This window comes from Triturus cristatus, chromosome 8 (assembly GCF_964204655.1).
Source record: "Triturus cristatus chromosome 8, aTriCri1.1, whole genome shotgun sequence".
NCBI lineage: Eukaryota > Metazoa > Chordata > Amphibia > Caudata > Salamandridae > Triturus > Triturus cristatus.
Window position 1 is genome coordinate 1169885489 of NC_140591.1, and position 1153433 is coordinate 1171038921.

Sequence of the window (1153433 nt, forward strand, 5' to 3'; positions counted from 1 at the left end):
AAAAGGGAAGAGACACACACACCGTGGCCTGCCTGGCGTCCTCCTCAAGTTGCTGTGAGGCCTCAGTGCCTGTAAATCAAAACGGATAACTGGCTGTTCTGGCCCCTAATCCAATGTACCAATATATTTGCCTACTGGAGCCTTAGAGAACTAGCATGCTGGCCAACCTTTTTTCCTAGTGCTTAGACTATAAATACCCTGCATTCACTTAAATTGCACTTGAAATAGCTCTGCAGCACCAGTTAAGAGGGGGGCGGCATACCAGAATCAAGACACGTGATATCACAGTCAAGCTTCGTTGAGGAAGACCCCCACTGCCATCCCATGTTTTGCAGAAGGAACCCTGCAGTTCTCAAAAGGGAGTGGAGCGTCCAGTGACCTGTTGAATGGGCATAAAACCCAGCTGACGAAAAGCTGTGTGGAAAATGGCTTGTGCTGAGACCCTACCTAGGAACCTCAAAGATCTGCAGCCCAGATGACGTGGGAGACCTTACACAGCCATCACGACCTGCACCTCGCCTATGTGTCTGACAAGCTCACTGCATTCGGTGGCTCTCGGCACACCCTGAACCAAGACATATTTAGAGAGCGGCGGTGACAAAGCGCAAAAGAAGATTTACAAAAATAATGTAATGGGCTATCTTCATGTATGCACCCATGATCTGGGACAACATCCCTGTATCATCAGGACTGCCCTAACCCTGCTGCAATTTAGGAAAGCGATAAAGATGCACCTACATCACAATTAAATAACAGTCCACCTCCACTCTCAGAACCCAGCGTCCCTTCCGATCACTCCTTGATTGTGTCTCTGGATTTGATCCTGTACAGCCCTCCGCTGCCTCTTTGCTAGGCTCACGCTATATAAATACCACAGCCATGCATACATACATGAGACCAGAAGCATCTCTTCAACATCTGCATCATAATGCGATTCATCACATGCTTGCTTGTGAGCCTGCACATTTCCCCGACTTCCCTACTAGACAGCCTCTTAAAAGGCTGGTAGTAAGAAATTTGGGTTGTGATCTGTTGACTGAAAGATATGCAAAACACACAAGATGATGGACGGAATGTTGCACATTGGCAAAACATTCACTCCCAGTCACAGACCTGGGTTTAATCCATCGTTATTTTTTTTTGAAAATTTTATTGAACAACAAATCAATTACAAGCATGGGCCTACAACCACCAGGGCCGGCCGCTAGATTCAGAAAGGATCATACAGATGTTAAGGCAGTAGTCGACTCCCGGGGTCCAGCCCCGTACATGAATCCGGATAGTCCTAGGGAAGCAGGATACATAAGTTTAACATAAATAACAAATAAAAACAAAAGGCGAGGCGTAAGGGCAAAAAATGTGGGTCAGGCTACATCCGGGGGACTCTACTTCTGACCTTCAAATAGCTATTAAAAGGAAGGAGTAATGATAGGTCGGGGGGGGGGGGTCACGGGAGAGGAACGTCTATATTCGATTCTTCCAAAAGTCGCAAGGAACCATCAAGGGTCAGGGGGACAAGGCAATATCGGTGTCCACTAGGGGGGGGACACAGATGCCCCCACGATACGCGTTCCATTGCCCCCAGATTCTACCCCATGCCCCCGGTTTGCCACGAGCCACATACACAGTCTTCTCCCTGAACATGCACCAGTCCATGTTCTCCTTCCATACGGACACGGTGGGAGGCCGCTGGGAACCCCAAAGCTGCGCTATATCTCTCTTGGCAATCATGTTACCCAGGGCCGCCCACCGAGTCTGAGCCGCGTTATAATCATTGGGCTCCCACACATTCAGGACACAGCGACGCACCTCCGGCAGCAGCACAACCCCGGTGACTTGTCCCATGACCACATGATCCCGGCGCCAGTATTCCGCCACCTCGCGACACTCCCAAAGGATATGGAGAAAGGTGGCACTGAGTCCACATCCCCGCTTACAGAGCCCGTCTTCAGAAAATCCCATCGAGACCAAACGGGGACCCGTCACATACACCCGGTGGAGAATCTTAAGTTGGACCAGGCGGAGACGGGCTGGAATGGCCACTTCCTTGGGGGACGACAGTGCGGACTGCCAGTCCTCGTCGTCCAGTTCCACCCCATCCCCCGTCCACGCCTCCCGGAGGCGCACCAAGAGGTCAGCCCGATTATTGATAAGTTTTTTATAAATTAATGAAATAGTACTGTCGGGGACATGACCATCGAGTATGCGGTCCTCGAGGGGCGAAGAAGCCGGGATATTGGTCCCCTCCCCAAAAACAGAGAGCAGGGCATGCCGGATCTGGGCGTAGCGGAAGAACTCCCTTTCCGTAAGTTCGTATTCGCTCTGGAGCGCCGCGAATGTTTTAACAGCACCCTTAATCCATAAGTCTCCCACTCTACTAATACCAATCGTGTCCCAACGTTCAAACCCCTTCGTTGTCCAGAGGCTTCCCAGGCGGTCGGAGGCAAACAGAGGAGTAGCACATGTTAATCGCTCACTCCAGCCCAAGGCTACATTGGCCGCCTTCCAGATCCGTACCGCAATCTTAGTAGGGCCCGTAAGGGTCCGTCCAGCCGAGCTGGAGTAAAGTGCCCTGTTATAGTTTCCGCCGGGAAGCAGGAATTTATCCATCTCATACGCCGGATTCAAGCCAGGCGCATACGTGGCATGGTTAATGGCCGACAGCTGTGAGGCCCAATAATACCTGCGAATGTCGGGAAGCGCGATGCCCCCGTCGTACCAGGGGAGAGTAAGCTTTGCCAGAGCGATACGCGCCCGTCCGTCCCACACCAGTCTCCTCTGCAGGCTCTCCACCTCCCGAAAGTAGGACACAGGAATAACATCGAAGGAGTTCTGAAGTGCATAGAGAAATCTGGGAAGGGACATCATTTTAAACCGTGCTGCCCGACCCAGCGGGGACAAGGGCAGCTTACACCACCGAGCCGTGTCCTCCCTCAAACGACGAAGTGGAAGCAGGAGATTCTGCTCATAGCGAGCCACCGGGTCCATCGAGACGTATATTCCCAGGTATTTAAAGCCGGACAGAGATAATTGGATCGGAAGCCGAGGCGGCAAGAGAGGAGGGTCACCGGAGATAGGATAGACACAGGATTTAGACCAGTTGATCGTTAGACCCGAATTTCTCCCAAAGGAAGTCAGAACATCAAAGAGAACATTAAGCGACTGCCGCGGCGAGGTGAGATACAGGAGAATATCGTCCGCATACAACGAGACCCGATCCTCGAAGCCCGGGGCCCACCGGATCCCTCTGAGCGAGGGCTCCCAGCGGAGCCAAGCAGCGAGCGGCTCCAAGGCAAGAGCAAAGAGCAGAGGGGACAACGGGCACCCCTGCCTCGTACCTCTACCGAGAGCGAAGGGCCGAGAGACCCGCCCATTAACTACCACCTGAGCCATGGGTCCCGTGTAAAGAAGCTTCACCCAGCCAAGAAATCCCTCCCCAAAGCCGAATTTGGTCAAGACAGCCCAGAGAAATGGCCACTCGATGGTGTCAAAGGCCATCGTGGCGTCTAAAGAAACCAGCACGGCTGGTTCGGAGAGGTACTCCGCCCTGGCGAGGGCGCCGTGAAGACGCCGCAAGTTCAGAGCGGTGTTACGGTGAGGGATGAAGCCGCATTGATCAGGATGAATCAAATCGCAGATGACGCTCAACAAACGATTGGCAAGGACTTTCGCCAGGATTTTAGGCTCTGCATTTAGCAGCGAAATAGGCCTGTAGGAGGCACAGCGATCTCGTGGCTTACCGTCCTTAGGGATCACGACTATCGTTGCCAGACGTTGGTCGTCAGGAAGGGAGCCTGCCTCAAGGGACTCCTGAAACATACGACGGAGGAAGGGCGCGAGTTTATCCGGGCGCAACTTATATAATTCAATAGGCAGCCCGTTGGGACCCATTGCCTTGCCCGAACGAAGGGACCGAATCGCCGTTGCAATTTCATCTACAGACAAGGGGGCGTCCAGCTGCTCACGGTCTTCGACAGACAGGCCGGGCAAAGCAATATCCCTCAGCAGAAGGCAAGAGTCTTCTTCGTCCCTATCAGTCACCGGGGAGTACACGGCCCGGAGGTGGTCAGCGAAACATTCCACAATCTCACCAGGCTCAGTCACACACACTCCATCCGAGACACACAGCTCCGGGACCACACGGTTCACTCTCTCCTTCCTATCCAGCCACGCAATCAACTTTCCCGCCTTGTCCCCGGCATCATACAATCGACCCTGCTGCTCCCTATACAACGTTTTGGCGGCGTCAGTGACAAGAGACCTGTATTCAAACTGTTTCAGGCTGAGGGCATGGAGCCCGTCCGGAGTGACACCCGTCTCCAAGGCCGACTCCAGCCCCGAAATGTCAGTCTCCAGCTTCACCACTGCCTCACTCTTGAGCTTCTTAGCCACCACTATCTGGGAGAGGGCGTGTCCGCGGATTACGGTTTTAAAGGCTTCCCACAGGGACATTGCGGACGACACCGACCCCTCGTTTTCAAGGAAGTATTGGTCCATAGCCTTAACCAGGCTGTCGCGAGTCATAGGATCTCGCAGGTACCACGGGTTGATGGGAGCAATCCGCCCTGCAGACCGCGTCTCGGTGTCAAAGAGCAGCCACAGCGGGGAATGATCGGAAATACCCCGCGCCAGGTGCCTAACCTCCCGAATCCGACCAGTCTGTGCCGCGGGCATAAGGAAATAGTCTAACCTAGAAAGACTCCCATGCGCCCCAGAGTGAAAGGTGTACTGACATTGGGTCGGATGCATTAATCTCCAGCTATCTACCAGGCCGAAGGTCTCCAGCAGGCCACCAAGCCATGCCTGGGCAGCGGGGAGGGCCCTGGGTGGGTGACGATCCAGGTCACCCGAAACCACCGAATTAAAATCCCCGCCCATAAGCAAAAGACCATCCGGAAGTTCAAGCAGCATTCGACCCAAGTCCGCGAAGGTGGAGTTCTGGAGGCCCGGGGGGACATAAACTGAGACCAGGGAAAGGGGCTGCCCCTCCCACCTCCCAGTCAGACACACATAGCGCCCTCTGTCATCCGAGATTACCCTAGTGATATCCAACGGAAGTGAGGATCGCAGGAGAATGCCCGCCCCCCTGGAACCAGTTGTGAAACCAGAATGGGCCACGAGGCGGTATCCCCCCCTGTTCATTGCATGACAGACATTGCCCACCAGATGCGTCTCCTGGATAAACACCACATCAGGAGTAAGACGACGCAAATACTGCAGTACTATACCCCGTTTGATACGATCCCCCAACCCATTGACGTTCCATGACATCAGTCTCAACCCGTCCCCCCCCATCCCCTCCAATAGATCAAAGGCCCCCCAGTCAGTAGCACAGTTCCCGTATCTGGACAATAATCAATACCTCGCCCTGTGAACAAAAAACACACAGCAAAACAACCCCACCCTCCCCCCAACCCCCCCCCAAATCCAACTCCCCCCACCCTGCACCCCTGCGGGCCTGAAAACCCCCCCAACTTGCAGTGTGCCTGTCGCCCTACTAACCCCATTCTACGAAAAGACCCCGGAGGAGGAAAGGGACCCGTCCCCGCCCGCCCCCCACACAGGTCCTAGGGAGACAAAATGAACAAAAGAAGTAAAACCCAGCTGAACAATGCAAAATGGCAAAATCAAGGACCAAAAGTCACTCCAAAGGGGGCCCGTCACCTTCGGCGCCTGCAGAGGGCCCGGGACGGTCACCTCTGTCCGGCAGCGAGTCCAGCCAGTCACTCACGGCCACAGGAGAGTCAAAAAAGGCAGTCCGATCCTCATGTTCCACTCGGAGTTTTGCAGGGTAGAGCATAGAGTACTTTAGGCCCAGTTCACGGAGACGGCGCTTCACCCCCTGGAATCCCATCCGCTGTTTCTGGACAAGTTGGGTAAAGTCCGGATAAAAGTTAATGGATGAGTTCTCATGACGCACCGGGCCGTGGACCCGTGAGGCCTGCAGAATCGCATCTCGGTCTCTGTAGTGGAACAGTTTGGCCACGATAGGCCTCGGGGGGGCCCCCGGCCGCGGCCGACCGCCCGGAACTCGATGGGCCCGCTCCACGGCAAAGAACTTACTTAGGCCTGCAGGGGCCAACTGTTGGAGGATGAGTTCCTCAACCAGGAGGTCAACCGGGCGGCTGTCGGAGGACTCCGGTACGCCTATGACACGGATGTTGTTGCGTCGGGCCCGTCCCTCGAAGTCCTCCAGCCGCCGGGCCATCTGGTCGTTGACCGCCTTAATGTCACCAAGCGCGGCCTGCAGGTCCGACACATCCGTACCAAGGGTGGAGGTCCGCACATCGAGAGCCTGAACCCTCTCATTAGTTTTGGAGAGGTCTGCCCGAATTAAGGTGACATCGATTGCCACCGTGTCGATTTTACGGGCCAGGGCCTCGTATTGCATGGCGATGGTTTCCCTGATGCCATCAATGGCGCCCATGATGTCCTGCAGGGAGAGCTCCGGAGAGACGGTCGTGCCACCACCGACGGCATCCGGGGGGGGGGGCGGTCGCTCCAGGGGACCCTCTGCCCTGAGTGTAGCGGTCCATGTTGTTGGCCTGGACCGGTCCCCCGCGGAGGGAGGCCTTAGTCTTACGCCCCTCGGGGCCCCCCTTGCCCCCCATGTGGTCACAGACACCGAAGGGGACCTCCGATCAATAGTCGTAGGGGCACCGGCACCGCAGACCAGCTCCTCACAGAGACCACAATGTAACGGTGCGGGGGGACCCAAGGCGATGGGCACTCTAGTAGCAGGTGGAGACAAGGCCTCGCGCAGAGGCCAAGGAAACACCCCGCCACATCAATTGCATTCGCAGGCCAGCCCCCTGAAGTCCGAAAGTGAAACCGAAAGTGGTAGAGCGGCCACTGGCACCGCAATGCAGCCGCTGTTGTTCAATTACGACACGGCTCCACGGTTCACCTTCGCCCCGGGCACCTCCGTCGGGTGGGTCCCAAAAGTTCGAACACCGACAACTCAGGATTCCCAGGTCCGATTCGAGTTCTGAAAAGAGATACGTGCTCAGCCGGTCTTCATCTGTCAGATTCTACAAACCACATCAGGATATTCTCAGGATAAATTCCGAGGAGCAGCAAGGGTCCGGGGAGCCCTGTGCTCACGCGACCATCTTGGATGCGCGCTAGGCTCCTCCCCTGCAAATCAGTCTTGACCCTGTGCCTCATGGGAACAGTCCACCCCGAACTGCCAAGCCATGTCTTCCCTGGACCGGAATCAAGCATCCTAGGACCGGTTTCGGGGTTTCACCCCTCTTCAGCCAGGATAGCTTGACTCCAGTGGCGTAGTGAGCACGGCACCCAGCTGACGAAGAGCTGTGTGGAAAATGGCTTGTGCTGAGACCCTCCCTAGGAACCTCGAAGATCTGCAGCCAGATGACGTGGGAGAGCTTACCCAGCCATCACGACCTGCACCTCGCCTCTGTGTCTGACAAGCTCACTGCATTCGGTGGCTCTCGGCACACCCTGAACCAAGACATATTTAGAGAGCGGCGGTGGCAAAGCGCAAAAGAAGATTACAAAAATAATGTAATGGGTTATCTTCATGTATGCACCCATGATCTGGGACAACAGCCCTGTATCATCAGGACTGCCCTAACCCTGCTGCAATTCAGGAAAGCGATAAAGCTGCACCTACATCACAATTAAATAACAGTCCACCTCCACTCTCAGAACCCAGCGTCCCTTCCGATCACTCCTTGATTGTGTCTCTGGATTTGATCCTGTACAGCCCTCCGCTGCCTCTTTGCTAGGCTCACGCTATATAAATACCACAGCCATGCATACATACATGAGACCAGAAGCATCTCTTCAACATCTGCATCATAAGGCGATTCATCACATGCCTGCTTGTGAGCCTGCACATTTCCCCGACTTCCCTACTAGACAGCCTCTTAAAAGGCTGGTAGTAAGAAATTTGGGTTTGATCTAAAGACTGAAAGATATGACCTTTTGACTTTATGGCCTTGGAGTGTGTTCGTTCTGATAGCTGAGGCTCAAACCGTTGGAACCGTGGGCCTACAATATGGATCAGAAAATACGGCAAATTGAAAATTAGCGTGCACTCTGAACCTTTCTTGGCGTTACGCCTAGACAGCCCTGTTGTCAGAAGGCTGACAGAGCTGAGGACTCCGCAGACGCAACTGGACCAAAACTCCCACAACATACGGTCTTAACTTTCCAGAATTCTTGAATGGCGAGAACAGGAGTCTAGCGATGGGGAGAAGGGGACATCTTGGTCATTGGTCAGGTCTTTAGTACAAGAATGATGTTATTAACGTTCTATCTCTTTCTCCCTTACTCACCTTTTTTCGTCCTTTATCTACGGCTCTGTGGTTATGTCTGGACCCGGTTGGAAGTACAACATATGACATACGGGTAAACACCTAGGTATTTCACCAGGCACAAATCCACCGTTAGTATTTGACCTTTCCCTGAATGGCTGGTTTTTAGCACCTTTCTGAGTTTCCCCACTCCGAGGGAGCACACTACTGAAAGAAACAACACCACTTTGTATGCAGCAGGTATCACATGTAAACACTGGATTATAGCATTACACATATATTCTTGAACCTCTTACAGTAGGCTTAAACTACAATTTATTTCACTGCTGTGACTGTCTTGCAAATGTTCTCTTATTGATGTTAAACTTTTTCCAGTGCCCCTGGCACAATTGTTTTTCCCGCTTGGAATGTTTGAACCAAGACCTAAGTTTGCAGCAGTCTGTGTCTCTTGTAGCAAAAAAGATGATTTCAGATTCCTTAATTGAACTCCTTCATTGTGCAGAGCTGGTGACATTTATTTTAGCGGTGCTTGCTAGATATTCCACGTTCCATGTTGTCTGCTGCACAGTTATTACCTGAACTTCTCATCCTCTTCGAAGCGAGTCCAATCCAGCGATTAGTCCATTCTCATCGGAGGGGTTTGGATCAGCTGCTTTAAAGTAGTCCAGTGCAAAGACTGCTCTTTTGAGATGAGGCCATAAATATGGGGGAAGCAGGGCCAGTGCTCTTATACACATGGACATACAGAATTTGGAACTCTTGTGAAAATTTGAAGACATCTCAAGAATCCCTAAGCTTTAGAGTTCGGTCGCCGTAGAATACATAAAGGTCAATATAATCCACTCTGAATTTTATTTTTTTAACAAGTGGAAGACACTTTGACTGGAATTTACATAAACTCCCCCCCTTCCCGATGCAGACAGTGCAACCTTTGACTAGTTGTCCTCTAAAACAATCGCCGGTTCACGAAAACCCCCATAGCATAAGATCCAAATCGCCACCGGCTGGTGCTCTATCAATTCATACCTCAATGCATTTGGTCACACCTATCCATCACAAGTACAAATGCACCCATGATTTTATGATTTAGATAGATTCCTCCTTCTATCTCTTCTTCGTATTGGTTGCGTTTTGGGTAAAGAGGACCTGGATTTCAAATGTTAAGCTGGGTCGGGATATTTTAGGTAACTAATACTATGTGACATTGACTTGATCGACATAAAACTAAGGCATGTTGTGCCGCACCTTGGTGCGCCTGAATGTAGCAACACTAATCATGCTGTATACTGCGTTACTGTTCATGTTACTACAAAACTCCATAAAAAGATTTGACACAAGAATACCTCAAACTCAAACACACACAAAATGATGGGAGAGTGCTTGCAATAAGTCTAACCACTGTCAATTGCTCTGGGTAGTATTGCAACCCATCATTCTTTTGCCCACCATGCCACTTCAGTTTGGATCTAGCCGTATGAAATTCAGTCTCAACCCTGCTCCAATCTGAACAGTCTGCCCGACCTGCCAGGCCAGGTCCTCCCTGAAACAGAAAACAAGCAATCCCAGACTGGTTTTGTTCTGATTGGGGCTCTTGAGTCAGATGTAGCTGGGTTCCAATGGGACAGTGAGCAAGGGACCCCTGTCTGGGCACACCGTTGCCATGTAAGGTGGTACATGAAACACACAAAAGGTGATGGGAGGAATGTTTACCATAGGTCTAACCTCTAGCAATCAGCTGGGGTAGCATTCCAACCCATCATTGTATTGCCCACCATGCCACCTCAGTTTGTACCCAGCCATATGTAAATCAGTCTTGACCCAGCTCCAATAACAGTCCAGCCAAAACCGCCAGGCCAGGTCCTCTCTGAAAGGGAGCACAAGGAACCCAAGACAGGCTTTGCCCTGATTAGGGCTTTTTAATTGGTGTAGCTTGGTTCCCGTGGCACCATGACTGGTAAATTATAGAAGTTGGCTTCTTGAAAAAGAGCATATAGTAAGAATCTTAAGCTTGGCAGGCAGGTCAGGCACCCACAGTGCTGGAGCTAATGCAGGTCCCAACTCTTCCAGTACCGTCTCTCTCTACCCTTCCCTCAGTGTTGGAGATTAAGCCTCTTGAAGAGTAGATGCTTCGAGAGAAGGATAAGTGTAGAGAGTTTGAGCAGTAAAAGCACCCGGTTCAACTTCAGTGGGAGAAGGAACTTGAGGCGAGCAGAGGAGAGAAGGAGATCTGTATGCTTCTAAAGGGAAGAAGTTTGCCTGTGCTTAAAAGCCTAAGTAGCCCACCCTCCAACACTGTCAGCACCCACCCGATGCTACCTACTCTAGAGCTGAGGTCCAGGTGGTCAGGCTCCAAGCTTAGTGCGAGGCTCCATTCCACAACACCCATTCCACATTCCCTTCCTTACTTAGGGGCTGTCCTTTTTTATTTGCAGAGGTTGTCCGACCCGCTCTTCTGCTCATGTCTTCTGTCCCTTCAATCACCACCTTCTCCTCTTTTAGTAGTTGGTGTCAATTCTCCTTATACCACTTACTGGTGTGAATTTGGAGGAAGACTGGATTTCACACCAGCAAGCTACTAACCATGCTGTTCTTTCACCTGTGCTCATTGCCGTGTCATATGCTGCCATGCTTAAATCCTACCACTGCGAGCTATGAGTCCTACTTTTACATAAGGCTTCGAGTTCTACTTTTATGGCTGCTGTACTACCCAGCAACTCTGTGTATTAAATGCTGTGATTCCTCAGTGCGTCCTACCAGCAAGGGGGACAGGAGGGTGCAGGCTTCCTACACCTGGCTTGGAACTGCTCTGCAGTACAGTAGTTTTGGCTGGATGTGGTGCTTCGGCTCCGGGGAGTTACCAAGCTTACCCTGGACCACACTTCGCTGCATTGCCTCTTGGGTATTATTAAAAAACTGAAACAGGGGAAGATGCACTCTAAATTCATGCACTTAGAACTGTTGGTTGGGGACGAAGACCATGGCAATCACACTTTGAATACAGGACATGATGGAATGGGCAGTAGCTGGGGAGATTCACATTAAGACATGCCGCATGGACGACCACCATTACGGGAGGACTTGGAAACATGGGCAGCACTACTCACTGCGTTTACTAAATAGAATGAAGTGGGAGTTAACACATGAACATCTACACAGTAGGGGGCAGTGGGAACCAGAAGTGACAGCACAATACGGAGTTTCAAATAAAGAACACAAATCACCTAGGTGGGCTATTCAATGGGAATTCTACAAATGATACAAGGAATACATTTGGTACTTGCTTTCTATTAACCATCAAATGTAATACACATAATACCCAATGGGGCAAGGAACTCCAATCCTGGGTACATCTACAACAGGAAGGTATTTTATTAGGATGGGAAGGAGCTTGTGAACACAGTCATGTTTGTTGTATGTAATAGTTCTTGCATTCTTGTTGGAGGAATGTATAAAACTCAATAAAGAAATATGTTTAAAAAAATGCTGTAATTCCTTTGTTTCCGAAACCGGCATAGGGTCAAGACTGATATGCATATGGCCGGGTCTAAACTGGGGTGGTATGGTGAGCAAAATAATGAATGATTTAACGTAAATCCCTTGACTGGGGGGGGAATGTTTTGATTTGTTCTGCATTCCGTCCATCAATTGTGTGACTTGTTACTGTCCTTGCTAATGGTTGCTTTTCATTTTTGAATAGGCTTGTTAGTCCCTCCTTGGTACAGCCTTGTCTGCATTTGTTATCTTCCATAACGACTGGACCTTTTAGCTGTCTTGGTACATGGTCTGCTTTATAAGTCAGTGAGCACTATTTTGTTTAATTAATAATGGGGACAATGGCAGCTGCTTATTGTATTTGCAGCGTGCACACAGCACTCGCTGGACAATGGCAGCCGCTTCTCGTATGGAGCTCTATGGCGCTTTAACTTTAAAAGTGGCTGCCCCCTCTGCCCACAGCACTCAAGGGACAATGGCGGCCGCTTCTTGTTTTTAAAACTTTTGAGCTGAGCGCGTCTCCTGCTTCAGGGACATTGCGCTCTTTTTTATATTTTTTTTACTTTAATGGTGAGCGCAGCGCCCTCTTCATTTTTTAAAACTTTAATAGTGAACGCGGCGCCTGCTTCAGGGACACAGCGCTATGTTCTTTTTTTTTTACTTTAATGGTGAGTGTGGCGCCCTCTTCAGGGACACTGTGCTCTGTTTCATGTTTTTATACTTTAATGGTGAGCGCAACTCCCACTTCAGGGGCTCTGTTTCTTTTTTTTTTTTACTTTAATGGTAAGAGCTGCACCCGCTTCAGGGACACTGCCCTCTTTGTAATGCAAGAGGTCTCGCATTTCCCAAGCTTTGACCAATTGGCATTGTAAATGACAATGCCTTTTATTATTGCAGGTTTAACACATAAATAAAAGGCATCGTCATTTACAATGCCAATAGCTCAAAATGTCGTAAATGCGAGACCTATTGCATTGCAAAGGCTTGTTTTGGTTTATGTTCCCGTTCCACTATAGTAGACATTCGCCCCTGTCTGTACTGTATTTTTTCAGAATGTTTTCTCTTGTTTATATGCAAGATATCGTATTTTATTTTTTTATAAAACTGTAAACTGAGCCTAGAAGCTGTGCCCCAGGCATCTGATGTGCTTTAAAATATTAATAAATAAATATGTAAACAATACATTTCAGCCCTTTGCATTCGTGTTGCAACATGCAAGTTTGATAACTTTGCCTACCAACTAATTCATGACCAGCCAGGGGTCATGACAAGAAAGTGGAAGAAACATAATCTGGCTACCAAGAATACCTCACATGGGTGATGCAGTCAACACTGCAAAGTATTGAATCAGCATTAAATTCGGCAAACAGGAAAGGTCTACAAGTGATCCCAACTCTTTTCCCTTTTAGCAATGCAAATTATCAAAGGTCACCAGAATAAGACAACTACTGCTAAAAACACAAAAGAACAAGGAACCTTTGTATAGGTGTATCTGTAGCAAGCATAGAGCTATTTTTGACAAATGTCCAGCTTGAAAAGTGGAATGTCAGTTGTGTGACTGGATTGTTCATCCGCCAGTGCATGTAAAAGCAGCAGAAAGAGTTTAGTTAATGGCGTCAACGATGAAGATATGAGGAAGGGGTTGTAGATATAATAGATTCCTTAGTTCTACATCTTAGATATGAACTCACTGATGAATTTGAAAAAGATAACCTAGAAAATAGTGATCTATATTTTAACCGTATGATTGATGGCATCACTGTGCCTATTGATGTGGTTTTGCTTTCAAGTGCTGCAGACTTGGTGCCAACGGGGCTTGTTGTACTGAAACTCTTGCTTTTCTTTCTGTGATACCATTTCAGCAAGAGAAAATTGTTGACAAGTTTTATGTTGCCAAGAGAAGTATAGACTTTCTAGACTGGGTACTCCAAGGCAAATTCAGTTTATTATTTAGGCGACATGTGTATCAACAAGTAATGGCCAGTGCTTTAAATGTGCCGGAACTCACCGGTACGGAGTACCGGCACTTTTTAATTATCGCATCTTCAGTACCGGAACTTTTCCTAGGACAAGGAGAGTACCGGTACTCATGGGGGGGCCTTGCCTTGACACAGGTGGTGTGCTTCATGGTCTAGTGCCTCGGCAGTACTTTAAACACGACCAGCTCTGATTTTGCAATCTTGAGCTGAGTTCGCACAGGAGCGCCAGAACAGCAGCTCTTCTCACCTTGACACAGCAATCTTGTCCTGCGTCTCTGTAATTCTTCCAGCAGGGGTGAGGCGGCAGGGTGTTTTGCTTTCCCTTTGATCCTGCACAGTAGGAGTTGAGAGTTGACCATAAAACTAACGGAGATGGTGTGAGGCGTATTCTTCAGGGCAGTACAAAGTTTCAGCAAGCCATTGTTTTAAAAGACTGTAAATGTTAGTTCATCAGCAATTTAAATTAAGCATTTTTTACTTGAATGTAAATCCCTGACCTTGCCACCAATTTTACGATTATCCTCAAACAAAAAACACTTTAAAGGCAACCCAATTTTCTTTTTGGTTTGGTGCATTTAAACGCTTGTTTTGTATGGGAAACCACGTTTAATCCAAATGCGACAGACAGCTGCATGGAATGCTTTAGACTTTCAGACAGTTATGGATTTTAGCTGATAATGCTTTTGCATGCTGGAACTTGTAGTTCTCCTTTCTCATTATAAGTAAGGGTTTCTAAAAATTCCAGCATACAAAGCTTTGATGTCAAATTTCAGAGACGGTTTTGAACCTACCCGTATTATTATTATTAGGGCCATAACCATAGGACAGATACTACTGATTTTTTTACTTTGCACTTGGATTTCTTGCATATAAAGTTTGGCAAGGTTGAAAACCTAGCCCCGCCCCTGGCTCCGCCCCTAGTCCCGCCTCACACTCCACCCCCCAGTCCACCGCACCTTTTGGTGAGTACCTGCACTTATTTTTTTCCATTTAAAGCACTGGTAATGGCCATTGCTGAAGCAAAACATTCTAGGAGATCAAGCATGCCAAAGGGAAGTGCAAGTCCCATGAATAAGAGTACCTTCATGTTGAGTATAGATGAGGTGAGCTGCAATCTGCTGAACAAGCACATCAAAGTATTTGCCAAAGCCCTAGGGAAAATCCAAGGGTCTTATTCATGAAGGAGAAAGCTAATGTTATTCTTGTTAAACACCAGTTGTCCAATCTTCTCGGAGCGTGTGCAAAGATCTAAGATGTTACAAGCCCTGTGCTCAAAAGTGGACTATTCATTGACCTTTGGACAATCAATGAGGCTACATGGGTGTATACCAGCTCTTGCCTTGCACATTTTGAAATTGACTGACACGCTGATTTTCCCCATATTTGACATTTGCTTGGCCTACCATCATATCAAACTTGACCCTAACTAGTCATCTTTGTGCATTTATTACCCTGACTTGCTGTTTCAATTTTGTCACATGCCCTTAGGCCTTTGCTCTGCAGCAGCGTCTTGTTTATGGACATCGGAAGTGAAGTCACCATTCAAGAAGTCTTTGCAGTTGAAAAATACAAAATATATGAGCACATGAAGAGTTTTGTGCATAGTAGAAAAGACAAAATAACATTTTGTTGAAGAAGTGTTCAGTACTTTGGGCAGGTGGCATCAGGTCCAGGTATTATGACTCTCCTGAGTTGAGATGAAGCTATCACAAAAACCCTCCAAACCACCTCAAAGCAAGGAAGTCGGAGGCCCTTTATTGGCGGCTACGTGAAATCTATGCGAAATCCATAAAAGGGATAGCTAGCAAATCTGTTTCCCTTACAGGCACTATGAAAAAGGATAAGAAGTACTTTTGGTCGAAAGCACATCAGTAGAGCTTCGATCGGATAACTGCTTCACTTGTTCAAGCCCCTGGCAGGGCAAGTCTTCAGAGAAGAGCTGGGATATTGTTAATGCTCCTGATCATGTTGATGCTAGTGATAAAGAACCGGAGTCATTGGTGTTCCTTATGTTATGTTATGTTAAAAGGATTTGTTGAGTGCTAAATCATCCTTGAGAGAATATCTCAGTGCTAAGTCAACTCTGCCCGAAAGATAAGCAGGAGGAAAGTATAGAACAAACTGGAAAGATAAAACAGAAATTATTTTGGAAAGAGGAAGGTCTTAGGGAGCTTCTGAAAAAGTGGAATGTTAGTCGTAATATGCAATTTCAGAGGGAGAGCATTCCAGTGGATAGCAGCAAGATCGGTGAACAAACGGCCACCCATTCTTATAATTTTAATTCTCTGTGTGGCGACCACATACTGATTGGCAGATCCAAGGCATCTCGTTGGCTTATGAAAGAATGCTCTTTTCTCCAAGTAAAGTGGACATGTTACATGTAGTGCTCGGTGAGTATGGCAAAGCAGCTTAAAAACAGCAAGCTTATGAATTGGTAACCAGATTTTAGAATGAGTGTTCTTGAAGTTCTCCTGGGGGTGTGGCATTCCAGGTGGACAACTAGGTTCTGATTTATTTGGAGGCGGAGGAAAAATATCCCACATATAAGGCATTCCCATAATCCAGGTGGCTGATGACAAGTACCAGGGCAACACTTTGCTGTTGTTGACTAGGGATCCAATAGAAAATTTTACACAAAAGGTGTAAAATCCCATAGCATGAGCTACATACAGAGGCAACCTACTCTTTCATAGTTAACAAATTGCCTATTAAGATCCCTAAGTTCTTCGCAACTTTTTTAGGAGAGGTGGCCGGTCCAAAAGAAGTGGGTCACCAAGACTCCTTCCAGAAAGTATCTGTCTTACCAAACAAAATCACTTTCGTTTTATCTCCATTTAGTTTCAGACACTGGTCCTTCATCCAAGTGGCTACTGAAGTCAGGCAGTCCAGATCTTGAAGATTCGGTGTCTTCTAAAGATATAATCAATTGAGTATCATCGGTTTAAGATATGATGTCAAACCCATGCTCTCACAATGTCCGCTAAAGGGCCAAGTAAATATTAAAGAGCATGGGGCTCAAGGCTGAGGCCTGGGGGACGCCACATGTTCCGGGAGAAGACGTATATCTCTAAGGTGGAATATTGATGGACTGCAATTTGCCTGAACGGAAGGATAAAAAACAGCCATGAGTAGTTTAGCGGAGACCGATCTCATGCAGCTGTTTGATAAGGATGGCATGACATACAGTATTAAAGGCTACGGATAGGTCGAACACGATAAGGACAGCAGATTTACCTCCATCTACAGTTAACTTGGGGCCTCATGTAGGTAAATAAAAATTACCGATTCTTAAATACCGAACCGTACCGAATCGGTATTTAAGAATCGGTAAGTTATATGTAGGTAATAATTCGGTAATATTTACCGAATCGGTAGCATTCGGTAATCAAGAATCGGAATTTACCGAATCGGTAAATACCGAGGTGGTATTTACCGAATCGGTAAATACCGAAGTGTAATTTACCGAATCGGTAAATACTGAATCGGTATTTACCGAATCGGGAAAAAAAATCACATGACTGGATGAAACAGCCAATCCTGTGCAACCACACCCCACCCAACCAGGAAGTGGCCACACCCAGGCAGGTGCACACAATTAACAGACTCTGGAGAGGCTTGGAGTGCAGAGGAGAGGCAGGGAGCCAGTGCCTGTTTGTGCAGCACAAAAACATCATGTCGACGCAGAGGACAGTAAGAGATGGAGGGGAAAGGAGGAGGAAGATGAAATTCAGCCCCAAGGAACTCCAGGTGCTGGTGGAGGAGGTGGTGAAGCAGCACCATAAGCTGTTTGGGAGGCAGTCTCTGCAAGTGCCTGAGGCAGAAAAGTGCAATATTTGGCTGGCCATCCAGGCGCAGGTCAATGCTGTGGGAGTGACCCACAGGGACATAGAGGTCCTCAAAAAGCGCTGGTATGACCTGAGGATTGTAACCAAGAGGAAGATGGGGGAAATCCAGAAGGAGGCCAGCCAGACTGGAGGTGGAACCAACAGGGCACCTGCCCTCACCGAACTGGAAGAGCTGGTGGAGGCCACAATCGAGCAAGAGAGCGTCGTGGGCCTTGGGGATGCCGACAGCTCTGCCAGAGCCGCCACCCAACAAGGTAAGACGAATGCACAGCAATGTAGCCCCCCCTACCCCTATCCCACATCCCCCATTGTGAAATGAGTATCCCACTCCAGTCCATGTGTTAGTGCAGACAGGCAATGCATTTTGGGAGATGTAGTCAGGGAAACCCCAACCATGAAGTAAATAGCACAGGACAACAAGGCATGTTACACACATTAGCCACAAGCAGGCAGAGGACAATGTGAGAGTGTAACATGATTTTATTGTGATGCTTGCAATGCAGCCCTTCAGGTACACTGAGCTGATGTTGCATTTCTGTCCACAGATGTGACATCGCGCAGGACAGGACATGCTGCAGGAGAGAGGGCACACCGGCCACACAGATCAGCTCTGGCCAGCACAAGTTCAGCCCAGGGAGCAGTGCCACAGGCAGCCGCACCACTAACACAGGCAGCCTCGCCTCAACCAGAGCCAGCCTCACCTCAACCAGAGCCAGCCTCACCTCAACCAGAGCCAGCATCACCTCACCCAGAGCCAGCATCGCCACTCATGTTTGAGTCACCGGCCACATCACCGCCTGCATGTGTGAGAATGAGGAGGCGTGCTGCCGCCAGGCTGCGAGCCTTAGACACCTCGTCTGACGACAGCAGGGGCCCTGAGCAAATTACTATGCCCCAGGATGGGAGCCATGCCACTGTGCCCTACACCTCACAGGCAGAACAGACGGGTGCAAGAGGGCGCCGCAGGTCGCGTGTCCAGAGTCCACCAGCAAACATTGACAGCCATGGTGTCTTCTCGGGGCTCGAGGGCAAAATGTTAAAACAACAGCGCCTGCAAACAAAGGCAGTCATGTCAGTCCAGAGGCATATACGGTGCATGAAATCAACATTTGTCAACATGGACAAGAACATCAGCACAATGGCAGTGGGGATGGGTGAAATGGCAGCCGGCATTCGGGACATGTCCCAGTCAATCCAGCAGTTGTGCAGCAAATTAGATGCTGACATAGATGCACGGCGCCGGGAACGGCAGAGGAGGGACACTAACACCAGGGCACTCAACCGTTTGGCAACTGCCACTTCTCTACTCTGCCGGCGCTCTGTGGCGATGCAGGAGGGCCTGACACACTGCTGCAGCGACGTGTCTCGGGGGATGGTGCAGGTCACAAGTGCACTTGAGGTGCTATTAACTAGTCAGGCGGCCACAACTGCTGCAGGGGATGCTGCGGAGAGCATCGACTCCAGCAGCAGGAGCAGCATCACACCCCCCGTCCCAGAAGCACGCAGGAGCAGCAGGCGGCTTGGGGTTGGCAGTAGTGAGGATGCTCAATCCGTGCCATCCCACACTGCAGCGCGTGTGCGCAAACATTGATGCAGCCCTGCGTAGCCAATTCCCAATGGGTGACGTAACCCTGGACTTACCCCTTGTAAATATGCTATGTTGCCAGATTGGCTTGATCTTGTTGTAATGGTGTAGTGCCGCATTAAAACTACGTCATGACATACCACAACTGGCTGTGTCCCCTTACTTACTCAGAAATAGTTGCATGTGATCTCTGCCCGTCTCTCTCTCCCATCTATTGCAGTTGGCACTCCAGCTGCGTTGCCTTCTTGCTGGCCTGACTCATCCTCGTTGTCCTCAAAATCTGTTAGTTCCACCTCTGTACCTCTCTTCGTGGCAAGGTTGTGCAGCATTGCACAAGTGGCAATGATCTTGCAGCAGTTGATCGGTGTGTACTGGCGTGCGCCTCCGCTCTTGTGGAGGCAGCGGAACCTGCTTTTCAGTAGTCCAAACGTGCGCTCCACCACATTGCGTGTAGATTTATGTGCCACGTTATATCGTCTCTCACTCTGGGTTGATGGGTGTAGGTAGGGAGTGAGGATGAATGACCGGCAGGCATATGCACTGTCGCCTAGGTGAGTAAAAGGGAACCATCAGTCACATGCCTCTATACACTATGATTTGCAGGTTTCATGGGACGTCACTGTTACTTACCTAGCAGGTATCCCTCTCCAAATTCTCCGGCAATCAGTCGTGTGTAGATCCCACTGTTCTGGAAGATGTAAGAGTCGTGGGTGCTCCCAGGAAACTTCGCTACAATGTCAGTGATGATGTTCCCTGCATCACAGATTACCTGCACATTGATGGAGTGGGTGGACTTTCTGTTCCTGTAGATGTGCTCAGTGTCAGCTGGTGGGCAGATTGGGATGTGTGTGCCATCAATACAGCCAATGACATGGGGGAACTGTGCCATGTGATAAAAGTCAGTTTTAGTTTTCTGCAGTTCAGCCTGTGTGTTTGGGAAGCTGATGTAGTGGTGCATTCTCTGCATCATGGCATCCAGGAACTTCCTGAAGAAACGGGACAGGCAACTCTGAGATACACCGCCCACCGCAGCTATCACCCCCTGGTAACTGCCAGATGCCAGTAGATGTAGGCTGCAGAGCACCTGCACATGTGGTGGTATGGCATGCGCCCTTCTTGTTGGCTGGTCCAGGAGTGGGTGCAGGTCCCTTATCAGCTCCATGATGGTTTGGGGGTGTAGCCTGTACCTTTCATGTATCTCTGCGTCAGTCAGTTGGAAGAGTGTGATGCGCTGTCTGTAGATGCGTTCCTCCCGTCTCCATATCCTCAGACCTGCTGCCTGTAGACGTAGGCGCCTTGCAATGACATACAGAGCGGCCATGTTGTCCACGCTGTTGCATTTTGGGATTGCTTATATGCTCTGTTGATGGTTACCACCTGCTTTCACTCAGTGTTAATTACCGACTCTCAGTTACCGAATTTCATGGATTTCTTAATTACCGAATTTTCCTACATGTCTTTTTCAGTTTTACCACTTCATATTTACCACTTCATATTTACCGATTCATATTTACCACTTCATATTTACCGATTCGGTAAATATGTATTCGGTAAATATGAATCGGTATTTTAGAATTCGGTAATTATGAATCGGTATTTACCGCTTCATATTTACCGAAAACTGGTTTTTGGCCTCCTACATCTCACTTGTCTAAATACCGGTCGGTAACGGCATATTTACCGAATTTCGGCCGTTACCGACCGGTATTTAGCTACCTACATGAGGCCCTTGATGTTATTAGTCAAGGCAAGCAAGGCAGTCTCTGTGCTATGATTAGCTCTGAAAACTGTCTTGGAAATAATCTGCAGGTTATACTCTTCTAACTAAATGAGTTAAGAATTGATTATCTTCTCTGTAATGTTTACTGGCTATGGCGGAAGAGAAATGTAGCTGTGATTAATTGTATTGAGAGGATGTCCCCGTAGCAGAGGGAGCACCAGAGTGCCTTTCCAAGTGCAGAGGTACTCCCCCACTCAAGGGAGGGACAAAGAAGAAATGCATAGCGTGAGAAAATATGAAGGCATGGGTCGTGTTACCTTGGCCATAGCATCCTTCACACCATCAATTTGGATGGGATCAAAAGTGCCCCAGGTAGCAGATGATGTTGAATGAGGTACAGTCATCTCCAATGGAAGGAAAGCAGGAATCAGCTTGGGGACAAAAAGGGAATAGTGTTCTTGGATTTGACTCAAGGATTTTGAAAGAACTCAAATAAATGTACTGAATCAGCAAAAAAGTTATTCACCTGTGTTTGGACAACTAACACGTTTACTTCCTTTGTACGGGGTAGCCAGTTTTGCCACTGCACAAGCCATTTCCCCATTAGTCATCATGTTGTATGGTACTTTCAGATAATGCAAGAATATGAACTCTGCAATAAACTGTTAGAAGTTCATTTCACAGTAGAATACATTCCAGGCACCAAAATGTGACATGTGATCTTCTATATGCATCACACATTGGTTCTGATGACAACTGAGAAGTGGTAAGAAAACAAGGAACATTTACAAGCTTTTTCCATTGATGTGTTTGAATACAATGCAGGCAGTAACTTTTGTTTGCAACGTGAAGACCGGTTACGAGCCAGGCAACACTATTCTAAAAGTAGTCTTCAAAGCTACTTTTGATGGCTGGCCCTGTCACAAATGTCTATGTGAAAACATTCAACCTTTCTGGCAAGTGTCACAAAAACAGAGAAAGGCATCAACCTTTAGGGCAACACATTTGTGAACCCTCTTCTAACTAGGGAATAAAATCATAAACTCTGACTACATGGTTGTTTGTATGCCACTTATAACCATCACTCACCGAAGATATAGATTCACAGTTAATAAGGTGTGGGTTGCAGTAGCAGCGACAAACGGTACAAATACCGAATTCCCCCTTTGTGACCTGTAGAGTTTCCTGACAAGCCATGAACAAACTAGGCAATTGACTTCCTTAGTTCTTACCATGTTATTGTCTAAACATCTCTCCTTTTAGTTCTTCTAGGTTGTTTCCCAAAATGGGTAGGGGTAAGGTTTGCTGCTGATCCTTACACCAGTATCCTCATCAATTTCCTGACCAATGTTTTTGTAAGAGAATGTTTGCTGTCTGAAATTGGACCAGACAATGGAATCAATCAGGGAAGAGTCAGACATCCAACATAAACACATATGGTGAACCAGTTGGAAAAGCTGGTTTGCCATTTGAGGGTTTTGGATTTGGTAGGCTGAAACCTTTGACCACGATTTACGTCTTTGCTGTGACCTCTCTGTCCCATATCCCATTTGCTGAACTTCCTGCAAGTATAGTTCAAATCTGAGTAAAAATAACAGAAGGTAAATAAATAGTTTACTTCTGAAGTAAGACAGCCAGGGCAGAATGCTCATGATGAATTTCTTACAACTCTTATAAAAAGAGAACCATGAAAAACAGCCATGCACAGGCAATACTCTATTGTGGGCCTGACTCTCAAAGTAATTTTCAACTGTAAACCTAGGTTGACTGCAGAAGGGCAGTTAACTATCCACAAACTGACACTTATCAGGCATAAATGCATTTGCTACTGTGTTATTGCTTGCCATGACTGTACTGTGTACAATGAAGAGTAGGAAACTCCACCCAAGGGGTGGAGTGTGGGAGTATCAGGCTAAGGTTTGGCTTGAGTTTGCAAACTTGTGAGCTTGTGGACATCCGTAAACTACGCTCCAACCCTTCCACCATCCTGGGAATGGTAGAGATTTGCTCCAGGAACATGGCACATAGACATCAGAGATAAAACATGCCGAAAGCAGGACACGCTACCTGACTCCAGATAGAAATAGGAAACCTGGGTCCATCTGCATGTTTGGAAGATTGAACTTTCAGGATACACTAATTGTGAATGGTAGTGGGCCGCTGTCCAGCTCCCAGACATTAGATGCGCAAGCTCAAGTCTCCCCCTAGCTAATTCTTACCCAGACTCGACAAACTACACATGTCCCTTTCATGCTGTAGAATAAAGGGCACTAATTTCCTCTTTGCTGGGACTAGACTCAGTGCTCTGCTGTCCTTCCCTGCATTGAGATTCCAGTCAGCCTGAGGAGCTCAGGAAAACTGTGCCCTAGAATCAGGTTGGCCTCTCCACTCTCATCATAGTTCGAAGGGCTGCCCAATATCAACTCTATAGAGGAAGGTGAGATGATTGGTGGTAATTGTAAGGGCCTTTATGCCTGCCATGCCCCAGAATAGTGCTCTCTGGCCTTACTTGATGGCATCATGGCACTACATGCTGTGCAGCATCTGCAAGTCACCTGGGACTGTTGACACTATGGGTATTTCTAGGTTTGCTGTTGTGCTCCCACAGTATTTCCCATTTTATCTTGAAAGTTTGGAATTCTTGCACATCACTGTGGTTTCCTTAATCGGCTACTTTGTTCCTGGGGCAATTATCACATTTCCACATGTGTACTGGGACAGTCTCATGGGTTTGACTTCTCAATAGGTCTTGGCAGCCAAGTTGGGTGATGACCAGTATATGAATTGCACCCAGTGGCAGGATTCCACTTTACAACCCAAGATGGCGAAATACACATTTATACTGCAGCAGCAAAGACCAGTTGAGCCACTCTTCCAGCACAATTAATGCCCCAGCACAAACTGGGCTCCACCACGCCAGGTAGGAATCCATTTAATAGTACTAAGAGATACTATTGCTACAGCAGCATGCTGGCACTCAAGGGTCTAGAATACTGTTCTGTGACTTTCTTTAATTGGCCCAAGAAAGGGACTAGAGCACTAGCCTTTTTAACCCTAGGGAAAAGCTGCACAGACATGAAGGAGCGTCCTAGAGAAGACTTGAGCAGTGACTCTCACACTCTATGTTTGATTGGCTAATTTCAGGCTTGCACAATAACTTCTTAACATGTGCCCAACGTCTTATCTGATGAAAAAGGAGTTGCTCAACATGACTTTGTGAGCCACCAAGTTTGTACTTAGTAATTGCTAACCATTATCATTGACTAATGCAGTGTTCCTGGGAACACATACCTAGAGCCAGATGAATCCTTGACAGGGGAGTGAGAACCAAACAACCAGTTGAGCAACAAAGAATTCTCTCTGCAGCCACTTCCTAAAATCCACTTCCAGATTCAGATCCTTAAGTAATCTTTAGGTTACTTGGTCCATTATTGGTGAGTAGGATCTCCATCGCTTCCATGATGCACAAGATATCCAAGGAACCTAATCATAAGGACTCTTTCATTAATGGCATTTTGTTTTAATTATTGTGGTCATTCACAATGCAATTTCCTGGTGCCCACTAATCTCTGGCCAGTGTAATGTCGAACAACCACCCTTCAATAGATTGCACTACAGTAAGTCTCAGACACTTGGCAGCACCTGGATGCTTTGCTTTCAAGTCTGATTCAGAGCCTGAGGCAGGACGCGAGTGGTCCTTGAATGCACCCTTTTTCTTTGGGGCTTATGCCACAGTTTCTCCTGAGGGTCACAACCCTGTATGCCCTCTTTCAATGGAAAAATGTGTTCACCCTGAAAGTAGGATTATTGACCTGGTATAAGACATTTGGGTCATAACCCTACTTCAAAGGTACTATGAAACCTTGACCATAAACAGAGAAATAAAAATGATCTTTGGGCAAAACATTTAGATCTTTAATTTGATTTTAAAACACTTCCAAAAACTATACAACCTCTGATTAAATCCAAACATTTCACTTTGTCATAACAAAACTTGATACAATATTCTGATTCTTAGGAAAACCTTGTTCGTTACATGCTAATACCTTGTTCCATGTGTTATTTTATGTTTTTCTTGTAATTTCATTAATGATCGCTGTTAGAGATTTGGTTGTGGGTTGACTGGGGTAGGAGCCCTAGTCAAGCAGCAACCACAATCCTAGTGAGGGTCAGAGGCAAGCAAACCCTAAATTAACCTGTGGTCACCCTTTGGTAGCTTCGCACAGAACAGTCAGGCTTAAGTTTAGAGGAAATGCATAAAGTATTTGTGCAAGACTTCAAACAGTAAAACAGTTAAAACATCACACAAAATGATTCCACACCAGGTTAAAAAACATAGAACTTAATTTATCAAATAAAACAACCAAAACGACAAAAATCTAGTAAGTAGGACTCGAGATATGAATTTTTAAAGAATACACTGCAAAATGGCGCTTAGAAGCAATAAGCGTAACTTGGGATATCTGGTCGCACCAGACTGGGACAAGTCAAAAGTTCAGGCCGACCATGATGGAGCGCGTGCAGGATACAGGGGACCCAGTGAGGCTCGCTGAACAAAGGCACCTTGATCCTGGCGGCGTCAACATCAAAGACGCGGGCCGCAGCCAAAGCAATGCCTTAGTGTTGATCCACTCAGTGGGGGCAATGCGCCTGTCCTGATCCACACAGTAGCAACAATGCAACTGCTCTGGTGAGCTGTGATGCAGATATTTGTAATCATTGAGGATGCCGTTGAAGGAATTGCAGAGACATTGTGCAGTGGTGGATCCGTAGGTGATGAGCCGGTGCCGATTCACGCAGTAGAGGTTCTGCCCATGCAACAGGAGCGATGCACCAGTTCCGATCCACACAACAGGGGTGATACCCCAATTTCTGATACACGCAACGGTGCTGATATGCTGATTCGACAGAGGATGCGTGGGTTTTGCCGAAGCAAGCCCCTTAGGCCCCACTTCAAAAGGTCCAAGACTTATGGCACCACTTGGCAGGGCAGAATAACAGATGGCAGGGTCCAGGTGCAGAAGTAGCTAAGTAGGAAGTGATAGAGCGTGATGGTGCTCTAAATATTGTAGGGGTGCATCATAATCATGGATATTCCGCACCCGCATATATTCTTGTGTTGAATTAACATGTAATCATTAGACTTGTGCTGTAATAATGAAATGTGCATGCGAAGTAATAAGAAACGTATTTCGTGCCATAGAGAAGAGAAATGAAATGGCGTTTATATTTTAGACGGTAACCTTTAATATACTGTAATTGCCTAACAAAAAGCTTATGAGTAATGTAATGTATTTTGATATAAATGTGCACCATGATGAAGACTGCACGAAGAAATAATGAGCTATGCTTAACATGTAATAATTGTAGATGTATGCAAGCAAGACGCTATTAACGTGTGTAATTATATGTAAAGGCCTAAAGAGAAAATGTTCATGTTATGCTGCGAAAGGCCTATCCGTTTATTCTTACGTTGGCCGAATTGTGCAGGCCTTGAAATCTAATTTCCCTGGTAAGCTCTCGCATTTAGATGGTAGTCGGCAAATTTCATATGCATGCAGAAATGTTCTGTTCTCACATTTCAGTTGCAGGTGGAAGAAGCTGCCTTTGTTAGTTAGAACTAACGCCTTTGGTTTTAGGAGTTAGGCATGGAGGAGAAGTGCAACAAGGTAAACAGAGAATCGATAATTGGGAGCCGGTGTTCTTTCTCATTGAGGAGGCCTGGGAACCAAGGTTAACGGAATACACATGGAGAAGACAGTGGAAAATTACCTAGGAGAGGTGTCCGTTAGCATGAGGTGATCTGTGGGCGTGTTTTGTATTTTGCATATTTTTTTTTTAGGGAAAGTGCCCCGAGGGTGGAGAGTCAGAGGAGAAGAGGATGAGAAGGAGACAAGATGAGTTAGGAGAAAGAGTTAGAAGTTGATCTGGGAAGAGTATCTTAAAACGAACTCTTCAGCTTTAGTCATCTGACTTACATTGTGAATGTGCTTCTTAGGAAGTCTTCACAAGCTGACACCTTTTATTGACTTTACCTGGGAAATGCTAAGTAGGGATGTCACCTTAAGGATAGAGTAGGGATAGTCTAATGTTTTTACTTTTCAGTTACAGATGAAGTCTGACTTAAATGTTGGAGCGGTTTTGACTTGTGTTTTATTTCTAGTGTTGTTCATCCTTTTCATGATCCACCGGAGCAGACTAATCCGTAGGTTTGGTTATGTATTAGGTCCCCTGTATTTCTACAACCTCGTCTTGAGGTGCCTGTATATTCAGTTGTTTCTGTCTTTGTAATAAACCCTTTACACTAAAGTTGGAGTCTGTGGTCCTTAAGTTCTGATTAGTTTGGAAGGTTAACTTGGTGATGCGTTGTTTCTCCCCTTTACACTTCTCAGCAGGTAAAAAGAGACTTCGACCTAGGGTTCCTTGTTAAAATTTATGTAGTGGAACCCGGCCTAATCAGAAGTCTTTTATGTCCCAGAGACCTCAGATCACGAGGCCAGCCAGCTAGTCCTTGGAGTCACTCTGGTTTCAAGTGATGCAGGTCCAGTGCTTCTCACCCAGGCAAGGAAACAGCAGGCAGCATGGCAACACAGCAAGGCAGGAGTCCAGCAAAGCGGCAGTCCAGCAGAGTGGCCGTCCTTTAGCAGCTCAGCAGATCTTCTTCCTTGCAGAGTCTTCACAGTTCCAGAAGTGCACTTACAGGAAGTTGTCAGAGGTCCAGTACTTGTACCCAGCTGTGCCTTTGAAGTGCACCCAGGTCATCCCTTTCTGCCCTGGCTCCAGTTGCACTAACAGGGGGTATGCAGCCCTTTGTGTGGGGACAGGACACAGCCTATTCAGGTGTACGTGAGGCTGGGTCAAACTACTCCCTCTCATTCTCCCACAATAGCCCATCAAGTCACTTCTAAGCTCCCTTTGTGTGTGGCTGACTAGGTGGAATACATAAAGTAGAGCTGTCACCCAATTTAGGCTGATCAGAGACAGGCAGCAAGCACCAAATGGCTAAAGTAAGAAAATGCCAACTTTGTAAAAGTGGCATTCCCTGAATTGTAATTTAAAATCTGACTCAACCATAAGTTAGGATTTTAAATTAGGATTCCACAGACACCAGCCTTGTGGGTCTTATTTCTTCCCAGTTGTAAATGACACTTATAAAATGCCATAAGGTAATCCCAATGTTATCCTATGGGATAGATAGGCTTTGCAGTATTGATAAACGACTTTAGGAGTATTTCACCACCAGGACATGTAAAACTTAAAAGTACATGCCATGTCTTTTCATACATTGCACCGTTCCCTCTGTCTTGTCCTGGGCCTACCATAGGGGAGACTTATATGTATAAAAACGGTAAGTTTGGGACTGGAAAAAGGTTTATTTTGCCATGTCAACATGGCAATGTAAAAATGCACACAGGCCCTGCAGTGCAGGCCTGAGACATGGTTAAAGGGCTACTTCAGTGGTGGCACAATCAGTGCTGCAGCCCACTAGTAGCATTTAATTTACAGGCCCTGGGTTTAGGTGGTACCACTTTACTAGGGACTTATAAGTAAATTAAATATTCCAATTTGGGATGAATAAATGTTACAATGTTTAGGGCAGAGAGCACAAACACTTGGTGCACTTTACTACTGCTAACCAGGTCCAACATGTATCCCCACCCCCCAAGCTGAAAGTGGGGAGAGCTACCCAACCCCTTGGGAGTTCTCTCGACTAAGGTGGAAGAACCTGGAAAGACCATCAGCATTGGTGTGGTCTGTTCCCAGGCGGTGCCCCCCGTAAATTCCATTCCCTGTAGGGAGATGGACCACCTCAACAGTTTGAGATTTGCACCCCTCATCTGCATGAGCCATATGAGTGGCCTGTGGTCGGTCTGAACCAGGAAGTGAGTCCCAAACAGGTATGGTCTCAACTACTTCACTGCCCAGGCCACAGAAAATGCTTCCCTTTCAATGGCACTCCACCTCTGTTCCAATGGAAGTAGCCTCCTACTGACGACGGTGACTTGCTGGTCTAGGCCCTCCTCATTCAGCTGAATTGTATTGTATTGTCTTTATTGTATAATTACTTAAAATCATTTACAAAAAAACAGCAGCAATGCAGCATAAATAAAAATCGAGCAGGAAAATTCAAATATTGCAATTCTTTAAAACTGGATGATTGTAAAATCAAATTACGACAGTGTAAAAACCGGGCATTTAAAACCCGAGGGAAGTCAGCCTGACCACATTAGCTGTTAATGTATTGCGAGGACATGCTGTGTATAAGAGTCCGTAGTGCATGAGATGTTGCAGAGCACAGCCAGCAATACAAAACCAGACATTCTAAGGGGCATATGTACAAAGAAGTGCAGCACACATAGAAGTTGCAACTCGTCATTTTAAAATGATTGTTTATGTGCAGGAAGGGACACCTTCCTGCACATAAACAATCATGCATTGGCGTTTTGCTGTTTTTATGTGTGGTGCACAATGCAGCATGCATAAAATTATTATACCCCTAAGTCCGGAGAGGGCCAACCTGACCACATATGGTGTTAATAAGCCTACAGGAACGTGCAGTGTTTGCATAGAGCCATAGTGTGCAAGATTTGGCCATGCTCTATTGTGCCAAGTATCAAGGAGTGAAAGGTGTACTGTATTTTGGTGCATAACTGGCCAAGCATGTGTGAAACCATAAGGTGTAATGTGGTTGCCCAAGAAACCTGCAGTGTTTCCCAAACTAGATGCCATTGAATTTTGTGTTTTTATTTGTCATGTTTTTGGCCCATGCTTCAAAGACAGAGGTCAATTGTCAGACTATGTGTTCTGACACATTGCTGCTTATTCTTTTAACATGAGATTGGTGTTTAGTTTTCTTTCTCTGCCTGGAAAGTGAGAGGAGTTTTAAAGCAAATTATGTAACAATCTTGTGGGGTACAGGGAAAGTGAAAGGAAAGGCTGTCGGTTGTTATTTTTTTGCAGCAAACAACAGCATGCAAATATCTGTAAATGAACTGTGTGCATTATGAACTGTATGCATTCAGCATTGAGGAAAACAAAAATGAAGCACTTTTTGTCATTCAATACAATTCAAGACACTTTACATGGGGATGCACAAATGCAAAATATTCACAGAAAACTGTTTTCTACACCACAATGTCATTTATGTGTTATATAGTTTTAGCAGTAAAACTGTATGTCTGTGCAAAGTTAGTGCCCATTTCAATGGAAAATGTGTTGTCTGTAAATGCCAACGTGCTACCACTCAGTGCTTTAGTTACATTAAAAAACTCGCCCATCGTCATTTCCATTTAAGGTAGGTGGGTCACAAAAGTTTGTTCTAAAACGTGGGTCTTTTTCCTAAAAAGTTTTGTAAACCACTGAGTTTAAGGTATTGTTAAAGTTGAGGGGTGTCAATATTACTTCAACACTAAACCTAAAAAATGTCAAACACAGCAGCCAGACTTGTCCCCAACTTTGCACGCCGGTCTCACATCACATCACATCACACCCAAGAGAACTACACTGGCTCCTAATACATAAGTGTGCACAGTTCAAGCTCCTCACATGCCACAGATATGCAGAAGCAGATCAGGTCGTGCTTTCTCATACATCGCTCCTAAAGCATGGAACGTCCTTTCACACCAAATCAAAGCCTCATCACTGCTTCTTGAATTCTGCAAAAAGCTGAAGACCAGTGGGCATATGTACAAGCCCCTATCGCCTCCACGTCACATATAGTGACGTTGTGGTGGCGATAGGGGCTGCGCCTCTTAACGTGGCTTAACATTGTCTTGTACATAAGGCCCCCTTTCACTCTATGGTTAGCAAGAAAGGGGCGTGCAGAGGGTGTTGTGGTGGGCGTTCTACAGCAACACACATTGTATTTGACGCTGCCCCCTATTTACAAGGGTGGCGTACATAGGGGCAGTGCCAAAATTAAGACCAGGAAAAACCTGGTCTTACGTTGGCGAAACGAGGAGAAATGCACAAGGCAGCACACATGGAAAAAGCAAAATGCCAAGGTTTGTTTATGTGTAGGAAGGTGTCCCTTCCAGTACATAAACTAACCTTTAAAAAATGCAATGATGTCACTTTCATGTGTGCTGCATGAAGCAGCACACATAAAAGTGACAGAATGGCATTTTAGGATTGTTTATGTGCAAGAAGGGACACCTTCCTACACATAAACAATCTCCCCTGCACGCAGACACCCTTGCACTCTGGTGCAAGGGTGCCAGCGTTGGCGCAGAGTTGCTAAACTTAGCGCCATTGCAGGGGGAAACACAAGGCTGCACCATATTCTTGCAAATATGGTCCAGCCATGCGTTTCAGAAGTGGTGGAGCATGTTGTTAAGCCAAGGAGGCTAACAACACGCTCAGCCACTTCCTTGTACATATCCCCCCAGGCTCTTCAAGTAAAGCTCCCAGAGGCTAGCTACACAGACCTGCAAAATGGCAGGATACACTCACAGGTGATAGGGTGCTATAAAATCAAGATGACATAACCTAAGTTGAATATCAAACTATAAGGTACATCTTCCCACCCTGCTATGAATGAATGAAGAAAAGATGACAATGAATGAGTGACTGAGTCAGTATGTTGGGGAGTGTGGGAGAATTTGTATAATTCTCCATGTTGATTGAGTGAGAACTGAATTGTAATTGTAATTGCACTACTGTCAGACATCACAGTTGAAGGTAGGGGCATGTTGAGGGTGGTTATAGTATGAGAGAAGTAATGAGGATGGCGAAGAAAAGAGAAGCCGCACAAGAGAGGTTTATGAGGGAGAACAGAAGGAAAAAAGGGGGCTATACATGTCTGTCCCATAAAAGGCAACAAAGCATATATGCAATAATAACAAAAATGGACTGCAGACAATTTTTGAAATGAAAGACACTCCCTAGGTTGGATAAACAACTTTGGAAATAATTTTTAAAAATGTGAGCAAACAGGTTCCTGGACATAGTTTTACCAGAGCGATGTTTCCCCAGCTCATTTTCACCCAAATAACGCCATACATTCTCTGATAGTAGCTACTCACTGCTTGACCTTTTCTCTCTGTGGCAACAATGGGCAGAGGTTTATCTTCTTCACTCTGACCTTAAATGATGGTCTGGGTGTCAAGAGGCAATGTCAATGTGCAGGAAGGTGACATAAACTACTCACGCAGCCCATGACCTCTCCTATCTGACACTGCAGGCGACTTGAGAGAGGAAAACGCCTTTCAGGATTGGTTTTGTGCAGAAAGGTGCCACTTCCTTCACAAAAACAATCCTGCGTACAACACAGGTATCCTTGCATCATGGTGCAAGGGTGCCTGCGTTGGCGCAAGACTGCCAAAACGGTGCCAGTGCAAGGGAAAAGGTCCGGAATGTGTTGTATTGGATAAATACAGCACATTTCTGCCCTTTCCCTGTGATGCAGGGCAGCGCAGCAAGGTGACTTGCTGCGCTGCCCTTTGCCACTTAACTCATAAATATGGCCTCCAGACTGTAGGATTAAAATGTAGTCCTGTATAGGACTGACCTTGTAGGGCCTTTCTGTGATCCTGTGCATATTACTTCTTTTTGAATGTGTTGTATTGGATAAATACAGCGCATTTCTGCTCTTTCCCTATGATGCAGGGCAGCACAGCAAGGTGACTTGCTGCACTGCCCTTTGCCACTTAACTCATAGATATGGCCTCCAGACTATAGGATTAAAATGTAGTCCTGTATAGGACTGATCTTGTATGGCCTTTCTGTGATCCTGTACATATTACTTCTTTTTCCAATATCTGACGTGTTTCTCCTAATGAAGGACGAAGAAGAGGTTGAGTCCATGCTTGGCTGTGTTTGTAATGGAGGAGGTCGATTTATGGTAATCGACGTTACCGGGGTAGTGCCCATCTCTCTTATTGGGAGTGCTCGCCCAACTGTAGAGAATCCAAGGCTAAATGAACAGCAATAGGGCGTGAAGTGGGACCCTTAAGGACATTTAGGCTTTTGTTAGAACTCTACGCAGCCGTTTATTTATTGAAAAATAAATAACAATTTCCACAAGAATGGCAAGCTGTGTGATTGTCTCAGGCAACAGCGTCGCCGAAAGTGAGGATACCGACTGACAGGAATTCTGCTTCAGGACTTAAAACAATACAGCCAGCAGTCTAGTTTTCTGAATTGTTGATTCGTTAAATCGGGGAAAAGCTTGAAGGACTGGAAGTAGGCACCATAGCATCTGATTTTCGAGATGATCGGACACGGCATTATAATTGTGGGTACAGCGCCATCGTGCGGATATTTATATAAGCACAGCAATGTTTATTACTTTTACGAGTATGAAGGCAAAAGAGAAAGCCGCTACTGGGCAAACACTTCACAGTGTCAACAGGCAGGCCTCAGGCTTTTCTTGCAACTGAAAAATCCACCTCAATGGCTTTTATTCAAGTCAGCTTTGTATTGTAGGCACTTAGGAGGTTATTTACAAGCCCCTTGAGCCGCTGTTCCATCACTTTTGGCTCAGATTCTGAAAGGTGTCACAATATGCAACGAAGAAATCAAAGGAACTGCGCTGCGTTGCGTGACAGGGAGAGAGCGCAAGACAGTGCCATATTCACAGAGATGTGTCTCTTTCCTCACCATTCCCTAGGGCCAGCGCTGATTTCAGTTGTCGTGCACCAGGCACACACCTTAGCGCCACAGTGCTAGCTGGGGTGTGTGCCTGAGTCTACCATCGGTTTTGTACAGGAGGGGTAAATAACATGGCTAGACAACTTTAAATCCTTTTCCTACTTTGTTTGTGTGCTGCACAGTGCAGCACGCATGCAAATTTAGAAAAGAAAGGAGAAATTTAACGCCTGCTTTCCAGTGGCTTTAATGTTTGGCACTAAACCCTGTCTACTAATGTTAGTAGACAGGGTTTAGTGTAAAAAAGCATGGGTGATTGCATGGTAATGCCCATATACCACCCATGTAACGTCCCCTTAATGCAAAGTAAACCAAAGGACCGTTTTGTGCTGCTTTGCATTACTTATCCATACAAACCAACACTAATACTAATTAGCGTTGATTTGTACATCCCCAAATAGGTTTATTGTTGGGTTAGCATTACAAAAGTAACGTTAACCCAGCGCTAAACCTTTGTGAATCTGGGCCTTATGTGATAAAAAGTGATGCACCTGCGGTGCAAGGGGCTTGTAAATAACCCCTTTAGAGCTAGGGTGTAAAAACAGAGGGGCATATTTACCAGCCCCTTGTGCTGCCGAAGCGTAACTTTTTGAGATGCTCCACTGCGCAGATTACAAAATCATATTTATGAGGCCACGCAAAACCCCTTTGCATGGCTTTGGATGGCCTCATAGATATGGGGTAAGGCAAGGCAGCGCAAACCGCTGCTCTGCCTTACACTGCGCTCGGGAGGTGTTCCATGGGCGTGGCAGTAGGTTTTCCCAAGCAACAGCCATGGATTTTGACGCTGCCCTGGATTTACAAGATCATGTAAACCTGGGGAAGAGCCAAATCCTTACGCCTTCTGAGGTGAGGCGTAACGGGGTGAAATAGAAAGAGGGAAATGCCTCTATGGATTGTTTCTTTTACAGAAAGGTGCCCCTTGCTGCACAAAAACAATCCTGCAGACAACACAGGCATCCTTGCACCAGGGTGCCTTCATTGGCCCTAGGCTGCCGAAATGGCGCCAGCGCAGGGGGAAAGGACAGGAATGCACCGTATTGCATACATACTGTGCATTCCTGCCCTTTCACTTTGAGTAGGGCGGTGCAGCAAGATGACTTACTGGCCTTCTCTACCCCAAATTCCCATAAATGAGCACCATAGTTTTCCAAATATCTTTTGCAATAATATGGTTTCTCCAAAAACATCATAGCTGAAATTAACCACTGCATTCTACGACACAAAAATAAAAATGAAAATTTGGGCACACAGTTTCAAATGTAACATTTATTAACTTTCAAAGAAATATATGCATATATATATATATATATATATATATATATATATAAAAAGAAACATCATCCTCCACAATAGAAAGTGAAGGTGAGCAGCCAAAATATCGAAACTAAAATATCTACCTACACAAATATCGAGTTTTAAATATCGAAGGGACAGAATATCGATGTCAATAATATCTATGGACAGAATATCGATCCTAAGGTAAGTATTTTAATATCGATGTTAGTAATATCGAAGTTAGTAATATCGACATCAAATATATCGATTTTACTAATATTGATGTTGCTAATATCGATATTTAGATTATTGTTATGTATTTTATTATGTATTTAATATGTATGTGTTATATGTTTTTAGTTAAGTGTTCTACTGGTTTTAACATATATGTATACAATTTTTATATGTTAACAATGGTTTTTTAAGTCAATTTTGTGTTTTAGTACCGTAGCGGGTTGTGGGTTTATAGGGGAATAGGGTGGGAAGTAATTTAATTACATGGAATTAATTATACATTTTTAGGAATTATAAATTAATTGTAATTATTTTTTGCGTTTAAGTTCTGTAGCGGGTTGTGGGTTTATAGGGGAATAGGGTGGGAAGTAATTTAATTATATGGAATTAATTATACATTTTTAGGAATTATAAATTGATATTAATAAATGTTTGCGTTTAAGTTCTGTAGCGGGTTGTGGGTTTATAGGGGAATAGGGTGGGAAGTAATTTAATTGTAATTAATTAATATTTTATTTTCATTTATTGGTATTGATAATTATATTATTGTTAATTAAGTATTAATTGGTAATTAATTTTTATTAATTGGCAATTAGTTTTAATTAGTTGATTAATTGATAATTATGTTAAGTGTATTATTTTATTAGTGGAGTGTGTCGTGCGTTTATAGGGGAATAGTGTTGGAAGTAATTGAAATCTAATTAAGTAATTATTAAATTAGTTGTTGGGTATTGATAATTAATTAATTGGACAATAATTATTAATTGGTAAATATTTTAAATTATAATATTTTGGTTATGAAAAATAATTAATTGTTGATTAATCATTAATTGTGAATTAAATATAATTAAATATTATGCATTGATATTTCTAATTAATATATTAATAAGTAATTATTAATTGGTAATTAATGTGTAATATTTATTATTTTGGCGTATGAAAAATATTTAATAGTTCAATTTTTTTAAATTGGTAATTAATGTTTCATAATTATTATTTTGCGGTATATATTTTTTTAAATGGTTAAATATATTTTAATTGGTAATTACTTTTTAATAATTCATATGTTTTTGGTTAATGAAAAATATTTTATCGTTTAATATTTATTATTTGGTAATTAATATTGATTAATTATTATTTATTGGTATTTATTATTAATGTATTGTTAATTAATTATTCTTTGGTAGTTATGTTTGTAATAATTATTTATTGGTATTTGTAAATAATTTTGAGTTATTTAATAATTAAATCACTAATTATTTTAAATAATTATTTTATTTATAACTGTTATTTTTAACTTCTACGCTATCCAACACTTTCCCTACTGTTGCACCCTCTGGAGTTGGAATAGTAAATTTTATCCCTACGCTATCCAACACTTTCCGTACTGTTGCATTCTCTGGAGTTGGAATAGTAATTTTTACCCCTACGCTATCCAACACTTTCCCTACTGTTGCACTCTCTGGAGTGGGAATAGTAATTTTTACCCCTACGCCATCCAACACTTTCCCTTCTGTTGCACTCTTTGGAGTTGGAATAGTAATTTTTACCCCGTCGCTATCCAACACTTTCCCTACTGTTGCACTCTGTGGAGTTGGAATAGTAATTTTTACCCCTACACTATCCAGCACTTTCCCTACTGTTGCACTCTCTGGAGTGGGAATAGTAATTTTTACCCCTACGGTATCCAACACTTTCCCTACTGTTGCACTCTCTGGAGTTGGAATAGTAATTTTTACCCTTACGCTGTCCAACACTTTCCCTACTGTTGCACTCTCTGGAGTTGGAATAGTAATTTGTACCCCTACGCTATCCAACACTTTCCCTACTGTTGCACTCTCTGGAGTTGGAATAGTAATTTGTACCCCTACGCTATCCAACACTTTCCCTACTGTTGCACTCTCTGGAGAGGGAATAGTAATTTTTTCCCCTTCGCTATCCAACATTTTCCCTACTGTTGCACTCTCTGGAGTTGGAATAGTAATTTTTACCCCTACACTATCCAACACTTTCCCTACTGTTGCACTCTCTGGAGTGGGAATAGTAATTTTTACCCCTACGCTATCCAACACTTTCCCTACTGTTGCACTCTGTGGAGTTGGAATAGTAATTTTTACCCCTACACTATCCAACACTTTCCCTACTGTTGCACTCTCTGGAGTGGGAATAGTAATTTTTACCCCTACGCTATCCAACACTTTCCCTACTGTTGCACTCTGTGGAGTTGGAATAGTAATTTTTACCCCTACGCTATCCAACACTTTCCCTACTGTTGCACTCTCTGGAGTTGGAATAGTAATTTTTACCCCTACGCTATCCAACACTTTCCCTACTGTTGCACTCTCTGGAGTGGGAATAGTAATTTTTACCCCTACGCTATCCAACACTTTCCCTACTGTTGCACTCTGTGGAGTTGGAATAGTAATTTTTACCCCTACGCTATCCAACACTTTCCCTACTGTTGCACTCTGTGGAGTTGGAATAGTAATTTTTACCCCTACGCTATCCAACACTTTCCCTATTGTTACACTCCCTGGAGTGGAAATAGTAATTTTTACCCCTACGCTATCCAACACTTTCCCTACTGTTGCACTCTGTGGAGTTGGAATAGTAATTTTTACCCCTACGCTATCCAACACTTTCCCTATTGTTACACTCCCTGGAGTGGAAATAGTAATTTTTAGCTCTACGCTATCCAACATTTTCTTTACTGTTTTTTTTTGGAGCTGGAGTAGTAGTTTTATTGTCGGTGCTATTTAATATATTTTGTATTATTTTAGCTAATGTAATATATAATTAATTTTAACAATATTCAAATTAAATGTAATTTTTTAAATGTGTTATATATAATTATTTAATTTTTATTCATGGTATTGTTTTATGTGTATGATGTATTTGTAATTTATAATAATTTTTAACAAGTTATCAGTTATTAAAACAATTATAAAAATGTATTATTAAGTAAGTATATATATATTATATTTATATGTTTAATTAATGTTTTATTACATTATATATATTAATTATTAATTTTAAACATTATAACATATATTTAATTATGTTTATTTTATTTATAAGTATTATTTGGTTTATTTTACATATTTTTTTTAACTAAAAAAAACTTTATATTATTAATAACGATATTTTTGACATTCTATATTTTATTTTCGATATTTTTGTACTTACCATGTTGTAGATAGGATCTCGATATTCTTGTCATCGATATTTTTGTGTCGATATTTTTGTAGGTCGATTTTCTGTCCTTCGATATTCTGTCAGACATTCGAAAGTGAAGAGGTCCTGCAAGTGGTATTGGCACACATAGTGACATAATAGATGTTACGTGTAGGGATCCCTGGACACGCTATATTGGAGGTTTTGTTCTTCCAGTGCACACTTAACCTAGTTCTATTTTGGTCCATTAAAGCCGTCTCAGAAAATTAATTGCACAATTTGTATATATACATATATTTTATAATTTGACTTCTTTGAGTGAAATTAGAGGTTCTGCTTTACCATTAACGTACTAACAACATGTAGAAAGCCATGGCATCAATATGTATTTGTATTTAACTATGCATTTCCAAGATAGCCGACACACAAACACATGTTTTGATACCACTGGCAGGACCTCTTCGCTTTCTATTGTGCACGATGATGTTTCTTTTTCCAGTATGCATAAATACGATTTTGTTTGTTATGGTTGTGAGAAGTTGGCCTGATATATGATGTCACTAATTCTAGTGTACACCTTGTATCAGTCCAAACAACCCTTATGGTGATTGGTTGTAAAGTCAACCTTATAGACCAGCTATCCTAGTGGTAGCATGGACAAGAGCAGTCTTAGGCTAAACTCTGTATGGCATGTGAAGCCATCTGTTATACCATTTGTAACCCTTTGAATACCAAATGAAAGGACACCACAACAGATATATATAAAAATAGAATGTATTTATTCTAGTCAAACCCTCAGCACTCTTTATGAGATTCGAGGTAAGTACAACACAGTCTTATTTAAGCATACATTAAGTCACACAGGTAAGTAATACAGTTAGGCCCTAGGGGCCACGCAAACCATATACTAAATAAGTGGTATAAGACCCACTGTCACGAACACAGGATAGGCCTAGGCCTAGGGAATCGCTGGGGCTACACTATACTACCAAAGGTTAGGAAGTGGGAGGCCCACGGGATTCAGGTGCAGAGTGGAAACACTCACGCGTAATGCGTAAAAGTCGATAGAAATAGAAGTTATTAGAATTTAACAGTTTTAGGACACTTCTGGGATAGCTAGAAAGTCGAGACTTGGAAACTAGACCCTAGGATAGTCAATACCCTTGTGAGCACCGGAGTACTCAAGTTACCTAGCCCACGGGCTGCGGGTGCATAGGTGTGAACTTGCGTCGGGTTTCGTCGTTGACTTTTATGGATGCCTGAAGGAAAGTTGCTGACAGGCAGTCAGTGAAGAGTGTCCGGTGGATCCCAAGGATGGAATCAAGAAGGAAGGATACCTGCAAGCAGAAGGGACAGAGTCTAGGTCACCAGCCAGGAGCCGGGAAGGAACCAGGAAGGAACCAGGCGATGTCGTGCAGATGCAGGTGAAGAGGTGAAGCTTGTCGCAGCAGCCACGGGTACCAGGAGGCGTCGAGGATGACCAGGACCAGGAGGTGAGCTGTCCGACGAAGGCTCTTGCTGTCGGCGGCGTCGAAGTCAAGTTAGGACCCAACAAGCCTTGGCAAGCGGAACCCACGCAGGATGGAAGACTTGCTTCTGGTGCAGACCAGGAAGGTCTGGGGAGCTTCTCTTTCACAGAGGAGCGGGTGCCAGTCTGGAGGAGCCGGACCAGCAAGGTGAAAACAAATGTTCGTCGTCGCAGAGGTCACTAGCCAACGGGCCAGCAACCGGACAACACGTCGAGCAACTCAGGTGCAGAAGGGCCCTACGCAGAACACGTGAAGTGTGGGGAGCTGATCTTCTTTGCAGATGGTGCTCGGGATGGGGGCTTCTCAATTCCCCAAGCACAGCCTCGAGGAAGCCTCAGAAGTCGCGCTAGTCAGTTACTCGCCACTTTTCCCAAGTCGCTGGTCCCACGTCCCTCGTCGCCTCCACGGGTCTCAGCTTCGCTGTAGATGTGGATCTGGTTCAGAGGTGTCTGGAAGTCTCGGCGCTGGTCAGTCTCTGCAGTCGTCCCTCGTAGGATCAGTCGCAAAGCAAGCAGCGGTCGCTGGATGGTGCCTGGTTGCCCAGGGTGGTCACTCCTTGGCCACAAGGGAGATTTCTTCTGTTTTCTTCCTGAGGTCGAATGTCGAAGGTCCAGAGTTTCTGTTCAAGTTGCAGATTTAGGTTCATTTAATCTAGCAGGGCTCAGCTACCTACTGATATACTGGGCTAGTGGGCTGGGCTACCTGCAAGGTCCCTCCTATGGGTGGGACCAGGAAGGGGAGTGGCTACACCCCCTTTCCTTTGTCCAGTTTCGCGCCAGAGCTGGGGCTGGAGTGCCCCAGCACCGGTTTGAACTGGACTATGCATGAAGCACCTTGTGTGCCCCAGGCATGTCTCATTCCTTTCAGCCCTCCCTGCCCCAATACACTAAAGTCTGTCTGGGGAGGTGCTAGCACCTCCCCAAGCAGGAAACCTATTGTCCAGGCCTCCCTGGCTGGGAGGGCTCCCAGCTGCAGGAGGTCAGACTCGTGTCTGTGGCAGCAGCATCCATTTTGTGATGCTGAGGCTTTGGTGAGAGTTAAACAGCAAAGTAGGATTTTAACATGTCTCTCCCTCTAGAAGGGAGGAATAATATCCTCATCACCAGAAATGGTATGGGGGTATTATTCCAAAGTGTTAGACACCTTACACGACATGTTTTGATAAAGCCAAACCATAGTTACCATAACCGTTTAAGATTATAAGGTACTTTAAGAGTATATGGTAGGCTATATCATAGAACAGCTATAAGGACATGGTTCCGAGAGCTGCAGACAGGCTCAGCTCATGCTAGAGCACCATCTCACATGTTACCAAGCACTCTGCCTCCAGGATTGTTAAGGCCTGCCATAGGAGTGGCTGATAGGTACACATCTGTCTATATATAAGGTAGGTATAGGAATACTACACCTAAGCAAGGGGTGATTACACGACCTTGCCCCAGCTGAGTGATCAGCCAGTTGTGTCATAATGGAAGGCCAGGCCAGGGGGTGGCATAATACATGCTGCAGCCCCTGGTAGGCCTAGGGTACACCTATGCCCTGGGTACCTAGGGTAGACTGTACAGGGTCCAATAAGGTGATCCTTACCAATTGGGTATGTACCTAGGGTACATGGAGTCCATTTTAAAGAGAGAGCAGACAGCCTGAGACCCTGAATGGCAGGATCTCAGGCCAACTAAGTCGAAAAACCAGCTAGACTCTAGGCAAAAAGTTGTGGGTAACCATAGTCAGATATTCACCTTCCTACACAACCCCCCCCCCCCCCAAACGAAAGGAGATAAGGCTGTCCTTGACAAGGTAAGCCTATATTGCCTAAGTGGCCATATAAGGAAGAACCAGCACTGGCATGGTTACCCCCTGTCTCATGGTCCACTAAGCAATCCCTCACCCTAAAGGTATCATAAGGTCTCCACCATAGGGAATCTCTACCTTTGGTGTGTCTTTGCAAAGTAAAAGGCTGGTGTTGAGATGGAGTACTGAAGTGAGTGTCCTCAAAGTGAGGCCTCAGCTTCCTCCAATCATCCTCCACCATGGATGCCTTTCTTTCTTTAACTGAGTTGCACTGTGCTCTCAGGGTCAGCCTCTGGCTACCTAAAGCTGGGGGCTGGGTCCCTTTTGTGGGCTTACTGGAGGGACAGGTCAGGTTTGGGGCCCTAATGTCCCATGTTTGCCTGTGCCCAACAGAATCCCTTTGGGGGAGGTCCCTAACTACCTGTAAAGGAGATCCCTCAGGAATGTTTTTAACCATCACCTGGCTAGGGTTACTAGCCAGTCAATCCTCATTCTTTTGATGGGGAGGTTCTTGTGAACAGGGGCCCTCTTGGGGTCCACTGGCCTCCCTGACCTCTGCAGCCCTGGGCTGACTGAGGCAGGATAGAGAGAGGCAGGCTACCTGCACCAGACTGGGTCCCACCTTGGAAGGGTCCACTGACATCAGAGGCTCTGCCAGGCTAGGCCTGGCTACATCTGGGGCAGTTCCTTCACAAGGGGTGAGGTCAGATCCCTGAGGAAGCTGACCTTTTCCTAATGTCTGGGGAGAGGGAGACTTTTCTTCCTCCCCACTACTCTCTGTTTGTGTGGAGTGATCCACAGTTTCAGGCTTCACTACACCTATGTCAGTCTGAGTATGGACTGAGACCATTACAGTCCTGCCAACCTTTTCAGGGAGGCACTCAGTTTGGGTTTGAGCTGTGACTGTCACAGCTCTGCCAATCTCTACAGGGAAGTCTGTCTTTGCCTGGGCTGCGGCTACCACCGCCCTTCCAACCTTTTCAGGGAGGAAATCTACTTGGACAGGGGTTGTGGCTGGCACAACCCCACTACCCTTTTGTGAAAGGCCTACCATTTTGGAATGGGTGTCTTGTTCAACTCCAGCCCAAGCTGAGAGTTCTAAGTCATTCCCCAATAAGCAGTCTACAGGCAAGGTTGGGGACACTGCCACCCTTTTAGTGCCAATGACACCTCCCCAGCTGAGACATACCTCTGCCATGGGATGACTATTCTGTTTGCCATCAATGTTAGTTACCTGGTATGAGAAACCAGGCAAAAGCTGCTCAGAGGGAACTAGCCTATGGGCCACCATAGTGATGCTAGCTCCAGTGTCTCTGTAGGCCTCAGCTTTTCTACCATTGATGTAGGGCTCCTGTCTGTACCTAACCAAAGTGTTGGGACAGGCAGTGAAGTTGGCAAACCCCATGCCACCATCACAGACAAGAGTAGCTGCTGTAGGGGAATTGGCTAAGCCAGGGTCCCCCTGTGTTCCCCAAGAAAACCCAACCAAATTTTTGGGGGCACTCCCACCACCTGGGGGATTACTGCTTACAGTAATAGGTGGTGTGGCAGGAGTAATTGGAGGAACAGTTTTGTTTTTAGCCTTTGGGCAACTGCTGTCAGTTTTCCAATGCCCAGGAATTTTGCATTCATGGCAGTAAGGCTTTTTAACTGTGGTAGAGGAGGGAGCTTGGGACCCATCACCCTGTGTGGAGTTTTGGGGCCCTGAGGAAGATTTCTCTTTAGTTTTATCCCCACCCTTCTCTTGAGGCTTGGTGGTATCTTTCTTTTGGTCACCACCCTGATTTTTAGGCCTAATCCTGGTCCTGACCCATTTATCTGCCCTCTTTCCCAATTCTTGGGGAGAGGTCAAATCTGAGTCTACCAGGTGTTGATGGAGAAGCTGGTTTTGACAATTATTAAGGATCTGCTCCCTTATAATCAAGTTGTACAATCCTGTATAGTCCTGCACCTTGCTGCCAGTTAACCAACCCTCCAAAGCCTTAGTGGCACAATCCACAAAATCCGACCAGTCCTGTGTCTGTGTCTTCTGGGTGTCTCTGAACAACAACCTATATTGCTCAGTGGTTAAGCCAAACCCATCTATCAGAGCACTCTTCAGGACTTTGTAATTGTTAGCATCCTCATCACTAACTGTGAGGAGCTTGTCTCTACCTTTGTCAGAAAAGGAGAGCCACAAGATAGCTGCCCACTGACTCTGGGGTACCTGCTGTACTTTGCAGGCCCTCTCCAAAGCAGTCATCCACTTGTGGATGTCATCCCCATTCTGATATGGGGGGGACTATCTTGCTTAGGTTTCTATGGTCATAAGACCTATCCCTATCTCTAGGAATGTTGCTGCCACCAGTGGGTTCTGACCCACACAATTTATGCTCTCTGGCCAGGGCAAGTTTCTCTTTGGCAAGGGCAATTTCTTCCCTCTCAATCCTAAGATTAGCTTCTGTCATCCTGGCCTTATGCTCTCTCCTCTGGGGGGAAGTCATCCCCCTGTTGGATGGAGCATTGGAGCTTCTTGAGTGATAGGAGTGGAGAGAGTCCCCTGAGGGAGATCTACCCCTTCTATCTCTCTTTCTAAGATTACTTGGGGCCCTGTAAGGGAAGCTCCCATGCAAGCTCCCATGCAAGCTTAAGTTAGCCTGACTAAGTCTTCTGACTGGGGTCTTGCTACCTCCCTCTTCCTCTGAAGTCTCTTCTGACTCATCTGTATCAGTTAAGTCAGGGGTCGCTTCTGTGGAGGGGAGGCCCTTATCTACAGCTATGGCACCATACTTGGCAGCTCTTTCAGCATCATAGGCCTCCAGAAGCTCCACTAGCTGTCTAAGGGTAGGGTTGGAACCCTGATTTAATCTCCTGGAGGTACACAGTTGTCTCATCTCCTGGAAAGTGAATGCATCATATCTAGAGGGAATCTGTCTAGGATTCTCCTCTCCTGAGGGAGTATCAGTGTGATCTCCATTCAGGGACATGATTCTAGTGAGGGTGTGGTGTGTGCACCTACCTACACTAGTTGTATCTACTAAACCTCTCTAGTAGTTGTAGTCAGGGTGTGCTAGGCCCTTCAACCTACAACAACTAAGTCCAGTAGGACTTAAGTATTTATAATCTATGTTATATGTACCTAAACAATATCTGTGTGATCTTTCAATTTAGTATCTCAAGATTACAATGGTATTACAACAGCAAGCTCAGATCCCAACCGCTGATCACCAATGTGAGAAGTTATGATGTCACTAATTCTAGTGTACACCTTGTATCAGTCCAAACAACCCTTATGGTGATTGGTTGTAAAGTCAACCTTATAGACCAGCTATCCTAGTGGTAGCATGGACAAGAGCAGTATTAGGCTAAACTCTGTATGGCATGTGAAGCCAGCTGTTATACCATTTGTAACCCCTTGAATACCAAATGAAAGGACACCACAACAGATATATATAAAAATAGAATGTATTTATTCTAGTCAAACCCTCAGCACTCTTTATGAGATTCGAGGTAAGTACAGCACAGTCTTATTTAAGCATACATTAAGTCACACAGGTAAGTAATACAGTTAGGCCCTAGGGGCCATGCAAAAAATACTAAATAAGTGGTATAAGACCCACTGTCATGAACACAGGATAGGCCTAGGCCTAGGGAATCGCTGGGGCTACACTATACTACCAAAGGTTAGGAAGTGGGAGGCCCACAGGATTCAGGTGTAGAGTGGAAACACTCACGCGTAATGCGTAAAAGTCGATAGAAATAGAAGTTAATAGAATTTAACAGTTTTAGGACACTTCTGGGATAGCTAGAAAGTCGAGACTTGGAAACTAGACCCTAGGATAGTCAATACCCTTGTGAGCACCGGAGTACTCAAGTTACCTAGCCCACGGGCTGCGGGTGCATAGGTGTGAACTTGCGTCGGGTTTCGTCGTTGACTTCTATGGATGCCTGAAGGAATGTTGCTGACAGGCAGTCAGTGAAGAGTGTCCGGTGGATCCCAAGGATGGAATCAAGAAGGAAGGATACCTGCAAGCAGAAGGGACAGAGTCTAGGTCACCAGCCAGGAGCCGGGAAGGAACCAGGAAGGAACCAGGCGATGTCGTGCAGATGCAGGTGAAAAGGTGAAGCTTGTCGCAGCAGCCACAGGTACCAGGAGGCGTCGGGGACGACCAGGACCAGGAGGTGAGCTGTCCCATGAAGGCTCTTGCTGTCGGCGGCGTCGAAGTCGAGTTAGGACCCAACAAGCCTAGGCAAGCGGAACCCACGCAGGATGGAAGACTTGCTTCTGGTGCAGACCAGGAAGGTCTGGGGTGCTTCTCTTTCACAGAGGAGCGGGTGCCAGTCTGGAGGAGCCGGACCAGCAAGGTGAAAACAAAGGTTCGTCGTCGCAGAGGTCACTAGCCAACGGGCCAGCAACCGGACAACACGTCGAGCAACTCAGGTGCAGAAGGGCCCCACGCAGAACACGTGAAGTGTGGGGAGCTGATCTTCTTTGCAGATGGTGCTCGGGATGGGGGCTTCTCAATTCCCCAAGCACAGCCTCGAGGAAGCCTCAGAAGTCGCACTAGTCAGTTACTCGCCACTTTTCCCAAGTCGCCGGTCCCACGTCCCTCGTCGCCTCCACGGGTCTCAGCTTCGCTGTAGATGTGGATCTGGTTCAGAGGTGTCTGGAAGTCTCGACGCTGGTCAGTCTCTGCAGTCGTCCCTCGTAGGATCAGTCGCAAAGCAAGCAGCGGTCGCTGAATGGTGCCTGGTTGCCCAGGGTGGTCACTCCTTGGCCACAAGGGAGATTTCTTCCATCTTCTTCCTGAGGTCGAATGTCGAAGATCCAGAGTTTCTGTTCAAGTTGCAGATTCAGGTTCATCTAATCTAGCAAGGCTCAGCTACCTACTGATATACTGGGCTAGTGGGCTGGGCTACCTGCAAGGTCCCTCCTATGAGTGGGACCAGGAAGGGGAGTGGCTACACCCCCTTTCCTTTGTCCAGTTTTGCGCCAGAGCTGGGGCTGGAGTGCCCCAGCACCGGTTTGAACTGGACTATGCATGGAGCACCTTGTGTGCCCCGGGCATGTCTCATTCCTTTCAGCCCTCCCTGCCCCAATACACTAAAGTCTGTCTGGGAAGGTGCTAGCACCTCCCCAAGCAGGAAACCTATTGTCCAGGCCTCCCTGGCTGGGAGGGCTCCCAGCTGCAGGAGGTCAGACTCGTGTCTGTGGCAGCAGCATCCATTTTGTGATGCTGAGGCTTTAGTGAGAGTTAAACAGCAAAGTAGGATTTTAACATGTCTCTCCCTCTAGAAGGGAGGAATAATATCCTCATCACCAGAAATGGTATGGGGGTATTATTCCAAAGTGTTAGACACCTTACATGACATGTTTTGATAAAGCCAAACCATAGTTACCATAACCGTTTAAGATTATAAGGTACTTTAAGAGTATATGGTAGGCTATATCATAGAACAGCTATATGGACATGGTTCCGAGAGCTGCAGACAGGCTCAGCTCATGCTAGAGCACCATCTCACATGTTACCAAGCACTCTGCCTCCAGGATTGTTAAGGCCTGCCATAGGAGTGGCTGATAGGTACACATGTGTCTATATATAAGGTAGGTATAGGAATACTACACCTAAGCAAGGGGTGATTACACGACCTTGCCCCAGCTGAGTGATCAGCCAGTTGTGTCATAATGGAAGGCCAGCCCAGGGGTGGCATAATACATGCTGCAGCCCCTGGTAGGCCTAGGGTACACCTATGCCCTGGGTACCTAGGTACACTGTACAGGGTCCAATAAGGTGATCCTTACCAATTGGGTATGTACCTAGGGTACATGGAGTCCATTTTAAAGAGAGAGCAGACAGCCTGAGACCCTGAATGGCAGGATCTCAGGCCAACTAAGTCGAAAAACCAGCTAGACACTAGGCAAAAAGTTGGGGGTAACCATAGTCAGATATTCACCTTCCTACAATGGTAACTGACATTGAAGAAGGCTTTGTTTGCCGAAACGTGTCTGTCAGTTTTTTTCGCGCTGTTTGCCGAATAAACTCTCACCCTTAAACTTCCCCGCTGAGTGCCTCCAAGCTTATTCACGGATGAGTGGAGCATTTTTGGCTATGTGACGCGACTCACCACCGCGTAGGAGTGCACCCGGGATGCGGCGTCTGGTGAACTTTTGTTTTATATATATATATATATATATATATATATATATATAGAAAGCAGGTTCCCCTACGATCCAACAGGTATTGGAAACGGGTACAGACCACAGCACGCCGTGAGTATAAAGTGCAAATCAGTTTATTCCATATCGGATGGCATGACGCGTTTCGGCCGCGTTACCACGTCCTTGATCACATGACCACCAATGAACCTATCATATCATATATACTGTGATGTGTTGGACTTCCTCCTTTCTCAACCAATGGACTGATACCAGACAAAACAGCAAACTAACATTATCCACAGGGTAAACATGAAAGAAATACTTTCGTTCAAATAACATGATTACATTCTACACCTTTAAAGCTGATAGTTTCAACATGTGTGAGAATTTTAAGAAAACCCTGTGGAGTACACTGCATATGGTTCCATACATGAATAAACGGGGGATCATTGTTGTTAAATCTACAATTGGCCCCTATTATATGCATAAAAAATACAGAGGGAGGAAGCCCATAAAAACAATTAAATGAAATATAACTCATTTACGAAGCCATAGCTCGGAAAACCCTGAAAATAATAGAGCGTAAAATCCATGTCATGTAGTACAGTACGCTATGCTGTATGAGTCATTGGTTGCAAATAAAGTTTGGCCTAAATAATATCTAATATAATATTTTTGTTGCAGTAAGCAGGGTAGATGTCAACTTAAAATGTAATGTGTGTAATACACTGATGTTGTATGCACTTAAGTAGTGGGTAAATCCCCAATTAATTGAACTATAGTTATAGTACAATAACAAAACTGAGCAATGTATAGCTTTCCAATAAAAGTGCAGGTGCAATAAATATTGGGAGTTTATCAAAAATGGGGGATATTTATAAACTGGGAGAAATTCCAAATATAAATATTAAAACCTACAGTATATTAACAAGATCAAATGTCTCAGAAGTGCTAATGCTTAATACAGTACAAAAACATTGATATATTGTAAAGTGCTAGTGCATCAGTGCTGATAAGGCCAAAAAATGTGCAAAATGGCAACCCTTTAGCAGCGTAGAATAAGAGAAATAGAGGAAACAGGAAATGCAATTCAATGGAAAATGATAGATAAAATCAAGATACAGATATATGGTCTAAAATGTTACAGGGAAGGTGGACTGGCTAGTGATAACAGTGATCCCCTCATATGCTCAGATCATAAAAAGTTGTGCATGTCTTCCCCTGTGTTTAGTCCATTAGGCATCTTAGTGTCTAGTAGCAGTATATATTGGGTTTCTAACTGCCTGAGAAGTTTTTCCCTGTTCCCGCCTCTCGGAAGTTTTGGTACTGTGTCTATTACATAGTATTTAAGATCGTTCAAATTGTTGTGATGGACTAATTTGAAGTGTCGTGCAACAGGGTAACTAGAGTCAGAATTGACTATAGCACGTAAATGTTGTAAGATCCTGGTAAATACCTGTAATTTCGTGCTACCAATATATTTGAGTTTGCAGGAGCACTCAAGTACGTATACTGCATGGTCAGATTTACATGTAAACAGACCTCTTAGGCTAATAGGGGTATGATCAAAAGCACTCACAAATTCAGAGGTGTTGATGCCGAATTTGCAAGCTCGACAAGAGCTGCATTTGAAAAAACCCTTGCGTTTGGATAACCAGGTATTAGTAGTGGTTATCTCCGGACTGGTTTTCACCAGGGCATCCCTCATAGAGGGTGCTCTTTGGAATGTGATTTGGGGTAGGTCTGGTACCATTTGTGACATGGTCAGATCTGTTTTCACTATAGGCCAGTTTTTATATATAAGTTTCCTTATATCTTTATCTTGACTGCTAAATGTAGTAATAAAACGCAACAAATCTTCCTTATTGGGTACAATGCTTGTGTTGTCTGCCTTTGTATGTGTAGTGGTTTTATTAACTGTAGCAAGGTAAGCACTGCGATTCATTGTTCTGGCTTTCTCCAAAGCCCGTTCTAACTCATTTCTTTTGTATCCCCTTGCTAAGAATCTTGAAAAAGACTCAGCTAGACAGATGTTACAGTCAGACTCTAGGCTGCATATGCGTCTGATGCGCAAGAACTCTCCGTAGGGAATACTGTTGAGTAGGTGGTGCGGATGGGAACTCTGAGCATGGAGTATAGAGTTTCCAGCTGTGCTTTTGCGATGTAATTTAGTTTGTATCCTGTTGTCCCTAATATACAATTCTACATCTAGAAATTCCACTCGTTCTGCATTGATCTGGGCAGTAAACTTTAAATTCAACTCATTTACATTAACCATTTTAATGAATTCGTTGGCTGATTCAATTGAGCCATTCCAGATGATACATATATCATCTATGAATCTCCACCAATGTTTAACGTGGGCCCTGTATATTTCACCATATGTGTGATTGAGGACATGCTCCTCCCACCAGCCAACGTGTAAACACGCGTAACTAGGGTAGAAGCATGCCCCCATGGCTAAGCCCTGAAGCTGTTGGAATAGCTCATTGTTAAACATAAAATAGTTGTTATACAGACATAGTTCTATCATATGTAATAGCATGGCATTATGTTGGAGAAAAATTATGTTTCTCTTATCCAGATAGTATTTCACTGCCTGTAGGCCATCAATATGGCGTATGCTTGTATACAACGAACAAATATCCATGACAATGAACAAATATCCCTCTTGCCAGGATATAGTCTGTATGGTGGAGAGAAAGTGTCCCGTATCTTTGATGTAAGATGGCAGTTCTTCTACAAATTCACGTAGAAAAAAATCCACATATTTGGATATGGTTTCACATAAGCTGCGTTGAGCAGAGATGATAGGTCCGCCAGGAATAGGAGTTTGTTGTTTATGTACTTTTGGGACAAAGTATAAGGCCGCAATAGTAGGAAACTCGACCTTCAAATAGTTGTATTCATTTTTGTTGATCAGGCCGACTCTTCTCCATTGTCCAAGTTCACCATGAATTTGATCTTTCAATTTCTTTATGTCGTTAATGTTCGCCTTTCTGTAGCATTGCTCATCATTTAGGTGGCGATATGCTTCAAGTAAATAAAGACTTTTGGCCCACAGAACTATGTTACCTCCCTTGTCAGCTTTGGAAATAACAACGTCAGTCTCATTTTTCAATCTTTTCATTAAGGTGAAATATTGCTGGTTGTGGTAAGATTGATGTTTGTTCCTAGCCAAAATCCTTTTATTGAGTGTTTTGAGGTCTTGAATAACACAGTCACTGAATACATCCAATGCGTCTTTAGGCATGATTGGAATGAATGTGGACTTAGGTCGAAATAGGCTTATGATTGAAGAATTGCCACTGGTGCCTAGGTTGAGTAGTTGTTCCTGAGTTGAACATTCGACCTCATCCACGTTGGTGTCAAGGGCATATAGAGTTTTGAGATTGGTTACATCACTCGCGGCCAATCGAATGGTGGGTGTGTCCAAAGTGGCTATTCTTGCAGCTACATTCGATGCTTTATTTAATTTGAAGTGTTTTAACAATTTTAGTTTCCTAATGAATTTGAAAATGTCTATTCGGGTTTGAACATATTTGAAACGGCTTTTGGGGCAGAATGATAATCCCAAAAATAGTATCTTGGTTTCAGCTTTGGTTAGGTTAATGCGGTCAAATTAATCACAGTGTTATCCATAGTTTTGTCGTTGTCTAGTTTCTCTTTTTCTCCATTTTCCCCTGTTGTTTCCTCCTTTTTGCTTTACGTCTTTGTTTTCTGCATTCGTTCTTTCGTTTTGTATATATATATATTTTCAAAAAAGCCTTTTCGCGGTAAAAAAGCAATCTTGAGCCCAGTTCCATAAGCGTGATTCTTTATTTATGAAATGGCAAACAAACGCCCTGGGGCGTTTGTTTGCCATTTCATAAATAAAGAATCACGCTTATGGAACTGGGCTCAAGATTGCTTTTTTACCGCGAAAAGGCTTTTTTGAAAATTTCAAGGAGGATCGCTACCTAGCTTGAGCCCGCCACCGCAGAAGCGGCAGTGAAATCAGCGAACTGCATAAAGGGATATATATATATATATAATCTACTGGCGGTTTGCATAGGGAAAGCATTTTTTGATTTGCCTATAACTTTGGCGTCGTTTGACGAATCTTTACGAAATTTTCCAAAAAGTTCCTCTTTTTAGGTCAGCTCCTATCCAGTGAGTTTGGGGGTGATTGGTTAAGGGGGGGTGAGAAAAAAGGGGGGGTCCCAAAACATGTTTTCTCCATGTAATTTCCATAGGAAACTTTAGACAAGGCTACAGGTCAAACTGCTGAACGGAATTACGCCAAATTTGGCAGGGAGAAAGGTCTTGGCCGAGAAAGCACGCTTTTGTTTAAATGGGGTAAGTCCGTTCAGTACTTTTAGAGAAATATGAAAATTGACAGATATCGATATTTGAGAATTCTGACATCTGATTGGCTGAGGCGTTACGAGCACGAGCGTGCGGCTCATTGGCTGCGACCTGTTGAAACTAGGAAGTGTTGGCAGCCATTTTGTGACTGAGTTGAAAGGCGTAGGGCGGAAAAAAAGTGAATCATTGTATAAGAGGGTATAGTAGGAACACTGTGGTCTTAGTTTAAGCAGTCTGTACGGTGCAGAGGCAGGGAGTTTGAATGTTGCGTAGGCCGTGCAAATTACGTCCGCAGAACAACGGTGCGTGGTATTGCGGCAAGGTTGCGATGGGTCTGGAAATCCTGTCGGGAAAACAATGCACCGTATTGCAGCAAGCAGTGTGTAGGGTGCACACACAGGTAGTGTGAATGTGCGGTATTGCGGCAATGTTCAGTAGGCTGTGTAACGGTGCACACACAGGTAGTGTGAATGTGCGGTATTGCGGCAATGTTCAGTAGGCTGTGTAAATCATATTGGGAAAATAACAATGCGCCGTATTGCAGCTTTCCTTTAATATAATGCGCAGTAATGTTTAGTTATAATGCGGTGTTCACTTTTATCACAGACAGTGTCACTTTCTTAGACGAAATGTAATATTATGTGGGAGGGCGTGTTCTGTTCCTGTGCCCGGATCAAAATTAACGTTTAATTGGCTGAGGTGTTCCAACAATGAGCTCAATGTTCATTTGCTGCGAACCATTGAAAGAAGAAGTGTTGCCAGCCATTTCCTCCCCGTCCGCGGAGTAGCAGGGACATCTGATTTGCTGACGTGTTCAAAGCAGGACCTTCCCAAGCTTAATGTTCATTGGCTGCGAACCATTGAAAGTAGAAGTGTTGCCAGCCATTTCCTCCCCGTCCGCGGAGTAGCAAGGACATCTGATTGGCTGACGTGTTCCAAGCAGGACCTTCCCAAGCTTAATGTTCATTGGCTGTAAATCATTGAAAGTAGAAGTGTTGCCAGCCATTTCCTCCCCGTCCGCGGAGTAGCAAGGACATCTGATTGGCTGACGTGTTCCAAGCAGGACCTTCCCAAGCTTAATGTTCATTGGCTGTAAATCATTGAAAGTAGAAGTGTTGCCAGCCATTCCCTCCCCCTCCGCAGAGCATCAGGGACATCTGATTGGGTAACGTGTTCCAAGCAGGACCTTCCCAAGCTTAATGTTCATTGGCTGTAAACCATTGAAAGTAGAAGTGTTGGCAGCGATTCCCTCCCCCTCTTTAGAACACCATGGACATTTTATTGGCTACAGTGTTCCGAGTACAAGTTTGCTCATTATTGGCTGGGAACGGTTCACTGTTGTGAACCATTTTGTGATGCACTTCAATGGAGTACGGGAAAACAAAGTAGTAGCGGGGAGGGTAGGAACACTATTAACTCGATATATTTAAAGGGCCATTTATATAATTGGCGTGGGGTGTACAAATCACGGCGGCAAAATAACAGAGTGTGTTTCAGTCTTCTTTTTATTGAGTTTGCAGGTGGGATACTTCCCAGGAGCACTATTTACTTAGAATCTGGTGTTTACTTTTCTGACGGGGACCTGTGGTTGCGCAGCAAAAATTTCAGTCTAGGTTTGAAACAGTTTTTATTAAGCAATTACAAATATACTTTCTTCGGAAACTGAAGCTGTATATATCAAAGGAGTGACAAATAAAAACGCAATTCATAAAATATCCCTTAAGCATGGCCACACCCTCCCTTTTTTTCTGCTATAGTTTGTAAAAGTGTTGACCCATATTCTTGATAATATAAGAGGGCATGAGAAAAGAAGTGCTACAAGAAACACTCCCGCACTACACCTTCTTAGGTCGAACAATAACAAGTAAAAACAGTTAAACACAAATGACTTTATATTACTTACAAATGTACGCTTTATAATTAAAAAAAAATTCTATTCTGTAGAATTCGGGAAAGTTCTGTTGTAGTGCTTAGAGGTCACTCACTGCTCCGCTAACAAATCAAATACTCCTTTAAGAACATATAGGACAGTAGTATAATAATATACACTACTGGTCTTATATATTCGAGAAGGAGAATAGGAAAAGCAACAGAGAAAAATAGAAATACCAAAAAAAATCCAGAAATGTAGGGTTTATGAAGGGTATTCACTATAAAGTATGCAAACTATCTTCTTTTAAAAAGCAATTTCAAAAAATATTCTTACTGTAAAAATATCGGATCAAGTAAATTATAAAGGTCAGTCAGCTGTATTTCAGATGGTTTAATCCTGGCGGCGACAAATCTCCACTTCCTGTTGTGTAGAAATATGAAACTCTATTACAATATACAGAGTGTCACTGTTGGTACACAAAGGAAAAGGAGCATAAACTCATGGATACAAAAGAAGATCAATAACGAAATACTTTTCAGCGATGAATATGTTCAGAGCTTCTTTTCTTCTGGACTTCGAAATCTTTCATCTTTGCACCGACGGGTCATAAACTCCTCTGAGATCCCAATGACTGTTAATATTATAATATACATATTCACAGTATATGATCCCAAGGGGGAAACAGAGTTTGAACCAGAAGGTGCTGACGTTACATATAAATCTTTAGTATTCGCGCCGGCGGGTCATAAACTCCTCTGAGATCATAATGTGTGGTTATTATAATATACATACTCACACTATGTGATCCCAAGGGGTAAACAGACTGAGACCAAAAGGCTGCTGACGTTACATATAAATCTTTATTCTTCGCGTCGACGGGTCATAATCTCCTCTGAGATCATAATGACTGTGAATATTATAATATACATATTCACAGTATATGATCCCAAAGGGGGAAACGGAGGAAGACACAGAAGCTGCTGACGTTACATATAAATCTGTAGTCTTCATGCCGCCGGGTCACCAACACCTCTGACGTCAAGTTCAGTGTCAATATTATTATATACAAAGTCACACTATATGAGCTCAAAGGAGCCAGAAAAGGAACAATGTTTGCTGTATTCTGTCATTTTCTGAAAACAAGCTGCTGACGTTACATATAAATGGCAAAAACAATCAATAACACTATTTTCTAAATACAAGTGTTTAACCCCTTCGCTGCTAGGCCTTTTCCCCTCCTGTGCTAAGCCCTTTTTAGGCTATTTGGGGTAATGCGCGCTTAGGCCCCTGTAACTTTTTGAACACATTAGGTATCCACGCCAAATTTGCGTCCTTTTCTTCCAACATTATGAGGATTCTAAAGGTACCCAGGGTTTGTGGATTATCCTAGAGGGTTCCCAGAAATTAGTCAAAATACAGCAACATTTTGTTTTTTTTGTGGAAAACGGGGAAAAGTGGCTGCAAATGAAAGCGTCTGGGTTTTTCTCTGTAAATGATATCAAAAAGGGTTTGTGGGGCTGAAATCACCATTTCTCCAGCTTTTAGGGAATGACAGATTTTTGTCAGAAATCCAACATTTTTTACACAGTTTTGACATTTTACTGGGACATACCCTATTTTTGCTATTTTTTGTGCTTTCAACCTCCTTCAAGATAATGGTAGAAATGGGTAGAAAAGCAATATTGGATCCTGGAAAGCTATACATTTTTGAAAAGTAGACAAAATTCTGAATTCAGCAAGGGGTCATTTGTGTAGATCCATCAGGTTTTTTCATAGAAACTAACAGTTAAATATAGGAAAAATTAAAAATTTGTTGAAAAAAGCAACCTTTTGTGTCAACGTTTTCACCTGTAACTTCTTCTAATTATGACATCTCTTTGAAAGAAATGTACCGTTACATCCGCTGGCCCTTCCTGGTTGTGGGGATATATGGGACTTGTAGGTTCACCAAGAGCCCAACGAACCCAGAGTAAAAAACTGAGCAGCATTTTGTAATGGTTTTTTTTTTTGTTACGGGTATATAGCAATTATTGTGTGAAAATGTATACATGGAAAAATTGGTATGAAAGACACCTATGTACTTCTGAAATGGGAACAAATTATAGAGTTTAGAAACAGTGCATATTTGTACATTTTCGAAATTGGGAATACTCATACTTGCATGACAATTATTGGTCATTTTTCAAAATGACTTTTTTTTTACACAATGTCTTTCATTTGGAAGGGAGAAATGCATCAAAAATCAATAGGTATTAACAGTTGCTTTACAAATCTGAACTACCCTAAGTCTCCCGATAAAAATGGTACCTCACTTGTGTGGGTAGGCATAGTGCCCACGACAGGAAGTGGCTCAAAACCTAAGGTGAACACACCACATTTTCACACTGAAAGAGTCTAGCTGTAGTTTTTGAACCCTAGCTCTGCCGGCACCTAGGGAAAGCTAGCAAACCTATACATTTTTGAAAACTAGACACCCAGGGGAATCCAGGATGGGGTGACTTGACTGGCTCCCACCATGATCTGTTACCCAGAATCCCTTGCAAACCTAAAAATTGACAAAAAACCCACTTTTTCCCCACATTTCTGTGGTGGAAACTTCTGGAATCTGCGTGGATCCATAAATTTCCACCCACCCCGCGTTCCCCAAAGTCCTACGAGAAAAATGGTACCTCACTTGTGGGGGTCGGCCTAGTGCCTGCAACAGGAAACGGCGCAAAATGCAACGTGGTCGCACCTCAATTTTGCAGTGAAAAATGACCCTTTTTTGGCAAAGTGACTAGCTGTAGTTTTTGAACCCTAGCCCTGCCGGCACCTAGGGAAACCTAGCAAACCTATATATTTTTGAAAACTAGACACCCAGGGGAATGCAGGATGGGGTGACTTGACTGCCTCCCACCATGGTCTGTTACCCAGAATCCCTTGCAAACGTAAAAAATTGACAAAAAAAACACATTTTCCCCACATTTCTGTGATGGAAAGTTCTGGAATCTGCGTGGATCCACAATTTTCCACCCACCCCGCGTTGCCCAAAGTCCTACGAGAAAAATAGTACCTCACTTGTGCGGGTCGGTCTAGTGCCCGCGACAGGAAACGGCGCAAAACGCAACGTGGTCACACCTCAATTTTGCAGTGAAAATTGACCCTTTTTTGGCAGAGTGACTAGCTGTAGTTTTTTAACCCTAGCCCTGCCGGCACCTAGGGAAACCTAGCAAACCTATATATTTTTGAAAACTAGACACCCAGGGGAATCCAGGATGGGGTGACTTGAGTGCCTCCCACCATGGTCTGTTACCCAGAATCCCTTGCAAACGTAAAAAATTGTAGTGATGCGACATTTGGGATAGGCCATTTTGATGGCGCATCACTACGTTTTGGGCCCTTGCCTGCCGCGGGTACTTGGGCCTCCCACACAAGTGAGGCACCATTTTTACCGGGAGACCTGGGGGAATGCTGGGTGGTGGTAAATTTGTGTGAGCCCGGTGATGCCACAACTTTCCCACACCAAAATGTGTGAAAAAAGTGATTTTTTCAGCACAAATTGAGGTTTGCAGGGGATTCTGGGTAAGGAAACGTTGGGGGATCCACGCAAGCCATACCTCCCTGGAAGCCGCCGGGTGTCTAGTTTTCAGAAATGTGTAGGTTTGGTAGGTTTCCCTAGATGGCCGCCGAGCACCGGGCCAAAAACCAAAGTGACCCCCCTTGCAAAACCAGATAGTTTAGACATAATTATTGGTTTGTTTTACAGCGTGAGAATTTTGGAACAATATTGCAATGAAAATGTGGCCGACATTTTGAGGTTTGCAGGACATTGGGGATAAAAAAAAATTTGAATTCACAAGAGAGACATCACCATGAACTCCCAAGGGTTTTCAACAATATCTACAGTTGGTGGGTTAGTCTTACATGGAAAGTACACCTTGGCAGAGAAACTAAAGACAAACATTCCTGCACAACCATCTTTTCCTCAAACACACATATACTGGTTGGATTTGGCACGAGGGCGAGTCATGGTTCAGTGTATTAAATTTTATTAACAAGAGATTTCACAAAAATGAAATGCACTGTCAATAATTAAATTCACAAAAAACCAAACCAATGACTCGCAGCTCGTGAGCTGTAAAGCCACGTCAAGGCACCAACCACTTTACAGGCCATTCACACACCTTTCATACATGATACAAACAAGACCATTCGCACCACCAGGCACAAAAGCAAAACACATTACAAAATTCACAAAAAGGGACAAGGTACACCCTGCTTCAGAAAGACAAATATTACTGCACAGCCATCTAATCCTCAAGCACACACACATACTGGTTGGATTTGGCACGAGGGTGAGTGATGGTTCAGTATATACAATTGTATTAGCAAGTGATTTCACAAAAATGAAAAACACTGTTAATAATTGAAAGGGCGAGAAACTGAACCATTGACTCACAGCTCGTGAGCTGTAAAGCCACGACAAGGCACCAACCTCTTTACAGGCCATTCATACACCTTTCATACGTGTGAGACATACAAAACCATTCACACCGCCAGCCGCGGGCCCATCACATAACAAAACTCACACCAGCACACAGCGCCATTCAAGGGCCCATCACTTTCACACGCCCACAATCCTGACACAGCAACTACACAGGCTGATAGATTGCGTGGAGTGGCACTCAGCTACTAGTGTGTGTAGTGACCAGCAGAAAGTCACTACTCACACACAGCCAGCCGAGCGCCAGTCCACATACACCGCTAGCAGAGCGCCAGTCCACGCACACCGCTAGCCAAACACCAGTCCACGCACACCACTAGCCAAGCACCAGTCCAGGCACACCGCCAGCCAATCGCCAGCCCAGGCACACCGGCAGCCAATCGCCAATCCACGCACACCGCCAGCCAAGCTCCAGTCCACAGACACCACCAGCCAAGCACCAGTCCGCACACACCACCAGTCCACGCACACCGCCAGCCAAGTACCAGTCCACGCACACCGCCAGCCAAGCACCATTCCACGCACACCGCCAGCCAAGCTCCAGTCCACGCACATCACCTGCCAAGCACCAGTCCACGCACACCGCCAGTCCATGCACACCGCCAATCCACGCACACCGCCAGCCAAGCACCATTCCACGCACACCACCAACCAAGTGCCAGTCCACACACACCAACAGCCAAGCGCCAGCCTACACACACCGCCATCACATTTAGGATTTTTTTAGAAAAAAATACAAACACAAACAAATCGCAAATAGATACAAATCTTCAAACACAAAATCAGCAACTAAATACATTGCACTAACACCAACCTTGAAACAGAATCCAGGATGGGGTGACTTGACTGCCTCCCACCATGGTCTGTTACCCAGAATCCCTTGCAAACGTAAAAAATTGACAAAAAAACCACATTTTCCCCACATTTCTGTGATGGAAAGTTCTGGAATCTGCGTGGATCCACAATTTTCCACCCACCCCGCGTTGCCCAAAGTCCTACGAGAAAAATAGTACCTCACTTGTGCGGGTCGGTCTAGTGCCCGCGACAGGAAACGGCGCAAAACGCAATGTGGTCACACCTCAATTTTGCTGTGAAAATTGACCCTTTTTTGGCAGAGTGACTAGCTGTAGTTTTTTAACCCTAGCCCTGCCGGCACCTAGGGAAACCTAGCAAACCTATATATTTTTGAAAACTAGACACCCAGGGGAATCCAGGATGGGGTGACTTGAGTGCCTCCCACCATGGTCTGTTACCCAGAATCCCTTGCAAACGTAAAAAATTGTAGTGATGCGACATTTGGGATAGGCCATTTTGATGGCGCATCACTACGTTTTGGGCCCTTGCCTGCCGCGGGTACTTGGGCCTCCCACACAAGTGAGGCACCATTTTTACCGGGAGACCTGGGGGAATGCTGGGTGGTGGTACATTTGTGTGAGCCCGGTGATGCCACAACTTTCCCACACCAAAATGTGTGAAAAAAGTGATTTTTTCAGCAAAAATTGAGGTTTGCAGGGGATTCTGGGTAAGGAAACGTTGGGGGATCCACGCAAGCCATACCTCCCTGGAAGCCGCCGGGTGTCTAGTTTTCAGAAATTTGTGGGTTTGGTAGGTTTCCCTAGATGGCCGCCGAGCACCGGGCCAAAAACCAAAGTGACCCCTTTGCAAAACCAGGTGGTTTTGCGATAGGACATTTTGATGGCGCCTCACTACATTTTGGGCCCTTTAGCGCCAGCCTACACACACCGCCATCACATTTAGGATTTATTTAGAAAAAAATAAAAACACAAACAAATCGCAAATAGATACAAATCTTCAAACACAAAATCAGCAACTAAATACATTGCACTAACACCAACCTTGAAACAGAATCACATTTTCCAAAGAATACAGACCAGGCAGTTCACTTTACCACTCATAAATGCTCCCAAAAATTATTTTGCGTGTGGTACGCTCTAAAACAAGCGGGGACACACAGTCCAGGTTGAGAAGGACAGTTGGGGCAGTACATATGACTCTCCTTCCGCGTACCTCTTCGCCAACAGACTCTACATCTCCTACTGGGAAAATCTTTTGAGGGTGTGGGAGGAAAGTGGCGATCTTTCAATCTAGCAACATCCTCCACCACTCCAACTCTAGGAACACTTGCCTGTTCCACAACAACAAGGCTGCCTATTACAGACTCCTGAAACTTAGCAAAAGTCATCTTTGACTCAGGGTAAGAATCCTGGAACACAACAAAAGCATTAAACATTGCCAAGTGGAAAAGATAGATAGCCAACTTCTTGTATCAAATGTAAGCCTTACGAAGAGCAGTGTAAGGTTCCAACCTCTGATCTACTCTGCCAACACCACCCATGTGCCTATTATAGTCTAAAATGCACACAGGTTTGTGCGCTTCAGCGACCTGACCCCAAACAGTCACAGGTGCAGTGCTTTCATCATGGATGGTAGTCAGCATGTAGACATCTCTCCTGTCTGAAAACTTTACAGCAAGAAGCTCCTCGCAACGCAACGCACTACACTGTCCCCGCACAAGCTTTTGACAAACAAGTTCTTTTGGGAAACCTTTACGATTAGAGCGGATTGTGCCACAAGCAACAGTGTCCACTTTGGCCAATTCCCTGAACAACCGCACACCAGTGTAGAAGTTATCTACATATAAATGGTGGCCTTTGTTAAAAAATCCTCTACCAAGTTCCCAAACAATTTTCTCAGTCACTCCAAAAGTGGACGGACAACCAGGGGGGGTTAATCCTGGATTCCTTACCGGTGTACACCCTGAAATTAGAGACATATCCAGTCCTACTGTCACACAGCATATACAGCTTTATTCCATAGCATGCCCTCTTACTAGGAATGTATTACCTAAAAACCAAGCGGCCCTTGAACAACACCAAAGACTCATCCACTGCAATTTCTTTCCCAGGAGCATAAATCTCAGAAAATCGATCAAGGACAGGCCTAATCTTAAAAAGACGGTCACACTCAGGGTGATCTCGTGGCAACGCTAAACCATTATCAACAAAATGCATCATCCGAAGCAGAAGCAAATACCTGTTACGACTCATGACTGCCGGAAAAATAGAAGTTGCCATCAAGCGACTAGTAGACCAATATGAAGACATTGATGGCTTCCTTAGTAAGCCCATCAAAAAAGTTAAACCCAAGAACTTCTTCATCTCTTCAAGATTTGTGGGAGTCCACCAGGTAGCTCTAGAGTGTGGCTTAAGACTGGCACTGTTGTCCCTCAAAAACTGTTCGGCATACAAATTAGTCTGCTCAACAATCTCTGCCAAAAACACATCGTCCTTAAACAACTGAAAAAAATGTATCGGCAAAAAGTTTTCAGTATTCACTCTACACCCTGGAACACCAGTAAACTCTGGCAATGCTGGCTGCACCATGCCAGGGGCAACCAAGAGGTCATCACTTTCAAATGGAAGCCTTGCAGCCCCAGCCTGCAGCCCAGATGCCTCTTGCCGCACTACACCAACGGGAAGCCTTGCAGCCGCAGGCTGCAGCCCAGAAGCCTCTTGCCGCACTACACCAACGGGAAGCCTTGCAGCCCCAGGCTGCAGCCCAGATGCCTCTTGCCGCACTATCGGCACATAAGTCTCCTCCTCTAACACAGGCACTTCATCCGCACTAAGAGTATCTTCATCATCCGATGACTCCATATGGAGAGAAAACTCACTGCCAGAATCGTCCCCTGCCTCCTCTCCCTCAGATGCAGAGTCAGTCTCTGAACCATGGTCAGAGGAAGACTCAAACAGCAAACCAACAACCTGCTGAGCAGTAATCCTGCGGCTAGCCATTATACTTACTAAGATAGAAGACTGCACAAACAAGTCAACAACAACCAACAATGTGCAAACCAAGTGAGTAAGATCAATGTACTCAAAAACTATACAATTCAATTACAAGAGACAGCTGCACTCACCAGAACCTACTCTGCAGTGACACAGCAAAAACATACGAAATCCAACTAGAAAGAAGAAAAAAAAAACAAATTATTCACAAGACAACAAAATACACATCGAGCACAAATGCAAACAGTTTTTGACACTCAAAAAACAAATATACTACTATTATTACACCATTTGCAAAAACAATTCATGCAGAGAAATCAAACACATTTACATTGCACAAAAAAAAGTCTCTTACCAAACTACACAAACAGTAACGAAACCGCAAACTGAAAAGAGCAAAAGCTTCACCTAGAACAAAAGAGTAAAAAAAAAAACAATTAGAATTGCAATACACAAAAAATATAACAATAAACATTATAACATGCTATGTTACTACCAAAATGGTAAATCGGGTTGTGTGCCGGGTGGGGCAGAAAACAGCAGGAAAAAAAAACAGGCTAATCTGTCCCGGGGCGGGGGGGGGGGGGGGGGGCAAAATACATATTATAAAAAATTGCCCCCTGGAAGGGACCCTTGCCCAAGGGGTCACTTCCATCTTTATTAAAAATAATTCCCTGGTGTCTAGTGGGCTTTTCTGCCCCCCCTAGGAGCAGAAACGGACAGAAAGACGACCGATCTGCCACCAGGGGAGGCAGAAAAGTCTTAACATTATTTTGGCCCCCAAGGAAGCGACCCTTGCCCAAGGGGTCGCTTCCTAATGCAGAAACAGACATCCCTGGTGTCTAGTGGGCTTTTCTGCCCCCCCCCGGGAGCAGAAACGGATACAAACACGACCGATCTGCCCCCAGGGGGGGCAGAAAAGTCTTAATATCTATTTTGCCCCCAAGGAAGCGACCCTTGCCCAAGGGGTCGCTTCCTAATGACAGAAACAGACATCCCTGGTGTCTAGTGGGCTTTTCTGCCCCCCCTGGGAGCAGAAACGGACAGAAAGACGACCGATCTGCCCCCGGGGGGGGGGGCAGTAAAGTCTTCACATTATTTTGGCCCCCAAGGAAGCGACCCTTGCCCAAGGGGTCGCTTCCTAATAAAGAAACAGACATCCCTGGTGTCTAGTGGGCTTTCCTGCCCCCCCTGGGAGCAGAAACGGACACAAACACGACCGATCTGCACCCAGGGGGGGCAGAAAAGTCTAAATATTTATTTTGCCCCCAAGGAAGCGACCCTTGCCCAAGGGGTCGCTTCCTAATAACAGAAACAGACATCCCTGGTGTCTAGTGGGCTTTTCTGCCCTCCCTGGGGGCAGAAACGGACATAAACACGACCGATCTGCCCCCGGGGGGGCAGAAAAGTCTTACCATTATTTTGGCCCCTAAGGAAGCGACCCTTGCCCAAGGGGTCGCTTCCTAATAAAGAAACAGACATCTCTGGTGTCTAGTGGGCTTTTCTGCCCCCCCTGGGAGCAGAAACGGCTAGAAACACGACCGATCTGCCCCCAGGGGGGCAGAAAAGTCTTGACAGTAAGATTTGGCCCCAGGAAGCGACCCTTGCCCAAGGGGTCGCTTCCTTTCTGCACACAAAGACATCCCTCGTGTCTAGCGGGGCATCCCTGCTCCACGATCGCGACGCTGTGCGCGATCGTGAAGCAGGAATGCCCAGCATTGAGACATCAGGGGAGAGGAAATACTCTTTCCTCTTCCCCGATGCCTCAGGGCATCCCAATTCGCCCCCCCGCCACACCGGAGCGAAACACTCACCTTCTCCATTGGACACGCTTGAAGAAATTAATTCCAGCGCGCCCAACGTTTCCTGATTACGTCGGCGCGTGCTGTGCGCGCTGACGTCATGGGGAAGCGTGGGGGGGCTCGGGGGTGGCAGCGGAAACTCTTCCGCTGCCATCCCCCTCTGTGGGGGCACGATCGATGCCCCAGGGGGGAGCGCCAGCGCTTCCCCCAGGGGCTGTGCTCATGACGGAGCGGTTCCGTCATAAGCACAGCCCAACCGATGCTCATGACGGAACCGCTCCGTCATGAGCATCGAAGGGGTTAAATATTGACAAATAGCCACGTATTATAAAATCTACTATGCCATAATCAAACAACTTCCAACTCTGGATTATGTTTTGTGGCCGCAAAAGAAGAATCCGACTCTAGAAAAGAGCACCTGCATCACTGAATAGACACGTGTAAATAACTCACAAAAACTAAACTAATCAATAAACGGGTGTGGTTTATATACTTTTTGGTTATTGAGTAGTCTATGGAAGGAAGATGCGGCTCTGCCCATTTAGATGTCACGTTTTACAGTTGACACGTGCTCACGTTTTAACTGTTTAACTTGTGCACGTGTTGGGAAAAGTTTAAAAATGTGAAGCGGTAAAGGTTTTGATTTTGATCCTAACAAGTATAAGCGCCTTAATATGTACATACGTTGGAGAGCTTAAAAACTGATACCCCAAACACCGTGTAATTTCCATTCTCATGACTAAATACATCTATTAATTGCCGTAATTCTAAATAGAAGACATAAAAAAAAATATCTTTCAAAATAGAAGAAAAAAAAACTTGCTAATATTTCTCATCACTATGGTTTTAAATTTAAAAAATGCAAGCATTTGTAAAGCGTACAGCTACCCCAGGAAAGGTGTGCCGGTGCTCGGGGGCATCGGAGAGATTAAGCAGGGTATTGCCCACAGTGACATAGTGGTGGGCTAACGTGCCGCTGGAGCTGGGAATGGAACTGTGAACGCTGTTGTTCGAAGCCAGGTATCATAGCTGTTGTGTCACACTTTTTCCACACTTATATGTTAATTACTGCTAATTACGTTTCAAACATTGTTAAATTATAACTTATAACAGACTACTGTTACAGTTAGTTTTTCACTAGAAAAAGTATACACGTCTTTTTAAAATTCACTTAAAAACAATATTTGTTTCAGGAACATTGTAGTTAGAAATTAGTATTTCAAAACCATTGAAATTCACTGAAAAAACCATAGGTTTCAGGTACGTTATAGTTAGAAATTATCATTTAAAAAACCTTTGAAATTCACTGAAAAAACCATAGGTTTAAGGTACGTTATAGTTAGAAATTAGCATTTAATAAAGCCTTTGAAATTCACTGAAAAAACCATAAGTTTCATGGGCGTTATAGTTAGCTGGACATTTCACACGTACAAAACCATAGAAATTCCACCGTTATAATTAGTTCAGCTAACTATAACTCGCGCCCCCGCAATGCACTGCTCATTATGTCACATATTACATCATTCATGGCATGGTCAGTGACATCACTGATGACAGGCGGTTGCCAGTAGGTAGTTGTAGTTAGGACCTAGTTTCCATAGGAAAAGTGTTTCTTCTTTTCCCAATAAGCTTTGGCGGCGGTTGATGAATCTTCGTGAAATTTTCAAAAAAAGTGGCCCGCTCCGGTCAGCTTCTTTCTTGAAAGTTTTCGCGTGATTTGTCAAGCGGGGGCTGAGGAAAAAAGGGGGGGTCCCAAAACGTGTTTTCCCCATGTTAATTTCCATAAGAAACTTTAGACAAAGCTACAGCCCGAACTGCAGAACGGAATTACACCAAATTTGGCAAAAAGGTAGGTCTTGGTTCAGAAAGAGTCCTTTTTTTAAAATGGTGTTAATCTGTTCAGTATTTAAATCGCGTACATCCATTCAGTAGTTCCTGAGAAATTAGAAAAAGAAAAGGTTCTGTATCTGTCCTCCACAGGAAAATTTGGCAAAAAGGTAGATCTTGGTTCAGAAAGAGACCCTTTTTTAAAAATGGTGTAAATCCGTTCAGTAGTTCCTGAGAAATTAGATTTTTTTTGTTTTTCGATATCTGAGCACCGAGGAGGATTCGCGCACCCTCCCGGGCACGAGCTTCACTCTGTTTGGCTGCCAAAACTTCAAACCAGGAAGTGTTGGCAGCCATCTTGTGACTCGGTTACCGAGTCAGAAGATAACTGTGGAAAAAAGGATGAAAAACAAGAATAGGGGGCAGGGTAGGAACACCCTGACCCCTTAAGTCTGCCCAGGGGGTTCCACAAGGACCCTCAAGGCCTCCCTTAATTTCTTATTTTTTTAATAAAAATAATTCGAAGTGGCACTGGGTGCGCGCCTCCTGCGGTAAAAAAAAAAAAAAAAAACAAGCACGGGCTCCTGTGCTCCATTTTTCAAAGCCCCCGAGTGGGCCAGGTCCTTGGGGCACTCAGCAAATAATTTGTGGGGGCCCACGGGGGCTGCCCGTAGACCCCGGGACTGCCACTTCCCTGGGGCTGAAACAAAAAAATGTGTGTGGGGGTCCCAAACTCCACACGCTGACCCGGGGACCACCAGCTCCCCGGGCCTGATAATAAACTGCGGGGGGCATGCAGAACCCCCCACAGCCCCGGGGCCCACTACCTCCTTGATGTTTCTTAATGGTTATTTAAAAATGTTTGAAAGGCACAGTAGAAAGGATAAGGTCATATTTTGAAAAGTCAACCACAGCTTCTGTTTGCATTTGCAACATTGTGTGGTGAACTTGAAAATATGGTGAACTTGTGACCTGTCAGTTCAGTTGAATGTTCCATGAACTGTTACTATCGTAAAGGGTCGATGACTTGTGGTGCACTGAGATAGGGGCACCAGATCGGAAATCCTACACAAAAGATTCTATCATAAAGGGTCCATGACTTGTGGTGCACCGAGGTAGGGGCACCAGAGATGAGCGTGCTCATGTGAAGAAATTGTTAATGTCCCTTTGGGATATTCCTGCTGCCTGAGGTGACATTGTTGCATCCGCTGTCTACAGCACAAAAGTCAATTATAAAGGGTCCATGAGTTGTGATGGTCAGAGTTAGTGGCACCTGGAGAGGTCAGCGTGTGCGCAGCCAGTGATGATGGCGTATCCTTGCAGGTCAGGATTGGATTGGATATGTGTGAGACCTGCTGACCGCACTGTAGACCGGAGGCAGCGGTCAGCAAGGGCCCACAACCACGTGGCGTTGACTTGAGCTGCAGAGTTAGTGGCACCTGAAGCACTCAGCGTGTGCCCAGCCAGCGACTCTGCAATTAATGAATCAAGTCTGAATTTGAATTGTGAGCCCTGCGATCACAGTGTAGGCGTATGGAACAAAAGACGAAATATCTACGGAATACATTGTCGAAATATTGGATCTTCTGAGTACAATCTTGCTGTTAGAAATTAGCATTTAAAAAACCTTACAAATTCAGTGAAAAAAGCACAGGTTTCAGGGACGTTATAGTTAGTTGCCTACTGGACTCTGCATTTAATGAATCAAGACTGAATTTGAATTGTGAGCCCTGCTGACCACAGTGTAGGCGTATGGAACAAAAGATGAAATATGTATGGAATACATTGTTGAAATATTGGATCTTCTGAGTACAATCTTGTTGTTAGAAAATAGCTTTTAAAAAACCTTAGAAATTCACTGAAAAAAGCACAGGTTTCAGGGATGTTATAGTTAGTTGCCTACTGGACTCTGCAATGAATGAATCAATTTTTTTTTAAAAACATGTTTTTATTGCAGAATTAGGAGTGAGGCACCCGTGACGCCAACCTGTACACACCTGGTATCTCAGAGCACACCCATCGTTATAGCAATGCACACAGCCATTCAGCCCACATCCCGGAGGCCGGGTGGCATACCAGTACAGAGACTCTGAGTATCACAGCGATCATTTCACAAAGTGGCAGGTCAACAGCCCAATATAGTATCTGCTTTTATACCCATCCACCTTATTCCCCAACAATCCATCCTAACTGCATTTGTCAGAACACTACTACAACACCCCAGTAACTCCCCACCACCCTACCCACCCCCCAACTGCTGCTGATGTGGGCCCTGATTGTGGGGTCTAACGCAATTGTTTTCCAGTTCTCAGTTGTTGCATGCAGCCTCGCAGGCCTCACGGAACCCCGCCCTCCGGACCATCGTGCTCTGTACCCTCCAGCCGGTAGTCCTTCAGAGCCTGTACTATCATCTCCCATGCCCTCACCCATTCCAAACCCTTCTCGTCCCCTGCCCTGGTTGCCTGTCGCCTTTGAAGCACACTCTCACAGCTAGCCCACTTCAGCAGCTCAGCCATCCATCTCCCAAACGACGGGCCCTCCCGGGATTTCCAGTGCCATGTAATTTCTCTCTGGGCCAACATGAGGCCTAAGTCAATGAATTTGCTCGTCACTTTCGTCTTTGCCGTGTGAGGGAACCAGAGCAGTAAACAGGCCGCCATGTCGAACTCCACCTCCCGGTCGGTGACTGCATTCATGAGCTCCCCCACCTCAGCCCAATACGTCCCTAGTCTCGGGCATTCCCACAAGAGGTGGTCCAGCTCTGCCCCAAGCACTAGACATCTCGGGCACGCCGCATCCTGCACCTTAAAATATCGTTTAATCTCCCCGGGGTCAGATAGGCCCTATGGAGTACGAAGAAGTGTACCTGCTGGAAGCGGGCATTCCTACTTCCCTTCCACGTCCTCCGCAGAATATGACTCCACACAGTGTCCGGGATGGGTTTGCCTATGCTGTCCTCCCATCTCTCCTTCAATGCAGTAAGCGGCTCCAGTCCCTCCCGTAGCAGTCTAGAGTGGAGGCAGGTTACCGCCTTAATCATTCCCGCCGCCATCACCACGTACTGGCAGGTCAGAGTTACGGTAGGTTCCGCCAATCCGTCCCTCCAATGCTTTTGTACCGCCGCGCTCACCGCCGCATGCAGTAGGTAACTCCCATCCGGGTGGCCAAACTGTTCCTGCAGCACCCCGAAGGGGGCAAGCGCCCCGTCAACATAAAGGTCTCCAACCATCTGCAACCCCAGCTCTTCCCACTCCGCCAACGGGGACCAGTCACCTCCATGCGGCAACGCTGTCAGCATCCCCAGCGGGATCTCCGGCGCATACGGACATGCCGCTTTCGCTCTCTTCATACTCCTGTGCCAGCACTGCCGGAGAGTTCTCTCCTCTATTGAGAGGTCTCTCAAGTCTAGTTTCTGGTGCATGACTATGTAAGACAAAATGTGTCTTTGGATGCCGGTCCCCCTCTCGTGTTCCGGGCCTCTAAACACTTTAGCAACGTTTTGCGTTAAAACCTGTAGCTGTGCCGCCAGACAGTACAATTCAAAATCAGGGACCGCCAACCCTCCCTCGATTTTGGGCCGCACCAGAGTAGCCAAGGCCACCCTCCGCCGTCCCGTCCCCCATAGGTAGCCAACAACCAGTGTCCTCAACTCTTTGAAGATCCGCTGTGGGATCCAGACCGGCAGGGTGCGGAAGTAGTAAAGCAGCCGCGGCAGAGCCACCATCTTCAATAGCGCCACCCGGCCCAGCACCGACAACGGTAGAGAGGCCCAAAAGGTCATACATCCCTTCAGGGCCCGTATACTACGCCCTATATTACCTTCTAACAGGTTCATGACGTCGTGGTAAATACGGACCCCCAGATAAGTGAAGCTCGTCGCCTCCCAGACCACCTCCATAGTGAGCGGGGGGTACGGCACATCCGCCCGCAGCGGGAAGACACAAGTTTTAGTCCAGTTTACCTTGAGGCCCGATAGCCCACCAAAGCCCGACAGCATCCCCATAGCCCCCACCAGAGCTTCGTCGGTATTCTCTAGGTACAACAAGAGGTCATCAGCGTACAGGGAAATATAATGCGTCGTCTCTCCACACCGAACCCCACCGTACATCGTCCCGTCCTCGCCCGTGCCGCCAAAGGTTCCATTGCCAAGGCGAACAACAGGGGAGACAGCGAACAGCCTTGTCTCGTACCCCTGCACACCGGGTAATCTGAGGATATAACCGATCCCAGGCGTACCCTGGCAGTAGCAAAAGAGTAAAGGACCCTCGTCCAACGCCCAAACCCATCTCCCAGGCCAAACTTCTCCAGCACCTCATCTAGGTATCCCCATTCTAGACTGTCGAAGGCCTTTTCGATATCCACGGATAAAACTGCTGGCTTCTGGGTAGGGTCCCAAACACTATCTATTATGCGGACCAGGCGCCGAATATTCATGGCTGTGCTCCTAGTGGGAATAAATCCAGCTTGGTCCTCATGAACCAGCCGGGTCATGTGTGGCAGTAACCTAGTGGCCAGGATGCGACTCAGTATTTTATAATCGACCGTCAACATAGATAAAGGTCTATATGACATCACATCAGAAGCTTCCCTGCCGGGCTTCAGCAGCGGCACCACTAATGCTTCTCTCATCGACTGGGGTAGTCGCCCGAGCGTCAAGGCCTCAGCGTAGACCAGCAGGAGCCTGGGTGCCAAAATGTCCACATACTGCGCATAAAATTAAATCGGCAGGCCATCCACCCCTGGCGTTTTGTTCCTAGCCACCCGAATCTCCGATAGCGTGACGGGTCCACCCAGTTCTTTCGCGGTCTCGACCTCCAACCTCGGGAGATGAATAGTCTCCAGGAAGTCGGCTATTGTGCAGCCCTCCGCCCCCAGTTGGCTCTTATAGAGGCCCGTATAATACGACTGGAAGCGCTCCAATACCGCCGCTTGCGTATAAACTACCTCCCCTGTCTCTGTGCTAATACTCATGACCGGACAGCCTCTAGGTTCCGGGTTAGCAAGCCAAGCCAGTAGTGTTCCCACCTTATCCCTCTCCGCATGCACTCTGGTAGCATACAACTTATAATCAAAGCACCGCAGCCTCTCCGTTTCAGTCGCAACCAACTCCTTCGCCTCAAGCAGCCTATCCTGTAAGTCCGGTCGCTCAGGCCTGCGCTGCTCTAAGTCCCGCAGCAGCCCCTCCGCCTTCGCCAGGTCAGCCAGGACTGTCGTCCGTACATTCGAAAACCGGCCCATACAAACGCCTCTAGTCACCACCTTCATTGCATCCCATTCTATCGCTCTCGTGGTAGTTGAGCCCTCATTCTCCCTAAAGTAGTGTTCGATGCCCTGCAGGACCGCATCACTAAACACCGAATCTTCTAATGCATCAGGTCGCAGCCTCCATGTCGGGACTGCCGACCTCGGCTTCTGCCACTGCACCGTCAGCAATAACGGGTTATGGTCTGAAATAGTCCTAGTTAAATACTCCGTGTGCGCCATCTTGGGAGCCAGGGAGCCGCTACACAGAATGGAGTCTATCCTAACATGCAGCGCATGTAAAGCGGAGAAGAAAGAATAGTCCCTAACTCCAGGATGTTGCTCCCGCCACACATCCACCAGGCCCCACCTCTCCTGCCAGTCTGCCCTGTGCGCCGCTAACCGGCGCACCAGGGAATCGGCCAAGGGCGGATGCGACCTATCCAGTGCCACATCAGTGATCGAGTTGAAATCCCCTCCTATCAAAATGGGGCCCGCTAGAAAGTACCCCAGCGATCCTGTCAGGCTAGCAAAGAAGCGTGCCTGGTCCATATTAGGAGCATAGATACTACAAAAAACCACATCTTGGCCATACAACCTCCCCTCCACCACCACAAATCGACCCTCAGGGTCCACCAACTGATTCGTAGCCTGGAATGGAACCCCCGCTCTCACCCACACCAACACCCCCCTGGCAAACGCTGAGTACGTGGTGCCAAACACCTGGCCGTGCCACCTCCTCTGTAGCGCAGTGTATTCCTGCTTGGTTAAGTGGGTCTCCTGTAAGAAAGCGATTTGGATGCCTCGCCTCACTAGCTGGGCGTGTACCTTATATCTCCTCATCATAGTTCGGAGTCCACGGACATTCCATGTGAGGCATTTCAAATTAGGTAACGTCCCCATCGCAGCCAGTACCCAACCATCGAACCAGTGCCCATTGACCGCCCACAGCAGTGCAGTAGAACCCCCTAACCAAAACACCCCAACAAACTCCCCCCACCCCTCTCCCCAGAACAGGACCCAATAGCGCAATATCAGCCCCCATCCAAACCTGTAACCCTCCAAACATTCCCTACTCTCTGGTCGTCACCACAGAAGGCCTTAGGGGCCACGAGAGGGTAAGTCAGAGCCAACCCGGGGCAGGCCCAGCCCCCGCCCCCAGCCCACGATCCCACAAGTCTCTCAACACAGTACCTGCCAATCCGCAGAGCACCAGGGCACCCCGCTGGACTCGGAGTTGCGAGTAAAACCCCACTCCCAGTGTCATTCGTTAAAGAGGCCATCAGCCGTCTGTGGGGTGACCACCGGCCTTCCGGAACTATCAGCCTCCGAGACTTCACCACCGGACCGCCCGCCCTCCTCACCAGAGTCTGAGCCCACCGATGTCCTCCCTTGTGGTGAGCCCGTGATGATCGCCGTCGCAGCCAGCGCTCCCCGCCTGTCATCCGCCATCTGATCGTTCCGCACCTCTCTCCTGAGTTTATCACGTTTGCGGATGCGTTGAGATTTCCGCACCTGAACCGGCTTCCGCCTCTCCTTCTCCCCTTTCCCTGTGCGGTCTGTGCCAGCGCGATACAACTCCAGCCACGACCACACCTCGTCAGGAGTCTGGAAGAAGTGGGTCGTGCCGCCCACAATCACTCGTAGTTTCGCCGGGAACAGCAAGGAGTATTGTAAGCCCTCGGTCCTCAGTTCTTTCTTCACAGCCAGAAAAGACGCCCTGTTTTTCTGGACCTCCTGCGTATAGTCGGGGAAAACCGTGACTGGGCTATTCGCCACCTGGAATGGGCCCTCCGAGCGCGCCCTCTGGATCAACAGATCTCTGTCCCTGTAATGCAAGAGTCTGACCAACATTGGTCTGGGTGGGCGGCCCGGCAGGGGCGGTCGGGCTGGGACCCTATGTGCTCGCTCCAGGGAGAAAAAGGGGGAAAGACCCTCCGGGGCCACCACCGTTTGAAACCAGTTCTCCATATAGGCCACCGCATCATCCCCTTCAATATTTTCCGGCAGGCCCACTACCCTCACGTTGTTCCTTCGATTGCGACCTTCGGCGTCCTCCGCCCGTTTCTCCAGCGTCGCCAGGCGGCCCAGGATATCAGTGAGTTTGTGGTCTGCAGCCACCACCGCTGGCTTGAGCTCCTGTAGCAGCAACTCATTGTCTTTAACTCGGTCCGACAGTTTAGCATGGTCCGCCCTCAAGAGGCCCAGTCCAGTGGCGACCTGCGCTATATCTTGATGCAGAGCCTCCTTGGTCGCCGTGATCGCCTCCAGTATTCCATCCAGCCGTTTGTTCAAGCGCCGTTCTTGCGCTGAGCCCTCTGAATCAGTCTGGGCCCCGCCAACCGCGGCCAGCGCCGACGCCCGGCCGTGCCCAGGAGGCAGCGACGGCGCGGAACCCTTAGTCGCCATCTGCCCGGTGCTAGCGCCCGAGCCGGGTCACCTCTGACGGATGAGGCTGTACCACAATCCCACCACCTCGGGCGAGAGGGACCCCCACTCAACTGTGCCAATGTCCGCTTCAAGGCGCTGCCACCATACATGAAGGCCACCGCAGTCACAGCCTGTAGGCCCTCCTCATTCAACAAGATGGCCGCCCACTGGCCGACGCCTCCCTCTCCAAGCGCTGGCCGCTCTCGCCACCCTCCAGACACCAATGAGTGCCACGTGGGTCAGGGCCTCTCGCCGCTCCACACAGCGTCGCCGACAGCGCAGGTCCACCTCGTTAACAGGCCCTCGCCGAGTCAGTCCCAGCGCGATCCATCCAGAGGGGCCAACACTGTACTCCGGGGGGGCGCCGCTCCACAGCAGTCCGGTGCGCCTGCCCGCAGCGCTCCTCGATCCGAGCACATCCAGCACCCCTCCAGCCAGCCACGTCCCAGTGCAGGGATCCGCGCTACCCCGGAGTCGCTGGCGGAGACAATCAATCCGCCCTGAGGTCGGGCGCGGGGTCCATCACTCTCCCGGCCGCCCCGTCACCGCTATGCTCCTCTGTGCGCGGCTTCCCCTGTTCGATGCCGGCCGTGCCCCGGCAACCCCTGCCGCCCCGGGCCCCAAGCTAGGTGCAGGGCCCAGCCCAGGAGGAAGCCACGCTCAGCGACGGGGGAGGGGCGGCGCAGTCTCTCGCTTCTCACGCGGCGGAAAGCTCCCGACACTGAGACCGTGTCCGTGACAGCAGGAATACCTGAGAACCGTCTCCTCCCAGTGCAGCAGGGGCAAGCCCCCCCTCACTCCGGCCGCGACCCTCCGTCCATCGCCATCCGGGCCTCTGTGGTCGGGGCCGCCGCCATCTTGCCGTCCTGGCGCCGCACTCCGCAGCTCCAATACCGGGCTTCAGCACCACTCCTGGCCCCCTGCGGTCCCGCTGCCTCTGTCCGCTGCAGCCCCGGTGCTCCACACTGCCAGCCCGCACTGCGAGCAGCACCCTGTGGCAGGTAAAACAGGATTAATAACGGGATCTGGCTCGGAGCTGCAGGCTCACGCCGCCATCCCGATCGGCGTCCAAACCACGCCCCCTGCAATGAATGAATCAAGCCTGAATTTGAATTGTGAGCCCTGCTGACTGCAGTGTAGGCCAGAGGCAGTGGTCAGAAAGGGCCCACAGCCACGTGGCGTTGACTTAAGCTGCACAGAGTTAGTGGCACCTGAAGCACTCAGTGTGTGCGCAGCCAGCGAAGATGCATGGTCCGGGCGGGCCGCACAGGGAGCAATGTCTTTTGCCTAATGAATTCTGCCTCAATAAGGCCACGTGGCATTGACTTGTGGTGCATTGAGTTAGTGGCACCTGTGGCGCTCAGCGTGTGCGCAGCGAGCGATGATGCGTGGTCCAGGCGGGCCGCACTGTGAGCAATGTGTTTTGCCTAATGAATTCTGCCTCAATAAGGCCACGTGGCATTGACTTGTGGCGCACTGAGTTAGTGGCACCTGTGGCGCTCAGCGTGTGCGCAGCCAGCAATGATGCGTGGTCTGGGCGGGCCGCACTGGTAGCAATGTCTGTTGCCTACTGGACTGCGTCATCTGCAATCGTGACTCGATCTGAATTGTGAGTCCTGCTGCCCGCAGTGTAGGCCGGAGGCAACGGTCAGCAAGGGCCCACAGCTGCATGGCATTGACTGGAGCTGCACAGAGTTAGTGGCACCTGAAGCACTCAGCATGTGCGCAGCCAGCGATGATGCGTCGTCCGGGCGGGCTGCACTGGATGCAATATCTGTTGCCTACTGGACTCTGCAATTAATGAATCAAGACTGAATTTTAATTGTGAGCCCTGCTGACCACAGTGTAGGCCGGAGGCAGCGGTCAGCAAGGGCCCACAGCCACGTGGCATTGACTTGAGCTGCACAGATTTAGTGGCACCTGAAGCAGTCCGCATGTGCACAGCCAGCGATGATGCGTGGTCCGGGAGGGCAGCACTGGGAGCAATGTCTTTTGCCTAGCGAATTCTGCCTCAATAAGGCCACATGGCATTGACTTGTGGTGCACGGAGTTAGTGGCACTTGAAGCAGTCAGCGTGTGCGCAGCCAGCGATGATGCGTGGTCTGGGAGGGCCGCACTGGGAGCAATGTCATTTGCTAATAAATTCTGCCTCAAAAAGGCCTCGTGGCATTGACTTGTGGTGCACTGAGTTAGTGGCACCTGTGTCGCTCAGCGTGTGCGCAGCCAGCGATGATGTGTGGTCCGGGCGGGCCGCACTGGTAGCAATGTCTGTTTCCTAATGAATTCTGCCTCAATAAGGCCACATGGCGTTGACTTGTGGTGCACTGAGTTAGTGGCACCTGTGGCGTTCAGCGTGTGCACAGCCAGCGATGATGTGTGGTCCGGGCTGGCCGCACTGGTAGCAATGTCTGTTTCCTACTGGACTGTGTCATCTGCAATCGCGACTCGATCTGAATTGTGAGCCCTGCTGTCCGCAGTGTAGGCCAGAGGCAGTGGTTAGCAAGGGCCCACAGCCACGTGGGGTTGACTTGAGCTGCACAGAGATAGTGGCACCTGAAGTAGTCAGCGTGTGCACAGCCAGCGATGATGCATGGTCTGGGAGGGCCACACTGGGAGCAATGTCTTTTGCCTAATGAATTGTGCCTTAGTAAGGCCACGTGGAGGTGACTTGTGGTGCACTGAGTTAGTGGCACCTGTGGTGCTCAGCGGGTGCGCAGCCTGCGATGATGCGTAGTCCGGGCGGGCCGCACTGGTAGCAATGTCTGTTGCCTACTGGAATATGTCATCTGCAATCGCGACTCGATCTGAATTGGAGCCCTGCTCTCCGCAGTGTAGATCGAAGGCAGTAGTCAGCACAGACATAATTCCGTGGTGCTGTGCCGCTGGGTTCGCAGGGGGCCTGTGTCGAGGAGGCTGGTGATCACAGCAGTGGTCTCGTGGCAGGGTGAGGGCTGCTGCCCTGGCAGACGCGTTAGCCTTCCCAGAAGTGAACCACGCCCAGAGCCTCGGCCTATTTATTCACACTCCTACGCTGGGCTGGCGTACATCGGACTAGCCCACTCTGCTTATGCTTACAGGGAGGGATGACACAGATACATGACCAAGATCTTCCCCACTGCCTGAGGAAATATTGTTGCGTCCACTGTCCACAACACTACAAGCACATGCAGTATATGTCCACATGGAGAGGTCTGTGCTCTGCATAGTGAGGTGTGTCCAGCACATGACCGCCACACTTGGCATTGTGTGCTTTCTTATTCATGGGTGACTTGCCTCCTTCACACATACTTGGTTCCCACCTCTCCCAACATTCAGCTATTGTGTGGTTGAGGGGCCATGCCATTTTCGGAACATCTGCTGTCCTGTTCTGCGCTGCCTCAGTGGTAGTCGGGGAGGGTCCTGGGGGTGGGTGTTGTGGCCCTCTTGGGTGTCGGAGCTGCTTGATCAGTAGCTACATGATGTGTTGGTCTTCAGATGTGGCTCTGGGTTGGGCTCCCTTTCATGCTGCAGGTAGTCGTCCTGCTTTACACCAGTAAAAGGCAGGTGTTAAAATCCTACTGCTAACGCACCTTATCGCCTGTTTTTGGATCGCATTGCAGATTTGGCTGGTCGTTGAAAATATGGGGAAGTGGTTTTTTCGTGGTTTTTTGCAAGGGGACCCCTACTCTGCATATCATTAGCATTAGTTGTCGCTCTCATCCATGGCAATGTTTTTTGCGGAAGCTATCGCTGGAAAACTGGCGATATGGGCAGTTTGCACCAGGTTGAGAATGGGACGATAATCTTTTGCCACTTTTGATGCGCTAAAGTGCCGATAACTCGGCGATAAGCCCTTGAGAATACGCCCCATCGTTTATTTTTATTTTTTCGTCCGGATTCGCGCACCCAGCCACTTATTTTTTTTTTAATGCTTTTTTTGACACTGGGGGTCCTTGTGGGATCCCCTGAGCAGGCCTAGGGGGTCAGGGTGTTTGTACCCTGGCCACTTTTCTTGTTTTTTCACCTTTTTTTGAACTCTTTTCTTGTGATTCGCATGTAGCTAAAACAAACTCCTAATAAGCACAAGGGCTTGTTTTAGAGCCACTCTATAACCCAACAGTGGGGACTTATCACTGAGTTATCGGCACTTTAGCGCAGCAAAAGTGGCAAAAGATTTATCGCCCCATTCTCAAGTTGGTGCGCACTGCCACATTGCCCACAGGTTGATGGTACTAACACAGCGGACAACCAACATCCCTCCGCAGACAAAACTGCTGGCTGTGCTGCACCTGTTGGACTCTGGGACCTTCCAACCAACAACTGCCAGAGTCGGAGGAGTCTCTAAGCCAGCCCTATTAAACCTACTCTCACATGTCTAGGATGCATGTCCACAAAAGTAATGGTGGGCCCCTGTATCCGCACCACACACTCATCTCAATTCGTAGTATTCCTGCCCAACCAACCCCAACACCAGCCGTTGCCTTGCACCTCTGTTCTCCAGATCCAAGAATGTGGTTTCTGAAATGGGTGTGCGCCAGGTCATGAAGTCCAGTAGTCAACAGTAGTGGAAAAACATAAATTAACAACAGGAACACATCAAACAACGAGTGCCATTCCCAACGGGGAACATCACCAGGACAACTTGTGGATCCAAATAACTGCAGATCGTCCTGGAAATCCTAATACAATTCCATATTCCGAAAGTCCGTATTCAGACACCTGTTGGATAAATGGTGACAAAGGTCAAGCGTTCGTATGGTCACAAACGTTATCTGGTACAATGTATTGCACTTGGACAAACCGGAATGCTTACAGGTATGATCAATCCTGCACAAAAAGACCGTAACAGAAGTTTGTGTGGTCGTAACCTTCGTAGGAAAGAAAAGGAAGGTTACGGCCACATGAACTTCTGTTACGGTCTCATTATGCAGGATTTATCATACCTGTAAGCATCACGGTTCGTATCAGTTTGATACCCCTGCAGCTTCACTTCACCCACACTACACAGGAACAGCTGGAGACCAAGCAAGGTAACCATGCCATAGCAGGCTTCCTGCATGTGTTGGGGGCAATTGACTACACATATGCACTACTTGTGCCCCCTGCTGACACTGCACACAATCACCGCAACAGAAACCACATGCATTCCAACAATGTGCAGGCAACACTGGACCACCGGGGCCTGTACACTAATGTCGTCACAAACCTCCCAGGCAGGGTGCATGATTCCTACATTTTCTGCAGGCACACCACCCTTGTCCCCAGACCGGTCCGCTGCACAGCGATGACTGCCCGACCCTGCGCACCCAGACCTCAATGCTCACCTGCCGCCACCGGAGTGTCTCCAAGAGGGCCAACCATGTGCCGGAGCAACCTCCTCAGCCGTCGCTGGATTCCGTGGCACAGGCCCTCAGCGCATCCTGCTACACCGCACCGAGTCATGTCTGTACAACCTGCTGCCTTTGGCGTACACGCGGTCCAGCTGAGCTCACAATTCAATCGGGTCTTGATTGCCAGTATGGCATATCAAGGCCTATGCATCATCGCAGGCTGCACTGCTCTGGTTCCACTAACTCAGTGCAACTCAAGTCATTGCCACGTGGCGGGAGGCCTGTGTCAGCCAAAGTGCCTCGGCTGTCACCAACTCTGTGCACTTCAAGTCATCGCCACGTGGTGGGAGGCCAGTGTCGACCAAAGTGCCTTGGCTGCCATCAACTCTGTGCACCTCAAGTCATCGCCACATGGCGGGAGGTCCGTGTCGGCCAAAGTACCTCGGCTGCCACCAACTCTGTTCACCTCAAGTCATGGGCCCTTTATGATTGAATATCGTAGTGCGGACGCCATCATGTCACCTCCGGCAGTGGGGAATGTGATGTGGTAGGTCCCTAGGCCCTCAAGCATAAATAATAACCACACGGACACACCCAGATAGAGAGTGGAAATGGCCTCGAGCACGTGCGCCTGGCCCTTTTTATTTGCAGGGTCACATGTCCTGTGACGCCTGTGCTGGATGGGTGTGGTGTGGGTGTACACCAGCCATGAGGGAGGGGCTGTGGCATGCTGACAACTAGACCTGTGATCAACAGATCACTACAGGGAAGACCTGGGACATGTAGCGTTGTCGTTTCCCCCTGTAAGCATAAGCGGAGTGGGCTGGCCTGGCATATGCCAGTCCAGCATAGGGGTGTGAACAATGACCCCGGGGCTCTAGGCGTGGTTCCATCCTGGGCTGGACCAGGAAGTAACTAATGGGTGTGTCTCTGTTGTAGTGTCGGCGCCACATGGAACGCAAAGTGTAATGTTGCACCCTGTGACTAAAGTCCCACAACATGAGCAATATGGTCGTAAGGGGGAATCACTGACCCTACATTCATCCATACTTCTACACTTGAATAATCATAGACATCTGTGTGAATTTGAATGTCTAATGCACATTCAGTGGAGTGTTGTCTTAAGGGATTTTCTTCTCTTGTTTTTGGTATAGCCAGTACTATGTACTCATCCAATCACTCCGCCAATAACAAAGCAGTTATAAATTCACCATGCACTCTACTTGCAGTGCTCTAATCATCCAGTCAGTACCCATGTACTCATGCAATGACCCAGACAGTAACCATGCACTGAACAGTCCCCTGAGCACTACCCATACAATCTTCTAACCACCAAGAGAGTACTCATTCACACCTCAATGAAAAAAACTATAGGCTTCATGGTCATTAAAGTTCAAAATTAGCATTTTAAGAACCTTTGAAATTCACTGAAAAAAACATAGGTCTCAGGGACGTTATAGTTAGTAATTAACATTTAAAAAACCTTTGAAATTCACTGAAAGAAATCATAGGTTTCAGGGACGTTATAGTTAGAAATTAGCATTTAAAAAACCTTAGAAATTCACTGGAAAAAACATAGGTTTCAGGGACGTTATAGATAGTTGGACATTTCACTCGTACAAAACCAGAGAAATTTGGCCGCTATAGTTAGTTCAGCTAACTATAACTCGTGCCCCCGCAATGCACTGCAGATGACGTCACATATTACATCATTCATGACATGGTCAGTGAGATCACTGATGACATCTCAAATGACATCACTTATGACTGACATCACTGATGACATCATCCACGTGATAATCTGATGCACCTCCTCACACCCTAATATAACCTTTGATACACCTACTCTAAAATACAGACTACCATTATCGAAACCATAGACACACCAATACCAATTACTACATACCCACTCACTGATTCCTAGGTCTACACACACATCTACTCATTCACCCATAGTCGCTCATACATGTGGGCACTCATCAGTACAGCATTATCATATACACTTATACACCTATACAGACACTCACACACCACCACTCATCCATAGCGTTACTCACACACCTAGTCAGTCATGCAAAAAATCAATCACACTTCCATTTACTCACCTATACAGTTATACAAAAACAAGCTCACTTATTTATACAGACACTAACACATACTTACTCTCCTATACAATCATGGATACACCCACACACTCATTCATACAGTCACTCTTAAAATCACTCACTCTCACATATAGTTCATTTGTATACTCCAACACTCACATATAATGCCTTTCACATATGTACTTGCTCACACATGTACCACTGAGACATCTATTCACTCACCAACACACCCATACACATACTCACCCACCCATACAGTCCTTCACATATACACTCTTGAACCCATACACCCAGTGAATCAACTACTCACACAACAATGCACGGAATCACTCACCTCCCACCCACCCACACAGACACTCGGAAACTCATACAGATACTCAGACAACCAATCAATAACCCATACAGACACTTGTTTAGCTACTCACCAACCCATGCAACCACCTACACACCAACTGACAGACTGATACAGACATTTACATAGTTTAGTGATTAACCCATGCATTCACTAAGACACGTTTAATTACTCACTTATACAGACAGTCACACACTTACTAAATCATCCATTCAAACACTTATACACCCACTCATTCTTCAATACACCATGGCGGACGAATTTCTCTGGTTTTGTACGAGTGAACTGTCCAACTAACTAACTATAACGCCCCCGAAAATGTTTTTTTCAGTGAATTTCTAAGGTTTTTTAAATGCTAATTTCTAAATATAACGTCCCTGAAATCTATGTTTTTTTCATTGAATGTATATATATATATATATGTATATTCACTGAAGAAACCATAGGTTTTAGGGAAAGTTATAGTTAGTTGGACATTGCACTCGTACAAAACCTGTGAAATTCCCCCGTTATAGTTAGTTCAGCTAACTATAATTCGCGCCCCCGCAATGCACTGCTGATGAGGTCACATATTACATCACTCATGACATGGTCAGTGACATCACTGATAACATCACTGATGACATCTCAAATGACATCACTGATGACATCATCCAGTGACTGTGTGTTTCTGTAAATTTTAAATATGTTTAATATATACAGGGAAAGGCATATTATAGGGAAAGGCATATTGAAGAATGAGTGGATGTATAAGTGTCTGAATGGATGTTTTACTAGGTGCGTGACTGCCTCTATAAGTGAGTGGTTAAACTTATCTTACTGAATGCATGGGTTAGTGACTAAACTGTGTGAATCTCTGTATCTGTCTGTCTGTTGGTGTGTAAGCAACTGCATGGGTTTATGAATAACAACATAAGTGTCTATATGAGTTATTGATTGGTTGTCTGAGTATCTGTATGGGTGCCTGAGTGTTTGTGTGGGTGGGGTGTGTGTGACTGTGCATAGATGTGTGAGTGGATGATTCACTGGGTGCATAGTTTGAGGTGTGCATCTGTGATAGACTGTATGGGTGGGTGAGTGTGTGTATGGGTGTGTTAGTGAGTGATTATATATGTCATTGGTACATGTGTAAGTAACTACATATATGAAAGGCAGTATATATGTGTGTTAGAGTATATAAATGGCTATAAGTGAGAGTGTGTGATTGTGGGAGTGGCTTCATGGATGAGTGTTTGCTTGTATCAGTGAATGTATAAGAACATAAGAATGTGCTAGTATTTGTATGAGTAAGTAAGCTGGTGTGTGTATAACTGTATAGGTGAGTAAATGGGAGTGTGAATAATTATTTGCATGACTGACTAGGTGTGTGAGTACCTCTATGGATGAGTGGTGGTGTGTGAGTGTCTATATAGGTGTATGAGTGCATATGATAGTTCTATACTGAATGACCGTAAGTATGAGTGACTGTACAGGTAAGTGAGTGGATGGCTGTGTAGACCTAAGAATCAGTGAGTGGGTATGTAGTTATTGGTGTTGGAGTGTCCATGGTATGAGAATGGCAGTCTGTAATTTAGAGTGGGTGTACCTAAAGTTATATTAGGGTGTGAGAAGATACATGAAATTATCACATGGATGATGTCATGAGTGATGTCATCAGTGATGTCACTAACCATGTCATGAGTGATGTAATATGTGACGTCATCAGCAGTGCATTGCGGGGGCGCGAGTTATAGTTAGCTGAACTAACTATAATGGGGGAATTTCACAGATTTTGTACGAGTGCAATGTCCAACTAACTATAACTTTCCCTAAAACCTATGGTTTTTTCAGTGAATTTCTAAGGTTTTTTAAATGCTAATTTCTAACTATAACGTCACTGAAACCTATCGTTTTTTCAGTGAATTTCAAAGGTTTTTTAAATGCTAATTTCTAACTATAACATGCCTGAAACCTATTTTCAGTAAATATATATATTCTTTTAACGGGACGAGAGCCGAGAATATATATTTGGGGTTGATTTTAAAGTGGTATTCCCTTATTTATTGTTGAAACATCTAAGACTCATGTTTAATTAACCGTTTGATATTGGTCTTATACTCTGCCGGTTTCTCCTAGTGAACGCATTGTATTTTAGCACTTGCTAACTATTTGGGGAACCGGAAATCAATGAAATGCTAGAAGAACCTTTTTTTGCTCAAATCCCACAGGGGGATCGAGATAGGAAATGTATTGTATTTATACATAGTATCTGATTATGCTATAACATCATATAGGCTTCTCACATTGAATATTATTATTTTTTAACAGTTATGCCGTTTAAATAACTGGTGAATATTATTATGATTTTCTGCACTTGCACTTTATTTCACATATTTACTTATATTTGCAATTTTGCACATTGTGAAATGTGATTTAAAACATTTTGTATTTATATGAAGAGAAGTAGAAGTGTTTCTTCTATCTCTATAACATAGACTTTGGGCAAGAAGTCTTTTTTCACTGTTTTCACTAGTATATATTGCGGATTGGCCCTAAGCATGTCATGTGATCAAGGCAGTGTTTCGCTGTCGAAACGCGTAATGCTGGAATGCTGGATAATGCTGCTGAATTGGACGCAATAAATCGCACTTAAGGATTTCAAAAACACGCTGTGGTCCATACCTCTTTCTTGGGGGATCCCGGGCAGAACAGGACTGTGAAAATTCATATATATATATATATATATATATATATATATATATATACCAAAGCTGCCGAATTCCAGGATGGGTGCACCTCTCGTGAGGGTGAAACTCATGCAATATTTATTTTACAATTCTGAAAGTAAAGACGGGCACTCACAGGGCAATATTGCACACATTTATCATTGAAGACAGACAGACTCCTTTCGGGAATCTCTTTATCAATGCCTGTTAATTCCAAATGAGCACCATAATGCTTGATTCATTTATACTTTATTACTGCACATTCCCAGTGGCTCATATTTTTTAAATAAACAATGAAGAAGGACTGCCACCATCCCACATAACCTTCATTTTAGCAGCCGCCATCGCTGTGTGGCCGTAGTTGTTAAATACATATAGCAACACCACGTTATCCCCTCTTGATGTTCACAAACCAATGTTCACGATAAGTCATTAGCCTCTCATAGGCATATTGTAATGGACAAAAGGCGGTGATGACAAGATGTTGATGTTAATCCAGGATGGTGATTGCAGTACAGTCGATCTCCAGCATCAAACCCCCGCAGTGTCCTGCACTGGCCTACAAGGGAATTGTAATATTGGCACATTAGATTTCTCTAAATCTTTTTTCTTGATGGGGAGCCAGTGGAGGTCTCATAGGTGTTGGGTGATGTGCTCATGTCGTGGGATGCTGAGGACGAGTCTGGCTGCGGTATTCTGGATGGTCTGGAGTTTGCATAGCAGGGATTTGTTGATTCCAGCTTAGAGGACATTTCCGTAGTCCAGTATGCTTGTTATGAGTGTGTGAGTGACGATCTTTCTAGATTCGGAGGGAATACATTTGAAGGTCTTGCAAAGGATGCAGATGGTGTTGAAGCAGGTGGAGGTGACAGCGTTGATCTGCCGGGTCATGGTGAGGGAGGAGTTGAGTATGATGCCAAGGTTCGAGGCGTGGCCTGTGGGGGTGGGGGGTTGCCAAGGGTTGTGGGCCACCAGGTGATGTCCCAAGCTGAGGGGGTGGGTCTGAGGACGAGGCGCTCTGTCTTCTACGAGTTGAGTTTCAGATAGCTGCTGCTCATCTGGGATGCAACGTCTTTCATTCCTTCCTGGAAGCTGAGTCTGGTGGCTTCGGGGTCCTTCATGAGGGAGAGGATAAGCTGGGTGTCGTCGACGTAGGATACTATGCTGAGTCCATGCTGTCTGACGATGGTGGCCAGGGGAGCCATGTAGATGTTGAAATGCGTGGGACTAAGTGATGATGCTTGGGGTACCTAGAAAACAAATTCCTAAAAAGCAAGGTCTTAAGGGATTTTCAAAAACACAGCTCATTGATTGTGGATCAGATGGCCAAATGAGTTGGTGGATCTAAGAAGCCTTGTGGGGGAGTAGGGGATAACAAGTGGGCAGGAAATAGGGTGGCCAGGTGCATGGAGGGCTCTGTCAACTATGCACAAGGATTTGAATTCAATTCTTTGGGCAACAGGTAGCCAGTGGAGTTCCATCAGGCCCTGCCAGGCTGACTCAATCCTACAGTTCCCTAACAGCGTGCATGCAGAAGCATTTTGCCTGACTTGTCGTTTTTGAGTAACTGCCTTAGGAGCATCCAGGTAGAGCAAGTTTCCATTGTCCAGTCAGGAGAGGATCAAAGCCTGGACTACCAGCAACCACGCGCGCCGAGCAAAGGCAAAATCTTGCACAGCATATGCTGGATTCCAAAGCAAATGGCAGAAAGTTTAGTAGTTTGGGTCTCCATAGACAGAGTGTTTTCCAACCACACTCCCAAACTTTTGATAGCTGGTTTTGGCGTCGGAGGGGGGCCGAGACAAACCAGCCAACCCAGAGCCCTAGATGGAAAGGAATTGTTCCCAAGTATCATGAGCTCAGTTTCAGCTCCGCTCAGCTTAAGCCACAATTTATTCATCCAGCTGGCTACTTGCTCCAGTAGCTGGCTATTTGCTCCAGTAGCAAGTAGCTCTCCCCTTTGGATGCTTTTTGGTTACAATCCTGTATCAAGAAGGGCTTTATTTGTGCAAATGGTTTCAAGTCAGGGGCGCAGGCACTCATTCTTAAGGACCATGACTTATCTTTGATCATCAAACTTTAACAGAGATCAAAAGAGAGAAGGCAAAAAGGAAGAAGTGAAGAAGAAAGAGGAGGAGAGGAAAACAGGGATGAAAAAGAACCTGCAAGAGTGGAGTAAATAGACAATACGTTAAGGGTAGAAATAAGAGGCATGAAGTGGTATGAAGACATCACAACCTTGGCATTCCGTACCACTGGTATTCATGAGGGCTAGTGCAGGCCTCCAAAGTAACACTTTTGCCATTACAGTTATTCTATTATATTCAAAATTTTGTTCTAGGTGTACTATCCATTTAGGTGGTCGCATTCACTCAGAATCGAAGTGTCACAAGCGACCCCTTCACTTTTGCGAATGAGTTGCCACCTCCTTTGAGGTGCTGTTCACAATTCAATTGCACTCACAAACCACATATATATTTTATACTCAGTTGCAATTTGGAAAGGATGCCCTAAGCGCCACCCTTTCAAATTGCGTTTCGTTATCCCTTTCTAATACCCTTTTGCGGTTTACTAAGACTTTACTGAATCTCAAACTGCGTTTAGAGAATACAAGTTAGCCATTTTGAGATCACAAACCATCTAATTTTGTGGTTCACAAGGTCTGCAACCACAAAATGACTCAGCACATTTGGGCCCTTGCACTGGGTTAATGGAGATGGTTGGTCTGAGCCTGTGTGTGTGCACACCCTCCAACACAAATAAGGTAGTTTACAGGTGTTTTCCAGTATTGAAGAGGAATTATTTTCTCGGTATGGGTATTTTTTATATTCGCAACTCTTATGCCTCAATAATTTCCTCTGTTAGGGTGATGCAGCATTTATATAACAACTATACTCCTTTGTTACTCCGACACAGGTACTCTTTCTGAGTGGTCTCTTGTGCCTGATGGGAGAATAAGACAACCCTGGCCATATCCCCCGGCTAACAAGTGCCCCCATTCAGCCATTCATTCATGGTTGTGGCACAGAACTACATGGGAAACAAGAAAATTAATTAGAAGCAACTCAAAACAAACGAGTGGTGCTAATTAGCATACCTAGAGAGGGTAATTATAACATCTGTTATTACCGGGCTCAGGCACTGGAGGGTTTGAGCGAAGTATAGAAAACAAAACTCGTTATTTTCATTTGATGCAAGTACAGCACGAGGCTAAGTGCGTCTCAGCGTGTTCCTGAATGGGAGCACAGCCCAGGTGTCCAACGCACAGGCCCCCAGCTGCCTCTGCAGTATGCACTCTGTACCAATACGGGATCCATACTGCTTATCTACAGGGTCGATGCGGCCCCCAGCAGGGGTCTGCCCACAGGCACTTAATGATCCCGGCGAAGCTGCTGTTTTCGAGTCGCCACGCTGGGGGCTTCCGCTTAATTGTCTTCTCCAGCCCTCGGCGTCTCTTTCGTGCTTCCGCTGAGACAGCCACATAATCACTTGCATTTGCCTCACGTGTGGGTGCTAGGGCACTCACTCACTGGTGCACTTGTTCCAGTTCCATGAATAAGCCACGTGAGTCTGGCCTTGTGCAGCCCTGGATGAGAAAAAAAATCCTTTGATATTGGAATGATAACATGTTTTATTCATCTGTTTCTGTAACCTGTGGTGGCTGGGATTTAGACCTCCTATTTTTCTTGTTTGCCTAATTTCATCATTTCCACTTTTATGATTTTTCATGAAAAATAGAATAAAGTTCTACTTGACTGAAATTATGGAATAAAGTTATTTGGTGGACTTTTTGTCAGCACGCTTTCCTCGTGACTACGTGGGCATCCTCAAGGAAGCCTGGCCACCTGGAGAGTGTGAATTATATGTTTCCTCTGCGCTCCCACCCTGCTTCAATATAGGTTCATTCTAAAGTACTTATGAATTAATTAAAGTTTCCCTGTAGCGCTCGTGAGCGACTACCTTACAAACACGCAAAAAAGGCAAGGACGCAAGGCCACGCACAGTTACACAGAAGTGTACTGGCGCAACCTCCTGAAGGGGGCGCCCCACACCCTGATGGTAATCTTTACTTTCAAACTCTTACTTTTATCTGCACTTTTTAAGTCTAATTTTCTTCTCTTGGGATATGTGCTTTACTTTCAGGACACCACTATGAAACTCTCCGAGGATAGAAAAATGGGAAATCTTGTATTTTGGCATTACGTAATCCCGGGCGGTCCCGGCGCATTCCCTCCAGCATATTTGATTCCCAGAAATGTAGCTCAGTGGGTTCGAGTGCCCTGAAGAAATCAAACAGTAACCTGTCTGGTGCACGTTTGAATTCCAACAGGACGGACCCCGGTTCATTCAAAAGCTCCAAAGCCTGTTATAGTTGTGCGAGGCAAGGGCAGCACCATAAAACATGAGTAATTTTTCTATAGATTATAAATAATGTTTAAATCCATATTTGTAAAGCGCAAACTACTCACCCTTACGGGTCTCAAGGCGCTGGGAGCCCTTGTGGAAATTAAGTGAACTATTGCCCAGAGACATATGTTCGCTGAGCTGAAGCCGGAGCCCAGAATCGAACCGTGAAGCCTGTGCTCCAAAGTCAGCTGCCCTGGCTGCTGCACCACACCTCTCAATCTGCACGGCATCTCTCCTTTATACTATCTGTCTCGGCCATAACTCGCCTCCTTCTACTGCAGAGTCTCTGGCACAGGGAGGTATTCCAGGGTCCTGGAGGGCCACCTTTGGCAGTGACTTTATAACAGGCTATGGGGCCCAACGCCAAGTAAAGTTTGGGGCCCTTCTTCAGAGCCACCATGAATTTCATCATACATTTTGTGCTAAATAAAGTCTGCACAAAGTCCAAAATATTACATTCCGTCTCAAAAACAGTTGATATACGTCTTCATTTTGGGACACCAAGATCCTTAAGATGTAATGGATAGTAGAGAGGTTGAGATAGTGAAACAGACAAAGGTGAGATTATAAATAGATCACTTTGGAAGGGGGGGGCGCTTAAAAGGTGATCTGTGGGAAATTGCTCACTTTGCCTATGCCTTAAAACGTATTGATCTGTGGCTGATCAGAAGATCGCAGTGCGTGCAGGAGTAAGTCTGAATGCAACAGAAAAAGTCTGCCACAGTGAGTGAACGTAGTTTGTGATTGGGAGCTGTGTATAAGAGAGTGCACGTGTGTGTGAGAGCTAGAAAGAGAAGAGGGTAGTGAGAGGAATGAAAAGTGAATGACCGGTCAAGGAGACATAAAGAGAGAAGGTCATAAAAAGAAACCGGAAAAGTGAGAACAGTACAGAAAGGAGAGAGTGCACGAGAAAGAGGAAAGAGAAAGGCGCAGAAGGATAGAGGGAAAAGAGAAGAAAAGAGAAAGGCTCAGAGAGAACTCTACGAGAGCTAGAGGGAAAAGAGAAGACAAGAGAAAGGCTCAGAGAGAACTCTACGAGAGAGAAACGAAAAGAGAAGAGAAGGAAAGAACATGTATGAGCGAGACAAGCAGACAGATAGGGGGAGGGAGAGGTTCCACATTTGCATAATCTATAGTCCTTAGCCATCATCCTTTTAGACCAATAAGACGAAAGAAAAGCGCCAAAATATTTTGTAAAAAAATGGAAGAGAAGAGACATAAGGGGCAGAGAGCAGACAGGATAAAGCCAGTTTTTGACAGGAGAAAAAGGAGCGGGGAGCGAAGAGGAACAGTGTGTGAGTCAGGGTGTGTGTGAGAATGCAGGTGTGCGTGCATGTCTGTATGCAGTCTGTTCAGAGAATGCTAAGAAGGCGGGTGAGCGGTGGCAGGGGGCTTGTATTCAGAAAAGAAAGAAACAGAAATGGGAAGGAGTAAAAAGAGAATGGAAGGGGTTTAAGGAGCAAGGTGGAACACGGACAAAAGAGAACGGAGTGAGCCGGAAGACACAAACCAAGACACAATAGAAAGGGGAGACGACAAGGGGCAAAATGAGAGAAGAGGAGAAATATGGGTGGAGGCAGGAGTTGAGAGAAAAGGGAGAAGAAAGAGTGAGACTTGGGGACAGAGGACAGATCTGTCAGAAGAAATCGAGGAGAGAAGTCACGGAGAAAAATGAACAGGGGCAAAAATTAGCGGGGGGGGGCCAGCACCTCCTCGGTCTGCACTCGGAGCCCTCGGGCGATATGCTAAGCCCTCACCTCCTCACCTGGGCCGGTATCATGAGCCCTCTCGTGAAGCCTCACCTCTGACAGATAGGAGGGTACCGTTGCCCTTGATCTGCACCCGAGCTCTCAAAGGGCAGCCAGAACCCTTACCTACAGTCCCGGCTCTGGTTGAGGGAAGCTGTGCCCTCAACGTGCACTGAGCCCTCTCTTGCAGCCCCAGTTCCGATACACCAAAGGGATTGGGTGCCCTCAGACACACCCCAACACTGTCCTGCAGCTCATCCGGCACTGGCTGGAATGGTGCGCGACCCTCAGGCCACACCTCGAGTCCTCCGCCCGCACCGAGGCCCTTTCCTGTCGCTCCAGATAGAGGGGAGCGGAGTGTCAGCCCGCACCGAGCCCTCCAGCAGCCCCCGCTCTGCCCCCTGCAGCCCTGGCACTGGTTGGAGGAGGGAGCGCTGTTCACAGCCCGCACCGAGCCCCTCCACCTGCAGCCCCGGCTCTAGTTGGAGGGAAGACTGAGGTACCCTTCGTCAGCACTCCGAGCCCTCTCCTGCAGTGCCTGATCACGTTGAAGGGAACCAGCGTCACCAGCCCTGACAGAGCCCTCAGCCGGCACCCCGAGCCCTCTCCTGCACACCCAGCTCTGCTTGGATGGGAGAAGTGTTGTCAGCTAGCACCACCAACACCCTCTCCCACAACCCTGGCACTGGCTGGAGGGGACCTCAGCCGGCACTGAGCCCTCACCCGGCTCCCTGAACCCTCCCTGAAGTCCCAGCTCAGGCTGGAAAGGAGAGGCGCCCTCCGCCACCGCCGAGCCCTCTCGTGCAGCCCAGGCGCCGGAAGATGCTGGGGTCTGTGTGCGGCTCAGCTCCTCGCCACCCGGGCTCCACCGTCTCCCCCACTGCACGCATCTCTCCATCTTCCCCTGCTTCCAGCGGGACTATATTGAGTGGAGAGGCTCTGCAATCACGTGGTCCGGAGGAGCCCCCCCCAAATATTTTTGAAAAGCCCCGGGAACTCCCCCTTTTTTCCTCGGCCCCCGCTTGATGAATCGCCCCCAAACTTTCAGATAGGAGCTGACGGGAATGGGCCATTAGTTTTGAAACTTTCGCGAAGAGTCGTCAACCGGCGCCAAAGTTATTGGGAATAGAATGTTACGATTTTCCTATGGATAATAGGTCCTAACTATAACTACCTAGTGGCAACTGCCAGTAGGTAAAATAAATATATATTAATGGATGTCGATATTTATAAACAGTGAAGAACACAATGGGTTGTCAATGCCATATAAAACATTAATAAAAACATTACCAGCTGTGGTCCAGCGGTTTACCAACAACACATACTCTATTACCGTATACTCACCTGGGCCCATCAAACACACAATTGAGTAAAACCGCTGGGTGTCAAGTTTATATGTTTTCACAAATGTTCAGGATTAGTCTAGAACACCTTCACTAACCCTTCACAGATCAAAATGTTCTTTCCTCTGGTCGATGGACCATTAGTTGAACTAATTGATGGCGATAATGACATAAAGCTAACTTACTTATACTTTAAATTTAAATAACCAGACTCCTTTAGCATTTTAAGTTTTTATCTAATTTTTTAGCATGTGAACCACTTCAAAAATACAATACAGACACCCTCATTCGTTAGGAGAGAAAATTCAATTAATCATCAACACATACTTCGAACACTTGCAATGACTTATGCTCAGAAAGGGAGAGGACAGAGAGAAAAGATCATCTGCAAATATCATGAAAATAAAATTACCAAGAATGGTATTAAGACCAACCCCCTGGCCAAAGGGCTGGTAAGGGTCCCCCGGGATAGTTCAAGCGACAAAGACTTCAGGACAGGTTTCAGGACAGGATAGTTACCTCTCTAACACCGACGATTGCGCCACACCCCTCTCTGACACTCTCTTCCTCCTCGAGATTCTTCCGCAAGTCCTCTTCTAACCCAATTAAATTAGGAAAGTAAGTTCTGCTTCAGATTCTGAATTCGATTCTTCATCAGCATCTCACAGCATCCCTCCCAGCATCAGCATCACCCGCTACACCGACAGCATCTCTCCTCTGCAGCATTCAGCAATTCACGTTACTCCTTCTAACTAAAGCTACCTTAATTATACCTTTCGGTCAGGACTGTTCCACCCATTAATGTTTCAATATCGTAAAAATCTGAATTCTAATTGGTCAGGCAAGGGGAGGATGATCATCACACCATGCTTACATGACATCAATTTCTATTAACTTTTTTTTGAAAACCTATCCCCTTAATGATTTATTCAAACTTTATTTCCCACCCGCATTCACATTATATTTGCAACATTTGTAATAACTCAGACGTGTATATTCAATATGGTGAACTTTTCACCGTGGGGTTCTCAGACCATGACATTCTGCGACCTTGTCCTTCTTCCAACCTTTGCGTTATCCTTCCGGGTCCACTCTCAATAGGCATGCGCAACTCTCACGTGGTTTATCTCATTTCATCTACAACGAGAGGCCCAAATGCGCACTAATGATAAAGTCAAAAGACAAATATTAGTTTAAAAAATAAAGTGGTCACACTGTATACCACCCACCTCTACTATATTCCCTTTGACTTATTATTGCTTTTCCTGCATTAGTGTTAGTATAATAGCTTGTTTTCTTTTGTAGCAAAGCAGATGCCATGCACGCGAGCCTTCAAGCCGCCATATTAATGCCTTCTGCTCATGCACAAGAATTTCCCTCCAAGCATTAGAACGTCATACTACGTAGATGCAGTTGACGCATGCGCAATAAAGATTCCCCGTTTTGAGCATTTTAGTCCTCCGTTCATTCTGTTAACGTTAGTAAACACATAGGCAAGCTTCACTAACCGGCGTGTTTATGTGGTGCGCATTAGTTTTACACAAAATAACTTTAAAAATTGGTTAGTAAGTTAAAGGAGCAGATTGTGTACCAGCAAGTCTCTTTTTTATGAGTCCTTGCTCCATCAATCCCCTCTCTGATGGCATTTTAAAGCCATCACAAAATTACCCATCCAAACCAGATGTCAACTTTTAGCAATTCTCATTCTCCTCCTTTGCTTTCTCGTTTTCATCTTTATTTTCAAAATCTCTTATTTTCTTATAGATTCTCCCTTTCATTTCCTCCATCTGAATTTCATCATATTCCCTCTTCCTTCCTTTTCCATTAATTTCATATTTCCTTCCTCTTCCCTTGTTTCTGCAACATTTACACCAAATCATTATTGTTAAAACTATTATTATTATTCCTACTACTGGAAGAATTATTTGACCTAAAATACCTTTCCCTAAATCAGAAAACAAAGTACTTAACAAAGAAATACTTTTTGTTAGTCTCTCCCATACACTGTCAACCTCCAGTGGTGTTAAATTGTCCTGTAATCTTGTAATATTATTAATATACCCTCTAATTTCCTTACTCTTACCAGGAATGGAAGTACAACAATGTTGCACCTTCAACATTCTACAGACTCCGCCCTCTTTTGCTAATAAAGCGCAAGTCGATTTTGCAAAACCATAGATCTAATCGCAACCATCTCGGTATTATTTCAACAGGAACCCCCCAGCAGTATCCGTCGAAAGACGATCAAATACTGTCGACAATTTACAAATTCTGTGTGAATTCAGGATGACTCCCAATGCACCAAATATATCACCTACTATTTCTGAAAAACTCTCTTTCTTCGTGTTAGTCCATCAGTGTTTTCATTGCTTCCAGTGATTCTTTTTACATGATATATCTTACGAAATACAATTCCGAAATAGCAGCTTCCGTACCACCATGCAGGCAGCTTATAGTAAGCATTATTCCAACACATGTAGTAAACTCCAGGAAATACTGGATCAGTTCTCTCTTTAAGTCCCCAACCTCCCAAAATCAGGAAGTTATGTTCACATTCACTGGAACCAATAAATACGTTATTGTAATCTGTCTTTAATCTATGGAGGCAGGTTTTCCCTTTCTTCACAAAGTCTAGGGACATCGCAGCATGAGCTTTGCCAGCTGTATAAATTCCCTCTTTTTCAGCCCAGGGTGGTACATCAATCTTATGCTTATTAGCTTTCTTTTGGAAATCCTGTTTCCTTTACTCAACTAAATTCAAAAATACTTTCTCTTCTTCATGTACTGTACATGTTAGATTATCTTTGTGTGCTTTTATTATATCTATTGATTTCATTGTCAAGAAAAATTCACCCATAAACTGTGCATCTTTGCCACTAACTACTGGATTCATATTCTTTCGAATAGGAATTTCTGAGAATACTACATCTAAGTTTGAATAATAATACTGAAGTTTCCCTGTTTTATAAAACACTACATGATATATCATATGTTAGAGGTAAATGGTGATATGTGACTCCCTCTGACACTGACGCTGGTAATTTCATACAGGGAAGGCATGGCTTGGCAGTTCGGGCTGGACTGTTCCCATGAGGCACAGGGTCAGACTGATTTGCATATGGCCATGTCTGAACTGGGGTGGCAGAGTGGGCTAAAGAACGGTGATGGATCAAACCCAGATCTGTTGACTGGGTGTGAGTGTTTGATTGGTTCTGATGCTCCGTCCATCACCACCCCCTTTTGTACCGGTAATTTCATACAAACATAATCACTAATCTCCATTGTTTCTACATATTGAAATAACAATTTTGTGAATGCATTTAAAGACGTATCGTTATCTAATACTGTGTGATTAAATTCTGCCTCATCTGATGCTTCTAGTTCTACTCTGTCTCCTTTTACTGTATCTGCTTTTCCATTAGTAATTGTCTCATTCTTCTTGCTGGTTACCATAAAATAAGGCACCGCTACTGTTAGTAATAACCATATTGAAATCACTAATAGCATACTACATATGCAAGCTCTACAGCATTTTTCCTTTAAACTTCGTTTCGGTCGCTCAATGACTTCATTTTTCGCCATTTTGACTTAAGAAGATTTCTCTTCCACTTTCTTTGCTTGAAATTTCAAGCTTTATTTTTCAAGGAGGCCTCACTATTCCACCATCAATCTGTGCAGTATTTTCTTCCTCCGAATCTTCTCTTAATTCCAAATTTTCAAACTCTTCCAAAATCACATAGGTCCACTCAGGACCTTTGTATTTATTGTTCTTATTTCTCAGTCTTGGGCTTTTACGTGTGTTTCTCACGATTGAGTTTTTAGATTGAGTTTGACTCGTAACTTCATTCACTTGCTCTGGTCTTTCTCTTGTTTTCCTCAGATAGTATCTTAATCTTTTCACTCCACCTGGCCAGTTGTCACCTTTCCTGACCCTCTTAATTTGAACTGGTCTTTCACCCTCTTCGTCTTTTTCTAGGGTTCTTTTACTTTATGTATTTTTAGGCACAATCCTTTCTTGTTCAGACTCACTTTCTGACTGTTCCTGTTCAGGTCCTGTAGCTGTTATTTTATCCGCCTGAACCTGTTCTTCTTCCTCTATCTGGTCCTGTTCAGGTCTTATTTCAATTTGATTTTCTTCTTCTGATCAAACGTGTTCTTCTTCTCCTAACTGGTCCTGTCCTGTCCAGGTCCTAATACAATTTGTTCTTCTTCTGCCTGAACGTCCCTCCTCAGGTCTGTGAATGTTTCTGTTCACCTCTGCCTGAGTATGTTCTTCTCACCTTATCTGGTCCTGCTCAAGGTTTACAGTATTTTTATTTTCTTCTTCCTGAGCGTGTTCTTCTACACCTATCTGGTCCTCACTACTTTCCTGTCTCTCTAATCGTGTTCTTCTTGTTTGAATAACAACTTCTGGTGTGCCAATCACTGGTATCCAATCCCCCTGACTTGTGCTCGGTTGTTCTTCATCTATCACTTCAGAATCTATCACTGTAGATTCTACAACTTCACAATCTTCAGCAGTCACAACTGGTTCAATCCGTTGTTGTCCTTTTTCAGTGAGGTCTGGAACTCTTTTGGTATGGCTTGCATGGAGCCAATTGGGTAAACCTGCACACTTCACTGCTGTTGTAGTGACAAGTATGACTTGACGTGGTTCATCCCACCTGGGTGCAAAGCACGACTTTCTGGCGTGTTTCTTCATTACCACCCAGTCTCCAGGATTCAAATCATGCGCCTGCGTTGACTGCCTGTCAAAAACAAAAATAAACCTTGAGGATTTATTCACCTTATATTGATTATTTAAACAGTCACCATAGTGAACATGATTTCTAAGAACTCAAAAAAGAAGAGAAGAAACTTTCAAAATGACCCAAGTTCATTTTTTGAATTATTTTATCGAAATTTAAATCATTTGCTATATTTCAATAATTTCATTCAGTACAGTAATGAAACAATCCACTTATCATTTCATGAATGGCAACATAACACTACTGTCTCACTTTAAATCACATAAGCAGTAGTAAATGACACTTTTTACACATGGATATGAGCCATACACATTTGGCCATATGTTAAATTCAGTTAGTTCAAACAAATATGATTTATAATAGCGTCAAGTGATGATTGTTTTGTATAGAAGAAGCCTGGCAGCTGCGTCTTCTCCAACCTAGTGAGAGACAGGACGCACTAGGTCAGCAAATCCTTTGCAATAGTCCAATTCCAAATCATCAGTTTTATTTATCAACTTGTGTCCAGGTAGGAATGCTTGTCTCATTGCCATTCCCATGAGTATTTCATGAGGACTCAATCCTGTTTTCCTGTCAGGAATACTTCGGAGTCCCATCAACACAAGAGGCAATGCATCTGGCCATTTCAGTGATTTGGATGCACACACCTTTGCCAATCTTGATTTGATTGTGCCATTTAATTGCTCAACCACTCCAGAAGCCTCTGGGCAGTATGCACAGTACAGCTTCTGTTCAATTTTGAATGCTTCACAGATTAATCAGATTATTTCATTATTAAAATGAGGTCCTCTATCTGATTCCAAAGTCACTGGGAAGCTGAAGCGTGGTATCCGTTCCCTCAACTGTGATATAGCAACTGTGAGGCTGTCATTTCTTCTAGTGGGATATGCCTCTACTCATCTCGAGAACAGGCACACGAGGACAAGGACATACTTAATTACGTTACTCGGAGGCAACTCAATAAAGTCCAATTGCAAACCTTGTGAATGGTCCTACTGCCTTTCCAATTTTTCCCCACCTGACCACTGTTTTTCTGCCTGGGTTTAGCTGCTGACAAATTAAGCATCTCTGGCATAAGCTCTCTGCGACTACCCTAAACTTTGGATTGTACCAATTTTGTCTGAATAGTCTATTCATGGCATCCCTACCAACATGTGTGTCTCCATGATACGTTCTTGCCATTTGAGAGAGTAAGCAATCTGACATGACTGTTCGGGCATCAATGTACACCCATACATCATCTGCTGTCCTTCTTTCACAACCTAACTTTATCCAGATTTCCCTTTCCTTTGCCTCAACTTCATCTTGCAACTGTCTAACCTCATCCCATGTCCCTAGAGGTGAGAAAAGCATAAGTTGGCAGCTGATTTCACTTGTTTCAATCTTTCGGTTAAGTGCCACTTTATTCTTTGCACAATACTGAGCAATTTGGTCCGCATATCTGTTACCTGCCACCACATAGTCATTTCCTGACTGGTGAGCAGCGCATTTAACCACTGCAATTTCCTTTGGCAATTGTATTGCTTCCAATAATACTTTTACATTTTTGCCATTACGTATGGGAGGTCCTGAAGAAGTTAGAGATCCCCTCTGCACCCAGAGCTTGACAAAGTCGTGCACAACCCTGAAACCATATTGACTATCCGTAAATATGGTTATTCTCCAATTCTTCCCAATTTTGCATGCCTTTGCTAAGGCCATCAATTCGCTACTTGTGCAGACTTGACTCCCAGTAAACAGGATGCTTCAATGACTCCCGAAATCTTACATACAGCATAGGCTGCACTAAGTCCTCCTTCTTCTGTTCTCATGCAAGAGTCAGCTACAAATAGGTCATGATCTGGCTCTTTCAGGGTCTCTTCCTTTATATCAGGTCGAGCTTGGTACACATTTCAGGCACATCCAGACAATCATGATCCACCTCATCGTTCACTTCTTCACATGGGTCTGGTAAAAGGGTAGCGGGGTTCATTATTGTACATCTGATTACTGTCACATTTTCTGCTCCCAGAATCACTCTTTCATACTTAGTCATACGACTAGGGATAAGGTGCTGTGTTTGAGTTCTTGTTAAAAGAATCTCAACTGAATGTGGAACATAGACTTTAACTGAATGTCCCATCACAAACTACTCACTTTGCTCCAGACTCATGCAAGTAGCAGCAACTGCTTTTAAGCAGCCAGGTAAAGCTGAAGCCACAGGATCCAAAGTAGCAGAAAAATATGCTACTGGACGTCGGCTTAGTCCATGTCTTTGAGTCAAAACTTAAAGTGCACAACTCTCTCTCTTACAACAGAACAGTGCAAATTCTTTCGTATAGTCAGGGATGCCTAAAGCAGGTGCCTCACACAGACTATTTTGCTACTTCACAAATGCTTCCATGCACTCATCATTCCAAACAATTGGATCTTTTGCCTTTTTCAAAGTCAGCTGAATTCATGGTCTTGCCAGCAGGGAAAATCCTAAAATCCACTGCCTACAGTACCCAACTACTCCAAGGACCATTCTCATCTCTTTTTGTGTCTTTGGTATCTGCATTTGCTTTATTATCTTTATTCTTTCTGGGGTAACTTTTCTTACTCCTCTTTCTATTTTGTGGCCCAAATATTTTTCTCCTTGTGGCCCAAATATTTTTCTTCTTGTTGACAAAACTGCAATTTTTTGGAGACACCTTGTGTCCTCCTTCAGCCAAATGGTTCAGTAATGCAATTGTGTCAGTGACACAATCTTCTCGTGATTTTGATGCCACTAGTAGGCCATCAATGTAGTGAACCAGAACCGAATTCTTAGGCATGACCAATGTTTCTAGGCACTTTTTCAAGATTTGACTAAAGATTGAGAGACTTTCTGTATACCCTTGAGGAACTCTGCACCTTGCCAAGACACGGTCTTCGAACTTAAATGCAAACAAATACTGACTGTCTGCGTGTAAAGGAATAGAGAAAAAGGCTTGGCACAAATCAATTACTGTAAACCAGCCTGCATTCCAGGGTATTTGATAAAGGATCACTGCTGGATTTGGTACTACTGGACAAAAAGGCACTACAATTTTATTTATCTTTCGCAGATCCTACAATATTCTGTACTTCCCACTAGGCTTTGTAAGTCCCATGATTGGCGAATTACAAGGACTACTTATTATTTCTTTCAAAATGCCTTGTTTAATCATTTGATCAATTTCTGGAGCAACTCCTGCTTTCACTTCTGGACTCATTTTGTACGGTCATGTGTTTGGATAAACTGCTCCTTCTTTCACTGTTACTTTCACTGGGTCTGTATTGGCCACGAGTCCAATATCTTCCAGGAAAATCCCACACACCGGGATTTGCTGTGTCTCTCAGTTCTTCTGGAAATTCACTTTCAGTCATTAATGAAAACATTCCATCTACTTCTGTACCTTGTTATGCTAATAGCATTTTATATACAATATCCTCATCAGGGGTCTGGAAAGCGACACTGTGAGACTTTGGCCTGGTTTATGCTGTCCACTAGTTATAGTGGGCACCCTGTACCAGTCCAAACAACCCCTTATTGGTTATAGGTTAAAGACAAACTTTATTGAAAGCTATCCTAGTGGTAGCTATGGAGAGCAGCCTTCAGGCTAAGTCTTGAAGGAATGTAAAGCAGCTTGGTTTACACTCTTGAGTGGCTAAATGAAAGACATCCACACCAGGTATATATATAAAATATATGTATTTATTACTAAACACACCCTCCTAGTCTCTTTATGAGACTAGAGGTCAAAACACATAAGTTACACTTCAAATGTTGCAGTGAAATAGCACAAATACACGTCAGGCCCTAGGGGCGAGCCAAACCATATACTAAAATTGTGGTATAAGAACAACGACTTAACTAGACACAAGGCCTAGAGCCTGTAGGATCGCTGGGACCCCAAGGACCCACCCAAGGTAGTGACACAGGGGACCCACGGGGACCGTGTGCAGTGTGTGAACACAGCTGCGAGCTCCCGTTAGCTTCTATGGGGAAAGTCGCGGTTAGATGTTTAAAGATTAGGGACTCTTAGATGTGAGTCAGGACCAAACCCTTTGAGACTTAGCAAGTTCTAGGGCCAACACCCATGGGAGCACCGGAGTACTCGTGTTACCTCACCCAGGGTAGCTGGGTGCATAGGTGTCAAATGGTGTCTGGTCGCGTCGTCGATTTCAATGGGAGCTGGCGAAGAAGTGCTGCTGCCGGGAAGATGCGAAGTGTCTGAAGAGATCCAAGCCTGGATCGAAGATGAGAAGAACCTGAAAGCAGAGGGGACAGAGTCTGGGTCACTAGCCAGTGACCAGGAAGGCGATAGGCAGATGCCCACCGATGTCGGGTGATTTCAGGTGAAGAAGGTGAAGCTTGACTCTTTAGCCACGAGGACCAGGAGGCATCGAGGATGACCAGGAGCTTGATTCGAGCTGTACCACAAAGGATGTCGAGTGCTGCAGTGTCGGTGCCTAGATTGGACACAACAAGCCTTGGCAACAGCAACCCACGCAGAAACAAGAAAGATGCTTCGGTGCAGACCAGCAAGGTCTGTGGGACTCACCACTTGGTATGGAGTTGGGGCATGTCTGGAGCAACCAGGGAAGCCCAAGGAAAAGCAAAGTTACCCCCTCAGGGACCCACCAGTCAATGGACCAGGGATCGCAAAGGGACCTCGAGAGGAAACACAAAATGGTGGCCCACGGGTCACTCGGGGTGACTAGGCTGACAATCTTTAGTGGATCTGCTGCTCGAGGTGGGGGCTACAAGTAACCCCAAGCACGACTTCAAGATACGTCGAGAAGTCAATGCACTTGCAAAAGTGCCCAGTGACCAGGAATTACGGTTCTACGCTACTCACGAGGGCTGCGGTTCTCAGCTTTGCTGGGGACTTGGGTCGGCCTCTGAGATGTTTGGAAATCCTCTTCCTGGGCTGCAAATACTGCGGAGTCCGGCGGGAGCTTCGGAAATGCAGACCGGCAAATTGCTTCGTTGGTGCCTGCCATGCAGGGGAGTCACTCCTTGACCCCAAGGGAGATTTCTTCAGTCCTCTAGTCTTGAGTAGAGCGTCGAGGTTCTAGGATTCAGCTTCAGAGTTTCGTCTAAAGATATCTATAATTCTGGTTACTTATACCTATGGAAGGGGTTGGACTAGCTCTGGGGACCCACCTATGGGAGGGTTTGGAAAGAGGGGTGGCTACACCCATTTCCTTTGTCCAGTTTCGCACCAGAGCAGGGGCTGGAAGCCCCTGAACCGGTTTGAGCTGGACTATGCACAGGGACACCAAATGTGCCCCCAGTGCAGGACTTCAAAGCACTCAAAGAGTGTTCCCACCCAGCCCCAATACACATACGCCTGTCTGGGAGGTGGTTACACCTCCCTGTGACAGGAAACCTATTGTCCAGGCCTCCCTGCCGGAGTGTCGGTCAGCAGCAGGCCAGACCCGTGTCTGTGGCTGCAGCATCCATTTTGTGATGCCAGGGCTCTATTAGATTTCTACCGGGTATACCAGTACTGCCATGTCTCTCCCTCTAGAAGGGTGGGATCATATCCTCACATCAAGAACTGATGCGGAGGTATGATTCCAAGGTATTTGACACCAAACACGACATGTTTCCGTGCAGCCAGTCCAAAGTTAGCATTAACCGTTTAAGTTATAATGCACTTAAGAGTATATGGTCAGGCTGCACAACTGAAAACCCCGGAGAAGAGATGCCGAAGGCTGCAGAGGGAATCAGCTCATGCCTGGGCACCCTCCCACATATAACCAAGCACCCTGCCTTCAGGATTGATAAGGCCTGCCATAGGGGTGACTGATAGGTTAATATGTGCAGTGATAGGTGAGGTATAGTGAACCTATACCTCAGAAAGGGGTGCATGCACCACCTTACCCAGGCTGCAGTAGCAGACCTGTGGTGTCATTTTGGGGGGCTTTCCAGGGTTAACACAATACATGATTCAGCCCCTGGTAGGCCTCGGCGTACCTATGCCCTGGGTACATAGTATACCATATACTAGGGACTCACAAGGGTACCTCAGGATCCAATCTGTGGTGTACCTAAAGTACATGCAATCAATTTATAGAGGAAGCAGCTAGGCTGGGGACCTGAATAGCAGGGTCCCAGCCAGACTAAAGTTGAAAAGCAGTGAAACACCAGCAAAAAGTGGGGGTAAACCTATGAAGCAGATCCTACTCTCCTACAGACACCATCTGGTGTACAATAGATTGTGCAGTTCATCTTGCACAACAGGCCTCGCCCTAGCAAATTTACTGGACTAGAATCACACACTATACATCGATGCATGTCTTTAAAATTTCCAATATGTACCTCCAGTGGCTTTGTGATTGGTGTTCTAATCTGTTGATTTGACACTCTAACTACTTGGATGCTTTCTCCCGAGAGGTGTAGGTTTGGGATGTCTGCTGTTCTCACAGTAGACCAGGTAGCACCAGTATCCAATAGAAAAGGGATATCATTACCTTCCACTTTCCTGTCAATAAATGGACCTGACCGATCTACCGGCAAGGATGCGCCAAGCACGCACTCCTCTTCCTCCCCCCTCAGGCACCGTCATTGCTCATATTCTGATTCATCACTATTATTCTGTAAACGATACTGTGAAACCACAGAATTTTACTTACCACATCCTCCGTGAAATCCGGCATCCGTATTGTACCTTTGAGGGTTCACAAAATTTGGCATAGGAGCTGGTGGCACTTGATACTGTGGAGTAACTACCTGCTGCAGCTGATTTAAAGTCACCTCATTCTGCGTCTGTGGATTTAAATTTTGATTTGGCCCATTATTATTCTGAATACTCTTACACTCGTTCTTCCAATGTCCAATCTTTTTGCACGCATGACAAGGAACTTTCTTCTTCGCATCCTCTCTATTCATTCGTCCTCTTAATTTACCACCATTCGCCACTTGATCATTCTGAATCTGTTCTTTTACCTGACTATCAGTCTGGGTATTCAATTTATTTTCCTGTTGTTCTACCAATTTTACTTGTGCCCACATCATTTTCTCTTATAACTTTCTACACCTAGCCTCAATATCATCTCCGCAATACTTCGCGTACTTCAAAATGTCGTCAATCAACTTGCTCTGCCAGCACAACATGTGCTGTTGAATCATCTTGACTAATCTCCGGTTTCAAACCATACACAAACCGATACACAAAATGTCCCATATCCTTTTCACCAATGTTCTCAAAACCACTATACTGCTTAAACACCTGTAACAACTGCTCATAATATGCATGTATAGACTCATTTAGCTCTTGAGTTTGATCTATCTTCACCCAATCTGTCTCTTTAGGAGTAATTTTCCCTTTCAGGAAAGTAATCTCTTGGTGATATTTCTTCATCACGTCGTCTGAGGGTGCCCCTGTTTTAGAATCTCTGGGGTACTCCGCACTTGGCCAATCAATGGTAATCTTACATTCTGTAAATAAATCAGCAGGTACCAAAATATCAAACAGACCATCTAGCTCCTTCAACAGAACCTTGGAAACTTTCACAAATCTTTCAACCTGTTTATACCATTCAACTGTTTTTTTTCTTAACCTAGGGAAATTGTTAGTAAATTACAAAATATCCTGTCTGCTCCACGGTAGGTGAACATATCCACCTTCTGGAACTTCTCTCATCGGACAAAATCTTTCTGCCTTTCCTGATTCTTTTAGTAAGAACTCAGATGATGTTTCCTTTGCTTGTGCTTCCTCCTTTTTCCTTATGCACCTAGTTTTCCACCTGTCGATGTCTCCCCATTTCTGCAAAATGGTCCTTAACTCTTTTATCTATAGTTTTCCACCAGACACATTCATATTCTCCAAATCCTTATCAGTAAATTCTACTCTGTATGGTTTCTGCAATAATTTTGATCTCCCTATTTCCACTCCAATATCTGAAGCCATCTCTGTCAATCGCTCATGATACAACTTTGCATTTCGGGTTATACTCCTACATATGAACAACAATTCTTCCTCACTGTAATGGTTCAACCTGTCTATTCCCACATTTCCAGCCATCATCTCTTCCAACTCTACTTTCAATTTGTAAATCTCTAAAATCTTTGGTACTGAACTTAGTCTTTCTATTCCCTGTGCCCACCTCTCTAAATCTTCTGGAGTGACCACAGTTGAGCTACTAGTCCTCATAGGTACCATTGACTCCTTTTCTCTCAAAATTTCAGGTGTGACATTTTTGGGAGTTTCAATTATAGACTCCCTTATAGGGAGGTCCATTAATAAAATGAATGAATCACACTCACTCGCTTGGTCTTCAGATATTACTGTCTCTTTTCTAGGATTACTTAAAGGATTAGTTACAGTTTTTGGTTTTGGGCAACTAATTTTATCTCCATATAATGGAATGACCGGGCCTATTGTCACTGGTACTGTCAAAGCTTCAGCACCTAAATCCAACTGATTTATTTTCTGTATTAATTCATTTCTATTTTTATTCAATGCCTCTCTTTCTTTCTCATGAAGTACCCTATTGACTGAGGTATAGTGTAAAATTTGAGGAACTAAGGGTGTTCCTAATACTGGTGCACTTGGGGTGAATCTACTGGGTCCTTCTTGGTAAGGGGGAGGATTTTTAGTTAAAACATATCCTTTATCAATTCATCTTCTGACTCACCATATCCTGTCACATTCATGTGTTTCCTTTTCTCCTTACACTGACTTCCAGACGGTTCCTCAGCCATTAACACTGGATGTAAGCCTTCTGATACCATAGCTTTTCTCCATTGTTTCATATGACCTTCACATGACTCATGCAAATATCTGGGGAAAAACTCTTTATATCTCCCACCTCTGCACTTCTCTCATTCATATGACTCAGTCTCCCATTCTTCTAAAGCCTCATGCTGAGTTAATCTCGGTCTCGGTTCCAAATCATTCATTTTCATTCTCAAATTCTGAAGAATTCTCCCATTAAATGTACCATGTTCAGGAAAAGCTAGCACTCCATCATCTTTCGTATATTCTATTCAATTTTCCAACCGTACACAAGTATGATATCCCCTTTCCATCATCATAAAGGAAGCAGGTGTTTTCGGTGGCGGAATAGGAATTCCCTTTTTAGTCAACATTGGCTTATCTTTCTTAAAGAAATTCTTAATTCTTATTATCAACGAAAGTTTTCTCTTTTCTCCTTACGTTCTGGATGAACGATATATAAAGTTGTATTCTGCAAACCCTGAAAATCTTCTACCTGCGCGTCTCACACCAACAGTCAGATCAGAATCCAACATACAATTTCTCTTTCAACCAATCCTAGCTGGGCTTCTATCTTTCCAACCAATCAGACTCTGACTCACACTGTTCTTTAACCAATACTAGCGCAACCTTTTGTGACGTCAGTATTACTCCTCACTACTGACACCTCCTTTACAATGCTGCTTCTTTCTCATGCCCGCTGTTTCCACCTATCCCAGCACGGCTCTCTGTGACGTCAGTACAACTCCAGCGACTGACCCTCCCTTCACAAGGTAATACGAAAACTTATTTCTTAATACTTTTTCATTAAATTCCTCGTTAATACAATATAAAAACATTCGGTACTCCTGCCTGTCCCACTAAACAAAAGGATAGATTTCAACTTATTCTGGAGTTTCAGAATTACTCCTCTTTTACTGTGAGTAAAAACCTCTGTTTACCCTTCATCCAAGCTCGGAAGAACCAGTTACTCCTTCAGTGTTACCCTCACTAGGAAATAGAAGACCAAAGATTCACCAGCGAACTCTCTGCTTTCACTCACACACTCCTTTTACACAATTAAGGGGCATATCAACAAGCAGGCGATAAAAAATGATCGCCGCTTCTGCGGCCGTTTTCGACCGAAAAGCGGCGATAATTTTATCGCCTAATCAGCAAGGTCACGCTAACGCGTGAAACCTTGCTTTAGCGTCAGGATTCCTAATGCCCAGCTTTGCATCTCTAATGAGATGCAAAGTGGGCGTTCCTGACCTGGCATGACAGGAGAAATGTCGCTAAGCGACATTTCTCCTATCAGCAAGCCTAACGCTATGAAGCATAGCGTCAGGAAAAGTAGCGATAACCCCTTTTATCGCTACTTTCCTTACGCCTGCTTCAGGACTGACTTAGCCATGATATCCTATGGAAGGTGGATATCATGGCTAAGTTTGTGAGTCCCTATCAACTAGCTAACGTGAGATTATCGCTGGGTTTCCAGCGATAATCTCATGTTAGCCAGTTAGCGCTAGGATTTTTATCGCTGATGAGATAAGTGTTGCTAATAGCACGCTATCTCAGCGATAAAAATCGGCGCTAGCCAGCGATAATTATCCGAGCGCTAAGGGCGCTCAGCGATAATTATCGCCGGTTGTTGTTGATATGCCCCACAGTCCCTAGTTTAACACTGCCAGCCCTACTCAGCTTCTCAGTGTTATTCCAACAAACGAGAAACTTCATTCCAGTGTGGTTTCTGTCACCACCCGCTATTCAATTTCCCGGGAATTCTGAACAACAGAAAACAAGTCGCTAACTCTTTTGTTAAACATAAATCATTAATCAATATCACCAAACTAGTCAATCATAACCATAGCTCTGCTACCAGAAAACTGGTCCAGCGGTTTACCAACAACAGATACTCTACTACCATATACTCACCTGGGCCCATCAAACACACAATTGAGTTAAACCGCTAGGTGTCAAGTTTATCTGTTTTCACAAATGTTCAGGATTAGTCTAGAACACCTTTACTAACCCTTCACAGATCAAAAGGTTTTTTCCTTTGGTTGATGGACCATTTGTTGAACTAATTGATGGTGATAATGATATCAAGCTAACTTACTTATACTTTAAATTGAAATAACCACAGACTCCTTTAGCATTTTAAGTTTTTATCTAATCTTTTAGTATGTGAACCACTTCAAAAATACAATAAAGACACCCTCATTCGTTAGGACAGAAAATTTAAATTAATCATCAACACATACTTCAAACAATTGTAATGACTTATGCTCAGAAAGGGAGAGGACAGAGAGAAAAGATCTGCAAATATCATGTAAATAAAATTACCAAGAATGGTATGAAGAGCAACCCCCTGGCCAAAGGGCTGGTAAGGGTCCCCCGGGATAGTTCAGGCGACAAAGACTTCAGGACAGGTTTCAGGACAGGATAGTTACCTCTCTATCACCGACGATTGCGCCGCACCCCTCTCTGACACTCTCTTCCTCGAGATTTTTCCGCAAGTCTTCTTCTAACCCAATTAAATTAGGAAAGTAAGTTCTGCATTAGATTCTGCATTCGATTCTTCATCAACATCTCACTGCATCCCTCCCAGCATCAGCATCACCCGCTACACCGACAGCATCTCTCCTCTGCAGCATTCAGCAATTCACGTTACCCCTTCTATCTAAAGCTACCTTAATTATACCTTCCGTTCAGGATTGGTCCACCCATTAATGTTTGAATATCGTAAAAATTTGAAATCTAATTGGTCAGGCAAGGGGAGGATGATCATCCCACCATGCTTACATGACATCAATTTCTATTAAAGTTTTGCTACCAAACCCATCCCCTTAATTCTTTATTCAAAATTTATTTCCCACCCGCATTCACATTATATTTGCAACATTTGTAATAACTCAGATGTGTATATTCAATATGGTGAACTCTTCACCGCGGAGTTCTCAGACCAGGACATTCTGCGAGCATGTCCTTCTTCCAACCTTTGCGTAATCCTTTCGGGTCCACTCTCAATAGGCATGCGCAACTCTCATATGGTTCATCTCATTTCAGCTACACATGAGAGGCTCAAATGTGCACTAATGATAAAGTCAAAAGACAAATATTAGTTTAAAAAATAAAGTGGTCACACTGTATACCACCCACCTTTACTCTATTCCGTTTTACTTATTATTGCTTTTCCTGCATTAGCTTTAGTATAATAGCTTGTTTTCTTTTCAGCAAAGCAGATGCCATGCACGCGAGCCTTCAAGCCGCCATATTAGTGCCTTCTGCTTATGCGCAAGAATTTCCTTCCAAGCATTAGAACGTCATACAACGTAGATGCAGTTGACGCATGCACAATAAAGATTCGCTGTTTGGAGAATTTCAGTCCTTCGTTCATTCTGTTAACGTTAGTAAACACATAGGCAAGCTTCAGTAACCCGCGTGTTTCATGTGGTGCGCATTAGTTTTACACAAAACAAACTTAATAACTGGTTAGTAAGTTAAAGGAGCAGATTGCGCACGAGCAAGTCTCTTTTCTACGAGTCCTTGCTCCATCACCTGCATGATGCATATTGTCCTGTATTGTTCTAGTTATAGCATTGCTTTAAACCCTTTTTAGTGTTGTGTTTCCTCATATCATTCTCACTGAACAAGTAATAAATCCGCAGGCTCTTATTTCCAATTTATTATATGATATTAGTTTATCTATCTATAAGTTTATTAATGATATGTTATTTGTTTACATTATTTTTTATGGCAGAATCTAAGTCCTTAAGTACAATGTATTGTGCAAATGAATCAAAAAGTGCTAGCGCTACTAAAGTGCTTAGTGCATGGTAAAATATTAGGTGTTTATATAACACTTAAAATGTATTTAATCTACGCGGTCATAGATTAAATACATATATATATATATATATATATATATTCACTGAAAAAACCATGGGTTTCACACACGTTATAGTTAGGAATTAGCATTTAAAAAACCTTAGAAATTCAGTGAAAAAACCATAGGTTTCACACACGTTATAGTTAGGAATTAGCATTTAAAAAACCTTAGAAATTCAGTGAAAAAACCATAGGTTTCACACATGTTATAGTTAGCTGGACATTTTACTTGTAAAAAACCAATGAAATTCCCCCGTTATAGTTAGTTCAGCTAACTATAACTCGCGCGCCCGCAATGCACTGCTGATGACGTCACATATTACATCACTCATGACATGGTCAGTGACATCACTCATGACATCACTGATGACATCTCAAATGACATCACTGATGACATCACTGATGACATCATCCAGTGAATGTGTGTTTTTCTGAAAATTAAATATGTTTTATATATGTATATCTCAAGGTCGATGGAAGAATAAATGGGTATATTACTGTCTAAATGGATGATTTCTTTTTGAAAAATTGATTGTGTAACTGACTGATTAAGTGTATCATAGTGAATACATGGCTTAGTGAGTAATGTTTAAATATATAAATATCTGTATCAGTCTCTCACTTTGTGTATAAGTGGCTGCATGGGTTGGAGAGTAGCTACATGGGTGTCTATATAGGTTATTAGTTGGTTTTTTGAGTATCAGTATGAGTGTCTGCATGTTTCGGTGGGGGGTATGACGTAGTGCATAGGTGCATGAATGAGTGACTCACTGTTTGTATGTGTTGAACAGAGCACGTGTGCAGGACTGTATGGGTGGATGAGTGTGTGTATGGGTGTGTTAGTGAGTGAATGACTGTCTCAATAGTGTCTTTATGAGTAACTACATATGTTTAAAACTAGTATATGTGACTATTGGTTTATATATGTGAGTATATGTGAGAGTGAGAGATTGAAAGAGTTCCTGTATGAATAAGTATGTATTTCTATAAGTAATTGTTTAAAGACTAAGTATGTGTAAGTTTCCGTAGAAGTAAGTGTGGTGGTGTGTGTATAACTGTATATGCAAGTAAATGTATGTTTGATTCTTTATTAGCATGAGTGACTATGTGTGTGAGTAGCTCTATGGATGAGTGGCATTGTGTAACAGGATGTATAGGTGTATGAGTACATATGATAAGTGAGTACATGTATGAGTGACTGTATTGGACTGTTGGTGAATGAGTGGATGTGTATGTGGATCTTAGAATTACTGAAGAGGTTGTTGTAACTGTTATTGGTATGTCCATTGTTTTGTAAATTTTAGTCTCTATTTTTGAATGTGTGTATCAAAGGTTATATTAGGGGAAGAAGAGGTCTGCCACTCTATCACAAGGATGATGTCATCAGTGATGTCATCAGTGATGTCATTTGAGATGTCATCAGTGATGTCATGAGTGATGTCACTGACCATGTCATGAGTGATGTAATATGTGACGTCATCAGCAGTGCATTGCGGGCGCGCGAGTTATAGTTAGCTGAACTAACTATAACGGGGGAATTTCATTGGTTTTTTACGAGTAAAATGTCCAGCTAACTATAACATGTGTGAAACCTATGGTTTTTTCACTGAATTTCTAAGGTTTTTTAAATGCTAATTCCTAACTATAACGTGTGTGAAACCTATGGTTTTTTCACTGAATTTCTAAGGTTTTTTAAATGCTAATTCCTAACTATAACGTGTGTGAAACCCATGGTTTTTTCAGTGAATTTGCAAGGTTTTTTAAATGCTAATTTTTTTTTTTTTCTTCTATTTTTTTAAACATATTTTTATTTTAATTTTCTTACCTTTTATAAAGACTATGGTTAAATTTTTAAAATTCTTTAATATGTTTTTTTTAATATATTTTTTAAAATAAACATGTAAAATTTATTTGCAGTACATTTTTTCTATTTTTTTATTATTTTTTTAGTACGCGTACCGTAAGCTTACGGTAAGCGTACGGTTTACGCAACGTCCGTAATTTATCTACGCTGCTTGCGTATAGTTACGCGATTTGCGTAGCCGCGCGTACTCCGCGTGGGACGCGTGCGCGCGTACGCTACACGCGCACATTACGCGGAAGTGTCGGGTAGTGACTGTTATGCGCATGCGCGCAAGCGCGTGTCTTTTTTACGCGCATGCGCACTTTTTCCGTAAGCGTACCGTAAGCGTACCGTAAGCGTACGGTAGGTCATGTGATCATGAAACACAACTTTTGATTGGTTGAAACTACTTTCTGTTCTAGAACTCTCCTACACCACACCCATTCCTCTCATTTCTGCTTGTGATCCCTTAGGAGAAGGAGCTGGGTTGTCTTTGTGATATGATGGCAGAACAGCAGAGCTCTTCTGAGAGTGAGGCTAGCACTAGCAGCACTGTTTTGAGGCAGAGAGCGAGGAAACAAAAGCCCTCTTATGTATGGGATTATTTTACTTTTCCTGAAGGCCAGCAAAAGGTGAATGCACCCTTAGTAACTTGCAAGCTGTGTCAGCGTGTACTTTCAAGAGGTAATCCTGACAGGAAGTATTCCTTTGGGAATCATACCATGAAGAGACACCTCAAGGATGTACACAGAAGGACACATGGTCATCTTTTTGGAGGTAACTCTTCAGAAAGACAAGCAAGTACATCCACAGCAGCTCAGCCTGCACCATCATCTGCAGAGCTGACTCCTTCTTCTGCAGGTCAGGTGAGCCCTTCATCTGTGGGGGGAGCATCTCCTTTTGCTGGCCCTCTGGAAATGAACCCTCGATTTCGAAGGGTTGATATTCGATGCGCCTTTTGTCAAGATCTAATTTGCCATAGGGAGACCAGTGTTTCCCTAGTGAACAACAAAATAGATCAGCACATTTGTCGCTTTGAATAATTTTCCCATTCTTTCTTTCCTCTGTCCCTGCATGAACACAACGGTTCTTTTAAGAGCCAACCTTATCTTTCATCTTTTTTTTACATATGTTTTTTAAAACTTTTTTTTTTTTTTTTTACCGTACGCGTACGGTGCGCGTACTTTTTTTTTTTTTTTTTTTTAAAAACACTAAAAATCAATTATCACATTACAAGGTCCTTGAGAGACTACAATTATTATTATTGACTTACCATACCCACTCAAAAAAATATTTATTCATTTGTTTTTTAAAAAAATAGCTTTAAAAATGGTTCTAGTTTTCGAAATTTTTCTATATCAATCTGAAAAAAAAGAAAAAAAAAAGTATTAATATTTTTAAAACATTTTATAATACAGTACACATATTTACATATTTTTCAAAAAATATTTTTGCCTTATTTTTGCTGTTTTCAGAATATATTGCCTTAGTGATGCTGAATGTATTTGCATTACAGACTGAAACCTGAAAACCCCACTCGCTTGTAAATACTGTGCATGATTATACATGGCAAGCAGATGGGTGTGTGCTAAGAGTCTGCTTCTTCCCCCAAAAAATCGCTCCCCCTTTTTCCTACTAATGCAACTGTGAAATCACCAGAGCAAAACGCAATAAATCTCTGCCTGTAATTCCTATTTCCACACAGAGTCATGTTTTCACATTAGTCCCAAAACGAAATTTCTTTGCCAATTTGAAAGCACACTTACTGCTCTTTTTTTTTGGCAACTGAAAATCACTTTTACAGACTGACACATTATGAAACCACTTTTTTGATTTTTTTAAATGCACATGTCCAAACTGCTTTTTCAGACCACCACCATGTGTAACCTGGGTGGCTGCCTACATTCCAGCAAGGGCAACCAGCCTTAGTGATGCTGAATGTATTTGCATTACAGACTGAAACCTGAAAACCCCACTCGCTTGTAAATACTGTGCATGATTATACATGGCAAGCAGATGGGTGTGTGCTAAGAGTCTGCTTCTTCCCCCAAAAAATCGCTCCCCCTTTTTCCTACTAATGCAACTGTGAAATCACCAGAAAAAAACGCAATAAATCTCTGCCTGTAATTCCTATTTCCACACAGAGTCATGTTTTCACATTAGTCCCAAAACGAAATTTCTTTGCCAATTTGAATGCACACTTACTGCTCTTTTTTTTTGGCAAGAGAAAATCACTTTTACAGACTGACACATTATGAAACCACTTTTTTGATTTTTTTAAATGCACATGTCCAAACTGCTTTTTCAGACCACCACCATGTGTAACCTGGGTGGCTGCCTACATTCCAGCAAGGGCAACCAGCCTTAGTGATGCTGAATGTATTTGCATTACTGAGTCCAACCTCAAACCCTTAAACTATTCTTTTTTTTTCCAGTACACCTTAATTTACCGTGAAAACATAGTCCATATTATTTTACATGTTCCTCACATTTAAATTTCTCCCAAAACAGAAAATGATAAACGCAACTTCAACAAAAAGAATTTCCATTTCTATTATTCATTTCTTAATTTACCATATACATCTCCTCTCAAACTCTAACCTCACCTTTAAAATTAGTTAGTTGTGAAAGAAATGTGGCACTCAAACAGCAGATTATCAGAGCCAGGATCTCTGTTCTGTTCACCTCTCTCCTCTCAGCAGAACCAGATAATGGCAAACTTTCCCTCTATTTTTCCACACATATACATGTAAGTTTCAAATCTCAGTGCTTCCCCCTTTTTTTCAAATGTAATCACACATTTCTATTGGTTGAAAACCAACCCTTTTCCAAAAGTACCCTGCCCCCAATTTGACTTCTGCCTAGTACCCTTCCCCCAACTTGACTTCTGCCTGCTACCTTAGCAACAGCTCATGGAACACTGCTGTGTGGAGTTAGGTCAGAAGTTCGCCACACAATGTTTCAATTCCACAGAGCAAGAGTGCTTGACTTTTCAAACCTAACAGCAAATCCATAGTACTGTTCTTTGGTAACACATTTTTTTGTACCAATACAAAACATGCTTCTATTAATTTACACATACAGCCTAGTTTTTATTCTAGAATGGTATGAAACAGCCAATCAGTTCTTTTTGTTTTGAAAAAAATATGTATGCCTCCATTTCCAAACTGTCTTTCTTTTCATATTGCCATTCTACTGAAAGACACCTCCTGAGTGCATCCAGTTCTCCTTTGAAGATGTTCACAGTGTGGATTGTAGGGCACAGCTATGTCTTCTGGAGTGAAAAGTTTGCCAAGAAAACAGATATGGTGAGAGACCTTGCTTTGCCAAATGTAGACATTAAATGGATTGGTCAGAGAGGGTTAAAGTGGCACCAATTGATGCCATTGGTGAAATCCTTCATGCAAATCCAACACCCTGACCTCATAATAGTGCACTGTGGTGGCAATGACCTAGGCACTTTGACTGGGGTAGGTCTGGAAATGCTTATGAAGGACACCTTTGCACAACTGTTTTCACTTTTCCCTAAAACTGCCTTTGTGTTTTCCAACATATGCCAAAGGCAAAAATGGAACTGGTCCAATCATTTCTGTCCGCAGATTGACAAAGCAAGAAAGCACGTCAACAAATCTGTTTCTGCTTTCCTCCGTGACTATGGTATGGGTGCCATTTACCACAACAACTTGCGTTATGACATGCAAGACATTTATAGAGGAGATGGTGTGCACTTCAATGATGAAGGGAACAGAGTCTTCCTCTTGAACCTTAGACTCTGCATCGGTACTTACTTGTAGGTACCACTAACAAAATGACTTCATAAACACAACAGCTCTTTTTAGAGCTCCCTAATATCTAAACTCTTAAATCTGCATTTCATTTCTTTTTTAATTTATTTTTTCTTCCGTACGCTTACCGTAAGCTTACCGTACGCGTACCCCGTGATTTTTTTAAAAATCAATAAATGTTTTCTTTGTACTTTACAGTCCTTCTTTGACCCCCTCACAAATGTAAGGGGGTCTGTAACTCTCCTCATTGCCCCCTTTTCTTGTTTTCACTCTTTTTTTTCAGAGTGAAACACACAAAATGGCGGCCGCCGCTTCCTGGTTTCGGCCGATTCGAATGTTTACTAAGATCTAACAGCCAATCAGAATCGCGCTCGCGCACGCCACCGTACGCGTACGGTAAGCGTACGGTAAGCGTACGGTAAGCGGGCTCAGATATATATATTGATTTAAAGGCTATTTTCTCAGAATCTACTGAACAGATTTACACCAAACCTACAAAAGGCACTTCCTTGACATAGGGACTACCTCTCTGCCAAATTTCTAGTAATTCTGTTCAGCCGTTCGGGCTGTAGCTCGTTCTAAAGGTCCTATGGAAAAATGCATGGGAAAAACGCGTTTTGGGACCGCCCTTTTATCTCAGCCCCCGCTTGACGAATCCCCCCGAGACTTTCAGGGTAGGAGCGGAGCGTAGCGCCCCACCTATTTTGAGAAATTCGCGAGGATTCATCGACCGGCGCCAAAGTTATTCAAAATAGAATGTTGCGGATTTCCTATGGAAAAGGGGTCCTAACTATAACTACCTACTGGCGACCGCCAGTAGGTAATATATATATATATATATATATATATATATATATATATATATTCAAGACAATGACCTTTCAGGCTTCCAGTGCCACATAAAGTACACAAAAAAAGGAAGCAGGGAACTCCGGACAGTTTCCAAGATTTAGGTGGAGAGCAGCTCTTTTGTATGGAGCACCCTACAACAGCACCGACACTCTGAATCTGATCACCTAAAATGTCTGTTTTTCTAGCAAAGTTTTTATGCATAAGATTAGCACAGTGGCAAATATACTAAGCTCGAAATTGCCAAAGCCTTTTACCATTTTTACAGGAAAGTCTTTAAGGATAGGATTAGTTAATGCCATCCATGCACAGCTGAATAATGACAAATGCCTTTTAGCACTCTAGGCACAGTACCATTGAAGCCAACCTTGAATTAATAAAAGCAAACCCTGACACATGTTCTACTCTTATTAGAGCTCTTTAGAGAGGTATTGCTTTGTCTAGACACAATGAAGCATAAGTCAAGGCAATACCCTTTAAGGGTTAGAGTGCAGCACAAAGTCTGTAAAAAGAAAGCAGGGAACTCTCGGTAGTTCCTAAGTTTTAGGTGGAGGCAAGGTGTGTGTGTGTGTGTGTGTGTGTGTGTGTGTGTGTGTGTGCATGCGTGCGTGCGTGTGTGTATATATATATATATATATATATATATATATATATATATATATATATATATATATATATATATATATGTATATATATATACCACCAATCCCGCTTTATGGATAAAAACGGGTCTGACACATGCTTGGGTTGCACTCCAGAGATTTAATGCCACCATACAGCACTGTTTTGATATCGCGATGTCCTGTCTCACAGCTCCTGGCAGACGCGTTTCGGCGGATGCCTTTATCAATGCCGGTTGTGTGCTGGAAAGTTAAAAATAAAAGACTTTCGCGGGCAGTTCGTTTAAAAAGCCAGGTGAGTAATCCCATTGGACCATAGATGTAACCACAGAAAGAGGACTAGGAAAGTTGCATAAGCATGTACTTTTCCCCTCTCTGAGTCCAAGGTTCCTCCAGTGCGCCAATCACGCTTAGGGAGCAGTAGACACTAGGATCACGAGCCAGGTATAGTAACCCGCTTGTGCATACATTTGTGCACTGAGTTAGTCAGCCCTCAAGCGCCCTGCTCCTTTTACGTTGCACGATCCATGGCGGGTTTCATCGCCGAAGTGCAACTTATCAACAGTTCATCTGTTGCTCTTTCCCCAGTGCCTACACCAATATCCAGGCTGGGGGGGGCGCCGCATTGTGCAGTCCATGCACAGAGTCCACTGGGTTGCCGGCGATATGCGGAGCTCCAAACCAAGAGGCGTGTCAGTATGCGGAGCCGACCTCCGCCACAGATACACCACCAATCCCGCTTTATGGATAAAACGGGTCTGACACATGCTTGGGTTGCACTCCAGAGATTTAATGCCACCATACAGCACTGTTTTGATATCGCAATGTCCTCTCTCACAGCTCCTGGCAGACGCGTTTCGGCGGATGCCTTTATCAATGTCGGTTGTGTGCTGGAAAGTTATATGGGAAACAGTGGCATATTTTAGGCGCAGAGCGCTAGGGTCTTCACCTTTCACCTCCAGCGTTTTGGTGCAGACCAGCAAATAGCAAAGTGGCAACTTAGCAGCTGGTCAGCCCCCGAGCCTAGCATTGCGATAAGTTGGACGAGGCAGGAGCTGCCAGTCATCGCTGCAAGAGGATTGTACTCGGAGCTTGAGAGATAGGCGCTCTTGAGTGAAGCCTGTCCCAACTTGTTTGAAATCCAAGGATTATGGAGCAGGGTGCTGCCTGAGTATTACGAGGCAGTGGAGAGGAGGGAGAGCTGTAAGTTCCAATGGAGGACAGAACAAAGGTGAACTACGAACATTTCATGCTGCGATTTTAAAAGAACTTTCATCGTGTTGTTTGCTGTGCATGACATTTTAACATTAAAATACTCACCGTGCAGGCAGGGATATTTTTTTTTTTACATTGCGCTTATCATGACGGGCCAGTTTGCAAAAGAAATACGATGAATATTTCCTTCATGTTGATGGAGGATCAATTTGCATTAATTAAACCAACAAGCAGCACATAACTCCAGATTGAAAAAGGCAGTGAGTGCTGAAATGCATTTCTGAGAAAGCAAAGCAGTTTTAAATAAAGGTCAATGGTAGTGCAAGGACTCTTTTGTATTTGAAAGGAGACAGTGGCATATTTCAGGCGCCTTCACCTAACACCACCTGCGTTTTGGTGCAGACTGGCAAACCGCAAATGGTGAAGTGTATATATATATATATATATCCTTTCAAAGTGGCCCACTTTTCGGCTCGTGGGCACTCTGCTGACGGTGCGTCAGGGGTACGGCAGAGCCAAGCCGTTGTCAATCATCCTTTTTACCACACCGGGTTGCCCCTCGCACTCACAAGTCAGGAAGCAGTTATGCAGTGATGCAATTTGATTTTTATTCCGAATAATATTCCGCATGCCAGTTCAGTTAACTCTACGCGTTTCGGTCTCCACTGAGACCTTGTTCACGAGACTGATCGCAGGAACTGCCATTTTTTTCAAATTATAAAGCACACCCAATACTCATTACATCATTTCCTGTAAACGCTGCTAAGCATCATGGTTATGGTAGTCTTTGTGTGTTTTTTTCGTGTTATTCTCATAATGCATCGTACCTATATCTGACCATTTCCATCGTTCATAATGAACGATAAAATTAATCGCCCACCAGAGGGCTTTATGAGGTTGTTTGAAAAATGGGAATTACAGTACAGTGATTTGAATGATAGCAACTAATTGTAAAAATTGGGCAATCAATTGATAGGTTTGAATACCATATATATATACATGATCTTTGTTAAAAACTATGGAAATGGTCAGATATAGGTACAATGCATTATGAGAATAACACGAAAAAACCAATGAAATTCCCCCGTTATAGTTAGTTCAGATAACTATAACTCGTGCGCCCGCAATCCACTGCTCATGACGTCACATATTACATTACTCATGACATGGTCAGTGGCATCACTCATGACATCACTGATGACATCATCCTTGTGATAGAGTGGCGGTCGCGCGAGTTATAGTTATCTGAACTAACTATAACGGGGGAATTTCATTGGTTTTTTACGAGGGAAATGTCCACCTAACTATAACCTGTGTGAAACCTATGGTTTTTTTAAGTGAATTTGCAAGGTTTTTTAAATGCTAATTCCTAACTATAATGTGTGTGAAACCTATGGTTTTTTTAAGTGAATTTGTATGGTTTTTTAAATGCTAAGTTATTCATTTTTTAAGGTTTTTTTCCGTGCGCGCACCGTGCGCGCGCAGTGGGCACGGTGCGCGCACGCGTGCCCCCGCTACGCTGTTCGTGCCGTGCGCGCTCGGTGCGCGCACCCCGTGATTTAAAAAAAAAAATTAAAAACTTTTTGGGGCCCTTCGGGGTCCTACAGTGACCCCCTGACAAAGGCTAGGGGGTCAGGAACTCCCTACCCTGCCCCCGTTCATGTTCTCCACCTTTGTTTTTCACTGCCTCAGACTGCAAGAGACAAAATGGCGGCCGACACTTCCTGATTTCGACCGATTCGAATGTTTACTGACATCTAACAACCAATCAGAATTTGGCTCGCGTCGGTGCGCACGTATAGATATTTATATGGTTTTAAATGCTATTTTCTCAGGAAATATTGAACAGGTTTACACCAGACCTGCAAAAGGCACTTCCCTGACCTGAGGACTACCTCTCTGCCAAATTTCAAGTAATTCTGTTCAGCCGTTCGGGCTGTACCTTCGACTAAAGGTCCTATGGAAAAATGCATTGGAAAACCGCGTTTTGGGACCCCCCTTTTTTCTCGGCCCCCGCTTGACGAATCATCCCGAGACTTTCAGGGTAGGAGCTGAGCGGAGCGCCCCATCTGTTTTGAAAATTTCACGAGGATTCGTCAACCGGCGCCAAAGTTATTCAAAATAGAATGTTGAGGTTTCCTATGGAAAAAAAAATCCTAACTATAACTATCTACTGGCGACCGCCAGTAGATAATATATATATTATACTACATAGATGAACAAGGTTATTGTAAAATGTATTAGGAAAGTTATGTTTACAAAACTTGTTTTGGAAAACAATGTTATCACGTAGAACCCCGTAAAAACTTGACATGTAGCTTATTATGTATATTATATATATATATTATGTATATGTTACAAATTAAATTAACAAAAGTGTGTTATCCCTGTTCCAATGACTATATTTTGTGTGCTCTCTACCCCACAACAGGTAGAAGACAGCCAAAACTCAGGTACGCGTGGACAGGACTGCAACATCTTTATTGAGACTCTAATTTAGTAGTAATAATAACCACAGTATCAATTCATTTGGAGGACAGCCGTTGTTATCACTGATTGGATAAATACCACTGGATAAAGCAGCCGCAAGACAAGTAGATGCCACTGTTCGCCAAAAGGCTACCAGTCCCTGCACACTGCTGTGCCAATGGAAGTCTGACCTGGTGAGGCCTTCTGTCTCCACTATACTCCTGTTGCACCCACAATATTTTAAAGGGAATAACTCATAAGAGACCCACACTCTGGTTCAGGTTTTTTCGAGGGGCCCTCAATCATAACAATGAAATACAGGTTAACATCATTGATAATCATGTTTCCTACACATCGATCATATATCAGGGCTTTGCAACATTACACGTGGATACACAATTTTGAGGAACAGATTAGCCTCCCTATAAGTTACAGAAAGGTTTCCAAAGAACTCCAGCAGAGATTCTTGCACCGTGTTTCACCTTCTAAGTGTAAAACTGTAGCTCCTGCCTAACTTGAATGATATATTGACATTAGGAGTCTCCAGTGTGCTAAAAGACACACTGATCAATGATGTCCACTGCATTGAGTCAGAGTACTGCATATAAAGATGTTCGAGTTCTTGCAATGTTCATGTTGATGATATATCCAACGTATTCCTTACTTTATATTGTTATGCTCCCCCTCCTTCTCCCCCGCTCCTCCAACCCCCACCTTCCCTGAACCTTTCCCCCCTTCCGTCCCCCATTGCAGTATAGATGTATCCATCATGCTAATACCTCCATTTCTGTACTACGTTGTGCACCTGTCGCACTGCTGTGTTTCTTTTTGATCTCCAATAAAAAATTACGACACAAACAAAGTAAAGAAAACAAAAAAAAAGACATACTGAAAACATTTCATAAAAGAAAAGAATTTATTTCAATTCTGGAAAATGTATCTCTTTGTAAAAACACATAATTTGTTACTGTACATTTTCAAATAAAAACACTGCAATACAAAATAAAATCTAATGTAGGTAATGAAATAGAAAATCATATAATACTATTTTTAACATGTAATATATATTGCATTTTTAATGTATGCTTCTTGCACTCACTGATATACATTTTGCACATTAGACAAGGTATGAGTACTTCAACTCTGTTTTTGAATTCGTGCCTCAGTTTGATTCACAGCAAAACTTTAACCCTCATAATACAAAACCCTACCATAACAAAGTGGCATGTATTCACAGCTGATACTGGAGAATTACACATCATTGCTTGGCTATGACTATTTCCACTGCTCTTCCAATGCCTTTACACATGTCAGTTCTTCAGTATTTAAAAAAAGCATATCATTTCTTTGACTCCTGTACCAGTCATATCAAATGGCACAGTGACAATTAAATAACTGAAATGTGGTATTACATTTAAATCACATTAAAAAGTCAAAAACGCAAATTTAAAATAAATAATATGAAATTTCTATTCCCTCTTACAGTCAACCATATGATTTACACAAATCACAATAAAAAAAAACTCAGGTGTGTGTTGAACTTGAAAATCTTCCCAGGGTGAGCAGAATCATTGCAAGTGTCATCTAGGAACGGCTAGTAGTCCCTGTATAGAAAGCTCCTGTAAAGAAAGGCAATGTAGACATTAAGTAGGAACACTTTATGGTTTACAGTCTCAATACCAGTTATTCTTGTAATATACACATAGGATAAAACATGCATCTGTGCTTGGTGGCAGATGGAAGTGCTTTTCATCTAAAAATAATGACTGTGCAAAGAGGTGCATTCTGTGTTGAATTCATCAAGGAAGAAGGATGGTAATAAATGGTCTTGGGACTTGCAGAATGCAACTTTGCTCATAATGTGCAGGAACAGCAACTCTCTGTGCTATTTGACTTTATGGGGCTCATTTATGGGATTTTTGTCGTAGGACAGCGCAGCAGGCCTTGCTGCTGCGCTGCCCTACAGCAAAAGAAATGGGCAGGAATGCGCGGTATCTATTAGATACGGCACATTCCTGTCCTTTCCCCCAGCGCCGGCGCACTATTGGCTGCCGTGCGCCTACGCAGGCACCTGCGGAGAGGATTATTTTTGTGCAGGAAAAAAAATCACAAGAGGCATTTTCCTCTTTCTATAGCATACATAGAAAGAGGAAAAACGAGGAGAAATTAAAAAAATTCTCCTCGTTGTGCCTCCCTTCCACCTGCCCTGGAGAGGCGAAAGTTTTTGGCTCTGCCTCAGACTTACGATTTCTCATAAATCTGGGGCAGTGTCAAAAAGTCAAGGATGTTGCTGGGAACACACCCTGCAACACCCATGGAACGCCCCTTTCACTCAGTTTTGTGCGTGAAAGGGGCACATATTTTTAAGGCCATAAAAAGCAACTTAACATGGCTTTACTTGGCCTTATAAATATGCCGTGGCACATTCACCACCGGAGAGTCAAAAAAGTGGCGCTCCGGCGGCGCAATAGTGCCTTACTGAGCAGCTTTGTTTAGAACATTATTACTCTGCCACAAAGACTTCATACAATTATTTCAATTTTGAAGTGTGAGCTGGTAGCAAATAAATCACACAACACTACGCATATACTTGTACACATACAACAGTAGGTAGAAAAGCAGTAAATGCTAATCTGAATCATTTATCATATTTCTAGTTAAGCAAACTTCAGATTTAAAAGTAACAAGTGTGGTTTTATTTCATAAATTTTCTGGATCTCCAATAACAAATTATTTGAGATTTCACATTCTATGTTTAAAGAAATGCATATGAAAAGGCATAGAACAATGACTCTATCGGATCACCATGTAATCGACAACTGGTCCCATTAATTCAATATTTAAGGCTGTTAAACGTATTTTGGGCATCCAAAGATAGGAGCACTGCTGTTTCCTGTATTCTCCTTTCAGCTGCCAAACACCCAAATAGTAGCCTTAAGTTTGTTATATGGACATATTTTTAACACTGTTACACTGGCATTCTTATGATAGGCGTGGGTTGTATGCCTTTCTCTTAGCTGTTTCTGCCCTTCCATCTTTTTCTGTTGGATTATTGTTTGATGCTTTGTTATTATACATAAAGTGGTTTGATCACCAACTCTGATGATATGGCAGGGCCGACAGTAGACACTGGGAAAAGTGCATGTGGAACGATTTTGTTCATGTTAAAAGACCCGTAACCTCGATAACTTACTGCAATGTTAATAGATATTGATTGATATGTTCTATTCCTGCTGAATCGGATATCCTCCATTGCACTGCATGATAATGGGCAGTTTAGCCATCTCTGTTTACGTGGTGGTAAAACGCTTGACAATGATTTGATCACTGTAAACGTTTACTAGTCCCACACATCTTATTTGTGATTGTTGTATGTATTCTAAAGGTCAAAACTCAATAAAAAGATCAAACAAAAAAATAGTAGCCTTAGGTTGTGCTTGGTGGACCTATAGGGCATGAAGCTCGATTGGTCTGGGCTATAACAGTGTGAATCACTTGCGTCAGGCGATTCGCCAACACCTTGGCAAAGGTATCGGTTGATACCGGTTGATACAATGCAAAAAGGTCAGGATGCTTTTCCTGTTTATGATTGAGGACTTTTGTCGCCTGTCGAAGCACTGGGGCAGCTTGCCTTCCTTCTTGGAATCACAGAGCATTGCTCTGATCGGCTCGCTATCTGGCTAAGAACAAATACAAAAAATCTGGTGGTAGACTATTTAGGCCCGGTGCTTTATTACTCTGCATTAGGGCTTTCACAGTCTCACCCACTTGTATTTAACTATCTGGGAGCTTCTTTGCCTCTGTTCCCCGTTTTAATATTGGAATATCGTTGAGGAATTTCTCATGGGCATGTCCCTGCCTGCCCGCTCCACTGAGAGTATAGAGGTCTCTCAGATAATCTGCGAAAGCCTGTGCAATATTTGTTGCTGTTTCTACTACATGTCCTCCCGCTGCATACACTTTATTCACTCATTGCCGCCCTATGTCTCTGCAGACCATCAGACAAGCAGCTTTCTTGATTTGTTTCCCACTTCACATAATCTGTAGTGTTTAGATTTATAGACTGCCCTGCCATCTTGGTGTACTAACCATCTGTACTCTTCCCGTAAGCTCTTTATCTGCATGGTCAGCGTCTTAGGGTGTATTACATGTTCAGCCTCCCAGGCCAATAATTTCTCCTCTAGCTCCCTGCTGTCCTTTTCTCTCTCCTGACTCGCCATACTACATTAACTATAACTCACGCCTTCTCAATGCACTGGTTATAACCTTGCATATTACATTACTTATACCATCTGAAATCATAGCTTTCATAACAACACTTATGACATCTCAATTGAGATGATTATTCAGAACGCAGTGCATGGTAGAGTCGTGAGTTATAGTTAATGTAGTATGAGTGAGGTGAGAACACTGTGTACGAAGCTACAAGACATAGTAATTCCAAGGTGGTGTGTTAAGTTAAAATATACTTTATGAGTAACACTGTGTATGTATGTGGGTGACTTATAGTAATGTGAAGGTGGTGTGTAAATTGTAAATTAAAGTTATCACTATAACTTTAGAATTTCTAGTGTTTGTGTAGTGTAAGTATGGTATGTATGGAAAGAATAAATAATGTTTTACTCACTTTAAGTATCTGTAACCTTTGTTTTTTTCATGGAATTTCAATACTTTTTATGTTTTAATGAAAGTGTGTTTCAAATTGTAGTATTGAGTGCTATTTATTAAGGTATCGCCCACTGGAGTGTTGTACAGTAACATGAAGGTGAGTGTCGTGTAGTCGAGTGTAATAGAATGGAGCATTGACTAGCGGAATTGAGTGCAGTGTGGTAGAATGTAGTGGGGTAGAGTGTGAAACAGTGTAGTTGAGTGTTGTAGAGTGGAATTGTATAGGGTACACTAGTGTGGGGTACAGTGGAGCAGAGCAGAGAGGGTACAGTGGAGCAGAGCAGAGAGGATGATTGGACCTGTTTTGGATTGGTGTGCCATAGAGTGAGGTAAAATCTCATATAGTGGAGTGGAGTTCAGTGGAGCTACGTAATATAGTATCTAGTAAAGTATAATACAGGTTATTAGCATGTCATAGAGTAGAATGGTGTGGGAATGATTATAGTGAAGTTGTGTGGCGTATAGTTGAGTAAACTCTTAGAAATTGGAGTGGTGTCCCATGTAGTGGAGTGCTGTATCGTACAGTATTGAAAAGAGTTGTTTAGTGGAATAGTGTGTTGTACAACGGAGTGTACAGGCATATATTGGACCATAGAGTTAGACAGTGGAGTGTACATGGATAGAGTGAAGTAGAGTTGTCTACAGTGCCATAAATTGCAATATAGTTTTAAAGAGTGCAGTTCTAGAGAGGGAAGCAGTATCATAGAGTGCAGTGCAATACACTGTACTGGCGTAAAGAGGAGTAGTGTACAGTGGAGTAGCATACAGTAAAATATTGTACAGTGGATTACCGTTCAGTATAATAGTTTACAGTGGAGTGTAGAAGAGTGAATGGCAGAAAGTTGAATAGCGTACACTGGAGTGTTGTTGAGTGGAGTAGCATACAGTGGAGTGGTGTACAGTGCAGTGTGGCAAACTGGAATACCATATAGTGGAGTGTCATACAAAGGAGTGACATCCAATGGAATAGTGTGGAATGGAGTGTCGTAGAGGGGTTTGGCGTACAGTGGAATGCCATACAGTAGAATAGTATAGAGTGCTATGGCGTCCAGTGGAATGGTGTACAGTGTAATAGCATATAGTCGAGTACCATACAGTGGAGCTGGCTACAGTGGATTGCGTCCAGTGTAGTGCAGCCAGTGGCATTACGTACGATGGAAAGCAAATACTGCAGTGGCGTACAGTGGAGTGGGGATGAGTGAAATAGAGTGGAGTGTCGTCCACAGGAATAGCATAGAATGGAATGGAGTAAAAATGGAATGGCGTACAGTGGAGTAGTGTAAACTGGTGTGCTATACAGTGAAATAGCGCAGAGTGGAGTGTCGTAGAGTGGAGTGGCATATACTGGAATAGTGTACACTGGACTAGAGTGGAAAAGCATACATTGGAGTTGCGTGCAGTGGAGTTGCATACTGTGGAGTGGTGTACAATGCAGTGGCATACAGTGGAATGGTGTAAAGTTGAGTGGTGTATAGTGTAGTGCAATACAGTGTAGTGGGGTACACATGTGGTTGACATTTTGGAGGACTGTAGATTATGGTGCGCAGAGAAATGCAAGACAGCGACTTGCGCTGCATTGCATTTCCACACATGTACCAAGCGAAGCAGGACAGTAATGTAAATGTTACATAAGTATTGAGCTGCCCTTGCAACACTGTGTATAACACAAGGGTAACGCAATAAAATCCCAAACTTGTCCCCTAGTGATACAATGTGCATGGTATACCGTGGTAAGTTAGTGGGATACTGTGTCACATAGCGATAACAAGCCAATGTATAATTAGCTAATGTCTGCCTTTACAAATTCAAATGGTAGCCATAATCCTTTTAGTAGACGTTTGAATTTTAAAGGCTTAGGGCCTAAGACCATAGGTAAGTAGTAGATGTTATTGTTGTTCCCAACCTATTACCATTTTCTTGAAGTGAAAATAGATATGGATTTTTTTGTATAATTGTCTATATATCTATTTAACTAGTTTACACAATATCGCAGCAGTACCTAGAACGTATCATGTTTATTACCAAATATAAATTTCTTTTAAGTAATGTGATAAATTTTAGGTAGTACCGCGGTAATGCGTAGACTTTTTTTTACATAATTAAATATGCAAAAAATTGTAAAGACAGTGTAGTACACTATATTGATGCAATATTGTGTATTATGGTGTTTTTTTCTATTTTAATACAGTACCTCGGTACTATGTAATATTGTTTTAAATAAACAGAATTGTATAACTATATTTCTCTATCTATTACCACTTAAATTAAGTGATACTAGGTAGGGAAAAGATATAAAACATAACACTTACCTATAATTAAGGCCGTAAGCTAGAACCCTGGCAAAGTCACCTCACAACAACATAACTGCCGTCAATTTTTGTAAAAACAGTTATTATCCAGTCAGATAATGACTTGTCATCACTATGTACCAGGTAGTACCTCAAAACTACTGTGCTAACAGATATCACTAAATTTAAAATGCTTATAACTCAAAAAATACTTACCCTTTTTTAGAAACAACCTCGGAGAATTCATCTGCACACCAAAATTTTCAGTCCTGCCGAATTTCATCCCAATCTGACTGACCGTATTCACGCAATGTGAAATATACAAGTCTATTAGGCCTAGGTGTGAAACTCCCCATTGCTTGCAGAATTTACAGAGTTTTTTCCATTCTGCGCAGTGTGTGGAGTGTTAAGAAACTTGGTGGATCATAGCAGAGTTTTTTCATTACTCGCAATTGCCACGAGCAAGGAAATCTTACTTCAGACCACCTCCCAGCGAGATTTCTCACCGTGGGTGATCGCGGATGGTCGCTACTGCGTCTGCTGAGAAACATACCATTCGCATTGAGGAAGCGGCCACTTGAGTAGAATATCTACTGGAGCGGCAGAAAGAAGCAGCACCCTTTTGCGCTGCGCGTGGTGCTGTTTGCGTAGATTTACCAGAGCGGGCCAAACACCAGGCACTAAAAATCAGCGGAACGTAACACACTCTGCCGCTTGCGGAACTCCGCACTCCACCCAGGCCAAAAGTCAATGAGAAATGCATTGGAGTTCAAGTGTACTTTTTGAGACTTTTCTTTTTTCTTTGCACATCTTGACCAAACTAAGCCAAACTTTCTATCCTCCACCAATATAACTGGTGCAATAGGTCTGCAAAGTTTTGTGGACATTCGTCAAATGGGCACAAAGTTATTCAGTGACAAATATCTGAGGAATTCCTATCGCTAGGCAACCCTATCTATAACTACAGAGTGGCTACCACCACCCTGTAAAATTATATATATTCACTGAACAAAACAAAGGTTACACGGATGTTATAGTTAGGAAGTAGCATTTAAAAAACCTTAGAAATTCACTTACAGGGATGTTATAGCTAGGTTCACATTTTTTCATGCACAAACCCATTGAAATTCAGCAGTTATAGTTACCTCAGCTAACTATAACTTATGCCACCGCAATGCACTGCTTATGACCTCACATATTACATTACTCATGACGTGGTCAGGGATATCACTGATGGCAACTCAAATGACATCACTGATGACACCATCCAGTGATTGTGAGTATTTTTTAAAGTTTTTGAGTGCTCAACATATATACTAATCTACTACATAAGTTAAACTAGTATAATTTGTGTACTTCTAATCACTGATACTATTTCTAACATATATTATGTGAGTGGCTGTGTGACTGTCTGTATCTGTGTGTGAGTAGGTGTGTGATTGGCTGTATGGGTGATTGAGTAGCTGTGTGATTGGCTGTATGGGTAAGTAGGTGGCTATGTGAATGGCTGTATGGGAAGGTGAGTGGATGTGTGAGTGGCTTTAAAGGTGACTGAGTGGCTGTATGGGTGAGTGGGTGTGTAAGTGGCTGTATGGGTGAGTCAGTGGCTCTTTGAATGGGTGTATGAGTAGCTGTATTGGATAGTGAGTGTCTGTATTGGTGGGTGACTGGGCATGTGAGTGGTTGTATGGGTGAGTGACTGAAAGATGCTTGGTGGGTGAGTGAGTGGGTGTGTGAGTGCCTGTATGGGTGAATAAGTGGGTGTGGGAATAGCTGTGTGGGTGAGTGAGTGGCTGTACTACTGAGTGAGTGGGTGTGTAAGTGACTATGGATGAGTGGGTGGGTATGTGAGTGGTTGTATGGATTGGTGAATGGGTATGTGAGTGGTTCTATGGGTCGGTGAATGGGTGTATAAGAGGTTGTATGGGTGTGTGAGTGGTTGTGTGGATGATGTCATCAATAATGTCATGAGTGATGTCACTGACCATGTCATCAGTGATGTTATATGTTAGGTCATAAGCAGTTCATTGAAAGGGTGTGTTATAGTTAGCTGAAGTAACTAGAACGGCTAAATGTTGTATGGTTTTGTGGGTGTAAAATGTGAACCTAACTATTACGCCCCTGTAAACCTTTAGGTTTTTTGCGTGAATTTCTAAGTTTTTTTTAAATTCTATTTCCTAACTATAAAGTCCCTGTAACCTTTGTTTTTTTTCTAGTGAATTTCTATGTTTTAAAAAAAATTCTATTTCCTAACTATAACGTCCCTGTAACCTTTGGTTTTGTTTAACTGAATTTCTATGTTTTAAAAAAATGAAAAGTTATATTTAGTTACTATACTATACAGTAGTAAGTTGTGTCAATCGATGTTAACATTTTCTAGTTGGCAATGAGGACTGGAATTGTGTATGTTTACTTTCCAATTTTACAATGCATAAATCACACTTGTGAAAAGGGTTTTCTGAATGCTTCTTGCAGTTGAAGCATAAAAAACTTCAATGAAATATAATTGCTAAATTGAATGAATGGAGATTGGATTTTGGTGACATGGGAGAATAAATGAAGGCAATGGTTCACAGAGACACTCACTTAGCAGGTACTTACATTATTAAAGAACATTGTGTGACAGTTTACACTAATGCAGGAATGAGGGAGTAGGAATCTCTATGCATTACTATAACCCATGATGCGTGGCACTTGGCTGGGGGGTTTGCATATATATTTTCCAATATTTTTAGGATTCGCCAATCTGTCGTGGATCGTCCCAATCGGTGTTTCCAGTACCACGGAACATCCGCGGAGTCGGTATGATTTTTAACAACACCCAAAAACATATATGGAGTCTTTAAAAACTATGTTTGAGGTAAGCGATTTAATAAAATGCCATAGAAACTTATATTACAAAAAGTAGCTCTACTTTATAACATTGTTTTATTAAAATGTCCATATTCGCAATGACGCCGCGACGTCACAGCGAATCCCATGTGACACAACAACAAAAGGATTTCATTGGTTATGCCGTTCATGCTTCTGTACAGGATGTCCCTCCTACTTCTTTTCATGCTTAGGGTATGGTGCTAGAAATCACACTTTCACATAGACTAAGTTGAGACTCAAGGTTTGGAATTGTTTTTTCTGCAATTGCAGTGCCGCTTTTTGGAGGGGGGGGGGAATATGGCATCACCAGGAAACACAAAGTAGGAATGCAGAGATGTTTCATCTGAGGAAGAGGAACCACCCAAAAGGAAAGAGTCAGTTCTTCAATATTCCTTCTGGAGAGAAAAAGGTTGTTGCAAAGGTGATATAGTGCATCGTTTGTGACAAAAAACTATAGAGCTCAAACATATATTCATGGCACGAGCAGCATGATGAAACACCTGTGAGTCATTAATCCTCGCCACTTCATGAGAGCGCACCTAGAAAATGAGGAGTTGAAGGTATCAACATCTACGGCAGTGCAGCTAGTGCCTGGTGACCAGCTGCCAACTACATCTGCAGATATGTCTACTACAATCCCTGAATTTAGGGACATTGGTACTTTTTGCACAAAAAGCAAACCTGTTCTCACTGTTGGGGATTAGTCCATTTGGCAGTGATTGAGGCCAAAAGAAGCCATAAACAACTTCATGTTTTTTAGTTTTTGTTAAAAACTCAAAGATAAAAACAACAAAAAATAACTAAATGTTTGAAAAACACAAAAAAATCCCCAAAAAACCCATGTAACAAAAAAAAGCGACAGTTCTTGTTAGAACCACCTTTTCTGGTTTTAGGAAAGAAAATATTTATGTTATTGTTTGTGAATGTGTGAATACTTATGGCTCTATGTCTACATATATGTTAGCTTGAATAGGTGTTTATGTTATGTTATGTTACTGCAATTTATATAGCACAACAGCTGCCCCAGCAAAGGGGCGTCCCGGCGCTGACAGCACAACAACTAACACAGAGGTAGAGGCAGGCTACACGGTGGGAAACAGGAATGTTTTAATGGCCTTCCTGAAAGCCAAGTAGTTAGTGTGGCTCCGAATGTGAATGGGCAGAGAATTCCAGAGGTGAGCTGCCCTGCTGCGGAAGGAACGGCCTCCTACCTGCACTCTCCGAAACCTTGGAACCCTCCCACGGTGCTGGCCTAATCAGCGGAGCTGACGTGTGGGGACGTAGGGGGTAATTAAGTTGGCCAGGATACTGGGGGTGTTGAGTTTTAGGGCTTTAAAAATGATGCAGAGGGCCTTAAATTCAATTCTCCTAGCCACCGGCAACCAGTGTAGCCGTTGAACGGTGGCTGACACTGGGCAGGACCTCTGCAGGCCAATCAGAGATCTGGCTGCTGCATTCTGGGCCTGCTGGAGCCGTGCCATCTCGGCCTTATTTGCCCCTAAATACAGAGAGCAGGCATAATCCAATCTGGACATTATAGATGCCTGAATGATGGTCTGGCGTGTGGGTGGGTCAAAAAATCCCAATAGGGGTCTGAGCCCCCGTAGAAGCCCAAAACAAGTCCCTGCTACCTTTTTGGTTTGGACTTGGTAGCTGAGGGATGAGTCCAACCATACCCCCAAATTTTTGACGGCCTGTTCGGGAGGGGGTGCTACCTAGGCTTTCTGGCCACCAGAATTTGCTCCACAGACCATGGTCCTTCCCCACCTCAGATTTACTGGCATTCAGCTGGAGGCAGTTAGCGGTCATCCACTCTGCGACCACCGCCAGGTCGCCCCGAAATTTCAGGGTGTTCCTTAGGCATCGCTTGAGAGTGCCACCACCAGCTGAGTGACGTCGGCGTAGGAGACCATGGTCAGTCCCCTATTTCTAGCCACCGTGGCCAGTGGTTGGACATAGAGATTGAATAATAGGGGACTGAGGGAGGAACTCTGTGGGACACCTTGTTTAATGGGGTGTGTGCCTGAGGCAAAAGGGGGAACAGTGACCACAAATGACCTTTCGCTGAGAAACGATGTGAGCCACTTCAAGGCCAGGCCGACAATCCCCGCCTCCTCCAGGCATTGTAACAGGATGGCATGGGACACTGTGTCAAACGCAGCACTGTGATCCAGAAGGATCAGTGCTGACGTTTGCCCAGCGTCTAGAGCAGACCAAAGATGTTCTGTCACAGCCAGGAGGGCAGTCTCCGTTTAGTAGGTGTGTGAGTGCTTGTGTGAGTTCCTGTATGGGTGAATGAGTGGCTGTGTTGGTGACTGTATGGATGAGTGACTGGGTATATTAGTTGCAGAATTAGTGAGTCAGTGGGAGTTTGAGTGACTACATGGGTGAGTTAGTGGCTTTGGCAGTATCGGTGAGTGAGCAGCTGTATGAGTGAATGGGAGTTACTGTTGGTCAGTCAGGGGTTGTGTGAGCTTCTGAGTGAGCCCATGAGTGAGTGTATGAATTGGTCTGTTAGTGAGTGTGTTAGTGCCTGAGTGGGTATGTCACTGAGCATATCAATACCTGTCTGAGTGTGTGTATGGGTGTAAAAGTGGGTGTATGTGTCAGTGTGGGTCTGTGAGTGGGTGTGTGAGTGAGTATGAGGGTCCATTAGTGGGTGTGTGAGTAGCACTATGGGTCTGTGAGTGGATGTATGAGTGTCTGTGTGGGTCTGTGAGTGGGTGTGTGAGTGCCTGTTTAGGTCTGTCACTCGAACCAACAAAAAGAACACGTGGGAGGCTTGAACATTACAGCCACATGGAAGTAATAAGTATTCGCATTTAAACGGGAGAGGAGGCTTTGAAATCTAGGTCCCTCAAACAATGCTAGTGGTCTAAATTGGGATTCGAACTGACTACGACCCTAGGAAATTTGAAATAAAGGTCAAGGCTAACACTAAGGGTCCTCAATGTTTCTGAACTTCACAAAATAAAAAGAATACCACGTGAGGCAAGTGTAAGCGCCAATATTGAGATTGATGAGACAGGAAGGAACTTCATAAAATAAAGAAGGGCTAATATACAGTCCCGATCTGTGCTAGATATCAACAGGGGCACAGCAGTCAAAAAGAACAGGATGCTTACAGCGACTGTATTATGAAATACTCAGAGGGACTTAAATCTATTACGGTCTTGAAAAAGATGGACTATCAATAAGGAACCATCGAAACGCGTCGACGCAATCAACAGCATAATCTATGAGAATCTTGGTCTTGTAAATGGTGTAAAGACTAAGTATATCAAGGCCAAGTTGTCCATTTTTGTCTCTATTGATATGCTCTTTCTATGACAAATTGTATTGTCAAATCTTCTCTCTGTTTAACAAATGTTGTTTTTGAGTATATATTGCTTCGTATAATGTTTTAGCTGTACTGTATTTTATGAATTAATTGTGCCTTTTTAAATATATGTGTTTTACACAGTCTATAATAAACCATTTTATGCCATTATAAATGCATAATAATATGTTTTTAACAAGGTAGCCTTTGTGTCAATATTTGGGAGTGAATAATTTTATAAAATTGTTGTGTGATTGAATATGAGGAAGGGATCACTGTAGGTGTCTCAAAGATATTCTAAGGGATAGCTGACTTTCAAACTATTTAACAGTACTCCAATCCCTTAGTGTTATAAGGGGTATCTCTCTATTTCTGATATACTAGGAGTGTGAATGCCTGAGTTGATCTGTTAGTGGGTGTGTAGGTCTGTGAGTGGGTGTGTGCGTGTGTGTGGGTCTGTGAGTTGGTGTGTAAGTTCTTGTGTAGGTTTATGAGTGGGTATGTGAGTACCCGTGTGGATCTGTGACTGGGTGTGTGAATGCCTGTGTGGGTTTGTGAGTAGGCGTGTGAGTGCCCGAGTAGATCTGTGAGTGGGTGTGTGAGTTCCTGTGTGGTTCTGCGAGTGGGTGTGAGAGTGCCTGAGTGGATCTGTGATTGGGTGTATGTGTAGGTCTGTGAGTGGGTGTGTGTGTGTATGAGTAGATGTGAGTGCCTGTGTGGGTGTCTACGTGGGTATGTGAGTGGGTCTGTGTGTGGGTCTGTGAGTGGGTGTGTGACTGCCTGTGAGAGTCTGTAAATGTATGTGAGAGTACCTGTGTGGGTGTCTGAATGTGTTTTTTTATTTTTCAAAGTGCATCAAGATTTGTGGCTCCATCATGGATTTACACAAGGGGCCACGCTGAGCCTCGTAGCAGATCAGTTGACTCCCGAAGTGGAAAACCTATGTAACTAAATTTTTTATCCTACATAGGTCAGCCTGACACTCCTCTAACACACCCCATGGGGTCAGGGTACCTCTAACCTGACCCCTTTAACCTTTTGAAGATACATTTTAAGGCCCAAAACCATTCACTGATACTTAAAGTGGCAGCCACAACCTCCCGGTAAGGTTGTGGTCAGACAATCATGGCATTGCTGGTGATTACGGATCCACCATGGGGAATCACAGAGGGTCCGGGACCCTAGGTATCAATTATGTTTTTCCTTTAATAACTCTGCAACTACTGAACAAATTTAAAACAAATCACAAAAATGGTCTCTTTCTGCACTAAGCGCTACCTCTCTACCAAATTTGGTGTAATTACATCCAGCAGTTCGGGCTGTAGTCATGTTCAAAATCCCTAAGGGAAATTGCATGGGAAACGTAATTTCTTTTACTCCCCCCCCCCCTTTTTCTCAGCCCACACTTGATGGAGCACTCAGAAATCTTCCATGTAGAACTAGACAAACCATGCCACTTTTTGTAAACTATCAGGAAGATTCGTCAAACGGTGGCAAAGTTATGACCAAACCAAAAAATGCTTTCCCTCTGGAAACTAGGTTCTAACTATTAGTTCCCTATTAAAAAATGATATACATTATATGTATAGAAAAAGGAGGGCAGTAGAGGAAAATATATAATATAATAATAAATATATGTATATAAATTTATATATATGGGTTTATAGAGGTTTACTTTCCCATTAAGGGGAAAATATATACATTAATAATATAAAAGTTTATTGAAAAAAAGGGACATTTGTATATGTATATATATATATATTCAGTGAAAAAACCATAGGTTTCACACATGTTATAGTTAGCTGGACATTTTACTCATAAAAAACCAATGAAATTCCCCCGTTATAGTTAGTTCAGCTAACTATAACTCGCGCGCCCGCAATGCACTGCTGATGACGTCACATATTACATCACTCATGACATGGTCAGTGACATCACTCATGACATCACTGATGACATCACAAATGACATCACTGATGACATCATCCAGTGAATGTGTGTTTTTCTGAAAATTAAATATGTTTTATATATGTATATCTCAAGGTCGATGGAAGAATAAATGGGTATATTACTGTCTAAATGGATGATTTCTTTTTGAAAAATTGATTGTGTAACTGACTGATTAAGTGTATCATAGTGAATACATGGCTTAGTGAGTAATGTTTAAATATATAAATATCTGTATCAGTCTCTCACTTTGTGTATAAGTGGCTGCATGGGTTGGAGAGTAGCTACATGGGTGTCTATATAGGTTATTAGTTGGTTTTTTGAGTATCAGTATGAGTGTCTGCATGGTTCGGTGGGGGGTATGACGTAGTGCATAGGTGCATGAATGAGTGACTCACTGTTTGTATGTGTTGAACAGAGCACGTGTGCAGGACTGTGTGGGTGGATGAGTGTGTGTATTGGTGTGTTAGTGAGTGAATGACTGTCTCAATAGTGTCTTTATGAGTAACTACATATGTTTAAAACTAGTATATGTGACTATTGGTTTATATATGTGAGTATATGTGAGAGTGAGAGATTGAAAGAGTTCCTGTATGAATAAGTATGTATTTCTATAAGTAATTGTTTAAAAGACTAAGTATGTGTAAGTTTCCGTAGAAGTAAGTGTGGTGGTGTGTGTATAACTGTATATGCAAGTAAATGTATGTTTGATTCTTTATTAGCATGAGTGACTATGTGTGTGAGTAGCTCTATGGATGAGTGGCATTGTGTAACAGGATGTATAGGTGTATGAGTACATATGATAAGTGAGTACATGTATGAGTGACTGTATTGGACTGTTGGTGAATGAGTGGATGTGTATGTGGATCTTAGAATTACTGAAGAGGTTGTTGTAACTGTTATTGGTATGTCCATTGTTTTGTAAATTTTAGTCTCTATTTTTGAATGTGTGTATCAAAGGTTATATTAGGGGAAGAGGAGGTCTGCCACTCTATCAAAAGGATGATGTCATCAGTGATGTCATCAGTGATGTCATTTGAGATGTCATCAGTGATGTCATGAGTGATGTCACTGACCATGTCATGAGTGATGTAATATGTGACGTCATCAGCAGTGCATTGCGGGCGCGCGAGTTATAGTTAGCTGAACTAACTATAACGGGGGAATTTCATTGTTTTTTTACGAGTAAAATGTCCAGCTAACTATAACATGTGTGAAACCTATGGTTTTTTCACTGAATTTCTAAATGCTAATTCCTAACTATAACGTGTGTGAAACCTATGGTTTTTTCACTGAATTTCTAAGGTTTTTTAAATGCTAATTCCTAACTATAACGTGTGTGAAACCCATGGTTTTTTCAGTGAATTTGCAAGGTTTTTTAAATGCTAATTTTTTTTTTTCTTCTATTTTTTTAAACATATTTTTATTTTAATTTTCTTACCTTTTATAAAGACTATGGTTAAATTTTTAAAATTCTTTAATATGTTTTTTTTAATATATTTTTTAAAATAAACATGTAAAATTTATTTGCAGTACATTTTTTCTATTATTTTTTTAGTACGCGTACCGTAAGCTTACGGTAAGCGTACGGTTTACGCAACATCCGTAATTTATCTACGCTGCTTGCGTATAGTTACGCGATTTGCGTAGCCATGCGTACTCCGCGTGGGACGCGTGCGTGCGTACGCTACACGCGCACGTTACGCGGAAGTGTCAGGTAGTGACTGTTATGCGCATGCGCGCAAGCGCGTGTCTTTTTTACGCGCATGCGCACTTTTTCCGTAAGCGTACCGTAAGCGTACCGTAAGCGTACGGTAGGTCATGTGATCATGAAACACAACTTTTGATTGGTTGAAACTACTTTCAGTTCTAGAACTCTCCTACACCACACCCATTCCTCTCATTTCTGCTTGTGATCCCTTAGGAGAAGGAGCTGGGTTGTCTTTGTGATACGATGGCAGAACAGCAGAGCTCTTCTGAGAGTGAGGCTAGCACTAGCAGCACTGTTTTGAGGCAGAGAGCGAGGAAACAAAAGCCCTCTTATGTATGGGATTATTTTACTTTTCCTGAAGGCCAGCAAAAGGTGAATGCACCCTTAGTAACTTGCAAGCTGTGTCAGCGTGTACTTTCAAGAGGTAATCCTGACAGGAAGTATTCCTTTGGGAATCATACCATGAAGAGACACCTCAAGGATGTACACAGAAGGACACATGGTCATCTTTTTGGAGGTAACTCTTCAGAAAGACAAGCAAGTACATCCACAGCAGCTCAGCCTGCACCATCATCTGCAGAGCTGACTCCTTCTTCTGCAGGTCAGGTGAGCCCTTCATCTGTGGGGGGAGCATCTCCTTTTGCTGGCCCTCTGGAAATGAACCCTCGATTTCGAAGGGTTGATATTCGATGCGCCTTTTGTCAAGATCTAATTTGCCATAGGGAGACCAGTGTTTCCCTAGTGAACAACAAAATAGATCAGCACATTTGTCGCTTTGAATAATTTTCCCATTCTTTCTTTCCTCTGTCCCTGCATGAACACAACGGTTCTTTTAAGAGCCAACCTTATCTTTCATCTTTTTTTTACATATGTTTTTTAAAACTTTTTTTTTTTTTTTTACCGTACGCGTACGGTGCGCGTACTTTTTTTTTTTTTAAAACACTAAAAATCAATTATCACATTACAAGGTCCTTGAGAGACTACAATTATTATTATTGACTTACCATACCCACTCAAAAAAATATTTATTCATTTGTTTTTTAAAAAAATAGCTTTAAAAATGGTTCTAGTTTTCGAAATTTTTCTATATCAATCTGAAAAAAAAGAAAAAAAAAACAGTATTAATATTTTTAAAACATTTTATAATACAGTACACATATTTACATATTTTTCAAAAAATATTTTTGCCTTATTTTTGCTGTTTTCAGAATATATTGCCTTAGTGATGCTGAATGTATTTGCATTACAGACTGAAACCTGAAAACCCCACTCGCTTGTAAATACTGTGCATGATTATACATGGCAAGCAGATGGGTGTGTGCTAAGAGTCTGCTTCTTCCCCCAAAAAATCGCTCCCCCTTTTTCCTACTAATGCAACTGTGAAATCACCAGAAAAAAACGCAATAAATCTCTGCCTCTAATTCCTATTTCCACACAGAGTCATGTTTTCACATTAGTCCCAAAACGAAATTTCTTTGCCAATTCGAAAGCACACTTACTGCTCTTTTTTTTGGGCAACTGAAAATCACTTTTACAGACTGACACATTATGAAACCACTTTTTTGATTTTTTTAAATGCACATGTCCAAACTGCTTTTTCAGACCACCACCATGTGTAACCTGGGTGGCTGCCTACATTCCAGCAAGGGCAACCAGCCTTAGTGATGCTGAATGTATTTGCATTACAGACTGAAACCTGAAAACCCCACTCGCTTGTAAATACTGTGCATGATTATACATGGCAAGCAGATGGGTGTGTGCTAAGAGTCTGCTTCTTCCCCCAAAAAATCGCTCCCCCTTTTTCCTACTAATGCAACTGTGAAATCACCAGAGCAAAACGCAATAAATCTCTGCCTGTAATTCCTATTTCCACACAGAGTCATGTTTTCACATTAGTCCCAAAACGAAATTTCTTTGCCAATTTGAAAGCACACTTACTGCTCTTTTTTTTTGGAAACTGAAAATCACTTTTACAGACTGACACATTATGAAACCACTTTTTTGATTTTTTTAAATGCACATGTCCAAACTGCTTTTTCAGACCACCACCATGTGTAACCTGGGTGGCTGCCTACATTCCAGCAAGGGCAACCAGCCTTAGTGATGCTGAATGTATTTGCATTACAGACTGAAACCTGAAAACCCCACTCGCTTGTAAATACTGTGCATGATTATACATGGCAAGCAGATGGGTGTGTGCTAAGAGTCTGCTTTTTCCCCCAAAAAATCGCTCCCCCTTTTTCCTACTAATGCAACTGTGAAATCACCAGAAAAAAACGCAATAAATCTCTGCCTCTAATTCCTATTTCCACACAGAGTCATGTTTTCACATTAGTCCCAAAACGAAATTTCTTTGCCAATTCGAAAGCACACTTACTGCTCTTTTTTTTGGGCAACTGAAAATCACTTTTACAGACTGACACATTATGAAACCACTTTTTTGATTTTTTTAAATGCACATGTCCAAACTGCTTTTTCAGACCACCACCATGTGTAACCTGGGTGGCTGCCTACATTCCAGCAAGGGCAACCAGCCTTAGTGATGCTGAATGTATTTGCATTACAGACTGAAACCTGAAAACCCCACTCGCTTGTAAATACTGTGCATGATTATACATGGCAAGCAGATGGGTGTGTGCTAAGAGTCTGCTTCTTCCCCCAAAAAATCGCTCCCCCTTTTTCCTACTAATGCAACTGTGAAATCACCAGAAAAAAACGCAATAAATCTCTGCCTGTAATTCCTATTTCCACACAGAGTCATGTTTTCACATTAGTCCCAAAACGAAATTTCTTTGCCAATTTGAATGCACACTTACTGCTCTTTTTTTTTGGCAAGAGAAAATCACTTTTACAGACTGACACATTATGAAACCACTTTTTTGATTTTTTTAAATGCACATGTCCAAACTGCTTTTTCAGACCACCACCATGTGTAACCTGGGTGGCTGCCTACATTCCAGCAAGGGCAACCAGCCTTAGTGATGCTGAATGTATTTGCATTACTGAGTCCAACCTCAAACCCTTAAACTATTCTTTTTTTTTCCAGTACACCTTAATTTATCGTGAAAACATAGTCCATATTATTTTACATGTTCCTCACATTTAAATTTCTCCCAAAACAGAAAATGATAAACGCAACTTCAACAAAAAGAATTTCCATTTCTATTATTCATTTCTTAATTTACCATATACATCTCCTCTCAAACTCTAACCTCACCTTTAAAATTAGTTAGTTGTGAAAGAAATGTGGCACTCAAACAGCAGATTATCAGAGCCAGGATCTCTGTTCTGTTCACCTCTCTCCTCTCAGCAGAACCAGATAATGGCAAACTTTCCCTCTATTTTTCCACACATATACATGTAAATTTCAAATCTCAGTGCTTCCCCCTTTTTTTCAAATGTAATCACACATTTCTATTGGTTGAAAACCAACCCTTTTCCAAAAGTACCCTGCCCCCAACTTGACTTCTGCCTAGTACCCTTCCCCCAACTTGACTTCTGCCTGCTACCATAGCAACAGCTCATGGAACACTGCTGTGTGGAGTTAGGTCAGAAGTTCGCCACACAATGTTTCAATTCCACAGAGCAAGAGTGCTTGACTTTTCAAACCTAACAGCAAATCCATAGTACTGTTCTTTGGTAACACATTTTTTTGTACCAATACAAAACATGCTTCTATTAATTTACACATACAGCCTAGTTTTTATTCTAGAATGGTATGAAACAGCCAATCAGTTCTTTTTGTTTTGAAAAAAATATGTATGCCTCCATTTCCAAACTGTCTTTCTTTTCATATTGCCATTCTACTGAAAGACACCTCCTGAGTGCATCCAGTTCTCCTTTGAAGATGTTCACAGTGTGGATTGTAGGGCACAGCTATGTCTTCTGGAGTGAAAAGTTTGCAGAGAAAACAGATATGGTGAGAGACCTTGCTTTGCCAAATGTAGACATTAAATGGATTGGTCAGAGAGGGTTAAAGTGGCACCAATTGATGCCATTGGTGAAATCCTTCATGCAAATCCAACACCCTGACCTCATAATAGTGCACTGTGGTGGCAATGACCTAGGCACTTTGACTGGGGTAGGTCTGGAAATGCTTATGAAGGACACCTTTGCACAACTGTTTTCACTTTTCCCTAAAACTGCCTTTGTGTTTTCCAACATATGCCAAAGGCAAAAATGGAACTGGTCCAATCATTTCTGTCCGCAGATTGACAAAGCAAGAAAGCACGTCAACAAATCTGTTTCTGCTTTCCTCCGTGACTATGGTATGGGTGCCATTTACCACAACAACTTGCGTTATGACATGCAAGACATTTATAGAGGAGATGGTGTGCACTTCAATGATGAAGGGAACAGAGTCTTCCTCTTGAACCTTAGACTCTGCATCGGTACTTACTTGTAGGTACCACTAACAAAATGACTTCATAAACACAACAGCTCTTTTCGGAGCTCCCTAATATCTAAACTCTTAAATCTGCATTTCATTTCTTTTTTAATTTCTTTTTTCTTCCGTACGCTTACCGTAAGCTTACCGTACGCGTACCCCGTGATTTTTTTAAAAATCAATAAATGTTTTCTTTGTACTTTACAGTCCTTCTTTGACCCCCTCACAAATGTAAGGGGGTCTGTAACTCTCCTCATTGCCCCCTTTTCTTGTTTTCACTCTTTTTTTTCAGAGTGAAACACACAAAATGGCGGCCGCCGCTTCCTGGTTTCGGCCGATTCGAATGTTTACTAAGATCTAACAGCCAATCAGAATCGCGCTCGCGCACGCCACCGTACGCGTACGGTAAGCGTACGGTAAGCGTACCGTAAGCGGGCTCAGATATATATATTGATTTAAAGGCTATTTTCTCAGAATCTACTGAACAGATTTACACCAAACCTACAAAAGGCACTTCCTTGACATAGGGACTACCTCTCTGCCAAATTTCTATTAATTCTGTTCAGCCGTTCGGGCTGTAGCTCGTTCTAAAGGTCCTATGGAAAAATGCATGGGAAAAACGCGTTTTGGGACCCCCCTTTTATCTCAGCCCCCGCTTGACGAATCCCCCCGAGACTTTCAGGGTAGGAGCGGAGCATAGCGCCCCACCTATTTTGAGAAATTCGCGAGGATTCATCGACCGGCGCCAAAGTTATTCAAAATAGAATGTTGCGGATTTCCTATGGAAAAGGGGTCCTAACTATAACTACCTACTGGCGACCGCCAGTAGGTACGGTCGCCAGTAGGTAGTTATAGTTAGGACCCCTTTTCCATAGGAAATCCGCAACATTCTATTTTGAATAACTTTGGCGCCGGTCGATGAATCCTCGCGAATTTCTCAAAATAGGTGGGGCGCTATGCTCCGCTCCTACCCTGAAAGTCTCGGGGGGATTCGTCAAGCGGGGGCTGAGATAAAAGGGGGGTCCCAAAACGCGTTTTTCCCATGCATTTTTCCATAGGACCTTTAGAACGAGCTACAGCCCGAACGGCTGAACAGAATTACTAGAAATTTGGCAGAGAGGTAGTCCCTATGTCAAGGAAGTGCCTTTTGTAGGTTTGGTGTAAATCTGTTCAGTAGATTCTGAGAAAATAGCCTTTAAATCAATATATATATCTGAGCCCGCTTACGGTACGCTTACCGTACGCTTACCGTACGCGTACGGTGGCGTGCGCGAGCGCGATTCTGATTGGCTGTTAGATCTTAGTAAACATTCGAATCGGCCGAAACCAGGAAGCGGCGGCCGCCATTTTGTGTGTTTCACTCTGAAAAAAAAGAGTGAAAACAAGAAAAGGGGGCAATGAGGAGAGTTACAGACCCCCTTACATTTGTGAGGGGGTCAAAGAAGGACTGTAAAGTACAAAGAAAACATTTATTGATTTTTAAAAAAATCACGGGGTACGCGTACGGTAAGCTTACGGTAAGCGTACGGAAGAAAAAATAAATTAAAAAAGAAATGAAATGCAGATTTAAGAGTTTAGATATTAGGGAGCTCTAAAAAGAGCTGTTGTGTTTATGAAGTCATTTTGTTAGTGGTACCTACAAGTAAGTACCGATGCAGAGTCTAAGGTTCAAGAGGAAGACTCTGTTCCCTTCATCATTGAAGTGCACACCATCTCCTCTATAAATGTCTTGCATGTCATAACGCAAGTTGTTGTGGTAAATGGCACCCATACCATAGTCACGGAGGAAAGCAGAAACAGATTTGTTGACGTGCTTTCTTGCTTTGTCAATCTGCGGACAGAAATGATTGGACCAGTTCCATTTTTGCCTTTGGCATATGTTGGAAAACACAAAGGCAGTTTTAGGGAAAAGTGAAAACAGTTGTGCAAAGGTGTCCTTCATAAGCATTTCCAGACCTACCCCAGTCAAAGTGCCTAGGTCATTGCCACCACAGTGCACTATTATGAGGTCAGGGTGTTGGATTTGCATGAAGGATTTCACCAATGGCATCAATTGGTGCCACTTTAACCCTCTCTGACCAATCCATTTAATGTCTACATTTGGCAAAGCAAGGTCTCTCACCATATCTGTTTTCTCTGCAAACTTTTCACTCCAGAAGACATAGCTGTGCCCTACAATCCACACTGTGAACATCTTCAAAGGAGAACTGGATGCACTCAGGAGGTGTCTTTCAGTAGAATGGCAATATGAAAAGAAAGACAGTTTGGAAATGGAGGCATACATATTTTTTTCAAAACAAAAAGAACTGATTGGCTGTTTCATACCATTCTAGAATAAAAACTAGGCTGTATGTGTAAATTAATAGAAGCATGTTTTGTATTGGTACAAAAAAATGTGTTACCAAAGAACAGTACTATGGATTTGCTGTTAGGTTTGAAAAGTCAAGCACTCTTGCTCTGTGGAATTGAAACATTGTGTGGCGAACTTCTGACCTAACTCCACACAGCAGTGTTCCATGAGCTGTTGCTATGGTAGCAGGCAGAAGTCAAGTTGGGGGAAGGGTACTAGGCAGAAGTCAAGTTGGGGGCAGGGTACTTTTGGAAAAGGGTTGGTTTTCAACCAATAGAAATGTGTGATTACATTTGAAAAAAAGGGGGAAGCACTGAGATTTGAAACTTACATGTATATGTGTGGAAAAATAGAGGGAAAGTTTGCCATTATCTGGTTCTGCTGAGAGGAGAGAGGTGAACAGAACAGAGATCCTGGCTCTGATAATCTGCTGTTTGAGTGCCACATTTCTTTCACAACTAACTAATTTTAAAGGTGAGGTTAGAGTTTGAGAGGAGATGTATATGGTAAATTAAGAAATGAATAATAGAAATGGAAATTCTTTTTGTTGAAGTTGCGTTTATCATTTTCTGTTTTGGGAGAAATTTAAATGTGAGGAACATGTAAAATAATATGGACTATGTTTTCACGATAAATTAAGGTGTACTGGAAAAAAAAAGAATAGTTTAAGGGTTTGAGGTTGGACTCAGTAATGCAAATACATTCAGCATCACTAAGGCTGGTTGCCCTTGCTGGAATGTAGGCAGCCACCCAGGTTACACATGGTGGTGGTCTGAAAAAGCAGTTTGGACATGTGCATTTAAAAAAATCAAAAAAGTGGTTTCATAATGTGTCAGTCTGTAAAAGTGATTTTCTCTTGCCAAAAAAAAAAGAGCAGTAAGTGTGCATTCAAATTGGCAAAGAAATTTCGTTTTGGGACTAATGTGAAAACATGACTCTGTGTGGAAATAGGAATTACAGGCAGAGATTTATTGCGTTTTTTTCTGGTGATTTCACAGTTGCATTAGTAGGAAAAAGGGGGAGCGATTTTTTGGGGGAAGAAGCAGACTCTTAGCACACACCCATCTGCTTGCCATGTATAATCATGCACAGTATTTACAAGCGAGTGGGGTTTTCAGGTTTCAGTCTGTAATGCAAATACATTCAGCATCACTAAGGCTGGTTGCCCTTGCTGGAATGTAGGCAGCCACCCAGGTTACACATGGTGGTGGTCTGAAAAAGCAGTTTGGACATGTGCATTTAAAAAAATCAAAAAAGTGGTTTCATAATGTGTCAGTCTGTAAAAGTGATTTTCAGTTACCAAAAAAAAAGAGCAGTAAGTGTGCTTTCAAATTGGCAAAGAAATTTCGTTTTGGGACTAATGTGAAAACATGACTCTGTGGAAATAGGAATTACAGGCAGAGATTTATTGCGTTTTGCTCTGGTGATTTCACAGTTGCATTAGTAGGAAAAAGGGGGAGCGATTTTTTGGGGGAAGAAGCAGACTCTTAGCACACACCCATCTGCTTGCCATGTATAATCATGCACAGTATTTACAAGCGAGTGGGGTTTTCAGGTTTCAGTCTGTAATGCAAATACATTCAGCATCACTAAGGCTGGTTGCCCTTGCTGGAATGTAGGCAGCCACCCAGGTTACACATGGTGGTGGTCTGAAAAAGCAGTTTGGACATGTGCATTTAAAAAAATCAAAAAAGTGGTTTCATAATGTGTCAGTCTGTAAAAGTGATTTTCAGTTGCCAAAAAAAAAGAGCAGTAAGTGTGCTTTCAAATTGGCAAAGAAATTTCGTTTTGGGACTAATGTGAAAACATGACTCTGTGTGGAAATAGGAATTAGAGGCAGAGATTTATTGCGTTTTTTTCTGGTGATTTCACAGTTGCATTAGTAGGAAAAAGGGGGAGCGATTTTTTGGGGGAAGAAGCAGACTCTTAGCACACACCCATCTGCTTGCCATGTATAATCATGCACAGTATTTACAAGCGAGTGGGGTTTTCAGGTTTCAGTCTGTAATGCAAATACATTCAGCATCACTAAGGCAATATATTCTGAAAACAGCAAAAATAAGGCAAAAATATTTTTTGAAAAATATGTAAATATGTGTACTGTATTATAAAATGTTTTAAAAATATTAATACTTTTTTTTCTTCTTTTTTTTCAGATTGATATAGAAAAATTTCGAAAACTAGAACCATTTTTAAAGCTATTTTTTTAAAAAACAAATGAATAAATATTTTTTTGAGTGGGTATGGTAAGTCAATAATAATAATTGTAGTCTCTCAAGGACCTTGTAATGTGATAATTGATTTTTAGTGTTTTAAAAAAAAAAAAAAAAAAAAAGTACGCGCACCGTACGCGTACGGTAAAAAAAAAAAAAAAAAGTTTTAAAAAACATATGTAAAAAAAAGATGAAAGATAAGGTTGGCTCTTAAAAGAACCGTTGTGTTCATGCAGGGACAGAGGAAAGAAAGAATGGGAAAATTATTCAAAGCGACAAATGTGCTGATCTATTTTGTTGTTCACTAGGGAAACACTGGTCTCCCTATGGCAAATTAGATCTTGACAAAAGGCGCATCGAATATCAACCCTTCGAAATCGAGGGTTCATTTCCAGAGGGCCAGCAAAAGGAGATGCTTCCCCCACAGATGAAGGGCTCACCTGACCTGCAGAAGAAGGAGTCAGCTCTGCAGATGATGGTGCAGGCTGAGCTGCTGTGGATGTACTTGCTTGTCTTTCTGAAGAGTTACCTCCAAAAAGATGACCATGTGTCCTTCTGTGTACATCCTTGAGGTGTCTCTTCATGGTATGATTCCCAAAGGAATACTTCCTGTCAGGATTACCTCTTGAAAGTACATGCTGACACAGCTTGCAAGTTACTAAGGGTGCATTCACCTTTTGCTGGCCTTCAGGAAAAGTAAAATAATCCCATACATAAGAGGGCTTTTGTTTCCTCGCTCTCTGCCTCAAAACAGTGCTGCTAGTGCTAGCCTCACTCTCAGAAGAGCTCTGCTGTTCTGCCATCGTATCACAAAGACAACCCAGCTCCTTCTCCTAAGGGATCACAAGCAGAAATGAGAGGAATGGGTGTGGTGTAGGAGAGTTCTAGAACTGAAAGTAGTTTCAACCAATCAAAAGTTGTGTTTCATGATCACATGACCTACCGTACGCTTACGGTACGCTTACGGTACGCTTACGGAAAAAGTGCGCATGCGCGTAAAAAAGACACGCGCTTGCGCGCATGCGCATAACAGTCACTACCCGACACTTCCGCGTAACGTGCGCGTGTAGCGTACGCGCGCACGCGTCCCACGCGGAGTACGCGCGGCTACGCAAATCGCGTAACTATACGCAAGCAGCGTAGATAAATTACGGACGTTGCGTAAACCGTACGCTTACCGTAAGCTTACGGTACGCGTACTAAAAAAATAATAAAAAAAATAGAAAAAATGTACTGCAAATAAATTTTACATGTTTATTTTAAAAAATATATTAAAAAAAACATATTAAAGAATTTTAAAAATTTAACCATAGTCTTTATAAAAGGTAAGAAAATTAAAATAAAAATAAGTTTAAAAAAATAGAAGAAAAAAAAAAAATTAGCATTTAAAAAACCTTGCAAATTCACTGAAAAAACCATGGGTTTCACACACGTTATAGTTAGGAATTAGCATTTAAAAAACCTTAGAAATTCAGTGAAAAAACCATAGGTTTCACACACGTTATAGTTAGGAATTAGCATTTAAAAAACCTTAGAAATTCAGTGAAAAAACCATAGGTTTCACACATGTTATAGTTAGCTGGACATTTTACTCGTAAAAAACCAATGAAATTCCCCCGTTATAGTTAGTTCAGCTAACTATAACTCGCGCGCCCGCAATGCACTGCTGATGACGTCACATATTACATCACTCATGACATGGTCAGTGACATCACTCATGACATCACTGATGACATCTCAAATGACATCACTGATGACATCACTGATGACATCATCCTTGTGATAGAGTGGCAGACCTCCTCTTCCAACACCCTGACCTCATAATAGTGCACTGTGGTGGCAATGACCTAGGCACTTTGACTGGGGTAGGTCTGGAAATGCTTATGAAGGACACCTTTGCACAACTGTTTTCACTTTTCCCTAAAACTGCCTTTGTGTTTTCCAACATATGCCAAAGGCAAAAATGGAACTGGTCCAATCATTTCTGTCCGCAGATTGACAAAGCAAGAAAGCACGTCAACAAATCTGTTTCTGCTTTCCTCTGCGACCGCCAGTAGGTAATATATAGGTAATATATATATATATATATATATATTACCTACTGGCGGTCGCCAGTAGGTAGTTATAGTTAGGACCCCTTTTCCATAGGAAATCCGCAACATTCTATTTTGAATAACTTTGGCGCCGGTCGATGAATCCTCGCGAATTTCTCAAAATAGGTGGGGCGCTATGCTCCGCTCCTACCCTGAAAGTCTCGGGGGGATTCGTCAAGCGGGGGCTGAGATAAAAGGGGGGTCCCAAAACGCGTTTTTCCCATGCATTTTTCCATAGGACCTTTAGAACGAGCTACAGCCCGAACGGCTGAACAGAATTACTAGAAATTTGGCAGAGAGGTAGTCCCTATGTCAAGGAAGTGCCTTTTGTAGGTTTGGTGTAAATCTGTTCAGTAGATTCTGAGAAAATAGCCTTTAAATCAATATATATATCTGAGCCCGCTTACGGTACGCTTACGGTACGCTTACCGTACGCGTACGGTGGCGTGCGCGAGCGCGATTCTGATTGGCTGTTAGATCTTAGTAAACATTCGAATCGGCCGAAACCAGGAAGCGGCGGCCGCCATTTTGTGTGTTTCACTCTGAAAAAAAAGAGTGAAAACAAGAAAAGGGGGCAATGAGGAGAGTTACAGACCCCCTTACATTTGTGAGGGGGTCAAAGAAGGACTGTAAAGTACAAAGAAAACATTTATTGATTTTTAAAAAAATCACGGGGTACGCGTACGGTAAGCTTACGGTAAGCGTACGGAAGAAAAAATAAATTAAAAAAGAAATGAAATGCAGATTTAAGAGTTTAGATATTAGGGAGCTCTAAAAAGAGCTGTTGTGTTTATGAAGTCATTTTGTTAGTGGTACCTACAAGTAAGTACCGATGCAGAGTCTAAGGTTCAAGAGGAAGACTCTGTTCCCTTCATCATTGAAGTGCACACCATCTCCTCTATAAATGTCTTGCATGTCATAACGCAAGTTGTTGTGGTAAATGGCACCCATACCATAGTCACGGAGGAAAGCAGAAACAGATTTGTTGACGTGCTTTCTTGCTTTGTCAATCTGCGGACAGAAATGATTGGACCAGTTCCATTTTTGCCTTTGGCATATGTTGGAAAACACAAAGGCAGTTTTAGGGAAAAGTGAAAACAGTTGTGCAAAGGTGTCCTTCATAAGCATTTCCAGACCTACCCCAGTCAAAGTGCCTAGGTCATTGCCACCACAGTGCACTATTATGAGGTCAGGGTGTTGGATTTGCATGAAGGATTTCACCAATGGCATCAATTGGTGCCACTTTAACCCTCTCTGACCAATCCATTTAATGTCTACATTTGGCAAAGCAAGGTCTCTCACCATATCTGTTTTCTCTGCAAACTTTTCACTCCAGAAGACATAGCTGTGCCCTACAATCCACACTGTGAACATCTTCAAAGGAGAACTGGATGCACTCAGGAGGTGTCTTTCAGTAGAATGGCAATATGAAAAGAAAGACAGTTTGGAAATGGAGGCATACATATTTTTTTCAAAACAAAAAGAACTGATTGGCTGTTTCATACCATTCTAGAATAAAAACTAGGCTGTATGTGTAAATTAATAGAAGCATGTTTTGTATTGGTACAAAAAAATGTGTTACCAAAGAACAGTACTATGGATTTGCTGTTAGGTTTGAAAAGTCAAGCACTCTTGCTCTGTGGAATTGAAACATTGTGTGGCGAACTTCTGACCTAACTCCACACAGCAGTGTTCCATGAGCTGTTGCTATGGTAGCAGGCAGAAGTCAAGTTGGGGGAAGGGTACTAGGCAGAAGTCAAGTTGGGGGCAGGGTACTTTTGGAAAAGGGTTGGTTTTCAACCAATAGAAATGTGTGATTACATTTGAAAAAAAGGGGGAAGCACTGAGATTTGAAACTTACATGTATATGTGTGGAAAAATAGAGGGAAAGTTTGCCATTATCTGGTTCTGCTGAGAGGAGAGAGGTGAACAGAACAGAGATCCTGGCTCTGATAATCTGCTGTTTGAGTGCCACATTTCTTTCACAACTAACTAATTTTAAAGGTGAGGTTAGAGTTTGAGAGGAGATGTATATGGTAAATTAAGAAATGAATAATAGAAATGGAAATTCTTTTTGTTGAAGTTGCGTTTATCATTTTCTGTTTTGGGAGAAATTTAAATGTGAGGAACATGTAAAATAATATGGACTATGTTTTCACGATAAATTAAGGTGTACTGGAAAAAAAAAGAATAGTTTAAGGGTTTGAGGTTGGACTCAGTAATGCAAATACATTCAGCATCACTAAGGCTGGTTGCCCTTGCTGGAATGTAGGCAGCCACCCAGGTTACACATGGTGGTGGTCTGAAAAAGCAGTTTGGACATGTGCATTTAAAAAAATCAAAAAAGTGGTTTCATAATGTGTCAGTCTGTAAAAGTGATTTTCTCTTGCCAAAAAAAAAAGAGCAGTAAGTGTGCATTCAAATTGGCAAAGAAATTTCGTTTTGGGACTAATGTGAAAACATGACTCTGTGTGGAAATAGGAATTACAGGCAGAGATTTATTGCGTTTTTTTCTGGTGATTTCACAGTTGCATTAGTAGGAAAAAGGGGGAGCGATTTTTTGGGGGAAGAAGCAGACTCTTAGCACACACCCATCTGCTTGCCATGTATAATCATGCACAGTATTTACAAGCGAGTGGGGTTTTCAGGTTTCAGTCTGTAATGCAAATACATTCAGCATCACTAAGGCTGGTTGCCCTTGCTGGAATGTAGGCAGCCACCCAGGTTACACATGGTGGTGGTCTGAAAAAGCAGTTTGGACATGTGCATTTAAAAAAATCAAAAAAGTGGTTTCATAATGTGTCAGTCTGTAAAAGTGATTTTCAGTTACCAAAAAAAAAGAGCAGTAAGTGTGCTTTCAAATTGGCAAAGAAATTTCGTTTTGGGACTAATGTGAAAACATGACTCTGTGGAAATAGGAATTACAGGCAGAGATTTATTGCGTTTTGCTCTGGTGATTTCACAGTTGCATTAGTAGGAAAAAGGGGGAGCGATTTTTTGGGGGAAGAAGCAGACTCTTAGCACACACCCATCTGCTTGCCATGTATAATCATGCACAGTATTTACAAGCGAGTGGGGTTTTCAGGTTTCAGTCTGTAATGCAAATACATTCAGCATCACTAAGGCTGGTTGCCCTTGCTGGAATGTAGGCAGCCACCCAGGTTACACATGGTGGTGGTCTGAAAAAGCAGTTTGGACATGTGCATTTAAAAAAATCAAAAAAGTGGTTTCATAATGTGTCAGTCTGTAAAAGTGATTTTCAGTTGCCAAAAAAAAAGAGCAGTAAGTGTGCTTTCAAATTGGCAAAGAAATTTCGTTTTGGGACTAATGTGAAAACATGACTCTGTGTGGAAATAGGAATTAGAGGCAGAGATTTATTGCGTTTTTTTCTGGTGATTTCACAGTTGCATTAGTAGGAAAAAGGGGGAGCGATTTTTTGGGGGAAGAAGCAGACTCTTAGCACACACCCATCTGCTTGCCATGTATAATCATGCACAGTATTTACAAGCGAGTGGGGTTTTCAGGTTTCAGTCTGTAATGCAAATACATTCAGCATCACTAAGGCAATATATTCTGAAAACAGCAAAAATAAGGCAAAAATATTTTTTGAAAAATATGTAAATATGTGTACTGTATTATAAAATGTTTTAAAAATATTAATACTTTTTTTTCTTCTTTTTTTTCAGATTGATATAGAAAAATTTCGAAAACTAGAACCATTTTTAAAGCTATTTTTTTAAAAAACAAATGAATAAATATTTTTTTGAGTGGGTATGGTAAGTCAATAATAATAATTGTAGTCTCTCAAGGACCTTGTAATGTGATAATTGATTTTTAGTGTTTTTAAAAAAAAAAAAAAAAAAAAGTACGCGCACCGTACGCGTACGGTAAAAAAAAAAAAAAAAAAGTTTTAAAAAACATATGTAAAAAAAAGATTAAAGATAAGGTTGGCTCTTAAAAGAACCGTTGTGTTCATGCAGGGACAGAGGAAAGAAAGAATGGGAAAATTATTCAAAGCGACAAATGTGCTGATCTATTTTGTTGTTCACTAGGGAAACACTGGTCTCCCTATGGCAAATTAGATCTTGACAAAAGGCGCATCGAATATCAACCCTTCGGAATCGAGGGTTCATTTCCAGAGGGCCAGCAAAAGGAGATGCTTCCCCCACAGATGAAGGGCTCACCTGACCTGCAGAAGAAGGAGTCAGCTCTGCAGATGATGGTGCAGGCTGAGCTGCTGTGGATGTACTTGCTTGTCTTTCTGAAGAGTTACCTCCAAAAAGATGACCATGTGTCCTTCTGTGTACATCCTTGAGGTGTCTCTTCATGGTATGATTCCCAAAGGAATACTTCCTGTCAGGATTACCTCTTGAAAGTACATGCTGACACAGCTTGCAAGCTACTAAGGGTGCATTCACCTTTTGCTGGCCTTCAGGAAAAGTAAAATAATCCCATACATAAGAGGGCTTTTGTTTCCTCGCTCTCTGCCTCAAAACAGTGCTGCTAGTGCTAGCCTCACTCTCAGAAGAGCTCTGCTGTTCTGCCATCGTATCACAAAGACAACCCAGCTCCTTCTCCTAAGGGATCACAAGCAGAAATGAGAGGAATGGGTGTGGTGTAGGAGAGTTCTAGAACTGAAAGTAGTTTCAACCAATCAAAAGTTGTGTTTCATGATCACATGACCTACCGTACGCTTACGGTACGCTTACGGAAAAAGTGCGCATGCGCGTAAAAAAGACACGCGCTTGCGCGCATGCGCATAACAGTCACTACCCGACACTTCCGCGTAACGTGCGCGTGTAGCGTACGCGCGCACGCGTCCCACGCGGAGTACGCGCGGCTACGCAAATCGCGTAACTATACGCAAGCAGCGTAGATAAATTACGGACGTTGCGTAAACCGTACGCTTACCGTAAGCTTACGGTACGCGTACTAAAAAAATAATAAAAAAAATAGAAAAAATGTACTGCAAATAAATTTTACATGTTTATTTTAAAAAATATATTAAAAAAAACATATTAAAGAATTTTAAAAATTTAACCATAGTCTTTATAAAAGGTAAGAAAATTAAAATAAAAATAAGTTTAAAAAAATAGAAGAAAAAAAAAAAATTAGCATTTAAAAAACCTTGCAAATTCACTGAAAAAACCATGGGTTTCACACACGTTATAGTTAGGAATTAGCATTTAAAAAACCTTAGAAATTCAGTGAAAAAACCATAGGTTTCACACACGTTATAGTTAGGAATTAGCATTTAAAAAACCTTAGAAATTCAGTGAAAAAACCATAGGTTTCACACATGTTATAGTTAGCTGGACATTTTACTCGTAAAAAACCAATGAAATTCCCCCGTTATAGTTAGTTCAGCTAACTATAACTCGCGCGCCCGCAATGCACTGCTGATGACGTCACATATTACATCACTCATGACATGGTCAGTGACATCACTCATGACATCACTGATGACATCTCAAATGACATCACTGATGACATCACTGATGACATCATCCTTGTGATAGAGTGGCAGACCTCCTCTTCCAACACCCTGACCTCATAATAGTGCACTGTGGTGGCAATGACCTAGGCACTTTGACTGGGGTAGGTCTGGAAATGCTTATGAAGGACACCTTTGCACAACTGTTTTCACTTTTCCCTAAAACTGCCTTTGTGTTTTCCAACATATGCCAAAGGCAAAAATGGAACTGGTCCAATCATTTCTGTCCGCAGATTGACAAAGCAAGAAAGCACGTCAACAAATCTGTTTCTGCTTTCCTCTGCGACCGCCAGTAGGTAATATATAGGTAATATATATATATATATATATATATTACCTACTGGCGGTCGCCAGTAGGTAGTTATAGTTAGGACCCCTTTTCCATAGGAAATCCGCAACATTCTATTTTGAATAACTTTGGCGCCGGTCGATGAATCCTCGCGAATTTCTCAAAATAGGTGGGGCGCTATGCTCCGCTCCTACCCTGAAAGTCTCGGGGGGATTCGTCAAGCGGGGGCTGAGATAAAAGGGGGGTCCCAAAACGCGTTTTTCCCATGCATTTTTCCATAGGACCTTTAGAACGAGCTACAGCCCGAACGGCTGAACAGAATTACTAGAAATTTGGCAGAGAGGTAGTCCCTATGTCAAGGAAGTGCCTTTTGTAGGTTTGGTGTAAATCTGTTCAGTAGAGTCTGAGAAAATAGCCTTTAAATCAATATATATATCTGAGCCCGCTTACGGTACGCTTACCGTACGCTTACCGTACGCGTACGGTGGCGTGCGCGAGCGCGATTCTGATTGGCTGTTAGATCTTAGTAAACATTCGAATCGGCCGAAACCAGGAAGCGGCGGCCGCCATTTTGTGTGTTTCACTCTGAAAAAAAAGAGTGAAAACAAGAAAAGGGGGCAATGAGGAGAGTTACAGACCCCCTTACATTTGTGAGGGGGTCAAAGAAGGACTGTAAAGTACAAAGAAAACATTTATTGATTTTTAAAAAAATCACGGGGTACGCGTACGGTAAGCTTACGGTAAGCGTACGGAAGAAAAAATAAATTAAAAAAGAAATGAAATGCAGATTTAAGAGTTTAGATATTAGGGAGCTCTAAAAAGAGCTGTTGTGTTTATGAAGTCATTTTGTTAGTGGTACCTACAAGTAAGTACCGATGCAGAGTCTAAGGTTCAAGAGGAAGACTCTGTTCCCTTCATCATTGAAGTGCACACCATCTCCTCTATAAATGTCTTGCATGTCATAACGCAAGTTGTTGTGGTAAATGGCACCCATACCATAGTCACGGAGGAAAGCAGAAACAGATTTGTTGACGTGCTTTCTTGCTTTGTCAATCTGCGGACAGAAATGATTGGACCAGTTCCATTTTTGCCTTTGGCATATGTTGGAAAACACAAAGGCAGTTTTAGGGAAAAGTGAAAACAGTTGTGCAAAGGTGTCCTTCATAAGCATTTCCAGACCTACCCCAGTCAAAGTGCCTAGGTCATTGCCACCACAGTGCACTATTATGAGGTCAGGGTGTTGGATTTGCATGAAGGATTTCACCAATGGCATCAATTGGTGCCACTTTAACCCTCTCTGACCAATCCATTTAATGTCTACATTTGGCAAAGCAAGGTCTCTCACCATATCTGTTTTCTCTGCAAACTTTTCACTCCAGAAGACATAGCTGTGCCCTACAATCCACACTGTGAACATCTTCAAAGGAGAACTGGATGCACTCAGGAGGTGTCTTTCAGTAGAATGGCAATATGAAAAGAAAGACAGTTTGGAAATGGAGGCATACATATTTTTTTCAAAACAAAAAGAACTGATTGGCTGTTTCATACCATTCTAGAATAAAAACTAGGCTGTATGTGTAAATTAATAGAAGCATGTTTTGTATTGGTACAAAAAAATGTGTTACCAAAGAACAGTACTATGGATTTGCTGTTAGGTTTGAAAAGTCAAGCACTCTTGCTCTGTGGAATTGAAACATTGTGTGGCGAACTTCTGACCTAACTCCACACAGCAGTGTTCCATGAGCTGTTGCTATGGTAGCAGGCAGAAGTCAAGTTGGGGGAAGGGTACTAGGCAGAAGTCAAGTTGGGGGCAGGGTACTTTTGGAAAAGGGTTGGTTTTCAACCAATAGAAATGTGTGATTACATTTGAAAAAAAGGGGGAAGCACTGAGATTTGAAACTTACATGTATATGTGTGGAAAAATAGAGGGAAAGTTTGCCATTATCTGGTTCTGCTGAGAGGAGAGAGGTGAACAGAACAGAGATCCTGGCTCTGATAATCTGCTGTTTGAGTGCCACATTTCTTTCACAACTAACTAATTTTAAAGGTGAGGTTAGAGTTTGAGAGGAGATGTATATGGTAAATTAAGAAATGAATAATAGAAATGGAAATTCTTTTTGTTGAAGTTGCGTTTATCATTTTCTGTTTTGGGAGAAATTTAAATGTGAGGAACATGTAAAATAATATGGACTATGTTTTCACGATAAATTAAGGTGTACTGGAAAAAAAAAGAATAGTTTAAGGGTTTGAGGTTGGACTCAGTAATGCAAATACATTCAGCATCACTAAGGCTGGTTGCCCTTGCTGGAATGTAGGCAGCCACCCAGGTTACACATGGTGGTGGTCTGAAAAAGCAGTTTGGACATGTGCATTTAAAAAAATCAAAAAAGTGGTTTCATAATGTGTCAGTCTGTAAAAGTGATTTTCTCTTGCCAAAAAAAAAAGAGCAGTAAGTGTGCATTCAAATTGGCAAAGAAATTTCGTTTTGGGACTAATGTGAAAACATGACTCTGTGTGGAAATAGGAATTACAGGCAGAGATTTATTGCGTTTTTTTCTGGTGATTTCACAGTTGCATTAGTAGGAAAAAGGGGGAGCGATTTTTTGGGGGAAGAAGCAGACTCTTAGCACACACCCATCTGCTTGCCATGTATAATCATGCACAGTATTTACAAGCGAGTGGGGTTTTCAGGTTTCAGTCTGTAATGCAAATACATTCAGCATCACTAAGGCTGGTTGCCCTTGCTGGAATGTAGGCAGCCACCCAGGTTACACATGGTGGTGGTCTGAAAAAGCAGTTTGGACATGTGCATTTAAAAAAATCAAAAAAGTGGTTTCATAATGTGTCAGTCTGTAAAAGTGATTTTCAGTTACCAAAAAAAAAGAGCAGTAAGTGTGCTTTCAAATTGGCAAAGAAATTTCGTTTTGGGACTAATGTGAAAACATGACTCTGTGGAAATAGGAATTACAGGCAGAGATTTATTGCGTTTTGCTCTGGTGATTTCACAGTTGCATTAGTAGGAAAAAGGGGGAGCGATTTTTTGGGGGAAGAAGCAGACTCTTAGCACACACCCATCTGCTTGCCATGTATAATCATGCACAGTATTTACAAGCGAGTGGGGTTTTCAGGTTTCAGTCTGTAATGCAAATACATTCAGCATCACTAAGGCTGGTTGCCCTTGCTGGAATGTAGGCAGCCACCCAGGTTACACATGGTGGTGGTCTGAAAAAGCAGTTTGGACATGTGCATTTAAAAAAATCAAAAAAGTGGTTTCATAATGTGTCAGTCTGTAAAAGTGATTTTCAGTTGCCAAAAAAAAAGAGCAGTAAGTGTGCTTTCAAATTGGCAAAGAAATTTCGTTTTGGGACTAATGTGAAAACATGACTCTGTGTGGAAATAGGAATTAGAGGCAGAGATTTATTGCGTTTTTTTCTGGTGATTTCACAGTTGCATTAGTAGGAAAAAGGGGGAGCGATTTTTTGGGGGAAGAAGCAGACTCTTAGCACACACCCATCTGCTTGCCATGTATAATCATGCACAGTATTTACAAGCGAGTGGGGTTTTCAGGTTTCAGTCTGTAATGCAAATACATTCAGCATCACTAAGGCAATATATTCTGAAAACAGCAAAAATAAGGCAAAAATATTTTTTGAAAAATATGTAAATATGTGTACTGTATTATAAAATGTTTTAAAAATATTAATACTTTTTTTTCTTCTTTTTTTTCAGATTGATATAGAAAAATTTCGAAAACTAGAACCATTTTTAAAGCTATTTTTTTAAAAAACAAATGAATAAATATTTTTTTGAGTGGGTATGGTAAGTCAATAATAATAATTGTAGTCTCTCAAGGACCTTGTAATGTGATAATTGATTTTTAGTGTTTTTAAAAAAAAAAAAAAAAAAAAGTACGCGCACCGTACGCGTACGGTAAAAAAAAAAAAAAAAAGTTTTAAAAAACATATGTAAAAAAAAGATGAAAGATAAGGTTGGCTCTTAAAAGAACCGTTGTGTTCATGCAGGGACAGAGGAAAGAAAGAATGGGAAAATTATTCAAAGCGACAAATGTGCTGATCTATTTTGTTGTTCACTAGGGAAACACTGGTCTCCCTATGGCAAATTAGATCTTGACAAAAGGCGCATCGAATATCAACCCTTCGAAATCGAGGGTTCATTTCCAGAGGGCCAGCAAAAGGAGATGCTTCCCCCACAGATGAAGGGCTCACCTGACCTGCAGAAGAAGGAGTCAGCTCTGCAGATGATGGTGCAGGCTGAGCTGCTGTGGATGTACTTGCTTGTCTTTCTGAAGAGTTACCTCCAAAAAGATGACCATGTGTCCTTCTGTGTACATCCTTGAGGTGTCTCTTCATGGTATGATTCCCAAAGGAATACTTCCTGTCAGGATTACCTCTTGAAAGTACACGCTGACACAGCTTGCAAGTTACTAAGGGTGCATTCACCTTTTGCTGGCCTTCAGGAAAAGTAAAATAATCCCATACATAAGAGGGCTTTTGTTTCCTCGCTCTCTGCCTCAAAACAGTGCTGCTAGTGCTAGCCTCACTCTCAGAAGAGCTCTGCTGTTCTGCCATCGTATCACAAAGACAACCCAGCTCCTTCTCCTAAGGGATCACAAGCAGAAATGAGAGGAATGGGTGTGGTGTAGGAGAGTTCTAGAACTGAAAGTAGTTTCAACCAATCAAAAGTTGTGTTTCATGATCACATGACCTACCGTACGCTTACGGTACGCTTACGGTACGCTTACGGAAAAAGTGCGCATGCGCGTAAAAAAGACACGCGCTTGCGCGCATGCGCATAACAGTCACTACCTGACACTTCCGCGTAACGTGCGCGTGTAGCGTACGCGCGCACGCGTCCCACGCGGAGTACGCGCGGCTACGCAAATCGCGTAACTATACGCAAGCAGCGTAGATAAATTACGGACGTTGCGTAAACCGTACGCTTACCGTAAGCTTACGGTACGTGTACTAAAAAAATAATAAAAAAAATAGAAAAAATGTACTGCAAATAAATTTTACATGTTTATTTTAAAAAATATATTAAAAAAAACATATTAAAGAATTTTAAAAATTTAACCATAGTCTTTATAAAAGGTAAGAAAATTAAAATAAAAATATGTTTAAAAAAATAGAAGAAAAAAAAAAAAAATTAGCATTTAAAAAACCTTGCAAATTCACTGAAAAAACCATGGGTTTCACACACGTTATAGTTAGGAATTAGCATTTAAAAAACCTTAGAAATTCAGTGATAAAACCATAGGTTTCACACACGTTATAGTTAGGAATTAGCATTTAAAAAACCTTAGAAATTCAGTGAAAAAACCATAGGTTTCACACATGTTATAGTTAGCTGGACATTTTACTCGTAAAAAACCAATGAAATTCCCCCGTTATAGTTAGTTCAGCTAACTATAACTCGCGCGCCCGCAATGCACTGCTGATGACGTCACATATTACATCACTCATGACATGGTCAGTGACATCACTCATGACATCACTGATGACATCTCAAATGACATCACTGATGACATCACTGATGACATCATCCTTGTGATAGAGTGGCAGACCTCCTCTTCCCCTAATATAACCTTTGATACACACATTCAAAAATAGAGACTAAAATTTACAAAACAATGGACATACCAATAACAGTTACAACAACCTCTTCAGTAATTCTAAGATCCACATACACATCCACTCATTCACCAACAGTCCAATACAGTCACTCATACATGTACTCACTTATCATATGTACTCATACACCTATACATCCTGTTACACAATGCCACTCATCCATAGAGCTACTCACACACATAGTCACTCATGCTAATAAAGAATCAAACATACATTTACTTGCATATACAGTTATACACACACCACCACACTTACTTCTACGGAAACTTACACATACTTAGTCTTTTAAACAATTACTTATAGAAATACATACTTATTCATACAGGAACTCTTTCAATCTCTCACTCTCACATATACTCACATATATAAACCAATAGTCACATATACTAGTTTTAAACATATGTAGTTACTCATAAAGACACTATTGAGACAGTCATTCACTCACTAACACACCCATACACACACTCATCCACCCATACAGTCCTGCACACGTGCTCTGTTCAACACATACAAACAGTGAGTCACTCATTCATGCACCTATGCACTACGTCATACCCCCCACCGAACCATGCAGACACTCATACTGATACTCAAAAAACCAACTAATAACCTATATAGACACCCATGTAGCTACTCTCCAACCCATGCAGCCACTTATACACAAAGTGAGAGACTGATACAGATATTTATATATTTAAACATTACTCACTAAGCCATGTATTCACTATGATACACTTAATCAGTCAGTTACACAATCAATTTTTCAAAAAGAAATCATCCATTTAGACAGTAATATACCCATTTATTCTTCCATCGACCTTGAGATATACATATATAAAACATATTTAATTTTCAGAAAAACACACATTCACTGGATGATGTCATCAGTGATGTCATCAGTGATGTCATTTGAGATGTCATCAGTGATGTCATGAGTGATGTCACTGACCATGTCATGAGTGATGTAATATGTGACGTCATCAGCAGTGCATTGCGGGCGCGCGAGTTATAGTTAGCTGAACTAACTATAACGGGGGAATTTCATTGGTTTTTTACGAGTAAAATGTCCAGCTAACTATAACATGTGTGAAACCTATGGTTTTTTCACTGAATTTCTAAGGTTTTTTAAATGCTAATTCCTAACTATAACGTGTGTGAAACCTATGGTTTTTTCACTGAATTTCTAAGGTTTTTTAAATGCTAATTCCTAACTATAACGTGTGTGAAACCCATGGTTTTTTCAGTGAATATATATATGCTCATGAACACACCCATGACAGATGTAATTTCAAATGTCCTAAACAGACTTACGCATGAGATTAAATACCACATTGCCGTTAACACTATGAAAGAGAGGAACTGGACTGTATAATTATTCATTGGTTTGAGTATGTGCTGTTTTTTAATTACATTTGAGTTTTTTTAGTTGGCAGTTTAAATATTTTGAGGTCACAAGCATTGCATATGGTGTGTGTATTATGGATAGCATAGCTGTTATGCAAGGTATGTATCATGGTCCTAACCATAACTTCTGAATTTCAATGTTTCAGTTTCAATTTATACACATAGATGGACATTAAGTGTTTTTTCAGTAAATTTCCGAGGCTTTAAAAAAAATTATGTTTAGGTGCTGCAACCAAGGCTAACTAGAATTTCACTTTAACCTTGTTTTTTTCAGTTACATTTTTATGATAATTTATCTCATCCAACAATTTCCTGTTCCTAATCTGCCACATGAGTTGGCTGTGGAGTCTGCACTGATCCCCCACCCAGGCCTGCCCATGCACCTAACCCCCTGTGGACCACCCACCCCGACTGTGTATGGTGAAGCTTATGCACAGCTTTGATTATTTGCAAGTCATGTCTTAAAAAAACATATATTGAAGTCTGATGCTTGACAAAACACTTATTGAAACCTCCTAGTAAATGCAATAAAGAGCTGAAAGGACATCTCACTTAGAAAACCAAGGAAAGTGTTGGGTACAACTTATCTTGTTCAGTGATAATTACTGTAGAAAATCAAAAGCCATAAGCAATCGGCCATGGTCTTGCTCCATTGGGAATAGTCCAGCCTGAACTGCCAGGCAAGGTCCCCTCCAGACAGGAATACAAGCAAACTCACACCCATTTTGGCATTTTGGACATCATCAGTGATGTGCAGATTAAGGCCAATGTCACAGCAAACATGAGACCAATGTCTTGTCATACCATCTGCACATAAAAAGGGCTCAATTAATGCATGTTGTGCGTTTCTAGATTGAGGAAATAAACTCTTATATTAAGGTTGGAGGAGGAGAACATTTGATATACAGATTTGCATTCAGGCAATAGAGTCTCCTCTATCTATTTGTGTTTGATGGGAAGTTTTGTGAACAATAGTTAGGCCTCCAACAGCCTCCTTGAACAATTTCGTACAATTATTGTTATAACTGTAGGGATGTTTTCATGTGCAAAGATAGTACATAAGCACATAGTAAGTCACACAGTCTTCCTTTGTGAAGAGTAGCTAAGGGCTTGATTCTGATATAAGTTTGTAGATGTTCAGATGTTTGTTTTGCATTAGTCTAGCATGGAGAATTAACAGGAGAGGAATGTATAGATTTTAGGAGTAGATCAGAGTATAGTAGATACAACTGTGGGTTCAGCAATAGGCACAGAAGTTAAGGTCAGGTCAGTGTCTTACTCAAGCATGCTCAATAAAGTTTTAAGAGAGGTTGGTAGAAGTGAGGGCGGTGCTGATAGAGTAGACTCAGAGCAGTTAGTATTAGTTACAGTACATGCAGAATGAAAGAATGAGCTTATAGAGAAAGGTACAGATCCCATTCAGGGGCAATGGGGCAAGCAGGGGCTACTGGGCCTCATCCATGAGGGCTGAAGTTGTTTGCCTTTGAAGTCCTGGTGTCCTTCATACCATGGCTCTGAAAACTGGGCCAAATAGGATCCCTTCAATACTTGGCTCTTGAAGGTAGCAATGGGGACCAGTCACAGGCTTCTCACAGAAGTCATGTGGGAGTGCTTGAGCTCTGCCCTGGTGCCAACATAGGCACCCTTGCACAATAGTTCAAGAGTGCCTCTGTTACATGCAGGATTGTTTTTGTGTAGGAAGGGGCACCTTTGCCAATGTTTTGTGGTGCGCGGTGGGTACACACTACCAGCGCATCTTTTCGGAACTAAAATAGGTAGAATTTGTTATATATAGATTTTGTTTGATGTATGTAGTTTCATAAAAAAACTAAGAAATGTAATATTATTAAAAACGGGTGCACGACTCCGGTGTAACTTTTATAGTACAAAAAAATATACATGCAATTTCATATTATTGATTACAGCAAGACGTTCTCTATTACAGATGTAAAAGTAGCATTTTGTACTTGAAATGCATTTTAAATATTTTTCTTATGTATTTTACGGCGACGCGACCGATGCGCGCTTGGTATGCAAACCCCATGTGACAAATAAAATCAAAGGATCTTATTGGCTGAGTAGCTTTCTATCCTACTAATTGCAACGTCCCACTCCATTTCTTTCTTCTTTCTCTTGCCTGTGTTAGGTGAAGACCTTTTTGTATTTTCCTTAACTATTTTATTGAATTTTTTGGTGTTCGTCCTTTATTTGGTACGTACTAGAAAATGGCATCAGCAACAACACCTAAAGAAGAGGTTGAATATCTTGAAGATGAGAAACCTGTAAAAAAGAGAAAGGTGAGCACTGTCTGGACTTTTTTTTCATCCCAGAAGGTGAAAAGGAAGTCAATGCGAGAAAAGTGACATGCACTTTATGTCACAAGGTGCTGTCTCCCGAATCATAGAAAAAAATACTTGTGTGGTACTTTGTCAATGCTCAAGCATCTCCAAACTATGCACCCCAATTGGCTAGTGAAAGAGCAGAGAAAGCGGGAAACCAGATGGCGAGCAGCGAGGGGAAATACTGCTGAACCAAGAACATCATAGGGTTCAGTAATTTCTGACAGTTCCCAGTTTGGTGGTCTTGTACAGTACTGTTTAAAATGTAAAACTGTTGCATGTGTAGGGGAGCACTCAATACCGGCAACTAATGAATGTGCCAAAACTCACAAATGCTGCTGCAAATTCTTTTTCCTATACCAATGCAGCATGTTTGAATATTTTTCATCATAATTGAGTCAAAAAAAACATAACACCTTCAAAATGTAGAAACCTTAAAAAAATTGTTCTTTTCAGAACCACCTATTCTGGTTAAAGAAAGACAAATTAAGTGTTATATGTATGTTTGTAATTGTCTGTATGACTGCCAATATGTGTGAGTGACGCTGTGCATACGTGGCTGGAAACCTGAGTCTGTTCGTGTTGAGTTGGTCTATCAGTGAGTGAATAGATGGTTGAATAACTGTATAAGTGATTGTGTTGCTGTATACATTGATGTGTGGGTGAGTGAGTGAGTATATTAGAGCTTGTATTGAAGAAGAGCGTGCATGACTGGCTGGCTTTATCTGTGTGTGAGTGGGTCTCACGTGCTGTATGTGAACAGGTGAATGAGTAACACAGTAGATGAGTAGAGTTTGTGTGGCTTAATGTGTGTGTGAGTACCTGTATGGGTGGGTGATTGAGTGTATATGCAGTGTATGAGTGCATAACTACAAGTGTTACTGCCAGTATGGATGAGTGAGTGGGAGGGACAATGGGTATATATATGAATGAGTGGTTGTGTCATAGACTGTATCAGTAACTGAAAGTGTGTGAATAGTCCATAGGTGAGTAAGTGTGTGTGTAAGCAGATATTTGACTAAATAATCCAATCTGTGAATGTATGAGTTACTGTATGCATGACTGACTGTATGTATGTATGTGTGAGTGTATCAATGAGAGAGTATATGTGTGTGTGTGAGCGAGTGTTGGATGAGTAAGTGGGTGTGTGAGTTGGAATTTGAGAATCTGGCAGGGTGTGTGAGTGGAGAACTCATCAGTGACTGTATACCTGAGCACTTTATGTGTGAGTGAATCACTGTCAGTAACTGGATAACTGAGTGGGTGTAAAACCAAGTGCATGGGAGAGTTAGCTAATGTGTGAATTGCTCTATAGGTGGATGTGTGGATGTATCAGTGGCTGTATCTGTGAGTAAATAGTTGTATGAGAATTTCTATGGGTGTGTGAGTGTGTTAGTGTCTCTGAGTGAGTGAAAGTATACGTAAATGGAACACAAGTGAGTAAAGGTTTGGTTTTTCTCTGGATCGTTCACTTGGTAGTGTCAATCCTTTACTAGATGTGTGAATGAGTGTCTGAGTTCATATGTTTGTATATGTAGTAAAAGTTTCTTAGTACATTGCTGGCTCTGTTGGTGACTGTTACGCTCTCTAAATCCATACGTAAAGCGTAGCATGAATTGTCTCTTGGATGGGTCAGTCACACATAGGTTATTTAAGTGAGTGTGTCACTGCCTTCCTTAGTGCTAGATACATAAGAGTTGTGTCTGTGCTTGTGAGTGATGTATTAGTGGCTCTTCCATTTCATATGTGCTTACGTGAGATTGAACTCATGTGTTCGCTTTTATGTTCATAGGAGTTTACCGTATGGCCTAGATACAGGCTACCTCCTGGGGGACCTTTAAGTAGTAGGACAGTAGGTTCAGGCTTGTGAAGCAGTTTTAAATACCAAGTCAGCCTAGCAGTAGAACAGCATACACAGGCTCAGGTGTACCAGGCCTGAGACATGTTTAAAGGGCTACTTCTCTGGATGGTTCACTTGGTAGTGACAGTTCTTTAGTAGATAGCTGGATAAATGTCTCAGTTCCTATGTGAAGATCTCTATATGTAGTTAAGTTTCTTAGTACATCGCTGGTTGTGTTTGTGACTTTTTGGCTCTGTAAATGTATATCTAAGGAGCAGCATGGATTGCCCCTTAGGGGTGTTAGTTACTATGGGGTTAGCTAAGTGAGTGTGTCACTGCTTCCATTAGTGATAGATACATGAGTTGTGTCTGTGCATGTGAGTGAAGGTTTAGATGCGTGTAACACTGTCTGAGAGAATGTATTAGTAGCTCTCACCTTTTAGATGCTCTCACATCAGATTCAACTCACTGTGAAACATGGGATGTATAAGTCTGCATATGCCCCTGAAATATGCATGTAGCTCACTGAAACTTCTAATTACATGTGTTAGCTTTTATACACATATGAGTCTAAACTTTGGTCTAACTAAAGGCTACCTTAGGGGAGACTTTTAAGTAGAAGAACAGCAGATTAAGGCTTGCAAACTGGTTTTATATACCAAGTTGGCCTACCTGTAGAATGCATGCAAAGGCTCAAGTGTACTAGGCCTGACCATGTTTAAAGGGCTGCTTCTCTGGATTGTTCACTTGGTAGAGTCCGTCCTTTACTAGATATCTGAATAAGTGTCTCAGTTCCTATTTGGATGTGACTTTGGATATTTAAGGAACTATGTTGCTATTTGACTACCTATGTTAGTGTCTGTATGGCTGTACATTTGTAAATAAATGGCTGCATAGTTTGCTTACTGGCTTTGCTGGTGAAAATTGGGGTACGCAATTGTGTATGCAGAACTGTCTCCAGTAGGTTATGATACATATGATGTATCTCTATATCTGAGTGAATGATTAAAGGGTATTGTGAGTGTGTGACTGGGTGTAATAGTGGGTCTATTGTTTTGCAGGTGCGTATGTCAGTTGCAATGTGAGTATCAGACTGGATGCATAACTGGGTATAGGGGGTCTCTAACTGCAGTTCGCAGTGACTGAAATGGGAAATTATATGTGCTGCTCTTTTGAGCAGATAGGTCGAATGGCCTACCTATTACCTACCTTGGGGGTGAGTTATATATATTAGAAGATGAGTTTAAGGCTTGGCATCCACTTTTTAAAGTTAATTTGGCATACAATTGAAACTGCACAGCGAGGTTCTGCTGAAGCAGGCCTGAGACATGTTTGAAGGGACAGCTGTCTAAACAGTTGACTTGCTAGGGATTTAGTAGATATTGGAATCAGTATGGTAGCCACCATTTTGCTAAATCACTACCTCTTAGTGTCTCTTTGGCTGTGTAAATGTGTATCTAAGTGACTACATGGATCGCTTACTGACTGTGTTAGTGAATATTGGGCTATGTAACTGTGTGTGCAGAACTGTCTCCAGTAGACCAAGCTACATCTGATGTATCCCTATATCTGAGTGTATGTTAAGGAAGTATAGTGAGTGTGTGACTGGTTGTATTAGTGGCTGAATCCTTTTGGAGATAAGTATATGAGATCCAATATGACTGTGAGAGTAGATCTATAATTGGCCACAGGGGTCTGTTGTGCAGTTGTCAGTAACTCAAATTTTAAATTATATGTGTTCGTTTTTGAGCAGATAGATCACTGCCTATGGCCTAACTACTGCATAACTTGGGGATGAGTTGCATGTAAATGAAGATGAGTATAAGGCTTGGCAACTGCTTTTTAAAGTTAATTTGTCCTACTATTGAAACAGCCCACCTAGGTTCTATAGAAGCAGGCCTGAGACATGTTTAAAGCGACAGTTGTAAGTATGGGTCACTTGTTAGCATTAGTGACTTAGTAGATATCTGAATACCTGTCTCAGTCCCAATTTTGTTGTTTCTTTCCATATTTAAGAAAGTATGTTGCTAAATGACTAGCACTCCTAGTGACTCTATGACTGTCTAAATGTGTATCTAAGCAACATCATTGTTTATTTTCAGACTGTGTTAGTGAGTATTGGGGTACGCCTAGATACATATGATGTATTAGTATGTCTGAGTGGATACTTAGATAATAATATAAGTGAATTGATTAGTCTATTAGTGACTCTCTGTAGATCTACATACATATCATATATCTCTATTTCTCAACACTGAATAAGTAAGTGAAATTGTGTGTGAGTACCTTCTGAGTGAGTACATGGGTGATTTGGTGACCATTTCAGTATAGAAGTGATGATGTGATACACTGTATGAATCAAATGAAGTAGTGGGTATGTGAGTGTTTGGAAGAAGACCTGTTTGAATGAGATGTGTGTGATTGTAATTTTGCAATTTCACACTAAAACGCTTACTTACAAATTACGCAAAAAAAGTAATGAGAAGCTATCAAAAGACCACTTCATGTATAAAAACACTCTCTATCAATACCTCTAACCAATATTTTTATAGCAGAAAACATATTTTGCGACATCTTAGAATGTTGACCTCTAGCCACTATTAAAATGAAAAAGACAGAAAAATATATTAGTATGTGAATTTGAAAAATACAGTATTATAACATTACATATTTCTTACACTAAAGCTCTGTATTACAATGTGATAAACGTGTAAATTGCCTTATTTTACTGTTCTCAGCTTTCATACTACTACACCATACATGGTGGTTTGTATGTAGCATCATCTTCGAACAGGGGGTAAAAAACAATCATGAATTGCACACAAAAAAATCCAGAAGTGCACAGTACATCATTGTAAGTATGTGTTACTATGCTTGCGTTCACTACAATTTGATAATTAGTTGTTTTATCTAGATTTAGTCTAGTATTGAAAACAAATACATCTTAAAATATTTTCTATTATTATTATACCCGATACAGTACTACGAATAAACGTATACCATACTTGAATTTTCAAGATAGTTTTTAAAATATCACCCCAAGTAGGCCGAACAATTTCTAAAACACTGCTCATCCATGCCGATGAAATCCAATACATTTCTTTATTTGAAGAAATAGTACATTGAACTTTCATTGAAGAAAGAAAAGATAATAATTTCGTATTTCCAAAGGCATTTTTGGTTTCAGTTGCTAGAATTCCGTTCTGTTCTTTAAGTTTTTAAGTCTTATTAGACAGTCTTATATCTGCTTCTTATACGATCTCTTGAGCAGAAGATAAAACAACAGTTCTACTGTAGAGTATTTTTTAAGAACATCACCCCCAATAGGCCGAATGATGTTGTTAGAACTTTGATTGGTGAAACAACAGGTATGAATTTTGTAGTTTGAATGGCAGTTTAGCTTTGAATTTGAGGTTGCTATCAATGCAATCCGTCCATCCGCTGGCACTCTTTAAATACACAGAGTAGAGTCCAGATGTTATATAAAGTCCGTCATGAAAGATGATAGCTACTGCTGTATAAGTTCTTCCAGAAATTGATATTTGATCTGCTTTAACGTTTGTAATTTCGGTTTCCAACTTAGATCAATCTGCTGTACATCGTTGCAGCATTAATATGAGGTATTTTCCACTTCTTTGTATTTACAATGTGGACATCGCTTCTGATTTACAAATTGGGCAGGTCATATTTTGATTTGCGGTTTTAATCAATCTGTCGAAAGACACTGTTTTGCAATCTGGTAGTGTTAAGTATTAGAATTGTTCAGCATATTTTTCAGTAGTAGATTTAAATGAGAAATCTTCACACTCATGGTCTCATCTGTAACTCAGTCCAAATAAGTCATCAATATTTACTTCTGCTTCTTCTTCTGAAACTGCCAGCATGACCATTATAAATTCTTGTGTGTCTTGTTGAATTTTGAGACTAAATATTACTGAACCACTACATGTAACCAAAAGATCTCGAACGCCTGAAGCAGAATGTATTAAACTTCTATCACTGATTAAACATTGGAGTAAATTATATAGTGCAGACCAGAAACTTTTTTCAATTTTTTTTTCATGCTTTTGTTCAAGTTGATTAACAAGATGTGGTAAATGAAACACTACATTGAGAACCACATTTGCATAACAGTTGATACCTGAAGTGTTTTCCAACTGGTGTCCTACAATATTTCCCTCACTTTCCACTTTATTCTTCTTAGCACCTTCGACATTGTCCTGGTTTCTTTTCTTTCCTTCAACATAAATTTATTGTTTTCTATGCTTCCGTTTTGGACACCTCATCCGTTTCTCATAAATAGGGTACTGACCTAAAGAAGGAGCATATAGACTTCTTAGTACTCTCTTACACAATTTCCATCTTCACTAACTTTTTTGTCAGCAAATACAAACCAGATAATGTTCTTACTAAAGACAATGCAACATATGCAATCTCTTCTTTAAACACATAATTAACAATGTTCACAAAAGCTGTATCTACACTTAAACCTTGAGATTTGTGGATAGTTACAGCATACACTAGGTATACTGGAAACAAGTCCTTTCCAAGCATAAAACATACAACACATCTCCCAATCTGCTTTATGCTATCAATCTGATCAAACTTCATAGCCAAGACTTATATCTGATTCTTGTTTGGATAATTAATAAAATCAATGAGTTTACCCATAGCACCATTTACTAATCCTTCCTCTACATTCAAATTATGAAGCCAAATTACTCTACAATTTTTACACACATGTAAACACTTTTCTATACCTGCAGTCCTGGTGTTCCATTTTATCTGTAGCTGTAATTTCCAAAACATGCTGTTTTTCCAATTTGAGTAGTTCTTCATTAAAAGTAGGAACACTCTTGTAGTGTAGGCATTAAACAAACTATGGATTTGTCCTCTGCAATGAAATTATACATTACTTGTGCTGGTGTATTTTGAGAGGAAAACAGTTTTTTGATTAGTCGACTTTCCAAAAGCACATTTACTGTCTTTAGTCAAAACTCCTATTTTAATGTACTTTAGAATATCTCCATATTCCACATCAGATGCTTGATGCATATTCTTCAGTAGGTTCCTTGTATTCCGAGTTTACCAAATATTTACATTACCAATGCTTCCCAAAGAATGTCATGTTTTATTATGGAGAATTGTCTTGAAAACAGGTTGCCCTTTCACACGGGTAGGTTGCAGTAGGTCACCAAAGACAATTAAAAGCTTTCCATCCAAACAGCATGTTGTACTCTGTTTTTAAAATCTGTTGCATTCTCAAGTGTACAAAGGCAAGCATTAGGTTTGAGACCATGCTCACCTCATCAATGATTAAACGCCTCATTTTCTTCAGTACTCTTGAGACTTCATGACAAGCTTCACCAGATAACTTCAGGTACTGCAGTTGTTTATCATGTTTGACAAGTAGCATTAGTAGTCAATGTAAAGTAATTCCTTTAATGTTGTGTACTGCAAATTTAGTTGGTGCTCTTACTACACAAGCTAAATTTGATTCTGTAGTGCTGCATGGATAACTGGTGAGAACTTCAATTAAGAAACGTTTTCCTGTTCCAGCTTGATAACTGATGTATAATAGAATAGGTTTAAATGATGAGCATTGACATTATTTCTTCTCGTGGAGGAATCCATGTTGTATTTTTAGTTTTACTTCTATAAAGATTTCTTTCTATTCAGTGTTCAGTTGTCCTTCTAACTGTTCAAAACCAATAGTATCTTGTCTCGCTTGTTGCAGTTTCCACCTCATTCATGACTATTCCTGCTTCATTCTGAATGATTGGTTGTCCAAGAGGATCTTCACTTAATGGTCCTAAGCTTAGGCTACTTTGTGAACTTTCTTTAGCTATTTCAGCTGCAATGGTTTCTTCTTGTTCAATCTCATCATTTAACATTTTCAAAAAGATAGGAAAGACTGAACTTTGAATACGGTCTTTTACAGCGTTGAAAGAATCTTTGTAGCAGTCATAATCTCCAAGTAATTCTGTTTCAGCACGCCGAGGCTTGAAGAGTTGCAGAAGTGCTAAACAGAAAAATTATCTCTTATCTGGAGTTTGGCAACTGAGTTTTCTATGGTAATAAGATTTCCAGGGCGCTGGACAGTAGATCGTACGATTTTTCTAGATAATCAGTATATAGATCTACTTATGACTGAGACAGTAGAATTCTTTAGGATAAATAAAGAAGAGATGCCCTTGCAAATAGTCTGGGACACCTACAAAGCAGTTATGAGAGGTAAAATTCTAAACATAGCAGCTTGGAAAGTAAAAACGAATAAATCTAAGATCAGACTTATGGAGGAAGAACTAAAAACCCTTGATACTAAACTTGAAGGAGAGTCATCAGCTTTAAATAGAGTACAATTGACAGCTGAAAGAACTCAAAAAAAGGAAAATCTAGCTGATCATCTAGAGATGAGATTAAGAGAGAAATGGGAGACGAGTAAACTTTCACACCACGAATATGGAGAAGGCTGTGGGAAGCTATTAGCATGGAAATCAAAAACAGAACAAACTAGGAACAAGATACTTAAGATACGCAAGGGTCACTCGGGAATATTAACATCAGAAGACGCAGAAATCAGAGAAGAATTTCAAAACTTCTTCAATGGTCTATACAAAGAAGACTGTTCTCCGACTGAAGCTCAACTCCAAAACTATCTGGAATCTACAGACCTTCCATCTATTAGCAACGAGGAGAGGATAGGGCTAAACCAGAAAATAGATGAAGAAGAAGTCGAAGAAGCTATCAGAAGTCTTAAGAGAGGAAAAGCACCTGGACCAGATGCTCTACCGAATGAACTGTACCAGTCACTAAGTAAAGTTTTAATCCCACATTTAACAGAATTAATGAACAACATCTTCATTAATAAAAAGGATCTCCCGATTTTATGGACTGAAGCGATTATTAGCATCATATTGAAACCAGGAAAAAATCCTGACCAGTGTGAATCATATAGGCCCATATCCCTTTTAAATTGTGACTACAAGATTTATACACAAATTTTAACAAAAAGACTGACCAAAGTAGTCAGCCTCTTAATCAATAACAACCAGAAAGGTTTTATGAAGGGTAGACAAATTCAAGAACTAACCCAAGAACTTATCACAGCTATAGACATAGCAACTCAGGAAAAACTTCCATTAGCTATCATTACCTTAGACGCAGCTAAAGCGTTCAATAGGGTCAACTGGTTATATTTGAACGCCGCTCTGAGTAGATATGAGTTAGGAGACAATTTTCAAGACTCAATTAAATTAATATATAGAAATCCATCAGCTAGAGTCCTAGTTAATAATAACCTCTCGAATAGGATACAGATTATGAGAGGCACCAGACAGGGATGCCCTCTGTCGCCACTTCTTTTTAATCTGTATATAGAACCTCTAGCAATTAAATTAATGAACAATTCTAAAATATCTCCATTCTCTTATAATGGTTGGACGAAAAAAGTTGCCCTTTTCGCAGATGACCTGATGATTTTTACAGACAATTTTTTAAAATCCCTCCATGAAATTGAGGTTTCTATTAATCAGTTTGGTGCAATCTCCGGATATATGGTTAATCAGGCCAAATCTGAAATTATGGTATGGAACTGTACTAGCAATCACCCCTTGACAAAAACGAAAATAAGATATCTGGGTTTAGACATAATCAAAGATATAAATAAAATCGCGGAAGTAAATTTTAAAAGGTTACTAAGTGAAACTAGAAAATTGTTAAAAACTTGGAGTGGTTTACCTTTAACTTTTATGGGAAGGTCAAATATCATCAAAATGACAATATTACCTAAATTTACCTACATCTTTAGTACGATTCCGTTGGTGTTTGATAGACCATCAATAAAGAAACTACAGGGAGAATTAAATTCCTTAATATGGGCTGGTAAAAGCCCCCGAATTGCTTGGAATAAGCTTAGAAAGAAGAAAGATCGAGGGGGTATAGCGAGCCCGGACCTACTACAGTATTGTAGGGCCTTCCAGTTCAAATACGCTAGAATTTTACTAAATGATTATGAACTCTACCCACCTTACCTGCAAGCTATAGCGAGACCTGTGGGGAATTTTCTATACAAATTCGGTCACCCAAAATTTTACAAGAAAATCAAATTAAAAGGTTCTCTTATCAGCAGCTAAACTGTGGACGCAAATAAGAAAGTCAATCAAAATCCCCTACTACAGCGAATATGCCCCGATTTGGGATTCCCCAGGCACACCGGAATGTCTCCAAGATAGTCTTTCAACTCCCTTATTTCTAGCAGGGATTACTAGATGGGGGCAACTTATAAAGCAGGATCACATTATAAACTGGTCTCTCCTGGATAATATCATGGGAGGCGCCCTATCCAAATTCAAGTTCTATCAATTATCCAGCTGGATTAAGGCATTGACGGAACCATACGAAGGAGACAGAGAACTGGAACTTAAAATGCTCAACATCGGAGCTCAAAAGAAAGAAGTTTCTCTATGGTACTGGGCAGTCATAGAATCAGGAGAGGATAATCTCAAGACACTAGAGAAGATCTGGAGGAACGCACTGACGACGAGTGATATTGAGAACTTATGGCAAGTATCTATGGGTAAATGCTGGGGTGTTATAAAATCTGCTGCCCTAAGGAGAAACCACCTGTTCACTCTTCATAGAGCGTATTGGACACCGAAAAAACTCTCAAAATTTTAAAACTCGGATCGGAAAAAATGCCCAAAATGTGAAGAAGAAGAGGTAGACGACTTGCACATGTTTCGGCAGTGCCCCCAGATCGATGTCTTCTGGAAAGAAGTGACTAAGACCCTGGAGAAGGTATTTAAATATCCAGTTGATGTAAGTACCCATTTGGTTATTTTTGGGGTTAGAGAAGAAGGGGCAAATCTTGTTAAATTAACGAAAGAACAAGAGAACCTGCTTTTTAGCCTAATTTTACTAGCCAGAAGGGAAATATGTGTGAATTGGATAAGAGCCAACCCCCCCTCACATATGGGGTGGATTAACCACATACATAGGATCTCTCGGTTAGACAGAGGTGGGAGGGTTAATAAAAGATTTACATTTTGGGAAATTTGGGAACAACAGGAGGTCTTGGCTAGTTAAACAAAAAGCTGTTTTAAAATGGGTCCAATGATTATGCAATTGCAATACACCAGAAGCTTCGGCGTCTGGAGTAGCCTGAATGGCTAGCTCTTCCCACCTCCCCCAAAAGGGTAAAAGAGATACAGTGACCTTGACAGAACAAGGGAAGCTCCCCTATTCATATTCTGTAATGGGGGTAGCGAAGGAGAGGAATACAAATGTCAAGAGATCCCTGAGAAATCTCAATACCCGGTATTGCAAAATGAGGACAAAAAAAAAAAAAAAAAAGATTTCCTTTGGCATGTTTGATCAAACATCTGTCACATCCAACTACTGCATCCTTTTCTTCTTGTATGTTTTCAGTTATATTCCTTTTATACCTGCAGTGTTAAAGTACTTCATAGGGGCACATATTTTCCTGGAATGGAGCCCTTTTTGGATAGTATGTATCCAACATATTTGTTTTGACAATATCAGTATTTACTGCCTCAAACTCCAAGTAATGGAATTCTGTAAAAGACTTCAACACTCTGTTCTGTGTGCTGGCGAGGCCTAGGCTTATCCTAATGATTCCGCTTGACTTTGAAAACAAACTGGCTGAGCTCAACCGATCCTTTTCCCAGAAATATCCTCCCACATCCCTTTCATCTCTAACTTCTCTAATTTTGTAATGTATGATGTGAGATAACGAGTAACAGCAATTGAATTGTCTGCAACAAACTGAATATCAGTGTTCGCATTCGACATTTTCAAAATGACTGGATTATAGTCATTACTATACTTTAAAGCTTCTGTTCTCCTTAGGCTGTATGTGTTTTTTGGTGATTTCCAAGTTATTGATTGTCTTACTGCTGATGAAAAGATGTTTACTCTTCCTTGTGAAATGACAGGACGTTGGAATCCAAAATAACATCTTATATAAAATGTACCTTTGCATCTGTATTTTTGACTGTAGTATTTTCCACATCTATGACTTTGAAACTGTAAAACTTGTTGTCTAAGGGTGTTTTCACCACCATCTTTTGGGATGCCACATGTGACATACATACTGTTCGCTGAAAGACAAGACAGCACCATCACAATCTGTTCCAAATTTTGGTGCATCCTTTATCCATAATAGCATGTGTATATGTGAAGCACCTCTGGCTTGGTACTCTTTTTGCCAAAAGAAATCACTTACTTCACCAAGAGGAGGATTTCTTTTGTTGCAGATGAAAGACATCATAGCTTCAAATCTGTGGTTAAAATACCTGCATCAAAACATTGGTGGGATTCAAGGAACAAAGTTTGTCAGCTGTCTTCAATTCGATATTCTTTCTATTTGAATTTGTTCCTCGCAAGAATTCAAGCAGGTCATTCAATGCATACTCAGCACAACTGAGTGTTGGAAACCAAGAAGGTGATTCTAGGTTTCTCAACAAGCATTTGAGTTCACCATGATGACTATACCAATACTCGTTGGTGCCACAGTGGCACACCATCAAATTAATTAAATTATATTCCAAATTTTCATCTCTTCCATTAACTTTGTCAATGAATTCCCTTGTGGAGAGATTATGCAGATGAGGTCCTGTCTATAATATATGGTTAACAGCATATGAAAGTCCAGATAAATAACTCTCAAACAGAAGATGAAATATATAGGGAATATACTGTAAAAACATTGGATCTTCTGAGTGTAAGCTTGTTGACTGGTATTCATTTTTTTTTTATTCATACCCAGAGTAAGCAGAAAATCAAAACATAGTTCATATAAACTTGGCCATAATACATATCGTCATATCAGATCAGATTCCATGTACAAATAAATAAAAAAAAAGAACATCAACAAAAGAAAAAAACCTTAAAAATATTCCAAAGACTATACACAAGCAGTATACAGAAAATAAGGAGAAAAGAACAGGTGTTGTTATACATTGTACAAACCAAGGTTATTCCTACTAATTTAGACTTCCTTTTATAGATAAATTTGTCTCACTATCCATGTCCTATTACTCATAAGCTTCCAACTTCTCCACTCCATTTCGCTATATATGCCCAGATTTTTAATCCACGACTCCTGGCTTTCCTCCCTTTGCAAGCATACAGGGCTGCCTCTTGTTTCCATATCCCTAATAATCTCGCTAACCACATCTGATAAGTGGGTGGATCTTTATCCTTCCAGTGAGCTGTTAACATTATTCTAAAAATAGCCATGCCTACAAAAAAGCAATATTCCTGCTCCTTATTACACTCGAGCTTGCTATCATACCCTAAGATTACTAGCGTAGGGGTGAGGTCAAAATTCCTACCTAATAAATGTTTCCAAAAGCCAAGAATCCTAGACTTTAGAAGGGCCAATTTCCCACAATCGTAAAGCATATGTATCAAAGTAGCAGGGCCCACCCCACATCTAGGACACTTATCGTCCAACCTTTTCCCCCATAAAAAAAGCTTTGCCGGCGTAAAATAAAGATTAAATATAGTTTTATATAACTGAGCTTTTAAATTAGAGGATATAAAACTTTCGGCAGAAAGTTCTAAGCTCCTATAGATATATACGTCTGGATTATTCAGTTTCGCAGCCCATAATAACTCATTTTTCTCCAGGTCATCCGGCAATGCTGCTAGTAAGAGACTATATATGCCTCCTCTCAATCGTCACCCTTGGTCTGTAAGCCATAAGTATACTCCTAATCTGAATAAATTTGAAAAACTGTTAAGGGCATACCCCAAAGTGATATTGTAGTTCAGAGAATTGGGGTTGTTGTTTTCCACCATAAAATGCTCCAATAGTAGTAACCCCTTTATTCTCCCATTCCCGCCCAGTAGAATCATAAGCATCTTTTGGTAAAAACGATATATGCCATAAAGGGGTATATTGCGTAACCTTAGGAATTTCCATGAATTTTGATATCTGCTTCCAGATCCTCCATGCACTCTTTATAATTTTAAACCTGACTTTCTTATAATAACTTTGCTCCAATTCTTTTAAAAGAAGCCCAGAAGCCTTATCTCCTACTGCCAACTCAAAAACAGTTGGGATCCTCTCCATTGTATCCTCGTCACTATTTCTATCTATCTTTAATAAGAAAGCTAATTGGTGTAATAGTGCGGCCCAATAATATAATGTAATGTTTGGGGCAGCTAGCCCTCCTCGATCCTGTGTCAATGACAGAAACTTCATAGATCTCCTCACCTTCCCGTATTGCCACATACAATTTGAAAACATACAATTAATGCTTTTAAGTATTTGATCCTCCAAAGCAAGCGGAATTGACCTGAATAGGTATAAAAACTTGGGTAAAACAGTCATTTTCAGAAAATTTCCCCTTCCAATGATTGATAAATGCAATCCATTAACCCTCTTCAATTCTGGAGCTATGGTCTTAATGAGTGGACCATAGTTCAATGTAATTATATTTTCCACTTTTGCCATAATACGCACCCCCAAATAGACTGCCGATTCTGTTCGCCTGGGATCATCGAGCTACACATTCTCCGTACAAACAATAAGGGTTTGCTCTCTATTCAAACGGTATCCAGATAACATACCAAACCTCTCAGTTATACAGTTGATTTCGTCTAAGGCCTCTTTAGGATCTGATGTCAAAATTGCCAGGTCATCGGCATAGGCCAATATTTTAGTCTGATACCCGTCAGAATATATAGGTTTAATTTTGCCTGACCGTAAGAGCTTCTCAACTAATGTATTAATGTATAACGCAAATAAAATAGGTGAGCAGGGACATCCCTGCCGGGTTCCCCTGGAGACAAAGACCTCCCCTGACTCCATTCCCATCACTTGTATCCGAGCTTTCGGATTTTGATACATAGCTTTAATTGTTCTGATAAATCCCTGGCCAAACCCCTTTAACTCCAGGATACCCCACAGGAATTCCCACTTCACGCGATCAAATGCCTTCTCAGCGTCGAAAAGGATCATGGCCATCTGGCCACCCATCTCGGATACAATATCAAATAATGAAATTGCTCTTCGCATATGGTCTGTTGTTTCCCTCCCTGGTATAAAACCATGTTGTCATGGGGAAACCAGACGACCAATGACCCTTCTCAACCGAGTAGCTAAAACCTTAGAGTATATGTCCGTGTCTGTATTAATTAAAGATATTGGTCTATAAGACCCTGGATTATCTGGGGGTTTTCCCTGTTTTTGGGAAGATGACAATACATGTCTCCCTCCATGACTCTGGTGTTTTCCCATCATACTGGATCCCTCTAAAGAGATCCAATAAGAATGGTATAATTGATGTTCCCAATATTTTATATACCTCAACGGGTATAGCATCGGGGCCGGTGGCTTTTCCTGAGGCCAAACTCTGTAGAGCCAATAGAGTCTCTTCCTGTGAGATCTCTGATTCTAGCTCTTGCTCTGTCTCTTCATCCATGATCTCTCCCATATCCCCTGTCATCTGGATAATATCTTCCAGTATTAACCTTTCCTCCCTATCCCCCCCTTCCGAATATAGTATTTGATAATACTGTTGAAAAGTTTGAACTATATCATCGGGGTCCGTGTATACCACCCCCCCAACATTGATAGCTAAGATTTGATTCTGTGCAGACTTTTGTCTAGTACGAAGAGCTAATCTCTTCCCAACGGATTCTCCACTCTCATATAAACCGCCACGCCGGGACTGGAATTCCTCCGCAGATTTTTGCGCTAGCCATCCATTAATTTCTGACTTAAGAACCAATATTTGTTCCTGCTTGTGCGTTGTCTCCTTTCCATGTTTTATAAGTAGAGAGTGCTCCTCTTCTGCCATTCTAAGTCGACTCATTAACTCTTGATTCTCCCCATACGTAATGCTCATACCTTGGCAACATAGCTAATAGTTTCCCCTCTCAAGTCCGCCTTAAACACATCCCAGACAACTATTCTGGAGGTACTATATCTGTTTATATCAAAATAGTCAGTTGTCCATTTTTTAATATGCTCGACATAATCTATATTAACCAGCAGTTTTTTATCAAATGACCATCTCCCCCCTTTTTTTTTGTAAAGCCCGGAATTTCCACCTCCAACATTAATGGGTTATGGTCCGATATGATCTTAGGCATGATCCTAATGCTAGCTTTATTAAGAAGAATTGTTGATCCAAAAAAATAATCGATTCTAACATATTTTTTATGCGGAAATGAATAGTATGTACTTCCTGTATTCTGGGATGTATTTTTGGCCAGCCACATATCCGTTAAGCCGTGGCTCTTATTGAGTGACGTTAGTGCCCTATAAACCCTTGGTTTCCGCCCCTGATACCCCCCCTTGTTTATTATGCCCTGGCTGTAAATCTAAGGCAATGTTAAAATCTCCACAAACAATTAGGGGCATCGGCTACATTGCCAATTCTAATTCAAGATCATCAAAAATCTGGGGGTCATCATAATTTGACCCATAACTTGAACATATAGTAAGTCCCATCCCGAGTTTAACTATCGCCCACCTACCTAATGGATGAGCTAGCTTCCTCTTGGGTTGACCCAAGGATGTTTTAGCAAGAATGGTTACCCCTCGAATGTTTGAAGTTTGGGATGTAGATGTCAATAAATGATAGCCCTGAATTAAGAGCCAATGTCTTTTATCCCAGGGGAGATGGGTCTCTTGTAAGCATACAACATCAAAAGAGTATAATTTTACCGGCTCCCCCAGTTTACCTCTCTTAATCGCATCGTTCAATCCCGCAATATTAATCAAGCAGATGTTTAGTCTTCCCATTTAAATCTGTTTTGAGAGTTCTTTGCATGACAAACAATTCCCTTTTCCCCTTTTTCCCTTCCCATTTCCCCCCCTCTCCATCCCTTTTCTTTACCACTATACAAATCACATAGCACATTTCTCTTGCTTACATATATGTTTTTGAATTTCTACTTATTTCATCTTCTACTCTGGATAAGTTATTTTTACATTTTTCCCCCTCTACCCCCCACCCAGCTCCGAACCCCCCCACCCCAACCCCCATCCGCTCTGAGAGACACTCAGACATAGTCTGTGTGTGATGAATGCCTCGCACATTACACAAAAGCCCAAAAGCAAACCATAATATTAATTAACAGATGCGGTGTAGTTGCTATACCAGCCCTCACTTCAGGTTGCAGGTTTTCGAGTAAATTAGCAATCATGAAAAAAAAAGGGAGCCAAAAAAGAGGAAAAAAAAAGATAATACTAGTGAACAGAAGAAAACAGAAACCCCCACCCCCCCAGAGTGAGAAGGAGAGAAAGAAAGGTTTTCTAATACCTAATGTCTTGTCCTCCTACTCATCCTATCAAACTATCCAGATACTCCGTAGCTTTTATCTCAGACATAGTTTTAGCCCTGTTTAGATACTGCCAGAGTCTAAGGAAGGCGTTCCTGGCGTCCTCACTATCTTTGACCTCAGTGGCTAGGACCCAACCTATGCTGGACGTGGGTGTAGGGGCGGATCGTTGCCTGGTGGACACAGCGCTAGATCGGACGGTGGCGGCATCGGAAGAGGCTGAGGCTGGGGCTGTTGTACGGGTGACTGCACTGGGCGCAGACGAGCTCACGAAGGCTGGTAACGTTGGTAACGCCGATAACGTTGCGGAAATGGCTCCAAAATCGGCAGCACTCGCAAAAGCTAAGGCGAGGCTTGCCTTGAAGAACCCCACAGCGCCCACAGTGTCTACAGATCTGGGTCAAGTTGAGGCACCAGTTACAACGCCCAAGCGTAGGGCAGAAGGAACAGCCTCCGGGAGGAAGAAAACAACTGCAGGAACAATAGCCAAACTAACTTGTCCCACTGTAGTGGAATTGATGAAAGGGGGAGGAAAAACAGTGAAAGAACTCTTACCCATCCAGGATGTAGAAGATCCCCTTGAGACTCACATGAGGGGCCAGAGTGGGTCAGGAGAGGTAGGCCGAGGGGGGGTGAAGGAGGAGTTAGTGGAATAAGACTCCCCCTTGTTGAGAACAATTTCTTTTTTGGTGCTAAAAATGCTTACAAGGGTGATAACAGTGCCGGGGAGGCCCAAACAGCTACCGAAGCAACTACTTTATCACCGCACCCCCCGCTAGTAGAAACAGAGAGCCACGGTGCAGGGGGAGGGAGACCTGAAAAAGATTCAGAAAAGGATCTGGACTTTTTCTCTGTTTCAGATGGGGGCGATTGGTCGGAAGTGGGGACAGATAGTAGTAACCCTGACCTAAGCGATAGCGAAATTGATCTTTCAGACACTGCTAAAGCTGGGACAATCCAGAGGAGAAGGAAAATACGAGAGAGAGATCTCACGTGGGACTATTCTCCGTCAGTACAACTTACAGGCGTTCCGGCGAAGGAGGGGGTAGAGGGAGGAGACCCCAGTCCACCTACACTCGAGACTATCCTCCAAGCAATATCTACCCATCGAGAAGAGACGCGGCAGGATGGGCGCAAGGCTCAAGCTGCATTAAAGAAAGTACAAGGAGTGGTCCGAAAATTGTCAAAAACTTGTAGTACATTTGGGGAGCGGATGACAGACTTGGAGTCAAGAATCTGTACCACAGAGTCAGATTTGGCAGGCACCCAAGAGCAGGCTAAGTCACATGAGGCACAGATAGTAGTTATCCAGTGGAAACTAGAGGAGCAGGAGAACCGCCAACGGCGGAATAATCTCCGCGTTCTAGGAGTGCCAGAGGGACTGGAGGGGGAAGATGTTCGTAGGTATATCATTGATCTGTTTAGGGAGTCGCTCCCTGAGCTTACTGACTGGAATTGGTCACTAGAGGTTCAGCGGGCACACAGGGTCCCCTTCGTGCGAAAACGGCCAGTAAAGGTAGGGTCACTCCCACGTGCTATTTTGGTTTATTTTGGCAGCTTTTTGCTCCATCAAGCTATTTTTGAAAAAGAAAGACCTGAGGCTAGACGTGTTTGGAATGAGGTAACTTATTTTGTTCGTCCAGACTTCTGTCATACTACTGTTGAGAGACGGTGGAGGTTGAGACAACTGATAAGACCTTTTCAGGATAAGAAAGCTCAGGCTTTTCTAAATAATCCTGCTAAGCTAAAAGTCATATGGAATGGACAGACACGTTTTTTTTATGTTGACTGGTATTCAAATGCTGGTATCTGTAGACGGTCATCAAATCGTCCACCTTCTCCAGTGGGGAAGAGTTATGGAAAACAGTGAGCTTCTAAACTTTTCTCTCATATACCTATGGGAGCTCCTTTGGGATGCTTCATTTGAAATAATTCTATAGCATCACCGATTAGTTCTTTTGAATGTAGATGGATGCAATAGTGTTCATAAATCTCTTATGATCGGATCGATCCACTTTTTCAATGTGTCCACTTTATGGTAATACTGTATATCCTGTACATATGTTGCATCTTCAACATCAATATTTCTATAATAAACATTCTTTTGTACCAGGTATAGTGTCACATTTTTACTTTATTAATGTCTACTAACTCTTGGCAGATTTGTTTTATTCTTTGTAGGTACACCATTTACTAGAATGACAAGTGGTTCATCATTGTCTCTGTCTACACCAACAGTTTTAATATTCTGTTTAAAATCTAAAGGTAAGCATACAACTGTTCCTTTAAGACCTTTAAGACCTTTTTGTAGGTCAGTTAGTGACAGCTTCCCTGTCTTAGGCTCCATACGAACTAAGGCCTGGAATGGGTGTACATATTGGATTAGATTAGACTCATAAACATTTAAATGTGCTAGCTCTTGAGGAATAGATAACCTTTCTAAGTTGTTATGTACTGCTCTCGCATTTTGTTTTCTTCTAACTTGTTGTAACAGTACTTACATGTAACTTGATGAGTGGACAAGTCAAACCGCTCCTCTACAAATAAACTGAAACTATTACCACTTATTATTGTTCTGTTTTTCACTTTTTAAATACTAATCAACATTTGTAGTGTGACTTTTGTAGTGAGTGCGTTGACAAAAAATACATAGTTTGGTTTTTCAGATGAAATTGTGTTAAACTTTGTAGTCTATTCTACAAAGTTGTGAATAGTAACCCCTGTCTCATGTTCTGCTACATCGGCAGATGGTAAATTCTCATTTTCCCCACACTCCTCTTCATGAACAAAGAAATGAAATTGAACATAATCACAAACCTTTTCTACTTCTGTGCCATGCAAAAGAGTTCTATTCCTTTCTCCTAAACAAAGAGCAAGAGTTCACATAGTAAAGCCTTCTAACAACATTTCGCAGTATAGAGTGGTAAAAAGCAAACATTCTGAAGTGATGAAAGGTGCTTTTGCACACTTTATTCGATAGGCATACTAGTGAATGTCCCTGCAAATTTGTATTTTTTACTACAGTTCCATTTGTATACAGGAGCCTGTCCACACCTTTCCTGTACCTCTTCAGCTATCACTTCCTCAACATTTCTAGGAACTAACTCCACTTTTGAAATTGGAATACCATCCTTCACCTCAGAACGTAGTCGATCAGTTGTTTCAACTGCATGCACTAATGTGTTCTTTTGGAAGTAGCTTACGTAGTTAAAAAAAGGTATCTTTCCTAGATGTGTGCTTCCATTCTACTCTAAAGATTTCACAAAAGTTAGTTTTAATTGTTTGTTTTTTTTCTGGCTTTTTCTCTTCAGGCTTAACACTGTTTTATCCATTGTTTCCATTCTGTATGATATTAATATGAACAGTTTTTGCTTCAAGGCAAATGCTTTATCTACTACAGTTTCTATTAGTTGTTTTTGCTTATATGCTACTGATATTCTATTATACTGGTTTATATTGCTTACCAAATTATGTATTACTCTACTTCTAAACATTCTTACTCTTATCTCTTTGTACTATTTTTGCCTTGCGGTTAGATCACTTTTTTTTTTAATGGTTTCCACTTTGAACATAACTTATTCCTTTTCATTTCTGAGTTGCTGGCAAAGTTTTCTTTTTGTTACCTTATTTTTCCATTTCCAGTTCTATCAAAATGCTTAATTCTCTTACCATCTGATTTTACTTCCTGGAGTGCAACCTTTCCACCACATACTTTTTAATTCTCATTTCCAAATAGTCTTGTTTCTTTTATGTTCTTCTCCTCTCTCCCTTCCTTTTTTGTCATCTCAAAATCGTCAGTTTGAACCCAAGAAGATTTCGGATAATAAAATAGTATATGAGTACACATTTTAGGCTTGTTACTTTACTTATCTAAATTTGTACATATCTGATTATGTTACTATTTCATACCATTCTAAAGACAACAAACTTAAGAGCTAATCTCACAGTGAAACTATATGTATTACTTCTAAGTACACAGTACCCTCACCAATAGGGTAGCTACAGCCTACATAATTAGTTAGTTATAAATATACTTGATACAAAAACTAAGAGTTAAAACTGTTCTAAATTGCAAATGACTCTACTTCCTAATCTGAACACAGACCTGTACAGTAGCAGTAAGGGAGTATGTTGGTATATCAGTAGGTCTCCTACTGCCTCTATACCTCAGTAAATGTGTATGGAAGGAGATGCATAGATTGGTTATAGGGAGTGTTAAAGAGTATTAGGGTATGCAACTCTGTGTGCAACTACCTCCATTAGACCTACTTACATAACAGCTGTTTGTGTCTTCAAATCAATGTAGAAGTTATTCTGTGCATGTGTGAATGGGTGTGTGAGAGGCTATATCTTTTTGGCATCAGCTATTCGAGTTGCAGTACAAGTTTGAGACTGCATGTATAATTAGACATATTGGTCTGTAAGTGCAGATGTGAGTAACTTAGATGCTTGTAACATCATCTAACACTGTATGAGGGGTGTATTGGTACCTCTCTCCTTTCATATGTGCTTACATAAGATTCAACTCAATATGCAACACTGAAAGTATAAGTATACATATGGGCCTGTAAGTGTGCGTATAAGTCACTGGAACTTCTAAATACATGACTTAGGTTTTAAGCACATAGAAGTGTTCCCTTTGTGCCAGCTACAGCCTATCTTAGGGGTGAGTTATACATCGTAGAAGAGCAGGTTAATGCTTGTGAAGGAATTTTAAATGACAAGTCGACCTTGCAGTAGAATGAACTTGCTCAAGTGTACCAGACCTGAGACATGTTTAAAGGGATACTTGTATGAATGGTTCACTCAGCAGTTACAGTTCTTTACTAGATGTCTGAATGAGTGTTTCAGTCCCTATGTGGGAGTCAGTTTCTCTATGTAAGAAAGTTTCTTAGTACATCGCTGGCAGGATTTGTGATTGCATGGCCCTGTAAATCTATATGTAAGGGTTGGCATAGATTGTCTCTTCAGTGTTTCAGTCACAAATGAGTTATTTAAGCGAGTGTCTCACTGCCTTCACTAGTGTTAGATACATAAGAGTTGTGTCTATGCATTTATGTGCAAGTTTAAATGCTTGTGACACTGTCTGAAGGGGATGTATTAGTAGCTCTCCTCTTTCATATCTGCTTACATGCGATTGAACTCATTGTGGAACACTGAGAGTGTAAGTCTTCATATGGGGCCAGATGTACGACCCATGCAAAAACTAATAGGGCCATGTACAACCCCTATGTACAAACCGCAATTTATTTCTGACCCGCTAAATAGGATTTGCAACTCGCAATTAGGAAGGGGCGTTCCAAGGGCGTCTCTTCCTAATTGCGACTTGCTACCCTATGTAAGAATGTTTTGCAACCGTAATTAAGGTTGCAAAACACTCACAACTTATCGCCCTCTTCAAGAGGGTGGTAATGCACTAAAAAATGGGAAGGGGACCCAGGGGACCCATTCCACTTTGCAAATGCAGGGAAAAATATTTTTTAGGGCCAGGCAAAAAAATGAAATAATGTTTCATTTTTTTTTTAATGGATTCCCGTTTTTCTTTAAGGAAAACGGGCTGCATTTTAAAAAAAAAAACTGCTTTATTGAAAAACAGTCCCAGACATGGAGGTCTGCTGAGCCCAGCAGGCCACCATACCTGGGAGGGTCAGCCATTCCTAATGGGGTCGCAAATTGCGAGTGCCTCATGAATACTGATGAGACATGCAATTTACAACCCCATTGGGAATCGCAAACAGTGTCTTTGACACTATTGTACATAGCATTTAGCGACTCGCTAATTGCGACTCGCAATTGAGCGCAATTTGTGAGTCGCTAAAAGCACGGTCGTACATCTGGCTTATGGGCGAGTAAGTTTGCACATAACTCACTGGACCTTCTATATAGATATGTTAGCTTTTATGCACATAGCATCGTGCCCTATGGCTTAGTTACATCCTACCTTAAGAGTGAGTTATATGAGGTCAGGCCTGAGACATATATATTAGTAGCGTTCCCCTTTTTTATGTGCTTACATAAGATTAAACTCATTCTTGATCCTTGAAAGTATAATTCAAAATATGGTCCTGTAAATAAGCAAATAGCTCACTGAAACATCAAACTACATGTATTACATTTTAACCACATAGGAGCGTGCCCCATGGCCTAGCTACAGCCTACCTTAGGGGTGAGTTTTATGTAAGAGAAGAGTACGTTCCTTTGTGGGTGTGTCTTTCCATATGTAAGTAAGTTTGTTGGTAAGGCCCAGCTACAGCCTACCTTAGGGGTGAGTTCTATGTGAGAGAAGAGTACATCCCTATGTGGGAGTGTCTTTCCATATGTAAGTAAGGTTATTGCTATCTCCTGCTTACTGTTTCATTATCCAAATGTTTATCTATGATAATATATATATATCTATCTATATATATATATATATATATATATTTTGAAACCAAAGCGCCCTGCAGCTTTGGGAGCGCACTCGACCTCGCTCTGCCTCCGGCTTAAAGATGCAGCCTGCCTTTGTGTGCCACTTTATTCTTACTACTGCCAACGCGTTTCAAGGTCTTTCAACCCCTTCTTCCTGGGCAGAAAAACGACATTTGAATTCGCAGCTGTGGAACCGGAATGCAAGCTGCATGTTTAAAGTCAGGATGACAGGAGATGTCGAGTGCGCTCCTAATGCTTTGGGGCATATTGGATTTAATATATATATATATATCTATATATATATATCTATATATATATATATCTATATACATCCCACACTTGCAGTCTCCAAACAATCCGTATCAACGGAAAATAGAAACCACGCAAATCCAAAGTAAGGCACAGTAGTTGTTAATTTATTTTAAAGCCGAGTCTTCACAAAATCTGACGCGTTTCGGGCATCCGCCCTTGCTCACAGATATCTATATATATATATATATATATATTCACTTAAAAAAACCATAGGTTTCACACATGTTATAGTTAGCTGGACATTTCCCTCGTAAAAAACCAATGAAATTCCCCCGTTATAGTTAGTAAAGGGAACTATAACTCACGCGACCGCAATCCACTGCTGATGACGTCAGATATTACATCACTGTATTTATTCACTTATTTACCAATTTTTCTTTCCTTTAACCTTTAGCTATACATATTTAATAAATATTTATTTTACAGAAAGACACATATGTCATCAGTGATGTAATATCTGACGTCATCAGCAGTGGATTGCGGTCGCGTGAGTTATAGTTCCCTTTACTAACTATAACGGGGGAATTTCATTGTTTTTTTACGAGGGAAATGTCCAGCTAACTATAACATGTGTGAAACCTATGGTTTTTTAAGTGAATTTGCAAGGTTTTTTAAATGCTAATTCCTAACTATAACGTGTGTGAAACCTATGTTTTTTTCAGTGAATTTGTACGGTTTTTTAAATGCTAAGTCATGTATTTATTATTTTTTTTTTTAAAGGTTTTTCACCGTGCGCGTACCGTGCGCGCACAGTGCGCTTCACGCACCGTGCGCGTCCACTTTACGCCGTTCGCATAATTTTCACGTTTCTACCGTGCGCGCACGGTAAGCGCACTCAGCGATTTTTCGTAAAAATATTAAAAACATTTATGGCCCTTGGGGGTCCTTTGGGGACCCCCTGACAATGGCTAGGGGGTCAGGAACTGTCCACCCTGCCCCCTTTTCATGTTCTCCACCTTTATTTTTCACCTCCCTCGGACTGTGAGAGACAAAATGGCGGCCGACACTTCCTGGTTTCGACCGATTCGAATGTTTACTATGATCTAACAACCAATCAGAATTGCGCTCATGCATGGCAGGGTGCGCTTACCGTACGCGCACGGTGCGCGCCTATAGATATATATATGCTTTTAAATGCTATTTTCTCAGAAAATACTGAAAAGATTTACACCAGACCTGCAAAAGGCACATCCCTGACCTGAGGACTACCTCTCTGCCAAATTTCAAGGTTTTCTGTTCAGCTGTTCAGGATGTAGCGCGGACTAAAGGTCCTATGGGAAAACGCATGGGGAAAACGCGTTTTGGGACCCCTCCTTTTTCTCAGCCCCCGCTTGACGAATCCTCCCGAGACTTTCAGGGAAGGAGCGGAGCGGAGCGCCCCACCTATTTTGAAAATTTCGCGAGGATTCGTCAATCGACGCAAAAGTTATTCCAAATAGAATGTTGCGGATTTCCTATGGAAACACGGTCCTAACTATAACTATCTACTGGCGACCGCCAGTAGATAATATATATATATATATATATATATATATATATATATATATTACCTACTGGCGGTCGCCAGTAGGTAGTTATAGTTAGGACCCTCTTACCATAGGAAATCCGCAACATTCTATTTTGAATAACTTTGGCGCCGGTCGACGAATCCTCGCGAATTTTTCAAAATAGGTGGGGCTCTACGCTCCGCTCCTACCCTGAAAGTCTCGGGGGGGTTCGTCAAGTGGGGGCTGAGATATATATATATATATTATCTACTGGCGGTCGCCAGTAGATAGTTATAGTTAGGACCGAGTTTCCATAGGAAATCTCAAAATTCTATTTTGAATAACTTTGGCGCCGATTGAGGAATCCTTGCGAAATTTTCAAAACTAATGGGGCACTCCGCTCCGCTCCGACCCTGAAAGTCTCGGGGTGATTCGTCAAGCGGGGGCCGAGAAAAAGGGGGGGTCCCAAAACGGTGCGCGAAGCGCTCCGTGCGCGCACGGCACGAACTGCGTAAAGTGGGCGCGCGGTGCGCGAAGCGCACCGGTTGCCCACCGCGCGCGCACGTTGCGCGAAGCGCACCGTGCGCGCGCCGTGAAAAAGTTTTGTTTAAAAAAATAGATTAATAAGTACATAACTTAGCATTTAAAAAACCTTGCAAATTCACTTAAAAAACCATAGGTTTCACACATGTTATAGTTAGCTGGGCATTTCCCTCGTAAAAAACCAATGAAATTCCCCCGTTATAGTTAGTGCAGGCAACTATAACTCACGCGACCGCAATCCGCTGCTGATGACGTCAGATATTACATCACTGATGACATATGTGTCTTTCTGAAAAAAAAAATGTAATATATGTATAGCTAAAGATGAATGGAAGAAGACATGGGTAAATAAGTGTCTAAATACAGTGATGTAATATCTGACGTCATCAGCAGCGGATTGCGGTCGCGTGAGTTATAGTTGCCTGCACTAACTATAACGGGGGAATTTCATTGTTTTTTTACGAGGGAAATGCCCAGCTAACTATAACATGTGTGAAACCTATGGTTTTTTAAGTGAATATATATATATATATATGAATAAACAAATGCCCAAGCATGTAGGGGCGCACTCACTGCAAGCCGCACCAGCCGGTTCCTCCTGTAACAAGCATCCCCATCGGCGTTAAATTGAAAGGACAGGACCAGGCAGAACTTCTCCAACAAGAAATAACTTTACTGACGACCTGACGCATTTCAAAGCACTAGCTTCTTCCTCAGAGGTCACAGTAATTGTCAACAGTCCACAGGGAACTCCGTAGGTTACGTTTTGTAACCATTGCAAACTCCGCCTTCAGTAGGACACGCATTTGCGCGCTTTGCATTCTGGGATGTGTAGTCCAAACGGGATATCTCTTTTTACCTTAAGCAGGTTCTGTGCGACTGTTACATTACACAATAAAACCCTGAGTGGGCCTTGGAGCAGTTTCCTCGGTCATGATTAGTCCAGGTTTGCAGTACCGCATTCAGACTAGAATAGTTCCAATCCACGGCCTCCTGTGGGTTACACTGGATGTTGCTGCCCCCCACGGCAGGACTACCGTGTAGTAATGTGAATAAACAAATGCCCAAGCATGTAGGGGCGCACTCACTGCAAGCCGCACCAGCCGTTTTCTCCTGTAACAAGCATCCCCATCGGCGTTAAATTGAAAGGACAGGACCAGGCAAAACTTCTCCAACAAGAAATAACTTTACTGATGACCTGACGCGTTTCAAAGCACTAGCTTCTTCCTCAGAGGTCACAGGGAACTCCGTAGGTTACGTTTTGTAACCATTGCAAACTCTGCCTTCAGTAGGACGCGCATTTGGGACGTGTAGTCCAAATGGGAATTTTATATAATTTTAATATAATTCTAAAGCTCTCTAATAATACAGCATGTTAGTGTGTATGGCAATTGCCACTACTAATGCATAATTACCATGTCGATGGCAACCCTCATGTAAACTCACGGGGCCAGTGTTCGTAATTAATGTCAGGTTATGGACTAGATAAATCAAGCGGATATACCAAAAGTGTATTGCTGAGTCTCCGCACGTGAGTACGTGCCCATACTTTCCGGTTATAGTGGAAATAGATAATCGTGAAAGCTGAAAGGAGAGCAGCAGCACTTACTCTATTTTGCAGAAAAAATACATCAAGCAACAGACATGATATGAATAACAAAACTGATCCACCTACCCAAGGTTTGGAAGAAAAAATAAAAAAAATTGGAAAAACTTAAAAGAGCGGAAATATCCAAATGGTGGGAAGCCATATCTCTTCAGAATTATGTAGACCAAAATATGGCACCAAGAGGATTACGGATATTTATTACTCCCACTTATGAAGCCCCGAACCCCAAAATGTTGGAGGAATGGTCACAACATTCAGCGTTAATTTCGAAGGGGATGATGGAAATACTAATCAAATATGTGTGGCAAGATAGAGATGATCTACTTAAACAGATTAAATTACTCATGGCAGAATTACAACAATCAATGGAGAGTAATGCTTTCAATAAAATCCTTGATCCCATGAAAGAACATCTTGTGAGACATGAAGAAAAAATAAAAGCAAGGAAAGCAAGAAAGATGAATCGAGATTATGCCGATTACGAAAGCGGAAGAATCCTAACTAAGAAACTACTATGACATCCATCTCATCTACTACCAACAACCCCACTAATCTAACTAACTATAACATCATGATAAGTGACACTGAATCTGACATTTCTGGAGGAAACACATCGGGAGACGAACGCAATCAGAAACAAGTCAATTTTTTAGACGAATTTCGGGTCCTACAGAAGGATCGGCAAACAACACGAGAGAACCCACCACCAAGAGCACGGGGACGTGGACGAGGAAGAGGCAGGGGAAACGCCGGAATAGAAAAAAGAGACTCGCACAACGCTGGTTCAACAGACAGAGGAAGGGGTACCATGGGAAACCGCAGAACCCGCTCAAACAGGAACTATTAATGGACATGAAAATGGTAAATTTGACAGTAGTTAATCTTTCTAAAAGACCCATGAGTGATACTGAAAAAAGAACTCTCTGCTTGGGTTTGTCCTTTTGCCCCTCCTCTTCTTTTAAGTATACTGAAACCAGGATAAACCTATTTAAATACGTGAGAAAACTGAAACTCAAAAAATGGCACAGATTGAAAAGACAAGGCTTTAATTACAACAACAGAGCGAGTAAAGTTCACAATAATGAAAATTTGGCTATAGGTGATATAGATACTCTTATTACCATGGCTGAATTAGCCCGCAATGATGAAGGTGAGCAAGCAGAGATCAATGTGACACAGGTGCTAGATGATATGGAAATTAATACAGGAGCAGTAGCTAAAACACCTTTCAAAATCAAATCTACTTTTGTACCATCCTTGCCTCATGATAACATAGACACTTTTCAAGATTGCATTATCAAATCACTTACTGAGCTTAGATTCAGAAAAAATAAAAAATATTCAACCAATGCTGGCAGTAATCTGTCCTGGGCGCAGAGACAGGCACTCAAATCTTTATCCTCTGACACTGAAATAATGATACGCCCTGCAGACAAGGGGGGTAATGTAGTCATTCTTGACAGAGAGGATTATATCAATGAGGCTTTACGCCAACTTGAAGACACCAATTTCTATGTACATGTAACTTGGGACATTTACCATCAGAGTATAACTCTAATTTGGGACAAATTGATTACCTGGAAAGACAAGGGCCTTTTAGAGTGGGAGGAGTTTTGCTACTTGAAAAAAGACCATCCTAGGGTACCCATTTTATATCTCTTACCCAAATTGCACAAAAATAACACCAAACCTCCGGGACGCCCCATTGTGTCTTCTATTGGGTGCATAAGTGAAAACATCTCCAAATATGTCGACCATTTTCTGAGAGAGTACGTGGTATTACTGCCAAGTTATCTAAGAGATACCAAGGACTTTCTCGGCAAAATTGATAACCTGACATGGCAACTGAGTTATCTTTTTATTGTTTTAGATGTACAATCACTCTATACGATAATTGACCATGTCCAAGGTTTGAATGCATGTGAATTTTTCCTCAAACAGAGGTCCCTGAAATATCGCGATCACAGTCTCATGATTTTGGAGATGATTAAATATTGTCTACAAAATAACATTTTTTCATTCAATGGCGCCCTCTACAGGCAAGTGAACGGTACTGCAATGGGTTCTTGCTTTGCTCCCAGTTTTGCTAATCTCTTTATGGGATACTGGGAGCAAGAGATCTTGAGCAAGAGCACATTGCAGGTACACCTTCCGAAAGTCATTGTGTGGCTACGCTACATAGATGACTTGTTCATCGTCTGGAATGGCAGCAGAGAAGAAGCAGATACCTTTATTGGCAAACTCAATGCCAACGAATATAACATCGTTCTGTCTGGGAGTATTGATGCAAACAAGGCAGAATTTCTTGATGTAAGTCTGAAAATAGAACATGGTAAGGTGGGAACTACCCTGTTCCGCAAGGCCACTGCTGGTAACAGTGTTTTGCATGCCCTCAGTAGCCACCCAGAGGCACTCAAATGGAGTATACCTTATGGGGAGCTGCTGAGGGCTAAACGAAATTGCAATAGTCCTGAGTCGTATTGGGAGGAGAGAGACAACATCACTGCTAGGTTTCTCAATCGGGGTTACCCACGTTGGGTCCTCAACAAAGCAAGAGACCGGGCAGAAAGAGTAGAACGTGATGAGACTCTAAGGGACAAAATTGAAGGGGATGATGAACAAGGAGAGGCGGGGACTCGTCTCATCCTTACGTTCAACAATGACTCACAGAAAATAAAACGCATAGTGTCGAGACATTGGAACATCTTGAAGGCAGATAACACACTAGGGGATCTCATCACCGATAGGCCTACCATCACTTACAGGAGAGATAAGAACATACAGGACTGGGTTGTGAAAAATGACATTATGAACTATCCCACCTCCACTGACCAGGGCCTCGTAGGATTTTTTCCATGCGGCCATTGCAAAGCATGTAAGCACAGCAAATATAAAGCATCGCTGGATTACAGAGGGGTGCCCAAAAAGATTTATCAATTTCTGACATGCAGCACTAACTTTGTAATCTATGCCATAGAATGCACATGCAAACTCTGGTACATTGGTAGCACTACATGCGCAGCAAAAAAGAGGATATTAGAACATCAGAGAGCGATAACTAACAACGAGCCTAAATATCCAGTTGCTCGTCATTTTTACGACCGACATTACTCCAATGTATCAGAGATGAGCTATCTGATTTTGGAACACATCCCCAAGAATCCGCGAGGAGGGGATAGGGTACTGGCACTAAGACAAAGGGAATCTAGGTATATCATAGATTTCCAAACCAAGACCCCGGGAGGGCTAAATATGGATGAGGAAATGTCAATTCACCTCAAAACAGGATCTTAGTCCAGTACCTAGATTGTCTGTGATGACATGGTTGTAAGAGTGAGGGCATTAGCTGCATGTACAGAATACATTTTGGAATTTAATGAAATTTAGTCCAAGCTGCAGATACGTTTTTACACCTTTCTAGCCTCCAGTTTGTAATGTGAATTGTTGACTTTGTATTTCACGGTTTTAATCTTGGTTTTCATTATTTGTATCTTTTTACAGGAGAGAAGGAAGGGGCCCCACCACATGAAAGCACCTACACGGGCATCCTACCCTTTTTCTCTGATTTATTATGCACTTTTTCATACGTTCCACTGTTTGTATTATCGTTCAGCAGTCCTCAGAAAAGCTTACTTATCATATGTGTGGTATTTTGAATACTAATCTCTTTACAGTGATATGTTTAATTTGATAATATCTCTGGGGTTAATGAAGATATGTACTATTACAGCGGAATAATGGTTGGTCAGGTTTAGCTGAGGATATATCTCTTGTTCAAAGCCCACTGGGGCAGCACGATTATCTATTTCCACTATAACCGGAAAGTATGGGCACGTACTCGCGTGCGGAGACTCAGCAATACACTTTTGGTATATCCGCTTGATTTATCTAGTCCATAACCTGACATTAATTACGAACACTGGCCCCGTGAGTTTACATGAGGGTTGCCATCGACATGGTAATTATGCATTAGTAGTGGCAATTACCATACACTTTAACATGCTGTATTATTAGAGAGCTTTAGAATTATATTAATTTATTTTTACTTTTTACTTTCCACACAGTTGATTTGTATGATGTCGAAATTGGTCATCTCTTTAAAACTTGTATGCACTTTGTCATATATTTGTTACATTGCTGGTTGCTGGGACACCAATCCAAAATGGAGATCACATTAGACGGTGCAACCATACAACCTCGTGTTTTACCTATTTTGGTTAAGGTTACAATGAATTCTTGTTTTTCTTGACAAATAGCACTATTGTATTATGCATGCATGTTTAATTAGGTACGAACATTTCAAGTATATTTAGTCTTACTTATTACAAGATGTAACCCTTTGGTTTTGCACAGTGTAAGATGGCCGCCGATTTTCGGCTGTCTGTTTGCACAACAGAGTAAGTCCTTTGTTGATTTCAATTATGTGAGTGACCGTAAGCATATGTAAGACTGCTGTTCGCGATTCTTTTTTACACGTGAACAAGGCTGCTCGCCGAAACGCGTTGTGTGGAATAAAACACTTGACCATCCACTATTTTGGAATCTGTCTTACTCTACTGAGAGCATACTTCACTTTCGACTGTAATTGGATATTGTTAGCCGGCTGACTCCGCCGGTGTGTATGCCAACTTTCAAGGGTCCCAGTAATCCGGAAGGAGCAACTTCATTGTTTGATATATATATATATATATTACCTACTGGCGGTCGCCAGTAGGTAGTTATAGTTAGGACCCCTTTTCCATAGGAAATCCGCAACATTCTATTTTGAATAACTTTGGCGCCGGTCGATGAATCCTCGCGAATTTCTCAAAATAGGTGGGGCGCTATGCTCCGCTCCTACCCTGAAAGTCTCGGGGGGATTCGTCAAGCGGGGGCTGAGATAAAAGGGGGGTCCCAAAACGCGTTTTTCCCATGCATTTTTCCATAGGACCTTTAGAACGAGCTACAGCCCGAACGGCTGAACAGAATTACTAGAAATTTGGCAGAGAGGTAGTCCCTATGTCAAGGAAGTGCCTTTTGTAGGTTTGGTGTAAATCTGTTCAGTAGATTCTGAGAAAATAGCCTTTAAATCAATATATATATCTGAGCCCGCTTACGGTACGCTTACCGTACGCTTACCGTACGCGTACGGTGGCGTGCGCGAGCGCGATTCTGATTGGCTGTTAGATCTTAGTAAACATTCGAATCGGCCGAAACCAGGAAGCGGCGGCCGCCATTTTGTGGGTTTCACTCTGAAAAAAAAGAGTGAAAACAAGAAAAGGGGGCAATGAGGAGAGTTACAGACCCCCTTACATTTGTGAGGGGGTCAAAGAAGGACTGTAAAGTACAAAGAAAACATTTATTGATTTTTAAAAAAATCACGGGGTACGCGTACGGTAAGCTTACGGTAAGCGTACGGAAGAAAAAATAAATTAAAAAAGAAATGAAATGCAGATTTAAGAGTTTAGATATTAGGGAGCTCTAAAAAGAGCTGTTGTGTTTATGAAGTCATTTTGTTAGTGGTACCTACAAGTAAGTACCGATGCAGAGTCTAAGGTTCAAGAGGAAGACTCTGTTCCCTTCATCATTGAAGTGCACACCATCTCCTCTATAAATGTCTTGCATGTCATAACGCAAGTTGTTGTGGTAAATGGCACCCATACCATAGTCACGGAGGAAAGCAGAAACAGATTTGTTGACGTGCTTTCTTGCTTTGTCAATCTGCGGACAGAAATGATTGGACCAGTTCCATTTTTGCCTTTGGCATATGTTGGAAAACACAAAGGCAGTTTTAGGGAAAAGTGAAAACAGTTGTGCAAAGGTGTCCTTCATAAGCATTTCCAGACCTACCCCAGTCAAAGTGCCTAGGTCATTGCCACCACAGTGCACTATTATGAGGTCAGGGTGTTGGATTTGCATGAAGGATTTCACCAATGGCATCAATTGGTGCCACTTTAACCCTCTCTGACCAATCCATTTAATGTCTACATTTGGCAAAGCAAGGTCTCTCACCATATCTATTTTCTCTGCAAACTTTTCACTCCAGAAGACATAGCTGTGCCCTACAATCCACACTGTGAACATCTTCAAAGGAGAACTGGATGCACTCAGGAGGTGTCTTTCAGTAGAATGGCAATATGAAAAGAAAGACAGTTTGGAAATGGAGGCATACATATTTTTTTCAAAACAAAAAGAACTGATTGGCTGTTTCATACCATTCTAGAATAAAAACTAGGCTGTATGTGTAAATTAATAGAAGCATGTTTTGTATTGGTACAAAAAAATGTGTTACCAAAGAACAGTACTATGGATTTGCTGTTAGGTTTGAAAAGTCAAGCACTCTTGCTCTGTGGAATTGAAACATTGTGTGGCGAACTTCTGACCTAACTCCACACAGCAGTGTTCCATGAGCTGTTGCTATGGTAGCAGGCAGAAGTCAAGTTGGGGGAAGGGTACTAGGCAGAAGTCAAGTTGGGGGCAGGGTACTTTTGGAAAAGGGTTGGTTTTCAACCAATAGAAATGTGTGATTACATTTGAAAAAAAGGGGGAAGCACTGAGATTTGAAACTTACATGTATATGTGTGGAAAAATAGAGGGAAAGTTTGCCATTATCTGGTTCTGCTGAGAGGAGAGAGGTGAACAGAACAGAGATCCTGGCTCTGATAATCTGCTGTTTGAGTGCCACATTTCTTTCACAACTAACTAATTTTAAAGGTGAGGTTAGAGTTTGAGAGGAGATGTATATGGTAAATTAAGAAATGAATAATAGAAATGGAAATTCTTTTTGTTGAAGTTGCGTTTATCATTTTCTGTTTTGGGAGAAATTTAAATGTGAGGAACATGTAAAATAATATGGACTATGTTTTCACGATAAATTAAGGTGTACTGGAAAAAAAAAGAATAGTTTAAGGGTTTGAGGTTGGACTCAGTAATGCAAATACATTCAGCATCACTAAGGCTGGTTGCCCTTGCTGGAATGTAGGCAGCCACCCAGGTTACACATGGTGGTGGTCTGAAAAAGCAGTTTGGACATGTGCATTTAAAAAAATCAAAAAAGTGGTTTCATAATGTGTCAGTCTGTAAAAGTGATTTTCTCTTGCCAAAAAAAAAAGAGCAGTAAGTGTGCATTCAAATTGGCAAAGAAATTTCGTTTTGGGACTAATGTGAAAACATGACTCTGTGTGGAAATAGGAATTACAGGCAGAGATTTATTGCGTTTTTTTCTGGTGATTTCACAGTTGCATTAGTAGGAAAAAGGGGGAGCGATTTTTTGGGGGAAGAAGCAGACTCTTAGCACACACCCATCTGCTTGCCATGTATAATCATGCACAGTATTTACAAGCGAGTGGGGTTTTCAGGTTTCAGTCTGTAATGCAAATACATTCAGCATCACTAAGGCTGGTTGCCCTTGCTGGAATGTAGGCAGCCACCCAGGTTACACATGGTGGTGGTCTGAAAAAGCAGTTTGGACATGTGCATTTAAAAAAATCAAAAAAGTGGTTTCATAATGTGTCAGTCTGTAAAAGTGATTTTCAGTTACCAAAAAAAAAGAGCAGTAAGTGTGCTTTCAAATTGGCAAAGAAATTTCGTTTTGGGACTAATGTGAAAACATGACTCTGTGGAAATAGGAATTACAGGCAGAGATTTATTGCGTTTTGCTCTGGTGATTTCACAGTTGCATTAGTAGGAAAAAGGGGGAGCGATTTTTTGGGGGAAGAAGCAGACTCTTAGCACACACCCATCTGCTTGCCATGTATAATCATGCACAGTATTTACAAGCGAGTGGGGTTTTCAGGTTTCAGTCTGTAATGCAAATACATTCAGCATCACTAAGGCTGGTTGCCCTTGCTGGAATGTAGGCAGCCACCCAGGTTACACATGGTGGTGGTCTGAAAAAGCAGTTTGGACATGTGCATTTAAAAAAATCAAAAAAGTGGTTTCATAATGTGTCAGTCTGTAAAAGTGATTTTCAGTTGCCAAAAAAAAAGAGCAGTAAGTGTGCTTTCAAATTGGCAAAGAAATTTCGTTTTGGGACTAATGTGAAAACATGACTCTGTGTGGAAATAGGAATTAGAGGCAGAGATTTATTGCGTTTTTTTCTGGTGATTTCACAGTTGCATTAGTAGGAAAAAGGGGGAGCGATTTTTTGGGGGAAGAAGCAGACTCTTAGCACACACCCATCTGCTTGCCATGTATAATCATGCACAGTATTTACAAGCGAGTGGGGTTTTCAGGTTTCAGTCTGTAATGCAAATACATTCAGCATCACTAAGGCAATATATTCTGAAAACAGCAAAAATAAGGCAAAAATATTTTTTGAAAAATATGTAAATATGTGTACTGTATTATAAAATGTTTTAAAAATATTAATACTTTTTTTTCTTCTTTTTTTTCAGATTGATATAGAAAAATTTCGAAAACTAGAACCATTTTTAAAGCTATTTTTTTAAAAAACAAATGAATAAATATTTTTTTGAGTGGGTATGGTAAGTCAATAATAATAATTGTAGTCTCTCAAGGACCTTGTAATGTGATAATTGATTTTTAGTGTTTTTAAAAAAAAAAAAAAAAAAAGTACGCGCACCGTACGCGTACGGTAAAAAAAAAAAAAAAAAGTTTTAAAAAACATATGTAAAAAAAAGATGAAAGATAAGGTTGGCTCTTAAAAGAACCGTTGTGTTCATGCAGGGACAGAGGAAAGAAAGAATGGGAAAATTATTCAAAGCGACAAATGTGCTGATCTATTTTGTTGTTCACTAGGGAAACACTGGTCTCCCTATGGCAAATTAGATCTTGACAAAAGGCGCATCGAATATCAACCCTTCGAAATCGAGGGTTCATTTCCAGAGGGCCAGCAAAAGGAGATGCTTCCCCCACAGATGAAGGGCTCACCTGACCTGCAGAAGAAGGAGTCAGCTCTGCAGATGATGGTGCAGGCTGAGCTGCTGTGGATGTACTTGCTTGTCTTTCTGAAGAGTTACCTCCAAAAAGATGACCATGTGTCCTTCTGTGTACATCCTTGAGGTGTCTCTTCATGGTATGATTCCCAAAGGAATACTTCCTGTCAGGATTACCTCTTGAAAGTACACGCTGACACAGCTTGCAAGTTACTAAGGGTGCATTCACCTTTTGCTGGCCTTCAGGAAAAGTAAAATAATCCCATACATAAGAGGGCTTTTGTTTCCTCGCTCTCTGCCTCAAAACAGTGCTGCTAGTGCTAGCCTCACTCTCAGAAGAGCTCTGCTGTTCTGCCATCGTATCACAAAGACAACCCAGCTCCTTCTCCTAAGGGATCACAAGCAGAAATGAGAGGAATGGGTGTGGTGTAGGAGAGTTCTAGAACTGAAAGTAGTTTCAACCAATCAAAAGTTGTGTTTCATGATCACATGACCTACCGTACGCTTACGGTACGCTTACGGTACGCTTACGGAAAAAGTGCGCATGCGCGTAAAAAAGACACGCGCTTGCGCGCATGCGCATAACAGTCACTACCCGACACTTCCGCGTAACGTGCGCGTGTAGCGTACGCGCGCACGCGTCCCACGCGGAGTACGCGCGGCTACGCAAATCGCGTAACTATACGCAAGCAGCGTAGATAAATTACGGACGTTGCGTAAACCGTACGCTTACCGTAAGCTTACGGTACGCGTACTAAAAAAATAATAAAAAAAATAGAAAAAATGTACTGCAAATAAATTTTACATGTTTATTTTAAAAAATATATTAAAAAAAACATATTAAAGAATTTTAAAAATTTAACCATAGTCTTTATAAAAGGTAAGAAAATTAAAATAAAAATATGTTTAAAAAAATAGAAGAAAAAAAAAAAACAATTAGCATTTAAAAAACCTTGCAAATTCACTGAAAAAACCATGGGTTTCACACACGTTATAGTTAGGAATTAGCATTTAAAAAACCTTAGAAATTCAGTGAAAAAACCATAGGTTTCACACACGTTATAGTTAGGAATTAGCATTTAAAAAACCTTAGAAATTCAGTGAAAAAACCATAGGTTTCACACATGTTATAGTTAGCTGGACATTTTACTCGTAAAAAACCAATGAAATTCCCCCGTTATAGTTAGTTCAGCTAACTATAACTCGCGCGCCCGCAATGCACTGCTGATGACGTCACATATTACATCACTCATGACATGGTCAGTGACATCACTCATGACATCACTGATGACATCTCAAATGACATCACTGATGACATCACTGATGACATCATCCTTGTGATAGAGTGGCAGACCTCCTCTTCCCCTAATATAACCTTTGATACACACATTCAAAAATAGAGACTAAAATTTACAAAACAATGGACATACCAATAACAGTTACAACAACCTCTTCAGTAATTCTAAGATCCACATACACATCCACTCATTCACCAACAGTCCAATACAGTCACTCATACATGTACTCACTTATCATATGTACTCATACACCTATACATCCTGTTACACAATGCCACTCATCCATAGAGCTACTCACACACATAGTCACTCATGCTAATAAAGAATCAAACATACATTTACTTGCATATACAGTTATACACACACCACCACACTTACTTCTACGGAAACTTACACATACTTAGTCTTTTAAACAATTACTTATAGAAATACATACTTATTCATACAGGAACTCTTTCAATCTCTCACTCTCACATATACTCACATATATAAACCAATAGTCACATATACTAGTTTTAAACATATGTAGTTACTCATAAAGACACTATTGAGACAGTCATTCACTCACTAACACACCCATACACACACTCATCCACCCATACAGTCCTGCACATGTGCTCTGTTCAACACATACAAACAGTGAGTCACTCATTCATGCACCTATGCACTACGTCATACCCCCACCGAACCATGCAGACACTCATACTGATACTCAAAAAACCAACTAATAACCTATATAGACACCCATGTAGCTACTCTCCAACCCATGCAGCCACTTATACACAAAGTGAGAGACTGATACAGATATTTATATATTTAAACATTACTCACTAAGCCATGTATTCACTATGATACACTTAATCAGTCAGTTACACAATCAATTTTTCAAAAAGAAATCATCCATTTAGACAGTAATATACCCATTTATTCTTCCATCGACCTTGAGATATACATATATAAAACATATTTAATTTTCAGAAAAACACACATTCACTGGATGATGTCATCAGTGATGTCATCAGTGATGTCATTTGAGATGTCATCAGTGATGTCATGAGTGATGTCACTGACCATGTCATGAGTGATGTAATATGTGACGTCATCAGCAGTGCATTGCGGGCGCGCGAGTTATAGTTAGCTGAACTAACTATAACGGGGGAATTTCATTGGTTTTTTACGAGTAAAATGTCCAGCTAACTATAACATGTGTGAAACCTATGGTTTTTTCACTGAATATATATATATATATATATACACACACACACATATATTATCTACTGGCAGTCGCCAGTAGATAGTTATAGTTAAGACCGTGTTTCCATAGGAAATCCGCAACATTCTATTTGGAATAACTTTGGCGCCGATTGACGAATCCTCGCAAATTTTTCAAAAAAGGTGGGGCGCTCCGCTCCGCTCCTACCCTGAAAGTCTCGGGGGGATTCGTCAAGCGGGGGCTGAGAAAAAAGGGGGGTTCCAAAACACGTTTTTCCCATACAATTTTCCATAGGGACCTTTAGTCCAAGGTACAGCCCAAACGGCTGAACAGAATTACTTGAAATTTGGCAGAGAGGTAGTCCTCAGGTCAGGGATGTGCCTTTTGGATATCTGGAGTCAATCTGTTCAGTAGTTCCTGAGAAAATTGCAGTTAAAAGTACATATATATCTATAAGCGCGCACCGTACGCGTACGGTAAGCATACCGTACGCGCACGCTGCCGTGCGCGAGCGCAATTCTGATTGGTTGTTATATGTCAGTAAACATTCGAATCGGTCGAAATCAGGAAGTGTCGGCCGCCATTTTGTCTCACGCAGTCTGAGGCAGTGAAAAACAAAGGTGGAAATCGTGAAAAGGGGCCAGGATGGACAGTTCCTGACCCCTAGCCTTTGTCAGGGGGTCACTGAAGTACCCCCAAGGGTAAAAAAAACAATAATTTTTTTTTGAATATTCGCGGAGTGCGCACTCCGTACGCGCACGGCACGCACAACGCATCGTGGGCGCTTGGTGCGCACCAAGCGCCCACAGTGCGCGCACGGTGAAAAACCTGGAAAAAAAAAATATTAATAAATACATAACTTAGCATTTAAAAAAACGTACAAATTCACTTAAAAAACCATAGGTTTCACACACGTTATAGCTAGGAATTAGCATTTAAAAAACCTTGCAAATTCACTTAAAAAACCATAGGTTTCACACATGTTATAGTTAGCTGGACATTTCCCTCGTAAAAAACCATTGAAATTCTCCCGTTATAGTTAGTGCAGGCAACTATAACTCACGCGACCGTAATCGTCTGCTGATGACGTCAGATATTACATCACTGATTACATATGTGTCTTTCTGAAAAATAAATATTTGTAATATATGTATAGCTAAAGATTAATGGAAGAAGACATGGGTAAATAGGTGTTTAAATACAGTGATGTAATATCTGACGTCATCAGCAGACGATTGCGGTCGCGTGAGTTATAGTTGCCTGCACTAACTATAACGGGGGAATTTCAATGGTTTTTTACAAGGGAAATGTCCAGCTAACTATAACATGTGTGAAACCTATGGTTTTTTAAGTGAATATATATATATGTACACATTAAATCAATGTCCTTATTATTAACATACCTGTGCTAATTTGTTTTGTTGATGCTCAAGTATTACCACTCGTTCTCTTCAAATTTCTTCTCAGAGAAAATAATTAGTACCACTCTCTGTAAGAAAGAACCAGTAACGGCAATTTTTCCCTCTCTTTTTCCACTGATACTGATATAGTTAGCAAATCAGAATGTTCCCTTAATTTTTTCCTCTTCTTATACTAGTTTTCATTGGAGACTTTTTTTTAACCCTTTATATGTGTCCTTATAAGAAGCCCAATCTGGTAGTGCCTGTGGGTGGAGTTGCAACCCCGTCGCTGCACCCATCGCGGTCCCCCATGTAACTCTACGATGGAGTCACAACTCTACACGGGAGTCCATTACAACATTTACAATAATACTGATATGTCTTTTCAATTGCATATGAGATACAATCACAAGACTAATATAGACAGAAACATATATCACACTATATACTAACTATAAACTGGTATACTTTCAAAAATCAAACAACAATCTATTTGCAACCCTTCCCCAATACTGCCATAGAACAGTTGCCATAGCAGCTTCCTTTGAAACACTCTACTGTGCCAGTAGGTCATACGTTCACTGCAGTTTCTGCCAGCAACATACTAGCTTCAAGTTTAACAGTAGCAGGTGTGGTTGAATATTTCAAAATGTCTAGGCATATCCTGTATAGTGTAACTTGTGTAACATTTTTCCACAGCCAATAACAGACCTACTTACTTTAGTAATTAAATCTTTACCTATTTGTAGGTGTTATCATTATGTACAGCAGCCAATCAACTACGACCTTTTTGTAAGCCAGGTCTACTGCTCCATTGCAACTGCCCTTCACTCTACCAACTGCCACATTCAGCTGCAGCCTTCTCCTGTGTGCTACTGCGACTATGAGTGTCTGAATGAGTCTGTGAGTGAGTGCATAAGTGTCTGGCTAGGTCTGTGAGTGGATGCATGAGTGTCCGAGTGGGTCTGAGAGTGGAACCATGAGTCTCTGAGTGGGTCTGAGAGTGAGTGCATAAGTGTCTGGGTGGGTCTATGAGTGGGTGAGTGAGTCTCTGAGTGGGTCTGTGAGTAGGTGCATGACTGTATCAGTGGGTCTGTGAGTAGGTGCATGACTGTATCAGTGGGTCTGTGAGTGAGTGCCTGAGTAGGTCTGTGAATAAGTATGTGAGTCTCTGAGTGCGTCTGTGAATGAATGCATGAGCCTCTGAGTGGGTAAGTGAGTGGGTGAGTTGGTGCATGAGTGTCTGAGTGGGTCTGTGAGTGGGTGCATGAGTGTCTGAATTGATCTGTGAGTGGATGAGTGAGTCTGTGTGGGTGCATGAGTGTCTGAGTGGGTGAGTGAGTCTCTGATTAGGTCTGTGAGTAGGTGTGTGACTGTATCAGTGGGTCTGTGAGTGGGTGCCTGAGTAGGTCTGTGACTGGGTGTGTGAGTCTCTGAGTAGGTATGTGAGTGGGTGCATGGTTGTGTGAGTAGGTCTGTCAGGGGGTGCATGAGTCTCTGAGTAGATCTGTAAGTGGGTGTATGAGTCTCTGAGTGCATCTGTGGATGGGAACATGAGTGTCTGAGTGAGCTTGTGAGTGAGCTGATGAGTGTCTGAGTGGGTCTGTGATTGGGTGTATGAGTGTCTGTGGGGATCTGTGATTGGGTGTGTGAATGCCTGAGTGGATCTGTGACTGGGTGCGTAAGTGCATGAATGTCTGAGTGGGTCTGTGAGTGGCTGCGTGAGCCTCTCAGTGGTTGGATGAGTGGGTGCATGAGTGTCTGAGTAGGTGAGTGAGTCTCTGAGAGGGTCTGTGAGAGGGTGTATGAGTCTCTAAGTAGATTTATGAGTGGGTGCATGGTTGTGTGAGAAGGTCTGTCAGGGGGTGCATGAGTCTCTGAGTAGACCTCTGAGTGGGTGTATGAGTCTCTGAGTGGGTCTGTGGATGGGAACATGAGTGTCTGAGTGAGCTTGTGAGTAGGCTGATGAGTGAGTGAGTCAGTGAGTGGGTGGGTGCATGAGTGTGTGAGAGGGTCTGTGAGTATCTGAGTGGGTTTGTGAGTGTGTGAGTCTCTCAGTGGATCTGTGAGTAGGTGAATGAGTGATTGAATGTATTTTTTAGATTTGCTTTGGTGAGGCTCACAACTCCACTGTGACGTTACATGGGGGGGCCTCGCTGAGTGTTGCGATATCCTCCCATGTCTAAAAAATAAAAACCCTAATTTTGGCATTTTTAAACTCAAAACAGATCACTGACAGATCCCTACATACACCCAAGGGTTTAGGGTCCTCCTTTCCTGACCTCTTCTATTGTTTTTTATGTTTAGGTCGCTACCCCGGGACCGTCTCCTGCTCCATAAAATGGCAGCCGATATATATATTTTTTTTAAAGTTCATGGCTCCAGCGCAACGTTTCACAGGGACCGTACTGAACACCGCGTTGGGGTCGCAACTCCATCCACATGTGAAAAAAAAGATTTCAGCATTCTAAATCTATTAGTGGATCCCTCAGAGACCCATACAATACAACCATGGAGTCAGGGTACTCCTACCCTGACCTCTTCTATTGTTTTACATCTTAAAGTGTAACCCCCCAAGACACAGTCCCTCTTTAGAAAATGGCAGGCCCAGCTCTCTAATTAGGTTGCGACCAGCCAATCATAACACATCTCCTGGACCGTGGGTGCGCGAACGTCCGGGTAGGTGTCGCAGAATATCTGCGTCCCTATATGTACAAATTTGCATATTCTTTAATATCTCCAAAACTACGGCACAGATTTTCACCATTTCACAAAAGGGGACCTTCTGGACCAACACTCACCTTTCTGCCAAATGTGGTGTAATTCCGTTCAGCAGTTCAGGCTGTAGCCATGTCTAAAGTTTTTGGGGAATATTTAGTGAAGATTCGTTCATCGGTGCCGAAGATTTAGAGAAGTCAAATATGTTTTTTCTATGGAAAGTAGGTCATAACCATAAATACCTACTGGCGACTGCCGGTAGGTAATATATATGATGGTGTGTTAAAATAAAAATATAAACAAGAAAAACAACTCCTGGTGTTTTTGCTTTTGAGAATGATTGAAATATGCCTGACAAACAATGTTTTTATGTTCAATCACAAGCTTTTTCACCAAAAATGCGGTACCACGAGGGCATTTCTTTTTTCGCCTAACTATGCCAATATTACGACGGAATGGTGGGAAAAAGCGATAGCATGGGAACCGTAAAATCAGAAGGAACTTGACAATATCATATTATCGATATATCGACGACCTCTTCATAATATGGAACGGGATCGATAAAGACTTCATGGAATATTTTGATAAACTGAATCAGAACAATATCAGATTATCTTTTACATGTACTACTAGCCAATCAAATATAGACTTCTTGGATACACACATCTATATAGAAGAAGGAACAATTCAGTCAACACTCTTCAGGAAAAAGACGACCACTAATAGTATACTACATGGAGAAAGCTTCCAACCAAAGTCCCTATTAAAGAGCATTCCTTATGGGGAGTTAATAAGAATGTGTCAAAACTGTTCCAAAGATGAAGATGCAGAATATCAGTTTGGAGAGACGATATCAAGGATGATAAAGAGAGGATGCAAACAAAAGGAATTGACTACCTGTCTCAAAAAAGTAAGAACAGAAAACTTGTGCACAAACTTTAGCCACCAAAATGAAAATCGATCATACAGAGAAAGAAAATCAAGAAGCACCAAGATTGATTTTAACGTACAGCAAAGAAAGGAAAAAAATAATTAACGCAGTACAGAAACATTGGCATTTGATCAATAAAGATCCAGATATAGGACATCTTCTGGGTACCCGATCATTAGTGACTTATAACAAAACTCACTCTTTGAAAGACAAGTTGGTACGAATTCACTTACAAACAACAACTAAAAACTGGTTGATGAAAGCCAGAAAAGGGTTCACAAAATGCACAATTGGAGAAAATAAAAACATGTAATCGATAAAGATGGAAAGACGATCTTTATTAAACATAGCATTACATGCAAAACAACTTATGCAGTATATGTGATCCAATGTTGTGGCCTGCAATACATCGGAAGCATGGTGTGCATGCTCAAAAATAGGGTACAAGAGCATATACGTGTAGTTAAGAATAAAGATGTCAATTATGCCACAGTGAGACACCTGATTCAATGTCAGAATGCGGATTGGAGATCAATGAGCTATTTTGGTCTAGACACAATCCCACAGGATGAACGTGGGGGAGGCAGAATGAGAACATTGAGGCAAATGGACTCACAATATATAATAAGACTAAGAACGAAGATGCTGACTGACCTTAATGTTGATGAGGAACTTTTTGTGTATTTATAAAGAATAAGTGGACTTATTTGTACAAAAGCTTGCAGACAAGCCATATAAATGAAATTTGTTTTTTGGGGTATTTGGAGCCCTTAGTACTATAATGATAAGCTACTTATAGCTTATGATTTGTACAATACAAAAAGGACAAATGTACAGTTGATTTAACAATTTAACTGAAAATCGCTCCTTGGAATTTTGAATAAGGTACTATTCCATTTAATGTATCAAGCAAGTGTACCCACAGTACTAACTAGTATTGGAATATTTGCAGCTGGTGACATGTTGTCCCCGTCCTTATTTAAGGGCATCAAATGCTACTTTTTGAACAAATATCCCAACTGTAGAAAAAGAAATGTTTGTTTGAAAATGCAATGATTGTCTAAAATGTAACTTTTTTTGTAAACTACAACTCCCATCATGCACAATAATGAGCAGAGGATGGAGAGAGTATAAATAGCATAATAAAAAAAGACCAACCTACCGTATAAAAGACCTTGTAAGGTCGAAACATGTTGGTGGAGTAGTGCAGTTCTAAATTTTTTTACAAATAAGAACGCAGGAATCACTGAGTGCAGCATCATTTGTATGTGGAAAACTGCCTTGGGCTCTAGGGTTCAGCTCCTCGCATATTATGCGGTATTCTGCACTCTACATTTGTCAAAGTCCTGTGAACAAGGGCGCTGTGATGCCCGAAACGCGTAAGGAAATACTTATTGACAAGATGAACTTTGTGCGATTACAGTTGATGTGCAATGCTGCCCTGCAGGAATAAATCATTCAACAAGGTGCGTGGCCTCCCAAGTCTGGTGCTTTTCTTTGTGATATTGATGGCGGCCAACCAGGGTCGCGGAAAGCCCCCCTGCACATAAAGTGGTGTCCAGCACATTACCTAACAGCGCAATATGGAGCCTTGCTGTTTTCTGCTTAAAGGAATTACGACGGTCTTGCCACTACTGCGGAACCCACAAAGACCTATCAAGGTATCTGAACTGTTTTTAATGTGGAACAGCAGCCGGTTGATAAAAGGATTTTCCTGATATTATGAACTCTAATTACCAGAATGCAATGTGCAACCAAGCCCAGTGGGCGAGCCCTAAAAACTGCTATTTAGAGGACCGGTATTCTGCACTCTACATTTGTCAAAGTCCTGTGAACAAGGGCACTGTGACGCCCGAAACGTGTAAGGAAATACTTATTGACAAGATGAACTTTGTGCGTTTAGAGTTGATGTGCAATGCTGCCCTGCAGGAATAAATCATTCAACAAGGTGCGTGGCCTCCCAAGTCTGGTGCTTTTCTTTGTGATATTGATGGCGGCCTACCAGGGTTGCGGGAAGCCCCCCTGCGCATAAAGCAGTGTCCAGCGCGTTACCTAACAGCACAATATAGAGCGTTGCTGTTTTCTGCTTAAAGGGATTACGACGGTCTTGCCACTACTGCGGAACCCACAAAGACCTATCAAGGTATCTGAACTGTTTTTAATGTGGAAAAGCAGCCGGTTGATAAAAGGATTTTCCTGATATTATGAACTCTAATTACCAGAATGCAATGTGCAACCACGCCCAGTGGGCGAGACCTAAAAACTGCTATTTAGAGGACCGGTATTCTGCACTCTACATTTGTCAAAGTCCTGTGAACAAGGGCGCTGTGACGCCCGAAACGCGTAAGGAAATACTTATTGACAAGATGAACTTTGTGCGTTTACAGTTGATGTGCAATGCTGCCCTGCAGGAATAAATCATTCAACAAGGTGCGTGGCCTCCCAAGTCTGGTGCTTTTCTTTGTGATATATATATATCCTACTTCGCCAGGTAGAGTTCTCTGCTGAGAAATGACAAATGAAGACCCGTTACTGGTGCAAATTTTACTTTATTTCGTGGACGCCCTGCACAACCGCCATGACGCGTTTCGGGCAACGCAGTGCCCTTGATCACATGACGCGCATGTGGAGTGCTTTCATATATTTAAAGTGACAGTGCTAGCACGTGATAGTTTCAAAGAATGCCTTAGCATGATAGACATAGAAGAAACTGATGGCTTAAAACAGACATTGCAATGACCCAAATGCATATATATAAAGAGATAAGTGTCATTATCATCATTAATATACATATTAAAAGGCACAAGTTGGTAAACAGTTAATAAATATTGAAACCAAAAAATAGGTAAAAAGCTAAATTCTTAAATTTTTTTTAAAGAAGGATGCTAAAAACGGGCTACACAAGTGTTGCACTGAAAATATATCATGAATAAGAATTAGAACCAAGGTTCAATCCTAAAACCATGAATACATCAGTTACTTAGCCCTATACCTATATGCAGACCATGTATGAATACTAAATCTAGTCTTATAGTGCTGTTGTGCAAAACAAGGGTACAATTGCAGTTGATTAAGCCTGGTCCTGCTATATATATATATCTATGTGTATATATATATATTTATAACCACGGTTCCTTTCAGTTGAAAAACAGGCCACACTAAGGTTGCAAAATGCTGGTGTTGAATTCATTTTCAGGAAATCCATGTTTGGAATCATGACATGTTTCGGCCATTACAGTCTTGATCCAGCATTTTGCCACCTCGGTGTGGCCTGTTTTTCATCAGAAAGGAACCATGGATATGAACGTTTACATTTACAGTTGCAAGCCGGCAATCCTGCTGACGGGCCCTATCCCCACGGTGAGTGTGTATGTGCTAGAGCATCTTCTTTTGTACTTTGATATATATATATATCCAGTCTTCCTCAGCCTCCTCACCGGTCATGTCAGGTTATGCGACTGGTGAACAAATAGGCTTTGTAAAGAAAGCTGGATCTTTTTTATGACTAGTGCAGCAGGTGCTTGTTGCGGCCCCACCTGAGCTTTAGTGCAGCCTAGCAAGTCTGGACTCGAAAAGTTGTGGAGGCCTCACACAGGGCTCTCAGGTCCGGTGTTGTATGACTTCAGTCATGCCGTGGTCGTGGCTGAACAGATGTTCAGGTTAACACTATGATGCAGTGCGTAGGGCTATGTCGTGTACCATGGATTCACATTTTGGGTGCTGTGGCACAGGGCATAACAACACTTCTCAGGTTGGGCGTAGCATCTCAGGCTATGCCACAATCTTCACAATTTCCTCCTGGAATTGCACAGGAAAGTCTGGGGCCCTACGACACCAGGGTACACAGATCGCTCTCCACATTCCTCCTCTTCCATATCATACCATGGTCATGTTGCCTTTGGATCCTCCTGGACAGTCACTTCTCCTACATGGATGGATGGCCTCTTCCTTCCTTCAGCAGGAAGGCTGGCTTACAGGCACTCCAGGACAGGTACTTGACCTGACCTGATCTTCTAGGCAAACCCAGGACGGGCATTTGACTTCACCTGAGTTCACTGCTTGAAGCAAGCGATTGACTCCGGTGATTCCCCTCAGCAGTGCTGTAACATTAGCCCCTGCGTGCCGGGTGGCCAAGCTCCAGGTGGCCCCCTTCGGCACTGTGCAGGGATGACGTGCCGCTGGCCTCAGAGCTCCTGACTGGGTCCAGTGGGGGGAACCATGTACTTTGTAGGGGGTCGCCCTCAAGCTTTGTTACTCCTTTGTCCCTCAGGTGATGTCCTCTTACATTTGGAAGGCTGGTTATCAGGCAGACACAAGATCTGGTTGCACAGCAGCCCTCTGAGTACTCTGTGGAATAATCCCTTCCCTGTTCTTAGACAATTTGGAACTGGAACAACAAGAGGGCCATTAGGTCCCACATTTATACAGTTAAAGGAGAGCGGAGAGTGAATCCACTGTCTTCACTTTCAGAACTGGTTTTGATTGGTTCTCCTTCAAGTGTCCTTTTCAGGCCACTCTTCAAACACAGCCTTTGTGTATAGTGATTCTCTTCACTGCATAGTAGTTTCTACCTCTGGGCATCCACAATACAGTCACACAGAGGTGTGAGCTTTCTGCACCTGGCTGTCATCAGCCACAATGAAGAGTGATGAGGGAAAAGACGAAAGTCTGGTCTCACCTAAAGGGTCATCAGAGACTGTAGTCCCATTCTTCTCTCAAAACATCTATCAAATTGCAGTGCATTAGAAAGAATGATTAGCAGATCCTCTAAACAAAAGGCTTAATAGAATTTTTAAAGAAGCCTTCCTCCTTTTTCCCCAATTCACTGCTTAGGTCTCCTCCCTCCAGCTTCAGTATTGTCAGCAATATACTACCACTGTCTGAGAAAGCAACCTTGCCTCGATCTTTTGTTTAGTGCCAGGCTGGGGGCATCCAAAATGGATTCTGCAGGCCTCCATTACTCGAATAAGTCATACACCCAATGCATGTAGCATGCAGGATACACACACAAACACATACAACATGAACTTTGAATGTAAGTGCTAAGATCTGGGTTAGCACATAAAAGCAGAACTTTACACAAGTTGGCCAGTAGGACTCTACTCCAGTGAAACAGATAACAAGCAAAGCCAATAGGTCTCACCTTTGTGACCCTTTGGCTTAGATGATGTGCAGCATTGTCAAGTTTATGTACAGCACTGATCAAGAGCATTACTTTTCTTTCTTTTACTTGTGCCCATACCTTCCACCCTTCCCCGCATTGTTGCTACCCTGTCCCTCCCACATTGTTGCTTGCCCTGTCGCTCCTGCTCCCTTTCCATGTTGTTGCTTGCCCCCGTCCATTTTATTTCCTTTGATTTTTCAGTCCGTCCGAGATCAGAAAGGTTAATGTCTACAGTCCTTTTTTTCATCCAGGAGACCCTACAACTCCATAAACAAGAACGGTTGGTAAGCCTGGGACCCACACTTAACTAGTGGTTGTTCCGTAAGTCACAAATGAAGTAAAAGATTTGTTTGAGGTTCAGTGAGTTTTATGTGACTCGCTTGTCTTCCACCCCACTGGCTGACCCTGCTCCGGTCCTGCAAACCCGTAAGAAGATGCCTCTGATGTGTGTCTGACTTTGCCACCAGACATACCTCTCTTTAGGCTTGCAAGTCTGGAGTGAGAGACTCTGCCCTAATCTTACAATACAACTTACTTTATCAGTTTCCAAAGGGTTAGGATCCGAACAACCTGGCTCTAGTTGCAGACAAGTTTTTGAAGAAGTTGCATTAACCTGCTGACCTGCACTGACTTACCAGGACAGCAGGTGGCAGTGGTGTCCCTTTAACTCCTATTCTTGAAGCACTAATGATAACATGCCATTCGTGTTTGCACTTTGAGCAAGCCCTGATTATATCTGCATGAGAAAGCGGTTAAAGCAGAGCTATCAAGCAGTGGCAAAACTAATGGGTTTCAACTATGTGAGAGCTATTGGCCTTGCCAATGTCTTTTAGCCATGTTGTACAGTAGTGTGGCTGAAAGTTATATGAAAAACAAGCACTGGCAAAGCCAATAGGCCTCGCCTAAGCCTGGCTTTGTCAATGTTTTTAGCTAGTTTGCACAGCAATGCGACTGCAGTGCAAAATGACTAAAATCATTGACAAATCCAATAGCTTACATAGGCAAGACCTATTGGCTTTATCAATGCTTGCTTTTTATTTTCAGATCAAAAATGCCTCCGTAAATAAAATAAAAAATGAAAGTAGTGCAAAAGCGTTTTTTTCCTTTTTCTTTTTTTTTAGGCAGTGGGACCGACAACAATTTACTGCCTGGCCCTCTCCCCCCAAAAAATAAAAATATTTATATTAAAAAAAAAGACGACGGACATGGGGGACAGGGGAGGAGTGGTCCGTGAGGGGAAACCCGCAGTGCATGAATGAGAGCAACTCGGCCCAGCAAAAAAGTACATAAGTAAGAAAGCCAGACAAAGTGCCTGGGATGGAGGAAGGGAGAGGGAGAAGCACACGAGAGAGACCTAGCAACATGAGGGAGCCAGCAACAAGATGGACGAGCTGGAACAAAGACAGCCATAAAGTAACATATAAGTAAATGGGTTACAATAAAGCAGACCAATGGCAAGCAGTTGGTTGCCTGTAAACCCCTGCAAGTTCTTGGTAAGCTCTAGCACTGTCTGGTAGGCTCAAACTAAAAGATTACGGGTATAACAAACCTGTGTGTGCTGCCACCACCACTCCATGTGCTAAACCCATGACAGGGACAGTAGTCCGCTGCCAGTACAAGGAGGGCACTCTTGGTGTGCCCATCAAGGTCACAGGACATGTCCACAACCTCACTCATGTCAAGGGACACACCTAAGCCTCTGTGCACACACTAGATTAATGTGAGGTAAGGGTTAAATTAAAAAGGAGGATAGCAGATACATGCAGTCAGGCACGCAAGGTGGGGGGGATCATATTCTGCACACCATATAGGAGTTATTCTTTTCCCAGGAGAAGGCTTGAAGGATGGAAGGATCAGGGAAGAACAGGAGAGGATTGAGGGGGATGGCAAATATGGGATTGAGTAGATGATGAGTTGGAGGAAAGTCTTAGAATGTTAGCATTGCTTTTCATAAGAATGTGGCCAGGAGTGGGTATAAGGATATAATGAGAATATGTATTCCAGGACAGAATTAGAGGGTATGGTACGAAAAGAATGCAGAGCTGAAAGGATGGAGGAAACAGATAGCCTCTGTAAGAGATGATTAGAGAAGCCATTAGTGGGAGGATTGGATTTAGGTTTGTGAGAAGTTGGCCTGATATATGATGTCCACTAGTTCGAGTGGGCACCCTGTATCAGTCCAAACAACCCTTATGGTGATTGGTTGTAAAGTCAACCTTATAGACCAGCTATCCTAGTGGTAGCATGAACAAAGCAGTATTAGGCTAAACTTCAGAGGGCATGTGAAGCCAGCTGTTTTACCAGAACAATCCTTTGAACACCAAATGAAAGGACACCACACAAGATATATATCAAATATATATGTATTTATTCTAAACACGATACCTCTGTTCTCTTTATGAGGGCAGAGGTCAAAGCACAATACAGGACGCTGAAATAACACACTTTAAGTTGCACATATACAGTCGCGCCCTAGGGGTGGAGGAAACCATATACTAGAAAAGTGGTATAAGTACCACAACAGAAATGCAGAGTAGGCCTAGGGAATCGCTGGGGCTACACTAAACAACCTATAGTTAGGAAGTGGGTGGCCCACGGGAGGCGTGTGCAGTGTCTAAACTCACACGCGGGTTCTCATAGGAATACAATGGGAACGAAGAAGTCAGATTTAAATAGATTCAGGACACTTGCGGTCAAGCTAGGAAAGAAACCTCTTATACTAGGACACTAGGATAGTCACTACCCACGGGAGCACCGGAGTGCTCGTGTTACCTCACCCAGGGAAGCCGGGTGCATAGGTGCCAAAGCGTGTCGGATTTCGTCGTCGTTTCCTATGGAGAGCTGCAAAGAAGTGCTGCAGGCGACCAGGAGCAAAGTGTCCGGATGGATCCAAGAGTGGATCGGAGTAGTGGAGGACCTGAAAGCAGAGGGGACAGAGTCTGGGTCACTAGCCAGTGACCAGGAATGAACCAGGAAGGAACTTGGCGTCGCCGAGTGCTTCAGGTGAAGAAATGGGAACTTGTCTCCACAGCCACGTGGTCCAGGAGGTGCTGATGAAGATCAGGAGACGGACTCGAGCTGTCCCACGACGGATCTGGAGGACAGCGGTGTCGGTACCTGGATGGGAGCCAACAAGCCTTGGCCTACGCAATCCACGCAGGATGTGAAGATTCGTGTCAGAACAGACCAGCAAGGTCTGTGGGGCTTCTCCTTTGCAGGGAAACAGGAGCAAGTCGAGAGCAACCAGACCAGCAGTAGCAAGAAAAAGGATCGTCTTCAGAGGGCTCACTAGCCAATGGGCTAGCAACCGGGAAGACGCGTCGAGCAGGAAACTGCAGAAGGGCCCCACGCAGTACTCGTGGAGTATGGAGGGCTGGGCTTCGGTGCAGTGGGTGCTCGGGTTAGGGGTATCTCAGTCCCCAATGCACAGCCTCGAGGATACCTCAGGAGCAGCGCAAGTCAGCAGGTCGCAAGATGGCCAGGGCGTCTGGTTCCACGTTTCTCGTGTCCACCACGGGTCTCAGCTTGGCTGTGGATGTGAATAAAGGTCGGAGAAGTCTGGAAGTCCAGTTCCTGTGAAGCAGAGTCGTCGGGATCCTTCAGGAGCGTCGACAAAGCAAACTGGCAGTTAGCTGGTTGGTGCCTGTTTGCAAAGGGTGGTCACTCCTTGACCACAAGGGAGATTCTTCAGTCTTCTGGTTGTAGAATGTCGAAGGTCCAAGTGTTTTGTATCAGAGTGTCGGTCCAGGATAATCTAAAGTCTCTAGACTCAGCTCCTAGCTTTATACTAAACTAAGGGGCTGGATTACCTGCTAGGTCCCTCCTATGGGTGGGACTAGGGAGGAGGGTGGTTACACCCCCTTCCCTTTGTCCAGTTTTGCGCCAGAGCGGGGTTGGAGTGCCCCAGCAACTGGTTTGAACCGGGCTATGCATGGAGCACCTTGTGCGCCCCAGGCAGTGTCTCGTTTCATTCAACCCACCCTGCCCCAATACACTAAAGGATGTCTGGGGAGGTGCTTGCACCTCCCCGGACAGGAAACCTATTGTCCAGGCCTCCCTTGCTGGAAGGGCTCCCAGCTGCAGGATGTCAGACTTGTGTCGGTGGCAGCAGCATCCATTTTGTGATGCTGAGGTTCGAGTTAGCTTTCACTGGGTAAAGTAGCTACTACATGTCTTCTCCATCTAGAAGGGTGGAATGCTACCCCTGTCGCCAGAATTGGTGAGGGGGTAGTATTCCAAAGCGTAGGACACCTTACACGACATGTTATGATAAAGCCAAACCAAAGTTAGCATTTAACCGCGAGGATTATAATGCTCTTAAGAGTATATGGTAGGCAATATCATAGAACAGCTATAAGGACATGGTTCCGAAAGCTGCAGATAGGCTCAGCTCATGCTTGAGCACCATCTCACATAATACCAAGCACTCTGCCTCCAGGATTGTCAAGGCCTGCCATAGGAGTGACTGATAGGTAACTATGTGACTATATATAGGTTTAGATATAGGTATACTATATCTAAGCAAGGGGTGATTACACCATCTTGCCCCAGCTGAGTGATCAGCCAGTGGTGTCAATTTAAGAGGGCCAGCCAGGGGTGGCATAATACATGCTGCAGCCCCTGGTAGGCCTTGGGTGCACCTATGCCCTGGGTACCTATGGTACACTGTACAGGGACTGACAAGGGTGACCCAATATCCAATCTGGCATGTACCTAAAGTACATGGTATCAATTTAGAGAGAGAACAGCTGGGCTGTTGGTCTGATTAGCAGGCCCACAGCCACACTAAAGTCGAAAAACCAGTGGAGCAAAAGCAAAAAATGGGGGTGAACATAGGCAGCAGACCCTACTCTCCTACAAGGTTGTTGATGTGACAGTTGGAAGTAGAGGTTGGTTTGTGGTTAGTGAGGTGGGAGCATATGGGTAAAGATGACTGGGGAGGGTTTATGCATGTGATGGTATGAAGCTGTAAATGGGAAAAACAAGTGGATATTAAAGGCCCGATCATGGTCACACGCTGTGGCATAAATTCAACACATTTGCAATAGCACAAGGGAAATGTAAATTAGTGAGTGCACAACTTTTGCAACATAATACAGGAATGAGGAACGCACAAAGAGAGCATGCCATTACGCATTGTTGCATGTGCAGACAGTGCATGTGTGAAATTTGCACCCATAATTTCCTTCATAACCCGCTGGGCAAAAACAGGATTTTGTGCAAAAACAGGATTTTCAGGTCCATTGTGATCGGGCATAAGTGGAGGAAGCACTTACGGAGATTGTATAACTGGTATAATGTTGATAGCATAGGATTGGGGATGAAGTAGATGGGATTTATTTTCTCATTTGAATGCTCTATAGATGTGATTGCCATTTTTGGGAGATATTTTCAATGATTTGGAGGGACTGGATCCTGCCTCAGGGGTGTGATTGCGATTGTTCACTGAATGGCAGCATTTCCTTAAGAATGTACCACACACGGATCTCCTGCATTAGAAATTGATGGTTGGGGGATTCAGCCTAATAAAAATAAGCACACAGAGCCTGATCACGAGTTAAGATGCTATTTATTGCACCCAGAGCCGGACTGGGAACTAAAACTGGCCCTGGCAAAGTGCTCGGCCCCCCGGGGCTTGGGGGTGCCGCAGAGCTCTTTGCCAGGGCCGGTTTTCGGCCGAATTTGTTACAGGGCCGATTTTGCAGCTATGCTGCAAAAATGGCCCTGTAACAAAATTGGCCCCCAGGGGCCCAAAACCGGCCCCCATGCATGCGGCCCACCGGGGGATTGCCCAGTGCCCGCTACGCCCAGTCTGGCCCTGATCCCACCTCAAAAATAATGACACCCCGGGGTATGTTATTCACCGGGTGCGATAAATGGTGCATACTACAAGTTTCGAAGGAATAACTTGCAGATTTTGGTGTTTAACACACCAAACCCACATTGTATGGTAAATACCATACACCTTTCTCCTGTTAAATTTTGGCAGCTTTAATCTGGCGAAATGTAACGAAGGTTGAGGTATTTAACACATCCGATAATTATCGATTAGAAGCGTTAAAAACCTCCCAGCTCGTTTTTGCAACCTGCGCTCACACAGGGTTTTACACACGTATTGGAATACACGGACCCTTATGTAATCAGGCTCTACGGGTATTTCATGACATAATGGGGCTTATTTCCAAGCCCCTTGCGCCGCAGGTGCGTCACTTTTAAAATGGCAAAAAGTGACGTACCAGCGGCGCAAGCAGCTTGTGAATATGCCCCAGCATCCTTAAAAACAGCTGCCCAACAGGATTGTTGTACTCACTCACCTATCCAGCGATGATCTCTCAGGAGACCTTGTGCGACATTCTTGTAAACGGAGGCTACGATCAGGTGAGCGGCTAGAAGGGCTCAGGGATTTATTCAATGAGCTTGACTGGAATGAAACAGAAAGATTCTGGCGCCGGAGTTCTTTGACTGCACGCTCCCTGAAACAAAACGGATTTTCTTTTAACTAAAAGAAAAACAACTTTACAAAACGAATCAATAACAAAGCTATTTACAGAAACATGGCCCATTGTTTCTACGACACCAATCGTTTTGCATAGCCTTTCGATTGAGAAACTGGTGATGAAGAAAGAATAGCCCCTAGTCACCAATGTCACATGAACTGCAATGAATTCAGAACGCACTCTGTAAATCCTTCAAATATCTGCTCATAAAAATAGCAACAGGCCTTCTGCCTTCAATGATCTGCACTATCAAAAACCATACTCATAAAAATAATGGAATATTTTCCAGCTGATCTCTTGAACATGACACAACGCCGGAAGTTACCGGAGCTTTAAAAAAAAGTGTAACAGGACTCTTGTTGGGCCGGATATCTTGTGTATCATCAAGCAAGGGACAGGCACGTGGAAGGTACCGTGTATAACACCTGACTCCTTTTATTTGACTTTACCTGGATTTGCCCTAAGAACATAGCATATTTTACCGCAATTTGTTTTAGATTGTCCATAGTTAGCTCTGATTTGACCGATTGCGTAACTCATAATGCATCTTTAAGAGATAGAAATGGTTAAACGCAAGATACATGTCCAAAACTCAGTAACTGATATTTCACGCACAACGATTGACACATATTTGGGACAAGCAGTTAGTGCGATTACTGAAAAATAGATAGGACAGAACGTCGACTGTCATTGGGACCAGGTGTGGTGGTTGGAGGGCAAATAGGTAATGGTAGCGGGCTAGTACCAGAAGGGAATGCGCAATTGGAGGAAGTAAATCTTATTGAGATCCATGAGGCTTCTGGGGTCTCCCTAAATGCAACAGAACTAGAGCCCATTACACAAACTGACTCCCTATGCACCCGTACATCTGATGGACCACCGACCCCAAAGAGGAAGAGAGGGTGCAAGAAGAATTAAGTAATGGGGGGAGGCAATAAAGGCAAGAAAGGATCCATTCAGAGGCCCTTAGACCCAGCCAATAAGAGCATGACTGACCCAGATACCTCCTTAGCCGCTTAACGCCGCAGTGCGGCGGTTTGAAAAAGTGGGCAGGCCGCGTCTGCCAACGGACGTGCGCAGCACTAGCCAGGTAGTGCTTGCGACGGCCGTTGCCCGACGGGAGCACGGAAGGGGCTAAATTTGCAAACAGCACAAATAGTAGCCACTATGGTATCTAAAATAGAGGATTTGCTAAATCTGATCCTTGAAAAACTTGATAAATTGTCCTGTGAAATGGCCAAGATTAGAGGCTCACTTAGGAACATCAGTACTAACCTCGAGAAGGAGAAGGATGTAAAAAGGGGGTGGGGGTGCACCTAAGCAGTTGCCACAGGTAACTGTTCCCTCAGACAAGGTAATAAACAAGGTGACAAGTAGAGAACTAGCAGGGGGTACCAATGATCCAATAATTGTAGGGCATAAATACGGGGGAACTGAGTCATCAAATATTACTGTAAGACAGCAGGCCCCGACAAATCAAGACCAGCAAGTTCAAAGGAACAGACCTGATCTAGACCAAACCCCCTGTAAAATATACCCAGATGAGGGATAATGTTGCATACGAGGCAGGAGTTGATGCTTCTATTAATTTGCCACCTGAATGCTGCCCTTATGTGGCAAGAAGTTGACTATCCCCACAGTGCTAAGATCTTTACAGCTAAAGATGGGAAAGCTGACCATGGTGTGGTGTACCTAGACGCCATTGTCTCTCCTGATAAAGATTTGGGAATGACTCCACAAATATCGAGTGCACCCCCACAAATATCGAGAACACCCCCTTAGCTAAAACAAGCTTATCCTTGTTTTTAACCAAAACAAGGATAAGGAAAGCGAGTGTGAGACCTCTACTATTAACTCAGGGATTGAAGTAGAAAATGGATATAAAATTGAAACTTGGAATATTGCTGGTCTAATAAGTAAACAGGAATATTTGGGATGACAAGATTTTATCAATGAACTAGACATGATTTGCTTACAAGAAACCTAGTGCATTGACCCTATCTATATAGAAGGATTCTCCTCACATTGGTTACAGGCAGTACCATCTCCTGCTGGAAGAGCGAAAGGGGGGCTCCTGATCCTTGTCTCAAACAAGTTACCAGTAATTGTAAAGAGGGTTGTTACAATAGGAGCGCACTCTCAAATCATGTGGTTACATTGTAAAGATGGTAGAGATGTGGTTGTGGTTAATTATTATAATAACGTTTTTGACTCAACCCGCAGTAGTATTGTACTAGAGCTAGACAAAGGGATTTATACATTGTTAATTTCTATTAACAACAACATCGTACTTATTTAGGTTGGGGATTTTAATATTCAAATATGCCCTTTGTTAGCTACTCAAGTATGTGGGGTTAAGAACGCAGAGGGTGATGATTATATTCAATTCCCACACAATGAATATGGAGGAGCCTTGAACTCAATGATTACCAAGTATGATTTAGAATTGTTACAGTGTGCTCGTGTTATTAACGGTGCGCTAATACCAACTTTTATAGGTAGGAATGCTGCATCTATCATCGATCATGTGTTAATTTCATCTAGTGCTAGGTATATGTTTTCTTACTCACGGGTTGCCCAGCTAGCAATGAGCGATCACAACTGTATTATAATGACAGTCCCCTTCTGGGGTACCAAAGCTGAAGTCCATCCAAGTACCATAACTAATATTGCCCCATTTAGACCTAACGGCCCGTATTAAATGGGAGGGAGTGGAACCCCATATTTTTTGCATGAAATTGTTCTAAATTGTGGCGTGGAGATTTTTTATTGCCTTAACAATGTTGTTAGCTTCAATAAGTGGATAGCTAATTTTATCAAAATTAATACTGTTATTGATGGAATTTTGACGACTCCTTTTAGGGAAAAAAAATAGGCAATGTAGAGGGTGGTTTGACTAAACCTGCAACTAAGCTCTAAATCAAGTGAAGCAGGCCCTACACCTCAAACCAAGAGACAATGCACAAATTAAAAATCTACGGTTTAGTTATAAATCTGTCCTTGAGGTGAGGAAAAGGAGCTACAGGAGCTAGCTTGGGATAAGCTTTACATGGCAGCAGATACAGCTAATAATACGTTATTTTGGGAAACAGTGAATTCGCCATTTTAAAGTGTGATTCATTCCCTGAATTGCTATCCCATGTTACATGGGAAGCATGGGTGTCGCATTTCTTAAGTATTTTTAATCCATCAGATTATAAAGCATCTAGGGCATTAAGCGTATCACAGAGTAATTGGCCCGCTTTACCACTAAATATCACAACTGAAGAGGTTCAGATGGTATTAAAGGGAAGCAGAGGGGGGAAAGCCCTGGACCCGGATGGGGTCCCAGTAGATGTATATAAAACTGCAACAGATTTATGGGGGCTCATTCTTACTAGGGTTTTTCATACAGCCGCAACAGAGAATATACCTCCCTTGTGGGGTCAATCTGTTATTAGTCCTATTTATAAGAAAGGCAATAAGTCAGAAGCAAAAAATTACTGCCCCATATCTATCCTAGATTCGTCAGTAAAATATTATTAGTGAGATTAGAAGAGTGAGTAAATGAAAATGAGGTACTCTCCCCAGCGCAATATGGTTTTAGGAAAGGGTTAGGGACCATAGAGCAATGCATTAATTTGAAATTACTAATAGGCAAATATACGTGCGCCAAAGATCTTAGCAGCGCTTTTGATCTTGTTGACCACACAATTCTTTGGCCAACTCTGCTTAACCTTGGCGTGCCTAAACCGATCATCTGTTTCCTTGCAAGGCTCTATGAGATGGAGATGCTATCATGCAAGGTGCGATATGGGCAGCGGGGCGAGTGTACACCAAATTTTGATGTAAAACAAGGTATTCGCCAGGGCTGCATCCTCACCCCACTCCTTTTTTGTTATTTATAAATGAGGTCGACAAAGTTTTGCAATTGGTCCAGGCGGACACCCCAAAAATAGCTGGTAGTTATATACCGGTGCCGGTATTTGCAGATGACATTTGGTTGCTTTCTAGGATCCTGGTAGGCCTACAACGATTAATTGATAATTTTTGGAATTTTATTGCCGCAAGGAAACTGCTAATTAACAAAACAAAATCTTTTACTAAGATATAAGAATTGGACACATGAATTAACCAATGTTCAATCTAAGATGATTAAGAGCTCATATGGGAGTTTTAGATTTGCATCAAAATTAGGCAATCACCTGACCAAGGAAATGTTAGCACTATATAAGGCTAAATCTGTTGCTACTGCCCTATATGGTGCAGTGATGTGGGGCCATAAATGTAGCCAGATACTACAGTGAGAAGAAAACTCCATTTTAAAACGTCTCTTAAATTTACCACAGACAGCGTCCACTGAAGTAATACATCAAGAAGTAGGATTAGTATACTTAGCCTATCTGGTTGCCATGCAGCCACTGTTGTTATAGAGATCTACCTGGGCCAAAGATGAAACTAACTTTGTAAAATCAATCATTAAGGACTACCTCCTCCTGGATAAAAAAAATGTGTATTTCTTGGTTAAAATATATTAGTGACACATATAGTAAATTATTTAAGTAAAACATTGAAATGAACCCGGGGCAAGTGATTACCTTAACTAAACAGGAAATTAAGGATTCATTTTTGACTTGTAAAACAGAGGTCCGTGTGAGAGTGGTAGGGAAAGAATCAACTTTTAGATTTGACCAAACAATCGGATCTAAAAAGGGAGTGCAAGATTATCTGATTCAGGTGACTAAGCCTTCACATCGTTTTGTATTGATTAGACTGAGACTAGGAATAGTACACCATTTATTTGATTTTCCGGTGATTAAAATGTGCCCCCTAGATTCTACCCTCTGCCCTAGTGAAGAACAAACTAAGCAAAGCACAATGCACCTTATGCTCTATTGTAATTTTTATCTGTATTTGAGGCATTAATATTTGAAACCACTTTTTAATAAAATACAATGTGGGAATGCATAAAGCTGCTATGAAATTACTCATTGCCCTTAATGATCCCGGGATATGTTTTAATGTTGTGTTATTTATTCTAAAAGCAATTAATATAAGAAAAGGCATTGTCTTCTGATAATTGATCAACATGTATTTGATATGGAGTGTTTTATGCATAACTGCTATATTTTAAATTTGTAATTGCTTTTATGGTTGTTTGAAAATACCGAATAAAGCTTATATTGAATTGAATTGACACAATTTGCGATATTCACTTTGAGCTATTCCTTCACCCTAGGAGACTTTAACATCAGGGCTGATGATTCCCAGAATGCTTTGGCACAAAGAGTTGTGGAACCTTGGACAACCTGAATTCTTTCCAATAAAGCAATACTCCCACATACGATGCAGCCCCCAATATTGACCTGCTGTTTTCACACATAGATGAATTCTCCTTATGCTCCTCTTGTTTGTTGGTTAGCAAACTTTAAAAACATAACTAGCAGGTAAAATATTTTGGGGTTTAAAGGAAGGAAGCCTAACTGACTCAGACGACCCCTCTTGCACACTGGAGCATATGTTAGTAACGACCACTGCTGCTCTTCAGGAGGTATCCTGTGTTCTAAAAATGGGGGCTAACCACCCCAAAGTACAGTGGAATAAATATATTTTGAGAACGCTCAAATTCTTATTTAAAAAAACAAATTAAATACAAATGAAAAGGTAGAGTTCTTGAGAGGTGTTGGGAAGCAAAAATTCTTCATACTGAAAAAGCATCTTGCGGCATGCACAAATACCAGTTGTCAAAGCTGCCATTTTCAAATCAGAAGGACTTATCTCTGAACTGGAGTCACTTAAGCCAGTAATTCATCTAAACAACCCTTTAGGGTCTACGAAAAATAAAATCACAGCTTTTACTAGCATAACACAAGTGCCCCCATCCCAAGACCTTTGCGATAATCTAATGTTCATCTTCAGTGATGAAATATCAACTCTGAGTCACATGCCATTAGACCTCAGCAGACCTGCCAGACATTTTTAATCCTACTCCCAAAGAAACACCAACAAGACCAACAAAAGGAGAGTCAATGCCCAACCATCAGATCCTTGCAACTCAAAAACATTTCTGCAATTAGAACAATCCTCATTAGGTGCCTTAACATCTCTCAAATATATTTTATTGGCACAAAAAATGTCAAACATGCCATCATAACCCATCTTCTTAATAAACAAACCGTTAAGCAACCTTTCCTGTTTAACTACAGGCTGATGTCTGGCCTACTGTTGCCAAAATCCTTGAGGCCATGTTCATTGAGATGTTTTCCTCAGTGTGGACCCACACGTTGAGCCATCCCCCAAAACCCTCATGTATCAGAAATGTTGGGCTCGACTCTGATTTAGATCTATTATTCAATGTGTTCATCCAAATTCTTTTTTTTGTGACACAATTTTATTGAATTTTATACTTATTAACGATACATCCAACCATATCATTTATACACTGGTATAAACGACAGTGGCCATTGGCAAGACACATACAAATAGTTCTGTATTCTGTTAAAGAGTTCTGTTGTGTCTGCATGCCCAATCAGTCTCTGTAAAAAGCAATGGCACACATCCATGCCCCATGATGACCCTCCTATTAGTAATGGGTTAACAAACTTTCCCACGTTTACAGTTCTCGTCACATAGCGTATCCAGTGAATACTCTACACTGTCTGAGAGCTTGCAGGTTCTGTTATGTCTGTAGCCTTTACCGACTCTAGCATTCAGTCCCACTCCATGAATATGGGTATCTTGCGCTGCCCTTTTGTTCCACTCGTCGGAGCGTGGCGCTCTCCGCCACTCTCCACCGGACCATCTCTGCGTGCCATGAGTGTATCTGAGGACGTAAGGCAGATTTCCATCTCATGGTTATGGCCCTCTTTGCTAACAATATGGCCAAGTCCGCAAATCGATATTGCGTTTTCTGGTTCTTCGGGCAAGGGTGTATGCCCAGAAGGCAGCTTTCTTCTGCGTCCCATACCAATGTGTCTGTTGTGTCCCGTAGTATTTCTCATATTTTAGCCCAGAACATCACTAATTTTGGACAGTTCCATAGCATGTGAGGTAAGTCTGCATCTACCGTCCCGCACCTAGGGCAACTAAGCTGGGCGTTTGCATATATGCAGTTCAGGCGGTGCGGTGTGAGATATGCCCTATGTAGAACCATATATTGGATGTATTTGAATCTAACATTTCGGGATATTTTCTTAGGGAATTCTAGGGCAGCCGCCCATTCCTTATCAGTGAGGCTCCGCCCAATGTCCCTTTCACATTTCGCACGCAGAGGGTCCAGTGAAATTCCTGCGTGCGCCCGAGTGCCCCTGTAGAGCCAGCGGATCAAGTGTCTTTCCAAACTCATCAAGTGTACTACATGTACCAGTTCATGTTTCGGGGGTTCTTCCCCATTAGGGGACCAGTGTTTTTTAACATAATGTGTGAATGCAGTGTGGAGTAGGAACAGTGTCTGGGGGACTCCCTGGGTCTGAGCAAAGTTATTGTGATCTGCTAGCACGCCATCTGTGAATAAGCTACCTATTGTTTCCACCCCCTTCTGCGTCCATTGAAGGATGCGACGGTTTGTTATCAGTCCCGTGGTGGTTGGTATGCCTAGTAGTGGGATATTATTAGAGTAGGGGGTAACTTTCTTAGTGTATTGCAGAGACCGTTTCCAGTAGACCAGGGCGACTTTAAGTAAAGGTGGAGCCACAGGAGGCAACCGGGCACCTGGCAAGAGAAGTGTGTGCAGCGATCCCAGGGCTAGTGTCTTTCATGCAGGTTACGCCCAGCCAGCCCGTATGATAACCATTGCAATTGGCTGGCTATGCAGTATGCTCTTAAATCGGGGGCCCAAAGTCCACCCTCCTCGGGCCTCAGCCTGAGTTTCGCTAGGCTGATTCTCCTTCAAACCCTCCCCCGTATGAGGTCCGTGAGTAGGGAGCATAGTGTGTGAAAAATGCTGTAAGGGATTAAGAGTGGCAGGTTAGCATAGTAGAATAGCAACCTGGGGAGTAGGACCATCTTGGATATAGCTACTCTCCCCATCAGCGAGAGGAGAAGTGACGTCTAGAACGCGATCTGAGTTTTTACCGATCTAATAGTTTTCATGAGGTTGCCCTCTAACAAATCCTAAGCTGTCCGATATATTTGGATTCCCAAATATTTAAAGGTGTGTGGCGCAACATTCAGATTTATAGTGCCAAAGGGGATAGGTTCCGGGTTTTCTCTGTGACATGTAAAATGCATGCAATTTCGTAGCATTAATTGCTAACCCAGATATGATTTCGAATTGCTGAAAAATAGAGGGGATGGGCTCAATGTCCCCAGTCAAGTCATGGAGGTACAGTATTAAATCATCCGCATAGGCTGATACCACATGTTGAGTTCCCCCTAAGAGAATCCCCCTGTCCCCTGCCTCCATCCGGAGTCTCAGAAGGAGGGTCTCCAGGGCCAGGATAAACAGGATTGGCGAGAAGGGGCGCCCCTGCCTAGTTCCTCTCGCCACCGTGTACGGGTCAGAAATATGAGATCCCGTACGTACTCGGGCTGTTTGGGCAGTGTACAGGAGTTCGACCCATTGTATATATTTAGACGGTATGCCAAATTTGGTCAGTTTTTGAAACATGTATTCCCAGTGTATTGTGTCAAACGCCTGCTGGAGATCAAGAGAGATGCATCCCGGTACTGGTGCGCTATATAACTTCTCGTAGTAGTCTTTGAATGCTTTGTTTATCGCTGTTTGTGTGTGCACTCTAGAGCCATCCGGCAGTGATACTTCTGATATCGCTACTGGGGGAGGGGGTGGCGTCACGCAGAAGGCGAGCCAGCAATGTGCTTGACTTATCCGCCTCAGCGTGAGAGCGTTGGGTGTAAGCCCTATAATCTATTAAAGGTAGGTCTTCAAGGAGTTCAGCATGTCTGATCCTACCTTCTTGTAGTGGGGTTTGACTGGCACCGGTGGCACTTGCGTCCCGTTCCAGTTCTTGTAGAATGGCTTCTAGTGTTTTGAGTTTCTTGATTATTTCCTGTCTTGCCCCCACCATTACCCATATAGATGTACCTCGTATTACTGTTTTGAATGCATCCCATTCAATGGAGCGGGATGAGGCGGAGTTAGAGTTTTCGCAAATACCTGTACCTAGTCGGTCTCGGAAGACCGCATCCTCCAGCAGTTGCGGCCACAGTCTCCAGGTGGGGACCGGGGTGGGGATCTTCCCTCATTCCAGCGTAATTTCTAATGGGTTGTGTGTCCGATAGGGTCTTCCCTAAGTAAGTGGTGTGGTGGATTTGTGGAGTGATAGCGGCAGAACACAAGATTCTGTCCAGTCTAGTGTGAAATAGATGCAGCGTACTCACGATTAGTAGGGTTACAAAGGAGCCATAGATCCTCCAATAGCCACCCCTTCCGCCCAAGTGTTGAGGAATTCAGTTTGCTTAAGAGATACGGCACTGCGAACAGGGGAATGGTAACGAGCTAGCTGATTATCCAATATTGCATTATAATCACCACCCAGTGCCCACGGGATATCCGCCCAATCTGCTAAGGTGGTATTCAGGCTAGTGCGTAATTTGTCTTGGTCGTAATTTGGAGCATAGATACTACCCAGTATTAAGTGTTCTCTATCAAGTGACCCGTGCACTACTGTGTATCTACCTTGCTGGTTTATACGTTGCTCTATGTGTATAAATGGCACTCCGTGTCTCACCCAAATTAGGGTCCCTCTGGCAAAGGCAGAATAGGACGTGTTATAACGTGTTATGTGTTCATCCAACCTTTAACGCAAATTTAAGAATGAATCACTCTTATCGTTGCTGTGGTTCCTTCATACTGTGATAACGGCAATGAAATGGACACGGGCCTCCGTGTAAAGATGATGAGCGGATTTCAAAGGGTCTTGTTCTTTTTTTGCAGTAGGTTTGCCCACACTATACGAACCCAGACATCCCTACATTGACAGCCACCATCCAACGTGTATCATTAAATACTCTCTTCGACCAGGCACAGATTAACTATTCAAGATATTTACCCAATACCTCCTGACCAGACACCTATGATGGGCTTCCCAACACCTTCTCCCGCTCCTGCCTCTAAAGATAAAAGAGGCTGAGGTAAAGTTTCTTGACTTTTAAGTCTTCTTCCTTTTCCTGATTTTTTTTTTGAGGTGGAGCTCAGAAAATTATGGAATGACCTGTAGACCCTCGCCTGCTAGCACTGGCTAGCTATAGGTGTATCAGGCTATAATGAATTTGCTCAGTGTTTTCAACTTTCTGCTGTTTCCCCCTAATCACTTGCCCCAAAAGCACTGTGCCCAAAAGAGTTAATGCAAATAAAAACAATAAAAATCAATAATTCAAAAGTTGTGTTAAAGGTTATACACTGGTAGTCTGTTAATCAAGTATTAAATAACCATGTTTTGTATCCCAGAAGAGTAATCCAGACTAGGTTAAGTGAAAAAGTAAGTTTTATTTAAGAGATACAACGAGTCAACTAGATGCTGCCACCACTGTCTTATCTTTTGATACTAACCGCCTCATGCTGACATCAATAATCCAAACCCAACGTTCTGTCCACGCGACATCACTTATGTGAGAGCAGAACAGGAATGCATTAAAAAATAACATTACCTCTTTTTCTTCCACACAAACTAGCATTGATACATGTATAAATATGTAGCACAATAAAAATCCAATCATATAACATGTTTAAAACACTAAATTATTAAAGGAATAGAAAAATAACATTAACAAATAAAAGTAAAGCCACCAGAAGAAGGCAAAAAATATCAAATGACAAACTCTTAATCTGACAGAAGGATAACAGATCGTAGTTGTTTTGTTAGCATTCTCCAATAACCCTTATTCCACCAAGTTCTGAAACTTTGCACTGACCCATCCATAACTACTCTCTCTGCGTTCAGATAGAGTTTCAATACACTTTGTAAGTCATAAAAGGATCTCCATATTTACATTCACCTTTCCTGACATGATCCGGCGCCTTCATTTGGATCAGATCCCCAACTTGAAATTAACATCAATAATAGCTGTAGTTCTGTCATGAGAATCATTTACAGTAGCTCCCACAATCTCATCCAACTACCTAACAGGCACTCCACCACTCACCCATTTTAACATCCAAGGCATACCTTTGAGCACAACTATATTCTTCGCAACAACTCAAAAGAGGAACCTTTGGTAAGGAAGAGCGGAGTGGTACAATAAAACCAGAACATTGAGCGTTCAACACACACTATATCCGGTGCTCCTATACCCAGGGGGCTGAGACAGAGGGCGGGGCTAGGGGCTTACTGGTAAACTGATAGTGCGAGCAGTGTTAAAAGGGTACCTGGTGAATTGAGGCCTGAGGGAGGAGAGATATGACGTATCTGCCATTGAAAAGTACTTCACTGCTTTTTTTCATAGGCTGTTTAATACTCTATTTTTTTTTATAGGCAGTCCTTTGGAAACTGCAAACGTTGGGTACAATTGTAAACTACATATACTCACACAAATATATACAGTGTGCATTATTTTCTTTCAGAAATGAAGTACTGGCAAAGCCAATGGCCTTAGCTTTTGTATAGTGCATTCACAGAGACACAGCATAGAGACAGAAATCCACACACAATACACTTTGCACGTTAAACAGTAACTAGGAAAATCAATTGTAAATACACATGGCACAGAATGCCCCATACTTAATAATTAAAAATGATTTTAACCACGTACAACATAGATGTTAGGGATATTTCTATTTTATAAGCAAAAATAATAATTACAAATAAACATACACTTGCCTTTCAAAGCGCTCAGTTCCTAGTTGCCTTTTGACCATGTCTAGCTCAGCCTCTTGTTGAGTAAGTTTGTTTTTCAGCTGCATCGTCTCCCGATTTTGACTTAATCTAGTCAAGATAATAACAACAAAAAAACATTCAAAGGACTTTCTGAAAAGGGTAGACAAAAGATATACGCATCTGCATAAATCCCAAAACGTATTAGGTTGAATTCAAATAAAGGGACTTGTAGGAGTAACTATTTCCACATAGGATATTTCACTCACTCATAATTCATTGTTGAGATTAAATAGTATAAAACCCAAAGAGATGGAAAAAGTGAAGATATGTAAATGAACAATAGATATTGTTATGTTATCAGCATAAGTAAAAACCACATTATGGCCATATATTCTTGTCTACCCAGAAAGAAGGAAAATAATGATCAGCCATTGGTAGACTATTGTTAGCAATTGCGCTATAAACCATACTATCTAGGTGGCATGCTAAATAGACAACAGGAGGTGACATTTTGCAGATCCAAAGCCCCATTAAAATCCTCAATGTATCCTGTGCTATCGGACTCATCCACTGAATATTAACATTCCCCTGTGAAATGCAGCTTATAGTCATCACACCTGTAACTGGCCACTCACTCTGAAGGTGTTACTTTTGCTGAAATTTGCTGAGAAGCCAGGATTTATTTTTTTGCCAAAAACTGACAAGATGCACAAGGAGCACTCTGACCGCAGAGCACCCTACTTGTGGCTGAGACTTTTTTGCGCAGCTCTGTTATAGTAGTGGGGATCCCATGGCACGCCCCATCTGTGTTGGAGGCTGTCCAGATGGTATGGGGTGGAAGATGAGGTCCCAAGAGAGATAAACACAGAGTGGACATGCTGCAAAATTGAGTGCTCCAGATGAGCAGACCAAGTGTCCCCTTTTCATTCCGCTGTAGTTTGTTGCCTTGGGGAACCCTTAAAGAAATGGAAGGAGGGTGCAGGGGGGTCTCAGTGATGAAGATGGGCATACCTCTAATGTCTTGTGGGCCTCAGCTATGCACAATCTGTAGCCCTATGGATGAACCTAGAGGAGGGAAGGGGGCATCACTGTGGTGCATACAGGTAGCAAATTGCTACGCTCAGCAAGCTGAATGATATACCCTCACACTGAAAGGCCACAACTGAGATACTATTCGCCTGCAAACATGATCAAGGACAAAGAGCACAGACAAACGAGATTGTGCAACACATGACTAAGGGAACCCCAGGAATCTGGAGCTGGGGCCCCACCACCTAGTGCTGTAGACACAGAGTTGCCCTCTGACAAATTGTCCTGGAGTCTGTTAAGGCCACCAGGGCCTCTGTAGAAAATAAAAGTTTCAACATAAATGAAAATGTTGGCATGGCTATTGGAAAATGAAATCTGAAAGAAAGATATCCTACATATAACTGGTGAAAGAGGAACCCAGAACATTCAGGATGCTATCATAGACTGTTCTATTGATATCTCAAGGGACTATGTTGACTCATACCCCGATCAGGTAAAGTGGATGTAGGTAGGGGCTGTCTACCAAAGGTACCCAATGACATGGAAGAACAACTGGATGCCACTCTGACTAAGGAGCAGTTGGAAGAAGCTCTTGTGTGTATGCGAGGGATGAAAATCCTTGGTATGGATGGACTCTCGTTTGAGTTTTATAAAATGGCACAAATCCTTCTTTTGGAAAAATTACCTGTTGTACTTTAAGCCATGCAGACCCCTGTGTATGATTGATACAGACGTAAAACTACCCACTAAGACCACAGCTACAAAATTAGCTAACATGGTTCTGGTATTGCGATTTATTTAATATAAGAACATGATTACTACTTTACGCCCATTGGCTTATGCACAAATATTTCTTTGCTAACAATGAGAGGCGCTATGCAGTGATGCCCCTAAATACAGAGAAAGTCTTCAATACACTATGCTGGGACTCTATGTTCCAGGTAGTGGAGGGCTTCAATTGTGGCCCGTATATTCGGAAATGGATTAAGCTCCTATACTCGTACACAACTATAAGAGTTAGAATGGTGGATGTAATTTGTAATATTTGGATTCTGTGTTGTGGGATAAGGCATGGATGCCACCTGTCATTACTTTTATTTGTCCTGGTAGTGAAACCACTTGCATGATCTTGCATGATCTTGAATGATCTCATCGACTGTGCCACCAACAGAGATGACAATAAGCAAGTGGTGTCCTAATCAGCAGACAACATTTTGAGGTTCTTGAGGAATCTAGTCAGAGCTGTTCAGTATATGCTTAAATTGTTCGAGAACTCTGGTGACATATCTGGATTAAGGATGAACTGGGCAAAATCACCTGTGTTCCTGCTTGAAGCACTGGCTCGGCAGGATGAAAGTTAATTGCCAGTGCTGGGACTGCAATGGCAACCCAAGGTACAGAAATATATGGAACTTGGGTTGCCATTAGGTTTAGTCAAGATATCCAACACTGCCATGAATACCAATAGCCAAATGGGCAATATAGAACAGGCATTGAACACCCTTTTGGAAAAACCCTACCTATATCCCTGATGGGCAAAGTCACATTGGTATGTTGCTCCCAAGATGGCTCCATGTTTTTCAGGAGTGAGCCAGGTGCTACCAAATTCAATTTTACAGATACAATGTTGACAGATCTAATACGGCCCAGTGATTTTCCTAGAAATAAATGTCATACTCACAATGAGGGAGGAATTGATCCCCCTAATTTTGAGTGCTACTACCTGGCCTCAAAGCTGCAGGACCTAATTAATTGACTAAAGCAGTCAAATATTGCTGTAAGTTTCCCATGGCGATTCCCCACTTTGTTATGTCTATGAATGAAAAACATAGGGCCAGTGGTCCCACATCTAGTTTCCATGATGTTCGAAATCTGGAATTGGGTGAATCTGAAGGTAATAAAACATTTTCTGTTCTTGACTGAACTAAACATTAGGAGTTTTACAACGGTTTCAAAAATGTGGCGGGAGGCTGCATTGGTGGGTGGATTGAGGTGGGCTGCCGAACACTTGCAGTTTTTCACATTTGATGAGGCCAAAACTTGACTCAGCATTAGGGTAAAGTAATTACTTTTTCATGGCAAGAAGTCAGAGCCTTCAAGAATGAGGAAGAAAGGATTTCCTGTCAGAGTGCCTGATTCACTGTGGCTAATAGCCCTGGTAACACTTAAGATGGAGAGGGGGAGTTTAGGGTGTGTGTTTGTGTGCGCATGAGTATATTATATATACATATATATATATATATATATATTTTTTTTACACACACACACACAATATAGGATATATAGGATTGCTTTTCCATAGACAAGGTTTTTTTGTTTCGCTATAACTTTTGCGTTGTTGGACGAATCTTCACAAAACTTTCCCATAACAAAAATTCACATCAGCTCCTACCTGGAAAGTTTCAGGGTGATCCGTCAAGTACGGGTCGAGAAAAAAAAAAAGGGGGGGGGGGGGTTTAAAAAAAGCTAATTTCCATAGATGTCTTTAAGCAGCGCTTCAGCAAAAACTGCTGACTGGAATTATACCAAATTTGTCAGAAAGCTATATCTTGGGTCATAGATTGTACTTTTTGTGATTTGGTGTAAACCCGTTCAGTAATTTTTGAGGACTTAATGCTCAAAAATATTTGTTTAGCTGGGCAGTTCGTTTGAGAGACTCTTTCTAGAGTCCCTCGAACCCAACAAAAAAAAATAGTGTGTTCGGATTGGCCCAGGGAGCTTTTTTCCTCTTAGGCCACTTCACTCCCATGGGAGAACACCCAGAGGGAGCGAGCTCTCGGATTGGCTGCTAGCAACATAAGAAGAAACACATTGATATTAATACCATTTGGGGGTTAAAAGGTAACCTGAGACAAGAATTTGTACTTATATTCGCTGCATTATTGAAAAATGGTGATAATTATGAACAACAACAAAAAACTGATAAACTAACTGCCCCTTTAAAAACTGGAAGCATTGACGGTTGTCCTTTCTCAATGTCTCATGAGTTACGTTATATTTAAAATCTAACAAACCCACTGAGATCACAGCAAGCGGCATATGATTAAGAGTCGTGGGACTCGAAACGCGTTATGCCTGCTGTTCTTCGAATAAAGAATCTTATCAAGCACTGTTGGTGTGGCCCGTATTGCGTTGCTGAAGAAGCGCGTTTTCTTTGGGATATATATATATAGATCTATATAGATATATATATGGGGTGAATAGGGACCCCCTCCCAGAACCAATTGTGGGGCCCAGGGACCCCATCCCCTAGGCCGGGTATGTTACTGAAGGGGAGGGGGGTGCGAGGCCACCCCCGAGCCATTTTTGGAGACCCCATGGCACAATGTAATAATTATGGGGAGGGGGAGCCATCCATGGGACCATATTAAAAAATAAAGGGGAGTGGCCATGCTGCTCCCCTCTCCGAGCCTTATAAAGGCACTTGGAACCCCATCCCCAAGGGCCGTTACGTTAATAAAAATGGAGGGGGGTTGTGAGGCCTCCCTCCCTGAGCCTTTAATGGCCCCGGGGGCCCCATACCCTAGGACAGATTCACTTACTGTGTCCCAGGGGGTCCACCCCCGGGACACAGTTGTTTACCTTACTGTACTACAGCAGGAAGGGAAACATGTGTTTGCTTCAATCTGGCGGGAGCAGTTTTAAATCTCTCGCCAAATAGGAACAAACATTAAGAGCCTTATTAAGAGTTTGGGGGTCCTCCTTTTGACTTTGCCACAGCCGCACCGACAGGAGGACCGCCAAGCCAGTAAACCTCCGGATTACAACTGTAATCCATGGTGGACGAGCGGTGCTGCAATGGTCTCACGGTAGTGGCTGCCAACTCCACTGTGACAGCGCCTGCAGCACGTTCCTGTTCAGTGTGGCCTGTGGACCACTGTACATGTAATTAGGCCCTTAGTCTGCTCCCAGCCGGCGGGAGATTTAAAAATGCTCCCACAGGCTGGAAGCAGACTTTTGTCCTATTTCCCTGCCTGTACTGATGCTCATTTCAGATGTCATCAGTGATATCATAAATTATGTCATAGAACATTCATGAGTGATGCAATAAGTGAGGTCATAAGCAGTGCATGGCGGAGGCACAAGTTATAGTTAGCTCTTAACTGTAACTGGTGAATTTCTGTGGGTTTTTTTATAGTTCAAAATGTTAATGTTGTCACGAAAATAGTTACCTTAACTTTTAGGTTTTTTTCAGTGAATTTCCAAGGTTTTATTTAAAACAAAAATATCTTTTTTATCAAACCTAACTATAATGTTACTTTAACATTTGTATATTTATATAAATATCGCAGCTCATGGATGGTGAGTGGCTCAAAGTCCTAGGATATACTAAATAACATCAAGTAATGCACAATTTTGATTGACACAATGCAAGATATTGCATAGGGTATACCTTACCCCTTCTCTACTATGCAGAACTTAGCTTGCAAGATCAGGTGACAGCCCAAGATGTTGACAAATTTATGCCAATCTACTACACATTTTGTGGTTGTGCTCAGTGGTTGAACTTTACTGGAAATTTGTTGTGGGGCATTTAGAGACACAATGGTTAGTTACACATACACTGAAACACTGCACGTTAGGCCTACACCCTGTCCTTAGAAAGAAATATTGTATTTAAATGTGTAGGCATTTCCAACTACTAAAAAACATTTAAATATCTGCAGCTGATAAAGCCAGGTAATGTACTCGGATCATGAACAATTATTCTAGCGAGCGGCTGTTAGTGGAATAGCTTCATATGAAACACATGTGTACAAATTTCTAAGTGACTGGCAAGACATGTCTGTATTGCTTGGAGATAGTAATATATCACACCCTATGTCCAGATGGAGGGAGTATTTTATTAGTTTGAATGGTGATGAAAAAGTAAAATTATCTGCTATGAGCCTGCTTTGCTGATCCCTACACTGATATTATGGTAAAGTGACATGTATATAATTTGTTATTTTGTTTCTTTGAAAAATCAATAAATGTTTTAGAAAAACATTATCTTACTGGATCAAAATTAGCAATCTATTGAAACCAGCATAGTCCACAGAGGCAATTTTTCACTCTATGGTTTCCGGTTGTGGTAAATTGATATTACAATTCATGAGTAATTTATGGTGTTAGTTGAAACCCAAAGTGAAATTAATTGCAGATTTAATCTGATGTTACAGTGATTTATTTGTATAGTTGTATAAATCCATGTTGCTTTAGACCATCTAGGTTATACATAGGGCACGAAGTTAATAACAAAATGGCTTAATCTGTGATATGTGGAATATTGTACTATGTAATGCTATAAACCTACAGTGTATGTTATGTTTCCCCTCTCTTAACTCAAAATGTCATTGCAAAGATAGGACTGCCTGACTGTGGTCTCAAAACTGGTTCTTCTTGCCACTGAGTCATACATTGGTGCACATGATGTCTTCACTACATGATTGTTTGCTGCCACCTTGGTGTCCACTGTATCTACGTCATTTCATCATACTGATTTCAGCCTCCTGAAATTAGAAAGAATGCAAAAGAAAGGATGACAGCCATTTTAACCTTAAGTGTGATGGAAACCTTTCACTGACACCTTTCACTTACTGAGTTGTAAACCAGCCGTTGGGCATATTAATTAGTAAATTATTCCCCTTAGATTAAGACAATAACATATTCGGTTCATGTAAACTGTGAAAGATTCATTGCAAACTGAGTGAAGTCACAGTAGCTCAAAACAAAGGAAAAACAGTGCATTTGGCACAAGAACGCATTGTGTTTGATGGTTTTTATTATCGCTGGCATGTGGAAATAGAAAAGATAATAGATACTGAAAACAGATAGAGAAAGAATGAAAAAAATGAATTTAATCGCTACATCAGTTAATTTCCCAATTAAAAAGTTGGGAAAATGTGACCCATAAATGTGAAATACCAATATGGAAACTTAGAATGATGAATAAACAAACTTACAAATGACTACTACAATTGTGTGTCTTTACAAAAAGTAGCTTCCAACACTTTTTGTACAAGTAATATGCTATACATGAAGGCAAATTTACATCTGACAGTGTTAAGGCAGATGCTTTTCAGCCAATGTTTTTTTCTTTTTTGGATCAAACATATAGAAAAGGTGATTTTTTAAAATTTATTTTGATAGTTTTTTATAGTGCAAACAGGACACTTGTGGGTATCAGAGCGCTTTACAAGTATAAAGAGAGCAGAGCAATAATAACAATAATATCATATTCAAGAAAAACACAAGAAGAATACCTGGAAAGGAAGGGTATGCTTTACAATGTTCAGAGAGCACAGGAGAAAAACCAGTAAAAACAAAAATATCATAGTCAAGAAAACTGCAAGATCATGCAGTGTTGAGAAAAGGGAGGGTAGTGTCAGGACCGAGAAGTCGAGAACACAAACTAGTTGGTATGCCGTAGTAATGAGGAAAATGAAGGAATCGAGATGGGTATCTTAGGATCCAGGGAAGACATTTTTTCATAAGGAGTACTTTGACTTCTTTCTAGAAGGATAACATTGAGTAATTAATTCTGCAAATAGCTAAGCAGAGAGCAGCACATTTGGTGCCAATGCAGATAATCCCGATAACTACAGCTTAAGACCAAAAATGTATTCCTTATGGAACCTATGGGAAGAAATCTAATCAGCAATGCAACAAGCTCAAGAAATAAAACATACTAGATTATCTTAAGTCTAGGCTATGTCCAGGCATGGTTACTGAATTAAAAAATCACAAAAAGAGACCAGGGAATGAGCCTTCTCTGACTCCCCTATCAATATCTATAACTCACAAAAAGAGAGAAGGATTAATAAAAACAGGGCCAGAGATATTAACCCGATTTGAATTACAAAGTTCCAGTCCCCTCTACTACAAAGGAATAGTTAATAAGTGAGAACCAGGAGAAGAAGGAAAATCAAAAGATTTCTTAATACTGCCCTCAACCACTATGCAGTGGAATGCTTCATCATAGGGCCACTGCAAACATCCAGGCACAGACCAACGCACTGGACGGAGCGCTGTTTTTTTAGTGGTGAGGGAGAAAAGAAAAGGAAATTAGTGACAGGGAAGAATATTCTCTAGAGGAGGGATCTTTAGTGCAGAAAAGTAATAGAATAAAACTGTCTAAGGAGATACCTTTGTAATGCCTTTATTCTTGGTTCCCCTTGACAGGGTTAAAAATAATGCGATCTTGCAGTGGGGATTTAAGGGTAGTTACCCTTCCTGCATATCCCCAGATCGCATTATTTTTAACCCTGTCAAGGGGTACCAAAAATAAAGGCATTACAAAGGTATCTCCTTAGACAGTTTTATTCTATTACTTTTCTGCACTAAAGATCAAATCTTCCATCCCCTGCTTTCTCAATAGGAGATTTTTAATTGATAAGCTTCCTGAACATTTTCCCCCAAGTTCAAACGGTGAACACTATCTTGTCTTTGATGGCATCTACATATAACCTGGCGCCTGAAGATGCTACCCATATGGATATAGTGGACAGGAATATAGGCGGTTCGCTCAAGAGAGTGTATTCAGCAACTAATTTCTCTATTAGAGCAAATACATATGTGGCTATGCATCACAGATGCTTCTGAAAAAATTTCCAAGCCCTATATGACTGTCTAAATGAGGAAAATTCCATTCAAACAGAAGCTTCCAACTCCGTAGTTCGAAGGTACTGTGTTATCAAGAGATCCAGTAAAGTACACTGCAATGCTTCAGGATGTTCAAAGTCCCTTTCGCAAGGGTGCAGTGTTTCCGGTACTTCAAGATCAGTGTCACCAACAATTCTATTTGATTCTTTTTTTTGGCTCTAAAACAAGACGGAATATTTTGTTCAGTATTGGATCTCAAAGAACTGCGCAAGTTTCTAGTAGTAAAGACTTTCACAATGGTGACTCTTCAGACTATAATTCTTTTACTATCAGAAGGAGATTTCTTCGCAATCCTGGATTTTCATGATGCTTATTTTCATAATCCAAATCAGCAGAACAGCCAAACCTTATTTCAGTTTGCTATTCAGGGCAATTACCAATTTCAAGCACTCCCATTCAGCCTGGCTACCTCACTGAGGGTATTCACAAAGGTATTGTCTCTGGTTGTTGCAGCTCTACATTTGAAAGGGGTATCGATTTACCCTATCTTGATGACTGGCTTTTGTGATCTTCTTCCCCTTCTAAAGCATAACAAGACATCAGCACAGTCTGCTCTACTTTTCAGAACGTGAGTCTGCTGGTGAAACACAAGAAGTCAAATTTAACCCAGACTCAAGAAGTGCATCCATAGGTGCTGTGATCAATACTCAGCCCAAGACAGCAGGGTGTATCTTCCTCAGAAGAGGGTGCCCACTCTCCAAACAAGTTTATCTCAACTGCCTGCATAACAACAAGCCATCACAAGGGCTAGGCTATGAAGTTAGGAGTTTATGGTGGCAACCACTTTGATTGTCTCTTGGGCTCCACGTGTACCTCCCTTAATCCCTACACCCTTGGTGTCTCTCAGACCATATGGAGATCGTATGATTTCACGATTAACGCTGGGGGCCCATCCTTAAGGGCGCAATCATGTTCCAGTCCCAAGTTTGTTGCTGGCTTGATTAACACCCGCTCTCTTCCAAAACATGCTGATAATATTCATGACCTACTGTGTGACGAATACCTTGATGCTCTATTTTCAACAGAAACTTGACTCTCAGATTCCTCTGGCCCAGATATTTGTATAGCTGTCCTTAGAGGCTTTAAAATTATGAGGAAAGACCTCGATATAGTTAGAGGGGGAGGACTTGCAATTATTTACAAGGAGTGTTTCACTCTGACTCATCTACCCCCAATGGATCTAGTTGGTGCAGAGATTTTGGGCTTTACTCTCTCCCTTTCACCCAAACAATTTGTATCTGGGGCACTTATTTATAGGCCTCCGGCTCCCTCTGGAGGGTTTATATCCTCTTTATGCAATGTCCTGACCCCTTTAACTCTTAATTATGTGCATTGTGTTGGGTGACTTTAACCTTCACATAGAATGTGCAGATGCAAGAGAAAGTTCTCTCCTTCTGGATAATCTGGCTGCTATGGGCTTTGCCCATTCGTTTTCTGCCCCCACACATCTGGCTGGTCATACTCTTGACCAAATTTTCACTTCCCGTCCTTTGGAAGTTAAGACCCCTATCCCTCTGGTCTGGTCCGACCACTACTTGCTTAGGTTCAAGTGGCCAAAGGTCGGGACCCTCCGGTTAGGAATGGAAATGTATCCAGTACAGTAAGAGCCTTCCATAAAATTCAACCGGACGACCTATGTTCCACACTTGAAGGGGATAAACCCACCCTTTCCGGCAATATTGATGTAGACATGAACCGGATTGATATCTGAATAGAGACCGCGATTCTAGCTCTTGCTCCAATGAGGAGGACTCAGCAATGCCGCTTTAAATTGTCCAGTCCTTGGTACTCTCAGGCGCTGAAAATGTTAAAGCTTGAGTGCAAACACATAGAGAGGCTATGGAGAGCCTCTTACTGACTAAACGCAAAAACAGACTACAAAGAAGTTCTTAAGAAGTATCATAAAGTGATGAAATTATCAAAAAAATCATATTTTGAGGCTATCCTCTTTACTGCTGGCAACAGCTCCAAGGAAATTTTTAAAATTGTTAAGTCTTTTACCTCGCAGGAGGCGGAGACTCAGTACAAACCCCCTTCCCAAAAATGGTGCGAACAACTTGCCTGTACCTTCCATGACAAATAGCTTCTATTCAAACTAGCCTCCCGCCTCCAAGAGCTAGCAGTTGCTTGGTGGGCGACAGTACGGAGGAATTAATAGGCAAAGAGAGGGGGAAGGTGAGAGATTCGATTCCACCAGTGTCCATCTCCAGAAGCAAAGATAGCTTCTTGCACTCTTTTCCTCCCATTTTGGTGGAGGACTCCCTTCTAGCCCGAAGTCATCTCAAATCAGGCTCTCCCTCTGATCCTGGCCCTTCCTTTATTTTAGCCTGCAGGGCAGGAGTTGTTACCCCGCTAGTGCATCAGTTATTCAATACTTCCCTTTCATCAGCTAAGATGCCCAGGGCTTGGAAACCGGCACAAATTCTACCACTTTAATAAAAATCTTAGGCAGACCATAATGACCCAACCAATTACAGACCTATCTCTCCCCTTCCAGCTCTATCTAAAGTACTTGAGAAACATGTTAACCAACAGATTTCCGCGTACTTAGAATGCAAAAACTTGCTTTATGCTAGCCAATCTGGCTTCCGGCCTAACTATAGTACAGAATCAGCTTTGCTGGAAGTACTTGACTCCATCTGCCTCAGTTTGGACAGGGGTGACAGAGCGCTGCTGGTGTTACTTGACCTATCGTCAGCGTTCAACACCATCTCCTGTAAGCCAAGGGTAGGAGTGCTGCAAGGTTCAGCCCTGAGTCTGACGTTATTCAATGTCTATCTCACTCCATTTGCCTCCTTGGTGGAATCCTTGGGGGCAAAAATGGTGTCATATGCAGATGACACCAAATTCCTCTTTTACTGGGGGAAGGGTGAGGCTTTCCCAGGGGACAATTCATAACTGTCTGAATGCAACGTTCAGTTGGCTATCCAGTAACCAACTATAATGCAATGCCGGAAAGACTGAGCTCCTCTTTTTTGGCTTAGAGGCCGAGACACCATGGGAGACTTTCTAGCCTAAGGATACCACTACCCCCCTTTATTACAAAGTCAGATATAACAGGTATTTCACTCCCAAATCAACTCGGTGGTGGGCACTAGTTTTGCCCTCCTTTGCGTGCTCAGGACATTTTTCTATCTCCTATCCTGTATGGCTAGACAACAAGTGAGGCAAGCCTTGAAAATCTCAAGGCTGGATTACGGGAACAGTCTGTATGTTGGACTGCCCAAATACCTGATCGATAGGATGCAGCTCGTCCAGAATGCAGCAGCATATACCATCTTTGGGCTCCCACTTAATTCCCACGTCACTGGCCTCCTTCAAAGCCTTCATTGGCTCCCGGTCAGGAAGGGGATCGCTTTCAAGATACTGCGTACCCAAAAAGCACTTTACGAAACTGGCCTGGGCTATCAACAAGACAGAATTAAGCTCTACACTCCCCAGAGAAACCTCTGCTCTGAAAATCTTGGTCTAGCTATAGTTCTTTGTATTAGAAAGGCAAGGGCAGGGGGCAGACCTCTCTCCTTCCTGGGCCCTTCTCTTTGGAACAAGCTTCCGCTGGCTCTCAGGTGCATCAAGGCAACACCTGTGTTCCGGAAAAAAACATAAGACCTGGCTTTTCTCCTGCCCCTAGTTCTCTCCTTCTCTTGGCTTGCTGATGGTCCTTCTGCAGTAGTGCCAGGACACTCTTCGGGGTATCAGTCGCGATCTATAAATCTCATACATAGACATAGGCTTGATTCCATTTGAAGCCATTGCTGAACCATCTCTTAGATCATTGGAATCAGACATCCCAGGATTTCTAGTGATTGGTTCCAGTAACCGCTCAGATTTGAGGAACTCCCCAATAGTGGTTGAAAGAGCTCAATTTTGTAAAGTGAGTTTAATTTCATCTTCCTCTTCCCCGTCTCACATCCATTTGAAGCCATTGCTGAACCATCTCTTAGATCATTGGAATCAGACATCCCAGGATTTCTAGTGATTGGTTCCAGTAACCGCTCAAATTTGAGGAACTCCCCAATAGTGGTTAAAAGAGCTCAATTTTGTAAAATGGGTTTCATTTCATATTCCTCGTCTCACAATGGATGTGAGTCTTTAGTGTTGGGGAGCAGTTTTCCTAGAACAGAAAATAAATATACAGTGGTCCATATCAGAGAAACCTCATTCATCCAACTGGAGAGAGCTAGTTGCAGTGTGGGAAGGGATCAAAGGATTGCAATTCCAGCTGGAAGGAGTGAACCTAATTGTACACACAGAAAATCATGTGGTGAGGTACTATTTCAACCGTAGGGGGTGGTACGAAAAGCTGGAGGCTCAACATGTAAGCAGAAAAATATTTTTGCGGGCAGAGCTCCACCTTGTTGCCCTGAAAGCAGTCTATATTCATGATCCCAGAAATTATCATGCAGAATGTCTGAGCCACAATCGCCCCTCAACAGTTTCATTTTACTTGTTGCAACTCCAGTTCAATCAGAGTTCAGACAGTCGATCTCTTTGCTTTGACCCAGAACGCGATCATGTAATAAACACTGGAGGTCTTTCTCAAAGTGGTGCTCAGAAAAAGGTTCTAACCCAAGATCTATTGATCCATTCAAGATTTTAGAATTTTTAAGGCATGGCCTACTGTTGGGTCTGGCCATTATGCTACAATAAAGACTTTCAGGAGTTCAATGACTGATCTAACTACTATAACTCCGTTAGTGGCTCATCTTCTGAAGAGTTTCAGACCGAGGAAACTGTCAGCCCTTAATCCTATTCCTTCTTGGGATCTATTGTCTTGAAAGGGCTAAAACATATTCTTTTCAAACCTTTACAGTCAGCTATGTTACCAAAGTTATCAACTAAGGTGGCTCTCCTTCTTACCATAACATTGACTAGAAGACTGGGTAAACTGGGAGCCTTAGTAATTTCCTATCTAATTTTACCATTCTTTCTGGATTGAGTAGTGTTGAAACCAGACCTTAAGTTTGTTCTGAAGATTTCTTCCAAATCTCACCTTTCTTGGGAGATTGTGCTACAAGTTTTTGATTCTTTCAACAAATCTCCTTCTACTTTAGATGCCCAGATGGCATTATTGACGTGCATTCAGCACACCAAGCCTTTTAGGTTTTCAAATGCTCTTTTTGTTTATTATCGAGCTGCTAATAAAAGTAAGAAAATTGCACCTCCTACTCTTAGCAGATGGGTGAAATATCGCTGATCTGTAACCGTGGTCAATTATCCAAGTTTACAGCTCAGGTGTTGTGATCCGGGAAGGTGTTCAGGGCCGTTCTACCAGAACAATTTCTGCTTCCTGGGCAGAAGTTGGGGGCTTTCCTGCTTGAAATCTGTAGGACAGCAACATGGTCAAAAGCTCAAACTTTTGCTATCCATTATAGGCTTAATTTAGGTCAGGTGTCGGAGACAAATTTTGCTTCTTTAGTCCTTAATACATCAGTGAGTTAATTGTTCCAAGGCTAAATAAATTTACGTTGATTTGTGCATCACTTACTAGTTGGTGCAAATTATTATACTTGTAATATTCTCATTGCGTAATGAGGGGGACGAGGAGGATTGATACTGGGTAATGAATACATTACTTACAGGCGATCTTCATTATCATTGTCCTCCTCGTCCCAGTTCAACTTCCCTCCCTGGATTTGCACCTCCACTATATATATATATATATATATTGCCTGGTAGTAACAGAAGGATGGGAGGGTAGAGGGAGGTTCTTGTAGGATATTAATTGATATAAAAACAGGACTAAGGAAACAGATTCTTTATCCAATTGTACATACTCTGAGTTCTGTGAGGAGGCAGGGATGCCTCATTGCATAATGACTGCAATGAGGAGGACTATGATTCAGGGCAATGAAAATTACCAGTAAGTAATGTATTCATTATTTGCTATAGACTCACATTTGTGTTTATGCTATCTCTTTAACCTCTAGCAAACCTGCATCACTTTCTAAGAGCAAGCCGTAGACCATACATCATTTTATTAAAAGGTAAAGTTTTTGCTTCACCAATATTGAATCGCTTCTCACATGGCTGTTAATGGTGCCTATCTAGCCGTAAAGCATCTTGGCCACACTCGTACCTCAGTCCATCAGGTAGAAGCTTAACATTATGACTCAATGGCTCCATGTTCATTATTGCACCATCTGTAAAAACTCAATTTTCTTGAAGAAAATCAAACTCTCCCAACCTGTACACCTTACCTCAAAAAAATGCATCTCAGGCGGATCTACTACTACCTACAACAAAGATATTCTACTTCTCAATATATTTTTTTTAATAAAAAATCCAATTACAAATCTCAACAAACTCCACCCAATGACCCAGAATCTGGAAGCGTCCCTTCATGACAGTCATCTTATACCTAATGTTTTTTCATTCTGGTCATTACAAAAACATATTTGTTAGCTTCCACCTCACAGGCTGGCTGATTTTCAGTCAAGAACAGTATGCGCATTACGATTTCTACACAGCAGAAATAAGGAGTTTAAATCGCCATAGTAACAAAACAAATACTCATGTTCGCGCTAATGCAATGCTGCCTCTATTACTACTGCTCTCTATTGATAATGTTAGTGCTGGATTAAAAGTGTTATTTAACGGATTTAGGGAATTACTCTTTCATTTGGATTAGACTGGTGTTAATTGTGTAAGGAGGCTACATTTATTAAGATTTAGATGATTTGGGGTAGTTCCTTTTTATTAGAAAAATGAAGTGTTCTCTTTTTAAGATAAAACAGTAGCCAAAGAATAGGGTTTATGTTAACTTATGGTTTTGATAATTAAGTAAGATGTTTGGGAGCCTTTGTTTTCTTTCCTATGCAAATTAACTGTTCTGCATACAGAGTGCCAAGAGGAAAGCAGAACACAATAAACGTGAGGTCCTGTTGGAAACTATGACACAACCAATACAGGAAAAAATAACCTGTATTACAACGTACGTTTCAATATTGAAATATATCAAGACGGTCATCAATAAGAAATTGAATTTATTGAAAACAGGAAAATTAAATTGACCAAAACCACTGTTTGCCTTTAAAAGATCACAGAACCTAAAAGACTGACTTGTTCATATCAGACAAAGACTTAGAAAACATTCCGATTGGGGATTACCACAGATTGATGGTCATTATCCATGCAGAAACTACAATAAATGTAATCTCACAACACATGCAAAGGAATTGGATTTGGGTCTTACAAAACCACGGGAACTACGTGGACATACAAAGTGTATTACACCAAACTGCCTATATCTAATTGCATGCCTGTGTGAGCTTTGTTATGTGGGAATGACACCTAGACCAGTCAAAGTACAGATAAATGAACACAGAATGACCATCCGATGCAAATGCACTACCACATTTTCTAGAGACTCACCACTCACCCAAACATATGATCTGGACATGCTAGAGATGACATCTTGTAGCCAGAATGTTAAACTCAACTTTTTCCAAAACAAACAACATTGGGTCTTGAGGTTACACACCCCGACCATAGGTCTAAATGATGAAATATCATGGTGCCATTTCAAATGACAAGATGCCTTTACACACAGAAAAGAGTTAAGTTATATGTTTACCTAGAGCACAGCATAGGAAACACATAATGGCGCCACTTAAAGCAATAAGAGAACTGTACATACAAAGAAGAAATAACATATCTTCACACATAGATCAGAACATAATAAGGACATACTGGTGTTGCACACCCAGAAACCACAGAGTAAATGCTTGTCCCATCATGTTGGTATAACGTAGGGGAGTCTCAGTACACAATAAATGTAGTTCACACAATGTTTGAAAAGATATGTCTATTTCACCATATCTATGACCATAGTGTAATTAAAACAATATACATAGATGACATTGACTAATGTAGTAGGATCACAGAATATCAAAAGTCAAACAATAAGCTCACGCCTCAATGAATGATATCTGAGTACATAATGACAGGTAAACTATTTACAAAAAGCAAATGGAATCCACAATAGAATGAACATGCAAGAACATATGGAGTAAACGTCCTTCTAGGTTTAATGATTTGTTTGTACAAAAAGTTTGTACCTATTTATTTTTTCATATATACAGCTGCCTCGTGCACCTATGATACACATAAGTCCTGCCATTCAAAGATGGTGCCAACAACATTAGAAAACGCTGAAGAGCTTCTGGTCATGTTACCACTGGGAACACGCACTTACACTTGCCATGTAGATAATGGTCCCATACCTGTTCGGCATTAAACCCTTTCCTGCTCATGACGGAACCACTCCGTCATGAGCCACGGTTGCGCTGTGCTCATGACGGAGTGGTTCCGTCATGCTGCGGCCGTTGGCCGCCGCTCCGCCCACGCGGCGCTAATTCCCCGCCTGTGCGGGCGATTAGCGCAGTGGGCGGAGACGTGACGGAACCACTCCGTCATGAGCACAGCTCAACTGTGGCTCGTGACGGAGCGGTTCCGTCACAAGCACAGCGCCACCGCGCTGCCCCCAAACCCCCCCCAGCGCCGCGGCGGAATTCCTGCCGCGGCGAAGGGGTTAAGTGGACAATATGCCTGTTTGAATAACACCTCACAGGCACCCCCTCTATCTTTTGGGGTTGGCAGACCAACAACACAGAGTATGTATTATGCAATGATGCAAAGATAAGATATGTTGGACTAATTTACCATCCTGCTAACAATCTTTGTTTGTCTTCTATTCCAAGTACTGAGATAGTGCCAAGTCCTCACAACCTATGAGGGTCCTGACACACTACAGTTTGGGTAAGACCCACCACTGAATATGAGATATTGTGAGCTATAACCTACTTATTAGACTGAGATAGTTCATGTTTTGCTGTGCCCACAATTTAGTGCAGGCAAAATATGCAGAGTGCGCTTGTGCCACTTCAGTGTGGTTTCGATGTACTGGATTGAACGAAAGAGTCATATCGCAATGCCAAACCTCTATATATATATATATATATATATATATATATATATATATATATATTTGTCTGTGTACCTATACATGTGCTTTATTTTATTTTTTAGGTCAACTGGAATAGTAGCATGTGAGTTCCGGAATTCTGGGGTAAACTTCCCCCTTTTTAGGTCTTGCCTAGCGACGCAGCGCGAAAGCGCTGTCGCTAGCGAGATCTATTGTTACCGACTTGCTTTGGAAGGGAGACAGGAGATGTGCACGCGCAGGACAGACTGCAAATGTGAACGTGCCCGTAAACATGCACGTACAGACACGCGCGATGTGCACATCTCCTGTCCCCCTTCCGTCCACGCAAGCCAGCTGCATGCAGTAACTGCGGCCAACAAACACACACACGCACCAGCCGCCCCCAGCCAGTGCACGCGTATTTGTCTCTCCCTCAACGCGTGCATGGCGTGCTTTCGCTTTCCCTCCCTCTGACGTTTCAGCCCATGCTCCGCCTTCTCCATGTCTTCTATCCGACCGGCCCTGCAGCGCCGGTCCCAGTAGAATGATGCCCAAGATGCGTGTGCTGTGGCTCCTCTGGGCCGGCATGTGCTCCCTGGAAGACCCGCTGGTCATCTTGGACTCTGACTCGGCCCGCTCTCACCTGCTCAACTCCAGCAGCGCCTGCTTCGCCGAGTTCTATGCGTTCTGGTGCGGACACTGCCAGAAATTTGCCCCCATCTGGAAGAAGCTCGTCTTGGACGTACAGGGTAAGAGACCCCCCTCACCCCCCAAGACAGAACGTGAGACACACGTGAGACTGCCTTTTCTTCCTTCTCTCCCCCTGGGTGCTTTCTATCTGCCTGTTACTTCTGGTGTTATATACTCAGTTGGTGAGTAATTACTGTGCTTCTCTGGGCAATTTTCAGCAATAATCTCGCTGTGCTGATGCGGGTCACTTAATCAAACAGCACCACCTTCCGGAACGTTTCAATTCAACCGGTGGTTTCTTTCATTTTTAGAGAGTTTCAATTCCCCATCCGCGTTGGTATTTCCGTGGGTGTATCATCAGAAGCAAGTGTAGGATAATGTGTTCCAATCTATGTTGTGAGTTGACTTATTGCTGTGATTGTCAAGGTATTAAAGACGAGGGATTCCTGCATGCGCACGACTTAAATATACTTGTTTTCTCACCCACGCAAGTGATGGCTGTGAATGCCTAATTTACGGAGCGGTATTTTTTTTTAAAAAAAATAGTCGTCGTCAATAAACACATAAATTGCAGGCCCCTGAAATCCCAGAGGTACCTGCCGAAGCATTACAACCATGATATCATTGACGTTTTACATTAGTAAAATACTTGAAGATGCACTTCATATAAAGAACAAACCCCGACCCCCCCCCCCACCAACTCCCGGATCCCCCCCGACTGCACCAAACCATGACCAACAAGCAACGTCCTGTATGAGCATAGACTAGACAGTTCCGACCCCGGGCACAGATTAAGCCCTCCCTCCCCAGGGGAACTAAAGGGACCCCTCTTCCCGCTCCTCCGGGACTGGCTCCAGGGGGATACCCCTGTAATCTGCCCAACGCTTCCATATCTTATAATGTTTACGTGGACACCCCCTGGCTGCAAATATGGGGAGCTACTAACCCATGCTAAAGTCCAGACCCCTCTTCCACACGTTCAGAGAGGGAGCCACCGGAGTCTTCCATGCCCGGGCGACATCCCTCTTGGCCAGCGTGAGGCCCAACAGTAGCAGGTGCCTCTTATATATGTTTCCTCCAATATCAGCCATGATGTGCAGGAGTGTCAGCTTAGGGTCTGCGGGAAGATCCCAACACAACACCTCGGATAGGCAGGACAGCACCCCTCTCCAAAAATGGGATAATGAAACACAGAGCCATACCGTGTGATAGAAGGAGCCCTCCTCCCGCCCACATCGGAGACACTGCGGAGATGCGATCAGTCCCGCCCGCCACAGCCTCCTACATGTAAAATAAACCCTGTGCAAGTATTTAAATTGAATGAGGCGTAGTCGAATAGCGATGGCTGCCCCCCGGGGCGAGGCCAGCGCCTCCATCCAGTACGTCTCATCGAGGGGACCAACATCTCCCTCCCATTTCCCCTTTAGATACTGGAGTGAGGAGGAGCTGTGAATGACGAGCGTTCTGTATATCTTGGAAATTTTCGCTCTTGGAGGTCACCCATGAAGAGCTTCGCTTTCACAGGGCTAAACTCAGCTATGGAATCCAAACCCGCTAGGCTGGGAGAGAGTGCATGGCGGAATTGGAGGTATCTATAGAACTGTGTCCGGGGCATGCTGAATTCTTGTTGTAGATCCTGAAAGGACTTCAAGGCGCACCCCCCGTACCACATCACCTATGGTGGAGATGCCTATCCGATCCCACCCCTCAAACCCGGACAGGGCCGCCATCTGTGGTAGTCGCCCATTGTGCCACAGGGGGGTTTCCCACGTGAGCACGTTCCACCACCCAATTCGTGTCAGCGCTTGGCGCCTAATCTGAAAAACTACCTGCGTCGCCGGTGGCAACCGTGCCCGACGCGGGGCGGAGTATAGCAGGGTATGTAATGTGTGTGGGGCCATAAGTCGCCGTTCCACCGCGTAGGCCAGATCCCCCCTATCCCCATACCACCACTCGTTCAGGACCAGCAGGTGGGAGGCCTGGTAGTAGGAAAGCATATCTGATGTGGCCAGCCCCCCCTCGTAGGTTGATAGGAAACACGTCCGCAGGGCCACCCGAACCGCCCCACCCTCCCACAGAAACTGACCCAGGGTCAAGTTCACCCGACGGAACCAGCCTGGTGGAATCATATACGGATGATTCTGTAGCTGGTACAGAAGACGGGGAAGGGCCACCATCTTAAAAATCGCAGACCGACCGAATATGGTGAGCGGCATGTGGGACCACAATTTGATGTCTTGGCAAACACGATCCCACACGGGCACCACATTACGCTCCCAGGAAACCGCCGGGGTAGTTGATAAGAACACCTCTAAATACTTGAGTCCCCCCGCCGCTATCCGCACCGTGGAGGCCCACCCCTGCAACTGAGTCGGACCCCCCAATACCCACAGGGTAGACTTCCGGGGATTCATGAAAAGACCCGAAGTCTCTCCAAAGATCTGCATAATAAGGAGTAGCCGGGGCCCCGTGCGGTCAAGATCTGTTAAAAAAAATAGGACGTCGTCCGCATAGAGAGCTATGCGATCGAATAGTCCATTCTCCCACTCAAAGCCGGAGATTTGCGCGTCTATCCGCACCCAGGCTGCCAAAGGCTCCATGGCCAGGGCAAACAGATAGGGGGACAGGGGGTACCCCTGGCGTGTTCCACGTTGTATGGGGAAAGTCATTGAGGTCACCCCCGCTACCCTTACTGAGGCCGTAAGCTCAGTGTATAGAAGCCGCACGTAGGATATGAACCGCGGACCAAAATTCAAACGTTTCAGCAGCAGGAACAGATATCGCCAGCTAAGGGAGTCAAATGCCCGATCCATATCCGCCAACAACAGGGCTGCTGGAACCCCCAACCGCTGCACCTCGGCGATCGCAACGTGAGCCCGCCGAATGTTATGCCACGTTGCGCGGGATGGCATAAAACCCGCCTGATCCGGGTGAACCAACGAGGTGATGTATGGCAAGAGGCGGTTGGCCAGGGCTTTTTCCAGGATTTTTGCCTCCACGTTAAGTAGGGAAATTGGACGATACGAGGCGTGTTCCTCCGGGGGTCTGCCTGGTTTGTGGAACACCACAATTTCCGCATGCCTCCAGTCCCGAGGTAACAATCCACAGTCCCGAGCCTCCTCCACCACCGCCGTGTAATGTGGACCTAATTGGAGGAAATACTTCTTGAAAAACTCACTAGGGAACCCATTTGGGCCCGGGGCCTTGCCTGGGTTGAGGCCACCCAGCGCCTCCCCGAATTCCTCCACCGTAAACGGGAGATCCAGTTTAGTCCGCGCCGCCTCTGATAGAGCCGTGATAGGGGGATCACGTAAAAACCGCTCTACTTCCGTTTCCGTGAGACATTCACTGGGGCTATATAGGCCAGCATAGTATGTAGCGAAACTATTGGCGAGCGCACCCGGATCCGCAAGAGGTGTGCCCTCCGGGTCTACGATCCCCGGGAGATCCTGGGTATGATATACACCCCGACACAACCTGTGCAGCATCGCACCTGATTTATCCCCCCATTGGTATACTCGGCTCCTGGTGGCTAACCAGGCCTGGCGTGCCTCGTCGAGCAAGAGAGAACCGTACGTCTGCTGCGCGTAGAGTAGCTGCCGGCGAGACACCTCACCCCCATCCTCCCGGCCCTTACGCTCCAATTCCGCGACCTCGGCCTCCGCTTGAACCAGCCCCACTCGGCGCTTGCGACGGGCCGCTGCGCAGTATGAGATATCAGCCCCGCATAATGTCGGCTTCCACGCCTCCCACAACATGTCGGCCCCGGACACGGATCCCACATTCAATGGCAAGTATTGATCTAATGCCGTATTCATATGTACCCTATAGTCATTTTGTTGCAGGTGCCACACCGAGAGCCGCCAACGAAATGGCCGCCTTGCGCCCCCCATCCGTAGGACCGCAGACACCGGGGAATGATCCGAAAGCCCTCGCGGAAGAATCTCCGCTTCCTCCAATCGGGACACCGCGGCCCCAGAGAGGAAAATGTAGTCGAGGCGGGAGAAGGAGCCATGTACCGCCGACAGGTAAGTGTATTCACGGGCAGTGCTGTGGCGGCGCCGCCAGGCATCCACCCATGCTAGGCCACCGACCAGTGCATTGAGTTTCGTAGGCCCACCCTCCCCTCACCCCCGGACTGTCGGTCTCTTGAGAGATCCATCACGTCATTCCAGTCCCCCCCTATAATCCCCAGAACATCTGGGATGTCCGCCAAGAGCGCCATGAGTTGTTCAGCAAATGTCCAGGACAAGGGGGGGGGGGGGCGTACACACTACCAAAAACGACCTGTTCCACCCCTATGCGAAGATATATCTCCCTTGTGTGTCTGCCCAAGTCAGATGATGCGTGAATGGGACCCGTTTGTGTACCAATATGCCTACGCCCCTGGAGCCCTGAACAAACCCCGAGTGAAACACTTGTGTGTAGCCATAGCGCTGGAGGCATAGGACTTTCGTCCCCAACAGGTGCTTCTCCTGTAGGAGCAGTACATCAGCAGCGGCCCTCTACGCATATTGCAGGATAGCCCCCCTCTTGATTTTGTCCAGGGCGCCCCGGACATTCCAGCTCAACACTTTTATTGTGGCTAATCGCCCACTAGCCCCCCGGGAATCTGACGCGATGGAAGGTATGACAATAGTATGGTAGCAACGAAGAGACTCCGAAGTCTGTCTCTGCCCATGCCCAGCTCTGTACAAAAGTGCGGTCAACACCCAACCTAAAACCCCGACTAACCAACACACCCCCAACCCCGCCTCCCCCACCCCATACCTCAAAACACTGAAGTACCTGTTGCGGTGAGAGACATCCCAAGGCCCCAACCGTGGACCTCAGGAGTTCCCAACCAATGGATCCCCAACTTGTCTCCCACAACTAAAACACAGAATCCCCACCCGCAACCTGCTACGGTGGTATCTGCCCTTCATGCCATTCTCCGGGGCCAAGGCAACCCCGCGCCCAAAGGAAGATGAAACGGAGCGGTAGTTTAAGCGTTCCGGTAGCATGATGTGTGTCGCCAGCAAAATATTTCGATCCAATATTTAATCAAAATGTACATAAAATTAACACAGTTTTGTCAGCTCTTCGTGTTAGCGGGAACTTTATGGCGCTGGAAAGTAGCCTAAAAGTTTCATAAAGTAGCACTTTGCGCTAAATTGCTCCTATGGAGCATACATTGGGATGTCTTTGCAACCACACATGGGTTTTGATGCAAGTCCAGGGTCGGAGTGGGATCAAAATTAGGCCCGGGCACCAAACAAAACAAGCATTTGCAATGCAATAGGTCTCGCATTTCTGCGAGTTTGAGCTATTCACATTGCAAATAACAATACCTTTTATTTTTGTTTTCGTTTTTAAAACTTAAATAAAAGGCATTCTCATTTACAATGCCAATAGCTTAAACTCGCGTAAATGCGAGACCTATTGCATTGCAAATGCTTGTTTTTTAAGGTCTCGCACCCATTCGTGTTAGTTGAAGACCTAATCCAACCAGGTTAATCAGTGACAGAGTAACAATTAAAAGTATAGTAGGGTGGCATATGAAGGTCCTGATGAAACTCCATTGACTCATTGGGCAGTGAGGGACAAAAAATGTTGACCCCTAATTGGACCAAAGAATAACTTATGTTCAGTTGGTCCAAACTATATTTTTAACCTTGCCATAGATCGTCCCTTCGAAAATAAAGACGGTGGACGTGGATCAACTGTAGGCAATTTTAATCAATATACCCACTTCTCACAGCTTGTACTCACTCATCATAACTACATTGGGAGTAGGGAAAGTAAAAGATCGCCAACAATGAGACTCCTGGGGAGGTGCCCATTGGGTGTTGCGGCGCCCATCCAACTTGGATCACTGCCTGATAATAAAGCATGCCACTTCTGTGGGTGAGGGTCCATGCATCTTTTAAAGGATACTCTTTATAATATAGGTACAGCAGAGGAAGAACATCCACAGTAAATTGTCTCTCAGTTTTTCTCCCTCAATGTGGGTTGGGATTACCTTATGAAACGTCACATCATTTTGAAAGTACTTTAAGGGAAGATTGTAGGAAAGTAGGATCTGCTTCTTATAGTTACCCCATTTCTTTGCTTCATGTGATACTGTTTTTTACTAGTCTGACAGGGATCCTGCTAATCAGGACCCCAGTCTATCTACTTTCTCGCTAAACTGGTATGACATGTACTTAGGTACACTCCAGATTGGATACTGGGGTACCCTTGTTAGTCCCTATAAATGGTACCCATGTGCCTAGGGCATAGGAACCCCAGTGGCTCCCATGGGCTGAAGCTTGTATTATGCCACCCATGAGAGGTCATGCAAAATGGAACTACATGTCTGCCATTGCAGCCTGTGTAAGATGGTTATGTGGAATCATACGCCCACACTGGTAAACAGTGTGTGAGGTATGATTCCACCCCTCAGAAATGAGCTTTGTGATGTCCCTGGTGTTCCCGGTACCAGCCTCCTAGTCCTGGGCAGCCCAAAAGGGTTGCTACAGACCAGAGACACATTTATGCCCTCCTGCTGCTGAGCCAAGCTCGAGGGGAAGGCAGAACAATAGGCATCCTGTCACAGGGAGGTGTGACCACCTCCCAGACAGGATTTAGTGTATTAGGCCTGGGTGGAGGCGCTTGCCAGTGACCGAAAGTCTGCATGAGGGGTACATTTGGTGTCTCTGTGCATAGTCCAGTTCAAACCAGTCCTGGGAGCCATTGGCTCCTGCTCTGGCACGAAACTGGACAAAGGACATGGGAGTAACCTCCCCACTATTCAGACCCTCCCCTGAATCTGTCCAACCGCGGGTACAAAAGGGCTTACTCGGCTGTAGGACCCCAGATTGGATGTGGACAAGATTCTGAACCAGAAACCCCTGAACTTCGACCTTCTGGACACACTGGACTTAGCTGGACTTCGTTTGGGCCTGACTTCATCTCCCTCTCAGTCTGAAGCATCGTCTGTGACCGTGCACCATACAGGCTCCGTGCAGGACCTGTGGAGCATCAAGGACAACTGGAGATATCTCCCTTGAAGTGAAGGAGTCACTCCCCTACAACCGCAGGCACCACATCACGATTGACCGGTCTGCTGCTCCTGAGCTCCTACGGTTCCGAAGGCTCCAGCAACACACAAAGTGAGTTTCCAAGTCCCTCGAGGTCCAAGCTGCCCTCTTACCAAGTTTGAGGTCAGAATCCCTCGTGGTAGCTGCAATACCCGTACCCCTGTGCACCGTGTATTTTTGCAAGTGCATATGCTTGTTGGAGTTTCCCCAAAAAGTGCACTGGGCTCCTAGTAGCCCCAACCTCTGGCACCATTTACTACAAAGAACTCTGGCCTCCACGCACCGGTTTCTGTGGGCTTCTGCTTTGTGAAACTGCTCGGGGTTCCCTCGCGACTCCTGTGTCTCCAGCCTGTGGGTCCTCTTGAGGGTCAACACAGCCTTTCTTGGGCTCCCCTGATTGCTCCAGGCTTGCCCTGACTCCCCTGTGTTTGGTGAGTCTCCTGGACCTTGCTGGTCTGAACCATAACCTTTCTTGACCTTCTTCGTGGGTTGCCGCTGCCAAGGCTTGTTGGTACTCCAGCTGAACACTGAACCCTCAGCACTCGACATCCTTCATGGGACCGCTCGTATCCGGCTCCTGGTCATCCTCAACGTCTCCTGGTAACTGTGGCTGCAGAGTCAAGAACTCCCTCAACACACTTGAAGCACCCGACATCGGTGGGCTTTTTTCTACGGAGCCCCTGGTCACTCCTGAGTGACTCAGACTCCGTCCCCTCTGCTTTTAGGTACTCTTCACCAAGAATACACCTTTGGATTCCAACGGACACTTTTCTTCTTCCCAGTGTGGCTCTTCTTCGAAGTCCTCCATAGAGATTGATGGTGGTTTCTGACGCCACTTCCTACCTATGCACCCGGCTTCCCTGGGATAGGAAACTCTGGTACTACAGTATACCCGGGTGGGGTGGCTCTCCAACCTCCAACGTTCCACTGGGTTTCTTCGAAGTCCACTTAGAGGGTCCTTAAACTTTAAAACTTCAACCGCGACTCTCCCATAGAATTGTGCGGCGCACGTGGTCGTGTTCCCACACTGCACCCTTCCTCCCTGGGGATCCTACTGACTCACCTTGGGGTCCCAGTGATTCTACATCCTCTAGACACTGTCTTGACTCAAGTCGTGGTTCTTATACCACTATTTTAGTATATGGTTTGGTGTCCCCCTGGATCCCACTGTGTATTTGTGTTATTTACTATTGTTTCTGTACTACAGTATTGTGGTGCTTTGTGAGTATCTTTGTTTAGAAGATACTGTGTTGTAATTAGAGAGTATTATATCAATAAATACATATTTGTATAACTACTGTGTGGTTTTCCTTTCATTTACCAATACTATAAGGTTGCATTCTGGTAAAACAAGCTGCTAAACATTCCTTCACGACTAAGCCTGAAGGCTACTCTCCACAGCTACCACTTGGATAGCTTTCTAAGGTTATTTTTGACCTCTTAAATCACCATAAGGGTTGGTTGGACTGGTACAGTGTGTCCACTTTAATTAGTGGACAGCATAAACCAGGCCAACTTCTCACAAAGATATATGCCAGTTTGGAGTTCTAAGCAGAACAGGAGTTTAGTGAAAGGTTCAAGGTGGTTAGAATCTTTCAACATGGACAGTGGTTGTACAGTATAGTGTATTTATTGGTTAAAAGGGGATAGATCAAAAACAGTGGGAGACCTAGCAAAATAATGTTGGCATTATTGTCTGAATCACCTGCTTGCAGCCAGGGCAGAGTATGTGACAGGTTTAATGACTGCGGAGGTGTTAGACCTGTCAGCCCTTTGGGTGGTCCCTCCTCATCATTATTTATTTTGTCCCACTTTTGCCTCATCCCTGTTATAATTTTTCCTTTTTGGGAACCACCAGACTTTTTAGTGTTGATGCAGGGTCAGGGAGCCATTTTCCCTACCCCTGGAACTTCTGTCTGAGGGCCTGAGCCACAAAATGGTGGCCACCCATTGTCACCTGTGACATCACCAGAACCCACTGGAGGTTTCTAGAACCTTCTGTAACATTCTAGAACCCTGTGACAGTGGGAGGCAGTTTAGAATGTTGGGAGGCCATCTTAGAGTGGCAGTTGGCAACTGACTGGAGAGGAGAGAGGAGTGAGATAGAAGGAGGTCGGAGTAAGGCCGCGGGGGGGGGAAACCAGTGCTTGGAGTGGGGTCCAGAAACCCACCCTTGATGCTAGTCCCTACTGACCAAGCCCAGCCTAAAGCCCTGTGTGGGACCAAGACCAGAAGAACCATCTTAAGGAACTGAACATTTGAAACAGGCCTTAAAGAGGAAGAACTGCAAGTTCCTGACCTGTTCAGTGGTGTCCTCCTGGAGTCCTGACGTCGAGAAGCCTGGAGACCTCGGGCCGGAGGTAAAGAAGTGGCGCTGACAGAAAGCAGACGTCGTACCCGGAGCCGCCAGAGGTCGAGTGAGGGCGCCGACGGTGGTCGTGGAGAGGCACCGTAGGTCGAGTAGGGAGTCACCCGAGGTCGAGGTGAGGGCGCCGACGGAGGTCGTGGAGAGGCGCCGGAGGTCGAGTAAGGAGTTACCTGAGGTCGAGGTGAGGCGTCGACGGGGGAAGTGAAGTCCGCCCACCGGAGACGCCAGAAACTGAGGTGAAGCGCGCCGGAGGTCGGGAGTGGAGATCACACTCCGGAGACACCCGGAAGCGGGGAGACCGTGTCCCTGCGACGCCGGAAGGTGACATCGAGGCCGCCCAGCGACATCGAGTCAAGACCGCCCAGCGACATCGAGTCGAGACCGCCCAGCGACATCGAGTCGAGACCGCCCAGCGACATCGAGTCGAGACCGTCCAGCGACATCGAGTCGAGACCGCCCAGCGACATCGAGTCTAGACCGCCCAGCGACATCGAGTCGAGGCCGCCCAGCGACATCGATCCGGAGCCGCCTCACGGCGTCGACACGGCGCCGAGCGGAGCCGATCATCGTGAAAAGGGCAGTAAGTGGTAGAGGGGGCGTCTGAGGCCCCGTGGAACCCTAAAAGACTATTCTAGGGGCTAGAGGGGTGTTAGAACCAGCCTGGGGTGAACTAAGACTGGTGCAGTGACAACTGTGAGGGGCTATGTAGTTTGGAGGGCCAGACCATTAGGTTATCCTCATTCTGCCTCAGCTTAGGCCCCAGCCTTGACCAATCTAGGTGGGACACCCCCATGCCACCCAAATGACCACAAGCTGTGTATGGGCAAAGTGAGACCAAGTTACCTCATGAAAGTGATCTGATCTGTAACTGTCATTGATTGCTTTTCCTTATTTATTGAGGATGCTTTATTTATTGTCTACCACTAATTTATTCTTGCACTGTATTTATTGTCTGACTGTATTTATTTGCCGTCTGTATTTATTGCACATCTATTTATTCTTTGCTTAATGAGGACCTGAACCTATTTATTGAAATCCCAAAGTAGCATTGTTTATTTGACCTGCTCTTTTAAAGGAAAATCCTATTGTATTGTATTTATGTTATGAAACCTGCAACTAAGAGAAAATAAGATAAAGACATATATATTTTCATCTTGACTTCCATAATTTTTACGGTGTAGTGTCGTTTTTGGAACGGATGAACGCATGGTTATTGTGAGGGTGTGATGTACGCTTAACACGGTGCCTGACCCCCAACCGCTCGAGCCAAGCTACCACTGTGCTGGGAACCTGGTGACTGCTAACCCGGTTGCCCGGTTTCCAACATAAAATTGGTGTTCAGTGGTGGGATAGAGCTGTGCTTGCGTCTACTCGACAATAACTTTGGGTAGTCCATAGGCCTACACCGGGAGTTTTCTCCAATCGGACTTCCTAATTTTGAGTTTTGTTTTTTCCAAATTTACTTCTGGTGGTGGGAGGAGGTATTACAAAAGGTACCCCCCTGCATAGCTTCTGTAAGCAACTGTCTTCTATCCTGAGTGGGCAAAATGGAGTTTGTGTTGGAGGATGTGGAAACTTACACTGTGGCCCAACTCAGAGAGTTTTGTCAGCGAGAGGGGGTGTTTTGTCCCCAAGGTGCAAAGAAGGGTGAGCTCCAGACCAGCTTGAGGGCTTGGTGGGAGGCACGACGAGAAAGTAAGGTTGAGAAGGAGGACAGGGATGGAGAGCCTGACAGCGAGGGGGCTGGTTTGTACCAACCTGAGGTGGGGAACCTATTAGAGGGGCCCAGAACACTTTCAAGGAAGGGCAGCAGTGTCTCTAGTGGCGGCTTATCAGAGGCAGTATTAACTGACCGGAGGGAGAAAAGACAGCTCACATGGGAGTTGGCGAACCTGGAGAAAGAAAAGGAGGAACGGAGGATGGCTCACGAGTTGAGGCTCAGGGAGATAGATCTCCAGATCCTACGGGTCGGGGCACACACTGTTCCTAATGGTGGCAGCGAAGAAAGAGAAATCACCAGGGGACCCAAACCTTATTTGCCAAAAGACATAGTAGCCAGCTATAGTGCGGGAGATGACATCGCCAAGTGGCTAGTGGCCTATGAGGTCTCTTTAAGAGTCTATGGGGTTCCAGAGAAATATTGGGGAGGGGGATTGTACAAATACATGCCTCCAGCTGGCAGGGATACATTATTGGCCCTAGAGCAGGATGAGCAGACCCACTACCCCACCATGAAAGTGGCGCTCGTGAGGAAGTTTGGACTAACACCCGAGAAGTACAGACAGAAGTTCCGGGGTAGCCACAAACTGGGCACACAGAATTGGGTGGATTTCCTGGACTATGCAAAGAAGGCATTAGAGGGTTGGATACAGGGCAGCGAGGTGAGGGACTACGAGGGGTTGTTTGATTTGATGTTGAAGGAACACCTGCTCGAAAAATGTTTCCCCGAACTGCGTCAACACCTGGTGGATAGCAAGCTGACCAAACCCCGGAAGCTTGCTGAGGAGGCGGACATTTGGGCTAGTACCCGGATGTCCACAAGGGGGACTGGAGGGGACTCTCAAAAGACCGGACAGGGCGCCCCCCAGAAGAAAGAGGGAGGAGAAAAGAAAACGGAGTTCTCTAAAGGCCCCCAAAATAGTTTCCAAGGGAAGGGAACGGGATTCACCCCTAGGGCTAACCCACCCAGAAACCCTAATCCTGGCCAGAGTCAGCAGCCAAGGGTTGTCCATTGCTTCGAGTGCGGTGGTGTCGGACACTATAAGGGAGATGTGAAGTGCCTGAAAAGACCACCCCCTCCCATCGGAGGAAATGCCCCCGGAGTAGCTAGTGTAGTGCTCGGGGAGGAGATGCCTTTAGATAAGGGAAGGGAGTGGGCGGGTGTCACGTTAGTGTCCCTGGGAGAACGGGAGATGGTTCCTAAGATCCAGGTGCCCGCAAATACCACAAAGTGAGGGCAGTGGGTCACCATCAACGGCCAAAGAGGGGAGGCTCTGAGAGACACAGGAGCCAGTATGACTATGGTACGTAGCCAACTGGTGTCTCCAGAGCAGGTGATTCCCAATGTACTCCAACCTGCCGCGATGGCTGACGGCAGAATGGGCCACTATCCGGTGGCCGAGGTTCCATTTGAATGGGAAGGGGTTGCAGGGTTGCTTCGAGTTGCCGTAAGCCCTGTCGTGCCAGTCGATTGTCTGCTGGGGAATGACATGGAGCATAATGCTTGGAAGGAGGTGGAATACCGGACTCATGCTGAGATGCTGGGTACACCTGACTGGGCCTGTGTCAGCACAGGGTCTGCGACTACCCGGAGGGGGAGTTCATTTAGGCGGGAGCCTGGAACAAAGGCACCGCCGGCTGCCGACCAAGGGAAGAACCGAGGACAGGAGGAGCCTGCCTCGGCATCCGCGCCCCGTGTGACGGATAGGCCACCGGAGGTGGTGGACCAGGAGTCCGCGGAGGGGGATGTTACCGAACTGGAGAACCTACCCATCCCGGCCGAGTGGCACGTGGAGGGAGGGCCGACCAGGGAGGAATTCTGCAAGGGCCAGAGGGAGTGTCCTACCCTTGAGGGACTGAGGCGACAGGCCGAAGCCCAGGCAGCAGGGAACGTTGAGGGGAACTATAATATTTACTGGGAGGATGGCCTCCTCTACAGTGAACCCGAGGCACCCATGCACGGATCGTCACGGGCCTTGGTTGTCCCTCAACGTTATCGAGCCTTCCTCCTGGAATTGGCTCATGAAATCCCCTTGGCAGGACACCTGGGGCAAGACAAGACCTTTGCCCGGCTTGTCCCGCACTTTTATTGGCCTCAAATGAAAGTGTCGTCCGACACCTACTGCCGGACGTGTGTGTCTTGTCAAGCCAGTGGGAAAACAGGGGTGAAGCTGAAAGCTCCCCTGGAACAACTTCCTGTCGTTAGCACCCCCTTTGAAAGGGTGGGCATCGACATTGTGGGTCCATTGGATCCGCCTACTACAGCTGGTCACAGGTTTATCCTGGTTCTGGTGGATCATGCCACACGGTACCCAGAGGCTATACCTCTGAGGACCATTACGGCACCTGTTGTGGCTAGGGCCCTGATGGGAATCTTTACCCGAGTGGGTTTTCCCAAGGAAGTTGTGTCCGACAGGGGGACCAACTTCATGTCAGCATATATGCGGGCCATGTGGAAGGAGTGTGGAGTGACCTACCGGTTCACCACCCCTTACCATCCCCAGACCAATGGTCTGGTGGAGAGGTTCAACAAAACCTTGAAAGGCATGATCAGAAGTCTGCCTGAAAGCCTGCGGAGGAAATGGGACGTCCTCCTACCCTGTCTTTTGTTTTCTTACAGGGAAGTGCCCCAGAAGGGAGTGGGCTTCAGCCCCTTCGAGCTTTTGTATGGGCACCCTGTGCGTGGACCTCTCAGCCTGGTGAGGGACGGATGGGAAAGAACTCCCAGAAAGCTTCCCCAGGACGTGGTGAGCTACATGCTGGCCTTCCGGAGCCAAATGGCTAAGTTGTGGAAGCAAGCTTCTGACAACTTGGAAGCCAGCCAAGCAGTGATGAAGGCGTGGTATGACCACAATGCTCACCCGATGGAATTGGAGCCTGGCCAGAAGGTGTGGGTGATCGAACCAGGAGAGCTTAGCGCCCTCCAGGATCGCTGGTCAGGACCCTTTGAGGTGTTGGAGAAGAAGGGTAAGGCTACCTACTTGGTGGATCTGAAGACCCCTCGCCACCCGATACGGGTCCTGCATGCCAACCGCCTCAAACCCCACCATGAGAGGCCCGAAGTCATATTGCTGATGGTGACTGACGGAGCAGAGGACGTGGAAAGCGAGCCTCTCCCCGACTTATTTGCGTCTCAAGAGAAGGATGGGTTGGTGGAGGGAATGATTCTCTCTCCGTCCCTAACTCCTGAACAGCAGGAGGACTGCCGCCAGGTCCTGGGGCAGTACTCTTCGTTGTTCTCCCTTGTTCCGGGTAGGACTCACCTGTGCGTCCATGACGTGGACACAGGAGACAGCCCACCTGTGAAGTCGAAGATCTACCGGATGACAGACAAGGTGAAGGCCAGCATTCACAGTGAAGTCACTAAGATGCTGGAGCTAGGAGTGATTGAACCTTCCAGCAGCCCCTGGTCTAGTCCGGTGGTATTAGTACCAAAAGCTGTACCACCGGGTGCCCAACCGGAACTGAGGTTCTGTGTGGACTACCGGGGACTGAACTCAGTAACCAAGACTGATGCTCATCCGATTCCAAGGGCGGATGAACTGATTGACCGGCTGGGAGCTGCCCAATATCTAAGTACCTTTGACCTTACTTCCGGGTACTGGCAGATCTCTCTGACTGATGGAGCTAAGGAAAGGTCAGCCTTCTCCACGCCCAAGGGCCACTACCAGTTCTGCGTGATGCCCTTTGGGCTCAAGAACGCACCTGCCACGTTTCAGCGTCTGGTGAACCAGATCCTCGCCGGAATGGAGAGTTTCTCTGCTGCTTATCTGGACGACATTGCCGTCTTCAGTAACAGCTGGGAGGATCACTTGCGTCACCTGCAAACTGTTCTCCAGGCCCTAACGATTAAGGCCAGTAAATGCCAGATCGGGCAGGGGTCGGTAGTGTACCTTGGACACTTGGTGGGTAGGGGAGCGGTGCAACCCCTCCAGGCGAAAATCGAGGCCATCATGGCATGGGAACCCCCCAAGACTCAGACTGAGGTCCGAGCTTTTCTGGGCCTCACCGGATATTACCGCCGCTTCGTGAAGGGGTATGGTACCATTGTGGCCCCCCCTCACGGAGCTTACGTCCAAGAAGAAACCTCGACGGGTAGTCTGGACGGAGGCTTGTCAGCAGGCCTTTGTGAAACTGAAGCAAGCCATGTGCGAGGCCCCGGTCTTAAGGGCCCCAGACTTTTCCAAGGAGTTCATTGTCCAGACGGATGCATCGGAACATGGCATTGGGGCAGTGTTATCGCAACTCAATGAAGAGGGTCTGGATCAACCCGTGGTCTTCCTATCCGGGAGACTACTTCCCAGGGAACAGAAGTGGAGTGCAATAGAGCGTGAAGCCTTTGCAGTGGTATGGGCTCTGAAGAAGTTGCGGCCATACCTGTTTGGCTCGCACTTCCTAGTTCAGACCGACCACAGACCCCTTCGGTGGCTGATGCAGATGAAGGGGGAGAATCCCATGTTGCTAAGGTGGTCTATTTCCCTACAGGGAATGGACTTTCAGGTGGAACATCGGCCTGGGGTGGACCACGCCAATGCAGACGGTCTCTCAAGGTATTTCCGCCTTAGTGATGAGAACTCCCAAGGGGTTGGGTAGCTCTCCCCACTTTCAGCTGGGGGGGACGCGTGTTAGACCTGTCAGCCCTTTGGGTGGTCCCTCCTCATCATTATTTATTTTGTTCCACTTCTGCCTCAAACCCTGTTATAATTTTTCCTTTTTGGGAACCACCAGACTTTTTAGTGTTGATGCAGGGTCAGGGAGCCATTTTCCCTACCCCTGGAACTTCTGTCTGAGGGCCTGAGCCACAAAATGGTGGCCACCCATTGTCACCTGTGACATCACCAGAACCCACTGGAGGTTTCTAGAACCTTCTGTAACATTCTAGAACCCTGTGACAGTGGGAGGCAGTTTAGAATGTTGGGAGGCCATCTTAGAGTGGCAGTTGGCAACTGACTGGAGAGGAGAGAGGAGTGAGATAGAAGGAGGTCGGAGTAAGGCAGCAGGGGTGGAAACCAGTGCTTGGAGTGGGGTCCAGAAACCCACCCTTGATGCTAGTCCCTACTGACCAAGCCCAGCCTAAAGCCCTGTGTGGGACCAAGACCAGAAGAACCATCTTAAGGAACTGAACATTTGAAACAGGCCTTAAAGAGGAAGAACAGCAAGTTCCTGACCTGTTCAGTGGTGTCCTCCTGGAGTCCTGACGTCGAGAAGCCTGGAGACCTGGGGCCGGAGGTAAAGAAGCGGCGCTGACAGAAAGCAGACGTCGTACCCGGAGCCGCCAGAGGTCGAGTGAGGGCGCCGACGGAGGTCGTGGAGAGGCACCGTAGGTCGAGTAGGGAGTCACCCGAGGTCGAGGTGAGGGCGCCGACGGAGGTCGTGGAGAGGCGCCGGAGGTCGAGTAAGGAGTTACCTGAGGTCGAGGTGAGGCGTCGACGGGGGAAGTGAAGTCCGCCCACCGGAGACGCCAGAAACTGAGGTGAAGCGCGCCGGAGGTCGGGAGTGGAGATCGCACTCCGGAGACACCCGGAAGCGGGGAGACCGTGTCTCTGCGACGCCGGAAGGTGACATCGAGGCCGCCCAGCGACATCGAGTCAAGACCGCCCAGCGACATCGAGTCGAGACCGCCCAGCGACATCGAGTCGAGACCGTCCAGCGACATCGAGTCGAGACCGCCCAGCGACATCGAGTCGAGACCGCCCAGCGACATCGAGTCGAGGCCGCCCAGCGACATCGATCCGGAGCCGCCTCACGAGGTCGACACGGCGCCGAGCGGAGCCGATCATCGTGAAAAGGGCAGTAAGTGGTAGAGGGGGCGTCTGAGGCCCCGTGGAGCCCTAAAAGACCATTCTAGGGGCTAGAGGGGTGTTAGAACCAGCCTGGGAGTGCCAGGGGTGAACTAAGACTGGTGCAGTGACAACTGTGAGGGGCTGTGTAGTTTGGAGGGCCAGACCATTAGGTTATCCTCATTCTGCCTCAGCTTAGGCCCCAGCCTTGACCAATCAAGGTGGGACACCCCCATGCCACCCAAATGACCACAAGCTGTGTATGGGCAAAGTAAGACCAAGTTACCTCATGAAAGTGATCTGATCTGTAACTGTCATTGATTGCTTTTCCTTATTTATTGAGGATGCTTTATTTATTGTCTACCACTAATTTATTCTTGCACTGTATTTATTGTCTGACTGTATTTATTTGCCGTCTGTATTTATTGCACATCTATTTATTCTTTGCTTAATGAGGACCTGAACCTATTTATTGAAATCCCAAAGTAGCATTGTTTATTTGACCTGCTCTTTTAAAGGAAAATCCTATTGTATTGTATTTATGTTATGAAACCTGCAACTAAGAGAAAATAAGATAAAGACATATATATTTTCATCTTGACTTCCATAATTTTTACGGTGTAGTGTCGTTTTTGGAACGGATGAACGCATGGTTATTGTGAGGGTGTGACGTACGCTTAACACGGTGCCTGACCCCCAACCGCTCGAGCCAAGCTACCGTGCTGGGAACCTGGTGACTGCTAACCCGGTTGCCCGGTTTCCAACAGGAGGAAATTAGAGTTATTTGAGGTGTGTCAGTGAGTGGAAGTTAGAAGTAAACATGTTTTTGAAATTGAATTATAGTAGGATCCGTTAACACTGAATCTGTTGGCATTTCTCTTTTCTAGGCTGGTGCGCAAATTGTACAATTGAAGACTGGAGCAGGACGAGAATGTGTGAATGGATTTTGGATCAAGATAAGAAAAGTTTGAGACCTCATGGATGGATCAATTGTTGCTATTATATGTGAAGCCATTTAAGTCAGTGTGGACACCATCTGTTTAAATGTGGGTTTGCTTGGTCAATTGATGAGGGTACTGATGTGCCTGCCTTTAGAGCACATTCTGTTACTGGAACTATTCAGTCGAAAGAAACGTTTGTGATGAAAGGTTGGAGAAAATTCTCAGGTCAGCTGATTAGTCTTCCACCTTTCTATTCTAAACATATTGTACATGTCTCATAGAGGACTATCCTGAGGCTTCAAACCTGCAAATAAAGTGAATATCTGCCCCAAACATAAAAGTGATGAATTTCTCAGCTTATGACATTAAGACTGGGATTTGTTTGAATAAATGGAATCTCAAATTATCCCTCTGAAAGTTGCCCACCCTGATATTTCGATTTGCTTAGACATATCAATAGGATATAGGCTTGTTTTGCTTCTAAGTGCAAGTATTTTCCAGTGTTATTAAAAACATATTGTTGTTGTTTTGTGAGCACGTTTGTGGAGAATGTGATGGAATAAAGATTTAATATTCAATTACTAAGGATCCACAGAAGATCATTCCTGCAGCATGATAACGACAAGGTTTACTTTTTTTATTGTTGGAATATTTGTTTAAAGAGTTCATTCTTAAGAATTATGAGGAGTAATTGTTGATGAATGTTTATATGGAGTTTTAACAGCATAAAAAGTCAGCATTCTAGAAACGTGAGCGTGTTTTCAGGAATTTTTATTCGAATAGTCTTGCCATTTATATTCTATTTTGCTGTTAGGATAGTAGTCATGAAATAGTAATGCACGTAATCTGACCTTATATGTCTTTAATAAAATCCATATCTTTACACTAAGTTTGGAAAATAGCCATTTTAAACAACATTAAACACTCCCTCCTCTGTCCAAGTTATAAATAGATACATTTCTAACACATGTAGTGAAAGTGTCAAAAAGCAATTCTTTTGTTTGATGCTGATGTTTAAGTCAGAACATGATTTATCTGTTTGCTCATTAAAGGATATAATGAGTTTTGCTACAGATCATTGTAGGATGATAGTTGTGGAATTTATCTTAGCAAAATTTGCCTTAGGTGATTTATGCCTTTAACTGTATACTCTAGATTTGAACCTGGGCCTTTGTTGGTTTGTTTACACAACAAGGGAGCCTAGGGGGCTAACAGGGTAGGTGGCCCCCCACTCACAATCCTGAAATACAACAAGACCTACCCTATGAACAAGTTTATAAAAATTTCTTAAGTAGTGAGCAGGTACTCAATCTATGTAGTGCCTGCCTGACTCTACGTCACTGGTGTGCTTACCACATGTATCATAAAAACATTGTGTCAAATGGTGCTATAAAAACCTTACTAGTGATTAGTTCTTGTTCAAGATAAGTAGAGAAAGTAAAAAAGGTGTGATAGGACGACAGCGCCTCACGGAAGCAGCCCCAACGAGGTATGCGTAGACTGGTACTCGCCTACTACCTCCTATTGTCATCATCGGTCGCTGCCGCCCAAACAGAAATAGTAAAGGTGGAACAGAAATGTGTAGTATACTGCACTCAAACTCTACGTGATGGTCCTAATGACTCCTATCTTATCAGGCAACCTATGTGTTGCGGTGGTGTGAGCTAATCTGCAAAAACAGGAAGTGTCGACCCAGATTTGGTGAGTTGAGCCTGATCAGGACTCGAGTCACTCAGAAGTAAAACCGAGCAGCATAACACTAGCTATATGGTGCTTTATTCTCAGCTGTGTCGCTTGCTCATTTAAAAACCAACATGTTTCGTTGCCGTATTACTTTACCGGCAACTTCATCAGGGCTTGGGTCGACTGGTCTCTCTGCGAACGCTAATGTGTACCAGCGATATCTTTAAATCAGCACCCTCGAGGTGCTGTGTAGCGGCATACCTGCACCTCCATCATGTAAGTGTCTTGGGTATTTGTATACCGGCCCTTTTGGCTGTTAAAACCAGAGCTGCGGAACTTTGTTTCTCGTCAGTCTGAGCCTCGGGTCGGATCGAGGGCGAGTTACGACCCGAGGCTCAGACTGACGAGAAACAAAGTTCCGCAGCTCTGGTTTTAACAGCCAAAAGGGCCGGTATACAAATACCCAAGACACTTACATGATGGAGGTGCAGGTATGCCGCTACACAGCACCTCGAGGGTGCTGATTTAAAGATATCGCTGGTACACATTAGCGTTCGCAGAGAGACCAGTCGACCCAAGCCCTGATGAAGTTGCCGGTAAAGTAATACGGCAACGAAACATGTTGGTTTTTAAATGAGCAAGCGACACAGCTGAGAATAAAGCACCATATAGCTAGTGTTATGCTGCTCGGTTTTACTTCTGAGTGACTCGAGTCCTGATCAGGCTCAACTCACCAAATCTGGGTCGACACTTCCTGTTTTTGCAGATTAGCTCACACCACCGCAACACATAGGTTGCCTGATAAGATAGGAGTCATTAGGACCATCACGTAGAGTTTGAGTGCAGTATACTACACATTTCTGTTCCACCTTTACTATTTCTGTTTGGGCGGCAGCGACCGATGATGACAATAGGAGGTAGTAGGCGAGTACCAGTCTACGCATACCTCGTTGGGGCTGCTTCCGTGAGGCGCTGTCGTCCTATCACACCTTTTTTACTTTCTCTACTTATCTTGAACAAGAACTAATCACTAGTAAGGTTTTTATAGCACCATTTGACACAATGTTTTTATGATACATGTGGTAAGCACACCAGTGACGTAGAGTCAGGCAGGCACTACATAGATTGAGTACCTGCTCACTACTTAAGAAATTTTTATAAACTTGTTCATAGGGTAGGTCTTGTTGTATTTCACCTTTGTTGGTTTGTACCTTCACTTACAACCAGGGGCGTTGCCCCACTAACCACATGGCCACGGAGGAAGATTAACTTCACAGCCAGGCACGTTCCGACTCGAAATCCGAGTCAGTCAGGAGGACGCGTCGCTGAAGGGGTTGGGGCAGCACTGGAAGGTTGGGTTTGTCGTTGACTTCATTTCACTGAGTGACAGCAGCAGGGCAGGCCCAGTGCGCATGCTTTGGTTTTGGCTGATAATTTTTCTGACCAGCCCGAACATGCGCAGTAGTATAGCCTGCAGTGCCCTGCATTAGGAGGGAGCGAGGGCGAGGGCTGTCACTGGCCAGTGGCCGCAGCCCCCGGTCTCCTATGGGCAGAGACAGTCCGTGCTCTAGCCAATCCTGGCGCTGCTGGAGCAGCGTCTGGATTGGTTGAGAGGGGTTGCACGGTGCACCAGCCACTCACGAAGGCGCCAACACGGCGGCAGAGCCCGGCACAGGAACACACAGCAGATGCGGCGCGGACCCGGCGGCGGTCAGGTAAGTTTTCACTTTTTAAAAAAAACTTTATTTTTAAACTCCCCCCTGGCCCCCCACCCTCGCATGACCCCCCTGCACAACCCCCCCGCGACCCCTTTCCGCACATATTGCGAGCCGCAACTGTCCTACACGAATACCACTGCACTGGGGCTCGGCTCATTATGTGCATCAAAGACTGAAGAGTGAGACGGGCAGGCTGCCTTTCCTCGTGAGCTGGGGATCGCGAGGGTCAGTGGGATGTGGGACTCTGGGGCCCCGAGGGTTGGGGTCGTGAGGGCAGAAGGGTGCACACTGCCGTGCAGCCCTCCAGATAACGTATGTGCTTGGCTCCTACGTGGAGTTCTCTGAGGGTGGCCACATTAGACCGTCTGCCCAGTAAACCGTTACCATCGCGGTAAAGAAGCGCTAATGTATAAGCTTAAACGGTGATGGATCAAACCCAGATCTGTTGACTGGGTGTGAGTGTTTGATTGGTTCTGATGCTCCGTCCATCACCACCCCCTTTTGTACCGCTTTGTTCGCCATAAATTGGCAGGGTATGCTCAGACGTGAGTCCCTTGCTCACTTTGCCACTGGATTCAAGCAAGCCTGGCTGAAGACGGCTGAAATGCCAGAAACCGGTCCTAGGAAGCTTGTTTCCGGTCCAGGGAAGGCATGGCTTGGCAGTTCGGGCTGGACTGTTCCCATGAGGCACAGGGTCAGACTGATTTGCATATGGCCATGTCTGAACTGGGGTGGCAGAGTGGGCTAAAGAACGGTGATGGATCAAACCCAGATCTGTTGACTGGGTGTGAGTGTTTGATTGGTTCTGATGCTCCGTCCATCACCACCCCCTTTTGTACCGCAATGTATAAGCTTAAATGTCACCCTGCGGTGTCTTGTGTTCTTTTCTTTATTTGAAACTACACAAGTTCAGCTGAAATACCTGTTGACTGTGGTACCTTGGGAGTGGTAATAACACGAGACAATTTACTTTACATCTTTATCCAACTCGCCGCCGTTTTCTGGAATGTGCTTTCATTCTTGCCTGACTGACTGCATATGTTTCTGCACTGTAACACATGTCAAGTGACACAGGACTGTCCCATTGATGCAAATGTCCCGCTTTCAATAAGACGCATGATATGTTATTTTTTACAATTTACAAACACTGACAATGTTGTTGCACAATGGAACTAAGGCAAAGTGGGCTAAAATGATTGCACAGGAGCACACGATGTGGTCTGGATAGTAAAGTAGTAAAATGTGTCATATTTATGTGTGGGCTGGAGTTATCATCAGCCTGGTGCTTCTATTGGTGTGCTGGGGAACAGTCGGCATTTTATTTAGTTATTGAGTTTTATATAGCGCGAACATGACCCTTTTGGGTATCAGTACATTTCAAAATATGTTTATTGTGTGAGACTGTGACCCATAATCTCACGTTTAAATGTATCTTTAATGTAAGGGAATTAGAATTTAGTGGCTCTAATCTCATTGCTCACAATGCACCTTCTGTGCCCAGCCATGGTTGTGAAACTGATTTGTCGTTTAGTCCCATACATTTTCACTCTATTTTATGACACATCACACGAGGGTGTGGTTGCTCATAGTGATTCTCGTTGGTTGCTTCTTCTGGGATTGTGCATGATATCATTTGGAGTGGCTTGAAACACATGTTGCATTTACTGGATTGATGTGTAAAATGAGAAGCATAAGTCTATTTTTACCATCAGAGAGCGATGGACTCATCTACTCACTGCTTTGTAATCTGTGCTGTCCCTGTGCTTTAGTTTGCCCTCTTTTCAATTGCTATATGTTTGTGTAGTGTATTCCATCTCGTGGGGTGTGACAGGGTATGTTTGTGCTGTTTATATTTTAATTCTGGATGTGAGGAAACTAGATTATTGCAATTTCAATGCAATGTATTGTCGTGTTTGTTTTTTAAACCTGTGTTAAGATTGTTGCTGTACACGTGAACGCACTGCTTGATACGAAAGCTCATGCGCACCTCCACAGGGGCCCTACTTTAGTCGTCTGTTCGGTGCTAGGAGTGTTCCCCATAGTAAGGGACTGCGTTGGAAAGAGATAAGAGGTATAATACATACAAAAATCTCGAGTAGAAAAAGTAACTGCAGTTAATTGTTTTTGATCACCCCAGTCCTTTATAATAATACAGTTATCTTTTCTTAAATGTGTATTATGAATTAGACGGTTATGTTGTGTAGCTGTATGACTATGAGTACAACACTGGATGAGCTGTATGCCCTCATGAGTGAGGGTTGAGTTGAGTAGTGTGAATACACTGGATGAGTGGTATGCCCTTCTGAGTGCAGGGTGAGCAGTCTACTTTTGTGAGTGTAGGGAGAGCGAAACAGTGTGCATCTTTGAGTGCAGTGCAGTGAAGGGTGAGTTATGTCTGTGTGAGTGCAGGTTGAGCAGTGTGCCTGTGTGAGTCCAGGGTGAGTTATGTGGATGGGTGAATGCAGGCTTAGTGATGTGTCAGGGAAGGGTGAGTAATGGGTCTATGAGTGCAGGGTGAATAGTGTGCCTATGTGAATGCAGGGAAAGTGATGCATCTGTGCAAGTGCAAAGAGACGTGTCTGGCTACTCCCAGAGATGTGTTCCCCAAGCCACCTCTTTCTCAAATTTGCTTGAAAATGCACCATTTGCCCACTCTTTTTTCAAAAAATTTCCCTGTAGGTGGTTCCGGCTCGCTTGCTACTCTCCCTCGCTACAGTGCAGTATTTACGGCTCACCACTTTCAAATGCCACCAGCCGCCCCTGCTTACAACAAATGTGCCTAAGAAGTATCTATAAAAGGATTTAAGTTTAGGAAGTGGTATGTCACATTAGGTGCCAGTCAAACTGGTGGAAATGATTACAGGGATAAAAGGAAAGATCCGGAGGGACCAATAAGCTTGTAATTGAGGCTGGCCATAGGAGAAAGTAATTTTATATTTTCAATTTTCCTGCCTGATCAAATCTGAGATTAGGAAAATGTGACTACTTTGTTCATTAATCACAATGATCAATATGCTGTTGAATTTATAAAAATATTTCTGTCAAATAAATGAGTATAATTATGTATCAAGTTATACTGCAGCGTTTTCTACATAGCTACGAGCACGGTTTAAGAAATACCAGAGTAGCTACTGAAAAACTGAAGGGAATCTGCGTTTGTTATAAACCAGTGTCTGTGAAAATATAATGCATATACAAACATTACAAGCAAATTTACTATGAAATCTTTTGTTAAGAAGCATAAAAACACCTTCATTGTGAATTGAGATTTTTTGTATTAGTGCATGGTGTTAATAAAAAAAAGCCCATTCATTATTAAAAGCCTGTCAAAAATTGACATCTGTAAGCACAATTGGAGTTTCATACATTCGTTTTTGAAGTAGGGATGCAAAATGTTCTTTAAACAGTAAGCATGTTGTGTTTCAGTCTTAAATATTATGTAATTTATAAAAATTAAGCTATACAGTACTAAAATGCAGTAGTAAGTGCTAACAATGGGCTCGATTCACAAAAGTAATCTGAGACAAAATCCAAACTTTACGACTTTCGGTATTTACAAAAGGCATTTAGAAATAGTAAAGTTAGGATTCCTAACTTTACTACTAATAAACTGAGAAAAATCCTAACTTTACGACTTTCGGTATTCACAAAAGGTATTTAGTAGTAGTAAAGTTAGGAATCCTAACTTTACTACTACTAAATGCCTTTTGTGAATACCGAAAGTTGTAAAGTTAGGATTTTGTCTCAGATTACTTTTGTGAATCGGGCCCATTATGTTCAGTTATAGAACTTGTTACCAAGGGACCTAATACAATAGATATTGAGCACTCTGGTGTACTAGACTATTTCTATTTTCACTGAAATCAGCAATTTCCATACTGTTTCCACAGGGCACTTCAATCAAGTTTACATTTGCAATTGCTGATCCTAACATGGAAAATTACTTAATGACATTCAATGTACGCAGAGTGTGTTAATAACATTCCGTTTTGGCTTTTGCATTACTCACAATTTATTTTCCGATTGGGCCAATTTTCCTTTAAGGTGTTCGATTTCAGAATCCAGTTCCTGGGTAATCACCTGTGCCTGGAATTCCTTCTCCTGGTTTGAAACAAGTAAGGACTCCAGGTTTTTCAAGGAGATTCGTTCACTTCCCAGCTGTTTCCTGATGAGCTCTATTTCAGAATGTGTAGAAGCCAGTTCTTTCTGCAACTGCATGTCGTAAAAGTAGAAACTCTATTTACTTCACCAAAACATCTACCAGAACCAAACAATTGTCTGGTACGTAACACAACACATTATGAATTTTATTTCAAATATATCAATTCATCATAGTAAATATTGTGGTAATTAATCCCTATTTAATCATAATAGATCTGTGGGGAGAGAGATTACATTTGAAAAGATGACAGAGTACATGTGTGGCCCGACCTGAGCTCTGTTTCAGTCAAGCATATGCTCCTGTGGCTGTCCAGGAGTTGCCTTTCTATGGTCGTACATGAGATACAAGATGGATGATGTGGAGCACAGCGGAAAGCAAAGGGCCTTATGAACGAAGAGGACAACCGTAACCTGCACACACTCTTATGTCTCAGTCCCCTTCAATCTAAGATTCCAACTTATACAAATCCTTAGGGGTGAAGGCCAGCTGGAGCACCCATTCGATGTATACTATTTACAGAAAATATGAGGCAAAACATGTAGGTAGAGACATGGCTCTGGAAGGCCACAAACCAGCCTTAGCCCTAACCTAACTGAGGAGCTTGCAGCCCAAAATGGAAGTAATGCTTTGGTGCGAGTAAGCCATGAGGATACATAAGGCATGCTAATACGCTACAGGTGCCTTGGAGGCCAAGCACTGAGTAGGAAGGCTGCATTTGCATCTTTTCGACTGTGTAAAATGTGGTGTGTATCTCTTGTCAAACAAACAATGGAGTTCACTAAATCACTTCAATAATGAAAATAGTTTTACATAAACACCTATTTTGATTTGAAGGTATTTACTTGTTTTGTAATGTGTTTGTAACCACTCAATACTTGTTTTTAGGTAACGTGAATACAGGAGAGAGAGATGGGTTAGAACTACTTACATTGCAAAGACTGGTTGATAGGTAGCTACTCACCCATCTGTTAATGTTAATGTTATGGGGTATTTGTAAAGCGCACGGCTACTCCGAGGAGTGTCCCGGCGCTAAGAGGTCCCCCTTGAAAAGAGAGACAGTATGCACTCAAAATCCTACACGTCCCCATTACTGATGGAACAGCCAGGTCTTAAGTTGGTGCCTGAAACTAAGAAGCTCTCGTTCTTGTCTGAGGGAAAGAGGCAAAGTGTTCCATAGTCTTCCCACTACCACCTGGAAGGAGCGTCCCCCCTTCCTGGTTCGGATGAATTTTGGCACCAATAGCAAATGTTGGGCCGATGATCTCAAAGTCCTGGCTGGGGTATAAGGTAAAATTCTCTTTCTGATGTACTGAGCCCCACTGTTATGGACAGCTTTAAAGGGCAGTACAAGAGACTTAAAATCAATCCTATTTTTCACTGAAAGCCAGTGTAACGTTTTCAAATGAGTCGTCAAGTGAGTCCTAGGCCCTACCAGAGAAATCACTCTGGCTGCCGCATTTTGAACAACCTGTAGGCAGCCCAATAAATAATATGGGATGCCCAGTTATAACACATTTGCATAATCCAGCCTTGACATAATCAAGGCTTGGACCACAGTCTTCCTATGGGACAGTGACAGCAGTGGTAAGAAGTTTCTCATCATTTTTAGGAGTCTGAAACACATGCCAGCCACAGATTGAACCTGCGACTTCATGGAAAGATCTGAGTCAAGCATGACTCCTAGATTTCTAACAGTGGTGACTGGACTAGAGGTTGGAGGCTGATCCTGGGGCCACCAATTCTGCCATTCATCACCAGGGGTATGTCCGAAGAAGATTATTACAGTTTTGGCAGAATTGCATGACAGTTGGTTTTGTCGAAACCAGTCAAACACTTTAGTCAGGCATAGATGTATTGAATTGTCATTAAGCGGCTCGTCCTTCTTGTACGTGAACAACAGTTGGGAATCATTGGCATTAGTTATAACATTTGCCCCGTGTTGTTCCGCTAGGGGTGCCAATGGTGCCATATAAATATTAAATAAAGTTGGACTCAAAACAGCCCTGAGGCACTCCAACATTCAGTGATGGAATATCCACTGAGAAAGGTGGGGACCAGACAGATTGCTGACGGCCTTCCAAGAAAGAAGAAAACCACCTGAGAACCGTGCCCCCAAAGCCACATTCACTGAGTCTCTGTAGGAGTTGTCCATGGGGTACGGTATCAAAAGCCGCCGAAAGGTCCAGCAGTATCAATACTGCCTTACCTCCTCTATCAAGGGTGGATTGGATACTTTGTGACTTCCAGTAAGGCCGTTTCAGTACTATAATTTACTCTGAACCCCAATTGACTAGGATGAAGAGCATTTGTGGCCTCAATGAAGTCAGTGATAACCACATTCACATACTTCTCCAACGCCTTAGCGAAATAAAGGAAACAGTGTAATAGGCCTATAGTTGCTTACCACTGCTGGGTCAGCTGAGGGTTTCTTCAGTAGAGGGAGAATTTTACCCTGTTTCCACCTTGCTGGAACCTTTCCTTTTGACAAGGACAGGTTCAGGACTTGATTCACAGCTGGATTCAGAACCTCAGCGACAGATGCTACTATTTTCGCAGGGCATGGATCTGAAGGCGACCCAGACTTAAGACCCTTCATGATGGTAAGTGAAGTATCCAGAGAGACAGGAGGGAAATCCAGAAGTATTTCCTCTCTAGAGTGTTCTTTAGGGTAGGGTCTGGCACATCGTCCTGACTCAAACAGGTAGGCATATCAAATATGTCTTGAATGGACTTAATTTTATTGTGGAGGAAAGTGTCAGAAGATCTCAGGCAATCCACATGGAGGTCTGTTTTCAGACCTGGCCAAGGAACAGCGACAGTTCTACTGGGATTGTGAGATTGTGCCGCTAGTATTATTAAATAAGGTCAAAGAAAACAGTTAGTCCTCCTTGACCTTAGAGATTATTTCAACATTGTGCACCATTCTTTCACCCGGAAAGTCATTCTTCAACAACCAGTGCCTCTTTTCATCCAAATGCTTGGTTCCAAGCCTTCTTTTCCATTACATTTCACTCAATTTCTTTTCTTCTGGGATAGCTAGCATGCTTGTGGTATCTCCACTTTTCTCACTTCTAAAACTGCTTGGCTTTGGCATACAATTTTATGATGACAATACGTAGATATATGGTAATATCACAGAAATGTCTTGCCTCTATTTAAGAATGGGTCAATGTCAGTACCATTCATCTGAAGGAGAATGAAACTAATAGGCTTGTGTTTGACTAAGAGTTCCGTTACTAGCAGCTGTGCAACTTCCTTACAGCAGACTATGTGCCTGGATTACCACTAAACATTTATTAACAAAAACACCTAACTATAGGTTTTTGTCCATCAGTTAGCTCTTTTATGGCCACAAGTCAATATTGCAAATCAAGGAAAATGGTGTTTAAATACAGTTGGCTTCAGTTGTAGGATAGCATAAGATTATTATTAAAATTGTACCCTCCTGCATGGGCTAAACTCAGCAGTTAGAAAGATGAAGAGGGCCCTTTTACATTTACTTCTCATGTTAAGTGCCATTCTTTGACATACCCTTTCCACATCCTGAGCTTTGGAGGTTAGTTGACGATTTACCACTTCTTTGCTGGAGTCCAGTTTTATGCAGAGCTCCCGCGTTGAATTTAGTTCATTGAGGAGAGAGGCTTTCTCAGACTTTAACTTGTGCAGCTCTTCTTCAACTTTTGAAGTTGACTTGTTTAAGCAGGATACCTGAGCCTTGTAGGAGGTTTCTGTTGAAAGATGCTAAAACAATGAAAACAATTGTGAATACATAAAACTACGACTTGAATGCTGCACACTTGAGTTAAGATATGCATAACTTCAAAAATACCATTTATAAAACCAACATTGTTCAGATAAAATACAAACATTACTTCTATGTAATAGCACTGTGTCTCAGGTAAGCAGAAATACATTCAATTTGACATGGATTATACACAGTCAATCAAGACCATGTGCCAATGCCACCTCACATAGACCCATTTCCCAAAGCACTAACAATTTTTATATGAAGACGCACAAAGAAAAATACAAGAACAATAACCAACATCAATAAAACATATGCTTAAAATGGCCTTTTCCCAACAAAGTCCAGACAAAATTATATGCAAACATACAGATTAAACTGCTGTCATCTAAGTCCGTTGCCCCGTAGCCTCTTGCAGTGAACATTCCACCTTTATATTTAGACAGGAAGACAGGAGAACAACATCTGTTGGATGATCGCTCTACTAATCTGCTGGAATAGAGGAGTGTCTACTTCTTTGTGTTGCCATATATCTCAGCTATCTTGGACAAACCGAACCAGGGTTACTAGTACTATTTGGAAATAATCTGAAAAGTAGTGATACTTACAGACTTGATTCCTACCTTCCGGAAATCCAAATCATGCTGTAAAAAGCCTATACTAATTATGGGCTGGAAACTACAAATAGATTTGGATGAAATGAACTATGTGCTCGACAATAATAACGGCAACCCATGAGCTCTAGAGATATCCCAATTCTCTCACCATAAAGCTGATTACGTTGATCGTCTATATATATATTTTATGATTCAATAAAAATAAAGAGACTTTCAATTTGCCAATTTTAATCCCAACGTCTTTAAACTTTGAGTCTGTGAACAATGCACTTAATTCTCCAGATAAATTTGTGATTCAACAGCAAATACGGTTAGAATGATCCCTAGTAACTCTCCACCAGCTGAAGAGGGTGAAATTAATATAATGCCCTGTTTCAAACTAAATGACGCAATCAAGTGCACTGTTAATGCACAAGTAATATTCCGTAATGAAGCAAGATGCCTCAAAGCACCTACTGGTTAATACTGCCTGAACTGTGGAGCCCAAGGTTTTGCTAACTTTCAATGAAGTAATAGTTGCTACCTTGTCTGAATATGCTGTACCAACAAAGGATGACCAGGTTTATTATGTTATAATAATAATGATCCCTTACACGGCCACCTGAAAATGTTTTGCCCAATTCCATTGGAGGCTTTACCTTTTGTTCTTTCTTTCTTAATAGAAGTTTATGAAAGCCAAAGACCACAGCTACAGAAGTAACAAAACAGTCTTTTGGCAATCAAAAAAGTTACATCAATTTTGCCAATGAACTGGAACAACAAGTGCTGATCAACAGTACTCACAAGTCCATTCTAGGAGGCAAACATTTACAATAGATAAGGAAGACACTGAAGGCCTGATTTAGAGCTGTGAGGATGCGTACGCCATCCTCTCTAAGTAGAGAACATTTACAAAAGATCAGGAAGAGAATAAAGGCCTGATATAGAGTTGCACGGACGGGTACTCACAACATTAAAGATATGCCATACAGTTTATTGCTAGAGCAATTTATATCCTAATGCACTTGTAATAAGGCAGTGTGATATTCATCTCATTTGTGACAGAGTATACATCTGCCAAACACTAAATAAGGCTCTAAATGTACATATTCAAATTTAAATGCCACTCAAAGGCCCACAACTGTGTTTAGTGCTCCAGTTGACCCCACTGTGGACACCAAATTAGCATTAAGCCATCAACTCACTGTACAAAAATGAGGATGAGCATAATTTAGGAAAAACAGGAAGCTTAGATGAAACACCAAAAAGATCATGAGAGCTGATGAAACCTTAAAAGACTAGCAGGTGCCACTGGACTAACAGATAAAGAGATACCTTACCTGACATATAAAAAATAAAGAACCCATGCTTGCAAAATAATGCAATAAATGAATATTTCAAAAAAACAGTTGTTGAACCTCCTGGCCTCTGACCTTAAGTGTCAAATTGTTGATTTATCCGCTAATGCCTGCATGTCTGTTGCTAATGCTGGCAATTATCTGTACTGGAACTACAAGTACGCATCACCTTGAAAGTAATAAGTTCACTCATCATCAAGTTGCCTCAATCAAGAGATGTCGTCACTAAATTATGTTTATACTAATGTTTTCCCTACCTTTTTCACGCTGGACTGAGACCAGTTTAATATTTGTAGTCAGAATCTAAAAATATGCATTCAGTTATACAACTAAGAAAATAAAAATACAGTGACTTGGTTTTGGTTTCGCCAGTTAAGTACCTTCAGTATTTTAGCAGTTCTAAACTTCAATTTTCCTTTCAGTAACTTGTGAATTCACATGGCAATATAGGGAGAAGATCAGAGTTCTGGGACATGACTTTAACATCGGTAAACAATGACTGTCAAAGAAAAGCCCAGTGCTGAGCTACAAAAAGCAAAACGAAGACTCTCAATATCATAACAATTAACTGTGCTAAATATAGCAAGGCAAATGGTCCTTCACTAGGGAGATGTTTTCCCAAAAAGCTTACATTCTCTTGCTTCCTAGTGTTTATTAAGCTAACAGGGGACACCCACTTTAGAGAAGCATGCACCCATCTGCCCATCCTGCTGCATTCTCTATCCACTTCCCACAGAAACAGAAGCCACCTGCCGAGCAGACTGCATTCCATGCATTCTGTCCCTGAGTCCTACACCCATATGATGTACACATGTTGGCCAGCACCTTGGAATCCAAACACACTAGCCCCACCCACATCTGTTCCTCCATCCATCTCGGGACTTAGACATTCTCTTAAGCCCACAAGTAGCAAACCTTTCACCCTCGGGACGGCCATCCTCTCAACATTGTTCCTAATCTTGGCCTCTCTTCTCAATACAACTATCCGGAAAAATAGTCAGGGGAAAAATGAAGAGGCTAGCAGAGACCCAGAGAAAAACAGGCCTGATGGAGCCAATCTCATTAGAAGAAAGAGTCCACCAACCCCTTTGGGGGAAGGGTAGCAAAATTGTTAGCATTCCCACTTTTTAGAGAACACTAATAATGAGTTATGACTGGAAAATGTGAAAGCATCAGTGCCCACGGAGGGGTGTAGGCGGTGAAGGGAACCTACCAATGACAAGGGAGGCAGGCATATAAAAGAAGTACATTAACTAATAACATTTCCTCTGTTGTTTGATTCTTCTTCAGCCTTCTACAAAGAGCTATGGAGACCTATGACAGATGACTGAATGCAAAGCCTGAATGACCTTTGATCTACATGAGTGCTGTAACATTCTAAATAAGGTCTCTGAACCTTTTTTGTGGTTTGTCCCTCTTTCACCTCCCATACCGAAATCTGCACTAGAATATTATATTCCCAATTAATATGGTGATTTCCTTCAAACAGACACCATTGGCTTCCCTAATTGGGCCAAAGTAGGGTAGTGTTTGCACACTACAGCTACAAATCATTCCTTAAGACAAAACTTCATGAGCATGCACAATACCTTCCTGGAACATCACAGGAATAAGTAAGCACCTAAAATGTAATAGGTTTATTGATTTCCCGAGTAGCTATGTTGTTATTCTGTTTCAAGAGACTTTGAGTATTAACTCACCTAATTTAGCTAGCATGCTTGTGTTTTAATTTCCTGCTACCACGAGGCTCTCGTGGTAGACATAATCAAGGTTTAAGAATTTGTTTTAAATGATCTACCTTAAAGTCACTGAGGGCGGTTATTTGTTTACCAAACTATACAACAGCTGCTAGAATTCTCCTCCCTAATGATATTGAGTGTTAGCACCGAACTGTAATTAAAACGCCTATCACTTGGCAAACCTGCATTTATCATATGCAAAACACAACTCATCCAAAATTCTGCCGCAAGGCTTCTTTTTCACCTTCACCCAAGAGAACGCATGACTCCAGTTCTGCAATTGCTCCACTGGCTACCTATAGATAGAAGGGCAATGTTTAAAGCACTCTTTATTTTCCACAGAGACTACCAAGGAAAAGGATCGCTATATCGGAAAGATACATTCAATCAATACAAACAAAACAAAACACTGTGCTCCAGGCTTGCACCACATATCATTATGCCACCTTCCCGAAAGAAATTCATATTAGGCTTTGCTTTCTCTTATGAGCCACCAAGCTCTTGAACTTACTAACAGGCAGCATTAAAAGCATCCAGGAACAAATGGATTTCAGAAGACAGTTTAACACATGGCTATTTCCAAGATAGCAACACGACTCAACATCCCGGCAATAAAGCCCAGAAAAATAGTTACACCCTCAAGCTCATTCTTCAGTTTACGACCCACAGATTGGAAACAACCCAAACAACAAACTGCTTTCAACATGCAGGTAAGCTAAGAAAGGCTGACCTATGGTTCACTGGGGCCTTATATAGTTAAGTAATTTCATATATAACACTGATGGCCCATAATATTACGAAGACCATAATACCTAGTGGCAGTGGCGGCTGGTGACATTTGAAAGTGGTAGGGCGTAACGGTTCAGGATGAGTGCCCTATGGCAAAGGAGCGTAGCGAACGAGTCTGACCGTCTTGAGAGGCACATGGAGCTTCAGCCTCAGGTAGCTCCTGCTCCTTCTCTGCCCTCGAAGCTCCTGGTGATGGAAGACTATTCTAAAGGTAGGCCTAGTTTTAACAAGGGAAGCAAGCAGATTTTTCAAATGGACTCAATACCTTTGTCAAAATGTAAAACCCATCTGACAAAGGCAGGAATGGTGGATGGTTTTATATGCAGGGCCACTGAAATTATACAGCAACGGAGCACCAATTTATAAGATAAATTATGAGGCTAAGCACAACAAATTATGTGTATGATGTAGCAGTCTTTTATTGACATTTCAGCAACTGTTAGAAGTGTCTGGGCAAAGCTGTGCACATTATTACCATCTGAATATAGCAATATCTAATTGAAAGGTGATGGGTTAAACATTACAAAAGAGTTGCCACTGCTAAGATTTACATGTAGCTCGTACATGTAAACTTCTGAAATGAAAAATAAAACTTATGTCCTTGACATTTTGCCTTTTTTCTTGTGGGTAATCAAGGGTTAAACAGGCCAATGGCTGAGAGAGACACAGAGGGCCTTCCAAATGCAGCACAGTGGGGGGGCACAGTGGGGGGGGGGGATAAAAAGATGCTGTCCAGAACGTCATGAGCGTGAAGGTCACCAGGAATTGGGTACATATTTAGCAAGTAGAAGCAGTCTATAGCTTCTCCCCCCCTTTGTAACGTCCACCACCCCCAACTCCCGCCAAACCCCTCGGTGGTGCCAAATAGGAAATACTCGACCTTAAGACTCACGAGATGTAAAACCTCTAAGCCACGTGCTCTACTCACACCGGATGAGTTACATATAATGAAACAGAGCTTGTCCTCGGCAACGTTTCCCGGGTTCAATCCGCTTCTGTAGCATAACCATCACGACCTAGGGCAGTGATAGCAGCATCATGAACTTGGCAATCGAGGGCTTCTCAGTCAAATTTGAAGATGAACTTACTTTCTCTCAACCAGAACCAGGGTACAGGAACTTGCAGCTGCCGTGTTATCTGCACAGTTGTGGATTTGCTGCATTTGCCACTACTCTATAATATTCAGTTTTTAACACAAAAATCATTGCATAACAAAGTTACTAAAACTCTGCCACACATATTGCGGTGCAGTGGCAGGTCCTTTTCTGATCATGACAGGTCACCTTTCTTTTGCCAATTGCCATATTTAGATTTTAAACTGATAATAATGATGTGTAACTCTTCCCCCGCCAATGCTGACAGTATATAAAAGACAAAAACATGAATTAATGTCACAGAATTCCAGTGGAAGGAAGAGGAAACGTCAATAAAGAAGCAGTTTACACCAAAGACGAAAGAGTAAAAGACTAAACAAGATAAACAACAGAAGGGTGGAGAAGGGGGGATAGGGGGAGTCGGGAAGGGATTCATTAAAAACATATATAAAATAAAACTTACCAAAACCGTCCTGCGCCACCTCACTTCTCGATGGGTCTCGAGTCCGACTCCAGCCGTCGTGCATTTTCAAATTCGTCATCAGGAAAGGCAAAGGCAGCCTCTCCCTCCCTCCCCTTCACCAATCACAATGGCAGCATTGTGATTGGTGAGGCGCAGCAGAGTGCGCCCCACCCGTGCCATTTTCTCTATGTAGGCTTCTGCATGCAGCAGCCTACATAGAGAAACAAGCATTGGCATAGCCAATAGGTCTCGCTTTTGGGACCTTATAAGTGTTTAGCCATGCAACAGTTGGTGTTGTTGCACTAAGGATATTGTGCTGCATACCTAAATACCTATAAGGTCCCAAAAGCGAGACCTATTGGCTATGCCAATGCTTGTTTAGGACTTGTGCCCTGGTGGTGATCCATGAGGGAATACAGGCAGGTTTTTAAGTACGAACTAGCAAGTCACGAGTTGATGCAAGTCAAAATAGTAGTAGCAAAATGGAAGGCGGAGTACTTAAGACATGGCTTTCTGGAACCAAAACAGTTACCAAAGTGCTGTGACTAGTAAGATACTGCGTTTAAATAGCATTGTTAACTGAAAAATGAAGACTGACAAGAAATAGATGTTTGTTTCTAGTTCACCGGCGCTTTACTTTTAACATTAAAAGTAAAGCGCGGGTGCTGCGATTATAGCAAAAGTAAAGAAATAGAAACAAACATCTATTTCTTTACTTTTGCTATAATCGCGGCACCGGTGCTTTATTTTTAATGTTACAAGTAAAGCGCTGGTGCCGCGAGTAGCTTTGCGCGAAAGTGAAAGAAAATAAGGGATGCGCGCGCAGCAGAGGCGGAGCGTGGCGCGCGTGTTGTGCGCGTGTCCGCAAGCTGGTGGCCGCTTTGGAAGCACTTCCAAAAGCAGCTTACTAAATGTCTCGCCAGAGCAGCGCATGCGCTGGCTCAGGCGAGACCTAAAAAGGTCGAGTGGGTGGTCCTGCTCGAAGCCACTCCCCCATACCCTCGAGCAGGACCACCCACCCCCAACCAGGCACTTCTGCTGTCTCGCAGTGCGAGAAGCAGAAACATAAAATGGTGGTTAGTACCATTTATGTTTCTGCCTTCTCGCACTGCGAGAAAGCAGTGGGGCGACGTCCCCACGCCCAAATGGGGGAGCCGCCACTGCCTAGTGGTAAGTATCAAATTGTTACTTACACCTCTCACATTCACATAAAACATATCTGCTAAGAGCATTGACATCAACAGAATTGTATAGCCAAAATAAACAGGTATTACCAAATGAATGGACATGGAATGTAAATGTAAATGTAGTGCATTTATATAGCGCTCCGCACACCCCCGAAAGGGTCTCTCAGGCGCTGTGCACATACCGCTGTGGAACCCTTCCTGGCCTTTCCCTGTGAAGTGCCCACTCCAAGGTGAAGCCAGGCATCCTAGCGCTTTTGGGGCCGTTGTGGAGATTAAGCAAGCTATTGCCCAGAATTGCAGAGTGGGACCCATGATTAGAATAGGCACGAGGCGAAAATTATCAGGTCCGGGGAAATTGAGCCCCAAGACCCGCCGAGGCGGGAATTGAACCCTGGTCCGGGCCAGACCTCTGTATTAGGGTCTGCCACTCTAACCATTGAGCCACACTTCTCCACTTCTGGAATGGTTGAAGAGATTTGTCACACACTGCTGAACAATTCAGAGGACTTTGATCTAGTCTACCACTGCAGGTCCCAGATATCTATACACTCTCAACGCTCCATTACATCTCACAATGACATTCCGATATGGGATAATAGTAAAAATGCCCATCCCAGCAGATCTCTCCACTTATCTCTCCCTCCAACCAAACCAACTCAGGACCACCCCAGCAGATCTCTCCACTTATCTCTCCCTCCAACCAAACCAACTCAGGACCACAACAATATACAAAATCTGATTGAGCAACTCATTGCAGTAACCAGCTAAGCAAACTATAATCGTAAGAAATTCAAAACAAGCATTTACAATGCAATGGTCTCGGCATTGTTAAAGTTAGAGCTATTGGCATTGCTCATGACATTTTTGTTTTTAAAACATCTCTCTCTCTCACAAAAATAAGTCTTATTTTTGTGAGAGAGAGAGAGAGATGTTTTAAAAACAAAAACAAAAATAATGTCATGAGCAATGCCAATAGCTCTAACTTTAACAATGCCGAGACCATTGCATTGTAAACGCTTGTTGCTTGGACGACGGGGGGGCACAGCTTAGAAGAAGGGTTGGGGACTGCCGGGTGGATGGGGGTGAGAGTGACACTTGGTCGCGGGCGGGCTCGTGAACTTTTGAAGGGGGCTATGGGTGCGCAGATGGGAGACACCAACTGGTTATGAAGGGGGGGGGAGGGTAGGAAGGGCTCTGATTGTATCTGGAACAGAGCTGAAGTGGTGGGAGGGCACAGAGCGGGTGGGGTGGTCGTGAGGACTTAAGGTCGTGTGTAGTAAAAGGGTGCTCAAGTGGGGGAGAAGGGGCAGCTGTGTCGAATGTACTGGCCTCCAAAGATGCGAGGTGCCAAGGGGGAGCCGTTTTATGATGGTGGACGGGAGGGCATTAGGTGGTCCCACAGCTACTCACAATGTGCTTGGTTTGAACGGGGCGGGAACATATGGTATGGAAAAGGTTTGTTTTTAAGGAATGGTTGATGGTTTATTGGGTGGGGGCAAATTCACCTGCTTGGAAACTGCCTGTGCCCCTGTAGGGGAGCAGGGTAAGCACGGGGCGCTCCGGCAGGTGTGCAGCTCTTCTGGGCGGGGGGCGTCTCTGATATAAGGCAAGCCCTTGGTCCAGCAGGGGTGGGGGCAGCAGCTGGGAGGGGGGCGGGTGATAACCGTGAGGAGGGTTCCTTGGTTCTGCGAGAGGGGATGCGGGGGGGGGGGGGGTCGGTGCTCTTATAAGCGTGGGGGGAAGGGGACACCGGTGCTGTTATACGTGTGTGGGGGGGGGGGGACACCTTGGCTGTTCCTTGGTTCTGCGAGGGGCGGGTTGTTATAGCTGTGGGGGCACCTCGGCTGGTCCTTTCTTGGTTCTGCCCGGGGAGGGGGTGGGGCACCTCGGCTGTTTTTTGGCTCTGCGGGGTGGGAAGCTGCCGACGAGGCGGTGTTGGTGATACGTGTGTGTGTGGGTCCTGCTACGGGTCGTCGGTTCTACGGGGGGGGGGCAGGCTCGAGGCTGGGGTGTGTAATGGACGAAGGAGCCCTTTGGGCGTACAACAGGTGCCCGTTCCTGAGCAGTGGGTGGGGCTGGGTGAGAACGAGGGTGGAGATCAGTGTGGCGGCGCTCTCAGTGCCGAGGGCTGCTGGAAGGGGGCGCTTCCGGTGGGGGTGATCTCTTGAACTGCAACAGGTGTTGTTTCTGTGAGAGATACGATTGTATATAAAGGGGGCTTGAAACCACGGCGGAGGGGCAGCTTAATGCTCGATGCAGAAAATGTGCTTTATGCGGGACTCGCGAAGAGGAGGCGCTCGCGGCCGGGGTGGGTAGGATGGAGGAAATGGCAGCTGCGGCAGAGGCGCCTTCGGGGGAGGCGGGGCTGGAGACTAGCCAAGGGACAGAGGTGGTGTGATTGTGAATGGATGCCACCTGCGGGAGTCGCGTCTCCTGCTGCTCAGGTGCAGTGAGGTAGGGGGTGCACGGGGATGGCTTATAAAGGGCCGCTGCGAGCACGAGTTGCTTTCAGAATAGTGCTGCGTGAGTTTAAAAGTGAAAAGATGCGATGACTACGTGTTGGGGCGGCTATGGGCGGACTTGGGGCGGATGGGTGATTTTTGCGGAGAGGGCTCGAGGCAAGTGCTTCGGGTCAATGCGTCCCTTCCCGTTGCTTGTTATGTGTTTCCAACTCCTTGTGCGGGGGGCAGTCCTTTTACGGCCCGTGTGAATAATCACTCCCCTTTTTACTGATGCCCGTGCAAGGCGTAGTCCCCTCTGCCGGTTGTCATGCACAGCTCAAATACCTTACTTGCACGTTCATCAGCAGTGTAGATCAGATTATGAAAAACAGCGAGATCCTCGTCCATATGGAAGCGGTTCATGGAGTGCTAAGAGGAACACATGGGGAACTTATCGATTTCTGTAACCGGACACTATGGGGCTGCTGCTCTTGGCCGACTCAGCGTTTAATAGGAGCCCGTCCCGCGTGACCTCGCAGCCCCCCTCCCACTCACCGTCCAAACACAGACGGCCCTCGGCAATGTATTACCCACCATGGCGCCGCCACAAGGGTCCGGAAACACCACAGTCCTGCGGGCTGGGACAGCAGCCTCTCTTGCTGGTTGCAGGAGGCCTGTCCCTGGTTCCGCATAAACATGGCAGCTGCTGGCACAAACGCCTGCAGGGTAAGCAAAACACATCACACAACGCGCCAGTAGGCTCTCTGATTGGTTGACAAGGTCCACCAATCACAGTGCTTATTTGGTAGTTGCCAACCAATCAGAGAGCCGACTGGCGCGTGTAGGCAGCGTGAAGACATGCTGTCTTGTGGGCGTGTAAGGGGCGGGCTGCCAAAAATCGAAAAGCAACCAAAAAGCAATTAAAAAAAAACGCCCCCGAATCCGAAAAGGACGGGGCCTGTTCGGAGTGACGGACCTCTTCTCCAATGGCTGGCCAGCATTCAAGAGGCCAGCCAATGGAGAACAGGGGAGAAGAGGGGCGGGTTCAAGCCCCTCTACTCCAAGTCATTATCTCTCGCGAGCGAGACTGCGCAAGCGCAGCCTTCGCTGGCCGAGACCTAAAAAGGACCACCAGAAATGTTTATAGTTGCCAGTACACGAAAACCATAGAACTGCACATCTGTCTCTCACACCTCTTCATCCACCACACGGCTACGTGCTGTGCCCTATAACATGATAACTGTACCTCAGTAGTCCTCACTCACAACACCGAAAATCTTCCTACATAGGATCACAGAACAGAGATCACACTTCCAACCCTACACGGCGCTGCTTGGTACACATGTTGGTAAGCACTTTATTGCCCCACATAGGGGTAGCAAGGACTATATAAATGAGGTGATACAATACACAACTAGTCTCCATTTTTATAAAGAGATCCACCTCGACCTAGTGATGATCGATTTCTAGCAATTATTTGCCCCCTTCAACAAAAAAAATTGAGATACACTCTTGGTGATCTTTTTAACAGGGTCAGTGGTAATGGGACAGTAATTGTGATTCAAACTACATTTTGAAAAGCGATGGCCATGGAGCACAATGTGCTGACGCTCGTCCTCCTTAGTAGCAATGCATCAGAGGAACTGTCCTGCTCCATTTTATCTTTATGGACTTGCGTTAAGGCATTCAGTTCCACCATTCGTCCCCCTACCATGAAAAAAATAGAAATCATGGTTCCCTTCTTACCTGCATATACCCATGTAAGATTGCATTTATGTGGAGACTGTGCTACAAAGGCATTCCCCGAACTGCTGAGAAGGGCAAACACATCCTTTTTTTTAATCAGGCGTATGTTAGTGGTGCAAACTCATCCCCCTGTTTTTGTAAAACATCGACTTATTTTTATTAGGTGCTTATATTTTTCCTCCCAAATTATACACTAGAATAGCAGCCATGATGACCTTGTACTTTAGCCAAGTTCCTTAAGGTCATCCTAAAATGGGTGGATATTCTAAGTAAGAATCAATATTACAATTGCTGAATGAATTACTAAACGTTGATAAGGTTCTAGTCAACCCACAATTACCAGTACAGTTTAGAAATATTATCTAGAATATGTGATCTTAAAATAAATATATTTTAGTATGCAGTGACATAAATAAACTCAAAGAAAGTCATGATATCATGATATGAAGCTATATAATAATTATGATGCCATAGTCAAAGAGAATACCAACATTTAATTGAGTTTTTATATTGGCAGACAGATATTAGACAAACTGTTAATGGTAATGTCCATCACCCAGTACTTTACAAGTCTACAGCAAATAAACCACCCATCACCAACTAAACAGTCACTGAATAACTGAAGAGATCTTCCATGTATTTTATTTTATTTATTTATTTTATTAGAACTTGTAAGGCGCAACAGCTACCCAAAAAGGGTTTCCCGGCGCCGGGATACAGCAAGAAAACCCGAAAACAGGCTGATCGAGTTATTGGTCGAAAAGCCAGGTCTTAACGTGTTTACGGAAACTATCATAGTTTTCCTCCTTTCGGATGAAAAGGGGGAGGGCGTTCCAGTTGGTAGGGCCAAGGAAGGCGAAAGATCTGCCACCCATTTTTGCAAATTTAAATCTAGGGATGCAAAAATGTGAAAGTGATTGAGAGCGAAGACTGCGCTTTGGATAGTAGAGCTGGGCTAAAGATAAAAGATAGTTAGGTGCCGTGCCCGCCTTGATTTTAAACATCAAGGTCAGAGCTTTAAAGCTAATTCTGTTTTCCACCTTAAGCCAATGGAGTTTCCTCCGATGAATTGAGACCCCAGAATTTTTCGGGATTTTACAGAGTAGACGGACTGCAGCGTTCTGAACAAGTTGCAGTCGGTCTACTACCACTTTATTTGAGCCAAGATACAATATATTACCGTAGTCAAGCCGAGAAGTTATTAAAGCATTGACAACGGTCTTCTGAGTAGAAAGGGGCAACATCCATATGATTTTCCGTAACCATTTAATGATGGTTAGGCAAAGACCCACTACTTTGTTGACTTGCTTACTCATAGAAAGAGTACTATGCAGAATAAAGCCCAAGTTACGGAAGGAATAGTGGCCAGCTGGTCCGGCCAGTGGGCGGAATTCCACAGATCATGCTGTTTACCCAGAAGAAGAACCTCCGTCTTGTCTCCATTTAACTTTAGTTGGTTGCTGGTCATCCAATTCAGAATGTTTTGCAGCCCCAACTTAAGGGGAGATGAGGAAGAAGGACAAAGTTCTGAGAGGGAAAAAATAATCTGGGAGTCGTCGGCGTAAGTCATCAGGGCGAGTCCTGATTTTTCAGCAATGTCAGCTAATGGTCTTAAATAGATATTGAAAAACAACGGACTCAAAATGGAGCCCTGAGGTACGCCGTGGGAGATTTCAAAAGAGTCAGAGCAGGCTATGGAGGAATTTATTTGAAAAGTCCTTCCGCTCAAAAAGGACCGGATCCAGTCCAGTGCCTTGCCACAAACTCCATTTCTACACAGAGCCTTGATAAGGATTTCATGTGATATCGTGTCAAAGGCCGCGCTTAAGTCAAGGAGTTCAAGCGCGACCGTCTGATTTTTATCAAGTAGGTTTCTAATGTGTTCTGTGACTCCAAGGAGGGTGGTTTCCGTGGAGAAACCGGCACGAAAACCCGATTGTGAGGGGTGCAAAAGAGAATTTTTTTCCACAAAGGAGGCTAAGGTCGAGTGAACATGTCTCTCCAGGCATTTGGAAAAGGCGGGGAGCAGAGAGATAGGTCTGTAATTTGCCAGACACTCAGGCTCAGCTGTGGGTTTTTTAAGCAAAGGCGTAACCATGGCATGTTTCCAAAGGGTAGGGACACGTGAGCACTCTAATGAGGTATTAAGCGTGTCAACAATGACCTCTAAAGACTGGTCATCCAATAGTTTTAGGATCTTCATCGGGATAGGATCCCTAGGAGATCCGGACTTAATATTTTTAAGTATGGATTTCATTGAATCGACCGTGATAGGGGGCCATACTGTTAAGATGTTCTCACCCGAGGAGACGGACTCGTAGTCGGTGGAGGAGGGTGACACAATGTTGTTGGTGGAAATGTCCCTAAGAATTTTCTCAATTTTTTCCACAAAGAAACAGCCAAGATCTTGACACTGTTTCGCGTCCAATGGGGGAGGTGACGCTGAGGTGTGAGCTCCAGCAAGGTCCTTAACTAGATTAAACAGAGTCTTTGATTTATTTGTACCAGGCCAAAGAAGGATTTTACTTTAGACCACCACCGCATGTCCCAACTAACCACATACTACTAACCCTTTCTTGACATCTCACAATGACAACCAGATATGGATGGTATTAACAAAGTCCATCCCAGCAGATATCTCCACGATTTCTCTCTTTAACATACGCCTGGTCAGGACCATCAACTTTAAACAAAATATCTCAGAACGGACAACTCAGTGCAGTAACCAGCTAAGTGGACTATGAACATAAGAAATATGATAAAGGGGCCTGCAGGGCTGCTCAAAGCTGCCACCTTTCTGAAAACCATCAACTGTGCCTCTATCTCTCACACTTCTTAATCCATCACACTGCTAAGTGATGTGACCCATTACATAATAACTGCACCTTGGTGGCCCTCACGCATGACATGAAAAAACTTCCCAAGCAGGATCAAAACATTTTCCACCACACACCACCCTACATGGTGTAGCATGTTATCCATTTAGGCAAGAAATTAAGCACCCCACACAGAGTTAGTAAGCATGATATAAATATTACAGTACAATACAATATTTAAATAATTGCTAATGAAATCCATTGTATGAAATATTGCCTCATAGGTATACATTTAGGGTCTTCTGAAGCTGGTTACATGTTACAATGTAGTGTGTCGATCCCAGTTGTTGAGCATGATGTCCCGGAGCATAGCAATATCACTGCTGCATATAAAATCACAGTAAAGCACACAAGAATCAAAATCTGGTGAGTGGATGCTCTGTTGTTTTCTGGCTGTCGATACTAGACAATTAAACATGTTCCATTCCATCGCCAGTGCAAATGTATGTGTTTATCTTACTTGTTCGATCTCTAGCTCCAGCGAGTCCATTCGCTCCTTCAACCTGCGACGCTCAGACTCCGAATTGAGAAGCTCTAGTCGCATGGAGCTGCACTCCCCTTCAGCTTGGTGGTATTTGCTTTGCCATGTTTCGACTTCAGAAGAAGCTCTTCGATAGTTCTCCAAGTGTTCTCTGTTCTCCTTTTCCTGAGAACATAAAAACAACTTTCATTGCGACCACACGTCTTCATTATGCAAAAATTAACATCACAAACTTGCATTTGTGGAAAAAGCTTTTCTTAGCATACATCAAAACTGGAACCTGGACGTTACATGACAGAAGAAACTTGCTAATGTACTTTTGCTTCTGTGATCCAAACAGCAAGATGAACTTCCAAGTGGTATGTGGTTGCTTTTAGAAGTCATGTCGTAGGTGGGCTTGTGCAATGACGGTTATAATGATAAAATATTATGCATTTGAAGGTGCTGTTTTTCAACCATCTCCTTTCATACATGTTTGCATGACTATAATGAGTGAGGTGACATTTCTCTTGCCCTGCTGAAGTCCATACAGCCAGAATGGCATTTCTTCTCATTTGTATCAGAATATGCGCTTGTTCACTCCTCCTGTCCTTCTCCTGCCTCACGTAAACAAAGTTATGCCTCCAGAACAAGGTGACTATGCTATGACATCAAACCCTTCTTTTCACTTGGATAGGCAGATGGTTCTTCTAGCTTTGTCCACTTGGCCTCTCTGTCTGACAAATGGGCAGGATATTTTGAGAGGAGATTCAGAATTCAGCCAGATCCTACCTTAGATGCATAGAACGATAAAGACAGGAAGAGACATCTACGATTGACTACAGAGAGCAACACGACCTCAGTACGCTTCCCCTATCCAGAAGTAAAATGTAGGAGAAGGAGATCACAGGCTTTGGTGCTCCATCTGAGGTTATCTTGAGATTTCTGCAATAAAAGTTACGGCCACTCAGAGTAACCAGCTAGCCATTTAAGGGCAGGTAAGAGCTATGACAATTGTAAAAATGCTACAAAAAAATGAAAGATCAGCTTAAACCATCCCCAGAGAGAATCTTTCTCATAAGACAGCTGAGTTCAATTCTCCCACTCCTCAGTTTTAGTGTTTTTACCCCCAAGAGAAGATTAGAAAGGTACCCATTCAAATTCTGACATCTAGTAGGTGTGTCAATACTCGGTTTGATTCACACCAAGGCTGGTAAGACAATAAAAGATAACAGCCTGGGTGGTCTTCTCAGCAAAGATTTAATAAAAAATGCCAGATATCTGCAGCCAAACCACTCTATGTATCTAAAAAAGCAGCACCTTTCTGTAAATGCACTTCATATCTGAGTTAGTAATCCATTAGGGAGAAAATTATGAACAGAGATCAAGGTAATCTCTTAAGCTTTTCAAACCCAATGTCAGGGTTTGCCTTCAAACTCTTTAATCGATTTGCTCTTGGAGTCTGGTTGTTCCCATTTCGCTAATAAGGGTGAAACCCTCTTGTATTGCTTTTGTTACTATTCTGGGAGGACCTGGCCTGGCAGTTCGGGCTGAGCTGTTTCTATTGCAGCAGGGTCAAAACTGATTTATATAAGGCTGTGCAAAAGAATGATGGGCTGGTGTGCTACCCCGAGGGATTGACAGTGGTTAGACGCATTGCAAGCATCCTCCCATCACATTTTGTGTGTTTAATCACAATACACAACAATCACCACTTGAGTGACCACTAACTTTGGGTTCTGGAGTAACGTGCTACTCGCAGCACAGCACTTCAATGCCTCGTCAGGGTAGTAAGCTCTATATAAATGTATAAATTCTATATAATACAATATGTATTTCTTTGTAAAGTGCTCAAATACGGTCTGGTGAAGTAGCACTCTCGAAAAATAATCAAATAAAATAAATATATAAATACAGCACCTTGTGATTGATAGGTTCCTACTGCAATAAAAAATATTCTCAATAAAGTACTACTCTGCTTCTAGGAAACAGGTTCACAAAGAACTATGGTTGGAATGTATAAAGATTTTTTGAGGTTGCAAATGGCCTGATTCACAGAATCAGGCCGTTTGTGACCACAAAAAAGCTTACTTAAATGTACGAAAGGCAAAATGCGATTCAGTAATTTGTTACAGAGTTGCAATTTGCATTAAATATTCAATATTTGGTAAGGGAGTGTTTAGGCCCTGAAACTGACTAACGTAGCGTTCTGCTTTGTTGCACTGTTTTGCTGTTAACCACTGTTTATGCTGAACACTGAGCTGCTTTTTAAACTTTAGAAATCAATTAAAAAAAAATATTTTAGCTATGTAGCACTGTGTCTCTATTTTGAGGGGGAAACTGTGGCTTTTTATGTTAAATATTGGTGGTGCATTTGTGACCGAAGGGGGACTCGAACGTCATTTTGGCTCAGCCTCCGGACCGTCACCGCCTTCCTTTTGACGGCGCGGTCTAGTTGTTTTTCATGCTGGCCATATTTAAACGCGACGCTGTGCGAGCGCGCCGCTGGCGCGCCGAAGGCGCTCCTAAGGCAAGCACGTCTGCGTCCGTCAGCGTGCCGGAGTTGGCCGGTGCAGGACATGCTGCCGGATCACTTCTGAAACAGCGAGCTATGATCAAATACAGCGCACAGTGTCTCCTCGACATCCACAGGTATACATCGTGCTGCCCTCACTACTATGTCCCTGATAGCAGGTTTTCTTTTAGGTGTAGAGACTGCAGCTGGGTGCTCCCATCCGTTTCTGAGTCATCTATTGATATTTCTTCTCTCAACCTGCAAAGGTCTGCGCAGGAATACAGGGATAATTATTTAAAGGTTTTCCTTCTAAATACGCGCTCCATGAGGAAACAGGAGTTCCAACTATATGATGTGCTAGCTGACCTCAATCCAGATGTGATTTTTCTGACTGAAACATGGCTCACTGAAGCCTCAAACCCCACTATTGCCAAAGCTATCCCGCCGGGGTACTTGATTTTGACGAAAGACCGCCCTTTGGGCAGGGGTGGTGGTTTAGCCATAATTTTTAGAAGTTCTTTTAGCTGCACCCCCTTATCACTGCCAGTTTTAGACGGTGCGGAAAGCTTGGGTTTCCTTCTGAATGTTTCGGCCCATCAGACGATCGCTGGGGCTCTGATTTATCGGCCCCCCGGCCCGGCCAGTAAATTTCTTGAGTCTATAGGTCAGGTGTCTGCTTTTATTGTGGCCAATCATAGACAGTGTTTGGTTTTGGGCGATTTTAATATCCATATGGACAAGGCACAGGATCCTGACACCATAAAACTGTATGAATCCCTGGATATTTTTAATCTTATTCCATACCTTAAACAATCTACACATGAAAAAGGGCATACTCTAGATCAAGCTTTCTCCTCTGTGAAGATTGAATTCGAGGCTCCATTTGCCATAACGTGGTCAGACCATTACTTAATAAATTTCAGCATCAGAAAGGAGCCAAATAAAGCAGGGCCTACGGGTAAATCTCTCTCCCGCAGTAGTTTTAGACCTTTTCATTTGATGTTACCGGAGGCAATACAGAGTGCCTTATGCCAATGCCCTAACCTGCTGAGCGGTCAGCCCGAACTGGATGTGTTATCCCTGGAAAACTGGCTAAATCAGCAGGCACAGATTCTGCCCCCCCCCCCCCCAAGATGAAGGCAGAAAAACTCATTAGAGTTTCAGCCCGTGGTTTACAACTGCTTTAAAAACCAGTAAAAGTGCCTGTAAACATTTGGAACGGATATGGCGTAGATATTATAGCCCTTTAGATAAAGCCACTTATAGCCAAGCCTTAAAGGAATACTATAAGAAAGTGCGAGAGGAGAAAAAATCGTTCCTTGTGACTAAAATTGAACAGGCGGCCAACAAGAGTCTGAAACTCTTCACTATTGTTAAAGGTTTTTCTTCCCCTTCTTCTATCAGTTGCCCGTTCACTCCCACCAGTGACTGGACTAAGCGGGTGACTAGTTTCTTCCATGGCAAAATTCTGGGCATTCAGAACTGTTTTACGACTAAACCCTGTGAGGAGGTGGTAGTTGACCACAGTTGGGACGCATGTCTCCTGCAATTCCCTAATATTAGTCTAAGTCATTCTCTCTCCCTCATGAAAAATCTTAAATCCGATTCACCTTCAGATCCCCGTCCGGCGAAAGTTCTATCGTCCATAGTAGAAGTGATTAATCCCACTGTAAACACTATTTTAAACTCTCTTCTGCAGGAGGGCCTTATGCCTCAAGCTTGGAAAAGTGCCAAAATCCTAACTCCCTTAAAAAAAACAATGGCTGATCCTTATGATGTAAGTAATTATAGGCCGCTCTCCCTTCTACCCTTTTTCTCCAAAGTCTTGGAGAAATTTGTGAATGAAGTTATTACAAATTTTGCTGAGGCTAATAACCTTCTTCACCCCAGTCAGTCAGGTTTCAGAGCCAACTTCAGCACAGAAACTGCCCTTCTGGCGATGGCCGAGACGGTCAAAGCCACGCTGGATAGGGGTGGGAGCGCAGTTTTGGTGCTGCTTGATCTCTCCGCGGCCTTCGATACCGTCCCTCACAAGCATCTAGTGCAAAGACTAGACAGGGGCGGGCTTGGAGGCTTGGTACTGAAATGGATGAGATCTTTTCTCAGTAACCGTTCTCAAACAGTTTGGACACCCCCTTTTTCAGCTGAAATCCCCCCCTTGAATGTGGGGGTCCCACAGGGATCTATTCTTAGTCCCACGCTGTTTAATCTGTACATAGCCCCTCTTGCCCTTCTCGCTGAAAAACATGGTGCTAAAATAGTGTCATATGCGGATGACACTCAACTGTTGTTAACTTGTGAGAAGGGCTCGGAGTTTGATGGGGACTGTATAAAAAACTGCCTTGGGGAGATTTTTGCATGGTTTAATGACAACCAATTAAAGTGCAACTCTGATAAATCGGAGATCATCTTTTTTGGTTCCCAAACCCATGAAGCTTGGCTTTCCTGGTGGCCACAGGACATGTCTCCCCCACTCTTGGAAGTCACGACTGTGAAGAATCTGGGGGTTAAATTGGACTCTACTCTCTCGATGAAGACGCAAGTCCAATCTGTGGCAGGCACTTGCTTTGGGATTTTGAAGATGCTGAAAAATGTTCTTCCACTTCTCCCAGTATCACATCGTAAACAGTGGTCCAGGCCTTAGTGTTATCGAGACTGGATTATGTTAATTCGCTGTATCTGGGACTTCCAGAGTATTTACTGAGTCGGCTACAGATCATCCAGAATATGGCTGCCAGGGCTATCTTTCTAACTAAGCCTAGAACACATACCTCATATCTTCTGTCTTCACTCCGCCGGCTTCCAGTGCAAAATAGAATTTATTTTAAAGCCTTAGTCCTTGTCTTTAAGGCTTTCCATGGGATCGGGGCACCGTACTTACGGGAAAGATTTCAGCCCTATTTACCTCAGCGCTCTTTAAGATCCTCCTCCCAGTCCCTGACCTTAATTCCAAGGGTCAGGCTGTCGCGGGTTGGAGGAAGATCATTTCAGGTTATGGCCTCCCGACTTTGGAACGGCCTCCCTCTCTCACTGCGTCAGAGTCCGGACCTTCTGACCTTTAGACGAAACTTGAAAACGTGGCTTTTCCAGCTTTAGGTTTCCTTTTTTTTCTATGACGGTGACTAGGGGCATTTTCGTTTGGTTGGTTGTTGGTGGTTCTCTGTAGCGCCGGGACACTCCTTGGAGTAGCCGCGCGCTGTATAAATCATGAATAACATAACATAACAGGGCGTCCCTTACAAATACCGATTCCCAGTAGTATGCATTAACGTTTTGTGACCGAATTTTGGTTGCAAACCAGTAATACTTTTCCATGAATTCAAAAGTTATGGTAACCCATTCACAAAAGGGAATAGGGTCCCAAGAGGTCCCTTCCCCTATGAAAATGTTTAAAAAAATGAAAGTTATATTTTTCTTTTTTAAACCCATCCCGTTTTCCTTTGTTTCTCTATTGCATTAAAAAAAATATTGCTTTATTTATAAAGTAATCACAGACCTGGTGGTCTGCTGACCTCAGAAGGCCACCATCCCTGTGATGACTGTCATTCCTCATGGGCCACAAACTGCGGCCTACTTCAGGAATATTAATGAGGTCGGTTGATTTGTGACCCACTAGGAATCGCTAAATAAAAAATGAAACTTTCATACATTTAGAATAGCGATTACCAAATAGTGATTCGGAAAAAAAACTTTATTTGGAAATGGCTATCCTAAAGGTATGTACATCTGACCCTTAGTTCCTTAATAAAAATCAAATTATTCTCCCGCCAAATGCATTTAATCTTTTCAATTTTCACGTACCAATCGTATTAACATTAGGAGACCCATTACATCTACTTTTTTTTAAATAAAACAGGAAATACTGTATGACATTTCATTTTTCCATCTTTATGTCCACTAGCCCTAAATCACCTATACCTTCGCAAACAGGCCTTCTTTTAATGCAGTTATTAGCATTAATAACATTATTACTGCCACGCCTAGCGATGACAGCCTTTACCTACTTGTCCTAGGTGCTCAATGGTTTTCCTTGTGATGTGACTGGCACTAGCAATGCTGTTTCATTGGCAGGTATCAATTTATAATCGACGGAGAGTGACACCATTAATGACCAACCCGAAGACACATGTATTGATGACAAAAGCACGCTTCTTGGGGTGAGAGGAATGCTGGGCTTCTCAGACTGTATTAAAATGATGCCATCAACTTTCTGGTATACAAGTAGTGAGATAGAGGCCTGGCACAAATGACACCTAATTACCATTTATATTTAAAAACTCCTATTCTCTTTTAAGGTTCTAGATCTGAGCAAAGAAGAGATAGCTGTACCATTAGGCGGCTATCGAAAGCTCCAGACAGTTGAGGTTACTGCTGGACCTGTAGTTTGTTACTATCTATTTTTCATGTTTTGTGGTTTAGTAGTGTGCTAATAATATTCAAAATGTTGTGGAGAAGGGCATTTGGGATTTCTTTGTTTCTACTGGATAACAAGCCAAACTTATTTGCCATCACACACAACAGCACACAAGACAAGCTGTTTATTCTGGAACACCATAACTATGTTGTGAAATGTAACATAAGAGACAGGTGTATGGAACCTGTGAAGTTAAATTAAATTCCAACCCAATTTCATACAATTACAGGCATGTATTAAAATGCATTTTTTATATCAGCTTTGAATTGATGATGTCAAGTTATGGCCTACAATAAAACAGACAAATTTAAAACAAAATTAAGAAAATTGCAGCAACCTACTTTAGAATGTATTAGACTCTCAAGTCTGGAAACATCTGTGATAGCATCTTGCACCTTGAGCTTAACATCCTCAAGTTCCTTCTGAGAATCTTTCAGTCTGTGGTTCAGTGTCTAAAAAAACATATACCTCTTAAAAGTTACAACAAATACAGTATTCATTAATGTAAAATGCAGAGTGCCACTTTCTCTGTGGGTACAGGCATTCATTGCACAAATAAGTAACAGAAATACACAGATTACAACTTTTTGCTGTATTGGTAACAGGGAAAGCAACACTTACCTGGTTTTCTTGTTTTGTCTTGGAGAGTTGGTCCTGTAATCGGCAATTCTCTTGCGCTGCAGACTCCCTGTCTCTGCCTGTCCGAGAAAGTTCTTCATTGATGTCATCTAGTTGGCGGCACATTCTGCCAAGCTCTTGATCCCTCATATTGACAAGTTCCTTAGCTTTTCTTTTTACAAATGATAAACATGTTTGATTAAAATGCTGTTTTAATAAACAAGCTTGTACAAGTCAAGGTAAAGGCATTGGATTCTACAACAGATTCTATGAATGGATTTCTCCCTTTTATAGATGGGCACTAAAACATTTCCACAGTGTATGCTTCTCAGAAAAGTTGTTTATTTTATTTATTTATTGCTCTTGATATAGTGGCCCACTCACTCCTGAAGGAGTATCTCGGCGCTTGCGTTGCAGGCAAGGGTGAGTGAGTTCAGAACATCCATTTTACTATCTTAAAATTCCAGAAACCAGAGCAGGAATGGCTGTGAAGAGGCGATTTGTTCCAATGATAAAATATGAACAGGACCCGCCACCGAATCTGGCCATGCGGATACAGGGCATCTGTCGAAGAGCTTTACTAGAGGACCTTAACTGTCTAGGAGGCTGGTAATGTCCGAGTCTTGAATAAAGAAGGACAGTTGTGGATTTATAGAATGCCTTGTGCATCAGACAGCCCAGCTTAAAGACTATGCATTTTCCAATAGGCAGCCAATGCAGTTTCTTCAGTATGGGGGCAGAGGGACACCTTGCAGGAAGGTGGCAGATTAGCCATGCGGCTGTGTTCTGCACAACTTGCAGTTTGGCCAGCTAGGTGTCGTTTGCAGAAACCAGTAAGGCATTTCTGTAGTCCAGGCGACTGACTATGTAAGCCTGGGCGAAGGTTCTCCTGGTGGTGGAAGGAAGCGAGGGAAACACTTTTTTAAAGTGCCTCATTGTGGCAAAACACATGCCACATATAGAGCTGAGATGGACTCTCATGGACAATGTGTGAACCATCTTTACTCCCAGATTTTTCTCCACCTGCTTAGGGGAGGAAGCAAGGCCAAGGCCAGGGGGCCACCATTCTGCTGACCATAGCTCTTGGGCTTTGCCAAACAGTAAGATCTTAGATTTTGCACTGTTGAGTTGGAGGCAGTTATTAGCCATCCAGTTGGCAATCTCGGACATGCAATATGCAAATTGGGCATTCACTCTGTCAGGGTGAGGACCAAAGGAAATGAGGGGTCGAGTGTCATCAGCATAGGACATGATCTCCACACAGCAAGCTCCCACAGTCTGAGCCAGAGGTGCTACATAGACATTGAAAAGGGTTGGACTCAGACACAAGCCCTGAGGGACCTCTGTGTTGATGTGCATAATTTTTTATTTAAAAGGGCCAAGACAATCGTTTTGAGTGCGATTGTCAAGAAAGTCTCCAAGCCAGTGTACCACTTTGCTGTGTCTGCATGCTTCATGTAATATGAAGATTAGAATGGAGTTGGAGATCGTGTCAAAAACTGCAGATATGTTTTATAGTACTGGCATGACTGGAGTACTTGCATCTAAAGAGATGCAGATATTGTCTGTGACTGCCAGTAGAGCCGTCTCCGTGCCATGTAACGATTTAAAGCAGAATTGAGAAGAGTCTAAAATCTTGTGGTCTTCTAGAAAGGAAATTAATTGTTTGTTAATGAGGATTTCTAGAGCTTTAGTGAGCATGGGTAGCAAAGAGATTAGTCTAAAGTTTGATAAGACTTCAGCATTTAGAGAGGGCTTTTTAAGGAGCTGAGAAACTTGCGCATATTTCGGCTAGCGCTTTCGCCCAACCTAAGGAAAGGTTAAACAACATCATTATTAAAAGTGACAGATGACAGGCTAAACTAGTCACAATTCTGGGGGGACATGAATCGTGGAGGGAGCCTGTTCTTGCAATGGTTAGCATTTTCACCACCTGTTCTGTAAAGCAGGGATCAAAATCACACAAGCTAACATTGGCACCAGGATGTCAAAAAGAACACTTGCCGCTTTAGTGAGAAGTAGACCTCTGGTACTGTTAAAGATTACAGGGATCTGTTAGCATGAGCTGAAAGCCATTTTGTACTTGGCAGCCATGTTAGTTAGCTATGTGCTAACCATTTGCTGTTTCCCTCTTCCAGAGCCTTGCACATGCTCAGATGGGCCTAGCTAGTAGAATGCACCTGCTCCTAGTATAGAACAGTCAGACTGTTCTAACGGATGTCAGCAACTCATTACTCCTCCTACTAGTTGACTGTGCATTTTCTGTATGACCATCTATGTGAGTAACTCTTCTCATGTGTACTTGTACCGCCTTCTTTTGAGCCCCTGTGTGGGTATATAAGGCCCCTGTTCTCTGTACTCCTTAGAATGCCTCCTACAGTGACTTGAGATTACTGTGTGACGCAATCTCCCTCATCTGAGGTTAATAAAAAAAGATGTCTTTTATATTACAGCTTCTGTGCCAATCTCTTCTTTGTTGGTTTAAAAGGACCAGGTGCATCAGTGAAACCCCTGAGAAGGTTTTGATTTCTTCAGTACAGGGCCTGTAAGTCTGAAGTTGTTATTGGATGTGAGGATGTTGCTGAAGCACAAGTTACTACTTGTGTAACGATATATCTTCAAGAGACATTAGCCAGTGATAGATTCCTTACCTTAGAATAATCCCCAGACGTCAGACTGGATCCGAAAAGTTTTGCTAGCAGTACCCCTGCGCGTCAGTAGGTGGCGTCGTGTGGCTCCACGTCAGTAGGTGGCGTCGTGCGGCTCCACGTCCGTCACTGGCGTTGTATGCGCCGAGATGACGTCACGGAGACTACTTAGGCGCCATCCATGCGCGCTGACGTCAGTTCTGTACACGACTTTCCGCGCCAGGAACGCAGAGCCGTGCAAGAAACTGACCACTGGTGCCAAGAAACTAGGGCCCTGAAAGGGATGACCTTAACCCTAGAAATCAGGTCGCAGAACGGGGAGGATGGGTGGGGCGGTAAGGAATCTATCACTAACTAATGACTCTTACAGATATATAGTTACACAAGTAGTACCTTGTGCATCTGAAAGAGACACGTAAGTGATAGATTCCTTACCTTAGAATAGATACCTCAGCAATACTAGCCCCGGTGGTGGGTCTGCAAACAAGATCACACCAGAAAGTCACGGAAAACAGAACGGCCAAAGAAGCCGCCTCTCCGGACTTGACTGTCAAGGTAGTAATGTTTGGTAAACGTGTGCAGCGAGACCCACGTAGCTGCCTGACATATGTCCTGCAAGGGGATGCCGCGTCCCAAGGCAGCAGTGGCTGCCGTTGCCCTGGTAGAATGGGCACGCGGCCCCACAGGAGGCTCCTTCTTAGCCAACGTGTAACAGGCCTTGATGCAGAGAACAACCCACCGAGAGATGGTCCGTTTGTGCACAGCCCAACCTTTTTTGGCGCCCACATAGCCAACAAAGAGCTGCTCATCCACCCGGAACTGTCGAGTGCGCTGCAGGTCGAACGACAGTGCACGTTTTGGGTCCAGACGGTGGAGCCTCTCTTCCTCTTTTGAAGGATGCGGAGGCGGAAGGAAGGTGGGCAAAGTGATAGTCTGCCTGATGTGAAAGGGCGTGGCAACCTTTGGCAGGAAAGAAGGACGGATCCTTAAAACCACCTTGTCCGGATGAACAGAAAGGAAAGGAGGTTTGGAAGAAAGAGCCTGGAGCTCACTCACTCTTCTGGCAGAGGTGATAGCTACCAGGAAGGCTGTCTTGAGAGTGAGAAGACGCAAAGGACAGGTGTGAAGGGGCTCAAAGGGAGCACACATCAGATATGTCAAGACAAGGTTTAAGTCCCATTGAGGCATTATGAACGGCACGGGAGGAAAAGTGCGCGTAATACCTTTGAGCAAACGGTTAACAACCAGGTACTTAAAAAGAGAAGGCTGATCTGGAAGCTGTAAAAAGGCAGAGATGGCTGAAAGATAACCTTTGATAGTGCCCAGAGCAGAGCCCTGCTGGGCCAAAGAAAGAAGGAACAGAAGGACCTCAGAAAGAGGGGCAGAAAGGAGATACACGGCCTTAGCTGCGCACCGTGCCACAAACTTGTTCCACCTGCAGGCGTATACCGTCTTAGTGGAGGGAGGCCTGGCTGCCAGAATGACATCACAGACTTCGGGAGGAAGGTCGAAAGCTGTCAACTGTTGCCGCTCAATCTCCACGCATGGAGGTGGAAGCTGGACAGGTTCGGGTGGAGGACCATCCCCTGCTGCTGCGACAGAAGATCCTCCCAAAGAGGCAGTCGGATTGGGGGGTCGATCGCCATGCTGAGTAGCTCGGGATACCAGTATCTTCATGCCCAATCCGGAGCCACCAGGATGACTTGGGCCGGTCGCGCCGAATCTTCTTCAACACTCTGGGCAGAAGTGGTATAGGCGGAAAGGCGTACAACAGACCGCAACTCCACTCGCGACGAAAATCCCAATCGCGATTTGTGAGCCACCACTGCAATTGCCGTGCAGTGCCCTCCGAGATCTGGACATGATCGGACAGGTTGCCCTGATGTTGCGCCGACTGGAACTTCAGGTTCCACTGCAGAGCCCGCATATGCCATCTGGCATGTGTCACCATCAGGATGCAGGAGGCCATCAGGCCCAGAAGCCAGAGGGTCATCCTGACTGAAACCCGGGACAGAGGCTGAAAGATCGGAATCATAGCCTGAATATCCCGGACTCGCTGCTCGGGAGGATAAACCCGAAAAAGCGTCAAATCCAGAACCGCTCCGATGAAGGGGAGCTTCTGAGAGAGAATGCAGGAGGTCGGCCGTAGTCTAAAGGTGGTTGACGACTGCCTGGGGTAAGCCCGCCTTCAACAACCAGTCGTCGAGGAAAGGGAAGACTGACACCCCTGACCTGCGCAGATGAGCTGCGACCACCGCCATCACTTTCGTGAACACCCGAGGGGCGCTGGTAAGGCCAAAGGGGAGCACGGCAAACTGAAAATGCTCCTGGCCTACCGTGAACCGCAGGTAACGCCAGTGGTCCTTGCAGGACGGGGATGTGAAAATATGCGTCCTGCAAGTCCAACGCTATCCAGTCTCCAGGGTCGAGGGCAGCCAGGAACAAGAGCCAGAGTCAGCATTTTGAACTTCTCCTTCCGGAGAAAGCAATTGACGTTCCGGAGGTCCAAGATGGGCCGCAGGCCCCCTTTGTCCTTCTTGGGGACCAGAAAGTAGTGGGAATAACAACCACTCCCTACTTCCGGCCCAGGTACTCACTCGATGGCCCCCTCGGCCAAGAGGGCCGTGACTTCCTGCTGGAGAAGTACCAAGTGATCCCCCAACATGCGGTGGCACCGAGGGGGCACTGGCGTGGGGTGCACCACAAAGCTCAGATTAGGAAGGTTTGGAGGCAGAAGCAGCGAGGGCGGCGGGGGACTGGCCCCCACGCTGATTCCCAGACCCGCCCCTGCAGAAGCTGCGGCCACGCTGAGGCTGGTTCTGCACATGCGTGTTGAAGGAACGTGCCTGGGTGCCCCTGCTGTGGCCACGAAAGGAACGAAAACCAGGAGTGGATGGGCTCTTCGCAGAAAGACCCAAGGACTTGGACGTGGCTCGCGAGTCCTTAAAACGCTCCAGTGCACTGTCGGCCTTATCGCCAAACAGGCGAGTGCCATCAAAGGGCATGTCCATGAGCGAGTTCTGAACATCGGACAAGAACCCGGTAGATCGCAACCAGGCGTGGCGACTCAGCGTCACAGTCGTAGAAATCGCCCTACCCAGTGAGTCCGTGGTGTCCAAACCACACCGAATGGCGAACTTAGCCGCATCTTTACCCTCAGCAACAGCTTGGGCAGCACAGCGTGGATCTCCTAAGGACACTGAGGCAACACCTGCGCAACTGTATCCCACACCGCATGGGAATAGCGGCCTAATAAGCAAGCGGTGTTCACTGACCTCAGCCCCAAGCTGGCCGAAGAGAACAACATCTTACTGAACTGCTCCAGCATCTTAGAGTCCTTATCCGGCGGGCCGTAGGAAAAGCACTCTGTGACGTCGAGGCTTGGATGACCAGGCTCAGGCGTAGGATGAGTGGTCAGAAAAGCAGGGTCACCAGGCGCCGGGGGGTGACGCCTGTTGATATTCTTATCCACAGGGGCCCCCGTGGCTGGCCGCGACCAAGTGCCCAACAAGACGCCAGTGAGGGCATCGTTAAAGGGGAGCACGGGCTCCGACGAAGTGGACGCCATCTGGAGCACCTCAGTGAGGAGATTAGTTTTGAGGGCCACCGTAGGAAGATCGAGGTTGAGGACCTCTGCTGCCCGACGGAGCATCATTGTGTAGGAGGCACCCTCCTCCATGGTAGGCGGGGGAGAGGCAAACCCCGAGTCAGGAGAGACGTCGAGGTCGCCGGTGTCCTCCAAGTCGTCCACCCAGTCCTGCTCGGAGTCACACTGACGGGCAAGAGGGTCATCGGACCCCCCCCAGTCGTCCTCCACCTCTGTTGCAAGGGGAACAGACCACGGCGGCAGAGCTGGAGCCGGAGAAGGAACATACGGCGTCGGAAACGGTGCCGGCCGGGGCCGAGCCGGTGCCATGTCCCAATGCAGATCCCAGGTAGGAACCGGGGCAAGGGCGGGACAAACGGCACCCACTGCGGCGCCGGAGGTGGAGCCGAGGGTGGCACCGGAGCCGGCAGCGCTGGACCCTGTGGCGCCGTGGCCGGAGCCAACAGGGCAGGATCCTGTGGCGCCGAAGCTGGATCCGCCTGCGACGTCAGCAGCCCCACAGGACCCGAAGGCGCACCGGCGGGAGCCATAGGCCTAAAAAAGTGGTCCAAGGTAGTAAGAAATTCTTGCACCTGTTCGGGAGCCACCGACGGACCTGGGTAAGGCGGGTAGGCCACGGGACTCCCAGGCTCCAAACCCCTGTCCCCCTTGTCCGCATTCGAGGACCGACGGGGGACGTCGGAGAGCCAACTCGCTTCTTCGACTTCTTTTTATGTCGTCACTTACCCGAATTCAAGGGCGAAGACTTTGAGCCCGAGGAACAACGACTGCGGCCCCGCGAGCTGTTTCGGGAATAGCCCCGGGACCTGGAACGGTGCTGGGACGAGAGCTCGCCTCCAGCAACTTCCGGCGCCGCTCCCTCAAGGCCTTCGGGGCCATGGCCCGACAGTCCCGGCAGGACCGGAAGTCGTGGTCGGTCTCCAGGCAGTAATGGCAAACATCGTGGGGGTCCGCCACCGACATATGTCGATGGCAGGCCCCACGAGACTTACATCCAGGCATCCCTACGTGCACCAAAGAGAAAAAGGAGACAAAAGTCTCAAAAAAGGATAGTCAAAAAGGTACGTGCTCTATCCGGATCTGCGCTTGCTGGCGCGGAAAAAGAAAGAACTGACGTCAGCGTGCATGGGTGGCACCTAAGTAGTCTCCGTGGCGTAATCTCGGTGCTTACGATGCCAGTGACGGACGCGGAGCCGCACAACGCCACCTACTGACGCACAGGGGGTACTGCTAGCAAAACTTTCCGGATCCAGTCTGACGCCTGGGGATTATTCTAAGGTAAGGAATCTATCACTAACGTGTCTCTTTCAGATAGGGCCATTACTAAGCCGCCAAGTGCAAGTGGAGTAAAGATAGACTGTTGATTGTGGAGGGAGGAGGACAAGAATGGTCAAGCCTCATGCATCCATGAACATCCAGTTCTCAAGACATGTGCACAGTGTAATGGCAGCCTCCCATGGGCAATGCCCACCAAATCTACAGATTATTTGTGCACCAGGAGGTGAACCACAGCAGAGGTCATGGTCCCCCTTGCTTACCCATCCCCACTTACAACCTAGCTCCTGGGAACCAGGACAAAGGGTGACTAGAGATATATGATCTAAATGGATAGTTAAAAGCACTGCCATCATAGACCAGAACTCAATCTCCTCATTGTGAAACTCAACTCCATCAATGGGGTACTGGCTATACATTCTGGGAATAACTGTGCCATACTCACGAAGGACCAGACACACAGGCACAACAGAACCTAAAGACCTTAATGAACTGCTGTTTTAACTGTTTTATCTGAACAATGATCTCTGGGAGAGGTTCAAGGGAATACAAACTCTTCTGTTTATGTTTTTCCTGCCTTCCAACATGCCTCTTGGTTATTACCTGAAGTCCCGCAAAAGGTCTCAAAGATACTGTGTGACTGATGGCCTGCCCATGACACAATCCTTGACCCCCAACTGCATGTCGCAAATCCATCTGGAGTTGGGTGCTTTGACATCCACCACTTGCAGCCACTACGCAGATATCCATCTCACATCTTTCTCTCAGCACTGAGCCCATCCCTTCTTGTCTTCAGTGTTTCCAAAAAACTGGAAGGATCTACCAGTCATTATAAGTCAAATCCATATTCCTAGGTTGGTCTTCTTGATGTATTAATGTTTTGAGAGCTACTCGAATTGTATTTGTGAAGCTTTAACTAGAACTACTGTTCTTGCCCTCAAGTTACTTTGTTCCTTTAGATAAGACATAGGATTAATGGGCTACTTTCCTACCTTATTACCCCTGGTAACATTTGAAATTATTTTTTAAATTCAAGTTTAGTTTGCACTACTTACCACGAAAAACTTTCTTTTGTCGAATGCTTCTTTGCAAAAGCTTTCCCTTTCTCTAAAATTTTAACTACTCTTTCACAAAAGCAAAAGGATAGACAAGTACGCCCTACAATTGCATATTTGACTAAATACAAAGTAATTATACCAGCTCTTGAGAAAGCATTCCTCCCTGGTAAAGAATTCTTCTGGGACATAACTTTGTGAAACAATATAAGACCACTGGGCTACTTTTCTTCTCCTGTTTCACATTTCTTTTTACAAATCCTCTCTGATCACAAAGCAAACCCACCACTATTCTGAACGTACAATGTACACAAGGAAGATGGCATTGAAGACACATATTGCCAATGCTAGAGAGTGAAAAGTAGCTAAATACCAACCAATGAGGGCAGGGCCCACCAATGCAGAGGACACATTCACATTAAGCATTCCATACAGGTTCAAACAGAGGCTCGATGGAAGGCTAGCCCCCCTTTGCTGGCTAAAGAGCCCACTCATGACCTGCCTCAGAATGGGGATCAGCTCGCAAGGGGCCATGATCTTATGTCTTGTCACAGAGTTCCCACTATTTCCAATCTTTTAACCAGTCACAGAGTGGAAACTCAGATAAACTTTAACATGATTGGTGATGCTAACACTCAATAAGGAAAACCCTTTATGCTCTTGATGGCCTAGTGGCTATTAATAAGCTTTCATGTAGGTGGGAGACATGGGTTATAGTCCATTTAACTTTCATTTTTAATAGTCGGTCACAACTGTGGCAAGGGTAACTGCAGCAACCAGGAAAGGTAGTAAAGCTGGATTTAACTTTGACTTCACTAAGGGCTAGATGTACGAAGCATTTTTGTGGTCGTAAAAGGCCCAATCGCAGACTCAGGCCGTTTCCAACAGCAAAAATGCTTCTTGGATTATACAGAACCCAAATTGCGATTCGGTGACTTGTTACCGAATCGCAATTTGGGTTTTGCGGTTCGGTATTTGGAAGGAGAGTGTTGGGGGCGTCCCTTCCTAATACTGAATTGAAATGCTATGTATGAATGTTTTACGAGCGAAATGAGGTCGAAAAAAAATCACAATTTACCACCATTTGAAAAATGTGGTAACCCATTTGCAAATGGGAAGGGGTCCACAAGGCACCCCTTCCCCATTGAGAATGATTGGCAAAATATATATATATTTTTTTTAAAACTCTTTTTATTTAAACATAGAAACTTAGGTCATGTTACACAGCATCACATCTCACATAATATAATTGCATCGGTTTACACATGCGTCGGTACTTTCTCTTCCGCGCTGCAAGCAGAGCTACATTAAACATACATTGCGGTTCACAGTGTACAGTGGTCCTCTGGTGACGTGATAGCTGGCGGCTCACATATCCCTCCCCGGTATGAATTCCACTTAGTCCAAATCGCCACCCATTTTTGGGGACAACCCCGTGCTATGTAAATGGTTTTCTCGTGGATCATGCACCAGTCCATATCCTCCTTCCATTTCTTTAACATAGGTGGCGTAGCGGCCCCCCACAGCTGCGCTATGTTTTGCTTTGCCACCGTCTGCCCAAGTGTGGCCCACAACCTCCCGTGCACAGTTAAATCTGTGGGCTCCCATACATTCAGGAGGCATCTCTTGGCCTCCGGCAGCAAGGGCACTCCCCACACCTCACTCACAACTTTCAGTGTGCACCGCCAGAAGCCATGAACTACTGGGCACTCCCAGATTACGTGTAGGAATGTATCCTGCATTCCACATCCCCTCCTACACATCCCGTCCGCCCCACTCCCCATGTGGACTAGTTGGGCCCCTGATATGTAGACTCTATGTAAAATCTTTAGTTGTATTAGTCTTAGCTTCGCCGATATAGCCACCTCCTTTGGTGAGGAGAGTGCTTCCTGCCATTCCTCATCGTCCACCTCCAGGCCATCCCTTACCCATTTCTCCCTGAGTGCCACGAGGGGGTCAGTGGTGTGATGGATGAGCTTTTTGTATGTGAGAGAAATACATTTGTCTGGCAGATGCCCATCAAGCAGTCTATCCTCAAGTGGGGATGCCTCAGGGAGCTCCGAGCCGGGTCGGATGGCGGCTTGCAGGGCATGCCGAATCTGTGTATAACGGAAGTGTTCCGACGTCGCCATTTCGTATGTCTGTTGCAGTGTAGCAAACGTCACCACTCCATCCCGCCCCCATAAGTCCCTAATGTGCGAAATGCCGATGAGGTCCCATTTTGCAAATCCTTTGCTACGCCCCAGAGTACCCAGCTTCTCTGTATCCCAGAGGGGGGTTGCTAACGTAAGTTTATTTGCCCACCCCAGGGTTTTGGTGGCCACATGCCACACCTGGACTGCGTGCTTTGTGGGGCCATTGAGCAGATACCTATTGGGTCTGGAATACAGGGATCTCGTGAAGTCACCCCCCGGCAGCTGCCACCTGTCCATTCCGAACGCTGGGTCGTCGCCACTTCCGTACTAGCATTGGTTTATTGCTGCCAGTTGCGCTGCCCAATAGTATTTCCTGATGTCCGGAAGGGCTATACCTCCATCATACCACCCCAATGTGAGCTTGATAGCGCAATTCGGGGCCTGCCCTCCCACAATAGGTCTCTCTGCAGGGACTCGACCTCCCTAAAGAAGGTTTGCGGTACCGTGTCTGGGTAGTTTTGGAGGGCATAGAGGAATCTAGGCAGGGCCATCATTTTGAATAGGGCCGCTCTCCCTAGTAGGGACAGGGGCAACCTCTTCCAGACCTCTACATCCCTTCGCAGCCTTTGCAAGGGAGGTAGCAGGTTTTTGTCGTACCGATTTTTAATGTCAGTAGTGATGAATATCCCTAGGTAACGGAAGCCATCCTCCGCTATCTGAATTGCGCAGTCTCTCGGGAGGGAGGGGGCTTACCCGTGGAGCATGTAAATCGATGACTTGCTCCAGTTAATACGAAAACCTGAGTTTCTTCCGAAACTGGCGAATATGTCTAACACCACCCTTATGGAACGCGCCGGGGAAGACAGATAAAGCAGTATATCGTCTGCATATAACGAGATCCTGTCCTCCCAGCCCTCAGTCCACCGGAGTCCGCGGATGGCCACGTCTCTGCGTATCCAAGCCGCCAGTGGGTCAAGCGAGAGAGCGAATAGCAACGGCGACAGGGGGCAATCCTGTCTTGTACCTCTATCAAGAGTGAATAGCTCTGACGTCTTGTTGTTGACTGACACTTTCGCGAGCGGTTCGGCATATAGGAGGCGCACCCACCCTATAGGCAAAATATTTTTTAAGAGTAAGCAGTGGTCCATGGGACCACTGATTACTCTTAAAAAAGTTTACTTCAAATTTGAATTAATTTATTTTTAAACATCTCATTTTCCTTTAAGGAAAATGGGCTGCGTTTTAAAAAAAAGTTGCTTTATATAAAAGCAATCACAAACATGGTGGGCTGCTGACCCCAGCAGAACACCCTCTCTGTGATGTAGCAAATGATAGTGGGTCACAAACTGTGACCTACCTCATTAATATTCAGAAGGTAGGCCTATTAGAGACCCACTATGAATTGCTCTCAACTTAAAACAGTTTCATACATTAGGAATAATGATTTACTAATTGCGAGTAGCAAAAAATCGCAATTAGGAAATTGCTATTCTGATCTTTGTAAATCTAGCCCTTAGTGGTTCAAATGCACAGATTAGGGCTTCAGCACACTGCCATATGCCATATGCTGAGCATTATAGATTTCTTCTCACCTGTGGGAACTGTAGAAGGCGTGGGTGACAAGGAAAGTTCCTTTGACTTGGGTGGTAGGTGAGTGAATGAACACCTGGTTGTGTACTAGGTTGTAATCAGCAGGCTGGGTTTGGGTGGTAATTCCCCTCAGAAAGTGTGAGACGGGTCACAGGGTGAAGGAAACAGGTCAGAGTTAGGGTATGAGAAGTGGTTTAGGTCCGCTGGAGTTGGGATGGGTATTAGGTTGAAAAAACAAACCGGTTGCACTTGAGCTACATAGAGATCAGGAGCTTACAGAATGTCTTTTACACTCACTGTAATTGCCCTTAACGTAAAAGGATTGAAATCGCGAGCCAACCAGACACTATTTAAAGCAGTTTTTAAGCATCTTTGGATAGAAACTTTTGGTCTTCAAGATAATGTGGCATAACAAACAAGATATTCACCAGGCTTTGTAGTACAAGCTGCTATGTCACAGGGGCCTTCCATTTAGAGGTGATAGCGGATGTTAAACATTAGTTGTGATTCGCTAACATTCAACATTTTTCCATATTTGGGCCAAAAACTGACCTGTCACAGCATGTGCTGACTCTCAGATTAACTGAGTTTACAGGCCAGCTGTTTTTACATGGATTATAAAATGTATCTTTAACGGTGAAGTTCTCTGTCTCTATGTTATTTAGGTCTGGTAAACATCCACAAACCCAAGCTTAGATGTTGTATGGTGCCTCCCATAAACAATACTCCTGTATATCTTGGTAAGTAAGGTATGAGCTGCTGCCACGGATCTTGTCTTTTATCCGGCACATGTCTTAGTTAATACCCCAGTAACACTGGATCCTAGACTGGTGCAGTTTCCACCCTTCTTTTACAGTGGACTTTCAAGAAATCACTTTTGTTAGATGAGTCTTTGATCCTACTGCCCCTAATGGAAGTCTCTGGGGTCTTTTTATTCAATATAGACACATCATTGGTAGGTATGGTTAGGATGCTTCCACAGCCAGTTCCTGAATAAGGGTCCTAGCAGTCAAACCTACAACTGTGTAGGGAAGAGCTATGGTGGCAGCTGAATTGCAACTTCAGTTTCACTTGTTACTGTGTGAGAAACACCATGCCAGGCTCATTCTAAATAAGGTCCGCCTTAAATAGGGTGGCAAAAGACATGGAATCGATATGGTCCCAAGAAGCATCTTTTAACATCAGGCAAAGTTTTGATAGGTGCAATCTTCATATATCAGGTATTTGGGGGCATAACTAGCAGCTATAGCAAAGAATTGATTGTGTGTACGTTAAAAATCAATATAGCAGATGAATCTGGGACCGTGAAGTAGTATTCATCAATTCTACTACCTGTAATAAATAGCACAGCCTAGTCCACCTGAATCAGAGATGAAGGCCTTTTTATGGCAGGTTTCTATGTGACTGCTCATGGCAGATCAGGCTAAAGATTTAATGGCCGTGACCAAACAGAACTTCAGGAGGAGGAGTGGTTCAAAATGTCCAGGCAAGCTTCAGGACCAGATGCACACTCTAGTAAAAGATATAAACTCTCAGGAGAAGACCTTCTAGCACTTCTATTCCACAGACTGAAAGCTATCAAACAGGAGGCAGCAATACTACATCTTGAGTTATGGTGCCTGCATTTTAGTTTCTTTATGAAGGAGAAACCTCCTCCAAATCATGAGTCTTGTAGGACCATCTCACTATGCACACATACTGGTCAGCTGTCTCCTTGGAGGAATAGCCAATTCGGTCTCCCTTTGGCAGCACGGATTACTTTGCGAGAGAGAAAATGCTGTACAGACCAACTTTGCTGTGGTAGTGATAGATTGGGTGGAGGGAGGCGCAGCAACAGGTTGACATTTCTGTAGCCAGCTTTCACCCGATATTCCCAAGCAATTCAGCTGCTGGGTTCGGACTTTAAGCACCTCTCCAATGTTATTTATCGAAATCCTTTCGTCAACTCTGGGTCATAATGCATTCTTTACTAGGCAAGGATGCTCTCTATAAAAGAATAGATAAACAGCAAAATCCATTTGTTAAAAAAAAAAAAAAAAAAAGGATGCTCTATAATCTCTGCTAAATGCTTTTTACTTGGATCTATTCATTGCAATGCTACTCCATATGGCTCTTATGCCATTGCAGGTCAAAGCAGACATTGAACCCTGAGTCACAGAATTCCTTCATGATGTTTTAATTTATACTTCAGATGTGCTTTCAACTCAATTTAGTTCATATTCAGTGTACAAATTGGACATTGATAACTCTGAAATATTAGGAGAGGGCATGGCTTGGCCAACCACGATGGCGGCAGTGTTTCAGCCCGGCTCTTGCAGGCCCTGTGATTTTATGAACACATCCTTGCCCTACAGCAGGAATTGTTACCTCCCCCACTGCACAGGGCAATGGGGGGGGATACTGGGAGCATTGGATGTGCTTTCCACCCTGAACTGCAGCTCCCCGCAAGCATGATGGCAGCCTCATTTCAGGCAGAGTGGTCCAAGAGGTCAGACAGACCTGCCCATCGAATGCTCTTTCGGGGGGATGACAGGGAGCGGCTTTGGAGATCGGGGTGACTCGCCCTCCACCTTCCTTGAATGCTTGGACATCCTGTCCTGGCAGTTCAACCAACTGAAATGGGGACATCAGCTCCAGGGGGCGGCATATCACGCCAACCCCACGCCTAGATCTATATAATGTAGCCCCCCATCTACTTCACTGTGTCAACCGGATCCTGCTCATTGTGGTGGGGGGAGACTGTGGAATTGCTGAACAGTGCGCCAGAGGTGCACCGAGATTACCTGGACTCTCTCTTAGCATGCCCGGATAGAGCTACAGGTGACTTCCCAACAGGTCACTGGAGGTGCAGTCACTGACCTCTGGCACCGGTATCTGAAACACCCCTGGAGATGGGACGGGACAAGCCCCCCGCAAACGCAATCGAAGATGGATCAGTATATCAGGCCTACCTTTGATGCCTGTGGAACAGCTCAGGCACCCCCTCTCATGGGTGCCCCCTCACTGCAAGCATTCCTCGATATCATGCTCAAAACAATTGAGGACTCTAGAGAAGTGGTGAAAACCAAGGTGGGCAAGGTGCACGTGGACGTGTCCCTACTGTGCCAAGATATCCGCAATGTGGCAGGTCAGGTGACGGAGGCCAAAAACAGGGTCTCCATGGTAGAGGATGAGATAGCGGCCCTGAAACTTCAAGTCTCTAAGCTGCACCTCCATAACGGCGTCCCTGGAGGAGCCAGCTAGACATGCGGAAAACGGACCTGAAGAAATAACTTATGATTCATTGGCCTCCGGGAAGGGACTGAGACGGGCTCTGACCGTCTGCTGAAGGAGTGGCTCTGGTCCTGGATCCCCTTCAATAAACTGTCCCACTGCTTTGTGGTGGAGAGGGTGCACCGGTCCATCATCCCGTCATAGCCGCATCTTTAACCATCAAGACGCCATTCTCTTTGAGGCCAGACAAAAACCAAGACATGCTCTTTCAAAACAACAAGATCATGATCTTCCTGGGTTACACCTGCACAGTCCAGTAGCTCGGACACTCCTTCAAGGAGGTGAAACAGAAACTCCGAGCTCTCAACTTCCAAAACATGCTCTTCTTTCCAGCCAGATTAAAAGTAATATTCAATTCCTCAAACTACTTCTTTGACACTACGGAGCAGGCTTGGGAGTGGGTAACGGAGCAGTGAGACCTCCAGCACCCTTGTGTACTGGAGAGCGCTGGATCACAGGTGGTGGTAGGCCGTCCTGATTCCTCGTCTAAGCCTCCCTGGAGGAAGCACGCCACTCTCAAAGGGTGCGGCCCACCCTGCAGAGGAGGTAGACTTTGCTGAGCCCAAACTGTGATATTGGCGGTACCGGACCCCCTGATCCGGAGGCTCTGCTTTCTGACACCCTGGATCTCTTAAGATACTAAGACGATGACCCCGAGACACTCTCATAACATTTAGATCATCAAGTGAATCATGACCTATTCTGGCGACATACCATGGAACTACCCTGTGGAAACTTTGCTTGCCTGATAAGTCCACCTATTTGGGGCATTATTTGGGATGGTGAAGAGGTTTTTAGGTTTATTGTAGCAAGGTATATTGAGATTGCTGTCGGACACCATGATCCTTCTGTGGGGTCATTCGGAAGCCTTTGGATGATCCCAGGCCCTAGCTGATCACTGTTATGTTTCGGGTTGGGGCAACAGATACCTCAGGGTTAGAAGTGTGGGGTGGGCTGTTGTTGTTTTGTTTGGTTGTTTTGGTTTGATCACACACACAGTTGCTACAATCCTTGCACGCTACACACACAAATGCTAACGCACATCACTTTTCGCTGTCCACTGCAACTGCCCTACACTTAATCTCTTTGCCTCGCTCTCGTTGAAAGGCCACCTCGTTGATTCCCGTCCCAAATAGTTAAGGTTCTATCGTGGAATGTTAAATGCCTCCTAGACCATATTAAAAGATTGGCTGTTTTACGGTTTGTGAAGTGTTTCCAGCCGGAGGTGGTCATGCTCCAGGAGACCCAGCTGCTGGGAATGTAATACTACGTCCTTGGTCACTTCTGCAATGACTGGGAATTCCATGCTGGTTTTTCCTGGAGTTCCCCGGGGTGGCAATTTTGCTACATAGGGGATTTCCCTTGGTGGTTTCTGCCTCTCACGATTACACCCAGGGGCACTATGTGGGGTGGAGGGCTGTCTTGACAATATAAATTTCTCCTGACCTTTGTCCCCCAGCAGCAACTCCAATCAATGCTACAGACACTTTGTGATCTCCTGCTTGCCCTTCCTTTGGGTACTACACTGATAGAGGGTGGCTTTAATGCTGTCCCTGACTCCATGGATACCTCTCAGCCTCCCCGGCCGGGCCGGCACACAGGCTCCTCCCAACCCTCTCTATGGGCTCACTCGATGGGTCTTTGTGACGCGTGGCAAACATGGCACCCCACTGTGAGTGCATATACGCATGCATCCAGAGAACATATAAAACTGTTGCATATTCATCAGACCTGGCTACAAATCAGCCAACTTGCCGATTTTGCTGAGGAGAAGATCAGGGCATTCATTGAACTAAACTGCAACACGATGGCAGCCACTGGGCCCTAAGCGCATTTAGCAAAACCGCTGTTAGAGGTTTGAGCAAGGGATACATCCGGGGCAATGAAACACAGAAACTGGCGCAGGTGACTGACCTGGAGACCCAGATCCTTTCCATGGAGTGGCAGACACGTCATCGGCCCTTGGCTGACCGCAATCTGGTACTGGAAAGGTCTAAGCTGAAGCAGATTTCCTTGGAGGAGGCCAGACAGTGTTCGGGGACGTAGACCCAATTAGTATTCGAGCATGGAGGCAAATCTGACAAGCTCCTTTATTGGTTGGCAACTGGGGATATGATGTCCAGAAACATACCGTCCATCCGTGACGCTGAGGGCTGCCTCCATGAGCATGCCATGGAGGTGGTGCAGGTCGTTGTGGATTATTACTGAACACTATATGCGGCGATGCACATACCCCAGCGAAAATCCAAATCTCTGATACTAGAGGAGACCCACTGCCCTTGATTTCCCCATCTCTGGCCCGCGACCTTGACCAGACAATCACGACTTAGGAGATCAACGAGGCCCTGTCGGAGCTGGCCCTGGTTAAGACACCAGGTCCAGATTGATTCCTGATCAAATTTCTTAAGCGTGTTCAATCTTTTCTGCATCCACATCTCCTGGTGCTATACACAGAAGTGGTAAACCGAGGATTGGACACGGCCACTACTGTCATGATACCCAAGGTGGGTCAGCCCACAGACCGATGCTCCTTATATATGCTTATCTTTCTCATTAACACCGAAGTCAAGGTGTATGCAAAGGTCGTAGCTGCTCAGCAGAGTCAGGCCCTACCCCATCTGGTTCACTAGGATCAATGTGGATTTGTGCCAAATACGAGTACCCGACACTGGATCAGCAGAGTCCAATCGGCCCTATCCCAAGCATATCATATCAGCAACCCTACGGCTCTGCTCCTAATCGACTTTGAAAAGGCCTTTGATACTGGTGATTGGACCTTTTTGGGGGCAGTGCTGAAGAGGGACCTGGACGATGAAGACATGAGTGAGGCCCGTCTGGCCCCTAGAGAATTGGCTATCCCAGCACGCCTCTGCATGATCCAACTTAAACATCTGACCTTTTTGATCCCTCGTGACTACATTAAGCTGGCAGAGCCCCTCAAGCTCGATGTGTGGGATGCTCCCTGATACAGGCTGATTTCTTTCACATTGTCTGGACTTGCCCGATGCTGATCGTCTTATGGGAGGCGATACAAAGGGAGCTTTCTATGGTCCTGGGCTGTCAGATTGACCTTACCACCAGGGTTGCACTGCTGGGCTTACTGGAGGAGACTAGGGGGCAGAGGATGGAATAGACCTTTATTGGGGTGACCACATTGGAGGCAAAGCTAGACATTGTGTGCAAGTGGAAATCTCTGGAGCCCCCCTCTCAGGGGGAGTGGAGGAGGGGTGTGGACTGGTGTGCCTGCCAAGAACGACTGATCTATGAAGCACAGGGATGCCCTCAAAAATACAGCAAGATCTAGGGGAAGTGGTGGGGATATCATGGCCTGGATATGGGATCTTGATGTACGCAAACTGTTTTTTTTCCTACTGCATAAGCACGTGGAACAGGTTAACTTTGTGTTAGTACCTTTTAGAAAAATCAATAAAATGTGGTTATAAACAAAAGATCGAAATATTAGTTGTTGTCCATACCCAATTCCAAGACCCTGCATTGGTAATGGATTGTATTATTTTAGGGTTTTCTGTACAACCACCATTTCAATGTAGATTTTAAGCCTAATAATACAATTCTCAGTTAAACTATATAGTTTATGAAGACATGAGAACATATATTGATTCCTCCCTCTAGAGCCAAAACACTTCAAGTGTAAGCACGGTTTAAAAATGGTTAAGTGAAAAGACGATTCCCTGTTTTTCATTAAGCTGAAGTAAATTTAAAATCGATTGGCCTTTGTTGTTAGTGCTTGACTGAAAGAAGGCTTGCAAACATTAAGCTAATATCACCCTTAGGTGGTTTCCTGGACAAGAGTTTCTACCCAGCTAAGGAGGCACCTCTGATTGACTGCCAACAATTGATGTAAACTGCTGATTGGTTTAAACTTACCTACGGTTATAAACTTCTTCAGGGTGGCCGCCCACAAAAAATAAGAGTGCCAATGGTAATCACCTGGTAGTGGTCATTGAGATGCAGCATGTTTCACAGTTTTAACTTCCTGGTTGAGCCCTGTGTTATATTTTAATTCATTCGAAACAAAAACTGAAGAAACTATGTCATATCATACAGAGGATCCAGTGTACAACAAGGATTTGAAGACCTATTATCGCCCCCTTCCACCAGCAGCATGAAAATACATAACACTACTTTGCTAATCATGCAGAAGCTACACTAATAGTTCTCTCTTGTCCACGTAGCCTATATATTTATCCTCATGCAGGAACTCTAGCAGAGGCAGACATGCACTGGGTCCTGGGGCTCACAAGATCCAGGGAATAAGAAAAGGAGCTGCCACCCTGTGTGGTAGGGTCACACTTGAGGTGGTGTACAGTGAAATACTCCTCATAACTAATGGTGGCAGTAAATAGTTGGTGTACAAGGTTTTCAAATAAAGCTGAAGTTATCTACTGCTGCCCACTTTTCCAATGCAGTATTTGTCTCAAAGTGTGGAGACTGCAACTTCCAATGTAAGCAGCTTCTTACCCTATTTTGTATTACACCGAAAATAATTTAGCAAAAGTGGTAACCAAACAGTCCACATCACTATTGTAGTCCTGAATATCCCACATTAAGGGTCTGATTTAGATACGGCGGACGGGTTACTCTGTCACAACGGCAACAGATATCCCTTTCACCGAAATCTAAATTCCATAATATCCTATGGGATTTCGTTTTCCGATATCTAAATCAGGCCCCAAGTCTCTTGTAGATGTGCGGTGCAATGCTATTGTTCTGTCATCACTTAATGAAACTGAGGTCCTCAAACTTTCTTAAGGCTTAACAAACTCGTGAAACTCTACAAAGTGGCAGAGTCAAGTGTTTGTGGTATGGTTTGTAACTCGATCGGCCAAAACATCATTAAAAAGGTAAAAAGGGGTGCTAAGACCATTTAAGCGGTGCAAGCTACGTGGTTTCTTAACAAGCCCATACAAGTAGCCAATTGTAACTACCCAGATGGAGATAAGCCGCAAATTATATAGAAAATAAAGTACTCTATCACGTCATTGAGTGTCACACGTAACATTGTGTTTTTTTAAAATTTGAGGAAAGTTTGTGCAGTGGAACGAAAAACATGTTGGCTGTCTTGTGGAACAACTCATTGAGTCTTCCCAACTAATAACGAATAAAGAGGCGAAATCATTCAGAATTAGGACCATCTGATCTCTTCTGTGGTGTCAGATACATTTGCCAATCAATCTAAGGAACATATTACGATTACTGTGTGCTGTTCTATTACATTAAATATGGTTCCTATCCCTCTGACTGTAGAACTGTTTGAAACTTCGCTAGAAGTTGAAGTATAATTTCTTTGCATTGAGTCCTCAAGGTTTCCCATTGAACATGCTTTGTTATGATGATCTGGAAACCCTACGCTATGTTTTTTTTCTAATTCTCTTTATTGCTTTTACATATACAATCTAATATAGTCACACAATTGTCAGGCAACATATAGCATTTGGAGCTCTCAGTAGCTCCATAAGTAAGCTGGTTCAAAGTATCATTCACCAAAGCCATATTTAATAAATGAATGCTCATTATATTGTGCAAAAAGAGTCAAATTGTAAACAGTTCCTCCTCAAACAACACAAAGAAGCATATATGTATCCTACGCTAAGATTAATGTTCATGCCAACATCCAGAAGAGGTCCTAGCAAGACATCACATGAGAGATAACAAGCCACAAAACAGAGAGAGGACCAGTAGTAAAAGAAGATCTGTAATGTATTATTTCATACTGACTCAATGTGAAGCTCCCAATGGCCCTGATAGGGAGTCTTCTAGGCTCAGATGTACCAGGAGCCCTTTCGCACAGCAACACTGCACTAGAAATAGTGACTGGTTGTGATCAGCACTGGGAGCACAAACGTACTTCACTACATTGTGCCAGCCAAGCTTTTATCGGCACAACTGTCCCACTTTTCTTTAGATAGTGCTCGCACCTCTCTGTTTGGGGACTGTGGAATGGCATGACAGCGTCTGTGGGGCTGGGTTTGTGAAGTAAAGGATGGCAGGATGATATCTGAGTATTTTAGGTGCAGTATTGCATCTCAATCCTATATTTACATTTATGGCCTCACCACTGCCAACCAAAATACTATAAAAATGCTTTAAAATGCAGTTGTATGCCACAACAGAATTTATAAACATTAAAAAATCTCTGTCCTCCTTAACTTTATTTCCATGTTACTGTGAGCCTACTGAAGAACACTGCATTTTACAAATTGGTAACAGACAGGACACCAGCACTAGATGAAAATAAATTATACAGGATTATACATACAACCCAATTACCCTGGTAAGAGTGTGATTTCTAAAGAAATTAAAGGGCTGATGGCCGCTGTATGGTTGACAGACTGTGGTGGGAAATAGTTTGAAGTCCCCATTAGCCACCAACAGAAGGTGATGGTGAGAGAGATTAAAATGAGGCTCTGTCACTCCTGGAACTGCAAGCTAACATGTTGACATCTGAGTAGTGGCAAACACTAACCACATATTTAAGTTCACAGAATAGAGCTTTTTTTGGCTATTAACTGCTGCACCCAATAGTGTAAGTAAATGTGTTCAGATGGAAAGCTGGCCCGAAGGAATAGATTATTGTTAGTGATGTCCAATCTTCCTTGGTTGTGTTACTTGTGTGTTAGGTTTTGCTAAAAGACAAGTGGTGACCTGCTTCAAATGCACTGGTAGCTTAGTCTAGCTACACCAATTGTTACCCTGGAACCCCCAAGAAGCTTTTAGAAATCAAGTGATTAGAATCCACGTCTTGCTTCCAAGTATCACTTCATTCATTACTTTCGTCTGTCCTAGGACCTAGTGTTATAATCAGGGCAGAGTCCCTCTCTTGGGTATTGGGTGCCCGGTAGGCAGGATCACAGTCTGCTGTTTGTCGTGAGAAGTCATCTGCAACATCTTATGGTAAAGGATTCACTAATGTGTGCCAGTGGTAAACGGTTGGTATAGTTGATCTCAGGTGCACTAGGAGTAACTGTATCAATTAGGGTGAAATCCCGCTGGTTGAGATTTTGTTTGAAGTGAATGATTATAGAACAGTTTATTTACCTTGTGAGAGTAAATTACCTTTAGTGGAGCAGACAGGTTAAATTGTTGCTTGCATTGTATTGTTTATTTGCTTGAAGAAAACGCACCAAAGAAAATTGTGAAGGATGGTGAGCTGCTGCGAGGAGTGAGACTGATGTCACAGTGTGTCACGCTGTAACTGGTTGGTAGCGTCATAGAAGGTCGCACTATCATTAGTTGAGTTTGTCAAACTAGAGGATTGTGGGAGAAATTTATTCCCTGGATTTTACAGAAGTTAATTTGTGAAATACAAAATTGAATACAAATTACATTTTTCAAAGCCTTATGAAAATTAATCAAGGGAGATGAGACAATACCTGCCAGAGTAGGAGTAGAGGCACCACCTGAGGGTACGCCAGGATACATTGTAATTATGGACAAATCATTACATCCATGTCTTTGGCTTGACTATTGGCACAAACTAAAAGGAGAAGATGAGGTACTACAGTTTCCTCATAATGGGACACTTAATTTGAGAATCATTGGGAACTTAAGGAGGATATTATATGAATTGAGACCACCTCCTAGAGCTGCACAATTTGAGTCATTGAATACTTTGGAACACATAGCATATCAGAAAGAGAAAGAAAAATTACAATGGAGATATAGAAGAACACTAGATCATTATGCAGAACCTAGATGGGATGCACAACAGAAAGCATGGAGAGCAGATGTTATACAGGGAACTAGATTGTATCCAATGTTATCAGTTGAAGGGAATGGTATGGGAAAAAGAAAAGAGGAGACAGAAAAGAGTGTTTCTGGAAGGAAAGGAGAAGAGAGTGACAGAAGACGAACTTTTGAATGATTTGTTAATGAATCATCTGCCACCATATAATGAATCCCAGAATGTGGCTGTGTAAAGTAGTACTACAGTTGAAATTCCAAATGCTCCTGTAATGCCTGAAATGCCAAAAGAGCCAGTACTTGTTACTCCTGTAAGAGGGAGAACAGAAATAATGACTCCAGGGAATCTGATTTAATTGATACTCCACATGCGTTGACTGTTCCTGCCACTATTGGACCTCTTGTACCACTTTATAAACCTGGATTACAGGTAATTACTGTGCACAATTTGACTGCACCTGCTGGAATAAATCCTGCACATAGTAATCCACTAGAAATAATACCGAGATCTGTGCTTCATACACCTGTGGTTCTGACTCGAAGTACTACTACATGTACTAAGAGTACAGGTTCTATTTCAAATCAGGCACAATCTGATCCGACAATTGGAATGATTCAGAGTTTTACACCTTTCTATTCTGATGGAATGAGTGGACCTCCTGAGATTAGTTATCTTCCTGAAACGATTGTATCAAGGGGTAGTACAGTTCCTGATACATGTGCAATAAATGTGCAACCTGGAACTATTAGAAATGTGACCAATGGAGATATGGTTTTATATACTATTAGAGAACAATCAGGATTTACTCATGATGAATTTGATGAGCGGCCTAAAGGATATAGTACTCAGTTTCAGCTCCAGTTCCAGTTCCAAATTCGAATCCAGTTCCTGCTTTTTTTCAGTGCCAAGTTCAGCTCCAATTACAATTCCAAGAAAGGAAAATGTATTAGACTTAAGAAGACTAAAGGCAGAATTAGAAGAAATGATCCAGGGAAATCTTAGTCCATCATGATTAGACACCTACAAGGAGGAAGAACTATTGTTTCTCTGCAAAGATATTACTTGACGAGCTAGATTGACACATGAGAGATTGCTTGAATTGGCTCAGAAATATGAAATTGACCTCCACAAATACAAGGTTTCACAAAGAAATTACAGATTGGATTTTAAAGAGCAAGATTTTACAAACATGAGGCCAGCTGGAAAGTAATTGCGGATTAAGGAATTAATGACACTGATTAAGAAATGAAAAGAGAGAGAAATGGGAAGGAAGATATTTGAAAAAGAAGGAAACAAAGAAAGTCAGGGGGCAGACACCTTCAATGGTAATAGATGGAGGGAGTGGAGGAATACAGATGCTTCCTTTGAGAAAAGTACCAGGTGGAGGTTATGTACATGTGCCTTGGACAAGACCTGATATTTTGTTATTTACAAATGAATTTCCGAGACTGAGAGGGAACCAAGTGGAATGTACAGACAGATGGAAACATTTGTGAGAATGTCAAAGGTTTTGTGGATTGACTTAAATACCCTGTTTGACATTGTGGATCCTGGAGATTTATGGGCTGAATGTAAAGCTTTTGTGGATTGGCCCGAAGCAGACGCAGGTTCAGAAAGAGATCGTAGAACAGGCGCACCATCTCCAGTGGTATTAAAGAAATACCAACAGTTGATAAATCACTTGAAAACTAAAGTTTCTCCTAAAGAGATTGATTGGCAGCAAATAGACAGAGCAACCCAAGTGTTTAAAGAATCAGATCATGCCTATTACGAGAGATTAGTACAGGCTTTCAAACAATACAGTGGAAGGGAAAATGTAGTTGACAAAGATATGGGACTTTTTGTTTTTAGGTTCGCGAATGGCTTGAGACATGAAATTACATCTATGATTCACCAACAAATAATCTGTAAACAGAACAAGCTGCTTGATGAGATTTTATGATAAGCCAAATACTGCAGAGATGAGATTGACATGAAACATAAAGAGTTGAAGGAAAAGTTAATGTTTGCTCACATGAGAGCGATGCAGAAAGGCCACAATCAGTCACGTTTTGAAAATGCAGTTCCAGTACAGGAAGTACAGGAAGGACATAATCCATCTCCAATGATACAGGGTGTTAATGGTTTCCAACAGCATCATTCCCAGTTTCAAGGTATTGGGGTAAATCCATGTCATGTGTGCGGAACATTTGGGAATTGGGAATGCAAGTGTAGATTTAATCCTGTAAATCAGATGCAGAGAGGAGGAAATGCACTTTCAGGGAGATAACATGGTTCAAACACAACAGACAGAGAACTCAAAATCCTAATGCTTCCCAGTCAATGCAGATACCACAAGCTCTGATGCCTCAGCAGAAAGTCCAGGTATAAAGATATAATACGAATCAGAATCAGAAAATGAATAGAGATTCTTTCCAAAATCAGAATGCATCACAACAGTACTTAATTCAGACAGATGATTTTGATCCAGACATATTGGCATGATGGTGCCTGAGGGGGCAGGAGGACTGCGTGCTTGGTGCAGCCTTAGAGGTAGAACAGAGAGGCCCCTATACGGATGGAGAAGTGAATGGGAACTATGTCTTGTTCCTTGTTGACACTGGTGCTACCTGCTCTACTTTGAGAACAGCAGAGGTTCCCAACCTACCTCTCTCTGGAGAAAGTATCCAAGTTGCAGGAGTTACAAATTAAAGGCTGCCCACCCCAATTTCTGAAGCTGTTCCTGTTCAAATAGGGTCCTTTGAGGATCAATATTGATTTGTGGTGTGTGATTCAAGTCCAATGAATCTGCTTGGATATGATCTGCTATGTAAACTAAATTGTTCCATCTATTGCACACCAAGAGGAATTGAATTTCATTCAAAAGAAGATGTTATCAAATTGTAACAACAAAAATCTGAAATGGAGTGTTTCCTCTCCTGACTAGATAAGATCTACCAATTGAACTGAGAGACACTGTGTTACCTAACGTCTGGAACTCTACAGGTAAAGATATCAGACTAGTCAAAGGTGTTAAACCAGTCCGAATCACCATAAAGGCAAATGCTGAATATCCGAGAATCCCACAGTACAATTTGACTCCGGATACTATTGGTGGAATAACTCCTGTGACTGATTTAATGATTGAGCAAGGAGATAGTGGGAAGTCCATGTAAATCCCCCATTATGGGCTTGCAGAATTAAAATGGCAAGTACTGTATTATGCTGGATTTGAGGAAAATAAACACCATTGTTGTCACATGTTATCCTGTGGTACCCAATCCAGCTGTGATATTATTTCAAATTCCATGTGTAGCCAAATGGTTTTTAGTCAAGGATCTGTGTCAAGCCATCTTTTCTATTCCTCTTCATGATGATAGTCCATTTCTTTTGGGTTTCTGTTTCTGCAATCGTGTTTTGGCATGGTGCAGAGTCCAACTAGGGTATACGGGAAGCCATTTGATTTTCAATCGGATCCTTAAAAAGAATCTTTGTTAATGCCATATCATTCAGTGTTAGTGCAGTATATTAACGACCTATTGGTGGCGTCAAATACTAAGAAGGTTTGCAGAATTGACACTATTGCCCCTTTTAAACATCTTGCAGAAAACAGACATAAAGTATCCCTGACTAAGATACAGTTTTGCCAAACTGAAGTCCTGTACTTAGGAAAACCACATTGAGAAAAGCGCAAGGAGAGTGCCACAGGAAAGAATTGCAGCGATTCTTACCATGAGCCCATCAACTACCCAAACGGAAGTCCTCATGTTCTTAGGAATGGTGGCCAATGGATGCCGAATTTCTCACTAACAGCGAGAGCTCTTCAGAGGTTGAGACGCGTAGACGTGTCTGATCCGGTACCCTGGGATGACAGTTGTATGATTGCCTTTACTGTACTGCAAGAATGCCTTTGCAGGGTACTAGCTCTAGGAATGCCTGATTACGAGTGTTTTGTGTTTTTTTGCAGTTAAAGAGAAGGGTGTGCTCTTTCAGGGTTGACACAAATACATGGAAGTAGTCGCAGGCCTATAGCCTATTTTTAGGCAACTCTTGCTCCTGTAGTCGCAGCATTACCAGGATATTCGAAATCAGTTGCATCTGCGAGTCTTGAGCAGTGTGAAAGTATAGTAATGGGACATCCATTAACTTTATTTGTACCCCATTCAGTGAAGATACTGTTAACTCGAAATCAAACACAGTATCTGACGAATAGTCGTCTTACAAAATATGAGCGAATTATTTTGGACGCAGAAAATGTAACTCTTAAAAGATGCACGGTTTTGAATCCATCCACTTTGTTGCCATTGTCTGGAAATGAAACTGTGATGATGAAGCTGAAGATGCTGGTTTCTTGGATGTCGGTAAGGACGATCACGCTGGCGTCCACGGTGATGATATACTGGTTACATATGCAGCAGATTGAGACTTTCCTTTTAGTCACATTCCCTGAGAAAGTCGAGGGGTATGCCCCCTCATGATGAAACACATTTTGGTTAAAAGCTAAAAACAAAGAAGTGACCAGTAGGCCGAAAATAAAAAGAACATCAGATTGCTTGGATGTGACTGAATTATATACCAAGCCCCGTCCCGATATCCAGGATGAACCATTGCCTGAATCTGATCATGTGCTGTTTGTTATCAGTTCTTGTTTGAGAGACAGTGAAGGAATTTTGAGAGTTGCTTATGCTGTTTGCACAGTTGCAGCTGTTGTAGAAGCGTCGGAGTTGCAAGGAGTGTATCCTGCACAGGTGGCAGCGCTGATCACATTAATGCGAGCCTTCAGCATTCCTGGACAGCTTAGAGTTACTATATTTACAGATAGTCACAACGGCTTTGGAGTTGAACTGTGGTCACACCTTGGGTTCATATTCCTCTGGATCGCCAATACGAAATGGGGAAAGTGTAAGGGACCTATTGCAGTCCCTACATTTGCCTGCCCAAATTGCAGGAGTGAAGTACGTAGCATGCAGACAGGGCACTGTTTATGTGACCGTTGGAAATAAATATGCTGATAAGATTGTGAAGTATTGTGCATTAAATGCGCATACTTTCATTGAGGATCAATGGAATTAAACATCTGACGTCACACATCATAATACGTTGTTAAGAGCATTAGACACTTGGGAAGATGTCAGGACGTTACAAGAGGAAGTGACAGAAGCAGACCAACAAAGTTGGGTGCGAGTAGTATGTACTAAAAGGGAAGATGACATTTGGGTTTACACTGATGGCAGACCTGTATTACCTGACTGTTTGTTGTCACCTATGGCTAGACATTATCATGGTCCTGCACATGTAGGAAGAGATGCAATGATAAGCCTCTTTCCACAGGTGTGGTTTAATCCAAGATTTAGAGAGACTGTTGAAACATTATGCCACCATTGCGTGGTATGCCAACAACAGAATTCAGGAAGAAAAACCCAAGTTGTTATGAACCATTTAGGAAAATCTGCAGTTCCTTTCAACCAGATACAAATGTATTTCATTGAGATGCCCCTTCGCAATGGTCTGAGTGTGTACTGGTCATTGTATGCATTTTTTAAAAATGGTTTGAAGTTTATTCATCAAGATGAAACGATAGTCTAACTGTGGTAAAATTGTTGTTAAGAGAGTTAATTCTGTGTTTTGGATTCCCAACTTCTCTTGAGTCAGACTGAGGAACTCACTTGAATAATGAGGTCTTGAAATTGTTATGTGCAGCACTACAGGTTGAGCAGAAGCTTCATTGAGTTACCGACCAGAGGCTTCTGTACTTGTTGAACATGTCAATGGTACATTGAAGAACAGATTGGGGAAGGTGTGTGCTTCAACGTCTTTGAAGTGGCCTGATTCACTGCCTCTTGTTTTGATAAGTTTGAGAAGTACACCAGCCAGGAGGACAGGATTGTCGCCCCACAAAGTAATAATAGGACGAGTAATGAGACAGCCAGCTTTTCCTGACAATGCTCCTGTCAATGATGACTTGATCTTGAACTACTGTAAAGGTCTGGCTTATGTGATACGGTCTGTGTCTCACCAATTTGAAGAAACTGCCCCTGCGACACAACCGGAGCAGTGCCATGATCTCAGTCCTGGTGACTGGGTCATGGTGAAGAAGGACATGCAAAAATCGTGCTTGGAACCCCATTGGAGAGGTCCATATCAGGTGATCCTGATTACCAACACCACGATGAAGTGCAGAGGTCTTCCGACTTGAGTACACGCCACCCATGCTTGCAGAATACCATGTCCCCTTGATGATACAACAGCACCTGTTCCCGATGTGCCAGTGGTTTCAGTGAGACAGAGGGATCAGGTTAGTCAAGTTGTTGGGGACCAGCAAGCTGCAGAGACAGCACTTGTTTGGCGTGACGGGGGTCTGAGAGTCAACTGTTGTCAGTACCGAAGGGTCTCAGCAAATAGTTGACTATGAGGGAAACTGATCCTAGCGAAGGGCCGAGTGCATTAAGAAAGCGAGTTGTACCCGGAGACCGTTGACCTCCAAGAGGTGAGATCCCAAGAAGCTGCCTGACAACAGGACAAGAACCACCAACAATTCCTGTAAGCTCAGAGCAGTCCAATCAAAGTGATACTGATGATGATGAGCAAACAGCTGGGAGGTGATCAACAAGAGCAAGAGTACCCAGTCAAAAGTACTCAAATCCTGAATGGACTTATCTGGCTGCAAATGAATGGGAGCAGGAGTTCATCAATTATTGCTTTAACAACACAAATCTGATTGAACCTCCTTGAACAAAACTTTATTGTACATCTGAATTTCAATCTTAGTGTACCTCTTGAAGGACTGAAGCATTTTTTTTTAATATATATTCATCAACAAAGCTGATCTGCATATTTCCAGTATTGAACGGAACAATCAAATTGTGCCTTGATATTTTCTGCATTTGAACATTGCCGAATTGCTCAAACCACCTGCTGATATTTCCTATTTTAGTTATTTATTGGTTAACGGTCTGAAACTTGGGAAGCTATTTGTCCTAACTTTAAAATCTCTTGTAGATGCAAACATCTATATACTGGAATCTTTTCTGTTATTGCTTTTATATTATTTGCATTACTTATTGTTTTGAATTTGCCACATTAGGTACCAAAAAAAGATTTTAAAATTACACTTTTTTCTGAATATGCCAAAATCAACAGCACTGATTTGACTGCCTTGAATGATAAATCTTTAAATCATGACTTTCTTAATACGGATTCCTTGCTGAATGCTTACACTGATCTGTTGTATGAATATGTAAATACAATGGATGTTGGTGATTGCTATGTCTATATGCAAATACCTACATCTGTTGCTGAGGGCATAACCTAGCATAGCTTGCCATTGACATATAGAATTTCTTTCAGTGTGCTAGCTAGTTTGTTTTATGGAACTCATCAATTGCTGTATTCTTATTCCAATCAAGCTCGGATCGTTTCTGAACTTCCGATGCTAAAACACTTAAATCCACATCCTAAAGCTTCACAAGTTGAAACAATAGGCTTTTTTGATTAGACCAACACAATCTTTAGACATGGTTTATGCACACAGAAATAACCTAACATCAAATATGGAGGGCTGAAAAGAATTTCAGAAAGTTAGAAGAGAGTAGATGACCTAATGCTACAATTAATAATAATACAAAATCAAAACTAATTCCTTGGAAATTAACCTCATTAGGTTTAAGGCAAACAAAAGGGGATGATGGACAGAGTGCTGAAACTTTTCAGACACTCACCCCCAGTTACTATTAGACCTGGGTTGAATCTATCATCGTTCAGACCCAGCCATATGAAATGTGTTTGCTTTACATTAGGTTTAGACCGGCAACATAAGGGAAAACTTTGTATATACAGAAAAAGATCAAATACTAACACAAATTTTGTAGGACTTAGACATGTAAACATACTTTTGAAATTTACGGAAACTGGGAAAGATATTCAAGTGGACTAGATCCTATCTTTCCAGGAGTGTATTATATTTGTAGAAAGGATGCTTATTACAAGTTACTGAATGGATGGTATGGAAGCTGTCACCTGGGAATTGTTTCTCCAAAAATGTATCATGTCAAGGATTTTGAAAAAGAATTAAAGGGAGAGAACGGGAAAACGAAGAGAAGTGTGAGTGCAAGTGAAATAGTGGGAGATATTTTTGGAGTTTCAATACCTTCAGTAGAAGTAGTACTAAATTCTCAGAAATTAAGAAAACTGTCTATTATAGTTGATAAAGTAGCTACTTGTACAATTGGAGGATTTTATGATGTAGAAATGATTTAGATAAGATCTATGGTGATTCAAAATGGACTTGCAATTGATATCCTTCTCGCGAAGGAGGGCGGAGTCTGTCATTTGTCAAAGGTCCAACATTGTTGCACCTACATACCAAATAAGAGCAAAGACTTAGAAAGCTACATAAAAAAATTACAGACTTAAAGCCCTGAAAGACTTAAAAGCAGACGGTGCTTGGGACATGATAGGTAAAGGATTTGCAGCAGTTAGTAATCGGTTAGGTAAATTAGATAAGGGATTATGATCTCTATTTTAAGACCATTAGTGGCAATCTCTTTGTGCATAATGCTGATGATATTAGCAATGAAAGTTTGTAGGCTCAAAAAGGATAAATGAAGAGTGAAAAGAACGACAACTGATCATGAACTGGAAGACGAACAAAGTAAATATTATGACGAAATAAAAATATTAGAGGAGTCTAGAAGGAAAAAGACTAAAGACAACAAAAGAATTCTTTGTGACGATTTGATGTGGTAGTTTATGACGGATAAAATCACAATTAGAGGTGGGCCTGTAACAGCGTAGATATTAATTATTCTTTACAAGACATATTAATCCTCCTAGACCTTTCAGCCGCTTTCGAAACCGTCAACCATCAGGTATTGATTCTAAGGCTGAAGGGAATAGGTGTCAGTGAGGTGGCGCTCGGTCTTCTGACCTCTTTCCTTACAGATAGGGAACAAAGGGTTTGTTGGGGCAACCACCAATCAGAAAGGTTCACCCTCCCCTGTGGAGTTCCCCATGGGTCTGCACTCTCCCCAACTCTCTTTAACATTTACGTGACACCTCTGGCTGAGTTAACCAGAGGACACAGCTTTTCATTAGTGTCATATGCCGATGACACCCAACTAGTCATTTCCATCTCGTCCAACGTTGACAACTATCGTGGGAAAATTCCACAGCTGTCTAAAACATATCATGGACTGGATGCACCAGAACTATTTCAAACTTAATACTGGGAAAACTGAAGTGATGGAGTTTGGGTCTGATGCACCACTCTGGAACCAGGGCTGGTGGCTGGCAGAGGCAGGAAATTGCCCTGTAACCGCAGGAAATGTCAGAAACCTGGGAATTTTTATGGATGATCAGCTAAGCTTTCAAGGCCAAATTAACCAGCTTACATCAGCATGTTTCTTCCAGCTGAAAGTCCTCAGTAAAATCTTCCCTTTTATTCCTCCTGAATTGCGGACATCAGTAGTCATTGCCTTGAGCCTTTCTAGGATTGACTATTGTAATGCCCTCTTCATTGGCATTAATAAGCGGCAACTCTCAAAACTGCAGTGTATCCAAAATGCTGCAGCCAGAATGCTGTTGAATATTCCTAAGTTCCACCATATATGTGGTATCATTAAAACCCTCCACTGGTTGCAGGTGCAACAGTGAATTGAGTTTAAAGCTTTGTGCCTGGTACCTAAAACCCAGTTTGAGGGCGGAGCGGTGGATCTACAGAAACTATTTCTACAGTACACTCCTCGGCATAACCTTAGATCGGCCAACAAAGGTCTAGTCCAGATACCCAGGATTCACAGAGCTAGATGTGGGGGCGGGGGGGGGGGGCGGGTAGGAGCATGACATACCGTGCGTCTAAACTATGGAACCAGTTACCTGGTTATCAGACTCCAACCATCCAGACCTCGTTTCAGGAAGTTACTGAAGATGTGGCTTTTTGAGAGGCAGAAGTAATGTCCCTCTCCTGTGCTAAACCTGTGTCCTCCCTCAGCGCCAAGATGCCTCGGCATTCGTGCGCTTTATAAGCATACTACTTACTTACACTAGATTTGACACTGAAATAATAACATGTACCTTAAACGGGTTGACCGAAAACATCACAGAAGCAGAGCAAATGTTGAATCATCAGCACTGTAAAAGCGTGCTTAATTAGCTATAAGCAGTTCAATTAATCAAATAATAATAATAACAAGATGTTTTGAAGACTACTGAGAAGTTTAGCATTTCTGCTGATTTCAATTGCAGAGTGTTTTCACAAACTGGACATTGATGCAAATCAATGTTGATAAGGGTTGCATGCTTGGAACTTTCAGTATAAGTACCTAACATCCTAAAGAACACATAAAAAAACTATTTTGTTTTAATGATTTTTAGAATTAGTTTACATATTGATACTTTTGAAATTCGTATGAATAGGTCATATTTGAGATCATTAATTTCTTTAATATAATAATTACTGACAAACCTATTATTATTTCTTAAGTTGAAACATTTGATTTACTTTCTTATGGTTTGAATAGTTATTAATGATTTGATTCACCAAAGAAAGAGGATTTCAATGCATTGAAATTTACTTGCTAAAGTTGCATTATTTCATGGCCTAGCGAAAAGAACTTTGACGTATTTTTTTCAAATGTTGCTTTAACTGTTCCTGCCTAATGTAACAATTTAACAATGAATTAAGCCGTATTCCTTGTGTGTGTGTGTGAATTGGTGGGAACTGATACTTGGACTGTAACCATGAAGGAGCTACAAATACATTTTTCTTTCTGTAACTAACCTGTGAGGATGGCAAAGACTGTAGTTTCTCATGACTAGCTTGGGAAACAATGCTGGAGTAACAAATGGTACCTAACAAATGGAAGTTAACTGCACAATGGACAGACCACTGTGGTCCAATCGCGGATGTCAAAACTGCATCATCTATTATATAAAGAAGATATTTATAAAGGAGGACTTGTAGAGGATAAGGATTAGATTGGAAATGCAGATCGAAGGGCTCTCTTATTTTTGGCTCTTTTTGATCAATGACTTTAGATGCTATTTCAGCTGCTGCTGAAACTGTAGATCGATTTGGACTCCCTTGTCGACAACCTGAACTCAAAGCTCTGATTTATCTTTTCCAATGAACTTGTTTACTGAACTCTTTTGGATAGATTTAGTGAGATACTAAATCTGAACTTTCCCAATTTTTGTTCTCTCCCCATGTTCATGGACATTTCCCTAGAGGACTTTAACTTGATCCTTTGACCCTTTCCTGAATGAGGTTTTTCATCCTTCCAACCATCCTCCTGCCTTCATTGATAGTGGGAATCTATAATGCTTATTTTCCTCTTTGAAATCCTTTGACTAAATCTGAAGTTTTATACTACATGTGATTGGCATTCTAACTGAACTATTTAAAATGTTGCTTTTATGCATTGATTTTGGATCATTAATACAATAAACAATTTAACTAAATGTGCCTGAGTCTGTTATTGTGTCCTGATGTTCTTTCTGTAAACTGTGCTATTTAGTATTGATTCCAGATGCATAAGAGAGTCAAAGATTATTTTCAGAGCATCAAGTTCTGCGTCTTCGATTCTGTGTTGCCACTGCAGAACTCTTAGTATGTATAATTCTGGTTAACTGAACTTCTTCAGGAGGTTGGGCCTACCTATAGAAATACATTATATTTATAGTATGATTCTGAGAGTAATTTATTTGAGTCTCATTTCAAACTTGTGAGTTACCCACTAATTACTGGTCCTCATTGGGTGGCTAACTATGGTTTGGACATCCTGAAGTCACACCCCCAATACGATTTAAAAGGTTTCATCAGAGGACCAATGCCTTTATGGGTATAGTGTAAATTTGTGTTTAGTAGAAATTCACAAAAAGATAGTTTGGTGAGCCCAGTGCGGAAGTTGAAGTAGAGAAAAGGTTTCCGCTGCATCAATAGCTTCTTGGAGAGAACAGAATTAATCTCAATAACCGCTGGATTACCCACTAATCTGAGTATCGTGAGTAGCATACTACCTGCCATAAAGAGCTTCAATGACTTGTCATGGTTAATAAGCACTATATAAATGCAATTATAATAACTTTACTTACATGCAGGTTGTGGCCGCCTCGCGGCAATTAACATGGAGCATTACTACCTTGCGGTACAACTACAGTGGATAGCCCGATGGTTGGCCTCCTGTCAACTTACTAATACGGCAACATTACACCTGCCCCTATCGCTTGTCTTCCTGTTCCACTTATTCCACCCTTGCTCGAAATCCATTGCAATTGCATCTTTACTACTCAAAGTGGCATATAGGTGCTACCTGAGATGCTTATATATTACCCGCAGCACAACACCATATGCTTCTGCCATACTACTCCAAGAAACACCTAGGTGCCACAGAGTCAATACAGCAGCTGAACTACACAATTGGGGTGAAGCAGGCATCCATGACATAGAAGACCTTTACCGGGACGGGACACTGATACCATATGCCATGCTAGTTGAGGAAGAGGGGCTACACCCTAGCCGCTTCCTACTCCACCACTCACTCCTGGCAGCCCTCACGGTCTGATGGGGAGACTTGACCAATGAACCCACCCATGCACTTAGCAGTTCAATACTTACATGTAATGGGGAGAGGTGGGCACCTAACACAATAGGTTGCTGCCTCTCTTACACATCACGCAGCATTTACATTTACAACCAAAGCTCCATTGGAAGGAGGACCTAGATCTCTCACTCACTGAATCTGAATGGGCGACAGTCCTAGAGAGCCTTACACGTCCCCCGCAACCAGCGCTTCTGTCAGATCCAGTATTATATTATGCACAGAGCATACCTAACCCCAGCTAAAATCAGTAGATACTTCCACCACTCTGATGCGGCCTGCCCTCGCTGTCAACTGGTTGAAGCGGACCTTTTACACATGCTTTGAAAATGCCCTTCCCTCAGTGGGTACTGGAACACCATAGCAGAAGCCCTCTCCCGATGTACAGTGTGCAACATCCCTTCTAAATGGGAGACCTACATCTTACACCTTTATAGCAGGACTAAGAGGCATAAGGTGGCATCCCGCTTTCTAGACCTAGGCCTCCGAGCCCCCCAATGCCCTAGCGTGGTGACGTGCCCTACTGATATAGGCCAAGGCGGAGAACATTGCACTACACCGTGAAGACATGTTGGGACTTCGCAGACTCCCTATGGCCACTAGCTGGGATGCAATACTGGCGGAGTTGCAAAGCCTTCACAATGCTGATGTAGATGGCCTGGTTCTGGGAGATGGGTCAGTCACTGAGCACATATAAATGGACTGACTATGGCTTGGTGGGACTGCGGCACGATGCCACTAACAGTCTTATATACATAATCTGTGACTAGGCATATCCCTGACTAATTGTTGAATTACTAATACCTACAATGCATGCATAAGTAGGAAGGGAGGGCAAGCTGAGTGGACAACAATGGTGCCCCAGTTCTATACGTTAACCCTCTATTATTTTTTACTTTGTCCCTGATTGTTGTACTCCGCCTCCCTTGTTCATACACTACTTCACAGTAGTCGCCTATTGAATTCATTGGCGAGGTGTTTTCAGAGGGTCTGAGACATACTCCTTATTTGTAGCCAACTGCAATATGCTCCTATCTTCTCCACCTCTGTAACTCTCCCACAGTGTCCTATATTTTTGGCTTACCCCCAATACAGGGGATATTCACTGCGTTTTATTGTACATGTCTGTGTTATCAATTGAAAAATCAATAAAAACAGATTTCAAAATAAATAAATAAATGCAATTACAATACAAATACAATCCTCTACTGCTTTTCCATGAACTATCGAGGGAGTGAAAGGTGTAGGCGTAGGGATAGACCACAGCCACCCACTATGGACAATCTCATAGCCACGTCCATTTCTACTAGAAGATCTTTAGGCATACATTTCCTTCTGCATTGACGAAAGACATAAAAGCAGTGCCCGGAATAAAGTAAGTAGTAGTCACCAAAGAAAGCTGTTCAAAGTAGGGCCCATTGGGATCTCATGCGGCCAGGTAGAAAGGAGTCTGCAGGAGAACATTAGTTGTTGCAAAGGAACAAAGCTAGCATTTCATTATTCAGTGTGTCGCCATATTGGAAGGGGGAACATGGTTATGTCTTTCTGAAGGTAGCACAAAAGCTCCAAGGGTACTTTTTAACCCTGATCCAGGGGCTACGACCACCAGGGGAAGGAGGAGTGAAGTCTAGATGACTGTGGGTTTAGCTCGTCCAGATGTCCACTCTATCTTGGTACTGTGCTCTTTGGCATCTAGGCTTTGTTAGAAATGGTGTACAAGTCACATAAACTTGCAGCCTTTTTTAACATCAATTTTGTGTGTGGCTTTAGTTTGGTTTGTTAAGTGTTCATCCTTTTTTTGGCCCCCTGGGAAGGAGCTCATGGTGACCATAGAATAGGGTCTCGTCCATTCTCTTGGTTGTGACGGTCAATTACCTTTTCTCCTTTCTTGGATGCTTTGTGGTGTTGCAACTAAGATCCGATATTCAATGGATTATTCAGAACAAAATAATTTGTTTATTTGGTAAGAACCAATTAAACAAAATCCAAACATATTCAGAAATTACATTTAGAAAATAACCTCGTATATGAATACATTAATTACTGCAGAAAAAGAGAGCGATGGGGAAGAAGTATCTTTAACCCTGAATAAGCAAAACATTAAATTTGACGTCAGATCAAACAAGCAAGGTTCAATTTATCTGCCTACACCAAAAAAGAAGATCAAACAGACACGTCCATATATAGCAACTGGCAGTTTGCAAACTATTTTAATTTGCCAAATGTATATTTATCGTTCAATTTTATCTTCCATTACCACTTTTAGTTAATGTATATCATGTAGGACTTACCTTGAAGCATCTTCCAAATCTGCTATTGTATTCTTTAAATTTGAAACCGTCTTCTCCTTTAAAACAAATTGGAAGACAGACAGTCATTAAAACAGATAATGTAATTGGTTATAAACATTAATGGTAATAACCAGAAGTACATTTTCAGAATTATACAACTATTGTGCTTGTGTGCTAATCAGTTGGTAAATTAACCCTTGTACCATAAATATGGCTTCACACATCTAATTTCTGGTTGTTGTAATATTTGACATCAGAAATGGGCAGCACTCGCTCTTTCTTACAATAGCCTACAAACAGCCTACTTTAGACAAATGCTATGTGAATATCTATCTGTTCCAGTTCTGTGTTGTTGGTATTTGAGCTTTACACAATTCCGTGCTGCTGCTTAGCTTCTGAAGCCAGTGTAAAGAATTTCCATGTACTGTTTTAAGTACTCTTCAGCTATATTTATGTATTGTCTCTGCAAAGTCTAGGAATGTGCATTTGCTTTAATTTGTAGATTAGAGCTTCTACATTCAATGATAGTAATTTTCAGAAACTAATCTTTTGATGGTGCTGCCAGTCTTATATCTAAAAATATCAATTTTCATTACAGTGGTTTACCCCCCATGACTTAAATACATAGCAAACTTCCAATATATCTGAATTTATATTTGTTGAGCCTAGATCTACAATGAAACACTTCGATAGATGATGGAATTGTTAATTTTACAGGGTTTTCCAGATGCAGCTTTCAAGCACTACAAAAAGCTTGGAAAACTTAAAAAGCAACACCCTACTTAATAAACAATTTAACATCTTCAGTTTGCATGATGTTTGCATAGCTTGGAATCCTTTTAACATGATCTTCCATATTAAATGGACACTAGAGAAAATGGACACCACCCACAGACGTGTGGGGTGTGTAACTGTGTATTTGCAACATTAAGGATTCATTAAGAGTGGCCTGTTACAGTGCGATCCATTCAGAAGCACTTGTTTACTCATGGATCTTAATTACAAATTGAACGTTTATTACACCCAGTAGTTACTGGGTATTATAAAGATCGTACCATTTGTTACATTTCAACAGGTAAAACATACTGAAATTTAACAAGGGGAAAAGGTTCGGTTTTCACCAAGACATGCAGATTTTGGTGTCTAATTTTGTCCTTGCGATAATTATTTTATCAAAATAGTGGCCCATTTGAAATGAAGGCATGGGCTAAGGAACATATTTGAAGCGATGTTCATTCATTATTTAGGAGGGCCATTTAAAATCCTGGAGACTTCATTTGGATGACTTCCATCCCACCAGGTTTCATCATGCAATCCAAATCAATTAGAACAAAAGAAGTGCGAGTAGAAAAGGGGCCTGCCTCTGTCTTAATCCCACCACTATAAAATCGTTCTCCCAGACTATCTAGCAATGGATGTCTCAGAGACAGCTAAAAAATAATGGGCTGATACAGTATTCATTATTTTTGGAACCATTGCAATATTTAGCAAAATTGCTCCTTCCTTTTCTCTCGCCATTATGTTTGGTCACATCTGTGTCTCAGTGCCCAAAGTAAAAAAAAAAATATATATATATTAATCTCAGAGCCTATCTTGATGACCTCCTCTATATGGAATTACAAATCTTTGTGTGACCAAGAATTTATTTTCCAGCTTAATCGATTGGAAACTCATAAAGTCTGTCATTCAGCTTAGGTGGTGGCATTCGTCCCGTACCAGGGCACCGTCCACTCTCAGCTGGATCAGTACCTTGTGGCTATCCACCTCTAGAGGTCAGATTGGTGAACTGTAGTCTACCCAAAAAGCAGAAGTTCACCTGATGTGGGTCTTAAGGAAAAAGTATCCCATTACAGTGACCAGCAACAGTGGCTAGCAATGGAGTCCGGAAGTCAGTCGTTGTAGCATACTCAAATGTCCCTGTGGGACTGTTCTGTGTGCAAGAAACTGTCCAAGCATGGGCCGAAAACATAACTTTTCTTCCTCAGGCCTTTCTTCCTCACACCAGAATCTTGAGAAAATCACATATGTATTATGCACCTTTTCCCAATCAATTGCAGTTAAAAATGCTGAAATTCAGGATTTTCTGCCATTGGATTCCTAACCTAATGTCAACTTAAAGGTTAGGGAAAACAAGATCCGTACAAGACCCACTAGACACATGGCCCAGCATGTTAAAATAACAGCAAAATGTGCACACGTTATTGGTTAAAAAAAAACTCCAGGCTAATCCTAGAAGTGTCTCAGTGCCAGTGAAGGTTGGTTTACTGATTTCTGAAACTGTTGACTAGAAGAGAGCTATTAGCATTTGAAACAATATCAACAGAGAGGAGGCCTGAAAAGTAACACTATAAAAGCTTGGGCAATAAATATAAATAGGTATTTTAACACATGTCCACAAGAGGGAACTGGGATGAAATTAGTTATGATGAAAATACTGGAGGTAATTGCTCTAAACCTAATAATTTGAGATGTCGTATCTGTTTTATTGAATTTACTGTGATGCAATATTTTCGAGATGATGTTTTATATTGAAAGATGAAAATCAATAACAATAAATGTCAGCTGATCAGAGTGCATTGTAAGAATGTTATTTTATTTCATTAGTTGTGCTGTCATTTAATGATTTTTTAAGATACGTTGTGATTCTGTTGGTGCTTCAATGTGGGATTTGTCTGTATTAAATGTCTTATATGTGCTTCAAATCATGGATCTTCATAATTTCTTCCCTTACTGATGTGTTTGTGCCTATAAGCTGTCCTCAGTAAACTGCATGCTGTGTGCCCCGCGCTTTGTTGTGGAATATGCGAGGAAACAGCTGCTGGAAAAGACTGAGGAAAGCAGAGCAACACTCCTAATAAGGTTTTTATGTTTCTCAAATACAAGTGTTTGCATGCATACAACAAACAACAGAAAAATACTATCACAAAACATAGGAACAGGAATACTAGCAATGCCTTTCAAAAACAATCCAGTCTGGTACATCTTGTCACAGGTTACATTGTATTAGCACACATAAAAATGTACACGAGTCTTATATGAATTCTGTAGGCCAAAAATGTCAGGCGATTAAGTAGGAATCCACTATTGTAATAGATAAATTGGTGTAAAGTGATCCATCACGTTCAGCGATGTCCACTGTTGGGTATTCCTATCCTCACATAGTGCCGCCATTTCACACTGTAGGGCTACAAGTCCCAAAGATACCACTGTCTTGTAGTTTTATTTTTACATGTCTCAAAAGAGTCTAAACAGAGCCATCTTAGGAAGTACACCATCAGTGCCCATACCACCGCACTTGACAGGACTTCATGTCTCCAATGCCAACATTCAAAATTGCTATTACTCAGGACATGAAGGATAACAGTGTGAGTTTTATATTTCAAGGCACTACAAGGCACTTTAAGCCTCACTGTTGGAAAGGCGTTCGCCGGAGGGGGGTTCGATACACGTCTTGCCCACCCCTTTGACCCACCTCTCCCAAGTAGGCCGAACCAGGCGCGCACACCCTGAGCTTACACTACGAACAGAGTGACACCACACGTATTCTTTGTAGGACGATAGGTTCTTTTATCGATGGTTTCAAGGGATCTTTATGATCCACGGTGCAAGCAGTACAGCAGTGGCACAAGGTACCACAAATCGGTCGTGGGGGAATGGGGGTAGCGGGACAGTCTTTAAAGATAGTGTCTCTGCGAAATACCCTGCGGATAGCTCACAATCCTCGAGCTGGAGGGTGTCGTGTCTCTGGGCGATCTCTTACCGAGTCGTCCTCAAGGGGAGCGCCGCGAGTCTCTCAGCAGGCACAGGCGGTCGGAGTTCGGGAGCCGCGATCCCGTCAGCAAGGCTCAGATGGTTCAATAGCTGGGGGCCGCGAGTCACTCAGCTGGCCCAGGTGGTTCAGTGTTCGGGAGCCGCGACCTCGTCAGCAAGGCTCAGATGGTTCAATAGCTGGGGGCCGCGAGTCACTCAGCAGGCCCAGGTGGTTCAGTGCTCGGGAGCCGCGACCTCGTCAGCAGGGCTCAGATGGTTCAATAGCGAGAGGCCGCGAGTCACTCAGCAGGCCCAGGTGACTTCAGCGTTCGGGAGCCGCGACAGCGTCAGCAGGCTCGGATGGTTTCAGGTCTTCTCTGCATTCGTTCCTCCGGCACCCCTTGTTATACTCCGCTTTCTCTTTGAAGTCCGGAGTCCTCGCAGAGGGGGGACTGGGGTGACGGAGGGGGTTCGGCGGAATTTCCTGCCGCTCACTTCTTTGGTCTTTTCAGGTGGGTCTGGGAGGGACCCCAGACGCTCGGCAGGGGAGGCGCCTGCTCCCCAGGGGCCTGGTGGCCGATCGAGTCTTCCCGGGGAAGGCGACCCGAGGTGTGACTGGGCTGGCGCCTCTGGGTCTGGCTCGAGGGTTCCCGCTCCCTCGGTCGGACATGCGTGGTAGGGTGTCGAGTCTGTCAGGGCTCTGGCCGGCCCTCGGATCTGGGTGGCTGGGGCGGCCGGAGTCGGAGATGTCGTGCCTGGAGGGTGGTTGCAGGGTGGCTGGAGGATTGGGAGGGCAACGCCGTGAGGCCGGTCTCACACGCGTCCCCCCCAGCTGAAAGGCGTGGAGAACTACCCATCCACTGGGGGGTTCTCCTCGCCGAAGCGGAAGAACTGGGACAGGCCGTCGGCGTTGGCATGATCCGTCCCGGGGCGATGTTCGACGGTGAAGTCCATCCCTTGGAGAGAGATGGACCATCGTAGTAGCTTGGGGTTCTCCCCCCTCATCTGCATTAGCCACCGCAAGGGCCGGTGGTCTGTCTGCACTCGGAAATGGGTCCCGAACAAGTAGGGCCATAGTTTCTTGAGGGCCCAGACTACGGCGAAGGTCTCTCGTTCTATAGTACTCCAACGTTGCTCTCGCGGCAGCAGCCTTCGGCTGATGAAGGCTATGGGCTGATCGATGCCCTTGTCGTCGAACTGCGAGAGGACGGCCCCGATGCCGTGTTCGGATGCGTCGGTCTGGACCACAAACTCTTGGGAGTAGTCGGGGGCCTTGAGTACGGGGGCGGTGCACATGGCGGTTTTCAAGGCGTTGAACGCCTGCTGGCACTGGGGGGTCCACTGCACCCTCTTCGGGAGCTTTTTGGAGGTCAACTCCGTGAGAGGCCCTGCTAGGCTACCATAGTTTTTAATGAACCTCCGGTAGTATCCTGTGAGGCCCAGGAAGGCCCGGACTTCTGTCTGAGTGGCGGGGGGCTCCCAGGACTTGATGGCGTCGATCTTTGGTTGGAGAGGGGCGACCTGCCCGCTGCCCACCTGATGCCCCAGATAGACCACGGAGCCTTGCCCGAGCTGACATTTGCTGGCCTTCACTGTCAGGCCGGCTTGGCGCAGGGCCATTAGTACTTGTCGGAGGTGCTGGAGATGTTCGTGCCATTGAGAGCTGAATACAGCGATGTCGTCAAGGTACGCTGCGCTGAACTCCTCGAGTCCGGCCAGGACCTTGTTCACCAACCGTGGCTGGGGCGTTCTTCATCCCGAATGGCATGACCCTGAAGCGGTAGTGTCCATCTGGTGTGGAGAAGGCAGAGCGTTCTTTCGCTCCCTCCGTGAGAGCAATCTGCCAGTATCCGCAGGTCAGGTCGAAAGTGCTGAGGAACCGGGCGGCCCCAAGGCGGTCGATGAGCTCGTCGGCGCGGGGAATAGGGTGAGCGTCGGCTCGTGTGACCGCATTGAGCCCCCGGTAGTCCACACAGAATCTTAGTTCGGGGGCGACCCCAGGGGAAGCCGCCTTCGGGACCAGAACCACCGGGCTGGCCCAGGGGCTGTCGGAGGGCTCGATTACTCCAAGGGTGAGCATCTTCTGTACCTCGGTCTTGATGCAGGTGCGGACCCGGTCAGGCACCCGGTAGGCTCGGTGTCTCACAGGCGGGCTGTCGCCGGTGTCCACGTCGTGGACACACCAGTCGGTGACCCTTGGAATGAGGGAGAAGAGGTCTGCGAATTGTCTGAGCAGCTGGCGGCAGTCGTCGGACTGTTGGGGAGTGAGGGTGGTTGAAAGTCTCACTCCTTCCACGGAACCATCCAGGTCTTTAGTGCACAGGGGGTCGGGCAGGGGTTCGGTGTCTTCTTCCGCCCCATTATCGGTGGCCAGTAGCAAACTTAATTCTGTTATCACAAAGTGGGGCTTGAGACGGTTCACGTGGAGGACCCGGAGGGGGTTCCGTGGGGACTGTACATCGACCAGGTACGTGACCTGACTCTTCCGCTCGATCACCTTGAAGGGACCAGTCCATTTGTCTTGTAGGGCGCAGGGCTTCACCGGGGCCATGACCCAAACCTGCTGGCCCGGCTGGAACTCGACCAGGGTTGCGTTCTGGTCATACCAGCGCTTCATTTCTTCTTGGCTGGCCTCGAGGTTAGCCTTTGCGAGTTCTCTGTACTTCCTCGTCTGGTTGCGGAGCGCCAGGATGTAGCGGAACACATCAGGGGGTGTCCCCCGGGGGCTTGTCTCCCAGCCCTCTTTGACCAGGCTCAGGGGCCCTGGGACGGGGTGCCCATATAGCAGTTCGAAGGGGCTGAACCCCAGAGACTTTTGGGGAACTTCTCGGTACGCGAACAGGAGGCAAGGGAGGAGGACGTCCCATTTCCGGCGCAGGGGCTCTTCGAGGCCCAGGATCATTCCCTTCAGGGTTCGGTTGAAGCGTTCCACTAGGCCGTTGCCCTGGGGGTGGTAGGGGGTCGTGAACTTATATGTGACTCCGCACTGCTGCCACAGGGACTTCATGTAGCGGGATATGAAGTTAGTGCCGCGATCACTCACCACCTCGCGGGGAAATCCGACACGGGAGAAGATCCCCATGAGAGCCCGGCCCACCACGGGAGCCGTCACGGTGCGGAGGGGAATGGCCTCGGGGTAGCGGGTGGCATGGTCCACCAGGACAAGGATGAAGCGGTGGCCCTGGGCGGTCTTTGGATCCAGGGGTCCCACGATGTCGATGCCGACCCGCTCGAACGGGGTACTCACAACGGGGAACGGTTGTAAGGGAGCTTTGCGTTTTCCGCCACTCTTCCCACTGCCTTGGCACGTGAGGCAGGATTTGCAGTGTACTTCTACATTCGCTCGCATCTTGGGCCAATAGAAGTGGGTAACCAGTCGCTGATATGTTTTGTCTTGGCCTAAGTGTCCTGCCAAGGGTACATCGTGGGCCAGGCCCAGGAGGAGGCTTCGGAAACGCAGGGGTACCACCAGTACTCGGGCTGCGCCTAGCTCGGCGGACTTTTGTTCGCTGTATAGGAGGCCATTGTCCCAATAGATCCAATGGGTTCCGGCTCGGTCACCGGCGGCCTGGGCTTCGGCTTGTTGTCTGAGCCCCACGAGGGAGGGGCAGGTAGCCTGTTCCTGGCAGAACTCCTCACGGGAGGGCCCTCCCTCACAGCGCCATTGGGCCATCTCTGGTAGTTCTTCGAGCTCAGTCAGGGCCTCAGGGGCGGAAGGTTCCGGTCCTTCTCCCGGGTTAGTGTCTTCTTCTCCCGCCGAAGGAGGGTTGTCCGCTTCTGGTAGGGTGTCCCGGTTCTCGGGGACAGTGTTCGGTGGGAGGGCCTCACCGCCCTCGGAGAGAGGCAATCGCGCGGTCATGGAGCGCGTGGTGGCGCAGACCCATTCTGGTAGGCCCACACCATCTCGAGATGGGCTCTTCGTTCTACTTGACCCCATGGGGAACTCTCCAGGTCGTTGCCCAGGAGGCAGTCTACGGGCTGTGATGTTCGGACCGCTACCTTCAATTCTCCGGAGACCCCTCCCCACTCGAAAGGCACCAGCGCCATCTGGCAGAGGCTCTCAGAATTGTCGGAGGACACGACCGGACAGAGGGCACCGGTTAGGATCTGGTCTTCTGAAATTAGGCTGCGGTGGACCGCGGTGACACTCGCCCCGGTGTCGCGGAGGCCCTCGACTCGGCGGCCGTTGATGGTCACCTGCTGTCGGTATTTCTCTGTGTTGGCGGGCAAGGGTGTCCCGGGGACCATTTCTCGATCACCAAGGGAGACCAGGGCCATGGCCGCTGGTTCCCATTCTTCGGAGTCCTCCATCTCTTCCCCCAGAGCCACGGAGGCCATCTGCCGGGCCGGGGGTTGGTCGTTGCGGTTCGCTGATACTGGGGACACTGGGGGTCATTGGCGTAGTGTCCGGGCTGTTGGCAGCGGAAGCAGGTGATCCTAGCTCGTGGACCTAGCCGTCCTGGGGCTCCGGTGCTTGCTGTGGACGGGGCTGAACCTGCCGCTGGTGGGCTGCTGGGGGGGCTGTGTGAGGACCCCCCGGGGAAGTCTCTTGGTCGGCCGTGGTTTCCTCCGCCCCTCTGGCGGGGGGGCCTTGACTGTGGCGGCCGTAGTCCCCCACGGGGCCGCGGGTGGCCCGGGTATTCACCCAACGATCAGCCTCAGCGGCCAGCTTCCAAGGGCCGGTGAGTTTACTGTCCAGGAGATGTTGGCGCAGTTCTACAAAGCAATTGGCCGCTAAATGTTCCCAGGCAATCAGATCAAACAATTCTTCGAAGGTGGAGACCTTTCTGCCCTTGATCCACCCGTCCAAGGCTCGGCTGTAAAAGTTCACGTATTCTACCCACGTGGTGCCCGGTATCTTCTTGCAATCTCGGAACCGTTGTCGGTACATTTCGGGGGTGAGTCCATACCGGCCCACGAGGGCTTCCTTCATGTGGCTGTAGGAGTTCATGACCGTGGAGGGCAGATCTAGCAGGGTGTCTCTTCCTTCGCTTAAGAACCGGCCCCATAGGCCAGCCCCCAATCCTTCTGCGGGACTCGGTGAGAGGTCATGGCGACTTCGTAGGCCTTAACCCCTTCCATGCTGCGCAAATTCCGCCGCTGTGCTGACGGAATCTTGCGCGGGCGTGGTCATGACGGAACGGTTCCGTCATGAGCACAGCTCAACCGTGGCTCATGACGGAACCGTTCCGTCATGAGCACCGAAGGGGTTAAACCACTGCTGGATATCGTCATTCTTGTAATACTCTTTTACCACATCCTTGGGGATGTGGACTTTGGTTTCCCCGGTGGGAGCGGACGGTGGATTCCCGGGCGGCTGTGACTTTTCGTTTTTAGCCCGCCACTCGATCTCCTTCAGGCTGCGCTCATGTTCTAGCTGGAGTTTTTTTTCGTCGTGCTCTCTTTGGCGTCTCTTCTCCTCGAGTTCCCCTTGTAGTCGTAACTGCTCGACGGCCAACTTTTTCTCTGCCAGCTTTATTTCTCCCTCGATTTTTAGCTTTGCCAGTTCAAGTTTGTGGTTGCGGCTTCTCTCTCGGTCCGCTAGCTCCTCGGGGGACAGGTTCCCCTCTGGCCCATTGTTTCTCACCGGGATGCTTGGTGGTTCATGGGCAGAGTCTCCTTCCGTTTGGGTCGGGGGCGCCCCCGTCTCGACCCAGGTTTTCAGTACTTTCTGGAAGTCTTCCTTTGTGCTTAATCCGGTGGTAGCGATGCCAAGATCCTTGCAAAACTGTTTTAATTCTCTATGTGTGTAATAGTCCAATTGATCCTCTCGGAACGGTGAGCTTATTTCGGTACCTGCGGCACCCAGGGAGGTTTCTCCTTCCATCTCTGTTTGGTAGTGCGTCAGTCGTTCACTGCACGCTCTCTTTTGGTGTCGGCTCGGATCCTGTCGTCTGCCACCAAATGTTGGAAAGGCGTTCGCCGGAGGGGGGTTCGATACATGTCTTGCCCACCCCTTTGACCCACCTCTCCCAAGTAGGCCGAACCAGGCGCGCACACCCTGAGCTTACACTACGAACAGAGTGACACCACACGTATTCTTTGTAGGACGATAGGTTCTTTTTCGATGGTTTCAAGGGATCTTTATGATCCACGGTGCAAGCAGTACAGCAGTGGCACAAGGTACCACAAATCGGTCGTGGGGGAATGGGGGTAGCGGGACAGTCATTAAAGATAGTGTCTCTGCGAAATACCCTGCGGATAGCTCACAATCCTCGAGCTGGAGGGTGTCGTGTCTCTGGGCGATCTCTTACCGAGTCGTCCTCAAGGGGAGCGCCGCGAGTCTCTCAGCAGGCACAGGCGGTCGGAGTTCGGGAGCCGTGATCCCGTCAGCAAGGCTCAGATGGTTCAATAGCTGGGGGCCGCGAGTCACTCAGCAGGCCCAGGTGGTTCAGTGTTCGGGAGCCGCGACCTCGTCAGCAAGGCTCAGATGGTTCAATAGCTGGGGGCCGCGAGTCACTCAGCAGGCCCAGGTGGTTCAGTGTTCGGGAGCCGCGACCTCGTCAGCAGGGCTCAGATGGTTCAATAGCGAGAGGCCGCGAGTCACTCAGCAGGCCCAGGTGACTTCAGCGTTCGGGAGCCGCGACAGCGTCAGCAGGCTCGGATGGTTTCAGGTCTTCTCTGCATTCGTTCCTCCGGCACCCCTTGTTATACTCCGCTTTCTCTTTGAAGTCCGGAGTCCTCGCAGAGGGGGGACTGGGGTGACGGAGGGGGTTCGGCGGGATTTCCTGCCGCTCACTTCTTTGGTCTTTTTAGGTGGGTCTGGGAGGGACCCCAGACGCTCGGCAGGGGCGGCGCCTGCTCCCCAGGGGCCTGGTGGCCGATCGAGTCTTCCCAGGGAAGGCGACCCGAGGTGTGACTGGGCTGGCGCCTCTGGGTCTGGCTCGAGGGTTCCCGCTCCCTCGGTCGGACATGCGTGGTAGGGTGTCGAGTCTGTCAGGGCTCTGGCCGGCCCTCGGATCTGGGTGGCTGGGGCGGCCGGAGTCGGAGATGTCGTGCCTGGAGGGTGGTTGCAGGGTGGCTGGAGGATTGGGAGGGCAACGCCGTGAGGCCGGTCTCACACTCACAAAAGGAAAGGTTGAGAGAATAATCAATGACTTTCTGCAAGACGTGTTTCTATGTATGAATGCGATACACTGGAAAAAGACATCAGACTATAGAATAATACAATTAGGCGAGTGAGTCGCGATCTGGATATAGAGCAATGTGATTTGGCCACATTTGTCACCATCCTATCTACAGGTAACTGGAAGCGGAAACTGTCTAACAACACACTTGCAGTGACTGTAGTCTACAAGCCGGCAGCATAGAAGACTGCGATGAAAACCAAACTGACATGGGAAACTCCACCATGGCTGGCAGAAGAAAGAAGAAGGTAGCCATATCACAGTGTTGCAGGAAATAGGAGTAATTAATTGCAATCGGTAAACTGGAAGATATTCTCATCCTGAAGTCAGAGAACCATACAAACCCTTGGGAGAGTCGGAGTTCCATAAAAAGTAATTCTTTTCTAACTTTCTCACATCTGTAGCTAGGGTATTTAAGTTTCCGGACAGACAGCATTTCCTGGACATAGTCATTCATGCTTTACTTCAGTTGCATAAAGAGATGAACAGTGAGGTTGTGTATCCCTCCGACTTACACATTTCCCTATACATTTGTTCCACTGCCACATTATGTCTGGCTTCATATTGAAGCTGTTGACAGACCTAATGTGTTCAACAAAAAAGGGCTTTCAGAGCACCAGTGAAAGAGGGGTTTAGGCTCCACAAACATGTTTGATCCCCTGAGTACAGGATTTGATTGGACCAAAGTTGTGTGCTTCCACTGAAACTAGTGTTTATAATGGACGTTTTGGTTTGTAGCCAAACGTATAGTCAGTACAACAGGATTGAGTTGACTATGGTGGCAAGCCAATGAGCATGGCTATAGGCCCGATCTGTTTATTGAGAAATGTTACAATAAGGGCAGTAAGCCTGATTCATTTATTGTGAAAAGCATATGTTATCAATCCATTTAAGGATGGGTTGGTACTATTCTTTATGTAAGCCTGCAGAGAAGGATTTTTTTACATGGAATCTCAAACATCACAGCAGTAAGCAATGTGTTTGGTGTTGGTTATCCCCTGTGACAACATGTGGGTATAGAGATTTGCTCTGTGAGAATTCTTGTTAGGCCCTCTTAGGAGAGACAGCATTTTGCTTAACCAACTTTATTTTTGTATGCATTTGGAATTTTATAACTGTATTTCTGATGGTCGCTTTCAGGTTTAAATCTAATTGATTTTTAGGCCAACGTTAATACAAAATTCTTCCCACCTATCTCCAGAGACCAGTGGGAAACCATAAAAGTCACATTAACTAGAAGGTTGGCAGATGGGGAGGGGATTGGAGGAAAAGAGGGGACATAGAGAGAGAGGACGAAGGGAAAACAAAGGAAGGGGGTGTAAGGATCCCCCGCCGCTGCTGGGGCAAAGTCACCGAAGACCAGCTAACAACCACCCTGGCCCAGAGCCCACCCCCGACCCCACCGACCCTGATGCCGCCGCCAGCAATCTCAGACACTGGATCGACGACTGCGCCATCACCCTCGCCCCGTTCAAGAACCCCTCCAACAGACGCACCAACAGGAACGCCAACTGGTTCACCAAGGACCTCCAGACCTCCAAACAAAACTGCAGAAAATTGGAGGAGAAATGGCACCACAAACAGACACCGGAGAACCTAGTGGCCCAGAAGAACGCCATGCGCCAACATCATCACCTCATCAGAGCCGCCAAAAAAACCAACAGCGACCCCCTGCTCACATGGACTAACATCAACGACGACAACACCATCAAAATCATGAGCACCATCCACTCCTGCTCCCCGTCAGACCCATGCCCTCACCACATCTTCAACAAAGCCAGCGCCACCATCGCACCCCACCTCCGCAAGGCCACCAACATCTCCTTCGAGACCGGGACCTTCCCGGAGAGCTGGAAGCACGCCGAAATCAACGCCTTGCTCAAGAAACCCAAGGCAGACCCGAGGGACCTCAAGAACTTCCGGCCCATCTCCCTGCTCCCGTTCCCAGCGAAGGTCATCGAGAAGACCGTCAACAAACAACTGACCCACTACCTCGAGGAGAACAACATCCTGGACCCGTCCCAGTCTGGGTTCTGCAGCAACTACAGCACCGAAACAGCCCTCATCGCCGCCACCGACGACATCAGGGCCCTCCTGGACCTCTTTCGACATGGTCTGCCACCACACCCTACGCACTCACCTCTACGACGCAGGAATCCGCGAGAAAAGTTCTGGTCTGGACCACCTCCTTCCTCTCCGACAGAACGCAGAGCGTCCGACTCCCCCCTTTCCGATCCGAAGCCTCCAAGATCATCTGCGGCGTACCCCAAGGATCATCCCTCAGCCCGACACTGTTCAATGTCTACATGGCACCGCTCGCCCGCGTCGCTAGACTGTACAACCTCAACATCATCTCCTACGCAGACGACACACAGCTGACACTCTCCCTCACCAAAGACCCTCGCACCACTAAAACCAACCTCCACGAAGGAATGAAAGCCGTTGCCGAGTGGATGAAGAACAGCCGTCAGAAACTGAACTCGAAAAAGACGGAGGTCCTCATCCTCGGCTCCACCCCCACAGCCTGGGACGACTCCTGGTGGCCAACTGCCCTGGGTGCAGCTCCAACACCCACTGACCACGCACGCAACCTGGCATTCATCCTCGACTCAACTCTCTCCATGACCAAGCAAGTCAACGCAATCTCATCCTCCTGCTTCAACACCCTCCGCATGCTCCGAAAGATCTACAGGTGGATCTCCACCGACACAAGAAGAACGGTCACCCAAGTCCTAGTCAGCCGACTACTGGACTATGGAAATGCCCTCTATGCGGGAGCCCTGGCCAAATTGCTGAAACGACTGCAACGCATACAGAACGCCTCCGCCCGCCAGATCCTCGACATCCCTCACCACAGCCACATCACACTCCACCTGAGAGACCTGCACTGGATCACCTTCAAGCTCCTCACCCACGCACACAAGGCACTCCACGACACCGGATCAGCATACCTCAACAGACGACTCACTTTCTACACCCCGAACCGCCAGCTCTGCTCCGCTGACCTTGCCCTCGCCACCGACCCCCGCATCCGGAGAATGACCACTGGCGGCAGATCGTTCTCCTACCTTGCCGCCAAATCCTGGAACACCCTCCCTATCCTTCTACGGCAGACCGAAGACCTCCTGACCTACAGGAGGCTACTCAAGACCTGGCTGTTCGAGCAGTAGCAGCACCCCCACCCCCACAGCGCCTTGAGACCCTTACAGGTGAGTAGTGCGCTCTATAAATGCCGTGATTGATTGATTGATTGATTAAGGATAGGAGGCTAACTTTCTGGACAGCGCAGTGCATATGAAACCATAGAATTACTAGGGCTGAAAAGGGTAAGACAAATGGGAAAGACCATCTCTAGAACCTCAATAAGTACCATGGTCTGGGCGGGTAAGGCCAAGGACTCGTAAATAGGTTGGGCAAGTTAACTCCCTGAACTCATCGGACAAAAAGCTGATGCAAGGCCCCAGGTTCTGTAAAAGAGTGGCAGTGCACTGGATATGGCTGTGATTAATTTCTCCATCCCTAGAAGGTCTTACAGCTAATGGAGCCAGTCTAATCGCGATGGCACGAAGTACGAGTTCCAGTGGACTAAAAGGACCTGCTTGGTTGCCACAAGCACTAACGTGATAGCCCGCCCCTTCAATGACTTTAAGGGGTATATTTGGGGATTTCAAAGTCCTAGAAGGATGTAACTAGGGAATCTGGGGAGGTCTGTGTTGTAGATCTCATTAATGTCCGCTAAAATGATATTTTCTTGGGTCATTTCAAAAGAATTAGTGTAAGTGTGCCAGTTTTCCCACAGTGTCTCCAACAGGGTCCCTCCCCGCCATGTTTCCACTTAGCACACTAACTGGCGCAGAGTACCAATACTGGACAATCTTTAGCATCATTTCCTTACACGATGCAATGCACCAGTTGCGTTACATGAGGACACATTCATTTATTTTAGGCACAGGGAGATTAAGTGATTTGCCCAGAATCACAATATGTTTCCCAGATTCGAGGCTGACCGTCCTAGCCGTTAGGCTAACTCTTCTCTCCAGAATCTTAGGTAGGAAGGTCATTTTGATTGCTGCCAATCTCCCTAGCCAGGATAGGGTGTACTTCTTCTATGAGGAAAGGTCAGATCTGGCAGTGTTCACGAGGTTAGCACAGTTGCTTTCTGCGGTTTGAATTGGCGTCTGGAGTATCTGAAGGTCCAAGTATCCCACTCCGTGAGGTGCCTAGGTGAAAAAGAAGAGGTGTTCTAAGTGAGCTTGGTCGGTCTTGGGAAAAGTGAGGTTAAGGACGTGATTTCGGAAAGATGATTTTGAAACCAGGGGCTCGTCCAAAGTCCTCCATCTCCTGTATCAGAGGAGGCAGGGAAGTAAGGGGCCTCACCACCACTATCATCAGATCTGCGTCAAGTGCTAGCTATGCCCTCTGCCCCCATCTGCAAATCCCCAACATCGGTGTTCCTGCGTATGCATTCGGAAAAGGGCTACATGTAGAGGGCAAAAAGTAGGGGGGACAGCCCTGGCTAGTGCCCCTAGCGACATCAAATCATGGTTGCTTTTTAGGAAAGTGTATGCTCAAAACAGTAGGCCAGAGCTGGTTTCAGGGACAAAATATAGATCGGATTGGTTCACTGGGAAAAATTACGTTTTATACGACGGGTCTAATCTCCTTACTTTGAAAAGTTATGACAAAGGCAGTAGACCTAGCTTACTTATTTTGAAAAACATTTGTTAAAGCCAGCAGGCCTTTAACAGTGAATTGTTTCACAGTGTTTTTCAGGGTCAACAAAGGAATTTTCGTACATGTAATCTATAGATTATAGTAGTAGGCACGGGTTTTGATAATTCATCTGAACAAACCATGGGGATAGAAGATTTGCACTATAGTAATCAATGTTAAGTTCTATAAGGAGTTTTTTTAATTGTTTTGATAAGTGGAATTTGTACATATTTGTAATTTTATTACGGCATACCTGATGGTTACCTTGTGCTTATGCCCAACACAGTAGAACATAGTTTGTTATGGTGACATGGCAATGATAAAGGCTATAAGTCTGATTGTGTATTATGAAATATTATGATGAAGGCAGTAGGCCTGGCTACTGATTATAGAAAGCAAATGTTAAGGTCAATAATCATTTAAGGGTAGATTGTTATTACTCTGATTTAAGGCCTACAGACAGGTATTTCGTTACATGGAATCCCACAGAATACTGTAGTAGATAAGGATTTTGGTCTTAGTTATCCCATCTGACAAGATTTCAACCTGTTCAGTCAGGTGCAGCTTGGTTCCAGTGGCACAGTGAAAACATTTCCTTGGCCAATTATGGTTTACATCAAAAATACAAAAGGCTATTTGAGGAATACTTGCAAACAGTCTGACCACTGGTAATTCACTCAGAGTAGCATGCTGGACCAGTCTTCCAGACCTTCTGAGGGTGAAACACCCATCTAGAGTAGTGACTCGGATATCACGGCTGAAGCTCAGTATCAAGACAGACATCCAGCAGAAGAAAGGAACTCAAGCTGTGGTGTGCTTTCTCTGCTCTTGTTATGCGGAACTGTAGGTCTGAAATATGCACTTCCTATATTACCAGTGACATTTCCACAGTATCAAGAAGACAGAGGGAAGCACTTGTGACTGAATGAAAATACGCTGCCTGCCACATATGGGTGATTGTGAGGGACCGTGTACTGCCTACTTGCGCTGGAGTCCACAGTCCTTTGAGGTTCACGCCTTGATCCCTGCCCTAGTACTTCCTTTCATTGTGGTTTAAGGAGCTCTCTGTAGCTCTTTGCTCTGTGGTTAAGTCATATCTAAAAATAAAACAACAGGGTAGAAGGTTGTTTAATTTCACAACCAGCCATACAACCTTCTAAAGTAACGAACCTTAGAGACACATTGAATAGTGTGCTATAATTGTTTTAAAATATCACAGTCCACCATAAGACTGGTTTCAATTTCGTCCAGTCTCCTACAAGGAGCTCTCACTAGGGATCCCGTCCTGTTTGAAAAAAGTCTTATCGCCAGGTTGAGGAACTGTACCGATGAAGCATGCTACCTTGGTTGGTAACACCATAGTCAATACCACACTTTGTGTACATTTTTATCACTGGTGCAATTACAGCATTGCAGTGCAGGAGCCAGATAAGCACTTCCACTCCCCATATATATTGCTTGTTGGCAAGTCAGAGCCCTACCTGTAACTATGACTAACACCTCCTATCGACCCATAATGAAGCAGCTATATGCTATCAAAGTGTCAGCAATCGGATATTTTATAACATTTAAGTCTGATGCAGGCCTATATGTGCATGTAGAGTGCAACTTGGTTTGTGTGACAAATATGTTATGTGTTGCGATGTGGGAATATTTCCTGATGTGAGTTAGTCTAACTAGTGATCCCTGACACTTGGAACTGGGGCAAAGCAAATGTTTAACTCTGCGCTAGAGTTAGTACATATAGGTCGTCAGTAAATATTCATACGTTTCTGCTATGTCTCACTGTGCCTGTTTGAATTACTCCAACAATGCATTTGAAATGTTATAACACCCTTGAATTTCTGAAGGAAGTTAGTCGAGATTTAAACACTTTGTTCCAGAATAGTGCCATTGTAAAATGAACATCTCTCCCTAGGTACCAACATTTGGCCAAAGTGCCTTGCCTTGTGAATTCATGTAGCAATCATATATGGAACTCCAACTGAAATGTGCCTGTAACTTTTTTGGGAAATCCAGTTGACTATTTATAAACGGTTTCTACTGGAGTTGTGGCAAATTCGTTTTTGCTCACTGATTTATGTATATTAAGCAGAGAAACTGGACTCTGATGGTTAGATACAAATAATTACTTAGCCAACAGGCTCCAAAAGCCATTTCCAAAATATAACTGGAATCCATGACATAGCAGTTTATAATTAGAAAAAATATATGCTAAAAACCTAGATCTGACAGAAGCCATAAATTGATACTCACCGGTCATTTTCACAAGGAATTCTACTTTTAAAATGAGACAATTGTAATTTCTAAAATCCTTACATCTTTAAGAAAAGTAGTAGTTTTACAATTAAATGAGACAATTCAGTTATTTTTGTTCACTAAAGAGAAAAGTGTGTGCACTGTTGGTCATCTGTCTATTCTACATCAATGGAAGGTGTGTGATATGGATTCCAAAATAGGATCATCTCTAATAAACTGTACAATGTGTTCACAATCTGACCTACAAATAGATAATAGATACTCATATCTCATCAGTGCTTCTAGTGAGATGTGTTAAGTGGCAGTGCCTTACAGACCAGGCCATGCTTCCTCTACATAACAAGGTGGAGCAGTTTTACAAACACAAGACTGGTAGTAAGGCAGCAGCAAATATTTATGAAAAACAACATAAATCAGCCAGAAATATTGCATAACTTCATTGACTTTACAGGGCAACACTTACTTTGATCATAAGGCTTTCTTCAAGGGCAGCAATCTTCTCTGTTTTGTCATCCATACTAAAAACTAAAGAGTCCTTTTCTTTGTGCATCTCAGAGATGTTTGTTCTTAGAAGAGCAATATCGTCCAGTTGGGAAATATTCTGGCTTGTAAGTTCACCTGTACACAAAAGGTACAAGAATTTATCATTCTAAACATGCAGGTTTTTCATCACAAAAAGAAAATGTTAAAGGCATGATTTAGAAGACAGGGGGGAAAAGAAATTGGTTAACCAAAGTTGTTTGACAATCTTCGACTCTCAAGGTTTAATCCTCCCAATTCAGAACTCAGTTGATGTGAAAATCTCTCTTAATCTATCATTGGATCCACAGAGTTGCAAAGGTAACTTTGCCAAAAACAGTGAGGAAACAATCGCTAAATCTAGAATCAATCTGCCACCATATCCAACAGAAATTCCTCAGTTGAACGAAAGGTTGGTTGAATTTCCCAAAAAGATGAGCAGTGTCCCTAACATGCTGGAAAACAAAACACTCTCTGCATGTTTAGGAAACTAAATATGTGGGCACCTACAATGTACCCCCATTTTGGGGACATATTTAAAGCACCCACAACTGATGGTTAAACTTCTACCACCTGAGAAAGGCATTGTATTGTAACTGTATTTATATAATACTTACCACCACCTCTGCTGACGAGGTGTTGAAGCACCTTTTTGGTAAAGTAGCATACTACTATGGGAAATCTCAGGGTTTATGGTTAATCTAAATTTGTTCACTGGTATTTTCACACATAGTTGAAGTTCATAGGTTTTTGCTGTGTTCTTAAGATGAGCCATGTCATGAAATAAATCTAGGTTGTGATCCTAGAGATTCATTCTATTTAGATTAGTTAGGCAGAAGATTAAAATATAGGTGCTTCACTGTTTAATTTGAACTGGTGTTTGCTGTTGCGTGGCACTTAATTTTCAACACTGGCTCTTATGACAGTCCATCACCTGGTGGTGCTGTTCACCTTATTTTGAGGTGAGCACAACAACGGAGTGTTTAATAATTTAATATACATTAAAAAGGAATAATACCTGCTGCCCTGACCTTTCCTGTAGCTTTGTTTGGCCTGCAATAGTCCACATTGTCCCACTTGTTGGAGTGTGATGGTTAGTAGTGGTGCTGGTACAGGCTTTGATAGCACTGGCAGGGGCAATGGGTGGTGCTAGCTGCAGTGGCCACCTGAGAAGTGCCTTGGCACTTACATTTTTACAAATTACAAATTAGACACTGACTGGTTCTTAATTAAATTAAAGGTTTACACAATTTAGGTCTATGTGAGTATGTAAATTAGAAGTGAAGCGAGCAGAGGATTAGGATGCAGTTAGAAAATGTTATGTTATGGGAGAATAGGCTTTACAGAACTAGAAAGGCATTCGATTTAACATTGAGTGGTTAATGAGGGGTAGTGCAGGTGGGAAAAGTAGGGGCAGGAGAAGCATTTGATAGACGGATGGCAAGTTAATTTTCATTCTGGGACACAAGAAGGATCAATGGTTGTTACATGCAGGAACGTGCTGTATCTTGTAGCATTTTACGTAGTCCATTTGACTGTCAACGATGTTAATCTCCTTTCTTTGATAGATAATGTAGTAAAGTTAGTCCTATACTTCTTAACTTTGTACTTGGCATTTTTGTGAAGTAAGATACCAAGTTGTGTGGTAGTGTCCGATTGGCTAACCCTTGGATTTTTTAGCCCTTGGATTTTTCACAAGTACAATTTGAGGAGTGGACCTTCCTGTTTAGATCTCTCCATTAAGTTCATGTATGAAACAGAGGTTCAGTGACACGTCTCTCAGGTGATAGGATTGATCTGATTCCCACTTGATCCTAGAAAATAGTGCAGGGACATATGTCAGTAGACAAAGAAGGCAAAATGTGTATTGACACTAGACTTTGTGGACAAAATCATGCAGATATTCTTTGATGGATCACATTGAAATTAACCAAGTCTTAATAATTCTCTTGAAATCCAATTGATTCTCAGTGATTTGATTCTTTGCATCTAGGGATTTCCATAATTTAGCAGCTCAAATGGAGAGTTTCGTGCCACCAATGTTTTTTTTCCTGTGATATGGAATTATCAGATGGGGTACAAGCCTAGGACGCTAGTTCCTTAGTAGGAACTGTTTGGTGGTTTTTGATTGAAGGAATTTAAATGTCTCATTTATTGCTCTGTGAAGATGCATAATAGCTTGTAAAAAGATCTTCTTGCAATTGGGAGCCAGTGGTGAGCCAACGGGACAGGAGAAATGTCAGTTCATATGCGTGCATGTAGAAGTAATGTTGCAACCGAGTTCTGAATTCTTTGCAGCCTTCTCCTTGTTAAACCTGTAATGCTGTGATATTATCTTTTAGCATAATCCAGTTTTGAGAGGATGAATGATGTTTTTGCATTCACTTTTTGAGGAAATCCATAATTTGAAAAAATCTGTTCAAGTGTTTTCTTTGTGTAGAAAGTTGTTTTAGACAGCTTGTCCACTTGAGGGGTCATGGGAAAGGCACAGGTCATAAGAAGTTTAAGATTGCATACCGCTGTAGCTATTTTTGGATCATGACTTTCTACTCACATCAAGTCAATATTTCTGTTTTGAAGCAATTATTTTGAGGTGATTCATGGCATCAATAGATGAAATATCTGACAGGGGTTTGCCTCCAACCCAGTCTCCCTCTAAATGGCTTCTACAATACCTCGCAAAGCTGATTTGGAGGGGAATCTATCAGCCCGGGTGAATACATCCAAATGTGGGGCATTTTCCACCAGTGCACTGATAGAAAATTCCCTACAATGTCAGACAAAATGCATCTGCTCAAAATATTGTCCAGGAGAGGATATGACTGTCTGTTTAGGTCTCGCCTAGGCAGCGCGCATGCGCTGGTCTAGGAGGGCCATAAGCAATCGGTCTGCTCCTTTTCCTTTTTGCTTGTGCTGGCATCCACCTTATGGGAGCGATCAGTGGCGCGCGTTCTAATTGAAAGCATATGGCTTTGGCGCCACCGCGGCTCGCTCCAGCAAGGCGGAGGCCAGCGCAAGCACAAGCACGAGTGTGCTTTAAAAAAGCTGCTGCTGGTTTGCGCTCCAGCATTAGTCATTCATTTCATTTAATCTTTATTTTGGTTAATAAAACCATAAAAGTCTTTCAAAAGAATAAAACAATACAAAGATTCCCACAGTACATCCTTTTGAACACAAAATACAATACTACTTATTCCACTGGATTCTACATGGACTTGACCGACCAGTTATGTGATTTTCTAAAGATATTTTAAATTTGTACAATTTTACATAAATCTATTTTCCCTAATTTTTCCCTTCTAAAAAACAAGTTTGAGGAATACACATATCAGGTCATTTAATAATACAACAATACAATTAAATACCTTTAAAATAGTGTTTAAAAAACTTATTTCAAAAAAGAATTTTACGCATGATATATAAATCAATATATATTTCATATTATAATCATAAAGTGCACGTGCCAGGCTTATTATAATTTTCTATTTACTTTGCAGCCTAAAGTTTCAAACCTTCCCTTTTCCTTATTAAGCTTACGCCAAACAAATACCTGCTAACGCTAAAAACCACTGTTTGTGCGGTGTCAGATCGTAATAGTCTATCTGCTTCAAGGCAGGATCTAGTACCAAGTAAGCGACAAATGGGTTTTATCCATTTCTTCCTGCATCGCACATAGGCTGAACAGAAGAACAGCAGATGTGTTTCATTCTCTATTGCACCTAAATCACATAAAGCACATCTGCCCTCCTCTGCCCCGCCTGATGCCCATTTCACGGTATTTGACTTTATTTGTAAGATACCATAGCGATATTTCAGGTATAAAGATTTAGCTAGCTGCGGCTGTATTTCATGTAAAAAGGGCTCAAAGTTGGGCGTGGCTTGGAGCGTCAAGATGGCGGTCGCACTCTAAGAGTGCTCCTGACCCCTCCGTCATCCGCTCAGCCATCCCTATGCATCGCTGCAATTCAAAGAGGTTTGAAACTTACTGTTACCCTCCTAGACTGGTAGAAGATGTCCTGGTGAGCTGTGGCACCACAGGAGGATCAGAGGGGCTGCCCATCGAGAGTCAGACTTGCGGCCTACTTAAGATGGTGGTGAGGGCTCCAGAGTAAATCCCAGAAATCTGCCCGATTGTGGAGAGTTTGAACGACTGCACAGCTGGGGATGCCACTTGTCCGGGGTGACTCCCTGCGGTGCTATTACTGGCCGGAAAGCCGGGCCTGGAAACTTACTGGAGGCGGGGATAGAGCTGCGACCACTGCCAGGAAGACCTGGGCACATCACGGCCTCCCTGCAACATGACACCGGGAGCTGCTTGGAGCCGAGGAAGGCCCTGACCACACCTGGGCTGCAATGCACCGATTGCCTGTGGCAGCCTTACTCGCGGCCTACCTGTCGGCGCTCCGGGCCCTGAGACGTGGACTGCTGAGAGGGCCTGTGCCGGATCCCCGGGGCTGTGCACACTGTGTCGGCGGCGGAGGGCCGAGCTGTGCTGAACAGTTGGGGTCACCCCTCTGCCTTGGAGACACCCCACGACTGGCTCCATGCCCTGGGTGGTTCTGTCGCCGCTGCGGGCTGGGTGCACCTGGGGGCTGGTGCACGATCCCGCGGCCCGTCGTAGAGTGTCGGCTGAAGATCGCGCCTGGTTTCCCGAAGCATATGCGGTGAGGAAATGTGCAGCGACCAGCTTTGACAGCCCAGTGACTGCGGCGTGCGGCGGGGCTGCCCGGAGCTGATCTGCCTCCCACCTCGAGACCGGGGAAAAGCCCCAAAACAAACCAAGGCCTGCAGCTGTCTCCCCTTGCCCCCAAGTGAGCCGGCGGGCCGGAAGGTTGGACTTGCTTCAAGACTCCGTGACTCCACCATCCCCCGCCCTCCACGGTACCTGCCGGTCTTCCTAACTGCCTGCAATCCCTCCTGGAGGAACACCCCTGGCCTCTCCGGCCCTATGTAGTTGTGGACTCCCTCCTGATTCCTCCTTTGCCTGCTGCATGCCCATTGCTGGGGGATCGGACGCTAGGGGAGAGCGGCAGAGAACTGGCAAAACGTCCTAAGATCATATATAAACCTGTCTCGGCGCAGGTGTAGCCGTGCGCAGGTGCACTCCTGAGCCCGCCCGGTGACTAACTGGACAACTGGGACCGGAGGGTACTCGCACAGAACTGCACCCTGGGCTGACACGAAGCCCGTCACATGGACCAATTCCCAGTATCCTCCATAGTGTGCCTTACGGATCGCCGGGGGAGGGGCCAGAGGCTGCCTGGCGGAGCCTGGACATCGCCATCTCCTACTATCTGTAGGCCCACCCGGTTGAGTGACCCCGCTCGGCGGCAGTGCCCCGAGTCAGCACCTGCCCCCTGAGAATGCGTTGTGGGGGCTCTGTGGTCCTTGTGAGCTGCGAGACCTGCCCTGGGGGCCGCATCAGCTGTCCCTTGTGGTGCTTGTGGACTCCGACCTGTCTCCGCGCTGCCCTCTGACTCGGGCCCCACGAAGGGATGCTGGCAGCGCGGGGGGACCTCGGAATGGCGGCCACCAGGTCGGGTGGCGGTGTCTTGGTTCCCTGAGCCCAGTGCCTTCCTCCTTCAGGCTCTGCTGGGACCTAGCCACTTCCTGTACACCCTGGTAAGAGGGCACTTCGGCTGCACGTGTCGGGCAGCGGGCGCCTCTTCTACAGACTTCTGGAGTCGCCAGCCAGCACCCACCCCAGGCCGGACTATCGCTGACTTCCCGGATGGGCGGACCTCCTGCGGCCTGGTGACTTGTGGCGTCCTTCGCGGCCGACCATCCTCCTGGCTGGTGAGTGGGGCGCGGGTCCGGGGGTTCGGCTGCACCATTGAGCAGCGGGCTGGGGGTTTGGTACCTTCTCCTCTCGCCCTCCCCGGTGCCCCGGGTCCTGCGTGCCCCCCCCCACCTGGGCTCCCTGCGGGGCCCATGGGAAATTTTGTGGGTGCTGCCCCACGGACACGAGAGACCCCATCTCCTCTGGATCAGTACCCGCGGCGCCGTCATCGACGGCCGGACGCAGCCTCTGGGTAGCGCCTGACTGGGACTTCATATCCTGACCGTCGGCGGTGTCTTCCGCCTGTCATAATCGTCTCCACAGCCTTGGTGACAACCGGGGGCGCTACACCTCACGCTTCATTGTCTGGCGTCCTCTAGACAAGGGGTTGGGCTAGCTCTTGCACGGATCCCCATAGGTTGCTGAACGGCTGGACACTTCCCCCTCCATCGGGAGGCCTTGCGCCCCGTTTCCCCAGCGCCCTTCCTGGAGAACACATCACCCTTCTTGGTCCTGCGGCCTAGGCTGCGGGGCGCTTGGCTCGCCGGCGGGTCCTGGTCCCTTCGTGCTGCACGTCCTCTCGGGTTGCCCCCTGGCTCCTCTGGCTGGCCCTTCGGACTGGTGCGGACTACTAGGCCTTGTGCGGGGCGTTTAGGTTTCTGGGTCCACTGGCCTGGTCCCCGGACTCTTGGCTGCGGTAGGAGTGCCTGGTGGCAATGGGGAGGGATAGGGGTCCCAAGCCCACGCCGGCCCCCACCCAGACGAAGATGGACCGGTTCACCACCTCCGACCCAGCGTTCTCGGGGCAGGCGGGCGGGGCTCCCTCCCCTCCCCAGGACAAGGATCTGAACACAATCCTTCAGGCCATTAGTGCCTCACAGGCGTCTGTTGAAGGGAAGATTGGAGAAATCAAGGTGGACATCTCCCTCCTTTGGCAAGATCTCCGCAACGCCACCGGGCACCTCACGGAGGCCGAATCCCGCATATCCACAGTGGAGGACGATATCTTGCAATTAAAGGAACAGGTAGCACGCCTTTGCACCCACACCAAGGAACTCCACCGACGCGCTGAAGACGCGGAAAATTGCACCTGCCGCAATAATCTCCGCCTGGTGGGATTTCCCAAAGGGGTCGAGTCGCACCCGATGGCTGCCTTCGTCGAGGCCTGGTTCACATCATGGATGCCCCGGGACGCTCTCTCTCCCTGGTTTGTGGTTGAGAGGGGCCATCGTTCCCTCGCCCCCAGGTGCTCCCGTTCGCCCTATCATACTGAAAGTCCTCAATTTTAAGGATCGGGACGCCATTCTGCGGGCGTCGCGGGCCCACGGTCCCCTCAGATTCCAGAATCATACCGTTATGTTATTCCCGGATTACACCAGGGAAGTGCAAGATCTTCGTTGTTCTTATATGGACGTTAAAAAGAAACTGCGTGCCCTGGGCCTCCAATACCAGCTTCAGTTCCCTGCGAGCCTCCGAGTCATCTTCCAAAATAAAGCTCAATTCTTTGACACGCCCCAAGCAGCATGGACATGGCTGATGGAGGAGCATCCCCTCCGCCAGGGGCGGGACACTTCTCCGGGTCCCCGGGCACGGCAACCCGTGGTCCCCGCAACTCATCCAGCCGCTCGGGCTCTCCACGCCGCACCAGGCACTGATCTGTCACCGAGCGGCCGGAGATGTCCTCGTTGCCGACTCGGGGGGTTCCCCCGGGATTGGCTCGGACCTCTCCCGCACTCCCACACTCTGAGGTTCTATTGTGCTGGGCCTGCTGCTCTTTGGTCCTCTGGTGGGTCTGTCTCCTGATGAAGGCATTGAAAATTGACAGAGTTTCACGCTCACCTCTTAGATCCACTAGCCGACTCATGGCTCATCCGTCCAAATGGAGGGGTCCTCCACGCAACCAACCCAAGCGTTTTAGTTTGGTACTGTTATAATGGGGGGTCGACAGATACTTCTGTTCCAGAAGTGTAGGGTGGGGGGAGGGGGGATTGTTTGGTATTGGGTTTTCGCTATGCTGTTGTTGTTTGTATTGTTTTCTCATTTCAGCTACCACGGACCACCTCGCGCCGACCCATCAGGGGCCGGGTGCGATCTTCCCGCAGGTGCCCACCCACCCTGAGGCAGGCTCCCATGTGCGCCCTCATGTCTTAGTGAGGGTGCACGACCCAGACCCACGCTCCACCCGCCATGAACGACATAACTATTCCTAGGGCGTCCCTAAACGTTTTGTCATGGAATGTTAATGGCCTGTTGGACCGGGTTAAGCGCACGGCAGTTCTGTGCTTCGCGCAGCGCCTTAACGTGGATGTCCTCTTGCTCCAAGAAACGCACCTGATGGGTAACTGCTGCCCCTTCCTGGCGCGCTACGGGTATGATAGAGTATGGCATTCCGGCTTCTCCAGGGGGTCCCGGCGGGTGGCCATTCTCCTCAAACGCGCTTTGCCTTTCGTACTCACTCAAGTCCTTCACGATTCCCAGGGTACATCGGTGACGCTCTGTGGCTTGTTGGCCGGTTCTCCCCTCAATCTTATGTCCATATACTCTCCCCCCTCACTGCTGGCAGCTACCCTCAAACACACTGCGGCGCTTCTGAATGATTTGCCCCTGGGACCTACCGTCATTGGGGGCGACTTCAACACGGTCTCTTTCCCGGCTATTGATGTGACTGGCCCTCCCTCCACCACTAGACTGGCGCAGGCGAAGCAGCTGCGGAGTTGGTCCGAGTCTCTGGGCCTATGCGACGCGTGGCGCGCCTGGCACCCTCATGCCACCCAGTCCACCCACACCTCGGCAGCGCACCACACACAGGCACGCATAGATGCGATTTTTGTCCCCTCAGTTGACTGCACCAGGATTGTAGATGTCCGGATCCTTCCTAGGGGGATCTCTGATCACTCCCCGGTGCTTCTTAGTACAGGGGCTCACTCCCCCTCTGCCCGCCAGACGTGGCGACTGAACGCTTGGTTCCTCCATGACAGAGAATTTAAAAAGGTGGCGAGGAGGGAACTCCAGCAGTATTTTCTCGCTAACGAGGGCTCGGTGACCTTATGGGAGGCGGGGAAAGCGACCATTCGTGGTGTTGCAAAGGGTCAGCTTAGGAATCAGAGACAGGCGCAGCTACAGGAAATTACCTCGCGGGAAGCGCAGGCCCTCCGCCTAGAGCAATCCCCTTCACTGTCCGATGACGTGGCCCAGGCCCGACGACTCGCCCACCTTAGGGCTGAGATCAGGCAGTTATCCATTGATGCCGCCCGGCTGCTTTGGAGATCGTCCGTGGCACGAGTGTATGGCTGGGGGGGACAAAAACGGCACGATCCTGCACCGCCTGGCAACATATCCCAGAGCCAACCGCATCATCCCAGAGGTGGTGGATGTTGAGGGTGCAGTGCACAGCAATGCGCTGGTGATCGCCCGCATTTTTGCCCGTTATTACCAGCGGCTTTACGCGGCACGGACCCCTGGCTTATCCCTCTCAGCCTTCCTCGAGCAAGGCCATGTGCGACTCCCCCGGCAGAATTCCATCGCTCAGAAAGACCTGGATCGCCCCATTTCTAGGGAGGAGATTGACGCAGCAATCTCTCTTGTTTTGCGGGATAAGACCCCGGACCCCGATGGCCTTCCGCAAGAATATTACGCGCTGTATCGTGAGACCCTCGTACCTCACTTGGCCGACCTATTCAACGAGCCTCTGGAAAAAGGTTCCTTTCCCCTCGAGACGGACATCGCCACCATCGTGGTCCTCCCGAAGTCCCAACCGCCGTCCCGTCACTGTGCGGATTACCGCCCCATCTCCCTTATCAATACAGGGATTAAGTTGTACGCTGCCATACCCTATTTATCCCTGTTGGTGCACCCTGACCAATGTGGCTTCATGCCCTTGCGCGGGACCGGACACTGTCTTCGGAGGCTACAACTGACTCTGGCCCACCGGCACCTTCTTACTCCCTACCTAGCCCTCCTATTTATAGACTTTGAAAAAGCCTTTGAATCGGTGGATTGGGCATACCTAATGGACGTGCTGGTCGAGATGGGGTTTGGGCCCCACTTTAGGGATTTGGTCCGCGTTCTTTACGCCCACCACCGAGCACGCGTGTTGGTTAATGGGGTGCTATCCGAGGCCTTCCCTATTGCCAGGGGGACAAGGCAGGGCTGCCCTCTATCGCCCCTGCTCTTCGCTTTGGCAATGGAGCCTCTGGCCTCTCGGGTGTGGGCGCGGCTGGGAATGGCCCCAAACAGAAGCAGACAAGATAGCCCTGTACGCAGAGGATGTCCTGGTCTTCCTGGCCGAGCCTGCGGTCTCCGGGCCGCAGTGCCTTCGGATCTTGCAGTCCTTCGAGCACACATCTGGTCTCCGGCTGAACTCCGGGAAGTCGGTACTGGTCCCATTACACTTATCCAGTGAATGCTACGATTGGCAATCCACCATTCCGCTTTGGCGCCAATCGGTCAAATACCTGGGGATTTGGGTCACCATCCTTCCCGAGCTAGGTTGGTCTCTCAATGTAGCTCCTTTGGTAAAGAGGGCTAAGGAGGATCTTCAAAAAGTGGAAGACCCTTCCCCTGAATCCCCTGGGGAGGGTCGCTCTGGTCAAGATGATGATCCTCCCCAGATTCCTCTACGTACTTCAAAATACCCCTTTCTGCCTCCCCAGAGCTTGGTTCAGGGAGCTGGATAGCCTCGCTACTAAATTCCTTTGGATTGGGGGGCGAGCGCTTTTGGCCCTGACCACCTTCTTTGATGGGGGTATGGGGATGACACATCTGTATCTCTACTTTTTGGCAGCGCGCCTTCTAGTCATCCATGACTGGTTTAATGGGGGTTGGGCAGACCCAGCATACCGGCTCGAGTTGAGTCAGTTGGGCCTCCCAAAAATTCAATCCATAATGTACGGGGGAACCATTCCGTCTCAGTTGCCCGACGTGACGCGCTCCGTGTTGCTGGCCTGGCGGGCGGCCCTACGCTACACTCGCTGGACACGTAGGCTGACTCAATGCACACCCCTCTGGCAGGGAACCTGACTCCGCGAGGTTAGTGGGTTGCGGGGGTTTAACTCGTGGGACCTCATCGGGGTCTCGCAGCTTGGGGATGTCTGGGCCAACGGCCATCTGCATTCATTTCAGGAACTCCAGACCCGTTATTCCCTTCACCCATCCCAATTTTACAAATATCTGCAGCTGCGGCACGCCCTCCGCTCGCATCTTCCTGACGAGACAAGGCTTCCGGAGTACAGTCCTCCCGAGGCGCAGACCATGTTGGGCGACTTGGGCAGAGGGGGCATTTCCCGCATTTACCGTACTCTCATCAACAATACTCCCACTTCGTTGGACAGGCTGCGGGACCAATGGGTGGAGTGGGTGAGCCCTCTTGACGAAGCTGATTGGCGTGACGACCTTATGGCCCCAAAGACGATCACAGCATCCGCCAAGCTTAGGTTGATCCAGCTCTACTATCTACACGCCGCCTACCTCACGCCCACGCGCCTTCATCACGCGGGCTTGCGCCCAAGTGCGTCCTGTGCTAGGTGTGGCTGTGATCCCGTTGATTTTTTCCACATGGTCTGGTCGTGCCCTCGCCTGGCGCGATTCTGGGGATCCATTGAGGAGGAGCTCACGGAGGTTCTGGGCCCGACGGTTCCCCATGACCCACGTCTTTCCTTACTGGGGATCACGGACGGGCTGGATGGGACCAGGAATGAAAAGATCTTCCTTAACACGGCCATGAATGTGGCCAAGCGCGATATCGCGGCGGCGTGGAAATGCCCCGAACCACCCTACCCGGGGAGATGGCGTGGGGGAGTGGACTGGTGCGCGACCCAAGAAAAAACCCTGTATGTCGCACGAGGATGCTCTAAGAAATACCATAAGGTGTGGGGGAAATGGTTGGGTACTATGGACTGATTGTCACAATTTGTCTAAAGATCTGTGATGGTGTATGCCCGAACGGGCAGGGGACTGTGGGATGTCATGCTGCTGTGAATGTTCCTGACTCACTGTGTTCCGTGCTCTTGCTGATCTTCTGCCTCTTTGTTTTGTATGTAATCTTTTTCAAAACAATACAATTTGTTTTTCAAAAAAAGGGCTCAAAGTTCCAAGCTGTTTTTATTTGGAGGAACCTTGATGTCAAAGATCCCACAGTTGAAGAATGGGACATAGAATCATGTATAAACGACCAATAGGTTTCCTTTAAAAGCTTTTTTGAGGTTGTTGTCAAGCCAGACGGCTCATCCCAAAAATGCCTAAGTCCCAATTTAAAAAAACAATCGTGAATATGCTTTAATCCAATCAAGCCTACACCTTTATTAAATCCTAGGATTTCCTCAAGGCCCTCTCTAAAATGGATAAGCTCATCTGTGCACCACAGGCGAACCCAAAACAACAATGGTCGTAAGTTAGCCTGATCATCCACACGATGAAAATTTAAATCCATCAATACAGGAGTCAGTGGTGTTCGTATAGGGAGTCTTGGTACTTTCCTTAGAAACTTATTTTCACCCACCTTGAACGTATCATACGTCACAGGGCCCTACAGCTCTGCCTCGTACAATGAAGCCGATTGCGCCTTATATTTGTATACTTCAAGAGCCGGTGAAACTACTTTGGATAAACTACTTTCAATTTTCCTTATTAATGGGAAAGTGTTATGGAGTAATATAGTTTTACTTTTTTCTAGCTGAGGTCTCCAAGTCATTTTTGAATCCAAGGTGATACCCAAGTAATTAAAATCATGCACATACTCGATCTTCTGGTTGTTCACAGTTACATTTTTCCTAAAGGTTTTATGTGGGTTAACTACCATATATTTAGTTTTACTGGGGTTTATTTCTAGCCCCTTGTCTTCGCAGTATATCCCAAAAGAATTTATTAAGTTTTGCAAACCTTTCGGTGTTTGGAAAATTAAAATCGTATCTTCAGCAAAGAGGAGTGCCGGTACTGGCACCCCCCCCAGCCTAGGGGAATCATGATCACAACCCAAAAGGTAATCAGGGATGTCATTGACATACAACGAAAATAAATTTGGGGCTAAAACGCACCCCTGTCTTACACCCCTATTAACCCTAATTGGTTCAGTTAATTCACCTTGTGGGCCCCATCTGACCCTTGCCCAGTTATCCTTATGTAATCTTATTATCTGTAGAAGAATTTCCCCCGGGACCCCTTGATTTTTTAGGGACTTCCACCGCAGATTTCTGGGAATAATGTCAAATGCTGCTTTTAAGTCCACAAAGGCGATATACAAGTGACCCTTTCTAAATGTTATATATTTCCAGGCTATACAAAGAAATCTAAAAACCTGGTAAATCGTGCCAGTCTTTTCTCTAAAACCTGCCTGATATTGTGATAAAATGTTATATTCCTCAATCCAATCGATCAGTCTATTTATAATTTGCCTAGCATATATCTTTTGTAGAACATCAATAGGGCTAATTGGTCGATAGTGTGAGGGATTATGGCGATCGCCCTTCTTAAAAATAGTCGTAATCTCTGCCCCTTTCCTCATTTCCGGTAGCAATGCACCTGAGGCAATAGAGTTACACAACAAATTGATATAAGGGCCCCAAACACCTTTGTCGTGCTTCCATAAGTCTCCAGGTATTTTGTCAGGACCGGGAGCCTTTCCTGTTTTTACTGTATCTATGGCTGCCAATGTTTCCTTCAAACTAAATGATAATGGTACTGCATTTAATGTTGTTCCATATTCTAGTGGACAATACTCAACATCATTAGGGGAAGCAGAGTAAAGACTAGAAAAGTGTTTTACCCAGGTATTTGCATCTAAGAAAAGGTCCTTGCTACTTCTTCCTTTTTTATTGCCCTTTGATATCAGCCGCCAGAAACCAATTTGATCTTTTGCCTTTGCTGCTGTAAGTAGTTCTTCCCAAATGTTCTCTTCCCATTCTCTTCTCGTATAGGCTAATAATTGCTTATATTCAGCCCTTTTTTCCCTTAAGGCCGCTATATTTTTGGTTTTTGAGGCAAAAATGAGCTCAATTTTTGCAGTGCGGCATGCTTTATTATACCACGGGCTTTTCAACTCCGCAGCCACTATGATCCCATTACTAGCTTTCTTTGGAATGTTACTCAGTATGGGTAATAAATCTTTGACTAATTTGCAGTGAATATCTATAATCGGAATATCTGAAATAGGTAAATCTATATACGAAGAAACCCCATCTGCAAAAGTTTCATAGATCTGTTTAATTACCGCCGCGTTTCCCCCTATCGAGGGCCATTTTAGTGCTCTCCGATTATTACTTAATAGAGGATCTATATTGTCACTATCTGGTTCTCTTGAGCTTGGAGTAACAAGATGAAAAAGGTGAGCTGCCAATGTCAAGCGTAATTGGTAGTGGTTACTCTCTGTTCTGACGTCAACTACTAAATCAAGAGCCATCGACCAGAGCTCGATCGAAATTAATATGTAATCTATATGGCTCTTTAGAATATTTCTAATAAACGTGGGGGCTTTTGGGCTATCAGAGGGCAAGCGGTCGTTACAGGCTCTTATGCAGTGCTCCAAAACAAATCTTAGTAACTGTGCAACTGCTATTGTGCATGGCACTACTGGATTACTATATAGGAGCGGAATATTATTAGCCAAGTCTTCTTCCTCGAAGATGTTTTCTAGTCCCACCCTTGGTTCGTATTTACGGTTAAAATCGCCTCCCACAATTTTCAGTGCCCTTGATTCAATCAAGCTTAAAAGATTGTCTAAATGCTCAATAACCATCGATTGCCTGCTTGCTGGATATGGTCTGGAGTATATATTTAATATATAAACTTCCTTTTTGTCCGGTGAATAAAATTTTACTCCCAAGATATCCTGCGAGCAAGTTTCTACTAATTTAACATCAATACCTAGAGTCATCTTTACCCAGATACAAAGGCCTCCTGTGGGTCTCCCTCTGACAGAGGGGATAGCATCCTTGCTAAAAGTTTTATAGCCTACTTTATGAAGAGGTTCTACGGCCCAGGTTTCTTGAAGCATAATTATATCCTTCTGCCCGATAAATTCCTGCCATGGGACATCTTCTAAATTCTTTCTAAGACCTGCAACATTCCAAGAGATCAATGTTATCTCTCCTGCACAGCCCACCTCATTTTTTCCATATGCCCATTTTTTGTGCCAGAAATATACTTGGTACAATTCAATCTAGTGTTCCTTCTATTATTATTAGCTGGGTCTACCGGATCAGTATTTGAGTTAGAAACAATAACCATGGCGAGTCCTTCCCCTTGAGGTTCTAGCTCAATTGCCAATAGTCCCAGTGCTTGATGTGTGAATGATTGTCAGTCTTGGGCATCTAAATTTGACAGTGCCTGATATCTATTTGTCAATGGCATAGGGTGCTGTCTAACATTTAGATGCCTTAACTGTGATCTATTAAAAAACCCCAATGGAAGTGTACAAATGTTAGTGTTCGGCAAGTGTGTTATCACAATTTTATTCAGAATGTGACGAACCAACTGAGGCCTACGAAAATTGACCACTATACAATCTCCATCTATATTCTTGGTGGAGTGACCTATCCAACCTACCCTACGAACCATTAATATCTCCTTAGTGTCGGCCAGTTGAAAGCTTTTATGTTTAGCTAGCCAATCTATGGTTTTGTTTCGTAGATCCTCCCAACTTTCTCTCTCAGTCATTCTAAGAGTAGGGACCCCTGCCAGTATTAACGTATATGGGCATGAAGCAGGGGGCAGGTTTAAGATATCCAAGTTCTGCTAGAATTATGAGTTATCATAGGATTCCGTATGTCGGGCCTCCTGTCTGCGTTCGGGCATGCTATAAGATTTCTCTGTGTGTCTACAAATTTGGGACCAATTGGTGCCTCCTGGGGCCTGTCTTCCGTGCTTGTCTGCATAGATTGAATAAAATTACCGCCTTGCACTTCCCTAATCTGATGTATAGTTCTATCCTCCTGCTCATAATTTCCCCTATTTTGCTCTTCAGCCATTCTGCCCTCCTTGTTATTGCCTACATTTTTTATTTTTGTTTCTAAAATATTCAATTTATCCCAAAGCTGAGTGAAACCCTTGTTAAAAAAACCTTGTACATCATTTGCCATTACATCTACAATTCCAATACTGGCAGTGGCATTGATTTCTGACACAACTTCCTTGGTGTTACCCCAAACAGGATCGAGGAGCACATGGGCCATTTCTGTCTGTGTGCCAACAGAAATAGTTTTAGTTTGACGTCTATTTGTGTCATGTTCTATATCTGACCTATCCATATTTTCAGAGGCGATCACAGATTTAAGTTTTCTTGCCGGTGCCCCCCGTTTTCTTTTTGCAGGCAAAACCTCACTTTTTCGTGCTGCCACATTTTTCGATACCTTAGTCCTGGTGGCTCTACCCTCTGCCACTTCTGGCGTGGGTTCTGATCTTGGAACAGTAACAGTAAAAGGAGAACAGGACGGAGATGAAGAATTAATAGGGGATTTAGTGGACAGATCATCATTTACACTTACACCCATGCCCACTACCTGAATGCTTCTTTGCGTTTGTGGGTCCAGGGAGAGTCGTCGCTCCGTTAATTCAATCTCATGGATCAATAATGACTCTGCCCTTACCAAGAAAGCATCCAGTGTCCCCACTGCTCCCTTGCATTTCTCCATTCCCTATTAAGACTCAATTATAAATACATACAGGCAGGAGATGACAGGGAATAAGGCAGCAATATATAGGGGGAACCTCAGTAAACAGTACCTTCCTGTGTCTGTAGATGTCCGATCTGCAGTCCCGGTAGCAGAATGTTAGGGATTTTGCCCAGCTCAGCCATTAGTCATTCACAGTGATTAAACACAGCACAGGCCTCGCTTTTTTTTTTTTCATTCCCCACCTCACTCTCTTTCTCTTTTTGCTCGCACTCTCTCTTTCGCTCTCTCTCTTTATTGTCGCAGGTCGCATGTCGCACAGAGACAGCAATTCGTCTTACAATATTCTTTGTAACGACAATTAACAATAGCCTCAATATAAGGCAGACACTACTGACCCATAAAATATCACATTAGAAGTTTTCCCTCGTGCACGGCTCTCTCTCCAGGGTGTCCCATCACATTCCATTTTACTGCATTGCATTATGTTTGCATGTCACTTTCCTACTACCGGCTGCCGGGCCTAAAATGCTTGAATAACTCAAGTAGTGGCAGTACTTTATCTACTATGATTTCAAAATAACAATCAACAATTGCTTCCATTAAAGGAGGAAAGACACCATAGAGCCAACCACAGAGAAATGTCACTAGAGGGCAGGGGTAATAGGAGTGTCAACCCCGGCTGTACATGGGACATTTAAGGATGCATTGGGTGAGAGAAGACAGGAATAGGGGCTAGAAGTATTACACCAGACCCAAGATACATTTTGAAGAGGCGCAATGTCACAGGGGCTCCTGTAAAAGCACTCGCAGCATCTCTACCTGATAGTAGCATACCTGCACGAGCCACTCACTCAAAACAAGCATTGGCATAGCCAATAGGTCTCGCCTTTGGGACCTTATAAGTGTTTAGCCATGCAACACTTGATGTTGTTGCACCAAGGATATTGTGCTGGATAACCAAACACTTATAATGTTCCAAAGGCGAGACCTATTGGCCATGCCAATGCTTGTTTTTTAAAGCTTTCATTAGTTCCACCATATATATCTAGGGTATCTGATTAGGTTGCAGCAATAAACCACCAACAAAGGTCTGAAGTCTCCTCCATTATGTGTACTCCGCTCTCTACTTAAAGTTGGGGCTTACAAGAAAAACACTTTCCTTTTGCACTGTATAAGGATTCCTGATGAAGTGGGTTTAAGAAGGCTGACATACTACTGTGCATCAAGCTAGAAGGTGCCCCCCTTAGTGACTAAAAATTTCATCAATACTCCACAACCGTTCAATCTCACATCACATACGTGAACACACACTCAAATACATGACAAAATGTAAATACCACAGAAGCTCTGAAAAAATATATATGGTTTTAACCCTGCAATATGATTAAAAATACTTTAAAATCGCATACAAATATATAAAAACATAAATCACCTATCACAAAGACAAGGAAGATTTTTCTAAGACAAAAGTAATCTGTCTTCAAATATGTACACCTTTAATATATGTATCACTGGATGTCCATGATTTTTTAATTAATAACATATAAGTGCATTCAGTGTCTGTAGATTGTGTCTTAATTTTCTGGCGACATGTTGTGGTGGAGTTGACTTAAGGATTCCCCCTTCTTCAGGACAAATACATGAATATAGCTTCCATAAATAAGTTTAAAAAAAGCCCTAAAGGATATATGGATTATGGTTTACTTTTTTATGGAACGTTTTGTGTAGTTTCATTGACTGCACCAAAGTTAAGAAAACAAAAAAATGCCTTTTTAACGGAAACTCTGACCTAACCATAATTACAGAGGTGCTATTGCCGCCTCTGTAATATATATATATATATATATATATATATATATATATTTTTTTTTTTACTGAAAAAACAAAGGTTACAGGAACGTTGTAGTTAGGAAATAGAGTTTAAAAAAAACCTTGGAAATTCACTGAAAAGACCAAGGACTAAAGGGACGTTATAGTTAGGTTCAAGTTTTACACACATCATAGACATTTTGCAGTTACAGTTACCTGGGCTAACTATAACGTACGCCCCCCACAAAGCACTGCTTATGTCTTCACAAATTACATCAGTCATGAAATGGTCAGTGACCTCTCCAATGACATCACTGATGACATCATCCAGTGAGTGTGAGAGTTTCACAAAAGCTTCTGACACTAAAAGATATACTGAGCTACTTCATACATTAAATTACTATTCTTTCTTTACTACTAACGAGTGTTAGTATTTCTAATATATATCATCCGAACTATAATTCTGTTTTTAAAGTGGGTGAACTATTTATGACTTAACTAGCCTTTATGCTGACACGTCTCCTGCTGATGTATGCATATGGTAGTACTTTGTGACAGTCTAAGCTGTTCATTGAGATTTCACTCCACAGTGATGGCTGACTATAGTTATGTTTTACAACATACTGACCCCTTAGCTTAGACCTCTCTTTGGTATAAATGAGTGCAGTAGTAGTTTGCAAAAAGTTAATCTGTTCACTAAGACATCTCTCTAAGGTGATTGCTCAGTGTAGTAGTGGCTTGCAACAGACTGACCTCTCTGCTGACACCTTTCTCAAGGATGAAGAATAATTGTACTAGCATTTTGTGATACTGTGGCCTGTATGCTGAGACCCCTCTACTGGGTGTATGCTGTTGCGGTTTGTGTAAAACTGAAGTCTGCACTAAAACCTCTTTCCAGGTTGACGAATGTTGTTGTGGTTTACGATAGACTAGCCAGTACAGTTAAATGTCTTACTTTGGTCATTAGTGTTTAGAGTAGTGGTTTAAAACACAACAAACGTCTAACCATACGATCAGTTGTTCCGTATCTTACCAACGCTTTTCTTATCCCATGAATGTTTGGATTTCATCGTGAATCATTTGCTGGAGAGAGCATAGAGGTTCTAATTCTATGCTCTTGCAATCTCCCCATACCTAGCATATTTTAGGGAGCCTCTGTGGGCAGCCTTGAGCCTCGTAAACTGTCACCTCTAAGCCCATACAGTGATCCATCCCTCTTTTCCACATTGCCAGGGTTGGAGGGGCTGCGGCCTTCCACACAACTGCAATATCACGTTTTGCCAAGGTCAGAACTAAAAATTACAGTAACAGTTTGTATCTGTTACCGCCAAGTGTATCGATGAGATGTAGAAGAACATATTTCAGGACCATCCATACAGTCGTGGACAGACCTCGCTCAAACAGGCTGTCCCTCCATGCCAGAAATGTACCACAACCCCATACCATATGCAAAAATGTGCCATCGCCAGTGCTACATCTTAAGCAGGTCAGGGAAGTGATTACCCCCATCCACCAGAGGCGATGACATGTAATGTATAAAATATGGAGATATTTGAACTGAATCAATTGAAGTCTGGAGGCAATGGCCACCCCTCGAGGTGCTCCCAATGCCTCAGTTCAATCCTTGTCCTACAAGGCTCTCACAACAGTTTCCCATGCCCCTCAGAGAGTGCCAAAGGCATAAGGATGGCTAGAAATAAGTGTCTGGTAGATCTTTGCAATCCTGCAATCCCCAAGGTCTTCCATAATAGGTTTGCCTTCCAATGGATTAAATTCCCAGAGGTCGGGTAGAACTGCAATATGAGGAGTCAACGCATGTTGGAGCTAGAGTTATCTATGGAACTGGCTGGAATGTAGCTGATAGTCTACTTGTAGGGTATGAAAAGACTTAAGGACTGTGCCATCCATAACATCACACAGTGTAGAGATCCCTATTAAATCCCATTTCTGGTAACCTTCCAGCGCAGCCACCTGCGGAAACAGGCGGCCTTGCCGAAACGGCATCCATTCTGTCAGTCTCCCCACTATCCCACTTGGCAAGAGAAGATCTCCAGTGATTCAGGACCACTCTGGTTGCTGGGAGGAGATCACCAATACTATCGTCACCATATAAATATGAGATGGGCGGGGTGCCACTTCTCAGAGACATAGGTGGGATCACCTTGGAGGTTATGCCACCTGTCATTGATAATCAGCAAATGAGAAGGACAATAATACGATTCGATATCTGCCGTGGCGATGCCTCCTCAATAAGCGGATTGAAGACGCGCTGGCGGCACGAATGGACAGTATCACGTCTCGCATGGACAAACAAGAAGGAAGAGTAGAGTCGCTTGAAACACGAGTGGCCGATACGGAAGAAAGTCAAACCGACCTTGGCAAAAAACTGCGGGGCATGGATAAAGTCCTGGCGCTCATACAACAAAAAAATGAGGACTTGGAAGCGCGCTCGAGGCGCAACAATGTCCGCATCACGGGAGTGGCGGAAACAACGGACATCACTAACATGGAGCAATATGTCGAACAGATGCTGAAAGAACTGTTTGGGTCGGGCTTATCATCGATGTTCCTTGTTGAACGGGCACATAGATCATTGGGGCCCAGGCCTAAACCAGGAGCGCCGCCCCGGCCTATCATTGCACGTGTCTTAAACTATAGGGACTGGGACACGATATTGCGTATGGCAAGAGACATGACCGGCGTGCAATATAAAGGCAATCACATCGCACTATACCCAGATTACACGATGCAGGTACAGGCCGCTCGGAGGGAATTTTTGCCGGCGAAAAAACTTTTCCAGCAGACGGGCACCAAATACTCCCTCATATACCCTGCAAAGCTCCGGGTACAAGGTCCCGGAAAACCATCCTTCTTTTTGGATGCGAAAGCGGCTCTGCAATATGCCAAACAACTGGCGAAGGACCAAAAGACTCAAGTAACTGCAGGCGCACCGGACCAGCGAGACAGGCTAAGTGATGTTGAATGACTGTCACCATTTGATTTTTGATATGCCGCTGGGTATTGCCTGTCCGGGCCGGGTCGGGTCCTGGTGAATGTTTGGTGCTCTGGAGGGTTAATTTCAGATGCTGGAAGGGAAATGTGTAGAATTGCGGGACTGGGGGGGGTGGTCCTTGAGCCGCCACACTGGGTCAGCGCTCGATCACCCTGTCATGAGTACAGGGTTAGTAGGGGGCCAACCTGCGTACCTCAGGGGATGATTCCCACTCATCGGTTACGACCAATGACTGTAGTTTCTATGGTAGGGAGGGGGACCTGGGGGGACATTGCACAACCTAATTGGGGGGTTGGAGCGGGTGGGGATTGGGTTCAATTGAGTTTGGGGGATTCTGTTGGGTTTTGTTTATGTTCTAGAGTTGGGTCAGAGGAAGCGAGATTTGATGCTGCAACGTATATCGTACACTGTTCACCGCTCTGTCGACAGTCACCTAGCATATGGTGCTCTGGCCTCTGCCGGGCATGGTGGCCCGCTGGGCCGTTAGGGTATGTGATGTTTATCAGAGGGGAGTGGCTGGGCGGAGTGCAACATGGGACAGGTCTGTGGCTTGAACGAGTTTTATTCATATGCCTGTCGCCGTGCAGAAAATAAAATGTATTTCTTGGAATGTAAGAGGTATGAATGACAGACGCAAGGCAAGACTGGTGCAGGCCTTCCTACTCAGAAAAGACGTGGACCTCTGCCTCCTGCAGGAGACGCATTTGACAGCCAACGCTGCGCAGCTGCTCAGACATCATAGATGGGGAGAGATAATTCACGCCTCCTATTCTAATTACTCCAGAGGGGTGGCGATATTAATCAGGAAGGGTCTTCACTGGAAGACGCATGAGGAAATCAGGGATACGGGAGGCAGATATATTATACTAGTGGGAACACTGTGCGGTATGAGAGTGACACTGGTGAATGTGTATGGCCCGAATGACGATAACCCAGAGTTTTACGGGGACTTATGGCATAAGGTGCAGGCCCGTGGCCCGGCAGCGATTTTGTGGGGAGGGGACTATAATGTCGTACTATCAGATACCATGGATAGACAGGGCACGACTAGAGAACACCACCCCAGGGCGTCAGAAGAGCTCGGCTACATTATGCAGGATGCAGGGCTGGTGGACTCCTGGAGGACGCTGCACCCCGGGGTACGCGCGGGCACGTGCATAACGGCCCATAGGGCGGCCTGGTCCAGGCTGGATTACTGGCTGCTATCCAGAGATTTGCACTCGACGGTGCTAGAGGTGACACACTTGCCGAGATCTCTGTCCGATCATGCCCCGGTGTCCCTTACAATGTCCACACCGCCCCAATACATTCAGGCGTTCAGCTGGAGGTTTCCCTCCCGGGCATTGCGCGACCAGGTATTTCAGCAGGATCTGCGGGACAAACTGGAGGAGTACTTTGTAATAAACGAAGGCACTGTGGATTCGCCGGGCACGATATGGGAGGCTTGTAAGGTGGTGACAAGAGGGCACTGCATGTCGCTGAAAACGGGTGTGCTGAGATCCATAAGAGAGACATTGAGTAAATTAGAAACTGAACTTGCGCAACTGGAGACCGCGTTGATAGATGCCCCGACGGATAAGTTGCGGGCAGACTTCAGGTCGAAGCTTACCAGGTATCAAGAGGAAGCGGACAGGGAGGTGGCATTTTTGTCTAAAGATCATCAGGCCAGACGGTATGGGGAGGGTGACCGGGCCGGACGTACACTAGCGAACCTGCTGCACGCGCCGCGAGGGTCGGATCATGTCCTGGAACTACAGGGGGTGGGGGGTGGCATGGTACGAGAGCCCCCGGCCATACTGGCAACCATGACAGACTACTACAGGGACTTATACACCTCTAGGGTGACTCCGGAGGACACGGTGCTCAGCGACTATCTGGACACTATTGCCCTAGCATGGTTCAGTGATAGGGCTAGACAATATATGGACTTACCGTTCACGCAAGATGACATACGTTCGGTAATAGCCGCTCTGCCATTTAGTAAGGCATCTGGCCCTGACGGGCTGACAGCGGCCTTCTATAAAGAATATGCTGACATCCTGGTCCCGAGACTGCACGGGGTCTTTGAGGAGGCGGTAGAAAAGGGAATCCTCCCCCAGTCGATGCGCGAGGCTCTAATTATTACGCTGCTTAAACCGGGCAAAGACCCGGTATGTCCAGACTCAAATCGTCCGCTTTCACTAATTAACCTTGATGCAAAAATATACGCGAAGTTGCTTGCCGACCGCTTGAAGTATATGCTGCCACAGATTGCGCTGTCTGATCAGTCGGGCTTTGTGATGGGGAGGTCGACTTCCCATAACTTGAGAGTACTGTTCGGGCTCCTGCATTATCTGGATCCCAAGCTGCAGGCCGCAGCTGCACTGTTGGATGCCACTAAGGCATTCGACTCCCTGGAGTGGAAATTCCTACGAACATTATTTACTCGCATGGGATTCAGCCCATCCTTTTCCAGGCGTATTGGCATACTTTATAACGATCCGACGGCCAGGGTGCGGGTGAATGGGCAGATGTCCGCCCCGATCTCCATAACCAGGGGGACTTGACAGGGTTGCCCGCTGTCGCCGTTGCTGTTTGCTATTGCAACGGAGCCGCTCGCGGCTCGCCTGAGACAACATCATACTCAACGCAGCATCGGATTCACGTCACGTGGTCTACTCGTATCTATGTACGCCGACGACATCTCCATATACATGTTGAACCCGTCGGAGAATTTTGACCCGCTGATGAGAGGTGACACGTTACAGTGGCCTCACAGGCATTGATATTAACTGGTCAAAATCGACAATGTTTCAACTGACCGATGGTACGAACAAATGCCACACAGAATTTCCGATCGACTGGGTGACGGACGAGGTCAAATATTTGGGCATTCAGCTGAGCCGTTCGGTTCAGGATATAGTGCTTGCCAACCTTGGTGTGGCTGTGGAGTGGTTGGAGAGCAAAGTTCAGAGATGGAAGAAGCTGCCGCTGTCTTTGACGGGCCGCATAGCTATTGCGAAAATGGTGGTGGTGCCTAAATTTCTCTATTTGTTCGCGAATATCCCCGTGCCACTAACAAAGGCGTTCTTTCGCCGACTTCGCTCAGCCATGATAGAATTGGTTTGGGCGGGTAAGCAGCCCAGAGTGGCCTGGAACCTTCTCACACTTCCCTTCCGACAGGGCGGCCTTGCGGCCCCGGATTTTGAACTATATGCGTACAGTGCGCAGGCTCAATACTTGCATTACTGGCATCACCCAATCCCTTACCAGCCCCACGTGGCAATAGAGATGGACTTGGCGGCTCCCTGCCCGCTGCGGACAGCGGTGTACCAGAGTTACAAACGCCCCCAGGAAGACGTTGACACCGTTGAAATGGTACGCTGGGCCTGGACGAACATTGCTAAGCGTGCGGGCATAACGGACCTATATGCGCCGAGTATGCCACTTGCGGCTAACCCACTGCTGGGTCCATTGACGGATGCGGCGGTGGCGCGCCGGGCGCAGACCTGTGGCCTGAGGGTGGCGGGAGACTTGTATCCGGACGATACTTTCCTGACAGTGCAGGCTATGGTAGCAGCGCCTGAACCGACGGCATCGGAGCTACTTCTGTATTACCAACTGCGGTCGGCTTGTAAACACAGGTACACTATGTTCCCAAACGCTCCGCCGATGCTGGCGGCTTTGGAGGACATACTTTCGAACTCCTCCTCGCGCAAACTGATTACACGCATCTATAGGACTACTCAAAACGCAACGCCTGTTGCGCACGTGGATTCCAGATCACTGTGGGAGGGCGAAGCGGGCATAAGTATCACAGAGAAACAGTGGGAGTTTTGTTGCACCCAACTCGAAAACTTGTCGCCTAATTATAGACTGCGGCTGATACATTTCGACTACCTGCATAGGATTTACCGTACGCCCATACAGCTGCTTAAGATAGGGCTGCGGGCCGATACGAACTGTTGGAGATGTGGCGAGAGGGAGGCTACGTTCTATCACCTCGTTTGGGTGTGTGTACCAGTGCAGAGGTACTGGGATACGGTCTTCCATACTATTGGTAAGATCGTGGGAACGACTATGGAGCCAGACACGCTCGTGGCCCTCCTGGGGTTTGTGATGAAGGTGCCTAGTGGGTCGCGCAAACTTGTTGCCCTTTTACTGTTACTTGCCAAGCGCCAAATAGCGATACACTGGAAGGAAAAGTCACCGCCAAAGGCATCGGCCTGGGTAGGATCAGCGGTGTACTGTAGGGAGCAACTCACTTCCTACTGGGACCAGATGCCGCAGCGATCAAAGCCTGTAGACATATGGCAACCGTTGGTGGATTGGTTGGCAGGAGCGGAAGTGGTGGAAGATGGCTGAGAGGGTGGATTGTACGTCTGGCGCGTTGGGGCTACTGGGATGGGGCTGTGGCGAGGGGCACGCATGTGGGAAGCCTGGTGTCATCGTTCTTGAGGCTGCAATGCATCTCGCATGGGTGGGTTCTCTAATGTCTGCACAGGCATGGCAACACACGGACCCAGAGTGGTGACAGTTGTGTCCTTTATCATCGACATTGTTCGCTTTCCTATGGATCTCGCTTACTGTTGTTGTTGTTGACTATTGACTAATGTACTATTATTGGTGTGCTGCTTAAATGTACGGCCAGGACTCGCTAAGGCGGTATACCGCTACGTAACCAAGCTGCCTGCCTCCGGGTTGTTGGCTGAATAGCAGTGTACAATCTATTGGAATAATAAAGGTTTTTGGAAAACAAAAAAAAATAATAATAAATAAGCGGATTGAAAATATTTGCTGAGGGCAATGCAGGGGGTCCCGCCCACCCAAAGAAAAGTGGTAAAAATAGAGTTCAATTTGCAGAACCAGTAGAATGGAACATTATATGGAAAATTCGGCAGTTGATAAAGAATCGCTGCAGTGAAACCCTTTTAAAAATGGCAGACCTACCAGTCAGGGAAGGCGGCAAGACAGACCAAACCGATACATCCTCCCTCATATGGGCCAACTTAGGCTCTAGATTATGTGTCCACGCCAAAGTCACATCCAGAGACACAAAAACGCCTAGATATCTGAACCCACCAGCAGCAATTCATAGCTCAAACGCCCAACCAAGGTCATGGGGGGTAGAGCTGGCCGAGAACACTGTGGACTTGGATAAATGAATGTGAAGGCCAGAGGCTTCCCCGAATATACACATGATTTGCAAGTTACGGGGTCCCGAGGTATCTGGGGCAGTAAGGAAAAAGAGAACATCATCATAAGGCTATTCTATCGGAGAGTCCTGACCCCCACTCAAAGCCCCACACCTGAGTGTCCAGCCTCACCCATATGGCCAGAGACTCCATGGCAAGAGTGAACAGCAGGGGAGACAGGGGACAGCCCTGTTGCGTGCCCCGCTGTAATTGAAATATGTCTGACCTGGCACCAGCCACCCACACCACGGCCATCAAATCAGTCTATAACAGTTTAAGATAAGAAAGAAACTGAGGGCCGAAGTTCAGGCACAGGAGGAGGACGAACAAGTATTCCCAGCTCATGCTTTCTTGATATCAACCAACAGAATTGCTGCAGATTCCTCCAGCGGGTTCTATAATTGTTGAATGTTATGCCGAGTAGCATGGCGAGGCATGACGCCCACCTGATCAGGATACACAAGGTCAGGGATCAATTGAATTAGTCTATCCTCCAGTGCCTTTGAAAGAATTTTAACCCCCAGATTTAATAGAGTAATCGGGTGATAGGATGAGTGTTTGTCGACCAGTCAGACGGGCTTAGGAAAGACTACAATCTCCGTGTGTTGCTGATCAGATGATAATGTGGAGTCCCTAGCCGTGGACAGGACCACCCCCAACTTGTGGTCCTCGAGTTTAGGATGTAGGCTGTAAAGAATTCGCAAGGGAACCCATTGGGTCCCAGGCCCTCCCAGGATGGAGTCCTGCTAGAGCTGACAAAAGTTCTTCTCTGGTGCATACACTGTCTAACAACTCACAATCTACAGACAGGAGGATCTTAAGGGGAAGGGCTTGCACAAAGTCCACTATCTGTTGCTGTGACAAAACCTCTTGTCAAGCGTATGCATCTTCAAAATGAGCATGAAAGCTACACGCTATGGCCTTGGGATCAGTGAGCAGACAGCCCGGTGGGTCACGGATGAGAGGAACGGAAGACGCGGTATGGGTACTTTGACATAGGCTATGCAGAATTTTGCTCCATTTGTCTCCTCATTGATAAATGTGACTAAGCCGCCTGCCAGGACTGTTTGGCCTTATCTAGCAGGGTCTGTTGGTATAGTTACTGTGGCAGACCCAATTGTCTATGCAACACCTGCCCCTCATCCGGACGACTCATACGGGACTTGAGAGCAATCAAATCTTGCAGCCGACTTCGCCACTCACATGTAGAGAAACTAATACTAATATCTGTGCCCCGCTGTTTAGGTTTCAAAGCTTTCCAAAGCATCGCTGGGGACACCGCAGAACCAAAATTATGTGAAGTATTCCTCAATGGAGTGCTCCATGTAAATTCTATATTTGGGATGTTGTAAATGTCAGAAAAGCTGGGTGCAACTGGCCTATGCAAATGTAAACAGCTACTGGGGACTGATCAGAGAGGCCCGCACCAGAACAGTAACGTTGGAGAGACTCTATACAAGTAGGGCTGTGGAACAAAAAAGTAATCAAGTCGGGAGACGGAACCATGCACTGTGGAGAAATATGTATATGTATGACCCCTCCTAGATCTCTGGTGTGACGTCCAGACATCGACCAGACAAAAGGCAGATATAAGTGAAGACAAGTGGGATATCCAAGACTCCTGGGGCAAGTTATGTGGACACCACCAGTCCACAGAGTGGTCTAATAGGCTGTTCCAATCTCCTCCCACCATCGTGAGCCCCCCAGGGAGTTCACCCCATAGTCTCATCATCTCATCATTAGATCCAGGAAGGGCTGGCTAAGAGGGGGCAGGGCATAAACACAGAGATATGTGATGAGTTCCCCCACATAGCGCTTCCGTAACAACTCTGTATCTACCTTGCTGATCTACCCAGGTCTCAGTATGTTGAAATGTAACATTATTCTTAATCAGGACCCCTGTACTCTTGGAGCCACTCTTGAACCCAGAATGAAACACATTGGTATATCCAAATCTGGTCAGGCACGGGACCTTTGTGACCAACAAGGTGGGTCTCTACAAGTAGTAGAAAATCTGCCCCCACCCTCTTGGCATGTTTCAAGACCGCCTCCCATTTGATTTTATCAAGTAGGCCATTCACGTTCCAAGACACCACACACAACCGGTAGGCGGAACCATCTACTGACGGCTCACTCATAGGGTAGTGGGGTGGTAATCTTAACAGGTATCAGGCATGAAAAATAAAAATGATAATATATATATAATAAACAACTACAGCAATAACGAGTTCCCAACTCCACCTCATACTTCGAGAACAGGAAATATCTGTCGCGAGGCAGGCCGACACCAGGCCCCACCAGGGGCCACCGCCCGGTCTGCCCCAATGGATCCCCATACCCAACAGGGACAATCAACAGGAGAAGCCGATTATACCACTCTCAATGTCTTGCGGTTACAGGAGGATGGATCACATCAAGGTTTGTGGGGTGCACCATAAAGAACAAGTCACCCCATCATTATCACGTAGGAGGGATATCGGTTGACTTTTGGGATTCCAGGGGTTCACCATCTGCTACCGGGATCCCCTCATCTTGCCGGAAGCTCCTCCAAAAAGAGTGAGACCTGGTATGGCGTTTTCCCAGGGTTGTTAGAGGTTGATTACGTCTGTACCCTTGGGATGAGTCAGAATCCTTGCCCAGGATGTGGGGTTTTAAGTGAACTCTCCCGTCAGTCTAATGAAAAATGTCTTCCGGCATTTCAAGGAAGAGGGTCTGTGACTGGTACATGACATTCAGCTTGGCTGGGTATAGAAGCATGTATTGAATACTGAGGTTGCGGAGATGTTGTTTGGCTGCCAGGAAGGATTGTCATTGCAGCTGTATCATCCTAGTGTAGTCTGGGAAGATCATGATAGTCTGAGACAGTTAAGCTATTTTGTCTTGGAGTCAGGCATGTTTGAGGCTAGTGTCTCTATCCATATAATTTAGGAGCTTTGCAATAACAGGTCTGGGCCGAACAGCAGATAGGGGACACTGCACCAAAGCCCTGTGGTCCTGCTCAATGACGAAGCAAGAGGACAGGGCCATTGGGGACATCAGAAAGTGAAGCCATTGAAGGACTCTCACACCCCTCGGGGAGGCCAACAAATCTCAAGTTGTCATTGCCAGCCTGGTCTTCAGAGTCGACTCTCACTGCCCGCTCTCTAGTCACGGCTGTGAGTTTGGACACCATCTGCTGCAAGGTGTTAACAGAGTCTTCCACACCAGAGACCCTGATCCCCTTCTCTGTAATCTGTTTGATGGCATTCCTCAGATTCTGATGAAGCAATGTGACATTGGTGCCTACCGCACTCATTTTAGCATCGAGCATGTTTCGCAATTGTGAGATAGCTGCCAGGACCACAGCGTTGTCTGGAATCATGTTATCCTGTCAACAGGCCCCAGAGACAGAGGGCGCCACTCCGGGTTCAGTACACTTATCGAGTGTGCCCTGTTTGTTGACGGGGGAACCATGTCTTTAGCCATGATGAGGAAGACAGCAGGGGACTCAGCAGTCACCACTGTAGGGTAAAACACCAAAAGTGACCCGCCTGACCCCCACCGTGGTCTGACACGGGGGCGACATGAGCAGACAGAGTCCAAGGCCCCTAATTTGGGGCCCTCCAAGAGGGCCAGGGAAAGAAGCCATTAAATCCAGGGGCCGAGGTAGGGGGTAAGCCCACCACTGCAAACCTCACCAAGACCTAGCCTGGCTGTTTTTGCAATGGGCGCTATCCTCATTTGTCACGGTCCCACTAACAAGGTCCCACGCCAACACAATAAATGGGCCCAGCCAAAACTCTTGGGATCGAGCGCTGCAAAGAGAAGGAGATGAAAGTAATCTTAATCACAGGCCCCAGTTGTCAGGCCACACAACCAGCAGAGTAGAGCGGGGACAACAGGGCTGCCCTACTTGATTTATCTATGCCTCAATGTGCCAAGTAGCTAACACCCCCTGACCGCTGAGGTCATCTGTACAGTGTATGAGGCAAGAGGCGCGCACAAGCCTGAAACACTCCTCCAGTGGCCTGCATGCCCAATCCGCGAAGTAGGGGTGATGCCCAGGCCCCACCACTACCGAGGAGAGATTTCCACCTGCATCAGTAGGGTTTGCCATATCTGTAGCGCACAGGACGGGGGGAAGGAAGGGGCCGACGCCGGTGGGAAAAGTGTCACACATGTACGTGGTGATCGCAGCACCCAAGATGCTGTCACCCGAGGCTATTTGACTGTGAATCACCCCGGCCCTGCTGCTTCCCTACCATGATCACCGCTCCCACCCGTGGGAAATAATGGAAACAGAGCAGGGCCGTGTTTCACCCTCCCGGGCGTCATTTGTTAGGCCTCGAGGCGCCCACCAGCCATGGGCCGTACCTTGGAATCAGGGAAGGTTGCGTCTCCAGCCAGGGGCAGGATGACATCGGTATTCGGAGGGGGCTTGCCTCTGGAAGGAACGGGGGGCCTCCCGCGGCATGCACTACAACTTCACCTTCCATCACCACTGAGTGCTCCGGCCCGCACTGTGCAGCCATTACATCCAGTTCATGGAGTTCACCTCACACAAATTGACAGTTGGGGAGTGTAGGAGAGTAGGGTCTGCAATCCTATGATCACCCAGATTTTTTGCTTTTGCTTCATTGGTTTACGACTTTCCCTGGCTGTGGGCCTGCCAATCAGACCCACAGCCTAGCTGTTCTCTCTCTAAAATTAACACACATGTACATTAGGTGCATCCACTAATTGGAACTGGGCCGCCCTATCAGTCCCTGTATCAGCATACCACAGGTATCCAGGGCATCGGTGTACCCAGGGCCTACCAGGGGCTGCAGCATGTATTATGCCACCCCTGGATGGCCACTCAAATCTGACACAACTGGCTGCACGACAGCTGGGGCAAGGTGGTGTAATCGCCCGTTGCTGTAGGTGTAGTATTCCGATACCTAACCCTAAAATGGACACATGGATTCCTATCAGTCACTCCTATGGCAGGCCTTATCAATCCTGAAGGCAGAGTGCTGGGAATCATGTGCGATGGTGCTCTGGCGCGAGCTGAGCCCGTCGACGGCTTGCGGAACCAAGTCCTAATAGCTGTTCCATGGTGACGCGTGCCATCTACCTTAAAATGCATTATAATCCTCGCGGTTATTTGCTAACTTTGGCATCGCATCACCCAAACATGTCGAGTAAGGTGTCATACGAATTGGAATACGAACCCCTCGCCAATTCTGGCGACGGGGTTAGCATTCCACCCTTCTAGAGGGACACGACATGGAAGTAACCTTGAACCCCGGTTAAAGTTGACTCAAGCCTCAGCATCACAAAATGGATGCTGCCACCAGACACAAGTCTGACCTCCTGCTGCTGGGAGACCTTCCAGCGAGGGGAGCTTGGACAAAGGGTTTCCTGTCGAGGGCGGTGTTAGCACCATCCCAGAGAGGGTTTGTGTATCCCAGGTAGGCAGGGCTGAAAGGAAGGTGATTGCAAGTGGCACCCTGGTGCTCACTGTGCATAGCCCGGCTCAAACCAGTTTCGGGGGCACCCCAGCCCCTGAGCTGGGGCGAAGCCGGACAAAGGATAGGGGTGTAACCACCCCCCTCCTGGTCCCACCCATAGGTAGGACCTAGTCACGGGCCAGCCCCCTTTTCCTAGAATAAAGGTTGGAGCGGGTCCCCTTCCCAAATTGGATAATTCTGAATCTTGAACTACTTTCCACGAAAGGAACTCTTGACTTTTTCCGAAGACTCTCCCTTGTGGCTAAGGAGTAGCCACCCTGCACCAGCAGGCACCACCTAAGCGCTTGCGGTTTGCTGTACGTCTCTCCTACGGATCAAGACTGCCCAGCTCGACGAGACCCGGATTCCCTGCCATCTCTGACCTCTACCTACATCGTCAGCCCAGCTGAGATTCGTAGGTGTGACGAGACCTGCGGGACCGGCCATCTTCAGAACCTGCACGACGCTTATCTAGCACGACCACCGAGGGACCCTCGAGTGAGTGCACCTAGGGTTTGAGAAGCCCTAACCCTGAGCAGCTCCAGCACCGAAGCCTGCCTCCCCAGCATCCACGAGATCTGCGTGGGGGCCCTTCTGCTCCTTGCTGCTCACCGCGTTGTCCGGCCACTCGCCGTCGGCTTGTGGCCCTCTTCACGACGCACCACGACAGTCTTTCATCACTGGTCTGGTTGCTCCAGACTGGCCCTTGCTCCCCTTCAACAGAGGAGTACCTCGGACCCTCCTGGTCCACTCCAGACGCCATCTTGACTCCACCGCGTGGGCTTGCCACTGCCAAGACCTGCTGCCCCACTCCTGGGCCCAGCATCATCGACAGCAGACACCTTCGTGGGACAGCTCGCCCTCCATCCTGGTCGCCGCCGCGCCTCCTGGTCCGAGGAACAGCCGAGTCCGACGTCACCCACTCACCTGGTCGAGGTGACTTCATCCGGTACCTTCCTGGTGCCCACACGATCGCTGGCTAGCGGTTGAGAACTGAGTCCCCTCTGCTTTCAGGTTTCCTTCATCACCGATCCAGGCTTGGATCTCGCTGAACATCGACACTGGTCGCCTGCCAGCAACTTCTTCTTTCAGGCTCCCGAGACTACAACGAGGACTCCCGACATCTTGCTGAACCCCACGCAGCCGCAGCCTCTGGGCTAGGTAACTCGAGCATCTCGGTGCTCCATCGTAGGTTCACTCTACAAGTGCCCAGCTCCTTTTCCGTTTAGTCCAACTGATCAGGGTTCCTCCGGAATCAGTAACTTTAGACTCTTTAACCTCTCTCATTCCACTTGCAGTGTAAATGGTTTCGTGCCCTTCGGGCATTTGTGTAAATTGTGCGACTAGAAGTATTTTCCCAAGAGTTTTGTATTGTGCTTAGCTCCCTGACTCATAAAGAGCCAGGGTAGTCTTGTTATAAATAAATATCCTTTATTTTCATAACAACTTGTGTGGTGTCCTTTCACTTGGTGTTCAAGGGGTATATGTGATGGTAAACAGCTGGCTTAACACGCCCTCTAGAGTTTAGCCTGAAGACTGCTCTTGTCCACGCTACTAGGATAGCTGGTCTATAAAGTTGACTTACAACCAATCATCAATAAGGGTCGTTTGGAATGATACACAGTGATCACTAGAATAGTGAGCACTACATATCAGGCCAACTTCTCACAGGGAGGCCTCCAGTGCCACAGATTCTCGCCCCCACAGCTTCAGCTAGTATGCAATACCCCGACAGGGAGGTTCGCAGGGTGTTCTACCGATGGGAGCCATGATTACGGTGGATAAAGAGTGACTGAACAGAGCAGTATTAAAACACCCCCACACATTCCTTCTTATTATTTATGTTAAAACTAAAAAAAATTAAATGAAGGTAAGTTAACTTATGTAGTCTTTCTATAAATGCAATGCACCAAGTCTTTCATTTTTTAAAATTAATTTTATGGATCCAAAGATCCGTTCCCAATCAAAAGCACACACTCAATACTAAATCAACAACACATTTAATACAAACATATGATATTGCAATTTCTATAAATGTATCACTTCCTTTTTGTGGGTATGTGAGTGGCTGAGTGAGAGTGGCTATATGGATGTGTGAGTGGTTGTGTGGGTGTGTGGTAGGTGTGCTAGTGGCTGTGTGGATGTTTGAGTGGTTTTATGCATCTGTGAGTTGCTGTGTGAGTTGCTGTATGGGTGTGTGAGTGACTGTGTGGGTGTATGAGTAGCTGTATGGTTGTGTGAGTGGGTATGTGAGTGGCCATGTAGATGTGTAAGTAGGTGTGTGAGTAGGAGTATGCAGGGCTGTGTGAGTGCCTTCATGGGTATGTGAGTGGTTGTGTGGGTCTGTGAGTGGGTATGAGCAGTTGTATGGGTGTGTGTGAGTGGTTGTATGGGTATGCGAGTGGTTGTGTGGGTGTGTGAGTAGATGTGTGGGTCTGTGAGTGGGTTGTGGGTCTGTAAGGGGTGTGTGAGTGACAGTATGGGTGTGTAAATGGTTGTGTAAGTGGATGTGTGAGTCTGAGTGGGTGTAGCAGTGTTTTTGTTGGTCTTTGAGTGGGTATGTGAGTGGCTGCATGGGTATGTCAGTGGGTGTGCGAGTGGCTGTGTAGATGTGCTAGTGGGTGTACAAGTGCGAATGGGGGTATGAGTGGCTGTGTGGGTCTGTGAGTGGGTGTGTGAGTGCATGTTTGGGTTTGTGAGGGGGGTGTCCGATTGGCTGTGTTGGCATGCTAGTGGCTGTGTGACTGGGAGTGGGCGTGAGTGGCTGTGAGTGGATATGTGAGGGGCTGCATGGGTGTGTGAATGCATGTGTGTGTGAGCGAGCGGCTGTTTGAGTGGCTGTGTGGGTCTTTAAGTGGCCGTAGTAGGTGGGTGAATGGATGTGTGAGTGGCTGAAAGGGTATAAGTGGGTGCGTGATTGGCTATGGGGGTGTGCTAGTGGGTGTGTGAAGGAATGTATGAGTGGGTGTGTGAGTGGCTGTGTGGGTCTATGAGTAGGTGTATGTTTTTTAAATTGAGGTCTAAATGAGGGAATCTGCCGCAGACCACACAGGGTCGGCATGTTAGCACCGTGGTGGATCTGCAGATCATCATGCATACAAAAATTATATTTTTACACAATTTCATTCCCATGAAGGGTCCCTCATAGACACCTTCATTAGTTCCATGGGGCCAGGGTACCTCCACCCTGACCCTTCCCATCACTTTTAACTTTAATGTCCTCCTCATGAGAACCAAGTCCTGATGCTCAAAATGGTGGCTGCAGAGTTCCTCTCAGGTTGCTGCCAGCCAATTACAGCATTGCTATTGGCGCGTGGATTCGTCTCAGTGGAACCACATATTTAGATATACATAAATCATTTTCCTTTAATAACTCCAAAACTAATGAACAGATTTACACCAAATTACAAAAAGCACTATTTCTGGACCAAGATCGGGCTTTTGGCTAAATTTGGTGTAATTCCATTCAGTGGTTCCGGCTGTAGTTGTGTCTAGAATCCCTATTGGAAATTGCATTGGGAAAACGCATTTTGGGGCCCTCCTTTTTCTCGGCCCCTGCTTGACGAATCACCACGAAACGTTCCAGACAGCAGCTGAAGTGGCTGGCAAATTAGTTTTGAAAATGTTGTGAAGATTCGTCAAACTGCGCCAAAGTTATTAGCAAAAAAAAAATATAATTCCTATGGAATCTAGGTCCTAACTATAACTACCTACAAGTGACCGACAGTAGGTAATCATTTTATATACACAATATGTTTTATTTATTTGTAAACACAGATATGTTCCAACAATTTAATTCCCTAATGTATAACTAGGCCACCTAGCCACAATAATATATAGTTTAAAAACAATACATAGCTCAACTACAGGAAGACTTAGATATTGATGCCTGTGAATCAGCTGGAATTGTTTTGCCTGTAGAGGGCAAAGGGAGTATAAGGGATCCATAAGCACTAATTACACATTTCTGTCTTGTGATTGTTTGAATGGACATGTTGTTCTGTCATTCACATTTCTCTAGTAATTCGAGTGGCAATTAATAGGACACCACAAAGTGAGAAAACAAGAAAGACACCATGCAGTAAGATGAAACTTAGAAAGGTTTAATAGTGTGCTCCTGGTTAAATGTTAATTACTGAGATGTTTAAATAAAACATGGGGTTTATTTTTGTGAATCATATGCTTAGAACGTGTTACCACTGTGATAGCCACGTCTCAAGCCATAGTACAAGAAGAACTCAATTTTTTGTCTTGTCATACAAAGTCACTCCTCAGAGCATGCACTCCACAACCTGGTGAGACAGATCAGGCCACTTGTGTGGGCTTTACTATGAAAGAGGAAAGCAACAACTAGCTTTGCATGCAACTCATGGCCATATCACTACAGCACAGCATACAGAAAATGCTACTTACAACTGCCAACATATAGGAGTCGGAATTATTGGCCTTACCCTCTCTATTTCAGTATACAGTGTGTTCTAACATGTACAAATCATTATCACTCTAAGACATGTCAAGGGCCCCAGCAGATTAGATTAATAAAATAGGGTTGGATCCGGGGTAATGAAGATGCCGAGATACTTAAAGCCTTGAGATGCCAAAGGTATATCGTAACCTCTAGGGCTCTGGGGCGGCTCCCCCCACAAGACGTACAGCTGGGATTTGGACCAGTTGATCGTATACCCCGAGTGGGTGCCAAATATGTGAAAGATGTGGAGAACCTGACGCAGGTAACCGTGCTGGTGAGGCCAAATAGAGGTGGATGTCATCCGCGTAAAGAGAGATGCGAGCCTCGTGATCCTCTGTACATTTAAGTCCCCTTATCTCCAGGTTGCCCCTGATCCAGGTAGCCAGCGGCTCCAATACTAGGGCGAAAAGTAGAGGCGACAGGGGGCATCCTTGTCTCGTGCCCCTCTGCAATGGGAAGGTCCTAGAGACGTGATTATTGACTGTCACCTGCACGGTCGGATGGGCATAAAGTAGCTGGATCCACTTGATAAAGTTGGGCCCGAATCCCATCCGAGCCAGGAATGCAAAAAGAAATGCCCACTCTATGGTGTCGAACGCCATAGTGACGTCCAAGGAGAGCAGGATCGCATCCTCCTTAATCGTACCCATTCTGCCTAAGGACCCCGTTCAACTGCGGCAAGTTCAGGGCCATGTTCCGTCCTGGCAGGAACCCAGATTGAAGTCTGTTGGCCAATAGTTTTGCTAGTATTTTCGCCTCAATGGAGAGGAGAGAAATAGGGCGACAGGATGTACAATCCTCCGCAGATTTACCTGGCTTCTGTATAACCACAATCAAGGCAATCCTAACATCAGATGGCAAAATGCCTACATCAAAGCTTCAGTATACATATTCAATAAATGGGGGGAGAGCTTGGACGCCATTGGCTTGAAAAGTTCAATTGGGAGTCCATTGGGGCCCATAGCTTTGCCTGAGCGCACGCCCTGAATTGCTTTGTGAATTTCTGTCGTCATGATGGCAGTCACTGTCGGGTTTGGACAAGCGAGCCACCTCTACCGTAGATAAGAGGTCCGCCGCCATAGCAGCCTGGGATGTTGCAGCAGAGGTGTATACCGACAAGAAGTGAGTGGCAAACGTTTCGGCAATCTGTTGGGGGTGAGTGAGGAGTGCACCATCGATGCCAGTTATCGAGTGAACCCACCGGGAAGCCTGCTCCCTCTTTTCTAGTCAGGCCAGGAGTTTACTCGTTCACCATATCGTTAAATCTTGTGACAGGTGGCCGTTTAGCGCGATTGTCCAGGCGCACCACATTTAATGCATGATGTGCATCAGGGTCAGGAGCAGACGCCAGGACTTTTTCCCTAACCAGGATGTCCTCCACCAACTGCACTACACGTTTGGCAAGTTCCCTTCTATGCCCCACCAGTAGTGACATGGCACGGCCCTTAATGACAGCACCAAACGCCCCCCAAAATATACAGGCGGAAGTGACCAACCCCACATTTTCTGTGAAATAATAATCAGTGTCTTTTAGCAGTGCTTCCCTAATGTGTGGTACTTTGAGCGCCCAGGGAGTGATAGAGAGGGTGGTCTGATGCTTCAACTGACCCACGGTTAAAGCCGTGAGGATTGGGGAGTGGTCAGAAATACCCCGCGCAAGGCACTGGGACTCAGAAAAAACATGGACATCTTGGGTGTGTGTAAACATGTGGTTAATGCAGGACTGACTATTGTGGGCCCCAGAATGGAACGTAAATTGTACTGTGTACGGGTTGAGCAATCTCCAAATATCACCAAGCCCATGGCATGTGAGAACTCCATCAACTGGGATCCCCCTTGGGGGTCTCTGCGGGGCGGGAGACGATCCCTAGAGCCATCCAGTGCCAAATTAAAGTCTCCTCCCAGCACCAGTAAGCCCAGCGGCAAGTCAAGTATGAGCGCACCTAGGTCTTTCAACGTGGGACGCTGTAACCCAGGGGGGACGTACATGGATATAATATTGAGAATCTGTCCCTCCCAGGTGCCAGACAGCGCCACATATCTACCCTGGTCATCCGTCCAGGTCCTGTGGAGCATAAATGGGCTGCCCCTGCGAAGAAGGATCCCTGCACGCAGGGACCGTGCTGGTGAGGCCAAATAGAGGTGGATGTCATCCGCGTAAAGAGAGATGCGAGCCTCATGATCCACTGCACATTTAAGTCCCCTTATCTCCAGGTAGCCCCTGATCCAGGTAGCCAGCGGCTCCAATACTAGGGCGAAAAGTAGAGGCGACAGGGGGCATCCTTGTCTCGTGCCCCTCTGCAATGGGAAGGTCCTAGAGACGTGATTATTGACTGTCACCTGCACGGTCCGACGGGCATAAAGTAGCTGGATCCACTTGATAAAGTTGGGCCCGAATCCCATCCGAGCCAGGACTGCAAAAAGAAATGCCCACTCTATGGTGTCAAACGCCATAGTGGCGCCCAAGGAGAGCAGGATCGCATCCTCCTTAATCGTACCCATTCTGCCTAAGGACCCCGTTCAACCGCGGCAAGTTCAGGGCCATGTTCCGTCCTGGCAGGAACCCAGATTGATCCAGGTGCACCAGGTCGGTGAGAAAGGTGAGAAGTCTGTTGGCCAATAGTTTTGCTAGTATTTTCGCCTCAATGGAGAGGAGAGAAATAGGGCGACAGGATGTACAATCCTCCGCAAATTTACCTGGCTTCTGTATAACCACAATCAAGGCAATCCTAACATCAGATGGCAAAATGCCTACATCAAAGCTTCAGTATACATATTCAATAAATGGGGGGAGAGCTTGGACGCCATTGGCTTGAAAAGTTCAATTGGGAGTCCATTGGGGCCCATAGCTTTGCCTGAGCGCACGCCCTGAATTGCTTTGTGAATTTCTGTCTCCATGATGGCAGTCACTGTCGGGTTTGGACAAGCGAGCCACCTCTACCGTAGACAAGAGGTCCGCCGCCATAGCAGCCTGGGATGTTGCAGCAGAGGTGTATACCGACAAGAAGTGAGTGGCAAACGTTTCGGCAATCTGTTGGGGGTGAGTGAGGAGTGCACCATCGATGCCAGTTATCGAGTGAACCCACCGGGAAGCCTGCTCCCTCTTTTCTAGTCAGGGCAGAAGTTTACTCGTTCACCAGATCAGTAAATCTTGTGACAGGTGGCCGTTTAGCACGATTGTCCAAGCGCACCACATTTAATGCATGATGTGCATCAGAGTCAGGAGCAGACGCCAGGACTTTTTCCCTAACCAGGATGTCCTCCACCAACTGCACTACACGTTTGGCAAGTTCCCTTCTATGCCCCACCAGTAGTGACATGGCACTGCCCTTAATGACAGCACCAAACACCCCCCAAAGTATACAGGTGGAAGTGACCGACCCCACATTTTCTGTGAAATAATAATCAGTGTCTTTTAGCAGTGCTTCCCTAATGTGTGGTACTTTGAGCGCCCAGGGAGTGATAGAGAGGGTGGTCTGATGCCTAAACTGACCCACGTTTAAAGCCGTGAGGATTGGGGAGTGGTCAGAAATTCCCCGCGCAAGGCACTGGGACTCAGAAAAAACATGGACATCTTGGGTGTGTGTAAACATGTGGTCAATGCAGGACTGACTATTGTGGGCCCCAGAATGGAACGTAAATTGTACCGTGTACTGGTTGAGCCATCTCCAAATATCCACCAAGCCCATGGCATGTGAGAACTCCATCAACTGGGATCCCCCTTGGGGGTCCCTGCGCGGCGGGAGACGATCCCTAGAGCCGTCCAGTGCCAAATTAAAGTCTCCTCCCAGCACCAGTAAGCCCAGCGGCAAGTCAAGTATGAGCGCACCTAGGTCTCTCAACGCGGGACGCTGTAACCCAGGGGGGACGTACATGTATATGATATTGAGAATCTGTCCCTCCCAGGTGCCAGACAGAGCCACATATCTACCCTGGTCATCCGTCAAGGTCCTGTGGAGCATAAATGGGCTGCCCCTGCGAAGAAGGATCCCTGCACCCCTCGAACCCAAAGTAAATCCAGAATGAGCGGCCAGTCGATATCCCCACCTATTCAGTGCCCCCAAAATATTCCCAACTAAGTGTGTCTCTTGTAGGAAGACAATATCCGGTGCCTGTCGCTTCAGGTACTGCAGCACTATCCCCCACTTTATCCTGTATCCCAGACCATTGACAATCCACGTGAGGAGTTTAATAACTGAACGTGAAGCCATGCGGGTGATATGGGTAGATAACAAATAGATGGTGTACAGAGGATAGGCCCATGGTTATGTCATTGGGGCAGCGGAAGTGGGGGAGCCCCCCACGTGGCAACGGGAACGACAAAGCTCTAGTAGCCCCCACAGCTGGACACATGTGATGAACCCCAGGGGTCCCCAGCGCTCCCCATAGTGAAACCACTGTACTCTGGCGATATGCAAAGAATGTCACTGAAAAAGAGATTAGGTGCCTAGGACAATTGGATCCAATGGTGTAAGGAAAAACAAACAAAAGCATTGCACAAGTACAATAAACAAGACCCCATAAACAACCAACCTGCCCCTCCCCCCAGAACTCAACTCCCGCCCCCCACCCTGCCTCCATGCATAACGGGTACAAAACCACCCGCCACCCCCAACTTGCAGAGTGTCTGTCGCCCTTCCTCAACATCATCAGGAACGTGAACAACCCCACTCCCTGGGGCAACGGTTCATGGAGAAAAGAACTACCCCGGCCTATAATCCCATAACACAGTATATGAGCACAGTAAAGAAGATTGTCGCAGTGAGCAGAAAATAGCAGTGCCGTGCACCCTGTTAACTAGGAACAGAATGGAATCAATTCTGCATAAACCCATACAATTGGGAACCACACAAAAGGGGAGTCATCCTAAAACTGAGGGCCACCACCAAATCCCCGTTTAGAAAGTCACATAACTCAGGAACAATCAATTGTACTTGCGGAACTCCGATTTTCAACCCTTTGGGGTCTGAGCACCCAAATCACCGTCTAACGGGGACCCCTGCCGCTGACATCGGTTGCTAGCATGATCTGCTTCTCCACCAGGTTTTGGGGGACGTTTACCAACATTTCGCCAGCCTTCGAGCCAATCCCAAGCGTCTTCAGGCCTGGTGAAGAACCACAGTTTACCCTCTGACTCGACTTGCAGCTTTGCACAAAACAGCATGGCGTATTTAATTTCTTGGCCCCTTAACGCCCGCTTCACTTCTAGGAAGCTACAAATCTGTTTTTGAACCCTCAAGGTGAAATCCAGGAAAAAAGTGACTTTACTATTATCGATCGTCAATGAGGGGGCTGCCCTCGCCGTCTGGAGAATGACATCTCTGTCACGGAAATTAAAAACTTGTGCGAGGAGAGGTTGGAGAGGCGCCCCAGGTTTTGGTCTGCCCCCAGGGTTACGATGGGAGCACTCAATCGAAAAGCACTTGGAGAGGCCCCTTGGTTGAAGCCACAGGAGGATCAATTCCTCGACAGAGGTCAGCGGCCTGTCCCTCTGTCCGCTCCGGCACACCTAAAATTCTTAGGCTATTGCGTCTCATGCGGCCTTTATAGTCGTCCAACTGTAGTGCGAGAGCCTCCTGAGTAGTTTGAAGGTCGGTGACTTGACGCTTAAGAAGTTCCGAGTCATTACTAAGTTCCTTGGTTGTACTCTCAACGGAGCTAATGCAGTCAGACATCTTCCGCATATCAGCACGGATCAAAGCACCCTCCGTAGCGACTGTGTCAATGGGGGTTTCAAGTGAGGTTCTCAGTTAAAATGTCCTGTAACGTGGGATCTGGTTGCTTCCCTTGCGATTTGGGGTTGGCGTGGTCCCCATCCTAGCCCTTGTCCCATGCAAATTTCTCCAGTTTTGCTTGCACCGCATTGCGACCACTGAGGCTGCTTGCCATGATGTAGCAGGTGGAGTGAAGTGTCAGAACGATGGTCGAGCCCATCCAGTTACTCACCGCCGCCTGCAGTGGGACTTGCCCACACCGGCCTGTCGGCTTTTACCGGAGGCACCCAGACCTCAGTATCACTGGCCATCCTGCAAGCACTTCCAAAATAAGGCGGCGACTTGTGCGCGGCTTTCAGGGGACCGGACGCGTGGAAGGGCCCCAAGGATCAGTCAAAACCCCTGACACCACCACCTGAGCCCGGGAGCAGCACTCCAATAGACAGTCAACACCTGGGTGGTCAATGGAGCAGAAGCTCTGGTCCGGGATCCACCACGCCGTCAGTGGCGCAGCTGCTGGTCATTGTGAGGGCCACACATCACTCACCCAAACTCCTCCAGCCACGAGGCGGCAACTAAACACCAGCACCCAACCCCAGAGGCCACGGGGACGGACAGGTATATACTCAGCCCCCAGGTGGTCCAGCCGGTAGGAAAAAGTCCCTAGTTGGGGGCGGTTAATACACAGCAGACTCAGCCAGCCCAGATCCACCAGCGTGGCCCCCCCACCTCAGGCGGTGTTACCTCCGCAACTAGGCCGCAGACTAGATTAGGTCTTTTCTCCAGGGTGAAGCAGCTTGGCACTCTAGATCCACCGGCGCCACCAATGACGTGGCTGCGCCCCTCCCGAAGCACAAGCAGAAGGCAGAGCTCGGCGCCAACCCTGGTGCAGGCAACTCCGGCCCCCGGTCTGCCCGGGGACCACCAGGTCTAAATGCGCAGGTCACCGATCTCTGGCCGTAAGTTGCAGCGCACACGATCCCTCAGAAAATGCTGCCATACCACAGGAGAACAGTTGTGGGGGGCTGCGCGTTCACAGCCGACCCCATAGATGCATCCCGCACCCCGCAGCTCCCTCCAATCAGATACAGTACTGGTAGCTAGGCTGCAGCCGCGGCGTGAATTTGCGCCCAAGTCCGGAAAAGCTGCAGGGCATACAAAGGCAGCCACGGCCGCCAGCACGCTCGGAGTGTGATTACCCCGCAGAGGCCTCAGCGATCGGGGCCGCTCCTCACACAGCAGCAGGGCACACCTTCATGGACTGGTAGGCTCATCCGCCAGTATATCAGGTCGGGGCACACTGTAGAAATTCGGATTGATCGGAAGTGCTGCAGCGGAGCTCGGCTACCGTGCGGCCATTCCCTTCCGCAGTTGGCCCAGATGGGTTCTTTTAATGACTTTTTAATGTGAAAGTTTGCCAATTACTTATGTGCTTTCCTCTAATGGGAGTTGTCTGCTCTAGACGTCAGGACCTGTGTAGGTATGTACGGAAGAGTTCCAATGAAGACCTTTATTGTGAGAGGTAAGCAGTCTGATGTCACTGTGAAGCCATCTAGGCATGCACGGGATTCTTATATTAGTGCTCAGATTATTCTAATTTTACGCTTAATGACTCAAGATTGTTGTACGAAAGTTTATCAAGGAATTCTATAATTTTTTTGTAATTCATGCAAAATGTGAAATAAAATTGAACTTTATTTTGACTACATTTCTTAGATGCCTAATAGAATTGATGTTATCTAAGAATAGGCAATGACTTCATTCGTAGAGCGATCATACACTAAGATTACTGAGGCTAAGACACTTAGGGCCTGATTACGCGTATGGCGGTGCGGGTGCGGACTGCCACGCTGGTGGTCCGCTCTCGCACCTCCAATTCTCTGTGCCCACTGTCAGCCAGATTACAAGTTTCCTTGTATCTGGTGGGCTTTTTTTGGTGGTCCCACGACGGTGCCTCTGAAAATGGGCACAGCAATTGAAACATCAAAAACAGTTCATGCACGGAATGGAATGTAGAGTCAATGCCGTGCAGGAACTGGGGTGCATGCACACAGGTGGGCACAACATGCATTTCAATGCAAATGGAGAACAGGGGGCCCTTTAGGCCCCCCTTTGTTTCAAGACCGTCATTCTTTTCATAGAGGAAAGACCTCAATGACACCGCTGGAGGTCCTGAAACTCGTAATATTCATGGTGTTGCTGCAGTGGCACCACCAGCATATCACTAAGGTCCTGACCACCATGCCACCGCTAGGGAATGACAGTCTGACTGTACAACTTTTAATGGGGCGGTCGGACTGCCGGTGTGGAGGTGACTGGACCGCCACCGCGGCGCCCCCGCAAGTCTGGCAGTCTTCGGACCGCCAGACTCGTAATGAGGCCCTTATTGTATGGACTAGAAATATGATGGGTGCTGAATCATATACTTTGTTAAGCGGATTTCCACAACTGGTAATTTTGATGCCTATCTCAAACCATTCCTTGGTTGAAAAGGATCCATTGATATTGGTGTAGCATGACAGTTAATGCTTATGAAACTTGCTATGCTAAAAAATTCACAAATGATACTGCCACTGTGGTGGTACACGTGACTACTTGTGTACCTACTCGCTCTACTTTTTTATTTCTCGCTGTAGTATCAGATATTAAAATGACACATTTTTCTTAATTCAGTGTCACATTCAGAATGTTTTGCAAGCAGAAATGGTACTGCTTTCAAACTCATCAACACTGCTATTCTCATCGCTGCATCTGGCCATCTATCTAGTACAGTTGGAGAACGAAAGAGTAGTAGACAAAATACAACTAATGTGGGAAGCACAAATAGTTCCCAATAAATACCAAGATAAACTCAGTGCACCGAGAAACTTGTGGTTAATTATTTAATGGTAAAGCCATATCTTAGAGAATCACAAATAGGTAACGTACATAGTTAATGTAACAAAATAAATAAAGGCAAACTCAATAACATTTGATGTACTGACCGAATGCAATTGGTTTTGAATAATGGTCCCATATGTAGTTTTATACGTAGATATCGATGCCTTTATGTGTACGTATTACACCATTGTACCTCAGAAAGACCATGGCTTGGTGCAGGTGCACATTCACCATCAGCAATACTCTCATAAGAATCAGAAGAGTGATCATTAAAAGGGGGTTGGAACAGCACAGTAACCCAGTTTATTAAGAGACAGAAGCAGTATCCTATGGCTAATCTACAACATTCACAATGTAATGCATTCCTGGCACCAACTAACCATCTCTCCTGTGTGGGCCACATCTACAGAATGAACCACAATTAGCATTAGGTTCATGACTATGTAGTTTAGCCTCCATTTTTTTTGGGGGGGGGGGGGGAGTTTTATATAGCACGGACTTGGCCCGAAGGCATTAGAGCACTTTACATGAGGACCAGTTGCATTACAGACGAACACATTCATTGTTTTAAGGCACAGGGAGATTAAGTGATTTGCCAAGAATCACAGGATGTTGAGAGTCCCTGCTGAGACTCGAATCCGGTTCCCCTGCTTCGAGGCCGACAGCTCTAATTAGAGTATCCAGACTCTTTTGAACATGCTCTTATGCATGTACCCAGTCACTTAGCTATGCTGGTGCAGGTCAAAACCTGAAAACCTTGACACCCTGGAAACTACAATCCATGCTATTTTCACCTGCTGAGAGGTGTGTTATTTTACTCATTTGACTTATTATTCACTACTGCAGTACCTATTAGGGCTTAGTCCTCCTAAAGAATAACTCAAATAATTATAAACAACTGGATTCTGGAGCTCTGTGCATGATCAAGAATGGTATTATCTAATACACAAGAATTTAAATGGTCAGCATTCACGACTTTTAGCTAATATTAAAAACAATCAAAATAACAGATGAGAAATTAATATTGGGAGTGATATAACAAGCTGACTGCAATGTATACAAACTGTTTGGAGTGTGATAATGCTAAATTGTTGGTCCAATCTGGTGCGACAAGCATGGATGTTATCTAGTTCTCGATTTATAAAGAAATGAATATCAAATTGCACACAAATTTAATCACAGCTCACCAGCAAATTCCGATTTTAAACTTGCTGCTTAGCTCATAGTTGTCTGCAGGAGTGTCATTTTAACATGTATATCCTTTTTTTATCATCCTTCTCTCTACATGACTGACCATTAGCTGGTGAACTTTCAGCTTGCAACTATTTAAGAGGTTTGAAAATAATTAAATTCTCCAGTTTTATAGCTAAATTCTTCAGTTTCATATCCATTACTCACCAATGTTTTCTTCCATCCTTCCAATTTTTTCTTGGGCCATTTTCAATTCATTTTGCTTCATTGTGATGCGACACTGAGTATCTTGCAGTGTATGTTCTGTCTCGTCATTCAGTAACCTGCAAAAACATTTAACATTACCCAACTATACCACAGAAAAACAAAGTGTTGCCATGACAATGTTGCAGGGGTTAGTCACTTCCGTACAGGTCTGCCAAGGAGCTCCTTAGTGGTTGAGGATTGCCCTAAGGGAGTTGGAAGTTTGTGGGATTGATGTCGAGGTGCATGCCTTGGGTAGATTCTGAGCAGGGGAAGGGGTCACCTTGGTGTCTTCCAGGCCTTTTTATAGCCAAAAGCTTGCTTCTTGCAGACCAAATGTGCTTGCTTCCAGCCTTTCCTTGTCTTTGCTTAGATGTAGTTCACGTTGGCAATGGTGGCTTGTTGCAAGGGCATGGTTGAGTAATGGTACCCCATCACTTTAAGTCGACTCACATGGGCTTCATTGTGTGCTGCTGTCAACATATGTGAGATGATTACATGTACACATGCAACAGGCTAATAGCTAGCGCAGCTGCTTTTTTCTGAGGACTACTGCAAAGTCCCATCAAAGAGCTGGCAAAAATGCTAATCCTAGGGGATGTGAAGGATAACTGTGATGCCACACCCATTACCGTGTAGGCCTACCTTGGGGCAGATTCAAACCACATGTGCTCCAGAAGAGACCTGAAACGGATGTATGATATTATAACACGGGTTTTTACCACGCGTGCAGTTACATAGCATGCGTTACAACGCATGCGATGTTACAACGCTATGCCATTAGAACGCAAGTCTTTACATCGACTTGCGCTAGATGGCGTGCTGACATTAAAAAAGTGTAATTTACTATTCCAACTCCAGTCCACTTAACAGTAGGGAAGGTGTTGGGATAGTAAACTACACTATTTGTAATGTTAGCACGCCATCTAGCGCAAGTCGATGTACAGACATGCGTTCTAATGGCATAGCGTTGTAACATCGCATGCGTTGTAACGCATGCGATGTAACTGAACAGCGCGGTAATAACCGCGTTGTAAGGGCTGTTCCCCCCTGAATCATGAATGCTTCAGGCTCAATGTCAACTACATTTCACATCTAGGCATTAGCAACTGAAGGATATTAGATTGTGTCCTCCTACAGCAACTCAATTCAAAATTCATAGCTCTGTAAAACACAGAGGCTCGAGCCATAGTGCTTTGAAGTCTGGGGTGGTAAGCGCTATATAAATGCAATTTCATTTCAATTCAATACCTGGGACTCTATACAAACTCCTAATAAATAAAAAGAAAGCATTAATAATGGCCTACCTGAATTAGTAAGTGAGACTCTCACCTTTCCTCAATTCTGTGTTAGTTATACTGGACGGTATCAACACAACTATGCAATCATTAGGGAAGGTTTACACCGCACACTAACTTAAAATTAAATAATGTCCAATAATTGACAAAATAATACTGTGGGTCCCAAGAAAACTTATATTTAATGGGTCTGGCCTAAGAGAGTTTTACCTGTTGCAATCAAGCATAATGCATGGATATTAAAAAGCCCTATGTTACTGGCTGGGAGTGAGTTGTTCTGGGTTTATGACTGTGTCCATGCTTGACTTGCAAACATCATAGCTGACGAAGTGAAATCAAATGTAACACTATTAGAATATGCCTCTTCCGCCTTTCACTGGTGTTGGGACATCTGCTTGACAACCTTTATCACAATTAATTCTGAAATTCTCATTCTCACCCAAAGGCCAATAGCAATTTCTTCATCGTAAGCCATCGAGCATAGCCTTAAGGCCACTAGAGTTAAGCTCAGCTAAAGAAAAACTGCGCGAATACACAGCGCACTTCCAACTTGAAGCCCATCTGTAACATCCTCATTCCACCGATGATCTCAGAACAATTATTTCCTTTTCAATTCCAAAAACATCTGGAAAATCCCTTATACTTGGAGATTGTCAGTCTTGCATAACACTTCACATAAGCATCGACATTTGTGCTAATGAGAACTTGTTAAAAACATAAAACATGGAAGGCACTGTCTTTGTGTACCCGCAGAGTTCTCGAAGGAGCCATTCCTTTTTGATATCTTCAGGAAACAAACACTAATTTTTAAATTGAATTTCAAATGTATGAGAAAGATAAGGAAATAAAATTCTAGGTTCACAACACCAGCATCCACATTGCTCCTCCAACTCCATTAACTCATAAATGTGAAACAATAGGCTCCTCCTCAACAGTCAAGCCTCTTGCCTAATAACTCTGCCTCTTTAATCCCCAGTAGCCAATATTTTAAAAGCTTCTACCCCACATGTAAAGCAGACATGGATGTCACTTTCAACGTCAGCTTCTCCCGTGCTTCACAGGTCACCAAAACCATCTAATCTGCCACTGTAAAACTTAAAACACTGAAAAATATCCACCATAAACTTATATTTCCTCACAAAAGGGACGTTTCTCTGATTCTAAACCTATCATGCTGGGGATTGAAGAGTACAGGAGTAATATTCATAGTATAGAGAAGTGGTGAACTGCCTTGTAGAATCTGTAAGCTGATGAAAAATGGTGAGAAAAGAAAATCCTTGATCAATAGGTTGCAAGCAAGGGCTCGTAAGAGGTGAATGAAAATTGGGATTTGAGCTTATTTGAGGATTGTTAAGGATTCTTGGAGCATTAATTTCGTACCTGACCTATTTCATTTTACTTTATTGAAGACAATGATGTTAGCAGGAGGAGGCGGTGAACGGGGAGTAGAAGGGGAGGAGTAGCGAGCACTGGAAACAAGGGTGTGGCTAGGCGCGAGGGAAAGCCATGGTTCTCTAGTGGAGGTTGGGCACCCATGTCTGATTTATGGCAGGGAGGGGGCACATCAGGAGCGAGGAGAAAGACAGGAGGCACACTGACATGGGGTGGGGAGGGAGGGGGGAGGGCCCGTATGGGCTGGAAGCTTATTCTCCCGGATATTGGCTGGTAACTCTGTATGTGCAATACATTCTTTGACCGGGGAGGAAGCGGGGTTTGTATTGAGTTGTTGCTATGAAAACAATAAAAAACGTTTCAACAAAAAAAATTGAAGAAAATGATGTTAATTTTCACAATACCACTAGCCGCGGTCCGTGAAGGTAACAACAGTGGGACGGGGTGGGGGGGAGGGGGGGGGGGGTCATTTCGAGGGACGGTGCAGAGGTGAAATTAAATAAATAATTAATTTTCCCTCTGCATCGTTCCTCGAAATCCCCTCCAACGCGCCCCACTGCCCCACTGCTGTTACCTGCACGGACCGCAGCTGTTTACAAGGCTAAAATCATACCCAGACATTCGTACAGTTCAACATTACAGATACAGTGGGTTTAAATGTGATGAAGCCAAATTTACCATTATAAATGAACATGAGGTAGGCACCATACCGAACAATTGAATTTTTGATGTGACAGTTCGGAAGGAAGAAAAGTTTTACATTCCCTTGAGAAGATTGTGGCAGATAAAGATTCCTCTGGGCATTGTAGTTTGAACTAACAACAGTGAATGTACCACTCACTGCAAAGACTGGAAGAGGTAACTTATTAAATAACTTTGGGTAACCTACTAACACAATTTTGAATTCTACACAAACACGCCAATGTCACTTTGTGTTGTATGATGAGCCTCATTCCAAGGGTATTTGACCAGATGGTTAAATGTTGAAAGACACTGTTTCTTATTTATGCACATGACTGTATGGGCAGGATGATTGTGCTTTGGATTGGTTTTTTATGCTTTAGTTTGTTTTTGTGTGACTGTATGGCTTGGAAGAAGGGGCCTATGAGTCCCAAAATATACAGAGATATAGATCTAGGTTGCAAATATGAATTTTCCTACACAAGATATTACATAAAGGACCAAATACATTGGATTTAGATACAAAGTGGACTTCTTGCGACAGCTACAGAGCGATATGTTCGCAGACTCCAGCTTAATTTCACTCAATCAATTTAAGGAGTGGGGGAAAGATCTCACCACTCTAGAAAAATTTTCATAGTATAGAATACAACATGCTCTTAAAGACATATCAGGTGACACACTGATGGCGCCTATGAGCTCGGTATGCTTACATATATAATTCAAGCTCCTAATTCCAAAATCATTACTATGCACATGTATGCACTTCCCCGGGGCAACACCTCCCAAGCTTCGAAATGCTTCCTAGACTGCATTACAGGTTTACAATGAAACATAACAGATGACCAATGGTTATATTGCTGCTCGTCAATCAAAAGCATCTCACTCACTAATAGACACAGGTTGATACACTTTAAATATACAAAGACACTATTATACTCCCGCTAGGTTATGCAGATACGGGCTCAAAGATAACTCCGAATGCATGAGATATCATGCAACAGAGCCGAATTTCATACATATTGCATGGGACCGCACGGACTAAAATGGACTACTGAGACAAGATATTTATGGACATAAGCAAGATAATAGACATATGAATGACCCTGCAAACTGCATTGCTAGGATATGTCAAAGACATATCACCTAGAGTAATGAAGCTCACTGCAGTTGCTCTACTATTAGCTAAAATATGTGTAGCTATAAGATTGGCAAGAGGTAGGCCACCTATGACAGATGAGTTGCACAAGGAGTTAGTATTTTGCAATGATGGTACTGAGAATTACAGCTTCCAGATTCCTCTCAAATCCAGGCCCGGAATATCAGCAGACCATATCAGACCTACTTGGCTACATGCCCAACAAAAACGCCTAAATAGTGGTGAAAGATTAGATGACGCATAATGTATAAATCGGAGTGTTCATCCGCAGGAGAAGGCCGGTAATTATGACACTCAGACTCATTGTTAGACTTGGGGGTTTCTGGTTGGCGCAAGGTTGTCCTTGTGTCAAGCAGGAACCCTCTCCTCTATGTCGGGGCGCAGGATAACCCCTCGTGAATGACCCTTGCTCACCCTCTAGGTGCGTGGCGTGAGCAGCCAAGGCGATTCCTCAGGCGTTGTTGGTTAAGCACTTACAATCGCACACACAGTAAATACATCAATCCCCCCAGAAACGGACACCAGACTTGGATATGTAGAAAAATACGCTTCTTTATGTAAAAATAGGTATATATATCTCAGCAGACTTATCACAAGACCAATAACGTTTTCGCTATGCCACCAGGTTGTAAAGCAGGCAAATGTTCTTTGTTCGTAGCTTCAAATGGATACTTTGTAGTCTCTTGCAAATGTTACTTGTGGTTCCAGTACTTAAAGAGATCGGCTCCTGCGAACGGGGAAATAAGGCGTTGCGGGCCCCGAGCCTGATACTGGAACTTCTTTCGTGACGGGGAGAGTCGGCACAGGTCGGTGCGACTCTCATCTTGGGAAGTGTCTTGGGTCCTCGATCAGCGGGTGTGGGCAGGTAGGCAGGCGCGGCCAGCGACCCTCAGCACGGCGGTGCAGGGGGGTCTCCACAGCGGGGGCGGCGCGGCCTGAGATGTCCGGGGATAGCGAAGCGGGGTCACAGGGCACGGTCAGTGCAGCTGGATGACCCGGCGTAGATCACAGTCGTCGGACGGTTTCCGGCCGGAGGGGTGATAGCGCGTTCAGCGCGCTCCAGTGACAGGCGGTGATAGGGGTGCAGGCAACCTAGCCCGGGGACAGAGAGCGGCTCCGGACGGAGCGAGGCTCTCACGGGATTGAGGCAGGCAAGCTCCTGAGTGTCACGGCCCTAGGAGGGGCGATGAGGGGCGCAGTCTCTTTCCAGCAGGATGCACACACGGCTCGAATCGGAGGACGAGCAAAAGCACAGAGAACCCACTGGTCCTGGGGTTCAGTTCAGGGGGCAAGCTCAGATCAAGCCCTTGGAGAATGTTTAAAGCACAAAGTAGCAAAGTCTTTTCAGTAGTCTCTTCCTCTCCTTTCTCAGCAAGGCAAGCAGCAGGCCAGCTCCTCCAGCGTCTTCTTCTCCTTCTAGTCGGGCAGAGGTTCTTTGTGGTAAAACAGGATTCTGATTTCTTAGGAGCCAGGCTCCTACTTTTATACCATGATTCTTTTGTTCTTTAGCGCCAGGGGGCCTGGGCCTGGCTCAGTCCAGTTCTGGAGCACTTTGTTATGGTGACTCTGCTCTTTCCTTTCAGCAGCAGGGCAGAGACATCAGCCGCTCCACAGGGGGCGGCGCCGGCTTTGTGGTGGCAGAGCACAGGTCTATTCAAGAGTCAAGGTGTACTCCTCCCACCCATCCTGGTGTCACCTCTCTACCCACCACCTGGCAGCCAACCTGTCTCTGGGGATTCCCCAACCCTGCTCCTTACTGTTGCTAGGCAGAACACACACACACAGCAGAGGCGGACTGAAATGGCCAGGTCAGTAAATACTAACTTTCTAAAAGTAGTATTTACAAACCCAGGATATTAAAATAAACTTGACTACAAGAAGTATTTTATTATTCTGAGTTCAGGCATACTAAACTTGACATTCTACCATGCTCTCTGAGTCCACTGGGGTCACAGCGTGTAGTGACTCCAGCAGCCCATTCTGGCCTATGGAGAGCAGGTAGCCTTCAGTAGTGAAAAACGAAAATGGCTGTAATTCACTACTAAGACATGCCACACACATCAGGGCATGTCCTACCTTATGCCTACAATGCACCCTGCCCTCGGGCCTACCAGAGGGGTGGCTAATATGTAGGTAAGGGAAGGTTTAGGGACTGGCAAGTGGGGGCACTTGCGTAGTCAGCGCGACGATCCCAGACCGCGCACAGGGTCTGCGGTGGCAGACCCTAGACACATTTTACAAGGCTGCTTTCTGTGGGTGGCGCAACCAGCGCTGCAAGCCCACCAGTAGCATTGGCATTCACAAGCCCTGGCACCCCTGGTGCACTTTACTGGGGACTGACAGTGAATCCAATTAACCAATCATGGACATCAATTACAGGTACACTTTACCTAGGGAGCACTTGCACTGCGGCACGGATTAGCCGTGGCGCAGTGCCCTGAGCGGACAACACCAGTAAAACAATCGAGGCACACCATCAAAAAGTGGAAGGGAAACTCACGCCAAGGTGCCAGGTCTAACACGTGTCCCCTCCAGCTGAAATGTGGGGAGAACTACCCTTGCCCAGGGGGTTCCTCGTCACTAAGGCGGAAATACCTGGACAGACCGTCAGCGTTGGCGTGATCTGTACCAGGACGGTGTTCCACCGTAAAGTCCATACCCTGTAGGGAGATGGACCACCTCAACAGCTTCGGGTTCTCACCCCTCATTTGCATCAACCATCTGAGGGGCCTGTGGTCCGTCTGAACCCGTAAGTGAGACCCAAACAAGTAGGGTCTTAGCTTCTTCAGCGCCCAGACCACAGCAAATGCTTCTCGCTCAATTGCACTCCGCCTACTTTCCCGTGGAAGTAACCTCCTACTGATGAAGGCTACGGGTTGGTCCCAGCCCTCCTCAGTCATCTGTGAGAGAACAGCCCCTACACCATGCTCTGAAGCGTCTGTCTGCACTAGGAATTCCTTGGAGAAGTCAGGGGCCAAGAGCACGGGCGCCGTGCACATGGCAGTCTTCAGGGTGTCGAAAGCTTTCTGACAGGTGTCAGTCCAGATCACGTTCCTGGGCTGCTTCTTGGAAGTCAGCTCTGTCAAGGGGGCAACAATCGTTCCATAGCCCTTGACAAACCTCCTGTAGTACCCAGTGAGCCCCAGGAAGGCCCTCACTGCGGTCTGCGTCTTGGGGGGGTTCCCAAGCCAGGATGGTCTCAATTTTGGGTTGCAAGGGTGCCACCTTGCCACTCCCCACTTGGTGTCCCAAGTACACCACGGAACCCTGCCCGATCTGGCACTTGCTTGCCTTGATCGTGAGGCCTGCTCGGCGCAGAGCCATCAACACTTCCCAGAGGTGGCGCAGGTGTTAGGGCCAGGTGGCACTGAACACTGCGATGTCATCCAGGTAGGCGGCACTGAACGCATCCAGCCCAACCAGTACCTGGTTGACCAACCTCTGAAAGGTGGCAGGGGCATTCTTCATTCCAAATGGCATGACTCGGAACTGGAAGTGCCCATCTGGTGTAGAGAATGCGGACCTCTCTTTGGCCCCATCGGTCAAGGCGATCTGCCAGTACCCAGACGTTAAATCAAACGTGCTGAGGAACCGGGCAGCCCCCAGCCGATCAATGAGCTCATCAGCTCTGGGGATGGGGTGCGCGTCAGTCTTCGTTACTGAATTGAGTCCTCTGTAGTCCACACAGAACCGGAGTTCAGGTGTGGCTCCCGGCGCAGCAGCTTTGGGGACCAAGACCACGGGGCTGGACCAAGGACTGCTGGAGGACTCAACCACCCCTAGCGCAAGCATCTTGGAGACCTCCTTCTTGATGCAAGCTCTGACCCTGTCAGTTACCCTGTAAGCCTTGTGCTTCACAGGTAAGCTGTCTCCTGTGTCCACATCATGGACGCACCAATCTGTGACACCAGGAACCAGGGAGAACCTATCGGGAAACTGCCCCAGCAAGTGACGGCAATCTTCCTGTTGTTCGGGCGTCAGGGTGGGTGAGAGGTTAACTCCATCCACTGACCCATCTTTCTCAGAGGCTACTAAGAGGTCAGGAAGAGGCTCGGTCTCCTCTTCCATTCCATCATCAGTGGCCAGCAGCATGCCCACTTCGGTCCTCTCTAAGTGGGGCTTAAGGCGGTTAACATGTAGGACCCTCAAAGGGTTCCTGGGAGACTGCATGTCCACCAAGTAGGTGATAGGACTTTTGCGCTCCACAACCTCAAATGGACCTGTCCACTTATCCTGAAGTGCACAAGGCTCCACTGGGGCCAAGACCCACACCTTTTGTCCAGGTTGAAGCTCTACCAGAGTGGCATTCCGGTCGTACCACCGCTTCATCTCCTCCTGGCTGGCTTCCAGATTTGCCTCAGCAAGTTGCCTGAAACGCCTAGTCTGGTTTCGGAAGGCCAGCATGTAACTGTATACATTCTGGGGAGGTTTCCTGGGAGATTGCTCCCAGCCTTCCTTTACCAAACTCAGAGGTCCTCTTACCGGGTGACCATACAGAAGCTCAAAGGGGCTGAACCCTAGAGACTTCTGTGGCACCTCTCGGTAAGCGAAGAGCAGGCATGGCAAGAGGACGTCCCACTTACGCCTCATTGGACCGTCCAGGCCCATGATCATGCCTTTGAGGGTTCGGTTGAATCTCTCAACCAACCCATTTCCTTGGGGGTGGTAAGGAGTGGTGAACTTGTAAGTTACCCCACACTCCTTCCACAGGGATTTCATATATGTGGATATGAAATTGGTCCCCCTGTCGCTCACCACCTCTAGAGGGAATCCCACTCGGGAGAAAATTCCCATCAGTGCTGGTCCCACCACGGGGGCCGTCACTGTCCTCAGAGGGATGGCTTCAGGGTACCGGGTGGCATGGTCCACCAAGACCAGGATGAACCTGTTGCCCAGGGCTGTCTTGGGGTCCAGAGGTCCCACAATATCAATACCCACTCGCTGGAATGGCGTACCGACCACGGGGAAGGGCTGCAGAGGAGCCTTGTGCTTCCCTCCGCTCTTACCACTTGCCTGGCAAGTCTGACAGGTTCTGCAGTAGGAATCTGAATTCTTGTGCATTTGGGGCCAGTAAAAGTGGGTGACAAGCCTGTCATAGGTCTTGTCCATCCCCAAATGTCCTGCTAAAGGCACATCATGAGCCAGCCCCAGTAGGAAGGTTCTGAACTTCTGGGGTACCACCAGCACACGGGCTGACCCAGGTTCAGCAGCCTTAGGCTCGGAATACAGGAGGTCACTCTCCCAGTACACGTAGTGTGTTTTGGCCTGAACACCATTGGCCTGGTCTGCAGCCTGTTGCCGCATACCCACGAGAGAAGGGCATTCTTTCTGCTCCCTGCAGAATTCCTCCCTGGAGGGACCTCCTTCTTGCTGCCAATGGGTCAGCTCAGGCAGGTCTCCCAGTTCGGCAATCTGTTCTCCGGTAGGCTCCAGAGCATCCCCCTCAGGGTCTGCTTCCTCCTGGGCCGTGGGAACTTCGGGGGCCGGTTTCCCGCGCCTCCTGCGCCTTCTCCCTAAGGCCGGTTCCTGGACCTCTCCCTCAGGCTCCAGGACCCTCTCAACACCCCTACTGGCTGCCATGGACCGGGTGGTCACGCACGCCCAGTCGGGTAGACCCACCATCCTCAGATGCGTGGTCTTCTCCACCTTTTCCCAAGGGGAGCTCTCCAGGTCGTTCCCTAGCAGACAGTCTACAGGCATGTCAGTTCTCACAGCGACTTGTAGAGTACCAGAGACCTCCCCCCACTCAAAGGGATCTTGAGTCATTGGACAACGACTCTCTATGTTGTCAGCATTGACAACCCTACAGTAGGCATTGGGTACAATCTGCTCTTGAGACACCAGGTGTTGCCTCACCGAGGTCACGCTGGCTCCTGTATCTCTAAGAGCCTCAACCTTCTTTCCATTGATGGTCACTACTTGCCCATATTTCTTAGTGTTAGAGGGTAAGTAGGTTTCAGGGACCATCTCACTGTCTCCTAGCGAGACTAGGGTCATCTGCCCGGGACCCCCACCCTCCTGGACTGCTACCTCCTCCCCAAAGTTAATATTAGCTACTTGCCGGGGTGGAGCACCAGTGGGTGCGGTCTTACCAAACAGGCGACACTTAGGATCAGAGGCAATGTGACCCGGGTCACCACACCTGTAACAATTGAAGGGCCCCTTTGGAACAGGTCTACCTGTCGGGCCCCGTTCTGCTGCGGGGGTGGGGGAGGCTGAGAAACCTTCTGCTGGTTCCCTTGGAGATTACTTTGGGGGCCTTTTTGGAACCCCTTCTGTTTACCCCTGTCCCCCCCACTCTTCTGCTGGGGACCCTGCCCACCTTTGGCGGAGTCTCCCACTTGACCCTTGTGGACCCTGGTGCTGAGCCAGCGGTCCGCCTCCTCAGCAAGCTTCCTCGGGTTGGACAGCTTGCTATCAATCAGGTGCTGGCGTAGCTCAGGAAAACATTGACTGGACAAGTGCTCCCATGCAATTAAATCAAGCAGCCCTTGATAATCATTCACTTTGCTACCCTTCACCCAACCATCCAGTGCTCTGCAGAAAAAAGTGACATACTCCACATACGTACTCTCAGGGATCTTCTTAGTCTCCCTGAACCTCTGTCTATATAGCTCAGGAGTTAACCCATACCTGGTCATTAAAGCTTCCTTCATATGGGGGTATGAGGCTTGGAGATCTAAGGGTAAATCTAACAGTGTGTCACGCCCTTCAGCAAGGAACCTTCCCCACAACCCCGCTCCCCAGTCTTTCTCAGGGACCCGGTGTGAAGACATGGCCACCTCATAGGCTCTAAACCACTGCCCTATGTCATCCTTTCTAAAATACTCCTTTACTACATCTTTGGGGATGTACACCTTGGACTGTACCTGCACCGGTGGAGTGCTGCCACCAGAAGGAGCGGTGTCCAAACTTTTCGCCTTCAGCTCCAACTCCTTCAATCTTATATCATGATCCATTTGGCGTTGTTGTGCCTCCAAGGCCAACTTCTGCTTTTCCATTTCCATTTGTCCTGCCAACTTTGCCATCTCCATTGCATGCGCCCTGTCTGCTGCCCTGTCTGCCAGCTCCTCTGGCGACCGGACTCTGCTGGGCTCCTCAAGGTTGTCGGGTGGAACGATGTCCCCCGCATTCTGTGGATCTCTTGACTCCTTCCAGGCTCTCAACGCCTTGGTGTACTGGACCCTCCTCTTGAATCCAGCATGGGGAACTCTGAATTTTACACTGTAGCCTCTCAATTGCTCTAACGTGTAGCCTTCCAGTCCCTCCCAATCCACCTCATCCATTCCAGAAATCACAGAGTGTGCTCTTCCAGCAGAGAGTGAGCCAGGCATGGTTGCAAAAATGGCAGATGTCTCAACAAAGTTCAAAAATGAAAACCTGTGGCTGCGTTACTTGGTCTGCTCTCTCTATCTGGTGATTAATAATTCACTGTATGGGGGGGCGTGGCTTGGCTGCCGAGCGGAATGGCTGCCTGAAACCGCAGCTCCGCCGATCGAGCACAGAAATCCTTCAATTATTAGCTGAACTGGGGTGCGAGCTCGGTCCTCCCCGCCCGAGACGGTAGTCCTGGGTGTCCGCCCTGTGCTCTGGCTTTTCTGACCCCGTCGGCGGCTTGTGGACGGAGAGCGGCCCGCGGGCGGCGCGGAGTCGTGGCGGCCTACACCATTCGCTAGAGCCGGGGCCTTGCGTGTGGAGTGCCCGAAACCTATCCGAGGGGTGAGGCAGAGGCTGTTCGCTCGCCCAAAGAAAAGCGCACCCCGGCGAAGGTCTCACCCCCTACGGCTGTCGGAGTGAAGCTGAGGAGGCGGCGGCTGGTGTGGAAGACCGCCGAACGTCCGCCCCTGGATTGCACGACGGCGCACGGCGACGGGCCCGGGCGGCTGATCGCAGTGGCGGCCATTTTGCCTGAAGCAGAAGTCCCATGGTCGAAGGTTCCAGGGAGACGATCGGAAGGACGAGGCCGGCTGCCGTACATGCCCCGACAATACTGTGGTGAGGTTGGAGCGTTGACCTGTTATGTGGAAAGTGCACGGCTGTACTAGGGTTGTCCTGCTCCGGCGGCCTGCGCTGTGACTCTCCCCGCCTGCTCTGCTTAGGGTGCGCGCCCCGCTATTGGAGGCCCAGCCATTCAGCCTACCTACTGGGACTAACCGACCTGCTGCCCTCGGTGAGACGCTGAGGGTCGGCGACTGGCGGCGACTGGTCGCGGCCGCCAGGGCATACTCGCGGCGCCGGGTGGCGGCTGGTGAGTGGCCATGGGCAAACCGGACACGCGGCAGCCGAAAATCACTTTCGACAAGTCCAAGCAGAAGCCGCCGGACCCAGACCCAGACCTCCGTGAGGCCGAATCTACTCGAGCGGACCAGAGGGGTGCTCAGGAGGCGGACATTAAGGCCATGTTTCAGGAACTGAAAACAAGCTTACATGGCATCGATGGCAAAATGGATGCGCTGGCTGCCCGCATGGACGGTATCACGTCCCGCATGGACAAACAAGAGGGGAGAGTGGAATCGCTCGAAACACGTGTGGCCGACACGGAGGAAAATCAGACCGGCCTTGCCGGCCAACTTCGGGGCATGGAGAAGATTCTAACACTCATTCAGCAGAAAAATGAGGATTTGGAGGCGCGCTCGCGGCGCAACAACGTCCGCATCACGGGTGTGGCGGAAACGACGGACATAACCAGCATGGAGCTCTTTGTCGAACAAATGTGTAAGGATCTGTTTGGGTCGGGATTGTCTCCGATGTTCCTGGTCGAGAGGGCTCACAGATCACTGGGGCCCAGGCCTAAACCCGGTGCACCGCCCCGGCCTATTATTGCACGAATCTTGAATTATAGGGACCGGGACGTGATCTTACGAATGGCAAGGGACATATCGGACTTGCAATACAGGGGCAACCACATTGCACTATACCCGGACTATACGATGCAGGTTCAAGCCGCTCGAAGGGAATTTTTGCCGGCGAAGAAACTTTTTCAACAGGCGGGCACCAAATACTCCCTCATCTACCCTGCTAAACTCCGGGTCCAAGGTCCCGGTAAGCCATCCTTTTTTGTTGACGCTAAGGCGGCTATGAAATATGCCAAACAACTGTTAAAGGACCAAAAGGCTCAGACACCGGCAGTTGACCCGGACCAGCGGGACAGGCTAAGTGACGTTGAATGACTACTCCTGTTTGCTTCTTGTTAAATCGCTGGGTGTCGCCTGGCTACGCTGTGCTGGGCCATATTGAGAATGTTTAATTCCCTGGAGTTCCAATTTCAGATGCTATGAGGGAGCTGAGCAGGGCTGCGGGATTGGGGGGGGATGGTCCTTGAGCTGGTACACTAGTCTCGCGCTCGATCGCCCTGTCACAAGTACAGGGCCTGTAGGTGGCCAACCTGCGTACCTCAAGGGATGATTCCCATTCACTGTTCACATTTAGAGACTGTAGTTACAGTTGTTGTAGTTGGGAGGGGGTCCAGGGAGTTCATTGCACAACCTGATTGGGGGGTTGGAGCGGGAGGGTTAGGGGTTTGGCTGGGGCTGGGGGTTTTTGTTGTGTTTTATTTAAGTTTCAGAGCCGGGTCGGAGGTGGCGAAAACTGCTATTGAATCACACGTTGTGCGCAGCGCGCTGTCATGTCGACAGTCACCTAGCAAGAGGTGTACTGGTATTTACCGGGCAGGCTGCCCAGCTGGCCGGGTGGGATATGTGTTGTCTGACAGGGACGGGCTGCAGGAATCGATGCAACGAGGAACGGGTCCGTGGCCTGCTCGAGTTCTATTTCCCTGCTTGGTGCCTGGTGGAGGTTCCCTGCCCTGTTGGCGGGCGTGCGGATTGCTGTGGCATTGCCGCCCTCATATATTGGGACCCGCTGGATTGGAAATGCGTGCTTCGAGAGTTGGTGTGACTTGGCCGGGTGACTGGGGGGTAGGTGTATGCTTGAGGCTTGCCCGAACTCTGTTAACACGTATGGTGCGGTGAATAGCATAAAGTGTATTACCTGGAATGTACGGGGCATGAATGATAGGCGGAAAGTGAGACTGATACAGGCCTTTCTGATTAGGAAGGGTGCGGACATTTGCCTTCTGCAGGAGACGCACCTGACGGACAATGCTGCGCAGCTGCTCAGACACAACCGATGGGGTGAGGTAGTTCACGCTCACTACTCTAACTACTCTAGAGGGGTGGCGATACTTATCAGAAAAGGGCTTCACTGGAGGACGCATGAGGAAATCAGGGACGTGGGGGGCAGGTTTGTTCTGTTGGTAGGTTCGCTGTGCGGCGCGAGAGTGATTCTGGTGAATGTTTATGGCCCGAATGACGATAATCCAGATTTCTACGAGGGATTGTGGCATAAGGTGCGGAACTGTGGACCTGCTGCGATACTGTGGGGAGGAGACTATAATGTGGTACTGTCAGATACTGCAGATAGGCAGGGCACCACTCGGGAACATCACCCTAGGGCGTCGGAGGCGCTTGGCCATATTATGCAAGAGGCAGGGCTGGTGGACTCCTGGAGGACACTGCACCCTGAGACCCGCGCCGGTACGTGTATCACAGCTCATCGTGCGGCCTGGTCCAGATTGGATTTCTGGCTGCTGTCCAGAGATCTGCACTCATCGGTGTTAGAGGTGACTCACTGGTCGCGGTCACTTTCTGATCATGCCCCGGTTTGCTTAACGATATCCACCCCGCCGCAGTACATTCAGCCGTTTAGTTGGAGATTCCCGTCCCGGGCTCTGCGCGACCAGGTCTTCCAGCACTCTTTGCGGGAAAAACTGGAGGAATACTTCGCACTAAACGAGGGCTCAGTAGATTCACCTGGCGTGCTCTGGGAGGCCTGTAAAGCTGTGACAAGAGGCCACTGCATGGCGCTAAAAACTGGGGTTTTACGCTCCATTAGAGCTACTCTCGGCAGGTTGGAGTCTGAACTGGCTCGGCTTGAAGCTGCGATGGTGGCAACCCCGTCTGGTGGTGCGAGTGCAGACTTCAGGACGAAACTGACCGAGTATCAAGAGGAGGCTGAGAGGGAGGTCAGGTTCTTGTCCAAAGATTCTCAGGCCAGGCGTTACGGAGAGGGTGATAGAGCTGGCCGAACACTAGCAAATCTGCTGCGCCCGCCACGCGGGTCGGAGCATATTCTTGAGATACAGGAGTCGGGGGGTGCAGTAATTCGAGATCCTCCGGCTATACTGGCGGTGATGACAGACTACTATAAGGACTTGTACACCTCTAAGGTGTCCCCTGACGACACCATTATTAGTGATTACCTGGACACCATAGCTCTTGCGTGGTTCAGTAATAGTGCCCGACAATATATGGACCTCCCCTTCACGCAGGAGGACATTCGAGCGGTTATAGCCGCTATGCCGCTCAGCAAGGCACCAGGCCCAGACGGGCTGACGGCAGCCTTCTACAAGGAATACGCAGACCTACTGGTCCCTCGCTTGCATAATGTTTTTGAGGAAGCGATGGAGGTTGGCATCCTCCCTGCCTCGATGCGAGAGGCCCTCATCATTACGCTGCTTAAACCTGGCAAGAATCCTGTTACCCCGGACTCATATCGCCCACTCTCGCTAATTAATCTTGACGCCAAAATCTACGCGAAACTACTCGCTGACCGCCTGAAACTTATGCTGCCTCAGATAGCGTTGTCCGATCAGTCGGGCTTTGTGATGGGGCGGTCCACTTCCCACAATCTTAGAGTGCTGTTTGGGCTCCTGCATTATTTGGATCCCAAGGTACAAGCCGCGGCCGCATTGCTTGACGCCACTAAGGCGTTCGACTCACTAGAGTGGAAATTCCTACGGGCGTTATTCACTCGCATGGGTTTCAGCCCCTCCTTTGCCAGGCGTATTGGAATAATCTATAATCACCCGACGGCTAGGGTACGGGTTAATGGTCAGACGTCTTCCCCGATCCCCATAACAAGAGGCACTCGGCAGGGCTGCCCCTTGTCGCCACTGCTGTTCGCTATTGCGACGGAGCCGCTGGCGGCTCGTTTGCGCCAACACCACACTCATCGCAGTATCGGCTTCACGTCGCGTGGCCTGCTGGTCTCTATGTACGCCGACGACATAACCATATATTTGATGAATCCATCGGAAAACTTCGACCCACTGATGCGTGAGGTGACGAGGTACAGCGGCCTCACGGGTATCGATATCAACTGGTCAAAGTCGGCGATGTTCCCGCTGACGGACGGTACGAGTCAATGCCACACGGAATTCCCGATCGACTGGGTCACTGATGAGATTAAATACCTGGGCATACGGTTTAGCCGATCGATACAGGACATATGGCTGGCCAATTTTGGGGTGGCCGTGGAATGGCTGGAGTGCAAAGTGAAGCGCTGGAAAGCGCTGCCACTATCTCTGATGGGCCGCATAGCAATTGCTAAAATGGTGGCCGTTCCTAAGTTTCTTTACTTATTCGTAAACATCCCCGTGCCACTCACTAAGTCGTTCTTTCGCCGGCTCCGCTCCGCCTTGATTGAACTGGTCTGGGCGGGTAAGCAGCCCAGAGTGGCCTGGAACCTCCTCACACTTCCCTTCCGTCAGGGGGGACTCGCGGCCCCGGACATGGAGCTATATGCGTACAGTGCTCAGGCCCAATATCTGCACTACTGGCAGCACCCGATCCCTTACCAGCCGCACGTGGCCGTCGAGATGGATGTTGCGGCCCCCTGCCCCCTTCGTGCAGCGGCATATCAGAGATACAGACGCTCCAGGGACGACATTGATACTGTTGAGATGGTACGCTGGGCCTGGTCAAGCATTGCCAAACGTGCAGGCGTAGATGACTTATATGCGCCGAGTATGCCCCTCGCGGATAATCCACTATTGGGGCCATTGACGGACGCGGCAGTGGCGCGGCGGGCGCGGGCCTGCGGACTGAAGGTGGCGGGAGACTTGTACCCGGACGATACCTTCCTCACAGTGCGGGACATGGCGGCAGCGCCGGAACCGACGGCCTCGGAGCTCCTTCTCTACTATCAACTGCGGTCCGCCTGCAAGGGCAGGTACCCTATGTTTCCAGAGGCTCCGCCGACGATTGCGGCCTTGGAGGACGTACTCTCGAACTCCTCCGCGCGCAAACTGATCACACGGATCTATAGAGCTACTCAAAGCACGGCTCCGGTTGCGCACACTGACTCCAGATCCGCGTGGGAACTCGAAGCGGGTATATCTATTACCGAGAAGCAGTGGGAGTACTGTTGCTCCCAACTTGAAAACCTATCCCCTAATTATAGGCTGCGGTTGGTACACTTCAACTATCTGCACCGGACCTACCGGACGCCCATTCAATTGTGTAGGATGGGTCTGCGGTCTGATGCGTGCTGTTGGAGATGCGGTGCGCAGGATGCCGCGTTCTATCACCTTGTCTGGGTGTGTGGCCCCATACGCGACTTCTGGATAGCAGTCTTCAATGCCGTGGGGCAGATCGTGGGGATGGTGCTGGGGCCGGACCCACTTGTGGCCCTATTGGGATTCGTTAGAAATGTGCCCAAGACCTCACGTAGGCTTGTGGCCATTTTATTATTACTTGCTAAGCGTCAGGTAGCGCTACACTGGAAGAAGACAATGCCGCCAAGCGTGAAGGCCTGGATAAGATCGGCGGTGTACTGTAGGGAGCAGCTGACCTCATACTGGGACCAGCTGCCGCAGCGCTCGCGGCCTGTAGATATCTGGCAGCCACTGGTAGACTGGTTGGCTAGTACGACAGCGTTGGAAGATGACCAAGCGGGCTGATCGTGGCTTAAATGACGTGGAGAGGTTGGAGTTCGACTGTGGGGTGCTGTAAGTGGTGATCCGCCTGGCATAAGTGATCTGGGATATGGGGTTCGTTCTCTGAGAGGGGTTGTCTGTCGCTTGCTCTGTCTGGGCGGGCTGTGGGCGCAGCGTGAAGATGATTATGTCATATCGATCATTTACTGTTTGCTTTCCTTCGACTCGGGCTCTTTCTTAGTTCTGTTTTGTTTGTTCCATTGTAAGATGCTGTATTGCCGTTTGAAAGTACGATCTCAAATGCTTGGGCGGAGTTCCGCCTCGTATACTAGCTGCCTGCCTCCGGGTTGTTGGCTGAATAGCGGTGTACTCTTCGATGGAACAATAAAGGTTTTTGAAAAAAAAAAAGAAAAAAAAAAAAGAAAAAAAATAATAATTCACTGTATGCAAATTATAAATGCAAATCCGAAATCCCAGCCGCTGCCAACAATGTTAGACTTGGGGGTTTCTGGTTGGCGCAAGGTTGTCCTTGTGTCAAGCAGGAACCCTCTCCTCTATGTCAGGGTGCAGGATAACCCCTCGTGAATGACCCTTGCTCACCCTCTAGGTGCGTGGCGTGAGCAGCCAAGGCGATTCCTCAGGCGTTGTTGGTTAAGCACTTACAATCGCACACACAGTAAATACATCAATCCCCCCAGAAACGGACACCAGACTTGGATATGTAGAAAAATACGCTTCTTTATGTAAAAATAGGTATATATATCTCAGCAGACTTATCACAAGACCAATAACGTTTTCGCTATACCACCAGGTTGTAAAGCAGGCAAATGTTCTTTGTTCGTAGCTTCAAATGGATACTTTGTAGTCTCTTGCAAATGTTACTTGTGGTTCCAGTACTTACAGAGATCGGCTCCTGCGAATGGGGAAATAAGGCGTTGCGGGCCCCGAGCCTGATACTGGAACTTCTTTCGTGACGGGGAGAGTCGGCACAGGTCGGTGCGACTCTCAGCTTGGGAAGTGTCTTGGGTCCTCGATCAGCGGGTGTGGGCAGGTAGGCAGGCGCGGCCAGCGACCCTCAGCACGGCGGTGCAGGGGGGTCTCCACAGCGGGGGCGGCGCGGCCTGAGATGTCCGGGGATAGCGAAGCGGGGTCACAGGGTACGGTCAGTGCAGCTGGATGACCCGGCGTAGATCACAGTCGTCGGACGGTTTCCGGCCGGAGGGGTGATAGCGCGTTCAGCGCGCTCCAGTGACAGGTGGTGACAGGGGTGCAGGCAACCTAGCCCGGGGACAGAGAGCGGCTCCGGACGGAGCGAGGCTCTCACGGGGTTGAGGCAGGCAAGCTCCTGAGTGTCACGGCCCTAGGAGGGGCGATGAGGGGCGCAGTCTCTTTCCAGCGGGATGCACACACGGCTCGAATCGGAGGACGAGCAAAAGCACAGAGAACCCACTGGTCCTGGGGTTCAGTTCAGGGGGCAAGCTCAGATCAAGCCCTTGGAGAATGTTTAAAGCACAAAGTAGCAAAGTCTTTTCAGTAGTCTCTTCCTCTCCTTTCTCAGCAAGGCAAGCAGCAGGCCAGCTCCTCCAGCGTCTTCTTCTCCTTCTAGTCGGGCAGAGGTTCTTTGTGGTAAAACAGGATTCTGATTTCTTAGGAGCCAGGCCCCTACTTTTATACCATGATTCTTTTGTTCTTTAGCGCCAGGGGGCCTGGGCCTGGCTCAGTCCAGTTCTGGAGCACTTTGTTATGGTGACTCTGCTCTTTCCTTTCAGCAGCAGGGCAGAGACATCCGCCGCTCCACAGGGGGCGGCGCCGGCTTTGTGGTGGCAGAGCACAGGTCTATTCAAGAGTCAAGGTGTACTCCTCCCACCCATCCTGGTGTCACCTCTCTACCCACCACCTGGCAGCCAACCTGTCTCTGGGGATTCCCCAACCCTGCTCCTTACTGTTGCTAGGCAGAACACACACACACAGCAGAGGCGGACTGAAATGACCAGGTCAGTAAATACTAAGGGGCATATGCATCAACATTAGCATTTGCGATTCCTTATTAGCGAAAAATAAGGATTCGCTAATAAGGAATAGCAAAAGGCTATGCATGTAGGAATCGCTATTCAAATAGCGATTCCTTAACTTTCCTTAATTGCTACTAGCAAATAGCGAGTAGCAATTAAGGAATGCCGTCCCAATCATTCCTATGGGCCTCCAGGCCCACAGGAATGAATCGGAGATTGCATGAGCAAATAGCGAGTACCAGTAGGTTCTCGCTAATTGCTCATGCAATTTCAAGGGTGCAAGGGTGTCAAAATGACACCCTATAGCACCCCTGAAAATGATATGTTCACATATGTTGCACACACACATGCTCTAAGGGCATGTGTGTGCGCAACATGAAACTTTGAAAAATGCACAAAAGTGCATTTTTCAAAGTTTTTGCAAATTACCATGCAGTTCATCTTCATGGTAATTTGCTCCCCCTATTAGCGAAATCGCTAATTTTTTAACTTTGATGCATTGCATTTAAGGAATCTCACTTTGGGATTCCTTAAATGCAATCACTATTTAAGGAATCGGTATTTAAGGAATCCCTATTTAAAGAATCGCTATTTAAGGATTCCTTAAATAGCGATTTCTGCTTTTGGGTTGATGCATTGGGATTGGGTATTTTTAACTTAATACCGGGAGCTATTAGCGAATCGGTATTTTACCGACTGGATTTTGGGTTGATGCATGAGGCTGTATGTTTTGTATTTTCAAAATATATACTACCTTTAACTGCCAATAATTTAGCACAATGTATAATGTCAAGTGTATTATATTGCTCTCTCTCACTCATCATATCTATCATTGTAGCTAATATACCAGTAACTCTTAAATGCTGTAAAAGAAGTAACAATTTTGTTGACGTTTTGCTGACTAAAAATAAAAATGTAAAAATGCAAAGTGAACTTTAGTACCTAATTAAATAAGCATTGGCATAGTCAGTATGTTTCTCCTATGCAAGCTCTGTTGATGTTGTCACTGTGTTGTTTACATATTGCACAAAAGCGAGAGCTGCAGTTCAACATTGTTTAAAGTTAAATAAAATTAAAAGCGCTATGACGCGGCCAGTGTTGACTGTGTCATAGCCCTTTTTTTTGTTGTTGAAGTTGCTAAACCACCATCTATTTATAGAGTGAATCGCACACAGTAAAATAAAACTACCTGCGGCAACGTGCGGCCAGTGGAAGGACACAGGCTGTAACAGGAAGCTGTACTAGGTCTATGCTCCACGGCAGGGACTGAAGACCCTGGAAGAATGCAGGAGGAGGTGAGCAGCTGGCAGGAAGCAGGTGACATGACCAGTAAAAAGCAAGGAAGAGAAAGTAATATTGAAGCCAACCAATGGCAAGTATTGGTAAGTAATGGGTGGTGCCCTAAGCCCATTTTAAAGCTTTTTTTGAAAATACAATAGCTGATGCTGACAGCGCATGCGCCAGGGACAGATGGTGGTAATGGGTGTGAGTGGTATGCCCTACCACCTTTAAGGGAGAGGCAGGAAGAGAAAAATTCCAAGAAGATGAAAGAAAATTACCACTTGCTGCCAGGGGCGGCTCCTCCACTAGGTCGGGGGAGCGTCGCCCCACTGCTTTCTCACAGTGCGAGAAGGAGAAACATAAAATGGTAAAACTACCATTTTATGTTTCTGCTTCTTGAAACTGCGAGAAAGAAGAAGTGTTTGGTTGGCAGCGGAGGGGCTGCTCTAGGGCAGGTGAGGAGTGGCTTGCCCACTGATGAGGGCACTGACTGTTTGGCCAACCAAACCAGTCATGCTCACTCTGCCTTTTCTCAATGTTGGCTGCATGCAGGCTACATGGAGAAAATGGCCTCCCTATAGGTGCCTGGCTGGTTGGCGTCCCGACCAATCACAACCTGCCATTGCAGCATTGTGATTGGCTTATGGGAGTGCAGCTGCCTGCTTCCTGTTCCTGCTGGAGACAGGAGAGGAGCAAAGACGGCGCAGGACGGCGACAGTAAGTTAACTGTTTTTATTTTTATTTTAAATTAACCTCTGGTGTGACCCTGTACCCGCGCGACACCCCGTGAGTCATGCCAACCGTGACTGCTTGTTGCTCAGTGATAAAGTGTGCTGAATCAAAATTATTTTTGTTGGACAAACTGTGATGAACTTTGCAGGTGTCCTGCTGGGCGAGATCTTCTTCTGGCTACCTCTTGAACAAACTGCATGTAGTCCAAAACACGGCTGCCAGACTCCTGCTAGGTCTTTCCAGCAGGTGCAGTGTGCGCTCTCATTTGCGCTCTCTGCATTGGCTTCCGGCAGAGGCTCGAATACAATTCAAAATTCTGACAATTGCCCATAGTGCTCTCCATGGCTTGGGACCCATCTACCTTCAGAAGAGGTTTGCCTTTTACGTCCCAGTGAGACAGCTGCGTTCTTCCTCTCAGCTTCTGGCTCAGATCCCTCGGTTCAACCGCCAAAGACTTGGTGGGAGCTCTCTTGCCCGAAAAGCTGTCTGCCATGGAACGCATTGCCGCTGGCTCTGTGCGGTATGCACGATCCTGCCACTTTTAAGAAAAAGTTAAAATCCTTTCTCTTTTAGCTCTGCCTTTTTTGACCTTGGCCCCTTTTCAGGCTTGCGCCGGGATACTCCACTGAGTATCTGTGCGCAGTACAAATTCATATGACATAACATAACCTGCAGGCACAAGCTACAGCAGTGGCCGGAGGTGGGGTAGGCCGAAGAGGACCATGAGGTAATGGGTGGCAACAATTTGTCATCACAAGAGGGGGCGAGCTGTCCAAGGAGCACAGCTGTCTGCTCTCCTTACTTCAGATGTTATGTTATCTGTAGACATGTGTATTTTACTGCATGTGGTTTCACGTTAAAAATGTTCAGAAGCGGTGTCTGAGCCTGAGTCCACCACCTGAGAGGACGCCTCTCTCATTGGTTTGTAGCAGCATCGACCCAAGCCAGCCATGTTCTGTGCTCCTCACTCAGTACCTCCAGGATTCTGTCTCTCTCTAAGTTACTTTCTGTACACAGCCCTTGAAGGTTGCAATTTATGTCTTTGTAAGGGGATCAGTGTTTGGTTTCTGTGACTCTACTTCAATGCTTTTGATAGAACTGCAAAGATCATTTCAGAAACGAGACAAATATAGTTACGCCTTAACAACTTGAGATATTGCCCTCAGAGGGGGATGTAGTTTTTTTTTTGCAGTTATATATAGCACAAACTAGACCCGAAGGTATCAGAGAGCTTTACATGAGCACCACTTGCATTACAGAAGGACCCAGTCATTAGGTTGAGGTATGTGGCAGCGAGCATGCGCTGCTCGCTCTGCGAGGCATACTGTATTAGGGTATGTACTAGCAGCCCCGCCCACTCTCCGCATATATTTGTCTTTGGCTTTGTGTCATTGTTTTTCATAGAGGCTGGCTTCACATTCATTATGAGGCTTGTTAGTCCCTCCTTAGTACCGCCTTGTCTCCATTTGTTACTGCCCATAAGGACTGGAACTTTTACTTGGCTTGTTACAAAGTCAGCTTTATCTAGTGGGTGAGCACTACTTTGATAATGGACACTGATGGGAACAATGGCAGCTGCTTGTTTTTGTATATGCATGCTGAGCGCGGTGCCCACTTTAGGGACGCCGCGCTCAGTTGAAATATGTTTTTTTTTAAGCTTTCATGTTGAGTGCGATGCCACCTTCAGGGACACCGCGCTCTATTTATTTTTAATTTACTAATGACCGTTGCGCCCGCTTCAGGGACACCGTGCTCAGTTTCAAATTTTCTTTTTTTTTACCTTAATACTGAGCGCAGCGACTGCTTCAGGTACACCGCGCTCTGATTAATTTTTTGTTGTTGTAACTTTAGTAATGAGCACGGCACCCGCTTCACGGACACTGCGCTCTGCAATGTGATAGGTGTTGCTTTTGCGAAGGTTTGAGCTGTTGGTATTGTAAATGACAATGCCTTTAAATTTTTTATAAAAGGCATTGCCATTTACAGTGCCAATGGCTCGAAGACTCGTGATTGCGAGGCCTATTGCATTGTAAATGCTTGTTTTTTTATCAGGCACAGGGAGAATAAGTGATTTGCCCAGAATCACAGAATGTTGAGTGTTCCTGCCGAGACTGGAACCCGGTTCCCCAGCTCCGAAGTCGACCGCTCTAGCCCTTCAGCCACATTCTCTCCCCAGTTAGGGAACTACAAACCAACAATGGAGACAGATTTAAGGAGTGCACTTGTGAATGAAGTGAAAGTTTTTTCCCTCCTCATTCTAGCTCTGGTGAAGCAGTTTTGGCACAGGAATTCCAGTTACATCCAGGACCACCAATGTTTGTCGGGAGTATAGTAAAATATGTATTCCCATTTTATGGATTATAGAGCGAACTCCCCTAACATACTTAATTACTTGCAAGCATTTGTAAAGAAGGCAGGTCGTTAATCAAATACTGCTAGGTTGTAGCCTATACGTGCAGGAGGTGGGATTTCCAATCTTGGTTTCTTTGTTTGACCAAATCATATGTGACTCTGAACAACGCGCTTTGATATCCAGAGCATCAATACACTTATTAACAAAAATGCTTGATGACTCCTAGAGTGGTTCAGGTCCCAGAGCGCCTTCAGTGCTGAGTCCTGAAACCCTTCCTTGTCTGATCTTGGGTCTGCAGGGATTGCCTATTTCGATTTCACCTTTGAAACACAAATCGCCTTGCTTTATTACACTGCTTCATATAATCTTTAAATTAGAATGTTGGCTGTCAGTCAATCAAGTTTCTTAACTGGAATGAAGCCCTGCAAACTACTGAGGTGGGTATTTGATGCTCTTCCACTTAAAGGAGAATGGTGTGATTTAAATGCTAGGGCGCTGTGGCCAGTGATGATAAATACATATAGCTCTGTTATCTGACATAAAAAATAATGATGCTTTCCAGGTTTTATAATTCTCCACAATTCATTATTATGTTTATTGCTATAGCACCAATTTATTCAGAGGTGCACGTCCAGAGTGAAAGCTTCCCTGTTTGATTCCAGACTCAGTAAGAACTTGGAGAGGGAGGATAAGGGTTCTGTAAGGAATGGAAATGGAATGGAATGGAATGGAAAGGAGTTTTATAAAGCGCGGACAGTTACCCTGAGGCATCCAGGCGCTGATGGATAGAGGAACTTCTGCTGGGGTGGATCGCTGGTGGATGATTTTATTTAGATATTTTTTTGGTTGAAAAGAAAGATTTTCAGTTGTTTACGAAAGGTGAGCAGGTTCGGGTTAGATCTTAGGTGGTGGGGGAGAGAGTTCCACATCTTGGATGCATTGTAGGAAAAGCTGCGACCACCTGCTCTGGCTCTTCGTATCTGTGGAACGGCAGTTAAAAAGGCTTTCAATGAGCGGAGTTCTTTTTTTGGATGGTGGGGGTGATCAAGGAATGATAGATCAACGGCCCCGATCTCCAGAAGGATTGGTGGGTAATGCACATGGCCTTAAATTTGATCCTCTCTCTGACAGGGAGCCAATGCAGGGATTTCAGGCCAGACCCTATAGAGTTCCTACGCGAAATTCCGAGGAGGGTGCGTGCAGCGCAGTTCTGGACCCGCTGAAGTTTGTTTAAGCAGTATTCTGGGGATTCCAGATATAGAGCGTTGCTGTAGTCTATACGAGACTGAATTAGGCCCTGGATGACTACCTGTTTTGCCTCAAAAGGGAGGAGTGGTAGGATTTTTTTGAGTTGCCTAATTAGGCCGAAGCAGGTTGCTGACACTTTAGTGACTTGTGTGTTAAAAGTCAGAGCTTTGTCTAGCCATACTCCAGGGCTCTTTATGTTGTCTTTGGGTGCGGGGGGATCGCCTAGGCTAGGGGGCCACAGTAGCTCTAGAGTGGAAGGGGACTGAGAGCCGAGGAGCATTAGCTCCGTCTTGTCCCCGTTGAGCTTTAGGCATGAGCTTGGCATTCATCCAGCTCTTTACCTGCTCCAGGCAGGGAATCAGGTTGGTTTGTGATTGCTGGCTATCCTTGTGTGCAAGGGAGACCACTAGCTGAGTGTCGTCCGCATAGGTGACGATGGTAATGCCGTGCGGACAAACAATCTCTGCCAGTGGTCTCATGTATGCATTGAAAAGCGTGGGGCTAAGTGAGGAGCCCTGTGACACCCCACACCCCAGAGGCTTGCTTGCGGAGACTGAGGCTCCTTCAAAGACACTGAAGGTACGGTCTTTTAAAAAGGATTTAAGCCAGGCCAGGGCTTCTCCCGATATTCCCAGACTTAGTAGGCGGTGGGGGAGGATTTGATGGTTCACCGTGTCAAATGCGGCGCTCAGATCAAGGAAGATCACTGCCACTGCTCCTCCCTGATCTAAGATCCGCCTTGCCTCCTCTGTAACTGCTACCAGGGCCGTCTCCGTACCATGCTTGGGTCGGAAGCCAGTCTGTGTAGTGTCCAGCAGTTGGTTACTCTCGAAGAATTTAGTTAGACAGGTGTTAACATGCTTTTCAAGGAGTTTGCTTGTCCAGGGGAGTAGTAAGATAGGCCGATAGTTATTGAGGTTGCAAGGGTCGAGGTTGGGTTTTTTAAAAAGTGCACGTACCCTCGCATGTTTCCATGTTAATGGGACTGTGCTAGTTGTTATCGAGGAGTTCAGCAGTTCCAGTAGTGTGGGGAGAATTGCCTGTCCAACCGAAATCAGTGAGTTTGGTGGGGCAGGATCACATGGCGAGCCAGATTTTATTTGGTGCATTAACGAGTCTAGTGTGACTGAGGCTAGTTGTGGGAGGTGGGTTAAGGTGTTGTGGGGAGATAACTCTGTTTCTGCTACGGAGGAGTAGCTTTTGGAGGAGGGTTCTGCTCCCGTGTTTGGAAAGGATGTGTAGATATTATTTATTTTTGTAAAAAAGAACTCAGCTAGATCGTCACATCGTGGGGGTTCAGTGGGGTTGGTGGTTGAGGGCGGGGGAAGCGTGGTGAGGCTTTTTACCGTTCGGTACATTTCTTTGGGCTTGCACTTGGCTGCCATTATTTTAGCATCATAGTAGGCTGATTGGGTCAGCTTTATTCCTGACTTATAGGCTCTGATGGCATCTCTGTATATAGTTTTATACGTGGCCATGTAGTTTAGACGCCACTTCCTTTCAAGCCTCTTACAGGTACGTTTTTTTTCCCGGAGCTCTTCCGTGTACCAGGGGGCTGTATTATGGTGTCTTTTTGATCTGGTGATGCCAAGGGGTAGTATGGAGTCTAGTGAGCTCGTGATCCAGTTGTACTCGATGTTGCCTTTTGAGGGGTCACTGTTGAGTACTGGTTTAGTTGTAGTGAGGTTGCTAGCCCATTTATCCGGACAGAGTTTGGACCAGTTCCTAGATCTGGAGGGGAGGTGGGGGGATGGGACACACTTGCGTGTGGTCCAGGTGATTGGAATGAGGAAGTGATCAGTCCATGGGAGGCAAGTGGGGGCGCCAACTGTTAGTTGGGGGCAGTTGCTAAAAACGGGATCTAGCAAGTGGCCTAGTATGTGGGTGTGGGAGGGGACGAGCTGTTCTAGTTCGATTGCTGCTAGACTAGCTATGAGTTTGTTGGCGACATTGTCCTGATTGTTGTCGAAATGTATATTAAGGTCGCCTAATATTGTGAAGTTTGCCGATAAGGTGGTTAATTCGGCCACGGTATGAGGAAGTGCAGTGGGGAATTGTTTGGGTGCTCCGGGGGGGCGGTAGATAAGGATGCCCGTGAAACTTTTGTTGGGGGAGAATTTGATGGTGAAGTGCAGGCTTTCACAGTCTGCGATGGGCTCAGGTGTGCATCGGCAGGTATAAGTGTCTTTATAAATGATGGCGAGCCCCCCGCCTTTTCCCTGAGCGCGGTCTAAGCGTGCAATCTGGTAGCCTGGTGTGAGTGCTTGAACCAGGTCAGGTTCAGATGCCTGGGTGAGCCATGTTTCGGTCAAGAAGAGTATATCTGGCATGAGCTCATCCAGCAGCATTGAATTCTCCAGACGGTGTTTTGGGAGAGATCTGCAGTTTAGTAACAGCATTTTGTATTCCCACAGCTCCTCCTTCTGCAGAGGGCTGGAGAGTTGTATTTTGCAGTGAGGGCATTGGTGGGGGATTTCCAAAGGGTGGAAATTTGGCCGCACTTGGCTTTGTTAGTGTGCCGTAGCTGGTAGAGGGTATCCATGCTGTATTGCCTATTTGTTCTCGTACATGAGGGAAATGTTGTTGGGGGGGTGGCCCCTTGCCCCTACCAGCTGCGGATGGGCGCAGACGGGCTCGCCTTTGGCGCGCTGACGGCGCGCCCGCTGCGCTCGTCCGCTGCGCGTCCTGTGAATGCACATCTTTGTAAGTAAGGCGGTCTGAAGCAGGTGTAGAGTATCTACCTTCTTAAAGAATGGCCATTGCTTACACCGATAGACGTCAATGGTGCTAACTAGCACATTGTGGCTGTGATTGTTGAATCTGATTTGAGAGATGCATAATTTGATTGGTAGAGCAGCATTTAATGGGACTAGGCCTGGATTGGCCTTACTGGGCACCAAGCATTTCCCCAGGAGTCTGGAGAGGTTGGAGCTGATTTTGCCACCAGGATGGCCACTGACATGACCACTAGCATGACTGTGTGTGTGTCTGTCTGTCTTTCTCTCTCTCACCCAGGTTCTAGCCAGGAGCTAATCTGATCTGCGCGAGCATCTAGAGCATCTAGAGAGGGGGAAGGGTGCTATTAAGCCCCTGTATGTAGCCTACCTGTGAGTAGGGGAAGGAATGAGAGCATATGTGACCCCTCCCGCCAGTTAGGCCTGCATGCTCGGCTGCACACCACGGAAAGGCCTTCAGGAAACCACATATATAGGGCCTCAACACCTGACCGAAACATATCTTGGTAACATGTGCATTGAGCACCCTCTCTTCCTGGCTCAGGGGGCAAGTGTAGCTACCAGTATCTGGAGCCTAGAGCAGACTGTGTGGTGTCAGGCAATGACCACCGACTGTGCTTGCTGCTGTACTTTCAAAGCAATTTTAAATACAAAGTGTTTTTAAAGTGTGTGTACTCACAGTGCCTTCTCTGAAGCAGCTTTACAGCTCAGAGGCATTTTTTAATCATAGTGTGCGCCGTTGTCAATCAATCAATCAGGGTACTGGTAAAGCGCGCTACCTGCCCGTGAGGGTCTCAAGGTGCTGAGGGGGGGGGGGAGGGTGCCGCTACTGCTCGAAGAGCCAGGTCTTGAGGAGTCTTCAGAAGGCGAGTAGGTCTTGGGTCTGTCGTAGGTGGGTTGGGAGGGTGTTCCAGGTCTTGGCGGCGAGGTAGGAGAAGGATCTGCCGCCGGCGGTCGTATGTTGGATGCGGGGGACAGCTGCGAGGGCGAGGCTGGCGGAGCAGAGCTGGCGGGTGGGGGTGTAGAAGCTGAGTCTGCTGTTCAGGCAGGCTGGTATGGCTTTGTGGAGTGCTTTGTGTGCGTGGGTGAGGAGCTTGAAGGTGATCCTCTTGTCCATGGGGAGCCAGTGCAGGTCTCTCAGGAGGGGGGTGATGTGGCTACGGCGGGGGGCGTTGACGATCAGTCGGGCGGAGGCGTTTTGGATGCGTTGTAGCCGCCGTTGGTGTTTGGCTGGGATTCCTGCATAGAGTGCGTTGCCGTAGTCCAGTCTGCTGCTGACGAGGGCCTGTGTCACTGTTCTTCTTGTTTCGGTCGGGATCCACTTGTAGATCCGGCAGAGCGTGCGTAGGGTGTTGTAGCAGGAGGAGGAGACAGCGTTGACCTGCTTGGACATGGAGAGGGAGGAGTCGAGGATGAATCCTAGGTTGCGTGCGTGGTCGGTGGGTGTCGGTGCTGTCCCCAGAGCGGTCGGCCACCAGGAATCGTCCCAGGCTGAGGGGGTGGGTCCGAGGATTAGGACCTCCGTCTTGTCCGAGTTCAGTTTCAGACAGCTGCTCCTCCTCCAGTCGGCGATGGCCTTCATACCCTCGTGGATGTTGGTTTTGGCGGTGTGAGGGTCCTTGGTGAGAGAGAGGATGAGCTGGGTGTCGTCGGCGTAGGAGATGATGTTGAGGTTGTGGTGGCAGGCCACTTGTGCGAGGGCGGCCATGTAGATGTTGAACAGCGTCGGGCTGAGGGATGAGCCCTGGGGGACGCCGCAGATGATGTCGGTGGCTTCTGACCGGAAAGGTGGGAGGCGGCCGCTCTGGGTTCTGTCGGAGAGGAAGGACGTGGTCCAGTCAAGGGCCTTCTCTTGGATTCCGGCTTCTTGGAGGCGTGTCTTTGAGGTGCGGTGGCAGACCGTGTCGAATGTGGCTGACAGGTCCAGGAGGATGAGGGCTGATGTTTCGCCGTTGTCCAGTTGGCGTCTGATGTCATCTGTGGCGGCGATGAGGGCTGTCTCGGTGCTGTGGTTTCGTCTGAATCGGGATTGGGACAGGTCCAGGATGTTGTTGTCTTCCAGGTGGCGGGCCAGTTGAATGTTGACGATTTTCTCGATGACCTTTGCCGGGAACGGGAGCAGGGAGATGGGTCGGAAGTTCCTGAGGTCCTTGGGGTCCGCCTTGGGCTTTTTGAGGAGGGCGTTGATATCGGCGTGCTTCCAGCTTTCCGGAAATGTCGCTGTTTCGAAGGAGATGTTGATGACCTTCTGTAGTTGGGGTGCGATGACCGCGTCTGCTTTGTTGAATACGTGGTGTGGGCATGGGTCTGACGGAGATCCTGAGTGGATGGAGTTCATGATCTTGCGTGTCTCGTCGTTGTTGGTGTTGGCCCAGGAGGTCAGGCGGTTGGCGCTGTTGGTGTTTGCGGGGGGGGGGGGTGGTGGGGGGTGTAGTCATGCATCGTCGGTGCGGTCGTGGTGTTGAAGCTGTCGTGGATGTCAGCGATCTTGCGGTGGAAGAAGATGGCCCGTGAGTCGCACAGTACTTGTGAGGGCGGGATGTCGTTGGCGTTGGGATTGGAGAGTTCTTTTACGATGCGGAAGAGCTCTTTGCTGTTGTGTGCGTTGTTTTCCAGGCGGTCTTTGAAGGAGGATCTCTTGGCTAGTCTGATGTGGTGGTGATGTCTGCGGGTGGCATCCTTGTGGGCTGCGTGGTTTTCTGGCGTTCGTTTGTGGAGCCATTTCTTCTCCAGCTTACGGCAGGCGCGTTTGGAGGTCAGGAGCTCGTCGGTGAACCAGGTGGCTCTCTTGCTGGCGTGGCTGTTGGAGGGTCTCTTGAGTGGGGCGAGGGTGTTGGTGCAGTCGTCGATCCACTGTCTGAGGTTGCGGGCTGCGACGTCAGGGCAGGTGGGGTTGATAGGTGGGTTCTGGGCGAGGGTGGTGATCAGCTGGTCTTCGGTGACTTTGTTCCAGCAGCGGCGAGGCAGCTGTTGGGTGCGATGGTGCGTGGTTGGTTTTTTGAAGGTGAAGTGGATGCAGCGGTGGTCGGTCCAGTGGGGTTCGGAGGTGTGGTCGAAGGCGACGTGGGTGCTTGTGGAGAAGATGGCATCCAGTGTGTGGACTGCGGCGTGGGTGGGTGCGGTGACGAGTTGTCTGAGGCCGAGGTTGGCGAGGTTTTCGATCAGAGTGGCAAAGTTGGCGTCGTTGTTGTTCTCGAGGTGGAAATTCAGGTCCCCGAGGAGGATGTAGTCCGTGGAGGCGAGTGTGTGGGTGCTGGCGAGGTCGGCGATGGAGTCGCTGAACTGAGCCAGGGGTCCGGGGGGTCTGTAGATGAGTGTTCCTCTGAGGGTGGTGTTGGGGTCGGTGTGGATCCGGAAGTGCAGGTGTTTGGCGGTGTTGAGGGTGTCGTCTGCGTGGGTGGTGACCTTGAGGGTGGACTTGTAGACGATGGCTATTCCTCCTCCGATTCCGTTGGCGCGGTCCCTGCGGGTGATCTTGTAGCCGTCCGGGATGGCTATGGCGATGTCGGGTGCCGAGGAGTCGTTCCACCAGGTCTCGGTGAGGAAGGCCACGTCTGGGGTGGAGGTGTCGAGCAGGTCCCAGAGCTCGACGGCGTGTTTGCGTGCGGAGCGGGTGTTGAGCAGGATGCAGCGGAGGTTGTTGGGTCCAGTCCTTGGGGGTTTGGTGACTCTGTCGCAGGTGAAGCTGCAGGTGCGGCAGGCGAAGGGACCGTGGGTCCGTTTCGAGGCGGCCTGGAAGCAGGTGTTGTTTCGGCTGGTGTCGAGTGCGTGGAGGGAGTCGGCATCATACCCGAGTCTAGCGTCGTGGCGAGCGTGGGGTACAGGGGTTCTGGCGCTGGGCGCGCCCGCTGCGTGCGGCCGCTGTGCGGCCTTCATAAGAGGGGTAGAGGGAGGGAGGAGCAGCTGGGAGGTGGGAGTGGGGTGGCTAATGGGATGTTCGGGGGCGGGGCCGCGGGGGAGCAGCGGCGGGAAACTGAAATGGGAGAGTGGGAGGTGGGCGAGGGGAGCGGGAACCAGGCAACAGGGATAAGGAATCAGGGACAGGGCAGGAAAAACAGGGCAACAGGCAGGAAAACAGAGCAAGATCGAACCTGGCGGCACACAGAGGGGTAGCGCAGTGGCTGGGGAGCGACCTAGCGAGGCAAGGTCCTAAACAACTGTAACACAGAAGCAACACAAGTAGTTTTTGAAAGGCATGTATGTGTGCAAATGTATGGAAATATTGTATTGTGGGAATTGTGTGGCATTAGTAGACCGCAAGGGTCAAGCAGTCACAAAGCAAAAGGTGAATTCAAGGGAAATGGGCAAACAGATTGCAATGTCCAAGTGGCTTTAGCAGACACAGGGAAGCATGCCACTTCTCTATTTCCTGTCTTAGCATGCATTGATGATTGCAGAGAAAACTGGTTATGATGAATAGTATAATACCTCAAGAATACAAGCCTATCATCCGGGGGCTAAAATGGACGGAGGGTTGGGAGGATCGTATCTCATTATATGCTGATGATGCTCTATATGGCAACCCTGAGCGCTCCATCAGTAGACTCCTAGATGTTTGTGCAGCATACGGCAGGTTCTCTGGCTATACCATCAATTGGGATAAATCACTCATGTATGTTCTTTATGGCGGCCCCCTGAGACTGCCATGAGGCTGTGAGACACAGATTGCTGCTGAAGGATTTAAATACCTGGGACTTTTTGTCACAGCCCAGCCCACGCAATTTACTGAGAAAAACCTCTTAGAGCCGCTAAAAAGGTTCCGCCGAGAGGTTAAACATTGGCAGTCCCTTCCACTGACACTACTGGGTAGAGCTGCCCTTTACAAAATGATGGCGCTACCCAGGTTCCTCTATGCCTTACAAAATACTCCGTTCCCAGTACCTCCCACCTATTTTAAGGCGATTGAAGCTGAAGTGAGCAATCTCCTCTGGGATGGAAAGCCAGCGCGTATAGCCATGCAGAATTCAGTGAAGAGCTGGTACGATGGCAGTATTGCCCTGCCAAATATAAGAGCATACTACTGGGCTTCACAACTCATGGTAATAAACCACTGGCTCCACAAGAGGAACCGGCACTTCGCATGGATAGGTATATCCTCGGCGAAGAAGGTGTTATGGGGGCACTTTACAATAAATCCCAAAAACACACGCTCAAGGGGCCTACGGCACACACTGTACACATATGGTTCACTGCGCTTCTTGCACTTGGCTGGGAAAGGGTAATAACACAATCTACACCACTATGGGAAACCCTAAGATTAGGTAGACTACGCAATAACAAAGATTTCAGGCAGTGGGACCTAATAGGTATCTCCAGGGTAGGAGATTTGTGGAAGAAGGGTGGGGTCATCGCATTTTCTCAGATGCAAACGATGTATGGGATGGCGCCAACAGAAACTCTCCGCTACATGCAGATCAAGCATGCACTCACAAAAACGATTCCGCCAGGCACTGAACTTCCAGAGGCCTCACCGTTAGAGGATAGACTATTGACAGACCACATGACTAAAGCTATTTCCCAAACCTATCGTAAAATTATAAACAATCAACCAGAGCCCACAAAAACTCTAAGGGAACGAAGGCAGACGGACACAGGGGACCTGGACGAGACAGACTGGTAGGATGCATTGGCGTCTCCGAGAGAGGTTGCTATACCCTCTAAATTAAAATGAGTGCAACAAAAAATACTGCACTGAATCTATTATACAAGAATAACCATGCACCGGCTGGGTCGCATCAATACACCACTTTGTTTGCGGCAATGTGGGGAAGCGGGTACTTTTTACCACACTGTATGGAAATGCCCGGAAACCAAACCATAGTGGGAAACTATCATGGGCTCAATCTCACGGGTTGGTGGGGCTGACGTAACGCCGGAACCCAGGAGATGTCGCCTTAATATCTGGAAGCCGACAGATCTTAACCAAATGGCCCAAGACTGGGCGACGCTGGGCATGATGATAGTGAAGCGCAACATAGCTCAACACTGGGGAGCGAGGACACTGCCCACCTATCATCTGTGGTGTGGGGTTATGGATAGCGCAATGATAGCGGAGAAAGTGGTCTATGTGCATAGAGGGTGCCCCAAGAAATGTACACGTGTGTGGGGGAAATGGAATACCTTCAGGGGCAACAACAGTGATCCGCCAACATATATATCGATGTCGGATATCAGCGAATAATGGTCATGTACAATAGTTCGAAATGTTTATTGTATAATGTAAAATGACAGTATTATATATGTAGAGAGAAATCGCTGGGAAACTAAAGTTGTAAAACACTCACTATGTAATTACACAATGCAACATATTTATGCCTGCACTCTTATATCTATGTACTGTGTACCAATTATGCATGATATAAACAAAAATAAAAAACAGGTTAAAAAAAAAAAGAATGCAATACATGGGTACTGCCGCCAGTAAGGGGCCTCTATTACTGGGGTATGCGCTGAGTTTGGGGAATCTTGCTTGAGTGCGTCTAGCCTCGGTCCCTTTTGTGTAGCCAAAAATCTGAAACAGCCAATAGAACTATAAAAAGCGACTGTTGGCAGACGGTATAATACACACATACACGTTTTCTACTGAGATTTTATTTGTTCTTAAGGCAGAGCCTACTTATATTTTTGCGCAGTTATATCTACGTGAAAATACTTCGCACTGTGCTGCTGCTCTATGCATTAGGTTGAATCGCAAAGTTTTAACTGACTGACAGTATGCTGTAAAATCCACCATTTGACTTTTTCATTTTCAAAATATTCTTATGGGGGTGAAAACTCCCCCCATACGCTACTTTTTCAGTTCAGTTCACTCACTGCGTTTGCCTGCACATTTTCATTAGGTCTGCAATTTCCTCCTCACCAGTTCTAAAATCCACCTGCGGCCACTGGCATGGGAGCTGTAAGCAAAACCTAGTGAAAGCAGGAGTCTTCTCTATTTCAATGTGAATTACAAATTAACTAATATTTCATGGATGTTGTGTCTACTATTTTAATATTCAACACACACGGTAGTTAAGGGGTACGAGGAAAATGCCCCACCTCAACCTCCTACAATAACCTACACACACACGTAGAAATGGGGCTTCACAAATGAAATCGCTGTGATCTAGAGGTGGAAAAACACAAAAGGGTTTTAATACTGGCCTCACCCACAGAGATCTGTGGCATGCTTCATCGTAGGGCTGCTAACACACCTCCGCGCAGACCAGCGCTGGAGGTGGAGCGATAGGGAGGGGAAGACAAAACAACAAATAATGAAACAGTGCGGGATCAGGTGAAAAAGGTGCAGAGAAGCAATTAAAACTGACCACAGGAACTCCAAATATATACTTTAATGATGGATTCCCTGGTCAGAGTAAAAGGTCATTCAAGGACCAGTGGATAGTGGTATGGTGGGCTGTAATGAACCCCCTACCCCTCCACTCTGCAAACTGCCATTTGACTTTTTCATTTTCAAAATGTTCTTATGGGGGAAACTCCCCCCATACGCAACATTTTCAGTTCAGGTCACTCACTGCGTTTGCCTGTACATTTTCATTAGGTCTGCAATTTCCGCCTCACCACTTCTAAAATCCACCTGCCGCCACAGGCATGGGACCTGTAATCAAAACCGAGTAAAAGCAGGAATCCACCTGCTGTCATTTGCATGGGAGCTGTAAGCAAAACGTAGTAAAAGCAGGAATCTTCCCTATTTCAATATGAATTACAAATGAACTAATATTTCATGGATGTTGTGTCTGCTATTTTAATGTACCTGCATTATATAGTTTTTTTGGGTCAGGTGTTAACTTATTTTGTTTAATGATGACCCCATGGCATGTGTTTCACACATCAGACAGTAACTCTGTTGATAAAAGTATAGTTATTAGAGACTGCTGGACTTACACTTGTCATAGACGTAGCATTAAAGAATACTGAATTACATATTTTCTAGTGGTTTGAATATTCCATTTAAGAAGCTTATAACTCTGTGTGTTGTGTCTAAACAATATTTTTGATAGTCTCAAAAATAGTGCCCTCATCATCTTTGCAGTTTTATTTCAGTTTTGGGGTAACCTACACTATATAAATTCAAATACAGGTTTAGGGGTCCAGACCCGGGATAGGAGCCGCATAATACGTTACCACATATTGCATCTTCCTATATTGCATTAAAATATTAGTATTGAGGTATTTATTAGTTGAATTTTCACAGAAATGTGACGTGAATGTGCTGCCATCTTGGATGGCTAAACTTATCACAGGGATTTAAAAAGAGAATTTAAAGGAAATCTTGAATTACGTATTTTTTTTACCTTGACATAGCATTGTGAGCCTTGATAAAGCAGCATACCTGCAAACCTGTGTCTGTATATCGGGAAAATGAAAAATATTTTTTTTTTATTTTAAGAATGAATTTTTGGGATGACACTGAAGGCTTGAAACATTCATATCTCACTGGATTGATTTAGAAAAATACAACTAAGAAATGCCTCAATACTAATATTTGACTATAGCCTACACTATACATATATGCAGCACAATGAGATAAAAACATGACTGGGGATGCTTGCTATCTTGTGCATGGAGATATGTCCTACCGGTTCAGTTTAGGCTACACATTTTGTGGGAAGGCTGGACTGATTTGTAAAAGGTTGGTCTCTTTCTGTATTTGAGCCTTCAATATAGAAGACTGTGGAAAATTCTGCCCAAGGCATTCACTAAGGTTTAGCAACATTGGTGGAAGCATTTTCATCACATTTTATGCTATCTATTTTATCTTTCTGATTGACAGCAATATGCCCAGAGGTCAATGCCTAATTGCTGAGCATAAAGACTGAAACTATATCTCACTGACGAAACTCTATGTGGATGACAAGCATCTGTATTTACTTATTGAGCCATGCAACAGTTTGGGCCACAGTGGTCGTTCTGGAACGGATTTGGGCTTATTTTCATAAGCTTGGTTCCCCTCCTAAAACTGCGTAAACAAGCTACCAAGCAATATGAAATGTATCTCACTGCTATTTCCAGGAGTATAGTAGTATTACCCAGAGCAATCTCATCACATTTGATGCCCTTTGTTTGTTCTACCTAATGTGAATGTGCATGACCAGACATTGTTTGCTCTGCCTGGAGACTCACCTTACACTTGATAGGGGAGGCTGAAATGTGTCTAGGTCTTCTTGTTATCTACTTAGTGGGCCATGGTGTTTGGATTTTCCAGTATGGTGTTCCTTCCATATTCATTTCTTTGTCTCCATTGTCGTTTTCTTGCTGTAAGGGGTGGCAGGATAGCGGCCTCGCAGTCTTATGTGTGGGTACGCGTGCTTGTGTCAGTTATAATTAGTTGTCTCATGTACAGGTTCCAGTCCCGACATCTGACTTCAATCTATTGTGGTAAGAACTAATATTGTGTTCAGGTTGGTCTATTGTCTAGTGTGATTCTCTGCTTCCAGGTTCACAATGTAGACATTCCAAGGGGTCCACGTCCATCTTCCAGGCTAAGTAGTGTGGATGTATTGACTTTGGCTTTTGCACTCTTCAACAAGTCTCTTGTGCACAGTCCCACTTCCCGGGCTGCACTCGCTTTCCAGGCCATTACAATGCAGCTTTGAAACCGTATAAGCGCCAGAACTGCAAATCTACAAAACAGTCTATGGTTTTGGATCCTGGCATAAGCCCTACAAGGCAGAGCTCAGGTGTACACGGTTTCGGGCGGTCTACTGTCTTTGACATGATTCTCGTTTCTGTTGCCCATGTTTGTTGCAGCACCTGGTATTCTCACATCATATGATGATAAAACCATGCATCTATCTGTTGGCAGTGGAGAAATTCTTTGGGCGTCCCCCCGAACATATGATGAATGTGATATGGGGTGAGGTATGTTTGATGTAAATAGTTAATTGGGTGTATAGCAGAATCTCAAGTTCTAGGAGACCTGTTTAACATGTTCCTTGATCATCCCCCCTTGTTTAGCCATGAACTGTTGTCTCAGATCGGTTTCCCATTTAGCACTATTACTGGGATTTGGGTTGTGTAGATGTGTCAGCAGTAAGGTGTACAATGATTTCACAGCTTTCCCACCCATGCCGTGGGTGAGAAGACCCAGTAGGAGTGGAGAAGTTGTTGGTTCAGGTTGTCCCTCGGGCCATCTTGTGTGTATGAAATGCTTGAGTGCATTATATGTTAGAAATGGGCCCTGCCACATTTCATAAGTGTTAACCATGTCCTCAAATGTATTTAATTTGCCGTCAGTGAACAGGTCTCCCACCAGTACCACACCAGCTTCTTTCCATGCTTGCACCCTATGTCTTCTCAATACTTCCTAGGACTCCAGTAGTGCCCACAGTTCTAATTGAGGGGAGGGGGTGTCATAAGGAGAGGGGCATCTGTTTGTATGAAAGTATTTACGCCTGCATGACTTGGCTGCCATCATCAACTCAGTCCCTGTAGGTATATCTCCGGCAGAATGAAGGAGCCAGTTCAGGGTGGGTGTGTTACCTGATAGTTGCATCACTTCCTGTCTTTCTGCATTTAGGCCTTCTACCAGCCATTTCATTGGCAACTGTAGTTGTGCTGCAGCATAGTACAGCTTATAATTGGGAGCCCCACGGCTGTACTCAGTCATTGGGTGCTGCACTTCATGCAGCACCACTCTTCTTCTTCCACACCCTCATATGAAAGCGTAAAGGAGGCCGTGCAGAGTCTGGAAACAAGACTATGGGAGGATCACCAGTAAGGCAGTGAAGAAATATAATAGTCTCTGTAATATTAGCATTTTTGGTTTTACCACTAAGCCAACTGGCAAGAGGGAGAGCCAGAAAAGCATGGAACTTCAGATCGATCTGAGAGCTTTGCCCAGATTGCCTTTTATTTGGTTCGGAGTTCTATAATATATCTGTATGCCTAGATATTTGGAACTAAAAAATCTCAAGTCAAGTCGGGTAGGGGGATAGCCGGCCTTTGATCTTCCAGTATGAATCCTAGGGGGAAGAGGCTGGACTTGGCCCAATTCATTTTCAGGCCAGAGATCTCCCCAAAGGTTTCCAGCAGTTTCTCAACTTGTGGCACTGACTTATTTATGTGCATTATGTAGATAAACCAGGGCATCATCTGCATATAATGAGATGATACGCAATCAACCGGTCACACGCATTCCTGACTCAGCTGCCTTTGTACAAAGTTAACACGCTAATGGCTCCATGGTTAGTGTGAAAATCAGTGAGAAAAGTGGGTAACCATGACAGGTACCCCTGGCTATTGTGAGGTGATCGGATCTAACCAATCCCATCTTAACTCTGGCCATTGGTTGACTGTATAGAGTACGAATCCACCCCATAAAAGTGGGACCAATGCCCATTCTCTCAAATACGGTTGGGAGATAAGGCCAGTCCTAGGATGCTTGATTCCGGTCCAGGGAAGACATGGCTTGGCAGTTCGGGCTGGACTGTTCCCATGAGGCACAGGGTCAAGACTGATTTGCATATGGCCATGTCTAAACTGGGGTGGTGTAGTAGGCAAAAGAACGATGGATTTAACCCAGATCTCTTGACTGGGGGAGAATGTCTGCATTGTCAGCATTCCGTCCATCATTTGTTTGTTGTAACGCTTTTCGCCCTAAGTGGGATGGGTATTCCCAGACGTGGGACCCGTGCTCACTACGCCACTGGAGTCAAGCTATCCTGGCTGATGACGGCTGATAGCCAGAAACCGGTCCTAGGATGCTTGATTCCGGTCCAGGAAAGACATGGCTTGGCAGTTCGGGCTGGACTGTTCCCATGAGGCACAGGGTCAAGACTGATTTGCATATGGCCATGTCTAAACTGCGGTGGTGCAGTGGGCAAAAGAACGATGGATTTAACCCAGATCTCTTGACTGGGGGAGAATGTCTGCATTGTCAGCATTCCGTCCATCATTTGTCTGTTGTAACGCTTTTCGCCCTAAGTGGGATGGGTATTCCCAGACGTGGGACCCGTGCTCACTACGCCACTGGAGTCAAGCTATCCTGGCTGATGACGGCTGATAGCCAGAAACCGGTCCTAGGATGCTTGATTCCGGTCCAGGGAAGACATGGCTTGGCAGTTCGGGCTGGACTGTTCCCATGAGGCACAGGGTCAAGACTGATTTGCATATGGCCATGGCTAAACTGGGGTGGTGTAGTGGGCAAAAGAACGATGGATTTAACCCAGATCTCTTGACTGGGGGAGATTGTCTGCATTGTCAGCATTCCGTCCATCATTTGTTTGTTGTAACGCTTTTCACCCTAAGTGGGATGGGTATTCCCAGACGTGGGACCCGTGCTCACTACGCCACTGGAGTCAAGCTATCCTGGCTGATGACGGCTGATAGCCAGAAACCGGTCCTAGGATGCTTGATTCCGTTCCAGGGAAGACATGGCTTGGCAGTTCAGGCTGGACTGTTCCCATGAGGCACAGGGTCAAGACTGATTTGCATATGGCCATGTCTGAACTGGGGTGGCGTAGTGGGCAAAAGAACGATGGATTTAACCCAGATCTCTTGACTGGGGGAGAATGTCTGCATTGTCAGCATTCCGTCCATCATTTGTTTGTTGTAACGCTTTTCGCCCTAAGTGGGATGGCTATTCCCAGACGTGGGACCCGTGCTCACTACGCCACTGGAGTCAAGCTATCCTGGCTGATGACGGCTGATAGCCAGAAACCGGTCCTAGGATGCTTGATTCCGGTCCAGGGAAGACATGGCTTGGCAGTTCGGGCTGGACTGTTGCCATGAGGCACAGGGTCAAGACTGATTTGCATATGGCCATGTCTAAACTGGGGTGGTGTAGTGGGCAAAACAACGATGGATTTAACCCAGATCTCTTGACTGGGGGAGAATGTCTGCATTGTCAGCATTCCGTCCATCATTTGTTTGTCGTAACGCTTTTCTCCCTAAGTGGGATGGGTATTCCCAGACGTGGGACCCGTGCTCACTACGCCACTGGAGTCAAGCTATCCTGGCTGATGACGGCTGATAGCCAGAAACCGGTCCTAGGATGCATGATTCCGGTCTAGGGAAGACATGGCTTGGCAGTTCGGGCTGGACAGTTCCCATGAGGCACAGGGTCAAGACTGATTTGCATATGGCCATGTCTAAACTGGGGTGGTGTAGTGGGCAAAAGAACGATGGATTTAACCCAGATCTCTTGACTGGGGGAGAATGTCTGCATTGTCAGCATTCCGTCCATCATTTGTTTGTTGTAACGCTTTTCGCCCTAAGTGGGATGGGTATTCCCAGACGTGGGACCCGTGCTCACTACGCCACTGGAGTCAAGCTATCCTGGCTGATGACGGCTGATAGCCAGAAACCGGTCCTAGGATGCTTGATTCCGGTCCAGGGAAGACATGGCTTGGCAGTTCGGGCTGGACTGTTCCCATGAGGCACAGGGTCAAGACTGATTTGCATATGGCCATGTCTAAACTGGGGTGGTGTAGTGGGCAAAAGAACGATGGATTTAACCCAGATCTCTTGACTGGGGGAGAATGTCTGCATTGTCAGCATTCCGTCCATCATTTGTTTGTTGTAACGCTTTTCGCCCTAAGTGGGATGGGTATTCCCAGACGTGGGACCCGTGCTCACTACGCCACTGGAGTCAAGCTATCCTGGCTGATGACGGCTGATAGCCAGAAACCGGTCCTAGGATGCTTGATTCCGGTCCAGGGAAGACATGGCTTGGCAGTTCGGGCTGGACTGTTCCCATGAGGCACAGGGTCATGACTGATTTGCGTATGGCCATGGCTAAACTGGGGTGGTGTAGTGGGCAAAAGAACGATGGATTTAACCCAGATCTCTTGACTGGGGGAGAATGTCTGCATTGTCAGCATTCCGTCCATCATTTGTTTGTCGTAACGCTTTTCGCCCTAAGTGGGATGGGTATTCCCAGACGTGGGACCCGTGCTCACTACGCCACTGGAGTCAAGCTATCCTGGCTGATGACGGCTGATAGCCAGAAACCGGTCCTAGGATGCTTGATTCCGGTCTAGGGAAGACATGGCTTGGCAGTTCGGGCTGGACTGTTCCCATGAGGCACAGGGTCAAGACTGATTTGCATATGGCCATGTCTAAACTGGGGTGGTGTAGTGGGCAAAAGAACGATGGATTTAACCCAGATCTCTTGACTGGGGGAGAATGTCTGCATTGTCAGCATTCCGTCCATCATTTGTTTGTTGTAACGCTTTTCGCCCTAAGTGGGATGGGTATTCCCAGACGTGGGACCCGTGCTCACTACGCCACTGGAGTCAAGCTATCCTGGCTGATGACGGCTGATAGCCAGAAACCGGTCCTAGGATGCTTGATTCCGGTCCAGGGAAGACATGGCTTGGCAGTTCGGGCTGGACTGTTCCCATGAAGCACAGGGTCAAGACTGATTTGCATATGGCCATGTCTAAACTGTGGTGGTGTAGTGGGCAAAAGAACGATGGATTTAACCCAGATCTCTTGAGTGAGGGAGAATGTCTGCATTGTCAGCATTCTGTCCATCATTTGTTTGTTGTAACGCTTTTCGCCCTAAGTGGGATGGGTATTCCCAGACGTGGGACCCGTGCTCACTACGCCACTGGAGTCAAGCTATCCTGGCTGATGACGGCTGATAGCCAGAAACCGGTCCTAGGATGCTTGATTCCGGTCCAGGGAAGACATGGCTTGGCAGTTCGAGCTGGACTGTTCCCATGAGGCACAGGGTCAAGACTGATTTGCATATGGCCATGTCTAAACTGGGGTGGTGTAGTGGGCAAAAGAACGATGGATTTAACCCAGATCTCTTGACTGGGGGAGAATGTATGCATTGTCAGCATTCCGTCCATCATTTGTTTGTTGTAACGCTTTTCGCCCTAAGTGGGATGGGTATTCCCAGACGTGGGACCCGTGCTCACTACGCCACTGGAGTCAAGCTATCCTGGCTGATGACGGCTGATAGCCAGAAACCGGTCCTAGGATGCTTGATTCCGGTCCAGGGAAGACATGGCTTGGCAGTTCGGGCTGGACTGTTCCCATGAGGCACAGGGTCAAGACTGATTTGCATATGGCCATGTCTAAACTGGGGTGGTGTAGTGGGCAAAAGAACGATGGATTTAACCCAGATCTCTTGGCTGGGGGAGAATGTCTGCATTGTCAGCATTCCGTCCATCATTTGTTTGTTGTAACGCTTTTCGCCCTAAGTGGGATGGGTATTCCCAGACGTGGGACCCGTGCTCACTACGCCACTGGAGTCAAGCTATCCTGGCTGATGACGGCTGATAGCCAGAAACCGGTCCTAGGATGCTTGATTCTGGTCCAGGGAAGACATGGCTTGGCAGTTCGGGCTGGACTGTTCCCATGAGGCACAGGGTCAAGACTGATTTGCATATGGCCATGTCTAAACTGGGGTGGTGTAGTGGGCAAAAGAACGATGGATTTAACCCAGATCTCTTGACTGGGGGAGAATGTCTGCATTGTCAGCATTCCGTTCATCATTTGTTTGTTGTAACGGGTATCAGTATATCAGTACTTCCCGGATGTATTCAAGTAGTTTGGTCGGTAGTCAGTGCTGGGCCCTTTGTGTACAGGGTGGTGTAATAGTCACAAAAGGCAGCATTTATATCTACTTGTAAGGTGATTTCATAATAACGGTGCTATGGGGATGTGTGCCATGTCCTCCCTCAGTAACCATGCTAGTACTTTCACTACTTTGTCCCCTTCCCCTTGTCTGGTTATGTAATTCTTTAAGTCTAGCACTCCCAGTCTGGGTAGTAGCACTCCATATGTTTTTGCCATAGGGCTCTCAGCCTGGTGTCCCTATCCAGGTTCATGGGTATATGTGTTTGCAAGGTGTCGCAGGTTGACTTCAGTTTTTTAGTTGTCTGTAAGTACAGTTTGCCTCACCACCCATGTTCTGGCTATGTAGTGTCCCGTTATAACTATCTTGAAGGCATCCCATTCGTTCGCCCTGGATTGGGTCGAGCCTTTATTTTCTATGAAGCATTTGGAGATGCGAGTGCCTATCATGTACTGGAAGGGCATATCTTATAGTGCCTCAGAGTGAAGCCTCTAGGTTGGGATCTTGGCTCTGCTTTCAACCCACTCTGCCACAATTTTCAGCAGATTGTGGTCCAAGATGATGCGGGCTCGGTATTCCATACCAACTATTGCCTAAAGAATAGGTTAAGCCTAGTGTGTAGTCGTTGCACCAGAGAATAGAAGAAGTACTCACTACAGGTTGTGTTTCTCATCCTCCACATATCCCACATCTGCATCTCCTCTACCCACTGTTGACAGGAACACGCATTTTGGTGCAACTGGCCCCCTGCAAGGGCAGTGTTGATAAGTCCTTACCTGTATCTAGTACACATTGAAAGTCACCATCAACCTTTTAGGTCAGGTGCCTTTATTGCTGTGAGTGATACCCCTCAGGGGAAGAAGGGCGTGGTTCCAGAGATTGTCTCCAGTGTGTACACTCCTATGTTACAGGGTGTCAGCCACCGTGTAGTTCTCTTACACCCAGAGTGGATTTGACATTGAGAGGGGTGCAGACCTAGTTTAAAGCTTTGGTTATGCGACCACGTATCAGAGGCGACCAGGGTGTTTCAGTTAGATTCAATCTCATAAAGCCCCCAGTTGCTGGGGGAATGTGCTGTTGGGCATGTTATTTATTGGAGGTAGTAGGGTTTCTTGTTGCAAGCATTCATTGTTGGCGATTTCACTATGGAGAAGGGTGCAGCTAGTGGGCCGTTCTCTGTTTTTGTCTCTATGTGCAGGGTGCTGTGATTTCACATACCTTTATGTGTATCCAATCTTTATGCACTGTGTATGTGTGGGGAGGGCAAGAGACCCGGGACTGCTGGGGTTCTGCATGTCCTGGGAGCGGGGCACAGGTTACGGTGTTTTACCCCTCACCTCATTCAATACAGTCTGCAGTCTCTGCCCTCCGAGGGCCAGGAACGTGACAGCCGCGCCCACTTTGGCCGCACCATCTATGTGGCTTCCGAGCGCCAGTGGTCGCCTCTTCGTAGGGCCTATGACCCTCTCGGCCCACACCCTTCGTCTCTCGCTCTGCTGTACGCCATGTTGCGGCGGCACTTACGCACTGAACATCAGTCGGTCTCCACCTTGGAGCTACCCTGAACTCCGGGCCCCTCACCACCTGCAGTCGGGCTGCAGCCACTCTTGGGGAGGCGTTGCTTCAAGAGCTCGCCTGAACTGTTGTTCTGTTGCCTTGTGCCGCTCGGGCTCCGTTCTGACTCGGTGTCACAGCTGGTTTCAAGCTCAAGCCTGGGAAGTGGCCAAGATGGCAAGTCTGGTCACCATCTTGGCCACGCCCCTCCAGTAGCATTTAATTGTTTATAGTTTTAATTTTTCTTTTCCTAATAAATTATAATTTTGTTGATCAATTTTATTGTAATGGTGACAAATAGATCACATTTAGATATAGTTCTAGATTATTCGGAACTCCAAATAAAACCAGAGAATACAAAAGAAGAAAGTAGACCACATAATATATATATATATATATATATATATATATATATATATATATATATATATATATATAATAAAATCAATTAAGCTGATAACCCCCTTCAATACATTCAGATCCAAAATCAAAGAACAAAATTTATACTAAAACATTCAATACAAGTTTAAAAAACATTTTAAAGTTATAAAATGAATACAAAACGTTAATTTGGAAGGCTAAACAATAAATGCAAAGCTTCCGCCATCGTTCGAACAATAAATTTCAAGAAGATGGGTCCCGACATCTTGCGACGATATCACAACAAAGCAGGACAGACAAATATTATATGTTTCAGGTCCTGAACTCAATTTTGACAGGGATTGCATGCATTTGGTGAACCATACATTTGGATGTTAATACATTTAAAGGTATGACATTTATTCGTTTTATTGTCGAGAAACATCTGACCCCATGGGCCATGTTCCATGTAAAGTATGGCTGTTTTTTTCTCCAAACAATAGAGTTCATTACTACTTCGGAACTCCCGATCTTACTACTGGAATCAATATCCAGACGAAGGCTTAGTTTGAATGAAGACCGTTTGAGAAGGGCTTTCAGTTGGGATAGCAATAGGGAAGATACCAAACTTTGGTCCAAATCTAGTTGGTCTAGTGCTTAATTGAAATTCCTAAAAACACAGAATTTTCTTTTTTCAATTAAAAAATCTCCTTACCTCTAAAATGCCTTAGGGAGTTACAATCACTTCTCAAAAAAACAATGAGCTCATTGCACCACTCCAAGTCTTGTGCAAATGAGCTTTTAATCCCAAATTTCAGTCTTAAAGCTGCAATAACCGCTAGAGTGTTACATGTTGATAATCTCCCTAATATTTGCCCTTCAGTCTTATCTAAGAAACCCAATTTTGCAACATCAATTAACTCCACCACATATAGTAAGGTGGTGGGATTTTGTCTTGGTACATAGATAAAAGAGGGGGAAAATGTCTCCTACCCACAGCATTATAAAATGCACCCAACCACTTAGCCTGTGATTGTGCCTTACTAACACTATATGAGATGTGTTTGGATTCATTTGAAGTGCTGCACATGATTTTCGCTAAACATTTATTATTTCTCACCGTTTCCATTTTTTACGAACCAAAGTGCTATGAATAGTTAGAATGATTACATGCTGTTGTACCCTGGAAGCTTAAGACTTTACTTTTCGAAGAGTTACTTTTCAAGTAATGCAAACCCACATACAGCTGTAACATCCTTAAATGGATATTTAAACCTTTGGGGGGTTAAATCAAGGATTACAATATCATCTGCTACCGGGTGACCTCCGGTACTTGGAGGGAAGCCCAATCCTTTCTACAGAAAACTAGGCATACCGAATATATACAGAGAGAATAACAACGGCGCAAGTAAACACCCCTGTTTCAAACCATTTTTTGTCGGGAAGCCCACAGATAGTATCCGATTCCCACCGAACAGAACTGGACACATATAGATAATTTGTTTGCATTGTGAATAATGTTTATCTGTTCCTCTGATCCTCTATGGATATTACCAAAACTGTGACCATTGCCGGTAGACATGTATCAGCGAGGGAAAGAAAGAATTCTTTCTGTGGTAACACTGGAAAGCGTTATCTGCAATGCAGATTCTGAGAGTATCAATGTGCTATTTTGAAAAATCAATAAAATATGTTTAACAAAATTTGGGTACTATAGCTCAGTTTTATATGTACATGGATAGGAGTTAAACTGGGCTCTGTAAGCAACATCTCTGAGACTATAAGTGCAAACAGAGTACTGAAAGAGGGGTGCTTCTAATCACCCAGCTATTAGGCCGTTATATAGAAATTCTTACTTCCACTTTGGCCAGGGCAAGATCTTTTTCATCAAAAGTGCTAAGTCAATATATTGGGGTAATCCTATATGCTGATGAGAAAGGGTAATTGGACTGCATGTACCTCGGCCTTCAGTGAAAACTTAATGCCTTAGATCAGTGGTTCCTAACCTGTGGTCCTGAGAACCCCTGAGGATTTGCGACCCCCTACTCAGGGGGTCTACGACTCTTTGGGAAATTAAATACTAATAACGGAATACTAAAGAGTATATAAATAAAGAAGCTAAATATAAAACTGAAAATTTTAAAAACCCTCTGTAAATGTGAAGGGATAGGACACTGAAGGCTAAAAATGTAGTTGGTACCCGCAAATTGATTCGTTGAAGCAGTGCAATTGCATCAAACAGAATATAATATGGACGATATGTAGCCTCAATTGACTTTAGATGTTGATTAGAGCAAAGTTTTTATCTGCAATAATGTATGGGCTGGGAGAATTTGATCTAGACTTAAAGCACCCTGAAGGCACTTCTGTGACACCACTGGTACCCGTAAGCACCCCTTATTCAATCACTCGATCCTACACTTGCTCACACACACACAATCACTCAATGAATGAATCATACATTTGCTCACTCTCTCACACCAGATTTAACCTCTTGGTTACTGAGATAGAATCAAGATTTTTCACCTGGATGGGTTGTGCAGCAACCATCTAACTGTCATTTGTAATAATATTGAAACTAACAATTTGAAACTAGTTATATATCTGCACGGAGACAAATGTGGCTATGTCTGTTAACTATAGTGTAAACAACATGATTGACCCATTTCTTAGTCTTACCATACCTGAGAGCTTCAGAGGCTAACTTCTGCCGTCCAAGTTCATTTTCTGTATCCATAACCTTTCTTGTGAGAAGTTTCATGTCACTGTCTGTCGAAGCTATGGCCTCCCTCATCAGCGTAAGCTTGGATTTGTCTTCACAATGTTCCTTTTCACTCTATAAAAAATAAAACAAATATGTTGCTGAGTAAAAAACCAGTACATTTCAGGGTCATTGACACTTCAACTACAAAAGCGCTCTTTATGAAACCAAGTCAAGCAAAATGTCTGGAAGCCATAACGATTTTAATTGTAGTTTGCAACAGAATTTATGATTTTTTTAACATTAAGTTCAAAAATATAATAAAAGCATAGATTCCATCTTTAAATAACACTCAACTGTGATACCTTCATTCTGTTCTACAATAAATGAATATGATCCATGTTTAAAAAAAATAAAAGAAAATGAAAATTGTTAGAGTGAAACAATATCAGTTCTGCTCTTATTCCCTGTACCCGTCAGTTTCCTTGTTGGTAATCACCCTTAAGTTTACGCATGGCAGGAAAGCTTTGACTATTTTGATGGAAGTGAATGTCAAGTACATGCCTCTTTGTCGTTGGGTGCACACAACCCAGTCCCTGAAGAGGTGTGGGGGAAGGGGACTGAATTGGGGTTCTTCTGCAATAGGTAACATGGACTGAAAAAATCTTCCTTGGATACTACTTTAGGACATTCCAGGGCCATGCTACATCTTTGGAAACATAGCAATATTTAAGGATAATGAGCATCTGCTACCTGTCATGTCAAACACTACTGTGTACCTCGTGTCCTACATCCTCACAAGGGCTGCTCTCCTTGCCAAACAATATTTACAAAAATCAAGAGCGACCCGTATGTCCTTCCGAACTGGGTGTTGCTAATCAGCAAAAAAACAGGTTCACAAGGAACTCATTTATAAAAAATTATACAAACTCTGCAAGACAGTGTAATTTGCTTCAATAAGTCAAAAAAACTAAAATAATTATACGTTAAGACCTTAATTGAATTCAATCAGTCAAATTGTCATAGAAAATGATGTCTCAAAAGCCGTACTCACTTCAGCCGAAATGAATATACTTTATTTTACAGTTATAAGAAGTATACAACTTTCCATAGGAGTATTTTAAATATTTACGCTAGTAATCAGTTTATCCGTGACTTAGTGAACCCCAGTGAATAACAGTGAATAACGACGTTTCGACCCTCTCGCCGTACGGGGTCTCTTCAGGACAGGAATTCTGGAGACAAGACGTAGTACAAGGGTTGTGCAGATTGTGGATATTTTCTGGGGCAAAATCTGGTAATTTCAGGTGGTCCGGAAGGGAGGGTCCAGGAGGTAATGTAAGCGGTCCAATGGTGACAAATGTGCCGGTCTGGGTACTGATTTCAATAGTTTCTTCAAGAATCTCATCTAGTCTCTGTGGTGAGTAATTAATTTCCTGAGTTCTAAACAGCACAGCGCTTTGTGATAATCAGGTAAACAACTCGGCGTCAGTAATTCAATTACTGTGTTCTCACCGTCACAAATGGAGGTCTGGATTCTTGAAGAAACTATTGAAATCTCTACCCAGACCAGCACATTTGTCACCATTGGACCGCTTACATTACCTCCATTACTTGATTTCGCCCCAGAAGATATCCACAATCGGCACAACCCCTGTGCTGATGGAGCAAGGACTCGTATAAAAGAGACGTGCTCGAATGCAATCTTCTCAGATAACTCGTAATACCGTAATAATTGTGTTTGTAAATACTAATAATACGTCAAAAATTCATACATTTAAGCTCAAGTCAAGCTTGCCTATGTGTCGTACTAACAGGTAACCCGAGAGTGACTAAAAATGGCTGCTAACGCTGGAATCTTTACTGCACATGCGTCAACTACATCTACGTAGTTATGACGTACCTATACTTTGGAGAGAAATCTTTGCAGCTGCGCAATCGCTTTCAAAATGGCCGCTGGGAACTCACATGTTAATGCGCATGCTTATGCTGAAACTAAACCCTGCAATTTTAATAAAATGCTAATGCGAAAGATTTATATAAGTAAAGGGGGTTAGAGTAGAGATAGGTGGTATACAGTGAAATCATTCTATTTTGAATTGAATATGTCTCTTTCTGACTTCTTTATTAGTTAGTATTTTGGGCCTCAAAGGATGACAGATGTCCATACCCCATGTGTCCTCTGCACATGCGTACTTGTAACCCGCCAGGGACTATGACAAATGATTTTGAAACCCATCCAAGGCCACAACCTCTATTTGTCCGGGGAACAGAATCATCTTCCAGACTGATGAATGAAGAAGTTATTAAACTGTATAACTTTGATCGATAAAAATGTGAACTCGGGTGGGAAATAAAGCATGGGAAAGTAAATTAAGGGGCGGGAACACAGAACAATGAGCTAAAAGAAAAATGTTAAATTTAGTATGGTGTGATGATCATCTCCCCTTTTCCTGTCCAATCAGAGTTAGAAGTTTCATAAATTTGAAACATTTAGGGGTGGTACATGCCATTAGAAAGGTATAATTGAGGTAGTTTAGTTAGTCAGACTCACACAGCGAGATAGAGAATTCTGAGAGACCGAGATGCTGTCAAAGAATTAAAAAGAATACTGAAGAAGATCCATTTCCAGACTTAGAACTATTGAGCCAATTGATTAGAAGAACATCGCGGAAGAATCGAGGAGGCACATAATAGAAGAACATCACGGAAGAATCGAGGAGGAAGATAGTGTCAGAGAGGGGTGCGACGCAGGCGTCATATCTAGAAGAGGTCATCTATCCTGTCCCTGAATCCTGTCCTGAGCCTTTGTCACCTGATCTGTCCCAGGGGACCCATTCCAATTCCTTGGCCAAGGGGTTAGTTTTCACGTCATTCTAGGTAACTATAACTCTGTGTAGTATGTCATTGTACTGCTCTCTCTGTTTTCTCCCTATTCAGGTTCTGTCATCGTAATAACTTTGATTAACAATAATTCTAATTAAATTGTATTCCCTTCCTCACCTTGGAGAAGATGGTGTTCTAACTGTATTTTGGTTCTTGGCTCACATGAATTTACTAGATAAACATTTAAAACTCTCCTGAGTCTGTGGTTATTTAAAGAAGGTTTATTCTATGTAACATTTTACCTATACAGTTAAATAAAAGGTCCATTGGCCAGAGGAAAGTACATTGGATCAGAAAGGTTTAGTAAAAAATGGTTAGATACATTCATCTTGCAGGTATTAGTACAATAAATTGACCCCAGCGGTATCTACTAGCCTATGTGAATGTGTGTGTGTTTAAGGGCCCAGGTGAGTATATGGTAATTGAGCACCTGAAGTTAGTAACCCGCTGGATCAGTGCTACGTCTTGTCCCCAGAATTCCTGTCCTGAAAAGACCCCGTACCGTGGGAGGGTCGAAACGTCGTCGACTAATAAAAAGGGAGAGCCAAAGAAAAATTACATATACAATTACTATACCATAATTGTGAAGAGCTCCCCTTCTCCTACTACCAATACCCATTACCCCTTCTTTCACGTATTTGTACAGCACTGTTAGGTTATGGTCACTTCACTGGGGTTCACTAAGACACGGATAAACTGCTTACTAGCGTAAATATTCAAAATACTCCTTTGGAAAGTTGTATGCTTCTTATAACTGTAAAATAAAGTATACTCATTTCGGCTGAAATGAGTATGGCTTTTGAGACATTGTCGTGTGGGCTCTCTGAAATCGTTGCCTATGACAATTTGACTGACTGAATTCAATGAAGGTCTTAACGTATAATTATCTTTTGTTTCTGATTAATTCAAGCAAGTTACACTGTCTTGCAGAGTTTGTATCATTCTTTATAAATGAGTTCCTTATGAACACTGTTTTTTGCTCCTTGCCAAACAAAGCCAGTGCTAACATTTCTCCTCAATGCTCGCAAGTAGATCCAGACCCATTTAATTCCTACGGTGATACCACAAGGCTTGCGGCTCTCCAAGTTCTGAATAACATCATCTACAGTATACATACCCAAACATGGACATCAAAAGGATTAAGCCACTTTGGTCCCCTGGCCACTCCTTAGTCTCCAGGATTACTAGCCTGTAAATGACCTCACTGTCAGCGATCCATCCATTGACCATGAGGCATAGTTACTGGACCACATCTTCCTGCTTACCAACCGAAGGAAAGACCTTCAAATCTTCTTCAGCACTTGCCAAAACCTGTGCTCACCTCAGTACCCATTCTTTGTCCATCATCAGAAATGGAAATATATGGAGACTGTACACGACCAACATCTTCCAGAATGCTAAGCAAATTGCACTCCCAATCCATTCATAGTGGACCTATAAGAGCGAAGCTCTTATCTGCCAGTCTTGATTACTTTAATTGTATCTTAATTAATTTATGGTCACCCTGGACCTTGGCTACTGCATCAACCTTACCGTGAAATAGACACCGACAACTCACAAAGGCTCTTGGAAAGATCACACTAGATCTCAGAAGGATTGCCTGGCCCTTTTCATGTTCTGCCTGTAAGCTGTCAGCTCTATAAATGCAGACCGAGGGCCACTGCATTGCCTATTCACCTCTACACTTGTTAGCCCCAATCTTATTAGGGCCCAAGACAGACATAACATTCACATGCTTATAGGCATAAAGCTTTAATGATGCTACTGAACTCTGAGCAAACTTGGTTTTGGTGTTCCAAACATGTTTATACTGATAATCATGTTCTGATGGCACTGCTTTTTCATTTAAAACTGTTATACTTACAGTAAGACATTGGATTATTATTTGAGGTCGCGTCAGGGCGAAGACTCCAAGTCACTAAATTAATCTGAGCTCAACCCCTGACTGCTACGGCACAGAACAGACAGGCTAAACTTCGGGGCGACCACGATGGAGCGTGTGTCGGCTACACCAACCAGATTCGTCGAGGTCAAAGAGCTGACCTTCTGATTTAGGTTCTGATTTAGAGTTTGGGGATGGGTATTAACTCAGTCAGGTGATGTAGTAAAGTACTTGGTCACCTTGAGGAAGTACTTGCCAAAAAAGGGTTCTTTTTACAGGTCGCATCATAGGGTTACACGGCAGCAGTTAGGCTACACAGGGTAGGCCTGAAGCCGTGTTTGCACTGCAGCTTTAGTCGATGGCACAATAGGTGTTGCAGTCCCACAAGGGGAATTTAAACTTCCAGGCCCTGGGTTAATTTCTACACCATTTACTAGGGATTTATAGGCAAGTTAAAAGTTCCAGTTAGTAATAAGGCACTTTAACCAGGTTTAAAGGGGGAGCACAGGAACGTTCCTACTGTTTAGCAGGGGTAAAGTGCACAGGGTTTGTGAAACCAGCAAAAATAGGGTTCAGCAAAAGGTGAAATGTCTGGGGTGATCACGATATTATAGTGGTCAACTAATGAAATGAATAATTGATGGCATTCCAATAACGATTTTTTTGTATTGATGAGTGGCTGTTGAAATATGCATGTACTGAAATATAGCAAATTATTATATTAAGATAATTATGATGCACATTAATTGCACTTACAAATGGCTAATTGTGGAATGCCCTATGCAGAGCTTAAATATTGTGTATTTGTCACAGACAAATAAAAGTCATGAAGCTGAAGCATGGATGTTATGGTGCCTTGCTGTCCCCTTTTCATTCTCCACATGACTACCAGCCAATCTGCACATTAAAGCAGGAGGGAAATTATATCACCTCTCGTTAAGTTAACCTATTTCAAACTTCAATCGACCAGGCTTTCAGAGCAGGTGATCTGTAACCAGCTACCCACCTTAGCCCTTACGCCTAGGCCAGCCACATCCACAACTTAACACCAGGCTCCTAAGAGACAATCCCTTAAAATCTTGTGGTGTGTGACTAGGGAGGGAAAATCAGGGCAAACACAGGAGATTTCTTTGATTGGGAAAAACATGTTGGCTCGGCCGCAGCAGGCACAATGTAAAGAAAAAAAAGAGAAACAGATTAAGCTGCAGATAGCAGCTGACGGCCCCCGCCCCCACAATATGACCTCCTCCTCGGATTCCCTCATTACCATCCGGCAAAAGTGCCCTTCATCTCTCCATAGCCCCTCTCTCAAATATATTTCAATTGTTTTAACGCCTTTCCATAGACCCTCTCTCAAATATATTTCAATTGTTTTTACGCGCTGATAAAGGCAGGCTTTACCAGTCTACTCAGCTATCCACATAAAATACAGATCTGTTCTTTGCGCTACTTCATGACGAGTCAAAACTGCCACTAGACAAAACTCGATCTCTCTCTCTAGCAGGAACAGTAACCACAAGAGTTATCATGACGTTTAAATTGCTGGGAACTCTTCCAGCAGGTGCTTTTAAATCGTACGTTATTACAAAACAGAGCGCCCCACCCCCAGATCAGTGCGCCCCTTCAGGACAGCGCCCCGTGAGGACGCACAGGTCGCACCCCCTAAAGCCGGCCCTGGCTGACGCTGAGTGGGTACTGTAACTGAAGAGGACTGAGGCAGCTGGACAGGAAACAAAAGGATAGCACTATTTCAAATAGGTATTTACAGGCCACGATCAGCATAAAAGGATCCTTATGGCAGGGGTAGGAGTTGAAAGGATTATGACAGTGGGGGGGGGGGGGGGGGGTTAGCCAATGAGATGGCTAGGGACCTGGAAACTTTCAGGAGATGAAAGGGAGCTGGGATGTAAAGAGGTGCTGCACTGGATAATGAAAAACAAAACATGCAGGTAGGAGCAACATAATATGCAGCCTCAATTTCATTTCCACAGTATGAGTTATTTTCTTCAGAGAAGCAAGAATAAAGAAATAATTTCCACTGTCACACGTGACTTTCTTTGAGGCACTAGCCGACCTTTCAAAACAAGCGAAAAAAGTGTCTGTTTAAAAGGTATTTTGATCAAATATTTCAAACGAATCAAACCAAAGTTTCCTTTCAGTTCACAATCCCCCCTTACCGCTCGAAGCGATGCTCTGTACTCCTCTAGCTGCTGCTCCAGATGAGCTCTCTCATTGATCGCTGTCTCCTGGGATATCTGACAAAAAACATACATACATGGTTCACCTTTCCAGGAGTCAAAACGACAGCATTAGTCATGTATTTTGTTTTTAAAAAATAGACTGCCTCCCCGAACCTTGAGCCTCTCTCGCAGACTGTCTCTTTCCGTGGTCATCCTTCTCAGATCTGAAATGGCGCCGTTTCTTTCCGCCTCCACGCGCCGCAGGATGTTCTGAGCCGTCAGGCTGGCCTTGGGCGCCTTGGGGCTTTTAATGATCTCGCGCCGAAGGCGGGCCACTTCTTCCTGGGCCTGCCAATCATAAAGCACAGTACACTAGAAGTGTGGTCGAGTATCAATACTGAAGGGGGGTGCACAAATACAACAGACATCAGTCGATATCCTAAATAAATGTTGCCACTCTGTGAAATGCAGGCAATTTGCATAATGTTATTGGGGCCTTCTGAACGAAAAATCACAGGTTAGCTGCAATTCTGTAAATTCATAATGTCTTTTCCACCAAGCAGTATTTCATTCATATTTTTGCAGTCGGTGGAAGTATTAATTACTACTTCCAAAGTTCTGCTACAAAGATGTTTGGCAAATCTAGAACTCATTCTCGCATGGCCACACATGACACAGTCTGACATAATCTTAGCTAAACCCACTCCCCAGCGCATTAACTAACAAAACCCACCTTTCCCATAACGGGTCTTACGCAGGCTTTGATATTTCATTTTGGGTTAGTGACCTTGGTAGAGTAACATAATATGGGTTTTACTGAAAATGTTCTGTATGCTATGAAAGATTGCAGACTTATGGTATTTTCATTACATCTGGACGATTCAATATAAAATAACCATGCTATGGTTTCTGGTAGGGTCTATGCAGTCTACACTACTATAAACAAGCATTTGCAATGCAATAGGTCTCGCATTTACAAAAGTTTAAGCTATTGGCATTGTTCATGACAATGCCTTTTTTATCTATTTTATAAAACAAACACATAAATAAATGCCATTATCATTTAAAATGCCAATAGCTAGTGTTGCATTATTATTAGCAATGCCAACTGCTCACACTTTTATGGGTACTGACTGCGGTGTAAAGTCATGCGAGGGAAATGCATGCGGGGTATGTCATACAACCGTAGGGGGCAACCTCTTAACATTAGGTGGGTATATAAAAAATTGTTATAGCTCTATATTTTAAGAAATCATTTTGAAGCTGTATCACAAAAATGGAATAAAACTGTACAATAATGTTTTTAAATTTAACTCTGGTGTGAAAAGTGCTAAAATAGTTAGGAGATTGTATTGTTTCCGGAATGTAGAGAAGACTTGAAAATGGCTAATAGCAAATATATTTTCACGTCGTTCCAGGGATGGCTTTTAATGAAACGGAGACTTAAGAAAGTATGACAAGGGCATGAGGTATTGGGAAGCAATGGACGTGGAGGAGAGAGGAGGGGTGATTAGGTAGCACATCAGGTGGGGCAGGTGTTTGAGTGACAACAAAACATGAGGGAGAGAGCAAGAAACGACATGCACTCAGAGAGTTCTCAATAAAAATGCAGCTCCCCTAATGTGAACAGTGGAATGGTTCAACTATTCCAATCAAAAGGATGGTAAAGAGGCTAATTTCCAGGGGAGGGACAAATAGAAGATCAGGACAGTAGGTCATCTAAAGAGAAGTAAGCAAATGAGAGTGACAGCAAAGCCAACCAATGGTAAGCAATGGGCAAACTCTAAGCCCACTGTAAGGTTTTTGCCATGGTCCACAAAAGGGGTTATGCAGACAAACAGCTGAAAGCTGTCTGTTTGTGGGACCTAAAAATGAGCTGACAGCAGTGAAAGATATAGCACCGTGAAAAGCCTTCATGACCCCCGGTCTCTACTCTTGGTTGTGTGTTTTGGATCCTAGTATTACATACAGACAGTGTTCTGTATGTTTGTTGTAAGCGATTTCTACCTTTTGTATCTGTGGTTCCTACTCAGATAAACTGTACTTGGGGTATATTTTCAGGAAACAAAAGTACATTTTCTAAAATGCTACATCATAGTTGCTTGTAGTTTGCACTACATAAATAGTCACATTAGGGGTTGAAAGTGCTATATAAATGCAATCACAACTTAATACTATACAGCATGCTTCAGGAGCACATGGAATGGCTCGCAACACATTCAAAGCCAAATTCACAAAACTGTTTCTCTGGCAAGTTTCAACTTTGTTTGAGAAAAATGACATCTGTGTATGCTATTCCAACATCGGCATGCACAAATAAAAAAATGTAGGGGTAGAGCTATGACTTATGACTGCAGAATTTACCACATGATTATAAAAATTCAATAATCATAAAGCATGTCCAGTAGGTGTTAACCCAGGGAGTGTCAGGCGGATGGTTCATGAAAATTATGTGAATATCTAGAGTCTTTTTTTCATAAAAAAGACTATACCTTTAAGGGGCTTCCTTGCATTTCTAAGGGCTCTGGTGTAAGTGGGACAGTATAGTATACCTTAGTCCTACAAGCACAAAATAGAAAAGTAGGAAAGCGTCTGAAAGTGCAATTATACCTCCATACTTGACTTAGTCACAATGGAAGGGAAACCTTTAAAAAGAAAAACAAGGTTTTTTTAAGTGAACAAAAATATAAAAAAATATACTTGATAAATATAAACATTATGTCAGCTTCAATGCTAATCTTTGTACCAGCCAGGACATTAAAATACCGGTCAAGCTGGTAAGAAGACGGCCAGGTGGTAACCCAAGCCAGATCAGGTGTTGTGTCCCTTGGGACATTGTTTTCACCCTTCAGCTTTTACTTTTCACCAATATTATGGCTCTATAAGCTTTAAAATGCTTAAATTAACAAACATTTCTTCAACAATGAGCCTAATGAGACTAATAACATAGTGGCCCATTAAAGGGACGATATGGGATTGGGCCGCTCTTTTGGGAGTGCCCGGGCCTAATTGTGATCCCAAACCGACACTGCCTGTGCTCCAATTTGTATGATGTACAGACCTGAAGCAAATTGTGCAAAAGCTGACCTAAATCCACTGTAAGCATATATGCAAGAATTATTTTGTTTTTAAAAAAAACATGAGGTTGGTGAGTGATTTTAGGCCAGAACACAAAAGACTGATTTATCAAAGTTCTTGTCGTGTCAATGTACGTGAACATTTTGCAGCTGGAATGCAAACATTCTCTCTGAAAACCATGTTAGGCTTAAGCAGGCTGGCAGCATGTGTCGTTTTCTGCACGTAGGTACAATTTCCTTGTCACAAGCCTCTGGGAGCAGCAGACCAATTACAACTTTGTTAACATGTATTTGGCCTGAAGATTTCGGTTTTCACAAGAAGTGAAAGGAACTAAGGGTACTCCAGTAAGCATCCTCCCTCCCATCTAGCGCCTCATAATCTGTAACCATTTAGTGGCACTTCTGCAAGGAAGGAGGAGAGGTTTTTATAATCCTCCAGACCACGCGCTGTAGATTGAGTTTAGTCCTGCTCCGAGCACGGCTGCCAGCACGGACTCGAGTAACTGCATCCCACGGGCTTCTGGCGAGGCTGTCTGTTATCCACACCCAGGAATCGAGCGAACGAGTGGCTTCAAGGCTGGATGCGCGCGAAAGGCCCTCAGCCATCGCCAGACATGTGTACGGATCATAATTTATGGAAGCAGCTCCGTCTCATGCTAAATACGCCATCTGCCCCCTTGCAGGGCTTTCGCCAGAGCCTGAAACGTTCGCATCGTTTATGAACAGCAAACGCCATGTTGCGTGAGAGAAGCCTCATTCCCGAGGCTGAGTCTGATGGAAGGTCAGATTCAACCTGACTAAATGTTTTCTGAAATGTGATTATCAGCCACACAAATATGTTCCCACGGTATTTTTTTATTTCATATAGCAAAAAGGATTCTGTATATTCAGAATTTAAACTGCTGTTCTGCAACACATAAAGAACGTATGGATTTTGTATTTTTAAGAAGGTGAATTTTATTATTTCGATCACAAACACACAAAGAATGACACATTCTGAAAAAATAGCCTTTTTTATTTGAGTCCTACGACAGAGGACCTGTGACTGTGCTTGAACCATGCAACAAACCTAATTAAATAATTTAACACGAAGCCAAGCCTAGCATGCGTTTTGAAAGTAACAAAGACAAACATAGTTGGAGGGGAGCGCAACACAGAGCAGGCAGAGTAACAAGCAGAGGGAAGGGTAAAGCAGCACGAAGGAGCCAGAGGGCATGGAGAGTGTAAGCCCAAACAAGAGCGCACTGAAGCTGATGAGGAGGGAGTGGGAGGGGGGAGTGGGGGCGGGCACAGTGGTGCGGGCCGCAGTTGTAAAAGGCAGGGAGAGGGTGAGATTGAGAAAGGGAAAGATAGGGATCAAAGGAAAAGAAGGGGGTGGCAAATGGTGTGCACTTTGATGTCCTCAGTGGCCGCGCGGCTCTCTGAGGACATCAAAGCAAGTGCTTTTCAGGCTGCCAAATAGTGCGCGTGCCCTGGCGCACATGCACTGTATTTGGAGGCCTGAAAAGCCACTGTTTGCACTTCCAAAACTCGCTTACTATAAGTCTCGCCAGAGCAGCGCTAAAGCGCTGTCTCAGCCGAGACCTAAAAAGACATCAGGTGGTTCAGTGACAGCCCAGTCTGTCCTCTCGGCAGGCTCACATGATATCTCCACATGTCTGGGGGTCAAAAAAGCTCTACCTGGACAGAACTATTTGGCTTGCCTCAGGGACACCCAACATTAGATACTTAGGCTAGTTTTGCTAATTTGGGGTCCCAGCTGTGAGATCAGTCAGAAACCACATTAAAACAGAAACACATGCTCTAATAAAAAAGAAATCCAGTCTCATCTGTTATGACCTTGGTATAAACAATGACTGCAAGAAAGATACCAGTGTGAATGTGTGTCAAGCAATTATTTTTGCCCTCACCAGACAAGGTATGCAACCTGCACAGCACATGAGCAATTTACCACAAAAACCTTCTGTTCATGGGTAATATTCAACCCAGTTCATGCCAATACAGGACACTTTACTACATATACTCCAGTTAATACCAGCTTCTGTGGGTAATGTATATGTACCTGGAACACTTGCAGTAGTTACTGGGCAACTTACTCCATGTCATATATTCTGTTAGAATGTGTTCTCGAGTGTTACTGAGGCAGACATACCTGGTATTAGAAGGTTACACCTTATATCCATAGTGGAGCCTACAAAAATGGGTCACCTGAACAATGACATAATAACTAATAGCTGTTTACATACAGTTGGGACACACCTATGTACAGACAATGGGAACACAGACTTCTGCACGCTTTGCTCAGGGCATACCTCCATTCGCTATTTATCCAAAAACCATATGCTATGTTATGTGAAAATGACATGCTAAGTGGGCAAAGTACACTTTGGGTGGCTCACAGAAAACACCAGATAGATGCAGCATATCCTAACTCCAGCCCTAAAGAACAATACAAAATTATGACAGTGTGCCTTCATCTCAGGATAGATTATATTGGGGTGCATAATTGCCAATATCTAAACAGATACATATGGTACTCCATCTATAGCTGCCTTATCAAAAGCTGTCAAACAAATCTAGAAGCAACAAGAGACACCCACACCAAGGCTCTAGGGATCCACTTAACCTGAAAGCATGATACAGTTGTTGGAAATAATACTAGGCAAGAATAAAGTGAAGCAGTCTGTTAGCTATTAGAGACTCACAGATGTGTGTGAGTGTACAAGGAGAAGCAGAACTGCCCAAAGTAATGGAAAGTTACTTACCTTTGGTAATTATACTTTTGCTAAGTACTATATTTTCCTGCAGACTGTTCATCTTATGAATATCCCTCAAGCACCAGAATGGATCTGGACCGCCCCCGCCCCCCCGCAAAAGCTCTCCGGAGCTGCTAGGTAGCACCTCCACTGGCTCGAGATGAGAGGATATTGGAGTATAAAAGCATTAGAATATCAGTTCCTGGTACTTTTTTCACCCCCCCCCCATTGGGGTGGGCGAAGAAGAACTGAGAGAGCATCAATGACCTGTCAAAACTGCGTATGATATTTTTGCATACCTTGCAATCTCATGATTCATGGCACTAACACACAGGGGAGAAGGGAGGGTGGTGGGGATTATGTGGGACGATATAAAATGCACCAATAATAACTTGAGAACCCTGAGGTCTTCCACAGCTTACAATGTTTGATTCCTAAATATAAGCACACCTCTTAGGGAGGTAGAAGCTTCATCTACAGTGCATCACACTCCTGGAATGCCCTGCCTATTCATTTAAAAATGATGAAAAATATCTTAGCATTTAGGGAAGCCCTACAAATTAGGCTTTTTAACTTTATGTAAAGTACACCCTTTGATGCTGACATGGTTAGGTAGGTCTTTTACGAGCTAGCACCGAGTCACCTCCCGGGAATCGTTGCGCTTTACAAATAAATTAACATACCACATAACATTACCAAAGATAATTAACTTTTTCTACTGATGCATTTTCTTATCCTGGATTCTTCACCTTATGAATGATTCTCAAAGCAATACGCTCCGGGAAGTGAGAATGAATTGTGCTACATAACCAAGGAAATCCTGGCAAAACATGATTGCCCGTCAGATGCCAACCAGTGGACCACCTCTAGTCAGAACACTACAAGCAGCCATGAATCTGCTGGAGTGGGTGAAAATTACATCTGGAAGGAATATTTTGGGCAAGTCATACAAATTTGATTACAATGGGCAACCCTATGCAATTTAGTGCACTTGGTCACCGTTTTGTCTTTCTTAGCTGTGATGAAGTCCACAAACAGGTGATTTTCACTCTCTTCTGTTGTGTCAAGTTGATGTATTAAGACAAAGCATGTCTGGGGTCCCATCTATGCAGTCACTATTTCTCTTTGGTTGAGAGAAGGAGGATACAAAGTTGGAAGTGTAATGGACTGCTCCAGGTAAAAGGGAGGCACCACATTTTCTACAAAAAGATGGACAAGACTTAGAACCAGTTTATCCAAATACAAAACCATGAATTGTGTTCATTGCTATTAAGAGAGTATTCTAAGTCAGTAGATGAACGTCTCAAATGAATGAAGCTATAAGGACCATTTCCACAAGTTTCAAATTATAATGAAAAATAATAAACAGAGTGGGGGGAAACAAGTAAAGCACACCTTTCAGAAAATGCACCACTGGTAGAGACTTAAAGAAGGTTGGTCAAAGAGACACATGAAAATGGATAGGGCAGACAAATAACTCTTTACAGTAGCCACTGCTAGACTTTGCAGGGTAAGAGAGAAGCACCCTGTAGAACACCGGAAAGAAGTGACTGGAAAGGCTTAATACCTTCTGACCTGCACCACTGAAAAACTTGTTCCAGCGACCCGCATAAATAAATTTAGCAGAGAATTTCCTTGCTGCCAAAATGACATTTGCATTCTCAAGTGGCCAGCAGAAGCACTGAAGTTGACACTGCTCAATGGTCACATGCCTCTGGAGCATGTGGAGCATTTGGTGGCTGGAATAAAGGACCTGACCAGCCTTCTGTGGCAGCAGGTCTACCCTGTACAGAAGATAAAGAGGAGTCAGAGTGCTGAACTCCAGTAGATCAGCATGTTGAATCTTCCTCGTCCAGTCAGCGGCAATCAAGATCAGCTGTGCTCGATACACCACAACTTCTGGAGGACTGTGGATGGAAGTAGAATTGATGGCAGTGTGTCAATAGGTACCACAACATGTCGAACCTGAAGACATTCCCCAGGGAACAATTCACATGGAAGTGTATGGCACAAAACCAAGGAAACTTCTTGCTCTGTCCTGTGGCAAAAGAACCATGCATGGACACTCCAATTGGGAAAAAAATTATTTCCGTCACCTCCAGGAGAAATTCCCAATAGTGGTCCTCCATGGAGAAGGGAACTTGGAAAATCTGCTCACATTGAGTGTGCCTAGAAGATGTGCTATTAGTGGGGAAAATGCCCTGTTCTTGGGCCCATCTCCAAAGCTGAATTGCCTCCAAACACAACGTCCATGACCTCACACCACCCTGTGTGTTATCATAATTGATGATTGTTGGGTTGTCTGAAAGAACTTTAATGGAAGGGGTGAAAGCTTTCAAGGCAAGATGGACTGCCTGCAGCTCAAACACATTTAAGTGTAGATGGAGCTCCGATGCAGACAACTTGCCTTGTTCCATCATTTTACCACGATCAGTGCCCCAGCACTCAATAATGAGATGTCCATCACCACAGTAGCTTGCAAAAGTAGAGGCCTGAAAGGACGATCAACTAGAAGACAAGCACAACACCTTTATCTATGCAGATCTATTGGGGCAGGTTTGAAAATCTGCTTCCAAGAAGAGGGCCCCCTTGATCCTCGAGCTATTGCCTCCTTAGGCACCGCTAAAGAGGCGTTATTCGCCTGGTGTGTGTACTAACAGGATGCCTGAGGCCATCAGTCTTAACAGGCACAGGATTTGCAGAATTGGAATCGCTGTCTGAGCCAGAAACATTATTTGCAATCCTCTGAGAAGTAGGAAAGTCCTTCATGTGGATTGTGTCTACCACCACTCCTTCACTAACCAGTCATCCAAGTCCGGGACTACATGGATTCCTGACTTCTGCAATGAAGTCTCCACCATAGACATCACGTTGGTGAAATTTCATGGAGAAGTCATCATCCCTAAATGACAGAAAAGTGAATTGGAAGTGCTTGGACCTTACCGTAAACTTTAGCTAGTGTCTGTAAAGAGGGAGGATTGGCAGATAAAGCAAGTGTCCAGAAGGACAAGGAATACTAGCCAATTCCCAATACTGAGGGTCAATGGACCCTGGCTCAGGCACACCATCTTGAACTTGTCTTGCCAAATCAAGAGGCCAACAACATAATGGGGAGAAACCTTCACCCTTCTTGGGGACTAAGAAATAACAAGCATTTACAATGCAATAGGTCTCGCATTTGCGAGAGTTTATGCTATTGGCATTGTAAATGACAATGCCTTTTATTTATTTGTTTGAAAAATCAACACATTAATAAAAGGCATTGTAATCTACAATGCCAACAACTCAAACTCTAGTAAATTTGAGACCTATTGCATTGCAAATGTTTGTTAATTACGAAGGTGAGAGACAGATTCCCCCATACACTTTCGCAGTAGATTACATTGTAGTCTCATTCTATATTTTATTATCATCAACAAAATGTTGCTGAATCACATCACCGCCTTATAACTTACAATGAACACCTCTCCAAACACTACCCACATCTCAGCACTTCACTGGGGGCTTTGAGTAAGCCACATGCTGTGTTCATTATTGGGCAAGTCAGAGCGAGGGTATCTAACACTGTCAAAGGAGTGTTAATTGTGCAATATGGATAGTTTTCCTCAAGGCTTTGGTGATGCTGCATAAAATGTCTTCCTGCCTGTCGTGTGTAAGAGTTGGCACAAGGACACTGCAGGCAGGACCCTTCCTGACCACTGGACATTGGACATCTCTTCTTTTTTGGACCTGGACAGGATGTGGGTGGCACCGAATAGAGCGATGCAGGATTGCAAAGGGATGCATGGGTTGAGGCCATCTCCCCAAGGAGTAGAAGAACAGGTACATCAGATACATCGCAAAGATTTCTCATGAATGAAGAATAGTTAATGCAGCACACCTGGCTCTGGGTCGTTCTTTTCTCCACTGCCTGTATTATGTGTGTGGCGGTCCCCGGGCACATAGGGAGCCATCAGCCCCCCAAATAAGTTATGTGTTACCCCGGGGAGGTGGTGGTCCTCAGGGTTTTATTCAACCCTAGGATGGGAGCCCCATGCACTCCCTCCTTTGTTGTTTACATGCCCCCGAGTTTTGGCCCATCTGGGGCCTTCCTAAAAAAAAGTGGGAGACTGCGCATCTTTTTTTTTTTTCATTTTTGACCCGCTGGTCCACCCACGAATTTGTGGCAAAATTGAATTTAAAAAATGCTTATTTTTTACATGGCTGCCAACACTTCCTGGTTGAAGTGTTGGCAGCCAATCAAATGTCAGCACGGGGACTGTGGATCTGCGAGTCCACTGCAAAGATCCGCGTCCCGACATATCTATATTTTTTTAACTTGAATATCTTTAAAACTACCGAACGGATTTACACCAAATAAAAAAAGCACACTTTCCTGAGCATCAGCTAGCTTTCTGACAAATTTGTTGTAATTCCATTCAGTGGCTCGGACTGTAGTTGTGTTCATAAACTCTACGGAAAAATGCATTTTGGGACCACCCCCTATTTTCTCGGCCCACGCTTGATGTATCAAGTATAAACTTGCAACACAGCAGCTGAATTGATTGTAGTAAAAGTTTTGAAAATTTGGTGAACATTCATCAAGCTGCACCAAAGTTATTAGCAAAACAATAAATGCTTTCCCTATGGAAACATGGTCCTAACTATAACTACCTACTGACAACCACCAGTAGGTAATATATATATATATTTCTTTAATAAAACAGTGCCTTTGTTTGCCTGATGTGACGCTCGCTATCACAGATGTCGTCACATGAGACGGACACACAGTTTTCAGAAGACACATGCCTATTTGCGCATGTGAGACTCATTGTGACTTGTAAGCAAGCTATGCGGACTGACATTGTTCGAGCCCTTGCTTGCAATACTCGGGGTCCTCTTGGACCACCCATTGATGACGCAAAGGGGCATCAGATTTTGAAGCAGCCCCGGGCGTGTACAGTGTCAGCCCTGTACTCCCAGGGCTGCTTGTCTATCATTGTTAAAGCTGCCTCTACCCCCACCCTTTACCAAGTCATCACAGTGGCGGTGTGGTCAGCAAGCATAACTGACACCACTCAACCCAGTGAGGAGTTTAAAAAGGGAGGGGTTACAGAAGGCTGCATTTCCAATAGGGCATGCCAGTCCCTGAGTGATCTGACGTTGTTACTCAGGTCACATGCTGTAAACAGACACACAGAGCATGCTTCCGTTGTGCCTTGTGTATCTGTAAAGCAGTTCAGCAAGAGTGCGCTTTTGGCTCTTGAACTGGACTGGTGTACAGTAACTCTGTTTGACTGCGCCACCGACTGCTGCTGGGACTAGACTGCCCAAGACTGCAGTGCACAGGACTGGACGGAGGACAAGACTTCCCTGGCCTCAGCCTCGCCCAGGTACGTGTCTTTGAGTTATAGTAAATCAAAATCAAAATCAATTAAATGGGTCCTCTTCAGGACCCATATTCGTGTCCTTTACCTTAAAATTTGAAACATTCAATGTTCAGAAATCGTGCATTGTTTTTGTCAGTAAAGGCTTGGCTGGCAAGAACACTGCAGAATTTCTGAACAATCAATGCTAAAACTGATGTCAATCCTATCCTTAGAGTTTTAGTGCCCATTATTTAGTTAAGCATTCACTTAATATTTATCTTGCATTCCCTTGAGTTTTATATTTAAAAGATCTTGTGTTTCTCTATTTTTATGTGTTGAATGTATGTTACTATAGTATAATGCCTACTTTCAACTGAGTTGCCTCTATTGTTTACGAGGGTGCCACCCACGATTGAGAATGGTATAGGTTTTGTTCGTTGCAATATCACAATGTTATAGTACATACTTTTAAGTAAATAGCCTCCAGGTGTTCATAACGGAGCAGAAATAAGAGATCTGGAGCTGAAGCTGAAGGCCTTACAGCGCCTGCCAGTGGGTAAGGGTGTTCAGAATACACATCATCCAATCCTTGCCCTCCCTGAAGACCATAGAGAACAATGGTCATGTATTGCAGTTACAGCTGTGATTCAGGGCAAATGTCTGTGAAGGTTGTCAAAATATTGAGCTACAGTAAAATAAACTGCAGTGTTTATGTGTGACTGGGTGCTTGAGTTAAAGTGAAGGAGATGTGAGAAAGTGTATTAAGGAGAGAGTGAAAAAAGGGTGCTAAAGTGGAAAAAGATAAGATGTAAGATATGCAGAAGGACAAAATAAAAGGGACTACATGTCTAACATAGAGTGAACATAACAGATGTGAGTGACTAAGACACTGAAGACAATTTCTCCTTCCACAGGCCTCAGTACTATTTATTTCATAGTCTCAGAGTTTCAGAATTTTAACATTTTAAATATTAACTATTTTCAACAAAATGATTATTATAAATATGTCAAAACTACATGTCCACAATTGCTATATAAATCACTCTGCTTTGTCACAAAATTCTGTATTAATAATGCTTCAAAATGCACTATTTGGTACTCTTTTTTTTCATACTTTTCTCGGGGAGGGTCCCCCGAAACCCACCTTTTGTCACTAGGGATCATTCTCTATGCTCGCTTGCTACTTTAAACTCCTACACAACTTTTACGTTTACGGCACACCATTTTCAAATGTTACCAGCTGCCACTGGCAACTAGATGCTCTGATGCCATCAGATAGCTCTAGTTTTTGTGAATTACGCGAGCAGGGGTAATCACATAATTAATAGTAATTCCGAGTCGAGTAATGTGAAATGACTCTGCTTACTTTGGCGTAATCAAAATTCTGCACAGGCTTAACAATAACATGCAATTTCCCAAGAATTGTGTGAAATTATGCAAAACGCAAATCGGGCATTTTCGTGCTGTATTTTAGTGTATAATGCATCTTTGTGTCAATCTTGGATGCAAGGACGCACTTTTCTCCCAAAAAATGCAAAAAATGCAAATGCTGCTCACATTCTGTCTGTTCATGTTGTTCTGGTGCTTTTGCAATAGGTTTTTTACTTATGTGACCCCCAATAAGTGGCATAATGTGACAGATTTTTATGGAATTTCACAGAATTTTATATAAAAGCGCATGCAAAATGTTAGAAATTTAACAAATTACACTAGTATCATTGACATTTTGCTAGGGGCCCAATTCATATAAGAAGTATTGGCTTCATGATTACTGGCATGGCAAGCTATCTGATAAAGAAAAGTCTTAAGGTTGACCACAAAAGAAGGAATTGAACTGAAGTGACGCAACTCACAGTTCTCAATTGTCACTTTTAGTGCCCCCCATCCCCGAAAGTGTCAGCATTTCTTCTGAGAGCCTCGTCTCTTAGTCTGGGCTTCTTTGGTGCTATTGGCAATGTGGATGAATGTCAGGTAGATGAGGTTCAGATTAAGGAAGAATCCAAAATTTCAGGACTGAGTGAGAGCAAAAAAAAGCTTGCTGTAGGGTTGCATCACTGGGTGCTCACCCGTGTATGTGTGGACTGTTGATTTGTAGCATTTCTAAACCCCACTACCACAAGATGGCTCCTAGTAGGTGGTGAAAACCATAGTAAGATGATAATTCCACAAAGCACACCAACGGTACAAAATCCTTGCTAGCAGAGATTCACACATGGCCACCCTAGAGTTGCACCTCTTGTTTTTGAGAGGAGGTGCAGCTTGGGGGCCTCAACATTTGTTGCAACTGTGTGAGCAGACCCAAGCCTTCTGTGCATAGGTTTTGCACTAGTCTGATGTTGTTTCATCAGCACACTTTAGTAAACCTGCACTGCTACTGAATTTTGGGGCAAGCTAGCGTGATGGTACTGTAGTATGTATTTGTAATGTGTCAAGATTATGGTGCATTTATTACTTATGGTAGTAGTGGATATAATGTTTATGGTGAAACTGTTAGAGCTCCGTATGTGTTCGTGTTACAGTAACTCTGGGCCAGTAGTGCAGAGCTTCCTGCCAAGTCTGTTCTCAAAACACATTTCAGCTTTATCAGTCCATGCTTCAGGAACCCGTGTTTTTTGCGGTTGGTCACTAATTTACACAGTTGTTTTAGTCTCAGAACACCAAACCCAACAAGACTGAGATGGAGCTTGGTCTAAACAGTGTGCAGCTTAGATATTTCTCAGTACATCAGCAGTACGGTGTGTCCGTCGCCCCTCAGCACACTCTCAACAAGCTTCTGTAGGCCTAAAACTGAGCTCCTCCAAGCACCTTGGTCAAATTCCCTAGGCCCTACTGAGCATGCAGAATTCTCTACAAAATATGTATAACAGTAGTACAATCAGTTGTAATATATATATTTTGCAGAAAATTCTGTCCTGGTAATACTCTATATGTTATTGATACTCATTTACTAGATATAATATATTAGCATGTTTTTGTGTTTTCTTATTTAGGTTGTTGTTTGTATTATTATCATTCTCTTCCATGAAAAGGAGATATGTGGCAACTCTACTTTGTCTCTCTTGCTCTAAACGGGGAACAACCTTTACAACGCAACTTTTACAACGCACTACCATTACAACGCATTTTTTACAACGCATAATCCATTACAACGCATGACATTACAACGCATGACACTACAACGCATTTTTAAAAACTACCTTTACAACGCATTCCATTACAACGCATACTACCATTACAACGCATACCATTACAACGCATAATATTACACTATACTATCCAACACTTACCCTACTGATGCACCCCCTGGAGTTAGAATAGTAATTTGTACCCCTATACTATCCAACACTTACCCTACTGATGCACCCCCTGGAGTTAGAATAGTAATTTTTACCCCTATACTATCCAACACTTACCCTACTGATGCACCCCCTGGAGTTAGAATAGTAATTTTTACCCCTATACTATCCAACACTTACCCTACTGATGCACCCCCTGGAGTTAGAATAGTAATTTTTACCCCTATACTATCCAACACTTACCCTACTGATGCACCCCCTGGAGTTAGAATAGTAATTTTTACCCCTATACTATCCAACACTTACCCTACTGATGCACCCCCTGGAGTTAGAATAGTAATTTTTACCCCTATACTATCCAACACTTACCCTACTGATGCACCCCCTGGAGTTAGAATAGTAATTTTTACCCCTATACTATCCAACACTTACCCTACTGATGCACCCCCTGGAGTTAGAATAGTAATTTTTACCCCTATACTATCCAACACTTACCCTACTGATGCACCCCCTGGAGTTAGAATAGTAATTTTTACCCCTATACTATCCAACACTTACCCTACTGTTGCACCCCCTGGAGTTAGAATAGTAATTTTTACCCCTATACTATCTAATACTTACCTTAAATGTAATTTAATATTATGCGTTGTAATGGTATGCGTTGTAAAGGTAGTATGCGTTGTAATGGTAATGCGTTGTAAAGGTATTTTTTAAAAATGCGTTGTAGTGTCATGCGTTGTAATGTCATGCGTTGTAATGGATTATGCGTTGTAAAAAATGCGTTGTAAGTGCATGCGTTGTAAAAGTGTGCGTTGTAACGTCATACATCCCTCTAAACTGATGAAGTGAGATCACATCCTCAGTTCATAGGATGCTGTAGTGTTCTGTAGTGGGGTGTATGATGTTTGTTATTGAAAGGGGCTTCCGTTGCAGACCAGCTTCTGGGCACTTTGTACCCTATATTGTGAGCTCGCCATGCATCAATAAACTAGATCCACATACTCTTGGTGGAGCTTATATGGGGCAGCGGTAGGCGCAGGGTAAGTCTCAAGAAGTTACAGTTAAAATCTAACAGGGGAGGGTTAGGTGTTCCTGATTTCCGAGCATATTATTATGCATCCCAGCTGCAATGGCTGTCTTTCTGGGCAGCGGGCAGGAACTTGCAAGAGATAAATTATACTACACAGGATCTTGAAAGGGGTACACTACATAGTATGCTACTTCCAAGGGCGAAAATACCATTGGACGGTCCTCCGCTATTGCAAACGGCACTGCACTGCTGGAAAAAGGCACTGTAGTACACATCGAATGTGATCCCCTAAGCGTCCAATATCCCATTATTGGGGCTGCCAGTCATGGGTAGTAGACTCACAATGGCAAGGCTGCGGGCTTGGGAGGCCGCGGGAGTCGTGGAGGTGGGTTCCTTCTTTGGGGATGGGGTACTTCTGGATCATGGCACATTCGTGAGGACCACAGGGGCTACTGATCGCCTTTACCTATTGCATGCAATGATAGTACATTACATCAGGACTACATGGGCACCCCGGCGTAGTGAGCCTCCACAGCATGACATGGTACATTTACTTTATTGCACGGGGAGAGGTGGACACCTAGTTAAGTGGCTATATACCGGCATCAGGACGCAGGCCTCTACCTGCCTTGCGGACCTCCGGGGGACATGGGCAGAAACTACGGATATGGTAATTTCAGATAAAGCCTGGGAGGGTATTTTGGAACACCCAAAGCGGGTCTCTCGTAATGCAAAACTCAAGTTTATACAGTATATGGTACTCCATAGAATATCTAACCCCGAAACGGATACACTGCATTTTCCCGGAAGCCCAGAACCACTGTCCAAGGTGTAGGGAGGAGGAGGCTGGTTTTGTGCATATGTTGTGGGCTTGCCCGCATCTCAGCGAGTACTGGGGACACATTCGCAACATGCTGGGAGAAATCACACACCTTCCAATGCCAGACAACATATTGGAAGGCCTATTGGGTCTACGCAGGTGCCCCAAAGCCCAGAAGGTACACTTGGGATTTCTAGACCTAGCGCTTATACTAGCGATCAGAGCAATTACTATGAGATGTAAATCCCCAAGGAGTCCCCCACTACATGTATGGAGAGAGGAGGTAATTAGATGGGGTAGTGCGGAAAGTGCTGCACTTAGACGGGAGGAGGCAAGAGGTTTACGGAGGCATCCCATCTACATGGATTGGGACGTTATGCTAGAAGACTTCACACAATTGGATATCCCACTTCCATTGCTTGATTCACCACCCTGATCCGCTGAGTCGTTTGTCACGCCGCCAGAGGCAACTAGAGTGGATGGTGAAGAAAGGCTCCTAGTATACCGAAGGTATAGGTTGACACCCATGATAACGCATGTATATGAGACTGTATAGAGGACAACACACTAACAGACCAGGAAGGGGGAGGGAAAGGGAGGGGGTAGTTAACTTAGTTTAGGGATGAGAAAATGCATATTTCTGTCACGGTATGTTAGTGACATTAGTAAGTAATATGGATGAGTCTATGTACCGTACTTATTGCATAATATGTTTTGTATTGTGGAATTGATGGATATAAAACTTGAAGTAGGTATACTTACTTATAGTGAATGATGGGTCATGTTACACCACAATGTAAAATGGAAAATGCCTAGAACATTTGTTATGATGTAATGCACCCTGCAATAAGGCTCAATAAAGTTTGTTAAAAACAATAAAATAAACTAGATCCACATGATTGAGTTTTTGGCTACTACACACAGTAGTAGGATTGTGATGGAGCAGATAAACTGAATGATAAAAATTACAAAGTTCATTCTGCTGTGGGAGACCGGAGCGCTAGGAAAAGCTATTAAAACAATAACATTCACCTGAATGTTATTAAAGCTGTTTTGTTGGAATGTTTCCAAAGTGCATTTCTACACTCATCTGAAGTGCTCTAAATAGTGTGAAATATTGAGAAGGAGTTGCACTGAAGCAAAATGTGGGGACATGTATTACTGGACAAAAAACATAATAAACCCACTATATTAGGATTTCTAGATGTGGTATGAAGGCAAAACGCGGATGCAAATTTGAGACAGAAGACTGCCTGCAAAATAAATAACTACAGTTCCTAAAACACTAGTGGAGCCCAACGAGAGTGGAAAGGATATTACAGCCTAGAAACGCATCTGACAGTTATTAAGGCTGTTCTGATGGAGAGCACACACTGTATGTGTACTAAATAGTAATAAAAAGCACACCTGTACATTAAAAATAAATGTGCTTGTTGAAAATTGTTGTAGAAGTTAACATAACTCTTTCTTCTATTCTCGCCAATGACGCTCAACATCATGTGACTCTGGGCAAATCACTTAATCTCCCCATGCCTAACAAAAAGGAATGTGTCCATCTGTAACGAAACCGGTGCTCATGTAAAGCGATCTGATACCCGATGTCTTGGGTCTAGTTCGCGCTATATAAAACTCTCCAGAAAAAAAACTATTGACAGGATGACGGCAGTTCTGAGAGCCAGGTGCAAGGCCAGAATAAGGTTCTGCAAGGTACCGACTATATATGACACGGGAAAGCTGGCTTGAGTTGCATTTGAGATGAGCTGCTACAACCTACACATCCTGGAGGTCCGCAAAAGTAGGTGGACCGGATCTGGTAGAATGAAAATGACCACAGGAGAAACAGTACTGTACTTGAGAAGGTTATGATGACCAGCATCACAAAGAAGTAGCCACCATCCTGAGGAAGGGGACAGAAAGATGCCTAATTGAGTGGAAAACAGTCAACAGCAGATTCATGACAGCCAGGTTAAAAGGCAGACACATTATCCAGAACAAAACTTTAACATATGTCGCAGAGGAAACAGTCAAGGACATATTCTACAAACAGATGCAAGCTGAACTTGAAGCTTGAAGCTGTGCCAAGCCACAACCTGAAGATTATGAGGGGAGACTAGAATACTGAAGTGGGAAGGGACAACACGAACCATGGTAGAGCCATGAGAATGGAAGGTTGTGAAACAATGAACGACTATGAAGAAATACTGTTGGACTTTTGTGGCACAAATGATCTGGTCATATGAGGGACTCTCTTACTCTACTGTGATATTCACAAACTAACTTGGTGCTCACCCAGTGGCAGAGACAGAAACTAGATTGACCACCTGATGATAAGCGGCTCCTGGAAGTTCTCCCTATAAGAGGTCAGAGTGAGGAGAGGATCGAACGTCAGCACTGATCACCATCTAAAGACTGCTCTTGTGAGGCTGAAGCTCAGAAAAACAGAACGTAAAACATCAGAATGACAGCTCTTCCATTTGGCAAAATTACAGGACTCCACGAATGAGAAGACATTCGTCTTACAAATCATAAACAGGTTCCAACTCCTGGCAGACACAGATCAGTCTGGACCCACTGCAGACGCAGCCAATGAGAAATGGGAATAGGACTCTTCAATGTATGTGAAGCGCAATGAAAGATGCCTGGAGACCAAGAGAAGGAAGAAACAACGGATAAGACAAGACACATGTCAAGCTATTAAAGGCAGGAGGGTAGTAAAAATTAAACTTATGGAGGCCAAATCGAGCAGTCAAAATTATGGCAAAAGAAAAACAAACGGGCATACATGTATAACCTTGCCAGTCAAGCGGAGAAAGCAGACAGTTTAGGAGAAAGGGGGAAGGTCTTCAAGCTGCTTAGAGAGAAAAAACAATTTTTCTTCTGCTGCTGGTATTCTTATCCAGAAATTATTTAAGTCCAACCACCCTCAATTTATCAAACTTCAAACAACAAACAGCCCTTCACTACCCATCACCTTCACAAAGACAAATCAAAAGTATTTGAGCAAAAAAGAAAGTGAAGCATGAGTGGGCCCCTCACGTACGCACCACCAGGGAGGCTACCAGCCGGTTCTCGCTAGTATGCCCACGTTTTCTCATCATCGGGTGCCCACTCATGGGAGAAAAAGATTAGAGTCCAGTGAAGAGAAAGGAGGGAACAGGTCGCAAGAGGAAACTGTGTTCCTGTTCCCAGCAGAAACAGAAAAGACACAAAACCCGTGAATTGCAAGGAACGACTGTTCAAAGCAATTTTTAAAATTTTTAAAATTGAGTTGTAGACTCACGTCACAATCACCCTCTTTATTCAAGACAGTGAGCCCACTCAAAAATAAAAACACATGATGTTGTTACCCGTTTCAAAGAAGGCCAACATGTTTCATTGCCACTTAACTTTGTTCTGGCAAATTCATCAGGGCAAGGGTTTCAAGGGTTTCAATCACCTCACTGGAAATGTAATTTTGGGGTTGCGGAAGGGCTGTTTAAGGAATAAAAACAAAACCGAAACAGAATTGGAGGTTCCTGTTTCATCATCAATTGGCACACACCAACCTATCGTGGTTCTAATCAAAGGTTTCTGCACTTAGAATAGTATATTATATTTACCATGTAGAGGCGGAGGGCATTCGTACCTGCCTCCACTATGCCACAGGGGGTTATATTGAATACTGTCCCCCGAGTAAATGGCAACACTATTATTTGCTCATAAACCACCTGTGGAAAAAATCAAGATCCAGCAGTCATGCTGCACTTAACACAATCTTGCGTAATATATCTCAAACCATGTTTGTCATGCTGCAATTATATTGCTCCTTCAGCCAAGCCAATAAAAACTACGTTTAAAACAATAGGTACTGCTTTAAGGATGGTATATAATAAGCACCACCCATACATAAAGGAACACGTTTTCCCACGCTGTGTCTGTTAGTACTGAGGTCACCACAGCGTCCTTCCCGACATTCTTCGAAATTAAAATACACCTAGCCTGAGCCCAGGCTTATGTCAACAAACGCACTTGTCCCCGCAACCATTGGCTACCACAACTTGCTCTCTCGAGCACAACATTCATAACTTTGTTAGAGGCGAATAGAACTGAAATAGAATTAACTGCCGTGTGCAACCAGCCCAGCAGAGTGTGCCCCGTATCACCCTGTCTAGGGTCGCTATGTCTGCCATTCAACATGTCATAAATTATCCCTTCTCGGAATAAATAACAATGCCCCCAACATGAGCCCAGGCATGTGCACTCATCCGCCCTTCTCACCGCAACCGTTGGCTGACAGAGCCGCGTCTCGTCCCTGCTTCACTATCCGCGTGTGTAACGGGAGCTCATATTGACCGAACCGGTGACACGCCCCTCTCATTTTTTCAATTGGAGAAAGTCACGCGGCTCAATACAGGAAGTGTTGGAACCACGGCGGCCATCTTAGAGTGTGTAAATTCATGTTTTGTGTATACCAAACCACCGGCAGCATTAAGAGATACACAGTGTCGCCCAAAGATCGCTTTTATATGTGTCTGAATTTCAAAGAGATAACAGAGGGGGGATAAAAAAAGGAAAAGTATGTCAATATAAATTAACAACTTTTTGAATGCCTCTACTGTACGGGTAATCGTGAACAGCGCCTATTCTACAGGGACCTGTCAGAGTACTACCAACATGTGTTTCCACACAAATATAGTCAACCCCGATAAACAAATGACCACGGGTTGACCCATTAACATGGCTATCTCACAGTGTATATACCTGCCATGCAAGTTCAGTGACAAGGGAGTAAAGCGCCCTGACTTTCCTATGCAGTACTTCAACGTACTATGTTGCCGGATCTTTCAAGGGATAGTGTATTAATACCTGATTTTATTCCACTCTATACGATCGTTTAACCCATTCTGGTCCACTTTTTCTGAGAGAATCCAGCGTGCCTCCTTAGTGGCTAGGACTCTATCAATACAGTCACTGCTAGCCACCACCTTCTCTAGGACCACCCATTTCAAGGATTTTAAGTCATGTCCAGTTTCACAGAAGTGTTGTACTAGGCGTGTGGACAGTTTACCAGCTTTAATCGTGCTCAGGTGTTCCTGGACCCGGATTTTTATTTTCCTTGTCGTGAGACCGACGTATTGTAATCCACATAGACACGTGAGTCTATAGATAACGTTTGTGGTGTTACAATTCGAGAATTTGTTCAAGTGCCAAATTTTTCCGCTATTCAATGTTACGGATTTAGTTTTGTCCGTCAAATAACAGACCGAGCAACTGCCACATGGGTAGTGTCCTGCCGGGATCGAAAAGAGATCCCTTGTGTCACTTGTAGACGCGAGTGAACCAACTTGTCTTTCAAGTTGGTGGCACGTTTGAATGCAAATCTGGGTTGGGGCATTTTAAAGTCAGCGGTAGACAACAATGGCCAGTGCCTCCTGATAAGTTGTCGTATTTTAGTTGCCAGGGGATCGTACGTCATCACTACTGTTAGACACTCATCTGTCTTTTTTTGGCTCCTCTCTAAGAGAGCCTCACGTGGTGTATTTAAGGCCCTCTTACGTGCCCTGCTAACGATCTTCTTAGGGTATGATCTCTGAATTAACCTCCCCGTGAGTTCATCTGCTTGGTGTGAGAAACTCTCGGCAGTGGAGCAATTGCGGCGATACCTAAAAAACTGACCAACCGGTAAGTTATCCCGCAAAGCTCTGGGATGATATGATTGATAGTGGAGTAAAGAGTTCCTATCAGACCCTTTTTGATGAACCGTCGTGATCAGCTGATTACCCTGTGCCTTAATATCAAGGTCTAAGTACACTGCATGGTCATTACTCACTGTCCAGGTGAATCTAAGACAGGGGTCAAGATTGTTAAGCCACTCAAGAAATTGCAGGAGAACCGCCTCAGTGCCCTCCCAGATGCACAGAACATCATCAATATATCTTTTCCAGAGACAAATATGTCTCTGGAAAGGATTTGATGACTGGTACAAGAAAAACTCCTCAAACTGGCCTACATAGATGCAGGCCAGGCTCGGCGCAAAGGTAGCGCCCATAGATGTACCAGACACCTGCAGGAATAACTCGTCTTTGTAGCAGAAATAATTGCGAGTGAGGGCAAGTTCGATGCATTGTAACACGAATGTTTGTGGCGTGTCATAAAACCAATCCTGCTCCCCCAGGGCCCTCGCTGCTGCCACCAGCGTGGCTTCCTGGGGGATGTTGGTGTATAAGGATTCGATATCGATGGTCAGAAGAAATTGCTGTGTGGCATCAAACTCCAAGGTACTCAAGATGTTCAATACGTCTGTAGTATCCTGTACATAGGATTGTTGTTTGAGGACTGATTCTCTCAAGAAGAAGTCTGCAAATTGGGAAAGGGGCTCAAGAATGGAGGAAATGCCCGAAACTATTGGACGGCCCGGGGGGGGCCGTTGGGCTTTATGTACTTTGGGGAGTACATAAAACGCCGGTATTCTGGGTTTGGTGTTTACAAGGAATTCAGCCTCCTTACTCGTGATCCAGTTCTTGCTCCGAGCCTCCGCTACCATGGTTGTAATTATGTTCAACAGCTCGGGCGTAGGATCTCTGACGAGGGGATGGTAATTCTTCCGTTCACCCAGGAGTCTGCGTACTTCAAGGTCATAATCTGAAGTATTCATCACCACAACAGCCCCACCTTTATCAGCACTTTTTATGGTTATCAAGGTGTTATTTTGTAGTGATTTAAGGGCCACCCAGTCATCCTTGCTCATATTGCTAAAGGCCCGCCGCTGTTGATCAAGTTGTTCCAGGGTAGAGATTTCCTCTAGAACCTTTTGTTCAAAGACTATGACCTCGGGGCCAACCATCGAGCTCAGGGGGCAAAAATGAGAGGGGCGTCGTAAGTTGGTAGAGAACATCGATTCAGGTTCGGATTATCTATTGGCAAAAAACTTTTTGAGTTTGATTTTTCTCATGGTTTCATGGAACTCAGTTCTGCATTTGAAGGCGTCATGGCGTGGAGTGGGAACATATCCAAGTCCTTTGTTAAGAACACCCAGTTCATTAGGTGATAGTGCACAGCTGGATAGATTCATCACTATATTGTTTACAACGGATTCCTGCCTCGGCTGCGGGTTATCCGTGGGGAGAACATAGGCCATTGTTGTCCTTGATTGTAGCCCTGCCGCGCTCGCCCTCTGCCTCTCTGACCTCCCCCTCTGTTGCCTCTGTTGGTCTGTCCTAAAAAAGAACGTACCAGAGCCCCCAGGTCTTCGTTGGTTTTAATTTGGGGATCAAAGCTCACTCTCCCTTGATTGGATGATGGTGCGCTCTCTTCCTCTTCACTGGAGGTATTCTCAAAGGTCCAGTTCTGGGGGGTCCTTTTCTGATATTGTCTACCCCCTCTCCCACGATGGCTAACCTGTGGTGCTGTCTCACTTCCCTGTTGGTAGTGCTTATCCTCTACATAGGGAAAAGCCCATTCGTGAGTAAATCTCTCGAGGTTCCTCTTCAAACCCTTAATTTTCTGATTAACCATGTAGTGTTTATACTCAGCCAGATCTTCTTGTATACGTGCTAGTTGTTCTTTAGTGTCTACAATTGTAGTATCTTTTTTAAGGTTTTCCTCAAGTTCTAGGATCTCTGCTAATAATTCGTCACTCAGTCTTTTTGCGGTGTTAATAATTAATATTAACCAATCCCTTGTACATTTGTTGGCAATATAACTCCAATCAAGTCTGAATTTTTTATCCTCTAGAAAAATGCGGGGTTCAATTCTGACTAGTAGACTTGCAGGAGCTGCTCCAGCACGGAGATACTCTGTCATCAGAGCTCCATGAAGGGCAACCCTCACCTGGTGTTTCTTAAGATTGCTTAGTTTCTCCCACTCTTCCCTTGCAGAGCTTATATTTGAAAAAGAGGAATCAGGGGACAATGAAGGGCCTGAGAGGATTGCGGCAATCTGATCGTCAGAAAACGCAAGACAATTTCTGTTCACGATTACCCGTACAGTAGAGGCATTCAAAAAGTTGTTAATTTATATTGACATACTTTTCCTTTTTTTATCCCCCCTCTGTTATCTCTTTGAAATTCAGACACATATAAAAGCGATCTTTGGGCGACACTGTGTATCTCTTAATGCTGCCGGTGGTTTGGTATACACAAAACATGAATTTACACACTCTAAGATGGCCGCCGTGGTTCCAACACTTCCTGTATTGAGCCGCGTGACTTTCTCCAATTGAAAAAATGAGAGGGGCGTGTCACCGGTTCGGTCAATATGAGCTCCCGTTACACACGCGGATAGTGAAGCAGGGACGAGACGCGGCTCTGTCAGCCAACGGTTGCGGTGAGAAGGGCGGATGAGTGCACATGCCTGGGCTCATGTTGGGGGCATTGTTATTTATTCCGAGAAGGGATAATTTATGACATGTTGAATGGCAGACATAGCGACCCTAGACAGGGTGATACGGGGCACACTCTGCTGGGCTGGTTGCACACGGCAGTTAATTCTATTTCAGTGCTATTCGCCTCTAACAAAGTTATGAATGTTGTGCTCGAGAGAGCAAGTTGTGGTAGCCAATGGTTGCGGGGACAAGTGCGTTTGTTGACATAAGCCTGGGCTCAGGCTAGGTGTATTTTAATTTCGAAGAATGTCGGGAAGGACGCTGTGGTGACCTCAGTACTAACAGACACAGCGTGGGAAAACGTGTTCCTTTATGTATGGGTGGTGCTTATTATATACCATCCTTAAAGCAGTACCTATTGTTTTAAACGTAGTTTTTATTGGCTTGGCTGAAGGAGCAATATAATTGCAGCATGACAAACATGGTTTGAGATATATTACGCAAGATTGTGTTAAGTGCAGCATGACTGCTGGATCTTTCTTTTTTCCACAGGTGGTTTATGAGCAAATAATAGTGTTGCCATTTACTCGGGGGACAGTATTCAATATAACCCCCTGTGGCATAGTGGAGGCAGGTACGAATGCCCTCCGCCTCTACATGGTAAATATAATATACTATTCTAAGTGCAGAAACCTTTGATTAGAACCACGATAGGTTGGTGTGTGCCAATTGATGATGAAACAGGAACCTCCAATTCTGTTTCGGTTTTGTTTTTATTCCTTAAACAGCCCTTCCGCAACCCCAAAATTACATTTCCAGTGAGGTGATTGAAACCCTTGAAACCCTTGCCCTGATGAATTTGCCAGAACAAAGTTAAGTGGCAATGAAACATGTTGGCCTTCTTTGAAACGGGTAACAACATCATGTGTTTTTATTTTTGAGTGGGCTCACTGTCTTGAATAAAGAGGGTGATTGTGACGTGAGTCTACAACTCAATTTTAAAAATTGCTTTGAACAGTCGTTCCTTGCAATTCACGGGTTTTGTGTCTTTTCTGTTTCTGCTGGGAACAGGAACACAGTTTCCTCTTGCGACCTGTTCCCTCCTTTCTCTTCACTGGACTCTAATCTTTTTCTCCCATGAGTGGGCACCCGATGATGAGAAAACGTGGGCATACTAGCGAGAACCGGCTGGTAGCCTCCCTGGTGGTGCGTACGTGAGGGGCCCACTCATGCTTCACTTTCTTTTTTGCTCAAATACTTTTGATTTGTCTTTGTGAAGGTGATGGGTAGTGAAGGGCTGTTTGTTGTTTGAAGTTTGATAAATTGAGGGTGGTTGGACTTAAATAATTGCTGGATAAGAATACCAGCAGCAGAAGAAAAATTGTTTTTTCTCTCTAAGCAGTTTTTGGGTCCTTAGCTAAAATTTATACCCCTCTTTGGTGCCTAGCCCTGTTTGATATATTGACATTGAGTGGAGGGCGGCTTGGCACTTACCCTCTGTAGCTCCTATTTGTAATGAGGAAGGTCTTCAAGATCATAAAGATAGTCAGTTGTAAATCTTGAGCAACACACAACACCCCTGTCATGGACATGCAAGGCAGGCTACTCACAACAGAAAAAGAGCAGGGAGCACAGTGGGCAGAGCACTTTGAAGAAGTCTTGAACAAACCAGTACAAACAAGCGAAGTAGACTTTCAAGAAGCAGAGACAAACTTGGATGTGAACCCCACCCATCAGGAAAGAGGAAATCATCACTGCTATCCATTGTCTTTAAAATGGAAAAGCTCCTGGCCAAGACAACCTGAATGCAGAAATGTTCAAGACAGGCCCTGAAACATCAGCCAATATCCTCCAACTACTGTCGATTTTGGAGGGAAAGAAAGTACTAGATTGATGGAACTAAGGAGTCATCGTCAAGAATCCAAAGAAGGGAGCATTATCTATCTTTAACACCTGGGGTGAAATCGCGCTTCTGCCAATCCAGAGTAAAATCCTGGAAAAAATCATTATATGGTGCATTTCTGGTGCCATGGACAGGCAGTTATCAAAAGAACAGGCTAAATTCCACATGTCAGAGGGTGTGTTGATCAGATCTGTGCACTACACAACATAATAAAGCTGAGCATGGAGTGGCCAAGACAATTATACAATAACTTTATAAATTTTGGGAAAACCTTTGACAGTATTCATCGTGACAGCCTGTGGCGTATACTGGGAACTTATGACACACCACAGCCGAGAGTTCTCATCATGAGCTTGTATTATAATTTTACAAGATAGTAAGTATAGCTTCAAAGTCGAGAACAGTGTGAGACGGGGATGCGTGATGTCAGAATTGCTCTTCAACCTAGTCATTGGCGAGGTGATGCAACGCACATCTGAAGACCAAGCTAGAGGCATCAGTTGGACCTTATTCTTTACACTGGAGGACCTTGACTATGTGGATGACCTAGCCTTACTCTCTCAAACACACACACACACACCAGCATATGCAGGAATAGACATCTCACCTCAACATCTATGCATAGCAATTGGGCCTGTAGAGCAACACAAAGAAATCAGAAGTCATGCCACTCAACGTCCCATACCCTTCACCACTCAAAGGGGATGGAGAGGACCTAGCCACAACCAAAGAGCTCACTTACCAAGGTAGTACTATCAGACATGAAGGCGGGGAAGGGAATGACATAAAGATTAGGAATGCCTTCAGGATGCTAAACAATGTGTGGATGCCACCTCAGTACAGCACCAATGCCAAGCTGAGGCTTTATCAGAGCTATGTTCTGTCCACACTCTTGTACAGATCAGAATGCTGGCAGATGATGAAGTGATATCATCAAACTGTCAGTCTTCCACACTGGTAACCTGCGAAGAATCTTGCGCATTTTCTGTGCGCGAGTCATATCTAACTGGGAACTGCTCACCAGATGCAAACAAGAGAGCATAAACACTACCATTATGTGAAAAAAGGTGAGAATGGACACACCATCAGAAGAGAACAAGACTCTATCACAAGAACAGCTCTACACTGGACCTCAGAAACCAAATGGAAGAGGGACAGGCTAAAGAACATCTGGAGGTGAACTATGGAAACAGAAATGAAAAACCTGAACTACAGCTAGGGCACCATACAGAAACTTGCCCAAGACAAACAGAAGTTGAGGTCCTTCATTGCTGCCCTACATGCCGGTCAGTATAACAGATGGTTCCGTAAATACTCTGACATCTTCACATCCTGACCAAGCGAATTCATGTTGGAAGCCGCACAATGCCACCTGAAGGAGCTGAAGAGGTATTGCTGGTGTGGGTGGGTGGAAGGGGAGTTTCCAGATCCAGTCTGGAATCTGGAAGATATTCATTAGACAAGGAATTTGCAAAAAGAAGTATTAGAAATCACAAATCTACACACCCATTGGAAAAGATACATTATAAACCTGACTGCCAAACCCCAGCTTTTTATAATTAATAAAAGTGGATGAACTCTTAAAGAAAAATGGTAGGAGCAAACAAACCCCAGTAAGATTCCGTTAGAACTAGGGGCAGATCTCCCAATAGATCATCCAGATCCCCAAATAATGAACAGGTCCAAAGGGGACCCAATTTAAGAGACAGGGAAAAGGTACACAATTAGCAACTCTGTCAATTATTAGTTGCTTGTATTTTATTGTACATGATTGCAAGGGTTGAATGTAGGGTCTTGCAGTAAATACCATTATAAGTGGGTAGAATAGTTTGTGGGCATTTTGGTCCATAAAGTAATACATGCCATTTCCTTGCAGCTGCTGCATATTTTAGCTTGTACCCAAGACTTGAACCATCAGGAAAACAGCAATGATGCAGCACGTGCTGGCCAGCAAAGTAATAAAGCATGCCGTCTTGCTAATGCTGCTGCATCACCAGCAAAATGTCAAAAAGGAATACTCCAGTGGGGGCATGGCTTGCTGCCGACGGGAATGGCCGCGCAGTAGCGAAGCTCTGCAGCGCCACTCCTCAAAATATCCGGACAATTTGTGCCCCGCGGCCCCAGCCCGTGCAACACAAGGGTGCTGGTGGGCCTGAGACCCCCGCGGACCTGCTGGCAAAGTTTGGGGGCGATCGGAGGTGAGGCGGTCTTCGGTCTCCGCTCTCCGAGTACTGGAGCGTGGCCGCACGGCTGATCGCTTCGACCCGCCCGGTCGCGACATCTGCGTGAGACCGCGGCTGCGGCCTAGGAGAGTGAGGGGCGGAGCGAACTGGGACGCGGCATCCAGACCGTCTTGGGGGCGAGTCTTGAGGTGCCCTTCAACTGGCATGCTACTGTGATTGTCCCGGAGGAGGTGAGGTCGGCGAACCGGAGCTGCACCGGAGGACGCCGGCGGAGCGGCGGGCCGGGCGGTGTGGCCACAGTGAGTCCCGCACAGGGCAGTGGTGGCGACGTCGGCGGAGCCGGGATTCAGGCCTGCAGAGGGATGGAACAGACTTCCTATGACCGTCGGCTCCAGGCGCGTTGAGGACATTACTGGGTGAGGAGTGTGGCCTAGGCGGGAAGCCTTCAACACGAGACTGTGGTGGCGCCTGGTGAGAGTCCCCGGCGGTGTAGGCCTGATCGGTGAAGCCGGGTGGTCTCCCTGGCGCTCGGCGCCCCGAGGATACGGGAGCAGCGGATTCCAGTGACGACTGGCTGATGGCCGGGTGGCAGGTATGAGAGAGGCCTCGCTACCGGCAGTGTGGAGAGAGTGGCAGCGACGGTGTATTGACGCAGGAAGCGGTGGTGGCAGGGAAGTTGATGCCTCCGGAGCTGGCGGAGTGAGAGTTGCTGCGAGTGGAGAGCCATTCCGGAGGTCCGACCATAAGCACAGGTGATACCGGGCAGCGGGCCCTGCACGGGTTCTTGGGCCGGATTGCTACAGCCGCGCAAGCTGGGTCTGCGGTGCTAGGGGTGGCGTTGACCCCCCCCGGAACTTGTAGCCTGCGGGGAGTACAAGAGGGTCGCTGGCTGGGGGTGCCACAGAGCTACCTGGGAGCGTGTGAAGGGACGGACCAGTGGATCTCCGATCTCCCTTGGTTACTGCGGAGCGGACCCTGCCCATCTGGTGGGAACACACGAGGACCGGTTTGGGACGGGAGAGATACCGCCCGGCCCAGCGGATGGATCCCGGAGCAGCCTACTGAGCTGCGTCACTGGACTCCGGAGTGTAGAGGCCTCTGGCGGAAGCGTGCTCATCCAACCGTGGTGCAGTGGGGGTCGGTGGGGATTGCGACCGGCCTTCTCCACGTTCAACTGAAGAGCCCCGACCGCGAGTGGGGTGCACTGGCGACGGGGGAGCAGTCAGCGAAAACAGACAGGCCGGGTGGAGGCTTCCACCGCAGGCGGCGGGGAATAGCGGCTGGGCCTCCTAGCTGGGGTGCGCCCACCTAAAGTTAGCCATGCCACCTGGGCGGAACAATAAAACAACGACACAGGCTAAACTAGAGAAATTTGCCTGGCACCAGCAGCCGAGCGGCGACAGGGCTTAGATGCCGGCCTCGGACGGTAAGCCCGGCCCATCGAACAAGGACCTGTTGGATGCCATAACGGCTGTCAAGACGTCCCTCGAGCACCAAATCGACACTGTGGCCACTGACGTGGGTCTGATCCGAGAGGATGTGCGAAAGATCGCCGATCGAGTGGGGACAGTAGAAAATATTACCAAGGAACTGTCAGGTGAAACCGACCGCCTCAAACGAGAGGTCAGTGACCTGCGCGCCTCCCAGGAAGGGCTAGCCCGACAGCTTGATGACTACGAAGGTAGAATGCGACGGAACAATGTGCGCATTATTGGTGTTCCGGAACGGGCGGAGGGGCAGGCGGTCGACCTCTATGTTGAAGACTTGATCCTCAATCACCTGCAGCCTCGAGGACTCTCCAAGTGTTTTACTATTGAGAGGGCCCATCGGGTGCCGGGGGGTCGCCCGGGGCCCCTCCCAGACCTATCTTGGCCAGAGTGTTTAACTTCCGGGACCGGGATGTGATCCTTCAGACGGCGAGGGCAGCACCGCCTGTCGCCGTGGAGAACAGCACCATCACGTTCTTTCCAGACTTTACCTTGCGAGTCCAGAAACAATGCCGGAGCTTCCTTGAAGTAAAGAAGGCATACGCAATGTTGTTCCCGGCCAAGCTCCGGGTGGAGGCGCAGGGCAAATCATGGTTCTTCCTACACTCGGAGGATGCATGGGACTGGCTGGAAGGGTGGCGCATCGTAGACAGTCGGAGAAAGACGAGACCCTCGGCAGCAGATTCGGCCGTGGACTGGCGCCAGCAGAGGCGCTCCCCTCCAAGCTCTGATTCTGGGGCCTTGGGCCCGGTGGAGAAACCTTGACTATGGATGCTGGTAAGCTGGACTGGGAGCCTACGGGACAGGTTGGAGCTCCCACACTGGCTGTTTAGGGGGAGGAGTGCTATCTTTGGGGAGGCGGGTGATCTTGTACAGGTGCTAATGAGGTGGGTATTGAGCTGCTCCCCTGATTTGACTGCCAGCGGGCCCTTTATGGTCGACACCCGAGGGGTGTGAGCCGCTCCTCCCGATACGCCACTGGACTGCTGGGTGGAGGGGGGCCCGGGCTAGCCGGATAAACTCCCAGGGACTCTTTTGACCTAGCGTGAGTAGGGTGCGGGGACACGATAAAGGGGCTTGTGAGAGATAGGTCGCCATGATGGGAGTGGGGCAGCACACGTTTCCTCTAAATGTTTCTGGGGGGGCGACAGGCACTCTGCGAGTTGGGGAGGGCGGGGGGTTCTAGCCCCGTTCGGCAGGGTAGCAGGGAGGGTTGGGTATGTTGTGGGACTGCATTTAGTGGGGGGGATGTTTTGCACTGTTCTTCTGCAGTAGTTGTGCACGATACCTTTGGCAAACATAGGGCACGGATTGGTCATCGATTGATGTCAGATCTCCTCTCAGTCACACCCAGAAAGAGCGAGGGACAGCGAGGGTTGTCACTGAGGGTGAATGCTATGGTAACCATATGTTGGGCTCATTTCGGCCGCTCCGTACTGATGATACTGAGGTCAACCAGCAATGGCTCAGAGACTTAGTCTAATGACCTGGAATGTCAACGGACTGGGCGATAAAATTAAGCGGAGCATAGTGCAACACTATATACATCGCCATCGTATTGACGTAGTGTTGCTCCAAGAGACACACCTTATAGGCAACGCCTGTCATGCCCTAGACCGAAAAGGATACCGCATGGTTGCCCACTCGGGCTTTACCTCGGGTTCCAGAGGGGTGGGAATTCTGCTGAGAAAGGACTGCCCCTATCTAATACAAACAACTTACACTGAGCCTCAGGGCAGATATGTAATCTGTTCAGGAAGCTGGGAAGGGACGGCCCTCAACTTGATCTCGGTTTATGCACCACCAGGTCTGCAGCGCCAGACCCTGGCGGACGTTGGAAAGATTCTACTGACCCTGCCGGAGGGTGCAGTGATTATGGGCGGCGACTTTAACCTGACGATGGACGATACAGTGGACCGTACCCCACCCCGAGCGGGGGAGCAGCGGGGCTAGCAACTGAGCAAGTTTGCGGATGCATTCGGTTTGGTGGACGTCTGGAGGTGGTCGCACCCCCGAGACACGCTTTACACTTTTCACTCCGGAGTGCACGGAAGTCACTCACGGTTGGACTACCTGTTTACGCTCGCACACGATATTCACAATTTTACTGACTCCTCTGGCTTGGCAAGGGGGATTTCCGATCACTCTCCGGTCATAGCCTCTTTTGGGGCCAGCCTGGATTGTCAACCGGGCCCCATCCGGATTCAGCCATGGTTGCTGAAAATCCCGCACATTAGGGACTCCCTGTGACACGACACTGATTGCTATTTTAAAGAAAACGAGGGGTCAGTGGCTTTGGCGGTGACACTATGGGGGCCCTACGGGGCAGTTATTAAAGGGAGAGCACTGTCATTGCTGGTGGGGCACAAAAATGAACGGCAACGGCGGGTTAGAGAGCTCGAGGTAGAGATACTTCTGCTCGAATAAGGGAACGCACACACCCCGGCCCACGACGCCCCACACCTACTCGAAGTGAAAAGACGAGATTATAAACAGCTGCTCTACGAATAGGCCCGTCGCCGATCCTTAGCCACCCAACACAGAATTTATGAGTTGGGAGAACGCACGGGTAAATTGCTGGCATGGTTGGAGCGGAAAGAAATGGCGGCGCGATGGTGATCACCGACCCTCGAAATATAGCCGAGGCATTTGCTGCGTACTATTAACGAATCTATACCCCGCCGCAGGACTCGCAGGCCGGTTGGGCACCAGACCTCCTCGCAACCATTGAGATACAGTGTCTCTCCTATCAAGACCGGGAGACGCTGGAGTCGGACATCTCGTTAGAAGAGGTCCAGACGGCCATCCGAGATACGCGCTCTGGGAAGGCCATGGGTCCCAATGGAATCCCGATAGAACTCATGAAAAGCATGTCGCTGATGGTGGCGCCCCATCTGCTAAATCTATATAAGGAGTGCTATGAGACCGGCACTCTCCCGGCTGACATCCGCATGGCCACGATAGTGGTAATCCGTAAACCCGGCAAACCAGCGGACGAATGTTCATCATACAGGCCCATTTCCCTGATCGCAGTGGAGGCCAAAATTCTGGCTAAGGTGTTGGCCAACCGACTGCTTCCATACCTCGCGGCCTTGATCCACCCTGACCAGTCGGGTTTCATGCCGGGCCGCAACACCGCCCGAAATCTGCGTCGAGTCCATGGCGCCCTGGGTCGCGCTGCAACAATTCAAGTAGATGCGCTGCTGCTAGTGCTAGATGCTAAGATGGCGTTTGATACGGTGGCGTGGGAGTACCTGTTTGCGGTTTTGGCCTGGGTGGGGGTGGGCCCTCGGTTGACGAGATGGATCCGACTACTATACACCATGCCTATGGCCTGTGTATCGGTCAATAACCACCGCTCGGCCTCCTTCCCCCTGGGTCGCGGCACTCGACAGGGCTGCCCCCTGTCACCGCTCCTGTTTGCCCTGGCGCTGGAGCTCCTAGCGGTCTGGATCCGAAAGGACCCAGAAATTCGGGGCCTCAAATGGACAGCTGATCATGAGGACCGCATTTCGCTATACGCGGACGATGTTTTACTATACTTGGCCTCCCCCGCGAGATCGCTTCGTAGGGTACTTCACATCCTTCATATATTTGGGGCCCACTCGAGATTCCAGATCAACTGGTCCAAATCCCAGATGTACCCACTCCGGGGTGATCCACCGCTTAGCCCCAGGGGGTATACTATACCGGTGGCACTAAAGGGCTTCCAATATCTAGGAGTTTTCATAACCTTAGACTCCACAGTATTCTACGAGCGAAACTTAGAGGGTCCTTTACAGAGGTTCAGATCTGATGTGGTCCATTGGAAAACGCTGCCCCTTACACTCCTGGGCCGGGCGGCCCTCTTCAAAATGTTAGCGCTCCCCCGCTTCCTCTATGCCCTCCAGAATACTCCCATCCCGGTCCCGGAATCCTATTTCCTAAAAATCGATGCAACGCTGCAGGGATTGTTGTGGGATACCGGAACGCCGCGTATAGCAATGCAGAAACTAACAATGGACTGGTACGACGGAGGGATTGGCCTGCCAACCAGTGGGTGTTCGGGGCACATGACGACCCTAGCTTCCGAACCGACCGCTGGCTCCTGGAGAAGGGTGGATATAACAGGGCACTATACTTAAATCCGAAGAAACTAGCTCTTACGGGACCCACGGCCAGAACAGTGGAGATTTGGCATCTTCCCCAGAAGCGAATGGGGTGGTCTGGGCGGTTGACTAAGGCCACTCCGTTGTGGTAACCGGAGTGTTTGGGACGTCTGAGCGCCTATGCGGGGTTCGATAAATGGGACCTCATTGACATTTCTACAGTGGGGGACATATGGGTTAAAGGCAGGAAGGCGACATTTACTGAGCTGCAGCTTAAATACCAACGTGCTCCCTCAGAGCGGTTCCGCTACCTACAAATAAGCCATGCAATCGACGGGGTCCTGCCCGCTGAGACTCCCCTTCCAGCTTACTCACCCCTGGAAGACAGATTGTTGCTCGACCCCATGGACCGCAGGGCAATTTCCTTCACATATAAGAAGCTAATCAACAACCGAGATGACCCGATGGAGAAACTACGGGCTCGGTGGGAGGCGGACGCGGGTGAGATGTCTGACGAGGTTTGGCGAGATGCGCTGGCCTCCCCTCGGGAGGTGGCGATATCGATGCGGCTCCGCCTGGTCCAACTCAAGCTTCTGCACCGTGTATATTTTGATGCGGTCCTCTTGTGCAAACTAGGTTGGCGTCCCAACGAGCTATGCATCCGTAACTGTTCTCACGTAGGCACGCTCACACATATTTTATGGGCCTGCCCATCCATACAACACTATTGGATGGAAGTCACCTGCCGGATGGCGCGGGCCACCGGGAAGTCGGTGGTCCCCTCCCTTCGGCTTTGTCTCCTAAACGTATGGGAGGACACGGACCTTACCCAGGCGGAGCAGGAGTGGGCCGCGTTGGGTTGGGCCCTAGCTAAAAGAAACATTGCCCAGAAATGGGGGGTGGCCGCTTTGCCGTCCTTGAGCGCCTGGGCCAAAGATATGGATTTCTCGATGGTGGCGGAGAAAACGGTCTATAAAGGTAGAGGGTGCCCCAGAAAATGGGACCATAAATGGGGACGATGGAATAAATATCGGGGGTACATTTGTATATCTCCCACGGTAGAACTCCGGCGAGTGAGACAGGCTCTACTGGATAGCTTGGAATCAGAGGGAAAGTCCGGAACCTTGGGAAACACCTAATCATGCACTATGTAGATGTGAGCCTTCTGGTCTTGGGCGGGTCGGTGGGTGGTCTGTAAGGCGCTTTATGCTGGGATGGTCTCTGAGCGAACGTACCCTTGATGTGAAGTCAATTTTGTTTGGTGCCCTTACATGTACCGTGTATAATTACAGGCTGCTTTATGGTCATGACTGCTGTAACTGCTGCGGATTTAATGTTAATAAAAAGTTTTTCAAAAAAAAAAAAAAGGAATACTCCATAAGTGCATTATTCGATCCAACTATGTCAGACCTGACATTCGCATGTCAAGATTAAAAATCAACCACAACATCTCTTTCCTGCAGCCAACAGTATCTGCATAGAGTCCGTTTTGATGCAAATGTGGTATGTGAAAGTTTTCTTCAGCCAGCTCTCTGAAGACAATTCTTTACAGAGTGCCTCTGTAATTAGGATGGCAGTAGTGCCAGATTCTAGGAATTAGTTAATCACACTTATTTCACAGGGGAGGGGTATAGCTGAATGTCATATTGCCCCTGACAATTAGATACAACACTTTAAAAGGATCTATGGCTCCGACAGGGAAGATGCTTCCGCTCTGGTCAGGGAACGCCCTAGTGACAATCTTAAGCAGGGCTTCCTTGAGGAGGAGATATATCAGGCAAATTCCCATATGCCCAAGAACAAGGCCCCAGAACCAGATGGTGTCCCTGCAGACTTGTTTAAAATGGATCTAGCAGTCCAGGCCAAGATCTTAGCTAATGTTTTAAATGCTAATTGCAAAGTTGGTATTCCTCCATTTTGATCTAAATAAATTATTCCGCTGTTTAAAAAAGGGCAGAGAGACGTTCAACGCTGCTACAGACCCATTTCTCTTATAGACTCCGTGGTAAAAGTCATGGAGCGGGTCTTACTTAGCTGGTTAACCATCTGGACTGAGGAGAACAACATTTTGTCTAATCTGCAGTACAGGTTTAGGTCTGGAAGGGACACCCTTGATCAATGTCTGAATTTAGAATAGATAATTGGGAAACACACAGGTGCTAAAAGGGGCTTGTTACATTTTACCTTTATGGGCCTTACGTACGTTTTTGAAGGAGTAAATAGGAGTAAATTGTGGTCTGCTCTCATTATTATGGGTATAGATAGTGAAATAGTCAGGTTTCTACATGAGCTTAATTGGGACTTGACTGCCACAGTTATATATAACCAGAGTGACAGGCTAACCCAATCGTTCAGCGTTCAAAAGGGTGTCAGACAGGTTTCTATCCTAGCCCCTTTTTTGTGTACATTATTTATCAACAACCTGGGACCAACACTGCGTGGTGCCTGTATGGATATCTCATGCGCAGGTAAGTACCTTATCACAGTTGTCCTATACACTGATTATGCGGTATTGGTAGCGAGAACCACAGTGGGATTAAAGACTTTTGTCAGTTACATGAATGGTGTGGAGCTGAGCACCAATTACAGCAAATCTAATATTATAGTCTTGGTATCTAGGTGAAGGGGCCTCAGGAAATGTACCTTAGAAGGCAATGGCATTACTAGAGTTAAGGCGTTTTATCATTTGACGAAAATGGATCTTGGGTCCCCTTGGTTAGAGAGAAACGTAATTCCATGGCTAGAGTGATTGCTTCTGTTTTGAATTTGCCTCCCGGCTGGAAGCAAAGCCGGTCCAGGCCTTGTTAAAGATTTTACAATCCAAATGTATCTCCATGGCGAGTTGTGGTAGTGACATTTGGGGGTACGGAAGGGCCACAGAGCTACAGACAGTCGAAAAAAAAGTATGAGGCATCTACTCTCTTTGCCACAATCCATGCCCTCTTATATCCTTCACGTGGAATTAGGGACAGGATATATCTCTGACCTTTTAGAACTATGTACCCTGCTCAGTCGGATCTCAATATGGTTGAACAGTGATTTGAATCTGAACCAGGTGGTTTTGACTAACTGTATGAAATTAGAAAAGGCTTGTGGTATTCCATGGCTCAGCTGCATTAAATGAACACTTGCCAAACTAGGTCACCCGGAACTTTATAGTTCTCCTGAGCAGATTGTTCGAGGGGACTTATTGTGGGTCAAGAGACAATTTCTAGCTGAGATGAGCAAATCTAGCGTCCATGCCGAAGCCACTTTGAGGACATGTCCGACTATTGAGCCTTATCTCATAATTGTTTTCAATCCACATCACAAGAGTCTTTTAACTAGATTCAGACTTATTCTTTTACACTAAATCATGGCAGAGCCCGTGTGCTGTCACCCAGTAGATAAGCTAGGCCCTTGGAGCTGTGATTCCTTTTCCCACCAAGACACTTTGCACTTTACTATGTGCTGTGCTCATTACAGCTTGCTATGGCAACAGTTTTTATTTCCTCTGGTGAGAGGGCTCCAATTTACCCAAGTACAACCTGCATTAACTTTTCTGCAATTACTGTCCAACATATTTGTGTGCTTCAATGTGGCTAGCTTTCTAGTAGGGGCTGTGAGACTCAGAAGGGCCTTGAAGTCCCTAAATATACTATTGAGAGTGAGTTGTCAGCTGAACCTGGTGGTGATCTTATGGTTTTAACATTTGCTATTTATTATCTATTTTAATGGGATGGTAATTTTTCATTCATACATCGCACATTGTTAAGTGACTATCTGAATTCTGTATAGTATGATTTTTAATTATTGTATGTTTTATGGTTTTAAAATAACCGAATAAAGAAATCTTGATGACTATGAAGTATGAAAGTTAGGAGATCAGATCACACATTTTCTAAATCACAGTAACAGATTCTTTTATGAACATATTTCACTCATAAATGTGTCACTTTACTCACTTATGTTAGCATGTTTAGGAACTTTAGTACAATATTATACACAAGGAAGGCTGTATATTAAGTCAACAACAATACTATAAGTTTATCTTTTCGTTAACAGAGAGAGGTCTAACAGATGATTTTGTCACATAATAGTTACATGGTGTAGCAAGCAAGTGCTTTACCAACCCATAGAGGTGTAGCAAGTGCTGTGTAATGTTACATTATACAATAGCTAAAAGAGAATGATCTCAGTTGGAGTTTGTAGAGAATTCCATTGTTGGTCCCCTACTAGCATGCGGACACAATTCTCAAAGCAGCTCTTCAAATAGTTAAAATACCAGGAGTTCCATTATTAGGAACTCTATGAGGCACTTTGTTCCAGATTCTTACCCTAGAGAGTGTGAGCAAAGGTTCCTTGTTGTTTAGAAACAATAAGATACAATTTTGAACTGCACTCTGTGGGCGATAGGGAGTCAGTGAGTGAGGCAAATGTGGGTGGGACATAATCAACAAACCTCTAATCTTATAGTTTCACTCATAAACAAATAGTGTACTTGTAACTTGCTCGCAGTAGCTAAGTTTTGAAAATGAAGCAATTCATCCTAAGAGGAAATTTGTGCGAAGGACATAGCCAATATCCTCTGTTCCTCTTTACGTCCACCTTCTCCCCAGTGCTCTTCTCTAAAACTTCCCATTTAAAAAAATTTCACCTTAATTCTCATCTTTCCTCAGTCTCTATCCTGGGTCTAGATTTACTTAATAGCAGCAGAAAACTGACATGCTATCACTATACCAAGCACCATCCTTAATTCAATAGATTAAAATGCAAGTGTCCTTATTGTTGTATATTTGATTTGTGGAATACTTTATGTATGTTGTGAATGTTGATGATGAAGCCTGTATCAATATGAACTGTATTTTGTGTGTTCCACTGTATTTAATGTACTGTATTTGATTTACTGTATTTGCGATGTATGTGTGTGCTGTATGTACTATGCTGACTGTACACAGTACTTTATGATTGTTGTTTACTTTACCATAAATTGCTTTGTACTCTGCAGTGTAACCAAACACCATCAATTCACTAGATTATAATGCAAGCATGCCTATTGTATTACATTTGATTTGTGGTATACTTTATCCATTGTTTAGACTGTACGCAGTGTATGCTGGTGACAAAGTCTGTTTCTATATGAGCTGTATTTTGTGTGTGCTGCACTGTATTTGATAAACTGTTTTGTGATGGTTGTGTGTACTGTGCATACTATGCTGACTGTACACAGTACTTTATGATGGTTGTTTACTTTACTATGTTATACATTGTACTCTGTGCATTGTTACCAAATACCATTATTAATTCACTAGATTATAATGCAAATGTGCTTATTGTTGGACAGTTGATTTGTGGTATACTGCATTTATTGTTCTGGCTGTACTTTGTGTACGCTGGTAATGAAGTCTTTATGTATATAAACTGTAATTTGTGTGTGGTCCGCTGTTTTGATGTAGTGTATTTGCGCTGTATATGTGGGCTGTATGTATTATGCTGACTGTACACTAGACTTTATGACTGCTCTTCACTTTACCAGGTATTACAATGTACTCTGTGCAATGTTCATACAGTTTGTGCTATTGCCTGTAAGCTGTTGGTGTGTTTAAACTGTAATATGCAAGTAATGTACACAGTGGGTGTAGTTTAATGTGCGTAGTGCTTGTGCTATATGGCAGTTTGTATAATCTGTATGTGGTGTATACACTGTTTTACTATGTGAATTACTATGTGAATTGCTGAACTAAGGTGTGCTACCAGTTGTATTATGCATTTTACAATATGTGTGAAATACATTACTGTATGCTTTACTGTACTTTGTGTCCTATTATACTATGTTTGTTGTACGGTATGTACACTGTGCATTAAAACCTACTCTCTACATTGTGTGCTATACTGTATATTGTACGTGGCACTATGTTCTGTACTGTAGAATCTGTGCAGTGTGTGTCTTGCATACAAAGTGCCTGTGTAGTACACCCATTAATGTGCCCTACTGCATGTGTATAGTTTAAGTTTGTGCTCTACTGTGTGTGTGTGGGGGGGGGGGTGGGGTTGCACAGTGTAAAGGATGTATACCTTACAAAGCGTTGCTTTGTAAATGCTTTGCTTTATTGTTACTAGACTACTTGTGTGATGTCCCAAATGTGAATGCTGTGTTTTGTGAGCTGTAATGTGTGTGTGTGCTGTGAATATTGTGTTCTGTGCAAGCGCTGTAATGAGCGGGTGCTTTACTATGCTAGCTGTAATCAATGTGTGTACTGTAATATGTATGTGGGCTGTACATAAGTTGTTGTTCTTCATCTTAACTTTACTCTAAATAGCCACAATTACTTTCGCTCATGGAGTTGAACAACATGGACTATGTCACAGCATTGACAGTTAGGGAGTGTTGCACTTAGACAGGTTGTGAAAATGAAATATGTCCTCTCTTGTTTGGGGATATTGCAAATTTGTGAGCAGTTCCTGGATAATTGAAATACGTGGGGGTGGAGAAGATGCAGTGTTTTATGAGGATGCAGGATTTAATAAATCATCGGCATGGCAACCACCGCAGGGAGCTACAAGGGATGCAAGTGTGTTTCCCCTCTGTACTCCAGCTTCTTCTGTTGGTGAATGCCAGCTTCAGCAGAAGTATGTTTGTTACTAAACATACATCTGGCATTCAGTAAAAAAAGAGCAGAACGTTGGGAAGAACGATAGGAGTCTTTGCAGGACTCAACACAGTGCTTGTAATGACAGCACCTATTACCACTTTGGCAGTTGGGTTTCTATATATTGTAACCCCATCACTCACCAACATGCTAACACTGAAATCAAGCTTACTGAACTAGAACTTTTATACAAAGATATATTTTGGAGAGGAACATAAATCTCATAAAATGAGATCAATTTATATACACACTGGGGCAGGGGCATCCTGGTCAGTAAGATTGAGCTTCAGATCTTCCAACAATCAGGCTGGCATATAATGTTAAAAATATTGTATATGACAAGCAGGGTACGTGAGAGGGGCCTGAGCGGCTGTGGAAAGGGAGAGGAAGGCAGATTAGTACACGTAGTAAAAGGAAAACCACAATATTTTGTAAAATAAGCATTATTTCTGAGCACTTTAAAAATAGAGAGGGAGAGTGTGTGTGTTTTTGTCAGTGTGTATTTAGAAATTAATGGTAAAATCTGGCAAACATCTCCCCATACCTGACTGAAAGCACCTGTACACAACTATCTATCAGAAAATACATTTATTGAGGGAGGGCGGAGAGTTGTTAACACCCCAAACAGCACCCCCTTGAATCTACATCCCAGCACTGGGGCGGGGGGGTAAACCTATTTACTCAGCTGTAGAGGACTCAATAAAACATATTGGAGGCATGACTTAGGGCTTAGGCCCTTGGTTAAACAAAACCCAAGTAAGAGCACTTTGTGACATTGTGATGGTGGACATTTCCACACAAGACCCAGGTGAGCAACAGCACCCATACATTCATACATTCCCAATGGTTAATAATTCTAAGTCTCTGTGGAAGGAGTTACCCGATTGTAAAGAACGTTGAGTTTGTCCCTCTCTCCTGTGAGGACCTTGATGTTGGCCTGGATTTCTGACATGTGGCGCTCATACTTCTGCAGAAGAGTCTGGAGTTCATCACGTTCCCTGAGGACTTTTGCAAAGTCAAACTCTAAGCTGGCACCCTGAAAAAAGATATTGAGCTGATTTACAGATTCAACAATTTGTGAAGTTTAGATCAGGTAATATTAATCTGTACTGTCTTCTGCTTCATCGCTTTAGTAACTGGTGAGCATTTAATGATTGGTTTGAAGAAGTGCAAGCAAAACTATCAGCTTTATCAACAACAGGTACGAGCGACACTGACATATATGACCCTATAGGATATTGTTCATTCTATACGATCATACGGCTCTGTCGAACCTGATGGAGCTTCTGGAAGTAACCATAGTGAGGACATTTAACATTAGCGAGTAGCATGGTACTTAGTAGGTAGTTAACAACAATAGATTATTGGGAATTTAACAGTTAAAATACTGAGAAACCTCCTGCAAAAATATGTGCCTCAAGAGTTTTTTTTTTCTTTTTACATAAAAACTTTATTAACAGTTTTATAACTGAAGGTGACATTTTATATTGCAGTACAATAATTCTGAGCCTTTATGGAGTGCATAGACAAGAAAGAAAGAGAAAAAAAGAGACTCCAATGAATCAGTGTAGAATGTTTTCCTTTATCACCTCCCAATCTTTACTTCCTGTCCTTTGCTTCCCAAGAATGTGCATTATATGAATTTATACCATATCTCCATGATTGCCCAAATATACATTTCATACTCCTATCCAGAGGCTTGAGCTGCTTGTTCTATGCCAAGTCACTGTCAGGGTCCGACTCCAGTCCTGCTGCCAAAAAAAGTGGGGAGTGGGGTCTAACTCTCAGCCCAAGAGGTAGTTGTTTGTGTTAAGTGAGAAAGTGAGACCAGATCTGCTCAAAAGGGGCAATTCTGTTGCGGAGAATAGCTGTCAACTTTTCCAGGACCCTTCCATGTAAAGGCCATTTTTGGCCTACCCTCTAGGAGCAGTTGGCATAAAGGTCTAACTGCTGAGGATGCTTATGGGTAAACACCAAGAGGTACTTTCAAAGGAAAGGTTCATATGTGTTGGCCACACCAGGACACCAAGACCTCATGTCCAACTTTGGTGGAGCGATCAATGTCACTCTAATAGGTGTGCAGTATACACATGGTAGATATGTTCGTAAAGTAATATTTTATATTTTGCATTTATGAGTACAGTAGGTGTCTGTTCTTAAATTGTGAAAACAATATTATGCAGGGTCTGCGGACTTTGGCCCACGCTAATTATGCCGATAGACATTTAGTCACTTTCACTGCAGCACTTAATTAAACAGTTCTGCGGTTGTTGGTGTTGAAATGGCTGTGGGCACAATGGGGAGGGCGAGAACAAGATACAATGGGGGACCCTACTCCCATGTGAGTATCCTTCCCTTTTCTTTTCACTCGCCTGTGGCACACAACCATCACGCGGCTGCGCAATCTCTTCCTCAGGTACTACTTGACCTTTGACGCTCCAATTCAAGTATTGTTGCTATTATTATGGCCTCCCATTGATAGTCTTCTTCTCTTTTTAGATGTCCCTACAACCCTAGGTCCTGAAGAGACCCTACATTGCACAAAGGGTCGAAACGTCGTTGACAAATATCTAAAGCGAACTATTAACCAGCACTTATCATTGTATATAGAAGCGGTTCACAATGTGTACAATTTAAAATGGTCGACTTTACAAAATTTTGGAAACCAAGCACATATGTCACAAATATGTCACCAATGTTTTAGGTTCCAGTTTCACTGGGGTCACTTTGCACTATTGACTTATTACTTTCTGTATATATTTGATTAACCTTTATTTGATTAACCCTTATATAAAAACAACTGTGAAAAACTAAAGTAAAGGTGTATGTGGTATCTTCTCCTTTTGACATCACCCTAACCCTTGCCATTGCGATTGTGCATACCAATATCAGTATAGATTGCTATATTATTCCACAGGAACCATTGTTTCTGTTAATACAATGGGGGGGGGCAGCAGGAGGTGCCCCCGTAAAAAAAAAATATATATATATATAATAAAACAAAATATTGAAAAAAGCAAGCAGCAATCACTGCGGGGCAAACCCCAGCGTCCAGAGGGTGTTGGTGTTTGTCCCGCGGTGAAATGTCCACAAATCCGGTATTTACTATGAAGTCATACAGATGAAAGGTAAGACATAGGGCATTTATGCCAAAAAATATGATACGGATATATCTAGGGACCGAGCGTGTGATTTACTAAAATGCAATCTCACGGCTGTGATGTGCAAGTGCATTACTTCTGCACTCAAGTCATTGATTTTCAAAAGGATAAACATACAGGAGGAATTTAGAAATGGCGGCACATGTGCTGTGATGTCTTTCCTAACTGAGCCACCCAGAAAAAGAAGTAAAAGAGAAAGGAGCTCTGACTAAGTTAGTTTTCATTGTCTCCTATGAAGCACATGGGTCGAGACCAAAGGACCTACCAGTATCAACAGACAGGTCCATCCATCTACACGGCCTTAAAGGACAGGTACATGCACACATTTTTTGTGAATTTCATATTCACAAATGCACAGGTTTCCAATCTCTTTGAACTGAGCCCAAACTGTTTTCATCTCTCCAAGTAAAATGAGAATATGGGCGCTTCAGAGAGAGGTACTGGAACAAAATGAAACAGGAGATGCAGCCAAGCTCCGTGATTCCAAGATTTCAGCAGCACATGTCACGGTAAGCGCGCAGTGGAGGATTGTTTACTAAGATCATTAATAGGCTCTAAGCAGGCATAGAAAGTGAGGGATTAGTTTAGCAGCATGTGTCACAGTTAGCGCGCAGTTGAGGATTGCTATTTCTGAGAGCTTAATCAGTCTTTAAGGAGGTATAGAAAGCGAGGGATTCGTTTATATTATTGCTAACTTGATTTCAGGCATGTGAAGTCATTGGCTGAGTGTGAACAGCGTTGGAATTAATACAAGAGCCTCAGGAAAAAATGTTTTTGTAACATCTGTTAAATATGGTCGTGGTGTGTTGGTTCATTGAATTATGAGCATTATTATGTAATTGACAACGATTAAATTTTTTTGTATCTTAGAAACCCCCGAAGAAGGGATTCATTCCCGAAATGCATTGGGTGATTTTAATAAAAGCGTGACATGTGGAAACAGTCATTCTCCTGCGTTTTTATGAACAGCAAGAAAAAGCGAATGGGTACAATGGATTGAAGAAATTGAAAGAGAAAAAAGGATTATTATTAATGGACAAAATAGTTGAAGAAAAATATAGTTGATTATGAATTTAATTCATTGAATTCATTCTAATAGGCTGTGCAGCTTAATGGGAATCGCAATGAGGTTCCCTCGTGTTCTCTATTATTATGGCCTCCCACTGATAGTCTTCTTCTCTTTTTAGATGTCCCTACAACCCTAGGTCCTGAAGAGACCCTACATTGCACAAAGGGTCGAAACGTCGTTGACAAATATCTAAAGCGAACTATTAACCAGCACTTATCATTGTATATAGAAGCGGTTCACAATGTGTACAATTTAAAATGGTCGACTTTACAAAATTTTGGAAACCAAGCACATATGTCACAAATATGTCACCAATGTTTTAGGTTCCAGTTTCACTGGGGTCACTTTGCACTATTGACTTATTACTTTCTGTATATATTTGATTAACCTTTATTTGATTAACCCTTATATAAAAACAACTGTGAAAAACTAAAGTAAAGGTGTATGTGGTATCTTCTCCTTTTGACATCACCCTAACCCTTGCCATTGCGATTGTGCATACCAATATCAGTATAGATTGCTATATTATTCCACAGGAACCATTGTTTCTGTTAATACAATGGGGGGGGCAGCAGGAGGTGCCCCCGTAAAAAAAATATATATATATATATAATAAAACAAAATATTGAAAAAAGCAAGCAGCAATCACTGCGGGGCAAACCCCAGCGTCCAGAGGGTGTTGGTGTTTGTCCCGCGGTGAAATGTCCACAAATCCGGTATTTACTATGAAGTCATACAGATGAAAGGTAAGACATAGGGCATTTATGCCAAAAAATATGATACGGATATATCTAGGGACCGAGCGTGTGATTTACTAAAATGCAATCTCACGGCTGTGATGTGCAAGTGCATTACTTCTGCACTCAAGTCATTGATTTTCAAAAGGATATACATACAGGAGGAATTTAGAAATGGCGGCACATGTGCTGTGATGTCTTTCCTAACTGAGCCACCCAGAAAAGGAAATAAAAGAGAAAGGAGCTCTGACTAAGTTAGTTTTCATTGTCTCCTATGAAGCACATGGGTCGAGACCAAAGGACCTACCAGTATCAACAGACAGGTCCATCCATCTACACGGCCTTAAAGGACAGGTACATGCACACATTTTTTGTGAATTTCATATTCACAAATGCACAGGTTTCCAATCTCTTTGAACTGAGCCCAAACTGTTTTCATCTCTCCAAGTAAAATGAGAATATTCTAGACACCTGTAACTATGGATTGCTCAAACTTGTGGTGTCTGCAGGTTATTACACTTCGAAACTTTCACACCTGATGAGGTCAGATTCCCAGCTAAAAATAAGTAAACATTGTTCCTTCCGGTTTCAACTTTGTATTCAATAGTGTATTGCAAAATAGCAATAACTCCTCGACGGTTCCCTATGATTTGTCCCTCTGTACACTTCAGTAACTCAGTGTTTCAATGTGCCCTCTTTCAATTCCACTGCATGTTCTGCATGCATCATCTCTTCCTCCCACTTTTGAGGCTTTTTCCAACTACCTACAAACCTTGACAATCCTTTCTCCGACTGGGCTTCTTCAGCGAGGTGGACTTGTCGAAGTCAAGCCACTTCTGCTTTAGCCTAAACCTTGCCTCAGTTTGAAGCACCCCTAGCTCCAGTCTTTCTTTTAAAAGATAAACGTCTTGAGATGGATTAGCCATTGCTGGTTAATTTCAGTATCAAAATTGTGTGTTGGTTGAGTTTAAAAGGGGAGGTCTGAAGAGAAACTATTTGTGTTCTACTGATTTGTGAGAGGCATTATTCCCATGTGTTCCTATAACATCGAAAGTCACGTCTTTTACCCTCAATAGTAGATTTGGGCAAAAACATGCACCTTTAACAATGCATGACCCAGTGCTCAATTTGAGCCTGTGGTTTTGGTACTCGGCACCGGCACTTAATTGTCAACTCTGGCACGTATGACAGTCTGCCACATGGTGAGAGAGCTTTGGCTTTCTTTTTTATCTAGCAGGAGCTGGACTAGGTCCTCATGAGGTCCCAGTTTTTGCAATCCTATATGATCAAATACCCACAGTCCTTGTTCATTGACAGAAGAAGGTTGAGGAGTTAGACATCTTTCAGCCTTGTTGTACTTATCTGGTGACTAAATAAACTGTCTCCCTTCTTTCCACCATTGCCAGATGGTTATCAGGTGAACCCATAAAAGGAGCGAGAATAACACAGCTCAGATCCATCAGAACATCAACATACGGTGTGTTAACACTGGGTGCGTTGATGTTAGGTCCTGTGAAACCTGGTCCCTTGTGATATCATGTCCTTGTTTGGTCTGTAGATGATGGGTTCATAAAAGGCAGATCTCTGGACCAGTGACATTTGAAGGTCTCATATTTAAAATACATTTTGGATAATTTATTAGAACAAAAGGCATTCATTTGAACCCGCTCCTAGAGCAGGAATGCCTAACAGAAGCTGTAGAATGCCATTTCGCTTGTCACCTGCATTAACCAAGTCCAAATGCTTCTGGCCTCTAATGTGCAAAGTGACATTTAATCCCCGTTAATGTCTTGCTGTGTGTTCTTTCAATATTGATGAGCTCTAGCAGTTCATTCACTCTGTGACCTACAGTTGATGCAAAATTGTAGAATTACTTCTATGTTCGTGCAATGTTCGGTTCCACTAGTGGAAGAAAACTCCGCCAGTCAGGATCAATGATTAATGTATTGAGAAGCACTCCTTTCCGCGGGTGTGTGTGTGTGGGAGCCAGGAGGCGTATCTTCTGAAAAGAAAAAAAACTAAAAAAGCGGGAAAAGGTCCAATATTATGCCAACCATGGAGCATCACACTTTGAGGGGCCCCACTTTCGTAAAAAAATAATAATAACACATGACCCAGTGTTTATATCGAAAATGGAGAGACAACCCTGGGCAGCCTCTGCCGCTCCAGCCATTTGGGAGCCTGTCAATCATTGTCTAAAAGATCCTCTTCATCTCTAAAAGTAGGACTTAACCCCAAAGTATTAATTCAAAAGACCCTGATAGAAGTTTGCTTTTGCTTTCATGTACTAAATGCCGGAATTCATAGGGGTAGATATAATGCTGCCGCTCAGGCCACAGACTTCAAAGTGCCATGACATGTCTACATGCCTGGTGAGTCTACCTCACTGGCGAATATATTTGGTGACCCTGCTGTTTGTGCAGCCTAATACCATTAAATATATGGGGTTGCATGGGTCCCTCAAAACCATACACAGTCACCAAGTATAAATAAAATGAAACTAAAGGTTACAAGGATAACTGGATTAATGAGGTGTCCGTTAGCGAGTTTATATTATGTAACTGACTTAGGAAAGTTAATACTTTTTCTTAAATCTTTTTGGGAAAATCGACTACAATATGCCAGACATCTACAGTTTGGTTATATTCAAAAAAGCTGTCACCAGGTCACTGTCTCTACTCAGAAAGGGCCTCAGATGTCCATATCTTACATGAGAATGCTTTGCATGGGAGACTCTAAAGAAAATGTGCATTTCCAAGTTTGGGCCATGATGGTTAAGATATATTTGGAAGAAAACTTTAAGATATGAAGGGTCAATGCATTTGCACTTGATGCACAGGGTGCTGAAGAGCGCGACTGCAGCACGCCATTTGAGTATCTTTCAGCCTCACTCATCTCTGCCTATGAGGTGAGAAACAATGAAATATAGGCCACTGCATAAAAAGGTGGAGTGCTGTGAAAAATAGCGCGCTTTAAGACCAAGTCTCTGCTGACATCGGGAGTGAATTTCTAGAATGAAGAAATTCTGGTCATGATTGCTACAAAAGAAACATTGTGAGAATGACATAACTTGAGCTGCGGCCAATATTTTAAATGTTTGATTATCTTCGACGCAGCTACTTTTTTTTTTTTACAGTATTCTCTTTTTTTTAGTCCTACTTCATCTTTTTTCATTTTTATATATGTTATAGTTCTTTTCATTTTCAAATTGGGCTTAGCTGCCTATTTTATATAGCTACAAATAAATAATCTTGTGGTTCAACCTGTGGATTCTCCTGACTCAGCGGCCTAATGGTTGTCAATATTTGGTTTGAAAATCAATATGTGAAGAACAACAGAAATGTGGAAAGTGAAAAAAGGTGGACATTTTATTTAATGGGGAAATACAGAAAAAGTTAATACTTGGGAGTAAATAAAGTCTTAACTTTTATAAAGCATGTTCCTTTTATATCAGTTGACAAACAGTCACATTGTTTAAACCCCCATGCACCCAAAACAGGCTTTCCCAGGCTTTATGATATGCTAATGAGCAGAACTGAATTGAAGGCATAATGTGCAATGTTGGCATTTATGAGTCATTATCTCACTACAAACCAACAGCACTGGATGTTCAGGCCACATTAGGGTTTCTTTACCGACTTGTTAGCTGTCTTTTCCCCTGTGTACAACCCCCACAACTATGACAGGAGCCACAAAAAGGGTAAAACTGTGTTAGCAGGTGTGCCATGCCAGGCCGGCTTTGCACAACTGTTGTCACTTGCATTATTGCTTACGATAGACACCAAAGTAGGGATGTAGGGGTTCACCCGCAGGAATAAAATAAGTGATGTCTTCCACGCGTTGGTAGTATGCTCATACCACGCGTTGGTAGTATGCTCATACCACGCATTGGTAGTATGCTCATAACACACGTTCATAGTATGATCATACCACATGAGGAGCATTTAAATATTTATTTATTCTTGAACAGGAGCAACAGGGCTCACATTGCAGATAGATATTGGCAGTAATGCTGTTGGAGGGGCAGCCATACATCGGGAGGGCATTAGGTGTGGCACAAGAGCTCCTATTGTAGCAGGTCTGCAAGTCACAGCAATGATTTCCCCCACAAAATAAATGCGGTGGGAGAACCAAGAGGGGGGCGGACAGGACATCTTTCATGTTTGGCAGATGTTCTATTACCATGCTCCATGAAATGAGTCCCTAAGTGCAGTGCAAGAAGAATTGGTTAGCAGGCACAGCAACCCAAATACAGCATGCCCTTTTTAGGTCGAGCCTACAGCAGCGCATGCGCTGTTGCTCGACTTTTGTAAGTGGGATTTAAAAGTGCTTCCCATCGGCATTTGCTGGCTTAATGCTTGCATTCACGCTCGCGTGAACGTGCAATTACTTTCACTTTGGGCGCTGCTGTGCGCGCACAACTCGCATTTGCCAGCGCGCGCGCGCCTCCGCCTCTCTCTTCCCCTGCAGCCCCCATCTTTGCATTCCCCCGCGACCAATGCTTGTTTTTAATGTAGACAGCACCGCACACCTTGGCAGGTATGATGGCGGCATCGACTTTCTTTTATTATGTGTGGCAACGAACGTGGCTGCATGCCTTTCTTTTTATGCTTATTTGACTTTTTGTCTACAATGGCAGCACCCGTTCTTTAGCTTTAAACTTCCTAAGCTAAAGCGCGGGTGCTGCCATTGCTTCAAAAGTAAAGACATAGAAAAAGTAATTGTTTTCTATTTTTTTACTTTTGATGCCATCACAGGCAACTGCGCTTTAGCTTAAGATGTCTAAAGGTAAAGCGCGGGTGCCGCGATGGCTTTGCAATGCAATATCTCTCGCATTACTGAAAGTTTGAGCTAGCGGGGTTGCATTATTACTAGCAACGCCAATAGCTCAAACTGACAGTAATGCGAGTTCTTTTGTTTATCGTTCTTACCATGCAATGTTCTCTCATCTGCAAGTTGTTTTTTTTTCTTTGATTTGTGCTGCTTCATAGCTTCTCCGTAACCACTGATAGAATAACCGTGTGTTTTTTAAACTAAGCACTTTTTTCACCTTTATTTTCTGTAACGCCTTCAGCCACAACTACTTTTCCGCTCATTTGTGTTCTGTCCAATCAGGGCTCTTACCAGATGAACAACATACGGCTGTGTACATGTCCTACTGCCAATTTAAATGTGCTTGCACAACATGGTGTATGTAATAGGCGGAAGCAGACGACCACTGTTTGTCTACAATTATAATGCAAGTGTTCCATGAAGTCAGAACAGCTAGCCCAGGGCACATTCGGCTATGTCTTTATTTTATTTGGCAATTTCAGAAACGCATCTAAATGCAATCATTTAGAAAACATTATCGGAACATAGAAAATGGAGGAACTATTCTCCCCACAACTCCCTCTGCTTGGTATTTGCTTCAATGCCAAACGTTCAAAACAATAACATTATTGTGTAACAATTTCCAATTTTCATAGCTGCATGGCTTGATTCGGATCCTGTTTTAATAATTACATGTTTTTCACTGACTAATGTTCCTCTCCCACTTTGAATAAACTGCAGGTAGTCGGGAACCTGCATTGCTGGTCCACAGAAAGGTTTTCATTTCACCTAGGTGTGACATTCCCATAGTTTCAGCAAGCTTAGCGTGACATTTAGAGAGGCGCAATGTTGCTAGCTCTGCAAAGCACGTCTAATTATTAATTATACCTGAACTGATCCAATTTCTATTAAGCCCTGCATAAAACACAGCAACGTTGCACCGCCATCAGCTGTAGGAGCGCTGTGCAGGACCCTCCAGATAAACGTACAATTAAACACAACTACACGCAAGAAACCTGCAGTGACGTGACTATTCGCCCCTTGTCCATGGAGGTGCCGCAGCCTGGGGGTTCATTTCAATTTAGCAAACCTTGCCTACCCTTCTGCCAAAGTCCCGTCCTTTCGTCAGCATGCCCACTCTTTTTTTTTTAGCGCGCATTACTTGCTTTCCAGAGTGTCAACGTCACCCTGTCACTTGTGTCAGTTTCAAAGATCTGATGCTCTGAGCGTGATCTGAATACACAAGATTTGCTCAAGTGACACGCACGGGGGCCACTTAGTGATTATTTTTATTTTACAGAACTCCCTCAACTGCTGATGAGCTGCTTCCGACATCCATCATTTAGCATCCACCCGGCCCAATCATGCATCTATTCGCCCACGCCCAAGCATTCATCCACCCATTCACTCTTGCATCCATCCACGTGTGCTGCCACCCCTGCCCAGTGCCCACCTATCCACCGCTGCATGCAGGTGCACCCATCCAACTATATATTCATCAAAGTATGCACCCATTCAACTATAAACGTATCCATGCATCCCTAACTTATCCATTAATCCACCACATACCTACTACGTGCACGTCCTGACATGTCTGCCGATTATCACCATAAGTATGATTGTGTGTGACAGCTGCGCCCGTCCTGGGGTCCTGTAATCACCCCGTGTTAATGTTATTCAGTGCAGCTGCATAGATAGTTCTGATGATGTAGAGAAGCAACCTTTCGCTCACATTGAGTAAACAAGCATTTGCAATGCAATAGGTCTCGCATTACCGAAAGTCTGAGCTATTGGGGATGCTAATAATAATGCAACACCAATACCTCAAACTTTCAGCAATGCGAGAGCTATTGCATTGCAAATGTTGTTTTTCTATTTATTTACTTTTTAAGCAATTGCGGCACCTGCGCTTATTGCTTAAAAAAGTAAATAAATATTTTTTTAGTTTTTAAGCTATCACAGCACCCAACTTATTACTTAAAAAATTAATACATAGAAAAAAAACATTTGCAATGCAATCGCATTTCTGAAAGTGGATCGTGAATTGACTACCTTATGCTGATTTTATCGCCTCACAATCCCACACTTTGCTGACGGGGTCTTTTCACAAATCTACTTGAATAACGCACAGGAAAGTCTGCATCACCGACAGAAAGTAGTTTTGTTTTTGTTTTTTTTTCGCGGATCTACCCGTCTAGCCCTCAGTCGACCGGTCGAGCCAGTCTGCCATACCGGCCAGCCTAGCCTCCCGTCCCGGCCAACTCGCTCAGCGTACTAGCCCAGGGGGTACTAGGCATGGCTTATCTTTTCAGCCTCCCCGCTCTGTCCAGCTCTGCCCTCCCTCCAGCAGCCAACCAGCCCAGCCGAACTGCGGGGAATCAATCCGCAGTCAGCCATTAGCCGGTCAGCCTTGCGCTGGTCGGACCTAGGAGGGGTTTGCCAGACAGGGGGTCGACTTAGCCTTCCAGCCATGACGTTCGGGCCCGCCATTCCACCGAGGTCGTCAGCCTGGCCGTGAGTCCTGGCTGACCTGCACAGCAGTCCAGCCAAACCCACCGACCTACGTAAAAAATCATCTTCCAGCCAGTCTGACAGTCAGCCCACTTCACAGTGAGCCGCCCAGCAGTCCAACAACTAAAAAACGTTGACGTTACCGTCAGCTTTCCTTCATCGTGCTCGGGAGTTTCATTGCCACACAAGGTGCAATGATTACATCCCAGCTGACCGATCTCCCTCTAGGGACCACCAGGTGAACTACACTTGATCGGAGCCAAAAGGACGACCAACGGAAAGTAGTGCGTCAGATAAGCTAACTGACTTCATCTCAGGCGTACCGGGCTCCACGAGGGCCCATCCTCTCTAGTGACTTTGTTTGGGGCACTGCTTACCTAGAGCAGACACTAAATAAACCTTTTGATTGCTGCTTTTAGACAATTTTGTATTGCCTCTTCAAGGCCTGAAAACAAGAACTTCACAGCTGTGAGACTACTTTCAAGAGCTGCAGTGGTGGAGCCAGGGCTTTAAGTGGGATGAATAAACTGGGGGGTCTCTCCAAGGAGCGTGGCCGATGTAATTAAGGGTGTGGCTTAAAACGCATAGGCAAAAAATCTGTGCTTAGCATAGTGTGCCACAGACTTGTATTTTGCTGTTCCTGTCATTGCATCCAGACATATGATACACGTAACATCACACCTACAAGAAGTCAGGACTATTGGCTTTGTCAATGGTTGTTAGCTGCATAAGGTAAAAAAGCAGCAACTATGGCTTGTACATATTATTGAAAAAGCTTCCACTTAAAACCCTGGTGACACCACAACAATGTTACCGCTCCTGAGTTTCAAAAAGAGAAGTGGCAATTTGCAGTGTGCGCTATTCAATAGGGCCTCCTCACTCGCAACAGCGCTCGGAGTCTTATGTTTTAAAAAACAGGCACATGGGGTATGTAAGAAGCAAAGATTTCCCTTCCCCTACAACGCTCACTTCGCATGACGTCATGCCGTAACTTCTCCACTAGCAGAGGTGAGCAGTGTGAGCACGCACACATGGATGTGCCTGCTGTCACTGCAGTCCAGGGAAAAAACGGACGGTCTGTGCCAGGGCACAAAACAGAGCCCGTTTCGAGGCCATCTTTAAACAAGCATTGGCATAGCCAATAGGTCTCGCCTTTGGGATCTTATAAGTGTTTAGCCATGCAACAGTTGTTGTTGCACCAAGGATAATGTGCTGCATAACTAAATACTTATAAGGTCCCAAAAGCGAGACCTATTGGCTATGCCAATGCTTGTTAAAACTTGTTAAGAGATCAGGAGCTATTTTAAGATTATGAATGATATCTAGTTAATTCACTGTGACATACTTCACAATGTCTTTAGGGGTCCTTGGAAGCCTGTTAACTGCATTGCCAGAGGGGTGAATGGAACTTCTAAAACTGTTTTTCCACTCTACTTTCCTTCAACCTCCATCCTTGTAGAATACTGAGCCTAGAGCTATTAGGAAAGATGAATATCCCCTATGTTGGTGTTAAACAGCATTCACAATGCGAGTTAATGGCGGACTGGAAGACAGATATGGACTGGTGTATGATGCGAGAAAAGCCAATCTATATTGCGAGAGGCTGCCCCAAAAAATGGATGCAAGTGTGGAGCAATTGGAACGAATATCGGGGTAATATCTGTATCCCACCCAGTGTCCCTTCTCCGTCAGAACCATGTACACCATAAGAAATGTAATGTAAATGTTGTCTGGAATGATGCACTGACCTCTGAGAAACGGTACTTGTCACTTCGACAATGTTTGTACTTAATGTCAACAATAAATGTCGCATTTAAGTTGCTATTTAAAAAAAACCACTGCGAGTTAAACCACGCGTGCTGTTACAACGCAAGCGGAACAACGCTTGCCTTAACCAAGCATATGCCTTTACCACGCCTATGCGTGGTAAAGATAGTTAGCAGTCTAGCATTGCAGCAAGTGGCCTGGGTGTTGGATGACATTCGAAGGAACGGCGGCTTGTTGAGTAGTTTTTTAGTTTTATTTACGTTTCAGGGTGGGGAAAAGGGCTGTTTTTAGGGTTGCGGGTCGGTTTTAGGGCTCAGGGCTGGGGGACTGGGGTCGGGTTAGTTATTAGAGCAGGTCCAGGTTTTAGGGCTCAGAGGGGGGAGAATCGGGAGGTTTTTGCGGGGTGTTTTGCAGGACTGGGGGCCGGGTTTTAGGGCTCAGGGCGAGGGTACTGCGGTCTGATCTTTACCACGCATATGCCTTTTACCAATCATGCCTTTACATTGGAATTCATTGTAAAGGCATGTGTGGTAAAGACGCGGTTGTGGTTGAGACAGCGTTGTTTAGGCATGCATTGTCAACGCATGCGTTGTCATACAACTGCTAAAATGTTCCATTTTTGAAAGCTATACTTTATGTACATGTATCAGGTGTTAACTATTTCCAATGAAAATATGTATAAAAATATGTATATTAGACATTTTGCCCAAAAGGAACATGTGACCACATTTAATCAATGCATGAAATAAATGAACCATATAGTGGTTTTGTTCTCTGGGTCATCGTGAAAGAGGGGGATTCGTACACACGTCATACAAGATGAAAAACAACAGTAACTGTCACTATGCTTTTAGGAGAGAACAGAAATTTTCGTTGCTTCTGCTTATTTATTTTATTTTATTTATTTATAGCATGTACAGAGCGCTGCCGTCACCTTAAAGGTATCCTGGCGTTAAGAGCTTTGATCTGAACATAACTGCTGTCAAAGTGAGCACACGGAGACCACAGGCTTACTTGGTGAAGACTAGATCTTCAGGACCTTCCTAAAGTGCAGTAGGCCAGTTGAGGATCTAAGAGTGACTGGTAACTTGTTCCAGAGTTGGGCTGCTTGAACCGTAAAGGTTTGTCCGCCTAGTCTAGTCTTACGGAATCTGGTTACACAGAGGAGATTCACTGATGCTGAATAGAGGCATCTCCCAGGGGTACATTTCTTTAAACTGCGTTGTAAGGGCACAAGGTCCATGCCCTGAAGGGCCTTGAAGACAATACATAACATATATGACATACTTCCCCCACATGGCTCACCTGGGGGCAGATACATTTTGGACTGCCACTTCTGCGCCGTAACAACTTCCTCAGCTTCTCACATTCCCGCCTGTAGTGATCTTTTTCCTCCTCTAGGGACTTGACAAAACAATCCAGCTTTGAAGGACTCATCGCCCTTGGTTTTTCAGTTGCTAGTACACTGTTTTTATCTGGAAGTTATTATAAAAAAGAAATCACTTTCTAAAACATGGTACAATGCCACTAAATAGACAACTGCACAGACATTAGCAAGAGTTCAATGATGACAGAAAAGAAGCATCACATATTTTACACCCAAAATAAATTTGTAAAAAACAGTGGTCGAAAAGGTAGCCCAATGCCAATGTTAATATGCCTGTGCACCCCTGTGTTGCCCTTCAGACTGCATATATCCATGAATGTCACCTAAGCATTGCTATTTGCCATCCCGTGGCACAGTGCTTGGCACCCCATAGATCAAAGCTAGTATGTCAGATGAAAATGTGACAGTCCAGTAATGTGACTAACTTTAAGAGTATTTCTTTCACTCTAACAGATGGAACAAATAGATTTTATTTAAGAGGTCATAAACAAACTAGTTAGTGAAATCACGGAAAAGGATTTGTTTGTATCTGCCCCTGGTGACATATCTAATGCTATTCCGGGTGGTAGATTCAATGTAAAGCTAATATAAGTGTTGATGGCAGACCCCATTGTCATGATATATTGTACTTAGGATTTTAGTTCCACTAGAAGAAGCAGCAAGCTATGTAGTACAGAGAATTCACACTGAGCAATGCAAATAGCTTTGGAACAAACATAGTAGTGCTTTGGTCTGTTGTTGCTTCATATAGCTATAAAGCTGGGCACTTTGCTTGCACTATAAATATAATCTTATTGATGCCCGCTCATACCTGGTGAGGGCCCGATTACGATCTTAGCGGATGGGCTACTCCGTCACAAAACTGACGGATATCCCCTCCGTCGTATTGCAAGTTCGATAGGTTATAATGGACTTTGGCGGACGGGCTATCCGTCACGTTTGTGACAAAGCAACCCTGTCCGCCAAGATCGTAATCAGGCCCTTAGTGTCTTGTCTGTATTCTTGCAAATGGTTCATCGCTTTAAATCTTTAAATCTGTTGTATTTAAATATATGTTCATTTATTAATGATTTTCGTTTTTAAAAATATTCTCAGGTGCCACACTGCTTTACACTCTAGCTCCTACCTTCTTTTTTGTGCCTGCCAAAAAATACCCAATTTTCACATCACTCCTGCTACACTCATTTGTGTGTGCTCTTTGAAGCCGGATTAAGGTGTTACATTACTGTATTGCTTTGTGTAGATTTGTCTGCAGGAAGCAGCGTGGATGTTACATAGCGACTCCAGATGCACCTTTCACACTGGGTTTCTCTGCATACACTTCAATTTGCAGGGATCATTGAATATGTCCCTAGAAGCTGCCTGCATTCTGCCAGCTGTCTTACAATTTAAGGTTTGTAATGCACGCCTGACTGTTTTAATAGTCGTGAGCGGAGTCCGCGGAACTCCACAGCGGTCATATCACTGCACCTTTTTTATTTTTATTTTTTACTGGCAGGAAGGCGAATTCCCAGAGGAAGATCTGCAGGCCGCAGGGGAAGGTTTACCTGGCCCCCAGCGGCCGCACTTTGAGAACCACTGCTATAGATGATCTCTCAATGCCTCCCTCGCTGAAGGCACCTTCCCATAAGCTCTCAATACAAACCAGATCCTCCCACTTCTGAAGAAAACTACTCTAGACCCGGATGACCTTGCCACTACCAGCCCATCACTCACCTTCCATTCATTGGCAAGATAATTGAAAAAGCAGTCTATGTTCAACTCCAAAACCATACCAATGTTAACTATTTCCTGCACGGCTACCAGTCTGGCTACAGATCATGCTGCAGCATGGAAACCGCTATGTTACAATCGTAGCCAATGCCCTCTTGACCACAGATAAAGATGATTCCTGCCTTTTTGCTATTGCTGGACTTCTCAGCTGTCTTCATCACAGTCGACCATTACCCTCTTATGCACCCAGGAGCCTCGAATGAGATTCACCTGCAATATCCGTCACTGGTTTTCTTCTACCTTTCCAACTGACACCAATTTGTTCACATGTGCAAGTGCAGGTCACAACAGATCCTTATCACCCATGGGGTCCCCCAGGGCTCCATACTGTCTCCTTTCATCTTCAACCTATTCATGAAGCTGCTTAGTGCTCTACTCACAGATGACAGCATCAAGATTCACTAATATGCAGATGATACACAACTTTACTTAAAAGTCTCCTCTGCTTCAGACATTCAATGCCTCAAACACTGCTTGCACATCATCCATACCTGATTGTCCAGTGACTAACTTAAGCTCAAACCAACCAAGACAGAATTCATGTTATTTGCCAAGAACCGTAAACAAGATACTGTAGAAACCTGGTGCAAGGACATGAACCTTGATGTCTTCAATGTCTTCAAACTCAAGGTTTCACCAAATGCCGGGTCAATTGAATTTACCCTGGACACCAATGTTACCCTCAAGGAACACATTAACAGAAAACAAAAAGAAAGCATTCTACCAGCTATGTCTTCTAAAGAACGTCAACCCATCTTTTTTCAGAAACCGACTCCAGAAGTGCTGTTCAAGTCCTCATACTCTTGCATCTGGATAGAGGTAATGCCCTACTCTGTGGTCTCCCAGACTACACACTGGCACCTCTTAGGGGCATCCTCCTTTTTTTCACGGTTTCACGAGCCGTGCTTTTTCACTTTGTCTTTAACATCTGTTTATTGTTTCCATGCCGATCAATACAACCTCTTGGGGGCATTCTACATGCAGCAGCACCTCTCATACAGGGTCAAAGGAAATAAGATCACATCACCCCATCCTAATGGAACTCCACTGCCTTCCCCTGTCGACCCATCATCCTCAAAACCAGCTACACCATTAGCAAAGCCGTCACTAGCAGCAACTTCTGGTTATATTGCACACAAGCTTACAATCTCTGGTCGATCTCAGCACACTGGCAGGGAGGATCCCATCAGACTGCAGACTAAGAAGTGTAAAAAGCAGAAAGAACAAGACAGAAGGCTTGCTCCAATTTAGGCAAGACACACCTCTTTTAAGAACACTACATCCCAATGCATTAACCATCCACAACCCAGCTTCCTCTCCTCTCACTTGTTGACCTTAATGCTTTTCTTTGACCAGATACAGCACTCTACTGCCCTTTGGTTAGGTTCATCCAATTGAAATACCATATACATACGCTCTAGAAATAGTCCAACCAAGGAATGCAACTTTTGTTAAATTCTTCAGGGGAGACTGGCCTTCGGTAAACTCTTTTCCTCCAAACAATACCAAAGAGATGGATGGAATGTTACCTTGAAGAAGGACCAACTCTAATTCTTTTGAAAGGTGCGCTGGGAGCAAACGATGGCAATGCGTAATAAGGTGCCAGATCACTCACTGCAGAACCCTACCTCCAAAAGACAATCCTCTACCACCCTTCCTACCCTTACTCCTTCAAATTTCTTCTCTTATCTATCCTTGACCCCTGCTGTGGTACTGTAAATTTGGGAACCACATTGGAGGCATGGCCCCACCATGCCGATTTTGGTGTCAACGAACCGCAAATGACAAATGCGGTATGTACGAGTGTTTTCGTCATGTTTCACCGATGAATTCACCGTGTATACGATACTACATATTGTATCCTCGGGTTCCATTTTATAACGGTAGCCATTTTGTGGTTGCCCTCACATAGGCTGCGCACTAAGGCCATGCCCAGGCCTAAAGGACACGTACACCTTCTGTGACTTCTTTGTGACCTGTGCAAACTGACTCCACTGCCCGAGATCAGTCCCGTCCGGCCGGTTTCTCTTACAGTGGCCAAATGGGATTAGCATTAGGGTTTGACACACCATAAAGTCGTTCTTCCCACACGAACTCTGACTAATCTCTTTCACACCTGACTCTGTTTCCTACTTTATGGCTTTCTTTACGAGGAGGAGGTGCCCGTTTATTGGGGTCCGCTGAAATCTGATGAAGGTTCTGAGCCTCGCTGGGTAAATAATTGTGGGCTGACCGAGCTGAAATGTGGGATTATCATCATGACTTTGCTGTTCCTTTGAAGCGAAAATATGTGAACAACCACTTGTAAAATAGGGGCGGTGTTGCCCAGAGCGTAATATTTTGTATATAAGAAAAGACTGGTTTTTGGTTTGGGGCATTCTCCTGAGAACATACATCGTGTTGTACTTCTCGGATACCTGTGATTGGTCTGCAGCCAATAAATACGATCTTTGACTTCACCTAGAAGACTCTGTGTTTCTGTGGTCTGAAACAGGAAGAACTCGAAGTCTTTGGGTGTGTCCCCTGGCACCGCTGGGTTGGTTCTGAAAAACCCAGTACTTCACTGCCAAACCTAAAACCACCCCTCCCAAGAAAGAGCCTTGAAGTTCCTGCTCTGTGCCCAATAGATGCCCCTTCCTGAGGAGGTTACCCTTTGGACTATGTTTAGGAAATAAGTTATGGGCAACAAAGCCACAAGGTATTTTTGTTAAAACCCCCTTTTCTTATATTTTTTTTTCTTTAAAAAAAGTTAATGAAAGAATTATCTCAATTATCAATAATTATAAATAATCAATTGTAAAAACAAGCGGAGACAGCCTAAAAACTTATTTTTTAAAACCCTGCTCTTTTGGATCCACTTTGGTTCCAACTCAGTTCTTAATTTTATATGTTTTTTGGCTGACTCTGCTTTGGGCACCCACACAAGTGAGGTATCATTTTTCTCAGGAGACTGAGGGGAACACTGCGTGGTGGGAAATTTGTGCCGACGCGTTGATCCCACAACTTTTCCATACAGAAATGTGAGGAAAGTGTTACTTTTTTGCTAAATTTTAGGTTTGCAGGGGATTCTGGGTGATAAGACGCTGGAGGATCCATGCACCCCACACGACAAGCCAAGCGCCATCCAAGCACACCGCCAGTCGAGCGCCATCCATGCATGCAACCAGCCAAGCACCATCCATGCACACTCCTAGGCAAGCACCATCCATGTACATCGCCAGCCAAGCAACAGTTCACGACACACTGCCAGCATAGGGCCATCCACGCAGACCGCTAGCCAAGTGACAGTCCATGCACACTGCCAGCCTAGTGTTAGTCCACACACACTGCCAGCTAAGCGCAAGTCCACACACACCACCGGCAAAATGCAGGTACACACACAGCTAGCCAAACGCCAGTACCCGCAGACTGTCAGCTGAACTCCAGTTCACTCACTCACTCACTCACTCACTCACTCACTCACTCACTCACTCACTCACTCACTCACTCACTCACTCACTCACTCACTCATACACACACACACACAAACTTTCCGTAGGTTCTATTAGTGTTCTGCCCCTCTTGGGGGCAGATGAGCCTAAATATATTGTTGATCTGCCCCAAAGGGGGTCAGAAACAGCCAAAATGTGTGCCCTAAAAAAATGGGGAGTGACCCTTGCCTGAGGGGCCGCTCCCTGACATGCTCATAAACATATCCTTGGTGCCTTGTGGCCCCCCCAAGGTGGGGCAGATTGGGGTCTTTTGCCCCTTACTGCACCAGGGGGAAGAAAGACTGCCGATTGTTTTTTGAGTGGGGTAGGGGTATTCCCATGCACATTCTGGGCAGCCCCCACCTCTACTCTGGATAAAAGAAATACTCCCTGCTTAGTGGGCTATTGCCTCATCTGGCCCCAGGGGGGGGCAGAAAGGTTGGCTATTTAGTTGGGGGAGTGGGGGCGCTGGCATGCCCATTCTAAGCAGTCCCACCCCTGCACTACTAGAAAAAGAAGTCCTTGGCTTCTTAGTGTGCTTTCTGACCCCCAGGTGGCAGCAGAAAACCAGAATGTTCCCAAAAATGTTGGAGGGGGAGCAAAAGACTGTGCCCAAGGGCCCACTCCCCCCTCCCTAGTGTCTAGTGCTGGATTCTTGCTTGGGATCGGCTTCCTGCAGCGATCCCCAAGCAGGGATCCACTAGGGAAGAGTACCATTGGAAAGGGGAGATTTTACCCTTTCCAATGATACCTCTCCCGTGTGTTTCGGTGCTCGGGGCTGAGATAGACCCACAAGCACTGAAGCAGGGAAACCGAAATGAGCCGATCGGCTCATTTACTTTTCACTTTCTATGTAATGACGTCAACGCACCATGAAAAAAAAGAGATGCATCGGAAGGCTGGGGAATCTGTTCCCCAGCTCCAGAGGCTGAAAAATAAAAAAGGAACTGCAGAGGGATTTCTGGGTGATGTACTGCGGACGTAACCGTTCATGAAAAATGTATGGATAAGTCAGTGATGCCATCAATAAAGTCATGGTAATTATTCATTTGATAAATCTTCTCAGTACCTGCTCTTTCAAGCTTTTCAATTTTCTTGCTAAGTCGGCTCTTCTCTTCCTGGAGTTGATCCAATAGGATACTGAGTGTTCGATTTTCTTCTTTCTTTTCTTCTATTTCAGCTTCAGATTTCTGTAGCTGTTGACTGATTGCTTCAGCATCCTGGGTACAGTAAGATAAAATCAGATATGCAAATAGAACATGTTATAGTGAGGGAAACTTATTTTCTTAATAAGCCCAATGAGGAATCTAAGTCACTCAAACTGTCCAACTACTTAAAACATTTTAACATATTTGTGTTCATGTTTGTTAATATCATCCTTTGGGAAGGGTCTGTTGTACAAACTAGTATCCTCTTTTTTAATATATAAGTTTATTTAGCTTTCAGAGGCACACATCAAAACTGTTAAAAATATACATAGACAGAACATGAAGATAATAGCGTTCATGTGAACATATAGGTCCAAAGACCCTCTATAGCAAGACACTCTCTGTCTAATACATCTAAAGTGCTGAAACACTATGAGAAAAACTGTCTATGACATAAACAATCTTATTCTAAAACAGGTCTTGGGTAAAACTACGCTAATAGACCTTACATTGCATAGAAACATCTGGATACATGCTATTCCATTATGCCTAAAGTGTGTTATTTAATGAAGTGCTGAAAAACACACAAAACTGCTTGCCTCTATAAACTGCAGCAATTCTAGTGATTCACTGGTAAATTAATGAAAGTCATTTTATGATAATAGACTATTCCACATTATTTCCAGCGAAAAAAATGTGCCCTACCAATTCACAAATTCAGAATTAGCACCTACATGCTTGGCACAGAGTTTTTCAGATTATCTAACACGGACATTTTAACATACCATTCCTTAAAAGAGGGGACACATGGACTTTTACACTTCTGTAATATCAATGAGTGGGCCACCAACATTTCTACATAGATTAACTTCAGGAATTGCTGCACCCTGATTAGGCAATACTCCAACAGGTGGAACATTTCATTACTAGGAATATCCATAAGAAATATTTCATAAAGATTCTTAAATATGGAGCAGCAGAAACCATTCAATCTGTGACACTGCCATATGGCAGGAGACCAATTGGCCATGTATAAAGAGTAACATTAGATCAGTTAACCTTATTGGACGGACAGATTTTACTTTCCAAGTTAGGAGTCTAATATATAAACCAATTTGAATAAAACTGAATTTTGAGGAAGTTGGTCCCCCTCAGAGTGGAAAAATTTAATTCATTAATCTTGTGCCAAGTTTTTTCTGGGGAAACAATATCTTATTGCTTACTCCATTTGGTATTTTATATTGGCGTAGCTGTTTTAGGTCTGCCAAATAGTGCTTGCAATTCCCAGCATTTGTTTTGGTGTTTTTTTGACCAGTCTCAAATTCAAGTCCTCCTTATTGTATGTAATTGAAGGTAACATTTCTCTGAAACAGAGTTGAAGTATATTGAAGGACCAGACGATAATGTTCTTATCAACTCTAATTAATCCTTCAATACCAGACCATGATTCCCATCTGTCTTCTACAAGAAAATCTGTTATTCTGGAAAACCCATTTTGCTTCCATTACAGAATCATCCTTGAGTTGATGACCTCTTGGTCTTTAAAATCCCAATCCTCAAGGCGAGTTGAAGTTTTAACATATAGGATATGAAAATGGTTAAAGAACTGAGTAGTCCTTGTAAGGAACAAGTGGAGCGTTTTACATCGTACTTTTTTGGGAGCTTTTACTAGGGTGTAGTATATCTCTAATATAGTCATCTTGCAGCATTATCTGTATCAGCTCATTATCTTGGCTAGGTTCAAACAGCTGCAACACTACAAACTTGAAAGAGTGCTGTGCAAAATAGGCAAAATAATAGCATTTTAAATTTGGAAGGGGTATTATTTAATAATATCTCCATCTTAGGTTTATTGATCTTATAACCCCAAGTGCCTGGTATACGGTAGAATTTTAAAACATTCTCTCTTGACATAATTTATCAGGTTTTAAGAACAACATGGTCCTGTCTGCGTACAATTTGATTCAAGCAATTTCCAATCACAATTGTGAGAGGCTCTTTAAATAGAGTGAATAGGATAGGGGACAAAGGGATCACTGACAGAATATTGGAGCCAAAAATATTTGGTGGACAGCACATGGTGTCAAAAATAACAAGGATCAAAATATCGAGAATATCGAGAAGGTAAGTGCAAGTAGGTAGTGCATAGATTTACTATTCTTAATTCCACATATACTTACTTTGAATATATATATATATATATATATATATATATATATATATATATATATATATATATATATATATATATATATTGGTTCTGATATGCTGTCTAAACACCACAAAAGGCAACCTTGCCTAGTCCCTCTCTTCACTTCAAAGCTGCCCGCTTCCTTCATATTGATGAACAGTCTTGGGCTGTTGCACCCCTTATATATTCTAGCGATGACTTGTATAATATGTGTGGGAAATCCAAATAACCCTCCAATATAAAGGAGTGTCCCAAGCCACCAAATCAAAAGCTTTTTCAGCATTGAAAAGAAAGTGATTGTGGGTACTTGTTTAACCAAAAAGATGTCCAAGGCCTCCATTAAATAATCTGTATAAGAATTAAGAAACCAACGAGGGATAAAACTGTTCTGGTCTCCATGAATTAGCTTACTGACTACAGCAGTAAAACATCTTGCAATTCATTTCATGTAAAATTTGTAGTCAGTATCTTTTTGCCTTTCTGTAGAAAATAGACTATTGCACCAGTATTAAAGCGCTGAAGGCATCCCAGGCCACTTGGAGCGGGGTGGTATCAATATTTCTGTCAAGATCATTGAGAATTTTAGCTTTTATTCCCTAACCCAGCTTTTATTTCCTACATAGTTTTTATTATACCCACCTTCTAGGAATCCTGACCCCATTAATACCTCCAATACGCAATTAGACTGCTAGTTGGCCCTAATCCCCATTTGGTAAAACTGTTGTAGCTACAAACTTAACAGAAGTGGTGGTCAGGAAACAATCTATGTCGGCTGCTGAGTGAACGCTGGCAAAAACACAGGTATATTCCTGCTCTTCAGGGAACCAAGTTCTCCATGGGTTGATAAGCTCCAATCCTGCCCTCAAGTGGTCACTGCTCTAGCAAACAATGAAAGGCAGTGGAGTTATCTTAGAACAGGTATTAAAAACTCACTACAGTAAGGCGGGTGGAAGCAATGGTACAGTTAACCAGACACCAGCTGCCCTCTTTAATGTGTTGCCATGAATGGATCTGTGAGGAAACCCCCCCTTAAAATAAAAAGTGCCAATACTCTATGAGCTGCAGCAACAGATGAAAAACCGTTAAAACCTGCACGTTTTAAACATTTTAAAGGTATTTCACTTTGTTGTCAAAATATGTATTTCCTAAAATAAACCTGAAGAAGGATGATGAGTTAAAATCCAGGATTCGATCGCCTGAGCTTTATGCTTATTATTTAAACCATTGACATTAAAAGAAACTATTTCAATTCATCCTACATAAGTGGACCTCTTGTTTTTCAAACATACCTTGACTGCATTGATTAAATTGCAACCAATGTTAAACCAAAACAGCACTTCTTTTCCCTTCTCCATGTTGAAAAAAGCTAAAACATTTAGTGTAAAGTGTTATTTTGCATATTCTCTCCTTTCCAAAGTGTCCAAAGTGCTTCTCTATTCCATAAAGTGCATATAGTACTAAAGTGACAAAGTGCCCAATATCTTTTTTTACTCACCGGCAAACCATAATGACTTCGGCTCCACTCTACCTCTCCCTGTGCTGACAGGTAACTTATCCCAGGTCCCGTTTTCTGCACCACCCCACAGACGCAAGGCTCCTGGAACCATTACAACATACCTAGGCTTTTCGGCTCCTGGTAATGATGAAAGGTCCCTCTGCCCTCCCAGCCCCGTCCCCGCCACCTCACACAGAAATAAAGAAAAAGATATGTGCTTTTACCATTGAGTGATCCTCTGGGATTACCCTTAAGTAGCTTTCTACTGAGGGACCCAGACCTATGGTCAACTCAACAGTTGAGCTGCTAGCCGACTCTGTACATGTCAGACCCCACGAGTTAGGCTTTTTTGTAATATCATTTAAACATTTAAAAGGCTTTACACATTCTTGGTCTTATCAAACTCAGGAAATTGGCCTCTTGAGATAACCTTCAGTTTAGACAGCTGGACTATGATGGCCTGTGCCCCTGCAGCATGAAAATCTAAGATCATATTTTTAAAGTCTTTACTCCTAAGTAAAGTCTCTACTGTCATGTCTGAAAAAACTTTAAATGTAAATTCCTTTAGCACTGAAAAACTTTTTCTTGGATAGCTTCAGATAAGACCAGCAAATTGACTCTGAAATACAAAAGACTGATCAGATTTGTATGCAGATAATTGGCATTCTGTGGAATCTGAGAAGGAACTCCTTGAGCATGTTTTATTGTCATATTTTGAGGGTAATAGGGCAGAATGTGGGTCAGAATGAGCGTTTCTAATAAGGAAATGGGTCCCACACTCTGCTCCGTTCCCTCAGGAACTCTTGTGAGTCTTATGTCAGAGCACTCAGAGTGATTTACCAACTACTCATTCTTATCACGTAGGACTGCAATTTCTCTCTCTATCTGTTGTGTTTGCAGAGTAAACAGATAGCTTATTATCGCAGAAGGATACCTATTGCTCCATTTCTTCCATCCTGTTTGCTAATTTTGTCATCTGGGACTCGATTTTAGCCATATAAATTTTGACAGAATTTACTCCAACAATGACATAGAGTTTTGACGCGGGAAAATGAGCATTCCAAGGAAGGTCGCCCCATGTTGTTAACATCATACGGATCCATATTCTGTGCTGATATTGACGAAATTTGACAAGGGATTAGAGATGCCTGTTCAGTGGAGCTTCTGGATCCACAACAGTCTCTACATTCACAGCGCTGGGATGCCTCCCGGTAGCCATGCGCTATACAAGTGCCAATACAATACAATACAATACATTCCCATCCATATCCACCCTTGCTATGGAGAGTCAGGTTAATGGGTCAGATTTGGATTCAATTTTGGCTTCTGCTGAAACAGCGGAAAGAGCTCAATGATTTTCTTTGTGCCTGAGGTGGCTTGGGGGCTCACTGCCTTCTCCATATGACACTGAATGCATATAGTGGTTGTAGTTTCCTCTCCCTTGCAATAAAGGATGTGCTTCACTCTTAGCAGCCTACATTGCCCTGTAGTCTTTCCCTTACTTAATATCATATCGCTCAGAATCACATCAGAGTCAGACACCATCTCTTCACTGACTCAGCCACGACAGGCAGTTTCCTGTAGGATGGTTTGAACAGGTGATGGGAACTCCTCTACCTCTGATGAAAGGGGCGAAGATTATGTTTGCACTACCATTATGGCAGATTTTATCTTTCCATGTAATTCTGGACAGTTGCCTTGGCCAAAGGACCGGTGGATCTGACTCCCTACAATGGTCTTGTGGCTTTAGAGGGAATAATGAGCAGCTAACCTGGGTTACAAGGATGTTGCAGAGATAACGGTTTCAGACGCCTGGGAAACTGCAGCTTAAGAAAACGGCTGGATAAAAAGTAAGAGAGCAGTATCCTTGAAGTCACTTCACTACGTACAGCCCCGTGGACACCAGTGCATTCACGACCCCACACCGAAGAGACCGTTTCTAAAACTTCACCAGCTGCAGGTGCCTTTGGACCAAGTTCCCCGCTGCCCCTCCTTGTGGGCCTTAGATGGCCACTTCTGGCCCAAATACAATACTGCAGCCTGGAAGCACCTCCAGCTCACATACTTGATTCCCTCACTGTCTAGGGTGGCCAAAATATGGCCAGACACCACAACTGCTAGTTCTCCAATGAAAAATGGAATGGGCACAGAAGTCTGAGCCTTAGTGGGTCTGGTGAAGATCCACTCTCCTCCCAGTCTCCGGGGCTAAAGCGGCATTGATCCACTTTGTGGTTCCGACCTGCTCCAGTGGTAGGTGAGAGCAGAGTCTGTGAAGAGGTGGGATCCCCTGCACCGGGCTGGGGGGGGGGGTCTCTTTGGTGTAAGAATATCACTAAGGGTGATGGAGCAAGGATTCGTTTTTGCGAGACTTGCTCGGATTCAATTCACTCGTTTAACTTATTAATTTACTAACATGAAATTATTAATTGTGTTTGTGATTAATCTTTGCACATTTCTGTTACATAAATAAGACAGTGAAGCTTGCCTATGTGTTTACTAACCATTGATACAGAGAGTGGACTAAAAGCGCGGCTCTAACAGGGAAAACTTTACTGCACATGCAACAATTGCATCTACGTAATGTGACGCGTAATAGCTTTGGAGGGAACTTCTCGCGCATGAGCAGTAAGCACTAACACGGCGTCTTCAAGACCCATGGCACCTGCTTTGCTATTTAGAAAACGCTTTATTACTAAAGAGCTAATGCAGGGAAAGTTTTAATGAATAAAGGGGAATAGAGTAGATGTAAGTGGTATACAGTGAAATCATTTATTTCTTGAATTAATATTTTTTTGTTTTGACCTTTTATTAGTTCATATTTTGGGCCTTCTTGCCACAACTCAAGTACTTGAGTGAACACCGTCTGCGCATGTGTGACCTCTACTTCCCCAGGAAGGATGATGATTGGACTGCATTCAAGGCCATCGACCCCTAAACCTTGGGAAATGAGAATAAAATAAAATGAATATTAATAAAGGGATGGGTTTGGGAACAAAGAAAGTGCTATGCCATCATGGTGTGATGACCAAAACGCACCTTGCCTGTCCAATCAGAAATCACATTTTTGCGATATTGCAACTTTAGGGGGGTGGTACATGATTCCCAAAAGGTATAACTAAGGTAGTTCAGTTAATTGGGTGTGTGTGATCCTGAGAGAATGCTGAGAGGGAAGATGCTGTTGGAATTATCGATGATGCTGAAATGCAGAAGAAGATTCAATAAAGACTTAAAGAAATGTATTAGAAAGAAGATCGCAGAAGAATCTCGAGGAGGGAGAGAGTGTCAGAGAGGGGTGTGACGAGTCATCGGTTCTAGTGAGGTCTACTGTCCTGTCCTAAATCCTGTCCTGAAGCCTTTGTTGCCTGATCTTTCCCAGGGGACCCTTACCAGCCCTTTGGCTAGGGGGTCGGTCTTCATACCATCTGTGGTAACTATAAATTCGTATATATCCTGATGTACTGCTGTCTCTATCCTCTCCTTTCAAAGCAACGTCAATCTATTTAAATTGCAAGAATACATGAATTGACTGATTCTTCCTTCCTAATGATTGATGGTGTCCGTGGTGTATTTGAATGGTTCACTCACAATTTAAACTTTAGATAAAGGTTTTGAGACTTTCCGAGTCTGTGATAATTATTATAGATGAATTGTTTGTGAAAAAGGTATGTGCATCATCACCATCAACTAGTTCCAACTGATTTGGTTCATCGACCAAATGGAAAGAACTTATTGAGTGATCAACAACAAACCCCAGCAGTTAACCAAGGAAATTGAGTGTAAGAGTCATTGATGGGCCCAGGTGAATATATGGTATTGGAGTATATGTTAATGGTGCGCCGCTGGATCAGTTTTCTGGTAGCAGAGTTATGTTTATTATTGATTAGTTTTGTGATGAGTATTGATTATTGATTTATATTTTAACAAATCCGTTCACGTCGCGTTTTATGTTGTCTGGAACACGGGTATAGTGATACCTGGAACTCCCGGGAAGGAATTGCGGGTGGTGGAAGTAGCCACACTGCTCTGAGGTTACTTGTCTGTTGGAATAGCACTGAGAAGCTATGCAGGGCTGCCAGTGTTAAATTAGGGACTATATCGTATAAAAGTGAGAGTGATTGACAGCAAAGAGTTCGCTGGTGAGTATGACTGACGTCACAGTGTGCCGCGCTGGGATTGGTGGAAACAGCGGGCGTGTGTGACAAACGCAATTTGTAAAGGAGGGGTCAGTAGTAAGGAGTGATACTGATGTCACAAAAGGCCACGCTGGGATTGGTCAAACCACAAGTGTGAGTCTGAGTCTGATTGGATTGGGTAATTAGAAGTTGCATTAAGATTGGATGAGAGATTGGGAAAAGGCTATTACAGGAAATCGCCCGGACAGGAGATTTTTAGGATTTGCAGAGTACAACTTTGTACATCGATATTTACCCAAAATGTATTGCGAAGAGAGAAAAATGTCATTGATGAAAAGAATTAAAAATGTCTTTAAGAAAGACAAGCCTGTATTGACTAGAGAGGGGATTCTTATCCCTCCACCAAAAACACCTGCTTCATTTATGATGATGGAGAGAGGTTACCATACCTGTGTATGGCTAGAAAGTTGGGTAAATTACACCAAAAGTGATGGAGTCTTAGCTTTTCCAGAATATGGTACATTTAATGGGAGAGTTCTTCAAAATTTGAGGATGAGAATTAATAGTTCAGAACCTCAACCTAGATTAACTCAGGACGAAGCTTTAGAGGAATGGGAGACTGAGTCATATGAGAGAGAGAAGAATGGAAGGGGGAAAATGAAGGGATTTTTTTCCCAGATATATGAATGAATCTCGAGAAGATCAAATGAAACAATGGAGAAGAGCAATGGTATCAGAAGGGTTATATCCAGTATTGACAGCTGAGGAGCATACAGGAAGTAAGTGTAGAGAGAAAACAAAGCACATGGTTGTGATAGGGTGTGGTGAGTCGGAAGATGAACTCTTAGAAGATATTTTTACTATTAATCCTCCGCCATATCAAGAAGGGCTAAATAGAGTAGTCACCCCGAGTGCCCCAGTATTAGGAACCCATTTGGTTCCACAAATTTTGCATGATAACTTGACAAATAGAATACTCCAAGAAAAGGAAATTGAGGCTCTGAACAAAAATAGAGAAGAATTGATACAGAAAATAAACCAATTGAATTTGCCCGCAGAAGCTTTGTCCGTACCGGTAACTATAGGTCCTGTTATACCTTTATTTGGGAATAAAGTGAACGTTCAATCTTCTCAAACTGTGCCTGCCTCAATGAGTAATTCCAGAAAAGAAATAATAATTGGAGATGATCAAGCTAGTGAGTGCAGTTCAGTCATTTAATTAATGGATCTTCCTATAGGGGAGCCAATAATAGGAACTCCAAAAAGAAGTTCACCTGATCATGGGAAAGAAAGGGGGACAAGTGGCACCTCTAATCACTAAAAGAACAACAGCAGTTACTCCAGAGGACTTGGAAAGGTGGTCACAGGGAATCGAAAGACGAAGTTCAGTTCCGAAGATTCTAGATATTTATAAATTGAAAGTGGAGTTAGAAGAAATGATTGCTGGAAATGTGGGATTAGGAAGATTGAATGATTACACTGAAGAAGAATTGTTGTTTGTATGTAGGAGTATTACGTGAAATGCAAAGGTGTATCATGAGAGATTGGTGGAATTGGCTGCGGAGATTGGAATAGACATAGGGAAATCTAAAGCGTTTCAGAAACCTTATCGAGTTGAATTCACAGACAAGGACTTAGAAAACATGAATGTGTCTGGTAGAAAACTGAAAGTAAAGGAACTAATGAATATTTTGCAGAAATGGGGAGACATAGATAAATGGAAAACTAGGTGGACAAAGAAGAAAGAGGAAGCAAGGGCTAGGGAAGCGTCGACATCTTTTTCATATTGAAAGACACAGAAAAGGTAGAAAGATTGTGTCCTATTTGTGGTGGATATGTTCATGTCCCATGGAGTAGACAGGATATTTTATCATTTACAAATGATTTTCCAAAATTGGGAGAAAAACCCGTGGAGTGGTACAAACAGGTTGAGAGGTTTGTGAAGGTGTTGAAGGTTTTGTTAAAAGGTTTGGATAGTTTATTTCACATTGTGGTACCTGCAGATTTGGGAACAGAATGTAAAATTACAATTGATTTGGCCAAGTGAGGAGTATCCACAAGATTCTAAAACAGGAGCACCCTCCGATGATGTGATGAAAAAGTATCACCAAGTGATTACTTTCTTAAAAGGGAAAATTCCCCCAAAAGAGACAGACTGGGTAAAGATAGACAGAACAACTCAAGAATCAAATGAGTCTGTACATGCCTATTACGAAAGACTGTTACAGGTATTCAAGCAGTACAGTGGTTTGGAAAATATTGGTGATAAGGATATGGGACATTTTGTGTATCGGGTTGTGTATGGCTTGAAACCAGAAATTAGTCAGATGATTCAACAGCATATGCTTTGCTAGCAGAGCAAAAGCATTGATGATATTTTGAAGTACACCCAATATTGTGGCAATGACATTGAGGCTAGACACAAAAAGTTGAAGGAGAAAATGATGTGGGCACAAGTGAAATTAGCGGAACAGCAAGAGTTTAAAGTAAATGCAGAGATTGACAAAGGGTTGAACCAGAGTGATCAAGGAATGAATGGTGGTAAAATGAGGGGACGAATGAATAGAGAGGATGCGAAGAAGAAACTCCCCTGTCATGGATGTGGAAAGCTTGGACATTGGAGAAACGAGTGCCCGAATATTCAGAATAATAATGGGCCAAATCAAAATTTAAACCCACAGACGCAGACTGAAGGGGTTGTGAATCAGCCACCGCAGGTAGTTAAGCCACAGTATCAGGTGCCTCCAGCTCCTAAGCCAAACTTTGAGAACCCTCAAAAGCACCACACGGACAGTGGATTTCCAAGAGGAAGTGATAAGAAAAATTCTGTGATTTCACAATATCTTCTGAAAAATACTGAAAGTGATTTGGATTATTGACGGTGCCTGGGGGCGGGGGGGGAGAAGAGGAGTGCGCACTAGGCGCATCCTGGCCTGTAGACCAGTCAGGTCCATTTATTGATGCGAAAGTGGAAGGTAATGATATCACTTTTCTATTGGTTACTGGTGCTACTCGTTCTACTGTGAGAACAGCAGACATCCCAAACCTACCCCTCTCGGGAGATAGTATCCAAGTCGTTGGTGTCTCAAACCAACAAATTAAAACCTCACTTACAAGACCGATGGAGGTGCATATTGGTAACTTTAGAGATATGCATCGATTCATTGTATGCGACTCTAGTCCTGTAAATTTATTAGGTAGAGACCTGTTGTGCAAGATGAATTGTATCATATATTGCACACCGGATGGTGTTGCTTTTCATACTCCTGATGAAGACATTGTCTACAAGATAATGTTAGCAAAGCAAGGTACTGAAGTAAATGAAATGTTTTCTCTAATGACCTCAAATGAATTACCAGAAGAATTAAGAACCGCAGTGAATCCAGAGGAGTGGGATTTTACAGGAAAAGAAATTGGATTAATGGCAAATTAGTCCAGAAGTGAAAGCAGGAGTTGCTTTAGAAATTGAACAAATGATTGAACAAGGTACTTTAAAAGAAATAATGAGCAGTCCTTGTAATTCGTCCATAATAGGAATTAAAAAAGCCTAATGGAAAGTATACAGTAGTGCAAGATTTACGGAAAATAAATCAAATAGTAGTGCCTTGTTGTCCCGTGGTACCAAATCCTGCAGTGATTTTATATCAAATACCTTGGAATGCAGGCTACTTTACAGTAATTGATTTATGCCATGCCTTTTTCTCTATTCCTTTGCATCCAGATAGTCAATATCTGTTTGCCTTTAAATTTGATGACTGTGTCTTGGCATGGTGCCGAGTTCCTCAGGGGTATACTGAGAGTCCCTCAACCTCTAACCAGATCTTGAAAAAGTGTCCAGAAACTCTAGTCATGCCCCAAAAATCAGTCCTGGTGCAGTATATTAATGACCTGCTGGTCGCATCAAGGACTCGAAGACTGTATTACTGACTCAATTGCATTACTAAATCATTTGGCAGGAGGAGGACACAAAGTTTCTCCTGAAAAATTTTGATTTTGCAAGCAAGGAGTAAAATACTTAGGCCACACTTTAGAAAGAGGAGGATGAAAGCACTAAGTGTTGTGATTTATGTTCTTTGGGTGTTAAAGAAAATGAATTACATTTACTATTCTTCTGCCCAGCATACATAAAACATAGAAGAAAATGGATCAAACCCATTTGCCGATTACTGGGTATAAGATCTTGTAGCGAGGCAGAAAGAATATTGAGATCAGATACATCACAACCAGTTGTCTTCAGTGTGAGCAGGTATCTATTTGGCGTGAGTTTAGTAAGGAAAAGCGAAGGCATGACATTTTAATGGCAATGTATCAAGCTTTTCTCACTGTTTTGCATCTGCACTTTAGGTTGGTCACACTGAACTTACGACCAACATTGCACTAATTTTGTATCATATCAACAGAAAACTATTAATTGCACAATGCACTCTGTATATATTATTCAGAACGTGATCCAATGAAAACCTTTAATGTTTTATGAAATTGCCTTTTAAATATATTTATTATTTTAAATTGTTAAGAAAGGTCTGTATTGGGTACATACTCCCAATATTAATGTTAAGGTCTATCGGTACCTTTGAGATGTTTTTATTATAGGTGCATGTATATCTTTTATGGTTTTTCAAACCGAAATAAAGATTATAAAGAAGAGGAATCAGAAAAGTAATCACGGAAAGAATAAAAATAATAAAGCAAATGTCCCTACCTCACACCCAAAGAGAAATGAGGATGTTTTTGGGGGTAGTTGGATATTGTAGACAGTGGATTATGGGGTTTTCCTTGCTGGCAAAACCATTAATCCAGATGACCCGAAAATGCGCAAATGATCCAATTATCTGGACTGACGAATGCGTTGAAGCTTTTGTGAGACTAAGAGACTGTCTGTGTGAGACCCCTGCTTTAGGCATGCCTGACTACACAAAAGAATTTGCATTAGTCTGTTGTGAACGAGAAAATTGTGCACTCTCAGTTTTGACTCAAAGGCATGGACTGAGCAGACGTCCCATAGCCTATTTGTCTGCTACTTTAGACCCTGTAGCTTCAGCTCTACCTGGCTGCCTAAAGGCAGTTGCTGCTACCTGTATGAGCTTAGAACAAAGTGAACCAATTGTAATGGGACATACCGTTAAAGTCTTCGTCCCACATTCAGTTGAGATTCTTTTAACCAGAACTCAGCACCTCACTCCCAGTCGAATGACTAAATATGAAAGAGTGACTCTGGGAGCAGAAAACGTAACAGTCGTGCGATGTACAGTGTTAAACCCCGCAACCCTACTGCCAGATCCTGTTTATGAAGAGTTGTTGGATGAGATAGATCATGATTGCTTGGATGTGACAGAACTGTGCACAAAACCCCGACCTGACATTAAACAAGAGCCTCTGAAAGATCCAGATCATGAGCTGTTTGTAGACGGCTCCTGCCTTAGGATCGAGAAAGGAGGACTTAATGCTGCTTATGCAGTTTGAAAGATTTCAGGTGTAATTGAAGCATCCCATTTACCAGGAGTAAAGTCTGCACAAGTAGCCGAATTGATAGTTTGATTAAAGCATGCAAATTTGGGAAAAATTGGAGGATAACTATATTCACTGATAGTCAATATAGTTTTGGAATTGTGCATGACTATGGCCAGATTTTGCTGCAAAGGGAATTTCTGACTTCCTCAGTGTTAGAACTGGGGGTCTCTAGTTGGCAGAGGTAGGTACCTTTGACCAAATAGGGACCCTTGCTTCTAAGTCAGGAAAAGGGGATTACACTACTGGATAACCCCTGCTCACCCCCTTGGTAGTTTGTCACGAGCAGGCAGGCTTATCTCGGAGGCAGTGTGCTAAGCATTTGGGAACACATACAGTAATACAGTGAAAACACTACAGATGGACACCACACAGGTTATATAAAAATAAGTATTCTTTATACAGACTTAACACAAGACCACAAACGACAAAAATCCACAATACTGTACTCAAAATTGACTTAAAGATGGTAGAATTAGCTTAGTTCAAGTTGTTGGTAAATGCGATTCAGTTCTCACAAAGGTACCTGGATGCGTAACGCAAAATAAACAAAAGGCTTGCAGCATTGGAGATGCGTCGGTTCCTTGCTTCAGGGGAGACGATGCGTCGCGCCTCAATGCTTGCGCAGAGTAGGAATGCGTCTTGATCCTTACCGGAGAGGAGGTGATGCGTAGATTCTTATGCTGCAGCCCGGTTGCGATGCGGCAAGATGGCGCCTCGATGCGATGCGACAATCCGGTGCGATGCGATAAGATGGCGCCCTTGATATGACGACGTTGAGACGATGCGACACACCCTGGCAGTCTTGCGGCGACTCTGTACTTTGGAGCCACGCCTGGCCCTGCAACACGCTTCTCCGATGATGTGACGGCGATCCTCACGGTTGCGACGCGCTTCTCCGGTGATGCGACAGCAGACAGCTGCGACGAAGATATGCTTCTGTGAGATGCGACGGCGGCACGCTTCTCCGGCGATGCGATGACTACAGCTGCGACATGCTTCTTCTCATTGCGTCACGCTTCCAGCTCCCAGTGACACGCAGGCTTCTGTAGATAGAATTCCCAGCCAGGAAATTCAGAGGGGAGGTGGTGGTGAAGTCTGTTGTACCTGAGACTTCAGCAGGAGGCAAGCACAAGTTCAAGCCCTTGGAGAAATATTCTGCAAGATGATGAAAGTTCTGTAAAAGTTCATTCTCCTCTCCTTGGCAATGAAGACACCACTGCAGGCCAACCCAACAACACAGCACACTGGCAGGGGGGCAGTCCAACTCCTACAGCTTCCTTTGGTTCGTCTCCTTGGCAGACGTTTCTTCTTGTTGTGAAGTGATCTAAAGTCTTGGGGTTTGGGTCCCCATATTTATACTACTTTTCTCTTTGTTCTCTGAAGGCAGAGAGGCCTTTGCCTATCCCAAACCACACACACACCAGGGAATATCCTACCGTATACTTACAATGCACCCTGCCCTTGGGCCTACCATAGGGGTGTCTGATATGAAGATAAGGGAAGGTTTAGGGACTGGCAAGTGGGTGCACTTGGCCAGTCAGCATGGCAGTACCAGACTGCACATAGGCTCTGCAATGGCAGACCTGAGACACACTTTACAGGCTGCTTCTGTGGGTGGCACAAACAGTGCTGCAAGCAGCATTTGATTTACAAGCCCTGGGCACACATGGTGCACTGTACCAGGGTCTGACAAGTAAATCAAATAATCCAAACATGGAATCACTAATCAATACATCAATTTAACATAGGGAGCACTTGCACTGTGGCACTGAATGGCAGTGGCACAGTGCCCAAAGCATCTAAACCAGCAAAACATATCAAAAACAGAGGAGGCAATCAGAAAAAATGGAAGGAAGACTCACGCCAATGGTACCAGGTCTAACACTCAGGATCTCCTATAAGAAATGGGAAAATTGTGAAAGAGCTATTGGAAGCAATTCAGTTGTCAAAAGAAGTAGCAGTGGTCAAGCGTGCTGCTCACCAATCAGGAAATGACTATGTGACGGCCGGTAACCGATATGCTGACCAAATTGCTAAATATTGTGCAGAAACGAATATGGCACTGATTCGGAAAATTGATACAAGTGAAAACAGATGCCTGTTTTTCTCAGCTCCAGAAACATGGGAAGAAGTAAGGCAGTTACAGAATGAGGTTGAGGTGAGCGAAAAGGAGATCTAGTTGAGGGCAGGGGGCACCCAAAGAGCAGAAGATGAAGTGTGGGTATACCCTGACGGTAGACCAGTTATGCCTGACTGCTTACTTTCACCGATGGCCCGACTGTATCATGGTGACACACATGTAGGCAGGGATGCTATGATTGGACTATTCAGACAAAATTGGTATAATCCAAGGTTCAGGGTAATCGCTGAGAGCCTCTGCCAGAGATGTTTAATTTGTCAACAGCAGAATCCAGGCAGAAAAACAATTGTCAGTTGGGGAAAAATTGGAAAGGCTGAAGGTCCATTTGTGAGATTACAATTAGACTTTATTGAGTTGCCTCCATGTAGAGGATTGAAATTTGTCCTTGTTATAGTGTGTTTGTTTTCCCTATGGGTGGAAGTGTATCCCACTAGAAAAAATGATGGTCTCACAGTTGCAAAGCTCCTGTTGAGGGAACTTATCCCATGTTTCCGTTTCCCAGTCACTTTGGAATCAGATAGAGGACCTCATTTTAACAATGAGGTAATTTGATTAATCTGTGAAGCATTCAAAATTGAACAGAAACTGCACTGTGCATACCGCTCAGAGGCTTCTGGAGTGGTTGAACAAATAAATGGCACAATCAAATCGAGACTGGCTAAAGTGTGTGCATCTACATCATTGTCATGGTCTGACGCATTGCCTCTTGTGTTGATGGGACTCCGAAGTATTCCTGATAGGAAGACTAGATTAAGTCCCCATTAAATCATCATGGGAAGGTCAATGAGAGAAGTATTCATTCCTGGAAATAAATTGATGAGTATAAATGATGATTTGGTATTGGACTATTGCAAAGGATTGGCTGACCTAGTGTGTTCTGTCTCCCACCAGGTTGGAGGAGACGCTTTTGCCAGGCAGCCTATGCAAGCGCATGATTTGAATCCTGGAGACTGGGTGGTAGTGAAGAAACACGCCAGGAAAACGCGCTTAGCACCGCAGTGGGAGGATCCTCATCAATTCATACTGGTTACTACCACTGCAGTAAAGTGTGCAGGATTACCCAATTGGATTCATGCAAGTCATACAAAATGGGTACCTGCCCCTTCTGAGACTGAACAACTGACTGAAACAGTTGAAGTGGCTGAAGGTTGTGAAGTCGCAGAATCAAGAGAATTGGATTCTGAAATAGTAGACTTAGAACAACCGAGCACAAGTCAGGAGGGATGGATACCAGAATTTGATATACCTGAAGTAATTGTCCAAACAAGAAGCAGAACAAAATTAGACAGGAAGTTAGTGATGATCAGATAGGTGTAGAAGAACAAGCTCAGGAAAAAGAGAACAAAGCAAATCCAGAAACTGAGCAGGAACAATAAGGGCGAGCAGAACATACTCAGGTAAATGAAACTGAAATTATTTCCAATCCTGAGGAGGGACAGATAGGAGAAGAAGAACACGATTGGGCAGCAGCCAAGCAAATTGCAATAAGACCTAATCAGGACCAGTTAGGAAAAGAAGAACAAGTTTGGGAAGAAGAAGGGCAAACTATACACAGTCCCAAACAGGGCCAGTCAGAGGAAGAAGAACATGTTCAGGCGGATGAGAAAATAAACAAAAGACCTGAACAGGAACAGATATTAAGTGAATCAACTGAGATAGAACAGGTTGTGCCAAACATCTGTCATAATAAAAGAACCCTGAATAAAGACCAAGAGGGTGAAAGTGCAGTACAAATAAAAACGAACCAGAAAGGGTGACAACTGGCCAGCAGGAGGAGTGAAGAGGCTGAAATATGTTCTGAAAAGAATAATTGAAAAACCAGAACAAGTCAACGAGATCTCAAGTTAAACCCGGACAAGAAAAAAGAGAGAGAGAAACTTACGAAGAAGTGTGAGATTAAAAATTCTGAACAATAAGTACCAAGGTCCTGAATGGACCTACATTATACTGGAAGAATTTGATACTCTAGACATAAGAGAGGAATCTGAAAATCAGAATCCTTCTCCAAAAAAAGAAAAAGAGTGAGATTTCAATAAATTTAAAATTCTAAAAACTTTGGTGTTAAAGTAAAAGGAGAAATTATTCTCACCGATTAAAAATGGCAAGAAACGGAGTTACTGAGCAACCGAAATGAAATTATGTACAGAGATGCGGTACAGCATTTATGTGTAGTATTATAATAGTGATATTAATATGGTTAATTTTAACAGTAGCAGTCCCGTTACTTATGGCACCCAACAAAAAGAATGACACAGTGATTGGGTGTGGCAGCCGCCAGCGCCACTTTCAGCCACAGCTCCCCTCACCTCACCAAAGTTCAAAGGCCCGCAGAGCCCCTGCTGCACTGCGGTTGCCTTGGCTGCCAGCTTATGGGCTTAGCAGCAGGTGACACCAGGGGCCACACCAGTCATGGCCACAGGGGAGATTGTCGCACTCCAGCCCTCTGCACACGCAGGTATCACTGGGACAAGTGGCTCCGCAGCCACGAGGAGCCGGTGGCACACAGGTCCAAGCACAGGCCACTCCACCACTGTGCGGTGCTCACAGCTGCAGAGGGGCCCACCAGACACACCAGCAGCCTCACCACAACTCAGGCGAGCCGCGATCGTAGTTGCAGCAAGGTGGGAGCTTGATGGAGTCAGATAATGAAAGGATTGCAGGTTCAGCCGGCAGAGACCTCTAGAGAGTGACCATCTTGCTGCCTGGCCAGGCTCCGCCCCCCCCCCCCCCCCCTCCCCCCAGACACTGCATCCTTACTTGTACAGCTAACGGTATAGTCATGGTTAACACTGTCACTTGTAGGAGTAACAGGGGTTCTGGCAAAGTTCAGAGTGTTTTTTACAGTCCAAATCTACATAGGATGCAACCACACCATATATTTAAATATTAGTCAATGCTTACATATTAACATGACATACAACAGAATGATCCTAACTAAGAGAAACCATATTGTGAAAGTAATATTGGGGCTAAGATTACAAAAATATGGTGTCTAATAACTACTTGGGTCAAACCCCAGGTAGGATCTAAGAAAGAGAACTCCAACTGCAGTAATTATAAAATACTTAAAGATTTCACCTGAGCAGCTTTACAGTAGCTATAATATAGTGCAAAGGAGCCTCAACCAACAGCTTGCTGCTGGTTCTTTTCCCATTGCAAAGACGTATCTGCTGAAAGCAAAGTCTCACAAAAAGCACATTTAGATCACCTTTGCAGGGTCTAAAAAATTAATGAGCTATTGCCAGGGGTCATTTGATTTGAATCGTGGATAACACTATGCTCTGACCAACCAGCGCGTGTCTGTGCCATCAAAGTTTAAATCCAGTCATGGGGGTCCTCCGGCTCCCTGCCATAGTGAAGGTCTGTGCACTACATCACCGCTGTGTACCACTGGGTGGGGTGAGATGGGGTTAGGTATTCTTCTGTCCCTGGCTGCCTCTTTCTATAGTTCAATCTCGTTTTATTCATGGGTGGGTTGTCCTTTGAGCTCATGAGATTGGTAGGGGCCAGGAGTAGAGGCTTTGTATGAGATAGTTCCTTTTGTTTTAATCATGCTCAGCTTGCTAGTTTCACCTTACTAGAAGTGCACCTTAGACCTGTTCAGTAAAAGTAACCAGGCTGTTCATGTTCTCTCCCAAGTTTAGCAAAGCATTCAAAATAATTTGTTTCCCTGAAACTACAAAAATGGTAGGGTTCTCAGTTTAAATGCAGTACAGCAAAGGGGTAATGTGTTGTTGGATTGAAAAGGAGCCATACTTTAAATTACTGAACTGCACTGCACCGAAGAATGATAGTTCCATCTAGTGAAAAAGTTAATCTTTGTTATTGTTTTCAAGTGAAGGTGTTACTTGAAAGAGATCATGTTACCCACTGGCACAGGGTAAAGTGATAAGTACCTCCAGTAACAGTAACACATATTCACAATTCAACTGCAAAATGCATGTATTTAGAATTGAAAAGTTTGGCCTGCATGGTCAGTCCACACCAGGGCGGGCTCTAGGCGTAGGCAGTGTAGGCGGCTGCACAGGGTCCCACACTCAGCCCATCAACATAGAGCCTTGCACCAGTAGTCCTATCCAGGCCACAGCTAACCAGTCTTTTTGCGCCCCCTGCTTATCTAATTCAAAGTACAATGTCTTGTTGTTATCCTGCCCACTGGAGGCGGGCCATCCCCTGGACCTCACTGCTACGGTTTAGCAAGGCCTAGGGGCGTGGGGGGGCGCTCATATGGTCCAGTTGCAAGGAGACACATTTTTCAGGCTAGTCCTACAATCAAGCCTCTTCCCCTGTTGTAAATACAGGACACCCATTGCCTCGCAGTTTTTTGCCCCAGCAGTTTTAACCCTTTCTGATGATAAGCAACTCTCACACCTTCAGCCCTTCATGAGTTGTAAAAGAGGTGCTTGTGGGTGGCTGAAAGGGTGGGCAGAAGCAAAGGAGTCTGCATGAAGCAGATTCTGGAGCAGGGACACCTATTGAGATGCAAACAGCCCTGAATGTGTCACATTGTATTCAAATTAGAGGGGATATGCACATTCCCTTTCTTCCCAGGGCCTCCAATATCCTAGAACCATCCCTGGTCCACACAGTTCTGAACCATGTGGCATGGAAATAAAGATACTCCAGTAGAAAAAACAGACCTTAATAATATTTATACTTATGCTGGCCATGAATATGCAAAATAAGTATATCCAGCAGTTCCTGTATATCCAGGAGGTGGACATTTGCAAAACATAATTACACGCATCATTGTGATGTTGTTACAGAATTTGTATATTAAGTATTTCCTGGCCCATCCATAAGGCCCTACCTCATTCTATGTGTTATTTATTTAATACATCTCAACAAACAGTAACAATAACTTTAAAAGTAAACAAGTATATAACAAGAAAAAACAAATAAAGGTATTTCGTTATCTACAGAGTGGACCACGTACAAAGAATCTGCGTTTTCTCTTCCTACCTGGCTGGAAAGAGGGTTTATCAACAGATTTTTTTGTTGGTGCCTTTTCCTCTCCTTATTATTCCCTATTTTCTCAATGCTTCTTTTATTAATTTTCCTTGTGCACTTACCCTGCCCTTATCCCCTGCGTATAAATTCCTATTTCTTTTTGGTTCTATTTATTTACTGCTTTTGTTTACACCAGTTCCTTCAAAATCTGTTATTTAAGGACTATCGATAGAGCTACTGCAAAAGTTGTCACAAGGCTTGGATCTTGCGTAACGTTAGCTTTGGTGACTTAAACTGTATGTAGATTGCTCTCCTCGAGATGAAAATCATAACTTGGAGGAGAGTGTGGATAGTATTACCCTTCATTTTTTAGCCCTCCCATAATGAGTTTGTCTCTTCTCATTCTCAGGTGCTTCCACGTCGTCTCGCCTAGTCTCACCTTCAAAGTGTGGTACTGTCTCCGAGTTTAGGAGCTTGTCTGTGGTTTTCCTGCTCATTGCTGAATTCATCCTTACCGTGGCCCGCTGAGCCAGAAAGAAGGCAGAACCTTCAGTGGTTTCTCATCTAGAAGCCTGGAGACCTTTATGATGTCATCTCTTGTGACATGTCTCATTAACATTCATTGGATGTATTGTTGCTGCTGCCTGAATCCCATTAAACAGACACTGCATAATATTAACCTTTGTCTTTTTTTTTTAATTGGGACCCCTCTCAAAAGGAGGAAATTGTAGAATGCAACCCAAATCTTCTGCAAATAATGCAAAATACATCAAATGTACGCTGAGATAATCCAATCTCGAACACATTGAAAAAAATATATTAATACAAGGGAACTTCTGAACAGCATTCAACCGACTAGGTACCTCCGGGAGTGACACCACTGCTGGTACCCATATTTTATGAGAAGATAGTCTCCTTTTTTGTGATGGGTTAATGGTTCCACCTTTGTTAGCAACATCCCAGCTTTCCTGCTTGTGGTTAAGGGTTACCGCCCCCATCTCTTTGAAGTCAAGCACTGTTTCTCTTGCAACATGGTGGTCTCATGACTGAAAAAGATACGGAAGTCTCAACATCAAGGGACAGCAGAGGGAAGGGAGTGAAATAAAGTTAAAAAATCACAGTTTGGAAAATTACTAATCCCTTATCCAGTCTATCCCTATCAACTCCCACAGAGTTACAAGACACAATCCCAGAGGCATAGTTAAAAACAACCTCACGCAAATCCCTCTCACACAAGAAACCACCACAGCACCCAACAAGACGAGGCTAAAATGTATACTCCTAAACTGCAGGTCAGCATCAGATATAGTGGACCTTTTACTTGCTAACAAACCCATCCTGGACATACTAGTACCCCCAAACTATGACATTACTAGACTAGACAGAATTAATAGATCGGGTGATGGGATTGCCTGCATTCATTAGAGCAATCTAACAGTGACCAACCCCAATGCCCCGGCACTGCCCTCCTGTGAATACCTTTGTGTAAATATCTCTAGTAATAACAAACAAATATGCTCACTACACACTTTTTACCACGCTCCAGGGGATAACCTCACATTCATAGAACACCTCATAGATACTCTTGCTACAAATGACAGCCAACAAAACATGCAAATATACTTGGGTGACTTCAACTTACACTGGGATGACCAAAACGACCCAGGGGTCAATAGCCTCAAAGCTTTCCTCTCAGACCTAAATCTTAACCAAATATGTAACAGCGCTACACACGACAAAGGCTCAACCCTCGACCTAGTAATCTCCAAAGCTAACTCAATTCAGCTCGACTCAATCCTCCCTTGAGATTGGTCTGACCCTCTAATCATCACTTTCTATATCAAGGAATCAGTTATACGGCTTTCGACACAGCCCCCAGATCTGGAAGAGGAATCTTACAAACGTTGATCCCAACCTACTTGTAACCTCCAATCCTAACATCCTTCGTCCCCCGGAAGACCTAGCCGATGCACAATGTATGACCAACCACTATTTCCACTCCATGAACAACTTATTGGATGAAATAGCTCTTTTACAACTGAAAAGAACCACCAGAAAAGACTCACAACCCTTGTATGATGATAGGCTAAATGAAGACAGGCGATCACTAAGAGCAATTGAACGTCGATGGAGATCCACTAGAAACTCTTACTTTAGAAAGATCTGAAGATCTAAAACCGACTTCTTCAGTACTCTACTAGACCAAGCCAAGAATAGCCCCAAAAAACTATTCGATCTAATCAAAGCCCAAACCAGGAGCGTACCCAAGGCTACCCCCGACACCTTACCCAATTGTGAGGAATTTGCCACATATTTCATTATGAAGTCAGAAACCATAAAAACCGACTTGCTTAATGACCTTTTAACCCTTACGGACACGCAAAAGTACTTCTCAGGGCCCCAGACTGGTAACCCAGTCAAAGGCTCCACAAAACTAAACCTTAAAAACAACGCATCCTGGTCCACCTTCAACACTTACAGTGAAGACACTATACTAAAAACGCAAACCACCTTAAATCTCTCCAGTCACTTCACAGACCCGCTTCCTGATAACTACTTAAAAGACTTCATTCCACTGCTACTACCGTTATGGACCAAGATTATCAACACCTCCCTCCATCAAGGAACCATCCCAGAAATTCTGAAAACAGGGCAGGTATCCCCTATTCTAAAAATAACAACAGCTGACCCATCGGACTTAAACAACTATCGTCCGATATCCAACATCCCCACTCTAGCCAAGCTCTTAGAAAAATGTGTTCACATGCAGCTTAGCAACCACATTGAACAATTCAACCTGCTCAACCAATACCAATCAGGCTTCCGGGCAGGTCACAGTATAGAATCAGACATGACCCACATAATAGACGACGCACTAAAAATCCTTGACCAAAACGAAGCCTGCTTACTAATCTTACTCGACCATTCATCAGCATTTGACACCGTCAAACACGACAACCTGCTAGAGCTCCTAAATCACAGAATGGGACTAACTGGATCTGTGCTTACCTGGTTTACCTCTTTTCTCCAAAATAGATCTCAAAGATTCAAGGTCAATCAATCTATGTCTAAACCCGTCCCAGTCACATTAAGAGTACCGCAAGGCTCTTACCTTTCACCCACACTTTTCAACCTCTTCATGGAGCCTCTCATCGAACTTCTCAGTTTCTCCAACGTCCGCTTTCACATGTATGCAGATGACACCCAACTCTACATTAAGATCCACTCACTTGAGGATATCAAATCTCTCAACTCAACGCTAAAAAAACTCAAGCATGGTTGGCTGAAAACCATTTGAAACTAAACTCCCTCAAATCGGAATTCCTCTTAATCACTCCCCCCCCCCTCCCCCACAAATCGTCCAGCATCCTCGACTGGATGAAGCACCTAACAGCACTCAAAGGACAACCTCTCATTGTCGAAACAGCGAAATCACTGGGTGTGACACTGTACAGAAATCTAAAGATGCAGAAACATATCATCGCCTCCACAAAAGATGCAAATTCCCACATGAACACCTTGAGAAGACTAAAACCCTTCCTTCCAGCAAACGACTTCAAACAAGCAGTTCAAGCCCTAGTAATCCCAAGAGTGGAATATGGAGCTGTAGCTCTATGCGGCCTCCCCAAATAGACGACAGCCCCGCTAAGAGCCGCTATCAACTCAGTCGCAAGACTCATCACAGGTTCAAAAAGAAACACTCACATCTCCCCAGACCTTAGAGCCCTGAACTGGCTACCATTCGAAGCTAGAATTCATCTGAAAATTGCATGTATGACGCACAAGGCCTTACATCACAACACTCGGAGCTATCTAGCTCAGAAACTGGTGCTCTCTGCTGGTAATAGAGCCTCTAGGAGCTCCAGGAATCTTCTACTGAAACCACAACGATTTGCCAAGAAGAAAACTTATAACCGGACCTTCTCGGGAATGGCCCCTAGGATTTGGAATGCGTTGCCTACAGAAACAAGACTGAACTCTTCTACTGCCTACTTCAAAAAAGTGAAAGCGATTCTCATGGCTAAATTCACTTGAATTATGTAATTACTACTGTATTATAATTATTAGTCTTTATTAATGATCTCCTGTTATCGGAATCAACTATATTTTTATTTTTCTATGCAGGTACCTGTGTCCAACATCTTCCTTGTAAAGCGCTCTGATACCCGCAAAGGTCTTGTTCCCGCTAAATAAACCTTCAAATAAATAAATAAATAGACTAAGGGGAATGTGATGGTGGAACTGATGAAAAGAGATATTTAACAATAAACCAGATCCTAAAAAGAAGACCTATGGAAGTGTTCCCCATTAAATAGAGAACACATTTTGCTGTCATATGGTGGCATTCTGTGCTGATATGGGCAAAAGCTGACAAGGGATTAGAGATGGCAATTCAGTGGAGGCTTCTGGATCCACAACAGTCTCTACATTCCCATCTATATCCACCCTTGCTTTGGAGAGCCAGGTTCACGGGTAAGAAATTGACTCAATTTCAGCTTCTGCTGAAACAGCGGAAAGAGCTCAATGATTCTCTTAGTGGCTGCAGCGGCTTGGGGGCTCACTGCCTTCTCCATCTGACACGGAGTGCTTATATTGGTTGTAGTAGGAATGATATCCTCTCACTTGTACTAAAGAATGTTTTTCGCTCTTAGTAGCCTACGTTGCCCCCGTAGTCTTTTCCTTACTTAATCTCATAACAAACAGTATCACATCGCAGTCGGACACCATCTCTTTCACTGTCTCATCTACGGACACGCCAGAGGCCGCCCTGCTACTGAACAGAGCGTCTGCGTTTACGCCAGCAAAGACTTGGTTGCTGGCAAGAGGGACTCACTTAGCCCCCAAAGAGTGGTATTACTATACCACGTCGTCATTCTTCATGAGGGATTTATTACTTATACACACAGGATCCACACTTAAGAAAAGAATTCTGGAATACACTAAATCTTGGACACGGTAATCACTGTTGCCTTTTACTGTGCAAATACCACTGGAGTACTAGAACCCATTTCGGGGTGGAAATACAACCAGAACTGAGGATCCATACATAGAGATTAGAGCCCCGAAGAAGTCACTGCGCACAACAATTAAGCGCGACGAAACACGTGTTGGCTAAGGACCTCAAGATTAAACTGAAGTGACTGTTTCAACGGAGGAACTAGAGTGTTTTTTATTATTGTCAATGATACATAATAAATACTGTTGGTGTGTGCAAGGGACTGTTGTTTTGGTTTATCAGTGGTTATCTACACATTGGGGAGGAGGGTGGCTCTCCCGCCTTATGCACCGCAATCATAATTGTATACTAGTATATACTCACTGCGTATTTCACAGGAGCGCCATTACCCTACACAATCCACCGACCAAGAAGTCCCACTAAAGAATGTGCTTCACTCTTAGTAGCCTACGCTGCCCCTGTAGTCTTTTCCTAACTTAATCTCATATCGCTCAGTATCACATCGCATTTAGACACCATCTCTTTCACTGTCTCAGCCGCAATAGTCAGTTTCCTGTAGGATGGTTTGAACATGTGATGGCAGCTTCTCTACCTCTGATGAAATAGGTGAAGACAATGTTTGCACTACCATAATGGCAGATTTGATCTGTTCTTGTAATTCTGCATAGTGCCCTTGGCCAAAGGACTGTAGGATCTGCCTCCATTCAATGGTCTTGTGGCTTTAGAGGGGATATGGAGCAGTTAACCTGGGTTACGAGGATGTTGTGGAGATAAATGTTTCCTACGCATTGGAGACTGCCGCTTACGAACAAGCATTTACAATGCAATAGGTCTCGCATCACTGAAGGTTTGAGCTATTGTCGTTGCATTATTATTAGCAATGCCAATAGTTCAAACATTCAGTAATGTGTGACCTATTGCATTGCAGATGCTTGTTTTAATTGCACCCGGCCCTCCAGCTTTTTACACCTCAAGTTGTAAATCTTGCGCAAAACACACCCAGGGCTTGTTGCGTTATCTCATCCAATTTTAACCCTGAGGTGTGGGCACAGGGCATCTAGAGGGTGCTAGGGTGTTTCTTAAAGTAGCCAAATTAGGAGAACTACAGAACAAGTCAAAATGTTAAGACAGAAAGTTCATATTGGGCCTGGACATATGGGAGGGGTGCCCTTTGCAGCTCATATTCACCACAGGCTTGGCTCTCCACAAAGAAACGTGCATTTAAAAAGAATACCGCCACATGCGTCCCCTCATAGGACGCAGCTCCAGGTGAGCAGCCGCACGCCACCCAGAGCGAGGTGCGCTGCGCGTAATTGAAGCAGGTGGAGCTGCAGGCTGTAATTGGCTATGCTGTTTGTGGGCGGGGCACGGCAGGTGACCTTTACAGAAAGCCGAGCTTGCTGGCAGAAAGCTGTTGTTGCGCTGCTCAGAGGGTCTGTTTTCGGAGTCCCGAACCCCTCATGCTGGTTCTTCGCCCGACATGTTTTCCTTCCGCTGCCTGCTGCCCCTGTGGTGGGCACTGCTGTTCGTCATCTCTGCCTTAGGTGAGTTAAGGCGCCAGCCAACCCTACTTTAATCATTATAGAGGGTAATTGGAGAGATCCATAAAAGCAAAATGAGATTAAAAGGTAGTGGCAACAGATAACAATAGCTCGGTTCTGTGGCATGTGCAATTTGTTTTACTTTGTTTCTGTTCTGGACATATGTGCTGCGTGGTCCCAGAAAGCCACAGTTTTTTTTGTTATAGCTATTGCCCCCTTTCTCACATTTCCTGGGAAAACCATAAATCACATTTCAGGTGATGGGTTTAAAACTTACATAACTACGAAGGCGAAAGTGACCCCGCCTCAACTGCTGGAGGCTCATTTTTATTAAATCCGAGTCCTCTTTATCCTTCCACCTCGAGAATCTAGATTGAAGGGGTGATAGGTCCAGATGTTATGCGCTCCTGCGTATAAAGGAAGATATTTGTGAAACTGCTTGTACTCTGCCATGGGACCACACCCCCCATTCATCCAGTAACTGAGGTGTCCTAGGGCAAATAAGAATATTCTTAATCAGTGGTATGAAAAAACAAGCCCGCGAGTGGTGCGTGCGCCACAGCGAGCGATCTGTTTTCAATTATCGCGCCCGTGTTTGGGCACGATAATTGAAAACAGATGTGGCCTGTGCAGGTAACAGCAAGCAATAGGCCGTGGGCGGAACAAAGGCGGGACATGCACCCGCCTTTGCCCAACTGCGTGCTGTCTTCCTTAGAAAGACGCACGCAAAGCCCAATAGCCTGGGAGACAAACGAAAGCACACGCACAAGCGTGTGGTGAGCTTTCTAAAGCCCATTACTAAAAGTCGAGCCAGCAGCGCATGCATGCTGCTCTAGGCTCGACCTAAAAAGGATGGATAAAAAGTAAGAGAGAAGTATCCTTGATGTCACTTAGCTACGTACAGCCCCGTGGACGCTAGTTCATACACGCCCACAAACCTAGGCAACCGTTTCCAAAGCTTCACCAGCTGCATGTGCCTTTGGACCAAGTTCCCCGCTGCCCCTCCACGTGAGCCATAGTTGGCCACTTCTGGCCCAAATGCAGTACTGCAGCCTGGATGCACATTCAGCTCACATACTTTATTCAACCATTGTCCAGGGTGGCCAAAATATGGCCAGACACCAAAGCTGATAGTTTCTCAATGAAAAAGGGAATGGGGAGAGAAGTCTGAGCCTTAGTGGTTCTGGCGAAGATCCACTCGCCTCCCAGTCTCCAGGGCTAAGGCGGTGGGGCTCGATTTTGTGGTTCTGACCCACTCCAGCGGTAGGTAAATGCAGTGTCTGTGAAGAGGTCCCCTGTCCCAGGCGGTGTGAGGAGTGTCTTTTTAATGTAAGAATGTCACTAAGGGTTCCCAAATGTCTTTGGGGCGGGAACGCAGTGGCATAAGGTCCCAAAAGCTGGATAGCTGCTGCTCACAATAATTAGCGTCCAACAGCCAGGTCTTCCTGGTGGGGGCTGACTGCCGACCCCAATGCATTATAATCCTGCGTTTGACCAGGAGAAGGAGCATAGCGGTGAGTCTACAGTCAACTTGGGCAACGTCCCCAACATAGCCCAAAAGGCACACCAGGGGAATCTATGGCAAAGAATGACCAGTGATGGCAGTGTACACTCCAATCCAGAAATATGCCACCCAAATGAGGAATATGAAGGAGTCCTTAGGGACAATGCAGAGAAGACCGTGCACGTTCGCTGCTAGTCCTTTGCGGTGGGGTTTGCGCCGGGTTGTGATATAGCCTGTGGAGGAATTTGAAGTGTATTAATCCCAGTCTGTAATTGGGGAGAGGGCCGTCAACTGACCATAGCAGTGGGTCTAGTGTGCATCTGTGATGGGAGGATCCGTGTCAATCACCCAGGCAGAAAGCACAGTCTGTGTATGAACGGGTGCAGTGACTTGCATTATGGAGTACAGACGAGGGACAATTTTGCGTGGTGCTGGGGTAGTAAGTATGTGCTCTAGGGCCTGGAGGGTGGGTCGGGGCAGGAAAAGTAGCCTGTATCGTGTGACAAGTAGCTTGGAGTTTGTGGTATAAAGGGATCGCGAGCGCAGTGGGGTGTGACTCATCAGTGGCCCCAAAGAGAGGTAGAATGTGATCCGCTGGGCACAGATCAGCAAAGGTGGTGAGGCCATGTTCACAGGCCCTGTCCTAGCACTCTCGTCCTGCAGAGGCGGCACGAGTGGTTGTGCCCAATGGGCACAGAGAGCACATATAAGCAGGGATACCTGGCATGCCACCTCGGGGCATCCCAGGCCCATCACACGCACTTTACAGAGTCAACCTCAGTTTGCTGCAGTTTGTATGGTGCATAAAGCAATTTTGGCAGCTGGTAAGGTGTCACGTGATACTCCTCAATAGTTGTGTGTGGTTGAAATTGCGTGGGGTAGGGCCAATAGTGTAAGAATTGCACCCGAGGATACAGCGCATACAGGGTCATGTCTGGAGCGCCCAAAACCTCTTGCTAGAGAGGCAAGGTGAGTATTACCCAGGTGACTCTAGGTTGTCTGCCAGCCCAGATCAGCGCAAGTAGGTTTGTACACAGCTGCCGCAGGAAGTGGGCGGTAAGGGGGACCAGTATGTTTAGCAAGAAGTACAGAAACTTAGGTCGAATTATCCATTTTTGCAACGGCGATCCGTCCCGTTACTGACAGCATGCAGGACCAAACCGGTACTCTGTCCTCCAGCCATGTCATGGCCCATCTGTAATTGGCTCATTGTCTGTTCATCCCTATCTCGGCTTAGCCAGATGCCTAAGGATTGAACTGGGTCAGATGCCCACTGTAGCACATATTCGGTGGGGAAAGGCTGTGAGCAGTCCGTCAGAGGAAACAGTGTGAACTTAGCCCAATTGAGTTGGATGCCAGAATAGCAGCTAATAATTGGAGCCAAATTTTCTTGCAGCTTACGGATATATAAAGTCACATCATCTGCATACATTGACACCACCAAGCCTCTGGCTGTGCATGATGTTGCTGCAGCTGAGGTGCAAGGGTTTCCATGGCCACAGCCAATAGTATGGGGGATAATGGGTCCCCCGGGTGTTTCCAGTGATTTATTGAGAAGGGTTCAGACAGCATTCCATTGATCCAGAGGACCTGTAAAGGAGCTGAACTTGGCAGAGAAATCGAGGGCTGACGCCAAATTGCGTAAGTAGTTGGAATAGATATGGCCATTCAAGGGAATCAAAGGCCTTTTTGGCATTCAATAATGCAGTGGCGGCCACAAGTTTGGGGTCAAGAATGTTCATGAGGGCGAATATTGTGCGAAGGCTATGTGCAGTGGACCGGCCAGGGATGAATCCATATTGATCTGGTCGCACCATTATAGGCATCAGAGGGAGGAGACAATTAACAAGCAGTTTGGCGAACATTTTATTGCCTACATTGATCATAGACAACAGCCAGTAAGAGTCACATTGGTAAGCAGGCTTATCAGGCTTAAGAAGTGACACTATGACCGGTTCTCACAAGCAAAGAGGTAGAGTCCCAACTGCCAATGATTCCTCGTACATCTCCAGCAGGCAAGGAGCCAGGAGATGGGCAAATTCTTTATAAAAGGAGGAAATCAATTCATCCAGTCCTGGTGCCTTTTCCCCAGGTAGGCTTTGTTTGAATGACCTACACAATCTCAGATATGCCCGGTGTGCTCGGTCCAGCCACAGTAGCTGAATGTAATCAAAATACACAGCCTGTTCCTCTGCGGAATGTACCGGCCTTGCTTCATAACGTTTGGAGTAGGAGGTCATCATGTGCATAATTCCGGATGGTGTGGATTGGCGCTCCTGCCCTTCATCTAGGAGTTCCTCCACATAGGCAGAGGCCCAGGGTTTCCGAAGCATGCCAGTTAGTGTTTTGCTGGGGGAGAGGGGGGGTCTCCCTCCCGATAGCTCGGTATGTCAAGTATGTCGTCTACCTTCGAAGGATAGCTTCAGTTGTTGTGAGTCCTGCTTCCCCATGGGGCTGCAGGTGATTGCGCAGTCTAGGGATCGGCAGCGTGGGATGCAGCTGGCGCGTGGCAGCAGATGTGAAATGGTGTCTGCCTCATCCCAAGTTGACCACAGGCAGCCATGGGGGGGGGGGGGGACATGAGGGAGTCCATCGCCAGAATGCAGCTGATCAGTGGGGGTGGGCAGACCCAATCCAGATAACTCCAGTGGTAGCTCAGTGAAGCAACTCTGGCAACAGTCTAGCACCTCGCCAGCCTCCAGGGCCCCATCCAGGTGGCAAAGTCATTCATGGGGCATCAGAGGAGGTGAGCCTCCCAATCTGGCCCTGATAGAAATAGTGCCCCCAGGTTAGCTCTCATCGGGGGGCCATAAGCGCGTGCCACAGCTCCATAAAAATGAGTCTCTCACCTACCGCAGTCAGGAATCAGCGGGGCGGTCTGGCGCTGCATCATCAGGCCCGGAGACAGACCCATGACTCTCACATGCCCAGTCAGGGACCAGAGGGATCAAGTGATTGGATGTGACAGCTGCCGACGCCACTCCCAGCCACCGCTCCCTTCACAGTACCAAAGTTCAAAGGCCCGCAGAGCCCCTGCTGCAGCGCGGTTGCCCGGGCAGCAAACTCACGAGCTCACTAGCAGGCGACACCAGGGCCGACATCAGTCGTGGCCACAGGGGCGATTGTGCCACTCCAGACCTCACACCGGCTGCCTCACCGCAATCTCAGGTGAGCCACCATTGTTGTTGGAGAAAGGTGGGAGCCCGATGGAGTCGTATAATGAAAGAATTGCAGTTTTGGCCGGCAGAGCCCTCTAGAAAGTGACCATCTTGCTGACCTGGCTAGGCTCCACCTCCCAGGCACTGCATCCTTATTTGTACAGCTAACGGTGTAGTCATGGTTAACACCGTATATATTAAATTATTAGTCAATACTTACATATTAACATGACATACAACAGAATGATCCTAACTAAGAGAAACCATATTGTGAAAGTAACAATGGGGCTTAGATTACACAAAATATGGTGTCTAATGACTACTTGGGTCAAACCCTGGGTAGGATCTAAGAAAGAGAACTCATACTGCAGTATTTTAAAATTCTTTAAGTTTCCACCTGAACAATTTTACTGTCGATAATATAGTGCAAAGGAGCATCAATCCACATCTTGCTGCTGAGTCATTTCCCACTATAAAGACTTAGCTGCTGAAAGCAAAGTCTCCCAAAAAGCACATTTAGATCACCTTTGCAGGGTCTAAAATAATGAACCATAGACCGTGGTCCTTTGATGTGAATCAAGGATAACACTATGATCTGACCAACCGGAGTGTGGCTGTGCCATCAAAGTCTAAATCCCGTCATGGGGGTCCTTCAGTTCCCTGCCAGAGACAGAAGGTGGAAATGATGTATCTCTGTTCGTGCAGGTCTATGCCCTACCTCAGCGCTGTGCATCACTGGGGGGGGTGAGATGGGGTTAGGTGTCCGTCTGCTCCTGGCTGCCACTTTCTATATATAGTTCAATCTTGTTTTATTCATGGGTGGGTTGTCCTCTGAGGTCACAAAACAGGTCCAGGGGCCAGGAGTAGAGGCTTTGTATGAGATAGTTCCTTTTATTTTAATCATGCTCAGCTTGCTAGTTTCATCTTAGTAGAGATGCACCTTAGTTAGCACTGTTCAGTGAAAGTAACAAGGCTCTTCATGTTCTCTCCCAAGTTTAGAATGTTCTTTAGCAAGGCGTTCAAATGCATTGTTTCACTGAAACTGAAAAAAATGACAGGGTTCTCAGTTCAAAAGCAGAGCAGCAAAGGGGTAAGGTGCTGTTGAATTAAAGAGGACCCTTACTTTAAATTACTGAATGCACTGCACCGAAGAAAGATAGTTCCATCTAGTGAAAAAGTTAATAATTTTTATTATTTTCAAGTGAAGGTGTTACTTGAAAGAGATCATGTTACCCACTGGCACAGGGTAAAGTGATAAGTACCCCCAGTAACTGTAACACATATTCACAATTCAATTGCAAAATGCATGTATTTAGAATTGGAAAGTTGGGCCCATATGGTCAGTCCACACCAGAGCGGGCACGAGGCATGGGCAGTGTGGGCAGCTGCCATGGGTCTCACACTCAGCCCACCAACATGGAGCCTTGCACCAGTACGCCATAGCCAGGCCACGGCACACCGGTCCTCTTTCGCCCCTTGCTTATCTAATTCAGAGCACAATCTATTGTTGCTATTCTGCCCACAGGAGGTGGGCCATCCCCTAGACCTCACTGCTATGGTGTAGCGAGGCCTAGGAGAAGGGGGCTGCTCCTATAGTCCCAGTTGCAAGGAGACACAATCTGCAGGTTTGTCCTACAATCAGGCCTCTTGCCCTGTTGTAAATACAAGACACCCATTACCCTGCACTTTTGTACCCCGCAGTTTTACCCCTTTCTGATGATAAGCAACTCCCACACTTTGAGCCCTTCATGAGCTGGAAAAGAGGTGCTTGTAGGTGGCTGAAAGGGTGGGCAGAAGCAAAGTAGTCTGCACAAAGCAGTTTCTGGAGCAGGGACACCTATTGAGATGCAAACAGCCCTGAATGTGTCACATTGTTAGCAAATTATAGGGGATTCGCACATTCCGTTTCTGACCAGGGCCTCAAAAATCCTGGAACCGTCCCTTGTCCACACGGTTCAGGACCATGTGGCATGGGAATAAAGACAATCCACTAGAAAACAAGCATTTGCAATGCAATAGGTCTCGCATTTATGCAAGTTTGAGCTATTGGCATTGTAAATGACAATGCCTTTTATTTATGTTTGTAAAACATAAATAAAAGAGATTGTCATTTACAATGCCAATAGCTTAAACTCGCGTAAATGCGAGACCTATTGCATTTTAAATGCTTATTTGCTTTTAGTTTGACGAGTGGAAGCACGTAAAATGCTTTTACTGTCTGGGGCATATGCTTAATTGAATGATTTCTGCACTCCACATATCAAAGCACACATGATGCGCAGGCCTCTTTTTGTAGACCCAAAGAGGTGGCCTCTTCACACCACCCAAATTAATATTTCTGTGCCCCGTCACCGCCACCAAAGCGCCTGAGCCGGGATTGGTAAATGTGCTCTGAAGTTTTAACGTGATTTAACGAGCCAAGAGACCCATGCAGTGATACTTGTAGTTCACGGGTTCGGTTCTGCAGATGAAAAAATGAAGCACTTCTTAAGTGGCACTATGAACGACAAAAATGTTACACCAAACTGAAAACTTAAATTGAAACCAAACTGGAAACTAACATGAAACGGACTTGAAATTCCAACTCCCTCAATGTGGTGTACGGCGATCTACTGGGATTTCGGCTCGGCTGGGATCCGGTTGCTCTGCTTTTCAGACAACAATAACGAAGTGATGGGGATGGGGGCAGTACAGACGGGTGCGGAAGCTGAATAGCCACGGACAAAACAAATGTAAAAAAAACACTCACTGAAAGTCTGTGCTCAAGTATTTGCAATGCAATAGGTCTAATCCAACCAACAAAAACATGTATTACACATTAGTTGCCTGTCAGGGCCCACGTGCAGCTCTTTCCGCGGGCTGCGGCTCCTCTGATGTGCACAAACCTTCAGATCTCGTTTGAACCCATCCGCCGCCACATTCAAGAATGAGCATAATCAGGGAATATTGTTCCAATCAGTTTGTCTAATCTGCTGACATCTCTAGAAGCAGCCGTCTTGAAGGTGTCATTAGTTTGGTGCTGGTCTCGTCTCTGCAATAAGACAGAGCAGTTAATACGCGTTAATTGTGTTTCATAAAAATATTAATTTCATGTTCTGCCAAGTGTCCCTCTTTAGTGTCACGTGGCGGTCCCGTGGGCCTGGTAGTTTATTTCTCCTCTCAGAGTAGGACGGAAGCTTTGTGGGGGCAAGTGTGTTCACTTCAGCCACGTTGTCTTTGTAGCCATTCTGCGTGCTAAATACATACAGGAGCAAAAACCGTTCCGTTTCTGTTGACTTTGCTGTGACGTGCGCTGTGCGCAGCCAGAGGAACAGCAGATGCGTCAGATAACGGAGAGCTTGGGGCACTGGCCTGTGACAGAAACTCCTAATCTCGAAGGACTTTCTCAAGCAAAACAGTTCGACAAAGCAGGGCTGTAAAACGGTCAAACTAAACCAGCATATACGAAAGTAAAAGACTTCAGTTACCAGGATACAGCTGAAAAACAGATGGCACACTGCACTTCAATTAAAAGAAGTGCAGGCAGAGCGAACTAACACTGTAGTTAGGCACCGCTGTATCGGGACTACAAGGAAGTTAGCAAATGACCAACAGCCAACAGAAAGGGAGATAACAACAACACAACCACAACTAAGCCAATAGCTAGCGGAGAGACAGATTCCATTAAGTTTACCACAACATACAGATTACTTTAGGTCTCGCTGAGACAGCGCATGCACTGCCAAGGCGAGACCTAAAAAGAGACCTTAATAGGGGGGTGCTAGGTGGCCACGACCAAGATGGCCGCACGCCTGTGAGGCTCTGGCTCCTTGGCTCTTCAAATCCTTCAATTATCCTGTGCCACTGCGAAGGAGGTCGCCTGAATGCTGCAGATTCTGGCTGCTTAATGAACCCGCTATCTCCGGTGCTGTTCTTATCTATGGAGGGCGCTTGATGTGGCATTTATCCTCGAACAGAGGAAAAGGCGAGATAAGCGACGTGACCAGCACGGAGCTCTGGTCGGCTACAGAGGGCAATCGAGTGCCGTGGCGCCCACTTGGTCAGCGGGCCCCGGAGAAGTAACGCGGCCAGGTGAGAGGCGCTGAAATGGCTTGCTGAACTGGGTGCATCGCTCGCTGGCTTTGGGGCAGACGTATCTATATATGAATAGTGTGTGACCACAGACTGAAGGCTTATACGGCTGCTGGGACCCACGCTGTTGGACTCCTGCGGTACGAGCCGCGCTCCCCAGCGGTCGCGCTGGTGCGTGTGCCTGCCCGCCCGTAATTGGGGCATCCCCGCGCGCGTTGGAAGACACAGCCCTTTATTTAAAAAAGACACCCGCTGCAAAGACTGCATGCTGTGAGGCTGGAGTGAGAGCGCTGTAATCAGCATTTTGCTGCGATCGCCACAGCTGGGCAGATACAGTCCTTCCTCCCGTGGGACACCCGCTATTGTAGCTGCATGCTGAAAGGCTGGAGGAAACATGCCCGAGCCCCACCATCCAGCGATTGCAGGCGCAGAGGCTCTAGTGACACTGCTGAGGAGGCTCATTGAGGTACGGCCGCTGCATTGAGATTTGGGCCTCTCCACCCTCAGCCTAAATTTGACTTTCTGTGGATGTTTGTGCCCTCCCCTGCCTGCCTGGCATTGTAGGCTTGCCGTGCGTTGCCATTGAAAACCCAGCACGCTCCGCTATTAATGGGAAGGCGCCACCAACTCTCCTGTGAGACACCGGCTAATTATGCTGTAAACTGTGGGGCTGGAGGGAGCACACCCGAGCTCCATTGCATAGAGATTGTGGGCCCGGATACCCTAGAGGCATTGCTGGAGTGACCCAACAAGGTACAGCTGCTGCACTGACAACTGGACCTCCCCTCCCCCTGTCTAAAGTTAAATCTCCGCATCCACGCTACGCCCGGTTGTAGGAGAGGGGAGCGCTTCCTGACTCCCTTGTGAGTCCCATTTGCATCTTGGCTGCGAGGTGGCTGTGAGTGGTGGTCAGTCGATCTACTGCGCCTGGGGAGCTCCTGAGGAGGCCTGGTGGGATGCTGCGAGTGCCTGCCCGGTGGCTGGGGTGGGCAACGTATACCTAGCAGGCAACACAACGCTGGATGGTGGAAGACCCTGGTGGACTGTGCGATCCGTGGCTATGGTCAGTACGAGAAATCTGCGGTTGTTTTCACTGTGCTGCGCCCTGCTCCCCTTCCTTTATCCTCTGGCTCGGCAGTGCGTAGCCCTCTTGACACCCGCCGGGGGGCAGATCATACGGCTCCGTCATCAGTCATGGGCAAACCGGAGCGTCGGCAGACGCGGCTGGTATTTGATACAAAGAGAGCAGCCGCACGTTCAAACCCAGAAGACTCAAATCCAGCAACAGGAGAAATGGCACAGACACAACCTCCCGTGCAGGGAGATGAAGTCAAATCGTTGCTTCTAGCCCTGCAACACAGCATGACCGATCTGTACGGGAAAATGGACACCATGAACACGCGCCTGGATTTCCTGCTCCAGAAGGTTGACAAGCACGACGGGCAGCTGAAAGAAGCGGAATGCCGTATATCGGATAATGAAGATTCTACCTTGAAACTGCAGCAACAGGTATCGCACATGGACAAGCTGCTCAAGGTTATCGCAGCGAAGAACGAAGACCTGGAGGCCCGCAGTCGCCGTAATAACATCAGAATCATGGGTATTCCCAAAAGCACAAACACGGGCCGTATGGAGGAGTACGTGGAGAGATTATTAGGTGGCACCAGTGAAGGAGACCTCGTCTCCTCCCAGTTCATAGTGGAATGGCCGCACCACTCCTTGGGGCCCAGGCCACCTCCTGGTGGACCCCCAGACCAATCGTGGCATGTCTCCTCAATTATTGCGATCGAGATGCCGCTCTGAAACTGGCTAGGGAGCACAAGAACTTGCAATACGATGGAGTGGAATTTACCATCTTTCCTGACTTCACTGTGGCAGTGCAGGAGGCGCTACGCAAGTTCATGGGAGTTAAACAAAAGATCCGGAAAGCTCAGATTGAATACGCCCTTCTATACCCGGCGCACCAACGGGTTTCTCATCGGGGGAAAAGCAGCATCTTCACAAATCCCCAAAGGTGGAAAAATTCCTTAAATCAATCCAACGGCGCTCTACTGGGGGTGCATCGGAAGATCGTACTTCTAGATCCCCCTCTCCTTAAACTGATTGATGATTTTCACTGGAGAGTGCGGTAAAGTGTGCTGAGCGAATCTCCTCCCGAACTGGTGCTTCATGGCGGGCCCCGCCACACATGGTCCCTGTGGGTGGTAGCTGGGGGCCTGATGGCGACGGTGTGACAGCCGGGAGGCGGTGAGCGGACCACTGGTGGCGGTATCCAGATAAGTGACTGTACATGATGCACGCATTTTGTTCGCCCCCCTTGCAAGTTTTGTTTGTACTCCTTCTTTTGTAAGGCAGATGGTAAAAACCTATGTTGAGCCAAGTGACCCCCTCCTCTACCCCCCCGGCCAACTTCATCCCCGTTGGGACACTTAATACAATCCGTCCTGGGTAGAGAGAGGAGTGGTTTTTGTGCTACCCTGGTGACCCCACACATGGGAAATCCCCCTTAGCAATTGTTGGTCCTATTTATTTTAACTTTTTGAAATGTCTTCATTTGCATTGCAATCTTATTGCTTAATCGGGGTTTGTGGGGGTGGGCTATTCCTGGCACGATTGGGGTGCCGCGGTGGGCGGGGGTGGGGAGAGGTTTGTTATTGTACATCAAAGGTTCCAACATGATACATCACCAACTGAATACACTGATGCATACGACAATGCTTACGTGCAGATCTCTTCATATGGCATCAGTCATTACCCATTTATATCATGACCTTGGCATCAAACGCTGACCCCTTATGGATCAATCTACTCACGTGGAATGTCAGAGGCCTGCGGGATCCTCGTAAATGTAGACAAGTCTTGGCATACCTAGATCGACACCAAATACATATAGCCGCATTTCAGGAAACACACACTACTCCCCACAAGTTGCCCTGCTTTGGGAATAGGTGGGCGTCGGTAAGGGTATTCTCTTTGTACTCGTCTTACTCCAGGGGCACACTGCTACTGATCAGAAAGGGTACTCCCTTTGTCTTAGGCGGCTCGATAAGTGACCCCTCTGGTAGACACTGCCTGATATGGGGTAGTCTGGGTATGCAATCAATCACTTCGGTTTGTTGCTACGGCCCCAACACTGACGACCCCAACTATTACACCTCTCTTTGGGGACAGATACTGGGAGTGGACTCTACACATATACTATGGGGGGGGGGATTTTAATACGACATTATGCCCCACACTAGACCGTTCTCATCCCCAACCACATCACGACACACGAACGCAAGAGACTCTCTCACAGCTCCTCCAAACTCATGGGCTGGTGGATACATGGCGGCATATTCACTCGGGGCAGAGAGAAGGCACATACCACACCACTGCTCGTGTCACTTGGTTACGCCTTAACTATTGGTTAGTCACTCAGGATGTGCTCCCTTGGATAGCCTTAGTGTCTCACATGGCTAGGACATTCTCAAATCATTCACCTGTGTTTCTAGAGCTGACCCTCCCCTGCTCCGCAGACCCCTCCCCCCCATTTAGCTGGAGATTGGTGCCTGAGGTACTCTTAGACATGGTTTTTCAAGCCGAACTGGGAGTGGAGATTTCAGGTATTTTTAGTCGCAACAAAGGATCAGTTTCTAGTATGGGCACTCTCTGGGAGGCCTTTATAGTTACTATTCGTGGTTTCTGTATTGCTAAGAGCTTTGGGGTGCTTCGAGACATTTGGCTCAGCTTGCGTAGACTGGAGGGGGAACTCAAACTTTTAGAAGTGGTCATGTGGTGCGATCCATCGGGCATTCGGAGGTCTGATCTTAGGAACAAACTCACCGAATATATGGACACTGCTGAGCGGGAAACTCGATTTAGGGGGAAACATTTCATTGCTCGTCGCTATGGGGAAGGTGAGAGGCCAGGTAGGGCGCTCGCCATGACTGTACAAAAGCCTAGATTCTCTCATTATATTTTAGAGGTGCTGGATGCATCGGGCACCTGCCATAGAGATAGTCATACCATTCTCGACACGTTCACCACCTTCTATGAGACACAATACACCTCCTGGCGTACCGCACCCCCGGATTTCATTACAAGACCGGAGGCTGACATTATGCAATAACTTTTATTGCGCCGCTCAAGATGCAGCCCTTTAAAGTGTAACAAAATACATCATAGTAAGAACCTTCCAAACAAGGCAACAGAGTCCCACGGTAACCGCTAGACTTCCTCTTTTATTCGCTGCTCAGGACAGTTAAGTATATCTTTTTTACTCTCCCATTATATGGTTGTAATACGACTGTTTATTCAGATATTTTTAGCCTTATTCTTACCTTAGTTCAAGGTAAGTAACTTTATTTATACCCATAAGGTTTTTACTTTCTTTACCCTACCAGGTAAGTTTATTTCCTTTCCAAAACCCTTCCAATTTATGGTTGGGGCTTATTCTTCGTTTTTTAACTAAGTTTTATGCTTTTAGATTATATGGTTTGAGATGCCCAGCTAAAACGTTTCAGAAAACCCTTCGTTTTTCATTAGTGTTTCAGGAGCAATTGAAGCGAACAGGCACCGCTTCAAAATAATAAGTTTTAAAATCTGATTCGGTTTGAGACTGAAGCGGGATGACACCGCATCGTTTATTATATACTCTTTCCCCTCAAAGAAGGAATGTGAGAGATATTTACTTTTGATAAGGAAACTCCTTGTGCCGCCAACGTTCCTCTCTGTAGCGCGCAATGAATCATCTTTTGCGCGATCTATTTCAGCGTCAGGGATTGTGACCCGCTCGCAAAAATGAGCGGTCACATCCCTCACGCGTATTGTGGGTGACCCACAAGGCATAAATTTGGTTTGAGGAAAGAAAGGCTCGTTTGTGCTCGCGCTGTGGGTTTCTATGACAACGCACAGCGCGAAGCTAACGACAAGAGCCTTTCTCTCTCGGCGAAGTCCTTTTCTATGAAAACATCAGATTTTTAGAGTTTTTACTCAATTAAGTACTACGGGGAAAGTGTAGCTCGTCTCTACTTGAGCTTACTTATTTATTTATTTTTAAAAAGAAGCTTATATTTTGATTATAAGCTTATAATAACCAATAATTAAGAAGGAGAATGACTGAGACTAATGACTCTAATGACATTGACATGTCTAACAATATACAAAGCCTTACTGAGAGCTCCTTAATGAGTCTCTTCGATAAACAGCTTAAGTCATCTTTAAAGGAAGCAGTTGAAGCGGCACTGACTAAAAGAAAGAGGAATATCCCTGAGGATGACTCCCTTTCTTCAAGTGATGAGGAGCCCCCTCCTAGAAAGGACGGTAAGGTCTTGAAAAAGAAAAAACACCTAGAGAATAAAGAGAAAGTTCGCGTTTCAAGCGATCATATAATAGTTATTGGTAGCCCTTGCGCTACAAAAGATCAAGGTGTCCCGAGCGGCACAAGTAGATTGAGCAGCCTTCTTGGCGCAAAAGGTTCAGGTGTCCCTCATGGCACAAGTAGACAAGGTGTCCTTCACGGCACAAAAGACGTCATCCCTTTTGATGATGATGATTATTTTTCCCAAAATGATGATATCGACGAGCTTGACGAATACGTCTTTGACCCCTCAGAGAAGATGGGCGACCTCCTTGATGAGGATTCTAATCAACCCACAACCTCAGGTTCATTTAAGGATCCTGCTGGGATGGAGATGTTTAATCCATCAAAAATTTCTCACCCTAGAGTCTCTGACTGGTGGCCTCTTGACCACGTGGCCAACTTCATTAAATTCTGGATAAGGAAGCCACTCGAAAGGGACTCACGTAATCTGTTGAGGTCCGAATGCCCTAGACCCTTTTTAGATAACAAGGCGGGCATGACCCCTAATTTGGACCTAGAATTATTAACCTTCCTATTCAAAACAGGAAGAGACCCTCGTAAAGGCCTTGAACGCTGTCTAAAACAGTATCAGGATAAACTTTTGGACACATTAGGCCCTCTTGCCAGAATCATGGACTTAGCAGAGGAGTCCGCCTTGAAAGGTACACCAGTCGATATAGAACTCTTAAGAGGATGGAGTCAACGCGCTGTTTGCCTCCTTGGCAATGCTAATGCTAGCCTTACATCTGAAAGAAGAAGAGGCATCTTGATGCGGATGAACGCGAAACTAGGCGATCTGGCTAATAAGGATGTTGAGGGAGATCCTAATGGCCTCCTCTTTGGGGAGTCCTTCATCAAGGTTCTTGGGAAATATGTATCTACCTTCTCAGCTTTTAATAAAGCACAAAGCAACATGAGACGTATGTTCGGGGGAAGATTTTTTGGAAGGGCTGACAGGGGAGGACCGGCTGCCAGCCGTGGTTACAACAGGTCCTATTTTTACCAAAACACACGTGGCTATGGAAGGTTCTTCCGAGGGAACAACTCTTTCTTTCCCCAAAGAGGTCGCAACTTCCGCCGAGGTACAAGCAGTCGCGGAAGATTCCAAGGTCAAGGAAATCAAGGTAATTACTACTCCTCCTTTTGTTTCTTTCCCCCCAAAGGTAGGGGGAAGACTTGCTATTTTCAGCCAGAATTGGTTATCAACTACAAACGACCCATGGGTTCTGGGAACCGTAAAAACATTCAATATAGAATTCACTTCAATTCCTCATCAGAGGAAAATTCCAAGGGAACTTTCTCTAGATCAGGATCAATCCGCCCTTGTAGAGCTAGAAGTTCGCCAAATGCTAGACAAAGGGGAAATTTTCAGGACTTCAAACACTGCTCCCGGTTTCGTGAGCACTATTTTCCTTGTGAAGAAAAAAGACAAGGGTTGGCGCCCGGTAATAAATCTAAAACTCATGAACTCTTTTCTCGTTTACAGGCACTTCAAAATGGAGGGGATTCACCTTCTAAGAGACATCCTCCAAATAAAAGATTGGCTCATAAAACTAGATCTGAAAGACGCGTATTTTACAGTCCCCATGGATTCGGACTTGCAGAGATACTTAAGATTTATATGGAAGGGAGTGACATATCAATTTCGTTGCCTTCCTTTCGGCCTTTCTTCAGCTCCTTGGTGTTTCACCAAGATCTTGAGACCGGTCGTAGCCTCCTTAAGAAAGAGAGGGGTCCGTTTGATTATTTATCTGGACGACATCCTTTTGATGTCTCAGAGCCAGGAGGAATTATTAACCCATATGAAATGGACAGTGGACCTTCTGGAGAAATTAGGTTTCATCATCAATATAGAGTAATCAGTCATGACTCCCTCACAGAATCTGGAGTTTTTGGGTTTTCAAGTGAACACATCCTCGGCTCTCTTACAGCTTCCTATAAAGAAATTATCAAAAATAAAGAAGGAAGTTTCCTATGTTCTTTCGAAAGACTTGGTGAGTTTAAGAGAGTTAGCGAGGGTAATAGGTCTTCTTTCCTCATCCATTCAAGCGATCTCTCCAGGACCGCTTCATTACAGGGCCCTTCAGAGGTTGAAATCTTCGGGTCTCAGGAATGGTCTTTGGTACTCAGACCATATTCCCTTATCCACAGAAGCCAGGACCGACCTCCTTTGGTGGAGGAACAACCTAGAGAGCTGGAACGGGAAAGCTATATTTGGGAATTCGCCGGATCATATTTTAGAATCCGACGCGAGCAGTTCAGCTTGGGGTGCCAGGTTAGGTACCCTAGAAACAGGTGGGAAATTGTCCCGGGAAGAGATCAACTTGCATATAAATTACTTAGAGATGATGGCCAGTCTGAATGCCCTTATGAGTTTCAAATCTATACTAAGGAACAGCATAGTCTTGATAAAAATAGACAATTTTACAGCCGTTTCTTATATCAATCGTTTGGGGGGTGCGAGATCTATGACCTTGGCGGATCTTGCTCAAAAGATTTGGTATTTCTGCTGGAGTCAAAAGATAATTCTGAGAGCAGAATTCATTCCGGGTCATCTGAATACAAGGGCAGACTGGAATTCAAGATTCCTGAGGGACTCAAGCGATTGGAAACTGAATCCTTTAGTCTTCCAGAGGATTCAAAATCTATGGGGTCCCTTCGATATAGACCTTTTCGCCAGCAGACTGACGTCCCAGATAGACCAATTTTTCAGCTGGAGACCAGACCCTCTCGCTCTAGCGGTGGACGCACTTCTCCAACCTTGGAACAATCTCAATTGTTATGCCTTCCCCCCTTTTGCTCTAATCCAGAGGACTCTTCTGAAGGTTCGTTCAGATCATTGCCGAATTGTTCTAATCACTCCTTTTTGGAATTCACAAATTTGGGTCCCAGGCGTGATGGAATTGGCCATGGAAGTTCCTCGTCTTATCCTAGGGAATTTAGATCTTTTACAGGGACTGGAAGGAGAATTACACCCTCTTCTTTTAGAAGGAAACATGAACCTTCTTGTCTGGAAGATTTCAGGGAATCTTCAAGATACTCAGGTCTTTCAGGAGAGGCTAAGAGCCTTTTGGATGAATCATGGGCCCCCGGAACCAGAAAAAGATACACCAGTGCTTGAAAAAGATGGTGTAGTTGGTGCATGGAACGGAATATGGATCCCGTGGAAGCACCTGTAGTTGAAGTAGCAAATTTTTTAGCGGATCTCTTTAATTCAGGTCTTTGCTATAGAACCGTTAATTGCTATAGATCTGCTATTTCAGCAGGACATTCCTTGTTAAACGATTTTTCTATCGGTACCGATCCTTTAATCCGAAGAGTTATTAAAGGTATTAAAACCAAGCGTCCTCCTAAACCCAAATATGATTCATTATGGAACGTTAATCTGGTCTTTGACCTTTTTTCATCCTGGCCGGACAACTCTTTTCTTACAAGAAAGCAAATATCCTCTAAGCTAGCTACCTTACTTTGTCTTATTTCTTTTAGAAGAGTATCCGATGTTAAAGCCCTAGAAATATGTAATAGATTTTACTCCCCTGATGGAGTAGTTTTTGAAATTTGTAAAAGGACTAAAACCATGTCAGAGAACATCTTTTATCCCCTTTTTTATGACTCTCCTAAACTATGTGTGGTTAGTTGCATGAAAGTTTATGAACAAATGATGAGTGCCTTTAGACCTCGCAGTGAAATGCAATTATTGATTTCCTATGTAAAACCTTTCAAAGCCGTTTCTTCTGCAACTATTGCTAGATGGGTAAGATCTGTCATGTTTGAAGCAGGAATAGATTTGTCAAAATTCGGTGCACATTCCTCACGTGCCGCTATGGCAAGTAAGGTTTTTTGGGGTGGAGGATCACTTTCAGATATTCTTAAGGCAGCTGATTGGTCTAACGCTTCAACTTTTGTTACATTTTATCTTAAACCTGTTGAACATGTAAGCAATGTTGCACTGAGGAGCTTTGAACTTGCATAATGTAGCCTCCGGTCTTGTAATGAAATGACGATTCTCCAATTATCATACAGAGAGAATCTTGATTTCATTAAAGACAACGGAGGCTGACATTATCCCTCCCACCACTCCCAGGTGGTTGTATTTGAGATTATTTATTTCTCTTGATGTAATGTACCTTTTTAATGTGAACTTTGTCACCTTTATGGTCAGTACTACTACCCTGTTTACTTTTTTCTTTCAGATTCTGCTTCATTATAATCATTTGTTCTTCATGGAAGAAATTTAAGTTACAGTTACCTTTTCTTCACAGCTCTAAGAGGAATTCTAGCGGTTACCATTGGACTCTGTTGCCTTGTTTGGAATGTTCTTACTATGATGTATTTTGTTACACTTTAAAGGGCTGCATCTTGAGCGGCGCAATAAAAGTTATTGCATAATGTCAGCCTCCGTTGTCTTTAATGAAATCAAGATTCTCTCTGTATGATAATTGGAGAATCGTCATTTCAACCCCTTTCTGAATGATATTGCTTTGGGAGGGCTGGGAGACCACCAACGGGAATTTCTAGCTGCACCTTTTGAGGCAGATCAATTTAGAGAGGCGATTATGAAAATGAAATTGGGTAAGGCCCCGGGATCGGACGGCCTACCGGTTGACTTCTACAAGACCTACATTGAACAGTTGATCCCCATATTACGGGAAGTTTATGATGAGTCACTGGAATCTCAGATTTTACCAGCTTCAATGAGGGAGGCTCTCATAATATCCCTATTAAAACTGGACAAACCTACGGATCAGTGTGATTCGTACAGGTCGCTATCCATGATCAACACTGATACGAAGATCCTTGCCAAGCTTTTGGCGAACAGACTTAGCCTCTTAATGGAGAACTTAGTGCTGCCAGACCAGGCGGGCTTTATACCGGGAAGGGCGACTTCTCATAATTTGCGCACGCTGTTCTCAGTGATGCACAGCGTTGACCCGTAACTGGCGATTGTGGCTGCCTTTCTGGACGCCACAAAAGCCTCTGACTCGGTGGAATGGGACGACCTATTCACCAAATTACAATGCATGGGACTCCCGGTTGGGTTTCTCTCATGGATCCGTCTTCTTTATGCCTCCCCCACGGCTCGGGTGCATATAAATGGATATGTTTCCTCCTCCATCATGCTTACGAGGGGCACTCGGCATAGATGTCCCCTCTCCCCATTACTATTTGCCTTCGCAATTGAACCCCTTGCGGCGAGACTCCGGCAACATCATCCGGAAAAAGGCCTTAGGTGCTTTTTGTTTCCCATATTGGTCTCATTATATGCGGACGATGCTACTTTATATGTAAAAAACCCGATCCATAATCTCAACCCTTTGCTGCGAGAATTCATACGATTTGGTGGATTGTCGGGAATCACTATTAACTGGACTAAGTCTCAGATATTTCCACTCACTTCCGCTGCGGAGCCCTTCCCTATTGACTACCCCATGGAATGGTGTTCTGACACTGTGAAATATTTGGGAGTACAGATCACTAATGATCGTGAGGAGCTCCTACGCTGTAATTATGGGCGTGCACTAGAGCACGTCACCACCTGCATCACTAGATGCATAGCACTCCCTTTCACAATGGCAGGACGTATCTCGCTTATGAAAATGATTATCCTCCCTAAATTTTTATATTTATTTTTAAACATCCCACTCTACCCTGGACGGCCTTTTTTTTTTTTAACATGCTCAAATCGGAGCTCATAAGGTTGGTCTTGGGGGGTAAGCAACCATGGTTTCAGTGGGAAATACTTACTCTGCCTTATTCACAGGGAGGTTTTGATGTGCCCAACCTCGAATTGTACTATTTATACGCTCAAGCGCACTTCGCGCACTATTGGTTTCACCCCTCCAGATACACACCCCAGGTCGCCAGAGAACACTGGCTGGCGCATCCCATCCCGCTAGATGGGATTCTTCTGGCTGAGCCTGAAAGCAGGCCTGGAGGGCCGTCTTCCGTAGACTGTACTATTAACGCCTGGCAGCGCCTCCTTCATATTCTTAAGGCACCAATGCTTTATTCTCCGAGGCTCCCACTTACCTATCACCCAAAAATGCCACTACTCTTGGAGGGAATATTCTCCAAGACCAAATCCAAATTCCAGATCAACACCTGGGGGGATCTTTATCTAAATGGTACATTTAAAGATATGTCGCAACTTTTTGAAAAAACACAAGCGTCCTCAATGGATATTTTTCTGTACTTGCGACTGAGACAGGGCATTAGGGAATATACACCGTCATACCCTAGGGAACCCCCCACAGTGGCCCCGCTCCATCGTATGTTGCGCACCCCTGAGGCCTCACATCTGGTATCGATCCTATACCACAGCCTATACACAGATATTGACTACAAGCCCTGCCCGGCCCGAGCCAAATGGTGCACGGAACTGGGATTTGATATCACAGATCAGCAGTGGGAATACTGCTGCAAGCAAACTGAGCTTGTCTCCTCGAAAAGCTGGCTCCGTATCACACACTATAAATTCTTACATCGCACATATTACACTCCTGCCCGACTGCATCGCTATGGTCTAAGAGAGAATGCACGTTGCGATAGATGCAAAGCAGATAATGCTGACTTCCTACATCTGGCATGGTCCTGTGAGGCAGTACATTTATATTGGCAGCAGATATTTGAAGCCCTGGCACACATGACCCTGCTGGAAATACGGATGTCCCCAATGTTGGCGCTGTTAGGGTACGTCAAGGCTATTCCGGCTGCCCAGCGTAAATTCGTCTCCTTTAGCATACTCCTGGCCAGGCGTAGGGTGGCCTGCAGATGGGGCAGGGGAAGGGTGCCCAAATTTAAGGAATGGCTAGGCGAACTGATCCTGTGACAAGAGCAGCTAAATACTTATGCTGAGTCAATCCCTGTACATCCAGACCTCGCGATATATGGGCCCCCCTAACCATGTACCTAATAGAACACCCACTCACGGTACCTGCTGACACGAACTCGTTGCCTGCCTAGAATGTTTGCACTCGCACGCACACAACTGGGGAAGTTATTCTGTATTTTGTACAAAAATTACCAACTGCATATTTGATCTGTTCTCTATGACTGTGTATGTGCACTTCCTTGCCAGGATATAGCTATTTCTTCCTGCATAAAAATGGACCTGACAGTGTTAATGCCCTTGGCTGGGAATAGGGTGCCTAGAAGAACAGACTCATGGACTATTGTCAATAATGTATACATTGCCTAGTTTGTATTGTGTATTGCCGTGCTTAAGTGTCTGTACACATACTGGAACAAACTGTTTGACATGTTTTTGTCGCTGAATAAAACATAAATATAATTTAATTTTTTTTTTTTAAAGAGACCTTAATAGTATTTATACTTATACTGGCCATGAATATACAAAACAAGGATGTGCAGCAGTTCCTGTATATACAGGAGGTGGACAATTGCAAACAAAATTACACGCATCATTGCGATGCTGTTACAGAATTTGTATATTAGGTCTTTCTTTGTCCATCCACAAGGAACATCTTAAAGGTCTCTTGTCATCTACAGAGTGGACCACCTACACCGACTCTTTGTTTTCTCTTCCTACCTGGCTTGAAAAGAGGGCTCATCTTTTTGGTGCCTTTTCCACTCCTTATTATTTTGTCAATGTTTATTTTATCGCTTTTCCTTGTGCACTTATCCTGCCCTTATCCCCTGCGCATGAATTTCCATTTCTTTTTTGTTCTATTTATTTACTGACTTTGTTTACACCAGTTCCTCAAAATCTTTTACTTAAGAACTATCGATAGCGCTACCGCAAATGTTGTCGCAAGGCTTGGAACTTGCATAACGTTAGCCTTGGTGACTTAAAGCAAACTGGATGTAGATTGCCCTTCTCGAGGTGAAAATCATAACTTGAAGGAGAGCGAGGATAATATTACCCTCCATTTTTGAGCCCACCCTTAATGAGTTTGCCTTTTCTCATTCTCAGGTGCTTCCACTTTGCCTCACCTGGTCTCACAATCTAAATGTGGTTTTGTCCCCCGAGTTGAGGAGCTCCTCTGTGGTTTTCCTGCTCATCCCTGAATTCATCCTTCTCGTGGCCTGCTCCGCCAGAAAGAAGGCAGAACCTTCAGTGGTGTCTCCTCTGGAAGCCTGGAGACCTTTATGATGTCATCTCTTGTGACATGTTTCCTCACCTTGAATGTTTTGCTGCTGTTGGCTGAATCCCACTAAACAAAGACTGCAGACTATTAACCTTTGTCTTTTTTTTTTAATTGGGACCCCTCTCAAAAGGAGGAAATTGCAGAATGTATCGCTAAATCCTCTGAAAATAATGTAAAATGCATCTAATGTAATGTATGCGGAGATAGTTCAATCTCCAACACATTAAACAAAATACATTAATACAGGAGAGCATCTGAACAGCATTCGACCGACTAGGTACCTCTGCGAGTGACACCACAGCTGGTACCCATATTTAAAGAGAAGATAGTCTCCTTTTGTGTGCTGGGTCAATGGTTCCACCATTGTTAGCAAAATCCTTGCTTTGCTGCTTGTGATCTCTCTGAAGTCAAGCGCTGTTTCTTTTGCGACATGTTGGTTGCATGACTGAAAAAGACAGAAAAGTCTCAACATCAAGTGACAGCAGAGAGAGGGGAGTCAATGAATGTTCAAAAATCAAAGATTGCCTGTCTTGCAGACGTGGTGGGATGGGTGCTCCCATCCACCCCAAGATTAGCAATTCTGCATATTATGGAAGGTATTGGAGGCAATATCTATAAGAGACACCTGTGACTGTTGGGCTGACACTGGCTAAGAGGGACATAGCAAAGTTGTATAAGGCACTGGCCCCACTGTCTCTTTCGGCATGGAAAAAGGGGTTTGACTTCTGCATGGGGTTGGAGATTCCAGTATTTTGGTCCAGGTGTTGCCCGCAAAAGCACCCCAAGGTATGGAAAAGATGGGCAGATTATCGACTTAGATCCGGCGCCCCTGGTGGATGCATCCATGACTGGGTTGTTGTGTGGGCCTCTTGGGTAGGAGATTGGTTGTCTGGGGGTGGACGCTATCTGCTGGGGTGGGCGAAGTGGTGGCTAATGAGACGTAGTGATAAGAAAAGTGCAACGGGGGATTCATTGTGTTTACGTAGTGTTGTTCAACTTTACTATGATAATGGTTTTGTATAAACTACTTGTTAATGTCAATAATTTGCAAGTTCTAATCTGGCAGATGTCTCCTGGGTTAAGGAGCTCTGCACTGTACTCGACCATTGACATGATAAAATCTGTTTGAAAAAAAAAATTTCAAAGAGTGGAATATGACTAAGGAGAATGCGATGAAAAGAGATTTAACAATAAACCAGATCATAAAAAGAAGACCTATGGAAGTGTACCCCAATAAATAGAGACCCCATTCTGCTTTCAAGAGCTACACAGAATGTTAGGGTATGACTTATTTTTGGTGGTAACGTAAAATACTCTGAACTATGGAGGAAGTGCTAAATGAGGTGGAGTATCACAGGGTTGGGAATTTTAGTGTACATCCCATGGGCAGACTTGCCCCTGGATTTAACGCTTCTTCCACGAACCGGAGCCATCAACTCTAAATCAGACCCAAGTGAGCATCTTGCTATATCCAAGGACAGCATCCATTACCCTTTGGCATATGTGCTTTCCAAGAAGGAGTAAAGATGGGAGAAGGAGAAGCAGAAAAAAATAATTCTTGGACAGTTGCACCACACTTGACCATTGTTCACTGTCACATCAGTTGAATACCTAGGACCTCTAGGAGACAGTCCCTCAAATATGTTTGAGAATGGAAAATTAAGATTTGGCTTGCACTACACAAGGATAATGGTGTTATCTTGTTTAAGGTTTCTCACCTTCCAGAAAGTCCCTTTTCAAATGCTGCCCATGCCTGCTAAATCGCTCCTCCCAACCATTCAACTTATCAACTGCCCTCTTTTAATGGTCCAGAGAATCAATTAAACCCCGGTTGTCCTGGATGTTATGAAAATCAGCTATTAGCTGGAATCCAAAACTGCACTTGATGCCAACTGCACACTTCAATTCCGTATCGAGATTGTGCAACCCAGTATAAATAAAATCAATTTGAATGTGAGGACTTCTACCATGTGCAGCATCGCCAGAGGAAGCCAACATTTGAGAGTGTGTGTGAAAAGGAAAACACCAACTTTGTGGTTAATAGAACGATTTGTGTCTGAAAAAACACGTATCATCTTTTGCCTGACTAGCACGAGCGATAGCCTCTATAGTTGAGTTCCCGTAAGTTTAATCCACTCTTTGAGCATGCCTCATTACAAGGGTACAAATGCAGCCTCCACATGACACAACCCAAATTTGTATCTGCATCTAAACAAAACTACGGTAATGAGCTGTTGGATCATGCTGTTGATATGAAAAAGGCATTCCTTGCGCGTCCCTCTGTGACGATGCACCTTGTCGATACTAAATTTTAACTGAGAAAAGGCATGGCATCATTTTTTTTTTATCATTTCTTATTGCACCACTTGGAAACTGTGTGCTCCACTGAAATTAAGTGCAACACTCATATTAGTTTCTAACAGCTATGCTAAAATGACAGTAACTCATCAAAACACTTTAAATTAAACACGTCTACGTGTGACACTAAAAGTATTCATGGGGTAAACTTTGTCCCTGTTACCACTAGCCCCATGGCTGCTAAATCTTTAACCTTGTACCCCTAAACTAAAGCCCTATACCTTTAAGCCTTATCCCCAAACTCTATGCCTTTAACTTCTAATTCCACAGCCTTATTCCCTGTACTCTTAACCATATAGCCTCAAAACAACCCCTGTACTCCAAACCTGTAACCCGATTTCTCAAACCCTTAACACCATACCCTTAACTCACACATCCTAATCTCAAAACCTTAACCATATACCCCAGACCTGTAGCCCCATATTTCCCTATACATTAAACAATAGCACTACACCCCAGACCCTATACCCTAAGACTTTAATTCCATACTCCAAACCTAATACCCATGATTCCTCACTCATTACCCTTAACTGTTAACTCAATACATACTATTGACCCCTATACCTTTAATCCCAATATCCCACACCCAAAACTCCTAATCATATGCTGCGAACCCCTGAAGCCTTCACCCTGAATATATGATGTTTTCTGGCAAAACCCTCCAGGATTATAAGCCTCATCAGGAGTTGCTCGGAGCTGCTGATGGAGCCGATGCAGGAGATTTTGAGAAAACACTGCAAACCTTTCATGTTTCCGCCGGATAGTCTAGCTGCTGAAAGCAGGCAAAATCTAAGGGGGAAAAGTGGGGACCAATGAGGAATTTCCAGGAGAATCAGACCTGGAATGACTGATTCTCCAGAGAATTCCTTATTACTCTGGCTATCTTCATGTTTCACCTGTAATTCCCATTAATTCTACCACTAGAGTTAATGGGACTCCTGATGTCATTTTCTCTGAGATTGAATAATTAACACCCGTACAACTGGGCACTCATAATAAGTCCTAGATATTTGTTTTATTGCTTTCAACTGGATTATTAGTTACACCTTTGGATGCAGTGAGAGACCAGAATCAATAAAAATACCAAAGTTGCAAACTGTTCTTGCTGGAAAAGGTGGAGAGTCCATCCCTGAAGGGATGCCAAGAGGCTCTGATTCATTATTCCAGGCAATTTAAAGTAATTAATAGTCCAGTTTTGGAAAGGTCCAATTTGGGAAATTTGCAAGCCATCCATCCATAAATGCAAATTAAGGGCTTTGTTAAGTCTTCCTGTATCAAGCCAATATGGGACTGATTTCAATGCCCGGCTGTTTGAATAGCAGTTGCATGTAGAAGTGCATTCCTTTGCTATGCAAAGGAAAGTCAGCAGAATCACAAGGATATCGGAGAGTAACATTGAGAGCATTAATCCCTACAGCACTCTTCGAAGCTGCTGGGTGGCTACCTTCATACTCCAGTTAGATCCCATCTTTCGAGGAGCTATGAGGAAACACTGGCAACCTGGCCTCTTCCTTTTGACCTGAAATTCTCTATCTGAACGCTACTTGGCAAATTTATGAACTCTTACTGTGAGTAATTATTTTATTTTGTAATATTGTATTACTGTTCTTCCTTTGTTGTACTAGATAATTCTGAGAGCGCTAACTTGTATATCCAGCTTTTTCTTTTTTTTTAAACATATATATTAACGATTCTGAAAATGGAAAACGGTCCAGTTATAAAGAAAGTCATCATGTAGAGCAATGTGAGTTATATGAAGCCCTGAAACATCAAGGAAACCTCAGACAATGATCTGCCACATCCCTAATTCGGTTAAAGAAATAGGTGGAACCACAGGACAACGTCACTACGGCTTCTCGATTAAGAATTTTGGGTACTCTGCAAGAGGATGAGGGAGAAGACAGGGTGGATGTGATCACCCATCTTCTGTGAACAGAGGTTCTGGGCATAAGGATGTCACTCCTCTGGAATAGCATGAAGTGCTACAACTGATCAGTAGAGGCATACGGTGGCAGGGACTGTCCTTGTAGAGCTCAGGACCCCGCAAAAACTAGAGGCTGTCACACAAGCTGCATCAAGACAGGGAGGCTGGACCTTCATAGAGAACAGAGAGCTAGTATTTCCTGACCTTAGCAAGATGATGCAGAAGAGGAGACAAGACCTCCAGATTGTTGCAAAGAAGTTTGGCAGCCAGTCCCGATGGCTCATTTTGGTTCCCTGAAAAACTGAAGGTGCAGTGCAGAGAGAAGTGTTATGTCTTTACAGACCTATAGACAGCTAAGGCTTTTGTTGAAAGGGGAGAACTTAACTCTCAGGGGCTGTGGCATGCTCTGAAGAGACGTCAGGTTTGTGGAATTAATGTAGCTGAAAATGTAGATTAAGTATTCAGTGGCACGGGCATTAATCAATCAATCATAGCATTTGTAAAGCGCACTACTTACCCGTGAGGGTCTCAAGGCACTGGGTGGGGGGGGGGGGGGGGGGGGGAATGCTGCTACTGCTCAAAAAGCCAGGTCTTGAGGAGTCTTCTGAAGGTCAGCAGGTCTTGGGTCTGGCGTAGGTGGATGGGGAGGGTGTTCCAGGTCATGGCGGCGAGGTGGGAGAATGATCTGCCGCCGGAGGTCGCTCTTCGGATGCGGGGGACTGTGGCGAGGGTGGTGGAGCAAAGCTGGCGGGTGGGGGTGTAGAAGCGGAGTCGTCTGTTGAGCTACGCTGGTCCGGTGTTGTGGAGTGCCTTGTGTGCGTGAGTGAGGAGTTTGAAGGATATCCTCTTGTTGACGGGGCGCCAGTGCAGGTCTCCCAGGTGAGGTGTGGTATGGCTGCGGCGAGGGATGTCGAGGATTAGGCGTGCAGAGGCGTTCTGAATGCGCTGAAGATGTTTCAGGAGTTTGGCCGAGGCTCCTGCATAGAGGGCGTTTCCATAGTCCAACCTGCTGCTGACGAGGGCCTGGGTGACCGTTCTTATTGTTTCGGTGGGGATTGACTTGTAGATCTTGCGGAGCATGCGGAGGGTGTTGAAGCAGGAGGAAGAGACGGCGTTGACCTGCTTTGTCATGGAGAGGGTGGATTTGAGGATGGCCCCTAGGTTGCGTGCGTGGTCGGTGGGTGTTGGAGCTGTTCCCAGTGCGGTCGGCCACCAGGAGTCGTCCCAAGCCGAGGGGGTGGATCCGAGGATGAGGACTTCCGTCTTGTCCGAGCTTCAGTCGGCTGTTCTTCATCCACTCGGCGATGGCTTTCATTCCTTCGTGGAGGTTGGTTTGGGCAGTGTGGGGGTCCTTGGTGAGGGAGAGTTTGCATGAAGAGTTTCGTCTTCTCCCTCCTATCTTCCCATGAGCCATTCTTTTGAGCCACATCAATAATGGTTGAGCGCTATCCAAGAGCACAATTTCTTGATTGCACCTCCTTTTTTCCCTGCCTCATAAATACTTTTAAACATAAAAAATAAAACTGGTAGGTTTGCCACAAGTGTATAAGTTCTGGTATGTTCTTCATCAGATGGTTCAGATAAGGGATTGTGTATCTGTGTTTTAGCAGTGTAAATAGAACCAAGTCTATGGGTGAGCCAAGATACACCATGTCAGTAACTAGCTGTGGTTTTCCTTTTTTCCCTTTTTAGAATGAGGAGTATTCATGTCTGAGGCAATGACACGTCTGTTAAACGACCATGCAAGCATCTTGTATATACAGCTTGTCTTGAGGTCAAGGTAGCCTGTCGTCTTTGCTATGTTCCTGAAGTTTAGTATAACATCTGTCTATGCCAGGTTGGTCTCTGTAAAGTTTTACCCAATACTTTTCAGACCAGAGCACTATGGCTTCAGTCTCAGCACAGGATATGACCCTATTCACACCACTAGGTAATAGATGGGCCTAGTCTCATTTCCACACCATGGCGAGGCATCTCTCAGCTTGGACCAGGCAGGGTCGAGGAATCTGTTTCCTGATTTCCTTTTGCCAGGAGGGTCATGTGTGTCAGCAGGTGTGATTCTGGTTCTAGGAGTCCTGTCCTATCCAGTGCCCGCTCTAATGTGGCTGTGATTTTTTTTCCAGTACATAGGTATGATCCAGCATGCCCTCACCATACTTTAGAGGTATGCCTCAGAAGAGCTGCCTTAAAGACTGAGTACATAATAACTGACTCCATCATGCAACTTTACCTGCAAATACCGAGTTTGTATATAAGATTTTCTCTACTCACAGTTTCCGCGTCAATCAGCAGGATTCGCAGCTAGTGGCAGCACAAGGCCTAGAATTCATTGGAGCATCTTTCAGCAAATAGGTTGTGCAGAGCTTGCCTACACTGTAGGAGAGGGAGCAGGCTCCAGCCAGGGTGTCAAGTGCAGGTAACAATCCCTACCTGTAGGGATCCCAGGTATTATCTCCTCATGCCCTTCCTCACACCAGTTTTTTATTCGGCAGCTTATGGCCTCAATTTACCCGTGGGCAAAAAGTTGTAGATCAGAGTCATGATTCCTCAAATCAGTTTCCAGTTCATTTAAACTCGAGCAGATTGAAGTTTTTATATCTAATGAATTACGATTTTCGAATTTGATTAACTAAATAATCATCTAACTTATAAAAGTGCACTTAACCTGAAGTTAAAAATAGCAAGACTCTTCAAGATTAAATGTAAATGTTGAAAACTACCCTTAATGTACTATTCAGTGATTGTATATCTTGGAGTTAAGATTTTACTTACAGAACGTAAATCTTGATTTTCACTCTCGAGCACTTCAATAGTTCTTTGCTTGTGTTCAATTTCAACCTGAAAAACAATACATATTGATAATGTTTAGATGTGAAACATTAAAAGCCCTCAATATGTGATTTAGAAGACCTTCAGTTTTATGCTATTGAGAGACGTTAACAAATGGTGGCTGTGGAACTGGAAATAGAGGGTATATATTTAGTTGGGGGATATTTAGAACACCATGTGTGACTGTCAGAATGCTTCAAGGTACAGTGAGCTGTTATAAGGAAAAATCAATTAACAGCTGAAACAGGGAGGCAAATGGGTCCTGTGACCGTTTAGCGTGATGGAGAAGGAATGCTTTAAAATCCTGTGATTCATTTGGTTCTCCCTTTGTGCTCTTAAACCTGGAATAAAAGGATTCATGGCTTCTAGTTCTTTAAATCTGAATGGATTACAGTACAGCTATAGTCTAGGCTTGCAGTCTGGTATTTACGTCCAATGTTTAAGAATTTTGTGATATAGAAAGGGAATCTGGTGATGCGCTTATGATGCCGAGAATATGGTGGGTGGGAGATTCCAAAGAAAGACTGATGTGAGCTGTAAGAAGCTTAAGGCCACACATCCTTGAGCAAACTTGAACCATATTGGGAAGATTTGGAAAGTACTAGTGTTTACAGTGACAATTACTTCGATAAGGGAAATGTGTTCATTGGTCCGTCATATGCTGTTAGTTCAGAGGGCTCCAAAGTATACGAAATACGAAACTAAAATAACTGTTAGCACAGAGATGGAGAGCAAATGTTGATCCTTAAGTGTGCTGGTCTGGGTGGTTAGGCTAAAGGCAATCTGTCAATTGGTAGAAGTGGGGCCTAGCACTGGAGGCATGTAAGAACCTGGGGGCATATGTACCAAAAAACAGTTTTGCGCATCTCAAATTGCGATTTTTAGAGAATCGCAAAATACAATGTATTTAGGATTAGATAAAAGTTTGTGAATCCTACATATTCCTTATTTGCGAATCGCAAATTGAGATTAGCAAATAAGGAATACCTTCCCATTCATTTCTATGGGCTAGGAGGCCCATAGGAATGAATGGGAAGACATTCTCAATTTGCGATTACCAATTAGAGAATCGCAAATTGAGAATGCAATTTCAAGGTAGCAAGGGTACCAAAAGGACACCCTGTTGCACCCCTGAAATATGTATGTGTGCACATGTAGCGCACAAACATGCCCCAAGGGCATGTATGTGCGCCACATGGCACATGGCACATGGCACATGGCACTTTGAAAATTGCACAAAAGTGCATTTTTTGAAGAAATAGTAAATTACCACCAACTCTAAGTTGGTGGTAATTTGCAATTCCTTAAGGCCAAATCACAATTTTTCTGTGCTTCCTACATTGCATTTAAGGAATCGCAATTTGAGATTCCTTAAATGCATTTGCAAAATAGGGAATCGCAAATTTTGCGATTCCTTATTTTGCGTGTATTTTTTTCTTTCATACATTGCACACAGCTTAATTGCGATCGCAAACGCAGAAATTCTGTGAATTTCAGCGTTTGGAATCGCAATTTAGATTGAAACATATGCCCCATAAACACTGTCCTAAAGAATGGCAGACACATATCCATAAATCAACAGAGTGCACAGTCAGAGAACACGAATACTGGCGGCCTTAGCCAAATGAAAAGAGCACTAATACTTTAGAAAAGCTCAAAAACTGATCAAATGTCGGTCAGAAATCACCTCTTTCTACCGAAAAATGCAATTTCACACCCTGGATTCTAAAGTTGCCAGGCTGTGAAACAATGATGGAAAAACATGCATGAGGGAAATCTGATTTCGCGTTTACCACTTGTGGATGAAAAAACTAATAAACTTACGTTTATTCAAAGGAGCAGTAAACAAGTACTGCTTTCCCTTCTACATCTTCACTTTTGCCTGCCCCATTGTTCAAGATTTGGCTCTGTGAAAAGTTCTTCTCTGTGCACATGGCCTCACTCTGGAGTACGTTACCTCTCAACTTAAAGACTCTGATATATTTGAAATGTAACCAACAATTACAAATACGGCTCTGTTTACACTAAGTTATGTCATTTTCATCTGTTTCACTAGCATCTTGGTGAGCAATACTGAGCCTTAAAAAATACCAAAATACAAAATAGAAACCACTCATGGATATGCTAACTGAGACTCTTTCCATCTGACTACAAAAATGTCCATTGCAGAGTGCCCAAAGCGCCCTCCCCATGTCCCATCTCCAGGTCTCCTGAATACCTACTTCCAGCTACCGTTAAGCTCAGCGGCAACCATTTCCCTGCTGCTCTTTGGCCATGACAGCTACTTGTACATTCCTAACAAGCAACCATTACAAATCCTTGGAACGCTGTTTGATCACTCCTCAAACACTGATAACCATGAGCTTCCTCAAATTCAAGAAGAACAGAGGTACTGTATCCATCAACTCCAAACAAAACATTAGCCAGCAGGAAACTCACCCCACCTACCATCTTAGGAAGTCACTACACCAAGTCTAAAAAACAAAACCTAGAGCTCCTCTCAGCAATGACACTTGATGTTTGGATCATACCATTGGTTAGTGTAGTACACAAATTCCACTATTTTCTCAAATTATTGATCTTCTTCATTCTGCCAGATAACAAATCGGTAGCCATGCGAAGAAATATAGACTTGCAGTTTAAAAAGACAACTACTTCAAAAGGACTATATGTGAGCGAAAATGATGCAGCCAAACATGTACTTGGTAAGAAAATATAGGACCACATAACCCACCCTGAGGATTGGCCACCGGTTCTGCGTGGAGACACCAACAGTCTGTCTCACCCACAAATACACATATGCAAAATCCTCCTCTTAATTCAAGAAATAAGATGCTTTGCCATTTGGTCACTCCCTCTGCTCTATATACTGAAATCTTCTCCAAATCATAAGAAATCTTTGTGGCTGAAAAAATAAACGTTGGTAAGAAGTCCATGAACCCACATAATAGGCCAGCAGTATCCGTCCTGCCTTCAGAATGAAACTGAAAACTCACTGCTTCGAAACCCACAACACCTCCTCAGCCAGGAAGCACCTAAAAATGCCTGTCGGCAGTACTGTACTTAAAAATGCTTCAATCACTCACTCATTTGTATTTGCTTTGCAGACTTACTTGTCCATGCAAGTGAGAACAACCTGGATTAAGGAACGTTTCTTGAATAAGCAGGAATTGATACTTTACAGAGTAACAACCTTCACATGGATACACTGGAACAATCTCAGCTTTCTTTTTTAGACAAATGGGTTCTTGCGGCCTGTTCAACCTCAGATGTGCCAAATCCAGATTAGGCATAGCTATGCAACATAAATGGCAGTTAGACTGTTAAAGACCTATCTACCTTTGTCGGCTAAAAAACATGTATGTATTTTTTGTAAAGCACACTGCTGCCAAGGCGTCGTGGTGCTGTAGACTGCTGGGGAACCCGCCCTGGCTATCCCTGTGAGATGGTCCCTCATGGGTATCTCCAAGGTGAAACCAGGCATCCCCGGCGAATGTGGGGGGCCGTTGTGGAGATGAGGCAAGCTAATGCCCAGAGTTGCCAAGTGTGATCCCTGGTTAGAGTAGGCACCAAGACCCTGCCGCGTCGGGAATTGAACCCTGGTCCCGGGTTGTCCTCTGCTTCCGGGTCTGCTGCCTCTAACCAGTGAGCCACACTACTCCACAACATGCTAGTGGAACATGCTAGTGGAACTTAGATTAGACAGCAATGTATTGGGAATATAGAGTGTGTTAATACATGTTACATGAGGGGAAAGCAAATAACCACAAACACATGTCTTAGGTTTGATAGTAACATGTAGACTACCTGTGTTGATTGAATCTCTTGCTCTGCTGTATCTATCACCAGTTCCTTATCTCGTTCCAATTGTTCTGCTAGTTTGTCGATTTCGGTCAGTTCTTTACACAGCTCTTCATTCTTGCGAGTTAAATCTTTCACTTGACCATTCACTGCCTCCTTACTCTCTTGCAGTTGTAAGATGCGGAACTCTAAGTCATGGTTTGTGTGTTGAAGCTCGTCAATCTGCAGAGTCAGAAGAAATAAAAACAGCATTACAATCACTTTCTGTGCCCTTTACTTCAATGATCTCAGAACATAGAGACGTCACTTCAATGTAAGGTATGAATAAAATATCAAATACTTCAAAGTATATTTTGTCATTAGATGGTTTATCATTATTTTGTGTAACTAACCTACTGTCAGGAAGAACTTGGATGTAGCTGGTCAGTGCAACCAATTTTACACCTACAGATCTAATACAAAGCTGGCTATGTTCACTGGACAGATTGGAAATATGGTACCTAGAAACCTGGGATCTTTAGGCACAATTATAAATGAGCAATACCCCAAATAAGCTGTCTCAGTACCTCATTTTGCTCATAGCCTTCTTATGTCATTCTGGAACACCAATGCCAATAGTGCAGTGGTCTTTAAACAGCCTAAATGTTGAAGCCCTATACCCAACTCCTGCAGACTCTGATGCCCTGGCTATCTTTCTCTTCACCGGTATAACTGATGAAAAGATCCAGAATGTAATTATATTGCTCTCTTTCTTCAATGGGACAATTGCTTCAGATACACAAGTTTCAGTCGTGTCGGCTAGTCAAGCAGCAGGATTTCTAAAGCTTTTAAAAACCCTTCCAGAAGTTAGCAACCTCAGGACATTTTCACATCAATTGTAAATACACTCTGTCAAAGCTAACAGTCCTGTCTGCCAGCCTTCTTGCTTTGTCAATGCTTGCTTTGTTTTGTTTAGTAAAACTTCAAGCTGTGGTAGCTGGTGGGCACGCACTTCACCAACATAAAACAAATTGGTTAAAAGCAAACATTTCTTTGTTTCAAACGCATGCATTGCCACAGTTGTCCCAGGCACCAAAGGGGACTACTTTGTGTGTGTATGTACTCAGTTTGAAAGAACAGAATGCTGTCACTCATAGTGAAGGTAGCCAATGGCTTCAGTGGGCTGACCAATAGTCCCATGGTGCATGCTGTATAGAGTGGAAGAAACAACTGGCCAGTGCATAAAGAGGGCTGGCTGAAAGCTCATTTTAGTAAAAATGTTATATATAATGTCACTAAGTCAAAATGTTTGGCTAACACCACACCTAATAACCAATTTTTAGATTTCCACATCCACTGCATTTTTATCACTTACAGTCCCCCTATGATTGCATGTAGTTGAAGCATAGGAAGAGGAGGGGGCAACATAGTGTGTATAGAAAATTAAATTGAACTAGTTAATATCAAGCATTACTAGTTACGTTTATACATCTAAAAATGCTCTCTTTTGTTTTGTAAATATAAGTACACTGTCACTTCTATGTTCTACAACTCCTCCGATTTGAATGTATTTCTTGTTTAGCTTCAGAGCATTTTATAAGGTGCCTTCCACGTTGCTTAAATCTCTGAGAGCATGCAAAACCCAACATGCCGGCAGAATATTTGTGAAACCACTTCAATGTCCATGACCCGCCCTCATTACCTCCAATGCTGAAAGAACAATCTGAGATGAATATTCTTCATTTCGTAAATGTATTGATTTTATAAACTATAGGGGCCAGTAGTTGGTAAAGGGACTTTATTCATTATTAAGCTGCTGCAGACCCTTATTTTAACCTGCATGACCACCACCGCAGACTCAAGACACTATGTAAGAATTCACGTCGTAGTAACTCGGGCATAGGCACTGGATTGACTTTATTGAACAAAAGACAGGGGTGTAGCTTTAGGGGTGTGTTACACCCCTCTAATAAATGTATTTTGTAGTCAATAATTGGGTGCAGGGGCTTTAAGTCGAGTATGGTGAGGTGCTTGTCATTTTAAAAGTCTTTAAAAAAATATATTTTTACAAAATATTACGGTATAGGTACACTTCACAATCCGTACTACTCTCCATCCCTGCTACTTCTTAAGCCTCCCCGACCACCCTGCTACGCGTATAATGTATTTTAACTACAGTGATTGTTGGGAAAGCTGGAGCTCACAACCACCCCCAATCTTATTGACTAAGCTACGCCCCTGACAACAGATTTGCTTTAAGGTGCCAGTAGAAAAGGCAGAATCACTATTTTATTCAAGTCCATGGAGTGTATGACCAAGAACACCACCTTGAGGCACAATTCCAGAGGTCTACTCAGAATCGCAACAGTTTTTTTTCCATATTTTGTTTAAAAGAAATAGCTGTGTTATTCTTGAATTCCTAGTTATTGGGACATCGTTGATAACAATGTTATGCGACTAGACACCAACTGTCTCCTTTCTATGCCACATGTTCAAAAGGCAAATGACAAGTCTCTCAATTTTCCATGGAATCAATGTAGCCTTGACAGACGCGTTCCCATGTACAGAAGTAAACTATCTTCATGTAACAGGACTACGTGACTCTTGACTGTTAAAGCTACAATTCTGTATTTTGTGGCCAGCGGGGTTCAATTGTAGCAGATGTTAACAGTGTGCTTATTTTTAGAGTCCACTTTTAGGTCAGACTGCTACATCTATTTGTCAGAGCTTTTTGCATCATCATCAACAAAACATATACAGTCAGAGGGCTTTGGGTCAGCCCCCTTCAATCATGAGCTCGTTTGGGTCAACCCTTTTCAGCAAGTGCTTTAAAAAATTGTCGTTCACATATTGGATCATGCCACAGGAGTTTTCCAATCCCACCTTTGGTTTCTGGACAATACGTGCATTAGTCTGCGTGCCTGAGAAGTGCCTCTCACCGCAGTGCTTAAAGAGTGCCTCCCACTGCAGTCCATGGAAGGTGAAGTGAAGACTTCTTGTACAGTAGTGAGGCACACCTGTGCTCGTAAGAGTGCTCACACTGATGCTGCACCAGTGTTCATTTTGCACTCAAGTGTTATCTCAGTGCTATTTTGCTTGTAATGTTTTTTCATACTCCTGGTGATTTTGAACCTAATGTGTTTTTGCTCCTAAATGTGATACCACAATGTGGCTTTATGCTCCTAAACTTTTACCACACTCACACTGATGATGCACCAACAGTGAATTTGTACCTCAATGTGCTGTCAACAAAAGGTGAGGTCAAACTAATGCATAGGTTTTACACACAGATACATATTATACTGCATTTTTTCTCTGTACTGAATGGTTCTGCACCTAAATACAATACCACACCCCTGCTGGTTTTCCACCTACCTATTTGTGCAGCAAAATTTGTTTTTGTTCCTAGATGTGATCTGTGCTTATGAAAGAGTTTCCAGACTTATGTTATTCACTACTACTTAAAACAAAAGTCACAAGACATCAATCCAACAGCCTGGACCAGCCTCCTGACCAACCTAAATTATGAACACACTAACAATGGTGGGCCCTGCAGGGAGCTCCTTCAGATATTTCCTAACCTCGACTCTCCACCCCCTTAAAGCCAGAATGCAATCTCATGTAGACACTAGCTACATGACATCCGGTATAAATAACACTAACACAAACACACACACACACACACACACACAAACACACACACACACACACACAAGCACACACACACACACCAAACACACACACACACACACACACACACACACACGCACACTTTGATATGAAGGCACTGATAAGACTCCCATCTTTCAAGCTGATGTTTATGACCCATCCCTCCCCATTCCTCCCCTTCTCTTTTCTCACACTGTACCAAAAAATAGAAAAAAAAACTCTGGTCGCTTACTTCCATTGGTGCTCCTATGGATCCAGCACCAGCATGGCTACTGGAGAGTTTTGCCTATGACCTTACCCCACTATTTGGAGTATTGATCTGCTTGTCAATTCAAGAGGGTCTTCTACCTTTCAGGATTAATGATGTATCACAAAATGCACCCTACTGGGTTTACGGGTTGACAAACTGAGGAGGGTTGACGAGGGGCAAAGCTATCTTCTGATCATGATGGATCGGACGGCAGCCTTCGACACAGTGAACCACCAAATTTTGCTTCAGAAATTATGCAAAGTGGCCGAGGAACTAACTGATTATACATTTTTTACACCAGAGAACACAGTATTTTGGGTATTTTTCCCCTCATCTCCTGTCACTCCTGGCTGTGGTGTTCCGCCAGGATCCCCACATCCTTGCTTTTGTCCAATATCTATAAAAATCCTCTCATTCTGTGATTTTTGACTTGTATGTAAAAGTGAAGTCCTGTGCGTATTACATGCAATGTACATCCAAATCTCTAATAACACTGACACCACTGTTGTTCTTCAGGAACATCCAAAATTCAAATCTCTGAGGCCTGGACAATAGGTTTCCTGCTTGGGGAGGTGCTAGCACCTCCCCAGACAGCCTTTAGTGTATTGGGGCAGGGAGGGCTGAAAGGAATGAGACATGCCTGCGGCACACAAGGTGTCCCATGCATAGTCCAGTTCAAACCGGCGCTGGGGCACTCCAGCCCCAGCTCTGGCGCGAAACTGGACAAAGGAAAGGGGGTGTAACCACTCCCCTGCCTGGTCCCACCCATAGGAGGGACCTTGCAGGTAGCCCAGCTCACTAGCCCAGTATATTAGTAGCTAGTTGGGCCCTGCTAAACTAGATTATCCTGAACCTGCGACTTGAACAGAAACTCTGGACCTTCGACATTCGACGAAAGAAGAAGACTGAAGAATCTCCCTTGTGGCCAAGGAGTGGCCACCCTGTGCAAACAGGCACCATCAAGAGACTTACCCTTTGCTTTGCTGAAGTTCTACGAGGGACCGACTGCAGAGCCTGACCAGAGCCTTGACTTCCAGACTTCTCCGACCCTGATCCACATCCGAGCTGAGATCCGTGGAGGCGACGAGAGACGTGGGACCGGCTACCTGGGAAAAGTGGCGAGTATCTTTCAGCGCAGCTTCTGAGGCACCCTCGAGGTTGTGCACCGGGGATTGAGAAGCCCCAACCCCAAGCGCCATCTGCACCGAAGATCAGCCCCCCACACTCCACGAGTCCTGCGTGGGGCCCTTCTGCATTTTCCTGCTTGCCGCGTCTGTCCAGTTACTTGCCCGTTGGCTAGTAACCTCTGTGACGACACACCTTTAATTTTCCGCTGCTGGTTTGGCTCCTCCAGACTGGCTCCTGATCCTCTGTGAAAGAGAAGCACCCCAGACCTTCCTGGTCTGCACCAGAAGCAAGTCCTCCATTCTTCGTGGATTCCGCTTGCCAAGGCTTGGTGAGTCCTAGTTCGACTTCGACGCCGCCGACAGCACGAGCCTTCGTGGGACAGCTCGCCTCCTGGTCCTAGTCGTCCTCGACGTCTCCTGGTACCCGTGGCTGCTGCGACAAGCTTCACCTCTTCACCTGCAATCTTCACGACATCGCCTGGTTCCTTCCTGGTTCCACGTGGTCACTGGCTAGTGACCCAGACTCTGTCCCTTCTGCTTGCAGGTACCCTTCCTTCTTGATCCCGGCCTTGGGATCCACCGGACACTCTGCACTGACTGCCTGTCAGCAACTTTCCTTCAGGCATCCATAGAAGTCCACGACGAAATGCGACGCAAGTTCACACCTATGCACCCGCAGCCCGTGGGCTAGGTAACTTGGGTACTTCGGTGCTCACAAGGGTAGTGACTATCCTAGGGTCTAGTTTCCGAGTCTCGACTTTCTAGCTATACCAGAAGTGTCCTAAAACTGCTTATTTCAGAACTGTACTATTTCTATCGATTATACGCATTACGTGTGAGTGTTTCCACTCTGCACCTGAATCCCGTGGGCCTCCCACTTCCTAACTGTTGGTAGTGCAGTGCAGCCCCAGCGATTCCCTAGGCCTAGGCCTATTCTATTTCCGTGACAGTGGTCCTTATACCACTTCTTTAGTATATGGTTTGCGTGGCCCCTAGGGCCTAACTGTATTACTTACCTGTGTGACTTAATGTATGCTTGAATAAGACTGTGTTGTACTTACCTCTAATCTCATAAAGAGTGCTGAGGGTTTGACTAGAATAAATACACTTTATTTTATATATATATATCTGTTGTGGTGTCCTTTCATTTGGTATTCAAGGGATTATATATGGTATCACAGCTGGCTTCACATGCCATTCAGAGTTTAGCCTAAGACTGCTCTTGTCCATGCTACCACTAGGATAGCTGGTCTATAAGGTTGACTTTACAACCAATCACCATAAGGGTTGTTTGGACTGATATAAGGTGTACACTAGAATTAGTGACATCATACATCAGGCCAACTTCTCACATCATTGATTAAAGAAGATGATCAACTCACCTCCTCTTGTGATTTTCCTAAGAGCTTTCAAAGTTCACTTGGAAAACGACTCCAACAAATCACTCTTCACATACTTTAGTTTGGACAACAACCTACTTCAATATTTTACTTTGCCTAAAGGTAAGGGCTCTATACAGGACCTAGTTTCATAAAGAAACACCAAATATAAATCAGTAATCCTTTTGATTGAATTAGTTAGGCAATTTAGCCCTTCATTTCAAAATCATAATGTTAAAGCATCCCCCCAGGTTAAACTAGTGAGGGGCAAATGGTAAAATCTAGAGATCACAAACACAGTGACAACAAGCAATGGCTTAATGTGATAATGCATGTAAAGGCTGGCATGCACAAACATGCACTGATTATTTGTGCCTTCTTTCTGTGCCTTCATTGTCTGTTGCCTATTTTTCATTCACTAAACCAGCTGTGATGCTGCTTTTTAATTTATAAGCATGGGGCTATGAAGACATGAAGTGCTGCAAGTTTGTTGCAATTGAAAGGACTTTTTTGATTGTTGGTAAGTGTCGCTATTATCAGTTTTTCATTTTACACCTACAGTAAACTGGTTCTTCAGGCAGTGTTCGTGCTTTTCAGAAACTGGCAAATAAATAATACAATTCCAAGTGCAACATTACTGTTGTTGAAATTTGTTAATGTCTTTTTTATTTATGTATAGGTTTTGCACCCACAATGAATGGTCTTTGCAGAGCATGACTGGAACGGTGTGGGGTGGTTGTGGGGCGGAGCAGGTAGGAGGTGATGAGCCCGAAATAAGGTTAAGGAGCATATATGGGGAGCTTTCAAAAGAAGCTAATAATCAATTACTGTATAGCGAGTAAAGACAGGTGAACTTTCAATGCTCGTCTCAACTTAAAGTGATTGGGTGCCTCAGCTTCTGATCGACTAGCCCTTTAGTCACTGGCAAGCATGCGGTTAATGGGTGCCACAACAATGAAGCCCAACTTGCCCACTTCATTCTTCTAGATAATGAAATGCCATAACAAAACATTCAAGTTCCTCAGGATCCTGATTTCTTCCATTATGAATTTGGTGGTGAATTTGCAGGAGAGATAGCTTGGCTCCTGTAACTCCTTACCTCTGATGGCGTTGGAGTGGACACTGCCTCTACTCTTCTATTCAAGGCTCAGTTTTTGCAGATGGTACTTTAAGTAGAAAGTAACCAGTTGTTGGATGTGGCCCTCCTCTCTATATGGTCGTCCCTAAACTTTTTACCTTCACCCTCCTGCTTTTCTGAATTTGTTTTGTTGGCATTAGGACTCTGTAAACTTTACCACTGCTAACCAACGCTAAAGTGCTTGTACTCTCTCCTACACCTGATTGGTACATTTAATTTACTTGTAAGCCCCTAGTAAATGTCACTACATAGCCCCAGGACCTGCAAATGAAATGCTACTAGTAGGCCTGCAGCATTCATTGTGCAACTCACTAAAGTAGCCTTTTAAAACATGTCTTAGCCTGCCACTGCAGCCTGTAGTGCAGTTTTAAACTGCCATTTCGACTACGCCTTCCTTTTTTAAAAATAAATATCTCACCCCTAAAATAGGTCCTAAAGGCTCATAGGGACAGGGTGCATTGTATTTAAAAATGAGGACATACGTTTGATATATTATTGTAGTGAAAAACGTATAAATTTGCTTTTCACTGTGTAAAACCTACGTCTCCCATTGGATAACATTGGGTTACCTTATTGCATTTAATATGTGCTAACCTTTGATTCGTAGCAGGTAGAAATATCACGTTTACATGCAAATGAATAATATAAAATTCTTTCTAATGGTAAAGTCAGATTTTAAGTCATAATTCTGACTTTTAGAAAGTTTGCATTTTCCTGCCCTAACCATTTTGTGCCTTTGCCAGTGGCCTGGGTTCCATGACTGCGAGTGGCTCTGCTGTTGGGGTTTGTGCATTCCTGCCAGACAAAGGGGAATGGTTGTAGGCAGGTTGGTCCATCGTGGCAGAACTGATGGGGGTGCAGCTCATTATATGACCCAGGTAAAGGAGATGAAGGCCGATATCGTATCCTTGAAACGCAGAGTGGAGGACGACGGGGGCCGCTCTCAGCTTAATAATGTGCGATTTATGGGCTTTCGGGAATGCACTGAGGGCCCCAACGTAGAACTCTTCCTCGAACAGCTGCTGTCGGACATAGTGTTGGCTGGCAGGATACCAAAATTCTTCTCCATTGAGCGAGCCCATTACCTGCTGGGCAGACCCCCACTGTTGGGGGGAGCATCCACTCCCAGTGATTTCTCAGGTTCTTAGTTACAGGGACATAGACTTGCTCCTCCAGCTTTTTAGGGCAAAAGGCCCTTGGCACTTCAGAAACTGTGAAATCACAGTATATCCGGATTACACTGCAGAGGTTCAGCGTTGACGCGCCTCATACACAGCAGTGAAGACTCAGCTGCACGCCTTGGGGCTTAAATATGCTCAGCTGTTTCCTGCCAAACTTCGCTTCATGGATGGGAGACCAAACTCATTTTTTCTGACTCCTAAGCACACTTGGACCTGGCTGCATACAAAGGGTCTGGCGAAGAAGCCAATCCCACCTTGAGGCCCTGAGAATTGGCTCCCACCGCGGCGACGCCGGCCACGCATGCCTCACTCCACTCTGACTTTGAAACAAGCAGCTTGCGAATGTGCTCAAGTGGTAGAGGGGGTTCTGCAACATCTCCATAACCCCTTTGAAGTCTTGCGATCCAAGAGGCCCTCTGATACCTCTTCGGACTCCAATGGCACAGTAGTCTCCAGTGACGACGACACCCGGGGCCCATCGGTGACACCCTGCATGGCTCACGACTTATCAGTCTGACCTGTGGCCTCTTCAGGGCAGTAAGCTGGGTGTCACAATGTGTGGGTGGGTTCTGGTTAGCAATGGGGGGGATTGGAGAGCCGGTGTGGAACGACAGACTATCCACTGATTGCGACACACATTGGACATTTGTTTTACTGACACCCACACCGCAGCTTACAGTAAAGGACTGGTGGACTTTGTTGCTCAGAGTTTTGATCTGTTTGAATGCTCACTTGTCTTCTAGCAGAGGAAATCTTCCCTATTATTGTGATTTATCTTGTAGCCTGGGAATTGGGGCTACCTCGGCCAGCTGACCTGACCACTCGCCATGCGACCTCTAGGCAGATGACAAGGGGAGATGTGAAAGTGCTCACACTGGGTGCGCACTGGAGCAGAGCCGCATGCCATTCACTGCTTCCCAATTCGCTGCTCACATGACTACACCTAACAAACATTTGACTCCTCAATACAATTTTATGACTTAGAACGGGAGGGGCATGGTCACTCCGGCCAAGCACTACCGCGTCCACACTTATCTCAAACGACAACACGTACATTTGGCATACCTTCAAGAGACACCTAACCAAGGCAGAACTCCTTAAATTAAATGCAAAGTGGAAGGGCCTGGTTTATCACACCAGTCTCGGCCTATGCCAGGGGGGGTTATCATTAGGGTTGTCCCGGGGATTCCCTTTGTCTCGGACACCCACACAATTGACTTAGACGGCAGGTATGTCGCTAGATGTCAGGTCCCTTGCACTGGTGACTATTTATGCCCCCAATTGGGCCATCTAGCCTTCATGGACAGGCTCACGCTTGCCCTGCTCTGCCACCCCATAACTCCTGCCAAATGGGACAGTGACTTCAACTGCGTTCTAGACGTAGGCAAGGACCGTTCGATCCCCGTCCCCCTTGTGGGAGCGACTTGTCGCAGGATGACTTATCATCTGGGCGACTGGATAGCCTGTCATGGGGTTTTCGATGCGTGTCGCCTCCAACGTCTGCAGGAGTGTGAATACTCTTTATTCACCTATCCACAGTGTACATACCTACATAAAACTGTTTCTTTGTAGCAAGCCTCCCATTTCTTTGATCCCCACACGGAATATCTTGCGCACACGCTCAGACCACTGTCCACTCCTGCTTTTGCGGAGATGGGGCCGAGCTCGCCCAGAAGTCCGATGTGGAGACTACAGACTGGCTCACTCCTCAACCCCTCCGTTTCGGGAGAGCCTGGCCGAGCACTTAGCAGAGTGCTTTGAGCTGAATGCTGGCTCCACTTTAAACAAAGGGCCCGGAAGGGATGCTCATAAGGCTATGTTAAGAGGGCACTGCATAGCTACTACATGGGGTGTCCGGCAGATGTGGCGCAGGGACATACTGGCCAAGGGGCGAGATATACGTATCCTGGAGACAGATCAGCAGCGGTCCCCTGTTTGGCTTGATTCTTTGCTACAACTCTAGCAGGAACACAGGGAATTTCAGCAAAGATTGGGGTGGCTTGATTATAGTCAGTACCTTGCGAGATTGCATGGGAAAGGAGACCATGCGAGTAGGTTGCTAGCACGGCTCATACCCGACGAACAGTCACACACCCCCATTGGGTGCGATATGAGCGAATAATGGCACCATTCTTAATATGCAGGGCAACATTAATGCGGCCTTGGTGAACTTCTATAGCTCCCTCTATTTGGCTGTACCGAGCCCCTCTAGTTCTGCCTTGTGCGATTACCTTCGGTAGATCCCAATCCATGGACTCAACGCGGTTCAGATGACTGGACTTGATGCTCCCTTTCAGCTCAATGAGCTGCGTTTAGCTATCTTGCAAATCGCTAGTAGCAAAACTTCGAGCACCAACGGTCTCCTGATAGAGTATTACTCCACCTACAGTGCTATCCTGACACCCGACCCCCTAGAAATTTACAGCGCAGAACACGGGGCACCGCAAGGCTCCTAGAGTGGATTATCCTGAAGCCGGACTGTGATCCCTTAGATGTGCGATCTTAAAGGCCACTCTTGATGCTGAATATGGATTGCAAGATTTTAGAGACGGTCCTGGTGAACAGATTGCTTCCACTACTCAGCACCTTAGTGCACGAAGATCAAAATATCTTTACACTGAGGCGAAGCACATTTCTAAATGTCCGTTGTTTACTGTAACTTCTATGGACCGATCTGGACATCACTGGTGTTTCGGTGGTAATGTCGCTTGATATTGAAAAGGCCTTCAACAACTTAGGGTGTGATTACCTATTCACAACGCTTGAGGCAATGCAGGTAGGGCGAGGTTATTTGTGGTGGCTTAAAATCCTCTATTGGCGTTGCAGCACTAGAGTCAAGACTTTCCAGTACATCTTTGATAAATGTGATATTTGCCAGGGCACCCAACGGGCTGCCCATTATATCTATTACTCTTTGCCCAGGCAATGGAGTCTTTGGCCTATCCACTACACATGCGGGATGAGTGGGGCATTGGAAAACAGGGTGGTTGCAATATGATCTCATTGTATGCAGATGACACGTTGATCTTCTTGTGGGACCTGGAATCTGCGCTGTCGGGGGTGATGGCATTGTTGGAGGAGTTTGGTGCAATGTCCGGTCTCAGAGTGAACTGGACCAAATCCTATTTGTTTCCCCCCACTCCATTCCAGAGCCTCAGAGGGGTGATTTCCCCAGGGCATGCCTCCAATGGCAGTGCAATACTTTCAAATATCTAGGTATAAGGGTGTTAGACCTGGCACCATTGGCGTGGGTCTCCCTTCCATTTTTTTGCTGCTGCCTCTTATGTTTGTTCTGGTTTTAGATGCTTTGGGCACTGTGCCAATGCTATTCAGTGCCCCAGTACAAGTGCTCCCTATGGTAAATTGATGTATGGATTAGTGACTCCATGATTGGCTTATTTGGTTTACTTATCAGACCCTAGTACAGTGCACTGCGTGCGCCCAGGACTTGTAAATCAAATGCTGCTGGTGGGCTTGCAGCACTAATTGTGCCACCCACCGCAGCAGCTTGTAAAGTGTGTCTTAGGCCTGCCATTGCAGAGCCTGTGTGCAGTCTGGTACTGCCATGTTGACTTGGCAAATGTACCCACTTGCCAGTCCCCAAACCTTCCCTTTCCCACATATCAGACACCACTAAGGTAGTAGGCTCAAGGGCAGGGTGCATTGTAGATAAAAGGTAGGACATGGTCTGATGTGTGTGGCATGTCCTAATAGTGAATTACAGCCATTGTCGTTTTTCACTATTGCAAGGCTACCTGCTCCCATAGGCCAGAATGGGAAGTTTGATTACAACAAGCCAGGATAGCTTGATTCCAGTGGCACAGTGAGCCCAGGACCCACGTCTGGGCATACCTGGCGCACTTAGGGCGAGAAAGCAAAAGACACACAATTGATGGACGGAAGGTAGAACCAATCAAAACATTCACCCCCAGTCAAGAGATCTGGGTTAAATCCATCATTCTTTTGCTCACCATGTCACCCCAGTTTAGACCTGGCCATAAGCAAATCAGTCTTGACCCTGTGCGTCATGGGAACAGTCCAGCCCGAACTACCAAGCCAGGTCCTCCCTGGACCAGAAACAAGCATCCTAGCACCGGTTTCAGGGTTTCACCCCTCTTCAGCCAGGATAGCTTGATTCCAGTGGCACAGTGAGCTCAGGACCTACGTCTGGGCATACCTGGCGCACTTAGGGCGAGAAAGCAAAAGACACACAATTGATGGACGGAATGCAGAACCAATCAAAACATTCACCCCCAGTCAAGAGATCTGGGTTAAATCCATCAGTCTTTTGCTCACCGTGTCACCCCAGTTTAGACCTGGTCATATGCAAATCAGTCTTGACCCAGTGCCTCATGGGAACAGTCCAGCCCGAACTGCCAAGCCAGGTCCTCCCTGGACCGGAAACAAGCATCCTAGGACCGGTTTCTGGGTTTCACCCCTCTTCAGCCAGGATAGCTTTATTCCAGTGGCACAGTGAGCCCAGGACCCACGTCTGGGCATACCTGGCGCACTTAGGGCGAGAAAGCAAAGGTCCCGTGCTCTCCATGCCACTGGAATCAAGCAATCCTGGCTGAAGAGGGGTGAAACCCCGAAACCGGTCCTGGGATGCTTGTTTCCGGTCCAGGGAGGACCTGGCTTGGCAGTTCGGGCTGGACTGTTCCCATGAGGCACAGGCTCAAGACTGATTTGCATATGGCTGGGTTCAAACTGGAATGGCATGGTGAGCAAAAAAACGATGGATTTAGGCACAGATCTCTGTACTGGGGTGAATGTATGACATTGTTCTGCATTCTGTCCATCAACTGTTGTTTTTGCAGTTTGGTTATAACACCTTATAATCATAACTGACCCAGGGAACATGGTAGAAAAACGAATTTAGTATGCCTGAACTCAGAATGATAAAATACATATTTTAGTGAAGTTGGTTTTAACATTCTGTGTTTGAAAATACCACTCTTAGAAGGTAGGTATCTTCTTGCCTAACTATCCAAGCCTGCCTCTGCTAGGTTGTGTATTCCATGTATGGTTTGAGTGACAGGGGCTGGGGGGCTCCAGGAGATAGGGTGAGTCAGCACAAGGCTGAATAGACCTATCTGCATGAGGAGTGGTGGAAGGAGTAGCACCTGGGCCTGAATAGGGTTGTGCCTGCCTTCCACAATGCTGACTCCACCTCCTGTGGTGTGTCTGAAGACCCTGGCTCACACTGACAAAGGAAGAATGTGTATACTGGCAGAATGCACCCAGAACTGGTTTGGACTAGGTACAGACACTCTCTGCCTTCAGAGACAAAGGATTTTTGTGTATAAAAAGCGGCACCCAGACCCCAGCACTTTAGATCACTTCTGGGAATCAAGACGAACCTTTGCTGAGGAGAAGAACCAGGAAGCTGAATGAGGAGACTACCCCTGTGCTGTGTATTTGGGGGTTGGCCTGCAGTGGTTGCTTCATTGCCAAAGAAAGGAGAAGAGGACTGAGTGTGCTTTTCATCAACTTGAAGAAGAATCTCCAAGGGCTTGAACTTTGAGCTTGCCTCCTGCCTGAAGTCTCAGGGATACAAGACTTCACCAACCAGCTCCCTCCTGAATTCCCTTGCTGGGCATTGAAGTGCCTACTGTTGTGCTGGGCCTTTTGAGAGACTGTGTGTCGCTGGGAGCTGGAAGCGCGACTCAACAACGAGAAGCGTGTCGCCGCCGCAGCAGTTGCCATCGCATTGACAAGGAAGCGTGCTGCCGCTGTCGCCATCGCATCACCAAAGCGTGTCGCATCACCGGAGAAGGGTGCCGCTGCCGCAGAGGTCGCCGTCGCATCACAGGAGAAGCGTGTCGCAGGGCCTGTCGTGGCTCAGAAGATCATTGAGTCGCCGCACGGCCGTCGGGCGTGCACGCATCGCCTCAACCTAGTCGCATCGTAACCAAGATACCATTTTGTTGCATCGCACCAGAGAGAAGTATCGCATCGAGGCACCATCCTGTCGCATCGTACTTGAGAGCAGTAAGAAACCGACGCATCAACTCCCCACACAGTAAGGAAGCGAGCATCAACTCCCCTGCGCAGCAGTAAGGAACCAATGCATCCACTCCCTTGAGTGTAAGGAACCGACGCATCACCTTCACTGCGACCCTTTTGTTTGCTTTGCGTTACGCATCCAAGGCACTTTGAGAGTAAAGTATCGCATTAACAATCTTAAGAGAACTGAGCTATTTCCTACCATTTTAAAGTCTATTTTTGAGTACAGTATTGTGGATTTCTGTCATTTGGTCTTCTGTTAAGTCTATATAAAAATACTTATTTTTATAATACAACCTGTGTGGTGTCCATCTGTATAGTGTTGTCACTGTATTACTGTATGTGCTCACAAATGCTTTACACACTGCCTCAGAGATAAGCCTGCCTTCTCGTGCCAGCTACGAAGGGGGTGAGCAGGGGTTATTTTAGGAGTGTAGCCCCTTACCCTGACTAGACGCAAGGGTCCCTATTTGGTCAAAGGTACCTACCTCTGCCAACTAGAGACCCCCAAATCTAACAAAGGGCATATCACTCAGACGCTGAACTGGTGTAGGGGGATCTATTTAGGGCCCTTGGGTGGTTGCATGGATCGTTATCATTCTGGATGTCTCTCACTTTATTGTCAATTAGCAGGATGGCCAACTCAAAGATGCTGGTATTGCCACTGCTTCTGTACAACTTTTTAAATCTTCCGCTCGTGCCCCCTTGCATTTTTTCACTGAACTCAAATATTTACTGGTGGAACTGATTTGAATCAAAGGACAGAGCAGAGTAGCTCTAGACAAACTGTGCACTCACCTGCTAGATGAGGTGCTCGGTGCACCTAACTTCAAATTATACTTCACCGCTGCCCAACTAAATTGGCCTCTGTTGTGGCTCGGCTCAACCCCATGTGGTGAGAGAATTGAGATCATGCGCCTCTTGTCGGGACTCCCATGTATACATGGCTCTCGACCCCCCCACTCCGAGATACCTGGGGAATCACCACAAATGATGGTGGCCAGGAGCAGCCGTCAGAAGTATGTTCAGGGACATGGTGCTCCTCCCCTGTATTCGCCCCTAATACCGCTATGACAGATGCCGGCTCTGCAGGACTTAACAATGTGACTTGCTGAAAGAAGCCAGGGGTGACTCAGATTCGGGATTTGTATGCAGGCGGTGTGATCTGCCCATTCCCAGAGATCTGTGAGGCATTCCACACACTGGCTAGGCAATTTATGATTATGACTTACAGGGCTGTTAATCACACGCTAACCTCGGCCTGGGGACCGAAGCAGACGGGGCCTGAGGCTGCTCTCCCGCTCCACACCATGCTGGCCTACAGGGGTACATGAAAAGCCATCACAGTCCTGTACGCAGCTCTCCAGGGACAGGGAAAGAAGCTGGTTGCCAAGTCCAGGGATCACTGGACAGTTGACCTTCACGTCCAATTGACAGACAAAAAATGGGACCAGGCCCTGCATCAGTTTAAAGACGTCTCTGGGAACACACGCTTTAGTTTCAGCCAATTTACCTATCTACACCAAGCCTACCTCACTCCCCACCGCTTATCGCGCATGTTCCCTACGACCAACCCAGGTTGCCCATGATGCGGGGTTAAAGATGCAGGATTTTTCCATATGGTGTCAGACTGCCCAGGGGTGCAGCTGGTATGGGAAGAAGTGGCAATGATGTCCGCTACCCTGGTTGACACTGTGATCTCGCCCTCACCGGAGTCCTGCCTGCTGGGCTTTCGATTCAGAGCCAAGGGGGATAAATATCTCCACAGATTTATTTATTTGGCATTAGTGTTGTGCAAACGCCAGATTTCAATGCATTGGAAATCGACGGCTGCACAGGATATGTCACTCTGGCTTCACACCATGTAGCGCTGGGTGAGGGCCGAGGCAGTGGTGCTATTGGATGCCCAGTGAAGGGGGAGCCGAGCAGGGAATCACAAGGTGGGACATGTATTTGCAGAAGTTGGAGGCAAAGGTGTTGGAGGTGAAGGACGATGTAAGAACTCTATAGGCAGGACACAATCTAGACACTTACCGAGGATGACCAACACAATGTGAAGGGATGCATCTACGGGGAGTGATGGAAAAAGGGGGGGGGGGTCCACTAAACGTTTTATATTTGTTTAATCCTGAAATGTTTCCTGTTTGAGCTAAGATTGAATATCTCTCACACTGAGAACTTGTTAGCACCGGGGACTCTTCGGGGACTTGGTAAAATACAGAGGTGAAGAGTGGTGTTCAATATTATTGGAAAGAATTGACTCTGATGCTAACTGTATGAGAAGCAGGCCTGGGGAACTCGTATATTGGCATATTTGTATTGTTGTTGAAATAACCAATAAATAAATGCCAAAAAAACAAAAGAAAAATATCATCTGCAGCAGATAGACAACACTTAAAAAAACTATGTGCAAATGATTTAATCATGAATGTTCATTCTCATTGAGTGTAAGAAGACTGAAAATCAAGTGTTCAGCTGCCACCAGACATTTCCTCTGTAATGGCCTTGGCATGAGGAAAGTAATTGCCCTTGATAAAAGGGATTCCATTTGGATTTACCTCTGTTTGTCAACAGAATGTAGCATTGTTTTGTGAGCAACGTCCAAAACCGTGTAGAACACCCCTTGGGAGCCTGCCAGAACGAGAAAACAAGGAGGAGGGGGGCACATGGCTACTGCACCAGAGACTTTTAACCCTACCGAATCTCTCGATTAAGAATAAACTTTTTGAATTAAAAAAAATTCTTGTTGTCAGTGAGTTTCAACTTTTATTAGGTCAATCAAGACTCAGTCAGGGCCTTCATAAAAATAGATTCAATCAAGGGACATAAAAACAAATCAGGAGACCAATGGTATTCAGAAACCTACATTAGGTCTGGATCTTCCTGAGATCCCCATGGTACTGCATAAAGTAAGAATCCGGTCCAAGGGATCACTAGGCTCGTCTCCAGAACTCTCTACTCTCCAACTGTGACCGCATTTAGTTTCAAACAACTGCAGTATTATCTGACCAGGCCCAAATGTCCAAGAAAACTCAGACAATAAATCATCCGGATCGGACTCAGATAAAATCTTCAGAACTCCTTTGTAGGCTCTTGTTTAATGGTGGGTAATGGCGAGCTCGGTGCTCTTTCCCAACTACTGGATATCTGTGCCGCAGAAAAGAACCACATAACATAAGAGAACCTGTACCGCCTGATGTCGAGTCTACACCTACTAAACAAATTGGTGACGGGTTGAGGGCGAAGCCCACTATTCATATCACAGACAATTCCATTGTCACCTCTTGGGGTGAACAGTAGCGGGACACAAATACAAAATGTACTGCTGTTGATCCTTCGCCAAACATGTCCAACCAAGAGATGGGTGAGCAAGACAGCTGCAGGGATGATTCAAGGAACCCAACTGGGTTTTCCCCTCACATGACCAAATCTGTTCACGTGAAGAAGAGAATCCAAAGGATTCTGCACCTCTTCCTGTTATCTAGGGTTTTGTGCCAAACATGAATCATACCCTGGTTTGGGGCCTGTGTGTTTGGTGCATCCTCAGAGAGACTCCTGATGATAGTTTCTTTCATGACATTTCTTGTATTTATTTTCTCCAAACCCTGCCCAGATCTATGAGTGGTGCAAAGCCAGTCTGCTCTCAAGCTGTTTACTAGCTTGTACCGAAGGCGAGACACTCCCCTACTGCCAGATCATTAGCGTGCCAATCTTAAAACCAGTACAGCGATGCTCACATCACACATCTCACTGCACCACCATGGATTGCCCATGCAACAGCAACATTTGGGACAGCTTTAACTGTGCCACCGCTTTTCTATCTTCAAGTAATAGGGTAAAGCAATCTCGAGTTCCCAACAGAGGTCCAGTGTTCAGGTCCCATGTCATCAGTTTGTTCACATCGGGAAATGAGGAAAACTGTGCTGGGCTGCTGGTTTATGCTGATTTTGGTTGTCTGCATAGCCTAAGATCCTGCCTGAAGCTCTCTTATGCCTATTCTGATGGCAAATAATTGCCTTTATTGCTTTGTCTAAACCTGGATTGATTTCTTTTTTAGGTATCAACAAATCAGAAGCAGGTTGGAGATGTAAAATAATAAGATTGGTGTGCATCAGGAAAGTGTGTGGTGCCACTTCATTAAAGTAAAGGGTTTTTGGAAGTGGAAAGATTTTGAGTTGTCTGGAATTCATGCGAAATGGCGGGAGAGTTTGTGACAACCACGTTTTAATTCCAAGATGGAGTGAGAGACTGCCTTCGTCTGCTCACGTGGGGCTAGAGGTGGGCGATTCACTGAAAAGTTGAGACGGGTTCGAGTCAGATGCCTTGCTCCGGCTCAGCTCAAGGTCTCCTTGAGCCCTCAAGTCCATTAGAAGCAGAGCTTTCATGTGGTGTCTGCCTGCCACCATGCTCTAAACTCGTGCACAGAGGATTGCAGACAAAAGCATTGTTTTTATAAAACGGGAGACAGAAAAAGTTACCCATCTATGGGCTGAACTGCACAATGTCCAACTAGAATTACGTCTTGGCTGCCATGCTCGCAGATTGTGTGATCCTAGGCAAATATTTTCATTCACGGAGCCTCCGATTTCTTTAGCACCACCTAGCGGAACACCTTCAGATACGTGAGTTTAAAAACCACTTTGTGTTTAATTTAATGGACTACAATGTTGATCAATTTAGAATAAGACATTAGGCCTCTTTTAGAGTATGCAAGACAACTGATTTGCCTCTTAGGTTACTAATGCCATTGTAGTCGGGGAAAGGGGCGGGATGGGCAGGAATGTTTCCAAATGTATGTTTAAAAACTATAATGTTTAATAAACCCTTGTAGAAGCAGGTCATATGCTTCTGCATGCTAAATAAATACACTTCTTTGAATTTGAAGAAACCTTATGTTAGTTTTATAAGATCTTTGTTGCACTGTTTATCTGCCAAACAGTTCCAGGACTTGGCTCGTGCATAGTCTCTTAGAGCCAATCCAGACCCTTTGGTTAGACCCTTCTTAGGGCTTTACATGGGATGAAAAATGTGGAGGGTCTCTAGAAGGGTCATGGTTTCCGTGATTCTGATAGTGTGCCATGTGACCAGTATTTCGTTTCCTCACTGCGTTTTGGGTTCTTGCATGCACATATATAACACAACAACTGGCATACACCTAAAACCAGATAGAACTATTGGCTTTGTCAGTGGCAGTTACCTGTTTAGAATAAATGAGTAACAAACATTTTGTTGTGAATAATTAATATTGAAAATATTTCAAATCTGTAATTATGAGACTGTGCATGAAAAATGAGTAAGGCTTGTGGAAGGGTTAGTGGTCTCCAGCGTGTCTCAATCACTCCTGTCATGCTCACTCTGTGTTAGACATGCATGCCAATTTTCTTTCCACATTTCATCCATCTGCATATCATACACCTCATCTCTTTCCTTTTCAGCATCCTCTTTTCACTCTCTCCTGAATGCACTTCCTCATATCTCCTTCACTTTACCATCCCCCAAACACACAACATGTCCACTCACCTGTAAGGACTGCATTTTTTACTTCTGCCTTGTCAATATTTTGACAACTGTGCACCTCCTTCACACACTACGCACAGAATCCTAATTGGAATACGTGGCCACTACTCTGTGTGCCCTGCAGAGAGGCCAAGCATTGGATGGCCATGTATTCTGAACTTCTTTTTGACCTACTGACAAGGCACTGTGAGAAACTCACACTGCTTCAGCCTCAACTCTAGAGCTCTCATGGAGCGACCTTTGACCCTGCTCTCAGGCAGGTCGCTCCCCTCGCCTCCGCAACACCTACGCCTGGTGTGAGCGCCCCCCCAGCCCGCTACTGCTGCCGGTCGCGAGTTCGAGGCTCGCTCGCTGCACTTGGTTGTATTATCTCGTGTTTTACCACCTGTATTTTTCCTTTTGACTTTGCGCCCTGTATAGTGTTTTTTGTGCCCTGTTTTTAGTTTTACCTGTATTTTCCTTTTCCCCCCTGTGATTCTGTGCCCGTTGCCCTCTGTTTCCCCCGCTGCTCCTCACCCGTTTTTCCCCCCGCTGCGTCCCCGCCCCCCGCTCACCCATTCACCGCCCCGTTCCCGCATCCCAGCTGCCCCTCCCACCTCCCCATATATGTCGGCCATTGCGCGGCCGCGCCGCTGGCATGCCGAATGCGTGCCTAAGGCAAGCCCGTCTGCGCCCGTACGTGCCTGGACCACGCCCAGAGCCAGAACCCCTGGCCCCCGTGAACGACACGACGCCCGTCTCCGCTATGATGCCAGCACCCTCCACGCACTCAACACTGGACGCCCACACACCTGCTTCCTGGTCGCCCCGAAGCGCACTTAAGGACCCTTCTCTTGCCGGAACTGCAGCTTCACCAGCATCTGACCCGCCAACCCAACCACCAGGAAAGAACCCAACTACCTCAGATGCATTCTTCTCAACACCCGCTTCCCCCGCAAACACGCCATTGAACTCTGTGACCTACTCGACTCAACCTCCCCAGACGTCGCCTTCCTGACGGAGACCTGGCTGAACCCCTCCTCGGCACCCGACATCGCCATAGCCATCCCGGACGGCTACAAGATCACCCGCAGGGACCGCACCAACGGAGTAGGAGGAGGAATCACCATCGTCCACAGGAACATGCTCAGAATCTCGACCAACACCGACGGCCCCCTCAGCACCGCCAAACACCTGCACTTCCAGATCCACACCGATCCCAACACCACCCTCAGAGGAACCCTCATCTACAGACCCCCCGGACCCCGACCACAGTACAGCGACTCCATCGCCGACCTCGTCAGCACACATGCCCTCGCCTCCACGGACTCCATCCTCCTCGGAGATCTGAACTTCCACCTCGAGAACAACAACGACTCCAACTCCACCACCCTGATCGCCAACCTCGCCAACCTCAGACAACTTGTCACAACACCCACCCACTCCGCCGGCCACACACTTGACCACATCTTCTCTGCAAGCTCCCTCGTCTCCTTCAACCACACCACCGAACTCCACTGGACCGACCATCGCTGCATCCACTTCACCTTCCGGAAACTCACCACGCACCACTGTACCCTACAGATCCCCCGCCGCTGCTGGAGCAAAGTCACCGAAGACCAGCTAGCCACCACCCTCACCTGGAGCCCACCCACCGACCCCACAGACCCCGACACTGCCACCTGCAACCTCAGACAGTGGATCGACGACTGTGCCAACACCGTCGCCCCGATCAAGAAACTATCCAACAGTCACACCAGCAAGAAAGCCAGCTGGTTCACTGAAGACCTCCAGGCCTCCAAACAATCCTGCTGAAAGCTAGAGAAGAAATGGCACCGGGAACGGACACCGGACAGCTACGCAGCCCACAAGACCGCCACCTGCAGACACCACCACCTGATCAGATCCGCCAAAAGGGCCTCCTTCAAAGACCGCCTAGACAACAATGCACACAACAGCAAAGAGCTCTTCAGCATCGTGAAGGAACTCTCCAACCCCAGCTCGAACACCAACAACATCCGACCCTCGCAGGACCTGTATGACTCCCTTGCCACCTTCTTCCATCGTAAGATCGCAGACATCCACAACAGCTTCAACACCACAACCGCCCCAACAACCACGGAGACCTCCACCCCCACGACCACCACCCGCACCGACCGCCTGCTCTCCTGGACCAACATAAACGACGGCGACACCATCAAAATCATGAACACCATCCACTCCGGATCTCCGTCCGACCCATGCCCACACCACATCTTCAACAAAGCCAGCACCACCATCGCACCCCATCTCTGGAAAGCCATCAACATCTCCTTCGAGACAGCGACCTTCCCGGAGTGCTGGAAGCACGCCGAGATCAGCGCCTTACTCAAAAAACCCAAGGCGGACCCCAAGGACCTCAAGAACTTCCGGCCCATCTCCCTGCTCCCGTTCCCGGCGAAGGTCATCGAGAAGACCGCCAACAAATAACTGTCCCACTACCTAGAGGAGAACAACATCCTGGAACCATCCCAGTCCGGGTTCCGCAGCAACCACAGCACCGAACTGCCCTCATCGCTGCCACCAATGAAATCAGAGCCCTGCTAGACAACGGAGAAACTGCGGCCCTCATCCTGCTGGACCTGTCTGCTGCCTTCGACACGGTCTGCCACCGCACCCTACGCGCACGCCTCCACGACGCTGGGATCCAAGAGAAGGCCCTGGACTGGACCACCTCCTTCCTCTCCGGCAGAACCCAGAGCGTCCGCCTCCCCCCTTTCCGCTCTGAAGCCACCGAGATCATCTGCGGCATACCCCAGGGCTCATCCCTCAGCCCTACACTGTTTAACATCTACATGGCACCGCTCCCCCACGTCGCCCGACTGCACGACCTCAACATCATCGCCTACGCCAACGACACCCAGCTGATCCTCTCCCTCACCAAGGACCCCCACACCGCCAAAACCAACCTCCACGAAGGAATGTAAGCCATCGCCGAGTGGATGATGAACAGCCGACTGAAGCTAAACTCGGACAAGACGGAAGTCCTCATCCTCGGATCCACCCCCTCGACCTGGGATGACTCCTGGTGGCCGTCCGCACTGGGATCAGCTCCAACACCCACCGACCACGCATGCAACCTAGGATTCATCCTCGACTCCACCCTCTCCATGACTAAACAGGTCAACGCCGTCTCATCCTCCTGCTTCAACACCCTCCACATGCTCTGCAAAACCTATAAGTGGATCCCCACCGAAACGAGAAGAACAGTCACCCAGGCCCTCGTCAGCAGCAGGCTGGACTACGCTAACGCCCTCTACGCAGGAGCTTCGGCCAAACTCCGGAAACGACTTCAACGCCTCTACACGCCTGATCCTCGACATCCCTTGCCACAGCCACATCACACCCCACCTGAGAGACCTGCACCGGCTCCCCGTCAACAAGAGGATAACCTTCGAGCTCCTCACCCACACACACAAGGCACTCCACAACACCGGACCAGCGTACCTCAACAGACGAATCAGCTTCTACAACCCCACCCGCCAGCTTCGCTCTGCCGCCCTCGCCCTCACCACAGTCCCCCGCATCCGAAGAGTGACCTCCGGTGGCAGATCGTTCTCCCACCTCGCCGCCAAGACCTGGAACACCCTCCCCATCCCCCTACAGCAGACCCAAGACCTGATGACCTTCAGAAGACTCCTCAAGACCTGGCTCTTCGAGCAGTAGCAGCAGTCCCCCCCCCCCCCCAGCGCCTTGAGACTCTTGAGGGTAAGTAGTGCACTTTACAAATGGATTGATTGATTGATTATTGGAGGGGGCTCATATGCTAGAGTAATATGCTACACACAGAATAAATACATAACCACAAATCTTTCAAATAGCTAACATTCATAGGAAATGTAAGATTACGGGGAAAAAAGTGAAAAATAAACAAGTACAAAATCACTGACAAGGATTATTTTAACAATATTTTTTATCATTGCTCAAACCTTGATTAGTGTTTTTGCCAGTAGACTTACGGGCATTAATATAGGGCTAAATTGGGACCTGTTTCAATGTTCGTTTTTAATTACTACAGGGACTGAGACCCGGCCCACCTAAAGTGCTGGCCCTTCTGTTCATTTGTTGGCTCGCCCATCTCTAATTTGGCTCAGACATAACGCCAAGTGATGGGGCCACCCTGCAGAATGTGATGATGGGCCCCGGAGTCTGCTATATCTATAATCTCGTCGATATTCATTGACCTTTGGTTGAATGGGGGTCATCTTATCACAAACATGTAGTTATGTAAAGTGGCAAGAGGTTTTGTAGGTTCGTATTGTGAGAATTTTAGAGTAAGGGAACATGTCCCTGCCTTCAGTCAGGGCTTTAAGTGGGTCGGGTCTCACTGGTGCTGACTACCGGCAGTTTTTTAAAGGAGACCTCGAAAAAGGTCTCTATCTGGCTTTGTTTTGTGGCCTGGCACAGGCGGTCCGTTTTTTTTTTGCGGACTGAAGTGACAGCAGGCACATCGATGTGTGCGTCCTCACACTGCTCACTTCTCACTAGTGGATAAGTTACGGTATGACGTCATGCCAGGTGAGCGCTGTAGGGGAAGGGAAATCCTTTAAAGAGAGTCATTTTCTTTCTGGATTCACCTTCTCTTTTTTAAACTCAGAAGCAGCAACATCGTCGTGGTGTCACCAGGGCTTTAAATGGAAGCTTTTTAAATATTATATACAAGCCATAGTTACTGTTTATTTATCTTATGCAACTAACAACCATTGATAAAGCCAATAGTCCTGACTTGTGGTAGGTATGATGTTAGTTGTTGTATCATATACCTGGATGCAATGACAAAAACAGCAGAATACAAGTCGGGCGGCACACTATGCGCAGCACAGATTTGTAGCTTATGTGTTTAAGCCACGCCCTTAATTACATTGGCCACGCCACTTTTAGAGACCCCCCAGTGTTTTCATCCCACTTAAAGCCCTGCCTTCAGTAATAGATTTTTAAGACGGGGAAAAAAAGTTGCCATTTAAAATATATTTAGTTAGACTTTCTTTGTCGAAATGCACAGCTAGGGTGTCGAACACAACACCACACAGACACACACATCGTGCCCTACTGCTATAAACAAAAAAAGAACACACAAAATAAAAGATTGTCGCTGCAAGGGTCACCAACCCACTTCCAGAGATGTGATTGAGGCATAGGGAAGCCGTCGCCCTGGCAACGTGGGCGGGGCAGGTTCACTTGACTCGCTAGTGCGCGTGCGCGTTATGAATCCTGCCTTTAGGAGATACAGTAACTTCTGAATATTTGCGCACACGGAGTTGATTGAAGTCGTCCCGTCAGACTAATCACCACAAACTGCCTTTCCTCGTGTGCACAAAGCTGGCTACTTTAATTTCGTAAAACCAGCTGCTGCTGCTGTCCTCAAACGCAGAACAAGTGAGCGTGTGTGGAAATCACAGCCCGTGCTCTCACGTGAATGTACTCCGCGGTGAAAGTGTAGTTAACCCTATAGGTTCCAGCAGCAAGTCTCTATGTAGCCCCAGTTCCTACCGGTCCATCACCTCTCCATGAGATACTCGGGCAAAATTCCTTGTGCATAGTCCCAAATCATAAGCGTAGCTCACACTGCATGGGGCAGGCTTGAAAGAGCATTTCATATTTGCTCAAATCCTACGCGAGTGCTGTCGATTAAAGCTAAAATGTTATCTTTCTGCTAAACTTTCCTCCGCTCACAAGTTGATTAATGGAGAAAGTAAACAGACAAGATGTTGGTCTTCTTGCATGCTCCAAATTCTGCCCTGCGTGCCCTAGCTGTACCTGGAGTACAACCCTGCGCCGCCCCCTCTCGTGCCCCCACGGTAGGTCGTTATACCTGGGAGTGCACGTCCGGCTTCCTCCTCCTGCCACGGACCCCGGGCTGCCTGCCGCTCATGGTATCTGCCGTTCTCGGAGTGAGTGATGCAGGCTCTCGGCACTCCTTGCTGCTGTGTCGGCCTCTGCACTCACACTCCCTCGCTGCCCGGGGCGGCTGCCCGCTCTTTTCCAACCCTTTCCCTCCTCTTGGCGTCGGGACACCCTTTGCAGCGTAGCCCTCCCCCTCCTGCAACTTCCTGCACGCACTTGCCTACTTTGAGCTGAGACAACTGCTAGTGAAAAATCAAGGCATGTGTGACCGAAGACTGCAGGTGAAACAGCGTTGCATGTGTGTGTTTGTGTGTGACCTGGGACTGCAGGTGAAACAGCAACGCATGTGACCAGAAACTGCAGGTGAAACAGTAATGCATGTGTAAATGTGTGAGATGAGACTCGCTAGTGAAACATCAAGGCATGTGTGACCCAAGACTGCAGGTGAAACAGCATTGCATGTGTGACCTGAGACAAAGGCTAGTGAAACAGCAAGGCTTGTGTGACCTGAGACTGCAGGTGAAACAGCCTTGCATGTGTGTGTTTGTGTGTGACCTGGGACTGCAGGTGAAACAGCAAAGCATGTGTGACCAGAAACTGCAGGTGAAACAGTAATGCATGTGCAAATGTAAGAGATGAGACAACCGCTAGTGAAACATCAAGGCATGTGTGATCCAAGCCTGTAGGTGAAACAGCATTGCATGTGGGACCTGAGACAAATGCTAGTGAAACAGCAAGGCTTGCATGACCTGAGACTGCAGGTGAAACAGCCTTGCATGTGTATGTTTGTGTGTGACCTGGGAGGGCAGGTGAAACAGCATTGCATGTGTGCGTTTGTGTGTCACCTGGGACTGCTGGTGAAACAGCAACGCAAGTGTGACCAGAAACTGCAGGTGAAACAGTAATGCATGTGTGAGATGAGACAACCGCTAGTGAAACATCAAGGCATGTGTGACCCAAGACTGCGGGTGAAACAGCATTGCATGTGTGACCTAAGACAAATGCTAATGAAACTGCAAGGCTTGCGTGACCTGAGACTGCAGGTGAAATAGCCTTGCATGTGTGTGTTTGTGTGTGATCTGGGACTGCAGGTGAAACAGCAAAGCATGTGTGACCAGAAACTGCAGGTGAAACAGTAGTGCATGTGTAAATGTGTGAGATGAGACAACTGCTAGTGAAACATAAAAGTATGTGTGACCCAAGCCTGCAGATGAAACAGCATTGCATGCGTGACCTGAGACAAATGCTAGTTAAACAGTATGGCTTGCGTGACCTGAGAATGCAGGTGAAACAGCCTTGCATGTGTATGTTTGTGTGTGACCTGGGACTGCAGAAGAAACAGCATTGAATGTGTGTGTTTGTGTGTGACCTGGGACTGCAGTTGAAACGCATGTGTGACCAGAAACTGCAGGTGAAACAGCAATACATGTGTGGCCCAAACTAGACTGCATGTGAAACAGTTGAGGCATGTGCGAGACTGCAGGTGAAATAGCACTGCATGCGTGATCCGATACTGCTGCCATGGAGTTGCAAGGGGGGGGGGCTGCATCTGTGCACCAAGGCTACGTTTTTGTGTGAGAAGACCATCAGCACTGTATGTGTGTCCTGAGACTGCAGGACCTGCGTGAAGAGACTGCAGCTTGTGTGTACTGAGACTGTATGGAAGCACCTCGGCATGGTCGGACTGGTCTATAAAGAAATGTGGCAGTGTGCGAAGCATTGGTCTGTCAGGTCAGTTTGTGGGTGTATTCAGGGCCGGCGTTAGCGCTGGTGGCGCCTTTTGCGACAATGTTTGTTGCCCCCCCCCCATGACCACCTCCACCACGGATTCTCTCACTAGCACCCTTTAACCGTGACCAAGTCTCCATAACCACACTCTCTCAGATCCATTGAATTAGTTCTATAGTGCCACTCATACCAGTGTAGGGTGTCAGAGCACTTTACATTACACACACATTACATAGAGACAATCAATCATACATGTGTAAATCAGTGTATAGGAAATGTTACATAAGCCAAAGGACTAAAAGTGTTGGGAGTCACATGTAATCCATACTGGTAGGCAGTATAGTTTAAGAGTGCTTGGTGTGGAAAAGCACAAACCCAGAGTCGAAAAAGAAACAGCATAGTTGGGAGTTTTCTTTAATAATAAGAATCGATTTCTACCCAGATTAACCCTTTAGGCAACATTAATCAACGCCCCCGCAAGCAACCCTGCCACCTCTCGGAGGAGGAAATTCTTGCTCTACTCCATACCTACAAACCCACCCCTGGCACGCTTAATCCCTCAGAACTCACGGAGGAAGAAGTGACTGACCTCAGTAGCTACAACTCTGCCTTGACAACCCCATGCCCCTCAGATCTGAGGGAAGAACACCCTATCTGCACGGTTGCAACCAACCCTAACAGATCTGCTACCCTCCGCATCAGAAGGGTGGGCAATAGCAACCTAGCTAGAGTTCCCTTCTCTGCTTCTACCGTTGACACTCACTCCTACCCCTCCTTAGCCGACCTCCTACTAAACTGCCGGTCAGCTGTAAAGCATGCATCTGATGTCGCCGACCTCATCCTGAGACATAAATCGGACCTAGCGATCTTGACTGAATCTTGGCTCAAGGAATCCTTATCGCCCTACCTAGAACTCTTAGTCTCGCCCAATTATAATATCCTAAGGATGGACAGACACTCAAAGAAGAAAAGGGGGTGGCATTGCCTGCATCTACCGCTCCAACCTCCTTGTCACGGAACTTCCCGTGGACCCTACAGACTCCTGCGAATACCTCGCACTCTCCATCTCCAACAACACTTCACAACTATGCAAACTTCACATCTTTTACCACCCCCCAGGCATGAATGACACCTTTACGGACCTCCTCATGGAAATCATCACAGCCAAGGTTTCTCCAAACTCTAATGACATTTTCCTTGGCGACTTCGAATTGCATTGGAACGATCCTAAGGACCCTCAGGTCAATGCCATCAGAGACTTCTTGGCCGACCAAGCCCTTACCCAAGCCTGCTCCCTCCCTACTCATTCGAAAGGCGCCCCCCTAGACTGGATAATTGCTAAGGAATCAGCGGTCAAACGTATCTCTATTGACCCTTGTGATTGGTTTGACCACCACGCCATCACCTTCCTCCTGCCCAGCACCCACAAGACATGGACACCTCAACCCGTGATTCCCAAACGATTGGTTAAAGACACCAAGAACTTTGAACACGAGAAACTGGCAGCGCGTTGTGAGACCGACCTCTCCCTCCTCCCCCCACCCTTCAGTGCACCTCGGTCGACAACCTAGCGGATCATTACTCCTCAACCATATCCGACATTCTCGATGACCTGGCACCACTAAAATTAAAAAGAACCCAGATCAAAGACAGAAATCCCTGGTTCAGCGGATCCCTTAACAAGGAGAGGAGATCCCTTCGACAGACTGAACGTAACTGGAAACAACACCCATCAGCAGCACATCTAAAACTTCTCCGCCAGGCCAGAAATGCCTACAATAAGAAAATCCCCAACGTTAAAAAAAAATTCTTCAGAACTAAACTGGAGAACGCCAAAAATCGACCTCGCAAGCTGTTCGACTTGGTCAAACACCAATCCAACAAACTAGTGAAAACCTCCAAAGAAACACCTAAACCCCTAATAACAAGCGAGGAATTCTCTTCCATCTTCTGCGACAAAATCACTGCCCTAGGAAATGAACTTAAATCCGCAACTCACCACCAAAATCAAAATCTGCCAGCTCTACCTCTTCTCTTCGCGTTGTCCTCCCAAACCTCACCCAAAAACCTAGCGCTCTGGTCCAATTTTAAAATCTATGATGAACACTCTATCGCGAGAATTCTTGCCTCCTTAAACCCGAACAATCACTTCAATGATCCTCTCCCCTCTAACTGCCTAGCTTCCGCCTCTCAGGCTATCATCTCTTCCTGGACCCCAATAATCAATGCCTCCCTCCTACAGGGCTCAATACCTGATTCGCTCAAGGCTGGCCAAGTTGTCCCCATCCTAAAAAAACCCACGCTGGACCCTGCTTCAGCTGAGAACTATAGACCCATATCCAACATCCCACTCCTAGCCAAAGTTCTGGAAAAATGTGTGCAACAGCAGCTGAGCCTACACATCAACAAATTTCACCTGCTAGATGACTTCCAATCCGGGTTCAGACCAGGACACAGCACGGAAACCATCCTCCTCCACATTGTGGATGACGCCCTCCAAGCCCTCGACCAAGGCAAAACCTGTCTCCTAATCCTCCTAGACCTTTCCTCTGCCTTCGATATGGTTAACCACCAATTTCTCCTTGAATGCCTCAAACTCAGGATGGGGTTGGATGGCACCGTCCTTGAATGGTTTAGATCCTTCCTCCAAAACCGCTCATAAAGAGTCCTCATCAATGGTAATCTATCCACCCCCTCTCCAGTTACGGTTGGAGTCCCCCAAGGATCAACCCTCTCCCCTACCCTCTTCAACCTTTACCTTGAACCTCTCACCGAGGTGCTACGTGCCGCCAATATCTCCTACCTTATGTATGCCGATGATACACAGATCTACATAAAAATCTCTTCCCCTGAGGACATTTTCTCCCTGAACGAGGCCCTGAAGCTGACAGTCCATTGGCTCACCGCCAACCAGCTTAAACTCAATGCAAATAAAACAGAATTTCTTCTCATCTCCCCACCCAAACCCAATCCAGACATCCAGGAATGGATCAAGACCGTCACAGCACTAAACTGCCCTCCTACCATTGTTGACTCAGCGAAATCCCTTGGAATAACCCTTGACGGCAGCCTGAACACGCGTGGCCATATAAACTCGATGGCCAAAATGGCTAGATTCCACCTGAGTTACCTAAGAAACCTAAAACCCTTCCTCGATGTGTCTGACCTTAAAACGGCAATCCAGGCACCAGTCATTTCCAGACTAGAATATGGATGCTCTACTCTCACAGGGCTACCCAAGAAATCCTTGGCCCCATTGAAAGCCTGCCTCAACACCGCCGCCAGACTCCTAACTGGCTCAAAGAAATTCGACCACATCTCTCCCCACCTCAAAGTTCTGAACTGGCTTCCCCTAGAGGCCAGAATCCAATTAAAACTGGCCTGCATTACTCACAAAGCACTTTACCACAATTCCCCTACATTTCTCGCACAAAAACTTGTGATATCCAGAGGAGCCAGAAACTCCCGATCTGCCAAAGACCTGTTGCTGCAACCAGCACGCTTCTGGAAGAAAAAAAATCTACAATCGGGCCTTCTCTGGGGCTGCGCCAAGAATTTGGAACTCTAACCCACCCGCCATCAGAAGACTTCCGTCCTTGGCACACTTTAAGAAGGAGACCAAAACCTTCTTAATGGGCAAATACCTCATCTAATGAATACATTACAATCACCTCAGCGACATGTTCCACCCTCCACCTCGGCATTATCCACGGCTTCTACGGTTGATACCTATTCCTGCACTCCTGGGCATTCCCCCAAGAGTTGAGACTACGTGCCTTCTTGTATAATGTATCTACCTGTTTTAATTTTTATCCCACATGTAGCCGTGACTTTAGACTGCGTGCTTCTCTTGTATAATGTATCCACTATTTTACCCATTTGATGCCTCCCTTCCTAACGCGTTGTATACCACTCTTAGGGCCTCATGTAGGTAAATAAATTTTACCGTTTCTTAAATACCGAGCCGTACCGAATCGGTAAATTAGAATCGGTAAGTTATATGTAGGTAAAAATTCGGTAACAGTTACCGATTCGGTAACATTCGGTAATCACGATTCGGAATCTACCGAATCGGTAAATACCGAGGTGGTATTTACCGATTCGGAAAATACCGAGGTGGTATTTACCGAATCGGAAAATACCGAGGTGGTATTTACCGAATCGGAAAATACCGAGGTGGTATTTACCGAATCGGAAAATACCGAATCGGTATGTACGGATTCGGCAAATAAAATCACATGACTTGACGAAACAGCTAATCCCGTGCAACCACAGCCCACCCAACCAGGAAGTGGCCACACCCAGGCAGGTGTACATAATTAGCCGACCCTGGAGAGTCTTGGAGTGCAGAGGAGAGGCAGGGAGCCGGTGCCTGTGCGAGCGGGAAAACGAACATCATGTCCAGCCAGAGAACACAGAGAGACGGAGGGGAAAGGAGGAGGAAGCTGAAATTTAGCCCCAAGGAACTCCAGGTGCTGGTGGAGGAGGTGGTGAAGCAGCACCAGAAGCTGTTCGGAAGGCAATCCCTGCAAGTGCCTGAGGCGGAAAAGCGCAACATATGGCTGGCCATTCAGGCCCAGGTGAATGCAGTGGGAGTGACCCACAGGGACATAGAGGTCCTAAAGAAGCGCTGGTATGACCTGAGGATTGTAACCAAGAGGAAGATGGGCGACATCCAGAAGGAGGCCAGCCAGACTGGAGGTGGAACCAACAGGGCACCTGCCCTCACCGAACTGGAGGAGCTGGTGGGGGCCACAATCGAGCAAGAGAGCGTCGTGGGTCTTGGGGACGCCGACAGCTCTGCCAGAGCCGCCACACAACAAGGTAAGACGAAAGCACAGCAATGTAGCACCCCCTATCCCTATCCCACATCCCCCATTGTGAAACGAGAATCACACTGCAGTCCACACGTGTCAGTGCAGACAGGCAATGCATTCCGGGAGATGTAGTCAGGGAAACACTAACCATGACGTAAATGTAACAGGGCAACAAGGCATGTCACGCACTCGAGGCACAAGGAGACAGAGGACATTTTGGAATGTGAAATGATTTATTGTGACGCTTTCAATGCAGCCCTTCGGGGACACTGAGCCATTGTTGTATTTCTGTCCACAGATGTGACATCATGCAAGACAGGGCATGCTGCAGGAGAGACGGCACACCGGCCACAAATATCACCTCTAGCCAGCACAAGTACAGACCAGGGAGCAGGCCCACTGGCACCCGCACCACCAACACAGGCAGCCTCGCCGCAGCCAGAGCCAGCATCACCTCGCCCAGAGCCAGCATCACCTCACCAAGAGCCAGCATCGCCACTCATGTTTGAGTCACCGGCCACATCTCCGCTTGCAGGTGTGAGAATGATGAGGCGTCCAGCAGCCAGGCTACGAGCCTTAGACACCTCGTCAGACGACAGCATGGGCCCTGACGAACTCACCATGTCCCAGGAAGGGAGCCATGCCACTGTGCCCCACACCTCACAGGCAGCACAGACGGGAGCAAGAGGGCGCCGCAGGTCGCGTGTCCAGAGTCCACCAGCACCCATTGACGGCCATGGTGTCTTCTTGGGTCTCGAGGGCCAAATGTTGAAGCAACAGCGCCTGCAAACAAAGGCAGTCATGTCAGTCCAGAGGCACATGCGGGTGATGAAAACCACATTAGTCACCATGGACAATAACATCAGCGGCATGGCTGCGGGCATTCGGGACATGTCCCAGTCAATCCAGCAGTTGTGCAGCAAATTAGATGCTGACATCGAAGCACGGCGCCGGGAACGCCAGAGAAGGGACACTACCAACAGGGCACTCAACCGTCTGGCAACGGCGACTTCTCTACTGTGCCGGCGCTCTGTGACGATGCAGGAGGGCCTAACACAGTGCTGCAGCGACCTGTCTCGGGGGATGGTGCAGGTGACAAGTGCACTAGGGGTGCTATTGACTAGTCAGGCGTCGACAACTGCTGCAGGGGATGCTGCGGAGAGCATCGACACCAGCAGCAGGAGCAGCATCACACCCCCCGTCCCAGAAGCACGCAGGAGCAGCAGGCGGCTTGGGGTTGGCTCTAGTGAGGATGCACAGGCCGTGCCATCCACCACTGCAGCGCGTATGCGCAAACATTGATGTGGCCCTGCTTAGCCACTTCCCATTGGGTGACGTAACCCTGGACTTACTTCTTGTATAGATGGGATATTGCCAGATTGGCTTGTTCATGTGTTCATGGCGTGGTGCCACATTAAACTACGTCATGACTTCTCACAACTGGCTGTGTCCCCTTACTTACTCAGAAATAGTTGCATGTGATCTCTGCCCGTCTCTCTCTCCCATCTATTGCAGTTGGCACTCTAGCTGCGTTGCCCTGTGGCTGTCCTGACTCATCCTCGTTGTCCTCAAAATATGTTAGTTCCACATCTGTCCCTTTTTTCGTGGCAAGGTTGTGCAGCATTGCACAAGTGGCAATAATCTTGCAGCAGGTGATGGGTTTGTACTGGCGTGCGCCTCCGCTCTTGTGGAGGCAGCGGAACCTGCTCTTCAGTAGTCCAAACGTGCGCTCCACCACATTGCGTGTTGTTTTGTGTGCCACGTTGTATCGTCTCTCACTCTGGGTTGCTGGGTGTAGGTAGGGAGTGAGGATGAATGACCGGCATGCATATGCACTGTCGCCTAGATGAGTAACAGGGTGACATCAGTCACATGCCTCTATGCACTATGATTTGCAGGTTGCAAGGGGCGTCACTGTTACTTACCTAGCAGGTATCCCTCTCCGAATTCTCCTGCACACACAGGACCCACTGGTCTTGGGTCAGGCCGAAGCTTGTGCTGCAGGCAAGTGTCCTTGATCCTCCTCAGTGATGTCCCCTCACCCAGCATGGGAGACTGGAAGATCCACAGTCCTTGTCACAACAGGCAGAACTCGTGTTAAGTACACAACAGCAGAACTTTATTGGAGTGGGCCAGGATGACCACACAGGCACATAGGACCTGTTTATTCTAATGATTAATAATAACACAGTATGCTACCACTACTGTGCTTGTACACCTTCTGAGGGTAACACTTTGGGTGCCCCTCCAGGTCTAAGCAGACTGCAACGCAATGCATGAGACAGACCAAGGTCATAGTGCACCACATGGTCTGTGTTCGCTCATGACGAAAAATCATTACCAATGACCCAGATATAACTCCAGCCTGGGCACTCAGGGCAGGGGAAGGGTACACGTCTGTCACCATGTGAGGGACGTGTCCATCCCAACAGGGATACTGTTTTAACAATCTGATTTGTTACTCAGGGCCACTTGGATGTTGGTGCCCGGGAATATTTTTTCTCTCAATCTGACCCTGCACCTCGGCATAAATGGGCTGACACTGCCGGGGTGAGGCCCGAGTCAGGAGTATCCTTCTGACCTCAGACTGTAGGACTAGGGAATGAGTGGACATCAACGTTGCACATCTGCACTGGAGGGTTAGACCAGCAGGGCTGCAGGTGTGTCTCGACTCAGGATCAAGGTGACAGGACAGTCTTTCAGCGAGGTGTCCAAGCCTAGTTAGCACAGTGAGGGCAAGTTTGGTACTTGTCTCCCATGTCAAGTTAAGTAGGTTGCTTCGAGGTAGGTAGTTGTGGACATTGTACTGGGAGTAGACACGAGTAAAGGAGGGAGGGCTGTGAGATAAAGGTAATAGGGGAATGTAGTTGTAGGGTTGCTGGCTTGACTTTGATGGAACAGGTTTGGGCATTTTATTGAATGCATTGCTGCTGGTAGGACAGGTTTGCAAGTAGACATGATGGGAAACTAATCTTCAACGCAGAGGGGGGTTGGTGCATCACAAGTAGGAGGGTTCCAGCTTGGAAGGAGGCGGCAGAGGGAGGAAAGTGATGCCCAGATAATGGGAGGTCAATAAGGAAAAGTTAAGGGAAATGGGTGGGAATTTATAGGGAGAGAACTAAGAAGGGACTTTGACTCCAGGATGGTTTACAGGAATTGACAAATCTGACCCGATTGAGTACATGTGGGGGATGTTTTTGGTTACATAGAGGTTTAAGGGTTGGGGGATATGAGGATGTTTTCTTTATTCGTAAGACCAGGAAATATTTAGTTGCAATGGCTGTTGCCGAGGTGTTGTAAGCGAAGGCCTGTCCTATTAAAGCAGCTTTTTTTTTTAATACTGATCTATGGGTATTGTGTGCCAGTCTACTTGTATGTTGCTGCTACTTCTCATTGGCCTGCAGTCTTCAGTGCCAGGTGCCATCTCAAACCTGCAGTCTCAAATCTACGTTTACATATGGTGCTTCTGTGCCCAAATTCTGCATTTCTAAGACCCTGGGCTATTGAAGTGATCCTGACGGGGGGGAGATTATGCAAATGAAATATGAGATAAAGAGGCGTATTGTGGTGTGTAGGACACAGGATAGATGCTGTGGACGAAGTGAGGTGATCATGAAAAGGCCAATTTCACTAAACAAAAATATGTAGATCTTCTTGTAGGTTTCAGGCTCCTCAAGGGGTAATGAATTTTATCACATGATGCCATGAGTGTGCAGCTAAGTCATGATGAAGAAGATGGTGGATGAGATCCAGTGTTAGAGGCTAGGAAAGAGGGGTAAAAGGGTGGCAAGAGAATACTGTGAGTCAATGGCTGGCTGAAGTATCTCATTGAAGGTGCTCTAAGAGATGGGTCAAGGAAAGAAATAACATTGAGGTAAATCTAGCTGAAGGTAAAGATTTAATCAGTGTGAATTCATGTCTGGGCATAGAACCCTTTAGTAGCAGAGAAGGGGCTTCCTATGGGTAAATGGAAGAGGGCTTTGTTGCATGGGGTTACCAAGATAATAAAGGATGGGTCGACAGCAGGAGAGGAGGGGGCCAGTTAATTAGGGATTTTTCAAGAGTGGCTCAGTGAAGAATGTTTCTTACTGGTGGTTCTTCACACGTAGGTTATGATTGCAAGGACAAAGAAGTGTCTCATCGGGTGCAGTGAGACTAGGATCAACTCTTGTTCACCAAGATATCCAGTAATGCATGTGCGACAGTATATTAGAACTATGTGTAATCTAAATGGTAAGAGGATGGTTATTAAAGAGTGTTCCAGGTCTGTGTTTGGGATGGAAGTGAGAGAGTTTTTGAAGAGAACTTCAATTCTGAATGCTGTCTTGAGTCAAGTGATAGGAAGAAGCACAGAAAGAGGATAATTAGGCTGTGGTAGTGGGTGAGAGCACTGTAAGTGATATATTTTGGGTCTGGACACTTGCCCTCTGATCAGAGGAGAGAACATATATAATTAATGAGCTCAATGCCATGCTGCAAGACTTCCCAAGCCATAGTGAGGGCATCACTTAGGAAGAACTCAGTGAAAAGATGAGAATACCGCAGGGGCACCCACGGTTCAAATGTGAAGTGCAGTAATGCAGACGGTGACTCTATGATTTGGATTAGTGTTCTGTAGGAGTACATATCTCAGATACACAGGTTCGTAGTTCACCTGGAAGCTACGCAATGCCTGGAGTACATTTCAGCAAAGGTATCATTCAAACACTAGTACATAGGCGGTGTTCACTAGGAAGAGGCTTGATGTTATAGGGTACAATAATATGGATGGTGATAGACATAGTCCAAAGTGATTTATGCTCCTTCTTCCTACCCTCCTGATATTTATTGAGACAAAAGAAAGACATTTCTTTAAATAACCCTCACCCACCAGGGTTAACCCTTGGTGGCATGCTTCATCATAGGGTTCTTCCCATTCCGCTGTGTAATGGGGCGTGCTGCGACCGATGAGTGCGTGGGAGCACGGATAGTGTTAGGACCTAGCCAGATGAGAGAAATAGGAGTGGGGGTTTATTGGAAAAATAATTTAAAATATCTGGCTAGTAGGATAATATTGTTTATTTAGCACCTCAATGGTTAAAATAAGGGGAAAACAAGAAACTCTATGGGGTCATGTCCCTGGGTTTCTCTGGTCAACTTGTTTCAAGCCCTACCCCAAGGCATTTCGTCAGGACCTAGGAAGGTTACTCCCTGTTACAACTCCCTTAGTCATAAAGTTCACTGTATTATGGTTAAACTAAAAGATATACAACACCTAATAGGTCTGTTCCTTGAGATATGTTATACGCCTCATTGAGGCATCATGAGTCCAAACGGGGGAGGAGGGATGCCTGTAGGCACACTTACCTCAAGGCTACTCCCTCGCTCTAGGAAAACCGCCCACTTGTGGCTCGAAGGTTTTTTGAGTACGACTTTCGAGAACGAGTCCTCGTGCCCCTCTCCTCTATCTCCCCCTTTGTTGTTTATATATAGAAATAGTCCACTAGGACAACTAGAGCATGTACAGCGTTGCATGAAAAGATAAGGGCTATGACTTTCCCAAACGTTTGGATGCCTAGTACAGAGACTCATGCATCTGTCTGAGGTTTCTCTTGTTTAAAGAAAACAAGAGGCGTGGTCAGGGAGACTGGCCAAAGAGGCTAAATTGGCTGTGATGCCCTTTGCATGATGCATGTCACGCTGCAGAGAGCTATATCACACTGAGAGACTTGTGAGACGTTGGAGACCTCAAATGACTCCCCATCACTCTTTCCGATAGTTGTACTGGTTCATAAATGGGATCACAGATCCAACTAACGATGGCTGCTCAGATCTCAACTATGACTTTGATACCATCTGACTGGTTGCAAGAATTCTCAGTACCTGACTGCAGTTTTCCCTGGATCAAGTGCTCCATCCCAGCTTTCCTCAAGGGGTTGGAGGTGAGGTTATTCGACTACTACAGTGCTAAGGTTCACTTTGTATGTGACTGGTCGTTGTAAGGTTTTTGTTAAATGTTTTGAGCCTTAACTTACTAAGGTTTACAAAATGTAAATAAGCTTACATTTGACAACTTTATTCATGTTTTTGCATCAGGGAGACTCTTGGGTCTGCACTGTCTCACCTCTGATTAAGACTTCCTCAATGTTGCCTCTTGAAAAATATTTATTTAATTGAAGAAACCACTTTAATGTGGATTTTCAATTCAAACATATAAAATGCGGGTTAGATCACAGATTTTAATGTTCTCTGTTTAAGTATGGTTCATGTAGAGGCCAAGCTGGTCATCTGCATGATTTGGGGAATGGGGTAAAGGGGCATTAAATCAAGAGGAAGTTAGGAATGTATCATTTGTGGGCGACACTAAGGAGATGATTAACAACAACGGAGAGGGTTGGCAAGTGAGCAGGAAAGGCATGGTAATTCAAAGATTTTGGGGGCTATAGAATGATCTTCCATCCATAAAACCGGTCTTGTTTGAGACATCCTCTTTGTGACTTTGATGCTTAAATTGAATGTCGATAACAATGGTAGTTCCCTATAAATTCCAGTGAGACGATGGAAGCCTTTCCTAAGTAGACCTCAGATATGGAGCAATAGTTATATAAGTTGTTTATGCCTATGACATTGTACATTTTTATACAATGTGGCTTTTGTTATAGCAAAAACAGTATTCTTTTCACTGCCTCCATCCAGAATGGGTAATGTAGCACAACCACTGTTTATTTGAATATAGGCTCTTCTTACTTTAGGTGTAAAAAAACTTATTTGAAAAGATACCCTTGAATGAATCAGCCACAGAAGGCGGTCACAAGATGGTGGTTAGCAGCCAGCTACAAAATATGTGCCTGACCAAAGCCTGCCTGTGGTCCCTTGAGGTGTGCCATAATGATTGCTTATCAACCTGTTTTTTTGGATTTTCATACAACATGTTTATCTTGGCAGAAAGTGACCATAGTTCATATGTTGAATCTTGGGAGGTGCAATTGTTGAGGAATTTGGTGCAATTAATAGATAACTTTGAAATTAAGATGAAAAAGGTTGATGCAATCATGTGGGACGCTGAGAAATTCGCTAGTACGATGTTGTCCGCATGTGCAATTGTAAAATGACGGGCATGATTTACAAAGATATATTCGAAAAGTTATAACTTATTTAATTAGTTAATTCTGCATGCTCATATGAGTAAGTTGTTATTGTGTGCATACTCTAAGCATTCGTACTTAGACACTGCGGGCCTAATTTACAAAGGGCCACCACACTTGTGACAGAGGTCCCACATTCGTGAGGGAGTCTCCGCACTCGGAGCAGAATCTCCCCAATGAGAATTCTCATTCTGAAGATTCTGCCCAGAGTACGGAGACTCCCCCACGACTGAGTGGCCTCCGCCACTAGTGCGGAGGCCCTTTGCGAATCAGGTTCTGTGTAAATATCTGCAGTATAGATTAAGTATTCACAGAGGTAGCGGGTATATGCCTTTTTTCAGTAAACCCTACTCAAAGGTTTTATTTGTTTCATTGTCCTTCTTTCCAATAATAAATGTTGTTTACATGCAGGCTAACCCTTCTGCCTACATCAGGCGAATTCCAAACTGAGTGCTACACTTGCAACAACTCTTCACACCGCTTACATGTTGTCTGTTTAGGTGTAAGATATGTATTTCCTCAAATACAGCTATATAGAGTTTCAAAAGGTTTGTGAAAGGCTACTACATTTTGGGCATTCACAATTTTGATCTGCTTGTGCTTGAGCGCCCCACTGACGTGCCCACTTTGTCAAGGTTACACGTCATTGGACCCCCATCCTTCACTCGTATCATATCTAGTCATGAGTAGGCAACTGCTGCATTCATTTCAAGAGTAAGTTAGACTTCTATGAGTTTCTCGCTTTGTAAAAGATGTCTAAGCTAAAGATTCCATCAACTGCCAATTTTTCAGGGCATAAGGTACATTTATTTAGAGTAAAAAATGATCCTGCCCCAAGTTTAGCAGTTGCCAAAAACCATCAGAGACTGTTTATTTTCACATGGTGTTCTGATGGAGTTCTTGGGATAGTAAACCTTCTCCTTTACTGCGCAGGTCAAAATGGTGTCTCAAATAGTTTATCAAAATAAAAACTTATGGCCAAAATCATCCTTCCATTGATATGAAAAATTGTTTGTAAAACATTTATAGAATGTTTCGAAACTCTGTAGCAATAATCCAGATTTATATTTGGGGCTGCTACCAAGGTGAAACTAAGGGCAGGGCCGGCTTTGGCGCTGATGGCTTCCTGTGCGACAATCACTTTTGGCGCCCCCACATCCCATGACCACCTCTTCGGATTCTCTCCCTACCACCTGCAAAACTGCCCTTTATCTCTCCCATCATAAGATATTTCTAAACACAGCGCCTCCTCCACAGGTCAGCGCCCAGTGCGACCGCACCAGTTGCACTGCCCTAAAGCCGGCCCTGACTAAGGGTCTACGTCTCATCTTGACAAGAAAAACACAGGAAGCCTCCACTATGAAAGCTTCAAGGCGCTCCAGGCCACTTTTGGACTCAGCGAAACAGAAACAGGCGAATCTTGAGCTAGTTGATCCTCTGGAGCCAGAAGGCGTTGGCAAAAGAATACATTGAGCTGGGGACTGGCCTAGCATAAGGATCTACAAATCCTGAACAAAGATGACAGACTGCAGTGTAATCTCTATTACAACCCAAATAATGCATAACATTGGATTGACATTAACTGAATTTGCAGAAAATAAAGCAGCACCGTCTATTCCTACCCGCAAAGCCTAACGTGATATATTTAACTGAATACCGGAAGTTAGCTAAGCTTTGATAATGTCATGCAGTGTAGCCTTTATTGCCCACTAATGTCACACACATAGCATGTAGGGCAGGTACCTTCAAAGGGACTGAAGAGGGGTTATTTTGGAGCTTTATGATACACCTTTAATCCATAAATTAAGAGGCACTGGGTGATATAGCTCCCATTATCAGAGTTTTGAATTGCAGTAGAACCAGTGCTTTAATTGGGCCGGTACTCACCGGTACTGAGGGGCCGATTCACAGAACTAACTTAAGACAAAATCCTAAACTTACTACTTTTGGTATTCACAGAAGTTAGGATTTTGTCTTAAGTTTGTCTTAAGACAGACTTAAGACAGACTTAAGACAGACTTAAGACAGACTTAAGACAAACTTAAGACAGACTTAAGACAGACTTAAGACAGACTTAAGACAGACTTAAGACAGACTTAAGACAGACTTAAGACAAAATCCTAACTTAAGTCTGTCTTAAGTCTGTCTTAAGTTTGTCTTAAGACAAACTTAAGACAAAATCCTAACTTCTGTGAATACCAAAAGTAGTACGTTTAGGATTTTGTCTTAAGTTAGTTCTGTGAAAAGAGCCCTATGTACCGGCACTTCCGAAGTTTTTTGCCATCAGTACTGGCACTTATCTGTAGCCAGGGAGAGTACCGGTACGGCACGGCAGGCTCAGGTTAGGTTTCTTATCCAGTGCAGGGCAGAGGCCGCTTTGCTTCCGAGCAGCTTGTAATTAACTCACCTGAAGTATCCTTTTCCAGAGTTGCTGGTGAAGATTCCAGCAGTGCCCATTTGAATGTTCCCACACTGCAGGGGGGTGAGAGGGCTTGTGTCACTCTGTGATTAACAGGACAGGGTCTCTAGACAGACTCTGCACTGTCAATCAGGTGCGCAGCAACCATTCGGGTGAAAGTGCCATCACGACTTTCATTTTGTGTTATGAGTTCATCTGTGTTTTTTTACATAAACACATTTCTCATGTGTTTTAATATGTGTTGCAACTGGTACAGAAGTTTCTATGTATGATGATATTTTGCCCTTAGCCCCGCCCCTTGCCCCACCCACTTTCCACACCCCTATTTTAATGAGTACCTGCACTTTTTTTTCCCCAGTTAAAGCACTGAGTAGAACCAAAGGATCATTTTCTCTATTTTTGCCCTAATTATACCTTGCAACTTGGACTTCCTCTAAAGAATGTACCCAGTTTAAAAATAGAACTAAATGAAAAGCAGGGATACAAATTGTTATCGAAAGGCGCTGGTTCTTCGGAAGATTCCTATAATGAGTCTGGTAAGTAGTGAATACTGTGTTGCATATGAAAACACCGATGGCAGAAACACAGATTGACAAAATCTCGACCTTGGAATAACATCCCCTTACAAATATTTTGACCTGTATTTAATTCCGAAGTCCAGCCACACTTACTTCACACCTGCAGCAGGAAAGTGCTTAACAGTAGGAAAGGATGCAGGTCGAAATATATATAGTGAGCTCTTCATGCAAGGTCACGTGTTAGTCTGTTTTTCAATCTATATTTCTGCAAGATGTGTTTTTGCAATCCATCTTTCACAAGCTAATTAGGTTTTTCTGTGATGTGGTGACTATAGTCATTTATTTTTTAAATGATTCCACAGAAACACTTCATAAACTGTTTAATGCATAAATAATAACATAAATACTAAAACATAGAATTCTAATTCATCATGCATTAACCAATATTCACAACAAAAAACTTAAAAATCATGAAAAAGTATAGATTTGTTAAGAGGTCATTACAATTTAAGAAAGAGCCCAAACAATTTTATCAAGCGATAACAGATGGTGGATTTAGCAATAGGTAAAGTGTTTTTTCGTGCATTTCTACTGAATACTCTAAAATAATACGTACAATAAATGTTGTTTGTAAATAAAAAAAACTCGGGCAAAAAATATAATGTGTATAGTTCTGTACAATATAACCTAAAACCTTTTGTAATATTGTACGACTAACAATGTGTAAATACACTTGTACAATAAAATGAGGCCGATTCACCAAGGCATGTCTGAGTACTTAAGAGTACTCTTTTAAGTACTCTTACTTGTCTTTGTGACTCGACACCAGTATCTTTAAACTGTTGTGGGTTGGATCTGGTAGCTCAGTGGACCAATGCGTCTATTACATAAATCGGAGTTTGACCTTAGGGTCAGAGGTTCGAATTCCAGAGAGATCACTCAGCCTTTCATACCAAAAGTTCGATAAAATTAGTAACATTGAGTTAAGTAAAAATACATATCTCTTATCCCAGCGCCAAGATGCCCACGAGTGAACATATGATTAAGAAATACACATGATGTTAAATCGTAGAAAGGAAATAAAGAGATTTTATAAATATAATCTATACTAACATTCGCGGGAAATCAATACATATAAAACTACACCAGCGTGTACTATAAACAATAAATTAAGTCTTGTGAATGATAAGCTTTTATTTGTTTACATAACGCTCTAGTTGACATTATTAGTAAAAAAAATCCTGGAGTGTACCTCTGAGAACATATTTCTCCTACTGTGAGTTTAGTGATGCTAACTGATCAAGCAATGTGGTCGATCTAGGAAAACCACACCAAATATTTACAATTCGAAAGTTCTCTTGATACTTGTTTTTGGGGTGCAGGAACCTAGCAGATAATATTGATCTAGGCCAAAGGAAGGTGTTTCTAAACTCCATCGGGACCAAGTATGGTTCCATTATACAGATGCCATAGGGCGTTCAGTGGAGGGGTGGCACGATAGGGTGAATCTCTCTGATTTGTGCACCTGCCACTTGAAGCCAAAGGAAGGTTTATAACTGTTTTTTGGGGACTGTTCTTTTCATGTCTCGGAGAACAAGTTTCAAAAATACTGAATACCGTCAGCCACTCCTTTAGGTCTGAATGCAATCACAGGTCTTGCAGAAAACTCCAGAAATTTAAACAATTGAAGACACGTTTTCTAAGGGCCACCGTGCCCCAAAGGGCCGTGACCCCCCAACACCAGCAGTGGGTTTGTGCGTTTTATCCCTACATACCTCTTTCTTCAGTTTCAGCAGCATTCCCATCACTTTTCAGCTCTGAATTAAACGGTCCATAAATGCAATCACAGATTATGCTAACTTTTTTCGAATTCCCTTTGTTAATTTATTTAAATACAATCACTTTTACTTTGATGTTTCTGTTTCTATATCTTTATTTCGTGCGGCATTTCAAGCATTCTTATTGTTAAAGCTTTATCTAAAAGCTATAAACAAAATCGTGGTTCAAACTCGCTTATCAACATTTCTACACCAATAGGTAAGTCCTGGCAAGCTCGCTGCCATCTGCTCTCCAAGCAAGGCATTGTGACCACATGGCATTAAGTACCCGAAGACACATCCTGCCCTGGCCACACTCACTGCTTGCGATCGCGCTGTGGTCTCACGCTGCCCTGCTCACTCATCCTTTACAGTCTCATGGGGTGAGATGTGTGCACAACGCTGCAGGCTGCACGACAATATATGAACAAGTACCTATACACTTGTACTCACCGGCTTCTCACGTCTTGTCCCGGGATGCCCTTCGGGGGTTCATGAGATGGATGGGACGCGGTGCGAGGCTAAGTACACTTAAGTGTAGTATTGCCTCAGCCGGGGGAGGTCTCGTGTGTCTACGTTTCTCTATCCCAGGGCTCGGCTCTGGGAACCGTGCAATAACAAGAAGGCGAGTAGCACCATCTCGTGGATATAGAGGCGAGGCGCCACGGCGAGGCAGACAGTCGCCCCGCTGTTGACGTCACTATGGAGAACCTTGGCTTTCTCTCTAGAGCCGGCGTCTCCCGGTTGCCTGGTGACCGTGGCTTGCTTGGCAACCGACCTCAGAGGGTGAGGGGTGCACACTGGAACCTGCCGGGCCATGGTACATAGCGTCACCAGCCTCCCACATTGTTGTAAAAGATACAATCTCTCCAAATCATAGTCGCGGAGGTAGAATTCTGTCAAACCCGATAGTTTTACTGCCGCTTACCTCTAAGGTTACCAGATGACTCCAAATGACCAGGGACGCGTGCCTGCTTTTTGTCTGTAGATTAAAACAAAAAACACTAAGGTGTTTGTATTCACTTCGATGGCTCCAACTGGACTTAATAAACCCGGGATCCCAACCGGGACCATTTTGGCAATGACACGCCAACAGCTGGGAACATATAAGAGACAGATTTAGGGAAAAACACAGAAGCATTATATTTCCTATTAACCTAGTGCATACTTCCCCTATGTGGGACGCTGACGCGCTTACCCACGCTGCTAGCAAGCTAAGCTGTGCAGAGCGTGTGGTTGCAGGATGTCATTTAGACCGAGTCTAATAGACAGCACAGCTGTCTGGCTGGCATACATGGCAACATCTTAGAAGAGGAAAGTGGGAGGTTTTGAAAAAACACAGTGGAATGTATTTTCTCCATTGACATCTATAGGACCAGAGGCAATTGTAGACAGAAAACAGCTAAAGTCATTTTTTGCTTAAAAAACTACGGAAGTCTCCTGCCTGAATCGAGTCTGTTGGTATGTATGGCCTGGTTTGAAAAGACCTTTGTGGGCTTACCAAGTGCTTTTAGAGACTTACTATCCACCCATTCTTTACATTGGTTTGTTTTTACCTCTCTCATTTGCTTGCTTCTTATTCAACGGTTTTCCTTCTCCCATCTTGTCCACTTGAGCATAGCCAGGGACGTAGCCTCATGGCGGGTGTTTGGGGTGTCACACCCCTAATACATTTATTTTCTTGTAAATAGTTGGGTACAGGTGCTGTCAGTCGGGTATGTTGAGGTGTCTGTTGGATTTCACTTGGAATGTTTACATACACACAGACAAAACATACACTCTCTTCCTCTCTCTGTTTTGAAAGTCTTCAAAAATGTTTATACGCTTACAAAAATGTGTTTTCCCTCACTTAGTACCCCTACCAATCTGCATCCCTCTCTTTTTCCACTGTCCCTTAAGCCCCTCTCTTGCCCACCTATAATGTGTTTTAACATGATATGCCAGCGTGATTGTTGGAATACCTGAAGCTCACCCTCCCCAATCTTACTGACCAGGCTACGCCCCTGAGCACAGCCTCTTCCTCATCTCTCTGAGTGGCTGGCTTCTGTCCTTCCAATGCTCACTTTCAGCAAACAATTTTTTTCTTTTGGCTTACTACTGCATGAGAGTGCATGTGTTTTTCAGATATCTCCCTCTTGTCTGCTTCTTTACCTCACCAAAACCCAGCATTATTTTGCTTCATCTTCACAAAAAAAATATATGTAAAATGGTTGCATTTTATCCTGAAATCATCGTGCATTGATTAAATATATAGTTGTGCATATTGTTTGTTCCTCTAGTCGTAAAGGAATCAATTTGGATTACAACTGTATTTTCACTAGTGCAAGTTTACCAAATGTTTATTCAGCCTGTGCCCTGTTGATAGGCAGTGAATGAAACACAGTCATCGCTTTTGAGTTTTTGTGTCTGCCAGTAAGAGAGAGAGAGAGTGATAGTGTCATAACACATCTGAAAAAGTGGGGTGGGAACAAGACAGAAAACATCCGAAGAAGTGATTACTTGGTGAGAGTGAGATAAGAGTATATGATAAGGAGTAAGGAATTGTGCCCAGGAAGGGTGAGTTCGAGGAGAGTTATGGAGGGAAAAGAAAATAGTGTACTGTCGATAATCTCTTGAGATCATTCTCCCCATTATTCAAGCATGACCCCACTAACAGATTTCATCATCCCCCAACCGCAGGATTCTCCCTCCTGCACAAGTTTGCTGTTTTCCTAGCTACTTACCACCCAGGAATGATGCTCAAGGCACATTCTATTTCTGTGATCCGTCTTTCTTTCTTAATTCAGTGTCTTAGTTCAAAGATTCTCCAACAGCGAACACTCTCCTCACCAAAAACCAGTAGTTCTACACAAAGTGTTCAACAATTTCAGCATGATTCTCTCCTCCCACATTTGCGTCAAACTTTGCAACAAGAATCTGTCCATGGACTTTAAGCCCAACACTGCTTTTTGAGGACCTTTATCCAAGTCAGTTGTTCTGAATTGCATATTGCTCCCTCCTGCAACCATGCAGCTGCATTTCAAGGGATTGACCCCTAGCCAGTTCCCCCTTTTTTTGGTTCTCAGCTTACTTCTACCTACTTCAGGGAAGTTGACATGACCTCTTTTCACAAGACCGTAATTTGAACCCAAAGGACCCCAGTCATGGAGCACCAATTTCAAATCTGCAATTCCTGCTTAAATTTAATGGAATCACTGTCTATTGAGCTTCATCATCTAATGCATATCATTACCTCTTTGTCCTCTTCTTCACTGTAGCCCTTACACTTTGCAGCTGATCCGCCTCATGCAGACAGTCGTACCAAGCTGCAAAGCCCCATCAAATACCACTTCTTAGCCCGCCTTACTTACTCTGGGTGTATAACAGGACTGCTTACCCTCATCACGTCCCGTTTTGTGTCTCCCTCCTATCAGAAGGATTACTTATTTAATTTGCAAAATATCAGAGCAGTTCTCGACTTGAATTCAATATTTCATTTGCATCAGGACCATCCACTGCAAGATGGACTGCTGGTAGAAAGTGATTCCAGTGATTCTCCCGGGAGAATTCACAGGCAGTCTGGATCTTCAGGATGCTTATATGCATGTATGTATGTTTCAGGATTATCAAAGATTGTTAAGATTTGCAGTGGAATGTCCACACTTTCAGTTCGCTGTTCTCCACTTTCAACCTTAAGTCACTCCCACAGTCTACACCAAGGTGATCCTTATCCAGTATGCATTGTTAACACGGAGGAGACAATACTACCCCTTATCTAGACAACTTGTTGATCTCCTCTTCCTCCAAATCCCAGTAAATCAGGGACAGATATGGGAGGATTAAAGCTCTCCTAGACCCTGACTTCCTCATAAATTGAGAGTAATTTCCAACAGCACAGGATGTACAATTTATAGGAGCCAGATTTTGCACAGATTCAGCCATGGTGTGTCTTCCAGAATGCAGGATACAACAGATCATGTGGCTTCTGAGATCTCTCTCAGCACAAACGTCTCTAGCAGTAAGGTCATGGTACAGGTTCAGGGGGGTATGACTCAGCTGCAGCCCGAGTAGGTAAGAGCGGTGGGGCCGGCTGGGGGGGTGGGGGGGTGTCATGACAAACGATGACAAGGCAAAAGTAATTATTTATTTAATTTTCCCTCGTCAAATTCCGTCGAAATTCCCCCCAGCCGGCCCCACCGCCCCACCACTCTTACCTGCATGGGCCACGGCTGGTATGACTGCAATTATTCACAAAAATCTTAATATAAGTGCATCAATAATTCCCCCTAAACAATAAACTCATTGTCTACTAAAAACAATTTCTTTTCATCTTTTGTTTTTTTTATTTGTCAAAAATATCAAAATATATTAGTATTTCATTTCTGTATTTTCACTTTTAATAACTACGCTTTCCCCGTTTTTCCTGTGTGGTATGTCTGTTGGAATGCAAGAACAGTATTGTTTATGGGGAATTATTGATGCACTTATATTAAGATTTTTGTGAGTACTTACTGGCGATAAAAAAGAGATAGGTCGGTTAAGAGGTTTAAACTTTATACATTCGTCCTTTTTCCCCCCTCTTGGACCTAAAAGTAATTGGGGAAAACCTTTTCTCTGATAGATGACTGCAATTATTCCCATGGTTGCTTGGGCTATATTTCATCTAGGTTTGTTAGTGAATCACACCAAGACTCTTGCAAACTGGTGTGTGAAAACTATGATTTGACAATAAACATGAAGTTGAAATGGAGCAGGAGCCTACACATCTTCTGAAGGGAATCACTCTCTCCCCCCAGGCAATGACTATAGTGATGTCTGATGTTAATGGTATAGGTTGGAGAGTATGGATGTAGGAATGGCCTCTATGGGGAGATGACCTCTTCTGGAGAGGAGACACTCTTCCAGTTAGAGAGAGAGCTGGAAAAATTGATCTGGGATTTGCTCCTTCACTTAAGGAGAAGGCCGTTCTCGTTCGACCAGACAATATGACTGCCAAATATTTCATAAATATTCAGGAGGGACTTGTCCGCTTGCCGTTTTAAGCATCTCAACTGTGATTTTGTAATGTTTAGAGAAGCATCTGATATCCCTGTCTACAATTCAGTTTCAGGGTATTTGGACTTGATAGCAGACCAACTCAGCAGGAGTTTTCCTTCCTCTCAGGATTATCATCTGACTCCTAAGTTGTTTTCAGTCATATGTAAGATGTGGTGTATGCTTAAAGTAGATTTATTGGCAGCTTAGAAGAATGCTCTTCTACCTCCATTTGTTATAGGACTCAGGGGAAGGAGATTGGGGATAGAGGCCATTTGTTGCTCATGGCCTCAGCATTTACTCAACACCTTTTCCCATTCCCTCTGAGTTTGAAAGTTTTATCACAGAACTGGAGAGAGGGTTCTTCAGTCATTGTGATGGCTCTTATGTGGCCTCCTCCCTCATGGTTTCCTTTTCTGACCCTGACGGATGTTTGTTCAGAAAGATTGTGGTGACGAATCCTTCTTCCAGTCGTGTTTCAGGTGTTGCAGTGGGAATCCCTAGTTTGAATCCCTTTAGTGGCCTGTAAGTTGGATTGTCTTACAGAGACAATTGTTATCTCCAGCATTTTCCTTGGCAGATCATGCTTCTAGGAGACAATCAGCCCTTAAATCTTATTCCCATCGTTAGAATTATTTTAAATCATGGAGAGAAGCAAGGCATTATGATCCTCTCAATATAGAGGAAGTGAATATTCTTTATTTTCTCCAGCTGGGGTTAAATTTAGGTCTTAAAGTTGCTATTCAAAAAGTCCAGTGGGCTTCTATTAAGGATTTTAGCGAATCTTGGGGCAGGGTCAAGGCTGATAGTTCTTTGCATTACATCTCCTAAAATGATTTTCTAATGCTCGTCCCTCCTCAAGATTGTTGGTTCCATGTTAGGATCTATTAATGGCTTTAGAAGTTTTGAAGAAATCTCCCTTCGAGGGTCTACAATCAGTGGATGTTAGATACATGACTTTAAAGGTATTCTTTCTGGTTCTGATTACCTCTGCCAGGAGGTTAGGAGAATTAAGCTCCCTACCTTGCAAACATTATTTTTTTCAGGGTTGTTCCTGAAAAAATACTTTTAAGATTAGGTTTTTTTTATTCATCCCCAAGGTTTCTTCCTCTTTTAACTCAGAGCAGGAGATTATTTTGCCTGGATTTGTTCCATCTCCTACTAGTTTTGAGGAAGAAGATCTCTATTGCTTGAATGTCAAAATAGCACTTTTACTTTACATTGAGAGAGTATCTTCTTTTAAACAGATAAAAGTGTTTTTGTTAATTTTGTGTCCCCCAAGGCAAGAAAGATCGTAAGCCTTTGAATCTGACCTTAAGACATTGGGCCATTTCCTTGATTGGTGTTGCTATGCAGCATCCCTTGAGCTTTAAGGATCCAGAGAAGATCTATTAAAGGGATAGCTACTTCCGTCACAGAACTGCAAGGCGCCTCTTTAGTCAAGATTTGTAAAGCAACTGTTTGGGTTCCTCCTTCAACTTATGTCACTCATTACAGAATTCACCATGGTGGTCAACCTGAAGTTGCATTTGGTTCCAAAGTTGTCTCTGCTATGTTGTATATGAGAGCTCTTTTCCATAAATACAATTTTGGGTTTGCAGCAAAATTTAAGTGCTTATTTCAATTTGTCCTGGCTTCTGTAAGCCTATGTCTTCCTAAAGGAGTAGTACTGCAGTGAAAAAGAGAATGAAAAGATAATGTTTTAAATACTTAATGATAACTTAATTCTTCTTCTCGCTAGTCATTATTCCTGCCCTCCCTCTCATAGGCTGGTCAAACTGGCTGGTTTGTAGGAATAGAAGATATTTCTAGTCTTGGCGGAATTATGGAAGGATGTGCTTCAGGTAGGTGATCATGTTGTACCCACACAGGAACCATGGGGCAAATAGGTGTTTTTCATTGGGGTTTGCAACTATCTGTAGGAGGAATAGAGCCAGGAAGAATGGACTCAGATTAATGGAATTACTGGTAAGTAATTCATATTTAAAAATGAGTGCACATAATGTACTTCAATTAGGCTTTCACCCTGCAGCAAGGACATTTGTATTGGTGTATATTATAACTAGGGATAACATTTTGAAGGTATTTATTTTTTTAAATTAATTGTTTGCTATTTTTCTCCATGTATCTATCCATCATTAATTTGGGTTTCACAAAAAAAGCTGATGCTAGTATATTTCCACATTAATTTAACTGCTAATAGTACTTTAACAATTGGATGTCGAATGGGTTTCAATACTATAAGAAGCTATTTACAATGCAACTATCATATGTACTGCACTCAGCTGTAAACATTGATATGGTAGTACAAACACATGCACATCTGCAGATGTGTAAAGCTTAAAGTATTGGACTCAAATTCATACATGACTGCATCGAGAATCACTCAAGAGACCTGTATTCTGTTTTTTCCATTAAAAATAAATACTGACAGAGAAATTGTAGGAGGTTGACGAAGTATATGGTGCACACGTATGGTGGACCTTGCACTAATCCAGGCAATCCTTATAGTGATTGTAGTGGTCTTTAATAACCATAGAAAGCTCTCAAAGTGGTACCTGTGGAGAGCAGCCTTCAGGCTTATCTTGGGGGAGTGTTAAGCAGCTTATTTCACCAGGTTAATCTTTAGTGTAAGTTAGATGAAAAGAAACAACACAGTGTTGAGCAACAATAGGTCTATTTATTACAACACAATATCACTATAACATTGGTATAACTCCAACCCAGAGATATTAACACAATACACAAGAATACTTCAAAACCAATCAGGTAAGTAGCAGAAAATACAGTGGTCTCCAGGGGGAGACCCAAGCATATACTAAAAAAGTGGAATGTGAACTGCCATGGAGAATGGGACTTGGACCAGAAGACACAGAGGAGCTGGGGACACAAGGAACCTCCCAAGGTAAGTACCCAGGAATCCCCGGAGGCTGAGTGCAGAGTGGAAACACAGGAGCGTTCCGAATGGAAGTCAATGAAGAAGTCGCGTTGCAGTTTTGAAGAAAAAGGACCCTTCCCAGAGGACCCCGAAGAACTCCTTTGGAAGACAGAATGTTGGAGAGCCAGCCCACCCGTGGATGCCCCGGGAACCAAGTTACCTACACCAGGGAAGCCGGGTGCATAGGAGTGAAGTGACGTCGGAACCTGCCATAGACAACAATGGACGACTTCAAAGAAGCTGCCTCTGGAAAAGACTGTGAAGGAGTTTGGTGGAATCCAAGGGTGGATTCTGGAAGTAAAGAACCTGCAATCAGAGAGGACAGAGTCTATGCCACTCAGAGGTGACCAGGAGGCATGGAGAAACAATGCCCACCGATGTCAGAAGGTTCTGAAGAGTCAATGGTGACCTTGTCGCTGCAGATGTGAGGACCTGGCAACACTGAGGAAGACCAGGAACTGTGCAAGAGCTGTCCCATGTCAGATGTCGGTGACTAGGTGGTCGGTGTCCGGTGGGAGTAATAACAAGCCTTGGTAGCTGCAACTGGCGTGGAAGACGAAGAAGATGCAACGTTGGGACCAGCAAGGTCCAAAAAACTCACCAACAGCAGGACAGTCAGAGCAGGCCTGAGCAAGCAAAGGAGCCCACTGAAGCAAGAGAAGACCTTCAGGATGACCTACAGGCTGAAGGCACAGGAGTCACAAGAGGACCTCAAGCAGCTCACCAAAGAAGAAGGCCCAAGGTGCAGAGGATGTGGTGAGGATGCTGATCTTGGAGGGAAAAGATGCTGGAGGATGGAGATTCTTGTAGCCCAAAAGATCTCTGAAGAATAGAGCCAACAAGCCTTGGCAAAGGCATGTCAACACAGTGCACAGGGGTTTGCTCCCAGCGGTTCCGACAAGGGATACTAGCCTCAAAAGTGCAGAGAGGACAGGTCAGACCTCGAGAGAGTTGCAGAACTACCACCTGTGTTGCTGAGCCTCAGGAAATCCATAGGACAACAGGAGTGGCAGACCGGTCAGCTATGTTGCAGTGCCTGCAGATGCAGGGGAGTGACTCCTTCACTCCAAGGGAGATTTCTTCAGGTTTCTTTGATGCCCATAGGTCTGTTGAACAACCTGGATGAAGCACTAACACAGATGACAAAGAAGACTTGAAGAACAGCAGGAGTAGCAGGAGTCTTCTTGGTGGAGTCTCGTTTCCAGTTGAAGTCCAATGAAGATGAAGTGTCCAGACGACTGAAGAGGGACGTAGTTTCAGGATTTGATCTTGTCCCACAATACATCTAAGGACCCACCCACAGGGGAGCCTTTAAGTACCCTAAGGAAAGGGTTGGAACAAATGGGGGGTCCCTCCCAAAGGAGGGTCTGGGCAGAGGGGAGGATACTCCCATTTCCTTTGTTCAGTTTCATGCCAGAGCGGGAGTTAAGGGCTACCTGAGCTGGGTGAAACTGGAGTATGCAAGAAGGGCACCAAATATGCCCTTCAAAGCCGCCTGGTGGCGCTGGCAAGCGCCCCCACCCCAGCCCAATACACGAAGTTCTGTCTGGGAGGTAGTTACACCTCCCTGTGACAGGAAACCTATTCTCCTACCTTTCCCTGCTCAAGCTTGGCTCAGCAGCAGTGGGGCAGAATCGTGTCTGTGGCCAGCAGCAGCACTAGCTTGCTTGCAGACCTTGTTACCGGGAGTACAGGAAGGTCCCCTAAGGAGCCCCCAAAACATGGGTCATACTTCACATTGGAATTGGGGTTGGGGTATGATTCCAACATGTTTGATATCAAACATGACCGGGCTCGGTGCATTCACTACATAGTCTCTTAATGACTGATGTCAACTATATGGCTAAAAATGGTTGACCGCACCTACAAATCCTGGATAATTGACTCTGGGGTTTGTAGGGGTGTCCTGCTAATGCAGGGGCACCCTCAAACGTATAACCAAGCACCCTGACTGAAGAGCCTGCCATAGCAGTGACTTAGCAGTGACTATCGCGCACTCCTGAGGCGGAAGCCGGGAGCTTTTAGAACTGTTAAAAATTCTTTTTGTGTCACGGAAATAACTTGTTGATTTTAAAACTCACCACACGCTAGCAAAGCGCCAGGGCACTCACCTTTTCTAAAGCACAGCGAGCAGCGGAACTAGCGCTGACTCGTAACCGAACCAATCTCGGACAAAACGCCAATCTCGGCGAGGACTGAGGCCACGCCCCTGAAGGCCACGCCCCCCTGTCGCAGTACTTAAAGCGCTGACCACTAGCGCCTAAGTCAGACTATCGCGCACTCCTGAGGCAGAAGCCGGGAGCTTTTAGAAATGTTAAAACTTCTTTTTGTGTCACGGAAATAACTTGTTGATTTTAAAACTCACCTCACGCTAGCAAAGCGCCAGGGCACTCACCTTTTCTAAAGCACAGCGAGCAGCGGAACTAGCGCTGACTCGTAACCGAACCAATCTCGGACAAAACGCCAATCTCGGCGAGGACTGAGGCCACGCCCCCTGAAGGCCACGCCCCCTTGCCCCCCTACATCATGTGCTGTCACCGGAAGCGCAGCGGACGAGCGCAGCGGGAGCGCCTAAGGCAAGCCCGTCTGCGCCCGTCATCGCCACGACATCGCCAGTCGCCAGTCCCCCTGGTCTAACCAGGCCCCACTTGCTCATACGATATGACCGTGAGGAACTCCTTGGCATGAACCCTAGCCAAAGATGCTCTGATGCTACTGGCATCCTGGGCTACTCGCAACTCTACTGCAATCGATGCCATTTTTCCACCAGCATGCCTACTCGCGTGTGGGGAGGCCGTGCCAGAACCACAACCCCGCCTCTGACGATACTACAGCTCAATGTCAGATCCCTCTCTAAACACCATCTAGAGGTAAATTCACTCTTACTGGATGAAAATCCTGACATCCTCTTTCTCTGCGAAACATGGCTACGAGACGGCGTAACTACCATCCCTAACCTGACGCTCCCAGATGAGTTTCACCTGGCCACCATAAACTGTGAAACTTGAGGCGGCGGCATCGCAGTCATCTATAAAAAGCACCTCACCTGCTCTTTTACCAAAGAATCTCTCCCAGACTGTGAATGCGCCCAATTTAAAATCAGCATTAGCCCTCAGTCTACGATATCTGGTCTATACATATATCGCCCACCAGGCCCGTCCCCGAGGTTCATTGACGCCCTCCTCGAAACGTCCACGGCGCTCATCACCAAATCCGCCAATTTCACGATTCTAGGTGACCTTAACCTGCATTTTGATTTAACTAATGACCATACAATCGCTAATCTTCTTGCAGATCTCTCGGCACTGCAACTTAACTCTCTTATCCATGCTCCTACCCATACAGCCGGCCATACCCTAGATCCGATTTTCACCAACATCCAAGAGGCAGTTACAGAGATCCCCACCCCCATGGGATGGACGGACCACTACCTCATCAAACTAATGGTCCCAGCACCAAAACGTCAGTATAAAACTGAATCCAACCGTCGCTTAAAAAGACCTTGGCACAAACTCTCCACCCCCGCTCTCCATGAAACCCTAGGAGATTTCCACTGCGAAGCCAATCAGGAGATAGATGCGACCTATACCTCGTTCACTACCTGGATTACTAATGGGCTTGACACTCTCATCCCAGCCAAGCTGACTAAAGGACGTAACACACCCTCTAATCCGTGGTACGATGATACCCTTAAAGTGATGCGTAAGGACTGTAAAAAAGCCGAGCGTCAATGGAGGAAAAACTTTGACAATCAGGATAAGGCTAACTATTTATCCAAGCTTAAAATCTATCACAAAGCCATCAGCACTACCCGCGCTACTTTCTATGCTGACAAAATTAGCTCCAACCCGAACCCATCTAAAGTGATCTTTAAACTAGTCAAAGAACTCCAAAACCCTAGGTCGCCCTCTCCCAAAATTTCATCCAACGAACAATGCGAGCAGCTGGCCACATACTTCGTTGAAAAGGTCCAAAAAATCTATGCAACCTTTCTGCAGAACCCTCCTCACTCTGGAGAACTTAAGACACCAGCTTCCACCATCACCCCTCTTACCCAAATCCCTGCCATCACAGCTGCTGACCTGACCAAACTTTGCAAGAAAGTGAAGTCTGGCTCCCCAGCTGACCCTATGAGCCCCTCTCACTTCCTGGACTCGATTGACTTTTTCCTACCCCCCATGCTGGATATCCTCAATCTTTCCTTCACCTCTGCTTCTGTACCCATAGCTTGGAAGCAAGCGTGGGTATCACCGATAATCAAAAAACCCACCCTGGACCCTTCCAAGCCGGAAAACTTCCGGCCAATATCCCTCCTCCCCTGGATATCTAAAATAGCAGAAGCCCATGTCAATGGCATCCTCTCGAAACATGTGGACCACCACGGAATCCTGGATCCATCCCAAAATGGCTTTCGAGCGGGCCATAGTACTGAATCTGCCCTACTGGCCACCACCGAACATCTCCGGACGATTTTAGACTCCGGTCAAAGTGCTGCGCTGATCCTTCTAGATCTCAGCGCAGCCTTTGACACGGTATCCCACGACATTCTTCTGAAACGTCTGGAGATAGCCGGTGTGACTGGCCTCGCCCTTGCATGGTTCCAATCCTTTCTCAAGGACAGATCCTTCAAGGTGTCAGCCCCCCCATTTCTCTCTAAATCCCATCCCATAGCTCAAGGAGTCCCCCAGGGCTCAGCGCTGAGCCCCTCCCTCTTTAACTTATATGTCCAGCCGCTTGCGGATGTGGCCAAAGAGTGGGGGCTCACGCTGTTTTCGTACGCCGACGACACCCAGCTGGTCGTCACCCTCTCGGAAAGCCCGTCCATCGCGGCATCCAAGTTCAGAGAGGGCTTGGCAGCGGTGGCACAATGGATGACGGATAATTACCTCCAACTTAATGCTGGGAAAACCGAGGTGCTCCTCCTTGGCCGAAACACCAGCCTATGGAACGAGCACTGGTGGCCGTCATCCCTTGGCACCACTCCACTCCCTAAAAACTGTGTAAAAAATCTGGGAGTCTGGATGGATGCTAACCTTAGCTTCCAGTCACACACTAAAAAGGTGGCAGCCACCTGCATAGGTCTCCTAAGGAACCTCAGGCCTATACTCGGACTCTTTGACTCAAAGGCTCGCCAGCTAATTGTCCAGGCAACCATCTTGTCGCGCCTGGACTATGCGAACGTCCTCCTCCTGGGAGCAAACAAAGCAGAAACGGCTAGGTTCCAACGAATCCAGAACGCGGCGGCTAGAACGCTGGTCGGTCTCCCACGCAGATGCTCAGCCAGAGCCACCATCCGCAAACTCCACTGGCTACCCGTGGAACACAGAGTTAAATTTAAAGCTCTCATCACGACCTTTAAAATTATCAAACAGGGAAATCCCCCTCTGCTGCGAAACCTGGCCCGACCCTATGTTCCTGGCCGTGAACTACGCTCCTCTATCCAACTTCTTCTGGAAGTACCCAGAACTAAGCTCTGTCGCACTGGAGGTCGCTCCTTTAGCGTTCTCGGTCCCAAACTATGGAACGATCTCCCGCTCAGCATACGTTCCATAGACTGTCTCCCAGTCTTTCGCAAAGCAATCAAGACCCTCCTCTTTCCTGCTCTCTAGGGCCCTTATCTACTCCCCCGTCTAGTAGGTGTGAGCATGTCTCTCAGCGCCGGGACGCCCCATTGCTGGGGTAGCTGTTGCGCTTCACCAAACCTAGAAATTAGACATTAGAAATTATAGGCTTTAAGTGCAGTGGCCTCAGATATGAGGAGACATATTTCTGTTGTGAGTGATGCAAGCTCCAACCCACACAGGCTGCAATGACATGCATGTAGTCACAGTTTAAGTGGACACAATACATACTGCAGCCCATGGGAGACCCCTGGTTTACCTATGCCCTGGCTACCTTAGTACCATATACTAGGGACTTATATGGGTACACAAGTAGCCAATTGTGGAGGTACCAGAGTACTTACCATGTCAATTTGAGAGGAGAAAGCACAGTAGCTGGGGTCCTGATTTGCCGAATTCTAATAAGACTAGGTCAAAACATACTGACACTGGGCAAAAAAGAGTGGTAACCATGCTAGAAGGATCCTACCTTCCTACAGAAATAGATAGTTTTCTGACTGTATTTGTCTCGTAGCGGTCCATTGTAAAATGGACCTCCTAATACGTCTTGTCTCAGTTTACTGCTCCTGAGCACTATTATTCCTTAGTGATGGAAAGTGGTGTTAGTGATGTCGGGGACCTGTTTGAGGTGGACTGAGTCTTTCTATTTGTTACTGGCTAATTTTAGGCGTAATCAAAGGACCCAAGCCTTGGTGTCTCCCATGGTTCCGTTCTGCCTACTCTCCAGTGTATATGTCTTAGGATTGAGTACTGTTATTTTCATCAGTAGTAAGATAGCATAACAGGTAGGGCCATTGACATACATCAAGTAGGAAAAGCTCAGTAATGGTTGAGCAGTCTTGATGCTTGGCTTCAACAGGTTATTCCATTTCAATACTGGAAAACATTAATTTAATTACAAATCTGTTCATGTATTGCAAACTACATAAAGCCCTTACAATTATTAAATGAAGCTTATAGTATCAGAGATACTGACAGAAGTTAAGTCTTACCTGTGCAAAAAAACACCAAAGCGCTATCATCCCTGTCTTTCCTATTGTCAGGGCCAATGGAATTATGCGGCAGGGGAGTGCTAAATTATGCGGCAGGGTCGAGTAAATTGAAGTAGGGTCCAGTTTTACCATTTAGTGCCCCAGGCTCATTCTGTCTACACCTGAAACATGAGGCCCTGATAAGACCCCACCAGCCAGCATACAGAGTGGTGTTAAGTTGACCATACTGTCTTAGTTGTTCTTTTAATGTAGTAGGCCCAAAATGCCTCTCTGCTGAAATACAAGTTATTTCTTCTGTGACACACACAACGCTTCAGCTCTGACTTCTTCGTAAAAAACTGCCCATAAGGACCCCACTCCCTCTAGATGCTCTTCTTCTCTTACACCCACGTAGATACAGCAAGAACAGGGAACTTCCCAAGCTAAGAGGAACATCACGCGATACGTGATGGTGGGGGCCACTTGCCACCTGTCAATCTTTCATATTATTGTATTTTGCATTATGATTTGCAGTCAAACATCAAGTGACCTTTTGGTAAACTTTTGTAGTGTGGGTGTCACTTCTGTGTTCCTAAATATTTCCGAGAAGTGACCAAAGTGCGTCATGTTCTGCGGTCAAAGCACCTGTTAATGTTGTGATTCTGTGGCCAATAGTTCTTCATTAAAAGAGTATAAAGATCTGCTCCTCAGTCCATTCACCGGACTACCTTGCAGAATTGACCCCTTGGGTCATGACGCATGTGTAGTCTCCCTCAGCCATCATCTTTGGCTGAAGCTATAATGCTTATTGTATTTTGAAATTGTCGCTTTCTCTCTCCTCTGCATTGCCGTTATTCTAAACATTATTGCAATTGCATGTTCTTGCTCTCCAAGAGAATTTTCATTAAGGTTGCATATTTTCTAGTGTATTTTGAATGGCATTTCTCTCTGCAAATGTTTCATTGATCATGAAATGCATTTTTCTCCTTGCGTTATTTTAACATATATCCTTATCATCGCTATTATTAAGAAATATATTCTTCCCATAGCACCTATCAAGAAAGGTATTTTTCTTGCTGCGTTCTTGCATGTATTGTGACAATTATCTCTCTGCGTACATTATTATGAAAAGTTATTTCTCTATGATTTTAAGTCTCATTGCAATTGCGTGCCTTCTGCTCTCTAAGACAATCTTGACACTGTTGCATATGTTTAATATATTCACAAATGTTTATCCTCTTGTTCCTGTATTCCTTTTTTTTTTTTTATTATTTTATTTTTGGATATTTTGCACAGGGAAATCAAGAGAAAAAAAAATTAACAAAGAAGGCACAGAAAAGAAACCAAGTAATCACTGCAAATTCCATTTTACAAAAACAGAATTAAGTCCCAAAATACAAAGTGTAGAACACAGAGTTATAACTTCATCATTACATCTCATCGGTTTCCCAGATCGGGCCCCAAACCCGAAGACCTCTTCTTTTGGCCCTTTTCCTTTTACATTTATAAAGTGCCTTCTCTAAATTAAAAACATGATGAAGTCTTGCATACCATTCATGAAATGTGGGTGATTCGGCATCCTTCCAATGAGTTGCAATAATTAAGCGAAAGATGGCAGAAACCATAAAGCAAAAATAGGCTTGGGAAGAATCCAAACATAGGCTACCTTCAATCCCTGTCAGAATCAGAGTGGGAGTTAATCGTACTAAGCCCCCAATGATTTGATTGAGAAATTCCTCTATCTTTGATTTCAGATTATCCAGTTGATTACACCCACTGAACATATGGATCATGTCGGCCGGACCTTCCTTACATCTGGGGCACCAGTCAGTTTCCCTTTTCCCCCAACTAAAAAGTTTAGCGGGGGTATAATAAAGCCTAAACAAAGTTTTAAAGTGCTGAGCTTTAAGATTAGCTGCGAGAAATATTTTCTTTGATAAATACAGTGACCGACAAATGTCGACATCAGGGTCCCCAAGCAACCCTGCCCAAACGGATTCAGAGCTGGCAATATCATCCTTGTTGGCATTCAACAAAATTAGGTATAAGTCTTTTACCCGTGGCTGCCTATGTCCAAGCCAGTCAAGTATCGGAATATTATCAAATCCAGTTATTTGACCCATTGCAGCTTTGATAATCTCCCTGAATTGTAAATATTTAAAGAATGTCTTGGTATCCAACCCAAATTGAATTTGAAGCTCTTCAAAGGATTTTAGTTCAGCCTGCCCAAATAGATCTCCAATTACGTTAATGCCAGCCTGTTCCCAAGTTTTCCCAAGATTATCATAAAATAAAGATGGGAACTGTGACGATCCCCAGATAGCATGGTATCTATGCAGCTTAGGAATCCTCAGCAGTTTGCTAATTTTATACCAGACATTCCAAGCGGTTCTAACAATTTAAAATCGTGTTCTTTTATAATAGCAACCATCCAATTGCCTTAATAAAACACCCGGTGCATAATCCCCTAAAGCCAACTCATAAATAGAAGGAGGAGAATCACTGCAATCATTCGTCAATGTAGTTCCTACAAGATATTTTGGGCGGAACAAGATGATCATTTGCTGCAGCGTCACAGCCCAAAAATAATATAACATATGTGGGATAGCAAGCCCGCCACGATTTTGGGGAGAGTCATACATTTTATTGATCTCCTGATCTTTTTATATCCCCATATAAACTGAGAGAATATCCCTTCAATTTTTGTAAAAAACTTTTTAGGGGGTTCAATTGTTCCTGTATTCCTATTGTTCTAAAAGCATTCCATTATATGCTTTTATTATATTTCTGACATGTGTACTCTGTCATTTAGTCCTTGCTAAGACAGAGCGTCTTATTATTGTATTATAAAGTGTTTTCTTTACGCTTCTTTTTGAGTGGTTTCAGTGTAATAAAGCACAACATCTCAGATTCAATTCCTGTCATTCACACAAGTGTTTTCTCATATTATGTAGAGGCACCCCTTCAAATGAAGCTGCCCTGGTCCAGTGGCCCTAAACCATAAAATGTCACCCTCCAACAAAATTATGGAGCAAGAAAAGACAAATTATGTGGCATAATGGGGCACTTTTTTTGAAAGTATCTCTTCCTAGTTTGAGATTTTCAAACTTCTTAACCTTGTCTAGGCATTGGCTGCACCTCATTAGTACCAGTTTAACACCCCAATATATTAAAACGCAACACAAATGTAACTAGTCAACCTTTGCAAAGGGCTTTCCACTGTTCTGCAATGCATGCTGCTACATTTCTAGTAACTTTTGAACTGCTTGAGCTAGAAACAACTTTGCTTGATAAAATCTGCAGATTATGCAGCAGATGATTGATATTGTGGCAAATGTGGCAAACATATAATTATGTGAAAATCACCGCAACCATACAATCGCATAATTCCAAGTGGTACAGAAATGCATTTGTTCTCTACAGGTATATTGTTTCTGGGAAACAACGGGTCATTTGGGTAGATTGTTAAACTCAACAATGTCTTTCAATGCTTTTGCTTTTTTATGAATACCTTGTTTTATGTGCTTATACCAAGTCAAAGGTTTCTAGCCTGACCCAACCATATCTGGCAATTATTAAAGTCATTAGGTTAAATCACCTCTGCATATTGCACCTTTGCACCTAAATCACCCTCCACTGCCTCAACTTGTCCAGACCCATCTCTGGCCCCGCCACTTCCGCCCTTAATTTCTCCTGCCGGAAATCCTTTTTTTACACCTTTGTCACATCTATGAAGTAATCTGAAACCTCCTTCTCCACGGCATCTTGAGGATACCTACACTTCCTCTATGATACTGCACTAATCACCAAACACAACCCAATTGGGGAAGACATAGAAACCAACTGCACAAAGTAGGCTAGGACAGGAGAAATCCACAATAAGGCACCCAGACTCCCAACCATAAACAGCGAGAATAACATGTCTAAAAAAGCCACCCTTAAGAACACCAAGATTCTCTGTTTGCAAACGTGCACTGAAGCTTAAACCAGACAGTCCTAGGGTATATACTTCTAACTGTATGTCAGTGATACCCAAATATACATTTGGCTCAATCATGACATAGTGACCTAGGTAAACATTACAAAATGCTTAAACGGTACATAGCTTGGGATAAAAGAACATTGTTCCCAGCATACAAACTGAAATCCTGGTGCTAGGATGATTAACCCATACCATTCTGTCCTTTCACTAACCTAATAGATGAGGCTTCTCAACCACCTCACAGAAAGTAAAAAACCTGGGCATTATTTGTGACTCAGAACTTTGTTTGCACCTCAAGTTGATGTCCGTTTCAGGAAACTCATTGAAACTGAACATTTTACACTGCCACTTCGTTGAAGCTATTTGACTACGATGGTAGCGAATAAAGAATACTGGATAGAGGTAACATTTGTCTGCATTCAGTTGCACTCTATATACTGGATATAGCAAGTTTTTTAAGACCGAATTTAATATTGCTCATATTTATCAAGGAAGAAGGATGCTGAGCTTGTCAACCCTATTATTTTTTCAACGTATTACCTGCAGGTTTTACAAGAGATGCTGAGTTCTCTTACGTGTTTTAATCGAGATATCTGATGGAAGTATGCTTTCAAATTCACAGTTTTAAACAGATTTATTGTTAGGAGCGCCCGGAGCCTTCCTTGAGAGTGGCTGCTACATTTGCTAGGCATAATATCATTATTGTTACTGGAGTACTTATTAAAAGCTGTCACCCACCGACTTGATATCATAGATCCTAGGTGGTCTGCTACGCCTGGCTCCATAGATGCTATGTGTACTATATCTTCTACCGAATAAAATATGCCAGGAGGTTATGGACCAAAATATTGTTCTTTGAGCGTTGAACTGTGTGTGCAGTATTAGCTGATCTCTCCCACAATCTGTGCCCCCGTCAGTCTCTGATCCTAGGCGTGCCGTCACAGTCAACAACTTCATATCCCTGCCATCTAGGTCCTGATCTCTCTCTTTCTCCACTGCCATGCCCAGCAGGCAACTACATGCGTAGCAAATCTTACTAATGGTCCGTCACTACAAATTTCAGTTTTTTAAGATACTTTTATTTGCTCAGATAGGGTATGAGCGCTCAATGAAGGTGCTTCTATTTTGTTTTTGAAATAAACCCTCTGCGTGGATTCTATTGGCTAAGCATTGTACCCTTAAGTGTAGACTGACTGCACCCAGGACTGAAAAGTGGTAATGATTCATTTGGTTGTTAGAATTGCCCACTGGGGCGAATATTTGTGCAACATTGTATGAATATCTGTAGGCCATGTGGACAGTGTATTTTGCACTTTGATGACATTTTGTACAATCTGGATGATGGGATCGAATATATTATGCATTTTACAGATTAATACTGTAAATATGGATATAAAAAAGATTGTCACAGCACGTTGATACATTTGTGATGTAACTACTGTGGAGGTATTTATTATAAAGCAGAGAAGAATGCTTTTATTATCTATGGCCGCCATATTTGTTTGCTATCAGAATCACGTTGTTGGGGTGTAGTCCTCTTTCTATTTTTAGTAGATGAATTTAAATGTGGAAAAGTGACATTGGATTTTTGATGACCGTGAACAAGGCGTAAATCCGAAACGTGTGGTTTTGTCATTGAAACTTATTTCAAGCATATTGGAGTGTCTGGGTATTTCCTCCTGACTGGGAGGAAGATTTGTTGCATGATGTGGTTATCCGGTAACCCAAACTCAGACCACTCATTTTGACAGTCTCGTAACTAACTGGTGTTCGTGATTTATATATATATATATATATATCACTTTTTTCCACGCAGAGTTTGATAATTCCTTTTCTCCAACATCAGACATGGACCAAAAGATAAGTGCAAATTAGTTATTTATTCCTCAATGTCGCCATAACGTTTCGGCTTGTCCGAGCCTTGTTCACATGACATCGTACTCATGTAGAGCTGCTGTATTTAAAGTGACAAGTGCAATGTAAAACAACCACATGTTAGCAGTGCATATAGACATAAAAGACATTTGGCATTTGTAGTTTATTGGCATCATTAAATCACATTATAAAAACAAATACAAGTCAATATAATGTTATATGATAAAATCCATGTAAAATACCATAAATATGTTTCGGTGATAAAAGGACAGCAGAAAACACAGCAGTATTAAATAGCGGTAAATATTTACCTATAATTGCTATACCTCATATTCAATTCCATCAATGTTAGCTTAAATGCTGTTGCTGGAAAATGTATATAAGAGAATTAATACTCGAAACTTAACCTCTCCAATTATGTAAGAAGGGGGGTTGCACGTCTGACCTGCGGCCACAGCTGTTAATTACCAGTCCCAAAGTTTACTATGGATATATTGTGTCTGACGGGTAACTTATATTAACAGTATAAATACCTATGTTATATATATATATTCCATCCAAAAAATCACTCTTCTAAGAGTGATAAACAGGCCCATCCAATCAGAAGGTAGGTAAAACAGATTTTATTCATAGCAGGCAGTCCTGATAACGTAGCATTACGTGTTTCAACCCCCGCAGGGTCTTAATCATATTAACGTATGTATATATATATACATGTATATATATATATATATATATATATATATATATATATATGTATGTATGTATGTATGTATGTATATATATATATATATGTATGTATGCATGTATGTATGTAAATATATATGTAAGTATGTATGTATGTATGTGTATATATATATATATATATATACATATATATATATATATATATCACATCAAGAGTTGCCTCTGATCTTAAGGACGCTACTCCACACTGGAACGGTCATCAAAACCTTTTAATTCAAGCAGCTGTACATCAAGGCTGGTAAGTTTTTCAACCCAACGCGTTTCGAAGCAAACATGCTTCTTCTTCTTGGGGCAGGCAGCAAGTGACGAAAAAACTGCAACCGTCGCTTTCCATTATGTATGCTCTCTCCAGTGAGGCATACTGGTAGTTGCAGTCCAATTGTTACCCTTGGTGGGGTCCGTACAAATGCCACAATTCATTCTCTGCTTTTAATTTCCTGTGATTCAACAGCCCTCCAGTGGGCCCCAGATATTGATTTAGGCTGCCATTTGAAATGTCCTGTGCGCTGTTCTAGGCTGAAAGTTCACAGCCCAGCAGACCCGTTTCATTAAGCCGGACGGTGCATCCTCCGCAGCTGAGGCCGCCGCGTAAAACATCACATCAAGAGTTGCCTCTGATCTTAAGGACGCTACTCCACACTGGAACGGTCATCAAAACCTTTTAATTCAAGCAGCTGTACATCAAGGCTGGTAAGTTTTTCAACCCAACGCGTTTCGAAGCAAACATGCTTCTTCTTCTTGGGGCAGGCAGCAAGTGACGAAAAAACTGCAACCGTCGGAGGCAACTCTTGATGTGATATATATATATATATATATATCGAACCAGTTCCTTTGGCAGGAAAAATCCACACGCACTCCCTGGTGTGATTATCAATTCAATTTAATCAATTCCATAACATGGCATGGCAAGCAGGTTAACCCAACGCGTTTCAGTCTTCTCAGACCTTGTTCACGGGTAACGGACATTTTTTTCTTTTCCTTTTTGTATATGTCTCGGTCACATGATGTTGCATCATATCCTGCTTTGCATTGTGGGCCTTGTAGTGCACAAAAGTCTGTTATGGTTTATTAACTAGTGATCGTTCTCATTGGCATTTTTGCAACTTTGCATCGTGACGTGATAGTTCTGGGGGAACTTTTGTCTCAATTTTATGTTAATTTACCGTCTGACGGTCAAAAAGGAAAACTCGTGTGTTTTCATTGTATGGCGCTCAGTTGCCCGCTGGTGGGCAGAGGTGAAGGTCACTTGTTTGTTAATTAATATTAAACCCTTCAGTGGGTAATCATTTTACATTGACCGTCTCAGTTCCCCAAGAGCTATTGTGTGGATGCAATTTTGCAGTGTGTTTAAAAATTCATGATCTCTACAGATAGTTTACAATATACTTTGTCCTATCTGGATGTTTGAGAGGCAACATTGTAAATAAGACTGGGGTCCATTATGTTTTGGTGTTACATATACTTATTGTCCTGTTTCATAGATGTGAGTACATCTCTTCGTCTTTATTCAGTCCATACGGGATCAGTGTTCTAAAAGCAAGGATGTGTCGCGATTCTTTCTGTCGGAAGAGACCTTTCCCGGTTGCCACCTCTCACATGGCACCCGACCGTTTCCACAGCATAGAAGCTTAGTTTTTTCCAGTCACTTTCATGGTATTTTTCCATGTGTTCCGCAACAGCATAGCTGCGGTCTTTATTGATTGTAGCCCTTACGTGTTCTAAAATGCGTTTCTTGAGTTCACAGATTGTACTCCCCACGTATTTCAGTTTGCATGGGCATTCGATAATGTAGATTACATATTGGCTTTTGCAGTTGATCATTTGGTTAATTTTCCATTTTTTTCGGTTAGCCATTGTGATCTCTTTTGTATATCGTGCAATTTGACATACTTTGCATTTAGAACATTTGTAAAATCCCCTCGGTTGTAACCAGGATTGTTGTTGTTTCTTCATCTCAAAGTGACTGTGGACAAGTTCGTCCTTCAGATTCTTTGCTCTTCTGTATGTTATTTTCGGATAGTTACCCACAATTTTGGTCATCGTGGGATCTAAGGTCAATATCTTCCAATGTTTCCGTAATATTTGTTCAATTTGTTTAGATTGTGTAGACAGTGTCGTGATCAGCCGAATAACATTTTCTTCTTGTGTAGCACTTGGATTTTTGTCTTTGATGATATCCACTCTCTTTTGTTTTTCCGTTCTTTTTAGACAATCTGTCAATATTCTTGTACTGTATTTTCGTTTTTTGAATCTCCGTATGGATTGTTCACTGTGCTTTTTCCATTCATCTTCTTCTGAGCAGATGCGTCGTATTCTTAACAATTCCCCGTAAGGAATGTTTTTTATTAGGGTTGGTTGGTGGAAACTCTCAGCATGTAACGTTGCATTGCTTGCTGTACTTTTCCGGTGTAATGTTGTGTGTATTTTTTCCTCCTTGATATAAATCTCTGTGTCCAGGAACACTATTCTGTTGTTGCTGATGTTGTACGTGAAGTGTAAGTTGGTGTCCGTGTTATTGAGAATGTTGAAGTATGAGTCGAAATCTTCCTCTGATCTATTCCAGATTATTAATAGATCGTCTATGTATCTCATCCAGGATACTATTTTCTCCACATATTGGTCATTCTCTGTTTTCCACGCAACTTTTTGTTCCCACCAGCCCATTGTTAAGCATGCGTAGCTTGGACTAAAGGAAAATCCCATTGCAGTACCATCTTTTTGTTGATATATTTCTTCTCCAAACATGAATACGTTTTTTGTAAGACATAACTCAATCATATCTGTAATCATGGTATTGTGATGTGTAAAATGAATATTCCGTTCTTTGAGGAAGTATTTACATGCTGTTAGACCAATTTTATTGTTGATGTTGGTGTATAAAGAGATAACATCCATTGTTATCAATTTGTAAGTAGGTTCCCATATGATGTCCTGTAGTATTCTTAAGAGGTCTTTTGTATCTCGTAGATATGATGTTAATCCTTTAACATATGGGAATAGAAATTTGTCCACAAAATTTGCAATTGGTTCTAGAAGCGATCCCTTAGCAGATACAATTGGTCTCCCTGGTGGTTTAGTGGGATTTTTATGAATTTTGGGGAGGAAGTAGATCGTTGCCATTATAGGATTTTCACTTGTGAGATATTTAAATTCATCTTAATCTATTAGTTTTTTCTCTCTCCATTCCTTCAATTTTATGTCCAATTCATGTTTTATTTGGGTCGTAGGGTTCTCCTTTAGTCTTTCATAATGCTTTGTGTTGTTGAGTTGTGCATATATATATATATACACATACTTGAAGATGAAGGATCACAAGAAAACAACAGCCAGCCAGGGCAAAAATCTGGATCCCAAAGGATACAATGAGTCACAAAGAGATAAAATATCCAAGAAAGAAGTGATTTGTGAAAAATTGCAAAAGGTTTTTCCAAAACCACCAGTCATTGCTTACCGCAGAGCTCAAAATTTACGATCTCTTATTGTGAGAGCTGAACTCAAGCAAGCTGTAACAAATGAAGGGGTTTATTGCTGTGACTCTAAAAGGTGCATCACGTGTAAATATCTTTTACAAACATCATCTCTAACTAGTTCTGTTATGAGAAGGACCTATGCAATAAGGCAGCATCTTACATGTCGCTCAACATGCATTATTTATGTGATTCAGTGCCAACGGCAAAGCTGTAAAAAACAATATGTAGGCCAAACAGTGAATGACCTCCGTACACGATTCAGGAACCACAAATCTGCAATAATTAATAAGAAAATTGACCAGCCTGTAGCTAATCATTTCAACCTTGTGGATCATTCACTAACAGATTTGAAGATTTTCCCCGTGGAACATGTTTCAAAGGAAGAACTACTGTACTCCAGGGAAAACTTCTGGATGTACCGTTTAAAATCACTGCATCCAGATGGACTGAACATTACTGACAACACAACCTGATTACTGCATATCTCAAGATCTCTCAGGACTGCATTGATTCCACATTCCAAATGGAATCTTCATTCATGATGCTTTTTGAAAATTCAGCTGTGTCATCTGTGCAGCCACAGAGCAAACCATCTTGTACTACCTGAGGAAGGCGGAAGCTGAAACCTTGTAGTGGAAATATATTTTTGTTCTTTGGTGAATCTATCTGTTTGAGTCACTTCTTTCTTGGAGATATATATATATATATATATATGTATATATATATAAATATATATATATATATATATATTCACTGAAAAAACCATAGGTTTCACACATGTTATAGTTAGCGGAAATTTTACTGATAAAAAACCAATGAAATTCCTCCGTTATAGTTAGTGCAGGCAACTATAACTCACGCGACCGCAATCCTCTGCTGATGCTAATACTGTATTTAGACACTTATTTGCCCATGTCTTCTTCCATACATTTTTAGCTATACATATATTACAAATATTTTTTTTTCATAAAGACACATATGTCATCAGCAGAAGATTGCGGTCGCGTGAGTTATAGTTGCCTGCACTAACTATAACGGGGGAATTTCATTGGTTTTTTATCAGTAAAATTTTCGCTAACTATAACATGTGTGAAACCTATGGTTTTTCAGTGAATTTGCAAGGTTTTTTAAATGCTAATTCCTAACTATAACGTGTGTGAAACCTATGGTTTTTTCAGTGAATTTGTACGGTTTTTTAAATGCTAAGTTACTTTACGCCATCGGTGGCGTGCGTGCCCACTTAACGCAGTTCGTTCCGTGCGCGCACGGTGCGCTTCGCGCACCGTGCGCGCACAGTGAGCACGCGGTGCGCTTCGCGCACCGCGCGCCGACTTTACGCAGTTAGTGCCGTGCACGCACGGTGGGCACGCGGTGCGCTACGCGCACCGCGTGCCCACGTTACGCTAGATGGGCCATGTACGCACGATGCGCTTCGTGCACCGTGCGCACGTGGAGGACATATGATGCACTTCGTTTTGAAAGGTTATTTTTAATTTTTCGTATATTTTATAAGCCATGCACAAATGGTGCCCTTCGGGCACCATTTGCACACGGGGTGGAGAGAGTGTGGATAATTTTTTTTTAAATTATTTTTTTAAAAAATATTTTAGTTTATCTCATCTCTATTTACGCCATGCACAATTGGTGCCCTGCGGGCACAAATTGCACACGGGGTGGAGAGAGTGTGGATAATTTTTTTTTTTTAAAATTTTTTACCGTATGCGTACGGTAAGCGTAATCGGCGAAATTACCACAAAAATAAAAATTCTGTTTTTGGCCTTGGGGGATCTTTGGGGATTCCCTCAACATGGCTATGTGTGTGGGAGCTGTCTAAACAGCCCCTTTACATGTTTTTGGGCTTTATATTTTAAAAATCACTCTCAGTGCGAGAGAGAAAATGGCGGCCGCCGCTTCCTGGTTTCAGCTGATTCGAATGTTTACTAAGATCTAAGAGCCAATCAGAATCGCGCTCGCGCACGCCACCGTACGCGTACGGTAAGCGTACCGTAAGCGCACCGTAAGCTGGCTCAGATATATATATTGATTTAAAGGCTATTTTCTCAGAATCTACTGAACAGATTTACACCAAACCTACAAAAGGCACTTCCTTGACCTGAGGACTACCTCTCTGCCAAATTTCTAGTAATTCTGTTCAGCCGTTCGGGCTGTAGCCCTGTCTAAAGGTCCTATGGAAAAATGCATGGGAAAAACGCGTTTTGGGACCCCCCTTTTATCTCAGCCCCCGCTTGACGAATCCCCCCGAAACTTTCAGGGTAGGAGCGGAGCGGAGCACCCCACCTATTTTGAAAAATTCGCGAGGATTCGACGACCGGCGCCAAAGTTATTCAAAATAGAATGTTGCTATGGAAACGTGGTCCTAACTATAACTACCTACTGGCGACCGCCAGTAGGTAATATATATATATATATATATATATATATATATATATATATATATATATATATATATATATATATATATATATATATATATACACACACATATATAACCTACTGGCGGTTGCCAGTAGGTAGTTATAGTTAGGACCTTGTTTCTATTCAAAAAGCGTTTTTTCAAAACTAATGGGGTGGACCGGTCAGCTCCTGTCTTGAAAGTTTCGGGGTGATTCGTCAAGCTGGGCCGAGAAAAAAGGGGGGGTCCCAAAACACGTTTTCCCCATGTTAAGTTCCTTAGGAATTTTGAAACAGGTTACAGCCTGAACTGCTGAACAGAATTACACAAAATGTGGTAAAAAGGTAGGTCTTGGTCTAGAAAGCGTGCTTTTTAAAAAAATGGTGTAAATCCGTTCAGTAGTTTCTAAGAAAAAAAAAGAATATATATCGATATCTGGGCGGAGCCTAACCACACATCTCATCGTGAGATCTGATTGGCTGCCCACAGACCCAACCAGGAACTGTTGGTAGCCATCTTGTGACTAAGAAAAAGGATTACAAATCCCAGTCTGAGAAAGTTCACATTTCATTTTTCTAATTGGGAGCTGATAATTCTATTCATCTGAGGGGCTTATTTCCTGAAGTGATTTCATCACAGCAGGTGCAAGGTGCCTGGGATTCCCTCTGAGTGTCTTCCCTGGCCCCCTCCTCTGGTGCCTGCTATCCTGCTCCACCCGCACTGCAGCTCCGGCCGGCACTAAGCACAGTGCAGGTGGGGCGGCGGGAGCAGGAGGAGCAGCAGCCCCGACTAGAGGCAGAGAAGAAAGAGTGCTTTTGTCGCGGCTGTCAGCGCTCTCAGAGGAAGACGGGGAACTCATGGCTGCCTTTCCTGGCACTCCAGAGCTGCTACAGTGAGCAGGGAAGCTCATTGGCCAGACCCACTCCTCCACATTGGCAGAGTAGCTGAGCCCAGCCGCCCTCCCCAGGAGCCCGTCCCTCGCCTCACAATATTTTATTTATTTTTATCCTCAAGATGGGGAACTCATGGCTGCCTCTCCCAGCACTCCAGAGCCACCGCAGTGAGCAGGGAAGCTTGCAGGCCGAGACCCACTTCGCCACATTGGCAGCGTAGCTGAGCCCGGCCGCCCTCCCCAGGAGCCTGTCCCTCACCTCACAATATTTTGTTTATTTTTATGCCCTAAACGGGGAACTCATGGCTGCCTCTCCCGGCACTCCAGAGCCGCCAAAGTGAGCAGGGGAGCTCCCCAGGAGCCCGCCCCTCGCCTCTCACTCATTTATTTGTGTGTATTCCCAAGATCGGGACACTATGTGAACTATGGCGACAGAGCCCGCAGATACACGGGAGCTGAGTGGTTCGGCATGGGGTGGTCGCTGGCCGAAGGGGACTCCTGCCACTCTGGGGTATAGCCTGTGATTTCGTCGTCCGCTGGACTGGGGGTGTGATGGCTGGCGTGTCTTTACGGTCCATGCAAACTTGTTTTTGGGGCCAGATCTGAGCAGAGAGTTCTGGGACAAAGCTCGGCTCATGCAGCCCATGTCGAGAACCAGGCAACGCTGAGCACAAAGCATCGCCCGCCCCTTCCTCTCTAGAGCCCAGTTCTCTCTGAGTTGGCTAATACTGCTTTTTTTGTGAGTACATGTGATGCTAAGTGACTTACTAGCCCTGCACCTCCTCATGCTTTCCTTCACTGGCTCAGCATTTTGTGTATTTCGCTTATGCTGCTGCAGTCTCACTGTAATAGGCAGTGATTGCTGAGGCCACTAGTTACTTGTAGTATTTCTGACAGGATAGCCTCCTTACTGGAGTTCTTTACACAACGAAGTTGCATGCTCAGTTTTATTTAAATCTTGTGTGTTGTATTTGCATGTGCTTAAACTGTGCTTTAAAAGTATCACTAGGTTGTCTTTTTAAATATAGACTTATCTTGGAAATAATGGGCACTGTATGAGTTTGCATACCTGTCACAGTAATAATGCTTCAGCGGTGCCTTGCATTTGTCAGAATGTCCTTTTCAGGGAATTTCACCGGGAAACCGGTAGCTTTTTGTTTACTAAGTCTCAGAATAACGGGGGTTTGTCCATCCAAAAAGGAGTACTTAGGGCGTAAACAGATGTGGTTGTAGCACAGCATCTTTTTGGGCGGCCTCACTGTTTGCACTGTGCTGTCCTGGTACAAGTCTGGCCCGGCCTTACTTGTCTACTGAAGTTTTTAGGGCTAGTGGAATATAGGCATTGGGATAATATTATGACTCATATCCGCTTAATTGGGACCCACAGAGTTGCACCTGCACAAAGGGGGGCCAGTATGGCATGTCGAGACAAAGACGAGTAAAATAGAAACAATCTATGTTTAAGCCATGGTTTTAAGATGTCTCAGAGTCAATAATGGTGCAGTTTATTAACCAACAGCATTGTGCGATTTGTAGTTATGGTTCAGTTAAGATGATCCGTCCAACTGATGAGGAAAAAAATCTGCATGGAGTGATTTGTAAAAGAATGATAAAAATTGGAACATTATGTTATTACCAACCTTAGTTTAGGCTTCTCCATCCAAAAAAAAGAATATTGACTTTGACTTGGACGTGTCTGCAGGGGACGGAGCTAGCAAGGGACATCAGTACTTCCAGGTAATGGCACACTTATTGGGAGACAGCTATCCCACCTTGAAACACACCAACTCATGGTCAGTGTAAGTGGATATATTTTGACATGCATGGATTGGAATGATAGTGACAATTACATAGCGCTTAGTACCCTTGACGAGACACTGAGGCTCTTTATTCATGGAATCACTCTTGCCTTTCAATATAGTAAATAGAAGAGTCTTAACATGCCTAGTTGTAAAGTGACCTTTAAGGGCGACGTCTTAAATTCTCTCCTGCACTATGTCGCAATAAATCACATTTTTGGTGAGGGAGGTGATGGTGACTGCAAGAACCAGCGTGCTCTGAGAGCCCATTGCCGCTTTTGTGTGTGCGCAGAAGGAGGAGAGCCATTCACAAAGACCATATTAATCAATGCTGGCTTTTTGTCCCTGGCATGCTCTTCCTTTCCGTAGCAGGCTCAAAGCTTCAAGGAGCAAGGCTGCGAGCTGAGGAAGCTCGGGCCTTATGTTTTATTTACCTGGGAAACATTTATCACTAACACAGAAATCGTACCTCCTCTAAGAAGTCCACAGGAAAAGAGACCACCCTGACAGTGCTAAGTCATCATTGAGGGCAAGAAATAAAAACTTAATATTAGACCACTCTGTCAGACATGTGAGACTTGTGCACCTCTCTTGCTTCGTTCTGCACCTCTCTTGCTTTGTTCTGCACCTCTCTTGCTTCTTTTTGTACATCTCTTGCTTCTCCTGCACCCCTCTTGCTTCTCTCTGCACCTCACTTGCCTCTTTCTGCACCTCACTCTCTTCTTTCAGCACCTCTCTTTCTTCTTTCTGCACTTGTCTGGCTTTGTCCTGTGCCTTTCTTCCTCTTTCTGTGTCTTTCTTCCTCTTTCGGCACCATTCGTCCTTTCCTTTCTGCACTTCTCTTGCCTCTTTCAACAATTCTCTTCCTTCTTTCTGCACCTTACTTGCTTCTCTCTGCACCTCACTTGCTTCTTTCTGCACCTCACTTGCTTCTCTCTGCACCTCACTTGCTTCTTTCTGCACCTCACTTGCCTCTTTCTGCACTCCTCTTACCTCTTTTTGCACTTCTCCTGCCTCTTTCTGCACTTCTCCTGCTTCTTTCTGCACCTTTCTTCCTCTTTCTGCACTCCTCTTGCTTCCTTCTGCACCTCTCTTGCTTCTTTTTGCACCTCTGTTACTTCTTTCTGTACCTCTCTTGCCTCTTTCTGCGCCTCTATTCCTCTTTCCATGCCTCCCTTCCTTTTTCTGTGCTTTTCTTCCTCTTTCTGTGCCTTTCTTCCTCTTTCTGCAGTTCTCTTGCTTTTTTCGGAACCTCTCTTGCTTCTTTCTGCACCTCGTTTTCCTTTTTCTGCACTTCTCCTGCTTCATTCTGTACTGGTTGCTTCTTTTCTTTCTGCACCCCTCTTGCCTCTTTCTGCACCCCTCTTACCTCTTTCTGTACCCCTCTTGCTTCTTTCTGCACTTCTGTTCCTTCTTTCTGCACCTTTCTTGCTTCTTTCTGCACCCCTTTTGCCTCTTTCTGCATGCCCTCTTGAATCTTTCTGCACCCCTCTTGTCTCTTTGTGCATCTCTCTTGTCTCTTTGTGCACCTCTCTTGTATCTTTGTGCACCTCTCTGTCTCTTTGTGCACCTTTCGTGTCTCTTTGTGCACCTCTCTCGTCTCTGTGCACCTCTTGTATTTTTGTGCACTTCTCTTGTCTCTGTACACCTCTCTTGTCTCTTTGTGCATCTCTTCTCTCTTTGTCCACCTCTCTTTCTTCTTTGTCCACCTCTCTTTTCTCTTTCTGCACCGCTCTTGCCTCTTTCTGTACCTCTCTTGCCTCTTTCTGCACCTCTCTTGCATCTTTCAGCAAATCTGTTGCCTCCTTCAGCACTTCTCTTGCCTCTTTCTGCATCCTTCTTGCCTCTTTTTGCACTTCTTTTGCTTCTTTCTGTACTTCTCTTGCTTCTTTTTATACCCTCTTGCCTCATTCTACACCCCTCTTGCCTCTTTCTGCACCCCTTTTGCCTCTTTCTGTGCCCCTCTTGCCTCTTCCTGCCCCCCTCTTGCCTCTTTCTGCGCCCCTCTTGTCTCTTTCTGCCCCCTCTTGCCTCTTTCTGCACCCCTCTTGCCTTTATCCGTGCCCCTCTTGCCTCTTTCAGCACCTCACTTGCCCCTTTCTGCACCTCTGAGTTAGAGGTATTTTTAATCCTCCTGCCCTATTATGTACTAGGGCCTTACAGGGGAGGTCATGCTAATCACAGGGGTTTCCCAACCCCTAGTGTGTGTAGGTGTTTTCACTGTATTCTAAGTGTCTTGCAGCATAGCACTGGCTCCAGGCCTGGTTAGTCAGAGTCAGTTTCCACCAGTACCAGTCAGTAAAAAGTTGGGGGCACATGATGACTTTACAACGAGGCCTTTTTCTGCACCTCTGTTGGTTCTTTCTGCACCTTTCTTGCTTCTTTCTGCACCCCCTCTTGCCTCTTTCTGCACGCCCTCTTGCCTCTTTCTGAACCCCTCTTGTCTCTTTGTGAACCCCTCTTGTCTCTTTGTGCATCTCTCTTGTATCTTTGTGCACCTCTCTTGTCTCTTTGTGCACCTTTCGTGTCTCTTTGTGCACCTCTCTCGTCTCTGTGTACCTCTTTTCTTTTTGTGCACCTCTCTTCATCTCTGTGCACCTCTCTTGTCTCTTTGTGCATCCCTTCTCTCTTTGTCCACCTCTCTTGTCTCTTTGTCCACCTCTCTTTCCTCTTTCTGAACCTCTCTTGCATCTTTTGGCAAATCTGTTGCCTCTTCCAGCACTTCTCTTGCTTATTTCTGCACCCCTCTTGCCTCTTTTTGCTCTTCCTTTGCTTCTTTCTGCACTTCTCTTGCTTCTTTTTATACCCTCTTGTCTCTTTCTGCACCCCTCTTGCCTTTTTCTGTACCCCTCTTGCCTCTTTCTGCTCCCCTCTTGCTCCTTTCTGCATCCCTCTTGCCTCTTTCTGCACCCCTTTTGCCTCTTTCTGTGCCCCTTTTGCCTCTTTCTGCGCCCCTTTTGCCTCTTTCTGCCCCCTCTTACTGCGCCCCTCTTGCTTCTTACTGTACCCCTCTTGCCTCTTTCTGCGCCCCTATTGTCTCTTTCTGCACCCCTCTTGCCTCTGTCCGTGCCCCTCTTGCCTCTTTCTGCACCTCTCTTGCCCCTTTATGCACCTCTGAGTTAGAGGTATTTTGAATCCTCCTGCCCTATTATGTATTAGGGCCTTACAGGGGAGGTCATGCTAATCACAGGGGTACCCCAACCCCTAGTGTGTGTAGGTGTTTTCACTGTATTCTAAGTGTCTTTCAGTATAGCACTGGCTAGTTAGAGTCAGTTTCCATCAGTACCAGTCAGTAAAAAGTTGGGGGCACAGGATGACTTTGCAACAAGGCCTTTTTCTGCACCTCTGTTGGTTCTTTCTGCATATCTCTTGCTTCTTTCTGCACTTTTCTTCGTCTTTCTGGACTTCTGTTGCCTCTTTCTGCATTTCTCTTGCTTCTTTCTGTACCTTTCTTCCTCTTTCTTCACATGTCCTACCTCTGTAGGCATAGTTAGAAATTATAATTTAAAAAACCTTAGAAATTCACTAAAAAAAACATAGGTTTCAGGGACGTTATAGTTAGTGTGACATTTCACTCGTACAAAACCAGAGAAATTCGGTGGTTATAGTTATTTGAGCTAACTATAACTCGCGCCCCCGCAATGCGCTGCTGATGACATCACATATTATTTCATTCATAGGGAATGCATATGAGACATACTGACTACAGATTCTAGGCACAAGAATAGACCTGTAGGTTAATGCACTTTCTACAGAGATCTGTGTGTTAATTGTTTCTCACACTTATCTTTTCTAGTATGATAGCTCTAACCCTGCAATGCACTGATGAAAGTGGAACATTATTTGACCAGCGACTAAAACGTGTTTGAATGTAAACAATGGTTATCTAAGATATCAACTATGTTTCTCAACTAAGTGTGTAGTTAGATCAATTATTTAATTTGCCGTTACTTATAGGAGAACATACAACAAAATATTTACACAGTACTGTTTAGTCAGGCTTCTGGCTGGTGTTTGTTGTATGATTTAACATAGCACATTTTTTCAGGCCCCGGTTTTAAGATCTGAACCTCAGCTGTTTCTGTTAATTTGTTGCCACGTCCACCTCTACTCTAAATGTAGCTAAAATAAATGTGGCATTTCTAAAGTAGTCATGCAGAGAATCTCAAGATTTTCGAACTACACAGTGTTTTAGGAAGAATCATCATACGCGATTTCTAGATCATGTCAATTTTTGTCCATTATCAATGGCATTATAATATGCCTTTCTGTCCAACTATGAAAACAGAAACAACGGGGAAAAATAAACCATTCGTTAAGGATGCAACTCTCCTCCTACACTGCCCTGTGACTGCCGCCCCTTCAGAACTGACATTAACTTATTGGCTGATTCAAGTCCATACCTTAATATAAAGTAATATGATTGGCTTAAGAGCCTCAGCCTCCTGAACCTTGTGCCTTGCCTGAGACCTCGACTTTATTTTCCCTAGAGTTAGCTCTTTAGGGCCTGTCCTGATGAACTTCCCAAACCCCCTCACTAAAACTATCCAAGATGCCAACACGTGCAACTTCACACCCAAAACGGCCTCTAATAGCTTGCCCAGTTTCACATGGTTCTCCCTTAACTCAATGCGCTGCCAACATATGGGATGTGACATGCTCGTAAAAACTCTACAGAACAGTGTCCTTTCCTTTAAAACCCTTGTACCCGGGTCCCAACCCCCAGCGCTCACCGATTTTTGAATCACTCCCACTGGGTTTGGGGTTGTGGTACAATGCCTGCACGGCCTGGTAGACCATCTGCAGGTTTGGTTTGGCCTCCATGGCAGCGGTTTGGGCGTACACCGGGCAAGACGTCTTCTTAGGCGCACGCCTCCTCCCATACCCCGCTTTGCCGCCCGTTGAAGGCTCGCGCTGTTGTTATCCCCAGGCGCGAGGATCTCTCCTCTAATGAAATTAGCAACCTAATTAAAGCCCTATTCTGCATCACACTGGACCCACTGGTAGGGTTTCTAGGTTTCCAGACACTGCTAGGGGGGTCTCTCCATCATCGAGTGCCATGTAGAGTCATTCTGCGTCTGTGTTTCACTTTAAATTACAGGGGGCAGAACAATCCCACAACTAGATGACTGAGTAACTCCAGCTGGGCAGCATACTCAAACACACTTATGCTCAAGCTGCCTAGGCTCGCCCCACACCAACAACCTCAGGGGAGTAACCGTTGTCATAAGTGAATACTTTAAAGAGTGAGCCTGAGCTGCTAGCTGCCCCCGCAACTCCTTGTACTTTGTCCTAGTCACTGTTACTTACTCTTTGATCATTTCTACTGTCTGCTGGAAACAAGCAGAAATAAAGGCTCCAAAATTCTGCAGTAACTGCCCAGGACCTATTTAGAATTAAATGTGTAATACTTTTTATGAATGCCTTTAAATACAATCAAAGAAAATCTCCAGCTTTCAGAAAGCCCATCTCCTACCCCCCAAAATACTGAGAAACTGGAATACAATTCACCTCTTCTCTAGAACTTGCGGAGTATCTATACCTCAGATGAGAGTTTAGTGCAACATTCCCACCGCCCTCACAATGGTCAATGACCCAACACCCTACTCCCCAGTCACATCTTTGCAGTTTCTTGACTTCTACCTCTTTGGTAACTCTTGGTCAAATCTGCCTCACCGCTCCCCGGAGTACCACGCAACTTTACGGTTTTAAAGCATCCCCTCATTCTTCAATCACTCATGTCCACGCAAACTCCGAAAACTTCCCACCACTACATAGCCCGGACTCACACTTCGCCACACAAACTCAACGGCCGTCCAAAAACTGTAGATATGTATGATATAAAACAACCTCTGACATGGGTGAGTCACAGCTGACCCTTTACTTACAGCAAGTGCTTTAAAATGGGCCAGTATTGTTTTTTATTTTGAGAGAGTGTACCTCCACTTCTCAAGAGAAACACAATACTTTTAATTGGAGAGAACTGGCACTTCTCAGAACGAGCAGGTACTCTGGTATAGAGTACCTGCACTTCTATTTTCCTATTTGAATTACTGCGGCAAGCTCAACCTAGCCCCTCCTTACAGCCCTTAACATAGTCCCCACTTACAGGACTCTCACTCAGCACACCAAAAACCATGGACGGAAACTTCCACTGCTAACCCCCAGCTCCTTTTACCGACGGAGCCCCTGCTTGCGGTGCTGGTCCCAGGCTCGGTTCCCTTGCGGGCAGTGGCGGAGTTGGTAGCAGCGGCGGGGTCCATGTTCTGGGAAGCCATGATTAGATCGGAACTCACTAGAGCAGAGCAAATTCGGCTGAGCTGATCTCTGTTGTGTTTCTGTCTCCGAGACGCCTAACCCTCCTTAGCTATCTCCTCCTCTCCGATTCCGACCTCTCTCTCCTAGTCCCATGCAGCAGGCACGTCACTTCCCCTCCTTGCCCTACCGACGGGAAGTACGGGTAGGAGTGCGGTTGAGACGCCACTAGGAAGTCGACAAGTGACAGGAAGTTAAACTGGTAGACATCTTTGAACACCTTATAAGACAATAATAAAGTGAGGAGAAAAGGTTCATCTTTTGTTTAAACAATGTTTTTCCATTAATGCCCAGCGATGTTCTATCAGACTACTGGAGTATTCCTTGTTCACTTTTCCAACCAGAAATAAAGTTGAAGCATTCCTGATTCAGAGAGGTCGGGCGGCAACTGGTTAATCTTTGTTTAAATGATGGTTTTCTATCAATGCCCAGCGATGTTCATCAGACTACTGGAGTGTTCCTTGCGCACTTTTTCAACCAGAAATAAATGAAGTGATTTCATGCAATGCGTGCGGATGACGAGCATCAGGGGTGTGGGGGTAAGGGATGGAGGGGCCGGCGAGAAGGCATTGGACTGCAGGGGGAAGGGGGGAGGGGGAGAAAAGGGGGAGAAAAGTAGTCTGTGCAGTGAATGGGGCCAGTAGCCATGGAAGGACACAAATGACGAAATGTTCGTCATAAGGCGGGACTAACAAGGCTAGAACCAATGGGAAGGCAGCATTTAGGACCTAAGCCTATCAAAAAGACGGGCAGAGAGTGGGCGGAGCTTCCATGAAGCTTTCCTGCTATAGTGTATACTGCATGCCTCGCAAAGTGAGCAACGGATGCACTGCAACGCTAGGCTAGACCTAAAAAAGAGATCCCCTGATAAACAACAAACCCCCAAAAATGCATTCATACCACTAAAGGGGCCAATAGCCATAGGTGTGCCAACAGGGAAAAAGAAGGGACATAAAACTTGCTTACCCAATAACAAGTAGGACATTTTGAAAGACTCACTCAAAAACAAATAGGAAAACGGAGGCGAGACAAGCATATACTGCATGTCTCAACGAGACAGTGCATGCGCTGCCTAGGCGAGACCTAAAATTTTCATTTTATTTTTCCTCTAATGGCCCTGTAGGTGCGGGGCGGGGCTGCCTATAGAGCAGGGGTTGGAGTGGTGAGAGCGCATGACGGGTTGAATGGCCGTCTTGGGCCAGCCAAACAGTCATGCACACTTAGCATGGTCTCCACCCGGCTGTATTGCACAGCCTGTGTGGAGAACATGCACAGTGTCCCAGTCCCTGTCTCAGTGCCGAACCACATGATTGTCTAGGGGAGTCTGAGAGCTTGGGTACTTCCGGTTTCCTGGGACCGAAGAGGACGGAGGAGAGGCATCCGCTGGGAAGGTAAGTGAGTTTTTTTCCTTCCTTTTTTTAACCCCCATCCACACAGCACCACTATTGCCCCATAGCAGCCGCTACTACTGATAATTAGGGATTTGAAATAATCTACGAAAGCATAAACTAACCAATGAAAGAATTCCATTCTGAGTGCACTTAATGAGGGTTGCGATCAGCCTTGTGCTGTTTTTGCACATGGTAGGGTAATTTGCAGAGAATGTGTAGATGTGACGCATGAAATGCTCGACACCTTCAGCCAGTCCTGTTTTTTTTGTCTGCCACCATTTTGCATGTTGGCTTTTTGCACCTGCACTTATAATTACAAAGGCAAAAAAGTTCCTAAATACAAAGTTCTATTGGCTGAAAAACCAGAACCTTCTGAAGATGGCATGCATGACATGGTCCACTTGGCAGCTTTGCGCATTGGAAGACTGGAACATAAAAGCAAGTTTCCTCTTTCTAACTGTATGACTTGCTTGCGCAGTGCTGTCTTAATGCATGGGCACGCTGGGCAGTTGCCCGTAGGCCCCATGAGCATAGGGGCTCCATGCAGACCAAAGTTTAACACTAATTTTTCATTAAACATTTTTATCCTGTGAGTGGTTGTGTAGGCAGAGCCTAGTGCACTGCTTTGCCCGAGGGCCTATAATGCTGTTAAGAAAGCCCTGTGTTTGCGTTTTGCTTGAATGAAGCATTCCCTCTTACACTTTGGAATGTTTTGCCAGTTTTAAGTTTTCTTTTATTTTTTTCAGTGTACCACCTTCTGAATAAGTATCAAGTAATATTTTCAACTATTTTTACTTACCCTTTTCCTCTCAAATTATTATTTTTCTAAGCACAAAGGGCAGCAGGTAATACATTTTTGGAATGAGACACATGAAAGCTGACAGTCTCTCTGAATTAACTTTGCTGCTGTCAGGCAATGCACTGCCTGATTTGAAAGGTTATTGTGAAAATGGGATTTTTTTTCCCACCTGTGCCAAACCAATGAAACCAACAAATGCTGTTAATAGAATACAGTGATGAATTAAGTCCAACCCGGAAGCATAACTTTGGCAGCCACAATGGCGGAGGAGCGGTGTCGCACTGCCTGGCTCAGAGCCAGCAAATGAAAAATAAAACAATGTTCTTGCATTGTTTTATTTTGCATTTACCGGCTCTGAGCCAGCACTGTAGGGATGGGCGGGGCTGAGGCACGTGAGAGGAGAGGAGCAGTGCTACGTGCACTCCGTAAGTGCTCATGTGTGTTTGGCCAGCCGTCTTAGGCCGACCAAAACACACATGCGCACTTAGGTCTTTCCAGTCCGGCTGCATTGAGCAGCCAGGCTGGAGAAACCCCCACAGACTTCATGGCCTGAGTGGAGGGTCTTTCTAGCCTGCTCAGGCCAATCCCTGCACTGCTCTGCAGCACGGGTATTGGATGGGAGTCTATCCTAGGGGCTGCTGGGACCAGGAAGTGGAGAGGCGACGCAATGCTGGAGGAAGCTGGCGACTAAAGGTATGCTTAAAAAAAAAATATATATATTATTTCTAATACCCCCCATCCCCCCTCCTGCATCTCCCCCCTAGGATTCCCTCCACCCGCGTCACCACCCTTTGTTTGTGGCGGCCGCCACTGATGGCAGCACAACCAATTACAAAGCTAATCATTCCATTTCACACATCAGAGCTAAATGTAGATACTAATCCCATTAGGCTGTGGCATATTTGAATGGCTCTTTCCAACATTCAAAAAGCCAACTCTAAAAAGGAAGATGGATGAATAAAAATGTGGGATACATTTGGGGAAGGTGCACTGAACGTCCTAATGCAGTAACATTATTATGGTTTCCATTAGCATTAAATGTTTGGCCACAACAATCAATCAATCAATCAGGGTTTTATAAAGCGCACTACTCACCTGTTAGGGTCCCAAGGTGCTGGGGGGCAGGTGTGTGCAGTTCTGTTGGGGTCATCTAAAGAGCCAGGTCTTGAGGTTCTTCTTGAACTGCAGCAGTGAGGGGCTTTGCCGGAGGTGGAGAGGGAGGTCATTCCAGGTCTTGGCTGCGAGGTAGGAGAAGGACTTTCCACCCACTCTGTTCCTGTAGAAGCATGGAATGGTGGCCAGGGAGAGGTTGGTTGAACGGAGGTATCTCTTGGGGGCGTGGAAGGAGAGCCGGTTGTTGAGGTATTGTGGTCTGATGTTGTGGAGGGCCTTGTACTTGTGCGTGAGCAGCTTGAAAGGGATCCTTCTTATGACGGGGAGCCAGTGCAGATTGCGAATGTGTTGGGTAATGTGGTTGTGCCTGGGTATGTCGAGGATTAGTCTGGCTGTGGTGTTCTGGATGGTCTGGAGTTTGTGGAGGAGTTTTTTGTTGATTGCGTCGTAGAGGGTGTTGCCGTAGTCTAGTCTGCTGGTGATAAGGGAGTGCGTGACCATTTTTCTGGATTCATGGGGGATCCATTTGAATGTTTTGCAGAGTATGCAGAGGGTGTTGAAGCAGGCTTAGGGGACGGAATTGATCTGGCAGTTCATAGTGAGCGATGAGTCCAATATGAAGCCGAGGTTTCATGCATGGTCTGTCGGGGTGGGTGAGTTTCCAAGGGCAGGGGGCCACCGGGTGTCGTCCCAAGCTGCGGGGGTGGAGCTGAGGATGAGAACTTCTGTTTTCTCTGAGTTGAGTTTCAGGCAGCTGTTCTTCATCTGGGTTGTGACTGCTTTCATCCCTTCTTGGAAGTTGTGCCTGGTGGTGATGGGTTCCTTGGTGAGGGAGAGGGTGAGCTGGGTGTCATCAGCATAGGAGATGATGTTGAGGATCCTTGGAGTACTCCGCATCTGGTCTCTGTCAGTTCTGAGAGGTAGAGGGGAGACTGACTTTCTGTGTTCTGCCTGTGAGGAATGATCATATCCAGTCTAGGGCCTTTTCTCGGATGCCGGCGTCGTGGAGTCTGGTGTCTAGTGTGAGGTGAGAGATGGTGGGAGATGGTGTCAAAGGCTGCTGATAGGTCCAGGAGGCTGAGGGCCGCCGTTCGGCCCTGGTCGAGGAGGGCGCGGATGTCGTCAGTGGAGGCAAGGAGGGCGGTGTTGGTACTGTGGTTGCTGCAGAATCCAGATTGGGAGATGTCTAGGACGTTCACGCTTCGATGAAGTATGCTAGCTGGGTGTTGATGGCCTTTTCGATGACCTTGGATGCGAATGGAAGCAGCGAGATGGGCCTGAAGTTCTTGAGGTCTGTCGGGTCTACTGAGAGTTTCTTGAGTACGGGGTTGACTTTGGCATGCTTCCAGTTGTCGGGGAGTGTGGCGGTCTTGAGAGAGCAGTTGATAGTTCGACATAGTTTGGGTGCGATGGCTGTGGCCGTCCTGTGGAAGATGTGGGGTGGACAGGGGTCTGAGGGTGCTCCGGAGTGGATACTCTTCATGGTCTTTAAGATGTCTTCTGTCATGGACAGGGTCCAGGTGAGTAGGGTTTGTTGGGTGGTGTCGCTGGTGGTGGGAGTTGAGGTGGTGCAGAAGTCTTGGTCATCGAAGTTGTCGTAAATTGTCTTGATCTTGAGGTGAAAGAAGAAGCTGAGTCTGTTGCAGAGGTCTTGGGATGGTGGGACATCTGTTGTTTTGCTGTTGGGTTTGGCAAATTCCAGTATGATGGAGAAGAGTTGCTTGTAGTTGTGGGCGTTGGAGAGGATTCTGTCTTGGAGGAAGTTCTTCTTAGTGGCTTTGATGAGTTGGTGGTGTGCTGTGGTGGCTGTTCTGTAGGCGGTGTATGTTTCTGGGACTTTGCTGTTTCCCAAGTCTTTTCAAGTCATCGGCAGGAGTGCTTGAATTCTTGGAGTGCCGTGGTAAACCAGCCTGCTTTCTTGTTGTGTCACCCTGTGGCCTTCCGGAAGGGGCGAGTGTGTCGGCGCAGTTGGGCTTGCCTTTGGCGCACCTTCGACGTGGCGGCTGCCATTCAGTAGGGGTTGGGGTCGGGGGAGGGCGGTCAGCTGGGAGGGGAGAGTGGAAGCGACATGCTGGGGTAAGGGGCTGCAGGGTAGCAGCGGTGGGGTGCACGGGAAAAGGATCAGAAATAGTAGCAAAAAAGAGCAAAACAGAAAGAGCAAAAGAGAAAGGTCAACACAGAAAGAGCAAGACAGAGAAAGAGCAAAACTGTGCGAGCAAAAAGACAGGCACAGAAAACAGAGTGGAATAGCAGAAGAGCAGAGTGCTCTTCCACTAGACCACCAGGTATGAGGCGCAGGCTGGAGCCAGTGGGTGGAGGAGGGCCTCGAACACCTACCTGGCACGGAGCTCGGGCTCAGAGGGCAGTCCCTCAATGGTGGAGCTGCGTGGGGGAGAGCAGTGACACCGACCAGGAATGTCAGTGGTCTTGCTCTTCTTGCTGCGCAGTGGGTGCCATTAAGTAGAGGTCGGGGAAGGGCGGTCAGCTGGGAGGCACGAGCGGGAGTGACACGCTGGGGGGAGGGGCCGCGGGCGTAGCGGGGGGGGGGAGAGCAGTGACACTGACCAGGAAGGCTACCACAATAAGATAAGCTGTGCACAGATCTAAGTATAAATGGGACAAGGTACATCAATTAAAGTATTGTCAAAGCACGCTAGTATCTATACCTTTAATTTGCATTAATTATTGCCCATCTTTACAATATGATGTGTGAACCTAGTGCTAGGGAGCACTAAGCTGACAATGTTGTTAGTGTATTTTTGGATTTTGTGCTCCACACTACATATTTAATGTTATATTTTTAGATCTATCTGAATCTGTTCACAGACTGCACTTTAAAGTACGCTTAGCAGCACTACAATAGTACTACTAAAAGTACTGCAAAATGCTATTTGCAAACTTACATATGGAGACCTCTGCATCTCTTGCCTTTTCTTTGTAGAGATCTCTCCCCCGGTTGCAGTGGTCTCCGCACACATAGGCATTGGGGGAGGAACCTGGGGGAGTGTTTGGAAAATGTAAAATACTTTCTACTACATGCGAAGGGGTTAGGGAGGCGCAAGGATGGCCGTGAGAAGGGGTAAAGAAGAGGGTAGGGAGGGATATTTTCAAATACAATCACCAGTCCCTAAAAGAGTGAGACGAATGCTATTTGCAAACTGTACTACTGAAGTTACGACTGCCAAAAAGGACACAAAACTGAAATGTACCCCAGACTACCCTTGAAGTTAGTCCAGCAGCACACATGGCCGTTCACAGGTACTACAACACACTTTCTGTAGAAGTTGATGGAGGCATGGACTCAAGAGGACACCTCATAGAAAATGTTCAATTAAAAAAAAAAAATTCAATTTTTTAAATGTACACATATGCATATATTTTTAAGTCTTAAAAGTTATACAGGCAGTGTAAAATTATTAAACTAAATAAATTAAAATTGCATATTTTTGTTAAAGTTATGTAAACATTTACACATTTAGTAAAAATGCAATTAAAAGTAAACAAATGCGTTTTAATAACATTTACTACATAATAATTACATTGACAAATGATAGTGATGGTGTTTTTATAAATTATATTTAATAATATTTCTAAATTAAATTAATATATTGTATTTATTTAATTATTTGTTATACATTTAAATGGTTGAGTTAATGTGCAGATTTGTACATTAAAACATTTTTTTTATAATTATTTAAATTGTTAATAATTCTTATATTTTATTATTTTTCTATATACTTTATGATAGCGAGCTGCCAAAGTACGAAAAAATTAATAGTAGTAACTTTACACACGGAAATTCTGCTCAATCGGTTCCTGTCCCTGTTTTAAGTGACTGGAGACATGTAAGCATGTACCTAATGGTAAATTTAAATTTGGAAATGGTGAATACTCAGGGCTTGAAGTGGGTTGGGTCTTGCCGTTGCTGAGCACCGGCAGTTAAAAAAAGCATGTGCTGAAACGGGTCTCCATCGAGCTCTCCATTTTTGACCTCACCCTTGGAAAAAAAAAAACCTTAACTCTGCAGTGCAGCAGCACCACCCTTCACTGCCTTTGAGGTAACTTCAAAGAGACTCTTTATAGTTCTTTTACAGTCTCGTCATTTCAGAACAGAAGCATTTTCAATATTATATGCAACAAAGCCATAGTTGTTGCTTATGTATCTTATGCACCTTTCAGCCATTGACAAAGCCAATAGCCCTAGCTTGTTGTAGGTAATCTTACTTATTGTATTATATATCTGGATTCAAACACAGAAGCAGCAAAGTACCAGCCGGACAGCACACTATGCTAAGCACAGATTTTTAGCAAACTTGTTTTAAGCTACGCCCCCAACTACATTGGCCACGCCCCTTTGAGTGACACCCCAGTTATTTCATCCCACTTAAAGCCCTGTGAATACTTACTAGGTGCAGTAGTAAGTTTACACCTGAGTAAATCTACACATGTACATTTATCTATGTAAATATGGCCATCATGACCCACTGGAGGAAAGAAATACGTTTTGTGAGAAGATACTTTGCTCATTAAAAGGCACTTTGCACTTACCTTTACCTCTGTAGGCGGATTCCCAGGCACATTATTAATGTTTGCAGTTGAATTACTTTCCATTTCTTTCAGCGTGCTCTTGAATGAGAATTGTGAGGAGATCCGATATCTGAAAGCAAGTCCGGGCACGTTTCAAATCAACCGACCTAACAGTTTGTCAATGACTTAAATGTTTGTTCCCTTATTCCCACGAGTAAACACACCACTAAATTCATGAATACAGTGGCTGGCAGGGCTGGTGCAGTGTTTACGTTCGGTGTTGTGTTTTTTCCGGGTTCTAACACTCTGAAGACATTTCCGGAAGTTTCCTGATACAATAACGGCCCTGTTTATTGATGTATGGGCTGAGTTTGTGTACTGACCTCATATTGTTTAAACAAGAGTCTGTAATGGGGAAAACTTTACTAAAACAGAATGATCGCTGTGTGATTGGTTAGCAGCTTCAAGAGAACAATTACTTGGAAAAGCAAACTCAGTTCCTTGTAGATGCAACCTCTAAAAAGATGGGACAACAGCATTGGTATCTAGGCATGCATGGCATCTTGAATTATGCGGCAGTGGAGGAGGACCATATTATGTGGCAAAAATTACTAAATTATGAAAAGGCAAATGATGCAACATAATGCAAAACATTTGGTACCAGCATGTCTTCCCTATTTTGCCATTTTAAAGCGTATTAATGCATTCTTGGCAACATTTTCACCTCATTAGTACGGTCTTTAAACCTGCAGACCACTATTGACAGATGACCAATGAACCTTTGGAAAGGATCAGCAATCAGCAGCGGCCCGTGCAGGTAGGAGCGGTGGTGGACTGTGAGTGTGTGTGTGCGTGTGGGGGTGGGGGATTTCGGCAGACGTCGACAAGAGAAAATTAATTATTTATTTAATTTTCCCTCGTGGTTGTCTGTCGAATATCCCCCCAACCCAGCCCCACCGCCCCCCGCTCTAACCTTACCATCACACCCGAACTACAACGCACCATCAACACCACCTTCAAAACAGGCACCTTCCCAGATGACTGGAAGCGCGCAGAAGTCAGACCCCTGCACAACATGCCCACAGCTGACCCCATGACCTCAAGAACTATCGGCCCATCTCGCTCCTCCCCTTCGCAGCCAAAGATGCAGAGAAAACAGTCAACAGGAAACTGACACGATTCATTGAAGAGAACGCCATCCTCGACCTGTCCCAATCCGGATTCCGAAGCAACCACAGCACAGAGACCACCCTACTCACTGCAACAGACGACATCCGCACCTTCCTGGACCAAGGCCATCCGCAGCCCTCATCCTACTCGACCTATCAGCGGCCTTCGACACCGTCTCCCACCGCACACTAGTCACCAGACTACACAACGTAGGCATACAAGGAACAGCTCTGGACTGGATTCGATCATTCCTCACGGAAGAAGCCAAAAGATCAGACTCCCACCCTTCCTTTCCAACCTCATGAAAATCACCTGTGTATTCCCACAGGGTTCACCACTAAGCCCCACCCTCTTCAACATCTAAATGGCCCCCCTCGCAGCCATCGTCCGACAACACAGCATCAACATCGTATCCTACTCCAACGACACCCAGCTCATCCTCTCCCTCACCAAAAACCCCACCACTGCCAAACTCAACTTCCAGAAAGGAATGCAAGATGTCACAGTCTGGATGACCAACAGCTGCCTGAAGCTCAGCACTGAGAAGACAGAGGTACTCGTCCTCGGTACCACTCCTTCTGCATGGGACAGCACCTCGGGGGCCAACCGCCCTCGGAAGCCCACCTATCCCCTCAGACCACGCCAAGAACCTCAGCATCATACTCGACTCATCACTCACCATGAACCAACAGGTCAATGCCATCACCTCCAGCTGCTTCAGACCCTCTGCAACACCTTCAAGTGGATGCCCCCTGATTCAAGGAAGACAGTCACCCACACACTCATCACCAGCAGACGACTATGGAAACGCACTCTGCGCTGGCATCAACAAGTTCCTACTCCGCAAACTCCAGACAATACAGAACACCGCCGCCAGACTTGTCCTCGGCATTCCCCGACACAAACACATCAGCCAACACCTTCGAAGTTTCCACTGTCTCCCCGTGGAGAAAAGAGTCACTTTCAAAATCCTCACTCACGCCTACAAATGCCTACACAACAACGGAACCAAACACCTCAACGACAGAATCAACTTCCACGTACCCAAAAGAAACCTCTGATCTTCCAACCTTGCACAGGGCCAAAACCCCGGCATCCACAGAGCCAGAGCAGGCGGAAGATTGTTCTCTCACATTGCAGCTAAGATCTGGAATGAACTACCGGCAGACATCAGACGCGTCCCCTCCCTGACACCTTCAGGAAGACCCTCAAGACCTGGCTCTTCGGCTAAACAGATCTGCAAACCCCCCTCAGCGCCTTGAGACCCTCATGGGTGAGTAGCGCGCTTACAATTCCCTGATTGATCGATTGATTACCTGTCAGCAACTGGGCCTACAGCACGTGGAGTGCAGTTTTATTAGTAACTATTGAGTTGTTTGAGTCAGAATCAACATTTTTTGTTGAAAAATGCAAAATGTGCAGCAGAAGGTAAATTATTTGCTCTGTGTGCTGCTCTAGCCCTAATTTTGTGGGAATGCATGTCTTTACAATGCATGACTTTACGATGCATACCTTTACCAGCGCTTACCACCCCATACGAGATGTTGAAGCGCTTTTTTGGCGAGTAGCACGCTACTCCGGAACCCATAAAGGATAAGTGGTGAATTAGTATAGAGAAATATGAAAGTAATATGAGTGCTGGGTATGTTAGTTAGTTATTTGGATTGAAAAGGATAGTGGAGGGATAGAAGAGGGAAAAAGGTTTGCATTTATATAGTGCTTGTTACCCCTTATAAGGTGTTGAAGTGCTTATTTTGCGAGTAACACGCTACTCTAGAAACCATGAAGGATTAGTGGTGAATTAGTATAGTGAAAATATGAAAGTAATTTGAGTGGTTGATATATTACTAAGTTATTTGGTTTGAGAAGAATAGTGGAGGGATTGAAGAGGTAAAGGTTTGCATTTATATAGCACTTGCCACCCCTGATGAGGTGTTGAAGTGCTTTTTTGGCAAGTAGAACGCTACTCCGGAACCCATAAAGAATTAGTGGTGAATTAGTATAGTGAAATATGAGATTAATTTGAGTGGTGGACATGTTAGTTTGTTATTGGAATTGAAAAGGATAGTGGAGGGATAGAAGAGGGAAACATTAAGATTTTTTTGGGGGGGGGGCTCATCGCAGTAGGAGGAGGTTTGGGATGAGTAAAAGGGAGGTGGAGGGGGAAGAGTTAGAGGGAAGGGTTTAGAAAGGCTTGTTTGGGAGATCTGAATAGTAAAGAGTTATGAGATGATGCAAGGAGGAGTAGAGTAGGAAAGAGTTTAAAAAGGGTTATTTTGGGGATCATAGTAGTGGAATGGGGTTTGGGATGAATGAGAGAGTGGAGGTAGAGGATATATTGATAGAGGTATAGGGTATGAAATAGGGCAGTACATCGGAAAGAGTAGTAGAAGGAGGTTTGAGATGAGTCAGAGAGTTGAGGTAGAGGATATATTGAGAGCGGTATAGGGTGAGAAATAGGGTAGTGCCTTGGATATGCTGAATTAGAAGAAAAGTAATAAATAGATAGATATGTAAGTACATGGAAGGTATATATATGCATAAGGAAGGTAATATATCTAGATTAAAGATGCATTTAATAAACTCTGGCTTTTAAGTGTTGTTGTACTTTCAATTTTTTAAAAATAATTCAATAGTGAAGTAATTGTAGATAAATAGTTATGATAAAAGTTTTACTTATTTACGCAGTCACTTATATACATGTTAAAAACATAGGATGACGTAACTATCAGTAATGTGTACATTTGTTAAGCAGAACTAATGAAAATCTATATTTTATACAAAGGAATGCACATATATAACTACATATCTATAGTGCAAATAAATGCTTATATACAGAGGTATTTGCTGTATTTTTCTGTTTGCGTGTGGTGGTTATGTGGGCAAGAGCCAATTCTTGAGTAGTTTTCTGAAGATGAGGTGGTTATCCGTGGATCTTATGCTGGGAGTAACGAGTTCAATAGTTTGGCTGCTTGAAAAGAGAAGGATGTGCCACCCATGGTTTTTTTCTTGTATGTTGGGATTTTGAGGCGAGGTGCCACTTTAGTGTGGAGGTACCTTTGTTGAATGTGTTTGGTGATTTTATTCCTGATGAAGAGAGGTTCTATTCCATGTTTCGCTTTGTGGGTGATACAAAGCAGCTTGGACATGGATCTTCTGGCAACCGGTAACCAATTTAAAGTTTCAAGGCAGGGGAGATGTGGTCTTGTGGCTTTATATGTAAGAGCAGTTCTGAATCCGGTATAGTCTTTTCATAGTTGTTAAAGGTGACCCGTGGTAGAGGCTATTGGTGTAATCAAGTTTGGACAGAACGAGAGATGGTAGCCTGGACCTTGTGTGGAAATCCCAAATGGGAAAGATTCGTAGCAGAGTTTTTATAGTAACAAAGCTTGATCTTGCTAGTTTTTCCACTTGGGCATTTGTTGATAGCTTGGGAGTCCATGGTCATTCCAAGCTTTCATACTTCCTTTGATATTTTAGGCGGTGTTCCCAGATCATCAAACAGGGCGGCAAGCGGGTCATACTTTTTCCAATTGCCACACATGAGTATTTCTGGTTTGGAAGCATTCAGTTTGAGATGGCTCCACCTCATCCATTGATTCACCACTCTGTGACAGCTGAAAATAGGCGACATTCCTATGTCTTTGGGTCATTCCAGTTAAAGGAATATTTGTATGTCATCTCCATAGTTATAGCACATGAGGTAAAATTGATTGATCAGTGCCGGTACTGATTTCATGTAGATGTTGAAAAGCATGGGCGAGATGACAAAGCCTTGATGGATCCCTGCTTTTGTGAAGTTCGGTTTGGACAAGAAAGGGGGGAGGTATGGATGACATTAATTCTGTTGCGAAGGTAGGATGTGATCAAGTCTAGAGCAGTCTCCTCTATCCCCGCTTTGTAGAGTCTTTGTATCAGAATGTCATGGTTAACTGTGTCAAAGGCAGCCGAAAGATCCAAGAGAAGTAGCGCAGCAACCCCGTTGCGGTCAACTGTGTTCTTCAGGTCATCCCAGATTGCAACGAGGGCAGATTGTGTGCCTCTACCTGGATGGAATTCGGTTTGGAAGTCTGAAAGTATGGCATTATCTTCAATGAATTGTGACATCTGGGCGGCTGCTGCTCTTTCTTTCAGTTTGCACAGAAAAGGTCCATTTGTAATCGGTCTGTAGTTGTCAGGGTTCAGCGAGTCCAAGTTTGTTTTTTTCAGTAATGGGTGTATGTATGTCTTTTGGAAATGTTCCGGTAGTCAAGAAATTGTTGATGGTTCTTCTTACTGGTATGGCAGCAGAGGTTATTAGAAGAATTGTCTTGAAGGTTTGCGGTGGACACGGGTCAGAAGGGCTGCCAGCAGGCCTGCTTGCTTTGACTAGGTCCATAAATTCATCCTGTGAAATGTGTTGGAAGGAACGGAGAGCTGGGTTAGAATATTCTTGGATTGTTGTTTTGAAAAATGGTTGGTGGTGATACTTTGTCTTTTAAATATGAGTCCCACATGTCTGCTTTGGCTGTATAATGATTTGCCAGTTTGTCTGTGAAATCTTGAATAATGGGATGAGCTCCTTCTAGGCAATTTGGTTTACGAAATCCATTGAGAATTTTATAGAATTCTTTATTTGCACATTGAGCATTTTGAATTTTGTTTGAATAGTACCTTTTCTTAGCTTTTTTGATAGCTGACTCGTATAATCTGTTAATTTTCATTCAGCAAAGTTTGTCTTGATCGGTGTTTGTTTTGAGCCAGGCATGTTGCAGCTTTCTAATTTATTGTTTTATCTCCTTTATCTCTGTATTTCTCCAAGGTGCTTTTTTTTTGTTCTGTTGTGTTGTTTTTAGTGGCGTTAGGATATAAAAAGCTTCTTGTAGCCACTCCTATAGTTTTTTACCATAATTTATTGTGTCCATGGAATTCAACTTGTTGAATACAACTTGTTGCATTAAATGGTGGACCTTTACTACACATTTTTGTGAGTGCGTATATATCTATCTATCTATCTATCTATCTATCTATTTATATATATATATATATATATATATATATATATATATATATATATATATATATATATATATATATTACCTACTGGCGGTCGCCAGTAGGTAGTTATAGTTAGGACCCTGTTTCCATAGGCAAACCGCAACATTCTATTTGGAATAACTTTGGCGCCGGTCGACGAATCCTCGCGAAATTTTCAAAACTAATGGGGCGCTACGCTCCGCTCCTACCCTGAAAGTCTCGGGGGGATTCGTCAAGCAGGGGCTGAGATAAAAGGGGGGTCCCAAAACGTGTTTTTCCCATGCATTTTTCCATAGGACCTTTAGACACAGCTACAGCCCGAACGGCTGAACAGAGTTCCTTGAAATTTGGCAGAGATGTAGTCTACAGGTCAAGGAAGTGCCTTTTGTAGGTTTGGTGTAAATCTGTTCAGTAGATTCTGAGAAAATAGCCTTTAAATCAATATATATATCTGAGCCAGCTTACGGTGCGCTTACCGTACGCGCACGCCGCCGTGCGCGAGCGCGATTCTGATTGGCTGTTAGATCTTAGTAAACATTCGAATCGGTCGAAACCAGGAAGCGGCGGCCGCCATTTTCTCTCTCGCAGTCTGAGAGGGGGTTAAAAAACAAAGGCCAAAAACATGTAAAGGGGCTGTTTAGACAGCTCCTAAGCACCTAGTCATGTTGAGGGAGTCCTCAAAGATCCCCCAAGGCCAAAAACGGAATTTAAATTTTTTCGATAATTTCGCCGATTACGCGTACCATACGCGTACGGTAAAAATTAATAAAAAAAAAAAAATTATCCATACTCTCTCCACCCCATGTGCAAACGGTGCCCGAATGGCACCATTTGTGCATGGCATATAACTATAATGAAAAATTAAAAATTAATAAAAAAAAAAAAATTATCCCAACACTCTCCACCCCATGTACAAATGGTGCCCGAAGGGCACCATTTGTGCATGGCATATAACAGATGTGAAAAATTAAAATAATACCTTTCACAACGAAGCGCATCATATGTCCTCCATGTGCGCACGGTGCGCGAAGCGCATCGTGCGTACATGGCCCATGTAGCGTAACGTGGACACGCGGTGCGCGTAGCGCACCGCGTGCCCACCGTGCGTGCACGGCACTAACTGCGTAAAGTGGGCGCGCGGTGCGCGAAGCGCACCGCGTGCTCACTGTGCGCGCACGGTGCGCGAAGCGCACCGTGTGCGCACGGAACAAACTGCGTTAAGTGGGCGCGCACGCCACGAATGGCGTAAAGTAACTTAGCATTTAAAAAACCGTACAAATTCACTGAAAAAACCATAGGTTTCACACATGTTATAGTTAGGAATTAGCATTTAAAAAACCTTGCTAATTCAGTGAAAAAACCATAGGTTTCACACGTTATAGTTAGGAATTAGCATTTAAAAAACCTTGCAAATTCACTGAAAAAACCATAGGTTTCACACAAGTTATAGTTAGCTGTACATTTCACTCGTAAAAAACCAATGAAATTCCCCCGTTATAGTTAGTGCAGGCAACTATAACTCACGCGACCGCAATCCTCTGCTGATGACATATGTGTCTTTATGAAAAAAAAATATTTGTAATATATGTATAGCTAAAATTTAATGGAAGAAGACATGGGCAAATAAGTGTCTAAATACAGTATTAGCATCAGCAGAAGATTGCGGTCGCGTGAGTTATAGTTGCCTGCGCTAACTATAACGGGGGAATTTCATTGGTTTTTTACGAGTGAAATGTACAGCTAACTATAACTTGTGTGAAACCTATGGTTTTTTCAGTGAATATATATATACATATGTATATATATATATATATATATATATATTTTCCAAGGAAATGTCCGCTGAACGTCGCACGCCTGCACACAATGCCGGTGCCTGCCGTGATAGCGGTAACCACAAATTTGAAAGTCAATCAATCCGATAGGAATGAGGCGGCACACCGTCCTGATGTTTTAGGTATTTAATCGCTCACCAACAACAACGCGTTTCAGCCGTAAAACGGCCTTTGACAAAGGCCGTTTTATGGCTGAAACGCGTTGTTGTTGGTGAGCGATTAAATACCTAAAACATCAGGACGGTGTGCCGCCTCATTCCTATCGGATTGATTGACTTTCATATATATATATATATATATGGATTGAATGCTGTTAAACATTTTTTGGACAAGCGCAGTATTGGCTTTTGCCAACACAATGTTATGATATTGCGCATGATACAAATTTGTTTAGAGAATAATTACTTCCTATTGAATAAGGAGATTTATCAGCAACAGAGAGGAGTTGCCATGGGGGCTTGTTTTTCCCCATCATATGCCTGCCTACATGTTGGATGGTGGGAGGAACATGTCCTCAGAGGTACTCACAAAACAACTTTTGATACGAATGTAATTGAATTTTGGCGGTTTATTGATGACATTTGTATGATATGGAAAGGTACCCAAGAATCTGTGACTACCTTCATTAATGTACTCAACCAGAACAATTTGAACCTGAAATTCACTGCTGATATCAATAAAAATGTTCTGTCCAATTTTTGGACTTAGAAATCTACATTAGGGACAATGAAATTCAGACCAGGCTACATAGAAAATTGACAGCAGGGAACTCAATCCTCCATGCTAGTAGTGCTTACCCAGGTCACCTTATAAAAAGCATACCCTACGGTGAATTTCTACGTATGCGTAGAATCTGTAGCTCTGATGTTGATTTGGAAAAATGCCAAGATGAGGCCCAACTGAGATTTTTAGCTCGTGGCTATCATTTAAAAGAGCTAATTCAGGCAAAAGATAAAGCTAATAACCGCACTAGAGAGGAGTGTTTAAACACCACTGCTACATCCCAAAAAAAGAGACAAAAAAACAATGATGAGGATTTGCCCAATAACCAAGGTGGAGTCAGACTTAAAACTACATATAATGTAGAAGAAAAGAAAATAAGGGGTATCATAACAAAACATTGGCCTCTCTTGAAAACAGATATAACTTTAGCTCCCCTAATTCCGACTAATCCTCTCATCACTTTTAGAAGAGCGCCCTCAATGAGAGATGCACTAGTCAAATCTAACCCTGAGGTAAGCATTTCCACCAATTGGTTATCTAATAAATCGGGGTTCCACAAATGTATCTCATGCAGGGCATGTAAATTTGGCATCAATACCACTGAATACACCAGTGTTTTTGAGAAGAATCCCATTAAAATTCAAAGTCTCTTTACTTGCCGCACGGATTATGCAGTATACGTTTTGGAATGTACTTGTAAAATGAAATATGTGGGCAGCACTAAGCTACAGGTGTTCAACCGTATCCTGCAACATTTAAGAGCGATAGTCAATTCTGATGATACTTATCTGGTAGCTCGTCATTTTAAATTAGCACACAATAAAAATTTGAATGACCTATGCTACTATGTAATTGACTCTGTAAAAAAGAATATAAGAGGCGGCAATAGAGAGAAACAACTTAGGCAACTTGAATCCAAATATATCCTTCTCTTAGATACTAAAATTCCGAAGGGATTAAACACAGGAGAAGACTTACATAATTTTTTATGAGAGTATTTTTTATGATTTTATGGAATGTCTTACTCTTTTTGTGCATCCATTTACCGTTATTCACTCTGGGGTTAACCTATGTTAATGTTTCAGGAATTCCAATTGTTTCTGTCATTATGAATTTTAGAACTGGGGGATCTCATCTGTTTTTAAGATTGGATATAAATTCATGAAAGTTTTTCTTGGATGTAATGCTATCAATTTCATCCAATTAATAGATCATGTATATCATAATAGGAATTGTGATTTTTGAGCATCATAAGAAAATATTTGTGATATTTTTAGTCTTTTTTCACTTTTTTAGCACTAATTTTATCAGTATCGTGATTTAGGATGTAATATAGAATATATTAATATCTCTATATATACTTTTGCACTTTATCTTATTGTGAGACAACATTTTGAGCATTTGCACTTTAAGTTGACTAGTTACGACGAATTTTTGGAACAACATGTATTAGAGCACTATTCATGCAAAAGGGAACACATCGTGTCACTATGGCACTAAAAAAAAAAGGAGGGAGAGGATAAAAAACCCGGAAATAAAACCTGATAATGTAGGCCCTTTTTTATTTTAAAGGTCTTAGATATTATATGATATTATTTTCATGAAATTTTATCATATTAATTGTGATTATATATTTAACAATGATGACATTTTATGTATTTATGGATTTTAACAAGTATTTCTACATTTGAAGTATTTTGTTTAGCTCTACACTTTTTCAAAAACGCAATTGTAACTGACAAACATCCAATTAATGAGCTGTATATAAATCATGTGCGTCACTGGGGGGTCATGTGATCAAGGCTGTGTGTCAACAGCCGAAACGTTATGCTGACCGTGGAAGAATAAAATTAGCACGCTTAATCTACTTGGCACTTTGTGGTCTGTACCTGTTTAACAGGGAGAAAGACAGGATTGCTGAAAGTTATATATATATATATATATCCAATCAAGAGTTTGCCTGGAAAGAGAGGACTTCAACAGCAGGCAACTCACTAGAGAAGAACGACGAGCACTACGAGTACCACAAGGCCACAGCGAGGGCCACGCCCACTGAGGCGGGGTATTTGAACTATTTAAGTTGCCGCCAAAACTGCTCTGCTGTTGTGGTCAAGCCCAATGCCCCTGATGAAGTGAATAACGAAACGCGTAGGGAATGGACTTTGAATCAAGAATCAGTGATCTGATTTACACCCACGCTGCTGTCTCCACAATAAACGAATCTTTGGCGAATTCTTACCTGGAGTGTGTCGTCTTCTACAGCAGGCACCTGTTCGAGTTTGATGTTAGCGGCCCGCCTGAGCCGCAGAGGACGACCAGATGCTGCTTGCGGCATCCCTGTGACTCCGTCAACCGTCGGAGTTCCTTAAGGCACAGGTGCCGTTTGTTGAAGGATTACAAGCAACAGCGTTCGAGGTGCAATCAAGTTTCACGATCCACTTGGATGAAATGATTTATTTCATTTTGACTTCAACAGCAGGCAACTCACTAGAGAAGAACGACGAGCACTACGAGTACCACAAGGCCACAGCGAGGGCCACGCCCACTGAGGCGGGGTATTTGAACTATTTAAGTTGCCGCCAAAACTGCTCTGCTGTTGTGGTCAAGCCCAATGCCCCTGATGAAGTAAATAACGAAACGCGTAGGGAATGGACTTTGAATCAAGAATCAGTGATCTGATTTACACCCACGCTGCTGTCTCCACAATAAACGAATCTTTGGCGAATTCTTACCTGGAGTGTGTCGTCTTCTACAGCAGGCACCTGTTCGAGTTTGATGTTAGCGGCCCGCCTGAGCCGCAGAGGACGACCAGATGCTGCTTGCGGCATCCCTGTGACTCCGTCAACCGTCGGAGTTCCTTAAGGCACAGGTGCCGTTTGTTGAAGGATTACAAGCAACAGCGTTCGAGGTGCAATCAAGTTTCACGATCCACTTGGATGAAATGATTTATTTCATTTTGACTTCAACAGCAGGCAACTCACTAGAGAAGAACGACGAGCACTACGAGTACCACAAGGCCACAGCGAGGGCCACGCCCACTGAGGCGGGGTATTTGAACTATTTAAGTTGCCGCCAAAACTGCTCTGCTGTTGTGGTCAAGCCCAATGCCCCTGATGAAGTGAATAACGAAACGCGTAGGGAATGGACTTTGAATCAAGAATCAGTGATCTGATTTACACCCACGCTGCTGTCTCCACAATAAACGAATCTTTGGCGAATTCTTACCTGGAGTGTGTCGTCTTCTACAGCAGGCACCTGTTCGAGTTTGATGTTAGCGGCCCGCCTGAGCCGCAGAGGACGACCAGATGCTGCTTGCGGCATCCCTGTGACTCCGTCAACCGTCGGAGTTCCTTAAGGCACAGGTGCCGTTTGTTGAAGGATTACAAGCAACAGCGTTCGAGGTGCAATCAAGTTTCACGATCCACTTGGATGAAATGATTTATTTCATTTTGACTTCAACAGCAGGCAACTCACTAGAGAAGAACGACGAGCACTACGAGTACCACAAGGCCACAGCGAGGGCCACGCCCACTGAGGCGGGGTATTTGAACTATTTAAGTTGCCGCCAAAACTGCTCTGCTGTTGTGGTCAAGCCCAATGCCCCTGATGAAGTGAATAACGAAACGCGTAGGGAATGGACTTTGAATCAAGAATCAGTGATCTGATTTACACCCACGCTGCTGTCTCCACAATAAACGAATCTTTGGCGAATTCTTACCTGGAGTGTGTCGTCTTCTACAGCAGGCACCTGTTCGAGTTTGATGTTAGCGGCCCGCCTGAGCCGCAGAGGACGACCAGATGCTGCTTGCGGCATCCCTGTGACTCCGTCAACCGTCGGAGTTCCTTAAGGCACAGGTGCCGTTTGTTGAAGGATTACAAGCAACAGCGTTCGAGGTGCAATCAAGTTTCACGATCCACTTGGATGAAATGATTTATTTTATTTTGACTTCAACAGCAGGCAACTCACTAGAGAAGAACGACGAGCACTACGAGTACCACAAGGCCGCAGCGAGGGCCACGCCCACTGAGGCGGGGTATTTGAACTATTTAAATTGCCGCCAAAACTGCTCTGCTGTTGTGGTCAAGCCCAATGCCCCTGATGAAGTGAATAACGAAACGCGTAGGGAATGGACTTTGAATCAAGAATCAGTGATCTGATTTACACCCACGCTGCTGTCTCCACAATAAACGAATCTTTGGCGAATTCTTACCTGGAGTGTGTCGTCTTCTACAGCAGGCACCTGTTCGAGTTTGATGTTAGCGGCCCGCCTGAGCCGCAGAGGACGACCAGATGCTGCTTGCGGCATCCCTGTGACTCCGTCAACCGTCGGAGTTCCTTAAGGCACAGGTGCCGTTTGTTGAAGGATTACAAGCAACAGCGTTCGAGGTGCAATCAAGTTTCACGATCCACTTGGATGAAATGATTTATTTTATTTTGACTTCAACAGCAGGCAACTCACTAGAGAAGAACGACGAGCACTACGAGTACCACAAGGCCACAGCGAGGGCCACGCCCACTGAGGCGGGGTATTTGAACTATTTAAGTTGCCGCCAAAACTGCTCTGCTGTTGTGGTCAAGCCCAATGCCCCTGATGAAGTGAATAACGAAACGCGTAGGGAATGGACTTTGAATCAAGAATCAGTGATCTGATTTACACCCACGCTGCTGTCTCCACAATAAACGAATCTTTGGCGAATTCTTACCTGGAGTGTGTCGTCTTCTACAGCAGGCACCTGTTCGAGTTTGATGTTAGCGGCCCGCCTGAGCCGCAGAGGACGACCAGATGCTGCTTGCGGCATCCCTGTGACTCCGTCAACCGTCGGAGTTCCTTAAGGCACAGGTGCCGTTTGTTGAAGGATTACAAGCAACAGCGTTCGAGGTGCAATCAAGTTTCACGATCCACTTGGATGAAATGATTTATTTTATTTTGACTTCAACAGCAGGCAACTCACTAGAGAAGAACGACGAGCACTACGAGTACCACAAGGCCACAGCGAGGGCCACGCCCACTGAGGCGGGGTATTTGAACTATTTAAGTTGCCGCCAAAACTGCTCTGCTGTTGTGGTCAAGCCCAATGCCCCTGATGAAGTGAATAACGAAACGCGTAGGGAATGGACTTTGAATCAAGAATCAGTGATCTGATTTACACCCACCCTGCTGTCTCCACAATAAACGAATCTTTGGCGAATTCTTACCTGGAGTGTGTCGTCTTCTACAGCAGGCACCTGTTCGAGTTTGATGTTAGCGGCCCGCCTGAGCCGCAGAGGACGACCAGATGCTGCTTGCGGCATCCCTGTGACTCCGTCAACCGTCGGAGTTCCTTAAGGCACAGGTGCCGTTTGTTGAAGGATTACAAGCAACAGCGTTCGAGGTGCAATCAAGTTTCACGATCCACTTGGATGAAATGATTTATTTTATTTTGACTTCAACAGCAGGCAACTCACTAGAGAAGAACGACGAGCACTACGAGTACCACAAGGCCACAGCGAGGGCCACGCCCACTGAGGCGGGGTATTTGAACTATTTAAGTTGCCGCCAAAACTGCTCTGCTGTTGTGGTCAAGCCCAATGCCCCTGATGAAGTGAATAACGAAACGCGTAGGGAATGGACTTTGAATCAAGAATCAGTGATCTGATTTACACCCACGCTGCTGTCTCCACAATAAACGAATCTTTGGCGAATTCTTACCTGGAGTGTGTCGTCTTCTACAGCAGGCACCTGTTCGAGTTTGATATATATATATATATATATATATATATATATATATATATATATATATATATATATATATATATATATATAAGAAATGCGTGTTTTCCCCTGGGAGATACATCTAAAAAAAAAGATATGGCCCCCATAGGTGGTTGACCCCAGTGCTGAGGGTCGACCTCCTACCTAAATTCTTTAATTTTGTTTTGAAAATATATGGTTCCCCGAGAGCCGCAATCTACCCCCATGGAAAACAAATTTCCCCCCAAACAATTGAGGGCCCACAGGGGGTCGGCCTGTTTGCAAGGAAGGCTGACCCCCCGACAATTTAACAGCTTTTTAGCAATTATTATTTCTTGTATGTTCCCTGCGCAGGACACAATTGCCCCCCCCCCAGGAAAAAACACCTTTTAAAAAATAAATAAATAAATAAATATAAATATATATGTATATATATATATATAACGACCAAGGCTCACCTCACGGAAAGACCGGGCACACACAGAGGATTGCTTGGAACGGCAATTTTATTGGAATGGCATAATGCATTTCGGAGAGTTCCTTCTTCAGATGCCTTGCCCCAACAAACAGTGCTGTCAGTTTCCAAACTTAAAAGGCGCTTGCTTCGCTATGATAGGCGAGAATCAACTAGTGGGCGTGTCAGGATTACGAGCACCTCTGGTGAATACCTTCCCCATGTGGGTGGCGCTCACGTTCCTGCCATTACCATCAAAGTTCCAAGCACCACACTACCGTTCCCACAATCCAACGTCCTGCCGCTTCCATGGAATTTCCCGAAGAGCATGGAAGCGGCAGGACGTTGGATTGTGGGAACGGTAGTGTGGTGCTTGGAACTTTGATGGTAATGGCAGGAACGTGAGCGCCACCCACATGGGGAAGGTATTCACCAGAGGTGCTCGTAATCCTGACACGCCCACTAGTTGATTCTCGCCTATCATAGCGAAGCAAGCGCCTTTTAAGTTTGGAAACTGACAGCACTGTTTGTTGGGGCAAGGCATCTGAAGAAGGAACTCTCCGAAATGCATTATGCCATTCCAATAAAATTGCCGTTCCAAGCAATCCTCTGTGTGTGCCCGGTCTTTCCGTGAGGTGAGCCTTGGTCGTTATATATATATATATACATATATATTTATATTTATTTATTTATTTATTTTTTAAAAGGTGTTTTTTCCTTGGGGGGGGGGGGCAATTGTGTCCTGCGCAGGGAACATACAAGAAATAATAATTGCTAAAAAGCTGTTAAATTGTCGGGGGGTCAGCCTTCCTTGCAAACAGGCCGACCCCCTGTGGGCCCTCAATTGTTTGGGGGGAAATTTGTTTTCCATGGGGGTAGATTGCGGCTCTCGGGGAACCATATATTTTCAAAACAAAATTAAAGAATTTAGGTAGGAGGTCGACCCTCAGCACTGGGGTCAACCACCTATGGGGGCCATATCTTTTTTTTTAGATGTATCTCCCAGGGGAAAACACGCATTTCTTATATATATATATATATATATATATATATATATATATATATATATATATATATATATATATATATATATATATATATATATATATATATATATATATATATATATAACTTTCAGCAATCCTGTCTTTCTCCCTGTTAAACAGGTACAGACCACAAAGTGCCAAGTAGATAAGCAACCGCCAAGCGCAGTAATCTTCAACTGGTAGCATGTCTAAGGAGTTATTTGGTCTCAAGTGTAAAATAGATCTTGAATGTAAGAATGTCAATCCAGCAAATCCTTTGCCAGTTTATTATCCCATCTGATCTATCTAACATGTATTTCTTGCTCCAGCGTAAGACCTTGACATCCTTGCTCTAGTCTTAAAACCCACTCTACTCAACCAGTTTATCCCTATCCTCCTTATGGGCAGCAGCTGGGTAAATTGATCAGCCTCCCTCCACTTCTTATTCTTAGTCTTGAAGGGAGAAATCGCCAACAAAATTGTCTGCAATGACAGCCAGATTTCAAGGTTTGCATTTTATGCGTATTGATCCAATATTGGCTGACAATGTGCTGTGACTTTGGGGATGACAATGTGAAGTATCAGAATGGGCTACAGGGACTGGGTACTTGGAACATCGGTTGATCTTATTTGGGTCAATTTTGTGCGATGTGATGGGTGTAATGTGCATACGATGTACCATATTCAAATTTATGAAGTGAAACCTAATGTCACTGATGGACGTCTTAATATGTAGGAGTACTTTGCTTCATGCTTCAACAGGAACCTTCCTTCTGCAATCAGTTTTCCATTTGTTGTTTGCTGAAAACACCTTTTTATGTAGGTCAGTCATAAGGGCCCTGTCCACTGTGGTTATTGCCCTAACATGCATTGTGCGTTCTATAAAGGCAGTAACTGCATTAGGCAGAGGCGAAATGTGTGGGAAGGTGAGCCATGCATCTTTTAGGGCTTTTGGAAGTTTGCTCTATTGCATAATTTGTCCACTTCAAATCTTGAAACAGTTTGGTCACCAGTGAAAAGTATGACTGCATTGACAATGAACAAATTATCCATAGGCCTGCAGCCACACACTCTCCAGCATGCCAAACCCATGCACTTAGTGGCTTTTCTGAGTTCCATTAACCTCACATTGGAACCTGTGGAACATATACTGCCCAATGTGGTGCAGCTTCGTCATCTGCCACATTGGAGTGCAACCATTTTACCTAAGATAGGGGTGGCAGTTGGCACTGGCATTGCGCTAATAGGTGTTGAGTTAGGTCTGATACCAATGTCAAAACAACCATTAGCTCTTGTCTACACTCAACTCATCAGAGAACCAGTCAAACAACAAACTTCAATGGAAACATCAAATAATAGATCTGAAGAAGGTCAGTATCTTGATGAGAAAAAACCTTTCTATAAAATGTCTCTTTAAAACATTATCTGGCAGTGCTGCATGGCGTCATCCTGGTCTGTTATGACCTCAGAGACACCTGCCTTTACATTCAAGTCTGAAAAGATCAGAAATCAATCAAATGTACCTTTATGGGGTACACCACAAGAGTACTGACTTTCAGGTTGACACATGTAGCTTTTCCTAGAGAGTGTTGGCTCCCACCATAGGTTTACTAGAGGGGTGTGGGAGTCATTTCACCAAAAAGCCAGCTTAGTAGAAGTGACATGACATGCCCACTTGAGATTGATGATATCACAGGAAGTCTTATCACATGTACTTTGGTTGTGATAACATCACTGCAAGAGATGTCAACTGATATTTAACCCTAAGGGCATTAAGGAAAGTGACATTACTAAACTAAAAACACACCATAAGTGCAAGATTAATGAAATAGCATAGATTTACTTATGCCGATATAAGTTTATTGTAGTAGCCAGCTATACATAAACTAATGTGCTGCCATGATATTGGAAAGGTGCAGCCATGATATTTCAAGGAAGCAGCCACCACAAACCCAGGTACAGTGCCCATATTTTGAAATAGAACCTTATATGCTCAATGACAGCCTGAAATGTCAAATTACAGCCGCTGTTGTTAAGGCACCACCATCCAATATTCAGGCTTAGCCATTATATACCAGGGACAACATCAAAGGCCTAGACACACTGTCAAATGCCCAATTACAATACTTGATGTGCCAATAAACAGCCGCAAATACTCAGGCAAACCCACAAATGTTGAGGCGTAACCGCCATACAGGGCCGGACAGGCCATACTGGGCATCAGGCGTTTCCATGGTAGGCTGGAGGCCAGGGGGCCGATTTACACTTCAGGAGGCCGCTTTTCACCTTTCGGGGCCGCTCTCACTGTAGGTCAGCAGAGCAGTGCTATGAAAATACAAGCCTCAGTGCAGCCGAACGGAGCTGCCTGAGACTGAATATGCAGTGAGGGGGCTGGTACGCCAAAATGTGCCAGGGCTGCTTTTGGCTCTCAGTCAGGCCCTGCCGCCATATGCCCAGGCACCTCTTCAAATGGCCAAATGTACCTTTATATCCTGAATACCATGTACAGCCTCATTCGCTGAACTACAAGCTAATGAGCCATGGACCATTTTGTTCTGCACAGCTTTATTAACCTTCGTAGTCTCCTCTCTTACCTAAAGGGGTAACATTCTCCCTGATGTTAGGGGCTGCTCAATAGGTGGACTTCTGAGCACATTGCCACATTGGCAACACAAGGGTGCGGAAGCTTCGACCAGGAGACGTAGTCAGCAAGAGGTCCTTTCATTTGTACCTCAGCTGATGTGCTGAAGATCTGAAGTGGCATTAGGGGAGCCACACATCAGGCAGACTCATATGGTTGGTGCTGGGTGGCCTGTGAAGGCACAGTGATGCAGCTACTCTTCCTCATCCTTGTTTTTTTCCTACCCACACCACAACATCATGTGATGTGGTCAGGAAGAAAGAAACGGGCTCACTAGCCACTTACTTGTCCTCTTAGCAATATCGCTTTCTGCAGATGGGCCTAGAGGAGGACATTGCGTGTGAACTGTACTATGTAAACTTGGTGTCCAAGGAAGTGTATGTGATAATAGAACACTTCTACTCATGCCATAATTCCCTTCTCTTTTACTGTATCACACCAATAGTTAGTAGATATAGTTTAGTCCATCTTTCATATTTGGAAATCAGGAGACTGGGATTCAAATTCCAGTGTCCCCAGTTGACCAACATGTGTGATACTGGGAAATCACTAATTCCTTGTGCCCCAGTTCTTTTGTTCACCGAAAAATGAGGAAACTTATTGGCGATTCATTTTGCTTCAATGAAAAATAAAACGCATTCACTGGATGCCCTAATTTTAATATGTTTTGTTTCCTTCAGTGCATTCTGTTCTTCTGTATGGCTCAAATTATCCTAGATCTGTAATGAGTGTCTCCCGATATGTACATTCTGATTCACTTTAGACCTAAAATCCAATGGCTAGAAAGAATACTGAGGATTACGAAAGGCTACCTTTGATTTTTGACTACAATTTACACTTAAATGATTTGTCACTTCAAAGGTAGGAAACTTGTAACATTGGAGGGAAATCTTCATGAGAGAGATGAGAAAGTTCCCTCTCAAAGCTACTAGGAAATCACTTTCCCTACATTCTTTGGGAAGAAAGATTCATTTTTAGAGAGCATCGAGGAACGGACAGAAAAGCAACCATTCTGCTATTGAAAGAAGTTTATTTTTTTTAGACCCGTTGCTTCAAATATCCAAGGTCACCACTGTACACGCTATTTAATCCATAATCTATGCTAAAGTTCCAGCATTAAAATTGGATTTGTGATTCCTTCTTGAATATTTACGAGGGTTCGGATTTTGCAACTTCAACCATTGCTTGCCTCGGCATGTTTCACTTTCTCTTTTGTTTGTGTTTTGCCACAGAGCAGGGCTGAGCATGTACTTTGGTCACATAACCCTTTAACCTTGTCCTTGGCTACTCCCCTCTCACTGGCCTATTTCACTGGCCCAGCACAGAAGAGAGGACAAAATGACCTCTTTGCATGCTCAGGTGAGGTGGAAGTCCAGCCAACCCTCAGCTGAATGTACAGCGCTGCAAATGCTTTAAGTAAAGGATTCTGCCTATAGTTGAGCTGTCTGGAGTGCATGTTTGATTTAACTGATCTACCTTTCCTCGTATCTTTGTTTGTTTTCCTCCACAGAGCAGGACTGGAACCAGCATGTTCTGATCATGTCCCAAGGCTTCATGACCGAGGCCTTTCTCCACTCCACCCTCGGTATCACCTAATTCCTCCTCCCAACTCCCTACTCAAACCTTCCTCCCAGGGCATGGGCTTTACATGGGTCCGGGTGAAGCTTTGAGAAATGAATAGTGCCTTCCCTGTTTGAGACTGTTAGCACCATATGGACCAAGAATCAGAACCCATGTTCTCCCGCGAGTGCTCTTAAAACTTCCACTCGCAAGTAAGTCTCTTTCCCCCCACTCCACTAGAATCACTCAGCAAAGTCCTAGTAAGAAGGAAGCCTCTCACTCTATGCCATCTACAGAGCATGACATCACATATCTTAGAGTTTTTGAAAGCACCTCTTCAGTGGGCAGCTCCTATTCCACCCCTTAGTGATTCAAGGATTCTTAGTTCTGGGTCTCATTAAGGAAAACGCTGTCTTCCCGTGAGTCGCCCCTACACTTCCCATAAGTGGGCTACGCAAACTCTTTGGACACATGGGGTTCTTTGGATGCTGCATCTTCCAGTGGGTTCCACCCCACTATTTTCGGGTGGATTTCACAGATTGTTGATACCTGGTGTTTTTAGGTCTGGCCACAGAGAGCCTTAGTTGTTTGGAAGACATTGTGTCATCAATCCTTCAAAAATACTTTAAGAAGTACAGAGAGAATGGGTGTTTGGCCAGACTCTTTTTCATCTGCTTTCATGTGTTTTTCATGATTTGTAATCACTTGGTGGGTTGTCCTTCAAGGCCATAACATTTTGTGGATGGTAACTTTGTCTGATTTGTGCACCCATTAGGTTTTGGTGGTGGGGCATAAAGTTGTTTCATTTTTGCATTAATTTGTTTTACTTTGCTGTCATGATAACAGGTTGTTGTATTTAGGCATTTTTGTTCACAAAATAAAATAAATATTTGTATGTACACTTATGATGTAAAACAAATGCTGGGTCTTTGTCGAAAGTAACTACTATTCAATATTTTGCTGTGTATGCCTTTTAAATTCACCACTTGTAACACAAGCTCATCTTTTCACCTCTTCTCATAATGCCTTTTTTTGAAGATCTAGCTTAACACTGCTAATAAAGTCTGTTAAGCAAGATGGCCCTACTGCTAGCATCCTTATTGTTGTAGCACAAGATGGTGCATTATGTGATTTTCTTTATTAGGACAGCTGAGGCAAAACACACAGTCACCCAACTATCAGCCTTTTAACAGAAGGCCAGGGCTCTTGGCTGTCCTGCTACTTATTGTGAAAGCATGTATTTTTTTTGTGTAGAACTCCTCTTCTTGGTGAGCACCATAGACTCTTCAGATACCTGGTGGGTTTTTGAAGCTGAGCCGTTAAACGGGTTGCATCTACGCTGTTCCTAGGTTAACACTTTTAGGCCCACTACCAACAAATACCCTGGCCTGGAATGCTACAATTGGTACTTTCTAGTGGTTCTTCTTACATCCCTCATTAATTTGACCCAGATAATCCCTAATAAGCAAAATACCTCTTAATACACACCCTCCACAGAGTCGGACCTCAAGTGTCTTGTTGTTTTTGGAAGCTCCCATTTTCCTTTGGGTTGTGCCTACGCTGCCAATAGGTGGATTCCAAAGATTCTTGTTGAGTGATCTTAATAGGAGAAGCTGCATACTTCTGTGAGTTGCACCAGTGATAGCACTTGGACCTTGCAGCCTTATTTTCCTGGTCTTTTAGGGGGAAACCCAATCTTGCTCTGATTTGCATCTACTTTGCTCAAAAACGTACACCATAAATGCTCAAGTGCGGGCAACGTGATATTTGGTTCTTCACACCAACACTGTACTGCTGAGAACGTGATTGTTACATAGATGCTCTACGGGCATAACATTCTCTGATGGTTGCCCTTGAGAGAGTCCCTTTGGTAACACGTACCTTTGGCTGCTGGGGATTCGGGAACAGCTTCTTTTTTGTTTTTAGTTTTGTGAATGACGATCGGAGTGCATGATGTGATGTCACCACAAAGCTCAGTTGCAGGAAAGTGGGTTTCTGTTGCAGTAACCCCCCCACTTTTTGCCTGACTACTGATGCACTTTTTCTTGGTGTGCCCTGGGTCCCTGCCAATCAGGTTCCCAGGGCCTGTGTTCTTTCCCCAAGACTAACCCAATTGGCATCTCTGGCCACAGGTCAGCCCCTGGTAAATGGTACCACAGGTACCCAGGGGACTGTGACCAGGGAAGACCTCTAAGGACTGCAGCACTTTTTGTGACACCGTTAGAGGCCCTGTACCTTACACACACACACTGCTTTTGCAGGCTGCGTGTTTTGGTGCAGAACAAAGTAAATAGTCGACGTGGCACATCCCTGTGTGCCATGACTACAACCCACAGCCCTGGCATAGATCAGTGACCCCTCTAGCTGGGTGCCCTATGCCAGTGGTGAGGATAGAGGTGCATGAGCCCTATACCCATACAGTGTCTAAGTCTATTTGTTAGGAACTCATTTGAAATTGTTCATCTATTACATACAACAACAATGGTTGCTTATGAGTCAATCTCACATATGTAAGCCAAGAACAAAAAGGAATAAAGTAAGACTAAGTCAATAATAATAACGATAGGCCCTCATAAGACCTATTTTCTTTCAAAAAATTTTTTTTAAGCCTCAACCGAGGACTTTGTTTAATAAACACTTTTTAAATCACATATAAAACATTTCATATATACAAGCTACCTTTTCTTTCTTACATTCGCAGTGCAAAGTGATCCCCAGTGAAAACACCATAACCTTTTGTATTGTGACCAAACAGAAGAAAGCAAAAATATACAAGGTTATTGGAAAAAATATATAAGGACAGTTTATATACAATATACAGTGATTCAGTCAAGGCTGTCTCTTATTTTGTTGTCGACGGCGTTTCGACCCACTTTGAAATACCGGGTCTCATCAGGACTGTATTTCTGGGGACAGTATGGAACATACAATCGTCCATATAGGATCCAGTATGCGAAAAGATGTAGCGGATGAAGGATTTACATCCAAACTTAGAGTTTTTTTGTGTCCAAGAATGGAGATCAAGCCATACATTCAATGTATTGGGAGATTTGTAGGATAATTCGACTTCCTAGGATATTGTTGGCTTCTATTTCCAAAACTAATATTAATTATAATTTTCGGGGGAGAAGAACTGATCTTCTTCTTTTAGTGGTGACACTGCCGAAAACCGAAGCATCAGCGCTCGCCCATTAATTGATTTAGTACGTGTTCAATCCGTGCTATGGCTGTGGCGGTATCATTCTCGCTCGTACGAGCGAGAATGATAGGAGCCAACAATATCCTAGGAAGTCGAATTATCCTACAACTCTCCCAATACATTGAATGTATGGCTTGATCTCCATTCTTGGACACAAAAAAAACTCCAAGTTTGGATGTAAATCCTTCATCCGCTACATCTTTTCGCATACTGGATCCTATATGGACGATTGTATGTTCCATACTGTCCCCAGAAATACAGTCCTGATGAGACCCGGTATTTAAAAGTGGGTCGAAACGCCGTCGACAACAAAATAAGAGACAGCCTTGACTGAATCACTGTATATTGTATATAAACTGTCCTTATATATTTTTTCCAATAACCTTGTATATTTTTGCTTTCTTCTGTTTGGTCACAATACAAAAGGTAATGGTGTTTTCACTGGGGATCACTTTGCACTGCGAATGTAAGAAAGAAAAGGTAGCTTGTATATATGAAATGTTTTATATGTGATTTAAAAAGTGTTTATTAAACAGAGTCCTCGGTTGAGGCTTAAAAACATTTTTGGGAAAGAAAATAGGTCTTATGAGGGCCTATCGTTATTATTATTGACTTAATCTTACTTTATTCCTTTTTGTTCTTGGCTTACATATGTGAGATTGACTCATAAGCAACCATTGTTGTTGTATGTAATAGATGAACAATTTCAAATGAGTTCCTTGTGAATGTTGTTTGTAGTACTTTGTACTTACCCGGTTCACAGGGACATAAGGGTTGCTCTTGTGTTTTATAATATAATATAATAATATAAGTCTATTTGTTAGGCATTGTAAGTGCAGTGCTGCCTTTAAGAGTATATGGTGCTGAGAGCTTGCCATTACGAACTCCACAGCACCATAATGGCTACACTGAAAACTGAGACATTTGGTATCAAACTTCTCAGCCCATTAAACCCACACTGATGCCAGTGTGGGATTTAATGAAAAATGCACACAGAGGGCATCTTAGAGATGCCCCCTGAAAAACGACCAGCCAATGGTGGGTTCCCTGACTGGTACACACCAGCCTGCCACCACGAGACATGTTTCGGGACCCTTAGGGGGGGAGCCTACGCTCCCTGAGCCCAGAAACAAAGCCTTTCGTGGGTGGAGGTATTCACACCTCCCCCAGGCCAGGAAGAGCCATCTGTGGCAGGGGTGCTTCAAAGGCCTGGCAGCCTTTATAATGCGACCACCAGCCTCTCCTGCTACCAGGAGCAGGCCCCCTTCCTGTCTCCCCTCCCTTTCGGCAGGGAGACAGACGGGAAAAACTAGCCAGCCCAGGAGGTGTGCCCACCTCTGCCAACTCCACCCCTCAGGTGGGGGAGGCGGGGTGAAGCCCACTCTCCAGTGCTCACCATCTTGCAGATGGTAGGCACTCCCCGAACAGGACTAGGGATTGTGCCCACTCCCCCACGTGGGGTGAGCACACCAAGGGTGTAGTCACCCTAAGGTCAGTAGCCCATTGACTACTGACCTCAAGACCCCTAAAACGCCCCCTAAATACAGTATTTAGCGGGCAGCCCTGAACCAAGAAGGCAGATCCAGCCTACCTACAAGAAGAAAAGAAGAAGAAGGACGAAGAGCCGTGCAGAGCTAACAAGAGGACGACGCCCACTGACTTGGCCCCAGCCCTACAGGCCTGTCTCCCCTCGAACCTGCGAAATCCCAGCATGTCCACAGCCAGCAACCTCACAAACCCCGGAGGACCTGCCTGCCTTCACTTCCCAGACTGTTTCTCCCATGAACACCGGACGTGTTTAAACTGCAGCTTCTGGTGCCAGCCAGAGACCGCGAATCCAGCCCACTCTGCACCCGCCGAACCCAGCCGAGCTCAAGTGTAAAAACACCATAAGGAGGTCACCCCGGTGATCCTGACCCAAGATCCGGCGACCCCTGACCAGTGCTTAATTTGTGCCGGTGCTTTCCGGTGCTTAGCACCGGCACCTAATTATCAGGGCCGGGTCTACAGTACACACGCTAACGCTGGTGCACGTAATTGATTTCAATACAAGTAATTATTACTTGCTTCGCTATTGCTACGGGGCTTGGCAGTGGCACAGACAGTGAGTGACGGTGTTACTGTTGAACGAACTCTCAAGTGTTACTTCTCGTCCGACTCCGGAGACACTGTAGTCACTTCACTTCTTCATCTCACTGACTGGCTGCTCGCTCGCAGCTCTAAATGTTGCTGTGTCTGCGCCGGCTCAGTGGGCGGGACACTGTTGGGCAGGGCTGGATTTTGGTTCCCGGGTTGGGGCTGTGCGCTGCGCAGATTTTTAAAGATTATTGTGGAGGATTGATTGCGCAAGCGCAATCGCGAATTCGCCTCAGAGCCACGCCCCAGCATACCCGCACCTAGTCATCATGGTGGTGGTGATTGAGGTTCGTTCAAAGCAATGGCCGTGCGTTCACTCACTGGCTCCGCTCAATTAACCCGGCCGGACGACGTTGTGAGCGACGTTGTGAGCCTTGAGTTAGCCAGGGTGGCAACAGCTGCACCAGGTGAGACAGAGCCTCCTGGCAGGCCTAAGGCAAGCCTTAATCAATCAGACAGACACAGACAGTTAGCTGCGCAGCAGCCGGCAGTGCACAGAGAGAGTCCTAGCCAGTCTGGAGTCCCACGGCCACCCACGTCCACTCAACTGGTCCCCGGCGCCCGGCCGGCCCGTCCACGGTCCCAGCCATCCCCGTCACCATCCGATCCATCCACTCCCCAGCCAGCCCAGATCGCGAAGTGTGTTGCGCGCGCGCCTCTGAGCCAGTCTGTCTCTAGGCGCTGTACAGTAAATCCATGGCAATCAGCGTAGGATGCGTTTCTTCTGGTTTCTGCTCGTCTCCACGCACGTTTTTTACAGAACAGTGTTAAGTGAGTGACAAGTAAGCATATGCTCGCCGAGCAGTGTTGTGCTTTGAAAGTTTTCTCGCGCTCTCAACAATTATTCTATTTGCACAGTGCATTAATGTAAAGCTCGCCTTCATACGTTGTGCACATGTGTTTCCTTGTCACTAATTTAACAATGTCCTCTACAAACGTGCGAGAATACTGGTAGCACCAGAAAGCTAAGCAAATTTACGCGCCTAGGCTCAGCTTGACTTGTGCCCTGCCATGTGGGAGCTTTTGGTCCTACGCAGTGGCATGGGTGCAAGATGTGCTTGCAGGCAGGGACACTGACAAAATTGGAAAGAAAGGTTCCGTGTGTTTTATTTCAGTCAAAATATCGACACATACATAGAATGAAAGCACACAAGGCCTCTCTGGAAGCAAAAAAGTATAATATTGTTATTTCCATTTGGTTAATAACTCCATCCATTAAGGTTAAATTCGTGGCTCCCCCTTACATTTTAGTGAGCTTTGAGGCAATGAATGAGTCTCAGTGGAAATTGTGGAGCCAAAACCATCTTTGGCGACATTGTAAAAAAAGCAAGAGTCTATCAAAATCAAGGATTTTTAGCCTTCGAAAATGAAGATTAAGTTCCTCAAAAACGAAAACATTCCCTGTCTTTTCCTTAAAGAATCAGGGACCCACCTAGCTATCTGTGGTGCGGCCGGTGCAGAGGCACCGGGACATAGAGGTGGGTCAGGTGTGCCCATCCTGCCCTGCACCGGCTGAAGTTATTTTAAAGGCCTCCCGCTTAGTGTTTACATTTCATTTACAGGGGAAATGGAACCAGAGGAAAAACGAAAAATAGAGAAGAGAAAAGACGAAGGAAAATGAGGAGATGAAATATAGAAACGAGAGGAGGAGCGGAATAAGTGACTGAATGGAAAAAGGAGATACTGGGTGGGAGGGATCAGAAGTAAGATAAGGACGAGGAAAAGGGGCAAAGAACGACCAAGAGAATGGGTCCAGAAATAAGGATGTCCTATTGAACGGAGATGAATGAGAACCTAGTAAGAGAGAGAGGAGGGAAGTGAGAGACGGAAAAGGAGGATAGGATGGAGAGAGTGAAAAGAAAGAAGAAGCTGAGAGGGTGGAGGTATAAAGATAGGCAGGAGAGAGGAAAAGACGGGTAAAATGACGAACTTGACAATCAGTAAGTAGGGACACATCTGTTACATAACTTAACATGTGTATTTGTAAAGCGCACGCTCACCCAAGGGCATCTTGGAGCTGAATAACAGATGTTTATTGTTACCAACTCAATGGTACTCATTTTATTGACCTTGGAAGGATGAAAGGAGTGGGGTTTGAAGCTGTGACCATGTGGTTGAACACAGGACCCTATAGTGGGTGCATTAGTCCACTAAGCCACCAGACCCGGCATTACTAGTGCACAGACACCTGGTCTAGGTGTGAGGGGCCCACTGCACATCAACTATGCCTGTTATTTTTTTTATATCAAGCCGCCATCAGCAAGGGGTCCATTTCCTTACCTGCAATATATTCGGACAACATATTCTGTTACCGTACCATAGTGGTCAGCTTCCCACTACAAACTCGCCGGGTGGCAGGCATGGACTATTAAAAATGGCATACCCTACCCTAGTATTGTCCTTTCCCCAAATCAGCACATAGAGCACTGGAATTATTGTCCCTTTTCAATGCATTCGTGATTTTATCTAATTTATTCGAAAATTGTGCTTTAAATGCACTTTTGATTTAATCTTTTTCAAAATGTTCACAGGGCAGGGGAACCTCCTATCAAAACCTTATTATGAGGAAGTCAGGCTCCCTTGCTGAAATTCATCTGACGTTTCACAGTGCCAGTTGAGGATGTGGGTGGAGCTAATAGAGGAAGTGGGTGGAGCCAGTGGAGGATGTGGGTGGAGCCAAAGAAAAGTAGGTGTGGCCTCCGACAAAGATTTGAGCACCTGCACTTCAAATTTTACAAATTAAGCACTGCCCCTGACCTGCCTCAAGCCTCCAGCCGACGCCTGCAGCCTAAATCCAGAAGGCCCCCCTAACCGCGACCGGTGGCTGGTAAGAAGATCCGACCCCAAAAGGCACCCCTTCACCCGACGCCCCACGGCCTTGTGTGCCCGACCTGACGGTGCCTAGCCAACACTTAACTTCCCAACTTACCTCTCCAAGTGGTGGTCGCACCCAGAAGTCCTTCATCTCCCTGCCTGCAGTGCTTTTTCAAACCGGAGGTTCTCCATAGAAAACAACAGGGCACCCTACGTCGAACCAGCACTCTGCACCCGGCCGCCCCAGTGCCGCTGAGGGCGCACCTTTTGTGCTACTTTGTTTCCCCCTTTGCCCTGACCTTAATCCTAGCAGCTGCGCTCCCACAACGCAGTGGCCTGCTTGCCAGCAGCCACCAACCGGAGGCCCCCTATCCCCATTGGATAACATTGGGCCTCAACACTCTGCACTTGGCTGCCCTAGTGCCACTGAGGGTGCAACAACAGTGCATCACTAACCCTCGGATACCCCTGAGTCTAACCCCAGAACCTTAACTCCCACAGCTGTTTACTTACCTGTGAACCGTTAACCTGTTTTCCTCCCATAGGTTAACATTGACACTTTTTCTCCGAAATGTTTTCTAAGTGTGGAGTTTTGAAATCTGAAAATATTCTTTAAAAATCATGCGAATAACCAAAACGTAATTACTTACCTGTTTCCAGGAAATGTCCCAGTGCTGAATCTAGGTATCCAGCACTAGGTTAGAAAAGTAACATAAAAAGTAACTTACCTGCAATATACTGAAAAAGCCTATTCATTTCAATGTACTGTATTTGCTAAGTGTTGCATACTACTGCTCCCCTGTAAATCAAAGTAGAATTCCTATTGCATTTTTCAACTGTTCTATATTCAGTAACTTATTACTGAAAAGTATTCAATGCTTACCTGTACCAGGCTTGCTTGGTTCTAAAAATAAACAAGAGTATATTTTTATACAAAAACAATTGGCCTAGAGTTCAGTTCTTGAGTGTGTGAATTCATTTAGTGACTGAGCGTGTACATCAAATGCTTAACATTGTCCTATGATACTTTCCTTACTGTTCGACCAAGCTACCACTATTAGAGAGTAAGGTTCTATCTAACTTTGACCTCTGCCTACCTCTGGGGACACTTGAACTCGATTCACACTATACCTCATTTTGGTGTAGTATATATAGAGCCAGTTTCTTACATCAGCTCCCTGATCACTGATCATAATGGCATTGGAACAAGGAGATTATTTCCTTAGAGGATCTCTCCTTGAAGATTGCCACAGGAGTGTGATTCTCGAACTCTTAGAGATGTCGTTATGTTATTTTGTTTACATTTTATTTACATTTATTAAGCACATGAATCACCCCTGAAGGGGTCTCTCGATGCCCGAGCATCACACAGGTCAGAAATGAATATTGATTAAAATTAAAAAATGTAAAAGCCATGAATTTAAAAGATTTTTAATAAAACTAAATCAGCACAGGAACTTACATATAGTGGTAACTGGTTCCAACCAATGTTGGGGAGTCAAAAAAAATGGAGCGTCCCCGATACCTGGTCATACGAATACTCCAGGGGCATAGTAACAGTTGCCCACTGGATCTGAAATTATGGGTGGGAATGTAAGGCAGTAGCTTATTTTGCAGGTAGCCTGGGCCACTTCCATGCAATGACTTATGGACCAAGCATAAAAATGTAAAAAGAGCACACTTTTCCACCTTAACAAGATTACGCAGTGATCCGCCTACTGGGATCACTACGGAGTTTTCAAAGAGGAAGGAGCCTCCTGGACATACCAATTGTTTTGTCATTCTCACCAAGTATCTCAACAGTCTTTTTGCTCCCCGCCCACCCCGGCAGGGGCAGAAAGGCCACTAGAGCCCAGGGTTTCATAACTGAAAAAAAAGAATGGGGTAGGAGCCAGCTATCCTTACATAAGGCTGTATCTTTCACCTCTTGTGCCCAACCAGACTTTCTGATCTTCCTGGGGTCAGATTGGGGCTTTTACCTCCATTCTGCCCTCATTGAGAGAAGAGGGTAGAAAGATCACTAGACACCTGGGACAGATTTATTTAAAAAAGAATGGGTGATTGTTGACTCCTAGTGTCAGGCACCCCCACCCCTAAATCACAAACAGTCAAACAAACTTTCTGTCCCTCATTTTTCCAGATTGATGGCTATACCCTCACTCAGACATCCCAGAGTGTGAGGGGTGGGCTGGGGTACTGGAAAGCCCACTACACACCAAGGTTTGATGTTTAAGGAAAAAAACTGGAGTGGGAGCCATCTCGTTCTGGCATTAGGTCGTACCTTCAACCCCAAACCTCAAAGTTTCTGCCCCCCTCCCATGAGCTAGATTGGAGATTTACCCCCAATCTGCCATCGGGGGCAGAAATCCCACTAGACCCCAGGGTTTGGTATTAAGAAAAAGACTGGGGTGAGAGCTAGCCATCCCCATGACGAGTGAGAGGAGTAAATTTGACGTATGGGCTAGGAGTGAGAGAGGAATCTTGCCATTCTGCCTCATCGGGTGCCAGAAAGACGATCTTGTGTTCAGGAGTAGATGCCAAGGTAGGCAGATGCTCCACACCGTTTTTGTGGACACCAATCCCTGGTGTCTAGTGGGTAAACCTCCAATCTCCCCTACCCATAAGAGGGCAAAAAGTCTGTCTAGTTGCCAGGGTCGGGGAGTATAGCCTAGTGCCAGAACATGACCTGCACACCATTCTGTTTCTAACTTTTTAACAACCCAGTCTTCCCACACAAGGGGTCAGAAAGCCCCTGAGACAACCAGGACAAGGAAACAATATTGGGTGGGTGGAATTCCCTTTCTGGCATAGAATGACCCACAATTCTTTAGGCCCAGGTAGCCTTTCAACGCCATTGGCAGGCAGATTGGGTCATTAATGCCTAATCTGCCTACCTGGGGAGGGGGAGGACAGAGAGTCTATAAGACCATCATGGAAAAAAAGTGAGAAAAGTAATGGGCTGGTATGCTAGACTATCTTGGCTTCGGCGTAGACCCTGGGTACCAGATGGTTTTCTGAACCTGGGGGAGGCATAATGGTGGATCCTACCTCTTTTATTGCTGGACCATATGTCACAAATTCACTTAAAAAATCCATATTTCCTCTCACTTGACATGGGGGTTCCTCCCGTTTTCAGTTTCTAGCTCACCCAGCACCAAGGAAACCCTGGAACCCATGGGGTTTTCTGAAATCTGGAAAACCAAGGGAATTCAGGGTGAAGCAGTTTGTATGATCCAAGCAACTTTTGTTACTGAGAATGCCATGCAAATGTCAAAAACGATACCAAAAAACAGCCTATTAACTCTCTCTTTACAGGGTAGATGACAGCAGTATTTAGATCAATCATTCAATCAATCAATCAGGATTTATATAGCGCAGCTAATCACCTAATAGGGTATCCAGGCTCTTGCAGGTCCTGGAGGCTTATTTGAACAGCCATGTGTTGAGAGCCATTAGGAATTCCACAACTGAGATTGTTGTAGGAAATGTAAAATATGAACACACAGTAGAAAATGTAAAAAACAAAAACAGACACCAGCAGAAAGCACACAGCTCTTCCTGGTTAAGGAACAGTGTTGGTTAAAATCTTGTGCTGACTTGAGGACATAATGGACTAAGTAACTTGAAAGGGTTTCAGTTAAAGGACAATGAGCTCAGCGGCACAGACCTCGTGTTTACCAACAGATTGTAACATGATTAGACAATGGATGAAGGAAATCCTATCAGCTTAGAACACACAGAGTTCGAAGTTGCACAATAATAAAAGCACACACTCCACTAAAATTGTATTTACCACAAATATACATGCACTCACAAATAAAAAGTGGCTAAGTTTGTTAAACATTGTTCAAAAATGCAATAAATTATATGTATTTAATTATGCTAATGTCAAGGGTCACAGGTGACTTCATGTTACTTACGTTCGGCATGTATTAATCTGTAACTGATGAAATGATTCACTTCTGAACTTTTATAACCCTGATTGTTCAACTGTGTATAAAAGAAGCTGTTTGGATGTATCAGATTGAGACCAGCCTCCTGCCTGTGTGAGGAAGGGTCAGTCTCCCTTTTGCAACATTGAAGAGCTGTCTTTACATTGTTAAAGAGGAGTCTGTGTCTTCATTTTTTAAGGTCTTAAGACACCCTGCAACAAGTTGATGGTTCAAAGTTGCGTGGGGAGGCTGCTCCAGGTCTTTGCTGCGATGTGGGAGAAGGAGCATCCCCCACTTCTGCTTCGGTAGATGCAGCGAGTGTGGGCAAGTGAGAGGGAGGCAGCGCGTAGTCTACTCAATGGTTGGTGGAAGTTCAGGCGTTGGTTAATATAGGCGGGTCCATGGTTGTGTAGAGCCTTGTGTGTGTGGGTCAGCAGCTTGAATTAGCCTCTCTTCTGTGCAGTCAGCCAGTCGATTTGCCTGAGGTATGGTGTGATGTGAGTTTGTTGGGAAAGGCCGAGGATGAGTCTGGCTGCCATGTTCTGTATGGTCTGAAGTCTCTGTAGAAGGTGTGTGGCGATCCCTATGTAGAGGGCGTTGACATAGTCCAGTCAGCCGGTGATGAGGACCTGTGTTGCTGTGCGTCTCATGTGGAAGGGTAGCCACTTGAAGATTTTACATAGCATGCGCAGAGTGAGGAAGCAGGCTAAGGAGACGGTGTTGATCTGTGATTTCATGGTGAGCTTGTTGTCAATGATGATTCTGAGGTTTCTGGCATAGTCAGAGGGAGTAGGTGTGGGTACTAGGTCTGATAGCCACCAGGAGTGTGTTGCTGCTGTTGCCGATGAAGGGGCCAGCTGGCACCAAGGGAACCCTACCAACTCTGGGAATTTCTTACAACTAGAAACCCGGGGTAATCCAGGGTGGTGTCGCTTGCATGGATTAAAAAAAAAATTCTTACCCAGAATGACCTGCAAATATCAAAGTATGGATCAAAAAGCAATTCCGCCCATTTTACTTTGACAGAAATCTTGGACACTTTTGTGGCCTGTGCTGTTGCAGGAAATACGCCCACCCACTCAAACGGGGTCCAATTTTTATTGGGAGAAGTCAGGGCAAAGAGAATAATAGAACATTTGTTGTTATCAGTGGAATTTATTTCAAGTTTTGGCTTCCAAATGTAAGTCAGTTTGCAAGAAAAAACACATTTTGCAAAACGCCCTGTGTATGACATGATATTATGGGCATTCCATATATGGGCAAACTTAGCTTCTTGGGCACATTTTAAAGTTAAGAGTTTTATTCCATGAAGCTAATTATCACCTCAATCCATAAGTCTGCAACAGGGCTTCTAGTACCCACTGTGTTCCACAGAGTGTAGTGGCGCGCCTTCTGCCACAGACCATTTCTCCACTTCTATTCTCCACAGACTATGGCGGGGGCCATTTGGCAGGTTCCAGTGGTGGGCAATGTCCCTAAGGGCTATTCCCAATGCCAGGCCTAGGAACCTATTACCAACTTTTTTCTCAGGTTTATGGACATGTGGCAAAAGAAGGCAGATTTCTACCATGTTGAGCTGACAGCAACCTAGCGTACGGTCCAGGTCTGCCCTAACTTGGAGCCAGAAGCGATTTACTATTGGCAGCTCCACGCCATGTGTTGGAAGCCTGCATTGTTCAGGGCGCATGTGTGGCAGTTCAGATCAGTGGTATGTAACATGACATTAAGTTTATGGGGTGTGAGGTATTTATTTATTTATTTGTAGGTTTATATAGCGCTAGAATCGACTCCAATTGGAGTATCTCTGCACTTTGTGGAGCCGGTAAAACAGAGGAATAGATAACAGGAGCTAGATCTTATTTTTGAACAACACAGTTTTCAGAAGTTTTCTAAAAGTGAGGTGTTCTTTACACTGTCTCAGAGAAAGGGGAAGTCTATTCCACAGAGTAGGACCCATGATTGAGAGTGCTTTACTACCATGTCTAGATTTTTTTGCACGGGGAATCACCAAAAGAAGACTGTTGCTGGACCTAAGCGAACGAATTGGAACATAGGGAACAAATTAGTTCTGAAGATAGATAGGCCCTTGTCCATTTAAACATTTGTGAATCAAGCAGCATATCTTAGATATAAATAGAAAGCCAATGTAATTGCTCCAGAAGAGGTTTGGACGCAGTTCTCGGAGGGGCGTTAAGGACAAGACGAGCCGCCGTGTTTTGAATGACCTGAAGCTTAGCCAGCACGCCTTCGTTGGCAGAAAGCAACAGGCCATTACAGTAGTCAATGCGACTTAAAACCAAAGTTTGGACCAGAGTTCTCCTAAAGGAGTCCGGTAGTAAAGGAAAAACTTTGCATAGCAGGCTAATAGTATGGAAACATATTCCTGAAATGTAATTGACATGCTGTCCAAACAACAGATCTTGATCCAAACGGATCCCTAAACTCTTCACGACCTGTTTAGGTTCAGGAACTACTCCCAGATCGGGTGGCCACCAATCAGGGGTCCATAATATTTTGGCTTCTCCAAACAACATTAATTCCGTTTTGCTAACATTGCATTGAAGAAAGTTGGAGGACATCCAATGAGCCACCGCCTTCATGCCCGCAGAGAAGGAGCTTTTTATTTCAGCGGAGATAGTCTTAAAAGGGAAGAGGAGCTGAGTATCATCAGCATATGATACTGGGATAAAACCATAGCTGCACATCACTCTTGCCAGGGGTGCCACATAGATGTTAAAAAGTGTTGGGCTTAAGCAAGAGCCCTGTGGCACCCCTTTAGAGATCTCAACCTCCGCTGAACGGTACGTGTCCATGATGACTCTCTGGGAACGACCGGATAAAAAGCTCTTTAACCAGTCAATGGCTTTATCCTTGATGCCAGCGTTAGACAACCGGTCAATAAGAATGGTATGTGACACGGTGTCGAACGCTGCTGATAGATCTAAAAGGACCAGAACCACTGAGAAGCCCTTGTCCTGGTACATATGTAAATCATCTATAACAGACAGAAGGGTGGACTCCGTGCTGTATTTCGGCCTGAACCCTGACTGAGAGTAGTCCAGGCCGCCAGCAAGTTCTATGTGATTGGACAGATGACAGTTAACATGTTTTTCGATTAGTTTCCCTAAGAATGGTAATAGGGATATGGGCCTAAGATTGGCTAAATCGGACCATGGGATAGCAGTATTTTTCCTAATAGGTCTGATAAGAGCTCGTTTCCACGCTCTTGGGACAGTACCTGAGCCAAGAGAGAGATTCACCAACCTTTGGATCGTGGGGCAGAGCGGTTCAGTCAGGACAGGCATAATCCTGGCTGGGATGATGTCATCTGGACTGCCACTTTTAATCCGTGATATTAGTGAAGATGTCTCTTGTAAAGAGATGGGTGGAAAGGAGTATAGCATATATTTATGCTGTTTGGATTCAAGATCTGTCTTCAGGAGTGCCGTATCTGTGGTCGAACTTTTATTAGTGCAAACTATTTTATCATAGATTATATCTATTTAATTAGTAAAAAAGCATGAAATGTCGTCACATAGCTGTTGAGAGGCTAATTCCGAGGATTCACATGCTACCGGTTTAATAAAGGTTTGTAAAACTTGATACAGGACCCTCGAAGAGTTCCCTGCAGCTGTAATTTGTGCTGCAATGTAAGTTTTACTGGCAATACGAATGGCTTTATGGTATGTGGATAGTGAGTCCCAATATTTATTTTTATCCTCGACCAAATGAGAGATTCTCCACCTCTTTTCTAATTTCCTGGCATGTAGTTTTAGTGTCCTTAGTCGATCAGTAAACCAAATTTCTTGTTTCTTTGCTGGTCTGGGTTTAAATTGTTTGAGAGGGGCAATCTTATCAATAGTTTCCTTGGTGGCTTTTTCAAAATTTTTAATAGCAGTATCAATATTTTCTTGGGGAGAGAGAGGGCAACAATAAAAATTCTTTTTAAAAATGGTGTCGGTAATTTTGTGCCACTGTCTACGTCTACTCGGTAATAACAAGGGACGTGAGGAGGTGCATTTAGGATATGGAGTAAGGAATTCAACAATATAATGATCTGTCCAATTAACCTGTCTTGCAGACGGACTGGAGACCAACGTAAAATTGGAAAATATCAAGTCAAGGGTGTGACCTGCCTGATGTGTGGGTCCAGAGTTACGTTTCATAAGGCCTAATGAGGACAGGTCAAGTAATAAGGATTGAGCCTCGCTACAATCCGACTTATCACTGTGTACATTAAAATCCCCGACTAAAATAAAGTCGCTATCATTGTTGACATGTGGGGCAAGTAGCTCGATCAATAAGCTAGAGAAGTTATTACACGGACCAGGGGGTCGGTATACTAGGGCACCCTTTTGGTTTTCATTGGAGGACAGTGTTATTTTAAAAATTAATAATTCAATATCTGGGGTGCTCATTTCTTCTAAAACCGATATACTAATTTCCTGTTTATGTACTATAGCGATCCCCCCACCAATCTTAGTAGGGCGATCCAGTCTAACTATTTTATAGTCACTTGGAACTCCCAAGGTTATAGCAGGAGTGGAGTGTGGTTTTAACCACGTTTCCGTGAGGTAACACAGATCGGGTTGTGTAGAGGAGATTCAGTCCCAAACTTCTGCACTGTGTTTAGAGAGTGACCTAATGTTACACAAGATGTTCTTCCTCCCTAATAGGGTGTGATTACTACCGGGAACCAAACTGATAACAGGATCGATTGATATCGAGCGGTCAATACTGGTCATATCCCGGGAATATATAGTGCACTGAGTGTGGCAATATAGGCAAGAAAAAGGCCCTTCTACCTCAGGGTATTCACTTGCTCTGCAGCCCTTTAACGGTTGTAAGTTACATCCCCGCAATACCTGAGAGTTATAGGTGATCCTCACCCGTGAACGTCTTTGTGTGTTGGTTTTAACAGTCCCCATAGCCCCTGGCCCCATCCTGTCGCAGACGGGCGCAGACGGGCAGGTCTTTGGCTTGTCTTTGGCGCCGTCAATGGCGCCCCTCTGCGCGCAACCGCTGCGCGCTTTGGCCGACGAGGGGCTAAATAGCCCTGTGTGGAGTGCTGTTAGAGCGCTAACCGCTCGAGTGTTCCTGGGCGTGTCTTGCTCTTCTCCACCCGCCCTCCGCTCAACGGTATTGGATACCGAGTCGGACCAGGGCGGGTAGGCTGGAACACCGAGCAAAGACAGAGCCTGGCCCCTAAGCCCCTTACAGTAGAGATAAGATCGTCAATGCGCTATCAATTAGAGTATAACAGATAGGCAGTCGATTATGAATGCAATACAACACACGGTGAGGATGGTTATGATTCAATATGCAATTTAAGAATTACGCCGCAAGTGATTTTAAAATCTCCAATTCTAATCCACAATGACACACTTCATGACACACTTCATGTGCTAGTTGCTCAAGGTGCTCCGCTCTGGGAAACGTTACCTGACACCAAGCGGGGTCGGGAGACACTGCCACTGTCCTCCCCTTACCGTATGTACAGTGCAAGCAGTTGTGTTGAATGTACTTAAACCGGGAGTTGCGCGTGAAGGTTTAGGTGCGCTCCAGGATCCAGGCCCACTCCTTTCCAGTGAAGGACCTACCAACACAGTCCTCCCACCTGGCTTTCAAAGCTAGCAGGTCATCCACCCGCATGGCCAGTGCAGTTTTGTAAAGCAAGGAGATCAGGGGCCTGCCCTTGCCAAAGGTGAGTAAGGTCTGCAGGAGCTCATGGACTGTTCCTGCTCTAAAGTGCCCAGGAGGTGTCTTATAGCTCCATTCAGCTCCCCATAGGTTAAGAATGGAGTGCCAGGTAAATTGATGTCAGCCATCACCTCTTTAGTGTGAGAAAGGAGCCCTCTGAGTAGCAGTACCCCAATGTCACCACTCCCAGCCCAGTCCACGATACCATACGGCGGGCGGTAGAGTAGCCCACTCTGATGATCAGCAGCCCCACCCATGATGTTGTAGGAGTGTACAGAATGGCTGCCCCCAACCATGACGCCCCCCCCAACAGAGTAACCACGGTTTGGGAAGGGGATTGAACTTAACTCCCAGCAGCAAAGCCAAAAGTGCTCCCTCGCTACTCGGGGCTCCAAATTCCCCCGCCTCTTCCAAGTTTAGCCCCACCAGCCAGCAGGCGATCCGCTGCACTTGCACGGCGAGATAGTACAGTGCATAATCTGGGCCACCCATGGACGTAGGTCTCTAAAGGGTGTACAGTGATACCCGCGCGCGCTGCTCATCCCAAATCAGCTCTCCCAGCAAGGCATCCAGGGAGTGAAACCACGCGCCCAGTATCCAAACAGGAAGATTGACGAAGTAGTAAAGGACTGCAGTAGGACCACCATTTTGCTCAGTGCTATTCAGCACAACAAGAAGCTACAACGGCCGCCAAAAGGCAACGCTGCCCCCAGTACCCTGCAAGGTTGTCCTCTTGGACATCAGCTCCAGCGTACATATGGTCCTCCTTCAGTTGGAGTCACTGCGGGAAGAGGACGCGATATGATGGGGTGTACCGATGGACCATAAGGTGTTTTCTGGAGCACGCTTTGTAGTTCTCTTCCTCTTTACTATCTTTTCAGTTTCACCACTGTTGGAGGTTAAACATACTTCACTCTCCTGCTGCACATTCTTGCATTTGTGTTGTTTCGTTTTTCTTCTTTTTTTCTTCTTGTCACCTAGTTGATACACTCTTCTTCTGTGGGTTGGCAATGTTGTGGAACCACTGTGCGTGTTTATGTAGCAGTTCTGTGTCATGATTGGTGAAAGATTATTTGGCGTCTGCCAAGATATTATGGTCAAACACATGACACTGCTTTACAAGACCTGTGTTAGAACTGTGAAGACTTAAGAGATAGAAAGTGATAATGGTCACTTTTTGCAAGCTACTCACGTGTGGCAACAATTACACTCAGCCCTCATTGGAAATCATGTTATCTGTGTCCTAGAAATGTTAACAAAGGACCCTCAATCCACAAGCCACCCTTTTTTAAAGAACAAGCAGAGAGCGGAGATTGACTTTGCTCTGTTTTTGCGTCTTATGTGCTAAGTAAGGATAACAACCTGATTTTACCCAAACAGTAGTCCATCTTTCACATTTAAAAAGTGTAAATACATTATTTTCTCCATTTGTTGCTATGTAAGCACACCAAAATTAACGCGAAATAGGTGTGTGTCACGTTTACCCTGGTGCAAATGCAGTTTGTGCCAATCCCTGCTACACTAGCAGCTAAAATTATGCAATTAGATGTGCCCTTTTTAACACAAGTGCAAAGTTCCTGCAACACAACCCCCAGGAATCTGTTTTTCTTTAGATCATCAGACTCCTTTAGATATCCGATCCTCTGCCTTTTTGCATGTATGTGAAGCTAACAACAGTATATAAAATGTCAAAACGTAAATTATATTAAAGCATGTATATTCAATATATTTCTCAACATTATACAATGTAAAGAACCCCTCCAGCCCTTGTTCTTTCACTAGCAGACATGCTAAATACATAAACAAGCATATTGTCTGCAAAAGTGTTTGTAATTCCTTCATCCTGCATCTACTCTCAGAAGAGCATTATTTGAGGTGTTGTTTGACAGAATAACACAGGTCTCCTTTCATTGCTTTAATGCATCACGATTTAATTCAGACTCTTACAGAAATGCTGATCAGCTGAATATTACCAGATGGGTCACTTCCCTTCTCAAGTTAGGGGAAATTAAATCGCCTCCTATGTAACAGCATCTGAAAGAAGAAATACAACGTGGGAACTTTCCCCTGACAGATCGCATATAATTCTCACTTTAAAGGGAAACAGAGCCTCTTAATAGGGACCTGTGAGGAATTTAGTAAATACTCGAGAAATCATGTTCAAACATTGAAGCATTTTATACAGTGCAATTATATGAGCTTAATTCAATAATAAACAATTCAGCTAAAGGGATAAGTGTGCCTGGGCAAGATTGATAAGCACTGCAGCTGAGACCGGAAATAAATTGTGCACGTGCATTAGCGGGGCTTGTGGGATGGTATGCGGGAAATTAGCAGAAGGGAATTCAAAGTCGTGTTGTCTGAGGAAGAAGATTGTATTGATTAATTTCTAAATCAGGGATCCTTGAGAAATTTGAAACGTTTAAAGCGTCAATGTTTTGTGGAACTGTTGGAAGGATGGCTCAGTGAGCTGAACGTTCACTACTGACAAATGAGGTATTCTGGAGGTCATCAGCTCTAATCCTAGCAAGGCACACTTAGCATTCTATCCTTCTTAGATGCTTCCTATGAATGCTGTAAATTGGGTAATATTAGCAGCTGAAGAGCTTAATTTGTAAACATACAAGTGCCAGCACTGCCAAATATTACCTATACATATAACAAGTGTGAAATTTTGGACTATTCCAGGTCACCTCAAACAGTAAAGATGAACTGGACCTTAGGTTTTATTATTTTTTAAAGTATATTGAATAAGCTGTTGATGAGCTGTGCTACAAAATATAAAGGAAGCACCACCATGTGGTGGACTGTCATAAATAAGTGTAAGGACCAAGCACTGGTAAACACCAGCACAAATTAAGCCCTGACAGTTTCTTATTTATGCAGCTTAGAAATTGCATAAATTTGGTATTTAACACTGCATCTCAAGTAATGGTATTGTATAGGTTTGAAAACTTCATAATGTGCATAGCCCAGTGCTCTTCTGTTTCATGTTCATGTGATCTGGGGCATGGAGATCTAGGTCTTTTAAGTCAAGATGGATCTTCTTAACAAAAGTCACTTTTGATTTTTTTGTAGGTTTGGCTTTAACACCACTAGCTTAACTCCCTAGGGGCTCTGCAAACACAAGGAGATGATAAACGAAGCGCTGACACTTTTCAGACACTCAACCCCAGTCACAGAGGTGGATTGAATCCACCATTGTTCTTTAGCTCACTTCGCCACCCCAGTCCAGACCCAGCCATATGCAAATCAGTCTTGACCCTGTTCCTCATGGGAACAGTCCAGCCCGAACTGCCAAGCCAGGTCTTCCCTGGACCAGAAACAATTATCCTGGGACCAGTTTTGGGGTAACACCCCTCATCAACCAGGCTAGCTTGAATCCCATATCATAGTGAGCAAGGGATTCATCTCTGGGCATACCCTACAAACTTAGGGCGAACAAAGCATACACAAGGAGATGAATGGAACGCTGACACTTTTCAGACGTTCACCCCCAGTCACATATGGCTGGGTCTGAACTGGGGTGGCGAAGTGAGCTAAAGAACGATGATGGATTCAACCTAGATCTGTGACTGGGGGTGAGTGTCTGAAAAGTTTCAGCGCTCCGTCCATCATCTCATTGCGTCCCTTAGAGGCTCTGCCCATTCCATCTCAGAAAGTTAAAAATCTGGGCTTCCTTTTGGATGATAAACTGTCTATGACGCCTCAAGTGGCTAAGGTGGCAGCCACTTGTTTTGCAATGTGCTGTAGTTTGGAGCTGACAAAGCTACAATCCGTTGGCTGCAACTAGTGCAGAACGCAGCTGCCAGGCTACTATACTGGCTCTTAAAAACTTTCTCAGTCCCCAAACTTCTTCGCCAGCTACACTGGCTCACGATTCTTAACCGCATCAAGTTTAAAGCTTTAGGCTATATGTTCAAGACTAAGGCAGGAATTGGACCACGTCATATTCAGGAACTAGTGTCACTCTATCAGCCTTCTCCATCTATGAATAGCACCCTGTTCAATGTGCCTAGGTTCCACCTGACTTGCATGAAAGGGCGTTACTTCGCATACTTAGGCCTGAAACTCTGGAATTCTCTCCCAGAGTCTCAGAAAAGATGCTCGTCTTTTCTTGCTTTTCGCAAGGGTCTGAAAACTTGTCTCCTCTAACCTGTTGCCTATAAGAACCCCTCTTTTCTGCCGCGTGCCGGTAAACTCTTCGGGATAGCTGTGTGCATTACACATTCAAATAATAATAATAATAATGGAACTTGAGCTTATGTTCTTCATAAAACTACTACAGTTTAAAAAATTCATATAAGGGGCTCTAAGGAACAGAACAGAATGCAGTTTTCCTTTAGTTCTACATGTTCCATTGAATAGTGGTTTTCTGAGAGCTGGGCGGGGATGGCAGTGTCACTTTGTGTGCATCCACTTCACACAATTAGTCCCTGGGGACTTGGCCATCCTACAGGAAAGCAAGCTCAGCAATGTCGAGCTTTTTGCCACATAAGTGCTGTACAGTAAATCCTAATTCATCGCATACATTCATGCCTTATCCACATTTCACACTGACTGTGCCAACCCCTGGCACTGAACATCCTGACACTGCACAACTTGACACCACAGATTATACTGATAGCTCTCACAGCCGAATGACGCTGACTACTGAAGTTGCAGACCCTGACAGTACATACTGATGCTGTCCACGCCACTGCCACCATAGCAGGCTCACAATGCCATTGCATTCTTTGATACTGCACACTCAGACGCTGTCTGCCCCATGAGAGGCAGCCCATACCTCATTGAGCTCACCTCTCAATATAGGGGCCCTGCAGCTCTGATCACCCTCTACTGAAAACAAAGTATATGGGCTGTATATCATCGTGGATCAAGTACATCCTCGCACTACCCATATGAGGAGGATCCTTCTTACTTTGAGGAAAACATTTGTAATTTTTCTTTTGTTTGGTATAGTACTAACTGTCATGTGGATGACATGAATATTCTTTGCACTCTTGCCTGAAGCTATGAAACATTTGCTGATGCCCACAGAAACATCCACTCTGCTCTTTGCATTTCTTGACTGTTTAGTGTGTTGATTACAAAGTTGTTTGGTATTTAGCTCAAGTTTTTTGTGAAATCTTAGCCTTCTAATGTTCCTGCTTGCTACAACACCATAGCCTTTATTAAATGCTCTCTCTATCTTTGCTGTAATACTGTGGCTGCATTATGGTGTTTGGACACAGTATTGAAAAAATATATTGTGATACAAAAATATTATGTGAAAAATATCGGGATGTCAAAAATGTAATCAACAGGAATATCGAAGGAAAATATTGTTTTAGTGTTGTTTTTATTATCATTGTACAAGTTATTGATGTAGAAAATAGTGTTCTATGTAATATCATTTGTAAGTGTTAATTAGTATGTAATTTATTGTAGTTTGTTTGATTCTATATGTTTCATAATGTTTTTATTTGTATTTTTAGTAAGATAATTTATTAGTTTTGAAATTGTTGAAATTTGTATTTTAATTTGTATTAATTTACATAAATATAGGTTTTACTTTTGTTTATTATTGGGATATTGGGTTTTTAGGGGATAAGGGTGGGAAGATTTTAAAAAAGTGTATATTTTAAAGTAATGTTTATGTTAATGATTTTAGTGATACGCAAATCAATATTTTATAATATCAAAATTAATTTTTCACATTAATATTGTAATACATTTTAATTTAACGTGTTAAAATATATATTAATGGTCTGGCATTTAAAAAATGAAATATTAAACATATTTAAATTCTAAAAATAGTTCAAAAAGCAAAAATATGTAAACATTTATTTTATAAAGTAAAATAATTAGACATGTTTTATATACAAATTTTAAACGTTATCATTTTTGTGAAAAATAAATCTGAATAATACAAATATTTGAAAAAATCATGTTAAAATTATAATTTAAAAATATATGTTTCTATTTTCAAATAAAAATAGGTTTTACATAATTTTTTATTTTATAATTGTTAATTTTGGATTATGAGTTTATTTTGAATTTTATGGTTTAAAGTTTAGGAATGGTAGTATTTTTTTCCAAAATTATATTAATTATTAATATTAATAATACAAATATGCGTATATATGTTAATGTTTAACTATGAATGTATAGTTTGTAGTTTTTGGTTAGTGTAGATTACATTTTAATTTATTATATAGTTACAAACTGGGTGTGAGTATGGAATATTGATTGTGTATAATTTTTTTAAAGTTTGTATTACTTTGTATAACGTTTTAGATTGCAGTGGAAATAGTACATTTCACCTCTTTAGAATCATACACCTTCTTCAAATAGCCTTAGATTTGAGTGGGAATAGTAAATGCACCCCCAGTTGTATCCAACACCTTCTCTTAATATGGTTAGATTGGAGTGGGAGTAGTAAATGCCACCCCATTAGTGTCCAGCACCTTTCCCCAATATGGTTAGGTTGGAGTGAGAATATTAAACTTTTAGTGCCCAACATCTTTCCCCAGTATGGTTGGATTGGAACGGGAATAGTAAATGTCACCTCTTCAATGTCCAACACCTGATCCCAACATGGTTAGATGGGAATGAGCGTAATAAATGTCACCCTATTTGTGTTCAACACCTTCTCCTAATATGGTTATATTGGAGTGGGAATAGTAAATGTCACCCCATTAGTGTCCAACACCTTCCCCCAATATAGTTACATTGAAGTGAAAATAGTAAATGTAAACCCTTTAGTGCCCAACAACTTCCCACAATATGGTTAAATTGGAGTGAGAATAATAACTGTCACCCTTTTGGTATTCAACACCTTCCCCAAATTGAGTTACATTTCTTTGCTGTCCAATACCTTCAATAAAATAGATTATATTGGAGTGGGAAGAATTAATGTCAACCTTTTAGTGTCCAAAAACATCTTCAAATTGGTATAGATAGGAGTGAGAATAGTAAATGTCAACCCTTTCATGTCCATCACTTTCTCCCAAAATGGTTAGATGGGAGTGGGAATAATAAATGCCACCCCTTTAGTGTCCAGCACCTTCCCCCAATATGGTTAGATTGGAGTGGAAATAGTATATTTCACACTTTTAGTGTCTAACACCTTCCCCCAATTTAGTTAGATTGGAGTGGGAATAGTAAATGTCACCTCTTTAGTGTCCAACTTCTTGCCCCAATATGGTTCGCTTGGAGTGGGAATAGTAAATGTCTCCCCTTTCGTGTCAAACATCTTCCTCAATATGGTTAGATTCTAGTGGGTATAGTAAATGTAACCCCTATAGTGTCTAACACCTTCCCCAATATGGTTATGTTGGAGTGGGAATAGTAAATGTCACCCTTTTAGTATCCAACACCTTCCCCAAATTGGGTTAGATTGGAGAGGGAATAATAAATGGAATTTCTCTGCTATCCAATACCTTCCATAAACTGGTTTATATTGGAGTGGGAAGTCAAAATGTTACCCTTTTAGTGTCCCACAACATCTTCAGATTGGGTAGATTGAAGTGGCAATAGTAAATGTTACCCTTTTAGTGTCTTACATCTTACCTAAATTGGTATAGGTTGGAGTGGAAATAGTGAATAACATCCTTTTATTGTCTAATGTCTTCCCCAAATTGGTCTAGCTTGGAGTGGGAATAGTAAATGTCACCCTTTTAGTGTCCAACACCGTCCCCAAATTGGTTTAGTTTGGAGTGGGAATAGTAAATGTCACCCCTTTAGTGCCCAACATTGTCACCAAATCGGATTAGATTGGAGCGGGAATAGTTTTTTCACCCCTTTTGTGTCCCACAACTTCTTCGAATAGGTATAGATTGGGGTGGGAATAGTAGATGTTATCCTTTTAGTGTCCAACAACTTCCCCAAATTTTTTAATCTATATGTGTTATTTTTAGCCTATTTTCCTGGAACCAGGTTGTGGTAAATTGCTGCTGTTCGTTCCTTTTTAAGGATTTTAGAAGGGTTTTTGTGGGTAGGAAGGGTTTGGGGGAGATCTTGATGTTAGTTATAGTGTTGTTTGTATTTTTTCAATATATTTAGATGTATTAATAGTAATGTTTTTCACTAGTTTGTAGTTTTGGGGTTTTTGTATACTATTTTAGCATTGTCTCATTATATTATGTTAAATTGTATTATGTTACTTATATTTTGATGGTTAAATATGATGTATATGTATTTTTGTGAAAGTAACATGTGTTGCAGGTGGTTTTTCTTATTTACTTTACTGGTTTTTTATGAACGTGTCCTATGGGCATTAAGAGTTTCATTTTTTTTAAAGGAAATCAATTTTGGTTTATAATAAACAAATGCTTTTTACTTTGATTTCCCTTTTTTCTGGTTTCCATGAGCGTTAATTTTTAAGCACTTTTTCAGGTTTGTTATGGTTCCTAGATACTTTGGATTGCGTTGAGGGATCTCTATGGGATTCGTTTTATTTGTGCTTTTTTTTGGCTGTTTGGACATTTTTTTTCTCATTTTTGGTGCATTACTTTTTTTCACTATGTGGTACAGACCAAACATCTGCAGGTACAGAAGTGATAGAGTCTTATTATGAGTTTGGCGGTGAGGGAGCAGGACCACCCAGCCCCAGCGACATCAAACCCGTGTGTGCGCATCACCCATCAGTTCAGGTCCCACGGCAGTGCCTTAAAAAGAGACACCACAATGGGAATGCCAAAGCAAGTTCCTGCAGGGCATGGACTTGACAGTCCAGCAGGAACTTGGGGTGCATACCAACGGGGGGATTACCATGTGCCCCCCTGTATGGATCCCCTGGCACAGAGGCAACAGTGGTCCCCATGTTTCCTCTCCGCCACAGTTTTCATGGCAGGCTCACCGACATGAAAACAGTGGCGGAGAGGAAACTTGTAATATGCTTGGCGTGGCTGCAGCGAGACTGCCAAGCATATTGCGGCCTCAAGACTGCTGCAACACCGCCAAGGATCGCAGATCCCTGGCGGCAGCAGCAGTCACATGGTGGTCCAACCCCCCAACTTGTTATAGGGCTGTCAGACCCCCAGTGTGGTGGTAGTCGCACCGCCACCGTGTTCATCATAAGGCCCTAAGTCTTATTCATTTCATTTCCTTTGGGTGGGAAATGTTATATTTTATTGTTTGTGTAAATATTATGTGATTGTTATTTGAAATTGTGTGGTTTATGTGTTGTAATTAATGTGATGGAGTGAATCTGTTTTTTAGTTTCTTAGTTGGTGATGGTTGCATTTTTTGTTTAAATAATTTATGTGTCATTTTATTATTTCAGTCTTCATTAACATTGAAATTTAATTTAATTTTTAGACTGATGTAATAAAATATTATATTTCTTGTTTATAAAACAAAATATTTGTCATGTTAGTTTAGATTTCGCGACTTTGGTAGGTTACTATATATTTTATAATATGCTTTTGACTATCATTTCTAAGCAATCTACAATTTGAAAGTTATTTATGGAGAGTTTGACTTTATGAAGAGTTTTACTTTGAATTGAGCATTTGTTCATTGTTTTCGTTTGTTTGCTAAGTTTAGGGGCAATTTGACTAACGGATTACTCCGTTCATAGCTGTTGATAGCTTTGCTCTTTTTGTAATGCTTCTATGCATTTATAGAGTGTAGGTTGGGTTGTGCCTAGTATGAATTGGAAGGCATTGTGCCAGCCTTCCACTGCATTGCTTGCATTGGCTTCTTCTGCCAAAGTGCTGTCATAGACTTTCCACCATTGTATTTGGAATTTGGGTTGGAGTCTGTGTCCAGAGTGATGCAGTCTGTCAACCCAAGTGTCTTCAATATATTCAATTAGGGGGCTTAATTTTTCCTTTATTTTGTTGGTAGAAAGGATTTTTCTATTAGTAAATTGTTGTGATTTTCTACCTATTTGACAGGGACAAAGGATAGTGCTATCATGTTTTATTTTATTTCAGAGGCAAATTGGCTGTTTGGAGACTATTTTACACTTATTGCAGATGTTTGGAGGTGTCTCCATATGCTTTGACTGAAATGATAGTAATAGCCTTGTATGGCTGTTTTGGGGTAGATATATAAATGGTTTGAATAATTGCTTGCTCAAAATCTATGATTATTTTATGGGGGTAGAAGTTATTTGTTTTATGTTTAATGTGATTTAAGAGGTTGCAGTAAGTGCTGCTTTGTTTATTTGGTAGTAGGGCACATAAAAGGGATACAAGTTTTGATATTCACCATGTATGGTGTATATCTGAGTGAATGGTTTGTGACACATTTTGAAGGTACCATCCATCATCCAGGTTTAACAATGGCTTAGTTTTAGTTAAGCCTGGGCAAAGCACTACGCTACGCTCGCGTAGTTTGCGAAGTTCGCGCTACTTCGCACTACGCGAATTGCACATAGCACAGTGCGAACACGCGTAGCGTAGTGTTGCGTAGTGCTGCGGTCATTTTTTGCTTGCTCGCGGTCCTCAACGTCAAGTTGGCGACCGCGAGCAAGCAAAATGACATCCCGGCGAGACTTTTTCCTTGTTCGCGATCAGCAACATCAAGTTGGCGATCGCGAGCATGGAAAATAAACCTCCCGGCGAGATTCCCAACGCGAGGAGGTCAGGTTTCTTATTGCGAGTGGTCGCGTATGCTCGCGACCGCTCGCGATGAGAAACTACCAGTTCGCGTTGAGAAAGCTGCCGCTCGAGTAAAAATCTACTCGAGCAGCAGAAAACTACAGCTCGCACTGTGCAAGATGCCATTTTCAATGATTGCACAGTGCCGGTTGCGTGCCCGCACTGTGCAATCATTGAAAATGACATCTGGCAAAGTGCGAACAAGGTACTACGCAGTTCGCGAAGTGCTACGCGTAGCTCGCGTAGTGCGAACTGCACTTTGCGTAGCTTCGCGAAGTGCTACTTCGCGAACTACTCCCAGGGTTAGTTTTAGTAAGGTATTTGCTGTAGAGAATTTTAGGATTTGTTTATCATTGTTTAGGTTGTCATATAAAAGAAAAGGTTCCTCATTATGTGTCATTGTTAAATGTTCAGGTATTTGTATGTCTTGATATCTCCTAGAGGCAGGAGGAGTATTGCTGGTGACTTTTTTAGTTTGTGAAACTAAACGTTTTAAAGTGGGTATAGGTGGTAGATGGCCTGTGATATGTTCAGGGACTTTAAACAGTATGGGCCCGATTCACAGAACTAACTTAAGACAAAATCCTAAACTTACTACCATTTTGGTATTCACAGAAGGCACTTACTCATTTTGGTATAAACAGAAGGCACTTACTCATTTCGGTATTCACAGAAGTTAAGAGTCCTAACTTTAGGACTCCTAAATGCCTTCTGTGAATACCGAAAGTCTTAAAATTAGGATTTTTCTCAGTTTAGTAGTAGTATAGTTAGAACTCCTAACTTTAGGACTCCTAAATGCCTTCTGTGAATACCGAAAGTCTTAAAATTAGGATTTTTCTCAATTTGGTAGTAGTAAAGTTAGGACTCCTAACTTTAGGACTCCTAAATGCCTTCTGTGAATACCGAAAGCCTTAAAATTAGGATTTTTCTCAGTTTAGTAGTAGTATAGTTAGGACTCCTAACTTTAGGACTCCTAAATGCCTTCTGTGAATACCGAAAGTCCTAAAATTAGGATTTTTCTCAATTTAGTAGTAGTAAAGTTAGGACTCCTAACTTTAGGACTCCTAAATGCCTTCTGTGAATACCGAAAGCCTTAAAATTAGGATTTTTCTCAGTTTAGTAGTAGTAAAGTTAGGAGTCCTAACTTTAGGACTCCTAAACTGAGAAAAATCCTAATTTTAAGACTTTTGGTATTCACAGAAGGCATTTAGGAGTCCTAAAGTTAGGACTCCTAACTTCTGTGAATACCGAAGTGACTAAGTGTCTTCTGTGAATACCAAAATAAGTAAGTGCCTTCTGTGAATACGAAAATGGTAGTAAGTTTAGGATTTTGTCTTAAGTTAGTTCTGTGAATCGGGCCCTATATCTTTAAGGATTTTGGTTGTGGGTTCCTGAGAGCTAGTGCTTGTCTCTCTTTTGTCCTGCAATATTAACCTTTCCTCATTTTCTGTCACATTTAGGGGGTGGTTGTGCTCTCTTACATGAATTACATCATCATCTTTTGTAGTTGCCCTCCCATAGCATGCATCAGAATAATATTTGGTACAGTTTAAATTTATATTTTCTGTTGATGCTACTTCTTGGTGTAGCACATGTGATTTAGTAACTGCTTTCTTTTCTGCATTGTTACATATTTTGCTGCCTCTGTCACTGTATCTAAAAGACGTTTAATAGGATAAATATATACAATATTTTAAAGTTTGTACGTTCATTATTTGCATGTAAAATTATGCAAATACTTCTATTTTGTATACTTACATGTATGTTCTGTTTAGATGGTGCTCTGTTTTGCAGCTGTTCCGTTGGAGGTGTTCTAATGTGGAGCAGGCGCATTCTTTTCTGTTGGATGAAAAAAGACAGAACATCCACTCTCCACGCATGGAACGCCTCCCTGGCGCACAGTAACGTAAGGGAGTGACTTGTGCTGCCTTGCGTTTCTCCAGATCTACCAAGCACTGCGGGGCCATGCAAGGTGGCCTTGCGTTGCTTGGTAAATCTGGCTTTAGTGTTGCATTGCGCTTGCGTTACCTTGCGTGACTCGCAGCAATGTAACACTATAATAAATCTGGCCCATAGTAAGAAACTAAGGGCCAGATTTACCAACGTTTTGCGTCCTCCTTGCCCACGCAAGGGGGCGCAAGGTCGATGTAAAACCTAAGTGCGATTTATCAAGCCACGCAAGGACACCTTCACGGCCCTGCATAGTTTGATAAATCTGGAGTAATGGAAGGCAGCACAAATCACTCCCTTGCATTACTCTGCCCCAGGGAGGCATTCCATGAGTGGAGCGTGGGTGTTCCCATGTATCCACCCATGGATTTTGGTTTATTTCCAGATTTATCATTACTGACAGACCTGGGAATGCTACACTCACAACTCCAAGGGGACAAGAGATTGTGCCTCCCCTCACTCTCCCCAAAGATCAGCTGAAATCGCAAATCGAGAAGAACACATCAATAAATCAAAATATGTAAATAAACAATACTGACACAAAAAGAGGAGACCCAACTAAACCACACCCTCACATAAATTCTGGAAAACCCTATCGTTTTTTTTGATTACCCTCACCCACTAAATATTGGCGTGCTTCATCAAAGGGCCCGCTAGCACACCCTGAAGTCATCCAGCATTCAGGGTGGAGCGCTATTTTTAACATAAAGAATTTTTTAGATTTGAAACGCAATACTTTCAAACAAATTCCATAATACAGAGAACAAATTGAATTAAAACTTCCTAGGAGGGTACCCGCCTATACATTTATTATGGGTCCCGCTTGGCAGGATTAAAAAGTCTTACGAATGGGTATATTTGAGAACCTATGACTCCATTACCCTGTCTGCTCGTACCGACATGTTTCAGCTATTAAATCACCCATGAATAGGCTGAAACATGTTGGTACGAGCAGACGGTAATGGAGTTGGAGGTTCTCACACATACCCATTCGTAAGATTTTTCTAATCCTGCCAAGAGGTACCAATAATACATTTATAGACCTGAGACTGCCTCAAAATGCTAATACTCCTCAGGTGAGGTATAACGAAGGGAAATCTTTATTTCTCCTTGTTATTTCCTTTTTCTAAGTGTGCTGCATTCTGCAGCACGCATAGAAAGAAGAAAATGCCTCTGAGGACTACAACACAGGCACCTTTTGCACCATGACACAAGTGTGCCTGCGTTGGTGCTAGGCAGCCAAAAGTGCGCCAGCGCTGGGAAAAGCCAGCAATGTGCCGTATAATGTAAAATATAGCGTCTTCCTGTCCTTCCCCTTTCATGCAGCTCAGCAAGGTGTTTTGCTGACTGAAACAATGATAAATATGGGCCAGGCAAGCGATGTGTGGTCTGGAATGGAGCCAGTAGATGGCAGTGGTGTTCTTTGCGTGTCAAATAAATCTGCCATAAATAGCTATATGTAGAATCAACAATGTAGGTTGAAATTTAGCAGAACAGAAAAACCTCAAAATAGGAAACGGGTCAATGTAGAGTAACATCTGGCAATCGGCGAAAAATAGAAAACTGATTTGTATTTTTCTTACTCCGAGCAGAGGCATCATTTGAATGTCACAACGCGCACACAGTTAGGCGCGGGCTCGCTTTCTGACCGCCAAATTAAACCAAACCACTTTTCATCTTGTGAGAGTGCCCAAAGATTACAGTATAGAAAAGGCGCTGCATTTTATTTGTATTCTTGTGGCAGTTAAATCGGTTATTTCGAAATCTCAAATCTCCGAGTTGTAGAAAAATTACGAGTAGACGTGGCCTGCTGGAGCGCTATCACTATTTTTGTAAGGGTCACATGCAACTACAAGTTGTGTTGGGTGGTCAGGAGATAGGCGGCCCAGCGACAATAGCCGAGAGAAGTGGGGAAGCCATTGTGGCCTGTTGGCTTCGAAGAGGAGGGGTCTAGTCTTGAAGGACATGGGATACAGTCAATGAAGGAGCTGTAGGGTGGTGAAGCTCAGGATGGGACTGACCTATGGGCAGGGCTTTAAGTGGGCCGGGTCTCACCGGGTCTGAGCACAGGCAGTTTTTTGAAGGGGGCCTCGAAACGGGTCTATACCGGGCTCTGTTTTGTGCCCTGGCACAGGCGAGCCGTTTTTTCCGGACTGCAGTGACAGCAGGCACATCGATGTGCGCCTGCTCACGCTGCTCACTTCTTGCTAGTGGAGAGGTTACAGCATGATGTCATGCCAGGTGAGCGTTGTAGGGGAAGGGAGGTCCTTTAAAGAGTCATTTTCTCCCTGGATTTCCCTTCTCTTTTTGAAACTCAGGAGCAGCAACATCGTCGTAGTGTCACCAGGGCTTTAAGTGGAAGCCTTTTCAATATTATATACAAGCCATAGTTGCTGCTTATTTATCTTATGCAATTAACAACCATTGACATTGCCAATAGCCCTGACTTCTTGCAGGTATGATGTTACTTGTTGTATCATATATCTGGATGCAATGACAAAAACAGTAAAATACCAGTAAAGGGGGGGGGGGGGGGCACACTATGCTAATCACAGATTTTTAGCTTACGTATTTTTCAGCCACACCCATAATTACATCGACCACGCCCCTTTGAGAGTCCCCCCAGTTTTTTCATCCCACTTAAAGCCCTGCCTATGGGGCAACCTGGCAGTGCCAGATGGCTGGTCTGGCAGGTCAGTATGCGAGACGCCTTTCTGGCTGCTTGTGTACCTGATTTATAGTCTGGTGGGCTGACTTGTATTGTTATTTACCCTAGCAAGCACAAATGCATGCAGTCCCTCCCATACCTTGCACAACATCCAGCGTGCCTTTACAATTTCAATACTTCCTTCCCCTGTTTGCAAATGTGGACAACTTTATTTTAGCTATCCGATTAGCTAAAAAGGGCCTCTTATTTTGGTGCCTGGGCCTATTTTCCATCCCAGTCCGTTTCTGGTGAAGCCTTAGGACATTAGTTAGAGGGTGCAGTTGATGGCCAGTTGTCAAAAAGGTATGTCTGCCCGAGATGGCCACCTCTTGCAAACTCTACTTCATTTAGACTGGGGAGGATGTCACCGGAGTGGATACCCTACATAGACAGCCCCTCTAACGGCACATCAGAAAATGTCTCCTAAATCTAAGGAGAGCCGACATACTGTTCTTAGAGAATAACTTTGTAAGTGAAGTATCTGCCATGGATGTAATAAACATATAGCTGGATGACCAGTACCTTATAGTAACTCTCATCAGGCCCTTGAAGGGCTTATAAGCATGGCCTCAGGAATCATGTGGTAAAGGAGCATCGTATTATGCAGCAGAGGTGAATTATGTTATGTGGCAAAAAAAGCAGAAATATGCGGAATTATGCTGCAGATTTCTGGATAGTATTACTTATTTATTTTTTAATTTGTACACATGATAATACTGTATAGTCAAAGATTTCACCTCATTACTACCAGCATGGTAGGCCCAGTTATTTTCTCTTAGATGGTGTAGGGAGCCAAGGTTACATGAGTGCGAGAATGCGATTGCGATCTGATGCTATGTATGAGGTGGAGGTATCATGCTATGACCAAGAGCATGACAACTCCACCCCGAAAAATATCCATAAGCATATCCAAATCCCATGCAGATGGTGAGGTCATGAGTGCATGAATTGACCAGGATACCGGTGTTCGGTGCTTAATCTGAGCCTGTGGTTTCCGTTGCTAGGCACCGGGACTTAATTGTTAGCAGGGGGATAGTGACAGTCTAAAACATGGTGGCACTGTCTGTCTAATTTTGAGATGAGCACAACAGCTGTGTTTATTAAGTAAATATACATTACAAATGAATAATACCTTCCACTCACGCCTTTATTATAGCTTTGGGTGGTCTGGAATAGTCTGAATTGTTGCAGATATAGGAGTGTGATGGTTAGTAGTTGTGTTGGTACTGTCATCGGTAGCACTGGAGGGGCGATAGGTGGTGCAAGCCACGGTGGCCTTCTGAGAAGGGCCCTGACATTTATATCTTTACAAATTGAGCACAGTCTGCGTTGCTCCCTAGGATGCCCAGGTATGGGAGACCAAGGACAAGCAGTGAGTATTCATGCTCCAATCACAAGAAGCAAGACAAGCAGAGAAAGCCAAAGAAGGTAATCTGGGAAGGGCTATGCAAGGGCACCGATAAAGGTTAAAAATAACAAAGATGAGGAACACAGCATTGGTAGAATGAACTGTCCGTAGCAGAGAGCCAATGTAACTATGAGTCATTGTTAGGTCAAGAGACTTTTGTGTAGGGTGGTTAAAAGCGCTCTGCCAGTATTAGCCCAGAAGTATACTGCAACCTGGAAGATCCTACCGCCATGTTGGTTAGCGGTAAGGCTTTCTGCCTCCTAATTGCCCATTCTTCCAAAGCTTCCATTGTCCTGCCATTCGGAATCTGGTGATTTGGAAATGTACATGACCACCCACACATTTACAAATTAAGCCCTCTGTTCTCCTCCCTTGGACTTACCTCCTGACGTGAATATGTTGAAGTTACTTCGAATGCGTTTACAATGCATGCCTTTAACCCCTTGAGTGCCCCGCCCTTTCCCCGCCCTGTGCCGGCCCTTTCATTAGCGGGCGGGGTTCATGACGAGATAGTCTCGTCATGGGCACAGCGCAACCGCGGCCCATGACGAGACCGTCTCGTCATGGGCACTCAAGAGGTTAAAATGCGGTCAGTACAACGACCGCGTTGTTACCACACGTACCATTACAACGCAAGTCATTACAACAACTTGCTCTAGGGGGTGCTGGAGTTCGGAATAGTATAATTTACTATTCCAACTCCAGTCTGTGCAACAGTAGGGAAGGTGTTGGATTTAAATTCCAACACCTAAAGCCCCCCTCAGCAAGTCGCTGTAATGACTTACGTTGTAATGGTATGCGTGGTAACAACACAGTCGTTCTACTGACCGCGTTGTAATTGTACCCCGTTGTACCGACAGCGTTGTAAACGCTGTTTCCCCCTGATGTTAGTAGTGAGCTGTAGGGTGCTTCTCTTTGGAAATCATACCCCTTCCTGTAAACGTGCTGCTTTTGAACTGGCATCTATTTTAACCCACTTCCATTGCCCTCTCCAGCCCAATGTTTTGCATTCTGAATCGAAGTCTCAGCTTTCGTCCTATTCCTAGATTCTCTAGATATTTTATTCACTTGAAGTGAGCTTAGGAGTTCCCAACCAACTATTCTCATGCCTTGGCTCTCCCTGCTCTAAGGTACACACCTGCAGAATGTATGGTGGAGGAAGGGCCACTCCCCTTCATGAGCAGCACCACTTACCATCCCTGTACAGGGCGCCACGCACTAACAACAGGTCCGACACATATCTAAGTTCCTATGTTGCAGATTGAGAGATTATCAAGATGCCCATAGCGTATTTTGGAAGACAATCTATCATTTTGGGATGAGCCATTACCCCCAGTACCACCGGATAGCTTCACTAGCTACCAGCTATGCTGTCCCCTCTTGCCTCCAAGCAACCCAGCTAGCCCACTAGGAGAAGCTGCAAGGAATAGTAGGATTAAATAAAGACAATTTCCTCACTTATCTATTATTTATATGTGCATTAACCATCTACAACCCCGCTTCCTCTGTTGACCCTGTGCCTGTCTTTTATCATTTACAGTGCTACGCTGCCTTTAAGGCTAGGTTTGCGCTGTAGAAATACCATATACTTACATACATAAACATATTGTATACATTTATTTTGCAGAAATGTTTTAAAAGAGCCGTGGAGGGCTCTACATAATATTGGGATGGCGAGGAGGTTATTGCCTTGGGCAACAAGCCCAATGTCTGAGTAATTGGTGAAGGGGCAATGGATTGCATGATTACCACTGACTTTGGCTTCTGAAATTACCTGAAATCTATGGGTGAAATACTGCACAAAAGCATGCAGGAATAGGGGCTTAAACACTGATCCTCATGGTACGGAATTACCCTAGGACCTCTGCTAACCAAGGCCATTTCATTATCAGCCATTCCATTGTCAGCATTTTCCCTCATTTTAGAAAGGATTTTCCCACTCTAGATAACATTTGAATGAATATTCACTCACTTCTACGAAATTGCAAATCTTTATACGGTCCAATTCATCACACCAGCAGATATCAGGTCTGGAGGGCAACATTTTGGATGTTTCACTTTTCCCAGTTTCTGAGTGCAATTGTGGAGATTCGCTTCTTCAAACTTCCTAAAATTCAGAGGTAATCCTTGGAAATTGCGTGAAATGTACAGTTTTTATTTAAAGTAACACATAAGAGAAGAAACAGAAAAAATATACTCTTCGGAGCTAGAACCCCCCCCCCCCCCCGCATATTTTGACCATTTAATTTTCAGTAAGATAAGAAAAAACATCCTAGGAGTTCTTTTTGCTAATTTTGCTAAAAAAATGCAAATTAACTTACTTTCGTGAGAGTATATTAATGCAAAAATTAGAATATTTCACAAGAAGCAGAATTGAAAAATAAAAATCATAATCCAGCCAAGTGGTAAATTGTGAATTGTCTGAAAATTATACATTCAAGATTCCTTGCCCTGACCCAATGCATGTGAATCTAAGCAAGCAGTGTGATGGTTGTAATGCTGAACCCAAAGTAAAGTTAGGCCTGTGTCACTTATTTCCAATCATTAATGGGTCCAAAACATTGGCAAGACATGTTTTTTCTCAAATAATCTTTTGAAAGAAATCTGACTAAATTAATACTTTCTAATTTTTGGGATAAATGAAGCTCCCAGGCAACACACGTGCGTCATTCCAGGGGGCTCATTGTTAAAGCAGCAGGCAGAGGGACAAACAGTGGCCTGGATTGCAGCAGAGGGGCGTGCATCATACAGGGACACAATCTTTTGAATTGGAAGCAAATGTAGATTTCCATTGCCCTGTTTTAAGCAGCATCCTGTTGAAACGCTGCACTGAGACATTATTTACTGTCAGATTTCATGTGTATTTGCTTAGTTTCTGCCATCTTGTGTCAAGTTAAATGTCTTATGCCAAGACAATGCTGTCATGTGCAAAATACAGCCACATCTATCCGTATACACACATCATGTGGGTAGGTACAGCCTCATATTACAAGTAAAGCAATCATATGCCAGAGCGGACAGCCATCATCTGCCAGGTAATGTCTCATGTGTCAAGGTATAGGCACCTTATGCTACACACAGCCTCACATGCCAAATTACTGCCATAAAATGCTTAATGTAACCTCATATCATAGGTGCATTCATTTCATGCCCATTTTCAGCCATCTTGTATCCATGAATAGCCTCATGTTTCCAGATATAGTCTTCCCTCCACAGCTACGCTTGCTTTCACAGGTCCAGGAACTCCCATTCTGTGCCTGATGCAACCTTATGTGCCCAGTTACAGTCCTGGGATATCCAGATACAGCCTCAGACACCCAGATACAGACTCAAATACTCTGGTACAGGCAAGTATGCCGAATCATCATGATTTGCTCAGATACAGCCACTATTTAACAGGTACAGCCCCACATGTGTATGTGGTTATATATTGGCACCTTGCCCTGAGATACAACTCATTGCCCTGATGTTATACATTTATGCAAAATAGATCTTCACGTGCATAGGTGCCATTGCCATATACCAGGTGGAGCCTCATATGCCAAGGTGCAGTTGTTAAATACTAAGTGCAGCTGTACGTACTTTGGTACAGCTTAGCATGCCCTGGCACTTCTTTCATATGCTAGGCACAGTCTCACATGTCCATGTGTGCCCAGCTCCAGCTTGTGGGCTAGATGCCGTCTCACTTGCTGAGTATAGGGTTATATACAGAGGTTCTGGGATTGTATGCCAGGTGTAGCCTCATATACTCCAAGGTAAAGCTTCCTACAGCTAGGTGCAGGCCCATATGCCCATTTAATCCCATCACATGCCAGGGGGACCCACGCACACCGACTGCAGTCATCACCTGCTAAGGGAAAGCCTTATCTGTTTCGGTGCAGACTCTCATGCTTATGTAAATCTACTAGATACCCACCAAGTGTCCAAGTGTGACAAAGGGCCCCGATGTAGTCTAATAGACCTATTTACTTTCATAGTCCTTGTTCTATTACTTATGGTCAAGTGCGGTCATTGTATGCAAGGTCCAGCCTCATGTGCTATGGTGCTGGCAGTTAGAGGTAAGGCGCAGTCTTATATGGTAGGTGCAGCCACCATTCTCAAGCTGCAGCCCAGGCCTGGACTGGCCATACGGGGCATCGGGCATTTTCCCGGAGGGCTGGAAGGATGGAGGCTGGTTTTGCAGTGGTGGGGCCGGTTTTGTTAGTGGGGTTTGGTTTTGCAGCTGTACTCCAGTAACAAAAGCAGCAGTGCTTCACACTTGAGCCCCCCTCCTCCCCGTGGGGGGTTGGTCCGGCAAAATTGCCAGGGCTGCTTTAAGTTCCCAGTCCGGCTCTGCTGCAGCCTACAGTTGGCAGGGCGTGCATTGGGATCACCCCACCTCCTCCTCCACCTGGACCACCAGGTTCATCGTTTCTTGCTCCTAGTGGGAGTCAGGGCAGTGGGGTGAGGGGTCTTACAATGAATCTGCTCCACTTGAACCCCACATCACTGCTGTTCATTTGGGGTGAGTGGCATCATTGAAGATGCTTGAAGGGGGTGACTCTTTAGCACCATACCTGTGCCCGTCAGTGTCTCCTGCCTGTGGTCTGGGCTGGAGGTAGGAACATGGGGAGAAGCTGCCACATTTTGAGGCTCCTCTGCTCACACTCCGCTCTCTTTTCTCTGACTTGACGAGTGACATATCACGGAGCAAACAGCCTGTTTTTCATTGTCACGCTCCTGCCTGCTGAGCATGTCATGGAGGGATGCAGACAGTTAGGGTAGAGTCAGTGGGGCATTCAGAGAGAGAGAGAAATAGGACCAGTGCAGGTTCCTGTAAGGGGTTTTCTCTTGATACTGACAGCTACATCCCTTCCTGGTGATGGGGAGCAGCCAATGGAAGAGTTCCCTCCTCTTCAGAGGTGTAGCTTCAGGGGGGTGTTTGGGGTGTTACACCCCTAAAAATGATATTTTCTGGTAAATTGTTGGAGACAGGTGCTTTCAGTTGGTATGGTGAGGAGTCTGTTGGATTTTACCAGGAATTGTTCCATACACACAGACAAAAATGCATACACACTCTCTCCCTCTCTGTTTTGAAAGTCTTTAAAAATCTTGGTTACTTTGCAAAATATTGTATTTTAACATTACATGCCAGCATGATTATTGGAAAATCTGAAGCCCACACAAAATAATGTATTTTAACATGACAAAGTTACGCTCCTGCTCCTCTTACCTTTCCACGGGCTCTTTAGAGGTCAAGCGGAAGCAGCTGAGGGGCCTCAGGGCAGAGGCGTAAGAATGCAGTGGCGGCTCCTGCGGTATGGCAGAGGAGCGTCGCCCCACTGCTTTTAAGCAGTGCAAAGTAGAAACATAAAATGATAACTTTGAGTTATTATCATTTTATGCTTGTGCTGCTTTGCAGGCAGGCGGGTGGGTGGGGCTGCTCTGCTCTTCGAGCAGGGCAGCTGAGAAGGGCAAACAGTCATGCGCACTTTCCCTGTTCTCCGTGCAGGCTGCATTACAGCACGCATGGACAACATACCCAGGGCCCCATTCCCTGTCTGAGCGTCGAACCAGGACACTCAGACCCATCGTGATTGGTCAGGTGAGCCTGGGTGCTTACCAATCACAACACTGCATTGCAGCATTGTGATTGGTCAGTGGGGCCTAGGCTGAGCTTCCTGTTCCTCGAGTTTGACGAGGAGAGCAGGAGAAGAGACGTGGGACCCGGCGGCAAGGTACGTTAATTTTTTAAATATATTTTTTCATATTGCGCAGCCCCCCCGCGCCCACCCCACCACCTGCGATGTCATGGTATACTTCCGGCTTCGGTGGAGAGCATTTTGAAGAAAACCGCTATCCACAAGCAACGCTATTTTGTCTGCTTAGCTGCCAAATTTCTCATAAATTCTTTGCGGATTTTTTAGGTAAATACTGCCCAAATTGGAATAGTAAAATATGTTTTAGGACAAATCAAATATCGTAACACTTACCCAGGCATATTGAGAGTTTTTTTGTGTCTTTTCACTTAGACATTGAGTATTGCCAAATTATTTCTGTTTTGGAAAAACTTCAGCAGGGCACAAGCCGCGGGTAGATGGCGTCCACCCACTATTTTCATAGGGTGGACACCATCCACCCTGCCAAGAAGTTGGGCCCCACTAAAATATGCTGAATTCATCGAGGTGTACATTTCAGACACCGGGACACTTTCAGCAGCACCTGCATGTTGTCTGCTTTTCGTTCCGAGCAGTCAAGTGCAGGCGGATAGGGGGCTTTTTTATTTTAGATTCCAGCTGGCCCAAAACAAAGGCCGAAGTTAAGGTGCCATCAGGCCTCCTTTTGTGGAGTATCCTGGCTGGGAGCTATCTGGAAACTCACACTTAAAAGCAATGGAGGGGAAACAAAGGCACACAGATTATGCTTATCACTTCACAGGTACTTAAGAGAGGCATGCTTTTGACTTTGTTGAGTCCCTGTATATAAGAGACATGCATGCACTGAAAGAATGTCAGATGTGTTGGTCTGTTCCAGTATTCACACAAATATTAGTTTAATTACCACTATTTAGCTTTATTTCTTTTATAGTGCTACTTATCCCAATGCATGTTGTCAGAGCACTTTTCATCATATGTACACATTATATATTAACAATAAATCAACTGTGTGTAAATCCATGTACAGGATGTTGAGTTACATAAGACAGTGAGGGTTACAAGGTGTAAGAGCCGAGCCACATGTCCTTCATAGTTCACTGTGCTATATTAGAAGGATTACAATTTATGAACTGCAAGTAACTAAAGGGTCTTTGTGTTAAAAGCAGTAACCCACTTACCGAGCTACACAAAGTAAAAATCTGCCATCTGAATGTTACATTATGTGCTTTGCAGGAGGCACATTAACCCTCAATGCTACTTTGATTATAAATTGTACAAAACACAGCAAATGCGTTAACCACCAGAGTTATCTCACCATTATTATTATTACCTTAGATTTACTGGGTGCAGAAAAATCTCTGCAGCAGGCGCCTTAACCCCACAGGATATTTTAAAATGCAGACTTTGCAACCAATTAAGCAGAACAGATTTACTGCCATATTTCGCCTTGCTGCAAAATCCTTTGTGGCAGTATAAAAAAAAAATGCACAAGATGAGGCCCAAATTTTGTGTCGGGGTTGCTTCACTTATTAGGCACAACCCCCACGCAAACTCTCACTAGCTTAATCTCGTAATGCGCTCATGATAGAACTGCTAAACAAATGTCTGAGTTGTTGAGATCTGATGTCACTTCTTGTAATGTCACTTCCTATGAGGCTAGGGTTGGTTGTGATGCCACTTCCTGTGATGCCACATACTATGTCACATGCAATGTCATTGGCCATGATGTCACTTGCATACTACCTAACTTGTCTAGTTTCCTCACTTCTTTTTTTAGGCCTTGTGCCCTGCTAAGCAATATTCTACGCGTTTGAGCAATTCGATTTCCTGAAACGAAATCGCAGACTTGGAGTTCCCCCCTTTGCTGAACCATGCACCCCCAATGCATGTTTGCCTCCTCTCTGCCCATTCTGAATATGCTTAGAGATTTGGATAATAGGAGCCAGACTTGTTTGTGTCAGGGCGAGCCACAAAAGTGTTGGAATACGGCGCAGACCAAATGCAGACAGAGTTATTTCTGCGACGGCTTGTCTAGTAGCACCACAGACAGCCCTCTGTTCAGAGCAGTAATGTTAGAACAAACTGCAAAGAATGTATTCAGAAGGCTTAATAGCAATAATCTTGGTGAAAACAGGACATTAAAAAGCAGCCTTTTCTTCACTTTCATTGCTAAGATGGGCGGCTTTGGTGTGTGGCTGTTTTCCCTCAGTAGTTTCAGAGACTGAAAGAGAAGCTTTCATTCTCCTCTCTTGATTGACAGGCCACCACATTAGGGGGAAGCAGTGTACACCATGTGGGGGAGGGGCGCTATAAACCCCTTCTAGCTCTGTGACACCCTGTTAGCTAAGTACTTAATGAGCGTGTTTTGTGACACCTACTGTCGGCAGGATGTTGACATGGAACACATTACTCCCCTCTTTGTACAGGGTTTTCACACATGCCCGCCACACAGCCACATTCCTGGCGTCATAATAGCGCTTGTAATGATCACTGTGGTGCTTTGGCGCTCCAGAAATAGAAGACATTTATGTTATTGAGCCTTGTGTAGCCCACATTCTGCTGTTGGTAGGGCCTCACAGCACTTTTGGAAGTTCAGTGACTTTTTGTGTGGTCCTGGAGTTGTTCTCGGATTCAGCTTGTGATAATGTGTTACTAGTATTGTGTTCTATTTATATTTTTGGTTAGGTGGCCATGTCTTCTTATTCATTGAGCTGTGGGTGTATGTATGATTTGGGTGGTTAAGTGTTAAACGTTGCCAGTTGCTTAGGTATCTTCTTGGTCCATAGACATGCTCAATGCTCAGCGGATGGAGGTGTGTGTGTAGTGTTACTTGGTGGTGACTGCTGACGCTACGGTGTATTTGGGCCGTACTGGATATAGGATAAAAGTTCTATGTGCTGTGTTCTGTTGGATGATAGCATGTTGAGTGCTGTGATGGGAAGTACTGTTTATCTTGTACATTGGAATATTATATGTAACATATTTGTGTATAGTTTCACCTCCCTGTCGAGGGGTTGCGTGTCACAAAATCACGGTCAGTATTCTGGCCTGCACAGATATCAATTTTCCAATCGTCAAGGTAAGCATAGATCTGGAAGTTTCAATTTAATATTCTTGAATCCACATTTACTTGACTTGACAATATGGTGAACTCGTCATAAGTGCAGTTCGATGTCAAAATGTCTCTAATTTTGTAAGTCCACCACGCGGATGCCACAAATCACATGCATGGTATAGTAGGCGCACACGTGACATTCACTCTTCCCATTTGCCCAATGACTCTCAGAAACTGAGCGTGTTGTTCATGACGTAGCCTTTTATTCATGAAAACCGGTAATTCACCAATGACCAACACGAGAGTAACAGTATCCCTTTTGGATATAAAATTAGCAAAGCATCACTCTTTAGCGGTATTAACTTGGCGAAGGCTGCCGGGCAATTAGGCCCACACTTCACACTTGAACTTGAGCTTGGCCGTACACTTTAGTGGCCTTGGCCTGTCAAAGGCAGTAAAGAAGATATGCACCACATTACATTTGAACTCTTGAACTTGGCCATACACTTGAACTTGGCCCAAGCCCCCAATCTGCTGTGCACATTGTGCCAGCAGGCCCCAACGCGCTACAGCGAACAGTTGCACTACTTGTAAACCAGGGCCCCGCATGGCACTCTGGCATGCCCACCGGGTACCTGCACTCAGGCAGTCTCCCCAGGGTTCACCTCAGTCCATAGGTTGTGGGCTAGGGCAGAAGAGTCAGGGACCACCAGCAGGCCAATCCCCCCTTCCGCCTACCCTCTGCACACGTGGCTCCTACCCCTTTCTGGGGCCATCCAGTTGTTTAACCGCCCTTGTTGTGCTTGTTTGTTGTTAACTGTCGCCGTTCTGCCCTTGTTCTCTTGCCGGGTGGGTGGGTGGTTGACGATGTGCCCCTGCAGCTTGCCGGAGGTTCGAAGGGACAAAGAGGCTGATGATCGCTGGGCGCAGATTTAAATAGCCTTCGGCGCGCCCCGATGACATCACTTCATTCACCCCCCTTTTCCGGTCCTGTGGAAGGTCTCGTCCCGTGGCGCTACTAAGGGCGCCCCTCCTCTAGGCGCGGGGGGCGCCGGTCATTACTCTCCCAGCAATCACTGAATACAATCGTCTTGATGGAGACTGATTAAGTAGGTGACTTTGTCCCCTTGAGAGTAGGAGTGAAGAGTTGAAGTCACAAAATGACATTGTTACCCACTGGACTGAAAACGACTTCAGGCTCGAGGGGAGTAGCAACAGAACAAAAACTAAGGTTTGGGGTCAAGCTTAACAGCCAGACTCCAGCATGCAATGTATCTAAATAAAGGTTTGCACTGTGTTGAACCGCGGATTGCTGGTGAAATGCACTGTATGGCTTTTATGCTTTTAAACACATAGCTACTTTTTTCCCATTCAATTTCACATTAAAATATAAGGGATAAAGTACCCCTGCCTTACATTATAAGGATATTGCAAGTCACTGAGGAGTTCCATAACCACATAGAAGAACGAGGCGGAAGGTCGAGTTCTTTTATAAGGTTATGGAACTCTGAAGTGACTTGCAATATTCTTATCATGTATGCCAGGAGGTACTTTATCCCATATAATGCATTGGTCACACCATCATCTTTGTCACAAGCCACTTAAAACTTTGGTGCATATCTCTTTTATATGAAAGATGGAGTATGTTTGCAAACATGAAAACTAAAAATAAAGCCTCTAGTGCAAAATTAACACATCAAAGACCTATTAGTTATTTGTTGCAAGCAGATATTAGAAACCGTTCAATGGAAATCAGGTTAAAAAAAAAAGCTGCACTAAATCACATGTTTCGAACCATGCAGGAAGATTCAAACTTTTCTCTAACTAGCTAAGGAATGCAAAAAATAAACATATTATCGCTGCTTTTCATTGTAAGCTAAAAAATAGAGCACAAGAAAGAAAAGCAATGTTCTGTTTTAGCTGCTTTAAACAGCTGCTTCAATTATGCTCCGTGACCTGACCTGCCTTTCACCTCGGCTGCTATCTCTGCCGGCAGGCATTGTGATGTCAAAACTCGAATGTAATGATCTTATAATAGTCGAGTTCTGATGTCTTTTCTTTATAATTGGCAACTAGGTGTGCCACAAGTCACCAATTATATAGAAATTAAATACTGGTGTGTATACAGGATTACATAATCCCATGCATTATAAGGTTATGACATTGGAACGGTTTATGAAGGGGAGGTTTTTACCAAAAAGATCAAAAGGATGGCCATAGCGGTTGTATATAAAGCCACAAAATCACAATAGGCGGCCCGAAATTAAGCGTCTGCTTTTTATGTGCATCTTAATTTAGAGTGTTTTTTAAATGTTTTTTTTTGTCCTGGATTGGCTGATTTACAAAGCTGTGAAATCTCTCTCAATATGTTTCAATATTTGAAATGAAATTCTGAATGCATGGCAGTGTGTTTGAAAGAAGCTGAAGCAAAAGAAAGAGTAAACTGTTTAATAAAATAAGCACGTGGGACCAGTACCCAGTTTTAAGACCATCCACCATAAACTGCTACAAACCTTCACCTGAGGCCTACAACCTCTGTTTTGAACATCCTATGGGTAAAGCGTAGGAGGAGAAAAAGGAGGGGGGTTAGAAGAAACATGCCGGACGAGGCTTAAGTAGAAGAGCCACTAGGGGAATTATGTAAAAGAATAAGAGCTCTATAGAGTATAACACTGGTATCTTTAACACTGATATCTTAACAACAGTTGGATGTACCTAAGCCCTGATGGACACACAGCCACTCTGTTGCCTTACACTGAACATGTTTACTGCTAGATACATGATATACAACATACCATTATTTTAATTTACTACTTAAATGCATGAGATTGTCTTTAATCAGTACAACATTGGGGAGAAAGTGGTTTATTTTATTGTGTGTGTGCTGAGCCATGTAATAAAGTTGGAATTCTGTATCAAGTCCAGTCAGGTTCGTTTGTAAAATGTTAGCTCATTTCTGCATAGCTGTGGCTCACAGCTGTCAGGCCTTATCAAAGGAACACATGTAATGCATTAAAAAGTACAAAAACAGTTGAATAAGAAGAAAATGCAACACAATAAAAAAAATAAACACCAATTTATAAAAATGTGTTGCATTTTTATGTTTAAATAAACACCTCACTGACAAAAAATCCACTGAAGGGTTTTGGAAATATGAATTTTTAATGAAACAATAAATCACTGCTTTTCACTAAATGTAATACATATTTGTAATCTACTGTGTCTAACCAGGGTTAGCCATAACAAGAAACTTGAAAACAGCTATAAGGGCACTCTTGTGGGGTCCACTCTTGTGAGGTCGAACTCTGGTAGGGAGCCAGTCACAGGGACCTGTTAGGCCCTGTTGAACAGTTACCTCATAGTCCAAGCAGTCTCCAGTCCAGTTCTAAGTCCTGTGGGTGAACCGCCATAGAACTCAATGGAGTGGTCCTGATGCAAGTGATGCAGGATAGTGACGATGGTTAAGGATGCTGAGCCGGTGTCAGGTGTCTTTCTGTGGCCACCCCGTAGACCATGAATAAGTGGGAGAGAATTTGGACTCAGGATCGATGTCCCACGAAGTCCGAGAGGAGTCCAGCACAAAACTAGTTGCAACTGGTCTACTGGTCTCCAGTTACAACAAATCCAGTGGTTCCCTTTAACTTGCAGTAGCATTCGAGCTAAGCAACCAAACTGCCCCCCAATGACTCGCCCAGGTTCAGCAGTCTCAGGTGCAACTTTTGAAGGTCAGGACTTGGTCTCCCAGGCTGCACCTCAGCATCCAGCAGCGATCAGGCTTCTTGGAACTAGGTTCTTAGGGAAGCAGGCTTTCACCCTTTGTGGCCTTGTTGCTGTAACAGGAAGTCAAGCAACTGACTCTTGGAGTCACCTTCTTTGCCTGGGGCGCTGGGATGACTTTTCCATGAGTGGGACAACACATTCACAGCCTATTCTTTGCTAGCCCAAGATGCAGCAGTTGTAGTCCAGCCTTTGGTGCAGCCTGTCTTTGCTGGGCAGAGGGAACAACAGCATAGCAGTCCTTCTTTGGTCCTCTCTCCTGTTCAGATATGAGCTGAGGTATGGGTGCCAGGGGTACCCCTTTTATGCCAACTATGAGCCATGGGGATGTGGGGACTAAGCAGCTAATGGGCTATCAGTTCCCTTCTTGCCTGATGTTAACTTCCAGCAAAGTGTACAGAAAGTGATGGATAGAATGCTTGGATTAATCTCAGCCACTGGTAATTAATCAGGGCCACATCCCAGTCCATCATTCTTCTGCACACCATGCCACCTCAGTTTGGACCGAACCATATTCCAATCAGTCTTGACCCTGCTCCAATAGGAACAGTTCATTCCAAACTGCCAGGCCAGGTTCTCCCTGAACCAGAACACAAGCAATCCACGGCTAGTTTTGCCCTAGTTAAGGCTTATCAGCCAGGTATAGCTTGGTTCCAGAGACACAGTGTTCACTGGACCTGTCTATCCATACCCACCCCACTTAGGACGACACACTAGAGTATACAAAAAAGTGATGGATGGAATGCTTGAATTAATCTCAGCCACAGGTAATTACTCGGGCCGCATCCTAGTGCATAATTATTTTACACACCAATCTACCTCAGTTTGGACCCAGCCATATGCAAATCATTCTTGACCCTGCTCCAAATGGAACAGTCCAACCCGAACTGTCAGGCCAGGTCCTCCCAGAACCGGTGCATGATCCACCCAGGACCAGTTTCACCCTAGTTAGGGCTCATCAGCCAGTTATAGCTTGATTCCAGTGACATAGTGTGCATGGGACCCACTTCTGGATATACCCATCCCACTTAGGGTGACACACAAACATATATAAAAAGTGATGGATGGAAGGCTTGAATATATCTCAGTCACTGGTGATTAATCAGCTGTATGAGAGTCCATCATTATTTTGCACCCCATGCCACCTCATTTTGGACCCAGCTATGTGCAAATCAGTCTTGACCCTGTTCCAATGGGGCCCGTTCAACCTGAACTGCCAGGCAAGGTCCTCTCTGAACTGCAACACAGGTGCCTAAGGACTAGTTTCACCCCAGTTAGGACTCGTCAGCCAGGTATAGCTTGGTTCCAGTGAAACAGCGTGCGCAGAATGCATGTCTGGGCATAGCCGTCTCAGTTAGGGTGACACACAAAAGTATACAAAAAGTGATGGTTGGAATGCTTGAAGCAGAACTGGAGTGTGAACAGAGGAAGCACCCTCCCACTGTGTAGATAACCCTTACAGTGAATTAAGAATTTAAGTCTCTTCCTAAAGACAAAACACATTTAAAAATTAAAATGTGTGATGGGTGTCCATGAGGTGGTGGGCCAGCAACATTGGCTACCCACAAGGGGTTGGGCTCAGAACCTGGTCAAACTCCAGACCCTGCAGCCAACTAGCACCATGCACGGCTAAAGGATGTGTGCAGCAGTGGTTTACTGCCTGCAGTGTGTGGGCATCCAAACCCCTACTGCATATGGTCAATAGTTATGCTCAGTAAGAATGTTGGGTGAATATGATCAACAAACCCAGAAATGCACTGAAAAAAACAAAGGTTAAAGTGACATTATAGTTAGGTCTGATAATAAGATCTTACTGTACGTTCAGGAAACCCAAGAAATTTGCTGAAAAAACACAAAGGGTAAAGTGACATTATAGTTAGGTAAGGCACTAAGATTACAGTTCACATAAAAAAACACTATAAATTCACTGTAAAAAAAAAAAACGTTAAAGTGATGTTAGAGCAGACTTATCCAACAAGTACCTCTTTTAAGTTGCTGTACGTGGCTCTCCTGTATGCAGCATGGCCGACTGACATGAATGTCAGATGACAAAATTGAAAAGAATGTGTTTGAGATACACATGTCCATTTTCAGAAGTCATAAGCCAATTGTTGGAGGCATTTCCAAAACATATTTAAAGATGATATTTGATTGGTAAATCAAGAGGCGTTGTGGAGACTTACTACTTCTATAATTATTGTTTTGATGCCATGGACATTGCAGATATGGCTGTTGATATATCCCATGTGGAGGCATTCCAAATTGATAAAGCATTTTTACATTACTGCTGGCAATCTCGCCTGATGCACTGAGGTGATCGCTGCTGACAATATTACAAGAGGTGGCCACTAATATGATCTTTTCTCAGATGTGGCAATTTTACACCACCAATATTGGTAGCTTGGGATGGTTCTCATTGAACAAAAGTAGCTTTTATTACAGAAAAGATTGACGAGTCCTGGACTAGAGTTAGACCTTGTAACAATATAAAAGCTATTGTTCTAACACACGGAAATTCATAAGTTATGGTTATAGTAACTACAATTTGGACCCCTGTCTTGCACTACTTGTGATCCCACATATTACATCATTCATGACATGTTAACTGATATCATTGGTGACTATTGAAACTGAGTCCGCCGCGTGTTCTGTGCATGTCAGTGAAACAACAAGAAAAGCGTAGGGGACTACAGAAACTGGGGAAATCATGACTTTGCTTTATCTTGCTAAGAGAGATGGGACGATTCACAAGTAGCTTGAAGGCCTTGCCCCATTTTTCTCATTCTGGCTGAGGCAGCAGCGGGCCAAATAGAATATGGCTGTTTTCTATAATTTCTTTCACTCTGAGCTCCTGCCAGCTTCCACTCCAGCAGCTAGCACTAAGGTAGTCCCACGTATAGGACGAGGAATAGGGCTCTGCCATGAGAGAGGTAATTTTCCGACAGCCGTGATTGCAGACAATGTTGCACAAGGTAGTTTCACCGATAAACCAGGAGAAAGGGCTCATGCCTTCTTTGTTTAGAGTCTCACAGGCCACTACACTGATACAGAAACACAGACTCCACTCCGCTCTCTCCTTCGACCTGTGCACTCAGGGGATTGACAGGGGTTAGCCCATATACTAAATCCTGAACTGCCCCTCTGCAACACCAGGAAGGTTAAAATGGCACCACATGGAGGAGTTTGATGGAGCTCGGGTTGCCATTCTTGAAAGAAGGGACCCAAGGGTATGCTAAAGTTGACTTTTATCTTAGTTTCTTGATTAATTTAGGCAACAGTTGGGGTCAACAGATCAGAGTCAAGATACCTTATCCTCACAGGCATGGATAGGGAAAGCAGACGTGCACTAGGTATTTTCAACTATCACGTAACCCTTATGACATCTTGCAGATACACTACTTAAGAGGGTCGATGATGATGATTGTGAGAAATTGGGTTGTTAGTTGACTGGGGTCTGCGCCCTGGTCAAGCAAAAGCCACAATCCCTGGCGGGGTGACCCATAAAAGTCACTAAATTAACTGTGATTAACCCTGGGTAGCTTGGCACAGAAAACAGTCAGGCTTAACATAGAGGCAATGTGTAAAGTATTTATGTAGCACACACACAGTAATAAACTGAAAACACTACAGAGGAAAAATCCCACACACATTTAGAAAAATAAAGTAAATTGTAAGAGATTAATTAACACCAAAACAATAAAAATCCAATCCCAATCAGTAGAACTGGAGTTATGAATTTTTAACAGTTTTAGTAAAATCTAGCACCTAAAAGACCAAGGCGCCAACAGCAGGCATCTAGACGTGCAATACCGGTCAAAGTCGAAAAAGAATAAAAAGAGAATGCCGGACATTGGAGAGAATCTCTCCCATTACCCACTTTAGAGAATCTCATATAAAATAAGCCATAAATATCTATAGGTCACAACTCTCACATGTTTACGGCTGTTTCCTAGTCCTATTAACAGCAATCAGCGCAATTAACATTCAATAGTTCCTGTTCCAGAAATATGTTGTTTATGTGTGTCTCATTTTGTCATATATATATAAAGTTAGCGCTCTAGTTGTTCATTACAACTCTGATGAATCTACAGTAGCTCACTGGGGCCATCTGACAGACTGCTACTGCTGTTGAATATACAATATTCACTCAAGCATGTCAGATTTTTTTCACACCCCTGAGGGATCTTATTGTGAGTGTAGAGAAAATGTGTTTTTATTTTCGTTTCATGAACCACTAGGTATAAACGTTATTTTTCATAGGTAAAAATACTGTGCAATGCACCAGAATTCCCAAACCAAGTGTGACACCATTAATAAAGGGACTAAATTGTGATTAAACTCTGCCATTACCATTTGTACATGCTTCTTTTTCGTGATGCTCAAAAAACAGGCATTCATCCAATGTATTCCAATAAACAAATGAGTTGTATGTATATCACCAAAACCAATATAACAGATATGCTTTGTGAAACTTTCGATCTATGCAGCACCATGAGAAAACGCACCATTTAACACATAATTTAGGGAAACCCCTCACCCGCAAATATTAAGGGTTTGATTTACAATAGCAATATTATGTAAGAGGGAGGGCACTTCAAAGTAGTTCTTAAAATGTAAATTTATGTTACTTTTCCTAAATTAAAGTACCACAACTAAGCCCAAAGATGGGTACCCCATCTAACGAAACTATCCTGCTCACTTCGATGTGTTTTAGGGTCTCTAGACTGTGAACATTTAAGTCTAAAGTGTACTTTATTAATATTTTTCTCCTCCAAACTTCTCCTTCAAATCTTACCACTATTCTCCAGGTGTTAGCCGCCAGGCATGTACCTTTGCGCAGGTTCAAACTTTGTTTTACTGTCTCTCCACATTAACAATTAGGTTGGGTAGGGTTGAGTGTCAAAGAAGGCCAGAAAAGCCAGTAGGCTGGATTGCTTGTATTGTCAATGGAGAGAAGTTGGTCAGAGAAGTGTCAGGGAGATGTCTGAGTTTCTCTTGTATGGGAGTGGCCATGCTGTCAATCACCCCAAAAGGCTATGGACCCGGTTCACAAAGGTTAAGTTAGATAAAAGTCTAACTTTACGACTTTCGGTATTCACAAAGGACGTTTGCTTCTCGTAAATGCCCTTTGTGAATACTGAAAATCTAACTTTACGACTTTCGGTATTCACAAAGGACGTTTGCTTCTCGGAAATGCCCTTTGTGAATACTGAAAATCTAACTTTACGACTTTCGGTATTCACAAAGGATGTTTGCTTCTCGGAAATGCCCTTTGCGAATACTGAAAATCTAACTTTACGACTTTCGGTATTCACAAAGGACGTTTGCTTCTCGTAAATGCCCTTTGTGAATACGGAAAGTCGTAAAGTTAGACTTTCGTCTCATTTTACCTTTGTGAATCGGGCTCTATATGTCTCCAAAGCCTCCCATAGTTGAATAGCCACAGTGGTCTCTGGATCTTCAAAGGCTATTGAACAATATTGGTCACTTGGTGAAGTGCTGGATTTAGTGTAGATGTTTGAGTAGATATGTAGGCCAGGGGTTGTAAAAGGATTACAAGGTAACTTCTAAATATAGGGATCGTTTTGCATAAATACATGCAAAAAACCTTTAATAGTTGATTGTTAAAGATGAAGACAGAATGTGAAGCTCATATACCCAATGGTTTTTGACAATTTTTGTAATGCTAAGTGGGCAAAACAAAATGAAGGACCACTCTGTTTGCCATGCATTGGTTTTGCCCAGTAACATCAGCAAAGCTGGCAATGTTGTTGTAAGACAGAAATAATGTATACATTTTTTCTATGTGTGAGAAATATTGTTGATGAGAAAGTACTGTTTATTATTAAATGATTCAGGTTTTCACCTCTACAGCGGTCGGAATTGACATTAGGAGCTTGGTCCCAAAAAACGCAGATGTAGATATATGCCTGGTATTTACACAGAATGTCTTGAAAGCTACTATTCCTTTTCTGTGCATCATAAGATGACTATTTGGGATCAGCTAGCTGAGTCACCAAGTAGTGAAATACAACAAGGTGTGCAGTTTGATCAGCAATCTTGTAAATAACCTCCACTGTGACGGGGTCCCGGCCGATGCTTTCACTGGTGTAGGTGAGCTATAGGGTCCCATTTTGACTAGAGTTTTAAATGCGACAGCAATGGGTTCTGTACTCTCTACATGGGCTAACTCCATCATTGTTCCCATTTTTAAGAAGATGGATATGTCTAACCTGAGGTGCCACCGCTCCATTTCCCCCCTCGACTCATCTGCAAAGCACCTGGGAAGGGTTGTTTTGCAGAGAACAGAGGACTGGGCATCTGACAATTCCATGCTCTGGGGTGTCCATGTATGGATTCAGGAGGGTACTGGGGATGGTAGAACAATGTGTAAACCTTGAACTTCTGATCGGGTAATACATAAAGGCAAAGCTTGGATCCCTTTATTTGTGTTTCGACGACCTTACTGGCTCGTTTAATTTAGTGGATCACTCAATTCTGTGGCAAACCTGCTGTTATATGGGGCCTCCAAGAATAACGTTTGTCTTCTTTCTCTTACAGCCAAAGTACATTATGGCCACAACGGTGAATGTTCGCCATCTTTTAGAATTAGGTGGGGTGTGACACAGGGGTGTGTGTTGGCCCAATTTTTATTTTCACTTTTTATAAATGGTGTGGACAATACTCTTTGGTCCTTGCAGGCTGACACACCACTCATTGCCGGTCGCCCTGTCCCAGTACTCCTGGATGCAGAAAACGATGTCCAATTGGCTAGGACTGCTGTCGTGCTGCAGAGATTAAACAATTCCTTTGCTGGGTTTATGGAATTTAAGAAATTAAAGATAAATAAATCCAAGACTTTTACAATGTCCTGTGGGAAAACATCACAAAAGGCTAGGCCCTTCTTCTTGGAGGGTACATCCATTGCAAAGGTGATTTCTTTTTGTTTTCTGGGCATTTTCTTTTCTAGTAATGGTTCTGGGGTCCTACATATCCAGAATCCCCGACTTAAGATGAACAGAGTGTGTGAGGGAGTATTTAGGTTTTCCTGTAAACTTGGCTGCCGCCCTATTAAGGATGTGATCATCATCTATAAAGCAAAAGCACTAGCCGCCGCTACTTAGGGTGGGGGTGTGTGCGGCCACACATTTAGTATTCCTCTACAAGCCGAGGAAAACGCATTGATAAGGAGTCTTTTGTGTAGTCCTCCTTGATCGTCAACCTCCATTAACCATAAGGAAGTAGGGCTAACTCATTTGGAGGACACATCAACACCCCAACCTATTCTATTGTGGCACTCAATCTGGGCAAAACCTGAGAAAGAATTCACAAGAGCAATCATACAGGATTGTCTAATGTTAGACTTTGCCTTTCGAATCCCAAGGCTGTCGAACATTAATGATACCCTTAAGCAGATGCGGCCTGTCCAGGTAAGAGCGGTGGGGCCGGGTGGAGGGGGATTTCGATGGACGATGACCAGGGAAAATTAAATAAATAATCAATTTTCCATGGTCATCGTCAGTCGAAATCCCCCCTCGCCCGGCCCCACCGCTCTTACCTGTACGGGCCGCGGCTGCCCTTAAGCATGTGCTTCGTTTTCCGGGGCCTTAGGAGCGGTCCAGAATTCTTATACTCCAGAAGCCAGAGGTGAAGGCAGCTTTACGTGAAGTGCGGGTTGAAAGTGGCACAGATGACGCCAGGAAACCAATGGTTGTCACAGATATGTTGTACAATCTGCCTGAGGGTTTCCAACTTTACCTGTCCACGGTGACAAATATGTAACACCGTTTTGTTCTGACTAGATTATGGCTGAACCATTACAAAGAAATGGGGAAACCCAAATAGTCATAGCGTAGGACATGGATATGAAGTGGTATAAAACACAATTGGTCCCAACGGGAATAAATTATTCATTAGTACCCAAAAATTGATAACAGACACTCAAGAAACAATTCATAACTTTATCATAAATTAAATAGTCAATACATGTTGGTGCAGATATTTTTCATAAAATGAAGTTGCTCAATGGTGAGTAAGAAGAAGGGAAGTGATTAGAAAAAGTGCTCGTGAAAAGATCAAGGAAGAGGCGAAAGTTAAGTGCCAATATACAATATATACAACCGATATATACAAATTCATAGGAGAAGGCCTGGCTGGAACTCCCTTATAATAATCCACGGTCCTATAACGCACCCTATGGTTTTAGAAAACATTAAGACGTGGATAGTACCGTACACTACCTTGTGTCTTTTCATAGTATTGATCAATGGCAAAGAGTGTCGGTTCCTTGCCCATGTAATGGAATTTCCAAACAGAGCACCGTGCATTTTATGCTTCCTGACAGTTTTATTTGGATGCAAGGAAGCTTTTGTTAAAACCGATGTTTATTGAACATAAAATCAGGAATTACAATGTTGCAATGCACGTCTAGTGCTCGGTGGGGTCCCCTGCAGTGTGTTTTAGTGCTACCTCTTATATTTGGAGTGCAATCTGTGTTAGGAAAACCATTTCTGATTAATTTTACCATTATTTTGTTTGAGTGCCACTAAGCCTTGGATGTATTTCAATGATAAGTAGGTTTTATGCTGTATTGTATTTTAACAGTCGCTCTTTGCACATAATATCAGGAATCACATTGTTGCGTGCGCTTTCTGTGCACTAAGGGGTCTTCTCCAGTGTGTTTTAGTGTCGCTTCTTACATTTGGAGTGCAATACGTGTTTGGGAAAGAATTTCTGATTAATTGTAACATTGTTTTGCTTGTGTGCTAAAACTTTGGATATATTTTATTTTCTAGTCTGTCCCACAATGTACTGCATTTTAATATTTGCTCTTTTATGGCCTTTGTTGCCAGGTGCCGAAATAAAGATTTCCAAAAGAAACAGCAACCTTCACTGTGATGCATTACAGGAAAATTGATCTTTCACACAATCATTGTGGCTATCTTAAAACCCTGAGTGGATTTTACTATCCCTTAGCAGTGGTGGCTGGCAATACAGAAATATGGGGAGCACCATGTGCCCCCCATCACCACATTGATGCTTCTGCCCGGTGCAGCACTCCCGGCGATGGTGGTGTGACGTCCACGAGCAGGAAAAGGAAGGACTTCGCTTCCTGCCCAGTGGAAGTCAACTCTTGACCAATCCAGGAGCTGCTCTCAGCAGGAGAGCAGCTCCAGGATTGGTGGAAGTAGGCTAACCAAACGGTCATTTTGAGGCTGTGGTCCTGTGTCAGCAATCCCCCAGAAATTTCACAGGCCAGAGACTGCTAGGTATACAGTGCGCATGTCGGGCTGGAGGTAGATAGCCAGTCGGCCAACCCGACATGCGCACTGAAAGGGGCAGCAGTAATCTTGCAACAGCAGGATTCAGCCCCGACCCCTGCCTCACACAGCACAAGCTGGTGCCAAAAATAAATGGCATTATTATGCCATTTTATTTATTAGTGTTTGCCTGCTGCGCACGCTGCAACCGGGGTCGACGCTCCTCTGCCATATAGGAGGAGCCACCCTGTCCCTTAGGGATCCCTACCCTAATTTCCATTATTTTGGCCTTTCGCTATCTCCGCTGTCTCCAATACGCTGTTGTTGCCTACATAGACCTGAAATTGAGACTGGCTAACACTCCTCTCATAGGCAAATAAATTACATTGAAAAGTGTTTAACACACAAGCATAGAAAGGTTTTTTTCTCCAAGGGTGGAATATATATTATTTTACAACAGTTAACCACTTCATAAACAAAATATCTGAGATAAGGTGCTCCGTGTGCAGTTAAAATAGGTGAAGTGCTTGTGAAATGCGTAGATGCGCATGAGAAATGCACATTGAAATTTAAATGAAAACTAATCAATCACAATTGGTGCAGCCTGCATGTGTTCAAAATAACTTTGCAATGTAATTGATTTGCCTGAGAGGTCTCCTTCGGAATCAGTGAAGTATTTAACATTGATCCGACCGAACCATATTACTCTATGCATTGCCATAAGTCCAGGTTCTGAGCAACCCCGTTGATTGTTGCATATTCTTACATATGCAACTAAAGTGCTTTATACTTACATCACATTGATGACATGTATGTGGTGATTTGTGCATTAAAAACGTTTTGAATCAAATATAGAATACTTCAAAAGGTTTTGCTTGGTCAATAGTGCATTTCAGGAAGTAACTTATGCTACGTTCCCAATGTTTTAAGAAACATATGCTCTACGTATAATGAGCGTTCCTGCGCAATCCTACCATTTAATTAGGACTTTCTCAGTGCTTGCCACTGTCCTTTGGACTTCCCTTCTGTCTCGTCCACTGCCTAGAGCTTTAGCAAATGTGCCACAGCGCTCGCGGACATTCAGTAAACAGTTACTTGTGAAACTATTCTCAAACTTGCTTATCTGCTGCATGTTCTCTAGAAAAATGGTAGCTGGAGGGTTTCTATCCCCACTAATCCCTTTCTAAATAGTGAGGATTGAGGAGAGATGTCTCAGAGGTCATAGCAGTAGTTTTCTGGGTGTCCCACAAGAGTTGACTGCCCTCTAGGAGAGGCAGCTGATCTCCCTGGTGTGGAAAGTTTCTTGGAGCGCCTCCCCTATACCTTTATATACTCATGTGGTCAATCCCTGTGATGCCTGTTTTATCTGTCTGAAAGATGCGTTGTAGTGTGAAGGGTTGTCCTGAGGTTTAGCTGTTGTTTTCTTGTGGTCCAGTACCTACTACTCTGAAGTCTTGTGAGAAGAACTGTGTAGTCCTTCACAAATAGTAGAAAGTACAGAGACAATTCTTCTTCCACTGTGATGTAGTTTTCAGTATGTCTGACACTTTCTTCAGGATGGCTTTGCCACGAGATTCTTGATTGTTCATTCCACTGCCAGTGGGCAACAGTCAGAGCCGCACAGTGTCTAGGAGGAGTGGGTGTTCTGGTATGAAGTTGGTTTCACTGATTTTCTGTGTTCATTGTATATGGTTTCTATAGGAACCTTTAGCTTTAACAACCGATCAGAACCCGGTTATTCACTTAAGTGACATCACAACAGCGATTAACCAAACTGGTCCTCCTCTGGGTCTCCGGAGACCAGAGTGTGGAGGTAGGAACGCAGCTGGTGGTCTCACCTGCTATCTCCCTAGTCTCGTGGTCTTAGGAAGGTGGGAGAATGCAGACGGTGCCATACATGTGTACCTTCTCCCCTGTCAGTGTGGGACGCTGCAGACCCGCGTCGAGAAGAGGTACGCGGACAAACTATCAAGCGGCTCTCATGGATCTGCTCTCAGCTCAGTACCAGCTGGACACAAAGCGCTGCAGAACTGAGATCCTAAAACACAGATAGATCTGCTTCTGTGGACCTGCAGGACTATTTTGCCTTTGTGAGGGAGTTGGCATTGCTAGAATTGAGGTTCAGAGCAAGTCTATAATTGTGGGCAAAGGACTGAGAACATTTTGGTTTGTGACTCGCTCAAGCTTTGAATATGGAGCAGAGAAGTGTGAACTTTAGTCTCTGAGCTCCCAGAAGACAACTCAGGTCTTTAGGGTCTATAATGATACGAAAACTTTCTTTATGTTGAAACAATGTCAATGGGAGGAGCTACCAGTGGTGCAGCCGGTGCAATGCACCGGGGCCCAGTCTGCCCTGCTCCGGCAGATTGAATTATTTGTTTGAAATTAATTCTATTTGTGAGCACCTGCCCAGGCCCAGCTTCAGTGTGTACTTCTCCACATGAAAGGGCTGTGGAGAAATAGAATGGAGCTGACTTTGGGTTCTACTCACCCGCAAAGCAAGGCAGGCATAGACACAGGATCTGGCTGCTGCTCCCTAGGGATGAATTCTGCTGCTGCTCTGTAATTGGATAAGACATCCAGTTACAAACCAGCTAAGTTCATCAGGTCACGCTTGTTTCAGTGCAGGTCGGGCTCCAATCATGAAAGCCTATCTACATCACGTACTTTCCGGCCATCCCAAGCCGACAACTGTAGGTGCGTCCACAGTGCTTAATTTGTAGGAAAAATAAGTGCCAGGGCCCTCGTCAGACGGCCACTGCAGTTCGCCCCACCCATTGCCCTGGCCAGCGCTGCCCGTGAGAATGCAAACACACCTACTAACATCACATTTCTACAAGTGTAGGGTTTCAGACTATTCCAGGCCCCCAGGGCTATATGAATGGCTTGGGTGGCAGTTATTAGTAATTCTTAAAGTATACTAAACTAATAAACCGCTGTTGTTGTGTTAATGTCTAAATGAAACAAACACCGACACCATGTGGCAAACTGTCATAAATGCCGGTATTGGCAATTAAGTGCCGGTGCCGAGCACCGGAAACCACTGGCTCAAATTAAGCACTGCACGTGCAGTACCTCATGGCTGACGGCTGCTGTGCAGAGAGTAAACCTGGAAGTGAGTCTGCAAACAGTTTGGCAGTGTGCATGTGCAGATATCTGGAATGGATGAACGTGGGCTACTTATGGACAGAGTGCATGCACAGGTGGTTCTGCCCAGTGTGCATGTGTGCTGATGATGCTGCAAATCGTACTCATAGGGATGATGCTGTGTAGGACATGAGTGCATGGCCGGTTCTTTGAATGCTGTCTGTTCAGCAATTAAGCCAACTGTGAACGGGTGGCCAGCATTGATCCGGGAGGGTCGGAGCTATGCCAGATTTTCATGATGTACACTTGATAGAGAAGAGTGCATACAATGCATCTTAATTGGAACCATTTTGTATTTGGTTGTCCCTAAAACCTGGCGTGGCTCAGACCTTGGGGAGCAGCACTGTACATCCCAATATATTCCATTGCTGACCTGGTGTGGAAGTTACATGCTGAGCGCTTACTGCATAATGCATGTGGCTCGGGGGCTTTATTTGCGTTGTGCATGCACACATTGGGAGGTCCTGCACAATGAGAAAACACACTGAGTGCAGCCTGCATAATGTATGTGCATGCTAGCCTCCCTCTGTTTAGAGCATGTAAAAGCTAACTAGTTTTGCATTCTCTATCCATTAACCACTCTCTCCCCACTTACTAACTCTGTTGTCTCTATTTCTTCTAACTCTACACTCTCTGTGCCCCATTTTTCTTTCTGTCTTTGTCTCCCTCCTTCCCCTCATTCTATCCCGTCTTCTAATTGTATCTCTGTTTATCTCTCTCCCTACTTTCTCCTTTTGCTTGTTTCCCTCTCCCACATTTCTCTCTTGTCTAGTTTCCTCTTAGAAGCTCGCACATCTGTTGTCCATCAATCAATCAATCAATCAATCAATCAATCAATCAATCAATCAATCAATCAATCAATCAATCAATCAATCAATCAATCAGTCGATTTCTATAGCTCAGCTTATCACCTGGGAGAGCATCCAGGTGCTTACGGCACCTGAGGGACTCAGTCGAACAGCCAGGTCTTAAGTGCTTTTTGGAATTCCAAAAAGAGGCTATGGTCCATAGCTCCAGGGGGAGGTCATTCCATGTCTTCGCTGCGAGGTAGGAGAAAGAGCGTCCTATAAGGCGGCAGTGCTCTGTGCTTTTGGGCAGTTCAATGTGGTCTTCAGGGCGGGCTTATCACTGTCCCTGCTTTTTGCTTTCCCAGTAGCCTCTTTTAGAGCGCACAGTGCAGATGTTTCTATGCGCAAACATGAGGCACTTTGAGTGGTTCTGAAGCTCTTTGACTAATCGCACGGTGCTACAATTGATTGTGCAGTGCTGATCCCACTGCACTTTATGTGAGTATTGGGAAGTGTGAGGGTGGGACTGCAGTGTCTATTGCTCAGGTGAGGAAGTTTCTGGGCAGGGCTTTTCCTTTTGTATGTCTGAGTAGTACTACAGGAAGGTTGAATGACTGCCAGATGTCAGACCTCACACTTCATTTGTTCATGTTGTGGGTGCTCCATATTGGAGACAGGCCCAGTGCCACCCGCCCTGAGAAGCATGACTTTACTTAAGCTCACTAAAACTCTGTTCCCCTTTCTTCCACACTGATCACCAGAGAGAAAGAGGAGGAGCATCTCAGCACAGACATTTAAAATACAACAGTGATTGTATATGTAGGGTTATTAGATGGCTCCATGTCACCAAGGATGCAGTGCTCCACTCCTGGGCCTTAGTTTAAAACATATTGCAGTCCTGTTTCACTTCAGTTGATGCAATTGAACGATGACACAAATTCAAACAGTGATTTGTAAACGAAAACTCCAGGACTGAGCACTGCGTCCATGCCTTGGTTATTTAGAGTGATCTAGTATCCTTATGTTGATACATACCATAGTCATGCACGAATATCTCCTTTGCTGGATCACTTGCTCATGCTTGAACTTGAATACATGCCAATGCCTCCAAATTCAATGGGTGTGCACAGTAGTGGCTGTGGGTGGCAAGGTGATAGGCGCACAGAATGTTGAGGGATATCAAAGTGCGGCTGTGTTAACAGTGGTGGCATGGGGAGCTTTTGTACTTGCTTGCACTGGGGGCAAGGCTTCCTTGCTATGCCACTGATGCTTCTGCAGTCTCTGGAGTTTCAGAATCTCTTCATGACTCTGGCATAGACAGTGTTGCAGACTAGTATCAAACTCAGAACAAAACCAAATCTCCCATCAATTTGATTTGATTTGATTTGGTAGCTAAAACAAGGAGCGAATTTTATAAAGTAGCATGAGAAAGAAGTTAGTATTTTAACTTTTGGCGTGACTTGTGACTCACACATGAAGGACCTCTAACTCGAGGATGTTTGTTTTTTAACCATCTAGGCATAGATAGGTCTCATTCATCCAATGGTTTTTGGCAAACATTACTGCTAGCCAGTGCTTAGTTTGTAAAAGATTAAGAGCCTCATTTATGAGAAGTGACGCATCGCTGCGTGAAAGCAGTGATGCATCTCTTCTCAGTGCGTAAAGGGAGAGCATGTCTTGCCAGAATAGATCTCAACACTAACTCTTTGCCCTTGAACTAAAGAATTGCCTTCGAGTGAGTCGTACAGCTGGAACTGGCGGCCATTTTACAATGGCCGCCTTCCTTTACGCTAAATCTCCTCTCCTCTGTGATGCCTGGTGTGTTTGCCACGTACTCTCCGTGTATTGCACAGAAGCAAACCCTGAGTGCCCAGTAGGGCATGGAGGAAACCTATGGGCACCCTGTGAAACGGCAGGCACAACCACCCCTCCGATCGGTTTATTCCAATGACTACTAAGCGAGAAACTATCTAAGCGCAGCTCTCAATACAGAAATCACCTCACACCAAATGGCTCATCGCTTGAAATAATGATTCATGAGCCTGCACGAGCTATCGAATGGGAGTAACGAAATTACTTACCTTACCACTATTTTTGTAATGCATCCTTCCTCAAAAGTGTTTTGGTTATAGTTTTGTTCTAAAATGGATTGTGAAAAAGAAAACCCGAGTGTTATTTAATTTTTTTTTATATACAAAAGACTAAAATTGAAATGAAGCACTGTATTCCGAGGAAAAAATCCAGCAATATTTAACATGTCTTAAAGGTATGCCGTGCGCTCGCCACTACTGTGGGAAAATGTTCTGAGCCTGGAGGGCTCGCTGAATAATGTGCGGCGGAAAAGTGCACATAATACATGTAAAATAATCGTAATAATGCCAATTGTAAATAATTCAAGACGCAGCCTCGGGCTGTCACCAAGGGCTGGAACACACATAGACTAACTGAGTGTGCAATGCAAAATACATGTTTAATGCTTTGTAAATAAATCATGCTATTAATATCAACACCAATAACTATTATTATAATGCTGGCTTGTCTGCATTGAATACCGCTCTCTTTCCAGTCAACCCGGAGAAAATCATTAGTCGTTTGATGAAGACGGAATATTAGCTGCACAGATGCCAGAAACGCTTCAAAGAATATTTGTAAAGAGAAATGTTATCCGTCTCTCTTGTAACGCGTCATCGCTGTTACTGCGGCACTCTGTCGCTGCTTTTACCTCTGATTGTGTCTTGTTGGTTTCTTGTGGTAGGGTGACTACCTGGCCTCATGGACGTCAATTCACCAACATTCCAGGGGTACCGGAAGTGACATCGCACGCCATTTGACCTTTACTTTGACTCACACACACATGCTTACACATACTAACACATTCACACAGTCCCGCGCACATAAGCACACTCTCACCCATAAGCATGCATACAACATACATTTAATAGCATTTTTACTTACCTTAGCCTCCAGATAGGTCATATTCCAGCTAATGTACTCCATCTTTTATTACACTAATAGTGAATAATGTTGTTCACTCTTTGTTTAAGAAAAAAATTGACAGAAACCAGGCAAGTGGAGTTCCAACTAGCAACCATTAGGAAGAGCAGCCCCTGTGTTCTAGGCACTGATTTTGACACCTCTGAGACCAGGGGTCGCAAAAGTAGTGCCAGGGGTAGCAAGGGACAAGCCAGGGTTCACAGCTGCGACCCCTGGCGACCCCTAAATGACGTCCATGCCTGGCATGAAGGCAAATTCTGGACAGGGCTGTGAAAATTCAGCACAAAGGGTCACATTTCAGGACAAAAATTCAGGACAATAGGTCAATTTTACAGACACATACCAGAAGAATGGCATAACTAGGGCCACTGGAATTATGTGGCCAGATAAGCCAAATTATGCGGCATAATGCGTCACACTTTTAAAGTATTATTCATTATTTTGTCATTTCAGAAACATTTTCTGGGCATAGGTCACACCTCTATAGTATCCATTTAACACTCAGATATAACAATAAGCATCAGTCCAGCTGTGCAAAAGACTTTCCAGTGCATTTTTAGTAGATTTTCAACATTTTGAGCTATAAACAATTTGTTTTTTTTGTTAAAATCTGCAGATTATGCAGAAGACAATGAATTGTGTGAAAAATGCTACCAATCTATAATCATGCGGGAATTGCCGTACAATCGCATAATTCCAATGGCCCTGGCCACAGCTCACTACTTTATCAGTGCATTATTATTTTTTATATTGCACTATTTCTTCACTGTGCTCTGTATGTGATTGCCTCTAAACATGTGACAGTCAGGTTGAGCATTATGTCCTTGTTCCATTATAAGTTGAAGCCCTTGAGCACAGTGTCAGAGGCATCGCCCCTAACCAAAACTACCTAATCCTTCTTGGAGAGAAAGCAACAAAAAACTTTGTATTATGTTTCAAAACATTTTAATACCCATGGCAATCATTTTGGGGAACATTAAGGTAAGTGACTTTTTCACCTTCTGCTAGTGAAGACAAGTTGAACACAACCATCTGGTTCACATTTCTCCTTCCACTAGATGTCAAACCTAATAGAAAAATAACGAAGGATAGAGAAGGCGTGCATACATTCATTTGAAAAATCTCATGGGTACTCCATGATCTTCATACCAGGGATGTGTCAAACAGTGCATCACTGTGTGCTGAACAGTGCACTTTTGTGTGCTGTACATTGCACCATCACCAACTGTGTAGTGTTTGTTAGTGCTCTGGTGGGGACAGGCCAAGGTTAGTGTTAGAGCAGAGAGACTTCCTTGGCCATGAAGCCTGACTTGCATGTGCCAAACACAGAGCAGGCTGGGAACGGAGCAGGATCCTGGAGATGACTGACCATGAAGAGGGTGTCAGAAAATTGCAATATAGTTAAAATCTAATTTGAGTGCAAAACAGGCAACCCTGAGCCAGTGCTTAATTTGAGCCTGTAGTCTCCGGTGCTTGGCACAGGCACTGACACTTAATTGCCAGAACCTTCACTTATGAATGCTGCCAATTGAAAGATGAGCAGAAAAACAGTTGTTTGTTAATTCAATGTACGTTGAATACAACTAATACCTGCCACCCAAGCCATTCTTAAATCTTTAGCGGCCCGAACAGTCTAAACTTGTAGCAATGTGATGGTTAGTAGTTGTGTAAGTACCGTGGCAATATGTGGTGCAAACTGCAGTGGCATCCTGACGAGGGCCCCTGCACTTTTTTTTTTTACAAATTAAGCACTGCCCTGAGCTGTCTCCTCCAGAGCAAGGGACAGTATGCTATCTCCCGTTGTAGTGCATGAAAATGCAGCATATCCGGAGAAGTGGGGAGAAGCAAAGAAATGTAATATAAAAAGAGTCCTTCTGACCGGAAGGGTAGTCAGAGTTGTGTGACAGGCATGGTAGATATGGCCCTGTTTAAGGCTTTGTCGCAGGTGTTGAACTAGACAGACTGCAAGTCCCTATGCTTGGTTGCAATATCAGGCAACAAGCAAAACTTTGGAATTTGTTCTCCATGATGTCCCACGGCGGTCTGTGAAGTTCTGCAGGTGTTGCGGTGCTATGCGAAATGGGGGTTAGCAGAGGGGATTACAGTGTGGAGTGGCCAGTCACTTTCCTAAAAGGAGTTAGTGCTCATATAGATTAGAACATTGGATTCAGAACTTTTGACTATTTTAAACAAACTACTCAGTGGATTTGCCCAAGATGCACAGGCCAATTTATAACTTGCAAAAGAAAGAAGCACATCCTGGCTTGGTCAGCTCACCCTTTTATTGTCTTTGCAACGGTAACTGGGTGTCTGCAAGACAAAAGGTCAGAGGTCAGAGTGATGGCAATGCTTTAGTTTCCACTCTGACATTTTGGTGACAAACAAGACATAAGGGGCCTGATTCACAAAGGTAAACTTGCTCTTTTGTGAAAGTCTATATTTTTTTTAATATTCACACACTAGGAGTCATTTGTAAGCACAATGCTTTGGTACAATTCTGTCAGATGAATAGTACTGTGTGCTAAATAAACACAGATCACACCAGTATACCAATTTTTATTTTCTTGTAATTTTATGGAGTCCGTGCAATTTTTTTTAATGCATTCAACTAAATGTTAGTATTATAAATGATGTTGTTTTTGCTTTTGTATACATATGTTTTAACTAATTGCAAAGGTTTTAATTAATCATGCAATAAAGAGACTTACTTACTTACTTACAGATCACAGGTTAATCTGGCAGAATGTCTAAAAAAAGGGTACATTGCAAAGGTGAAGGAAGGCAGGGCACACTACATGCTGATATCACTGACTTTCTTAGAATTTACATAGTCATTCAGAAAGGTAAAAGTGCAATAAAAAGTATGGGTAGTGTGATCCTGAGTGCAATTGAGATGGGGTCATTGAGCGAAAAGGCGGAATCAAAGGCATGCCTGAAAAAGAACAAAATATTCTGTGACTAGTTTGTTGATCTTTCGCCAACAGGTAACTTCATTTAAAATAACGCATATCTTCTTTTTTTTATTTTTTATTTTTTATTGGTGCATGATTACAATGTTACAAATGACATTATAATTTATCAGTTCTGAACATATTCAATTAATAAAAATTGATAAATTATATAGTTACAGATTCAGCATTCATGACGTTACATGTCTTTAGAACCAAAATCCTTATGACAAAAGAAGAAGAAAAAGAAAGCGTTTAAATTATATCTGTAACATTTCTGTGAAATGACCTCATGCACTTTTTAAAAAGTTTTTTGAACGCACATCTTCAATGGAAAATGAATGAAAGTTAAATTAATCAGTAGGAAATGCACTACTGTATGTTACGAACATCTGTTAGTTAATGTGATCACTGCAGCTGTCTGTGTGTGCAGCCAGTGAGCCACAACATTGAATCCTGGTTGATGCAGTGGTGAATACTGTATTTTTAGTACCACAAGATCCCAACCTGTGACAGAAAGCACTGTGAATGTGTAAGTCATTGTGTTAATCTTGAATTACACACAGTTTAATATAGACTACCACAAAATGTGCAAAAAGAGATTTAAGATTTTTTTTTAAAGTACTTCCAAAGTATAGATTTTATCAAAACACAGATTGCAGCTAGTGGAAACATTTTGTATGTCTGCCCATTAAAAGCAGTCACTCCATAGCTTGGCTGGTAACACCCTTACAGCACTTCTCGAAAATAATTAACTTTTGTCACCAGGAAGCTTCAAGTGACTCCATCAATTAATGTCTATGAAGGCATCCGAGCAGACTTTACATTTGTAAATAAACCGATTGCACACATTTGGATTTCTTTTAGGCAGCAGGCACCCTGGAAAGAAGGCTTGTTTCTTGCTTAGCTATCTGTCCCGCCCTCTTCCACACAGCACAGGAAACTCCTCCCTCTTAAACTGAGGCATCCTCACTGTCGGAAGAAACGCTCAAATTATGAATACATGCTGTGCGTTGAAACATCAATTACGGACAACGGAAATTAGGGCTAATTTATGGACAGTCCATGTAAATTACGGACGGGTGGTCCCCCTATCCAGTGAAGGGGTGTTCCTATGGAGGGGTGGGGGGAAGGGGTAGTTCCCCCCCAAATGTGTGTGGGTTCCTGTCCTCCATGCTGCTATCGTTCTCCGTCTTGCTTTACTTTTTATTTACATGTTTTCTATACATGGGCGGCTCCTCCGTTTAGGTGGAGGAGCGTTGCCCCCTAATTAAAATGCCCCCAGATGAAAAATAAAATGATAATAGACATTAAAACCATTTTATTTTTCATTGACTATGAAAACCCCCGTCCTGAGCTGAGTCTCCGGAAGTGGGCGGGGCCGCTGCTGACAGGCAGTAGCAGAGAGGAGTGATGGACTGGGCACTTTAAAGTGTGCATGTCTCTTTGTCTTGTGACAGACAGTCAGACATGCACACTTTAAACCTTTCAACCCAGATGTCTTGGACAGCTGCTTTGAGAGAGAGCAAAGGCCTCCAGTGCCCTTTGGAAGGTTGAGAGAGCCTGCTCCATCCAATACTGGCGTTCTCTCATGCTGGTTACCAGCATGAGAACAGCACCAGGATTGGTTAGGGGAGTTGGCTGGGCCCGAGGAGAGATAACGGGCTGGAACGAGGACGTGCATCAAGGCGGGTTTTAGTCCATTTTTTAAATGTGTTTTATGTTTATTATGCCCTAAATCGCCAACATAAATTACATTACCATTTTAAAGTGAAACATTTTAACTTTAAAATGATAATATAATGCATGTCGGCATGAATTTGGGTTATATATTTTTCTGCCCATTAGCCCGTCCCCACCTCTCCATAGCTGGCAGCCGCCACTATTTCTATAGCGCCTGAAGGGTGTCTGAGCGCTTTACAAGAAACAAATAACACTGCATGAACAGATCGTCTTCCTCTCCTGGAGTGATCATGTTTCTACAATGTATGGGGTTTTCAGGGTAGTGTTGTTTTCTTGCTATTGCTGTCTGTCTGCTCTCACTGTCCAAATGTCTACATTTATGGATTACACCAGCTCTAATTGAAGTAGTACAGTGTGAGCAGTTTCTTGTGCCTGGTCACACCGATGTTCAACAAAATAACTCAAATGCATTTTACACACACAAAACTTCCAACGCTGAAAATTCCTCTTGCGTAAAACTCATGGAAATGTGCATTTGCACATTTAATTGTTACTTCTGCACGTAGAACATTTTCTTCCCTCTGTTGAGAAACCTTTACCACTAGACACAAATTAAATAAATATGAGGGTGCTCTCTCTCCATTGCCACCTTCAAAACATACTTACACATACTGCCTTTGAGTAATTCATGTGCATTAAGTGTTCATTTTAAGAAGCATGTTCATCTTAGGTCCCCAAGATGCTGTGTGCCTTGGGCCCCCATGACTTTACAATACCCAGCTATAATTAGATCAGAAAAGAGCTGCCACAGAACGTTGGACCTGGTGCAATTTCCCATCTGCAAACCAGAATGTGCAATTTACACAGGAACTAAATTGCGAATGGAAATGCAATCTGTAATGCAACCTGTGTGCTAATAGGTCACATCGGAAATCCTCCATTCATAAGGTGATATGTGGGGGTGGGTGGAGGGCCCTCTTTCATGTCGCCTCCTATTTGCGATTTTTAATGGATTCGTAATAGTTTGCAAAATCCCTGTTAAAGTTTAAATGAACTTTCAGACTCGTAAATGTGCTTTGGTTCATTTTAAAAAGGTGTTTTGGAGTTGCAAACCCTGGGGCAGATTTACAAGAAAGTGACGCATCTGTAGAGATGCGTCACTTTTCCTGCGCCACCCTGAGAAATGCTTGCGCCACCATGGATGCGCCGTATTTACAATACGGCGCACCATGGCGCAAGGATTTGACAGATGTATCAGAATATCTGACGCATCTGCTAACCCAAAAGTCACGCATTGCTGGAGTCGTGATGCAAGCAGGACGAAAATCCAGCAATGTATGGGGAGGCCTATTCTCACTACACTGCGTCACTCCTTAAGCCTGCTTCAAGCAAGAGTAAGGTTTTGACGCAGTGACGTCCTAGAAGTGGCTCAGTGACACTGCGTCACTTCTACAAGGCTTTTTTAATTGGCAACGCCCACCCTGCATACATTATACCTGACACAGGTATAATGTGATGCAGGGCTGTACAACGTGACCCATCTCCCTAGATGCGTCACGTTGTAAATGGGCCGCATTTTTAAGCCAACACTGCGTCACAAAAAGTGACGCAACAGCAGTGCAAAAATGGCGCAAGGGGCTTGTAAATCTGCCCCCCCCCCCTGTATTTTTGAGAGTTACCGGCATGTGACTTTAAAACATCTTTTTTGTACATATGAGGCCCATATTTTCCTAAGGCTCTTTTTTCTAGTTATTGGTTATTTTACCATTTTCAAATGAAAGTGTAATTCAGAAACTTAGAGGTTTGATGTCATTTGTGTTGAGCGCGTTGTAGCTGTGGAGACTGACATGTATAACAGTAGCTGACCTAATTGTAAAGAGAGATGCTTCCTTTTCATAACATACAATTGAATCTCACATATTTATTTATACACTTGGTACAGGCAATGGACCATAGGGTGTCAAAGATCTCAACAGTAGGTTCAGCATCAATAGCTTGTATAAATTCTATGATTTCTTTAGCACTGACCAGTTCTCAGCATGAACCCCGCTGGAGATTCTGATCAGGTAGGTTGGATCAATCTTCTATGCATATGCAGACAGCAGATAACTCTTGGTGCTACTAGAAGATCATTTGGCGCAGGACTTGTCTCTCTGCCAAGGGAGAGAGGATGTGGCCTAATGGCCAGAGCTGCCGACTTTGGAGCTGGGGAACCATGGGGCATATTTACAAGCCCCTATCGCCACAGCAGTGTCAGCGTTAAGTGGCTTAACGCTACCTTGTAAATAGGGCTCCCTTTCATGCTATACTTAGTGTGAAAGGGATGGGCAATGGGTGTTATGGTGGGTGTTCCACCGCAACAACCATTGATTTTGATCCTGCCCCGTATTTACAAATGCAGCATAAATATAGGACAGCGGCAAAATTTAGAATAGGGAAAACCTGGTCTTAAACAGGCGCAATGAGGAGAAATGTTTCATTTCTTCTTGTTTTTGCTGTTGATTGTTTATGTGTCCCTTCCTGCACATAAACAATCAATAAAAGAATGACGTTTTGCAGCTTCTATGTGTGCTGCATTAGACAGCACACATAAGTTACAAAGCAGCATTTAAAGATTGTTTATGTGCAGGAAGGGAGACCTTTCTACACATAAACAATCCTTCCTTCAACACAGACACCCCTGCACTATGGTGCAAGGGTGACTGCGTTGGTGCTAAGTAGCTGTAATTAGCGCAAGCGCAGGGGGAAACACAGGGCTGCACCGTATTGTTGTAAATATGGTGCAGCCCTGCGTTTCAGAAGTGGTGGAGCGGGGCCCTGAGCCAAGAAGGCTAACACAACGCTCCGCCACTTCTCTAGCAAATAAACTCCCATGTTCGAGACTTTGGAGCTGGGGAACCATGTTCGAGTCTGGCGTCGGCGCAACATCCTGTGATTCTAGCAAATCACTTAATCTCCCCATGCGTCCCAAAAATGAATGTATCCTTGTGTAATGTAATTGGTGCTCCTGTAAAGGCTCCAATACCTTCCTGTCGAGTTAACTCTATATAAAACAGCAACAAAAAAAAGCATGTCTAGCAACAGTAGCAGACTGGATATCAGCTACCACATTCAATTGGAACTCTGAAAAGCTGTAGGTGCATGCCACGGAGGGCACTTCCCCTCTTTATATGGACTGCTGCTTGGTGGCTTCAAACCTCTGGCTGATACCCATGCTAATGAAGTGACAAACCTAGGCTGAGCGTTTGATTCAGGTTTAACTTTCCCCACACTTGTACGCTGTCCTCCTACCTGCGATGCCATCCTGAAAACTTTGAGGAAAATGCTCCCATTTCTCCGTATTGCTGACAAAAGCCTTGTTATACAAGTGACTATCTCAGCTAGGTTACATTATGGAAATGCCGTTTTAACTGAGCTTGCCCAAATCTTTGATCAATAAACTTTAAATAGTCCAAAACATGGCTACTCGACTGCTATAGGGCCTGATAATAACTGAATTAATGTTGGCCCGTCGTGTAAAGCTGCATTGGCTCCCAGTACCCAAGAGAAGTTCTTTTACAACCTTTTGAATGATTCACAAAGCCTTCCATATGGATAAACTATCTTCAGAATTAATGTTTTTCTTATACCCACATGGACTCTTACGTCTTCTAACTAGGCGTATCTCAATGATCTTCTTTTCAGATGCCCTTTTTTAGGTAGCATCTCCTTCTTTACTAGAGGAGGTGTTGTGGAACTCGCTCCAACTCTCTTTGTGCCAAAATCCAGTCGCGACCCGTGCAGGTAAGAGCGGTGGGCCAGGTGGGGGGGGAGGGGTTTCGACAGACGATGGCAAGAGGAAATTAAATGAATAATTAATTTCCCCTCGTCATTGTCCGTCGAAATCCCACCCGGCCTCGCCGTGCCGCCGCCCTTACCTGCATGGGCCGCGGCTGCTGAAATCAAGACCAGCCAGTATTTAGCAAGCAACATGAAACCTGTTTTAAAAAAATGTAAAGGCTTTGGTATAAGATGAGGAATCCAACTGCCAGACACCCTTGGTATACTAAATCAAATTTAAATGAAATTCATTCAAAGTTCACCTTAAAACACACATTTGTCAAATGTGTTTCCATCAAATTTCACAAAACTTGAAATGCACATTCAATCTACTTGAACCATGTGCACCTTAATAAGGCCCCAAAACTGCCTGTTCCAATTCATAAACAGTGGAAATGTGTTCAAAACTTACATATCGTGGGTTTGTAAAACAGAAAAACATCATTTATGTATGATGAGTATCTTAAAAACATTATGTGGCCTGTACTCCTCAGCCCCACTACAAATGTAATTTGTGCAAGCTCAGTCACTATCCTGGAGTTGATTTGGAAACTAAAATCAGCCCTGGCAGAAATTATCAAACCAGACTCACTGCAGGAGATGACCAGGACCAGGACCGGTAGCGGCCGCTCGTATTGCGAAGTGGTGAGCGATGGGAGGGGGGAACATAAACTAAAAAAGACATTTATAAATATATAAAATTGCACTTACCTGCTCCAACGGCCGCCGCCTTGCTCCTGATCCTCGCCTCCCGGATGTCCGGGACCTGCTGCACACTCTGCAGGCTCCCAGATCTTAATGCTGCTCTCATGGTGGGAATACTATTCCCACCATGAGAGCAGCGCTGGCATTGGTCTGAGCGCCCTGGTTCAGTGCTGTGACAGGGCCTGGGAGCCTGTGTTGGTTCTCCACTCGGCTGTACAACACAGCTCGGTACAGATGGTTTGGCCGGCCCAAGATGGCTGGCCAAACCGTCATGCGCACTTAGCAGTGCCCACCACTCCCCTCGCCTCCCTGGTCCTGCAGCGTCAGTATGGATGGCCCCACCCCTCCTCTCCCTCGGCTCGGTTGGCAGCCTGCAGGACAAAGAATAAAATGATAATAAAAATGTTGTATTATCATTTTATTTTTGTTGTTTGCCTCGGCTGGCTTTAACTTCTCCACCATAACGGAGGAGCGCCCCTGAATGGGGCTGTCGGAGCGGCATCATGGCAGCCGTATAGGCCCAATATTAGTCCTAGTAGCCTTTAGCCCAGTGGGAAAATGCCAGAGTAGAACAATGGCCAGCACTGCCTTGTGTACAGGGCAAAATAAAATGGCCGCCCTTAAAGAAACTGGTACAAAGTCCGCTTCATTAACTATCTGGAACAAATAGAATTTAGCCTTACCATATTTACATTTGGACTAATGAATATGAATTCATTCTAACCAATATATATTTCATCCAACAACATACCTCTAAACCTAGAATTTCACAATCGCACAAAGAATGTATATTTCGGCCAATGGATACATAGTCACAAAAACAAATGTACATTTGAATGGTACCCACACAACATCACATTAACAGGATTCATCTTACCGTGGGCCAAGTGAACTGACCATAAACATTGCACACACATGCCACTGACCAAGCAGGCACAGAAAGACTACTATTTACTGTGTCCAGTGTAGCTCTTCTCACTCACTCTCTCTCATCTAATTCATGTGGAGTTACAGGTATTAAGGGTGCAGACTACAGCTCTTACAAATGTAGCTAAAATGTACTGAACTAAAACACAATAGTGCTATACACAATCCTTAACTACACGTCAAGGGCAAGGCTGCTTAGATTATTGGGTAATGATTAAGATTTTTGAGTTATGCTAGCTTATGTTTTCTTATAAAAAGCACTTTTCCTGATTTCTTTCAGTGCGTTTGAGGTTATACAAATGTTTGCTCTATCTGTAATATCCTATTTTAGCGTTAATTTTCATGGATAATGATAACCTTGAATTTGTAAAGCGCACAGCTACCTCTGAAGCGGTTTCCCTGCGCTGGGGGCCCTCGGGAAGATTAAGCGAGCTATTGCCCAGAGTCACATGGTGCTGGGCTGACCTGCCGCTAGGGATTGAACCATGAACCCCGTGGTCCAGAGTCAGGCACCCTGGCCGCTGTGCCACACCTCTTCCACGTTTGTTTTCTTCATTATGCAAATATAAATAATAATTTGTGTTTATGTGGTACTTGGTAATGTGTATGTAGGTACTTTATACACATAAATACCAAGTGTTCGTATTACCTAACTGAGTGATACCCAAGTTATCAATCTCAGACGAATGAAGCGATGAAATATCCACGCTGTGATTCAAACCAGTGCCCCACATCAACACACCCATATATAAACACATAGTTATCACGCTAATTAATAACTGCTATCTATGCAAAAAACAACCTATTCTCATTTCCTTATTTTAGTACTGATCTGTTAGTTAGGAATTGCCTCAAAGCAGGAAGAAAATACACCAAACCACTACTAAGCTACATTTGTTCTAATTGTATGTACACTTGAATTTACATTTCTTTGCAAGGCAAAATCCTTTCCAGACTGTTTCTGTAAGTTCCCTGGTTTTGATATTTAAATACCTTGTGGGAGGAGCTTGCTGTGTCTCCAGCTATAGTGTGAGTGTTGACGGGGTACGCCTGCTCTTCATTTGAGCATGAAACCAGCAACTATCGACTCTGCTGATTTCACACCTGAAACACGACAAGTAATTGCTTGCTGTCCTAAATGTTAAGTAAGTAGACAGAGAAAGAAGATTGGGGCCTCACTTGAAGCATTACAAACAAGCATTGGCAAAGCCAATCGGTCTCAGCAATGCAAGAGCTATTGGCTTTGTCAATGTCAATGACTTTTAGCCATGTTCTCTAGCAGTCTGGAATATAATGTGACATTTATAGTTTTCACTTAATATATATAGGGTACATTGCTGTGAAAGGTTTGATTTAGCAACTATTACATAAATGCAATTACAATATAATACAACATTTACCATTACCAGGAGGCCTCCATATACAGCAATTCCTCCACTCCGCAAACCCCCACCCCCCAAGAGTTTGGATTTGCCCATTAATCTTCCTCCATGGAGCTCCAAACACAGATCGGATAAAAGAGCAGTGAAGAATGGTTTAATGGGTCTGCTGTAGTCAAATACGCTTAATTTCGGTGACTCGCTGATGGCTGCTTAAAAACAGAAATATACACAGAGAGGAGGAGAAGTTCAACTTTAGACAATTATAGAATTGATTGGTAAGGTAAAGAACATTGACCTAATGTAAAATTAGAGTGGTTTGTACTGCAGCATGTTCCATTGCGTCAAGTAACCGGGAGAAGGCTGCTAAACTCGTGCTGGCATCAGAAGATCTTGGGTGAGCAATACCACTGTATCGATGTATGCTTTCCCGTTCAGCTCAAGTGATCCTTGAATATTTTTAGCAACACCAATAAAGACAATAAGATAGACAAATAAGAGGGGCAGACAAGATGAAGGGAGTGGCAAAGAGTTGATACGTAATGAACAAGGGTCGGGCAAGCAGCGATGAGGGAGGTAGAGGGGGACAAGTCATGAAGCTAAGCAGGAGGGGGTTGAGGGACGGCAAATGTAAAATGACAGTGGTTCGTATTGTAGCGTGTTCCATTAGAGCATCCCTACCTCTGCTGCACACATGATAAATTATGTGCAAGGGCGATTTTGACGGAGTGGTGCTTGAAAGACGCTCCCTTCCCACCTGTGCTGATGCGCACACTTTTACCACCAGAAGCACTTCTACGGTGAAAACGTTTTAACTACACTCGAAAGACATGGACAAAGAGAAACGACGGACCTTCATCATTACAAGATGGCCGCTGCTCATACGCAAGAAAGGAAATCCTTCTCTAAAACACACCGCCATATATATGTCCGATAGAGGCACACCCACAAAGCACAGTGGTTAATTTGTAATCTTTATCACAATAGTGAGTGCACAGCAAGCGAGCCAGGTGGCAAGCAACAAGATGATAATCACTGGTGTCTGTCTAAGAAAGCTCAAGTACATTCTATGTCCATTCAAAACGTGCCCTGTAAAATGACAGTGATTCATAAAGCAGGGTGTTCCATTAGAGCATCCCTACCTCTGCTGCACAAATTGTGCGTGAGGGCTATTTCGACCGAGTAGCATTTGAAAGACGGTCTCTTCCCATCTGCGCTGATGTGCACACTCTTAACACAAGAAGCACTGCTACAGTGAGAACTTTTTAACTACACTTCAAAGAGATGAACAAAGAGAAAATACAAAGAGAAACAACAAACCTTGCCCATTTCAAGAGGTCCGCCAATCGTGCGCAGGAAAGGAAATCTGTCCCCCCAAATACGCCACCATATATATTTTCGCTAGAGACACACCCATAAAGCAGAGTGATTATTTTGTAACCCTTATCACAATAGTGAAGGCAGATCAAGCAAACCAGGTGGCGAGAAACAAGAAGGTAATTGCTGGTTTGCATCTAAGAAAGCTCAAATAAACATGGCAACTGTTCTATCAAGGTCAACGAAGAACTACATTTGTGTGCGGCTTTGGAGCGGGCGGGAACAAGCAGGAGGGTGTTGAGGGATGGATCAGCTGCCCTAGGAAAACAACAGATGTGACGAGATAAGGACAAGATTTGCAGGGCTGTTTAGAGAAACAGCGCTAGGAGTGAGCGCTCATGTGAAGTGCTCAAAATCAATTAAAGTAATTCTAAAACCGGTTTCTTTACTGGGAGCTGTGGGTGGATAGTAGTAATTGGTCCCTGCTCTTGGGAGGGCTAAAAGAGGAAGTGGTATGACTTATGCAAGCTGTGGACAAGAGTGATGATGTAGTCAGAAAATGGGATGCCTATGGGTGGGCTGAAGTCCAAAAAGTATATACAACATGTCTCTTTGAGACAGCGCATGTCGAGACCTAAAAATGACCAAAAGGCAGATGTACACTTGTGAATGGTATTGGGTGGGCTAGGGAGGTCCTTTGGGTGAGTCTGGCCCACCTGTCCCACCCAGAACTTAGCCTTCTATGAGGCTACAGAACAAAGGAGGTATGTGGTCTAACGACCAGAGCTGCCAACATTGGAACTGGGGAACCAATACTGGCTTCAGCATAACGTCCTGTAATTCTGGGCTAACCACTTAATCTCTTTCCCTCAAAAAATGTGTAAAGTAGTTGAGTTCATCTCTAAAGTGCTTCAAAGCCCCTGGGCCAAGTTCATGCTATGCAAGCCTGCAATAATTAAGTAAATAAGTATAAGGAGGTGCGGATCAGGAATTTAGGGAAGAGATACTGAAGATCACCACATTCAAACCTTTGCACTTGGTAACTTGTTCACTCCTCAGTGGCTACGGTAGAAGAACTATGTAAGAAATAGAAACGAGAGTAAAAAAATATAGCGAGTAACAACATAAGGTTGGCAAGTCAGAAGAAAGTATAGAATAGGGTGCTGGCTGTTTGGTGACGTAAGAGCGGAATGAGTGACATACATTCAGAGGTGATTTTTGTATCTACCGTTTGCGCAGCAGATGCAATGGCGCGGTAGCCCAGAGGTGGGAGAGGCCCACTGCACTTCAGTTATTTCATTATTTTACTACTCACTCGGGTGAGGGAGGAGGCTGTTGGGTGGTGATTGGGGTCAAGGAAGGTTACATTAAGGCCTGTGAGTGCTGTAGGGGGTGGACTTTGGACTTGAGTCCAGTGGGGTAATGCTTGCTAAGATTAGAACGTTTCCAGCGGCGGTCCATGCAGGTAAGCACGGTGAAACGGTGCGGGCTGGAGGGGGGTAGTCGACAGACAACAGAATTGGGAAAATTAAATAAATACATAATTCCTATTCTGTCGTCTGTTGACAATCCCCCCCCCCTCCACCCCGCCGCGCTTACTTGCACGGAATGCTGCTGTTAAAAACCTTCTCTTTAATGTATAGTCATTGTTTTCTGTTGCGATAAACTGCTTTTTCCCTCATAGTGCTTCTTTGAGATAAATAGCCCTTGACCTAGGGGCAACACGTGTAGCTCTCCACTGAAATACCAAAGTACTGAAATCACATGACTGGCAAACATGGCGGCAGATCTAAAATTCCCCCTTCAACAGTGGCGTAACGAAACTTGAGGGGGCCCCCCTGCAGGGTACGTGGAGGGGCCCCTCCGAACTTAATCTGGAGCTCTCCAGCCGAAGTGCAGTGCTGAGGGGGCCCCCCTGGAGATTGGGGGCCAGCCCGCACTGTGAGGGATGTGGGGGCCTGTGTTACGCCCCTGCCCTTCAATGCTGATAGCAACATGGCACTGAGTCACAAAAGTTTGGGAAAGAGTGCATGCTTCTTAAAGTAGAAACAAGGCTTTTGCATGTGTGTTGGGGATCCAGGTGCACTTCTGTGCTTCACACTCCTAAAATACCCCCTACATTCATGGCAAAATTGTAGTCATCTACATGGGGGACTGCCACCTATTTTCATAACATTACAAGTGCGTAACAGACTTTATGTATACATTACTTATGCATAGGTTTAGGGAAACTGCATCTATGTAACTCTTATTTTTACTTTACATTTATTTTCTTATAAATGTGAGTTCTCACGCATGCCACATCACCACCCTATCGTATAAACATCTTCTAAACAGTGAATTTGATTGGTGCATATCACAGAACGTTCTTCGCCGCCTACACCAAGTCATTAGGGTCCATGGTAGATGCACTGATATGTGTGACATGCACATTCTTCAACCTTTGTGTATATCTTAAATGCACCACCATGCAAATCTCCACATAATTCACATTGTATCTCCTTGTCAGTCCACAATTACATAGAGATTAACATTTTGCACAGGTACACTGTGACTTTTCCAGGTGAAGGTATCAAGTGCTGATATTACACAAATATGAAATAATGCCGCCACCAACCAATAGTAACATGCGGATAACAACATATTGGGGACTGCAGAAGAGGAATTACACCGCAGGGCCTGTCGCTTGAAAAGGTCAAATATTCAAGCAGGGCCATATGAAATCCACAACACCTATCATATATTATCTTTAGGGATTTGGAAGAGTTTTTGTAATTACGCCTGACGCGGCTGAAACTAAATAACTCCAGCATTGTATTTAAATGTTGTTTAATAATGCATTGCAACATCACCTGGTCTGTATTATTAATATGTATTTAAGGCGTTGTAAAAATAGAAGTCCATCTTACGTCCCCGCCTCCACACTTCCAATTACAGCCTCTCCATTTTATTGCTACTGTGTGATTGCACTAAAAATGTCAACGTATGTATTTTTGAGATGTCCCACATAATTTCTTAAATGGCACTAAAAATGAAGGATTACAATTCTCATTTTACTCAGCATTCCAAACTATTGAAAAAACACAAATGTGTTGATTATGCGCAACAATAAACCTCTTTTCCAGAGGAAAGATGCTGATATCATTGAAACCTTTTCCACAGGAGGTGGTAGTCAAGAACTATTTCAGGCAGGTCAGTTTACCATCCTATGAATTTCAGGTCTTCAGAGTAAGCAAACAACGTTAGGTCCTCTCTACAGGGTTTTAAAAAATAAATAAAATCAGGCACCAGTAACCATTGGAAATGCCAAAACACATCAGTGAATCAAGCCATAATTTGACTGATTTTGAAGGACTGATACTGGTATTTTGGGAGAGAAGAGCGATACAGTTTTGGATTAAGAGGAGTAGAGAGATAATTTCACTTTATTTATAAATGTATTAAATAAAAAAAAAACATGATGTCTGGCTTCAAATTTAAAAAGTTGTGATCCGCATATCAACGTCACTGTATGATGGCTGCTGTTCTTTGATGTACCCGTGACACAATTTATGGAACCAGAATCAGGGAAATTGATTTAAAATCAAATGCTAAATTATACATGATGATTAAAAATAATTCCAACGTAAAACAAGATCTGCAGAATTAAATCCTAATAGAATTGATAGCAAATGTAGCTGTTGTGAGATCCTGTATTAGTTACTGGGGACAGGAGAGCCAGGTATGAACTACAACAGTGTTAACAAATCTGTGCCTTGTTAGTTAAATACAGTTGAAATTAGAACATCTTCATTTCTCCCTATGGCAATGTTTCAAAACCCTTGATAAACAGGGTGACGCACTCCTGAGTAAAAATAGGTGATGGATGGTAATCAAGTCGGTGGTGCAATTGGGTTGGTCGTCCTGAGTATGAGGATGTATTATACAGTGAACGCACTCTATGAACATCAAAGAGTGTCTCCCTTTTGCACTCCAAAATTGCCTTCACAAGGTTTCTGTGGTTGTAAACAAATTTTCAGAATGCTTATCGGTTTAGATATCTTTTTATTGTTCTCAAACTTTCATCTTCAATGAGTGTGTTTATACACACGTAAAGATCCTTTGAATTGGTATTCATTCAAAGTGTTGTGTGCCCAATGCATTTCGGGCCTACAAGCCCTTCATCAGGGGCAGTATGCTGTAAATGAGGGAACAGGGTATCAGCAGAATACAAAACTTTAGGATTTATAGGCGAGTGTTAATGGCCAGCGCGTAATGAACTACAAAGTAAAAAGACTTGTAGTTTGGTTACCGCAAGTTGTTCTAACGGGTGTTATAGAACCGTAGTATCAAAAGTAAAATGTGAAAGAAGATAAACAAAGTCAAAAAGTCAAAGAGAGAATGCCCATATAATGTGGACAAGAGGTTATAAAAAACTCTTTATATTCTCCTGAGGAAGAAAGACTCGTGTTGTGATATTGCTATAGCTAGACGAATAGATGTGAATTGTGAAAGATGCAAAACGTTCAAAAAATGGTGAAGATAAAGGTTTGAGGTAAATGTGGCTGTAAAAATGCCACAGTGTTAGAAAGAAATCGGAATTGGTACAAATGGGTACGTTGGTTTGAGTAAGGTTCGTGTGTGATACTCCTGGTATCGTCCAATGTACTATGGCGTTGTTCGGCCTTCAGATGATGGTAGTAAGCGGTGCAAAAAGTGGATGTGGTCAGGTGACTATGAAAGGGTAACCAGTAGTATAGTGTGTAATGACTCTTATGGTGTAAATGGTATGTGTAGGTAATATCCGACGTGTGTCTACAGGAACTTGGTGTACAAGATGGAATTACACGATGTTGGAGGTGAGTGGTGAGTGATGTGTGTGACCTAGAACAAAGATAACAAGCATTGGCATAGCCAATAGGTCTCGCCTTTGGCACCTTATAAGTTTTTAGCCATGCAACACTTGATGTTGTTGCACCAAGGATATTGTGCTGGATAACTAAACACTTATAAGGTTCCAAAGGCAAGACCTATTGGCTATGCCAATGCTTGTTTACAACTGTTACTGGTAAGGTAATATTGCATATTCCTGTCTATTCAGAAACATAGCTGACAGCTTGACCCAGGTCATGTGTAATTTCTTCAGTCAGTCCTAGTTTTTTTATCCAATAACATGTTGCATTCTGAGTGCTTGATTACAAGTATATGTGATATTTATCGCACCTGTTATATAAGGATACCAAAGAGTACTTTATTTATCAGTGCGATAAATAGCTCCTTGTACGAGTTTCTGGGGAATAACAGGGGTTTTGGTGTTTAAGGCACAAAAATCAGCATGATACTGTCAATATCGTATACTTTCCCCTGCTATTCGGCGGGCTGGACCTGACGAAATTTTAAATAAAGGTTGAGTTATTATTTAACGCATCCGATAATTTTCGAAAACATTAGATACCTTCACACTTGCATACATGCCAACATTTTATAAGAGGTAAGTGGGAGATTTTAAGATAATAATCGAGTGAATGTTTTCCTGCCATTGAGTTCTATTGAAGAGGAGGCTGTGTCAGGCGGAAGCCAAAATAAAGCCATTTTATGCACTCTTAATTACAACCCATGTCGTACAATTACGACATTGGCATAGCCAATAGGTTTCGCCTTTGGGACCTGATAAGTATTTAACCATGCAGCACATTATCCCCCACTGGCATGCTTATAGGCTCTCAACATCTTCGGATTCTGCACAATTAGCAGTGTGTCTAACAACTATCATACCATGGGTAAGAGGAGCGCAGAACATAACTGGTACAGCAGAACCAATTTAAAGCCTCATAAACAGCCTCTCATATCAGTCTTGTATTAAAAAACAGTAGGACCTGAACAGCATGTGCATATCTTTCAGAAAATGCAGTCCTTCAACTATGTATGTATATGGTGAATGCATGTATGATACGTATTGCCCAAATCTAGTGAAAAGGCACCTCAGCACTGCACATGGTTAAAAAACGAGCATAAAGTCAACACGCATTAGGAGATAGTGCAGTAGTATATGGTTGCTGAACAGAAGCAGGGCCAGCCCACTGAGAACAGTGGAGTCAAATTGCTAGAGGTCTACCTTTGTCCAGCAAGTTACAACAGGGGCTTCTCTGGTGGTCAATGTACCGCTGTTATAACTCAGTGAGTCATGCACTTGCATTAAAGAGCTGCACATAACCTGGAAGGCATACATTTGGAACCTTGTAGGTTTTTTCTGTAGATGTTATTATAGTAATGCTGCTAAAATGTATTCATTTGGGTAGCTATACCAACCACTAAAATGATCTCACATTTAAAAGATGCCAATTCTGTGAGAATGCAACATAGTAAATTGCCCCAAAACCATTTCAACACACTACGGATCAATGGTCAATGTATAAATGGCACAGATACAGCTGTTATATCTTGGCATACAAATGCTCCCACTCTTGTCGGACAAAGGAAGCTGCTGATTGCCCTTTTGGGGGGTCAAACCGCACTGCTAAATAAAGCTGGGGTTTACTCTGATGGCCTGGAGGTATTGCAGCATGCATCCCGGTGTTTACACGCTGCACCAGGGCCCAGTAAGATGCACTCGGGATCGAATTAGATCAGTCATAAATAAGTGCTGGAACCAAGCACTACTAACGAAGCAATCTCAGCCTGTGAATAAGTGTACAAGCTGGGATCATCACGTTCCGGATTTCCCCAGACAGTAAAGTTTTTTTTTTTAAATAATGCCTCACATCCCGATATTAAAGGCTCGGCTGAGCGCACAGGGTTCAATTTGTGCGTGCTCATGTTTTTCCGCCCCACCGTTTATGCCGCCTTTTATATAAAAGTGCCAATTAAGTTTGCGACAGTTTTTTTTACTTAGGTAGCGTAGCTTCAATAGCAACACCAACCTTTGACTGAGTAGCCGCACCATTAGTTACTACCAGCGAAGGAATGCTGCGTGCGCGATGCCAGCACCAATTACCAATGCACAACAGGATATACGGGAGTACAAAGAATGCCGCAATCTAGGTTTAATAACACATTTATACGGGTGCTAATGTCCCATGCATTGGGGTGTTTTGCACTCATTTATCTCAAGGATCCAAATGTCCAGAGCCCACATGCCTATTCTAAGCAGGTTTTATAACATCAGCACCCATGGCTTACCTTAAATAAACAAGTTGTGGACGGAGTGCCCACACGTTGGACTTCCCCGAAGCCTTTGAGTACGTACTGTAACATACGCCCGTAACTGATGAGGGACCCAAGCTGCGCCTTACATTTGGATTGAAAGCGGCGACACGCAGAAATGAAGAAACAAGAAAACAAGAGAGAGAAGAGGAGGAAGACGAAGAAGGAAGGGAAGGCGAGTGAGAGCAGGGGAAGGGCGGTAAGGAAAGGTAGTGCCTAAGAGGTAAGCAGAGATAGGAAAGAAGTAGGGGTGAATGCAATAAAACGAAGAAGGACATGAGCTTCAGGATGCGAGGGGGGCAGAGAGAGAACAAGCTTTCGCCACTTTCCTCGGCCACGAAAGTGAAAGTGATCGCGATTGCGATCGCGTGCTGCCGAGGAAAGACACATGGCGCTGCGCGTGTGCACGTTCACGTGCACTGAAGCTTTAGGCCACGGCAGCACTTTGAAAATCCCAACTATAAAATGTCTCTCCGAGGAGAGAACAAGCTTTCGCCACTTTAGCTTTCGCCACTTTCCTCGGCCACGAAAGTGAAAGTGATCGCGATTGCGATCGCGTGCTGCCGAGGAAAGACACATGGCGCTGCGCGCTTGCACGTTCACGTGCACTGAAGCTTTAGGCCACGGCAGCACTTTGAAAATCCCAACTATAAAATGTCTCTCCGAGCCAGCGCAAGCGCTGGGGCTCAGCGAGACCTAAAAAACGGTAAAGGGTGAATGATGAATCCTCGAGCGATGTGCGTGACCTTACACAGAACTTAAAACATTAATACATGTACATACAAAAGTTCAATACTGAATGCCGGGGGCGTTATTTACAAGAAACAACTTAAATCGCAACGTTCATTGAGTCCTTTTGGGCTAATGGAGTCCATATTGTCTATCCAATAAACTTCTCTTTGCTACATGTATTGGGTGTTGTTCCGACCTTTTAGAATGGGTACTTGTTCAAGTACTAAAAACCGCAGTTGACTAATGTTGTGATTTAAAAGTTGGAAGTGATTAGCGATGGGAGATTTCGTTTTTTGTTCGGATGTTGCTTTTATGTTCATTTAGTCTGATATGAATTTTGCGTTCTGTCTTACCAATGTAAGCTAATCCACAGGGGCATTTCAGCATGTAAATAACAGTTTGACTGTTGCAGGTGGCCGTGACTTTTAGTTTGATGTTGGTACCTTTGTTAGGTTGTTGGATGGTATTCCCCTTTATAATAGAGTTGCAGTTTCCACAGTTGAGACATGGGGTGGTGTGTTGGTTGAACCCTTTGTAGTGGTGAGTATTTGTTTGAGATTTCTTGATCTCTTGTACGCGAATATTGGTGGTCGGTCAAAGATGTGTTTGAAGTCAGTTTCAGTTGCCAACATAGGCCAATATCTTAAGATCGTTTTTTTAAAACTGTAACTTTGGGATGAGTATTTGGATACAAACACACTTCTGTTGTCTGTAGTTGTTTTCTGTTTGGTGGTCAATAGTGTATTTCTTGAAGTTTTATCAGCTTTTTTGCTTGCGTTATTCAGGATTTGTTCTGGATACTTGCGTCTTCTGAATTTCTCAATGCCTACGTCTCTGCTTTCTGTGTATAGTTGTTCGGTGCTGGAAATTCTTTTTAATCGCAATAGCTGTGAGTATGGTAAATGTTCCTTAAGAGAGGGTTGATGGAAACTGTGATAATTTATTTATTTATTTATTTAAGCAATTTATTGAGCGCGCAAATACCCGGAGGTGTCTCGGCGCTATAGGACTAGCTTAAACGGACAGAAAGGAGAGGAGGGATGTGTTTATTGAAATAGCCATGTTTTTATATTCTTCCGGAAAGATAACAATGTGGGGGAACTTTTGATGTGTAGCGGAAGTTTGTTCCAGAGTATGGATGTAGCCACAATAAATCTTCTGTCACCCCACGTGACTTTCTTGGTTCTAGGAACCATCAGCAGCTGATCGAAGCTAGATCGCAAGGTCCTGTTAGGTCTGTAAAGGCAAAAGCTTTTCTTAAGGAATTCAGGACCTGAGTTGTGAATTGCTTTATAGGCTATACACAATGCCTTAAATTTAGTCCTGCTTTTGATGGGTAGCCAATGAAGCTGTCGTATGACTCCTGAGATGGGTTTGAATTTGGGAGTGCCTGAGAGGATCCTAGCTGCGGCATTCTGTACCATTTGCAAATTTTGCAGGACTCTTTCTTGTGCATTGATAAGTGGACCATTACAGTAGTCTATTTTAGTCATGACAAGGGTACTAATGAGAGTTTTACCTACGCTAGGAGGAAGAAAGGGTAGGAGCTTCTTTATCATTCTGATAATGTAGAATGAGGAAGAGGTGACATAGTTGGCGTGTGACATGAATGATAACTTATCATCAAATAAGATTCCAAGGTTTCTAACCTTAGTGACCAGAACCGGGGGGGGGCCTAGTTCTTCTGGCCACCAAGCAGTAGACCAGCTGGGATGTAGCTTTCCAAAAATCATCACCTCCGTTTTGTCAGAGTTTAATTTCAGACAGTTATTTGTCATCCATGTGCTGATAGTGGACATTCCTTTTTTAAAGTTATTTGCGACTGAATTTCCATTCTCGTGTATTTCTATTACAATCTGGGTGTCGTCAGTGTAGGACGTGAGTCGCAGGTCGTAAGCTTTTATGATTTTGGCAAGGTCTGCAACATAAAGATTGAACAAAGTGGGGCTTAATGAGGAACCTTGAGGGACACCACATGGTTGGGAAAAGGGAGGGGAGAGAAAACTACCCAACTTTACCTGTTGTGATCGATTGGCCAGAAAGGAAGCTAGTAGGGCCTTTATCCCTATGGCTGAGATACGGTTAATTAAGATGGAGTGGTCCACCGTATCAAATGCTGCTGAGAGATCCAGCAGCACTAAGACTGCGGTGCCACCCTTGTCCATGGTTGATCGTATTTCATCGACTGTTTTAATGAGAGCTGTCTCTGTCCCATTCCCTTTTCTGAATCCAAATTGGGTGTCATCTAAGCAATTGTTGTTTTCGATGTAGTCGGCCAACTGGGTGTTCATCACTTTTTTTATGATTTTAGCGGGAAGAGGGAGACCTGCTATGGGTCTATAATTGCAACAGTCTGAAGGATTAAGGTTGTGTTTTTTGAGAAGAGGTCTGATTACTGTTTTTTTCCAGATAGAGGGATATATTCCTGTTTCGAACATAGACTTGCAGATTTTGGCCAATTCTGGAGCTATAATTTCTGGAATGATTTTTATTATGTTAGGTGGGCAAGGGTCATTGGGGGATCCGGATTTGGACTTGGAAATTAGATCGGTTATGTGTTCTATTGTGATTTTTTTAAATTCTGAGAAGGAGGGAAGGGCGTCCTGTTTATTACTTTGTGATGTTGCACAATTGTATAAAGAGGAGTCAGTGTTGAACGTAGTGGATTGTGCAGAGAAATTGGAGTAAATGTTCATGACTTTATTTTGAAAAAAGCTGGCAAGATTATCACAGAGGGTTTGTGTCGGTGCTATTGACGGGGAAGTGTCTGGTCCTGATAGTTTGGTAACGACTTTGTATAGTTGTTTCATGGAGTCTTGGGAGGATTCGATTTGACTAATGTAAAATTTACTTTTTTCAGTTATTAATAAGTTTTTGTAATTGGAAAGTGCTTCCTTGTACCGAGTTTTAGTTGTATTGTCGTATTTTTGGCGCCAGTGACGCTCCTGATTCCGGCATTTCTGCCTTTCTAGTCTTAGTTTCTCTGAAAACCAGGGGGCAGATGGCGTTTTTCTGTTTTTGGAAGTATTTTTTATTGGGACAGTTGTGTCGAATGCTAAGCGAAGCCATTGTGTGTAACGCATAGCTGCGTGTTCAGGATTGTCTGCGAGGTCTTGATGAGTAGCTTTCAGATGTGTTTTTATATTTTCGGGGAGAATGCTGTTCCAAGCTTTAAAGTTGGCGGGCGAGGGGATAGTGATCTGATTATGTAAGTTATGTTCCGTGTTAATGTTAAAAAGGATTGCGGAATGGTCGGTCCATGTTAAAGGGAGGATATTTCCTAATGAAATGTATTTATTGTTGGTGAATAATCCGTCGAGAGTATGGCCAGCTATGTGAGTCGGTTTGTTTATGAGTTGAGAGAGTTCTATGGAGTCAAGTTCAGAAAGTAGAGCAGATGTGTTTTCATCGTTATTGGATTCTAGGTGAAAGTTGAAGTCACCTAGAATGGTGAAATTGGCTTCTCCTGCAGAAGGCTCTACAAGGGAGGATAGAGAAGAGAGAAAGTCTGTCCGAGATCCGGGAGGGCGATATAATAATATACCTTTCAATGTATGTGATTTGGTGAGTGATATGGAAAAAGAGAAGGCTTCGCAGCCTTTGATGGGAATAGGATCTCTTTTGACATTGTAATTATCACGGTGAATAAGAGCTAGACCTCCGCCTCTTTTGTTATTTCTGTCCAGTCTTTTAACAGAGAAATCATTTGGAGTTACAACGGCAAAGTCAGGCCCTGATGATGGGTCAGCCCAAGTCTCAGTAAGAAATAAAAGATCAAGATTGTGGTTCTCAAGAAAAGCGAGTATTTCATATTTGTGCTTAGGTAAAGAACGAACATTGATGAGTGCGGCTGTGACAGTGTGATTTTTTATTGGAATAGTAGAGAGACCTGTAAAGGTGGAGGGTGGTTTACTGGAGCTGGGTGTGCAGTTGTTGCATGGCGTTAAAACATGAGGTGGTATAGCAGCACAGCAAGGACATGCTTGTGACTCCTTAGAAATGGTCCTGATATTTAGTAGCTGTCTCCTAGTGTAGATTTGAGAGGTAGGTAGCCGAGCTGGCTTACGTGGGTCAGGGGGGGGGCCCTTGGCACGGTCCAGGATCGGACGGGCGCAGACGTGCTAGCCTTTGGCGCGCCTTCGGCGCGCACGCTGCGCGCGTCCACTGCGCGTTGCGCTTTTCATCTGGCTTTGAGTCTGTTTTGCCAGCAGCTGATTGGATGGCTAACCAGAAGTGCCGGGCCCTTCCTGTTGCACGTGATCCCTCCACTCAAACCGAATAATCGGTGGTGGACCGGGGATTATGTGCTGTTGAATCGGTAAGTGCACGGCGCAAAGTATATTTAAAAACACAGTTGAGTCAGTGCGTGATTTTAAAACTTTCACAATAACAGCGATTTATAGTGAGAAACAGCGTAATTTGGGAGCCCTTTACCAGGCGCTCCTTAAGGTAATCAGAGTAAGCAGATGGGCAGGAACCCTTTTCCAGGCGCTCCTTTAGAATACAATACAATTCTCAGCCTCACCTTCTTAGTTTAAGCGCGTCCGCTGCGCGTTGCGCTTTGCATCTGGCTTTGAGTCTGTTTTGCCAGCAGCTGATTGGATGGCTAACCAGAAGTGCCGGGCCCTTCCTGTTGCACGTGATCCCTCCACTCAAACCGAATAATCGGTGGTGGACCGGGGATTATGTGCTGTTGAATCGGTGAGTGCACGGCGCAAAGTATATTTAAAAACACAGTTGAGTCAGTGCGTGATTTTAAAACTTTCACAATAACAGCGATTTATAGTGAGAAACAGCGTAATTTGGGAGCCCTTTACCAGGCGCTCCTTAAGGTAATCAGAGTAAGCAGATGGGCAGGAACCCTTTTCCAGGCGCTCCTTTAGAATACAATACAATTCTCAGCCTCACCTTCTTAGTTTAAGCGCGTCCGCTGCGCGTTGCGCTTTGCATCTCGCTTTGAGTCTGTTTTGCCAGCAGCTGATTGGATGGCTAACCGGAAGTGCCGGGCCCTTCCTGTTGCACGTGATCCCTCCACTCAAACCGAATAATCGGTGGTGGACCGGGGATTATGTGCTGTTGAATCGGTGAGTGCACGGCGCAAAGTATATTTAAAAACACAGTTGAGTCAGTGCGTGATTTTAAAACTTTCACAATAACAGCGATTTATAGTGAGAAACATAGTAATTTGGGAGCCCTTTACCAGGCGCTCCTTAAGGTAATCAGAGTAAGCAGATGGGCAGGAACCCTTTTCCAGGCGCTCCTTTAGAATACAATCCAATTCTCAGCCTCACCTTCTTAGTTTAAGCGTGTCCGCTGCGTGTTGCGCTTTGCATCTGGCTTTGAGTCTGTTTTGCCAGCAGCTGATTGGATGGCTAACCGGAAGTGCCGGGCCCTTCCTGTTGCACGTGATCCCTCCACTCAAACCGAATAATCGGTGGTGGACCGGGGATTATGTGCTGTTGAATCGGTGTAAATTGGAGTAAATTGTTGCGATCAGTGGATTTGACATGAACTTGAGTTGTGAGAGTTCCATTGTCATTGATTATAGTAGTGTCCAGTGGCGGTTTCTCTGTGTGGGCGTCGGGGCTCCGCCCCAGGTAATTTCCCAGTTAATTAATTTAACAAGTTTCCTTTGATTTAAAAAATAAATAAATACCAGTACGTTTCTTTTTTATTAAGAAAATAAAAAAACGCAAAGAAAAAGAACACATCGCCGCAAACTTTAACATGGGGCACTGTCGTCAGTCTGCTGCCTCCCACTGTCAATACCCCCGCGCTGCACCACCTGCTATGTCTTTGCCGGCTGAGAACCTCACAGCCCTGAAGGCTGTGACGCCATCAGCAGGCAAAGACATAGCCTGGAGGCCCAGTCTCCACCCCCTGATGGCGTGGAGATTAAGTTAGCCCCGGGCGTTTTTTACACAAGCCCGGGATTGCTAACATCTCCACGTCAATCAGAGAGTGGAGGAGACAGGAGAGTGTGAGATTCACCCCCACCCCCTCCCAACTCGTCACAGGGCGTGGTGAGAAGTGAACCACCTGTCCCTGTGACGAGTGGATAGGACCCTCTGCGCAGACTCGGAGTAGTTCTTCCCGCGCATGTAGCAGCAGCCGCCATTTTCGGGACGGACTGTGTCGTGTCAGGAGCGGTGGAGACTGACTAGTGAGTCAAGGTCGGGGCCTTTGAAAAAAGAAAGCGGACCGGTCGTGCTCTGTAGCAGCAGCCAGCCTAGTCCACCATCCATCCATTTGGTTGCACTTGCAGGAGGTTGCTGTCAGGAGGACCGAGAGTGAGACGTGTGTGAACTCGGGCAGGTAGGGCCTACCGGACCGTTCTCTAGACTCCCATATGTGGACGCCATGGCTCGTGCTAATGACATCAGAGATTAATCTAAGCCTACCCTAGGGGAGCAGGGCGGAAGAACCAGCACAGAGCATACGAATCACCGCGGGGTATGAGAAGGAGACTGTGAGCGATGCTAGCACGCTGCATTACAGAGACATTTATGAGGCCTTCCTTCCCGCGCGAAACGTAATTAAATACAGCTGCGAGGTTTCGCTAGCATGGAATCCAGCCTAATTGAGGGTTCTCACTGGTAACCTACAGTAACATTCTATACATTTTTGTTTAGGGAGTATTTTAACGTTTGTATGAGGCATATTATGTTACATTTGTTTCCAGGAATTTAGACATAAGTATGTTGTGAGCAGTAACATATTGTATTTCACAAGTAGCGCGTTTGTGTGCATGTTTGCTTTTCAACCCTCCTCCTTCGCTTGAGTGTCTGTTTTTTGGTCGCGTTCCGTTGGAAGCCTCTGCTAGGTAATCTTTTTAAGTCTGGCAAAACAAGTCGGTTTCTATGGGTGAGCCTAGGGGCATTGTCGTTATCGGTATGAAGTGACTTGGCGGCTGCCTTGACTCCTAAAGCAAATTGATACATCTAGATGTGACATCGTTTCGAATTCAACTAGGAGTCCTACAAGAGTAACATAAAACATAGCCGGACTCAGACAGAAAATTGGGCGGGGCACCAAAAACAAAGTAGTCCTTTCTAGCGAATCCGATATCTAAAAAAAAAGTAGTCCACATTTGCAACTGAAGCCAGTTTTGAACTTGTAGCTGTATATGTGTTTTTCCAAGATATCTGTAATTGCATTCACATGTGCTTGCTGCAGGCAATGTTTGTGGTATTACCAAATAACAATTCAGCCACAAGACTATTAAAACAGGCAACCCACAAACAGCCAATGAAACGGCCAGCCCATCTGGCGCTGACAGAGTTCGCTATAGGCCAGTCCGACTGTGACATACAATGAAACCCACACTGGAACTTTTAGATGCATCAAAACCTTTTACAATCAGGTTTTAAATCCATTCATGCTGTGGTAGGAATGTACATCTGTGTTTGGGTCCCATAGCCTTCACAAACGTTCTTGAAATAATTGTTTTACAAGATATTGCAATCCAAAGCAACTTGAATTGAAGTCTGTTTAGTAGAGATGGCCCATTTCTGTTCATTACACATTGTTTTAGACCACTGTCTGCGGTGAGCATGAGCATTGATTCACTAAAATGTCTGGGGTAACGGAAGTGATATCATATACCCTTTGACCCTAATGATGTCAAAGGAAGTGACAACACAGGACCTTTGACTCTGAATCTTCCTAGGGAGTGATGTCACATGACATTAATCCTGATGACATCACATTAATTAACATTTCTGAAATTCCAAAATATTTGCATGATTAATGTAACAACACACCACAAACAAATGTCTGTTTTGACTGTCATCTATATAAAGGTGTGGACATGATATGTCAAGAGAGCAGGCACCTGAATTGTAGTAATCAGGTGGGTGTTTCTCTCCTTTTGAGAAACATTGGAAAAAATGGGCACTAATAGTGAATTTTAAAGCACAATTTTCACATAATTTTAAACTTTCTCCCATAGTAGCCTGTGAAATTAAATTTTAGAAATGTATGCTATTTCATTGTTGTGCCTGTTTTAAGACCACTTATTGCACACCTACATGATTTTCGATGAGTTTCCATTTTGTGAACCTGTGCTGTAAATACAAACCTTTTTTCCTCGTCATCTACCCTTCTGCGTGCAATCATTCCACTTGGTCAGTAGGCAGATCCAACCTATTTATGCAACATTGTTAAAATTAATTGTGGTTTATTGCAATTTAGAATGGTTTATTCATGAGGCCTTGGAACTGATGATAGTTTTAGGGGAGGCAGTGGCCTGTTTCTGTTAAGCACAATGGCTTCCGAAAGTCTTGAAAATCCACCATTTGGCTGCTAATTTTTCACAATTTTCTCGGGGGGGGAACCCCCCCGAACCCTCCGTAGGTGGTTCGGGCTCGCTCGCTGCGCTCGCTCGCGCGCCATTCGACACCAAAAATTTTCAGCCCCACCACTTTAAAATCTCACCAGCCGCCACTGGTAGTGTCGAGGAAGGAAATGCGACTTTTGCTGATGGTTGATGTGAATTCGATATGTCTATCGACTTTGTTGAGATCATCAATTAGATTCTGGAGAATTGTTAAGGATCCTTGCTATAATATAAATATATCGTCGATATATCTCCTGTATAGAAGTAGATGTTGTTTCCACTCCTCTTTGCTTAGGATGTGATCAAGTTCAAATCTGTACATAAAGAGATTTGCATATGTTGGAGCAGCACAGTTTCGCATAGATGTTCCAGAGCACTGTACATAGTAGTTGTTCTCCCATTGAAAATAACTGTGATACAGTGTAAAATGAATCAATTCGATCTTTCCACTAGATTAGAGGATGAAGATTGGAATATCACATTACAAGACATCAACAAACAATTAGACAACTATTCAAAAGAGATCAATGAGAGGAAGATCAGAAAATGTAAAAGAGACACTGTGGATTATAAGTTAGGAGAAGTATACGCCTGTGCAGAGGTGTATGCTAATCGAAGACAACAGAGAACAAACACCGGCCGCTTCTCAGACACGGATGCATCATCTTCTGACAATTCCCACAACAAAAGACCACCACGGAGACAGGAGGGGCCACAACCCATAGATACCACTCAATTTACACGAGACTCGCAAGACCCAGAAACAGGGGGTCCATCGTCATCCCACAGCAACAACGGACAGTCTTTTTTAGATGTTGGCTGAAGGCCACAAGATGAAGCAGGAGGAAGAACAGCATCCACAAAACCTGTGGCGAAAGGAACAAGCAGCCAGAAAGTCTTGTGATCAACATCTCCAAATTCAAATTCACTGAATTTCAAATGACCACTTTACAAAAGGGATCATGCTTTGTTCCCACCTACCATTCTAATACTCTTGACATCGAAATAAGCTTCTTCAAATTCATGCGAACATTGAGATTGAAACATTTTTTCAACAACATCATAGAACCAACACAAAGACCACAAGAAAACACCCTTATGGGATTACGCAACAAAAGCACATTTATGGCTCCCATCAGCCACAATGTATTAGATGCATTTGAAACTATCACGTTGAAGGAACTAAAAAAAGTTTCCAGTCAAAACAAATCCAAAAATACAAACATCACCCAGAAAGAACAACAAGCACTAAGACAAATCGCAGCAAAAAGCGAAATCACCATCCGCCAAGCAGATAAAGGAGGAGCAATGGTGATTATGGATTCAGATTTCTACAAGAGAAATGTCCAAGAGCACATTCAGGATACCAACATATATATGAGGTTACCCTTCGATCCTACCAATGAGTTCATGAGAATTTTACAACTCATTCTAAACAAAGCCACAGATGAAGGTACAATCACGGCAGAAGACAAAAATATCTCATTAAAATCAATCCTGCAATACCATACATCTACATGATCCCTAAGATTCACAAACACGCAACATACCCCCCATTCAGACCAATCATTTCTACCATCAATTCTATACATGAACCTATCGGCAGATACTTGCACAAACACTTACAACCACTGGTTCAATCCATGAGCACCTACATCAGAGATATTACGGATTTTCTCAACATACTGGAAACTACCAAAGGCAAAACTAATTCTGAAACCATATTATGTACCATAGACGTTAAAGCTTTATACACGTCAATACCCCACGACAAAGGCATGGAGGCAGTTGAATCCTTTCTGTTAGACAGTGATAAACCCACCGATCTCAAAATCTTCTTAATTGAATTGATTCATTTTACACTGTATCACAGTTATTTTCAATGAATCTCTTTATGTACAGATTTGAACTTGATCACATCCTAAGCAAAGAGGAGTGGAAACAATATCTGCTTCTATACAGGAGATATATCGACGATATATTTATATTATGGCAAGGATCCTTAACAATTCTCCAGAATCTAATTGATGATCTCAACAAAGTCGACAGAGATATCGAATTCACATCAACCATCAGCAAAAGTCGCATTTCCTTCCTCGACACTACTATAATCAATGACAATGGAACTCTCACAACTCAAGTTCATGTCAAATCCACTGATCGCAACAATTTACTCCATTATCACAGTTTCCATCAACCCTCCCTTAAGGAACATTTACCATACTCACAGCTATTGCGATTAAAAAGAATTTCCAGCACCGAACAACTATACACAGAAAGCAGAGATGTATGCATTGAGAAATTCAGAAGACGCAAGTATCCAGAACACATCCTGAATAACGCAAGCAAAAAAGCTGATAAAACTTCAAGAAATATACTATTGACCACCAAACAGAAAACAACTACAGACAACAGAAGTGTGTTTGTATTCATATATTCATCCCAAAGTTACAGTTTTAAAAAGACGATCTTAAGATATTGGCCTATGTTGGCAACTGAAACTGACTTCAAACACATCTTTGACCGACCACCAATATTCGCGTACAAGAGATCAAGAAATCTCAAACAAATACTCACCACTACAAAGGGTTCAACCAACACATACTATAATGGAACCACCCCCTGTCTCAACTGTGGAAACTGCAACTCTATTATAAAGGAGAATACCATCCAACATCCTAACAAAGGTACCAACATCAAACTAAAAGTCACGGCCACCTGCAACAGTCAAAATGTTTTTTACATGCTGAAATACCCCTGTGGATTAGCTTACATTGGCAAGACAGAACGCAAAATTCGTATCAGACTAAATGAACATAAAAGCAACATCCGAACAAAAAACGCGAAATCTACCATCGCTAATCACTTCCAACTTTTAAATCACAACATTAGTCAACTGCGGTTTTTATTACTTGAACAAGTACCCATTCTAAAAGATCGTAACAACACCCAATACATGTTGCAAAGAGAAGTGTATCGGATAGACAAAATGGACTCCATTAGCCCAAAAGGACTCAATGAACGTTGCGATTTAAGTTGTTTCTTGTAAATAACGACCCCGGCATTCAGTATTGAACTTTTGTATGTACATGTATTAATGTTTTAAGTTCTGTGTAAGGTCACGCACATCGCTCGAGGATTCATCATTCACCCTTTACCGTTTTTTATCTTTGTTCTAGGTCACACACATCACTCACCACTCACCTCCAACATCGTGTAATTCCATCTTGTACACCAAGTTCATGTAGACACACGTCGGATATTACCTACACATACCATTTACACCATAAGAGTCATTACACACTATACTACTGGTTACCCTTTCACAGTCACCTGACCACATCCACTTTTTGCACCGCTTACTACCACCATCTGAAGGCCGAACACCGCCATAGTACATTGGACGATACCAGGAGTATCACACACGAACCTTCCTCAAACCAACGTACCCATTTGTACCAATTCCGATTTCTTTCTAACACTGTGGCATTTTTACAGCCACATTTACCTCAAACCTTTATCTTCACCATTTTTTGAACGGTTTGCATCTTTCGCAATTCACATCTATTCGTCTAGCTATAGCAATATCACAACACACGTCTTTCTTCCTCAGGAGAATATAAAGAGTTTTTTACAACCTCTTGTCCACATTATATGGGCATTCTCTCTTTGACTTTTTGACTTTGTTTATCTTCTTTCACATTTTACTTTTGATACTACGGTTCTATAACACCCGTTAGAACAACTTGCGGTAACCAAACTACAAGTCTTTTTACTTTGTAGTTCATTACGCGCTGGCCAAACGCAACGGCTTCACTTCCGGGTTTTACGGACATTCATATTAGGTTCCCGACACCGCTACTGTTTACACACCATTTGGACCGGATTTATTAGAAGACATTACGCGCACCAAACGAAGTAAGTCGCCGTCATCTAAATATTCTTTGTTACAAACTCGCATCACTTTTGGTTGATACCTGACGAACCATTCTCTTTCACAGACACCGGTATATGTAGTATCATGTCTTTCCGACGTGGTTTGTAAGTACGACACTATCACATTTGTCTGTTTTAGTATGATAGAATTAACCAACACTGGGTACTTTGTGTGGTGATACAAATTGATAAAAATTGATGACTTTTACACCGTACGCCTCCACACCACGTAACCGAACCCCATGCTCTACGCACATGAACTAATTCATTACAGCACCTTCACCCTCGGGCAAGTGATGATCACAATAACAATGATTCAAATCGCTGCACGATTCAGCATTCTGTTTTCTTTTGAACCACTGTGTGCACCACATGCATCACTGACGCATGGGTTTATCATTAACACTCGCCTATAAATCCTAAAGTTTTGTATTCTGCTGATACCCTGTTCCCTCATTTACAACATACTTCCCCTGATGAAGGGCTTGTAGGCCCGAAATGCATTGGGCACACAACACTTTGAATGAATACCAATTCAAAGGATCTTTACGTGTGTATAAACAAAACTCATTGAAGATGAAAATTTGAGAACAATAAAAAGATATCTAAACCGAAAAGCATTCTGAAAATTTGTTTACAACCACAGAAACCTTGTGAAGGCAATTTTGGAGTGCAAAAGGGAGACACTCTTTGATGTTCATAGAGTGCGTTCACTGTATAATGTTTCAAAACCAACAGGTTTTTTGTCAGAGGAATTCACTTAAAGTATTTAACCAGCACCAAAACAACATAAAAGCAAAAAAATATATATATATATATATATCTGTACAATTCCTGAACTAATTTCGTAAATATAATAAAATATTTAATGAATAAAAAAGCCAAAATGGGAGAAAAAAAGATCAAGGGAACTAGAGATGTGATTTTTTTAAATGAGAATATAACAAAGCAGCAACAAATATGAAAATACTAAGGTTGGACAATGGGCCTGATGATCAGGTTGAACGCCCCTTTTTAAGGAAACGGAAATGGAACACAGGTCTAATGCACCCTAGCAGCTCAAGTTTTACCTTCTGATTTAGAAGAAATTATGGAAGTCAATATCTTCCAGCTGTCAGGTTCCATGAGATGCTCTGGCTCGCAGGTTCCATGAGGTCCTGCTGAAATCTTAGGTTTTGATTTCAAAAACTTCGATGGGAACAACTTAAAGAATGTAGCTGCTGAAGCTACTTTTTGCTGTTGAGATCACTTTACCACCTTATCTCTTTCTCCAATTTGACCTTAAAACCTGGAATAAACCATGGACCTCAAAATCCTCCATCTGGATGAGGCCGAGAGCTCTAGCTGGGCAGGATGCCACAAGGCTAGATTAACATATGTACAAAAACCCACTGAAGCTTCTTTTCAAGTGGCAAAAATCTCAGAGTCTGGCAAACCAGGAAATCATACATTTATCGGGTAGCCTCTGTACGTTGTACTGTTCCTCCTGAGGTCTGATTTTCTAAGTCCCAAATTTTCTTGAATGGTGACGGTCTTAATCTTGGCTGCTTATGAAGCTCATTCCTAGATAAAGTGCGGTAGGTGTACTGTAATTAGCGTCTCCCTAGCTTCGTGTTAGGACTCTGCCTGCAGGCCTTTTTCTCATAGAAATCCTTTATTCTTCCTTCTTAGCCACTTCACACATATTCATCCTGGCAGGGGGAATACAGCCATTGCAGAGGAGGGGCCTGCCAGAGCCGGCCAGCTTTTGATAAATGTGCCACAAAGCTAGTTTTTGAAAACGTTGTTCTTCTCAGCCTGAAGCCTGCACAGTCACCTGGACTTAGCAGGCTTCAGTCTGAAAAGAACAACTTTTTCAAAAACTAACTTTGTGGCACATTTGCCAAAAAGCTATGTTCACTAATGGATCAGATTCATGATTTTAAAAATTGCTAGCTTCATTAAGTGCCAAGTTGATGATATTTTTTAAAAGTCTGAGTAAAGGGTCCATTCTCCGCGGTGGAAACTTTCCCATAGCTGTAGCCCGCGACATGGCAGCCACTTTCCTTTTTTTTAGCTGCTGGTACCGCACTCTGTCTCCTCTATCTGCTGACAGAAGTCTTAGGGTGGCACTTCTGAGAGTATAAAAAGTAGATTAGATGGCTGGGCAGTGGCTAGGGTGTTTCCACACTGCCACCGAGTTGACGATGGGCATAAAAAAATCTCTTTGGTTTACATGCCCATGTTGGGTGAAGCATCTGTTGCAAGGTAGGGCCAACGTTGACTACACCAGTGTCTGGTAAATTTAGGGAACTTCATATGTTATTGTGAAATTCCCAGAATTTGACCTAATATGCATTCATAAATAAACATCCACCCTACCCGTCAGCCAAATGTCCTAATGTCTCTGGTCACAGGGTGCTACAAGCCCTAACTTAATAAAAATGTTACTGCACTATCTTGCAACATACTCTGTTGCTAAAAAGTCACTACCTACCAGAATAATGGTACAAAGGGTTAAATCTGTGCACTCAGATAGTATCACAATACAAAAACTTGCTTATAGACTCATTAAAATAGCCCTGCCCTATTTCATGGCAGCTTTAAGGGTCACTGCGTAGTCACAATTTAAGTGCTTTTTGGACTACGTTGCCGCCCAGCCGCATTCTCCTGAAATGCCCTTGGGGACAGGATTTTGGGCAGATTCCTGGGGAACTACAGATCTAGAATGCTAATAGGTCTGCAGTTAGAATAGGAAATTTCACATGACAGTGATATCCAAGTGCGTGTCCCCTAAATACTTGAAGACAGGATACTTTACTATCGTAGGTCTGTTCCAAGAATATGTGTGACTATTGTGGTATGTTGGTGCAGCTAGAGTTCAGCCTGAGGCCTAGGGCGGAGTGAGCCCTCTGTACAGCTGCCCAGTGGACCCAAGTAATGCGTGACACCTTCAGACACTGCTGATCTTTTAGCCAGTGGCACTTAGCATGCTGGGATATTTTTAGACCAGTGGTTCTTAACCTGTGGCCCAATAACCCCTTGGGGTCTGAGAGGGTTTCCTGAGGGCGTCTGCGACTCTTTTGCAAAATTAAGTAATATTGTAATTAATATATTAAAATAAAAAATGATATACAAATAAAGAAATAACATTAAAATTGGGAAACATTCCTTTGCAAAATTAAGTAATATTTTAATTAATATATTAAAATTAAAAAACGATATACAAATAAAGAAATAACATTACAATTGGAAAACTTTCGATATATTTGATCGTGATATTTGAGCAGTTGTTTGGTATATAATTGTTTTTGTATTTTGGTGCCGTGATTTGAGGTTGAAATCATAGAATGTGCTTAGGCCGGGGGGCCACGGCGTCCAATAATTCAGTGGCGGTTTCTGGATTCCTGTAATGATTCAGTTTTAGGGACAGAAGGCAAAAGGCTAAGAACGCGGTTTTAGACCATCCTTGCAATGTTAAAAACTACAAGTACCAGAATGTAACTTTCTGTTGGTTAAATAAGTCAGGGCACACTAAAGGTACCAGACATGGCATGGTGACACGTTGCAGCAATTGCTGTGTTACAACAAAATATGGGTGACCTGATGGCCACGGGCGAAAACTGGGGCTAACAATGCCTTACTCTGCGTGTGCCACAGTGGCCTACATTAACCTCTGAATTTAGCTGTCCAGCAGTCACGGGGTGGGCATACACGGAGGCTGGCCGTCCCCACGTTGCACTTGTGGCGGTACAACACTGGGCTCGCACGCCCCCTCGTGGAGCAGGGCTGGAAATGCCCCTCGATTGGAGTTTATCATACATTGCTTTTCGCTGCCATGGCAACCAGTCCTCCTGATTGTCGAGCGATCGCAAGAGTTCCCGCCACATTATTTGCTGCTTTTAGTTGCTTATTGTTAAACAATTTTCACGACGTGAAACCCTGTCGCGAACGACAAGGCTTTAGCGCTAGACGTGCAGTGCAGCCGGCGAAGCCGCCTTAAAACTCCTAAGGTGAGCCCCGTTGAACGGCGCGTGCGGGGTAAGGATCCCAAAACTGGAATTCAAGTTAGGGAAGGACAGTCTACCAACCCGCGCACTCGTGAATTCCATAACGTACCTGTGGCCATATGACCTCAACGATTAGTTTGATGTGCCCTATAAACCCCACGTTTCTGTGACCATTGAATGTAGCATTCGCTACGTCATTAACTCGCTTTAGCTGTATCAGCTATGGCCTGGATTTCTCAGTAGTTTTAAGCATCACACATCACATAGCGATAACAATAATAATAAAAGTAGCCACAGTGACCGAAATAATATTATTACTATTATAATAGTATCAATTATTTGTGCATCATTATTGTCTTTATTGTTACGTTTTATTACGTATATCAGTTCCCTTCCCTTGAGGAACGATAATAACATTAATACTGAAAATCATAAATGATAAAAAAAGTTTATAATTATAACTATTTGTTATTACTGTTATGATGATGACGGTGGCTAATAATATTATTATGAATATTACCATTATTATTCTACCGGCTATGCATACTTTTCTAAAATCGCCCGAGCCCCCATCCCTTTTTCTAAGACCACACTGATAACTCTGCTTCTGGGCGCGAGTACATTAAAAAGCACTACTTGTTTAAGCCTCTAGTAATCAGATGGTGCAGTCATTCTGGCGTTCAACCCATAGTTTTGTTCTTTTCTAGTTACCTTAGAAAACCCCATCAGAAAAGGGTCGAGTTCAGAATACAAGTCACCCAGGCCAGGGGGCAAATTTACAAGCCTCTTGCGTCACTTTTAACATGGGATAAGTGGCGCAAAAGTGGCGCAAGGGGCTTGTAAATCTGCCCCAAGATGTTTTGTTTACAGCGCAGAGCGTCATTCCATTTCAAAAAGAGACGCTCCTAAGGATTTTAACCAGCATCCCTACAAACTATACTTGATTACAAGCCTGTGGACTTCTCCTGTCTGGACGCTAGATGGCGATCTTCCCCGCGCAAAGGCCCACCATAGTTGCCGGGCTGGAGACGGAAGTACACCATCCCCGCTCCTTCAAGGGGTCCCCAGCTAGTTCTATTCCAATGAATACCTGTGAGATCTCGGATATTGAGTGGACACTATTCACACTCAGCAGCAGGCCGGGCCCGATTAATTTTGTTACTCCAGGGCGTCTGGTGCCCTTATAACTAATGTCTACATTTGTGCATCGCTGGCTAAATGTGATGCTGCCGGCCAACTGACATTTGAAATTATTGATACTAGTTGATGGCAAAGGTAATCCTGTTTGCAATATTGTTGGCAATTCCAGTTTGAAAATATTTCCTTCGTGTGTTCACCGCAGATGTTTGGTGTTTACACAATCTGGAAATAAGTCCTTCCAGTGTAAGTTTCAAACATTTTAGGATCGCGCACGAGAGCCATCTCACGGATTACAAAACGTCTGGGGACATCTCCAAAAAAGTTTCCGTTTTCCAAGGATCCCTGCGGAAAACTGTCAACGCACTTTTTCACCAGGTGTTTTTTTTTCCAATTAGGCACCTGCTGTGGGCGTCACCCGTCACAGCCTATTAGGTTTATTTGCTGCCCTCCAAGCGAGCCTTCCCGTGCAGCTTTAACACGAGGGTGTATTATTAAGCGACCTCTTCAGGGCTCATTGCATCGACGTCAGTGTGTGGAAGTGCTGATTTGGATCTGCGCACAGACAGCACATGCGCACGCGAGTCCGACGAGGTGTCCGAGAATAGTAGCCCCCAGCAAAAGTATCTTTAACCAAAACTCTCAATTAATTGCGGCGACAAACTGGTTGCTTCCAAACTCTCCGAGTTTAGAAAAGCTACAACATAAACAAACACCGAAGTGTTCCTCACAATGACGTCGTGGAGCACCATTTTAAAAACAGCTACAGTATTGGCAAAACAGTGAGAAAGTTACTGTTCAGCGTCCAAAAACGAATCAGAGCCCCCCCCCCGACCCCTCACTCCATTTCGCGCAAAGCATCACTTAATGGAGAGAATTAAAAAAAAAATTCTATCTATAGCGCCTCACTTAATGGAGAGAATTAAATAACAAATCTATCTATCTATCTATCTATCTATCTATCTATCTATCTATCTATCTATCTATCTATCTATCTATCTATCTATCTATCTATCTATCTATCTATCTATCTATCTATCTATCTATCTATCTATCTATCTATCTATCTATCTATCTATCTATCTATCTATGTGTGTATGTTATATATATATGTATATATCGACCATTCCTTGCTATACTTTTCTGTGAACGTAAGGGCGTCACCTCATCAGGGGTACGAAGCGCTATATAAATGTAACTACAAAATATAACCAATGTGCACGCAAGCTGAACGTAAGAGTTTAATTTAAGAAGCACATGTATGGTACAATTTTAGTAGAAACGGATCGTTTCACACCATTGCAAAAAATGCTGAAAGATGATTTAATTTATAATTTGACACGATCTAAGAAAATAACCAAACACGCAGATCATGCATATGGGAGGAAATGAGACCCTTCCGTCGCCCACAGGCAGGTCACGCCTGGCACTGTCGTTACTATAGAGAAACAGATGAAGGAAGCGCCACATCGCAAAGGGCACCTGACCCCTCACAATTTATTGGCCATATTTAACATAACCCTTTACCGTCCTTTACCGGGAGACGCGCGTCTGTGTGGTCTTCCCTGCCTCGCCTTCCTTTATTTTGTAAATTATTTACTTAACCGGCCCATGAATAGTGATGAAGGCCGCATCATCTGCGCGCTACATTTCCATCGCATCCTTTTTATATTGTATTTCAATTACTCGGTGAGCTCAATTATCCGGACCGCCTTGCCGCTGAGGCGCCCCCGGGACCGGTTGCCCGTGCCTTTCGTGAGTTTAAGGTGGTGCACAAACCTAAATTAAAAGGCTGCAAGGGCCCCTGGATTCTGCCTCAGAACAGGCTGCTTGGTGCGTCACAGCCTCCAAGCATTGATGCAAATCCCAGCGCCGCCAGGCACTTGTGTTGTCACGTGCTCCCGCCTCCCTTACATCTTAGACTAAACGCAGCCATCAATGTGTAGCCTCGTTCCAACGCTCCTCTCGTTATTTTATGCAAAGTGCGACTATTTTTCAGTGACAGAAGTGACAGACGGCAGCTCTCTCTCCTTACAAAAAGAACAAATATGTTTGTTTACAGCTATTTTACTATGCATCTTCCAGGTAACAGTAAATAAACATAGCTACATGCGAATGTATATTCAGTGTGATATTATAATAACTTGTTTTTTCATACATCTCTTTATACAAACTTATGCTGTTTCCAGGCGCTGTCAGTAACATGCATGGTGCAGGTAGGGGAATTTTTACCGGTCTGTCGTGTAGAGTGTGAATCATATTTATGAGTGGGGTTGTGTCACGCTTGCACCACTAACCTGGTACAAGCCCTAAATGTGGTTTATGAAGCCAGACAAGGCCACCTCGCGTGGCTCTCAGTGGCTTTATAAGTCCAGAGTAAGGCAACGCAGCGCAAATTGCGCTGCGTTGCATTTCTGTGCGCCAGGGAGACATTCCATGGGTGTTCCCACACAATATCCAGGGATTGTGACACATTTTGATGCATTCCCAGATTCACCAAAAGTGCTAGACCTGGGATTACGCCAAAATGCTACGCCTTCCTCAGTGAGGCATAACGAGGAGGAATATCTTTATTTCTCCTCATTACTTCCTCTTTCTATGTGTGCTGCATTCTGCCATATCCTGTCTATCCCATCTGCCATATTACAAATGCATCATATCGTATGGTACTGGTAATACGGGGGTTAGGATATCCGTCACGTTTGTGACGGGGTATCCTGTCTGCCAAACTCTAAGTCAGGCCCTAAGTACCCTCTACCTGCACATCATTTTTTTGGGACATTTTTTAAAATTTTTCAACTGAACAATTAGCGCAGTACAGTTATCACATAATATAGATGCAGGAATCAATCGCAAACCAGTACAAACAGTGTCTCCAACATCGAGGTCATATCCCCTCCTCCCCCTTGATTTATGTAGATTAAGATTCGCCACCTGTGTCTTATCGTCCTGATCATGGATCGCCATTTTGAGCCGGGAGTGGCACTGAACGGAACTCAGTGAAGGTCGCCGGGGCGGTGTGTACTCGGGCGTTATGTCAGAGTCTCTTGTATATATTGCACCCACTTAGTGAACCAGTCTTTCTGAGCTTGTGTTTCACCAAAGACATGCTTTTAACTTCACATGCAAGAAAAGGATAGGTACGGAGGAATTAATATATCATTTTATTTAAATAAATGATATATTAATTCCTCCGTACCTATCCTTTTTTGCATATGATAGTGTTCCATACCCAGGTATAGGAGGGTGATTTGGGTATACCTCTTGTGTATGTACATGCTTTTAACTTCAAGCACATGCTATTGCAAATGCTTTATTAAGGTAACGTGTCTTGCGAAGATAACACAAGTGCTGATATTACAATCTGCTATATTCATTTTTATTTACATGTTGCTTCGGTATTCAGTCAAGCACATCAGGCTATTGCCTTTAAGTAGGAAGCTCCAAACGCCTCATTAAGCCATTCAAACAAACGAAAGAAGTTGTCAAGAGACAGCCACACTTATTGGAAAATATAATGAGAAAATACTGTATTTTACAAGAAGCAGACTAACATCGCTCTTAACTGTGGGAACAGACAGGAAAACAAGTAATGCTCTTGGACAAGCAAATGTTAAAGAGCTGGCAACAGTGACTCTGTAGACAATTTTGTAGTCCATTGGGAGCATGTTTGAACTTTGTGTCTCTCTCCTGGTCTCTCTCCCCCAAGCTCTCTCTCTCTCTCTCTCTCTCTCTCTCTCTCTCTCTCTCTCTCTCTCTCTCTCTCTCTCTATATATATATATATATATATATATATATATATATATATATATATATATATATATATATATATATAGATAGATAGATAGATAGATAGATAGATAGATAGATAGATAATGTACACAATATATACGCAGATGGGCAGATAGCAATCTGCTATTTATTACCACTGTTCAGTGTGTGCTGGGACCATGACCCATGACAGATGAAGCCTTGAGGAGGGCCAGTAACCATGTGACTGAGAGTGGTCACAGGCAGAACAACTTCAAAAAGAACCCCCCGGAACAGCAAAGAAACAATCTGGAATGGGCACTGATGAAGCCATTGAGGCGGAAACGCGTCTGCCCTGCGTTTGCAGAGACTCTTTAATGATAGTGCTTGCAAGAAAATAAAGCTGTTCTTTCCTGACCCCCGGAGCAGTGTCACACTCTTTTCTTAGGAGAGGAGAGAGCCTGGTTGGTATGTTGTGCCATCTGCAGGTGCTGGCTAAGGGACACACCCTCTCGGTATGATGCTATGCGGCTTACCTGCACTTTTGGTGGTTCCATGAAACTGCAACGCGTCCCCCCCCCAGCGTTTGATTTCCACGTGGAGTTTATCGCCAGCATTGGGAGAGTGGAGGCAAAATTGTTTGCCTGACAAGGGGGACACAGGATGGATTTACCACCTGAAGGGCTGCGGCGGCGTGTGGATCCAGGTAAACACAGTTTGGGACATCACTTGGTGTTATACGAGGCCCCGTCATTTTTTCCAGAGACTCTTTAATGACAGTGCTTGCAAGAAAGTAAAGCGGTTCTTTCCTGACCCCAAGAGCAGTGTCACACTCTTTTCTTAGGAGAGGAGAGATCCTGGTTGGTATATTGTGCCATCTGCAGGTGCTGGGCAAGTGACACGCCCTCTCGGTATGGTGCTACGCGGCTTACCTGCACTTTTGGTGGTTGCATGAGACTGCAACGCGTCGCCCCCCCCGGCGTTTGATTTCCACGTGGAGTTTATCGCCAGCATGGGGAGAGAGGAGGCAAGATTGTTTGTCTGACAAGGGGGACACAGGACGGCTTTACCACCCGCAGGGCTGCGGCGGCGTGTAGATCCTTGGCAACACAGTTTGGGACATCAGTTGGTGTTATAAGAGGCCCCATCATTGCATGGGCTCTTACGAAGGACTCCACTAACCAGAATGCAGCAGTGCGTATGAGGAGTGCCAAGTGCCTTGCAACTGTGAGGCATAGGAGCGCCAGTAACCATGTGACTGGGAGTGGTCACAGGCAGAACAACTTCAAAAAGAACCCCCTGGAACAGCAAAGAAACAATCTGGAATGGCCCTGATGAAGCCATTGAGGCGGAAACGCGTCTGCCTTGTGTTTCCTGAGACTATTTAATAACAGTGCTTGCAAGAAAATAAAGCCGTTCTTTCCTGACCCCCGGAGCAGTGTCACACTCTTTTCTTAGGAGAGGAGAGAGCCTGGTTGGTATTTATATATAACTCACGCGACCGCAATCCTCTGCTGATGACGTCCGATATTACAACACTGTATTTAGACACCTATTTACCCATGTCTTCTTCCATTAATCTTTAGCTATACATATATTACAAATATTTATTTTTCAGAAAGACACATATGTAATCAGTGATGTAATATCTGACGTCATCAGCAGAGGATTGCGGTCGCGTGAGTTATAGTTGCCTGCACTAACTATAACGGGGGAATTTCATTGTTTTTTTACGAGGGAAATGTCCAGCTAACTATAACATGTGTGAAACCTATGGTTTTTTAAGTGAATATATATATATATATATATTCACTGAAAAAACCATAGGTTTCACACATGTTATAGTTAGCTGGACATTTTACTGATAAAAAACCAATGAAATTCTCCCGTTATAGTTAGTGCAGGCAACTATAACTCACGCGACCGCAATCCTCTGCTGATGCTAATACTGTATTTAGACAATTATTTGCCCATGTCTTTTTCCATTAAATTTTAGCTATACATATATTACAAATATTTTTTTTTCATAAAGACACATATGTCATCAGCAGAGGATTGCGGTCGCGTGAGTTATAGTTGCCTGCACTAACTATAACGGGGGAATTTCATTGGTTTTTATCAGTAAAATGTCCAGCTAACTATAACATGTGTGAAACCTATGGTTTTTTCAGTGAATTTGCAAGGTTTTTTAAATGCTAATTCCTAACTATAACGTGTGTGAAACCTATGGTTTTTTCAGTGAATTTGTACGGTTTTTTAAATGCTAAGTTACTTTACGCCATTCGTGGCGTGCGCGCCCACTTAACGCAGTTCGTTCCGTGCGCGCACAGTGAGCACGCGGTGCGCTTCGCGCACCGCGCGCCCACTTTACGCAGTTAGTGCCGTGCACGCAGGGTGGGCACGCGGTGCGCTACGCGCACCGCGTGCCCACGTTACGCTGGATGGGCCATGTACGCACGGTGCGCTTCGCGCACTGTGCGCGCATGGAGGACATATTATGCGCTTCGTTGTGAAAGGTATTGTTTGATTTTTTGTTGTGCTATGGGACGTTCATATTCCATGCACAAATGGTGCCCTTCGGGCACCATTTGCACACGGGGTGAGGAGAATATGGATATTTTTTTTTTTTGCAGTTTTTTTACCATACGCGTACGGTAAGCGTAATCGGCGATTTTTCGAAAAAAATTAAAATTGCATTTTTGCCCTTGGGGGTTCTTTGAGGACACCTCCATCAAGGCTAGGTGGTTGGGAGCAGTCTAAACAGCCTCTTTATATGTTTTTTGCCTTTGTTTTTCTTCCACCCCCTCAGAGTGCGAGATAGAAAATGGCGGCCGCCGCTTCCTGGTTTCGACCGATTCGAATGTTTACTAAGATCTAACAGCCAATCAGAATCGCGCTCGCGCATGTCACCGTACGCGTACGGTAAGCGCACGGTAAGCGCACCGTAAGCTGGCTCAGATATATATATTGATTTAAAGGCTATTTTCTCAGAATCTACTGAACAGATTTACACCAAACCTACAAAAGGCACTTCCTTGACCTGTAGACTACCTCTCTGCCAAATTTCAAGGAACTCTGTTCAGCCGTTCGGGCTGTAGCTGTGTCTAAAGGTCCTATGGAAAAATGCATGGGAAAAACGCGTTTTGGGACCCCCCTTTTATCTCAGCCCCCGCTTGACGTAGGAGCGGAGCGTAGCGCCCCATTAGTTTTGAAAATTTCGCGAGGATTCGTCGACCGGCGCCAAAGTTATTCAAAATAGAATGTTGCGGTTTTCCTATGGAAACAGGGTCCTAACTATAACTACCTACTGGCGACCGCCAGTAGGTAATATATATATATATATATATATATATATATATATATATATATATATATATATTATTCACCAAAGCTCCCAAGCATGTCCGGACGCACTCACTACTGTTGAAAACCGAAGTTTATTATCATGGCAGCCAGCGATTTCATACCGGTAATTTAAAGTTTAAAAGTGCCGACGCGTTTCGATGTATTGAACATCTTCTTCATGGGCAGCTGCATTCAAAGTCCAAAGGCAGTCTAGCATGCTTATTTGTAGTATCCCGCCCATAGTGGGTGTAGCTTAGTGCACAGGGGCATGCTGGAACACGTAGTACCCTCAGTGGGTTGCATGGACCTCTTTAGCAGCACTTGTGTTCCTTTAGTAAGGCTCCGGCATTGTCGCTGGTTAGTTGAAGCTTCAACAGTAGTGCCGCCTCAACGTGAGATTGTTCCCACCGCAGCCTCTTTTCTTCAAGATGGTGCGCCCAGCGCGGCAGGGCTGCCGCGTTAAATTTTATTCACCAAAGCTCCCAAGCATGTCCGGACGCACTCACTACTGTTGAAAACCGAAGTTTATTATCATGGCAGCCAGCGATTTCATACCGGTAATTTAAAGTTTAAAAGTGCCGACGAGTTTCGATGTATTGAACATCTTCTTCTTGGGCAGCTGCATTCAAAGTCCAAAAGCAGTCTAGCATGCTTATTTGTAGTATCCCGCCCATAGTGGGTGTAGCTTAGTGCACAGGGGCATGCTGGAACATGTAGTACCCTCAGTGGGTTGCATGGACCTCTTTAGCAGCACTTGTATTCCTTTAGTAAGGCTCCGGCATTGTCGCTGGTTAGTTGAAGCCTCAACAGTAGTGCCGCCTCAACGTGAGATTGTTCCCACCGCAGCCTCTTTTCATCAAGATGGTGCGCCCAGCGTGGCAGGGCTGCCGCGTTAAATTTTATTCACCAAAGCTCCCAAGCATGTCCGGACGCACTCACTACTGTTGAAAACCGAAGTTTATTATCATGGCAGCCAGCGATTTCATACCGGTAATTTAAAGTTTAAAAGTGCCGACGCGTTTCGATGTATTGAACATCTTCTTCATGGGCAGCTGCATTCAAAGTCCAAAAGCAGTCTAGCATGCTTATTTGTAGTATCCCGCCCATAGTGGGTGTAGCTTAGTGCACAGGGGCATGCTGGAACATGTAGTACCCTCAGTGTGTTGCATGGACCTCTTTAGCAGCACTTGTATTCCTTTAGTAAGGCTCCGGCATTGTCGCTGGTTAGTTGAAGCCTCAACAGTAGTGCCGCCTCAACGTGAGATTGTTCCCACCGCAGCCTCTTTTCTTCAAGATGGTGCGCCCAGCGCGGCAGGGCTGCCGTGTTAAATTTTATTCACCAAAGCTCCCAAGCATGTCCGGACGCACTCACTACTGTTGAAAACCGAAGTTTATTATCATGGCAGCCAGCGATTTCATACCGGTAATTTAAAGTTTAAAAGTGCCGACGCGTTTCGATGTATTGAACATCTTCTTCATGGGCAGCTGCATTCAAAGTCCAAAAGCAGTCTAGCATGCTTATTTGTAGTATCCCGCCCATAGTGGGTGTAGCTTAGTGCACAGGGGCATGCTGGAACATGTAGTACCCTCAGTGGGTTGCATGGACCTCTTTAGCAGCACTTGTATTCCTTTAGTAAGGCTCCGGCATTGTCGCTGGTTAGTTGAAGCCTCAACAGTAGTGCCGCCTCAACGTGAGATTGTTCCCACCGCAGCCTCTTTTCTTCAAGATGGTGCGCCCAGCGCGGCAGGGCTGCCGCGTAAAATTTTATTCACCAAAGCTCCCAAGCATGTCCGGACGCACTCACTACTGTTGAAAACCGAAGTTTATTATCATGGCAGCCAGCGATTTCATACCGGTAATTTAAAGTTTAAAAGTGCCGACGCGTTTCGATGTATTGAACATCTTCTTCATGGGCAGCTGCATTCAAAGTCCAAAAGCAGTCTAGCATGCTTATTTGTAGTATCCCGCCCATAGTGGGTGTAGCTTAGTGCACAGGGGCATGCTGGAACATTTAGTACCCTCAGTGGGTTGCATGGACCTCTTTAGCAGCACTTGTATTCCTTTAGTAAGGCTCCGGCATTGTCGCTGGTTAGTTGAAGCCTCAACAGTAGTGCCGCCTCAACGTGAGATTGTTCCCACCGCAGCCTCTTTTCTTCAAGATGGTGCGCCCAGCGCGGCAGGGCTGCCGCGTTAAATTTTATTCACCAAAGCTCCCAAGCATGTCCGGACGCACTCACTACTGTTGAAAACCGAAGTTTATTATCATGGCAGCCAGCGATTTCATACTGGTAATTTAAAGTTTAAAAGTGCCGCCGCGTTTCGATGTATTGAACATCTTCTTCATGGGCAGCTGCATTCAAAGTCCAAAAGAAGTCTAGCATGCTTATTTGTAGTATCCCGCCCATAGTGGGTGTAGCTTAGTGCACAGGGGCATGCTGGAACATGTAGTACCCTCAGTGGGTTGCATGGACCTCTTTAGCAGCACTTGTATTCCTTTAGTAAGACTCCGGCATTGTCGCTGGTTAGTTGAAGTCTCAACAGTAGTGCCGCCTCAACGTGAGATTGTTCCCACCGCAGCCTCTTTTCTTCAAGATGGTGCTTTTGGACTTTGAATGCAGCTGCCCATGAAGAAGATGTTCAATACATCGAAATGCGTCGGCACTTTTAAACTTTAAATTACCGGTATGAAATCGCTGGCTGCCATGATAATAAACTTCGGTTTTCAAAGTAGTGAGTGCGTCCGGACATGCTTGGGAGCTTTGGTGAATAAAATATATATATATATATATATATATATATATATATATATATATATATATATATATATATATATATATATATATGTATATTTATTTATTTATTTATTTATATATATTACCTACTGGCAGTCGCCAGTAGGTAGTTATAGTTAGGACCTAGTTACTATAGGAAAATGGCAACATTCTATTCGCAATAACTTTGGCGCCGATTGACGAATCAAAATTAAAAAAACTAATTCTTTGTTGTGATCAACTCATATGTTGAAAGTTTGGGGGTGATTCGTCAAGGGGGGGCCGAGAAAAAAGTGGGGTCCCAAAACGTGTTTTCTACATGTTAATTTCCATAGGAAACTTTAGACAAGGCTACAGGTCGAACGTGTGAACGGCATTACCCCAAATTTGGCAGGGAGAAGGGTCTTGGTCCAAGAAAGCACGCGTTTGTTTATTTGGTGCAAATTCATTCAGTAGTTTTCGAGAAAGATCGAAATTTACAGATATCGATATTTGGAAATTCTGCCATCTGATTGGCTGAGGCGTTACGAGCACAAGCTTGTTGCTGATTGGCTGCGAGCGGTGCAAGCGGTTGCAACTAGGAAGTGTTGGCTGCCATTTTGTGATTACATTGAAGCGAGTAAGGTGAAAAAAGGGGGAAAAAGGGGGAAAGAAGTGGGAAATAGGAGGGTAGGAGCACTGTAACCTCTGTGGGGTGTTTAGGGTGTGCTATAGAGGGGGTGCGAAGCGAAGTATTTACCCTTACCGGTGTGTAAGTGGTGGGCTACAGAAATTAAGTGAGGTATTGGGTAGAGTCTGATGCGGGTAAGGTGAGCTGATGCGGGACTCGGGCATTAAAGCATGAGGCCAAATTGTGTGTCTTATGCTGTGAAGTCCTGTGCCGTGGCTGCTGCACTACAGTTGTGGAAGTAGTGTCCGGATGTGTTTATAACTACTAGGACGAACTACTGACCCGTACTGGTATGAAAGTCCTGGGGTACGGAATATATGTGAGGTATTGTCTAGAGTCTCATGTTGCTAAGCTGAGCTGCTGCCAGAGTCAGGTATTAAAGTGTGAGCCTAAACTGTGTGTCATATGCTGTGAAGTCATGTGGTCTGGCCGCTGTGCCACATCTGAGCAAGTAGTGTCAGCATGTAGTTATAGGTACTTGGATGAACTTTTGTTTAGAACATTGTAGCTTGTGTATGGTGCTTAGGTGGTGTTGGATAGGGAGTGCAAAGGTAAATAAATATGGTATTTGTAGAGCGCAAACTACACACCCCTATGGGTGAGTAGAGCTGGGGATCAAAGCGAGAGGTCTGTGCTGCAAAGTGAGATGGTCTGGCCACTGCGCCACAGCTGTGTGGAGAATAACTTTGAGTGAGGGTGCGGGAGTTGGTGTTATCTGACTCTAAAATAGCGGGCCTAAGTTGTAAGTTATAGGGTGGCTCTAAAAAGAGCCCTTGTGTTCATTAGTTGGAGCTACATATAAGTGTGAATGCACAGCTTCAAGTTATTCAGGAAAACTCAGTTTCCCTGATCTGTGAAGTGTACTCCATCGCTTCTGTATATATCCACCATATCAAAACGTATGTTGTTGGTGTATATTTTGTGGTCTCTGAGGTATGTAGAGACAGCTTTGTGACTTTTTTCCGAGATTTTTCAATCTAAGAACAAAATTGTTTGGACCATTTCCACTTCTGTCTTTGGCATATATTGGAATATACAAAGACAGTTTGAGGCAAAAGTAACATCAATTGTCCAAAGGTGTCCTTCATAAGCATTTCCAAATCTACCCCAGTCAATGTGCCTAGGTCGTTTCCACCACAGTGCACAATCATGAGGTCAGGGTGTTGGAGATGCAAACAGGTTTTAACCAAAGGCAACAATTGGTGCCACTTCAATCCTCTCTGTCCAAACCATTTAATGTCCACATTTTGTAAACCTAGGTCTAAGTCAATACGTCTCTGTTCTGCACACCTCTTGCACCAGAAAACATAGCTATGTCCTACGATCCACACTAGCATTTTGAAGGTATGGCTGGAAGGTATGGAAAGATTTCTGTAGCTCATGCAGTTCCTTCGTAGAATAAGAGATATGTTTAAAGATGGGGAACTAGTTTTGTTTTTGCATACAAAACGGTACCTGATTGGGAGATGAAAAGCATTGTTTTTTAAAAGTAGGATGCACATTCGTTTTGTGGGAAAGTATGTTTGTGATTGGTTAAGAAAAAGCAGTTTGCACGTAGATACTATAGTACATATTATAGGATAAAATTTGCTCAACTCAACCACACCTGCTACTTGCATTTAGAAGGCACTGTTCGAACTTAAAACAATAGTGAACTTTTAACCTGCACGTGCCGTTAAATGTTCGAGAAAATGTTGCAAAAAAATATCGTTAGGTTTGAAAAAATTGATGAACTTTTAACCTCCACGTGTTGTAGAATGTTCTAGAAAGTGTTTTGATAGAATACGTTGCATTTCTGACTTCGATCTGTACTTGAATATTAAAAAAACTATTCATATGAAAAAGTAGAAAGACAGTAATAGAGAGAATTTTTTAAAGCTAAAAGAATCAAGGAACTATTGTAATTTGTTCTGGATTACCTACTGGCGGTCGACAGTAGGTAGTTATCACTGTTAACGGTCTGAAAGTGCGGTGTTGCTCAGAGTGGCATGGTGGTGATATGATATGGTGCTACACTCGGGCATGAAACCGAGAGTCTAAACCGTGAGGTCATTGCTGTAAAGTGATATGGTCTGGTGTATGTAGCATACGTGTGTTAGTAGGCGTTTATACCATACAGGGAGTGGGAAGTGAACTACTGACCGCTACTGTGTGTTGATAGTATACCGGATGCAGGAAGCAAAGTAGTTACGCCTACCGGTGTGAAGACTTGGGGATGAAACCGAGCTGATTGCTGTAAAGTGATGTGCTCTGGGTGGTGTAGCATATTTGTGGAAGAAGTGTTAGTCTACGTTTATACAATATAGGGAGTGGGAAGCGAAAGTCTTACCCCTACCGGTGTCAAGACTTGTGGATGAAACTATGAGCTCATTGCTGTAAAGTCATGTGCTCTGTGTAGTATTCCATTGTAAGTCATAGTAGAATGTTAGTATGTAATTCTACTAGAATCTAAGGGGCATATTATCAAGGAACAGCGCTAAAATTATCACCGCTTTAGCGGTAGGAAACTGCCGCTACAACGGCGATAATGGGCTTGATAATATGCCGTAAAGAATTCCAATAGAAGCCCATGTTAACACGAGAACATGGGCTTCTATTGGAATTCTCTACGGTATATTATCAAGCCCATTATCGCCGTTTTAGCAGCAGTTACCTGCCGCTAAAGCGGCGATAATTTTAACGCCGTTCCTTGATAATATGGCCCTCAGTATGTAATGTTAGAATGTAGGGCTGTCATGAGGGGAACCTTGCGGAGTTTGTACACGTTGCTGGATTAGACGGTTGCTTTGCTGTCAGCTCCTGTTGGTGGTTGTTTTAGGTGTCTTGTTTTCATGTAATAAATCTACTTATTGGATTCACAGCTGTCTACCTATTCGCTACATAATTTTGGCGACGAGTGGGAGAAGGCAAAAACAAGGCACCACTCAGCAATATTTCAAAATTGCATGTGTTGTGCTGAATACCCGTTTTGTTCATGTAGCTGTTTCTACTCATGCCAGGGTCGTCGGCTCATTGAACTATGTCATCCGACTTCTGGAATGATTTATATTTTTAGATTTTGCGCTTCCTCTGCTTCTTCACTACATTGTAGTCACTGTACTACACGTGTGTAAGTAGTGTTAGTATGTGTTTATACTAACAAATGCATCATGGTAGTAGGGAGGGCGACCTCTCAGGCGCAGCTCATACAATGTCCCAGGGTGTGCATTCAATGGACATTTGTGTTTGCTATTAGAGGGTGGTGCATGGCTTCCACCCTGTGATAGAAAATACTTGTTTGACTACTTGAAGCGAGAGGAGGAAAACCTTGTATTGCTGTAAGAGGGGATGCGGATGGTAAAAATGGAGAGAAAAGAACAAAACAAAAAAAAGCGGGGTCTCACCCGTTCTTTTAAATGACGCCCCTGGTGGGTGGGTAATGTTCCGTGGCCAATCCAATTATTATATTGCGGGGTCTCTGTAGGACTGGGGATCTTAATGTCACATGTAAATTAGGTGCGGAAGGGCACAGAGACGTTTTGCAGCCTAGGGGTGCGGTACCTTCCGGGGTATTGTTTACTAATTGTTCGGGGGTTCGACGCCAACTGAAGTCCGGGGATCGCCACACTCCGGGTCTTCATTTAAACATGTAGGGTGGGCCTCGGCAGTCCCTAAAGCCTCGGTGGTCCTAGGCAGTGCCTTATTTGTGTTGTAATCACACGGGCAGTACTTATGTTGTTATAAAGTGATACACTCATAGAACTCTTGCAGTTGTACAATTACCCAGGCTTCATTTGTCTAATAGTCAGTTAGATTATGTTTGGTAAGTGGACTCTAATATTAAATAATGTTGTCCTTAAAATCTCCTATAAACAGATGATTTTCACAATAAACAATAGACAAGTGTCGTCAGAAAAAGACCTATACACTCTGTTATTTATTTGAAAAAATAAGTAACCTTTAGTAAAACAGAAATAAATAGAAATGTAACTTTAATAGAACAGTATAATAAAAAAAAGTGGGTTGGACTCCAGTGGAAGCAGCATAGGAAACCTCCAAGACAAAAATGAAACATAAGTATGTGTGCTATGTGGAAGAGGTAAAGAAAGGTTGTCCGAATGAAAGGACCATAGTGAGAATGGAAGGGAGGGGGAGTGGGTAGAAGGGGGAAGTGGAGGGAGAGTCAAAAGAAGAGAGGGAGGAGGAGACAGAGCGTTGGCCTATTGCACCCAGCCCTTAGTGTTTACCCTCCGTCACCCGTTTGTCTAGGACGCTGGGGTCTGCGAGAAAGAGTGTGGTTCAGAAAGTCCTTAAAATTAAATACATGAGGCCAGAGATTATGGGCCATATCATGAAGAAAGGGCGATAACATTATCGCTGCTTTAGCGGCAGGAAACTGCCGCTAAAGCTGCGATAAGGGGTTGATAATATGCCCTTGTGAATTTCCTTAGAAGCCCAGGTTCTGGTGTGAACCTGGGCTTCTATGGGAATTTACAAGGGCATATTATCAACCCCTTATAGTCGCTTTAGCGGCAGTTTCCTGTCGCTAAAGTGGTGATAATGTTATTGCCGTTGTTTGATAATATAGTCCTACATTATTAGCTACGGGGAAATCGCTTGCATGCACCTGTGCACCCAGGGTGCTGCACCCCAACCCCTTCCCCCGCACTGTGCTCAATTGTAGGTCTTGCACACCGAGGCTTCACTGCTAACCTGCCACCACTGGTGTGTCCCACGACGTGTTGGTGCAAGCTCCTAGTCCGGGGTATGTTTGTCCGATAGACCAGGTCTCCGGTCGGGGACTGTGTCTTGATACCACAATGGAAGTTGTCAGAATGCCAGGGCATCATTGCGGGGTCAGCTCCCGCTCCACCCTTCTTGTGGCAATCAATGGAATTTCTGAAAAGGGAGAAATAATTTAATGGTGGAAACGTCTGGAGGTAAATGAAGGTTTATTTCAAGCTTGATAGAAAATAGGAGTTGAGTGCATCCTTTGTTTTTGAAGTACGATCTACCAACTGTTAGTGGTAATCGTGGTCCAAAGAGGAGTTGGAGTGCATGAGAATACACATGGTTAAATAATAATATGTTATGCCAATTTTCACATACAAAGGAACAGAGCGCATGCTAGAAGCATAATGTGCGCGTGTAATGCAGTGGCGGGAGCCTGTGTGCATGTACACTTAGTAAGGAGCTCACTACAGTGTCCTAAAAGCCAACGCCACGTGTCTGTAGGGCAGCGCTGCCCACTGGCTCAGGCCTACAGTACGGTCCAGCAGGTCCTTAAAATTAGACCGATGTGACTGAATGAGGTCAGAGATCACATCATTACGCACAGCAACATCACTTTTTCGCACGTGCGCACTCAGGGTGATGCACCCCACCCCTCCCGCAGAACCGCCCTCAAAAGGTGTCTGTAGGGCAGCGCTGCCTGTAGGTTCAGGCCTACCTTATGGTATAGCAGGTCTTTAAAATGAGACAGAGATGTGACTGAATGAGGTTAAAGATCACATCATAACACAGGGCAATATCGCTTATTCGCACGTGCGCAGTCTGGCTGATGCATCCCATCACTCACGCAGCACCGCGCTGAAGAGGTGTCTGTAGGGCAGCACTGCCTGCTGGCTCAGGCCTACAGTACAGTGCATCAGGTCTTTAAAATGAGACAGAGATGTGACTGAATGGGGTCAAAGATAACATCATAACACATGGCAATATCGTTTGTTCGGACCTGCGCAGCTATGCTCAAGCACCCCACCCGTCTCGCCGCAGTGCGCACAATTGGAGGCCCTGTGCACCCAGGCCGCTCTGCTTACCTGCTGTCATTGCTGTGTGAGCAAACTCTACGGGCAGCAGTGCTCACAATTCCGATGGCGTGTTGATTGCAGGAGAGTGTACACCTCATGGATTCCTTTCGTAGACGACGGGCAGTTGGGCTCACAATTTAGAGCCCGTTTTGATTGCCAGGATGGAGTACACCTCATGGATCCATTTATTTTTTTATTGCGCATTGTGATATGCGAGGTGGATGCAGCAAATCATTTGAGGTAGTGTGGAAGAAGAGGGACGTGTGGCGTCGTGGTTATCCTATTTATACGTACGCAAAGTGGGCTGGGCTTACGTACGCCAGGTCAGCGTAGGGGTGTGAATAATTATTCCGGGGACTTGGGCGATGTTCAATTCCTGTCTGGTCAGGAAGTGTACTTATGTGTGTTTCTTTTGTAGTTTTGACCTCGCAGAGTGTGCAATTTAGATTAGTGTAGCATGTGTTGGGAGGGCAGAAACTATTGTTAATGAGATGGCATGTGATCTAGGATGTGCAGTCTGCCCGTGGCTGATGATGCTCCTTAGAGCCAGCAATACCCAGGCCGAAAGGCAGCACAATAATGTGCAGACACACACACCAGGGGCATCGTGTAACACATATTTTGTGTTTGATGGAACGTTTGAGATGCATGGCAATCACATGTGGAAGGCTCATGTACAGAGCATGAATATTGATCAAGATGATCGTTGCATGTTGTATGTAGTATAAGATATGTGTATACAGGAAAACACTTTTCAAAAAAGGTTTCTAAGCAGAAGAGGTGTCTCTCATCAAACGCTATAGAGAGAATGAGTAAAATGGGTGGGGTCGTACAACTGTTACAATGGAAAATGTTATGAACTAATCAAATGTTTTTTTTAAGGTCACATGGCAATCGCGCACCGAGCGCGCAAGGAGGCCGCACCCGACGTGATTTTGACAAAATATATTTATCATAATATAAGTTTATTACAGATAGAAATATATAAATGTTTAAAATAATTTAGATTTTCGCGCGCTCTCATATACTGTTTAAAGTTATTTAGATACACTTTTGAGACAAAAAAAAGGGAATGGCGTACCCGGCGCGATACTATACGTCTGTGACGTAACACAGGTCCTGGCAGCTTGTACTCATCGAATACGCAACACGCAGCAGGTGCGACCCCATACGTACATGACGTAACGCGTGGCTTGGCACTGTGAACCCGTCGGATACCAAAGTAGTACCTGGGGTGACTTCATGCGTATATGATGTTATGCGGGACGCGGTGCCATGAACTCGTCGGATACGAAATGCGCATCATTTACGAGTTTAGCAATATGGCAGACAGGATTCATGTGGTGATGGAGCTTGGTACGCTACCGGTATGGGAGTGCAGTTTTCTCTAAAAAAAAAATATATATACATATTTTTGGGGGAAGATAAAAACAAGAAGTTTAATAGAGTTCCAAAATATTGAAAAATCTAATAGGAAAAATATAGGTTTTATAAATATTAAAATATGAAATTAATATTTAAAAAACCTTTGAAATTCACTGAAAAAAACATAGGTTTTACAGAAGCTATAGTTAGGAATTACCATTTAAAAAACCTTTGAATTTCACTAAAAAAAACATAGGTTTCAGGGACGTTATAGTTAGTTGAACATTTGACTCTTATAAAACCAGAGAAATGTGCCTGTTATGGTTAGTTGAGCTAACTATAACTCGTGCACCCGCAATGCTGTGCTGATGATGTCACATATTACATCACTCATGACATGGTCAGTGACATCAATGATGACATCACTGATGACATCTCAAATGACATAACTGATTACATCACTTATGACATCATCCACGTGACAATCTGATGCACATACTGATGCTCTAATATGAACTTTGATACACCCATTCTAAAATGCTGACTACTATTTTTGAAACCATACACAGAAGAATGCCATATACTACATAGCACTCACTATTTCCTAGGTCTACATACACATCCAGTCACTTATACATGTAGTTACTGATCAATAGAGGACTATAATATGCACTCATATATCTATACATGCAGTCATACACTGCCACTCATCCATAGAGTTACTCACATGCCTAGTCAGTAATACAAAGAATGAATCACATACCCATTTAATCATGTATACAGTTATACATTCCAACTTCATTATTTTTAGACATACCACATCACTTATTTATACAGATACTAACACATATTTACTGTCTTATACAATCACTGATAGAAGCAGACACTTATTTATACACCCACTCTTGAAATTACTTAGTCTCACGTATACTCATTTATATACTCCAACACTCACATATAGTGGCTTAAAACATATCTATTTAGTCACAGATATACCACTGAGACATTTATTCACTCACCAACACACCCATAGACACACTAACTCACCCATACAGCCCTTTCCAGATGCACTTTTTAATCCATACAACCACTGAATCACCCACTCAGACATCTATGCACAGACTCATACACCCACCCACCCACCCACACAGACACTCAGGGACCCATACAGATACTCCGACAACAAATCAATAACCTATATAGACACTCATGTAGGTATTCAGCAACCCATGCAGTTGCTTATACACCAATGGAGAGAATAATACAGACTTTTACACAGTTTAGTCAGTAACCCATGCATTCAGTAAGACACGTTCAATCACTCACTTATACAGTCAGTCACATACATACAAAATAATTCCTTTAGGCACTTGTAAATGCATTCATTCTTCAATACACCTTGGCATATATATATAACACATATTTACATTTTATAGAAACACACATTCATGGATGATGTCATGAGTGATGTCATGAGTGATGTCTTTGAGATGTCATCAGTGATGTCATCAGTGATGTCACTGACCATGTCATCAGTGATGTAATATGTGACATCATCAGCAGTGCATTGCGGGTGCACGAGTTATAGTTAGCTCAAGGCAAATTTCTCTGGTTTTATAAGAGTCAAATGTTCAACTAACTATAACGTCCCTTTTTAGTGAAAAAAAATAAAAAATAAAATAATATATATATATATATATATATATATATATATATATATATATATATATACCAAGGTGTATTGAGGAATGAGTGGGTGTATAAGTGTCTGAATGGATGATTTAGTAGGTGCGTGACTGACTGTATAAGGGAGTGATTAAACGTGTCTTACCGAATGCATGGGTTAGTGACAAATCTGTATGAATATCTGTATCGTCTGTCAGTTGTTGCGTAAGCGGCTGCATGGGTTGGTGAGTAGCTACATGCGTGTCTATATGGGTTATTGATTGGTTGTCTGAGTATCTGTATGGGTGTGTTGGTGAGTGAATGGATGCCTCATTAGTACATGTGTGAGTAACTACATATGTGAAAGGAAGAATATGTGAGTGCTGGAGTATATAAATCATTATACATTAGAGTGAGTGATCGTGAGAGTGGCTGTATGGATGAGTGTGTGCTTGTATCAGTGATTTTATAAGAGAGTAAGTATGTGTTAGTATATGTATGAATAAGTGAAGTGGTGTGTATAACTGTATAGGTGAGTAAATGGGAGTGTGATTGATTCTTTGGATGACTGACTAGGTGTGTGAGTAACTGTATGAATGAGTGGCAGTGTGTGGGTGTATCAAAGGTTATATTAGAGTGTGAGGAGGTGCATCAGATTATCACGTGGATGATGTCATCAGTGATGTCATTTGAGATGTCATCAGTGATGTTATCAGGGATTTCACTGACCATGTCATGAATGATGTAATATGTGACTTCATCAGCAGGGCATTGCAGTGGTGCGAGTTATAGTTAGCTCAATTAACTATAACAGCTGAATTTCTCTGGTCTTTTACGACTGAAATGTCCAACTAACTATAATGTCCCTGAAACCTATGGTTTTTTCAGTGAATATATATATATATATATATATCACCCAAGGACCACTCTGTAAAGCAATCGGAGGACACAGCGGGGAGCTTCAAGAAATCCTTTATTAGAACACCACTCGACATAATGCCTTTCGGCATATCCTGCCTTCCTCAGATGCCGCTGACACCAGGATGATGCCTCTCCCTCCTTTTCAACTCCTGAGACACTCCCATTGGTGGGAGTTCAGCTGGCCCCACTTGATTGTTAAAGTCTCAGCTGTAGTCTAGGGTGATGGCCTACAGCTCCCAGCATGCCACATAACCGGGTGAGTACTGCCTGTGGGGACCAATATTCTCTAGTGTGGGCGCTTTTGTTCCTGGAAAAGGGGTGCTTTGTTGTACGTGGTAAACCTGGGTAGGAGGGTGCCCTGGATTTCCTTGGGTCCCCAACGTCCGGGCTCAATTACGAGAGTCCGCCGGGCTGTGAAGAGCATATACAATGATTGCACTTCCCCGTGCAGTCACAGACTGCTCCTGGCAGCGGCCACTTGCTTGACCGGATCTCGAGGTGATCCGAGGAAAATCAATACCTTGATGAAAACAGCCAGAGTTGCCAGCAACTCCCCGGACACTTCAGGACGGGTCCTCAAACGCGCTACTGGCAGGCGCGTACAACATCACCCATGGACCACTCTGTAAAGCAATCGGAGGACACAGCGGGGAGCTTCAAGAAATCCTTTATTAGAACACCACTCGGCATAATGCATTTCGGCATATCCTGCCTTCCTATAAATAGATAGATAGATAGATAGATAGATAGATAGATAGATAGATAGATAGATAGATAGATAGATATGTACACAATATGTACGCATAGGGGCAGATAGCAATCTGCTATTTATTACCACTGTTCAGTGTTTGCTGGGACCATGACCCATGACAGATCAAGCCTTGAGTGGGTCATGATGCTCCTTCCCTCTCTCAACAATTGTAATAAATAGAATATTCTAGTTTGCACATCTGCATATATGGTTTATGCCATATCATTGTTCATATGTATTTGTTTTAATAAAAGGTATTCAAACAAACATTTTGCAGGAACATATACCATGTTAGTCTCCTGCTCATCAAGCAGTTTCACAGATGCCTCAGTTTTTGCAAAATCACAGACATTGCCAATCAGCACCCCAGATACTATGTGGCCCGGGAATTCAGACAGGAACTCTGCTGCTGGCTCCGTATGTTCAGAGCCACAGTGCACCTGCCCACATCCAAGTATCATCACTATTCATCGCAGGCAGAAAATCAGGTTTTGGTCCTGTATGGTGGTGCCTTTGCCCCACCTAGCACAGTGCTCAACCAGCTTTAGCTACCATAATCAACATATTGCAGTGATGCCACTGATTTTTTCAAAAGCTCCATAACATTCACTGTGAGCAATCGTTTTACATGTTGACTATTGATGTATCTTCTAGGGGTGGGCGGAATTTGCGTAATTGCGTTACGCAAATCTCCGCGAAACGGTAAAAAATCTCCGCGAACACGCAGAAATTCCGCAAACACGCGGAATTGCTTGTTCGCGATGCTTTTTTCCTTTTCACAATTGCTGTTTGCGTGCTCGGGGAGAAATATCTCGCGAACACGCATTTTGAGAACGCGAACAAGCAAAAATTTCGCGAAATCGCGGAAAGCAGACTTTTGAGCAATTTCGCGTTCTCCGCGGAACGCGAAATTACGCGAATTCCGCAAATTCCGCGAGCGGAACGGAATTTACCGCCCAGGCCTAGTATCTTCTCTATGTACATGTATCAAACACAAACATGGCATACATGGCTGCATACATTTCTTAAAAAACAGGCCCATACACCAATATGACCACACCAATAAGCTACTTACCATGATAAAGGTCTGCTTGAACTACAATATATTTTGGTTTGAAAGTGAGCTGTATAGGGAACTGTCTGGTACAGCGATGGGCACCTGCTTCACCCCAAATTGCACAAATATCGTCATGGGTTGGTTGGACTAGCAGATGAATGAAAGAAAGCGGCGAGGGTTGGACCAAACACATTACTCTCTGAATTTGTTATATTGATGTCATAGTTCTTGTCCCAGATAGCTACAAGAATGATGCAGTGACATACATTGACAGCTCACAAAACAGGAATTTCAATTTGAAATTCACTTACAACATTAGTAACATGGAGATAGAATTTTTAGACATCAAGATCATTGAGGGGAAAGGACCATGAGACGTTTTTTGAAAAGAAACTGCTTGCAATAGTATCCTGCATGCCAGAAGCCAAAACCCAGAGAAGCTGAAAAGGAGTATCCCTTGTAGGGAGTTTGTTAGACCAAAGTCATAAAAACAACTCCCTTTGAGTAGCTACAATCGCATTACATTCATACTCAAAATTATTTTTTTTATCACCAAAACATGAACAACGCATCACCCACAATTCCCAAAAACTAAAATGGGTCAATTCAGCTTTGCATATTTATTATCCATACAATTAAAAATTAAAAAAAAACACATACATGTTGTACAGCAGAATTAATTCTACAATTCGTATAATAAAAGAGAATAAAAGAGAGCAATTAAAAAAATCATACAGGTATCAATACATTGTCCAAGTATCACAAGCCACAAAGATTCATAAAAACAATTCATAAAAGCAATTATTCAGCAGAAACCTAATAAGACACTACGGGAGAAGAAGCAAGAAAGTTATTTCTAGTCAAAAGAGCACCTTCCCAATCTGACACAGATCACTTATTACACATAGAGATGACTTTATCTCTCATCATTTGTTTAGTGTAACAGTTGTCATCAATGATCTAGGGTGGGCTTTTTCATCAAAGCATCCGAGTTTGTTAGGGCCCAAACAAAACTGTAGCACCCCAAAGGCCTCTAAGACAGAGGCATTCCAGATCCAGGAGAAATTTCACACCAGAGGCTACCCACCTAAAGTACTGAACCAGGCAGCACACAATGTAGTTTTAGTAACTAAAGAACTGTAATTGTTCAAAACACCTATTAGCATCTGAGGCAAAGCAACCAATGTAAGGTTAATTTGCACCTATAATAGGAGTCTGTAAAATTCTATCACATCATTGGTACATCTTGAGAGCAGATCCATTGTAGGCCAGGAGCTTAATCCACATCCTGGGTTAATTTACCACAAATCCAGATCCCTTAGGGATGCTTTAGTATATGGTTATCCTAAATCTACATTTGAAAGCAGTCGGCTCACTCCCATGGGTGTTTTTTTAAATGTAACAATTTCAAAGTATGTAAAACATGTAACAGTTCCAGAGAGTATACATCACCCATGGGGACACAAATAATTAGGTACAAACGTATTACTTGTGCGTCAGACTACTGTATTTATGTGCCTAAATGTTTTTCTAATTTACTGTAGGTGGGCAGCACAACCTTTCCTGTAGGCACAATAATTCTAAAACATAGGAGAGCAATAAGGAATGCTGATACACTATTGAGGCATCTAGAATACAAATACATTTAAGAACTTATTGCCAAACAGCCATTTGGAAACAATATGAAGTAGGAACTATCAGTGCATTTGACCGGAGCCAAGTATGTGATGTGACTGTAACAACCATATATTTTGCTGTATGTGTTGATCAATATATGAGTATTACAAACGAATTAGCAATGTATAATGGGGACAGCACCCAGATTGCAGGCACTTTGTAGATAAAGGCAAAATCCCAGTAACTGCTGCACACTTATATTTAGTTGCGGCAAGTCATAGTCCATATTGCACTAAAATCTTGGCAGTATCACCCAGAAACCCTACATGACCAACACTCCTCTCTCACTTACAAACCCACTGGAGTAGGATACATACCTTAAATGATCAAGTGAACCTGTAAAAAGCTATGAGCGGGGTGACTACACTTATGCAGGTGACATTGAAATTTAGTAGTTGTAACCTAATCCCTGTCAATCAATGTAATTTTCCCAATCATATATAGCACATAATTCATATAGACCACATGTCAACACAGCAACCGTTGTTGATGAAGTAGTTTTGAATATTACTTTAACAACTGTGATAGCTCTTACGATTCTTGATTTTCTGCTTTACTCCTTTATTCGCCTTTTTACTTTGGTGACTGTGAAAACATAACTACATATTATGTACTTCAAAATAATTGTTTTTATCTCATATATCGCAGTGTGTACTAATATATTCTATAATAAAATATGGATGACATATCTTTTTTTTAAAAGAAATATTTTATTGGTTTTATCACAAACAATAAATCAGCACCAACAGGTACCAAACTCTTGTCACAGTGCGTCAAGTCCCTGTAAAGGTTAACGTTTTACAGTAGTCTCAATGAAATATCACAAAGATGATAAGTCCAGCATACATCAATACAGGCCCATTATAGTACCATCCTGCACTCACCCTTTCCCAATCTCCCAACCAGCACCATAAACATACTAATACCCGGTCATGCCTCAGGCATTTCTGCAGATCCTTCATCCTCCGATGTGGAGGCAGAAAATTCCACTTCAGGATGCATAAACAGATCCAATAATCCCACCCAGACCTCAATCTCCTCCTGCACCCTCTCATTACAGTGACACCTCCTCAAACGAATCTCCTCAGTCGAGGTCCATTGAACCACATCCGCAACCCATCGTTCCTCACTCGGTCCAACTTGCGTCATCCAGGCAATCGCAACCCGCCTCTTGGCTAATAACAGCATCAATTGCAAGAGCTGATAGGCCATTTTTTGTCCCCTAGGGCACAGTACATCCTCCAACAATCAAACCAGAGGGTCCACCTCTACAGGGTTCTGCACCACGATCCTCACAAGAGTCAGCACATTCCCACAATAGTCCTACACCTCAGGGCAAGACCAGGCCAAGTGGAGGAAGGAAGCTGTCGAGGCTGACATCTATGACACAAAGCACTTTTACCTGAATCTATTCTATGCATCAATACTAAGGCTCCCTGTTTTCCATTTTTACAGATAGATTAAGACAGAAAACATTCATTTTCTTGTCTGCATTTATTTTTAAATGTGGATAAAATGGAAATTGGGTTGCTTCTTGTGTAATTCTAAATACTGTCTGCCATGACTGCCAGGCCAATAGATGTGTGGATTGATAGATACGGGGGTTTAAAAAAATAAAGGAATTTTAGTAAAGAAGCTTTAACAGCATTAGATATGCACAAGGTTGACACTGAAATTTGCATATCTTCATATAAGTGCACTGATTTATCTTCTGCGGGTGTTCACAGCACTGAAACCTGGCAGACATTCAAGCATGAGTGCATATTTATCGGGTAAATAAATGTGGACACTTTATAATTTTAGCTTCATTTTTCCACAAAACCCATAATAAATATGGATAAATACGGATACAATTAGCAAAATATAAATACGGATAAATACAGATGGAAAGGGCAAAAAAATAAATACCATAAAACCGAGAGCCCTAATCAATACCAGTGTGAAATATGCACGGTGAAGCAAAAGGAAATGCAGGTGTTTGAACTGTGCGCTACTCAACACAGTCTTCACCAGTGCACACATCCGGTGCCACAAGACATCATCAATCAGGGCACCCAGGTCCTCCACCCAGGCCCTACGGGCTGTAAACTGGTTCCTCCTATGGTCAGCTGTCATAGCCCTATAAAGATGGGATATCAAGTGGCGGCTCCTGCTCAACTTCAACAGACACCTCAAAGTAAGTGACATAGTCGGGGCTATGGACATTGGGGCCAAGTATCCAGAACGATAGCCGCTATACTTGCATGCGGTAATAACTGGCCTAGTCCTACACCAAAGCTCTCCTGTGCTGCTCCAAAGCAATAAATTCCTCATTAGGGAACAGGTCTTCCAACACTTCACAACCATCAACCCTCGATGCAGTCAAGTCCACAGACGCTCCCAATACTTGAAGAGCAGGATCCCAGAAGACCAAGTCACGAGCAAAAGGTGCCCTACCCAAAACACTTTTAACAGTACATTCCCACAGGGAAGCAATGCGTATGACCAAATAGGAGACATACTCCACATTTCTGCCCACCATCAAGAGCTGCAGTAGGGTCAACTGTTCCTGGAAATCACCCAACAACAATTTCTCTCAAGTGCATCCAATGCGCTGTGTGCTGGATTTGGGTAACCAAATAGCATTGCTCTACACGAGGCACCGCCAGACCATCCTCCTCAAACGGTAGTGTCAGATGGACCCTAGCCACTCTACTTTGCCCCCCCCACCCTTTCAACCGTCAGAAGAGAACTCAGTCTGCAAAAGACAGCCCGGGACAGCACGTCAAAGTAGCACTGGAAAACATAAAGGCGCCAAGCTAAAAACAGCATCTTCGTGACAGCAATTCTGCCCATGAGAGTCAGTAGTAGGAAAGTCAAGAAATGCACCGTCCAACGCAGACCTTCAATCACTCTCTCAATGTTGCATTGTTTGCGCCTTTGCGGAGTATGAGGGATAACCATTCCCAGATAGTCGAAGAAGTCAAGCTCCCACAGGAGAGGCACCACAGGCAGTTTCTCCTTTCCACAGAGGCAGCCAGGGAACCCAATAGGAACACAGAGCTTTGCTATGATTGAGGTGGAGGCCTGATATATCCCCGAAAGCAGTGAGAGACGACAAACGGATGGGCAGAGACCACCGAAGAGACGACAGATAAAAAAGAGTATTGCACGTATATAAGGAAACCAAATGGGTGACCCCCCCACAACGATCCCCTATTCACCCATATACTGCCAGATCTGAACCACTAGCAGCTCCAGAACAATAGCAAAGAGGGGGTGAGACAACGGACACCCCTGTCACGTTCCCCTACCCTCCCCACCCCTCAGAGCGCAAGGCCCCGCCATCCCACCCGAACCTGATCAGTGGGCTTTATATACAATAGATGTTCACAGGAATAGAAGTGGGGTCCAAACCCCTTCGTCTCCAACACCTGTATAAGATATTACCACCAATCCTATTGAATGCTTTAGCTATGTCTATTGAAACCACAGCCAATTCTTCATCACGACCCTCAACCTCATGTATCAGATTCACCAGGCGCCGCAGGCTTATGGAGGTACAGCGACCAGGCATGAAACTGCATTTGCCTGCATAGACAGACTAACCGCGTAATAACTGGGTGCAACCAGAGGGCCAGCACTTTGCAACGTATCTTGGCATCTTTAGTAAGCATCTTAAGTGGTCCATATGCTGAGGGATCGGACAGGACCCTCCCGAGATTAGGAAGCATTGCATGGCTGCCCTCTCTCATCGATTCTGGAAGCAAGCCCCCCTCTTGAGCCTCAAGGTACAACTCCAGTAACTGATGTGCAAGCATCGATGAAACGGCCTGATCAAACTTGAAAGGGAAACTATCGCAACTCTGCGCCTTTACCCCTGGTAGTTGTTCCAGAGCCATACAAATGTCCTCCAACGTGAGGGCCTCATCCAAATCCCATGCCTCCCAGCCATGTGAGCAGTAATGCCGCCAGAAAGGCCTCGACTGATGCCAGCAAAAATGAGCAGGTGCATGGTACACCTATTCCAAGTAGGTGCGCAAGTATCTACTATACTGTCCCGTGTGTCAACCTCTCTGTCATGAGAAGTATGGAGGTGCAGAATGACAGTGTGCAGGACCACCCGTCGAAGGAGCCAGGCAAGGAGGCACCCGAATATGTTCCCCTTTCTATGGAGAAGCTGGTGATAGGATCTAAGCGTAAACCACTCTAACCTATCCCTACACTTTGTCACTTCACGATGAGTTAAAACTTCTTCCGGCGCCCCTCCCCACCGTGCAGTGCAGGACTCTGAGCCGACGTAAGGGCATCCTCGTTCTGGAGGAGTTCCGATTGCAAAGTGTGCCGCACCCCACACAACAGCTCTATACAGCGACCTCAGATCACTGCCTTCATTGCCTCCCATTTGGTCACCTCAGAGTGGCCGTGGACCCATTAAACTTGAAAAAATTATTTCAATACACCAGACAGGATTTTCCTCCCCTTGGGACCCTGCAGCCTCAGGGAATGGCCTCCACACTCCTGGAGTCTGCCAACCCCCCATGCAAATTCAAAGCAAACTGGGGCATGATCTGACAAATAGCCAATGAGATGTGTGATCTCAATGACATCAGGGCCCAACAAAGATGGCATAGAAATGCTATAAAGCTGGCTATAAGTACTTTGTGTTGGCGAGCAACAGGTATAATCCTTGGCCAAGCGGTGTTTAGCCTGCCATACATCACAGAGACCAAAGTGTACCACGGCCTCAGCTAGGGCCACAGTCATTCTAGGTTTAGTGTCCTGTCTCGGTGGGTGCCTGTCTAGCACCCCATCAGTCACACAATTAAAGTCTCCAGCCCACAGTACCCGAGTATCAAGCACTGGCGTGATAATATCATGCACCATCAGGTAGAAGGGCTGGTCATCAACATTGGGGCCTTAAGTATTAACCAGGTCCACCTCCTCACCCGCAAGCCTGCCCTGGTCCAAAATGTATCTCCCTTCCAAATCCACATCCATGTATATCAGAGCAAAGGTAACTCCAGGTGCCACAAATGTAATCACTGCATAAGAAAAGAGGGAATAATTAGCACTGCACGTCTGACCCCACCATTTCTTACATATTTTGGCTGCCTCACTATCGGAGAGATGAGTCTCCCGCAAACATACAATGTCCACCTTGCATCTCCTATGGAAAGATCGCACCCGGTACCACGTTTTATACGATCCCATACATTCCAGCTAAGGAGCCTAAATCTTCCTTCAGCACCCTTAGCAAACCAATATCTACCAGAAATATGCGAACATCCCCCCCCATGCCATAATGGAAAGAGCACCAGACATAACCCCTAACAAAACCCAGACCCAATAAAACCAACCCTCCCCCCCACGGACATGCACAAACAGCACATACAGGTCCACAATGATCAATGCATTCGGACATTCTGCAGCTCTACTCCAACTGACAACAACAATAAGCCCCTCCCCAAGTAACCCCCATCTTTCGCTTCAAGCAGAAGCACATCTCCACAGTCTGCTAAAACTCATGCCGGTCATTCCCAAGGTGTCTAATCCAGACCTGAAGACGGTTAGCTCAACCATTCCCGCCAACCTCAACTCATCCGGGCTATGGCCCTTTCCAAAAGAAGAAGTGTGCAAAGGTTGAGAAAATATCAAAACAGGAAATACACCACCCCTACACCTCAAACATACCACAAGCACCCAGATCGTGTAAACAAATCAGGGTCTCCCCCAATCAAAGACAGCTGCAACCCACATCTCCCTCAGCAATCACCCACCACCCCCCGCGGCCAAGGGTTACTTCGTCCCCAGCACACAAAGAAAAGGAGCGGAAAGCAATGTTCACTTCAACCCTACAGGGTGGAACCATGAACTGCACAACATCACTGTCCTGGGACTGTGCCTCCAGCGTTAGACCCTCCTGCACAGCCCTGCTCACCAGAGTCTCAGGAACCTGTAGCGCATCAAGTTCAGCGGCAGCCATCGTACCATCCTCACAGATCAAAATGTGGCCAGTACCCCCCGATGGGGATTTAGAGCCCTCCCTTTGGCGAGGGTGCTCTCGCTGCCCATGGCCCCCTCTAGAATTAAAGCGGTTAGCATCACTGAATGTGCAAGCAGGGTGAAGGCCCGACATTTCTAGCCAGGGCCAGACATCCTCGGGGAGTCCAAAGAAATGACACCTCCCAGAGAAGATAACACAGAGTTTGGCTGGATATAAAGGCATATACCTGAGGTTCATAGTGCCTAGTTTCCTTTTAAGCTCGAGGAAAGACATGCGCTTTTCCTGCACCTTTTGGGTATAATCAGGATATATAGCTATACTGCAATTTTCGGACTGTGGGATAGGAGCCTTTTTAGTTGCACGCAGGATTGTGTCCCTGTCCCTGTAGTTAAAAATCTGAGCAATAAATGCCTTTGGTTGGTGCCTAGCAGCGGGACTGGCACTAAAGCCCTACGCAGTCTTTCTATGATGAAAAAAGTAGACAAGTCCTTAGGACGCAACACAATCCTCACCCAGTTCTCCAGAAACCGCACAGCAGATTGACCTTCCACCCTCACAGGGAAGTCCAGCAAGCATACATTATTCCTCCTGGAACAGCCCTCAGCATCCTGTACTTGATGTTCAGGGTGCTTGAGGTCATCTGCAGCTGGGTGACCTGCTTTTTGAGTTGATTCACTTCAGTCTGTAAGGTAGTTATGTCTGCCTCAGCATTCTCAAATTTGTCAGCCACATTGCAGAGGTCAGTCCTCAGCAGATTGTTTTTTTTGATAATCAAATTTATTTGCATTTGAAGAAACCAAACATACAAAGGACATCTTGTGCTTGCATAGTAAAACAAGTTCCATTATAAGCAGACAATACAAATCCCAGCCATAATTTAGTGTCTTCGAGACAAACACTGATACAGCGGAGTTTACCAGCTCTACACATTCATACACACAACACTCATTTGGGCCCAGATACATTCATACACTCAACGAGCTAGCAAATATCCGCTGGTCGTCAATTTTGTTTACCCAAAGAAACCTTTACACCAGTAATCTTACCATACCTGACTCCTGAGTAAATGCACATTCGAAAGATCTAGTAGTAGATTAGAATAGGGAGGAAATACATTTATCTTTATTTAAAGAACCACAGACTCAGAAGAAGTTTTAAAAGTTTATCTGAATTAATAATTTTGTGAATCAAATCAGAATACACATAGACACATCAAGATTCTCCATCAGGAACAAAAGTTCAATTAGTTTTTAAGTTCAATTCACATTAATTAATCTCGTATGATGACAGTACCTGAGAAGAGAAAGTGCAGAGAGCAAACACGAAGCACAACCCACAGAACTATATTTACCTAGAATGGTGTGAGGACCTAGACATCAGAGTATCAAGGATTCAGGACAGGTTCAGGACAGGGAGGGTGTCCTCCTCTAGAGTAACACCAGCGTTACACCCCTCTCTGGTGCTACTCTCTCTGGCTCGGGCTCGTCCGGACCCCTTCCTAGATGTGCCTCCTTGGTTGTTCCGCGACTTTTCCCTAGTGTTGGATTCTTCAGTCAGATTGCAGCAAAATCGGGCAGCATCTCAGCAGAGCTTCGGCATCTCGTAGGTCAAGTGTGTCTAACTAACTAGAACTTACCTCTGTTATACCAATTCAAATATGTGATCCACCCCAAAATGTTTCAATTCCATGTTCACCCGCAATTTGATTGGGCCAAGTAGTGGGATGAAGGCATCACACCATACTAAGTTCAATACTCTTCTTTGGTTCTATTGTCTAATTCCCCGCCCCTTAATTTTAATACTCACAAGCTGTATTCCCACAAGCATTTCATATGTGGATCGATAAATCTGTAATACTATGTTTCAAGTTCTTCCTCTTGTAGGGTCAAGAGTTGATCTTCTCATGTCCTTGCTGGGCACATGGATTGGCAGTCACCCAATTACTTCATTAGTTTCCGAACAAGGAGGTTGCGCGAATGCGTAGCTGTCACAGCAGATAGGGACATCGGTCTCCCACCAAGGCCCAAATACGAAATTAAATGAATTCACTGTACACCACTAACTTCTACTCTACCCCCATTTACTTAATATTTCTTTTGCATTAATAGCTCAGCATTGCATAGGTTTCAGCAAAGCATGTGCGTTAGTGCGAGGGTTTTCGGGCAGCCATGTTAAAAGCTTTGGCGCAGCTGCAAAGATTTTCCCCAAGTGACAGAAGGCGTCATACTACGTAGATGTAGTAGACGCATGCGCATAAGATTTCCCGCGTTTTTGGCGGCCATTTTAGGACACTCGGGTTACTTATTAGGAAAGCACATCGGAAAGCTTCCCCTAAATACGATTGTGTAAAATGTGGTTCAAAATTAGTATTCACGGACAGGTTGGTTATAATGTTACTGTTTATTCGAGAGGATTCGATACAAGCAAGTTTCTTTTTATACGAAACCTTGCTCCATCAACACCCCACCGGAAAAGCAGTGTACCGAGGTAGAGGGAAAAACAAGCACACTTCTTAAGACAGTAGGTTTAGCCCTCAGCAGATTAAGCTCTATTGATATCACAGCAATCTGCCCTTTCAAGGCCACTCTCGACCCCTGCATGGTCTCTAAGAGTGCGTCACAGGAGGGCTCCTCCTGCCACTCCAGTGAGGGCTCCGGTGTATGCTGGTGCTCCGAATGAGTGAGTCTATGAAGAATATAGCATGTTTCAATGCATTCTATTACATCGCGTTCCTTTACAACGCGGTTGTTAAAATGACTGCGTTGTGAAAACGCGATACCTTTACAATGCAAGTCATTAGATCGACTTGCTGTAGGGAGTGCGCTGGACTTAGGAAGAGTATAATTTAGTATTCCAACTCCAGCCTGCGCAACAGTAGGGAAGGTGTTGGAATTATGAATGATACAATTCCTTAGGTTAGAGGTCCCCCTACAGCAAGTCGATCTAATGACTTACAATGTAAAGGCATCGCGTTCTAATTGTAACGACCACGTTGCAAAGGAACGCGATGTAATGACAGCATTGTAAATGCTGTTTCCCATCTATGAGTAGCCTGACTGGGTGTAGTGAACTTTGTAATAGTATTCCTCTGTTGATGGTGCTGAAGCTTGTCCTTACCCATTGTTGAAGTACGAGAGATGAGCGGTACGGCACAATGCCTTCCCCGGGCACACAGATTGGCAAGAGTCAGTCAGTTGCCGTCGCTCTGGACTAGCTCCCCAGGACACCACGCTGTAGCTCCCATCAGCACAAGGGAGCGGGTATGCAGCAGCTTCGCACCCTTGAGAGCATCACTGTAAGTTCGGGCACTAGTAGCATGCCAGACAGGCCATTGACCCTCTCAGGGGGCAGCTGCGTCAAGGCGCTCTTCCCCTGGAACAGTATGGCTGCAACTTAACTCCCCCAGGATACCCCCACATCAGTCACCCCCAGAGTAGACCTACCGGGTTCTGGTCCATCACTGCAAATGTAGAAACCTAGCCTTTTGCACAGTGCTGTTGTCACGCCACACTGGGAGCGCTGCCTACCACCATCCAGGCACTGCCTCGGCCTGGGGCTGTATCAAGGTGCCCCACAATCAGGTGAGTGCAAACTGGCCGTTCGACCAGGCTATGCCGGGGTCCACCAGTAGTTTCCTCCTGGGCCCCAGCATCCTGCACAGGAATGACCTCCCCGGTGGCACTCTCCTGCCCCCGGGTCATGCAGTTCCCGCAGGCTGCCCCTTGCCTGCCGACCATGCAAGTTCCATCAGCAGGTGATGGGGCTGCTCGCCCCCAATAGTTTCCTCGTGGGGCTCCCACACTGGCCCTCGGGGAGTGCAGCAGTGACCAGCTGTGCCACATCTACAGTACTGATCAGGCTCTATCCAGTGCCTGGGGGCTTTCTTGCCCTCCCATGAGATGCAAAAAAGGCCTCTCCTCGGTCCCCTATGAGGCTGCTGTGGCCGGCCACATCTCACTTGTGGCTCCTCCCGGTCTCGTTTCTATGGGGTCGGCAGTGCTCCCACACAGTCCCGTCCCCAAGGCACTACAAGCCACTCACACAAGGCCCTTGCTCCCCACCTAACAGGACGCTGGGCCCCACAGCCGCCAACTGCCTAGATTCAGGGCCGGACTGGCCATAGCGGGCACTGGTCATTTCCCTGGTGGACTGTTAGGGTGGGGGCCGGTTTTGGCCCCCTGGGGGCTGTTTTTGTTACCGGGTGCCAACAATATCGGCCCCCTGTAACAAAATCGCCCAAAACCGGCTGTAGCAAACTGCTCAGCCGCACCCCCCCTCCTCCCTCCTGGGGGCTGATCGAGCAGTTTTCCAGGGCCGGTTTTGGTTCCCAGTCCGGCCCTGCCAAGATTCCACTGCGTTGCGATGTGACACTCTCCACAGGCCTCAATCAGTGCTCCAATGGAAGCCGATGATCTGGGGCAAAACAGGCACAATAATGCTCCCAGGCCCGGCAGGGGATATTCTGCCGCAAAGCGGAGTGCGTCCATAGCTTTGATGATGCTGAAAAGCAGGATTATTGCAGGAAGTAAAAAGTGGGGAGCTGGAGCTCCCTACGGGCACACCTGAGCAGCCATCTTTGCTAGCCATGCCCCGGATGACAGTTCTTATTGATCTGAAGTGTCTTTTAGTTTCAATTATGCTCCCTAAATTTCATGACTCTAGTGCACACAGAAGCCATCTTATTCAGAGTAGTACATTTGCATATTTTTGTAGCCTTGTTTTTGATATTAACAACTAGAACTGGGATTGTAGAAGAAAATAATTGCCCTCGGTACTGTGTTCACAAATTACAACTTCAACTCCAATAACTCTAATAGTTCTTCTAGGAGAAGATCGTGTCACCTTCTTATGTAAGTTTTTGTTGAAAGTAACACATTTCTCTAATGTGAATAAGTTCCATAGACTCGTATTGAGAGAAAACACTTATATACTGTACTGAATTTCATGCTGGAGTATGAGGCTGTAACTGATCTTTTTCTAGTGAGATCATTTGAAATGGCAATTTTTTTAATTTGCTGTTAAGCTGGCTATTTTTGCATTAAACACGTTAGACTTGAGGGCTCCTCGACTTGTTGTGTTTTATTTTTATTAGACGGCGCATTGGCAAAGGAAAATCAACTTTATATTATTTTATTCATTTTAGGATTTTAATTTAGTGCTGGCCAGACCCGAGGGTATTGGAGCGCTTTACAACAAATTTTAATACAAGAGTCACATAGTAAGACGGAGGTATATATGTTGGTTCGGAAGTCCCAGCGTGCTGTGCCACATTGAGAAACCGGTCCTAGGATGCTTGTTTCAAGTCCAGGGAGGACCTGGTCTGGCAGTTTGGGCTGGACTGTTCCCATTGGGCACAGGGTCAAGACTGATTTGCATATGGCTGGGTCCAAACTGGAACGGCATGGTGAGCACAAAAACGATGGATTTAGGCCCGGATCTCTGTACTGGGGTGAATGTATGACATTGTTCTACATTCTGTCCATCAAAAGTTCTTTTTACATTGAGGAAGGGAGTCCTGCGATAACCTCGATGGGTGCACATTGTCATTGGGCTGAATCTCTTTCAGGGGGAGGGGGCGCAGAGGTACGGGGAGCGGGAAGAGGTAGGTCTTAATGTCACAGTGTCAGGGTGCTGTATAGTGCATGCTGGTTCGCTTTGGTGTCGGTTCTCGGTTCGGGAAGGCACGGTTGAGTAAGAGGACTTTTAGGAGTTTCTTGAATTTTACAAAGGAAGGGATAGTCCTGATATCCACTGGGATGGAGTTCCAGATTTTGGGAGCACTCCCAGCAAAGGATTGAGTAGCTGTTTTTTGTTTGCGTGTCTTCATAGGGATGAGTAGTAGTGTATTGGAGCTCCTGAGGTTCCTAGCCTGACCGGCCTTCTTGAGTTTGGAGGCCAGGTAGTCGGGTTTCCCTGTGTGCAGGGCTTTGTGCCTGAGGCAGGTGGTTCTGAAACTGGCGCGCATTTTGACTTCGAGCCATTTTAGTTCTCTTAGTGCGGGAGAGATGTGTTCATATTTCTTAACTCCGGTGACCATTCTGGCTGCTGCATTGAAAGTAGTTTTGAGAGGAGCTATGTGGGATTTTGCTGTGCCGGTGAGGACTGCATTCCCATAGTCGAGTCTAGATGGCACCAGTGATTGAGTGGCTTGCTTGAGGTCCTTGGGCGGGATGAAGGGTTTTATTTTGTTGAGTAGCTTCAGATTGAGGAAGGCGCTCTTTGCTGAGTTCTTAATGCGTTTGGACATGTTGAGTTTTGCATCCAGGGTAATTCCTAGAGATTTTACAGAGCTGGCCAGCATGAGGTTGCCGTCAAGAGCATCGATTGCTTTTAGCCATTCCACAATATGCGGGTTTTCTTCTTTGTTGGAGATGAGGAGGATTTCTGTTTTTATCTTGGTTGAGTTTTAGGTGGTTTATTGATAGCCATTGTTGAACTTCTCTTAGGGTGTCGTTGAGTCTCTGAATGTCATCGATGGAGGAGGTTTCCAGATAGATCTGGGTGTCATCAGCATAAACGTGGAAGGAGATGTTGGCTTTTTTGAGTAGGTTGGTGAGGGGTTCCATGTATATATTGAACAGTTGAGGGGAGAGTAGTGAACCTTGGGGGACACCTCTGCTGACGGGGTGTAGGTCGGACATAAAGGTTTTGATTTTTATCCTTTGGGCACGGTTGTGTAGGAAGGAGGAGAACCAATGTAGCACCACCTCATCTGCACCTACCCTTTCTTGGAGAGCCTTGATGAGTAGCTTATGGTCAACCATGTCAAAGGCTGCCGATAGGTCCAGGAGAATGAGTAGGCAGCATTGGTCAGTGTCAAGAGACTTGTGGATGTCATCCACCGCGCTAAGGATCGCGGTTTTGGTGCAAAAGCCTTTTCTGAAGCCCGATTGGTGGGGGTCTAGAAGGTTGATGCTGTCCATGTGCTGATTCAGTTGTAGGAGAACGCACTTTTCGAGGATTTTGGATAGGAGGGGAAGATTGGATACGGGTCTAAAGTTGTTGAGGTCGTTGGTGTTGAGGCTTGGTTTCTTCAGTAGTGGCGTGACTTGGCCGACTTTGAGGCAGTCTGGTATGACGCCGGTTCTCAGGGAGCTGTTTATGATCTTGCACCAGAACGGAGCTAGGGAGAGTTTCAGTTTTTTAGTCCATTGGGTGAGTACAGGATCTAGGACGTGAGATGCGGGTTTGGAGGTGGAGATCAGTTTGAGAATCTCTGCTTCAGGAATGGGGTTGTGGGATTTCCAGGTTTTTCTGGGGTGCTTAGATGTGCTGACTTCGGCCTCTGAGGCTAGCCTTATGCAGGGGGGATTAAGGTTGATGTCAAGTGAGAGCTCAATCTTGGTGATTTTGTTGTTGAAGAAGTTGGCGAAGTTGTCGCACAGGTCTTTGGAGGCCTGCACTGAGGTTTTCAGAGGGTTTGGTGGTTTGTTGCCTGATGATGTTAAAGAGTTCTTTAGGCCGGTTCTTCGCATTGTCCAGAGCGATGCAGAAAAAGGTGTTTTTTTCATTGTTGATGTGTTGTTTGTAATTCCTTCGGGCTGCTTTGAGTTGTTCGAATAGGCATGGGGAGGGGTTGTTCCTCCAAAGTCGTTCTGTAGCTCTTAGTTGTCTTCTTTCGGCATTGATGTCGGTGTTGAACCAGGATCTGGATAGAATATTCCTTGTTTTTTTTATTTTCAGAGGGGCTAATTGGTCTAGGATGGACATCATAGTTGTGTTGTAGTGAGAGGTGAGTTCCGTGGTAGAGAGATCACCTGTGGGGATAGGAAGAAGCAAGCTTACCCTTTCCTCTAGGTCGGCCAAGGTGATCTGAGTTAGATTTCTCATCCATATTGGGAGGTCTTGAGTGGGAGGATGATCTGTGATCGGTTGGGTGATGCGGAATAGGATCAAGTGGTGGTCGGACCAGTCGATGGGTCAATTGTGATTATTTCGCGTTGGGCGATAATGGCGTCTAGGATTGCTCCTTTGTTATGGGTTTCATCTGAGCAGTGTTAGGTAAGGTTGTTGTTGTGCAGCAGCTCGTTCAGTATTTGGATTAGCGAGTTGCTATTTTCATTCCAGTGTAAGTTGAGATCGCCCAGAATTAAGTAATTTGCGTCTCGGAGAGCACAATGCGCGATCAGGTCGGACAAGTGCTCAGAGAATGTGGTGGTGTTGCCAGGAGGATAGTATAGTAGATGGCAGTGTAGTGTTTTGTTGTCGGTAGTGTTAATGATGGCAGTTAGGCATTCAAAAGAGTTATAGTTGAAGGTGTCGATTTCCGTCACGGACATGTTGTTGTTGTGAATGATTGCTATACCCCGCCTCTTTGGTCTTTTCAATCTTTGTTGATGATAGCAAAGCCTGGGGGCACAAGAGTGTCCATGTATGGTGGCGAGCAGTCATTGAGCCAGGTCTCAGTGATGAAAGCTATGTCAATCTTGTGGGTAAGTAAGGATTCTGCTAGCTCTGTGGCATGTTTGGTGACTGATCTGCAGTTTATGAGTATGCAGTTGGTGGAGGGTGCCACCTTTGTTTTTTTGCTTCTTCTTTAGTGGGGCCATGGGGATGTTAGTGAGGGAGCCTGGGGGTTTCGGGGGCGAGTTGTCTCTTCTTAACCAGTGATCACTTGGATCTTGGAATAAGGGGTGGCAGTAGCTGGGGTGTCGTACGAGGAGGCAAGAGCTGCCGCTTCACTCGAAGACATAGCCTCGTTAGTTCTTTTGGGTCTCTGTATCTGATTCGAGAGGTGGGGAGCCTTGGGAAGCCTTTGGTGTGAGGGGTTTGGGAGGGTGTGGAACATGGGTGGTCTTGCGGAGCATGGCGAGGTTAGTAAGGATAACATTAAAGCCCTGGATTATGGCTGCAGGCTGGGTTTCTAGCAGGGTGAGACACTGTTCTGTCTCTTCTGAGGTGGGGGTAGGGGGGGTCTGGTCATCCCTAGAGGGGGATGGCCTGGTTATGCTATGTTGCCGTCTGGTTGTTCTAGTGTTGCCCGTGGAGGCTTTGTGCAAAACTGTGGGCGCGGGGAGAGGGGGGTCATGCAGAGACTTCTGTGTTCTTTTGTGTGTGGGTATAGGGCGGTAGTTTGGAGTCTTAGATAGCATGTTGAGGTCAATTGTAGTAGTATGGGGAGGTTGTAGGTGGGGTGATGTGAAGGTCGGACGGGGGAAGGGGAGCCTTGTTCGTGGTGGCAGAGGTGAGGGTGGTGTCTTGTGGCGTGTAGCTGGTGTTGATGATAGAGGGAGTGTGGATGGAGTGTGTGCTCAGCTGGTGGGTCCGGTTGTCAGAGGAGAAGGGGTGGGTTGGGGGAGAGGTGTGTGGGAGGGGGCAGTCCAAAGTGAGGGAAAGAGTGAGTCAAATGCTTGGATCAAGACAGTGCCATTTGCGTATATGGTCATAAAGGTGTTTCCGCTCTGCTTCGTGCGGTTTGGGATTGCAATTGTCAGTTTGCAGCTATGAGGCATGTTGGTAGTTTTGGAGATGAGGAGTTGAGAGCTGAGGGTGGAGTTCCATTTTTCAAGTCTATCAGTGTGGAAGTTGAGATCCTTTTTTATCTGGCTTTTGGAGGAGCAGTGATATATGTCCGCAAAAAAGGGATTCTGGGTGTTGCCTAATCAGTTTTTGTTTGAAGTTTTTGCTTGCTTTGGGTAAGAGGTTGGGGGAAACTAATGGAGAAGGAGTTCCGGCCATGTGGTTTCAGATAGTTCGGTGTGGGGGGTCAGAGTGGGATGGCATGATAGAAGGCAAAGTCTGGGTTGTCAAGCCCTTTATATTGTGATGATCCGTGCCTCGCCAGTTGGGTTTACCAAGAGTTACATCTGGGCGGCCATCTTGAGTGCAGGCAATGAGGCCGGTGGGGGGAAGCAGAAGGTAGGCGTTGTTGTCGGGGTCCAGGTGTTATTTATAGGGCCGGTGAACAAGGTAGGTAGAGTGGCGATCAGACCACTTCTTGTGTTGGTCAGGGACTCCCAGGTGCAGATTCGCTGGAGTTAACCCTCGGCGTCTATCTTGTGGTCCGGCTGTGAGGGAGCTGCAGTCTCTATAGTGCGGAGGGCACTTGCCACTAGGCTGCTGTGGGCAACAGGTCAGGGCGCGGTGTTGTGGGGGTTAGGCCCCTTCTAGTGGGTAGATCAGAACCTCACCTTAGCTAGGGGGTTAGACCTAGGCGACCATCTTGGGGTCAGTTATTGAAGTCGTGGCAGGGTAGCAGATAGTGGCGTAGCAGTCAGGGTCAGGGATTGAAATTATACTGAAACCAGCGGAACAAGCAGGTAGTAGGGAGATCCAACCACTTCTAGTGTTGGTCAGAAATCCTCAGTGCAGTTACCCAGGGGTTAGCCGTCGGCGGCCATCTTAAGGTCAGGCCATGAGGGCACATGACATGGGGGAGCTGCTGTCTGAATGGAGCAGGGGACCTGATCACTTCACTACTGTGACCGGCGAGTCAGGATGTAAAGGTGACGGTGACGCGCTCCCTTCATTTCCAGAGTTGGCGTAGACTTACCGGCCATTAGTGCATCGGAGGAGTTTAAGTGCCAGGGATGGCCATCTTGAGATCAGGCACCGGCGTTTACATTGCGGGGCTTGCCAGTAGCTTGCAATCTTCTCTTCTTTTTGTTCACCCTACTGTGTCCTCAAATTTCGGGTCGCTCACGGGTCCAGAGCGAGGAGATCTGGAGTCACTTGGGTCCGCAGGGCCGATCTGTGTGGTTTACGTGCCAGGGGCGGCTATCTTGACGTCAGGCATCGGGATTTGGGCTGCGGGGCTTATCAGCAGCTCGCAGTCTGCATACACTACACCGATCCAGGGTCCGGGCTAGTGGTGACACTCTAGAAATGTATCAAGCAATTGTCGGTGGCTCACTGGTGCAGTTTGCACGTCGGAGCTAGTTCTGTGTCCCGGGCGGCTATCATGAGGTCAGGCATTGGCGAAGGTGTGGCAGAGATCGTTGGTAGATCCGTGCCCGCTTCCTTGTTGCTATGTTACTGGGTCCTCGACTTTCGGGCCTCTCGCGGGTCCTTGTTGCTATGTTTCTGGGTCCTCAAGATTCGGGTCTCTCGCGGGTCCAAAGCGGGGTGTCCGCAGGGCCGATCACCTCCGAGGTATCCTTAGCTGTTATGGAGGAGTCGGACGCAGATCGTTATTTCCTCGTTTCCAGGAGCTGGAGACAATGCGATTTGGCTTGCTCGCCTTGGGAAAGATTCCGGTGAGTCCTCGTTCTCGTGGGGGGCGATGTGGGGGGGGGGGGTAGCAGGAATTTCTCACTGCTTAGTTGATCTCAGTGTCCGGGAGCTCTGTGTAAGTGCTCCATCCCCCGCTGCCATCTTCCTTTCCAAAATTATAACAACTCTGCAACAATAGACAGTAGAGTGCTGAACCAGACTCCACACAACAATCCCAGGTAGCAAAAGTAAGGGAGAAGTTTCTCCAGAGAGACTGGGTTGGAGCATGGCCAAACACAGGACCTGGAGAATTTGCTTAAAGCGTGAGCATGATTGAGTCAAAATGTAGGTAAAGTCTAACTGCGCTTTCCATAAACTTTTTTGCTTGCTTTGCATGGTTTTATGGCTGTAAATATGTGGTTAAATGGGTGCATACAATGGTTGTCCAGGTAGGAGACAATGGAGTGAAATAAATTTGTTGGGCAGGTTGGATTGGGAGTAGACCAGTCAACAGAGAATGCGTATGAGTGTAAATCCATGAGTTAGAGTGAGTGGGCTATGGAATTAATGCAATAATGTGGACGATAGGCAGGAGCACAAGGACTCGAAGCACAGACACTTGAAGGATGAACAGGTGAGAGAATGATACCCTCTGATGTAGCTGCCTCCACCCCTTTATGAGCTCCTCCTGATATTGACTGAAGGTTCATTGAATGCAACGGGATCTTTGGGTGTATGATACCTTCCCTCTGCCTCCTCAATATCTATTTCCACAGATCACTGAAACATAGGCAAAAGAGGAAGAAAGTGAGGACACAAAGGGGAAAGAACTGTTGGACATCTTTGCCATGCCCACTGAATGGACTGGGGGTCATTAGTTTCATGTGTTAAAATATTGTAGGCTCCCTAACAGTCATAATGCTGCCCATGATTTACTTTCTTTATTAATGGTGCCTTACCTAGGTGACACATTAAATGTTCAGTATCCAATATGATCTAAATCTTTCTTCGAATGCAGTCTAGTCCACCCTGAATGGTATTCTGAAATCGTTAAGAAAAGAATTCTGTTCAAGGTGCTGACGGTTATTTATTGAGCCTTTTACAAGTGTGGCCCTACATACCTAATTTCCAAGGCGACACACTATAAACCTCCCAGAACTCTTCGTTTCACAACGGAGCCGCAGGTAATGACACCTAGATTCCACTTGTCTAGGGCTGGTTAGCGGTTCTTTTCAGTACCTGCCAGTGAAGCTTGGAATGGGCTTCCAGTATCTCTTTGTTCAATCTCCCAGGAATCGCTGTTTGGGAAAGAGCCTAAAACCTATCTTTTCTCCCTTAGCTTATAGCAAGCTGATGAACTTCACTTTACAAATGTAGTTTGGGGACACTCCTTTGAATAGCTGTGCACTCCATGAATCGCCTCATTTGTACATTCATTCATTCTTCCATTCACTCATGCTTTCTGCAACTTATTATTGAAACAATAATGTTCAAGTCTAGTAAGGATTTGTAAAGCAAAGAAGCATAGTGTGACAGTTCTTAGACTCCCCCACTTGCCCTAGGAAAGTGGTAATGTCTAGACTCCACCATCTTACCCAGGGACGGGTTTCTGTTTGGCATACCTCTCCCACCTTGGTCAAGGGACTAACGGCCTCCTTATGGACTTTTATCAAACTTAATCCTGGCTTCTGGACCCTAAACTGGCTGAACGTTATACAGAAATACTTGATGAGAGTTAGCTTCATCCTTCTTTGAGGGAGGCCCTCCTGGTTCCTCTACTCAAACCAGGGTGTTCCCCTAATGACCCATCCTCCGATAGACCTATAGAGATCCTTAATTCCGATTATATGGTCCTTGGGAAGGTCTTAGCTTGATGCCTTCAGCCCTCCTTCCTCAATTAGTGCACCCGTATCAAAATGGGTTTATACCCTATAGAAAAAATCTCCCTGAACCTCTGACGTATCTACGGACCTATGGAAGCTGCTCATTCTCACTGGCCAGGATTTGCGGCTGTCAACCTTGACCTAGAAAAGGCTTCTGATACCTTACGCTGGGATTACCTCTTTGCAGTTCTCCACTGCTTTGGCCCCATACCATTCGACTCATTAAAGTCCTGTACACAGCCCACTGCAGGGGTCCATATGGGCAGATCTTTCTACTGTGTTGGCCTAGGGTATCGCTCTCTCAGACTGCACCGACTTGGCCTCACTTTATGCAGACAATCTCCTCATTTACCTCAGGGACCTTCAGGGCCCTTTGGCCGGGATATCTCAGCAACTTATAGATTTTGCTTCAGCCTCTGGCCTTCATGTGAATTGGTTTAAATCCTGCATTTTTTGCCATTGACACCACGTGCCCCCCGAGACCCATTTGAACTTGGGAGGAGGCACCTTAGAAATTAGCATTTAAAAAACCTTTGAAATTCACTGAAAAAAACCATAGGTTTCAGGCACGTTATAGTTAGAAATTAGCATTTAAAAAACCTTAGAAATTCACTGAAAAAACCATGGGTTTTAGGGACAATTTAATTTGTTGGACATTTCACTCGCACAAAACCTTTTATAGTTAGTTCAGCTAACTATAACTCGCGCCCCCGCAATGCACTGCTGATGACGTCACATATTAGATCACTCATGACATGGTCAGTGACATCACTGATGACATCTCAAATAACATCACTGATGACATCATCCATGTGATAAATTGATGCATCTTCTCACACCCAAATATAACCTTTGGTACACCTACTCTAAATTACAGATGGCCATTCTCAAAACCATAGACACTCCAACACCAATAACTACATACCCACACACTGATTCTTAGCTTTACACACACATCCACTCACTCACCCGTACACTCACTCATACTTATGGTCACTCAGTACAGGACTATCATATGCACTCATACACCTATATAGAAACTCACACACCGCCACTCATCCATAGAGGTACTCACACACCTAGTCAGTCATGCAAATAATTAATCCCACTGCCATTTACTCACTTAATAATAATAATAATAATAAAGAAGTTTATAAAGCGCCTGGTTACACTCACTAGTGTGTCCCCGCGCTGCGGCCTATTGGAGCAGCCCGGTCCGAGATAGGAGGCCGGGAGATACAGGGTGAAAGGGCGTCTACGGCTGGAAAAGCCACGGCTTTAGCTTTTTTCGGAACTTGGTTTCGGATTGTTCCAACCGCAGTTCCAAGGGGAGTGCGTTCCATTGTTTAGCTGCTAGGTAGCGGAAGGATCGGCCCCCCATTCTTATTCTTTTTATAACAGGGATTTGAACAAGACTCACGCCCCAGGATCGCAGGGCCCTGAAAGGCGCATAGGGGGACAGAAGGTTGTGGAGATAGATCAGGCCCTTCCTTAACAGGATTCGGTGACTAGTGCATAGGGCCTTAAATACGATTCTTTCTTTAACTGGGAGCCAGTGTAGAGTAGATCGTGCATTTTTAGATGAGGCTCTCCTAGGGAGCATCAGGACAAGGCGGGCAGCCGCGAATATGTTGTAGTCTCTGAATGCTTTTACTGCTGGTGCCCAGATAGAGGGCATTCCCATAGTCCAGACGGGAGGTGACAAGTGCGTGGACTAAGGTTTTCCTAGCAGATACTGGAAGCACATCAAGAACCTTCCGGAGGCCTTTCATTATGCCGAAGCACTTCCCAGCAACCGTCCTGGAATGGTGGTCAAAGGAGAGCTTGGAGTCCAACCACATTCCCAGGTTCTTTACCTGCTCCTTAGGGGCGGGGATGGTGCCAAGGTCTGTGGCCACCATTTGGGAGACCATAGCTTAGTGTCCTTACCCACAATCAGTACCTCGGTTTTATCACCGTTCAATTTTAGGCAGTTGTTAGCCATCCAGACGGTAAGTTCTTGTAGGCACATGGAGAAGTTTGCGGCATCCTCTTCACGAGATTGGGACAGAGATACTACAAGCTGCGTGTCATCTGCATATGACACAACACTGATGCCGTATTATTCTATGTTTTCGGACAGGGGGGCCATATAGAGATTGAAAAGCATTGGGCTTAATATAGAGCCCTGGGGAACCCCTTGCTCCAGCCTGATGTTCTTGGAATAATACGGTTCTTGGGCTACTTGAAAGCTCCTATCCTGAAGGAAGGAGCTTAACCATTTCAGTGCCAAGTTGGCTAGTCCACTTTCCTTAAGGCACTGCAGCAGAATAGGATGGGCCACAGTGTCAAACTTATACAGTTATACACACACCAGCTCACTTACTCATACAAATACTAGCACATACTTACTCTCCTATACAATCACTGATACAATAACAGACTCATCCATACAGCCACTCTCACAATAACACACTCTCACTTATAGCCATTTATATACTCCAACACAGATATATACTGCCTTTCACATTTGTAGTTACTAACACATATACAAAGGAGATATACATTCACTCACTAACACACCTATACACACACTCACCCACCCATACAGTCCATCACAGATGCACTCTTGAAACCATGCACACAGTGAATCACCCACTCACACATCTATGTACTGAGTCACATATACCCCACCCACACAAACAATCAGGCACCCTTACAGAAACTCAGACAACCAAGGTTATGGGGGCTGGCAGTCCCCAGTAGTTAGTTCTATTAGTGACCATGCTTCCATCCGAAAAGCATTTTTTGACTTGTTTATATCTTTGACAACGTTTTAAGAACCTTTATGAAATTTTCTCCGAAAATTATCATAGTGAGTCTTGTTATGCATGGAAAGTTTTGGGGTGATCCGTCAAGTGGGGCCAAGAAAAAGGGGGGCAAAAAAGTGTGTTTCCCATGTTAATTCCCATAAAGTCTTTAAAAACAGCTGCAGTCTGAACCGCTGAACGGAATTACACCAAATTTTGCAGGACGCTAGCTTTTGGTCCGCATATTGTGTTTTTGGATTTTTGGTGTAAGTCCATTCAGTATTAGTTGGGAAATTTTAAGAAATACAAATGTATATATCTGCAATCGCTGCTAATAAATAATAATGAACTTGTGCAGGGAAATGTAGAGCTCTGATTGGCTACCAACGCTTCAACCAGGAAGTATTGGCAGCCATTTTCCCACAAAAAATTGAAAAAAAGAAAAAGAGGCAGGGTAGGAATGACCCCAAGCTCTGGACACCGCCACGTCATGAAAGCATTTTTTTTTTAATTCACAACAATTTTCGTGAAATATTTGCAAATATCACCATGAATTAAAAACAAAAACCTGCACGGGCTCCCGCGCTTATTTTAATTTTAGCACCAGGGAGGACCAGGTCCAGGAGGGTATGCGGGGTTTAATAAAAAAATGGAGAGGTTGCAGAGGGTCCCCTCGAAGAGCTTAAAAATGCCCTGGTGACCTCCACCGCCCTGGGTCTACAAATTAAAAATGATATGAGGGGGCCACATAGACCCCCCCCCCGAGACCCAGGGACCATCCCCTCCGAGGGGCTGCAAATAAAATGCTTAGAGGTGACTTCACGGGCCCCTTTGAGCCCAGGGGACCACCATCTCCCAGGGTCTAACTTAAATATGGAGCGGGGGCTGCGTGGACCCAAAGCGCCCCGGGGACCACCACCTCTCCGGAGCTTTCTATTTTTTTAAAGATGGCCATTCTCGGCACCAGGGACCACCACCTCCCTGGGCTGTCCCATGCAAACAGAAGGAGTGGGGCCATGTGGCCCTCCTACTGGATCCAAACATGGCACTGGGGACCACCACCTCTCAGGGCCGGCTACTTCTGTGTCCTGGGTTGTCCACCCCGGAACATAGCGTTTGCCTTTGCTTGGCAGGTGCTTTGACAGGTTCCACCAGGCAAAAGCAAACACTCTGGTTCCAGCAGGTGGGAGCTGTTAAAGTGCTCCCACCCACTGGAAGCAGAGGTTTCCTCTCTTTCCCTGTCCGCATACATGCGGGCAGGGAAAGAGATGAAACAATTGCTCCTGCATGTAAGGAGCTGCCTTTCCAGCAGTTCCCTCTGTGCAGCAGCATTGAAGGCTCCCTTACGAGGTGAGGAACCAGCAGGAACTGCAGGGGCATTCAGGCTCCCCTTGCAGTCTCCAATGCTGGCAAGTAGGTGCCCTGGGTGGGCTCCAGGGCACCCAGCATTATAAGGCCGGGACCAGAAGGATGGGGTCCCCAGGGCCAAAATCAGTCCAGGGAGGGGGGCTGTGCAGCCCCCCTCCCCTGTTTGATATATATGAATTAAGGCTGGGCCACAGGGGATGGTGTCTATGGGGCCAAAATCAGCCCAGGTAGGGGGGCCTGGGCTTTGTACCTCTCATCCCATTTGTTTATGGCTGGGCCCCAGGGATGGAGTTCTTGGGGCCAAAATTGGCCCAGGGAGGGGGCTGCATGGCCCCCTCCCCTATTGAATTATGGCTGTGCCCAGGGGATGGGGTACACAGGCCCAAAATCAACACCCACTCACAGATGCACTAAGATACTCATGTACCCACTGACAGATCCTCTCAGACACTCATGCACCTACTCACACACTAGTTGAGACACTCACACTCAGTCACACACCCAATGAGACACTCTTACACTCACTCACACACTCACTTTTAAAGGTTACAGAATAAAGTAAGGAAATATATTTTTTTTTTAAACCTTCGAAATTCCCTGAAAAAAACAAAGGTTACAGGGACGTTATAGTTAGGAAATAGAAATTAAGAAAGCCTTAGAAATTCACACAAAAAAAAGGTTACTGGGGCGTCATAGTTAGGCTCACATTTTACTCATACAAAACCAGTGAAATTCAGCAGTTATAGTTACCTGAGCTAACTATAACTTACACCCCCGCAATGCACTGCTTATGACATCAAATATTACACATCCTCAAATATTACATCAGTCTTGACATGGTGAAGCCTAAATATAACATCCCTGTAACCTTTGTTTTTTTTCAGTGAATTCCTAAGATTATTTTAGTTCTGTTTCCTAACTATAACATCCCTGTAACCTATGTTTTTTTACGTGAATTTCTATGTTTTTTTAACTAGTAGTTGCGTTCGCAGAGTGGTGGAGAAAAGGGGTGGGGCCTCTGAACAGATCTCAGAAATCCTGCTGTGTCTGACTTACTGGAGGTAACAGGAGGGCTTCTTGGCCCCCAAGAACCCTCAGCATCCAAGAGGACTTCATCCCCCAACCAGCAGTGCACCAGGAGGTGCCTTTTCAGAATGCTGGATAAAGGTGGCCTCCGAACACCTCTCAGCAATTCCGATGTGTGGGAGTTACTGGAAGTAACAGGATGGTTTGGTGGCCCCCAAGGACACTCTAGAGCCAAGGGGACTTCATCCCCAACCAGCAGTGCTCCAGGAGATGCGTTTGCAGAGTGATGGAGAAAGGGGGCAAAAGCTCTGAAGTCCTCTCAGCAATCGCACTCATTGGAACTTACTCGAGGTAACAGCAGTCCTTGTTGGCCCCCAAAACCCCTCAGCATCCAAGGGGACTTCATACCCAACCAGCAGTGTGCCAGGGGGTGCATTTGCAGAGTGTTGGAGAAAGGGGGTGTGGCCTCCAAAGACTACTCAACAATAAGGCTGTTTGGGACTTACTGGAGGTAGCAGGAGGATTTGTTGGCCCCCAAGGACTCTCAGCATCCAAGGGGACTTCATCCCCCAACCAGCAGTACAAAAGGAGGCGCGTTTGCAGAGTGGTGAAGAAAGGGGGAGGGCCTCTGATGACTTGCCGGTCTTTTTATTTTTAATTTATTGGGGGAACGGACTGCGTAGCCCACCTTCCCTGGGACCAATTCGGGCCCAGGGACCCCTTCCTCAAGGCCTGGCATCTTTATCCAAACATTTTTTATTTAAAATAAGTAAGAGGAGGGGTGCCACGTGTTCCCCTCCCGTTGCGATTTCAGCCCCAGGGACTCAATCCCCCAGAGCGCGGACTCTGTTGTGGGTACCCTGGTCTAACCCAAGGCACCCACTTTGACATGTTGGGACCGTGGGGGGAGCCTCAAGGCCCCCACGGTCCCTGACGACAATGTGCATCCTGCAGGAGCTGGCATTGCTTTGACAGAGAGGGTGCTGCTGAACATGCTGCTCACTCTCTGTCAAAGCAATTGTGCTCTGCTTTGAGCAAGCAAGAGCAAAATGCTCTCACCATCTCAAAGCGGAGCACAGTTTGCTATGGCTTGGTGGGAGCAGTAAAGCTCCCACCAAGCCATAGCAAACAGCTATGTTTGGGAGTGGGCACCCCGGGACATAGCAGGAGCCAGCCCTGGGGTGTGGCGGTCCCCCAGGATCATTTATGGCTGCAGGAGGGGGGACACGTGGCCCCCCTCCTTTGTTTGATTTAGCTCCGGGAAAGTGGTTGTCCCTGGGGCTGCGGGAGGCCGAGCGGGCCCCCGCATTGTTACTATTTTTTGCCCTGTTAAGGTGGCGGTCCCTGGGGCTGTGGGGGGGCCGGGAGGGCCCACCCCCATTAGCATTGTTTCCCCCGGAAGGTGGTGGTCCCTGGGACTTTTCAAAAGCCTAGGAGGGGTGTCCAATGAGCCCCTCTCCTTTATTATAAAAACCCTGCATGCTCCCGGGCTTCCTGAAAAAGGTGTACAGGTGACAGCCCGTCTTTATTTTCCAATTTTGCCGTGGATCCACCTGTGAATTTGTGGCAAAATGTAATTAACAAAATGCTTTTAACCCCATGGAGGGGTCCATGTGGGACACCCCCACCATATCTGGGGGATGAGGGTAGTCCTACCCTGCCTCCTTTTCTTTATCTTTGACATTTTTTAACTCTGCTTCAAGCCGAGTCCCAAGATGGCTGCCAGCACTTCCTGGCTGAAGTGTTGGCATTCAATCAAATTTTAGTAGGATCTGTGAGTCCACTGCAAGGACTCGTTTCCACAGATATCTATATTTTTTAAACTTAAATATCTCCAATACTACTGAGAGGATTTACAGCAATTCACAAAAAGCATGCTTTCTGGACCAACGTGTAGCTTTCTGCCAAATTTGGCGTAATTCCACTTGATGGATCACCCCGAAACTTCAACACAGGAGCTGAACCAACTGTAGCAAAAGTATTGAACATTTTGCGTACATTCGTCTAACCCGGCTCCAAAGTTATTGGCAAACATGGTCCTAACTGTATACATGGCCTGGTCAAAAATGAAAGGGTGGAGAGAAAATTAGACTGCTCCAGAAGCATAAGAGGCAATGAGCACAGGCCCTGGAAATGGAGGTACGGGGGTGCTGCAGCACCCCCAAGATAACCATGCTGGAGTTTAGAAAGTGTATGAGGATAAAAAATGCCATTACATTTTGGGGCTTATTTACAAGCCAGGACGTCACTTTTTCTCATATTAAAAGTGGCGCCGTTGGTGCACTGGGCTTGTAAATAAGCCCCTTTGTTTTTATCTTGTCAAATTTTCTATGCGTTCAAAGATAGAGCTCAAATGTCAGTCTATGTCTTTTGACTAATTGCTGCTTAATCTGATAACATAAAGATAATTGTTTACTTTTCTTTCTTTTGCTCAAATTAAGAGGATTTTGTAAAACGAACTATCTGACAATCTTGTTGAGGGTATGGGGAGTGTGAAAGGAAAGGCTTTAAATACCATTAAATGAACTGTACAAGCATTGCAGACTATATCAGCAGTTAGGACAGAATAAGTGAAGCACATTTTTGGTAATTCTGAATTGTGATGTAAGCAATTATTTTAATAAGAGCAAAACAAATCAAGGCACTTCTCTTGATGATGCAGAAAAGATAAATATTTACAGAAACACAATTTTCACGTGTTATTTTTTGTGCCTCATATAGTTTTATCAGTAAAAATATATGTGCACTCCCATACCATGTCATGATGCTTTAGTAATATATTTGTGGAAGTCATTAGTTGCTGTTGGGCAGGCTGAGGAGCGGGGGCGGGGGGTATGACTGAAGGTGGGGGGAGGGAGAAGAAATGGACAAGGATTTTTTAAATAAAAAAAATAGAGAAAAAAGAACTTACCTGCCAACCCCCGCTCTTCTGCTCCGTGTCCTCATTGCAGCACAGGCTGCCAATCCTGATGCTGCTCTCATGCTTGAAAGCAGCATCAGGATTGGCCTGAGCGCCGGGAATTTGTGCTCCCAGAGAGACCGGGAGCCTGTGCTTACTGTCTCCAGACCAGCAACGCCCCTGGGTTGGAGACAGCTCAGTGTTCATATCAGTTTGGCCGTCCTGAGACTGCCGACCAAACCGACATGTGCACTGAAAGCAGTGCCCACCACTCCCTTTCGTCACTGCCCTCGCGATGTCCTCTCCCCCAAGACTCGCCCCACCCTTAGAACCTGTAAAATAAAAGGATAATAAACCAGTTTTATTATCGTTTTATTTTTCAAGTTTTGAGGCTGGCAGGGGGGGAGACTCTCCTCCGCCATAGTGGAGGATCCGCCACTGACGGAAGTGTGGTCCAAAATGCGCCACCGACTAAATACCACATCCCTACCAATCTCCTGCTGAATGAGCATAGGTAATTTGTTGCACTTGTTCCTTGTGTGACACTTGGAATTTTCACAATCCATATGACTTTAATGCTGTAATATTGATGCAAAAAGAACAATTGATGGACAGAATGCAGAACAATGTCATACATTCACCCCAGTACAGAGATCTGGGCCTAAATCCATCGTTTTTTTGCTCACCATGCCTCTGCAGTTTGGACCCAGCCATATGCAAATCAGCCTTGACCCTGCGCCCAATGGGAACATTCCAGCCCGAACTGCCAGGCCAGGTCCTCCCCGGACTGGAAACAAGCATCCTAGGACCGGTTTTGGAGTTTCACCCCTCATCAGCCAGGATAGCTTGACTCCAGTGGCATGTAGAGCACGGTACCCACATCTGGGCATACCCATCCCACTTGGGGTGACTAATGCAAAAACAACAATTGATGGATAGAATGCAGAACATTGTCATACATTCATCCCAGTATAGAGATCTGGGCCTAAACCCATTGTTTTTTTGCTCACCATGCCTTTACAGTTTGGACCCAGCCATATGCAAATCAGTCTTGACCCTGCGCCTAATATTAATGGCAGCACCTCCACTCTGAAAACTGTTCCAGCTCCACTGACAATGAATGACCAGCGTGTATGCATCCTCTGCTTACACATGTCTAGTATTGTTCATTGTTCACGAAGAGTACTCAGTTGCTTTCCTGAGATCGTGACTGTGTGAGAAAGTGCCCTCTTTCTGCATGGTTGCCCCCACTTTTTGCTGAATTGCTGATGTACTTTGACTGAGTATGACCTGGGCTCCTGCTAATCAGGTACCGAGGGCCTATGTTCTTTCCCTAAAACTGCGTTGAAGCCTAAACCCAATTGGCATCTCTGGCCACAGGTCAGTCCATGGTAAATGGTACCACAGGTACCCAGGGCACTGTGACCAGAGAAGGCATCTAAGGGCTGCAGCACTGATTGTGCCTCCCTTAGAGGTCCTGTACCACTACACTCACACACTGCCTTTACAGGCTGCGTGTTTTGGTGCACAACAAAGTGAAGAGTCGACATGGCACACATCTCTGTGTGCCATGCCTACAACCCACTGCCCTGGCATAGGTCAGCCACCTCTCTGGCTGGGTGCACTATACTAGTGGTGAGGGTACAGGTGCATGAACCCTCTACCCCTACAATGTCTAAGTCCATTCTTATACATTGTAAGTGCTGCCATTAAGAGTATATGGTGCTGAGAGTTTGTCATTACGAACTCCACAGCACCATAATGGCTACACTGAAAACTGAGAAGTTTGGTATCAAACTTCTCAGCACATTAAACCCACACTGATGCCAGTGTGGGATTTAATGAAAAATGCACACAGAGGGCATCTTAGAGATGCCCTCTGAAAACTAACCTACCACTAGTGTCCAGGCTGAGTGGCTGCTTTCAGCTGCCACCACCAGACATGTTTCTGGACCCCTGGGTTGAGAGCTTGTTGCTCTCTGGGGTCTGAAACAATGAACATCCTGGGATGAGGTGCCAAGCCTCCTACCCCAGGATGGGCAGGGTTCACGAAGGGGAATCTTCAAAGGCTTGCCGCCTTTGTGAGTTTCCCCAGGCTACTTGCTGCTCTCAGCAACTGGTCCCCACTGGTCCTGAACCCCACTTTGGGCGGGAGAACAGGCGGGAAAAACAAGTGAGGAAGAGAGGTGTGCCCACCTCTGCCAACTCCATCTCTCAGGTGGGGGAGGTGAGGTGAAGCACAAGTCCATGCCATCTTGAAGATGGGGGGACTCCCAACCAGGGATAGGCTCATACCCCCCTCCCACAGGAGGGTGGCATAATAGGGGGTGTACCCATCCCAGGGAAGGGACCAATTGGTCCCTGCCTTTTACCTACCTGTAATGCCCCTAAATCTAGTATTTAGGGGCACCCCTAAACCTTGCTTCCTCAGACAAGAAGAAACTACAAGAAGGACCAAACAGCCATGCAGCAGCTAACAAGAAGAAGACGCCCACTGACTTAGTCCCAGCCCTACCACCCTGTCTCCACCTCAAACCTGCTCCTGCGAAATCCCAGTGTGTCCTGCAGCCAGCAACCTCAAAAACCTTGGAGGACCTGCCTGCCTTCATCCACTAAGACTTTGTCTCCTGTGAACATCGGATTTGTTCATCTGCAACCTCTGGCCTTGGCAGGAAACTGTGAATCCTCACCACTCTGCACCCGCCATCCACGGCACGAGCTCGAGTGGGATAACACCACGAGGAGGTCACTCCAGCGAACCTGACCCGAGATCCGGTGACCCCTGACCTGCCTTAAGCCTCCAGCCGACGCCTGCAGTCTAATTCCAGAAGTCCCCCCTAACCGCGACCAGGAGCTGGTAAGATCTGACCCCATAAGGCACCCCTGCACCCGAGGCCCCACGGCCTTGTGTGCCCAAACCGACGGTGCCTAACCAACTCCTAACTTACCTCTCGAAGTAGTGGTCGCACCCAGAAGACCTTCGTCTCCCAGCCTGAAGGGCTTTTGCAAACCGGAGGTTCTCCATTGATACCAACAGGGCGTCAGACGTCGAAACAGCACCCTGCACCCGGCCTCTCTAGTGCAGCTGAGGGTGCACCTTTGGTGCTACTTTGTTTCCCCATTTGCCCTGAGCTAAAGGCCAGGAGCTTCGCTCCCACAACCTAGTGGCCTGCTTGCCAGCAGCCACCAACTGAAGGCCCCCTCCCTCATTGGATAACTTTGGGCCTCAGCACCCTGCTGCCCTAGGGCCGCTGAGGGTGTAACAATAGTGCATCCTTGACCCTTGGTGACCCCCGAGTTTACACCCAGAACCTTAACTCACAATACCAAATACTTACCTCAAAACTGCTAACACTATTTTACTCCATTCTGTGAAAAGTTTCTAAGTGTGGAGTTTGAGAAATGAAAGAAATACTTTAAAGTTGCATAATCTAACAAAAACGATTTTACTTACCTGTTTTCTGGAAATATCCCAGAGTAGTATCCAGGTATACTAGTCTGTGTAAGCCTAGTAATCTCAAAAGTTACTTACCTGCTGTTTTACTAAAAAGCCTATTCAAGTCTCTGTACTGCATTTACTAAGTATTGCATTTCTCTGCATCCATACTGTAAATCAAATCAACGTGCATATACAATTATCATTCAAACTGTATTTCAATTGCATTATTACTGTAAAGTACTTATTGCTTACCTGTGCCAGGCTTGCTTGGTTCTAGAAAAAAAAATAACTAAAAGAATATTTTTATACAAGAACAATTGGTCTGAAGTTCAGTCTTTGAGTGTGTGAATTCATTTGCGGACTGAGTGTGTACAACAAATGCTTAACACTGTCCTTTGATACTGCCTTACTGCTCGACCACACTACCACAAAAAGAGAGTAACTTTACCTCTGCCTACCTTTGGGGTTCCACTGGACTCTGTGCACACTATACCTCACTTTGGTATAGTATATACAGAGCCAGCTTCCTACAGTGGCATTTTACAGATGGACACTGAACAGGCACATTTTGCTTATAGCTCCAAAATGACTGGACGAAACCAAGAAACCAAGAAAAAAGTTCCCAAATGACGGTAGATCCCCATGACACACAATTTAATGGACTTTCATTGAACAGTTTTGAGGCTTAAGCAGAAAGAAACTTTACCTGGGTTAAATCCATGTTATTTGCAAAATCACAAGTTTTGGGACCCCATTTATAATTTTCGATCTGCTTGAGCAATCTGCACTAAATGTTGCATACTCAAAGAAGTCCTAGTAGGCGGCGTTCTTTCCTCCAAATCTAGTACACACTGCTCAAAGGGAGCAAAGTTTTTATGGGTGGAAAGATATCATTTGTTTTGAAGTGAGGCGTTAACCTTAACACCAGGGCTTGACTGTGCCTCTTTAATTTTGCACTCACGTTTAACAAAGTGAAAATAAGGCCCAGCACCCAGTGGTTATTGGCCTTGTATTACCCGTCACCACTTTCTTCTGCTTAGAGTTTTACAGACCTGTTTTAACACAGTACGTCAGGCATTCAAACTTTAGGAACCATGTGTCAGAAAAAAGTCCATAGAAGGGATATTTATTTCCGGGTTTGAAGGATCTCAAATGAACTACAATATTTATCCGATTGCACTAAACACACAAATCAGTTTTAGCTCAGAAACGATCACGATCATACATGAATTTGATTTTATAACTCTGAAGGCCTATCCAGTTAATAGAAAGCGCAGACGTCACACGTGCAGACCTTTTAATAACGCGGACTCTTGAAAACACATTTAATAGGTGGCCATCCCGGCATGCATCTGATCTCTGCCTGCCTCGCATCTGTTTGCTGTGGGCACGCGAGATGAGGTGCTAATACGAGACAGTGAGGGGGCTGCAATCCTGCGCAGTTTCTGACACATGCTTACACGATCAGACTTTCATGTGCTGGACGCATTAGAATGCTGCTCTTGGTACCCATAATGCACTCGCGCCTTTGATCCTCATTCTTTAATACACTGTGCATAGCCCAAGCAACATGCACAGGTTATTTTCATAACCGCTTAACGTCATTTTCTCGGCTTATTTGCTTCCCAAATAATTGTGGTTATCCCCCTGGGTTGTGTCTGCTCTCACCTTCCATTGTAAGGTACCCTGCCGTGTTCTTTTGGATTGGTAGCCAAGTCGACTACCTCTCTCGACCTGCTTCCCGTCTGCCCTCTATAATGAAAGCAGTGAGTGGATTGAAGCGATTCCTGATGTGGTACAGATACAGTGTGTTTGTTGTTGAGCACAAAAAAACGTGAAAATTATGTCGCATCACTGGCTAAAGTACTTGGTAGTAAAAATGGCAAGTGCCCAGCTGGGGATAGTAAAATTAGTGTGATGCAACAAGTAAACATGAATGGGTAAAAAATACTGCATATAGTTAAATAGCCATAGTACGCGCACATCGTGCAACTCGCCCACACTCAACCTCAACATTCTCTCGCTGCAATGCTCAACATAAGATAGAACAAACATGTGGTTTCCACCCTGTAGCCTTTTTATTCACATCAACACTTGAAATTGCTCATAAGCAAAGTCAATCCAGGAACAGGTGTTCTTTTGGCGAACATTCATTTAGTAGATACCAAAAGCAAGCAGGAAGATGAAATTGTGCCAGAAGGCCCCTACTTACAACAGCCTCCTTGTTCTACCCAGGGCATCCACACTACTTACCAAAAGGCATTGACAAGAAAATCATTGTTACTACTTCGTCACATCCCCTCCATCCCAGAGGAGTACTACAAACTCAAATCCAGGGCATCGCAGAGCGCACCGGGCCATTAGGGTACCTAAACACAGGCGTAATCCCCAAATTTCAAAACCAGGCATCTCTGGGTTGGGCAGGAGAGACAAGGATCACCGGTAGGTCAGTCCCCCCTACTGCCATCCCAGAGCCCACACAAATCATACCCCAACAAGGGGCCAGTCCAGTCCTAGAATTAGAATTCTTGTGTATCCCTCTTTATTATCTGCCAGGAACACCACCACAGGGTGAGGAGCTTTCTGGTGCTTTCACCCTACCCGCCAAAGAGATTGGCTGAGGCCTGCAATAGCCCACAGAATAGTCTGGCTGCAACGCTCCTGAGCCCTGGAGGACAAGTGAACGTCATTGTGGTGGAACAACTCCTTCCTGGTTAACTGGAGGAAGTTGTGCCAAACTGTGCTCATAGTGGAATCTGCCAGAATTCTTTTTACAGAATGGTTGCTTTTTTTATTTTTGTAACTGGCTCACTCATAGTCGTGATCAGCGCCCCCCAGTCCAATCTGACCGTGGAATCACCCCGGACCACAAGATCGCTGCTGCCGGCAAACGATTCTTTACGATCAACACAGTTGAAAATAAAGCTTCCTTCACTGTTGGCACTGTAAAATGCTTTCAAATATTCCTCTAAGTTAGCCTGTATGCTCTTTGACACTCTACCAGGACTGAGAGATGGATTACTGGTGTGAATCTGAGGTCCACTTTTGGGTAACATGTCAATGTTCCATGGTAAGGTCTCCCAGCCATACCACATAATATTACTACCTTGCTATATATATCAGGCAGATCAAAAATACCTTTTGTGACATTCTGTGTTAAGAATGAAGACACCGGCAAAGTAAGTAGAGAAGGTTTATTCTCCTGATTCTCTGGCACCAACTGACAGGCAGAGTCATCAACATTCCAATGTAAGCTTCTCTCAGGGTTCTAAGGAGGAAGATACCAAAAGGGTAGAGAGCGGAGGGGGAAAAGGCAGTGGAGTAAAGGGGTGGAATCAAAGGTACATGTCTAGGTATAAGGTAGATTACAACACATCTCCCTTGCAAGGGGACAACAGAGAAAACAAGATAGTTTATATATAAAATCACAATATGAGAATGAAAAGTATACCCAACAAGAATAAATTACATTTCGGAGTCAGTTTGCCAACAAGGTGGACGACGACTCCTGACAACTCTGGTTGGTCTGGCTGTTGGAGGAATATCTTCAGATTCTTCAGACATGTTGCAGTCAGGAATGTATACATTGGGGCAAATCGCTACTTTGTCCATGCTCCAAGTGCTCCCATCTTCCAGTAGTACAGAGTTTTTGTCCACATGTTTGATTCTCAAGGGTTTGGAGAAATAAGAATTCTTAAAAGCTCCAATATCAGGTTTTTTGATTACCACCCACTGACCTATGTGCCATTCTCTGTTGCTTGTTCACCATTTCTGATCATATTTGGATTTGTACACAGATTGGTGGTCAGCAACTTTGTCAGAAACTGCTGATCTGTCAACCTAAACCGGACATCCTCCATTAAGCCAATTAGGAGTTAACTTAGACCCTGGATTCCTCCCTTTTAGAGAAATAAATGGAGAAGCTCTGGAAACAGTATTTGGAGTAGTATGGTAAGACCACAACATATTCCTTATAGCATCACTGACAGGTTCATTGGAGATACAAGCCAACTGGATGTTGTCTTTTATCAACCTATTGGCCCTTTCAACCAATCCATTGGCATTGGGACAGTAGAGGGGAGATTTTTCGTGCGTGTTAGACAGCGTGTTCATGAATCCCTTCACTAAAGAATGTGTCATGAAGGAATTCAATAAGTGATGAAGTGGTGATAGAAGTGACAAATTTAGTTCAAATCCAGTGAGAGTGATAGTCAATCAGTACAAACATGAATCTCTGATATGAATTAAGTAGATTGAGAGGACCAATAATATCAAGTCCTAACTTGTCCCATGGTTTTGAAGGGACTGGAACAGGAAGGAGGGGAGCTTTGCGAGTGATTTTGGTTTTATCAGTGAACCAGCAATAAGCAATCCTTTACCACCCTTTCTGACAAGGAGTCAATGTTGGGGAACCAGTAATCATTCCTATTCTTGTTTTTGGTTAAACTTCTGCCAGGGTGACCCTTGTGAGCAATTTGTATAATACGTTCATACATGCCATTGGGTGGTAAGATTCTATTGCACCTATGTATGTTTTCCCCAATAATAGATAATTCGTCTTTTACTATCCAAAATGGTTTTAGGTTCTCAGGGACATCTTTGAGGTTCTTGGGCCACCCTTTACTAATGAATACTTTAAGGAGAACAAACGTGTCGTCGTCTCGTACACATTTCTCCCATTCTTCTTTACTGATTGCAAGAATGTCAATGGCAAGAATAGCACAATCTGAGGGTTCCGTATGTGCAACTTCCACATCAATAGGAAGTCTGGATAAACAATCTGCAACCAGGTTCTTTTCGCCTGGTACAAAAATCATATTGTAATTGAAACCTTGCAGACCCAACACCGATTTGGAGGTGCGGGGGTTGGCCTTCTCGATAGACTTTGTGGAGAACAATGGTAGGAGGGGTTTGTGATCAGTTCTTATAGAGAATGGAATGCCCCACAGAAAAAATGTAAAATGATTAACTGCCCAAAAACAGGCGAGGGCCTCCTTCTCTATGGTAGAGTAGTTGCGCTCAGGGACACTAAGAGTTCTAGAGGCAAAGGCTATAACTTTCTCTTCACCATCCATACTTAGAGTGAGAGACACCTCTACTGCTCCACTGTTGGGTACGTGTACATAACAAAAAGTGGTTCAAACTGCTGTCGTCACACGCCGAGAACGAGCAGTCCATAGGAGGCGTGAGAACGAAACAGAAGCAAAGCTGTTAAAGCTGTCAGACCTGTCTTGAAGTTCCGTCACACGCAGCAAAACTGCAGAAAACCTGGGGCGTGTGTACACAACAGAATAAAAATTCTTCGCGCTATCAGAAATATGCAGCCACAAGCTGACCACAAAGCTCTTTCTCCCCAGACCATCGAAGTGACAGCTGATGAAGACCACAGTTGCACACGTCTCTTAACAAACTGTCAAAAGAGCAGGGGTGGTCAAGCAGACGAAAATTAATCAGCAGATGAATTTTGATGCACAGGAAAAAACGGCAAAAAACTCTTAAGAGTGGAGTTTGAACAGCAAGGGGAAAGCCGTTCAAAACGTCGTTCAAAGCGCAGCACTCACCGCAAGAAACCGGATGAACTTCAGTCAAAGACTTGCGTGTGGCTAAGAGAACCGGCAGCACAGAGCATCTCAGACTTGGTTGGTGAAGAAGGTAGGAAGGGGAGAGAATCAGAAACTGCCCCCAGCGTAGTGTGGATCATCACCAAAATGTTAAGAATGAAGACACCGGCAAGGTAAGTAGAGAAGGTTTATCCTCCTCATTCTCTGGCACCAACTGACAGGCAGAGTAATCAACATTCCAAGGTAAGCTTCGCTCAGGGTTCTAAGGAGGAAGATACCAAAAGGGTAGAGGGCGGAGGGGGGAAAGGCAGTGGAGTAAAGGGGTAGAATGAAAGGTACACGGCTAGATATAAGGTAGATTACAACATTCTGAAATCACATTTTACCTCTTATAGTTCATGATCCTCAAAATCACAGTACCCATTGAATACCCCCCCCCCCCACCTATACCAGATGGAACATCACAATATAGGGAGGTAACACTTTAAATAAATCAGGTTTATTGACTTTGTTATGGTCACTACATAAGAATAATATAAGGTAAGTCTGAGAGCTTCCTCACAAGGTCACCAAATTAAAAGTTTAAAAGTCCACAAATCAGCAAGTTAAAAAGCACCAGCATATAATTGAAAACAGTAACCTATCCAAATCAATCTTTCTCATCAATTGTAATGTTTATCATTTACTGTCAAAAAAATATACTGAAAATAAAACATTCAAAATCAACATTACATGTGTCTAGGTCTTGCTTGAACACCTTTAGGCCACATAAAATGCAATCATAGAACCAATCACTAGAGGTCATAGGAATTCCAAGCTGTTGAACAAAAATTCCAACCTTATCAATCCTTAAACAAAATAATGAAAAAGTATTCACAGGTGATTCGTTTTTGACCTGTGAGATATAGGGATATTTTTGTAGAGTTAATCAATGAGAGCTCTCGCACTAATGCAGTCCCTCAAGTTACTTGGGCCATTGTTGGTGGTTTTTGGAGAACCGCATGTCTTCCTTTCCTTTTTTTTTCTTGTTTTGGGGTGCACAGTGCTACACGGCATACCCCAATGCACATTTTGTTGGGGCAGCGTAGGGAGCCTAGCTTCCCTATGCACAGACACTGCTGTTTGCTGGTGCGGAAGCCAGTAACTGCATTTTCCCTGCCGGCACCATGCTGTCAGGGTGTGGGACTTCAAGGTGTGCTACTTCCTCTCTCAGACACAAACCCTGGGAGCAGGGGCAGCACACAAGCAGGTGAGAGGGGATGCTATGGCAGTGTCCCATTATTTTTCTCCCACTCGGAGGAAAAAGGTCAAATAAAGTTTTGGTAGTTCATTAGGTCAGATTTTGATAATCTTGGGGTTGTGTGGCTCCTGGTAACAAGCTCTAGCCACCTGGAGCAGTATTAGAAGACCTCCCCACCGCCACGGGGGCACATTCTATGGGGAGCAGGTTTCACAATTTGTTTCTGTACCAGCGGCTCTCTATATGTACTGGAGGAGAAACAAGCAACCACTGTGAAATTAAGAAAGAAGTGAGAGATTCATGGAGAGAAATACACAAAAGTGATAGAGACATGAACTGAGGTGGGATTGGGTACAACTGAGACATGCTGAGGTAATGTGCCGCTGATTTCCAAGCTCAAAAGAGAATGGTTGTGAATGACATAGAGGAAAAATGGGAAAGAAGAGACCTGAGGAAAGCAAAAGTTGGATTTGAGTGTATGTATGGGAGAGACAAAGGTGCAAAAGAAATGGGTACTTGGATTTTATAGAAGACTGGTGGAAAGTATCATTGATGGATGTACTGCAAGAGGTGAAGGCTGACGGCAAATCTTTGGGCAGGTGAGAAGTAAGAGATCAAGCCTCACATCACATACTGGAAGGAGAATAACATCTCTTCTCCTTCCTCACCTGCTTGTATTTCTCTCTGACATTGCTTCTGATAATCTCTTTAAATTACTCAACTAAGTGCCATAAGTAGCAAAGCCTGCTAGTCCCTAAATCACAGGCTTGCGACCTATAAAATAAATAGTTTTTCAGAGTGTACTAAACTCATGTTGTTAATCAAGAAGTGCTTATTGAAAATGGGTTTCAAAATGCATACAGAATCTCAATGTGGAAGGGGCATGTTTAGGGTCACCCTACTAAAATGTTATTTAGAATGCTACGTATCAAGTAGGCATTATATTATGTTATATGGGGCCCTGTGGCAGACTAACAATTGATAACAAACTGAGTTAGAGCTCAGTGATCTTAGAGAAAAAGTAAGCTGATTTCACTTTGGCTGACCACCTAGCTATTTTTAATCAAGAGCAAAGGTGGTTGTATTTTGGCCTACAGGAAGACCTATCAGGCTAAGGTGTTGCCAACCATGAGTTTAGTTGTGAATATGACTTGGATGTAATTGAAGTTTCAACTTGGAGGAATATATTATGCTTGCAGAACTCTGAAGTGCTGCTTGAGGCCATAAGCCTTGAACTCTCTTTTAGATTAGCTTGGAGCTATAACCTTGCTGGGTACTTAAACTGGCAAGACTGTGCATTTTCTGCAGACCCCGCTCCTTGTTGTTTTACATTCAGTATGAACAATTTAATTCAACTGCTTATTCACAAGTGAAGAAATTACAAGATCTACACCACGTGGGTGAATTGTTGGCCCTGAAGAAGGCCTTCTTTAACCATCTATTATCAAGGCTGCACTTTAAAACAGCAGTGAAATATGTCTCCATAAATAGTAAAGGGTTGGGTAGAACCACTCAATCACATTTCACTGATTTGTCTATAATCACATGGACAGAGGTTAACACCCCCACTCCACCTTTTCGCAAAGGGCAGCTTGGATTCTTGTGGGAAACTACATATGAGTTTTTTTGCCCAACCTCAAATCACCCGATGACTGCCTTAAAGTTGCCTTATAGCTGTTAAGTAGATCTGAAAACCCTGCAGGCTTGTAATTATTCTAGTGAAATTGTGGGCAGTAGTCAATAGACAGCAATATGTTAAAAGATGTAAAGTTATATTGGACCCTGTGGCTGATTCAAATTGTTTTATTAAAATGTTATTATTGTAAATTATTGATTGTCTTTTAGCTATTGTTAATTATTGAAAGATTATATTTAAACTGTGGACAAACATTTATAATAAACTACCTCTAGTGTGACCAGCTTCATCCAGTCAATTAGTCCTCAATTATTGTTCCAACATTTAAATATCTATTGCTCTTCATCAACTAGCTATAGTCTTTCTAAGCAAAATCAATAGTTTTTAGGGACCTGTAACACTTCAATTTAACCAAATAAACGTCACACTTCACTGTTTGTTGGGGACCTGTGGCACTTTAAATAACCAAATAAACTTCAGACTTCACTTTATATCTTCATCCTTTGCCAAAATTGCGGTGCCTATTCACAAAGTGCACTTTGTAGTATGTTTAGTATTACTACACACATACTACAAAACGCTATTCACAAACCTACGTGGTGAGATCTCCCAGTCTCCTATTTTTTCCATGATGAGGTCTCTGCCATGTGCATAGAGATCTTCACACAGAAAGAACAAGTTTTAGTAGTAAATGTGGGAGAAACCGGGGTGAATGGGTGGAAAATGGGGACTAGGGACTACTAAATGGGAGAGGATTAGGAATAAGTGGTTTAAGGAGGCTTAAGGAGGATGCTCATTGCTGTTCACAGACCGCACTTCTAAAATTACTGCAGCCAAAAAGCACCCAAAACAATCGTATGTATACTCCAGTCCAACAGTGTTTCATCAACAGTGTAATTTCTCTGATCATAATCATACACCTAACTCTAACACTAAACTTTATTTGAACTTTGACCCTAACCCTACCCAAACCTATTACTAACTCTGAGCATAATCCTAACACTTTTGGTAATCCTAATACTCACGCTTACCCTCACCCTAACCTTATGCCTCACTATACCCCAGTAGTAAGCTTAACCCTTTACCAACCCAAAACGGAATCCATACCTCTATCTTTAATCCAAATTCAGTGCTACTCCTTACTTTACCCCACCATACTCCCTTCCTAATCAAACCCTGGCGAAATGCACAACAATGTAGAAGTACTTGTATTCTGTGTACTGTTACGTATGATGCAATGGTTTCTATGTAAGTGTACACTGATATTGTGAATTTGTTGGTACGAGTGCACCCTTGTTATTTATGCATATCGCTATATCAGCAAAAGACACACAAATGATGGACGGAATGCTGAACAAATGAACCATTTACCACCCAGTCAAGAGATCTGGGTTAAATCCAACGTTCTTTTGCTCACCATGCCACCCCAGTTTAGACCCAGCTATATGCAAATCAGTCTTGACCCTGCTCTAATCGAGTTTCCAAAAATGTATGTAGTGTAATTTACACCCAAATGTCTATAGGCTTTGATCTAAAATTATAGAGTAGGGAGAGGCTTATTCAAAGAAATTAACTTGTAGAACAGATCTGAGTTTATTGTAGGAAAGTTCAAGTCTCATGTTTACCGGGAAAAAGTCCAACATTACAACAACCTTTGTAAATACTCTCCGGCTGCTTTAAGATTTAAGGCACAAAGGGGTCAAGCGAAGAAGCCCAGAGTCTGTTGGTTCTAGTTGTGCTGTATCATATCATGATGCAGGATCTGGGAATAAGGGTCCAAACATTACTCCTCACTCCATTATTTATTTCTACAAAGTGTCCAAAATCTGCGTGCTCCTTCCCCATATCCTCACATTGGTGACAAAAAAATGGTCTCTATATCTCTAAGGTTATTAAGGTTTGCTACTTGCTTAGGTTTGGTGTACTACCTGTCTTCCAGACTTTGGGGCAAATTTCCAAGCCCTCAGCGCCACAGGAGCATCACTTTTTTTGACACTCCGGTGGGGGGGTGCCATTTTCCATATTTATACGGTGGCGCTAAGCTACTTTGTGTGGCTTAACACCACCTTGTAAATGTGCCGCTTTCTACCACAGTACTCTGCGTAAAGATGCATGCAATGGGTGTTGCTGTGGATGTTCGACTGCAACACCCATTGCTTTTTGATGCTGCCCCAGATTTACAAGACGGAGGCAGTGCCAAAAATGAATGCCATGGAATACCAGGTGCTAGAATGGCGCAACAAGGAGAAACTATTCATTTCTCCTTGTTTTTTGCTCTTTCCATGTGTGCTGCAGCACACAAGGAAAGTGCAAATCGCCATTATTGATTATGTGCAGGAAGGTGTCCCTTTCTGCACATAAACAATAATTCCTTGCAGCGCAGGCACCCTTGCCAAATGGCAGCAGTTTGCCTGTGCTGGCGCTAGGCAGCTTTTTTTGAGTTAGCGATAGGGGAAACAGGGCTGTGCGGTATTCTTGTGAATACAGTTCATCCCTGCGTTTGAAAGTGTCAGAGCGCAGTGTTGCCAAATTTGGCAAAGGTCCGCACTCCGACATTTTCTTGTGCACATGCCCGTTTAAGTTCATATCCACCGGCTTTGAATCAAGGAATTCATTTGGGTTTTTATGGTTGTGTTAAAGATGATTGCGTTTGCTGTGGTGACTGCTATGCGAATGAAAAGCAATGGTGTAATTGATGCATTCACACAATGAACAAGCATTGGCATAGCCAATAGGTCTTGCCTTTGGGACCTTATAAGTGTTTAGCCATGCAACAGTTGATGTTGTTGCACCAAGGATATTCTGCGGCATAACTAAATACTTATAAGGTCCCAAAAGCGAGACCTAGTGGCTATGCCAATGCTTGTTGCTTTAAAATTCTGGTCACCCTAGCGTGCACTGAAGTCCATTTTCCAGTATAATTCCTTCTTCTGTTAAAACAAGTCCCCAGCTGAGGGGCTGCTATCAGTGGACGAAGTTTCACTGCTTGGTTCATTGACTACATTTACAATACAGAGTCACTCAAAGTGTCACATGTGAAACTGGAAAACGTCACAAATAAGCACATTCCAAACAGAAATGTCACACATAAGCAGACTGAACCTTGGCAGCCCTGGGCATGAGAGACAAGAATATCCCATCAGACCGTGTATGTACTAGGGAACAAGAACAGCTTCTATTTGCCTAACCTATAAAAACAAACGTGTTCCTCCGAAGCAAACCTTAAATGAAACTATGACAGATACTACCCTTCACCATGGGAGAAAATTTGACACCGACCGTGCGACACAAGCACTTCAGATAAGTTCACTTTCCGCCCCCCTCCACCATGCCTCCATTGAATCAAATGCTTGTATTGTGTTAACGTTATCACTCAGCCCTCTCACCTGGCAATGGCTGAGATAGGCCTCCCATAGATAGACAGTCCACGAGAAGAGCAGCACGGACAGGAAAATCTGCCGCTCTGCTGAGAGCTCCCAAAGCATCGAGAGGAACATGGCCACCGAAAAGGGGATGGGGAGGGGAAATGCTGACCGGGAGTAAGGAAGAGATACTGACAGTGAGGCAGTAGACAGCTAAACCAAACCACCAGCAGCAGTAGACATAGAGAAAGGGAAGCTAGTCGCAAACTCTAGACGGAAGAGGAGAGCCTGCCTGACAGAGCTAGACACAGACAAAGGACTAAGAATAATAATGTTTCTATAACACACTAGAGCGCAAACTGTTAAATGAAAACGCATCAGCTTTGGGCGCCATGCTGCTGATTACTGCTGTCTTCAATCGTTTACTTTCCCACAAAGAAAGTTTAAAGTATGTTTACGCTAAAAACTGCTGCCAATTATAGAAGCGTTTTATAATGGCGAATTCATTAGTGTCGGCGCTTTTATCATTGAATGGGCAGATTGATGGATTGGAGCTATCATCCCTGTCAAGTTTCCTAGGTCCACGTATTATGTTCTGCCCCAGTCAAAGTTTTTTCTTTGAATACAGGGACTTGTAGTCTTGGTTATTTCATTAGAAAACTAGAGGGCAAGTCCCACAATTCAAAGGAAACAAGCATTGGCCGCGCGGCCGTGAAAAACGACACGGCCGCGCGGCCCGCGAAAGAGAAAGTGATCGCGGTCGCTATCAAGCGCGGCGGAGGAAAGACACATGGTGGCTGCGCGCGTGCACGCTCACGTGCACGCAAGCTTTAGGCCACAGGCAGCACTTTGAAAACCCGTACACAAAATGTCTCAGCCAGACCAGCGCATGCGCTGAATCAGGCGAGACCTAAAAACCCTTGTGTAATGGTTGTCGTTTCATCATGTTTGTGATTTGTTAGGGAGTTGTATTTTTGTGGTCTCCAGGCCTCTGCGGTCATACCGCTCCACAATTTAGTGTGTAATTGTAAATTTAATTTGTAAACTTAACAGTGTGTATTCGTAGATCTACAAATGACGCCACCAAGCAAGCATAGGTGCACGGAAACTGGACAAGGCTTAATGAGTGTCAAGAGAGCATAGTGCAGGACACTGTGACTTGAGTAAAAACTGGATCAGACCCTCGCATCGCATTAGTTAGGCTCCATAAGTACCATGCATCCATTTCGAAATCAGTGCCTAAACTAACTTTGACTTAGTACAAAGAATGATGTAAACAATCCAGGTTTGAATATTAAAAAATAATTTGTAATAGAATAAAACACCATGGGCGTCATTCTGCAGTTGAGGTGATCCTGATTCGGGTGCAAATGGGAATTTATGCTAAATTGGGATGCAACTTGTGCAGTCACACTTTACCCTCATACACATTTCACCAGATAAAATTTGTTGGAATTTGTATGAGGTTAATTCTATACATTCTGAGTATTACAGCTTGGAGCAGAGGGAAATATGCAATATATGACTCTGTTATTGCCCATTTTAGGTGCAGCACTCAGAATGTTGAGGTAAGTTTGCCCATTGTACATATTGCACCTGGCAGCATCAATATTTACTGCATTGCCTCCCAAAATACCAGAGCGCTTAGAATGGGGATCCATGTATATTGCATACTCTAAGGCTATTTTTTCTGTTCTGTTGAAATTCAGCCTATGCAACGTGGTATTTCCTTGACCCTGCACTTACTGTCTTGGCTTAATGATAGCAACCCAAAGTGAATAGAAGAAGAAAGGAAAGGCAATTACAGCAAACAGTCCTGGGTCTGGTAATAGAGCAAAGAACCTGAAAGGGAGCAAATGAGTCACAGAGAGAACTGAAGAAGTTGTCCTTTGACATTTGATCTTCTACAAGATTTGTGCCAGCAGTCTTTATGTGTGTTTACCAAGGATGCAAGAAGGGTCTTCATAGACCTTGTATGGGTCGCGGTAGATGTTAAACTATTAATCTGGGGCACTTCAAAGAACCTTTTTGTATCCAACTCTAGCAAGGTCTTGGTTTGCAGCTGTGAAAATGCACTGCTGTGGCACAGTTGAACTTGTGTTATGTTATGTTACTTTGTTATCAGTGTTTTAATAACTTGCTAATCAGGATATCCAGGTGCTCTATATCAGGTGTGTGAGGTCAGCTCTGCGGGCTTACTCCAAAACCCAGGTCTTCAGCTTCCTGCAAAAGTCAAGAAGAGAGGAAGGGGCTCTGATGTTTTGTGGGTAGTCGTTCCAGGCTTTAGGGGGCAGGTACGAGAAGGCACAGCCCCCTGCTCTGCTTTTGTGTGTGTGTGGGGTGTGTGCTAGTGAGAGACTGGCACTGCAGAGGTGTCTGGAAGTTGGAAGTTAATGTGGTTGTTCAGGTAAATAATATGTACACATGTGCACAATTTGTTTAACAAATAGATATGTTTAAGAATCGTAAGTATAAGACAGCAAAATGAGTCCTAGTTACACGTCTGTGTGATATTATCTTCTCTATGGTATTTTGTTCAATGTTCCATGGAACATAGAACACGAAGAATGTCTGGGGGATTCTGTGAAAAGTCAGTTACTGGAGGATCTTGATGGCTGAGGTGTTTATGAATAAACCTCTACTTGGTATTCAACTCACGTCTGTTTATTGTCAATTAAACATTACAATGGCGACGATCACGGGATCTGAAAATGAGGAATGGAAAACAACACACCTCAACATCAAACATTGAACTTTCTTGGATGGATTTTTGCGGATCTTTGCTTCGAGGACATCGATGTTTCTAAGTGATTCGCAGGAATTATTCACGTGGTGAAAAACTTTGTGCGCTGCTGGCCTGGAAGGTACTGCTTAATTTAAGTAAATGATTTTGACTCTGAGTTCGCTTATTAACGAAGTGAAAACACGAAAATATACTCTGGGTGCTTAGGTCAAAACTGGATATTAACATTTTAAGACACAAGATGGCAGCAGAGTAAGGAATTCACTGTTCACTGGGATAAAGAAAAGTAATATGAGACAAAAACTCCTCCAGTGGCTGTGTTATTGACATGAGAAGGCGATAGTAACGCTTCTTCAGCGGCTGTACGAGTTTACTCACGTAAATGTCACATGCGTAGAGGAGTTCGGGGCTGTTGTCTCTAATTTATCTGTGCTGGCCTGTTTTGAGCAGTGGGACGTTTGGAGAGGCAACGCGTCAGCGGAGGTTGATGGAAAGCGGAGCTCCTCACTTCGTGATGGTCGACTGCTACTGATGACGCATTAGAATCCTGTTCAGGGATTCAGATGGATGTGCGTCATGCGTGAAACATAAGAGTTTGAGCTCTTTCCTCTAATCTTCTGTGCAGGCAACGACAAGACATCGGAAACCTGCTGACAGCTTTGACATTCTCTACGCGTTGGAACTCTATCTCAAATGAGGTGTTGAAGAGAAGGGAAGACGTATTTTTCTTTCTCTCTCAGTTATCTCTTGGGAACAATCTCGACAAAGATTATAAAGACGAAGTAAATTTATTTATTTATTTATGTATTTTGCTCCTAGTTTGCAGTAAAAAGTGTAGTTAGTTCAGTAAGAAGCAATACTTCAAATTTAACTAAAATTGCTAAATAGGTAAAGCATAAATTTGTTCACATTTAAAAAATAGGAAATAAATATTGGAATAAAGAGGAAGGCAGGGAAAAATATATTTTAATATATTTTGAGGTAAAATGCAGAATGTAACACCAACATCATTTTTTTTAAACACTCCAGGAGATCCACCAATTAAATGGAGTAAATGAAAGAAAATATTTGCACATTACGCTAGGGTATGTGGAACTAATCTAAGTGCAGAAAGAAAGCAATCGTTACTTCTACACTGCTTAGGAGGGGAAGGGCAAGAAGTGTTAGAAAATTTACCAGAATTATCAAATATAGAACAAAGAGGGTTGAATGAATATGAAATTTGCATACTACAGCTAGATAAACATTATTTACCAAGAACAAGAACCATAATGGAAAGGTACCATTTTGGGTTAAGAGAACAAGGAAAAGATGAAACAATAGAGGATTTTTTAACAGGTTTAAGGAAACTGGCTTCAACGTGTAAGTTTGGAGGCTTAAATGAGGAACGTATTAGAGATCAGTTTGTTTTAAAATGCAGAGAAGAGAAAATACGTGAGGAATTATGGCTTATAGATGAACCAGCGTTAGAAGAAGTTATTGCTATAGCTAAAAGAGTTGAACATATGCTTAAGTGTGTTACTGAGTTAAAGAATGAGAAAAGTAAGAATGAATCTTCTGTAGAAGTAGTACAAGGAGAAGTTTGTCAAGTTCAAGATAAAAGGGATCATCAACTCAAAGTGGTCATAAAGCTGATTATAAAAACTGTCCAGCAATTGGTGTAACTTGTCATGGCTGTGGAAAGAAGGGTAATTTCTTAAAATTTTGTAAAAGTAAACAAAAAAAAAATTCAGAACAAAAGTGTAAAAGAAGTCATATGTCAAATTAGTGAAAATATTTCCATTGACCATCCGGTAAGTAAGGTAAAGATTGATGGAGTTGATTTGGAAATGAAATTTGACTCTTGCTCTCATTTAACTATTATTGATAAAGAAATTTAATATAGGTGGTTTCAAGAGAAAAATCGGTTACAAAGAATGGATGTCAATCCAGGAGGATATGATGGTCAACCCATAAACATGTTAGGTTACTTTAATGCAACCATTGAGATGAAAAACAAAATCATTTTGGGTAAAGTTTATGTATCAAAGAAAGGAGATGGGCTACTTGGATGGCCTCATCAACGTCTACTGGGGGTCACTCTTAATCCCAATGCTGAACCACAAGTTCAAATTCAAGAAGTTGAGGGTAATAAGAATGAGGTAGTAAAGGGTTTTCCAAATTTATTCAAAAATGAATTAGGGTGTTTGAAAGGGTATAAGCATGACATTAAACTTAAAAATGGAGCTCAAGCACCCTTAGCTAAAGTAAGAAGAATTCCCCTTGCTGTACACGAAAAAGTGGAACGTGAAACAGAGAAACTTCTCAATCAGGATATCATTGCTCCTGTAGAAGCATCTGAATGGTTGGCTCCGGTTGTCGTTGCCAACAAACCTAATGGTGAGATTAGGGTATGCATTGATCTTCGCGCTTTAAATAAAGAGGTGGTGGTAGATAAATTTCCTTTAACCAACATTGATCAGATTATGTCAACATTAAGTGGGACTAAGTTTTTCACAACATTAGATCTCACTCAAGCATATCATCAAATTGAACTTACTGAAAGATCTCAAGATCTAACTGCTTTTATAACTCCAATGGGTGCGTATAAATTTAAAAGAATGCCTTTTGGTTTAGTAAGTGCAGCTTCAGTATTTCAAAGAATAATTACATCAATCTTGAAAGGAATAAAGGTGTAAAATGTTATCAAGATGATTTGCTAATCTTTGGCACAACTCTGGAGGAGCATAATCGTACAGTTCAGTGTGTGCTGAAAAAACTTGAAGAGGCTGGTTTAACTTTGAAATTTGAAAAGTGGAGATTTTCGTTACAAGAAGTGAACTATCTTGGGCACTGCATCACTTCTATGGGTGTAATTCCAAAGAAGGAGTTGGTGGATACTATTGTGAAGTTAGCGGCTCAAACAAGTAAAGATGAACTAGTTTATTTTCTTGGAATGGTTGAGTTCTATGGTAAATTCATTAATAATTTATCAAGCAAGTCGAGTACTATGAGGTTATTGCTTGTTAAGAATAGGGAGTTTGTCTGGTCTACAGAATGTCAGAAAGAGTTTGAAGAGTTAAAAGATGATTTGAGAAATGCTCCTAAATTGCAAGCATTCATTCCAGGAGGTGATACCACAGTGGTAACAGATGCAAGTTGCAAAGGTTTAGGTGCTATTCTTAAACAAAGAATAGGGGGAAAAGAACAACTTATTGCCTGTGCTTCTAGGAGTCTGAGAGGTGCAGAGTTAAATTATTCAGTCATTGAAAAAGAGGCATTAGCCATCTACTAGGCTCTTAATAAGTTCAGGAATTTTATTTGGGAGACTTATTTTAAAGTTTGCACAGATCACAAACCTCTTAAAGAAGTTTTTAGAAAAAAAGGTCTGGATTTCATTTCAGCAAGAATTAGACGGTGGGTGATTGGATTACAAGATTTCAACTTTGAAGTTGAACATCTTCCTGGTGTAGACAATATAACAGCTGATTGTCTTTCACGGTTAGTCGATAGGAGTAAAGAAGAACAAAATTTTGATGAAGATTTGGAAAATGAAGTGAGTGTGTGTGAAATAACTTCTGATATTGTTAATTAAAAAGAATGGAGAGATGAACTGGAAATGGATTCAGAGCTTGTGAAAGTAAAGAATGTAATTCAGGGTGGTAAAACAAGTGACAAATCTTTAGCATAAATCTGGAGTATGATTTCACATGAATTGTCGGTAGACAATGGAATTTTGCTAAGAGGTGATACGTTGATTTCACCAGTCTCGCTAAGAAAGAGGCTAATTGAGGAGGCACATCAAGGTCATCTTGGTATTGTCAAGACTAAGGAAAGATTAAGAGCAGGTTTTTGGTGGCCTGGTATGGATTTGGAAATAGAACAAGAAGTTAGAGAATGTCTATTATGTAAAGTTAGTGATAAAGTTCTTTCTCCCAGGACTTTACCAATGATTTGTCGTAAATTGCCTGATGGTCCAAGGGAGGATGTTGCCATGGATATAATTGGACCACTTTCAGGTGAAAAGTCAACACCTTATTTACTGGTCCTCATTGATTTGTACTCAAGGTGGGTAGAAATTTCTAGTGTGTCAGAAGTCACTTCAAATTGTGTGATTTCATTTTTGAAAGAGGTTTTCAGAAGGGAAGGTTTTCCTAAAACCTTTTTAAGTGATAATGGTCCGCAATTTTGTTAAAAACAAATGGAGTTATTTTTAGAATCATGTGGGATACTTCATAAAAAGTGTTCTATTTACCATCCAGAAACAAATGGGGCAGTTGAGAGATTCAACAGAGTGATAAAAGAGAATATTCAATTGTCTAGAGTCAATGGTTTAAACTGGAAAGAAGAGCTACAGAAATGTATTCTAGCTCATCGTTTCTCTCCTCACACTTCAACTGGAAGATCTTCTTTTGAGTTGTTTAAAGGGAGAGTACCCAATACTAAGTTATGTCCAGCTTGGATGAGTTGGGGCAAAGGTATAAAGAACAATGGGTTAGGAAGTTGGAGAGAGAGAGAGAGAAGACTTCAGTTAAAGAATAAAATCAGTTTTGATAAAAGAAAATCTGTCAGGAATGTTGTTGCTAAAGTGGGTGATTTGATTAGAGTTAAGGCACCTGTTGGAACATTATCTTGGTCTAAATTTACAAAGCCATACCGTGTAATAAAGTGTTTAAAAAATGCTGTGAAATTACAGGATGGGAGAATTTGCAATCTAAATCGTATTGCCATTCTTAAATCTGATCACGATGATGTTTTGGAGAAGAATATTCAATCTGAGGTCTCTCATTCAGAGTTATCTTCAAAGCCAAGGAGTAGTGGACGTAAAACTAATTTGCCTATTTATCTAAAAGATTATTTAAAGTAGCAACCTTTATGATGCTTTGTTATATTTCAAATTTGTATCTTTCTTTGTATTTATTGTTGGAGGTGAGGTATTATATGTGTTGATTTGTTATTTTCATCTCAATACTGTATTCATGTTTTTACTTATTGTTAGGAGGGAGATGTGTGATATTATCTTCTCTATGGTATTTTGTTCAATGTTCCATGGAACATAGAACACGAAGAATGTCTGGGGGATTCTGTGAAAAGTCAGTTACTGGAGGATCTTGATGGCTGAGGTGTTTCTGAATAAACCTCTACTTGGTATTCAACTCACGTCTGTTTATTGTCAATTAAACATTACAGTCTGGCACCCCATTCAGGCCTACTCCAATGTCACGTTTTTTTCAGAACTTTATTCATATTTTTCAGAAAAAGCAAACCTAAAAAACACTAAAGTGTAGCCACACAAGATACCTGAGGCGCAACATTATAATCATTCTTGGTAAATGAATCACTATGCACCATTACCCATTTTTATCCCACTTCCAGGTTCTTATTCCTCATGTGACCAAAAAAAGGCCATATTTTAGTGCCACAACCTTCAGAAACACAGTTCAGTTACCAAATCTCGTTCTGCACTGCTGGAATGAGACACCTGCTACTCCCACGTTTCCTTGGCAAAATACAATACAAAACTGAGGGGGTGATTAGGATGGCGGGTGGGCTTTAGTCCGCCCGCCACCCTAGCGGTAACGGGACTGCCTGTCCCAATTATGACGCGACCGCCACCGCGGTAGTTGCATCTGGCATTTTAACATTGCGGCAGGTGCTGCTGGTTGCAGCACCAGCCGCAATGGTAAAATGTCATGCTGTGCATTGCCATGCACAACGTAGCAGGCACCTCGCGGTGCCTGCCACCTTGTGCATGGCAAGGTGGGGGGTGCCCTAGGTACCCCCAAATGCAGCCCCTCACATCCCGGGGGCCCGCAGCAGGCCCCCAAAGCAAATCCCCGCCAGCCTTTCCATGGTGGCGATGCCGCCATGGAAAGGCCTTGAAATCCAATCATCCTAATATGGCTGGCGGTGCCTGCTAGCCACCGCCACCATATATGTACCCCAGCTCTGCCCGGCCGACAATCGTAACGATTGCCGACCGGCGGAAAAGCAGAGGACGGATTTTCCGTCCGCCGCGTTACCCACCGCCATTGTAATCTGGCGGTGGGTAAATCAGGTTACGATGGCGTGACGGTCGCCACCGCCGGCACGGCAGTGGCGATTGTTGCGCCATCCTAATCACCCCCTAAGTGCGCATTGTTAGTATTGTCTCCCAAGATGAACTTCCTGGTAATTCTGGGGCCTGGTCCCCTTTGGATAGAATAAAAGCAACCCCAGACCGGTTTTGGCCTAATAGTTACTCTTGAATGAGCTGAAGTTTGAATTCTATGGCACAGTGTGAGCATGGGACCCATATCTGGTTTAAGGAAGTTCACTTAGAGAAACAAAAAGGTGATAGGCAGAATGCTTAAATTAAACTAAGCCACTGGTAACTATGCAGGGGGCATAGTCCAGTCAATCATTTCCTGTCCATCATGTAGGGACCAGCCATATGCAAATTGGACTTGGATTTGCTCCGGCTTGAGCCGGACTGTTCATACTGAATGTTGGTAGATGCTTCTCTTCTGCTTCAGATTCTAAGGAACAACAGACATGATTTGCGTTAAATTCAGTAAAGTATGTGTAAGAAATTGAGTTATTAGTTGAAGGAGGTGTAAGCCCCACTCAGGCTACAACCACATTTCTTGTGAAGGTGAACCAAAAAAATCACTTAATTAACCTGTGCTTAACCCTCTGGCAGCTAGACACAAAGCAGTCAGGCATAACCTAGAGGCAATGTGTGAAGTGCTAATGCAGCACACAAACAGTAATACAGAGAAAATACAACACAAGAAAAATCCCAAACAATTTAGAAAAACAGAGTGCTTTCTAATAAATAAATTGTTACCAGAACAACACAAATTCAATCAGTAGAACTGGAGATATTCAAGTTTAAAGGATTTAGTAAAAATAGCACCAAAACCACAAATCACCAACCGTGGCATTCTTGTTGCACCGGACCGGGACAAAGTCACAAGTTCATGCCAACCACGATGAAGCGTGGGCCAGATACTGGGATAATGGGACCAGGATATTCCCACCGAGAGTTGTACCTTATGTCCTTGATGCGAGGCCTTGTGCTGCTCGGGGTCCGTTCTCATCAGGAGCTGCGTGGTGCTTCAATATGAAGTTGTGCAACAAGATGCATCACACTGAGTCAGTTTTGATTAAGATCAATGAGGGCTGTGATGCGAGGTCCTGCGTTGAGCCGTGTTGTGATGCGTCCGTTCCAAAAAGGAGCTGCTAGAGCTGTGATACGAGGTCCTTTATCAGGTTGCATGGTGCCTGCGTGGGATTTGATAGAGTCCACAGTTAGGCAGAAAAGAGTACATTCTACTGCCAGACAATGGCCCAGGACCTAGGGAGTCACCTCTTGGGGATCAGGTACTCACGCCAGCAGAGGCCAGCAGTAGGACTTAGGCACATCCAGTTGCAGGTCCAGACAGGTGCAGTGCAGCAGATCAGTGGCAGGGAGACCTCCTGGAACACATTTCCTTAGCTCACACAGAAGGTTAGCCAACTGACCCTTAGAGTCATGCTGGGTTAGCCTGAGATGAAGGTAAACAGGTCCAGTCTTCCTTCTCAGACAGCAAGGCAGTACTATGGCAGCAGTGTGGTCCTTCTTCTGTGACTTCTACAGGTTGAGGAGTGTTATGATGAGTGGTTCTGAAGGTCCACTATTTCTACCTGGTACCATCCTTTGTGTGGTGGGACTCGATATATGTCCTACCTCCACATCTGTTTCTGGAACGTTCTTCTCCCTTCCCCTTTCAAGGCTCCAAACTTTGTGTGGTGACAAAAGACAGAGTAGGCCTGGTATCAGACTCATTTGTGTATGCAAGAGGCAAAGCCCTTTAAATGTAAGTGGGGCTGTGTACAGATCCTCCCAGTCACCCTGCTAGGAGTGCCCATCCTGTCCACACCTATGGCCCCTTTGTGTTACTATCTGGAAGCCAACAGCAGAACCATTCAAAGTCATATAACACAGGTCATTGGCAGAAGGCACAAAACATTATGTCAAGAAAATTCCAGTTTTTTAAAAGTAAAAAGAACAGATGATGGACAGAATGCTGAACAATGCAAACATTCACCCCAGTCAACAGATCTGAGTTTAATCCATTGTTTTTTTGCCCACTACGCCACCCCAGTTTGGACCCAGCCATATGCAATTTAGCCTTGACCCTGCTCCTCATGGGAACAGTCCAGCCCGAACTGGCAAGCCAGGTCCTCCCTGGACCAGAACGAAGCATCCTGGGACCAGTTTTGGGCATCACCCTTCATCAGCCAGGCTAGCTTGAATCCAGTGGCGCAATGAGCATGGGGCCCACATCTGGCCATACTTACGGTGTCAAATGCAAAAAGAACAGATGATGGACGGAATACTGAACAAATCAAACATTCACCCTCAGTCAACAGTTCTGGGCTTAATCTATCGATTGTTTTGACCACCACGCCACCCCAGTTTGAGCCCAGCCATATGCAAATCAGTATTGACCCTGCTTCTCATGGGAACAATCCAGCCCCAACTATCAAGCCAGGTCCTCCCTGGACTGAAAACAAGAACCCTGGGACCGGTTTCGGGACATCATGCCCTCATCAGCCAGGCTAGCTTGAATCCAATGGAGCAGTGAGCATAGGACCCATGTCTGGGTGTATCCTTCCCACTTAGGGCATCAAATGCAAAAAGAACAGATGATGGATGGAATACTGAACAATGCAAACATTCACCCCCAGTCAACAGATCTGGGTTTAATCCATCGATTGTTTTGGCCACCACTCCACCCCAGTTTGAACCCAGTCATATGCAAATCAGTATTGACCCTGCTCCTCATGGGAAAAGTCCAACCCAAACTGCATTCCATTCATCATTTGTGGCTGTAGCACTTTTCGCCCTATGCCCAGACGTGGGTCCCTTGCTCGCTGTGCCACTGGATTCAAGCTAGCCTGATTGATGAGGGGTGTTACCGTGAAACCGGTCCCAGGATGCTTGTTTCCAGTCCAGGGAGGGCCCAGCGTGGCATTATGGGCTGTACTGTTCCTATGAGGAGCAGGGTCAAAACTGATTTGCATATGGCTGGATCCAAACTGGGGTTGGGTAGTGGGCAAAAGAACAATGGATTTAACCCAGATCTCTTGACTGGGGGTGAATGTTTGATTCATTCAGCATTCCATCCATCATTTGCTGCTGAAACACTTTTTGCCCTAAGTGGGATGGGTATGCCCAGACCAGGGTCCTTTGCTCACTGTGTCACTGGATGCAAGCTAGCCAGGCTGATGGGGGGCATTACCCTAAAACTGGTCCCAGGATGCTTGTTTCCAGTCCAGTTCGCGGTGGACTGTTTACACGAGGAGCAGGGTCAAGACTGATTTGCATATAGCTGGGTCCAATCTGGAGTGGCGTAGTGAGCAAAAAACAATGGATTTTACCCACAACTCTTGACTGAGGGTGACTGTTTGGTCCATTCAGCATTCTGTTCATCATTTGTTGCTGCAGCTTTTTTTAAATTGCCATTTTCAGAATTGAGACCTAAAATCCGACCTTACTATTAAGGAAGATTTTACATAACAATTAATTTAAGTGTAACCAGTATATTTCTATCTACTCCTAATTCAAAGCTATCACTTATTAAATGTAATAAGGTAACCCAGTGTTACTCAATGGGGGATATAGGTATTACAACAGTGAAAAACTACTTTAGGAGTTTCTCACTGCCAGGACATGTAAAAGTTAAATACACATGTCCTACTTTTTAAATGCAGCACACCTACCCTGTGAGCCTCTGGGGCCTTCCTTTGGAGTGAATTAAATTTATTAGAAAGGAAGGTTTAGGCCTTTCTAAAGATCTATTTTGCCAGGTCGAAATGTCAGTTTAAAAATGCACTCCAGGCTGCAGAGGCAGTCCTTTAGTGGCTGCCACAATGAGTGCTGTAGGCCACTAGTAGCATTTATTTATTGGCCATGGCTACATGTAATATGATATACTAGGGATTTACAGGTAGATGTAATGTACCAATCAGGTAGACACCAATTGTACCAGGGAGAGAGCACAAGCACTTTCACTGATTGGCAGTGGTAAAGTGTACCGAGTCCTAATGCCAACAAAAAATGGGTTCAGAAACAGAAGGCAAAAATCCAGGTGAGACCCTGCAGAAAGGGCCCAGTCCAACATATGTGAATACTTGTTAATATCACATCGAAAAACATTAATGGCAAATTGCATGCAGTATCAGAGTAACCAACCTGAATGTGTTTATGCATAAGCTCAAGAGACCAAGATAGCATTAGGTTACTATAAAGAAGATCACAAGTCATGTTCATAGAAAGCCCCCACCAGTGACATTTTAAACATCTAGGCTGCAAAATCTGAAAACCTAAATACCATAGTAAATGGACAAGTTATGTGTATAGAGGAAAGAGTGAGAGGAACTCATAGGCTAAATAAAGATTTTTACATCGATCTGAATGCTTCTTAAACTGGAAAGTGGTGCTACGCATCACGGGTTGGGGCCGGAAGTTGACAGAAATGAACCCCCTTTTGGCAGGAAACAGGCTACACCATACTACTAGGCTAGAGGAATTCTCAACGATGGACATGATAGGAATCGCCTACTTGGGAGACGTTTAGAGTGGTAGCTATATACTGACATTCCAGGAGATTCAGGAACAGTTCCAGCTTTCCCACACACAGTTTCACAAATGTATGCAATTAAAGCACTCCCGCACAACTAACATCCCCCCAACACCATGATACCCAAGTTCAGTCCCCTTAAGGCCAAAAGACTATGCGGGAAGCTCAGTAAAGGTGCCATTTAACAAGTCTACCGTTCCTTGCCTGTCAATACCCCAAACCAGTTTGCTAAACTCAAACGAAAATGGGTGGTCTGGCTGGTTGAACTGGATGATACTGAGTGGAGGGAGGCCTGGATGGCCCTGTGGGAGTTAGCTATTTCTACACGTCTCCGACTTGTTCAACTCAATTACCTGCACCTCATTTATATGACTCCCCTGCAGCTCCACCGGGCTGGCAGGCTCCCCTAGCCTAAATGTTTCTGCTGTGCTGCGAGAGAAGCAGAATTCTTCCAAGTTGTGTGGTCAGGGCAGGACTGGGAACGCAAACCAGCCCTGGCATTTAAGTCGGACTGGCCACGGGGGGGCAAGGGGGTGGGAGGTGCTGATGGGAAACACTGCTGCTGCTGCAAAACTGGCCCCTGTACCAAAACAGCCCCCACCAGTCAAAAACCAGCCCCAACCCTTCTGGCCCCCTGGGGACACGCCCGGTGCCTGCTACGGACAGTCCGGCCCTGGGTTTGGTCCTTTTACTGGCAAAATAGAACGCAAACTCTTGTTGGTTTTGGGCCGGGCACTAGAGCTTTCTCCTAGGATTGCCCTATTGAGGCTGCTTGAGAATGGTTGGGGCCCCAGAAAGGAATGTAAGTTTATAGGGGTTAAGACGCTGGTCTCCAAGCAGGACATTGCCCGGAGGTAGAACTCAGCGAACCCTCTTACAATGGCCGAGTGGTGGGAAGGAGTGGGTTGGTGCACCACCAGAAAAGGCCTATTTACACAGCTCAAGGCTGCTCGCAGAAACATGGGAAGATTTGGGGCAAATGGTGAGACTACCATGGTTTGGACTCAGAGGAGTGATTACTATGATAAGTGATATAAGAGCATGGCAGGGAGTGGTTGAAAAGGCTGATTTTTGTTTATGTTTTTGGAAAACAATAAAATTGTTTATTAAAAAATTGATCTGAATGGGATTCTTAAACCTAGAAAGAGAACTCTTTGAGACATAAGTAAATTAATTGGTTCTGAAATGTCTGACAGTGTTATTCCATAAAAACTTCAAGCATCATTAGTGTTAAGCTTAAGACTGACCTACACATTACTGCGTGCCTTATGAAAATTCAATTGACTCAAAGGTACTGGACACATGAATGAATATCTCTGGAGTACAGGACCCTTTCACCGAGAAGGACTGTGCCCAGATTAAAGGTAGTGTATTGCATTTTGATTATAGAAGGGTTTACTCCAACATGTGGCTCATCACTAAACTGTGGGCAGACAAGATATCTTAGATAGTTCCCTAGGGGAAAATGAAGAATTGATAACAGTTTTAGAACACATACCAGAGACAAACATAAGTGAAGTTGACTGAGGTGTTTACACTACACATTGTATGAACTATAGATCCCTCCTGTTAGTGCAGATATATATCACAACTTTATTCTGTGAGAGGCAAAAAAACATAGTGCATAATAGTTTCTCTTATGCTGTTCCAGTGCAAAACCATTTGATCTATAGTGATAAGGGCATTCTACAATACCACAACAGAGCGCAGCAATATACCAGTTGGCAAATGGTGTATCTAGAGAGAATTAGATACCAACATAAGTTATATAGGGTTCTGTTAGGTGACCACGCATGTGCACACTTCCTGTGAAGGAGGGCACTCAAGCTACATTGCTATTCTTGCTTTACGCCTCACTTTCATGCGTGGATCTAACAGTACTTTCAGTTTCTTTTTATGGTTATGCTGCACTTCAACATTTTAATATTATCACTTTTTTTTGCTTCAAGGCTTAAAGTTTGTTGGCCTATATTTCGTTTCAAAGTAGATATGTATGCACATATTTATTTTATTTCTCAGCATGCATACAATAGCTATAGCATATTATGAAAGATAGAAGATAGGTTGAAAGTGTATGTAGGGGCGACCACATTTATGGAACTTCTGAGAGGGTTGCATATGAATGTTGAAATTCTTGTGGCTTCTTTATGCCTAAATATATAGCTCATGAATAATTCAGCCACTCCGGCATGACATCTCCTTCTTAACATTAAGCTGGCTGTCACAGAGCCAGTGATCAATAAATAAAGAGCTCCTTCATATGAGCTTGCACAATGCATTAACATGTTAGGATACAATGTTCTTTGCTGCGGTTGGAACAAAGACACAAGAAATTACATCTGGCTGCAGTAACTGCACAGGGCAGTAGGTAGCAAGGCTTCAGGGTAATTACTGCAGTCCTTTGGCTGTAATTTAAAGGGGCACTGCAGCCCGCCTTATTTCCCTTTCAGTCACAGAAACCGCAAATGTTGAGTGTGGGTGATTTTGCTATGCAACACAAAATGCTTTAAAAAAAACATAAAATCAGAGGGCATGGTCCTATACATAGAACATAGAAATACAGCCCTTTCTTGTTAGCAGTGGCACATGTGATCCAGGCCCAATCACTGAGGACTGGCAGTAAACCTGAGTCAATTTCAATTCTTACCAGTTGGATGTCCTATTCAGGATACTGGCCAGGAGTGTGGTCCTCATATGGGGATCTCATTTCCGGCTTGCAGCACCACCTCTGCCAGCTGCCTCCTCCAGATGCTGCGGAAGGGGAGAAAAGGCAGCCCAAAAGATCCCTTCTAATCACCTCCCTCCTGTCCTACTGAAAAAAGTGGTATATGTTGGTGGAAATGTGGGCCATGCTGCTTTCAGGAATTGTCAGGTTGTCAGCAGCACAAGACTTATAAAACGCCACTAACCTTATTTCCAGTGCTCCAGCAGGGACGATGAATGATTCCCTAACTCCCTTGAACAGCGCCCCCAACAGAGGAATCGGAAACCCTCCTGCGTGAGGCGCTATTTGGGGGAAACAGGGAAGGGGAGAACTCAAACGATGGGTTGACAGCCGTGATATCTTGCCATATATTAACTGAGCCGTAATGCGGCGAATGACAAGTCCATGCAAGGGTTACTCTAAATATAACCTTTCTTCTTTACTTCGAATGTGTTGAGGTTATGTAGAGGTTAACGATCCTCTTATATGCACAGAAATAGTTCATCACATCTGCCATAGCAAAAGCCTTCATGTACAGGATATAACAAAACAACTATGCTTCTGTGAAAAAGAACCTGCACTGGTAAAAAAAAGATACTTGAGAAAGTGCAGCAGGTTGAATTCACCTCACGCAATAACCAAAATAATAAAACAGAATTTCAGCCAGAGTACATGCAGTCCTGCTGCCGAACGCGCGAATAGAAAGCGTCTGTCCCTATCTGGCCCTTTCTGACGCCTGAACAAACAACGGACTTCACAGGAACTGCCTCGTAATCGACACTCGAGGGAAAGGTTGCGCTCCTGATAGATGCGCACCGGAGAATAATGAACTGGCCTCTTAGATATTCCCAGTACCCAATGTTTGTACTAGGAAAAGCGCTTGATGTCTCAGGTTACTGCTCAAGGGGGTTCACGAAAACTCGGTACTACTGGAGTTGCACGGAGTAGTCTCCGTGTTACCTGGCTCCTGGCGACAAGGTATCTCCAACTTCTTTCACGGTTCGTCAACGGCAATGTTCCTCGTCGGAAACGGGACTCGGCCCCTCTCTGGACTAAGTGCGGCAATGCTTCTCGCTGGAATCCGGCGGGGAGCACCATCCGCCATTACAATCCTGATAGATTTCTTCTTGTCAAGCACTTTCCGCCCCCGGAGGCAGTGCTTATGTACTGCAATCGTGGCTATGCGCCCCATAGCCTGCTGGGAGTCGTAGTTTTTGGGCCTGATACTTTGTATGTGGCGAAAAACGGGTATGGGAGTGAAGCCCGACCGGGTCTGTCTTCTTCTGCTGCTAAGGGTGATCGCTCCAGTACCCCTTCTCAATGACCGACGACTCGGCGGTTGGCCGGGTTTGCCCGGATGTGCCTCATGAAAGCGTTTCAGCAACTCTGGGCAATGTAAATTTTCTTCTGGTTCCCATGTTCTGTCCTCAGCCCCATAACCTTTCCAGTCTACTAGGTATTGTATTCGCCCACGTACTAGACGGGAATCTAGGATTTCTTCTACCTCGTACTCCTCTTGCCCATCGATGTCCAGGGGTAATGGCTTCCTTGGTAATCTCATGCTGTTTAGGCAGGGTTGAAGAAGGGACACATGGAAAACCGGATGGATTTTCCAGGAGTGCGGTAATGACAATCGCATGGCTACAGGGTTGATACATTCCTCAATACTATAAGGCCCTATGTTTTTCGGTTTGAGTTTATTTACACCCCTTAAATGCAGATTCTTTGTTGAAAGCCAGACCTTGTCCCCCACTTGGTACTCGGGTTCTTTGGTTCTTTTCTTATCTGCTTGGGTCTTTTGGGCAGCCTGGGCAGTGGCAAGGTTCTGTTTGACTTCTATCATTATCGCCCTGAGATGTGCATGATGTTCATGTATACTGGGTACCGGGGACTGAGCGGGCCATTCAAAGGGGAGCATGTTGGGGTGATGACCATAAACACAAAAAAAAGGAGAACACCCCAACGTGGAATGCGTTGCATTGTTATAGGCGAACTCCGCCAACCATAACAGTGTGGGCCAATGTAAGGTGTTTTGCATGGTAAAACAGCGGAGATATTGCTCTAATGTCTGGTTGAGGCGTTCAGTTTTGCCATCAGTTTGGGGGTGATAACTAGATGACAGCCTTGCTTCTATATTCAATATTTTGCAAAGGGATCTCCAAAAGCGAGAAGTAAACTGCGTACCCCTATCGGTGATAAGAACATTAGGAAGTCCATGTGCTCTGACAACATGTTGGAGAAACAAGAAGGCTAGTTCCGATGACGTGGGTAACCCCTTGAGGGAGATGAAATGTCCCATCTTGGTAAGATGATCTACTATCACCAAGATTACGGTCTTTCCTTCCCAGGGGGGCATTTCTACAATGAAGTCCATGGATAGGGTGTGCCAAGGATACGGGGGAGTTGACAAGGAACGAAGTAGTCCCGTGGGTTTGTTATGGGTGGTTTTTCCTTGTACACACACCACACAGTTCTTTACGTAGTCTTTGACATCCTGTCGTAGCCCGGTCCACCAAAAGGAGCTTTCCACACAGGCGATGGTCTTATAGATTCCAAGATGTCCTCCAAGTACTGAATCATGAGCCCATTCCAGTACTTGGTGTTGTTGCGTCTTGTGAGGTATATACAGCGCATGGAAATGATAGACCAAATCGTCTCTTTCCGATCTGTGTTCTGGTTCTTCCTGGATCCAAGCGGGTATGTCTAATTCCGCCAAGGAAATTTTCACATCCTCAAGGAATTCCTTGGAAGCAAGCAGTGCTATGATTTGTCGGCGATGTTCGACCTCTGTGAGTATGAACGGTGGGGGCATCTGGTTGGGAGCCACTGTGTCTTCGGATTCCCCGATATGGGAGAGGGCGTCCGCTTTCCCATTCTGTGGTCCCGGTCGGTATTTGATCACAAAATTGTAGTCTGAAAAGAACAGGGTCCACCTTAACTGACGAGGGGTCAAAGCTTTTGCAGTTTTCAAAAATAATAAATTCCTGTGATCTGTGTAAATTTCAATGGTGTGAAGAGCCCCCAGCAAATAATGCCTCCATTCTTCACATGCTCTTTTGATGGCTAGCAATTCTTTGTCAGAGATGGTGTAATTGACCTCACTGGGAGAGAGTTTTTTGGAGTAGAATGCTACGGGGTGAAGTTGACCACTTTCGGGGTGTCGCTGGGATAGTACTCCTCCTAAGGCATGTTGGGAAGCGTTTGTTTACAGAATAAAAGGGAGCTGTGCATCCGGATGGCGCAAGACGGGGGCCTGCGTGAATTTGTCCTTTAATACCTGAAAGGAGTGTGCTGCCTCTTTTCCCCAAACGAACGGAACATGCTTCCTTAGTAGGCTGGAGATGGGATGTATCACTGTGGAGAAATCCTTTATAAATCGCCTGTAGAAATTAGCGAAGCCGAGGAAACTCTGCACCGCTTTAACGTTCTGCGGGGTTTGCCAATGAGTGATCGCCTCAACCTTTCTTGGATCCATGCGAAACCCCTGGGAGTTGATGATATAGCCCAAAAAAGCCACTTCCGTAACGTGAAATAGGCATTTTTCGAGCTTGGCATATAGGGAATGCTGCTGAAGTCTCTCCAAAACCTTTTTTACCTGAGTGACGTGTTCCATGAGGGTAGAGGAATAGATTAAAATGTCATCGATGTAGACGACGCAGAATGTGTCTAAGTACCCTCGCAACACCTCGTCCATAAAAAACTGGAAGGCCGCGGGGGCGTTGCAGAGCCCAAAGGGCATCACCTGATACTCAAATAGTCCAAACTTGGTTCTGAAGGCGGTCTTCCACTCATCCCCCTTCTGGACCCTCACGAGGTGATAGGCTCCTCGGAGGTCGAGTTTAGTAAAGAATCTAGCCCCTTTAATTGGTCCAGAAGTACCGGTATCAACGGCAGAGGATAGCGATTCTTAATAGTCACTCTATTAAGCGCACGGTAGTCAATACACGTTCTTAATTCCTCGCAATCCTTCTTGGGTATAAAGAAAAGAGGAGAGGAGGCGGGCGACGATGAATGCCTTATGAATCCTGAGGCCAAATTGTCTTCAAGATAGGTTTTCAGATATTGCATTTCGGGTTCCGTTAAGGCATACACTCGGCTGCACGGAATGGCAGCTCCTGGCATCAGATCAATACGACAATCATATGGTCGATGTGGTGGTAATCGTGTTGCTTGTTGTTTGTCAAACAGATCATGGTAAGCACGATAGTCATCAGGCAGAATAGTGGAGCAACAGTATTTCTCTTGCGGGCAGGCTATAGCTAGGTATGTTGCTGGTGTCCTCTCGTGGTCTTTAGAGCAGACATCTGCGTGTTTGCAATGTTCTCGGCAGTAAACAGATGTCATGGTGATGGTACGTGCGGCCCAACTGATCACAGGATCATGCAATGTCAACCAAGGCATCCCCAAAATCAACCTGAACTGCGGTGCATCGATGAGATCAAAGCGGATGTCTTCGGAATGGTCCGCACCTATTGACATGCGGAGGGTTGGGGTACAGAATCTCACCGGACCCGAAGAGAGAGGTGTTCCATCCACCGACTTCACAAGTTCTGGGACGTCTTTCTTTTCACATGGGATTCCCAGTCTGAGGGCATATTCTTGGTCAATGTAATTACCCGTGGTGCCAGAGTCCAGCAGAGCATCCACTTGGAATTCGTCTTGTGCTGCGACCCGTAATGTCACTTCTACATTCAGGTGTGCCACGGCTGATTGTAGGGTGTTCGCTAACACCGAAGAGGTCATGCTATGTGGTGCGTCCAAACCAGAGACCTCATCCTGACTTGGGCACCTTAGTTTTCTGCCGGCTCCTCTCATTTGGAAAGCCCTCGCGGACTGGTGATTCTGCCATCTCCTGAAGTTCGAGCTCGGCACTCTCTTATGAAATGGTCCCCCTTACCACAATATAAACATAGCTTCAGTCTCCTCCGTTTGTCCCTCTCTTCCTGGGTCAGAGGACCTCGGATTCCTCCCAACTGCATCGGTTCGGGTCCTTCTAGTGCTTTGGCATGGTCTTCCATGACGGTTCTTGAACGCGGATAAGGCAATCTCGCTTCGCTTTTGTTCTTTTCCCCTTTGCGTTCCAGCAAGCGATGGTCCAACTGCACCGTCAGGTCTCTAAGTTCTTCACAGGTTTCTGGCAGTTGTACTACCTGAGCGAGGACGTCCTTAAGCTCCCCTCTCAACCCCTGGTAAAACAGAGTAATTCTTTTCTCCGGGGGCCAATCTGTTTCAACCACCAACCGATTAAACGTCGTAATGTATGACAACAGATCTTGAGATCCTTGCCGCAAGGTGAGAAGTTCTCGATCCAGTGTCATCATATGATTCTTCCTGTCAAACAGTTTTCTCAGTGCGAGACAAAAGTCCTGGAAGTTATGGAGGATCGGATCGTTTCTTTCCATAAGAGGTATAGTCCAGCTTGAGGCATTGCCGCCCATATACGACATCATAAACGCCGTCTTTGATTCTTCTTCCTGGAATACTGCGGGTTTGCAGAGGAAATGAAGTCGACATTGATTAAGGAACGTTTCGAACTTCTTCGGATCCCCATAAAATATTATTTCCGGGGGAGCTAAGGGTATGCTAGTGTTTTGGAGTACGTGTACGGTAGGAATGTTATCTGAAGTGGCGGGAGGATGTGGGTTGGCGGTAAAAAACCCTTCTCCTGAACTACCTGGATTGGGAGTATGTATAGTTGATACAGGAGGGGGCAGAGTAGCTGGTCTAATGTAGGAACCCTCCCCCGGGCCTCTACGCGAAATTCCCGCTACTTCCCTCCGTAATGAACCCACTTCTCTTTGCAAGTTTTGGTTCTCTACTCTGGAGGTCTGCACCTCCTGCTGCAGAGCCGTCAGACTCTCCAACAGGGAAGCCAGCACCACGCTGGTATCCATCGTCCGGGCTGTGCGTATTTTCTTGGGCTTGACAAACTGTCAGGAATTGTCAGGTTGTCAGCAGCACAAGACTTATAAAACACCACTAACCTTATTTCCAGTGCTCCAGCAGGGACGATGAATGATTCCCTAACTCCCTTGAACAGCGCCCCCAACAGAGGAATCGGAATCCCTCCTGCGTGAGGCGCTATTTGGGGGAAACAGGGAAGGTGAGAACTCAAACGATGGGTTGACAGCCGTGATATCTTGCCATGTATTAACTGAGCCGTAATGCGGCGAATGACAAGTCCATGCAAGGGTTACTCTAAATATAACCTTTCTTCTTTACTTCGAATGTGTTGAGGTTATGTAGAGGTTAACGATCCTCTTATATGCACAGAAATAGTTCATCACATCTGCCATAGCAAAAGCCTTCATGTACAGGATATAACAAAACAACTATGCTTCTGTGAAAAAGAACCTGCACTGGTAAAAAAAAGATACTTGAGAAAGTGCAGCAGGTTGAATTCACCTCACGCAATATCCAAAATAATAAAACAGAATTTCAGCCAGAGTACATGCAGTCCTGCTGCCGAACGCGCGAATAGAAAGCGTCTGTCCCTATCTGGCCCTTTCTGACGCCTGAACAAACAACTGACTTCACAGGAACTGTCTCGTAATCGACACTCGGGGGAAAGGTTGCGCTCCTGATAGATGCGCACCGGAGAATAATGAACTGGCCTCTTAGATATTCCCGGTACCCAATGTTTGTACTAGGAAAATCGCTTGATGTCTCAGGTTACTGCTCAAGGGGGTTCACGAAAACTCGGTACTACTGGAGTTGCACGGAGTAGTCTCCGTGTTACCAGCCTCCTGGCGACAAGGTATCTCCGACTTCTGTCACGGTTCATCAACGGCAATGTTCCTCGTCGGAAACGGGACTCGGCCCCTCTCTGGACTAAGTGCGGCAATGCTTCTCGCTGGAATCCGGCGGGGAGCACCATCCGCCATTACAATCCTGATAGATTTCTTCTTGTCAAGCACTTTCCGCCCCCGGAGGCAGTGCTTATGTACTGCAATCGTGGCTATGCGCCCCATAGCCTGCTGGGAGTCGTAGTTTTTGGGCCTGATACTTTGTATGTGGCGAAAAACGGGTATGGGAGTGAAGCCCGACCGGGTCTGTCTTCTTCTGCTGCTAAGGGTGATCGCTACAGCTGCACGGAAGGAGATTTCTAAGTTAGCTGGGTCTGGTGGCTTAGTGGACATACATCTGCTGTAGGGGCCTGTGTTTGAACTCCTGTTCACAGGTTCAAATCCCAGTGGGTGGGTACACTCAGCCTTTCATCCTTCTGACGTCGATAAAATGAGTACTGTTGGGTAACAATAAACATCTGTTATTCAACACCAAGATACCCTTGGGTGAACGTGTACTTTACAAATACACGTTATGTAAGTTTCTTCCCTGCCATCCAGCCCTCCTCACAGAAAAGGATGTCAACTTTAGGGCACCACTGGCCAGACGTGTGGGCCTTAGACAAGGATCTCCGTTCCTGGCCTGCAGCACCTCCTCTTCAAGCCACCTCCTTCACATGGGTCCGATTGGGTAGAAATTAATTCTTATCAGTAAAGTTAAGAACTGTGTCACATTTTAAATCCTGTGTTTGTGCTTCTCTATGCTAACACTCTTAAATATACTGCCTCCCAGTATGTATAACATGTGATTCCTACACCTTGTAGTCCTCATTGTCTTAAGTAACATTGCCTATTAACTGATTAACACACATATTATTTATTGTCTCAGTATAGTGTGTGTGATGTAAAGTGCTTTGACACCCTACACTGGTATAAGTAGCGCTATAATACAAATGAAAAAACATTCCAGAGAGGGGCTATGAAGAGATGAGCGGCACTGCTCAAGAGGGGTAGTGAGGGAATCTGTGGAGAAGGAGATCATTGCAGGTGCCAACAAATATTGTCACACTGGGTGCAATCAGCGCTAACGCTAACCCTGATTAAGGCCTCTACTTATTTATTTAGTCCAAACACATATTATTTTTTTAAATATATATATATATATTTTTTTTTTGTCGACAAAGAGTTATACATTAGTTGCACATGCTTTTAGTCAGCAGTTGTTACCAGAAGGAGGGACATAACAGTAAACTGCTCCTGTTTTGTGGTCCTACAATGCTTTACAACACGTTAGCAATAACCAGCGCAGTGACACATGTCAGGTTTTGCTGTGCATCTCAGCCTAATATGGAGCCCATAAAGGTATATGTTATAATCTTGGTGTTTTTGCCCCTTTCTCATTCCGCCTTTTCTTCCCTTGGTATATTCCCTTCCTTCCCCCCCTTTTTCTATCCTCATGGTTCTGCCCCGCTCAGAGAGGGAACGATAGAATGTTGGCGTCCTCGGGCATCTGACAGGAGCCAGAGGCGAGAGGAGTTGAGGCGAGAGCTGGAAACTGAATACCAATAAACGCTTTGTTTTATCTTATATTGGTGTGGACAGTATTTCTAACAGTTAACATGTTGCATAAGTTCGGTGGATGATTAATCAACCTCATGGGACTCTCCTTACCAATACTGTCATTTAGCTGTCTCCAACAGACATCAAGACAAAATTCAGCTTTCAGTAGCCATAAAGACCTCTACTACTCATGCATGTCAATTCACCAAAATGCCAGGGGTAGCAGAAGTGACATTGCATGCCATTTGACCTTTACTTTGACTCCCCCACACATGCTTACACATACTAACACATTCACACACTTTTGCACACATAAACACACTCTTCCCAAAAGCATGCATACAACATACATTTAACTGTGTTTTTTTACTTTAGCTTCCAGATAGGGGCATAATCCAGCTCATGTATTCCATTTTTTATAACACTAATAATAAATGAATTGACAGAAAATCAGGCAAGTAGAGCTCCAACCAGCGTCCATTAAGGAGAGCTGCCCCTGTGGGTTTTGCCACCGCTGAGGCCAGGGGTCGCAAAAGCAGTGCTGCGACTCCCGGCAACCCCTAAATGGCATCAATGCTACTACCTCCGCCCACATATATGCAATTGGTTTCTTGCGCACTCCCCAGCACTCTACATTGCATAATGCTGCACCCTCCGCTAACGCACATTGTGCCACTGTTCTCTTCCACCTTCAGTGCTGTTGCCCCGCGGGTGAGTGCCAGTGCAGCACAATTTCCCTATGTGCAAGGATTGTTGTTGGCTCAAGGAATCTATTGCCTTACTTCATTTTCCTGTCTGGTCTACACCCCCAAGAGGCGTAATGCTGTCCTATTGAGCATGCGCTCAAGACCAAACACCACCTTTGACCAAAACGGCAGCAGTCCTGGGCAGGCCCATTCCATGTGGGTAAAGACAACATCCACAAGATTGCAGCTGGGGCAGCGCTTATTGTCAGTGTGTTGCATTATATGTATTCTGTTGGTGGTGAGATATGTGGTTTGCAAGTAATTATATTGGGGGCATTTGTATTGAGTGTTCCTCGATATCCTATATACCTGTTCTAGTGCTTGAACTCATTCTTTCCCTCGGGACTGCCCCCCAATGTTTTCTCCCACCTAACCCTCTGACCTGGCATGTCGTCAGTAGCCATAGTGAGGATCATTTTACATAGGATCGTTTTGTGGAGCCAGTACACCACCTTTCTGCCGACATCAAACGTCAGCAACACCTGATGGAGCTCATGTGGTGGCGGCTCCATTGGCACTTCATAATGCAAAACAACCTACTTTTACCACTTTGTGATGGAAAAAAACCCCACATACTGACTATGGGGCATATTATCAAGACAGGCGATAAAACTATCGCCGCTTTAGCGGCAGAAAACTGCCGCTAAAACGGCGATAATGAGCTTGATAATATGCTCTATGGAATTCCAATTGAAGCCCATGTTAGATGTCCTTCACATCTAACATGGGCTTCAATTGGAATTCCATAGAGCACATTATCAAGCCCATTATCGCCGTTTTAGCGGCAGTTTTCTGCCGCTAAAGCGGCAATAATTTTATCGCCTGTCTTGATAATATGCCCCCAAGTTCTTTGTATTTGATTATATCCTTCTTGTATAGCACACGAATATGCTAAGAAAAATCAATTATGTAAATAATATTTCATTTTTCTAATACAAAATCATATGCATTATTAATAAAAACATCCTACGATAAAAGCCACTCTTCAGAATACATTTAATATCACCAAATATTGGGCATCCCCTTTCAAAATTCATTCTTAATAATAAATACACATTTCATAAAAATATTGTATATAATAAATAAGGATGCGTCCAAAAACCTTCCATCCTAAATGTGCTTGGTGCTTTTTAGAGCTACATAGACCAGGAAATGGGCCTGCCCTCCACCTCAATGAGTTCAACTGGTTATGCAGCCTTCCCTTGATACCAAACACAAAATATATTGAGCTTTGGTCTTGAAAAATCGGAAATCTGCACCCGCAGGTTTCAAACAGCACACGTATATACATTTTTGAGCAGAAACTGGAATACCGTATTTTATGAAATGCAGCATGGTGAAAACTATAAAGTCAAGTTAACCATTAAACTTGATGGTGCACATTTAAAATGCATGGGTGCAATTTAACATAAATTAATATAAACTCTTTAATACATTTAGATCACATTGCATAAGACATAATGCAAATAATCAAACTACCCAAAGGTGAGAGTGACTGAGAACTATGGTTGAATGTACATACATGTAACATAAGTGCATACATTACATGAGCTTTATTGTTTTAATTGCAATAGCATTCTACACATGTTAAGAGGATTTTAGACAAACTTTCAAGCCCTCATAATAGACAAACAATATAGCACAGGTTTAGGAAAGTCGGGTTTCTTCATCAGTGAAAGTACATGATTTATTAGATGAGAAAGGTTTTATGATTCTTTAAACATCTAAATTAGCATTGTTAAACATAAGAATACATTCTCCAACTCTAAAATAAAGGCACTCTTTAATAGCAATGATGAGTGTAACTTTTTCATCAATCATTGAATCAAGAAAAAAACATTTGCTAGGCGCATGTCTATGTTACATATCTGCGAACATTTCAGTCATATTTTGTGACGTGTAAAGAGTGGACAGCTTTGCGTTGCGCCAATGCCTAAAGAGGAGTTCATTGAGAAGGTGTCCAGGTGTAACCCGGTAATGTTTTGTGATTTCCAAACTATTGGAAATTTGTACCCATGAGAAACGAGAGCTCTGATTTCTTTTATGAATTAGAAACAAGCCTGCATACTCACATGTTCATCCAGGCGCATGCTAGTGGTAAATCTGCCAGAAATACTATGTTGTAAAATTGACCACCTTGAGTAAAGGTATGGTTTGTCACTAGCCATGTTATATAAATTGCTGCATATCAAATTTATTCTCATCCTTCTCCCCATGTGGGTCAGCCCACCTCCACTGTAAAACTGTTTTAAAGTGAAGAGGAAAAGAGAGGTTTTGAGAGAGAAAGAGGAAAAAGGCACTCACTCCAGCAGGTAGATGGTCAGAAGACTAAAGTGGCATAGCAGAAGCAACGGCACAGCATCTTGGACTGTGTGGAGGCACTGTGACTTCTCTGCCAAAAGGCACACGATAAGTAAGCAAGCTTTGGTACATATATACAATGACTAGAGAAGGCATTTGAGAATTAGACACACCCACTGCAGAATTAGGTAGACTATGAATATCCCGCAGACAAACCAGGAATTTTGTCCAGGACCGAAATAGCACGCAGAAACTGTGTAGCACCAGGAAGGATAATTCTAAGTCTGGAAAACAAGCAGCAAAACTAGAAATAAAGATCAAGTTAATAAAGGGACAGGGACCAAGAGAATCAGAGAAATAGGAAAATAGCAAAGATGCAGGGACTTAAAGTGTTGAGAATTAACTGTAGGGAATGTAAAGGAGTCACAACAACCACAATTACCAGACACCTACTTATCAATGTATAAAGTCTCTATACTACTCTGCTGAGATTGACCTGGAAAGGTTGTCCTCAATGTAGTGGTTGGTGTAGCGTACTAAACTATAATACCCTGGAAGTGTTTGTCGTTTATCTTTGGTTTGCAGTTTCTTGTCTTGTTTTCCATGTCCTCCACAAGTGGAGTCTTTTAGTTATCTTCTGAGTCTGTGCATCTTGTGACCTGACAGTACGCTCCTCCCAAACAACCCTTTCTCCTACTGGGTGTGGATTTACCTGGAAACGTCTTGCGAAATGCAGACACTAAGCATACTGCATGTAAAAAAGATGCTGTCTCCTAGGAATTCCAAAACTTCATATTATTAATGCTCTAAGTACTACAACTCTCCCCTATTCCATTGAGTCTAGGATCTCCTCTCTCTGGTATTCAGAAGCTCCATTGACTAAAGTAGTTGGTGGTTTTGAGGATGTGTGAGACATAATCTTTATAATTCAAGATACGTGGATCTTTTAGTGATCAGAGAATTTCAACTCTACTGCAGCTCGCCATATCAACCTCGTGAATGGGAAATTATGTAAGTTCTTAGGGAATATGTCGGATGAGCCTTGGAATGGAAAGGTAACCTGCAAAAAAAAACAACATCATTTCCTATATTGAAGGCTAGACTCAGACTATGACATCTAGCTCCACAGGTCTTGTAGTTGGCTTTCACTAATCTTAGATGGGTAAGGGCTGATCTCTGATCTTTATGGATGTTTTGGAGAAGGGATTGTAGAGAGGGCACTGTAGAAAATAAAATATCCGGAGACTAAATGTGAAGGTGAAATCCTGATGAACAAGAGAAAGAGGAATGGTGTAGTTATATGAAACCTCTGCCACAGGGATCTATCTGAACCATTGAACTGAGGGATGCATCTGGAAATATCATAAATATTGTTCAAACATTTGATTAAATTATTCTGTCTGTCAATCTGTCTATTGGAAATCGGCCAGAATTGTCTCAACACAGCTTTCCAAAATGTATCTACAAACTGGGGAGCCCTGTCTGTGATAACTATGAATTACAACCTATGACGACAGACAATTTGTTTGAAAAAGGTTGTTTCTAGAACAAGGGCTGTAGGAATATGTTCTAGGGAAATAAAGTATGTGGTCCATGACTAGTAGTAGCAGTAACTTCCCCTTTGATGGTGATAAGTCCGCGGTGAAAAATGTGGATATTTGGGACAATGGTTGCTGTGGTTTGGACAGTGACTGCAACAACCCTGCAGGTTCCTTTTGAGGTATCTTAACCTGAGAACAAATGACACCCTGTTGGACATATTTCTCAATCTGTTGCTACAATAGCAGCCCCCAGCACACATGATCTATTGATTCTAAAGTCTTACGAATACCCAAATGACTTACTATGGGAGCAACAATACCCCACTTCATGATGTGTCTCTGCAACTCCATATGAGTAAAGACTACTTCTACTTTTTTCCTTGTACCACCTTAAGTTATTTGCTTGTTTTTGTTGCTTGTAGTCTTGTACCCAACTACCCAGGGATAGACCCAGAGTGTCTCTGAAGTATTTTCTTTAATAACCTAAATAGATAGTGGACTGCTAATAGGGTTTGATTGTTCTCCTTGACTTGTGACGGAATTTGGTATACTATGCCTGTTTTCTGGATGATAGGTTATCTTACACTGAAATCTTGGAAAGAAAAGGTACCATCTTGCATGTTGAGGATTCATGCACTTCATTGACATCAAATGCCCCAAAGTTTTGGACCAGTCCAAATGGCGATACAGTATTAAGCCCCTTATAGGTAGTGCCTTTAGTGTTCCAAGGCCCGCTAAAAAGGCAAGCAGCTACAAATCATATATGGTGCAGTTTATTTCTGAAGATATCAACATCTTTGACAAATATTCCATAGGATGCACTAACCTGGTTTTCGGATCTTAATGAGAAAGAATGGCTCAAAATGTATTGGAAGAGGCATCTATTTCAACAACGAAAGGAAGCTTACAATTTGGATGTTTTAATGTGAGGAAGTGGCTCTGTATATACTGTTCCTTAATAGGTACAGGGTGTACAGAGTCCACAGTCCCCAAGGGTTTGACAGAGGCTAAAGTTAGATACAATCTTACTCTCTAAAGTGGTAGCTTGGTCGAGCAGTAAGGCAGTATCAGAGGACAGTGTAAAGCATGTGTTGTACACACTCAGTCAGCAAATGGTCTCACACACTCAATAACTGAACTCTAGGCCAATGGTTTATATATAAAAAAATATATGCTTGTTTTATTTTAGAACCAACAATTGGATTTAAAATATACTTTCTCAGAATGAGATGCTTTATATAAATACTTTTGCAATATGCAATTGACTTTTGTAAATAGTTACAAGTGGTTGCAATAGGCAACTCTATTTTAAACACAACAATGCATTGAGCTCAATGGAAATTTCAAGTTATTTGCAACAGATTACTTTTAGGATTACTTTTGGAATTCCAGGACTGGATACTAGATTCAGTCCTGGGTCAGTACTTAGAATCAAGTGATGAAAGTCGACTTAATTACTGTGATGATTTTTAAACAATATTTAGCTATTTTAAAAGTCGACAGAAAATATTTCAAAGAAAACAGTCAATGACTCCCTATGGAAGAAAATTCAAGTTGCAGGTACAGTATGTTCTCGTTACTTTTGTAATCCAGTACTGGGTGCCTAGACTCAGTACTGGGACCTTTATCCAAAACCGGTAAGTAATTACGTTTTCAGATATTATACGTTTTTTAAGAATATTTAAAGATTGCAGAAATTGACACTTAGAAGAAATTTCACAGAAAAACAGTCAATGATTTCCTATGGGAGAAAATTGGGTTACTGGTAAGTACAGTTGTAAGTCGGTGCTGGGCACCAAGATCCAGCACTGGGAGCTCACCTAAGAGCAGGTGAGTATTTTCGTTTTCGTTACTCGGCTGATTTTTGGTGAATATTTTAAGATTTGAAAAGTCCACACTTAGAAGAAATTTCAGGAAAAAAGCCAGTCAATGTTACCCTATGAAGAAAATAGAGTTATCGGTTTAAAGGTAAGTACTCGACTGGCAGAGTTGAGGTTCTGGGCATAGACTCAGGGGTCCCCCAGGGTCAGGTAGGTACAGTTGGTTCACCCTCAGCGACTCTAGGGCGGCCGGGTGCAGAGAGAGTTAGGCCCAATGTTATCCTATGAGGGATAGGGGGGCCTTGGTTGGTGGCTGCTGACTAGCAAGCCACGTGGCTGTGGGAGCTGGGCTCCTGGTCACTTACTCAGGGCAAGTGGGGAAGTAGGTAGGTGTAGAGGTTGCACTGCCAGGGCCACTCGGGCGGCTGGGTGCAGGGTGCTTTTGAGCCTTCGGGCGCTCAATGGATTTCAATGGGAAATCTCCGGTTTAGAAAAAGACTGCAAGCTCGGGGACGAGAATTCTTCAGGTGCCAGCACCACTTCGAGAGGTAAGTTGGGTAGTTGGAGGATAGGTAGGTACCCCGGGATTGGGCACAGGGGGCCGCGGGGCGCCGCGTGCAGGGGTGCCTTTGGTGTCGGGGAAATCTTACCCTCTGTTGATCGCGGTAGGGGGGGCACCTTGTTCTGAGGCTGCAGGCTTCTTCAGGAGTGTTAAGGGAGGTCCTTGGGTGCCGGACTCGGGGTCACAGTCGCCGTGGGGTCGTCCTCATGGTCTTTGTTCACTCCGGCACTGGCCAGGCCTGGCTGGTGCAGAGTGGGCTGGGTTCGCGGTTCCGGGCTGCTGCCAGGGATTAGAGGTAGGTTTTGAGTACAGCTCTACTCATGGGAGTACCAGGGGCTTAGAGCCAAAAGGTAGCCAGGTCCTCTGGGGTTTGTGAGGTTGCTGGCCACAAGAGATGCCGGGTCGGTGCAGGAGCAGGTTCGAGGGTCGACAGGCCGGTAGGGCTGGGGCCAAAGCAGTTGATGTCTTCCTCTTCTTAGCAGCTGCAGGGCAGGTCTTCTTTCTTCTTGCTCTTTTTTGTATTTTGGAATCTGGAATCTGCGGAAGGAAGGTTCAGGGTGCCCCTAAATACTAGATTTAGGGGCATTACAGGTAGGTGAAGGGCAGGGACCAATGGGTCCCTGTCCTGGGGTGGGTACACCCCCTATCCTGCCTCTCTCCTGTGGGAGGGAGGCAGTAGCCTAGTCCTGATAGGGTAGGGCTTCCCATCTTCAAGATGGCGAGAGCCCGGAGATGTGCTTCACCTCGCCTCCCCCACCTGAGGGGTGGGGTTGGCAGGCTGGCACATCCCCTGTCCTTATTTGGGGTTTCCGGCCAAAGCTTACCGCCAGAGTGGGGGGTTGCAGTGGCCTGGGGAAGCTCACAGAGGCGGCATGCCTTTGAAGCTTCCCCCTGCCCATCCTGGGGGAGGAGATTTAGCACCTCGCCCAGGATGTGCATTGTTGCAGGCCCAGGAGAGCAGGGGCTCTCCCACCCAGGGGTCCAGCAACATGTCTGCTGTGTGGCAGCCTAGGCAGCCTCAGAGCAGACGTGGATTGTAGGTTAGGTTTAAGGGGGCATCTCTAAGATGCCCTCTGGAGTGCTTGGCACATTAAATCCCACACTGGCATCAGTGTGGGTTTAATGTGCTGAGAAGTTTGATACCAAACTTCTCAGTCTTTAGTGTTGCCATTATGGTGCTGTGGAGTTCGTGTTTGACGAGCTCTCAGCACCATGTACTCTTAAATGGCAGCACTGCACTTACAGTGCTCAGGAATGGACCTGGGTACTGTAGGGGCACAGGGCTCCTGCTCCTGTGCCCACACCATTGGCATAAGGCACCCAGCTAGAGGGGTGGCTGATGTATGCCATGGCAGTGTAGGTGATGGGCATGGCACACAGGGATGTGTAGATATTTCACAAAAATGATAGAATGCTAGTTTGTTAGAAACCAAACCTGTGTTTCTAAAGATGGGCTGGGGGGGCAGGTACAAGAAGGACGAGGGAGGGCAGTAGAAAAAGGAGGGGAATCTTTTCTTTAAAGACGAGAACCCTCACTCACCCAAGGGTGACATGCTTCATCATTGGGTCCCCTCTTACACACAGTTACCGCAAGGTATCCAGTGTGGGCTACAACTCTCGCCGATGGAGAGGAGCGTGAGGTGTTTTGATATACCCAAATTCAACAATTGGGGTGAGGGGCAGAGTGCATAAAGAAATAAAGTGTGTGTATTAAAACTAGCTCATGGGTGACTAAACTTAATTTAATATGCGTCCCCATAGACCAGTATTAAAAAAGCTAGTGATATTAAGGACTGAAAGGATGTCCTATTCGTAGTCGGTCAACATGTTTCTGCCAGATGACTAGGAGTTTGCGGCATTCATCAGGACCTCAAACGATGTCACTCTGCTTACAAAAGTAATAAAATGAAGACCATACTTAATTGTTATGGTAACATAGACAGTGGAACCAGCTGCAGTCCGGTCCAGTGTCTGTAAATAAAACAAACATTATTGTACAAATCATAACCTAATTCTACCATCAACCCTCAAAATCACCACACTCGTGTTAGAACACCCACACGTGATAAACAATGTGAGAAGTAAAAATATATAGAATCAATCAGTATCCACTCACCTAGGCGGTAATATTAATTTACCTCCACCTTATGGGAGTTTTACCTCAGATCACAGGTTTTCTGAGGAAAAAGCAGATACGCATTTCCTTTGAAAAAGTCAACCTCCAAATCAAACCACACAATCATTATCAAAACCAGCGATCACAAGTAAGAACTGCTCATAGCGATGAACATAATGTAATATGCAGATTGAAGAAGCAGTCAACAAAATAGCAGTTAATGAAAAAGCCCCAACACATGTACATCAACTCGAAGTTTAAAGATCATATCCCTTTTACATTAGTGACCTGTGTTGGAAAGATGTTTATAAGTAGTAGTGACCAAAAGCACTCTCATCTATGCCCACTTCTGAGCACTACGTATATGTTAATCCCATTATTAACAATGTCCATATTAATAGTCAGCATCACACTTATAAAGGTAATGCCCTTATTATAGACACAGAATGCTAAACCAAAGGCCAAAAGCGACCGATGTCGAAAGTATCGTGATAGGTATCTCGTTAAGGGGAGAAAATAGTTTGCATTTGTAATATCCACCAACAAACGAAGCGCGTGTTGACTCGTATGTTTGTCATGTCGACTTTGCACCCAGACACCCAGCCTGCAAAGGCAGTGTGTGTGTGTAAGGCTACAGGGCCTCTAAGGGTGGCACAATGAGTGCTGCAGCCCTTAGAGGCCTTCCCTGGTCACAAGGCCCTGGGTACCTAGGGTACCATTTACCAAGGGCTGACATGTGGCCAGGGTTTGCCAATTTGGGTTTTGTGTGTTTTAGGGAAGGAACATAGGCCCTGGGCACCTGATTGGCAGGAGTCCAGGGCACACTCAGTCAAAGTACATTCAGCAAAAAGTGGGGGCATACCATGCAAGAAAGATGGCACTTTCTCACACTATTCTAAGCTCCAACGAAATGGGACTCCTTTCTGTGTTAATCATGATTTGGGCTGGTGTAGTATTGTGAACTATAATGCCCTAGAAAGTTTGTGCTGCATGTTTGTAGTTTCCATTGGCCTGTTCTCCATCTCCTCCACGTATGAAGTCACTGGGTTCTTCTGAGTTTATACATCTTGTGATCTGGCACCCATGGGTGTGTCCCAAAACAGGGAAGACACACCTCGAATGTTGGCTTCGTTTTCCCTCTTTTGGCAGACACAGATGAGAAACCAGTGACCTCTGCACGTTTGGAGAAAACATTATGTGTGTCTGGGTCAATGTTTTAAAAAATCCAGTTTGGGAAAATGGTATAAAAGTGCTTGAAAGTTATTTTTCAGTGGTCAAAGCAGTAGTGAAATAATAACCTTTAAAAAGTGCACTTTGTTCTGCCTAAATACATCAATTCTTCTGGCTGTCTTTCCTCCAGTGACAGCACTTTGTATTACAGTAAGGTGTAAAGTATTAACCTGCTAGAGGACAATATAGCCACTTCAAAAGCAAGAAAGAATGTTATGGTGCAAACACTAATCTCTTCGCTGGGATGATCCATTTGGGAAAAGGAGAAACAGACTGTATCGGAAAGAATTTCAGCAACATATTTCCTTTTAACATGAAGATCTCAAATGGGGACTCAAGTGATAGAAACCTTTTCTCCCATCGTAGTCTCAGAGACATTCATCTCTGCCCAGAGCATGAGATAAATTATTTCCCAGATCATGGGTAGGGGGTTGTCCCTCATTTCAGTTGGAGGTGGGGGTGGAGCTTGAGGGTACCCATAGCTCCTGAGAGGGTAACCTGATGTGTCAATTTGAATACTGGAATCTGGGAAGGGTTGCAGTAAGCGGAAAAATGAAGAGCTGAAAACGGGGGTTAAATTCTGCCAGGACGAATGTGACTATGCACCATCATCTCACCACCAACTCCTTAGAACATTCCAGTATATGGAAAAACATGAAGACAAGAAGAACTCTCTCTGTCTTGCTGGGTAAAAACACTTGTAAAATACCTAATCTTACTAGCACTAGTAAATGGAACTGCTCTTCAAGGGTCATATGGCTAACCTCCTGTTCCCTCCCTCAAGTACACAAAAGGCAAGGGAGGGCATAATTATGTGGGAATATCCAGTTGGCAAGGTGTGAATGACCTTCACTGGATCATGAGGGAGCCCTGGATGTACAGAGAACTCATGTCTTGAATCCTGCCCTGATTATTTGGGGGGGGGGGGGCAGAAGGATTGGCCAGAAGTTACTTTCCCTCATCAAGAAATATTAGGACAGTGTAATTTTCTCACTTCTCAGTGACCAGAAAAAAGTACCCAAAGCTCTCCAAGAATGTTGCGACCAAGTTGATTGCAGATAGTCAGTTTGCTCTGCCTAGAGCTTTTTCACTTCACATTTGAGGCTGTTGCAGGACCAACACAGAAGCATAGCCAAGCCCATGGTGTTCTCATCATCTAGAGCCTTGTGACCTGCCATGTGAAAGAAGAATAAGATCCAAAAAGGTAAGTCTGCATGAAGGACTTGCCACTGAGGTAAGGTGAACCATGCATCCCCTAGTGAAGTGACCTTTGTGACTATGAAATCTGACTTTGTCCTGCTGGGAGCAATTGGCACATAATGAAAGTCTTCAGCAGGAGCTAAACCGCAAGGTATCCAACCGCAAGGTATTCCAACTCACTGGCTCCAGCATTCTGCATGTCCCGCTGAAGAATTATGAGAGCCAGAAAGGTAGCAAATTGGCAAAGTGCCAAGGCCTACTCGTTTTCTGCTTCCTCTGGGAGGGCTTGAAATTGCACCTAGGTCTTGGTCTCCTTTGAATGTGCGCATGATTGTAATAATCTATATGATAATGTCAAAATAAAAAGTAAGATAAACCATTTGTTAGAAATGGGGGTCTCTTGTTGGCAAGGGTTTGCACATTTGTCCAAGTAGAGACCCTTACATCTAGTCAGGATAAGGGAGTTACACAGCTTACTTAGAGGCAGTGTGTAAAGCATTTGAACATAACCCACAGTAATACAGTGTAAGCACTACAAAAGACACCACACCAGCTTAGAAAAATATCCAATATTTTGATATACTTAAGACAAGAACAAAAACGATAAAAATCCACAGTACGGCCCTTAGAAGTCTTCAGTTATCAAAATGAACTTGAAGTAAAGTTCCTTGAAGTCAATAGCTCCATCTGGGGCTATCACAGCATCGTAAACAACAAATCCAAACAGTTTTGGCTGACCGCGACTACGCGGGCCAACTACGGTGTCGGGGAGACCTGCAAAACAGTACCTTTAGAAATGCAGGCCGTCGGCAACCTCTCGATGAGCCCTCCGAAAGCAAGGCATCCACAGGCATCAGTTCCAGAAGTCGGTGCAGGAGTCACCGGGCCCTTGAAGTCACACAAATTGCAGATCGAACTTTTCGCAGTTGATGCTGGGAGCTCCGGCAGGCATCGGGGCTGTGGTGCAAAGTGCAGAGGTGTGGCGTGCGGTGCACTCAGGTCGCGGTGCAGGCAGCGGCTCGGTGACGGTCATCCAGTGGCGGCAGTGAGACCAGGGCTGCGGTGCGAAGTGGTGCGGTGCTAGTCGCGGTGCTGGCAGATCACGGTGCAAGCAGCTGCGGTGTCATTGCTGAAGTGCCGTCCTCGGTTGACGAACTGGAGTCGATGGTGTCGGTAGGCCAAGGCTGCGGTGCGGGATGAGGATGGTCCGTGGTGTAACTTACGAGCAGTGCCCTCAAACCACGGTGCAATCAGCGGTGTCGATGTTGGCGTGGAGTGGCGGAGTCAGGGATACCAGGGCGACGACGTGAAGCGAGGCGGTGCAGATGCAGTGCCCACAGGTTGCGGTGCAAGCAGCGGCTCGGTGGCGGTGTCAGGTGTCGTCGTCGGTGACACCAGAGTTGCAGTGTGGCCTGCGGCGGTGTCCTCTGCGTTGCCTTCAGGACATGGAGTCGGCAGCGGTGTCATAGATGGCATCGGGTAACTTTTTCTTCTGTTGCAGCACAAAACACACAGTCCCCAGTGCTGATAGCAGAAGAACTTAAAGTCTTTGCTGTTCCTGAAACTTCTTGAACAGTGGGCAAGCTCTACCTCAAGCCCTTGGAGAAACTCGCAAAAAGAAATTGCAAAAAGTTCAGTCCAGTCCTTTCACTGGCCAAGACAGTAGCAGCCACTGCAGGCCAACACAGCAAAGCACACAGCAAAGTGGTAGTCCCTCCTCACAGCTTCCCCAGCTCTACTTCTTGGCAGTCTTCTTGGTTCCAAAAGAGTTCTAAAGTTCTGGGGTTTGGGCCCCAATATTTATAATACACAGTCCTCTGTTCTCTGGTGGCAGAGAAGCTCTGTGCTTGGTCAAAACCAGTTCTGCATCTTCCTGGCAGGAGGTAGAGATGGCATTGTGAAAGGTAGACCAGGTCCATTCAGGTGAAAGGGAATCTCCCCCCCTTACTCTAAATGCAGCCCAGGTCTATTCAGCCCAGCCCTGATTCATCAGGTTCTCTGGAGCCACTGCTCCTCCCCAGTCCCTGTCATCCAAAAGCCAGACATGCAATTCCTTATCCTAGCAGAGGCACACAGGATGGCTAAGCAAGAAAATACCTAATTTCTAAAAGTGGTATTTTCAAACACAGGATATAAAAATCATCCTTACTAAAACATGCATCTTTAGATCCTGAGTTTAGGCATACTAAACTTTATTTTCCTATCTGGTCCCAATGGGAACTTATATTTATAAGATGTTCTAAATTAACTCCCATGTTTCACTATGGGCCAGAAAACCTTTGAATAGTGAAACACGAAATTGGCAGTATTTCACTATCAGGACATGCCACACACACCAGGGCATGTCCTACCTTTTACATACACTTCACCCTGCCCACATGGGTACCTTGGGCCTACCGTAGTGGTGGCTTACTTGTAAGAAAAGGAAAGGTCAGGGCCTGGCAAGTGGGTACTCTTTTCAAGTTGACATGGCAGTACTAGACTGCACACAGACACTGCAGTGGCAGGTCTGAGTTACCTTTGAAGGGCTGCTTGTGTAGGTGGCACAACCAGTGCTGCAAGCCCACTAGCATCATTTGATTTAGAGGCCTTGGGCACACACAGTTCACTGTACTAGGGACTGACTAGTAAATCAAATGACCAATCATGGAATCACCAATTCATAACACAATTTACATGGAGAGCATATGCACTTTAGCACTGATTAGCAGTGGTAAAGTGCCCAGGTCCTAAAACCAACAACAGTAGGTCAGGAAAAAATAGGAGGAAGAAGCAAAAGTTTGGGCAAATTTATACTAAAAAAATGACATGCAACCAGTATATAAATATGAATGTATTTTGATATGAGACTTTGGACCTGATCTAGAGTTTGGCTAAAAACTGATGGATATCCAGTCCATCTTATAACAAATGAATTATATCATAAAATCTACTTGTAAGAGAATGGACAGAATATATGTTGTGCTTGTGACAAAGTACCTGTCCACCAAACTCTAAATTGGGCCCTCTCTCCTTCGCATTTGCTTTCTAACCACTGCCTTAAAAAGAAACAAAACTTGTGGAACTCATCCCACTGGTGGATAGAGAAATGACTCCACTGGTGTCTGGTACCAGATGCAGAAACGTATCTGACACCTGTGCCAATACAACCTCTTCTGAACTGGTGCAAGACTTACTTGCCTCTTTCCTGTGAATCTTCAAAACATATGTTTTCCTCCCCATCTGTGGTCTATGGTTAAGGTTTAGCCAAATTGTCAGACAGACAAGGCCCTTGATAACAAATGCAGGTGGGCTTCGACCTTGCGTTGACACAGTAAGGGCCAGTGAATAACGTGTCTAGATATCCGGAATGAGGGTCACATTATCGCTGCGTGTACTGTGTGTGTTGCATTCTGATTGGCTGTGTGTTCCTAACTTCATGTGGCATCTGAGTTTATGATGTTTTTGGAAATGCGTGCACCCCTCTGGCCATGTGTGCTTTATTGGTGCCAATCTCCCTGAACCATTGTGGTGTCACTGTGCCTATCTGTGCGATTGAGATGAGTTTCCTGTTTGTGCATTTGTCTGCTGACTACATGTCACCCCACCTGTGACTTATCAATCAAGAACCTCAGGCAGAGGTCTCAGAGCCTGCCTGACCATGTATTTCTGAGTCGGGATTGAAGGAGAGTTTATTACTGGCGAATTCGATAATCATGATGCGATCTCGTTCTTATACATACATGTATCATTGTGTGCATTGACATCGACTTTTCAAATATTTCCCCCTCTAGTTGAATTTTCAACTACACCATCTAACCCATACTTCATGGTAGTCACATGATTTGTGGTTTGTTGTTATTCAGTTTTGACTATTACTACTTACCTAGTTACTTGTATTCTACCCAATTTAAGGACTGAGTTTTACAGCAGGAAACCCCCAATTGCAGGAACAATACGAATATGAAATCAGGCAACAATGACATGCACAGACCTGTCAGCCACCGGGGAACTTAGGAGAGCAAGTTAATTTACCACTCTTGCTCAGGGACACCGCAAGCATGTTTCTTTGTAAACGGTGCATTGCTTAGATGGCAAGAGCCAGAGTCCTGTTGTCCATGTCATTGCCTGGGATAAACATGCATCAGGACGCACCGTTCTTGGTACACACCCCACCCTCCATTGCAGTTATTAAGTCCAACACATATATATGTTGCATCAACTTGACGCGGACGGCTCTCAGTTCTTTATGGGTCGCATTAAGACCGGGCTCAGTGCTGTTCATTATCTTGAGCATTTCCCACCTAATATTTGCAACCAGCATGCGTTCGCTTTTGTCTGCAAGGAGAAGAAGGGTATGGACCCTCCTGCTTATACTTGTGCGTCAGAAAACAGTCTAAATTCCTCTGGAATGTCCTTGTAATAAGCCCAGCCAAAATAATCAGCAGTTCTGATGCAACAGAGTTGTCTTCTTCTTTAGCGGATGTTGGTCAAACTCTGACAGATGTGGCCACTGAAAAGGTGGTGCATTTGAATATTCGATTGCCGACCTGTTGGATAAGAGCTGCGTTCATTGGTTAGTTAAGAAAACAGTGCATTATTGCTTGTGCCGTCGTCAGTTTTTTTTTTATGGAGATCCTGTGGTTTTCTTTAGGGATGTGTTCTCACACTCTATTTACGTTCATTTAGTGAGGCACCAGGAGGTGGCCCCAGTCGAGGTGTCTATTTTTGATGATTTACGTTAAAGAGTGCTGTTGTTTATGGAACTTGTCAGTTTATTATGAGTTGTTAGGCCTCCCCCTCTCCATACCTGACTTAGTGTTTAAACCAGTGAAGACGTTTTATGGAGTGATCTCATGAACATTTTAGGATGAAGTCAATTCAGGTAAGGTTCCATGGGCATTGCCAGCCCTTCTCTCCTAGTCTTGGCATGGGGGTCCTATTGGTGCAGGTGGTGTCTTTAGCCTACACGTGCATGGGATGATGTGTAATGAAGGCACTAGTCACTTAATTGAATGTTGTTGGTGGTTGCAACGTGCCCCTCTTGTCCCTGGCCTGAGGCGTGCATCCCGACCCTCGTGGCGCCAGGTGTCTTGGCTACACCCTTTTTCTGGAGATTTCTTTTGGGCTAGTTTGGGCTTCTTTTTGTTGGTCTTTTGGGTGCCTCCCTTGATCTCAAGTGATCTGTTGTCTTATTTTTCATGAAATCGGAGGTGGTCGGGAAGTTTTTCCATGACCCTATGTACCCCTGCTGGTGTCATTTTGCAGTGTTTGAGGCTGGGATTACTGTTTCCTCTAGATGGTGTATGTAAGGCCTTGTGTGTTGGATTATTGCCAGAACTAATATGAAGGCACATTCTGTGTTCTACTTTTGCCTAGAGCTGTGATGGACTTTGTGGACCCCCTTCTTCCAGCACCCTCCTTTCTCTCAGACAACGTATCTTCTAGGGTGTTTGGACCTGCAGTTCATGGCTGTGGCTAGGATCTTCTAACCTGCTACATGCTTCTGTCGTTGTTTTGAAGGGACATGACCCGGTGGAACAGACTTTGGACTTTTGGATGCTTTGAGGGAAAGGAAGAGAAAAATTGCCAAGAATTAGTTGAAACTCTCCTAATGATGCAGATGGACTAGTATAGCTGGCTTTTCTGGTTAATCACCACTCACAACAGACTCGGCACCATGAGGCGCTTTGCAACCTGTTGGATCTTGTGTGTATGCTGTGGAGGTTATGGTGTCTTCACTATCCCAAGTGAACGAGAACCCTGGCTTCTGACAGTGGAGGACAGCCTCGTTTTAGAACTAAAAGGGGGCCTCCATTTAGCTGGAGGCTTCTGGTTTTTGGTGGCGCTGTTGAGGCTACGTGCCATGAAGGAATTTTGGTTCCCAGGCTGGGTGCCCGAGAGTGTGGTCTCTTCGACTTGATAATTGGAACCCATCCCCATTGGATTTGGCTATGGAGATCTGGGTGCCTGCTTTTAAGGACTGGTCAGTGAGCTGTCTTGCCCCCCTTGTCAGATTGCCCTCCCCCTGGTATGTTATCAGCCAGCCCGCCCTGGGGGATCAGCAGCAGAGTAGGGCCCCAGGCTCCCTCAGACACCCTGAATTGCAGACTCTAGCGAGGATATCCGGTCAACAAAACACATACAGCAGCCCTGAATTTCTGAACCCATGTCAAGGCTTGAATTCCTGATGTTGTCTCCTTTGGTCCTTCTTTTTGATTTTTTGGGTGCAGCGAACTTTAGGGTGTGGATGAAATGGATGGTATGCATTGAGGTTTTTAACATACTACATTTTTGCGTTCTGCGTTTGTGCGAAGGCATTGCCTCCCCAGACAGTTACCACTCCCTGACGTGGTTGTGGCCCCGGTCCCTGTTGGGCTGGGTTCCCTGTCTGTTGTTGCTGTTGCCACATGTTTGTCCAACTACTTGATCCCGGTTGTGGTGGCGCGGTGGCTGACTGACTTCCCTGAGTGTAAGGTCTATTTAGGTTACCCTGGGCTTGTTGTTGTGGATGGAGATTCTGTGGGTACTGGCCCAAGCTTATCGACCTATATTCGTGACATGCTTTTAGCTGGCATTGGTTGGCCATGTGGCCCATTCTGTAGCAATATTAACATTCACTAAGGTCTGGCTGCTGCCAACTTCTGTGACTTCTGCTGTTATAGCTAGATTGAAACGCTCTGGGGTTTTGTAGTGGAGTTCCATACAATAGTGGAGCCATTTGTCTGCTAGCAACCAACGGGGCGCCCTGTGGGGCAGTCTTTTTCAATTTGCATTGGACCAGCTTAGCGGTGTCTCTCTGGGTTTGCTCTTTTTTGATAATTTTTCTAGCTGGGTTCCTGAGTAGTGGGTACGTGTGGTTGCCTACCCATCTCCTCACATTGTCAGCTGGGACACTTTCTTGTGGTGGTTTTCTATTTAATTTCTGTGCTATATTTCCTACGACCTTCTGTCTCTTGACCCAAGCCGCACATCAAGAGCGTTTGCATTGAGAAAGGTGTTCCTCCTTGGGCCCCGGTGGATTTTTTACCTCGGGTTTCATTGTTCCCAATAATAGCACAATTAAAGGATCAGTCTTGATGTACTTGATTGAATCAGATATTGGTGGATTTATCCTGTGACACAGTATATTCGAATTATTTCAAGAGCAAGAGAATTCATTGGTCATCCCTTTATCTCGGGTCCTGATGATGTCTTAAATTTCTTGAAGGCCGAAACGTGTCGACCATTACTTTTTTGGGAAAAGTTTAATCCGCAGATGGAAAAGATTAATCAATCATCCTGAGATGGGGAACTAAATCAGAAGGTCTAAAGGAAAAGACAGTGGTCCCCATTATTATATGTCTTTGGTTGGCTTATAAACCAGTACAGAGGAGGAGCTTAGCCAACATCGTAGATGTGAATTTTGACGTAAAAATATCTCTGAGAGAGGCCAAGAGTGACCTGAATTTTGTCTGTTTTTGTTGAATGTATGGAAGTATGCTTACTGATGAGGTTGATACATTTCTATTAAAAAAACTCAAGAAAACAAAACAGTGACAATGACTAGATTTGGAAATATATGCTTTTATGAGATTTTTTCCAGATATACCTCACCATAATTAATTTGAATGGCTTTCCAGACACATTGAATGTGTGTGATGAGAAATGTTGGTAAAAATGTTATTCCTACGCTCACTTTCTCTTTATTGTATATTTCCTATGATGGAAACACGTTTGGGTATCCTATAAGTGGGTGGATATGGGGCTTCAGGCATAGAGAATGCTCCACATAGTGCCAGGCAGCCTGGCCTGCTCCATCTCCTTGTGTGGGGAGGTGCCATGGTGGTGGCGGAGGCTGAGTTTAGTGGTCCCGGATGCATGTGTGTTCTGGCTCCCCGCCTAGACTTGAGAGATTCTCTTCCTCCTTGCATACCCTATCAGCTAGCAAGATCCTCCTCTTTTGGGCATTCCCAACTAAGAGGCGGTGTGTGCAACATGCCCACTGTCGAGCAAATTTGTATAATTCAAAGAAATTTTCCATATATTCCAAGACCGCCTCAGCGAAGGGGTTCTGATTTGTAGGGACTGCCCTTGCCTGTGTACATGTGATGTGAAAGTGTTTAAATGGCTTTGGTTCTCGGGAAGTAGATCCAGGGGAGGAGCAGCCTATTGTCCCGTTGTCGGCCAACTGGATGGACATTTTTACGTTGGTCATCATGTATTATAGCCTTTAACATATTTCTGAGCCTGATGTCTCTAACTTTTTTTTGCGCATTACGGGATTCAAGGGCTCCAGTCAATTTTTTAGCGGTCCCATGCAATCTTGTGATAGGCTGGCTCCACGGCTAAAACTGTGCATATGCTTCCATTAATAGGGAAAACAGCCAGTAATCACATTACTCCCTGAAATCACATAAACAATGATCGGCACATGTTGCCCCTCTATCAGTATGTTATTTGATTAGTGTGTCTCAATTGAAGATCCTCTGGGCAATTACTGTTTATTTTTGGACCCCAACATGTGCGTAAAATGTGTGTTGAAGCAACTGAATCACAGCCTCTTGCTTCAGTAAATACAGTGGTGGCTTTGTCTGACTGTGCCCATCGTGATCCAGAACTGGGAGTTGTATCTCCTTCCAAGCTGTGAGAACTGGGCATATCTGCAAGAGCTTCAACAGCTCACCCATCTTTGGCTGAGGCAGTTGGTTTAGATAAATGAAGAGCTATTTGAGGTAACAAATTGCTTGTGTTATGGTTGAGTGCTTTCATCAATGAAACCTGGTTTGTCTCCACTGATACCTCACGTGAGGGTAGTGGTATGGTGTTATCTATAATGACTTCAGAGGATATCAGCAGTCTGTTGTAGGGCAGACATAACAATAATAATTTTTGCCATGTGTGACACAATCAGCAGTGCCATTAGTGTGTAGGTGTGCTGTGCTGGTTCATTAAAAAGGGGTTTATGTATATATGTATTTTCAAACAGTACGTCTGAGCATTGAACAGTTGTGAAGATGTCTTTGTTATGCCATGTGACAAACAAGCTTTTGTAGCAGGCCGTGAAACATAAGATGGGTACCACACATCACCTGTGCGTTTCACTGTGTGTACCTTTGACCATTCTATAATGTGAAGAGTATGCAGTCATTCGGTCCCACGGGAAAGGAAATGTTATCAATGTCTTAGAACCTTACACTTGTAGTGTCTTGATGTTACTGTGTGGAACACAGAAACATAACAAAGTGTCTGATATGGAGGTTGTGTACAATGGTGTCTTGCCAGATTGACTTACAGAGAGTTAAGTATCAAATACCAAGCTGGCAAGAGCCAGTACTATAGTATAGTGGCACAGGATGCGAAAGAGAAAGAATGAAATAGCTTAAAGGCTGAGAGCATTTATTTGTTGCAATGAGAAGAAATAAGATAGGGCAATTAATTCTATAACTGTTACTTTATTCTTTCATTGACATCCTACTGCCACTGTTTTGTCACCTCCTCTTGCTGTTGTGGTCAAGAACGGATTAAAGACCTCTTGCAGATTATATATGCCTCTTTGTCTTTAACAGAATCTTAGATTTCTTCTTCACTTAAGCTAGGAAAATCCCAATTGTTTAATTTAGGTCAACTATGAATTCTTGTTTACAACTTCACTATTTGTGTTTTATGTTATTAGTTTACATGTTATGGCTTTATATAGGATTTCTAATTTATTTAGAAGGAATAGTTATTTAGACTGTGGATAGAGGCAAGCAGATTTATAGAAGCATACCATTGCCGTTTACATGCATTGATGTATATGCATTGACACATACCATTAGTTCAGTTCTTCCTGTGTAAAAAGGGCTCAGGTTTACATTCTCAGACTAGCTAGGAGTATGAGACCCACAATTATGTTGTTGCACCTACAACACAAAGCAAATTTTAAAGGGGAATGTCATAGTTAGAGCTGTGAAGCAGGATGTGTTCTTGTATAGTGATACTACAGTGCAAGGTAAGCAGCATCATAACATTGCAAATGTCATCCTCAATGGCATCACTGATGAGATCTCATCAATGCATTGGCAATGACACCAATGACATCACTCTTGCAAACACACATGACATTCCTATATTTTGAATGCTAACAATATAACCATCCCAAAAGCAATGGAGTATGAGTAGAAGTAATTTGTCTTCACTCAATGCCATCTCCATTGATGACTTAAATTCAATTGGTTTTCTTCCTCAGCCACCTACCCAACCTGGAGCTTAAACTCTAACAATTACTCTGATTTCATGACTTTGATTACCAAGCATACATGGGCTTAATTCACAGTTGTTATTCTAATGTTATTTCTAGGTCTCACTAGCTACACACTTTCTGAACTCCTAGTAGACAGTATATTCAATTTTTTATTTTTTTTATTTTTACTTTTCCTCTACATTTCCATAGTAGCCCTGACTTAAATTTAGGGCCATCACACATTCCTATAATTACATAAAAACTCCTTCAATCTTACAACTAACCCCAAACTCCCTTTAAGTTGTAAGTATACACATACTGAATTGCTGAGCCATACCAGGTATTTCTAAGTGACTTCACAGTGTACATTTCATTTAACCTCATAGAGTAGGGAAAATGCACTTCAACTGAGCGAGTGCCCAGTAAGTAATTCATGTGATTTTCAAATATTATTCTAATTAACTTCACCATTTAACTGCCTTCTATGCACATAACGTACATTTGAGCAGAAGCATGTTGTACAATCAGTATATAATTCTGTCACTTTCTGAAAACACATACTTTTCCCATAGCATTAACTACCCAGGTGCCTGGCCTATGTTGAATAATGCACTATATCCTAGATATTCAATCAATTTGTGCCTAACAAATATTATAAAAGACATATCTTTCATCCACATTCTGAGGTGTCTCCTCTTCTACTCTGCATTGATTGTATGTAGGGTTGGCATGTAATTCCTTGCATGTATACACTATTACAAATTCTTATGCTTTATGTTTGGGCACAAACTGCACAGCACACTTTAACATTTAAACAGAGATATCTTTGATTATGCTATTGGTGGAATTATCAATGAAGTAATCAATTACATAATTTGAGATACAATCAGTGATATCAATGATGTCATTTGAGATATCATCAGTGAAATCATATGTAAGATCCTAATCAGCACATGGGGGTGCATGAGTTATGGTTTGTGTAGCTGACCATAACAGGCCAATTTTAGTAGTTCTTAAGTTCTGTTTCATAACAATAATGTCACTTCCTTAACAAAGTTCTTCAGTATGTTTTGTATGATGTACTGCATCCAACTCCTATGATATTATATTCCACGATTCCCCCCACCTGTGGAGCCATCCAACTCCAATGTTATTATATATATATTCCACTATTCCTACCCATCTGTGGAGCCATCCACAGCTGTGAATGGCCATGGCTGTCTGCGGTGAAGTCCAGGCCATATGCTCAAACCTCTTGGCAGCCATTATATGCCGGTGATGCAAACCTGCAGACTTACAGCCAGAATCCTTGGACATCCCATCATGCACCCAACTCTTACTGCACATGGGCATTGAACATTAGGCATGGCCTCTGGCCAGGCCCTTCACCCAGTGCCCATGTAGCCAACCTCCCTACAAATGATCTTCTCCAGGTTGCAGCAGGGAGTTAGTTTTTGGGCTTTGCCCTTGCCTGACCTTTCCAGCAGGTGACCCCTGCTGCACACTTGTCTTCACCTAGGTCTTGAAACCAACCCAATGTGAGGCCAATCTGTAGTTGCACTCAACCGACGTACGGCCAATCACAATATGCAAGGTCTTTGGCAGTGCACAATGGGGTCAGTCACAGGGTCTAGTCTGCAACCAGGCCCTGTGCCCTAATATCCTTATGGCCAGCCATTCCAATGCACACCCATTGTACACCAGAGGTTGACTGCAGGGTCTGGCTACAGAGCATATGCCTATTCTATTAATGCCCATTGTGTATGGCCTTTTGCAGGAGTGGTGCAGCCGGTTTGCTTTTGGGAACAGGGTTCAACAGAGGGGTTTGCCCCCGGCCAAGCCCTATGTCCAACCGCCCTTACAACTCAGTTCCACAGCACAGTGCGCTTAACCAGGCCCTGCTCTTAACGTCATGCTCAAATAACCCCCGATGTGCACGTTCTTCATATCAGAGTGAGGGTTGGCTGAAGGTGCCAGGATTTGGTAAACGTGTCACTTGTGCTGAGTGTCAGAGATTTCACCTGAGTTTTCTGCAGGAGCGAAACAGAGGTGACGACGTAAGGCCCGCACTTCCCAACTGAACTGTCAGGCCCAACTAAAGTCAAAGCCAAACCCGATCGATGGGGAAATGTGGAAGAAAGGAGAAAACAAAGTGACATCCTGAGAAGACTGCGCTGCAGAGAATGCGTCCATCTAGGACCCGTCTATGTGCCTCTCCCTATGGACAAAGTCAAGTAAAAAATTAATAACCTAATACACTTAATGCAACCCCTTAACCCTTCAGTTTCTGTGCATACAAGTTGTCAACTTATGTGTATCTGTCAATTCCTTTTCCCGCATAATGTGACATGAAGAGATGAATGTCACTGCCAGCATATCTATGAATACAGGAGAAACATTTGCCATAGGTAAATCAACACAGTACTATAGGTTATTAACATAAATGAGTATATCTTATGGAGATCAACCTACAATGCCTCTATTAATGTCCGATCAGGCTTCTTACAGTGTTGCAGAGCTCTAAAAAGGCATAAGTAGAGAACAAACAATGAATACAAGGCAGAATGCATTCACATCATGCATAATACATACGGACAATCCTTCCTGAGGCTCTTAGTTATATCTATCCGGCAAGAGCAAATGCAAACAAAATATATACAACACTGACAATGCCCCAAACTGCATCCTAAACCATGTTATTCAGAATTGTATTGTGTCCCACAGAACAAGCAGACCCTGGACCACTTTAGGTGCGTTACCAAACATATTTCATGTTAACAGCAGGTGGTTACCCACAACGATTATCTGGAGATCCAGAAGGAAAGCGAGCAGAACGTCTCAGGAAACGAGAACATCACCTGAGAATGCAAGGAAAACAGGTGAGTGCTGGGAGTAACGCAGCGCCAGGAAGCTGCGGCCAAAAACAACTAGACCTTTGTGGGGCACTATTGGCCGAACAAGAGGTGACATTTGGCAACGTTATAAATCACCCCACTGCCATCAATCTCCCAGACTGGCCAAAGTATCTAATGTTCATAGAATCAATATTAAACAGTGCTTTCTCCATCCCGGAGCCTCCAGGCCTAACTTAATACTTAACAACAGTTGTTTCCGCTCTGCCGGCTTCACCCATGCCGACACCAGCTAATACTTTTCCCCTTCTTTCCTACCCTCGCCACTTCCCCGCCCTCCAAGGACGCACCCACAACCTAGGCACACTCATAAACTTACGACATCAAATTGACTTTTAATCCCCCCCACACAGGTACAATCAGTTCAGAACCCACCGTCGACAAATTGCCTAATTACATAGGGTCGTTTCTAGTTTCTAGAGGCGACAATTGAAAAATGCCACCCCCTCCCTTTAACTACCATCACTCTCTCCCCCTGTCATCTAGGCTAGAAGAATTAATGCATTAGATATAAAAAGAACTTGTATTCAACATTAAACAATAAAACACATCAAACATTAAATAACTAAATACGCACTGTTCATTATATTTTATTTCATTTTTAAATTTCTCTCTTCTAACTTCAATGGTGTTTTGGCTTCTTTCTCTTAATCCAATGGTACCTTCCTTGCCTTTATTTTAGCAAAGTCTTTAAGAAGATCTCTAATGTGAAGCTGGTTAGCCATGTCTTTTTCTACTGAAATTGTGGCTAGTCCCATGAGTGTCTCTTGGCTCATGGAACTGCGCAGATAGTTTTTTATTAATTTAAGTTTTGAGAAACTCCTCTCCGCTCTTGCCACTGATATCGGTAAAGTCAAACGGATACGAAGAGCTACGAACAAATTGGGAAAACCATTTTCTAACTTGTTTTGGCACAGATAGTTCAGCACATATTCGGGTTTCGCATTTGTTTGTATTTGATGACTTATTCCTGCAAGTTCAGAGCAGAGAGTTGCCGCGTCAATGTCCTTTAGAAAAGATCGGGTTTCTCCTGGTCTATGCCGGGATAGAGCTGTTTCCAATTTGATACCCAAATCCATGAGTTCTTTGGAAGTTTTCATCTTGAGGTCACTTATATTGTATAGAAAACCAAATAATCTTGCAATTTCATTCAACTGTGTGAATCATTCTTTTACAGAACTAACTGCCGTGTCCAATATTGCAAAATAGTAATTTACTCTGAACTTCTCTTTGAAGTCAGCGTTGGATTCATCTTCTGATTGGTAAGCGGACAATTTCCTTTTCCTCCTTCTTATCTCTGGCTGAAAAGTTGTCTCACTATGGATTTCTTCAGCTAGCTCTCGAGCATCAACCAAAACTCTCTTAAATTCCATGTCACTCCTCAATGTTTTTTTAAATACTCCTCTGTATTTTTAAGCTCATTTACTGTTTTCTCAAGAGTAAAGTGCTTCTCTTGCAGCAGTGTACTGGTCAAATTGATTTGAAATAATATACTGTCCCATGTTACAACTGTCACAACAAATTTAATGAAGATATGCTGTTTAGAAGACCTTCTGCTTCAATCTCAGTCATGGTACCAGAAGAGCCATTGAAAGTTGAATCTTCAGTAATTTCAAACAACGCATCCTACACATGCGGTAACTGGTACCTGATGGGAGTTAAGGCATTCAACCTGCTTGACCACTGAGTATCACTCAGAGGTTTTATAGTCAAAGATGGTATATGACGTTTCAGTATTTCTCATCGACATGGAGACACAGCAAAGAATACATACAATCGTTGTATAATATCAAAAAGGCTGTTGCTTCAGTGAAACACGAAGCAGCGTCATTTACCACGAGGTTCAGGGTGTGGGAACTGCAGGGGAAATAGAAGGCACACGGATTAATATCCAGAATTTTCTTCTGCAGACCTATTTTCTTGCCCTTCATATTGCTCCTGTTATCATAACCCTGACCTCGTAGGTCTTCAATTGATAATGACAAGCTTTTGAGCTGATTGCTCAGAATATGACTCATCGATTCACCTGTGGTTTCAGTTAGTGGTACAAATCCCCAAAAGTGTTCTTTTATTTGCACGAGGCTGCTTTCCTGGAATTCTTCATCAGAAGACTGAAATGACTCTGTTCCTGAATATTGCACGATGTCCACAAATCTTATGATCATGGTCATTTGTTCCGTGCGGCTGATATTTGGGGTGCAATCAAGAATGATTGAAAAATACTTTGCCTTTTTAACCAATGAAATGATTTTCTCTTTGATACCGTTTGATAGCACTTGGATCAGTTTGTTTTGAACAATGTTACCTAAATAGTGAGCATGTCTTCTACCCTTATTTTGTATTCTCCTGAGATGTTCATTCATAATAGGATCAAACATAGCGAGCAATTCCACAATTTTAAGAAAATTGCTATTGTCAGGAGCATGAAGTTTATCACTGCTGCCACGGAAGGCCAAATTTTGTGCACCTAGAACTCATCCATTCTGAGTGAGACTTGTACTTGAACTTGAATTTCCGCCAAATACGTTGCAGCAAAAACAGAAAACCTTATCGGTTGAAACAGAATACTGGAGGTATTCACTGTAAACTTCTCCATTTGGAAGTTTTCTTTTATAATGTACAGCTAAAAACGTCATTTTTTTCTCATCTATAGGAAATGTTTTGCTCACTAGTTTTGGCCCATTTTCAACCAAAAGAGTTCTTAATTTGTCTCCACTTATTGGTAAGTCTTCCCAGGAAGCAGGATCTGAATAATCTATTTTTACGCTTTCTTCAGCCATTTTCGGGTGTTTACTTTGATCACTATCTTCATTTTCAAGGTTATCCTTTGCAGTATCCACTGCAACATGTTCTTCTTGCTCTCGGCTGTTAACTTCTATGTCCTTGTCTGTTAGGCCTATATCGTCATCTTTTTCTGAGGTTCAGGTTGATGCCCAAGCAATTTCAAGAGAACTCTTTGGAGGATGTAGAAGTTTTTCTATTGGCCCGTTCAATTTGGATAATTCTATTTCTCTAACCGCTTTTCTTTTTCTGCCTGAGCACCTGAGAGTTTTTTCCTGTCTGCCATTTTTGATCCTTTTTACCTGAAAAAATATAGGGCAAGAATAATTCTGAATATTTTATGTAATAATTCTGTATATCGCATTAGAAAATTGTTACAACATTATTACCGAAAAATTTAAGAAGCCAGTAACATTATTGGAAACGATTTTCGTACATCTATTTTAAGATCAATTTAATGAGTTCAACTCATTTCAAATATTATATCAAGTAGTAAAATGGTATTTTTGCGTATACGTCAAATTTTAAGAAAACAACAGCTACTTTGTTTAAGAAAAGACAGTAGTTTTTTTCTCGCTAAACAAAGATTTATTTCATCCGAATTCCTACTCCATTTTCTGAAGAAGTATGAATAAATGTGGGAAATATACACTGCCATCCAACAGATTTGCGGTCTATGCTACTAAATATCAGAGCGTTGGAGCGGAGCTCGGAGCAGGAGCGTAGAGCAATGGAGCAACGGGTTTTTACCCGGAACACGGAAATCCTATTAAAAATCTTTAATCAGAGCCTGGAGCGGAGCAAGGAGCGGAGCTGGAGCAAATATTTTGATTTAGAGCGGAGCAAGTCAAAAAAATGTTGCTCCGAACAACCTCTGCTAAATATGCTTACACTTTACAGACACAGTCACACATATGTCTGCTATGAACAGAATGTGCTTTTGAAAGTCGGGGTTTCCCTGTTTTACATCTTGCTACACAGAATTTTTCAAATCGGCTTACTGTTCACAAATTAATTATTTGTCACCGTTTGTTTTCTCCCGGCCATCACAAAATCTAAATTATTGGTGCCATTTTGTTTCTCGCAGCCCTCACACTTATTCACAATTATATAGGTAGGTTGGTAGGAAATAATATAACATTAATAGTAAAACTTATCTCTTTTATATGAAAACATGAATTGCAGTTACCTTTTAGATAAGTTGAAAGAGAAGTACAAAACCTAGCTCTAGCACAACGCGACCGTGCCTCAGGCACGGTAGTTGTGCGGCTCAATCCTGGGACTTCTGGCGCTGTCTCTTGTGGCACCTCTTGTCCCGTCGATGCTTCGTCCTAGAGGCGCCTCTTCCTGTGCGATGATCCGGTGGAAGGGGGCGATTCAGCGAGTGTTGTATGATGTCGTCATGGAGGTCCGATAGGTCGAAAGCGAAATCGGAAGTCGGTATCCGAACTCGAAGGCCCATTTCAGAAGTCCTTTTCGCCCGAAGTCTTCCCCGTCGGCGAGACTCACATATTTAATAGCGGCACACACGGCCCCTGCCTGTGGCACCGAATGTGACGTCGAATTGTAGAAGGCCCTACCCAATGCGCTTTCGAGGTCGAAGGCCGTTCAAGGGGATTCCCAAACTCATGTTTGTTTACGTTTCATACTCAGTAGCGGCACTTTACTTTCTTACTTTTGAGGTAGGTAGAGACAATGTTTACATTAGTCAAAGTAAACACTCATTAAGTAATTGTTCCGTATGCTTCTGAAAACAATTCAATGTTTTAATTTTTCCTCTATTTCATTTTTTTCGCTAATTTGCTAAATTTTTTGTCTGTTTGATTTCAAATTAAAAAATGTTCCCCCCTTTTGCCTCCCTAGGCGGCCGCCTAGTCTTGCCTAATGGTAGAAACGGCCCTGTAATTACACTAACGTGAATACAATGCCACGGCCAGCTTCATTAGTTCATCAAGGTGCTCCTTCTGGTGCACAACAGACGCTAATATGTTAAAAGTTATGTTAATAGTGTTATATGGAGCTACAGAAGATCGCAGCGGCATTGCTACTAATCCTATGACTGTGTCAAATGCATCAGTTGTTATATTGTATTATGATGTACAATATTATGCAGACCTCCCAATGTTTTCGGAACTGTGCAAACTAAACTGAAAATCAATAAACACTATTAAAACAAAAAGGGTCAGTTCATAAGCAGTCATGGCGGGGTGCGACTTATGGTTCACGTAGCATTCCATTACTGGTAAATGTCAAGAGTTTTTATTTCAAGAGGTTTTTTAAAGATCTTTACTGTGAATTGCTTAGGTTTTTTTTCAGAGAGAAAAGTAAAGTGCTTAGATTACATGAGCCATAACTTACTTTTAGCAGTGCAATAAAGTCCAATATTGCTATGTATGGGTTCAGGTGACAACATCAATCTAGAGGCAGAAGGCCAAGTGTTTTGTAACTGTTGCCACAATCCAGAGATGGCAATGTAGGACCATTTTTACCTTGCCCATTAGGTATTGATTACATTACATGTTTATTTTAGTTAAGAAAATGTGTTTTTTTAAAATAGTGAAAATTGTATTGAGACTAGTAAGTGAAATACTGTGCTATACTGTTTGTTTGTCTGCAGTGAAAATGAATAGAACAATAGTTATGTGATTACAATGTCAGTCAGTCAGTCATATTAGCTTTATTTCGATAAAAACATATCTTAAAAGCTGTGGGACACAAGTTAAAAAGCTATATTATAAAAAGTACAAAACATTTTATCAAGTAATAAATGTACCCTAAGTGACTAAATAACATAATTCATCAAAAAATCCTTGTGATGGAATAATTGACAGTAACATTAAAAATAGTATTTACAAAATAAAATATATAAAAAATACAATTCACAGGGTGCAGGTAGCTCATAGCAGCGACAATACTTAGAGATTGGCTATCAGAGTTCTCGATCTGATGTTGAATTTGAATTTGAATTTAAAAATATTTGTTGAGCGCTCGTACACCAGGCGGTTTCATGGCGCTTTTGAGGAGAGTGGATTCTGAGTGGGGGGTGGAGCAGTTTCGAATTTAAAAGCTTGTGCAAACAAATAGGTTTTCAGGGTGCTACGGAACTCCAGGTAGGATGATGTTGATCTCGTTTGGAAAGGTAGAGAATTCCAAAAATATGGAGCAAGGACGGAGAACTTCGAGCCACCCGTTCTGCTCTTCTTGAACCTGGGCACCAACAGGAGGGACTGGGAGGAAGATCGCAGTTGTCTGCTGGGGATATAGGGTACAATTTTAGACATGATGAAAGATGGGGCTGTTCCCGCGAGGGCCTGGAACGTAATGCATCCCATCTTAAAGAGGGCCCTTTCTCTAATAGGGAGCCAGTGGAGGGATCTTAAAAGGGGAGAGGTGTGGTGAGATTTGGGCAAGGCGTAGACTAGGTGGGCAGCTTGGTTCTTCACCAGTTGGAGCCGCCGGATGGCGTACGCGGGGACACCGTTGTATAGGACATTCCCATAATCTAGGCGGGAGAGAACCATGGCCATCAAGATCAGTTTAAGGGCTGAGAAAGAAAAAAATCGTGAAATTTTTCGAATGGTGCGCACAGTAAAGAAACAAGAGGAAACCACCGTGCTGATCTGAGAGTGTAGGATGAGTTGTTGATTGAGGGTGATCCCCAGTGTCTTGACAGAGGGAGAGGGAGAAGGGGGGGACCGAAAGAAGGGGGCCAAAAAATGGGAGACCAAGGGTTGAGTTTACCGCCAGTGAGTAGAAGCTCGGTCTTATCAGGGTTGAGCTTAAGATGGTTAAAGCTCATCCAATCCCTGATAAAGACCATCACCGACTGGAAGTTATGGATAGAATCAGGGGAATCAGAGAGATTAAAAATGAGCTGGAGGTCATCGGCGTAGGTAAACACCGTGACCTCCATCCTCTGTAAAGCAGAGATAAGCGGAAAAATGTACAAATTAAAAAGAAGGGGGGGAAAGAGAAGAGCCCTGAGGGATGCCGCATCGCACTTTGTGGGCCTCGGAGGAAAAATTCGCCAGATGGACTGCCTGTGACCGGTCGCTCAAGAATGAGCTGAGCCAGGTAAGGGCAGAACCTCCAATACCAGCCGCCTCGACACGGGAGAGAAGGATGGTGTGGTCCACCGTGTCGAAGGCGGCTGATAAGTCGATAAGAACCAGTACCTGTGGAAGATTAGCATCTTGTCCCTCTCTGAGTGTGTCTAAAACAGAGACCACTACTTTTTCGGTGGAGTGGAGGGGGCGGAACCCTGCTTGGCATGGTGAAAGGTAGCCGCTGTCCTCGATGAAAGAGCTAAAGATTTTAGTGACAGAGCGTTCGAGAACTTTGGCCAGGTAGGGGAGAAGAGAAATGGGCCAATAATTTACTAGCGCTGTTGAAACTGCGCCTGGGTTTTTCAGAATTGGAATGATGGTGGCTGATTTGTGGCTTGAAGGAACAGTGCCTGACTTAAGGGTCTCATTGAGAAAAGTGAGGGGGGGGAAGGGCAAATAAGGAAGATGTCTCGCAAGATGTGAGCCGGGCAGATGTCGGAAGGAGATCCAGATTTGACGCACGGGAGTAAAGAAAGGAAGATATCTTTGGACAGCGGGGCTGTAAGGTCACGGTGAGAGGTGTTCGGAGGGGGATCAGGGTTGAGGAAGGCTGGGGAGGGAGGAGAAATGTTGGCCTTGATATCTGCAATTTTGTTAATAAAAAAGTTATTCAGAGAGTCACACAGGGACTGGGAGGGTACTGGCTTGGGTGTGGTCCTGTCTGAAGAGGCTAATTCGAAAACTGTGGCAAAAATTTCTCTGGGTTGATTCTCTGCCCGGAGGATTTTATTCGAGAAATAACAGATTTTGGCATCAAGGATGGCTTTCTTGTACTCAACCTGGGTGGAAGAGTACAATAATTTGGTAGCAGTTCAGTACGTGCGTCTCCACGCACGTTCTGCACGGCGAGTAGCCAGTTTTTTCTCCTTAAGTTCCGGGGTGAACCATTTGTTGACGTCGTGAGCGCTTCTTACTCTGTTGCGTCTTAGGGGTGCCACCTGGTCGCAGGCATTAGACAGCCATTTATTGAGGGTTTCCGCCTGAAGCGGTGTGGCCAGGTCCTCTATATCTGGGATAGAGGCTAATAGAGAAGAACAGAGCAGTTGAATGTCGACTTTGCCCCAGTTGCGAGCCCAGGTGTTCTTGGGCAGGGGGGGTTTAGTGGTCAGACTAGAGTCCAAGAAGAAGGTGATTAAGTGGTGGTCAGACCACAAACAAGGGGTAACAGTAGGAGCATGAATAGGGATGTTGAGGGACCAGACTTGGTCCAATATATGGCCCTGGACATGGGTGGGGGTGTGGATGTGGGATATAAAATTCAAGCTTTGAAGTGATTCCGTGAAATCTTTGGAGGGGGCATCTTCTGCCGGGTCGAATGGCCAGAAATTAAAGTCACCAAGTACCAGGACTGCCGAGTTGTTGATGGCTAATGTAGCTAGCAAGTCCTGGAAGGCTGGAAGAAAGTGCAGCATGTTTTTGGGAGGTCGATACATCAGGAAACATGTGATAGGTGTCTGGAAGGAGTTAGAGCGTGCAACTAAGTAGTCTACTTCTGGGATTGGGGGATGGGGTAGTAGTTGGAAATGTAAATCTGAGCGGATGATCAAAGCAACTCCCCCTCCTGCTTTGCCGGGGGGTCGGTCGGCCCGAAGGGCATAGTAAGAGGAGGGCAGAGCAGCGAGCAGATTAGGCAGTGAGTCCTGGAAAAACCAGGTTTCCGTGAGGAACAGTTGGTTAGGTTTCTGAGTGTCCAGGAGAGTGAACAGGTCGAGATGATGTTTTACTGCCGACCGATTGTTTAGTAGGGAAGCAGAGATTGTCGGTCTGTCACTTACTTGAAGAGTGGAAGAACTAGTGCAAGTGGAAGGTCGTGTTGATGAGGGCAAGTTGGGTGGTAGAGAGGGTAGGGATGGGTACTTAAGATCCCGGCCTCTATGATGTGGCCCAGCGCAACTTGATTCAGGTCCCAAGGGCCTTGATGGGCACATAATGTTTTAGGGGGGTAGGAAACAAAATGGGCATGGTGTTGAGCCCCTGGCCCCGGCCGGTCGCGGACGGGCGTAGACGGGCTTGCCTTAGGCGCGCCTTCGGCGCGCTGACGGCGCGCCCGCTGCACTCGTCCGCTGCGCGTCCGACAGGTGCACATTATAGGGTGAGAGGAGGGGCCTGGCCTCACGTCAGTGGGCGTGGCCTGTGGGCTTGGGGGTGATGGCGGCGACTAATTTGCCAACCCGCGGCAGCGCTTACATCCGCTGCGCGGGAATCTTCAATGTGCTGTTTCCCGAGGAAAATGCCCAGCAGAGAGAACAGTCAGGTAGGGTCAATAAAATACACAACATACAATTCTGTTAAAACACAGCGTCTCTCCCGGCTTCCGCCTCAGGAGTGTCAATATCCTATGTTCCATGCCCAACTCAGGAATTTGGCCAAACCACACGCATGTAGGGCTCGTGCATCAGATCTTAAGATGCGCAACGCCACTAAGTGGCTACGAGTACCCAACTTCCTGCAGAGTGGTTTAAGCCATCGTTCCCTTGGCGCTTTATAGGCTGGGCACATGAACATGACATGAGCTATTGACTCAAGATTGGCTTCGTAATTCGGGCAGGAGGCTAATGTCTGATGGGGAGCCTTCCATCGAGCGGTCATTTCATGGGTGAGGAGCGAACCAACCCTGAACTAAAAAAACAGAGCTCTGTCATAAGGTTTTTGTATGATATCTAGGTATGGTTCATGGTGTTTATGTTGCATGAACTCCTCTGATAATCTGCCTAGTTTAGGATCAAAAAAATCCTTATTGCGGACCCAGGGCCAATAAGCTTTCTTAAGTTCTGCCTTTGGTGGAGCAGTTCTGTTTTTCCACGCCTCTTTAAGGTCAAGGTCATACAGCAATGTTTTTAGGTCCTTAAGCCATTTGATTTTATGCCATCCATCCATGTTCATTATTTCGCTTAACCCCGCTGCATACTTTACTAATTCTGGGGTCCGCCACAAACGGGCCCACAACAGAAGGGGGCGAAGTCTGGCCAAATCTCTAAATGAGTGGCACCATAGATCTTGCAGTAGGGGCCTAGTGGGGGTCCTCATGGGCAGCATCATAAGATCTTTTAAAAATTTATTTTCTGACCTCACAATTTGATCTAAGTTAGAAAAACCACAGAGTTCAGCACCATAAAGGGCTGAACTCACTCCTCTGGCCTTATATATATCAATTGCGGGAGCAATAGGTTTGCTTGTTGAAGTACGATGCTCTTTGAGTATTGCCCCCACTACCCTTTTGTGGTTCAAAAGCATTTTTTGTATATGGGTACTCCAGAGCATGGAGTCAGAGATGCGGATACCCAGGTAGTCAAACGTGGTGACCCTCTCTAACGGGACAGAATTTAACACAGGTGGAGTTCTAAGATTTTTAGGGGGATTCAGCACCAAATACTTGGTTTTCTCAGAGTTAATGATCAACTCTCTATTGGTGCAGAATGACTGGAAGCTGTCCAACAAACTCTGCAAGCCCCTTGGGGTCTTGGAGATAAGAAGGGTGTCGTCGGCGAACAGAAGGGTGGGGATTTTATCGTCCGCCAGGGCTGGTGCGTCAGATGGTATTCGCTGCAGGTGCTCCACCACCCCATTCACATACAAAGAGAATAGGGTGGGAGCTAAAACACAGCCCTGGCGGACACCCCTGTTCACCGGTATTCTGTCCGTCTTCTGCCCCTGGGAGCCCCATCTGACCTGGGCGTAGTTACCTTCGTGGAGACGCATCAAGAGATTTAAAATATACTTGGGAACCCCCTGGTCAGCTAGGACCTTCCACAGGCGCCCTCGAGGGACTAGGTCAAAGGCAGTCTTTAGATCTATAAATGCAAGGTAAAGACTGCCTTTGCCTATCTTGACCACCTTCCAGAGAGAAGAATTAACCTAAACACCTGCTCAATTGTCCCTGTACCTGCCCTAAAGCCTGCTTGGTAGTCGGAGAGGATCCTATTTTCATCTACCCATTCCAAGATTCTCTCCAGCACCACCCCCCCAATAACCTTTTGCACTGAATCAATTAAGCTTATTGGGTGATAATTAGCAGGGTCGTCACTAGCACCCTTTTTATAAATAGGGACCACCTCTGCTCCTTTCCAGGAATCTGGTATCGGAGAGCCGGTATCAATGGCATTAATAAGAATGGTATTGAATTTCGCCCATTTAACGGGATCTGCCCGAAGAAGATCTCCGGGAATGCCATCTGGGCCTGCTGCCTTAGCTGGGAATATACGCCGAATGGCGGTTTCCACTTCCAGTTCGGAAAAAGGATAGCTGTTTAAATCCCCCGAACCTATTCTGGGATCTGTTGATGTGTCTTCCAATGAGAGATCCTCAGGATTAGAATAAAGTTTCAGAAAGTGGTCGTACCAGATACGACTTGAGATGTTACAAGTGATTAATTCGCTATCATCCTTCTCCAGACTGGCTGTTTGCCAGTGCTGCTCTTCCCACTCTTTTTTGGCACTGGACACTGCCTCCTTATTGTCCCTTCTTGCAGCGACCGCCCGTATAGGGCGTGTTACCGGGGTGGTGACGTGGGGCAGAGGAGGGGCAGGGTGGGGGGTTGCAAAATGCGGCATACAGCCGATTGCAGGTAAGTTACGAAAAAAATAAAGAAAAAAATTTTATTGCGCGCGCTGCATCGCATTTGGCGATGCTGCGCGTGCAACGAAATTAGTTTTCTTTATTTTTTTCGTAACTTACCTGCAATCAGCCGTATGCCGCATTTTGCAACCCCCCACCCTGCCCCTCCTCTGCCCCACGTCACCGCCCCGGTAACACGCCCTATACGGGCCGTTGCTGCCTTCTTGCTAGCTGGATCGTAGGGAGCGATTTACTTTCAACTGCCAAAACCAGGGCATTTTTTTTCCGTCTACAAGGTTTCATATACCACGTGTTATTGCTATTGGGCTTCTCGCACAGTGGACGGTGACCTGCTCTAGTAGTTGAACAAAAGAAATTCCGAAGAGTACTAACTGTTTTTTCATAAATTTTAGGGATTTTCTCAGTAACATCAGGGTCCGTAGAAACCCCTCTCAGTTCGTCTAGAGCCTCTGCCACAGTTTCTCTAATACCACATAATTGTTGTCCAGAAGAACTCTATGCCATTTCAAATACCTATTACAGTTAGAGGGAGTTACTTCCCTTGTTGGCATTGGATATTCTAGACCAAAATAGCTAGAATTAGGCAACCATGAAGATTTTAGAATTAGAGATAGTGGATTGTGGTCGCTGTCAACTGTCGATGTTATCACCATATCTATTAGGTGCTGCCACAATTTATAATTCAGTAAGATGTAATCGATTTGCGAGGAGGAACCTACCCTGTTATAGGTATGTGCCCCTTTTACATCAGATAGTGACCAGCCATTGGCTGCCCTTAGCCCATGTTCTACGGCTAAAGAATTCAGCTGGACAGCCAACTCGGTCCATCTTTTTATCGGCGGGATACTCAGCAAGGGAATTCCCCGCTTTGCATCATCCTCTTCAATGCCTAGCACATCCTCGGCAGCGAGAGGCTCAAAAGTGCAATTGAAGTCTCCCGCTACCAGGATGTGCGAGTCATGGGGGCAATTGGAGAGCTCAGCTTCCAAAGATGTAATTATGGGAGATTTTGCTCCTCCCTTTGTTCCCCGGACATAGATATTAAAAATTTCCAGAGTTCTACCTCCTTGGTTCTACTGGATGGTTAATCTTAAGAGATCAGGAGAAATACATTGGATCTGTTTAATTGAGCAATCCAGGGATATGCTGATCCATACCAGTAGCCCACCCGATGGACGCCCCTTCCCTGTTTGCGCCGGTACCGCTGGAACATAGTAAGACACAAAGCCTACTTTATGATAAGCAATCTGGCTCCACGTCTCTTGGAATATGCAAGTGTTATAGCCTTCAATAAACCTGTTCCAATCTGGGAAAGGTAGTTTCCTAGAAAGGCCGGCTATATTCCAGGAGAGGATCTTCAAGCTTGCGCTATCCACTTTTAGGGTCCCTGCTCACTAGGTAGTTGGGTATGGGCACAATTAAATTCCAGAGAGGAAGTTATGATGCTGGGGCTTATTGCTACCTGCCTGTGGAACAGTAGTGGTGAGAGGGACACTATACATGAGCGGTGGTGCAGGGTCGCATATGTAGGAGATTGATGGTTGGGAAATTCCTGTCAGTCAATCGTTATTAAAATGCGACCCTCTAAAAAGCTCAGTGGCTTCATCCCTCATAATTGCATTGCCTGCCAGTGGAGAACATCTAAGTTGAATATCCGAGGTAGCGGGAGGGCAGGTCCTATACTCTAAAGCCAAGAGTCCCTCTGCTAAATGAGGGGATATCAGGGTAAACTCAATAGTGTCTAATCGTTGAACTGGATGTGAATGTCTAGTAGCCTTCACAATATCCCTCTTATCAGTGAGTAGCAGCCCCTAACATATCTAATCCAGTGTGTAACCTTGTTAATTAACGAATCCCCGTGTTCACGACCCACCGCCTTAGGAACATTAACCATAAAAACTGTCCGCTTTGAAGGTATAGGGCAGGGAAAGCGTCCAGCAGAGGGTACACCTGGCGCTAATCTGTTATATGTGTTTGCCTGGGGTGTAGGAAGAACTAAAGCAGGTAGAGCGCTAGTTTGCTTCCTACACTGTGTTATCACCACAGACTCGCTAGGCGGCCCTACCTTATGGTTTGGGATGATGCACGCTGGTTGATTAGATGCGGAGCTTGCCCTGAGGTTCCGTGTGGGACGGAACGACACTTTTGAGTGGTGACGAATATGGATGAGTTGGGTATCTACGAACCACAAATGACGAGTATAGTGGGTGTACGCAGTTTCGCTACGCAACTACGTATGGTTCGTCTTATTTTTGGGTTTGTTCATCTGAACCCTCGGGTTCCATTTTAGATACGGCATCCATTTTGTTTCTTGCCCTCAAGTAGCCAGCGAACGGACTTTGTCCGCTTCGTGACCCTGGGACTCCCAAGCTTACACGAGGGACACGTGTTTCTTTGAGTATGACTTTTATGACGAGGGAAATGACACGACGAAGGCAGATGGCCCCGCTCAAGGCTCATCTTGCCGTGCCGGTCTATTGTTTCAGTCATGCATACATTAGACACGGTGTCTCTGATCCCGTTATCAAGTTTCCTTTATTGCCCCCGACACTCTTCTTTAACCTGTTGTGCATCCTTGTCCTTTCTTTGCATCTGTTCTTGCCCCTTCTCCTAATGTGTTTACGATCAGGATGGAATGTGTTTATTGCAGAGAAGATATGCTTTTACAGTTGGGAACTGGCAATACTGTTGTAATTATGTTCCGGCCTCCTGAAACATGAACGCGACCCTTTTGAAGTTTATTGTGGGAACTGAGTTGTAATCTTTGTTCACTATACTGTTCTATGGGAAAAACGTGTATAAAAGGAGCGATCCACTTTTGCAAATTGAAGCAGTCTCCGAGAACCTACACGTTGTGTACTTCTTGTGACCTCTGTATCCCTGCAGTAAATAAACGCTGATCTCTGACGTCGCTGGAAGTGTCCCGTGTCTCTGTGTTTGGTACGCCAGAACAGGTAACCCACGAAGGTTTCAGGTGTTGTTCCCTGGCACCGCTGGGTCTTAGAATAACCCAGTCCTTCAGTTGGCGCCCAACGTGGGGCGACATCAACGGTACCGGTCCAAAGCTCGACGATCGTGAGGAACTTCGTGTGAAATCTCCGAGGGAAGGTGCACCCCGCTTCATCGATCCAGTTGTCGAAATAAGTGGCCCGACGTCTTTTCCCGCGAAGATCCCCGCCTCCGGACGGCTGCGACGGACTGATGCCCTGACTGTCGACCTGTTTTGGCGCCTGGCGTAGTCCTCTGTACGGCGAGACGATAGACGGGCCTTCCTGGTGACGCCATTGTTCTTTCAGTTAAGTATTTGTGGGTCGCTCCCAGTGTTCCTTTGTTGTTTGCATGGTACCATAGCATTCGTGGTTCTTAGTTGTTGGGTTTTATTTGACGATTGCAATTGCCAAAAACCGAGGGTCTCGCAATTTTTTTTTTGCGAGGATATCATAAATTCGATAGCCCTTGAAGTTTGTAAACTCGGTTAGTGTGCGCGATGCCTAGCCGTAGTACTTTGTTTGGGTTTCTCAAATGTTGCAGAATGGATTCCCGGCTGGAGGATTCATGTCCGATACCTCCGGTTGGAACTCCAATTTACGAGCTCTATAGTCGCCATGGTGTGGGTCCTATCGTGTATAATGAATATTGGGTCCGCTACACTAAAAATGATGGTGTTCTTAGTTGGCCATCTCATGGTAGTTTCGAAACTGCCGTTTTAGATAATTTGGAAGCTAAGCTGTTTAAATAGAAGGTTAGGCCGGCCATGTTTGATTCCTTCCGGTTATGGCGGAAAGAGGCCAAGCAGAAAGAAATCAAACAGAGTAAGAAAAATAAAAGAGAAGGTGTTATTGCGGTGATGCAAGATGCTGAACAGTATCAGCGAGACAAAAATGAGAAAGAGCAGGAAGTTAGTGCTCGACTTCATCATATGGCGGTGGATAAATGTTATCCGGTGCTACCGTCTAATGTCGATAAGTCGGGAGAAGAAGCGGTAGAGGATTTGCTATTGTCTTATCTGTTGAAATCACCACCTCCCTATGCTCCCGATACTCTGGGTCCTGTGATTCTACCTCTTCCTCCACCTGCTGTTTTGGCGGCCGCTGGTCAGCCCGCCGTTCCTCCCGCTCTCCCGAATCCCCTTGTGCCGCAGGTACCGGCTTCTCTTCCTACTGCGCCTTTTCAAGTCCCTCCTCTGTCGTTCCCACTACTCCTGGTGCCGCGTCTACTTCTATTGCCTCCACCCCTACTGTTGCTGCGCCTGCATCTTCTTCCTCTTCTCCTTCTGTTCGTAGCCGTCTCCTGACTGCTGTTGCTACTCTTTATTCCCCGCTTTTTGGGCCAATACTCGGCTCGACTCTTTCTGATGTCGCTCAGAGGCGCAGCCAGCTTCCTGATGGTAGGGAACGTGAATCGTTGGCAAAAATGGCACGTAAATGGATTCGTAATCCTGTTAAATACCCTTCGCGTGTAGTGTTTGAAACATTTTCTCAGTTTAATGCGCCCACTCAACGATTCGTGTTTGAGGAATTGTGTAAATCGTTGAAGGAGGAGTGGGATCATGATGTGGTAGATAATGTACCGTCTGAGGTTTCTGAGCTCCAGCATCAGTTCACAACTGGTGTGATCGTAGGTGACAGGGTTCGAGAAGCTCTAGAACGTTTGTTATCATTTCGATGTACAGTGCAACCTCGAGCATTGTTTAAGGAAGAGACCGCAGAGTGGATGGCAAAACCTGGTCAATATCCGATGCGGGAAGTTCCCCCAGTATGGATGCCAGGTGATCCTAATGCCAACCCTGCTGTCCCAGGCCGTTTTCAGAGAGTGTGGATACACCTCCCTTGGAAACGATCGGAAGTCTTACAGGTGAAGCAAACTTTGCCTGATCCCCGTAAAAATCCAGCGGGTTATTATAAGGAGCTGTCCCAATTGGTGGATGCTACTGTTATGAACCTTGCTGATATTGACATGTTGTTTGGCAATGTAGTGCCTCAGCCGATTTGGGCGAAAATTCGTCACGAGAATCACGCGGCCGAGTTAGGCGGCGACTGGGCTGCCCTTACGGCGGCAGACGCTCAGCAAGTTGGTGGGGCTAAGCCTGAGCAGCTTATTGTGGAACTGCCCCAGAGGATAATTACCCTTATGAAAACGCTTATGCCGGCGATGCGCGTTAATTGGGACAAGTTGTCCGCGTGCAAGCAAAAGAGGGATGAAAGCGTTTCCGATTTCTTTACGAGATTCGAGGAATCATTTGTCGATCATAGTGGCCAGGACATGGGTTCAGAGGGTGGTCAGCGGCTGTTTGTTGATAAGTTTGTATCGAACTTGTTGCCCGAACTTAGCAATAAGTTGAAAAATTCTGAGAGTTCATGGGCTGTTTCTACCACTGCTCAAATATTGGCTATGGCCCAATATTACGAAAATAGGGAAAAGGAGGAAAGTGAACGTGCAGATAAGAAAACAAAGGATCTTAAAACTAAGGTCTTATTGCAGCAAGCGTATCCTCCGCGCTCGAATTTCAATGATTCGCAACAGCCAAATAGATCGCAATCACAGTTCTCTAGATCGCAGACGCGAAATGACTCTCCCGCACCTCGTTTTGTGTTGGGATATAATCAATGTGCGTATTGTCGAGGGGAGGGCCATTTGAAGTTTAATTGTCCGGTTCTCCGTGATAGGAATAATGGTGTGTCAGCTCGAGGAGGTCGTGGTGGTCCTCAACAAGCTTCACGTGGTAGAGGTCGTGGAGTTACTCAGAATCAGGCCGAGCATTTTGCCACTTCCTCAGACTCGCAGAATTGTTTCGATCGACGTGAACCATCGTCCGGTAGATCTGCACAGTATCATGTGGATGACTGCCATAGACGAAGGAAGGGAGAAGTATCAGTTCCGGTTGATCAGAGAGGGCCTTATGTTGCAGTAGCCACATTGGGCGTCGTTGAGCCTTTTCTGTTGGACACTGGTGCAGCAAAAAGTTCCATTATGCATTCGAAACTCCCTGGCGCGCCTTTGTCTGGCTTAACGAATGTTTCCGTTGGATTCTCTGGCGCCCCCGTTAGCAATCCAGTTTCTAGCCCCTTGCCCCTTACGATTGGGTCTCATGAGTTAGAAGCTCCTTTGATTTTGACTACTGGTTGTGGTGAGAATCTTTTGGGCTTGGATTTGTTGAAGAGGTTACATGCGACTTTGTACTGCTCTCCTACGAGTGTGGAGCTTACATTGGGTGAGAATGTGATTTCCCCTATGTATCTATCGATCGATAAGCTCCCACCGGAATTGAGTTCTCTTCCGGTTTCTTTGTGGGCGACAGGTCCCAATGATGTGGGCCTGCTGGATATCCCACCTTATGTTGTTCAATTGAAAGTTGATGCGCGCTTACCACGCATACCCCAGTATCGTATTTCCCTTGATGGTGAACGGGCACTATTAGCGATCATTTATGATCTGATCGGTAAAGATGTTATCGAGGAGACACGAGGTAACGTGTGTAATAGTCCCGTGTTGCCTATTCTGAAACGAACTGATCCGTCCAAGCCTCCCGTGTACCGTCTAGTTATTGACTTACGGGAAGTAAATAAAATTGTTGTCCCGCAGTTTCCTGTGGTTCCAGACATTACAGCTTTACTGACTCTGATTCCAGCCTCTGCATCATGGTTCTCGGTGATCGATCTGAAGAATGCGTTCTTTAGCATTCCGATTGCTGAGGAAAGTCGTGATTTGTTCGGATTTTCGTTAGGAGGTCGCAGTTTCCGGTTCAAACGCGCACCTCAAGGCTACTGTGAGAGCCCATCGATATACAGCCAAGCTCTTAAGAGTCAACTAGATGCATTTGTGCTGCCGACTGGTGCGGCTTTGATTCAGTACGTCGACGATCTGTTGGTAGCTGCAGATACTGAACAAGTTTGCAAGACTGCTACTGTGTCACTGTCACAGCATCTCTGTGACTTACACCACAAAGTGTCACCTTCTAAATTGCAATATTGTTGTCAAGAAGTTACCTACTTAGGTCACTTATTGTCAAAGGCGGGAAGAAGGTTGACCCCTGAAAGAATCGCAGCAATTGCTCGAATGACTGTGCCGACGACCCAGAGAGATGTGCGTGCCTTTTTAGGTATCACCTATACATAAAAAAGAGGGGGGGACCGGGAGCTAGTTATGGTCCAGTGTCTATGCTCCGTGTTATATCTATAATACTCAAATGGAGACACTGTTCCTGAGGAGGGAAAGGGCAAAAGAGACCAGTTCGGAAAGAGATAAAAGAGACGAAAGGCCTAGGCTAGTATTAGGCCCAAATAAGTTTAGATCAGGTGGGGGGGCATACCTTAGTTTCTCTTGTTGCCCTCACACACCCCGAAGGATGTCATGCTTCATCATTGGGCGTTTGCTCCTCGTCGGGCCGGCGCTGCAATGCCCTACGGGTCCCCCGAAGGGTCACTTTAGCGGAGATCTTTTAGAGAAAACGCCGTTTGGTGCATGCGGGTGTGTGGTTTGGGTCCTAATAAAAAGATGTGTGGTGATGGGGTGTGTTAGTGACGTGGTAGCCTAAAAATGTCTAAGGGTTACTGGAATAAGGTTTAATGTAAATAGCACCCTTGACATACTAAAAAACCCGTAGGTTGGGTGTTACCTTATTGGAAATGATGTGCCACACACCAGTTACCTAACGGCACATCATTTCCAATAAAGTAACACCCAACCTACGGGTTTTTTAGTATGTCAAGGGTGCTATTTACATTAAACCTTATTCCAGTAACCCTTAGACATTTTTAGGCTACCACACTAGACATTTTTAGGCTACCACGTCACTAACACACCCCATCACCACACATCTTTTTATTAGGACCCAAACCACACACCCGCATGCACCAAACGGCGTTTTCTCTAAAAGATCTCCGCTAAAGTGACCCTTCGGGGGACCCGTAGGGCATTGCAGCGCCGGCCCGACGAGGAGCAAACGCCCAATGATGAAGCATGACATCCTTCGGGGTGTGTGAGGGCAACAAGAGAAACTAAGGTATGCCCCCCCACCTGATCTAAACTTATTTGGGCCTAATACTAGCCTAGGCCTTTCGTCTCTTTTATCTCTTTCCGAACTGGTCTCTTTTGCCCTTTCCCTCCTCAGGAACAGTGTCTCCATTTGAGTATTTTTAGGTATCACGTCATACTGCAGACAGTGGATTCCGAATTTTTCACTGTTAGCGAAGCCATTGATAGCTCTCACGTGCAAGGACGTTTCGACTCCTTTGCCATGGACGGAGGAATGTCAGAAAAGTTTTTCTGAACTACGTGATGCACTGTGTTCGGCTCCTGTGTTAGGTACTCCTGATTACAGCAAGCCATTCACATTATACGTTCACGAGAGGGAAGGTTGTGCGTTGAGTGTTTTAACGCAACAATTTGGTGGCAAGCAGCGCCCGTGTGCATATTTTTCCTCGACCTTAGACCCGGTAGCTAGAGCGTTGCCAAGTTGCTTGAGGGCGACAGCGGCAGCAGCAGCGTCTATTCGGCAGTCCGCAGGTCTTGTTATGGATAATATGCTCATGGTGATGGTTCCGCATGCAGTTGATACTCTTTTGAATCGGACAAAGACTCAACATCTGACGAGTGCAAGGTTGTCTGGGTACGAGCTGACCCTTTTGGCAAGTCATATACAGATCAAACGTTGTAATGTACTGAATCCGGCGACATTGTTGCCGATTAATATGGAATCAGATGATGTGCCACCACATGATTGTTATTTACGAACTGAGGAAGAAACAAAAGGTCGTGTGGACCTAAAAAACACTCCCTTGACAGATCCCGGTGGTACTTTGTATGTGGATGGCTCGTGCTTTAAATTGCCGAATGGCGATGTGACGACTGCGTATGCTGTAGTGACGTTGAGCACGGTTGTGGAGACTGCGAGATTGAATCAGAATTCAGCACAAGCTGCAGAGTTGATTGCATTGACAAGAGCGTGTGTTTTGTCTAAAGGAAAGCGAGTGAATGTGTTTACTGACAGTCAGTATGCATTCGGTGTTGCGCATAACTTTGGAAGACTGTGGAGAGAAAGAGGATTTATGACATCGCATGGTACGAAGATTCAGCATGGGCAGCTTGTGAATGACCTTTTGGATGCACTTACATTGCCTAAACAAGTGGCGATTGTTAAATGTAGTGCACATCGGAAAGTGACGGATGATGTTGGTTGTGGTAATGCGTTTGCGGATGAGATTGCTAAGGAAACGGCTAAGGATCTTGCGACCCGAATGTATGTCACGAGTTCAGTGAGGTGGCCGACGGAGACTGGTATGTGTGAAAATACTATTGAGAGTGTGAAAGCAATTCAGAACGAAGCTACTAAAGCTGAAAAGACTAAGTGGAAAGAAAGTACGGGAAAGTTGGACATGCATGGATGTTGGGTTGACCTGACGGAATGTCAGAGGTGGATGTTACCAGATGCGTACGTATTAGCTGTTGTGACGATGGCTCATGGGTTGTCACATATCAGTGCGAAAGGAATATGTAGGTTCTTGTCCCCTGTATGGAGAAATGAGGGTATTGCTAAATGTGCCGAGAGAGTGGTTAAGAATTGTATGGTGTGTTTGATGCACAATCCTGGCAAGGGCACCCCCACTCCACCTGGTCATTTTGCTCCTCCTGTTTGTCCCTTTGAGGTTATCCAGCTAGACTTTATCCATATGGAGAGATGCAATAACCTGAAGTATGTTTTGGTTGTGGTTTGTGCGTTCTCCAGATGGATTGAGGCCTATCCTCTTAAGGATAACACTGCCCTGTCCACAGCGAAAATCCTGCTGAAGGAATACTTTCCTCGGTACGGAATGCCACGGATTGTATGGTCGGATAATGGAAGTGAGTTTGTGGGAAGTGTAATGCAGAGTGTGTGCAAGGGTCTTGGAATTCGTCAAAAATTCCATAGTGCTAATCATCCACAGGCAGCGGATTTGGTTGAAGGGTACAATGGTACCCTAAAACTAAAACTCGCCAAGATTCAAGCTACGACTGGTCTATCATGGCCTGATGCCTTGCCTCTGGCTCTCCTATCGACCAGAGCGACCGTACACTCTCGAGTAGGGCTTAGTCCATATGAGATTGTGTTCGGCCGCCCTGCAAATATTTGGCGGGTCCCGAGGCCAAGGGCTTTTGATAGTCTTGAGTATCCAATGTTAATTGATTACCTGCATGATTTGACCACTAAACTACGGTTAATCCATCAACAGGTCTTTGAAGCTCTACCGGCGCAGACAGAGGGTCCTGGACACCAGCTCCGGCCAGGGGACTGGGTTGTCACCCGAAATTTTGGTCGGAAACGTAACTTGGAGCCAAGATTTGTAGGACCCTTTCAAGTCTTGTTGACAACGAGGACTGCGGTTCGACTGGAGGGCCGGAAGAATTGGGTACACGCCAGCCACACGAAAAAGGTACCGATCCCCTTACCAACGGATGGTTGGGTGAGGACTGGGATTTCTGCAACAGAAACTGAGACTCCTTTGCACTTTGTGCCGTTTAGCGACCACTCAACCTGTGGGGAATGATTTGTCACTGCTAAACCCACATGTGGAGTCATCGGTAGCAGAGAGCCCAAGGTCTGACTCGTTGTCCACTTCATCGAATACTGTTGCGCCAGCTGAACAATTGTTTGTAGAGCAAACTCAACCTGGAAGAAGTCGATACTTTCTTCGTTCAAGGACTAATAAAAATTAGTTGTATATTTGCTTTTTGATGCTATGAACATTATGGACAATTATATCCTTTCTTTTTGAGTTTTTATGTGCTGTCCCACGGCTAAGAGATTTGTAATCTGAACTTTTCGAAACCTCTCCATCCGGGTCACCGTAGGGCCGTGCGGGTACTCCTTTCTGTTTAGCAGGTTTCTGACGCTAGGTCGGTTACTTTGGTCGATTCCTGGGAACTCCTGGGGATTGATAATCGCTACTCAGAACGAAGTGCGTCAAGTACGTCACGGACGGTTTGTAGAGGACGGCATTCTCTAAGCTGTTGGAAGTAGAAAGGATGTCGGCGCAGAGATCAGAATTAAGAAGAGTTGTACGTACAAAATGTTTTTTGTTTCAGGTGTTCCTACTGTTCCTGACCGTATCTATGTTATTGGTGGGTGGAGTGTATTTTGGAGTACAGTTGTTATTACCTTCTGTTTCACCTACCTTTTCTCCTAAACTAAGCTCCCTCACCACTGTTTCCCCACATTCTTTTCATCCTCTGCCTCAACATGAACAGGTTAGGCGGTTTATGAATAACTCCTTTGTTCAACTTCTACATCAGCATCAGTTGGTGATGAATACTACCAATTGTTGGGTGTGTGGGTTAATGCCACATACCATGGATAGGGGTATTCCATATTTGGTCCTTCCTTACAGCTCCCAGGGTTCGGCTCGAGCATTCCAAACTATGTTCCGTAGTGCACTAGATTCCTACCCCAGTCGAGAGCCACGTTCTGCCAACTTTGATCCTGGGCCGTATCACAAACCTTTGGCGATAGCGATAGCGGATTTAGATAGAGATGTTTTTGATGCATCGCTTATCCCAAGTGAAGAGGTACAGGCTTATAAGGATCTGAGCGAGGCTGAGTATAGTACGTCAGTGGGTGATAGACAGCTTAAGAGCTCGTCCCCAATATGGATTGTACCACACCTCGGTAATTTCTGCTTGAAAGGTTTGGGTCGAAATCCGAGAGCACAACTTGGGAACAGTGCTTGCACTGACACGTATGTTCTGCCGATGCTCTCCTCCCCTGTTTTTCTGACTGCTAAGGGCACTTATTTTGTATGTTATGAACGCGCATATACATGGTTACCCCGTGATTTCTCGGGTACCTGTTATATTGCGAATCGTTTACCACCGACTTTCACAGTTGCCTCAGATTATCACAAAACTAGAGTTGTGAGAGGAGTTATTAGCAAAGAGGATACTGCCGGTCAAGAAGCAGGAGACTTCTTTAAGGGTTTCTTGCCGTTTTGGGGACCTATGGTTAATAGTAGGAACCTAAGACAGTTGACACGTGTAGTTGAGTCGACTACTAATATTACTGCAAGTGCCCGTGGTAATTTAACAGCTGAACTTCAGGCGGATAGACTCATGACGTTGCAGAACCGTATGGTTCTAGATGTTGTTCTCGCAGATAGAGGTGGTGTGTGTAAAGTTATCCATTCGAGTTGTTGCATTTTTATTCCTGACAATGCTCCAACTGTCTACCAAGCCATCTCGAAGTTGCACAAGATTTCCGAGTCCATACACGTGGACGAAGGCAATTGGACGCTTCTAGGATGGTTTTGGGGCCTGATGTCAACTTGGGGTTGGAAGATTCTGATGATCGTAGGAGTTGTTGTAACGTTTCTGTTCACGTGTTGTCTTTGTGTACAGTGTGGTCCTGCCTTATGTGGCCTATGTGCTACAACGTGTATAAGACGACCATCTGTTACCAAGGAGACGTTGATGAATAGAATGATGTTCCAGCAGCAACTGAACGATCTGATGAATATTGAAATAGATTCTGATCTTGACTAGTGCTTGCCTACATGAGGGCAAAAGGAGCGTCTGAGGTTCCGTGTGGGACGGAACGACACTTTTGAGTGGTGACGAATATGGATGAGTTGGGTATCTACGAACCGCAAATGACGAGTATAGTGGGTGTACGCAGTTTCGCTACGCAACTACGTATGGTTCGTCTTATTTTTGGGTTTGTTCATCTGAACCCTCGGGTTCCATTTTCGATACGGCATCCATTTTGTTTCTTGCCCTCAAGTAGCCAGCGAACGGACTTTGTCCGCTTCGTGACCCTGGGACTCCCAATCTTACACGAGGGACACGTGTTTCTTTGAGTATGACTTTTATGACGAGGGAAATGACACGACGAAGGCAGATGGCCCCGCTCAAGGCTCATCTTGCCGTGCCGGTCTATTGTTTCAGTCATGCATACATTAGACACGGTGTCTCTGATCCCGTTATCAAGTTTCCTTTATTGCCCCCGACACTCTTCTTTAACCTGTTGTGCATCCTTGTCCTTTCTTTGCATCTGTTCTTGCCCCTTCTCCTAATGTGTTTACGATCAGGATGGAATGTGTTTATTGCAGAGAAGATATGCTTTTACAGTTGGGAACTGGCAATACTGTTGTAATTATGTTCCGGCCTCCTGAAACATGAACGCGACCCTTTTGAAGTTTATTGTGGGAACTGAGTTGTAATCTTTGTTCACTATACTGTTCTATGGGAAAAACGTGTATAAAAGGAGCGATCCACTTTTGCAAATTGAAGCAGTCTCCGAGAACCTACACGTTGTGTACTTCTTGTGACCTCTGTATCCCTGCAGTAAATAAACGCTGATCTCTGACGTCGCTGGAAGTGTCCCGTGTCTCTGTGTTTGGTACGCCAAAACAGGTAACCCACGAAGGTTTCAGGTGTTGTTCCCTGGCACCGCTGGGTCTTAGAATAACCCAGTCCTTCAGCCCTGCCAATTTGTTTGGGGTTTTTTGGTAATACATTTGGGGACTGAAGGGCGGCTAAATTTTTTTGTGAAGTATGGTGCGATGCTAATATATTTCCGGAGAGGCTTTTAAATCTATGACTAAGGCTTTTAGATCCCTGACCTCTGCTGTTAAAGAGTTAATGGTCGATATCAAAGCCGAAGTCCCGCTACTTATATCCAATCCACCCTCTATTCGGACACCATTAGAGGCTTCCACTGGGCCATAAGTTGTCAAATTGTCTAGCGGAGCTAATTCATCGGCCAAGGCCGCAAACCTATTGGAGCACACTAAAACAGTAGGCTCCAAGTGTCTCGGCCTATGCTGTACCAAAGACTGAGCTGGTGTCTGGGGGGGGTGAAGTAATTTCTGGAGGAGGAATATTCTGGTTACTGCTTGGACCAGGGAGTTTGCGGAACATCTCCGGTATATGTATACGGGCTAACTTGGAGGATTTACACTGTTCGTCCCTCTGTGATATATTTGTTTCCAAATGTACAATTTTAGAAACAAAGCTCCTCAATTAGCAGCCAGCACTGGACACGGCATGAAATTAGAAACTTTAGGTTTTGGTTACCTTTCATGTATAGATTCCTAATAAAACAATGGACAATGGTCAGGAGGAATTATTTGATTCTGTGGCTGCAACATTTACTGCGCTATTGCACATATACCCCAGCAGCAACAAAATTTGCCACATAATTTGCAGAAGTTGACAAACAATGGTCTTTCTAGCTCAAATGAATCGAAATAATATGTCTGGGAATTTGCAGCATTATGCTGAATAATTTGCATTTTCCTACTGAACAAATTAGACAACCTTGCCACATGACGGGGTCCTCCTTTACCGCAGTATCGTAGTGTGCCTGACAGCAGTAGAGCTCTGTTGAGTAGTTTTGGGACATTGGGGTCATTATGATGATGAAACTCAAATTTCATATGTCCCTTTTAAATATTGCTTGTTTTTTGTGCAATAAATGCATACAACCATTATCATGACCTAGAGTCCTAGAAATACCCCTTCATGTAGAGTCATCATGGACGACACTATTATTACAAAAGTCCAATTTTTTTTATTTATTTTGGTATCCTGACGGATGTAATTTTAAATGGGACAAATTTCTGGAATTGAGAGGGCTTAAAATGGACAGTGCAGCTGAGGCAAATTTTAGATTCACAAAAAAAAATGAAACAAAACCCATTGCAGGTCTTATCTCTCTTTACAAAGTCAATTGTTTCTCACTGGGCATTTATTGAGCAAGAGTTTGGAGGTATTCACACTGCGGCCGCCTATAAGCAGCTGGAAATAAATTTCTCTCCAGATTGTTGGCCATTCCAAAATGTACCTCTAACATCATTAGGGGTTGGCCTTTCTTACATTAAAGATGCAATTAGATTAGCACCACTGCTACGGTGGGTTAAAATCTGGACTGCCCTTTTTACTAACTTCTAGGGTTGGCCTTTCTTACATTAAAGATGCAATTAGATTAGCACCACTGCTACGGTGGGTTAAAATCTGGACTGCCCTTTTTACTAACTTCTCCCTCCTTGATTTAGCTGATTGCATTAATCTGGATCGTATAAATAATATTTCTTGGCTAGTATACATATGAAAACCCTTTCATGATCTTGGCGCCCCACATTTTTTTCATTTCCCCAGTGATATCAACAGTAAAACTAAGATCCCGATTCGCTCCCTCTTCCGAACATATAGTAACCTAACATTGCCATAACCTAGATTCATGCAAATTTCGTTTTGGATTTATATATTAAGACAATCATGTTATCATACTAAAATTGTATCATGGTTTGTGCAACAATCATTGCACAACTAATGTACAGAACATATGAAAACAAGTCTAATATGTATGTGATTTGTAAGATTGGATAAATGAATTAATGTGAATGTTTGCAGTTTGTTCCTTTCTCTGCCTAAAATATCACAAAATCATTGATGAAAATATTCAAATAAACTATATTTTTGTACTTTTCTAATTATGAGTGATGGTCTCTTCCCCTGATTAGAATATCATTATGTATTTTTAAACATAATTTGAAGTTTCCCTAGGAACTTTACAGTATGTATTTCCCTGCCTAGGTGAACTTCTCATTAGAAGCAGGGGGACTCTAATCTTTACAGTCACCTAAAAAGATCCACCAGATGCCTGAACCTGGCTACTGCATGTTACCACTTGGAGATCACTTCACCTAGGTGTGTCCAACCATATCTACCATGGATCCCTAATCCCTAATCAGGGGCACAGATTCTATTTAACACGTTTAAGGCTGCGTAATGTGCCCTTTTTGGTTGCTTTTCCTCAGCAGGGAAACTTGTTTTCGTCCCTGCCCTGCTGTTCTTGCAATAACATCAGCCAGCAATCTACTATGCACTTTATGGGTCTTATTTGTGAGAAGTGACGCATTACTGCGTGAAAACAGCGATGCGTCACTTCTCAATGCGCCCTCCTTGCGACATGATGGATGTGTCACATTTACCGTATGACGCATCATGTAGCAAGGAATGACAGATACGTCAGTGTTACAGCGTTACTGATCTATCTGTCGGTGCAAAACTGATGCATTGCTAGGGTGTACTGTAAAACAGACGCAACTCCAGCCATGTGTCCTTTTCACATGGGCAAGCACCATGTGAAAAGGCCTGTGCCAGTCTTACGTCTGCTGCGAGGCAGGCGTAAGATATTGACGCAGTAGAGTCCTAGAAGTGGCGCAGTGAAATCTGATAGATTTTACTGCGACACTTCTACGAGGCCTTGACGCGGGGGAACTCCCATCCTGCATACATTATACCTGATGTAGGTATATTAATGTAGCGCAGGGTTTTACAAAGTGACGCATCTGCCTAGATGCATCACTTTTTAAATAGGGCGCAACATGGCGCGTTGTTTACGCCACCGGTGCATCACCGGCATTGTTTACGCCACCAGCAGCACTGAAGTGTTGCAACGGCTCATAAAAGAGCCCTTATGTTTTTTGCAGCTTTTATACCATTCCTAGAATTACATTTTTACATTCCATTTTACGCTCCACTAATTGGAGATCGGCCAGCCAAGGCCTTAAACGTTTGCATTGCCAGACTTCTGAAACTATGTGTCACATGACTATTGGCTTTATCTGTCATTCTCTTAGGAGTAGAAAAGATTTTAGGACATGGACAATTTAATAGCCTTGAATTGTCTTTTACATTTGCATCCGTTATTCATTGGTTTGAATATACGTCTATTGCTGCTATTCTGTGAAAAACAAGCCTGTCATTCGATCTGTATTATTTTCATAATTATATTGACTACACAGTATCATGTTTTAACTGTATGTTTAACGCTTCTATTCTTTTATGGCCGTATTTGCCGAATAAAGCATTTACTGACTGGCATTCAGCAGTTTTTGTTTTCTTAATACATTTGGCGCTGTTCACAACTTCCCAAACACACAGTACACCCACTTTGGGTCCTTAATGACACGCCTTCTGCTGATCCGTAAAGTGGGGTGTCAATGAAAAACAGAGGGATCATGAGCATTGCATTTGGTGTGCGAGTTTTGTTTTGCATGGCCGTGTGTGAGTTATGGATTGTGGTCCGAAACACAACTTGAGAATTTCTGTGTTTTTTCTGTTTTAATGTGTAACTCATTATTGGACTTTAACTGTAGTTTTTTTTACATTATTTTCTAAAGTGTTATAACAATGCCTTCCGTACCTTGTGACCATCTTGTTCACAAGGCGATGCAGTAACGAGAGGCTGCTGTCTCCAGGCCGGATCCCTTTAGACGTCTGATGGCGCATGGGTTGAACTATTGATTCTCCCAGCAGAGGGCATCACACGTACGCTGATGCAGTTAACGCGGTTCTCGCTGGTAAATAGAGCGCATGTGGTACAGCCCGCCTCGCGCTGCCAGGCTGCACGCTATTCGTCGGTTATTTCATCCCAGAGTGCTCAACGGGCAACGCTGTATGCATTTCATTTATAGATGCTCAAACTTAACAGTTTAACCACAATGCAGTCTGCATGTAATGGTATAAACTCAAAACCATTGCAGGCAAAAAATCCTTGTGAATGCACAGGGTGTATTCTGAAGGTGTTTTTTGTATTCCTATAAGGAATGTTCTCACTCTGAAGGATGGCTTTTCAAGAGTGCGCGTGGGACGTGACGTGTTCTAGTTCACAATCAAATCAGGAGAAACTGTGAATTAAACAAGCGAGCTGCGCGACTGGGTTTCATAATTCACAAGTCGCAAAAGCAAAAAAACAAAATGCATTCTTGTGTTTTTTCCAAAACAATTTCGCATACCAAAGTGCTGCGTATTTATTTTTATTAAGCCACCATTTAACAAAAAGTGAAATTTTCTGTAGCATGAACTAGGCCCGAGGGCGTCGTGTGTTAAAGCTAAGCTAGTATGAGCATATCTGCCTGCAACTGTTACGCAAACAAACGAGAACGGAATGGAGGCGTAACATTCGGTATTACTATTGTCACGTGGCTGCAAGGGTAGGGGCTGGAATAGGGGACCCGTTCTTTCAGCAGGGGAATCACAACTGGAAGCTGGTTTGGTTATGGAAAACGAGGGATGGCGCTAAGATTGTGCCAAGTAATAGAAGCCAGCACAGTAATAACTAGAGGTCGACGAACCATTCACGGCTCGAGCCAAAGGCCTGGCTCTGTCTCAGCTCGAGGTCCTCGTGCACCCTCGAGCCCAAAACGAGAGGAGCTTTAATGTGGCTTCTGCCACCCACGCTTTCCCATCATGCAACGAGAATTAAAAACAAACTACAAACCTTTGTTGTTAAAAAGGTGTTGAAAAGACATACCCATGTAGTGAATGCATTGCATAATATAAAACCAGAAAACGTGGGACCAATCCTGAGTTCTCTGCTTGACCGATTTGTGTGATCCTAGGCAAATAATTAATTTTATTAGGCTTCTTTTTTCTTCGTTATCATATTTAGGAGGGCGTTCCAATAGTTGAGTTCAGGGTGTGCACTGTATAAAAACAATCTATTTTATTATGATGAGATGCTTCTGTATGTTAAAGAAATAGTTACATTTTTTTTTACAGAGGCTATAAAAATGTCACAATAGGTTTTATGCATGATTTAGATAGCAACCATTTTAGGGCTTGGCTCGTGAATGGGCTTTTTAACCAAATCGGACACTTGGCTCAGCTCTGATGTAGCTTTCCCTTTTAATTTTTTGGCATGCCTGCCTCCAATAATAATTATGCACAGAAAACTTAAACTTAAAAGTTGGGATACTGTTTTATTTGGAAGCATACAAAAAGTGATGGGTAGAATGCTCGAATTAATCTCAGCCACTGATATTTGCTTGGACCACATTCCAAACCATCGTCATTTTGCACTCCTTGCCATATCGGTTTGGAATCAGCCATATGCAAATCAATCTTGACCCTGCTCCAATGGGAATAGTCCCGCTTGACCTGCCAGGCCAGGTTCTCCCTGAACCTGAACACAAGTAACCCAGAAACAGTTTCTCCCTAGTTCGGGCTCATCAGCCAGGTAATAGGTTGGTTCCAGTGGCAGTGTTGACAGGACCCACATCTGGGCCTACCCATCCCACTTAGGGCGATATAATAAAGCATAAAAAAAGTGATGGATGGAATGCTTTAATTAATCTCAGCCACTAGTAATTACTCTGGGCCACATCCTTGTCCATCGTTATTACTGAGGTGGCATGGTGTGCCATCCTAAGTGAGATGGGTATGTCCAGGAAGAGAATAGGGAGGCATGCACAGCCCACGCTACTCACTTTTCATGGGTTCTGCTGCACCACCAGCTGGACTTTGACAAGAAGGAACAAAATAAGCTGCTGAGGTCAGGAGCTCTTCGGCTCACTACATGCATGGCAGTGGTTTGCATTTTGAACCCTCTATATTGTTCTGCACATGCACTCACCAGCATCTAGAACTAGACAGTCGCGTCCGACACAATAAAGAGGTGGTGGGGGGGGGGGGTAGAGGGGGTGCGGGGGAGTGCGGGTGGTGGAGCGCCGGGGGTTGTAATAATAAAAAAAACTTACCTGGAGCTGCCTCCCGCTTCGCACTCAGCACAGTCCTTCCTGGTCCCAGCAAGCATTGGGACCACGTCACAGACTCCCTGCAATTCCGGCGCTGATCTCATGTGAGAGCAGACCGGGACTGGTCTGAGCAGGCAGGAACAACACCCTGCTCAGACCAGGGAGTCTGTGGGGTTTCTCCAGCCCAGCTGCATTGAGCAGCCGGGCTGGAGAAAACGTAAGTGTGCATGCGTATTTTGGTTGGCCTGAGACGGCTGGCCAAAACACATATGCGCACTTAGGGAGTGGAGTGCACGTCGTACTCCTCCTCCCAATGCCCCGCCCCTCCCTTCGCAAGCTTGCTCAGAGCCAGAAAATGAAAAATAAAATGATGACATCGTTTTATTTTTCATTTACTGGCTCTGAGCCAGGCAGTGGCGCGACGCTCCTCCGCCATTGCAGAGGAGCCGCCACTGGTACTAGACCTGTCTAAGTAGCCAAGACCCTGGGATGTACAAAAAAATACCCACACTCTTAAACTGGTGACAGTTGAGCCTGCCAATGATCAAGCAATGCTGTCTCTTGTGGAAATTGCAGTTGACTCTATTTACACGTTGGAACTGGTTTTGAATGTCAATGACAGTTTCTTAGCGGATGGCTGACGGTTTTAGATGGCATTTTGAATTAATATTGGAATTTCTAATAGATGTTGTGTTAGTAATCTGGATCCCTGTCCATGGGTACATTTCCAAAGTCTAGGACCCATTATCTGGTTAAAAGGAATTTAGGCCAATGAGATTTCCTGTCTAGCACCAAAACGTGCACTTTGTCCTTAAAAATGGCCAGCAATTTGTTAAAAGCACATACAAAGTCCATGTGTTAAATAGCATCATCACACCGTGATGCTGCTCAGTTTGGCGACGAGGCAATAATTTGGTAACCTATGAAAATTCCCTCGCAACAGGAAAAACTCATCCTCTTTCCTAAAACAATCCGAACACGAAGTTATTAACAGCATTTTAAGCAACCTTAATCTTTTGTCCTTGTTGCAGAGGGTGGGGTCTGATTGTTGTGGCAGACAACCGCCCCCTCCCCCCTCCCCGCTCTCTGTTTTTTATTCAGTTTTTTTTAATCCCGAGCTCGGCTTGTTGCGCTTCAAATTGAAATATCCTGAACAGATGTAAAAACACATGTGTGCCACTGCTCGCAAGCTGTGCATGGCTTTGTTTCATCTGCTGATGATGTGCGCCTTAAGGAGATCTTTTTAAAATTTCATCACTATTCAAAAGGATAATTAATACGTACCCCCAGGCTTTGATTATGCTATGCCCAGTGTGTACGGCTGGTGCAAAAATAATGAGGCTCTCATCAGGCCGAATGAAGACTCGCAGCAAACACTCGGCTGCAGCGAGAAATTCACATTCAGCAGCGGTAGCGAGTAGGTGGCTTCATCTAATTTTAATTTGTAACACAATACAATAGGTGCCGTCTTGTGTTTGCAACCAAAGCGGGCCTTTTGCTTACATGAAACCCCAGTCAGGATGCGGCAGATGGTATTTTAGGGGGGCACTTGTAATCTTCTAGCTAACCATGTTCTTGTTGCCTCGTTTAGGCGGGGGCAGGAGTGCAGGTGCGCAGCAGTTAAAAGAGGGGGAGAGTTTTTTTTTTAACGAAATTGCATTTTGTTATTGCTGAACAGTCGCGTTCGGGCTGATTTTTTTGTGGTGTATGGTATTTCAGTGTTGTCTCTAGAGAGTTGTTTGCAGGTCGAAGGGACTGACTGCATTCATATAGCGCCACACTAGTTGTAGAGGGTGTCTTGGTGCTTACATGAGAGACAGTCAGGGGAAACCTGAGACTGTGTTCTGGACTCAGAAGCCCATGTGGCTATCTGTAGGTCATTCCGAAAAATGATTGAATAGAATTCAACTGAGGGAAATGTAGGTTGTGGAAAGGGAGGGGTGTCTCAGAGAGACGGGTAAAGCAAGGCAAGGGACAGGGTGCAAGAGGGACAGAATGAGAGAGAGAGAGAGAGCCGACCTCCAAAATCTATTCCGATCCTGCCATTTTGGGATTTGTTAACCTTTAATATTCCCACTTGGGTTATCCAGGTTACAGATGCTTAGTTAAAGATCATTGAAAATGGCGACCCCTGCCTTCTGGTGCACCTTTACCTATCAGCGACAATCAATCTGCCTTATAAGAGACTATCCTCTTGCACGTATTGCTCAGAGACGGTACAGAAATAGGTTGTTCGCATTGCTCCGACAGAGCAATGTGATCCAATAATCTCATCTAGATCTCTATCTCAGCCTGTCACACGCATCACGCAAAAGACGTCACCCTTCACCAATACCCTGATGACTAAACCACACCTCAGTGGCCCGTCACATGCATCACGCAAAAGACGTCAGCCTTCACCAATAGCTGATGACTCAACCACACCTCAGTGGCCCGTCACACGCATCACGCAAAAGACGTCACCCTTCACCAATACGCTGATGACTCTCAACCACAAATCAGTGTGGTAGGCAAATTATATCAAGATGCTCTGATCTTACTTGCATACCACTGAAACCTGCATATCTTTTGTCTACACCAAACTAAACCTATCAACGTTGCATTTGACTTTAAGTGGCACTGGCATTAGTCATGTCGCGAGTCGATTACTGTAATGCCTTATATTTTAATACCAACAAGAGCACCCAAGCTAAATTACAGCTAGTGCAGAATTCACTGACCAGGCTCACCTTGGACATTCCCAAACAGTAGTCAGTGAGTACAACACCTTCACTGGCTCCCTCCTATAAGGAAACGTATTATGTTCAAATCTGTTTGCTTAGTGCATAAGGCCCTCTATCAGAACTGCCCGGCAGGACTTAGGGCTATGTTTTATGGCTGTGTCCCTGGTAGGAATCTTCGCTCTGCTCACCTTAATTTGCTGACAGTGCCTAGATTTCAGAAGAAGAAGTGGGGAGGGTGAGCCTTCTCAACTGCGGCAGCAAGACTATGGAACTCACTGCCAAGTCATCTGACCAGCATTAGAGCACCTACCCCCCTTAGGAAAGCATTAAGGGCCTGCCTCTTCACAATATAGTTCTTTTTTGCAAGACAGTGTGTTCGCTACTTGTGGGTGGGCCCTTATCACTGTGACCTTAGCGCCTTGACACCTTCGGGGATTTGCTGCGCTCTACAAATACCCATCGTATCATATCATACCACATCATATCATTGATGGTGGCACACTCTAGCTTCAGTGGCAGACATGGCTCTATTGCATACAGCTGTAATGCTTCTCCACTTGTCTCCTTGTCTCTTGACCTGCATCAGATCCCTAGGTGTTCCATTGACACCTCTCTATCCTTAAATGAACCATGCTAAGAATGAAGCCCATAAGCGCTAGTTTCAGCCTGCCTCCCGTTAAACAACTTCTGTTCTATGGTCCACACCATCATTTGGTCTCACATGAAATGGGCAAAACCTTGCTAACTAGCCTATTAGACATTATTTCAGACTCTATGTTATGCAGCAGTCCACTTGACCACCAGCTAAGCTTCCTAAAAAAAGAAAAATTTCAAAGTTCAATCAATCAATCAATCAGGAATTTGTGAAGCGCGCTACTCACCTGTGAGGGTCTCAAGGCGCTTGGGGGGGGGGGGGGGGGGCGGATAGACGTCGTGCAGCTCCGTCTCACTCGAAGAGCCAGGTCTTAAGGCTGTTCCTGAAGGCTTGTAGAGTGGATGAGCATTTGATGCTGAGCAGGAGTTCGTTCCTGGTCTTTGCCGGGATGTAGGAGTAGGCTCTTCCACCCGTTCTGGCTCTGCTGATGCAGGGGGTTTTGGCAAGGGTGAGGTCGGCGGAGCAGAGGCTTCTCTTGGGTGCGTAGAAGGAGACTCTTTCGTTGAGGTATTGGGGTCCGGTGTTGTGGAGGGATTTGTATGTGTGAGTGAATAGCTTGAAGGTCACTCTCTTCTCGACGGGGCGCCAGTGGAGCTCTCGTAGGTGCTAGGTGATGTGGTCTCGTCGCGGGATGCCGAGGACAAGTCTGGCGGCTGCATTGTGGATAGTCTGGACTCTTTGGAGCAGGGACTTGTTGATTCCGGTGTAGAGGGCGTTTCCGTAGTCCAATCTGCTGGTTATGAGTGAGTGGGTGATGATATTTCTGTATTCAGGGGGGATCCATTTGAAGGTCTTGTGGAGGATGCGGAGGGTGTTGAAGCATGCAAAGGAGATGGCTTTGATCTGTCGGGTCATGGTGAAGGAGGAATCGAGTATGATGCCGAGGTTGCGAGTGTGGTCTGTGGGTGTGGGGGGTAGCCAAGGGCAGAGGGCCACCAGGTGTTGTCCCATGCGGAGGGGGTGGCTCCGAGGACTTCTGTCTTCTCTGAGTTGAGCTTCAGGCAGCTGCTGCTCATCCAGGATGCAACATCTTTAATTTCTTCCTGGAAGCTGAGTCCGGTGGTGTCGGGCTCCTTTGTGAGGGAGAGGATGAGCTAGGTGTCATCGGCGTAGGATACTATGCTGATTCCATGCTCTCTGATGACGGCGGCGACGGGGGGGCCATGTAGATGTTGAAGAGCGCAGGGCTGAGCGATGATCCTTGAGATACTCCGCTGCTGATCTCTGTGGGTTCGGAGAGGAAGAGCGGGAGTCTGATTCTTTGGGTTCTGCCGGTGAAGAACGAGAGGATCCAGTCGAGGGTGGTTCCGTGTATGCCGGCATCATGGAGTCTGGTGGTGAAAGTGCGGTGGGAGACGGTGTTGAAGGCTGCGGAGAGGTCTAGAAGGATGAGGGTTGCCGAGTGGCCCTGGTTGAGGAGAGTGCGGATGTCATCTGTGGCAGCTAGGAGGCCGGTCTTTGTGCTGTGGTTGCTGCGGAATATGGATTGGGAGGAGTCGAGGATGGAGTTAGCTTTGATGAAGTTCGTGAGCTGGATGTTGATGATCTTCTCAGTTACGTTAGCTGCGATGGGGAGGAGAGAGATGGGTCTGTAGTTTTTGAGGTCCGTCAGGTCAGCGGAGGTCTTCTTGAGGAAGGGCTTGACTTCTGCACATTTCCAGGCATCAGGGAACGTGCTGGTTTTGAAGGTGGATTTGATGGTGTGTCGTAATTCGGGTGTCATGGTGGCAGCGGCTCTGTGGAAGATGTGCAGCAGGCAGGGGTCCATGGGGGCTCCTGAGTGAATGCTCTTCATGGTCATGATGGTGTCTTCTGTAGTGACCGGGGTCCAGGCGGAGATGGTAGGCCGGCTGGGGTTGCTGGGGGTAGGTGAGGTTTCGGAGTCTGGTATCTGTTCGTTGAAGTTGTCGTAGAGGGTTTTGATCTTGAGATGGAAGTAGGAGATGAGTTTGTTGCAGAGGTCCTGGGAGGGTGTGATGTCTGAGGCTTCGCTGGGGGGTTTGGTGAATTCCTGTATGATGTTGAAGAGCTTTTTCGATTTGCTGGAGTTGGCGAGGATCTTGTCCTGGATGAAGTTCCTTTTGGTGGATCTGATGCATTGGGGGTATTCATCATGGCATTCTTGTAGCTGGTCCTTGCATCCGGGGTTTTTCTGTTTCTCCAGACTTTCTCGAGATTTCTGCAGGTGCGTCTGGATTCTCTGAGGTCGGTGGTAAACCGGGTGGCTTTCGTGGGTTGCTGGTTGTCGGAGTTCCGGAGGGGGGAGAGCTTGTCTGCGCAGTCGGTGATCTATCTGCGGAGTTTGTGAGCTGCAGAGTTGACATCGGTCATGGCGGGAGGGGGCGCGTGGTTGAGGGTGGAGTTGAGGTGCTCTTTGGTGACCTTGCTTCAATTCCTACACAGGGGCGTGGTGTAGGTTTGTGTGTGTACGCAGTGGAGGTCCTTCCAGGATGGTTGCGTAGTGTGGCTGAAGTGGATGTTGTTGCCTCCTGTGAAGATAGGGTGAGGGTGTGTCCTGCCTTGTGGGTGGGGGTGGTGACAAGCTGCTTCAGTCTGATGTTGGTGAGGTTGTCCATGAGGGCAGTGGAGTTGGGGTCGCTGAGGTTGTCGAGGTGGAAGTTCAGGTCTCCGAGCAGTATGTAGTTCATGGAGGTGATGGCTTGGGTTGCGATGATGTCAGAGATGGTTGCAGCAAATGCGGTTCGTGGTCCTGGAGATCTGTAGGCGAGGGTGCCGCAAATGGTCGTTCTGGGGTTGGTCATGATCTGGAAATGGAGATGTTCCGTGGAGGCTGAGAAGTCGTTTGTGCTGAATGTGGTAAGCTGGATGGAGTTCTTGTGTGCGATGGCGAGTCCTCCTCCAGGGTGGTTAAGGCAGTCCTTCCTCTGGATCTCGTATCCGTTGGGGATGGCGGTCGCGTTGGTGGGGGCGGAGGTGGCATTGGTCCAGGTTTCTGTGAGGAAGGCAACGTCAGGCGACAGGGTGTCAAGGAGGTCCCAGATTTCCCCTGCATGTCGGTGCAGAGAGCGTACGTTGTGGAGAATGCAGCTCAGGGGTTTGGGTGCACTAGTGTCCGGAGGTGGGTGAAGGTGCAGCAGCAGTGTCTGCAGGAGAACTGGCCGTGGGTTGTGTTCGGCGTTGACAGCTGGCAGTTGCTGTTTCTTCCGGGGTTGAGTGCGTGGATGGCAGCTTAGTCGTAGCGGTGGGTGGTCGGATGGCCAGGCTCCTAGGCGCTGGTCGGGTCACGGACAGGCGCAGACGGGCTTGCTTTTGTCACACCAGCGGCGAGCCCGCTGAGCACAGTGGAGGGAATGCAGCTGGGAGGCGGGACCAGGAATCGGCAGGGGGGAGGGGCCGTGGGGGCAGCAGCGGTGCGAAAGGGAGCAGAAAGGAAAACAGAGAAGGCAGCAACAGAAGGAAACAGAGAAAAGGCACAAACACAAAAAGGCAAAAACAGAAAGGCACAAGTAGATAAAATAGGGAAAAGGACAAACAGAACAACAGAGGCCTGGCTGAGTGGACCAGCAGAAGGCTCTCCCACTGGACCACAGGAGATAAGGCACAGGCAGGAGCCTGTGGGTGGGTGAGGGCCTCGAACATCTACCAGAGAGTGGAGAGGTGCTGGGGACAGTGGCACAATGACGGAGCTGTGCGAGGGGAAAGCAGAGTTCACTGACCAGGATCAGAATACATTCTCCATAAATTAGAAAAGGACTGGAGGAAAAAGTATGTGGAAAAGGACAAACATCTTTATAAATTCCAGCCCATGACTTACTCACATCTGATTAGGCACACAAAAAACAACTCTAAACATTAAGAAATAATTTAACAGAACCCCCCTTGAATGTTCAAAACTATGAAAAAGCTGGATCATCCTGAAACCTTCACAGATAAAGTCATAGCCTCAGTAGAATCAGGTGAATCACTATAGGCTTATTTATTTTATAAGGAGGAGGTGATTAGAAAAAGGAATTCGCATGAATCTCTCCCACAGCCAATTTCTGACTTTAATATTAATGTTTCATATTGTCCAGGTTTTGCAATCTATAGTTTTACTTCCTTGGGGCCTATTCACAAAGGTAGACTTGCACAGAACTAAATCTACACATGTAAATTTACTATTGCACTTTTGAGTGAGTTTAGTACTTTTGGATATTCACCATTTATGAGTGCAAAGTTACTCAAAAGAGTAGACTTACATGTCCCAACCCCCTGGGATAGAGGGATTGAGTTGCGAAGTTAATACCACTAGTAGTGACTTTACAACAATATTTGATATTGAGTTCACTTGTCAGAAACTTCCACTAACGGGTTGGAAAATTCCTTATGGTAAAGAATAGGGACATTTAAAAAAGTTATTAAAAGTTTTATAAAAAATGAAAATGTTCCCAATTAAATGTTAATGTAAACACATTTTTTATACGAATTTTAAATGCTGAATATTTTCTGATAGTACTACAGCATTAGTAACTACATTATAAAATTAAAATATAATTACTTTAACTATATTAAATTCAATTAAAATATTTAAACAATGTATTAGGGATCCCCGCATGTGCGTAGTGGGGATGTGAGGTTAGGTTCTGTTACTCCAGAGTAATCTTTAATAATTTTACACAGATAACATTTGACTTCAATGATAATATTGCATATCATATCATATCATGTCGTACTGTAATGCACATATATCATCATATATAACATGGATGACATCACAGAAGCCTCAAACAATTACTCTATTCATTGGATTACAATGCAAGTATAACCTTATTTCTGTATGTATTCATTACAGGGACATAGCAGAAACTTTCATTGCAATTTTACAACTACCATTAATGTCAATTTGGAATTGCAGTTGCCTTTGATTTTTATTAAAACTGATGACATCAGAAACTACGAGTGATGACATCACTGGTGACATAACATTTCAAATCATTATTGACATCATTGATGATGCCAGTGAATCAACACACAATTGATGTTTTTCACATCTTGCTGCTAATTGTGTAACTACACCTTTGTTTCTATCACAGGGTCATCATGTGGTGAAAGTGCTACTGAAGACTTCCAAAACCAATGAATGTCTATGAGAATATACATTGCTGACATCCGAAATATTACATCATTGATAAAATCACTGGTTAAATAAATACCACATGTTGGAAAACCACTCCCACACTAGAAGGGGTGGTGGTGGTCTCCCGGACACACTGTGGTAGCTTGGCTCGAGTGGTCAGGAATCAGGCTCCGTGCTAAGCATACAACATACCCAAACAATAACCATGCGTGCATCCGTTCCAAAAACGACTCTACACCGTAAAAATTATGAAAATAACTTTCTTTATCTTCTTTTTCTCTTAGTTGCTGATTGGAGAAAATAAATAACAATCACAATATACAAACTTTTTTAGAAAGTGCAGGTCAAATAAATACTGGCTTAATGATTCAATAAATAGGGGTGATCATAAATACTGAAGGCATAAATAAAAGTGCAATACAGACAGGCAATTAAATATTCTGAGGCAATAAATACTGTAACCAATAAATATTGTGCATCAATAAATACTGTGGACCAATAAATACAGTGGAACAATAAATAGGTTAAATACAATAAATACAGTGCCCCTAATAAATACTTAAAAGCTGACAGTGACACTCATGGAATCAGATCACTTTTGATTCCTAAGGGCTGATTTGGCCCAGGCACAGCTTGTGGGGATGTGGAAGGCTTGGGGGTGTCTACTCCCTGGCTTGGTCAAGGCTGAGGCCTAAACTGAGGTAGATAAAGGGGGAAAATACCAGAGACCTGGCTCTCTCTCTCCACACAACTTCTCTAGATTAGTCCCAGTTCACCCCTGGCACAGTCAGGTTGGTTCCAGCACCTCCCTAGCCCCTTAGAGCAGTCTCTCAGGTCTCCACAGGGCCTTAGGCGCCCTCTACTCCACTTACTGCCCTTTTTCTGATGCTCCGACGCCGCTGGAGTCGTATCGATGCCGTGAGGCGGTTCCGGTTCGATGTCGGCGGCCTCGGCACAATGTCAGTTCTTTGACGACGCCGGCAGGCGGATCCGGTCTCGATGTCAGCGGCCTCGGTTCGATCTCGACCTCCGATTCGATGGTGTCGGGCAGTCTTACTCGATGTCGACTTCGGGCGGCTCCGGTCCGATGGCGACCTCGGCTTCGATGACGTCGGCCGGCCTTGCCTCGATGTCAACTTCCGGCGGCTCCGGAGTGCGATCCTCACTCCCGACCTCCGGTGCTCCTCACAGGTTTCCGGCGACTCCGGAGTGCGACCTCCACTCCCGACCTCCGGCACGATTCTCACAGGTTCCGGCGACTCCGGAGTGCGATCCTCACTCCCGACCTCCGTGACCCTTCACCTCGGTCTCCGACGACTCCGGAGGGCGGACTTCACTCCTCCGATGACGCCGCTCACTCGACCTCGGGTGACTTCCTCCTCGACCTCTGGTAATCCTCACGACCTCTGACGGCGCCCTCTCTCGACCTCTGGCGGCTCCGGGTACGACGTCTGCTTTTCCAGTCAGCGCCGCTTCTCCACCTCGGGCTCCAGGTCTTAGGCTACTCGACGTCGGACTTCAGGGAAACCAGCTTCCAGGTCAGGATCTTGCTGTTCTCTTGTTTCTAAGGCCCGTTCCTGCTGTCCAGGTCCTCAGGATGGTTTTTCTGACTTCTTCCCACACAGGGCTCTAGGCTGGGCTCCGTCAGTAGGGACTAGTATCAAGGGTGGGTTTATGGACCCCACTCCAGGCACAAGTTTCCACCCCTGCTGCTTCACTCCTTCCTCCTTCACGTTTGTGCTCCTCACTCTTCACCAGTCAGGTGCCAACTGCCAGCTCCAACTGCCAACTCTCCCTCTTAGCTTCCCAACATTCTAAACCGCCTCCAACTGTCACAGGGTTCTGGAATGTTCTGGAAGGTGCTGGTAGGTTCCAGTGGATGCTGGTGATGTCACAGGTGGCCACCATTTTGTGCTCCAGGCCCTCAGACAGAAGTTTCAGGGGTAGGTAAAATGGCTCCCTGAATCTGCAGCAACACGAAAAAGTCTGGTGGTTCCCAAAAAGGAAAAATTCAAACAGGGTTTGAGGCAAAAGTGGGACAAAATAAATAATGATGAGGAGGGACCACCCAAAGGGCTGACAGGTCTAACACGCGTCCCCCCCAGCTGAAAGTGGGGAGAGCTACCTAACCCCTTGGGAGTTCTCATCACTAAGGCGGAAATACCTTGAGAGACCGTCTGCATTGGCGTGGTCCACTCCAGGCCGATGTTCCACCTGAAAGTCCATCCCCTGTAGGGAAATAGACCACCTCAACAACTTGGGATTCTCCCCCTTCATTTGCATCAGCCAACGAAGGGGTCTGTGGTCGGTCTGAACTAGGAAGTGCGAGCCAAACAGGTATGGCCGCAACTTCTTCAGAGCCCATACCACTGCAAAGGCTTCACGCTCTATTGCACTCCACTTCTGTTCCCTGGGAAGTAGTCTCCGGGATAGGAAGACCACGGGTTGATCCAGACCCTCTTCGTTGAGTTGCGATAACACTGCCCCAATGCCATGTTCTGATGCATCTGTCTGGACAATGAACTCCTTGGAAAAGTCTGGGGCCCTTAAGACCGGGGCCTCGCACATGGCTTTCTTCAATCTCTCAAAGGCTTGCTGACAAGCCTCCGTCCAGACTACCCGTCGAGGTTGTTTCTTGGACGTGAGCTCCGTGAGGGGGGTTACGATGGTACCGTACCCCTTCACGAAGCGGCGGTAGTATCCTGTGAGGCCCAAAAATGCTCGGACCTCAGTCTGTGTCTTGGGGGGTTCCCAGGCCATGATGGCCTCGATCTTCGCCTGGAGGGGTTGCACCGCTCCCCTACCCACCAAGTGTCCAAGGTACACTACCGACCCCTGCCCGATCTGGCACTTGCTGGCCTTGATCGTCAATCCAGCTTGTCTCAGGGCCTGGAGAACAGCTTGCAGGTGACGCAAGTGATCCTCCCAGCTGTTACTGAAGACGGCTATGTCATCCAGATAAGCAGCAGAGAAACTCTCCATTCCGGTGAGGATCTGGTTTACCAGGCGCTGAAACGTGGCAGGTGCGTTCTTGAGCCCAAAGGGCATCACACAGAACTGGTAGTGGCCATTGGGCGTGGAGAAGGCTGACCTTTCCCTTGCTCCATCAGTCAAAGAGATCTGCCAGTACCCTGAAGTAAGGTCAAAGGTACTTAGATATTGGGCAGCTCCCAGCCGGTCAATCAATTCATCCGCCCTAGGGATCGGATGAGCATCAGTTTTGGTCACTGAATTCAGTCCCCGATAGTCCACACAGAACCTCAGTTCTGGTTGGGCACCCGGTGGTGCAGCTTTTGGTACTAACACCACCGGACTGGACCAGGGGCTGCTAGAAGGTTCGATCACTCCTAGCTCCAGCATCTTAGTGACTTCACTATGAATGCTGGCCTTCACCTTGTCTGACATCCGGTAGATCTTGGACTTCACAGGTGGGCTGTCTCCTGTGTCCACGTCATGGACGCACAGGTGAGTCCTACCCGGGACAAGGGAGAACAACGAGGAGTACTGCCCCAGGACCTGGCGACAGTCCTCCTGCTGTTCAGGAGTTAGAGATGGGGAGAGAATCACTCCCTCCACCGACCCATCCTTCTCTTGAGACGCAAACAGATCAGGGAGAGGCTCGCTTTCCACGTCCTCTCCTCCGTCAGTCACCATCATCAAGATGCTTTCGGGCCTCTCGTGGTGGGGTTTGAGGCGGTTGGCATGCAGCACCCGCAGGGGCTGACGAGGGGTCTTCAGGTCCACCAAGTAGGTAGCCTTACCCTTCTTCTCCAACACCTCAAAGGGTCCTGACCAGCGATCCTGGAGGGCACTAAGCTCTCCCGGTTCGATCACCCACACCTTCTGGCCAGGCTCCAACTCCACCGGGTGAGCGTTGTGGTCATACCACGCCTTCATCACTGCTTGGCTGGCTTCCAAGTTGTCAGAAGCTTGCTTCCACAACTTAGCCATTTGGCTCCGGAAGGCCAGCATGTAGCTCACCACATCCTGGGGAAGCTTTCTGGGAGTTCTTTCCCATCCGTCTCTCACCAGGTTGAGAGGTCCACGTACAGGGTGCCCATACAGAAGCTCGAAGGGGCTGAAGCCCACTCCCTTCTGTGGCACTTCCCTGTAGGAAAAGAGTAAACAGGGTAGGAGGACGTCCCATTTCCTCCGCAGGCTTTCAGGCAGACTTCTGATCATGCCCTTCAAGGTTTTGTTAAACCTCTCCACCAGACCATTTGTCTGGGGGTGGTAAGGAGTGGTGAACCGGTATGTCACTCCACACTCCTTCCACATGGCCCGCATGTACGCTGACATGAAGTTGGTCCCCCTGTCGGACACAACTTCCTTGGGAAAACCCACTCGGGTAAAGATTCCCATCAGGGCCCTAGCCACAACAGGTGCTGTTATGGTCCTCAGAGGTATTGCCTCTGGGTACCGTGTGGCATGATCCACCAGAACCAGGATAAACCGGTGACCAGCTGTAGTTGGCGGATCTAATGGACCCACAATGTCGATGCCCACCCTTTCAAAGGGGGTGCTAACGACAGGAAGTGGTTCCAGGGGAGCTTTCAGCTTCACCCCTGTTTTCCCACTGGCTTGGCAAGACACACATGTCCGGCAGTAGGTATCGGACGACACTTTCATCTGAGGCCAATAAAAGTGTGGGACAAGACGGGCGAAGGTCTTGTCTTGCCCCAGGTGTCCTGCCAATGGTATCTCGTGAGCCAACTCCAGAAGGAAGGCTCGATAACGTTGAGGAACTACCAAGGCTCGTGACGATCCGTGTAGGGGTGCCTTGGGTTCACTGTAGAGGAGGCCATCCTCCCAGTAAACACTGTAGTTCCCTTCAACGTTCCCTGCTGCCTGGGCTTCGGCCTGTCGCCTCAGCCCCTCAAGGGTAGGGCACTCCCTCTGGCCCTGGCAGAATTCCTCCCTGGACGGGCCTCCCTCCACGTGCCACTCGGCCGGGATGGGTAGGTCCTCCAGGTTGGTAACGTCCCCCACCGCAGACTCCTGGTCCACCACCTCCGGTGGCCTATCCGTCCTACGGGGTGGGGACGCCGAGGCAGGCTCCTCCTGTCCTCGGTTCTTCCCTTGACTGGCAGCTGGCTGGGCCTTTGTTCCAGGCTCCAGCCGAAATGAACTCCCTCTTCGGGTAGTCGCGGACCTTGTGCTAACACAGGCCCAATCAGGTGTACCCAGCATCTCGGTGTGAGTCCGGTATTCCACCTCCTTCCAAGCGTTGTGCTCCATGTCATTCCCCAGCAGACAATCGACTGGCACGGCAGGGCTTACGGCAACTCGAAGTGAACCTGCAACCCCCCCCCATTCAAAAGGAACCTCGGCCACGGGATAGTGGCCTGTTCTGCCGTCAGCCATCGCGGCTGGGTGGAGTACATCGGGAATCACCTGCTCTGGAGACACCAGTTGGCTACGCACCATAGTCATACTGGCTCCTGTGTCTCTCAGAGCCTCCCCTCTTTGGCCGTTGATGGTGACCCATTGCCCATACTTTGCGGTATTTGCGGGCACCTGGATCTTAGGAACCATCTCCCGTTCTCCCAGGGACACTAAAGTGACACCCGCCCACTCCCTTCCCTTAGTTAAGGGCATCTCCTCCCCGAGCACTACACTAGCTACTCCGGGGGTCTTTCCTCCAGTGGGAGGGGGTGGTCGTTTCAAGCACTTCGGATCTCCTTTATAGTGTCCAACGCCACCGCACTCATAGCAATGGACAACCCTTGGCTGCTGACTCTGGCCAGGATTAGGGTTTCTGGGTGGGTTAGCCTTAGGGGTTAATCCTGTTCCCTTCCCTTGGAAGTTATTTTGGGGGCCTTTGGAGAACTCCTTTTTCTTTTCCCCTCCCTCTTTCTTCTGGGGGGCGCCCTGTCCGGCCTTTTGAGTATCCCCTCCAGTCCCCCTTGTGGACACCCGGGTACTAGCCCAAATGTCCGCCTCCTCAGCAAGCTTCCGGGGACTGGTCAGCTTGCTATCCACCAGGTGTTGCCGCAGTTCAGGGAAACATTTCTCGAGCAGGTGTTCCTTCAGTACTAGGTCAAACAACCCCTTGTAGTTCCTCACTTCACTGCCCTGAATCCAACCTTCCAGTGCCTTCTTTGCATAGTCCAGGAAGTCCACCCAATTCTGTGTGCCCAGTTTGTGACTACCCCTGAACTTCTGTCTGTACTTTTCAGGTGTTAGTCCAAACTTTCTGATGAGCGCCAGTTTCATGGTGGGGTAGTGGGTCTGCTCATCCTCCTCGAGGGCCAATAAAGCATCCCTACCAGCTGGAGGCATGTACTTGTACAATCCCCCTCCCCAGTACTTCTCTGGAACCCCATGGGCCCTCAGTGAGACCTCATAGGCCGCTAGCCACTTGGCGATATCGTCGCCCACACCATAGCTAGCTACTATGTCCTTTGGCAGGTATGGTTTAGATTCCCTGGTGATCTCTTGGGTCTGGCTGCCACCATTAGGAACAGGTTGTGCCCCGATTCTCAAGATCTGAAGATCTATTTCTTTCAGTCGTAATTCATGGGCCATCCTCTGCTCCTCCTTCTCTTTTTCCAGCCTTGCTAGGTCCCATGTGAGCTGTCTTTTCTCCCTCCGGTCCGTTAACTCCACTTCAGACAAGCCACCGCTAGAGGCACTGCTGCCCTTCCTAGAAATGGTTCTGGGCCCTGCTGACAGGTTCCCCACCTCAGGTTGGTACATCTCAGCCCCCTCGGGGTCAGGCTCTCCATCCCTGTCTTCCTCCTCAGCCTTGCTTTCTCGGCGTGCCTCCCCCCAAGCCCTTAAGCTGGTTTGGAGTGCACCCTTCTTTGCTCCTGGGGGACAGTACACCCCCTCCCGCTGGCAAAACTCCCTGAGTTGGGCCACAGTGTACGTTTCTAGATTTTCTAGTACAAACTCCATCTTGCCCACTCAGGTTAGAGGACAGGTTTTTGTGCAGTAACTATGCAGGGGGGTACCTTTAATAATACCTCCTCCCACCACCAGAGTAAATTTGGAAAAAAACAAAAACCCACAATTAGGAAGGCCGCTTTTGAGAAAACTCCCGGTGTAGGCCTATGCACTACCCACAGTTATTGTTGAGTATGCGTAGGCACAGCTCTATCCCACCACTGAACACCAATTTATGTTGGAAAACCACTCCCACACTAGAAGGGGTGGTGGTGGTCTCCCGGACACACTGTGGTAGCTTGGCTCGAGTGGTCAGGAATCAGGCTCCGTGCTAAGCATACAACATACCCAAACAATAGCCATGCGTGCATCCGTTCCAAAAACGACTCTACACCGTAAAAATTATGAAAATAACTTTCTTTATCTTCTTTTTCTCTTAGTTGCTGATTGGAGAAAATAAATAACAATCACAATATACAAACTTTTTTAGAAAGTGCAGGTCAAATAAATACTGGCTTAATGATTCAATAAATAGGGGTGATCATAAATACTGAAGGCATAAATAAAAGTGCAATACAGACAGGCAATTAAATATTCTGAGGCAATAAATACTGTAACCAATAAATATTGTGCATCAATAAATACTGTGGACCAATAAATACAGTGGAACAATAAATAGGTTAAATACAATAAATACAGTGCCCCTAATAAATACTTAAAAGCTGACAGTGACACTCATGGAATCAGATCACTTTTGATTCCTAAGGGCTGATTTGGCCCAGGCACAGCTTGTGGGGATGTGGAAGGCTTGGGGGTGTCTACTCCCTGGCTTGGTCAAGGCTGAGGCCTAAACTGAGGTAGATAAAGGGGGAAAATACCAGAGACCTGGCTCTCTCTCTCCACACAACTTCTCTAGATTAGTCCCAGTTCACCCCTGGCACAGTCAGGTTGGTTCCAGCACCTCCCTAGCCCCTTAGAGCAGTCTCTCAGGTCTCCACAGGGCCTTAGGCGCCCTCTACTCCACTTACTGCCCTTTTTCTGATGCTCCGACGCCGCTGGAGTCGTATCGATGCCGTGAGGCGGTTCCGGTTCGATGTCGGCGGCCTCGGCACAATGTCAGTTCTTTGACGACGCCGGCAGGCGGATCCGGTCTCGATGTCAGCGGCCTCGGTTCGATCTCGACCTCCGATTCGATGGTGTCGGGCAGTCTTACTCGATGTCGACTTCGGGCGGCTCCGGTCCGATGGCGACCTCGGCTTCGATGACGTCGGCCGGCCTTGCCTCGATGTCAACTTCCGGCGGCTCCGGAGTGCGATCCTCACTCCCGACCTCCGGTGCTCCTCACAGGTTTCCGGCGACTCCGGAGTGCGACCTCCACTCCCGACCTCCGGCACGATTCTCACAGGTTCCGGCGACTCCGGAGTGCGATCCTCACTCCCGACCTCCGTGACCCTTCACCTCGGTCTCCGACGACTCCGGAGGGCGGACTTCACTCCTCCGATGACGCCGCTCACTCGACCTCGGGTGACTTCCTCCTCGACCTCTGGTAATCCTCACGACCTCTGACGGCGCCCTCTCTCGACCTCTGGCGGCTCCGGGTACGACGTCTGCTTTTCCAGTCAGCGCCGCTTCTCCACCTCGGGCTCCAGGTCTTAGGCTACTCGACGTCGGACTTCAGGGAAACCAGCTTCCAGGTCAGGATCTTGCTGTTCTCTTGTTTCTAAGGCCCGTTCCTGCTGTCCAGGTCCTCAGGATGGTTTTTCTGACTTCTTCCCACACAGGGCTCTAGGCTGGGCTCCGTCAGTAGGGACTAGTATCAAGGGTGGGTTTATGGACCCCACTCCAGGCACAAGTTTCCACCCCTGCTGCTTCACTCCTTCCTCCTTCACGTTTGTGCTCCTCACTCTTCACCAGTCAGGTGCCAACTGCCAGCTCCAACTGCCAACTCTCCCTCTTAGCTTCCCAACATTCTAAACCGCCTCCAACTGTCACAGGGTTCTGGAATGTTCTGGAAGGTGCTGGTAGGTTCCAGTGGATGCTGGTGATGTCACAGGTGGCCACCATTTTGTGCTCCAGGCCCTCAGACAGAAGTTTCAGGGGTAGGTAAAATGGCTCCCTGAATCTGCAGCAACACGAAAAAGTCTGGTGGTTCCCAAAAAGGAAAAATTCAAACAGGGTTTGAGGCAAAAGTGGGACAAAATAAATAATGATGAGGAGGGACCACCCAAAGGGCTGACAGGTCTAACACCACATAATTAAGAATGCACGTTTTCCATGTGTGTGCTACCAGTGGATACACACATTTTCTCACATGGCATTGGGGGCAAAGAAGCAGAGAGCACTGGCAGAAGCCATATCCTCTTTTCTCTGAATTTTCAATGCAAGGTTATCTTTTCGGTCACACTTCGTCTTCATACTGTGTTTAAATGAGTGTCAATGATGATGTGATATGCAGGACTGTGTCTATTTCTCAAACACTCTGCAACAACTGTGCTCATGCATAGTGACATTCACCGCAACAATTATGATGCACATTATGAACTACACATACCTCACTCAACTCCTCCCATAAAACCAACAACCTATCAAATATGAAGTCTAAAATGAAACTAGGAAACTGATGTACACCAGAGAACTTTATGGCCTTGTTATGGGTATGATATACTATTTAAATGAGACAATACATGCACTACAACCTGCCATTAGTGACGTCATTGATGATGCCATTTATGATGTCATTTGTGGCATTATATTTGAGGTCATGAGCAGTGCATCAGGAGGTTATAGTTGTGTAGCTTTGAATACTGGCATATTTAAACAGTTTCTAGGTTTTGGATCAGGCAAGGAGAGAGGGTGAATGGAGAGTGAAAAGTAGACATAAAGAGAGAGAGATAGAGCCAGAGATAGACAGGCAAAGAAAGAGAGACGGAAAAGCAGAGAGAGAAGCAAAGTAAAACCTTAGTTTTTGATTTTTCGGATAAAAAGCCAGAATATGAAGCAGACTATAACAACTTAAGGTGCATGATGAACCTGTTCAATTCACAAACAAATGCAACACTTTTGGAAGTTTCTTTCAAGTCACATAATACCTCTAGCAAAATGACCCTTGAGTGTCCTGTGCTATAAAGAATAGACTTGAGGTCTAAAATTGAAGCTAGTGTTGCCGTTATGTTGGCAACTAGGAGGCCTTTGGGATTGACCTGGGATAGTACCAGTACCTGCTGGAGAGCTCGAGACCAGGGGATAATCCAAGGGTCCCTCACCTCGTTGTGCATCCCCAGCAGTACAGAAGGGAATCATAGAGATTCCCCATGGCCCAATGAGCCCAAAACCCAATTTCAATACATAGGAATATCTTTCCTGTGGTGTACAATCACCCACCAAGAAAAAGGGAAAAATCGAGGTCACCTCGCCTGTATAATGAGAATGTAGACCAACCTATGTGTCCATCCCTGTTTACTTAAGCTTTAGCCAAGGGCATTCTTGGTCCTAGCCTTTACCTATTGCAGCTATTAACTCTGCATTTGTCACTAGGGATCCTGAGAGTTTTCCCTTCAAAGGAGAAGTGAGAGTCAGAGACAAAAGGTGGATTTGGTGTGGGAAAGTGGGGCATGACACTGTCAGCTTGGAACATTGCCACTGAACACTGCTCCAGGAGCACTAAAGAGAGCTAGCAAGTCTCAGGAGGAAGCCAATTGAGGCCTGGCAATGAGATCCAGGATTTAAAGATTGAAGAGTTGGCCATTTGGAAGACAGCTGCAGAATGGGTCACACATTGGAGGACTGAACAGGGACAATTATTAATCATAACCAATGAGAGTTTGTTGTAGGTAAACAGATCGATAATTAGAAAAGACAGCATACATTGTATGTGAAGGGCATCCAAGAGATAGTGTCAAAGTCACAGTTTATATGACCTTACTATCACTATCTTCACTGAAACACTGAAATACCTCCCAAAGGGGAGTGAAAATGTTTCCTGGCTTCAAGAAGGCCCTCGTTACGTGTTGCTCTATTTTATGCGCGTTAACTGTCGCACATGATAAAACTCAATGCTGAGGTGTTTGCAATTTATTGAGTTTGATAATTATATTGGTTCTTACTGCACCATAACGAACATGTTCTGTTATTTCCTGGGCATTTACCCTGAATACATTTTGGCAGGTTTGTCCTCAAAAAGAGGTAGATGCGCTTTTTATCGTACCCAGTATTAGCAAGTGCGATTAAAAACTGCATCTCTCCTCGTTCCATGATTTACCACACATATTGAAATTTGTTGAGTTCCTCATAACGAAGACCTAAATGTTGATGAAACTCTAACCAATTCTTCTATCGCAGAAGGTGGTGAAATGTCAAAGAGCGCATAGGCCACTTTCTCCATGCAGAGGATTATTGAAATTCACCAGAAGATAGAAAATACAATGTCATCCTCAGGCGTAACACTGGATACAGTGAATTAATGTGATTTTGGCTAAACCGGTGTCCAGAATGTATGTAGCGGAATCTTCCAACATGGTGCACTAAGACCCATTCCTTAAGATTTTGGAAAATATCAAGGAAACATGGGCACTCATGCATAGCTGAACAAGGAGAATGTTAGCTATTGTGACATCATATGTTTAAAGCTTGGACAATTACAACAGAGCTACCCAGGTTTCCTGGAAGAGGCAGGTGCTTTATATTTCAAACTGCTGTTCGCATGTCAGGAGACACAAGTGGATCATACTGGTAATAACCACCCAGGGCCTATTGTCGGATGAAATCAACTGCCATGCATTAAATCTTAGCCTCATTTGGCTTGAAGGATCCTAACAATGATGGTATATATCAAAGGCGGGAACAAAAGAGACTGGATTCTGATTTCACTAAGAGATAAAAAAAAAAAACCTCCAGTATAATCCATCACAACTATTCTTTTTTCATCAGCTGAGTCATAATTCAGAATAGGTAAAGTGAAGTGTGAAGTATTTCAGGACTATGGTACACAATTAGGAAGTGCTTCCCAGCAAAATTATGGTCATCCAAAAAAGAAAAAACATCTGATTTGGTACTAAGGACGAGTAATTGTCTTGCTGGAGAAAGTTTAAGGGTAGAGGGAAGAGGACCAGAGGACTGTGGACAAATGATAAGACCATGTTGATGCAGTAGTAACAGTAGAGGATCATAGGTAGAGGGAGTTATGGCAGATGGTTGTGGAATGGCAAACTAATGGGCATGTGATGAAAGGACCACAGATGAGGAAGCAAAGATTCCAAAGATAGATAGCGATAGCAATCAAAGGGGAATTCCCTTGAAGTATGCCATGAATAAGTGGCATCGAGAAAAGGATGGTTGACACCTCCATAAAACTATGGTTGATTTCAGTTGTGAAGAAAAGTAGATGATCTTGTCTCACATTTAGTTGTATACTTTTAATTGCAGGAAGTGTGATTTTATACCAATGATGTTTAAGATTACCTATTGGAAAATCAGTATTCTTTGATTATAAAAAATGCACTTACAAGAGTAAAGAATGTAAGACAATGTAAGCACCTGTATGCGGGGGGATGCGTTGCAGGTGCTCCTCCCACATTTTCAAAGGGACAACATCCCAGAGCACTCCAGACACAATATGGGAGGGAGGCCCTGCTTCTTCTATACTACTACTAGGAATCCCATTTGTGGTACTTTTTAGATTTGCTTTAGGGAGGCAATGTAGAAGGGTTGGTGCTTCATAGATCACACTTGGCCAGAAATTGATCTGTGGGAGGTTACATGGATCCATACGGAGTAGGCTTGGGACAAACTCTACAAATCCCCTGTGATCAGGTCTCTTTGTTTGCAGATGTATTATCATGGTTCTCATTAGTTAGAGAAAGGCCTTTTATTTATATTAGACTGCTGATAGTGAGGCCTGGAGTGAAGAACTTGGTAGTGAATGTGGTGTATTAATGATCAAAAGAGGACTTCTGTTCATCATGTATAAGGACAGAGAGATGTTCAAGGTTGAGAATTACAGTTCAAGTTTCGATATGATGGGAAACTGAAGGGATATTGCAGATGCTCTCTCTCTTGAAATGACTTGGGTGGTTCCAGATGGTGTAAAAGGACATTAGGACATTTGTGAATCTCCTGTTACTTTTATTTGGTGTGTTCACAGTGTTAGAAGACAGATTTAATTGTAGTAAAGACTGGTTGTCATCTGGAAAAACTAACTATTGGCCAGTCTGGTTGTGCGTGAGCCCCAGGAGCTCACCTCTAATATAACATAAGCATGGAAAGCAGATTCCCCTTAGACTTCCAGAGGTACAGACCTCTCTGCTTGCCCTATTCTTGCAAGTGTGAAGCTTTATGCTGAACACTTATTTCCTTTTTTCCAAGACTTTTACTGAAGCCTGATCCTGCTGACAAATTGAATGCTCCCTAACTGAGACCCTTGGTAGATGATCTTACATTTGACTTATGTTTAGAAGAGAGAAGGGAAGTTTCTTAATGGAACACCTGTTTGCTTTAATCTATTTCTTTATTAATGTGGCTATCACAATTTTGTATCTCATTTTATTGCGGCTCAATCTATTGAAATATTTCAGCTTACCAGCTGTATTGCTGTATCTCTTGAACCTATTATTTGTTTGCTTATATACAGGATTCATTGAAAATCCTAAATAAAACATTTTAACCTTATTTGATGATTTCTGGTCCATATTGTGGAGTCACATTGGCTTCACAAGATAGAATTGTATTGTTGATGTCTTCTCCCTTACAGTGCTTCACTTCAACCAACAAAGGTCCATACAACCAACAGGGAAAAATCTTTGATGACTTTACTAAGAGATTGCATTGTAAGTATCTTCCCTCTGTCAATTTTGTGCAACGTAGCACTGTACAATTTCAAGTAACCTTGCACATCCTGCTATTTAGTAAATACGGAAATGGATTTCCGAGCAACCACCCACAAGGCAAGTGGCCACGAGAGCATGAACAGCTCTGCAAAGACTCAAGGAGTAAGATTAGCACGTCACAGGTGATCTCATTGTTATATAAAAGTCAAAACACCCCATACCAGGCTGTCTTGCTACCTTTTACTGTACAATTAGTAAACAACAGTGACAGACACCTTGAGAATAGCCAATAGGGCAAGATTCCTTGCTGAATGAAAGACTCTGCAAACTCTGGTCAGGGATTGGAGCCATTATATATAAAAAAGTTTTCTGGAGACACCTATCACCAGTTTGTTTTCACACCTTTGAGCACTCTAAATCAGATTTATGCTTGAGGAAGTACAGGCACAGGGCTACTATGAGGCCTATCCCGTGGTCATGCTTCGTTCTGGCCATATTTCGAAAGAAAGTGTTGAAAGGTATACATCAGGCAACTGGGCCTCATCTGACGAAGTGCCCAAGGGTGATTTTGATGGAAAGTCCTTTGTAGGCAGTATACCTAGTGCCTACAACAACACTTCATATTTTCTGCATAACAGGTAATCCAGCTTCAGAACACATGTGGCCAAAGAGGGTATGGATACTCAGCGATGTGGACATATGTTTTCATAGAGCATGCATCGGAGCTAGAAGATATTTAAGAAAATGCTGCAATCAGTGACTCAGGTCTTTTTGGTGAGTGAGGTTACCTGACCCAGAAGTCTCCAAGGCCAATATTTTCTCTCAGACAGTATAAGCAATGCAGAAATGCAAAGCTTAGCATCAATCATCTATTGGACAAAATGGGAGAATGGCATCAAAACGCAGTGTTAGCACCACGCCAAACACCCGACAATGCATGCAAAGTGGGTGTAATCTGGCATGTGTAATGGAAGGTTCCGTCAGTATCAATAATAACCAATATTACCAATCTCATGCAACATAGTGCTACTTAGCTGTTGGCGTAAATAGCACCAAACTCTTGCACCATCTGAAAACAAGTGCAAACAATTGTTAACAATTTGAAGCCCATAAAAGTCACCTATTAACAGCCCCCACCTTACCTAGAATATTCACAATGGAGGTTGTAATACACTGGCACAGACAGTGGCTGCTACCGTTGACCACATAGGACTCCAGGAGAATGCTGAGTTGGGAAAAACATAGCACTGTCCCTAAAGCCAACAATAAGTACAAGTTATTTGTTGTATTGCTTTTGCCAGAGTCAGGCTCCTTCCAGAACACATATTCATTAATGGCTGGGGTCTTACAAAGAGCATCATCCTAATTACTGCCATATATATTGTAGACCGTTTTATCCATTACACCGCAACACTTCATGTTCAGCAAACCAGCTCCAAATCTGCAACAAGTCACGGCTGGTTTAAAATAGCCAGCATTCCACATGCCATAGCTGTTTTTGATTGCACCGTCTCATTTGTACCACCTGCCGACATGGCACATATTTACAGCAGCATGAAGCATACCCACTCCATCGATGTGGAGGCGATCCCTGATGCTAATTACTGCTTCATAGTTAGGTAGCTTAGAATAAAAAACACACCAGAATCGTGCAAAATGTGATACTAATATGGCACTTGGCACAGTGTTAGATAGTCATATGAACACATATCTTTGAAATAAACCCCAAAAATCTGACCCCCCATTTTAAGCCTGTGATGTCGTAAACAAAATGGCTGCCGCAAGGGCCAGTAAATTATCATAAATTTGTTATTAATCTTCCAGCACATAACTGTAATGGATTTTCAGATAAGGATTTAAACAATGTTGCACTTTAATTGACTTATAGTACACTATGATAAAGTATGTAGATATATCCTAGATATACAGGGTGTTCCACATAAATTTCTCACCCACCTTAACTTTTAACAGCTAAATATAGAAATTTCAAACAAAAATCATGGTACATCAAAACATGTCTAGTTTATGTTGTTACTATTTTAGGGGCACTTGGGCCTCTATATACTGGGTGTACCAAAAGCCTATTACAGTATTGTAAATGCCACCATGCATATTTTTGCTATATTTTGTTATAAAATAAAAATGGATTTTTTAACATTTAAACATTAAAAAAAATGTTATTGAAAAAGAATGACGATACAAATGAATTTGTTATTAATGTTTATTGTTATTTTAGCCAACAGTTTTCTTAAAGGTCACAATTTGGTCAGTCATCTAAAACATGTCCTCTTGATGCATTGTCCATCACAAACACAATGACTAGTACATGGAAGAGACAACTGTTTACATTTACAAGTATGGGTTAACAAGTTCCTTGCAGTATTTTGAAGCGTCAGTCAAAAGTGACCACAGAGGTTCATATCCAGAATCTTCCCTCTGCCATCCCTAATGAGCTGGATCAGGTGTATCAGGATACACATTCCACCACTGAGACCACACATTGCCCGCTTGGAAAATATCTCTCCTGCTGTGCTATAAAAGAGCCGCCTCACTTGGTAGCACATTTTCTAGAGAGCGATTAAGTTTGGTCACCATCGTTCTTCACACTTTTTCAGGCCGCTTGTCAATCAGCAAGGGTGCACTGTGTACTACTGCACCCCACCCTTTTCCTAACTCGTCACAGCATGGGGTGGGAACAAGCCTCCCCATTGTGGGAAGAGCTGGAAAATGTCTAAGGTGCACATGAGACTGTATACGACATGATCAGCAGTACATGCGCTCCATAAACGTCTGTCAGTTGGAATCCCAGGCAAGTGCGGGAGGGGGCATACAGCAGGTTTTTAATGGACTGCATGCGAAGCACCCGGGGGATGGAATAGACCTTAAAATATGCCCTTCACAGCCCTTATTTCTTACTAATATTCCCTTTGTCCCGGCGGTGATTGAGGGAAACAGCTTTTTATTTATTTCTTCCCTACAGTCTTAACTGTTTTATTTCCTTCTTTTTCTTGTCTCCCTTAGTTTCTTAATTCCTTCTCTCTTCCTATTTTTCTTGCTCTGGGATTATATAAGAAAATCAGCATTCATGAATTCAGCTGTGATTTCCCTTTCGTGTCTGGGTCACTTGTGACAGAGCAGCATAGGACAGAAAAGAAACTGGAGTCAAGCGGCATGTCAGTAATTCCCATCTACTTCCTGACATGATAGAGGGATGAACATTCTTGCCATGTTAAGTTATCAGTGTGAATGGTAAAACATTTTAGGAGGGAAATTGACTTTCCATAGTTAATGAGTAACTTTTTGTGTGAGATCAGAAATAGGATTTGTCATCTCCTGTGAGGTCTTTGGTTGCGACCTGATGTGGTTAGCAAACAGAGAATAGAGTGAATAGCAGTTGTTAAGCAACAGTGATGAGATGTATTTGCAATTGTTATGTTTGTGTGTGTGTGTGTGTGTGTGTGTGTGTGCAGGGACATCTTAAGGATTTCGGGGGCCTCTGTTCGTAACAGCTTTGAATTTATGATACAATTTCATCTCTTTCATGCCCACTTTGTCCAAGTCACTAAAGTGTACAGACACACTCGTCCAAATTCTAAATGCGTTTACATCTAATATTCAGGGATAGTGACGTGTGATTTCATTATCATAATACAGCAGCATCTCATTAATATTATTGCAAATAATCTTTGTGATCCTCTGCCATTTCTCATATGCGAGGTCCTGTTCTGATCTAAAAGAAACAGTTTTTATGGATGTTGCATGGTGTTGAAAAACAAACATTTCTCTGCCAAATATCTGTACTAGACTCCAATACATCACACGCATTAAAAATAAATTAACAGAAAATGGTATGTAAAAAAATCTTTTAAGAATTATTGAAGGTTGTCAGAGCAAGAACATAGTTGGCTCTATCAGGGACCCCCCTAAAAGGCTGGGGCCCTGGGCCAACGCCCACTTTGCATAAGCCTTAAAACGTCTCTAAGTGTGTGTATGAGCTGGGCAGTGCGTTAGTCCTCTGAAGGTGATTGGCTTTGCAGGTATTTTAGCCAGCTCTGACATAAAAAACAAAATGTAACCATGCAATGTAATCAGCTGCAGGCACCTTTGCTAAATTTTTCTTTGATCAATCCCTAAGCCTTTGTTACCTCGCCTCGCACACAGAACCAACCTAGCTGTGTGGATTTTTCTCAGGCATCACTGACCAACTTTTTCACACTGAACACGTCGTTTGTGTTTTTTCAGCTTCATTTTTCTCATCAAGAGTGGCTATTCACGACTTGCTGGTGTGAAATAGTTTTGCCATGGCACCAAGTAACTAACACAGCACTACGGGGCAGATTTATAAGAAAGTGACACATCTATAGAGATGCGTCACCTTCCGTGCGCCAACATGCCAAATCCTTGCGTCACCATGGATGCGCCGTATTTACAATATGGCCCACCATGGCGCAAGGATTGACAGATGCGTCAAAAATTCTGACGCATCTGTTGATGGAAAAGTCACGCATTGCTGGGGTCGTGTCGCAAGCACGACACAACTCCAGCAATGCTCAGGGCCGCCCTATGCCTAACATGCTGCGTCAATTCTTACGCCTGCTTCAAGCAGGCGCAGAGTTTTGACTCAGCATGGACATAAAAGTGACTCAGTGAAATCTTGTAGATTTCAGTGTGTCACTTTTACGGGGCTTCCTGCGACGAAACGCCTACCCTGCAACGATGGTGCAAAAGTGATGCAAGGAGCTTGTAAATCTGCCCCTACATATTTAAAGATACACAACTGCATTGTGGATGGGTGTGGCAGGTGGTAGATAATCTATCAGTTAACCCTCATTTACTCCAGCCGGCGCCCTTTGATTGCATTGTGAGCTTTCCTCTGAGTTTGGACCAAAATCTACTGCTCACGTATCTACCTAAAGATCACTGTTTTAGTTGATCACTACTCCTTTCTACCAAACAGACTGAAAGTTTGTTTTCCATGCAAGCCTCTGACTGCAGATCACTAGAATATAGTTCTTGCTTGGAAGGTGACGTTGGGCTGGGACCGCCTTGAAAAGTGGCCATCGCCCCCTGGGTTCTAAGGGTAGCTTTGCCTCCTTGTGGGAAAAAACAACCTACCCGATTTTCACATACTTTAGACATTTGTGAATTTTAAGACTAATATAGCAGCATTTTGTTGCATTCTGACACAGCTAAGCTCTTTCAAAGGAAACTATTATTATTCCAGCTTTCTGTGCAATTAAGTTATGCCTGCAAATTGTCGTAGCAAGTCAATACTGTGGTTAGCTGAATATCTAAAAAGGAAACCTTGTTTAAAATGAAATAATGCTCATGTGAGTGACTTGTATCCTTTGTGGACTGCCATTCTTCCTGCCATTCTTCTCTTTGTGCTGTAGAGGATCTGTCATACTAATTGACAATTGTGTTTCAGTTTTACCCTGGGTGTTGACTATTCCAATATGTAACATATAGTATATATGTCGCTATGCAGCGTGTAGTATTTGGGGAGAGGCCGTTTGACATGGCCCTCGAGAGGCAAACACTCAAGTGGCTTATGCAGCTACTCCCCCTCCCTCAACAATAGCGAGAAACATCATTGCTCTCAGGGCCATCTGCATGTGCTGTTTATGTAGGCTGTCTTTTTTTCTGATGTTGTTATAAAGAATGGGGTTAAGCTAAACCAGAGCACAAGGGATTAACTGAGTGCAGGGAAATTAAAACAGCTAGGTCTTGAGTGTGGTTCCAGTTGTTTCCTGTTCTGATGTTCTCAAATAGGCTAGCATTCTTTTTTGACAATAGGTGAAGTTGCACTGTGGTAATAAATGTGTGATTTGACTTTGTTAGTACATTTGTCCAAATAACGTGCTATTGGGCCTAATAAGTTTCATCGGCAAGGCATATATATTTAACAACATTCCATTCCATATTATCCATGATATTCCATCAATTGGCGGAATATAAATAAACCTGCAGATTGGATTAGGAACTTTTCAGAATCTACTTGGAGTAGGTTAATCTCTGGACCTTTCCCCTGCTGTGTGGGTTTGGCTTGGTTCAAAGAAATTCCTACTATTAGCACACCTCTAGTGCTTGGAGATACTGCAACTCCTTGGTCACTACTATGTTCTATGCCAGTGACTGTTCAGAGGTCCACAGAAGTTAGCATGTGCTCTGCTAACAAGAATTGCAAAGGCACCAGTCTGACAGGCTACTAAGCGACTGACACCAGCCCAGTCCAGCTGGTCTGTTGGAGGCATCAGTCAGACATGTGACTGACACACACTGTCATCCCCACTCAGCCTTTCAGTCGATCAACTTGACAAGTGACTGACACTGCCACAGCCATGCTGGCCTTTCAGAGACACCGGTCTGACATGGGATTGACTTTTCTCCAGGTCTACTAGCCTTCAGATGTTCTAGCTTAGCATTGTCCTCTGTACCGCAGCTCTACCTTCCTCAATGTACAGGTACCAACAATAACCTGGGGCTGTTGAAATGATGTCCACAACACCCCAGCTTGCCACTGTGTCTGCAGTTCAAGTAATACCACCCAGAGGCTCTTTATTGATGTCATAACTACACTTTTACAATTGTGTTATTAACTTTCTTGCTTTCTCAGATTTTCTTGAAAATGCACCATTTTCTCACTCACCCCCACCCCGAACCTCCTTATAAAGGTCCAGCTTGTTCATTACGCTCGCTCGCCACAGGACACTTATCCCGTCCTTTTACGCCCTACCATTTTCATATGTCACACACCGCCACTTGATTTAGCATAGGAGTCCCTACTGACTTTTCTTGGCAATTTTGCTCAAACTACCACTAAATCCATTTACTTCGAGTTGAAACATTTCTTTTCAAATAATAGCAGCTACATTGACCAGGCAGACACCATCCTGAAGAGAATTTTGTTTATAGATACTGAAAATATTTTCTCCTATATCTTTTTTGCGTATCAGAAAAATATCTCTACCTTTTGGTTCAGCTGTAAGTTCTGGTACGAACGCAAGAATCTCTTCTTTTAATTGTGTGCTGTCACTGCTGTGCACATATTGCATTTTCTACACCTAATTCTGGCCTATGATGAACTACAAGTGATATGATATTAGATAAAGTAAATACCAGCGATACTTCAGAATTTTGAGCGTATCTTCGAGATAGTCTACAATGTCACCTAATACCATGCCATAGACTAATGTAAATTTGTTGTCTTCGCTTTTTTCTTTGTTCTGCATTTGCTGAAGTCGGTTATAAAAACAAACAAGACACTTTTTGTGGTATTTCGCTTCAGTCGCAACCATATCACCACCACTTAACTTGGCGAGTACTTTTAAGTCACTTAATGCAACTGCAGCATCTCGATGACTCAATTCAAGTGTACCCACATTATAAGCTCTTCCCCAACTCTTCATCACAGAAGAAACACATATCTTTCAACTCATCAGCTATAAATGAAGCACGCGTACACCTTTAACTCTCTTGAAAACTGTTTTGATCTAGTTGAGTTTTTTTATAACCTTTTAAGTTTGTGTTTGTCAAATTTGTTTCTACACATTTTATGGAATTTTCCAGTTTTAATTTAACCGTTATTCAACTACATCAGGATTTTTTAACAATTTTGTCTTGATGATTGATGAAAGTTCTTTTATTTTGTCAAAAGCTAGCATATTGACAAGCAAACTTTTGTACCCAATTCCTTTATCAGAATGTTTTCTATTAGCTGGACACACTAAAACTTCTGTTAAATCTTGTTGACACAATACACACAGATCCCAATCAATCTCAGTTCCAACATTTTGTATACTAGATATAAACTCTTAATTAATATTTACAAATTCGCATCTTCTTTTGGTAGACATTTTTACTCATTGACAGCGGATAATCTTTTCACAATTTCAGAAACCTGATACAAAAAATAAGTTGTTAGTTTACAAGGGCAGTACAACATACTATTTTATGTACATCATGAGGTATTTACTTACTGGATACCTAAAAAATTTGTCATACTTCATTAGGAGTCAACCAAAATGCAGAATTTGTACCATTTTTGTCATTCCCGACCAGAAAAACGTGTGAAATTATGTGATGTATTCCTAACATTAGAATCATTATCGCTATACAAAAAATAATGGTGGCCATTTTCTTTTATGACGTTATACGGGCAAAGTAGCCATACGGTTTTTGGGGTCTATATCATCACTCATTTTTTACTTTATCATTAAGCCTTGTGCAAAGTTTCATGTTGGTTTCACATTTTGCACGATTCTAACGCTAAGCTACCTCTCTATCACAAACATAGTGGCCATGTTCCCACAAAGTAGTCATGAGTGCTACATTTTCAGGCACAGTACCATCAATTAATGATTGAAGAGTGACGTGTATGGACAAAGCTTAAGCAGGTATTTACTGCACATTAAGATCCTCTAGACTTCATGAACAGATGTATGTTCATAGTCATCATTTTTAATATATTTTTAATTGGGTATGGGGGGATTCTCTTTTTCCTATCCCTTGTAAGTGGATGTAACATTGCTGGGAATCTCTGTTTCCACATCCATCTGCCCAGAATTTTGAAAAGGCAGAAATGCAGGTGAAAGGCCCTGCAAAACAAAGATTCTTCCTTCTGGGCATTGAGGAATGCAAGGAACAAGGAATTATTTTGCCGCCCAGTACTATCAGGGGTTTGGCCATTGTAATTAAATCAATGGTAATCACATTAAGCTAATTACAATGGCCAGCCCCTGACATCTTACTTGACAGAAATGTTCCCGCTAAAGGAGTTTAAGCGTGTCGTGTGTCTGCCAGGAGGACCCTGCACACAGGTGCTGCAAATAGACATCCTTTTGTGGTAGTTCCTTTAAAGTACAATCTCAGGGGCACAGGCAATGTATATACCTTAATGCAGCTAGCAATAAATTAAATGCTTTGCCAATCCCCTTACAGTGCTTAATCATCCAACAGTCCATTTTTTTCTTGTTCTGTCCAAGGAGCAGCAGATCAGGTCCAATTGCTCTCCATGGGTGAAACAATGTGGGCAAAATCCTGTGTTTTGCTTTCTCTGTGGCAATTTCACCCACCTCTAAGTCTAATTACCTATCAAAAGCGCTCAGGTTTATGCCTTAAGATTATGGCTGATGACATTGTACAGTCATACAATGACTGCTGTAGAAAAAATACTCAACACTGAATTCAGGAAAAAATGCAGCATCAATGACCAACAATATGCAGTACATATCCCCTTCCCAAAACATAGGAACATCAAGGAGTGGTGTAACAACCTCCACTAACCCCCAATAGAAATTTCCCTCATTTATATTTGTGGCATATATATTTACTTTCCATATTTGCTTTCCATCCACCAAGCTGTACAGTTTAACGTACCGACCTTCAGCTTTGGATTTTACTAGCCATAGTTAACATGGCACTCCTGGTACAACCCAATATATCATCTCTCCTGTATACATGGAATAAAGTGCTGAGTAGATCTTTCTATTTTTCACAGAACCTCTCTTCCTCAGTTTGGAGCTTCTTCTATATGCCAATGCTATATTGCTTCGAATAGGAGAGCACTGTGCGCCTCATACTGTAATTATTCAGCCCTCTCACATTGCAAGTGAGTATTTTGATAACTCCTCCCATTGTGCCTCCTAATCTGCTTTTGTACCACATTGTTTTCCCTTATTGCCCTTCTCATATAAATACTTGTGTGTATGTCAAGTTGATAATTGTGTAACTGTCTTCCCCACCAGATAATTACCATGTTTCCTCGCAGCAGATAGCTGAGCCCTGCACATTTCAAATGCCATTTTAACTGTTCCCTTCCACGTCTCCTTCCCAGGAAGGTATCCTAAAGTTTTAAATTGATGACTCTCCCAAATTTTGATGTGCTGCACTTGTGGACTGAGAAGATTGTTATGTCACCCATTTACTATCCCTAAATCGCTATGTTCATAACTATATATTGTGCATGTACTTTCTTCTCATGTATTTGTACTTTACCCTCAATGATAAAATCTACTTCAGTGCACTGGGAATTCCCTCAGTCCCCACAACTCCAGTGGCAGTGTCGGATATGTGAATGAGTGAGTGAGATGATGTGTATTAGGATAGCGGGTTTGTGGTTTGTGGTCTATGTCCATGACATGGTCACACCCATCATCGGCTCTACAAACAGGGACTTTGAGTTGAGGGTATGCTTGTGGAGATGAAAGTGGTGGTGGTGGGTTTGTGGTTGGTGCAGGTGAATTGTTGTCAGGGTTTGTGGGTGGGGTGTTCTTGACAGGTTGGTGTGGTGATTCAGTTGAGTCCTGTGCATGCCTTGAACCTGGAGATTGACATTGGCACATGTTACTAATAGCCTTTATCATCTGCACAGTCAAGGTTTGTTGCCATACACTCTCCTTCCTCCACAAACATAGGTATTTCCACTGGAACTTGTCCTGGAAACTTTTATCAATGTTCTCCAAGCCAAGGGTCTTCCTCTCAATCTAATGATGAAGTCCATTTGGTTGGCTGCAGTGTCACACACGTTCTTGTCTCAAAGCACCCCCTTTGTGCAGGAGACTGTTATTGAAAATAAACATCCTGCCAGAGAACAGGACTTGTCCAAGCCTAATCCCCCTTCCCCAGATGTGTGGCGATTTGACATGGCTAGCAGGTTGTCCATCAAAGAGAGGTTTGACTTCTAGGAAGTTGTGGAGGAAGATTGTTGAATGGTGGAGAGTTCCTCCTCACCAGTGTGCTTCTCAGTCAGAGAACACTGGAGTGTGCAGGGAAGTCAACTAAGGTATCTGTTGGTTCAGGTCTGTGTAGCGGGAAGTCCTGCATAGCCAGGACATTCATTAATAGCTGCTTAGCTGGTGGCTTGGGACTTGCAATCCTCAGGAAAGTCCTTAGATGAAGACTGCTAACTTGCTAAAAGGTAGTATTTGAGGATGGATCCTGGGTTAGACCAATAATGTCCTTCACCTCCTCTTCTTTAGCTCTGGTGGCTACTTAGACTGCAGTTTGAAGGAGCATAGGAATTTCTCCTGGGATTGCCCTTCATCTTCTGCTGGAGGATGCTGAAACAAGAGGAAGATTAAAGAAGTTGCAAGTTAGACAATGACGATTGAGTAAATGCCATCAGCATTACATTTGACCTCAACATTAAGTCACAGTTGAACATAGTCATATTACAGACTACTAAACCATATTAGGTTATTATTTGGTCCTTAGAAGGCCCTACAATGGATGTACAGTGGCATTTCACATGCTACTATACTGGGTGTTTCCTTTGTGGATTGGCCCCTGACGTGAGATGATGAACCGTGTTCTTGAAAATATTTATATCTCCTATGATCCAGCAGCTAGACAGAATGGTTATGGTAAAGTTGAATTATGTAAGAATGAGACTGAGAAGAACAGTGTTAGTTGACACAAATAATGTAAATGTAGATAGATGTACATGAGTCATATGTCATATTCCATTCACAAAGTTAAAAGGGTCAACGAGCAAACATTGTTAGGAAAGCTAAATGATGCTGAGAAAATATAAATGACGACATATGGAAGTGGATGTAAGATAGTCACAAACCTACCTGACCGACGGATCGTATAGGGCGGAACCGCTGGTATCATGATTTGCCAGGATGTCATCTGAGGTGTTGGTTCCAGTGTGCACAACAAGGACTGAAGAATATCTGTACCTGACAAAAACATATACAGAGGGATAAGACACCAAAACATAAATATGATGAAGGTATGTGTTTCATATACAGTATATCATCAACCAAGAATCTTCTTCTGTGAGTTACTAAGTGGCGTGCAGGTGTCATTACTGAGATGACGTTGCAATATTTCAGTGCATTCGGTAAAATAACATAGGATATCTTTGTCAATGATGGAGTACAATAGAGGCATGCTGGGTAGATGGATGGGTGACGTGATACATTAACATATGCTTCCACATAAAGGTGTGCGATGTACAGAGGCATACGTTGATCAGCAGATGACATTTTGACCATTAGACATGTTAAAATCAGGACAACTTGTTGCCTAAATAGAGTTATATTCAAACAAAATATACATATGCTGACAATTAGGGAAGGACAAATATGGTTAAACAAAACACAAAAGAGTTTATGGGAGAATTACAAGTCTGCTGCTTATGGCCAGTCCAGATTTTGGTGCAGCCCTAGGAGTAGAAGTGGTGGATTGGATGACAATGAGTGCCCTTAACTGTGGCTTAACAGAGGAAGTGGATGAGCATGTATGTGGCACATTACAATGCAATATGATGTAGAGTTGAGAATATTGGCTCAGCAAAATGAAATGTGAAAGAACATTTAGACTGTTAATGGTGCAGCGAGCAGAGGGATACAATTCCCCTATAGTGTCTTACTAGCATTGATAGCATTGTGACATAGCTGTGGGTGTTATAGGAACGTATTTGGAAATGAGCCCTGTGTGCCATTGTGCTGCACTTTGAAATGTTCATGGACTAATAAACAGTGCTTTAAATGGGCTGGTACTGTCTGGTATGGAGTACCAGCACTTTTTAGGTCTCGCTGAGCCCAGCGCATGCGCTGGCTCGGAGAGAAATTTTGTATGTGGGATTTTCAAAGTGCTGCTGGCCGGCCTAGCGCTTGCATTCACGCGACCGTGCATGTGCGAACCGCTAGCCTTCAGCTGCACTTTGAAAACTCGTGCGTCATCGCGATCACTTTCGCTTTCCGAGCGATCGCGATGACGCACCCTTTCAATGCTTGTTTAGCTCCTCTTGTCAAGCTTTAGAAGTGAAGCCCCATAACTTCTGTTTTCACTCCTCACTGAAACAGCTACATTCTTAATCCAGTCCCCTCTTTTGGCCCCACCCCCATCAGTCACTTCACACTGTCACTTCAGAGCTATATGAAGAAAGGTAAGACACTGAACCTTTGCATATAACGCGATAAGCACTGTTTGTTTTGAGCGTGTTTCATTTACAGGTGACGCAGAGAGCGAGAGAGTCATTTGATGGCACTTTGTCATTTGTCAGTTCAAGAGCACTACCGGGCAAAGATGCAACATTGTGCTGAAACGATTTTCAGAATGCATGCGCCTTGTCATGAAGCGCCTGAATGCCTTGTCAGGAGTTGGAAGCGCCATATAAATCCAATTACAATGATGCAACACAATAAGGGATTAATAAACAACACAAATGTAACCCCCTAAATATACACCAACCCTAACAGCTCTCAAATTAATGTTGGGGGATGATAATGTGCAACAGCATTCCCTTAAGCCCCCCACCTCTTCACCTCAGGAGTTGTTGCTAATGCTCCGCTGCGATATTTGAAATGAAAAACAAGGGTGATTTTAAATTGTATATGGCATTGTGCAATGCTAAAAAAAAAAAATGTTTTGCAGAACTATAAGGAATTATTCACTGACATGATGAGGGAAGAAGATGTGGCGTATGGCCAGAGTTGCCGACTTTGTTGTTGGATAACCACGTTCTAATCTCCGCATCGACTCAAAATCCTGTGTTTCTGGGCAAATCATGACAGTGTGCTATACAAATCTGAATAACATCAAAAATGTACACACACAGATTAACATGCCATTTACACGTAGATGGACATGTACATGCATACATAGACATACTGACATATCTAGACAGATGTGCATACACACAAAGAGAGAAATACAACTTCATACATTGAGAACAAGCATTGGCATAGCCAAAAGGTCTCGCCTTTGGGACCTTATAAGTATTTAACCATGCAACAGTTCATGTTGTTGCACCCAGGATATTGTGCTGCATAACTAATACTTATAAGGTCCCAAAAGCGAGACCTATTGGCTATGCCAATGCTTGTTTATTTTGAGAGGGAGACTACCAGCACTTCTCAAGAGTGACGTAATACTTTTAATTGGAAAGTACCGGCACTTCTCAGAAACAACCAGGTACTCTGGTTCAGAGTACCTGCACTTCTATGTTTCCATTTCAAGCACTGCTTATAAACATTTTTTTCTGTAAAGAAGTGTGTGTTAGAGGCTGTGTTTCAGGAACATTTGTGGTGTCTGTCTAAATGTGTAGAGTGGCAGGAGGACAAAGCAGTGTAAGTCATTATTAGAGAGCTCGTTGGGATAGAGGTGTATAGAGTTCTCATCAGGCCCAACGTCGGGGTTCTCAGGAACATTCAGACCATACACCAGGTAAAGTGCATGGTGCAGTGGGGACATGCTCCTCAAGGGGTGTGAGACAGACCCAGGATCCAGGTTCATCTCCTGGAATGGCCGTAGCTCCTTCTTTTTAATGGGTCCATGGCATGTGTCTCCTTGCCCAAGGCATTCATTGAGTCTGATACTTTCTCTTCTGCTCCGAGGTTATATTGCAGAAGCCCAGGTAGTTTCTTATAGTAAATGACTGCACCATCAATGACAAGGGCTGCATCCTCCTCAGTGAAATTCAACTTCCTCTTGAGTGGGGCTGCCAGCATCTTAGAGTTTGTAGAGGTGTATGGGGTCCTGGTAGTGAGGAGGGCCAAGGGGAAGAGGGAGAAGCCTAGATTGTGGGCTGTTTTTATGTGCTGTCTCTGTGAATGTGATACGTCTGTGTGACTTACGTCAGATGTCAACTATTATCCTATTCACTTCTAGCCTTTTGACCAAGAGGATGTTTGCTAGGCAATCAAGATGCATAGTTTTTGCAGCCGCACCATGTTGTAAGAATTTTGAAACTTTGCAGACTGTTATGTAGTGCGCTTTACAAATGTAATGATTGATTGATTATTTTTGGAATCCAATGAAAAACAGAAGTGGATACAGAGAAATATTTTAGGACAGCACTTGTGTTAAAGGATTTGGACTTTGCGATTGAATACTATGGGCCAGATGTACGTGGGTAATCCTTTGTAACTACGAAATAGCAAATTTTTGCAATTTGCGAATTCGTAATCGCAAACACTAATGTACAAATGTGTCTTTGACACATTTTGCGATTCCCAGTGTATCGCAAATAGACCTACCTCATTAATGATCATGAGGTAGGTCTTAGTTTGCGACACATTGCGAATCGCACAAATCACAAGGATGGTGGCCTGTTGGGGTCAGCAGACCACCATGTCCTTGATTGCTTCTCAATAAAGCAATGTTTTTTTTTTAAATGCAGCCTGTTTTCCTTCCTTAAAGGAAACAGGATGCGTTTCAAAAAGAAAAATTGACAAGTTTTCGTTTCATTTTTTAAGAGTAGGCAGTGGTCAGTGGGACTGCTGCTCGCTCTTAAAAATGTTTTTACAAACATTCACAAAGGGGAAGGGGTCCCTTAGGGATCCCTTCCCATTTGCGAATGGTTCCCACCTACTTGAAGTAGGTGCTAAAATGCTAATGTTTTGCGGCTGCATTTCGGTCGCAAAACATTCATACATACCACTGCTCTTCGGTATTAGGACGGGGCGCCCTAAACATGCCCCTTCCTAATACTGAAGCGCAAACCTAATTTGCAATTCGGTAATGGGCTACCGAATCTCAAATTGGGACTTTGTACATTGAAAAATGCTTTTTTTCATACGCAAACGGCCCGATTGTGCAATTCGGGCCATTTACGAGAGGAAAAAAGCTTGGAACATCTGGCCTTATATTCAGTAGTCATCCTTTGAGGATTAGGCCCTTTTATTTGCACTTTGCTGTTTATGTGAGAGCTACAAAAAGAACCCTCACCTTCACAAAGTCTTCGGTAACATTTCTTTTGAGACAAGTATGGTATTAGGATATCGCCTTAGATAAGGAAGTGATTGTTTTTTTCTTAGGTGAACTCTATAATACTAATGTACATGTATTATATTACAGTTTATGAACCTGTCAAGTTGAAGACAATTTGAACCACCGATGTATTCAGATAGCATTGAAGGTAGCTGTCTATTATAAGAAATGCACAATAGCTCTGAATTCTCTTTGTGTAAGGTTCATTAATTAAGTTTCTGCTCCAGGAATTTGCAGAATTCCATCAGACTAATGAAAGTTGGAAATGCAAAGATTGTTAAAAGGATTGTCATCTGCAATATTAGGGTTTGGGTGCCAGATTCAGGCTGTTAATATCACTAAAGGCTTCCTCTTGTCACTACACATCAGCGCTCGTGCAGTGCAGACAATGCCCAGTGGTGCAACCAGGCAGAGTGATGATATCCAATGTGTCTGTTTGTCTCTCTTTTCTAATTCTGCTTTCCACAGGTCTACATTCGACCAACATATTGTCATCGTATAGCCAATGTATAGCCAGTACATGATTGGGGTTGGTAATGGGTTCAGATAAGTGTGAAAGCACCCGTTGGATCTGATTGCAAGGTTAGCGCGTTCTCATATTACCATCACCCCCATTACCACCGCACCACCATTTTCATTACTATTACAACTACAACCACCATTTCCACCAGTAAACAAATCAAACAAATGAAACATTCGTACACTGCACACTAAAACAAATTATATAGAGCAATTTTCCATTACCACTACCACCATTACCACAACCATTTCGACTACCACACCACCAGCTCATTGTCACTGACAAGAGCACCATCATTACAACTACCGCGACTATCACTACAACACATTAGCACCACTGCTATTACTACCACCAATACTACCATCACCATTAGCAGTGTCACACTACCATTACCTCCATCAACATCCAATACCAAAGCACTTGTGCATGCTTGTGTTCACATGTTTTACTAGATGAAAGCCAGATTGATTAGCTGTGCCAATGCTTGTTGATCTTGCAATCTTCCCTGTGTGCTGTCCTTGATAAGATAATTAGATGTGAAGTTAGAATAGTAAATCTTAAGGGGCAGATTTATAAGAAAGTGACGCATCTGTAGAGATGCGTCACTTTCCGTGCGCCAACATGCCAAATCCTTGCGTCACCATGGATGCGCCGTATTTACAATACGGCGCACCATGGCGCAAGGATTGACAGATGCGTCAGAAATTCTGACGCATCTGTTGATGGAAAAGTCACGCATTGCTGGAGTCTTGTCGCAAGCACGACGCAACTCCAGCAGTGCTCAGGGCCGCCCTATGCCGAACATGCTGCGTCAATTCTTACGCCTGCTTCAAGCAGGCGCAGAGTTTTGACGCAGCATGGACGTAAAAGTGACTCAGTGAAATCTTGTAGATTTCACTGCGTCACTTTTACGGGGCTTCCTGCGACGGAACGGCCACCCTGCATACATTAAACCTGACGCAGGTTTAATGTGGCGTAGGGCTTCACAACATGACGCATTTCCCTAGATGTCTCACGTTGTAAATGGGCCGCAACTTTTACGCTGCCGCTGCGTCACAAAAGTGACGCAACAACAGTGCAAAAGTGACGCAAGGGGCTTGTAAATCTGCCCCATAGTCTTTTGTCTATGTTTAATTTGACAGTATAGTGCAAGTTTATTTTTAGGGGCCTATATTGTGGCAGGGCGATATTTTTGTGGTCAATATTTTGACATATTACCCTGATGAGATGTTGGGCAACATTAGTACAGCAGGTTAAAAAATACCCAAAGAATGCACTGACAGAGGATGAAACCAGTTTAGAACATATTTCGAGGACTTTGCTATCAAAATTGCAGTAGAAGAAAACATTGTGTTGAAGAAATGAGCCTCGGTTAAACAGCCCTGCTCGGTGCAAGCGACTGCACTGCTATGAAACTAGCACGACTCCCCTACCCCGCTCTCATCCCTCATTAGAAAACAGTAAATCGTGGCTGTCAATACAAACCCCTTGATTTATGGCAGAATAGCAATTACCGAATCATTGAGGCATTGTGACTGGGGCATGTATTTTGGCAGGTATGCTTGTCTCCGTTATTGACTGGGGCGAGCTTTGTTTAAGACTGAACTGTGAAAATGTAGTAATTGACAGGGAGCGCTTGGCAGCTCGCCCTGGCAGCCTTGCCAGGCATTATGCGCAATTGAAAAGAAATCATAACCCCCAGAAAACCCAGGATATTTGTTTCACCGACTGGACATGGATTTAGAGTGCCAAGTGCTGCAGCAGGCCGCTTTTCAAGCACTTTGACATGCTGCGCCGAGCCTTTGTGTTCGAATTATGATATTGTTTTGCAAATGCTGGGTATTGTCTCATCATCAGTTGGTAAACTCCATCCCAGCTTTGTTTCCAGGTCGCCTAGACTCTAAAGATTGCACAACGTCACAAGGGACAATTGTAAAAGCTGTACTTAAGTGAATAACCGTAGGGAGTGGGATACCCCAATTAAAGCCTAAAGTCTCGATTCCACAAAATGTGGGTGCAGTAGTGTGAGGTGCGCAAATTCGTAGGTGGGCAATTTGCACCCAATCCCGAGTGGGATATCTCAGAATAGTATGTTATTCCCCATTCTGATGTGCGTAAACAGAGCCTGTGTGCTGTTCCTTCCCGCTATTTGACACAGTTTTTGCCTGCTGTAATTCAGGGGAGCAAACACTTGCATTGACCATAATTTGCACCTGATTTGCAATCTGGGGTTTGTGGCCAAAACAGGGTTTGATATCCTAATGTAATCAGGCGCTAAAACTGTGCACATGATGGCAGGGCTGGCTATAGGGCAATACGACAGGTACTGGGCGCTGACCAATGGTGGGGGCGCTGACCTCAATGGGGTGCTGTGTTTAGCAATAACTTATGATTGAAGAAATGAGGGGCTCTTTTGCCCGGTGGTGGTGAGAGAATCCAGGGAGGTGGTCATGGGCTGTGGGGGCGCCAAAAATGATTGTCGCACCGGGCGCCACCAGCACCAAAGCCGGCCCTGCATAATGAAATCACCACAAAGCATTGGAACCGATTTTGAAACGAGGCTACGCTTACTGCAATAGAGAGGGAATTGTGCAAATGTATGATACTAAATCAATTGCTTCTAAACCTCAGAAATACATTAAACATAACTAGCATGCCAAGATTGATATACTCTTTCGGTTACTACTAAAACAAATCGAAATTCAACATAAATGTGTACAGTCATAAACGTGTTTTTTTATCCTTCTTTTCACAATATTTTAATGGATTTTAAGCACATTAAGAAATGAATTGTTAATGAGTTCATATGATGTTTTCTGCTGCACTTTTATGGCTCTAATCAGCCGAATAAAGTTGATTTTGACTTTGACTTTGTGTACATGTTTAGGTGCATTCAGATATTAGTATATTCATAGTAAAGCAATATTATGATGCCACAGATATAGCTGATGGTACTTTCTTATTTCTTCTTTTTTTGCCAGGATTCAAACCCCCTTAAAATATTTCATTTGCATACAGTCTAACACGTTCTGCTTTAAAAATCAAACACTATTATCTTCATCACCCTCACGTAAAGTAAGCAAACAGTTGAGGACAGGGCTTTTTTTAACACAAGTACAAAGGATGATGCATAGTAGTAGTTTATTAAAACATACAGTGTAGCCACAGTCATTATTACTGTGCTTACTGTTTCAAATATCTTCATTCCCTAGTTCTCAAATATTCCGAAAAGGCAGAACCAGGAGCCACTCAGGTTTTAACAGAACTTGCTTTGAATCTCATGCAAGTTCTTAACACTATCCTTAATGGGATCTATCTGTTAATGTATGTTAGGAAGGTTCAAGCAACACTTGGTCCTTATTATGGTGCACAAAGCAAAGAGGTAATCTAAAGCCATCCTATTATGTAGGATTATAGTTTTGTGAGCATCTAATTGCTAAGTGATTAATTCGATTGAGATTACATTTGCCTTTGCAACCTCTTCCAATGTCTCAGCACTGTTCCAAATCTCTGGGATAACTTGACTTAGACCATTAATCATAACAAATTGAAAAGAGAATAGAGAAGAATCAGTTAGTTTCAGAAATCGGATGGTGCCCACCATCTCTGGAGAGGGCGTATAGAAAATATCTGAAACTTGGGATGACATACTCTGAGTAACAGATCCCAGTCCACTCCTGGGGAAGCCATGATAGGCTCTAGTTCCACAAATGAAGTTGGCGTACCCCTCATGATGACGCCGCTGTTGAACCATTATCTCCAGCGGGAAGTCAGAATTCGTATAGGGGAGTTTCAAAGCATATGGTCTTTACAACAGTGTCACACTCACTTCGGCCTACAAAGACGCTCACATTGTTCTCTTGCAGTGTTCACAGATCATTCGCTCTGTGACATTGCAAGATGAATAACATCGGTGGTAACGACCATTGGGATTGTTTTCCATTTCCAGTCTTTGGAAGGACAGAGGGAGTATTGTATCACATTCTGACAGTCTGTGCCAATAATAGTAGAGATCAATGATCGTGCGGATCAACAAAAGTTTAGATTCTTTCAAAGGGCAATCAATTAAAGGCAGAGCCAGCAAGAGGAAAGGTTCACAGTCTGTCTGTATTTCTCAAGCAGCTGCACACAGGAGTTGCTGACATAGATAACTTGGTGGCGGTAGCTCCATCCAAGGAGAGGTTTAGTACAGTTTGCATTTCAAGAACTCTCCATTCCACAGCAATGATGTATTCCAACAATAGCCAGAAGCCCAAGGCAGTAGAAAAGACAGCTGGCCAGACCTCCAGAGGGATCCAGTATCCCGGAACTCAAAGCTTATCTTTGATGGAGGTGGTAATGTTGAGCGGTGCTGGGAGCTTCATTTCAAAGCAGACACAGAAGGTTGGGTCGAGTGACTTGGCCCAGTGTCTGGAGTTGGTGCAGCTGCAGGGATGCTTTTGTGGAGGATCAGGGGCTGGATTCCGGCCTGGCAGCAGATGAAGGAGGGCTGTTGCCTCTAAATGGCTCAACTCGCTTGCCATGGGAGGAGTGAGTCCATGTCGCTAAGCCTCGACATTTAACAGTGGTGTTGATTATGAGAAGGACTTGATATGGGCCTCGCCATCATGGTTGATGGGCAGTCTTCATCTGGTGGGCACGCACATAGATGACTCACTGGGTTGAAGGGAATGGCAGGCTTCAGTCGGACACTCAGGTAAGTTAGCTTGGACCTGATAAAGGAAATAACATGTAAGCATTCTGGAATATTGCAAAATTGTGTCATCATTGAGTTGTAGGTCTAGCTTAGCATCAGAGAGTAGAGAGTTTGGTGGCAAGATTATGGGACACACCAGCACAATTTCAAAGGGGCTCAGCTTCGTAAGTATGGCTCTGAGCGACCACAAAGCTACCAGTAGGCCATTTCACTTGTGTCTCTGACCATAACTTTGCTATCTTATTTCTAAGGGTACCAGAGTTCCTTTCTAACTTACTAGCTGACACTAGGTAGTAGAAATACTGATCTGTCCTTAAGGATTTACTACTGCTAAAATAACTGTGATATGTGGTCACTCAAGATACAGTTTGAAATACCGAAGCAGGGGATAAAGTTTCTGAGTAGACGCTTTGCAACTGCAATGGCATCTTCTCTGGCACAAGGATAAGCTTCAGCACACCCCATGAACATACAGACTATTACCAAGACATAGGAATCACGTGCACTTTGGAAAGGGACCCCAAGAAGGAGGGGAAGCAACGTGGATGGGTTTGATCCCATTATGGGACTTACAAGTGACCCAGGAATGGCAATAATTTGGGGATATAAAGTAAAGAAGAAAGTCTTATACTAGTGGGTTGTGGAGGCACGTAACATGTTAACCCTACCGACATGGATGGCTCCATGATACAACTGTGCAAAGTTGGAGAGTAGGGGCCCGATTCACAGAACTAACTTAAGACAAAATCCTAAACTTACTACCATTTTGGTATTCACAGAAGACACTTACTCACTTCGGTATTCACAGAAGTTAGGAGTCCTAACTTTAGGACTCCTAAATGCCTTCTGTGAATACCGAAAGTCTTAAAATTTTGATTTTTCTCAGTTTAAGAGTCCTAAAGTTAGGACTCCTAACTTAACTACTACTAAACTGAGAAAAATCATAGGGCCCGATTCACAGAACTAACTTAAGACAAAATTCTAAACTTACTACCATTTTGGTATTCACAGAAGGCACTTACTCATTTAGGTATTCACAGAAGGCACTTACTCATTTCGGAATTCACAGAAGTTAGGAGTCCTAACTTTAGGACTCCTAAATGCCTTCTGTGAATACCGAAAGTCTTAAAATTAGGATTTTTCTCAGTTTAGTAGTAGTATAGTTAGGACTCCTAACTTTAGGACTCCTAAATGCCTTCTGTGAATACCGAAAGTCTTAAAATTAGGATTTTTCTCAATTTAGTAGTAGTAAAGTTAGGACTCCTAACTTTAGGACTCCTAAATGCCTTCTGTGAATACCGAACGCCTTAAAATTAGGATTTTTCTCAGTTTAGTAGTAGTATAGTTAGGACTCCTAACTTTAGGACTCCTAAATGCCTTCTGTGAATACCGAAAGTCTTAAAATTAGGATTTTTCTCAATTTAGTAGTAGTAAAGTTAGGACTCCTAACTTTAGGACTCCTAAATGCCTTCTGTGAATACCGAAAGCCTTAAAATTAGGATTTTTCTCAGTTTAGTAGTAGTAAAGTTAGGAGTCCTAACTTTAGGACTCCTAAACTGAGAAAAATCCTAATTTTAAGATTTACGGTATTCACAGAAGGCATTTAGGAATCCTAAAGTTAGGACTCCTAACTTCTGTGAATACCGAAGTGAGTAAGTGTCTTCTGTGAATACCAAAATGAGTAAGTGCCTTCTGTGAATACGAAAATGGTAGTAAGTTTAGGATTTTGTCTTAAGTTAGTTCTGTGAATCGGGCCCCTAATTTTAAGACTTTTGGTATTCACAGAAGGCATTTAGGAGTCCTAAAGTTAGGAGTCCTAACTATACTACTACTAAACTGAGAAAAATCCTAATTTTAAGACTTTCGGTATTCACAGAAGGCATTTAGGAGTCCTAAAGTTAGGACTCCTAACTTCTGTGAATACCGAAATGAGTAAGTGCCTTCTGTGAATACCTAAATGGTAGGAAGTTTAGGATTTTGTCTTAAGTTAGTTCTGTGAATCAGGCCCTAGAAATTTTGGTGCAACCATCCACCCTGTACTGGCTCTCTACACCCGTTCAAGGTCTCCTTGGCTCTCTACACCCTGTCAAGGTCCCTTTGGCTCTCTACACCATGCCAAGGTGCCTTTCACAAATATGTTTAAGCCAATATTCTTTTGTGATTTCAGAAGCCTGATTCCATCAGTTTGTACAGCATTCATGGCGGCATCAGCACTTTCAAACAAAGCAGCAGTTTGTGCTACTGAATCAGCCGAGCCATTTTCTTGTCATCATCGGGCGCTTTGGGCGGTGCATTTAACCAGTGACACCTGTAAGGCACTCAGGAGATTTTGTACATATTATCGGTTTTTAATCAGAATTCCAGCTGAGTTTAGAAACCCTCTTTGCGTATGCCTAGGCCGAACCCCCTCACCCCCAGTTACCTGGGACTTGTTCTTCGACCAGTCTAGGTCCTTTCGGACCTGTCTCACTTGCCTCTGGCATCTTTTTCTTTTCAGCTCCTCTCCTTCTTTCTCTCTCACCCCATGCCTGCTGATCTTGTGCTCATTTTGTTCTCTACCATTTGTTTTTGTACTTTTTGACTCGTTTTGTTTGCTCTCCCTCATTTGTTGTGCTCTTTGACCCATTGTGTGCGCTCTCACTCCTTGTTAGTGCTCTTCCACCATTTTGTACCCTTTGAATCGTTTTGTGCCCTTTCACTTCTTTTTAGTGCTTTCATCTTTATTGTGCATTCTCACTCCCTTTTAGTGCTCTTTCATCGTTTTCTATGCTTTCCAACTCCTCTTAGTGCTCTTTCACCATTTTTGTGCTTTCCTGTTCCTGCTTGTGCTATTTCTTTCACCTTCTGCACCCTCTGTTGTGCTCCCCACAGCCCCTAACACCCTCCAGCACATTTTCTCCTGCCTTCCACCTCCCCATCTACCCGGCTCCTTAGTTGCTGTTCCTGCCACGTCTCCTGCCTCATCTTTCACACTACTCTGCAGCCCCACCCACTGGCCCGTGCCACTCCTCCCTCCCAGGACCTACCTCATTCCAGCTGGTGTGCCTGCCCATGCCTGGAGCATGCCCAGCACAAGGTCCCCTGGTCCAATTACCGCCAACCTAAACTCTGCAGCGCTCCTCTGGTCTATTGACCCGTGACGCCACTCCCCCACCACACTGCTGCTGCATCATGCCCCCACCACGGGAGGAGGCTTCACCAGCACCTACTGCCAGTTTACTTGCAGCAGCCTACCCACACAATTTATGCAAGCACCAGCCACATCAATAACACCCCCTCAACACCACATGCTTCAGCAAACCCCCACCTCAATAATCACTTACATGCATGCTACTCAACACATATCTCTCAACAAACACTCAACCGAAATCTGGGACCTGCAGCAATGAACAGGACCTCCTATTACTCAAGGATCACAAACTGTGCAGACTCTCTCCTTCCCATCAAACAAAACAAGCAAAGAAGAACCAACAGGCAAATCAGCTGGTGCACAGTGGACCTTCAAGCCGCCATACAGCACTGCAAATTGCTAGAAAGAAAATGGAGAACAAGTCACAAAACCACTGACAGAACCACATACAAGGCTGCACTCAGGCACTACCACCAGCAACTGAGAGACACAAAGAAAAGAGCTCTAGCCGAACACATTAAAAAGAGCACCAGCAGTTGCAATGAGATCGTCTCAGTTGTCAAGGAATTCACCACACCCCGGCCTCTGCCCAGCGGCACCCCTTACCAAGAACTCTGCGACTACCTTTCAAACGTCTATCGCAATAAAATTGCAAGCATATACAGCAACATTGCACATCAACCAAGCCCTAGCGATCTGTTTGCCAGCCTGCTAATCACCAACCAATATGACCATATTGCCAACTGGGAAACTCTCACCAGTGAAGACACAGCGACGATCATGAAGTCCATCCACTCAGGGGGCCCTACAGATACTTGCCCCCACCACATCTACAACCTGGGAGCAGCACCAATCAGCCCCACCGTCAACCACATCATCAACACCTCCAAAACATACACCAAATTTCTGAAGACTAGAAGCATGCATTGGTCAATGCCTTCCTCAGAAAACCGTCAGCAGAAATGAGCCAGCTGAGTAACTTCAGTCCATTCTCCCTGTTCCCCTACCTAGCCAAAGTGATAGAAAAGGCCATTAACAAGAAACTCACAACCCACCTCAAACTACACCACCTACTGACAACACTCAATCAGAAGTCAGAAAAAACTACAGGACCGAAACAGCCAACATTGCAACCACCACTGACAATTAGACCACCTTAGACTGAGAAGGGACAGCATCCCTCTTCTTGCTCAACCTTTCTGCAGCACTCAATTTAGTTTCCCACAATATCCTCATCACAAGACTCCACAAGATCAGAATTCAAGAATACGCACTCCAAGGGATCTGCTCCTTCCTCACAGGAAGAACCTGAAAAATCAGACTGCCAGCCTTCAAATTGGAGTCCAAGAATCAGAACTGCAGAGTCCCCGAGCAGTTGTCCCTCAACCCTACCTGTTCAATGTCTACTTGACACCAATTGCCAACACCATCCAATCCCAAGGCATCAACATCATCTACTATACCTATGACACCCTGCTCATCCTCTTCTGATGGACAGTACTAAAACCACCCGAAGCAATCTCACCAATTGAATGACCATGGCAGCAGAGTGGATGAGAACCAACTACCTGAAGCTTAACCCTGACTCTGGGACATCACCTGGTGACAAACCGATCTAGGACCAAACACCTATACTCACCGACTATGGCAGAAACGTGTAGATCACCCTGGATGGCAAGCTCAACATGACAGCACAAGTCAATGCACTGAGCACTGCCTGCTTCCACATCCAATGCATGCTCTGAAAGATCTTCAAATGACTGCCACAGAACATCATATGAACCATCATGCAGGCACTCACCACAAGCAAGTTCGACTGCGGAAAGACACACTATGCTGGAATCTCCATACAGCTTATACACATATTCTAGACTACCAAGAACACCACCGCAAGACTCATCCTCAACCTCCCACTGCACACCCACATCTCAGTTCAGTGAGTTCCACTAGTTCCCCATTCCCAAACGCAGCCAATTTAAACTCCTCATACACACATCCAAAGTCTTGCACAACACTGGAAAAGCATCTGAATACAGCCAACCAGACACCTACTCTCAGCCTCACCCTCACTCACACACAACCCACACATTCACAAAAGCAGAGCAGTCGGGTGCTCGTTCCCCTGCATTGCACTGAAAACCTTGAACAAAATCACCACATCACTTTAGAGCCTCCTCCTTACTTGTGAGTTCTGCATAAAGTGGAATACCTGTCTATTCCAATAACCATGCAGGGACTACATGCCTACACACCTGCTCAAGCGTCTGAATACAACCACCGGTGATTAGCACACTTTAGAAATTGACATGACATAACATAAAATCCAAAGGAGCCCAAAGTCATGCGTCTCTCCAATCGCATACTTTAAGTTTCTCTCCAATCGCATACTTTAAGTTCATATACGCAGTAATAAATACAACTACTAGTACAGAATTCAGCAGTGGAGCAAATAACCCGCACAACCCCTCCACATACTTGGCCAATCCAAATGAAAAAAGTGCTTCAACAGACAACACCTCTGCTGCATAAAAATGTACATATAAGAATTGACAAAAACAATACCCAATCTAATCTTCCACAATAGTCTGGAGCACTTAAATGCTTGAAAATAACATCAATACAAATTTAATTTTGTGTTACCATTTATTACAAAATATACAATATATGAATCAATGTCAGAAAGTATATAATTGTATAAAAAGTAGTTTAGTCAAACAATATAAGTTGCTTTGTTAGTCAGATGGATACAAAACATTATGAAGTTCACAAGGATGGAAAGTGTTCAGACAGTATGAGATACACCGAAAAATCATATCTATGTATTTGCATAAGCCGTCCACTAGTCAACACAGCCAAAACGTGTTTCATCTTGCTAGACTTGGCAGGGCTGTAAGAACATAATAAGACATGATGCCAATGGACCCTAGTTGTACTGTAATGATGAAATAGCAACGTGTGGGAATGAAAATGAAGTATGGAAGACCATACCACCAAAAGAACCCAAATTCCAGTGCCAGGGGCATACCAGAAAAAAGTGATAAACAGAAAGTGCAAAAAATGTATAGAACTTGATGTGCATGATAAATTCAAAACCAATGTCACCATATCAAAATTAGTCATACAAAGTGCACACAAAAAAATAAACCCACCTACCAGAGATCAGATGAGAAACAGAAAGACAGGGGATTATCCAGCAAGATAAAACAATATCTTAAATTGCCTTATTGTGTACCATATAAGTATCCCATATAAAGATTAAATATACAAAACCCAATATAAACGATAGTCTGAAAAAGAGAAAGAAGCAGTGCATAAGTGAAGAACCCATTCAGATGCCCACATTTGAGGAGGCAGTATAATTATTAGAGAAGGCAATCTTCATTCAGGGATAAGTCACTGCCCATAGTACCCTGTAACAATTGTATGTCAAGAATCTCAGTAATTGATAATGCCACCAGATAGGTTAGAATTGCGGTCCTGGTGACTTTCAAGAAAAGAGACCGAATTTCCTTTGTCTCAAATCCTTTAGTAAATCACAACATCTAGCAAAGAAAACATGTAAGCACCATTATACTGATGAGTCATTCTGTCAAAAGCCCCAAGCGAATTATTAGGGGATGAAAGGAGATATATATCACCCCTCAATACCTTGCAGTATAGATGTAGCTCCAGAATAAGACTACACCAATCCATTTCCTGGTCCAAACAATTCTTTGTTATTGTTTGGACCAGGAAGTGAGTTTACATTATAAATAGCCAAATCTTCTTTCTAACAATTAATACATCCCTATATCTGTTTTACTAAAGGATTTGGGATAAAGGAAATTCGGTCTCTTATCTTGAAAGTCACCAGGACAACACTTCTAACCTAACAACCCTTCCTCATTTTGAAGGGAGGACCCATCTACAAAGCATATCATTTTCAAGTTGGGAAGTGGAACATTGATCAAGCCAACTGAGGGTTTAGTAGTGTGAACGGTGACGAGCAAGCAAATGTGGGACTCTCCATCACCGAGGGGAGGCATCAGGGATGTAGGATTTAGAGTGGGGCAAAGAACAAGTGTAATATGTAAGGCAGATAATAGAATCTCATATCTAGAGAGGCAGGCATTGAAAAGGTGCTGGCTGTTCATGGCTAGACAACAACAGCATGGGGCACATCTACATTTTAAGGGGAACGCAACACAATGGGGCCACTTCACAAAGGTTAACTTACACATGAGTGAATCTACATGTGTAAGTTATACTCTTACATTCTTGAGTTACTTTACTACTTTTGGGTATTCACCATTTAAGAGTGTAAAGTTACTTTGAAGTGTCAACTTACATGTCCGCTCCCCCTGAAATAGGGGATGGAATGATTAAAAATGGCATATACGACCATAAAGCTGTTACTAGCAGTGGATTTATGACCATTTTTGATGTTCTACACACTTGGTGGAGACCGCCACAATTGGGGTAGATCACCTCCCTATGGTAAAGTAAAGGGACATTTTGAAAAGTCATGTAAAGTTAAAAAAATATATATGTATGTTAATATTACAGAATAATTTTAAATGTAGAATTTCCATTTTCCCTTCCCACTTTTCCCCTTCTTGCACCTTCCCTGGCCTCTTCCCTTTGTTCCTCTAACTGAGGGGCTCCTCTCCCCTTACCATCTGCTGCATGTTCTGCAATTTCAAAGACCAATTTCAATTCAACATTCCCTTTCTTTCTTGTGAAAATATGATGTGATTAGCAAAGTTACTAGTAGAGCCATTTTCTTATTTTGCCAACCAGTGCAGATCATCATTAACTTACTTCTCACATTCACCCGCAATCCTGCACAACAGGAGCAGTCCAGCTTCCGGAGTCTTCTCCGTTGGGCGAGCTGTACCTGAGTACTTTTCAAACACATCCTTAAGCCTGTATAGGTAGTCCATGAGTAGTTCCCTCTCATTCTGTTTACAATTAAAAATCTTAGTTCAATCAGTCTTTACCAGACACACATCCTCCACAGCATTTAACAATGCATCCTTTGCAGCACCTAGTGCTCTGTCATTTCCAGGATCCCCTCCCTGCCAAGCACTACCAACTGAACATTGGGTCACATCTACCCAGTTGAGGCAATACTGTAGTAATCTTGCGTTATGATTCATGCCCTATGTTACCTTGTTTTAGCTGCCCAGCCTGTGTGTGTGTGTTCTGTATGGAATGTTGGTGAATGGGCCATGAGTGGAATGTTTGGGTGACTGGATGAGTGATGACAGTTGGTGGAAGGGGCTGAGCAGCTAGCAGGCTGCTCCTGGTGGGGCTGCCCTACAGCACTTATACACTTGCTGATGAAGATTTATGCTACCTGTTTACTTACCTGAATAAACCTACTTTAACCTCATCATACTAGCGTGGTCATCATTACGACATTCATTTTGGCGACAAGTTGAAAACGTCCCCACACTCTACGGTTGGTACAAGTGGTCTGAAGAGACTTGAAGATACCTTCTACAACATGTTAGGAAGAAGCTACAACAGGAAGAAGATGACAGGCACAGACAACAAGGACACGACGCAACAACTATGAGTCACTAGTGGCCACACAAGAAGGTCACTTGAAATACTTTATGCTACAAAGGGAACTAATGAAATTGGTACAGCACGGCGTGCAGCCCCACCAGTGTCCATTACAACATTCAGCCCCTACTCAACCTTGTCCCAAGAGGCCACAACAACAAGATCTGAGACTTCAAATACAGTGAGACACTTCTTTTACTTTATGGATGCTGCGCATAGTACAGTAAGACTATTCTTTTATTACATGGACGCTGCGCATAGTATGCTTCTCAAGTACATTTTGACCTAACAAACTCTACAAAATGATCTTGTGTGTCTCACTTGGGAAGAGCCTGCACTATCTGTTTAAGTGCTCCTCGGAACTTGCACCCGTGGTCTTTACAAATTGATTTATGCCTGTATTGGAGCGGTAGTTCCTGTACACTGGGACATGCACAGAAACATGCATGGCTGCGTACAAATGTATTCACATTGGACTTTTATATCCTAATTTACGAACTGCAGGCTGTGTTGTGTCATCTGGAAGAGTGCGTGCTCAAAGTATTTTCAAGTTACAGGTTTGAGTTCTCTGTGTTTGTTTGGATGTAAATTATATTCTTCTGAGAACAACATTGTTTGACACTGTACCTATATGCTGCGGTGGCAGTTTTATTTAGAGGCGTATGGGGGCCAAGATAGGTGAGTCAATTCTTGTCTATTATTGTTGGTGACGAATGGGACTTCTCGACGTTGGCGTTAGTAAACTGCCATTATGCTGGTTTGAAAATGAGGCATGAGTCGCATGGGGTGCGTGCAAGCCTACTGTCATCTTGCTGACGCGCGATGCCTTTTCTCGATGTCTTCGTCATTAAGGATCTCGGAGAACCGCTGTAAGACACACTGCAGCATGGGCGAGCCATGAGCCACCCAGCGCAGCGTGATACAGTGTGCCTCCATCTTGGGATTACTTCCTGCAGCATACTTGTTCTTGTGATTCTTGCTAACAACGTCTTCGTCTGGTGTGGTGTTTTCAACAAAGTTAATTGAAGGTCTTAAGCCTGACAGGAATGCCTTTGTGGGAGCGTGATTTTCATGTCTTCTCTGCTTGTTTGTCTTCAGTCTGTTTTCAAGACCGAAATATTCCCAGGTACTTTCCATCCTTTCTTCGTTGGAACTCTTGTACACAGTCGGGGGTGGTTAAGCCGATAACACTTTCGCTACTAAAAGTAGTCTGAGATTGACTGTTGCTAATTCGTGTGAGACATCGCTCACAGGTTTTGACTACCGCAGTTAATGACTGTTGCTCATTCATATGGGAAATCGCTTACAGGTTTTGCCTTTGGGATGAGTTGTTTTTAATGGATGGCAGTCATAGATAACTGTTGTGTTTCAAAAATAAGTTGATAATTGTTTTATCGTTGTTTCACCAACTGTAGTTACCAGGTCTACAGGAGGGGGATGGGTTTTCTGTATCCATCTTTCCTTCTTGTCTTAAGTTCCTTTCCCTCTCGTGATGCGGTGTTCCCGTCATTCCTGGGTCTGGGCTTTTGATTCTTATTGTACTAGTTCCTATCCATTTTGTGATGCGGGCGGTGTTTCCCTCATCTTTGGGTTGTGGACTGTTTACGTTTGCTGTACTTTATGTTTATAGGTTTTCTTTCATGCTTATAGTTTTAATGTTTTGCTTTTGTTATTCTTTTGTTCAATAGGGAAGAGATATGTAGTAATCTTGCGTTATGATTCATGCCCTATGTTACCTTGTTTTAGCTGCTCAGCCGGTGTGTGTGTGTTCTGTATGGAATGTTGGTGAATGGGCCATGAGTGGAATGTTTGGGTGACTGGATGAGTGATGACAGTTGGTGGATGGGGCAAAACAGCTAGCAGGCTGCTCCTGGTGTGGCTGCCCTACAGCACTTATACACTTGCTGATGAGGATTTATGCTACCTGTTTACTTACCTGAATAAACCTACTTGAACCTCATCATACAAGCACGGTCATCATTATTACAGATACACCTCTGAGTAGAGTTTCCTTGACTGTTTTGGATTTATTTCTTAATGCTCTTTCGGTCAGAGAGGGTGCAAAGGACATGAACCATGATCCTACTCTTAGCTGGTGGGGAGCCCTTAACGATAGCAAAAAATCAGGATCAGACAGTGAGGGTTCCTTGTCATGAGAGAAACTAGAATGGGTTTAAGGGAAGTGCCTTCTTGCCAGTTGATCCACCATTCATCCACAACTCTGTCTTGTAATAGTGAGCTGCGTTCTCAGGGGATCCTATTTCCCACAGATACAGATCATACTCACGCGTTAGATCAGGCCACAGTAGTGGAATCAGTGTCTTGTCTAGTCACTGGCAACCCTCTTTCAGGTGATTTGCTGTTAGTTGTGTCAGAGCGCTCATTTGTGCATTGTCTCCTTGTGACTTGGTCAGAGGCAGTCCTGCAGGCACTGCTCCTTTTCCAGGTGAGTCATGGGTTGCACCCCAACCTCCTTGACTGGCATGAGGAGCATATTCAATAAATCCTCCTCCCTCTGAATATTGCTTTCTTTCTATTTTTCTTGTGGTTCAGTGATTTGGGTAATAAATAGGGAGGAAGCAACACAGTTAGAGCACAAGCAACTTTGTTTCTGGAATGACTTACTTGAGTCTTTTAAGATGAATAATCGCAATAAAGACTTTTTTTAATTGAATTGCATTGACTTACTTGATATCCTAGATTCTACTGGGTATTTCTCATTCATTGGACTTGAGTTCATGTTTTTGTTTGTGGGCCTCCTCAGGCTAATGTAAAAAGAGTGGCTATGGTTCAGCCTTTATTTTGTTTTTAAGATCCTTCAGTTTCTTCTGCCTATCTTCCTTGCACTACCTCTAAAGCCAGCTTGCTCTGAACTGTGTATCTTCACACACACTCTGGGGCATATTTACAAGGGAATGACGGAGTGCAAAGATGCGGCAACTTTTGCCACGCTCCACCATTTCCAAAACACAGGGATGGGCCGTATTTACAACAATACAGTCTACTCCTGTGTTTTCCCTAGCAATGGCGCTAAAAATAACTTCCTAGTGCCAATGCATGCACCCTTGTGCCATTGTGAAAGAGTGCCTGCATTGCAGGGAATGATTGTTTATATGCAGGAAGGTGTTTCTTCCTGCACATAAACAATCATTCATGGTATTTTGCTCTTTCTATGTGTGCTGCAGAATCCCTTATCTGACCAGCGCTCCTTTGTGGTTGGCCTTAACTTTTGAACCGGTCTAGCATGACAAGACACCCATGGTTAGGGCTTTGCACTATTCGGAGCTCTTCATGCTCTGGAATACCTTACCATAATTATCTTCATTCAGTGAATCACCATCATGGCTGACACCTATCCCTAAGTATTGTATATGATCTTTCCTCCATAAGCGTGTGAAATACAGTCCTGTCCTTCTGGTCCTGTTAGTCACAGGGCAGTGTTCAGATTGACTCCAAATTATCTTGAGATCAGAAAATTTATTGAACAGCACTATTTCTTATGCTAGTGGGCAAAGGAGCTTAGCTGGATCCTTTGCGAACAGTAGGATATCATCAGCATACATGCAAGAAACATTGGTTGATTTCTGAAATGTATACTCTTTGAAGCATGTTTGTGTTGTAGCATATAGGCTAGGGACTCACAACAAGATCATGGTATTTTAGTGCAATCAGTGACAATAACATCGAACCTACTCCATTCTACTAAGAAGCTCCATAAGACAAGGCCACTGGAGTCTATACCTTCTCAGCATCACACTTAGTCAACACTTCTTCTAGTTCTGGATGCACCTCATGTAGCACAGCAAACACTCTGTAGAGCTGGCCGAAGTGGGTCTGCTTGAGAGGATGCCCACCTAGTCCGGTAATAACACCGAAGGCTTTAATAGAAGATGATGATTGACCAGTAATCTGATGAAAATTCTGCTATCAAAATATATAAGGGACAAGGGAATGTGGGACCAGTTGGTATATATGGCTTTAGCCGGCTTTAGGTGTGGCATAATAATTGCTTCTATAATATTATCAGGTAAACAGTCAATTTTCAGTGCCTCTTCATTCATACTAAGACGCCATGGTATCAGTCTCCCCTTGTAAACTGTATACATTTTTTGTGTCATCCCATCGGGAGCCTTAGAGCTTACTCACTTGTCAATAACTTCATCATTTTTTTGTTCATCAATTGTGTATTTAATCAGACCCTCAAAGATCGCTCTATCCACGGAAGAGCAATCTGATCCAGATAGTGATAAGTTACTCTGAGGGAACCTCTGATCTAGCAGTATATAAGTCTTTATAAAACCTCCTGACCACCTCATTGATGCCACTCTCCCTAATAACTAGCACTCCCTTTCAATCTCTCACACATGATATCCCATGAGATCTTGGGCAGTCCCACTTGTGTCGTGACCAGCCTTCCCACCATCTCATCATATTGTCATGCCATCACATTACGACTGAGCAGGTTAATCTGTCTATCAACCAACGATCCAACTTTGGTCAATCTCTCCCTAATGACTGCCAGTATTTCCCCATCTCCTGTTTTCTCATATATCACCTCCTTGTCTTTGATTTGAGGTTATATGCTAGACAGCTGGTATTAAATATATCTAGGAGGACCTCATTGTCTTTTGCTATAGCAATACCTCTGATGTATGCTTTAAATACATTTCATATTACACTTTGCTGCTGCACCAAGTTAACATTTGCGTCAAAATAGGACCCCATTGTGTTCTTCAACCACAGGGTCTAGCCCAGCAATACTTTTAACTGTGAACAACATAGAAATGAAGGCCCACCCTAAAGTACCAGATGGACCAAAAATAGTGTGTGGTTGAATAGAGTTCTAGGTGGTATACCAGCCTAGTCAGTGCTGTTCAATAATTCTTTAGTGATGAACACCCTGTTTAGCAAAGATGGCACCTGCAATACATTGAGTGAAAAGTGAGATCCACTAGTTCTAGCAAGTCTTGGAGACACAGAAGAGATACATGTGCCTTACAAAAGGCCCTTAGATTCATTATGGTCCTATTTATCTTCAGGTCAGTGGTCCTGTTAAAATCTCTAGCATAGAAGAACTGAGATCCCTGAAATTCCCAGAATCTCGCAGCTAACTCACCATAGAAACGTGCATTATCCTTCCATACTTGGGCCATAGATATTGACTAACATCACCAAGTGGCCGTTTATGTTACAAAGCACTATTACATATCTACTATTGAGGCATTACACCACTTTATGCACGTGGAAAACAATGTTAGTATGAATCAAGGTTACTACCCCTTCTAGTGCAAGGAGCAAAATGAGAAAAACCTGTAATATTCCTATCATCAAGTGAAGGCCAACTGCTTAGTGTCTTTCAGGTGGCTTTTCTTCAACATGAAAATAGTCACCCTGGGTCTTTCAAGATACTAAGGTGATTAAGGGGATGTGCTTTTCAGGCCATTAGGTTCAACCGATGCAATGTTTGAAACTCACTTTGCGCTCCCACACTAGTTTCCCTCAATTACACACACTTTATGTTGACTACCCAGACATCCAGGATTACTAGAACTGACACACTCATGTATCTGACATACTCATATTTCATACTAATAATCTTGTTGGTGCAGCTAGAATGATTCTACAATCTTCCCCAACCTACCCCAACCTTCCTCATCACAATCTGTGTATATTCACCCTCCCCTCTCACCCAAACTTCTGCCAAGTAAAAAGATAAATAAACCTATGCTTAACTACTAAGTGAATTTACATGGGGACGACTACACCTTGGTGCAATCTATGATTGTGTCTAGGCATTGCTGCTCACTATCCATAATCCATTTAGCTACGGTACTAGCGTTTGACACTAGAGAGAGCAGTATAAGGAATACAAACTCCAGTACAGTCTCACTTAGGTCAAAGTTACTTTGTTCAGACAACTCTCATTGCAATCCAGAACTTTAACGCACTGTGTGCTCTATGGGTGCTCAAAGGGCTACCTGCAAGTCCAATTCAACCAATTCTCACTAGAGGAGTATCATGGCAGCATGAAGTCAAATCTTCCCTCTTGACCCTCCATGAATGTCCCCAATAATCTTCATCAGTCAGTCTTTTCAGTGTTCTTAGCACCTCATTTATGTCCTCACTCTGCTTTTTCTCTGGGGACGGCCTCCTTAGATTATCCAGCTATATGTCACTCCTAAAGTCCACAACATCCTTAGCGGAAATGAAAAAAATTATCCTTCCCATGAAACTTAATGCACAATTTTGAAGGGAGCAATATGGCATACTTATTTGTTTTGTCACACAGCACTTTCTCAACAGCCATGAATGATCTCTGGGTTACTTGAAATCAAACAAGGATAACAGTATCTCTGTTGCCATTTTCAGGATCGAGGTATTTCCTTTCAGTAAAGTAAATTTGCAGTGATAGGCCTAGGAAGTCTACAAGGTGCTGACCTTGCATCGAGGGAATAGTGAGTTCTCTCAACAGTGAAGTGTTTAGAGAAGGAGTGTAGTTCAAATGCATTTTTTAATAGAATTTAAACAAAATTATCCAAATTTACTGTTTGCCTATTATCTTCTATTCGACTGCATTTCCAGGTTTTGTTTTCTATATATGTCTGAGCTTGTAGCATTTGAGACTCCAGCCTGCAAAATAGCACTGGAGGGTATGTTGGTGATCCTTTGATCTGCCTGTCCAAACCTGACTTCTGTCTTTCATCAGGCTTGTACATTTTCAACCTTACACATGAGGGTATCCACTTAGGTACCAATGCCCTTGATACCAGCTTTGAGGTCAGGAAACATACCTTTTATGTCAGCAGTGATTTGCGATTGACATGGAGGCTCCATTCCTCCAGATCCCCAACCTCCTCTGGGATGATCTGTTCCTTCTGGGCCTGAAAGGGAAGCTTGGTTGCTTCTTTCCCTCCATTCCCACTATTCACTAAAGGGTAAAAATAGAGGAGCAAATACAAGGAGTGGATGGATGGAGTGCTGAAACTTTTCAAACACTCACTCCCAGTCACAGATCTGGGTTGAATCCATCATCGCTCTTTTGCTCACTTCGCCGCCTCAGTTCAGACCCAGCCATATGCAAATCAGTCTTGAACCTGTGCCTCTTGGAGACAGTCCAGCCAAACTGCCAAGCCAGGTCTTTTCTGAACTGGAAACAAGCATCCTGGGACCTGTTTTGGGGTAACACCCCTCTTCAGCCAGGCTAGCTTGAATCCAGTGGCAAAGTGAGCAAGGGACCCACATCTGGGCATACCCTGCCAACTTAGGGTGAACAAAACAAACACATAAGATGATGTAAAGAGTTCTGAAACTCTTCAAACACTCATCCCAGTCACAGATCTGGGTTGAATCCATCATCGTTCTTTAGCTCACTTCGCTGCCTCAGTTCAGACCCAGCTGTATGCAAATCAGTCTTGACCCTGTGCCTCTTGGAGACAGTCCAGCCAAACTGCCAAGCCAGGTCTTTTCTGAACTGGAAACAAGCATCCTGGGACCTGTTTCGGGGTAACACTCCTCTTCAGCCAGGCTTGCTTGAATCCAGTGGCAAAGTGAGCAAGGGACCCACATCTGGGCATACCCTGCCAACTTAGGGTGAACAAAACAAATGCATAAGATGATGGACGAAGTGCTGAAACTCTTCAAACACTCACCCCCAGTCACAGATCTGGGTTGAAACCATCATCGTTCTTTAGCTCACTTCGCCACCTCAGTTCAGACCCAGCTGTATGCAAATCAGTCTTGACCCTGTGCCTCATGGGAACAGTCCAGCCCAAACTGCCAAGCCAGGTCTTCTCTGAACCGGAAAGAAGCATCCTGAGACCGGTTTCAGGGTAATACCCCTCTTCAGCCAGGCTAGCTTGAATCCAGTGGCAAAGTGAGCAAGGGACCCACGTCTGGGCATACCCTGCCAACTTAGGGCGAACAAAGCAAACACATAGAGATGATGGACGGAGTACTGAAACTTTTCAAACAGTGACCCCCAGTCACAGATCTGTGTTGAATCCATCATCGTTCTTTAGCTCACTTAGCCACCTCAGTTCAGACCCAGCTATATGTAACTCAGTCTTGACCCTGTGCCTCATGGGAACAGTCCAGACCGAACTGCCGAGCCAGGTCTTCTCTGAACCGGAAACAAGCACCCTGGGTCCGGTTTCGGGGTAACACCCCTCTTCAGCCAGGCTAGCTTGAATCTAGTTGCAAAGTGAGCAAGGGACCCACGTCTGGGCATACCCTGCCAATTTAGGGTGAACAAAGCAAACACAAAGAGATGATGGACAGAGTGCTGAAACTTTTGAAAACACTCACCCCCAGTCACAGATCTGGGTTGAATCCACCATCGTGCTCACAGAGGGAAAAACAACCTTTTTTTATTGCTTTCGGAATTCCAAGTGGGCTCGGAGTATGCTTATTCAAGCTGGGAGTGTGCTCCAGAGTTTCATGGTTATTACTGAAAAAGTCTCAACACCCATGAACGACTTTCGGTACTAGAGGATAATTAGTAGATGCGCTGCTTTAAGCTGAGGTTCTATTTCAGTTCATATATTTGTAATTTTTACTACACGGAGATCTATCCTACATGTTGGCTTGCTCTACTCACAATGGAAAGGTCCTTGAAAGATGTACGTTTAGCACAGGGACCCAGTAGAGGTCTTGAACTGACTGACTAGCAACATTTTGTAGGGCACACTATACGCACCCGTCTCTTGGAAACTTACTGTCACATTATCTCCTAATTGGAGGTACAGGAGAAGTCTTGCAGTGTTATAGTGAATCCTCTGTAGTCTGTATAGAAGGAAAGCTGAGGTCCCAAGTTATATTCCTTTTCTGTAGCCTAGCTGGGAGAGGATGAGAGTGATTGTATCTCAAACCAATTGTGGGAACCCAAAGAAATGGGAAATGTGTCTCAAGATTCTCAAGATGTGGAAGGAAGATTTGATACTTGCTTCCCCTTAGGTGACGGTGTGAGTACAAAGTCCATGTTGACTCTAAGGCTCCTGTCCTTGCTGGCAGAGATGGATGAAGCTTCAAGTGTCTCGGGCAAAAGGGTTCAAGGAAGGAAGATGGAACATTTTCCAAAAGTCAGGGACTAAAGTGCAATTGTGTATGCCTGTGGGTTTTTTCCAGCTTTAGTGTGATTTAGATTTCATTACTACAACTGTAACTAGGGCTGGACTGGCAGTGGCAGGCACTGGGCATTTTCCCGGTGGGACAGAAGGGTGGGGGCTCATTTTTGGCCCGTGGGGTCCGTTCTTGTTACAGAGGGTTGCAAAATTGGCCCCCTGTAACAAAAGAGGCAGCGGTGCAAAGGAGGGCCATAGGTTCTCAGTAGCACTCGCCCCACTCTCCTACCAGGGCTGACTTCCATTCCCAGTCCAACAGTGTAATGTTTTTATAATACCTGGCAGAGGGCCTAGCTATGTGATGAAAAGCAATGGAGTCTTGAGGAACATCTGCTTTTATATTGAATGATAATAACTCTGTAAGGTAAGAAGAAATGCACTCCAGTGCAGTACCATGGATCCCAGTTCCGTTAGCTTGTGTATTAAGGTAGAATGATGTGTTATGTTAAAAGCCACAGCAAGGTGCAGCAGGAGGAGTTCGCTACACCAGTTGTTTTAAAGTCATCCTAGATTGCATTTAAGCTGCACACGGAGAGGAACTCATGGCCAGATTTACTAGGCTCTTGCGTCACTGTTGCATCACGCAAAGAGTCAATATGCAAAGTAAGACAACACAAGTGCTTCAGTGAGATTTACTATGCCAAGCAAATCCACCTTGCTTGACTCTGCATGGCTTAGAAAATCCAGAGTAACGCAAGGTAGCGCAAATCACTGGTTTGCATTGCTCTGCATTGGGAAGGCGTTCCACAGGTGGAGCATGTGCGTTCCCATACAACCACCCAGGGATTTTGACGCAATCCCAGATTTACTATGTTTAGTGAACCTAGGATTGCATCAAACTGGCACGCCTTCCCAAAAGAGGCGCAATAAGGAGAAATATCTTGTTATTTCCTCTTTCTATGTACATACATTTTTTAGTGCAAGTAGAAAGAGGAAGATGCCTCAAAAGATTGTTTTTGTGCAGAAAGATGTTGTGTCCTGCAGAAAAACAATCCTACCTATAGCACAGACACCCTTGCACCATGGTGCAAAGGTGCCACCTTTGGTGCTAGGCAGCACTCAGTGCGTCAGTGCAGGGAGGGAGCAGGAATGCAGAATATCTTAGTAGATATAGTGGATTTCTGCTCTCTTCCAATCACACAACGCAGAGCAGCGAATTGTCTTGCTGCACTGCAGGACTTTTTGATAAACCTACCCCTCAGCTCAGGAGTTCCTTAGTATATTGCTTTCTTTGAGGAGTACAGATAACTAAAAAAAGAAAAAAGAAAAAGAAAGGGTTTTCAGTCTGGCACCAATGCCCTGGGGAGATTCAAAGGCAGTAATGAACTTTGGCTGTGCAGATCTTCCAGACACAGGGCCTCATTTACAAGAAACCTATGCATCTGCATCAAAGCGTCAGTTTTCCTTGCGCCTGCGCCAAATGTCCTTGCGACACCATGGATGCGCTGTATTTACAATATGAGCTCCATGGCGCAAGTACTAACAGATGAGCCAGAAATTCTGACACATTTGTTGACGCAGAAGTGCGCATTGCTGGAGTTGGTCATAAAACTGACACAACTCCAGCAATGCATCAGAACACGTAGGTGAGTCACATTGTAAAAGCCCTATGTCAATCCTTACACCTGGTCTGAGCAGATGTAAGGATTTTGATGCAATGAAGTTGTAGAGTGGCACAGCGAAATGTAAATTTCACTGCACCAATTCTACTTGTGTGTTTTGTGTGGGAACAACTACCCTGCATACATTGTATCACTTGGAAATCGTTCGCCCCCGTACACAAGATATGAACTTGGCCTTGAATGCCCCTGACACGGTTGACTACAGCGAGAGACTGTTTACCTTTCTAAATTCAGCAAGGCCTCTACATTGACGCACAATTATCTAGCGATTGCCAGGCCCAATATGTGACGGACCCCTATTCATTAGGACCCGTATCTTATTGACTTTGACGGGCTCATGACTTAGATCAATATAGGAGTTGGTTGCCCCATTTCCGTCCTGAGGAAGATCCGCAAGGCCGAGGCTCTAAATTACCCTCGTGGCCACAAGACGGATCGAAACGTCGACGCCCCTATAACCTGGTCTGGACCACACACGCTGTTTAAAACGTGCAACACAAGAATTCATTTCTGTGTGAATTTAAATTGAAAACTGTGGATTATTTACCATACATGTGGCCAGTCCCGATGGGACGGTGAATTACAACCGGTCCTTTTGTTCAGAAAATATCAATCTCTATCTCTCTTATGCCACTACTTTGAAGTCTTTTCACAATTCTTCTTCACTTGAGCACTTTTCTTCACGCACGTTCCATCTGGAGCAACCCTCTACAATGAATGATTAATGATTGAATAGCTTTGATCGCTGAAAACGACTACATTAGAACTGTATACCATTGGCATGAAGAATTAAATGCATGGTTGAGCAAACATTGGGTTTGCATTTTTACTGTTTATATATATTAACTGAATAATGTATCCAATACTTTGAGCGGGTGCGGCTGCACTTGAGAACGCTCACGAAAATTGTTAACTGTTGGAAAGCTAAAGAGAATTGACTTATGCTTTTTCAAAGTAGGTCTAGGACCACTGTTTTTTGTATTGCATCATACCCAGGTCCAGTACCGTATTAGGGTAACCCCATTTCTGTAATGGCTACATTGTACCTTGGCAGGTAGAATGTGACACAGGTCTCTACAAACTGACGCCTTGGACCCAAAGCATCAGTTTACAGATATGGCTCAGTGTGATGCATAGATTGCACCACCATTGCATCAAAAGATAGTGACGCAGTCGTGGCTCAAGAAGCTTGTAAATAAGCCCCACAAGCTGGGAAGCCACTCTGTGCACTGGTTTCCTGCTCACCTTGTGTTTCACTGTGTGATAGCGTCCCATCAGTGGGTGACTGGTGAAGGGAGGGAGCCAATATCCTGTCACACACAGTGGCATTGTGTGTATTGGGAGGTCTGGGGTGGAGTCAGGTCGTGCTTTTTTCCCATTCAAACCCTAATGGAGGCAGTCTTGAAGTCTTTTGAGTAGGAACCAGGAGGCATCAATTGATGATGGTCCTTGCTGTAGCTGCTGCAGAAATAGAAAGCATATATCCTTGAAGATGCGTCGAGGCTAAACCAAAGCTCCATTTCATAAATACAGGTACATGTACAGTAGAACACTGGTAAAGGAAAGCAGCTCTAAATTCTAATTTTGATCGAGTGATATTGGCCTTCTTAGAAAAAACAATATGAGGCTAGAAATAATTTGCTGTAGATCATTAAAAAATGTGCCTCCCTTACGCACATCAGGAGTGATAGTAATTAAATATTCCGTGAGGACCATCTTAAAACAACGGGGACTAAAAAGTGTGTCAAAGGGACATATTTACAAGCCCCCATCTCCACCGGAGCATCACTTTTTCTGACGCTGCATTCTGCAGCACACATAGAAAGAGCAAATCGCATTATTGATTGTGCTTGTGCATAAACAATCGCCCCTGCAGCAAAGGCACCCTAGCAACATGGCGCAAGGGTTCCTGCGCTGGTGCTAGGCAGCTTTTTTACCGCTAGGGGAAACACAGGGGTGTGCCGTATTTTTGTAAATATGGCGCATCCCTGCATTTTGAAAACACCGCGTTCCGGCATTTTCTTGGAAATATCCCCCTCAGTCTCTTTGTACAGCACACAACCCGAAACGGTGTTTAGCACTACAATACCGGTTCACTGCAAAGTAACAGCATATCATTCGGCAGGCAGGCATGGTAACACAATGCCATTAAAGAACAGGAGTTCTGCACTAAATTATGAATGAAATCTTATGGAAATGCAAGGCTTCTCTCAAACAGCAAAGCACAGATAAGAGTGTAAATATAGTCTGTAGTGCTCCTGGAGCTTGCAAGCAGTATGGGAAATTGATGGCAGCAATGATATAAATTAGTCCGAGAAGAGGCAAGTCCAACCGACCTGCCTCATTCCCCGGCCAACGCATCCTTACAAACGTAACAAGAGCTTCCAGAAATACAACTCTTTGCCAGATCCTATGATGGAGAAGCCAATGCGAGGGATCAAAGACACTTTTTATGGTTGCTATAGCAAACTCTAAAGAAGCATTTGCTTACCTTAGCTATGAAGCACTGTACTGCTTGATGCTTTGGCAATGGGATGAGGTGCAGCTTGACCAGATCAACCCATAAGTGAATAGATGCTGGGAAGGCAAGACATGCCAGGATCATCAGTCAACCCTATTTGTGCAGACTTGAGGCACCATGGGCATATTCAAGAAATAATTCAAGCAATACAAACTTCTGAGTCCTGGGTTGTGGCTGGCTTTTCATGTATGGCCTAAATCAAAGACTGGCCCTTAAGACTGTTACTGGGTGGCGCGCTATATATACACGTGTGCTCAAACCATATCTTTTTGAAGCGGGAAAGCTGAGGGTTCGGCTACTTCACCTAGAGATCACCTTCTGCTTCAGTGCACTGCCCCTGGGCTGAAGGTTTGCTCTGTGCTGCACTTGACCTGATCACCATCTGCTGCACAATGTATCTGTGTGAGCTCATTACCATTCACAATTTATTTTCTGTTAATAGTCACTTCTTAGACCTGTCTTAGATGTGAATTATTCTTGAATATCCATGCCTGAGTCGCAAAGCGTGATTCGCGAGTAGTTTTAAGGAGTAAGACGTGTAGTAACCAAGACTGTAAGAATACCTTTCTCCATAGCTTGATGACTAAGTTGAGTAAAACACACCACATTGCAGATCTGGCCTGACTATTCAGGTGTAAATCGTGTCTGCAAAAGTGGTAAGACACACCTACTCAAAGAAAAAACTTTATAAATTGGATCTGTCTGTTGTGATGTACAACAGGCCTGTTTCAAGACTTTTGTAGCTGCATTGCAACATCAGCAAGTTTGTGCTTTGCTCACACAAAGACCACAATAGGTCAGAAACACAATGCTCAATACTACTGCTAATAATCAACGTATTTTAAGATCTCCAGCTGTGCTCTTTATCATTGGCTACCTACCACCCACATACATTTGCCAGGCAATGAATACCCCTACTAACTGAGAAAATATATAAGCAATTTAGTCCTGCCCTCTGGTCGCTTCTACTCCCCAAAAAATCTCAAATCTGACATACTCCGCCAACTGCCCACAAAACTGAATCAGACAACAGTCTGTGATGGAAATACTGGAAAGTCATATCCTGGACTACCAAAGCAATGCCATACTAAAATAGTCCATCTAGTGCAGTCCTGTGTCATGGCGTACGGTTTGAACTCTAGAGAATAGGCTGTGTCTGTAGCCTGCCTAGAGTGTCATCCTCCAAGCATCCTGTGAATGCCGACTTCCATGCTATTGGCTTCCTTTGGTGATGGGGGATGGTCCTATAAATTGGAATGAAAATACCAGTTAAGAACCTCCACAGGACACTCTGATGAGCCATCATCCAAAGGCCTGGATATGAATCAAGAGATCTAGCTACTTTTCTACTTGACGTAAGCTCAGTCCAAAGACCTTTGCTAGAAGGTAGTCAATCCTGGTGGAAGACAGTTGGCTCGCCTGATTCTAGTGCCTATCAAAAGTACTTAATACAACACTATTGCACATGCAAATACTGAAGTTTCTTACTACAGTGTTACATCCACAGACTGCATGCTATCAGCTATTTCTGCATGAAAAATTAACTTTAACTTAAAACGTTCAATTGGTCCCTCACCTTTCTTTCCTTTGAATGACCCACTTCTTACCCACGTTCTCTGCATACCTTCTCTCTAAGTACAGCCTATTCTAAGTCGCATTTCTGTCTACTCCTAGTCTCTTTGTTGTATTTCTGCATACTGGCCACAGTTCATCACATTGATCACAACCTCTCTGCCTTTGACTCTTATCCCTGCAACCTAACAATACCTAATCTCATCTATCCTATCTATACCTCCCACCGGCTGTTTGCAGGAATCACATAGCCCCCACCAGCTATCAACCTAAGTCCCATTAATGTATTCTACCACAAAGAAACTGGAGTAAATGCCTGGAATGTTTACCTTGAGAGCACAAAGACTAATGCAAATAATCAACAATAACTAATAGCCACTGGATTAACCAATAACCTTGGGTTCTGGAGGAGCGTCCTATTTGCCGTAAAGCCCTTCACCGACTTGTCTGGGGTAGTAAGTCATACAATAGTGCAGCCGCTGCACCCCTTGTTGTGTTACAGGGATTAACAGCAAGTCATCAATACAGGTAGCATTTGAGGGACTGTAGTTGTTGTGGTTGTGCACTTCATAGTTTGTGTCTTCTTTTTCTCTCTTTGAATGGATGTAGAACAAGGTTTTTAAATTTCAGATTTGGTGTCTGCGAACCATATGAGCCTCAGCTGTCAAGATTACTTTAACCAAATATACAAAGTGTTGAAAACATTTTACTAAATGTGTTGTCTAAAATGTTATTTATTTCTACTGGAAAGAAACCCATCAAGACAATTTGTTATCCTTTGATTCTTAATTTTTGAGTGAATAACTAGAATAATAAACACGTCTTCATAAAACTTTTAGTTGGCTATAATCATTATTAGTGTTACCCATGCCTATAATATAAATGCATAAATGTCCGATTTAGTTATCTATTCCATAAACACATCCAGAATGTATGATTTATGTAGATTTTTTAGAAAAGCATGCATTATTAATTTGTGCATATGAATAAATTGTATTTTTTAAATATGAGCAAACAGTAGGAAATCTTGTCTGGTGTTGCCTCTCAGGCCCCCCACGTGGAAATCTGTCTTACATCTGTTTAAAGTCTGTGCATCATTTCTGGACTCGAAAGGCCCATTTTTAACTTTATAGTCCTTTTTCCTGCCTGCAATATGTCAGGCTGTATGTCCCAAACACACCTCTCAGCTGTCACACTGACAGTACGTCTTTACTATTCCCATTTTGTGACGTTCCTTCTTTTGGAGTAGCTCACACACTTAATTACTGTTACTCTTGGAATAAAAACGTACATAGATTGTATAATGATTTCTCAATCGTAGTATTTATTTATGCCCGAGTGCACTGGCCTATTTAGACATGTGGATATGGTTCATCTGTGACGTCTTGTAGATTTGAGTTTAAAAGGTTTCACTCAATATCCATCAGAGTTCCTTTGATACCTTCAGGTATGCAAATTGATTTAAATCAACAATTTGCATACCTGAGGGGCTCTATTGGCAGCCTCGTCCCAGCAGTAAATGCGCTAGAGTGAAGTGAACCTAGACTGCTTCCCTCACCCAATCACACGGAAACACTTCTTTCTGTCAGCATAGACATTTAAAAAGCGGTCCAGTCACTGATTGGTCAGACCTGCATTGGCAGTGCAGTCACCACACGAAGGTGACGTAATCAGGGCGTGCTCCCCTCAGCCAAGCAGAGTAAATTCTTGCTTTCCACCAGCAAACATGTTAAAAATCAGGCACATCACACAGTGCTAAGGCCCGTTACCAGTCCTATGATGCAGGCTTGTTCCCCTTAGTCAACCAGAGTAGCCAGTCATCCGGGCAACATAGAACTGTAAAAACAAGGCCATTTATTGCCCTCCTGCTATTGGAACTCCTTAAGGAACCTCACAACTAGAGCGACATTAGACGAGGGCAAACAGGGAAACCCCGGTCTTAAACTGGCGAAACAAGTAGAAATGCTTTATTTCTCCTCGTTTTTGCTGTTTCCATGTGTGCTGCGTTGTGCAGCACACATAGAAGCAGCAAAGCGCCAATGATTGTTTATGTGCAGGAAAGTCCCCCGCACACAATGAAAGTTAAAAAAACGCATTTAAAGATTATTTATGTGCAGGAAGAGGGACCTTCCTGCACATAAACAATCTTACCCTCAACATAGGCACCCTTGCTCTTTGGTGCACGGGTGCCTGCATTGGCGCTAGGCAGTTAAAGTTAGCGCCAGCGCAGGGGGCGACGTAGGGCTGCACCATATTCTAGTAAATATGGTGTGGCCCTGCGTTTCTAAAGTGATGAAGCGGGTGGTTAGCCTTCTTGGCTTAACGACACGCTTCGCTACTTTATTGTAAATATGCCCCGAAGAACGTTGCCCATTTACTGCTAATGAGCACCTACATTTCACCCACAGCATAAACCAATCAAACTCACCCTCATCAACAAACATTCCTCAATCATCTATGCTCCTTTAATATTTGACACCATGACACCATCATGAAATCCAACCTAGATGCATTCTGAGACATGGTTTACTCTCACATCCACAGGTAACAAGAGAACTAACCACCATCACCAGGTTCTCCTACCCATGCAACTTCCGCAATCACACAACACCTGCGTCATGTGAGCTCCTCACCTGCTGTACTGCACTGAAGCGTGTCATTGTGGGAAGCTTGCGGAAGACAGCTAGATGCGACTTGTGGAGGGTTAAAGGCATGATGAGCTCAGTGTGTGTATTCAGTGGAGAAGCAGGAGCCAACTGTGTGCCACTCATAACCTTTTTTAAACAGAAATGCAGCTACAAGAGGGTGGCGTAAACAAGATGTACTGCCAGCACACATTTTATTGCATGTACCTTACTTTAGGAAAGGGCACATCCCTGCCTGTGGCATGCAAACGTGGTGTCTGTGATGTTTTCACAACAGCAAGAGGCCGAACCAATGATATGAAAGGATTCCAGGCGTGGGTTCCTATGAGAGAAATCAGCATTTAGAATATTAAAGGGACCACCTTGCTGACATTTCTTACATGCTAATTGTGGGTAGTGTATATCACCACAGGACCACAGGGTATGGTATCAGGATATTATTGTCAGAATATCATCTGCCATAAATCTTGTGACCGTAATATTGTCTACAAAAATATTGACTCACTCTGTTCATACTCGAGAATCTAAACCCAATGGAACAATATTTTTGCAAACAATATTTAGGGCATGATTTGTTATGTCCGGTGATATATTTCTTCTTTATACCATATTCTGATGCCTTTCAGATGAGCAGCTGCCCCATCAGAAGCTGATTAAAGCAGGAATTTGGCACGAGTATATTAGCTACTAGAAGGGGCGTAAGATTGTATCTTTGTCTTTGTTTTTATCCGTTGATCTTTAAATTGGCAAATTTGCTCTGATAGGATTGAGATACTATTATATTGTTGGCATTATAGACAAATCTCTTTTTTGAGGATGACCAAATGCCAACACATGTTTTGTAAGAGTTATTTTATTTCGCTTTCTCAAGGCTGTGAGAAAAGATTCTAATTGATCCGAATTTGAAGGTCACAAGAAGAGATAACATATAAAAACACAAAAGCACAAAGTCACCAAATAAATTATTACATACAAATATTTGTACAAATTATATAATTAAAAACATGTCACAACGTGTATCTAACATATTTCCATTACAAAAATAATATTCCACCAAGTGTACACTTCCAGAAGACAAGCCATTGACTGATTCTTTTCTCATCATACAATCTTTTATATTTCTGACCGTATTTCACCAGTTCTTTACTGTCGTGAAATTTCTCACACTACACAAGCGAACACAGACTTCATTACATTGTTACGACCCAATACTTTTTTTCTTCAAATATATGATACAACCAACATACACCCCTAACGCATTCTATTCCATTAGTATAATTCTAATTGCTACTTCAATAATTTGCACACCATAAATAACATGCCTAAGTAGACTTTAAAAAAAATATTTATTTATTTATGTATTTAGGGGTTTATATAGCGCCAGAATCGACTCCAAGGAGTATCTCTGCGCTTTTGTGGAGGCATATCAGCTGTATAACGAAGGCTATAAGATTGTTTCTTTTTTTTTAATTAAAACAGAACAAAATAGTTTTAAGTGATTTCCTAAAAACTAAGTGATTTGAGCATTCTCTTAAAGAAGAGGGAAGTTCATTCCAATATTTCGGTCCAAGGTATGATAGAGATTACCCTCCTGATCTCGCTATCCTGATTCTAGGGACTATCAGTAGGTGTTTGGTGCTAGAACGCAAAGATCTCGGGGGAAGATAGGGAATTCTGCCAGATTGCTGGGACCAAGATTAAATAATGCTTTGTGAATAATGCAACAAATCTTAAATTTGATCCGTTGTCATATTGGAAGCCAGTGGAGTTTTAATAGAAGAGGGCGGGAAGCAGATATGGGTGGCATATTCAAAACCAATCGCGCCGCCGTATTTTGAACCACCTGTAACTTATTGATTGACGCTTCATTGGCAGACAGCAACAGACCATTACAGTAGTCTAAACGACTTAGTATAAGAGCCTGAGTCAGCATCTTTTTTACAGAATCTGGAAGTAATGGGAAGACTCGCCGAAGAAGGCCCAAAGTGTAGAAGCATGTACCAGCTGTCTGGCCAACATGTTCTTTAAAAGTGAGAGCATGATCTAACCGAACTCCCAAGTTCTTAACAGAAGTTTTGGGAATAGAGGTTTTCCAAGATTAGAGGGCCACCAATTGGGAGACAATAATAATGGGGCTTCACCAAAAAGTAAGAGCTCGGTCTTCCCAACTTTACACTGAAGAAAGTTGTTCCTCATCCATTGTGAAATGGCATTCATGCCCAAAAAGAAGGCTTCCTGAATAGACGGGGTTAGTTCACTGAAGGGAAAAAGTAGCTGCGTATCGTCAGCGTAAGATGTCGGAACAAACCCATGCTTCCTTAGAACATTAGCCAATGGAGCTACATAGATATTAAATAGAGAAGGGCTCAAACAAGAGCCCTGTGGAACTCCCTTGGTAAGTTCTATGGGTGCTGAACAATACGGGCCTAGATTAACCATCTGGGTCCGACCAGAGAGAAAACTAGCCATCCAGAGAAAGGCAGAATCTCTTAGTCCTATTTCCTTCAGCCTTTTGAGTAGTATTTGATGGGAAACAGTGTCGAATGCGGCGGATAGGTCTAATAGCACCAGAATCATAGAATGGCCTTTGTCCAGGGTCATTTTGATGTTATCATTTACCGCTAGCAAGGCTGATTCGGTGCTATATTTAGGCCTAAAACCTGACTGAGAGGGATCTAGATTACCTGATAATTCGACATAGCTGGAGAGGTGCTTATTAACATGTCTCTCTAGTACTTTGCTCAGAAAAGGCAGGAGTGAGATGGGACGAAGATTGGTCAGATCGGTCAGAGGGGCCTTCATGTTCTTACGAATAGGCATTATCTGAGCTACTTTCCATTCTGGTGGAACATAGCCTTCTTTTAACGAGAGATTCAAAAGATGTCCAATTAGTGGGGCAAGTTGAGTAGTAAGGGTGTTAGCTATTCTTGCAGAGATCAGGTCACACGGAGAGCCGGACTTCATTTGGTGCATTAAAACTTCTACATCTGTAGTGGTAAGCAGGGGAAAGTTCTCAAGCAGCATAGAAGGGATCAAGCCTATTGCATCTATTGTCGCTGTTTGTGTTTGATGTAAACTCCCTGCGGATACAATGTTATCAAATCAAATCAAATCAAAGGAATTTATATAGCGCAAACATATCACTCAGAAGAGTCTCATGGCGCTGCAGACTGTTCAAGAGGGCAAAAGACCAGGCTATGTAGCAAATAGCCAGGTCTTCAGCTGTTTACGAAAACTGCCATGTTCTTTTATAGTACGTAGATGGAAAGGTAGTTTATTCCAAAGAGCCGGTGCAAGAAAGGAAAATGAACGGCCTCCTTGTCTAGCGGTATTTATTCTCAGCGGAGTTAGTAATGCCGTGTCACTAGAACGCAGCTTTCTAGCCGGCTGATACCATTTCAACTTCTTTCGCCAGTATTTTGGGCCAATTCCGTAAATGGACTTATGTGTGAGACACAATACTTTGAAATGGATCCATTTTTTTATCGGGAGCCAATGGAGAGTGTTCAGACAGGCCGCCGATGGTGATCTGTATGGACGGTCCAGGACCAGTCTCGCAGCAGTGTTCTGTAGAACCTGGAGTTTGTCCGTGAGGTCTTCATTTATGGATAACAATAGGGCATTACCATAATCTATTCTATTTGTAATCAGTCCTTGCGTCAGGGGTTTACGCGCCTCCACGGGGAGCCATCTAAAAACCTTTCTGAGACTGCGCATGACGCCAAAGCAGGTCCCTATAACATGCTTAACATGGTTGCGCATAGATAGGCAGTCATCCATCTGAAAGCCTAGATTTTGGACTGTTTTCTTTGGAACAGGACAGGTTCCGAGCTCAGAAGGCCACCAGTCCTGTGACCAATAATTACTGACTTTTCCAAAAAGCACAATCTCTGATTTGGCCCCATTTAGCTGAAGATGGTTTGATCTCATCCAATTATCAATGCAGATGAGACAGTGCTTAAAATGCTTTTTTGTATCACTTGGGTCGGGACCGAAAGTGACCAGGATCTGCGTGTCATCCGCATAGGATATGACATCAAACCCGTATGATCTAATTACTTCGGCCAAAGGGGTCATATAAAGGTTAAAAAGGGTCGGGTTCAGAATTGAACCCTGAGGGACTCCCATTTTCATTGGCTTCGCACTGGAGACAAAGTTTCCCAACTGAACAGCAGTGGTGCGCTCGGATAGATTATCATAAATTGATTCAATTTTTTGTGAGAAAAAATATGCTATGTTATCACAGAGTATTTGTGAAGGTACTTTTACAATCTTGCATACTTTGGGTTTTGTAAACGGCTGAAGGATATTATATAAAACCTTCGGAGCATTACCGGCCAATGTAAGTTGGGTAGAGATGTAATTCTTTCGTGCAAGCTTAATACTACTATGATAGCTTGATAAGGAGGTTAGAAACTGGATTTTATCACTCTCCCCATGGGTGGTACGCCATTTCCTCTCATATTTTCTGCATAGTTTTTTGGTGTAAGTAACTGGCGGGTGAACCAAACGGCTTGCTGACGCTTTGGGTAAGTAGAGATACATTTCACTGGCACAAGATGGTCAATAGTTTCTGTTAATGCAAATTTATATTTAGTGGGCGCTTCTTCTAAATTATCTGAAAGTTTGTTCCAAGGTACTCTTAGGGAGGCTTGAAAGTTCTCTGGGGAAACTTTTTGCCATTGTCTACGAGTCGTCCTAGTGTCACGACGTGGACCTCTATGTTCGACCTTGTGACTCTTAATAACAAATTCAATTAGAGAATGATCAGTCCATGTAAGTTGGACTGGTTGTTCACACTGTATATCAGGTGAGTTGGACAGAACAATATCCAGTGTATGGCCTGCCATATGAGTGGGGCCTTCATTCAATTTTTTTAGACCTAAAAGTGAAAGATTGTCCAGAAAGGCTAATGGTTCCATATTATCAGAGCATTCACTATGAATGTTAAAATCGCCTAGTAACAAAAAATTAGTACTGGCAAGTACATGGGGGGCTATGAGTTCAGTAAGTATATTTGAAAAATCTGCTATGGGGCCAGGAGGGCGATAGATCAAAGCCCCTTTCCAACTGACTTGAGCTGATAGATCAATTCGGAAAATGAGAGCTTCCATCTTTGGGCCGCAGTATTCATCCAGAACACAGACATTGATACTATCTTTATGAATAATAGCAAGTCCTCCTCCCGTCTTAACTAATCTATCCATTCTGATAAACTTGTAGCCCTCTGGTGTTGCCAAGGTGATAGAAGGCGTTGAATGAGGTTTGAGCCAGGTTTCCGTTAGAAACCCCAGCTCAGGCTGTAATGAGGAAACTAAATCCCAGATTTCCGTAGAATGTTTGGGAAGAGAACGGATATTACAAAGTAAGTTTTTCCATATTTGCTGATTTTTCGTTGTGGAATATGGCTCACATAGTGAGGAGGTATGGCCTAAATGGAAGGAGGTCTTGTTTGATATCTGATGATCAGATGTTACCCAGGTCCGCCTTATATCAACAGTAGTTAACATTTTTATTGTTTTATTGGGATGAATCATTTACTCTTTGATAGCACTTACGTATACTTGCTCAAACAATAAGGCTACCAGAAAGAAAGACCTATCAGTGCTAACACGTAGATTTGCTTCTAGAATAGTCGCACATACTATGCGAGTCACATGAAAAGTAATTCCTGCGATCACGCTTTGTAAACTTACATTACATTTCGTGGAGATTTAGACCACTGTAATATTAGGCAGGGTATGTCTATCAAATTTCATCTTGGAATGGGGATTTTTTTGTAGTATAGTGCAGGTGAAATCTTGATATTGTTAGAGGCAAAGAGATGGTCTAGCTCAGTCACCCTTTCCAGAGTGTGATGCTGTTCAGCTAGACCCTTTGTTCAGGTGGTGAGCAGTAGACCTGGGTGGTAAATTCCGTTCGCGAACAGGAAAAAAGCATCGCGAACAAGCAATTCAGCGGAATTTCTGCGTGCTTGCGGAAATATTTTACCGTTTTGCGGAGCTTTGCGTAGCGTGACTACGCAAATTCTGGCCACCCCTAGTAATCAGTTGATCCGCTTGTTATTCTTTTTTGTTAATCTGTTTGTGGTTTTTTAATTCTTTACTTTTGCTGTTATTTAAGAGACATGGTACTCTTTTAACACTAGGTAGTGATCCTGAGAGGTTTATAGAATATTCAAGCAGTATGATTGTCAGTCATTGAAACAGAGGTGGCTTCTTTTTGGCTACTTGCCCATGTTGTACTCCTGCCTCCTCTTCCCACATGACACTTCCCCTGTATTTTGCCGGGTTCCTAGTAACATTGATTTAGAAATGGTTCTTGTACACTGCCTTCTACTAGGGATCAACAATACATCGCCTCCCATGACATGCTGACCTTTAGTAGATCATCATCTAAGTTATTGCTTTTGATGTCACACACACACACTTGCAGCTAAAAGGTTAAACATATGGAAAAACTATGCATAAATAAACCTCAGGTCTTGGCATACAAGCTGTCTGCATATAGAGATCAATGCTTTGTTTAACAGTGAGCTAAGATAAAGAGTTGAGACCTAAGTGTAATGATGTAACATGGCTCCATGCCAGAACACTAGGCATGGAACCAGCTTGTTCTGAGGTTCTGTCATGTGAGGGTTCTATGATGACGTTTGATATGCTGGCTGTTGGTTGAGGCTGTAATAAATACCTCTTACCACATATCTTCATCTGGTGTGGATTTACTTTATTACACTGGCGACGAGGATGGCGGCCATCTTAGATGAGGAAGAAGGAATTTTTTCTTATATTTAAAAAAAAAAAAAAAAAATCTTGTTTGCAGCACAAGTGTTGGAGGACATCGAAGAAGATCATCGACGGTCTATTGGAAGTTGAGAATTGGACGGAGACTGGATAAGGATCACTATATTGGTTGGTGGTCAGGGGAATAAACGTTTCTTTTGAAACTTGATTACACTTGTGGAATACAAGTATTTGAGCGTTGTAAATTGAATTAAACTGAAAAGGTCATCTGCGGTGACAAACACACCTTCAACAAATGTGTTTGATATAGCGGTATCGTGCTGGGACATATGGTGACTGACACATCTTTTGGACTTTAAGCACTTTTAGCAACTAGTTGGGTTGTGGGGAAGTAGTGATTTACACCTCTTGTGAGTATGCAGAATGTTACAGCGCCGCCGTTTTTCTTGTCAGATCCAGGAGAACCGGTTATTAAGTGGAAGAAATGGAAAAAGATTTTTGAAAATTATGCCAGGGTGTGTGGAACGAATTTGAGTGGTGAAAGGAAGCAGGCACTTTTGTTACATTGTTTAGGGAGCGAAGGACAAGAGGTGTTGGAAAATCTACCTCCTTTGTCGCAAAATGATCAGAGGGGGTTGAATGAATATGAAATATGTGCAAGACAACTAGATTTACATTACTTGCCAAAGATTAGTACTATTATGGAAAGGTACCATTTTGGTTTGCGGGAGCAAAGAAAAGAGGAGAGTGTGGAAGAATATATTACGGCTTTGCGGAAGTTGGCTTCAAGTTGTAAATTTGGGGCGTTGGTAGAGGAAAGGATTAGAGATCAGTTTGTGCTGAGGTGTTGCTGTGATAAAGTGAGGGAAGAACTCTGGCTAAAGGACGAGCCACTGTTGAATGAGGTTATTAGTATTGCAAAAAGGGTAGAGCATATGTTAAAGTGTGTTGGAGAACTAAGTAAAGAACATAAAGAAGACAAGATCAGTGTAAAAGCACAAGAAGTGGAGTGTCGAGCCATACAAAAAGATGAGAGGGAAAATAATTATGAGGGTGTCTGCGAGAAAGGTGTTGTAATAGAAAAAAACGCAGGAAAGACACAAGGGAATAGGAGGTTTGCAACAACTTTTCAGGGAAATTGCTACAGATGTGGAAGATTTGGACACCTGGCTAATGCAAGTGAGTGTCCTGCTAATAGGGTTACTTGCAATGTATGTGGAAAAAGAGGACATTTTGGGAAAAATTGTAGGATGAGGAATAGGAGAGATTCAAGATCAGAAATAAAGGAAGTCAGTTTTCAAGTTAGTGAGAGTGAGGTGGAACATCCCTCTGAGTGGGTTTTGGTGGGGGATGTTAGAGTCAAAATGAAATTTGATTCATGCTCTCACATCACGTTTCTCTCAAAGGATCTTTTTATGAAGAATTTTCAAGGAAGGAAGAAACTGTCCAAACCTAATATTAAACCTACGGGTTATGGTGGGTTGCCAATTAAGTTATTAGGTTATTTTGATGACTGCATTGAGTACAATGGTAGGTTCACTGATGCTAGGATTTATGTTGCTGAGAGGGGTGATAATTTGTTGAGCTGGAGTCATCAAGCTCGTTTGGGTGTCATTCTCAATCCTAATGCACATCCATCTGTTCAGGTACAATCTATTGAGGGTGACGAAAACAAGTTTGTGAGAGCGTTTGGTGAATTGTTCAGTGACACCTTGGGGTGTTTAAAGGGGTACAATCACCATATTAAGTTGAAACAGGGTGCAGTACCAGTTGTGGCAAAAGTTAGACGCATTCCCATTTGTATACAAGATGCTGTACAAAAAGAGATAGATAAATTGTTGTCCACTGGTGTTATACAGCCTGTAGAGGCAACGGAGTGGTTAGCTCCCATTGTTGTGGCACGTAAACCAAATAATGAAATCCGTTTATGTGTGGATCTTCGTGCCTTAAATAAAGAAGTAGTGGTTGACAAGTTCCCACTTCCCAATATTGAGGAATTAGTATCATCGTTGGATGGTGCTGGTTATTTTACCACTCTGGATATGGCATCAGCATACCATCAGGTTCCGTTGAGTAAAGAGTGTCAAGAATTAACAGCTTTCATTACGCCAATGGGGGCCTTCAAGTTTTTGCGTATGCCGTTTGGGCTTGTTTCTGCGGCCTCTGTATTCCAGAGGATTATGGAAGATCTTTTTAAAGGAATTTCAGGCGTAAAGTGCTACCAGGATGATGTATTAATATGTGGGAGAGACGTGAGAGAACATGATGAGAGGGTACATGCTGTGCTTAAAAGGATGCTTGATGCTGGGTTATCTCTTAGGCGAAGCAAATGTAAATTTGGAGTCACTGAACTGGACTATTTGGGTCATCATATTTCACGGCAGGGGGTAAGTCCAAAAAAGGATTTGGTGGACACTATTGAAATGTTAAAAGAACCGTGTACAAAAGATGAGGTTTCTTCATTCTTAGGTATGGCAGAATTTTATAACAAATTTATACGAAATTTTGCAGATAAGACAGTAAATCTAAGGAAGTTGATGTGTAAGAATGCAGAGTTTGTTTGGACGGAAGAGTGTGGTGCTGAGTTTAAACAAGTAAAAAATGATCTCAGGAATGCACCAAACTTACAAGCTTTTGTACCTGGGAATCCCACTTTCATTGTTACTGATGCGAGTATAAAGGGGCTGGGTGCTCTTCTCTTTCAGATCAGGAAGGGCCAAGAGGTGCTAATAGCTTGTGCTTCAAGATGTTTGAAAGGTGCGGAGATAGGTTATTCTGTTATAGAGAAGGAAGCGTTGGCAATTTTCTGGGCCATAAACAAGTTCAGAAAGTTCGTGTGGGGATCTTCTTTCGTTGTCAGGTCTGATCATAAACCCCTGAAAGAAATTTTTGAGAAGAAGGGTTTGGACTCAATTTCATCGAGGATCAGGAGATGGGTCATTTCCTTACAGGAGTATAACTTCATGTTTGAATACATTCCAGGAAAGGCAAATGTAACGGCAGACTGTCTGTCGAGATTGGTGGAGGTGGTAGAGAATGATAAATCTCAGGATGAAAATGATCAGTGTGATGCTGAGTGTGGCATAAGAGTTTGTGACGTTACGCTGGGGGCTGTAAAGGAAGATGAATGGAGGGATGAGTTGCAAAAGGATAGTGAATTGTGTTCTGTGATGTCTCTTTTGGAACAGCATAAGTCTCGAAGTCTGGTTAAACCTTGGTCCTTAGTTGCGAATGAGTTAGCTGTTGTTGATGGGGTTCTAATGAGGGGCACAAGAATGATTCCCCCATTGAGTTTGAGAGAAGTCATCGTGAACATGGCTCATGAAGGGCATATGGGCATTTCTAAAACCAAAGAGCGCATCCGACAGGATTTCTGGTGGCCTGGATTAGATTTGATGGTGGAACGTACTGTTAGGGAGTGTACGCCTTGTCAAGCTAGTGATAAGGTGCTCAAACCAAGATATTCACCTATGGTTTGTAGAAGTTTACCAAAAAGTCCATGGGATGAATTAGCTATCGATATTGTGGGACCATTGCATGGAGAACATCAGACTCCTTACCTGTTGGTGTTGCTGGATTTGTATTCACGATGGGTGGAGGTGAGTTTGGTGAGAGAGATCACTTCTCTTTCTGTGATCAGTTTTTTAGAATCTGTGTTCAAACGAGAGAGTTTTCCTAACTCTATTCTTTCTGACAATGGTCCGCAGTTCTGTTCTGCTCAGATGGAGGAGTATTTTGTAAAATGTGGAATTGAACATAAAAAAATTGCATTATATCATCCAGAGGCAAATGGTGCTTTGGAGAGATTTAACAGGACTTTAAAGGAGAGTATACAATTAGCAAAGGTAAACTGTTTAGATTGGAGAAAAGAACTGCAGTGTCGTATAACAGCCTACAGGTACACTCCTCATGCATCAACGGGGAAGACTCCTTTTGAACTGCTCAGGGGAAGGTCTCCAAATACTTGTTTGTGTCCTGGCTGGATGGTTGCTGGGAAGGGTTTGAAAGACAATGGTATTGGGGAATGGAGAGACAAAGAAGTGTCTCTGCAAAACAAAAGGAAGATTTATGTTGATAGAAGGAATAATGCGAAAGTTACAAATTTTGAGGTTGGAGATAAAGTAAAGGTCAGAGCTCCTGTTGGGTGTCAAAATTGGTCAAAATATACCTCTCCAAAAACTATCATTAAGCTGTTTAAAAATGCTGTCAAGACGGATGATGGTCGCATCTGGAATCATAGTCGTGTAGCACATTTTCGGGGGTGTGGTGTGGCCGACAGGAGGGATGATACTTCTTATCGTTTTCCCTCAGACATTGATGTAAGGTCTGATAGTACTTGTAGGGGTGTCAGAACACGCAGGTTTCCTTTGCATTTACGTGATTTTGTGTAGTTCTTTCTACCTTCTTTTTCTTGTTGTTCAAATGTGTTTATTGCTCTCATGTTACTTTTGTTCTAATGTAAAGAGGAAGAAGTGTAATGATGTAACATGGCTCCATGCCAGAACACTAGGCATGGAACCAGCTTGTTCTGAGGTTCTGTCATGTGAGGGTTCTATGATGACAGTTGATATGCTGGCTGTTGGTTGAGGCTGTAATAAATACCTCTTACCACATATCTTCATCTGGTGTGGATTTACTTTATTACACTAAGCTGTAAATTTTAATTGTTGGTTGGTAAACTCACCAATCAGAGACCTCCCGGCCCATGGATCTAGTTATATGTTTCAATACGTTTTAACCAGTGGCATGACGTTAGCCTGGTTTACTCATCTGCAATACATAGACATATCATTAGAAAAAGCCTGAAATCAGATAAGCCCATGGTGGGTCTCAAAGAAGAAGATGCTAAAAACCATCACTGAACACTGATCAAGTTGCTCTACTGCTAAAGCCCTCTGGAGGCCGACCAATTAGAATAACCCTAGAGCACTTTACCAAAATATACAAGGCTTTTTCTCTTAGTAGATGTATTTTAGTCCTGTCTTAAGTGTGAGTTGCAACTTAATACCCAGGCCTGACCCAAAAAGCATTCTCTGTGAGTAGTTGTGCTTTATTTCATCTGCTCCCTTCACAGACCTGACTCATAAAGCTTTTCTCCAGGAGTAAGCAAGTCTGATATCTAAGACAAAGGAGACACACACATCTACAGAAAGAAAAGATCTGTGAATTGCCCCCTTCATTTTTGGGAAATTATGTTTTTCTGAAGTTGAACCCGGATCATTGACCAAAATGCTATAGTTCTGCTCAGTTTGTAAGAATTTCCGGCAACAAAATGTGGGTGAGAATCCACAAGATGTTGAACCCCCACACCCCTTTCTGCTGCAATGAAAGACACAGCTCCAATGACTGAAGGTCTCAGTGTTTTCCCTCAAAACCTCCTGGGGGCAGAGTTACTAAGGTTCAAGCAACTCAACAATGTGAAAACCGGCTGTGCTATGACATACAAACTGCACACATCATATTTTCCACATGCCGTGCGGTGATGATGACAGTGTTAATGCAGAAATAACGCTGCACTTGTGTGACAATAAATCACGATTATGCTCTTGAATATTGAGTACAAGAATATTGTGACACCTTAATATAGTGGACAAAATATGAAAGGTCAAAATATTGAAAGGTAAGTGGATAAAGGGAAGTATAGATTTGATATTCTTGGAGCCATAGCTATTCACCTTGAATATATATATATATCATCAAGGTATATAGATGTGGAGTTGGGTATGTAAAATCTAGACATGCTTACCTTACGATAGTTTGTCCCTCGATATTTTGTCCACAGTATTAGTTCCCCACGATATCCTGGACTCAATGTTCAGGGGTCACACCATAAATCACATAGAATACGTATGTTTCACAATTGTCATGAGTATAGTCTCATTACGATGGCACTCGGACGAGAATCCGACCGACATCATAGCAGAATTGGGACCGGACGACAAGTAGTCAGAGGTCCCACCCGCGATTGGTTTCAGCACAAGCCACAGTGGAAAAACTGATGTTTTAAAACACTCATGCCTGTATGCCAGGCAACATGTGGTGCCTGACACACGGGCATGGATGTTTGGGGGAACCACAGGAGCACACCTGGGCCCATAGCGGAGGCCCTCCTAGGGGGCCCTTAAAGTTCCCTTCCAGATGCCTTTTCATGGCAGTCGGAAGGACAGTCCTATGGAGTCATGGTGTTGGTCAGTCCCTCTGCCTGCTCCATCATGATGCAGCGGTCAGACCGCGGCACCAGATGTCGGACGGACCCCCTCCGATGGCAACCCATGCGATGTCACCCCCTGAACTTTTGCCAGATATGTGTGAATGTTTTCACTTGCCATTAGTATTCCATGTAATGTCAGGTCCCGCTATTTTATGTGAATTTAGGTTGCATGGATTTACTTTGCCAATGTGGGTCTTTACATGGTCCCTGGCCCATAATACCTAATTTGCTTACACTAGCAGGGGTTTCACGGTCCTACAGGTAATTACATTTAACTCTAGCATTGCAGAAAGTTTCAGTGCAAAATACCTTTTGCTTGCTTAGGCTGATCAACACTATCATTGGGGTCGGTATGTGATGCTTTGCAACATTCAAGTGCAAAACTTTAGTAAATCTGGACCCTGACATCTCACTTTCAGTTGGGCTCTGTACCAACCTCATGAAAGAGAAGTGTGGATATTATTAATACATTCCTCTGGTGGCAGTGGGCATGTTCCAGACATTGTCTGGAGTGTAATAGTTGTGAGGCGGAGTAATCTGCTCTATGATCTGTTGTCGGGCTTTTTAATTAGGTATCTTCAAAGATCTGCTAGACCAACATGTACAGTAAACCTAATCACGTGTATCATCTGGCACTTATTACTATGCATACTTGGCTTATTATAGAATGCCTGAAGCAATCTGTCTTTGCCCATTTTGCTGCCCTCTTTCTTCACTGCCCAATTAATGAAGGAGGTTCTCCTCTCCTAGACCCAGCCTCTGTTCCTTCACAGAACACTCTTCTGTGAGAAATCAAAGACTATGTGCCCTGTGTGCATCGATTTAAATCATGCTCTGGCAAAGAGCATTTCTTAAATCTTGTAATATTATTATTATTAGTAGTACCCTGGTTAATAAATGCTCTGAGAGTGTTAAACTGACTTACCAGAGGTATCATTGGTTTGTACAATAAAAAAAAATTAGAATATGAAAATCACTATTAGCACATATAAGCATTTGTTGTACCCACTTAACATATTTTGGAGCTTACTGTATACATCATTGTGCATCTTGGCATAAAATGTTTTCGGAATACATTGCACAAAAGTGCTTTGGTTGCACGGGCCTGAATTGTTCTTTTAGTGCACCTTAGGATCAGACTGCCACGCGGCACCACTACGCTTTAACAGAGCGAATCACTAGTACTCGCCATTTTGATGTTCAGCACCTACAGAACAATAAAATGGTACTGCTTAATATAAAAGGAGGAGCCCAAACAACTTTTAGGTGCCGGCTGCTGAATGCCAGGTTTGCTGAACACAAAAGGTGCCTACTATTGATCCCACCTCATGGCGCTTTCATCCACCACCGTACACTCCACGTTTCTTTTTCTCTCACTTACAAGTTTTATTTTTCAATCCCTACTTTGTTGTTTTTCCTCTTTTCTTCTCCCTTCTGTTTCACTGATCTTGCTCTGGTCTACTGATCAGAAATAAGTCACGACCCCTAATAATGAGCAGTAGTGGCTCCTTGAGGGAGAGCTGCTTGCGGGGGAGGTGCAGGGTGGGGGTAATAAACTCCGGCATATGGCTGAACGGAGGTAAGTACATAAATAAATAAATAAAACAAATTACATTGCGCATGCTCCAACGCCAAATGGCGATGCAGCGTGCGCAATGTAACTCGTTTTATTTATTTATTTATGTACTTACCTCTGTTCGGCCGTATGCTGGAGTTTACTACCCCCCACCTTGCCCCTGCACCTCCCCCGCTCCACCGCCCCGCAGCACTCCCTGCAGGAGCCGCTACTGATGAGCACCCACCTCCGGCAACCACAAGCACATATTATGCTCTGAAAACAGGCTTGTGCCTGCAAATGCTATCAGTATACTCAAGGTCGGCTTTAGTGCTGTTGGCGCCTGGCGTGACAATCTTTTTTGGCACCCCACCCCATGACCTTCTCCTCAGATTCTCTCATTACCACCCGGCAAAGGTGCCCCTCTTCGCTCCATACCCCTCTCACACATACATTTAATTTGTTTTAAAGTGCTGGCAACAGCTGGTTTTACTAATCCACTCAGCTATCCACATAAAACACAGATCTGTTCTTTTGCAGCAGGCATTTTAAGCCTCTGTGCAACTTTATGGCAGGTCAAAACTGCCACAATACAAAACTCTGATCTTAATCTTTAGCAGGAACATTAATCACAAGGGTTATCTTAACATTTTTATTGCTGCCTGAAAGCTGGTGCACAAGGAACTCTGCAGCAGGTGCTTTTAAAATCATACATTATTGGTAAACACAACGCCCCCTGAGGTCAGTGCCCCCCTCAAGGGCAGCGCCCAGTGAGGCCACACCGGTCGCACCTCCCTAAAGCTGACCCTGAGTATACTCATCCCAAAACCACACACAAAATTGACATTAAATCAGAGAATTTCAACATGGTGCTAAGGTCTAGGGAGCAGTATGTAATCAATGGTACTTTCTATTCTTGTTTATTTCTATGTTTTACTAACTCCCACTAAACCAAGAGAATCCTGATCACCTCCCAAACGTCTTGGAAACATTGTAAAAGTCGATTAGGATAAAAATCAAGAATTACAGCCCCAGAGACAGAATATGGACAACAGAGGCAAAAATAGCCAACAGCACAAATAAAAAAATGCCAGTTGTACACCTATGTACAATGTGAACATCGCAGGCCTGGAAAGATCTGCACAGCAGGCAGGTCTGCTGATTCTTAGAATAATGCTGGATACTGTGGAAAGACTAGCTGCCGAACGAGGCACTCCATACAAAAGTAGGTAAAAATAGGTAAAAGATTCATACCAACTTTAGGCATAATTTCCAAATAATTATTTTTAGTGTAAGCCAGATTTAAGGGCTTGTTTGGAATTAGGTGAATGTGGATGAACCGTCAAAAATTGGCGATTCATCCATTGCTGATTCATTCATCCTCTGCATTAAAATACATTCCACTGTATTTAGAGTTTGGTGGCATGGTGGACCTACATCTGCTGTCAGTACGCTGCCTACACCACCCACCACCACATCCGCTGATGATTTTTAAAGATGAAAACTGATAGATGGTTGGTTGAAAAAACAATACTCCATCCTCTGTACTAAGGGCTTATTACGAGTTTGGCGGTCCGACCGCCAAAGGACCGCAGCTGAGACCGCACCAAGACCACCGCACTGATGGTCTACTGTCCACCTTATTATGAGTAGACTGCAGGCTCGTGGTTGTGGCGGTCTTGCAGTGGTGGTGAATGTATTTCCAGATACATAGATGCCTGTGTGTATATTTCGACTGCATATGTGTCGAACTTACAGATATGCATGATACATATGGAGAAATGCACCTACCCCTTGCTGGAGTCTGACCCATATGTGGGCAGTCCCAGCAATGGGTCTATGGTATAAAGAGCCCTTACCTCTTTTTCACCGCAGATGGCTGTCGTACCTCGGGGTGAAGATGCTCCTGTGTAGGGGGACCTGGAGAAAGCGATCCACATCAAAATCTGCTGGGAAGACCAGGAAAGGGGTTAGTATGTACTCCTAACCCTTCGTTTCCGCCGACCTTTGGGCAGCGGTCCGACCGTCACGGTTAGCTTGTGGAAAGCCAACTCATAATACAGATGGCAGTGGTGCTCCTCTGTACCGCCCTATGGAACCTGCCTTCCTCCGACCACTGTACTGGCGGTTGGCAGTGGGCTGATAGTGTCGGTGATCCAGCTGCGGTCTCTGCACAGGCAACACTCCCAACTCCAAATATGGTGGATGGACCACAGAGCTTGCCGCGGTCGCACTGTCAAACTCGTAATAAGGGCCTTAGTGTGCGTGGTCTGCTGGCTGAAGCAGGGTGCAAAATATTCCACGAGTTATAGAGAGAAAAAATACAAAGAGCCAAGGCATGCACACACCCACTCCACAATAAACACAGGCTTCTTAGAACCATAGGAGTGAATGTCGGAGAGGTTGTTAAAGAAATGGCTGCTGGAGGGCATTATTTAAAGCCCAAAAATAAAAACTTATATTTTTGTTTAAAATTGAAATTTTTAACTATATTAACTACATTAAAAAGATACATAAAGGAGGAGGCAAACCATACATCACGTGTGAAACCATTTCACAGATATAATCAATTTGCCAATCAAAATATGATTAAGGTTTAAAGATTAACATTTTTTAAATGTTTTTCTAATGTTCCAATTGTAAAGTCCTTAAAACTCTTATACTTTAAAACATATAAAAAGAAGCACCATGCATCCTCTAATGTGATGGTGCCTATTAGTCTCAACAACCTTACGGCAAAAACACATACAGAATACAGACTCTCACATCATGGTATGTCAGTCATCATGAGTTCCCCTTTCATTTTCAAGATCTACAATACTTCACATTAGCAAGTAATATGTCAGGAAGTTCTAATGTGGGCCCCCCTTCATCCCTGGCACATTTTTCTAGGTGTTTGGGGGCACCTATGGTGCCCCCGACATATCCCTGCACCATGTGGCAGGCACCTCATGGTACCCGCCACGTCATTCAGGGATATGTAAAATGGCCCGTTTAAAGTATGAGCATTGCGACCACCGTGTTGGTGGTCGCATTATAATTGGCCCTGTGGCCACCTTGTAGGCGGGCGGTCCCAGTCCCCGATACAATGGCAGACGGACTTCAGTCCATCCGCCATTGTAATGCACCCCTTTGTCTTTGATTTACAGTGTGATCAAATGTGTATAATATAAGGCACATTCCACCCCCCCCCCAAAAAAATGAAAAACACAGTTTTAACCTACAAAAAACATGAAAAAAAATATTCAAACTTAAATACATCCAGGAATTTGGGGGTGGAGAGTGCAGATCCACAAACAGGAGAAATGTATTTTCAAAAGTCTTGCCTTGCTCTTTTAATGCTTATCCTCCTCCTCATTTTGAGAATCCTCAGTCAATGCATCCGGAGGTCCAGACAGCTTGGGTGGAAGAGGGGAATGTGAGCAGAAGGAATTGGGAAATTAAAAGGTAGTGGCATGGGGGCAAAAGGAAAAAGCAGAAATGAGGTCTCTGGTATTGTGTGGGAGTAGGCTTGGGAGTGGCAGTCCTCGTTTCTGAGGAGGCGATGCTTCATCAATACACTGTGTAGTGGGCAGCCTGTACTGAACAAATGTTCTCCGGGATTTGAACCATTCAGTCCTTCATAACTCCTTGGAAATGAGGAGTTGTGGCACAGGAGCAGGGGGATAGGCGCCTTGGGCAAAGGGCATCAGCCCTATTTCTCCTGGCTGGTGGGAAGTTCTGTCCAGGGGGTTGCTGGAGCAACAGGGCTGATTGCAGTGGCAGCTCCCGAAGACAACGTCACTGTCTTTGCTGCTACTACAAGGGTCTGGCCCTGGTCGTGAAAGTCATCATCTGACTCAGTGTTGTTCATTGACCCTGAGCTGCTTTCCATGCCAGTCCCCTCACCCTCTGTGCCACTGCATCCTTCTCTGCCAATGGCATCTCCCTTCAGCTGCAGTGGCTGCTTGAACACTGCCAACTGTTTAGCTTCTTCTTGAATTAAAGGAAGTTCCACCACACACAATAAGGTGATTATAAGCATTTATCAAAATTAACATAATTATAATGAACTGTTTGAAATACACTTCAACTATATCGATGTGTTTATTTATTTTTCACTGTGTTTATTTACTTTTCGAAATCCGTACACCCAAGAAGTAAGTCAGCCTTGAGTGAACTCATTCACAAATGAATTGCATTCATTTATCCATATGCATTTTGGGCATTATTGCTCCTCATCAGGGGGAATACCTGAAAACCAGAAAAAAGAAAAAGAAGAATGACCATGTACCCAAAGTCCAAGCAAAAAGATCTGCAAAACCACATATTCCTTATCACTTAATCCTGATACACTTATTTACACCTACAACGTATTTACACCTACAACTACTGATTGGATTTATTTCGTTCTGGTCTCATTTTATTCATTAAAATGTATTTTAGTTTTCTAAACTGAATTAGGATTTTTATTGTTTTGTTTTTTCACTTTATTTCTTTTTGTTGGGTGCACAAATACATTGCTCGTTGCCTCTAAGTTAACCCTGACTGCTTTTGTGCCAAGCTACCGGTTAAACACACATTAATTAGGTGACTTCTGTGGCTCACCCTGAAAAGTATTGTGGTTGTTTCCTGAGTGGGGTTTCCATCCCCTCCCCAAGTAGCCTTTTTTCTTACAAGGATGTATAGCAAAATCACATTCCCTTTAAAGCAGAAATTACACTATGCAATCATCATTAAAAATACAGATTTTCGGCAAATAGTCTAGGTTTTGAAAATATTGACCAATATATTATGTTAATTCTGTAGAAAATTTCATATTGGAGATGTAGCAGAATTGAGTAAACTCTTGTAGGTAACATTTTTTAACGTATGAAAGTAATTTAGTCAAATTGAACTAAATGTAATCTTCCTTTTAAAACTATATAATTACATTTAAAAAAAACATGCCACACTACAAAAATTGTAAACTTAAATTAACAAGATATAAACACATACCGGTATGATCACTAGATCCATAACTCATAGTCCAAAATTTCAGATAAGAATGGCCTGTCTACTGACCTGTTTGTCTGTTGGACCAAATAACTGAGGGTACTTGCCAGGGCGCTCTGTGCCCAGATAGCCAGCACTTCTAGGGTGAATTTGGGCGCCCTGTCTTTGGATTCTTAAGCCATTATCTCTTCTTAGCAGCTCAATTTGGCAGCAGCAATGGATGCGGTGTTATCAACTCTGTGGTGTCAAGGCAAGTATACTATTAAAGAAGCATGTCGAGTATGACAATGTGATGGAATCTCACTGGTGGACACTACTTGAAGGAGGCACACTTCTCATTGATCAAGACGTTCTGCATCCGTGGCGGATGGTTATGTCAACCAGCTAGGAGCTCCAACTATGATTACCACTTGTTGTCACAAAAGTAATTTCCTTAAACAATGGCGGTTTGTTAACGATGCCTGCATCCTCAGTTTTGAGTCGCTCATGTTTGATGGTCTTGTGTGCCATGATGCCATGCATCTACATCACTTACCCCAATGGTTTCAAGTTTTTCACTGTCGTGTCCCCCTTGTGTAAATTAATTTAGTTTAGACACCACAAAATGACAAACAAACTGTTGTATATAATGTTAATTAGGGGAAGAAAGTTAAAGAATTGTATGTTTTTTTAACACATCCTTTCTAGCAAATATAGACAAAGGTAAACCAAAGAAAGGCAAACATTTCAAGTTAAAACTTTGCAAACGCTAACACCTTCTGCACTATTTGAATAATTCCTATTTATGAAATTGAAATAAATACTATAATAAAATGATAAATATTGACGTTCATTTCTTCCTTTTATTTTGCCACATTATCATGCCTTGCTGGCAAAAGTTCCCATATCATGAGTGACACATCCCTCCAGTCTTGGCGTTTTAATTTAAAAAAAGGACTTCGAAAGCGGGGACTGTGGAGCTCATCCGTATGTTAAATATACAACTGCGCTCATGGCTAAAATTTGAGGACCAACCAAAAATATTTGGCTAGAAACGGGTCCACAAGGCAACTCTGACATATTTATTAGTTCCAACATTGATTTATGTTCAGTTATCCCTTTTAAAGGTGCAGTTAAAAACATGATTTTCAACTTGTTATTGACAGATCTAAAAGTGTCAACAGTGTGATCCTTGATCACAAATGAGGTGGGACTTTCCCTTTTTGATACCTTCTCCCAGCCTGGACATGACTGACAAGAATTACTGATGGCCCATTACAAAGTGGCTCACCTCCATTCTTTTCTTTCATTAAAACCACTCTGCATGTTTGTCTGTTCTCCTCAGGTTCATATTAAAAGCTTTACCCCCTGACATAAATTCAGGCCCTCCAGTGGGGCCTGCCCCAAGCTTGAAGACCTATGACTTACACAAATCAAAACAAATGGTGGAAGCACCATGTAAGACAATCAACAGCAGTTAAGAAATTCAAAGGACAAAAACCCTGTTCATCACTTACTCTGTCTTGATTCGTTTGTCTTTCACTAGTGTCACATCACATCTTCTGCAATGGTATGCCCATCAAAAATGGCAGAATAAGCTGATATATTTTAAAATGGGTCAACCAATATTATTTCTTGGGACTTTGATTTGTAATATATAAATATACTGAACATGTTTAAAACTACTTATATATTTTATATATTTGTATTTATATAATGTCATTATTGAAAAGAAATTAAAATATTAATGCAAATGTTAGTAAGAAATGCTTAATAGATTATAAAATCTGTGTAATATAAATACAGTTTTTGTTGTATAGATAATGATGCATAACAAATATCAAAGCATGTAAAATGTTTAGACACAATCATAAAAAACTATTATGTTGATTTTTTAAACATAAGTTACATTTAAGTGTGTCATGTTTATTATATAAATCTTTTAATATGTCAAAAGCACATATTGTTAAATTAATTCAAAATGGATTTTGCACCACAGACATATACAGCATTACCCTCGCTAATCGAGGTAGGTAGGTAGATACTTCAAGACCATGTGTGCTGGCCACATCCTGATCTCCAAACCCTACACATTGTGAAGAAACTCACACTACACAACAAGACAATATTGACTTTGGAAAACATTTTGAAACAGAACTTATTTCATTTTTTAATAATTCAGCTGTAATCGCACCACTTGTCATGCCAGTGTTACACATCTGTGCACCCGGATGATTTCAACATGCTGTTGCTGAACTAAAGTTTGTGCTGTCCTCACACAGTTCCTGGAAGTTATCCTTCTGCATTTGGAAGAATATGCCTTCTGCCCTACTGATGCTTCTAAAATTAACAACATTAAGGCTGAGCTCTGTGCTTTGGCAGGAATTCCACATGTGGTTTATACTCATGACCATAAACGTAGCTTTGGTTCCACCTCAAGACTAGAAGCCAGTTTACCACAAAGCAGAGTGATTTCACTAAATTAATGTGCAAGTGGATTGCTCTGTAAAAGACTTCCTGGGTTAAGACATTACTCAATGATGCTTCACACCAGCACTGTATCACAACAGATGGTAGTCCTAGCACCAGTGAGAGCCTGGATTGTTGATTAGCTAATTAAAAATATTGATCCATCTAAAGTTTTGAATATTTTTACCAACTGAATGATCTTTAAATGTATTTATATTTTTTTCAGGGAACTTAGCCTCACTGAGGCGAAAATGCCTCCTACTGGCCACGTCAGATGCCTTGATAAGACTGGTGGTGCTTTTTTGTACACTCCTGGGAACGTCTGCAAAATGTTAGTGCTCTGCCCTGCTAAATGTTGTACAACATTGTCCATGGAGAAACATACCACTCATCATTGATGATGATTACTATCCCATGCCGGAGGGTGATGTTATTATTGACCACAGCATGGTAACAGGGATGAAGATGGTGTTGAAGTCAGAAGTTATTCGTTAACACACATCATCGACTAACAGTAAATTAACCAATGTACAGTATTATGTATTTTTTCACAAATAGATATGTAATTTTATTAAAAGACAACATAAAAATTAACTTGTGTTTCATGTTTGACATTACAGTTACACTAAAACATGTTAGTCATTACGTTATGCATGTTGACGTTTTTTATACAGAATTTTGATATCAATTGCTAGAAATAAAACTACATTGCATGTAAGATTTAGATCATTAATTTCCCTTTTTAAGCCATTGTAGTTCAATTATTCATCATCATCATATTCTTTATTTTGGCACAATGGCCATAGAAGAGCATGTTAAAACACATTACATAAAAATTAATAAAACAATAAAATAATTTATACAAATCTTTCAATTCATAAGGACAGTACATATTGGAAAAATCTAAATTTGGCACAATTTAAAACAATTTGAAGACTATAGTTACAGTTAAAAGTTGTAAAATGGCATCAGCTAGGCATCATTTTCTATCTAAGACTCCAGATATACATAAAAAATCGAGAGACAGCAAAGATAATACATTGCCTGGTATCACTTCTTAATATTCTGTACGTGGTCCTGAAATTCCTGAAGCTCAGGTTGCGGTAAACTGGTAGATTGTTATCCTCCTCATAAAGCGCCTTTCTATTATCTCTAAGGTCTAGTATCTTGAAAACCCCATAGTTCTCCACCATACAAAGTTGCCCCTAAGGCTTGACAGTTATAGATTTTGAGGGCTGGAGTTACCGGACGAAAAAAAACAACCACGTTCGACCCACAAAAGGACCTCACAGTGCTGCTCTAGTTTGAGCCTACGGATCTGAACATAGGGTGACCAATCGAAGCGTTCTGAGAGCGTAACCTCCAGATAATCAAACACCTGCACTCTTTTCAGTGCAACACCACTGAGAGTTGGGTTAGAACAGGGAAGGGAGGAAAACCATGTATTTGGTCTTACCGAGGTTAATCTCCAGTCCCCGTTGCCCGCAAAAGGACTTGAAGCAATCCAGAAGTGTCTGGATCCCAACAGGGGATGTAGATAACAAAAGGGTATCATCTGCAAACAGTAGGGCCGGGATCTTAATCCCAGCGAGACACGGGGTATCAACCTCATATTTCTTGAGCTGAGATACCAAACCATTGATTTATGGAAGAAAGAGGGTTGGAGGCCAGTCCACACCCTTGCCTCATTCCCCAATTTACTGGGATAGCATCTGGTAATTGACCCAGGGGCCCACATCTGACCTTGGCATAATTGTTAGAATGTAGTCTAATTATAACTTTCAAAAGATAATCTGGGACCCCCTTCTCGGCCGGCACCATCCACAAAGATTCTCTGGGAATGAGGTCAAAAGCAGACGAAGGTCCACAAAGATCACAAAAAGTCTGCCGCTCCCCAAGTGAACGTTTCCAGTACAGCAGATCCAGGCGAAAAACCTGGTCTGTTGTTTCAATGCCATCCCTGAAGACAGCCTGCAATGCAGTCAATCCACTCACTCAGCCTATTCAAGATTATCTAACTGAACAGCTTTTGAGAGCTGTTATTGAGGCTGATTGGTCTGTAGTTGGATGGTAAGGACCTACAACCCTTCTTGAATATTGGGATGATCTCAGCCCCAGCCCAAGTAGGGAGCATAAGTGTGCCATTCATTATAGCACTAAAGATCATGGAAAAATAGGGACACCATGTGTCTCTATATGACTTAAGAAGATCACCAGGCACCTTGTCCAACTCTTGGGCTTTATTTGGTATGGTCTAGTCTAAAGCTTTGGAGATCTCTACACTGGATATATGGTGGGCCCAATATGTCGCTGGCTCAAAGGGATACTCAACGGCAACGCCACTGGAGGATTTATTACTCACCACCCTGGTTACTCAGCTTGCTAGGCACAGCCTGGAACAGATCCTGGTGGACATCACCAGAATATAACTGGGAGAAATGCACAACCAAGGCAGCAGCAGAAATAATACTTCCCAATGGGGCATGGATGCTGGAATCACCATGGGCGATGATGCACCAGAAAGAACAGTAATCCTTCTATTAAATAGCATTCAACATTGAGTCCCCTTTTGTGCGTTCCAAGATTCTTTTAGCACTGATAATTTTGTCTTTGTAGAGTGACCTGGCTGCCAGGATGGCAACTCTATACCCAACTTTAATGGATCTAGAGAGGGTACATCTGGCCTCCTGACGAGATTTGGTATACCAGGGGGCCTCTTTCTTCCTCTTTGGGATATACTTAGATTCTACCAGGAATAAATTACTTAGAGAGGCAAACATAAAGGGTCTTATTAGATTGCCGGTCGGACGCTCGTCCAACCGGCATCATAGCAGAAATGGGACTGCCGCACAAGGAGTACTGCCACCATTATTTGGATGCAATCGCCTTCACGGCAGTCGGAAGGTATATTCTTCCTATCACACAGGTGGCTGCCACGCAATGCAGGGATAATTAGGGGGCACCACAGGTGCACCCCAGGGCCCATAGAGTAGGGCCATTGGGACAGGGGCCCTGCTAGGGGCCACAAAAGACCCTTTCTGCCAGTCTTTTCATGGCAGAAGACCCGACATGAAAAGGCTGTTGGAAAGGTGTTACGGCGGTGCCTGATCAGGCACCGCCTCCATTTTGGGGATTACGATCCACCCGACGACCTGACAGGCTCCTTGATCCTGTCGGAAGAGAAGCGTATTCCCCCCACCTATATCCTAATATGGTAGTTGAACAGATGCCTCAGATGTTGGGCGGACCGCCACCGACAAGCAGTTGGATGGCCTTCTGCCCGACATCATTATGGTCCCCAAAGTTGTGAATTGCACTCAGTCTCATCATGGAGGCTATATGTATGGTCAAGGGACATATTTTTAACAGCTACATATTATAATGTTAAATATGTTGTTGTTTTTTTCTAAGGCCAGATCATCTTGGAATCTGCTGGCTTACTGTGGAGTGATGTGTGAATCCATTCAACCTTGATAAAACACTGGAAATAAAGCAATATCAATTGCAAAGTGCATGAAAAGATTTTGAACGAAAGTGCTTATGGGTGCATATGCCAGTACTCAGTCATGCTATGATGTGCAATGAATATGCTTTTATTTGGCTATACTTAAAAAATGTGGAGCCTTTTCCTAAATGTATAACTTTTCCCATTTGAGAATTAACATTCAAAATCTGCATGAAAGTAGAGGACTAAAGGCATGTGTAGAAACACAGCTTTCATGTGATAGGTGGTGACAGCACAAAATGTTGCTTGTTACATTATAATAAAATATCTAACAGTATTTTGACAAGGAAATCCTTTGCACACAGCTGAATAAAATAAGATTTTTGAAAATGGTGATATGCACTATTTCTTTGCATTAAATGGAGACCGAAATCATTGTATGTCACATTATGGGGATACCTAAATCATTGTAGGTCAAAAATAGATCTTTATTGTTTTGTAATATATTTCACAAGCGTTTTAGGAATGGTTTTTGAAAAACATGGTGGTCAAGACAACTTAGAACCATAGTATACTAATTAAGTGGTTTTGGGGATAAAGATGGTGGTTTTCATCATCTTTAATTCAAAGGTGCATTATTGTGTGGCATTTACATTGATTTAAAACAATATATACTTAATTTAGGGCCTGCTTACGACTTTGGTGGCCCTATAGCGGCAGCACCAGCATGCCATCCACTGTAGGACCGCCAAGGCGGTGATGCGCCCACCTGCCAGATTAGGAGTTAAATCCTGGTCTTGTGGGTGGGGCTGCAGCAGTGTGACGGCAACAGTCTGTTAGACTTATAGAAGAGCTTAACATGCAGATCGCCGCTGTCAGAGGACTGACTGCACCTTCCTGCACTGTGTGCCATACATGCCACACCATGCGAAACTGGCGGTGCAAATCCAGGGGGGCACTACATGTGCCCCCCCACAGACCCAGGAGCGGCAGGCTGCCTCTCTCTTCACCCTTTTCATTGCTGGCTCATCGCCATGAATGGGGGCAGTGGAAATCCAACTTGTCATATGCTCGGCGGCAACTGCCAGCATATTACAGCTCCCTGACTGCTGCGCGACTGCCGCAGAATCCTCTCTCCCCGGTGGATGCAGCGATCCTGCGGCAGTCTGACCGCCACACTTGTAATACGGGGGGAGGGCCCCGCAGTATGATGGTGGTTGGACCGTCACCGCAAATACGGCGGTCCTACGGACTGCCGTATACATAGTAAGGCTCTTAGACAATTTGATTTTACAAATGCAATATAATATGATACAAACTATTCTCGGAATATGCATTTTTAAAAAAAAATATCTTTTTATTAAACATAAACATTGACACTCGGCAAAGCAGCATGCACTTACATGGTATGGATTCATATGGCGAGTACATTTAGACATCATAGGTAGCTGGGACATACATCGAGCGCCCGAAAGGGCTTCAAGGAGACAAAGCTTCATCCTCTGAAGGGACCACAGGGGCCGCACATATATCTCACCAGTAGGCATTTCACTCACACCATACAGCAGACCACTTCTTTGGACATCCCCGTGCCATGTAGACCATTTTCTCCCTGAACATACACCAATCTAAGTTCTTTTTCCAGGTGTCCAGAGTCGGTGAGATTCCCGCCCCCCACATTTGTGCTATATCACGTTTGGCCACTATTGCACCCAGATTAGCCCAGAGGCTCTCCATAACAGTCAAATCAGTGGGTTACCAAACATTAAGGAGACATCTTTTAACCTCTGGGTGTATCTCTTTGTGCAGTACTTCCCGCATGACCTTGTGTAGCCCCCGCCAGCACTCCTAGATCTGTTCACACTCCCAAAGTATGTGCAGGAAAGTGCCCACCTGACCACAGCGTCTTCTACAATCTCCCCCCTCCCCCCTCTCCATATGAACCAGCTGGGGGCTCAGTGACATACGTTCTATGCAATATTTTAAGTTGGACCAGACGTAGCCAAGCAGAAATCGCCACCTCTCGGGGCAAAGCCACCGCCTCTTACCATTCCTCGTCGTCAAACTCAAGACCATCTCTTTCCCAACACTCACGTAGTCTTTCAAGGGGGTCCAGGGTATTATTAATCAATTTTTTATATGTTAACGAAATTGCTTTCTGCTGGAGGTATCCATCAAGCAATCTGTCTTCAAGTGGTGAAGACTCAGGAGGGTAGGAGCCCTTCTGCAGGGTTGTTACAAGAGCATGACGGATTTGCAGATAACGGAAAAACTACAAGCCGGAGAGCTCGTATTGTTGTTGAAGAGTGTCAAACGCAATCATATCACCCTTCACCCAGAGGTCACCTATCCAGGAGATACCGATAAGATCCCATTTGTCAAATCCCTTTGAGGTACGCAGGTAGCCCAGCTGTTCCGAGTCCCACAGGGAAGTTGCGAATGTGAGCTTCCGGTCCCAACCTAAACTTTTATTAGATGCGTGCCAAACCTAGACAGAGTGTTCGGTTGGACCAGTTAAAGGAAATTTCCTGGGGTTTGAATACAGGGCCCTATTATAGTCCCTGCCAGGCAGCAGCCATCTATCCATGGTAAAACCTGGTTTATCCGGTCTTCAGTAGGTGCCCTGATTAATAGCGGCAAGGTGGGAAGCCCAATAGTATTTCCTAATGTCGGGGAGACTTATGCCACCGTACCAGTTTAAAACCAATTTATTGAGCGCTATTCGGGGCCTCCCATCCCGTCCAGTCTCTGCAAGAGCGGGAACAGGTTTCTCTCATAACGGAGCTTAGAGTCTGCGGTGACAAAGATCCCCAGGTAGCGAAAGCCATTCCTAACTATTTGCATTGGGCAGTCCCTGTGTAGAGCAGGAGAATCACTTCCTAGGATATATATGAGAGATTTGTTCCAATTAATCGAGTACCCTGAGTATTTACCAAAGGCCGTAAAAATGTCCAGTACACATCTTAGAGATATTTTGGGGGAGGCTAGGTAGAGGAGTATATCATTTGCATAAAGCGAGATGCGTTCCTCCCAATCTGCCGGCCACCGCAGCCCCCGAATCACCGGGTCCCTACGGATCCAGGCTGCCAGTGGCTCCAGTGAGAGGGCAAATAGCAGGGGCAACAGCGGACACCCCTGACGGGTACCACGACTCAGTTTGACTGAGTCCGATCGCTTATTGTTGACCACCACCTGAGCCAATGGCTCCAAGTAGAGGTGTCTAACCCATGCTGTGAAGACAGGCCCAAACCCCATATTGGTGAGAACAGCAAGAAGGTATGGTCATTCGATGGTGTCAAACGCCATAGAGGCATCTAAGGACACAATCACGGCCGCCTCTTTAATGGTGTCAACCCTCCCCAGCAATCCATGCAAACTCCGCAGATTGAGGGCTGTGTTTCGGTGGGGCATAAAGCCCGATAGGTCAGGGTGCACCAGAGTACTTATCACCCGAGTGAAACGAGTGGCCAAGAGTTTGACAAGGATTTTAGGTTCTGCATTAAGCAGAGAGATGGGTCTGTAAGAGGCACATTTATTTCTAGGTATACCCTTTGTATGTATCACGACCAGTGATGCAAGACGCTGGTCCGGTGGGAGGGACCACACCCTCCTACTCTCTTCAAACATGGCTCGTAGATGCGGGGATATTTTATCTGGACATAGTTTATAAAGTTCGATCGGCAGTCCATTGAGTCCTAGCGCCTTCCGCGACCAGAGGTTCCTGATTGCCTGGGCTATTTCATCATTGGTGATGTCGCTTTCAAGGAAACTCTTATCCTCTTCAAGAGAGGGCAGGGATACGAATATCTCGTAGGAGATCCATGGAGTCCTCCTCAAGGAATGACGAGCTTGATTGAGATATTGCACTGTAATGTACGGCAAACTCACTAACATTTTTATGGGGGTCTGTGATTGTTCCGCCTGCATCGTCCATCAACTCTGGGACAAACCTGTCGGCCCTTTCTTTCCTGTCCAGCCGGGCCAGCAGCTTCCCAGCTTTGTCTCCCCATTCATACACTCTACCGTCTCTCTCCCTCCCCCAAGTTCTAGCCCTATCAGTGGCAATACCCTTATATTCGTCTCTCTGTAATTTCAAAAGGTGTAGTTTTTCTAGACTCACTTCCCCAACGAGACTGCCCTCCAGCCGGAGGATCTCATCCTCCACGGTTTCAAGATCTTTTTGTTTTGTCTTTCTTAACTCCTGCAATAAGTGAGACAGCCTGCCCCCTGATTACTGATTTGAACGCCTCCCACAATATTTGGGGGGATTCGACGAACCCTGATTTTCCTGAAAGTAGTGGTCTATGTCGAGCAAGAGCTCTTTGCGAACCACAGGGTTGTGCAGAAACCAAGGACTGATGGGCGCGACCGCTCCCACCCGCATGTCTCCCAGGACCAACCGAGCCCATACCAGGGAGTGATCGGCGATGCCCCGTGCCAAGTGCCCTATCTCCTGAATGTGGGCGAGTTGAGACGCTGGGGTAAGGAGGCAGTCAATTCGAGAAAAGCTGTGATGCTCCCCTGAGAAAAAGGTATACTGAATGCTCTTCGGATGAGACCTCCTCCATACATCTGAGAGGCCGAGGGCCTCCAGGAAGTCAGGAAGCTAGCGACACGAGGGGCCTATGTCAGAGGCCACCACATTGAAATCTCCTCCCACCAGTAAAAGACCTTCAGGAAGCGAGAGCAGTTGAGTACCCAGATCAGTGAATGTTTAGTTCTGTAACCCGGGCGGGACATAGACTGACATTAAGGTTAGTGTGTTGCCCTCCCACTGCCCCGTGATAGCGATGTATCTGCCCCACTCATCGGAGCTTGTAGACTGCATGGAGAAGGGGAAGGAGTTTTTGATCATGATGCCCACTCCCCTGGATCCAGAAGTAAAGCCGGAGTGGGCCACTAGCCTATACCCCCATCTGTTTAGTGATTTACAAGTGTTACCGACCAGGTGCGACTCCTGGAGGAAAACCACATCAGGGGAGTGGCGTTTCAGGTATTGTAGGACTAAAGTGCGTTTCACCTTGTCTCCGAGCCCATTTATGTTCCAGCTCAGTAGGGTAAAGCTCTTATCCCAGTGTGTGCCCATGACGAATTTCAGTTGTAATCCTACTTTCAAGCGCCATTATAACCGTTGCTGCCGATTAAACTATAACAAGTGAACACCCCCCTCCCTGCAGCCCTGCTAGGTGAGTCCCCAACCTCCCACCACCCAAACTTGCAGAGTGCCTGTCGCCCCAACAGTCCTAGAAAAAGCCTTTGTGAGGGAACTTGCAGCCAGCATGAAGAAGTACGTATCCGTTAACGAAAGTTGCATGCCCACGCTATAGACATCCAAGTGGCACCCCCAGCATCAGAGCATCCGAGGGACCCAACCCCCTGCTGAAGCGGAGGCATCAACAAGAATACACAGGCCATGGACAGTCAGAGTCAATTGAGGGGCTGCCGGCCCTCTACCCCCGAAAGCATCACTATTCACTGCCCCCCTCCCCAAGTTCAAGAGCCCTTAGGAAATACACACTTAAAGGCAACTTGGGAACTCCGCAATGTTCGTGCCGCCCCAGGGTCACTTAACTGTCTGCTACTCCAGCCTCTGGCTGCCAGATGGCCGCCCATCCTCGAACTTGATCTCCTCGCCGTTCTGGCGTGACTTAGGGCGTTGCTGTCAACCCTTGCGACCAACAGTTTGCCAACCCTCTAACCAGTCGCTGGCCTCTTCCGGCGCATCAAAGAAGTACACTTTCCCTCCATCCAGGATATTGACTCGGGCCGGGAAGAGCATCATGTACTTCACTCCCTGGTCTCTGAGGGTCTTCTTCACTCCATCGAAGGAGCGCAGCTGACGCAGAACCCGGAGCGTAAAGTCTGGGAAGAAGCGGATGGTTGCATTTTCCAGCTGAAGATCACCATGCACACGTGCAGCCTGCAGGATTGCATCTCTATCTCTAAAGTTCAGGATGCGGGCGATGATTGTGCGGGGAGGTGCCCTAGGTCGGAGGCTGCCCCCCAGTGCCCTATGAGCCCGTTTGACAGAAAAGAAGTTCGATAGACGTTTGGGCTTCAGGTGGTTCAGCACCAGGTCCTCTACAAACCAGTCCATTGATGGTCCTTCCATCCCCTCCGGTACACCCACCGCGCGGATGTTATTATGCCGGGCTCTCCCTTCTTGGTCTTCTAACCGGGCGTAGATCAGCTTGGTTTTTCGTGAAGGTAGCAACTTGGTCTTCCAACCATTTAGTTTTGGACTGTATGCTCCCAATGCCCGTCTCCGCCGCGGAGACCTTCTCAGACATTTTCCTGAAGTCCGCATGAGGAGGTTCACCTCCTCCGTCACAGAGTCCGATTTAATCTCTAGGGTCCCCATAAAATCTCAGATGGCCCTCATTATATCCTTCAGGGAGGGGTCCGGGTCCTGGTCCTCAGGATCTTCTTGCGGGCCACCACCCGTCGCTCCCTCAATGCACCCCATGGGGATGGTATACTTGTCTATTTGATTGGCCTGGCCAGGACCCGCAGCTTTATTTCGGTCCATGACGGATATGAAGAGGTGTCACTAGCAGCACTCTAGGAACAGAAGGGACATTGTCTGGGTATGTACAGTTTATTGGCGCCTCGCCTTGCAGCCCTCCTAAGATCGACCAGACCACTGCCAGGACCAGTTGTTGTAGGGTCTATTCCACACTATGGGATGCGACGTCTCCTCCCCTATGCCTGTCCAGAAGCACCTTACTGCAGCTCAGGGGAGAGGCCCATGCACTGGTGGAGTTCCTACCAGGGGTCTCGCAACACTGGCCCCAAGGTACTGCCCAGGAGTAAAGTTGTGTGTGTTGGCAGGTCCTCGTGTCTGCGCTCGGCAGGCCAATCAGCACACCGCCGGGGGACCAAGGAGGCCACGCGGTCACCCACAATCACAGTTTATTAGGCCTCTGCTGCACACCTCACCAAATCCTCTCCTCTCTGCTCCCATAGCGGGGTGCACGCACTTCTAGTTACACTGCGCCCGTTGTAAAATCTGAGGCAAAGGCACCCCTCCAGTGGTGCCAAGTGTGTAGCCTGTCCTCCACCACCTCAAAATCACTTGTGTGGCCAATGGGGGAGGGGACTCCCGCCGTCCCACTCCCGCTACAGTGCTCATGAACCGTGATGTCCCAGTGTGGGTTCGCTGCTACTAGTAAGGTGCTAACGCCTACCAGCACCGGGCCATGCGCTCGCACAGCGAGGGACTCAGGACCAGGTGAAGCCTACAGCTGCTGCCTTACCGATGCGTGGCAGCGTCACAAGCCGCTCAGTGGCCAGGCCTTGCGCACTCCAACGTGACACCGCTGTCTTTCCTCTCTGGTCTCGCCACCCGCAGCACCTCCGGGGTCAATCCGCTGTTTATCCTCGATGCACTGACAGAGATTAGTGGGGTTCGGCGGCATCTACCCAGAGATCCCCGGCTAACCCATCTTGTCTCCTTCCAGCCACCTCTGTCCGCTCGCTGGTACTTCGCATACGGGACTGTTACACGCCCGCAACTCGCCTCATGTAGTCGCCACCACTCTCCGGTGCAATCCAGTCTCTTTGGGTGCTCTTCCAGTGATCGGATAGTGACGGATATGTGGGCTTACACGCGGACTGCTATCGCAGCGCGATTAGCAAGCGGCCATCTTCCGCGGCTGCAAGCCACGCCCCCCTCGCATATGCATTTGATTACATCTGCAAAAGCAATGCTATTTTAGTACAACATTATCAATAAATACAAATAATATACATAATTAATGTTTATGTAGAAAGTGACGTGTTTATGTTTAATTTTTTTGTTATTACTGTCATTTATTGGATTTTATAATATGTGAGTCATTGTACCTTGTGGTAATATGCTAACTTACATTTTTAAATTATGTCATTTTTTAAATAGTTTTTAATACAAAAATTGTAAATAAAACTGTACAAGGATATTTTCAGATGCTGACAAACATTTCAGATCAAGGTAAGTATAGAAATTTAATTTAAAATCATTGTAATGCGTGGAAAAAGATAACTCATTTTTGTCTACCAGTCAAGCTTTTATTATTAGTATTTACATTTTTCCAGATTAAACTTTATTTCTGAAAATGAGGTAATGGTAACAGAGGAAAAGTATGAGAATATAGTCTAAAGTTGATTAAAGTCAAAGTGCAGAGAAGCTAGGAAAGTGTATAGCCATCACCTGGGCAAGGTGACATAAATGTCCAAAGATCAAGGCTCACAGGATGACTTTAGTTCTTCGTTTCTCAGTGGTGGGGTTTTCAGTGTTGCCATCAGATGGACCTGCAGAATGACCTGTGCATAATGGCTGCTGAGGAGCAAGATCTTGGTTGTCAGGGTTAGAAGTGTGTAGTAATATTATGCTCTCTTTCAGCATGCCACACAGAGATGTTGTAGGGGACAGTTTGGCCATGGATAACTGATGTAAGGTTATAACTCCTGACAGCGTCTTAGAGCCATCAAATAAAATACTACACTGTTGCATCCTGACATCGGTGTTTCTCTCTAGAAGGTTATTCTGTGCTTGAAGCTATGTAATGATTTTGTTAGCTGCTCCTCCTTCCATGTTACCACACCAATGACGTTTGACATCTTCACATACACCCTGCTGCCCCCCCACAGGAGTAGATCCTGTCTCACCTGCTTGGGTAATGTGCTTTAACCCTTGCATTGTAGCCACGTCTCCCTTGTCTTGCCAACATTATGTTGCAGTTTGCCTTGTTGTTAAAAGAGGCAAGACAGGGTGGACACAGTGCCAATGATGGTGGTCATGTCACACATGAATGGCATTGGCCCCGTGGTGGTGGTTGGAGTAGAAGACAGGACACTAATGGATACCGTAGCATTGATGGGGCAGGTGAGAGTGATTGTGGGTAGACAATATAAACATGATGGCCATGGTGTTTCATGATGGAAGTATGATGTGGCAGGAGGGCTATTGCTCCCACTCTAGGCATGTGATTTTTCTTTTGAAAATGATGTGGACAGCAGTGGCGGCTCCTCAAGGGAGTGCTGCGGGGTGGTGAGGCAGGGCGGGGGAGGGGCTGGGTGGGGGCAGTAAACTCAGGCATACGGCAGAACGGAGTTAAGTAAATAAATAAATAAATACAACGAATTACATTGCGCGTGCTGCATCGCCATTTGGCGTTGCAGCGCGCGCAATGTAATTCGTTTTATTTATTTACTTAACTCCGTTCAGCAGTATGCCGGAGTTTACTACCCCCCACCCTGCCCCTTCACCGCCCATCTCCCGACAGCACTCCCTCGAGGAGCCGCCACTGGTGGACAGTCGTGTTGACTCAGAGCCCTCTAACCTTGGTTAGCCCCTACAAAAGAAAAAAAGGAGTACAAAATGTATATTGTTTTGCTATTTGTTTTCCATTAATAACATGTATTCTTCACATGTATATATCTGATATATATTTTTGAACAATTATTTATATTTTAATTTTTAAATAGACAGTTTTTACTGCACGCATACAAACTTTGAATTAATGGTTGGTTTTCATAAAAATACATTTTCATTAAATTTCTAATATTTGTAGCTCATTTAGACATCTATTAATATTTGGGGACAGGGTTCTTATGTTCAATGTGAATGATAAGCTATATACAATATTATAGATTAACAACGTTATATAAACTTCTTTTTCCTGACGACAGCACACCCACAACATGTTTAATACATGAAACAGAAATTCCTCCTCTACATTTTTTAAAATTATGTAAAATATTATGGAACTTAAGCAATTTAGACAACACTGTTGCTAACATTGCTGAGTGCATCTTCTATGTTGATGTGGAAACTACAAACATTAATGTTTATGAATGGTGTCCCTGTAGTTATAGATTCTAAAGTGAGTATTGGACTAAAAGGTTTTTAACCAAAGTAATAGATGGCTGTAGACTTTCATTACAGGCTGCCTGTCAATATGTTAGGCTAATGGTGCTTTATGTTGATGAGGCAAACATAGTAAGTGTGCAATGGGATTGTTTTTCCTTTAAGAAAATATATATGGTGTAATCTACTTACATGTGGCATAATAAATATTGTAATATTGGATAATTTGCCAAATATATCTTATTTTTTGGCGAAATTATGTATGAAATTTAGGATGTCTAATATAGGAAAACATAGGCACTATTCAATATTAGTAAGGTTTTTTTTTATATGAATTAAGGAGACAATTAACCCACAATTAAATTCCTAAACTCGTTTCAGTTCTGATTTTAAGTCAGGTAACTTCCAGCATCATCATTGTAATACTTTTATATTTGTAGGGTTAACATTTTTACATCTACATACATCCAAACAGAGTATCGTGGATACTATTTTAATGTCTTGAAGTTTTTGTTTTTATTTAAAGTTTGACACCAAATCCTATATTCCCCCAGATTGCGAAATTATTTGCCCCTGCTATCCTTGTGGGAGAAAAACAATCCATAATTTTATTTCTGCTCCTGTTTGCTAGATATCACAATGATTTCACATTAGGGTACTGCTCCAGCAGGACTTTAGAAGGAAATGCAGCTTTCTTGAGCAGCCACAGTGTTCAATAGGAGCACTCAAGTCCTTATTTATGAAGTGCCATTGGAGTGTAGGCACAGCATGTGTGGGTTATTTGCAAATATTCCAGTTTGTATAGAACAGTCTTTCCCTACCAGTCCCAAAAATGTTCATTATTTATTTGAAACACGTCCAATGAAAATGTAGGATTTTGTGATCTCTATTGTTTAAAGACACAAGACATTCTATCTTAAATTTCCATCTATAGAGCAGGAGTAAGCTTCACCAGTAAAAACATGACTGTTTTTCAAACTCTTAATTGTACTGGTGTTTCAATATTTAATTGAACAGAGTAGTATGCTATATTTGAAGCATAGTGCCTCTGTGCTAAAGTCAAAATAAGACCTGTGTCCATGAAAACCTGGAATTAATTAGTTACCTTAATGCCTTATATATGTGTATATTCTCAGGATGGTGAAAATGGAAACTTAGAGAATGTAACCCATGGAGTTCTCTGACTTAAAAGAGACCACATGTGGAAGAGTATGTTGCTCTATTGTTTACTCTTACATAAAGGAAATAAGTCTCCCCAAATGAAGGTATAGTCCACCAAATATAAAGACATCTTACACTTATCACTATCCAGTCTGCCTCCAATGCCCACAATGCCTTCAGTGTAGTATATTTACGACACCTTGCACTCTCAGGTATAGAGATCGAGAGGCCTGGAAGACTTACCACTTGTATCCATAGTCTATTGGCAGAAAGAAGCATAGAGGGAATGTACTCTCACCTAGAAGTTATGCCATCTCTTGTGGAGCATCGTTCATTGGGTACAGCATTCATCCTATTTCCTATTCTGGCCACATTTCCCTAAGGTGACTAATGGTTGTGTTCTGCACCTGAGGCCCAAACAAATGTGGTTCCTGACTCACGCACACAGTTTCATATATTACAATAAGCTAATTTACTGAAAAGTGAGGGGCTCTTCTGCCTTCCATGGCATTGGCTTCTATTGTGGAACAGGTTTGTGTTGCAAATGGTAAATGGTTTTGTTTGTTTGTGAATCCTTCAATGTAGGGGAGGCAGTAGATGTTTGTGATTGTAAGTTATGCATCAGGTTTTTTTGAGGGTTCATCTGTTTAATTTTGATGGATATTCACCAAATGTTTATCTTTCCACCATTGCCATGCTCTTTCCTAATGGGCTGTCTATCACACCTTGGTCCTCGACCTGCCAAGACACTGCCACATCTCCCAGCACCTGCGCACACTCCACTGGCTCCTCATCGAAGCTAGAGTCACCTTCAAGATGCTCACTCACGCCCACAAGGTCCTCCACAACACCGGACCAGCATACCTGAACAGACGACTCAAATTTCACGCACCCCAGAGGACCCTACGATCAGCCCAACTCTCCTACGCCGTGGTTCCCCACACCAGAAAGACCAGATCGGGAGGCTGCTCCTTCTCCTTCCTCGCGGCCCGAGCCTGGAACACCCTTCTGCTCCACCTCAGACAGACAACATTGCTCCCCATCTTCGCAAGAAACCTCAAAACCTGTCTCTTCGACAGACCTCCCCCTTGATGGACTGGAGCCTGCTAACCCCCCTCCCCACCCCCCCAGCACCTTGAGACCTTTACGGGTGAGTAGTCGTGCTTAACAAACGACTGATTGATTGATTGATTGATTGATTGATTGATTGATTGATTGATTGGAGGAAGACAACTGAAAAGATGGCCTACATTTACATCAATGTCAATGGATAGAGGACCATCAATGGAGGGCAGATGAACTGGCGATGGAGGAGGGAGGCATGCCAACAAACTTAAATTTGCCTGTGAGATTGGCATGTTATAATCATCATATATTATCTCTTTTAGAATTATATGTGTTTGTTTACTTAGGTGTATGTCTCAAATACAAATGTACTTTTATTAATGTTGTTATTCATTGCAGCGTGATATTTCAGCTTGCGTGAATGTATTCATGTTTTGTTTCTGGATGATTTAAATTATCTTTCCAGTAATTGAGTTTAAAAAACTGACCAAGGCTTCATAGAAATTGATATCCTGACTTCTCGCTTATCGTTTTTAAACAATAAGCAGAATGTAATATATGAAAGTGAAAGGTTAGAAGGGCTTTACTACTAATTGGTTATTTTAAAAATGTTCAACAATTTTCAGACACAATATATAAACTAGAACAGAGCTTTATTAGATGGAGATGAACTTGTTAGGAGAGATTCAAGACTCATGGTCATACAGAAGGCGTAATCACCTTGCCTTGCTAAAGGATAGATGCAAGGAACATCCAGCCTTCACTCGTCTTGCCTGCTGACTTGCAGACGGAAACAGCAGCTGTTGTTTCTTTGCTGGACATTGGTTCTATTGTTCAGAAAAAGTATGCAGGCGAGCACCATCTATTTAACTCAAATAGGTCTCTTTGGTGCTAACTTGAGCTTAGCTAGCCATGAGGAAGGATAGGTTGGGGATATTGATGTAAAGAAGCTTTATGATATGGCCATAGGGCCTGATTCAAAAAGGGAACTTACACCTTTGAATATGTTTATGGTTTTAAGTAAGTTTACTACTTTTTGTTATTCACAAACTCTGAATGTAAGTTACTACTAGAAGAAAACAGTAAATCCAGCACTACACATGGCCAACCACTAGTACTGCAACACCCACCCATTGAAAATAATGGAGGTAGGGAGTTAAAATAAAACCCCATAGGAAATATTGTTAAATTAAATTAAATTATTTAAAACAGTTAAAAATATGCAAGCCACATTCAACCTTCACTCGCATTGCCTGCTGACTTGCAAACCAAAACAGCAGCTCTTGTTTCTTTGCTGGACATTGGTTCTATTGTTCAGAAAAAGTATGCAGGCGTGCACCATCTATTAAACTCAAATAGGACTCTTTGGAGCTAAATTGAGCTTAGCAGGAAGGATGAGTTGGGAATATTGATGTGAAGAAGATTTATGATATGGTCATAGGGCGTGGTTCAAACAGGGAACTTACACCTTTGAATAAGTTTATGCTTTTAATTAAATTCACTACTTTTTGTAATTCACAAACCCCGAATGTAAATTACTACTAGAAAAAAGCATTAGTAAGTCCAGCACTACACATGGCCAGCCACGAGTATTGCAACACCCACACAAAGAAAATAATGGCGGTAGGGACTTAAAATAAAACCCCATAGGAAATATTGTTAAAGTAAATGACATAATTTAAAATAGATACAAATATAAATGAATATAAAATACATAACAAATAGTATATATTTATTGTTTACTTTAGGTATTTATTGTAATACATTTCTTAAAAATAATTACATTAATTTTAATTAATTCTATACAACACATTTAGGTGCCGATTCCGATCCTGGAGAAACCGGGTACGAATCGTCGGACGGAGCGTTTTCTCAGTCCGACTCGTACCCGGGAAAAAGACCGTACAAACATGAAAGTACGATTCGTATGGAAACATCATTTCCGTACGAATCGTACAAAACACCGACGACACAAAAATACATCCGAATGTGATCCGGGACAGCGCATACGCGACATGCGGACGGAGTTAGGCAGCTTTTTACGTACCAGCAAGTACGATTCGTACCGACAGCACTCCGGACGGCAATATTTTTACGGCACCCAAAAAGTGCCGGAAAAGCTAAGTATGCCGCGAAGCGTGAGGAAAAGGGGGCCCGGTACGTGCCGAACACCCCCCCAGCCCCCCGCGGATGTACGGAGCGTACCCCCACCCCACCCCCGTATGTACAGAGTGTACCCCCACCCCACCCCCGTATGTACGGTGCGTACCCCCACCTCCGTATGTACGGAGCGTACCCCCACCCCCATATGTACGGAGCGTACCCCCACCCCCGTATGTACGGTGTGTACCCCCACCCCCGTATGTACGGTGCGGACCCCCACCCCACCCGTGTATGTACGGAGCGTACCCCCACCCCCGTATGTACGCTGGGGGTCCGCACCGTACATACGGGGGTGGGAGTACCCTCCGTACATATACGGGTGGGGTGGGGGTACGCTCCGTACATACACGGGTGGGGTGGGGGTATGCTCTGTACATACACGGGTGGGGTGGGGGTACGCTCCGTACATACACGGGTGGGGTGGGGGTCCGGCGTGTACATACGGGGGGGCTGGGGGGGAGTTCGGCGCGTATGCGGGCACATGTTTGGACGTCTCCATGGTTGCTATAGAGGTTCGCTCCGTACGGTGTTTTTACTTTACAGTTGTGCATTCGGACGGACGGGACGGATCGTACTTGCGCGTTCGGACTTCGGTTTCCCGATCCGTACGTACAACTGTCCGGGGACGTGTCGGACACTTTTTCCGACCCGAGGACGTGTCGGGGAATTTTCCCAATGCGATTCCTATGGAGTTTTTTACATACGAATCGTACTTGCCAGTTTGTACGGGACTTGTACGATTCGTACGTAAAAAAATCCGGATACGATTCGTACGTGGAATATTTTAAACGGATCGGAATCGACACCTATATCTTTATTCCTGCACATTAAAATAAATATTATTTTTTCTCTAGGTGGAAATAAGATTTTCGGTTCAAAGTTCAGACACATATTTATAATTAAATTGAATTTATTTTAATTCATTAATATTTTAACTCAAAATTAATTTATTAGTACTGTAACATTTTTTTAAAATGTGTTTTATATGTAAAGTAAATATACAAAATGAATTAACATTAATCTTTAACATAATAATATATTTGTGATATTTATTTTTGAGTTAAATAAAAATAAAATCCTATAATTTTACTATAGGGAAACTCCATAGTCAGGGCAAAGATTGCCACAAGTCAAAGTGTAGGGAAGAATAAAAAAAAGCTTTAACTTTAATAAATTACAAAAAAATGTTTGAATATTAATGTAAATGTAAAGTATATATTTACTTGAAATGTAGAATGATATAAATAATTGCCACAGCACTATTACATCTATTTTGAATTAAAACTGCAGTTAATGGAACTAAATTGAATTAAATTAGAATTATTTGTCTTAAATTTAAATTAAAATGCCTAAACAAATATGTTTTAGTATGCATTAAATATGATTAAAAGTGATATATAGAATTAATTAAAATGTAATTTTTTTAAATAAAAGTTAATAATACAATTTATTGTTACATTATTTTTCTAATTCAAAATAGGTTACTACAATATTATATAATGAAATAATAAATAAGTACTCTGTTTATGTATTTTTAACCAAAAGGAGGGACACCGGGCTAATGAAGGTCCAGCACACACACCCCTAGTAAAGACTGAAAAACTGAAAAGTGTGCAGTTCCTGGTAAAGGAAGGTCGGTAAAGCCCTGAAGGAGTCAAGTCCGGGGGATCTGATCCTTCAGGAGCAAGGGCCCTCACACACCCCAAGGGGTGTCATGCTTCATCATTGGGCAGCTCCTCCTTGGGCTGGCGCTGCAATGTCCAACGGGCCCCGCAGGGGGGTCTCTTTGCCGGAGGTCTTTTGATCTGCCGTCTGTAAAGTGTGGATGTTGTTGTGAGGGTCTAATGCATGAGTAGTGTGGTGAAGGGTGTGTTAAAACTAATTCTAAAGGTACGTTAAAGGAACTTTACTGTTACAATACCCTAGGTTATATTAAAAATAAGTGTGAGCTACAGTAGTCATAATGGACCACGTCGGCTCTTAGGTGTGAGTGCAGGTCAACATGTTTCTTGCCACTAAGTCTAGTAAGATCCGGGCAATTCTTCAGGACCATGGAATAACCATAAAACTACTCCAAGATGAACAGCAGAATGTTCCAGTGTAACTTGGTACCTGGTTGTCCCAGACGCTGAAAGGGAATTGTGTACCTTAAAGCAGATGAAAGTACCGACCTAGAAGAGGGGAGAGAGGAGGGGAAGGGGAAGACAAGGGGAACAGGGAAGTTCGCTAAAAAGTGGGGTCCACTTTCTACAAAATATTAACAATGCTCATGGGTGTGCATGCCCAGTGATAGCATGCTTTTCAATAGTGCTCAAAACCTGGTCAACTGACTAGGACCCGTACCATGAATGTTCTTGTGAGGCCAGCCATTACAATTCAACACAGCACAAGATTACCATACATGGGAATGAAGAAAATACATCTAAAATACATCGGTGACACACGTGGTTTAAATAAGTGTATTTCTTACTCGTTGTCAGAAGGTCATGCGGTTTAATCATTTCCATGACAATCATTGCCTGCCCAAGTTCTATTCGTACTGGATAGCAGTGGTAAATGCAGCCTATACGCTATATCGTGAACCTCTTTCCAAGGAGAGGAGTACATTTCGCTATATGCTGAGTCATGAGGCGCGGTATCAGAGCCTGTGTACGGGCCAAACATATAAGTCTATTTACACAATATATCACACTTATAGAAGAGACCAAAACAAAGAGCATGTCGCTTGGTGCTGTGGTTTACAAGCGAAGCTTCTGTAATAGTTAGTTGGTAACTCACCGCTGCATGCAGTATAAGGGGCTGCAATGTGCCGGTGCGGAGTTGCGCTGAAGCGTCCTTCCGCCTAGAACAGGGGAGAGCAATAAACAATAAACAGAATCCCAATAACTCTCATGTCGAGAGAGAAAGTAAAGACACCCAGGATTGTTCTTATGGAAAAGGATCGTCGCGGATGCGTACCACCTACCTGTTGCTCAGCTTGGCTCGAGTGGCAACGTACCCATGCAAGTAGTATATGAAGTGCCGGGCGGTAAGGGCTACTAGATCATGTAAGGTTCGGGCAGTGAGGCAAAAACGGGCACCATCTTGAATTCTCGTAACTGTAGCAGCCATTGGTAAACGGCACAATCACGTATCAACAGGCTCTTGGTATTACAGGGGCCATGTCGGAATGATCTAAGAAGCAACAATACCCATCTAGATTTTACAAGCATCCCTGATGATCACACTAGGTTCAAAAGATCGTACTATTGTTATTAATCCCTAGGGCCATAGAGCTTACTGGCACCGAATAAAGGGACCCACAAGCCCGTGTGCGATATATGTATAGGTAGAACCCAGTGAGTGTGTGTTATACCTGCTGCTCAGCCTGTGTGCCTGTGGAGTGGAATGTTGGTGTGAGAGCTGGTTATGGAATGTTGGATGAGAGAGAGTGTCAGTTGGAGTAAGGGCTGAGCAGCAGGGAGGATGCTCCTGGTGGGGCTCTCAACCTTGTAACATCTTGCTTATAATAAATCTACATGGAAATCTACCTGGACTGCCTACCATATCTACAACAGTGTCCTCTACGGTTAGTAGTGATCTAAAATAGTCATATAGTGATGGCCGAATGGCCCTACTAAGATCTGTATGTAAGGGGCCATGTTGGACCGGTAAAGGGGAGGTTGAGAGGAACGTAATGTTGATATGGGAGTCTGTCTAAGTGCATATTTACCAAACAAGATACAGGATGCAGGTTTATTTGAAATGTGTCATAGACGTACACGGAGCTCACAGGCAGACCATTCTTACTGGGAGTGAGGTCATATATGTACATGGCAGCAGTGATAGATGAACATATCAGGATGTAAAAAGGCAGGTCACCACTGTTACATGATTTTACTGGGTATTAATTGCAAATCTCTCCCCAGGGAATATCATCATTCAAACCTGTAATATGAGTAGATAAGCAGAAGATCCAACGTTGTTCCTTTTGGAACAAGTAGTCTTTAGTCGCATGTGGATGTATTTCCAAAACTGTTCAGTGAAGTTGGTCTGGAGAGTGTGGTTTCTCAATAAAGTGGGTGCTCAGTTTGGTTGTCATTCTTTTGCAGTGTATGTTGCTGCGGTGTTCCATTATTCTTATCTTGATCATGCGTATCATCATGCCCACATAACACATGTTACATGAGCAAGTGGTCAGATAAATGCAATATGTGGAGTTACAGTTCGAATGGGATCTTTGTGTCCAGGTTTGATGTTCGCTGAGTTGTATTGTTTTGAATGTTTTGGATGTTTTCGTGAATGTACAGACCGAACAGGACCCACATGGAAAATGTCCAGGTACAGGTGGAAGACCCCATTGGGATGTTTGTGTTTGTCTATGTACTGGTTTGGGTCTTGTATGGACAATAGTGTCTCTTAGGTTCCATGTTCGTTTAAATGAAAATCTAAGGGGTGGACAATGTCGCCCTCCTGTTTGCAAACTACCCCAGTGTTTCTTGATCATTTTTGTGATCTTGTTGGATTGTGTGAATTATCCCTAAACATCTTAGGGATAATTTGCCTTACGGCCAGTTCTTAAGCCTACGACGAAACTGTAGTGCCCTGTCGGACTATGATCAACAGACGGAGAGTCTGACTACCAACCTTGAAACACGCCAATATCCGGCACATATAGTAAAGAGGGCATGTAAGAGAGCTCATAACAACAACAGGAACTCCCTCCTAGAAACAAACATTAAGACTAAGGATGACATTCTCACATGCGTGAAATTCAAGGGAAAAAAGAACTATTGATGGACAGAATGCAGAACAATGTCATACATTCACCCCAGGACAGAGATCTGGGCCTCAATCCATTGTTTTTTTGCTCACCATGCCACTCCAGTTTGGACCCAGCCATATGCAAATCAGTCTTGATCCTGTGCCCAATGGGAACAGCCCAGCCCAGACTGCCAGGCCAGGTCCTCCCTGGACTGGAAACAAGCATCCTAGGACCGGTTTCGGGGTTTCACCCCTCTTCAGTCAGGATAGCTTGATTCCAGTGGCATGGAGAGCACAGGACTCACGTCTGAGCATACACATCCCACTCGGGGTGACAAATGCAGAAAGAACTATTGATGGACAGAATGCAGAACAATGTCATACATTCACCCCTGTACAGAGATCTGGGCCTAAATCCATCGTTTTTTTGCTCACCATGCCATTCCACTTTGGAGCCAGCCATATGCAAATCAGTCTTGACCCTGTGCCCAATGAGAACAGTCCAGCCCGAACTGCCAGGCCAGGTCCTCCCTGGACTGGAAACAAGCATCCTAGGACCGGTTTCGGGGTTTCACCCCTCTTCAGCCAGGATATCTTGATTCCAGTGGCATGGAGAGCACGGGACTCACGTCTGCGCATACCCGTCCCACTCGGGGTGACAAATGCAAAAAGAACTATTGATGGACAGAATGCAGAACAAAGTCATACATTCACCCCAGTATAGAGATCTGGGCCTAAATCCATCGTTTTTTTGCTCACCATGCCATTCCAGTTTGGACCCAGCCATATGCAAATCAGTCTTGACCCTGTGCCCAATGGGAACAGTCCAGCCGAACTGCCAGGCCAGGTCCTCCCTAGACTGGAAACGAGCATCCTAGGACCGGTATCAGGGTTTCACCCCTCTTCAGCCAGGATAGCTTGAGTCCAGTGGCATGGAGAGCACAGGACTCACGTCTGAGCATACCCGTCCCACTCGGGGTGACAAATGCAAAAAGAACTATTGATGGACAGAATGAATGCAGAACAATGTCATACATTCACCCCAGTACAGAGATCTGGGCCTAAATCCATAATTTTTTTGCTCACCATGCCATTCCAGTTTGGACCCAGCCATATGCAAATCAGTCTTGACCCTGTGCCCAATGGGAACAGTCCAGCCCGAACTTCCAGGCCAGGTCCTCCCTGGACTGGAAACAAGCATCCTAGGACCGGTTTCGGGGTTTCACCCCTCTTCAGCCAGGATAGCTGGATTCCAGCGGCATGGAGAGCACGGGACTCACGTCTGCGCATACCCGTCCCACTCGGGGTGACAAATGCAAAAGGAACTATTGATGGACAGAATGCAGGCACAGGGTCAAGAATGCAGGCACAGGGTCAAGACTGATTTGCATATGGCTGGGTTCAAACTGGAACGGCATGGTGAGCAAAGAAATGATGGATTGAGGTCCAGATCTCTGTACTGGTGTGAATGTATGACATTGTTCTGCATTCTGTCCATCAACTGTTGTCATTGCAATTCTCACATGTGTGACATCATTCACCCCACAATCCAACAAGATCACAAAAGCGAACAATAAACACTGGGGTATTTTGCAAACAGGATGGCTACATTATCCCCCCCTATGGGCCCAATTCACAAAGGTAAACTAAGACGAAAGTCGATCTTAATGACTTACTGTATTCACAAAGGGCTTTTACGAATACCATCATCATCTTAATCTTTATTTCGGTCACTAGGACCATAAAAGAATGCAACATATACAATTATAAATTCTACAGTAAAAGAAAAAAAGATACATATGAATAGAATACAAAGGTTGTGAGACAATCAACTAAAAACGTTCAAGATGTACATGCAATCATGTTAAACTTAATATGGTAACTGCGAATAAACCACATTGATGTTAGGAATTTAGCAACTGCAAATACAGTAGGGGCCGATAAATCTGTCTTTAAGATCTTATATGCTGGTGCGAAATTCCTGAAACCTAGATTTTTAAGGAGAGGGATAAGCCAGTATTTCCGAGCTATGCTATAAGCTGGGCAGAAGAATATAATATGTACGAATAGTCAAGTTAGACTTTTGGTCTCAGGTAAACTTAAGACCAAAACTTATGTTAAACTGAGACAAAAGTCTAATTTTACTACACGTAAATGCTCTTTGTGAATACCGAAAGTCATAAAGTTATACTTTCGTCTCAGTTTACCTTCGTGAATCGTGCCCTTAGAATGGTCATCCACCAGAGATACCCCTAGTGAGGGGAGGGACACTCCTACTGGCCCCAGAAGAGAGTGACAGGATGAGGTACCACCCCATGAACGAAGCCCAAATCAGAAAGTTTGGTCTGACCCCAGAGAAATACAAGAAGAAATTCAGGTATAGTCAGAAGATTTCCAAGAGACATTGGTGGATTGTGTGGATTCTTTTTCAAGGCACTGGATGGTTGAGTGAAGGGCAGTGAGGTAAAAGATTATCAGGGGCTGTATAATTTATTTTCAACAGAGCAGGGGTTCAGTCTTTGCTTTCCAGATCTGCGCCAACACCTAGTTGATAGCAGTGGCGGCTGGTGATCTGTGGAAGTGGTAGGGTGTAATTTTTTCCTTGAACTCCAGCAAGTGAATTAAGCCAGCCAGCTGGACTACTAGGAGGGCTGGGAGTGGTTAAAGAGAGATAAGGTAGGGGATTGGTGAGGTTGTTTTCCCTGTCAAATTTTGGGAAAAACTGTCAGATAGTGCATTTATTTTACAAACATTTTTCACCTGAATTTGCCCAGAAGCCATAGGCTGTAAAAGGCCACTCATTAAATATTTAAGTACTTTTATAGTGTGTCAAGCCAAGGAAGCCTGAGCCTTCCTAAATTAACTTAAGTTTTTCCCAAATGTGCAGTGGGTTCTCCCCACCCCTGAAAGCCCATAATTCCCCATATTGTGCCAAGGACAGCATTTTGTCTTAGGTGCCCCCACCCCATATTAAATGGGTGCCTCTTTATGGCAATGATTACTGCCTGTGCCAGAATTTTGCCATTCTCGCCATCCATATACCATGGATGACCTGTGTCCAAAATGTACCTGCAATATGTCGGTGCCAGCATTTTACCATGGCTGTCTGCCCCTGCCCCGCTCCACATTAATCATGCCAAGAATGATGTCCGGCATGCTAGCACCAGCATGTTGCTAGTCGTGTAAAATTACCTTTAGTGTGCCAGCCTTATGCCAGTGGGGCCCCTTATGTCATAAATGACCTCTAATATACTAGCTCTAGCATTTTGCCATGAGTAGTACCCATGCTAAGAGTTACCACCAATAGGCCAGTTCCAGCATTTTGCCATGGGTTGCTCTTATGCCAAGAATATTGTCCAGTGTGCCCAATCCAGTGTTTTGCCACGAGTTTCCCACATGCCCAGAATTACTTGTAGTAAGCCAGAGACAGAATTTTCCTATGGATGCCCCATATGCAAGAAATTCCTCCAGTATGCCAGCATTTTGCCATAAGTGTCCCACACGTCAAGAATTACCTTAACATACCATACCAACGCCAGCATTTTGCCATGTATAACCCACATGGCAATTATTATCTTTAGTATGCCTTGGCAAGCATCAGGCTCGCAAGTACACACACATACACGTGCACATGCACGCACTCACACACTCACAGCCACTCACACACACATGCATTTTTTTACTTACTTTCAACAGGCTGCGCCTCTGCATTTTAACTCCTCGGCTACTGGTCCATGGGCCCTCAGAACAGGCACACCGCTGAGCCTGCCTCAGGCACTGGAGCAGGAATCCTAGGTGAAGCCTGCAATGCACATTACTGTGCACTGTGCAGGCTTCAGCTTTAAGCCTGAGTCTTCTTCACCTCATCCCTCCCGTCTCGTCAGAGTGAGGTGGGGTCCGTAAGGTTCCTGGCCCCACACCACCCTGAGACGAGCTGGAAGCGGGTCAGGTGAAGCCTGATTGACAGGTAAGACTGGGCACCGCAGGGCTTCTCCCTGAAGCGCCTCGGGCTACCTACAAGGGGGATGCTGGAGTCAGAGCATCACAAATGGGGTGGGATGTAGGTGTGTGAGACCCCTGAGGCAGGGGCTGGGACTTTGCTGAATTCTGCCGATCTCTGAAGTGCTCTGTGTAAATACTTTCAGCTTTAGAAGTGTCTCAAATCGAGTTAAAAGAGAAATCGAAAATTATACACCCTCGATGCGGCGTAGTGACAAGTGTCTTCTGAGTTAATCATATACCCTTAAGGGAGCATCCTTCATGCACTGTATCATCAGTGCGCGCGCTCAGAATTCTTAGTGCCTTATTGTAAAATTGGATAAACAAGGCCCCCGTTTAATCCCGACTGTGGGTGTCCCGGCTGATCCAGATCTCGTGTGACATCCCCAGGGCACCAGGGGTTATTACAGAGGCCATTTGTAGCGGAGAACCTCTCCCTCTCTTGCCTGTGCGCCCTGTTACTCCGAGGCCCGGCTGACGACACCGAGTGATGTGCAGTTTTCACAAGTGCATCACTACGGTGACCCCGTTCTCCCAGCAACAGCATCCCCACATGACCTGGCAGGTAATCTCTTACATGGCATCCGCGTGCAGCCACTGCGCGCCTCCGGGCTAATTAGCATGAGGGTTGATAGAAACAACTTGCGTATCTTGGCCTCTATAAATAGCTCGTGGGACGTCTGCCTGATGGCACATTGTCTAGGCCAAGCAGCAATCGGACCGTGCTGTCTAAGGCCCGTCGGTGCCAGCGGCATTTACTCCCTCGCAGTGGGAGGGGCAGCCAAGCCACCAACATGGCGTGTTCCCTTTTTCATTACTGCCAGATCTCGAGGCTCGCAATATGTGCAGGGGGGGTCGCGTGAGGCAGGGGGGGGTCGCGGGGGGAGGGTGGGGTTAAAAATACAGTTAATAAAAAAACGGGGACACTTACCTGACCGCCGGGTCCGCGCCGCATCTGCTATGTGTTCCTGTGCCGGGGTGCGCCGCCGCTTTGGCGCCTTCGCGTCATCCAGTCAGGGGAGGAGGCGGGATCTTAGAACTAGAAAAATGTTCTCTGAGCTGAGCTACGTGACTACGTCAGATCAGGGCGAGCCGAAAATCCGACCGAAGTCCTGGAAAACCAGCTGCTTCAGGTAGCGCCTGCTTGCCCTCACCACTGCCTCACAGACACACTCTGCACATGCGTGACTTGGGCGATATTGAAATCGAACGAACGTCCACCACACGTCATGCGCAGGGTGTGTGTGTGTTTGTACAACAAGGCTGGGCTGCACTGCAGTGCTAAGTACACTGTTTCAAGGTGTCTGACTGTCTTAGTGTCTTGTCTTCCTCCGCTCCGACCCCGATCCTCGTCGTCCGGAGGCTGGTGGGGCAACGCCCCATTCGCCCCTATGCACCATCCACCCCTGGTTGATAGTAAGCTCACTGACCCCAGAGAGCTTGCTAACGAGGCGGATTACTGGGTCAGCACCGGGGTCCACAGGAAGGTATCTTGGGAGCATCACCACAAGGGTGGGCAGGGTCCCCGACAGACAAAGGGGGGGGGGGGGGGCAAAACCAGCAAGGAGTTCGCTAAAGGGACCGAAAATAGTTCTGGGGACTGCAGGTCTTGTTTTCTCACATCAAATATTGTCAAACAGTTCCTTATACATAGGAAATGTTTGGCAAGTGCATTCAATATATCCTTCACTTTTTCACAGAATGGGCAACAGTGGTGGAAACATACCTTCTTCATAGAACAGGCCTTTCTTGGGTAGAAACTGCAAGATTCTGTCTGTCCGAGGACAGGTACAGCTAGAACAGCAGTGGTACAAGCTCTCCCCATGAAAGATCACATACAAATCAGGTAGGAGCACTGCAAGCTTTGAGTGACATGTAGGTTACAGACAGATGTGTGGAGCGGGTGCTTAACTCATCAAGAGGAATGTATAAATGGATGAGTAAGTGAATATACACATTCTGACACCATTCTCACTAAGGTGATATTCATGTGAGCATCCTGAAAGTCCTTCTGCATTCACTCGGAGACCTGCTGTAACTCCTGATGTCCTATCCTGCAGTCGTGTTGCTAGTATTTCATTTAAGTCCAACTGCTGTCATTCTCATGAACAATTGTCAAAGGCTGGGCTCTTCATATAACAGTACTGAGATGATATTTCTCTTCCTCTGAGAGTGAAGAGAGCTGGGGGGACTGAAATGTGTCCAGTATGGTCTATTTTAAGTAAAATGGTAAAAGAAACCCAAAAATACACACCTCCTTGCTGCTTTTTTGTTTTTCTCCACCCTTTGCGCTACGTGTCTCTATATCCCTCATTCTTTATAAGCTATTCCGTTCTCTTATTCACTTTCTCTATCAGGCCTCTACCCCTATCCATTTTCTCCCTTCCTATCTTTTCCCTCTTTGTCATTCCCTTTTATCCCATCGCGTGCACCTTTTTGCCTTACATTACTATCATTTTCTTTTGTTTCACCTTCATTTGTCTTTTCAGCCTTTTCTCTTATGGTCAATACCCCCAAGCTCTTCGTTCACACCTGCCCCTCTCTCACCCTCTTCTATCTTTATTTGAACTATTATAGATACCTTTGTTGCATTTTTCTCATGTTTCCATTCTCTCACACTCTCTACCACTCACATACTACCTCTCTTTCTTGTCTCTACTGCTATCTCCATCTGCACCACCTTGGGCCAGTCCAAGGACATTTGCCATCCCTAGTTCAAAGTAAAAACAAATTGTACCATCCACTCTAACAATGGTGCCACATTTGCTGCTCCTACTGGAAATATGACACTCCCTTCTAGTGGCAAGCTAGGCATCCACCTAGTATTCTCTTCCCTAACAATTGCTCTTGCTGTCGTCTTTGTCCCACACCATCCTCTGCTCTCAGAGCTACACTGTTGAACTCTTTTTTATCATTCATCCCACTTCGTTTCCTAAATGCATGAGTGTCACACATTCTCTTCTCAGTCCTTCCCCTCCCTGTCTTTATCTCACATAACCTCCTCTGTCACACTTTTCTAACTTTTTATTCACACCCATTTAGCCCATCCTCTAATACACTGTTATTGATATCCTTCCTACTTCCCTCAAGCTCACCACACACTACTCTTCCTGACAGTCAACTCACTATTATACCTCATACATTCCTCTCTCACATCTTCTTTTCAAATATCTTGTTTTCACCTTTTCCTCACACCGTTCTCTCAAAGACCCTCTTTTTTTGTCTCGCACATTCCTCTTAGCATCCAATTTTAACTCACATGAACTCAAACCCTCACTTCTCAGTGCTCCTCCCACCGACACATGCATACAGTCCAGTTCCTCTTTCAAGTGTTAACATTCCTAATGTGTATCATTGTTGCAAGCAAAGGTATGCAATCGCAAAACACACTTACTTGCCCTTCTCACACACATGTTTCCTTACACTGAGCCTTCCTTTGTTAACTTTCATATTTTTGGTCTCTGTCTAACACACATGGGACTGGGGACCGAAACCGGCCCTGGCAAACTGCTCGGCCGGCCCCCCTGGAGGGGAGTGGGGTGCGGCCGAGCTGATTGCTAGGGCCGGTTTTGGCCGATTTTGTTACAGGGGGCTGATATTGACGGCCCCTGGTTACGAAAACCGACCCCCACTCTGGCGGCCCACGGGGGAAATGCCGGTTGCCCGCTATGGCCAGTCCGGCCCTGCTAACATAGATTCACACACTCAAAGATGGCTGTAGTTGTTATGGTCCCTTTCACCAGTTCGAAGGTTGAATGATCATGTTACGATGGCGAAAACAAAACTGTGTTCTATAGTTCAGCTATATCGAATTAGAGGACCCACTGATAAGGTCTGAAGAGGAAATCCAGTGGAGGATTGTAGTCTTAAATCATTGCAGAGATGATTTCAAGATGAAACTTGGCTAATTAGCTGACAAATTGGAGCAAAATGAAAGTTTGGGCCGATTTACAAATTATTGGAGCTTATGTAGTTTCTTTGGCTTTCCACAATTGAGAAGTAGCTGTTACCTAGCCAGTATTTTTTCATTTGGAGAAGCCCAGCTACATCCTAAGTCAGTGGTTCCCAAACTGGGGTCCGGGGACCCCTGGGGGTACCCGAAGCCTCCTCAGGGGGTCCGCGACTACTTTGAAAATCGAATAATAATAACAGATCAATAAATTGTAGCTATATAAAGAGGCTAAATGTACAATTGAACATTTTAAAACATACTGTAAATGTGAAGGAATTTGAAACTGGAGGCTAAAAATTAAATTGGAATCCTCAGATTGATTTGCGGGAGCAGCGCAAGTGCATCAAACTGAATATAGTATGGTTGATGAGCGGCGTCAATTGAATTTAGAAAAGCTCCAACAATTCTATTAAAATTACATTTTGATTTCTACTTTAATTGTATGTTTTCTAATTAAATAACATGTGTTATTTGTGTATTTGTTTGATGAATGCTTTTTTTGTATTTTTGTGTATTGTTTTGTGGTTCAAATCATGAACATTGCTTAGGCCGGGGTCCCTGACTTCCAGTAATGACTCGTGGGGGGTCCCCGGATTCGAATAATGATTCAGTTGGGGTCCCCGGGTTCCAGTAATGATTAAGTGGGGGTCCCCAGAATTCAAAAGTTTGGGAACCACTGTCCTAAGTAACTAAGGGCCTGATTATGACTTTGGCTGTGCTGTGCCGGCTCTGCTCCAGCACAGCACCGCTAAAGCGACGCCGGGACTGCCTGCCAAATTACTAGTACAACTTGTGTCTGGTGGGCTTTTCTTTTGCTGTTCCCTGAAACCGGGCACCTCAATGGGAACACAAAAGAAGTTCCAGAACGGCATGGACTAGAAATTGGAGTGCATGAAAACAGGGGCACATTTTGTGCCGCCTGAATGTATCCCCATAAAGGTAGGGGCATGAGGTCCCTGTAGGGCCCCCTTTGTTGCCCCACTGCCTGCCTTTTCATGACGTTGAACCTGCCATGAAAATGCTGGCGGTGATGAAACTCGAAATATGCTCAGCGGACCTTGGCGGTCCAGCCTTGCATATTGAATAGCCCTGTCCGCTAGGCCATTGCCATGGAGTGGCGGTTCCCTGGTGCAGCCAGCAGACAGTCAAAAAAGCAACCTGGTAATACGGCAGCTGCAGGGACGTCACCGCTGCGACCGCCAGACTCGAAATCGGGCCCTGTGCTATAAACTGGCACACAAATGCCAAGATCTTCAAAATGGTGAGGTGCAGTCCCACCCTCCGTGCTGCACCTGTTCAAAATGCTGAGGGTCACCAGAGGTGCATGCAATACTTTTGTTAAGCCATATATTATGTGCATTATAGAGACGCAACTTTTTGCTCTGGTCAATTTGCCAAATTTTTAACTAGATAACCTCCGTTTTGAATGGTTGATGTTTCCGTTCAAGAGATTATACCTTTATCTGCATAAAAATGAAGCCCTCTCAGTGCAGTGAATGTAAATGCAGTGATGCCATGCTCGGAACCAAGACTGAAATCCAGATTCAGATCATGTAGATGTTACGAGAGGCTCGTGAAGAACAGAGGAGCTATACCTTGTATACCTTCGCCACTCGACTCCTCTGAATAAGAAACTCGATAAAAGCCCAGATCCCGAATTAATGAGTGCCAATCATTCCGCGGCCATATCTCAGGCTTGGCAACAAGTTCCCCGAGCCTCGGAAAACAATTATCATTCCGCGGATGTAGGAATTGATTCTTGGGTTGTCGAGAGGAGTCCTCCCTTGGCTGGTGAGGTCCTGCCATGGGAAGCAATTACTGCTAGATGCCAGCTGACAGACTCATTCGGTGGAGAGGCAGGGAGGCTTGGTCCTGAGGCACTCTCTAGGCAAATTGTATCCTCCCGCTCGTCTCAGGCCTCAGACTGACTGTTGGCTTCTATCAGGGAAAAGGGATTGTTGCCTCTGTTTCTGTGGCATGTGATGGAATCCGAGTGGACAAACACACCGTCTGCACCACAGCAGATTTAATTCCACATTTTCGCGCTTCATCGCTGCACTAGTAGAAACAAAGAAACAAGAAACACAGAAATAGAAGAAACAAGGCGATGCACGGCTTTTCTACAGCGAGCTACGCAGTTTCTTCCTGGCAGCTAAACTGTCCCCTACCTACGGCGACAAATGCATGTTTTGCTTATTTTATTAGTGTAACATACCCCTCTGCAGTTCCCAGGTCTGCACCAACCCTATCTTTTGCTCTGGTCTTCCGATCTCTGTTTAATATGGGCAATGTACTTTTATCTGGTTCCATGCCGTGGGTGCATATGGAAAACTGTTAAATTAATAAATGGAAAAAAAAAATGAAAAAAAATGCTTGCATTGTTTTAACAGTGCGTGTAAACGGACACGTTACTTTTTTTTTTTTTACACGTATACATGATTTTTTGAACAATTTCAGTCTTGGTTTTAAAGTTCGCTATCAGTTTGAACTCAACTATTACAAGCAGTAAAGCAGCCTTTGAAATGTATTCAAGCTTTGATTGAGCATCCCACAAGAAGACAGACTCAAAATACATGAAGGATTTGGAGTAAATGGATGAAACGAGGCACAGAAATAAAAAGCGCACACCCCTTGCGTGCCATCAACGATGAGACACAACGTTATGAAAGTTACCAAATAGTGCAGGTCGTGGACAATAGCAGCGCAACCTTCTCTAAGAATGAGTAAACAACAGGTGGCAGTAACAGGAGGGACATAACATGATTCTCTCACACATAGAGAAACAGGTACAGCACAGGTGAAATACCAAGGGCCAGATTTATCAAGGTTTTATCAGGCCACGCAAGAAGGCCACCTTGCCTGGCCCTGCCTGGCTTGATAAATCAAAAGTAATGCAAGGCATCGCTAATTGCTGCGTTGTGTTACTCTCCCCTGGCAAGGCGTTCCATGGGTGAAGTGTGGGTGTTCCCATTCATCCACCCATGGATTTTTGTGCATTCACAGATTTACCATTAGTCGTAGACCTGGAAATACGTCAAAATGCTACGCCTCCTCAGGTAAAGAAGATAATCTTTTTTATTTCTCCTCGTTTTTTCCTCTTTCTATGTGTGTTGCAATCTGCCTATTCATTTAGCGCAGCAAGGTGTCATGTTGCATTGTGCAGTGTGAAAAAATGAAAAATTTGCCCCATAGAGAATGAGAGTAGTTTAAGAACTGCTGTACACAGCACAGCAATTGCATCGTTGTATTACTGAACTCTGGTCTCAGCAAAAAATGCTTTCGTTCGAAGAATTTTCAGGTATATTTATATAATGAAGATACCAAAAAAGAAGCGCAGAGACGCCTTCTGTGCTGAGACAGTGCAAAAAAAGGCATCATGATACAACCCTTGGTACAAATAGAACTGTCACTTATGAGATTATAGCTATTTTTCCATGACTTTTGAACCTGCAGTGTTAGTGATTCATCAAATACCCATCTTTTTGTTCCTACTGTAGCTTCACATGGATATTTTGAAAACACCTAGGCACTAATACAAACAAGGCATATTTACCTGTTTCCAAGACACACAGACAATTAAAGGCATATTTTATTGGTAAAGGTGCCCTGGTGGATGTTTATAATTTACAAGCACAGTTTATTCGGAGTCAGATATTTGCTGCATAGATTAAAAAACTCACACACGTCTGATGTTTTTGCTCTTTCCTCGTGTCTCTCTGGTTTAGTTTTCTGCAATTCTCAGAGTTTTGCATTATTAAGAATAACCAGTCATAATATAAGATGCAGACGTAACTTACACAGACCTGCCAACTTAAAAAAATAATAATGTGAAGAGAGGGCGCAGCCTTTGAGAGGTGGGATTTGTGACAAGCATCGCCTGTGGGAGACACTTCTACCATCTTCCTCAGCTCACACCAAAAAGGAAACAAAAATAAAAGATTCAGTCTGCTATCAATGTCACGGAGAGCTTAAAAAGCCAATACTGGACATCAACTGTGTAGATTCTCCCAAAACAAGCTGGAAGAGAGGTTTCCAGCTCACCATGTATTACCTCCCGGGCCTTCCAGTCCTCGTCTCATTCCTTACAAAGTGGAGAAAAAAGAACAGGAGAATGCTGGGACACCTAACCCCACCCCCTTCCACTGGGAGTACATAAGCTGTAACAACCCAGCATTCCGCCTGTTCTTTTTTTCTGTCTTTCGACAGAATGGGACGTGGATTTCGCGGATTGCACTTACCTGTTTGCAGTCTTCTTTGGATGTCTTCGTCAGGCTGCTGGGCTGTCCTCGACGGCCTGCTGCGTGGTCTACTGGCCTGCTGGGCTTGCCGGGAGCCACTTTAGTTGGGAGGCGGCCCTTTATGGCTGGGGTGCTGGCCCTCCGGGTCTGTGCCCGGTTGGAGGGCATGTCTTCCTGTGGCTGGGCTGATCTGGAAGACACGCTGATGCTGCTGCTGTTGAGTATCTCAGGCCCATCTAGGTGGGCCCCTGGAGTTCCTGGCTGGGTATTAGGGTCCAAATTGGGGCCTTTTCCTCCATGGGTGCTCTCTACTGCTCTCCGTGGTGGTGCTGGGTCGGCCAGGTCTCTGCTTGTCTGTGAGCCTGCCAGAGAATACCGGATGCTGCAGGCTTTTCCTCTTTTGCCTGGCGCTGGTTTGGTGAAGGGCGCCCAGGTTGGCTGGTGGGGGCAGTCGATGTGTGGTGATGCCTGCCTGCCCCGGTGGTGAGTACCACATAGCGGTTTCTTTTCCAGTCCTGGTTGTGCCTGCGGCCGTGTCACCCTTTTTTTCTGTGATCTGGTCTGCTCTCTGGTTGGGCCTGAATGTTGCCTTCCCTGGATGGCCGCCTGGAGGTGCCTATTATTGTTGGCTGACTTTCCTACACCCATACCTCCCTGTTTGCTCTTGGTTGGCAGTCTGCCTGGATAGTACAAAATTCCCCTAGTGTGGTAGGCTGTTGGCCTTTTGAGACCCTGGCGCCCTGTTGCTTGGTCTGTGTTTGGGTCTCTGTTGTTTCTGTCTTTTTCAGGGGTGTTTCCAGATGGCCTACTGCCCGGCGCTGTGCTGGTTGTCAGTTACTGGGCTGGCTGGTGAGATCAGGCGGTGTGTTATGCTGTCTGTCTGCCCCGCAGGTAAGTACCGCATATCAGTTTGTCTCATGTTCTGGCTCTCTGGCCCTGACCTTTGGGGTCTTCAGACTCCCGAATGCTGGGGTATATGTTTTCTACCGGTTGCCCAGCTCTGTGTAGTGGTCTGTGCCTGAGCTGGCTGGTGGGGGTGGGAGGTGTTGTGTGGCCTCTGCCTCCCTGGTAGTTTTTTGTTTGGTTTTCCTTGCTCCTCTGGGGGTCTGTCGCTTTCTTGCCTCCTGTGTCAGGCCCTTGGGGTTCCCGGCTATCCTACTTCTTGGGTTTCTTTCTCGACTGGGATGGGGGGTTTGATGTTGTGCCCTTTTTTTCTGACCTGACATGTCCCTTGGGTCTTCTACTGCCTCTCGCTGGTCTCCTGCGGTTGTCTGTAGATGGCTGTTGGCTTCAGGGCTGCGCTGGTGGTGCCCCTGGGGTGCCTTGTTGTTGGTGTTTGTCTGTTGCCTGGCGCTGGTTTGTGGGTTGTGCTTGGGGTGGCTGTAGTGGGGTGTGTGCCGTGTTCTGGATTTCCGTTTCGCTCCTGCTTGGTGGCCCTGTTGTTCCCCGTTTCAAGGATGTGTCTTTTCTCTACCCTGGCCTTGCCTCGGCCCTGGGGCCATGGCTTTGCGGTTGTTTTTTGTTCAGGCTGTCCCTGGTGTGCCTGGTTGCCATCGGCCCAGTTTGTGGGGTGCCTGCAGGGTTGGCTTGGTCCTGTAGGTTTCCCCTTGGGGCTTGTCATTTGGGCTTAGTCCTTTGGCGCTCTGGTGCGGGGGCTGGTTTTGTGCCTGTGGTGTCTCTAGTCCCTGTTTTTTTGGTGGCTCTGTGGTTGCGTGGTCTGCGGGGGCACGGTTTCTCCCTTTCCCTCTTCCGGTCCCTCTTCCCTTGGTGGGTTGTGCACCTTTGGGTTCTCCAGGCTCGTCCCTCCTTGGGCTGTGGTGTGGCCTTGGGTCTTTAGGTGGGGCCTTGGCTTTGCCTCTGTCAGTCTTGGCCACGCTGTCCCTGTGTTTGGCCCCACATTTGCCTCTGCGGGAGGGTTGGTGGTTCCTTTTCTGCTTGGTTGTGTCTGGCTCTGGCCGTGGGGGCCTTGATCCTTCGGGGGCGCCTTTGGGTGTCTGCCTGTGTTTTTGTCAGCTTTTCCATTCTCTGGTTGCTTTGCACTTTGTTTGGGTGTGGGTCGTTCGGCCCCTTGATGGTCGGCGGTCTGGTGCCTGGTGTTGCTGGGGCCCGGGACAGTCTTCTGTCCTTTTCCTCTTCCCACTTCTCTGCACCTACCTGGTGCAGGCTGGGCCTTGGCGTTGGCATGCAGGTGTGGGCTGCTTGGCTCCCTCCCTGTCTTTCTGCCGCTTTGGTTACCTGTGTGGCCTGGCTGTGGCTAGTTCCTGTGCCCTGGGGTTGGGGCGGTTGTCCCAGTGCCACTCCTTCCAGGCCCATGGGGGTGCCGTGTTGGTGGCCTTGTGTCTTGCTGGCATGTCTGTTGTTGGGTCTGCTGGCTTCTTGGGTGTTTGTGGGGGCGTCTGCAGGTTTGGGCTTTGGGCCTCACTGTTTTTCTCTCCTGTTTTTGCATTTCTGCGGCTGCTCTTGGGTCTCACCTGGGGTGGTTCCTTGGTGTCCTCCTTTGCCGTTCTGGCAAGTTGGATGTTGGTTCAGTTGGGGGTTTCCCCCGTTCCCTGTTCCAGGTTCTTGTTCGGTGTCCGGTGGCTTGGTCTTCCCCGGTCCTGTGTTTCTCCCCTATGGTTGGCCCACAGGTTTTTGGTTTGCGGTGCCGCCCATGGTGGGAATTGTTTGGGGCATCTTCTTCCCGGTTGTCTATGTTTGGTCTGTGGGTTCCCTTGGTCTTGGTGACCTTAGGGGTTTTGCCTCTCCCCCATCTTGGTGTTGTGCCCTTGATCTGGTTCAGGGTCTGCTGGGGTCCATCCCTTGCCTTCCTTGGCCGGGGTCCTGTTGTTGTCCTCGTTTTGATGGGAGGGGTTGCGCTTCTGGCCTCTCTCTTGCCTTCGTTGGGCGGGGTGCTGGGTTTGTGTCCCGGTGTCCCCTGCTTTCGGGGTGGTTGCCTCTGTCCTGGCCTGTTGTCCTGTACATGTGCCCCGGGTCCTTCTCCAGGTTTGGGGGCTTTTGGGCTGTTGTCTGGTGTCTATGCTGGTGGATGTTCCTGGACGTTCCTGCCCCGTGTTCTGGTCCGCCTCCGGGGGTTCCTGTGGCAGGTTCCTCAGGGCTCTCTGTTGGGGGTGCTGTCGGATTGGGGGGGGCTTGCCCTTGGTCGCCTCTCCCTCCCTTCCTGGTTTGCTCTGTTTGAGCCTGCTCATGGTTGGTCCTCTGGGTCGGTGCCTTGGCTTTTTCGGCAGGCCCGTCCTCTTTTGTCTCTTCTGATCTGCTGGGGGCCTCCCCTGGTGTTATGGGATTGGTCTTGTGGTTAGTCATTTCATTCCTTTCTCTCCTGCTCTGGGTGGGGCCTGTTGGGTCTCTCCTTACTTCCCTTCAGCTTTCTGATGGGGTCGTTAGAGGTTCTTTCGACAGTGTGTGGCGTTCATCCCTTGTCTGTGGGCGGGTCGCTCGCCGTCATTTCTGCTGCTAAATTCTGGGCGCTGGGTGGTGTTCCTGTTCTAGGCAGCCTTTTCACTGGTCAGGTGCCCTTCCGGGCTTTTTGTGCCCTGTGGATGCTTCTGCTGCATCTGGGCCCCCTTTTGCTGGTTGTTCTGGGGTGGCTCGTTGCTTCGGCCCCTCTGAGGATTCCCTTGGGGCTTGGATCTCAGTCCTTGGCCTCCTTTCTGGCCTGTCTGAGGGTCTTGTGTCCCTCCTGGTGTGGGCATGGCTTCTTGCAGTGTTGGGTTGCCCTGATTCTTCTTCTGCGGTTGGCCTCGTCGCCGTCCTTCTGGTGGGGTGAGTCTCTGGTCCTTTATTGTTGGGATCTCCTCCTCTGTGGTTAGTTCAGAGGTTCTTGGTGTGGGTTGTCTACCCTTTGAGTGGCAGCTCATTGGTTTGGCTCCTTGTTTTGGCTCTTCATGGTCGTCCCCTGCTTGTTTTGGGGGTTTGGGCCCTGTTGTTTGGTTGGGGGCATTGCGGGTTGTGTGCTACTGCCTGTGTTTTTTCTTCTGGTCCTCCCATTTGCTTCTTTTGGGGTGCTGCTTTCAGTGTGGTGTCCCTGCTGTTGGTGGGAGTTCGGAAGGCCGGATTGTTTGCTTTGGTATTCTCCACCTTGTAAGGAATGGGACGAGGACTGGAGGGACCGGGACGTGATGCCCTATTACTTACGGGTAATCTTCATCACTCCTGGCCTCGTTGTCCTCTTCCCATTCCTTACGCCCCTCTCTCCCTCCCAGACAGCCGGCCTTCAGGTTGGTGGCTTGGTAGTTCAGGCGAAATTATGGTTTGGTACAGCTTATGTACTCCCAGTGGGAGGGGTGGGGTTAGGTGTCTCAGCATTCTCCTGTTCTTTTTTCTGTCATGGAGAGGATCATCTCCACTTTGTAAGGAATGAGACGAGGACAACGGGACCAGGAGTAATGAAGATTACCGGTAAGTAATAGGGCAATCCACAATGTGATGTAAACTCTTTACTGGGTGACCTTATGAAGAGAGTACACTGTGCGATAGTGGCACCATATCAGTCAATCAATCAATCAGGATTTCTAAAGCGCGGTTAATCACCTGATAGGGTATCAAGGCACTTGCAAGTCCCGGAGGCTTATTCGAACAGCCAGGTCTTGAGAGCCATTCGGAATTCCGGAAGTGAGGTGATGGTCCAGAGGTGCGTGGGGTGGCTGTTTCAGGTCTTTGTTGCAATGTGGAAAAGTAGCATCCTCTACTTCTGCTTCGGTAGATGCGGGGAGTATGGGCAAGTGGAAGGAAGGTGGAGCGTACTCATTTTGACTGTTGGTGGAAGTTCAGGCGGTGGTTAATGTATGTGGGTCCTTGGTTATGCAGAGCATTGTTTGTGTGGGTCAGCAGCTTGAATTGGCTTCTCTTCTGTATGGGGAGCCAGCGGAGTTGCCATAGGTGGGGTGTGATGTGGGTTCGTCAGGGAAGGCAGAGAATGAGTCTGGCTGCGGCGTTCTGTATGGTCTGAAGTTTCTGTCTGAGGTGTGAGGCGATTCCTACGTAGAGGGCTTTGCCATAGTCCAGTCAATTGGTGATGAGGGCCTATGTCACATTGTTTCTCATGGGTAGGGGTAGCCACTTGAAGATCTTACGTAGCACGCGCAGAGTGAGGAAGCAGGCGGAGGAGACGGTGTTGATCTGTGATTTCAAGGTGAGCTTGTTGTCAATGATGATTCCGAGGTTTCTGGTTTGGCCAGAGGGAGTGGGTGCAGGTCCTAAAATCTGAAAGCCACAAGGAGTCGTTCTATGTGTTGCTGCTGTTGCCAAAGATCAGTACTTCCCTCTTGTCTGTGTTCAGCTGCAGGCAGTTTTTCTTCATCCAGTCGGTGACGTTTGTCATGCATCTGTGGGAGTCGGCTCTGATCGTGGTGGGGTCATCAGTGAGTGAGAGGATTAGTTGGGTGTTGTCTACGTAGGAAATTATGTTGAGACCGTGGGATCAGATGATGTTGGCCAGAGGGGTCATATATGCTTGAAGAGAGTGGGCCTGATGGATGGGCCCTGGGGAACACTGCAGGTGATCTCCTTGGGTTCATATGTGAAAATTGAGAGGTGAATCCTCTGGGTTTTTCTGGTGAGGAAGGAGGCATGTGTTGACTGGTCTGCAACACCACTTTCCTAATTCGACATAAATTGTTTTCAGGTCAATAAATTATGTGTTTTTGATATTTATTGCATCCTATCCTTTCTTTCAAATGCTATATTGATTGGTGCAAATCACCACTATTGGTGCCATTACATGTTGCTCAGCATTGGGATGATATGGAAAGAGATACCATGGTAATAAAAATTCAGACTGGTAGCATCACCCCTGAATCTGGGCATTATGAGTTAAAAGGTCCCAGAATGGGGAATTAAATGCTGAATCTGGATTTACTGGATTCTTTCCTGCATGCAGTTCTTGATTCTGGGATATTTACTGTTGACCATTTCCACTTGCTATTGGAAGGTGTAAAAAGCCAGTGGTCCTGCATCTAGTTTTACTGGGTGCACTTTTGCACCTGGTAAAACCAGTCTGGTATTCCCACACTCAGTGTATCTGGTCCGGGAACGCACAACTACTCAGGATCGCCTGGAGCAGTATCCCCCCCACAGATACTGCTCCGTCCAACACATACTTGAGGGCTTACTTTGCATTATTTACGCCGAATTTTGTCACATGTGTATATTTAAATGGGTGTAAATGTTCTAAAAGCCAATGCTTTCTACCTTTGTGGGCGTAAGCCACATTTGAATAGCATTTCCTTGACCTCTGACACTTTCTTTTTTTCCTAAGTTACATCTCTTGTGTTCTCTGTTTGAGCACACACACATTGTACTTTTTCACATATCAGGCAATAGCAGCGCGCATCTTGCATACGTGTGTACTTCTACGTTGGCCTTTTGGACATATCTGTCAGTGTGGGTCATCTCCACATATGCATGTGCAACGTCCACATTTTTCCATGCCCTGCCAAAATCTTATGCATCAGCTCGCTTCTATTTAAGCACCTCCGCGCCCACGAATACTTCTGCAAGAAGTATGGTAGGATGAGAATTCTATGCTGCATCACCGTGTTGACAAAAGAAATCCATTCCCCACGGTCTACAAAGAGATTTCTAAGACAATCGGCTATTGGGTTCTTTAGACCCTAGGGGAAATTTGCTCCTGCATCAAGCTTGTGAGACAGTAAATGGCCCTTTACATTGTCAGATTACATTGAATTTATTTTTCAGGCATTCTTCTTTAACATTTTAACTTTTCTCCATTAGTATTTTTTCAGTATGTTTCTGTATTCTACGTCGTGCTTCTGTTTCCAAAAGCACCCCTATTCCAGTTTTAGTTTTTTTAGCTTTTTGCATGATTTTGGCATTACAAAACTGCACCCAATCTAAAATCAGAAAAGATACATCTGCTGTTAAAATAATCTCAAACCTGTAAACCCTAGTATGTATTAAAGTGAATCAAAGTGGAAGTTATGAACGTGTATAGCAATAGATACTGTACAAATCAGCAATGTACATTTATGTTTCATACTACATTTTCGAAAGATTCTCTGGTATGGTTTGTCCAGCACTTTGAAATCATGGTGGTTAAGTCTGCGCTTAATAAAATAAATTAATGCGCTTAATAAAATAGATTTAAAAAACCATTATCAATTTGCAGTCTTTCCCTTCAGAGCTCTGTGATTCCTTGAGGAGGATCACACACACTTTGTAGTCTTTCTATTACATGTATTTTATGTAACTAAGGCAGTGCTGGGTGCAAACACCTCCCTTTTACTACAGTATTATAAAAGCTGTATTCTGGCGGTGGTAAAGTGTGACGAGAATGTTTGTGCATATTTTTTTATTGAATTTTTGTTGTGGTTGTGATTTGTTGTGATAATATTTATGCTGTTGTGTCTTTGTGCTGCATTACTGCGTTGTATTGTTGGTAGATTGTACTATGGTTGTTGTGGTGTGTTCTAGTTGACTGCTTTGTTGGTTTGTGCCCTAGTATGTGTTAGATATGTTTTTAGATGTTATGTTATTCGGTTATGTTGTTTACTTTAGAGAGCACAACAAATGCTGCTAAGTGGCTAACCAAAAGAAGCACATCCCTTTTAAGTTCCAGTGACAAACAACAATTTACCACTATCTAAGGTGGCAAAATACTGCTGCTCTGGCTATTTGACTATTTAAGACACCAAGCAACCCAGCGTTATGGAAGAAAACTGTGTTAAATTAACATCTCCAGTGCTCACTTTATGTGATACAACCTTTTGTCCTAATAATATGAATGAAAATACAACATTTCATGGTTTTGACAACAAATGGGTTCTGCAACTTCAATTTTTTTTAAAGACATTTAATGTGCCTGAGCAAGGTGTAATGATGTAACATGGCTCCATGCCAGAACACTAGGCATGGAACCAGCTTGTTCTGAGGTTCTGTCATGTGAGGGTTCTATGATGACAGTTGATATGCTGGCTGTTGGTTGAGGCTGTAATAAATACCTCTTACCACATATCTTCATCTGGTGTGGATTTACTTTATTACACTGGCGACGTTTGGGCGGAGAAAAGAACCCAGAGGAAGGGACAGCCTCAACAGCAACAAAGAAGGAAGAGCTTGGATTATTTCAGAGAAAAAAAAGGTGATAACTTACAGAGACGTGCTGGATGAGGATCCAGCGTTTTGAAGCATGTTCAAGCAGTGAAAAGTGGGAAATTGCGGTTGTAAGAGCCTTGTGGAAAGCTGTTTGAGCAGGTACTGAGGATCAAAGTGGTCTCTGTATGCTTCACGACGTCTGAAGGTCAGTGAGCAATTGAAAAAGGACTGAAGGCTGTGGGAAAGGTTGGCGGCCATCTTGAGTGTGGTGAAAGGAGAAGAACAAGCCAGACTAACTAAAGAAAATAGACCGGATGTTTGGTTGCGGCCATTTTGAGTGAGGAAAACGATCCGAGATTGCTCAAAGAGGAAGCAAGCCCAACTGCCTGAAGAAAATGGACCAAATGTTTCGTGGCGGCCATCTTAGATGAGGAAGAGTTTGGTTGCGGCCATTTTGAGTGAGGAAAACGATCCGAGATTGCTCAAAGAGAAAGCAAGCCCAACTGCCTGAAGAAAATGGACCAAATGTTTTGTGGCGGCCATCTTAGATGAGGAAGAAGGAATTTTTTCTTATATATATATATATATTTTTTTTTTAATTCTTTTTTGCAGCACAAGTGTTGGAGGACATCGAAGAAGATCATCGACGGTCTATTGGAAGTTGAGAATTGGACGGAGACTGGATAAGGATCACTATATTGGTTGGTGGTCAGGGGAATAAACGTTTCTTTTGTAACTTGATTACACTTGTGGAATACAAGTATTTGAGCGTTGTAAATTGAATTAAACTGAAAAGGTCATCTGCGGTGACAAACACACCATCAACAAACGTGTTTGATATAGCGGTATCGTGCTGGGACATATGGTGACTGACACATCTTTTGGACTTTAAGCACTTTTAGCAACTAGTTGGGTTGTGGGGAAGTAGTGATTTACACCTCTTGTGAGTATGCAGAATGTTACAGCGCCGCCGTTTTTCTTGTCAGATCCAGGAGAACCGGTTATTAAGTGGAAGAAATGGAAAAAGATTTTTGAAAATTATGCCAGGGTGTGTGGAACGAATTTGAGTGGTGAAAGGAAGCAGGCACTTTTGTTACATTGTTTAGGGGGCGAAGGACAAGAGGTGTTGGAAAATCTACCTCCTTTGTCGCAAAATGATCAGAGGGGGTTGAATGAATATGAAATATGTGCAAGACAACTAGATTTACATTACTTGCCAAAGATTAGTACTATTATGGAAAGGTACCATTTTGGTTTGCGGGAGCAAAGAAAAGAGGAGAGTGTGGAAGAATATATTACGGCTTTGCGGAAGTTGGCTTCAAGTTGTAAATTTGGGGCGTTGGTAGAGGAAAGAATTAGAGATCAGTTTGTGCTGAGGTGTTGCAGTCATAAAGTGAGGGAAGAACTCTGGCTAAAGGACGAGCCACCGTTGGATGAGGTTATTAGTATTGCAAAAAGGGTAGAGCATATGTTAAAGTGTGTTGGAGAACTAAGTAAAGAACATAAAGAAGACAAGATCAGTGTAAAAGCACAAGAAGTGGAGTGTCGAGCCATACAAAAAGATGAGAGGGAAAAAAATTATGAGGGTGTCTGCGAGAAAGGTGTTGTAATAGAAAAAAACGCAGGAAAGACACAAGGGAATCGGAGGTTTGCAACAACTTTTCAGGGAAATTGCTACAGATGTGGAAGGTTTGGACACATGGCTAATGCAAGTGAGTGTCCTGCTAATAGGGTTACTTGCAATGTATGTGGAAAAAGAGGACATTTTGGGAAAAATTGTAGGATGAGGAATAGGAGAGATTCAAGATCAGAAATAAAGGAAGTCAGTTTTCAAGTTAGTGAGAGTGAGGTGGAACATCCCTCTGAGTGGGTTTTGGTGGGGGATGTTAGAGTCAAAATGAAATTTGATTCATGCTCTCACATCACGTTTCTCTCAAAGGATCTTTTTATGAAGAATTTTCAAGGAAGGAAGAAACTGTCCAAACCTAATATTAAACCTACGGGTTATGGTGGGTTGCCAATTAAGTTATTAGGTTATTTTGATGACTGCATTGAGTACAATGGTAGGTTCACTGATGCTAGGATTTATGTTGCTGAGAGGGGTGATAATTTGTTGAGCTGGAGTCATCAAGCTCGTTTGGGTGTCATTCTCAATCCTAATGCACATCCATCTGTTCAGGTACAATCTATTGAGGGTGACGAAAACAAGTTTGTGAGAGCGTTTGGTGAATTGTTCAGTGACACCTTGGGGTGTTTAAAGGGGTACAATCACCATATTAAGTTGAAACAGGGTGCAGTACCAGTTGTGGCAAAAGTTAGACGCATTCCCATTTGTATCCAAGATGCTGTACAAAAAGAGATAGATAAATTGTTGTCCACTGGTGTTATACAGCCTGTAGAGGCAACGGAGTGGTTAGCTCCCATTGTTGTGGCACGTAAACCAAATAATGAAATCCGTTTATGTGTGGATCTTCGTGCCTTAAATAAAGAAGTAGTGGTTGACAAGTTCCCACTTCCCAATATTGAGGAATTAGTATCATCGTTGGATGGTGCTGGTTATTTTACCACTCTGGATATGGCATCAGCATACCATCAGGTTCCGTTGAGAAAAGAGTGTCAAGAATTAACAGCTTTCATTGCGCCAATGGGGGCCTTCAAGTTTTTGCGTATGCCGTTTGGGCTTGTTTCTGCGGCCTCTGTATTCCAGAGGATTATGGAAGATCTTTTTAAAGGAATTTCAGGCGTAAAGTGCTACCAGGATGATGTATTAATATGTGGGAGAGACGTGAGAGAACATGATGAGAGGGTACATGCTGTGCTTAAAAGGATGCTTGATGCTGGGTTATCTCTTAGGCGAAGCAAATGTAAATTTGGAGTCACTGAACTGGACTATTTGGGTCATCATATTTCACGGCAGGGGGTAAGTCCAAAAAAGGATTTGGTGGACACTATTGAAATGTTAAAAGAACCGTGTACAAAAGATGAGGTTTCTTCATTCTTAGGTATGGCAGAATTTTATAACAAATTTATACGAAATTTTGCAGATAAGACAGTAAATCTAAGGAAGTTGATGTGTAAGAATGCAGAGTTTGTTTGGACGGAAGAGTGTGGTGCTGAGTTTAAACAAGTAAAAAATGATCTCAGGAATGCACCAAACTTACAAGCTTTTGTACCTGGGAATCCCACTTTCATTGTTACTGATTCAAGTATAAAGGGGCTGGGTGCTCTTCTCTTTCAGATCAGGAAGGGCCAAGAGGTGCTAATAGCTTGTGCTTCAAGATGTTTGAAAGGTGCGGAGATAGGTTATTCTGTTATAGAGAAGGAAGCGTTGGCAATTTTCTGGGCCATAAACAAGTTCAGAAAGTTTGTGTGGGGATCTTCTTTCGTTGTCAGGTCTGATCATAAACCCCTGAAAGAAATTTTTGAGAAGAAGGGTTTGGACTCAATTTCCTCGAGGATCAGGAGATGGGTCATTTCCTTACAGGAGTATAACTTCATGTTTGAATACATTCCAGGAAAGGCAAATGTAACGGCAGACTGTCTGTCGAGATTGGTGGAGGTGGTAGAGAATGATAAATCTCAGGATGAAAATGATCAGTGTGATGCTGAGTGTGGCATAAGAGTTTGTGACGTTACGCTGGGGGCTGTAAAGGAAGATGAATGGAGGGATGAGTTGCAAAAGGATAGTGAATTGTGTTCTGTGATGTCTCTTTTGAAACAGCATAAGTCTCGAAGTCTGGTTAAACCTTGGTCCTTAGTTGCGAATGAGTTAGCTGTTGTTGATGGGGTTCTAATGAGGGGCACAAGAATGATTCCCCCATTGAGTTTGAGAGAAGTCATCATGAACATGGCTCATGAAGGGCATATGGGCATTTCTAAAACCAAAGAGCGCATCCGACAGGATTTCTGATGGCCTGGATTAGATTTGATGGTGGAACGTACTGTTAGGGAGTGTACGCCTTGTCAAGCTAGTGATAAGGTGCTCAAACCAAGATATTCACCTATGGTTTGTAGAAGTTTACCAAAAAGTCCATGGGATGAATTAGCTATCGATATTGTGGGACCATTGCATGGAGAACATCAGACTCCTTACCTGTTGGTGTTGCTGGATTTGTATTCACGATGGGTGGAGGTGAGTTTGGTGAGAGAGATCACTTCTCTTTCTGTGATCAGTTTTTTAGAATCTGTGTTCAAACGAGAGAGTTTTCCTAACTCTATTCTTTCTGACAATGGTCCGCAGTTCTGTTCTGCTCAGATGGAGGAGTATTTTGTAAAATGTGGAATTGAACATAAAAAAATTGCATTATATCATCCAGAGGCAAATGGTGCTTTGGAGAGATTTAACAGGACTTTAAAGGAGAGTATACAATTAGCAAAGGTAAACTGTTTAGATTGGAGAAAAGAACTGCAGTGTCGTATAACAGCCTACAGGTACACTCCTCATGCATCAACGGGGAAGACTCCTTTTGAACTGCTCAGGGGAAGGTCTCCAAATACTTGTTTGTGTCCTGGCTGGATGGTTGCTGGGAAGGGTTTGAAAAACAATGGTATTGGGGAATGGAGAGACAAAGAAGTGTCTCTGCAAAACAAAAGGAAGATTTATGTTGATAGAAGGAATAATGCGAAAGTTACAAATTTTGAGGTTGGAGATAAAGTAAAGGTCAGAGCTCCTGTTGGGTGTCAAAATTGGTCAAAATATACCTCTCCAAAAACTATCATTAAGCTGTTTAAAAATGCTGTCAAGACGGATGATGGTCGCATCTGGAATCATAGTCGTGTAGCACATTTTCGGGGGTGTGGTGTGGCCGACAGGAGGGATGATACTTCTTATCGTTTTCCCTCAGACATTGATGTAAGGTCTGATAGTACTTGTAGGGGTGTCAGAACACGCAGGTTTCCTTTGCATTTACGTGATTTTGTGTAGTTCTTTCTACCTTCTTTTTCTTGTTGTTCAAATGTGTTTATTGTTCTCATGTTACTTTTGTTCTAATGTAAAGAGGAAGAAGTGTAATGATGTAACATGGCTCCATGCCAGAACACTAGGCATGGAACCAGCTTGTTCTGAGGTTCTGTCATGTGAGGGTTCTATGATGACAGTTGATATGCTGGCTGTTGGTTAAGGCTGTAATAAATACCTCTTACCACATATCTTCATCTGGTGTGGATTTACTTTATTACACAAGGCAACTTCATAAATATCTACAATTCACAATTATACAACCATCAGCCTTTTCTTACAAATTAGTGCAGAAGGGAAATAATCAGCGATAGCGGGATCATAAATGTTGGTTTAAAAAAAGCCAAACGTTTGCCCCCATTAGTTTACTTCTTTACTTGGAGCAAATTTGTCAAAGAATTCCAGGATTAATCCTGAGGATCTGTGACAGATGTAGATCCTAATTAGTACGGTAAATGTGTAAATATTTCAGCATATGTATACATAGTAAACGTATATTTCCACCATATGGAAATGTGATGTTAAAAACATTTGCACTTGTAAAACTTTTTTTAGTTTATCATTAGGAAATTATTTTTTCTAAAAACCTCTTCCCCGAAGCCCATTGCTTTTCCCATGTAGACACTTTTGCCCCTGACTTTGACAGGAGTATATTTGCAAGCATGCTTAGGGCAACAACTCTTTGGTGACTTCTCACAAACCTATGAGTTTGTAAGAGGTCACCAACTTTTGTTGGTGGAACCATCAAGCAACACCCTTAAACCCATGCTAACTCCTCATAGTGGCAGAATTTCTATGAGTCAAAACTTCATTTGAGAGTGCAAAATGCCACTATTCCTGATTTTGTGACCTATGAATGGGATTTTACACCCAAGATTAAATTAGGTTTGCAAATATATTTTACTACATTTCATGTTGCAAGGCTAAGGGACAAGAAAGAACTTTGACACAGTCTCATCCTTATATTTACCATATAATCAAGCCACTATGTAAGTACAAACATGGTTTTATTACTAAAATGCAACATAGCACCAGTGATATTAAATAGCACTGGCATGGTATGTAGGTTCAATTATACTCTGAGAAAACTAACAAATGTAAATGACTCCGCTCTAACTTCCTCTAATGCAGTGTTTTTCAAAGTTTTTATTGCCGTGCCTCCATGTAAAAAAAAGAAAAAATCATTGAGGCAGAGAGAATGAACATATTTTTCACATTATTTTATTCTATAAAATTCCCGATGTTTAAATACGTCTAAACATGTTTAAACATTGCAGTTGTGTTCAAACATCCTTTTAAAAAATACAATGAAATACTCGATTGCCAACATCCGATTCTGGTGCCAGGACTTTCTAAAGTATAAAAGTATTCACAGTGTGATTCTTTGCACACTGAGTTTGAGGCCTTTCCCCTTGACACCTACCCCCAACCATGATATGAATGACAAAAGATGTTAATGATCGCCTATTACAGAGTGGATGTCGCTTTCTTTTTACACTAAACACAAAGCACTGTTATCAGCATGATGCTTCTCTTGAACAGAACCTGGCACCCCCTTGGGATCAATGAAGGCTCCCTCAGGGGGGCCCGCCCCCAAGTTTAAAGACCTCTGCTCAAATGTGACTCCAATCTAAAATTCTGTTTTAGAAAGATGACTAAATGTTTGTGAATTCAGTGGAGTGCTATAGAGTAGACCAATATAAAATAATGATCATTGGAGAAGTGCATGTGCTCACACTGAGGATTTACACAGAATTATTCACAGGTACTTGTGTGTGAGAGTAACTCTTCTGCCAGGGCTGGGGAGACGTCAGTACATGAAAGAAAGGTCCTGGGAAGTTTGGTCACATCTGCAGTGTGACATGTTTATAGGTATTCACAAACCTTGATGATGGATTCTACCCAGATCTGTGACTGCGGGTGAGTGTTTGAAAAGTTTCAGCATTCTGTCCATTATCTCCTTGTGTTTGCTTTGTTCACCGTATGTTGGCAGGATGTGACCAGAAGTGGGCCCCTTGCTCAATTTGCAACTGGATTCACGCTAGCCTGGCTAATGAGGGGTGTTACCCCGAAACCGGTCCCAGGATGCTTGTTTCCAGTCCAGGGAAGACATGGCTTGACAGTTCGGGCTGGACTGTTCTCATGAGGCACAGGGTCAAGACTGATTTGCATATAGCTGTGTCTGAACTGGGGTGGAGAAGTGAGCTAAAGAATGATGATGGATTCAACCCAGATCTGTGACTGGGGGTGAGTGTTTGAAAAGTTTCAGCACGCCGTCCATTATCTCCTTGTGTTTGCTTTATTCACAAACCCCTTACCACAATTAGAGATGTACTACTGTCAAGTGTCCAATGTGGGGAAACAACACTGGTGGGGGCATGGGACAAAAGGATTCTACAAGAGGAAAAAGAGTTTCCCTGTTGAGATATTTAAAAAAACAGCACTAATACATAACATTTACAGATATCTAAAAGGATATACATACATTTATGCATTTGAAAATACGTTTGCATCAATATAAATGTACATTCACTAATAAATTCCATGAGTACTCCTGGGGACATGTTACTGATCCAGCTTCCCACAACTAGTCCATGAATCTTTTGGAAAGTTATTAAAGCAGAATATAGGCTCTAATTTAAAGTTTGGTGATTTTTAGACTAAGTACAAAATCTTGAGGAGGATCCATCAACATAATTCCTTTCACTACAGTACACTTATGGTGGAGAAAATTGCACCTGTGGGTTATACTCAAGAAGTAGTACTTCCAGAAATCAGAGGATATTGCAATACAATCTAAATGTAAATCAGGCTCAGTTCAGTACCTTAGCTCTACTAGCAGAGCTGCATTCACATAGACTTCACAACAACCAAGAAGTTGATACGTGACTGACCCACCCCATAGGCATTGTGGTTTAAGAGCCACTGATGTATTTTTGAACCCTGCCACTGTACCTGCCAGCAACAGAAGTGCCAAGAGAAACTGCAGGCTTGGCTAAGGGCTCTCTGTGGGGGGCTTGATTCACAAAGATTTTGCTATGACTTACTCTGGCAACACTCCTGATTTTGAGGAGTAGTACTCCTGGCTTACCCCTAAAATTCATGGTAAACCAGGAGTGCTACAAGAGTAAATCACTTACTCATACACCAATCTTCGTTTTGTTTTTATCCTCATTCATCTCAGTCTCTTAACCCCAAATTTCCAATGTCTCGCCCTATGAGGTGGCCGTCCCTGCAAGGTACCAAATTCTCTTCGACTATCACTCGTATACTACTGGGTAACAAGGCAAAAGACAGAAATGGTGCAATCATCATACAAATAATTAATATCGTCTGGAAGTTCTGTATTTATTCTTCTCAAATCCTCCCACTGGGCTGTTCAGCTCTATCCCGTTCACAAGGGGTTGCCAAAACGTATATATCCTAGTAGTTATGCCCATAGATTCTGCTTTGAAGATATACATTACAGAATTGAGTCACTCTGCACAGGTGGGTGGACGCCCAGATATCAATTTTCTAAATAAATCTCTCCTTGCCAGCAATACCAAATAAAATAACAGATTGCTCTTAATATTGTTTACCACAAAGAGCCGCTCCTAGTGTGATAACCCAAACGAGTTACAAGAACGTCGTAAGTGTGGGCATCTCACAAAAAGTTACGGACTGGTCTCACACACCACCTGGTGTCATGCTTCATCATTGACCAGTCCTCGCCCTCTAAAACCTTCGTTTGATAGAGAGCGGGCATGCACTTGACGTCAAGGATGCACTTTCTAAATGACTGAGTGGGGGCCCGTGAAATTGTGAGTGAGGTTAAAAATCATTATAGTAATCAGAGGTAATTTTAATGTGACTGAAAACTATATGGTATTAAAATGTATGTGACGGTGAATGGGGTAATTAGTGTCCCCTAACCGTCTTGTGGGTGGTCAACATGTTTCTGCCGGAGTGGCCCTGTTGGGTCCATGGCATTCATCAGGACCTAATTATAAATGGGGGCTCCGTTCTTACCAAGTGCTGGTAAGACGCTACCACTGTGTGAGTTTAGCGAAGGCCACACTTCACTTCATAGAATGCTTCCAATGGTGAAGCCTATGAGACAAAAAATATGTGATAAACAAAGGTTAGTTGGAACTCGTTGGGTCGAACGTACCTGTAAAGAAAAAAGGAAATACAATGCATGCATTGATATCTAGGAGTGAAAAAAGTGTATGTGACTTTGTGACACTCTATTTGTGTACGCATTTGTGAAACTTTGAGGCTGGAGGCAGACAATGCTGCCGCCAATCTTACCCTAATCAGATAGACAACTTGTCCCAAGGGGGGAAGGGGGACGGGGGTAATCCACTCTTGGTCACTTCTGTAGGAGAAAAACATAGAACCGAGGGCTCCATCAAAACGTACCGAAGAATTATTGTACAGACAGAGTAATAAGTCTATACAAGAGAACTCTTATTGAGCAAATTTAAATGGAAGGCATAGAAGACACACAGTCGGTATTGTTGGTTAGTTGTTTGGGTGGGAATACACACTCATATGCACGCACGCTCATTAGTCTCTCGAAACACCCATACTCTTACTGTGACACAAGGTGGAAAGCTCCTTTGTCCTTAGCGTCCGCTCGATCCTCCCGATTGTGAGAAATGGAGGGAGGGGGCGCCGACTTATATATGAAGTTTGATTGTATTAATTGGTCAATTGACCGCTAAACATATTCAGGTGCGGGATTCCCGGTGTCGGAAGAGCGCAGAGCCTGTGTTAAAGATGTCGGTTCAAGGCGTGATTGAGAGAAAGGGCCCCATTCGTGGTGAGGCCGGGGGTGTATCAAACGTCCTTCTGCAATTGGAGGAGGCACTGGGAGGCGGAGGCCCGTGATCGGGAGGCGGAGTAGTGAGGGGAAAGGAGCACGATCATTGGACGCGCCCATGCCTGCCCGCAGGATTCCGTGTGACAAGAAATCCTATAGGTGGTGAGGCTGGCCCAACAAAGAATGTGATAGGCTAGCTCGCTGTTGGGTGGAATTCTGCATGTTTTCGCCAGCGCAGTTATGAAGGGCTATCGTTATGTGCCCAAGCGTCTGTTGTCAAGGGTTGGCATGGAGACGCTGTGTAGGACTGCGTAAACCAAGATGTACTATAGGTGGTGAGGTTGGCCTAACCAGGAACGTGATTAACTGGCACGATATTGGGCCGAGTATTGCATGTTTGCCGCCCGCACAGTTGTGGAGAGCTATCGTTATGTGATCGAGCGTCTGTTGTCATGAGGTGGCACGGAAGCGCTTTGAAAAGTTGTGAATGAGGCGCCGAGCACAGGGGCAGCAGATGAAAGTGTGACTCACAATTTAGTTAGTTAGTTCACATACCTCGCTGCCGGGGTGAACACCTCCCCAGATATTCAGGGGATGTATCACCCGTGTTACATGTGGTTGGCCCTGCGCAAAACGCCTCCTACATTTGTTATGAGGAATGTCGCAAAGATAAGCGGCTATGGTGTTGGGGTATGTTCATAAGCATCCAACCGAACTGTTGTGTTGTATGTCAAAGGGGTTAGCTTGGGCAAAAGAATAAAGGCATATGGTATGGCTTTATAGTTATATTATCAAAAGGGCTTATACCAAATTCATATCCTCTTTCTTTATTGTGTCAGCTGCAGCCATGGGATGTCATCATTGAGGCCTTTCTCGTGAGAGCGTAGGCGGTACACCCAACGTTGCTCTCTCACATGGAGGGCTTTTGTGAGGTCAAATTTACTTTTCTTCATGACCTCAAGAATGGTCCAGCGCAGGTCTGAGTCTGTATGATTTTTTTCAGAGAAATGTCGTGTTAGCTTTGTATTAGTTTTTTTGCGCCTGATCGTACTACGGTGCTCATTAATGCGGATTTTTATTTTCCTTGTGGTCATCCCCACGTATTGGAGTTTGCAAGGACATGTTAATAAATATACCACATTTTCTGTATTGCAGTTGCTGAATGATTTGAGCTGCCATGGTTTGTTTGTGCCAATGTCCACTTCTTTGGTGTTTCTTGTGAGATTACATGACTGGCATCCGCCGCAGGAGAAATGGCCTACTACGGGTGGTTGGTCCCAGAGTCTGAGTTGTTCTGTGTTCTCATTTGTGGTCATCTGGGCGTGGACCAGTTCATCCCGAAGATTTTTATTGCGTTTGAAGGCAAACAAAGGGGGTTCCCATTTTTTGCCAGCACTGTTAAGTATGTGCCATATTTTCCTGATAATTTTTTGAACTGAGTTCGATACTGGTGTGAATGTAGTAACGCAGACCGGTCTGTTGGTTTTTTCTTTCTCCACGTTCTCCAGAAGTGCCTCCCTTGGGTTGTTTCTTGCTCTTTTGTTAGCCTTTCTCACCATTTTTCTTGGATAATGGCGTTCAATTAGTTTCTTCTCAAGATGTTCTGCCTGTTCTTTGTAAGTGTCTTTCTCTGAGCAGTTTCTCCTTATTTGGAGGAACTGGCCAACAGGTAAGTTCTGTTTGAGGGCCTTAGGGTGATAACTCTTGTACAAGAGTAGGCTGTTCCTGTCCGTGGGTTTGTTATGGACCTTGGTTGTTATCCCCTCATTCGTAAATGTGATATCCAAGTCCAAGAAGATTGCGTGATTTTTATTGATGGTGTGAGTGAATTTGAGATGACTATCTTGCAAGTTCACCCAGTGGACAAAGGCCATTGCGTTCTCTTCTGTTCCATTCCATACAGTACGTCGTCTATGTAACGTTTCCAAATCTTTATGTGGCTTCGAAAAGGATTCACTGCGTTATTGATGAAGTCCTCCTCAAATTGCTGGACGTATAGACATGCCATACTGGGAGCAAAAGTACTCCCCATCGAAGTACCTGTTATTTGGTGGTAGATAACTTGTTTGAATTCGAAGAAATTCTCTGTGAGGGCCAACTCAGCACATTCCATAACAAAACGTTGGGGAGTGTCAAAATCCCACTCTTTTCGTAGAATGATATTTTCTACGACTTCCAATGTTCGTCGTTGTGGTATGCTTGTGTACAGGGCTTCGATGTCCATCGTTATAAGCCAATCATTGGTGGTATCAACCTCCAGATCTCTTAGGAGGCAGATGACGTCTTTTGTGTCTTTCAGGTAGGATTGTGTATCTTTTACAATGGGCCGCAAGAACCAGTCGCAAAATTGCGACAGAGGTTCTAGCACAGATCCAATGCCGGATACGATTGGTCTACCTGGCGGTGGCATACGACCCTTGTGGATCTTTGGTAGAATGTAAAAGCGCGGCATCCTTGGTTCTTCGTTAATCAGGAAGTCAGCTTCTTGCTTCGTAATCCAATCGTTACTGAGGGCTTCCTCCACTACGTTCTTAATTTTAATCGTGATCGGGCCCGTGGGATCCGTTTGATGTATGGAGCAGCTGTTCGTATCCGCTAGCAGTCTTATACACTCATCTCGGTACATCGTAAGGTCCATAAGGACAATCGCGCCCCCTTTATCCGCTGGTTTTATAACGACATCATGGTTATTTTTGAGTGCTTGTAGGGCTGTCCGTTCCTTCCCTGTGAGGTTGTTAAACCCTTTTGTATTCTGCAAGTCAATATTTTCTATATCCCTTAGTACAGCCTGTTCAAATGCAAGTATTTGGCATGAGATGTTCTGATTTGGAGGTTGGAAGGTGGACTTCTTGCGCAGCCCGGTTGATTTTTTCTTGTCATCATTAATTTCTGTCGTGTCTCCAAAGAAATCACGAAGCTTGAGTTTCCGAAAAAACTGGGCCAATTCCACGTTGAGAGCGAAGGGGTCATTTCTCGGGGTGGGGACGAAGCCCAAGCCTTTGTTGAGAATGGTTTCTTCATCACATGTGAGTCTATGTGTGCTGATATTGACGATGTTAGTTAGTCCCTGCTTGTTGAGGGCATCTCCGTTCTCCCTCTGCTCCTGGTTGTTACCCTTTGCTGTGGTTGTTGGTCCTCCCACTGGACCCTCGCGTTTCTTCTTTTTTGTCTGCCCCTCCCTCTGCCTCTGCCCTGGAATAAAAAAGACGGGGGGCCTGAATGATATCCAAAGCCCGGTGGGAAGTAGGGCTGTTGCCAATAGCCAAAGGGAGGAGGTTGTGGTTGTGGTTGAGGTGCTTGCATCAGAGGTTGGTACCCAGACGGTCTTCCATAGTGTGGTCCTGAGCTTTCATCACTGCTGGAATCACTCCTCTCTTCTCCTGAGCTGAACGTCCAGTTCTGGGGGGTGGGTCGAAAGCGTTGTTTTCTCCCTGGTTGCTGTGCAGTTGGTTTATTGTAATGCTCATCCGTTACATATGGGTAGACTGTTTCTTTACTGAACTTCTGTACATCTTTTTTTAATTTTGTCAACTTGGATTGTGTTAGGTATTCTTTATATTCTGAGTGGTCTTTGTTAATTTCGTCCAACTTCTTTTTGAAGACTGAAAGTTGTACTGTAGTTATCAGTTTGCACTCGCTCTGCTGGATCTCCACTAGGAGAGCATCTGCTAGTTGTCTTGCAGTATTGATGATGAGGATGAGCCAGTCTTTAGTGCATCCCACGCAATGCTGGTCCAATTAATTCTAAACTCCTTGTTGTTAAGGAATAATCTGGGTTCGTTGGTAACAATCAATCCCCTGGGTGCCGTGTTTTTACGGAGATATTCCGTCATAAACGCTCCATGAAGGGCTGTACGAATTTGTTCTTTCTTCTTTGAGGATAGTGATTCCCACTCATCTGAATTTTGTACTGTTTGCTTCACTATGGTTTCTGCTAGTAGGGATGGTGTATTTAGGATCTCTGCTAGAACTTCTTCCCCGAATGAGAGTTCGGTGTCCATATTGGAAATTAGGGTAATGCTTAGTCAAATACTCAGTCTATCCTTATTATTCTTAAGGACAGTGTCAAAAAGGATGACTGTAGTAGTTCTTTTCTGTTTACAGAAATCTGTATAACAGAACAGATCCCTTATACTAGGGAAGTAACCCCTTAGTTTGTTCCCACAGCCATCAGCTGTACGTAAGTTAACACACAAGAAGACTCCACTAAATCTGTGGAGGGGGAACGAGAGGCATGGGGTTCTAGGAGCTGGCAGCCTCCACTATAACTGTTTACCACAAAGAGCCGCTCCTAGTGTGATAACCCAAACGAGTTACAAGAACGTCGTAAGTGTGGGCATCTCACAAAAAGTTACGGACTGGTCTCACACACCACCTGGTGTCATGCTTCATCATTGACCAGTCCTCGCCCTCTAAAACCTTCATTTGATAGAGGGCGGGCATGCACTTGACGACAAGGATGCACTTTCTAAATGACTGAGTGGGGGCCCGTGAAATTGTGAGTGAGGTTAAAAATCATTATAGTAATCAGAGGTAATTTTAATGTGACTGAAAACTATATGATATTAAAATGTATGTGACGGTGAATGGGGTAATTAGTGTCCCCTAACCGTCTTGTGGGTGGTCAACATGTTTCTGCCGGAGTGGCCCTGTTGGGTCCATGGCATTCATCAGGACCTAATTATAAATGGGGGCTCCGTTCTTACCAAGTGCTGGTAAGACGCTACCACTGTGTGAGTGTAGCGAAGGCCAGACTTCACTTCATAGAATGCTTCCAATGGTGAAGCCTATGAGACAAAAAATATGTGATAAACAAAGGTTAGTTGGAACTCGTTGGGTCGAACGTACCTGTAAAGAAAAAAGGAAATACAATGCATGCATTGATATCTAGGAGTGAAAAAAGTGTATGTGACTTTGTGACACTCCATTTGTGTACGCATTTGTGAAACTTTGAGGCTGGAGGCAGACAATGCTGCCGCCAATCTTACCCTAATCAGATAGACAACTTGTCCCAAGGGGGGAAGGGGTACGGGGGTAATCCACTGTTGGTCACTTCTGTAGGAGAAAAACATAGAACCGAGGGCTCCATCAAAACGTACCGAAGAATTACTGCACAGACAGAGTAATAAGTCTATACAAGAGAACTCTTATTGAGCAAATTTAAATGGAAGGCATAGAAGACACACAGTCGGTATTGTTGGTTAGTTGTTTGGGTGGTAATACACACTCATATGCACGCACGCTCATTAGTCTCTTGAAACACCCATACTCTTACTGTGACACAAGGTGGAAAGCTCCTTTGTCCTTAGCGTCCGCTCGATCCTCCCGATTGTGAGAAATGGAGGGAGCGGGCGCCGACTTATATATGAAGTTCGTTGTATTAATTGGTCAATTGACCGGTAAACCTATTCAGGTGCGGGATTCCCGGTGTCGGAAGAGCGCCGAGCCTGTGTTAAAGATGTCGGTTCAAGGCGTGATTGAGAGAAAGGGCCCCATTCGTGGTGAGGCCGGGGGTGTATCAAACGTCCTTCTGCAATTGGAGGAGGCACTGGGAGGCGGAGGCCCGTGATCGGGAGGCGGAGTAGTGAGGGGAAAGGAGCACGATCATTGGACGCGCCCATGCCTGCCCGCAGGGTTCCGTGTGACAAGAAATCCTATAGGTGGTGAGGCTGGCCCAACAAAGAATGTGATAGGCTAGCTTGCTGTTGGGTGGAATTCTGCACGTTTTCGCCAGCGCAGTTATGAAGGGCTATCGTTATGTGCCCAAGCGTCTGTTGTCAAGGGTTGGCATGGAGACGCTGTGTAGGACTGCGTAAACCAAGATGTACTATAGGTGGTGAGGTTGGCCTAACCAGGAACGTGATTAACTGGCACGATATTGGGCCGAGTATTGCATGTTTTTCGCCCGCACAGTTGTGGAGAGCTATCGTTATGTGCCCGAGCGTCTGTTGTCATGAGGTGGCACGGAAGCGCTATGCAAAGTTGTGAATGAGGCGCCGAGCGCAGGGGCAGCAGATGAAAGTGTGACTCACAATTTAGTTAGTTAGTTCACATACCTCGCTGCCGGGGTGAACACCTCCCCAGATATTCAGGGGATGTATCACCCGTGTTACATGTGGTTGGCCCTGCGCAAAATGCTTACTACATTTGTTATGAGGAATGTCGCAAAGATAAGCGGCTATGGTGTTGGGGTATGTTCATAAGCATCCAACCGAACTGTTGTGTTGTATGTCAAAGGGGTTAGCTTGGGCAAAAGAATAAAGGCATATGGTATGGCTTTATAGTTATATTATCAAAAGGGCTTATACCAAATTCATATCCTCTTTCTTTATTGTGTCAGCTGCAGCCATGGGATGTCATCATTGAGGCCTTTCTCGTGAGAGCATAGGCGGTACACCCAACGTTGCTCTCTCACGTGGAGGGCTTTTGTGAGGTCAAATTTGCTTTTCTTCATGACCTCAAGAATGGTCCAGCGCAGGTCTGAGTCTGTATGATTTTTTTCAGAGAAATGTCGTGTTAGGTTTGTATTCGTTTTTTTGCGCCTGATCGTACTACGGTGCTCATTAATGCGGATTTTTATTTTCCTTGTGGTCATCCCCACGTATTGGAGTTTGCAAGGACATGTTAATAAATATACCACATTTTCTGTATTGCAGTTGCTGAATGATTTGAGCTGCCATGGTTTGTTTGTGCCAATGTCCACTTCTTTGGTGTTTCTTGTGAGATTACATGACTGGCATCCGCCGCAGGAGAAATGGCCTACTACGGGTGGTTGGTCCCAGAGTCTGAGTTGTTCTGTGTTCTCATTTGTGGTCATCTGGGCGTGGACCAGTTCATCCCGAAGATTATTATTGCGTTTGAAGGCAAACAAAGGGGGTTCCCATTGTTTGCCAGCACTGTTAAGTATGTGCCATCTTTTCCTGATAATTTTTTTAACTGAGTTCGATACTGGTGTGAATGTAGTAACGCAGACCGGTCTGTTGGTTTTTTCTTTCTCCACGTTCTCCAGAAGTGCCTCCCTTGGGTTGTTTCTTGCTCTTTTGTTAGCCTTTCTCACCATTTTTCTTGGATAATGGCGTTCAATTAGTTTCTTCTCAAGATGTTCTGCCTGTTCTTTGTAAGTGTCTTTCTCTGAGCAGTTTCTCCTTATTTGGAGGAACTGGCCACCAGGTAAGTTCTGTTTGAGGGCCTTAGGGTGATAACTCTCGTACAAGAGTAGGCTGTTCCTGTCCGTGGGTTTGTTATGAACCTTGGTTGTTATCCCCTCATTCGTAAATGTGATATCCAAGTCCAAGAAGATTGCGTGATTTTTATTGATGGTGTGAGTGAATTTGAGATGACTATCTTGCAAGTTCACCCAGTGGACAAAGGCCATTGCGTTCTCTTCTGTTCCATTCCATACAATAAGTACGTCGTCTATGTAACGTTTCCAAATCTTTATGTGGCTTCGAAAAGGATTCACTGCGTTATTGATGAAGTCCTCCTCAAATTGCTGGACGTATAGACATGCCATACTGTGAGCAAAAGTACTCCCCATCGAAGTACCTGTTATTTGGTGGTAGATAACTTGTTCGAATTCGAAGAAATTCTCTGTGAGGGCCAACTCAGCACATTCCATAACAAAATGTTGGGGAGTGACAAAATCCCACTCTCTTCGTAGAATGATATTTTCTACGACTTCCAATGTTCGTCGTTGTGGTATGCTTGAGTACAGGGCTTCGATGTCCATCGTTATAAGCCAATCATTGGTGGTATCAACCTCCAGATCTCTTAGGAGGCAGAGGACGTCTTTTGTGTCTTTCAGGTAGGATTGTGTTTCTTTTACAATGGGCCGCAAGAACCAGTCGCAAAATTGCGACAGAGGTTCTAGCACAGATCCAATGCCGGATACGATTGGTCTACCTGGCGGTGGCATACGACCCTTGTGGATCTTTGGTAGAATGTAAAAGCGCAGCATCCTTGGTTCTTCGTTAATCAGGAAGTCAGCTTCTTGCTTCGTAATCCAATCGTTACTGAGGGCTTCCTCCACTATGTTCTTAATTTTAATCGTGATCGGGCCCGTGGGATCCTTTTGATGTATGGCGCAGCTGTTCGTATCCGCTAGCAGTCTTATACACTCATCTCGGTACATTGTAAGGTCCATAAGGACAATCACGCCCCCTTTATCCGCTGGTTTTATAACGACATCATGGTTATTTTTGAGTGCTTGTAGGGCTGTCCGTTCCTTCCCTGTGAGGTTGTTAAACCCTTTGGTATTCTGGAAGTCAATATTTTCTATATCCCTTAGTACAGCCTGTTCAAATGCAAGTATTTGGCATGAGATGTTCTGATTTGGAGGTTGGAAGGTGGACTTCTTGCGCAGCCCGGTTGATTTTTTCTTGTCATCATTAATTTCTGTCGTGTCTCCAAAGAAATCACGAAGCTTGAGTTTCCGAAAAAACTGGGCCAATTCCACGTTGAGAGTGAAGGGGTCATTTCTCGGGGTGGGGACGAAGCCCAAGCCTTTGTTGAGAATGGTTTCTTCATCACATGTGAGTCTATGTGTGCTGATATTGACGATGTTAGTTAGTCCCTGCTTGTTGAGGGCATCTCCATTCTCCCTCTGCTCCTGGTTGTTACCCCTTACGGTGGTTGTTGGTCCTCCCACTGGACCCTCGCGTTTCTTCTTTTTTGTCTGCCCCTCCCACTGCCTCTGCCCTGGAATAAAAAAGACGGGGGGCCTGAATGATATCCAAAGCCCGGTGGGAAGTAGGGCTGTTGCCAATAGCCAAAGGGAGGAGGTTGTGGTTGTGGTTGAGGTGCTTGCATCAGAGGTTGGTACCCAGACGGTCTTCCATAGTGTGGTCCTGAGCGTTCATCATTGCTGGAATCACTCCTCTCTTCTCCTGAGCTGAACGTCCAGTTCTGGGGGGTGGGTCGAAAGCGTTGTTTTCTCCCTGGTTGCTGTGGAGTTGGTTTATTGTAATGCTCATCCGTTACATATGGGTAGACTGTTTCTTTACTGAACTTCTGTACATCTTTTTTTAATTTTGTCAACTTGGATTGTGTTAGGTATTCTTTATATTCTGAGTGGTCTTTGTTAATTTCGTCCAACTTCTTTTTGAAGACTGAAAGTTGTACTGTAGTTTTCAGTTTGCACTCGCTCTGCTGGATCTCCACTAGGAGAGCATCTGCTAGTTGTCTTGCAGTATTGATGATGAGGATGAGCCAGTCTTTAGTGCATTTCCACGCAATGCTGGTCCAATTAATTCTAAACTCCTTGTTGTTAAGGTATAATCTGGGTTCGTTGGTAACAATCAATCCCCTGGGTGCCGTGTTTTAACGGAGATATTCCGTCAAACGCTCCATGAAGGGCTGTACGAATTTGTTCTTTCTTCTTTGAGGATAGTGATTCCCACTCATCTGAATTTTGTACTGTTTGCGTCACTATGGTTTCTGCTAGTAGGGATGGTGTATTTAGGATCTCTGCTAGAACTTCTTCCCCGAATGAGAGTTTGGTGTCCATATTGGAAATTAGGGTAATGCTTAGTCAAATACTCAGTCTATCCTTATTATTCTTAAGGACAGTGTCAAAAAGGATGACTGTAGTAGTTATTTTCTGTTTACAGAAATCTGTATAACAGAACAGATCCCTTATACTAGGGAAGTAACCCCTTAGTTTGTTCCCACAGCCATCAGCTGTACGTAAGTTAACACACAAGAAGACTCCACTAAATCTTTGGAGGGGGAACGAGAGGCATGGGGTTCTCGGAGCTGGCAGCCTCCACTATAACTGTTTACCACAAAGAGCCGCTCCTAGTGTGATAACCCAAACGAGTTACAAGAACGTCGTAAGTGTGGGCATCTCACAAAAAGTTACGGACTGGTCTCACACACCACCTGGTGTCATGCTTCATCATTGACCAGTCCTCGCCCTCTAAAACCTTCGTTTGATAGAGGGCGGGCATGCACTTGACGACAAGGATGCACTTTCTAAATGACTGAGTGGGGGCCCGTGAAATTGTGAGTGAGGTTAAAAATCATTATAGTAATCAGAGGTAATTTTAATGTGACTGAAAACTATATGATATTAAAATGTATGTGACGGTGAATGGGGTAATTAGTGTCCCCTAACCGTCTTGTGGGTGGTCAACATGTTTCTGCCGGAGTGGCCCTGTTGGGTCCATGGCATTCATCAGGACCTAATTATAAATGGGGGCTCCGTTCTTACCAAGTGCAGGTAAGACGCTACCACTGTGTGAGTGTAGCGAAGGCCACACTTCACTTCATAGAATGCTTCCAATGGTGAAGCCTATGAGACAAAAAATATGTGATAAACAAAGGTTAGTTGGAACTCGTTGGGTCGAACGTACCTGTAAAGAAAAAAGGAAATACAATGCATGCATTGATATCTAGGAGTGAAAAAAGTGTATGTGACTTTGTGACACTCTATTTGTGTACGCATTTGTGAAACTTTGAGGCTGGAGGCAGACAATGCTGCCGCCAATCTTACCCTAATCAGATAGACAACTTGTCCCAAGGGGGGAAGAGGGACGGGGGTAATCCACTGTTGGTCACTTCTGTAGGAGAAAAACATAGAACCGAGGGCTCCATCAAAACGTACCGAAGAATTACTGCACAGACAGAGTAATAAGTCTATACAAGAGAACTCTTATTGAGCAAATTTAAATGGAAGGCATAGAAGACACACAGTCGGTATTGTTGGTTAGTTGTTTGGGTGGGAATACACACTCATATGCACGCACGCTCATTAGTCTCTCGAAACACCCATACTCTTACTGTGACACAAGGTGGAAAGCTCCTTTGTCCTTAGCGTCCGCTCGATCCTCCCGATTGTGAGAAATGGAGGGAGCGGGCGCCGACTTATATATGAAGTTCGATTGTATTAATTGGTCAATTGACCTGTAAACATATTCAGGTGCGGGATTCCCGGTGTCGGAAGAGCGCCGAGCCTGTGTTAAAGATGTCGGTTCAAGGCGTGATTGAGAGAAAGGGCCCCATTCGTGGTGAGGTGTATTAAACGTCCTTCTGCAATTGGAGGAGGCACTGGGAGGCGGAGGCCCGTGATCGGGAGGCGGAGTAGTGAGGGGAAAGGAGCACGATCATTGGACGCGCCCATGCCTGCCCTCAGTATTCCGTGTGACAAGAAATCCTATAGGTGGTGAGGCTGGCCCAACAAAGAATGTGATAGGCTAGCTCGCTGTTGGGTGGAATTCTGCACGTTTTCGCCAGCGCAGTTATGAAGGGCTATCGTTATGTGCCCAAGTGTCTGTTGTCAAGGGTCGGCATGGAGACGCTGTGTAGGACTGCGTAAACCAAGATGTACTATAGGTGGTGAGGTTGGCCTAACCAGGAACGTGATTAACTGGCACGATATTGGGCCGAGTATTGCATGTTTTTCGCCCGCACAGTTGTGGAGAGCTATCGTTATGTGCCCGAGCGTCTGTTGTCATGAGGTGGCACGGAAGCGCTATGCAAAGTTGTGAATGAGGCGCCGAGCGCAGGGGCAGCAGATGAAAGTGTGACTCACAATTTAGTTAGTTAGTTCACATACCTCGCTGCCGGGGTGAACACCTCCCCAGATATTCAGGGGATGTATCACCTGTGTTACATGTGGTTGGCCCTGCGCAAAACGCTTACTACATTTGTTATGAGGAATGTCGCAAAGATAGGCGGCTATGGTGTTGGGGTATGTTCATAAGCATCCAACCGAACTGTTGTGTTGTATGTCAAAGGGGTTAGCTTGGGCAAAAGAATAAAGGCATATGGTATGGCTTTATAGTTATATTATCAAAAGGGCTTATACCAAATTCATATCCTCTTTCTTTATTGTGTCAGCTGCAGCCATGGGATGTCATCATTGAGGCCTTTCTCGTGAGAGCGTAGGCGGTACACCCAACGTTGCTCTCTCACGTGGAGGGCTTTTGTGAGGTCAAATTTGCTTTTCTTCATGACCTCAAGAATGGTCCAGCGCAGGTCTGAGTCTGTATCATTTTTTTTAGAGAAATGTCGTGTTCGCTTTGTATTAGTTTTTTTGCGCCTGATCGTACTACGGTGCTCATTAATGCGGATTTTTATTTTCCTTGTGGTCATCCCCACGTATTGGAGTTTGCAAGGACATGTTAATAAATATACCACATTTTCTGTATTGCAGTTGCTGAATGATTTGAGCTGCCATGGTTTGTTTGTGCCAATGTCCACTTCTTTGGTGTTTCTTGTGAGATTACATGACTGGCATCCGCCGCAGGAGAAATGGCCAACTACGGGTGGTTGGTCCCAGAGTCTGAGTTGTTCTGTGTTCTCATTTGTGGTCATCTGCTCTTATTATTGCTCATCTTCTCAGGGCCTTCATGGATTCATTTAAAAATTCTACAGAACTTTTCCCCAGATTGTAGTGTTTGAACATCATCCCCACATACATCTTGTTGATCTATCAAAGGCTTTAGTTGCGTCCACTGTCAAGACAGCCAGTGGGATCTTAAGTGTGGGGGCAAGAACAATTGGGTCCAATGAGACCATAAGTTAGCTTGTGTAAAGATCTTTCACTTAAAAAACCTTTCTGATCCTCATGTAACAGGCCTCCTATTGCTCTATCCAACCTCAAAGCTAGACCTTAGCAACATGTTATAATCACTGTTTAAGAATGATATAGGTCTATATGACTTATGGGAAACATAATTTTTCTCTGGTTTCAGAATTAAGATACCTATTGCTTCCTTCCAAGAAGGTGGCAGTGGGTCCCCTTTCTCAAAAATCTCTCCAAATAATCTAGACTTCACTAGTGTTATTGTTTCACCCAATATCTTATATACTTAAATTGGAAGACCATCAGCACCTGCTGTTTTTGTATTTTCACTGGATTTACCTGCCAACAGAACTTCATTCTGATTGATATCCTGGTTCAAAATTACCAAGTTATTCCCAGTGAGCTTATCTGGCCAGTCAACCCCCATCCAGTTGTCGTTGACCTTCTCCCCAGTTTTTACCAAATTCTCTGTATACAAGTCCCCAAAAAGAAGGGAGACACTTTCAATATCACTACTACTAGGGCGTGTCGCATTACATTTTATTTCTATGATTACATCCCTGGATTGACCTACTTAAATGTTTCAGGCCAATATCTTCCCATAGCTCTCCCCATACTCAAAGTGGGCTACATTGCTTGCCTCCCACCTCTACTTCACTCTAGACTCCATTAACCAGGTAAGCCTGTCTCTTACTTTTTACAATTTACTTTCTAATAAAGATATCCCATTAATCGTTGACCGCACCTCTAATAGTTGCCTTTCTGAGATTTTCATATCGGACTCCAATGACTCAATGCCCATTTTACAAGCTCTGCTCCTTTTGTATGAAATACTACATACAGTTCTCCTCATAAACTCCTTAAAGGAGACTCGTATCACATTTAGAGGAGAGGTACCTATACTGATTCCAAAGAACTCATCCGTATCTAAGTGGGGTACATTCACAATCTCTTGATCTAACAATAAAGTGCGATTTGCAGTCCATCTTCTTGATTCAGGCTAAATGATAGGTCTAAATTCTAATAATACTGCAGAACGATCTGACATGTGGGCTACCACGTTTAATTTCATGAATTTCCTCCCTTATCACACAGGCTATCAAAACATAACCAATCCTCGATGAGTGACAATATTTTTTATTGTGCAAAGTATACGCCTATCTATTCCCTGCCCTTTCTCTCCATTGGTCACATAATCCTAGCTGCCCCATCATATTTTTAATATATGATTGCATTTTGGGAGATCCTACGTTTGGAGGATCTGTCTATGGTGTTATCCATTATAACATTAAAAGCTCCCTCCATGATAACTAGAGAGGACAAATCCAATAGGTTCAAGAAAACCATCTTCAAAGGGTCAATATCATTGATATTCGGACCATAATAGCCCACTAAAGTATAATTGAAGTCATATAATTGTAAATTAGTAATTAGCCATCTCCCTGATTTGCCTGTGACATTACCCTTAAAGATTGCATTTATCTATTTTTTTAATCAAAATGGCCACCCCTTAGTGCCACAGTTCTGAACAATTCAAACCTTCTGTTGGACCCATTTGTGAGTCTTAAATAAATGTAAATATTGTTTCCTGGTTAAATGAGTTTCTTTTAGAATAATAATGTGGGCTTGCAAATTCTCTTAACTATTGTAATATTCTTTCTCGCCTCTTTTTTGTATGCAACCTGTTTATATTCCATAAAATATTTTGTGCTGCGCTCTTTTGCCTCTATCCTGCCAATTCATGTATAATAATTTTTTATAAATAGTTAAGAATGTAACATGATGCCTGAGATTCCTGAGTTTTTTATTTGCTTTTTTCTTAATGCTCTCCACCCAGTGCTCCCCATCCCACTCCCCAGCACTTCCACTCCCTCCCTTGGAGAACCCTCCCATACATCCTTGTGGACTACAAGAGCCCTTTTTGAGCACCCCCTGGGAAACTCTTATCATCAAGCAAAAGAAAAGAAGAATAAAGAAAGCAAGTGAATTATCTAGGCAAAGTGGGCAGCTACCTTTGTTCTACAAACAATTGCCCTTCTTAATGGTCTCAATCAACTCATCGGCCTCCTTATGCACTCTTAAGTTATACATCTTGTTATTACACATAACACTAACAGTAGCAGGGAATCTTAGTTTGGTGGTAACACTTAGCTTTCTGAGGTCTGCCAGCCAGTTTTGAAAATGCTTGAATTAAGTGGGATAGCGTATACAATGGAAGAGTTTAATGGATTTCAACGCAGGCATGGGAAAGATCGAATTTGCATTTAGGAATTCAGCGGCCAAAACGTTTGATCATGGGGTTTTTCTCCAGTTTATTAATATGTTTGGTTTAAATATTTATTATGTGCATAATGTGACGAATACGATACATTGAAAAACATAGCCTAACAACCTTGTTTTGAATTTTGTAGATAAACCCCTGACGAAGGGCCAAATAAAAGGGCCCGAAATGCATTGGGTATTAAGAACATTTAATTAAAGAAGATGTATGGTATGCGCCCTGCTCTAGAGTAAGGCCCACTGCATTTCTACAGCATTAAGGACTGTGTAACCATAAGTGTCCACTGTGTGACTGGACGAAAAAGATTAAAGTTATTCAAGCAATAGATTTAATGGAAATAAAAACACTTTTGACAAGATTGAAACAATCGGTTCATCTTTGATATGCATAAATAATTGGCTGTGCATCCGGAGTGGGGTATTATTCTGCCCCACATCCTTTGGTGGTCTTTCAGCCTCTTCCCAACTCCCACTGTCTGCTCAGAGTAGCCCGGGAGATGTGAGATCTAATTGCAAATGAAACCCCATTTGACTTCAAAGTTCTCATGTTCATAGCTTTTGACAAAATCTGCTCTTTCATTGAATACATATGGAAGTTAACTAGAATCTTTCAGGATTTACTTCTGTTGGGGATCTTTTTAAACGGGTCATGGTAGATTCTTTGAATGTCACTGGCTTTGTCTAGTTCCTTATCTTCTATCTGAGCCCCTGATTTATCAAGGCTACATGCACAGAGTCCACCGTGGGGCTGGTATCCTCTTAACCAACAGTTAATGAATCATTTGTATAACCTAGCGAAACTGGTCCTCCCTGAAACAATACTATGAGCCATGATACAACTGTACACACACACGTGGGTCCGTGTAAAAACAGTAAATGGCACAAGACTGTCAAGGAAAATACGAACAGATATAGGATTAAAGCAAGGCTGTGTATTAGCCCCCATCTATTCAATCTATTCATGGTGGATCTCTCACCACGATTGGATCAGGTTAATTCACATTCCCTGCGCCTGGGTCCATTGCCGAAAACGCATCTCTCATATGCAGACGACATAGTCTTGCTCAGCTTACCCAGAGTCGGCCTCCAAAGAGCATTCAACGAATCATCAATGTTCGCCAATGCTAATGTTCTGGAAATTAATGTCACAAAAACAAAAACTATGTAAATTACGAATCGACCGGGACATCAACATCCAATCAAGCTGGGAGAAACGATCTTAGGAGTAGTCAGTACATACAAATATCTGGGGGTATATATAGAGAATCGAATTTTCAATTTTACAAACAATATCTTGAAAAAATAGGTAATGGCCTTATTTACGCATTCTGTGCCCTTGCAAAAAAACTACAGGGCCCAACTTTTAAACCGCTAGTAGCAGTGATGGCCGCTAAACTATTGCCGACAGTAACTTACATGAGCATAGCTTTAAATGGCAAAGATGCAAAATTTCTAGACTCTCTACAAACAAAGACGTATAAAAAAGTTTTTAGTCTACCTCGTAACGATCATGTACGATTGGAATTTGGTTTCATCCAACAGGAGATTGGGAGAAAATACGCTGCAAATAAAACTTGGTACACACTTTGGTTGAATCTATCCAATGTCCTACATGATGCCTTGTGGCGAGCCCAGGAAGATGATCCAAGTTCAAGTTACGGCAAATTCCTGAAAACCGCATTGAAGGAAACCAACACAACAGAACTCTGGGCTCAGAACCCCTCCTTCCAAGCCTTTCGCTGAGTGACAAACAAAGCAGCCAAATGCCACTCATTATTAGAAGACAAGAGCATACTAGCTAAGCGGTCCCATGCCTGGGTGGTTCTCCAATCTTCCACATCAATACGCCTGGCGGAATACCTAAGCACAACACATTCATCTTACCTGAAAAGAAAGTTAATGGCTATCAGATTCGGGCATTACCAAGTTTGGCCGACCAACCAACATGGAAGTACAATCGCCACAGAACATGTAGCTCATGTGGTGCAGAAAGGCAAGATTTTATTCATCTCATCTGTGTTTGCCCCTTCTTAAAATCTATCCAGGTTTCACTACTAAAAAAAGCTTTTAACAACAGGGGCATTCGAACTTGGAGATCTGCCATTATTAAAGGCCTGGGCACAACAGATCCTCAACTGACCTGCAAGATGATGAAATTTGTATCACTTTACGAAAAGATAACACAGCCCAAGGATATACATACCACCAGTCTGGTCCAGTCCAATGATCCATTGACTGTATTTAAACCCTAAGCCGCTGCACAAATGCACTTTATATCAACACTGATGTGATACCAATTTTGTTGATAATTTTATGACACAGCAACATGCTCCATTTTAGTTTGTTTTACATGATATGAAAACTGTGTTTTTAGAAAAAAATAGTTTAATGCCTTTTAAACATTTTAAATGCCTGAAACTCATCTAACTTTTTTTCCTTTTATGACATTGTTTTGGTTTTTATTAACTAAAACAATAAAGCATTGATTGATAGTGGTAATTCTCACTTGGATTGCATATAGGAAAGGCACAATAAGACTGAAAACGTTTCTGTTGCTGTTATGTATTCTCCTCCAATACAAATGCAAATGACAGTGCAAATCATAAAAGTGCAGATGACGCAGTGCTTAAGTATGTGCATAAATACATAAAATGTATACAAAAGACACCATTAATGCTCTCTGGTTCTTAACCAAGTTGTTCTAACATACATATGCGTACAATATAGTGAAATATAGATTTAAAAATAATCGGGGAATCAAAGGAGGTATAGATCGATGTTTTCACCCCTTGTGAGTAAAAGGGTCTGCTCGGGACAAAGACGTCTGGCTCAATATCAATCAAGAACGTTGTGTGTGAACCACCTAAATCAATTTCGCCCGCTGCACAACACCTGTGAAGACTATCATCACAGTCACCATATCCTCTGTGCGAGAGTCAGTTTCCTTCTCTAAAGGCTCTATCCATAGGTACCATATAAAATAACTGATTGCAATCAATGCACGGTATTCAAAGAATAATCTGTACTGAAGATATTTATATGCCGTAAACCATTCAAGATGCAATACAATGTAGAACAAGCCGGTCTGGTCTTGTACAATTACTGTTGTTTGGAAATATGTGCAATGGTCTGTATCCATTCACGGTGTCTACCAAATGTCCAGTGCTGGCTGCAGGACACCGTAGGATAGCTGGGGTTGATCCCTATCAGCAGAAGCTAATTGGTCCTCACCCCTGCAACCTTTTCTTGTAGCCATTCCTCTCTTTCGCCTTCCATTTCATTTAATACTTGGTTCATGTTAGACACAGCTATCATAAATCCCTCCCCACTCACCATTTTCAGTGCTGGGGAATCTTCCTATGTCCCTGGCTTTTGACAACTGGGCTAGCTCCTTCCCAGGCACCTTGCTGTGTCCTTCCAGATTTCTGCCACTGAATTGATAGCTAGGCTGCCAGGGGGCGCCACTTCAGGCTATACCTTAAAAAAAGTCTTTAATGAGGGGGTTATTTTTAGTATCTGTTGACTAGATGAGTTCCCTCTGGTCTTTCGGCTTCGGATATAGCCTTTAGCATTTGAATTATCCCCTTTCAGTATTAACATGAGGTCACAGTCACAACAAGTACTTGTTACAGTAGCTCGACTTTCCTTATTGTTTATTATTGGGGCTATGGACAACAGAGATTGTTTAGGCATGCCGGGGTAATGCTTGTGTACCTCCTTAACTGCATTTCTTAAGGAATACATATTACTCTCTTCGGAAGCTTTAATTATTATCATGCTTTCAACCCCTCTTTGTCCTTTAATGGGCTTACCTTTGATCCCAGTCCCAGCCCCCTCCTTACCCGGGCTCTTATTGCCTCACTCTGGCCTGAGATCTTGTCTGGGGAGTCTCCAGACACTGGCACTTGATAGGAACCAGTATTGTCTTGCAACAAGGCTTCCCCTCTCTTCTCTTCTTGCACACTGACTACCTGCGGGCCAATCCCTGCCTGTGTGCTGCACCTGCCACCTTTCTATCGGAGGGTAGTCCTTGCTGTAGCCCTATGGCATTTCCTTAACTCAAGCACAGTTATCCTCCAGTGCTCAGCATCGGTCTTGACATTCACCGATCCCACCGTGATTGCCTGATAGAGAGTGATAGGGGGGACAGGACCCCGCTACTCCAAACAAGAGCACCATGACAAATACCAGTGAGTACAGTTTCAGTAGCTAATCCACTGTTTATCTATATTTATGCTGCTCCCTTGTGTGCATCCCGGAACTCAGGAGCTCCTGCGACCTGCTGCTTAGTTGGCTGCCATGTTCTCCCTCCCTCCGCAAGTAAGCTCTGCACCAGTCCTCATAAACTGGGCCCTTAGAGTTGCGTTAAATGGAGAATCCACACATTCAATATACTCCAATATACTATATCAATGGAAGAGAAAATTCCACCAGTGGATTCTTTTTTATTTAGGACTACTTTCAGAAATCACAGTGCTTTCTGTTACCACCTAACTCTAAATAATGCTGCACTGTGTGGTGCCAGCATGCTGTCTCATTTGTGCTTCTAGAATGGAGAAACAATGGCTTTTCAGGAGCACAAACTGCTCTGCTTTAGTGTAAAGCTATCACAAGGGCATCACTCAGTCTGCCAGTTTGTCTTATTTGGGCCAAATTATATAATTTGGCAACAGTTGCCTGCTCATACTTCTTGATCCCTCCTCTGCGTTCAATACAGTCAAACATGACAACATGATTGACCTGTTGGAGGGAAGGATGGGGCCATATGGTCCTGTCTTAAACTGGTGTGCCTCGTTACACAACAGATCTCAAAGCATCAAAGTCAATCAAACCCTTTCTGACATTACTCCAGTCTCAATGGGAGTGCCACAAGGATCCAAACTTTTGCCCACTTTATTCGACTTGTTCATGGAATTTCTTTTTGAAATTCGGAAGCACTCAAACATTCATTACCATATGTACGTGGATGACACACAATTGTACTTGAAAATTTCCTCACCCGATATCAAAACTTTCAACTGCACCCTACTGTGAAAACCCAACAATGGTTAACCCGCAATCACCTTATGCTCAACACACTCAAAACAGAATTCCTCTTGATCGATCCCCACAATCATTCTGCTCCCATGAAAGAAAGGCTCAAACAGCTTACAGCTCTCAATTGCACCGTCCACGTTATTGACTCTACTAGGTCTGTAGGTATAACGTTGGACAAATAACTCAATATGCAAGATCATATCAGTGCAAAAACCAGGGGAGCCAATAACCAAGTTAACACACTAAGGAAACCCAAAAGCCTTTTGCCCCCTGATGACTTTCATGCAGCAGTTCATTCACTAGATATCCTCCGATTTGATTACGGGAGTGCTACTCTTGCAGGATTACCCAAAGCAAGGCTGGTGCCGCTAAGGGCCACATTGAACTCAGCTGCTAGGCTCATCACAGGATCCAGAAGACTCGACCACATAACCGCAGTCGTAAAATATCTGAAATAGCTCCCATTTGAAGCAAGGATCCAATTGAAGATAGCCTTCATGACACACAAGGCTCTTCACCATAACATTTCTGTCTACCCGACAAAATACTTAAACTGTCTGGTGGCAGTCGTTCCTGAAGAAGCGCTATCTCCCTACTTCTGAAACCACAGAAGTTCAACAAAAAGTCAACTTACAACCGCTCATTCTCCGGTCTTGCCCCAAGAATATGGAAAGCACTGCCTCCTGAAATCAGGTCAAACCCCCTCGACTACCTCCTTCAAAAATGAAGTCAATATGCTCCTTCAATAGCAGCCCTGAATCCACTCAGCTTCACTATCTGTCTGTGGGCACGTTCAGATTTTGAATCTGCCATGCTGATTGTTCGATTGTATCTGTATTGCTCCTTGCATATTCTCTTCTGCATGTCTCCTTGTATGAATAACTTGTCTGCTATTTGTACAGTGCTCTGCTACCCTGAAGGCTCATGTTCGCTCTATATAAAACTCCTCAAATAAATAAATAAATAAAAGATATTTAATAACCCTGCTAAAGCACAAGGTAAATTAACCAAACTCAAATTAAATATTAAGGCATATTTGTTTTGGTTTTACAAAAAATATCAAATACATTTATTTACATTTATATATTGAATTTCAGTATGTCAATTGATTGTGTATATTTGACATGTTATGCATTTTGTGGTATGAGAGAACATTTCTGATGCAAGATTTGTTTTTTTGGGTGTTAAAAGCTTGATTTGGATAATGAAGCACGATGGTTGATCTTCAATGTTTTATGCTGTGGCTGGTCTGTTAGAGTTGCTTATTAATCAAATGTATTGTGTTTTATACCAATAATATAGTACTGATTCCAGTGATCACTCTACTCCTGACGATGGGCTGAAGGGGATAATAGAGGACTGAAACTTTGACAGCATTCACTGAATGAATATATAGGACATGAAGTTCTTGAAGTATGTTTTACTTTCGGGATGCTTAGTGTATTTTTATGTTTTTATTCGGTGTCTTTGATTTAAATGTGACATATGCCTTTAATAGACTGCATTTGATGTTACTCTGTTCTCATTTATATATTCTGAAAATGTAAATAAATGTGATTTGATTTTTAAAAACATGTTTTCTCAGCACTATTATTTTATTTAATATTCGTTTATTTAAGCCTGCACTTTATGATGGGTATTAAGTAGTTGTTCACAACATTACATAAATTAGTCAAAAAAGATAAACTGGCAGACTCACTGATGAGCTCTTGGGTAACCTTAATGTGTATATGTGTTGACCCAGACCCTGCCTGGGTGAATTGAGGAGGACCTGTTGCTGGTCTGATTAGCACCAACACAGGCAGAGGTAAGGCTATTTCCCACTGATATGACACAGTTGATGGCGATTGTTCTGGGGCCTCCTGCCCTAAACCGGACAAATCAACAGCCTGGCAGCGAAATAGTCTATCAACATTTCGACAACACAAGAGAATCTCCAGCTAACGCCAAACACAGGTGGTCAGTGCCAGCTAGACACAGAACAAGAGCAGCTGCTGCAAGATTTTTTTTTTTTTTTTTTTAAACTTTATTTTGCATTTAGGTATAAGTAAAGCAGTACACTAGGACAGGTACAATCCTTGGGCAAGTACAGGTAGACAAAATACACACTGCCAAAGGCTCACTCAATGTCGCAGGGTGTTCTCATAGCTGCTGCAAGCTTATCATTACATTTCTCCTCTGAAAACATCAATTCATAATTTAAAATTGTGTGCACCTTTCAGAAAACCTGTTGACCGCCTCGGAGCTCACTGGCCATTTATAATTAAAGTAACACAATGAAATTGATTTGTTTCACCGTTAGCAGTGATCAGCCAAGTTCCCCCTGGGACAGCCATCCTTGAATACAGCTAGGGTTGAGACTTTTTAATGCGTTTTCAGGGGTGAGAGCAACAGAATAAAACATTCATTTCAACAAAGCTGAAGAAAGCATGCGGACTGCAGATTCTGCTGTTACTGTGTGTGGACTCTACTGTGAATCTGCAAGCCTGAAGCAAATGTTACTGTTTGAACTTTATGAAACTCTAGGCTGAACATGTGAATGTTTTAATATCTTACATATTATTATCTAGCGTCAGGGCGGTGCTTGGTATCTTTTCACATCTGCTTTATGTTTGAAGCAGGAAGAAGCTATTGTAAGAAAGATTTCAGAGTGTTAAAGCACAACAAAATGGAAACTCTTATTGACTGGCCCTTTTTCAATATCGCATGAATTATCTTTAAGAATTACACAGAAATGTAACATTTCTGATCAATAGCAATCATTTTATTGTGAAGTCATAGTGTATGATTCTGTTGATAATACTGCTTTTATATGTTTGCTGCTCATATCTGCTGTAGTTTGCAGGTGTTGGGTTTAGATAAGTGAAAGGACAACTGAGCTATCCTTCTGAGGTTGGTAAATAGAGCACCAATAAACTGGGTAATAATAATACCTGTTAGGTACAGCGTTTAAAAATGTGGAAAACTATGACATGAAGCACTATATAACAATTACTTTTTATCCTTACAATACAAAGCAGAAGAGCTGGCTTATTTCTGTTCTGTTCCAAACTTCCAATGACCCTGGGGCACAAAAGGGGCCATTACTAAATTGACCTGATTCTGGGCCTGATCACAGATTATACTCAAATTTCCGTTTTCCTTATCTTTGTTGCACTTGGTGGATGGCAAAATATATTGTATTTAACCACTTGTTGGTGAAGTGTTGTTGGTCGATGCTCGGATGTGTGTCATTTTAAGATAAGTGGCATTTTGGAGGCACTCCTCTATATAAGTGGTAATTCCTGAAGCCTTTTGGAGCAAATGAAACCCTAGCAGAATCATGAAAATCACTTTGCATTACAGCTGTCTGTGGGTGTTGAATGGGATGACTGAGAGCTAAAAATGTTTTGGGGGGGAAGTATTGCTTTCTGTTTTGTGGGAATTAAAGTCTACCAATTGGCTGAGTGGGCACTATTACTGAACTCAATGATAAAAAGTAGCTGCAAAAGGACTTTGAAACTTTTGACCTTCACTAGAAGGTTGCATTGAAGTGCTCACATCGATCCAACATGGATGCCACCTCTTTGACCTGGCCCATTACCTTTCCTCAAGGCACTTTTATCAGCTCTCACAAAAATACCAATTTGCAAGCCCCCATCAACTACATTCAAAGTTGTGAAGGCATGCTCAGCCACAGTCTGCTGACCTGTGCGAGGCGCCATCAACTGGATCAAAAGCCGTGAAGCTATGCTCACCCTTTGTCTGCTGGCTCACGTGAGCCCCCGTCATCAGCATTCAAAGCCATGAAGCCATGTTTGACCTCAGCCCCCTGACCCACCTCTCTCATTCATGGAAAGGGTTCTATTAAAACCACTACTGAAAAAGGAACCATCCAGCCCCAGCTGGGACCTTGCTTCTAGCTAGCTAGAACATTTTTGGCTTGGCAGTGTGCCTACGCCCTACTGGACATGTCTTTGCTTCCAAATTGTTTCACAGCGCTATTTCATCCATTTACTTCTGCTATCTAGGTACAAGGTTTACACGTATGTATCTGTTGCTGAATGCATGTTTTCCTATGGGTATACATAAGTTTTACTTTTACGTTTCTATGTAGCAGTAACTCTTTTGAAAGATACACTGCAACAAGTGAGAGCCCACCTCTTCAAGGGAATTCTGGGCGTTCATTGAGTAATCAATAAGCCTCTCTGAAACTGCCAAACTAGTAGATGAGCCACCAAGACAACATCTCAATAACTCCCAATAGAAATAATAGTAATTGTTAATAATAATAGATAATACCGCCACAACTCTTAACACTGCAGTCCTTGCTTTTTATAACCCCCAATAAATAACTGGGGGTTACCATACCCAATTGAGTGTTACCCCATTTATTGACTTCAGAAATATGAATTGTTGAGCTTGCCTTGCTGGGGTTCAAAGTCAGGTAACACACAAATGACAGTAACCCACACTTAGCTCTCTGAACAATCAAACACTTGATCTCATTGTGAGAATCTTCAGAGTCGTAGGTTGGTTAGCCTTTCATATCTAGCCCAGGCTCCATTCATAGAATGGCTCTTTGAAGCAAGAAAATTATTCATATTGAAACAAAATACCTTTGGGTCAAGAGTTAAGATCTAGTTCTGGTTAATTCACATTGATACTTTAACCAGAAGCTGACCGTGCAGTTAAGAGCGGTGGGCCGAGTGTGGGAGGGGAGGGGGTGGAGGGGGGAGGATCTGGACAGACGACAATGAAGGAAAATTAATTATTTATTATTTTTCCCTCATGGTCGTCTGTCGAATCCCCCCCCCCAGTCCAACCCCATTGCGCTTACTTGCACGGACCACGGCTGACTTTGACCAGCGGGTCCATTTCATTCATAGATCTAGGTTTAGAAGTGGTTGCCCACCTTCAGCATTTGAGAGCTTTATGTGGCCAATTCTCAACAAGAGGAAAATAATCTGTTTTGGAGGCTGAATAGCAGACAAGTTGGGAGAAAAATGTGCCATCTCCTTTACAATAAATAGTTTGCAAAGGACAAAGTAAATTGGCTCATGCTTTTTACGAATGAACACCATATCAGTGGTCTCTTATATCGCCCTCTTGGGATGAACAAAAGTCAGAAATTGACAAATGTATTTTCTAATTTGCTTCAGAAATTAATTTTCAGTTCAGGCTTTACAGCGTTAACAACATGACATCAAACAGGTATCATAAGATACAAATCCCAGTTTCAGAAGCTTATATCTCCATCTTTCCAGTGCCAGAGTCTGGAACAGAAATTGGTCAGATTTAAAATAAATCTACAGGAGCCCCACACAAAATCTCATGTCCGCTAACTTTCAGTTGGCCAGTGGATGCAGATTGTCTGTCTCTGGATGTCCTCCTTTAGGCCTGCTCAAAGAAAGGTAAATGGAGTTCTCTTCTTTATCTTTGCTTTGTCATTCCTTGCATCATTGTCCAGTTATGCAGACTGTGAGAAATTGGGTCCCTGCTTGAGGGTCAAGAAACCCTACTAAAGCAGCAACCACAATTATTTTCAGGGTGAAACACAAGTAAACCCCAAATTAACCTGTGCTTAACAGTCATGCTTAACTTACAGCCAATTTGTATTCACGCTGTACACAAACTGTAATACAATGAAAACACAACACAAGAAAAATCAATTTACAAAAATAGAGTACAATTTATTGAATAATTTGACACCAAAATAACATAGAAACAATAAGTAGAATTGTAGATATGCAATTTAAAAGATTTAGGGGCACATGCATGAAGCATTTTTGTATTTGCGAATACAAAAAAGGCTTTTCAAATGCATCAAACCCAAATTGTGATTCGGTTACCTGTTACCGAATCGCAAATTGGGTTTTGCGATTTGGTATTTGGAATGGGCGTGTTAAGGGCGTCCCTTCCAAATACCAAATCCTAACAGTATCCATGAATGTTTTGTGACCGTGAATGCGGTCGCAAAACATTTGCAACATTTGCAAACATTTGCATATTACCACCTACTTCAAGTTGGCGGTAACCCATTCGCAAAAGGGAAGGGGTCCTCAAGGGACCACTTTCCCTTTGTGAATGGTTGTAAAAGGGGGTTGCAAATTGCTCTACTTCATTAATATTAATGAGGTAGATCACACTTTGTGACCCCCTAGGAATCACAAAAATTACAGGGATGGTGACCTGCTGAGGTCAGCAGACTACCATGACCGTGATTGTTTTTAAATAAAGCAAGCTTTTTTTTTGTAAAGCAGCCCGTGTTGCTTAAAAGAAAACAAGATGCTTTACAAAAAGTAAAATGAAAAGTTTTATTTTCATTTTGTAACAGCAGGCAGTGGTTATTTAGAATTAACTAATTGTTTGTTAATTAATGTTAATTATTTTGCTGGAGTGGGAATAGTAAATTATTCCCCTCCGCTATCCAACACTTTCACTACTGTTGCACTCACTGGAGTGGGAATAGTAAATTTTACCCCCACGCTATCCAACACTTTCCCTACTGTTGTCCTAGTTGGAGTGGGAATAGTAATGTTATCCCCACCACTATCCAACACTTCCCTTACTGTTGCACTCTCTGGAGTGGGAAAAGTAATTGTAACCCCTCCGCTATCCAACACTTTCCCTACTTTTGCAATCCCTGGATTGGGAATAGTAAATTATTCCCCTCTGTAATCCAACACTTTCCTTACTGTTTTACCTGCTGGAGTGGGAATAGTAAATTATTCCCCTCCGCTATCCAACACTTTCCCTACTGTTGCACGTGCTGGAGTGGGAATAGTAAATGTTACCCCTACGCTATCCAACACTGTCCCTACTGTTGCACTCGCTGGAATGGGAATAGTAATTTTATCCGCTCCGCTATCCAACACTTTCCGTACTGTTGAACTCACTGGAGTGGGAATAGTAAGTTTATCCCCTCCGCTATTCAAAACTTTCCCTACTGTTGCACTCACTGGAGTGGGAAAAGTAATTGTAACCCCTCCGCTATCCAACACTTTCCCTACTTTTGCAATCCCTGGATTGGGAATAGTAAATTATTCCCCTCTGTAATCCAACACTTTCCTTACTGTTTTACCTGCTGGAGTGGGAATAGTAAATTATTCCCCTCCGCTATCCAACACTTTCCCTACTGTTGCACGTGCTGGAGTGGGAATAGTAAATGTTACCCCTACGCTATCCAACACTGTCCCTACTGTTGCACTCGCTGGAATGGGAATAGTAATTTTATCCGCTCCGCTATCCAACACTTTCCGTACTGTTGAACTCACTGGAGTGGGAATAGTAAGTTTATCCCCTCCGCTATTCAAAACTTTCCCTACTGTTGCACTCACTGGAGTGGGAATAGTAATTGTTACCCCTACGCTATCCAACACTTTCCCTACTGTTGCACTCCCTGGAGTGGAAATAGTAAATTATTCCCCTCCGCTATCCAACACTTTCCCTACTGTTGCACTCCCTGGAGGGGGAATAGTAAATTATTCCCCTCCGCTATCCAACACTTTCCCTACTGTTGCACTCCCTGGAGTGGAAATAGTAAATTATTCCCCTCTGCTATCCAACACTTCCCTACTGTTGCACTCTCTGGAGTGGGAATAGTAAGTTATTCCCTTCCGCTATCCAACACTTTCCCTACTGTTTTACCTGCTGGAGTGGGAACAGTAAATTATTCCCCTCTGCTATCCAACACTTTCCCTACTGTTGCACTTGCTGGAGGGGGAATTGTAATTGTTACCCCTCCGCTATCCAGCACTTTCCCTACTGTTGCACTCCCTGGAGTGGGAATAGTAATTTTTACCCGTACGCTATCCAACATGTTCCTTACTGTTGCACTCCTTGGAGTTGGAATAGTAAATTATTCTCCTCCGCTATCCAACACTTTCCCCATTGTTGCACTCTCTAGAGTGGGAATAGTTAATTTTACCCCTACGCTATCCAACACTTTCCCTACTGTTGTACTTCCTGGAGTGGGAATAGTAATTTTATCCCCTCCGCTATCCAACTTTTCACTACTGTTGCAGTTAATGAAGTGTCAAATGAAATTGTAAATAAATCTGAATATTTTTATTTTAATATTTTAATTTATTATATATATACTTTTTTTAATTTCTTTTTTTACTGGTGTATGTATATATATATATTTATAATTTTTTATATGTTTTTAATATTTTATAATTTATTAAAATCATTATTTATTAGTTGTATTCTATTTTATATATATGTAGGTTTAGTTTATTTTTACATTATATTCATTACTTATCATTTTAAACATTTTCTAATAATTCTAACTATCTTTTTTAAAATATATATATTACTTGCATTATTTTACACTTTTGTTTAAACATTTAAAAAAAAAAACGATATTTAAAACAACTATATTTTAACAACGATATTTTTTATCAATATTTTTGTACTTACCATTATGAAGAAAGGACTTCGATATTTTGGACAACGATATTTTTGTCCCGATATTTTTGTAGCTCAACATTTTTGCTGTCGATATTCTGACAGTGATCCATCATGTTTATCCAGCTCCTCACCCCATGTTAAATCAGGTGTTAGAATACAATGAGCTTTTAAACACTTTATGTAAAATGATGACTTAGAGACTTCATGAACGATGTTTCCAAATTACATTGATAGATGCTTTCATATTACTGACTAGCTATTATTCATGTATCAAGCTCATAGAGTATTCTTTAGCTTGGGTAAGAGGGTTCTCATGAGAACCTTCCTTCAGGTAACAAGTATTGAATACATTGTATCGACTAATGGCAAAGAGGGTACAGACTGTGGGAATCGGAAGAAGAAGCATTGTCTGACCGATGACATCTCATGAGCTATTACTATTGGATATCGGCAGAGGATACCCACTGAAATGTGACAAAATTATCTATTAAAATGAGTGTTCCTAGGTGGTTAAGTGAAGATTCTCGGATTTCTCCGACTTAGACTCAGATAATTATTTCAGTGGTCTTGCTGCTGGATCTCTCCTTATTCTGAAATTCTTCTTTATGAAGGGTTGATTTCTTTAGCTATTCCTCTAAGGTGACTACACTTGGATTCTTGGTGATCAACGCTAATGTAAAGATCACATTCTTATTTACAGTTGTTACTGCCGCTGAAGGGGTCCAGCTGAGTTTCCAGAACTACTCTTTTTGAGGAGTTAATTTCTGATTCGCTCTTCTCTAGAGGAACACTTCATGGGCTCTATTTAGAAAAGGTCCTTTAGTTAGTTTATGGGGTTTCTTTATGGAACTCAGTGTATATTTTTCTAATGCTGACTCTTAATAAATTCTATTTTATATTTCTGTAAATTTACTAATCTGAATAAAGAGACACAGATATTCTAACCTTAAGACAAATAAAGGTTTTGGAACTTTCAGAGCCCTCTCATTATTGACTGATTGCAAATTCTAAATGTCATTGATGTTTGAATTTATTTGAAAAGCTTTAATTTGTCTACTGTAGAAAAGGTCCATCAACCTCTCCAGAGTCACAAGGATTCTCTACGGCAAGATTTGTAAGTGGATAAAAATATAGAAATATCCTGGAGAGTCCTTGGGCTCCCGCAGATTTGTACACCCTTCAATTAACCCAAAAATCTCTGGGTCACAGAAAGCGGGAGTGTGCCTGTTGCACCGCCCAGCCGCTTTGTTTAATATAACCTAATATATTCCTTGTTGATCTCCTAGTCAAATCTGTCTTTATATTTTGTGGGCCACCTTTCCAATTCTATTGAAATATAGTTGTGCACAGATTTATCTTTGTCAATAACTATTATGTAGAAAGTGAAAGAACAATGCCAAATGTCAGATGTATATTTGACCATGGAAGGAAGTTATAGATCTCACTACATTTTGTGGTTTGCCTTCCACTAAATTACTATCAGTTGAGGCCTTTTCAACAAGTTAAACTAATATTTGCTCCAGAATGTGTTAACTTTGATACAGAATGAGAACACATTTTTTTAAAAGGCATTATTTGTTTCAACTATCCTAATTTACTTGTGTCTTTGCCTAGTCCAATGCTGTGTGTTTCTTATGTGATTTGAAAGGATAAAAAGTATCATAATGATTGCTTTTGGCCCCCTTCTTCTTTAGGTGCAATAGCATCTCTGGCTTTGTGTTTGGGCCACAGCAAGGATGGGTGACCTTATTATAGGAGAGGAACTTATTACAGGATTCCACATTACTTCAATTTTTTTTATTGTGAACTTGTTTGGCATGGCTTTATTTCAGTTGTAACTATTCTTCAAGCTAGGCACAATAGGAGCAAGCAATAACATTCAAATTTTCCAAGCCAACATGAAGAGAAATTAAGGGGGTGTAGAAAATAAAAATAAAAATCTTACCTCCTCGCCGTGTCTCTCCTCCGTTGTCCCTCCATCGTCTCTCCTGGCCGGAACGGACCAGGAATCACCCAGGCTCCCATGAGGCAATCACAACGCTGCAATGCAGCTTTGTGATTGGTCTGAGCACCGTTGTTCAGCGCTCAGCCAGGTAAGTGAGAGTCTGGGCATGTTCTCCACCCAGGCTGTAATGCAGCCTGGGTGGAGAACATGTAAAGTGCGCATGACTGTTTGGCCGGCCCCAGGCGGCCACTACTCCTTCCCCTGCACCTCTGTCACCCGAGCAGCCCTGCCCCACCAACAAAGCTGCCCCAGCAGGAAAAAATAAAATTATAATAACCTTGAGTTATTATCATTTTATTTTTCCTTTATTTCACTGCTGCAAAGCAGTATTCGTGGAGTGTCCACCACTGGTAATACAAACCTGGTGCACCCCTAATATTAAAGGATGTTATGGACAAATGTTTGCTCTGGGTGACAATGCTTTCTTATGTGTTGCTTTTTTATTTCGATTCATAGGTCTACAACGTGTATCTGGAACACAAGAAAGAAAGAAAAGTTAGTATGAATATAAATTATTTGCCTTACTTTGACCAGCTGTGGACTGTGCAGGTAAGTGCTGGGGCGGGGAAGGGGGTTCGGAAGTCAAGGGACGACGGAATAGGGAAAATTAAATAAATAAATAAATCCTATTCAGTCGTCTGTGGACTCCCCCTCACCCTACCGCGCTTACCTGCACCGGCCGCCACTGACTTTGACTCATGAACACTTGCCTTCCAAAATGCTAGGACTCAAGCCAAGACAGTTTGAGAAAATAATTTTGGGGAAATAGTGCCAAATAATAATATGCTACATATTTCTTAACTTTTCTAGTTCTGCATGTAAAGTTTCAGGGTGATTTGTCAAGTGAAAACCAAGAAAAAGGTGAGTCCCAAAGCAATTATTCTGCATGCAATGTCTATGGGGATTTTGCAATTTTTAGGCATGGCTACAGGCCGAACCATTAAATGGATTTACACCAAATTTGGAGGAAAGCTAGCTTTAGGTCCCGAAAGAGTCATTTTTGGTAATTAAAGAAGTAAAACTTTATCTAGGGGTGCAGATCCTCCACAGGCTAGTGGGTACCCATGCGTACCCGCGGATCTAATTATACATTATTTTACTTTTAAAAAAACATAAAAATTCACTGATAAAGACAAAGGTTACAGGGACGTTATAGTTAGGGTCACTTTTTACCTACACAAAGCCATAGAAATTCAGCAGTTATAGTTATAGTTATTTGAAGAAACTATACCTCGTGTCCTTAAGTAACTTTTGGCCACCAGTTTTAGTTTCTTAACATAAGTATAACTATAAGTATAACTCTAACTGCTTAACTTCATTAGTTTTGTGTGGGTGAATCATGAACCTAACTATAACGTCCCTGTAACCTGTTTTTGTGTGTGAATATATATATATATATATATATATATATATATACATATTACCTACTGGCGGTCGCCAGTAGGTAGTTATAGTTAGGACCTGTTTTCTATAGGAAATCTGCAACATTCTATTCCCAATAAGTCTGGCACCGGTTGACGAATCCTCACGAAATTTTCCAAACTTTTGGCCAGCTCCGCTCCGTTTCTACCCTGAAAGTTTTGCGGTGATGCGTCAAGTGGGGGCCGAGAAAAAAGGGGGGTCCCAAAACGCGTTTTCCCCATGCAATTTCCCATAGGATCTGTTGTCGCAGCTACAGCCCGAACCGCTGAACGGAACGACACCAAATTTAGCAAAGAGGTAGTCCCCAGTTCGGACTCGTGCCTTTTGCATATATGGTGTGAATCCGTTCAGTAGTTCCTGAGAAAATTAGAGTTAAATGTACATATATATCTACGGCCTCAGATGATCCGCGCACCCTACCCGCACTGTAAGCGCACCCTCCCCGAACCAAGCGCGCACCCTCCCGATTGCGCGGTGAATGCTAATTGGCTGTCCAGTGTCTCTCTACATTCGAAATCAGGAACTGTTGGCGGCCATTTTCTGCCTCGGTAGAAGCGAGGTTGAAGAAGCAAGGGGAAAAAGTGTGTAAAACATACAAAGGGGGCAGAGTGGAAATACTCTAACCCTCTAGAGGTGCTTAGGGGGTCCCAGAAGGACCCCCTGGGGCCCCTTTTTTGAAAAAAAAATACGGTGAAATGCGCGCACGGTGCGCGCATCCTATTGCGTTGGATGCACAGATCCTCTCGCGGATCCAAGGGAAAAAAAATGAAATTGTTGGGAGATAAAGATTAACCTTAAGTGTTTTGTTCTTGAGTGGCTCTAAAAAGAGCCGTTGTGTTCATTCAGAGTTTTTGGTACTTATAAGTAAGTACCTATACAGAGTCTAAAGTTGTTGAGGAAGACTCTGTTTCCTTCATCAGTAAAGTGTACTCCATCTCTCCTATACATCTCTTGCATATGAAAGCGCAGATTGTTATTGTAAATGGACCCCATTCTGTAGTCTCGGAGAAAAGCAGAAACAGATTTATTCACATGTTTCCTAGCTTTCTCAATCTGTGGACAAAAATTATCGTATGTCCAGGTGAGTGGTTGATGGTGATGCTGCAGAAGTTGCTGCAGAAGTGCTTACCACTGCTGGCTGAGGCTGCTGTCGGAGTCTTCTGCATTCCTGCCTGGCCAGGTTCACGGGATGCAGAGTCTTCAGGTGTTTTAGCATACTCGCCGTCCCACAAGAGTATTTTTTTGAGGGATCTCCTCTGGAAAGCACTCTTTGACATATTTTACATGTCACTTTAGTGGAGTTAGTTTTGTTTTGTCCTTCTGGGAAGGAAAAAAATTTCCACACCACAGAGGTGTATCTTTCTTGGCGTGGAGGTTCCACAACAAATTCCTCATCGGACGAAAGGTCTGATTCAGATGTTGGTTGTTGTGCAGAAGCCATCGTTTTGAGAAAAATTGCAGCTGTGGAAATCTTCCACAAAAAGTTTCTTCTAGATGAGATGTTCCTCTAAAGAAGCTCAAAGAAGAATGATTGAAATGGGTGGGGTCTTTCAGTAGTTAGAAGAGGAAGTGTAATGAACCAATCAAATCACTTTTTTGGGAGGTCACATGGGATCCGCGCACCGTGCGCTTACGCAGCACGCACCCAGTGCGCATCCGCGAAATTGAATAAAAAAAAATTATAGGATTAGATGTAAAAATATATTAGTTTTAAGACTAGTTTAGAGTTTGTCTTCAATTAATATTCACATGAAATACATATATATATGTTTTTTTAAATGTTAAATACTTCGCGGGATCCGCGCACCTACCACGTCATAGACGCAGATGACGCATTGCGGAAGCGCGTAAACATCGCGTACGTATATCGAATGTGTTGCGTATAGGCTGGGAGTGGCGTACCGGTCGCATAGCGATCACGCACTAACCACGTACTCGACGCATACCATGCGCGGACACTATCGCGTAGGAATCGTGAACGGTGCGCTTAGGGTGCGCGGATCCAAAAACATAAAAAAAAATATATAAAATAAAATTTTGCACATATAGTTCAAATAATATATTGAAAAATATAAAAAAATATGTTTGAAAAAGCAATTAACTTCAAATAATATTTTTTAATTTTTAAAAGAATTAATTGAAAAAATAAGTTTAAAAAATGGTGATAAAATAGTCTATAAAAAAACAAAATTAATGAATTTGACACACTGAATCTGAAAAATATACAAATCCAATCAAAATCATTAAACATGACATCTTCAGAGATAAGTTAAAGATAGGAATTAGCATTTAAAAAACCTTTGAAATTCACTGAAAAAACCATAGGTTTCATGCACGTTATAGTTAGGAATAGGCATTTAAAAAACCTTTGAAATTCACGGAAAAAACCAAAGGTTTCAGGCACGTTATAGTTAGGAATTGGCATTTAAAAAACCTTAGAAATTCACTGAAAAAACCATAGGTTTCAGGGGCGTTATAGTTAGCTGGACTTTTCACTCGTACAAAACCATTGAAATTCCCCCGTTACAGTTAGTTCAGCTAACTATAACTCGCGCCCCCGCAATGCACTGCTGATGACGTCACATATTACATCACTCATGACATGGTCAGTGACATCACTGATGACATCACTGATGACATCTCAAATGACATCACATGGATGACATCACTGATGATGTCATCAATGTGATAAATTAGTGCGTCTTCTCACACCCTAATATAACCTTTGATACACCAACTCAAAATTTCAGACGGCCATTTTGACAACCATAGATACTCCAATACCAATAACTACTCACCCACTCATTGACTTTTAGGTCTACATACATGTCCACTCACTCACCTCTACAGTCACTCATACTTACAGTCACTCTGTGCATTTATACACCTATATAGACACTCACACACCGCCAATCATCCATTGAGGTACTGACACATCTAGTCAGTCATGCAAATAATTAATCACAGTAAAATGTACTCACCTATACAGTTAAAAACACTCAAGTTCACTTACTCATAAAAATACTAACAAATTCTGTGTCTTCCTGCAGAAAAACAAACAGCACATGACACAGATATCCTTGCACTATGGCACATACAGCCACTCCCAAAATCACACACTCTCACATATAGATAGTTATATACTCTTACGCACATATACACTGCGTTTCACATATGTAGTTACTGACACATGTACAACTGAGATATACATTCAATCACTAACACACCCTTACATACAGTCAACCAACCATACAGTCCATCACAGATGCACTCTTAAAACCATGCATCCACTGAATCACCCACTCACACATCTAGTCACAGAGTCACACACACCCTACCCACACAAACACTCAGGCACCCATACAGATACTCAGACAACCAATCAATAACCCATATAGACACTCCTATAGCTATTCACAAAACCATGCAGCCACTTATACACCAACACACAGACACATACAGACATTCACACAGTTTAGTCACTAGTCTGCAGTAAGATACATTTAATGACTCACTTATAGAGTCAGTTACGCACCTAGAAAATCATCCATTCACACACTTGTACACCCACTTATTCTTCAACAGGCCTTTCCCTATATATATTAAACATATTAAAACTGTTCAGAAACACATACTCAATGGATGATGTCATCAGTGATGTCATCAGTGATGTCATTTGAGATGTCATCAGTGATGTCATCAGTGATGTCACTGACCATGTCATGAGTGAGGTAATATGTGACGTCATCAGCAGTGCATTGCGGGGCGCGAGTTATAGTTAGCTGAACTAACTATAACAGGGGAATTTCTAGGGATTTGTATGAGGGAAATGTCCAGCTAACTATAATGCCCCTGAAACCTATGGTTTTTTTCGGCGAATTTCTGAGGTTTTTTAAATGCTAATTCCTAACTATAACGTGCATGAAACCTATGTTTTTTTCCGTGAATTTCAAAGGTTTTTTAAATGCTAATTCCTATCTATAACTTATCTCTAAAGATATCATGAAAAGCATTCTTTTTTAAAAAGTAGGGTGCACATTAGTTTTGTGGAAAAGTATCTTTGTGATTGGTTAAGAAAAAGCAGTTTCAACGTGGAGTACATATCATAAAATAAAATTTGCTCAGCTCAACCACACCTGCTACTTGCATTTGGAAGGCACTGTTCGAACTTAAAACAATTGTGAACTTTTAACCTGCACGTGTCGTTAAATGTTCAAGAAAATGTTGCAAAAAAATATTGTTATGTTTTAAAAAATTGATGAACTTTTAACCTGCACGTGTTGTAGAATGTTCTAGAAAGTGTGTTGATAGAATACGTTGCACTTCTGACTTCTATGTGTTGTTGAATACTAAAAAAATGGTTCATATGGAAAATTAAAAAGAAACCAATAGAGAAGTTTTGAAACCTAAAAGAATCAAGGAACTATTCAAATTTATTCTTTACATGTATTTATGTGTGGAGCAACAAAATTATAGACACAACAGCACCAGGAAGAGGAAGAAGCAGGGAGTGGGGGGAGGAGGGGAGATGGGCAGAATGGCACACATGCACAATTAAGTACAAAACACATATAGACTAACAATGGCCAAAATGAAACACACCAACAAGGAGCACAAGTCACACAACCCACCAACATCACACCACTGAACGAGCATAGAAGTGAAAACCATGCTGCATTCATACAGGATGTGTACAAAGGCCAGTCTTTGGTGTTGTGGCATGTCTGCGACCGTGGTCATCATGGATGAGATGCCCAGCATGTGGCACATGGTCGAGTTCACTGTATGTTATGTTGCCAAACAGCTGCTCCTCCCTCCAACAAGCCCCCACACTTTTGTACGGTGCGCTGTTGTAGCAGGCCACACCAGAACACAGAGACACACTTACCGCACTTCCTGTACACGGACATGTCCGAGACACCCTGTTCCCCTTGCCGGATAGGCACACCCCTGCACTGACCTGTGAACCCCAGACCAGCACACGCCAGTTGTGCATGCAGGAGGATGCGTGCGTAGCTACACGTCCAGGCTCACTTCCAACGCTGAGGTGACAGCACACTGTGATGTTGCAGGGCTCGTGCCTATCATACTAAGACAATGACCACAGGGACATACTTTCTAAGATGTGGGTTTGGGGGGCATTGTCAGTCCTGGAGTTGTTGAGATGAGTCTTCTGGCCCTCATGGGTATCCCTGTATCATGCTCATTGACCCTATGGCACCTGTGGGTGTTCTGGTGTGGCTCTTGGCTGTGTTCCCTTTCATGGTGCAGGTAGGCGTCCTGCTTAACACCAGCAGAAAGTAGGGGTAAAATCCCTGGTGCTAACGTGTCTTATCGCCGGAATTTGTTTCGCATTGTAATTGGTGTGAAAGTTGTGATGTGATTTTTTTCGTGTGCAGAACAATATACGAACTGAGCAGTGTATCTCGTCAAGATCCAGCACCTGATGCACTATTCCCAATCAATATAAATACAATGAGATTTCTTAATAGATTTTGTGTGTACACTGTAAGTGCAGCCAATACCTCAGTGCAATTCAATACAGGATTTGAGTATTTAGAATAAATCGGAAAGGTGCACCGCGTGTCTTTTTGCACGAGAACGGCTAGTCTCCATTTCATTATCAGCACTTTAACGGAAGTAAAGTTGAGATAAATCTAACACACTATTCAGAAGTCGGTGCAAACTGCAGATATCACCAGTATTCCAGCGATAAGTGCCCCAAAATTTAACACCATGGTGGACTCAATCAAATAACAGTAATAAGAACAAGAAAGAGTCACACAGCAGTTAAGAGAACAACCAAAAACGTTATACATTTTTTTTTCAAACTTTATTTTTTATAATCATAAATATGTAAACGATTAACTATTTTCAAACTTTATTTTTTTATTAACATATATATGAATGATAAACTAATAAACAAAATGTATCAACAATAATACAAAACAACAAGGTGGAACACTCCTGTGGGGACCATGGATGTCGACAACAGACCTGGAAAATCAGAAAGATTGTAAAAAAAAAAACAACATGCTATTCTCAACAAAATACCACAAGAAACAAATCACAGATATATAAAATGCATACAGCTAACAAAATTTTATAAGTTTAACTTACAAAAACTGTAAATGTTGCCGCTTTAAAATATTTACCGAATCTGAGGATTTTTTTTTGCAGAAGACACCACGCCCACAACGTTTTTCTTCAGTGGTGAGGAAATATTTTACTTTTCCCAAGGGGCAAACAAAGACCAATGCCACCTTGGTCACGTGCAAGATTTGCAAAAGAGTTCTGTCACAAGGGGATCCTAACAAGAAATACTCGTACGGCACGGCAAGTATGATGAAACACCTAATGACCCTTCATCCGAACAATCTTGCACGAGAAGAGTGCAAACAGATGAGAAACACTCCTATTCTGTATCTGTAAAAAGATTCACAAATAAATGTATATTAATAACTTTCAAAATTATACTATTCCATTACTGTACAAACACATTTTATATAAATACTGACTAAGAAACTATGTCCCTGAACCACAAGTGTGACGATGGTTAAAACACTACATGCATAGTGCATACTACTTTGAAGCAGTTCATGCCCTAAAGCCTACCTCACTAAAACTCTACATGCTAACTGACTAAATGATTACAGTACTATAAGGAGACACACTGGGTGAGTGACAGGGTGTTTGCTAGAAGAGTATGAATACTAACTAGGGAATTGAAGGTGTGAAACACAACTGTGTAGGTGATTAGAGGACTGCATCCACACTGCATAGGCATTTAAAGCAGTCCATGTGCTAAGGCCTGGCTCACTGCATGACTACTTGGGTACTGACTGAATGATTAGAGTACAGCAAGGAGAGTGCCTAGGTGAATTTATAAGTGCTAGGCTTTTCGCACAGGGAATGGATTAGTACTTGGTACTGAATTGGTCACTAGAGGAGTGCAAAGGCAGTGACAAGATGTTTGCTGGACTGTATGGATACTGACTAGGAAATTGAAAGTGTGAAAGACAAGTGTCTAGGTGGTTAGAAGACTGCATGCATAGTGGATAGGGGTTTGAAGCAGTCCATGTGCTAAGGCCTGGCTCAGTGCATGAATACTTAGGCACTGACTGAATGATTAGAGTACTGCAAAGATAGTATCTTGGTGAATTTATAAGTGTTTGAGTTTTCGCACAGTGAATGGATTAGTACATGATGCTGAATGGGTCACTAGAAGACTGCAAAGGGAGTGACAGGGTGTTTCCTGGAAGTGTATGGATACTGACTAGGGAATTGAATCCAATGGGGCAACCTTTGTGTTTGATGTAATATGCGGCTAGTCCGGTCGCGGAAGGCCCCGCCGCTTTAAGAGGAGCGGATCTACATTGTCCGTGACTTTGAGCAGTGAATTGAACAAGGGGGGCCTGAGCCGCAGGTATATATTGGTGTCATTGCGGCTCTCACCACGCTGTACTCCGCCCACTGGGGCTTGACAATTTTAACAATGGGAAATACTGGCAACCACTGGGTAGTTGCACTTTGTCCAACAAGGAACTGCAAAGACCATAATGCTCCCTGATGACGCCCATTTGGGCGGGACTGAATTTCTAATAAATTACGTGCAAGTAATCAGCCTGTGTCTCCTGTTGTTTCAGACAGTGATCAAGGGCGGAAGGTACGCCCGAAACGCGTTTGGCACGAGATGGAGTTAAGCATGACGGGCTGCGGTGCCACTGCCGGCGGCAAACGAGTGTGAAACCCCCTTGAGTGAGGCCTTCCAATGGGGCAACCTTTGTGTATATATATATATGTATATTCACTGGAAAAAGACATAGGTTTCAGGGGTGTTATAGTTAGCTGGACATTTCACTCGAACAAAACCATTGAAATTCCTCCGATATAGTTAGTTGTACTAACTACATCTCGCGTGCCTGCAATCCACTGCTGATGATGTCACATATTCCATCATTCATGACATGGTCAGTGACATCACTGATGACATCCCAAATGACATCACTGATGACATCATCCTGTGAATGTGGTTTGGTTCATTTTTTAAATATGTATTATTTATATATAGCAATTTGCATTGAAGAATGAGTGGATACATAAATATAAATATCTGGATGGAGGATTTAGTAGCAGTGTGATTGACTGTTTAGTTGACTAATTTATAGTGTCTCACTAAATATACTGGATAGTGACTAAACTGTGTGAATATCTGTATCACTTTGTCAGTTGTTGTGTAAACTGCTACACCAGTTGGTTACTAGCTACGTGAAAGTCTATATTAGTTCTAGATTAGTTAACTGAGTATTTGTATGGGAGAGTGAATGTGTGTGTGGTTCGGTGGGGGTTGTGTGACAGCCCAAAGATGTGTGAATAGTTGATTCAGTAGGTATATGAAGTTAAAAATACATGTTATAACAGTTGTTTGGGTGAGTGAATATCTTCATGGGTGTGGTGATGAGCCAATATATGTCTCAATGGTACATGTCAAACAAACTAGAAAAATAAAAGCCAGTGTATGTGTCAGTTGTTGTATATAAATAAGTATACATAAGACTCAGTGATTGTATGAGTGACTGTATGGATAACTGTATACTTGTAATAGTGTTTTGTTTTTATAACACACTAAGTATGAGTTATTATCTATATGAATAGATAAAGTGATGTTTTTATAAGTGTATAGCTAAGTAAAAGTAAGTATGATCCATTGTTTGCATAAGTGTGTAGGATGACTTCATAAGTGATTAGGATGTGTGCTGGTGTGTAATATCGATATAGGTGTATAAGTATATTTGATAGTGTTCTATTGATCATTGACAGCATGTATGAGTGAATCTATAGGTAAGTGATTAGATGTGTGTATAGATCTAGGAATCACTGAGTGGGTGTTTAAAAACTTGTATTGGTGTGTCAATGGTTTTAAATCTGGCACTCTGTACTTTACAGTGAGTGATGAAAGGTTATACTAGTGTATGATGAGGTGTATCTGATTGTCACGTGGATGATGTCATCAGTGATGTCATCAGTGATGTAATTTGAGATGTCATCAGTGATGTCACTGACCATGTCATGAATGATGTAATATGTGACATCATCAGCAGTGGATTGCGGGCGCGCGAGATGTAGTTAGTACAACTAACTATATCGGAGCAATTTCTATGGTTTTGTTCGAGTGAAATGTCCAGCTAACTATAATACCCCTAAAACCTATTGTTTATTCAGTGAATTTCAAAGGTTTTTTAAATGCTAATTCCTAACTATATCAGTCCTGAAACCTATGGTTTTTTCAGTCAATTTCAAAGGTTTTGTAAAAGAAAATGTCTTAATGTACTAATTGTTATACTGATTTTTTTAATACTGATTTTCTACATTTTTTAAACTATTTATTTTTATATAATTTTTTTTTAATTACATTATACATTACAATACAAAATATACTTTCTCAGAATGAATTACTTTAGTTTAAATACTTTGCAAATAGGCAATAGACTTTTAAGTACAGTAGTTACAGTTGTTGCAATGGGCAACACAATTTCAAACACAATGCAACATTGAGCTCAATGTGAATTTCTAGTCAAATGCAATTAGTTACTTTATGGATTACTTTTCTAACCACAGGACTGGATCCTAGATTCAGTCCTTGGAAATCTCCTGTAAACAGTTGAGTAAAAGTGTTTTGGTTACAGTAGTGATTTTTAAGGAATATTATTTTATTTTAAAAGTTGACAGAAATGTTTTCACATAGAATCACCAATGTTATCCTATGGCAGAAAATTCACTTAGCAGGTAAGTAGTGTTATCGTTACTTTTTCTTACTCAGTGGTGGATCCTGGATCCAGCACTGGTGAATCTCCTGTAAACAGTTGAAAGAATGTGTGTAAGTCATACAGACGATTTTTTAGGAATATTTTTAGTTTGTGAAAATAGACAGAAACATTTCTGCTGAAACCCACCCAATGGATTCCTATAGAAGGAAATACAAGTTACTGGTAAGTACGCTTAGAACTACTTTTCAGGGTCAGTGCTGGTCTAAAAGATGCAGCACTGGGTTGTCTCCTGATAAAAGGTGAGTAAATCGGAATTCGTAGTTCGGCTGATTTTAGAGGAATATTTGTACGTTTCAAAAATGGACACTTAGAAACTTTTCTGCTGAAAACCACACAATGGATTCCTATGGAAGGAACTACAAGTTACTGCTAAGTACGCTTAGAATTACTTTTCAGGGTCAGTGCATGGCTAAAAGATGTAGTCCTGGGTTCTCTCCTGATGACAGGTGAGCAAATCGGAATTCGTAGTTCGGCTGATTTTAGAGGAATATTTGTACGTTTCAAAATTGGACACTTAGAAACTTTTCTGGTGAAAACCACACAATGCATTCCTATGGAAGGAAATACAAGTTACTGGTAAGTACGCTTAGAATTACTTTTCAGGGTCAGTGCTGGTCTAAAAGATGCAGCACTGGGTTCTCTCTTGATAACAGGTGAGTAAATCGTAATTCGTAGTTCGGCTGATTTTAGAGGAATATTTGTACAATGGTGAAGGAAGGGGGCGGGGACTGTGGTGATGTGTGCAAACAGACCCTGTGGTGCGTTTTAAGTTGGGGAATTAATTCCTCTTCAATCCTGCGATCCCCTGGGGGCCAACTAGCCCACCAGGTACCTCCAGTATGTGCCACGGAGCTGCGTTGCAGAGAGGTGTTCAGAGGCCACGCCCCTTTTTACAACACTCTGCAACGCAGCTCCGTGGCGCTTACTGGAGGTACCTGGTGGGCTAGTTGGCCCCTAGGGGACCTCTGGATTAAAGAGGAATGAATTCTCCAAAACGCCACAGGGCGTGTTTGCACACATATCACCTTCAGGCCCCGTCCCCTACCTTCACCACTGTGCAAACGCGCCCCGTGGTGCGTTTTAAGTTGGGGGATTAAGTCCCCTTGAAACCTGCGGTCCCCTGGCGGCCAACTAGGCCACCAGGTACCTCCAGTAAGCGCCACGGAGCTGCGTTGCAGAGAGGTGTTAAAAGGGGTGCGGCCTCATTACACCTCTCTACAACGCTGCCCCCTGGCGCATACTGGAGGTTCCTGGTGGGCTAGTTGGCCCCCAGGGACCCCCAGTATTCAAGGGGAATTAGTTCCCCCGGGGCGCGTTTGCAGTGTGGTGTAAGGAGGGGGCGTGGCCTACGGCCCGATTTTTTTTATTTTTTCGAAGGGGGGCTGTGTAGCCCCCCTTCTTTTCCTAATTTATTGGCCCTAGGGACCCCATCTCCCAGGGCCTGCCCCCAATTATTCTTTTTTAAATCGGGAAGGGGGCCGCGTAGCCCCCCTTCCGAGGCCATAATTTGCCCTGGGGATCCCATCACCCAGGGCATGGCCAATTTTTTGAATATTTTTATGGAGGGGGGCTGCGTAGCCCCCCTCCTCTGGCCACTTTAAGGTCCCGGGGACCCCATCCCCCGGGACCGGCCATTCATTTATTTTATATTTTATTTTCTTAATGGTGGAGGGGGCCCGCGTGGCTCCCCTCCCAGGCCACTTATGGCCCTGGGGACCCCATCCCCCGGGGCCTGGCCTCTCGTTGGGGACTGTGGGGGGTTCCTAATCCCACCACGGTCCCAGCCGGCTTCCCGCCTCCTGCGGGAGCCGGCATTGCTTTTCCACATGGGGAGCAACTAACATGCTGCTCCCCATATGGAAAAGCAATCAGCTTTGCTTCATTGAAGCGAGAGCAGGTTTCCCTGCTCTCGCTTCAATGAAGCAAAGCAGTTTGCAATGACAGGGCGGGAGCCGCGAGGCTCCTGCCCTGTCATTGCAAACTACAGTGTCCCGGGTGTGGGCACCCCGGGACACTGCAGGAGCCGGCCCTGGGGGGTGGCGGTCCCCAGGGCCTATACAAAGCTCAAGGAGGGGGGCCACGTGGCCCCCCTCCCACATTTTCAAGTTGTCCAGGGGTGGCGGTCCCCGGGGCTGGGGGGGGCCTGAGAGCCCCCATGCCAAATTTTTTCAAGCCCCGGGGGTGGCGGTCCCCGGGGCTGGGTGGGCCTGAGAGCCCCCCACCCATTTTAAAGAAGCCCCGGGGGGTGGCAGTCTACGGGGCAGTGTGGGGGGGATTGGGGGATTGGGACCCCCCGCCACTTATTTTTTTATCATGCCCCCGGGATTAGGCCCCCCGGGGACAAATTAGCATATTCAGCACGGGAGTCCACGCTGAATTATTTTTTTCTATCGGCAGGATCCGCGCATCCAGCGCGCATCTTCCCGTTTTTGGGGGGTTTCTTGTGCCTCGTTGTACCGAGTGATACCAAAGGGGGATGATGGACGGAGCGCTTTAGCAAATCAAACACTCACCCCCAGTCAACTGATCTGGGTTTAATCCATCATCATTCTTTAGCTCACTCCACCACCCCCGTTCAGACATGGCCATATGCAAATCAGTCTGGCCCTGTGCCTCATGGGAACAGTCCAGCCCGAACTGCCAAGCCATGTCTTCCCTAGACCGGAAACAAGCATCCTGGGACCGGTTTCGGGTTCATAACCCTCGTCAGCCAGGCTATCTTGAATCCAGTGGCAAAGTGAGCAAGGGACCCACGTCTGGGCATACCCTGCCAACTTAAGGCGAACAAAGCGATATCAAAGGGGGATGATGGACGAAGCGCTTGAGCAAATCAAACACTCACCCCCAGTCAACTGATCTGGGTTTAATCCATCATCATTCTTTAGCTCACTCCACCACCCCAGTTCAGACATGGCCATATGCAAATCAGTCAGACCCTGTGCCTCATGGGAACAGTCCAGCCCGAACTGCCAGGCCATGTCTTCCCTGGACCGGAAACAAGGATCCTGGGACCGGTTCTACCGAGGCACAAGATGGCTTCCAACACTTCCTGATTCAGAGTGTTGGCAGCCAATTAAAATACAGCTCATGCACGGCAGGGTGCGCGCTGGGTGCACATAGGGTGTGCGGATCCTCCGAGGCCATAGATATATATGTACTTTTAACTGTAAGTTTTTTCAGGAACTACTAAACGGATTTACACCATTTTAGCAAAAGGCACGAGTCTGAACTGAGGACTACCTCTTTGTCAAATTTGGTGTAATTCCGTTCAGCAGTTCGGGCTGTAGCTGCAGCTAAAGGTCCTATGGGAAAATGCATGGGAAAAACGTGTTTTGGAATCCCTATTTTTCTCACCCCCGCTTGACGAATCACCGTGAAACTTTCAGGATAGGAGCAGACCGGAGCTGTCCAAAAGTTTGGAAAAATTCGCAAAGATTCGTCAATCGGCGCCAAAGTTATTCCAACTAGAATGTTGCGAATTTTCTATGGAGAATAGGTCCTAACTATATCTACCTACTGGCGACCGCCAGTAGGTAATATATATATATATTTCACGGTGATTCGTCAAGCGGGGGCCAAGAAAAAAGGGGGGTCCCAAAACACGTTTTCCCCATGCATTTTCACATAGGACCTGTTGACGCAGCTACAGCCCGAACTGCTGAACGGAATTACACCAAATTTGGCAAAGAGCTAGTCCTCAGTTCAAACTCGTGCCTTTTGCTTAAATGGTGTAAATCCATTCAGTAGTTCCTGAGAAAATTAGAAGTAAAAGTACATATATATCTATGGCCTCGGAGGATCCGTGCACCCTCTCCGCACCCTCCCCGAACCCTCCCGAGCACGAGCTGAATGCTAATTGGCTGTCAACACTCCAGATCAGGAAGTGTTGGCAGCCATCTTGTGCCTCGGTAGTACCAAGGCACAAGAAACCTAAAATACAAATGCGAAAAACGCGACAAGTGGGCAGGGTAGAAACACCCTGACCCCCTAGGCCTGCTCATGGGGTCCCACAAGGACCCCCAGGGCGAAAAAAAGATGATTTTTTAAAAAAAATCGGCGAGATTGGTGCACCCAGAGCAAATTTCGGCCGAAAACAAAAAAAAAATTCAGCTTGGGCTCCCGCGCTGAATATTCTATTTTGCGCCCGGGAGCCAAATCCCGGGGCCATAATTTAAAAAAAAAGGACCAGCACCCCCGGGGCTCCAAGATTGAATATGCGGGGGGGCTCACGGCCCCCCCCCGCAGCCCCGGGGACATCCACCCCCGGGGCTTCATTATAGATGGCTGGGGGGCTCAAAGGCCCCCCCAAGCCCTGGGGACCGCCACCACCGGGGCTCTATGTCAATGTATGCGGGGGGCTCATGGCTCCCCCGCAGCCCCGAGGACCGCCACCCCCCTGGGCTTGTTTTTATCTTAAATTTAAAAAAAAACCTGTGTGGGGGGGCTCGAGCCCCCCCACACGCCCCGGGGACCGCCACCTCCCCGGGGACTAATTATTAAACATAGGGTTTCCCTTACGGACCCCCAAGCCCCGGGGACCACCACTCCCTGGGCCTTTAAATTAAGTGGGAGGGGGGCCACGCGGCCCCCCTCCTGGAGCCAATGATGGCCCTGGGGACCGCAACCCCAGGGCTGGCTCCTGCAGAGTCCCGGGGTGGAACACTGCGGTTTGCAATGGCAGGGCGGGAGCCTCGTGGCTCCCACCATGCCATTGTAAACTGCTTTGCTTCATTGAAGCGAGAGCCGGGAACCCGGCTCTCGCTTTAATGAAGCAAAGCAGATTGCTTTTCCACATGGGGAGCAGTATGTTAGCTGCTCTCCATGTGGAAAAGCAATGCCGGCTCCCGCAGCCCCCCTTCTAAAAAAAGAAAAAAAAAAAAAAGAAGGGATCGGGCCAGAGGCCACGCCCCCTCCTTGCACCACTCTGCAAACGCGCCCCCTGGCGTCTTTGCAGAGGGGGATCTAATTCCCCTTGAATACTGGGGGTCCCTGGGGGCCAACTAGCCCACCAGGAACCTCCAGTATGCACCAGGGGGCTGTATTGCAGAGAGGTGTAATGAGGCCATGCCCCTTTTTACACCTCTCTGCAAAGCAGCTCCCTGGCGCTTACTGGAGGTACCTGGTGGCCTAGTTGGCCACCAGGGGACCTCAGGATTCAAGGGGACTTAATCCCCCAACTTAAAATGCGCCACGGGGCGCGTTTGCACAGTGGTGAAGGTAGGGGGAGGGGCCTGAGGTGATACTGTGCAAACACGCCCTGTGGCATGTTTTAAGTTCGGGAATTCATTCCTCTTCAATCCAGAGGTCCCCTAGGGGCCAACTAGCCCACCAGGTACCTCCACTAAGCGCCACGGAGCTGCGTTGCAGAGTATTGTAAAAAGGGGCGTGGCCTCTGAACACCTCTCTGCAACGCAGCTCCCTAGCGCATACTGGAGGTACCTGGTGGGCTAGTTGGCCGCCAGGGGACCTCAGGATTCAAGGGGACTTAATCCCCCAACTTAAAACAACCCACGGGGCGTGTTTGCACAGTGGTGAAGGTAGGGGGCGGGGCCTGAGGTGATATGTGTGCAAACACGCCCTGTGGCGCTTTTTAAGTTGGGGAATTAATTCCTCTTCAATCCAGAGGTCCCCTAGGGGCCAACTAGCCCACCAGGTACCTCCAGTAAGCGCCACGGAGCTGCGTTGCAGAGTGTTGTAAAAAGGGGCGTGGCCTCTGAATACCTCTCTGCAATGCAGCCCCCTGGCGCATACTGGAGGTACCCAGTGGGCTAGTTGGCCCCCAGGGGACCTCAGAATAGAAGAGGAATTAATTCCCCAACTTAAAACGTGCCACAGGGCATATTTGCACAGGTCACCTCAGACCCCGCCCCCTTCCTTCACCATTGTACAAATATTCCTCTAAAATCAGCCGAACTACGAATTCCGATTTACTCACCTGTTATCAAGAGAGAACCCAGTGCTGCATCTTTTAGCCCAGCACTGACTCTGAAAAGTAATTCTAAGTGTACTTACCGGTAACTTGTATTTCCTTCCATAGGAATCCATTCTGTGGTTTTCACCAGAAAATTTTCTGTGTCCAATTTTGAAACGTTCAAATATTCCTCTAAAATCAGCCGAACTACGAATTCCGATTTACTCACCTGTAATCAGGAGAGAACCCAGTGCTGCATCTTTTAGCCCAGCACTGACCCTGAAAAGTAATTCTAAGCGTACTAACCAGTAACTTGTATTTCCTTCCATAGGAATCCACTGTGTGGTTTTCACCAGAAAATGTTCTGTGTCCAATTTTGAAACGTTCAAATATTCCTCTAAAATCAGCCGAACTACGAATTCCGATTTACTCACCTGTAATCAGGAGAGAACCCAGTGCTGCATCTTTTAGCCCAGCACTGACCCTGAAAAGTAATTCTAAGCATACTTACCAGTAACTTGTATTTCCTTCCATAGGAATCCACTGTGTGGTTTTCACCAGAAAACTTTCTGTGTCCAATTTTGAAACGTACAAATATTCCTCTAAAATCATCCGAACTGCGAATTCCGATTTACTCACCTGTTATCAGGAGAGAACCCAGTGCTGCATCTTTTAGCCCAGCACTGACCCTGAAAAGTAATTCTAAGCGTACTTACCAGTAACTTGTATTTCCTTCCATAGGAATCCACTGTGTGGTTTTCACCAGAAAATGTTCTAAGTGTCCAATTTTGAAACGTTCAAATATTCCTCTAAAATCAGCCGAACTGCGAATTCCGATTTACTCACCTGTTATCAGGAGAGAACCCAGTGCTGCATCTTTTAGCCCAGCACTGACCCTGAAAAGTAATTCTAAGCGTACTTACCAGTAACTTGTATTTCCTTCCATAGGAATCCATTGTGTGGTTTTCAGCAGAAAAGTTTCTAAGTGTCTATTTTCACAAACTAAAAATATTCCCCAAAAATCATCTGTATGACTTGAACACATTCTTTCAACTGTTTACAGGAGGTTGGCAGTGCTGGATCTAGAATCCACCACTGAGCAAGAAAAAGTAACGATAACACTACTTACCTGCTAAGTGAATTTTCTGCCATAGGATAACATTGGTGATTCTATGTGAAAATTTTTCTAAGTGTCAACTTTTAAAATACAATAATACTCCTTAAAAATTACTACTGTAACCAAAACGCTTTTACTCAACTGTTTACAGGAGATGTCCAAGGACAGAATTTAGGATCCAGTCCTGTGGTTAGAAAAGTAATCCATAAAGTAACTAAATGCATTTAACCAGAAATTCACATTGAGCTCAATGTTGCTTTGTGTTTGAAATTGTGTTGCCCATTGCAGCAACTGTAACTACTGTACTTAAAAGTCTGTTGCCTATTTGCCAAGTATTTAAACTAAAGTAATTCATTCTGAGAAAGTATATTTTGTATTGTAATGTATAATTTAATCATAATGTAATTTAAAAAAATATATCTAAAAATAAATAGTTTACAAAATGTAGTAAATCAGTTTCAAAAAAATCTGTATAACAATTAATACATTAAAAATTGTCATTTACAAAACCTTTGAAATTCACTGAAAAAACCATAGGTTTCAGGCCTGATATAGTTAGGAATTAGCATTTAAAAAAACCTTTGCAATTCACTGAAAAAAACATTTGTTTCAGGCCTGATATAGTTAGGAATTAGCATTTAAAAAAACCTTAGAAATTCACTGAAAAAACAATAGGTTTTAGGGGTGTTATAGTTAGCTGGACATTTCACTCGAACAAAACCATTGAAATTCCTCCGATATAGTTAGTTGGACTAACTACTACTCGTGCGCCCGCAATCCACTGCTGAAGATGTCACATATTACATTATTCATGACATGGTCAGTGACATCACTGATGACATCTCAAATTACATCACTGATGACATCACTGATGGCATCATCCACGTGACAATCAGATACACCTCATCATACACTAGTATAACCTTTCATCACTCACTGTAAAATACAGAGTGCCAGATTTAAAACCATTGACACACCAATACAAGTTTCTAAACACCCACTCAGTGATTCCTAGATCTATACACACATCTAATCACTTACCTATAGATTCACTCATACATGCTGTCAATGATCAATAGAACACTATCACTTATACACCTATATCGACATTACACACCAGCACACATCCTAATCACTAATGAAGTCATCCTACTCACGTATGCAAACAATGGATCATACTTACTTTTACTTACCTATACACTTATAAAAACACCACTTCATCTATTCATATAGATAAGAAATCATACTTAGTGTGTTATGAAAACACTATTACAAGTATACAGTTATCCATACAGTCACTCATACAAACACTGAGTCATATATATACTTATTTATATACAACAACTGACACATACACTGGCTTTTATTTTCCTAGTTTGTTGGACATGTACCATTGAGACAAATATTGGCTCATCACCACACCCATAAAGATATTCACTCACCCAAACAACTGTTATAACATGTAGTTTTAACTTCATATACCTACTGAATCAACTATTCACACATCTTTGGGCAGTCACACACCCCCCACCGAACCACACACACATTCACTCTCCCATACAAACACTCAGTTAACTAATCAATAAATAATATAGACTTTCACGTAGCTAGTAACCAACTGGTGCAGCAGTTTACACAACAACTTACAAAGTGATACAGATATTCACACAGTTTAGTCACTATCCAATATATTTAGTGAGACACTATAAATTAGTCAAGTAAACAGTCAATCACACTGCTACTAAATCCTCCATCCAGATATTTATATTTATATATCAACTCATTCTTCAATGCAAATTGCTATATATATAATACATATTTAAATAACGAACCAAACCACATTCACTGGATGATGTCATCAGTGATGACATCAGTGATGTCATTTGAGATATCATCAGTGATGTCACTGACCATGTCATGAATGATGTAATATGTGACATCATCAGCAGTGGATTGCGGGCGCGCAAGATGTAGTTAGTCCAACTAACTATATCGGAGGAATTTCAATGGTTTTGTTCGAGTGAAATGTCCAGCTAACTATAACACCCCTAAAACCTATTGTTTTTTCAGTGAATTTCTAAGGTTTTTTTAAATGCTAATTCCTAACTATATCAGGCCTGAAACATATGGTTTTTTCAGTGCATATATATATGTATGTATATATATGTATGTATATATATATATATATATATATATATATATATATATATATATATATATATATATATATATACATATATATATATATATATATATATATATATGTATTTCAACACACCCATTCACCCTTAAGAAACAGGCTCCAACATGCCCGGGTTCCCTTCCAGTGGACTATTATTGAGGCTCAGGTGACGTGTTTCGACCCTCTACGCGGTCTTTTTCACAACATTATAAATGTATATGTACTTAAAAAAAGAAAGGTTAAAGTAACATTATAGTTAGGTGAATATATCAGTGACAACATTAACGTGTTGAACCAAAAATAAACAAAGAAATTCACCAATTATAGTTAGCAGAGCTAACTTTAAATTGCGCCCCCGCCATGCATTGCTTATAACCTCATATATTGCATCACTCATGATATGTTCTAAGACATCATTTATGACATCACTCATGACATTTTCCAATGAGTGTGTTATTTTCTTTTATAGTTTACATTATGGCTGGTAACTGCCATATTACTTTTCTCCCTAATTTTGTACAGATGTGTCCAGCTAATCAGTATGTGCTTCTAATGTACCATAGGTGTGTAGAGGTATTGAGCACTTTATATGTCTTTGTAGTGAGGAGTAACTCTATGTGCAGGTGATAGCTGAAGCCTTGTGTTCATTATGTTTCACACATGTTTTTTGGTACTGTAGAAAAAGTTTCCAGCAGGGCAAAGATTCTACATATCACATACTAAGTATTGTAAGCAGGCAAGAGTTATTAGACAGAATCATCTCAGCATGCCAATTTCTACTTAATATAGAAGGCTGTGTGCTCCATGTTCCAACCTATGTACATGTGCTTGTTTTGCTTCAGAAGATGGGCTATCTGTGAAGTTTTCACCACAGAATGAAGGCTACAGGTAGTGTGATCTTAAGTACCTTCAGTCCTTGTTTATTATCTGTGAAAAATCACTCTTTGGACACGTTTTGCATAGAATGTACACTATTCTTAGTAGATACTTTTGAATACTCTGTGGTGTATTTCTCATGAGAGTTTCACTGTCTGCAAACAGTGTGGTACAGAGCAAACCCTAAACTGTGTTAACAGTACCCACTTTTCTATGTATAGCAACTTAATATCACAATGTAGGTTCAGTGACTGTCTGGGGTTATGAACAATAATTACATCAGAGGGTCCCTGTACTCAAAAGTATAACGGGGCAGAGTCCCAGGGAAGCTACAATTCAGAAAACACACAAGACCCCTTTAAAGAGAAGTTATCAATATATCCCACAGAATCGAATAAGTCTGCTAAATCATTCTTTTTTAATTTTTATTATAAAAATATAAAGTTATATATCAATACATTTCTTTTAAATCAGACATTCAATTTTTTGTTCATAGACACGGCTAGCCAGCTAATAAGTCAGGCTCAGATTGACAAAGCAATACAATTCTTAGGAAAACACAAAGACACTCATAACATTACATCAAGACTGAAACAATTAGTGCAGTGTATACAATAGTGAACAGGTCAGTGAAGGCATACAAAACAAGTGAAACAAATGAAAAGACACCTATAAAAAGCAATACAGAAAAAACATAAGAAAAAACACACAATTGCGCCGATGCGCGTTTCGGAGTCTTCCTTCCTCAGGGCCCTGATTGCATTTCAAGGTGGTAGAGACTCAATATGATTCAGTAACATAGACTAAAGAAAATTGTTCAATCAATTAAATAAATTTATTTTCCTTCTTTTTGCCTCGTCAGTCTCATCTGTGGGAACAGTAATATCTAAATTACTTTTTTATTAAAAATATATTTAACAAATATATGAGGCAACTTCATAGGTGCTGAGATGGAAGGAGAGATATCTGGAAATTCTCACAAGAATATACTTATAACGAGAGAAAGCAGTAAAGAATGTATAAATCAGAATAGACCGTAAGTGACAAAGAATGAAAAAACAAAAAAAACCTTTTAAGTGCTCCAAAAGATGTGAAGAAAATATATATATTTCTTTATATATTTACCCAATAGTACAAACTCATAAATTCAAAAAAATGACTTCGGGAAGGTAGTAATCACAAGAAGTCAGAGTCGGTTTCAGCATGGACTCGACAGTGAGAGGATATAGACTTCCAGAGATAAGGTATACTCAGGTATAGCAAAGGGTGATGCTGCTAATTGCAAATCTGTGGTCGGAATTCACCATGATAATTCCACAATACGCCTAAAAGGACTGCAATGAAAAAGAAACGTAAATTGTCTGTCTGTTAATAATTTACATCCTGACTCGATCTAGAGAGAAGAACCAATAGCTGTATAAGATTATTACCTCAACACTAGGGTGCCAATTACGATCCTGTAAAAAACGGGTACGAACCGTCGGATGGAGCATATTCCCCGTCCGACGTGTACCCGGTCGGAACAAGATACAAACATGGAAGTACGATTCGCACAGAAATACTATTTCCGTACGATTCGTACAAAACACCGACCGACGAAAATGTACATACAAATGTGATCCGGGAAAGCGCCAACGTGACGTCGGGACGCACGCAGCCTGCCATTCACGAACCAGGAAGTACGATTCGCACCGACGTCATCCCGCACGGAGAATATTTTCCGGCAGCCAAAAACTGACGGGAAATCAGGACGACGCGAACAAGGAGTACCTGCACGCGACGGACAGTCATGGACCCGAACCTACGTGTCATCCCGGCCCTCATAGCAGTCGACCTCCTCTACAGGTTACGACGCAGACGCCGCAGAAGGTCAGAACAACAAAGGGAGGGGGGAAAGGGGGGGCAGGAGCAGGGGCAGGCCACAAAACCCCCACCCAAGTCACACATGCCCTGGACATACCTGACCCCCAGGCCCTGGTCACTGCGAGAGGGTGGGGGCGTGTCCAGCAAAGCCAGCGTCCGCCACAACGGAAGTGGTTGACGACGCGAACCGGTAACACAACAATACAGGTACGTCCAGTACCCACGCCTTAAGAGCGTGGGTACGAGTCGTACCACGCCCACACCTACGTCACCCCAACAATGGCGGGACGGCTGTACCCACGTGGCAAAGGCCTGGGTACAGCCCGCACCAGCATTCCACAGCGTGGGTACGGATATGTACGGACCGTATCCCCACCCCCGTATGCATGGAGCGTACCCCCCATGCCAACAGTGTACGTACGGACCGTACCCCCACCCCGTATGCATGGAGCCTACCCCCACCCCAACCGTGTATGTACGACCCGTAACCTCACCCGCATACGTATGGAGCGTACCCCCCATGCCAACAGTGTACGTACGGACCGTACCCCCACCCGTATGCATGGAGCGTACCCCCCATGGCAACAGTGTACGTACAGACCGTACCCCCACCCCGTATGCATGGAGCAGACCCCCACCCCAACCGTGTACGTACAGACCGTACCCCCATCCCGTATGCATGGAGCGTACCCCCACCCCAACCGTGTATGTACGACCCGTACCCTCACCCGCGTACGTATGAGGCGTACCCCCCATGCCAACAGTGTACGTACGGACCGTACCCCCACCCCGTATGCATGGAGCATACCCTCACCCCAACAGTGTATGTACGACCCATACCCTCACCCGCGTATGCATGGAGCATACCCCCACCCCAACCGTGTATGTACGACCCGTACCCTCACCCGCGTATGCATGGAGCGTACCCCACCCCAACAGTGTATGTACGACCCGTACCCTCACCCGCGTACGTATGGAGCGTACCCCACCCCAACAGTGTATGTACGACCCATACCCTCACCCGCGTACGTATGGAGCGTACCCCCACCCCAACAGTGTATGTACGACCCGTACCCTCACCCGCGTATGCATGGAGCGTACCCCCACCCCAACAGTGTATGTACGACCCGTACCCTCACCCGCGTATGTATGGAGCGTACCCCCACCCCAACAGTGTATGTACGACCCGTACCCTCACCCGCGTATGCATGGAGCGTACACCCACCCCAACCGTGTATGTATGACCTGTACCCTCACCCATGTATGCATGGAGTGTACCCCCACCCCAACAGTGTATGTACGACCCGTACCCTCACCCGCGTATGTATGGGGCATACCCCCACCCCAACAGTGTACGTACGGACCGTACCCCCACCCCAACCGTGTATGTACGGCCCGTACCCTCACCTGCGTATGTATGGAGCGTACCCCCACCCCAACAGTGTATGTACGACCCGTACCCTCACCCGCGTATGCATGGAGCGTACCCCCACCCCAACCGTGTATGTACGACCCGTACCCTCACCCGCGTATGCATGGAGCGTACCCCCACCCCAACAGTGTATGTATGACCCGTACCCTCACCCGCGTACGTATGGAGCGTACCCCCACCCCAACAGTGTATGTATGACCCATACCCTCACCCGCGTACGTATGGAGCGTACCCCCACCCCAACAGTGTATGTACGACCCGTACCCTCACCCGCGTATGCATGGAGCGTACCCCCACCCCAACCGTGTATGTACGACCCATACCCTCACCAGCGTATGCATGGAGCGTACCCCCACCCCAACCGTGTATGTACGACCCGTATCCTCACCCGCGTACGTATGGAGCGTACCCCCACCCCAACAGTGTATGTACGACCCGTACCCTCACCCGCGTATGCATGGAGCGTACCCCCACCCCAACAGTGTATGTACAACCCGTACCCTCACCCGCGTATGTATGGAGCGTACCCCTACCCCAACAGTGTATGTACGACCCGTACCCTCACCCGCGTATGCATGGAGCGTACACCCACCCCAACCGTGTATGTATGACCTGTACCCTCACCCATGTATGCATGGAGCGTACCCCCACCCCAACAGTGTATGTACGACCCGTACCCTCACCCGCGTATGTATGGGGCGTACCCCCACCCCAACAGTGTACGTACGGACCGTACCCCCACCCCAACCGTGTATGTACGGCCCGTACCCTCACCCGCGTATGTATGGAGCGTACCACCACCCCAACAGTGTATGTACGACCCGTACCCTCACCCGCGTATGCATGGAGCGTACCCCCACCCCAACCGTGTATGTACGACCCGTACCCTCACCCGCGTATGCATGGAGCGTACCCCCACCCCAACAGTGTATGTTTGACCCGTACCCTCACCCGCGTACGTATGGAGCGTACCCCCACCCCAACAGTGTATGTATGACCCGTACCCTCACCCGCATATGTATGGAGCGTACCCCAACAGTCTATGTACGACCCGTACCCTCACCCGCGTATGCATGGAGCGTACCCCCACCCCAACCGTGTATGTACGACCCGTACCCTCACCCGCGTATGCATGGAGCGTACCCCCACCCCAACCGTGTATGTACGACCCGTATCCTCACCCGCGTATGTATGGAGCGTACCCCCACCCCAACAGTGTATGTACGGCCCGTACCCCCACCCCAACGGTGTATGTACGGCCCGTACCCTCACCCGCGTATGTATGGAGCGTACCCCCACCCCAACAGTGTATGTACGACCCGTACCCTCACCTGCGTATGTATGGAGCGTACCCCCACCCCAACCGTGTATGTACGACCCGTATCCTCACCCGCGTATGTATGGAGCGTACCCCCAACCCAACAGTGTACATACGGACCGTACCCCCACCCCAACCGTGTATGTACGGCCTGTACCCTCACCCGCGTATGTATGGAGCGTACCCCCACCCCAACAGTGTATGTACGACCCGTACCCTCACCCGCGTATGTATGGAGCGTACCCCCACCCCAACCATGTATGTACGACCCGTACCCTCACCCGCGTATGTATGGAGCGTACCCCCACCCCAACAGTGTACGTACGGACTGTACCCCCACCCGCGTATGCATGGAGCGAACCCACACCCGTGTATGTTCTAAGCATACATATCCTGAAATAGGAAGGTTGGGTGCAGAGTCCTCCCAGCAGTGCCCAGACACAGGAGGGGTGTGTGCAGAGTCCTCCCAGCAGTGCCCAGTCATAATAGGGGTGTGTGCAGAGTCCTCCAAGCAGTGCCCAGACACAGGAGGGGTGTGTGCAGAGTCCTCCCAGCAGTGCCCAGACACAGGAGGGGTGGGTGCCTAACACTCACAGCAGTGCCCAGACACAGGAGGGGTGTGTGCAGAGTCCTCCCAGCAGTGCCCAGTCATAAGAGGGGTGTGTGCAGAGTCCTCCCAGCAGTGCCCAGTCATAAGAGGGGTGTGTGCAGAGTCCTCCCAGCAGTGCCCAGACACAGGAGGGGTGTGTGCAGAGTCCTCCCAGCAGTGCCCAGACACAGGAGGGGTGGGTGCCTAACACTCACAGCAGTGCCCAGTCATAAGAGGGGTGTGTGCAGAGTCCTCCCAGCAGTGCCCAGACACAGGAGGGGTGGGTGCCTAACACTCACAGCAGTGCCCCTGCAAAGAAAAGGGTGGAGTACCCACAGATCCAATGCCCACAGATGTCAATCAGGTGCACAAAGATCCTGCAGTACATGTACCACATGTGTGCGAGGCTGGGAGTATACACATGCATAGCGCCGAAAAGAAAACATGTCCACATGAAGTCATGACAACAGTCTACATACACAGGTACAGTGACCACCAAGGACGCCACGAATGATGCAGGTGGAGACATCGCTCAGCATGCATGGCCCAAGTCTAACGAGTCCATCACACACCCAGCCAATGTAGACACAGCTCAGCACCACATATTGGAATGACCCTGCAGGGAAGATGTCAGGTTACACAGAGGAAGGAACACACCTTGGGACGATGTCACCATGCAGTAAGTGCTTACATGAACAAAGTTATGTAGCCAACAGCTTGTGATGGCACACAGATACCAGGATCCACCCTATGACCAGCACAAGACTACAATTCCCACACACCCAACACATTATCACCACCCAAAATAATGGAGCAGGTCCACCAACAGCAATACCAGACAGACAGTAGTGTACTAAGGAAAAATAAATTGCTTTATTCAGCATCCAAAAATCTGTTTGTCCCTTGAAAGTTCAAAATGTACAATGCCCATAGGGCAATCCAAAGTTCAAATCCAGTTGGGGGACACAGTGGGACGCGTGTCCCCTAGCTTGCCTGCAAAGTCAGACTCCTTCGTCTTCCAGAGGGGGGGGGCATCATGTGGGGGGAAGGACCAGGCACCGCAGGGACATGAGGGCGAAGGGTTTGCGTCGTGGGTGCAGGGACGGAGGACTCCACCACAGGGGGTGGGGCAGGGCCAAAGGCGGAGGCCAGGATGGCGCTGCACACCTTAGCAAGGTCCTCCAGTGACTCCCATGCACCCGAAGGAACCACAGGCCCCAAGGAGGGGCGGGGTCAGAGGGATGGGTCGCAGCACCGCTGGGGGAGGGTGTGGACGGGGGGGACTCAACCACCCTGACCGAGGACTCCTTTGACCGCTTGCGGGGTGGTGTCACTGTGGGGCTCAGGGACAGAGCGGCCATGAAGGACTCTTTGCTGGATTTGTGGCCAGGAGAGCTGAGGGGAGGGGAATTGGAGGGAGTGGATTTAGTGGAATGCGGACTCCCACTCTGGCTGCGTGTGTTACGTTTGCCCCCCGACCCAGTGGGTGTGCCTACTTCACCCTGTGTGTGCGTGCCAGGAGGTGTGCGTTTGACCTTCCCTGCTGGTGTGGTGCCTGTGTCTGTTGTGGTGGGTGCATGCTGACGTCTGGGTGTATGTGGGACAGGCATGGGAGTGGGAAGTGTGGATGGGTCAGGTGTAGGGGGTTGGATGAAGCGCTGCAGGAGACCCACTGCTGCAGTCAGTGTCGAGTCAATGGACCTCAGCAAGTTGCGTTGGTCAGCCTGCGATGAGAAAATGCCCTCCAAGTATGCCTCCATGTTGTTCAGCACTTGCCTGTGGCCATGGAGGACATTAAGCATCGCAGCCTGACCAACCTGCAACTGCCGCTGGATGTCCACAGACTCGGCATTGGCGGCAGCAGTGGAGACAGGGGCAGGGGGTGCGGTGCCTGGCAGGAAGGAGACATGTGGTGACTGGGCACGCTGGGAAGGGACACGAGCAAGTGGGAGGCGGCTGATGGCAATGGAGGGGGCGGGGAGAGATGTTGTGCCGCTGTCAGCTGCTGGTGCAGCCTCCGCCCACTCGGAGAGCTCATCCTCGGACCCGTCAGCTTCATATTCTGTGGTGGCACTGGACAGGTCCTCGGCCTCACTCCCCTCCGCCTCAGTTCCACTCGATGTGCCAGCCAAGATGTCACCGCTGGCACTGGTGCTCGGTCCCTCCGCTCCGTCTGTGCTGATGTCTCCCTCCGTGTCCCCCGACGATGCTGTGGGCAAGGTGAAGAGACAGCAATTAATCATACACCTGTATACATATGTCACATGAGTCCAATCTACATAGGTTACAGTGCATAGCCTGAAAAGAAAGATGAGTAACATCTACAAAACAAGGTACATAAGTAGGCCCTGCAACACACAGTTGGTTGACCCACCATGCCACTGAAAAACTATGGAGAGCATGACACAATAGCAAATGACATGAAATGGATTTTGACAGAGGAGCCAGGCTCTGGGGACAATCCAGCACTGCATCTGCACCACACAGCGTTGCCGAAAATAGGGATGAGCAGGGACCATATCCATGAACTTTAGGCACATGCTGCATAGGTAATACTGAAAACATGCCCACCATGACTGGCTCACTGCACCTTGAGTGTATGTCCAGACAAACATCACACACTGGCCAGACCTAGCAAGGAGATATCAGGTTTTGACATGTAGGCTTTGCCCGCACCAACCACCCCCTACATGAGACAATTTGTTGAGACACAGGAAGCACTTACATCTCTTAGTCTGGGTGAAATACACATGGGCTGGATAAAAGCAAGATTGGACACAAAATACCCAATGTGCGCTTGTCCAAATAATCATGTACAAATGGTCATCATCAGATGATGGTAACAAGACACACAGGCACTGGCCACCATGAGTATGAACAAGGAAAATCAGGTCAGGCTGTACAGTGGACACTTGTACTACATTTTACGTCAATATACATGGTGCCAGGGGACAATGGCACAGAGCACAACCTATGCTGTAGACACTGAGAGTGTCCACATTTTGTGATGACACACGACACCTAGGAAAATATGCCCCAGGGGACAGTAGTGGCCACACAACTCCATGGTCCTGAATGGGAATGACTGCAACACACGCCGCCATCCCTGCACAATGCGTATCGCACACTCATGCACATCATGTCACAGGCCACAACATAGGACATGCGTGCTGTAAGGCATGACACTTGAGAGACTAACTCCCATGTCTGGACTCAGCATCAGTGCCAACTGACATGGAACCCACAAGTACTGAACTGGACAGGGCACAGGGAAGGTCCCAAAACCTGTTACACACCACCCCCACACATGATGCTACAGGCATTGTTCACATGGATAAAGTGCCAGCCTAGATAACCTTGTGAAGGAGTGACTACACACAGACCAGGGAACACATTGCAAGGAGGGGAAGGGAGGCAGGAGAGCACTGCTATACTGTGGGTAACAGGATCTGCACAGCACCTTTAAACCCTGGCAGTGTATCCATGCAACTGTGCACTTACAAATGCTGGTGACACACAACAAACACACATGTACCTACCCCCTTCCTGCTGCTGCTTCTCCTGTAAGCGCCTGTCCAAGTCTGGAAAGACCACCACCATGGGTAGGCCTACGGCAGCACTCCCATAGTGATAGGGAACGTACACAGGCCCTCAGAGCGAATGTACGGTGCCTTTCACACATCACAGTGGTGACAGGCAGCAGACAGGAAGGAATAGAGCTGACATACTTGTCCATGGATGGACATCAAGGCATTGTCTGGGTAGTACTACATGTGTGGGGCACAGGTGTGAAAGGCTGTGATGTGGCACATTACTCCTGAGTCGAGAAGGCAATAGATGTATGATGAGATGTGTACAGATGTTATGTGTGACGGTGCAATATATGCCAGGTATGCCCTTAACTCCTTTGACATGTGTGCATGTCGTACTGCACACTTGGGATGAGCGTCACTGGCATGGCACAGTCAACAACACACGCAAGTGTCCTCTGATGCCCGCTACAGGGGTTACCATACCAGACATGTGACTACCCACGGTGCACGATGTGTCTATGTCATGTATGTGAGGTGTGTTCCCATTAGCTTGATGTTGGTGTTCCCTCAAAAGCATCAGCTGTTGCAGCAACCAACATGTGTCTGTGTGTAGATGGACATGGCACACTGTTACGCACACCAGGCCACATGTGGTATCGAATGTGAGGTGTGTATGTATGCATGGGACACGGGGTAGCGTAACAAGGACCTGTCTGCATCCTCTCAATGTATGTGTGGTGAGTCATTACATGTACACCTTAATGGCAAGGTGTGTGGGCTGTCCTACTGTAATGTCATGTGACCTGTGGCTCTAGTGTTCCGCTACCTGTCTCTGCAATCGACATCCTACATCTGCTGATGTGTTGATGTATGTCACTCCTGTGTTGCGTCTGGCTGTTCACTTACAGTGGGACACAGCTGATCCCATGCCATGGCATGTGGAGGTTCACAATCTCCGTGTGTAGCTGGGTCTTGGTAGGAGTGTCACCTGGCAGCCATACGTGTCCAGGGCATGTGGCACATACCTGACTCCGTATGTAGCATATGTGTATTGACAGATTAACATGTGCTCAGTACATATAAATTGTTGTTGTAGTGCACTCACTCTTCCTTGTCACTTCCAAATTACTGCAGAGCGCCGCCTCTTGCCCGACCAATTCCGGACTTGGCTGACATGTGGGAGAATGACTGTATACGCTGCTACCGCTTCCCCCAACCGTTGATTGAGGAGTTGACGGCAAGGCTGGCACCACACCTGCAACCGCTGCACAGGTATCCTACGGCACTGACACCCAAGCTGAAGGTAATGGCAGCCCTACATTTTCTTGCCACGGGTACCTTTCAATATACCATAGCTCATGTTGGTGGCATGTCCCAGAGCATGTTCAGCCGTGTGCTGCATGATTTCTTAGAGGCCATGTTGCTTCACCTGGATGAGTTCATCCATTTCCCAACTCCTGAACTGTTGACTGGGGTCAAGCGTGGATTCTATGCCCTGGGAGGGATGCCCCATGTCATTGGGTCCATAGATGGCACACATGTGGCTTTGGTACCACCACAGGCACAGGAGGTAGCGTACAGGAATCGCAAACACTACCACTCCATCAATGCCCTTGTGGTGTGTCTGTCCAACATGGTGATTTCACATGTCTGTGCTCGTTTTCCAGGATCAGCACACGATGCCTACATCATGAGGCATAGCAGGGTGCCTGAAATGATGACGCAGCTGCGCAACGAACGAGCATGTGTTGTTGGTGGGTACACTCTGTCTGTCCTGTATTTTGCGTAGACTTCCAGCACGACCGCTTCTCCTGTCCTACTTATGTCCATGTGGTTTCCATGTAGGGGACGCTGGCTATCCCAACATGCCATGGCTGATCACACCTCTCCGCAACCCCAGCACGCCGGCCCAGCTCCGCTACAACACCGCCCATGGCCGGACAAGGCGAGTGATAGAGAGGACATTTGGCCTCCTGAAGAGCCGATTCAGATGCCTCCACAAGACCGGCGGCGCACTCCCATATGCCCCGGCGAAGGTCTGCAAAATCTTCATGGTCTGCTGCATGCTGCACAACATGGCAGTTGAGAAAGCTGTGCCACTCATCCTAGATCAAGATGATCAGGACCATCCACCCGTGGAGGACGAAGGGCTTGGCAATGGGGCTAGTGTTGCGTCTGGCTGTTCACTTACAGTGGGACACAGCTGATCCCATGCCATGGCATGTGGAGGTTCACAATCTCCGTGTGTAGCTGGGTCTTGGTAGGAGTGTCACCTGGCAGCCATACGTGTCCAGGGCATGTGGCACATACCTGACTCCGTATGTAGCATATGTGTATTGACAGATTAACATGTGCTCAGTACATATAAATTGTTGTTGTAGTGCACTCACTCTTCCTTGTCACTTCCAAATTACTGCAGAGCGCCGCCTCTTGCCCGACCAATTCCGGACTTGGCTGACATGTGGGAGAATGACTGTATACGCTGCTACCGCTTCCCCCAACCGTTGATTGAGGAGTTGACGGCAAGGCTGGCACCACACCTGCAACCGCTGCACAGGTATCCTACGGCACTGACACCCAAGCTGAAGGTAATGGCAGCCCTACATTTTCTTGCCACGGGTACCTTTCAATATACCATAGCTCATGTTGGTGGCATGTCCCAGAGCATGTTCAGCCGTGTGCTGCATGATTTCTTAGAGGCCATGTTGCTTCACCTGGATGAGTTCATCCATTTCCCAACTCCTGAACTGTTGACTGGGGTCAAGCGTGGATTCTATGCCCTGGGAGGGATGCCCCATGTCATTGGGTCCATAGATGGCACACATGTGGCTTTGGTACCACCACAGGCACAGGAGGTAGCGTACAGGAATCGCAAACACTACCACTCCATCAATGCCCTTGTGGTGTGTCTGTCCAACATGGTGATTTCACATGTCTGTGCTCGTTTTCCAGGATCAGCACACGATGCCTACATCATGAGGCATAGCAGGGTGCCTGAAATGATGACGCAGCTGCGCAACGAACGAGCATGTGTTGTTGGTGGGTACACTCTGTCTGTCCTGTATTTTGCGTAGACTTCCAGCACGACCGCTTCTCCTGTCCTACTTATGTCCATGTGGTTTCCATGTAGGGGACGCTGGCTATCCCAACATGCCATGGCTGATCACACCTCTCCGCAACCCCAGCACGCCGGCCCAGCTCCGCTACAACACCGCCCATGGCCGGACAAGGCGAGTGATAGAGAGGACATTTGGCCTCCTGAAGAGCCGATTCAGATGCCTCCACAAGACCGGCGGCGCACTCCCATATGCCCCGGCGAAGGTCTGCAAAATCTTCATGGTCTGCTGCATGCTGCACAACATGGCAGTTGAGAAAGCTGTGCCACTCATCCTAGATCAAGATGATCAGGACCATCCACCCGTGGAGGACGAAGGGCTTGGCAATGGGGCTAGTGATGTGGAGGATGTGGTTCCACAAGAGGACATTCGGAGTCGACTCATACGCGACTTCTTTGCTTAGTGGTGAGTACCAGTGTCTGAGTGTGCACGCATTGGTCCCCGTGTGTCATGTGTTGCGATGTGTGTGTCCATCTGCATGTATGCCATGTGAGTCAGAGGTGTGTGTGGATGTGTCACTCGAGTGATGGTGCCAGTGATGAGTGTATTTCCCCAGTCATAATTGTGACCTAGCATGTTGTCATCCTTACATGTGTCGAGTACATGCACATGCAAGTGGCTGTGCTTTTTGTGACTGACTTCTTGTGTGTCTCTCATCCCCAGGTACTTGCACATGCCGTCTGCTGGTTGCATTGTTGTGGCACTGCTATTCCTCATGGACACGTCATCGTGTGCTGACTCAGCGATACACGCACGGACAAGTTTGGAAGTATCCTTAGGGTAAGGGATGCATCAGGGGTGTATTGGGTGTGGCAGTTGTTTACGATGTGTGCACACTGCCCCTGTCGATGTTTGGTCCCTCTGCAGACATGACGCATCACCATGGGACACATTACATGTAGCTGGGTACACCTGAATAGATGGTCAGACTTGTTGCCAGTCATCTGTGATGGGATAGTGGATTGTGATGATGGCATCAATGTGTGTAACACTGCCCTCGGACACATACGGTTTGCATTGGCTTGACATGGTGTGGGACTTCCACATCAGAGGATCAATGGTGTATGGCAGCCTCTCCGTGAGCAGCAGGGGGTGTTTAGCTGTTACCCGACACTTGTGTGCCAGTTCCATGGCTATCACGCATTTGTGCTGCAGAAGGGGGGTTCCAGTGTTGGACCCACATGTTACTCCACATGACCTGTGTATGTGTACTCCGAGTTGCCTCTGCATTCCCGAATACATGAATAATAAAGGTGTCCCTATGCCTCCAAGGTGCCTATTCTCAGTCAATGCTGGTGTGTTGCCACGGTGCATACGGCATGTCTGGCATGGTTTTCCGTGATAGTGGCTATGTGCCTATGTGTCGAGTAGCAAGATGCAAGCTGTTTGTGTGGGATTAGACTCTGTATTGTGCATGATGTCCATGACTGTGTGGGTATTGTGACATGTGCCATCCCCATGCATCCAACGTTGGCCAGGCCACGATTCTCTGCATCCACCTGACTCAAGCTTGCAGGACATGGTTCTGCCACCTGTCCACACATACCTGGGTGCCCCCCAGGACACTCCACATGATCCCTGACCTCTGCGCATGGCTGTCGCTGTACTCAATATGTCTGTCGGCACGGTTGTGCGGCCACCCCCTCAGCTGGTTGGGCCCATCACGGGTGTGTATGGTGCTCCATGTCTGTGTTGCCTAATACATTGTGACCCATGTGTGTCCTGTGCCAGACTCAGGCCCCAGGGTGTGGATGGTTGAAGTCATATGAGAACTCAGGCATGGTTAGACTTTACAAGACACATGTAAGGTAATAATGCAACATGTAGGCATCATCTCTTTATCGTGTTACTTTTTATTTTTGTTGGGGTACGTGGGGGGGGTATGACATGAGGGGCTTTCCGGGTGTGTGGAATCCAAAGTTCACTGGGGGAGTTGGGGTCCTTGCCATTGGAAATTCTCAGAGTCCATGCCACAGTCTTTGTCAACATTGGTCAGACAGTGACCAGAAAGTCCATGTGGCAGAGAATGTCTTTTGCTGATGTGCTGCTGTTGGTCCAGTGGGCCAGGTGCCAGGCCAGGTGTCCTGGGAGATGGTGCTGTTGCGCCGACCCTCACAGTCTTTTCCGTGGATGACCCGCCCTCCTGCGGGAACCCTCAGAAGCAGGCCGTGACGATGTTTGGGATGCTCCGTCGGATGTCTCCTCCTCCTCCTGATCCCTCCCTGTGGGTGGTGATGTTCCTGGCCTGGTGGCACAGGGAGGGTTGCCCATGTTGTCGGCCATCCGACAGAGTGTACGGTGAATTCCCGTGAACACCGTCACGAGCTCAGCCTGTCTGTCCTCCATCCGCCCTTGGTGTCGCAGTAGACAGGCATGTTGCTCCGCATGTTGCTGAGCCTGCTGGGTCTTGATCTCCTCGAGGGTCCCCTTCATCTCGTTGAGGGTGGACACAACCTGGCCCATGCCCGTGGTGTCCTGCCGGTATGTGTCCAGGATGTTTCTGACATGGGAATATACCGGTTCTGCAGCCAACTGGTCAGGCTCGCGCCTCCGCCGTCCTCCACTCCCACCACCCCTGCCCACTTGCACCTGGCCTGCCCTTGTGGGCACATCGGGTCTCCGGGACCCCTGAGGGGTGGCATTAGCGTTGTCGCCTGCCTCCTCCTGGGTGCCCGGTACACCGTGTCCCTCCTGGTCAGCATGGCTGCATTGTGGTGGTGGGGCAGGGATCCTGGGTGTCTCCTGGGATGTGGCAGGAGTGGGGGTGGTGGTTGGCCCAGTTGTACCTGACGCAGGTGCTGCAGGGGGTTGGACACCAGAGGGGCCAGGTTGGTCGGGGTCGTCCACAGAGTGGTGAGAGTCGTCGCTGCCAGTGGGTCCGTCATCCCGCAGAGCCGGGTCCTGTGAGTCTTCCCCCCAGTGTTGGGGGGTGATCCACGACGTTGACCTGTGTGTGAGAGAGACAATGTTAATTTTGTTCCATGCAACATCCATGTTTCATTCGTTTCTAAGTTGGCACATTTCCTCTGGGTATTTGGATATGTCTTGCATTCCACTCACAGTGCACTTGTGCATGGGTATGTCCCCTGGCCACAGCTTTTGAGACTTTACCTATGTGTGGCACAGTCTTACTTGCTGCGTCAATTGTGACAGCAGTGGAGTGAGCAGGTGTGGCGAGCCATGCATTGGCGCCTTCCGTGTTGCACTGTACGTGGGCACATGGAGTTGTTCCACACACTTATATAATGCAGGTAGCTGTCGTTGTGCTCGTGCACAGGTTGAGACATGGCCCAGTGTTTTGCCATGGAGAAGAGAGGGGGATTCAGGCACTGGCCACCCTTGTCTACATGCACGCAGTCCACCTGCTGATGAGCAGACATTCCCACACCCCCCAAGGCTGAATTAGTCTCCCTGTGTGTCCCTTTCTCACTCCCTCTCTGTCCCCCTCCCCCTCCCTCCCTGTGTCAGCCTCCTCCCTCTGTCCATCTCCCTGTGTCTCCCTCCCTCTCTCTCCCCCTCTCCCTCCCTCTGTGTGTCACCCTCTGTCACCTCAGCCCAGCTTCCTAGGCACACACTTTTTGGAGATCTTTGAATGGCCCTTGGCTTGTTGATGTGAGTTTGTTTCTGATCTCCAGGCACCCATTGGGTGTAGTGTCTGTGTCTGCGCTGCTGCTGTGGTGGTGTGTGCTACCACTCTTTCACAGTGTTGGCTGTTCATTAGCTGCTGTCATGTGCAAAAACATGCCTTCACCCCCATGTCTTAATGCAAGGCGTCCGCTATTTGCTGGCAAGGCTTTCCTGTGTGGGGACACACTGTTTGTCTGGCTGTGACCTAGGCCATATGGGCAGAGGGCATTGTTGTCTGCTTCTGAGTTGCACTATGTGATTTTTGGGGCCCACACTCCCACCATCCGGCTTACCGTGTCTTGTGTTTCTGTTTTCTGTGGCCTGTGACTTGGCATTGTCCAGCTGGGTGCATGGGGCATGGTGGCGCTAGTGGCATGTGCGTGTTTATGGAGTGTGGTTGAGTCATGCGATAGCTTGGGGTGGTTGCGTGCCTGATTGTGAGTTTGGTTGTGGATGACGTTCCCCCCATGTGAGGTGAGTTGTTTGTGTACTCGCCCGGCTCTCGGAGTCCTTCTACTCCATCCACTGACACCACCGGCAGTATGGCCATCACCCTCTCCTCCCAGGGATGGAATTGTACGCGTCTGGGGGGCGGCCCTCCTCCAGTGATGTTGGCCTGGTTGTGGTCGTCGGTCATTTTGGCTCGGACCCTCCTCCGCAGATCGTACCACCTGGCTTGGCATTCATGCCTGGTCCTTCTGGTGGACGCAACAGCATTCACAGCATCGACAATCCTCTGCCACATGGCTGTTTTTTCGGAAATGCTGGTCTGTCTGACCAATGTTCCAAAGAGGTGTGGCTCGACTCTGAGGATTTCGTCGACAAGGACCTCCAACTCTTGGCTAGTGAACTTTGGATTCTTGTTAGTGGGCATGGTGAGGGGTGTGGGTGTGAATGGTTGTGGGGGGTGTGGGTGTGGATGGTTGTGGGTGTGTGGGTGTGGTTGTGCAGGTGTGTGTGTGAATGTGATGAGGGGGTGTTTGTGAAGGTGGGTGTGTGAAGGTGTGCAAGTGTAAGGTGTAGTAAAGGTTCAAGTATGGTGCTGTAGGTTGTCTGTGGGGTCTGTCAGCAGTGAGTCTGTTGCAAAGGCTCATGGTTTGTGTCTGTGGGCCCTTTTTATTGGTCCATTGGTGGGTGTGGCTGTGTTTGAACTTTGGGTGGGTGTGTTATAAGGAGTGGTTGTGTTTTGGGCCTCTGTTTGGGATTTTGGCAGTTGCAGGTCAGTAAATGTGTTGTATTTGTGCTTGTTGGACATGTTTTGTGGCTTTGTGCCATTCGAATTGTGTATTCTTGTGTTGTTTTGCTTTGTCCTGGTTGTGTACGTGTGTTTTTAGCGTGTGTACGGTGTGTACATCGGCAATTTTGTTGTACAGTGCTGCCCTTGTGTCTGGCTTGGTACGACTCGTACATGCGCGATGTTGGGTGAAGGTGCTGGTGTTGGGGCCTGGGGTGCGCTCCGTACTTAGAATGTTGGGGTCGGGGTACGCTCCATACATACGCGGGTGTGGGTACGGGTCGTACATACACAGTTGGGGTGGGAGTACGCTCCATACATATGCGGGTGAGGGTATGGGCCATACATACACTGTTGGGGTGGGGGTACGCTCCATACATACGCGGGTGAGGGTACGGGCGGACATGCAAGGTTGGGGTGGGGGTACGCTCCATACATACGCGGGTGAGGGTACGGGCCGTACATACACGGTTGGGGTGGGGGTACGCTCCATACATACGCGGGTGAGAGTACGGGCCGTACATACACTGTTGGGGTGGGGGTATGCTCCATACATACGCGGGTGAGGGTACGGGCGGACATGCAAGGTTGGGGTGTGGGTACGGGCCGTACATACACAGTTGGGGTGGGGGTACGCTCCATACATACGCGGGTGAGGGTATGGGCCGTACATACATGGTTGGGGTGGGGGTACGGTCCGTACATACACTGTTTGGGTGGGGGTACGCTCCATACATACCCGGGTGAGGGTACGGGTCGTACATACACTGTTGGGGTTGGTGTATGCTCCATACGTACGCGGGTGAGGGTACGGGTCGTACATACACTGTTGGGGTGGGGGAACGCTCCATACGTACGCGGGTGAGGGTACGGGTCGTACATACACGGTTGGGGTGGGGGTACGCTCCATACATACGCGGGTGAGGGTACGGGCTGTACATACACGGTTGGGGTGGGGGTAAGGTCCGTACATACACTGTTGGGGTGGGGGTACGCTCCATACATACGCGGGTGAGGGTATGGGTCGTACATACAAGGTTGGGGTAGGGGTACGCTCCATACATATGCGGGTGTGGGTACGGGCCGTACATACATGGTTGGGGTGGGGGTACGCTCCATACATACGCGGGTGGGGGTACGGGCCGTACGTACGGGGGTGTACATACACGGGTGGGGGTACGTCTCATACATACACGGGTGTACATACACGGGTGTACATACACGGGTGTACATTCACGGGTGGGGGTACATCTCGTACATACACAGGTGTACATACACGGGTGGGGATTCGACTCGTACATAGGAGGGCTGGGGGGAGTGTCGGGCGCGTATGCGGGCACATGTCTCCATGGTTGCTATGGGAGTTCGGTGCGGACGGTGTTTTTTCCATCCGGTTGTAACATCGGACGCACGGGATGGATCGTACTAGCGCGTCGGACTTCACTTTTCACATTTGTACGGTAAATCGTCCGAGGATGTGTCGGACACATTTTCCGACCCGAGGACGTGTGGGGAATTATTCCCAATGCGATTCGTATGGACTTTTTCCCATGCGAATCGTACTTGGCAGTTTGTACGGCACTTGTACGATTCGTACGGTAAAAAGACCGGATACGAGTCGTACGGGGAATTTTTTTACAGGATCGTAATCGGCACCTAGGTATACTTCGAGTAGTATGTCTTCAGTAGCAATGGTAAGGACCAAGTCAAATTTATGATATATAAGCAAGATTATTCACTTTAACTCTAGTCTCTAATAAGTATCCAACAAGTGGATAAAACATATCCAGCAATTCAAGCGGGATATGACCTCGCACACCTAAGTACCCAGAAAGTCCAGGAAAAGATTAATGCACACTTAGAGACTATATGAAGATATGGTACACTTACTAGATATATTTTTAGCTTTCAGTCATGAAGAATACTTCTTTCGCTCCCTATGTCGGGATCCTGAATACAGCTAGGCATTCGTTATCTTACTTCCGTAACCGTGGGCATAATCTATAACAGAAAAAAAGACGAATCCCCTTGGAATCTAAAATAATTTGCATGGCGGCGTCGCTGTGCTTGTGACGAGCCCAGCTCGTCATGAGGCACAGTGGAGATGTGCTCATGACGAGCTGAGCTCGTCACGACCCCGCCCACTGATTGATTCTCCCGCACAGGCAGAGAATCAATCGCGCGTGGGCGGGCCACGACCGTCATGACGAGCCCAGCTCGTCATGAGCACGGAAGCGGTTAAGCAATACAGTGCATACCTGTTCTTTCTTCCTTTGCTGGCTCCATTTTGACAGCCTAGCACCAACGTAAGCACCCGCCAATGTAAGCACCCATTGCACCATGGTGCAAGGATGCCTCCATTGCAGGATTGTTCTTGTGCAGGAGGGGGCCTCTTCCTGTGGAAAAACAATCCTACGAGGTGTTTTCCCCTTTCTATGTGTGCTGCAGAATACAGCAAACATGAAAAGAGAAAAAAATTAGGCAAAAGAACATATTTCTCCTTGTTACACCTTACCTCTGAGGCATACAGATTTGAAGCTTCCCCAGGTTTACATCACTTTGTAAATCTGGGGCAGAATCAAATTTCATGAGTGTTGCATGGGAAAACCCACAGCAACGCCAATGGAATGCCTCCTAGGCGCAGAGTAAGGGGATGCAGCGCTTTCCGCTGCTTCGCCTTACTCATGATTGATGATGCCACTCAAAGCCACGAGGGTGGCTGTGCATAGTTCCATAAATCTTTTTGAAAGCCCTGCACCATACAAGTACCACTTTCAGCGGTGCAAAAGTGAAGCAGGCCTCTCATAACCAAGCCCTGAGGTTTTCCCTAAACAAATTGAACATTGTGTGCAGGATAGGTTACCCTTTCATCTGTCGTTCATAGTCAACATGAACTCTGCTACCCATAAAGTGTGTGGTACAGGGTCAGTACTGCACATTATATAAGCTTGCTTTACCTATGGGCGTTGTATGTATGATAGCAGTAATGATGCTTCATTTTATTTTGAACTATTTTGCACTTACTTTCATAGCTCTGATGTTACATCCGTTTATAGAGCAATGTGTACAAAAGAAGATTGGATGATGTCATTAGTGATGTCATCAATGATGTCATGCGAAATGTCATCAGTGATTTCATAAATGATGTCATTCTAAATGTCATCAGTGATTTCATAAAGGATGTCAGAGAACATGTCATGAGTTATGTAATACGTAAGGTGATAGGGTCTACTAACTATAACTGGTGAATTTTTGTGTTTTTTTTTAGTACAAACTTTAATATTATAACTGACATATTCACCTAACTATAACGTTACTTTAAACTTTTGTTCTTTCACTGAATTTGTAATGTTTTTTTAAGCAAAAAAGATCTTTTTATCACCTCTAAATATAACGTTACTTTAACCTTTGTTTTTTTCAGTGAATTTCTAGTTCTTTAATGCAAAATAAAATGGTATTACTTACACATAAAGCAAACCCCCTGCCGAAGGCAGTGGACTGTGGGAGGTTGGCCACAGGACCTTATGTTTTTTAAAGGGGAGGGAGTCACATGGCTACCCCCCTGAGCTTTATTAGGCCCTAGGGACCCCATCCCCCAGGGCCTATTGATTTTAAAGGGAAGGGGCGGCTGTGTGGCATCTTCCACAAGCCTTATTAGTCCTAGGGGATCCCATCCCCCAGGGCTGGTCTTTTTAAATTAATGGGCAGGGGGGCCGCGTGGCCCCTCTCCCTAGCCTTACTATGTCCTGGCGACCCCATCCACAATGGTGGGTTTTTTTTAATCAAAGGTGGTGGGGGGCACATGCCCCTCCCTCCCCAAGCCTCAATAGGACTATGGACTATGGCAATGCCTTGTATGTGGGTATGGCAGACCATCTATTTACTAGACTTCAGGTGATTCAAAGCGCCACTGCCAGGCTGGTTTGCAACTGGACGGATTCAGCTCTGCCTCAGCCTGCCTGGCAAACCTACATTGGCTGCCTATGGAAAAAAACAGTTTTAAGCTTATTTGCCACATTCATGAAGCAATTTACAACACTGGGCCTGTAATTCTACAGGCCAAAGCGAAATGGCATATTCCATCACGCGATTTGATGTCAGGAAACCTGGCTCTCGCCTAGGTCAAGCGGATAAAAAAGGTTAGAACTGGCCGACGCTTGTTTTCACACCTTGCAGTGTCCTTCTGGAATGCTTTACCCATGAATCTCCGTCTTACTGAAAACCATCTCTGGTTCAGGTAAAAACTTAAAAATTTGCCTTTTCAGACGTTAATGTTTTCTTCGAGCATCTTATTTTCTAGTCTTGTAGGGAAAGGTAGGGAACTTTTAAGCACTATGATATCCCCTTGGGGATGAATGTTGCACTTTATAAATAAAATAAATACATAAAAGTAAATAAATTAAGGCCATGGGAACCCCACAACCACAGTCTTTTTTTTATGAAAGTGGAGGGGGCAGCGTGGCCAGCCTACCCGAATTCTTTTAGGCCCTTATCCCCAGACACTTTTCTTCACGAAAGGGGAGGAGGGCCACATAGCCCCCACAAGTCATATTAGGACATGAAGATCCCATCCCCTGAACCATTTTGTATTCAAACAAAGGGAAGGGGGGCCATGTGGCCTTCTTCCTGAGCCT

At 44.6% G+C, this 1153433-nt stretch overlaps 2 protein-coding genes across 6 annotated transcripts; both read right to left on the bottom strand.

Annotated features, from left to right (window-relative positions):
• Positions 1 to 120522: 120522 nt before the first annotated feature.
• On the bottom strand, positions 120523 to 626216 carry TSGA10 (testis specific 10). Of its 5 annotated transcripts, XM_085622835.1 has the most exons (21): positions 626071 to 626216; positions 614360 to 614522; positions 581093 to 581308; positions 577229 to 577294; positions 520993 to 521143; positions 514599 to 514768; positions 500117 to 500272; positions 458492 to 458665; positions 458315 to 458392; positions 451353 to 451504; positions 402579 to 402694; positions 356213 to 356367; positions 337901 to 337956; positions 299750 to 299918; positions 299470 to 299580; positions 292200 to 292385; positions 277237 to 277446; positions 273553 to 273755; positions 229982 to 230092; positions 218049 to 218207; positions 120523 to 121206 (listed from the first exon to the last, which is right to left on the bottom strand). In XM_085622835.1, exons 2-21 carry the CDS (start codon positions 614465 to 614467, stop codon positions 121182 to 121184), a joined length of 2772 nt encoding a protein of 923 aa, XP_085478961.1. In that variant the 5' UTR covers positions 614468 to 614522; positions 626071 to 626216; the 3' UTR covers positions 120523 to 121181. The 5 variants fall into 5 exon arrangements, with proteins under 5 accessions (XP_085478961.1, XP_085478960.1, XP_085478958.1 ...); XM_085622834.1 differs by lacking the exon at positions 626071 to 626216 and having other exon boundaries at positions 218049 to 218203; positions 229984 to 230092; positions 614360 to 614549; XM_085622832.1 differs by lacking the exon at positions 626071 to 626216 and having other exon boundaries at positions 614360 to 614549.
• A 398547-nt stretch (positions 626217 to 1024763) lies between these two features.
• Positions 1024764 to 1071141, bottom strand: LOC146805560 (uncharacterized). Its single transcript, XM_085620525.1, has 3 exons — positions 1070805 to 1071141; positions 1048544 to 1048607; positions 1024764 to 1024895 (listed from the first exon to the last, which is right to left on the bottom strand). The coding sequence occupies exons 1-3, from the start codon at positions 1071002 to 1071004 to the stop codon at positions 1024848 to 1024850; spliced, it is 312 nt and encodes a 103-aa protein (XP_085476651.1). The 5' UTR covers positions 1071005 to 1071141; the 3' UTR covers positions 1024764 to 1024847.
• Between the last annotated feature and the right edge of the window lie 82292 nt (positions 1071142 to 1153433).

Excerpts from the sequence above, each read along its gene's own strand:
- TSGA10 (XM_085622832.1), bottom strand. The coding sequence starts at position 614,542 with ATGACTGCCTTTGTTTGCAGGCGCTGTTGCTTCAACATTTGGCCCTCG. Across the intron at positions 577,295-581,092 it reads AAGAGATTCAATCAACACAG|GTTGAAATTGAACACAAGCA; the intron begins GTAGTCTACATG and ends ATTGTTTTTCAG. Across the intron at positions 121,207-218,048 it reads GAGAGATCATCGCTGGATAG|GAGCTTTCTATACAGGGACT; the intron begins GTGAGTGAGTAC and ends CTTTCTTTACAG.
- LOC146805560 (XM_085620525.1), bottom strand. The coding sequence starts at position 1,071,004 with ATGGCCGCCAACCTTTCCCACAGCCTTCAGTCCTTTTTCAATTGCTCA. Across the intron at positions 1,048,608-1,070,804 it reads TCCTCATCCAGCACGTCTCT|GCGGAAGGACGCTTCAGCGC; the intron begins GTAAGTTATCAC and ends CCCCTGTTCTAG. Across the intron at positions 1,024,896-1,048,543 it reads CCCTTATACTGCATGCAGCG|GTATTCCCCCTGATGAGGAG; the intron begins GTGAGTTACCAA and ends TCTGGTTTTCAG.